At 47.9% G+C, this 1,153,433-nt stretch overlaps 3 protein-coding genes and 1 non-coding gene across 17 annotated transcripts; 2 read left to right on the plus strand and 2 right to left on the minus strand.

Annotated features, from left to right (window-relative positions):
- Positions 1-19,979: 19,979 nt before the first annotated feature.
- On the plus strand, positions 19,980-950,707 carry LOC140390078 (kyphoscoliosis peptidase-like). 8 transcript variants are annotated; one of them, XM_072474955.1, is made up of 24 exons: positions 19,980-20,150; positions 141,214-141,321; positions 188,472-188,504; positions 222,191-222,232; positions 291,237-291,308; positions 311,994-312,062; positions 348,532-348,564; positions 495,289-495,435; positions 522,593-522,640; positions 536,574-536,606; positions 583,570-583,617; positions 622,982-623,029; positions 702,992-703,048; positions 746,719-746,775; positions 760,799-760,867; positions 771,643-771,708; positions 779,421-779,486; positions 790,291-790,332; positions 804,306-804,379; positions 818,983-819,091; positions 861,411-861,528; positions 905,262-905,450; positions 948,054-948,244; positions 949,460-950,707. In XM_072474955.1, exons 2-24 carry the CDS (start codon positions 141,231-141,233, stop codon positions 950,365-950,367), a joined length of 2,610 nt encoding a protein of 869 aa, XP_072331056.1. In that variant the 5' UTR covers positions 19,980-20,150; positions 141,214-141,230; the 3' UTR covers positions 950,368-950,707. The 8 variants fall into 8 exon arrangements, with proteins under 8 accessions (XP_072331056.1, XP_072331062.1, XP_072331061.1 ...); XM_072474961.1 differs by lacking the exon at positions 771,643-771,708; XM_072474960.1 differs by lacking the exon at positions 746,719-746,775.
- Positions 210,035-210,228, minus strand: LOC140390929 (U2 spliceosomal RNA). Its single transcript, XR_011934962.1, has one exon. It is a non-coding gene; the product is annotated as a U2 spliceosomal RNA (small nuclear RNA).
- Positions 950,708-988,705: 37,998 nt separating the features above from the next.
- LOC140390079 (centrosomal protein of 63 kDa-like) lies at positions 988,706-1,146,656 on the minus strand. 7 transcript variants are annotated; one of them, XM_072474968.1, is made up of 15 exons: positions 1,146,588-1,146,656; positions 1,133,003-1,133,064; positions 1,126,766-1,126,943; positions 1,120,898-1,120,993; positions 1,120,137-1,120,277; positions 1,103,876-1,103,989; positions 1,077,702-1,077,956; positions 1,069,238-1,069,383; positions 1,061,702-1,061,848; positions 1,049,156-1,049,270; positions 1,040,296-1,040,493; positions 1,016,140-1,016,211; positions 1,012,219-1,012,421; positions 1,004,726-1,005,065; positions 988,706-989,899 (listed from the first exon to the last, which is right to left on the minus strand). In XM_072474968.1, exons 2-15 carry the CDS (start codon positions 1,133,044-1,133,046, stop codon positions 989,741-989,743), a joined length of 2,208 nt encoding a protein of 735 aa, XP_072331069.1. In that variant the 5' UTR covers positions 1,133,047-1,133,064; positions 1,146,588-1,146,656; the 3' UTR covers positions 988,706-989,740. The 7 variants fall into 7 exon arrangements, with proteins under 7 accessions (XP_072331069.1, XP_072331067.1, XP_072331066.1 ...); XM_072474966.1 differs by having other exon boundaries at positions 1,126,766-1,126,949; XM_072474965.1 differs by lacking the exon at positions 1,146,588-1,146,656 and adding an exon at positions 1,144,439-1,144,537.
- LOC140390081 (uncharacterized) lies at positions 1,020,150-1,025,241 on the plus strand. Its single transcript, XM_072474972.1, has 2 exons — positions 1,020,150-1,020,903; positions 1,022,916-1,025,241. The coding sequence occupies exon 2, from the start codon at positions 1,023,683-1,023,685 to the stop codon at positions 1,024,607-1,024,609; it is 927 nt and encodes a 308-aa protein (XP_072331073.1). The 5' UTR covers positions 1,020,150-1,020,903; positions 1,022,916-1,023,682; the 3' UTR covers positions 1,024,610-1,025,241.
- Positions 1,146,657-1,153,433: the final 6,777 nt, after the last annotated feature.

The following is a 1,153,433-nucleotide window of genomic DNA, read 5'->3' on the forward strand; positions in this document are numbered from 1 at the left end:
TTATCTCTATGGTGCCAGGGTAAAGGGTATCATGGAGATGGTGCAAAATATTCTGTACTGAGAAGGAACTGAGCCAGACGTTGTGGTGGCAGACTGAGGGCAGATATTGAGGTCCAACGGTCACATTATCAGGACGTAAGGAGCAAGTTAAAAAGCAGGACTGCAAAGTAGAAATAGAGGATCAAACATTGGGACTAGCAGGACTGGGAACCAACTTGCTTACTGCAAGGTTCACTAACATCTTTAGGAAGAGTTTAAACTAAAATGGCTAGAGGAATGCGAATTAACATTGAAGTAGAAAAGAGGAGTAAGGTGCCTAAAGTATTGAGAGTTTTGGATGGTACTAGAGAAGGAAGTAGTATTACGAATAAAAACTGGCAAGTCATGCTACAGTTGTATAGAACCTTGGTAAGGCCACACTTGGAATATTGCACATAATTCTGATTGCCACACTGCCAGAAGGATGTGGAGGTTTTGGAGAGGGTGCAGAGGAGGTTTACCAGGATGTTGCCTGGTCTGGAGAGTGTTAGCTATGCAAAGTGGCTGTATAGACTCGGACTGTTTTCATGAGAATGATGGAGGTTGAGTGGAGACTGATAGAGGTCTAAATGATTATGAAGGGCATGGATAGAGTGGATGGACAGGCACCCTTTCACAGGGTGGAGGGGTCAATCACTGAGGAGCATATGTTTAAGGTCCATGGGGCAAAGTTTCGAGGAGCTGTGCGAGGCAGTTTTTTTACACAGAGGGTAGTGAGTGCCTGGAACTCGCTGCTAGGGGCGGTTGTGGAAGCAGATACATTAACGCCGGTCAAAAGGCATCTTGACAAATGTTGTGTTATTCACCCTGGGGTAACACGGACTGCAACATGATGCAGATAAATGATAAAGCATACACCAAACGTAGGTGTTGGTTCAATAAGATTTATTGAACTTCAGTAACGAAGCACACAGCTGCCTGTGGGTTGACTCTCTACTATTCTAAGTAAACTAACTCTAACTATCTAGACCAGGCTAGCTCTGATCCACGTGTAGAAGGTGCTGACTGATATATACACCCTGACTGTCACTACAGTTTTCACCAGTGGAAAGAGGCAGAGTGCTGATGCCTCATGTGTTTTATAGTTGGAAGCCCCCCCTCTGGTGTTCTGTCTGGTGATTGGTTGTGTTCTGTTCTGTATGTTGATTGGCTCACCTGGTTGTCTGTCACTGCTTTTACCTCATGATGTGCATGGGTGCATATTATGACATCCCTCCCTTTTTAAAAAAGAAATTGTTGGTTGCTTATAGCATATACAACATATTTACAGAAGTAACTATTTGCAGCAATTGGTGAGTGAATGCATATGTACATGTAAGGTCGCTAGCATGCAGAAACATAACAGTATATATACAAAGGAACTATTTATAAGTCCAGTCCTTGGGGCTGTCGTCGGATTCTTGTGGACCGCCTGAGAGGTGGAGGTGGGAATGATGGTGTCTTGACAGGCTGGCACACAGCCAGACTGGTGGCCTTGTGGAGCGAGGTGTCCGGATAAGGCATAACGACATCTGGCAACATGAGATCCGGTGATGGGCAGGCAAGTTTGCGAAGTGCCCTTCTGTTGCCCTTATAATGGATCCATCAGCCATGCGAACCACAAACGACCTGGGAGCAGCCTGTCGAACAACAACAGCTGGAGCTGACCAGCCTCCGCCAGGCAACTTGATGCGAACAGCGACCTTCGGAGAGAGGATGGGCAGATCATATGCATGAGCATCATATGTCAGCTTTTGTCGTGTTCTGATCTGCTGCATCTTTTGCAGCACTGGAAGGTGATCCAGGTCAGGTAAATGAATGGCCGGAACAGTCGTCCGCAGGTTACGATTCATCAAGAGCTGTGCCGGAGACATACCGTTGGACAGAGGGGTTGCCCTGTACGCCAGAAGAGCAAGATTAAAGTCCGAAGCTGAGTCCGCAGCCTTACAGAGCATCTGCTTCACGATATGGACCCCTTTTTTGACCTTCCCATTAGATTGCGGGTAATGCGGGCTCGAGGTGATGTGCTGGAACTGGTATTGCCTTGCGAAGTTGGACCATTCTTGACTATAAAAACAGGGACCATTGTCGCTCATAACCGTGAGTGGGATACCATGCCTGGCAAATGTCTCCTTGCAGGCCTTTATGACAGTCCTGGATGTTAGGTTGGACAGTTTCACTACCTCGGGGTAACTGGAGAAGTAATCAATTATAAGGACGCAGTCATGCCCATTGGCATGAAAGAGGTCAACTCCTACCTTAGACCACGGAGAGGTCACGATCTCGTGCTGCTGGAGCGTTTCTTTGGGCTGAGCAGGCTGGAAGCACTGATAGGTCGCACAATTGAGGACGACGTTTGATATATCCTCATTGATGCCGGGCCAATAGACAGCCTGCTGGGCCCTGCGCCTGCACTTCTCAATACCGAGATGTCCCTCGTGGATCTGCGTGAGCACCAAGCTCTGGAGGCTGCGTGGAATGACGATGCGATCCAATTTAAGGAGGATCCCCTCGACAACTGTTAGGTCATCCTTTACATTATAGTACTGGGGGCATTGCCCTATCTGCCAGCCATTTGTGTGGTGATCTATGACCCGCTGCAGAAGAGGGTCCTTGGCGGTCTCTTCTCGAATGATGGCGAGTCATTCGTCGGTTGTCGGGAGGATGCTGGCACACATTCTCGATCTGAGCATATCGTTGCTCAGTGGGGGTCATGGCCCTTGACGCGTAGGCCACTGGAGCCCAGGACGAGGTGTTGTCCTGATGAAGGAGCACCGCCCCAATGCCGTCATTGCTGACGGCTGTGGAGATTTTAGTCTCCCTCGCTGGGTCAAAAAAGCTAGAAAAGGAGCGGTGGTTAGCTTTGCTTTCCACTCAAGCCACTTTGCTTGATGTGCGGGTAGCCACTGGAAAGTGGTGGACTTCTTCACCAGATGCCTGAGAGCCGTGGTGTGTGAGGCGAGGTTGGAAATGAACGTCCCCCAAAAATTTACCATCCCCAGGAAGCGGAGGACTGCCTTTTTGTCCTCTGGGGTCTTCATTGTGTTGATGGCCTTGACTTTGTCCGAGTCCGGTTGCGCACCCTGCTGGGATATCTGATCACCTAGAAATTTAATCGACGACATGCCAAAGGTGCATTTGGTTTTGTTTAACTTCAGGCCATTGGCATGTATGCTTCTGAAGACTTGTTGCAGACGAGAAGTATGTTCTTCCGGGGTTGTGGACCAGATGATGACGTCATCAACATAAACCCACACACCCTCAATGCCCTCCAGCATTTGTTCCATTATTTGATGAAAGATTTCAGAGGCCGAAACAATACCAAACAGCATGCGGTTGTAGCAATGCCTTCCGAAAGGTGTATTAAATGTGCACAGCTTCCTGCTGGACTCGTCCAGTTGTATCTGCCAGAAGAATTGTTGGCTGCCTTTGGATACGAACAAGAAAATCTTGGGAGATTAGATTGGCCGAGGCACCGGTGTCCAGCTTGAATCGGATGCTACAATGGTTGACTTGTACTGTTATAGAATATAGAACATAGAACATCACAGCGCAGTACAGGCCCTTCGGCCCTCGATGTTGCGCCGACCTTTGAAACCACTCTAAAGCCCATCTACACTATTCCCTTATCATCCATATGTCTATCCAACGCCCATTTGAATGCCCTTAGTGTTGGCGAGTCCACTACTGTTGCAGGCAGGGCATTCCACACCCTTACTACTCTCTGAGTAAAGAACCTACCTCTGACATCTGTCTTATATCTATCTCCCCTCAATTTAAAGCTATGTCCCCTCATGCTAGACATCACCATCCGAGGAAAAAGGCTCTCACTGTCCACCCTATCCAATCCTCTGATCATCTTGTATGCCTCAATTAAGTCACCTCTTAACCTTCTTCTCTCTAACGAAAACAGCCTTAAGTCCCTCAGCCTTTCCTCATAAGATCTTCCCTCCATACCAGGCAACATTCTGGTAAATCTCCTCTGCACCCTTTCCAATGCTTCCGCATCCTTCCTAAAATGCGGCGACCAGAATTGCATGCGATACTCCAAATGCGGCCGCACCAGAGTTTTGTACAGCTGCAACATGACCTCATGGCTCCGAAACTCAATCCCTCTACCAATGAAAGCGAACACACCACACGCCTTCTTAACAACCCTCTCAACCTGAATGGCAACTTTCAGGGATCTATGTACATGGACACCGAGATCTCTCTGCTCATCCACACTGCCAAGAATCTTGCCATTAGCCCAGTACTCTGTCTTCCTGTTATTCCTTCCAAAATGAATCACCTCACACTTTTCTGCATTAAACTCCATTTGCAACCTCTCAGCCCAGCGCTGCAGCTTATTTATGTACCCCTGTAACTTATAACATCCTTCCGCACTGTCCACAACTCCACCGACTTTAGTGTCATCTGCAAATTTACTCACCCATCCTTCTACGCCCTCCTTCAGGTCATTTATAAAAATGACAAACAGCAGTGGCCCCAAAACAGATCCTTGTGGTACACCACTAGTAACTGGACTCCAGTCTGAACACTTCCCATCAACCACCACCCTTTGTCTTCTTCCAGCTAGCCAATTTCTGATCCAAACTGCTAAATCACCCTGAATCCCATGCCTCCGTATTTTCTGCAGTAGCCTACCATGGGGAACCTTGTCAAACGCTTTACTGAAATCCATATACACCACATCAACTGATTTACCCTCATCCACCTGTTTGGTCACCTTCTCAAAGAACTCAATAAGGTTTGTGAGGCACGACCTACCCTTCACAAAACCGTGTTGACTATCTCTAATCAAATTATTCCTATCTAGATGATTATACATCCTATCTCTGATAAACCTTTCCAAGATTTTGCCCACAACAGAAGTGAGGCTCACTGGTCTTTAGTTACCGGGGTTGTCTCTACTCCCCTTCTTGAACAAGGGGACAACATTTGCTATCCTCCAATCTTTTGGCACTATTCCGTCGACAAAGATGACTTAAAGATCAAAGCCAAAGGCTCAGCAATCTCCTCCCTAGCTTCCCAGAGAATCCTAGGATAAATCCCATCCGGCCCAGGGGACTTATCTACGAGTTGCACGCCACTCGTCCGCAGAATCCACATTGAGGATGGGTGTGTGTGTTGCTGAATGCGAGGAGGCCTTGTCATGCATGGTGATGATGCTCACTCGATATGGGGACTCCGGGCAGTCGTCCTCTGGATCCGTGGTGGGATCAAGTTCCAAATCCAGCAGCCCTTGCTGCACACTTCGATCGCATCTGCGTTGGAACTGGGATCGCTGGCCCCGATCGGAGGTGCAGACCTGCACAAGGCCGCATAATGGCCAGGCTTCTTGCAGGTGAGACATCGCCTGCCTCTTGCAGGGCATTGCCGCTTTAAATGGCCGCAGTTGGGGCACGTCATCACGTCGATGTCGTGAAGCTCCATGCGTTGTCGCACATGCTCAATGCGGTCAGCCGCCGCTCGCCCCTGCGCAGTGTTGTCTTCGGCCGCTTCGTTCTCCCGACCGTGGTGCGCATGCGTGGGACCCCTGGAAAAGCAGGCGAAATGGCCGCCTTCATCAATGCTCAAGCGCCGCATTCGGGCGATGGCCTGTACACTTTCAGCCTCGTGGGAGGCAAGTTGGTCCTGCTCTGCCGACTTCAGGCGGGAATAGCGACTTTTCGCCAGTTCATGGATTTATTGAACTTCAGTAACGAAGCACACAGCTGCCTGGGGGTTAACTCTCTACTACTCTAAGTAAACTAACTCTATCTAGACCAGGCTAGCTCTGATCCATGTGTAGAAGGTGTTGAATGATTTGTACACCCTGACTGTCACTACAGTTGTAACCAGTGGAAAGAGGCAGAGTGTTGATGCCTCGTGTGTTTTATAGTTGGAAGCCCCCCTCTGGTGTTCTGTCTGGCGATTGGTTGTGTTCTGTTCTGTATGTTGATTGGCTCACCTGGGTGTCTGTCACTGCCTGGTTTTACCTCATGGTGTGCATGGGTGCATATTATGACAACAAATACATGGATAGGATGGATATAGAGGGGTATGGCACGAGGAAGTGCTGAGGGTTTTGGCCAAGGGTGGTATCATGGCTCTCACCTAAATTTGTGTCCCCTCCTAACTGACCCTTCAACTAAGCAGAACAGCTGCTCCCTATTTATCCTGTCCATGCCCCCCATGATCTTGTACAGGTGGATTGGCCATTAAATTTCTCCTTAGTGTCCAGGTTAGGCAGGCGAGTGGGATTAGGTAGGGTCCTCTTTCAGAGGGTCAGTGCAGACTCAATGGGTCAAAAGGCCTCATTCTGTAGTGTAGGGATTCTATGGTACTGCAGCATTTGAGAAAGTGACTGACCACCAGGGTAATGAGGGGTGGACAATAAATACTGAGCTGGACAATGAGTTCCATTTCAAAGGACATTAAAATTAACAGTAAAATTAAAATAAAATCCAATGCACTCTGGTCACTGGGGCAATAAAATGACTATCCTCTCCCAATGTTTGAAATCATTCTGATCAGTGGCTGGTTTAGCACAGTGGGGCTAAGACAGCTGGCTTGTAATGCAGAACAAGACCAGCAGCGCGGGTTCAATTCCCGTTCCAGCCTCCCCGAACAGGCGCCAGAACTTCCCAGCAAAAAGCTCCTGTTCGGCTCACAGACAAATCTTTAACTCCCTGTTTTGCAGAATCTGCTTGTCTGTTCATATCCCGATCGAAACTACACTCAATACCTGACTGCTTCAGCCCCTGGCTCCTCCAATTAACCACATCATCTTTATCCCACTATCTGACTAAGGCTAAACACAACTCCTCAATTATCTACTCCCCAGGGAATCATCTTTCTATGAACAAAAGAGCATTAGCCAAACTTCAGCAAACAATATCCATGCTGGAATGAATTATGATTCTTACTTTTATGACATTTTAATTACAACTTTGTAACCCCAAAGTCTAGCTGCCTTTCAAACCAGGATTTTTAAAAACATTACTGCCGCAGTTGGATACACACCCTAACCCACGCTTCTAACCATTACTGCACCAGATTCATATAATACAATATATAAATGAAATTCTCACATTCATCACACTAAATGAACATCAGCCTTATTTGTATTTTTGAACTGTGTGAAGGAGGCTCCCTGAAGCCATTCTGTGTGGCAGTGTGCAGACAACCCAGAGACCTCAAGAAGTCAGTTCCAACCACAGCTCCCAGTAGAACTAACTGTGAACAGTATGGGAGAGCTTGGTTTCTCGCTGCCATTGGGAGTCACTGAGGAAGATGTCCAGGAATCACCACTATTCTGCTGTATATATAATCTAGGCAGTCTTCAAGTGCTACTTTGGCAGCATAGACGGTTAAAGAAGAGGTATCTTGCAAGCTGCAGGCCTGCAATGACAATCCTGAGATTGATTTGAAATCTGTGGTGCGATTCAGCTTGAAAAAAGTTCGGCTTTGGGCGCATTTAGCGGCCGTGTTGGCAGGATCGGGCCATTATTCAATGGCACTTACTGCCAAAAATGAGCCCCCATGAAATTCTCGATATTCTTGGCTCCCGCGCCGTTTGATTCTTGCCTCAGCTGCTTGCCGCTAACAAGGGGGATGCTTTTAAGCGCTCTTTCACCACTCACGCTCAGTCAACACACAAGCATGGCAGCACCCTGATCTTCTCCTCGATTTGGCAATGCTGACTTGGCTAAGCTTCCCAACGCTTTGGGTAAGATGTGATACATCCTGTTCACCTGAGGGGGTCGGAGAATCAGCAGCAGGGTCAACAATGCTACCTGGAAGGCAGTGGCAGTGGCTGTCAGTGCGGGCAGCGTAACCATGAGGATCGTCATCCAATGTCGAAGTAATTAAATGATCTCCAACAAGCTGCAAGAGTAAGTTAACACCTCTCTCTTGGCATCAGTTCCGCCACCCCTCAAATTCCTCCCCCCGCCAATCGACTGGCTGACATATCACATCCTCCCCACTTCCATCTTCAAGCTCGTTCCTCAGAACCCCCTGACACCCACCAGCACAATCCTTTCGCGTCCAGGTGCAGTGCCCACACATGCCACCTGGTTTGGACCCCCCTGAGCCACCAAACATGCAGCCTCCAGAACTGGCAGGGCCGGATGATTCTCATGCATGATTCTGAGTCAGTGGGCGCACACAATCTGAACATTCGGGGAGTGGAACACCGTTCTATTAATATAGGGCACTCCCTGATGCCCCAGTGCTCATAGGGTGACATGCATGCCATTGATCGCCCCCTGGACCTGGGGATCCCAATGATGGCAGCAAATCCTGCAGCCCGGGCATCTTGGTGAACCTAGTCCAGGTCAAAGGTGATATAGTCACGAGCTCTGGGTCAGCCCTTGAGCTGCATTCCGGTAAATGGAAATAGCTACTCACCTCCTCATTTCCCCTCAGTAGCCATTGCTCCAGCTTCATATTTTTGAATAGGAGTACTAAACGATGCCCGCATGACTTCCCGCTGAGAATCTGCTGCAATCAGACGGGCATCGCGCCGGCCCAAAGGTGCGGAATGCTCCGCATCTTTGGGGGCCGAGCCCGAACATTGAGGGGCTAGGCCGACGCCGGAGGAATTTCCGCCCCGCCAGCTGGCGGAAATGGCGTTTGGTGCCCCGCCAGCTGGCGCGGAAATGCGGCGCATGCGCGGGAGCGTCAGCGACCGCCGACAGTTTCCCGCGCATGCGCAGTGGGGAGAGTCTCTTCCGCCTCCGCCATGATGGAGACCGTGGCGGAGGCGGAAGGGAAAGAGTGCCCCCACGGCACAGGCCCGCCCGCGGATCGGTGGGCCCCGATCGCGGGCCAGGCCACCGTGGGGGCACCCCCCGGGGTCAGACCGCCCCGCGCCCCCCCCAGGACCCCGGAGCCCGCCCACGCCGCCTGGTCCCGCCGGTAAATACCAGCTTTGATTTACGCCAGCGGGACAGGCAATTTCTGGGCGGGACTTCGGCCCATCTGGCCGGAGAATTGAGCGGGGGGTCCCGCCAACCGGCGCAGCCCGATTCCCGCCCCCGCCCAATCTCCGGTACCGGAGACTTCGGCGGGGGCGGGATTCACGGCGGCCAACGCCATTCTCCGACCCGGCGGGGGGTCGGAGAATGACGCCCAGGATCTTTAGATATTTCTAAAATGTTATCTGCATTTTAATCTTTAAATCTGTAATTTGGGTCTTGACGTTATCACTTTAACTTGAGTCATTTGCAGTTTTGTAATAAACTAAGAATAAAGCTTGGCTGCTGATTTTTTAAAATTGAATCACTCGCTGACATTCTCAACTCTCAGTCCACTTTGAAGAAACGTCTATTATGTGATCATGACAACCTCAATGGGACAGGATACAAGAGAATGCTGATAATGGGTACATTAACTGGTCTGCCATGCAGCCTCCTTTCACTATGTGGAAGCATGGAGGAGTCTGGCTCTAATTTGGCACTGGGCATTCATTCCTATCATCTAGCAGAGCCACAGGCATTGCCACTGCTGCCTCCAAGCCTGTTGCAGTTTTTGTGAGTGTGTATGCAGAGCTCTGTGACAATGTGGCAACAGTCTCGAACAAATACAGAGACTCGACAGAACACCAGCAAAAACAGGCCAGAGTACATTCCAACACTTTCCAAGAATATATCGTTGCTGCAATTGGAATGCCAGATCCTTGAAATAATGCTGCTGAATCTGGCAATTCCATGTCCCTGTTCTCAAGAGTGGATAATGTTGGCTTTACGAGGAACTGCATTGTTCAAATCTGGGATCCGAGTGTCACATCAGTCAGTGGGGTTGTGTCATGTCAGGGGTGAACCAATTCAATATGTTCGGTGCTGCATGCACCTTTATTCATAGGTGAATACAGGGTGGCGATAATGCCCATCCAGGTCGGATAGCGTCAGATGGAGCAGCGCTGCACAATTGAGTTTCATACCAAGAAATCATTGGTTAGACCTCGGCTGGTGTGCTGTGAACAATTCTGGGCAGCACACTTGAGGGAAGATGTAAGTTAAGAACTTAGAAAGAGTGCAGGTGACATTTACCAGGAGGTGCTTCAGTATAACTAGAGGTTGGAAAATAACAACTTTTCTGGTTGGAACACAAGGATTAAAATGGCGACTGAATAGATGTTTTTGAGATAATGAGAATTTTTGAGAGATTAAATGGAGAAAAAAATATTTTCTCTGAGAACTGCATCAATTTTGTTTTAGTTTTTCCAATTAAGGGCAATTTAGCGTGACCAATCCACTTACCCTGCACATCTGTGGGGGTGAGACCCACGCAGGCATGGGGAGAATGTGAAAACTCCACGCCGACAGTGACCCAGGAATGGGATTGAATCCGGGTCCTCGGCGCTGTGAATTATCCCTTTACAGGTGTGGCAGTCAGTATTCAATGTGACAGCATCATGGCAACTGCTTCAGTAGGAGCATTAGAACATAGAACATAGAACAGTACAGCACAGAACAGGCCCTTCGGCCTTCGATGTTGTGCCGAGCATTGTCCAAAACTAAGATCAAGCCATCCCACTCCCTGTCATTCTGGTGTGCTCCATGTGCCTATCCAATAACCGCTTGAAAGTTCCAAAAGTGTCCGACTCTGTCTAAAGTCTCCCACCCTGAACCTTATAGTTATACCCTCTTGTAACAGCTACATCCACCCGAGGAAATAGTCTCTGAACGTCCACTCTATCTATCCCCCGCATCATCTTATAAACCCCTATTAAGTCACCTCTCACCATCCTCCACTCCAAAGAGAAAAGCCCTAGCTCCCTCAACCTTTCCTCATAAGACCTATCCTGCAAACCAGGCAGCATCCTGGTAAATCTCCTTTGCACCTTTTCTAATGCTTCCACATTCTTCCTTTAGTGAGGTGATCAGAACTGCGCACAATACTCCAAATGTGGTCTCACCAGGGTCATGTACAGTTGCAGGCTCTTAAGCTCAAGCCCCCTGTTAATAAACACTAACACACTATAGGCCTTCTTCACGGCTCTATCCACTTGAGTGGCAACCTTCAGAGATCTGTGGGCATGAACCCCAAGATCTCTCTGTTCCTCCACATTCCTCAGAACCCTGCCGTTGACCCTGTAATCCGCATTCAAATTTTTACTACGAAAATGAATTACCTCGCACTTATCAGGGTTAAACTCCATCTGCCATTTTTCGGCCCAGCTCTGCATCCTATCAATGTCTCTTTGCAGCCTACAACAGCCCTCCACCTCATCCACGACTCCACCAATCTTGGTGTCATCAGCAAATTTACTGACCCTCCCTTTAGCCCCCTCCTCCAAGTCATTGATAAAAATCACAAATAGCAGAGGACCCAGCACTGATCCCTGTGGTACACCGCTGGTAACTGGTCTCCAGTCTGAAAATTTTCCATCCACCACCACCCTCTGTCTTCTATGTGATAGCCAGTTACTTATCCAATTGGCCAAATGTCCCTCTATCCCACACCTCCTTACTTTCTTCATAAGCCGACCATGGGGAACCTTATCAAACGCCTTACTAAAATCCCTGTATACGACATCAATGCTCTCTCTTCATCTACACATTTAGTTACCTCCTCAAAGAATTCAATCAAATTTGTGAGGCAAGACCTACCCTTCACGAATCCGTGTTGACTATCCCAGATTAAGCTGCATCTTTCCAAATGGTCAAAAAACCTATCCTTCAGGACCTTTTCCATTAACTTACCGACCACCGAAGTAAGACTAACCGGCCTATAATGACCAGGGTCATTCCTATTCCCTTTCTTGAACAGAGGAACAACATTTGCCACTCTCCAGTCCTCCGGCACTATCCCCATGGACAGTGAGGACCCAAAGATCAAAGGCTCTGCAATCTCATTTCTTGTCTTCCAAAGTATCATCTGGCCCAGGGGACTTGTCGACCCTAAGGTTTTTCAAAATTGCTAATACATCCTTCCTCCGAACATCTACCTCCTCCAGCCTACCCACCTGTATCACACTCTCATCCTCAAAAACATGGCCCCTCTCCTTAGTGAACACTGAAGAAAAGTATTCATTCAAAGCCTCCTATTTCTTCTGACTCCATGCACAAGTTCCCACTACTGTCCTTGATCGGTCCTAACCTCACCCTGGTCATTCTTTTATTTCTCACATAAGAGTAAAAAGCCTTGGGGTTTTCCTTGATCCGACCCGCCAAGGACTTCTCATGCCTCCTCCTAGCTCTCTTAATTTTTTTTTAGCTCATTCCTTGCTACCTTGTAACCCTCAAGCGACCCAACCGAACCTTGTTTTCTCATCCTTACATATGCTTCCTTTTTCCTCTTGACAAGACATTCAACCTCTTTTGTGAACCATGGTTCCCTCACACGGCCATTTCCTCCCTGCCTGACACGGACATATCTATCAAGGACACGCAGTATTTGTTCCTTGAACAAGCTCCACTTTTCATTTGAGCCTTCCCCTGACAGTTTCTGTTCCCACCATATGCTCCCTAATTCTTGCCTAATCGCATCATAATACTCCTCCCCCAATTATAAACCTTGCCCTGCCGTAAGGCCCTATCCCTCTCCATTGTAATAGTGAAAGACATGAATTGTGGTCACCATCTCCAAAGTGCTCTCCCACAAACAAATCTAACACTTGGCCCGGTTCATTACAGTACCAAATCCAATGTGGCCCCACCTCTTGTCGGCCTATCCACATATTGTGTCAGGAAACCCTCCTGCACACACTGTACAAAAACTGCCCCATCCGAACTGTTTGACCTATAGAGGTTCCAATCAATATTTGGAAAGTTAAAGTTACCCATGACAACTACCCTGAGACCGCCACACATATCCATTGCAATTTCTTTGTCCACATCTCTATTACTATTTGGGGCCCTACAGAAAACTCCTAACAACGTGACTGCTCCTTTCCTATTTCTAACTTCAGCCCATATTACCTCAGTTGGCAGATCGCCCTCGAACTGCCTTTCTGCAGCCGTTAAACTATCCTTGATTAACAATGCTACTCCTCCACCTCTTTTACCACCTTCCCTACACTTACTGAAACATCTATACCCCGGAAATTCCAACACCCATTCCTGTCCCTGTTCTAACTATGTCTCCGTAATGGCCACAATATCGTAGTCCCAAGTACCAATCCACGCTCCAAGTTCACCTACCTTATTCCAGATGCTCCTTGCATTGAAGTAGACAAACTTCAACCCACCTTTCTGTCTGCCGGTACACTCCTGCGACCTTGACACCCTCCTCAGTACCTCACTACTCTCAACACTGGCTTCTGGACTACAGCTCGTTTTCCCAGCCCCCTGACAAATTAGTTTAAACCCCCCCCCCAAAGAGCCGTAGCAAATTTCCCTCCCAGGATATTGGTGCCCCTCTGGTTCAGGTGCAAACCGTCCTGTCTGTACAGGTCCCACCTTCCCCAGAATGTGCTCCAATTATCCACATAACTGAAACCCTCCCTCCTACACCATCCCTGCAGCCACGTGTTTATCTGCACTCTCTCCCTGTTCCTCAGCTCGCTAGCACGTGGCACCAGCAACAAACCAGAGATGACAACATGGTTTGTCCTGGCTCTCAGCTTCCACCCTAGCTCCCTAAATTCCTGTTTTAAATCCCCGTCCCTTCTCTTACCTATGTCGTTGGTACCGGTGTGTACCACGACTTATGACTGTTCCCCTTCCCCCTTAAGGATTCTGAAAACACGGCCCGAGAATTACGGACCCTGGCACCCGGGAGGCACCCGGGAGGCCCGAGAATCACGGTCCCTGGCACCTGTTATTCACTCTACCCCTTAGGTTAGAGGAGGTGGAAGGGTGGGGGACACTACAAGTGTAATGTCTAGGGTTTAGGAACCGCCCAACTTAAATACAGGTAAAAATAAAACACTTAACCAGCAACCACTGCGCCCCGCATGAGAACAGCAATCAGCTGTTATGGGCCCGCGCAAACAATTTAAATCTTTACTACTTACCGAGCAATCACTGTCCTCACTCCGACCGGATTAATCCGGAAACTCACAACAGTAAGTTTTTAAAAGATTTACTCCCCTTCTCAGCAAGCACTCACTTAGCAACCACTGTGCCCCGCACGATAACAGCAATCACCTGTTATGGGCCCGCGCAAACAATTTAAATCTTTATTACTTACCCAGCAGTTACTCTTTCCTCACTCCGACCGGATTCAGCTGGAAACTCCGAACAGTAAGTTTTCTTTTAAAATTTACTCCCCTTCTCAGGCACTCACACAGCAACCACTGCGCCCCACACAAGAACACCTCAGGGAAAAGAACAACTACTTACCAGTCACCAGCCAATCACTTACCTGCAGGCTGTGACGTCACGGTTCAACTTCTTTCTACTTCTACCTGCCCTCGAGTCTCCCTCTTGATCTTTATTCTTGCCCACAAGGCAGAAGATTATGTCACGGTCGAGACATGAAGGAAAATAAGTATATATATATCCTTGTTAGCTGAACTATTTTATGAAGTTTTGTTTTATCCTTTTCAGCATAGAGTAAAACTTGCTTTGCACAACAGATTTGGGTCCTGGTTAAACCCTTTCAGACTCTGGCTGAATATCTTCAAATAGTTGCTTCACCTGGGTTGTTTCAACCTCTTCCTTATCTTCAGACAAGCCTGCTCTGCTGTAAAATATTATTACTCTTTTTTTTAAACTATCCTGGGAAAGAAAACTGCCTTTATTTGTGGAATATGTGGTAGCCAAATCAGAATTCCATAGTGCATTAGCCCAGACTGAAAAATATATTCCTCTTGGTCAATTTCACCTCTGGTTCCTAAATGCACCCTGGCCTGCAAAACAGGATTCTTTAAAACAAAACATGACCACTGTCGAACATACTTTAACCCCAGGCTTTCAACCTTTAAATTGCCCAAGACTTAGAATCCAATATTCCTAAAATATTGTGGTTGTCACAGAGCTTGCAGAGGTGAGGGGCTGGATTCTCCATTGGCGTGATCCTCCGTTTCTCCAGCAGCTCACTCATGCCCGCAGATTTCCCGACGGCATGGGGGTGCCCACAGTGGGAAACCCCATTGGCCAGCTGCCGAGATGGAGAATCCCGCCCAATGTGTTTTAGATGCGGTGTTAAGCCCAGGTATTGTCTGCCGTCACAGGTGCATTAAAGATCCCACATACAATTTTGGAGATGAGAAAGGAAGTTTTCCCTGGTTCCCTGTCCAGTGATTACCCCTCAACCCATATTACCAAAATAGATTATCTGGTCATTATCATATTGCTGCTTGTGGGATCTTACTGTGTCCAAATTAACTGCCGTGCTTCCTACATTACAACAACGACCACATTTCAAAGATGCTTGTTGCATTACCAACTTTTTTTGCCTTGCTCCATTATCTCTTTTGTCATTTAATCTCTCCTGTCTTCCACCCTATCACCGACCTTCCCCTATTGTTCTTTTCAGCTTTCTTTTTCCAACAATCTTCATTTGTTTATAAATGTTAAATCACCTCGTCTTCCAGTTCTAATGAAAGTCCATCAAGCTGAAATGTTGACTGAAATTTTCTGGCTGTTCCCGCCGGCACGATCTTCCGGTCCTGCCAAGGTTTACTCCCCGCAAGTGGCAAAGGGTGCAAACATTGGGAGAGCCCATTGACAAAAGCAGGACCGGAAGATCCTGCCATCCGCAGATGGCGGGCTGCCTCGATCGCCGCAAAACACGCTGCTGTGTCTTTCTCTGATGTTTCCAGCATTTTGACTTGTCTACCATTGATGCTCTGATAGAGCTTTCTGAGGGAGATTGCACTCCACATTTCTGGGACAGCCGAGTTCGGAAGACTCCGGTAGATTTGCGGAGTAGCATTGTGTCAGGCAAATTTCCCACCGCAATGACAATCCGATAATCATTGCTCTTCAGAGGATCCAGACATTTGTTTCCACGCATATCCAATGTTTCTGCTCACTTTATGGTATGTGATTGGGAAATCACTCGGCAAAAGGCATTTCCCAGATGAATGCTGTTTCAATTCACTGCAAAATTGAAGTGCTAATTAAGGATAAACTTTTATCTTGTTTCCCCTTTGTTAATATTTATTCAAACGTGAGCTGTGCTTAATGTTTGCATAAACCTATCCGAGTTGACAAACACAACCAGTTACACAAGTTGGTCTGCTGTTTTCAAATTACTGAATACGACATTTCGCACAAGTCTCGGGGGTGGACTTGCTAGTTTGTTATCAATATTTGTGTCTCATTTCTTCTTTCTCCTGAATTTTTTTCTCTCTCTCTCTCATATAAGTTTCGATGGTGTGTGTTCTATTTAATTTAGTTTGTATGTGCTGGAATTTCTCTATATTCTTGGGGATTTTTACTTACTTTTCCACCCAGAAATGAGTTAATTCAAGTTTTTTTGAGTACTTGGAATTGTTCCAGGGATTAGTGGTTTACACTTAATAAATCATTTGTGTCATGGTCACTATATTTCATACGCAGTGTGACAGTGATGAGGTTGACAGCAGACAGTGGCGTATTCTGCAGAGGCTGCAGGCATTCACCACGTTGACTCCAAAACACTGAGACAGTCATCTGATGATGTATTTGATTTTGACTTCTGAATGACTGGAAATCAAGACTCAGCTGCCATTTACTCCAGAGGTTGATATGTATAAGTTGTGAGAGTGATTTATGCTAAAGGAGTTGGCAAGAATCAACATAAGCCTCACACTCGGCAACATACATTTAAATAGCAGCTCTACCGAAGTAATACTAATGGTGCTCATACAGGAATAGGTTGAGGAGCGAAAGGAGGCAGCTGAAGGTATATTATTTGTCACTAAGTTACTAAAAGGATAACGTATTGGATATACTAATATATGATGTGGATGATGAAGTACTACTGACATTAGTCAATCATGTGTTAGATTACCTTGAGCGAGAGAACAAAGAACAAAGAAAAGTACAGTACAAGGTCAGGCCCTTCGGCCCTCCAAGCCTGCGCGATATGCTGCCAGTCTAACCTAAAATCTTCTACACTCCCTCTGTTCCCATCCTAATCATGTATTTGTCACTATTGTACCTGCTTCCACCACCTCCTCCGGCAGCAAACTCCAGGCACCATCTACCCTCTGGGTAAAAAAACCCCGAGTAATTGACTTTTCCACCCTGGGAAAAAGCTTCGGACTATTCATTCTGTCCATGCCCCTCATAATTTTGCAGACTTCTATCAGGTCGCCCCTCAACCTCCTTCGTTCTAGTGAGAACAAATCGAGTTTTTCCAACCTCTCCTCAAAGCTAATGCCCTCCATACCAGGCAACATCCTGGTAAACATCTTCTGTACTCTCTCCAAAGCCTCCACATCCTTCTGGTAGTGTGGTGAGCAGAATTGAACACTGTACTCCAAGTATGGCCTGACTAAGGTTCTATACAGCTGTAGCATGACTTGACAATTTTTATACTAAAAGCCCCAGCTGATGAAGGCAAGCATGCCATATGCCTTCTTGACTACCTTCTCCACCTGTGTTGCCTCTTTCAGCGACATGTGGACCTGTACATCCAGATCCCTCTGCCTGTCAATACTCTTTGGGATCATGCCCAGAAGCAACTTATCTAGTACCTCTTTAGATGTTGATTTAACCACTAAATGCTAAGCAGATACTAGAGTATGTCTACAGTCTGTCTAAGAACCAAGTCCCACCTCAGAGTCCACAGACAGAAGGACCATCTCAGAACATAGCGATAGTAGTGAATACTTTGAAGTAAATAACAGAGTGATGTTATGGAAGGACCCACAGAGTGAAGGAAAATCTCGATAGTAGCTTGTACTTGCAACTAGATGAAAAGAGGTGAACTGGAGAGAGGTAATGATGATTGCACCGAGGGAAGGTTCCTGTCCAAATCCCACCCATTTCCAGCCTCGAGGGCCCACAGGGAGGCCAGGAAATTGAATTATGGAAACATCATTTTCTCCAGTTCCGAGAGTGTCAAGTCCTCATGGGATAGACCAAGAAGTGAATTCCACAGCCTCACAACTCGCCTCTCTCGCTCTCTCTCTCTCTCTCCCTCTCTCCGTGAAGAGCTTTCTCCTGCCCTCTGTTCAAAATCATTTGCAGTTATTCACGTTTAGTGTTAGTTGAGGGGCTGGTTTAGCACAGTGGGCTAAACAGCTGGCTTGTAAGATTAATACTTAAGGTTAATGTGCAGGTTCAGTCGGCAGTTAGGAAGGCAAATGCAATGTTAGCATTCATGTCAAGAGGGCTAGAATACAAGACCAGGGATGTACTTCTGAGGCTGTATAAGGCTCTGGTCAGACCCCATTTGGAGTATTGTGAGCAGTTTTGGGCCCCATATCTAAGGAAGGATGTGCTGGCCTTGGAAAGGGTCCAGAGGAGGTTCACAAGAATGATCCCTGGAATGAAGAACTTGTCGTATGAGGAACGTTTGAGGACTCTGGGTTTGTACTCATTGGAGTTTAGAAGGATGAGAGGGGATCTTATTGAAACATACAAGATACTGAGAGGCCTGGATAGAGTGGACGTGGAGAGGATGTTTCCACTTGTAGGAAAAACTAGAACCAGAGGACACCATCTCAGATTAAAGGGATGATCCTTTAAAACCGAGATGAGGAGGAATGTTTTCAGCCAGAGGGTGGTGAATCTGTGGAACTCTTTGCCGCAGAAGGCTGTGGAGGCCAATTCACTGAGTGTCTTTAAGGCAGAGACAGATAGGTTCTTGATCAATAAGGGGATCAGGGGTTATGGGGAGAAGGCAGGAGAATGGGGATGAAAAAATATCAGCCATGATTTAATGGCGGAGCAGACTCGATGGGCCAAGTGGCCTAATTCTGCTCCTATTGGTAGAGGGATTGAGTTCCGGAGTCAGGAGGTCATGTTGCAGCTGTACAGAACTCTGGTACGGCCACATTTGGAGTATTGCGTACAGTTCTGGTCACCGCATTATAGGAAGGACGTGGAGGCTTTGGAGCGGGTGCAGAGGAGATTTACCAGGATGTTGCCTGGTATGGAGGGAAAATCTTATGAGGAAAGGCTGATGGACTTGAGGTTGTTTTCGTTGGAGAGAAGAAGGTTAAGAGGAGACTTAATAGAGGCATACAAAATGATCAGTGGGTTGGATAGGGTGGACAGTGAGAGCCTTCTCCCGCGAATGGAAATGGCTGGCACGAGGGGACATAGCTTTAAACTGAGGGGTAATAGATATAGGACAGAGGTCAGAGGTAGGTTCTTTACGCAAAGAGTAGTGAGGCCGGAGAATGCCCTCCTTGCTACAGTAGTGAACTCGCCAACATTGAGGGCATTTAAAAGTTTATTGGATAAACATATGGATGATAATGGCATAGTGTAGGTTAGATGGCTTTTGTTTCGGTGCAACATCGTGGGCCGAAGGGGCTGTACTGCGCTGTATCGTTCTATGTTCCATGTTCTATATGTCTTATGGTCTTTTCTTATGGTCTTATGGTAATGCAGAACAATGCCAGCAGCGCGGGTTTAATTCCCGTACCGGCCTCCGTGAACAGGCGCCGAAATGTGGCGACTCAGGGCTTTTCACAGTAATTTCATTGAAGCCGAATTGTGACAATAAGCGATTATTATTGTTTCATCAGCCCTTCATTCTGGACCTCTCAACGACTGGAAATAGTCTCTATCCCACACTTCTGATTTCGAAGACTCTCCAAGCTCTTTTGATGATGGATGAAGTTATACATGGGCATTGCAATTTTCAGGAGGTTTTCGAAGGTGGAGAATGCGAGGGTGGAGGGGCATATGGGCAGATTCCAGAGTTGGGACGAGGCATCTGAGTGTTTTGTACGACGGGCTTTGTGCTGAAACCTGATAGAAACCACACGAAACACAGCTGAAAAGATGGTGATCCGATTCAGGCAGCTCATTGTGATGTCAGCACTGCAGCACAATACTGCTGTGTGACTCAGCAGAGACTACTGGAAGGAATTCATTCTTGACAGAACTTGAGGCAGAAATCTAAAGGAGACCAGAGCCCGGGGTAGATAATAACAACCTACCTGAAATCTCCAGACCCCGATATGGTTGGTTGAGATCTTGACCCTTTACAGAATGTTTAGACCAAAGTTGAAAACTCACTGGATTCCGTGGAGAATGTGAACAGTCAGTTTCACAGTTCTCAAAGCCAATTTAAGTGCTGTTCAGGTAAGCCACAAATTAGTTGTTCTCAACCTCGCATGATTAGCTTCAATTGGTATTGGTAGCTCTTGCTAACTAGTCTTTTACAGCCAGGAGAGTTGGGTAAAAAGTCTGATCAACAATAGGGATTCATTGGCAATATTAGTAATCGCATCAAAAGCATTCTGGGCACCTACCTGGATGAGGATATTAGCCTACCTACAGACACTCAACTGAACAGAATCACAATCACTCTAGCAGAAGGGATCTCTGCTTTTCATTCGCTTTCATTAGAGGGGCTCTGTGGGTCTTTGGATTCCTGTGAACCAAAAGCATCAGGGTTATGTGCCAAATACTTCAACAAAATAGCTCAGCTTCGCTGAATTATTGCTGTAGCTTCTCAGAACCTGGAAAAATGAGGGCCAGAGGTTTACGATGGCCCTGGCACTAATATAAACGTTTATAGGAAGATCATATTATTCCAGAAGGCCAAGGAAATGTCAGGATCAAGGTATTTTCGATCATTTGATTTTGAAGTAAAACCTCAAATTAAGCGCTTTGTTAGGCCGAGAGGAAAAACAAACAACTCTTCCTCCATTTTTTTCTGAGTGATTAGAAGTGGTTTAGTCCAGTTCGGCACAATTAAACGTTACAAAATTAAATCACCAACCAAGATCCAACCAGCTAGGCATCTGAGAACATGCTTCGTAAAGATTATAGAACGGTACTCAGAGTACACCTTCCACATCCCCAGTAACCATGGCAACAATTGTCAGCTGGAAATAACCATATGAAGTGGGTCAATGCTTGACAAAATCCAATATATTAGCTGAAGGAAATCTGAAAGGTTGTCATTCATTAGCTGAGTGTCAGGAGTAGCTCACAGCTCGTTTCCCTTCTCAGCGCTTGGCTCAGGTGCTGGGTGGGTGGATTTTCCATCTCTCCTGCATTGTATGTGCTGTATGGAAAGTCGACTTGGTCAGCTGCAGGGGAAGTTATGCAAACGACCAGCCCATCTGCTCAGCACCTTTTGTTTACAGTTTGTTGACCAGACTATCATTCAAACCTCAGAGCCCATTTGTAGCCCATCTAAAGCTGTAATGCTGCTCAGGGTAACTATCGTATTGACCAGGCAGGCAGAACAATAGGAAGGATGAGAAAAAATACTTGCATTTCTATAATGACTTTTAGATCCTCGGGACATTCCAAAGCAATTCCCAGTCAATGAAATACTGTTGAACTGTAGTCACTGCCGTAATGTAATGTAGGAAATGCAACAGCCAATTTTCACACAAATGACAATGATACATATGACCAGATAATTTGTTTGAGTGATGCTTCTCCAGGATTAATTACTGGTCAGGATTCCATTTCAAAGAACAAAGAACAATGCAGCACAGGAATAGGCCCTTGAGCTCTCCAAGCCTGTACTGGCCATGATACCACCCTTGGCCAAAACCCTCAGCACTTCCTCATGCCATATCCCTCTATACCCATCCTATCCAGGTGTTTGTCAAGATACCTTTTAAATGCCGTTAATGTATCTGCTTCCACAACCTCCCCTGACTACGCATTCCAGGCACTCTGTGTAAAACACCTGACTCGCACATCTCCTTTAAACTTTGCCCCACAGACCTTAAACCTATGCCCCCTGGTGACTGACGTCTACCTGAATCATTTGAAAATGCAATCCACCCTCAGTTCTCCACTGGAGTGTCAGCATGAAATTTGTGCTCAAATTACGGGAGCTGGACTCAAACCCACAACCTTTTGACTCTGAGGCAAATACTAGGACTGACGTCAAAACACAGTAGCATTGCTGCTGGCTCCCACAGGTCCCATTCAATTCTTGGGCCAAATTAGGTCATGTAAAACTACTCCTCCCAAAACCCTGGGTCTCCCTGAAACATCACATTGTTTTCAGTTACACTTATCACTCTAATCGACAGAATGTGTAATGTTCCCCAAGTCTGCCCATTCAGACCAATATCCAGTTATATGACAAGCTCATTTGAGAGCCATAACCCAAGCAGAACCTAACAAGATCTGAATTGGATATTGGCATATTGCCACTGATAAGCGATTGTACATACATGTTGTGAGTTCATTTATTAATTCTAGGCAAATGTGAACATACCACATTTGGAGTATTGAGAGAGTGGTTAGGGTGTGGAATGGACTGCCTGCTGTGATAGTGGAGTCGGACACTTTAGCAACTTTTAAGCGGTTATTGGATAGACACATGGAGCACACCAGAATGACAAGGAGTGGGATAGCTTGATCTCGGTTTCGGACAAGGCTCGGCACAACATCGAGGGCCGAAGGGCCTGTTCTGTGCTGTACTGTTCTATGTTCTATGTTCTATATATGGAAATGGATAGAAATCTTGAAGATATCAACAGCCGCGCTGTGTGTGTGTGCTCTGCTCCAGGCCAAAGAGCTACTTAGACTCAATCACATCCCTTAATGTGAGGCCACGCTGATATCCCTTAAAGGCATAATACACCATTCTCCTTTCTTTTTGAAGATACTTTCCTTCTTCCAAAGAAGTAAACCTACTTACTGTTTAGTTACCATTACAGAAGTGTGTAGAACTGATGAGTCTGTGAGTCTTTAAAATGTATAAGTAATCTACTGGTAACCCCAGATGTTGTAATGGTAACCTTGATGGGCGGTTTCTTTAATTGCTCATGGTGATTCTTGGATGTTGCACCTGGTTCCATTTGGGATCTTGTCTTCGGTACAATAGTAGAGTGGTTGTGGAGCTGGAATGGATCTGATTTGTCCTCAGTTCCAACTCATCATTGCGCCTTTGTATGCAATGACTTCATAGGACGTTGGTTCTGAACAAATCCTTACCACCTCTCTGATTTCCACGTACCTTCTGTGGGATCCTGGAAGTGAACTTGTTATCCCAACTGCAAGCTTGGAAATTCCATACCCGTATTTTTATTGCGCATGTTGGTCATCTTCACTTGTCATTTTATAAATGTTTCTGAGACAGTAGAATGGATAAGTGTTGGTACACACTGGTCTGCCAAACACGAGCTCTGCCAGTGATGGAATACTTGATGTGGAGATGCCGGCGTTGGCCTGGGGTGAGCACAGTAAGAAGTTTTACAACACCAGGTTAAAGTCCAACAGGTTTGTTTCGAATCACTAGCTTTCGGAGCATTGATCCTTCCTCAGGTGAATGAGGAAGACGCAGTGCTCCAAAAGCTAGTGATACGAAAAAAAACTGTTGGACTTTAACCTGGTGTTGTAAAACTTATTACAGTGATGGAATAGTTGCACTTAAGACTTTCACTCTCAGCATCTTCCACACTACTGATGTCAGGCTAACTGGTCTATAGATCTCCCTCCCTTTTTAAATAGTGGGATTACATTTTCCACCCTCCAATTTGTAGAACCCGCTCCAGAGTCTATCAAATTTTCGAAGATGACCACCAATGCATCCATAATTCCTGGGCCACTTCCTTTAATACTCTGGAATGTAGATTATCAGGCCCTGGTGATTTTTCAGCCTTTGACCCCATTCATTTCCTCAGCATCATTTCCTTACGAATACTGATTTCCTTCTATTTCACCCTCTCACTCGGCCCTCATTCCCTCATATTTGAGGAAAGTTATTTGTGCATTCTTTGTGAAGATAGAAACAAAGTATGTGTTCAATTCTTCTGAATTTTCTTTGTTTCCTGTTACAATTTCCCCAGCCTCTGACTGTAAGGTTTCTTGCTTCACAAATTTATAGAAGCTTTTATGATCAGTTTCTATGTTCCCTGGAATTTTACTTTTGAACTCTATTTTCCCTCTCTTGATCAAACTTCTTGTCCTCTTTTTGCTGCATTCTGAACTATTTCCAATCCTCAGACTTGCTGCTTTTTCTGTCAATTTTATGTCTCCTGCTTGGATTTAATATAAAGAACAAAGAAAAGTACAGCACAGGCCCACCAAGCCTGCGCCGACCATACTGCCCGTCTAAACTAAAATCTTCTATACTTCCGGGATCCGTATCCCTCTATTCCCATCCTATTCATGTATTTGTCAAGATGCCCCTTAAACGTCACTATTGGGAGCAGTGAGCTGTAAAATCCCGCATTCCAATCCAATGGAGCTGAGTTAATGGTGTAGTGGACCAGAAAAGAGCCTGCATTTGTGTTTTTAAAAAATATCTCTATAGTTGCCCCCCCCCCCCATCTCCCTTCATCTTTCGCTCGCTTTAGTGTCTCAATCCCTCTATCCCTGTGTTTCTCTCCCCCATCTCTCTCAGTTAACTTTCCCACCCACCAACCAGACTGTAAAACAGTTGCAGAGAAAACGTGCATATTTATTTCCCTAATGTTCCCTAATTTCTGTTGTAAGCCATGGTTGAGCCACCTTTCCTCTTTTATTTTTGTGCCAGACAGGAATGAATAATTGTTGTAATTCATGCACACATTCTTTAAATATAAACCATTGACTATCCACTGTCAATCCCTTTAGTAATCTTTGCCAATTCATGCCTCATACCTCCATAGTTCCCTTTATTTAGATTAAGGACCCGAGTTTCACATTTGGCTACTTCACTGTCCACCTTACTGAAGAATGAAATCAGATTATGGTCACTCTTCCTCAAGAGACCCTGCACCACAAGATTGTTAATTAATCTTTTCTCATTACACAGTACCCAATCTAGAACTGTCTGTTCTCTGGTTGGTTCCTCAATGTATTGGCCTAAAATAAAATCACATACATACTCTGGGGATTCCTCCTGCACTACACCATTGCTTGTTTGGTTTGTCCAATCTATTTGTAAATTAAAGTCATCCATGATTACAGTTGTACCTTTATTGCATGCATCTCTGATTTCCTGTTTAATACCTTTCCTTATATCTCCACTACTGTTTGGGCATCCATAGGCAATACTCAACACTTTTTTTGCCTCTTGATGTTTCTTATTTCCACCCAAACAGATTCCACAGCATGATGCTTCGAGCTCATATCCTTCCTCTCTATTACATTGATTTCCTCCTTTACTAACAATGCTACCCCCCACCTCCTTTCTCTTTTTGTCTGTCTGGACATCTTCAAAGATAATTCTTATTTTGAGTTGGCATGCTTTCATATTTTATATTTTAATTGGATCATGGCAGGCATTGGAATAAATAGAACCATGGAAATTGATCTGCTGCACATTGGCACATTTTAAACTGTTAAATACCAATCCTTCATTGCACGATGCTTGTATCAATAGGTACAGATGTTTTTGCTTTGTTCTTCCCACAACAGCTTTGTTGTTGGCAATACGGATGTATCCTGGTACAGTTAATGTAATGCAGTCCATGTGAGCTTGAAATAGATCCTGGATAACAGCCTGAAAAGAAATCATTGAAAACAGTATTATCTGAATGGGGTACGCATTATAGCATGCTCTTGGCACCTCTCCACGAGATGAACTGACCAGTAGCCATGTTTGGAATCAAGCTTCAAGAAAAAGTTTGCAGCTGCAAATCTCAGATTTAATTCTTTTCTAATGTGGACATTTTGTAAGGATAATATTTCAAAGCTGCAGTTTAATGATGCAGATTGAGGCATACTCTGAATGGTCCCTCCTTCTTTATGACACGTGATTGAGTTGCACCAGTGTCACGGAAAAAACTAGCCAAAATGTCGAGGTTTCGCAAAGGTCTTTTATTATAACACGAAGTTCGTGGAGGGAGTTAGAGTGACCACCGTCCTTCTAATTGTCCCCACCTTACAAGAGTATAGCAGTACTTTATATGGTTTAATAAGCAATATTATGGAAAAACGAGGCATTCCTTTGATAAGCCCAGACACAGAAAAGCGAGCAGTGTTAAACAACAGGCCTTGAATTCCCAGCCTAAGGACAATAATAATCGTCTACTCTCTGCAAAATGTGCAGCTGTGCACTTGTTTACATAGTCTGGCCTTCTGCAGAACTTCTTGACTGAAATAAAGCTAATATATCCATAATGCTTTGCCAAATGCCTATTGCCATGAAATATAGTCAAGCAGCCAGGTAAGAAGGAGTACAGGGTATTAAGCCAACTAATCCGACAACTAAAGTTCCTTCTACAATTCCCTCCTTGTTGATTATATGATCAACACATTGTTAGTACATCACAGTGTCCTCAGCAGCAAAGGGTGGGTTAAAATGTACGGGGAATGGGCGTATGATAGACACCTGTTTGTTATGTGGCTGGGACCATGGAGGCAAAGCTGACATCCCTGCCCCCATGCCCTGACAACATCCCGAGCAACATTTAAACAGTAACCATACGACAATCAGGATTACAATAATGATTATAATCCAAAAATCCAAATCACATCCCTCTGTCCTAATGTTCCCAACCACCTAAAGCCAAAGTCCCATCCCTCATCCTCATGCAACTGTGCCACCTCTCGACGAATGTGATCCACCAGGTTATCAATTTTCTCTGAGTTATCAGGGATGTATGTGCAGCAGTCACTGCCAATCAGGGCACAAGTACCTCCCTTCTCTGCTAACAAGAAATCAAGGGCCATCCTATTCTGTAGGGCAACTGCTCTTATAGCAACCATCTCAGTCTCTATTTGGTGAACAGCTTCCGCAGTGTCATTAGCTACCTGCTCAAGGATGTCTCTTAATTCGCGTAGTTCGTATGTATTAGCGGCTATTCCTAATGGTAGTATCATTATTCCCAGCATTTGTGCCCATGTCATAACACTGCGTGTCGTCCTGTGATGGGGATGGTCCTTTAGTTGTTGGACATGATGTACATAAGGGACTACGTATCCCAAATAGCAGGAGCCCTCCCAATTTTCTGGTAACCACAGATAAAGTATGTGCCGTTATATGCGGTCAGGTTTCCTCTACTATCAGTCATCATTAGTCTAATCGGATCCCCTCCCCAGGGGCCTCCATTAGTACGATTTTCAACCGCTGACCAGTCAAAGATGAATAGCCCTTTAACTGTAAGGCGGGGCATAGGGGGTTGCCAATTCAAGGTCTGGTCGCACTGACTTGTGCCGATTGGGTAGGTCCCATATGTTTTATGTTTCCTAAAGCATATGCTACCTTTTGGGACTCCAGTATAATTGGGTAGGATCAAACAGGGCGGCTGGCATGTCACATTAAATCTAGGCCCCTACCATTCCTCAAATCTATTCATATCGTATCCAGCTAATCTCCAATCGAACATATTCTGTGTATCTTCTCCACGTCCTGTACTATTTTGTCTTAGAGCCCATTCTGCTATCTCTTTACTGGCGAATGGAATAGGTCGCACAGGGAAGCCCTCCTCCAAGCATCTGGATTTATTTACCCTCTCTGCATATGAGTGGGACATGTATATCAAGGTGTTAGTGTTCAGTTTACCCTCGACATGATGTTGGATTAGTATGATAATATAAAAACATCAACGCCGTCATTCTCTTCAGGTTAGCGTTTCGCTAGTACTCGCAAAGTTCCGTATGATGTAGTTTACACCGAGTTGCGTGGATCCTATCTGGCTTTTCTTTTACTTTAACGGCTGTTCGGGTTGTTAGCAGCACTTGGTCAGGTCCTTTCCACCTAGGAGAAAAATAATCTTTGTTTAGTGCTTTCACATATACTAGATCTCCAGGTTTAAAGGGTGTGTATTTCCCTCTTTTGGATGCATCTGAGCCTGTTGCACCTTTTCATGTTTTTTTAATTAATTTATTTTTTCAGCGGTTTCACACATGGCCTGGGCATGCTTTAGTGATGCCTCATCTGCCCATATTAAGGCTACTGCCGCTGGAGTCATTGGGGGTTTAGTTCCAGTTGTCGTGGGACGTTCCATTAATATTTCATACGGGGTTAAACCCGTATTACGATTTCTCTGATTTTGCAGTGCATACATTACTATGGGTATGGCATCTGGCCATGGCAGCCCATTTTGTTGACACACTTTTGTAATTGCAGTTTTAATTATTCCATCCGCCCTTTCCACCATTCCTGAGGATTGTGGCTGATAATGGATATGCAATTTCCAATCAAATCCCGTGGCTTCTGTTCGGGCTTTGGTCAATTTGCTCGTGAAATGAGTTCCCCTGTCACTGTTAATACCCATCGGTATTCCAAACCTAGGTATTATTTCTTTCAATATAATATTTACAACTGTTCTAGCATCATCTCTTTTGGTCGGAAAAGCCTCTACCCAAAAACATGTCCACTATCACCAGCATGTATTTGAATCCCTTAGCCATTGGCATGTGTACAAAATCGACTTGCAAATTTTCAAAAGGCATTTTGGGTTGTGGGAGGTGATCAAAGACAGCGGGTGTTTTGCCCCGATTATTCCTCTGACAAATCATACATGTGCGGGCTACTTTTTAAATTGTTCCCGTAATACCTGGGGCATACCATTGTTGACATATTGCATGTGTCATCCCTTCTTTGCCGACATGAGCCTGTCCATGGGAAAGGCGGCATAGTGGCAAAAACAAACTTCTGGGGCATACTGCGCGGGTATCGGGGTGGACCCAGATCTAATGGCTGTTTCGGTAGCAACCGGCTTTGAGCCAAGAGCGATGCTCCTGTGGGAGGCTTGCTCCTGTGCCTGCTTTAACTTTGGTTCTGTTATAATGGACGGAAGTTCCACTGCAGCAGCTTGCAGTCGGGGCTGTTTTTTTTTAGCTACTTCCTTAGCTATTTTATCAGCAAATCTGTTTCCCCTGGAGATTTCATCGTCTGCGGTAGTGTGCGTTTCACACTTTAATACAGCTATTTTGCTGGGCAGCTGAACAGCATCTAATAAATTTAAAACCAATTTAGCATGTTTAATAGGTTGGCCTGAGGAAGTTATGAACCCCCTGTTTTTCCATAGTTAGCCAAAATCGTGTACTACCCCAAAAGCGTATCGAGAATCAGTGTAAATGTTGACTGTCTTACTCTTTGCTAGAATACATGCCCGAGTAAGCACAAATAATTCAGCCGCTTGGGCAGACGTTCCCGAAGGCAGAGCAAACGTTTCCACTATCTCGAATGGAGTTACTATTGCATAGCCGGCCAGGAGGGTTGTATCATTTGGTCGGTTCGCGGACCCATCAGTAAAAAAAATGATGTCTGGATTTTCAAGTGGGTGACTCAATAAATCAGGGCGAGGGGTTGTGGTGGCTTCAACCAATTGTACACAGTCATGATGAAACAAATGTTCTTCATCCGAGGGCGCGGGTAAGAGTGTAGCAGGGTTGACAGCTGGTGCTCGCTTGTAGACAAAGTTAGTCTTAGAGAGAAGGATTACCTCGTACCCAGTGCGCCGAGACGCAGAAAAATGCTGCGTTGCAGATTAATTAAGCAGGAGCAAAACAGAGTGAGGAACCAATACTGTACACGGGTGGTCGAGTACAAGGGGTACTGATTTTTCTACTATGGCGGCCGTGGCTGCTACTGCTCTTAAGCAACTTGGCATACCCTTCACAGCACATAGGGCCACCGAGTAATAGGCAAGGGGTCTTTTCCCTCCTCAATGCTCTTGCACCAGGACCCCTGTTGCAAATCCCCCTGCTTCATTCAAATAAATAGTAAAGGGTTTGCTGAAATTAGGAAGTCCCAAGGCAGGGGCGCTAATCATGGCTTGTTTCAAATTACAAAATGCTTGCTCCCTCTCTGGGATCCAGTAACAACTGAAGGGGCATCCTGTAGGGTAGCCTTTCGCAATACTGTCCATCTCTCTATAGTCCGGGATCTACTGCCTGCAATAGCCCACCATTCCGAGGAAGATAAGGGTCTCCTTTTTTGTACGCGGAGTTGGAACCCTTGCGACAGCCTGTACGCTTTCAGACCCAAGCCTCCGCTGTCCTTGCTGAAGCTGAAATCCCAAATACTGAACTGTCTTCTGACAGAATTGCAGCTTGTCCATTGAGACCCTATGCCCTCTTTCTGCCAGATGTGATAATAACAAAACTAGCCCTCCCTTTGAGGCTATCAATAAATTGCCATCATATTGAGGGACTGTTGAGCCTGCAGAGAACTGGCACTCGTCCAAGTTTCTTTTAATACTGTTAATTCCGATATGTAAAGGCAAATAGATGTTGACTTTCCGGGTGCAATGGTATGGAGAAAAAGGCTGAGAAAGTATCCGTTGTTGATGGTATAGAAGACAAAATGACATTTGTGTCCGGCGCCAATGGAGCAATCGTGATAACAGTTTTATTGATGGCTCTAAGATCTTGCACAAACCACCACTCATTGGGTCTTCCTGTCTTTGGAATGGGGAGTATATGGGTGTTACAGGGGCTTTGTGTTCTCTTCAGCACCCCTTGCTGTAATAGTGCATTGATCACTCCCGCTATCTCTTTTTCTGCTTCCGGTGCCAACCTGTATAGTTTTAAGCAGGGCAGGGCAACGATCTTCTGTAACTGCACCCTATGCACTGGGGCAGAATGTACTTTTCCAATATGATTTTTATGTTGGGCCCATAGATGTGCCAGTACCTGGGCCAGGATTGAAGGGAGTAAATGATGGCTCTCTCGGGGAGGTTGTTGTCTTTCAAATGTAGCGGGCCATTGCTCCTCTTTCCAAGTCACTTTGCCCTCCTGTTTGCCACAAAATTCTATCAGGCAATTTTGTCCGTCCATTTCATTATAAATCCCATGTATTACTTTTTTCCTTTGGCCTCTTTGATCACTTCTCCTATTTGCTTTGCCTTAGCGGGATGTCTTACGGCCAATCTTAAATGGGGTTCTGAAGTTAAACCCATCCTAAAAAGGTCCCTCTGACTATAGGTCAACTGTACTAACATTCCTAATCCCACAACACCGAAAAATAAAAATGGGGTGACATGCAATGTTGTCTGCTTCCCTAGGTGACATTGTGTTTATAAATTGTATGCGTGCTCATCCTCACGAGCATACCAAGCCGTGCAATGGGTCACTAGATTCTCTCATCTGGACTAACAAGTGTTTTAATAGCTGTACCCAAGGATCATTAATCTTTTGTAAGACTTCCTGCAGTTTAAAAATTTTTTTTTAACAGTGGTACTGTCAGGGTTAACGTTCAGCTGCCAGCATGGAACACAGGCACAGAGCGATCGGGCGCAGCCTCAGAAGTTATTACATTTTTCAGCTGGTGAGCTCGTATTTGAGACAGTTCTATAAATATTCCTTTGTTAGTGCAATGAATTATTGCCCCTAATTTGCAGAGGGTCTGCCTGCCAAGCAGAGGGAGGGGCGTAGTTTTTGAAATAATCATAGTATCGACCAAGGGGATATCGTCAATTTCCAGGTTAGTCGGGCGTGATAATGGCTCAGTCATGGGAATGCTGGCTACTCCCGCAGTGACAATAGAGGACTCACCTGGTGTTAATTCCATGGAGGGGGGCACAGACGACATAGTAGCGCCGATATTGACCAGAAGGTCCACATAATGATCTCCTATTTTAACCGTTGTCATGGGTTCGTCTCTTACTGAGTTGGACAGTCTGATCATAGCCGCCTGTATCACCTTTTCTCCGTGGCACCCCTATTGGTTTTGGTTAGGGTTCGGGTCAGTGTACGTAAATGGAGGCGGGGGAGGGGGCATGTCTCCGAGTGGGGCGCATCCTTCCTGGAGATTAAAGTTACAATCACGAGCCCAATGTCCCTTTGCCCCACATCGCCTACATTGATCCTGGGATCTATCTCTTCCTTGCCACTGTCCTCTGCCTCTACCCCTACCTCTCTGCCCCCTACTGGCCAGCTGACCACGACCGTGCCCACCCTTTCCTTGGTAGAATTGCCCTGTGATTCTAGGCTTTTGATCTTTGGGGGCCATGAACAGTCCTTCCCGGTCCATGTTCACCAAGGAGGTAACCACTGTCAAAGAACAAAGAACAAAGAAATGTACAGCACAGGAACAGGCCCTTCGGCCCTCCAAGCCCGTGCCGACCATACTGCCCGACTAAACTACAATCTTCTACACTTCCTGGGTCCGTATCCTTCTATTCCCATCCTATTCATATATTTGTCAAGATGCCCCTTAAATGTCCCTGCTTCCACTACCTCCTCCGGTAGCGAGTTCCAGGTACCCACTACCCTCTGCGTAAAAAACTTGCCTCGTACATCTACTCTAAACCTTGCCCCTCTCACCTTAAACCTATGCCCCCTAGTAATTGACCCCTCTACCCTGGGGAAAAGCCTCTGACTATCCACTCTGTCTATGCCCCTCATAATTTTGTATACCTCTATCAGGTCGCCCCTCAACCTCCTTCGTTCCAGTGAGAACAAACCGAGTTTATTCAACCGCTCCTCATAGCTTATGCCCTCCATACCAGGCAACATTCTGGTAAATCTCTTCTGCACCCTCTCTAAAGCCTCCACATCCTTCTGGTAGTGTGGCGACCAGAATTGAACACTATACTCCAAGTGTGGCCTAACTAAGGTTCTATACAGCTGCAACATGACTTGCCAATTCTTATACTCAATGCCCCGGCCAATGAAGGCAAGCATGCCGTATGCCTTCTTGACTACCTTCTCCACCTGTGTTGCCCCTTTCAATGACCTGTGGACCTGTACTCCTAGATCTCTTTGACTTTCAATACTCTTGAGGGTTCTACCATTCACTGTATATTCCCTACCTGCATTAGACCTTCCAAAATGCATTACCTCACATTTGTCTGGATTAAACTCCATCTGCCATCTCTCCGCCCAAGTCTCCAGACAATCTAAATCCTGCTGTATCCTCAGACAGTCCTCATCGCTATCCGCAATTCCACCAACCTTTGTGTCGTCTGCAAACTTACGAATCAGACCAGTTACATTTTCCTCCAAATCATTTATATATACTACAAAGAGCAAAGGTCCCAGCACTGATCCCTGTGGAACACCACTGGTCACAGCCCTCCAATTAGAAAAGCATCCCTCCATTGCTACCCTCTGCCTTCTATGGCCTAGCCAGTTCTGTATCCACCTTGCCAGTTCACCCCTGATCCCGTGTGACTTCACCTTTTGTACTAGTCTACCATGAGGGACCTTGTCAAAGGCCTTACTGAAGTCCATATAGACAACATCTACTGCCCTACCTGCATCAATCATCTTAGTGACCTCCTCAAAAAACTCTATCAAGTTAGTGAGACACGACCTCCCCTTCACAAAACCGTGCTGCCTCTCACTAATACGTCCATTTGCTTCCAAATGAGAGTAGATCCTGTCTCTAAGAATTCTCTCCAGTAATTTCCCTACCACTGACGTAAGGCTCACCGGCCTGTAGTTCCCGGGATTATCCTTGCTACCCTTCTTAAACAGAGGAACAACATTGGCTATTCTCCAGTCCTCCGGGACATCCCCTGAAGACAGCGAGGATCCAAAGATTTCTGTCAAGGCCTCAGCAATTTCCTCTCCAGCCTCCTTCAGTATTCTGGGGTAGATCCCATCAGGCCCTGGGGACTTATCTACCTTAATATTTTTTAAGACACCCAACACCTCGTCTTTTTGGATCACAATGTGACCCAGGCTATCTACACCCCCTTCTCCAGACTCAACATCTACCAATTCCTTCTCTTTGGTGAATACTGATGCAAAGTATTCATTTAGTACCTCGCCCATTTCCTCTGGCTCCACACATAGATTCCCTTGCCTATCCTTCAGTGGGCCAACCCTTTCCCTGGCTACCCTCTTGCTTTTTATGTACGTGTAAAAAGCCTTGGGATTTTCCTTAACCCTATTTGCTAATGACTTTTCGTGACCCCTTCTAGCCCTCCTGACTCCTTGCTTAAGTTCCTTCCTACTTTCCTTATATGCCACACAGGCTTCGTCTGTTCCCAGCGTTTTAGCCCTGACAAATGCCTCCTTTTTCTTTTTGACGAGGCCTACAATATCACTCGTCATCCAAGGTTCCCGAAAATTGCCGTATTTATCTTTCTTCCTCACAGGAACATGCCGGTCCTGTATTCCTTTCAACTGACACTTGAAAGCCTCCCACATGTCAGATGTTGATTTGCCCTCAAACATCCGCCCCCAATCTATGTTCTTCAGTTCCCGCTTAATATTGTTATAATTAGCCTTCCCCCAATTTAGCACATTCATCCTCGGACCACTCTTATCCTTGTCCACCAGTACTTTAAAACTTACTGAATTGTGGTCACTGTTACCGAAATGCTCCCCTACTGAAACATCTACCACCTGGACGGGCTCATTCCCCAATACCAGGTCCAGTACCGCCCCTTCCCTAGCTGGACTGTTTACATATTGTTTTAAGAAGCCCTCCTGGATGCTCCTTACAAACTCCGCCCCGTCTAAGCCCCTGGCACTAAGTGAGTCCCAGTCAATATTGGGGAAGTTGAAGTCTCCCATCACCACAACCCTGTTGTTTTTACTCTTTTCCAAAATCTGTCTACCTATCTGCTCCTCTATCTCCCGCTGGCTGTTGGGAGGCCTGTAGTATACCCCCAACATTGTGACTGCACCCTTCTTATTCCTGATCTCTACCCATATAGCCTCACTGCCCTCTGAGGTGTCCTCTCGCAGTATAGCTGTGATATTCTCCCGAACAAGTAGCGCAACTCCACCTCCCCTTTTACATCCCCCTCTATCCCACCTGAAACATCTAAATCCTGGAACGTTTAGCTGCCAATCCTGCCCTTCCCTCAACCAGGTCTCTGTAATGGCAACAACATCATAGTTCCAAGTAGTAATCCAAGCTCTAAGTTCATCTGCCTTACCCGTAATGCTCCTTGCATTAAAACATATGCACTTCAGGCCACCAGACCCGCTGTGTTCAGCAACTTCTCCCCGTCTGCTCTGCCTCAGAGCCACACTGTCCCTATTCCCTAGTTCTCCCTCAATGCTCTCACCTACTGACCTACTGCTCCCATGCCCACCCCCCTGCCATACTAGTTTAAACCCTCCCGTGTGACACTAGCAAACCTCACGGCCAGGATATTTATGCCTCTCCGGTTTAGATGCAACCCGTCCTTCTTATACAGGTCACACCTGCCCCGGAAGAGCTCCCAGTGGTCCAGATAATGGAAACCCTCCCTCCTACACCAGCTGTTTAGCCACGTGTTTATCTGCTCTATCTTCCTATTTCTAGCCTCACTGGCACGTGGCACAGGGAGTAATCCCGAGATTACAACCCTCGAGGTCCTGACTTTTATCTTTCTGCCTAGCTCCCTGAACTCCTGCTGCAGGACCTCATGCCCCTTCCTGCCTATGTCGTTAGTACCAATATGTACAACGACCTCTGCCTGTTTGCCCTCCCCCTTGAGGATTCCCTCTACCCGTTCGGAGACATCCTGGACCCTGGCACCAGGGAGGCAACATACCATCCTGGAGTCTCTTTCACGTCCACAGAAGCGCCTGTCTGTGCCCCTGACTATAGAGTCCCCTATTACTATTACTCTTCTGCGCTTTGACCCTCCCTTCTGAACATCAGAGCCAGCCGTGGTGCCACTGCTCTGGCTGCTGCTGTTTTCCCCTGATAGGCTATCCCCCCCGACAGTATCCAAAGGGGTATACCTGTTCGAGAGGGGGACAACCACAGGGGATTCCTGCACTGACTGCCTGCCCTTTCTGGTGGTCACCCATTTCTCTGCCTGCACCTTGGGTGTGACCACATTTACATGCCGTCCATGGCTGTGTTTGCCAGGTGAGATTAATCAATTTGTAACTTTGTGCATGCTCTGGTAGCATGCAATTCAATAATGTCTGCACCTTCCTGGGGGTTAAATGCTCCTTGGCCCCTTGCATGATAGCCTCTCTCCCTCTATTTGCTCACCAGTGTTCGAGGGACTCATTTCCTTCATTTAAATGAGCATCATTGTAAGCCCAGTCCCCGTTTATTACCAGGTGGGACCGTGATTCTGTCTTTTAAAGCAGGCCAAGATGCACCATAAGAGTATTTTAAAAGCAGCAAAACATCTCCTGGGAGGAGGCTATAAATAGCACACATTTAAGTCAATTTCCAATGATTGATTTTATAGGCATTAGCTATTCTTAGAGACGTATATTTTTTCTTTGTCAATTCAGAAAAGATCAACTGTCTGCTGAAATGGTTAATGTTTCCTGCAGAATCTAAGGGGCGGAGAACTTGGCATGATGCCATTTACGTTTTTTCACGTAATCTAAAAACTTATTCATATTCAATTACTTTTATTCGTAACGGCACTTTCTTTCTTGTAAACTGATCGTAATTTCCAATGTTTCCGTTCATTAGAGAAATCTCAACAAAAATCACTTAAGTTATAATCTCTGACGCACAAAGATAGACGATAAAAAATACAACCCACTTCATGCTTTGACTAAAATTAATTGGTTAAACAAAACACACAGATTCTCACAGCTCACAAATATCACAGTTAACCATTAGCCTTATCTCACGGCTACAGAAAATCTGAATTCCCTTTCTGCCCAGGAACTCATCTGTTACGCTTTTACCTTAATCTTTTATTTACTTTTACTCCCCTGTTTTTTTTTTCCAAAAGGGGGTCAACTTCATTAGATTTCTATGCGGGACATATAGGTTTTCCAACCTCATTTCGCTGCTTTGCGATTGTTTCTTTTCATTTTCTTACTCATTTTGACTCCCTTATTTGTCCTCGTTAAGGAGTTCACCTTCTTTCTCGCTCCGGATATCTTTACCGAGGCTTTGGGACGACCTGTGAGGGAGCGGCGAGTTTAGTGCTCATCGTTCCTTCTGCAAAATACTTTAGAACATATGTATAACAATAACAACAACCGCGGAAATCGGTAATCATCTACAAATACTACAGGGAGCGCACACCAGTGTTTATCCTTTCAAGAACCTAAGTCTTTAAAAAAAAATTTTAGTCTCTAAGGCACCTTTTTCTTCCGATGCAGCTATCATTAATTTATTAATTAAGATAACTTTCCTAGCATGAGTCACTGGCCAGTAATTAAGGCTGCCGAGCCGCAGACCCCCCTGGGGTCAGCTGGGGTCGCGCTATGGCTCTCTCCCTTTCAGCTGAGAGAGTCCTGTTTAGAGATCTGTTTCGGGGTTCGCTTCCCGTTAAATTAGGGAAACTGCACGACTACGCCAATTGTCACGGAAAAAACTAGCCAAAACTTTGAGGTTTCGCAAAGGTCTTTTATTATAACACGAAGTTCGTGGAGGGAGTTCGAGTGACCACCGTCCATCTAATTGTCCCCACCTTGCAAGAGTATAGCAATACTTTATATGGTTTAATAACCAATATTATGGAAAAACGAGGCATTCCTTTGATGAGCCCAGACAGAGAAAAGGGAGCAGAGTTAAACAACAGGTCTTGAATTCCCAGCCTAAGGACAATAATAATCGTCTACTCTCAGCAAAATGTGCAGCTGTGCACTTGTTTACATAGTCTGGCCTTCTGCCTATTACATGCAGAACTTCTTGACTGAAATAAAGCTAATATATCCATAATGCTTTGCCAAATGCCTATTGCCATGGAATATAGTCAAGCAGCCAGGTAAGAAGGAGTACAGGGTATCAAGGCAACTAATCCGACAACTAAAGTTCCTTCTACAACCAGTCTTTCTGCTCTTGTCCTTTTCTAACGATTCCCTCTTCCTCCATTTCATCCAGTTTGACCTTCAATTTGCCTTGTAAGTAGATGTTGCAATCACTTGGTGGGTCTGCGGATTGACTTGAATACTCCTGATCCCTTGAAACTGCCAATTTCATCAACATATTCTTGTTATTTTGATATTCGGTAATGAACCGAGGTGAGAAGGATCGTTTCTGAGGTTGATCTGCCTTGTAAACTCTGACTAATTCTATGAATTTTTACTACTGTGAAGTAAGGACATGCCTGTTGACCTGAAATTGCCAGGCCTTTGTCGTGATAATGTAGAACATCTGTGACACGCATGAGGCTTGATTGTATTTGCACTTCAGGACTATGGAACCTGCATATGGAATTAGTGAGTTTCACAGCAGTATGTTTCACCTTGGACCTCCTTGTCGGTGGATGCATATCTTTGGGAATTTCCAGGGATACCTGTGACAATCTTGGCCAATAATGAGTAGGTATCAACTTTCTTAGGGCAGATCATTTGAATCTTGACAAACACTTCCGACAGTCTGATGGTATCTATGTTTTCCAATAGATTGACAATGTGAAATGTGTCTCATCAAGTACATCATCGTTATTGTCAATCACCTCATGTATATGTTCCTGATGGGATACTGGATGTCGTTCTCATTGCCTGTAAGTACCCAATGTGTGCGGTCTGTTAGGATCAGTGGCTGCATCAGCTTTTGCTCTACTGCACTGCCATTGCCAATGGCCCTTCTTGTCACATATCTTGCAGAATTGATGGAAAGCTGGGAATTTCCTCGTTTCTTGCAGAAGAGCACACCTTCCACTTGGTAGTTTGGGTGTCAACAATTGGGAGTGTGCTTAGGATTTGTAAGCTTTCTCAAACTGTGAGGATCGCTTCACACTTACATCCATCCTTGAGTAGCTCTTTGATTCTAGGCATTTGGGCTTTTTTGACAGATCTTTGGATGCAATTGCCAACTCAACAATTCTGTCTGATAGTTCTGTGTTTCAGAAATCACAGTATGTACCCTTTTCCCTGCATCTGCTGACAGAGTGGTCAAAAATTCTGTAAGCAGTTATTGAAATCACATCAACTCTAGTCGATGAATATGGAAGTTTATAATCTGATTCTGAACTGTTCTTCGATTGTAGTCCATATCTTTTACAGATCCTATAGCTTTTCCCCTGTTAATCCTGATGCTTGGCCTGTATAGACCTTCATTTCCAATTGTTAGGCAAATTTTTATGGCTTGCTTGTCTGGTTCAGAAAGACCTAAATCAATAAACCAGAACTCTGTAAGCTGTTTAAATATTCTGCATTTCGATGGTAGGTTAGTTTCATCTGAATTCACACTTGTGAATTTTGTGGATATTCTGACAATATCCCTTTGACCTTCCTGCTTTTTTGTACCTGGGATGCGAGTCACTCTAGTCACTATTGCATGCTTTTCTGAAGCTCCATCCAATGTAATTGTTTCCTTTTTTGGCTTGATATTTATGAGGCTTTTCTTTGGCCTGTATTCTTGTTTGAATCTCCCTTTCTCACTATTGTTCTGTCCCACACCCTGGTTACTCAACTTTCCCAACTAAGCTAACCCAATCCTCCCACCACACTGTCCACTCACTGAACAGAGAGGCTGTTGTCGTGTTGGGCGTTCTGGTTCACAAACAAGCCAACAATGCTGGAAGTGGTGTAACGCTATTTTATTAACTGTTCAACTATGCTAACATACTGTAAACGTGGGTATAAGCAATTCCAGCTTAACTGTGGACTCTTTCCTATCACTAGCTATGGTGAAGCACTCAGCACATGGTGAACGTCTGTGATGCAGGCTGTGAGCTCTGTGCTTTGAGCTGGCTGCTGCTGGAATGAGCGGGAACTCTCCTGTCCCCTGTCTTTATAGTGCTTGTGCTCTCACTGGTGATTGGCTGCGGTGTTATGTTTGCTGGTTGGTCCCACTGCATGTCCATCAGTGTGTGTGTTTGCACCATAATGTACTGATGTATATTATGACAGCTGTGTGTGTACTTCAATCTCACCACGAGGGATCCATCTTTGTACCAGCTCGTTATTTGCCACTATCTCTGCACAATGTCTTCAAAGCTTCTGAGTAATCACTTCAGTTCAACCCTGAGTTGATGCTGCAACTCTGTTTCAGTCTAAGGAAAACATTGAGGGTTGTCCCATGCCATGTAGCATGATCTCAAATGGTTCACCATTTCATATCCGTACTGGATCAAGCTGCCAGACTGAGGATTATGTTCTTTAGAAGAGACCACTGTTGCACATACCACAGTGTGTTAATATTGATATTAAAGACATTAATCACTCATAAGGGATTGTGTAAACATGTTGTGGATTCATTTATTAATTCTAGGCACAGTGAACATGGATAGAGAGCATGAGGATACCAGCCTCGTGTGTGCTTCTCTTGAATAAACAGATGAAAATTCACTTAAAATTAATGGATTAAAAGTTAACAATTGGCAAATTAAAAAACAACAAATGGAATTCGCTGAAAACCCCTCAAAGTAGTACTGTCACAAATCACAAAAAATCTCAAAGAAAACTTAACAAACATTCAACTAAAATTTGGGCTGGGGGTCTACCATGCATCGCAGGGTGCCCACTGATCACGGAAGGTGGACATTGCATATTCCTTTTCCTGGGACACAAGGCAGCGAACATAGCCATGAACAGGCAGTCAGGATGGACGACCTCAGGGTGGCATGGTGACACAGTGGTTAGCACTGCTGCCTGAGGACCCAGGTTCGATCCCGGCTCCGGGTCACTGTCCTTGTGGAGTTTACAGATTCTCCCTTTGTCTGCATCGGTCTCACTCCCACAACCCACAGTTGTGCAGTATAGGTGGATTGGCCAATTTAAATGACCACAATTGTGAAAAAATGAGTTGGGCAATTTAAATTTTTAACAAAAAAATGGATGGATGACCTCCAATTGCCTGAACCTATTAGCTTTACCAGACACAAGATCAGGCCCATGAGGAAGTCCTCCTCCATCCATGTATTATCCACCGGATGCCCAGAGAGGAGTGTGGGGCTGAAGGGCAACCAAAACAAAGTAACAGGTTTTTCAGAAAACTAAAACAGGAGTGCAGCCCAGTCAGGAGATTTTATGCTTCTTTTGGTTCACCAAATGAACTAAATCAACAAACTGGGATTATTTAAAATGTAGTTCCTTAAAGGAATACTCCATCAGAGTAACAGAATCCCAAAGGAAACTTAAAACAGTGAAACAAAATATGTTTGAATGGATCGATAAAAAAACCCTGGGCGAAATTCTCCCCCAACGGCGGGATGCCCGCCGACTGGCGCCAAAGCCGGCGCAAATCAGACGGGCATCGCGCCGGCAAAAAGGTGCGGAAGTCTCCGCATCTTTGGCGGCCTAGCCCCAACATTGAGGGGCTAGGCCGACGCCGGAGGGATTTCCGCCCCGCCAGCTGGCGGAAATGGCGTTTGTTGCCCCGCCAGCTGGCGCGGAAATGCGGCGCATGCGCGGGAGCGTCAGCGGCCGCTGTCAGTTTCCCCGCGCATGCGCGGGAGCGTCAGCGGCCGCCGAAAGTTTCCCGCGCATGCGCAGTGGGGAGAGTCTCTTCCGCCTCCGCCATGGTGGAGGCCGTAGCGGAGGCGGAAGGGAAAGAGTGCCCCCACGGCACAGGCCCGCCCGCGGATCGGTGGGCCCCGATCGCGGGCCAGGCCACCGTGGGGGCACCCCCCAGGGTCAGATCGCCCTGCGCCCCCCCCCAGGACCCCGGAGCCCGCCCACGCTGCCTGGTCCCGCCGGTAAATACCAGGTTTGATTTACGTCGGCGGGACAGGCAATTCCTGGGCGGGACTTCGGCCCATCCGGGCCGGAGAATCCAGCGGGGGGTCCCGCCAACCGGCGCGGCTGGATTCCCGCCCCCGCCCAATCTCCGGGAGCGGAGACTTCGGCGGGGGCGGGGGCGGGATTCACGGCGGCCAACGGCCATTCTCCGACCCGGCGGGGGGTCGGAGAATGACGCCCCCTGTTCCTGCGGTGCCCACCAAGCAAGCATGGTCTTGATGGTGCCATCAGGTATCATGTGCTCCCTTCCCAGGGACACCCAGCAAGTACCATAGCCTTGGGAGAGGGTCAGGCAGTCAGGACGGATGACCTCCTCGGCCGCCCGCTACCTAGACCTATTAGTGGCCAGCTTGGCTGGGCCCAGGAGATCCTCCTACACCCCCTCCTCCCACACCCAGCTACTCCTGTTCCAGTGTAAATCTGAAAATAGATAAAGTTGGATAAAAGTATTAACCCAGTCACAGAATACACCTCCACAGTGGTTGGCTTTGGCTCATTAACATCTTAACTCCTCGTACTCTCATTGGTTGCATCATGTAGCTGATAAGGAACATTTTAAACCATGGTAAACTCCTTGGGATGAATTCTCCTATTGAGAGACTGTGGGCTGGATTCACCATTTTTGAGACTAAGTGCAGAGGAACTGTGGCGTTTTACATCAAAAACCTGCTACCGGTGAGTGGCTAGCAGTGTTAATCTCCCAGCGCCCAGGATTAAAAACGGCTGGAGAATGGCCGAGTCCATGGCCGCGCATGCGCACAGCGACGACCTGCAGCGGACGCGGCGTAAAACATGACGCCGACCGTGCATGGACCTTACCTGCCAGATAGCGTGCTCCGAGCCACGCCCTGGCCAACCCCCAACTGCCCCCCCAGCCCTAGCGGAAGCACCCCCAGCCAGTTGCACGGCTACCGCCTAACTATGGTAGCGCTGGACACAGTCCGCAGCCGCTACGCCGGGTTCCCAACCGCTGAGATCACACATCAACCACAATGTCGGGAACATGGCCCATTGGGTGGAGGGCCCGCGAGGGCCTTCAGGTGGCGCGCTGATGGCGTCCCAACGGCGTGCGCTGCACGACACGATGTCACCATTCCGGAGGGGGCGGAGTATACAACACCAGAGTCACACCGGCGCTGCCCCGATTTCGGCATCAGAAGGGATTCTCCGCCCGATCGGCGATTACGAAATTGGCATCGGGGAACGGTGAATCCCGCCCTATGCGCATGATTCTCTAGCCGCGTTCACCCAGCAACCACAGAATCCTACTCGAGGTCAATTGACTACAAGGCTTGCCCATGGCATTCTTGCGGCAGTTGAATTGGGAAAATCCACCTCTATGTTCTCCTGCCAGAAGAGAATTGCAAACAATTTACGATACACCGAGAAACGCAAATCGGGAATCAAATTCCATGGGCGGAATTCTCCGACCCCCCGCCGGGTCGGAGAGTCGTTGCGGCGCCGTGCGAATCGCACCACGCGGCCCTGACGCTGGGACGCAATTCTCCGCAGTGCGGAGAATCGGCGCCATTGGCGCCGGCGTGGTCGGCGCGGCACCGGTCGGGGAGTGCGACGACTCTCTGGCCTCGGGCAGGCACGGGCCGACGCGTCGATTCTCCGGCCCGGATGGGCCGAGCGGCCGTCATCAAAAAGCCGAGTCCAGCTGGCGCCGTTCTAACATCCTCTGAGCCGGCGGGACCTCGGCCTTGTAGAGTCCGGGGGCGGCCTGTGGGACGGGAGGGGGATCCGATCCCGGGGTCTGACCTCTGACCTTTCTGAATGAACCTACCATGGGGAATCTTAGGGGCAACATGGTAGCATAGTGGTTAGCACTGTGGCTTCACAGCGTCAGGGTCCCAGGTTCGATTCCCCGCTGGTTCACTGTCTGTGCGGAGTCTGCACGTTCTCCCCGTGTCTGCGTGGGTTTTCTCCGGGTGCTCCGGTTTCCTCCCACAGTCCAAAGACGTGCAGGTTACCTGGATTCGCCATGCTAAGTTGCCCTTAGTGTCCAAAATGTTAGGAGGGGTTATTGAGTTAGGGGGATAGGGTGGAAGTGAGGGCTTAAATGGGTCGGTGAGCGGAGAATCGGTGCAATGGGCACTGGCACGGTCAAATAATGCACTAACACCCATTATGTCTGATCCAAAGAACAAACCAGCACCCATAGATACATAGGTCAATAATGAGTCAATGTTCACAAAGCTTCCCCCAGGGAACAAGCCAATTCCAATAGAATGTTGCCCAACAATAAACTAGTATCAATTGAACCTTACTCCAAGCAACAAACAAACATCTGGGAAACTTTATCCCAGCAATAAATCACCAGCTGAAAATGGAGTCAAAACAGCGGGGCTGGTTTAGCACAGTGGGCCAAACAGCTGGCTTGTAATGCAGAACAAGATCAGCAGCGCGGGTTCAATTCCCATACCGGCCTACCCAAACAGGCGCCGGAATGTAGCGACTAGGGGCTTTTCACAGTAACTTCATTGAAGCCTATTTGTGACAATAAGCGATTATTATTATTATCCCTTTTAAGCGAGTGACCAATGCCAATAGAGCCTCATCCTATTGATGAGACAATTATTTTAGGAGCAAACAAACTAGGGAGAAAACTTGATGGCACATAAAGTCCACAGGAGATCAATGAAAAATGTTAGAGTAGATTTCAAAAATGACATTGAACTGGGAAGAGCTTATAGAAGGAAACAAATAAACAACAAGTACTGTTTTCATTTTCTTTTAATGTAGAATTCTTTTATTGTATGGAGTTTCTGTATTGGGCATGAGCAGCAGTGAGCAACTTTTCCAGTAACGAGTCACTTTTTAATATTAAAATACCTTTATCATTAAATGATTAAGGCCTCGATTTTCATTAACGCATCGGGTTCGGAGAATTCCTGAATTGCAAACCCAACTTCTAAGAATGTCTGACCAAAGATTAGTTCGATGTTCATTCTGGGGTAGTGGCCTTCTCTGAGCTGTCAATCAAACTGCAAAATAGCAGCCACCCTATTGTGGTAATGGATGATAACAAAATAAGTCACGCAGCACTAATTCAATACTGACCGCCCCTGGGCTTATGCCAACAGACAGAGTGAATTGGCAAGTAATCATTCTTTATCAAAGAGTTAAAAGGCAGGAGTTTTAAATGCCTCCACTCGACAGATTGACTCTTCCCTTTGACAGTTCATCTTGACACATTTCACAGTTGTTTTCACGGTTTCAATGAGTTTCACAATTTTCAATGCATTTATGCACTTTTTGCACACATTCATACCTAATTTTAACAATCCCAAAGAACAAAGATCAAAGAGCAATACAGCACAGGAACAGGCCTTTCGGCCCTCCAAGCCTGTACCAGTCATGAACAAAACCCTTGACCAAAACCCTCAGCACTTCCTTGTGCCGTATCCCTCTATACCCATCCTATCCATGTTTTTGTCAAGATACCTTTTGAACGCCATTAATGTATCTCATAGAATCTACAGTGCAGAAGGAGGCCATTCAGCCCATCGAGTCTGCACTGACCCTTGGAAAGAGCACCCTATTTAAGCCCCACACCTCCACCCTATCCCCTTTATCCCCGTAACCCAGTAACCCCACCTAACCTTTTTGGACACTAAGGGCAATTTAGAATGGCCAATCCACCTAACCTGCACATCTTTGGACTGTGGGAGGAAACCGGAGCACCTGGAAGAAATCCGCACACACAGGAGGAGAACGTGCGGACTCCACACAGATAGTGACCCAAGCCAGGAATCGAACCTGGGACCCTGGAGCTGTGAAGCAACTGTGCTAACCATTACACTACCGTGCTGCCCTCTGCTTCCACAATCTCCTCTGGAAACGTGTTCCAGGTACTCACCACTCTCTGTGTAAAAAACCTGCCTCACACATCTCCTCTAAACTTTGTCCCACGGACATTAAACCTATGCCTCCTGCCTATTCACTCAATCCGAGCCCCTCATAATCTTGTAGACCTCCATCAGGTCACCCCTCAACCTCCGTTGTTCTAACGAAAACAGTCTGAGTCTATTCAGACTATGCACATAGCTAACATCCTCCAAACCAGGCAACATCCTCCACTGCACACTCTCCAAATCCTCCACATCCTTTTGGTAGTGTGGCAACCAAAATTGTGCCCAATATTCCAAGTGCAGTCTTACCAAGGTTCTACACAACTGCAGCATGACTTGCCAGTTTTTATACTCAATGCCCTTAGGCACCTTAGCTCTCCCAAAATTCACCTGATCTCCTTGAAAGGACACCTAACCTCTCCAAAGGTGTCCCAGGACCATAAAAAAGGGTACCCTGGCTATCCAAACAAAATCACAAAGTTAAGACCTGTTCCCACCAGGTCTAATCTGCGCATGTCAGGTTTCAGGCATCTATTATACCAAGATCACACATGTGGACAAGGCTGCTAATTGTTATGGGCAGCTGTCTCCCCAAATCCTGATCCTGGCCCATTCCTGCCCACACAGAAATTGTAGGTGCCATGTTTGAACACTGGACTTCGGGATTCCGGACTTCCACCATTTTCACAACGAAGGAGAGTCTCTTCACCTTTGCAAAAATCTCAGCCTTATTTTCCTTTCAATACAGTGATGCAAAGCTGAAGAAAGAACAACACTGATTGGTCGAGGTAACCAGTACATTTGATTTTGCTGTCTTCTCGAGGGTTAAAAGGATACGAAGCAGTCACACATCCAGTACAAATCTATATCAATAGAAATGTTAATGATTCGTTTCCAGTGGGGGAATATTTTTGGCATAATATTCTAGCGACAAAGCTCATCTATCAGCCAATTCATTCAAAGGTCAGTTACTTTTGGATAGCTGTGATATTAATCTCCGATTGGTCAAACCATCAGTCACAGTTACCGGCATTTAGTAGACATGAACTTGAACTTAACCCACAGAAATGTTACACAAGTTTCTTCTATGTGATAATTTAGAAGGATTATAGGGCTAGCTTCTCTGATCCCCTATCCACGTCTTTCTTGTCCGCACACCTTTTGCTGACAGAACTCCCGCCGCATATCAATGGGATTTCCCATTGAAGCCACCTCACACCATCAGGAAACCACAGGCGGGTTTGTGCTGCTGGAGGGAAATGTGAATTGCAAAGGCCGGAGAATTCCTGCCATAGACTTGAAATAACTTTGGTACTCTCAACTTAGGGAGGTACATAGAGTTCAAGGGAATGCAAGTCAAACTGATAAATCCGATAACTGGATACAAACTGCACCATCACAGACTCCAAAGGGAGCTGAATGATCAAATTTTGGATATAAAAGTTGAAAAATATCCCCTTAACTCCAGCAGAAGTAGACTGATGTTTGTGTGTGATTAAAAATGAATGAGAAAAAAATGCCCAAACCTTTGGGTTACGTAACTGTTGTTGCACTTTTCATTTGTCTTACAACAAAAAGAAGCTGAGAGAGGAAGAGAGAAAACTCCAATCTTCATTTGCGTCATTTTCCAAACACTGATCAAATTTCAAATTTATCCCACACGTAATTTGCTGATCGAAAACATAAATATTACTCTAACCACTAACAACCGGGTGATAAAGAGATTGATATAGAGTGATGGCATGCACACAGATAGAGATTACATCGGATATCCAGCACAGAAACAGGTCATTAAGTCCAAACACTCCATGTAGTGCTCCTCGCATTTTTTCCCATCTTAATAGATTAATTTGGATACCATCATAATCCTCTATTCCCTTCTGTCTCATATATTGTCTTAAATATATTGTTACATCACCCTTGACAAGTGCGTGGTCAATTCCAGCCCCATGTTCTCAAAGTCACAACACAAGTGAATTAACCAATAATTCTTATGAAACTTCCCGAAATATTTGGCCTTAGTTGCCCAATAATTACAGTCACCAAGTTTGTAACTTGAAACACGATTACTGTTTATTTATAAAAAGAACTATCATGAATTATGCAGTAAACACAATTGGGTAGCAACAAGCTAACACCTACTACCCCCTTTAACTGTCCCACCCTCTACCCACACACACGACAGGCAAAAATAATAAAGATGAATTTCAAAAGGTAAGGGTCTTTGCTTCAAATGGTGGTTCTGTAGAAGGCTTTCCTCACAGCACGTCAGGCCTCTGCAGCCTTCAGCGAACCATGCCCCAACTTGCTGGAGAGAAAGCCAGCCCTCATAGTAGCCTTCCAAAAATAATTTTGCTGGATCTTTTGGGAGAGAGTTAGCAACAACATTATGGGAAGGATTCAGCTGTAACTCTCACCTCCCGGCTGCCAAAATGAAACTGACAGTTCCTTAGGTCTCTGAGCCATTTCAGCGCGATAAGATCCATTTACCATCCATTACCAGGCAGAATACATACTTTTGGGCCAATTCATTGACCACCAGCCAAATGAATCAAACTGAGTCATCACTGATATCGGCCAATCTGCAATCACCAGCTGAAAGAGCGCAGCCTTCTGTTTTAATTAAAGGTACAGGCTGTCATGCCTTAAAGTCACAGGTCTATTAGCATCCATGGATAAAAAACATAACAGCAAAAAAAAGATAGGGGAAATAAGGGAACAAACAGGGAATAAACAAGAAGGACCCTTACAACATCTATACTGTTCACTTCAAACAGTCTTTGTGGTAGCGAGATCCACATCCTCCCCACACTCTGGGTGAAGACATTTCTTCTGAATCCCCCCTGGGATTTCTTGGTGACTATCTGATTTTGACGGTGTCTAGGTACGCTCTTCCCCACAAGAGGGAATATTCTCTCTGTATTCACTCCATCAACACCTTTCAGAATTTTACAGATCTGAATCATTGAAATCATAGAATCCCTATAGTGCAGAAGGAGGCCGTTCATGGCCATTGAGTCTGAATCAACCCTCCGAAAGAGGCCCACTCCCCCACTCTATCCCCATAACCTGCACATTCTTGGATACTAAGGGACAATTTATTGTGGCCAATCCACCTAACCTGCTCATCTTTCAACTGAACTCGGAACTCGGTGCACCTAGATGAAATGCATGCAGACATGGGGAGAAAGTGCAGTCACCCAGGAATTGAAGCAGGGCTCCTGGTGGTGTGAGACAGTAGTGCTAACCACTGTGCCAGTACTACCCTATGCGATCCCTATGAGATCACCCTTCAGCCTTTCGTTTTCAAGATAACAGAAGCCCTGCCTGGCAAACATTTCATAATAATGTTTACTCACACATATCATCCTTGTAAATATTCTCTGCACCCTCTCCAAGTGCCTCAATATCCTTATCATAATATGGTGACCTGAACTGCAAGCAGCATTCTGTGTGGCTTAATCAAGGCTTAGCACAGGTCTGGCATAGCTTCCTTACTTTTCAATTCTATCCGCCAAGAAATAAAGTTTTGTTTGCTGTTGAATGACCATATTAACCTATGCTGCAACTTTTAACGATTGATATATTTGTACTCTAAGAACCCTGGGCTGGATTCTCCATTGGTGGGATACTCCATTTCGCCGGCAGCGCACTCACACCCGCAGATTTCCCGATGATGTGGAGGTGTCTACAATGGGAAACCCCATTGGCCGACTGCCAGGACGGAGAATCCCACTGCCGGCGGGGGCATGCTGCACCAGAAAATGGGTGTGGCGGGATGGAGAATCCCACCCCCTTTGTTCCTCTACCCCACCTAGATCCACACCTTCCAAGTAAGAAGTGACCCCCACCTATTCTTCCCACCTAAATCTGGGGGTGGACAAATTTGCGCAGGGAAATTGTTGGGGGAGAGAGAGCAACTTCTGTTTGGTGCAATGTGAGTTTAGATGGGAACAGCAAAAGTGATCAGAGTACTTGATACCACCTTGAGCTCAACCCTCACAATTTATGTATTCATTACAACCACTCACCTGAACAGCAGCCCAATCCAGCCATTTAATCTCCTGAATGTAAAATATTCATCATATATAAGACCCAGGAAGCTATAAATCCATTCTTTATTGATGTATCATGAACAATGTATTTAATAGCTGGTTCACACAGAATATGTGCAATTTTTATCTATTACAATTTAGATTTGTCTTCATATGTCTCTGTCTGATGTGACTCTTACTCAGTCTTAACCAGTGTCATATTTTAAATGATTAATTCATGAAGAAAAAGGTAAAATCACTTGCGAGTGATTTCTTTGTTTCAATGGGCAGGATACTCTGATCCTGGGGCTAAGTGTTGACGCCGTCTTAAACGGCGGAGCGTTTTACGACGGCATTAACAGGCCCCTAGGAGCAGCGATCCTGCACCGCACAGTGGGCCAGCACGGCACTGGAGAGCCTCACCCTGCTCCAGCTGCCATTACGGGCATCAGAACGGGCGCCGCGGGTCTGCGCAAGCGCGCTACGGCCGGTGAGAGTTCATGCCTGCTCTACGGCTGGCGCAAGTTCGCGCATGCGCGCTACGGCCGGCGCGCGTTCACACCTGCGCGATATGGCCGGCGCGAGTCCGCGCATGCGTGTAGGTTCCCTCTCCGCATCGGCCCCAACGCATCATGGCGGAAAGCTACAGGGGACCGGCGCAGAGGAACATAGGCCCCCACCAGGATAAGCCGCCCGCCAATCGGTAGGCCCAGATCGTGGGCCAGGCCACCGCGGAGGCCACCCCCAACCCCAGGTCGAATCCCCCAAACCCACCACCAGGCCACCCCCCGCAACATGAACGGCGAGGTTCTGCCGGGTAGGACCACATGAGAACGGTGCAGACGGGACTCGGTCTAACTTGGCGGGCACTCGGCCCATCGCGTTGGGAGAATCGCCGGGGAGTGGCCCCTGACCAGCGCCAGTGCGGTCGCCGATTCTCCAGTGACCGGAGAATCGGCATCGGAGTGGCCGGCGCGGGGTCGGAGAATCCCGCCCAATGTCTTCAGCTTCTGAATTTAGGCTAATAATCCAGTGTGGCACTGAGGGAGTGCAGCATTTTTGAAGATGTGGGGCTGGAATCTCCGCTCCTGAGACTAAGGGCACGAATCTCTGGCCTCGGTGGGCTCTCGCTTGAGCGCAACACGTCCAGAAAATGCCGGGAGAGGCTTGCACCAAGCCTCCTGACAACCACCACGCCACCGGGATTCTCCGAAGACCCGCGAGACATCAGGGGCAGAGATTCTCCGACCCCCCGCCGAGTCGGCGAATCGCCGGGGGCTGGCGTGAATCCCGCTCCCGCTGGTTGCTGAAGTCTCCGGCACCGGATATTCGGCGGGGGCGGGAATCGCGCCGCAACGGTGGGCGGGCCCCCCCGCTCGATTCTCCGGCCCGGATGGGCCGAAGACCCGCCGCTAAAATGCCTGTCCCGCCGGCGTAAATTAAACCACCTACCTTACCGGCGGGACAAGGTGGCGCGGGTGGGCTCCGGGGTCCTGGGGGGGGCGCGGGGCGATCTGGCCCTGGGGGGTGCCCCCACGGTGGCCTGGCCCATGATCGGGGCCCACCGATCCACGGGTGGGCCTGTGTCGTGTGGGTACTCTTTCCCTTCCGCCTCTGCCACGGTCTCCACCATGGTGGAGGCAGAAGAGACTCCCTCCACTGCGCATGCGCGGGGATGCCGTGAGCGGCCGCTGACGCTCCCGCGCATGCGCCGCCCGGAGATGTCATTTCCGCGCCAGCTGGCGGGGCACCAAAGGCCTTTTCCACCAGCTGGCGGGGCGGAAATTCGTCCGGCGCCGACCTAGCCCCTCAAGGTTGGGGCTCGGCCCCCAAAGATGCGGAGCATTCCGCACCTTCGGGGCGGCGCGATGCCCGTCTGATTTGTGCCGTTTTGGGCGCCAGTCGGCGGACATCGCGCCGTTTCCGGAGAATTTCGCCCCAGAATCGGAACTCCGCCTCAAATGGGGTGTACCGAATGACGCTCACGGACATAGGTCGTACACCGACTTACGACCTATCAGCGCGGGTACTACTGGCCTCCCTCGATTCTTCAGCCTCCCCAGGGAGGCTGCAGCAAGGTGCCGATCAGTGCTGGTATACACAAACGTAGACCTGGCAGAACGGCACCCGGGGTGCCAAGCCAGCAGGAGCACTGAAGGGAGTGCCGGAGAGGTGGTTTCATAAAAGTTGCTGAGACATAGTGGTGAGAAGTCCAGAGATTTTTTGTTGGGTTCTTTTCCGAGATCACAAGGATTTTCATTGAACAAAAATTATTTTTCAAACGCAACATGGTCATTTGTGGACGCTTTGTGAAGTCTCCTCCGTGGTCAATCTGTTGGGGTTGGTTCTATGCAGGCCTCAGCTATCTGATAGTAAAAATGTTGTCATAAGAACATATGAATTGGAGCTAGATTAGGCAATTTGGACCCCTCAAACCTTTTGTACCATTCAATAAGGCCATGGCTAAGCTGACCTCCACCTGCACTCCAAATTCCTCCCTGTTTCCCGTAATCCTTGACTTCACAATAATTCAAACATTGTGGTAAACCACTGTTACTGTATCTTAAGTGTTTAGCTCATTAAAGCCAGTTTCGATCCACAATTCATCTTTGTTATAATTGATAGTACATCTATTTAATAAGCTAAACGCTTAAGATGGATGCATCACTCAAGCCTGATCGCCTGGAACTGGACCCCCAAGCAGCCAACGCCACTGCGACATTCGAGCACTGGCTAAGCTGCTTTGAAGCTTACCTCGAATCTGCCGCCGACGCCGTCGTCGACATCCACAAGCTTCGAGTCCTCAATGCCCGGGTAAGCCCGCAGGTTTTCCTCCTTATCTGGGATGCTGCCTTGTACACGGAGGCGATAACGCTGCTGAAGGGACAGTATGTAAAGGCAGTAAATGAGGTGTATGCTAGGCATCTCCTTGCCATGAGGCGTCAATGTCCCGGAGAATCGCAGGCCGAATTCCTGCGCGCCTTGCGGGTACTCGGCCGGAACTGTAGATGTCAGGCGGTATCGGCTGTCCAGCACACGGAGCTGCTGATCAGGGACGCCTATGTCGCTGGCATAAAATCTAACTACATCCGCTAGCGCCTGCTAGAAGGGGGTACACTTGGCCTCCAGCGCAGCTCTCGAATTTGCTGGAAGTGGCCTTCCGTAACATGGGTGCCTTCAACTCCGACAACGCGGCACCCTCGTGGATGTCGTGGGCGCCGCCATCACCCAACCCGAGTGCGTTGCAAGCCTGTGCCGCGCAGCAATCCGTCAACTCCGGAGGCTCGAGATGCTGCTTCTGTGGCCACGGTAAGCACCCCAGACAACGCTGCCCAGCACGGAGCGCGACCTGCAACGGGTGTGGAAAGAAGGGCCACTTCGCCAAAGTCTGCCAGGCCCGACCTGTTCCTAAAGTTTCCAGACCCAGCAGCAGCAGCGCTGCGTGTTGCCTTTTGGGACTGCCCCCATCTACCACGTCATCCGCCATGTGTGACCCGTAGGGGCTGCCATCTTTGATGCCACCCGCCACGTGTGACCCGTGGGGGTCGCCATCTATGACGGCACTCGCCACGTGCGACCCGTGGGGGCCGCCATCTTTGACGCCACCCGCCAAGTGCGACCCATGGGGACTGCTATCTTGGAATCACCCCGCCGCCTCCCGGAAACTCTGCTCACCCAGTCGTACGCTGGCCTCCGCTACTCTCGAGCAGCCCACCCACCTTCCGAAGCTCGCCTCCATCACCCTCGACCAGTCTCGACCTCATCACCTCACTAAATCCATGATGGCCGTCCGGATCAACGGGCACGAGATGACCTGCCTCTTCGACTCCGGGAGCACTGACAGCTTCATCCACCCAGATACAGTAAGCCGCAGCTCCCTCCCAATTTTAGCCGTGACCCAGAAAGTCTCTCTGGCTTCCGGATCACATTCCGTGGAGATCCGGGGGTACTGTGTCGCAACCCTTTTGGTACAGGGCGTAGAGTACGCTAATTTCAAGCTCTAAATCCTCCCTCATCTCTGCGCTGCCCTATTACTGGGTCTTGATTTTCAGTGCCACCTCCGAAGCCTTACCTTGAAGTTCGGTGGCATGCTCACTGTCTGTAGCCTTGCGACCCTTAAGGTCCGCTCCACCATTGCTCTTCGCTAACCTCACCCCAGACTGCAAGCACGTCGCCACTAGGAGCAGATGATACAAGGACTTTATCAGGTCAGAGGTCCAGCGACTCCTGCGGGAAGGGATCCTAGAGGCCAGTACCAGCCTTTGGAGAGCCCAAGTGGTGGTCGTCAAGACAGGGGAGAAGCACCGGATGGTCATCGTCTACAGTCAGACCATCAACCAGTACATGCAGTTCGATGCGTACCCCCTTCCCCGCATATCTGATATGGTCAATCAGATTGCGCAGTATCATGTCTTCTCCACAGTTGACTTGAAGTCCGCTTACCACCAGCTCCTTATCTGCCCGGAGGACCGCCAATACACTGCCTTCGAGGCAGATGACCGCCTCTACCACTTTCTCAGGGTCCCCTTCGGCGTCACCAATGGGGTCTCGGTCCTCCAACGGGAGACAGACCGAATGGTTGACCAGTACGGGCTGCGGGCCACGATCCGTATCTGGATAATGTCACCATCTGCGGCCATGACCAGCAGGACCATGACGCTAACCTTCGATATTTCCTCCACACTGCTAAACTCCTTAACCTCACATATAATAAGGAGAAATGTATTTTCTACACAACCCGCCTAGCCATCCTTGGCTACGTGGTGGAAAACGGGGTCCTAAAGCCCGACCCCGACCACTCCTGGAACTTCCCCTCCCCCACAGCTCCAAGACCCTGAAGAGATGCCTGGGGTTCTTCTCCTATTATGTCCAGTGGGTCCCCAGTTATGCAGACAAGGCCCGCCCACTCATTAAATCTACCATTTTTCCCCTGGTGGCTGAGGCCCGCCTGGCCTTCAACCGCATCAAGGCAGATATTGCCAAAGGCACAGTACACGCAGTAGACGAGTCCATCCCGTTCCAGGTGGAGAGCGATGCATCTGACTTTGACTGGCTGCTCCCTTCAACCAGGCAGGCAGGCCCGTGGCTTTCTTCTCCCGTAACCTCCAGACCTCCGAAATTCAACACTCCTCCGTTGAAAAGGAAGCCCAAGCCATTGTGGAAGCTGTGCGACATTGGAGGCATTACCTGGCCGGCAGGCGATTCACTCTCCTCACTGACCAACGGTCGGTTGCCATCATGTTTAATAACACACAGCGGGGCAAGAATGACAAGATCCTGAGGTGGAGGATCGAACACTCCACCGACAATTACGATATCTTGTATCGACCTGGGAAGCTCAATGAGCCCCCAGATGCCCTATTCCACGGTACATGTGCCAGCGCACAAGTAGACCGACTTTGTCCCTCCACAATGACCTCTGTCACCTGGGGGTCACCCGTTTTTTTCATTTCGTCAAGGCCCGCAACCTGCCTTACTCCATCGAGGAGGTCAGGACCATGACCAGGGACTGCCAGGTCTGCGCGGAGTGCAAACCGCACTTCCAGCAGCCAGACAGAGCACACCTGGTAAAGGCCTCTCGCCCCTTTGAGCGCCTTAGCATCGACTTCAAAGGGCCCCTCCCCTCCACTGACCGTAACTTGTACTTCCTCAACATTATTGACGAGTATTCCCGTTTCCCTTTTGCCATCCCATGCCCTGACATGACCTCTGCCACTGTCATCAAGGCCTGCACAGTCTCTTCACCTTGTTCGGTTTCCCCACCTACACCCATAGCGATCGGGGTTCCTCTTTCATGAGTGACGAGTTGCGTCAGTTCCTGCTTAGCAAGGGTGCCTCAAGCAGGACTACCAGCTACAACCCCCGGGGCAACGGACAGGTGGAGAGGGACAACGCGACGGTCTGGAAGGTCGTCCTTCTGGCCCTACGGTCTAGAGGTCTCCCAGTCTCCCGCTGGCAGGAGGTCCTTCCTGATGCGCTCCACTCCATCCGGTCGCTCCTGTGCACTGCCACCAATGAGACCCCTCACGAACGAATGTTTGTCTTCCCCAGGATGTCCACCTCAGGGGTCTCGCTCCCTTCCTGGCTGACAGTCCCAGGGCTCGTCCTCCTCCGGAGGCATGCATAAATCAGATCCCCTGATCGAAAGGGTTCTTCTCCTCCATGCCGACCGACAATATGCCTACGTGGCACATCATGATGGGCGGCAGGACACAGTCTCCCTTCGGGATTTGGCACCCGCAGGTTCCCCAGTGACCATCATCACCACTCCCAACCCTACACCGTCTCCCCTCGCCCCCTCCACCGACTCAACTACTGGGTGAAGAAGAGGACAACACGCTCCCAGACACGCAGGTCTCAACACCAGTGCCCACACCACAGCCGGGACTGAGGCGTTCATGGCGGAAGGTCAAAGCCCCCAACAAGCTCGATCTTTAAGACCACTTCACCCCCGCCGGACTCTTTCTTTTTAACGGGGTGAATGTGGTAAACCACTGTTACTGTATTGTATATATTGTTTGTTGTCTCTGCTGGCTCCGCCTGTGGCTCCTCGCCTCAGGCTCTGTATAAAGGTGGCCGACCTCTGGGCCTGCCCCAGTTCGGGATCAGTTGCCAGCAGGTTCTTGTTTAGCTTATTAAAGCCACAGTTTCGTTCCACAATTCGTCTTTGTTATGATTGATGGCACATCAAACATCTAACCAAGCCTTCAAAGCATCAATGACCTAATCTCCACAACTCTCTGGGGTCGAGCATCCTAAGATTCATGTCCCTCTGAGGCAAAAAAATCCTCCTCATCTCCAAACATTGCTGTGAAATTACGGCTCCTAATTCTAGATTCCTCCATGAAGGTAAACATTCTAAAATCCAGTGAGTATCGGCCCAAACTGCTGAACTTTTCCTTATAAGACAAAGCCCTTCATTCTAGGAATCAACCTAGTGTAACTTCTCTGAACTGCCTCCAATGCAGGTGTCTTCTTCAGTTTCAGCAATCATGCGCTGACGGTCTTACTGTCCACCTAAGGAGCTCTGTATTACTGGACATGGGTTCTGTGAATTGTTGCATGTTTGATGAGTCCAATCGTAGAACTGTATACTTGGCAGGTGTTTCTGAAAGGTGGAATTGGTCGTTGGTCTTTAAATCAGTGGTATTCCCTTCTTGGGCTCCTTTTCCGGGTCTCCTCATACCTTCGGCAGTCCTCAAAGAATTGAGTCCCTTCAATCAGGAGGTTCCTGCAAGTAGGCCTCTTCTGAGCAAGGGTCTCCCAGGTGTTTTGGGCAGGATTCTCCCTCCTGAGGGCTAAGTCCTCACGCCGGCGGGAAAACCAGCGCCAACCACTCCGGCGTCAACAGCCCCCGAAAGTGCGGAATTCTCCCCATTTTCTGGATCTAGGTGGACGCAGGAGGGGTTGCCGCCGCTCCAGCCGGCACCGAAGGACCAGCGCAAGTTTGCGTATGCGCGGAACGGCCGACGTTATCTCGCGCATGCGCAGACTGACCGGTGTATTTCCGCGCATGCGCAGATCAGCCAGCGTACTTCCGTGCATGCGTGGGGTTCTCTTCTCCGAGCCGGCCTCTGGGCAATATGGCGGAGCCCTACAGGGGCCCGACGCGGAGGAAAGAAGTCCCCCTACAGAACCAGCCCGCCCGCAGATCGGTAGGCCCCGATCGCGGGCCAGACCACCGTGGGGTTCCCCCCCCGGGATCGGATCCCCCCTGCACCCCCCCCCCCCCACAAGGACCGCCCCCGCACACATACCTGCCAGGTTCCACTATGCGTGAGGTGAGTAATTCACGCCGGCAGGACTGGCCAAAACTGGACGGCCGCTCGGCCCATCGGGGCCCGGAGAATCGCCGGGGGGGCTGCTGTCAACTGCCCCCGACCTGCGTGGCAGGAATCCTGCCGTCGCCTGATAAATGGCGGGGCGGTGGGGCGGGATTCGCACCTCCTCCAAGGATACTCCGACCTGGCGGGAGGTGGAGAATCCCAGCCACTGTGTACTAGAGGGTGGTTGCTGGTTACCTTGAGATAGACGCTTGCTACAGAATATCTCTTAACAATGGGTATGCCATTGGACATCAGCAGACACATTGTCCTTGACAAAAGGTCCAGGGCAAGGGCAGATCGACTGGGGATTTCCCTACTGCTGCAGCCTACCTCCACCATGGCAGCCGTTGATACCTTACGTGTATTGTCCGTCTGATCCACTGTTGAGGATTTGTCTGGTTCTCCCCCCCCCCCCCCACCCTCCGTCTTACCATCATGGGTGACTCTGCCAGGAGTTTAAGACTGCTCTCAGGATCAATGGAATGTTCAACCTTCTCAACCACGGCAAGGCGGCAATCCATGGAAAGGAATGCAAGTAAAACCGCTCCTTAATTATGGAGACAAAATCTAGATTCAGTTGTCTTGGTCTGGACTCATCAATGCCCTGTAGCAAGATATCCCTACTTTTATCTTCCATCCCCCTTGTGATAGAGGCCAGTATTCCATTTCCTTTCCTAATTACTTGCTGTGCCAAGTTAACTTTTTCTGATTCATGTAAAAGGACACCCAGATCCCTCTGTACTGAAGCAATCTGCAGTTTTGCTCAAGTTGAATAATATTTTGCTTTAATTTTCTCCCTGCCAATTTGGACAAACTCACATTTTCCCACATTACACTCCATCTGCCAAATTTTAGCTCACTCACTATCTATAAGCGATTGAAGACAATTTGGATTTTCACTGATGGGGATGACTCTGGAGGCCTTTAAAAATGAGGACATGATTCTGGGTATTCCAACTCCATTCCAGGGATTTCCAATTTTTCAAGAGGGCCGTATAAAGAATGCCGGCTGATTCCTGAACTGGTTGGCTCCTTTGTGTGGATAGCCATGTCTTAATAATTCACGATTTTAATGGAGTTGGGCCATCCTTTCAAAGAGTCATGGTTCACAGCACCTCAGATGTGTTATGAACGACTCTGCATGGGGGATAATTTTAGAACTTAAGATTAAAAGAATTGACCCATGCCCCCTATGCCAAGCTATGAATCCCACTCGTTATGTTCCAGCATGTACCTATGCCAATTTGTGTCACTTCTGACCCTTCACTGGTTTAGCTGGTTTAGCACACTGGGCTAAATCGCTGGCTTTTAAAGCAGACCAAGGCAGGCCAGCAGCACGGTTCAATTCCCGTACCAGCCTCCCCGAACAGGCGCCGGAATGTGGCGACTAGGGACTTTTCACAGTAACTTCATTGAAGCCTACTTGTGACAATAAGCGATTTTCATTTCATTTCATTTCATTTCACTGTGTAAAACCAATGGATCCTAAAGTGAAAGTAAGATGTATAAAATTAGTTTTTAAAAAGTCATTGATAATTTTCCATTTTCTTCAAAAAAATACTTTGAACTACAGCCCTCAAAAAGTGTCAGTCACCCAAACCCTTTAAAATTATAAAGCTGAAACTGCAGGCACCTGAAACATTACATAAAATCCAGTCTCTTGTGACTGCCCTATTTATCCTTACCACAAAGATCCTGGCTCCAGCCCACATCAGGGGTAGCCCATCTCAAAGGTATGGTTCCTGTCCCAGTACTTTGCCAGTGACCCATGACATGAAACCATTCTTTCTATGCCATTCCTTGGAGCATATGTTCACATTCCTGCTGATGCATTTGCAGGAGGCTCAGGCAATAATCCAAGATTATAACCCTTGAAGGTTATTTAATTTAAGGGTGGCACAGTAACACCGTGGCTAGCACTGCTGCCTCACAATGCCAGGGGCCCGGGTTCGATTCTGACCTTGGGTGATTCTCTGCATGGAGTTTGCATGTTCTCCCCGTGTTTGAGTTGGTTTCCTCCGGGTGCTGTGGTTTCCTCCCGCTGCCCAAAGGTGTGCAGGTTAGGTGGGGTTATGGGTACAGGGTGGGGGCGGGGAGGACGGGGGGTGGGGGGGGCAGCTGGGAGTAGGTTGTTACAGGGTGCTGTCTCGAGGGGTTGGGGCAGACTTGAGAGGGTGAAAGGACTTATTCTACACTGCAGTAATTCTATGGATTCTATGAAGTTAACACCTAATTCCTGGTAATCTCTAAACACGACTTCTTGTTACTCTTCCCTACATTGTTGGTCTCAACATGGTTCACAATGATTGAACTCTCCCCCCACTTCCCCCATCTCCCAACACATCCTCTCCAATAACTTTTCAAAATGGTTTGAAATTTTTCTCATCCTGAAACCAGGTAGGGAACAAACCCTCCTGTACTCTTGTTTCTGCTTACAAAAGATAATCTTTATCTCCCTAATTATGGAATCTCCTCTAACTTCCACCTTCTGCATTCTGCTTCTATTATTCTGTCTCCCCATTTCGAACAACCACCTGCTCCCAGCTACCATGCTCTTCTTTCTGGCTGTCCTTCTAAAAGCCTTTTTCGTTATCATCACCCATATATTCTCTGGTCCCTCATCTCCCCTGGGCTCCCCTTTCTCTGTGCACTGTAGGCCAGACCAACCCCATTCAGAATTAGCATCTCTCTACAAAATGTGTCAACATACTGCTCCCCTCCAAACCGCGCCATGAAATGTTGACCATGAAACTATCATCAATTGTCGTAAAAAACAATTTGATTTACGAATGTCGTTCAGGGAAGGAAACCTGCCATCCTTGCCTGGTCTGGCCTAACTTTGACTCCAGCCTACAGTGATGTGGCTGACACTTAACTTCCCTCTGAAATGGCTGAGTAATCCACTCAGTTCCAGGGTAATTAGGGATGGGCAACAAATGCTGGACAAGCCAGAAATGCCCACAATCTATGAATGAATTTTTAAAAACCTGGAGCGAAATTCTCCATCCCGCCCCGCCACATTTCTGTCCCAACCCGCCGGCGGGATGCTCCGTTACACCGGCCGGTCAATGGGGTTTCCCATTGTGGGGCAGCCCCACGCCGTCAAGAAACCCCTGGGCGCCGGCAAAACGGAGACTCCCGCCGGCGGAGAATGACGCCCCTGAAGCCAGACAACTTCAAGATGGAGACATCTACTACAGATGTGTTTACTCAAGCAGTCATACAGTCCAGAAAATTCCATACACTCCAGTCCAGACACACAATTTGCACTGAAATATCTTATTCTAAATTTATTAATTATATATTATTTTTAGTTTGCTTCAATTATTTCCTTTTCTCCATCTTGGGCAGAATTTTCTGGCCCATCCCGCTAGCGGGTTCTTCTGGTGTCACCGAAGATGATTTCCCGTGACAGGTTCCTCAATGGCTGGGCAGGCAAACCACGGATAACACCGCAGGCTTCGGTGCGACCAGAAGATTCTGCCGGCGACCAAAGCGATCTGCCTCCGCTGCTGGGAAACAGGCTACGTATCCAGGCCATTGACCTGCTAAGGAATGGATAAAATTTTAAAATAACTTACTGTCTCTGGCCTCAATACAAATGTAGAAAATTAAAAAAACCAAGGGGCAGGATTCTCCACAATCGGCGCGATGTCCGCCGACCGGCGCCAAAAAACGGCACGAATCAGTCCGGCATCGCGCCACCCCAAGGGTGCGGAATTCTCCACATCTTGAGTGGCCGAGCCCTCACCTTGAGGGGTTAGGCCCGCGCCCGACTGATTTCCGCCCCGCCAACTGGCGCGGAAATGACTTTGCCGTGCGACGCATGCGCGGGAGCGTCAGTAGCCACTCACGGCATCCCTGCGCATGCACAGTGGAGGGGGTCTCTTCCGCCTCCGCCATAGTGAAGACCATGGCGAAGGTGGAAGGAAAAGAGTGCCCCCACGGCACAGGCCTGCCCCCGGATCGGTGGGCCCCGATCGCGGGCCAGGCCACCGTGGGGGCACCCCCCGGGGCCAGATTGCCCTACGCCCCCCCAGGACCCCGGAGCCCGCCGTTCGAAAGGTGGTTCAATCCACGCCGGCTGGCGTGGGTTGACAGCGGCGGGTCTTCGGCCCATCGCGGACCGGACAATCACCGGGGGTGGGCCTGCCGACCGGCGCGATTTCCGCCGACCGGCGCGGCGCGATTCCCGCCCCCGCCGAATCTCTGGTGGCGGAGAATTTGGCGCCCCAGATCTCTTTACTCCTCTGCACCAAATTCCTGACTTTAACACTCAGTTAATGCTGCTGCACTCTTCACAACTACTCTAAGTGACCCAGGGCTGGATTTTCAGAGTCGGGCAGGCTGTGCGGACTTTTTAAAAATGGCTGATGGGGCCCGGATGTAGAGGTTTCATCTCTATTTCTGACAGAGTCAATTTTTGTCAGCAGCTGAAAGGTTGGAGTGTGACTGGCAGGGAGGTATACCTAAACTTAGCAGGGCTATTTAAACTCCATGCTGAGTTCCGGCAGACCCTATTTTGCCTTGTCCAAGGACCTTGATCCACAGAATGAGGGTCATGTTGCTGAAGTTTTTTATCTTGCAGTCATCAGAGCAATACAAGAGTGCCAAATTTCAAATGATCACAACAATTTATCCTACAGGACTGATTGGTTGGCAAATCAACTCTGATTGGCTGAGGTGTTGCTTCATCAAACACTTAATTTTTTAAAATTCTCCCATGCTTCAATCATTAAAAATGAATAAAGCTGTCAGTGGGAATTTAGAAAACAGCTGAACTGTTTTGATTGACAGGCCATCCAGTGTAGGTTACACAATAAATTATTATCAGCTCCCTCAATTTCAGTGGTGATTTTTGTTGTCATTTCCCAAGGGCTATTATGTCATTTTGAATATCTGGCCCAAAAGCTATAATTATCACAGCAGGAGTTTCTGAGTTCACAGTTTGATTGACAGTTTAAAGAGACTATTAAATGGTTGGCTGTCTTTGATGTGGGATCTGAATAGAAGTTTGATTTTTATATACAGGGCTAACCATTTCACGAAATTTCAAAGCTTTGAATGGGTTTCATGAATGGCAGGTTTTCACTATCAAGTATGTATGAGCGAGGGCAGGATTGCCTTATTAGATTTTTTCATCGCTACATGACCTCTGGCATGGTGGATATTGGGTGAATTACTATGGAGGTTTGATGGGGAGTATGAGGAGGGATGGGGGTTGGTGGGGGGGACTGAGCTGTCATGGAAGACCTTTTGGAGGCAAGTGGACGGCTGAGGGCCAGAGAACCTAACAGCTGTTGAAATGACTGGAATGAAGTCCCGGAGAACCAACCTCAGCACGCACGCACCCCTGTAACCTCCTAGAACCTGCTTCTGGGGGCAGTGGGCTTGACACTGCTCCATCCCCACCTTCCAGTGGTTCTAGGAGGTTACAGGGGTGCGTGCAACAGGGCAAGGTTTACAATTGGGGGAAGGGTAAATACAATGTTGTCAGACAAGAATTGACGTGCATAAGTTGGGAACATAGGCTGTCAGGGAAGGACACAAGTGAAATGTGAAACTTGTTCAAGGAACAGGTACTACGTGTCCTTGATATGTATATCCCTGTCAGGCAGGGAAGAGATGGTCGAGTGAGGGAACCATGGTTGACAAGAGAGGTTGAATGTCTTGGAAAAGAGGAAAAAGGAGACTTATGTAAGGCTGAGGAAACAAGGTTCAGACAGGGCGTTGGAGGGATACAAGATAGCCAGGAGGGAACTGAAGAAAGGGATTAGGAGAGCTAAGAGAGGGCATGAACAATCTTTGGCGGGTGGGATCAAGGAAAACCCCAAGGCCTTTTACTCATACGTGAGAAATATGAGAATGACTAGAGCGAGGGTAGGTCCGATCAAGGACAGTAGCGGGAGATTGTGTATTGAGTCTGAAGAGATAGGAGGGGTCTTGAACGAGTACTTTTCTTCTGTAGTTACAAATGAGAGGGGCCATATTGTTGGAGAGGACAGTGTGAAACAGACTGGTAAGCTCGAGGAAATACTTGTTAGGAAGGAAGATGTGTTGGGCATTTTGAAAAACTTGAGGATAGACAAGTCCCCCGGGCCTGACGGGATATATCCAAGGATTCTATGGGAAGCAAGAGATGAAATTGCAGAGCCGTTGGCAATGATCTTTTCGTCCTCACTGTCAACAGGGGTGGTACCAGGGGATTGGAGAGTGGCGAATGTCGTGCCCCTGTTCAAAAAAGGGAATAGGGATAACCCTGGGAATTACAGGCTAGTTAGTCTTACTTCGGTGGTAGGCAAAGTCATGGAAAGGATACTGAAGGATAGGATTTCTGAGCATCTGGAAAGACACTGCTTGATTAGGGATAGTCAGCACGGTCTTGCCTTACAAGTCTTATTGAATTCTTTGAGGAGGTGACATTGCATGTGGATGAAGGTAAAGCAGTGGATGTAGTGTACATGGATTTTAGTAAGGCATTTGATAAGGTTGCCCATCGTAGGCTTATGCAGAAAGTAAGGAGGCATGGGATAGTGGGAAATTTGGCCAGTTAGATAGCGAACTGGCTAACTGATAGAAGTCAGAGAGTGGTGGTGGATGGCAAATATTCAGCCTGGATCCCAGTTACCAGTGGCGCACCGCAGGGATCAGTTCTGGGTCCTCTGCTGTTTGTGATTTTCATTAATGACTTGGATGAGGGAGTTGAAGGGTGGATCAGTAAATTTGCAGACGATACGAAGATTGGTCGAGTTGTGGATAGTGAGGAGGGCTGTTGTCGGCTGCAAAGAGACATAGATAGGATGCAGAGCTGGGCTGAGAAGTGGCAGATGGAGTTTAACCCTGAAAAGTGTGAGGTTGTCCATTTTGGAAGGACAAATATGAATGCGGAATACAGGGTTAACGGCAGTTCTTGGCAATGTGGAGGAGCAGAGAGATCTTGGGGTCTATGTTCATACATCTTTGAAAGTTGCCACTCAAGTGGATAGAGCTGTGAAGAAGGCTTATGGTGTGCTAGCGTTCATTAACAGAGGGATTGAATTTAAGAGCCGTGAGGTGATGATGCAGCTGTACAAAACTTTGGTAAGGCCACATTTGGAGTACTGTGTACATTTCTGGTCGCCTCATTTTAGGAAGGATGTGGAAGCTTTGGAAAAGGTGCAAAGGAGATTTACCAGGATGTTGCCTGGAATGGAGAGTAGGTCTTACGAGGAAAGGTTAAGGGTGCTCGGCCTTTTTTCATTAGAACGGAGAAGGATGAGGGGCGACTTGATAGAGGTTTATAAGATGATCAGGGGAATAGATAGAGTAGACCGTCAGAGACTTTTTCCCCGGGTGGAACAAACCATTACAAGGGGATATAAATTTAAGGTGAATGGTGGAAGATATAGGAGGGATATCAGAGGTAGGTTCTTTACCCAGAGAGTAGTGGGGGCATGGAATGCACTGCCTGTGGAAGTAGTTGAGTCGGAAACATTAGGGACCTTCAAGCAGCTATTGGACAGGTACATGGATTACGGTAAAATGATATAGTGTAGATTTATTTGTTCTATATGGGCAGCACGGTAGCATTGTGGATAGCACAATTGCTTCACAGCTCCAGGGTCCCAGGTTTGATTCCGGCTTGGGTCACTGTCTGTGCGGAGTCTGCACATCCTCCCCGTGTCTGCGTGGGTTTCCTCCGGGTGCTCCGGTTTCCTCCCACTGTCCAAAGATGTGCAGGTTAGGTGGATTGGCCATGATAAATTGCCCTTAGTGTCCAAAATTGCCCTTAGTGTTGGGTGGGGTTCCTGGGTTATGGGGATAGGGTGGAGGTGTTGAACATGGGTAGGGTGCTCTTTTCAAGAGCCGGTGCAGACTTGATGGGCCGAATGGCCTCCTTCTGTACTGTAAATTCTATGAGAATTCTATGATAAACCCGACTTTTAAGGTCGGGACGGCTCTCTCCGCCAAACCATTCGATGCCGGGTGGTATGATGTTGTCTTTGTGTGCCGAATGCCATTCGACTTCATAAATTTTGTTAAGTTCTGGCTGGTGGAAACCGATCCATTATCCGAAACTAACACCTCCGGGATGCCATGAGTTGCGAACGAGATGCGGAGTTTTTCCAATGGTAGTTGTTGAATTTGCAGAGTTCATTTTGTAGACATCCAGCCATTTGGAATGGGTGTCTAGAACAAACAAAGAACAAAGAAATGTACAGCACAGGAACAGGCCCTTCGGCCCTCCAAGCCCGTGCCGACCATGCTGCCCGACTAAACTACAATCTTCTACACTTCCTGGGTCCGTATCCCTCTATTCCCATTCTATTCATGTATTTGTCAAGATGCCCCTTAAATGTCACTATCGTCCCTACTTCCACCACCTCCTCCGGTAGTGAGTTCCAGGCACCCACTACTCTCTGCGTAAAAAACTTGCCTCGTACATCTACTCTAAACCTTGCCCCTCTTACCTTAGATCTATGCCCCCTAGTAATTGACCCCTCTACCCTGGGGAAAAGCCTCTGACTATCCACTCTGTCTATGCCTCTCATAATTTTGTAGACCTCTATCAGGTCACCCCTCAACCTCCTTCGTTCCAGTGAGAACAAACCGAGTTTATTCAACCGCTCCTCATAGCGAATGCCCTCCATACCAGGCAACATTCTGGTAAATCTCTTTGCACCCTCTCGAAAGCCTCCACATGATTCTGGTAGTGTGGCGACCAGAATTGAACACTATACTCCAAGTGTGGCCTAACTAAGGTTCTATACAGCTGCAACATGACTTGCCAATTCTTATACTCAATGCCCCGCCCAATGAAGGCAAGCATGCCATATGCCTTCTTGACTACCTTCTCCACCTGTGTTGCCCCTTTCAGTGACCTGTGGACCTGTACTCCTAGATCTCTTTGACTTGCAATACTCTTGAGGGTTCTACCATTCACTGTATATTCCCTACCTGCATTAGACCTTCCAAAATGCATTACCTCACATTTGTCCGGATTAAACTTCATCTGCCATCTCTCCGCCCAAGTCTCCAAACAATCTACATCCTGCTGTATCCTCTGACAGTCCTCATCGCTATCCGCAATTCCACCAACCTTTGTGTCGTCTGCAAACTTACTAATCAGACCAGTTACATTTTCCTCCAAATCATTTATATATACTACAAACAGCAAAGGTCCCAGCAGGGGTCTCGGGATTACTCCCTGTGCCACGTGCCAGTGAGGCTAGAAATAGGAAGATAGAGCAGACAAACACGTGGCTAAACAGCTGGTGTAGGAGGGAGGGTTTCCGTTATCTGGACCACTGGGAGCTCTTCCGGGGCAGGTGTGACCTGTATAAGATGGACGGGTTGCATCTAAACCGGAGAGGCATAAATATCCTGGCCGCGAGGTTTGCTAGTGTCACACGGGAGGGTTTAAACTAGTATGGCAGGGGGGTGGGCGCGGGAGCAATAGGTCAGAAGGTGAGAGCATTGAGGGAGAACTAGGGAATAGGGACAGTGTGGCTCTGAGGCAGAGCAGACGGGGAGAAGTTGCTGAACACAGCGGGTCTGGTGGCCTGAAGTGCATATGTTTTAATGCAAGGAGCATTACGGGTAAGGCAGATGAACTTAGAGCTTGGATTACTACTTGGAACTATGATGTTGTTGCCATTACAGAGACCTGGTTGAGGGAAGGGCAGGATTGGCAGCTAAACGTTCCAGGATTTAGATGTTTCAGGCGGGATAGAGGGGGATGTAAAAGGGGAGGCGGAGTTGCGCTACTTGTTCGGGAGAATATCACAGCTATACTGCGAGAGGACACCTCAGAGGGCAGTGAGGCTATATGGGTAGAGATCAGGAATAAGAAGGGTGCAGTCACAATGTTGGGGGTATACTACAGGCCTCCCAACAGCCAGCGGGAGATAGAGGAGCAGATAGGTAGACAGATTTTGGAAAAGAGTAAAAACAACAGGGTTGTGGTGATGGGAGACTTCAACTTCCCCAATATTGACTGGGACTCACTTAGTGCCAGGGGCTTAGACGGGGCGGAGTTTGTAAGGAGCATCCAGGAGGGCTTCTTAAAACAATATGTAGACAGTCCAACTAGGGAAGGGGCGGTACTGGACCTGGTATTGGGGAATGAGCCCGGCCAGGTGGTAGATGTTTCAGTAGGGGAGCATTTCGGTAACAGTGACCACAATTCAGTAAGTTTTAAAGTACTGGTGGACAAGGATAAGAGTGGTCCGAGGATGAATGTGCTAAATTGGGGGAAGGCTAATTATAACAATATTAGGCGGTAACTGAAGAACATAGATTGGGGGCGGATGTTTGAGGGCAAATCAACATCTGACATGTGGGAGGCTTTCAAGTGTCAGTTGAAAGGAATACAGGACAGGCATGTTCCTGTGAGGAAGAAAGATAAATACGGCAATTTTCGGGAACCTTGGATGACGAGTGATATTGTAGGCCTCGTCAAAAAGAAAAAGGAGGCATTTGTCAGGGCTAAAAGGCTGGGAACAGACGAAGCCTGTGTGGCATATAAGGAAAGTAGGAAGGAACTTAAGCAAGGAGTCAGGAGGGCTAGAAGGGGTCATGAAAAGTCATTGGCAAATAGGGTTAAGGAAAATCCCAAGGCTTTTTACACGTACATAAAAAGCAAGAGGGTAGCCAGGGAAAGGGTTGGCCCACTGAAGGATAGGCAAGGGAATCTATGTGTGGAGCCAGAGGAAATGGGCGAGGTACTAAATGAATGCTTTGCATCAGTATTCACCAAAGAGAAGGAATTGGTAGATGTTGAGTCTGGAGAAGGGGGTGTAGATAGCTGGGTCACATTGTGATCCAAAAAGACGAGGTGTTGGGTATCTTAAAAAATATTAAGGTAGATAAGTCCCCAGGGCCTGATGGGATCTACCCCAGAATACTGAAGGAGGCTGGAGAGGAAATTGCTGAGGCCTTGACAGAAATCTTTGGATCCTCGCTGTCTTCAGGGGATGTCCCGGAGGACTGGAGAATAGCCAATGTTGTTCCTCTGTTTAAGAAGGGTAGCAAGGATAATCCCGGGAACTACAGGCCGGTGAGCCTTACTTCAGTGGTAGGGAAATTACTGGAGAGAATTCTTCGAGACAGGATCTACTCCCATTTGGAAGCAAATGGACGTATTAGTGAGAGGCAGCACGGTTTTGTGAAGGGGAGGTCGTGTCTCACTAACTTGATAGAGTTTTTCGAGGAGGTCACTAAGATGATTGATGCAGGTAGGGCAGTAGATGTTGTCTATATGGACTTCAGTAAGGCCTTTGACAAGGTCCCTCATGGTAGACTAGTACAAAAGGTGAAGTCACACGGGATCAGGGGTGAACTGGCAAGGTGGATACAGAACTGGCTAGGCCATAGAAGGCAGAGGGTAGCAATGGAGGGATGCTTTTCTAATTGGAGGGCTGTGACCAGTGGTGTTCCACAGGGATCAGTGTTGGGACCTTTGCTGTTTGTAGTATATATAAATGATTTGGAGGAAAATGTAACTGGTCTGATTAGTAAGTTTGCAGACGACACAAAGGTTGGTGGAATTGCGGATAGCGATGAGGACTGTCAGAGGATACAGCAGGATTTAGATTGTCTGGAGACTTGGGCGGAGAGATGGCAGATGGAGTTTAATCCGGACAAATGTGAGGTAATGCATTTTGGAAGGTCTAATGCAGGTAGGGAATATACAGTGAATGGTAGAACCCTCAAGAGTATTGAAAGTCAAAGAGATCTAGGAGTACAGGTCCACAGGTCATTGAAAGGGGCAACACAGGTGAAGAAGGTAGTCAAGAAGGCATACGGCATGCTTGCCTTCATTGGCCGGGGCATTGAGTATAAGAATTGGCAAGTCATGTTGCAGCTGTATAGAACCTTAGTTAGGCCGCACTTGGAGTATAGTGTTCAATTCTGGTCGCCACACTACCAGAAGGATGTGGAGGCTTTAGAGAGGGTGCAGAAGAGATTTACCAGAATGTTGCCTGGTATGGAGGGCATAAGCTATGAGGAGCGATTGAATAAACTCGGTTTGTTCTCACTGGAACGAAGGAGGTTGAGGGGCGACCTGATAGAGGTATACAAAATTATGAGGGGCATAGACAGAGTGGATAGTCAGAGGCTTTTCCCCAGGGTAGAGGGGTCAATTACTAGGGGGCATAGGTTTAAGGTGAGAGGGGCAAGGTTTAGAGTAGATGTACGAGGCAAGTTTTTTACGCAGAGGGTAGTGGGTGCCTGGAACTCACTACCGGAGGAGGTAGTGGAAGCAGGGACGATAGGGACATTTAAGGGGCATCTTGACAAATATATGAATAGGATGGGAATAGAAGGATACGGACCCAGGAAGTGTAGAAGATTGTAGTTTAGTCGGGCAGTATGGTCGGCACGGGCTTGGAGGGCCGAAGGGCCTGTTCCTGTGCTGTACATTTCTTTGTTCTTTGTTCTTTGTTCAGGGATCCCTGCGGAACACCACTGGTCACAGCCCTCCAATTAGAAAAGCATCCTTCCATTACTACTCTCTGCCTTCTATGACCTAGCCAGTTCTGTATCCACCTTGCCAGCTCACCCCGATCCCGTGTGACTTCACCTTTTGTACTCGTCTACCATGAGGGACCTTGTCAAAGGCCTTACTCAAGCCCATATAGACAACATCCACTGCCCTACCTGCATCAATCAACTTAGTGACCTCCTCGAAAAACTCTATCAATTTAGTGAGACACGACCTCCCCTTCACAAAACCATGCTGCCTCTCACTAATACGTCCATTTGCTTCCAAATGGGAGTAGATCCTGTCTCGAAGAATTCTCTCCAGTAATTTCCCTACCACTGAAGTAAGGTTCACCGGCCTGTAGTTCCCTGGATTATCCTTGCTACCCTTCTTAAACAGAGGAACAACATTGGCTATTCTCCAGTCCTCCTATAATAAAATCATTGAACCCATAAACGGGCTTTCAAAATCGGCATGAGGTCGCGACCATGGTCTACCTGGCCATTCCCATTGGTGCAGCGGGGCTGCCGGTGGCACGTTCTGCCCTTGTTGGCATTCTTGGCACCGACCTACCAATGCCGCTATGTCTGTGTCCAGGTCTGGCCACCAGACATAGCTTCTGGCCAGCATCTTCATTTTTGAGACTCCAGGGTGCCCATGATGTAGTTCAGCCAGTCTGGCTCGACGGCCTTGACTTGGAACTATTACTCGAGCCCCCCCTAGAGCAGGATCCCATCTTCCACGGTGATCTGCTCTCTTCTGCTCCAGTAAGGGTGGAATTCCGCCTGGACCGGTCTTTCCATCTCCACATTTAGCACCATGTGTTTTAATTTTGGTAAAACCGGGTTCCTTTGGGTCCATAAATGAATGTTTTGCGCGGCCACTGGAAGGGTGCCCAGGAAATGTGACGTCATTACTGTTTCCTCTATTTTGGGTACTAATGGCGGGGCGTCAGGTAATGCCAGCCTGCTCAGTGCATCTGCATTTGACACCCGGGTTCCTGGCCGAATTCCAGTTGATACTGGTACGCCGTCAGTGGTAGGGCCCAGCAATCGTTTGTGGTCTGTAATTATAGTGAATTTCTGCCCGTACAAGTACTGGTGAAATTTCTTCACCGCGAAGATCACAGCCAGTCCTTCCTTTTCGATTTGGGCGTCCTTTCGTTTTGCTGCTGCCAGCGTCCTGGAAGCAAACGCTATAGGTCGTTCCTGTTTGTTTTGCCCTAAAACTGCACCAACGCCATATGGAGACATGTCACACGTGAGCACCAACTCGTAGTGTGCCAAGACGTTCTCTGGGAAAAGCTGTTTTTTTATTTTCTTGAAAGCCCTGTCTTGGCTGGCGGACCACTCCCAGGCTTGCCCCTTTTTTAGCAATTGGTGCAGGGGGTCCAAGATGGAAGCTCTGTTCTGTATGAACTTTCCATAATATGTCACCAGTCCTAAAAAAAGACCTTAACTCCTGGATTGTTGTGGGGGCTGGGGCATCTTTAATCGTCCTCACCCAATCCTTCAAAGGGTGTAGCCCTGATTTGTCAACCTTGTACCCTAGATAGATGTGGTAGTCGGCATTAGAGATATTACAGTACCCTGTAATTCTGTAAGACCATTGTTGTAGCAGGTACTGTTTTCATTGGTGAAGCCTGCCTGCTGGTTCCGCCCAGGAAGGCGGAGTATAAGAGCCCGTGTCTCCCCAGCAGCTGCCTTCTGTACCTGCACTGTTGGGGGAAACATCTAGTGTAATAAAGCCTTCAATTGTCTCCAATCTTGCTTCTGGAGTTATTGATCGAGCATCAATTTATTACACTAGATTTTAAAGAATGGAGCTCCAAATCAAGCCGGAGTGTCAGCCCGGCAACTCACGCGGCAAACTCAGCGGTGACCTTCAAGCACTGGCTGGCGTGTTTCAATGGATATCTCAGGACGGCCACAATTACACCCACGGAGGACCAGAAAATGCAAGTTCCGCACTCGAGGGTGAGCCCAGAGATTACAGTCTCATCGAGGACGCGGAGGATTTCGAGGCCGCAATGAATCTGCTGAAAGGACACTATATTCGCCCTGTAAACCAGGTCGACGCCCGACATTTACTATCGACGAGGTGACAAATCCCTGGGGAATCGCTGGAGGAGTTCTATCGTGTGTTCCTGGTGTTGGGGAGGAACTGTAACTGCCCGCAGGTTTCGACCAGAACTTTTGATCCAGGACGCATTTGTTGCAAGTATGCTGTCCTCACAAATCCGCCAGCGATTGCTGGATAAAGAGACACAAGGCCTCAAGGAGGCACGGGCCCTTGCTAGCTCCCTGGATGTGGCCTCCCGAAACGCGCGCACTTACGTCCCCGACCGCGCGGCAGCCCCCTGGGCAGCATGGACCCCCCCCCCCCCGCGACCGACTCCGAAGCATCCCCCATCCCCCCACAAGCTTGTGCTGCAAGACTGCCAGGCAACCCTGGGGGCCCCGCTGCTATTTTTGCGGGCAAGCCAAGCACCCCCGACTACGCTGTCCAGCCCGCTCATCCCTCTGCAAAGGATGTGGCAAAAAGGGCTACTTTGTGGCGGTATGCCAGGTCCAGGCGGTCGCTGCGGTCTCCAGAGGCGAATCGGGACCGCCACCACAACCCTCTCCACGGGCCACGTGCGGCCAGCGGGCGCTGCCATCTTCCTCCTTCAGGGCCACATGTGGCCTCCAGGCGCTGCCATCTTGTCTCTCGGACACCACGTGTGATGGATGGGCGCCGCCAACTTGTGCACCCCCAGCCATGTGCGACCAGTGGGTGCCGCCATCTTGGCTGGGCTCTCAGGACCCCGACTCGGATGACCACACATCGCCCGAGGAGAACATCCAACTTCTGCCACGACTAGCCTCGGTGACCCTGGATCAGTCTCGGCCCCGAACACTCTCGACTGCAACGACGACCGTGCTCATCAATGGGCACGAAACATCTTGTCTGATCGACTCTGGGAGCATGGAGAGCTTCATACACCTCAACACAGTAAGGCGCTGTTCTCTCCCCGTTCACCCAGTTAACCAAAAAAACTCCCTGGCCTCAGGGTCTCATTCAGTGCATAGCGAACCTCATGGTCCAGGGAAGGGAGTTTAAAAATTACCGGCTCTACGTCCTTCCCTACCTCTGTGCTGCCACACTCCTAGGGTTAGATTTTCAATGCAACCTCCAAAGCTTAACCTTTAAATTCGGCGGCCCTACACCCCCTCTCACTGTCTGCAGCCTCGCGACCCTCAAGGTCGATCCGCCTTCCCGGTTTGCGAACCTCACCCCGGACTGCAAACCCGTCGCCACCAGGAGCAGACGGTACAGTGCCCAGGACTAGACCTTTATTAGGTCAGAGGTCCAGCGATTACTGAGGGAAGGTGTCTTCACTCAAGGGAATGAGGAGGTAGATATGGAACTCAGGGAGAGAGACTGTAGGTTCTTGAGCAAATTGTCATGGGGAGGGACAAGGTATTGGAGTGTTGGTAGGCTTAAAAGTGGACAAGTCGCCATGTCCGGATGAATTGTGTCCCCTGTGGGAAGTGAGGGAGGAGGTTGCAGGGGATCTGACTCAAATTTCTAATTCCGATCTTGCTGCCAGGAGGTGCCAGAGGACTGAAGACCGGCTAATGTTGTCCCACTATTTAAGAAAGGATATAGAAATAAGCCAGGAACCTACAGAGCAGTGTGTCTCGCGCCAGTGAGTAAGGAAATTATTGGAGTAAATTCTGAACGAAAAAATCTATCTCTACTTGGAGAGGCCAGGTTTGATCAGGGGTAGCCAGCATGGCTTTGTCAGATGGAGATCATGCCTAACAAATTTGATTGCATTTTCTGAGCATGTGACCATGTGTATAGATGAGGGAAGTGCAGTTGATATAGTTTACATGGATTTCAGCAAAGCCTTTGATAAGGTCCCACCTGGGAAACATATAAAGAAGGCAAATGCACATGGGATACATGGTAACTTGATAAGGTGGATTCAGAATTGGCTTAGCTGTAGGAGACAGAGTGTGATGACAGACGGCTGCTTTAGTGGCTGGAAACCAGTGTCCAGTGACATACCACAGGGATCTGTGCTCGGTCTCGTACTGAATGTTATGGCGTGCCAAGTGTTCACCCAGATACTTAATCTCCTCCCATAAACCTCCTGCCCATCACCTTGAACTTGTGTCCCCCCGTAACTGACCCTTCAACTAAGGTGAGCAGCTTCTCCCTATCCACCCTGTCCATGCCCCTCATGGGTCAGGTGTTGGCAATTGGGATTAGGTAGTTGTTTTTCATTTGTCGGTGCAGACTCGTTGGGCCGAAGGACCATTCCTGCACTATATTATTCGCAATAATGTCATGTGCTCAGTGTCCACATGGGTTTCTTTGGAGCCTCTCCCAAAGTAAACTACTCAAGACTGAAGGTTGTTAAAACCATCACTCTTCATTTGCAGCGACTATGGGAGGGATTTTCCAGCTGTTCCCACCAGCAGGATCTATCGACCCCGCCAATGGCAAACGGCATTCCCCTGGCAGAGGGTATGAAAAACAAGAAACCCCGTTGACAGTGACGGGACTGGCCGTTGGCCATTGGCAGAGTCCCTCCAGCACTGCAAAACACACTGTGGGGGCAGTGGATAACTCTGCACTGGGTGGCAGTGCCAGGTGCAGGCCCTCTAGGGAGCCCCATTGGAAGAGGGTTCCCCATTTATGTGGTGGAGGGGGGGCCGTATTGTACCATCGGATGAACGATTGCACGTAGCGACCAATCGCTTTTGTCTCAAGGACGTTTGCCGCAGCTGAGATTAACTATGCCCAAATAGAGATGAAAGGCTTGGCCATCAAAACGTTCCATCAGTATGTCTGCAGGTGTAGGTTCACAGTGCTGACTGATCACAAGCCGTTGCAGGAGTTGTTCAAGGAGGACAAGGTCATTCCTCCCATTGCGTTGGCAAGGTTCAGTGGTGTGTCCTCAGACGAGCTGCGTACAAATATGTGCTGGAGCACCGCCCGGAACACAAATAACGCATGCGGATGCCTCGAGTAGGCTCCCACTCCCAACAAGGCTGCCAGCGGCCCCCCAGGGCGGCGAGGTCATCCCTATTATGCATTTCATGGATGCCTTGCCGGTCATGGAGGCCCAGATACCTCCATGGACCCAGACTGATCCCTGCTGTCCAAGGTTCACCATATTGTCTTGTATGGGCCCCAGTATAGCGCCCTTACCTGCTAACTAAAGGCTTTTACTCCGAAAAGAGCTGAGTTCAGCATTGAAGACGGTATCCTCATTTGGAATATGCACGCGGTGGTTCCACAAAAAGGGCAAGGCCCCACCCTAGCTGACCTGCACAATGGGCAGCTTGGCATTTCAAAAATGAAGATTACGTGTGGTGGCTGGATTTGGATGCAGAGATCGAGCAACTCGCCCAACAATGCTAGGTATGCCAGGAACAGCAGAAACTCCCATTGGCAGCCACTTCATCCCTGGGAGTGGCCGAGTCACCCATCAGTATGCCTCCATTCCAATATTGCCAGCCCATTTTCAGGGGTTGATGTTTCCCCCATCTCATTGTTGCCCACCGAAGTGGCTAGACATCCATGGGATGGTGTCAACGACTTCTCAGACAACGATCAAGAAGCTTCGAATCTCATTCAGTATCTATGGCATTCTGGAGGTCTTGGTTTCTGATAATGTGCCTTTTACCAGCACAGAATTTGGGTCTTTCATGAGGACCAGTCAGGTACGCCACGTTCACAGCGTATCGCCCTTGTCCAATGGTTTGGCTGAGCAGGCTGTCCAGACGTTCAAAGGTGCGATAATGAACCAAACCACAAGGTCCTCAAGCCACGTTTGCTGCATTTTCTCTTCTGCTACCACACCACCACTGGCATTGCGCCAGCAGACTTCCTATCGGTTGTCGACTTCGGGCTTGCCTCAGTCTCACACAGCCCAATATAGGCGGAAAGATAAACCGCGGACAGGATCAGCTGGAGCATGGCCTTTGCAGGCATGTCCTACCTCAACAGTTTGCACCGGGGAACACGGTCCACATACAAAATTTTAGAGATGGTGCGAGGTGGGTCCTGGGCACTATCATTTGGCAGACAGGGGCAGTATCGTCCCAGGTCCATGTGTGGGAACAGGAATCAAACAGGCACCTTGTCTACCGCCGCAGCAGAAGCTCCATACTGACCAATGTCCTTTTGGAAGGGCCTGGTGCAGCCCCTGAACACCCCAGCACTGCCACCATCACATCTGCCACCGATCTACGAGAATCTCAACACTGAGATGCCAGATGCCAATGATTCGGTCTTCGCGATAGAGGTGCTGCCGCCAGATGTTGCCAAGGACGAGTCTCCAGATGAGCAGACACAGGGAGCAGTGTCACCAGGGATGTTCGACGAGGAACATCGATCCCCTGACCGGGATTACGCTGCCTGCCCCTGCCTCGACAACACCTAAATGGCAGCCGCTCGCTAAGCAGTGCAAGATTCCTCCGCCCCAACCCTTTTGGTGGGCGCATTTGCAGACTGGGCGGCGGGGCGGGGGGGGGCGGTGCAGTTAGGATAGCTGTAACCTATACGGGATCCAAGGGTTCAGGCGATTAGGCTCCTGTGAATCTCGCAGACTACAAGCTTTGCCACTGAAGGGCAAAGCTCCCTCATCAGCAGGGGAGCAAATCAGGACATAAAAACACTGCCCGAAGGTGGGTTAGGCCCAGGGAGTCCCTTCAGAGATAGGTGTATGTACAGTCTTCGTTCTATATCAATAAACCTTTTGTTTCTTTACCCTCCTGTTTGGTCACTTCCTCGAACTCAACAATAAAGTTCTTACATTGGTAGCTCAGGTAAGGTCGTTAAATAGTATTATCCGCCATCGCCATCAGGCCCTAGGCATGATGCTGCAAGTATTACCATGCAGAACCAACCCCCACCATGGCTGGGATTCTCCTGGCCTCCAGGCCCAGCAATTCACCGTTTTTTAGAGGGCTAGCACAGCGCCGGAGTGCGGTGAGCTGCTCCGGCGCCGAAAGGCGGCCCTGCATGGCCGGCGCGGGTCCGCGCATGCGCGTGATGGCCAGCGTGGGTCTGCGTATGCACAGCATTGCCATCTCCGCTCCGGCGCATGCGCATGGTTGCGTATCCGCTTCAGCGCGGAGCAACATGGCGGAGACCTACAGCGGGCCCGCGCGGAAGAAGGTAGATCGTGGCCGCACACCAATCGGAAGCCCCTGATCACGGGCCTGGACCCCGTGGAGACCCCCTCCCCCGGAGTCAGATCCACCCCTTGCTGCCCCACCTGGATGTCCACAGCGGCCGTGGGTCCGAGCTCCCGCCAAGTGGTACCAGGTTTGAACCATGCCGGCGGGACTCGGCGGAACTCGGTGGGAGTTCGGCTCGTTGCCCGCGGGGAATCGCCACAGGGGCATATTTCAGCGGCCCCCGACCTGCGCCCCGGTGACCGAGCGGGCGCGATTGCCGCCGATTCTCCGGTCGCTGGAGAATCGGCAGCTCGGCGTCAGAGCGGCGTGGTGGGAAGTTTCCGTGCCCCCGGCGATTTTCCGACCCGTCGTGGGCTCAGAGAATTCCGCCCATGTCTGCTCTGGCATCTAGCATCTATCAGAGGAAATGTAGCGTCCTTCCTGTTCTATCGACACCTCCACTGTGACATCACAGAGAAGGCAGTGTCTTGGCTGTCATCATTCTTCCTTCAGTTTATTCCTTAAACCAATGCTGAACCTCCCCTTCAAGATGCACAGGCTGGCTTTCAACAAATAGCCTCTCAAAGAGAAAGCTGCCTTGAACAACACAATTCCTATTGGCAATTTGCTTGCCGGGTTAAAATTAAAATTAATTTGAACCTTTCAAAGTTCTCATCAGGTGGACTGACTGTGCCTGATATATGAAACAAAACAAGAGCCATTCTTTAACTGTGCTTCAAACTCGAGGACAGGTACAATGTTCACAAACTTGGCAAAATGAGACATGAGGGAAAACAGGGGCGTCATTCTCCGACCCGGCGGGGGGTCGGAGAATGGCCGTTGGCCGCCGTGAATCCCGCCCCCGCCGAAGTCTCCGCTCCCGGAGATTGGGCGGGGGCGGGAATCCGGCCGCGCCGGTTGGCGGGACCCCCCGCTGGATTCTCCGGCCCGGATTGGCCGAAGTCCCGCCCAGGAATTGCCTGTCCCGCCGACGTAAATCAAACCAGGCGGCGTGGGCGGGCTCCGGGGTCCTGGGGGGGGGGGGGCGCGGGGCGATCTGACCCCGGGGGGTGCCCCCACGGTGGCCTGGCCCGCGATCCGGGCCCACCGATCCGCGGGCGGGCCTGTGCCGTGGGGGCATTCTTTCCCTTCCGCCTCCGCTACGGCCTCCACCATGGCGGAGGCGGAAGAGACTCTCCCCACTGCGCATGCGCGGGAAACTGACAGCGGCCGCTGACGCTCCCGCGCATGCGCTGGGAAACTGACAGCGGCCGCTGACGCTCCCGCGCATGCGCCGCATTTCCGCGCTAGCTGGCGGGGAAACAAACGCCATTTCCGCCAGCTGGCGGGGCGGAAATCCCTCCGGCGTCGGCCTAGCCCCTCAATGTTGGGGCTAGGCCGCCAAAGATGCGGAGCATTCCGCACCTTTGGGCCGGCGCGATGCCCGTCTGATTGGCGCCGGCTTTGGCGCCAGTCGGCGGACATCCCGTCGTTGGGGGAGAATTTCGCCCCAGGTCCCTGAAGAAGGTGCGGAATTCTCCGGTATCAGCGCGTTGTCCGCCGACCGGTGCCAAAAACGGCGCGAATCAGTCGGGCATCGCGCCGCCCCAAAGGTGCGGAATCCTCCGCATCTTGGGGGGGGCCGAGCCCTAACCTGGAGGGGCGAGGCCCGCGCCGGACTGATATCCGCCCCGCCAGCTGGCGGAAGTGCCCCGCCAGCTGGCGCGGAAATGACATTGCCGGGCGGCGTATGCACGGGAGCGTTAGCAGCCGCTCACGGCATCCCCGCACATGCGCTGTGGAGGGAGTCTCTTCCGCCTCCGCCATGGTGGAGACCGTGGCGAAGGCGGAAGGAAATCGGTGACCCCACGGCACAGGCCGGCCCACGGATCAGTGGGCCCCGATCGTGGGCCAGGCCATCGTGGGGGCACCCCCCGGGGCCAGATCGCCCCGTGCCCTCCCCAGGACCCCGGAGCCCGCCCGCACTGCCTTGTCCTGCCGGTAAGGTAGGTGGTGTAATCCACGCCTGCGGGACAGGCATCCTGGCAGTGGGACTTCGGCCCATTCGGGCCGGAGAATCGCGGGGGGGGGGGGGTGCCCGCCAACCGGCGCGGCACGATTCCCGCCCCCGCCGAATCTCCGGTGGCGGAGAATTCGGCAACCGGCGGGGGCGGGATTCACGCCAGACCCCGGCGATTCTCCGACCCGGTGGGGGGTCGGAGAATCTCGCCCCAGGTGTTGGACCCCAACAAGTCAGAATAAAAAGTTCAGAAACAAGCAGGTCAAATGGATACCACATTGAATTTAAGAGCCGTGAGGTGATGATGCAGCTGTACAAAACTTTGGTAAGGCCACATTTGGAGTACTGTGTACAGTTCTGGTCGCCTCATTTTAGGAAGGATGTGGAATCTCTGGAAAAGGTGCAAAGAAGATTTACCAGGATGTTGCCTGGAATGGAGAGTAGGTCTTACGAGGAAAGGTTGAGGGTGCTAGGCCTTTTCTCATTAGAGCGGAGAAGGATGAGGGGCGACTTGATAGAGGTTTATAAGATGATCAGGGGAATAGATAGAGTAGACAGTCAGAGACTTTTTCCCCAGGTGGAACACACCATTACAAGGGGACATAAATTTAAGGTGAAAGGTGGAAGATATAGGAGGGATATCAGAGGTAGGTTCTTTACCCAGAGAGTAGTGGGGGCATGGAATGCACTGCCTGTGGAAGTAGTTGAGTCGGAAACATTAGGGACCTTCAAGCAGCTGTTGGATAGGTACATGGATTACGGGAAAATGATATAGTGTAGATTTATTTGTTCTTAAGGGCAGCACGGTAGCATTGTGGATAGCACAATTGCTTCACAGATCCATGGTCCCAGGTTCGATTCCGGCTTGGGTCATTGTCTGTGCGGAGTCTGCACGTCCTCCCCGTGTCTGCGTGGGTTTCCTCCGGGTGCTCCGGTTTCCTCCCACAGTCCAAAGATGTGCGGGTTAGGTGAATTGGCCAATGATAAATTGCCCTTAATGTCCAAATTGCCCTTGGTGTTGGGTGGAGGTGTTGAGTTTGGGTAGGGTGCTCTTTCCAAGAGCTGGTGCAGACTCGGGGGGCCGAATGGCCTCCTTCTGCACTGTAAATTCAATGATAATCTATGATTAATCTAGGACAAAGGTTCGGCACAACATCGTGGGCCGAAGGGCCTGTTCTGTGCTGTATTTTCTATGTTCTATGTTCTATGTTCATTGAAAACGGATGCACGAAGACTCCAGAGGACCAGGTGGACCACAGGCGTCTCACAGATCTTGGGTTCGGGAGGGAGGGAGGTTGAATCGAGGAATAGACTTCTTCTTGAGGCTGCTAGCATCCAGCATGGTCTGGGGAAGAAGACTGGTGGGCTGGTGCGAGTGACATGAGTGTGCCGAACTGGTATTCAAATATGGCACCGGGACTTTTGAACCTGCCAGGTAATGAGGGCGGATGACTCAGTTGCTGGCCCACCAGGAGATTCAGCAGGGAACTCGCCTCTGCATAATTGATGAGGTTCTAAACTCACAATCTGGAACAGGATTCCACCATTCCTGCCAATGAGAAAGGCACTGCCCGTGGAGCCCTTCATTGCATTTAGTCTCAAAAACAGAGAATTCCACCCATAGAGTCCTGAGGTAAAGGAGATGACCATTTGGCCCATCATCCTTGTGCTGGCCTTTTGATAGAGCTAATCAATTAATCGTACTCCCCTATTATTTTTGATACCCTGCAAATTTTGTTCTTTTCAAGAATATATTCAACCATCACCAAATAAATGATCCGATCAGTCACTCATTTGCTGTGCGCAAAATGACTCACATTAGCGTCCCTAACAAAAGAGCCTGCATTTAATGAATAGACAATTGGCTGCAAGTTGCTTTGGGACATTTCGACAAGGTTACAAAGAATTTTACAGCTCCAGATCTTGCTTTTTTTTGCTATGTTGATGTGGCTTTGCTTGTCATCAGCCAGCTGTTCTTTAATTGAAATCGAAGTCTGAATCTCAGGCGCACTCATGGGATTCTCTGTTCAACTCAAAACCTTGCTTCTTAAGACAGCTCTCACAAAGAGGAAGGGTAATTAAACCCAGCAAGAAAAATAAAGCTGACTCATATATTGGAAGTTTTGAAGAATTCACTTGAAATATTTGTCACAACCAGAAGTTTAGTGGGAGTACGCTGTTAGATCACGGTTTATTTTGTACCCAAGGTTCTCTGGATGCTGCTACACTTCAGTGTACATTAAGGTGCAAGAGAATGTTTATATTGTGCAGCCATTATTCACCAACACACTATTTGCTTCTTTGTGGTCAAAAGAATACCTACTCTTAAAAAGCTGAGGGAGTAGAGGGAACTGGAGATTAGGTTATTTCAGAGTAAGTTTCTGCTGCCTGAAGTAAATGCTTACAGTGAGCTGTAGTCAACAATAAAAATGGTATTGGCCCATAACATCCTTGGAGTGATAATCGCAGCGCTATATTTATTAAGCGCTTGTCTCGCCCAACTTTCCTGAATCAGGCCGGGTGAGATTCAGGCAGCACAGCGAAGCGTGTCCCCACCTCCAGAAGCAAAACAAAAGAGGACATTTTATGGCACTAGCTGCCGTAAAGCAGGTGAATTTAAAATAATAAAATTAATTGAAAATAACAGGCCGGGAAGGAGGTAAGTGGATGGGATTTGGGCCTTGGAGGGGTGTCAGACATGTGGAGGTGGGGGGGGGGGGGGGGGGCGGTCAGACATCAGGGGTGGAGTTCTGGGTTGGGTCATTGGTTGGGGCAGGGGAGGTCAGACATGTGGGGTGGTATACCGTGTCAGATATCTGGGAGATGGGGGAGTGGTGCTTGGTGGGATGGACATGGGAGTGCAGGAGGTTTGGACATTGGCGGGTGATGGGGTCAGTTCGGGGAGGAGTTGGGGAATATCAGGGGGGGAGGAAGTGCTCAGTGGAGGGGAGGAAGGGGAGTCCCCTGGGTGTCAGGAATGTGGGGTTTAAACTGGTTGTGCTGAAGTTAGAAATGCTTTTATTTCTTCTAACTCTGAAACAATTGGTGTAAAACTGGCAGAACCATCCAAAGTTAGCGATTTATATTGCTTTTGTCAGATAGTTCCCAGTGCAGTGCAATTGTCCAGGGGAAGTTAACCTTTCTGGGCAATTGCCTAGTAAACCCTTACCTGGGAACTTCCGAGAGGAATTCTCCAGTGCATCATTGAAGTACCCCCCCAAAATCCGACTTTGGGGAGCTAGGAAGATACGGGCCATCATGTTCTATGTGGTATATAAAAAGTCCATTCAGCCCATCCAACATTTCCATAGACAGCCTGCTTGCTGTATCATAACATTTGAAATGCAAAAGCACAATACTGCAGATGCTGGAATTCTGAGATTAAAAATAAGAAAATGCTGGAAATCAGAACAATCCATCTGATGCCAGGTGATCAACTTGAAATGTTAACTCTGTTTCTGTTAGCAATGTTTTTGCCTGACTGGCATTTCCAGCATTTTCTGCTTTAATTATTAACCTCTTCATTCACCTGAGGAAGGAGCGGTGCTCCGAAAGCTAGTGATTCAAAACAACCTATGGACTTTAACCTGGTGTTGTAAGACTTCTCTTACTGTGCTCACCCCAGTCCAACGCCGGCATCTCCACATCTTAATTATTGAAGGATTTTGAAAGTTGATTTTTGCACTTCAAGGATGAATGAAAAAAAATGTTTGTGGAGCACTTTAAGATGCCTTAAGGATGTGAAAGGTATCAAAAAAATGCAGGCTCTTCCTTACCCGTGGCCCTGGAAGATGGCAGCGCCCGCTGGCCGCATGGCGACCGTGGAGAGGTTTGTGGTGGCATTCCGTATTCGCTGCCACACGGGCCTGGCATACACCACAAAGTGGCCCTTTTTACCGCCCCCCTTGCAGGTGGATGCGCGGGCCGGGCAGCGTTGCCGGGGGTGCTTGGCCTGCCCGCAAAAGTAGAAGCGGGGCCCCCCGGGGTTGCCAGGCCGCCTTGCAGCACAAGCTTGTGGGGGGATGGGGGATGTCTCGGGGTCGGCTGCGGAGGGATTCCATGCTGCCCAATGGGCTACCACGCGGTCGGGAATGTAAGCACGGGCGTTTCTGGAGGCCACATCCAGGGAGCCTGCAAGTACTCGTGCCTCCTTGAGGCCTATGGTGTCTTTTTCCAGCAATCGCTGGCGGATTTGGGAGGACAGCAAAAGCGTCCCGGATCAAGAGTTCTGTGTGGTCGCTCGCCAAAACCTGAAGCCAGCTGCAGTTTCTCCCCAACACCAGGAGCGCACGGTAGAACTCTTCCAGCGATTCCCCAGGGATTTGTCGCCTCGTTGCTAGCAGATGTCGGGCGTAGACCTGGTTTACCAGGCGAATATAATGTCCTTTTAGCAGCTCTATCGCTGCATCGAAGTCTTCTGCGTCCTCGATGACGGTGTAAATTTCCGGGCTCACCCTCGAGTGCAGGACTTGCATTTTCTGTTCTCCCGTGGGTGTGTTTTCGGCCGTTCCGAGATATCCTTTAAAACATGCCAGCCAGTGCTTGAAGGTTGCCGCTGAGTTCGCCGCGTGGGGGCTGAGTTGCAGACACTCCGGCTTGATTCGGAGCTCCATCCTTTTAAAGAGCCCGTGCCGCCCCAGCAGCCTTCATTCTGTACCTGAGCTGCTGGGGGAAACATCTAGCTTATTAAAGCCTTCAGTTGGACTAGTGGGTAAAGTCTTGGAGGGTAGTGGGTAAAGTCTTGGAGGGGATTATAAGAGACAAGATTTATAATCATCTAGATAGGAATAATATGATCAGGGATAGTCAGCATGGCTTTGTGAAGGGTAGGTCATGCCTCACAAACCTTATTGAGTTCTTTGAGAAGGTGACTGAACAGGTAGACGAGGGTAGAGCAGTTGATGTGGTGTATATGGATTTCAGCAAAGCGTTTGATAAGGTTCCCCACGGTAGGCTATTGCAGAAAATACGGAGGCTGGGGTTTGAGGGTGATTTAGAGATGTGGATCAGAAATTGGCTAGCTGAAAGAAGACAGAGGGTGGTGGTTGATGGGAAATGTTCAGAATGGAGTACAGTCACAAGTGGAGTACCACAAGGATCTGTTCTGGGGCCGTTGCTGTTTGTCATTTTTATCAATGACCTAGAGGAAGGTGCAGAAGGGTGGGTGAGTAAATTTGCAGACGATACTAAAGTCGGTGGTGTTGCCAATAGTGTGAAAGGATGTAGCAGGTTACAGAGGGATATAGATAAGCTGCAGAGCTGGGCTGAGAGGTGGCAAATGGAGTTTAATGTAGAGAAGTGTGAGGTGATTCACTTTGGAAGGAATAACAGGAATGCGGAATATTTGGCTAATGGTAAAGTTCTTGAACGTGTGGATGAGCAGAGGGATCTAGGTGTCCATGTACATAGATCCCTGAAAGTTGCCACCCAGGTTGATAGGGTTGTGAAGAAGGCCTATGGAGTGTTGGCCTTTATTGGTAGAGGGATTGAGTTCCGGAGTCGGGAGGTCATGTTGCAGCTGTACAGAACTCTGGTTCGGCCGCATTTGGAGTATTGCGTACAGTTCTGGTCACCGCATTATAGGAAGGACGTGGAGGCTTTGGAGCGGGTGCAGAGGAGATTTACCAGGATGTTGCCTGGTATGGAGGGAAAATCTTATGAGGAAAGGCTGATGGACTTGAGGTTGTTTTCGTTGGAGAGAAGAAGGTTAAGAGGAGACTTAATAGATGCATACAAAATGATCAGGGGGTTAGATAGGGTGGACAGTGAGAGCCTTCTCCCGCGGATGGAAATGGCTGGCACGAGGGGACATAGCTTTAAACTACTGAGGGGTAATAGATATAGGACAGAGGTCAGAGGTAGGTTCTTTACGCAAAGAGTAGTGAGGCCATGGAATGCCCTACCTGCTACAGTAGTGAACTCGCCAACATTGAGGGCATTTAAAAGTTTATTGGATAAACATATGGATGATAATGGCATAGTGTAGGTTAGATGGCTTTTGTTTCGGTGCAACATCGTGGGCCGAAGGGCCTGTACTGCGCTGTATTGTTCTATGTTCTATGTAACCTCGCTTTAGTGGTCATTGATCGTGCATCAATTTAAGAAGCTAGATGTTTCCCCCACAGCTCAGGTACAGAATGAAGGCTGCTTATACCCCGCAGAGCTACCATACAGCTTGACCAATAGGAAACATACAATATCTACCAATGGTGTTCCAGCATTACCAGGTACCATAATACCTCTACACAAACTACAACACTTGGTTTGGATTTGTTTATCGTCACGTGTACCGAGGTACAGTGAAAAGTATTTTTCTGTGAACAGCTCAAACAGATCATTTATTTTACATGAAAATAAAATAAAATAAAAACAAAATACATTATAGGGCAACACAAGTTACACAATGTAAATACATAGACACCGGCATCGGGTGAAGTATACAGGAGTGTAGTATTAATCAGGTCAGTCCATAAATGGGTCGTTTAGGAGTCTGGTAGCAGCGGGGAAGAAGCTGTTTTTGAATCTGTCCGTGCATGTTCTCAGACCTTTGTGTTTCCTGCCTGATGGAAGAAGTTGGAAGAGTGAGTAAGCCGGGTGGAATGGGTTGTTAAATATGCTGCCCGTTTTCCCCAGGCAGCGGGAAGTGTAGATGGAGTCAATGGATGGGAGGCAAGTTTGTGTGATGGACTGGGCTGTGTTCACCACTCTCTGAAGTTTCTGCAAATCCAACAGTTGTTTTTATACCTCTATTGCAGTGGCTTTGCTCTCCATTCAGCTATATACAGGGGTTATTCTTCCTATGAAAATCCCTGCTCATTGCAAAAAATAAGAACTGTTTTAATGATTACTTATTGACCTGTTAATTATTTTCAAGCTTGCGCAAGGGTGGGGGATGGGGAATCAGATGGCTGTCAGATACTGGGACTGTATGTGTCGATGCAGTGACTGTTTAGTTTTGTATCCAGTGTGCTGGTGGCAGCAATGACAGAAATCCAGCAACTGATTGACAGGTTGCTGACGCTGGGAACCAGAATTGCTCAGTCAACACCCAATCTGGATGCATAATTTCCTTATCACAAGAGACCTCAACCCGGCTAATAACCAATCAGACATGGCTGAGTTCGACAATTCTGTCGATGTTAAGTGAACAGATTACAAAACACATGACTCATAAACTAGTACTTTTTATTTAGAGCGTATTCTGTGAGCATAAACTTATCATTTATTATGTTAATTGAGCCCCCACAACCTGATCCATACATTTCTACTTCAAATGAAATGAAATGAAAATCGCTTATTGTCATAAGTAGGCTTCAATGAAGTTACTGTGAAAAGCCCATAGTCGCCACATTCCGGCACCTGTTCGGGGAGGCTGGTACAGGAATTGAACCGTGCTGCTGGCCTACCTTGGTCTGCTTTAAAAGCCAGCGATTTAGCCCAGTGTGCTAAACCAGCCCCTTATACATTATTCAGAATACCCGGATCCAACTGTTACTTCAAAAATGCACAAACCCGATTTCAACATAACAAATGTCTTTGTTATTTATATTGTCAGTGCTCAGCTAACAAGGTTTGTCAATTCGCTGGCCAATTCCTCCAAAAGAAAACAGTAAATGGAGCTGTATATTATTGAACAGGTCACATAACTATTATGTTTGATGCCTGGCTCCAAGGATTAATAACAGCCAGTTTTGATCGGAGCTTGATTAAACACCACTGTACACTTTCCCAGCAATTAATTGCAAATGATTTCTCAATAAATTGGCGGTAATAATGATGCAATCCTTTAATGTGAATATTATGGCACAACATAAAAAAATCTAAATCACAATAAATAATCCATACCCTGGAGCAATTTCATGGCAATATTTAACACTAGGATTCTGATTGCAGTCATAAAATGCTCGAGCTTTATTCCCGTAGTTTATGACTGATGTGTAATCCTGCCTCGGTATCTATGACTATGAATATAAACCATCTCACCTCCGCAATTAAACTGCTGCATTGAGATTCCCTCCTTCAACACCACATATCAATTTAAATAATGTGAAATAATGTTAGCCATATTTAACTCATTCATTTCATATGCACCATCTTAACATACTTGACAGTTATGCACAAATGTTCAGATAACTCATTATTGGACATCAAATGGCGAATGAGTGAAATCTATTATCTCACATACATTTCAAAGCACCTATTTATTCCTCGCAGGAGCTGCACCTTCACCTCTGTGTCATTATTGCCAAGTATTAGCGATGAGCAAAGACCTATTACTTAATATAAAATACTAATATTAATAAACTAAGAATATTTGACCTTCTTCACTTTTTAATGCTTCTTCAAGCACGTCTTGAAGGTGAGCCAGTCCTCGTAATAGCCACCATGTTACCAAGGTGGCTGAGTTTCCTTATCACTCCTGCTGTCCCACATAAGTTGCTGCCATCTATGAAGTGAAATGCTCTACTTACAAAATTGAGAGCTGTTCCCGGAAGGGAAATCAAGAGACAAACCTGCCCAATGGGAACTAATCGATTCCCTAAAACAGCCAAATTCATTGTCCAATCTACAGTTTCCTCATCAAAGCTTTTGCTTTGACTCTCAGGAAATATTTCTTTGCAAGAAATCGGCACAAAGTCATTGAATCATAGAATGATGCATATGACTATGGCACAAAAAGAGACCATTCTGCCCATCATACATGTGCTCTTTGAAAAAGCTGTTCAATTCCACTCCCGTCTCTTGCCTCTTGCAAATATTTCTGCTTCAAATTCTTAACCAATTCTGTTTTCAGTTATTATTCAATCTATTTCCACCACCCTTTCAGACAGTACTTCCCAAATCATTGCATAAAAATATTTAGCCTCCTCTAAACTCTCGTTCTTTGCCCCAATTAACCTAAATCTCTGTCCTCTGGTTGCCAATGAGTGGAAATAGTTTCTTCTCATTTACTTCATCAAAAGCCCTCATAATTTTGATAAATCTTGTCTTCATGATTTCTGAAGGACAATCCCAGCTTCACTAGTCCATTCACATAAATGAAGACCCTTATTTTGAATAAGTAAAGCCAAGGTAAATAATATATGTCCTCACTTTTTCTGTTAAATCATAGAATCATGTAATTTATAGTGCAGAAGGAGGCCATTCGGCCCATCGTGTCTGCACAACCCTTGGAAAGAGCACCCTACTTAAGCCCACGTCTCCACCCTATCACCGTAATCCAGTAACCCCACATAATCTTTTGGACACTAAGGGGCAATTTAGCATGGCCAATCCACCGAACCTGCACATCCAGAAAGAAACTGGAGCACCCGGAGGAAACCCATGCAGACACGGGGAGAAAGTGCAAACTTCACATAGACAATCACCCGAGGCTGGAACGAAAGAGAAAATGCTGGAAAATCTCAGCAAGTCTGGCAGCATTCTTCAATGACTCTTTGAGTCATCGGACTCGAAACGTTAGCTCTTTTCTCTCCCTACAGATGCTGCCAGTCTTGCTGAGATTTTCCAGCATTTTCTCTTTCATTTCAGATTCCAGCATCCACAGTACTTTGCTTTAACCCGAGGCTGGAATTGAACCCAGGTCCCTGGAGCTGTGAGGCATCAATGCTAACCACTGGGCCGCCCCAATAACCCAACTTGAAATGTATTTTATTCCTTATCTTGATACTTTTTAATTTGTAATCAGCATAAACTGATCAATGTTTTTTGCTGTACAATGGTCAAATAGACATGTTACAATGTCTAAACTTATGTACCCATATCTTTTGAAGTGAGGAGTCTATGTTTGCTGGATGTAAGGATCTTTATGTATAACTTAGTGTAGTTTCATCCACATGTACATATGAAGCAGGAGTGGACCATTCGGCCCCTCGAAATCGCTACGCCATTCAATACGATTGTGGCTGATCTGACTCTTTTTCACCTGCTTTCCTTACTACCCCCCTGTACCTTTAGACCCCCATGTCAATCAAACCTTAAAAAATATTCAATGACCAGTCTCCACTGCCATTCCAGCCCTTATTCAACACTGTTCCTAATTTAATGAGGATCCATGTTGGAATAACAATGCACAAACATTGGATACAATAAACCACTGTAATGTTTCTTTCTCATGCTGCCTTTCTCATTTTCCTATGTATTAAATCTTCTCTCCACGCCAATGTTTTGTTTACCTCAGTTGTAAGAATAAGGACCGCTGTCGTCCTGCAATGTGTGTTTCTGTGGGAGGCTTTATTCAACTGATCTTAGGATGTCTGCATTCAGAGGCAGCTTCATGGCATGGTTATGTGACTACAGAAAACCTGAGATGTCAATCAGACTGGTTTCATTTCAAAAACCAAACATGTCTCCTTCCATGTTGAACTAAAAATTCAAACATCCCCGTATTCTGAGCAAACAAATGACACATTTGTATGCACAATCTCATGCAACTGTGAGATACCAAAGTTTCCCAATAAACATGCACTGCTCTCATGCATTAACACTATTTGTTTCACTAATCAATAACTGCTCATGCATTGCACAGTCTTTAATCATGCAGGTCCCTTAATGGTCCATGTGAGCATTGATATTGACTGTTTTTCTGGGTAATGTTCTTTGTGCGGAGAGCGTTGTTCCCATGTCCCTGGTTGCCTTGCTGACCTTTGTTCTATTGCAGTTGTTGGGGGATGCCTGGACCTCTGGAATTGATGGGAAAAACTGTCAGTTTTGAAACACTTCACCGTCCAATGCTACTGGGGATGGGATTGGAAAATCTATTGCAACTATTTCTTTACCCACTCAGCCTCTAGATGGCATTTTGTTGCCCCTCCAGCTGGCGAGATCTTATGGTCAGCAATCGGTGTGTGCCACCGAGGTCAATACTGCGAGGGTGGAGACCATAGTGCAAAGCCTGCAGGTCAGTGTCTTGAATAGTGCTGTCCAAGGCATAGCTCAGACTGTGATGACCATGGCTGAGGGCCTTGACGTCATGTCTCAGTCAGAGGGACATGTCCCAGACACAGGTGACATTGCTGAGGCACTGCAGAGCGTGGCCCAGTCACATAGGAGTATCGCTGAGGTCGCTGACACCATGGTTCACGCAACAGAGAAACACCAGGACAGTAGAAGCAGAGGCCTCTGGAGCTTTCTCCAATCATCCCATGGGGACCCCTAGGGCCCTACGGGCACCATCAAATAGGAAGAAGCACTTGAGGCCAACCCAGGGCCTGCCACCAAGGAGATGATGGTGGTCTCCAGTTCTTCTGAATCACACCCCACTTCCCCAGCACATCGCAAGGGCAGCAGGCAGAACAGGGTGGCAAGGCAAAGCCGGCTGGTGCTCTCTGGTTCCTAGTCCTCAGAGGACGTCTGCCAAGGTTATCAAAGGCCACAGGACGTTAAAACCAGTAGGCTGCCTCCACCTTGTGCATCCTGGGGACACATCTAAACATAGCAGTAGCCCACTTAAAATCAAAAAGATTAAGGAACACTGATTGAGCACAGCAGGGTGTGTGTGTGTGGGGGGGGGGGGGGGGGGGGCAACATCTGTAGCTAAGGGAAATGCAAATGTTAAACGTTCACAATTAAAACATGTTACACCTGATACATGTGAAGCCTCTGTCACGTTGGAACTACCTGCACACCCACCTTCAGTTGACCTCCACTCCCCCGCAACTTGCTGCCAGGGCACAGTGAGCCAAGATCAAATGCCCCCGATGCAGACCCCAGTCAGTGAATGGGTGTGAGTGCGCTGTCAGCAGACAAACAGGAGTCAAGGTTTGGCATAAATTGAGGAGCACCAGAGCTAACCTCACAGCGAGTGTTCATCACTCTCCTGCCTCCGCTGACAGTGTTGACATAGACCCATCACCCTGGGGTGATGTTACACAGACACAGGGAGGGTGGAACAGGGTGGTTGGGGAGGGTATTGGTGGGAGGGTCAGTAAATGGGCAGGGGGAGGGGGAGGAAGGAGGGAAATGGCTCGGAATGAAGCGAACGGGGGGGGGGAGGAAGGAGGTGAATGTGGGGAAAGATGGTAATGGGCGGGGGAGGATTGAGCTGATGAACAAGCCTCGGCCTATGAGAATAGGGTGAGGATGAGGGCCTCCTTTGTCTTCTGGGCATGTCGGATGCTTACCGCCACCTGTTCTCCATCCTCCAGCTTCTCCTGCTGGTCCTACCTGGGTTAATCCTCCATCCCCTCCTGGTCCGCTTCCTCCTCCTCCTCCTCAGGCAAGGCTGCATGCTGTTCCTCCAGCATGTTGCCCCGCTGCTGTGCCAGGCACAGCAGACCAACACAAAGTGGGAGACCTTCTGGGGGTGTACTACAGTGCACCACCAGAGCGGTCCATGCACTGCAACCAAATTTTTAGCAGGCAATGCACCGCTCAATGACAGCATGCTGGCAACATGGGCCTCATTATATCAGGTCTCTGCCTCTGTCTCCAGCCTCTGCACTGGTATCATCAGCTGGGACCTCAGCAGGTACCCCTTATAACAACCCATCATCTTGGGATCGTCCTCGATGACTCCAGGGATCTCAGATTGTCCCAGGATGTAGCATTCATGCACGCGCTCTGGGAAGCATGCACCCACGTGCATAATTCGGAAGCCGTGGTCACACACACAAGTTGAACATTCAGGGAATGGAACCCTTTCCTGTTAATGAAGGACACTCCCTGATGCCCTGATGCATGCCATCAATTACCTCCAGACCTGAGCAATGCAGCGACGGCAGAGAATCCTCCAACCAGGGCATCTTGGTGTGCTTGGTCCAGCTTAAATTTGATAAAGTCTGATGCCCAAGCAGATAGGGCATCCGTGACTTCACAGATGCACTTGCAGGCTGTAGCTTGGGAAATACCACGCAATTCCCGCTCGAGTCCTGAAAATGAACCAGTAGCATAGAAGTTCGGGGCTGCGATGACCTTCATGGCCACCGGGAGTGGGCGTCCTTCTCTTTCATGGGGTGCCAAGTCCACACTGTCTCTTTAGTGAAATGGATTCTCCTGTGGTACATGCTGTCCGTCATCCCCTCAAAAGATCAAAAATGCCTGTGTACCTTGGGCCATCGTTGGCGACCCACTCTGAGTTCCTCCTCAGCCTAATGGACAGCCGGTTCTTCAGGGTGTGCGGCGGTTTCCTGCATATAGGGTGCCACCTCCAGCCTGCGTCAACACTGCTGCCTCCTCCAATGTCTGGGCTGCCACCAGCACCGTGAGGGGATTCTCTGCAGGACCGACACCACCATCCATATTGGTATCTGTAACGAATTGGAGAAGGAGAGGGACTGAGAATCAGTCAAGGCTTCCACCCTGGGATCCTCACTTCCCCCAAGCCACCCCACCCTTACGGTCCCACCTTCTCTCAAAGTGCCATCCAGTGAGCCAGGTGTGCTAGAGAAACCCGCCCTGCACACTCACTCCCGGCAACAGCAGGAGCCCTTAGACCCCAGACCCCTGCCAGGAACATTAGGAGACTAAGGTGCCTTCCCCTGATCCACACACTTATCCTATGATCGTGAGGATATCCCCAGTGCTGAAGCCCAGCTCTTGAGTGTTTGATTGTTGGCTGCTGTCTCTATGGTGCTGACGCTTCTGGAGTTCAGGCAAACTGTTCAGACTTCAAAGTTTGATTGAAATGCAATGCAATAATCCATCTGAGACATGGTACATGTGCCCACGAGAATCAAATTAAGAATATTTCTCATCATCTCAAAAGAGATGAAAACCAACTACTTAACAGTCCATAAATCACACTAACCATTACTCAACAAGGAAGAAGCTCCATGCCATACATACTCAAGTACCTTTCTGCTACAGATTATCAGTACAAACACAAAATTGCAACAGCCCATTTGTACAAAGAAAACCAAATGCACTGTTTCACCCGTTGCAGGTCCTCGACAGAATGGAACATCCTTGCTGTGCAGTTGTTTCACATATCAGTCTATGTCCCTGAGGGGGCGGCATGGTGATGCAGTGGTTAGCACAGCTGCCTACGGCGCTGAGGACCCGTATTCGATCCCGGCCCCGGGTCACTGTCTGGAGTTTGCACATTCTCCCCGTGTCTCCCATTTCATGCCCCACAATCCAAAGATGTGCAGGTTAAATGGATCGGCCACGCTAAATTGCCCCTTAATTGGAAAAAAATAATGGGGTACTCGAAATTTATTTTTTTTAAAAAGAAAGTCTATGTGCATGAGCCTCTGTTGTACAAGCCTTCTTATATCTAATTTCATCGGAACCAAAGCTCGATATCAACTTGTTATATTGGCGTTTAAGGCGCAGTAAAATAGCCTTGACATCCAATGTGGTTGACTCGTGTACAGGACCTTAGATAGGCCTCATTTGTAATCTTGTGTACAATTCTGGTCACCACACTACCAGAAGGCTGTGGATGCTTTGGAGAGGATACAGAAGCAGTTTACTAGGATGTTGCTTGGTATGGAGAGCATTAAGTATGAGGAGAGGTTAGATAAACTCGGTCAGTTCTCACTGGAACGATGGCGGTTGAGAGGCAACCTGATAGTGGTCTACAAGATTATGAGTGGCATGGACAGGATGGATAGTCAGATGCTCTTTCCTAAGGTAGGAGGGTCAAGTACTAAGGGACATAGGTTTAAAGCGTGTGGGGAAAAGTTTAGAACAGATGTGCAAAACAAGGTTTTTACACAGAGGGTGGTAAATATATGGAAAGTGCTGCCTGGGGAGGTGGTGGGAGCAGGTACGATAGCGGCATGTAAGGGGCATCTAGAAAAATATATAAATAGGGTGGGAATGGAAGGATACGCACTCCATAAGTGCATACGGTTTTAGTTTAGGCAGGGACCATGGTCGACGCAGGCTTGGACATGGTCGATGCAGGCTTGGAAGGCCGAAAGGCCCGTTCCTGTGCTGTATTGTTCTTCGATGTGCTAGTTTCCACACTTACAATAAAATCACTAGCAAGCTGCATTTCTTCAACACCTCCATCAAGCTGCTTAGCTGGTTCAATCCGTCTCTCTCTCTCTCTCTCGCCCTCCTGCAGATCGCAGCAGTAGACTCCCCAGCAGTGGAGAATCACATTGAGCCAGATTATGCCAGAACAGAGAAAGAGCTCCCCTTCCCTTTTCCAGGCCAGGCAGCAGGCCATCTTAACATCCTCCCTTTCCTTGCTACGGGCCACAAAAGCAAAGAGGCGGCAGCAAACAAACACACAACCTCCAGGCAACTGCAGTTGCAAGCAGCATTAAGCAGCAGACACCACTCATTCAGATCAATCTGCCTCTCTCTCCCTCTTGCAGCTCCCAGCAATAGACGCCTCAGCAGTGGAAATTCACACAGACCCAGAATACGTCAGAAGAGAGAAAGAGCTCCCTTTCTCTTTCTCCAGCCCAGGCAGCAGGTCATCTTCCCATTCTCCCTTTCTTTACTCCAGGCTACAGAAAAAGAAGGAAAGAGCAGCAGCAGCCTCCAGGCATTTGCAGCCGCAACAACAAACACAACCTGTAACACTACTTGAGTAATATTTTGTTGGCAAAATTGGTCAACATTAATAAAGATTTAAAAATCAACGAGGTAGCATTCCACATATCACATTAACCATTAAACAACAAAGGAAACATCACCATTCCATATTAGTACCAATACAAAGCCAAATCAGCTCATTTTCACACAAAAAAACACAACATACGGTATCACCCCTCGTAGGTTCCTCAACGGAAATGGAAGATAAGCCTGAGAATGTGTTATCATGTCCAGAACTTTGCCATGGAAATGACCTGTCCATCAATGCATTACTTGTTGGTTGTGCCGTGTATCAGTGCCATTCTCCGTCCAGGAGCTGCAGCTGTGCAGGACCTCCCACACGGCCCAATCTCACCGGAACCAAATCCTGGCATCCTCATACTCCATTGGCGCTCAAGGTGCAGATGAAAATCCTTGATTTCCAGTGTGCTTGACCCATGATGACATGCTATTTACATGTAGCACTTACCACACCAGCAACAAAAACATCTGCAATTAGCATTTCTTCAATGGCCCATTTGGAACAATGTCGCACACAAGATCCCGTAGCATCTTCTTGCTTCACAGTAGATTGACTTCTGGGCATATATATCCCCCTGATGTTCCAGGACCCAGGTATCTCAGAAAAAAATTGCCGTTCTTTTTGGCTATAGAAAAAGAAGGAAACAGCAACAGCAACCTCCAACCAGAGCAAGCAGTAAATACAACACAAATACAAAGATAATACAATGAGGACACAAATCACTTGGCACCCAGAACACACTCACTCCCCCATCCCCTCCGATGTACATCAGTGGAAAGGAACACCAGCCCAGCCAACGGAAATGACCACTCTAACATGGAGCACGGTGGAGGAGAGAGAAAAAAACATCCACACCCCCAAGAGGGCACAATTCAGTCCAGAACAGGTCTGACACATTATAAACCAAACCAAATTTAGAGCAACCACCAAAGGAGAACACAAAACAGGCAGGAAGACAACAAAGTCACCAGTCGCACATCAAGGACAAAAACCAAAGCAAAAAGGCAGTGCACCAATGACCCCCCCCCCCCTCACCTCGCAGATGTACATCAGTGGAAAGGCGGCCAATGCGTGTACAGGAAAGTATGTGTGTGAACATCGGTGTGTGCATATCCGTAAGAGTGTGCATGCATAAAAGTTATATGCGTGAATGACTGAATGTGCGGAGAAAGGAGACAGAACACTCCACCCCTTCTCCAGCACTGGTAATTTCCCAGGCATGGGAGCAAGGGCATGGGAGCAAGAGGGGTCACAGCAGACAAGCACACAGCTGCCAGACAATAAAAAAGGAACACACTGCCGACGATGCAAAAATGACTCCCCCCCCCCCCCGCCCCCCCCACCACCACTACAGTGGACCTGGATCAGTGGAAAGCCGCTTGGTGAGCCAGTCGGAAGGTTTACATGGAGCATAGCGGAGGAGGAAGAGAAGGTAAAAAACTCGTCACCCTCTCCAGCACTGGCTGCTGAGGCAGGAGGGGCTGCAACTGGTGAAAAAATTAAACCGCAGTTATATGGTGCACATCAAACAATTCCGCCCCCTCCCCTCCCCAGAAACATAGACCAAATGCAGAACAAAAGGAAAACAAGGAACACCAGTGACCTGCAAGGCTCCCATTATGGTGCAGCAGATGGCTACTGAACATAAATAGTCACCGCTAGTGCATTAATGTGTCTCGACGCAACTTTCGGGCTGCACAGTTGAGCTGACCCCCTGTCCCTCCTCTCTTGCAGTATCAGCGTCTGATCTTCCATCACCACCCTGTCCAAGGGCCGGGTCACAGGAACACATGGGGTGACCCTAAAGTCCAGAATACTAGAATACAATACACAGTCAATGCACAAAACAGGCCTTTAAAAAGATCCACAGATTGCTTGAGCAAGTCCTCCAACATCCTCAGCCCAGTAGTAGGCCTGCCAAAATTCTCCTTTTGTTGCACTCCAGGTAATTTGTCCTGGTCCACCCACGTCGGCGCTCCGGCCATGAAAGCCCAACAGTGCCTATACTTTCTTTGGAGAGTCATGATCACAGCCCAGTCCATGACCCTCTTATGGACTGATCTGATCTCTTCACACATCTTCTTGACTGAATAGTACTGCACACCTGTATGCTTCACCCGATGTCTGTGTCTATGTATTTACATTGTGTATTCATGTTTGCCCTATGTTTCTTTTTCATGTATGGAATGATCTGTCTGGACTGTATGCAGAACAATACTTTTCACTGTACCTCGGTACACGTGACAATAAATCAAATCCAAATCTAAAATCATAAGAGACCGAAAGCAAATTACCTTTTTTCTTCCTTCTCTTCATTCAGAAAGCAGCAAGTAAGCTGCTTTCTGAAATGATAATGTGCTAGTGACCAGGCGATGCACCTTTAAGTGTTGTTCATTGAGGAATAAAGTTTGGCAAAGTAACTGGAGATAAATCCCCTTCTGTTCTGTAAAATATTGCATCTTTCTGCATCCACTGGAGAGAGCTGACTGAGGCTCGATTAAAGAACTCATCTGAAAGACACGTCTTCCTCCAACAGCATTCCATTGATGCTGAACTGAAGCATCAGCACAAACATTTGCTCAAGTTCTTGGAGGCGGAGTTTTATGACCCCATCACGGTGGATGCGAGGCCGGAAAATGCAGCGAACCATTTAAACATCCATTGAATTTGGGGGAAACCGGAAGGTCCTGTAGGCAGTGGGACGATAAACTTCCACCCTTGGCGTGACCAAGGCCATGGGCCAAATTCTCACATTCCCCCATCGGCGGGCTTTCAGATGGGAAATTGAAGGAATCGAATTCCCTTTGGGTTCTTGCATACCCCGACTAGGCAGTGATTTTACATTGGGACAGGCAATCCATTAATCCAAGAATCCAGCACGAGTTTCAAGGATACAAAGAAATAACATTTATTTACAATAACATATATATACACACAACAGCAGCAACCTCGCTTGCTGCTTACTCCTTCCTGCTGGTTACAAACTGGCCAGCTTTATTTATACAGGGAGTCTGCTAATGATTTCTCCGACCCCCTCATTGGGGAAGCTCATACTCTCACAGGATTGTGGGATTGTCATTAGTCCCCAGCCAATGGTAAGCAGGCAGGTTATAACACAAAGCTTTGCCCCTGCCCCAATTGAGGCACTTAAGTGGCCAATTATTGGTCACTTAAGTGGCCATTTCCTGCTTAGCCTCAAGTTTTAGGCTGGCAGTAGGATTACCCTGTCATTGGGGAAGTCGGAAATATCAACTGATTTAGATCTTGGGCGGTGGCAACTTAAGGTCTGGTGACCTCTGGACCTCTTCTTCTCCTCTCTACCTCCTGCACCCCAAAGGCCCCAATCACCCCCATTGTTCCCCCTAGGCCTTCCCGACTATTCTCACCCAAGGACCCCTTATAAGCGATTGGTGCCTTGTATATCATTGTAATACACACAACCAGGACAACATGAGGTACGAGAGCAAACAGATAAAGACACAGATTCAGGGTTGGATCAGGAATTCTCTTTCCACCATCACAAACATACAGCAGCCTATTGTTGGTAGCTGGGTAGCGACCCCCCCCCACCCACCTCCAGCCCTCATCCATGGGTGCATCTCCCTCTTCTCCCATTCCCCCCACCACCTTTTAAAATGTGCAATTAAAGAATATAAAAGCTAAAAGGAATAGATCAGGAGATGTTGTCAATTCATTCCATTCTGCTGCACAGTTATTGAAGCCATTTAGTTCAAAGATTAAAAAATCAAATGCCAGCATTAATGCAAAGGAGATTTTCTGGAGGAATTATGTGCTGCATGTGTGAAAGGCATTCTCTGGTGGTCCCTCCAAATATTGAGCTGAAATCTCCACATCTTGAAGCTTTAAACTATGGTTGAAAATCTATGGCCCACCCATGTAACTCCCACAGTAAACAGGAGCTGTTTGTAAGGACAGAGTTTTTATTATTTATTCATGGGATGTGGGGCATGGTTGGCAAGGTCACTTATTGCTCAACCCGAACAATAGTCTGGTAGTGATATGTTCATTATAAACATTATACCAGCATTTTGTTCCAAATGTATTTCGTTAACTGAATTAAAATTCCCCCAGCTGGCATAGCTCAAATCTCATGATTACTAATCATGTAACGTGACCTTGATGCCACCATTTCCAATGTCCCAGCCTTCTCCAGCAGTTTCCATAGGGTCAGGAGAGGAATAGGATCCACTCCCACAAGGTCAGCTGTTTTCTTGCCCATGTTCTGATAGATTAGTGGTGGATCATCACTGTCCAGTCAGTGTATTGTCCAGCTGGGCTATCAATCTGTGATTGGAAAAAGACCCTGAAGAGTTAACACATTTCTGAGCATCATAGAATGGTTATAGCACAAAAGGAGGCCATTTGGCCCATTATACCCATGCCAGTGAGCTCTCTGAAAAAAACACTTAATTAATGGTTTATAGATCACCAGTTGCCATGATGGGATTTGAACCCATGTCCTCAGAATATTAGCCTGGGCTTCTGGATGACTAAACCAATTATGTTAGCATGATGCCATCATCCCCCTCGACAACCGGATAGAGTTTTAACTTCAATCCTTCTTTCCTCACTATACACACACTTCGACCAGCAATTTTACTGAACGACTATCTATATCCTCAGTAGTGATACTCTGAATACAAGATCATTAGGAACGGGAGGAGGTCATTCACCCTCTGAAACTGCCTTCAATTGGAGCATAGTTAATCCATACTTCAAATGCACTCCCGTACCCCATGCTCCATTTTCCTTGCTGTGCCTACTCAACAACTCTACAAACCCACCCTTGAGAGTGACAATTGATCCTAGAATCTACAGTCTGTTTGGGGGAAGGAATTCAAACTTTCCACTAAGATTTGTATGAAAAAACACTTCTTCATTTCACTCCTGAATGTCTGGCTCTAATTTTAAGATCAATATTTGCAATAGATATTTAGGTGGAACAACAAAGAGGAAGAAATCCTTGTACCATTTCAGTGGCAATTTGATGTGCTGATGGGGGATTTTAGGCTTTTTCAGATGGATGAACTCATTTGGGTCCAATGACCTTTTGCATCCTTTTGTATCTTGTGATTTGGATTAAATTTAAATGTCATGACTTACGAAGACTGTGAAATGCCAAAATAGCCTCTGAGCAAAAATAAAAGCTTATATTACTATCATGTCTTTCATGACATCAAAAGTGCATTACAGCTAATGAAAGATTTTTAAAGTGCAATTCCCTTTTTACTTTTAGAAATGCAGTAACCAATTTGCACATAGCACTCAGATCATCTGTTTTCAAGGTGAGGGATAAATATTGGCCAAGACACCGGAGAGAACTCTCAGATCCTCTTCAAAATTGTGCCCTGGGAACTTTTAGGTCCAATTGAGTGGGCAGATGGCACCTAGGTTTAACATGGCATCTGAAAGGTGCTACCTCTGAGACAGTGCAGCACTCCCTCAGTACTGCACTGAAGGGTCAGCCGAGACTTTGTGTTCAAGTGTGCAGACGATACGAAGATTGGTGGAGTTGTGGATAGTAAGGAGGGCTGTTGTCAGCTGCAAAGAGACATAGATAGGATGCAGAGCTGGGCTGAGAAGTGGCAGATGGAGTTTAACCCTGAAAAGTGTGATGTTGTCCATTTTGGAAGGACAAATATGAATGCGGAATACAGGGTTAACGGTAGAGTTCTTGGCAATGTGGAGGAGCAGAGAGATCTTGGGGTCTATGTTCATACATCTTTGAAAGTTGCCACTCAAGTGGATAGAGCTGTGAAGAAGGCCTATGGTGTGCTCGCGTTCATTAACAGAGGGATTGAATTTAAGAGCCGTGAAGTGATGATGCAGCTGTACAAAACTTTGGTAAGGCCACATTTGGAGTACTGTGTACAGTTCTGGTCGCCTCATTTTAGGAAGGATGTGGAAGCTTTGGAAAAGGTGCAAAGAAGATTTACCAGGATGTTGCCTGGTATGGAGAGTAGGTCTTACGAGGAAAGGTTGAGGGTGCTAGGCCTTTACTCATTAGAACGGAGAAGGATGAGGGGCGACTTGATAGAGGTTTATAAGATGATCAGGAGAATAGATAGAGTAGACAGTCAGAGACCTTTTTCCCCGGGTGGAACAAACCATTACAAGGGGACATAAATTTAAGGTGAAAGGTGGAAGATATAGGAGGGATATCAGAGGTAGGTTCTTTACCCAGAGAGTAGTGGGGGCATGGAATGCACTGCCTGTGGAAGTAATTGAGTCGGAAACATTAGGGACCTTCAAGCAGCTATTGGATAGGTACATGGATTACGGTAAAATGATATAGTGTAGATTTTTTTGTTCTTAAGGGCAGCACGGTAGCATTGTGGGTAGCACAATTGCTTCACAGCTCCAGTGTCCCTGGTTCGATTCCGGCTTGGGTCACTGTCTGTGCGGAGTCTGCACATCCTCCCCGTGTCTGCGTGGGTTTCCTCCGGGTGCTCCGGTTTCCTCCCACAGTCCAAAGATGTGCAGGTTAGGTGGATTGGCCATGATAAATTGCCTTTAGTGTCCAAAATTGCCCTTGGTGTTGGGTGGAGGTGTTGAGTTTGGGTAGGGTGCTCTTTCCAAGAGCCGGTGCAGACTCAAAGGGCCGAATGGCCTCCTTCTGCACTGTAAATTCAATGATAATCGATGATTAATTTAGGACAAAGGTTCGGCACAACATCGTGGGCCGAAGGGCCTGTTCTGTGCTGTATTTTCTATGTTCTTAAGTCCCTGGAACTAACAACTTCAGAAGCTAAGATCACAATTCATAGAGCTGCAACCGGCACTGAGCAGGATTCCGCACTGTTCTTCGAGCAAAGGAAAGGATTGAACTGCCAGAGATTGGAGGGGACATAATGTGAGCAAATCAGTCACTCGGGGTGTGTGATGGGGGGCACAGTGGCTACCACTGCTGCCTCGCGGTGCCGGATTCGATCCCGGCTCTGGGTCACTGTCCGTGTGGAGTTTGCACATTCGCCCCGTGTCTGCGTGGGTCTCACCTCCACAACCTAAAGATGTGCAGAGTAGGTGGATTGGCCACACTAAATTGGTCATTCATTGGAAACATTTTTTAAAAATCAGCCACTGTGGGGAGAGACCGAATTTCACGAGGAGCCAGGATGCACTAGATTTTTCAGACCAGAGAAAGGCATGAGTCTATAAAACGATAATGACTTGAATACAACTGTGAGGGAACCATGCTGAAGAAGTCTAGTGCTTAGATCAGCTTGCATCTTATATTTACCTTTCAGTTCTGATCACCAAGACACAAAGAAACATAAAGACCCTGAGGGGATAGTCAGAATGTTAGAGAGTGATTTATCAGGACGGATTAGAATTCAACTCAGACATTGATGGGCCGAATAACCTCATCTACATCATAAAGCTTTGTGATTCTAATCACAAAGATGTTGAAAATACCAGGAATAAAATTATTGTGGAATGGTTTTGTTGGTAGTAGCTTTTAGTTCAGGATAATTGTAAAGAGGATGCTATGATTGTCTGAAGCAGATGGATTGCTAGGCTGGGAATTGTGAAGCGATGCTGATATTGGGATGAAATCTCACAGCCAGCAAGTTCTGAGTAACTGGTGCCTATCTGTCACTGATCACTGGAAACCAGCTGGAGGAAACGGATCCCAAATCTCTCCTCCCTTCTGCCTCTTCCTCCTTCTTCCAAAGTGCTGTCCAAAGCCGTGATGACCGGGGCTGCGCCCTGGTGGTAGTGATGTTATGGAAGACACACAAGGTCACCACAAGGGCTCTGCCGGAGCAGAGCAACCAACAGAACAGTTGCTCTGGATACTAATGGCTTGCTTCATGATGTTTCTTGCTACTGCCTTGGTCTCAGGTGTTCACGTGTGGTCAGTGGTGAAGATGAGTTAGGAACCAGGGGATGTAGATATCCTTTGCCACCCAGCAGCCAGTCACTAGTTCTCTGTGGTGGCTCGAACATGGCAGGATAGCCCATCATCACAGGATGAATGTCTCACAGCTGCTGCCTGGATAGCAGGTATTCATTGGTAGAGTCTCTAAGGCACAATGACACACGGTGACACACATGGTAGCATTGTGGATAGCACAATTGCTTCACAGCTCCAGGGTCCCAGGTTCGATTCCGGCTTGGGTCACTGTCTGTGCGGAGTCTGCACATCCTCCCCGTGTCTGCGTGGGTTTCCCCCGGGTGCTTCGGTTTCCTCCCACAGTCCAAGGATGTGCAGGTTAGGTGGATTGGCCATGCTAAATTGCCCTTAGTGTCCAAAATTGCTCTTAGTGATGGGTGGGGTTACTGGGTTATGGGGATAGGGTGGAGGTGTTGACCTTGGGTAGGTTGCTCTTTCCAAGAGCCGGTGCAGACTTGATGGGCCGAATGGCCTCCTTCTGCACTGTAAATTCTATGAAATCTATAAATTTCATTTTGAGGGAGTAGGAATCCTTGCATCTTCCCGTTAATATGTGTGACCCACAGAGCCCTGTGCGTGCTATTGATGATACCCACCCATGTTGCTTCGCTTTGGTAAGAGCCAATACAATCTTTCCAAGCCCTCTGATCTGCAGCAACCTAAAATTGTAAATGTGGCTATTCATTTAGAAATTGGTGGCCCTGTCTATCATGGCAGTCACGGGCAACACCGTCCTTTCCCTGCTCTATAGTTTCAGACCTGGAAGAGGTGACACAGTTCAGCTATCACCTCCTGGGTGAAGTATATATCTTAGACACAATACCTGGTTGAGGTGGAGGTAGGAGAAGCTCTCTCTGAAGACACTAGGTGGCTAAAGCCTCTTTCTGAGAGGCCTCTTCCCTCCACAAACAGTTTCACCTCTCTACTGCCTCTGCTGCCTGTCAAGCTACCAATATACATGTGGTTGGAGAGCGCTGAACCCAATAAATAACCTGTTGCATTTTGTTTTTATTAATCCAATAAATATCCTATTGGAACTTGGAATCATTGATAGGGGAATTGGTATTTGCAATGAGTTGTTGCTTTCTCAAAATCATCTTTGGAGTTTTCTGCGACAATATTTATTCAGCCAGCCTGGGCCCAAGCAGCAGTTCAGCTGCCTGTAGCTCCCAGTATTGGTCAGCCTTCAGCTCCCCGCACCTCCTTGTCAGAGTGCAGTACGATTCACACTCCTCCAATAGCACTCAACATAGAATTTCCAATAAACAGCAAAGGAATGTCAAAAGTACCTGAAACCTCTATGCTGATCCCTTTGAACAGCATAAGTGGGTTCCTCAAGCAACCTAACCACAGCTGGAAAGGATTCAAATATGTGGTTAGGTGGATTGGCCATGGTAAAATTGCCCCTTCGTGGTTAGGTGAGGCTATGGCGATAGGGCAAAGGTTTAAAGTAGCTTAAAGCTCTTTCCAAAGGGCCGGTGCAGACTCAATGGGCCGAATGGCTGCCTTCTGCACTGTAATGGCCGCCTTCTGCACTGTAATGGCCGCCTTCTCATAGATTATCATAGATTATCATAGAATTTACAGTGCAGAAGAAGGCCATTCGGCCCATCGAGTCTGCACCAGCTCTTGGAAAGAGCACCCGACCCAAGATCAACACCTCCACCCTATCCCCATAACCCAGTAACCCCACCAAACACTAAGGGCAATTTTGGACACTAAGGGCAATTTATCATGGCCAATCCACCCAACCTGCACATCTTGGGACTGTGGGAGGAAACCGGAGCACCCGGAGGAAACCCACGCACACACGGGGAGAGAATGTGCAGACTCCGCACAGACAGTGGCCCAAGCCGGAATCGAACCTGGGACCCTGGAGCTATAAAGCAATTGTGCTATCCACAATGCTACCGTGCCGCCTTCTGCACTGTAAATTCTATGAAGCAAGTTAACAGAATCCACAAGGTTCAAAATGATAGATCAGGGGGCAAGGCAGCATTAAATACTGTTTAATTTTAGGAATTGCCCACTTTGAATGCTTCCAGTGCCACATGACATCCTTATAAATCGGGGAGCATTACTTGGGATACACTGGGAATTGAATGGAAACCTCCCTGTCAGCACTTTAGGCCTCCATAGTGCCAGTACCAGTGATGCCAGTGCCAAAATTTCAGAGGCAGTGCCCATCCCCAGCTGAATCACCTCCAGTTGGATATGTCACCCTGTATTCATTAACAACCCTACAGTGCAAAATGAGGCCATTTGGCCCATCTAGTCTGCACTGACCCTCTGAAAGAACATTGTACCTCGGCCCATTACCCCATCCTATCCCCATAATGCCATCTTACCGACACATTTTTGGACACCACGGGGCAACTTAGCATGTCCAATCCACCTACCCTGCACATCTTTGGACTGTGGGAGGAAACCGATGCACCTGGAGGAAAACCACGCAGGCATGGGGAGAATGTGCAAACTCAATACAGTCACCCAAGGCCGGAAATGAACCCGGGTCATGGCATTCGGAGATAGCAGTTCTGACCAGTGTTACCGTGCCGCCCAAGGCAGCATTTCTACACATCCCCACCCCCATCAGTGAAAACACCTAGACTTAAGAGCTGTCGGCTAATCAAATAGTTGACGGCTCTCTAGCCCCTGGATCACCCCCTGGGAGAGGTGGCCACTGCTGGGACCAAGCCTGCAGTCCTCAGTGAGGGGACTGAAGGGTCGAGTTTATCCAGGCAGTGGGGGTGTTGCATAGGGTGCCCATGCAGGTGGCACTTCCCATTTCCCCAAGCCACCAGCTCCACACTCAGCAACAAGGCCAGCAGGCAGCCTGGAAACATTTTTTTAAATAAATGAGCAATGTTGACCAAAATAAATTTCCATTTGAATAATCAATTCAATTTGATCCAAATTCACTTTAGCAATGGCGGAAGGAGGTCCTTAAGTGGTCACTTTAGGGCATCAATGGGCCCCATGAGCAGCCCAATGTCATGTCTGTCAAAATTCCAGTGGAGGTCGAAAGCCAGTGGACACAATGCCACTGCCATGGCATCCAACTGTGTGCCCCTTCCACCTGCCAAACCGGCCCCTGGGAAGGTAAAATTTCTGACCCACAGAGTTGAATGTTGCAGCCTTCAAGTTTACAAGTTGTGCTCTATGTATAATAGAAGCTGGAAGCATTTCTAGTGTAATAATATGCATTTGTCTAGATAACAAGTCACGGCACTTGAGAAATAAATCATATGTGTGTGAAATGCTTTGAGAGGTTTCTGAGACACTTTATCAGATTTGATATAAATGCCAGTCTGTCCTTTTAGCACTCCAGATTCTCACTGATGTCATCAACCCTTTGTTCCTTTCAAAAGACACAGTTCCATAATCATGGAACATTTTTAACAATCATTTCCGACACTTTGCTAACACTGCATTGAAACGTGTGTAAACCAAGGATATTTCCCCACTTCCTCGCGACATTGCTGTTGTGATACACAAAGGATTCAAAGCACAAATGTTCCTTTATTTCTGCTCCGAACTGATTGGGCTGGGCTAGTTACATACAAGCTGCTGGATGTGTGGAAAGAATTCAGCAGGAAGACAGCAAATGTCGTCAGTTGAGAAGCATTAATTTGAGGGATGAGTCACATTGTCTCCAGAGACAGTTCTAATTGTTAAGTAAATTGAAAAAAAACCCACAAGAATGAATATTTTCCTGCAAAAAATGGGGATGAAATATGTTTATAGGTAGTAAAGAATAACTTGCATTTTTAAATCACTTTCATGACCTCAGTGTTGCAGTTTTATGTATCGCAGAGATGATACCAATTTGTAAGTGTGCAGCAGGTTTACGGATAAGAATTTTAAAATATCTCTGCAATCATTAAACACCTGCATTCATATTTATCCTAATTAAGTTTTGAGCATTTTCTCAGTTTACTTTGGCGAGTCCACACCCAGGTTTAACCAGTCAAGCACAGTGAGCATAGAGCAGTTGCCAAACTCACACAATCAAACACAGAACAATTAACAATGAATACTACACTCGGGACATCCCAAAACACGTTTACACGAATGAAGTGCATTTTCAAGTGTTGAAATGTAGAAAATATGGGGCCAAATTTCAGATAGCAAGATTCGACACACATCAATGTGAAAAACTTGATACCCTGTATTGAACTTTGGCTTTATTCCGAAATCCTACCAACTGTCCTGGCTTGAGACAATTCACACCTCTTTAACCTGTGATTATCCCTCTCCCCAGTCGCTCCGCCTGGACCTGTAAAGACTTAATTACCTGCAAAGACTCGCATTCAAAGTATCGTCTTGCATCATTGACTTTGTCTATATATATGTTTCTGGAACCCACCTCTTCATTCACCTGAGGAAGGAGCTGCGCTCTGAAAGCTAGTGATTCGAAACAAACCTGTTGGACTTTAACCTGGTGTTGTAAGACTTCGTACTCTTAAATTCTCATCCAACTCATTAATATAAATAACAATAACAGTGGACCCAGCACTGATCCCTGAGGCACACCGCTGGTCACAGGCCTCCAATTTGAAATACAATCCTCTATATTCACCCTTTGACTTCTGTCGTCAAGCCAATTTTCTTATCCAATTGGCTACCTTAGCCTGGATCCCATGAGATTTACCCTTATGCAACAACCTACCATGCGGTCAAAGGCCTTGCTAAAGTCCATGTAGACAACACTGCCCTCATCTACCTCTTGGTTACCCCTTCAAAATACGCAATTAAATTCTTGAGACATGATTTTCCACTCACTAAGCCATGATTACTGTCCCTAATCAGTCCTTGCCTCTCTAAGTGCCTACAGATCCTATCGCTCAGAATACTTCCGAACAACTTACCCACCACAGATGTTAGGCTCACTGGGCTGTAGTTCTCAGTCTTTTCTCTGCAGCCCTTCTTTAACAAAGGTACAACATTTGCTATCCTCCAATCTTCAGGCACCTCACCTGTGGCTGTCGATGATTCAAATATCTCTGCGAGAGGACCCGCAATTTCCTCCCTAGCCTCCCACGTCTTGAGAAGCTGAATTGCCGAACCTCTGCTCCTAGTTCTTAGGAGGGAGGGTTTCAGGTACGTGGATAATTGGAGCACATTCTGGGGAAGGTGGGACCTGTACAGATAGGACGGTTTGCACCTGAACCAGAGGGGCACCAATATCCTGGGAGGGAAATTTGCTGCAGCTCTTCGGGGGGGGGGGGGTTTAAACTAATTTGTCAGGGGATGGGAAAATGAGCTGTAGTCCAGAAGCCAGTGTTGAGAGTAGTGAGGTACTGAGGAGGGTGTCAAGGTCGCAGGAGTGTACCGGCAGACAGAAAGGTGGGTTGAAGTGTGTCTACTTCAAGACAAGGTGCATCCGGAATAAGGTAGGTGAACTTGGAGTGTGGATTGGTACTTGGGACAACGATGTTGTGGCCATTACGGAGACATGATTAGAACAGGGACAGGAATGGTTGTTGGAAGTTCTGGGGTATAGATGTTTCAGTAAGAGTAGGGAAGGTGGTAAAAGAGGTGAAGGAGTAGTATTGTTAATCAAGGATAGTTTAACGGCTGCAGGAAGGCAGTTCGAAGGGCATCTGCATACTGAGATAATATGGGCCAAAGTTAGAAATAGGAATGGAGCGGTCACATTGTTAGGAGTTTCTTATAGGCCCCCAAATAGTAATAGAGGTGTGGAGGAAGAAATTGCAAAGCAGATTATGGATAGGTGTGGAGGTCTCAGGGTAGTTGTCATGGGTGACTTTAACTTTCCAAATATTGATTGGAACCTCTATAGGTCGAACAGTTTGGATGGGGCAGTTTTTGTACAGTGTGTGCAGGAGGATTTCTTGACACAATATGTGGATAGGCCGACAAGAGGGGGGACCACATTGGATTTGGTACTGGGTAATGAACCGGGCCATGTGTTAGATTTGTTTGTGGGAGAGCACTTTGGAGATAGTGACCACAATTCGGTGTCTTTCACTATTGCAATGGAGAGGGATAGGGCCATACGGCAGGGCAAGGTTTATAATTGGGAGAGGGATAATTATGATGCGATTAGGCAAGAATTACGGAGCATGAAATGGGAATAGAAACTGTCAGGGAAAGGAACAAATATTGCGTGTCCTTGATAGGTATGTCTCTGTCAGGCAGGGAGGAAATGGCCGTGTGAGGGAACCGTGGTTCACAAAAGAGGTTGAATGTCTTGTTAAGAGGAAAATGGAAGAGTATGTAAGGATGAGAAAACAAGGTTCAGTTGGGTCGCTTGAGGGTGACAAGGTAGCAAGGAATGAGCTGAAAAAAGGGCTTAGGAGAGCTAGGAGGGGGCATGAGAAGTCCTTGGCGGGTCGGATCAAGGAAAACCCCAAGGCTTTTTACTCTTATGTGTGAAATAAAAGAATGACCAGGGTGAGGTTCGGGCTGGTCAAGGACAGTAGTGGGAACTTGTGCATGGAGTCAGAAGAAATAGGAGAGGTGTTGAATGAATACTTTTCTTCAGTGTTCACCAAGGAGAGGGGACATGTTTTTGAGGATGAGAGTGTCATACAGGTGGGTAGGCTGGAGGAGGTAGATGTTCTGAGGAAGGATGTATTAGCAATTTTGAAAAACCTAAGGGTCGACAAGTCCCCTGGCCAGATGGGATATATCCAAGGATTCTTTGGGAGGCAAGAGATGAGAATGCAGAGCCTTTGGCTTTGATCTTTGGGTCCTCACTGTCCACGGAGATAGTGCCAGAGGACTGGAGAGTGGCGAATGTTGTTCCTCTGTTCAAGAAAGGGAATAGAAATTACCCTGGTAATTATAGGCCAGTTAGTCTTACTTCGGTGGTCGGTAAGTTCATGGAAAAGGTCCTGAAGGATAGGATTTATGACCATTTGGAAAGATGCAGCTTGATCCGGGATAGTCAACACGGATTCGTGAAGGGTAAGTCTTGCCTCACAAATTTGATTGAATTCTTTGAGGAGGTAACTAAGCGTGTGGAACAAAGAACAAAGAAAATTACAGCACAGGAACAGGTCCTTCAGCCCTCCCAGCCTGCGCCGATCCAGGTCCTTTATCTAAACCTGTCTTCTATTTTCCAAGGATCTACTTCTCTCTGTTCCCCGCCCGTTCATATATCTGTCTAGATGCATCTTAAATGATGCTATCGTGCCCGCCTCTACCACCTCCGCTGGCAAAGCGTTCCAGGCACGCACCACCCTCTGCGTAAAAAACTTCCACGCACGTCTCCCTTAAACTTTCCCCCTCTCACCTTGAAATCGTGACCCCTTGTAATTGACACCCCCACTCTTGGAAAAAGCTTGTTGCTATCCACCCTGTCCATACCTCTAATAACTCTGTAGACCTCAATCAGGTTCCCCCTCAACCTCTGTCTTTCCAATGAAAACAATCCTAATCTACTCAACCTTTCTTCATAGCTAGCACCCTCCATACCAGGCAACATCCTGGTGAACCTCCTCTGCACCCTCTTAAAGCATCCACATCCTTCTGGTAATGTGGCGACCAGAACTGCACGCAGTATTCCAAATGTGGCCTAACCAAAGTCCTATACAACTGTAACATGACCTGCCGACTCTTGTACTCAATACCCCATCCGATGAAGGCAAGCATGCTGCATGCGTTCTTGACCACTCTATCGATCTGCGTTACCACCGTCAGGGTACAATGGACCTGATCACCCAGATATCTCTGTACATCAATTTTCCCCAGGACTCTTCCATTGGCCATATAGTCCGCTCTTGAATTCGATCTTCCAAAATGCATCACCTCACATTTGCCTGGATTAAACTCCATCTGCCATTTCTCTGCCCAACTCTCCAATATATCTATATTTTGCTGTATTCTCTGACAGTTCTCCTCACTATCTGCAACTCCACCAATCTTAGTATCATCTGCAAACTTGCTAATCAGACCACATATACCTTCGTCCAGATCATTTATGTATATCACAAACAACAGTGGTCCGAGCACGGATCCCTGTGGAACACCACTGGTCACCTTTCTCCATTTTGAGACACTCCCTTCCACCACTACTCACTGTCTCCTGTTGCCCATCCAGTTCTTTATCCATCTAGCTAGTACATCCTGAACCCCATACGACTTCACTTTTTACATCAACCTGCCAGGGGAAACTTTATCAAACGCTTTACTGAAGTCCATGCATATAACATCTGCAGCCCTTCCCTCATCAATTAACTTTGTCACTTCCTCAAAGAATTTGTAAGGTTTGTAAGACATGACCTTCCCTGCACAAAACCATGCTGCCTATAAGTCTATTTTCTTCCAAATGTGAATAGATCCTATCCCTCAGTATCTTCTCCAACAGTTTGCCTACCACTGATGTCAAGCTCATAGAACATAGAACATAGAATTTACAGTGCAGAAGGAGGCCATTCGGCCCATCGAGTCTGCACCGGCTCTTTGAAAGAGCACCCTACCCAATGTCCACACCTCCACCCTATCCCCATAACCCAGTAACCCCACCCAACACTAAGGGCAATTTATCATGGCCAATCCACCTAACCTGCACATCTTTGGACTGTGGGAGGAAACCGGAGCACCCGGAGGAAACCCACGCACACACGGGGAGGATGTGCAGACTCCGCACAGACAGTGACCCAAGCCGGAATCGAACCAGGGACCCTGGAGCTGTGAAGCAATTGTGCTATCCACAATGCTACCGTGCTGCCCGGCACGGTAGCTTCATCATAGGTCTATAATTCCCTGGATTATCCCTGCTACACTTCTTAAACAAAGGGACAACATTAACAATTCTCCAGTCCTCCGGGACCTCACCGTGCTGAAGGATGCTGCAAAGATATCTGTTGAGGCCCCAGCTATTTTGTCCCTCACTTCCCTCAGGAACCTGGGATAGATCCCATCCGGACCTGGGGACTTGTCCACCTTAATGCCTTTTAGAATAACCAAAACTTCCCCCTTCCTTATGCCGACTTGATCTAGAGTATTTAAACATCCATCCCTAGCCTCAACATCCGTCATGTCCCTCTCCTTGGTGAATACCGATGCAAAGTACTCATTAAGATTCTCACCCATTTCCTCTGACTCCACGCATAAATTCCCTCTTTTGTCTTTGAGTGGGCCAGTCCTTTCTCTAAAACAAAGAACAAAGAACAAAGAAATGTACAGCACAAGAACAGGCCCTTCGGCCCTCCAAGCCCGTGCCGACCATGCTGCCCGACTAAACTACAATCTTCTACACTTCTTGGGTCTGTATCTCTCTATTCCCATCCTATTCATGTATTTGTCAAGATGCCCCTTAAATGTTACTATCGTCCCTGCTTCCACCACCTCCTCCGGTAGCGAGTTCCAAGCACCCACTACCCTCTGTGTAAAAAACTTGCCTCGTACATCTACTCTAAACCTTGCCCCTCTCACCTTAAACTTATGCCCCCTAGTAATTGACCCCTCTACCACAGGGAAAAGCCTCTAGTTACCCTCTTGCTCCTTATAGACGAATAAAAGGCTTTGGGATTTTCCTTAACCCTGTTAGCCAAAGATATTTCATGACCCCTTTTAGCCCTCTTTATTGCACGTTTGACATTTGTCCTACTTTCCCGATATTCTGCCAAAGCTTCATCAGTTTTAAGTCGCCTAAATCTTATGTATGCTTCCTTTTTCATTTTAGCTAGTCTCACAATTCCACCCGTCAGCCATGGTTCCTTAATCTTGTCATTTCTATCCATCATTTTCACAGGGACATGTCTGTCCTGCAGTCTAATCAACCTTTCCTTAAAAGACTCCCACATTTCAAATGTGGATTTACCCTTAAACAGCTGCTCCCAATCCACATTCCTGAGCTCCTACCGAATTTTGTTATACTTGGCCTTTCCCCAATTTAGCACTCTTCCTTTAGGACCACTCTCGTCTTTGTCCATGAGTATTCTAAAACGTACGTAATTGTGATCGCTATTCCCAAAGTAATCACCGACTGAAACTTCCTGAGTTGGACTATTTACATACTGCTCTAAAAATCTCTCCTGGATGCTCCTTACAAATTCTGCTCCATCTATGCCTCCAACACTACATGAGTCCCATTCAATGTTGGGGAAGTTAAAATCTCCCATCACAACCACCCTATTGCTCCTTCATTTTTCTATAACCTGTCTACATATTTGTACCTCTACTTCACGCTTGGTTTTTGGAGGCCTGTAGTAAAGTCCCAACAATGTTACTGCACCCTTCCTATTTCTTAGCTCTACCCATATTGCCTGTGCTCGAATCCTCCATCGTGCCCTCCTTAATCACAGCTGTGATTTCATCTCTGACCAATAATGCAACTCCTGCACCCCTTTTACCACCCTCTCTTTCCCTCCTGAAGCATCTATACCCTGGGATATTTAGTTGCCAGTCTTCCCTTCCCTCAACCAAGTATTAGTAATACCAATAACATCATATTCCCAGGTACTAATCCAAGACTTACCTGCTACACTTCTCGCATTGAAACAAATGCACCTCAGACCACCTGTCCCTTTGCGTTCATCATCTCTTCCCTGTCTACTCTTCCCCTTAGTCACATTGAGTATATTATCTAGTACCTTACTGGCTTTAGTTGCTGCCTCTTTACTGACATCTAACTTCCTAATCTGGTTCCCATCCCCCTGCCACATTAGTTTAAACCTCCCCAACAGTGTTAGCAAAAGCACCCCATAGGACATTGGTTTCAGTCCTGCCCAGGTGTAGACCATCTGATTTGTAATGGTCCCACCACCCCCAGAACCGGATCCAATGTCCCAAAATTCTGAACCCCTCCCTCCTGCACCATCTCTCAAGCCACGTATTCATTCTGACTATTCTTGAATTTCTACTCTGACTGTCTCGTGGCACTGGTAGCAATCCTGAGATTACTACTTTTGAGGTCCTACTTTTTAAACTTATCGCCTAACTCCCTAAATTCTGATTGTGGGACCTCAGCCCATTTTTTTCCTATATCGTTGGTGCCTGTATGCACCACGACAACTGGCTGTTCATCCTCCCCCTTCAGTATGTCCTGAAGCCGATCTGGGACATCCCTGACCCATGCACTCGGGAGGCAACATACCATTCATGAGTCTCGTTTTCGACCACAGAAACGCCTGTCTACTCCCCTTACGATTGAATCCCCTCTGACTATAGCCCTGCCAGTCTTTTTCCCGCCCTTCTTTGCTGCAGAGCCAGCCACGGTGCCATGAGTCTGGCTACTTCTACCTTCCCCTGGTGAGTCATCTCTCCCAACAGTATCCAAAACGGTATACCTGTTTTGGAGATAGATGACCGCCGGGGACACCTGCACTGCCTTCCTGCTCTTTCTCTGCCTTTTGGTCACCCATTCCCTGTCTCCCTTACCAATCCTAATCTGCGGTGTGACCAACTCACTGAACGTGCTAGCCACAACCTCCTCAGCATCGCGGATGCTCCAAAGTGAGTCCACCCACAGCTCCAGAGCCGTCATGTGGTCTAACAGGAGCTGCAGCTGGACACACTTCCCGCACATGAAGGAGCCAGGGGCATCGGCCAGGTCTCTGAACTCCCACATTGAGCACGAGGAACATAACAGGGGTCTGGGATCTCCTGCTATTTTTATACTCCCAACAGTCAGTTTTTTAAAAAAATGTGCTCCCCTTCTGAGCAAGCACTCACTCAGCAACCACTGAGCCCCGCACGATTACACCTCAGGGAAAAGAAAACTACTTACCAGTCTCAGCCAATCACTTACCTGCAGGCTGTGGCATCACGGTTCAACTTCTTTCTACTTCTACTTGCCCTCGAGTCTCCCTCTTGACCTTTACTCAGCTGGGAACCTTACAGTGATTGTGTTTTTTTTGGTTAGAGGAGGAGGTAGGGAGCGAAACACTGAGAAAGTGTTTTGGGTTTAACTGTCACTTGACAGCAGCTCCTCCACAAACCACCTTTTGGATGTGGTGACCACAATGCACGGATGCAAATTTTCCCTGCAACAGCCAATCAGCAGCTCCGCTCTACTGCCCTCTGCTGGATGAAGGTAGAGCAGTAGATGTCATATACATGGATTTTAGTAAGGCGTTTGATATGGCCGGCTCATGAAGAAAGTAAGGAGGCGTGGACAGAGGGAAATTTGGCCAATTGCATAAGTAACTGGCTATCACATAGAAGACAGCGGGTGGTGGTGGATGGAAAATGTTCAGACTGGAGACCAGTTACCAGCGGTGTACCACAGGGATCAGTGCTGGGTCCTCTGCTCTTTGTGATTTTTATCAATGACTTGGAGGAGGGGGCTGAAGGGTGGGTCAGTAAATTTGCTGATGACACCAAGATTGGTGGAGTAGTGGATGAGGTGGAGGGCTGTTGTAGGCTGCAAAGAGACATTGATAGGATACAGAGCTGGGCCGCAAAATAGCAGATGAAGTTTAACCCTGATAAGTGCGAGGTGATTAATTTTGGTGGAAAAAAATTTGAATGCGGATTACAGGGTCAACATCAGGATTCTGAGGAATGTGGAGGAACAGAGAGATCTTGGGGTTCATGTCCACAGAACTCTGAAGGTTGCCAGTCAAGTGGATAGACCCGTGAAGAAGGCTTATAGTGTGTTCGTGTTTATTAACAGGGGGCTTGAGTTTAAGAGCCGCGGGGTTATGCTGCAACTGTACTTGACCCTGGTGAGACCACATTTGGAGTATTGTGTGCAGTTCTGGTCACCTCATTATAGGAAGGATGTGGAAGCATTAGAAAGGGTGCAATGGAGATTTACCAGGATGCTGCCTGGTTTGCAGGATAGGTTTTATGAGGAAAGGTTGAGGTAGAAAGGGCTTTTCTCTTTGGAGTGGAGGAGGATGAGAGGCGACTTAATAGAGGTTTATAAAATGATGAGGGGGATAGATAGAGTGGACGTTCAGAGACTATTTCCTCGGGTGGATGTAGCTGTTACAAGGGGGCATAACTATAAGATTCAAGGTTGGAGATATAGGAGGGATGTCCGAGGTAGGTTCTTTACTCAGAGAGGGGTTAGAGTGAGGAATGGACTGCCTGCTGTGATAGTGGAGTCGGACACTTTAGGAACTTTCAAGCGGTTATTGGATAGGCACATGGAGCACACCAGAATGACAGGGAGTGGGATAGCTTGATTTTAGTTTCGGACAATGCTCGGCACAACATCGAGGGCCGAAGGGCCTGTTCTGTGCTGTACTGTTCTATGTTCTATGTAAAGGATCACAATAAATGGGCGAATGCTTAGAGGTGCACGGAAAATGAGGGATCTTGGGAGTTAATATCCACAGATCGATGAAGGAAGTAGGACAGCTTGATAATATGGTTAAGAAGGCAAATTGAATCCTTTACTTTATTATCCAACGTATAGAGTTTAAGGAAGGTTCTGTTGGAACTATATAAATCATTAGTTAGGCCACAACTTGAGTACTCAGTGTTGTTCTTGTCACCTCATTACTGAGAGGATGTATTTCCCTTTGAGAGGGTACAGAGGAGATTTACGAGGATGTTGCCAGTTCTGGAAAATAGCAGCTATGAGGAAAGATTGAATAGACTGGGATTGTTCTCTTTCGGCTGCAGGGGAAATTGTTTGAGACGTACAAAATTGTGAGGGGCCTGGATAGACATGATGAGAAGGACCTATTTACTTTCACAGATAGGTCAGTGACCAGAAGGCATAGATTTAAAGTGATTGGTAGAAAGATTCATGGGGAGATGAGGAAGATTGTTTTCACTCAGATGGTTGTGGGGGCTTTGGAACTCTACTACGGGGTAGTAGAGACAGAAACACTCATCATATTTAAAAGATGTCTGGATTTAACCTGTGGTGCTCGACCTGCAGGGCAGCAGACTAAATACGAATAAGTGAGATTAGGTTGTGTGGATCGCTTTGTTGCTGACGCAGATACAATGGTCCAAGTGATCTCCTTCTGCACTGCAAACTTTCTGTAATATTCCGCACGGGACTTGCGGGGTGGGAATGATCATTTTTTATCGAATCATAGAATTTCCAGTGCAGAAGGAGGCCATTCGGCCCATTGAGTGATCACCGGCCCTTGGAAAGAGCCCCCTGCCCAAGCCCACACCTCCACCTTATCCCCGTAACCCAGTAACCCCACCCCACCATTTTGGACACTAAGGGCATTTTAGCATGACTAATCCACCTAACCTGCACATCTGTCGACTGTGGGAAGAAATTGGAGCACCCGGAGCAAACCCACGCAGACGCGGGGAGAACGTGCAGACTCTGCACAGACAGTAACCCAAGCCAGGAATCGAACCTGGGACCCTGGAGCTGTGAAGCAACTGTGCTAATCACTGTGCTACTGTGCTGCCCCGTGGTTCTCGTGGCATATGAGCTCCCCCTGCTGAGGGGCGGGGAAACTCATTTTGGCATGTTTTGAAAGACTGGCCAGTAGGGCACCAACCAGGAAGAGACCCGCTAGGGATTTACCGGGAACTGTATATATCATATTGAAAATAAATCAAAGTTCTTTAATTACTCTGTGTGAACTCCCTGTGTCCTTATTAAACTTTCTATGATTACAAAAGATTTCAAATTGACTATTACAAGAAGTGCAATAAAATTCAACTTGTCTCCATATAGCATGTTCCATTCTGAGACGCCTCAATACAATTTTAATACTCTTGATGTTTTTACAATTTACATTCTATGTCAGGCATACAGCCAAGTGGTTCTACATAGTCTCTAGCTCATCAGTGTTCTTTGCATGAAAAGCCTTTCCCCATTGACCTTCTGCTGTGGCTGACCCAAGCTTTGGTGCATCCCTCAACACATAATGTTAAACCTTGGTGTGCCAGCCTGCGACACTTGGTCATTGGCAAGTCTTTGCACTGGAAGACCAGCAAGTTTCAGGCAGTACAAAGATGGTCTTCCACACAGTTGATGGGAGTTATCTTCAGTGGCGGAGGGTGGCTGGCCAGTGGCTGACGGAGGGAACGATCTTCTGTTCCTGCCGTTTATAACATGGTTTCCAGTTGAATGCATCCCTCGCTACAGCGAAACCTGCGGTGGGGGTGCGCCATTGGCGAGACCATAGGATCCCACCTGCGTGAATGGCCAGAAAATCTCACTCAATGTATACGTTGCTGGAAACAGTCCATAGAGCACAAAATCCTGCGTCATGGAGCTGCTTGGGATGAACCACAACAACCACTGCATCTCTTTCTTTGTAAAGGCACATTCCTGAAGGAGTTAGACAATGGTCTATTCCCCACCAGAGCCGCCTCGAGAGCAATGTGCAGAGGGGGTGAGACTCTGGACATGCTGGAAGGATCTGACAGGGAGGGCCTTTCTCACTGCCAGCAAAACTACATCTTGTTGCTTGATTGAATGTTTGAAAATCACTCCACCATTGGTAGCTGTGCCCTCAGCTGCCAAGGTCCTAAGCTCTGGCATTCCCCCCTTAACTTCTCCAGATCTCCATCCTTCTTTAATGAGCGCCTTAAAGCCTGCCTCCTTGATCCTCAACACTATATCTCCTTCTATAACTGGATATTAAGTTTCATCTGGTAATGCTGATGGGGATGTTTTGCTTTGAATGTTAAAGAGTCTATATTATCGAAAGCTGCTGTTGTTTCAAAGCATAGTGACTTACTGCACATCTCATTGGGTCTGGGCTAGTTCTTCACTTCATATCTCGAACCGTAGAAATGGTATCCGTTCAATCACATGCAGGTGTTGCTACTAACTTGCCTTATTGCTATTTTATCTTTTCTCTGCAGTAATGTCATACCCTGGAACATGAACACAAATCCACGTTCGCTTGCTGAACAAGCTTCAATCTCCCTTAGTTGCGTCACTTTTTTTAACCTTGTGGGTGTCTGTGTCTCTGTTTACAAGTGAATCTTTCTTGCACTCTCTCCTCTCTCACTCCCATTATTTCAGAGAACAACTTGCATTGTGTTCGTAAAAGCATCAGAATCTTCCATGGTACTGAACTCCAACTGTCTTTAGCACTCTCTTCTCTTTCTCCTTTTTGCCATCAATACCTCTCTGTAGCCTCACACATTCTCATTTGCCGCCTCACTTTTTTAAAGCACACATCAACAGTCAGGTGGTAATAAATAACCAGGCCAAATGTGGATACAGAATAAAGTTTGAAATGGTTGCTCAGAAGCTCTCGCAAGGCACATAGATAAGAACAAGGTGGAAGGGGGAGGTGGAGGTGAGAACCCAGGTCAGAAGGAAATGGAGGGGAGGGGATAGAATAGGGAAGCATAGGATGCAGAGTGAGTGTGACAGGCTGGGTACTGGGAGGACATCCCAAGGGTTTGGGAGCAGAACAGGTTGTAGGGGAAACGTGTGACTATTGGGAGGGAGGTATTTGTGGAGAGTAATTATGATGTCCAGAAACAGTTTGGAGGTTTGGCATCTGAAGAGTAGCTGGCAACGTGCCACCTGGGTCCAAAAAAAGAACTGCAGATTAGCCAGCCCTTAGAGGGTGAACAATTTCTCTTAATGGAATAGATGAGTTCCCGATGATACATTTTGACAGAAGCACAGTTCTAGAGAGTGTTCAGGGTCAGAGGTCCCTGGGAGGTTAATGTGCATCAATCTTTGAAGGTAGCAGTTTGATGAGGGATCCTATCTTCAAGGCTAGGTTGGATAAACTGGGGTTATTCTTTTTGAAGTAAAGGAGATTGAGGAGAGATTTGCTAAAGATGTATTATGACAGGTATAGATAAGGTAGGCAAATAAAAGCTGTTCGCATAAGTTGATGGTACAAGAACTGGGGGAGACAAATTGAAGGTTGGAGCAAGAGATGTAGGGGGTTGTGAGAACGATAAAGGTCCTCCCTGATTATTCCTTTGTCTTCCCCATTCTTTTATATTCGCTGATACATTTTTGATCCATGGATGGTTAATGGACATATGGCTTTAAACAACTTGGTCTGTCCCTTTAATTCAAACAGGAAGATCCTGAAGGATGTGCTGTTTTTGACTGATGACAGTGAGTACTTGTATTGATTGATGTGGCTGATGGCCGATGAATGGGCTGAAAAGATGGTGCTCTGCCTGGTAACCATTGATATGTTTTCAGACATCAGGGGCGGGATTCTCCGCAATCGGCACGATGTCCACCGACCGGCGGCAAAAACGGCACGAATCAGTCCGGCATCGCGCTGCCCCAAAGGTGCGGAATTCTCCGCATCTTGAGGGGACGAGCCCTCACCTTGGGCTAGGCTCACGCCGGAGTGATTTCCGCCCCTCCGGCTGGCGGAAAGGCCTTTGGCGCCCCGCCAGCTGGCGCGGAAATGACTTTGCCGTGCGACGCATGCGCGGGAGTGTCAGCGGCCGCTTACGGCATCCTTGCACATGCGCAGTGGAGGAGGTCTCTTCTGCCTCCGCCATAGTGAAGACCATGGCGAAGGCAGAAGGAAAAGAGTGCTCCCATGGCACAAGCCCCGGTGGATGGGTGGGCCCCGATCGCGGGCCTGGCCACCGTGGGTCCCCCCACCCCCCGCGCCAGATCATCCCGCGCCGCCCCCCCCCCCCCCAAGACCCTGGAGCCCGCCCGCGCCGCCTTGTCCCACCGTTCGAAAGGTGGTTCAATCCACGCCGGCTGGCGTGGTTGACAGCGGTGGGACTTCGGCCCATCGCGGACAGGAGAATCGCCGGGGGTGGGCCCGCCGACCGGCGCGAATCCCGCCCTCGCCGAATCTCCGGTGGTGGAGAATTCGGGACACGGCGGGGGCGGGATTCATGCCAGCCCCCAACGATTCTCCGACCCGGTGGGGGGGTCGGAGAATCGCGCCCCAGGCTTGTGTTTCATTTCACTTTTGGTTCGGCAGTCTGGGTGGAGAATTACAAATAATTCTCTCCCAACAGATCCAGCTCGATTCTCTTCATAAGACCACTATGAGGACTGATTCTCTCTCCAGTAAGTCTGGGTGCCATATTCTCAAGACTGCAAAGGTTTGAAGTCAAACCCTGAGCTTTGATGTGAGACAGAGTTCCTCAGGAAAGACATAGGCCTGAGGGTGAACCTTGAGAAGAACTAAAGTGACACTCCAGAAGGCCTGTAAGTACCATACTGAATGAATGACTCTGCCAAGAAGACCATCGCCAGCTGTGAAGCAGAAACTTCGATCAACCAGCATGCTGTGAGGAAAGTCTGCTACAGAACTATCATTTGAAGAAAGTCGCTTAACTTTTGACCTTCTTCCTTATTATTTTTAACCACCCTTATGTGTTTGTCTGTCTTGTGAGTGTGGATAAAGAGTGGGACAGTTAAAGGGTTAGCTTGTCGTTATACATTTGCATATTTCATCTTTAATCTTGTCATAAATAAACAGTAATTGTGTTTCAACTTACAAACCTTCTGACTGTAATTAGTGGACAGCGAAGGGCCAAACACTTGGGGAATTTTTATAAGAATTATTGGTTAACGCACTTGTTGTGTGACTCTGGGGTCTATGGGGCTGGAATTGACCGCACACTGGTCCAGAGTGTCGTAACGGGAAGAAGTTTCTTATACAGTGAGTGCTAATGACCTGGAACTCTCAGAAAATGATGGTGGTTAAAGGAGAGGCAATCAATGGTTTAGGTTAGCGCTTGAAAGAAATAGGCCGGAGTTTTCTGGACCCGTCCATGGCGGATTCGCTCGGTAAATTTGGTGAACCAGCCAAATGACCATTGGTTTTTGATGGGAATTTGTGGCAGGACTGGGAAATCATAAACCTGGAGGACTTGGGGAATTAAGTGGAGTGGTAGGATTGCCTGGATTGTTCTATATAGAGCCAGCATGGACTAGATGGGTCAAATGGCATCTTTGTGTGTGTAAATGACTCGAGGTTTCTAAAATAATAGGTGGCCAATTCACAACCCTCATTAAAATCCATCTCTGTGGATTCAGGATGGATTGAGAGATCAGGAGAAAGAAGCAGTGAGGTGAATTCTCTGCTGGTGGGATTCTCCTTCTGATGCCAGCAACCTGTGGGTTTCCTGGTAGCGTGGGGTGGCCACAGTGGGAACAGAGAATCCCACTGCCGGCGATGGCTCGCCGGCGAGGAACACACAGCTGGGGTGATGGTACTCTGATTACCTGGAACGGGAAAGGAATGGTGCCTACATGAGAAATTAAGCTAGAGAATACATGCCTGAAATAAATGGCATCTTCAGTGAGTGTTACCTGCAGTACAGTACAGTCGCAGTCAGAAGATTGTGGGTTCAAGACCCACTCCAGAGCTTAAAGTACAAACTCTGGACTGATAGCTAGTGGAATGCTGCAGGAGTACTGCACTGTTGGAGATACCGCCTTTCAAATGAAAGAATAAACAAAAGCCTCATCCAGGCTCTCAGGTGGATGTAAAAGATTCTATTCTGAAGAAGAGCAAAGTGTTCACCTCAGTGTCCTGCCCAACTTAACTCTCATTTTCACTCTGTTGTTTTGGGGATCTGTGGGCTAACTCCCTACTTCTGGTTTGAAGGTTTATTCTAGATATCAACAACTCAAGACTATCAAATTATTGTTTGCACACAGCTCATTTATTCAGCATTCCAAAATCTTCCACTCAGTAAGAATTATACTCACGTGTCCAAGGAGCTTGGGTTTTTCTATTAATCAGGACGGAGTGAATGATTTGTTTTCTCCTTCCTGCCTCCAAGTAGTTGATCAGACTACTTTATCCTGAGCTAGCGAACTATTATATACCTCAGAGCACAGTTTCTTACATATGCACAGTTTCTCTGTGCATGCTTCCCTTGTGATAAGACCATAAGATGGGATCAGAAGTAGGCCACTCGACCCATCGAGCCTGCTCCGCCATTCAATGAGATCATAGTTGACCTGGCATTATCCTCAAGCCCTCTTTCCTGCCTTATCTCCATCACCCTCAATTCGCTGACTGACTAAATATTTGTCTATCTCAGCCTTAAACATATTTAACAACCCATCCTCTGCAGCTCTCTGCGGTAAAGAATTCCACAGATTCACTAAACTGTGAGAGAGAAAAAATCCTCCTTATTTCTGTCTTAAATAGACAACCCCTTACTCTGGTTTAGTCTCTCCTACAAAAGGAAACATACTCTTAGCATCCAACCTGTCAAGCCTCCTAAGAATCCTAAACATCTCAATGAGGTTGCCTCTCATTATTGTAATACCTGATGAGTACAGGCCCAACCTACTCAACCTCTCCTCATGAGAAAATCCCTCTCTACCCAGAATCAACCAAGTGAACCTTCCCTGGACTATGTTATTCTCTAATTCTGAATAACGACTGTAGCCTTACAGTTAACACAAGCACTTTATTCAAAGGGTTTGTTCTGCTTCCAGAGCTCAACTAGATGTAAAACAGTCAAGAGATATTACCAGTGAAACTAAGGTAAACTGCTTATGCTAAGCTATCCCAGCTCACTAGCTCTGTGCTTCTAAAAGAGGCCGATCCTGCCTTGGGCTCGACCCTTTGTACCCGTCTCTGATACTCCCTCCAGTGATGCTGTGGCTGTCACATCTGTCTGCAGTCCCTGGTGTATGTGCAGATGTATAGATGACTACATTCCCCCCCTTTTGACTTGATATGTTTTCAGACTGACCTTAAGAAAACTGTACATAACAAGTGGTGAGAATAAGCAAAGCTGCACACTGCGAAAATGATAAAGTAATGCAGAAAGAATTAACAGTGTTATGGTCCATCGTGAGAAATGTTCATATTCGTCTTGTGGGTGCATTGAAGTGTCGTTACAAATCTAGCCGGTCGGGTGCCTTACGGTTTCTGCTGGAGGGTCTTAACGGTGGTGGTGGGGATGACGGTTTGATGTCATCAAGAGTACTGTCTGGTGTTGTGTGGCGAGGAACGTCCTGTTGACTAATGGACTTAGTCAAGTCCAGTGTGGGACAGTCCTGAGCTCAATGGGATTGCTCGGTAGGACAACAGCGCTAGGGTGATGTCCGAGCGTGAATCTGTTGCCTTGCTAATAAGTGGTTTAACAATGTGGACACCCTTTTCCACTTCCCCATTTGACTGTGGGTAGCGCGGACTGGATGTTACATGCCGAAAGCTGTAGCGGCCTGAGAACTCTTTCCATTCCCAGCTCGCGAAGCAGGGACCATTATCCGACATCACCACACGCGGGATTCCATGTCGCGCGAATGTCTCCTGGGACGCCTTGATGACAGATGAAGACGTGAGATCAGGGAGTTTCAGTACCTCCGGATAGTTTGAGTAATAGTCCATGATCAAGACGTAATCACGCCCTGTGGCATGAAATAGGTCAATGCCCAGTTTTGTCCACGGTGCCATTGTGAGTTTGTGTTGCTGCAGTGGTTCTTTACACTGTGCGGGTTGATGTCTTTGACAGGTGTCACATGTCATGACCATGTCCGTTATGTCTTGATTCATGCCGGTCCAGTACACAGCCTGTCGTGCTCACCTTTTGCATTTCTCAATTCTTAGGTGGCCTTCATGAATCTTACGTAGCATCTCGGGCAGCACGGTAGCATTGTGATTAGCACAATTGCTTCACAGCTCCAGGGTCTCAGGTTCGATTCCCGGCTTGGGTCACTGTCTGTGCGGAGTCTGCACATCCTCCCAGTATGTGCGTGGGTTTCCTCCGGGTGCTCTGGTTTCCTCCCACAGTCCAAAGATGTGCGGGTCAGGTGGATTGGCCATGATAAATTGCCCAGTGTCTAAAATTGCCATTAGTGTTGGGTGGGGTTACTGGGTTACGGGGATAGGGTGGCGGTGTAGACCTTGGTTAGGGTGCTCTTTCCAAGAGCCGGTGCAGACTCGATGGGCCGAATGGCCTCCTTCTGCACTGTAAATTCTATGATGACCTTGGTGCGGAGTGTGGCCGGAATCACAATCTGCACATTGCGTAGCAGCAGGCCGTCAACTTCAATCAGTTCTGACTTGACATTCTGAAATTGTGGACATTGTCCCCTCGTCCAACCATGCTGGAGTAGGTGCAGCACTCTCCGTAAGGTTGCGTCTTTCTGCGTCTCCTTCGGAATAGGCAAAGCTTCTCAACCGAAGCAGCCCAATTCTCCATGCATAACTGTGTTTGGGCCTCGATTTCTCTGCCAGGGGCTGGTGGTGCGTTGTCAGTGCCAATTGATCAGGACAGTGCGTCGGCAATGGCAAGGTCTCTTCCCGGAGTGTATACTAGGGTGAAATCATACCTTTGCAGCTTCATCATGATGCACTGCAGACGAGGTGTCATGTCATTTAGATCCTTGTCTATGATAGGGACCAACGGTCTGTGGTCGGTTTCCACTATGAACGTGGGCAGGCCGGACACATAGTCCTGGAACTTCAGAATCCCAGTGAGGAGTCCGAGACATTCTTTTTAGATCTGTGCATATCTGCACTCAGTTGCGGTCATGGCCCTGGACGCGTATGCCACCGGGACCCAGTCAGACTGGTCAGCCTGTTGGAGGAGAACGGCGCCAATCCCGTCCTGGCTGGCGTCAAGAAAGCAAGGGTCGGTGCCCTCGTTAGTTGTTGTTTGAGATCCACCCATTCATTTTGGTGACGTTGTGTCCACTCAAACGCAGTAGTCTTTCGTAGGAGATTGCGTGAAGCTACCGTCCGTGCGGACATGTTTGGGATGAAACTGCCGAGGAAGTTGACGAAGCCCAAAAATCGTAGCACCGCCTTCTTGTCGTGTGGCGTCTTCATGGTCCATATTGCAGCGAATTTCGCCTCATCAGGGCTGACACCCTGAGATGATATGGTGTCACCCAAAAAGGTTACAGACTCCTTCACAAATGTGCATTTTGTCTGGTTCAGTTTCAAACCGTACTTAAGAATCCTCTGAAACACCTTCTTCAGACGACAGAGGTGTTCTTCTTCAGTGTTGGACCATCCGATGATGTCAGACAGGCTGCAGGGTTGCTGGGAGAGGTGAGTGCATATTTAAAAGAGACTTCAGTTCCTGGAGCAGGCCACAGGCTGCAGGGTTGCTGGGAGAGGTGAGTGCATATTTAAAAGTGCTTAGTTTACAGGTCGAGTGGCAGTTGGAGACTTCACTTCCTGGAGCGGGCCTATTGGCTCATTGGAAATCAGGCAGGGTACAAAAGGTGTGGCAGGAGTGCCTTTAGTCACAGAGTGCTGATTGGAACAGAGTGCATCTGAGTTTAGGTGAACGACTGAGTTCGGGTGAGTGGCGAGAGAGGGCTGTGTTTTTGTTGGTGTTCAGGTTTATCCTTGAGGTTCTATAAAAAAAATTTTTTTAAATTATTTAAATTAATTAACTAATTGAATATGGCTGGACAGGTGATGTGCTGTTGCTGTATGATGATGGAACTGGTGGATCCCATTGAGACCGTCAGTGACCACATCTGCAGCAAGTGTTGGCTGCTCGAGGAACTTCGGCTCAGAATTGATGAGCTGGAGACCGAGCTGCACACACTGCGGCACATCAGGGAGGGGGAACATTACCTGGGGACGCTTTGTTTCAGGAGGCAGTCACACCTCTAAGTACTGTTAATTTGGTCAGTGGTCAGGGACAGAGTGGTGTGACTGCAAGGGAGGCAGGTAGGGGGATCCTGAGTTTAGGAGTTGAGGAGCCTCAGCCCTTGTCCAACAGGTATGAGGTACATGCTCCCTGTGTGGATGAGGAAGAAGGCTGTAGGGAGGATGCGTTGACTGACCACTGCACCGTGGTACAGGAAGCCATTCAAGAGGGGGGAGCAAAAAGACAAGTGGTAGTTGTAGGGGATTCTATAATTAGGGGGATTGTTGGCATCCTTTGTAAGCCAGATCGAGAGTCCCGCATGGTATGTTGCCTGCCCGGTGCCAGGGTGAGGGACATCTCTGATCAGCTTGAAAGGATTTTGGAGAGGGAGGGGGAGGATCCAGTTGTTGTGGTCCACGTTGGGACTAACAACACAGGTAAGACTAGGAAAGAGGACCTGTTTGGGGATTATCAAACACTAGGGACTAAATTAAAGAACAGGTCCTCCAGGGTTATAATCTCTGGATTACTACCCGAGCCACGTGCCAATTGGCATAGGGTTGACAAAATTAGGGAAGTTAACACGTGGCTAAAGGATTGGTGCGGGAAAGAGGGATTCCATTTCATGGGGCACTGGCATCAGTACTGGGGCAGGAGGGACCTGTACCGTTGGGACGGTCTTCACCTGAACCATTCTGGGACCAGTGTTCTAGCGAATAGGATAAATAGGTTAGTCACAAGGACTTTAAACTAGCAATTTGGGGGGAAGGGAAGGGTAAAGCTATGGACAGTATAATGGTTAATGGAAAGCAAGGCAGCAGGTTACGTGACAGGTTATTATGTAGAGATATGGGGCGAAATTCTCCGGAAACGGCGCGATGTCCGCCGACTGGCAACCAAAACGGCGTAAATCATTCGGGCATCGCCCTCCGCATCTTTGGGGGCCGAGCCCCAACCTTAAGGGGCTCGGCTGGCGCCGGACGAATTTCCACCCCACCAGCCGGCGGAAAAGGCCTTTGGTGCCCCGCTAGCTGGTGCGGAAATGACATCTCCGTGCGGCGCATGCGCGGGAGCGTCAGCGGCCGTTGGACTACTCCTATCAGTAGTGGAGGGAGTCTCTTCCGCCTACGCCATGGTGGAGACCGTGGTGAAGGCGGAAGGAAAAGAGTGCCCCCACAGCACAGGCCCGCTTTTTAGCAACGGGACTTCGGCCCATCCGGGCAGGAGAAAAGCGGGGGGGGGGGGGGCGCCAACCGGCGCGGCATGATTCCCGCCCCCGCCGAATATCCGGTGCCGGAGAATTCGGCAACTGGCGGGGGCGGGATTCACTCCAGCCCCCGGTGATTCTCCGACCCGGCAGGGGGTCGGAGAATCTCGCCCCTGGGTTCAAAGACAAGGAAAATAAGGAGAAAGGGCAAGAGGAAAAATAATTTGCAAAACGTTACTGATCAAGGCGTTAGGATTCATAACAAAGACATAAAAAACAGCATAAGTGTACTTTACCTGAATGCTCGTAGTATACAGAATAAGCTGAATGAGTTGATGGCGCAAATCATCGTGAATGACTATGATTTAGTGGCCGTTACTGAAACATGGTTAAAAGATGGTCACGACTGGGAGTTAAATATCCAAGGGTATCAGACTATATGAAAGGATAGAATGGACGGGAAGGGCGGTGGTGTAGCTTTGTTGTTTAAGGATGGCATCCGGGCAATAGTATGGGATGATATTGGTGCTATGGAGGACAAGGTTGAATCAATTTGGGTGGAAATCAGGAATAATGAGGCGAAAAGGTCACTGATAGGAGTAGTCCATAGGCCACCAAATAGTAACAGGATGGTAGGGCAGGCAATAAGCAAAGAAATAACGGATGCATGTAGAAATGGTACAGCGGTTATCATGGGAGATTTTAATCTGCATGTTGATTGGTTTGACCAGGTTGCTAAAGGCAGCCTTGAGTAGGAGTTTATAGAATGTGTCCAGAAATATTTCCTGGAACAGTATGTATTGGAACCTACAAGGGAACAAGCGGTCCTAGGTCTGGTCCTGTATAATGAGGCAGGATTGATTAATGATCTCATAGTTCGGGATCCTCTTGGAAGGAGCGACCACAATATGGTGGAATTTAAAATACAGTTGGAGGATGACAAGGTAAAATCAAACACTAGTGTTTTGTGCTTAAACAAAGGCGATTACAATGGGATGAGAGAAGAACTAGCTAAGGTAGACTGGGAGCAAAGACTTCATGGTGAAGCAGTTGAGGAACAGTGGAGAACCTTCCGAGCGATCTTTCACAGTGTTCAGGAAAGGTTCATACCGACAAAAAAGAAAGGCGGTAGAAAGGGGAAAATCGACCGTGGATATCTAAGGAGGTGAGGGAGAGTATCAAATTGAAGGAAAAAACATACAAAGTGGCAAAAATTAGTGGGAGACTAGAGGACTGGGAAGTCTTTAGGGGACAACAGAAAACTACTAAAAAAGCTATAAAGAAGAGTAAGGTAGACTATGAAAGTAAACTTGCTCAGAACATAAAAGCAGAAAGTAAAAGCTTCTACAAATATATAAGACAAAAAAGAGTGGCTAAGGTAAATATTGGTCCTTTGGAAGATGAGAAGGGAGATTTAATAATAGGAGACGGGGAAATGGCTGAGGAGCTGAACAGGTTTTTTGGGTCAGTCTTCACAGTGGAAGACACAAATAACATGCCAGTGACTGATGGAAATAAAGATATGATAGGTGAGGACCTTGAGATGATTGTAATCACTAAGGAGGCAGTATTGGGCAAGCTAATGGGGCTAAAGGTGGACAAGTCTCCTGGCCCTGATGGGATGCATCCCAGAGTGTTAAAAGAGATGGCTAGGGAAATTGTAAACGCACTAGAGATAATTTATCAACATTCACTAGACTCTGGGGTGGTCCCAGAGGATTGGAAAGTAGCAAACGTGACACCACTGTTTAAAAAAGGAGGTCGGCGGAAAGCGGGTAATTATAGGCCGGTAAGCTTAACTTCGGTTGTAGGGAAAATGCTGGAATCTATCATTAAGGAGGAAATAGCTGGGCACCTGGAGGGAAATTGTCCCATTGGGCAGACGCAGCATGGGTTCATAAAGGGTAGGTCGTGTCGGACTAATTTGGTAGCATTTTTTGAGGACGTTACCAGTGCAGTAGATAACGGGGAGCCAATGGATGTGGTATATCGGGATTTACAGAAAGCTTTTGACAAGGTGTCACACAAAAGGTTGCTGCATAAACTAAAGGTGCATGGCATTGAGGGTAAAGTGGTAGCATGGGAGAGGATTGGTTAACTAACAGAAAGCAGAGAGTGGGGATAAATGCGTGTTTCTCTGGTTGGCAACCTGTAACTAGTGGGGTCCCTCAAGGATCAGTGTTGGGCCCGCAGTTGTTCACAATTTACATAGATGATTTGGAGTTGGGGACCAAGTGCAATGTGGCAAAGTTTGCAGACGACACTAAGATGAGTGGTAAAGCAAAAAGTGCAGAGGATACCAGAAGTCTGCAGAAGGATTTGGATAGGTTAGGTGAATGGGCTAGGGTCTGGCAGATGGAATTCAATGTTTCCAAGTGTGAGGCTATCCATTTTGGGAGGAATAACAGCAGAATGGATTATTATTTAAACGGTAAGATGTTAAAACATGCTGCTGTGCAGAGGGACCTGGGTGTGCTGGTGCACGAGTTGCAAAAAGTTGGTGTGCAGGTGCAACAGGTGATTAAGAAGGCTAATCGAGTTTTGTCTTTCATTGCTGGAGGGATGGAGTTCAAGACTAGGGAGGTTATGCTGCAATTGTATAAGGTGTTGGTGAGACCACATCTGGAGTAGTGTGTTCAGTTTTGGTCTCCTTACCTGAGAAAGGACATATTGGCACTGGAGGGAGTGCAGAGGAGATTCATTAGGTTGATCCCAGTTTAAGGGGATTAGATTATGACGAGAGGTTGAGTAGACTGGGACTGTACTCATTGGAGTTCAGAAGGATGCGGGGGGGATCTTATTGAAACATATAAAATTATGAAGGGAATAGATAGGATAGATGTGGGCAGGTTGTTTCCACTGGTCGGGGAAAGCAGAACTAGGGGGCATAGTCTCAAAATAAGGGTAAGTAGATTTAGGACCGAGTCTAGGAGGAACTTCTTCACCCAAAGGGTTGTGAATCTCTGGAATTCCCTGCCCAGTGAAGCAGTTGAGGCTCCTTCTTTAAACGTTTTTAAGAAAAAGATAGATACCTTTCTAAAGAATAAAGGGATTCGGGGATATGGTGTACGGGCCGGAGAGTGGAGCTGAGTCCACAGAGATCAGCCATGATCTCATTGAATGGCAGAGCAGGCTCGAGGGGCCAGATAGCCTACTCCTGTTCCTAGTTCTTATGTTCTTATGTTCTTATCCACATATACTCTAACACCCTCGATGCCCTCGGTCATTTGCTCCATTATCCTGTGGAAGATTTCTGACGCAGAGATAATGCATAAGGGCATGCGATTGAAGCTGAAACGCCCGAATGGCATGTTGAACATACACAGTAATCTGCTCGAGTCATGGAGCTGTATCTGCCAAAATCCCTGCGAGACATCGAGTTTGGTGAAGATACGAGCATTCGCCATCTCAGACGTGATCTCTTCATGCTTGGGGATGGGGTAGTGTTCCCGGTGAATGTTCTGGTTCAGGTCCTTCGGGTCTATGCTTATGCGAAGATCTCCAGAAGGTTTCTTAACACAGACAATGGAGCTGCCCCAGTCAGTCGGCTGTGTGACTCGCGATATTACGCCTTGTGACTGCAGTCTGCTGAGTTCCGCTTTCAACTTCTCCCGCAGTGGAGTTGGAACCCTCCTGGGCGGCTGAATGACTGGTTTGGCGTCTGTCTTCAGCATGATTTTGTATTGGCAGGGGAGGGTGCCCATGCCTTTGAATACGTCGGGGTATTCTTGTAGCATGCTGTGGATTTTAGCTTCCAGGCTTGATGGATCCTGGGTGTGCATGTAAATGCGTTGCACCAGCCGCAGGACTTTGCAGGCCTGAGCGCCTAACAGTGATGATTTATTGTCGTCTCAATCTCGAATCATAGCTGCTTGCGTATCGTCTTGTTGTCCACCCAGAGATGGCACGATCCCTTTGGGGCGATCGGATTGCAGTTGTAGTCCTTCAGCCGACATGCAGCGGGTATTATTTCATGGTCTCCTTGAATCGAATGGAGATCCTTACTAGTGAGGAGGTTAGCTGAGGCCCCAGTGTCAAGCTCGATGATTAATGCAAAGTCATTGACTTGCACAGTCACAGTCCACTCACTGCTGGAATCAGTGATGTTGACCGGGTGAGGCGTGGCGATTGTAGTGTCATGTTCCTCGATTATCTCGATCGTGTCCACAACAAACGAGTTGTCACAAGCGAGGTTGTCCTCACCCGAGGAATACTCAGCATTGTTTTTTTTGTGCTCCGTTGAGTCTATGCTTTTCACGTTGAAGTTCATGTGTTTCTGTCTTGTTGTCTTCATTTGCAGTGCAGCTCTGCACTCTGAGGCAAAGTGGTTGTATTTGCCACACTTTAAACATTGTTTTCCAGAGCTGGACATTGCCCTTTTAAGTGGGCGTTTCTGCAGCGGGGACACATCATGACATTATCCCTCCACGCTCGTGCATGCGCAGTAGGCCTTGCTTCCTTGTCAAATCTTCGGGAGATCTGCGCATGTGTGTGGCCTGCATCCAGGTTCGCACGCGTGGGATTGCCGCTAGAGGAGCGCCTTCTGGACGCCTGGGCCACCATTGTGACGAGCTCGACCTTGTGGTGAAGGCTTTGGTCCCGGTAAGTAAACTCCTCATATTCTTCTTTACTTTTTTCATAAGTAGAGCATCTTTGCATGGCCGTTTCTAGGGTTAGATCTTTTCGTTTTAATAAGGATTTTCTAAGTCCCTCATCAGATATACCATTGACTATCTGGTCTCTGATGAGGGAGTCACGGAGGTTTTCAAAGTTGCAGGATTGAGCGAGTAATTTTAAATCAGTTACAAAACTGCTGAAAGATTCTCCCGGTTTTTGTAAACGCCGGTGAACTTGAATCTTTCAAACATCTCATTAACTTCAGATTGACAGTGGGTTTCAAATTTTTTGATGATTATTTCCAGCTTGCCCTTGTCCTCCCCTTCCAGGTAGGTAAAGAAATTATATATTTCTAATGCCTGCAGACCTGCCAGGGATAAGAGCAAGGATATCTTCCTGGCATCAGACGCTGAGGTTAGATCCTTAGCTTAGAGATATATTTTGAACTGTTGTATGAAACGTTTCCAGTTGGAATGCATATTACCAGTGGTCTGGAGCAGGCTGGAGGTTGGATTGGGTCCATCGTACCGATTGGTATCTGAAGGGTCCGAATGCTGCGAGACCTTCCGTGGTCGAATGTCTGGTTTAAGTTCTCTTCTCCTGCTGGTGTCTAGCTGGCTTGCCGAAACCACTCCTGGTACTATATGTTATTCTCTAATACTGAATAACGACTATAGACTTACAGTTAACACAAACACTTCTCTGATGCTCCCTCAAGTGATGCTGTGGCTGTCACATCTGTGCTGCAGTCCCTGGTGTATGTGCAGATGTATGTACAGATGTACAGATCACTACACCTCCAATGTCAATATATCTTTCCTTAATGTGGAGATGCCTGTGTTGAACTGGGGTGAGCACAGTAAGATGTCTTACAACACCAGGTTAAAATCCAACAGGTTTGTTTCAAACACTAGCTTTCGGAGCGCTGCTCCTTCCTCAGGTGAATGAAGAGGTATGTTCCAGAAACATATATATTGTCTATATATATGTTTCTGGAATATATCTCTTCATTTACCTGAGGAAGGAGCAGTGCTCCGAAAGCTAGTGTTTGAAACAAACCTGTTGGACTTTAACCTGGTGTTGTAAGACTTCTTACTATCTTTCCTTAGATTAGGGGACCAAACCTGTTCACAGTATTCCAGTGCCTTATATATTTTTAGCAGGATTTTATCATCTTTGGTAGGCTGATCCTACCTCCTAGAGACTCGGTGGTTGGTCAGTTGTCTGTTGACAGGCATCTCTGGTACACAACATCCGTCAAAGCTGGCCCACCCCCTCGTCATTGTTGGCAAACTCAGCAAATTTTAGCTGCCTGGCATAGCTAGTTCCTTGTTCTTCCAGCAAGACATTGACTATTTTCACCAACATCTTTGTCTCCAAGCAACCAGACCATGCCATGTGCCAGTTACACATTCAAATGATAATTATAGCAATATTTGAATGTTCACTTCCCTTTTTAATAGCACAATCTCACTGCATTCCAGACTTGGCCCATCTATTTCTTTCAAATTCTAGATGCCTGTTATTTCTGTACATCAATTTCTCTTCACCAAATTTAATTCAGTTTAAGAGCTGGATGGGGGTTGCTTACAGATTTGATGTACAAATTGGCTGTTTCATTTCCTTCCTTGCAACAAGGTCTACACTTCAAAAGTGTTTCATAGGCAGTCAAGTGTTTTGGGCATTGCTTTTTTTATTCTTTTACGGGATGTGGGCATCGTTGGATAGATCAGCATTTATTGCCCATCCCTAGTTGCCCTTCAGAAGGTGGTGGCGAGTTGCCTTCTTGAACCGCTGCAGACCTTGAGGTATAGGTACACCCACTGTGCTGTTAGGGAGGGAGTTCCTGGATGTTGCCCCAGCGACAATAAAGGAACGGCGATATATTTACAAGTCAGAGTGGTAAGTGACTTGGAGTGAAAGGCACCAAACAAAAAAGGACGTATTTTTTCAGTGAATGATTGGTGATATTTCATGGCAGAAAAATGGCTGCCTTTCTGATCAGCTGATTATTTTTGGACAGAGGTGAGGTGGGAAGGGTTTCAGCTGCACGAACTGCAGTGCACCATTATTTTCAGCTGATGTTTGGCACCATTTGGTAGTTTCAAATTTATTTTGGTCAGAGATTGAAAACATTTTATTTTAACATTAAGCCTGAACAGTTCACCTGACCTCGAGACGAGTCTGCACCATCGAGGCAGCAGCCAACAATCAAACACTCGGGCTTCAGCACTGGGGATATCCTCGCCACCAAAGGCTGTGTGTGTGGATCAGGAGAGGGCAGCTGAGCACGATCTCGGTCATATTCTCAGCATGGGTCAGACTTCTAATGATCCCTGCTGTGGCTCCCCAGTGAGTGAGCAGAGTGACGTTTTTCAGCGCAACTGGCTCGCTGGATGGCAGAGAAGACTTGAGGGATTTGAGGGTCTCAGGTGGAAACCCAAACTGATTGTCGGTGTATATTCTTCTCCAATTCCTTACAGAGCATTGACGTCCTGCAAAAACAAAAGTAACATTGGCAGGAGTATTTGGCAGTCTGTGAGGTCTGCTGTGCTGGATTATGGTACAGAGTCCTTTATTGGTGCTGCTACAGGGTCCAGGTCAGCTCTAAAGGAGAGAGACCTCATTACCCAGGAAGCGATTGAAAGTCAATAGTGGCAAGATGGATACAGAACCAGCTCAGTTATAGAAGGCAGAGAGTAGCAATGGGAGGCTGTGGCTAGTGGTGTTCCACAGGGATCAGTGCTCGGACTTTTGCTGTTTGTAGTATATGTATATATAAATGCTTTGGAGGAAAATGTAACTGGCCTGATCAGCGAGTTTGCGGACGACACAAAGGTTGATGGAATTGCGGATAGTGATGAGGATTATCAAAGGATACAGAAGGACATTGGTTGGAGACTTAGGCAGATGGAGTTTAAACTGGACAAATATGAGGTAATGCTTTTCGGAAGGCCTAATACATGTGGGACATATACTGTAAATGGCAGAACCCTAAGAGGCATCTGGGTATAGAAGTCCACAGGTCACTTAAAGTGGCAACGCGGGTGGTTGTTAAGAAGGCATACGGCATGCTCGCCTTCATCGGCCTGGGCATTAAGTATAAAAATTGGCAAGTTATGCTGCGGCTGTATAGAACCTTAGTTAGGCCGTACTTGGAGTATAGTGTTCAATTCTGGTTGCCACATGACCAGAAGGATGTGAAGGCTTTGGAGAGGGTACAGAAGAGGTTTACCAGGATGTTGCCTGGTATGGAGGACATTAGCTGTTAGGAGAGGTTGGATAAACGTGTTTTTTTTTTTTTTTTTTATAAAATCACTGGAACGATAAGACCATAAGACATAGGAGCAGAATTAGGCCACTCAGCTCATCGAGTCTGCTCTGCCATTCAATCATGGCTGATATGTTTCTCATCTCCATTATCTTGCCTTCTCCCCATAATCCCTGATCCCCTTATTAATCAAGAACCTATCTATCTCTGCCTTAAAACACTCCATGAGTTGGCGTCCACAGCCATCTACGGCAAAGAGTTCCACAGATTCACCACCGTCTGGCTGAAGAAATTCCTCCTCATTTCAGTTTTAAAGGATTGTCCCTTTAGTCTGAGATTGTGACATCGGGTTCTAGTTTCTCCCACCAGTAGAAACATTCTCTGAACGTCCCTCTATCCAGGCCTCGCAGTATCCTGTTAAGTTTCAATAAGTTCCCCCCTCATCCTTCTAAACTCCAATGAGTATAGATCCAGAGTCCTCAACCATTCTTCATATGACAAGCTCTTTATTCCAGGGATTATTCTTGTGAACCTCCTCTGGACCCTTTTCAAGGCCAGCACATCCTTCCTTAGATACGGGGCCCAAAACCGCTCACAACACTCCAAATGGGGACTGACCAGAACCTATATAGCCTCAGAAGTACATCCCTGGTCTTGTATTCTAGCCCTCTCGACATGAATGCTGACATTGCATTTGCCTTCTTAACGGCCGACTGAACCTGCAAGTTAACCTTAAGAGAATCATAAACAAGGACTCCCAAATCCCTTTGTGCTTCTGATTTCCTAAGCATTTCCCCATTTAGAAATAAAATGAAATGAAATGAAATGAAAATTGTTTATTGTCACAAGTAGGCTTCAAATGAAGTTACTGCGAAAAGCCCCTAGTCGCCACATTCTGGCGCCTGTTCGGGGAGGCTGTTACGGGAATTGAACCGTGCTGCTGGCCTGCCTTGGTCTGCTTTCAAAGCCAGCGATTTAGCCCCGTGCTAAACAGCCCCTAATAGTCTATGCCTCCATTTCTCCTTCCAAAGTACACAACCTCACACTTTTTCACATTGTAATCCATCTGCCACTTCTTTGCCCACTCTCCGAGCCTGTCCAAGTCCTACTGCAGCCCCCCTGCTTTCTCAATACTACCTATCCCTCAGACCTTTGTATCACCTGCAAACCTAACAACAGTGCCTTTAGTTCCTTCTTCCAGATCATTAATGTATATTGTGAAAAGTTGTGGTCCCAGCACAGACCCTGAGGTACACCACTAGTCACCGGCTGCCATCCTGAAAAAGACCCCTTTATCCCCACTCTCTGCCTTCTGCCAGTCAGCCAATCCTCTCTCCATGCCAGGATCTTAACCCTAACACCATGGGCTTTTAATTAAAGTCTCCTCTGTGGCACCTTGTCAAAGGCCTTCTGGGAATCTAAATAAATCACGTTCACTGGTTTTCCTTTGTCTAACTTCCTTGTTATTTCCTCAAAGAACTCTAAAGATTTGTCAGACATGAACTCCCCTTGACGAAGCCATGCTGACTCTGTCCTATTTTATCATGCACTTCTAAGTACTTCGCGATCTCATTTTTAAAAACCTACTCCAAAATCTTACCAATGACCGAAGTCAGGCTAACCGGCCTATAATTTCCCGTCTTCTGCCTCCCTCCCTTCTTAATCAGCGATATTACATTAGCCACTTTCCAGTCCTCTGGGACCCTCTCTGCATCCAGTGATTCCTGAAAGATCACCACCAATGCCTTCACAATCTCCTCAGCTATCTCTTTTAGAACCCTGGGGTGTAGTCCATTTGGTCCAGGTGACTTATCCACCCTCAGACCTTTCAGTTTCCCCAGAACTTTCTCCTTTGTGATGGTCACTGCACTCACCTCTGCCCCCTGGTACTCCTGGAGCTCTGTCATCCCACTGGTGTCTTCCACTGTGAAGGCTGATGCAAAGTAATTATTCAGTTCCTCTGCCATTTCTTTGTTTCCTATTATCACTTCTCCTGACACATTTACCAGTGGTCCAATGTCTATTTTTGCCTCTCCGTTACCTTTTACATATTGAAAGAAACTCTTCTTCTCTTCTTTTATATTACTAGCTAACTTGCACTCATTTCATCTTCTCCCCCCTTATTGCTTTGGTAGTTGTCCTCTGCTCGCTTTTGAAGTCCTCTCAATTCTCTGGCATCCCACTAGAAATCGCCACTTTGTATGCTTATTCTTTTGCTTTTATGCTGTCCTTGATGGAGGTTGAGGGGCGATCTGATAGCAGTCTGCAAAAGTATGAGGGCATGGACAGAGTGGATAAACAGAAGCTTTTTCCCAGGGTGGAAGAGTAAATTACTAGGAGACATAGATTTAAGGTGCGAGGGCAAAGTTTAGTGGAGATGTGTGAGGGAGGTCTTTTTTACACAGAGTAGTAGGTGCCTGGAACCCGCTGCCCGAGTTGGTGGTGGAAGCAGATAGCATAGTGACATTTAAGGGGCGTCTTGACAAATACATGAATAAATGGGAATAGAGGGATACGGACCCCGGAAGTGTCGAAGATTTTAGGTTAGAGGTCAGCGGAGGCTTGGAGGGCCGAAGGACCTGTTCCTGTGCTGTATTTCCCTTTGTTCTGTGGATGGTGGTGTCGGTCCTGCAGCGTATGCCCTTGCGGTGCTGGTCGCAACCCAAACGGCCAGACGCCAGAAAAGGCAGCAGTATCGACGCAGGCTGGAGGCGGCATCCCATGTGCAGCGGGCCTCTGCACACCCTGAATCCCCGGCCGCCTATCAAGCTGAGAAGGAACCCAGAGGTGGATGCCAGCAATGGCTCAAGGTTTACAGGCATTTTTGGTCTTTCGAGAAAATGACGGACGGCATGTGTCACAGGAGATAGGTGCTGCACTGTCTCAACAAAGAGACAGTGCAGCACCTATGCCATGTCGTTGTGGACCTGGCACCCTGCGGAGACGGGAACACCAACTCCCAGTGGCCGTGAAATTCAGCACAGCCCTGAACATCCATGCCACCAGTTCATTCCAGGGCTCGAGCAGGGATTTGTGCGGCATATCACAATCTACGGCCCACATGTGCATCAGTGAGGTCACGGATGCCCTGTATGCCTGGGTAGCTGACTATATCAAACTTTAATGAACCAAGTCCACCAAGATGCCCAGGCTGCAGGATTCTACGCAATCGCTGGGATGCCCCAGGTACAGGGGGTAATTGATCGCATGCAAGTCCTCTTGCACGCACCGGGGCATCAGGAAATGCTCTTCATTAACAGGAGATTGTTCCACTCCCTGAATGTTCAACACATGTACCTCCCACTGCTCCACATCCCCACTCCCCCTCTGCCAGGATCTGTGAAACATCACCCCAGGGTGATGGGCCTGCGTTGGCACTGTCAGCGGGTCACTATATAAAGGAAGGAGAGTGATGATCTCTCACGGTGAGGAAAGCTCTAGTGCTCCTCAGTTTATACCAAAGTCTGACTCCTGTCTTTCTGCTGACAGTACGCTCACACCCATCCTCATAACAGGGTCCGCATGGGGGCATTTGATCTTGGACCACTATGGTCAGGGGATAGGGGAAGCGAAGGGCACAGGGGCTGGGGGTGCAGGCAGTTCCTCAGTGAAGATTAATGTGATGGAGGCTTCATATGTATCAGGTGTAGCATGTTTTAATTTAAAAGTTCCATTTGCTCTGGCTACCGATAGTGCTCACCGTGACACACCCCAATCAGTGATTCTCAATCTTAGGTGGTTTACGGCTACATTTAGGTGTGTACCCAAGATGCACATCAGAGGTGGAGGAAGCCTGTTGCTTTTCAAGCTCTATGGCCTTTGATGCCCTTGGCAGATGTCCTCTGCAGGAACTGGAGCCAGAGGGCCGGATAACTTACCAGTGTCACATGGCTTCGCCGTGCTACCCTGTTCTGACCATTGCCCTTGAGATTAGACGGTGTCAGGAGGGGGCAGGATTTGGAAGAACTTCAGACCGCTGTCGTCTCCTTGGTGGCAGACCCCAGGTTGGGCTATCGCACTTCCTCCTCCCTGATATTGCCCATAGGGCCCGGGGGATGCCATGGGATGGAGAAGCAGCTGGAGTGAGTTCCACAGGCTTCTGCGTCATCTGACTCTGCCAGTCCTGGCACCTCCCCGTTGTCTGCACCATAGTATCGATGCCCTCATTAATCGTCCTCAGTGACTAAGCCATGCTCTACAGTGCCCGTAAATGTCCACCTACATTTGGACGCATCCCTCAGTGACTGAGGCATGATTACGAGGCCCTTATGCATGGTTGACACAGACTGGGCCATGCCTTGGGAACCACCACTCAAAGACGCTGATCTATTGCTCCAGGTTTCCACTGAGGCCATCACCCTAGCAGTGTTGGCCTCGGTCCCATGCACTGTGGGCATCATCTCCTGCGCCCGTAGCCTTTGGGACTCCTCCAATCATCTATCCACTCGCCGGGATGTTGCTGATATTCCCCTATGAATCTAAGGCCATGCCGTAGCTGCGGGATAACCTTGTACAGAGGTTTGGCATCTGACTGGGAGTCAGCTGAGTCCTGGGATCCAGCAGACCTCCGACTTCGGTCTCCCTTGGATGTTCCAGCCTCCAACTGATACACATCAGCAACTGTGTGGTGCTCACCAGATTGAACCCCAGGAGCCGGACTACTAATGTTAAGATGTGTGTCTTTGCGCTGGTCCAAGATGGGGATGATAGCCGAGATGCCTCGATAGTTGTCTCCTTGGAGCTCTCCTCGGAGGTAGTCCCTTGGTTGGCGGGGGTGGGTGGGGCAACGACTCCGGATGGCCCGGCCCCATCAGATGGAAAATGGACATGCGGTCAGAGAGAGAGAAGGACCCCTTTGTCTGACATGAACAATTCACTTGAGACAGGTCATCTGGGTGAAGGGGCAATGGATCCTCACCTCTGTGGCACAGGCCAATCTCACCGTCAGTGATTGCTCTCTCCTCGTCAACCCTGTGATTTCCAGGGCCAGATCCTCATAGGGGATGAGGGCTCAAACCTCTGGTACTCCATCCTGACCCTTTCCCTTTATTATGGGTTATCTTCTCCCACAGGGACAAAGAGAGGGCTCGATGAGCTGCATCGGTGGGTATCTATGGCAGTTGGCATGTGTGGGCACTGCAAAAGAACATGAAGGGGTTGAGCTGTTGGGCCAGGGGGTTTGAGGAATAAACACGAAAATCAGATGTAGGGAGGGTGTGAGGTGCTGGCCAATGATCTGTGGTGGTGGTGGTGGTGGTGGAGGGCGGTTAAGAATTTGAGGGGTGGCAAGTAGAACTGACACCAGGAGAGAGATGGTAATATACCCTTGCAGCTCAGTGGGGGTCGTCGATCTTCTTCCAACATTGGACTCTGGTCCTCCTGGTCATGCTGCCCACACTGACAGCCACTCCCTCCTACGCAGCATTGGTGGCCCTGCTGCTGGCCCTCTGACCCCCTTGGAGGAGCAGGATGTTCCATCTTGCATCAAGTGTTGAGAAGCCTGTCCAGGTCAGCATCGCCAAAGCAGACAGCAGGTCTGCGCACTGTCAGGCTTGTGCATTGACTAGGAGTGAGTGGTAAAAGCAGCTCCCTCTTGTTAGCAGTGAGGCGCTGAGGTGCAAATCTGGTGAATCAGACGGAGAGACATCCAGAAATGGCAAAAAGCTCATGGGGGCTCATTTTTGGTACACCAACGCGGCTGTCGGGAAACAAACCACCAGTCGCGCCGAAAATGACACTTCAAAATTTCTCAGTTAAATCACGTCCATAGAGGTCGAAAGCATAGAAACGTCCCTTTGGTCCACCAAAGGGGCTGGTTTAGCACACTGGGCTAAATCGCTGGCTTTTAATGCAGACCAAGGCAGGCAGGCAGCACGGTTCGATTCCCATACCAGCCTCCCCGAACAGGCGCCGGAATGTGGCAACTAGGGGCTTTTCACAGTAACTTCATTGAAGCCTACTTGTGACAATAAGCGATTTTCATTTCATTTTTTTCATTTCACATCTAGGCCGGTCAAAAACAACCACCTAACTATTCTAATCCCATTTTCCAACACTTGGCTCATAGCTTTGTACAGCTTGGGATCACAAGGGCACAGCTAAATACTTCTTAAATGTTATGAGGGGCTCTGTCTCCAACAGCCTTTCAGGCAGCAGTTCCAGTATCCCACCACCCTCTGGTGAAAAAATGTTTTCCTCACATCCCCTCCAAACATCCTGCCCCTTACCTTCAATCTATGTCTTCTGGTCATGGATCCCTCCACCAAGGAAAAAGGTTCCTTCCTGTCTACTCTATCTATGCCCCTCATAATTGTATGCATGCCCCTCATAATTGTATGCTTCTCAAACATGTCCTAACTCAACCCAATTAGTTTGAATATTTACCACAATGTGTCAATCTTAGTTGATAATAAAATTGAGATGAATCCAAGTGGCTGTTGAGCAATTCTAGAACTTAAATATCTGTTTAACTTGGATTCCAGATTCAAACACTGACAAGATGGCAACGGAAAGCACCTTTGATCGCTTCCTGAAAATTTTGGTGGCCATAATCTGTTTACCATTCCTTCCATTGTGGTTTTGCTTTGTATGTAAGTACTGTTGTCACTAAGTTTACCATTATCTCACTTCAGAAAGAAAATTAAGAAAAGGTATTCTAAAAATACTACCTTCCATACATACTATTACTCACATAAGAACATACAACATCCACATATAGTATCACACTGTGATGTCATGAGGGGATGGGAATTGGGATAGTTGGGCTGGAATTCACTCAGTTCAATAGCTCACACAGTTATCCAAATTCTAAAAATTGGAACGTTTATTTAAGGAAGGAAATAAATACCTTGCTCTTCTCTGAACTTCCTTTACACACCATGGGTGGGATTCTCCGTCCCACCAACCCGTTTTCCGGCGCAGCACGCCCACACCGGCAGCGAGGTTCTCCATTCCCGCAGGCGGCCAATGGGGGTTCCCATTGTGGCCACCCCATGTTGTCGGGAAACTAGTGGGCATGAGTAGCACTGCCGGAGGATCCCGGCGATGAGTAATCCCGCAGGATGTATCCCAATTTAAATCTGGATGGCTAATCCGTTTCCCAGGCAAAAACCAACATAGTAATAACAGCGGCAGCCCTTCAGGTGGGCAAGGCAGAGGCACGGTCAAAACACAGAATAAAGTCAGATTGCCAGAGCAGGTTTCCATACAGGCTAAAGTGCAAACTCAATCAAGGCTTTCTTAGAGTCCGAGGTCTTGCTTACACAATACTTACACAAACACACAGCACATTTTCCACTCTCCAGGGTACCTTCTTCACCAATTTGCATTCCACCACGAACAGGTCTCAGCTCTCTACTTGTATAGTCTGGTAAGGCTACACTGCTGATCCTTATTGCACTGATTCCTGATTGGGGTATTCCCTCAGTCTGCCACTTGACTTCGGGGTTGAATTCCTGTGGCCATCATCGTTGGGGAAAGCTCTGTTAACAAACCAGAGAGTATTATGAGAAAAATACCGTCCTTCCAGCACACAGATGCATATGTCAATGCACATCAAATTTATTTCCACATACACACACACGCAAACTCCGATACACAGACACACAGACATTCACATGCATACAGACAGACACACACAGTCACTCATGCACACCCAAACACAAACACATGCTCATGTTCTCGCACATACACTCGTGCACAACCATGCTTTCCTACACATAAAAGTACACACTCGTGTCTCACACACTGTCACACACCTATACACATACAATCTCACGGTCATAAACATACACACTCGCATATGCACACACATACACAACTACACACAGATGCACACTCTAAAATACATGCCTATCTTCACTCACATAAAAAATCTTCGAGTTGCGAATATATAACAATCACACACACACCCACACGCAGACACACTCTCATAAGAACATCTGGACATAGGAATTAACAGCAGGAGTAGGCCACTCTGCCCTTGAGCCCGCTCTGCCATTCATTAAGACCATGGCTGCTCAGATGGTAACCTCAACTCCACACCATTCCAACGTTCAATAAATTTTCATCCCTTGCTTATCAAGGTGTGGTGAATGTATTATACCTATAATCCACCACTGCATCAGTACCATGCTTTGCCTTTGTATTTGCATCTATGCTATGTTGCTGCCCTTGTGGGCTCCACCTATGGGCCATTGTATGGCATCATCCATAGGGGAACATGTTGGGACATGTATGGGCTCTGCCCATGGCTCCTCCCCTTGAGGGGGGTATAAAGAGCAGTCGACCTGTAGGCGGCGCACAGTATTGTATCAGTCGCAGGCAGGCACTGTTCTAAGTTGATTAAAGCCACGGCTTACCTTTACTCTTGTCTCGAGTGAATTGATGGTTGCATCAATTTAATCAACTTAAACGCAACTATGGAATCGGCCCTCAAACCTGGCTGACTGGAACTCGATCCGCAGATCGCGGAGGCGAACTAAATTTTTTTGCACTGGCTTCAATGCTTCAAAGCCTATCTCGCAGCCTCCTCCACGCCTTCCGTCACTGACGAACAGAAGCTGAGCCTCCTCCACGCACGGGTGAGCCATCGAATCTCTGTTCAACTCGACGAAGCCTCCTCCTATACAGATGCCCTTGCGAAGCTCGAACGCCTCTATGCGTGGCCCGTGAACGAGATCTACACGTGACACGTCTTCACCATTCGCCACCAGCGTCCCAGGGAGTTGCTAGATGACTACCTATGCGACCTCAAAGCCCTCGCACGCAACTACAATTACCAGGCCGTTACGGCCACTCGGCATATGGAACTCGGCATCCAAGACGTCTACGTTGTGGGACCAGGCTGACCAGGCGACCCCCTCGTGGATCCCCCACCACAGACTACCCCAGGCCTGTGCCGTGCGGCCACTCGTCCATCATGGGGGGGGGGGGGGGGCTACCCTGCTATTTGTGCGGCCAGTCCCAACACCCCCGGCAGCACTGCCCGGCCCTAATGCGAACTGCAGCAGCTGCGGGAGAAAAGGACATTTCGCCAAAGTCTGCCTGGCCAAGTCTAAGAACTCTAACTCACAGGCCCTATCCTCAGACTCACAGGCCCGCAGACCCCACAGCGAGGCAGCGTGACTGCCGACTCCACCTCCCTCACCAGCCTTGTGCTATCCATGGGAGCAGCCATCTTCCAGTCCTCACAGCACGTGCGACTCACGGGGGCCGCCATCTTGGCCATCCTCCCGCACATGGCCGGCCATATGCAATCCATGGGGGCCGCCATCTTGGATGCCATCTTCCTCGCCGCCCGCCACGCTCGACAAACGGGGGCCGCCATCTTGGCGTCATCTGCTACGCCGCTCGACGAGTATGATCAACATGGGCAGCCATCGCGGAACCGCCCCAGCACCTCCACCCACGCCGACGACCCGCAACTCAGAGCAGTCACCCTGGACCAGTCGCGACCCAAGCACCTCTGGAGCTCCATGATGACCGTCCGGGTAACCGGGCACAAGACCCCTTGCCTCTTCGACTCCGGGAGCACAGAGAGATTCATTCGCCCGGACTTGGTAAGACGCTGCTCGCTCCCAATTTTCCTGGCACACCAAACCGTCGCCCTCGCCTCTGGGTCGCACTCGGTGCAAATCAAAGGGTGCACTACCGCAACCCTAGCAATCCAGGGAGCCAAGTACGAAAATTTTAAATCATGTGCTCCCAGACCCCTGCGCTCCTCTCCTATTGGGACTAGATTTCCAATGCAACCTCAGGAACCTAACCCTGATGTTCGGGGGGGCGGGGCCCTGCCCCCACTCACCATATGCAGCCTCGCGACTCTAAAAGTCAACTATCCCTCACTCTTCGCGAACCTCACCGCCGACTGCAAACCAGTAGCTACCAGAAGCAGGCGGTATAGCATACAGGACAGGACCTTTATCAGGTCCGAGGTCCTGCTTCTCTTGCGGGAGGGAGTCATCGAGGCCAGAAATAGCCCCTGGAGAGCTCAGGTGGTGGTCGTCAAGACCGGTGTCAATTGCAGACATGGTAAACCAGATCGAACACTACCGGGTGTTCTCCACGGTGGATATGAAGTCTGGATACCACCAGCTCCCAATCCGCCCAGAGGACCGCCACTACACGGTGTTTGAGGCAGACGGCTGCCTTTTCCACTTCCTCCGGGTCCCCTTTGGCGTTACGAACGGGGTTTCGGTGTTCCAAAGAACATTGGACCGAATGGTGGACCAGTACAGGCTGCGGGCCACATTTTCGTACTTGGACAATGTCACCATCTGCGGCCATGATCAGCAGGACCACGACGCCAACCCCCACCGATTTCACCAAACCATCCAAACCCTCAATCTCACCTACAACAAGGAGAAATTTATTTTCCGCACGACCAGACAAGCAATCCTCGGCTACGTCATGGAGAATGGGGTCCTAGGACCTGACCCTGACCTCCTACAACTCCCCATCCCTCACTTCCCCAAGGCCCTGAAGAGGTGCCTCGGGTTCTTCTCATATTATGCCCAGTGGGTCCCCCACGATGCAGACAAAGCCTGCCCACTAATCAAGGCCACCATCTTCCCACTGGCAACTGAGGCCCGCCAGGCCTTCAGCTACATCAAGGGGGACATCACCAAAGCCGTGATGCACGTGGTGGATGAGTCCGTCCCCTTCCAGGTGGAGAACGATGCATCAGAGGTCGCCCTCGCCGCTACCCTCAATCAAGCAGGCAGACCGGTAGCGTTTTTTTCGCGCATCCTCACCACCTCTGAAATTCGACACTCCTCAGTCGAAAAAGAAGCCCAAGCCATTGTGGAAGCCATACGGCACTGGAGGCACTACCTCGCTGGTAGGAGGTTTACCCTCATCACCGACCAACGATCGGTAGCCTTCATGTTCGACAATACGCAGCGGGGCAAAATCAAGAACGATAAGATCTTTGAACGGTCCTTTGAGCGCCTCAGTACCGATTTCAAAGGGCCCCTCTCCTCCAATAACCGCAATACATATTTACTCAATATTATTGATGAGTTCTCCCGCTTCCCCTTTGCAATCCCTTGCCCTGATATGACCACGTCCACCTTCATTAAAGCCCTACATAGTGTCTTCACCCTGTTTGGTTTCCCCAATTATGTCCAGAGTGACCGGGGCTCATCGTTCATGAGCGACGAACTGCGTCAGTACTTGCTCGATAAGGGCATCGCCTCGAGCAGGACTACCAGTTACAACCCCCAGGGAAACGGACAGGTGGAGAGGGAGAACGTGACAATCTGGAAGACCGTCCTACTGACCCTGCGGTCCAGGAATCTCCCAGTTTCTCACTGGCAGGAGGTCCTCCTCGATGCGCTCCACCCTATTAGGTCCCTACTTTGTACGGCCACAAACGAGACCCCTCATGACCGCCTATTTTTTTTCCCCCGAGGGGATCCACCTCAGGCGCCTTGCTTCTGTCCTGGCTGAAGATACCAGGGCCAGTCCTACTCAGAAAACGTCAGGAGCCATAAGGCTGATCCTCTGGTAGAGAAGGTCCAGCTCCTACACTCAAACCCCTAGTACTCTTATAACGAACACCCCGATGGCCGACAGGATACGGTCTCCCTCCGGGACCTGGTGCCCACCGGTTCCACCACCACCGCCCCTCCACTATATCCCGCCCAACCTACCATGACCATATAGGGAGCCCCTATATGGCTCCCGCGCTCCCTCCCACCCGCCATCCTCCCTTGACCGGTCCACAGGAATGAAGCTCCAGAAGAGACGCTCCCGGAGTCCACGTCTGTGCCCGCACCGGCGCCCCCACTACCAGCACGGATGAGCTCGACACCCGGGCCAGCAGCAACGCCAGAGCTTCGGTGATCACAGCGCACGATCCGTGCGCCGGACCGGCTGAACTTACGAAACCATCACCCCTGCCGGACTTCATTTTTTTTTTTTAAACAGGGGGTAAATGTGGTGAATATATTATACCAATAATCAGTACCATGCTTAGCCTTAGTATTTGCATCTATGCTATGTTGTTGCCTTTGTGGGCTCCACCTATGGGCCATTGTATGGCATCATCCATAGCGGAACATGTTGGGACATGTATGGGCTCCGCCCATGGCTCCTCCCCTTGAGGGGGGGTATAAAGAGCAGTAGGCAGCGCACAGTATTGTACAGTCGCAGGCCGGCACTGTTCTAAGTTGATTGAAGCCACGGTTTACCTTTACTGTCGTCTCGAGTGAATTGATGGTCGCATCACAAGGATCTATCAATATTTTCCTTAAAGATATTCAAAGCCTCTGCTGCTACTGCCTTAGGAGGAAAAGTTTTCCAAGCACTCACAACCCTTGGAGAACAAAAATTCTCCTCATCTGTCTTAACCGAGTGATCCCTTACTTTTAAACAGTGACCGCTAGTTTTAGATTTTCTGACAAGAAGAAAAATCCTTTCTACATCCACCTTATCAATATCTCTCGGGATATTATATGTTTCAATCAAGTCACCTCTTACTCTTCGACACACCATTCTGCCTTGGAAATGTATCACCATTCCTTCACTGTCACTGGGTCAAAATCCGGGAACTCTCTTCCTAACGGCACAGTGGGTGTACCTACACCATAGGGACTGCAGCTGCTAGGAAGGCAGGTCACTACCACCTTCTCAAGGGCAATTAGGGATGGTGAATAAATGCTGGCCTAGCCAGTGAAGGCCACAGTCCATGAATTAATCAATAAAGCGTAACCTATCCAACCTTTCCTTATATGATAACCTACCCAATCCAGCTGTGAGTTCAGTAAACCTTCCTCCGAACTGCTTCCAAAGCACTTACACCTTTCCCTAACTAAGGAGACCAATACTGTACACAGTATTCACACATACGCACTCACATATATACCCAAACATAAACTTATACCCACACACTCATTCACATAGATATACACACACAAGTAGTTTTACACACACACACACACGTAGTTTTACACACACACACACACACACACACACATTCACAAACGGTGACAGACACGCAACACTCATGCTCACAAACACACAATTATATTTGAACGCAGATGCAAAAACATGCTCACACACATTCTCACATGCAGAGGGATTAATTTTATGAGTGCGTGTTCTGCACCCAAAGGGAGAGCTCCCTCTTCATACACACATAAGGCAGACACATACAGAGGGGACAGAGGAGCGTAAAAGTAATAAGGATGAAGGTCAAAAAGTCAAAAGGTCTTTGCAACAATGGTGTTTCTGTAGCAGACTTTCCTCACAGCACACTGGTAGATCACAGCTCCGGGTTAAAGCTGATGATGGTTTTCTTAGCAGAGTCATTAATTCAGTACAGTACTTACAGGGATCAAGCCTTCTGGAGAGTCACATAACAAACTGGGCATTTGACTCAAAGGTTCCTTTCTTTCCTGAGACAGTCTTTCACATCAAACTTTGCCTTCAACTTGGGGTTTAATTTCAAGCTTTTACAGTCTCGAGAGAATCACACCCAGGCTTACAGGTGAGAGAATTGGCCCTCATAGTGACCTTATAAAGAGCTGGATCTTTTGGAATTCTCCACCCAGACTGCCAAACCAAAAATGAATTGAAATACAAGCTTTGTGACTCTGAACAACACACCATTGGTATCACATCCAATCACCACCTGTCACCAGGTAGAACACTGCCCTTTAGGCCAATTCATTGGCCACCAGTCAAATCAATCAATCAGTGTCATCACTGATGTCAGTCTAAAACAGCACAGCCTTCTGGATCTTCCGGTTTGGATTAAAAATGCAGCCTGCTTTGCCTTAAAGTTACAGATCCATTAAACACCAATGGATCAAAAATGAAACAACAGAAATAAAAGAAAGGGGAAACAAGCGACTAAACAGGAACAGGAAGGACCCTTCCAAGTTGAAATAAAATAAAAATAACTATATTTAAAAGTCGATTCAATACATTTAAAACCCCTCAAGAACATAATCCTTTATAAAAACAAACATCTGTATTCACAGCCTCACATCAAAGACAGAAAATCCCTGAATACCTTTTGGAGTGTCAATCAAACAGTCAACCTACAGTACACCAATGTAATAATAATAGGTTATGAAAGTAGTCAAGCAATACTAGTACTATAATGACAGCCCTTAGCTTTATGTAAATAAACAGCGATTGAAACTGAAAGCACCAATTTGTTTTCAACTTAGAGTCGCAGTAGGTTGCCTGTTTTCCAAAATTGAAAGGTGAGGTGATTGAATTCACATCTTGATGGTTCTACATACCTTATCCACCTTCTATGGACATTCACATCTACTCTTAACAATTTTAATCACACACTGGGTGAAATAGACCTTGCTCCAGCGAAAATGGGGTCTGTTTGAACTCAGTGATGGATCCCACTCCCTTTTCCGTACTGTAATTGTACAGGAAATTAGTACGGCCCCACTTGGAATGCTGTGTCCAGTTCTGGTCACCCTATTATAGAAAGGATATTATTAAACTAAAAAAAGAGTGCAGAAAAGATTTACGAGGATGCTACCAGGACTTGATAGTTTGAGTTAATAAGAGAGGCTGGATAGACTGGGACTTTTTCCCCTGGAGAGTAAGAGGCTTAGGGGTGATCTTATAGAAGTCTATAAAGTAATGAGGGGCATAGACCAGGTAGATAGTCAACATATTTTCCCAAAGGTAGGGGATTCTAAAACTAGAGGGCATAGGTTTAAGGTGAGATACAAAAGGGTCCAGAGCTGCCAGAGGCTGTAGTGAAGGCATGTACAGTTTTGTCTTTTAAAATGTGTTTAGACAGTTATATGGGAATGCTGGGTATAGAGGGATATGGGCTAATGCGGGCAATTGGGACTGGCTTTGTGGTAAAAAATGGGTGGCATGGACAAGTTGAGCCAAAAAGCCTGTTTTCATGCTGTAAACCTCTATGACTCTATGACACAAGGAGGATCTATCGGAATTGGGGATGGGACATCAAAATCACGTGTCCCAGCATCATTTTGGAGAAGACACAGGGTCTACATAACTCTGCAAAAATATCGGCCACAGACTCTCAGAACATCACACTCAGTAAACGCTCAAACATGCACACACACAAACAAATTTGCACCCACATATACACATGCTCAAACCTCAAACAGACTCAATCACATGCTAACACTAGCATGCACACACATACATTCACACCATTGGATGCCATGACACACTCACATTCAGAGTCACATATCCTGACATTCACACTGTCCCGAACCATGCTAATTGTATCTGACAGGATATCCAACTTGAAACCTTGTTTAAGGATAGAGGATCTGGTTCGGCGCAGGCTGGGAGGGCCGAAGGGCCTGTTCCTGTGCTGTAATTTTTCTTTGTTCTTTTTTTTTTAATGGTGTGAGTAAACTAAAGTCCCAGTAAGAAAAACCAGCTCACTCATTATGCAATAATTATTAAACATTATTTATTAAATTAAAGAACAGACAAATGCACACAAACAGGACACTAGGACAGTTAAATATATGAATCACTGAATACACACGCAGTTTATGTAGATCGTACTCCTTGTTTCAAACTATATCTCCGATTTCTGAACTCCCTTTTCGCCAAACAACATCCAGATTAAGTAAATCTATAAGTCACACCCAGCTTATAGTTTCTACACAGGGTTGATAGTCAAGTCTGGGAAACGTGTTTTCCTGGCCCAGTGAAGATATTTAAACTGCCTTTAACGTAGGCTTCTGCATTACCTTGGCTCTAAGACATGGATGTTAGTCTAGGCTCCAGGCTATTAGATGGAGGACTGCCTTCACAAGCCATTCGATGTACACCTACCCTCTCTGGTTGTTAGGTGTAAACTTCCTCTTTGCTTCTGAGGGTGCTGGCTGTTGTGTTAAGTACTCTGGGGTAACACAGGCTGCAACGTGATGCAGCTTTGACCAAAAGATACTCCAGACTTTGAAATAAGTTCAATGTGATTTATTGAACCATCACCACAGTTCTGAGTTCGACTCTCCTGCTAATCTTGCTATAGTAACTCAGTCTAACTAACCAGTCTGCTCTAAGCCACGTGGTGATGCTTCTGATCTGCCCCTGTCCTACTCTCTAAGTGTCGCCTGTGGAAAGAGAGAGCATGTGTGCCCTGTCCTTATATATGGGTTGTATAATGCCCCCTTGTGGTAGTGTCACCTCTGGGTGTCTTGACTGCCCATTGGTCGTGTCTTATTCTCTGTGTTCATTAGCTGTATGTCTGCATGTCATAATGTCTCTGGTGCTCCCTCTAGTGTTTACTTAGTCGTAGTGTATTTACATTAACCCCTTGTGCATTTACAGTGATGCATATCACCACATTGGCAATCATTTGTCTAGACACCTGCACCAAATTACTTTTAAAATCGCATCTCATTATGAATACTGGCTACTGCAATTGCGAGACACATTTCTACCTGTTGCTCGGCAGACTCATGACACCTGTTGCTGGGCAGATCGCATCCCATCATGCCATGTTACATTTGTGTTACTAGGGCGGTACAGTGGTTAGCACTGCTGCCTCACGGATCCGGTTCGATCCCAGCCCTGGGTCACTGTCCGTGTGGAATTTGCACATTTTCCCTGTGCCTGCGTGGGTCTCACCACCGCAACCCAAAGATGTGATGGGTAGGTGGATTGGCCATGCTACATTGCTCCTGAATTAGAAAAAAAATAAGAAAATAACATTTATGTAGCTGCTGTTACGAGATACATAGAACATAGGGAACAGTACAGCACAGAACAGGCCCTTCGGCCCTCGATGTTGTGCCGAGCATTGTCCGAAGCCAAGATCAAGCTATCCCACTCCCTGTCATTCTAGTGTGCTCCATGTGACTATCCAATAACCGCTTGAAAGTTCCTAAAATGACTCCACTATCGCAGCAGGCAGTCCAGTCTCCGAACGTCCACTCTATCTATCCCTCTCATCATCTTATAAACCTCTATTAAGTCGCCTCTCATCCTCCTCTGCTCCAAAGAGAAAAGCCCTAGCTCCCTCAACCTTTCCTCATAAGACCTATCTTCCAAACCAGGCAGCATCCTGGTAAATCTCCTTTACACCCTTTCCAATGCTTCCACATCCGTCCTATAGTGAGGTGACCAGAACTGCACACAATACTCCAAATGTGGTCTCACCAGGGTCATGTACAGTTGCAGCATAACCCCGTGGCTCTTAAACCCAAGCCCCCTGTTAATAAACGCTAACACACTATAGGCCTTCTTCACGGCATTTCTACCTATTGCTGGGCAGACCTGTTTTTAGACAGATCCATGACTTCACACACATATGCATACTCACACTTATACTCTCACAATTGGATGCACTCAATTATTCCCATTCACAGGCATACGTTCTCACTCATATTCAAACACACACTCTTACACTCATATCCACACACTTACTCTGACATACACATGCACACACTCAGATTCACACACAATTTCGGACACACACATAAATTCAGACTCTCACAAGAAGATTCTGACACACAGATTCGCATTTTGACACACTCTTATACATACACACACACACATACTTTTGACACACAAAAACAAAATGCTGCACATGCTAGAAATTTAAAACAAGGCAGAGAACACAGAATGTACTCTGCAAATCTGAAACAATGTGGAGAGAAACAGAGGCTGGAATTTCCTGGCTCCTCCTGCCCACGTGGTCTTGCAGTCCTGCCCAAGTCAATGGGCTTTTGAATAGCTCACCAGATTTTCCAGGCCAGGCCCAAAGAGCTTCACCCAGCGTTAACATTTCAGGTGAATGGCCCTTCATCAGAACTGGGAAAAGGCAAAGAATTAACAGATCTTCAACATACTTATGTTTAAAATATTTTCTCAGCTCTGATGAAATTTCATCGACCTGAAACGTCAATTCTGTCTCTCTCTCACCAAATGCTGTGTTTCCAGTATTTTCTGTTGTCAACGTAGTTATGTTGGGGTTAGATTGAAGTAAATATTTCAAGTGGCAACAGTGAAATTCATCTTGGTCTTTACTTTAAAATGCTGTGACGGCATGGGGCAATGCTTTTAATTTGTGGATGTACAGAAACCTTGTTGATATAATTATAACTCCAGTTGGGAAAAATTGATACATACAAGTCCCTTTAAGTGTCTTCAGCTGGGATCATGTCCTTGTGCCGAAATACACAACTGTAATCAAGCTGTCAGCTTCAGCTATTCTTCTCCTGCTCTTGGCGTGTCTTTATCCCTTTATGTATCATTTATATTGAGTCATTGCTTCAGTCATTTTTCTTAGATTCTTGGGCATCAGAATTCTTACAAAACAGTCATCTCAGCCTTTGCCTTGGTGTTCTCAACACACAAGTACATAAGAAATAGGAGCTGGGGAGGGCCACTCGGCCCATCGCACCTCCTCCGCCAGTCAATACAATCATGGATTTCAACTCTGAGGCACGATCAATTTGGCTGGAGAAGACGTTGAATTCAAACTGAGGTTTTATTAGTATCGGATGTGTGGCCTCTTACAGCAGCTGACGAAATGGCTGCTAGCTGAAGGCCACGCATATTGATAACCCGGCTCCTGGGCGGAGCTAGCATGCAGGGGCCCAGGTGAACCTGTAGTGCAGGTTCTACCGTACAACCCTTAATATAAGAACAGTGGTTTACCACATTCACCCCCTGTTAAAATGGAGTCCGGCGGGGGTGGTGGATAACTATATACAATTCGCAATCTTTAATATTTACAGAACAGTGAAAAAACTGTCTCTGGTCATCCGGTGGGCCGGTCAGAGATTTAGACTGTCCGGCACCTTGATCGTCCTCTGGGATCGACGAAGTGGAGCCGGCGATGTTGGTGCTGCCGTGGCCGAAGTTGACTCCGGGTGCATGCCGAAATCTTCTTCATCAACGGGGGTAGGCAGGGGAGGACGGCGGTGGTGGAACCTGCTGGTGCCAGGTCACTGAGGGAGACGGTATCCTGGCGGCCGCCGGGGAACGCCACGTAGGCGTACTGTGGGTTTGCGTGGAGCAGGTGCACCCTTTCCACCAACGGATCCGCCTTGTGGAGCCGCACATGTTTACGGAGAAGCACGGTTCCCGGAGCTGTGAGCCAAGTTGCGAGTGATCCCCAGGAAGTCCACATCCGGGGGAAGGCAAAAAGGCGTTCATGAGGTGTACTGTTAGTAGCAGTGCAGAGTAATGAGCGAATGGAATGTAGTGCATCAGGGAGGACCTCTTGCCAGCGGGAGGTTTCTGGACCGTAGGGCCAGCTGGACGGCCCTCCATAACGTCCCATTCTCCCTTTCTACCTGTCCGTTTCCCCGGGGGTTGTAGCTCGTCGTTCTGCTGGAGGCGATACCCCTGCTTCGCAGGAACTGGCATAGCTCATCACTCATGAATGAGGATCCCCTGTCACTGTGGATGTAGGCGGGGAAGCCGAACAGAGTGAAGATAGAATTAAGGGCTTTAATGACGGTGGCCGACGTCATGTCGGGGCATGGGATGGCGAAGGGAAAACGGGAGTATTCAATCGATCACACTGAGGAAATATGTGTGTCGGTCAGAGGAGGGGGCCTTTGAAATCCACGCTGAGGCGTTCAAAGGGGCGGGAGACCTTCACCAAGTGCGCGCGGTCCGGCCGGTAGAAGTGCGGTTTGCACTCCGCACAGACCTGGCAGTCCTTGGTGATCGTCCTTACTTCCTCGACGGAGTAGGGCAAATTGTGTGCCTTAATGAAGTGGTACAACCGAGTGACCCCTGGGTGACAAAGGCTGTCGTGCAGGGCCCGGAGTCGGTCTACCTGTGCGCTGGCACATGAACCTCGGGATAGGGTGTCTGGGGGCTCGTTGAGGGGCGATACTTAATCTCGTAGTTATAGATGGAGAGCTCGATTCTCCACCGCAAGATTTTGTCTTTTTTGATCGTGCCCCGCTGTGTGTTGTTGACTATGAAGGCAACCGACCATTGGTCAGTGAGGAGAGTGAATCTCCTGCCGGCCAGGTAATGCCTCCAATGTCGCACAGCCTCAACGATAGCCTGGGCTTCCTTTTCGACGGATGAGTGCCGAATTTCGGAGGCATGGAGGGTGTGGGGAAAGAATGCCACGGGCCTGCCTGCCTGGTTGAGGGTGGCAACAAGGGCGATGTCCGATGCGTCGCTTTCTACTTGGAACAGAGGTGTTTAGTCTACAGCGTGCATTCCAGCTTTGGCAATATGAGCTCTGCTCCGGGCGACGGCCTGTTGGGCCTCGGCCGTCAGGGGGAAATGAGTGGACTGTATGAGTGGGCGGGCCTTATCCGCATAGTTTGGGACCCACTGAGTGTAATACGAGAAGAACTACAGGCAGCGTTTGAGGGCCAGCTCCATGAGGGGGCGCATGCGGTCGGGATCGGGCCCCAGAACACCGTTCTGGATCACGTAGCCGAGGATGGCTAAGCGGTTTGTACGGAACACACACTTCTCCTTGTTATATGTGAGGTTGAAGAGAGTGGCGGTGCAGAGAAATTTAGCGAGGTTGGCGTCGTGGTCCTGCTGATCATGGCCGCAGATGGTCACATTGTCTAGGTACGGAAACGTGGCCCGCAAGCCGTACCGGTCGACCATTCGGTTCATCTCCCTTTGGAAGACCGAAACCCCATTGGTGACTCCGAAGGGGACCCTAAGGAAGTGATATAGCCGGCCATCTGCCTTGAAGGCGGTGTATGGCCGGTCCGATTTATGGATGGGGAGCTGGTGGTAAGCGGATTTCAGGTCCACCGTTGAGAAGACCCGGTACTGTGCAATCTGGTTAACCATGTCAGATATGCATGGGATGGGGTACGTGTCGCGCTGCGTGTACCTGTTGATGGTCTGGCTGTAGTCCACGACCATTCGATTTTTCTCCCCAGACTTAACCACTACCACTTGAGCTCTCCAGGGGCTGTTGCTGGCCTCGATGACTCCCTCCTTAAGCAACCGCTGGACCTCGGACCTGATGAAGGCCTTATCCTGGGTGCTGTACCGTCTGCTCCTGGTGGCGGCGTGTTTGCAATCTGGAGTTAGATTGGCAAAGAGGGAAGGAGGATCGACCTTTAGGGTCGCGAGGCCGCACAGTGAGGGGTGGTAAGGGTGCGCCAAATTTAAGGGTCAGGCTCTGGAGGTTGCACAGAAAATCCAGGCCAAGGATAAGTGCAGCGCAGAGGTGAAAACCGTGGAACTCTACTCCTTGGACTGTGAGCGTGACCGTGCAGTTCCCCCGGATCGCTACGCGATGGGACCCGGAGGCCAGGGAGATACTTTGATTGGTAGGGTGTACCTTAAGGGAGCAGCGCCTTACCGTATTTGGATGTACAAAGCTCTCGGTGCTCCTGGAGTCCAGTAGGCAGGAGGTCACGTGGCCGTTGACTTTCACGCTGGTGGATGCGTTGGTCAGAGAGTGTGTGGTCGGGACTGGTCGATTGCCATGGACACAAGTCGTGGTTGATCGTCGGGTAGTGAGGCGGCCGCTGAGTCGGGGTCCGGAAATGCCATTGGTCTCCAGGTGCTGCGGGGTGGACACGATAGCGGCGCCCGGAGGTCTTGGGGGGGGGGGGGTCACAAAATGGCGGCGCTCATGGGACGCACGTTGCGGGGGTGGAGCAAGATGGCTGCACCCATGAAACGCACATGTTGTGCGGGGGAGAAGCTGGCAACGGCCATTGCTCGCACATGGCCTGAGGGGGGGGAAGGATAGTGGCGCCCGTTGTCCGTGGCCGGGGAGGGGGGGGGGGGGCGCGGCCACTGCCGCTGAGCGGGCCTGGCACACCGCAGCATAGTGCCCCTTCTTCCCGCAGGCCTTACAAAGGGCAGCGCGGGCCGGGCAGCATTGGCAGGAGTGTCTTTGTTGGCCGCAAAAATAGCATCGGGGCCCCCCGGAAATCACTGGATGGCGCGTAGAACAGGTGTATTGGGTGGGTAGCGCCCCGCTGGGGCAGCTGCCTGTGGGGCCCATGAAGTGTAGGAGGAGTGGCCGCACGGTTGGGGGTGTAGGGCGACCGTCATGGAAAGCGCAATGTTTTAGTCTCTGCGAGGTCACGCATGGCCCCTTCTAGGAGCCGCTGCCTGATAACATCAGACCCAATCCCAGTTACAAAAGCGTCCCTCATAAGGAGATCCGAGTGCTCCTTAGCTGTAACGTCCTGGCTGTCACAGTCCCGAACTAGTGGGATCAGGGCCCTCCAGAAGTCCTCGATTGACTCACCAGGTAGTTGAGTACACGTTGCGAGCGCGTGTCTGGCGAAGAGTGTGTTCGTCTTCTGCTCATAATTTTCTTTGAGTCGAGTCATAGCGTTAGCATAATTGGACGCATCCTGGATCAGCGGGAAGATTTTAGAGCTGAGTCTGGAGTACAAGATTTGAATCTTCTGAGCCTCTGGAACTGGGGTCGGCGCCGCGTTGATATACGCTTCAAAACAAGCTAGCCAGTGCTGGAAGTCCTTTCTGGCATCGGTTGCGTGTGGATCCAGCTGCAGTCGATCTGGTTTAATCCAGAGATCCATCTTCTGAATCAGATACTAATGAATTGAGGCACGATCAATTTGGCTGGAGACAAAGTTGAATTCAAACTGAGGCTTTATTAGTATCTGAAGTGTGGCCTCCTACAGCAGCTGACGAAATGGCTGTGAGCTGAAGACCACGCATATTGATAACCCGCCTCCTGGGCGGAGCTACCATGCAGGGGCCCAGGTGAACCTGTAGTGCAGGTTCTACCGTACAACCCTTAATAGAGGAACAGTGGTTTACCACAAACTCCACTTTCTGACCTGCTGCCCTTAACCTTTAGTTCCCTGAGAGATCAAAACATCTGTCTATCCCAGCCTTTAATATATTCGACATCCCCTGTGAAGAAATTTTTCCTAATCAAAGAATGATCATTTTTGTACCAGTTTGTTATATTAAATTCTACTCAAACTGCAGGAAACTTAACACAATAACCGATGGAAGCAGCTGGTGCTCACTGAATGCTCTAACCTGCCCAGGATTTAAAGGCCTTTCATAACTGAGTAAAGCAAGGCTCATTAAGGAAACGGAGTGGCACCATGAGGACACCCATCACGGATACCGGCTCTTGGAACAAAAATAACAAAATCCAAAACCTTTCTCTGAAGTTGTATGGGCTGAAGGATATGCCTCAGTCCTATAACTCAGGAAACTGTTGTAACAGCAATTTATCTAACAAAAACAACTTGCATTTATATCTCATCTGTAACATAATACAGCCTCCCATGGTACTTCACAGGAAGGTTATCAAACAGAAATCTGACACTGAACCAGATGAAACGATATTGGGCAGGATTCTCCGGTCGGCGACGGCGAAATAGAGTTCGCCGATCAGCCGGAGAATCACTGTTTGCACTGAAATCGGGGGTGGTGCCGCTTTTGCAATGCTCCGCCCCCTCGAAAGCGGCATACTCGCAGAGTACGGCGTATCCCATTGGGGCGGCCTCAGGACGTCAACTGAGGACCTCCCTCATGCTCCCCCCCTGATGGGCAGAGGTCCCGACAGCGTGGAACACTTGCCCTTTTTATTTTTGTGAACCCGGCGTGGCGGCTGCAGACTGAGTCCAGCACCACCACCGTCAGGTGGGAGGCCTTCCCCAGGCAGGGAGGCTTTGGTGGGGGCTTGGGGCACTGGTGGGGGGTGGTGAGGCTGGTCAAATGCAGCCGGTGCCATGTTGTACGGCGGGACCGCTGCAGGAAGTAAGCACAGAGGTGGTAGGTTTAGTGGGACTTGGTGTGAGTAAGGATACAAGAAGCAGCATTTTGAAAGAACTGAAATGTATGGAGGGAGGAAGATGGGAGACCAGCCAGAAAGCAGTGGAATGGTCGTGTGTACAGGAAATAAAAGCATGGATGTAACTTTTTAAAAATGTATTTATGGTGCCACACAAAAGGTTGCTGCAGAAGATAAAGATGCATGGCATTCAGGGGAAAGTAGGAGCATGGATAGAGGATTGGTTAATTAATAGAAAGCAAAGAGTGAGGATTAATGGGTGTTTCTCTGGTTGGCAATCAGTAGCTAGTGGTGTCCCTCAGGGATCAGTGTTGGGCCCACAACTGTTCACAATTTACATAGATGATTTGGAGTTGGGGACCAAGGGCAATGTGTCCAAGTTTGCAGACGACACTAAGATAAGTGGTAAAGCAAAAGGTGCAGAGGATACTGGAAGTCTGCAGAGGGATTTGGATAGGCTAAGTGAATGGGCTGGGGTCTGGCAAATGGAATACAATGTTGACAAATGTGAGGTTATCCATTTTGGTAGGAATAACAGTAAAAGGGATTATTATTTAAATGATAAAATATTAAAACATGCTGCTGTGCAGAGAGACCTGGGTGTGCTAGTGCACGAGTTGCAAAAAGTTGGTTTACAGGTGCAACAGGTGATTAAGAAGGCAAATGGAATTTTGTCCTTCATTGCTAGAGGGATGGCGTTTAAGACCAGCAAGGTTACGCTGCAACTGTATTAGGTGTTAGTGAGGCTACACCTGGAGTATTGTGTTCAGTTTTGGTCTCCTTACTTGAGAAAGGACGTATGGCACTGGAGGGTGTGCAGAGGAGATTCACTAGGTTAATCCCAGAGCTGGAGGGGTTGGATTACGAGGAGAGGTTGAGTAGACTGGGACTGTACTCGTTGGAATTTAAAAGGATGAGGGGGGGGATCTTATAGAAACATATAAAATTATGAAGGGAATAGATAGGATAGATGCGGGCAGGTTGCTTCCACTAGCGGGTGAAAGCAGAACTATGGGGTATAGCCTTAAAATGAGGGGAAGTAGATTTAGGACTGAGTTTAGGAGGAACTTCTTCACCCAAAGGGTTATGAATCTATGGAATTCCTTGCCCAGCGAAGCAGTAGAGGCTCCTTCATTAAATGTTTAAGATAAAGATAGATAGGTTTTTGAAGAATAAAGGGTTTTTGAAGAATAAAGGGATTAAGGGTTATGGTGTTCGGGCTGGAAAGTGGAGCTGAGTCCACAAAAGATCTGCCATTATCTCATTGAATGGTGGAGCAGGCTCGAGGGGCCAGATGGCCTTCTCCTGCTCCTAGTTCTTATGTTCTTATGTATGGGCGCTGCTGTCCAGGCCAGTATTTATTGCTTAATTTCCCTTGAGAAAGTGATGCTGAGCTGCCTTCTCGAACCTCTGCAGTCCGAGGTCTAGGTACACCCACTCTGTTTTTAGGGAGGGAGTTCCAGAATTGTGACCCAGCGACAGTGAAGGAACGGCGATATATTTCCAAGTCAGGATGGTGAGTGACTTGAGGGCAGCTTCCAGGTGGTGGTATTTCCATATATCTGCTGCTCTAGCACGGAACCATGGTGAGTTCCTGCAGTGCATGTTGTAGATGGTGCACATGGCGTCCCCTGTCTGTCGGTGGAGGAAGGAATGAATGTTTGTGGAAGGGGGAGCAATCAAGCTGGCTGCTTTGCCTGACTGGTGTTGAGCTTCTTCAGTGTTGTTGCAGCTGCACTCATCCAGGCAAATGGAGTATTCCATCACATGCCTGTTCTTTGCCTTGTAGATGGTGGCCAGACTTTGGGGCGTCAGGAGGAGAGTTATTCACTGCAGGATTCCTAGCCTCTGATCTGCACTTGTAACCACAGTATTCATATAAATAGGTCAGTTCAGCTATTGGTCAACAGTAATCCTCCCCGGATGTTGATAGTGGGGGATTCAGCGATGGTAATGCCATTGAATGTTAAAGGGTGATGGTTAGATCCTCTTTTACAAGAGATGATCATTGCCTGGAATTTGTGTGGCACGAATCTTATTTGGCACTGGTCAGCCCAAGCCTGAATATTGTCCAAGTCTTGCTGAATTTGGATATGGACTGCTTCAGTGTCTGAGGAGTCGCAAGTGGTGCTGAATATTGTGCAATCATGGTGTGACTCCAACAAGCGAATAGTTTTCCTCCCGATTCCCATTGACTCCAATTTTGCTTGGGTTCCTAAATGCCATTCTCAGTCAAATACTGCCTTGATGTCAAGGGCACTCACTCTCACCTCACCTCTGGAGTTCAGGTATGTTGTCCGTGCTTGAATCAAGGCTGAAATGAGGTCAGGAGTTGAGTGATCCTGGCAGTAACCAAACTGAGCGCCTGAGCAGCTTATTGCTGAGTAAGTGCCACTTGATAATGCTATTGATGGCCCCTTCGATCATTTTACTGATGATCGAGAGTAGACTGAGAGGGCGGTAATTGGCTGGGTTGGCTTTGTCCTGTTTCTTGTGTGCAGGATACACCTGGGCAATTTTCCGCATTGCCGGGTAGATGCCAGTGTTGTAGCTGCACTGGAACAGCTTGGATAGGGGTGCAGCAAGTTCTGAGACAAAGATGGATCATCCATCTGGCACTTCTGGCTGAAGATTGTTGTGAATGCCTCTGCCTTGTATTTTGCACATATGTGCTGGGCTCCTCCATCATTGAGGATGGGGATATTTGTGGAACCTCCTCCTCCAGTCAGTTGTTTAATTGTCCATCACCATTCATGGCTGCATGAGACAGGATTGCAGAGCTTTGATCTGATCTGTTTGTGAAATTGCTTAGCTCTATCCATCAGTTGTTGCTCATGTTGTTTGGCATACAAGTAGTCCCGTGTTGCAGCTTCACCAGGTTGCCACCTCATTTTTAAAGATGCCTCGCCCTGATCCTGTCATGCCCCCCTGCACTCTTCATTGAATTCAGGGTTGATCCCCTGGCTTGATGGTAAAAGTAGAGTGGGATATATGCCAGGCCACTTTTTGTGGCTGCTGATGGGCCCCAGCTCATGGCTGCCCAGTCTTGAATTGTGAGATTGATTGGAGCCTATCCTAGTTAGCAAGGTGGTAGTCCTGCACGATGGAGGGTTTCCTCAATGTGGAGACAGGACTTCGTCTCCACAAGGACTGTGGGGTGGTGACTCCTACCGATACAGTCACAGATAGATGCATCCTCCAGCAGGCAGTACCTGCCCAGCTAGGTCTGGGGTGGTACTACCAATCCACTCTAAGTGATGGACATTGAAGTCCCCACCAAGGAGTACATAATGCACCCTTGATACCCTCAGTGCTTCCTCCAAGGGATAGAACATAGAACTGTACAGCACAGAACAGGCCCTTCGGACCTCGATGTTGTGCCGAGCATTGTCCAAAACCAAGATCAACCTCTCCCACTCCCTGTCATTCTGATGTGCTCCATGCGCCTATCCAATAACCGCTTGAAAGTTCCTAAAGTGTCCGACTCCACTATCACAGCAGGCAGTCCATTCCACACCCTAACCCCTCTCTGAGTAAAGAACCTACCTCGGACATCCCTCCTATATCTCCCACCCTGAATCTTGTAGTTATGCTCCCTTGTAACAGCTACATCCACCCGAGGAAATAGTCTCTAAATGTCCACTCTATCTATCCCCCTCATTGTCTTATAACCTCTATTAAGTCGTCTCTCATCCTCCTCTGCTCCAAAGAGAAAAGCCCTAGCTCCCTCAACCTTTACTCATAAAACCTATCCTGCAAACCAGGCAGCACCCTGGTAAATCTCGTTTGCACCCTGTCCAATGCTTCCACATCCTTCCTATAATGAGGTGACCAGAACTGCACACAACACTCCAAATGTGGTCTCACCAGGGTCATGTATAGTTGCAGCATAACCCCGCGGCTCTTAAACTCAAGCCCCCCGTTAATAAACGCTAACACACTATAAGCCTTCTTCACAGCTCTATCCACTTGAGTGGCAACCTTCAGAGATCTGTGGACATGAACCCCAAGATCTCTGTTCCTCCACATTCCTCAGAACCCTGCCGTTGACCCTGTAATCCGCATTCAAATTTTTACTACCAAAATGAATCACCTCGCACTAATCAGGGTTAAACTCCATCTGCCATTTTCGGCCCAGCTCTGCATCCTATCAATGTCTCTTTGCAGCCTACAACAGCCCTCCACCTGGTCCATTACTCCACCAATCTTGGTGTCATCAGCAAATTTACTGACCCACCCTTCAGCCCCCTCCTCCAAGTCATTGATAAAAATCGCAAATAGCAGAGGACCCAGCACTGATCCCTGTGGTACACCGCTGGTCTCCAGTCTGAAAATTGTCTATCCACCACCACCCTCTGTCTTCTATGTGATAGCCAGTTACTTATCCAATTGGCCAAATTTCCCTCTGTCCACACCTCCTTACTTTCTTCATGAGCCGGCCATGGGGAACTTATCAAACGCCTCACTAAAATCCCTGTATACGACATCAATGCTCTCCCTTCATCTACACACTTAGTTACCTCCTCAAAGAATGCAATCAAATTTGTGAGGCAAGACCTACCCTTCACGAATCCGTGTTGACTATCCCGGATTAAGCTGCATCTTTCCAAATGGTTATAAATCCTATCCTTCAGGACCTTTTCCATTAACTTACCGACCACCGAAGTAAGACTAACTGGCCTATAAATACCAGGGTCATTCCTATTCCCTTTCTTGAACAGAGGAACAACATTCGCCACTCTCCAGTCCTCACGATGTGGAGATGCCGGTGTTGGACTGGGGTGAGCACAGTAAGAAGTCTTACAACACCAGGTTAAAGTAGCAGGTTTGTTTCGCAGGCCAGATGGTGGGGGATGAATGTAGTGCGACTGAGGAGGGTATCAAGGTCACAGGAGTGTACCAGCAGACAGAAAGGTCCTGGTTGAGGCCGCTCCAGTCCTCTGGCACTATCCCCGTGGACAGCGAGGACCCAAAGATCAAAGCCAAAGGCTCTGCAATCTCATCCCTTGCCTCACAAAGATTCCTTGGGTATATACCATCTGGCCCAGGGGACTTGTTGACCCTCAGGTTTTTCAAAACTGCTAATACATCTTTCCTCAGAACATCTACTTCCTCCAGCCTACCCGCCTGAATCACACTCTCATCCTTAGAAACATAGCCCCTCTCCTTTGTGAACACTGAAGAAAAGTATTCATTCAACGCCTCTCCTATTTCTTCTGACTCCATGCACAAGTTCCCACTTCTGTCCTTGACCGGCCCTACCCTCATCCTGGTCATTCTTTTATTTCTCACATAAGAGTAAAAAGCCTTGGGTTTTCCCTTGATCCGACCTGCCAAGGACTTCTCCTAGCTCTCCCAAGCCCTTTTTTTAAAGCTCATTCCTTGCTACCTCGTAACCCTCAAGCGACCCAACTGAACCTGGTTCTCATCCTTACATACGCTTCCTTTTCCCTCTTGACAAGACATTCAACCTCTTTTGTGAACCATGGTTCCCTCACACAGCCATTTCCTCCCTGCCTGACAGGGACATACCTATCAAGGACACGTAGTGTTTGTCCCTTGAACAAGCTCCACTTTTCATTTGTGCCTTTCCCTGACAGTTTCTGTTCCCATCTTATGCTCCCTAATTCTTGCCTAATCGCATCATAATTACCCCTCCCCCAATTATAAACCTTGCCCTGCCGTATGGCCCTATCCCTCTCCATTGCAATAGTGAAAGACACCGAATTGTGGTCACTATCTCCAAAGCGCTCTCCCACAAACAAATCTAACACTTGGCCCTGTTCATTACCCAGTACCAAACCCAATGTGACCTTGTCGGCCTATCCACATATTGTGTCAGGAAACCCTCCTGCACACTGTACAAAAACTGCCCCATCCAAACTGTTCGACCTATAGAGGAAATATAGAGGAATATTTGGAAAGTTAAAGTCACCCATGACAATTACCCTGAGACCTCCACACCTATCCATAATCTGTTTTGCAATTTCTTCCTCCACATCTCTATTACTATTTGGGGGCCTATAGAACACTCATAACAATGTGACCGCTCCTTTCCTATTTCTAACTTCGGCCCATATTACCTCAGTAGGCAGATCCCCCTCGAACTACCTTTCTGCAGCCGTTAACTATCCTTGATTAACAATGCTACTCCTCCACCTCTTTTACCACCTTCCCTACTCTTACTGAAACATCTATACCCCGGAACATCCAACAACCATTCCTGTCCCTGTTCTAACCTTGTCTCCGTAATGGCCACAACATCGTAGTCCCAAGTACCAATCCACGCTCCAAGTTCACCCACCTTATTCCGAATGCTCCTTGCATTGAAGTAGACACACTTCAACCCACGTTCCTGTCTGCCGGTACACTCCTGTGACCTTGATACCCTCCTCAGTACCTCACTACTCTCGACACTGGCTTCTGGACTACGGCTTGTTTTCCCAACCCACTGACAAATTAGTTTAAACCCCCCCCCGGAAGAGCCGTAGGAAATTTCCCTCCCAGGATATTGGTGCCCCTCTGGTTCAGGTGCAAACCATCCTGTCTGTACAGGTCCCACTTTCCCCAGATGTGCTCCAATTATCCGCGTACCTGAAACCCTCCCTCCTACACGTGTTTATCTGCACTCTCTTCCTGTTCCTCACCTCACTAGCACGTGGCACCAGCAACAAACCAGAGATGACAACATGGTTTGTCCTGGCTCTCAGCTTCCACCCTCGTTCCCTAAATTCCTGTTTTAAATGCCCGTCCCTTCTCTTACCTATGTCGTTGGTACCGATGTGTACCACGACTTGTGACTGTTCCCCCTCCCCCTTAAGGATTCTGAAAATACGGACCGAGACGTCACGGACCCTGGCACCCGGGAGGCAACGTACCATCCGTGAGTCTCTTTCGTTGCCACAGAACCGTCTATCTGTCCCTCTAACTATCGAGTCCCCAATAATTATTGCTCTCCTGCTCTCCCTCCTTCCCTTCTGAGCCATAGGGACGGACTTTTTCCTCTGAAGTTTACATCATTATACCTGTACCTAGTTGATTGATTTGCTTGAACCCTTCTTATTTTTAAAAGTTTAAAACCATTTAATTGGAACGACAGTGGCTAAGAGTTTGAAGATGAAATGATTTGGGTCATCGCTTTTGTGTAATTCTGGTTTACTTTTTTCATCCTCGGTCATTTTCTTGTATTACCGTGGCTTCCCCTGGTAGGTCGTCCCCCTCGACAGTGTCCAAAAGGGTATACTTGTTACTGAGGGGAACGACCACAGAGGATCCCTGCACTGACTGCTTCCTCCCAGCCCCTCTCACCGTCACCCATCTATCTTGATTATTCGGAGTAACTACATCCCTGAAGCTACTATCTATGACCACCTCTGTCTCCCGAATGATCCGAAGTTCATCCAGCTCCAGTTCCCTCACGTGGTTTCTGAGGAGCTGGAGATGGGTGCACTTCCACAGGTGAAATCAGCAGGGACACTGAGGGCGTCCCTCACCTCAAACATTCTGCATGAGGAACATTGCACTGCCTTCCCTGCCATCCCCTCTAGATAAAACAAAAAGAAAGAAAGAGCTTACCTGTTATTCACTCTACCCCTTAGGTTAAAGAAGGTGGAAGGGTGGGGGACACTACAAGTGTAATGTCTAGGGTTTAGAAACTGCCCAACTTAAATACAGGTAAAAATAAAACACTTAACCAGGAACCACTGTGCCCCGCACGAGAACAGCAATCAGCTGTTGTGGGCCTGGGCAAACAATTTAAATCTTTACTACTTACCCAGCAGTCACTCTGTCCTCACTCCGACCGGATTCAGCTGGAAACTCCCAACAGTAAGTTTTTTTAAAAATTGACTCCCTTTCTCAGCAAGCACTCACTCAGCAACCACTGCACCCCGCACGATAGCACCTCAGTGAAAAGAAAAACTACTTATCAGTCACCAGCCAATCACTTACCTGCAGGCTGTGACATCATGGTTGAACTTCTTTCTACTTCTCCCTGCCCTCGAGTCTCCCTCTTGATCTTTACTCGGCTGGGATCCTTTCAGTGATTGTCTTTTTTTTTTTTAATGGTTAGAGGAGGTAGGGAGGTAAACATTGAAGTAGTGTTTTGGGTTTAACTGTCACTTGACAACAGCTCCTCCACAGATACGGTGACTGCAATGCGCTGATGCAAATTTTCCCCGTAACAGCCAATCAGCAGCTCCGCTCTACTGCCCTCTGCTGGGTGCTTGCCTTCACTTGAACATCTAGGGTGTCTTGCTCAGGCACACTTTCTGGATGCAGTGACCGCAATGCACTGATGCAAATTATCCCTGCAACAGCCAATCAGCAGCTCCACTCTATTGCCCTCTGCTGGATGTCCAACATGGAGGAGTACTGATTCATCAGGTGAGGGTGGATGGTATGTGATAATCCGCAGGAGGTTTCCCTAACAACGTTTGACCTGGTGCTGTTATGCGGTCCAGAATTGAGGTTTGCATGTATGCAGAAATCCAGGGGAAATGACCATTGGAAGGAGAGATTGAAACCCTGGAGGTAGATCCTTGGCGAAAGTGTCTGAATGGAAGGGACATTTGGAAGAGCATTAAAAAGGAAAGTTATTTGAGTTTGGAATTCCTTGTGCGAAAGAGACTGGTTGGTTTACGGTGTAAAAAGCATCAGGGAGATGAGAAATTCTTTGAATCTGCTTTGGTGACATCTGTTACTTGGTATTGTAGTGTAATTTGTCCAACCAAAATTCACCTATTAGTTTACATTTATCACATACCTACTCTGAATATTAGAGCATAAGATGGATTTTGTAAATTGTGCCATCTTTACAAATTTGTATATATCTGTTTAAGTATAGTTGGGATGAAGGAATAATGTAATTTGACTAATTTACTGGTGTTGTTATTGAAATATTTTCAACCTTTATGTCCAGTTTAATAGAGTTAATTCTTAATTCTTTTTTCTTGTTTAATAAATGTTTTATTCTTCATGTTAAAAGTTCATCAGCAGAATCCTGTGAATCTGTTCAGTAACTGCAGTAACTGCCCTCCATGGTTTACTAAAAAAAATAAATCTATCAAGCCAGGTTTCACTCTGAGATCTGACAAGTTCAATATTAACATCAGCTGGGGTCAGAACAGCAGACACACCCAGCTGGAGTTTGGGTAGGGTGCTCTTTCCAGGAGCCGGTGCAGACTCAAAGGGCCGAATGGCCTCCTTCTGCACTGTAAATTCAATGATAATCTATGATTAATCTAGGACAAAGGTTCGGCACAACATCGTGGGCCGAAGGGCCTGTTCTGTGCTGTATGTTCTATGTACATCAGGTGAACTTTCATCAATAGGAGTAAATATTTCACCGGATCTGGAGATAGCTTAAGCCTGATGATGCTCTGATAGAATTTCACACTTGTCCTTTTGCTAGGATTTCTGCCCAACCTCTAACGTGGGAACAGTGCCAGGTTGCAAGTATCACTCACTGTACATGACATACATCGGGGAGAGGATTGGGATTTAAGGTTGTCCCACTTCCCACCCCTGTACACACTAACACAAAAGGCACTGATAAGGAAACAAATGTAATGATCAATTCACCTGATGCCAAGGAGTTTCATTCTAAATGAACCACGAGGCGTCTTCACCAACACCTAAGCATTACTCAAACGATCCTATTGAACATTACAATCAAATAATTGAAGAGTGATTCAACTGCCATTGTATCCTCTGTTAAATGCACTCTAATCATAAGTAATCGTATAAAACAGAGCCAATAGCATGGTAAATATACAAAAATCTGACTTCATGATTGGTTTATTGTACAGTTCCATTCTCATGTCCTTGACTGTTAATTCTGAAACTAACATAACACACCATTGTTGCAATAAAAACAGAAAATGCTGGAAATACTCTGGGGGTCTGGCAGCATCCGTAGAGAGAGAAGCAGAGTTAATGTTTCGAGCCTAATATGGCTCTACTTCAGAAATCTACACCATCTTTGCAGACTGGATCAAGAGAGCAAAGCGTTCAAAGAGGAACAACAATCGCCTGGATAAAACGTTATTATAAACCCAGTCATCAGCCCGCTCATTGCAATAAATCCTTATTCTGAATGAGATTCAAACAAACTGTTCTGAAGATCTGCATCCTGGCCACATTCCAAAAAGCCTCCAGGCATCAAAGCTACAAATCAATCTAATGATACTATGAAAATACAACCTGAGCACAGCAAATCTGGAACAAATTATTTTGGTATAAGATTAATCAATTCCTGTGACATTGGAAAGGATGCTTGATGCACACTTTCGTATTTCCTTGCACTCTGGGCTTCAATTCAGCATTTAGCTAACTAAGTGAGTTAAACCCACAGCAAGGAGACCTCATGACAGTGCACTTTGAGAGAGGTGGGGGAGGGGGTGATGGAGGGTGGCAAACAAGCATATTGATGTAGTTCACTGGAATGAGACCACTTGTAATGATCCACAGGAGGCAGGGGTTCCGTCACCACACCAGTATTTATTTCCAATAACTTATATACAAGAGCAGCTCCAAACAGTGCTGCTAGCATTCCAATCAACTTAAGACTGCCTCACAAAGGCTACACAGCCTTTGGGCCCCCTCAATGAGCTAACATTGAGGGAGCTCATACTCCAATTGGCCAACCAATAATGCCAATTGGAGGTCATTACACCCCTCCTCCTTCCCCCCCCCCCCCCCCCTCAAAAGGTCCGAGGAATTCCTGCCAGCTGGCATTCCTCGGAGCTTCTTCCTGCTCCTCCTGTCCGGGTCTGTCACCTGTGTCGTCCGCCGGGTCGTTCTCCGACGTGGGTGGGGTGTACCTTATAGATGCCCGTCTTTTCCTTGACGACCTCCTTGGAAGTTGTACTTCCTCCTCCTCGGGGAGAGGTGTCGCGGTGGCCTCGTCGAACGTGTTCATCTCCAACTCTGACGACTGGATGACGGGGTCTGGAGAGATTGCTCGGGGCTGGGGATGTGGGTATCTTACCAGTCTGAGCTATCCCAGCTTGAGGCTGCCTCCAGATGTGGTTCCGCTGCCCTTATTTGGTCTAGGTGTTTCTTCAGCACATTACATAATATGGGCCCTGTTTGGGACTCGACCGTGCCTTTGACCCACGTTGGTCCAGTCCCATAATTCTTGACCCAAACCGGTGCCCCCACCTGGAAATGTCTCTGCTGCCGACTATCATCATGCCCCCTGCGTTGGGCCTCCTGTTGTTTCTCCATTTTCCCTGCTAAATTTGGGAAAAGGAGACCGAGCCTCGTTCGCAGCCGCCTTCCCATTAAGAGTTCAGCTGGTGGTATGCCCGTTGTGGAATGCGGTGTGGTCCTGTAATCAAACAGCCTGTGGGAGAGCTTTGTGTCCATGGACGCTGCCGGCTGCTTCTGGAGTCCAGCTTTTAGTGTCTGGACCGCTCTCTCTGCCAGGCCGTTGGACGCTGGATGGTAAGGGGCCGTTTTGATGTGGCGGACTCAGTTTCCCTTTAGGAATTTTCCAAATTCCCCACTTTTGAATGCAGTTTCGTTGTCTGACACCAATACCTCCGGAAGTCCATGTGTTGCAAACGAGGCCCTGAGCTTTTCAATTGTCGATGCGGTGTTTGCCGCGTTTACCCGGTGGACGTCCAACCATTTGGAGTGGGCGTCCACTATCACCAAAAACATTGAGCCCATGAAAGGGCCGGTGTGGTCAATATGCAGGCGGGGCCACGGTCTGCCTGGCCATTCCCACGGGTGCAATGGTGCAGCTGGTGGCACTCTTTGCCCCTGTTGGCACTCCTGGCACCGACGTACCAAGGCTGCTATGTCTGTGTCCAATCCTGGCCACCAAACGTAGCTTCGAGCTAGCATCTTCATTTTAGACACCCCAGGGTATCCGTGATGTAACTCGGTTAAGATTGCCCGACGGCCCTGAGCTGGGACTATTACCCGGGCTCCCCATAATAGGATATCGTCTTCTACGGTTATTTGGTCCCTTCTGCTCCAGTATGGGTGCATCTGGGGTTCCACTGTTCTCTCCAGTTCCCCTGTTAGCAGTAAATGCTTCATCTTGGCTAAGACAGGGTCTTTTTGCGTCCGCAACCGAATGTTGTGCGTCCACTGGTAGGGTGTCCAAAAAATTTAGAGTCATTACTGTCTCCTCTACTTTCGGTATTAGCGGCGGGGTGTCTGGGAGGGGAAGTCTGCGCAAAGCTCTGAATTTGCTACTCGCGTTCCCGGTCTGTGCTCCAGAATGTATCTATATGCCACCAGTAGCAACGCCCAGTGTTGGATTCTAGCTGATGCAATCGGGGGTATTGACTGGTCTTCTTTTAATAACCCTAATAACGGCTTATGGTCCGTCACTATGGTGAATTTCCGCCCGTACAGATACTGGTGAAATTTTTTTACTGCAAATATCACCGCCAGTCCTTCCTTCTCGATTTGGGCGTACTTTCTCTCAGCCATCGCCAAGGTCCTCGAAGCATAGGCTATTGGCCGTTCTTCCCCATTCCTTCCTCTGTGGGCTAAGACGGCTCCTACCCCATAAGGTGATGCGTCACACGTGACCACCAACTCCTTCCTTGGGTCATAATGCTCTAGGACATTTTCGGATGACAGCTGTTCCTTAATGTCCCTAAATGCTCGGTTTTGGCAGGCGGACCATTTCCATTCTTGTCCCTTTTTTAGTAGCTGGTGGAGGGGTTCTAGGATGGACACCCTATTTTCAATAAATTTGCCATAATATGTTACCAATCCTAGAAATGATCATAGCTGCTGGACCGTGGTGGGAGCTGGGGCTTCTTTTATTGCCCTTACTCGGTCTTCCAATGGGTGTAAGCCCGACTCGTCTCCTTTATATCCCAGGTACGTCACTGGTGGGGCCAGAAAAACACATTTTTCTCTTTTCAGCCGTACGCCTGCCTTTGCGAAACGCCTGAGCACTTCATCCAGGTTCCTGAAGTGTTCCCTGTTTGTCCTACCCGTGATTAAGACATCGTCCAAATAAATCACCACCTGCGGTAGTCCCTGCAGAATATTTTCCATCGACGCTAGAATATAGCGCAGGCTGATGACACGCCGAAGGGTAGCCTAGTATAACGAAAAAGTCCCTTCAGGGTGTTGATCGTAGCGAACTTCTGGGAGTCCTTGTCCAGTTTTAACTGCAGGTAGGCGTGGCTCATGTCCAGTTTCGTGAACAAAAGCCCACCTGCCAATTTGGCATATAGGTCGCCTATTTTCGGGATCGGGTATTTGTCCAGCAGCGCGTATTTGTTTTCCGTCTGTTTGAAATCTCCACAGAGACGCATCGAGCCGTCTGCCTTCAAAATTGGTACCACCGGCGCTGCCCATTCCGAGAACTGTACTGGTCTGATAATGCCGTTGCACCGTAACCTTTCTATTTCGACATCTACTTTCTTCCTTAATGCAAAAGGTACCGGCCTGGCCTTACAAAATTTCAGAAGGGCTTCTGGGTCCACGTGCAAAGTTGCTTTGGCACCTATAATTTCCCCCAAACCTTCTTGGAAGACCTCCAGGTATTTTTGGAGTACTCCACTCAACTGCCCGCTTCCACTCTGGAAAATTTTCATCCAATCTAAGTTTAGGTCTTTCAGCCAGTTCCGTCCTATTAAGTTCAGTCCAGAGCCCTCTACTATCGTCAATGGTAATCTGAGCAATTGTTTGTCATATTCCACGGGTACATGAGTTGTGCCTAGAATCTCCAGGGGTTCCCCCGTGTAGGTTTTAAGTTTTGTCGATGTTCTTGTTAGGGTTAGTGGCTGGAGTCCATCTTTGATTTTTAAAAATGCTGCCACTCCCATTACTGATACAGCCGCACCCATGTCTACTTCCATTATTGTCAGCCGACTGTTCACCCGTGGGGTAATCTTAATAGGTTCTGCTTTCTTCATCGCAATATTATATAACTGTTCCCCTTCGGAGGAGGATGGGGCATCTAGGTGGTGTTCTTCCCTGCGTCCCCACCTGCTATTCCTCTTTTTCCACCTCCTTCTAGGGTTTCTGTCGCTGTTACCCCACTCTGTCTGGTGCCAGAAACGGTCCTTCTCTGTTGGGGGAGCCTCAGCCGGTAATTCCTTCTGTCTCCAGTTAGTCCTAGCAGACTTGGGGGCAGTTCTGGGGTTTTCCTTTGGCCCCATGTTCCTCAGGCTTTTCCTGAGGGCAGCTATCTGGTAGATGGACCCATTGTGGTAGGCCCTCTCCCAGGTATCTACCTCCATTGGCGTGCCCTGTAGTTCCTGCGCCCCACTTGCTGCCTTTTCTAGGGACAGTGCGAGCTGTAACGCCCGCCTGCAGTCTAGCTGCATTTCCGCCAACAGGCACTTCTGTATTTGGAGGTCATTTATGGCACCACACACTAACCGGTCCCAAAGCATTTCATTTAGCGTCGGGCCGAACTCACATTTTTCCGCCAGCCTTCTCAGGCGGGTCAAGAAATTTGTGACTGACTCTCTGTCTTCCCGCTTCGTTGTGTAGAATCTGTACCTACGCAAAATGAGGGGTGGTTTTGGGTCATAGTGCTCTTCCACCAATTTTGTTAATTCTTGGTATCGTGTCCGGCGTATTGGGATAAGTTAGACTACGTATAATGGCGAAGGCTGAGGGTCCACACGCCGACAGCAGTATGACCCATTTCCTTCCGTCCTCCGTTATCTCATTGGCCTGGAAAAAGTAACACATTCTCTCCACATACTGGGACCAGTCCTCAATAGTCGGGTCGAATGCATCCAACATCCCAAAAAGAGGCATTTTTGAAAGAGCAAGGCTTACCCTCCGAGTACGGCAGCTGGTCTCCGCAAGGTTCTTTGTTCACCTCGTCGCCACTGTAATGATCCACAGGAGGCAGGGGTTCCGTCACCACACCAGTATTTATTTGCAATAACTTATATACACGAGCAGCTCCAAACAGTGCTGCTAGCATTCCAGTCAACTTAAGACTGCCTCATAAAGCCTACACAGGTGCTTATATGGCCCTCTCAATGAGCTATCATTGAGGGAGCTCATACTCCAATTGGCCAACCAATAATGCCAATTGGAGGTCATTACACCACCTGATATCGGACCCCTGCAGCCATCATCAAGATAAATGCTTGCATATATGTGTAATAGGGTATGCAAATGTGTATAGTGCATGTGACTGTGTGTGTAAATACATGTGCATATAGATAAGCTGCAGAGCTGGGCTGAGAGGTGGCAAATGGAGTTTAATGTAAAGAAGTGTGAGGTGATTCACTTTGGAAGGAATAATAGGAATGCAGAATATTTGGCTAATGGTAAAGTTCTTGAAAGTGTGGATGAGCAGAGGGATCTAGGTGTCCATGTACATAGATCCCTGAAAGTTGCCACCCAGGTTGATAGGGTTGTGAAGAAGGCCTATGGAGTGTTGGCCTTTATTGGTAGAGGGATTGAGTTCCGGAGTCGGGAGGTCATGTTGCAGCTGTACAGAACTCTGGTACGGCCGCATTTGGAGTATTGCGTACAGTTCTGGTCACCGCATTATAGGAAGGACGTGGAGGCTTTGGAGCAGGTGCAGAGGAGATTTACCAGGATGTTGCCTGGTATGGAGGGAAAATCTTATGAGGAAAGGCTGATGGACTTGAGGTTGTTTTCGTTGGAGAGAAGAAGGTTAAGAGGAGACTTAATAGAGGCATACAAAATGATCAGGGGGTTGGATAGGGTGGACAGTGAGAGCCTTCTCCCGCGGATGGAAATGGCTGGCACGAGGGGACATAACTTTAAACTGAGGGGTAATAGATATAGGACAGAGGTCAGAGGTAGGTTCTTTACGCAAAGAGTAGTGAGGCCGTGGAATGCCCTACCTGCTACAGTAGTGAACTCGCCAACATTGAGGGCATTTAAAAGTTTATTGGATAAACATATGGATGATAATGGCATAGTGTAGGTTAGATGGCTTTTGTTTCGGTGCAACATCGTGGGCCGAAGGGCCTGTACTGCGCTGTATTGTTCTATGTTCTATGTTCTATGTGTGTATGGATATGTATATGCATGTAGTTATATCTATTTGTATATGCATGTTTATCTGCAAATTTGTGTGAATGCATATCTGTGTGTGCAAGAGTGTGTGTTTGTATGAATGCAGGTGTGTGTGTGCACGTGTACATGTCTGTATGTGTGTGTGCAAGCATGTATGAGGGTGTGTATGTATGTATGTGTAAGTATCTGTGTGTAACTATGTGTATTTTTATTCATTCTTGCGATGTGAGCTCCGCTGGCTGCATTTATTGTTCATCACTAATTGCCCTTGAGAAGGTGGTGGTGAGCTGCTTTCTTGAACTGTAGCAGTCCATGAGGTATAAGTAGACCCACAGTGCTGTTAGGGAGGGAGTTCGAGGATTTTGACCCAGCAGTAGCAAAGGAACGGCAATATATATTTCCAAGTCAGGATGGTGAGTGGTTTGGAGGGGGACCTCTATGTGCTGATGTTCCCATGCGTCTGCTACCTTTGTTCTTTTCGAAGGCAAGGGTCATGGGTTTGGAAGGTGCTGACGGTAGGGGCTTGGTGGTGAGTTCCTGCAGTGTACCTTGTAGATGGTGCACACTGCTGTGACTGTGCATCAATGCTGGAGGGGGGCCTCTATGTGCTGATGTTCCCATGCGTCTGCTACCTTTGTTCTTTTCGAAGGCAAGGGTCATGGGTTTGGAAGGTGCTGATGATGGAGGCTTGGTGGTGAGTTCCTGCAGTGTACCTTGTCGATGGTGCACACTGCTGTGACTGTGCATCGGTGGTGGAGGGAGTGGCAACTGACCGACTAGCTCGTCCATTTCAGAGGGCATTTAAGAGTCAACCACATTGCTGTGGGTCTGGAGTCACATGTACGCCAGGCCAGGTAAGGACGGTGGATTTCCTTCCCTAAAGGACATTAGTGAATCAAATGTTTTTTTAAACATTCAACTTCATTATCATCGTTAGACTTTGATTTCAAGATTTTTATTGCATTTGAATTCCACCATTTTCTCTGATGAATTTCAAACCCAAGTCCCAGAGACCCTGGGTCTCTGGATTATTAATCCAGTGACAATATACTGTGCCACTGCAGCCCCGTACGTCTATGTACATGTATCCTTGCATGTGCATATGTATATATATATATATGTATGCATGTATGTATCCACTTGTGTGTACATATGTATGCATTTGTGTTTGTGCATATGTTTGTATATAAGCATGTGTTTATATCAGTATGCTGGTGTGTTTGTGTGTGGTTTTTATGTGTTACCATCCAAGATGATGTTAATACTGGACAAGTCATCACCCAGGGTGCAATCTGGCTTGATAGAACCCAACTTGTTTTTTTAATTTTAGGAACCGTGGAGGAAAGTTACTGAAAACATTCACAGGAGTTTATGATGAACTTTTAACATGAAAAGCAAAAGATATATTCAACGGAAAAGAAAAATGACATTACACCCCCAAAAAAACAGCTGGACAGATTTAAGTTCAAATGTAAAGAAATGATTCAAACTCATAACTATTCCTTTCATCCCTTATAGACACAAAGCCCCAGTGAAGACTGTTATAACAAACATTATGTTTACACCAAGCCTTCATGCTTAGACTGGCCCAGTTGCAAAGGGTTTTCCTCTGGCAGATTCCCGAGTATTCACTAAATGCTTTTTCTCCAGCAGATAACTCTCCTTGAGACCACACCCTGAACCCACTATTACTTCAACTGCAGAGCAAACACAAGTGTTCCCTGAACTCAGCAGTCTTGCAACATTTGTTATGAGAAAGCTTTGAACTTCCATCTTTACACCATAATACACACAAGGACCTGTTTAGCTCAGTTGGCTGGACAGCTGGTTTGTGATGCAGAGCGAGGCCAACAGCACAGGTTTAATTCCCATAAACTGAGGTCATCCATGAAGACCCCGCCTTCCCAACCTTACTCCTCACCTGAGGGGTGGTGATTCTTGGGTTAAATCACCACCAGTCAGCTCTCTCCCTCAAAGGGGGAAGCAACCTATGGTCAGTTTGGACTCTGGTGACTTTTCCTGACCTTACCTTTGTGGGCAGCACGGTAGCATTGTGGATAGCACAATTGCTTCACAGCTCCAGGGTCCCAGGTTCGATTCCGGCTTGGGTCACTGTCTGTGCGGAATCTGCACATCCTCCCCGTATGTGCGTGGGTTTCCTCCGGGTGTTCCGGTTTCCTCCCACAGTCCAAAGATGTGCACGTTAGGTGGATTGGCCATGATAAATTGCCCTTAGTGTCCAAAGTTGCCCTTAGTGTTGGGTGGGGTTACTGGGTTATGGGGTTATGGGGATAGGGTGGAGGTGTTGACCTTGGGTAGGGTGCTCTTTCCAAGTGCCGGTGCAGACTCGATGGGCCGAATGGCCTCCTTCTGCACTGTAAATTCTATGATTAAATTCTATGATTAAATTCTATGATTCTATGATTATAATATATGCACTCTGAAGTGTTGGGTGCTCTGAGATACAGACGAACCAACACGGTTGCGATTGGTACAACGCAGTTTTATTCCTCTAAACTATTTATATAACAAACTTGGTACTCAGCACGTGGTGACTGTGTGAGTGTCTGGCTTTGAGGTCCTGGCCCTGTGCCATCTCCTGATGGACTGCCCAGGAAGTGTCATGTTTCTTGTTTTGTGCTGTGTATGCTCTTGTCTGTGATTGGCTGTCGTGTTATGTGTGCTAATTGGTCCATTGCTCTGTCTATCATTATGTATGGGGCAGCAAGGGGCAGCACGGTAGCCTTGTGGATAGCACAATTGCTTCACAGCACCAGGGTCCCAGGTTCGATTCCGGCTTGGGTCACTGTCTGTGCGGAGTCTGCACATCCTCCCCGTGTGTGCGTGGGTTTCCTCCGGGTGCTCCGGTTTCCTCCCACAGTCCAAAGATGTGCGTGTTAGGTGGATTGGCCATGATAAAGTGCCCTTAGTGTCCAAAATTGCCCTTAGTGTTGGGTGGGGTTACTGGGTTATGGGGTTATGGGGATAGGGTGGCGGTGTTGACCTTGGGTAGGGTGCTCTTTCCAAGAGCCGGTGCAGACCCGATGGGCCGAATGGCCTCCTTCTGCACTGTAAATTCTATGATAATCTATGATAATCTATGTGTTGTGATGTTCACTTGAATATCATGACAAGAACTATGGTCACTGGTCCCAAAGTGGTACCCCACCGTCACTTCAGTCACTTGTCCTGCCCTATTTCCCAAGAGTAAGTCATGACACACTCCAAACTCCTTTTCTGTCTGTGTGTGTCACTGGAACTCTGCCACTCGGCAAGAGCACAATTTTTTCTACTTTGAGATTTTTCCCCAAATCACTCAAATGCTAACTCCTTTGTAACCCATCGCTTCACTTCAAGGGTTGTATAACCTCATTAAAAACAAATCCGGAAAACATGACATTTTAGTTCGTCGGCCTTCCAGAAACCCAGCACCAAGCTCACAAACAAACTAAATTGAATTAAAATCACATTCCACCTTTCTTAACACAGATGTCAATATAAATTAAACATAGACCAGTATTTTACATTGTTCTGATAGGCAAGCATCCAACCCAGATCCCCGTGAAATTGTGCGCCAAGACATTGGCGTGCGTCCTGATATTATCGCGCATTCAAGCAATATTTTGATGTTTGGGCAGGTGTCGGAGGTGTTCCTGCCGACAATCAAACAGGTAATTTAACCCGTTTAGGAGCCGGTTGAACACAATTTTACGAGGCCCCTCTGCTTTTAACAGGCAACCAATTGGCCAGGTGGCCTTTACATTTTAGCTTCAACCTCGAACCAGGGTGAGGTGAAATGTCAGAGCTGAAACAAAACGTCAAAAGGTTGTCTGGGGACTGAGCTTTGCATTTGAATATGCTGCCTGGACGCTCTTTGCATGTTTTTTTTCTGTCTGTTTATTTTTTACAGGTCTGCAGCTTCCTGAGACACCTCCAGAGGGGCTGTCTCCCCAAGGGAGCACATCAGAAACACTAGCCTATATGTTCCCTTTTCTCAGCACCCGATTTGTGTGGATTAGTACTAAATGACATCCTGGCAAGTTCTCGCAGGCCCAGCCGGATGACTCTCATGTCCGGTTATTTAAATGAGCCATTAGATCACAGCGGGCGGAGTGAGTCGGATGACTCGCGATCGGCCTGTCGCCTGGCGAGGAGCCCCATTTGGGGCTCTCGTATGATTTACCCGTTGCATCTGGATCTGTGCCAGGCACAACAGGGCAACTGAATCAAGCCCGATATAAAATGAAGGATCAGAGAGACTGGGGGTATTTGTACACAAATCATAGAAGATGGCAGATTGACAAAAGCAGTGATGAAATAGGGATTTAGAGACACCATCCGATTTCAAACTAATTTAGTGCTTGGTGTCAAAGTCCTTGGATTCGGTTTTGAATACTGAAAAATGCCTGTTAATTTTTGTAATAATCTTTATTGTCACAAGTAGAAGATGGAATGGCAGATTGTCACAAGTAGGCTTACATTTACACTGCAAAGAAGTTACTGTGGCCCCTCGTCGCCACATTCCGGCGCCTGTTCGGGTACACAGAGGGAGAATTCAGAATGTCCAATTCACCTAACAGCACATCTTTGGATTATGAGAGGAAACCACAGCATCCAAAGGAAACTCACGCAGACACGGGGAGAATGTGCAGACTCCGCACAGACAGCGACCCAAGATAGAATTTACAGTGCAGAAGGAGGTCATTCGGCTCATCGAGTCTGCACCGGCTCTTGGAAAGAGCGCCCTACCCAAGGTCAACACCTCCACGCTATCCCCATAACCCAGTAAACCCCACCCAACACTAAGGGCAATTTTTGACACTAAGGGCAATTTACCATGGCCAATCCACCTAACCTGCACATCTTTGGACTGTGGGAGGAAACCGGAGGACCCGGAGGAAACCCACGCACAAACGGGGAGGATGTGCAGACTCCGCACAGACAGAGACCCAAGTTGGAATCGAACCTGGGACCCTGGCGCTGTGAAGCAATTGTGCTATCCACAATGCTACCGTGCTGCCCATGTTATGTAAAACAGGTGGGCACCTTTCAAAATGGTATTGGTTGCACAAGCAACAGAACAGTAAGGTTACCAACTCCATTTTGAGGTTGATATCACCCTGTTAACACCAACCAATAGAAAGCTTATTCCATTTGCTTCAGCATCTTAGTGACATTCACTTCCAGATTCTAACCACCCACTGAGTGTCGCCGTTGCCTCGTTTGCCAATCCTCTCTGCTTCTCAATCCTTTAGCTAGAGGTACCTATCTACTTTGTCAAGACCCCACATGATTTTGAACCACTCTTACCAAATCTCCTCTCCACCGTCTCTTTTCCAAGGAAAACAACCCCAACTTCTCCAATCTATCTACATAACTGAAGTTCTTCATCCTTGGAACCATTCTTGTGAATCTTTCCTGCGCCCTCTCAAATAACTTCATATCCTCCACTTGCCCATAACAGGATGGAGTACTCCAGTTCAGGCCAAACCGTTAAAGATTCACAATAATTTATTTACTAGTATTTATAAAGCTCAGGATGCTTTATTAGCAGCTTTTAACCTGCCCTGCCACCTTCAATGATTTGTTCACATGGACACATGGACAGCAGTAAATGTAGGTTAGGTTGAGCTTAGATTAGGATAAATGGTCGGCACAACGTCGTGGGCCGAAGGACCTGTACTCTGCTGTACTGTTCTATGTTCTATCCCAAGCCTCTCTGCTCCCGTACCAGCCTCCCCGAACAGACACCGGAATGTGGCGACGAGGGGCTTTTCACAGTAACTTAATTTGAAGCCTACTTGTGACAATAAGCGATTTTCATTTTTTTCATTTCCTCCACCCCCTTTAGAATTGAACCTTTTATTTTATGTCCTCTCTCCATGTTCGTCTCACCAAAATGTATCACTATATATCTCTCAGTATTAAATCTCATCTGTCACTTGTTCACCCATTACACCAGCCTGTCTATTCCGCTTTAGGTTTAATACTATCCTCCTCACAGCTGAATACCCAATTATGTGTCATCCACAAATTTTAAAATTGTGCCCTGTATGCCCAAGTCTAGGTTATTAATAGAGAGCTGGAAGAGTAGTGGACCTAAGACAACTCCGGGAGAATCCCACTTCCTCCAGTACATTAAATAACTGTTCATAACGATTCTGTTTTCTGTCACTCAAGAGAAATGCCAGGAGGAATGCCAGCCACTCTACATGGCTTTCATCGCTCTGACCAAGGCTTTTGACACATTCAGTCAGGAAGCGCTACTCAAGACCCTGTCAAAGGCCAGCTGTCCAGAGAAATTCATCAACATTTTCCGACTCCTGCACGACAAGATGTCCTCACGGCGATAGTCCTCACAGGTGCAGAAATCGGAGAATGTTGATGAATTTCCATCTTCACAGCCACCATCTTCAACTTGTCAAGAACAAGCTTCCCAGTGGAGTGGACATTGTCTACAGGATGGACGGAAAACCTTTCAACTTCAACCGGTTGAAATCCAAGAAGAAATCGGCACTGATATCACTCGTGGAAGTTCAGTATGGGGGTGACATCGCCATCTTCACTCTCTCAGAAGAGAACCTCCAACCCATGCTCGATAACGTCACAGAAGCACACCAAAGAAACAGTCCCATCCTCAATCTTAAGTCCTTTACCAACCCGCCTCAGGGCAAGTTCCAGTCTCTCCCTCCCTCAAGATCAATGGAGAAACCCTCCCAAATGTAGAGCATTCCCATACCTGGGGAGCCCTCTCAACTAAGGCTGACATGGATGCGAGATCCAACATCGTATCCAATCCACAAGCGCCTCCTTCGGACACCTAAGGTGTCAGCACGGATGTTGCGGTCATCAAAGATAACTTCACAGAAGCACACCAAAAATCAGTCCCAGCCTCAACTTGCTGACACCAAGACCCTCATGTACAAGGCCTCCCAACTCTTCTGTACGGCTCAGAAAATTAGACTATGTACAGATGCCACCTCAAGGTCCTGGAGAAGTACCATCAATGCTGTTTATGACAGATTCTCACATCAGCTGGGAGGACAGACGTACTAACATCAGTAACCTTGAAGGAACCAGAAGCACCTGCATCAAGGTCATGTGAATCCAAAAGCAAATCTGCTGGACAGGCCATGTGCTTACGGAGTCCAAATCCTGACTTCCAAAGCAAATCATCTATTCCTAGCTCAAGGAAGGCTTCCGAACTGAAGGAGGACAAAGGAAGCGCTTCAAAGACACCCTGAAGGTTCACCTTAAGAACTGCTACATCGACGTTAATGCCTGAGAGACCCTTGCTCAGAAGAAACCTAGCGCGAGGGACTTCCTGATTGGGGGACACAATTTTTCAGAGACACTTAACGGCAAGATGAGTTCCGGTAAAGGAGCCCGAGAAAGGAATACCAGTGATCTAGAGTGCAAGGGCCTATCCCACTTCCCGGAAAGATGTGACTCTAGGATCGGGCTCATCAGCTACGCAAGGACCCACAGAATCCATGACCAGTTACATAATCCCTTAATGTGGAGATGCCGGCGTTGGACTGGGGTGAGCACAGTACAAAGTCTTACAACACCAGGTTAAAGTCCAACAGGTTTGTTTCAATGTCACTAGCTTTCGGAGCGCTGCTCCTTCCTCAGGTGAATGAAGAGGTATGTTCCAGAAACACATATATAGACAAATTCAAAGATGCCAAACAATGCTTGGAATGCGACCATTAGCAGGTGATTAAATCTTTACAGATCCAGAGATGGGGTAACCCCAGGTTAAAGAGGTGTGAATTATATCAAGCCAGGACAGTTGGTCGGATTTTGCAGGCCAGATGGTGGGGGATGAATGTAATGCAACATGAATCCCAGGTCCCGGTTGAGGCCGCACTCATGTGTGCGGAACTTGGCTATAAGTTTCTGCTCGGCGATTCTGCGTTGTCGCGCGTCCTGAAGGCCGCCTTGGAGGACGCTTACCCGGAGATCAGAGGCTGAATGCCCATGACTGCTGAAGTGTTCTCCGACTGGAAGGGAACATTCCTGCCTGGTGATTGTTGCGCGATGTCCGTTCATTCGTTGTCGCAGCGTCTGCATGGTCTCGCCAATGTACCACGCTTCGGGACATCCTTTCCTGCAGCGTATGAGGTAGACAACGTTGGCCGAGTCGCACGAGAACGTACCGCGTACCTGGTGGGTGGTGTTCTCACGTGTAATAGTGGTATCCATGTCAATGATCTGGCACGTCTTGCAGAGATTGCCATGGCAGGGTTGTGTGGTGTCGTGGTCACTGTTCTGAAGACTGGGTAATTTGCTGCAAACAATGGTTCGTTTGAGGTTGCGCGGTTGTTTGAAGGCAAGTAGTGGGGGTGTGGGGATGACCTTGGCAAGATGTTCATCGTCATCAATGACGTGTTGAAGTCTGTGAAGAAGATGACGTAGTTTCTCCACTCCGGGGAAGTACTGGACGACGAAAGGTATTCTGTCGGTTGTGTCCCTTAGGTGGACAATCATACTCCAGAGCGAGTGATTGTCAAAGAAGAATTTTGTCTTGAGTTATCTCGTCAAAATCTCTCCATCCACTGAGGTTCCCACTGGTTAACCTGTTGTTGTTGGGTTTACCCTTACAACCATTTTTGAAGAAGGGTTTAACATTTGCAATGCCCCTGTCCTTCTGTATCTGATAATAACACTCTTTAATGTCACAAGTAGGCTTACATTAACACTGCAATTAAGTTGCTGTGAAAAGCCCCTAGTCGCCACAATCCGCCGCCTGTACAGAGGGAGAATTCAGAATGTCCAAATTACCAAACAGCATGAACGCGATTCTCCACTCCCGCGCCGGTTGGGAGAATCGCCTGGGCCGCCAAAATTTCCTGGACGCCGGTCTGACGCCCTCTCGCGATTCTCCCAAGTGGCGAGAACGGCCCGGTCGAGTTTCGTGGGCCGCAGGCCGGAGAATCGCCGGAGACACCCAAAATGGCAATTCTCCGGCACCCCCGCTATTCTCAGGCCCGGATGGGCCGAGCGGCCAGGTCAAAACGGCAGGTTTCAACCGGCGCCGTCTACACCTGGTCGCTGCCGTCGTGAGCGGTGTGTGAACGCTGGGAGGGCGGCCTGGGGGGGCGAGGGGGGTCCTGCACCGGGCGGTACATGAAATGTGGGGTGGCCCGCGATCGGTGCCCACCGATCGTCGGGCCATCCTCTCTGAAGGAGGACCTCCTTCCTTCCGCGGCCCCGCAAGATCCGTCCTTCATATTCTTGCGGGACGGACTTAGTGAGGACGGCAACCGCGCATGCGCGGGTTAGCGCCGGTGCTGTATTGTACTTTGAGAAGTGTGAGGTGATGCGTTTTGGTAGGAAGAACATGGAGAGACATTATAAAATAATGGGTAAAATTCTTAAAGGGTTGCAGGAGCAGAGGAACCTGGGTATGGAAATGTGCATTATTCATTGAAGGTACAGGAGCAATGCAGAGAGCTGTTAATAAAACATATAGTATTCTGGGTGTTATCAATGGGGCAGAGAGCAAGAGGTTGGACTTCAACTGAAATATTGAGCACAATTCTGGTTGCCACACTATAGGGAGTAGGTAGACACGTTGGAGGGAGTGAGAAGAGGTTTACAAGAATGGTTCCAAAGATGAGAAACTTTGGTTATGAGGATAGATTGGAGAGATTGAGACTGTTTGCCTTGGACAGAAGAAGGTGAAGAGGAGATTTGATAGAGATGCTCAAAATCATGAGGGGGCTGGACAGAGTCGATAGGGATACACTGTTCCCGCTGTAAGGAACTTCTCCCCCTTCCCCCCGCAGCTGCAAGTTGCTATTTGGACTGACCCAGGCACACCCCTTGATGCTCTGTGGCGTAGCTCAAGGTGTCATTTTGATAAACTTGGCCAGCAGCCGACCCCCTCTCCTGAAATTCCAGGACAGCTTCCATTTTCGATTGGGGAATGGTGCCTTTCGGAAAATTCTGGAACAGAAAGTAGTCTCCATTCTATCTCAGTTCTGGGAAACCTAGGAAGCAGCAGACCTGTTAAATATCTCCCCAGAAAGGCTGGAGTGAGCAGGCATGGACATTCTTTCCAGCAGCCCTGTGAAGGTAACTTCTAGTTAAAAGATTGCAATCAGTCTCCAGCAAGTTCTGTGAGGTTGAACTCCTGATTTAAATGCTCCAAGAATCCCCTACAGCCAGGCATGTGCAAGTTTACACTTCCATGTGAGAAAGGCTGTGAATTCCCTTTTCTCTCACACAATACCACAGCTGTTGAACCGCACACAAAGGCCAGGCAAACAGCTGAAAGGCAGAGTGGATGGTGAAACTGCTGTAAGCTCTCAGGTAGAGAATTCTAGTACTATTGTCATGGGAATGTCACTTTAAGAAATGTTTGCCTGCTCAAGTGGCTGCAGTGATGTCAGAGTGTGGGTGGAGCTGAGCTCTTTGGGTGTGCCTGTGTTTTTTTGGTTTCGTTTTTAGTGTTGGAGCTGAAGCCAGCCAAAGAAGGTGTAATTTCGATCTCTCTGCAATCTAAAGACTATCTCTAGATCATTTGGTGAATTCAGAGTGATAACCGCTTTCAGTAGAGAATTTAAACCTGATGTGCTCCTGTAAAAAGGTTTTATTTTCTTATGGATGTCAAAAGGAAAGTTTAAGGATTATATAGAGTGTTGTATTCTTTGGGGGGTGTATTTGAATTGACGGTTGCTACAATGTTCACTGTATGTTTTAAAAAGGTTAACTGAGTTCATAGAAGATTGTGTAGAAGATTGTAGTTTAGTCGGGCAGCATGGTTGGCACGGGCTTGGAGGGCCGAAGGGCCTGTTCCTGTGCTGTACATTTCTTTGTTCTTTGTTTGTTCTTTGAATAAACATTGTTTTGCTTTAGAAATTACTTTTACATTTCTGCTGCACCACACCTGTAGAGTGGGCCATGTGCTCCCCATACCACAATCTAGTAAAGTCTTGGGTCAGGTGAACTCAATGATACACTTTGGGGTTCTCTAAACCCTGGCCCATAACATTATCTCAGTAAGGTTGAGTGTCAATTTGGTAACCTGTACAAGTGAAGGTTACTCTCCAGGGGAATTCCTGCAGCCTTCAAAATCTAATTGAAGGCAGACTCTACAAGATCCAAACCACCAATCAATAGTTTTTCAACACCTCTCATGCTGAGAAGATCATCACTTGCAAAGACTACTTACTACCTTAGCAGCGAAGATTCTCATCTCACATCCTGTTTAATCCCCATTATAATTCTTATTTTGTTTCATTTCGGGGCAATTTAGCGTGGCCAATCCACCTATGCTGCACATCTTTGGATTGTGGGGGAGACCCACGCAGACATGGGGAGAATGTTAAAACTCCTCATGGACAGTGACCCAGGGCCGGGATCGAATCCGGCTCCTCAGCGCCGTGAGGCAGCAGTGCTAACCATTGCACCACTGTGCTGCCGAAAATCCCCATAATTTTGATCCTTCCCTGTCTGTCTTGAGTATGTGTGATTACAGTCTGAATCAGAAATTTAATCAGAAAATAACACAGATACACAACAGGACAGTCAGCAGCGAAACAAGAAATATGTTCCAACGCGCTCCGAGGAATGGCTATTAGCCTCCAGAGAATGGGTTACATTTCCAAAAGACAATAACATATGAGGAGTTGAGGGTGGCTGTTCACATAGATGTGTTGGTCAATTAAACAAATCTGAGAAGCTTTGTGGGTGGAACTAAGAGATAAGAAGAGGATGGCGACCTAATTGGGGTTGTACAATAGGCCCCCAAATAGTCAACGGGAATTAGAAGAACAAATATGCAGGGAGATTGGGGAGACTGGAGGAGTAATAAGATTGCCATAGTAGTGGATTTTAATTTTCCTCACATAGAATGGAACTGCCGTAGTGTTAAGGGCTTAGATGGGGTGGAATTTGTTAAGCGTGTTCAGAAAAGTTTCCTCAGGCAGTATGTGAAGGGTCCTACTCGGGAAAGGGCAAAACTTGACTTACTCTTGGGAAATAGGGGAGGACAAGTGACTGAAGTGACGGTGGGGTACCACTTTGGGACCAGTGACCATAGCTCTTGTCATGATATTCAAGTGAATATCACAGCACATACACACATACAGAATGATAGACAGAGCAACGGACCAATTAGCACACATAACACGACAGCCAATCACAGACAAGAGCATACACAGTGCAAAACAAGAAACACAACACTTCCTGGGCAGTCCATCAGGAGATGGCACAGGGCAAGGACATCAAAGCCAGACACTCACACAGTCACCACGTGCTGAGTACCACGTTTGTTGTATAAATAGTTTAACAGAATAAAACTGCATTGTACCAATCGCAACCGTGTTGGTTCGTCTGTATCTCAGAGCACCCAACACTTCAGTTCTATTAATGTTAAAATAGTAATGGAAAGGGACAAAACTGGCCCACAGGTGGATTGGGACAAGGCGAGTTTTGATGGAATTAAATAGGAGCTTGCAAGGCTGGAGTGGTGTAGCTTGTCTGAAGGCAAAGAGACATCCGGCAAGTGGGAGGCCTTTAAAAGTGAAATAGCCAGAGTTCCTGGTGAAGGGCAAAGATGGCAGGAGTAGGATGTCAAATCATATTGCGGTTTTGGTCAGGAAAAAGAAGGAGGCATGGCTCAGGTACAAGTAGCTGCAATCAAGGGATTCCCTGGAGGTATACAAGGGATACAGGAGTATACCCAAGAAGGAGATTAGGAGGGCAGAAAGGGGGCATGAGGTAGCTTTGGCTGAGAGGATTAAGGTGAACCCAAAGGGATTCTTTAAGTATATTAAAGAAAAAAGAATAACTCGAAAGAGAATAGGACACCTCAAGGACCAAAGTGGACACATATGTGTGGAGGTGGGCGAGGTTCTGCATTGTATTTTCTGTGATTCTGTGAACCTGTACATCACTGGACTGTGAGAGGAAACCGGAACACCTGGAAGAAACCCATGCAGACATGGAGAATGTGCAAACTCCACACAGACAGTTCCCAAGGCTGGAATTGACCCCGGGCCCCTGGCGCTGTGAGGTTTCAGTGCTAACTACTGTGCCACCGTGCTGTTTATTCTTTGCAGAAGATTTTAAAAATAAAAATGAGAGGTTTGCCTCAGGAGGCAGTTAAGAGCTAGTCACTTTGTCATAGAACTGGATTCCCCTTTGGGGTGAGCCAGGGTAAGAGCAGCAGGTTTCCTTTCCTGAGGAATATTTGTGTTCTGCTCATTCGAAAGGTGGACATTCAGTCGCTGAGCTATTTAAAATGAAGGGAAATCTGCATATTTGTGTTGCAGATAGAAAGAGAATGAGAAAAAGAGCCTGAGGTGAAAGAATGACAGAGATAGATAGAGACAGAAGAGATAGAGAGAGAGAGAGAGGGGAAACAACACGAGTTGGTTCTGAATTCTGTTGGAATCTATGTTGTTCCAACAAAACATCTTCAAAAATGTGACAGTCTAGCAGTAAAATGGCCGAAGACGGTCAGGACCCAGACTCACTGAATAATAGTGAGAAAAGGCTTTTCGGCCCATCAAGTCTGCACCGACACATGTCTACCTGATCCCATTGGCCAGCATTTGGACCATAGCCTTGAATATTATGACATGCCATGTGCTCATCCAGGTACTTTTTAAAGGATGTGAGGCAATCTGCCTCTATTACCCTCCCAGGCAGTGTGTTCCAGACCATCATCACTCTCTGGGTAAAAACGTTTTGCCTCAAATCCCCCCTGAACCTCCCGCCCTTCACCTTGAACTTGTGTCCGCTCAAAACTGAACCTTCACCTCAGGGAACATCGGCTTCCTATCCACCCTGTCCACGCTCCAATTTATTTTTTTCAACTCTCATCTCTAACCAATAATATTGTAGATTAACTCGTTCCAAAATAATTCTCATCATAATTTGTTGACAATGAGGAAGTGACTGAAACCACTTTGCCGGATTAATTTGCAAAATAGTGAAATTAAAATGAGATGTCGATCTGCATAGCAAAGTGAAATCCTTAACTGCATATCTCATTTTCTCACCCCCTAGATATACAAAGACTCCTTGAGTCACCTGGAAATGGTAAGAAACGTTGGACTATTTGAAATGTGAACAAATGATTGGTAGTTGCATCAAACGAGAATGTGCTTCATTTGGTCTATTCAAAGGCATCATGATTGGTGGAGACTTGGAGGGCTGAAGGGCCTGTTCCTGTGCTGCACTGTTCTTTCTTCTTCATGCCAGGCAGGCTATAAACCTAACCTAAAACAACATTTTCAAGAGCTGGTACCTATGGGATATCACTTTGGATTGGATGGCAGAGCAGAGTGAACAATATCTAATTGCCAGTTTGGGCTGCAATTTTATATCCCACAATGAATTCACCCCTCAGACCATTAAAATAATCTCTTGGTTTAGCACCTCCTTTACTTCTTGTATTTTACCTTCTTATCATCCCAACTATCTATTTGATGTTATCCCCGATCAACTTGCCTACCTTTTTGACCTATCCTTTGAATATCTCCCCTACTCATTCACTCAGTTGCTGCTCGGCATCTGATTAACTCTCTCCCAAGGTCTTTGGCTGTTTTGTTGACCATTTCTCTTTGTGTTGGTCAATTCCGTATCGCAACCTACTGCCTGTAATTTAGATTTGTTCCGTATAGCGTATATAAATACTGTTAGCAGTTGTAGATGCAGAAGTAATATCAAGTGAACAGAGGTTTGTGTTTTCTGAATCTTTCTGTTATTGAGTGCATGTTAGAATCAAGTCTGGGATAAATGCACCATTGAAAGTGTCTTTCTATTTTATAATTTGTTCATGAGATATAGACATCACTGGCAAGACCTTTACGTATTGCCCATATCTAAATGCACTTGAGAAGGTGGCAAATTCATAATAGGTTCAGAGTTCACTCAACAAATTCCCTGAAGCAGCTTGCTAATCTCTGTGAAGCTCATACTTTTCAAAATTGCAAATTACAAATTGTTTGGGTTTCTCGCCTGCGATCCTAACACAGCCCATTGTTCTATTACAGTTTTGCCAGTCAATCATTGATCCCAGTTTATATTTGGGCCAGATCCATTCTCACTGCACTGAATTTGGCTTTGCCCAGTTAATTACTCTTACTCTTGTTGCAACACCCTCGTCAAGTATGTGGTCAATTCCAGCCCCACCTGCTCCGGAATCACAACACAAGAGAATTAACCAATAATTCTGAGAAAAATACCCAAAGTCTTTGACCCTTGGCTGTTTAATAATTACAGTCACCAGGTGTGTAAGTTTAAACACAATCACTGTTTATTTATAACAAGAACTATGGTGAAATACACAATAGATACAGTTGGGTAACTACTAATAAGTACATAACTCCTTCTTTAACCGATCTCACACCCTCTACACACACACACACACACATAAGACAGACAAACACAGAGGGGTGGAAAGGAGTAAGAAAAAAATGTAAGTGATAGGGAAAAGTTCAGATGATGGTTCTTCGCATGCTTTCTTCACAGTAAGCTTTCAGAGTAAAGTCTCTATTTTGCAACCTGTACTGGTCTTTTTTGCAGTTCTAAAATACCGTACTCACAACATTCCTGTAGAGGCAGAATCTTTGCTTTCAGTTTGCGGTTTGTCTTCAGGCCCCTGTAATTTCATGACCGCAACATCCACAACAGCCTTCTGTAGAAAGTTAGCACCAGTTTTCTGTAGAGAGTTAGCACCAGTTTTCTGTAGAGAGTTAGCACCAGCTTTCTGGAGAGGATTAGCTGGAGCTTTTTACCTCTGTGCTGCTGAAATTGAAACTGAAATCTCCTTAGATCTCTGTACCATTTCAGTGGGATAACATCCAATCACCAGTTGTTACCGGGCAAAGTACAGCCTTTTGGGCTAATTCATTGGCCACCAGCCAAATCAATCAAACCGAGTTTCAGCTCATCTCTACCTTTGGTGCCGGCCAGTCTACAACTCCAGTTTAAACTCACATAGGCTTCTGAATTCTTCCGTGTGAATTAAAGGTACAGGCTACCTTAAAGCCGCATGCCCATTAATCATCCATGGATCACAAATGTAACGGCAAAAATAAAAGAAAGGAGAAATAAGGGAATTATCAGGAAGGACTTTTTCAGTCTGGATTGCTCCTTGTCCTTAACCATAACTAATCTAAACCTTACTGTCCCCTAAATGTTTCCCTCCTGCGCTTGATCCATGTGGTCCACCACATTTGCAAGAACCAGGTCCAGCAGGGCCTCCTTTCTCATTGGACAGGAAATACACTGCTGTAGATAATTCTTCTAAGCACCTTCTAGGCACTCTTACACCTCTCTGTCCTTTACAATACTACTATCCCAGTCTGCATGTAGATTATTAGAGTCCCCATTATAAAAAATCTATAAATGTTGCCCTGTAATGCAATTTCCTTGCAAATTTGCTCCTCTATATCTTTCCTATTAGTTGGTGGCTGACAGAATACACCTTTCTGAATAATGGTACCTTTATTTTTTCTCGTTTGTAGTGAAAGAGATTCTGTCCTTGGCCCTTGTGGAACATTCTCTCTTTCTCCAGCACTGTAATCTTCTCCTTAATGAACAGTGCTATCCTTGATCCCTTCTTTCCTTCCCTATCTTTCCTGAATTTGTTGTATCCGGGGTATTCAGTACCCAATCTTGCCCATTTGTGCACCAGGTCTCCATGATTGCCACAACATCATGGTCTAGAGCTTCCATTCTCCAGGGAATCGTACCCCAGAGGTACCCTGAAAGATGCTCTGAGGGATCTCCCTCGAAGTACCCACATTAAGATCGTATGGGAGTTGCCTGGGAAGTTTCAACATCCATTGGTAATTGTCTTGTGTCTGAAGCCCTCCCAATGCTCCAGTTTAAATCGGAGATGTCTGACCCCACCTAACGGAATTGCAACCTCAAAAATTTAGGGAATGATTAAAATGATTAAAAACACTTCTAACTCTTGTGTAGCTATGGTACTGACCCCCTTTGTCTCTCCACCTAGCCCCACCGCACTGGATATCCTAACCCCCAAAGACTACCCTCTGACATTATCCAATCTCTCCACCCCCAAAACATTCCCTATCCTCCATTACCAGCTACAACTAAACCCTTCCGACCCCCCCCCCCCACCACCCCCCACCCCCTTCCACAGCCCAAACCCCTAACCAGCCTCCACTACCATGACTATTGTCCCAAATCCTTCCTGCCATCCTATTCCATGACTACCCCCTGTTCTAATATATCTTTGAGGATGCAGAGGGATCTGTGGAGCCTCGTGCATGAATCACTAAAGGTTAGAGTGCGCATACAGTAAGTAAGTAGGAAAATCTAATTGAATGTGATCCTTTATTGTGAGAGGAATTCAACATAAAAGCAGGGACGTTATTTTTCAGTTGTACAGGGCTCTAGTGAGACCACACCTGGAGTACTGTGTAGAGTATTGGTCTCCTTATTTAAGGAAAGATGTATTACATTGGAAACAGTTCAGAGAAGGCTTACCAGACTAATACCTAGAATGCATGGGTTGTTTTATGAGGAAATGTTGGATAGGCTAGACTAAGATTTGACTTGATTAAAATATATAATATCCTGAGGGATTTTGACAAGGTGGATGTGAAGAGGATGTTTCCTCTTGTGGGAGAATCTAGAACTGGGGGTTTAAAAATACGCCCATTGAAGACAAATAGATTTCTCTGAGTCTTTAGAACCCTCTTCCTCAAAAGTAAGGAGAGTCTTTGAATATTTTCAAGGAAGAGGTAGATAGATTCCTGATAAGCAAGGAGGTGAAAAGGTATAGATGGGATTATGGAGTTGAAGTTCCAGTCAGATCACGGATTATCCTATTAAATGGTGGAGCAGACCGATTGGCTGAGTGGCCTTCCCTGGCTTGTAATTTGTATGTTTCCATGATAGCAACATGTAATCACTAGAAGGTAAGTATGTCAAGGAAATCCAATGAAATTGATGCTTGTGATACTGGGCTCGAGCACGGTCAACCCAGCCCCATGAGCCCCGGAGTCACAACACAAGTGAATTAACCAATAATTCTTCGACAAATTCCTGAAATCTTTGGCCCTGAGCTGCCCAATAACTACGGTCACCAGGTTTTCAAGCAGAAATAGAATTACTGTTTATTTATAACAAGGATGATGACGAAATATATAGTAAACACAACTGGATAACAAGGTAACCTACTAGCGCCTTTAATTGTCCCACCCTCTACCCCCACACACAAGATGGACAAACACAGAAGGGGGGGGAAAGGTAAATTAGGAAGAAGATAAAAAGATGAGTCTTTGCTTGCAATGGTAGTTCTGTCGCAGGCTTTCCTCACAGCCAGCTGGTTGACCAAAGTCCTGGGTTTGCAGCCTGCAATGATTTTCCCTGTACTTAAAAAAATTATTACTCACAGCTTTTCCTGGAGAGACACCTTGGCTTCACAGCAAACTCTGCTTTCAATTTGCAGTTTATTTCCAGGCCACTGCCTTTTCTGGGGAAATTAGAGATAGTATCTTTGTTCTTTGTTCTATTAGATTTAAAGAAGAGACATATAAATTAGCAAGAATCGACCTGAGGATTGGGAACAATTTAAAATTCAGGAAAGGTGGGCTAAGGGATTACTTAATCAGTGGAAAATACAATATGAACGCAAACTAATGGGGAACATAAAAACTGACTGTAAAAGTTTCTACAGGTACGTAAAGCGAAAAAGATTGATAAAAACTAATATAGGCCCCTTGCAGTCAGAAATGAGGGAATTCATAACGGGCAACAAAGAAATAGCTGAGCAACTAAATTCTTACCTTGCTTTTGTCTTCACAAAGAAAGACATGAATAATGTACAAGAGGTCCAGAGAAACACAAATTTCAGTGAAGAGCTGAAGGAAATTAGTATTGGTAGAGAAATGGTTTGGGGGAATTTAATGGGATTGAAGGGGGATAAATATCCAGGGCCTGATAATCTTCATCCCAGAATACTTAAGGAAGTGGCCCAGAAATAGTAGATCCATTAGTGGTCATTTAACCAAGCTATTCAAAAAGGGATGCAAGGAGAAAAAAAAGAACTATAGACCAGTGAGCCGAATGTTGGTAGTAGGGAAGTTGCTAAAGTCCATTATCTAGGATTTCATAGCAAAGCATTTGGAAAGCACTGGTACAATCAGACAAAGTCAGCATGGATTTACGAAAGGGAAATCATGCTTGACAAATCTATTCAAATTCTTTGACGACATAACTAGTAGAGTTGACCAGGGAGAACCGGTGGATGTGGTTTATTTAAACTTTCAGAAGCCTTTTGACAAGGTCTCACATAGCAGATTACTGTGAAGCTAAAGCGCATGGAATTGTGGGTACTGTCTTGAGATGGATAGAGAGCTGGTTAGCAGACAGAAAACAATAAGTGGAATAAATAGGTATTTTTCCGATTGGCAGCCAGTGACTAGTGGGGTACCGCAGGGACCCCAACTGTTCACATTATATATTAATTATTTTGATGAGGGAACAAAATGTGTTATCTCCAAATTTGCAGATAATACAAAGTTGGGTGGGAGGGTGAGCTGTTAGGAGGATGCAGAGATGCCTCAGCAGGATTTGGACAGGCTGAGTGAATGGGCATGGCAGATGCAGTATAATGTGGATAAATGTGAGGTTATCCACTTTGGTAGCAAAAATAGGAAGGCAGATTATTATTTGAATGGGTGTAAATTGAGAGAGGTGGATACTCAGTGAGATCTTGGTGACCTCATGCACCAGCAGACAGTAAAGAAGGCAAATCGTATGTTGGCCTACAGAGTGAGAGGATTTGAGTATTGGATTAGGGATGTATTTTTTCAATTCTTTAGGACATTGGTGAAGCTACATCTGGAGTATTGGCCGGAATTCTCCGCTATCCGGCGGGGCGGGCCGTACCGGTGCCAAGAATGGTGTGAACCACTCCGGCATCGGGCCACCCGGAAGGTGTGGCATCCTCTGCACTTCCGGGGACTAGGCCAGCGCTGGAGTGGTTGGTGCCGCGCCAAAGGGCTTCCACCGGCCGGCGCGAGTTGGCACATGCGCAGGGGGTTTCTTCTCCACGCCGGCCATCACGGAGCCTTAAACAGGCCGGCACGGAGGAAAAGAGTGCCCCCACGGCACAGGCCCACCCGCAGATCGGTGGGCCCTGATCGCAGGCCAAGCCACCGTGGGGGCCCCCCCCCAGGGCTGGATTCCCCCTGCACCCCCCTGAGGACCCCGCAGGCCGCCGTCAGAGCCAGGTCCCGCCGGTTGTCCATTTCACGCCGGCGGGACCGGCCGCAAACAGGCGGCCGCTCGGCCCATCGGGACCCGGAGAATTGCCGGGGGGGGGGGGGGGGGGCACTGCTAACGGCCCCCGACCGGCGTGACCCAGCGGGGGGGGGTCAGAGAATCCCGCCCATTGTGTTCAGTTTTGGTGTCCTTATCTAAGGCAGGGTGTTCTTGCTTTGGGGGAAGTGCAGCATAGGTTTACCAGGCTGATACCTGGGATGGTGGGACTGTGATATGAGCAGAGACTACGTCGGTTAGGATTATATCAATTGGAGTTTAGAAGAGTGAGAGGGAATCTCATAGAAGCTTGAAAAATTTGAACAGGATTAGACACGGTAGATTCAAAAAGAATGTTTCCGATGGTGGGGGAGCCCAGAACTAGGAGTCATAGTTTGACGATAAGTGATAAACCTTTTAGGACTGAGGTGAGGAGAAATTTCTTCAGCCCGAGAATCTGTGGAATTCACTACCACAGCACGTAGTTGAGGCCAAAATGTATAATTTCAAGTAGGATTAAGAAATATCTCTTGGAGCTAAAGGAATCAAGGGATATGGGGTGAAGACGGGATCAGGGTAATGAACTTGATGATTAGCCATGATCAGAATGAATGGTGAAGCAGGCCCGAATGGCCTCCTCCTTCTTCTAGTTTTCATTTTCTATTTAATACCTACAGCCCACTTTAACTGCTCCATGCTCTACCCACACATAAGATAGACAACAATAGAGGGGTGGAAAGGTGTAGAAATAATAAGGATGAATGTCAAAAGATGTTTTTGTTTTAAATGGTGGTTCTTTAGCACACAAAGTTTCTGGTTTAGCGCTGGTAATGACCTTACTTGAAGAGTCAATCATTTATTCAGGGTCCCCACATGCTGGAAAATTCAGTGCTGACAGGTAGCAGACCATCTGAAGAGACCCTTTAATTCTTATTGTAACGATCCTGCCAAAACCCTTTGTCTGTTCTGTATTTCTATTTTGAGCTCAACCATCGCTTCTCCCCCCCCCCCCCCCAGCCCGCTATAAGCTGCTATGTGGACTGATCCGCCAGATTCCCTCTGATTCAGTATGCTTTATTGCATAGCCTGTAATGTCATGCTGATGGACGTGGCAAGGAGCTTGTTTGCATTCCAGGCCTTGGACCGATTCTCGTTTGGGATTGGTGGAACTTTTCAGAAACTTCTGGAACAGAGAAGCAGGTCTGAAGCAGGTTTAAGGCATTCTATCTCTGCTCTCTCTCTGCTAGGTGATTTAAGGGGCTCCCAGCCGGACCTGTGTAAGGCACTCTTTAAAAAAACAGTAGGCAGTAGCCAGACCTGTGAAGGGGACTACTGGTTTGAAAGGCTGAAATCAACTTCTCCCACCAGGTCTGTAACAGCGTAATCCTCTGTCTGAATGCTTGGGAAAAGCCACGTCTGAGGAATCTCTTCACAATACTGTCAAAATCTCAGCACAGAGATCAGATAAGCCGGAAAGTCACACTGGACCTAGAATCTGCTATAAACTAACCGGTATAGAGCTCCAGTAATATCTCAGGAACACAGAGGTTCTATCTGATGGTCGAAGGATAGAATTACACTGACCTGAATCTTCTGTGTAAATTCGATTTCCCAGGGGATCGCATTCGGAGGAGGCCGGCGCCTACTGAGACCACAACCTCAGCAGTGAAGAATCATCTCAAACATTTTCTCCCACTCCTGTTATTTTAATCCTTCCCCTACTTGTGTGTCTGTCTTGTGTGTTTCTGGGTGGAGGGTGGGACAGGGTTTTGGGCAAGGGGAGACCAGTAGACCATCATCTCATTATTTCCATGATATGTTCATCTTTTGTACGCTTGTTATAAATAAACAATTTGTTAATGTTTTACTTATAAATATGGTGCCTGAAACTCATTGGAGCAGTCAAGGGTTAAAGATCTCAGGAAAACACACAAATATTGGTTAATTCACCTATGTTGGGACTCCGGGGTCTGTGGGGCTGGAACTCATCGCACACTTGCCCATAGACTCGTAAAGAACAAAGAACACTACAGCACAGGAACAGGCCCTTCGACCCTCCAAGCCTGTGCCGGTCATGATACCAACCTTTGCCAAAATCCTCAGCACTTCCTTGTGCTGTATCCCTCTATACCCATCCCATCCATGTGTTTGTCAGGGTGCCTTTTGAATGCCGTTAACATTATAAAACTCGGCCTTCAGCTCGATGTTCAGATTCAGGCCTATATCTTTCTTCAGACACTTCACTTCATATCAAACCTTGCTTTCATAGAATCATAAAATCCTTACGGTGCAGAAGGAGGCCATTCAGTCCATCGAGTCTGCACCGCCCCTCCAAAAGAGCACCCTACCTAGGCCCAATCCCCTACTGTATCCCTGTAACCACACCTAGGGGCAACGTAGCATAACCAATCCACCTAAGCTGCACATCTTTGGACTGTGGGAGGAAATCGGAGCACCTGCAGAAAACCCACACAGACACAGGAAGAATGTGTAAACTCACGGACAGTTATCCGAGGTTATCCGGATCCGTGGCGCTATGAGGCAGCAGTACGAACCAGCGTGTCACTGTACTGCCCAGCTTGTGGTTTGACTTCAGGCCTCTGAAGTCCCAAGAGAACGGCGCTGGAGAGAGAGTCTGTCCTCACAGTGGCCTTCTGATGAGTATTAATTAGATCTTGGAACTCTCCATCCAGGCTGCCAGAATCAAAAGTGAAACTAAACTGGAACTTTGTGACTCTGAAAACATTCCAGTGGGATCAGATCTAATCACCACCTGTTACCGAGCAGATCACGGCCTTTTGTGCCAATTCATTGGATACCAGCCAAATCACTCAAGTTGAGTCATCACTGACAGTGGCCTGTCGGCCATCACCTGGCTAAAACAGTACAGTCTTCTGGAATCTTCTGTTTGAATAAAGGCACAGGTCACTGCTTCCTTTTGTTTGAATTAAAAGGCAGGCCGCATGTCCATAAATCATCCATGGATCAAAAAAGTAATCGCAAAAAAGCAGGAAGGACCCTTACATACTGGATCACATGACAAATTTCTCTTTTTGTGATAGCATTGTGTTATCCCTTAAAGGCATGTTACAGCACATCCCAACCGCAAATGCTCACAACTGACTACTCCACGACCATCACCCTCCAGATACTCCCTGACCACCCAACCTATCCCCCCATCTTCCCTGACTCTCCCCAAATCCCCTTCAGCTGGTCCTCCCTTCCCCACACTCTTCACCGCCTCAAAGAACAAAGAACAAAGAAAAGTACAGCACAGGAACAGGCCCTTCGGCCATCCAAGCCTGTGCCGACCATGCTGCCCGTCTAAACTAAAATCTTCTACACTTCCTGGGACCATATCCCTCTATTCCCATCCTATTCATGTCATTCACCTCCCCCTGCCTCAACCCCTAACCCACCTTACCCACTTGCTTTCTCTCATACAAAAGGGGCTGGGACCTTTAAACATGTTAGCTTATGAAAGATGGAGCTGTAAAAAGGAGGTGCAGCATCACTTCCCCATATGCTTCAGCCCTGCACAGAAGGACTCCAGGAGAAGCTATGCTGAAAATTTCTCAGAAGGCCTAGGTCAGAATTTCAGACATAAAATGTGTAACTGGAGACGAAGGTCTGTAAAAAGGAACATAATGGTGATGGCCACTCCATGAAAGATGTAGTCCCATATTTCCACATTTTGAGTTGCACCTTCAGCTCACCGACCTTATTAAGTATTTTCCGAGTGTGGATGTTGCTGAACAGTAATCCTAATTGAGAAATTATTACATTTCCGCTCACTTTGCTATTTCCTACTATGGTGCTACCTGTCTCCTAATTCCCTGTACACCTTGGTATTCTTCTCTAATATAGCCTCCTGTTTCACACATCTTCCAATTTAGTTTCTTACCTTTTTAATAACACAAGCAAATAGCCCTATTAAGGCATTTGCCCTGGATATATTCAGGTGCAATCCATTAATCCTGTAAAGTAATCCCATAGTAAAGCCCATAGACTTAATGTCACAGTTGTAAGGAAATAATAGATACTCTGTGGAGTGGTTAAACCAGTGTGGCAAGGGGATGGGAGCCCTGGAGTAGGATCACATCGGTCAGATACAAATCAGGGAAATGGAGGTAGAACATTCGCTCGTGATGTAGACGATGTAATGATAGACTTGGAATTACAACGAACAAATAAAAGTACAGCACAAGAACAGGCCCTTCATCCCTCCAAGCCTGCACCAACCATGCTGCCCGTCTAAACTAAAATCTTCTACACTTCCGGGGTCCGTATCCCTCTGTTCCCATCCTATTCATGTATTTGTCAAGATGCCCCTTAAATGTTACTATCGTCCCTGCTTTCACCATCTCCTCCTGCAGCGAGTTCCAGGCACCCACTACCCTCTGTGTAAAAAGCTTGCCTCACACATCTCCTCTAAACCTTACCCCTCACACCTTACACCTATGCCCCCCTAGTAATTGACCCCTCTACCCTGGGAAAAAGTCTCTGACTATCCACTCTGTCTATGACCTTCATAATTTTGTAGACCTCTATCAGGTCTCCCCTCAACCTCCTTCGTTCCAGTGAGAACAAACCGAGTTTATTCAACCGCTCCTCATAGCTAATGCCCTCCATACCAGGCAACATTCTGGTAAATCTCTTCTGCACCCTCTCTAAAGCCGCCACATCTTTCTGGTAGTGTGGCGACCAGAATTGAACACTATACTCCAAGTGTGGCCTAACTAAGGTTCTATACAGCTGCAACATGACTTGCCAATTTTTATACTCAATGCCCCAGGCAATGAAGGCAAGCATGCCGTATGCCTTCTTGATGACCTTCTCCACATGCGTTGCCCCTTTCAGTGACCTGTGGACCTGTACACCAAGATCTCTCTGACTGTCAATACTCTGGAGGTTTCTATCTACCATTCACTGTATATTCCCTACCTGTATTAGACCTTCCAAAATGCATCACCTCACATTTGTCCGAATTAAACTCCATCTGCCATCTCGCCGCCCAAGTCTCCAAACGATCTAAATCCTGCTGTATCACTGACAGTCGTCATCGCTATCCGCAATTCCACCAACCTTTGTGTCGTCCGCAAACTTACTAATCAGACCAGTTACATTTTCCTCCAAATCATTTATATATACTATGAACAGCAAAGGTCCCTGCACTGATCCCTGTGGAACACCACTAGTCACAGCCCTCCAATCAGAAAAGCACCCTTCCATTGCTACTCTCTGCCTTCTATGACCTAGCCAGTTCTGTATCCATTTTGCCAGCTCACCTCTGATCCCGTGTGACTTCAACCGTTGTACCAATCTGCCATGAAGGACCTTGTCAAAGGCCTTACTGAAGTCCATATAGACAACATCCACTGCCCTACCTGCATCAATCATCTTAGTGACCTCCTCGAAAAACTCTATCAAATTAGTGAGACACGACCTCCCCTTCACAAAACCGTGCTGCCTCTCGCTAATACAACCCCTTGCTTCCAAATGGGAGTATATCCTGTCTCGAAGAATTCTCTCCAGTAATTTCCCTACCACTGACGTAAGGCTCACTGGCCTGTAGTTCCCTGGATTATCATTGCTACCCTTCTTAAACAAAGGAACAACATTGGCTATTCTCCAGTCCTCTAGGACATCACCTGAAGATAGTGAGGATCCAAAGATTTCTGTCAAGGCCTCAGCAATTTCCTCTCTTGCCTCCTTCAGTATTCTGGGGTAGATCCCATCAGGCCCTGGGGACTTATCCACCTTAATAGTTTTCAAGACGCCCAACACCTCGTCTTTTTGGACCTCAATGTGACCCAGGCTGTCGACAGACTCAACATCCACCAATTCCTTCTCTTTGGTGAATACTGATGCAAAGTATTCATTTAGTACATCACCCATTTCCTCTGGCTCCACACATAGATTCCCTCCCCTGTCCTTCAGTGGGCCAACCCTTTCCCTGGCTACCCTCTTGCTTTTTATGTACGTGTAAAAAGCCTTGGAATTTTCCTTAACCCGATTTGCCAATGACTTTTCGTGACCCCTTCTAGCCCTCCTGACTCCTTGCTTAAGTTCCTTCCTACTTTCCTTATATTCCACACAGGCTTCATCTGTTCCCAGCCTTTAAGCCCTGACAAATGCCTCCTTTTTCTTTTTGACGAGGCCTACAATATCCCTCGTTATCCAATGATCGCGAAATTTGCCATATTTATCCTTCTTCCTCACAGGAACATGCCGGTCCTGAATTCCTTTCAACTGACATTTGAAAGCCTCCCACATGTCAGATACAGGAGAAGAACAGTTTAAAAAGTGTCCAACAAGGGAATATGGTGGAGTTAAACTGTTTATATTTCAATGCAAGGAGAATTCCAAAGATGGTAGATGAGTTAGGGGCCCAAGTAGACACATGGCAGCAGGATATCATTGCTATATCGGAAACCTGCCTAAAGGAGGGGTAAAATTGGCAGCTCAATATCCCTGGATAAAGAGTTTTCAGTCACGATAGAATGGAATATAAAAAAGAAGATACAATTAGCTCTAATTGTTAAAGAATCAATTCCAGTTGAGAGAAGGGATAATATATGAAATGAGTCAACAAACATGGCTTTATGAGTTGAGCATAGAAATAAAAAAGGGGCAGTCATACTACTGGGAATATACTACAGACCCCCAAATAGTGAAAGAGAGAAAGAAGAACAAATATTAAGCAAATTTCTGCCTGTAAGAACAATGATAGTCGGTGAAGCTATCCCAATATCAAGTGGGATTTAAACTTTATAAGGGGAGACGAGGAAGAAAAATTCCTGCAGTGTGTCCAGGAATGTTTTTTTAAACAATTAGTGACAAACTCAGGGGATGCAACTCTAGACCTCGTCTCGGTGAACAAAGAAGGGTAAATGGGTGAAGTGTTAGTTGACGACCATATTGGGGACAGTGATCACAATTCAATTAGATTCGGTATTCCCATGGAAAAGGACAAAGATAAAACAGGAATAAAAATTGTGAAGGCAAATTTTTCAGAAATGAGAAGGGATTCGGTTTTGGTGAACTGGACAGCACTGCTAGAGGATATGTCAGTGGAAAACCAGTGGGAAGCAATAAAAAGCAAGATCCTAAATGTACAAAGTAGACATACCTCCTCCAAAAATAAGAGTGGTACTGCCAAATCTAGACCTTCCTGATTGTCTAAAGGAATACAGGGGAAGATCAATCGACACAAAGAACTATGTACTGCAGATAGACTGGACAAGTATAGGAAATGCAGGAACAAAGAAAAAAAGTAAATAAGCAAATCAAAGAAAGGGCATGAAAAAAGATGAGCAAGTAAAGTTAAAGAAAACCCAAAGATGTTCGGAAAAGTGGGATTTATCAGAGATAAAGAAGGGAACAGGGCAATGCAGCAAACTGGATAAAAGGTTTGTTGAGTAACAGGAAACAAAGGGTAATGGTTGATGGCTGCTCTTGCAAATGGAAAATTGTTTCAAGTGGTATTCCACAGGGCTCGGTGTTGGGACTCTAATTGTTTGTGCTGTATATTAATGATTTGGACGTGAATGTGGGGGGGCACGATTGGGAAATTTGCAGATGACACAAAGTTTGGCCGAGTGGTGGACAGTGTGGAGGACAGCTACAATCTTCAGAATAATGTAGGTTGGTTGGTGGAGTGGGTGATAAAGTGGCAGATGGAATTTAACACAGAGAAGTGTGAGGTAATGAATTTAGGGAGGTCAGACAGTTACAGAGAGTTCACAATAAATGGGAATATACTAAGAGGATAGATAAGTGGGAGATCTTGGCGTACAGGTACAGAGGTCCCTAAAAGCAGCAATTCAAGTAGACAAGGTTGTAAAGGAAGCACATGGAATGCTCGCTTTCATTGGCAGAGGTATAAAATATAAAAGTAAGATATAATGTTGGAATTGTATGAAACCACAACTGGTGCAGTTCTGGTCATCTCATTACAGGAAGGATGTAATTGCTCTGGAGAGAGTGCAGAGGAGGTTTATAGGGGCTGTTTAGCACAGGGCTAAATCGCTGGCTTTGAAAGCAGATCAAGGCAGGCCAGCAACACGGTTCAATTCCCGTACCAGCCGCCCGAACAGGCGCCGGAATGTGGCGACTAGGGGCTCTTCACAGTCACTTCATTTTAAGCCTACTTGTGACAATAGGCGATTTTCATTTCATTTCATTTTCATATGAGATCTTAGACTTCATAAACCGAACTCCTCATAAGACAAACACGGGACATAACCGACAGAGTACCCTTCGTCGTCCAGTACTTCCCCAGAGCGGAGAAATTACAACATCTTCTTCACAGCCTTCAACACATCATCGATGAAGATGAACATCTTGCCAAGGTCATCCCCACACGGCCACTACTTGCCTTCAAACAACCGCGCAACCTCAAACAAACCATTGTTTGCAGCAAACTACCCAGTCTTCAGAACAGCGACCATGACACCACACAACCCTGCCATGGCAATCTCTGCAAGACATGCCAGATCATCGACATCACCATCGATGGTGATCATCGATTATCACCATTAAACGTGAGAACACCACCCACCAGGTACACGGTACATACTCGTGCGACTCGGCCAATGTTGTCTACCTCATACGCTGCAGGAAAGAATGTCCCGAAGCGTGGTACATGGCGAGACCATGCAGACACTACGACAACGGATGAATGGACATCGCGCGACAATCGCCAGGCAGGAATGTTCCCTTCCAGTCGGGGAACACTTCAGCAGTCAAGGGCATTCAGCCTCTGATCTCCGGGTAAGCGTTCTCCAAGGCGGCCTTCAGGACGCACGACAACGCAGAATCGCCGAGCAGAAACTTATAGCCAGGTTCCGCACACATGAGTGCAGCCTCAACCAGGACCTTGGATTCATGTCGCATTACATTCACTCCTCACCATCTGGCCTGAGCTTGTGAAATCTTACCAACTGTCCTGGCTTGAGACAATTCACACCTCTTTAACCTGTGATTACCCCTCTCTCTAGATCTGTAAAGACTTAATTACCAGCAAAGACTCGCATTCAAAGTATCGTATTGCATCATTGACTTTGTCTATATATATATGTTTCTCGAACCTACCTCTTCATTCATCTGAGGAACAAAGAACAAAGAACAAAGAAAATTACAGCACAGGAACAGGCCCTTCGGCCCTCACAGCCTGCGCCGATCCAGATCCTTTATCGAAACCTGTCTTCTATTTTCCAGTGATCTACTTCCCTCTGTTCCCCGCCCGTTCATGTATCTGTCTAGATGCATCTTAAATTATGCTATCGTGCCCGCCTCTACCACCTCCGCTGGCAAAGTGTTCCAGGCACCCACTACCCACTGCGTAAAAAACTTTCCACGCACATCTGCCTTAAACTTTCCCCCTCTCACCTTGAAATCGTGACCCCTTGTAATTGACATCCCCACTCTTGGAAAAAGTTTGTTGCTATCCACCCTGTTCATACTTCTCATAATTTTGTAGACCTCAACCTCCGTCTTTCCAACGAAAACAATCCTAATCTACTCAACCTTTCTTCATAGCTAGCACCCTCCATACCAGGCAACATCCTGGTGAACCTTCTCTGCACCCTCTCTAAAGCATCCACATCCTTCTGGTAATGTGGCGACCAGAACTGCACGCAGTATTCCAAATGAGGCCTAACCAAAGTCCTATACAACTGTAACATGACCCGCCGACTCTTGTATTCAAAACCCCGTCTGATGAAGGCAAGCATGCTGTATACCTTCTTGACCACTCTATCGACCTGCGTTGCCACCTTCAGCGTACAATGGACCTGAACTCCCAGGTCGCTCTGTACATCAATTTTCCCCAGGACTCTTCCATTGACCGTATAGTCCGCTCTTGAATTAGATCTTCCAAAATGCATCACCTCGCATTTGCCTGGATTGAACTCCATCTGCCATTTCTCTGCCCAACTCTCCAATCTTTCTATATTTTGCTGTATTCTCTGACTATCCTCCTCGCTATCTGCAACTCCACCAATCTTAGTATCATCTGCAAACTTGCTAATCAGACCACCTATACCTTCGTCCAGAACATTTATGTATATCACAAACAGTGGTCCGAGCACGGATCCCTGCTGAAAACCACTAGTCACCTTTCTCCATTTTGAGACACTCCCTTCCACCACTACTCTCTGTCTCCTGTTGCCCAGCCAGTTCTTTATCCATCTAGCTAGTACACCCCGAACCCCATACGACTTCACTTTTTCCATCAACCTGCCATAGGAAACTTGATCAAATGCCTCACTGAAGTCCATGTATATGAGATCTACAGCCCTTCCCTCATCAATTAACTCAGTCACTTCCTCAAAGAATTCTATCAGGTTTGTAAGACATGACCTTCCCTGCACAAAACCATGCTGCCTATCACTGATAAGTCTATTTTCTTCCAAATGTGAATAGATCCTATCCCTCAGTATCTTATCCAACAGTTTGCCTACCACTGACGTCAAGCTCACAGGTCTATAATTCCCTGGATTATCCCTGCTACCCTTTTTAAATAAAGGGACAACATTAGCAATTCTCCAGTCCTCCGGCACCTCACCAGTGCTCAAGGATGCTGCAAAGATATCTGTTAAGGCCCCAGCTATTTCGCCCCTTGCTTCCCTCAGTAACCTGGGATAGATCATCCGGACCTGGGGACTTGTCCACCTTAATGCCTTTTAGAATAACCAAAACTTCTCCCTTCCTTATGCCGACTTGACTTAGAGTATTTAAACATCCATCCCTAGCCTCAACATCCGTCATGTCCTCTCCTTGGTGAATACCGATGCAAAGTACTCATTAAGAATCTCACCCATTTCCTCTGACTCCACGCAAAAATTCCCTCTTTTGTCTTTGAGTGGGCCAATCCTTTCTCTAGTTACCCTCTTGCTCCTTATATACAAATAAGAGGCTTTGGGATTTTCCTTAACGCTGATAGCCCAAGGTATTTCATGAGCCCTTTTCACTCTCTTTATTGCACGTTTGAGATTTGCCCTACTTTCCCGATATTCCTCCAAAGCTTCATCAGTTTTAAGTCGCCTAGATCTTATCATAGAATTTACAGTGCAGAAGGAGGCCATTTGGCCCATCGAGTCTGCACCGGCTCTTGGAAAAAGCACCCTACCCAAGGTCAACACCTCCACCCTAACCCAGTAATCCCACCCAACACTAAGGGCAATTTTGGACACTAAGGGCAATTTATCATGGCCAATCCACCTAACCTGCACATCTTTGGACTGTGGGAGGAAACCGGAGCACCCGGAGGAACCCCACGCACACACGGGGAGGGTGTGCAGACCCCGCATAGACAGTGACCCAAGCTGGAATCGAACCTGGGACCCTGGAGCTGTGAAGCAATTGTGCTAGCCACAATGCTACCGTGCTGCCCCATAGGCTTCCTTTTGTATTCTTCCTTTTTCATCTTAGCTAGCCTCACAATTCCACCCGTCATCCATGGTTCCCTAATCTTGCCATTTCTATCCCTCATTTTCACAGGGACATGTCTGTCCTGCACTCTAATCAACCTTTCCTTAAAAGACTCCCACATTTCAAATGTGGATTTACCCTGAAACAGCTGATCCCAATCCACATTCCCTAGCTCCTGCTGAATTTGGTTATACTTGGTCTTTCCCCAATACTCTCGTCTTTGTCTATGAGTATTCTACAACTTACGGAATTGTGATCGCTAGTCCCAAAGTAATCGTCAACTGAAACGTCAGTCACCTGGCCGGGATCATTCCCCAATACCAGGTCCAGTATAGCCCCTTCCCGAGTTGGACTATTTACATACTGCTCTAAAAAACTCTCCTGGATGCTCCTTACAAATTCTGCTCCATCTACGGCTCCAACACTACATGAGTCCCATTCAATGTTGGGAAATTAAAATCTCCCATTACGACTACCCTATTGTGCCTACATTTTTCTATAATCTGTCTACATATTTGTACCTCTACTTCACGCTCGCTTTTGGAAGGCCTGTAGTAAAGTCCCAACAATGTTACTGCATCCTTCCTATTTCTTAGCTCTACCCATATTGCCTCAGTGCTCGAATCCTCCATCGTGCCATCATTAATCACAACTGTGATATCATCTCTGACGAGTAATGCAACTCCTCCAGCCCTTTTACCTCCCTCTCTATCCCTCCTGAAGCATCTATACCGTGGGATATTTAGTTGCCAGTCTTGCCCTTCCCTCAACCAAGTCTCAGTAACACCAATAACATCATATTCCCAGGTACTAATCCAAGCCCTACGTTCATCTGCCTTACCTGCTACACTTCTCGCATCGAAACAAATGCACCTCAGACCAACTGTGCCTTTGCGTTCATCATCTCTTCCCTGTCTACTCTTCCCTTTAGTCACAATGAGTTTATTATCTAGTACCTTACTGGCTTTAGTTGCTGCCTCTTTACTGACCTCTAACTTCCTAATCTGGTTCCCATCCCCCTGCCATATTAGTTTAAAACCTCCCCAACAGTGTTAGCAAAAGCACCCCCTAGGACATTGGTTCCAGTCCTGCCCAGGTGTAGACCATCCGATTTGTAATGTTCCCACCACCCCCAGAACCTGTTCCAATGTCCCAAAAATCTGAACCCTTCCCTCCTGCACCCCGGCAACTATAGACCGGTGAGCCTCACGTCTGTAGTGGGTAAAGTCTTGGAGGGGATTATAAGAGACAAGATTTATAATCATCTAGATAGGAATAATATGATCAGGGATAGTCAGCATGGCTTTGTAAAGGGTTGGTCATGCCTCACAAACCTTATCGAGTTCTTTGAGAAGGTGACTGAACAGGTAGACGAGGGTAGAGCAGTTGATGTGGTGTATATGGATTTCAGTAAAGCATTTGATAAGGTTCCCCACGGTAGGCTATTGCAGAAAATACGGAGGCTGGGGATTGAGGGTGATTTAGAGATATGGATCAGAAATTGGCTAGCTGAAAGAAGACAGAGGGTGGTGGTTGATGGGAAATGTTCAGAATGGAGTTCAGTTACAAGTGGCGTACCACAAGGATCTGTTCTGGGGCGTTTGCTGTTTGTCATTTTTATCAATGACCTAGAGGAAGGCGCAGAAGGGTGGGTGAGTAAATTTGCAGACGACACTAAAGTCGGTGGTGTTGTCGACAGTGAGAAAGGATGTAGCAGGTTACAGAGGGACATAGATAAGCTGCAGAGCTGGGCTGAGAGGTGGCAAATGGAGTTTAATGTAGAGAAGTGTGAGGTGATTCACTTTGGAAGGAATAACAGGAATGCGGAATATTTGGCTAATGGTCAAGTTCTTGGAAGTGTGGATGAGCAGAGGGATCTAGGTGTCCATGTACATAGATCCCTGAAAGTTGCCACCCAGGTTGATAGGGTTGTGAAGAAGGCCTATGGAGTGTTGGCCTTTATTGGTAGAGGGATTGAGTTCCGGAGTCAGGAGGTCATGTTGCAGCTGTACAAAACTCTGGTACGGCCGCATTTGGAGTATTGCGTACAGTTCTGGTCACTGCATTAAGGAAGGACGTGGAGGCTTTGGAGCAGGTGCAGAGGAGATTTACCAGGATGTTGCCTGGTATGGAGGGAAAATCTTATGAGGAAAGGCTGTTGGACTTGAGGTTGTTTTCGTTGGAGAGAAGAAGGTTAAGAGGAGACTTAATAGAGGCATACAAAATGATCAGGGGGTTAGATAGGGTGGACAGTGAGAGCCTTCTCCCGCGGATGGAAATGGCTGGCACGAGAGGACATAGCTTTAAACTGAGGGGTAATAGATATAGGACAGAGGTCAGTGGTAGGTTCTTTACGCAAAGAGTGGTGAGGCCTTGGAATGCCCTACCGCCAACAGTAGTGAACTCGCCAACATTGAGGGCATTTAAAAGTTTATTGGATAAGCATATGGATGATAATGGCATAGTGTAGGTTAGATGGCTTTTGTTTCAGTGCAACATCGAGGGCCGAAGGGCCTGTACTGCGCTGTATCGTTCTATGTTCTATCTCTCAAACCACGTATTCATTGTGACTATTCTTGAATTTCTACTCTGACTGTCTCGTGGCACTGGTAGCAATCCTGAGATTACTACTTTTGATGTCCTACTTTTTAACTTATCTCCTAACTCCCTAAATTCTGATTGTAGGACCTCATCCCGTTGTTTACCTATATCGTTGGTGCATATATGCACCACGACAACTGGCTGTTCACCATCCCCCTTCAGTATGTCCTGCAGCCGATCTGAGACATCCCTGACCCGTGCACCCGGGAGGCAACATACCATTCGGGAGTCTCGTTTTCGACCACAGAAACGCCTGTCTACTCCCCTTACGATTGAATCCCCTATGCCTGTAGCCCTGCCAGTCTTTTTCCCGCCCTTCTGTGCAGCAGAGCCAGCCACGGTGCCATGAGCCTGGCTACTACTGCCTTCCCATGGTGAGTCATCTCCCCCAACAGTATCCAAAACGGTATACCTGTTTTGGAGGGAGATGACCGCAGGGGACACCTACACTGCCTTCCTGCTCTTTCTCTGCCTTTTTGCCACCCATTCCCTGTCTCCCTCACCAATCCTAATCTGCGGTGTGACCAACTCACTATATGTGCTATCCACGACCTCCGCAGCATCGCGGATGCTCCAAAGTGAGTCCATCCGCAGCTCCAGAGCCGTCATGCGGTCTAACAGGAGCTGTAGCTGGACACACTTCGCGCACATGAAGGAGTCAGGGGCATCGGCTGTGTCCCTGAACTTCCACATTGAGCACGAGGAGCATAACACAGGTCTGGGATCTCCTGCCATTTTTACACTTTACCTTATCTGATTACAAATATAATATCAAATGATGAATAAGTGAAAGGAATAAAGATTTTGTTTTACTTACCAATCACAATACTTACCAACACACGAAGAGTTATATTTCTCCCAGCTGCTAATTGGAGCACTTTCCTTACCAGCCAATCAGGTCACTGCTTTGCTGTGATGTCACTCTTCAAGGTAGGAAGGAGCAGTGCTCCGAAAGGTAGTGATTCAAAACAAACCTGTTGGACTTGAACCTGGTGTTGTAAGACTTCTTACTGTTCACAAATAGGGGCATTGAACATTAAAGCAGTTAAGATATTTTGAAATTTAAAACTCTCTGATTAGACACAAACCAGAGTATTTCATCCAGTTCTGGTCACCAGACTTCAGAAAAGATTGACTCTATGGAGAGTATTTCCCGGTATTTACTCTGCTTTCTGACTGAATATTTAAATTCCTCATTTATGAGTGGGAGTGATCCTCCACTCAGGCTTATGGAACACGTTTTTTTTAGTATGTGAGCTTTGAGAAGTGCGGATTAAATAAATTTTTTTTTCCTTTTCTGAGTTACCAAGCCAGGGCTCAGAGTGTGGGTCAGGGGCGAACCCCTAATCCAGCTCCTCGCCTGCTCCAAAAAACTAATTCAAATTGAATCCAATTCATGGTCCCCACAAGAGGGACATACCAGATCTGAACCAAAGGCTCAATCTACAGACACTTGATCTTAGCCAAAAGGCCGAGAAGCGATAGAAGTGTGGATTGTTAAAATACGTGACAGTCATGGTGACAATGGTCATGCTGCTTATTTCAGAGGAATTATTTTTCTCCGATTTTCAATTATCACAAGTTGCTTTTAGATAGAATTTTTAAAAGGTGTAAAACATCTCAAGAAGCCTCAACAGGGATATCACCAGAAAAACATTTACACCGAGCTGCATAATTAGATATTACAACAGGTGACTGAAAATGTGGGAGAGAACGTTAGGTTTTAAGCAGCCTGTTCAAGAAGCAAAGTGAGGGAGGTGGAGGAGAGGTGATGGGGAGGGAGTTCCAGCGCCCAGGACATAGTCAGCTGGAAGGCACTGGTCGTGGAACAATTAAAATCGGAGTTGCACAGAGGGAACAGTTACAGTCGTAAGGGCGAGGTGATGAAAACATTTGAAAATAAGGCCCAGAATCTCACCACGGCGCAGAGCTCTTCCGACATGCTGAAAATTGCTGGCAGTCCCCAAATGCGGGGGGTTGGAGTGGGTGGGGGTTGGGGGTTGTTGGGGTGGGGGGGGGGGGGGGGTCGGGTATGTTTTGCACATGCGCAGCTTACTGAGGCAGCCAGCCATTTAAATCACCAACCGCCTCCACTGGAAGCGGGAATTTGGTCGTCTTAGAACATAGAACATAGAACATTACAACGCAGTACAGGCCCTTCGGCCCTCGATGTTGCGCCGACCTGTGAAACCACTCTAAAGCCCATCTGCACTATTCCCTTATCGTCCATATGTCTATCCAATGACCATTTGAATGCCCTTAGTGTTGGCGAGTCCACTACTGTTGCAGGCAGGGCATTCCACGCACTTACTACTCTCTGAGTAAAGAACCTACCTCTGACATCTGTCCTATATCTATCTTCCCTCAATTTAAAGCTATGTCCCCTCGTGCTAGACATTACCAGCCGAGGAAAAAGACTTTCACTGTCCACCCTAGCTAATCCTCTGATCATCTTGTATGCCTCGATTAAGTCACCTCTTATCCTTCTCTCTAACGAAAACAGCCCCAAGACCCTCACCCTTCCCTCATTAGATCTTCCCTCCATACCATGCAACATTCTGGTAAATCTCCTCTGCACCCTTTCCAATGCTTCCACATCCTTCCTATAATGCGGCGACCAGATTGTACGCAATACTCCAAATGCGGCCGCTCCAGAGTTTTGCACAGCTGCAACATGACTTCATGGCTCCGAAACTCAATCCCTCTACCAATAAAAGCTAACACACCGTATGCCTTCTTAACAACCCTCTCAACCTGGGCGGCAACTTTCAGGGATCTATGTACATGGACACCGAGATCTCTCTGCTCATCCACATTACCAAGAATCTTACCATTAGCCCAGTACTCTGTCTTCCTGTTATTCCTTCCAAAATGAATCACCTCACACTTTTCTGCATTAAACTCCATTTGCCACCTCTCAGCCCAGCGCTGCAGCTTATCTATGTCCCTCTGTAACTTGTAACATCCTTCCGCACTGTCCACAACTCCACCGACTTTAGTGTCATCTGCAAATTTACTCACCCATCCTTCTACGCCCTCCTCCAGGTCATTTATAAAAATTACAAACAGCAGTGACCCCAAAACAGATCCTTGTGGTACACCACTAGTAACTGGACTCCAGTCTGAACATTTCCCATCAACCACCACCCTCCGTCTTCTTCCAGCGAGCCAATTTTTGATCCAAACTGCTAAATCACCCTGAATCACGTGCCTCCGTATTTTCTGCAGTAGTCTACCGGGGGGAACCTTATCAAACGCTTTACTGAAATCCGTATACACCACATCAACTGCTTTACCCTCACCCACCTGCTTGATCACCTTCTCAAAGAACTCAATAAGGTTTGTGAGGCACGACCTACCCTTCACAAAACTGTGTTGACTATCTCTAATCAAATTATTCCTTTCCAGATGATTATACATCCTGTCTCTTATAAACCTTTGCAAGATTTTGCCCACAACAGAAGTAAGGCTCACTGGTCGATAATTACCGGGGTTGTCTCTACTCCCCTTCTTGAACAAGGGGACAACATTTGCTATCCTCCAGTCTTCTGGCACTATTCCTGTCGACACAGATGACTTAAAGATCAAAGCCACAGGCTCTGCAATCTCCACCCTTGCTTCCCTGAGAATCCTAGGATAAATCCCATCCGGCCCAGGTGACTTATCTATTTTCACACTTTCCAGAATTGCTAACACCTCCTCCTTATGAACCTCAAGCCCTTCTAGTCTAGTAGCCTGAACCTCAGTATTCTCCTCGACAACATTGTCTTTTTCCTGTGTGAATACTGACTAAAAATATTCATTTAGCACCTCTCCTATCTCCTCGGACTCCCCGTACAACTTCCCACTACTGTCCTTGACTGGCCCTACTCTGACCCTAGTCATTTTTTTATTCCTGGCAGATATATAGAAAGCTTTAGGGTTATCCTTGATCCTACCTGCCAAAGACTTCTCATGTCCCCTCCTGGCTCTTCTTAGCTCTCTCTTTAGGTCCTTCCTAGCTAACTTGTAACTCTCGAGCGCCCTAACTAAACCTTCATGTCTCATCTTTACATCAGCCTCCTTCTTCCTCTTGACAAGTGATTCGACTGCTTTAGTAAACCACGGTTCCCTTGCTCGACCACTTCCTCCCTGCCTGACAGGCACATACTTTGCAAGGACACGCAGTAGCTGTTCCTTGAACAAGCTCCACATTTCCATTGTGCCCATCCCCTGCAGTTTTCTTCTCTGTCCAATGCATCCGAAGTCTTGCCTCATCGCATCATAATTGCCTTTCCCCCAGATATAACTCTTGCCCTGCGGTATATACCTATTCCTTTCCATCACTAAAGTAAACATAATCGACTTGTGGTCACTATCACCAAAGTGCCTCCAAATCTAACAACTGTCCTGGTTCATTACCCAGTACCAAATCCAATATGGCCTCATCTCTCGTTGGCCTATCTACATACTGTGTCAGGAAACCCTCCTGTACACAGTGGACAAAAACGGACCAATCTAAAGTACTCAAACTATAGCGTTTCCAGTCAATATTTGGAAAGTTAAAGTCCCCCATAACAACTACCCTGTTGCTTTCACTCCTATCCAGAAGTATCTTTGCAATCCTTTCCTCTACATCTCTGGAACTTTTCAGAGGCCTATAGAAAACCCCTAACAGGGTGACCTCTCCTTTCCTGTTTCTAACCTCAGCCTATACTATCTCAGTAGACAAGTCCTCATCAAACGTCCTTTCTGCCACCGTAATACTGTCCTTGACTAACAATGCCACCCCTCCCCCTCTTTTACCACCTTCCCTGAGCTTACTGAAATAACTAAACCCCGGCACCTGCAACAAACATTCCTGTCCCTGCTCTATCCTTGTCTCCGAAATGCCACAACATCGGAGTCCCAGGTACCAACCCATGCCGCATGTTCACCCACCTTATTCCGGATGCTCCTGACATTGAAGAAGACACACTTTAAACCATCTTCCTGCCTGCCGGTACACTCCTGCAACTTTGAAACCTTACTCATGACCTCACTACTCTCAACCTCCTGTATACTGGAGCTACAATTCAGGTTCCCAATCCCCTGCTGAGCTAGTTTAAACCCTCCCGAAGAGCATTAGCAAATTTCCCCCCTAGGATATTGGTACCCCTCTGGTCCAGGTGTAGACCATCCCGTTTGTAGAGGTCCCACCGACCCAAGAATGAGCCCCAATTATCCAGAAATCTGAAACCCTCCCTCCTGCACCATCCCTTTAGCCACGTGTTCAATTCCTCTCTCTCCCTATTCCTCATCTCGCTATCACGTGGCACGGGTAACAACCCAGAGATAATAACTCTGTTTATCCTAGATCTAAGTTTCCACCCTAGCTCCCTGAATTCCTACCTTATCCCTATCCCTTTTCCGACCGATGTCGTTGGTACCTATGTGGACCACGACTTGGGGCTGCTCCCCCTCCCCCTTAAGAATCCCCAAAACACGATCCGAGACATCATGGACCCTGGCACCTGGGAGGCAACATACCAACCGCGAGTCTCTCTCGTTCCCACAGGATCTCATATCTATCCCCCTAACTATGGAGTCTCCAATGACTAATGCTCTACTCCTCTCCCCCCTTCCCTTCTGAGCAACAGGGACAGACTCTGTGCCAGAGACCTGTACCCCATGGCTTACCCTTGGTAAGTCCATCCCCCCCCCACCCCCCCCAACTCTATCCAAAGCGGCATACTTGTTACTAAGGGGAACGACCACAGGGGATTCCTGTACTGACTCCTTCCTCCCAACCCCTCTCACTCAAAGATAGTCACCCATCTATCTTTATTCTTCGGAGTAACTACATCCCTGAAGCTTCTATCTATAACCACCTCTGCCTCCCGAATGATCCGAATTTCATCCAGCTCCAGCTCCAGTTCCCTAACGCGGTTTCTGAGGAGCTGGAGATGGGTGCACTTCCCACAGATGAAATCAGCAGGGACACTGATGGCGTCCCTCATCTCAAACATTCTGCAGTAGGAACATTGCACTACCTTCCCTGCCATCCCCTCTAGATAAAAAAAAGAAAGAAAGAGCTTACCTGTTATTCACTCTACCCCATCGGTTAAAGGAGGTGGAAGGGTGGGGGACACTACAAGTGTCATGTCTAGGGTTTAGAAACTGCCCAACTTAAATACAAGTAAAAATAAAACACTTAACCAGCAACCACTGCGCCCCACACGAAAACAGCAATCAGCTGTTATGGGCCTGCGCAAACAATTTAAATCTTTACTACTTACCCAGCAGTCACTCTGTCCTCACTCCGACTGGATTTCCCCCACAACAGCTCAACAGCTCCGCTCTACTGCCCTCTGCTGGATCTTGGGTTGTGAGAACTGAAATGGGCAGGTTAAAAGAGCAGGTCTGAACTTGCTGGATTTGTTTTTAGCCAGGCTACTCAGGAGGAATGGCAAGTACACCTTTGGATCTCATCCAGGGACTCTTTTCAGGGAGGCAAGGTGTCCTTTGCAATTCATAGAATCTGAAGTGCAGAAGGAGGCCATTTGGCCCATCGAGTCTGCACTGCACCTGAAAAGAGAACCCTCCTTAAACCGACACCCCCAACCTATCCCAGTAACCCCACCCCTTTTGTTAAAATTGCAATTGTTAAAAAGTAGGCATAAATATTTATAACATGGACATAACTCCTCAACTGTCAAGTTCATTGGAACTGTTAACAGACATAGAGTCATAGATGTTTACAGCATGGAAACAGGCCCTTCGACCTAGCTTGTCGATGCCATCCAGTTTGTATCACTAAGCTAATCCCACATGCCCACATTGGGTGGCACAGTAGCACAGTGGTTAGCACAGTTACTTCACGGCACCAGGGTCTCAGGTTCGATTCCGGCATGGGTCACTGTCTGTGCGGAGTTTGCACGTTCTCCCCGTGTCTGCGTGGATTTCCTCCGGGTGCTCCGGTTTCTTCCCACAGTCCAAAGATGTGCAGGTTAGGTGGATTGGTTATGATAAATTGCCCTTAGTGTCCAAAAAAGTGTGGGGTTACTGGGTTTTGGGAATAGGGTGGAGGTGTCGCCTTAATTAGGGTGCCCTTTCCAAGGGCCCGTGCAAATTTGATGGACTGAATGGCCTCCTTCTGCATTGTTCGCTCCAGGGGTAAAAGCCTATCCAGCCAATCCTTATAACTCAGGCCATCAAGTCCTGGTCGCATCCTCGTAAATCTCTTCTGCACTCTTTCTAGTTTAACAATACACTTCCTCTCAAAGGATGACCAGAACTGAACACAGTATTCCAAGTGTGGTCTTACCAATGTCTTGTACAGCTTCAACAAGACGTCCCACCTCCTGTATTCAATGTTCTGACCAATAAAACCTAGCATGCTGAATGCCTTCTTCACCACCCTGTCCACCTGCGACTCCACCTTCAAGGAGCTATGAACCTGTATTCCTGGATCTCTTTGTTCTGTAACTTTCCCTATCATTAACTGAGTAGTTCCTGCCCTGATTTGATATACCAAAATGCATCACCTCACATTTATCCAAATTAAACTCCATCTGCCATTCATCGGCCGAATTGTTCAAAATCCTTTGCAATTTTATATAACCTTCTTCACTATCCACTCTGCCACCAATCTTGGTGTCATCTGCAGACTTACCAACCATGCCTCCTACATTCTCATCCAAATGATTTTTATATATATTTATATTATATATTAAATAACAGTGGACCCAGCACCGATCCCTGAGGCACAACGCTGGTCACAGGCCTCCAGTTTGAAAAACAACCCTCCGCAACCACCAAGACTTTGGTCGCCAAGCCAATTTTGTATTCAATTGGCTACCTCGTCCTGGATGCCGTGAGATTTAACCTTTTGCAACAACCTACCATGCGGTACCTTGTCAAAGGCCTTGCTAAAGTCCATGTAGACAACGTCGACCGCACTGATCTCATCAACCTTCTTGGTTACCCCTTCAAAAAAGTCAATCAAATTCGTGAGGCATGACTTTCCTCTTACAAAGCCATGCTGCCTTTCCGGAATTAGTTTTTGCCTCTCTAAATGCCTGTAGATCCTGTCCCTCAGAATACCTTCTACCAATTTACCCACTACAGAAGTCTGTAGTTCCCAGGCTTATCCCTACAGCCCTTCTTAAACAAGGGCACGACATTTGCTACCCTCCAATCTTCAGGTCCCTCTCCTATGGTTGTCAATGATTCAAATGTCTCAGCTAGGGGGCCGGCAATATCCTCCCTAGCCTCCCACAGCGTCCTGGGATACATTTCATCAGGTCCCGGGGATTTATTTATCTTGATCCGCTTTACTTCCTCCAGCACCTCCTTCTCTGTAATATGCCCACTCCTCAAGACATCATTTTTTATTTCCCCAATTTTGCTCACATTTGTGCCTTTCTCAACAGTAAATACTGATGAGAAATATTCATTTAGGACCTCTCCCATCCCTTGTGGATCCACACATTGTTTATCTTCCCCATCTGTTCGCGCGAGAGCATCTCAAAGAAATCGCTCAATGCTCAGGGCTGGTTTATTTCGCCTGCGGAGAAATGGCGTCTGTTAAAGAACCTGACCGTTTCTCCATCGAACAAAATAAAACACCCATTTTTCTAAACAGCTACACAGCCCATTTCGGCTGGACCTTGTCCAATAATATTGGTTATAGATTACATACATTAGTTATATATCCAATTAAATTTGACATTACGTAAAGTGGGTTGGTACCTTAGCAGCCCCTGACTTCATGAAGAAGTCACTCATACTAACTGTTAAAGTTATTTTCTCTGCCTGCACCTGGAGACCTTGAGCCTGCGAGGATGAGCAATGCTCCATGTCCTGTGGAGCCAATATCACTTGCTGGTAAAAAAAACTCCCTAGATTCCCCCATGTCTGTTTCCCATTCAATGCCTTAATATCAGTCATCATTGTCTCCCTGACTATCTCTGCTGTCTGTAATTGAATGATGTTGGGCTGGATTCCCCGAAAATGGGGAAATGTCCCTACACCGGCGTAAAAACGCAGAGTCCCGGGTTTCTTAGTAAAAAAAAAATCCCGATTTGCTTACCTTCGGGGGCTGGCAGGGACCCAGAGTAATTCACGCAGCTTTGGCTGCGGATACGGGCCCCTGCACTTCCAGTTCCAAGTCCGCGCATGCGCACGGCGGCGGCCTCCAGCGGCCATGCCGAGCGCCATGGTGGACTCGGACCACAGACTAACAAACTAGGCCCCTCCGATCGGCCGGGCGCCCAAGGATCCTTCTGGCCTGATCCCTGCCCCGGCTGCCCATAAGGCCCCCCTCCAATGCTCAGTCTCAGGCCGGGGACTGAGTCCGCAGCCGCCACGCACTGGCCATACGTGGTTAGAACCACGTTGTCGGGAACTCAGCCTGCTGGGAGCGGAGTATTGCTGGGCGGGCCTCTGGCAATGGCCCCCCAGCTGCGCGGCGTAATTCGTGGAAGTGCACTTCATCGGGGCCTTGTCACTGGAACAGTGCCGGGCCCGATTCGGTCGGGAACTTCGATTCTCCGTCCCCACGCCAAACCCGATTTTGGCGCGTGGCTGCGGAGAATCCAGCCCATTATTTATACCAGTTTGCAACTCACCCAGCTAATGGTTGTTCAGGAATGTGGCTAATTCAGCTAAAAGCTATTTTGTGTCTTTAATATTGTCAAGTCAGCTAACAGCCATTTTGAGTAGCGTCTTTTTAATTGTGTGTCTGTCCTTTCTGATATTTGTAATTATTAGGTTGTAAAATCACACGCATTGTTTGTACACAACCTATTTCTACAAATTGCCACTTATACAGGCATCCTATGCCAGTGGGTATTTTTGTCTTAAAACCTTCTTTCTAAATCTGACTTCAACACCCTCCTTTGTCTCTCTTTTGCCCTTTATGTATCTGTAAACGCTCTTTGGATTTTCCTTTGCCTTATCTGCCAAGACAATCTCATGTCCCCTTTTTGCCCTCCCGATTTCTCTCTTAACTCTACTCCGACAAGCCCTATACTCTTCAAGGGGTCCACTTGATCCCAGCTGCCTATGCATGTCATGTGCCTCCTTCTTCCTTTTGACCATGGTCTCAATATCCCGGGTTATCCAGGGTTCCCTCCTTCTACCAGTATTACCCTTCACTCTAAGAGGAATGTGCTCACCCTGAACCCTAATTAACACCCTTCTGAAAGACTCCCACTTCTAGCTGGCCCCTTCCCTGCAAACAGGCTCCCCCAATCAACTTTTGAAAGTTCCCACCTAACACCATCAAAATTTGCCTTTCCCCAATTCAGAATTTTAACTTTTGGGCCAGAACAATCATTCTCCATAGCTATGTTAAAACTCATGGAATTATGGTCACTGGTCCCAAAGTGATCCCTCACTAACACTTCCGTCACCTGCCCTTCCTTATTCCCCAAGAGGAGGTCAAGTTTTTCCCCCTCTCTAGGCGGGCCAATCACATATTGAATGAGGAATTCTTCCTCTAATACACTCGACAAATTACTCTCCATCCAAAACCGTAGTGCTATGGCTGTCCCAGTTAATGTTGGGAAAGTTAAAGTTACCACCCTGTTTTTCTGGCAGCTATCTGTAATCTCCTTGTATACTTGCTTCTCGATATCCTGCTGACTATTTGGGGGCCTATAGTACAGTCCTATCAAAGTGATCTCACCCGTCTTATTTTTCAGTTCAACTCATATAGACTCAGTGGGTGAACCCTTAGATATATCCTCTCTCTGTACTGCCATGATGTTGTCCCTAATCAGAACTGCAACTCCCCACCCCTCCTATCTCCTGGTCTATCTTTCCTACAGCATCTGTACCCCGGAACATTGAGCTGCCAATCCTGCCCCTCCTTTAGCCATGTTTCAGTAATAGCTATAATATCCCAATCCCAGTCCCATGTACCTATCCATTCACTGAGTCCATCTACCTTGCCTGGTGGGCCTCTTGCATTGAAATAAATGCAGTTCAATCTGTTTCTCTGCCTTCCACTTTTCTCCTTACTGGCTTTTGTTTCTATCCCCTCTTACTTACTCTCTGACTTCCTGCATTGGTTCCCATCCCCTGCCACATTCATTTAAACTCTCCCCAACAATGCTGGCAAACAACACTCTGAGGACATTGGTTCCAGTCCTGCCCAGGTATAGACCGACCGATTTGTAATGGTCCCAACTCTCCCAGAACCAGTTCTAATGTCCCAAAAATCTGAGTGAGCCATCTCCCCAACAGTATCCAAAATGGTATTCCTCATTTGGAGGGAGATGTCTACAACAAACCCCTGCACTGCCTTCCTACTTTTCCTCTGCCTATGGTCACACATTCCCTATCTCCCTCAGTGCTCTTTATCTGCGGTGTAACCAACTCACTAAACGTGCTATCCACGACTTCCTCAGCATCGTGGATGCTCCAAAGTGAGTCCATCCGCAGCTCCAGAGCATCAAGCGGTCTAACAGGAGCTGCAGCTGGACACACCTCTTGCATGTGAAGGTGCAAGGGACAGTGGACGTGTCCCTGAACTCCCACATCGCACATGAGGAGCATGATATGGGTCTGGGATCTCCTGCCGTGTCTTAACCTGGAGGGTAACGTATGCAACTACAATGCCCCCCAAAAAACAAAATAGATAAATGAAAAGAAAAACTACTTACCAGTCACTGTTACTTGCCAGATAGAGTCAAATTTAACAGGTCTCCGACTCAGCCCCTGGAGATTTACCAGTCACTTCTCTCCCTTGCATTCTCAACTGCCAGTTTCTCCTTCTCCCATTTCCACCTAACTCCCAGTTTTCACCTGTTGTGTTATGCTTCTTCATGTAGCATAAGCTGCTTCCTTGATGTATGCTCTGACAAAGGAAGGTTCATAGATAGATTTAACACATTTATTGAACAGTTAATACTTGGGTTCGACTCTCCTGCTAATCTTACTATAGTAACTCGATCTAACTAACCAGTCTGCTCTCATCTGTACGGTGGGTGTGATGCTTCCTGACCTGCCCCTGTGTCTCTGAGTGTCGCTTACGGAAAGAGAAACAGCATGTGTTCCCTGTCCTTTGATATGGGTAGCCCCCTTGTGGTAGTGTCACCTCTGTGTGTGTCTTGACTGCCCATTGGTCGTGTCCTATCTTACTGGCCTATTGGTTGAATGTCTATGTGTCATGATGTCTCTGGTGCTCCTTCTAGTGTTTAGTTAGTTCCAGTGTATTTATATTAACCCCTTGTGTATTTACAGTGCCCTAGTGTATCTGCATTAACCCCTTGTGTATTTACAGTGATGCATATCACCACATCACCCATCTCCAGAAAAGCTCTCTCATTGAGCTAAGACAGCACTCAGCTTGCAGACAGGACCTTTCAAAAAGAACTGTCAAAAGCACCTGCAAAGAGGGTCTGTCAAAGGGCACTGTCAAGGCATTTAAAAGTCTTGCCCTTTATATCTTTGGATGAAAATATCTGGCATAATAAATGATTGTTTGTTATTGTATTCTATCAGTTGACATGTGCCTGAGGGGCTTCCACGACTGGATTACTGCTGCATGATTGATTTCACAATTGCCCATTAGTACGGGAGGGGGCCAGCCATTTCACAGTTTGACTGACAGCTACAAGTGGTTATAGACCCTTTGATGTGGGACTATACACCCAATGTTTGTTGTTTTAAAGGTTTGAGCTCTTGAATTAAATATTTGTTTTTATAAGACTTTATTTAGTTGCAATAATGTCAATCTCTTAGTTGAAGGGATGGATTGTTATGAATGAAAGTGCTTTTTCAATATAATAATGTCTGTAACAGACACATAGAACTTTATTCTAAATAACTTTATTTTATCTCACCTTGTCACGGGTCCTGACGTCTGTCCATAATGGTCAATGTGTGAGTTGGCATGTTAGATCTAAGGGAAAGGATGAGGGACATTGGTTCGCAGGAATTGGCGATAGATGTGCACAGGGGCTATAAAGGGCATGTGATTATGCAGAGGGAAATAGATTGTAACGGAGGGCCCATAGTGGGTGGGTGGGGACATTTCTTGGCATGGTGGTATGAGGGGTCATTTTAAGGGCATGCCTTGGCAAGGTGGGTATGAGGGGCAGTGGGGGTGGGTGCAGGGTTGGAGTTGGTATGGACGGGACATGGGGAGTGTGTGGGGGATGAGGAGGTGAGGGCTGGAGTAATGTTTTATGCTTTATTCTTTTTAAAATTTTTGGCACACTGCCATCCTCCACAGGGTCGCCCACCAAAACATGGTGGCTGCCCCACCCTCCCGTCCGGAGTGTTCGGGCAGCGATTTTTAAAGTCTGGGTTCATGGAGCCAAAGGTTCTCCCTCCCTGGGAGTAAAAATCTTGGCCTAAGGTTGGGAATATTCTTGTTAATCAATCCAACTATAAAAATCCATACCTCTGGAAGAAAATTGCTCAAAACTGGATTGTTTACTTGATTGTAAAGATGTCACTGAATGTTTTTGCAGAATTCCCTGAAACAGACCGCTCAACAAGTGAAGAAGACAATGGTAAGAAGCATTCTTTCATTGAGGAAAAGCAATGTAGAATGCATTCAATTACCTCTCCCGGGCTGTCCGTATGTAATTGGTCATTCAGGTCAAATGGCTTCATGTTACCTGGTCTGTGTTCTGTTAGCTGACCTCAACTAAAACAACTGTCCCTGGCTGGAAGCAAGATTTTAGACAATTTTCCTGCTCGTTCCCAATAGTTTACCTCCGTTTAAGCTGCTTCGTGAAAATGAACGTAGCCAAAGGCACCCTAACACTCACTATCTGGACTCATATATCAGCAAGCATCACTTGAATGAAGACTTTTTGTGACCAACGAATTCCATGCACAATCTGTGCCTTCAGTAGAGGAGGGAGAAAAAAGACTTAATAATAATATTAATAATCTTTATTGTCACAAATAGGCTTCCATTAACACTGCAATGAAGTTACTTTGAAAAGCCCCTAGTCGCCACATTCTGGCGCCTGTTCGGCTGCATGAGGGAGAATATCCAATTCACCTCACAGCACTTCTTTCGGGACTTGTGGGAGGAAACTGGAGCACCCGGAGGAAACCCACGCAGACAGAGGGAGAATGTGCAAACTCCACACAGACAGTGACCCTAGCCAGGAATCGAACCTGGGACCCTGGAGCTGTGAAGCAATGGTGCTAACCACTGTGCTACCGTGCTGCCTTGACTTGCATTTATATCGCACATTTTCCACTTTCAGGATGTTCCAGAGCAATTAGTAGCACCCTTTCTCCACCCACATGTTAACCTGCTTGATTATACTATTCCTATACTCATTGACCATTAGCACTGGGCGTAATCAAAAGTTTATTACCTTGAAGGACCTGTTTTTTAACTTGCTCACTCGCTTCTGAAACTTTGTCTGCCGAACTTCATCACTCATCCTCCTGATGTCATTGGTTAGGTGGCACGTTGGCACAGTGGTCAGCACTGTTGCTTCACGGGTTCAATTTAGGCTTGGGTCACTGTCTGTGCGGAGGTTGCACGTTCTCCCCATGTCTGCACAAAAGACGTGCTTATTAGATGAATTGGATGTTCTGAATTCTCCCTGAATTCTACCCGAACAAGGCGCTGGAGTGTGGCGACTGGAGGATTTACATTGTAATGTAATTCAGTATTAATTTAAGCCGACTTGTGACACCAATAAAGACTATTATTGTTCACTTTCCACTCTCAGTATATTCTGCACCCTCTCTGGTCCTTTACCCAGGCAACACCTATGAGAGTTCCGTGTCAATGGATGAGAATATACCTGACTCATTAAAGCCACGACAAAAATGCATTTCTCCATTTTGCTGTGCCGCCCTTGGCAGTAAAATACCCAATAATGCCATGGATGTGCTCTAGACTGGGTCCTCCCACAATGTTATCACAAACATACAGATGAACATATGAATTAGGAGCAGCAGTAGACCACTCAGCCCTTCAAACATGCTCCGCACTCAGTAAGATCATTGGCTGATCTGATTGTAACCTGAACCCCACGTTCCTACCGACCCCCAATAACTTTTCACCCTCTTGTTAATCAAGAATCTATCAAGATCTGCCTTAAAAATATTCAAAGATTCTGCTTTCACTGCCGTTTGAGGAAGAAATTTCCAGAAAGTCACAATCCTCGGGCAGAAAAAAATTCTCCTCATCTCTGTCTCAAACGAACAACTCCATGTTTTTAAACAGTGACCCCCTGGTTCGAGATTCTTCAACAAGAGGAAACATTCTCTCCATATCCACCCTGTCAATTCCATTCAGGATTTTAAATGCTTTGCAACTTAATTTCTGTACCTGTAGACTAGCCTTTTGTGATTCATGCACACACGGATCCCCTGAATCACAAAGGTCTGCAAACTGTCATCATTTAGATAATACGTTTCTTTTTTACATTTTTCCTGCTAAAATGGACCATTTCACATATTCCCCACATTTCATCCACCATCACTGGCATTCAGTGTTTGAGAATCTCTCAATTCTGGAGGCATGCTGATGGTCCCTTTAAGGGCAACACAGTAGAATAAGGATCATCTGAACTAGGTGACCAATCGGAATTCATAGTGGGGAACCACCACAGGGGGAGGAGTTCCCCTAGCAGAGGTATTTTAGAATTATCTCCAAACATTCTGCTGCTCTACATGACTTGTTAATAATGCCTTTATGTTCACGATGGAGGTCCCTGCAAGCGCATCATTTCAGGCGGGTTCCCTCTCTCCTAACCTGCTTCATAACCAACCACTTATAAATCCTCTGGAGCTCATTGAACACGCACTTCAGGAAATTCTACTTCCCCATTTACGCTGAAGGAACTGTTTTCTGTCAATTTGGGAAGATGTTGGCTTCTGGCGGGGGAAGAGAGCGGTCGCGGTTGGAGGAGCTCCTGGGGGGGGGGGAACAAAGTTGTGTCCCGCTGCTCGCCGAGAACTTGCACCCAAGCGTGCAAATTCCGCTGTTTGGGCCCCCCGCAACAAGAGAGTGGGGACGAAGAAAAACCCGGGCTCCAAAGCGAATTAAAGCAGGAGACCTGGGTGCTCGGGAGCGGAGCGATCCGCCCCTCCCCCTCCACCCACGCACGGCAGCAGAACGCGGGCAGGACGAGCGGCGGCCCGGACCAAAGCGGGGAGCGAGCCAGCAGCAAGGACCGACACACCCCCCCTCCCACCACCAACGGCGACCACCACAAGACAGGTGGCGGAACAAAGAGGGACACCCGGCCCAACCAGAAACCTCTCTCTCTCTCGACCCTGGGTGAGTGAGGGAAAAAAAAACTTCCCTTTTTTCAAAAAAAAACTTTGAAAAGAAAACTTTTAAAGAGAAAGAAATGTTTTCTCTTTCAAAAAAAAAAATTTCTTCAAAAGTGTTTTATTAAAAAAAAGTGTGAAAGGAGAGAAGGGAGGGAAAAGAAAAAGGGGTGGAAAAGGGGGGGGAAAAAGGGAGAAGAATTTTTTTTTGAAATGCCAGAAGGGAGCCAAAGCAGAGGGAGAAAGGGCACCAAAAGCAGACGGGGCAATCGGCGAGCCCGTTCAGACGAGCTAATCAGCGCACGAAGCGGCGGAACGGAAGGTTCGCCGCAACATAAAGAACTCGACAGACAGGAGCATTTTCTCCCTGGGCCAGGGGGGAACTGGAATTGGAAGGCAGCCTTTGCCGAGACGCTGAGGGAACATCAGCAGGAAAACAAGACAGAGGACAGTGCAGACATAGAAGCCGCAGGGCAGGCAGCAAAGGCCAAGGCCCTGGCGGAGGTGCAGCAGGCCCTGGGCAGAGCAGAGGAGAAACTGGAAGCCCAAGAGTAGAAACTGGAAGCCCAAGACACGACCATCAAGGAGCTGGAAAAAGCCACGACTGACATGAGCGACCGGATCACGGCACTGGAGAAGGAGGTGGCAACACTGGGCACAACACAGGGGAGCCTGAAGGGCAGAATGGATGATCAGGAAAACAAAGAACAAACAAACAACAAAGAAATGTACACCACAGGAACAGACCCTTCGGCCCTCCAACCCGTGCCGACCATGCTGCCCGACTAAACCACAATCTTCTACACTTCCTGGGTCCATATCCCTCTATTCCCATCCTATTTATGTATTTGTCAAGATGCCCTTTAAATGTCACTATCGTCCCTGCTTCCACCATCTCCTCCGGTAGAGAGTTCCAGGCACCCATTACCCTCTGTGGAAAAAACTTGCCTCGTACATCTACTCTAAACCTTGCCCCTCTCACCTTAAACCTATGCCCCCTAGTAATTGACCCCTCTACCCTGGGGAAAAGCCTCTGACTATCCACTCTGTCTATGCCCCTCATAATTTTGTAGACCTCTATCAGGTCACCCCTCAACCTCCGTTGTTCCAGTGAGAACAAACCAAGTTCATTCAACCGCTCCTCATAGTTAATGCCCTCCATACCAGGCAACATTCTGGTAAATCTCTTCTGCACCCTCTCTAAAGCCTCCACATCCTTCTGGTAGTGTGGTGACCAGAACTGAACACTACACTCCAAGTGTGGCCTAACTAAGGTTCTATACAGCTGCAACATGACTTGCCAATTCTTATACTCAATGCCCCGGCCAATGAAGGCAAGCATGCCTTATGCCTTCTTGACTACCTTCTCCACCTGTGTTGCCCCTTTCAGTGACCTGTGGACCTGTACACCTAGATCTCTCTGACTTTCAATACTCTTGAGGGTTCTACCATTCACTGTATATTCCCTACCTGCATTAGGCCTTCCAAAATGCATTACCTCACATTTGTCTGGATTAAACTCCATCTGCCATCTCTCTGCCCAAGTCTCCAAACAATCTAAATCCTGCTGTATCCTCTGACAGTCCTCAGCGCTATCCGCAATTCCACTAACCTTTTTGTCGTCTGCAAACTTACTAATTAGACCAGTTACATTTTCCTCCAAATCATTTATATATACTACAAACAGCAAAGGTCCCAGCACTGATCCCTGCGGAACACCACTGGTCACAGCCCTTCAATTAGAAAAGCATCCTTCCATTGCTACTCTCTGCCTTCTATGACCTAGCCAGTTCTGTATCCACCTTGCCAGCTCACCCCTGATCCCGTGTGACTTCACCTTTTGTACTAGTCTACCATGAGGGACCTTGTCAAAGGCCTTACTGAAGTCCATACAGACAACACCCACTGCCCTACCTGCATCAATCATCTTTGTGACCTCCTCGAAAAAAGTTAGTGAGACATGACTTCCCCTTCACAAAACCATGCTGCGTCTCACTAATATGTCCATTTGCTTCCAAATGGGAGTAGATCCTGTCTCTAAGAATTCTCTCCAGTAATTTCCCTACCACTGAAGTAAGGCTCACCGGCCTGTAGTTCCCTGGATTATCCTTGCTACCCTTCTTAAACAGAGGAACAACATTGGTTATTCTCGAGTCCTCCGGGACATCACCTGAAGACAGTGAGGATCCAAAGATTTCTGTCAATTTCTTAGCAATTTCCTCTCCAGCCTCCTTCAGTATTCTGGGGTAGATCCCATCAGGCCCTGGGGACTTATCTACCGCTCGAGAAGGCAAAATGTCAGGACAATGGGCCTACCAGAGGGGATCGAGGGTAGAAACCGCACGGCATACGTGGCCGAGATGCTGGGCCACTTAGTGGGGAGGAAAACCTCCCCCAACCCACCAGAAATGGACAGAGCACACCGGTCGCTGCGCCCGAAGCCCAAGGCAGGGGACCACCCGAGGGCTGTTATAGCTAAACTGCACCGGTACCAAGACAGGGAAAAAATCCTGCACTGGGCCAGGAAAAACAGAACCGCAAATGGGAAGGACACTTCATTAGAATTTACGAGGATATTGGAGCAGACCTAGCCAGGAGACGGGCCGAGTTTAATAGAGCGAAAGCAGCTCTTCATAAGAACGACGTGCGTTTTGGTATGCTGTACCCAGCGAAACTCTGGGTCACCTACCAAGAAAGAGAATACTTCTTCACAGCCCCCGCCAAAGTAAACAAGTTTGTCGAGGAACACGGGCTGGAAAACCAACAGCGAGGGTAGAAATGAGGGGTCCCTGGCAAGGGGCAACAACACGCCGAGGGGGGGGTGGAAAGGGGTGAGGCAATGCCAGGCCCCCCCGCCACGGCGTGTGCGCCCTGAACAAAAGACAAACCACTGCCCGAGGGACCGCTTCAGGTGGGAGACCAGGCCTCAGCACGAGGGAACGAGAGTAGCGGAGAAGGGAGACCAAGCAAGAGGAGTGCAGGGTAGGATAGGGAAAGAGCGGGCAGAAAACCGCAGAGGCCGGGCAGGGGAGAAGCGAGACAGTAACTCCCGAGAGGGGGCCACCATACTAGCAGGAAAGTTAGCGCCGCGAACATGCAACAGAGCAGGGCCACAGCGCGCCCCCAACAGGGGGGAAGGCGCCAAGCAGGGGGGAGGGACCACTCAACAGAGGCGGGAGAGCAAACGGGGATAGGAACAGGGGGAAGAGGGACAAAGGAGGGGTGTACAGGAGAGAGAGAAAAAAGGGGGGGAAAGGAATGGACCGGGCGGGGGGAACAGGGAGGGAGAGATCGGAGGGGGGTGGGAGGGAACACAGGAAAGGAGGGACAAACAAGGCTAGAAAAGGAATAGCAATAGGGCTACAAAGTGCCACAACCAAGGGCTCAGAACAAGGAATCGCTGTAAGCACCCACCCAGTACAGTCTCTGGGCGAAGGGAGACCCCAGAGTGCAGGGGACTACCTGGGTGGTGGACGCACAGTGGGCGGCCATGTCGGGTGCCCCCTGGACAAAATGAAACCCCGGAGCGCAGGGACCCTACCGCATGGAGAGAGCAGTGACAGTGGCCATCCTAGACGGCCCCCCAGCAAAGGGAAACCCCGGAGGGCAGGGGCACGTCCACCAGGTAAGTATGGTTAATCCCACAGGAGTGAGGGGACAGAAGCCCCCCACCAGGATAGTTACCTGGAACGTAAGGGGACTCAACGGCCCAGTGAAAAGATTCAGAGTCCTCACCCACCTAAGAAATATGAGGGCCGACATAATCTTCCTCCAAGAGACACCTGAGAGAGCAGGACCGACTGCGGGTAAGAAAGGGCTGAATGGGACAAAGCGGCTACCGTGCCACTTTCTTCTTCAACTGTATTTTTCACGTGTGTTTGATGTGATGTTTAGATTTTTTGGGGTGAGTGGATCAATAAATAATCCACTTTATTTAAACCCGTGAAAGTCTACTGCTATGGGACGAGGGCCGTGGGGTGGCAATACTGATCAGCAAGAGGACGATGTTTAGGGCGATGGTTACGGACCCAGGGGGACGGTACATCATGGTCAGCGGTATGGGGATGGGGCACCGGTAGTACTAGTTAACGTGTACACACCCAACTGGGACGACACGAGCTTCATCAAGAAGACCATGTCAGAAATCCCTGACATAGCGACGCACCGACTAATCATGGGGGGGCGACTTCAACTGTGTACCCTATCCCCGTAACCCAGTAACCCCAACTAATATTTATGGACACTAAAGGCAATTTAGCGTGACCAATCGACCTAACCTGTACATCTTTGGACTCTGGGACGAAACCAGAGCACCCGGAGGAAACCCACGCAGATACGGGGAGAACGTGCAGACTCCGCACAGACAGTGACCCAAACCGGGAGTCGAACTTGGAACCCTGGAGCTATGAAGCAACAGTGTTAACCACTGTGCTACCGTGCCGCTTTCTTCTTCAACTGTATTTTTCACGTGTGTTTGATGTGATGTTTAGATTTTTGGGGGTGAGTGGATCAATAAATAAATCCACTTTATTTAAATCCGTGAAAGTCTACTTTTAAATTGACCTTTTCAAAAATTAACTGTTTACGGATTGTAAGGGAGGATAATTTAGGGGTTTCAATTTATTTTTCCTCCCCTGTCTGTAATGTGGTCTAATTTTGACTGCATTTCCCATCATTGCTACAATGACTGCATGCCAAAGAGGTATGCCGTTGTCTAGGAACCATTCGGGAATGTCATGAAGTCATGGAGGGTATGATATAAATGCAAGTTCTTTCTTTTCTTTCTGATGTTCATGGAGGGTAAATACTAATTTGCGCAAGATGCTGAAGAACTTGAGTCCATGATAGCATAGTCCAACAAGGTCAGTGTCAGCAGAGGGCAAGTAAAATTGGAACCAAGAAATTATTCAATCGTTTCCTCTCCAAACTCCATTGAAGCTTTACTTCAAGCATGCCCTGTTGCTGCAATCGAAAATGGTGTAATAAGGGCTGACTCATACACATTTTATACCAAGTAGGATATAATTCAAAGATATAGCATAAGTTCAAAAAGCACGAGTCTTTCATCACTTCAAAGTCTAATGCAGGCTGCAAAGTTCATGTTGAAAAAATATTACAGATTAATTACGGTATCATTAGTGTCAAGCATGTGCCTCAGGCCCAGGGGATGAGATTCAATTCCTTTCATTTTACAGTCTTCACAGGGCAGCAAGAGAATAGAAGAGATCAAAATCATCCTTGATCTTCAGAAATGATAAATTCCAAAAGAAAGTAGAGGACAGCTTAACCAAAGATTTGAATAATAACCATTAACTTTAAATACCTTATCATCCAGGCATCAACATTCAGTTCTGCAGCAAGTTACCAACGGCAAAAATGTTTCAATGTTCATGAAATAATCTACATCAATCTTGTCCTGGTCCTTCGTAAAGTTACCGTTCATGATTGTTGCAAGAATAATTAAATCTTCACCGGTATCAAGTGAATGACTTGTTTGAAACATAGCTGGCATTGGATTCACAACATGGTTTAGTCATAGAGGTTTACAGCATGGAAACAGGCCCTTCGGCCCAACCTGTCCATGCCGTCCATCCCTCTGTACTGTCATGGGAATGTCACTTTAAGAAATGCTTGTCTGCTCAAGTGGCTGCAGTGATGTCAGAGTGTGGTTGGAGCTGAGCTCTGGCTCTGCTTCGTAGTTTCGCTTTGAGGAAACGCTTGGGTGTGTCTGAGTTTTTTAGTTTCGTTTTTAGTGTTGGAACTGCAGCCAGTCAAAGAAGGTGTAATTTTGATCTCTCTGCAATCTAAAGACTATCTCTAGATCATTTGGTGAATTCAGAGTGATCACTGCTTTCAGTACAGAATTTAAACCTGATGTGCTTCTTTAAAAGGGTTCTTTTGTCTTATGGATGTTGTTTAATTGGAACAGCATTTCCCACATCTACATCATGTATAGCCATTTTAGTACTTCCCAACTTATCTCCACACACTTGCCCATGTGATATCAATAACCCTTTCAGGTCAGTCCGTTTTTCCTCTGGAAGGTAGCTCAACAATTTATCCCAATTTTAAAGAACATCCACGTTTTCCAATTTAATTTGAGGTATGTCAAATTCACAGTCATCTGGATTTGGATCGTCACTTTGAGTTAGAATCATTAAAACTTCCTCCTTTTGCTCTCCTTCCCTTTCAAAGTACCTTTTAAGCATATTCACATGACACACGCGGTGAGTTTTCCTTCTGTCCGGCGATCTTACCACATAATTCCCTCACTTAATTTCCTTTCAATCTGATAATGTCCACAAAACCTTGCTTTTAAAGTTTCACCTATCACTGGTAACAATACTAAAACCTTATCTCCACTGGCAAAACTACAAACTTTGGATTTCTTGTCCACTACCCGCTTCATCACATGTTGTGCGACTTTTAAATGCTGTCTAGCCAATTCACCTGCTCTATTTAATCGTTCCCTAAAATTTGACACGTAATCCAACAATGTAAATTTTGACTGCTCACTCAATAATTTTTCCTTCATCAATCTAAGTGGTGCTCTCACCTCATGACCAAAAGTGAGTTCAAAAGGACTGAATTTGGTTGACTCATTAGGTGCATCCCTAATTGCAAACAGTACGAATGGAATTTCTTCATCCCAATCCTCTGGATAATCTTGACAACAAGCCCTCAACATTGTCTTTAATGTCTGATGACATTTTTCTAACGCTCCCTGCGATTCTGGATGGTACGCAGTTGATTGAAAGTGTTTTATTTCTAAGCTATCCACAATAACTTTGAGATAAAATTTGATCCTTGATCTGATTGTTTTTCTGTGGGTCGTCCATATCAAATAAAGAATTTAAGTAACTCCTCCACAATCTTTTTAGCTGTAATATTGCGTACTGGAATGGTCTTGGAAACATAGTAGACACATTCATTAGAGCCCTAAGCAATCAATTAAGACCCTTGTAAAAGGTTCCTCAAATACTGGAATGGGTATTAAGGGCGCTGGTTGTATCACTGCTTGAGGTTTCCTATAACTTGACATGTGTGACATGATTGACAAAATGTAACCACATTTTTACAAAGAACAAAGAACAAAGAAAATTACAGCACAGGAAAAGGCCCTTCGGTCCTCACAGCCTGTGCCGATCCAGATCCTTTATCTAAACCTGTCTTCTATTTTCCAAGGATCTACTTCCCTCTGTTCCCCGCCCGTTCATATATCTGTCTAGATGCATCTTAAATGATGCTATCATGCCTGCCCCTACTACTTCCGCTGGCAAAGCATTCCAGGCACCCACCACCCCTCTGCGTCAAAAACTTTCCACGCACATCTCCCTTAAACATTCCCGCTCTCACCTTGAAATTGTTACCCAGTCCAATAAAAATGTTTTTGGATTTTAGCTTGAGTTTTCCTTACTCCCAAATGACCTCCCACTGGTACCTCATGTGCTACTCGCAACTCCTCCTTTCTATACCCTACCGGCAATACCACTTGAAGAACTTCTGCCCACTTTTCATCGGCCTGCATGTGTAAAGGTCTCCATTTTCTCATCAAGACATCACTTTTACGGTAAGAACACTCTGGTATACAAGCAGATTCCTCTTCCATGTATGCTTTCTGATACATCCGGTTTATTTCTACATCTTTATGTTGTAACTCCGCCAATTTTCCTGAACTAAAAATATCCGCTTCATCCTCCACCTGTTCTTTTCCAATCATCTGATCAAAAATCATTTCTGATAATGGCACTTCACCTTTATATTCACCCTCTGATTTCTCCTCTTGTCTTAACCTGTGACTTTGCGACCTTGTTACGACACAATCTGGAAAAATCCCAGGATATTCGCCCTTCAACACTTCAGTTGCTTGATTTTCCACTGACTTATCAACCACAGTAGGCATCACTCCCATCTGCAACCCAGCTATATCATAACCCAAGATAAACTGTATTCCTGGACAAGATAGTTTTTCTATTACTCCTACTACCACTTCACCACTCTTCACTGGACTTTCCAACCTTACGTTATATAATGGAACACTGCTCCTCTCACCTTGAATTCCACTTATTACCACCTTTTCTGGCAACATTCTTCCCAGATTACATAATTCATCCTCTCTTAGCATTAAAGATTGACTAGCACCCGTATCTCTTAAAATTGTGACTTCTTTACTTGCTCCTGTGGAAGTAGTTGAGTCGGAAACATTAGGGACCTTCAAGCAGCTATTGGATAGGTACATGGATTACGGTAAAATGATATAGTGTAGATTTATTTGTTCTCAAGGGCAGCACGGTAGCATTGTGGATAGCACAATTGCTTCACAGCTCCAGGGTCCCAGGTTCGATTCCGGCTTGGGTCACTGTCTGTGCGGAGTCAGCACGTCCTCCCCGTGTCTGCGTGGGTTTCCTCCGGGTGCTCCGGTTTCCTCCCACAGTCCAAAGATGTGTGGGTTAGGTGAATTGGCCAATGATAAATTGCCCTTAATGTCCAAATTGCCCTTGGTGTTGGGTGGAGGTGTTGAGTTTGGGTGGGGTGCTCTTTCCAAGAGCCGGTGCAGACTCAAAGGGCCGAATGGCCTCCTTCTGCACTGTAAATTCAATGATAATCTATGATTAATCTAGGATAAAGGTTCGCACAACATCATGGGCTGAAGGGCCTGTTCTGTGCTGTATTTTCTATGTTCTATGTTCTATATCCTCCTGATACCCATGAGCAATCTTTACCCACACAAGTAAATTCTTTAAAGAGATCTGGCACCTTCTTATCAATCACCTCTTGATCAGGCTGTACAATCTTTTGCACTTCCTTCGCTTCACTTGGGCTTCCCTTTGCCACTTTAACAAACCCCACTGTCTTATCCTGTTTTACCACATCAGCCTTCCCAGTGCATTTCTTCCACCACCAACACTGTGACTTTACATGGCCTAGTTTATTACAGTGAAAACATTTGAAACTTTTCATGTCTCTTTCACCCTCCTGGATTTCCTTTTTAATCTGAGGTACACACTCCTTATTATCTCCCATCAGATCACCTGTACCCACTTGAGTGTTTCTCATGTCCCCAGTTTCTATCCCTCACAGGCTGAAACTGATGTCGAAAACAAACTTTGATTTATGAACTAATTCATAATCATCTGCCATTTTCTGCTGGTAATCGCGCTGTTTTAACCCTCTGCTCTTCCACATGGATTCTCACTACATCAGGAATTGAACTTTTAAACTCCTCCAAAAGTATAATTTCTCTGAGAGCTTCATATATTCGGTCTATTTTCAAAGCCTTTATCCACCTATCAAAATTACTGTGATTCTTTCAAACTACATATATGTTTGACCAGATTCTTTCCTTAAATTTCAAAACCTTTGTCTGTACGCTTCAAGCACTAGTTCATATGCACCTAAGATGGTTTTTTTCACCTCCTCATACGTCACAGCTACCTACTCTGATAGTGATGCAAACACTTCACTAGCTCTACCTACCAACTTTGTTTGAATCAGTAATACATCTCCTGTGGCATTTCATTTGTTTAGCTACCTTTTCAAATGAAATGAAAAAGGCTCTACCTCCTTCTCATCAAACCTTGGCAATGAGTGGACATACTTAAATAGATCCCCACCAAGCCTTCGACTATAGCCTTCATCCTTATCACTATTCTCCAATTGTACGTTTTTCTTTCCATCCGCCAATCTTAACTGACTGTCATGTTTCATGGCCATTTTCCGAAGTTCAAACTCTCTCCCTCTTTCCTTGTCCTCTCTCTCTCTTTCTTTTTCCTCTCTCTCTCTTTCTCTCCCTCTTTCTTCTTCCCTGATCTGTATTTTCCTTTCTCTTTCTTTTTGTTCTTCTCGGGCCATTCTTTCTCCTTTCTTCTCTCTCCTATTCGTTTTCCTCTCTATCTGCATCTCTCTCGTTTTCTTTTCCCTGATCTGTATCTCTCTTTCTCTCTATTTTTGTTCTGCTAGGGCTATTCTTTCTTTTTCTCTCAATTCATACTCAAGCTGCTTTAATTCTTTGTCATGTTCAAGTTGCTTGATTTGTTACTGACGTTTTGCCATTTCTAATGCGTCAGACTGTATCTCAGGTAATTTTCAGTGCTCAGCTACCGCCGTAAGTACCTCATCTTTTCGTACCTTGGCCGATAATGTTATGTGCAATGTATTTGCCAAATCTAACAGTCTGTTTTTAGTCTCTGTCCGTAAGGTACTGCGTGTGACCATCTCCACCCCAAAAAACTTCTGAGCCTTTGAAAGAGCCGTTGTCCACAACACACTCCCTACTTAAACTGTAATACCACATCTGAAAAGCTGCCACAATATGCTCACCCCTCACCATCTTTAAGTTCGCAAAGCCAACCCAATAGATGGAGTTTTACCCCTCTCGAGCCCTTAAACTTTCCTTTTAACATCCATAAGACAAAAAAAAACTTTTAAAAGAAGCACATCAGGTTTAAATTCTGTACTGAGCAGTTATCACTCACTCTATATTCACCAAATGATCAAGAGATAGTCTTTAGAATGCAGAGAGATCAAAATTACACCTTCTTTGGCTGGCTGCAGTTCCAACTGGTTTGGGTAGGGTGCTCTTTCCAAGGGCTGGTGCAGACTCAATGGCCGAATGGCCTCTTTCTGCACTGTCAATTCAATGAACTAAACGCTAAAAACGAAACTAAAAAACACAGACACACCCAAGCGTTTCCTCAAAGCAAAACTAAAAAGCAGAGCCAGAGTTCAGCTCCACCCACACTCTGACATCACTGCAGCCACTTGAGCAGACAAACATTTCTTAAAGTGACATTCCCATGACAATACCCATCTTACCCATATAACTGTCTAAATGCTTTAAAAAAAAAATTCTACCCACGTCTACCACTGCCTCTGGCAGCTTGTTCTAGACACACACCACCCTCTGTGTGAACAAATTGCCACTTTAGACCCTTTCGTATCTCTCCCTTCTCATCATAAACCTAAGTCCTTCAGTTTTAGACTCCCCTACCTTTGGGAAAAGGTGTCGACTATCTACCTTATTGATGCCCCTCATTATTTTATAGACCTCTATAAGTACATCCCTTATCCTCCTATGCTCCAGGGAAAAAGTCCATCCAGCCTCTTCTTATAACTCAAACCATCAAGTCCTGGTAGCATCAAGTAAATCTTTTCTGCACTCTTTCTAGTTTAATAATATATTTTCTATAATAGGGTGACCAGATCTGTACACAATATTCCAGATGTGGCCTTACTAATGTCTTGTAAAACTTCAACAAGACGTCCCAACTCCTAGATTCAATGTTCTGATCAATGAAACCAAACATGGTGAATGCCTTCTTCACCACCCTGTCCATTTGTGACTCCACTTTCAAGGAGCTATGAACCTGTACTCCTAGATCTCTTTGTTCTGTAACTCTCCCCTGCACCCCACCATTAACTGAGTAGGTCCTGCCCCGATTTGATCTAGCAAAATGCATCATCTCACATTTATCTAAAATAAACTCCATTGGTCCACTTGCCCAATTGATCAAGCCCCGTTGCAATCCTAGAAACCTTCTTCACTATCCACTATGCCACCAAACTTGGTGTCATCTCCAAACTGACTAACCATGCCTCCTAAATTCTCATCCAAATTATTATTATTAGAAATAACAAGTAACAGTGGACCCAGCATTAGTCCCTGAGGCACACCGCTAGTCACAGGCTTCCAGTTTGAAAACCAACACTCTACAACCATCCTTTGTCTTCTGTTGTCAAGCCAATTTTGTATCCAATTGGCTACCTCGCCCCGGATCCCGTGAGATTTAACCTAATGCAACAACTGTTTGTGCTGAATTTGGGTGCATTTGAGTGCTATAGTGAGAGTTTGATGACTGAGGGAGTTAGGTGAGGAGGGAACAAGGTCCTCCTTTCATTTAATTTCCTCAAAGAGCGAGAAGGGAGCCGGGGGTTTACAGAGAGTGCAGCTGACTGGGAGCAGAGTGGCAGGGCGGAGTTCCAGTTGGTCCACAGGGTAGCTACATTCTATAAGGTAAGAGTAGTTTGTTTTGGGGTTTTTTACTTTGGGTTTTTAATTTTTAATTTTAATTTTAAAAAAATTTTTTTGTGTCTTTTGTTTTTTGGGGGGGAGGGCAGCAAGCTCTTTCTTTTTGCAGAATCACCAATTTTTGAGGGTTCATTTGGGAGAGTAGCAACAGTATAAGGGCCTAATGGGTGTTTAATCTTTCTTTTTTTCCCCCCTTTAAATCTCTTTGTGAATCTCTTGTAGGATGTGGGTGGTGCGGGATACCACCGGTGTCCCCGCTGGCTATACCTGCAGGAAGTGCACCCAACTCCAGCTCCTCAGAGACCGCGTTAGGGAACTTCGGACCATCCGGGAGGCAGAGGGGGTGCTAGAGACGAGTTACAGGGAGGTAGCCACACCCAAGGTACAGGACAAGAGTAGCTGGGTTACAGTCAGGGGAAGGAAAATGAATAGGCAGACAGTGCAGGGATCCCTCGTGGCCGTTCCCCTTCAAAACAAGTATACCGTTTTGGATACTGTTGGGGGGGTGACCCACCGGGGGAAGGCCCTAGCGGCCATGTTTCTGGCACTGAGTCTGGCTCTGTGGCTCAGAAGGGAAGGGGGAGAATAGAAAAGCAATAGTGATAGGAGACACAATGATTACGGGAATGGATAGGAGATTCTGTGGTCGTGAGCGAGACTCCCGGAAGGTATGTTGCCTCCCGGGTGCCAGGGCCAGGGATGTCTCGGATCGAGTCTACAGGATTCTTTAGGGAGAGAGTGAGCAACCAGAAGTTGTGGTGCACATAGGCACCAATGACATAGCTAAGAAATGGGATTAGGATCTAAAATGTGATCTTAGGGAGTTAGATTGGAAGCTAAATAGCAGGACAAGCAGAGTAGTGATCTCAGGATTGATAAGGAACAGAGAGCGAATGCAGCTGAACACGTGGCTACAGGGCTGGTGCAGGAGGAAAGGCTTCAGATATGTGGATCATTGGGATATCTTCTGGGGAAGGTAGGACCTGTACATGAAAGACAGATTGCACCTAAACTGGAGGGGCACCAATATCCTGGGTGGGAGGTTTGCTAGAGTTCTTCGAGAGGGTTTAAACTAGTTTGGCAGGGGGATGGGAACCAGAGCTATGGATCAGAGGATAGGGTAGCTATGAACAGGCAGAAATAGTATGCAGCAAGTCTGTGAGGAAGGATAAACAGTTGAAAGGGAAAAGTTGCACTCAGTGGAACGGGTCAAAGTGTGTCTGTTTCAACACAAGGAGTGTCAGGAATAAGGGAGATAAACTTAGTGCATGGATCAGTACTTAGAACTACGATGTTGTGGCCATTACGGAGACATGGATTTCACAGGGGCAGGAATGGTTGTGAGATGTTCCGGGGTTTAGATGTTTTCAGAAGAATAGGTAAGGAGGTAAAAGAGGAGGGGGAGTGGCACTGTTAATTAGGGAGTGCACCACAGCTGCAGAAAAGGAGGTAGCTGAGGAGGGCTGGTGCAGGAGGGAAGGCTTCAGATATGTGGATCATTGGGATATCTTCTGGGGAAGGTGGGACCTGTACATGAAAGACAGATTGAAACTAAACTGGAGGGGGCACAAGTATCCTGGGTGGGAGGTTTGCTAGAGCTCTACGGGAGGGTTTAAACTAGTTTGGCAGTAAACTAGTCTACTGAGTCAGTATGGGTGGAAGTTAGAAACAAGAAAGGAGCAGTCACTTTTTTGGGAGTTTTCTATAGACCCCCCAATAGCAGCAGAGAGATAGAGGAACAGATTGGGCGGCAGATCGTGGAAAAGTGAAGAAGTCGATTTCGGCGGCGTGAGAGCAGCTGGTTAGTCAGTTTCAGCGGGAGCATTGCGGAAGGAGGGTGCTGGGAGGTAAGTCAACCTTTAAAAGCACTTCTCTTTGCAGGGGCAGGCCAGTCGATTTCGGCGGCGTGAGAGCAGCTGGTTAGTCAGTTTCAGCGGGAGCATTGCGGAAGGAGGGTGCTGGGAGGTAAGTCAACCTTTAAAAGCACTTCTCTTTGCAGGGGCAGGCCAGTCGATTTCGGCGGCGTGAGAGCAGCTGGTTAGTCAGTTTCAGCGGGAGCATTGCGGAAGGAGGGTGCTGGGAGGTAAGTCAACCTTTAAAAGCACTTCTCTTTGCAGGGGCAGGCCAGTCAATTTCGGCGGCGTGAGAGCAGCTGGTTAGTCAGTTTCAGCGGGAGCATTGCGGAAGGAGGGTGCTGGGAGGTAAGTCAACCTTTAAAAGCACTTCTCTTTGCAGGGGCAGGCCAGTCGATTTCGGCGGCGTGAGAGCAGCTGGTTAGTCAGTTTCAGCGGGAGCATTGCGGAAGGAGGGTGCTGGGAGGTAAGTCAACCTTTAAAAGCACTTCTCTTTGCAGGGGCAGGCCAGTCGATTTCGGCGGCGTGAGAGCAGCTGGTTAGTCAGTTTCAGCGGGAGCATTGCGGAAGGAGGGTGCTGGGAGGTAAGTCAACCTTTAAAAGCACTTCTCTTTGCAGGGGCAGGCCAGTCGATTTCGGCGGCGTGAGAGCAGCTGGTTAGTCAGTTTCAGCGGGAGCATTGCGGAAGGAGGGTGCTGGGAGGTAAGTCAACCTTTAAAAGCACTTCTCTTTGCAGGGGCAGGCCAGTCGATTTCGGCGGCGTGAGAGCAGCTGGTTAGTCAGTTTCAGCGGGAGCATTGCGGAAGGAGGGTGCTGGGAGGTAAGTCAACCTTTAAAAGCACTTCTCTTTGCAGGGGCAGGCCAGTCGATTTCGGCGGCGTGAGAGCAGCTGGTTAGTCAGTTTCAGCAGGAGCTGAGACTTTTTCTCTTTTCTTTAAATTAGTTTTTTAGGCGGGATCAGGAAGTCGACCCGCGGACGTCTGGGAAGACCCTCACCAATAAATTCAGGTGGAGAGGAAACCCGAGACACTACACGTGTAGTGTCTCCCACCCGCCCTCCTCCTCTAACCTAATAATAAAACCCATTGGTCTGAGGTAAGTACCATATTTTTATTATATTATTATTATTTTTTATAAAAATTTAATTTAGTTGTTAGCCAGATCTTGGTAGAAAGTTAGAGGAATGGCAGGGAAGGGAGTACAATGTTCCTCCTGCAGGATGTTTGAGGTGAGGGATGCAGTTAGTGTCCCTGCTGATTTTACCTGCAGGAAGTGCTGCCATCTCCAGCTCCTCCAAGACCGAGTTAGGGAACTGGAGCTGGAGTTGGAAGAACTTCGGATCATTCGGGAGGCAGAAGGGGTCATAGATAGCAGCTTCAGGGAATTAGTTACACCAAAGATTGGAGATAGGTGGGTAACTGTAAGAGGGACTGGGAAAAAACAGTCAGTGCAGGGATCCCCTGCGGTCGTTCCCCTGAGAAACAAGTATACCGCTTTGGATACTTGTGGGGGGGACGACTTACCAGGGGTAAGCCATGGGGTACGGGCCTCTGGCACGGAGTCTGTCCCTGTTGCTCAGAAGGGAAGGGGGGAGAGGAGCAGAGCATTAGTAATTGGGGACTCTATAGTCAGGGGCACAGATAGGAGATTTTGTGGGAACGTGAGAGACTCACGTTTGGTATGTTGCCTCCCAGGTGCAAGGGTACGTGATGTCTCGGATCGTGTTTTCCGGGTCCTTAGGGGGGAGGGGGAGCAGCCCCAAGTCGTGGTCCACATTGGCACCAACGACATAGGTAGGAAAGGGGACAAGGATGTCAGGCAGGCTTTCAGGGAGCTAGGATGGAAGCTCAGAACTAGAACAAACAGTTGTTATCTCTGGGTTGTTGCCCGTGCCACGTGATAGTGAGATGAGGAATAGGGAGAGAGAGCATTTAAACACGTGGCTACAGGGATGGTGCAGGCGGGAGGGTTTCAGATTTTTGGATAACTGGGGCTCTTTCTGGGGAAGGTGGGACCTCTACAGACAGGATGGTCTGCATCTGAACCTGAGGGGCACAAATATCCTGGGGGGGAGATTTGTTAGTGCTCTTTGGGGGGGTTTAAACTAATGCAGCAGGGGCATGGGAACCTGGATTGTAGTTTTAGGGTAAGGGAGAATGAGAGTATAGAGGTCAGGAGCACAGATTTGACGTCGCAGGAGGGGGCCAGCGTTCAGGTAGGTGGTTTGAAGTGTGTCTACTTCAATGCCAGGAGTATACGAAACAAGGTAGGGGAACTGGCAGCGTGGGTTGGTACCTGGGACTTCGATGTTGTGGCCATTTCGGAGACATGGATAGAGCAGGGACAGGAATGGATGTTGCAGGTTCCGGGGTTTAGGTGTTTTAATAAGCTCAGAGAAGGAGGCAAAAGAGGGGGAGGTGTGGCGCTGCTAGTCAAGAGCAGTATTACGGTGGCGGAGAGGATGCTAGATGGGGACTCTTCTTCCGAGGTAGTATTGGCTGAAGTTAGAAACAGGAAAGGAGAGGTCACCCTGTTGGGAGTTTTTTATAGGCCTCCTAATAGTTCTAGGGATGTAGAGGAAAGGATGGCGAAGATGATTCTGGATATGAGCGAAAGTAACAGGGTAGTTATTATGGGAGACTTTAACTTTCCAAATATTGACTGGAAAAGATATAGTTCGAGTACAATAGAGGGGTCGTTTTTTGTACAGTGTGTGCAGGAGGGTTTCCTGAAACAATATGTTGACAGGCCAACAAGAGGCGAGGCCACGTTGGATTTGGTTTTGGGTAATGAACCAGGCCAGGTGTTGGATTTGGAGGTAGGAGAGCACTTTGGGGACAGTGACCACAATTCGGTGACGTTTACGTTAATGATGGAAAGGGATAAGTATACACCGCAGGGCAAGAGTTATAGCTGGGGGAAGGGCAATTATGATGCCATTAGACGTGACTTGGGGGGGATAAGGTGGAGAAGTAGGCTGCAAGTGTTGGGCACACTGGATAAGTGGGGCTTGTTCAAGGATCAGCTACTGCGTGTTCTTGATAAGTATGTACCGGTCAGACAGGGAGGAAGGCGTCGAGCGAGGGAACCGTGGTTTACCAGGGAAGTGGAATCTCTTGTTAAGAGGAAGAAGGAGGCCTATGTGAAGATGAAGTGTGAAGTTTCGGTTGGGGCGATGGATAGTTACAAGGTAGCGAGGAAGGATCTAAAGAGAGAGCTAAGACGAGCAAGGAGGGGACATGAGAAGTATTTGGCAGGAAGGATCAAGGAAAACCCAAAAGCTTTCTATAGGTATGTCAGGAATAAGCGAATGACTAGGGAAAGAGTAGGACCAGTCAAGGACAGGGATGGGAAATTGTGTGTGGAGTCTGAAGAGATAGGCGAGATACTAAATGAATATTTTTCGTCAGTATTCACTCAGGAAAAAGATAATGTTGTGGAGGAGAATGCTGAGCCCCAGGCTAATAGAATAGATGGCATTGAGGTACGTAGGGAAGAGGTGTTGGCAATTCTGGACAGGCTGAAAATAGATAAGTCCCCGGGACCTGATGGGATTTATCCTAGGATTCTATGGGAGGCCAGGGAAGAGATTGCTGGACCTTTGGCTTTGATTTTTATGTCATCATTGGCTACAGGAATAGTGCCAGAGGACTGGAGGACAGCAAATGTGGTCCCTTTGTTCAAAAAGGGGAGCAGAGACAACCCCGGCAACTATAGACCGGTGAGCCTCACGTCTGTAGTGGGTAAAGTCTTGGAGGGGATTATAAGGGACAAGATTTATAATCATCTAGATAGGAATGATATGATCAGGGATAGTCAGCATGGCTTTGTGAAGGGTAGGTCATGCCTCACAAACCTTATTGAGTTCTTTGAGAAGGTGACTGAACAGGTAGACGAGGGTAGAGCAGTTGATGTGGTGTATATGGATTTCAGCAAAGCGTTTGATAAGGTTCCCCACGGTAGGCTATTGCAAAAAATACGGAGGCTGGGGATTGAGGGTGATTTAGAGATGTGGATCAGAAATTGGCTAGCTGAAAGAAGACAGAGGGTGGTGGTTGATGGGAAATGTTCAGAATGGAGTACAGTCACAAGTGGAGTACCACAAGGATCTGTTCTGGGGCCGTTGCTGTTTGTCATTTTTATCAATGACCTAGAGGAAGGCACAGAAGGGTGGGTGAGTAAATTTGCAGATGATACTAAAGTCGGTGGTGTTGTCGATAGTGTGGAAGGATGTAGCAGGTTACAGAGGGATATAGATAAGCTGCAGAGCTGGGCTGAGAGGTGGCAAATGGAGTTTAATGTAGAGAAGTGTGAGGTGATTCACTTTGGAAGGAATAACAGGAATGCGGAATATTTGGCTAATGGTAAAGTTCTTGAAAGTGTGGCTGAGCAGAGGGATCTAGGTGTCCATGTACATAGATCCCTGAAAGTTGCCACCCAGGTTGATAGGGTTGTGAAGAAGGCCTATGGAGTGTTGGCCTTTATTGGTAGAGGGATTGAGTTCCGGAGTCGGGAGGTCATGTTGCAGCTGTACAGAACTCTGGTCCGGCCGCATTTGGAGTATTGCGTACAGTTCTGGTCACCGCATTATAGGAAGGACGTGGAGGCTTTGGAGCGGGTGCAGAGGAGATTTACCAGGATGTTGCCTGGTCTGGAGGGAAAATCTTATGAGGAAAGGCTGACGGACTTGAGGTTGTTTTCGTTGGAGAGAAGAAGGTTAAGAGGAGACTTAATAGAGGCATACAAAATGATCAGGGGGTTGGATAGGGTGGACAGTGAGAGCCTTCTCCCGCGGATGGATATGGCTGGCACGAGGGGACATAACTTTAAACTGAGGGGTAATAGATATAGGACAGAGGTCAGAGGTAGGTTCTTTACGCAAAGAGTAGTGAGGCCGTGGAATGCCCTACCTGCTACAGTAGTGAACTCGCCAACATTGAAGGCATTTAAAAGTTTATTGGATAAACATATGGATGATAATGGCATAGTGTAGGTTAGATGGCTTTTGTTTCGGTGCAACATCGTGGGCCGAAGGGCCTATACTGCGCTGTATTGTTCTATGTTCTATGTTCTATGTAACAGAGTTGTTGTCATGGGTGACTTTAACTTCCCTAATATTGACTGGAACCTCCTTAGTGCAAATGGATGGAGCAGATTTTGTCAGGTGTGTACAGGAAGGATTCCTGACTCAATATGTAGATAGGCCGACTAGGGGGGAGGCCATATTGGACTTGGTGCTCGGCAACGAACCAGGCTAGGTGTCAGATGTCTCGGTGGGAGAGCATTTCGGTGACAGTGACCACAAGTCCTTGACCTTTACCATAGTCATGGCGAGGAATAGGAACACACAGTAGGGAAGGTATTTAATTGGGGGAGGGGAAATTATACTATTATTAGACATGAGCTGAGGAGCATAAAGTGGGAAAAATTGTTCTTGGAGGAAATGCACAACAGTTATGTGGGGATTGTTTAAGGAGCACTTGCTGCTAGTGCTGAATTGTTTTGTCCCACTGAGACGAGGAAGGAATGGTAAGGTGAAGGAGCCTTGGATGACAAGAGAAGTGGAGCTTCTAGTCAAGAGGAAGAAGAAAGCTTATGTAAGGTTGAGGAAGCAAGGATCTGGCATGGCTCTAGATGGTTACAAGGGAACCAGGAAGGAACTCAAAAATGGACTGAGGAGAGCTAGAAGGGGGCATGAAAAAGCCCTGGTGGGAAGGATTAGGGAAAAACCCAAGACATTCTACGTTTATGTGAGAAATAAGAGGACGATCATAGAATCATAGAATTTACAGTGCAGAAGGAGGCTATTCAGCCCATTGAGTCAGCACCCGCCCTTACAAAGAGCAACCCACTCAAGCCCATGTATCTACCCTATCCCCGCAACCCAGCAACCCCCACTTAACCTTTTTGGACGCTAAGGGCAATTTAGCAAAGCCAATCCACCTAACCCGCACATCTTTGGACTGTGGGAGGAAACCGGAGCACCCAAGGAAACCCACGCACACACGGGGAGAATGTGCAGACTCCGCACAGACAGTGACCCAAGCCGGAATCGAACCTGGGACCCTGGAGCTGTGACGCAATTGCTCTGACCATTATGCCACCATGCTGCCCAAGAGTGAGAGTAGGGCCGATCAGGAATAGTGGAGGGAACTTGTGCCCAAAGTCTGAAGGGATGGGGGAGGCCCTAAATTAATACTTTGCTTCAGTATTCACTAGAGTGAAGGACCTTGTTGCTCATGAGAACTGTGTGAACCAGGTTAATCGACTCGAACAGGTTGATATTAAGTAGGAGGATGTGCTGGAAATTTAGAAAAGTATCAGGATAGATAAGTCCCCTGGGCCTGATGGGATATACTCCAAGGTTACTACGGGAAGCAAGGGAGGAAATTGCTGCGCCATTGGCGATAATCTTTGCATCCTCACTCTCCACTGGAGTAGTACCGGATGATTGGAGAGAGGCGAATGTTGTTCTGTTCAAGAAAGGGAATAGGGAAATCCCTGGGAATTACAGGCCCATTAGTCTTACGCCTGTGGTGAGCAAAATATTGGAAAGGATTCTGAGAGATAGGATTTATGATTACTTAGAAAAACATAGTTTGATTAAAGATAGTCAGCATGGCTTTGTGAGGGGCAGGTCATGCCTCACAAGTCTTATTGAATTATTTGAGGATGTGACGAGACACATTGATGAAGGTCGGGCAGTGGATGTGGTGTATATGGATTTCAGTAAGGCAGTTGATAAGGTTCCCCATGGTAGGCTCATTCAGAAAGTTAGGGGGCATGAGATACAGGGAAATCTGGCTGTCTGGATATAAAATTGGCTGGCCGAAAGAAGACAGCGAGTGGTAGCGGATGGAAAGTATTCCGCCTGGAGTGTGTGTCCTGCAAGGATCTGTTCCGGGACCTCTGCTCTTTGTGGTGTTTATAAATGATTTGGATGAGGAAGTGGAAGGGTGGATTAGTAAGTTTGCCAATGACACGAAGGTTGGGGGAGTTGTAGATAGTGTTGAGAGTTGTTGCAGGTTACAGCAGGACATTGACAGGATGCAGAGCTGGGCTGAGAAGTGGCAGATGGAGTTCAACCTTGATAAATGTGAAGTGATTCATTTTGGAAGGTCGAATTTGAATGCTGAATACAGGGTTAAAGGCAGGATTCTTGGAAGTGTGGAGGAGCAGAGGGATCTTGGGGTCCACGTACATAGATCCCTCAAAGTTGCCACCCAGGTTGATAGGGTTGTTAAGAAGGCATATGGTGTGTTGGCTTTCATGAACAGGGGAATTGAGTTCAAGAGCCGTGAGGTTTTGCTGCAGCTTTATAAAACTCTAGTTAGACTCGAGTTAGACACACGGAATATTGTGTCCAGTTCTGGTAGCTTCATTATAGGAAGGATGTGGATGCTTTGGAGAGGGTACAGAGGAGATTTACCAGGATGCTGCCTGGACTGGAGGGCATGTCTAACGAAGAAAGGTTGAGGGAGCTAGGGCTTATCTCACTGGAGCGAAGAAGGCAGAGAGGTGACTTAATAGAGGTGTACAAGGTGATGAGAGGCATGGATAGCGTGGATAGCCAGAGACTTTTCCCCGGGGTGGAAAAGGCTGTCACGAGGGGACATAATTTTAAGGTGATTGGAGGTAGGTATAGGGGAGATGTCAGAGGTAGGTTCTTTACACAGAGAGTGCTGGGTGTGTGGAATGCTACTCCCAGCAGAGATGGTGGAGTCAGAGTCATTAGGGATATTTAAGCGACTCTTAGACAGACACATGGACAGCAGTAAATTGAAGGGTTGTAGGTTAGGTTGATCTTAGGTTCGGATAAATGGTCGGTACAACATCGTGAGCTGAAGGGCCTGTACTTTGCTGTACTGTTCTATGTTCTATATTCTAACCTACCATGCGGTACCTTGTCAAAGGCGTTACTAAAGTCCATGTAGACAACGTCGACTGCACTGCCCTCATCTATCTTCTTGGTTACTTACCCCTTCAAAAAAGTCAAAACTCAATCAAATTCATGAGACATGATGGGCGAAATTCTCCCCCAATGGCGCGATGTCCGCCGACTGGCGCCCAAAACGGCGCCAATCAGACTGGCATCGCGCCGCCCCAAAGGTGCGGAATGCTCCGCATCTTTGGGGGCCGAGCCCCAACATTGAGGGGCTAGGCCGGCGCCGGAGGGATTTCCGCCCCGCCAGCTGGCGGAAACGGCGCTTGTTGCCCCGCCAGCTGGCGCGGAAATGACATCCCCGGGCGGCGCATGCGCGGGAGCGCCAGCGGCCGCTGACAGTTTCCCGCGCATGCGCAGTGGGGAGAGTCTCTTCCGCCTCCGCCATGGTGGAGGCCGTGGCAGAGGCGGAAGGGAAAGAGTGCCCCCACGGCACAGGCCCGCCCGCGGATCGGTGGGCCCCGATCGCGGGCCAGCCACCGTGGAGGCACCCCCCGGGGTCAGATCGCCCCGCGCCCCCCCCCTCCCCCAGGACCCCGGAGCTCGCCCACGCCGCCTTGTCCCGCCGGTAAATACCTACTTTAATTTACGCCGGCGGGACAGGCAATTTCTCGGCGGGACGTCGGCCCATCCGGGCCGGAGAATTGAGCGGGGGGGGCCCGCCAACCGGCGCGGCCCGATTCCCGCCCCCACCCAATTTCCGGTATCGGAGACTTCGGCAACTGGCGGGGGCGGGATTCACGGCAGCCAACGGCCATTCTCCGACCCGCTGGGGGGTCGGAGAATGACGCCCGATGTTCCGAATTTGTCTGTCAGTGCTGGTGTTAGTGTCGTGACTGACTGCTTTGGCAGTGATGTTTGTTGTACTGAAACCTACTAAAATACAAATCAACTGTTTTTCTGAGGATTGTGTTTTGTTGCTCCTTTTGGTGACCAGTTACCATAAATAAACTGCCATTGACCAGAGGGAGCATGCAGCTTCTTTGGAACTGCATGGGGTATCGAACCAATGTCCCCATCCCTTAAATAACATTTGATCTGTGTTAAATCCTGGCCTGGTTTTCATCACCTGAGGAATTGAAGAGGAATTTTTGAGTATTCTTTTATTAATTTCAAGCATCCTTTGAGAAGCATGCATCATTTGTGGCTGAATAAAGAAGTTAAGGATTGTATCAAATTGAAAGAAAGACTATCACAAATCTGCAATGATTAGTGGTATGTTAGAAGATTGGAAAGATTTTAAGAACCAGAAAAGAATAACAAAACATAAAATAACGAAGGAGAAAGTTGAAAATTAGTGACAGCTAGCTAGACATATAAAAACAGAGAGTAAGAGTTTTTACAAATATTTAAATCGGAAAAGAGTAATTAAGCTACTGTTTGGTCCTTCAGAGCGTGAGTCTGAGGAATTGAAGATGGAAAACACAGAAATGGCAGGGGCGTTGAACAAGTATTTTGTGTCTCTTCACTGTAGAAGATCAGAAAACATCCCAAAATTACTTCAAATTAATACAATAATCTTTATTAGTGTCTCAAGTAGGCTTACATTAACACTGCAAAGAAGTTACTGTGAAAATTCCCGAGTCGCCACTCTCCAGTGCCTGTTCAGGTACACAAAGGGAGAATTTAGAATGTCCAGTTCACCTAACCAGCACGTCAAGGACTTGTGGGAGGAAACCGAAGCACCCGGAGGAAACCCATGCAGACACGGGGAGAACGTGCAAACTCCACATAGACGGTGGCCCAAGCTGGGAATCGAACCCGAGTCTCTGGCACTGTGAAGCAACAGTGCTAAGCATTGTGCTACCTTTAAAAGGTGAATGTGAGGGTGAAACTTAAAACAATCAGCATCACTTGGGAAAATGTGCTGGCAAAACTATTAGATCTAAAGGTTGACCAGTGCCCAGGATCAGATGGCCTGCATCCTAGGATCTTAAAAGAAGTGACTTCAGAAAAGGTGGATGCACTGATTATAATCCTCCAAAACAGTTGTAAATGTTGGTGGACAACTAAACAACTCACTGGAGGAGGAAGCTCTATAAATATCTGCATCATCAATGATTGAGCAGCCCAGCATATTACTGCAAAATATAACACTGAAGACTTTGTAACAATTTGAACCAGAAGTGCAGAGTGGATGATCCATCTTGGCTTCCTCCAGAGGTCCCCAGATGTTAGGTCTTCAGCCAATTCGATTTGCTCCGCGTGATATCAAGAAATGGCTGAAGGCACTGGAAACTGAAAAGGCTATGGGCCCCGACAATATTCTGGCAATTGTACTGAAGACTTGTGCTCCAGAACTTGCCGTGCCCCTAGCCAAGCTCTTCTAGTATGGCTGCAACACTGACTTCGATGATCCCCATCGGCAATGGGGAAAGTTTCCCAGGTATGTCCTGTCCACTCAAAGCAAAACAAATCCAACTCTGCCAATTGCCTCCCTATCTGTTTACCCTTGATCAGCAGTAAAGTGATGATAGGGGCCATCAACAGTGCTATCAACTGGCACTTGCTTAGTAATAGCCTGCTCACTGAAAATCAGTTTGGGTTCAGCCAGGGTCACTCAGCTCCTGCCTTGGTTCAAACATGAACAAAAGAGCTGATTCCAGAGATGGGGTGAGAGTGATATCCCTTGACATCAAGGCAGCATTTGATCGAGTATGGCATCAAAGAGCCCTATAAAATCTGGAACCAATGGCAATCAGTGGGGAAAACCCTCCGCTGATTGGAACCATAGCTAGCACAAAGGAAGATGGTTGTGGTTGTTGGATGTCAATCATTTGGCTCAGGACATCACTGCAGGAGCTCCTCAGGGTATAGTCCTCGGCCCAACCATCTTCAGCTGCTTCATCAATAACCTTCCTTCTCTCATAAGGTATGAAGTGGGATGCTCATTGATGATTACACAAAGTTAACCACCATTTGCGACTCCTCAGATATTGAAGCAGTCCATGTCCAAATGCAGCAATACCTGGACAATATTCAGACTTGGGCTGATAAGTGGCAAATCACATTCACGCCACACAAGTGGCAGGCAATGACAAAATCCAATAAGAAAATCCAACAATCACCTCTTGACATTCAATGGCATTACCATCACTGAATCCTCCACTATCAACATTCTGGGGGTTGCAATTGACCAGAAACGGAAATGGACTGGACATATAAATACTGTGGCTACAAGAGCAGGTCAGAGGCTCGGAATCCTGCAGCAAATAACCCGTCTCCTGATTCCCCAAAGCCTGTTCACCATGTACAAGGTGAAAGTCAGGAATGCGATGGAATACTCTCCACTTGCAGCTCCAACAAAATTGAAGAATCTCAGTACCATCTAGGAAAATACCTAAACATTCAATAAAGGAGAAAAGTCAGAAAGCAGGGAAACGTAGGACAGTTAGCCGAATAACTTTTAAAGGAAAATTGTCAGAATGGTAGCTAAATTTGCTGATGACACCAAGATAGGGTGTAAAGTAAGTTGTAAGGAGGATGTAGAGTGTAGAAGCGGATTTAGACAAGTTAAATGAGTGAGAAAAAATCTGTCAGATGGAGTATAATGTGGGAAATGTGAACTTGTCCACTTTGATAGAGTTTTTCAAAAAGGTCACTAAGATGATTGATGCAGGTAGGGCAGTGGATGTTGTCTATATGGACTTCAGTAAGGCCTTTGACAAGGTCCCTCATGGCAGGCTGGTACAAAAGGTGAAGTCACACGGGATCAGGGGTGAGCTGGCAAGATGGATACAGAACTTGCTAGGTCATAGAAGGCAGAGAGTAGCAATGGAAGGGTGTTTTTCTGATTGGAGGGCTGTGACTAGTGGTGTTCCGCAGGGATCAGTGCTGGGACCTTTGCTGTTCGTAGTGTATATAAATGATTTGGAGGAAAATGTAACTGGTCTGATTAGTAAGTTTGCAGACGACACAAAGGTTGGTGGAATTGCGGATAGCGATGAGGACTGTCAGAGGATACAGCAGGATTTAGATCGTTTGGAGACTTGGGCGGAGAGATGGCAGATGGAGTTTAATCTGGACAAATGTGAGGTAATGCATTTTGGAAGGTCTAATGCAGGTAGGGAATATACAGTGAATGGTAGAACCCTCAAGAGTATTGACAGGCAGAGAGATCTAGGTGTACTGGTCCACAGGTCACTGAAAGGGGCAACACAGGTGAAGAAGGTAGTCAAGAAGGCATACGGCATGCTTGCCTTCATTGGCCGGGGCATTGAGTATAAGAATTGGCAAGTCACGTTGCAGCTGTATAGAACCTTAGTTAGGCCATATAGAACATAGAACATAGAAAATACAGCACAGAACAGGCCCTTCGGCCCACGATGTTGTGCCGAACCTTTGTCCTAGATTAATCATAGATTATCATTGAATTTACAGTGCAGAAGGAGGCCATTCGGCCCTTTGAGTCTGCACCGGCTCTTGGAAAGAGCACCCTACCCAAACTCAACACCTTCACCCAACACCAAGGTCAATTTGGACATTAAGGGCAATTTATCATTGGCCAATTCACCTAACCTGCACATCTTTGGATTGTGGGAGGAAACCGGAGCACCCGGAGGAAACCCACGCAGACACGGGGAGGACGTGCAGACTCCGCACAGTCAGTGACCCAAGCCGGAATCGAACCTGGGACCCTGGAGCTGTGAAGCAATTGTGCTATCCACAATGCTACCGTGCTGCCCTTGAGAACAAATAAATCTACACTATATCATTTAACCGTAATCCATGTACCTATCCAATAGCTGCTTGAAGGTCCCTAATGTTTCCGACTCAACTACTTCCACAGGCAGTGCATTCCATGCCCCCACTACTCTCTGGGTAAAGAACCTACCTCTGATATCCCTCCTATATCTTCCACCTTTCACCTTAAATTTATGTCCCCTTGTAATGGTTTGTTCCACCCGGGGAAAAAGTCTCTGACTGTCTACTCTATCTATTCCCCTGATCATCTTATAAACCTCTATCAAGTCGCCCCTCATCCTTCTCCGTTCTAATGAGAAAAGGCCTAGCACCCTCAACCTTTCCTCGTAAGACCTACTCTCCATTCCAGGCAACATCCTGGTAAATCTTCTTTGCACCTTTTCCAAAGCTTCCACATCCTTCCTAAAATGAGGCGACCAGAACTGTACACAGTACTCCAAATGTGGCCTTACCAAAGTTTTGTACAGCTGCATCATCACCTCACGGCTCTTAAATTCAATCCCTCTGTTAATGAACGCGAGCACACCATAGGCCTTCTTCACAGCTCTATCCACTTGAGTGGCAACTTTCAAAGATGTATGAACATAGATCAAAGATGTATGAACATAGAACATAGGAGTATAGTGTTGAATTCTGCTTGCCACACTACCAGAAGGATGTGGAGGCTTTAGAGAGGGTGCAGAAGAGATTTACCAGGATGTTGCCTGGTATGGAGGGCATTAGCTATGAGGAGCGGTTGAATAAACTCGGTTTGTTCTCACTGGAACGACGGAGGTTGAGGAGCGACCTGATAGAGGTCTACAAAATTATGAGGGGCATAGACAGAGTGGATAGTCAGAGACTTTTTCCCAGGGTAGAGGGGTCAATTACTAGGGGGCATAGGTTTAAGGTGCGAGGGGCAAGATTTAGAGGAGATGTACGAGGCAAGTTTTTTACATAGAGGGTAGTGTGTGCCTGGAACTCGCTACCGGAGGAGGTGGTGGAAGCAGGGACGATAGTGACATTTTTTTTTTTGAAATATTTTTATTCAAATTTTTGCATATTTTCAACAAACCCCCACCCTTACAGAAAAAAGAAAAACAAAGAACACATAAATAAACATCTTACAACTACATCACGAATTCCCCCAATATCAAACTCCCCATTAAGCAATAATAAACACAGTAGAAAACACAAAGCTCAGCCCCCTCCCCTCCCTCCCTCTGGGTTGCTGCTGCTGCTGACCACCTCCTAACGCTCCGCTAGAAAGTCTAGGAACGGTTGCCACCACCTGAAGAACCCTTGCACAGACCCTCTCAAGGCAAATTTTACCCTCTCCAATTTAATGAATCCTGCCATGTCGCTGATCCAGGCTTCCACACTCGGGGGCCTCGCATCTTTCCACTATAGCAGAATCCTCTGCTGGGCTACCAGGGACACAAAGGCCAGAATACCGGCCTCCTTCGCCTCCTGCACTCCCGGCTTGTCCGATACCCCAAATAGTGCTAACCCCCAGCTCGGCTTAACCCGGGTGTTCACCACCTTAGACACCGTCCTCGCAATACCCCTCCAGAACCCATCCAGCGCCGGGCACGCCCAGAACATGTGGGTGTGATTTACTGGGCTCCCCGAGCACCTCACACACCTGTCTTCCACCCCAAAGAACCTGCTCAGCCTTACCCCTGGCATATGCGCTCTGTGAAGAACCTTAAATTGTATCAGGCTAAGCCTGGCGCAAGAGGAGGAAGAATTAACCCTACCCAGGGCATCCACCCACGCACCCTCGTCTATCTCCTCCCCAAGCTCCTCCTCCCATTTACCCTTTAGCTCCTCAACCGAGGTCTCCTCCTCCTCCTGCATCTCCTGGTAGATCGCCGAGGCCCTGCCCTCTCCAACCCACACCCCCGAGAGCACACTATCCTGGATCCTGAGTGCTGGAAGCAGCGGGAACTCACTCACCTGCCTTCATACAAACGCCCTTTCCTGCATGTACCTGAAGGCATTTCCGGGGGGAAGCCCAAATTTTTCCTCCAGCGCCCCAAGGCTCGCAAACGTCCCATCTAAAAACAGGTCCCCCATCCTTCTAATTCCTGCCCTGTGCCAGCTCAGGAACCCTCCATCCATTCTCCCCGGGACAAACCGATGGTTCTCTCGGATCGGGGACCAAACCAAATCCTCTACCTCACCCCTGTGGCGTCTCCACTGCCCCCAAATTTTCAAAGTTGCCACCACCACCGGACTCGTGATGTACCTAGTCGGTGGAAGCGGCAGCGGTGCTGTCACCAGCGCTCCCAGACTCGTGCCCACACAGGACGCCATCTCCAGCCTCTTCCACACCGCCCCCTCCCCCTCTATTACCAACTTGCGTATCATCGCCACATTGGCAGCCCAGTAATACCCACACAGATTAGGTAACGCTAACCCTCCTCTGTCCCTACTCCGTTCCAGAAACACCCTTCTCACCCTCGGGGTCTTTTTCGCCCACACAAATCCCATGATGCTCCGACTGACCCGCTTAAAAAAGGCCTTAGGGATCAGGATGGGGAGGCATTGGAACATAAAAAGGAACCTCAGGAGCACCGTCATCTTCACCAACTGTACCCTACCCGCCAAGGAGCGTGGCAGCATATCGCACCTTTTAAACTCCTCCTCCATCTGCTCCACCAATCGCGTCAAGTTGAGCTTGTGTAGGGCCCCCCAGCTCCTGGCCACCTGGATCCCATGATACCAAAAACTCCTTTCCGCCCTCTTCAGTGGAAGCTCGTCTATCCCCCTTCCCTGGTCCCCGGGGTGTACCACAAAGAGCTCACTCTTCCCCACGTTGAGCTTATACCCGGAAAAGTCCCCAAACTCCCTGAGGATCCGCATCACCTCCGGCATCCCCCCCACTGGGTCCGCCACATACAGTAACAGGTCATCGGCATACAACGATACCCGTTGTTCCTCCTCCCCCCGGACCAGCCCGCTCCAGTTCCTAGACTCCCTTAGAGCCATAGCCAAAGGCTCAATTGCCAATGCAAATAGCAAGGGGGATAGGGGGCACCCCTGCCTCGTCCCCCGGTACAGCCGAAAGTATTCCGAAATCCTCCAATTCATGGCCACACTCGCTACTGGGGCTTCGTAAAGTCACCTAACCCAACTTATGAACCCCTCCCCGAACCCAAACCTCCTCAACACATCCCAAAGGTACCCATATCGAAGTCCTTCTCAGCGTCCATCGCCGCCACTATCTCCACTTCCCCCTCCACTGCAGGCAGTATGATTACGTTAAGGAGCCTCCGCACACTGGTATTCAGCTGCCTTCCCGAAACAAAACCCGTCTGGTCCTCGTGAATCATCCCCGGGACACAGTCCTCAATTCTGGTAGCCAACATCTTCGCTAACAGCTTCGCGTCCACGTTGAGGAGAGAGATTGGCCGATATGACCCACACTGTAATGGGTCCTTGTCCCGCTTCAAGATCAGCGAAATCAGCGCCCTGGACGTTGTCGGGGGTAGGGCCACTCCCTCCCTCGCCTCATTGAAACGCCTTACTAATCGAGGGCCCAGCAGGTCCATGTACTTCCGGTAAAATTCCACCGGGAACCCATCTGGCCCTGGTGCCTTCCCCAACTGCATACTCCCCAGCTCCTTAGTCAGCTCCTCCAGCCCTACCAGTGCCCCAAGTCCAGCCACCTGCTCCTCCTCCACCCTCGGGAACCTCAGTCGATCCAAAAATCGAGGCATCCCCCCCTCCTCCATCGGGGGTTCAGACCTATACATCCCTTCATAGAAGTCTCTAAATACCCCACTTATTCCCACCGCACTCCACATCGTGCTCCCCCCTTTATCCCCAACTCCCCCAATCTCCCTCGCTGCCTCCCGCTTCCGAAGCTGGTGTGCCAACATCCGGCTAGCCTTCGCCCCGTACTCATACACCGCCCCTTGTGCTTTCCTCCACTGCACCTCTGCCTTCTTGGTGGTCAACAGGTCGGATTCGGCCTGGAGGCTTCGTCGCTCCTTGAGTAGTCCCTCCTCGGGGAACCCTGCAAACCTCCTATCCACCCTTAAAATCTCCCCCACCAATCTCTCCCTCTCCCTCCTCTCCTTCTTCTCCCTGTGGGCCCTAATGGAGATTACCTCTCCCCTAATCACCGCCTTCAGCACCTCCCAGACCACCCCCACCTGAACCTCCCCATTATCGTTAGCCTCTAGATAGCTTTCAATGCACCCCCAGATCCGCCCGCTCACCTCCTCATCCGCCAGCAAGCCCACATCCAGGTGACACAGCGGGCGCTGGTCCCTCTCCTCACCGAGCTCCAGCTCCGCCCAATGCGGGGCATGGTCTGAGATGGCTATGGCCGAGTACTCCGTGTCCTCCACCCTCGGGATTAGTGCCCTGCTCATAACGAAGAAGTCTATCCGGGAGTAGGCTTTATGGATGTGGGAAAAAAAAGAAAATTCCCTGGCCCCCGGCCTGACAAACCTCCATGGGTCCACTCCTCCCATCTGGTCCATAAACCCTCTCAGCACCTTGGCCGCCGCTGGCCTCTTACCCGTCCTGGACCTGGAGCGTTCCAATGCTGGATCCAGTACAGTGTTGAAGTCCCCCTGCATTATCAAGCTCCCTGCCTCCAGGTCCGGAATCCGGCCCAACATGAGCCGCATAAATCCGACATCGTCCCAATTCGGGGCATATACATCCACTAATACCACCCGCACCCCCTGCAGCTTCCCACTCACCATCACATACCTACCTCCATTGTCTGCCACGATGTTTAGCGCCTCAAACAACACCTGCTTCCCCACCAAAATCGCCACCCCTCGATTCTTTGCGTCCAACCCCGAGTGGAAAACCTGCCCTACCCACCCCTTTCTCAGCCTAACCTGATCTGCCACCCTCAAATGCGTCTCCTGGAGCATAACCACATCTGCCTTCATTCCCTTCAGGTGCTCGAACACCCGAGCCCTCTTGCCCGGGCCGTTCAGGCCTCACATTCCAAGTTATCAGACGGATCAGGGTGCTTCCCGAGGCCCCCCCCCACCCCCCACCACCCCCGCCCCTGCCGATTAGCCATCCCCTTTTCTAGGCCAGCCACGTGCCCGCACCTCCCGCACTCTCCATTCCCCCCAGTGGCAAGCCTCCGCCTCGACTCTCTCTCCGAGCTCCAGCGCCCCTTTGGCCAATGCAGCAGCAACCCAGTTCCCCCCCCTCCCCCCCAGCTAGGTCCCCTCTAGCTGCGTTGCTCCCCGCATAGCACTCCCGTAAGTCAGCTGACTTCTGCTGACCCCGGCCACTCCCGCCACTCCATCGACCCCCCAGTGTGGTAGTCTCCCCCCCATCAGCGGGCACTCCTCTCCAACCCTGCCCTTCCCCCCCAACCCGCCCCCTTCCTTCCCTAATGCGGGAAAAAGCCCGCACTTTCCATCAAACCGGCCCCGCCCTCTCTGGCGCAGCTCCCTTTTGCAGCCTAATCCCATCTCCCCCACCTCGGGCCTCCCATCTCCCCTCCCCCCAACGGGGCCCCGTCCTTCCAACCACCCTCACAAAAACCTCCACTTCGAACCATTTCACCCTACCCCACCCAGCATCCAAGGAAACAATACAGACAGAACAGAACATCCCTCAACATCCCCCAAAGCACAGTAACCACAGTAGCCCCCCGCGACCTCCCCTCAAAACCGACCCTCAGTCCGTGTCCAACTTTTCGGCCTGAATAAAGGTCCACGCCTCCCCGGCATCTCAAAGTAATGGTGCCGGTCCTTAAATGTGACCCACAGTCACGCCGGCTGCAGCATCCCGAATTTCACCCCCTTCCGATGCAGAATCGCCTTAGCCCGATTATACCCGGCCCTCTTCTTGGCCACTTCCGCGCTCCAGTCCTGCTATATACGGACCTCTGTGTAGCGCACAATGACTTGCGCGAGACGGGAAGCGATGAAGTTGATCTAGGCTTTATTAAGCGAGACTTGTCCCCAGCAGCTCAGCAAAGAATAAGGCTGTGGGGAGAAGCTCGGGCTCTTATACTCCGCCTTCAGGGCGGAGCCAGAAGTCGGCAGATCCAGCCAGGACCCGGGACCTGACAGCCAATAGCCTCTCGGCTTCACAGGTACCACATTACCCCGAATATATACCACCACATTCACCCCTTGTTAAAAAAAGAACCCGGCGGGGTGGTGGTTCTCATGGTGGTAAGGGTTTACAAGGCTGACCCTGGAACGAATTTCGGACTGTTAATACAGCTTTAGCCCTACACTGGGCTATGTACGAGTTTGTGAGAACTATTTACAATACGAGCAAAAAAAATTTTGTTACAACAACATTCTTGCTTTTCTTGGTGTCATGCGGATTCCACGAGTCGAGCGGGCGGTCTGGTCTTTCTCGTCGATCGCCTCAGCCCAGGTGGTGGTGCAGGAGCTTGCTCAGGCGTTGTCGTCTCCGGGAGCGTTTCGCTGTTTGTTCCTGTTTTACTCCTGGGCGGGCACGGGAAGAGGCCCGATCCCCCCGGGAAGGGGGCGGTCGCGAGGTGCGCCGGTGGCAGGGAGGGGGTGATCGGTGTCGGGGGTGTGTGTGTGTTGCCGGCGGGCGCCAGGTCCCGCAGGGAGACCGTGTCCTGTCGGCCGTCGGGGTACGCCACACAGGCGTACTGCGGGTTCGCGTGGAGAAGGTGGACCCTCTCGACCAACGGGTCCGATTTGTGCGCCCGCACATGTTTCCGGAGCAAGATGGGTCCTGGGGCTGCCAGCCAGATCGGCAGCGACGTTCCGGCGGAGGACTTCCTGGGGAAGACAAGGAGGCGCTATGAGGCGTTTGGTTAGTGGTGGTACACAGCAGCGACCGGATGGAGTGGAGAGCATCCGGGAGGACCTCCTGCCACCGGGAAACTGGGAGATCCCTGGACCATAGGGCCAGTAGGACGGTCTTCCAGACCGTGCCGTTCTCCCTCTCTACTTGCCCGTTCCCCCGGGGGTTGTAGCTGATCGTCCTGCTCGAGGCTATGCCCTTGCTGAGCAGGAACTGGCGCAGCTCGTCACTCATGAAGGAGGACCCCCTGTCGCTATGGATATACGCGGGGAAACCAAACAGTGTGAATATGGTGCCAAGAGCTTTAATGACTGTGGCCGCTGTCATGTCGGGGCAGGGGATGGCGAAGGGGAAACGGGAGTACTCGTCCACCACGTTCAGGAAGTACGCGTTGCGGTCGGTGGAGGGGAGGGGCCCTTTGAAATCCAAACTGAGGCGTTCAAAGGGGCGGGAAGCCTTGATCAGGTGCGCTCTATCCGGCCTGAAAAAGTGCAGTTTGCACTCTGCGCAGATGTGGCAGTTCCTGGTGACTGTACGGACCTCCTCCATAGAGTAGGGGAGGTTGCGGGACTTTACGAAATGGGAGAATCGAGTGACCCCCGGGTGGCAGAGGTCCTCGTGGAGTGCTTGGAGGCGGTCTATTTGTGCGTTGGCACATGGATAGGGCATCGGACGGCTCGTTCAGCTTTCCAGGACGGTACAAGATCTCATAGTTAAAGGTGGAGAGCTCGATCCTCCACCTTAAGATCTTGTCATTCTTAATTTTGCCTCGCTGTGCATTATCGAACATAAAGGCGACCGACCGTTGGTCGGTGAGGAGAGTGAATCTCCTGCCGGCCAGAAATGCCTCCAATGTCGCACAGCTTCCACTATGGCTTGGGCTTCCTTTTCCACTGAGGAGTGGCGGATTTCTGAGGCGTGGAGGGTCCGGGAGAAAAAGGCCAAGGGTCTGCCCGCTTGGTTAAGGGTGGCCGCCAGAGCTACATCGGATGCATCACTCTCGACCTGGAAGGGGAGGGACTCGTCGATGGTACGCATCGTGGCCTTTGCGATATCTGCTTTGATGCGGCTGAAGGCCTGGCGAGCCTCTGTCGACAGAGGGAAGGTAGTGGACTGTATTAGCGGGCGGGCCTTGTCTGCATACTGGTGGCCCCACTGGGTGTAATATGAAAAGAAGCCCAGGCAACGTTTCAGGGCTTTGGAGCAGTGGGGGAGGGAAAATTCCATAAGGGGGTGCATGCGTTCGGGGTCAGGGCCTATTACTCCATTGCGCACTACGTATCCCAGGATGGCCAAACGGTTTGTGCTAAAAACGCATTTTTCCTCGTTATATGTGAGGTTCAAGGCGTTAGCGGTCTGGAGGAACTTTTGGAGGTTGGCGTCATGGTCCTGCTGATCGTGGCCGCAGATGGTTACGTTGTCGAGATACGGGAACGTGGCCTGCAACCTGTGCTGGTCAACCATTCGGTCCATCTCCCGCTGGAAGACCGAGACCCCGTTCGTGATGCCAAATGGGACCCTTAGGAAGTGGTATAGCCGCCCGTCTGCCTCGAAGGCGGTGTACTTGCGGTCACCTGGGCGGATGGGGAGCTGGTGGTAGGCGGACTTGAGGTCCACGGTGGAAAAGACCTTATACTGAGCAGTCCGATTGACCATGTCGGATATGCGGGGGAGAGGGTACGCATCTAGCTGCGTGTACCTGTTGATGGTCTGACTATAGTCTACGACCATCCTTTGCTTCTCCCCGGTCTTTACGACTACCACCTGGGCTCTCCAGGGACTATTGCTGGCCTGGATTATGCCTTCCTTCAGCAACCGCTGGACTTCAGACCGGATAAATGTCCGGTCCTGGGCGCTGTACCGTCTGCTCCTAGTGGCGACGGGTTTGCAATCCGGGGTGAGGTTTGCAAACAAGGAGGGCGGTTCAACCTTGAGGGTTGCGAGGCCGCAGATAGTGAGTGGGGGTATTGGGCCGCCGAGTTGGAATGTTAGGCTCTGAAGGTTACATTGGAAGTCTAATCCTAGTAATGTGGGCGCGCAGAGTTGGGGCAGGACGTAGAGCCTGTAGTTCTTAAACTCCCTCCCTTGCACCATTAGGTTTGCGGTGCAGAACCCTTTGATCTCCACTGAGTGGGATCCTGCAGCTAGGGAAATCTTTTGCATGCTTGGATGGATGGTCAGAAAACAGCGTCTTACCGTGTCTGGGTGAATAAAACTTTCAGTGCTCCCGGAGTCGACCAGGCATGGCGTCTCATATCCGTTGATCAGCACCTTTGTTGTCGTCGTCTGGAGCGTCCGGGGCCGCGATTGATCCAGTGTCATCGAAGCCAGTCGTGGTAGTAGTGTCGCGGCGTCTTCATCGGACCCCGTGGAGCGTCGATGCTTTGTTGTCAACCAAGATGGTGGCGTCCATGAATCGCACGCGGTCAGGGGTGGACAAAATGGCCGCCCCCATGAATCGCACGTGGCTGGGGGGGTCACAAGATGGCGGCGCCCATCCTCCCCTCGTGGTGCCCCGGACCCAAAATGGCGGCGCCCGCGGGTCGTAGCGGGGCACTGGGGGGGATGGGGGGTGTTCAGGATCTGTTGTCCTCATTCTTCTCCGGGGATTGCGGCGACCCCCCGGGACCGGCACACTGCCGCGAAATGGCCCTTTTTGCCGCAGCTTTTACAAGCAGCTGCGCGGGCCGGGCAGCGCTGCCGGGGGTGTTTCACTTGTCCGCAAAAATAGCAGCGGGCCCCCCCGGGATGGTCTGGCGCTTTAACCGCGCAAGCTTGCGGGGGGGGGGGGGCGGTGCCGAGGAGTTGGTCGTGACGGGGGTTTGGGGAGAATTCATACCTGCCACGAATGCATCACGAATTAGCAGGTCCGTGTGTTCGATCGCGTTCACCGGCGGGCAGTTGCAGCCTCGTCCCAAAATTAGCAGCGCGCCGTAGAATTCCTCGAGCAATTCTCCGGGAATTTGCCGTCTCGCCACGAGTTGGTGTCGCGCGTAGACCTGGTTTACGGGCCGAACGTAGATGCCCTTCAGCAATGCGAGCGCCGTCGGGAAATCCTCTGCGTCTTCTATAAGCGAGTAAATCTCCAGGCTTACCCTCGAATGCAGGACCTGCATTTTCTGCTCTTCTGTGATCCGGCCGGGGGCCTTTCGGAGGTAGCCTTCAAAGCATGCTTGCCAGTGTTTGAATACGGCCGCCGAGTTCGCTGCGTGGTGGCTGGTCCGCAGGCACTCCGGGACGATCCGAAGCCCCATCGTCTTTTAAGCTCGCTTAATAAATTGTAGCGCACAATGACTTACGCAAGACGAGAAGCGATGAAGTTGATCTAGGCTTTATTAAGCGAGACTTGTCCCCAGCATCTCAGCAACAGAATAAGGCTGCGGGGAGAAGCTCGGGCTCTTATACTCCGCCTTCAGGGCGGAGCCAGAAGTCACAGATCCAACCAGGACCCGGGACCTGACAGCCAATAGCCTCTCGGCTTCACAGGTACCACATTACCCCTAATACATACCACCACACTCTGTATTCCCCCACCTGCTGCTCCGCTCCTTTTTTGCCCATCTTAGAACACACTCCCTGTCCACCAAGCGGTGGAACCGCACCAATACTGTCCGCGGCGGCTCGTTAGACTTGGGCCTCCTCGCCAGGACTCGGTGGGCCCCATCCAGCTCCAGGGGCCTCGGGAAGGCACCCGCGCCCATCAACGTGTTCAGCCATCATGACAACATTTGCTCCAGCATCCGACCCCTCCACTCCCTCCGGGAGACCCAGAATCCGCAGGTTCTTCCTCCTCGACCGATTCTCAATGTCCTCGAACTTCTCCTGCCATCTCTTATGCAGAGCCTCGTGCATCTCCACTTTCACCGCCAGGCCCAATATCTCGTCCTCATTCTCCGAGGCCTTCTGCCGCAACTCCCGGATCGCCACCCCTTGGGCCTTCTGAGTCTCGAACAGCTTGTCGATCGAAGCCTTCATCGGCTCCAGCAGCTAGCTTTCAATTCCGTGAAGCAGCGCTTGAGAAACTCCTGCTGTTCTTGTGACCACTGCGCCCACGCTGCCTGGTCTCCACCCGCCGCCATCTTGGCTTTCCTCCCTCGCACTTTTCGCTGCACCAAAATCACTTTTTTCACCGCTCCACTCCTGGTCCAATCCATACAGTGCCGGGGGAATCGTACTGTCGCCTTCCCACACTGGGGACCATCGAATAAATGCCGCTGGGGCCCCTAAAAAGAGCCCAAAAGTCAGTTTCTGGCGGGAGCTGCCGAACGTGCGACTTAGCTCAGCATAGCTGCAACCAGAAGTCGACGATAGTGACATTTAAGGGGCATCTTGACAAATACATGAATAGGATGGGAATAGAAGGATACGGACCCAGGAAGTGTGGAAGATTTTAGTTTAGACGGGCAGCATGGTCGGCATGGGCTTGGGGGGCTGAAGGGCCTGTTCCTGTGCTGTACTTTTCGTTGTTCTTTGTTGACAGGAAGAATAGAAATGCAAAATATTATTTAAATGGAGTGGTTCAGAGGGATCTGGATGTCCTGATACATGAATCACAACAAGTTAGTATGCAGCTACAACATCTGAGGGGGTTTAAAGCCTTCCCTGTCCCTGAGGGCGGCACAGTGGCACAGTGGTTAGCACTGCTGCCTAACAGCACCAGGGACCCGGGTTCAATTCCAGCCTTGGATGACCGTCTGTGTGGAGTATTCATGTTCTCCCCACATCTGTGTGGGTTTCCTCTGGCTGCTCCGGTTTCCTCCCACAATCAAAAGATGTGCGGGGTAGGTGGATAGCCATGATAAATTGCCCCTTAGTGTCCAAATGGTTTGATGGGGTTACAGGGATGGGGCGGAAGAGTGGGCCTAGCTAACGTGTTCTTTCAGAGGGTTGGTGCAGACTCGATTGTCCGAATGGCCTCCTTCTGCACTGCAGGGATTCTATGATTCTTGCACCTGCTGCCTCAGTCAGGAGTGTTGTAAACAGCAGCTGTTACTTCATAGAAAGCCAAAACACATCACGAGGCTTTAAACCTTCCTAATCAGCAAGCAATCAGGAAAGTGAATTGAATGTTGATGTTGATTGCAAGAGAAATCAAATATAACGGTAGAGAGGTCTTACTGCAGATGTACAGGGAATTGGTGATCTCACATCTTGGATAGTGTCTACATTTCTGGGTAGATTCCAGTGTTGTAACTGTACAGGAACAGCTTGGCTACAGGTATGCTAAGTGTTCAGCATATGTCTTCTGTACTATTGCCAGAATATTGTCAGGGCCCAGTATCCAGTGCCTTCTGCCATTTGTGGATATCACGTGGGGTGGATTGAAATGGCATCTGTGATGGTGGGGACTTCTGGAGGATACTGAGATGGATCACTCTTTGGCACTTCTGGCTGAAGATTATTACGAATACTTCAGCCTTGTCTCTTGCACCAATGTGCTGGGCTCCTCGATCACTGAAGATGGGGATATTTGTGGATCTTATCTGTTGGTTATGGAATTGCTTAGCTCTGTCTATTACTTACTGCAAATGTTGTATGGCACACAGGTAGTCCTGTGTTGTAGCTTCACCAGGTTTAACCTCATTTTTAGCAATGTCTGGTGTTGTTCCTGGCATGCTCTCTTGCACTCTTCATTGAACCAAGGTTCATCATTAGCTTGGTGGTAATGGTAGAAGTTGGGGATGTACCAGACCATGAAATTACTGAAAGTGGCTGAGAACAATTCTGCTTTTGCTGAAGGCCCACAGTGCCTCATGGGTTGCTAGATCTGTCCCATTTACCACGGCGATAGCGCCGCACAACACAATAGAACATAGAGCATTAAAGCGCAGTACATGCCCTCCGGCCCTCGATGTTGTGCCGACCTGTGAAACCACTCTAAAGCCCATCTACACTATTCCCTTATCATCCATATGTCTATCCAATGACCATTTGAATGCCCTTAGTGTTGGCGAGTCCACTACTGTTGCAGGCAGGGCATTCCACGCCCTTACTACTCTCTGATTAAAGAACCTACCTCTGACATCTGTCTCATATCTATCTCCCTCAATTTAATGCTATGTCCCCTCGTGCTAGACATCACCATCCGAGGAAAAAGGCTCTCACTGTCCACCCTATCCAATCCTCTGATCATCTTGTATGCCTCAATTAAGTCACCTCTTAACCTTCTTCTCTCTAACGAAAACAGCCTCAAGTCCTGCACCCTTTCCAATGCTTCCACAACCTCCCTATAATGCGGCGACCAGAATTGCACGCAATACTCCAAATGCGGCCGCATTTTTTCAGCTTCAGTTTTGTTCAGCTGCAACATGACCTCATGGCTCCGAAACTCAATCCCTCTACCAATAAAAGCTAACACACCACACACCTTCTTAACAACCCTCTCAACCTGGGTGGCAACTTTCAGGGATCTATGTATATGGACACCGAGATCTCTCTGCTCATCCACACTGCCAAGAATCTTACCATTAGCCCAGTACTCTGTCTTCCTGTTATTCCTTCCAAAATGAATCACCTCACACTTTTCTGCATTAAACTCCATTTGCCACCTCTCAGCCCAGCGCTGCAGCTATCTATGTCCCTCTGTAACTTGTAACATCCTTCCGCACTGTCCACAACACCACCGACTTTGGTGTCATAAGAACATAAGAACATAAGAACTAGGAGCAGGAGTAGGCCATCTGGCCCCTCGAGCCTGCTCCACCATTCAATGAGATCATGGCTGATCTTTTGTGGACTCAGCTCCACTTTCCGGCCCGAACACCATAACCCTTAATCCATTTATTCTTCAAAAAACTATCTATCTTTATCTTAAAAACATTTAATGAAGGAGCCTCTACTGCTTCACTGGGCAAGGAATTCCATAGATTCACAACCCTTTGGGTGAAGAAGTTCCTCCTGAACTCAGTCCTAAATCTACTTCCCCTTATTTTGAGGCTATGCCCCCTAGTTCTGCTTTCACCCGCCAGTGGAAACAACCTGCCCGCATCTATCCTATCTATTCCCTTCATAATCTTATATGTTTCTATAAGATCCCCCCTCATCCTTCTAAATTCCAACGAGTACAGTCCCAGTCTACTCAACCTCTCCTCGTAATCCAACCCCTTCAGCTCTGGGATTAACCTAGTGAATCTCCTCTGCACACCCTCCAGTGCCAGTCCGTCCTTTCTCAAGTAAGGAGACCAAAACTGAACACAATACTCCAGGTGTGGCCTCACTAACACCTTATACAATTGCAGCATAACCTCCCTAGTCTTAAACTCCATCCCTCTAGCAATGAAGGACAAAATTCCATTTGCCTTCTTAATCACCTGTTGCACCTGAAAACCAACTTTCTGCGACTCATGCACTAGCACACCCAGGTCTCTCTGCACAGCAGCATGTTTTAATATTTTATCATTTAAATAATAATCCCTTTTGCTGTTATTCCTACCAAAATGGATAACCTCACATTTGTCAACATTGTATTCCATCTGCCAGGCCCTAGCCCATTCACTTACCCTGTCCAAATCCCTCTGCAGACTTCCAGTATCCTCTGCACTTTTTGCTTTACCACCTATCTTCGTGTCGTCTGCAAACTTGGACACATTGCCCTTGGTCCCCAACTCCAAATCATCTATGTAAATTGTGAACAGTTGTGGGCCCAACACTGATCCCTGAGGGACACCACTAGCTACTGATTGCCAACCAGAGAAACACCCATTAATCCCCACTCTTTGCTTTCTATTAATTAACCAATCCTCTATCCATGCTACTACTTTCCCCTTAATGCCATGCATCTTTATCTTATGCAACAACCTTTTGTGTGGCACCTTGTCAAAGGCTTTCTGGAAATCCAGATATACCACATCCATTGGCTCCCCGTTATCTACCGCACTGTTAATGTTCTCAAAAAATTCCACTAAATTAGTTAGGCACGACCTGCCCTTTATGAACCCATGCTGCGCCTGTCCAATGGGACAATTTCCATCCAGATGCCTCGCTATTTCTTCCTTGATGATAGATTCCAGTATCTTCCCTACTACCGAAGTTAAGCTCACTGGCCTATAATTACCCACTTCCTTTTTTAAACAGTGGTGTCACGTTTGCTAATTTCCAATCCGCCGGGACCACCCCAGAGTCTAGTGAATTTTGGTAAATTATCACTAGTGCATTTGCAATTTCCCGAGCCATCTCTTTTAGCACTCTGGGATGCATTCCATCAGGGCCAGGAGACTTGTCTACCTTTTCATCTGCAAATTTACTTACCCATCCTTCTACGCCCTCCTCCAGGTCATTTATACAAACATTATTACAAACAGCAGTGGCCCCAAAACAGATCCTTGTGGTACACCACTAGTAACTGGACTCCAGTCTGAACATTTCCCATCAACCACCACCCTTTGTCTTCTTTCAGCAAGCCAATTTCTGATCCAAACTGCTAAATCACCCTGAATCCCATGCCTCCGTATTTTTTGCAGTAGCCTACCTTGGGGAACCTTATCAAACGCTTTACTGAAATCCATATAAGAAGAAAGAAATGTACAGCACAGGAACAGGCCCTTCGGCCCTCCAAGCCCGTGCCGACCATACTGCCCGACTAAACTACAATCTTCTACACTTCCTGGGTCCGTATCCTTCTATTCCCATCCTATTCATATATTTGTCAAGATGCCCCTTAAATGTCCCTATCGTCCCTGCCTCCACTACCTCCTCCGGTAGTGAGTTCCAGGCACCCACTACCCTCTGCGTAAAAAACTTGCCTCGTACATCTACTCTAAACTTTGCCCCTCTCACCTTAAACCTATGCCCCCTAGTAATTGACCCCTCTACCCTGGGGAAAAGCCTCTGACTATCCACTCTGTCTATGCCCCTCATAATTTTGTATACCTCTATCAGGTCGCCCCTCAACCTCCTTCGTTCCAGTGAGAACAAACCGAGTTTATTCAATCGCTCCTCATAGCTTATGCCCTCCATACCAGGCAACATTCTGGTAAATCTCTTCTGCACCCTCTCTAAAGCCTCCACATCCTATACACCACATCAACTGCTTTACCCTCATCCACCTGTTTGGTCACCTTCTCAAAGAACTCAATAAGGTTTGTGAGGCACGAGCTACCCTTCACAGAACTGTGTTGACTATCTCTAATCAAATTATTCCTTTCCAGATGATTCTCCATCCTATCTCTTATAAACCTTTCCAAGATTTTGCCCACAACAGAAGTAAGGGTCACTGGTCTATAGTTACCGGGGTTGTCTCCACTTCCCTTCTTGAACAAGGAGACAACATTTTCTATCCTCCAGTCTTCTGGCACTATTCCTGTAGACAAAGATGACTTAAAGATCAAAGCCAAAGGCTCAGCAATCTCCTCCTTAGCTTCCCAGAGAATCCTAGGATAAATCCCATCCGGCCCAGGGGATTTATCTATTTTCACACTTTCCAGAATTGCTAACACCTCCTCCTTATGAACCTCAAGCTGTTCTAGTCTAGTAGCCTGAATCTCAGTATTCTCCTCAACAACATTATCTTTTTCCTGTGTGAATACTGACGAAAAATATTCATTTAGCACCTCTCCTATCTCCTCGGACTCCACGCACAACTTCCCGCTACTGTCCTTGACTGGCCCTACTCTTACCCTAGTCATTCTTTTATTCCTGACATATCTATAGAAAGCTTTAGGGTTATCCTTGATCCTACCTGCCAAAGACTTCTCATGTCCCCTCCTGGCTCTTCTTAGTTCTCTCTTTAGGTCCTTCCTAGCTAACTTGTAACTCTCGAGCGCCCTAACTGAACCTTCATGTCTCATCTTTACATAAGTCTCCTTCTTCCTCTTGACAAGTGTTTCGACTGCTTTAGTAAACCGCGGTTCCCTTGCTCGACCACTTCCTCCCTGCCTGACAGGTACATGCTTATCAAGGACACGCAGTAGCTGTTCCTTTAACAAGCTCCACATTTCCATTGTGCCCATCCCCTGCAGTTTTCCTCTCCATCTGATGTATCCTAAGTCTTACCTCATCGCATCATAATTGCCTTTCCCCCAGATATAACTCTTGCCCTGCGGTATATACCTATCCCTTTCCATCACTAAAGTGAACGTAATCGAATTGTGGTCACTATCACCAAAGTGCTCACCTACCTCCAAATCTAACACCTGTCCTGGTTCATTACCCAATACCAAATCTAAAATGGCCTCGCCTCTCGTTGCCCTATCTACATGCTGTGTCAGGAAACCCTCCTGCACACATTAGACAAAAACGGACCCATCTAAAGTATTCAAACTATCGCGTTTCCAGTCAATATTTGGAAAGTTAAAGTCCCCCATAACAACTACCCTGTTGCTTTCGCTCCTATCCAGAATCATCTTTGCAATCCTTTCCTCTACATCTCTGGAACTTTTCGGAGGCCTATAGAAAACCCCTAACAGGATGACCTCTCCTTTCCTGTTTCTAACCTCAGCCCATACTACCTCAGTAGACGAGTCCTCATCAAACGTCCTTTCTGCCACCGTAATACTGTCCTTGACTAACAATGCCACCCCTCCCCCCTTTTACCACCTTCCCTCAGCTGACTGAAATGTCTAAACCCCGGCACCTGCAACAACCATTCCTGTTTCTGCTGTATACATGTCTCCGAAATGGCCACAACATCGAAGTCCCAGGTACCAACCCATGCCGCAAGTTCACCCACCTTATTCCGGATGCTCCTGGCATCGAAGAAGACACACTTTAAATCACCTTCCTGCCTGCCGGTACACTCCTGCAACTTTGAAACTATACTGATGACCTCACAACTCTCATCCTCCTGTATACTGGAGCTACAATTCAGTTTCCCAAGCCCCTGCTGAACTAGTTTAAACCAGTTAGGCAACACGGTAGCATTGTGGATAGCACAATTGCTTCACAGCTCCAGGGTCCCAGGTTCGATTCCCGGCTTGGGTCACTGTCTGTGCGGAGTCTGCACATCCTCCCCGTGTGTGCGTGGGTTTCCTCCGGGTGCTCCGGTTTCCTCCCACAGTCCAAAGATGTGCATGTTAGGTGGATTGGCCATGATAAATTGCCCTTAGTGTCCAAAATTGTCCTTAGTGTTGGGTGGGGTTACTGGGTTATGGGGATAGGGTGGAGGTGTTGACCTTGGGTGGGGTGCTCTTTCCAAGAGCCGGTGCAGACTTGATGGGCTGAATGGCCTCCTTCTGCACTGTAAATTCTATGAAACCCTCCCGAAGAGCATTAGCAAATTTCCCCCCCCCATGATATTGCTACCCCTTTGGTCCAGGTGTAGACCATCCCGTTTGTAGAGGTCCCACTGACCCCAGAATGAGCCCCAATTATCCAGAAATTTGAAACCCTCCCTCCTGCACCATCCCTTTAGCCACGCGTTCAACTCCTCTCTCTCCCTATTCCTCGTCTCGCTATCACGTGGCACGGGTAACAACCCAGAAATAATAACTCTGTTTGTCCTAGACCTAAGTTTCCACCCGAGCTCCCTGAATTCCTGCCTTGCATCCCTATCCCTTTTAATACCTATGTTGTTGGTTCCTATGTGGACCTCGACTTGGGGTTGCTCCCCCTCCCCCTTAAGGATCCCGAAAACACGATCCGAGTATCACGGAACCTGGCACCTGGGAGGCAACACACCAATCGCAGGTCTCCCTCGTTCTCACAGAATCTCCTATCTATCCCCCTAACTATGGAGTCTCCAATGACTAAATCTCTGCTCCTCTCCCCCATGCCTTTCTGAGCAACAGGGACAGACTCTGTGCCAGAGTCCTGTACCCCATGGCTTACCCCTGGTAAGTCCCCCCCCCCAACAGTATCCAAAGCGGTATACTTGTTACTAAGGGGAACGACCACAGGGGATCCCTGTACTGACTGCTTCCTCCCAGCCCCTCTCACCGTCACCCATCTATCTTTATTCTTCGGAGTAACTACATCCCTGAAGCTTCTATCTATGACCGCCTCTGCCTCCCAAATGATCCGAAGCTCATCCAGCTCCCTAATACGGTTTCTGAGGAGATGGGTGCACTTCCCACAGATGAAATCAGCAGAGACACTGACGGCGTCCCTCACCTCAAACATTCTGCAGGAGGAACATTGCATTACCTTCCCTGCCATCCCCTCTAGATAAAAAAAGAAAAAGAAAGAAAGAGCTTACCTGTTATTCACTCCCCTTCTCAGCAAGCACTCACTCAGCAACCTCTGCGCCCCTCACGCTAACACCTGAGGGAAAATAAAAGAAAAACATCTTACCAGTCACCAGCTAATCCCTTACCTGCAGGCTGTGACGTCACAGTTCAACTTCTTTCTACTTCTACCTGCCCTCGAGCCTTGGGGTTGGGGTTTTTTTGGTGAGAGGAGGGGGTAGGCACTGAAGAAGTGTTTCAGGTTTAAGTGTCACTTGACAACAGCTCCTCCAGAAACCACCTCCAAGTTAGAGTGACCGCACCGGACGTATGCAAATCTTCCCTGCAACAGCCAATCAGCAGCTCCACTCTACTGCCCTCTGCTGGATGCTTGTCTTCACTTGAACAGCTTGGGTCTCTTGCACAGGTACACCTTCAAGTTAAAGTGACCGCACCAGATGTATGCACATTTTCCCCACAACAGCCTAAAAGCAGCTCCGCTCTACTGCCCTCTGCTGGATGCTTGTCTTCACTTGAACAGCTAGGGTCTCTTGCACAGGTACACCTTCAAGTTAGAGGGACCGCTCCGAGCGTATGCAAATTTTCCCTGCAACAGCCAATCAGCAGCTCCGCTCTACTGCCCTCTGCTGGATCAATGTAAGATGTCTTCAATGTGAAGCCGGGAATTGATTTTTACAAGGACTGTGTGATGGTCATTCTTATCAATACTGTCATGGCCAGATGCATTTGCGGCAGGTAGCTTGGTGAGGATGAAGTGAAGTCTGCTTTTCCCTCTTGTTGGTTCTCTCACCACCTGCCGGAATTCCAGTCTAGTAGCTGTGTTCTTTATGACCCAGCCCAGCCTGGTCTGTGGTGGTACTACTGTGCCACTCCTGGTGATGGACATTGAAGTCCCCCGCCCACAGTACATACTGTGCCCTTGACAGCCTTGGTGCTTCTTCCATCGCTGATCGGGTCGGAGGTGGGTGTGATGTGAGAGATATGTAGTAATCAGGAGGACCTTTCCTTGCCTTTGAACTGATGCCATGTGACTTCATAGGGTCTAATATCGATGTTGAGGACTCCTCAAACATGAATTGTACCACTGTACCACCACCTCTGCTGTGCCTGTCCTGCCTGTGGGACAGGGCACACCCAGGAATGGTGATGGTGGTGTCTGCGACATTTTATAAGGTATGATTCCATGAATATGATTATGCCAGGCTGCCTGTGAGACAGCTCTCCCAATTTTGGCACAAACTCCCAAATGTTAGTAAGGAGGACTTTGTAGAGTTGACAGGGCTGTGTTCGCCATTGCCATGTGGTCCATCCAGTTGCTTTGCAGTAGTTTGATACAACTGCGTGGCTAGCGAGGCCATTTCAGAGGGCATTAAAGCATCAACCACAACCAGGTAAGGACGGCAGAGTTCCTTCCCTAAAGGGCACTGGTGAACCAAATTGTTTTTTACAATTTGCAATGGTTTCATGGTTACTCATAGTTCCAGTTTTTATTGAATTCAAATTGCACCATCTGTTGACTTGGGATTTGAACCCTGGTCCCCAGAGCATCACCCTGATCTCTGGATTACTGGTCCAGTGACAATACCACTATGCCACCACACCCCTCCCCTCCACCATCGCGCACCCCCCCCCACCCCCCCCCCCCCCACTTCAGTTGAGTAATCACTGCGTAAACAATGGGAGAGAATTCATTCTCAGAATCTGGGGCAAAATTCTCCCCCAACGGCGCGATGTCCGCCGACTGGCGCCAAAAACGGCGCCAATCAGACGGGCATTGCGCCGGCCCAAAGGTGCGGAATGCTCCGCATCTTTGGGGGCCGAGCCCCAACATTGAGGGGCTAGGCCGGCGGCGGAGGGATTTCCGCCCCGCCAGCTGGCGGAAATGGCGTTTGTTGCCCCGCCAGCTGGTGCGGAATGCGGCGCATGCGCGGGAGCGTCAGCGGCCGCCGACAGTTTCCCGCACATGCGCAGTGGGGAGAGTCTCTTCCGCCTCCGCCATGGTGGAGGCCGTGGCGGAGGCAGAAGGGAAAGAGTGCCCCCACGGCACAGGCCCGCCCGCGGATCGGTGTGCCCCGATCGCGGGCCAGGCCACCGTGGGGGCACCCCCGGGGTCAGATCGCCCCGCGCCCAAAGATGTGCAGGGTAGTGGATTGGTCACGCTAAATTGCCCTTAATTGGAAAAAATGAATTGGGTACTCTAAATTTAAAAAATAAATATATATATATATATATTTACAAATGTCAAAACTGGATACAATTGCACACCATGTGCCACCTGTATGCCTTCAAAATGCTATTGACCTATTGCTACAACTTGATTCAGCCTCGAGATCTGTAGCTAAGGTGGAGGCAGTCTGCTGACTACTCTGCTGTGATGACTTTGGTGGGTCCTCTGGTGTCCTGAGATCTGCTAAAAGTCACCTGCTCAGGTGCAGGTGCACCTCCTTGTCCTGACCTGTTGGAGGTAATGGGGTCACTGGCAGAGGGGAGGTGGAACAGCAGAGAACCCCTGGAGTGTTTTGGGATGAAGCCCATAGGGTGCCTGCATGGAGCTGCTCCTCTCTCTGGGTGCCTAATGGCACCTCCTTGACTCCTTGAGTTAACAGGGCACCTGGAGGGAGGTTGAGGTGTCCCATCCCCCTTTTGCCTACCCACTGACACGTTGGATCCATGGGAAGAGTGATGCAGTGCAGGTCCGAGAGCATATAAGAACATAATGACTAGGAGCAAGAGTAGGCCATCTGGCCTCTCAAGCCTGCTCCGCCATTCAATAAGATCATGGCTGATCTTTTTGTGGACCCAGCTCCACTTACCCACCTGCTTACCATAACCCTTAATTCCTTTACTATTCAAAAATCTATCTACCTTTGCCTTAAAACATTCAATGAGGTAGCCTCAACTGCTTCACTAGGCAAGAAATTCTACAGATTTACAACCCTTTGGGTGAAGAAGTTCCTCCTCAACTCAGTCTTAAATCTGCTCCCCCTTATTTTGAGGCTATGCCCCTAGTTCTAGTTTCACCCTCCAGTGGAAGCAACCTCCCTGCTTCTATCTTTATCTATTCCCTTCATAATTTTATAAATTACTATAAGATCTCCCCTCATTCTTCTAAATTTCAATGAGTATAATCCCAGTCTACTAAGCCTCTCCTCATAAGCCAATCCTCTCAACTCCGGAATCAACCGAGTTAATCTCATCTGCACCCCATATCTGGCAGCCACTGTGTGTTCAGCTGGACTTGGGTCTCTAAAGCGACAGCCTCCATTCCACGGAGCCACAACAGCAGACAGAACATGGAATGTCCTCCAGCCTTGGGTCCAGTCTATGGATGGCTCCTTGTACCTCAGCCTGGTGTTCCTCTGCCTGTCTACATCACCAACAGGTCTTTAACGGCTGGGTCCAGAGGCTCATCGCCTACATGGGCTGAGCAGAGGCCTAGTCTCCAGCAGTCTTCCGAGTGGCAAAGATCTTGGCTGTCACTTCTTCTGCCAGCCGTGGACCCGTGTCAGTTATGTGATCACCAGATTGTGACACCCCGAGCCTGCTGACCCACTGAAGGGCTTGTATCTGCGCTGGTGGAAGATGCTGGTGACCACAATGATGGTGCATCCTCTGAGGATTCTGAGGCATCGTCAGAGAACTAATGTTCTGATCCAGGCCAAAATGGAGCTGAGGCTGGATCACATGACACACTTCCCTTCAAGTGATTGCATACTGATATCCCTTAAAGGCATATTTCAGCTCCCCCTTTCTTTTTAAAGATACTTTGTCCCTTCCAAAGAAGTACAACTATTTTATATATATGTTCATGTTTAATTACCATTACAAGGTGTATAGAAGAGATTAACCTATGAGTCTCTAAATTGTAGAGGTAATCTGCCGGTACACACAGATCTTGTAATGGTCACCTTGTCTGAAAGTTTCTTTAATTGTTCACAGTGATCAGTGAGATTATCAATCTTGGATGTTGTTGCTGGTTTCATTTTGAATCTTTTCCTCGATGCAATAGGTATGTAGATGGTTGAGGAGCTGGAATGGATTTGATTTATCTTTGGTTATCGCTCATCCTTGCACCTTTGTGAGCATTGACTTCATAGGACTTGGTTCTGAACAAATCCTTGTCACTTTGGCTGGTTGCCATGTACTTTCTGTGGGATCCTGGATTCTAACTTGTTATTCAAACTTTAAACTAAGCAATTCTGTACCCTCATTTTTATTGTGCACGTTGATAATCTTGTCTTGTAGTTTTAAAAGTTGCTCTTTAGTTTCTGAGAGAGTATAATTCCCGTACCAGCCTCCCCAAACAGGCGCCGGAATGTGGTGACTAGGGGATTTTCACAGTAACTTCATTTGAAGCCTACTTGTGACAATAAGCAATTTTCATTTCATTTCATTTCAGGGCTAATGGATAAATTCTAAAGTTCTACCAAACATGAGCTTTGGCAGTGATGGAATAGCTGCACTAAAAGGTGTTGCTCTCAGTCGCGAACAATGCAAAGTGTAGATCTTGCTTGGTCTGTCTACATTGGAGAATTAGGATTTTCACTGTGCAAATCATTTGTTGAGCTAGGTCGTTAGATCTAGGTTAATGAGGAGAAGAATTAGTGTGATTGATATTCCACTCCTCTCACATATCCTCAAATGGCGCACCAATATATTGTGGCCCATTATCCTTGATGATCTTTCTAGGCACACCAGATAAACTGAAAATAGCACTTAGAATGTGCATGACAGATGTGCAATTGTTGAATAATGGGGTACTTGGTAAAGTAGTCGACAATGATGATAAAGTAATTGTCACGGACGTTGCTATGCTGGCCAAGAAGGACACGGGGGATCGTTAATATATCTCCCTCTGGGCATTGTGGAATATCAATTCCCCATGTAAGCGGGTCAGAGCTCGCCCAATGGGGAATGAGCAGTGGGAGCTTGAAACCCACTGCTATAACCAGGCCAGTATTCTGTAGGTCCCTGGGCTTGGACTTATGTACTATAAGGCGTGGCAATGGATGTTTTTGTTGTTTTAATAAAAGGGTTTGTTGCTAGAAGACTGGACTTGGTGAAGTTATTACTTTGGCGATGAGGAGTAAACAAGTTTTTTTTCTTCGAGCCACCTACATTGTTGAGAACAAGTGGCTTCCCTGGTAAGAAAGAAATGCCTCTCTCCGCAAACTTGAAATCTACGAGAAAAACAGAGAAGACCAAGCGCAATATGCAGACTGCACATGTTACTTCTTCTAGGCTAATAATATTGAAGGAGATGAGAAACAGAACGTGATCTTGTTGACAGCATGTGGGGCCCCAACATACAGCGCCATAAAAAGTTTGACCTATCCAGATGCCCCTGACTCGAAGACTTTTAACGAGTTAGTAGGTTTGGTTAAAAATCACTAGGACCTCTTTGGGCTCCTGTCCACAGGTAAGGCTGAGGGGCAGCTGAGGAGGATAAAGGGGACGGTGTATGAACGGGCGGAATCGTACAGGTTGGTAGGCGAACTTTTACAGGTGGACAGGAGGTATGCGGAGTCCCTAGTTGAAGGGCTTCTGAAGGAGCGTCAGAGACTGCAAATGGAATTTGGGCTCCTGTCCACAGGTAAGGTGGATGGGCAGCTGAGGAGGGTAAAGGGGGCGGTGTATGAATATGGAGAAAAATCCAGTAGGATGTTGGCGCATCAGCTGAGGAAGCAGGAGGCGGCGAGAGTAGTTGTGAAAGTAAAGGATATGGGGGGAAGGTGGTTGTGGATCTGACAGGGGTGAATGATGTGTTTCGGGAATTTTATAACAGACTATACAAATCGGAACCCCCAGCCAGGGAGGGGGGTATGAAGCGATTTTTGGGGGGGCTGGTGTTCCCGATGATAGATGAGGAGTTGGGAGGCCCAATCGGGCGTGGGGAGATTTTAGACGGATTGGGGGTGATGCAATCAGGTAAGGCTCTGGGACCTGATGGATACCCAGGTAATTTTACGGGCTGCTGGGGCCGCTCCTTGTAAAGGCTTTTAATGAGTCCAAGGAGCTGGGAGTGCTCCCCTCAACGTTATCGCAGGCATCGATTTCCCTTATTCTGAAGCGGGTTCAGGATCCAGAGAACTGTGGATGGTATAGGCCGATCTCTCTTTTAAATGTGGATGCAAAATTGTTGGCAAAGATCTTGGCCACGCGCATAGAGGATTGTGTCCCGGAGGTGATACGGGAGGACCAGACGGGGTTTGTAAAGGGACGTCACCTGACATCCAACATTCGACGGCTCTTAAATGTGATAATGATGACAGCAGAGGGGCGTGAGGTTGAGCTGGTAGAAGCCATGGATGCAGAAAACGCCTTTGATCGGGTAGAGTGGAGGTATCTGTCGGATGTCCTGGGAAGGTTGGGTTTGGGCAGGGATTCGTTGACTGAGTCCGGCTGTTCTATCAGGTACCGGTGGCGAAAGTAAGGACCAACCAGATCCGGTCAGAATATTTTAGTTTGTGTAGGGGGACGAAACAGGGGTGTCCACTCTCCCCACTACTGTTTGCCCTGGCCATAGAGCCCTTGGCAATGGCGTTCAGGCCATCGAACATCTGGCAGGGGATATTGAGAGGGGGGTGGAGAATAGGGTTTAACTCTACGCGGATGAATTGTTTCTTTACATAACAGACCCGTTGCGGTGGGTGGCTGGGATTATGGAGATATTGGAGGAATTTGGGCTACAAATTAAACATGGGTAAGAGTGAGGTGTTCGCGATCCAGGCACGGAGGCAGGAGAGGAGACTGAGGGAGTTACCGTTTAAAGAGGTGGGAGGGAGTTTTAGGTACCTGGGGATTCAGGTGGCAAGGGACTGTGGTCAGCTCCATAAGTTAAATCTGGGCAGGGCGGTTGAACAAATGAAAAGGGACTTCCGCAGGTGGGACATGCTCCCGCTGTCATTGGCGGGGAGAGTACAGACTGTGAAGATGACAGTCCTCCCGAGATTGCTATTTGTGTTTCAATGTCTTCCCATCTTTATCCCTAAGGCATTTTTCAGGAAGATGAATGCAGTGATCTCGGGTTTTGTATGGGCTGGTAAGATCCCGAGGGTGAAGAAGGTCTTTCTGGAATGGGGGCGCGGGGTGGGGGCTTGGCCCTTCCGAATTTGATTAATTATTACTGGGTGGCGAATATATCGATGGTTTGTAAGTGATTGATGGAGGGGGGAAGGGGTTGGTGTGGGAGCGAGTGGAGGCGACGTCCTGTAAGGGTACGAGTTTGGAGGATTTGTTAACGGCATCTGTGCCATTCTCGCCGGCTCGGTACTGCACAAGCTCAGTGGTGGTGGCAGCCCTGATGGTGTGGTGGCAATGGAGGCAGCACATGAGACTGGAGGGGGCGTCGGTGTGGTCACCGACCTGCGATAACCACCATTTTGTTCCGGGAGGGCTTTATGAGGTGGCAGCGGACAGGGATTGAGAGATTTGGTGATCTCTTCATTGAAGAGGGTTTCCAGAACCTGGAGAGATTAGAGGAGGAGTTTGAGTTGCCGGGTGGGAACGGATTTCGGTGCCTACAGGCCCGGGACTTTGTCCGGAGGCAGGTTCCAAGCTTCCCTCGCCTCCCTCTAAGGGGACTGCAGGGTCAGCTGATGTCAAAAACAGGGGTTGGGGAGGGGAGGATCTCGGAAATATATAAGGAATTCATGGAGTGGGAAGGGGTCCCAATCGGGGAGGTGAAGAGAAAGTGGGAGGAAGAGTTGAGAGGGGGGTTGGAAGTCGGACTATGAGAAAAGGCCTTGAGGAGAGTCAATTCATCCTCATCGTGTGCCAGGATTAGCCTGATCCAGTTCAAGGTGGTCCACGAGCTCAGGAGCTACAGGGCTCATAACACTGTGGCCGGATGAGTCGGTTTTTTGAGGAGGTGGAGGACAGATGTGGGAAGTGCGGTGGAAGTCCGGCGAATCACGTACACATGTTTTGGGTGTGTCCGAAGCTGAGGGGATTCTGGCAGGGATTTGTGGAAGTCACGTCAGAGGTCCTGGGAGGGAGGGTTACTCCGAGTCCAGAGATGGCAATATTTGGGGCGTCGGAAGATCCGGGGGCCCAGGAGGGGAAAGAGGCCGACGTTTTGGCCTTTGCCTGCTGGTGGCACGGAGACAGATTTTGCCGGGATGGAGGGACTCGGAGTCTCCAATATCAGGGGTGTGGGTGAGGGACATGGCAGGGTTTCTCAGGCTGGAGAAGATTATGTTCACCTTAAGAGGTTCAATTCAGGGGTTCGCTCGGAGGTGGCAGCCGTTCATCGACTTCTTTAAGGACAACTGACCATCAGCAGAAGTGGGGGGGAGGGGAAAGGGAGGCATGGCATTGTAGAATAAGGATTGGGAATCCAATATACGGGCAGTCAGGAGGTAGGGTGGGGGGGAAGTTGGGTAAGTTATTGTGTTGTTGTTGTGTGTGTCGGACCGCTCTGTTGTTTAGAATGTTTAAATGTTAAAATTATAAATGCTTCAATAAAATGTTTTCTAAAAAAAAAATCACTATGACCTGAAGTACTCTTTTATAGCCCAGAGATACCACTTTAACACACCAGGGAGAACTCTGGTCGAACCTGTCACCGGACTATTGGCCAGATTATGGAAATTGGCAGAACCCTGTGAATTTGGACCATCCCTGACAACATGTTGCGAGAGAGATAGATGTGTGGAATAAACAATGTGGCAACTCAAAAACAGTTCTTGAAAGAACCCTATCTGGATTTTAAAAAGAAACCATTGAAATAGCTCTGTTACTGGAACATTCACAAAATCGAGCTCAGGAGCTACAGGGGGCATCAGACAGCAACGTCCTCCAGTTAGGGGGAGGGGTCTCATGTAAAAGTGACCATTCCTCAATTTAAGGTGCCTGTGTAAGTAAGATGCCAAATTGGAGCTTAATTCGCATCACCCAACAGTCAAGGAAGTGGCATGCCAGGGAACCTGATCCGGAAGGTTGCAGCTGTCAGACGATGGACTATTGTAAGCACTGTCAAAGGGCACAGCAAAGACAAAGTTATAGAAATATGCAATATACGTGCTACTCAAGGAAGAAGCCAAGGCAGCATTATGCAGGTACACCCACTGCCAGAAACTGGGACAATGCAACTAAATCTCATCATCACGGCCATGGTCACCAATAAAGGTGAAATGGCCGGTAAATGGAAATCCATTGAAAATGGAGGTGGATATGGGTGCTGCGGTCTCTGTCACGGGGGAATAGACGTATGATCATCTCCAAATTGATATTAAATTCTTGAGCTTAGAAGACACGCAGGCCAGACTAGCTACCTACATGGGGGAATCATTATGAATTAAGGATACCGCAATGGCCCCAGTGACTTGCAGGCAGCGATCAGCCTGGCTCTCACTCATTATTGTGCAAGAGCCGAATGGGGAGAGATTGGCTCCAGTGGGTCAGTCTGGGTGTGAGAGGACTATATGATGTCATTTGTAAATACCATGAGGTTTTTCAGGAGGACCTTGGAAAAATAAGAGGAATCAGAGCCAAGGTTTATGTCGACCCTGAAGCTGCGCCTACATATTTTAGAATGAGAGCAGTTTCATACTCCCTGTTTGGTTCTCAGCGCCAGAAACCCGGGTTCGATTCCCGGCTTGGGTCACTGTCTGTGCGGAGTCTGCACATTCTCCCCATGTCTGCGTGGGTTTCCTCCCACAAGTTCCAAAAGACGTTCTTAGGTGATTTGGACATTCTGAATTCTCCCTCTGTGAACCCGAACGGGTGCCAGAGTGTGGGGCTTTTCACAGTAACTTCATTGCAGTGTGAATGTAAGCCTAAAGATTATTATTATTATTGGAAAAGATACCCCGCTAACCAGAGAATCTCCCTGGCCTCTGGGTCACACTCCGTGGCGATCCGGGGGTACTGCATCGCCACTCTCACTGTCCAGGGCGTGGAGTTCAGCGGCTTCCGCCTCTACGTCCTCCCCAACCTCTGCGCTGCCTTCCTACTCGGCCTGGACTTCCAGTGAAATCTCTATAGCCTAACCCTGAAATTCAGCGGGCCCCTACCACCCCTTACTGTCTGCGGCCTCGTGACCCTTAAGGTCGACCCACCTTCCCTTTTTGCAAACCTAACCCCAGATTGCAAACCCGTCGCTACCAGGAGCAGACGGTACAGCGCCCAGGACAGGACCTTCAACACGTCGGAAGTCCAGCGGCTGCTTCGGGAAGGCATCATCGAGGCCAGCAACAGCCCCTGGAGAGCCCAAGTGGTAGTGGTCAAAACTGTGGAGAAAAACAGGATGATCGTTGACTAGAGTCAGACCATCAATCGGTACACGCAGCTCGACGCGTACCCCCTCCCACGCATTTCTGATATGGTCAATCAGATTGCACAGTACCGGGTCTTCTCGACAGTGGACCTGAAATCTGCCTACCACCAGCTCCCCATCCGCAAGGCGGACCGCCCATACAATGCGTTCAAGGCAGACGGCCGCCTTTACCACTTTCTTAGGGCTCCCTTCGACGTCACCAACGGGGTCTCGGTCTTCCAACGGGAGATGGACCGAATGGTTGACCGGTAAGAGCTGCGGGCCACTTTCCCGTACCTGGACAACGTCACCATCTGCGGCCACGATCAGCAGAACCACGACGCTAACCTTTCCAAATTTCTCCACACCAACACTCTCCTCAATCTCACGTATAACAAGGAGAAGTGCGTGTTCAGCACAAAGCACTTTGCCATCCTCGGCTATATGGTCCAGAACGGAGTTCTGGGGCCAGACCCCAATCGCATGCGCCCCCTCATGGAACTCCCCCTCCCCCACTGCCCCAAGGCCCTCAAACGTTGCCTGGGGTTCTTTTCGTATTATGCCCAGTGGGTCCTAAACTTTGCGGACAAGGCCCGCCCACTCATTCAATCCACCGTTTTTCCTCTGACGGCCGAGGCTCATCAGGCCTTCAACCATATCAAGGCCGACATCGCCAAGGCCGCGATGCAGGCGGTCGGCGAGATGCTCCCCTTCCAAGTCGAGGGCGATGCATCGGACGTCGCTCTGGCCGCCACCCTCAACCAGGCAGGCAGGCCTGTGGCATTCTTTTCCCGCACCCTCCATGCCTCAGAAATTTGGCACTCCTCTGCCGAAAATGAGGCCCAAGCCATCGTTGAAGCTGTGCTGCATTGGAGGCATTACCTGGCCGGTAGGAGATTCACTCTCCTCACTGACCAACGATCGGTTGCCTTCATGTTTAATAACACACAGCGGGGCAAGATCAAAAACGATGAAATCTTGAGGTGAAGGATCGAGCTCTCCACCTACAATTATGAGATTTTGTATCGCCCCGTAAGCTCAACGAGCCCCCCCGGCGCCCAATCCCGAGGTACATGTGCCAGCGCAAAAGTGGACCGACTCCGATGCCCTGCACGACAACCTCTGTCACCCAGGGGTCACACGTTTTTATTATTTCATCAAGGCCCGCAACCTGCCCTACTCCATCGAGGAAGTCAGGACTATCACCAGAGACTGCCAGGTCTGCGCGAAGTGTAAACTGCACTTCTACCGGCCAGACCCTGCGCACCTGGTGAAGGCCTCCCGCCCATTTGAACGCCTCAGCATGGACTTCAAAGAGCCCCTCCCCTCCACTGACTGCAACACGTACTTTCTCAGTGTGGTAGATGAATATCCCCGATTTCCCTTTGCCGTCCCATGCCCTGACAAGGCGTCTGCCACCGTCATCAAAGCCCTTAACACCATCTTCACTCTGTTCGGCTTCCCCGCCTATGTCCACAGTGACCGGGGATCCTCATTCATGAGCGATGAGCTGCGCCAGTACCTGCTCAACAGGGGCATTGCCTCGAGCAGGACGACCAGCTACAACCCCAGGGGAAACGGGAAGGTGGAGCGGGAGAATGGGACGCTCTAGAGGGCCGTCCAGCTGGCCCGCGGCCCAGAAATCTCCCGGCCTCCCGCTGGCAGGAGGTGCTCCCCGACGCACCTCAATCCATTTGGTCGCTCCTGTGCACCGCGACTAATGAAACCCCCCATGAACGCTTCTTTGCCTTCCCCAGGAAGCCCACCTCCGGGGTTTCGCTCCCGGCATGGCTGGCAGCTCCAGGACCCGTTCTCCGTAGACACCTTCGGCTCCACAAGGCGAACCCGCTGGTTGAGATGGTACAGCTACTTCACGCCAACCCGCAGTACGCCTACGTAGCGTACCCCGATGGCCGCCAAGACACAGTCTCCCTCAGGGACCTGGCACCAGCTGGTTCCACACACACCCCACCTCCGACCCGCCACCCCCCCCCCCCCCCCCCCCCCCACCGCAGCCCCCGCTCCGGGATAATCCGTCCTCCCCTTGCTCACACCCGGGGATGAAGAGGATTTCAACACGCTCCCGGAGTCACCGAAGACCAAGCCGCTGCTGGAGTCGCCACCAGCACTGCAGCGCTCTCAACGACAGATAAAGGCACCGGACCGTCTGAATTTGTAATATTATCTGTACTTTTAAAACACAACTTTCTGTATATAGTTCTCCACCATCCCCGCCGGACTCATTTTTTAACAGGGGGTGAATGTGCTAGTCACCACTGATGTATATATTGTATATATAGGATGTTGATATAGGTGGTTTATGGTAAGGCCCCTGTACTACAGGTACGGGAGTAGATCCCTGCCTGCTGGCTCCGCCCAGTAGGCGGGGTATAAATATGTGTGCTCCCAGTACAGCAGCCATTTCGTCAGCTGCTGTAGGAGGCCACACATCTCAGTGTAATAAAACCTCAATTACATCCTACTCTCGTCTTTGTGTTATTGATCGTGCATCACAGACCTTTGAGAATTTGCAGGTTGGCAATTGCCCCGGTGTCAGTCTTGTCCATTGACGAGTAGTTACCGACTTTGGAAAGATAATTTAAATCTTGGCAAATATTTCAGATGTTGTGACAGTATCTATGTTTTCCACGAGTTGACAGTGTGAAACGTATGTTCACCGCTCTTCGTCTTATCGTGTATATCATCATTTTTTTGTTTGTCAATTCCCTCATGTATATTCCTGATGGGATACCGGATGGTTATTTTTATAACTTGAAGGTACCCGTTGTGTATGGTCTGTTTGGGTCAGTCTGAGGCTTTTTGTAGCTGCGTCAGTCTCTATATGCTGCCATTACCAAAGACCCTTTCTGCAACATGCCTTGCAGAGTTGATGAAAAGCTCAGCATTTACTTGCTGCATGCAGACGGCCACACTTTCCACACGTTGAGCTAGGTGTAGGTGTTCTGGTGTGTATGTGAACAATTGGGATTGTGTTTAGGGCCTGTAAGCTTTGTTGCCCTGTGAGGATCGCATCATACTTACACTTATCCTTGAACAGTTCATTGATGCTGAATGTATTGGGCTCGACTTGTAGATCTGTCTGGAATGCAATCACCATCTTAACAATTCTGTTAGCTCTGCTTTTGAAAAATTACAGTATGTACTCTTTTGCCTGAGTATGCTGATGAAGTGGTCAATGGGTTCTCTCGGCTGATAAGTATGGAAGTTTAACCAGATTCTGAACTACTCTTCCAATGTTGTCCGTTTATTTTCTGGATCCTTTAGCTCTTCTGCTGTTAATCCTGGTGCACTTAGATCTTCATTCCCAACTGCTACATGAGGTTTTATGGCTTGCTTGTCTGGTTCAGACACGACTGAATAAAGAAACCACAGTCCTGCACACTATTCAGACATTTAGAATTTGGAGAGTAATATCAACCGTCTGACCTGATGTTGAAACTCTTTTTGTTTGATTTATTCTTTTGTTGCCTTTCGCTCGCTTGCTGTTGATCCCATACCGTGCTCATTGATCCGGCCCACACCTTGGTCACTTGCTCACCTTTCCTGTTCCAAACGATGCTTGTTCTCTCAATGCACTGTGCCACTCACCACGGGCTGGAGTCTCCATTTCAGGGACTATGTCCCCAAGCCGCCGTTCAAAACTGTGGCCTTTCACGCCAGAAAAACTGGCATCAAAAGGCCACATATTCACAGCCCTGCAGGGCACAGCAGGGACCCACTTCCAGGTCAGAGACCGTGCATGTGCACGGCAGCGGCCTCCAGCAGCTCCATGGCGGACTCAGACCGCGGAGCTGGACCTCGTAAATAGTGCCCCCGATCGGCCGCGCGCCCGACCCGGGCGGCCGTGGGCTGAGTCCGCAGCCGCCACACGAGTATTCTGAATGGCTGGGACCATATTAGAATATAGTCTAATATCGGGACTTCGGTTGGCCGGGGGCGGAGAATGGCGGGGTGGGCCTCCAGCAATGGCCGCAAGTAGGGGATACGAGGCTCGGCGTACTTCCCGGGTACGCTGCTTTTCGGGGGCAGGAGAATCGGGGAACCGGCGACGGTCCCGATTCCTGGTTTAGCACACTGGGCTAAATCGCTGGCTTTTAAAGCAGACCAAGCAGGCCAGCAGCACGGTTCAATTCCCGTACCAGCCTCCCTGAACAGGCGCCGGAATGTGGCGACTAGGGGATTTTCACAGTAACTTCATTGAAGCCTACTTGTAACAATAAGCGATTTTCATTCATTCATTTCATCCTTGTGCAAATGTGGCGGCGGGGTGCGGAGAATCCAGCCCCACGTCTGCTACCAGCTTTTTATTGGAGCACTGTGTCTGAAAAGCTTTTCAGCAAAGTGCACCCTGTGGTCTCAACGCTCTCTGGCACTGAGGTTCCATTGTGATCTCAGCCAAAGGGCTGGAGAGATGCCGACCAATTTGATTGACTGGTAGCTCTCCAAGGCAGGACTTCCGTCCAAGTGAGAACGGAAGTCCCAATTCTGCCAATCAATGTTCATTTGAGTGTGAAATGGCAGCGGGCCGGTCAGAGCAGACAGGAATGTGTTCCCCCAGCCTCCATTGTCGAAAACCTTAGGCCATCGGTCCTGAAAAACTAATTTTCTATTTGTGAAAGTGCTTCCACAACTCAGTGACCAATCTGTTCCTTGAGTAGCATTGCCTCTACCAGCACAATCACAAGAACAATTATTCTTCCAGAAGCAAAACAGTGGTTGGATTTGATTGGATTAGATTTGTTCATTGTCACGTGTACCGAGGTACAGTGAAAAGTATTTTACTGCGTGCAGATCAAACAGATCATTTAGTACAAGAAAAGAAAATACGTAAAATGGCAAGGAATCAAAAGTCTACCCATTCTCATGACAGAGAATATCTACAGTGCAGAATTAGGCCATTCGGCCCATGAACTCTGCACCAACCTTCTGAAAGTGTACCCTACCTCAGCTCATTCCCCTACCCTATCCCCATAACACCACTTAACCTGCACAACATTGAACATGAAGGGGAAATTTAGCATGGCCAGTCCACCTAAGCTGCACATTTTTGGACTGTGGGAGGAAATCGGAGCACCTGGAGAAAATCCTCGCAGTCACGGGGAGAAAGTGCAGACTCCACACAGACAGTCACCCAAGGCTGGAATTGAACGCAGGTCTCTGGGGCTGTGAGACAGCAGTGCTAAGCACTGTGATACCGCATCATCTATGTGTTTATTCATATATCTTCAGCCATTAAAAGACATTCCAAACGTAATGTCTTAATTTTTACAATCCCAGACCAGACCCCAATCGTGGCTAGGATACTGGAGAGAATCCCCAATATTTTATTTTTTATTTTGTAAGACTGAGGGAAGAATAACTTGGTCCAGGAGCAATTTCACGAAGAGTTAAGTAGATTCATAGATTGAAACAAACTTTATTACCAATACAGTATTAAAATGTCTTTAATCACACCAGAAAATAATTTCACAATCACCCCTAAAATAATGCTAATCAATACAGTAACCCTTAACTGCTATCTTTATTCCGACTCTAACAACAAAAATAAAGCCAGCACCACTCTCAATCCACTGTTAAAATACAGTTAGCACCTGTTTTACGGTGATGTCTGAACACTCTACTTTGCGACAAAGAGATCTTTCAACACTGCTTTAAAGGACAGACCTGGGGCGGGATTCTTCCTTACGCGGCGGGGCAGGGGGTCCCGGCACTGAGGAGTGGCTTGAACCAGTCCGGCGTCGGTCCGCCCCAAAGGTGCGGAATCCTCCGCACCTTCAAGGACTAGGCCAGCCCCGGAGGGGTTTGCGCCACGCCGGCTGGCAGGGAAGGGGCTTGTCGCCACGCCAACCGGTGCCGAAGGGCCTCCGCCGGTCGGCACGAGTTGGCACATGCACGGGAGTGCCAGCTTGTGCTGGCGTCATCCCAGCACATGCACTGTGGGGTTCGTCTCCGCACCGGCAATGGCGGATCGGTACAGCCACCAATGCGGAAGAATGGAGTGCCCCCACGGCACAGGCCTGCCCGCGGATTGGTGGGCCCCGATCGCGGGCCTAGCCACCGTGGGGGCACCTCCCTGGGCCAGATCCCCCCGCACCACCCCAAGGACCCCGGAGGCCGCTCGCGCAACGAGGTCCCGCCGGCAAATACCTGGTGTAACATATGCCGGCGGGACTGGCCGAAAACGGGTGGCCACTCGGCCCATCGCGGGCGGGAGAATCGCCGGGGGGGGGGGGGGGGGGTGCACTGCCAGTGGTCGCCGACCGGCGCGATTACTGCCCCCGCCAAATCCGCAGCACCGGAGAATACGACAGCCACCAGGATTCACGCCGACCCCCCGGCGATTCTCCGACCTGGCGGTGGGTTGGAGAATCCCGCCCTGAATCCTGTCAGAACCACGCAGAAAATCTGGCTGTATTTCTTTGGAAGCAACTCCGGCTTGTTTCAGCTCACTTTCTAATCACACTCTTCTGAACTGCTTGGAAATAAACTGCTAATCTAGCTACAGACATGTCTTTTAACTGAACTGAGATGCTTGGCTTGTGCTCACATCTCCATCTAAAAGTTAACTAAAACTGCTTTCCTGTAAAATGACTGATACCTTGGTTCCTCACAGTAATTACACCATCTTACCAAGCTGAAATCGAATTAATTCCACAAGGAATCATCTTAAAACAACATTCTGGGCAGCATGGTGGCGCAGTGGTTAGCACTGCTGCCTCACGACACCAAGGACCTGGGTTTGAACGCGGCCCCGGGTCCATGTGGAGTTTCCACATTCTCCCTGTGTCTGCATGGGTCTCACCCCCACAACCCAAAAGATGTGCAGGTATGTGGATTGGCTACACTAAATTATCCCTTAATTGGAAACATGGAGAAGAAAAAACACAACATTCCATTCGCCACAGCTTTTTACAATGCTTTAATTGTGTCCCGGCTCCCAAAATCTTTCACCTAGGATTCTTTAAAACTAACCCAGACTTTTAATCCTTACTGCATATAACTTATCTGAAATTCCTACACTCATCACATAATATTAATACTGGATTTTTACAAAGAAGCTGATAGCTGAGGAACATTATTTGTGTATTTCACTCCAAATGTTTGCTCTCCATTCCTTTTCTCCTTGCTTGTAAATGAAGCTCTTTGAGACGTCCACTGGTCATGATAGATGCTCCACAACTGCAAATCATTCAAGTTTTTCCTTTTTAGCCAATTTTGTGCCCATGCCAATTGTTGTTCCTCTAAGCCCATTGGAGGCTTATTTTCCTGACAAGTCCATGGACGGTATTAAGTTATTGCTGACATCACTTGTGTTTTCATAACCAAATGTAAATTTAAGGAGAAAAAGTAATGTGGAGTTTGGGAGTCCCTAAGACTGCAAATGATCATTGTCATGACGATTGGGTGTGAAATCAAACATTGAGCATGAAATTTTCCAGCTGTTCACATTGGTAGGATCTTTGGAACCACCAACAGTGACCAGCCTCCCCCAAACACTGGCCATAGGCTCCTCGGCTTTAGTGGGTGCGAACAACAGGAGAGGACCAGAAGATGCTGCCGCCGGCAAAAGACGGACGGCCCTCACCGGTGAAAAACACACAGCACGGGGGGGTGGAAACACCCGCCCTATATAAAATTGAGAACCACAAATGAATGAAAAACATTCAAAATGTTAAAGCAATGGATGTGATTTATTGATGCAACTTTAGCAACTCCTAAAAGCTAATTTTAATATTACAACTGATCCATTTTTAAATTTTTGTTGAAGTGATAATTCTGTGGACAATGGAATATAACCTGAGGACTGACTTCAAGTTATTGCACATTTTGCAAAATTGTATTTTGGAGTGACAACAGCAAGACAGAATCCATTAGTGAGGCTTTTATAGGCTTGTGATATAGATTTATAGGGCAATTTTTATTTTTAGCATTCAGTTATCAGTGACATTTTCATGTCATGGCACTGGGATAACCTAAGACTCATTTCCAATTACCAGCAAAAGACAACTGCTTCTAAAGAGCCCTCCAGAACAAGGGCAGGAATACTTCAAGATATACATTTTTTGACAGCCAAATTTTCGGGGAGCATATCAGTTCAGCATGCTGATCCTTCTGCGGATAGGTAGATACTGTGTAACTCACGGTGGGTATACATGTTGGATAAGAATGGGTCCTGAGGTTATGTACCTCAGTGTTCTGGGGACTACATTCAAATGGACTGCCCTGCTGACTAGCAATCAATGACTTAGACAATGCTGAAGCAGAGAGCTGACAATGCTAAATTAGTCAGCACTGTAAGTAGTGCAGATGAGTGCAGCATAATAATTATTTTTATTGGCGTCACAAGTAGGCTTACATTAACACTGCAATGAAGTTGTCAGACCCCTTCATAGGACAGTTATCAAACCTGTCTGTGTGGGACTGGAATGACAATTAGACCAGAGCAGGTATGGATGGAAGGTCTCCTTCCTGAACAGATATTAATGAGCTAGTTGTGTTTTTAATGAGAACATGGCAGCTTTGCAGTCACCTCAAATATTCACCTCGCACAATACAAGTATATCCAACAACTGATTGTATCCTGTGCAGTTAAAAGGAACAAATCAAGTGTGATTGTCACTGTCACCCCATGGAAAATAAATTGGCAGTATCAGTGTGAATGGAAATCAGATAGGTTCCACAACATGTGGAAGACTGGCTTCACAGTTTTACACCCCAGCTGTTGTTAACGACACCCTGGGCAAGTGTGCGGTCCGTTCCAGCCCCACAGACTCCAGAGTCCCAACATAAGTGAATTAACCAATAATTGTTGTGTTTGCCTATGATCTGGACTGCTCCAATAAGTTACAGGCACCAGATTTATTAATAAAACATTAACATACCGTTTATTTATAATAACAGTAAAAAATGTACATATAATGGAAATAATGGAACGATAGTCTACTAGTCTACGTATTTCCCAAACCCCGTTCCACCCTCCACCCAAACACATGCAAGATAGACACACAGGGTAGGGGGTAGGGGAAGAATTAAACCAATGGGAATTGAAGGAAAAGGTTGGAGATGCATCTTCACTGCTGCAGTTGTGGCTTCTGTAGGCACCAGTCTTTTCCGAATGTGATCCTTTGGGGAATTGATTTATACAAGAGATTCAGGTTGGTGCAATTCTATACTTTGCCTACACAGGAGATTCAGCTCAGTGCCATTCTGACGTTTGACCAGCAGATGGAGCCTCAGTCTCCCTGAAATATTATTGGAGCTATATACCTGAGCATTTTACAGACTTCTCCTTTTGCCTGATATATGTACAAAAACTCCATCTGTATTATGAAGAGAGTTCTCAGTTTGCGCTTTTTCCAGCCATTCAGACAGAGAATTAAAGTATTACAGGCCTGGTGAGAAACTGCTTGCAGCCTTTCATTCCAGGAGTTCCCTTCACAGAGCTAACTGCTGCCTGCAGTCTTCCAAATAAAAGTGCCTTCACAGGTCTGGCTGGGGAGCCTTTTAAATTGTCTGGCAGAGAGAGAGAGTGCAGAGAGAACATGTCTTCCAGCTGCGTCCTACTTATTTCTTCTCACAGAACTAGGGACAAAATTGGGCTCTTCACATGACCTGCCTTTCTTCCGGATGATTCTGAATGGCTCCACGAATCAGAAGCAACAACAAGAGATGGCTCAGAATTCCATACTGACTGATTGGTTGCTTGCCAAGTCTATTAAACTGACATCACAGTCTGTACCATAAAACCTAAAAGGGAAGTGCTGGGCTAGTCCATTAGACCAGGGATGTTTCAATTTGGCTAGAGTCTGTGGCTTAAGCAAAAATCCCAACATTGCAGCAGCTAACAAGAGGATTGTAGACTAAAGGCAGCCAGTAGGACAGTAATTTAAAAAAAGACAGACCAAACAAAGGTGTTACAACAGTATCCTAACACTGTATATTGGCCCCAATGGGCAAAACTTTAATCTTCATAGAATTTACAGAGCAGAAGGAGGCCATTCAGCCCATCGAGTCTGCACCGGTTCTTGGAAAGAGCACCCTACCCAACGTCAACACCGCCACCCTATCCCCAGAACCCAGTAACCCCACGGGCAATTTTGGACACTAAGGGCAATTTATCATGGCCAATCCACCTAACCCGCACATCTTTGGACTGTGGGAGGAAACCGGAGCACCCGGAGGAAACCCACGCACACACGGGGAGGATGTACAGACTCCGCACAGACAGTGACCCAAGCCAGAATCGAACCTGGGACCCTGGAGCTGTGAAGCAATTGTGCTATCCACAAGGCTACCGTGCTGCCCCAATCTTGGCGATGGTTATCTTGCCTGCAAGCCGGATAACAGGCAAGAGCCCTATATCATTTTGTGAAAGACTGCCATATTAAGTGCTTCTCAGGCACTTAAGGGGCCAGATCAAGGAACCTGGGGATGGTGTAACATCCACAGTCAACACAGATTGCTGCTATCACAAAACTGTATCCATTGATGACCTTCTTCATTTCCAGAAGAATTGTGAACATAATCAAAACCTTCAGTCGATTTACTTTATTTTGATCATGATCTTTGCTTTACAGACAATGTACAAATGGTAAGAAGACATAAAGAGCATGGCAAATACACCAAGAGACCCCACAGGTCGGATAAAAGTAAGGAAATAAAATTGCATTTCACACAGCCTGTTTGAATTTTTTTAGTTCTCTTTTAATTCATTCATGGGTTGCAGGCATCTTTGGCAAGGCAAAAATGTATTGTCCGTTCCTAGTTGTCCTTAAGAAGGTGGTAGTGAGTTGCCTCCTTGAAGTACTGCAGCCCATATGGTGTAGGTGCACACACAGTGCTGTTAGGGTGAGAGTACCAGGTTTTTGACCCAGCAACAGTGAAGGAACGGTGAAATATTTCACCAGTAGCCAGGTGAAATCATGTCACTAGACCAGTAGTTCATCACTGTGCTACCATGACACTACAAAGTAATGTGACACTATTTATTTGATAGTTCAAATGTCATTCAGATAGTGTGAGACACAATTCTTGTGTTGGTGTCATGTTTTACTCGTCAGCCAGGGGTCGGTCTGAAGGCGTTGTCTCAGGGTGGTTCCTGGAACATTCCTGGAGTTTGTTGGTTTGAATTGGAAACTATATACATAGTTGCACACGTAATTTAATTTGATTTCATTAATTATTCCTCTCATTTTATTTTTAAACATTGTTGTGGTTACGTTCTGCATGTGTTTATAATTGTTACCCGCTTTCGTGACCTTGGCCTGACTTTTGCTCTCCGAGCCTATTTATTTTATCTTCAGTGTTCTTTCTACCAGATCTCTTCCCAAAGTCTTATTTAAAGTTGAATCCAGAGGTTAATCTATTCTTGCAGATAGGCTTCACCTGAACTGCACCATATTTCGATTTCGATTTGAGTCGATTTCGGCGGGAGAACAGCTGGTGAGTCAGTTTCAGCGGGAGCATTGCGGAAGGAGGTTGCTGGGAGGTAAGTCAACCTTTAAAAGCACTTGTCTTTGCAGGGGCAGGCCAGTCGATTTCGGCGTGAGAACAGCTGGTGAGTCAGTTTCAGCGGGAGCATTGCGGAAGGAGGTTGCTGGGAGGTAAGTCAACCATTAAAAGCACTTGTCTTTGCAGGGGCAGGCCAGTCGATTTCGGCGTGAGAACAGCTGGTGAGTCAGTTTCAGCGGGAGCATTGCGGAAGGAGGTTGCTGGGAGGTAAGTCAACCTTTAAAAGCACTTGTCTTTGCAGGGGCAGGCCAGTCGATTTCGGCGGGAGAACAACTGGTGAGTCAGTTTCAGCGGGAGCATTGCGGAAGGAGGTTGCTGGGAGGTAAGTCAACCTTTAAAAGCACTTGTCTTTGCAGGGGCAGGCCAGTCGATTTCGGCGGGAGAACAGCTGGTGAGTCAGTTTCAGCGGCAGCATTGCGGAAGGAGGTTGCTGGGAGGTAAGTCAACCTTTAAAAGCACTTGTCTTTGCAGGGGCAGGCCAGTCGATTTCGGCGGGAGAACAGCTGGTGAGTCAGTTTCAGCGGGAGCATTGCGGAAGGAGGTTGCTGAGAGGTAAGTCAACCTTTAAAAGCACTTGTCTTTGCAGGGGCAGGCCAGTCGATTTCGGCGGGAGAACAGCTGGTGAGTCAGTTTCAGCGGGAGCATTGCGGAAGGAGGTTGCTGGGAGGTAAGTCAACCTTTAAAAGCACTTGTCTTTGCAGGGGCAGGCCAGTCGATTTCGGCGGGAGTGGAGCTGGCTGGTTAGTCAATTTCAGCAGGAGCTGAGAATTTTTCTTTTTTTTTAAATTAGTTTTTTTAGGCGGGAACAGGAAGTCGACCCGCGGACGTCTGGGAAGACCCTCCCCAATAAATTCTGGTGGAGAGGAAACCCGAGACACTACACGTGTAGTGTCTCCCACCCGCCCTCCTCCTCTAACCTAATAATAAAACCCATTGGTCTGAGGTAAGTACCATATTTTATTATATTATTATTATTTTTTATAAAAATTTAATTTAGTTGTTAGCCAGATCTTGGTAGAAAGTTAGAGGAATGGCAGGGAAGGGAGTGCAATGTTCCTCCTGCAGGATGTTTGAGGTGAGGGATGCAGTTAGTGTCCCTGCTGATTTTACCTGCAGGAAGTGCTGCCATCTCCAGCTCCTCCAAGACCGAGTTAGGGAACTGGAGCTGGAGTTGGAAGAACTTCGGATCATTCGGGAGGCAGAAGGGGTCATAGATAGCAGCTTCAGGGAATTAGTTACACCAAAGATTGGAGATAGGTGGGTAACTGTAAGAGGGACTGGGAAAAAACAGTCAGTGCAGGGATCCCCTGCGGTCGTTCCCCTGAGAAACAAGTATACCGCTTTGGATACTTGTGGGGGGGACGACTTACCAGGGGTAAGCCATGGGGTACGGGCCTCTGGCACGGAGTCTGTCCCTGTTGCTCAGAAGGGAAGGGGGAGAGGAGCAGAGCATTAGTAATTGGGGACTCTATAGTCAGGGGCACAGATAGGAGATTTTGTGGGAGCGTGAGAGACTCACGTTTGGTATGTTGCCTCCCAGGTGCAAGGGTACGTGATGTCTCGGATCGTGTTTTCCGGGTCCTTAGGGGGGAGGGGGAGCAGCCCCAAGTCGTGGTCCACATTGGTACCAACGACATAGGTAGGAAAGGGGACAAGGATGTCAGGCAGGCTTTCAGGGAGCTAGGATGGAAGCTCAGAACTAGAACCAACAGAGTTGTTATCTCTGGGTTGTTGCCCGTGCCACGTGATAGTGAGATGAGGAATAGGGAGAGAGAGCATTTAAACACGTGGCTACAGGGATGGTGCAGGCGGGAGGGATTCAGATTTTTGGATAACTGGGGCTCTTTCTGGGGAAGGTGGGACCTCTACAGACAGGATGGTCTACATCTGAACCTGAGGGGCACAAATATCCTGGGGGGGAGATTTGTTAGTGCTCTTTGGGGGGGTTTAAACTAATGCAGCAGGGGCATGGGAACCTGGATTGTAGTTTTAGGGTAAGGGAGAATGAGAGTATAGAGGTCAGGAGCACAGATTTGACGTCGCAGGAGGGGGCCAGTGTTCAGGTAGGTGGTTTGAAGTGTGTCTACTTCAATGCCAGGAGTATACGAAACAAGGTAGGGGAACTGGCAGCGTGGGTTGGTACCTGGGACTTCGATGTTGTGGCCATTTCGGAGACATGGATAGAGCAGGGACAGGAATGGATGTTGCAGATTCCGGGGTTTAGGTGTTTTAGTAAGCTCAGAGAAGGAGGCAAAAGAGGGGGAGGTGTGGCGCTGCTAGTCAAGAGCAGTATTACGGTGGCGGAGAGGATGCTAGATGGGGACTCTTCTTCCGAGGTAGTATGGGCTGAAGTTAGAAACAGGAAAGGAGAGGACACCCTGTTGGGAGTTTTTTATAAGCCTCCTAATAGTTCTAGGGATGTAGAGGAAAGGATGGCGAAGATGATTCTGGATATGAGCGAAAGTAACAGGGTAGTTATTATGGGAGACTTTAACTTTCCAAATATTGACTGGAAAAGATATAGTTTGAGTACAATAGATGGGTCGTTTTTTGTACAGTGTGTGCAGGAGGGTTTCCTGAAACAATATGTTGACAGGCCAACAAGAGGCGAGGCCACGTTGGATTTGGTTTTGGGTAATGAACCAGGCCAGGTGTTGGATTTGGAGGTAGGAGAGCACTTTGGGGACAGTGACCACAATTCGGTGACGTTTACGTTAATGATGGAAAGGGATAAGTATACACCGCAGGGCTAGAGTTATAGCTGGGGGAAGGGCAATTATGATGCCATTAGACGTGACTTGGGGGGGATAAGGTGGAGAAGTAGGCTGCAAGTGTTGGGCACACTGGATAAGTGGGGCTTGTTCAAGGATCAGCTACTGCGTGTTCTTGATAAGTATGTACCGGTCAGACAGGGAGGAAGGCGTCGAGCGAGGGAACCGTGGTTTACCATGGAAGTGGAATCTCTTGTTAAGAGGAAGAAGGAGGCCTATGTGAAGATGAGGTGTGAAGTTTCGGTTGGGGCGATGGATAGTTACAAGGTAGCGAGGAAGGATCTAAAGAGAGAGCTAAGACGAGCAAGGAGGGGACATGAGAAGTATTTGGCAGGAAGGATCAAGGAAAACCCAAAAGCTTTCTATAGGTTTGTCAGGAATAAGCGAATGACTAGGGAAAGAGTAGGACCAGTCAAGGACAGGGATGGGAAATTGTGTGTGGAGTCTGAAGAGATAGGCGAGATACTAAATGAATATTTTTCGTCAGTATTCACTCAGGAAAAAGATAATGTTGTGGAGGAGAATGCTGAGCCCCAGGCTAATAGAATAGATGGCATTGAGGTACGTAGGGAAGAGGTGTTGGCAATTCTGGACAGGCTGAAAATAGATAAGTCCCCGGGACCTGATGGGATTTATCCTAGGATTCTATGGGAGGCCAGGGAAGAGATTGCTGGACCTTTGGCTTTGATTTTTATGTCATCATTGGCTACAGGAATAGTGCCAGAGGACTGGAGGACAGCAAATGTGGTCCCTTTGTTCAAAAAGGGGAGCAGAGACAACCCCGGCATCTATAGACCGGTGAGCCTCACGTCTGTAGTGGGTAAAGTCTTGGAGGGGATTATAAGAGACAAGATTTATAATCATCTAGATAGGAATAATATGATCAGGGATAGTCAGCATGGCTTTGTGAAGGGTAGGTCATGCCTCACAAACCTTATTGAGTTCTTTGAGAAGGTGACTGAACAGGTAGACGAGGGTAGAGCAGTTGATGTGGTGTATATGGATTTCAGCAAAGCATTTGATAAGGTTCCCCACGGTAGGCTATTGCAAAAAATACGGAGGCTGGGGATTGAGGGTGATTTAGAGATGTGGATCAGAAATTGGCTAGCTGAAAGAAGACAGAGGGTGGTGGTTGATGGGAAATGTTCAGAATGGAGTACAGTCACAAGTGGAGTACCACAAGGATCTGTTCTGGGGCCGTTGCTGTTTGTCATTTTTATCAATGACCTAGAGGAAGGCGCAGAAGGGTGGGTGAGTAAATTTGCAGACGATACTAAAGTCGGTGGTGTTGTCGATAGTGTGGAAGGATGTAGCAGGTTACAGAGGGATATAGATAAGCTGCAGAGCTGGGCTGAGAGGTGGCAAATGGAGTTTAATGTAGAGAAGTGTGAGGTGATTCACTTTGGAAGGAATAACAGGAATGCGGAATATTTGGCTCATGGTAAAGTTCTTGAAAGTGTGGATGAGCAGAGGGATCTAGGTGTCCATGTACATAGATCCCTGAAAGTTGCCACCCAGGTTGATAGGGTTGTGAAGAAGGCCTATGGAGTGTTGGCCTTTATTGGTAGAGGGATTGAGTTCCGGAGTCGGGAGGTCATGTTGCAGCTGTACAGAACTCTGGTACGGCCGCATTTGGAGTATTGCGTACAGTTCTGGTCACCGCATTATAGGAAGGACGTGGAGGCTTTGGAGCGGGTGCAGAGGAGATTTACCAGGATGTTGCCTGGTATGGAGGGGAAATCTTATGAGGAAAGGCTGATGGACGTGAGGTTGTTTTCGTTGGAGAGAAGAAGGTTAAGAGGAGTCTTAATAGAGGCATACAAAATGATCAGGGGGTTGGATAGGGTGGACAGTGAGAGCCTTCTCCCGCGGATGGAAATGGCTGGCACGAGGGGACATAGCTTTAAACTGAGGGGTAATAGATATAGGACAGAGGTCAGAGGTAGGTTCTTTACGCAAAGAGTAGTGAGGCCGTGGAATGCCCTACCTGCTACAGTAGTGAACATAGAACATAGAACATAGAATAATACAGCGCAGTACAGGCCCTTCGGCCCACGATGTTGCACCGAAACAAAAGCCATCTAACCTACACTATGCCATTATCATCCATATGTTTATCCAATAAACTTTTAAATGCCCTCAATGTTGGCGAGTTCACTACTGTAGCAGGTAGGGCATTCCACGGCCTCACTACTCTTTGCGTAAAGAACCTACCTCTGTCCTATATCTATTACCCCTCAGTTTAAAGTTATGTCCCCTCGTGCCAGCCATATCCATCCGCGGGAGAAGGCTCTCACTGTCCACCCTATCCAACCCCCTGATCATTTTGTATGCCTCTATTAAGTCTCCTCTTAACCTTCTTCTCTCCAACGAAAACAACCTCAAGTCCATCAGCCTTTCCTCATAAGATTTTCCCTCCATACCAGGCAACATCCTGGTAAATCTCCTCTGCACCCGCTCCAAAGCCTCCACGTCCTTCCTATAATGCGGTGACCAGAACTGTACGCAATACTCCAAATGCGGCCGTACCAGAGTTCTGTACAGCTGCAACATGACCTCCCAACTCCGGAACTCAATCCCTCTACCAATAAAGGCCAACACTCCATAGGCCTTCTTCACAACCCTATCAACCTGGGTGGCAACTTTCAGGGATCTATGTACATGGACACCTAGATCCCTCTGCTCATCCACACTTTCAAGAACTTTACCATGAGCCAAATATTCCGCATTCCTGTTATTCCTTCCAAAGTGAATCACCTCACACTTCTCTACATTAAACTCCATTTGCCACCTCTCAGCCCAGCTCTGCAGCTTATCTATATCCCTCTGTAACCTGCTACTCCCTTCTACACTATCGACAACACCACCGACTTTAGTATCGTCTGCAAATTTACTCACCCACCCTTCTGCGCCTTCCTCTAGGTCATTGATAAAAATGACAAACAGCAACGGCCCCAGAACAGATCCTTGTGGTACTCCACTTGTGACTGTACTCCATTCTGAACATTTCCCATCAACCACCACCCTCTGTCTTCTTTCAGCTAGCCAATTTCTGATCCACATCTCTAAATTACCCTCAATCCCCAGCCTCCGTATTTTTTGCAATAGCCTACCGTGGGGAACCTTATCAAACGCTTTGCTGAAATCCATATACACCACACCAACTGCTCTACCCTCGTCTACCTGTTCAGTCACCTTCTCAAAGAACTCAATAAGGTTTGTGAGGCATGACCTACCTTTCACAAAGCCATGCTGACTATCCCTGATCATATTATTCCTATCTAGGTGATTATAAATCTTGTCTCTTATAGTCACCTCCAAGACTTTACCCACTACAGACGTGAAGCTCACCGGTCTATAGTTGCCGGGGTTGTCTCTGCTCCCCTTTTTGAACAAAGGGACCACATTTGCTGTCCTCCAGTCCTCTGGCACTATTCCTGTAGCCAATGATGACATAAAAATCAAAGCCAAAGGTCCAGCAATCTCTTCCCTGGCCTCCCAGAGAATCCTAGGATAAATCCCATCAGGTCCCGGGGACTTATCTATTTTAAGCCTGTCCAGAATTGCCAACACCTCTTCCCTACGTACCTCAATGCCATCTATTCTATTAGCCTGGGGCTCAGCATTCTCCTCCACAACATTATCTTTTTCCTGAGTGAATACTGACGAAAAATATTCATTTAGTATCTCGCCTATCTCTTCAGACTCCACACACAATTTCCCATCCCTGTCCTTGACTGGTCCTACTCTTTCCCGAGTCATTCGCTTATTCCTGACAGACCTATCAAAAGCTTTTGGGTTTTCCTTGATCCTTCCTGCCAAATACTTCTCATGTCCCCTCCTTGCTCGTCTTAGCTCTCTCTTTCGATCCTTCCTCGCTACCTTGTAACTATCCATCGCCCCAACTGAAACTTCACACCTCATCTTCACATAGGCCTCCTTCTTCCTCTTAACAAGAGATTCCACTTCCTTGGTAAACCACGGTTCCCTCGCTCGACGCCTTCCTCCCTGCCTGACCGGTACATACTTATCAAGAACACGCAGTAGCTGATCCTTGAACAAGCCCCACTTATCCAGTGTGCCCAACACTTGCAGCCTACTTCTCCACCTTATCCCCCGCAAGTCACGTCTAATGGCATCATAATTGCCCTTCCCCCAGCTATAACTCTTGCCCTGCGGTGTATACTTATCCCTTTCCATCATTAACGTAAACGTCACCGAATTGTGGTCACTGTCCCCAAAGTGCTCTCCTACCTCCAAATCCAACACCTGGCCTGGTTCATTATCCAAAACCAAATCCAACGTGGCCTCGCCTCTTGTTGGCCTGTCAACATATTGTTTCAGGAAACCCTCCTGCACACACTGTACAAAAAACGACCCATCTATTGTACTCGAACTATATCTTTTCCAGTCAATATTTGGAAAGTTAAAGTCTCCCATAATAACTCTACCCTGTTACTTTCGCTCTTATCCAGAATCATCTTCGCCATCCTTTCCTCTACATCCCTAGAACTATTAGGAGGCCTATAAAAAACTCCCAACAGGGTGACCTCTCCTTTCCTGTTTCTAACATCAGCCCATACTACCTCGGAAGAAGAGTCCCCATCTAGCATCCTCTCCGCCACCGTAATACTGCTCTTGACTAGCAGCGCCACACCTCCCCCTCTTTTGCCTCCTTCTCTGAGCTTACTAAAACACCTAAACCCCGGAATCTGCAACATCCATTCCTGTCCCTGCTCTATCCATGTCTCCGAAATGGCCACAACATCGAAGTCCCAGGTACCAACCCATGCTGCCAGTTCCCCTACCTTGTTTAGTATACTCCTGGCATTGAAGAAGACACACTTCAGACCACCTACCTGAACACTGGCCCCCTCCTGCGACGTCAAATCTGTGCTCCTGACCTCTATACTCTCATTCTCCCTTACCCTAAAACTACAATCCAGGTTCCCATGCCCCTGCTGCATTAGTTTAAACCCCCCCAAAGAGCACTAACAAATCTCCCCCCCAGGATATTTGTGCCCCTCAGGTTCAGATGTAGACCATCCTGTCTGTAGAGGTCCCACCTTCCCCAGAAAGAGCCCCAGTTATCCAGAAATCTGAATCCCTCCCGCCTGCACCATCCCTGTAGCCACGTGTTTAAATGCTCTCTCTCCCTATTCCTCATCTCACTATCACGTGGCACGGGCAACAACCCAGAGATAACAACTCTGTTGGTTCTAGTTCTGAGCTTCCATCCTAGCTCCCTGAAAGCCTGCCTGACATCCTTGTCCCCTTTCCTACCTATGTCGTTAGTGCCAATGTGGACCACGACTTGGGGCTGCTCCCTCTCCCCCTAAGGACCCGGAAAACACGATCCGAGACATCACGTACCCTTGCACCTGGGAGGCAACATACCAAACGTGAGTCTCTCACGCTCCCACAAAATCTCCTATCTGTGCCCCTGACTATAGAGTCCCCAATTACTAATGCTCTGCTCCTCTCCCCCCTTCCCTTCTGAGCAACAGGGACAGACTCCGTGCTAGAGGCCCGTACCCCATGGCTTACCCCTGGTAAGTCCCCCCCCCGCAAGTATCCAAAGCGGTATACTTGTTTCTCAGGGGAACGACCGCAGGGGATCCCTGCACTGACTGCTTTTTCCCAGTCCCTCTTACAGTTACCCACCTATCTCCAATCTTTGGTGTAACTAATTCCCTGAAGCTGCTATCTATGACCCCTTCTGACTCCCGAATGATCCGAAGTTCTTCCAACTCCAGCTCCAGTTCCCTAACTCGGTCTTGGAGGAGCTGGAGATGGCAGCACTTCCTGCAGGTAAAATCAGCAGGGACACTAACTGCATCCCTCACCTCAAACATCCTGCAGGAGGAACATTGCACTCCCTTCCCTGCCATTCCTCTAACTTTCTACCAAGATCTGGCTAACAACTAAATTAAATTTTTCCTGCGTCTCCCGTGGTGTGCGAGGGGCATCCTGCGGGCGTCGCACGCCGGAGGGTCCGGGTCTCTCCGTCTCCCGTGGTGTGCGAGGGGCATCCTGCGGGCGTCGCATGCCGGAGGGTCCGGGTCTCTCCGTCTCCCGTGGCCTCCGAGGGGCATCCTGCGGGCGGTCAGCATCTGCGGGGATGGGTGCCTCGACGTTTGCTCCTGCGATACACAATGAAGCATGCATGGTTAGACATGCAGGCAGTGATCAGGTGATATGGGGGAGGGGGGATATGGGGACGGGCTGTCGGTGGCTCACTTGCTAGTACGCCCCCGACCTCTGCATCAGCAACCTCCCGGTCCTCAGGTACGCCAGCCAGTTCCAGGGCCCTTTCCTCGTGTTCGGTCAGTGGCCTCTCATCAGCGGGGCCTCCTCCAGTCCTCACATGCACCCTATTGTTGTGTGCACGCTTCTCCTGTGGCGGGGGTGGTGGCAGGGGTAAAAGGCAACAGTGTTAGGCAAGTATATGAATGCACGCCATCGGTTGCGCGTGTATTGCAGAGGTTAAGGTTAGGGCTGGATTCACTTGGGGATATGGGGGATATGGGGGAGGGGGATATGGGGAGGGGGGATATGGGGGAGGGGGGATATGGGGGAGGGGGGTATGGGGGATGTGGGGGATATGGGGGAGGGGGGATATGGGGGATATGGGGAGGGGGATATGGGAGAGGGGGGATATGGGGGAGGGAGGATATGGGGGAGGGGGATATGGGGGATATGGGGGAGGGTGATATGGGGAGGGGGGATATGGGGGATATGGGGCAGGGGTATATGGGGGATATGGGGGAGGGGGGATATGGGGGAGGGGGGATATGGGGGAGGGGGGATATAGGGGAGGGGCTATATGGGGAGGGGGGATATGGGGGAGGGGGGATATGGGGAGGTGAGATATGGGGATATGGGGGAGGGGGATATGGGGAGGGGGGATATGGGGGAGGGGGATATGGGGAAGGGGATATGGGGGTGGGGGTATATGGGGAAGGGGGATATGGGGGAGGGGGGATATGGGGAGGGGGAATATGGGGGAGGGGGATATGGGGGAGTGGGGGATATGGGGGAGGGGGGATATGGGGAGGGGGGATATGGAGGAGGGGGGATATGGGGGATATGGGGAGGGGGATATGGTGGATATGGGGAGGGGGATATGGGGGGGGATATGGGGGATATGGGGGGGATATGGTGATGGGGTTAATGGGGGAGGGGGGATATGGGGGAGGGGGATATGGGGAGGGGGATATGGGGGGGGATATGGGGAGGGTGGATATGGGGAGGGGGATATGGGGGAAGGGGGGAGTGGGGGAGGGGGGATATGGGGGAGGGGGATATGGGGAGGGGGGACATGGGGGAGGAGGGATATGGGGAGGGGGATATGGGGGAGGGGGGATATGGGGTATGGGGATGTGGGGAGGGGGATATGGGGGATATGGGGGAGGGGGGATATGGGGAGGGGGATATGGGGGATGGGGGATATGGGGAGGGGGATATGGGGGAGGGGGATATGGGGGAGGGGGGATATGGGGAGGGGGGATATGGGGGAGGGGGATATGGGGAGGGGGAGTATGGGGGAGGGGGGATATGGGGGAGGGGGGATTTGGGGATATGGGGGATTTGTGGGAGGGGAGATATGGGGAGGGGGGATATGGGGGAGGGGGGATATGGGGAGGGGGGATATGGGGGAGAGGGATATGGATATCGGGCGGGGGGGAGGCTCACCCTGCCTGCTCTGACAAGGTCATTCACCTTCTTGTGGCACTGGGTGCCTGTCCGTGGTGTCAGGGCCGCAGCGGTGACAGCCTCTGCCACCACCCTCCACAGACGCCGGCTGTGGCGTGGGGCAACTCTGCGGCCGTGCCCGGGATACAGGGCCTCCCTCCTCTGCTCCACTGCGTCCAGGAGCGCCTCCACATCCCGTGACTGGAAAATCGGGGCTGAGCGGCGGCCAGCCATCCAGTCGGGTGTTACGGTCGGGTGTTCCGGTCGGGTGGGGGGGAGCAGCGCGTCCTTATGAGCCGTCACGCCGTGCGGCGTGTATGACGCTGCACGGCGTGAACCACGTGCGCAAGCGCGGATCCCGTCACATCGCTGCTAGCCCATTTCGGGCCGGAGACTTTTCAACCATTTTTCCAGCGTGACGCAAGTCAGATTTGCGCCGTTTTTTGCGCCGATCGGCGGACTTTGCGCCGATAACGGAGAATTTCACCCCAGAATTCCCACTACCCTTGGTGTGAAAAAATATTTCTGATTTTGCTCCTCAATATCCTACCGTAGAAATAGAACAGAGAACATAGAACATAGAACATTACAGCGCAGTACAGGCCCTTCGGCCCTCGATGTTGTGCCGACCTGTGAAACCACTCTAAAGCCCATCTACAGTATTCCCTCATTGTCCATATGTCTATCCAATGACCATTTGAATGTCCTTAGTGTTGGCGAGTCCACTACTGTTGCAGGCACGGCATTCCACGCCCTTACTACTCTCTGAGTAAAGAACCTACCTCTGACATCTGGCTTATATCTATCTCCCCTCAATTTAAAGGTATGTCCCCTCATGCTAGACATCACCATCCGAAGAAAAAGGCTCTCACTGTCCACCCTATCCAATCCTCTGATCATCTTGTATGCCTCAATTAAGTCACCTCTTAACCTTCTTCTCTCTAACGAAAACAGCCTCAAGTCCCTCAGCCTTTCCTCATAAGATCTACCCTCCATACCAGGCAACATTCTGGTAAATCTCGTCTGCAACCTTTCCAATGCTTCCACATCCTTCCTATAGTGCGGCGACCAGAATTGCACACAATACTCCAAATGCGGCCGCACCAGAGTGTTGTACAGCTGCAACATGACCTCATGGCTCATAAACTCAATCCCTCTACCAATAAAAGCTAACACACTGTACGCCTTCTTAACAACCCTCTCAACCTGAGTGGCAATTTTCAGGGATCCATGCACATGGACACCGAGATCTCTCTGCTCATCAACACTGCCAAGAATCTTACCATTATCCCAGTACTCAGTCTTCCTGTTATTCCTTCCAAAATGAATCACCTCACACTTTTCTGCATTAAACTCCATTTGCCACCTCTCAGCCCAGCGCTGCAGCTTATCTATGTCCCGCTGTAACTTGTAACATCCTTCCGCACTGTACACAACACCACCGACTTTAGTGTCATCTGCAAATTTACTCACCCATCCTTCTACGCCCTCCTCCAGGTCATTTATAAAAATGACAAACAGCAGTGGCCCCAAAACAGATCCTTGGGGTACACCACTAGTAACTGGACTCCAGTCTGAACATTTCCCATCAACCACCACCCTTTGTCTTCTTCCAGCTAGCCAATTTCTCATCCAAACTGCTAAATCACCCTGAATCCCATGCCTCCGTATTTTCTGCAGTAGCCTACCTTGGGGAACCTTATCAAACGCTTTACTGAAATCCATATACACCACATCAACTGCTTTACCCTCATCCACATGTTTGGTCGCCTTCTCAAAGAACTCTTTCAGGTTTGTGAGGCACGACCTACCCTTCACAAAACCGTGTTGACTATCTCTAATCAAATTATTCCTTCCAGATGATTATACATCCTATCTCTCATAAACCTTTCCAAGATTTTTCCCACAACAGAAGTAAGGCTCCCAGAGAATCCTAGGATAAATCCCATCCGGCCCAGGTGACTTATCTATTTTCACGCTTTCCAGAATTGCTAACACCTCCTCCATATGAACTTCAAGCCCTTCTAGTCTAGTAGCCTGAATCTCAGTATTCTCCTCGACAACATTGCCTTTTTCCTGTGTGAATACTGACGAAAAATATTCATTTAGCACCTCTCCTATCACCTCGGACTCCAAGCACAACTTCCCATGTCTGTCCTTGACTGGCCCTACTCTTACCCAAGTCATTCTTTTATTCCTGACATATCGATAGAAAGCTTTGGGGTTATCCTTGATCCTACCTGCCAAAGACTTCTCATGTCCCCTCCTGGCTCTTCTTAGCTCTCTCTTTAGGTCCTGCCTAGCTAACTTGTAACTCTCGAGCGCGCTAACTGAACCTTCATGTCTCATCTTTACATCAGCCTCCTCCTTCCTCTTGACAAGTGTTTCGACTGCTTTAGTAAACCACGGTTCCCTCACTCGACCACTTCCTCCCTGCCTGACAGGTACATACTTATCAAGGACACGCAGTAGCTGTTCCTTGAACAAGCTCCACATTTCCATTGTGCCCATCCCTTGCAGTTTTCCTCCCTATCCGATGTATCCTAAGTCTTGCCTCATTGCATCATAATTGCCTTTCCCCCAGATATAACTCTTGCCCTTTGGTATATACCTATCCCTTTCCATCACTACAGTAAACGTCATCGAATTGTGGTCACTATCACCAAAGTGCTCATCTACCTCCAAATCGAACACCTGTCCTGGTTCATTACCCAGTACCAAATCCAAAATGGCCTCGCCTCTCATTGGCCTATCTACATACTGTGTCAGGAAACCCTCCTGCTCACATTGTACAAAAACGGACCCATCTAATAGTTCGAGTGAACTATAGCGTTTCCAGTCAATATTTGGAAAGTTAAAGTCCCCCATAACAACTACCCTGTTGCTTTTGCTCCTATCCAGAATCATCTTTGCAATCCTCTCCTCTACATCTCTGGAACTTTTCGGAGGCCTATAGAAAACCCCTAACAGGGTAACCTCTCCTTTCCTGTTTCTAACCTCAGCCCATATTACCTCAGTAGACGAGTCCTCATCAAATGTCCTTTCTGCCACCGTAATACTGTCCTTGACTAACAATGCCACCCCTCCCCCTCTTTTACCACCTTCCCTGAGCTTACTGAAATATCTATATCCTGGCACCTGCAACAACCATTCCTGTCCCTTCTCTAACCATGTCTCCGAAATGGCCACAACATCGAATTCCCAGGTAGCAACCCATGCTGCAAGTTCGCCCACCTTATTCCGGATGCTCCTGGAATTGAAGAAGACACACTTTAAACCACCTTCCTGCCTGCCAGTACACTCCTGCGACTTTGAAACCCTACTCATGACCTCACTACTCTCAACCTCCTGTAAACTGGAGCTACAATTCAGGTTCCCAACCCCTGCTGAACTAGTTTAAACCCTCCCGAAGAGCATTAGCAAATTTCCCCCCCAGAATATTGGTACCCCTCTGGTCCAGGTGCAGACCATCCCGTTTGTAGAGGTCCCACCGACCCCAGAATGAGCCCCAATTATCCAGAAATCTGAAACCCTCCCTCCTGCACCATCCCTTTAGCCACGTGTTCAACTCCTCTCTCTCCCTATTCCTCGTCTCGCTATCACGTGGCACGAGTAACAACCCAGAGATAATAACTCTGTTTGCCCTAGATCTAAGATTCCACCCTAGCTCCCTGAATTCCTGCCTTACATCCCGATCCCTTTTCCTACTTATGTCGTTGGTACCTATGTGGACCACGACTTGGGGCTGCTCCCCCTCCCCCTTAAGGATCCCGAAAACACGATCTGAGACATCACACACCCTGGCACCTGGGAGGCAACACACCAACCATGAGTCTCTCTCGTTCCCACAGAATCTCCTATCTATCCCCCTAACTATGGAGTCGCCAATGACTAATGCTCTTCTCCTCTCCCCCTTCCCTTCTGAGCAACAGGGACAGACTCTGTGCCAGAGACCTGTACCCCATACATTTTATGCATTTACCTGAGTGATCCACTTAGCTTCCTTTGATGTGACTTTTTGTTCTGATTCATGTGTAACCAGGCTTGCCCCTTTCTGCCACCAAAGCAGTCACTGTCAGATGTTGCTGGGAGAGATCCACTTGGCTTCAGGCAGAAAGCAGTGCCTCGAGCAATGCTTGATCACTCAGATCAGTGATACCTGTTGTAAAGTGCCTTTAATAGGTAGCAGCATGGCATCACTAGAAAGGAAGTATGTCATGTGATCCAGGAATGATTTTTAGAGTTCCAAGCAGCTCAGTTTGACTTCTGGAAGCAGAGGGACAAGGACTCTTCCTCCTCTGTGTTTTCTCCAGAAAAGCTGTGAGTGCCGCATTTCTAGCATTGTCGAGAACCTGAAGGAATGAATCTACAGGAAAACCATTGCATACTGTAAAGAAAAACAGGACTCTCCCTCGCTCTCGCACCAGAAAGGCTGAGTGCTGTATTCCTCAAACTACAGAGACCTGAATAAATCTACAGTAAAAACCTTGAACTGAAAGGAAGGTTTGAAGAGAAGTAAGGTGCTGGAAAGAAGCATCTGAAACGAAGACTCTTCTTTTTTTACCTCTTATTTTACGCCTTTCGGGTCTTTGTTTGTTTGTCTTGTGTGTGCGTGTGGGGGGTGAGGGCAAGTTAAAGTGGAGTTAAATAATAGTTAACTATTGCTGCATATTTAATTATATTCTTTGTTCTAAGTAAACAGTAAACAGATTGTTTAAACTTACAAACCTGGTGACTAATTATTGTACAGCCAAGGGCCAAAAGCTTCAGGTATTTTTATCAGAATTACTGGTTAATTCACTTGTGTTGCGACTCCAGGTCAAGTGGGGCTCGAATTGACCACGCACTAGTCCAGGGTGTGGTAATTGTAGGTATAAATGTTCTCATGTGCCTTTTCAAAAAACATGAACCCGCAACATATTTACACAATCTTGCATGAGCGATTGGTATTCAATCGCTCATGCAGGATTGTGTAAATATGTTGCGATCCCGATGTCTTCTTGTGCGATTTTCGGCGCTTTACAGTTGGTGCGTGTCAGCCCGGACAAGGTACAATTCTGGCCTAGGTCTATTTCAATAAAATTCCACCATTGTCAATTCTGGGCACCACACTGTAGAAAAGATATCAGAGCCTTGCAGAGGGGCTAGTGGAGATGTACCGAATGGTATGAGTTATGTGAGATTTCAGGTATGTAGAGAGGTTGTAGAAGTGGGATTGTTCCTCCTGGAGAAGGGTAGGCTGAAAGGAAATGTGACAGAGATGTTAAAAATCATAAAGGCTTTGGATTGAGAAAATAAGAATTTGTTTCCAGAGACATTGGGAATTAGTGGCAAAAGGAGCCGGGAATGACCCGCTGGGTCACTGTCTGTGCGGAGTTTGCACGTTCTCTCCGTGTCTGTGTGGGTTTCCTCCGGGTGCCCCGGTTTCCTCACACAGTCCAAAGATGCGCAGGGTAGATGGATTGGCCATGATAAATTGCCCGAAGTGACCAAAAAGGTTAGGAGGAGTTATTGGGTTACCAGGATAGGGTGGAAGTGAGGGCTTAACGTGGGTTGGTGCAGACTCGATGGGCCGAATGGCCTCCTTCTGCACTGTATGTTCTATGTTCTATGAGGGGGAAGAAAATATGGAATAAAAGGGTTAATGGCAGCATGGATGCAAAGTTGACCGAGTGACAGGAAACTGGTAGTAATGGTGAATGATTGTTTTTCATTTTGAAGATAGGTTATTTCCAGAGATTGATACGAGAACCACTGATTTTCTTCATCTTTATTAATGATCGAGACCTGGGTGTACAGGGCACAATTTCAAAATTTGCAGCAAAACTTGGAAGATTTTTAAACTGTGAGGAGGATACTGATGGACTTCAAAAGGATAGTGATAATCTGGTGGAATGAGTGGATGGGTGATAGATTAATTTTAATATAGAGAAGTGTGAAGAGATAGATGTTGGTCAGAAGATTCAACTGGAAGAAAACAGTCAAGTTTTAGGCTCATTTGTGGGGTGCTTCTTGCTGACTGCAGCTCCGAGAAAGACCCCGCTATTCAATGACACTTTGCCATTTTTTTGGCCTCGGCGAGGAACACTCCATCGAGAGAGCACTTACATCATTTCCTGCTCAATTCACCAGTGCAGGAAGAATAATCACAGATCATGGCGCCATTTTTAAATGCAGCCCTGATCTTTCAACTCCCCTCGGCGAGCTCACCGCGGCCTCGGGAATCCCACTGCAACCAACTTACCTCTTCTGGGATCCTCAACACCCCACCCCCCCACCCCACCTCTTAAGGGAAAGGTACCCAAGGCCCAATCCCTGGCACAGGCAACTTGGCACCCGGGCACCTTGGCACTGCCAGACTGGCACACTGGCAGTGCCCATGATTGCCTGGCAGTGCCACTTGGGAAATCTGGCAGTACCCAAGTGACACTGCCGGGGTGCCCGGGTGGCAGTGCCAAGGTGCCTGGGCGCCAGCTGGGCACCCTTCCCAATTCCCGACATCCAGAAGTCTCTAAGGGCCTGGGAGATCTTCCTTCCCCCCCTCCACCCAATCCCCATGACCTGTTACGCCTGATCCACGTTTGTGGAAGCCAGTGCTAAACGGCACCTGGCTTCTACAAGGTCTCCAAGGGACGGCCATTAGGTCTCGGGTGTCGGGAGAATCCTAATGGCTCCTTTAAATATGCATATCTGATCTCACCTAGTGAGGGCGACATCCAGATCGCAATGTCTTGCAAGGTTCAGTTGAATCTCGAGAGACATCTCGAGCACCGGGAATCTCACAAGAGATCTCTCTCAAGACTTAACTGCCTCGTCGCGCCACCAAGATGGACGCAACAAAGTCGGTAAAATGCACCCATTATAAGGGAAAGGATAAAATTCCTAAGGAGCTGCAGAGGCAGCGGGACCTGAGGATATATATGACCAAATCATTGGAAGTGGGAGGGCAGGTAGAGAAAATAAAGCATACTGGATCTTGAGCTTTTACGTAGAGGCGAGTGCCAAAGAAAAGAACTTATGGTGGGACAAAATACTGATTCAGCCTCAAAGTGCACCACTCTTTATGAAGGATCTGAAGGTATTTTAGAGGGTGCAGGAACAATTTGCAAAAATGGTTCCAGGATTAAAGGACTTTGGTCATATGGATAGACTGGAGAACCAATGTCTATTTACCTTGGAGAAGAGAAGGTTGAAAGGAGATTTGATAGAGGTTTTCAGAAACCTGAGGGGTCTGTACAGGTTAAACTGTTTCCATTGGCGGAAGGAACTGTTTTTTTTAAGACCAGTACATTGAGGACCCAACTAGGGTTCAGGTTATCCTATGTTTGGCATTGTGCCTTTGCACAATGGGGTCAATTAATAATCCTGTTTTGCAAGAGTAGGGAATCCTTTAGGGAACAGTGGTCATAACATGATAAAATTCTTCATTAGGATGGAAAGTTAAGAAGTCCGATTTGAAACTAGGGTTCTAAATCTAAACAATGGCAACTACAAAGGTACGAGGTGTGAGTTGGCTAAGATATATTAAGGAAATTCATTAAAAGGTATGATGGTGGATAGGCAACGGCTAATATTTAAGGAATGAATGTATGCATTGCACAATTTATACATTCGTTACTGGCACAAAAACACAAGCGAAGTGGGCCAACCATGACAAATAAAAGAAATTAAGGATAATATTACACACCCAAAGAGGAGTCACGTAAATTAGCTGGAAAAAATAGCAAGATTGGGAGCAGTTAAGAATTTATCAAAGGAGAACCAAGAGATTGATTAAGAAGGGAAAATTAGAACATGAAAGCAAACTTGCAAGGAACATAAAAGTTTGTAAAAAGAAAAAGATTAATGAAGAAAAATGTAGGTCTCTTACAAACCGAATCGGGAGAATTTATAATCGAGAACAAGGAAATGGCAGCAGCTTTGCTAAAGAGTCATCCAGACTCGAAACGCTAGCTCTACTGTCTCTCCACAAATGCTATCATACCGGCTGATATTGTCCAATATTTTCTGTTATTAAAGCAAATACATTAATTCTGTTCTCACGGAAGACACAATTAATCTTCCCAGAAATGCTTGGAAACTGAGGATCTAGTAAGGAGGAGGAATTGAAGGATATTAGTATTATTAAAAAAATAGTGCTGGAGAAATTAGTGCGACTGAAAGTCGATAAATCCCCAAAGCCAGATAATCTACATCCCAGGGTACTAAAGGAGGTGGCCTTGTAAATAGTAGATGCATTGGTTGCCATCTTCAAAATTTCTGCAGATTCTGGAACAGTCCCAGCAGATTGGAGGGTGGAAAATGTAACCCCGCTATTTAAAAAAGGAGGGAGAGAGAAAATAGGGAATTACGGACCGGTAAGCCGAACGTCAGTGGCAGGGAAAATTCTAGAGTTTGTTACAAAGGTGTGATAACAGGACACTTCTACAATTCTATGAGCTGGAATGCACTCCCAAACTTAACAGCAGCTCTCAAACGGGAAATGAACAAATATTTTAAGATGGAAAAGTTGCAAGACTGTAGTATAAGACCAGGGGAGTTGAGACTAATTGGATAATTCAACAAACAAGCCAGCACAGACACCATTTCTTTCACCCCTCCATTGGCAGCCTTGACAAAAAATGCATGAACCCTAAGCTCTGGAATTTCCTCCTATACCACTCCGCCTCTCTAATTCACTCTCCTCCATTAAGGTGCTCCACATAGCCAACCAGGAGGACTTAGAGAGCAGTGGGTAACTTCCCTGCCTCTGAGCCAGAAGCTGGTTTGAGTCCACTCCAGGGCTTGACGGCCAAGTAAGGTGTGTTCATATCGCCGCCAAACAAATCAGGGCTGGCGGTAAGAACAGGAGAGACTCCTGGTCACCCATGCTTGATGTGGAGTGGCGCCCCTCCATCTATAAGCCCCTAGTGACAAACAAGTGACCTATTCCGAGAATGAATAGCTATGAAAACAGTTGAAAGTCTGCCTTCGTGCATCACCAGGTGCGGGAATGGAATTGGGACTAAATCCTACCTCCTTGACTGGTCTAATTATCTCAGTGTCGAATTATGTTGGATAGCCCTCCTGTTACATGCCATGGAACATTTTACTATTTTGAGAATGCCATTTAGTTTAATTAGATCTAGTTACACCGATATCTCGGCCAAATTTTCTTAATTAAATGACAAACATATATTGTGGAACGGATATACGTTAGATACCATCCTGCCCCTTGACATTTCCAGTGTCACGTGTTTGTTTCATTTATAACTCCATGAAAAGTGTCATCCTGAATTGAGTTGTTGTAAAACATGTAAAGCTCACTGAATGATGCTGTGAAGTCTAAACCACAAACGTGGTGTTTTCTTTTTCAAGGTCCGTATCCTGTACCAATGGGATATCAAGCAAGAAAACCTACATTGTCATTGTATTCCGAAAGTACAGGTAGGATTACAAACTAGTTTTCTCTTTGTTAAAAGTAGAACGTCATAATCACATTTTTGAAATGGCCTGTATGTTATACTCTTGTGACCTGGAGAGCTTCTCAAAAATCGGGGGTATGGCCTTTACTTTCCCAAAGGTGAGGATTAATCAACTGAAGACTGTTAGATGTTGAGTTAGTACCTGTAATCCCCAAGTATAAGCTTGTTGAGAGCTCCGAGAATGTATCATTATGTTTATTTCAGTGCATGTCTCCTCAGACTTTGGCAGAATTTCTTAAACCAACTTAAAAACGGCTCAGAAATTCATTTTCACAAGCTTTCTTCAAGCAATGTTTCAGGTTCAACCAAACATGGGGGGGGGGGTGGAATTCTCCAGTCCATCAGTCATGTGTTCTTGGTGACGCGGCGATCGCTGGAAGCAGGATTCCCGCCGCCTGCCAATGGGATTCTCCTTTGAAACCACTCCACGCCGTTGGGAAGCCAGGAGGTTCTGACAATGGGAACAGAGAAGCCCAACAGCTGGAGAATTCCGGCTCAGATGTCAGAATATTTGAGGGTTGCTAAAATGGTACCCCTATTGTAGGAATCTTTAATTTATGGGATCTTAACCTGTCGAACTACGCCAGGTTTGGGGGAAGCTTAGTTGATGAATCAAAGTCCTGGCGCAATACGACAAGTTGTAAGATTTGTACTATTTCTGGACTATGCCAAGTTGTTCAATTCCTTGTATTATTCGACTGCGTAAAGTTGAAGGAATTTATATTATCTCGGCTATTCGGTTATCAGTAGCACTTTGCGAATACTGGAACTCAGCAGAAATTTCAGTTAAAACTTCTCAGGTGCCAAAAGAATTGTTTTATTTGTAGTCGCTTGATTACAATTTGAAAGTCATTTAAAAGGCAATTCGTAGACAATTCGAAGCTTTCAGAGAATTACAGACATTATCTTTCTTTGCTTAGGCAGACAGCTCGAAAGTAACTTTTAAACGGTCAAAGTCTGGCAATGCAACATGAAGAGAGAGAGAAAGCTAATCTTCAGCTAAACTCAAACTCAAAGTCAAAAGTGGACTAACATCACTGACACAGACTGGTAGACTGACAGAACCCCCAAAAGACATCTCACATTAACAGACAGACTAAGAAAATTAAAGACAGCAATTAAGGACAGACAACACAAAGACAACACCCCAAAATGGCGGGCGGAAACTTTTCAGTTATACACTTTCATATCTGTCTTAAGTCATCTAATTACACCCCAATATAATCCTAATTGGTTTGGGTTAGACTCAAACACATTTGATTTGATGGCAAGCCGTCCATCTTCAATGTGCAACATTAGCTTTTCTGACCCAGCTGTTATCTGCATTGTGAACAATGGTGCCTTTATGTTGCTGTGGTATTCAGTCCCTGTCCTTGACAATTAGCACAAGCAGTGTCAAATTATCTTGCAACTGTGCTGTTTTAATGTCACACTGTCTTTGAAAATATGCATTTGCCAGAACAACGGACTTCAGTAAAAGTGAATTATGCTGTATAAATGGGTATTTAAAACTGGGGCCTAATATTTATGCTTAAACAGCTATCTTTTACCTATACTAGTTGTATTCGAAATACCTGGCTTCTACACCTATTTAAGAGAAGGGAAACAGATAAACCAGGAATCTAGAGGCCAGTCAGTGTGAGATCAGTGGGGAAGTTATTGTAAATAATTATCAGGGACAAAATAAACATTCACTCAGAAAGGCAATGTTCAGTCCCATTTGTAACTTCTCAGACACTGAAGATGTCCGTTCCCAGATAGTGTGGCACTCTGAACTGGACGCACTGGGCACTATTTAATGGGGAAAAAAGACTCCCTTTTTGGACACGTTTAGTGGGAGATTCTGAGTGCCTGCAGTGCCAAGAACGACCCCGCTATCAAACGGGATTCTTTTATTTTGGTCTCAGTGACGAACGCCCCGCCGAGGTCACACTTACCTCACTTCTTGTGCTAACGAGCTTAGTTCGTCAGAATAGGAACAGGTCAGGGCGTCATTCTTAAATGCCGCCAAAATCTCTTGAACCCCCTCAGACCCACACAGTAGTCTCCGGAGTTCCCAAATGACCTGTTGGGCTGTCATAGATAGAATTTACAGTGCAGAAGGAGGCCATTCGACCCATCGAGACTGCACCGGCCCTTACAAAGAACACCCAACTGAAGCCATGTGTCTACCCTATCCCCATAACCCAGTAACCCCACTTAACATTTTTTGGACACTAAGGGCAATTTAGCATGGCCAATCCACCAGATCTTTGGACTGTGGGAGGAAACCAGAGCACCCGGAGGAAACCCACGCAGACACGGGGAGAAAGTGCAGACTCCGCACAGTCAGTGACCCAGCCAGGAATCGAACCTGGGAACCTGGAGCTGTGAAGCAACTGTGCTAACCACTATGCTACCATGCTGCCCTCGAGCTCTCCCTCCTAAGGGCAGGGCACCCCCCCTCCTCCCAAGGCCCGAACCCTGGCATGGGCAGCCTGGCACTAGGGCACCTTTGCACTGCCAACTTGGTGCTATGGCAGTTCCCCAGCCAGTCCAGCACTGCCAGAGTGCCCAGGTGGCAATGCCAAGATGCCAGGCAGGTGGTGCCAAGGTGCCAGGGAGCCAGCGGGAGTTCTAGGATGCCAACCAGCTCAGTGCCCAACCACCCTGGGGCCTCTAATGGCCTGGGAGATCATCCACCCAGTTCCGTTACGTCCATCCATTTTTGTGCACCAGTGTTAAATGGTGCCAGAGCGAGGTCTCCCAGGTGCGGGAATTCATTCCCGGGCCTGGGGAGCACCGGACGGCAACAGATTTAAGTGAGCCTAACTTCTCACGTAAATGTTTAAATCTGGATCTCATCCAACGAGAGTGAAATCCAGATCACAACGTCTCCGAACATCACAAATCGCGCTAGATGCCTCTCGGGAGATTTAATGCCCTTGTCTTGTCACCAATCTGGTGCGATGAGGCCAGTCAATCATGCCCACTATACCAGCTGAGGTCTAACTAGAGTCTTGTATAAGTTCAGCATAACCTCCTTACTCTTGTAATCTATGCCCCCATGAATGAAGCCCAGAATTCTAGATGATTTATTAACTGCTCACCACCTGTCCTATCACGTTCAATGATCTATGGACATATACACCCAGGTCCCTCTGCACCTGCGCCACTTTAAGAATTTTACCCCTTATTTTTTATTGTCTCTCCATCTTCTTCCCACCTAAACGCATCACCTCATTTCTTTGTATTGACCTTTGAGGAGGTGACAAGGAAGTTAGACAAAGGAGAACCAGTGGACTTTCTTGATCAATCTGCCATGTGGGGCTTTGTTGAACGCCTGACTAAAGTGGACGTGATTTATTCAGATTTCCAGAAGGCCTTTGACAAGGTGCTGAATAGGAGACTGTTAAATAAGTTAAGAGCCCATGGATAGAGGATTGACTGACTGGCAGAAGTCAGACAGTGGGGATAAAAGGGTCTTTTTCAGGATGGCAGCCGGTGACTAGTGGTGACTCAGGGATCGGTGCTGGGACCACAACTTTTTACAATATCCATCGATGATCTGGAAGAAGGAACTGAAGGCACGGTTGCTAAGTCTGTAGATGATACAAAGATCTGTAGAGGTGTTGTGTTATGCTTCTTCATGCAGCATAAGCTGCTTCCTTGATGTGTGCTCTGTCAAAGCAACGTTCAGACTTGGAAATAGGTTTTTGCACATTTATTGAACAGTTAGCAATTCTCCTACTTGAGTTCGACTCTCCTGCTAATCTTGCTACAGTAACTCAGTCTAACTAACCAGTCTGCTCTAAGTCACGTGGTGGGTGTGATGCTTCTGATCTGCCCCTGTCATTCTCTCTAAGTGTCGCCTGTGAAAAGAGAAAGAGCATGTGTGCCCTGTCCTTTTACTTATGGGTTTTGTAATGCCCCCTTGTGGTAGTGTCACCTCTGGGTGTCTTGACTGCCCATTGGTCGTGTCCTATTCTATGTGTTCATTAGCTGTATGTCTGCATGTAATGATGTCCCTAGTACTCCCTTTACTGTTTACTTAGTCGTAGTGTATTTACATTAACCCCTTGTGTATTTACAGTGATGCATATCACCACCATAGTATTGAGGGGGGCTGCAGAAGGATTTGGACAGGCTAGGAGAGTGGGAAAAGAATTGGCAGATGGAATACAATGAGGAAAAGTGTGAGGTTATGCACTTTGGAAGGAGGAATGGAGGAATAGGATATTTTCTAAATGGGGAAATGCTGAGAAATCAGAAGCACAAAGGGACTTGGGAGTCCTTGTTCACTATTCTCTCAAGGTTAACTTGCAGGTTCAGTCGTCAGTTAGGAAGACAAATGCAATGTTAGCATTCATGTCGAGAGGGCGAGAATACAAGGCCACAGATGAACATCTGAGGCTGTATAAGGCTCTGGTCAGACCTCATTTGGTGTATTGTGAGCTGCTTTGGGCCCCTTTCCTAAGGAAGGATGTACTGGCTTTGGAAAGGGTTCAGAGGAGGTTCACAAGAATGATCCCTGGAATGAAGAGCTTGTCGTATGGGGAACGGTTGAGGACTCTGGGTCTGTACTCGGAGTTTTGAAGGATGAGGGAGGGTCTTATTGAAAGTTACAGGATACTGCCAAGCCTGGATAGAGTGGACGTGGAGAGGATGTTTCCACTTGTAGAAAAAACGAGAACAATCTCAGACTAAAGCGACAATCCTTTAAAACAGAGATGGGAGGAATTTCTTCAGCCAGAGGGCGGTGAATCTGTGGAACTCTTTGCCGCAGAAGGCTGTGGAGGCCAAATCTCTCAGTTTCTTTAATACCGAGATAGATAGGTTCTTGATTAATAAGGGAATCAGGGATTATGGGGAGGAGGCAGGAGAATGGGGATGAGAAAAATATCAGTCATGATTGAATGGAGGAGCAGACTCGATGGGCCGAATGGTCTTATGACCTTCATCTGCCAGCTATCTGCCCACTCCACCAACTTCTCTACGTCCTTTTGAATTTCTACACTGTCCTCCCCACAGTTTACAATGCTTCCAAGTTTCATGTTATCCGCAAACTTTGAAATGGTCCTCTGCACATCAAGATCTAGGTCTTTAATATTTATCACGAAAAGCAAAAGGTCCCAGTATTGACTACAGGAACAGCACTACAAACCTTCCTCCAGCCCCAAAAATATCTATTGACCATTACTCTCTACTTCCTGTTATTCAGCCAATTTTGTATTCATATTGCCGCTGTCCCTTTTATCCCATGAGCTGTAACGTTTCTCACAAGTCTATTGTGTGCCATTGTATTGAATGCCTTCTGAAAGTCCATGTAAACCACATAAACTGCATTAACCTCATTGACTCTTTTTGTTCCTTCTTCAAGATACTCCATCAACTCAGCACCGGCCTTTTTTGAAAGAGCATCCTACTTAAGCCTACGTCTCCACCCTATCCATAAGACCTTAAGATATAGGAGCAGAATTAGGCCACTCGGCCCATCGATTCTGCTCCGCCATTCAATCATGGCTGATATTTTTCTCATCTCCATTTTCCTGCCTTCTCCCCATAACCCCTGATCCCCTTATTAATCAAGAACCCATCTATCTCTGTCATAAAGACACTCAGTGAATTGGCTTCCCCAGCCTTCTGCGGCAAAGTGTTCCACAGGTTCACCACCCTCTGGCTGAAGAAATTCCTCCTCATCTCTGTTTTAAAGGGTCGTCCCTTTAGTCTGAGATGGTGTCCTCTGGTTCTAGTTTTTCTTACAAGTGGAAACATCCTCTCCACGTCCACTCTATCCAGACCTCGTAGCATCCTGTAAGTTTCAATAAGATCCCCTCTCATCCTTCTAACCTCCAACGAGTACAGACCCATAGTCCTCAACCGTTCCTCATACGACAAGCTGTTCATTCTAGGGATCATTCTTGTGAACCTCCTCTGGACCCTTTCCAAGGCCAGCACATCCTTCCTTCGATACCGGGCACAAAACTGCTCACAATACCACAATAGGGCAGCACGGTAGCATTGTGGTTAGTACAATTGCTTCACAGGTCCAAGGTCCCAGGTTCGATTCCCGGCTTGGGTCACTGTCTGTGCGGAGTCTGCACGTTCTCCCCGTGTGTGCGTGGGTTTCCTCCGGGTGCTCCGGTTTCCTCCCACAGTCCAAAGACGTGCAGGTTAGGTGGATTGGCCATGCTAAATTGCCCATAGTGTCCAAAATTGCCCTTAGTGTTGGGTGGGGTTACTGGGTTATGGGGATAGGGTGGAGGTGTGGGCTTGGGTAGGGTGCTCTTTCCAAGAGCTGGTGCAGACTCGATGGGCCGAATGGCCTCCTTCTGCACTGTAAATTCTATGAAATACTCCAAATCGGGTCTGAACAGAGCCTTTTACAGCCTCAGAAGTACATCCTTGATCTTGTGTTCTAGCCCTCTTGACATGAATGCTAACATTGCATTTGCCTTCTTAACTGCCGATTGAACCTGCACGTTAACCTTAAGAGAATCATAACTACAGGCGAGCTTTGACCGACTATCTACCAGGAAGGCGGTGCGCCAACTGAGACGAGCAATGGGTGCAGATTACAAACATGGAGTATGTTAGTAGGTCAGCTCTGGTGGGAGGCAGCGGTAAGGGAAATTGTTCAGGTGAGGGACAGGGCAGTGAAGTTGGTGGCGGCTCCGGATCTGATTAATTTTGAGGGTTTTTGAGGAATTTTATGAGAGGTTGTACAGGTCAGAGCCACCTGGGGGAGACCGTGAGATGCAGGAATTTCTAGATGGGTTGGAGTACATGAGGTTAGGGGAGGGGGACATGGCTACATTAGAAGAAGCGATAGTGGAGCAGGAGATAAAGGATGCGATTGGAAGGAGACAGTCGGGGAAGGTGGCAGGGCCGGTTGGGTTTCCGGTGGAATACTATAAAAAATTCAAGGATAAACTGGCACCCCTGATAGTGGGGATGTTTGAAGAGGCGATAGGGAGGGGGGTGTTGCCACAAACTTTGGGGCAGGCATTGATCTCCCTGTTGCTAAAAATGGATAAGGATCCGACGGAGTGTGGGTCGTATAGGCCCATATCACTTCTGTTATGCTCCTCGTTAACCCATGTTATGCTCCTCGTGCTCAATGTGGGAGATCAGGGACGCGGCCGATGCTCCTGACTCCTTCATGTGCGGGAAGTGTGTCCAGCTGCAGCTCCTGTTAGACCGCATGACGGCTCTGGAGTTGTGGATGGACTCACTTTGGAGCATCCGCGATGCTGAGGAGGTCGTGGATAGCACGTTCAGTGAGTTGGTCACATCGCAGATTAGGATTGGTGAGGGAGACAGGGAATGGGTGACCAAAAGGCAGAGAAAGAGCAGGAAGGCAGTGCAGGTGTCCCCTGCGGTCATCTCAATCCAAAGCAGGTATACCATTTTGGAAACTGTTGGGGGAGATGACTCACCAGGGGAAGGCAGTAGTAGCCAGGTTCATGGCACCGTGGCTGGCTCTGCTGCACAGAAGGGCGGGAAAAAGACTGGCAGGGCTATAGTCATAGGGGATTCAATCGTGAGGGGAGTAGACAGGCATTTCTATGGTCAAAAACGAGACTCTCGAATGGTATGTTGCCTCCCGGGTGCACGGGTCAGGGATGTCTCAGATCGGGTGCAGGACATACTGAAGGGGGATGGTGAACAGCCAGTTGTCGCAGTGCATATAGACACCAACGATATAGGTAAAAAACGGGATGAGGTCCTACAATCAGAATTTAGGGAGTTAGGAGACAAGTTAAAAAGTAGGACCTCAAAGGTAATAATCTCAGGATTGGTACCAGTGCCACGAGACAGTCAGAGTAGAAATTTAAGCATAGTCAGAATGAGTACGTGGCTTGAGAGATGGTGCAGGAGGGAGGAGTTCAGATTTTTGGGACATTAGGACCGGTTCTGGGGGCGGTGGGACCATTACAAATTGGATGGTCTACACCTGGGCAGGACTGAAACCAATGTCCTCGGGGGTGCTTTTGCGAACACTGTTGGGGAGGTTTTAAACTAATGTGGCAGGGGGATGGGAACCAGATTAGGAATTTAGAGGTTAGTAAAGAGGCAGCAAGTAAAGCCAGTAAGGTACAAGATAATAAACTCATTGTGACTAAGGGGAAGAGTAGACAGGGAAGAAATGATGAACGCAAAGGGACAGGTGGTCTGAGCTGCATTTGTTTTAATGCAAGAAGTATAGCAGGTAAGGCAGATTAATTTAGGCCTTGGGATTAGTACCTGGGTATATAGAACATAGAACATTACAGCACAGAATAGGCCCTTCGGCCCTCGATGTTGTGCCGAGCATTGTCCGAAAACTGGATCAAGCTATCCCACTCCCGGTCTTTCTGCTGTGCTCCATGTGCCTATCCAATAACCGCTTGAAAGTTCCCAAAGTGTCCGACTCCACTATCACCGCAGGCAGTCCATTCCACACCCTAATCACTCTCTGAGTAAAGAACCTACCTCGGACATCCCTCCTATATCTCCCACACTGAATCGTATAGTTATGTCCCCTTGTAACAGCTACATCCACCCGAGGAAATAGTCTCTGAACGTCCACCCTATCTAACCCCCTCATTAGGGGGAGAGGTGAGTGCATATTAAAAAGCGACTTCAGTTCCTGGAGCAGGCCACAGGCTGCAGAGTTGCTGGGAGAGGTGAGTGCATATTTAAAAGAGACTTCAGTTCCTGGAGCAGGCCACAGGCTGCAGGGTTGCTGGGAGAGGTGAGTGCATATTTAAAAGTGACTTCAGTTCCTGGAGCAGGCCACAGGCTGCAGGGTTGCTGGGAGAGGTGAGTGCATATTTAAAAGAGACTTCAGTTCCTGGAGCAGGCCACAGGCTGCAGGGTTGCTGGGAGAGGTGAGTGCATATTTAAAAGAGACTTCAGTTCCTGGAGCAGGCCACAGGCTGCAGGGTTGCGGGGAGAGGTGAGTGAATATTTAAAAGAGACTTCAGTTCCTGGAGCAGGCCACAGGCTGCAGGGTTGCTGGGAGAGGTGAGTGCATATTTAAAAGAGACTTCAGTTCCTGGAGCAGGCCACAGGCTGCAGGGTTGCTGGGAGAGGTGAGTGCATATTTAAAAGAGACTTCAGTTCCTGGAGCAGGCCACGTGTTGCAGGGTTGCTGGGAGAGGTGAGTGCATATTTAAAAGAGACTTCAGTTCCTGGAGCAGGCCACAGGCTGCAGGGTTGCTGGGAGAGGTGAGTGCATATTTAAAAGAGACTTCAGTTCCTGGAGCAGGCCACAGGCTGCAGGGTTGCGGGGAGAGGTGAGTGAATATTTAAAAGCGACTTCAGTTCCTGGAGCAGGCCACAGGCTGCAGGGTTGCGGGGAGAGGTGAGTGAATATTTAAAAGAGACTTCAGTTCCTGGAGCAGGCCACAGGCTTCAGGGTTGTTGGGAGAGGTGAGTGCATATTTAATAGTGCTGAGTTTGCAGGTCGAGTGGCAGTTGGAGACTCCAGTTCCTGGAGCGGGCTATTGGCTCATTGGAAATCAGGCAGGGTACAAAAGGTGTGGCAGGAGTGCCCTTAGACATGGAGTGCTGATTGGAACAGAGTGCATTTAAGTTTAGGTGAGTGACTGAGTTCGGGTGAGTGGCGAGAGAGGGCTGTGTTTTTGTTGGTGTTCGGGTTTATCCTTGAGGTACTATTAAAAAAAATGAAAAATTATTTAAATTAATTAACGAGTTGAATATGGCTGGACAGGTGATGTGCTGTTGCTGTATGATGATGGAACTGGTGGATCCCATTGAGACCGTCAGTGACCACATCTGCAGCAAGTGTTGGCTGTTCGAGGAACTTCGGCTCAGAATTGATGAGCTGGAGACCAAGCTGCACACACTGCGGCACATCAGGAAGGGGGAAATTTACCTGGACGCTTTGTTTCAGGAGGCAGTCACACCCGGTAGAATAAGTACTGTTAATTCGGTCAGTGGTCAGGGACAGAGTGGTGTGACTGCAAGGGAGTCAGGTAGGGGGATCCTGAGTTTAGGAGTTGAGGAGCCTCAGCCCTTGACCTTGTCCAACAGGTATGAGGTACTTGCTCCCTGTGTGGATGAGGAAGAGGGCTGTAGGGAGGATGCGTTGACTGACCACTGCACCGTGGTACAGGAAGCCATTCAAGAGGGGGGAGCAAAAAGACAAGTGGTAGTTGTAGGGGATTCTATAATTAGGGGGATTGATGGCACCCTTTGTAAGCCAGATCGTGAGTACCGCATGGTATGTTGCCTGCCCGGTGCCAGGGTGAGGGACATCTCTGATCGGCTTGAAAGGATTTTGGAGAGGGAGGGGGAGGATCCAGTTGTTGTGGTCCACGTTGGGACTAACAACATAGGTAAGACTAGGAAAGAGGACCTGTTAGGGGATTATCAAACACTAGGGATTAAATTAAAGAACAGGTCCTCCAGGGTTATAATCTCTGGATTACTACCCGAGCCACGTGCCAATTGGCATAGGGTTGAGAAAATTAGGGAAGTTAACACGTGGCTAAAGGAGTGGTGCGGGAAAGAGGGATTCCATTTCATGGGGCATTGGCATCAGTACTGGGGCAGGTGGGACATGTACCGTTGGGACGGTCTTCACCTGAACCATTCTGGGACCAGTGTTCTAGCGAATAGGATAAATAGGTTGGTCACAAGGACTTTAAACTAGCAAGTTGGGGGGAAGGGAAGGGTAAAGCTATGGACAGTATAATGGTTAATGGAGAGCAAGGCAGCAGGTTACGCAACAGTTTATTATGCAGAGATATGGGTTCAAAGACAAGGAAAATTTGGAGAAAGGGTAAGAGGAAAAATAATTTGCGCAAAGTTACTGATCAAGGTGTTAGGATTCATAACAAAGACATAAAAAATAGCATAAGTGTACTTTACCTGAATGCTCGTAGTATACGGAATAAGGTGAATGAGTTGATGGCGCAAATCATCGTGAATGACTATGATTTAGTGGCCATTACTGAAACATGGTTAAAAGATGGTCACGACTGGGAGTTAAATATCCAAGGGTATCAGACTATACGAAAGGATAGAATGGACGGTAAGGGCGGTGGTGTAGCTTTGTTGTTTAAGGATGGCATCCGGGCAATAGTAAGGGATGATATTGGTGCTATGGAGGACAAGGTTGAATCAATTTGGGTGGAAATCAGGAATAGTAAGGCGAAAAGGTCACTGATAGGAGTAGTCTATAGGCCACCAAATAGTAATAGGATGGTAGGGCAGGCAATAAGCAAAGAAATAACGGATGCATGTAGAAATGGTACAGCGGTTATCATGGGAAATTTTAATCTGCATGTCGATTGGTTTAACCAGGTTGGTAAAGGCAGCCTTGAGGAGGAGTTTATAGAATGTGTCCGGGATAATTTCCTGGAACAGTATGTAATGGAACCTACAAGGGAACAAGCGGTCCTAGATCTGGTCCTGTGTAATGAGGCAGGATTGATTAATGATCTCAAAGTTCGGGATCCTCTTGGAAGGAGCGACCACAATATGGTGGAATTTAAAATACAGTTGGAGGATGACAAGGTAAAATCAAACACTAGTGTTTTGTGCTTAAGCAAAGGTGATTACAATGGGATGAGAGAAGAACTAGCTAAGGTAGACTGGGAGCAAAGACTTCATGGTGAAGCAGTTGAGGAACAGTGGAGAACCTTCCGAGCGATCATTCACAGTGTTCAGGAAAGGTTCATACCGACAAAAAAGAAAGACAGTAGAAAGGGGAAAAATCGACCGTTTATATCTGAGGAGGTGAGGGAGAGTATCAAATTGAAGGAAAACTAGTGATAATTTATCAAAATTCTATAGACTCTGGGGTGGTCCCAGAGGATTGGAAAGTAGCAAACGTGACACCGCTGTTTAAAAAAGGAGGTCGGCAAAAAGCGGGTAATTATAGGCCGGTAAGCTTAACTTCGGTTGTAGGGAAAATGCTGGAATCTATCATTAAGGAGGAAATAGCGGGGCACCTGGAGGGAAATTGTCCCATTGGGCAGACGTAGCATGGGTTCATAAAGCGTAGGTCGTGTCTGACTAATTTGGTAGAATTTTTTGAGGATGTTACCAGTGCAGTAGATAACGGGGAGCCAATGGATGTGGTATATCTGGATTTCCAGAAAGCTTTTGACAAGGTGCCACACAAAAGGTTGCTGCATAAACTAAAGATGCATGGCATTGAGGGTAAAGTGGTAGCATGGGTAGAGGATTGGTTAACTAACAGAAAGCAGAGAGTGGGGATAAATGGGTGTTTCTCTGGTTGGCAACCTGTAACTAGTGGGGTCCCTCAAGGATCAGTGTTGGGCCCGCAGTTGTTCACAATTTACATAGATGATTTGGAGTTGGGGACCAAGTGCAATGTGGCAAAGTTTGCAGACGACACTAAGATGAGTGGTAAAGCAAAAAGTGCAGAGGATACCGGAAGTCTGCAAAAGGATTTGGATAGGTTAGGTGAATGGGCTAGGGTCTGGCAGATGGAATTCAATGTTTCCAAGTGTGAGGCTATCCAATACCAGCAGAATGGATTATTATTTAAACGGTAAGATGTTAAAACATGCTGCTGTGCAGAGGGACCTGGGTGTGCTGGTGCACAAGTTGCAAAACGTTGGTGTGCAGGTGCAACAGGCGATTAAGAAGGCTAATCGAGTTTTGTCTTTCATTGCTAGAGGGATGGAGTTCAAGACTAGGGAGGTTATGCTGCAATTGTACAAGGTGTTGGTGAGGCCACATCTGGAGTATTGTGTTCAGTTTTGGTCTCCTAACCTGAGAAAGGACATATTGTCACTGGAGGGAATGCAGAGGAGATTCACTAGGTTGATCCCAGAGTTGAGGGGATTAGACTATGACGAGAGGTTGAGCAGACTGGGACTGTACTCATTGGAGTTCAGAAGGATGCGGCGAGATCTTATTGAAACATATAAAATTATGAAGGGAATAGATAGGATAGATGCGGGCAGGTTGTTTCCACTGGTCGGGGAAAGCAGAACTAGGGGGCATAGCCTCAAAATAAGGGGAAGTAGATTTAGGACCGAGTTTAGGAGGAACTTCTTCACCCAAAGGGTTGTGAATCTCTGGAATTCCTTGCCCAGTGAAGCAGTTGAGGCTCATTCTTTAAACGTTTTTAAGAAAAAGATAGATACCTTTCTAAAGAATAAAGGGATTCGGGGATATGGTGTACGGGCCGGAGAGTGGAGCTGAGTCCACAAAGATCAGCCATGATCTCATTGAATGGCGGAGCAGGCTCGAGGGGCCAGATAGCCTACTCCTGTTCCTAGTTCTTATGTTCTTATCTGATAAACCTCTATTAAGTCGCCCCTCATCCTCCTCCGCTCCAAAGAGAAAAGCCCTAGTTCCCTCAACCTTTCCTCATAAGACCTATCCTGCAAGCCAGGCAGCATCCTGGTAAATTTCCTTTGCACCCTTTCCAATGCTTCCACATCCTTCCTATAATGAGGTGACGAGAACTGCACACAATACTCCAAATGTGGTCTCACCAGGGTCATGTAGAGTTGCAGCATAACCCCGTGGCTCTTAAACTCAAGCCCCCTGTTAATAAATGCTAACACACTATAAGCCTTCTTCACGGCTCTATCCACTTGAGTGGCAACCTTCAGAGATCTGCGGACATGAACCCCAAGATCTCTCTGTTCCTCCACATTCCTCAGATCCTTGCCGTTGACCCTGTAATCCGCATTCAAACTTTTTCTACCAAAATGACTCACCTTGCACTTATCAGGGTTAAACTCCATCTGTCTTTTTTTGGCCCAGCTCTGCATCCTATCAATGTCTCTTTGCAGCCTATAACAGCCCTCCACCTCATCCACTACTCCACCAATCTTGGTGTCATCAGCAAATTTGCTGACCCACCCTTCAGCCCCCTCCTCCAAGTCATTGATAAAAATCACAAATAGCAGAGGACCCAGCACTGATCCCTGTGGTTCACCGCTGGTAATTGGTCTCCAGTCTGAAAATTTTCCATCCACCGCCACCCTCTGTCTTCTATGTGATAGCCAGTTACTTATCCAATTGGCCAAATTTCCCTCTATCTGATACCTCCTTACTTTCTTCATGAGTCGACCATGGGGGACCTTATCAAACGCCTTACTAAAATCCATGTGTACGACATCAACTGCTCTACCTTCATCTACACACTTAGTTACCTCCCCAAAGAATTCAATCAAATTTGTGATGTTATTGGTATTACTGAGAATTGGTTGACGGAAGGGCAAGATTGGCAACTAAATATCCCAGGGTATAGATGCTTCAGGAGGGATAGAGGGGGAGGTAAAAGGGGTGGAGGAGTTGCATTACTGGTCAGAGATGATATCACAGCTGTGATTAAGGAGGGCACTATGGAGGATTCGAGCACTGAGGCAATATGAGTGGAGCTAAGAAATAGGAAGGGTGCAGTAACATTGTTGGGACTTTACTACAGGCCTCCCAAAAGCGAGCGTGAAGTAGAGATACAAATATGTAGACAGATTATAGAAAAATGTATGAGCAATAGGGTGGTCGTGATGGGAGATTTTAACTTCCCCAACATTGAATGGGACTCATGTACTGTTGGAGGCGTAGATGGAGCAGGATTTGTAAGGAGTTTTTTAGAGCAGTATGTAAATCGTCCAACTCGGGAAGGGGCCATACTGGACCTGGTATTGGGGAATGATTCCGGCCAGATGGTTAAAGTTTCAGTCGGTGATTACTTTGGGAATAGCGATCACAATTCCGTAAGTTTTAGAATACTCATGGACAAAGACGAGAGTGGTCCGAAAGGAAGAGTGCTAAATTGGGGAAAGGCCAAGTATAACAAAATTTGGCAGGAGCTAGGGAATGTGGATTGGGAGCAGCTGTTTAAGGGTAAATCCACATTTCAAATCTGGGAGTCTTTTAAGGAAAGGTTGATTAAAGTGCAGGGCAGACATGTCCCTGTGAAAATGAGGGATAAAAATGGCAAGATTAGGGAACCATGGATGACGGGTGGAATTGTGAGATTAGCTAAAATGAAAAAGGAAGCATACATAAGATCTAGGCGACTTAAAACTGATGAAGCTTTGGAGGAATATCGGGAAAGTACGACAAATCTCAAGCGTGCAATAAAGAGGGCTAAAAGGGGTCATGAAATATCTTTGGCTAACAGGGTTAAGGAAAATCCCAAAGCCTTTTATTCGTATATAAGGAGCAAGAGGGTAACTAGAGAAAGGATTGGCCCACTCAAAGACAAAAGAGGGAATTTATGCATGGAGTCAGAGGAAATGTGTGAGATTCTTAATGGGTACTTTGCATCGGTATTCACCAAGGACAGGGACATGACGGATGTTGAGGTTAGGGATGGATGTTGAAATACTCTGGGTCAAGTCGGCATATGAAAGGGGGAAGTTTTGGGTATTCTAAAAGGCATTAAGGTGGACAGGTCCCCAGGTCCAGATGGGATCTATCCCAGGTTACTGAGGGAAGCGAGGGACGAAATAGCTGGGGCCTTAACAGATATCTTTGCAGCATCCTTGAGCACGGGTGAGGTCCCGGAGGACTGGAGAATTGTTAATGCTGTCCCTTTGTTTAAGAAGGGTACAGTGATAATCCAGGGAATTATAGACCTGTGAGCTTGACGTCAGTGGTAGGCAAACTGTTGGAGAAAATACAAGTATTGAGTACAAGATACTGATAGGATCTATTCACATTTGGAAGAAAATAGACTTATCAGTGATAGGCAGCATGGTTTTGTGCAGGGAAGGTCATGTTTTACAAATTAAAAAGAATTCTTTGAGGAAGTGACAAAGTTAATTGATGAGGGAAAGGCTGTAGATGTCATATACATGGATTTCAGTAAGGCGTTTGATAAAGTTTCCCACGGCAGGTTGATGGAAAAAGTGAAGTTGTATGAGGTTCAGGGTGTACTAGCTAGATGGATAAAGAACTGGTTGGGCAAAGGAGACAGAGAGTAGTGGTGGAAGGGAGTGTCTCAAAATGGAGAAAGGTGACTAGTGGTGTTACAGGGATCCGTGCTCGGACCACTGTTGTTTGTGATATACATAAATAATCTGGACGAAGGTCTAGGTGGTCTGATTAGCAAGTTTGCAGATGATACAAAGATTGGTGGAATTGTAGATAGCAAGGAGGACTATCAGAGAATACAGCAAAATATAGATAGATTGGAGAGTTATAGAACATAGAACATAGAACAATACAGCGCAGTACAGGCCCTTCGGCCCACGATGTTGCACCGAAACAAAAGCCATCTAACCTATGCCATTATCATCCATATGTTTATCCAATAAACTTTTAAATGCCCTCAATGTTGGCGAGTTCACTACTGTAGCAGGTAGGGCATTCCACGGCCTCACTACTCTTTGCGTAAAGAACCTACCTCTGACCTCTGTCCTATATCTATTACCCCTCAGTTTAAAGTTATGTCCCCTCGTGCCAGCCATATCCATCCGCGGGAGAAGGCTCTCACTGTCCACCCTATCCAACCCCCTGATCATTTTGTATGCCTCTATTAAGTCTCCTCTTAACCTTCTTCTCGCCAACGAAAACAACCTCAAGTCCATCAGCCTTTCCTCATAAGATTTTCCCTCCATACCAGGCAACATCCTGGTAAATCTCCTCTGCACCCGCTCCAAAGCGTCCACGTCCTTCCTATAATGCGGTGACCAGAACTGTACGCAATACTCCAAATGCGGCCATACCAGAGTTCTGTACAGGTGCAACATGACCTCCCGACTCCGGAACTCAATCCCTCTACCAATAAAGGCCAACACTCCATAGGCCTTCTTCACAACCCTATCAACCTGGGTGGCAACTTTCAGGGATCTATGTACATGGACACCTAGATCCCTCTGCTCATCCACACTTTCAAGAACTTTACCATTAGCCAAATATTCCGCATTCCTGTTATTCCTTCCAAAGTGAATCACCTCACACTTCTCTACATTAAACTCCATTTGCCACCTCTCAGCCCAGCTCTGCAGCTTATCTATATCCTTCTGTAACCTGCTACATCCTTCCATACTATCGACAACACCACCGACTTTAGTATCGTCTGCAAATTTACTCACCCACCCTTCTGCGCCTTCCTCTAGGTCATTGATAAAAATGACAAACAGCAACGGCCCCAGAACAGATCCTTGTGGTACTCCACTTGTGACTGTACTCCATTCTGAACATTTCCCATCAACCCACCACCCTCTGTCTTCTTTCAGCTAGCCAATTTCTGATCCACATCTCTCAATCACCCTCAATCCCCAGCCTCCGTATTTTTTGCAATAGCCTACCGTGGGGAACCTTATCAAACGCTTTGCTGAAATCCATATACACCACATCAACTGCTCTACCCTCGTCTACCTGTTCAGTCACCTTCTCAAAGAACTCAATAAGGTTTGTGAGGCATGACCTACCTTTCACAAAGCCATGCTGACTATCCCTGATCATATTATTCCTATCTAGATGATTATAAATCTTGTCTCTTATAATCCCCTCCAAGACTTTACCCACTACAGACGTGAGGCTCACCGGTCTATAGTTGCCGGGGTTGTCTCTGCTCCCCTTTTTGAACAAAGGGACCACATTTGCTGTCCTCCAGTCCTCTGGCACTATTCCTGTAGCCAATGATGACATAAAAATCAAAGCCAAAGGTCCAGCAATCTCTTCCCTGGCCTCCCAGAGAATCCTAGGATAAATCCCATCAGGTCCCGGGGACTTATGTTGGGCAGAGAAATGGCAGATGGAGTTCAATCCAGGCAAATGCGAGGTGATGCATTTAGGAAGATGCAATTCAAGAGCGGACTATACGGTCAATGGAAGAGTCCTGGGGAAAATTGATGTACGGAGAGATCTGGGAGTTCAGGTCCATTGTATCCTGAAGGTGGCAACGCAGGTCGATAGAGTGGTCAAGAAGGCATACAGCATGCTTGCCTTCATCGGACAGGGTATTGAGTACAAGAGTCGGCAGGTCATGTTACAGTTGTATAGGACTTTGGTGAGGCCACATTTGGAATACTGCGTGCAGTTCTGGTCGCCACATTACCAGAAGGATGTGGATGCTTTAGAGAGGGTGCAGAGGAGGTTCACCAGGATGTGGCCTGGTCTGGAGGGTGCTAACGACGAAGAAATGTTGAGTAGATTAGGATTGTTTTCGTTGGAAAGACGGAGGTTGAGGGGGGACCTGATTGAGGTCTACAAAATTATGAGAGGTATGGACAGGGTGGATAGCAACAAACTTTTTCCAAGAGTGGGGGTGTCAATTACAAGGGGTCACGAGTTCAAGGTGAGAGGGGGAAAGTTTAAGGGAGATGTGCATGGAAAGTTTTTTACACAGAGGGTGGTGGGTGCCTGGAACGCTTTGCCAGCGGAGGTGGTAGAGGCGGGCCCGATAGCATCATTAAAGATGCATCTAGACAGATATATGAACGGGCGGGGAACAGAGGGAAGTAGATCCTTGGAAAATAGGTGACAAGTTTAGATAAAGGATCTGGATCGGCGCAGCCTGGGAGGGCCGAATGGCCTGTTCCTGTGCTGTAGTTTTCTTTGTTCTTTGTTCTTTGAATGTGAAGGCAAATGTATTGGCGAAGTACTGGCGGGTAGGCTGGAGGAGTGCCTCCCGAAGGTGATAGGTGAAGATCAGATGGGGTTCGTGAGAGCGAGTTAGCTCTTTTCAAACGTTAGAAGGGTATTGAACGTCATTATGGCACCGGTAGAGGGGAAGAGAAACAGAGGTGGTTGTGGCATTGGATGCTGAGAAGGCATTTGACCGGGTAGAACAGGGGTACTTGATGGCAGTTCTGGAGCGGTTTGGGATTGGACCAAGGTTTATGAACTGGGTAAAGCTGCTATATAAGGAGCCGAGGGCGATTGTCCGCACAAACAACATCAGCTCGAGATACGTTTATCTCCACTGTGGGACCATGTGCCCCCTGCTGTTTGCACTCACGATTGAGCCGTTGGCCATCGCATTAAGAAGTTCGGGGGCATGGAATGGAATAGTGCAGGGGGGGATCGAGCATAGGGTGTCCTTATATGCCAATGACTTGCTGTTATACGTGTCGGAACCGAGTGTGTCGATAGGGGAATATTGGAGCTGCTTCGAGTGTTTGGGTCTTTCTCGGGGTACAAACTAAATCTAGCCAAGAGTGAGTATTTTGTGGTGTCTCGGCCGGGGGTGGGGGCAGGGATGGGGGGACTGCCATTCCGTAGGGAAGGGACTCACTTTAGGTGCCTGGAGGTGCAGGTTGCCCAGGAGTGGGGGAGGGCTCCCCAGGTACAACATTTCTTGTTTGGTGGGGAGAGGTCTCCCTCTGTCACTGGCAGGTCGGGTACAGGCGGTTAAAATGAACATGTTGCCGCGATTTCTGTTTATTTTTCAATGCCTGCCGATTTTCCTGCCTAAGGCTTTTTTCAGAGAGATTGAGGGAAGGATTACCTCGTTCATATGGGGAGGGAAGGTGGCCAGAGTTAGAAAGGTGCTGCTACAGAGGGGAAGTCAGGCAGGGGGTTTGGGTCTTCTGAACCTGGGGCGAAATTCTCCGTAATCGGCGCGATGTCCGCCGACCGGCGCCAAAAACGGCGCAAATCAGTCGGGCATCGCGCCGCCCCAATGGTGCGGAATCCTCCGCACCTTGATCGGCCGACCCCTAACCTCGAGTGGTTAGGCCCACGCACGACTGATTTCCGCCCCGCCAGCTGGCGGGAAAGGCCATTGTTGCCCTGCCAGCTGGCGCGGAAATGACATTGCCGGGCGGCGCATGCGCGGGAGCGTCAGCGGCCGCTCACGGCAACCCCGCGCATGCGCAGTGGTGGGGGTCTCTTCCGCCTCCGCCATGGTGGAGACCGTGGCGAAGGCGGAAGGAAACGAGTGCCCCCACGGTACAGGCCCGCCCACGGATTGGTGGGCCCCGATCGCAGGCCAGGCCACCGTGGGGGCACCCCCCGGAGCCAGATAGCCCCGCGCCCCCCCCCCCCCCAGGACCCCGGAGCCTGCCCGCGCCGCCTTATCCCGCTGGTAGTAGAGGTGGTTTAATCCACGCCGGCGGGACAGGCATTCTAGCAGCGGGACTTCGGCCCATCCGGGCCGGAGAATCGCCGGGGGGGCCCACCAACCGGCGCGGCGTGATTCCCGCCCCCGCCGAATATCCGGTGCCGGAGAATTCGGAAACCGGCGGGGGCGGGATTCACGCCAGCCCCCGGCGATTCTCCGACCCGGCGGGGGGTCGGAGAATCTCACCCCTGATGTATTACTACTGGGCGGCGAATGTGGAGAAGGTGCGGAGCTGGGTCAGAGGGGTTGATTCCCAGTGGGTCAGAATGGAGGAGAGTTTGTGCAGGGAGTCGGGATTGAAAGCACTAGCAACAGCGCCGCTCCCGATAGCCCTGGGGAAATACTCAGTGAGTCCGATAATAATAGCTTCATTGAGAATTTGGAGGCAGCTTTGCCAACACTCCAGGTTGGGGGCACGGTCAAGGGAAATGCTGATTCGAGAGAACCACAGATTTGAGCCAGAGAGGTCAGATGGAAATTTTCAGAAATGGGAGGAGAAGGGGGTTAAGACACTAAAAGATTTGTTTCTTAGGGGTCGGTTTGCAGGATTGAAGGAGCTGGAGGCGAAGTATGGGCTGGAGCAGAGGGAAATGTTTAAATACATGCAGGTTCGAGATTTTGCCAGAAAGGAATACAGAGCTTCCCGGTGGAGCTCGCTCCCACATTGCTGGAGGAGATGCTGACGACTGGGGGACTGGAGAAGGGGGTAGTGTCAGCGGTTTACGGAGCTATTTTGGAAGAGGAGAAGGCAACACTGGAAGGGATCAAAGCAAAGTGGGAGGAAGAGTTAGGAGAGGATATGGAGGAGGGGTTCTGGTGGGAGGTGCACCGGAGAGTGAATGCCTCCACCTCGTGCGCGAGGTTGGGGCTGATACAGCTGAAGGTGGTATAAAGAGCACACCTCACGAGGGCGAGGATGAGCCGCTTCTTTGAAGGAGTAGAAGTTGTGTGTGAGCGTGGGGGGGGTGGGGGGGGGTGGGGCGCTAATCAAGTTCATATGTTTTGGTCCTGTCCAAAGCTAGAGGATTACTGGAAGGAGGTTTTTAGGGTAATTTCTAAAGTGGCGCACGTGAAATTGGACCCGGGCCCCCAGGAGGCCATATTCGGGGTGTCAGACCAGCCAGGGTTGGAAACAAGTGCGGAGGCAGATGTTGTAGCCTTCGCCTCGTTGATCGTCCAAAGGCGGATCCTGATAGGTTGAAGAACAACCTCTCCACCCTGTGCCCTGGCGTGGCGGGGGGATCTGTTGGTATTCTTGACTCTTGAGAAGGTTAAGTTTGAACTGAGGGGGAAGGATTGAGGGGTTCTACAATTCATGGGCATTATTTATTATGCACTTTCAAGAACTGGATAACATCGAACATTAGTTGGGGTGGGTGGGTGGGAGGGTTGGGGGGAGGGGGGCTGTGTGTGTTAATGGCGACTATGGGTGATCCCTAATTCCTTTTTGTCATTTGTTTGTGTGAACATGTTTGGGGTTTGGTGGGAGGATGGGATCGTTGTTATTGATATGGGGATTGACATATTTGTTACTGATTATTGTTTATTGTTGGTGGGTGTAAATTTGGGAGAAAATGTGAAAAAGGAGGAGAATAAAAAAATAATTTAAAAAAGAAAAAAACCTTAAGAGAATCATGATCAGGAACTCCCAAGTCCCTTTGTGCTTCTGATTTCCTAAGCATCTTCCCATTTAGAAAATAGTCATGGCAGAACGGTGGCGCAGTGGTTAGCATTTATGCCTCGGGCCGCCGAGGTCCCAGGTTCGACCCCGGCTCTAGGTCACTGTCCGTGTGGAGTTTGCACATTCTCCCCGTGTTTGCGTGAGTTTTGCCCCCACAACCCAAAGATGTGCAGAGTAGGTGGATTGGCCATGCTAAATTGTCCCTTAATTGAAAAAAATCAATTGGGTACACTAAATTGATATTTAAAAAAAAGAAAATAGTCTATGCCTAAATTTCTCCTTCCAATGTCCATAACTTCACACTTTTCCATGTGGTATTTCATTTGCCACTCATTGCCCACTTTCCTAGCCTGTCCAAATCCTTCTGCAGCCCCCTTGCTTCCTCAATATCACCTGTCCCTCTACAGATCTTTGTATCACCTGCAAACTTAGTTCGCAACAGTGCCTTCAGTTCCTTCTTCCAGATCATTAATGTATATTGTGAAAAGTTGTGGTCCCAGCACAGACCCCTGACCACTAGTCACCGGCTGCCATCCTGAAAAAGACCCCATAATCCAGTAACCCCACCTAACCTTTTGGACACGAAGGGGCAATTTAGCATAGACAATCCACCTAACCTGCACATCTTTGGACTGTAGGAGGAAACCCACACCAACATGGGGAGAAGGTGCAAACTCCACAGAGACTCACCCGAGGCCGGAATTGAACCTGGGATCCTGGAGCTGTGAGGCAGCAGTGATAACCACTGTGCCACCGTGCATCCCCCGTCTATCATAATTTCAACACACTTTCCCTACCCTCTCCTACCCTTACAGAATTCCGAAATGACCATTCCCTCCATAACATCCTGGTCCACTCCTCAATCTTCCTCAGCATCTTCTCCCTATTCTTCTATATCTTTTCAGGCAATTGCAGTAACTTCTATTTATACCTCCACTTCTCTCTTCTCACTATCCAAGCCACCAAACAGTCCTTGCAGGTGATTTACTTGTACTTCCTTCAGTTTAGTCCACTGTATTCCCTGCTCATTGGGGAGACCAAATGTAGACTAGGCGACTGCTTTTCAGAACACATTCATTTAGAAGACAAGCGTAACTCTGAGCTGTTAGTTGCTCGTCATTTGAACTTTCCAGCACCTCGGACGGTATTCTCCATCCCGCCAGCTCCATTTTACGGCGTGGCATGTCCCCACTGGTAGCGGGAATTCTCCATTTCCACAGCCAGCCAATGGGGTTTCTCATTGTGGGCCAGCCCACGCCGTCGGGAAATGGGCAGGCTTGGGTGCGCTGCCGGCGTGGCGGAGGATCCCGCCGATGGAGAATCCCACAGCTCAACTTTCAACTTGACACTGAACTTCTTGGTTCAGTGCTGGGTTGAACAATTTCAAATTATAACCTCTGCCTCCATTTTGTTTTATGTTCTTTAACTAGTTCATTCTTCTGGTTTCTATCTTTGTCCATTCATGTTGCATTCAGAAGACACTAAAATAGGTGGGACAGTAAGTTGCAATGCGAAACAAGAAATTTACAAATGGATATATAGAGGTTAAGTAAGTGGGCCCGAATTTGGCAGATGGAGTTTAACATGGATAAGTGTGCGATTGTCCATTTTGGACAGAAAATGGAAAGATAATTTATTATCTAAGTGGAGAAAAATTTCAGAATGCTTTGGTGCAGGGGATCTGGGTATATTTGTGAATAAATCACAGAAAACTAGTATGCAGGTGCAGCAGGTAATAAGGAAGGCAAATGGAATTTTTAGCCTTTTTGGCTGAAGGAATAGAGTATAAAAGTAGGAAGTGTTTCTGTACCCGTGAGACTGCACCTTTAATACTGTGTTCAGTTTTGGTCCCCTTACTTGAGGAGGGATGTAGTTGCATTGGAGACGGTTCAGAGGGTGTTCACTAGATTGATTCCAGAGGTGAAGGCTTTGTCTTATGAAGAGAGATTGAGCAGTATAGGCCTATACTCTCTTGAGTTTAAAAGAATGAGAGGAGATCTAATTGAGGTGTACAAGATGATAAAAGATTTTGACAATGTAGATGTAAAGCGGATGCTTCCTCTTGTGGGACAATCTAATAATAATAGCCACTTATTGTCAGAAGTAGGCTTCAATGAAGTAATTGTGAAAAGCCCCTAGTCGCCACATTCCGGCGCCTGTTCGGGGAGGCCGGTACGGGAATTTAACCCGCGCTGCTGTCATTGTTCTGCATCACAAGCCAGATGTTTAGCCCACTGTGCTAAACCAGCCCCTAAAATGAGAGGTCATAATTTTAGGATAAGGGGCAGCAGATTTAAAACAGAGATGAGGAGAAATTATTTCTCTTAAAGGCTCGTGAATCTGTGGAACTAACTACCCGAGAGTGCAGTGGATTCCGGGACATTGAGTAAATTTAAGGAGGAGATCGAGAGATTTTTAATTAGTAATGCGTTGAAGGGTTATGGAGAATGGACAGGAATGTGGAGTTGAAGCCAAAATGTAATCAGCCATGATCGTATTGAATGAAGAAGTGGGCTTGAGGGGCTGAATTGCCTACTCCTACTTTTAGTTCTCTGTAGATGGTTGCTATCCAGCCATTCACATCTCATCTAAACACATCTTTTGTTTCTGCACTTTACCAATTACCACCCCTCTTTGGCTTTTACACCAAATGTTATAACCTGAACCTGGCCTCACCTGAGTATGATATCTCCCAATGAGGAGACAAGGTTCCACCCTTAACCTGGGGTACCCTGGGACATAAATACCCCGGCCCATGTGTGGGCTGGGTATGGAAGACCCAAAGGGAAGTAGAGACTGTATAGAGTAATTTATTAAATCCTTTTTGTTCAGATCCATCATCACATTTCCTGAATTTTACAACCTTGAAGCATTTAGTTATCTAGGGCGTCATTCTCCGACCCCCCGCCGGGTTGGAGAATGGCCGTTGGCCGCCGTGAATCCCGCCCCCGCCCCCGCCGAAGTCTCCGGTACCGAAGATTGGGCGGGGGCGGGAATCGGGCCGCGCCGGTTGGCGGGACCCCCCGCTCAATTCTCCGGCCCAGATGGGCTGAAGTCCCGCCCAGAAATTGCCTGTCCCGCCGGCGTAAATCAAAGCTGGTATTTACCAGCGGGACCAGGCGGCGTGGGCGGGCTCCGGGGTCCTGGGGGGGCGCAGGGCGATATGACCCCGGTGGGTGCCCCCACGGTGGCCTGGCGATCGGGGCCCACCGATCCGCGGGCGGGCCTGTGCCGTGGGGGCACTCTTTCCCTTCCGCCTCCGCTACGGTCTCCACCATGGCGGAGGCGGAAGAGACTCTCCCCACTGCGCATGCGCGGGAAACTGTCGGCGGCCGCTGACGCTCCCGCGCATGCACCGCATTTCCGCGCCAGCTGGCGGGTCACCAAACGCCATTTCCGCCAGCTGGCGGGGCAACAAACGCCATTTCCGCCAGCTGGCGGGGCGGAAATCCCCCCAGCGCCAGCCTAGCCCCTCAATGTTGGGGCTCGGCCCCCAAAGATGCGGAGCATTCCGCACCTTTGGGCCGGCGCGATGCCCGTCTGATTGTGCGCCGTTTTTGGCGCCAGTCGGCGGACATCGCGCCATTGGGGGAGAATTTCACCCCTAATCTCTTCTCTCCTCCACCCTATTGCCTATTGCAGGTCTTCCCTTTTGTCCTTCCCAACCATCACCTCTTTCACATCCTCAATACCTGAATCACATTTCTCTCTTTCCTCAGTTCTGATGTGGAGATGCCGGCGTTGGACTGGGGTGAGCACAGAAAGAAGCTTTACTACACCAGGTTAAAGTCCAACAGGTTTGTTTCAAATCTACCTTTTCATTCACCTGAGGAAGGAGCAGTGCTTCGAAAGCTAGTGATTTGAAACAAACTTGTTGGACTTAAACCTGGTATTGTAAGACTTCTTACTGGGCTCAGTTCTGCCGAAAGGTCATCAAGCTGAAATGTTAACTCTATTTTTCTCCACACATGCTCTTGATCAGTTGAGTATTTGTTTTTATCTCACATCTCTACCAACTGAATTATTTTATTCTGCTAATGTGTGGTGACTATACCTTTAAGGGCAACACAACTGAGTAAAGGTCATATGACCTGTGTGGCGAATAGGAACTCAGAGTAGGGAATCACTCCAAAGAGGATTCCACCCCCTGGGTTGGAGTTTGTTTTTCCAAATGCTGACAAACAAGCTGGTAGGTGGAGTCCAGAAACCTAGTGCACTAGAATCTTCAATCTCGGACATTTAAAAGGTGTTCTTGGGTGTTAACCACCCAGTGAAACTTTACCATAAATTTCAGAGTTAAAATGAGGGGCTATTGGATAGAGCTCAAAGGTTATTCACTGATGGGATATAGTTCCAAGTACGGATGGTGCATGGTTTGGAGAGGAACTTGCAGGTGGTGATGTTCCCATGTGCCTCCTGCCCTTGTCTTTTTAGGTGGCCGGGGTTATAGGTTTGGAAGGTCCTGTCGAAGGAGTCTTGGCAAGTTGCTGCAGTGCATCTTGTATATGGTGCTACTGTGCATCGGTGTGCGGGGAGTGGTTGCTTAAGGTAGTGGATGGCCTGCCGATCGAGCGGGTTACTTTGTCCTGAATGGTGGAGAGTATTCCAACTCATTCCTGACTTGTGCCTTGTCGATGGTGGACAGGATGTGGCAGCCAAGTGGTAAGTTCCCTTCCTGAGAATTCCAGCCTGTAGCTTGCCCTTGGAGCCATGGTATATTCACAGCCTGTTAAGTTTCACACTAGGATATTGAGGAATTCAGTCAAGGAAAACTCTGGACATGGTTGGGTCTAAGACGCTGCCTGGACAAATGCTTGTAATGATGTCCTGGAGCTGAGATTACTGGCTTCCACAGATCTCAGGATGAGGAGGGTATCAAGGTCACAGGAGTTTACCGGCAGACAGAAAGGTGGGTTGAAGTGTGTGTACTTCAATGCAAGGAGCATCTGGAATAAGATAGGTGAACTTGGACGTGGATTGGTACTTGGGACTACAATGTTGTGGCCATTACGGAGACATGGTTAGAAAAGGGACAGGAATGGTTGTTGGAAGTTCCGGGGTATAGATGTTTCAGTAAGAGTAGGGAAGGTGGTAAAAGAGGTGGAGGAGTAGCATTGTTAATCAAGGATAGTTTAACGGCTGCAGAAAGGCAGTTCAAAGGGGATTTGACTACTGAGGTAATATGGGCTTAGAAATAGAAAAGGAGCGGTCACGCTGTTAGGAGTTTTCTATAGACCCCCAAATAGTAATAGAGATGTGGAGGAAGAAATTGCAAAACAGATTTTGGATAGGTGTGGAGGTCTCAGGGTAGTTGTCATGGGTAACATTAACTTTCCAAATATTGATTGGAACCTCTATAGGCCGAACAGTTTGGATGGGGCAGTTTTTGTACAGTGTGTGCAGGAGGGTTTCCTGACATAATATGTGGATAGGCAGACAAGAGGGGGGGCTACATTGGATTTGGTACTGGGTAATGAAACGGGCCAAATGTTACATTTGTTTGTGGGAGAGCACTTTGGAGATAGTGACCACAATTCGGTGTCTTTCACTATTGCAATGGAGGGGGATTGGGCCATACGGCAGGGCAAGGCTTATAATTGGGGGAGGGGTAATTATGATGCGATTAGGCAAGAATTAGGGAGCATAAGATGGGAACAGAAACTGTCAGGGAAAGGCACAAATCAAAAGTGGAGCTTGTGCAAGGAACAAATACTGCGTGTCCTTGATAGGTATGTCCGTGTCAGATAGGGAGGAAATGGCCGTGTGAGGGAACGATGGTTCACAAAAGAGGTTGAATGTCTTGTCAAGAGGAAAAAGGAAGCGTATGTAAGGATGCGAAAACAAGGTTCAATTGGGTTGCTTGAGGGTTACAAGGTAGCAAGGAATGAGCTAAAAAAAAGGGCTTGGGAGAGCGAGGAGAAGACCTTGGTGGGTCGGATCAAGGAAAACCTCAAGGCTTTTTACTCTTATGTGAGAAATAAAAGAATGACCAGGGTGAGATTAGGGCTGGTCAAGGTCAGTAGTGGGAACTTGTGCATGGAGTCAGAAGAAATAGGAGAGGCGTTGAATGAATACTTTTCTTCAGTGTTCAGCAAGGAGAGGGGCCATGTTTTTAAGGATGAGAGTGTGATACAGGCGGGTAGGCTGGAGGAGGTAGATGTTCTGAGGAAGGATGTATTAGCAATTTCGAAAAACCTGAGGGTCGACAAGTCCCCGGGCCAGATGGGATATATCCAAGGATTCTTTGGAGGCAAGGGATGAGATTGCAGAGCCTTTGGCTTTGATCTTTGGGTCCTCACTGTCCACGGGGATAGTGCCAGAGGACTGGAGAGTGGCGAATATTGTTCCTCTGTTCAAGAAAGGGAATAAGAATGACCCTAGTAATTATAGGCCAGTTAGTCTTACTTCGGTGGTCGGTAAGTTAATGGAAAAGGTCCTGAAGGATAGGATTTATGACCATTTGGAAAGATGCAGTTTAATCCGGGATAGTCAACACGGATTCGTGAAGGGTAAGTCTTGCCTCACAAATTTGATTGAATTCTTTGAGGAGGTAACAAAGTGTGTAGGTGAAGGTAGAGCAGTTGACGTCGTATACAGGGATTTTAGTAAGGCGTTTGATAAGGTTCCCCATGGTCGGCTCATGGAGAAAGTAAGGAGGTGTGGGATAGAGGGAAATTTGGCAAATTGGATAAGTAACTGGCTATCACATAGAAGACAGAGGGTGGCGGTGGACGGAAAATTTTCAGACTGGAGACCAATTACCAGCGGTGTACCACAGGGATCAGTGCTGGGTCCTCTGCTATTTGTGATTTTTATCAATGACTTGGAGGAGGGGGCTGAAGGGTGGGTCAGTAAATTTGCTGATGACACCAGGATTGGTGGAGCAGTGGATGAGGTGGAGGGCTGTTATAGGCTGCAAAGAGACATTGATAGGATGCAGAGCTGGGCGTAAAAATGGCAGATGGAGTTTAACCCTAATAAGTGCAGGTGATTCATTTTGGTAGAAAAAGTTTGAATGCGGATTACAGGGTCAACGGCAAGGTTCTGAGGAATGTGGAGGAACAGAGAGATCTTGGGGTTCATGTCCACAGATCTCTGAAGGTTGCCACTCAAGTGGATAGAGCCGTGAAGAAGGCCTATTGTGTGTTAGCGTTTATTAATAGGGGGCTTGAGTTTAAGAGCTGCGGGGTTATGCTGCAACTGTACATGACCCTGGTGAGACCACATTTGGAGTATTGTGTGCAGTTCTGGTCACTTCACTATAGGAAGGATGTGGAAGCATTGGAAAGGGTGCAAAGGAGATTCACCAGGATGCTGCCTGGTTTGCAGGACAGGTCTTATGTGGAAAGGTTGAGGGAGCTAGGGCTTTTCTCATTGGAACGGAGGAGGATGAGAGGCGACTTAATAGAGGTTGAAAAGCTGATGAGGGGGATAGATAGAGTGGACGTTCAGAGACTATTTCCTCGGGTGGTTGTAGCTGTTACAAGGGGGCATAACTATAAGGTTCAGGGTGGGAGATATAGGAGGGATGTCCAAGGTAGGTTCTTTACTCAGAGAGTGGTTAGGGTGTGGAATGGACTGCCTGCAGTGATAGTGGAGTAGGACACTTTGGGAACTTTCAAGCGGTTATTGGATAGGCACATGGAGCACACCAGAATGACTGGGAGTGGGATAGCTTGATCTTGGTTTTGGACAATGCTCGGCACAATATCGAGAGCCGAAGGGCCTGTTCTGTGCTGTACTGTTCTATGATACAGCAGATAGACAACTACACACAGTAGGTGGTGAATATTCGGACGCTTATCCCGGGGGTTTGCTAAAAGCCACTGATTTTAAAATTAAGTTGAACAGGCATTTAGCCTGAATATTTTTGAATTAACTCATTAAATATTTACTGAACATGAACTGTGTCATGATATACATCAGCATATCATGGTGCAATCATACACACACTGATACACTGATGGACATACAGTAGGACCAACCAGCATACACAACATCGCAGCCAATCACCAGTGAGAGCACACGCACTATAAAAACAGTGGACACCAGAGTTTCCGCTCATTCTAGCAGCAGCCAGCTCAGAGCACAGAGCTCACAGCCTGCCTCTCAGACATTCACCAAGTGCTGAGTGCCTCACCTATTTAGTGATAGGACAGGGTCCACAGATAAGCTGGTAATGCATATATGTTATTACAGTTGAGTTGTTAATAAAATAGAGTTACACTATCTCCAGCCGTGTTGACCTGTTTGTAGACCAGAACAACCAACACGACATGGTTCCAGGAGTGGACGCATACTAGCCCCTGTGAGACCTACCTGCAACCTATCAGCAATCTGCCATCCTGCAGCATGGAGAACATCAACCCGCCGCTGCCGCTGCTCCGCATCGCTGGCAATCTCGGGGTGAATTGGAAGCTTTTTAAACAGCGCTTCCAGCTCTTCCTAGAGGCCACAGACAGGGAGAATGCATCGGACACCAGGAAGATTGCCCTTCTTCTCTCCACGGCAGGGCAACACGCCATCCATATCTTTACCTCCCTGACATTCGCGGACGGCGAGGACAAAACCAAATACAAGACGGTGCTCCTAAAATCTGATGAACACTTCAGCGTTGAAGTGAACGAAAGCTTCGAAAGGTACCTGTTCCAGCAGCGCCTGAAGGGTAAGGGCGAGCCTTTCCAGTCTTATTTAACGCACCTCCGCATCCTCGCGCAGTCCTGCAGCTATGGGCCCACCTCTGACTCCATGATACGCGACCAGATAGTTTTCGGGGTCATGTCGGACACCCTGCGCCAGCAGCTCCTTAAAATCAAGCAACTCACCCTAGCGACGGCCATCGAGACCTGCGTCCTGCATGAGAATGCCACAAGCCGGTACTCACACATCCAGGCGGCTGAAACGGCGCGGCAGGGGGCCCATGAGGCGGAGCGGGTCCAGACGATCGAGTACCTCACGGCCCGCGGCCCGGAGGTGGACGGCCGTTTCGCGTGCTGTCTGAGGCCTCCCGCGCATGTACGCGCCAAAATAGGGGACATTGACGCGGAGGAACGCGTTGCGCAGGCAAGGCCGCACCGCGCATGCGCGGTGGTGCAACGAACGCACTGACGTCATGACGTGCGGCAACTGTGCCTCCGCCCATTTAAAGTGGCAATGTCCGGCCAAAGCGCGACAATGCCTACGCTGTGGCAGGCTTGGCCTCTGTGCTGCCTGCTGTCGAGCACCTCAGCCTGCCAACTCGCAACAGTTTAACCAGCCTCGCAGAAATGTTCGGGCAATTCTACCCACTTTCACCGAGTTCGATCCTGACATCGTACAGCCCAGTGACACTGAGGACAGGGAGCCTTTCCGTATTGCTGTCATCAACAAGAACAAGCTGTCCCCGAGCCGACCGCACCAGCCGCTGTCGGTGCACAGCATTGATCCGGACGACGAGTGGTGTGCCACCTTGACGGTCAACCTATCCCAGATCACATTCCCAGGACACGGGTGCTTCCGCAAATCGCCTCACATGGTCAGCACTTCAAACCCTGGGGGTCAAGCCAGCAATTCTTCCATTCATCTGTCAACTGGTCGACTATAATGGCAACGTCATCCCCGCCACGGGTCGTGCCAACTCGAAGTGACGCACAACTCGCGTAAAGCCATCCTACCCTTTGAGATTGTGGGCTCTTCAAAGGACTCTCTGCTAGGCGCACAGGCGTGCAAACTCCTCCACCTCGTTCAGCGAGTACACCCTCTCTCTCCAGGAGGCACATCTGACTTCCAAGATGCGGAATTCAGGGTGCAACTAAACTCAATCCTCTCTCACAACCAGGATGCTTTCGAGGCCATGGGTACACTGCCCTACACATACAAAATCCTGCTCAAACAGGATGCCACCCAGTTAGTTCATGCACCTCGCAGAGTCCCAGCACCCCTAAAGGACGGCCTCAAGCAGCAGCTGCAGGACTTTCAGGACCAAGGAGTGCTTTCCCGGGTGACGGAGCCAACTGCATGGGTCAGCTCCATGGTGTGCGTCAAGGAGCCTTCCGGCAAGCTCCGGATCTATATTGACCCGAAATACTTAAATCGCAATATAATGAGGGAACATTACCCCATACCCAAACGTGAGGAGATCACGTGCGAGATGGCTCGGGCAAAAATATTCACCAAGCTTGATGTCTCAAAGGGCTTCTGGCAGATTCAATTGGATCAGTCCAGCAGGAAACTGTGTACCTTCAACACTCCATTTGGCAGATACTGCTACAATAGGATGGAGATTAATTTAGATAAATGTGAGGTGATGCATTTTGGCAGATCGAATCAGGCCAGGACCTACTCAGTTAATGGTATGGCGTTGGGGAGAGTTATAGAACAAAGAGATCTAGGAGTACAGGTTCATAGCTCCTTGAAGGTGGAGTCGCAGGTGGACAGGGTGGTGAAGAAGGCATTCGGCATGCATGGTTTCATTGGTCAGAACATTGAATACAGGAGTTGGGACGTCTTGTTGAAGTTGTACAAGACATTGGTACGGCCACACTTGGAATACTGTGTGCAGTTCTGGTCACCCTAATATAGGAAGGATATTATTAAACTGGAAAGAGTGCAGAAAAGATTTACTAGGATGTTGCCGGGACTTGATGGTTTGAGTTATAAGGAGAGGCTGGATAGACTGGGACTTTTTTCCTTGGAGCGTAGGAGGCTTAGGGGTGATCTTATAGAGGTCTATAAAATAATGAGGGGCATAGATAAGGTAGTCAACATCTTTTCCCAAAGGTAGGGGAGTCTAAAACTAGAGGGCATAGGTTTAAGGTGAGAGGGGAGAGATTCAGAAGGGCCCAGAGGGGCAATTTCTTCACTCAGAGGGTAGTGAGTGTCTGGAATGGGCTGCCAGAGGTAGTAGTAGAGGCGGGTACAATTGTGTCTTTTAAAAAACATTTAGATAGTTACATGGGTAATATGGGTATGGAGGGTTATGGGCCAAGTGCGCGCAACTGGGACTAGCTTAATGGTAAAAACTGGGCGGCATGGACTGGTTGGGCCGAAGGGCCTGTTTCCATGCTGTAAACTTCTATGATTCTATGATGCCATTTGGAATCATATCGGCCTCTGAAGTTTTCCATCGCATCATGGAACAGATGATGGAGGGCATCGAAGGCATGCGCGTCTATGCTGACGATATAATTATTTGGTCTACCACACCGCAGGAGCATATCAGTCGCCTCCAACGCGTCTTTCAACGGATATGGGACCAGGGCCTGTACCTTAACAGAGCCAAATGTTCTTTTGGCCAAACCAAGCTCAAGTTCTTGGGGGGCCACATCTCCCGGTGGGGTGTGCGGCCAGATGCCAACAAGTTGGCAGCCATCACTACTATGCAGAAGCCGACAGACAAGAAGGCGGTGCTACGCTTCCTAGGAATGGTCAACTTCCTGGGACAATTCATCCCTAACCTCGCTTCCCACACCACACCTCTCCGGCACCTTGTCAGGCAGACAACTGAATTCCAGTGGCTTCCCACCCACCAGCGTGAATGGGAGGAGCTCAAGGTCAAGCTTACCACCGCCCCGGTACTGGCGTTCTTCCGTCCTGCAAGGGAGACGAAGATCTCGACTGGTGCCAGCCAATCCAGCATTGGGGCGGTCCTCCTGCAACAAGATGACGCATCATCTTGGGCCCCTGTCGCCTATGCGTCACGTGCCATGACCCCCACAGAGCAGCGCTATGCGCAAATTGAGAAGGAGTGCCTAGGCCTGTTGACAGGCGTTGACAAGTTCCACGACTATGTGTATTGCCTTCCCCAGTTCACTGTGGAGACCGACCATCGCCCGCTGGTTGGCATCATCCAAAAGGACATTAATGACATGACCCCTCGCCTCCAGCGCATTCTGCTCAAACTCCGGAGGTACGACTTCCAACCCGGGTAAGGAGCTGATCATAGCAGACGCGCTGTCCAGGGCAGGCGACACTCCATCCGACCCAGAGGGGTTCGTTGGTCAAGTTGACGCACATTTAGCCTTCACTTCTGCCAATCTGCCAGCCACTGACGAACCCCTTGCCCACATTCGCCATGAGACTGCGGCTGACCTCCTTCTGCAACGTGTGATGCGCCACATGACGGACGGGTGGCTCCAGTGACAATGCCCACAGTTTTACAACATTCGGGACGACTTGGCAGTCGTGGATGGTGTCCTGAAGCTGGACCGCATTGTGATCCCACACAGCATGCACCGGCTTGTCTTAGAACAACTGCACGAAGGCCATCTCTGCGTTGAAATATGCCGACGGAAGGCCCGAGAGGCTGTATACTGGCCGGGAATAAATTAGGACATTGCCAACACTGTGCTCAATTGCCCCACCTGTCAGCGGTTCCAGCCGGCACAACCGCTGAGACCCTTCAGCCCCATGAGTTGGTCACGGCCCCCTGGTTGAAGGTGGGCGTGGACCTGTTCCATGCGCTCGGCAGGGACTACATCATCATCATCGACTACTTTTCCAGCTATCCTGAGGTCATACGCCTGCACGACACCATATCATCGGCTGTTATCCGGGCCTGTAAGGAGACCTTTGCTCGCCACGGCATTCCGCTCACCGTGATGTCAGACAATGGACCCTGCTTCGCGAGTCAGGAATGGTCTTCCTTCGCTAGTGCATACAACTTTGCACATGTGACTTCCAGTCCCCTGCACCCTCAGTCAAATGGCAAAGCAGAGAAGGGCATCCACATTGTAAAAAGGCTCCTCTGCAAGGCTGCTGATGCAGGATCTGACTTCTGCCTTGCCTTGCTGGCCTATCGCTCGGCCCCACTGTCCACGGGCCTATCGCCAGCCCAACTGCTTATGGGTGCCACCCTCAGGACCACTGTGCCGTCCATTCACGTCCCAGACCTCGACCATGCTCCGGTACTTCGGCGGATGCAACAAGAGCGTGAGCAACACAAGGCGGCTCATGATGCTCGGGAGACTGATCTTCCTGCCCTGGTGCCTGGAGATCATGTCTGCATACACCTTCCGGAGGGTGGCTGGTCGGCAACCGCCAAGGTTCTTAGACAGGTGGCTCCCCGCTCGTTTCTGGTTTGTTTGCCTGATGGCTCCATTCGCCGCCGCAATCAGCGTGCCCTTCGTCTGGTTCCACGCTCGCTATGAAATTCTGCACCGGTGCCACGCCCTCCTGTTGTCCCTGACATGGACTTTGTTGAGCTTCCGGATGCCCTGCCTCCTCCTCACTCGACCGTGGCCTGGCCCATCCCTCAGCCGGTGGATCCTGAACCACCCTTGAGACGGTCAACCCGAATTCGTCGCCCACCCCAAAGACTTGATTTATAAACCTTGCACTATTGGACTGACTGACTTGTTCTGCCGTACTGTTTAAGAGTTTTTCATCGTTTGTTAATAGCATTTGTTTCGTTCTTGGTGTAACATAGTTTTCCTCTGCACCTGGCACCTTCCCGTGTATATAGCATAGCCACATGTACATATTGATGTAAATAATGCACACACATGATCAGACACACTCACTACACTTTATTTTTCTCATGTAGGCACATATTCTTTGCGAAAAGGGGGGATGTCATGATCTACATCAGCATATCATGGTGCAATCACACACACACTGACACACTGATGGACACACAGTGGGACCAACCAGCATACACAACATCGCAGCCAATCACCAGTGAGAGCACACGCACTATAAAAACAGTGGACACCAGAGTTCCCGCTCATTCTAGCAGCAGCCAGCTCAGACCACAGAGCTCACAGCCTGCCTCTCAGACATTCACCATGTGCTGAGTGCCTCACCTAGATAGTGATAGGACAGGGTCCACAGATAAGCTGGTAATGCACGTACCCAAGCTTACAGTCTGTTATTACAGTTGAGTTGTTAATAAAATAGAGTTACACCATCTCCAGCCGTGTTGACCTGTTTGAAGACCAGAACACCCAACTGGATTTTATAACAACTTACCTACACTTTCGGTGGATTAATGTAATATGTTTTACATAATACACTGGGCGCGATCTTCCCAAAAGGGAACAAAGTTCCTTTGCCAGCGCGTTTAGCCGTGTGTTTCCTGGCACTCGCAGTGCCGAGAAAACGTGGCTATTCAACGCTACTCGTGTTGCATAAGGGGCCTAAATGGGAAACGCCCGGCAAGGCCGCACATAGCCCCGTTTTTTACAACGGGGTGCTCTACTCACCGGAACTACCCGTTGTAGCGAGAGATCGGTATGCTATTTTCAACTCTCCGAGGCCCCCCCAAAAAAGCCCGACCTCCCCATCCCACCCATTGGGGGCAGGATTCTCCTTGCAACGTCTCTCAAGGTTGCGATGAATCTCGCGAGGCGTTGCGAGCCAGATGGATCCCGGGAACAGGGTCTCCCAGCTTTCACTGGCCATGCTGTGCCACAGAGAGATTCTTTTCTGGCGCAGTGTGGCCGGAAGATCGTGCCCGCTGGCTCTGCCCTAATGAAAAGCACAAATTGCTGACATATTGTGTGACCAGCCACATAGGAAATGCAATAATATAAAGTTAGCGGGAATATGTGCTCACTTCCTAGTTGTCAACTTTGTGTCACAGGAATGTGGCACAGTCTCTGTCACACTTGTCCTCAATTGGTTCCAATTTCCTTTCCAATGGAGCAGCAAATAAGAATGCTGTATCCAGTTAGGAAAGGTAAATTGAATTATCCCATTAATTTGAGAATATCGGCATATTTTATTCCACGGAATCTCTTTGTTTGAACTGACAATTAAAATTTCTTGCAGAAACATCTGATGAAGACGAAAATGAGGCACCAGGTAATAAATTTTTATACTCATCTTAGAATTGTCTACAATACCAAATGATAACGGGGGGAAGGGAAAGTCAGGGAACCAAGAGGTGAAGTAATCCGTGGGAAGCGTAGCTGCTTAGGAATACAAAAAAGCACGAAAAGACAGAACTCAGGAGAGGTTACAATAGTCCCCATCCCACAAAATATGACACAGTGTATGGAAAGGCTCAGTAAACCAAGGTCCACCACACTAAGAAAACAAAAAGGGACGGTCAATAGAGAATTAAAGGTGCTATATTTAAATGCGCGCAGTGTACGGAACAAGGTAGATGAGCTTGTGGCCCAGATTGTGACTGGCAGGTATGATGTGGTAGGCATCACAGAGACATGGTTGCAGGGGGTTCAGGACTGGCATTTAAACATCCAGGGATTCACAACCTATCGAAAAGACAGAGAGGTGGGCAGAGGGGGCGGGATTGCCTTGTTAATTAGGAATGAAATTAAATCAATAGCACTAAACAACATGGGGTCGGATGATGTGGAGTCTGTGTGGGTAGAGTTGAGGAACCACAAAGGCAAAAAAACCATAATGGGAGTTATGTACAGGCCTCCTAACAGTGGTCAGGACCAGGGGCACAAGATGCACCACGAAATAGAAAGTGCATGTCAGAAAGGCAAGGTCACAGTGATCATGGGGGACTTTAATATGCAGGTGGACTGGGTAAATAATGCTGCCAGTGGACCCAAGGAAAGGGAATTAATTGAATGTTTACAGGAGGGCTTTTTGGAACAGCTTGTGATGGAGCCCACGAGGGAACAGGCCATTCTGGACTTAGTGTTATGTAATGAGCCAGACGTGATTAAAGATGTTAAAGTAAGGGAGCACTTAGGAGGCAGTGAACATAATATGGTTGAATTCAATCTCCAATTTGAAAAAAAGAAGGTAGAATCAGATGTAAAGGTGTTACAGTTAAATAAAGGTAACTACAGGGGCATGAGGGAGGAACTGACGAAAATCGACTGGGAGCAGAGCCTATTGGGAAAGACAGTAGAACAGCAATGGCAGGAGTTTCTGGGAGTAATTGAGGACACAGTACAGAGGTTCATCCCAAAGAAAAGAAAGGTTATCAAAGGGGGGATTAGGCAGCCATGGCTGACAAAGGAAGTTAGGGAATGCATCAAAGCAAAAGAGAAAGCCTATAATGTGGCAAAGAGTAGTGGGAAGTCAGAAGATTGGGAAGGCTATAAAAACAAACAGAGGATAACAAAGAGAGAGATAAGGAAAGAGAGGATCAAATTTGAAGGTAGGCTAGCCAGTAACGTTAGGAATGATAGTAAAAGTTTCTTTAAATACATTAAAAACAAACAGGAGGCAAAAGTTGACATTGGGCCGCTCCATAATGACGCTGGTAATTTTGTGATGGGAGACAAGGAAATAGCCGAGGAACTGAATAAGTACTTTGCGTCAGTCTTCACAGGAGAAGACATGAGTAATATCCCAGCAATTCCGGAGAGTCAGGGGACAGAGTTGAATATGGTAGCCATCACAAAGGAGAAAGTGCTAGAGAAACTAAGAGGTCTAAAAAAATTGATAAATCTCCGGGCCCAGATGGGCTACATCCTAGAGTTCTAAAGGAGATAGCTGAAGAAATAGTGGAGGCGTTGGTGATGATGTTTCAAAAGTCACTGGAGTCAGGGAAAGTACCAGAGGATTGGAAAATCGCTGTTGTAATCCCCCTGTTCAAGAAGGGAACAAGAAAAAGATGGAAAATTATAGGCCAATTAGCCTAACCTCGGTTGTTGGCAAGATTCTAGAATCCATTGTTAAGGATGAGATTTCTAAATTCTTGGAAGTGCAGGGTCGGATTAGGACAAGTCAGCATGGATTTAGTAAGGGGAGGTCGTGCCTGACAAACCTGTTAGAGTTCTTTGAAGAGATAACAAATAGGTTAGACCAAGGAGAGCCAATGGATGTTATCTATCTTGACTTCCAAAAGGCCTTTGATAAGGTGCCTCATGGGAGACTGCTGAGTAAAATAAGGGCCCATGGTATTCGAGGCAAGGTACTAACATGGATTGACGATTGGCTGTCAGGCAGAAGGCAGAGAGTTGGGATAAAAGGTTCTTTTTCGGAATGGCAACCGGTGACGAGTGGTGTCCCGCAGGGTTCAGTGTTGGGGCCACAGCTGTTCTCTTTATATATTAACGATCTAGATGACGGGACTGAGGGCATTCTGGCTAAGTTTGCCGATGATACAAAGATAGGTGGAGGGGCAGGTAGTATGGAGGAGGTGGGGAGGCTTCAGAAAGATTTAGACAGTTTAGGAGAGTGGTCCAAGAAATGGCTGATGAAATTCAACGTGGGCAAGTGCGAGGTCTTGCACTTTGGAAAAAAGAATAGAGGCGTGGACTATTTTCTAAACGGTGACAAAATTCGTAATGCTGAAGTGCAAAGGGACTTGGGAGTCCTAGTCCAGGATTCTCTAAAGGTAAACTTGCAGGTTGAGTCCGTAATTAAGAAAGCAAATGCAATGTTGTCATTCATCTCAAGAGGCTTGGAATATAAAAGCAGGGAGGTACTTCTGAAGCTTTATAAAGCATTAGTTAGGCCCCATTTAGAATACTGTGAGCAATTTTGGGCCCCACACCTCAGGAAGGACATACTGGCACTGGAGCGGGTCCAGCGGAGATTAACACGGATGATCCCAGGAATGGTAGGCCTAACATACGATGAACGTCTGAGGATCCTGGGATTATATTCATTGGAGTTTAGGAGGTTGAGGGGAGATCTAATAGAAACTTACAAGATAATGAATGGCTTAGATAGGGTGGATGTAGGGAAGTTGTTTCCATTAACAGGGGAGACTAGGACCCGGGGGCACAGCCTTAGAATAAAAGGGAGTCACTTTATAACAGAGATGAAGAGAAATTTCTTCAGCCAGAGAGTGGTGGGTCTGTGTAATTCATTGCCACAGAGGGCGGTGGAGGCTGGGACGTTGAGTGTCTTTAAGACAGAAGTTGATAAATTCGTGATTTCTCGAGGAATTAAGGGCGCTGGAGAGAGAGCGGGTAAATGGAGTTGAAATCAGCCATGATTGAATGGTGGAGTGGACTCGATGGGCCGAATGGCCTTACTTCCACTCCTATGTCTTATGGTCCTATGGCTATTGCTGGCCACATTGCAGGCTGCCCATTCCTTGGCTACATTTCAAATGTCACACCTCTGATATGCAAATCTTTGACCAACTTTGGAACTTATTGACCAAAATGCATGTTTGTGGATGGGCAAAGAAAGCAGACTTGTGAATATGAGGGAAAAGCTGCAATAAAGAAATGGAACTAATCAAATAATTTAATATATTTAATGATCTGGATGTGGTTGTCAGGAGCATGATCTATAAATTGGTGGGTGAAACTAAGATCTGTGTGAGGGTTAGAATTGTAAACAATGCTCAAGTCATCAGACAAACCTTCTCGTATGATGGGAGAGAACCAGGAAATGCTGTGTAATTGGGACAAATATACTTGTAGGCAGTGTGAATACTCAGCTAACATACACCCTTCAGGGAAAAGCATGAAAGAAAATAGAGAAAGAGATCTGGGTGTTCCCGTGTAAGTATTTCTAATGGACCATGCCATGATAGTTCGAGCGATCACGATATTGGGATGCAGTCACAGGACAATTGAATCACAAACGATGCATACTATTTTGTCCTTGCACAAGACCGAGGAGAGACCTTATTTGGAACACTGCATTCGATTTTGGTCTTGTGTGTGAAATTGAGGCTTTGGAGGGGAGAGCCAGTGCACTAATCAAATAATTCAGAGCATCAAGTGAGGCTAAGAGAGTCGTCACTCTGCAATATAGAGAAACAGAGGCTTAGAGGAGATTCGATTAAAGTTTCCAGGATGATGAAAGGAATAGAATATGTTCCAGTTCACAGTTTACTAAAACTAAACAGGTTTGGGAGGTCCAGGGGTCAGAATGTTAATCTGTGGAAGGACAGATTTAGATAGGAAACTGGGAGCTGACCCAATCCCCATAAAATGATGGATCTGTGGGATAGGCTGTCAGATTGTTTGATGAATGCCAATTCATTCGAACAAGAGCTGGACCAGTTTCTGGTTGTGGTTGTGGGGACTGGGTGTGTGATGTTGGGGTGGTAGGTGGAGATCATCTCATACAGAAAGTAGGAATTAGAGTGAACCAGCAGCTGTAAAGTGATCTTTCTGAGCTCTTTACAGTCACATAGGGCAGCAGTTCACAAGCATTATTTGGAGGTGAACACCTATTCAGATTTGCTAAAATTTTACATACCCCGACACGCTCCCCAAAAATTCCCCCCCCAAAGTTTCCAAGTTAATTTGTGGCGGTTTTTTCATGGAGTTTCCCGTCGGCCCTGCCGGCTAGTTTCCCACCGCTATTCAATGTCACTTAGTCACTGTTTGGGCCCTGGGGAGTTTCTCACTGATGTATCCCACATTTAGAATTTTCGTTAGCACTGGGGAAGTGAACTCAGAGTTCAGGCTGCCATTTTGAAAGGGTGCCCCGATCTCTAAGTGAGCTTGTAGTTTCCCCCACACACACACCCCCACACCCATGGGCAATGCCACCCCCACACATATGAACACTACCCCACACCCCCCATGTGAGGACACCTCACTATGGGGTCCCTGGGCACCCCTCCCTCTTCAGGACCCTCACCCATCATCCCTCCAACCTCCTTGAGACCCATACTTACCTGCCCTGCACACCCCCACCCTTCAAATCCCCTCTCCACCCTCATTTCATGGGCATGGCCCCCCCCCGGCCCCTAACCCTTGGCAGTGCCACCATGGCACTCGGGCATCCTTGCAGTGCCACCCTGATACCCAGGCGGTGATGCTGCTGGCTTTGCAGTGCCATCTGAGCACATTGGCTGTACCAAGGTGCCAGCTGGGCAGTGCAAGGTGCCCACGTTCCGGGGGAGGGTCAGGGAGCCACCTTGCACTTACCCGGACCACCCTGGGGTCTCCGATGGCCTGAGAGAATCCTGGGTACCGCACTGTCTGGACCAGCACTGATCGGCGCCCGGCTGCAGCCTCCCTGGGGAGGCCGAAGGATCAAGGGAGGCTGGTGGATTCCACGCAGGTAGGTCTTAAGTAGGTTTACGATTTACTTCCGTAAATGTCATTAGGCCCCACCCATTTGGGGCAGGGTTCCGGCTCCGATGCCTCGCGGGACTTTGGAGAATCCCGGGAGGCAAGGAGGCAGTCGGGAAGCTCGCTGGAGGTCTTTCCCGGCATTCACTGTCGCTTTGCGCTCAAGCGAGAGCACAACAAGGCCGGAGAATCGTGCCCGATGTTTCTATTTGACATCATCTTGTATGATCATCGGTTGCAAACAGCGCTAAACCTTCCTGTTAAGAGGGGGGCAGGACGGAGTAGACAGGGAGAAATTGTTCCTGCTCGTAAAAGGATCAAGAACGAGAGGGCAGAGATTTAAAGTGGTTTCGAAAAGAAGCAAATGATGAGAGAAAAGATCTTTTCACTCACCCAGTGGTCAGGGTCTGGAATGCACTGCCTGGAAATGTGGTGCACGCAATTGGGACATTCAAGAGGCCATTAGATGTTTCTGTTCAAGTAATCATTGTGCAAGGTGCAGGTAAAAGGCAGAGGAATGGCACAAAGTCATGATGCTCACTTGGAGAGCCGGTGCAGAAACGATGAGCCAAATGTCGTCCTTCTGCACTGTAACAATTCTGTGATTCACTATACTTTCAATGATATATGTAAAAATAATTTAAATACTGGAGCTGCAATTTTCTAACAATATGGCAAAGAATGAATTTTGATCATCTAGTTGCAAAGAATATTTGCTTGTTTAAAGATAGATCAGTGAATACACTTCCTGCTCCTATACAAAGGAATAACAAACTCAGCAGCCCCTCTTCCCCATACGCTGTCCCCATTTACTCTTTTTTTGTATATGTAGGTGATGACCTTGACCAGATAGGCTGTGCTGCCCAGCAAACTAATTTTTAATCTTTATTATTGTCACAAGTAGGCATACATTAACACTGCAATGAAGTTACTGTGAAAATCCCCTAGTCGCCACATTCCAGGGCATGTTCGGGAACACCGAGGGAGAATCCAGAATGTCCAAATTACCTAAGAGCATGTCTTTCGGGACTTGTGGGAGGAATCCGGAGCACCCGGAAGAAACCCAAACAGACATGGGGAGAATGTGCAGACTCCACACAGACAGTGACCCAAGCCGGGAATCGAACCTGGGACCCTGGTGCTGTGAAAAAAACAGTGCTACCCGCTGTGCTACCGTGCCACCCTTACTCACCTAGCAGCACTGCACCAGTTCTCAGGCCCTTACAGCACCATTGACCTTGCTGCTGCTCCAATTGTGATGATATGTATATGGCTAGTTTGTACATAATGTTATGCACGACCTCTGACCACAGGTGGGCATTGTAAACTCATCAATCAAGGGCGGCACAGTGGTTAGCAGGTTCGATCCCGGCTCTGGGTCACTGTCCATGTGGAGTTTGCACATTCTCCCCGTGTTTGCATGGGTTTCGCCTCCACAACCGAAAGATGTGCAGGGTAGGTGGATTTGCCATGCTAAATTGCCCCTTAATTGGAAAAAATGAATTGGGTACTCTGAATTTATATTTTTTTAAAAAGAAAGTAAACCATGTGATCTGGGAGTTGGTTGCGCTGGGAGATTGACGTATTTGTAGTAGTTCCAAAACAGTTGTTTAGTGTTAGTTATTATATTTATCCTAGTTATCATACCACGCAGTTGTTCTACAATAAATTATTTTAAACCGTATGTTCTGTAGTTCCTCATTATCATCAGCCAGTCGACAGAACATGTCACCAATCACCGATGTTTCACTCCTATGCTTATTGCTCAACTGCCATCTCACTAGTCAGCATATCAGCAATAAGTGCGGGAAAGAAACAGAATGGAATTGGAGGAGCAGTGAGGAAGCGAGTGATTGTGCATGGTTCTTTAGCGCTGGAGCCATTTGCATTTGGATTCTTTTGCACAACGAAGAGGAAAGAGGTGAGAAAAAATTGTCATTCCTACAAATCCACAAATACACAATTGAGAGACAAATACCTCCACGAAACACAAAGTGTACCCCCATGGGTATAGGTACGCAGCGTGAGGAACCAGACACTGGGGTCACAGGAAGGTAATTTTATTCGGGTTTTCTGACTTATAATGTGCCAATGAGTCTTTCTCAGGAATTACATGGCCAAAGTAGGCAGCAAAGGGAGAAGCTGATAGAGAGATGGAGGCAGTGAGGGACAGGGAGAGAGAAATATAGATAGTCCAAGGCAGAGTGATGTATGTTCACTGACTGAGAGGGTAGTGTGTTCACTGATCTAGAGAGAGTGCTGGGTGATCACTGATCTAGAGAGAGTGCTGGGTGATCACTGATCTAGAGAGAGTGCTGTGTGTTCACTGATCTAGAGAGCGTGCTGGGCGATTATTGATCTAGAGAGAGTGCTGTGTGTTCACTGATCTTGAGAGAGTGCTGTGTGTTCACTGATGTAGAGAGAGTGCTGGGTGTTCACTAATCTAGAAAGAGTGCTGTGTGTCACTGATCTAGAGAGAGTGCTGAGTGTTCACTGATCTAGAGAGAATGCTGTGTGTTCACTGATCTAGAGAGAGTGCTGTGTGATTAGTGATCAAGAGAGAGTGCTGTGTGATTAGTGATCTAGAGAGAGTGCTGGGTGTTCACTGATCTAGAGAGGGTGCTGGGTGTTCACTGATCTAGAGAGGGTGCTGGGTGTTCACTGATCTAGAGAGAGTGCTGTGTGTCACTGATTTAGAGAGAGTGCTGTGTGATTAGTGATCGAGAGAGAGTGCTGTGTGATTAGTGATCTAGAGAGAGGTGCTGTGTGATTAGTGATCTAGAGAGGGTGCTGGGTGTTCACTGATCTAGAGAGAATGCTGTGTGTTCACTGATCCAGAGAGAGTGCTGGGTGATTAGTGATCTAGAGAGAGTGCTGTGTGATTAGTGATCTAGAGAGAGTGCTGGGTGTTCACTGATCTAGAGAGAGTGCTGGGTATTCACTAATCTAGAAAGAGTGCTGTGTGTCACTGATCTAGAGAGGGTGCGGGGTGTTCACTGATCTAGAGAGAGTGCTGTGTGTCACTGATCTAGAGAGAGTGCTGGGTGATCACTGATCTAGAGAGGGTGCTGGGTGTTCACTGATCTAGAGAGAGTGCTGGGTGATCACTGATCTAGAGAGAGTGCTGTGTGTTCACTGATCTAGAGAGCGTGCTGGGCGATTATTGATCTAGAGAGAGTGCTGTGTGTTCACTGATCTAGAGAGAGTGCTGTGTGATTAGTGATCAAGAGAGAGTGCTGTGTGATTAGTGATCTAGAGAGAGTGCTGGGTGTTCACTGATCTAGAGAGGGTGCATGGTGTTCACTGATCTAGAGAGAGTGCTGGGTGTTCACTGATCTAGAGAGGGTGCTGGGTGTTCACTGATCTAGAGAGAGTGCTGTGTGTCACTGATTTAGAGAGAGTGCTGTGTGATTAGTGATCGAGAGAGAGTGCTGTGTGATTAGTGATCTAGAGAGAGGTGCTGTGTGATTAGTGATCTAGAGAGGGTGCTGGGTGTTCACTGATCTAGAGAGAATGCTGTGTGTTCACTGATCCAGAGAGAGTGCTGGGTGATTAGTGATCTAGAGAGAGTGCTGTGTGATTAGTGATCTAGAGAGAGTGCTGGGTGTTCACTGATCTAGAGAGAGTGCTGGGTATTCACTAATCTAGAAAGAGTGATGTGTGTCACTGATCTAGAGAGGGTGCGGGGTGTTCACTGATCTAGAGAGAGTGCTGTGTGTCACTGATCTAGAGAGAGTGCTGGGTGATTACTGATCTAGAGAGGGTGCTGGGTGTTCACTGATCTAGAGAGAGTGCTGGGTGATCACTGATCTAGAGAGGGTGCCTGGTGTTCACTGATCTAGAGAGGGTGCTGGGTGTTCACTGATCTAGAGAGAGTGCTGTGTGTCACTGATCTAGAGAGAGTGCTGGGTATTCACTGATCTTCAGAGAGTGCTGTGGGTTCACTGATCTAGACAGGGTGCTGGGTGTTCACTGATCTCGAGAGAGTGCTGGGTGTTCACTGATTTAGAGTGGGTGTGGGATTTCACTGATCCAGAGAGAGTGCTGGTTGTCCACTGATCTAGAGAGAGTGCTGGGTGTTCACTGATCTAGAGAGAGAGCCGGGTGTTCACTGATCCAGAGAGAGTGCTGGGTATTCACTGATCTAGAGAGAGTGCCGGGTGTTCACTGATCTAGAGAGAGTGCTGTGTGTTCCCTGATCTAGAGAGAGTTCTGTGTGATTACTGCTCTATAGAGAGTGCTGTGTGATTACTGATCTATAGAGAGTGCAGTGTGTTCACTGATCTAGAGGGAGTGCTGTGTGATTACTGATCGAGAGAGTACTCGGTGTTCACTGATCTAGAGAGAGTGCTAAGTGATTACTGATCTAGAGAGAGTGCTGTGTGTCACTGATCTAGAGAGAGTGCTGGGTGATCACTGATCTAGAGAGGGTGCTGGGTGTTCACTGATCTAGAGAGAGTGCTGGGTGATCACTGATCTAGAGAGGGTGCTGGGTGTTCACTGATCTAGAGAGGGTGCTGGGTGTTCACTGATCTAGAGAGAGTGCTGTGTGTCACTGATCTAGAGAGAGTGCTGGGTGTTCACTGATCTAGAGAGAGTGCTGGGTGTCACTAATCGAGAGAGAGTGCTGTGTGTTCACTGATCTAGAGAGAGTGCTGGGTATTCACTGAGCTAGAGAGAGTGCTGTGGGTTCACTGATCTAGACAGGGTGCTGGGTGTTCACTGATCTCGAGAGAGTGCTGGGTGTTCACTGATTTAGAGTGGGTGTGGGATTTCACTGATCCAGAGAGAGTGCTGGTTGTCCACTGATCTAGAGAGAGTGCTGGGTGTTCACTGATCTAGAGAGAGTGCTGGGTGATTACTGCTCTATAGAGAATGCTGTGTGTCACTAATCTAGAGAGAGTGCCGGGTGTTCACTGACCCAGAGAGAGTGCTTTGTGTTCACTGATCTAGAGAGAGTGCTGGGTGATTACTGCTCTATAGAGAATGCTGTGTGTCACTAATCTAGAGAGAGTGCTGGGTGTTCACTGATCTAGAGAGAGTGCTGGGTGTTCACTGATCTAGAGAGAGTGCTGGGTGTTCACTGATCTAGAGAGAGTGCCGGATGTTCACTGATCCAGAGAGAGTGCTGTGTGTTCACTGATCTAGAGAGAATTCTGTGTGATTACTGCTCTATAGAGAGCGCTGTGTGATCACTGATCTAGAGGGAGTGCTGTGTGATTACTGATCGAGAGAGTACTCGGTGTTCACTGATCTAGAGAGAGTTCTGTGTGATTACTGATCTATAGAGAGTGCTGGGTGTTCACTGATCTAGAGGGAGTGCTGTGTGATTACTGATCTATAGAGAGTGCTGTGTGTTCACTGATCTAGAGAGAGTGCTGTGTGATTACTGATCGAGAGAGAATGCTGGGTGTTCACTGATCTAGTGAGAGTGCTGGGCGGTCACTGACCTAGAGAGAGTGCTGGGTGATCACTGACCTAGAGAAAGTGCTGGGTAATCACTGATCTAGAGAGAGTGCTGGGTGATCACTGACCTAGAGAGAGTGCTGGGTGTTCACTGATCTAGAGAGGCTGCTGTGTGTTCACTGATCAAGAGAGTGCTGTGTGATTACTGCTCTATAGAGAGTGCTGGGTGTTCATTGATCTATAGAGAGTGCTGTGTGTTCACTGATCTAGAGAGAGTGCTGTGTGATTACTGTCTATAGAGCGTGCTGGGTGTTCACTGATCTATAGAGAGTGCTGGGTGATCACTGATCTAGGGAGCGTGCTGGGTGATCACTGATCTAGAGAGAGTGCTGGGTGTTCACTGATCTAGAGAGGGTGCTGTGTGTTCACTGATCTGGAGAGAGTGCTGTGTGATTACTGATCAAGAGAGAGTACTGAGTGTTCACTGATCTGGAGAGAGTGCTGTGTTTTTACTGATCTAGAGAGAGTGCTGGGTGTCCACTGATCTCGAGAGAGTGTTGTGTGTTCACTGATCTAGAGAGAGTGCTGTGTGTTCACTGATCTAAAGAGAGTGCTGGGTGTTCACTGATCTAGAGGGCGTGCTGTGTGATTACTGCTCTATAGAGAGTGCTGTGTGATTACTGATCTATAGAGAGTGCTGTGGGGTCACTGATCTAGAGAGAGTGCTGTGTGTTCACTGATCTAGAGAGAATGCTGTGTGTTCACTGATCTAGAGAGAGTGCTGTGTGATTACTGATCTATAGAGAGTGCTGGGTGTTCACTGATCTAGAGGGAGTGCTGTGTGATTACTGATCGAGAGAGTACTCGGTGTTCACTGATCTAGAGAGAGTGCTGTGTGATTACTGATCGAGAGAGTACTCGGTGTTCACTGACCGAGAGAGAGTGCTGGGTGATCACTGACCTAGAGAAAGTGCTGGGTAATCACTGATCTAGAGAGAGTGCTGTGTGATCACTGACCTAGAGAGGGTGCCGGGTGTTCACTGATCTAGAGAGGCTGCTGTGTGTTCACTGATCTAGAGAGTGCTGTGTTTTTACTGATCTAGAGAGAGTGCTGGGTGTTCACTGATCTAGACAGAGTGCTGGGTGATCACTGATCTAGAGAGGGTGCTGGGTGTTCACTGATCTAGAGAGAGTGCTGGGTGTTCACTGATCTAGTGAGAGTACTGGGTGTTCACTGATCTAGAGAGAGTGCTGGGTGATCACTGATCTAGAGTGAGTGCTGGGTGTTCACTGATCTAGAGAGATTGCTGGGTGTTCACTGATCTAGAGAGAATGCTGGGTGTATACTGATCTAGAGAGAGTGCTGGGTATCACTGATCTAGAGAGAGTGTTGTGTGTTCACTGTTCTATGGAGAGTGCTGGGTGATCACTGATCTAGAGAGAGTGCTGTGGGTCACTGATCTAGAGAGAGTGTTGTGTGTTCACTGTTCTATGGAGAGTGCTGGGTGATCACTGATCTAGAGAGAGTGCTGTGTGATCACTGATCTAGAGAGGGAGCTGGGTGTTCACTGATCTAGAGAGAGTGCTGGGTGATCACTGATCTAGAGAGGGTGCTGGGTGTTCACTGATCTAGAGAGTGTGCTGTTTGATTACTGATATATAGAGAGTGCTGGGTGTTTACTGATCTAGAGGGAGTGAAGTGTGATTACTGATCGAGAGAGTACTCGGTGTTCACTGATCTGGAGAGAGTGCTGTGTGATTACTGATCTAGAGAGAGTGCTTTGTGTTCACTGATCTAGAGAGAGTGCTGTGTGTTCACTGATCTAGAGGGAGTGCTGTGTGATTACTGATCGAGAGAGTACTCGGTGTTCACTGATCTAGAGAGAGTGCTGTGTGATGACTGATCTAGAGAGAGTGCTGTGTGTTCACTGATCTAGCGAGAGTGCTGGGTGTTCACTGATCTAGTGAGAGTGCTGGGTGTTCACTGATCTAGAGAGAGTGCTGGGTGTTCACTGATCTAGAGAGAGAGCTGGGTGATCACTGATCTAGAGAGAGTGCTCGGTGTTCACTGATCTAGTGAGAGTGCTGGGTGTTCACTGATCTAGAGAGAGTGCTGTGGGATTACTGATCTATAGAGAGTGCTGGGTGTTCACTGATCTAGAGGGAGTGCTGTGTGATTACTGATCGAGAGAGTACTCTGTGTTCACTGATCTAGAGAGAGTGCTGTGTGATTACTGATCTAGAGAGAGTGCTTTGTGTTCACTGATCTAGAGAGAGTGCTGTGTGTTCACTGATCTAGAGGGAGTGCTGTGTGATTACTGATCGAGAGAGTACTCGGTGTTCACTGATGTAGAGAGAGTGCTGTGTGATTACTGATCTCGAGAGAGTGCTGTGTGTTCACTGATCTAGCGAGAGTGCTGTGTGTTCACTGATCTAGAGAGAGTGCTGGGTGTTCACTGATCTAGAGAGAGTGCTGGGTGTTCACTGATCTAGAGAGAGTGCTGGGTGTTCACTGATCTAGAGAGAGTGCTGGGTGTTCACTGATCTAGAGAGGGTGCTGGGTGTTCACTGATCTAGAGAGAGTGCTGGGTGTTCACTGATCTAGAGAGAATGCTGGGTGTTCACTGATCTAGAGAGAGGGCTGGGTGTTCACTGATCTAGAGAGAGTGCTGGGTGATCACTGATCTAGAGAGGGTGCTGGGTGTTCACTGATCTAGAGAGTGTGCTGTGTGATTACTGATATATAGAGAGTGCTGGGTGTTCACTGATCTAGAGGGAGTGCTGTGTGATTACTGATCGAGAGAGTACTCGGTGTTCACTGATCTAGAGAGAGTGCAGTGTGATTACTGATCTAGAGAGAGTGCTTTGTGTTCACTGATCTAGAGAGAGTGCTGTGTGTTCACTGATCTAGAGGGAGTGCTGTGTGATTACTGATCGAGAGAGTACTCGGTGTTCACTGATCTAGAGAGAGTGCTATGTGATTACTGATCTAGAGAGAGTGCTTTGTGTTCACTGATCTAGAGAGAGTGCTGTGTGATTACTGATCTCGAGAGAGTGCTGTGTGTTCACTGATCTAGCGAGAGTGCTGTGTGTTCACTGATCTAGAGAGAGTGCTGGGTGATCACTGATCTAGAGAGAGTGCTGTGTGTTCACTGATCTAGAGAGCGTGCTGGGCGATTATTGATCTAGAGAGAATGCTGTGTATTCACTGATCTTGAGAGAGTGCTGTGTGTTCACTGATGTAGAGAGAGTGCTGGGTGTTCACTAATCTAGAAAGAGTGCTGTGTGTCACTGATCTAGAGAGAGTGCTGTGTGTTCACTGATCTAGAGAGAATGCTGTGTGTTCACTGATCTAGAGAGAGTGCTGTGTGATTAGTGATCTAGAGAGAGTGCTGTGTGATTAGTGACCTAGAGAGAGTGCTGGGTGTTCACTGATCTAGAGAGGGTGCATGGTGTTCACTGATCTAGAGAGAGTGCTGGGTGTTCACTGATCTAGAGAGGGTGCTGGGTGTTCACTGATCTAGAGAGAGTGCTGTGTGTCACTGATTTAGAAAGAGTGCTGTGTGATTAGTGATCTAGAGAGAGTGCTGTGTGATTAGTGATCGAGAGAGAGGTGCTGTGTGATTAGTGATCTAGAGAGGGTGCTGGGTGTTCACTGATCTAGAGAGAATGCTGTGTGTTCACTGATCCAGAGAGAGTGCTGGGTGATTAGTGATCTAGAGAGAGTGCTGTGTGATTAGTGATCTAGAGAGAGTGCTGGGTGTTCACTGATCTAGAGAGAGTGCTGTGTGTTCACTGATCTAGAGAGAATGCTGTGTGTTCACTGATCTAGAGAGAGTGCTGTGTGATTACTGATCTATAGAGAGTGCTGGGTGTTCACTGATCTAGAGGGAGTGCTGTGTGATTACTGATCGAGAGAGTACTCGGTGTTCACTGATCTAGAGAGAGTGCTGTGTGATTACTGATCGAGAGAGTACTCGGTGTTCACTGACCGAGAGAGAGTGCTGGGTGATCACTGACCTAGAGAAAGTGCTGGGTAATCACTGATCTAGAGAGAGTGCTGTGTGATCACTGACCTAGAGAGGGTGCCGGGTGTTCACTGATCTAGAGAGGCTGCTGTGTGTTCACTGATCTAGAGAGTGCTGTGTTTTTACTGATCTAGAGAGAGTGCTGGGTGTTCACTGATCTAGACAGAGTGCTGGGTGATCACTGATCTAGAGAGGGTGCTGGGTGTTCACTGATCTAGAGAGAGTGCTGGGTGTTCACTGATCTAGTGAGAGTACTGGGTGTTCACTGATCTAGAGAGAGTGCTGGGTGATCACTGATCTAGAGTGAGTGCTGGGTGTTCACTGATCTAGAGAGATTGCTGGGTGTTCACTGATCTAGAGAGAATGCTGGGTGTATACTGATCTAGAGAGAGTGCTGGGTATCACTGATCTAGAGAGAGTGTTGTGTGTTCACTGTTCTATGGAGAGTGCTGGGTGATCACTGATCTAGAGAGAGTGCTGTGGGTCACTGATCTAGAGAGAGTGTTGTGTGTTCACTGTTCTATGGAGAGTGCTGGGTGATCACTGATCTAGAGAGAGTGCTGTGTGATCACTGATCTAGAGAGGGAGCTGGGTGTTCACTGATCTAGAGAGAGTGCTGGGTGATCACTGATCTAGAGAGGGTGCTGGGTGTTCACTGATCTAGAGAGTGTGCTGTTTGATTACTGATATATAGAGAGTGCTGGGTGTTTACTGATCTAGAGGGAGTGCAGTGTGATTACTGATCGAGAGAGTACTCGGTGTTCACTGATCTGGAGAGAGTGCTGTGTGATTACTGATCTAGAGAGAGTGCTTTGTGTTCACTGATCTAGAGAGAGTGCTGTGTGTTCACTGATCTAGAGGGAGTGCTGTGTGATTACTGATCGAGAGAGTACTCGGTGTTCACTGATCTAGAGAGAGTGCTGTGTGATGACTGATCTAGAGAGAGTGCTGTGTGTTCACTGATCTAGCGAGAGTGCTGGGTGTTCACTGATCTAGTGAGAGTGCTGGGTGTTCACTGATCTAGAGAGAGTGCTGGGTGTTCACTGATCTAGAGAGAGAGCTGGGTGATCACTGATCTAGAGAGAGTGCTCGGTGTTCACTGATCTAGTGAGAGTGCTGGGTGTTCACTGATCTAGAGAGAGTGCTGTGGGATTACTGATCTATAGAGAGTGCTGGGTGTTCACTGATCTAGAGGGAGTGCTGTGTGATTACTGATCGAGAGAGTACTCTGTGTTCACTGATCTAGAGAGAGTGCTGTGTGATTACTGATCGAGAGAGTACTCGGTGTTCACTGACCGAGAGAGAGTGCTGGGTGATCACTGACCTAGAGAAAGTGCTGGGTAATCACTGATCTAGAGAGAGTGCTGTGTGATCACTGACCTAGAGAGGGTGCCGGGTGTTCACTGATCTAGAGAGGCTGCTGTGTGTTCACTGATCTAGAGAGTGCTGTGTTTTTACTGATCTAGAGAGAGTGCTGGGTGTTCACTGATCTAGACAGAGTGCTGGGTGATCACTGATCTAGAGAGGGTGCTGGGTGTTCACTGATCTAGAGAGAGTGCTGGGTGTTCACTGATCTAGTGAGAGTACTGGGTGTTCACTGATCTAGAGAGAGTGCTGGGTGATCACTGATCTAGAGTGAGTGCTGGGTGTTCACTGATCTAGAGAGATTGCTGGGTGTTCACTGATCTAGAGAGAGTGCTGGGTATCACTGATCTAGAGAGAGTGTTGTGTGTTCACTGTTCTATGGAGAGTGCTGGGTGATCACTGATCTAGAGAGAGTGCTGTGGGTCACTGATCTAGAGAGAGTGTTGTGTGTTCACTGTTCTATGGAGAGTGCTGGGTGATCACTGATCTAGAGAGAGTGCTGTGTGATCACTGATCTAGAGAGGGAGCTGGGTGTTCACTGATCTAGAGAGAGTGCTGGGTGATCACTGATCTAGAGAGGGTGCTGGGTGTTCACTGATCTAGAGAGTGTGCTGTTTGATTACTGATATATAGAGAGTGCTGGGTGTTTACTGATCTAGAGGGAGTGCAGTGTGATTACTGATCGAGAGAGTACTCGGTGTTCACTGATCTGGAGAGAGTGCTGTGTGATTACTGATCTAGAGAGAGTGCTTTGTGTTCACTGATCTAGAGAGAGTGCTGTGTGTTCACTGATCTAGAGGGAGTGCTGTGTGATTACTGATCGAGAGAGTACTCGGTGTTCACTGATCTAGAGAGAGTGCTGTGTGATGACTGATCTAGAGAGAGTGCTGTGTGTTCACTGATCTAGCGAGAGTGCTGGGTGTTCACTGATCTAGTGAGAGTGCTGGGTGTTCACTGATCTAGAGAGAGTGCTGGGTGTTCACTGATCTAGAGAGAGAGCTGGGTGATCACTGATCTAGAGAGAGTGCTCGGTGTTCACTGATCTAGTGAGAGTGCTGGGTGTTCACTGATCTAGAGAGAGTGCTGTGGGATTACTGATCTATAGAGAGTGCTGGGTGTTCACTGATCTAGAGGGAGTGCTGTGTGATTACTGATCGAGAGAGTACTCTGTGTTCACTGATCTAGAGAGAGTGCTGTGTGATTACTGATCTAGAGAGAGTGCTTTGTGTTCACTGATCTAGAGAGAGTGCTGTGTGTTCACTGATCTAGAGGGAGTGCTGTGTGATTACTGATCGAGAGAGTACTCGGTGTTCACTGATCTAGAGAGAGTGCAGTGTGATTACTGATCTAGAGAGAGTGCTTTGTGTTCACTGATCTAGAGAGAGTGCTGTGTGTTCACTGATCTAGAGGGAGTGCTGTGTGATTACTGATCGAGAGAGTACTCGGTGTTCACTGATCTAGAGAGAGTGCTATGTGATTACTGATCTAGAGAGAGTGCTTTGTGTTCACTGATCTAGAGAGAGTGCTGTGTGATTACTGATCTCGAGAGAGTGCTGTGTGTTCACTGATCTAGCGAGAGTGCTGTGTGTTCACTGATCTAGAGAGAGTGCTGGGTGATCACTGATCTAGAGAGAGTGCTGTGTGTTCACTGATCTAGAGAGCGTGCTGGGCGATTATTGATCTAGAGAGAATGCTGTGTATTCACTGATCTTGAGAGAGTGCTGTGTGTTCACTGATGTAGAGAGAGTGCTGGGTGTTCACTAATCTAGAAAGAGTGCTGTGTGTCACTGATCTAGAGAGAGTGCTGTGTGTTCACTGATCTAGAGAGAATGCTGTGTGTTCACTGATCTAGAGAGAGTGCTGTGTGATTAGTGATCTAGAGAGAGTGCTGTGTGATTAGTGATCTAGAGAGAGTGCTGGGTGTTCACTGATCTAGAGAGGGTGCATGGTGTTCACTGATCTAGAGAGAGTGCTGGGTGTTCACTGATCTAGAGAGGGTGCTGGGTGTTCACTGATCTAGAGAGAGTGCTGTGTGTCACTGATTTAGAAAGAGTGCTGTGTGATTAGTGATCTAGAGAGAGTGCTGTGTGATTAGTGATCGAGAGAGAGGTGCTGTGTGATTAGTGATCTAGAGAGGGTGCTGGGTGTTCACTGATCTAGAGAGAATGCTGTGTGTTCACTGATCCAGAGAGAGTGCTGGGTGATTAGTGATCTAGAGAGAGTGCTGTGTGATTAGTGATCTAGAGAGAGTGCTGGGTGTTCACTGATCTAGAGAGAGTGCTGTGTGTTCACTGATCTAGAGAGAATGCTGTGTGTTCACTGATCTAGAGAGAGTGCTGTGTGATTACTGATCTATAGAGAGTGCTGGGTGTTCACTGATCTAGAGGGAGTGCTGTGTGATTACTGATCGAGAGAGTACTCGGTGTTCACTGATCTAGAGAGAGCGCTGTGTGATTACTGATCGAGAGAGTACTCGGTGTTCACTGACCGAGAGAGAGTGCTGGGTGATCACTGACCTAGAGAAAGTGCTGGGTAATCACTGATCTAGAGAGAGTGCTGTGTGATCACTGACCTAGAGAGGGTGCCGGGTGTTCACTGATCTAGAGAGGCTGCTGTGTGTTCACTGATCTAGAGAGTGCTGTGTTTTTACTGATCTAGAGAGAGTGCTGGGTGTTCACTGATCTAGACAGAGTGCTGGGTGATCACTGATCTAGAGAGGGTGCTGGGTGTTCACTGATCTAGAGAGAGTGCTGGGTGATCACTGATCTAGAGTGAGTGCTGGGTGTTCACTGATCTAGAGAGATTGCTGGGTGTTCACTGATCTAGAGAGAATGCTGGGTGTATACTGATCTAGAGAGAGTGCTGGGTATCACTGATCTAGAGAGAGTGTTGTGTGTTCACTGTTCTATGGAGAGTGCTGGGTGATCACTGATCTAGAGAGAGTGCTGTGGGTCACTGATCTAGAGAGAGTGTTGTGTGTTCACTGTTCTATGGAGAGTGCTGGGTGATCACTGATCTAGAGAGAGTGCTGTGTGATCACTGATCTAGAGAGGGAGCTGGGTGTTCACTGATCTAGAGAGAGTGCTGGGTGATCACTGATCTAGAGAGGGTGCTGGGTGTTCACTGATCTAGAGAGTGTGCTGTTTGATTACTGATATATAGAGAGTGCTGGGTGTTTACTGATCTAGAGGGAGTGCAGTGTGATTACTGATCGAGAGAGTACTCGGTGTTCACTGATCTGGAGAGAGTGCTGTGTGATTACTGATCTAGAGAGAGTGCTTTGTGTTCACTGATCTAGAGAGAGTGCTGTGTGTTCACTGATCTAGAGGGAGTGCTGTGTGATTACTGATCGAGAGAGTACTCGGTGTTCACTGATCTAGAGAGAGTGCTGTGTGATGACTGATCTAGAGAGAGTGCTGTGTGTTCACTGATCTAGCGAGAGTGCTGGGTGTTCACTGATCTAGTGAGAGTGCTGGGTGTTCACTGATCTAGAGAGAGTGCTGGGTGCTCACTGATCTAGAGAGAGAGCTGGGTGATCACTGATCTAGAGAGAGTGCTCGGTGTTCACTGATCTAGTGAGAGTGCTGGGTGTTCACTGATCTAGAGAGAGTGCTGTGGGATTACTGATCTATCGAGAGTGCTGGGTGTTCACTGATCTAGAGGGAGTGCTGTGTGATTACTGATCGAGAGAGTACTCTGTGTTCACTGATCTAGAGAGAGTGCTGTGTGATTACTGATCTAGAGAGAGTGCTTTGTGTTCACTGATCTAGAGAGAGTGCTGTGTGTTCACTGATCTAGAGGGAGTGCTGTGTGATTACTGATCGAGAGAGTACTCGGTGTTCACTGATGTAGAGAGAGTGCTGTGTGATTACTGATCTCGAGAGAGTGCTGTGTGTTCACTGATCTAGCGAGAGTGCTGTGTGTTCACTGATCTAGAGAGAGTGCTGGGTGTTCACTGATCTAGAGAGAGTGCTGGGTGTTCACTGATCTAGAGAGAGTGCTGGGTGTTCACTGATCTAGAGAGAGTGCTGGGTGTTCACTGATCTAGAGAGGGTGCTGGGTGTTCACTGATCTAGAGAGAGTGCTGGGTGTTCACTGATCTAGAGAGAATGCTGGGTGTTCACTGATCTAGAGAGAGGGCTGGGTGTTCACTGATCTAGAGAGTGTGCTGTGTGATTACTGATATATAGAGAGTGCTGGGTGTTCACTGATCTAGAGGGAGTGCTGTGTGATTACTGATCGAGAGAGTACTCGGTGTTCACTGATCTAGAGAGAGTGCAGTGTGATTACTGATCTAGAGAGAGTGCTTTGTGTTCACTGATCTAGAGAGAGTGCTGTGTGTTCACTGATCTAGAGGGAGTGCTGTGTGATTACTGATCGAGAGAGTACTCGGTGTTCACTGATCTAGAGAGAGTGCTATGTGATTACTGATCTAGAGAGAGTGCTTTGTGTTCACTGATCTAGAGAGAGTGCTGTGTGATTACTGATCTCGAGAGAGTGCTGTGTGTTCACTGATCTAGCGAGAGTGCTGTGTGTTCACTGATCTAGCGAGAGTGCTGGGTGATCACTGATCTAGAGAGAGTGCTGTGTGTTCACTGATCTAGAGAGCGTGCTGGGCGACTATTGATCTAGAGAGAATGCTGTGTATTCACTGATCTTGAGAGAGTGCTGTGTGTTCACTGATGTAGAGAGAGTGCTGGGTGTTCACTAATCTAGAAAGAGTGCTGTGTGTCACTGATCTAGAGAGAGTGCTGTGTGTTCACTGATCTAGAGAGAATGCTGTGTGTTCACTGATCTAGAGAGAGTGCTGTGTGATTAGTGATCTAGAGAGAGTGCTGTGTGATTAGTGATCTAGAGAGAGTGCTGGGTGTTCACTGATCTAGAGAGGGTGCATGGTGTTCACTGATCTAGAGAGAGTGCTGGGTGTTCACTGATCTAGAGAGGGTGCTGGGTGTTCACTGATCTAGAGAGAGTGCTGTGTGTCACTGATTTAGAAAGAGTGCTGTGTGATTAGTGATCTAGAGAGAGTGCTGTGTGATTAGTGATCGAGAGAGAGGTGCTGTGTGATTAGTGATCTAGAGAGGGTGCTGGGTGTTCACTGATCTAGAGAGAATGCTGTGTGTTCACTGATCCAGAGAGAGTGCTGGGTGATTAGTGATCTAGAGAGAGTGCTGTGTGATTAGTGATCTAGAGAGAGTGCTGGGTGTTCACTGATCTAGAGAGAGTGCTGGGTATTCACTAGTGTAGAAAGAGTGCTGTGTGTCACTGATCTAGAGAGGGTGCGGGGTGTTCACTGATCTAGAGAGAGTGCTGTGTGTCACTGATCTAGAGAGAGTGCTGGGTGATCACTGATCTAGAGAGGGTGCTGGGTGTTCACTGATCTAGATAGAGTGCTGGGTGATCACTGATCTAGAGAGGGTGCTGGGTGTTCACTGATCTAGAGAGGGTGCTGGGTGTTCACTGATCTAGAGAGAGTGCTGTGTGTCACTAATCTAGAGAGAGTGCTGGGTGTTCACTGATCTAGAGAGAGTGCCGGGTGTTCACTGATCGAGAGAGAGTGCTGGGTGTTCACTGATCTAGAGAGGGTGCTGTGTGTTCACTGATCTGGAGAGAGTGCTGTGTGATTACTGATCTAGAGAGAGTACTGAGTGTTCACTGATCTGGAGAGAGTGCTGTGTTTTTACTGATCTAGAGAGAGTGCTGGGTGTCCACTGATCTCGAGAGAGTGTTGTGTGTTCACTGATCTAGAGAGAGTGCTGTGTGTTCACTGATCTAAAGAGAGTGCTGGGTGTTCACTGATCTAGAGGGCGTGCTGTGTGATTACTGCTCTATAGAGAGTGCTGTGTGATTACTGATCTATAGAGAGTGCTGTGGGGTCACTGATCTAGAGAGAGTGCTGTGTGTTCACTGATCTAGAGAGAGTGCTGGGTGTTCACTGATCTAGAGAGAGTGCTGGGTGATCACTGATCTAGAGAGAGTGCTCGGTGTTCACTGATCTAGTGAGAGTGCTGGGTGTTCACTGATCTAGAGAGAGTGCTGTGGGATTACTGATCTATAGAGAGTGCTGGGTGTTCACTGATCTAGAGGGAGTGCTGTGTGATTACTGATCGAGAGAGTACTCGGTGTTCACTGATCTAGAGAGAGTACTGTGTGATTACTGATCTAGAGAGAGTGCTTTGTGTTCACTGATCTAGAGGGAGTGCTGTGTGATTACTGATCGAGAGAGTACTCGGTGTTCACTGATGTAGAGAGAGTGCTGTGTGATTACTGATCTCGAGAGAGTGCTGTGTGTTCACTGATCTAGCGAGAGTGCTGTGTGTTCACTGATCTAGAGAGAGTGCTGGGTGTTCACTGATCTAGAGAGAGTGCTGGGTGTTCACTGATCTAGAGAGGGTGCATGGTGTTCACTGATCTAGAGAGAGTGCTGGGTGTTCACTGATCTAGAGAGGGTGCTGGGTGTTCACTGATCTAGAGAGAGTGCTGTGTGTCACTGATTTAGAAAGAGTGCTGTGTGATTAGTGATCTAGAGAGAGTGCTGTGTGATTAGTGATCGAGAGAGAGGTGCTGTGTGATTAGTGATCTAGAGAGGGTGCTGGGTGTTCACTGATCTAGAGAGAATGCTGTGTGTTCACTGATCCAGAGAGAGTGCTGGGTGATTAGTGATCTAGAGAGAGTGCTGTGTGATTAGTGATCTAGAGAGAGTGCTGGGTGTTCACTGATCTAGAGAGAGTGCTGGGTATTCACTAGTGTAGAAAGAGTGCTGTGTGTCACTGATCTAGAGAGGGTGCGGGGTGTTCACTGATCTAGAGAGAGTGCTGTGTGTCACTGATCTAGAGAGAGTGCTGGGTGATCACTGATCTAGAGAGGGTGCTGGGTGTTCACTGATCTAGATAGAGTGCTGGGTGATCACTGATCTAGAGAGGGTGCTGGGTGTTCACTGATCTAGAGAGGGTGCTGGGTGTTCACTGATCTAGAGAGAGTGCTGTGTGTCACTAATCTAGAGAGAGTGCTGGGTGTTCACTGATCTAGAGAGAGTGCCGGGTGTTCACTGATCGAGAGAGAGTGCTGGGTGTTCACTGATCTAGAGAGGGTGCTGTGTGTTCACTGATCTGGAGAGAGTGCTGTGTGATTACTGATCTAGAGAGAGTACTGAGTGTTCACTGATCTGGAGAGAGTGCTGTGTTTTTACTGATCTAGAGAGAGTGCTGGGTGTCCACTGATCTCGAGAGAGTGTTGTGTGTTCACTGATCTAGAGAGAGTGCTGTGTGTTCACTGATCTAAAGAGAGTGCTGGGTGTTCACTGATCTAGAGGGCGTGCTGTGTGATTACTGCTCTATAGAGAGTGCTGTGTGATTACTGATCTATAGAGAGTGCTGTGGGGTCACTGATCTAGAGAGAGTGCTGTGTGTTCACTGATCTAGAGAGAGTGCTGGGTGTTCACTGATCTAGAGAGAGTGCTGGGTGATCACTGATCTAGAGAGAGTGCTCGGTGTTCACTGATCTAGTGAGAGTGCTGGGTGTTCACTGATCTAGAGAGAGTGCTGTGGGATTACTGATCTATAGAGAGTGCTGGGTGTTCACTGATCTAGAGGGAGTGCTGTGTGATTACTGATCGAGAGAGTACTCGGTGTTCACTGATCTAGAGAGAGTACTGTGTGATTACTGATCTAGAGAGAGTGCTTTGTGTTCACTGATCTAGAGGGAGTGCTGTGTGATTACTGATCGAGAGAGTACTCGGTGTTCACTGATGTAGAGAGAGTGCTGTGTGATTACTGATCTCGAGAGAGTGCTGTGTGTTCACTGATCTAGCGAGAGTGCTGTGTGTTCACTGATCTAGAGAGAGTGCTGGGTGTTCACTGATCTAGAGAGAGTGCTGGGTGATCACTGATCTAGAGAGAGTGCTCGGTGTTCACTGATCTAGTGAGAGTGCTGGGTGTTCACTGATCTAGAGAGAGTGCTGTGGGATTACTGATCTATAGAGAGTGCTGGGTGTTCACTGATCTAGAGGGAGTACTGTGTGATTACTGATCGAGAGAGTACTCGGTGTTCACTGATCTAGAGAGAGTACTGTGTGATTACTGATCTAGAGAGAGTGCTTTGTGTTCACTGATCTAGAGGGAGTGCTGTGTGATTACTGATCGAGAGAGTACTCGGTGTTCACTGATGTAGAGAGAGTGCTGTGTGATTACTGATCTCGAGAGAGTGCTGTGTGTTCACTGATCTAGAGAGGGTGCATGGTGTTCACTGATCTAGAGGGAGTGCTGGGTGTTCACTGATCTAGAGAGGGTGCTGGGTGTTCACTGATCTAGAGAGAGTGCTGTGTGTCACTGATTTAGAAAGAGTGCTGGGTGATTAGTGATCTAGAGAGAGTGCTGTGTGATTAGTGATCGAGAGAGAGGTGCTGTGTGATTAGTGATCTAGAGAGGGTGCTGGGTGTTCACTGATCTAGAGAGAATGCTGTGTGTTCACTGATCCAGAGAGAGTGCTGGGTGATTAGTGATCTAGAGAGAGTGCTGTGTGATTAGTGATCTAGAGAGAGTGCTGGGTGTTCACTGATCTAGAGAGAGTGCTGGGTATTCACTAGTCTAGAAAGAGTGCTGTGTGTCACTGATCTAGAGAGGGTGCGGGGTGTTCACTGATCTAGAGAGAGTGCTGTGTGTCACTGATCTAGAGAGAGTGCTGGGTGATCACTGATCTAGATAGGGTGCTGGGTGTTCACTGATCTAGAGAGAGTGCTGGGTGATCACTGATCTAGAGAGGGTGCTGGGTGTTCACTGATCTAGAGAGGGTGCTGGGTGTTCACTGATCTAGAGAGAGTGCTGTGTGTCACTAATCTAGAGAGAGTGCTGGGTGTTCACTGATCTAGAGAGAGTGCCGGGTGTTCACTGATCGAGAGAGAGTGTTGGGTGTTCTCTGATCTAGAGAGAGTGCTGGGTGTTCACTGATCTAGAGAGAGTGCTGGGTGTTCACTGATCTAGAGAGAGTGCTGGGTGTTCACTGATCTAGAGAGAATGCTGGGTGTTCACTGATCTAGAGAGAGGGCTGGGTGTTCACTGATCTAGAGAGAGTGCTGGGTGATCACTGATCTAGAGAGGGTGCTGGGTGTTCACTGAACTAGAGAGTGTGCTGTGTGATTACTGATATATAGAGAGTGCTGGGTGTTCACTGATCTAGAGGGAGTGCTGTGTGATTACTGATCGAGAGAGTACTCGGTGTTCACTGATCTAGAGAGAGTGCAGTGTGATTACTGATCTAGAGAGAGTGCTTTGTGTTCACTGATCTAGAGAGAGTGCTGTGTGTTCACTGATCTAGAGGGAGTGCTGTGTGATTACTGATCGAGAGAGTACTCGGTGTTCACTGATCTAGAGAGAGTGCTGTGTGATTACTGATCTAGAGAGAGTGCTTTGTGTTCACTGATCTAGAGAGAGTGCTGTGTGATTACTGATCTCGAGAGAGTGCTGTGTGTTCACTGATCTAGCGAGAGTGCTGTGTGTTCACTGATCTAGAGAGAGTGCTGGGTGATCACTGATCTAGAGAGAGTGCTGTGTGTTCACTGATCTAGAGAGCGTGCTGGGCAATTATTGATCTAGAGAGAGTGCTGTGTGTTCACTGATCTAGAGAGAGTGCTGGGTGTTCACTAATCTAGAAAGAGTGCTGTGTGTCACTGATCTAGAGAGAGTGCTGTGTGTTCACTGATCTAGAGAGAATGCTGTGTGTTCACTGACCTAGAGAGAGTGCTGTGTGATTAGTGATCTAGAGAGAGTGCTGTGTGATTAGTGATCTAGAGAGAGTGCTGGGTGTTCACTGATCTAGAGAGGGTGCATGGTGTTCACTGATCTAGAGAGAGTGCTGGGTGTTCACTGATCTAGAGAGGGTGCTGGGTGTTCACTGATCTAGAGAGAGTGCTGTGTGTCACTGATTTAGAAAGAGTGCTGTGTGATTAGTGATCTAGAGAGAGTGCTGTGTGATTAGTGATCGAGAGAGAGGTGCTGTGTGATTAGTGATCTAGAGAGGGTGCTGGGTGTTCACTGATCTAGAGAGAATGCTGTGTGTTCACTGATCCAGAGAGAGTGCTGGGTGATTAGTGATCTAGAGAGAGTGCTGTGTGATTAGTGATCTAGAGAGAGTGCTGGGTGTTCACTGATCTAGAGAGAGTGCTGGGTATTCACTAGTCTAGAAAGAGTGCTGTGTGTCACTGATCTAGAGAGGGTGCGGGGTGTTCACTGATCTAGAGAGAGTGCTGTGTGTCACTGATCTAGAGAGAGTGCTGGGTGATCACTGATCTAGATAGGGTGCTGGGTGTTCACTGATCTAGAGAGAGTGCTGGGTGATCACTGATCTAGAGAGGGTGCTGGGTGTTCACTGATCTAGAGAGGGTGCTGGGTGTTCACTGATCTAGAGAGAGTGCTGTGTGTCACTAATCTAGAGAGAGTGCTGGGTGTTCACTGATCTAGAGAGAGTGCCGGGTGTTCACTGATCGAGAGAGAGTGTTGGGTGTTCTCTGATCTAGAGAGAGTGCTGGGTGTTCACTGATCTAGAGAGAGTGCTGGGTGTTCACTGATCTAGAGAGAGTGCTGTGTGTCACTAATCTAGAGAGAGTGCTGGGTGTTCACTGATCTAGAGAGAGTGCCGGGTGTTCACTGATCGAGAGAGAGTGTTGGGTGTTCTCTGATCTAGAGAGAGTGCTGGGTGTTCACTGATCTAGAGAGAGTGCTGGGTGTCACTGATCTGGAGAGAGTGCTGGGTATTCACTGATCTTCAGAGAGTGCTGTGGGTTCACTGATCTAGACAGGGTGCTGGGTGTTCACTGATCTCGAGAGAGTGCTGGGTGTTCACTGATTTAGAGTGGGTGTGGGATTTCACTGATCCAGAGAGAGTGCTGGTTGTCCACTGATCTAGAGAGAGTGCTGGGTGTTCACGGATCTAGAGAGAGATCCGGGTGTTCACTGATCCAGAGAGAGTGCTGGGTATTCACTGATCTAGAGAGAGTGCCGGGTGTTCACTGATCTAGAGAGAGTGCTGTGTGTTCCCTGATCTAGAGAGAGTTCTGTGTGATTACTGCTCTATAGAGAGTGCTGTGTGATTACTGATCTATAGAGAGTGCAGTGTGTTCACTGATCTAGAGGGAGTGCTGTGTGATTACTGATCGAGAGAGTACTCGGTGTTCACTGATCTAGAGAGAGTGCTGAGTGATTACTGATCTAGAGAGAGTGCTGTGTGTCACTGATCTAGAGAGATTGCTGGGTGATCACTGATCTAGAGAGGGTGCTGGGTGTTCACTGATCTAGAGAGGGTGCTGGGTGTTCACTGATCTAGAGAGAGTGCTGTGTGTCACTGATATAGAGAGAGTGCTGGGTGTTCACTGATCTAGAGAGAGTGCTGGGTGTCACTAATCGAGAGAGAGTGCTGTGTGTTCACTGATCTAGAGAGAGTGCTGGGTATTCACTGAGCTAGAGAGAGTGCTGTGGGTTCACTGATCTAGACAGGGTGCTGGGTGTTCACCGATCTCGAGAGAGTGCTGGGTGTTCACTGATTTAGAGTGGGTGTGGGATTTCACTGATCCAGAGAGAGTGCTGGTTGTCCACTGATCTAGAGAGTGCTGGGTGTTCACTGATCTAGAGAGAGTGCTGGGTGTTCACTGACCCAGAGAGAGTGCTTTGTGTTCACTGATCTAGAGAGAGTGCTGGGTGATTACTGCTCTATAGAGAATGCTGTGTGTCACTAATCTAGAGAGAGTGCTAAGTGTTCACTGATCTAGAGAGAGTGCCGGGTGTTCACTGATCTAGAGAGAGTGCTGGGTGTTCACTGATCTAGAGAGAGTGCCGGGTGTTCACTGATCCAGAGAGAGTGCTGTGTGTTCACTGATCCAGAGAGAGTTCTGTGTGATTACTGCTCTATAGAGAGTGCTGTGTGTTCACTGATCTAGAGGGACTGCTGTGTGATTACTGATCGAGAGAGTACTCGGTGTTCACTGATCTAGAGAGAGTTCTGTGTGATTACTGATCTATCGAGAGTGCTGGGTGTTCACTGATCTAGAGGGAGTGCTGTGTGATTACTGATCTATAGAGAGTGCTGTGTGTTCACTGATCTAGAAAGAGTGCTGTGTGATTACTGATCGAGAGAGAATGCTGGGTGTTCACTGATCTAGTGAGAGTGCTGGCGGTCACTGACCTAGAGAGAGTGCTGTGTGTTCACTGATCTAGAGGGAGTGCTGTGTGATTACTGATCGAGAGAGTACTCGGTGTTCACTGATCTAGAGGGAGTGCTGTGTGATTACTGATCGAGAGAGTACTCGGTGTTCACTGATCTAGAGAGAGTGCTGTGTGATTACTGATCTAGAGAGAGTGCTTTGTGTTCACTGATCTAGAGAGAGTGATGAGTGTTCACTGAACTAGAGGGAGTGCTGTGTGATTACTGATCTAGAGAGAGTGCTGGGTGTTCACTGATCTAGAGAGAGTGCTGGGTGTTCACTGACCCAGAGAGAGTGCTTTGTGTTCACTGATCTAGAGAGAGTGCTGGGTGATTACTGCTCTATAGAGAATGCTGTGTGTCACTAATCTAGAGAGAGTGCTAAGTGTTCACTGATCTAGAGAGAGTGCCGGGTGTTCACTGATCTAGAGAGAGTGCTGGGTGTTCACTGATCTAGAGAGAGTGCCGGGTGTTCACTGATCCAGAGAGAGTGCTGTGTGTTCACTGATACAGAGAGAGTTCTGTGTGATTACTGCTCTATAGAGAGTGCTGTGTGTTCACTGATCTAGAGGGAGTGCTGTGTGATTACTGATCGAGAGAGTACTCGGTGTTCACTGATCTAGATAGAGTTCTGTGTGATTACTGATCTATAGAGAGTGCTGGGTGTTCACTGATCTAGAGGGAGTGCTGTGTGATTACTGATCTATAGAGAGTGCTGTGTGTTCACTGATCTAGAAAGAGTGCTGTGTGATTACTGATCGAGAGAGAATGCTGGGTGTTCACTGATCTAGTGAGAGTGCTGGGCGGTCACTGACCTAGAGAGAGTGCTGTGTGTTCACTGATCTAGAGGGAGTGCTGTGTGATTACTGATCGAGAGAGTACTCGGTGTTCACTGATCTAGAGGGAGTGCTGTGTGATTACTGATCGAGAGAGTACTCGGTGTTCACTGATCTAGAGAGAGTGCTGTGTGATTACTGATCTACAGAGAGTGCTTTGTGTTCACTGATCTAGAGAGAGTGATGAGTGTTCACTGAACTAGAGGGAGTGCTGTGTGATTACTGATCGAGAGAGTACTCGGTGTTCACTGATCTAGAGAGAGTTCTGTGTGATTACTGATCTCGAGAGAGTGCTGTGTGATTACTGATCTCGAGAGAGTGCTGTGTGTTCACTGATCTAGCGAGAGTGCTGTGTGTTCACTGATCTAGAGAGAGTGCTGCGTGATCACTGATCTAGAGAGAGTGCTGTGTGTTCACTGATCTAGAGAGCGTGCTGGGCGATTATTGATCTAGAAAGAGTGCTGTGTGTTCACTGATCTAGAGAGAGTGCTGTGTGTTCACTGATCTAGAGAGAATGCTGTGTATTCACTGATCTTGAGAGAGTGCTGTGTGTTCACTGATGTAGAGAGAGTGCTGGGTGTTCACTAATCTAGAAAGAGTGCTGTGTGTCACTGATCTAGAGAGAGTGCTGTGTGTTCACTGATCTAGAGAGAATGCTGTGTGTTCACTGATCTAGAGAGAGCGCTGTGTGATTAATGATCTAGAGAGAGTGCTGTGTGATTAGTGATCTAGAGAGAGTGCTGGGTGTTCACTGATCTAGAGAGGGTGCATGGTGTTCACTGATCTAGAGAGAGTGCTGGTTGTTCACTGATCTAGAGAGGGTGCTGGGTGTTCACTGTTCTAGAGAGAGTGCTGTGTGTCACTGATTTAGAGAGAGTGCTGTGTGATTAGTGATCTAGAGAGAGTGCTGTGTGATTAGTGATCTAGAGAGAGGTGCTGTGTGATTAGTGATCTAGAGAGGGTGCTGGGTGTTCACTGATCTAGAGAGAATGCTGTGTGTTCACTGATCCAGAGAGAGTGCTGGGTGATTAGTGATCTAGAGAGAGTGCTGTGTGATTAGTGATCTAGAGAGAGTGCTGGGTGTTCACTGATCTAGAGAGAGGGCTGGGTATTCACTAATCTAGAAAGAGTGCTGTGTGTCACTGATCTAGAGAGGGTGCGGGGTGTTCACTGATCTAGAGAGAGTGCTGTGTGTCACTGATCTAGAGAGAGTGCTGGGTGATCACTGATCTAGAGGGAGTGCTGTGTGATTACTGATCGAGAGAGTACTCGGTGTTCACTGATCTAGAGAGAGTTCTGTGTGATTACTGATCTATAGAGAGTGCTGGGTGTTCACTGATCTAGAGGGAGTGCTGTGTGATTACTGATCGAGAGAGTACTCGGTGTTCACTGATCTAGAGAGAGTGCTGTGTGATTACTGATCTTTCGAGCGTGCTGTGTGTTCACTGATCTAGAGAGAGTGCTGTGTGATTACTGATCTAGAGAGGGTGCTGGGTGTTCACTGATCTAGAGAGAGTGCTGGGTGATCACTGATCTTTCGAGAGTGCTGTGTGATTACTGATCTAGAGAGAGTGCTGTGTGATTACTGATCTAGAGAGAGTACTCGGTGTTCACTGATCTAGAGAGAGTGCTGTGTGATTACTGATCTTTCGAGAGTGCTGTGTGTTCACTGATCTAGAGAGAGTGCTGTGTGATTACTGATCTAGAGAGGGTGCTGGGTGTTCACTGATCTAGAGAGAGTGCTGTGTGTCACTGATTTAGAGAGAGTGCTGTGTGATTAGTGATCTAGAGAGAGGTGCTGTGTGATTAGTGATCTAGAGAGGGTGCTGGGTGTTCACTGATCTAGAGAGAATGCTGTGTGTTCACTGATCCAGAGAGAGTGCTGGGTGATTAGTGATCTAGAGAGAGTGCTGTGTGATTAGTGATCTAGAGAGAGTGCTGGGTGTTCACTGATCTAGAGAGAGTGCTGGGTATTCACTCATCTAGAAAGAGTGCTGTGTGTCACTGATCTAGAGAGGGTGCGGGGTGTTCACTGATCTAGAGAGAGTGCTGTGTGTCACTGATCTAGAGAGAGTGCTGGGTGATCACTGATCTAGAGAGGGTGCTGGGTGTTCACTGATCTAGAGAGAGTGCTGGGTGATCACTGATCTATAGAGGGTGCTGGGTGTTCACTGATCTAGAGAGGGTGCTGGGTGTTCACTGATCTAGAGAGAGTGCTGTGTGTCACTGATCTAGAGAGAGTGCTGGGTGTTCACTGATCTAGAGAGAGTGCCGGGTGTTCACTGATCGAGAGAGAGTGTTGGGTGTTCACTGATCGAGAGAGAATGCTGTGTGTTCACTTATCCAGAGAGAGTGCTGGGTGATTAGTGATCTAGAGAGAGTGCTGTGTGATTAGTGATCTAGAGAGAGTGCTGGGTGTTCACTGATCTAGAGAGAGTGCTGGGTATTCACTGATCTAGAAAGAGTGCTGTGTGTCACTGATCTAGAGAGGGTGCGGGGTGTTCACTGATCTAGAGAGAGTGCTGTGTGTCACTGATCTAGAGAGAGTGCTGGGTGATCACTGATCTAGAGAGGGTGCTGGGTGTTCACTGATCTAGAGAGAGTGCTGGGTGATCACTGATCTAGAGAGGGTGCTGGGTGTTCACTGATCTAGAGAGTGTGCTGTGTGATTACTGATATATAGAGAGTGCTGGGTGTTCACTGATCTAGAGGGAGTGCTGTGTGATTACTGATCGAGAGAGTACTCGGTGTTCACTGATCTAGAGAGAGTGCAGTGTGATTACTGATCTAGAGAGAGTGCTTTGTGTTCACTGATCTAGAGAGAGTGCTGTGTGTTCACTGATCTAGAGGGAGTGCTGTGTGATTACTGATCGAGAGAGTACTCGGTGTTCACTGATCTAGAGAGAGTGCTGTGTGATTACTGATCTAGAGAGAGTGCTTTGTGTTCACTGATCTAGAGAGAGTGATGAGTGTTCACTGAACTAGAGGGAGTGTTGTGTGATTACTGATCGAGAGAGTACTCGGTGTTCACTGATCTAGAGAGAGTGCTGTGTGATTACTGATCTCGAGAGAGTGCTGTGTGTTCACTGATCTAGCGAGAGTGCTGTGTGTTCACTGATCTAGAGAGAGTGCTGGATGTTCACTGATCTACAGAGAGTGCTGGGTGTTCACTGATCTAGAGAGAGTGCTGGGTGATCACTGATCTAGAGAGGGAACTGGGTGTTCGCTGATCTAGAGAGAGTACTGTGTGATCACTGATCTAGAGAGGGTGCTGGGTGTTCACTGATCTAGAGAGTGTGCTGTGTGATTACTGATATATAGAGAGTGCTGCGAGTTCACTGATCTAGAGGGAGTGCTGTGTGATTACTGATCGAGAGAGTACTCGGTGTTCACTGATCTAGAGTGAGTGCTGTGTGATTACTGATCTAGAGAGAGTGCTGTGTGTTCACTGATCTAGCGAGAGTGCTGGGTGTTCACTGATCTAGTGAGAGTGCTGGGTGTTCACTGATCTAGAGAGACTGCTGGGTGTTCACTGTTCTAGAGAGAGTGCTGGGTGATCACTGATCTAGAGAGGGTGCTGGATGTTCACTGATCTAGAGAAAGTGCTGGGTGTTCACTGATCTAGAGAGAGTGCTGTGTGTTCACTGATCTAGAGAGAGTGCTGGGCGTTCACTGATCTAGAGAGAGTGCTGGGTAATCACTGATCTAGAGAGAGTGTTGGGTGTTCACTGTTCTATGGAGAGTGCTGAGTGATCACTGATCTAGAGAGAGTGCTGTGTGTCACTGATCTAGAGAGGGTGCTACGTGTTCACTGATCTAGAGAGTGTGCTGTGTGATTACTGATATATAGATAGTGCTGGGTGTTCACTGATCTAGAGGGAGTGCTGTGCGATTACTGATCGAGAGAGTACTCGGCGTTCACTGATCTAGAGAGAGTGCTGTGTGATTACTGATTTAGAGACAGTGCTTTATGTTCACTGATCTAGAGAGAGTGCTGTGTGTTCACTGATCTAGAGGGAGTGCTGTGTATTCACTGATCTAGAGAGAGTGCTGTGTGATCACTGATCTTGAGAGAGTGCTTTATGTTCACTGATCTAGAGAGAGTGCTGTGTGTTCACTGATCTAGAGGGAGTGCTGTGTATTCACTGATCTAGAGAGAGTGCTGTGTGATCACTGATCTTGAGAGAGTGCTGTGTGTTCACTGATCTAGAGAGTGTGCTGTGTGATTACTGATATATGGAGAGTGCTGGGTGTTCACTGATCTAGAGGGAGTGCTGAGTGATTACTGATCGAGAGAGTACTCGGTGTTCACTGATCTAGAGAGAGTGCTGTGTGATTACTGATCTAGAGAGAGTGCTTTGTGTTCACTGATCTAGAGAGAGTGCTGTGTGTTCACTGGTCTAGAGGGAGTGCTGTGTGATTCCTGATCGAGAGAGTACTCGGTGTTCACTGATCTAGAGAGGGTGCTGGGTGTTCACTGATCTAGAGAGTGTGCTGTGGGATTACTGATATATAGAGAGTGCTGGGTGTTCACTGATCTAGAGGGAGTGCTGTGTGATTACTGATCGAGAGAGTACTCGGTGTTCACTGATCTAGAGAGAGTGCAGTGTGATTACTGATCTAGAGAGAGTGCTTTGTGTTCACTGATCTAGAGAGAGTGCTGTGTGTTCACTGATCTAGAGGGGGTGCTGTGTGATTACTGATCGAGAGAGTACTCGGTGTTCACTGATCTAGAGAGAGTGCTGTGTGATTACTGATCTAGAGAGAGTGCTTTGTGTTCACTGATCTAGAGAGAGTGATGAGTGTTCACTGATCTAGAGAGAGTGCTGTGTGATTACTGATCTCGAGAGAGTGCTGTGTGTTCACTGATCTAGCGAGAGTGCTGTGTGTTCACTGATCTAGAGAGAGTGCTGGATGTTCACTGATCTACAGAGAGTGCTGGGTGTTCACTGATCTAGAGAGAGTGCTGGGTGATCACTGATCTACAGAGGGAACTGGGTGTTCGCTGATCTAGAGAGAGTGCTGGGTGATCACTGATCTAGAGAGAGTGCTGTGTGTCACTGATTTAGAGAGAGTACTGTGTGATGACTGATCTAGAGAGGGTGCTGGGTGTTCACTGATCTAGAGAGTGTGCTGTGTGATTACTGATATATAGAGAGTGCTGCGAGTTCACTGATCTAGAGGGAGTGCTGTGTGATTACTGATCGAGAGAGTACTCGGTGTTCACTGATCTAGAGTGAGTGCTGTGTGATTACTGATCTAGAGAGAGTGCTGTGTGTTCACTGATCTAGCGAGAGTGCTGGGTGTTCACTGATCTAGTGAGAGTGCTGGGTGTTCACTGATCTAGAGAGACTGCTGGGTGTTCACTGTTCTAGAGAGAGTGCTGGGTGATCACTGATCTAGAGAGGGTGCTGGATGTTCACTGATCTAGAGAAAGTGCTGGGTGTTCACTGATCTAGAGAGAGTGTCGGGTGATCACTGATCTAGAGAGGGTGCTGGGTGTTCACTGATCTAGAGAGAGTGCTGGGTGTTCACTGATCGAGAGAGAGTACTGGGTGATCACTGATCTAGAGAGAGTGCTGGGTGATCACTGATCTAGAGAGAGTGCTGGGTGTTCACTGATCTAGAGGGAGTGCTGGGTGTTCACTGATCTAGAGAGAGTGCTGGGTGTTCACTGATCTAGAGAGAATGCTGGGTGTTCTCTGATCTAGAGAGAGTGCTGGGTAATCACTGATCTAGAGAGAGTGCTGGGTGTTCACTGTTCTATGGAGAGTGCTGAGTGATCGCTGATCTAGAGAGAGTGCTGTGTGTCACTGATCTAGAGAGGGTGCTACGTGTTCACTGATCTAGAGAGTGTGCTGTGTGATAACTGATATATAGATAGTGCTGGGTGTTCACTGATCTAGAGGGAGTGCTGTGCGATTACTGATCGAGAGAGTACTCGGCGTTCACTGATCTAGAGAGAGTGCTGTGTGATTACTGATTTCGAGAGAGTGCTTTATGTTCACTGATCTAGAGAGAGTGCTGTGTGTTCACTGATCTAGAGGGAGTGCTGTGTATTCACTGATCTAGAGAGAGTGCTGTGTGATTACTGATCTAGAGAGAGTGCTTTGTGTTCACTGATCTAGAGAGAGTGATGAGTGTTCACTGAACTAGAGGGAATGCTGTGTGATTACTGATCGAGAGAGTACTCGGTGTTCACTGATCTAGAGAGAGTGCTGTGTGATTACTGATCTCGAGAGAGTGCTGTGTGTTCACTGATCTAGCAAGAGTGCTGTGTGTTCACTGATCTAGAGAGAGTGCTGGGTGTTCACTGATCTAGAGAGAGTGCTGGGTGTTCACTGATCTAGAGAGAGTGCTGGGTGTTCACTGATCTAGAGAGAGTACTGGGTGTTCACTGATCTAGAGAGAGTTCTGGGTGATCACTGATCTAGAGTGAGTGCTGGGTGTTCACTGATCTAGAGAGAGTTCTGGGTGATCACTGATCTAGAGTGAGTGCTGGGTGTTCACTGATCTAGCGAGAGTGCTGGGTAATCACTGATCTAGAGAGAGTGTTGTGTGTTCACTGTTCTATGGAGAGTGCTGGGTGATCACTGATCTAGAGAGAGTGCTGTGGGTCACTGATCTAGAGAGAGTGCTGTGTGATCACTGATCTAGAGAGGGTGCTGGGTGTTCACTGATCTAGAGAGAGTGCTGGGTGATCACTGATCTAGAGAGGGTGCTGGGTGTTCACTGATCTAGAGAGTGTGCTGTGTGATTACTGATATATAGAGAGTGCTGGGTGTTTACTGATCTAGAGGGAGTGCAGTGTGATTACTGATCGAGAGAGTACTCGGTGTTCACTGATCTAGAGAGAGTGCTGTGTGATTACTGATCTAGAGAGAGTGCTGTGTGTTCACTGATCTAGCGAGAGTGCTGGGTGTTCACTGATCTAGTGAGAGTGCTGGGTGTTCACTGATCTAGAGAGAGTGCTGGGTATTCACTGATCTAGAGAGAGTGCTGGGTGATCACTGATCTAGAGAGAGTGCTCGGTGTGCACTGATCTAGTGAGAGTGCTGGGTGTTCACTGATCTAGAGAGAGTGCTGTGTGATTACTGATCTATAGAGAGTGCTGGGTGTTCACTGATCTAGAGGGAGTGCTGTGTGATTACTGATCGAGAGAGTACTCGGTGTTCACTGATCTAGAGAGAGTGCTGTGTGATTACTGATCTAGAGAGAGTGCTTTGTTTTCACTGATCTAGAGAGAGTGATGAGTGTTCACTGATCTAGAGGGAGTGCTGTGTGATTACTGATCGAGAGAGTACTCGGTGTTCACTGATGTAGAGAGAGTGCTGTGTGATTACTGATCTCGAGAGAGTGCTGCGTGTTCACTGATCTAGCGAGAGTGCTGTGTGTTCACTGATGTAGAGAGAGTGCTGGGTGTTCACTGATCTAGAGAGAGTGCTGGGTGTTCACTGATCTAGAGAGAGTGCTGGGTGTTCACTGATCTAGAGAGAGTGCTGGGTGTTCACTGATCTAGAGAGGGTGCTGGGTGTTCACTGATCTAGAGAGAGTGCTGGGTGTTCACTGATCTAGAGAGAGCGCTGGGTAATCACTGATCTAGAGAGAGTGCTGTGTGTTCACTGTTCTATCGAGAGTGCTGGGTGATCACTGATCTCGAGAGAGTGCTGTGTGTCACTGATCTAGAGAGAGTGCTGTGTGATCACTGATCTAGAGAGGGTGCTGGGTGTTCACTGATCTAGAGAGAGTGCTGGGTGATCACTGATCTGGAGAGGGTGCTGGGTGTTCACTGATCTAGAGAGTGTGCTGTGTGATTACTGATATATAGAGAGTGCTGGGTGTTCACTGATCTAGAGGGAGTGCTGTGTGATTACTGATCGAGAGAGTACTCGGTGTTCACTGATCTAGAGAGAGTGCAGTGTGATTACTGATCTAGAGAGAGTGCTTTGTGTTCACTGATCTAGAGAGAGTGCTGTGTGTTCACTGATCTAGAGGGAGTGCTATGTGATTACTGATCGAGAGAGTACTCGGTGTTCACTGATCTAGAGAGAGTGCTGTGTGATTACTGATCTAGAGAGAGTGCTTTGTGTTCACTGATCTAGAGAGAGTGATGAGTGTTCACTGAACTAGAGGGAGTGTTGTGTGATTACTGATCGAGAGAGTACTCGGTGTTCACTGATCTAGAGAGAGTGCTGTGTGATTACTGATCTCGAGAGAGTGCTGTGTGTTCACTGATCTAGCGAGAGTGCTGTGTGTTCACTGATCTAGAGAGAGTGCTGGATGTTCACTGATCTACAGAGAGTGCTGGGTGTTCACTGATCTAGAGAGAGTGCTGGGTGATCACTGATCTAGAGAGGGAACTGGGTGTTCGCTGATCTAGAGAGAGTGCTGGGTGATCACTGATCTAGAGAGAGTGCTGTGTGTCACTGATCTAGAGAGAGTACTGTGTGATCACTGATCTAGAGAGGGTGCTGGGTGTTCACTGATCTAGAGAGTGTGCTGTGTGATTACTGATATATAGAGAGTGCTGCGAGTTCACTGATCTAGAGGGAGTGCTGTGTGATTACTGATCGAGAGAGTACTCGGTGTTCACTGATCTAGAGTGAGTGCTGTGTGATTACTGATCTAGAGAGAGTGCTGTGTGTTCACTGATCTAACGAGAGTGCTGGGTGTTCACTGATCTAATGAGAGTGCTGGGTGTTCACTGATCTAGAGAGACTGCTGGGTGTTCACTGTTCTAGAGAGAGTGCTGGGTGATCACTGATCTAGAGAGGGTGCTGGATGTTCACTGATCTAGAGAAAGTGCTGGGGGTTCACTGATCTAGAGAGAGTGCTGTGTGTTCACTGATCTAGAGAGAGTGCTGGGCGTTCACTGATCTAGAGAGAGTGTCGGGTGATCACTGATCTAGAGAGGGTGCTGGGTGTTCACTGATCTAGAGAGAGTGCTGGGTGTTCACTGATCGAGAGAGAGTACTGGGTGTCTACTGATCTAGAGAGAGTGCTGGGTGATCACTGATCTAGAGAGAGTGCTGGGTGTTCACTGATCTAGAGAGAGTGCTGGGTGTTCACTGATCTAGAGAGAATGCTGGGTGTTCTCTGATCTAGAGAGAGTGCTGGGTAATCACTGATCTAGAGAGAGTGCTGGGTGTTCACTGTTCTATGGAGAGTGCTGAGTGATCAATGATCTAGAGAGAGTGCTGTGTGTCACTGATCTAGAGAGGGTGCTACGCATTCACTGATCTAGAGAGTGTGCTGTGTGATTACTGATATATAGATAGTGCTGGGTGTTCACTGATCTAGAGGGAGTGCTGTGCGATTACTGATCGAGAGAGTACTCGGCGTTCACTGATCTAGAGAGAGTGCTGTGTGATTACTGATCTATAGAGAGTGCTGGGTGTTCACTGATCTAGAGGGAGTGCTGTGCGATTACTGATTTAGAGAGAGTGCTTTATGTTCACTGATCTAGAGAGAGTGCTGTGTGTTCACTGATCTAGAGGGAGTGCTGTGTATTCACTGATCTAGAGAGAGTGCTGTGTGATCACTGATCTTGAGAGAGTGCTGTGTGTTCACTGATCTAGAGAGTGTGCTGTGTGATTACTGATATATAGAGAGTGCTGGGTGTTCACTGATCTAGAGGGAGTGCTGTGTGATTACTGATCGAGAGAGTACTCGGTGTTCACTGATCTAGAGAGAGTGCTGTGTGATTACTGATCTAGAGAGAGTGCTTTGTGTTCACTGATCTAGAGAGAGTGCTGTGTGTCACTGATCTAGAGAGAGTACTGTGTGATCACTGATCTAGAGAGGGTGCTGGGTGTTCACTGATCTAGAGAGTGTGCTGTGTGATTACTGATATATAGAGAGTGCTGCGAGTTCACTGATCTAGAGGGAGTGCTGTGTGATTACTGATCGAGAGAGTACTCGGTTTTCACTGATCTAGAGTGAGTGCTGTGTGATTACTGATCTAGAGAGAGTGCTGTGTGTTCACTGATCTAACGAGAGTGCTGGGTGTTCACTGATCTAATGAGAGTGCTGGGTGTTCACTGATCTAGAGAGACTGCTGTGTGTTCACTGTTCTAGAGAGAGTGCTGGGTGATCACTGATCTAGGGAGGGTGCTGGATGTTCACTGATCTAGAGAAAGTGCTGGGGGTTCACTGATCTAGAGAGAGTGCTGTGTGTTCACTGATCTAGAGAGAGTGCTGGGCGTTCACTGATCTAGAGAGAGTGTCGGGTGATCACTGATCTAGAGAGGGTGCTGGGTGTTCACTGATCTAGAGAGAGTGCTGGGTGTTCACTGATCGAGAGAGAGTACTGGGTGTTCACTGATCTAGAGAGAGTGCTGGGTGATCACTGATCTAGAGAGAGTGCTGGGTGTTCACTGATCTAGAGAGAGTGCTGGGTGTTCACTGATCTAGAGAGAATGCTGGGTGTTCTCTGATCTAGAGAGAGTGCTGGGTAATCACTGATCTAGAGAGAGTTCTGGGTGTTCACTGTTCTATGGAGAGTGCTGAGTGATCACTGATCTAGAGAGAGTGCTGGGTGTCACTGATCTAGAGAGGGTGCTACGTGTTCACTGATCTAGAGAGTGTGCTGTGTGATTACTGATATATAGATAGTGCTGGGTGTTCACTGATCTAGAGGGAGTGCTGTGCGATTACTGATCGAGAGAGTACTCGGTGTTCACTGATCCTGAGAGAGTGCTGTGTGATTACTGATCTATAGAGAGTGCTGGGTGTTCACTGATCTAGAGGGAGTGCTGTGCGATTACTGATTTAGAGAGAGTGCTTTATGTTCACTGATCTAGAGAGAGTGCTGTGTGTTCACTGATCTAGAGGGAGTGCTGTGTATTCACTGATCTAGAGAGAGTGCTGTGTGATCACTGATCTTGAGAGAGTGCTGTGTGTTCACTGATCTAGAGAGTGTGCTGTGTGATTACTGATATATAGAGAGTGCTGGGTGTTCACTGATCTAGAGGGAGTGCTGTGTGATTACTGATCGAGAGAGTACTCGGTGTTCACTGATCTAGAGAGAGTGCTGTGTGATTACTGATCTAGAGAGAGTGCTTTGTGTTCACTGATCTAGAGAGAGTGCTGTGTGTTCACTGGTCTAGAGGGAGTGCTGTGTGATTACTGATCGAGAGAGTACTCGGTGTTCACTGATCTAGAGAGGGTGCTGGGTGTTCACTGATCTAGAGAGTGTGCTGTGTGATTACTGATATATAGAGAGTGCTGGGTGTTCACTGATCTAGAGGGAGTGCTGTGTGATTACTGATCGAGAGAGTACTCGGTGTTCACTGATCTAGAGAGAGTGCAGTGTGATTACTGATCTAGAGAGAGTGCTTTGTGTTCACTGATCTAGAGAGAGTGCTGTGTGTTCACTGATCTAGAGGGAGTGCTGTGTGATTACTGATCGAGAGAGTACTCGGTGTTCACTGATCTAGAGAGAGTGCTGTGTGATTACTGATCTAGAGAGAATGCTTTGTGTTCACTGATCTAGAGAGAGTGATGAGTGTTCACTGATCTAGAGAGAGTGCTGTGTGATTACTGATCTCGAGAGAGTGCTGTGTGTTCACTGATCTAGCGAGAGTGCTGTGTGTTCACTGATCTAGAGAGAGTGCTGGATGTTCACTGATCTACAGAGAGTGCTGGGTGTTCACTGATCTAGAGAGAGTGCTGGGTGATCACTGATCTAGAGAGGGAACTGGGTGTTCGCTGATCTAGAGAGAGTGCTGGGTGATCACTGATCTAGAGGGAGTGCTGTGTGATTACTGATCGAGAGAGTACTCGGTGTTCACTGATCTAGAGTGAGTGCTGTGTGATTACTGATCTAGAGAGAGTGCTGTGTGTTCACTGATCTAGCGAGAGTGCTGGGTGTTCACTGATCTAGTGAGAGTGCTGGGTGTTCACTGATCTAGAGAGACTGCTGGGTGTTCACTGTTCTAGAGAGAGTGCTGGGTGATCACTGATCTAGAGAGGGTGCTGGATGTTCACTGATCTAGAGAAAGTGCTGGGTGTTCACTGATCTAGAGAGAGTGCTGTGTGTTCACTGATCTAGAGAGAGTGCTGGGCGTTCACTGATCTAGAGAGAGTGTCGGGTGATCACTGATCTAGAGAGGGTGCTGGGTGTTCACTGATCTAGAGAGAGTGCTGGGTGTTCACTGATCGAGAGAGAGTACTGGGTGTTCACTGATCTAGAGAGAGTGCTGGGTGATCACTGATCTAGAGAGAGTGCTGGGTGTTCACTGATCTAGAGAGAGTGCTGGGTGTTCACTGATCTAGAGAGAGTGCTGGGTGTTCACTGATCTAGAGAGAATGCTGGGTGTTCTCTGATCTAGAGAGAGTGCTGGGTAATCACTGATCTAGAGAGAGTGCTGGGTGTTCACTGTTCTATGGAGAGTGCTGAGTGATCACTGATCTAGAGAGAGTGCTGTGTGTCACTGATCTAGAGAGGGTGCTACGTGTTCACTGATCTAGAGAGTGTGCTGTGTGATTACTGATATATAGATAGTGCTGGGTGTTCACTGATCTAGAGGGAGTGCTGTGCGATTACTGATCGAGAGAGTACTCGGCGTTCACTGATCTAGAGAGAGTGCTGTGTGATTACTGATTTAGAGAGAGTGCTTTATGTTCACTGATCTAGAGAGAGTGCTGTGTGTTCACTGATCTAGAGGGAGTGCTGTGTATTCACTGATCTAGAGAGAGTGCTGTGTGATCACTGATCTTGAGAGAGTGCTGTGTGTTCACTGATCTAGAGAGTGTGCTGTGTGATTACTGATATATAGAGAGTGCTGTGTGTTCACTGATCTAGAGGGAGTGCTGTGTGATTACTGATCGAGAGAGTACTCGGTGTTCACTGATCTAGAGAGAGTGCTGTGTGATTACTGATCTAGAGAGAGTGCTTTGTGTTCACTGATCTAGAGAGAGTGCTGTGTGTTCACTGATCTAGAGAGAGTGCTGTGTGATTACTGATCTAGAGAGAGTGCTTTGTGTTCACTGATCTAGAGAGAGTGATGAGTGTTCACTGAACTAGAGGGAATGCTGTGTGATTACTGATCGAGAGAGTACTCGGTGTTCACTGATCTAGAGAGAGTGCTGTGTGATTACTGATCTCGAGAGAGTGCTGTGTGTTCACTGATCTAGCAAGAGTGCTGTGTGTTCACTGATCTAGAGAGAGTGCTGGGTGTTCACTGATCTAGAGAGAGTGCTGGGTGTTCACTGATCTAGAGAGAGTGCTGGGTGTTCACTGATCTAGAGAGAGTGCTGGGTGATCACTGATCTAGAGAGGGTGCTGTGTGTTCACTGATCTAGAGAGAGTGCTGGGTGTTCACTGATCTAGAGAGAGTACTGGGTGTTCACTGATCTAGAGAGAGTGCTGGGTGATCACTGATCTAGAGAGAGTGCTGGGTGTTCACTGATCTGGAGAGAGTGCTGGGTGTTCACTGATCTAGAGAGAATGCTGGGTGTTCACTGATATAGAGAGAGTGCTGGGTAATCACTGATCTAGAGAGAGTGCTGGGTGTTCACTGTTCTATGGAGAGTGCTGGGTGATCACTGATCTTGAGAGAGTGCTGTGTGTCACTGATCTCGAGAGAGTGCTGTGTGATCACTGATCTAGAGAGGGTGCTGGGTGTTCACTGATCTAGAGAGAGTGCTGGGTGATGACTGATCTAGAGAGGGTGCTGGGTGTTCACTGATCTAGAGAATGTGCTGTGTGATTACTGATTAATAGAGAGTGCTGCGAGTTCACTGATCTAGAGGGAGTGCTGTGTGATTACTGATCTAGAGAGAGTGCTGTGTGTTCACTGATCTAGCGAGAGTGCTGGGTGTTAACTGATCTAGTGAGAGTGCTGTGTGTTCACTGATCTAGAGAGAATGCTGGGTGTTCACTGTTCTAGAGAGAGTGCTAGGTGATCACTGAACTAGAGAGGGAGCTGGATGTTCACTGATCTAGAGAGAGTGCTGGGTGTTCACTGATCTACAGAGAGTGCTGTGTGATTACTGATCTATAGAGAGTGCTGGGTGTTCACTGATCTAGAGGGAGTGCTGTGTGATTACTGATCGAGAGAGTACTCGGTGTTCACTGATCTAGAGAGAGTGCTGTGTGATTACAGATCTAGAGAGAGTGCTTTGTGTTCACTGATCTAGAGAGAGTGATGAGTGTTCACTGATCTAGAGGGAGTGCTGTGTGATTACTGATCGAGAGAGTACTCGGTGTTCATTGATGTAGAGAGTGCTGTGTGATTACTGATCTCGAGAGAGTGCTGTGTGTTCACTGATCTAGCGAGAGTGCTGTGTGTTCACTGATCTAGAGAGAGTGCTGGGTGTTCACTGATCTAGAGAGGGTGCTGGGTGTTCACTGATCTAGAGAGAGTGCTGGGTGTTCACTGATCTAGAGAGAGTACTGGGTGTTCACTGATCTAGAGAGAGTGCTGGGTGATCACTGATCTAGAGAGAGTGCTGGGTGTTCACTGATCTAGAGAGAGTGCTGTGTGATTACTTATCTATAGAGAGTGCTGGGTGTTCACTGATCGAGAGGGAGTGCTGTGTGATTACTGATCGAGAGAGTACTCGGTGTTCACTGATCTAGAGAGAGTGCTGTGTGATTACTGATCTAGAGAGAGTGCTTTGTGTTCACTGATCTAGAGAGAGTGATGAGTGTTCACTGATCTAGAGGGAGTGCTGTGTGATTACTGATCGAGAGAGTACTCGGTGTTCACTGATGTAGAGAGAGTGCTGTGTGATTACTGATCTCGAGAGAGTGCTGTGTGTTCACTGATCTAGCGAGAGTGCTGTGTGTTCACTGATCTAGAGAGAGTGCTGGGTGTTCACTGATCTAGAGAGAGTGCTGGGTGTTCACTGATCTAGAGAGGGTGCTGGGTGTTCACTGATCTAGCGAGGGTGCTGCGTGTTCACTGATCTAGAGAGAGTGTTGGGTGATCACTGATCTAGAGGGAATGCTGTGTGATTACTGATCGAGAGAGTACTCGGTGTTCACTGATGTAGAGAGAGTGCTGTGTGATTACTGATCTCGAGAGAGTGCTGTGTGTTCACTGATCTAGCGAGAGTGCTGTGTGTTCACTGATCTAGAGAGAGTGCTGGGTGTTCACTGATCTAGAGAGAGTGCTGGGTGTTCACTGATCTAGAGAGGGTGCTGGGTGTTCACTGATCTAGAGAGAGTGCTGGGTGATCACTGATCTAGAGAGGGTGCTGGGTGTTCACTGATCTAGAGATGTATGCTGTTTGATTACTGATATATAGAGAGTGCTGGGTGTTCACTGATCTAGAGGGAGTGCTGTGTGATTACTGATCGAGAGAGTACTCGGTGTTCACTGATCTCGAGAGAGTGCTGTGTGATTACTGATCTAGAGAGAGTGCTGTGTGTTCACTGATCTAGCAAGAGTGCTGGGTCTTCACTGATCTAGTGAGAGTGCTGGGTGTTCACTGATCGAGAGAGACTGCTGGGTGTTCACTGTTCTAGAGAGAGTGCTGGGTGATCACTGAACTAGAGAGGGAGCTGGATGTTCACTGATCTAGAGAGAGTGCTGGGTGTTCACTGATCTAGAGGGAGTGCTGTGTGATTACTGATCGAGAGAGTACTCGGTGTTCACTGATTTAGAGAGAGTGCTGTGTGATTACTGATTTCGAGAGAGTGCTGTGTGTTCACTGATCTAGCGAGAGTGCTGTGTGTTCACTGATCTAGAGAGAGTGCTGGGTGTTCATTGATCTAGAGAGAGTGCTGGGTGTTCACTGATCTAGAGAGGGTGCTGGGTGTTCACTGATCTAGCGAGGGTGCTGCGTGTTCACTGATCTAGAGAGAGTGCTGGGTGATCACTGATCTAGAGGGAGTGCTGTGTGATTACTGATCGAGAGAGTACTCGGTGTTCACTGATGTAGAGAGAGTGCTGTGTGATTACTGATCTCGAGAGAGTGCTGTGTGTTCACTGATCTAGCGAGAGTGCTGTGTGTTCACTGATCTAGAGAGAGTGCTGGGTGTTCACTGATCTAGAGAGAGTGCTGGGTGTTCACTGATCTAGAGAGGGTGCTGGGTGTTCACTGATCTAGAGAGAGTGCTGGGTGATCACTGATCTAGAGAGGGTGCTGGGTGTTCACTGATCTAGAGAGTATGCTGTTTGATTACTGATATATAGAGAGTGCTGGGTGTTCACTGATCTAGAGGGAGTGCTGTGTGATTACTGATCGAGAGAGTACTCGGTGTTCACTGATCTCGAGAGAGTGCTGTGTGATTACTGATCTAGAGAGAGTGCTGTGTGTTCACTGATCTAGCAAGAGTGCTGGGTCTTCACTGATCTAGTGAGAGAGCTGGGTGTTCACTGATCGAGAGAGACTGCTGGGTGTTCACTGTTCTAGAGAGAGTGCTGGGTGATCACTGAACTAGAGAGGGAGCTGGATGTTCACTGATCTAGAGAGAGTGCAGGGTGTTCACTGATCTAGAGGGAGTGCTGTGTGATTACTGATCGAGAGAGTACTCGGTGTTCACTGATCTAGAGAGAGTGCTGTGTGATTACTGATCTAGAGAGAGTGCTTTGTGTTCACTGATCTAGAGAGAGTGATGAGTGTTCACTGATCTAGAGGGAGTGCTGTGTGATTACTGATCGAGAGAATACTCGGTGTTCATTGATGTAGAGAGAGTGCTGTGTGATTACTGATCTCGAGAGAGTGCTGTGTGTTCACTGATCTAGCGAGAGTGCTGTGTGTTCACTGATCTAGAGAGAGTGCTGGGTGTTCACCGATCTACAGAGAGTGCTGGGTGTTCACTGATCTAGAGAGGGTGCTGGGTGTTCACTGATCTAGAGAGAGTGCTGGGTGTTCACTGATCTAGAGAGAGTACTGGGTGTTCACTGATCTAGAGAGAGTGCTGGGTGATCACTGATCTAGAGAGAGTTCTGGGTGTTCACTGATCTAGAGAGAGTGCTGTGGGATTACTGATCTATAGAGAGTGCTGGGTGTTCACTGATCTAGAGGGAGTGCTGTGTGATTACTGATCGAGAGAGTACTCGGTGTTCACTGATCTAGAGAGAGTGCTGTGTGATTACTGATCTAGAGAGAGTGCTTTGTGTTCACTGATCTAGAGAGAGTGATGAGTGTTCACTGATCTAGAGGGAGTGCTGTGTGATTACTGATCGAGAGGGTACTCGGTGTTCACTGATGTAGAGAGAGTGCTGTGTGATTACTGATCTCGAGAGAGTGCTGTGTGTTCACTGATCTAGAGAGAGTGCTGGGTGTTCACTGATCTAGAGAGAGTGCTGTGTGATTACTGATCTATAGAGAGTGCTGGGTGTTCACTGATCTAGAGGGAGTGCTGTGTGATTACTGATCAAAAGAGTACTCGGTGTTCACTGATCTAGAGAGAGTGCTGTGTGATTACTGATCTAGAGAGAGTGCTTTGTGTTCACTGATCTAGAGAGAGTGATGTGTGTTCACTGACCTAGAGAGAGTGCTGGGTCATCACTGACCTAGAGAAAGTGCTGGGTAATCACTGATCTAGAGAGAGTGCTGTGTGATCACTGACCTAGAGAGAGTGCTGGGTAATCACTGATCTAGAGAGAGTGTTGTGTGTTCACTGTTCTATGGAGAGTGCTGGGTGATCACTGATCTAGAGAGAGTGCTGTGGGTCACTGATCTAGAGAGAGTGCTGTGTGTTCACTGATCTAGAGAGGGTGCTGGGTGTTCACTGATCTAGAGAGAGTGCTGGGTGATCACTGATCTAGAGAGGGTGCTGGGTGTTCACTGATCTAGAGATGTATGCTGTTTGATTACTGATATATAGAGAGTGCTGGGTGTTCACTGATCTAGAGGGAGTGCTGTGTGATTACTGATCGAGAGAGTACTCGGTGTTCACTGATCTCGAGAGAGTGCTGTGTGATTACTGATCTAGAGAGAGTGCTGTGTGTTCACTGATCTAGCAAGAGTGCTGGGTCTTCACTGATCTAGTGAGAGTGCTGGGTGTTCACTGATCGAGAGAGACTGCTGGGTGTTCACTGTTCTAGAGAGAGTGCTGGGTGATCACTGAACTAGAGAGGAAGCTGGATGTTCACTGATCTAGAGAGAGTGCTGGGTGTTCACTGATCTAGAGGGAGTGCTGTGTGATTACTGATCGAGAGAGTACTCGGTGTTCACTGATTTAGAGAGAGTGCTGTGTGATTACTGATCTCGAGAGAGTGCTGTGTGTTCACTGATCTAGCGAGAGTGCTGTGTGTTCACTGATCTAGAGAGAGTGCTGGGTGTTCACTGATCTAGAGAGAGTGCTGGGTGTTCACTGATCTAGAGAGGGTGCTGGGTGTTCACTGATCTAGCGAGGGTGCTGCGTGTTCACTGATCTAGAGAGAGTGCTGGGTGATCACTGATCTAGAGGGAGTGCTGTGTGATTACTGATCGAGAGAGTACTCGGTGTTCACTGATGTAGAGAGAGTGCTGTGTGATGACTGATCTCGAGAGAGTGCTGTGTGTTCACTGATCTAGCGAGAGTGCTGTGTGTTCACTGATCTAGAGAGAGTGCTGGGTGTTCACTGATCTAGAGAGAGTGCTGGGTGTTCACTGATCTAGAGAGGGTGCTGGGTGTTCACTGATCTAGAGAGAGTGCTGGGTGATCACTGATCTAGAGAGGGTGCTGGGTGTTCACTGATCTAGAGAGTATGCTGTTTGATTACTGATATATAGAGAGTGCTGGGTGTTCACTGATCTAGAGGGAGTGCTGTGTGATTACTGATCGAGAGAGTACTCGGTGTTCACTGATCTCGAGAGAGTGCTGTGTGATTACTGATCTAGAGAGAGTGCTGTGTGTTCACTGATCTAGCAAGAGTGCTGGGTCTTCACTGATCTAGTGAGAGTGCTGGGTGTTCACTGATCGAGAGAGACTGCTGGGTGTTCACTGTTCTAGAGAGAGTGCTGGGTGATCACTGAACTAGAGAGGGAGCTGGATGTTCACTGATCTAGAGAGAGTGCAGGGTGTTCACTGATCTAGAGGGAGTGCTGTGTGATTACTGATCGAGAGAGTACTCGGTGTTCACTGATCTAGAGAGAGTGCTGTGTGATTACTGATCTAGAGAGAGTGCTTTGTGTTCACTGATCTAGAGAGAGTGATGAGTGTTCACTGATCTAGAGGGAGTGCTGTGTGATTACTGATCGAGAGAATACTCGGTGTTCATTGATGTAGAGAGAGTGCTGTGTGATTACTGATCTCGAGAGAGTGCTGTGTGTTCACTGATCTAGCGAGAGTGCTGTGTGTTCACTGATCTAGAGAGAGTGCTGGGTGTTCACCGATCTACAGAGAGTGCTGGGTGTTCACTGATCTAGAGAGGGTGCTGGGTGTTCACTGATCTAGAGAGAGTGCTGGGTGTTCACTGATCTAGAGAGAGTACTGGGTGTTCACTGATCTAGAGAGAGTGCTGGGTGATCACTGATCTAGAGAGAGTTCTGGGTGTTCACTGATCTAGAGAGAGTGCTGTGGGATTACTGATCTATAGAGAGTGCTGGGTGTTCACTGATCTAGAGGGAGTGCTGTGTGATTACTGATCGAGAGAGTACTCGGTGTTCACTGATCTAGAGAGAGTGCTGTGTGATTACTGATCTAGAGAGAGTGCTTTGTGTTCACTGATCTAGAGAGAGTGATGAGTGTTCACTGATCTAGAGGGAGTGCTGTGTGATTACTGATCGAGAGAGTACTCGGTGTTCACTGATGTAGAGAGAGTGCTGTGTGATTACTGATCTCGAGAGAGTGCTGTGTGTTCACTGATCTAGAGAGAGTGCTGGGTGTTCACTGATCTAGAGAGAGTGCTGTGTGATTACTGATCTATAGAGAGTGCTGGGTGTTCACTGATCTAGAGGGAGTGCTGTGTGATTACTGATCAAAAGAGTACTCGGTGTTCACTGATCTAGAGAGAGTGCTGTGTGATTACTGATCTAGAGAGAGTGCTTTGTGTTCACTGATCTAGAGAGAGTGATGTGTGTTCACTGACCTAGAGAGAGTGCTGGGTGATCACTGACCTAGAGAAAGTGCTGGGTAATCACTGATCTAGAGAGAGTGCTGTGTGATCACTGACCTAGAGAGAGTGCTGGGTAATCACTGATCTAGAGAGAGTGTTGTGTGTTCACTGTTCTATGGAGAGTGCTGGGTGATCACTGATCTAGAGAGAGTGCTGTGGGTCACTGATCTAGAGAGAGTGCTGTGTGATCACTGATCTAGAGAGGGTGCTGGGTTTTCACTGATCTAGAGAGAGTGCTGGGTGATCACTGATCTAGAGAGGGTGCTGGGTGTTCACTGATCTAGAGAGTGTGCTGTGTGATTACTGATATATAGAGAGAGCTGGGTGTTTACTGATCTAGAGGGAGTGCAGTGTGATTACTGATCGAGAAAGTACTCGGTGTTCACTGATCTGGAGAGAGTGCTGTGTGATTACTGATCTAGAGAGAGTGCTTTGTGTTCACTGATCTAGAGAGAGTGCTGTGTGTTCACTGATCTAGAGGGAGTGCTGTGTGATTACTGATCGAGAGAGTACTCGGTGTTCACTGATGTAGAGAGAGTGCTGTGTGATTACTGATCTCGAGAGAGTGCTGTGTGTTCACTGATCTAGCGAGAGTGCTGTGTGTTCACTGATCTAGAGAGAGTGCTGGGTGTTCACTGATCTAGAGAGAGTGCTGTGTGATTACTGATCTATAGAGAGTGCTGGGTGTTCACTGATCTAGAGGGAGTGCTGTGTGATTACTGATCGAGAGAGTACTCGGTGTTCACTGATCTAGAGAGAGTGCTGTGTGATTACTGATCTCGAGAGAGTGCTGCGTGTTCACTGATCTAGCGAGAGTGCTGTGTGTTCACTGATCTAGAGAGAGTGCTGGGTGTTCACTGATCTAGAGAGAGTGCTGGGTGTTCACTGATCTAGAGAGAGTGCTGGGTGTTCACTGATCTAGAGAGAGTGCTGGGTGTTCACTGATCTAGAGAGGGTGCTGGGTGTTCACTGAGCTAGAGAGAGTGCTGGGTGTTCACTGATCTTGAGAGAATGCTGGGTGTTCACTGATGTGGAGAGAGTGCTGGGTAATCACTGATATAGAGATAGTGCTGGGTGTTCACTGTTCTATGGAGAGTGCTGGGTGATCACTGATCTCGAGAGAGTGCTGTGTGTCACTGATCTAGAGAGAGTGCTGTGTGATCACTGATCTAGAGAGGGTGCTGGGTGTTCACTGATCTAGAGAGAGTGCTGGGTGATCACTGATCTCGAGAGGGTGCTGGGTGTTCACTGATCTAGAGAGTGTGCTGTGTGATTACTGATATATAGAGAGTGCTGGGTGTTCACTGATCTAGAGGGAGTGCTGTGTGATTACTGATCGAGAGAGTACTCGGTGATCACTGATCTAGAGAGAGTGCAGTGTGATTACTGATCTAGAGAGAGTGCTTTGTGTTCACTGATCTGGAGAGAGTGCTGTGTGTTCACTGATCTAGAGGGAGTGATGTGTGATTACTGATCGAGAGGGTACTCGGTGTTCACTGATCTAGAGAGAGTGCTGTGTGATTACTGATCTAGAGAGAGTGCTTTGTGTTCACTGATCTAGAGAGAGTGATGAGTGTTCACTGAACTAGAGGGAGTGTTGTGTGATTACTGATCGAGAGAGTACTCGGTGTTCACTGATCTAGAGAGAGTGCTGTGTGATTACTGATCTCGAGAGAGTGCTGTGTGTTCACTGATCTAGCGAGAGTGCTGTGTGTTCACTGATCTAGAGAGAGTGCTGGGTGTTCACTGATCTACAGAGAGTGCTGGGTGTTCACTGATCTAGAGAGAGTGCTGGGTGATCACTGATCTAGAGAGGGTGCTGGGTGTTCACTGATCTAGAGAGAGTACTGTGTGTTCACTGATCTAGAGAGAGTGCTGGGTGATCACTGATCTAGAGAGAGTGCTGGGTGTTCACTGATCTAGAGAGAGTGCTGGGTGTTCACTGATCTAGAGAGAATGCTGGGTGTTCACTGATCTAGAGAGAGTGCTTGGTAATCACTGATCGAGAGAGATTGCTGGGTGTTCACTGTTCTATGGAGAGTGCTGGGTGATCACTGATCTAGAGAGAGTGCTGTGTGTTACTGATCTAGAGAGAGTACTGTGTGATCACTGATCTAGAGAGGGTGCTGGGTGTTCACTGATCTAGAGAGTGTGCTGTGTGATTACTGATATATACAGAGTGCTGCGAGTTCACTGATCTAGAGGGAGTGCTGTGTGATTACTGATCGAGAGAGTACTCGGTGTTCACTGATCTAGAGTGAGTGCTGTGTGATTACTGATCTAGAGAGAGTGCTGTGTGTTCACTGACCTAGTGAGAGTGCTGGGTGTTCACTGATCTAGAGAGACTGCTGGGTGTTCACTGTTCTAGAGAGAGTGCTGGGTGATCACTGATCTAGAGAGGGTGCTGGATGTTCACTGATCTAGAGAAAGTGCTGGGTGTTCACTGATCTAGAGAGAGTGCTGGGTGTTCACTGATCTAGAGAGTGTGCTTGGTGTTCACTGATCTAGAGAGAGTGCTGGGTGTTCACTGATCTAGAGAGAGTACTGGGTGTTCACTGATCTAGAGAGAGTGCTGGGTGATCACTGATCTAGAGAGAGTGCTGGGTGTTCACTGATCTGGAGGGAGTGCTGTGTGATTACTGATCGAGAGAGTACTCGGTGTTCACTGATCTAGAGAGAGTGCTGTGTGATTACTGATCTAGAGAGAGTGCTTTGTGTTCACTGATCTAGAGAGAGTGATGAGTGTTCACTGATCTAGAGGGAGTGCTGTGTGATTACTGATCGAGAGAGTACTCGGTGTTCACTGATGTAGAGAGAGTGCTGTGTGATTACTGATCTCGAGAGAGTGCTGTGTGTTCACTGATCTATCGAGAGTGCTGTGTGTTCACTGATCTAGAGAGAGTGCTGGGTGTTCACTGATCTAGAGAGAGTGCTGGGTGTTCACTGATCTAGAGAGGGTGCTGGGTGTTCACTGATCTAGAGAGTGTGCTGGGTGATCACTGATCTAGAGAGTGTGCTGGGTGTTCACTGATCTAGAGAGTGTGCTGTGTGATTACTGATATATAGAGAGTGCTGGGTGTTCACTGATCTAGAGGGAGTGCTGTGTGATTACTGATCGAGAGAGTACTCGGTGTTCACTGATCTAGAGAGAGTGCTGTGTGATTACTGATCTAGAGAGAGTGCTGTGTGTTCACTGATCTAGCGAGAGTGCTGGGTGTTCACTGATCTAGTGAGAGTGCTGGGTGTTCACTGATCTGGAGAGACTGCTGGGTGTTCACTGTTCTAGAGAGAGTGCTGGGTGATCACTGAACTAGAGAGGGAGCTGGATGTTCACTGATCTAGAGAGAGTGCTGGGTGTTCACTGATCTAGAGAGAGTGCTGTGTGATTACTGATCTATAGAGAGTGCAGGGTGTTCACTGATCTAGAGGGAGTGCTGTGTGATTACTGATCGAGAGAGTACTCGGTGTTCACTGATCTAGAGAGAGTGCTGTGTGATTACTGATCTAGAGAGAGTGCTTTGTGTTCACTGATCTAGAGAGAGTGATGAGTGTTCACTGATCTAGAGGGAGTGCTGTGTGATTACTGATCGAGAGAGTACTCGGTGTTCATTGATGTAGAGAGAGTGCTGTGTGATTACTGATCTCGAGAGAGTGCTGTGTGTTCACTGATCTAGCGAGAGTGCTGTGTGATCACTGATCTAGAGAGAGTGCTGGGTGTTCACCGATCTAGAGAGAGTGCTGGGTGTTCACTGATCTAGAGAGAGTGCTGGGTGTTCACTGATCTACAGAGAGTGCTGGGTGTTCACTGATCTAGAGAGGGTGCTGGGTGTTCGCTGATCTAGAGAGAGTGCTGGGTGTTCACTGATCTAGAGAGAGTACTGGGTGTTCACTGAACTAGAGAGAGTGCTGGGTGATCACTGATCTAGAGAGAGTTCTGGGTGTTCACTGATCTAGAGAGAGTGCTGTGGGATTACTGATCTATAGAGAGTGCTGGGTGTTCACTGATCTAGAGGGAGTGCTGTGTGATTACTGATCGAGAGAGTACTCGGTGTTCACTGATCTAGAGAGAGTGCTGTGTGATTACTGATCTAGAGAGAGTGCTTTGTGTTCACTGATCTAGAGAGAGTGATGAGTGTTCACTGATCTAGAGGGAGTGCTGTGTGATTACTGATCGAGAGAGTACTCGGTGTTCACTGATGTAGAGAGAGTGCTGTGTGATTACTGATCTCGAGAGAGTGCTGTGTGTTCACTGATCTAGCGAGAGTGCTGTGTGTTCACTGATCTGGAGAGAGTTCTGGGTGTTCACTGATCTAGAGAGAGTGCTGGGTGTTCACTGATCTAGAGAGAGTGCTGGGTGTTCACTGATCTAGAGAGAGTGCTGGGTGTTCACTGATCTAGAGAGGGTGCTGGGTGTTCACTGATCAAGAGAGAGTGCTGGGTGTTCACTGATCTAGAGAGAGTGCTGGGTGTTCGCTGATCTAGAGAGAATGCTGGGTGTTCACTGATCTAGAAAGAGTGCTGGGTAATCACTGATCTAGAGAGAGTGCTGGGTGTTCACTGTTCTATGGAGAGTGCTGGGTGATCACTGATCTAGAGAGAGTGCTGTGTGTCACTGATCTAGAGAGAGTGCTGTGTGATCACTGATCTAGAGAGGGTGCTGGGTGTTCACTGATCTAGAGAGAGTGCTGGGTGATCACTGATCGAGAGAGGGTGCTGGGTGTTCACTGATCTAGAGAGTTTGCTGTGTGATTACTGATATATAGGGAGTGCTGGGTGTTCACTGATCTAGAGGGAGTGCTGTGTGATTACTGATCGAGAGAGTACTCGGTGTTCACTGATCATGAGAGAGTGCTGTGTGATTACTGATCTAGAGAGAGTGCTTTGTGTTCACTGATCTAGAGAGAGTGCTGGGTGTTCACTGATCTAGAGAGAGTGCTGTGTGATTACTGATCTAGAGGGAGTGCTGTGTGATTACTGATCGAGAGAGTACTCGGTGTTCACTGATGTAGAGAGAGTGCTGTGTGATTACTGATCACGAGAGAGTGCTGTGTGTTCACTGATCTAGAGAGAGTGCTGGGTGTTCACTGATCTAGAGAGAGTGCTGTGTGATTACTGATCTATAGAGAGTGCTGGGTGTTCACTGATCTAGAGGGAGTGCTGTGTGATTACTGATCAAAAGAGTACTCGGTGTTCACTGATCTAGAGAGAGTGCTGTGTGATTACTGATCTAGAGAGAGTGCTTTGTGTTCACTGATCTAGAGAGAGTGATGTGTGTTCACTGACCTAGAGAGAGTGCTGGGTGATCACTGACCTAGAGAAAGTGCTGGGTAATCACTGATCTAGAGAGAGTGCTGTGTGATCACTGACCTAGAGAGAGTGCTGGGTAATCACTGATCTAGAGAGAGTGTTGTGCGTTCACTGTTCTATGGAGAGTGCTGGGTGATCACTGATCTAGAGAGAGTGCTGTGGGTCACTGATCTAGAGAGAGTGCTGTGTGATCACTGATCTAGAGAGGGTGCTGGGTTTTCACTGATCTAGAGAGAGTGCTGGGTGATCACTGATCTAGAGAGGGTGCTGGGTGTTCACTGATCTAGAGAGTGTGCTGTGTGATTACTGATATATAGAGAGAGCTGGGTGTTTACTGATCTAGAGGGAGTGCAGTGTGATTACTGATCGAGAAAGTACTCGGTGTTCACTGATCTGGAGAGAGTGCTGTGTGATTACTGATCTAGAGAGAGTGCTTTGTGTTCACTGATCTAGAGAGAGTGCTGTGTGTTCACTGATCTAGAGGGAGTGCTGTGTGATTACTGATCGAGAGAGTACTCGGTGTTCACTGATGTAGAGAGAGTGCTGTGTGATTACTGATCTCGAGAGAGTGCTGTGTGTTCACTGATCTAGCGAGAGTGCTGTGTGTTCACTGATCTAGAGAGAGTGCTGGGTGTTCACTGATCTAGAGAGAGTGCTGTGTGATTACTGATCTATAGAGAGTGCTGGGTGTTCACTGATCTAGAGGGAGTGCTGTGTGATTACTGATCGAGAGAGTACTCGGTGTTCACTGATCTAGAGAGAGTGCTGTGTGATTACTGATCTCGAGAGAGTGCTGCGTGTTCACTGATCTAGCGAGAGTGCTGTGTGTTCACTGATCTAGAGAGAGTGCTGGGTGTTCACTGATCTAGAGAGAGTGCTGGGTGTTCACTGATCTAGAGAGAGTGCTGGGTGTTCACTGATCTAGAGAGAGTGCTGGGTGTTCACTGATCTAGAGAGGGTGCTGGGTGTTCACTGAGCTAGAGAGAGTGCTGGGTGTTCACTGATCTTGAGAGAATGCTGGGTGTTCACTGATGTGGAGAGAGTGCTGGGTAATCACTGATATAGAGATAGTGCTGGGTGTTCACTGTTCTATGGATAGTGCTGGGTGATCACTGATCTCGAGAGAGTGCTGTGTGTCACTGATCTAGAGAGAGTGCTGTGTGATCACTGATCTAGAGAGGGTGCTGGGTGTTCACTGATCTAGAGAGAGTGCTGGGTGATCACTGATCTCGAGAGGGTGCTGGGTGTTCACTGATCTAGAGAGTGTGCTGTGTGATTACTGATATATAGAGAGTGCTGGGTGTTCACTGATCTAGAGGGAGTGCTGTGTGATTACTGATCGAGAGAGTACTCGGTGATCACTGATCTAGAGAGAGTGCAGTGTGATTACTGATCTAGAGAGAGTGCTTTGTGTTCACTGATCTGGAGAGAGTGCTGTGTGTTCACTGATCTAGAGGGAGTGATGTGTGATTACTGATCGAGAGGGTACTCGTGTTCACTGATCTAGAGAGAGTGCTGTGTGATTACTGATCTAGAGAGAGTGCTTTGTGTTCACTGATCTAGAGAGAGTGATGAGTGTTCACTGAACTAGAGGGAGTGTTGTGTGATTACTGATCGAGAGAGTACTCGGTGTTCACTGATCTAGAGAGAGTGCTGTGTGATTACTGATCTCGAGAGAGTGCTGTGTGTTCACTGATCTAGCGAGAGTGCTGTGTGTTCACTGATCTAGAGAGAGTGCTGGGTGTTCACTGATCTACAGAGAGTGCTGGGTGTTCACTGATCTAGAGAGAGTGCTGGGTGATCACTGATCTAGAGAGGGTGCTGGGTGTTCACTGATCTAGAGAGAGTACTGTGTGTTCACTGATCTAGAGAGAGTGCTGGGTGATCACTGATCTAGAGAGAGTGCTGGGTGTTCACTGATCTAGAGAGAGTGCTGGGTGTTCACTGATCTAGAGAGAATGCTGGGTGTTCACTGATCTAGAGAGAGTGCTTGGTAATCACTGATCGAGAGAGAGTGCTGGGTGTTCACTGTTCTATGGAGAGTGCTGGGTGATCACTGATCTAGAGAGAGTGCTGTGTGTTACTGATCTAGAGAGAGTACTGTGTGATCACTGATCTAGAGAGGGTGCTGGGTGTTCACTGATCTAGAGAGTGTGCTGTGTGATTACTGATATATACAGCGTGCTGCGAGTTCACTGATCTAGAGGGAGTGCTGTGTGATTACTGATCGAGAGAGTACTCGGTGTTCACTGATCTAGAGTGAGTGCTGTGTGATTACTGATCTAGAGAGAGTGCTGTGTGTTCACTGACCTAGCGAGAGTGCTGGGTGTTCACTGATCTAGTGAGAGTGCTGGGTGTTCACTGATCTAGAGAGACTGCTGGGTGTTCACTGTTCTAGAGAGAGTGCTGGGTGATCACTGATCTAGAGAGGGTGCTGGATGTTCACTGATCTAGAGAAAGTGCTGGGTGTTCACTGATCTAGAGAGAGTGCTGGGTGTTCACTGATCTAGAGAGGGTGCTTGGTGTTCACTGATCTAGAGAGAGTGCTGGGTGTTCACTGATCTAGAGAGAGTACTGGGTGTTCACTGATCTAGAGAGAGTGCTGGGTGATCACTGATCTAGAGAGAGTGCTGGGTGTTCACTGATCTGGAGGGAGTGCTGTGTGATTACTGATCGAGAGAGTACTCGGTGTTCACTGATCTAGAGAGAGTGCTGTGTGATTACTGATCTAGAGAGAGTGCTTTGTGTTCACTGATCTAGAGAGAGTGATGAGTGTTCACTGATCTAGAGGGAGTGCTGTGTGATTACTGATCGAGAGAGTACTCGGTGTTCACTGATGTAGAGAGAGTGCTGTGTGATTACTGATCTCGAGAGAGTGCTGTGTGTTCACTGATCTATCGAGAGTGCTGTGTGTTCACTGATCTAGAGAGAGTGCTCGGTGTTCACTGATCTAGAGAGAGTGCTGGGTGTTCACTGATCGAGAGAGGGTGCTGGGTGTTCACTGATGTAGAGAGAGTGCTGTGTGATTACTGATCTCGAGAGAGTGCTGTGTGTTCACTGATCTATCGAGAGTGCTGTGTGTTCACTGATCTAGAGAGAGTGCTGGGTGTTCACTGATCTAGAGAGAGTGCTGTGTGTTCACTGATCTAGCGAGAGTGCTGGGTGTTCACTGATCTAGTGAGAGTGCTGGGTGTTCACTGATCTGGAGAGACTGCTGGGTGTTCACTGTTCTAGAGAGAGTGCTGGGTGATCACTGAACTAGAGAGGGAGCTGGATGTTCACTGATCTAGAGAGAGTGCTGGGTGTTCACTGATCTAGAGAGAGTGCTGTGTGATTACTGATCTATAGAGAGTGCAGGGTGTTCACTGATCTAGAGGGAGTGCTGTGTGATTACTGATCGAGAGAGTACTCGGTGTTCACTGATCTAGAGAGAGTGCTGTGTGATTACTGATCTAGAGAGAGTGCTTTGTGTTCACTGATCTAGAGAGAGTGATGAGTGTTCACTGATCTAGAGGGAGTGCTGTGTGATTACTGATCGAGAGAGTACTCGGTGTTCATTGATGTAGAGAGAGTGCTGTGTGATTACTGATCTCGAGAGAGTGCTGTGTGTTCACTGATCTAGCGAGAGTGCTGTGTGATCACTGATCTAGAGAGAGTGCTGGGTGTTCACCGATCTAGAGAGAGTGCTGGGTGTTCACTGATCTAGAGAGAGTGCTGGGTGTTCACTGATCTACAGAGAGTGCTGGGTGTTCACTGATCTAGAGAGGGTGCTGGGTGTTCGCTGATCTAGAGAGAGTGCTGGGTGTTCACTGATCTAGAGAGAGTACTGGGTGTTCACTGAACTAGAGAGAGTGCTGGGTGATCACTGATCTAGAGAGAGTTCTGGGTGTTCACTGATCTAGAGAGAGTGCTGTGGGATTACTGATCTATAGAGAGTGCTGGGTGTTCACTGATCTAGAGGGAGTGCTGTGTGATTACTGATCGAGAGAGTACTCGGTGTTCACTGATCTAGAGAGAGTGCTGTGTGATTACTGATCTAGAGAGAGTGCTTTGTGTTCACTGATCTAGAGAGAGTGATGAGTGTTCACTGATCTAGAGGGAGTGCTGTGTGATTACTGATCGAGAGAGTACTCGGTGTTCACTGATGTAGAGAGAGTGCTGTGTGATTACTGATCTCGAGAGAGTGCTGTGTGTTCACTGATCTAGCGAGAGTGCTGGGTGTTCACTGATCTAGTGAGAGTGCTGGGTGTTCACTGATCTGGAGAGACTGCTGGGTGTTCACTGTTCTAGAGAGAGTGCTGGGTGATCACTGAACTAGAGAGGGAGCTGGATGTTCACTGATCTAGAGAGAGTGCTGTGTGTTCACTGATCTAGAGAGAGTGCTGTGTGATTACTGATCTATAGAGAGTGCAGGGTGTTCACTGATCTAGAGGGAGTGCTGTGTGATTACTGATCGAGAGAGTACTCGGTGTTCACTGATCTAGAGAGAGTGCTGTGTGATTACTGATCTAGAGAGAGTGCTTTGTGTTCACTGATCTAGAGAGAGTGATGAGTGTTCACTGATCTAGAGGGAGTGCTGTGTGATTACTGATCGAGAGAGTACTCGGTGTTCATTGATGTAGAGAGAGTGCTGTGTGATTACTGATCTCGAGAGAGTGCTGTGTGTTCACTGATCTAGCGAGAGTGCTGTGTGATCACTGATCTAGAGAGAGTGCTGGGTGTTCACCGATCTAGAGAGAGTGCTGGGTGTTCACTGATCTAGAGAGAGTGCTGGGTGTTCACTGATCTACAGAGAGTGCTGGGTGTTCACTGATCTAGAGAGGGTGCTGGGTGTTCGCTGATCTAGAGAGAGTGCTGGGTGTTCACTGATCTAGAGAGAGTACTGGGTGTTCACTGAACTAGAGAGAGTGCTGGGTGATCACTGATCTAGAGAGAGTTCTGGGTGTTCACTGATCTAGAGAGAGTGCTGTGGGATTACTGATCTATAGAGAGTGCTGGGTGTTCACTGATCTAGAGGGAGTGCTGTGTGATTACTGATCGAGAGAGTACTCGGTGTTCACTGATCTAGAGAGAGTGCTGTGTGATTACTGATCTAGAGAGAGTGCTTTGTGTTCACTGATCTAGAGAGAGTGATGAGTGTTCACTGATCTAGAGGGAGTGCTGTGTGATTACTGATCGAGAGAGTACTCGGTGTTCACTGATGTAGAGAGAGTGCTGTGTGATTACTGATCTCGAGAGAGTGCTGTGTGTTCACTGATCTAGCGAGAGTGCTGTGTGTTCACTGATCTGGAGAGAGTTCTGGGTGTTCACTGATCTAGAGAGAGTGCTGGGTGTTCACTGATCTAGAGAGAGTGCTGGGTGTTCACTGATCTAGAGAGAGTGCTGGGTGTTCACTGATCTAGAGAGGGTGCTGGGTGTTCACTGATCAAGAGAGAGTGCTGGGTGTTCACTGATCTAGAGAGAGTGCTGGGTGTTCGCTGATCTAGAGAGAATGCTGGGTGTTCACTGATCTAGAAAGAGTGCTGGGTAATCACTGATCTAGAGAGAGTGCTGGGTGTTCACTGTTCTATGGAGAGTGCTGGGTGATCACTGATCTAGAGAGAGTGCTGTGTGTCACTGATCTAGAGAGAGTGCTGTGTGATCACTGATCTAGAGAGGGTGCTGGGTGTTCACTGATCTAGAGAGAGTGCTGGGTGATCACTGATCGAGAGAGGGTGCTGGGTGTTCACTGATCTAGAGAGTTTGCTGTGTGATTACTGATATATAGGGAGTGCTGGGTGTTCACTGATCTAGAGGGAGTGCTGTGTGATTACTGATCGAGAGAGTACTCGGTGTTCACTGATCATGAGAGAGTGCTGTGTGATTACTGATCTAGAGAGAGTGCTTTGTGTTCACTGATCTAGAGAGAGTGCTGTGTGTTCACTGACCTAGAGGGAGTGCTTTGTGATTACTGATCCAGAGAGTACTCGGTGTTCACTGATCTAGAGAGAGTGCTGTGTGATTACTGATCTAGAGAGAGTGCTTTGTGTTCACTGATCTAGAGAGAGTGATGAGTGTTCACTGATCTAGAGGGAGTGCTGTGTGATTACTGATCGAGAGAGTACTCGGTGTTCACTGATGTAGAGAGAGTGCTGTGTGATTACTGATCTCGAGAGAGTGCTGTGTGTTCACTGATCTAGAGAGAGTGCTGGGTGTTCACTGATCTAGAGAGAGTGCTGTGTGATTACTGATCTATAGAGAGTGCTGGGTGTTCACTGATCTAGAGGGAGTGCTGTGTGATTACTGATCAAAAGAGTACTCGGTGTTCACTGATCTAGAGAGAGTGCTGTGTGATTACTGATCTAGAGAGAGTGCTTTGTGTTCACTGATCTAGAGAGAGTGATGTGTGTTCACTGACCTAGAGAGAGTGCTGGGTGATCACTGACCTAGAGAAAGTTCTGGGTAATCACTGATCTAGAGAGAGTGCTGTGTGATCACTGACCTAGAGAGAGTGCTGGGTAATCACTGATCTAGAGAGAGTGTTGTGTGTTCACTGTTCTATGGAGAGTGCTGGGTGATCACTGATCTAGAGAGAGTGCTGTGGGTCACTGATCTAGAGAGAGTGCTGTGTGATCACTGATCTAGAGAGGGTGCTGGGTTTTCACTGATCTAGAGAGAGTGCTGGGTGATCACTGATCTAGAGAGGGTGCTGGGTGTTCACTGATCTAGAGAGTGTGCTGTGTGATTACTGATATATAGAGAGAGCTGGGTGTTTACTGATCTAGAGGGAGTGCAGTGTGATTACTGATCGAGAAAGTACTCGGTGTTCACTGATCTGGAGAGAGTGCTGTGTGATTACTGATCTAGAGAGAGTGCTTTGTGTTCACTGATCTAGAGAGAGTGCTGTGTGTTCACTGATCTAGAGGGAGTGCTGTGTGATTACTGATCGAGAGAGTACTCGGTGTTCACTGATGTAGAGAGAGTGCTGTGTGATTACTGATCTCGAGAGAGTGCTGTGTGTTCACTGATCTAGCGAGAGTGCTGTGTGTTCACTGATCTAGAGAGAGTGCTGGGTGTTCACTGATCTAGAGAGAGTGCTGTGTGATTACTGATCTATAGAGAGTGCTGGGTGTTCACTGATCTAGAGGGAGTGCTGTGTGATTACTGATCGAGAGAGTACTCGGTGTTCACTGATCTAGAGAGAGTGCTGTGTGATTACTGATCTCGAGAGAGTGCTGCGTGTTCACTGATCTAGCGAGAGTGCTGTGTGTTCACTGATCTAGAGAGAGTGCTGGGTGTTCACTGATCTAGAGAGAGTGCTGGGTGTTCACTGATCTAGAGAGAGTGCTGGGTGTTCACTGATCTAGAGAGAGTGCTGGGTGTTCACTGATCTAGAGAGGGTGCTGGGTGTTCACTGAGCTAGAGAGAGTGCTGGGTGTTCACTGATCTTGAGAGAATGCTGGGTGTTCACTGATGTGGAGAGAGTGCTGGGTAATCACTGATCTAGAGAGAGTGCTGGGTGTTCACTGTTCTATGGAGAGTGCTGGGTGATCACTGATCTCGAGAGAGTGCTGTGTGTCACTGATCTAGAGAGAGTGCTGTGTGATCACTGATCTAGAGAGGGTGCTGGGTGTTCACTGATCTAGAGAGAGTGCTGGGTGATCACTGATCTCGAGAGGGTGCTGGGTGTTCACTGATCTAGAGAGTGTGCTGTGTGATTACTGATATATAGAGAGTGCTGGGTGTTCACTGATCTAGAGGGAGTGCTGTGTGATTACTGATCGAGAGAGTACTCGGTGATCACTGATCTAGAGAGAGTGCAGTGTGATTACTGATCTAGAGAGAGTGCTTTGTGTTCACTGATCTGGAGAGAGTGCTGTGTGTTCACTGATCTAGAGGGAGTGATGTGTGATTACTGATCGAGAGGGTACTCGGTGTTCACTGATCTAGAGAGAGTGCTGTGTGATTACTGATCTAGAGAGAGTGCTTTGTGTTCACTGATCTAGAGAGAGTGATGAGTGTTCACTGAACTAGAGGGAGTGTTGTGTGATTACTGATCGAGAGAGTACTCGGTGTTCACTGATCTAGAGAGAGTGCTGTGTGATTACTGATCTCGAGAGAGTGCTGTGTGTTCACTGATCTAGCGAGAGTGCTGTGTGTTCACTGATCTAGAGAGAGTGCTGGGTGTTCACTGATCTACAGAGAGTGCTGGGTGTTCACTGATCTAGAGAGAGTGCTGGGTGATCACTGATCTAGAGAGGGTGCTGGGTGTTCACTGATCTAGAGAGAGTACTGTGTGTTCACTGATCTAGAGAGAGTGCTGGGTGATCACTGATCTAGAGAGAGTGCTGGGTGTTCACTGATCTAGAGAGAGTGCTGGGTGTTCACTGATCTAGAGAGAATGCTGGGTGTTCACTGATCTAGAGAGAGTGCTTGGTAATCACTGATCGAGAGAGAGTGCTGGGTGTTCACTGTTCTATGGAGAGTGCTGGGTGATCACTGATCTAGAGAGAGTGCTGTGTGTTACTGATCTAGAGAGAGTACTGTGTGATCACTGATCTAGAGAGGGTGCTGGGTGTTCACTGATCTAGAGAGTGTGCTGTGTGATTACTGATATATACAGAGTGCTGCGAGTTCACTGATCTAGAGGGAGTGCTGTGTGATTACTGATCGAGAGAGTACTCGGTGTTCACTGATCTAGAGTGAGTGCTGTGTGATTACTGATCTAGAGAGAGTGCTGTGTGTTCACTGACCTAGCGAGAGTGCTGGGTGTTCACTGATCTAGTGAGAGTGCTGGGTGTTCACTGATCTAGAGAGACTGCTGGGTGTTCACTGTTCTAGAGAGAGTGCTGGGTGATCACTGATCTAGAGAGGGTGCTGGATGTTCACTGATCTAGAGAAAGTGCTGGGTGTTCACTGATCTAGAGAGAGTGCTGGGTGTTCACTGATCTAGAGAGGGTGCTTGGTGTTCACTGATCTAGAGAGAGTGCTGGGTGTTCACTGATCTAGAGAGAGTACTGGGTGTTCACTGATCTAGAGAGAGTGCTGGGTGATCACTGATCTAGAGAGAGTGCTGGGTGTTCACTGATCTGGAGGGAGTGCTGTGTGATTACTGATCGAGAGAGTACTCGGTGTTCACTGATCTAGAGAGAGTGCTGTGTGATTACTGATCTAGAGAGAGTGCTTTGTGTTCACTGATCTAGAGAGAGTGATGAGTGTTCACTGATCTAGAGAGAGTGCTGTGTGATTACTGATCGAGAGAGTACTCGGTGTTCACTGATGTAGAGAGAGTGCTGTGTGATTACTGATCTCGAGAGAGTGCTGTGTGTTCACTGATCTATCGAGAGTGCTGTGTGTTCACTGATCTAGAGAGAGTGCTGGGTGTTCACTGATCTAGAGAGAGTGCTGGGTGTTCACTGATCTAGAGAGGGTGCTGGGTGTTCACTGATCTAGAGAGTGTGCTGGGTGATCACTGATCTAGAGAGTGTGCTGGGTGTTCACTGATCTAGAGAGTGTGCTGTGTGATTACTGATATATAGAGAGTGCTGGGTGTTCACTGATCTAGAGGGAGTGCTGTGTGATTACTGATCGAGAGAGTACTCGGTGTTCACTGATCTAGAGAGAGTGCTGTGTGATTACTGATCTAGAGAGAGTGCTGTGTGTTCACTGATCTAGCGAGAGTGCTGGGTGTTCACTGATCTAGTGAGAGTGCTGGGTGTTCACTGATCTAGAGAGACTGCTGGGTGTTCACTGTTCTAGAGAGAGTGCTGGGTGATCACTGAACTAGAGAGGGAGCTGGATGTTCACTGATCTAGAGAGAGTGCTGGGTGTTCACTGATCTAGAGAGAGTGCTGTGTGATTACTGATCTATAGAGAGTGCAGGGTGTTCACTGATCTAGAGGGAGTGCTGTGTGATTACTGATCGAGAGAGTACTCGGTGTTCACTGATCTAGAGAGAGTGCTGTGTGATTACTGATCTAGAGAGAGTGCTTTGTGTTCACTGATCTAGAGAGAGTGATGAGTGTTCACTGATCTAGAGGGAGTGCTGTGTGATTACTGATCGAGAGAGTACTCGGTGTTCATTGATGTAGAGAGAGTGCTGTGTGATTACTGATCTCGAGAGAGTGCTGTGTGTTCACTGATCTAGCGAGAGTGCTGTGTGTTCACTGATCTAGAGAGAGTGCTGGGTGTTCACCGATCTAGAGAGAGTGCTGGGTGTTCACTGATCTAGAGAGAGTGCTGGGTGTTCACTGATCTACAGAGAGTGCTGGGTGTTCACTGATCTAGAGAGGGTGCTGGGTGTTCGCTGATCTAGAGAGAGTGCTGGGTGTTCACTGATCTAGAGAGAGTACTGGGTGTTCACTGAACTAGAGAGAGTGCTGGGTGATCACTGATCTAGAGAGAGTTCTGGGTGTTCACTGATCTAGAGAGAGTGCTGTGGGATTACTGATCTATAGAGAGTGCTGGGTGTTCACTGATCTAGAGGGAGTGCTGTGTGATTACTGATCGAGAGAGTACTCGGTGTTCACTGATCTAGAGAGAGTGCTGTGTGATTACTGATCTAGAGAGAGTGCTTTGTGTTCACTGATCTAGAGAGAGTGATGAGTGTTCACTGATCTAGAGGGAGTGCTGTGTGATTACTGATCGAGAGAGTACTCGGTGTTCACTGATGTAGAGAGAGTGCTGTGTGATTACTGATCTCGAGAGAGTGCTGTGTGTTCACTGATCTAGCGAGAGTGCTGTGTGTTCACTGATCTGGAGAGAGTTCTGGGTGTTCACTGATCTAGAGAGAGTGCTGGGTGTTCACTGATCTAGAGAGAGTGCTGGGTGTTCACTGATCTAGAGAGAGTGCTGGGTGTTCACTGATCTAGAGAGGGTGCTGGGTGTTCACTGATCAAGAGAGAGTGCTGGGTGTTCACTGATCTAGAGAGAGTGCTGGGTGTTCGCTGATCTAGAGAGAATGCTGGGTGTTCACTGATCTAGAAAGAGTGCTGGGTAATCACTGATCTAGAGAGAGTGCTGGGTGTTCACTGTTCTATGGAGAGTGCTGGGTGATCACTGATCTAGAGAGAGTGCTGTGTGTCACTGATCTAGAGAGAGTGCTGTGTGATCACTGATCTAGAGAGGGTGCTGGGTGTTCACTGATCTAGAGAGAGTGCTGGGTGATCACTGATCGAGAGAGGGTGCTGGGTGTTCACTGATCTAGAGAGTTTGCTGTGTGATTACTGATATATAGGGAGTGCTGGGTGTTCACTGATCTAGAGGGAGTGCTGTGTGATTACTGATCGAGAGAGTACTCGGTGTTCACTGATCATGAGAGAGTGCTGTGTGATTACTGATCTAGAGAGAGTGCTTTGTGTTCACTGATCTAGAGAGAGTGCTGTGTGTTCACTGACCTAGAGGGAGTGCTTTGTGATTACTGATCCAGAGAGTACTCGGTGTTCACTGATCTAGAGAGAGTGCTGTGTGATTACTGATCTAGAGAGAATGCTTTGTGTTCACTGATCTAGAGAGAGTGATGAGTGTTCACTGAACTAGAGGGAGTGCTGTGTGATTACTGATCGAGAGAGTACTCGGTGTTCACTGATCTAGAGAGAGTGCTGTGTGATTACTGATCTCGAGAGAGTGCTGTGTGTTCACTGATCTAGCGAGAGTGCTGTGTGTTCACTGATCTCGAGAGAGTGCTGGGTGTTCACTGATCTAGAGGGAGTGCTGTGTGATTACTGATCGAGAGAGTACTCGGTGTTCATTGATGTCGAGAGAGTGCTGTGTGATTACTGATCTCGAGAGAGTGCTGTGTGTCCACTGATCTAGCGAGAGTGCTGTGTGTTCACTGATCTAGAGAGAGTGCTGGGTGTTCACTGATCTAGAGAGAGTGCTGGGTGTTCACTGATCTAGAGAGAGTGCTGGGTGTTCACTGATCTAGAGAGGGTGCTGTGTGTTCACTGATCTAGAGAGAGTGCTGGGTATTCACTGATCGAGAGAGAGTACTGGGTGTTCACTGATCTAGAGAGAGTGCTGGGTGATCACTGATCTAGAGAGAGTGCTGGGTGTTCAATGATCTAGAGAGAGTGCTGTGTGATTACTGATCTATAGAGAGTGCTGGGTGTTCACTGATCTAGAGGGAGTGCTGTGTGATTACTGATCGAGAGAGTACTCGGTGTTCACTGATCTAGAGAGAGTGCTGTGTGATTACTGATCTAGAGAGAGTGCTTTGTGTTCACTGATCTAGCGAGAGTGCTGGATGTTCACTGATCTAGAGAGGGTGCTGGATGTTCACTGATCTAGAGAGAGTGCTGGGTGTTCACTGATATAGAGAGAGTGCTGGGTGATCACTGATTTAGAGAGGGTGCTGGATGTTCACTGATCTAGAGAGAGTGCTGGGTGTTCACTCATTTTGAGAGAGTGCTGGGTGTTCATTGATCTAGACAGAGTGTTGGGCGTTCACTGATCTAGAGAGAGTGTCGGGTGATCACTGATCTAGAGAGGGTGCTGGGTGTTCAATGATCTAGAGAGAGTGCTGGGTGTTCACTGATCGAGAGAGAGTACTGGGTGTTCACTGATCTAGAGAGAGTGCTGGCTGATCACTGATCTAGAGAGAGTGCTGGGTGTTCACTGATCTAGAGAGAGTGCTGGGTGTTCACTGATCTAGAGAGAATGCTGGGTGGTCTCTGATCTAGAGAGAGTGCTGGGTAATCACTGATCTAGAGAGAGTGCTGGGTGTTCACTGTTCTATGGAGAGTGCTGAGTGATCACTGATCTAGAGAGAGTGCTGTGTGTCACTGATCTCGAGAGGGTGCTGGGTGTTCACTGATCTAGAGAGAACGCTGGGTGATCACTGATCAAGAGAGGGTGCTAGGTGTTCACTGATCTAGAGAGTGTGCTGTGTGATTACTGATATATAGAGAGTGCTGGGTGTTCACTGATCTAGAGGGAGTGCTGTGCGATTACTGATCGAGAGAGTACTCGGTGTTCATTGATGTAGAGAGAATGCTGTGTGATTACTGATCTCGAGAGAGTGCTGTGTGTTCACTGATCTAGCGAGAGTGCTGTGTGTTCACTGATCTAGAGGGAGTGCTGTGTGATTACTGATCGAGAGAGTACTCGGTGTTCATTGATCTAGAGAGAGTGCTGTGTGATTACTGATCTCGAGAGAGTGCTGTGTGTTCACTGATCTAGCGAGAGTGCTGTGTGTTCACTGATCTAGAGAGAGTGCTGGGTGTTCACCGATCTAGAGAGAGTGCTGGGTGTTCACTGATCTAGAGAGAGTGCTGGGTGTTCACTGATCTAGAGAGAGTGCTGGGTATTCACTGATCTAGAGAGGGTGCTGGGTGTTCACTGATCTAGAGAGAGTGCTGGGTGTTCACTGATCTAGGGAGAGTACTGGGTGTTCACTGATCTAGAGAGAGTGCTGAGTGATCACTGATCTAGAGAGAGTTCTGGGTGTTCACTGATCTAGAGAGAGTGCTGTGGGATTACTGATCTATAGAGAGTGCTGGGTGTTCACTGATCTAGAGGGAGTGCTGTGTGATTACTGATCGAGAGAGTACTCGGTGTTCACTGATCTAGAGAGAGTGCTGTGTGATTACTGATCTAGAGAGAGTGCTTTGTGTTCACTGATCTAGAGAGAGTGATGAGTGTTCATTGATCTAGAGGGAGTGCTGTGTGATTACTGATCGAGAGAGTACTCGGTGTTCACTGATGTAGAGAGAGTGCTGTGTGATTACTGATCTCGAGAGAGTGCTGTGTGTTCACTGATCTAGCGAGAGTGCTGTGTGTTCACTGATCTCGAGAGAGTGCTGGGTGTTCACTGATCTAGAGGGAGTGCTGTGTGATTACTGATCGAGAGTGTACTCGGTGTTCACTGATGTAGAGAGAGTGCTGTGTGATTACTGATCTCGAGAGAGTGCTGTGTGTTCACTGATCTAGCGAGAGTGCTGTGTGTTCACTGATCTCGAGAGAGTACTCGGTGTTCACTGATCATGAGAGAGTGCTGTGTGATTACTGATCTAGAGAGAGTGCTTTGTGTTCACTGATCTAGAGAGAGTGCTGTGTGTTCACTGATCTAGAGGGAGTGCTGTGTGATTACTGATCGAGAGAGTACTCGGTGTTCACTGATCTAGAGACAGTGCTGTGTGATTACTGATCTAGAGAGAATGCTTTGTGTTCACTGATCTAGAGAGAGTGATGAGTGTTCACTGAACTAGAGGGAGTGCTGTGTGATTACTGATCGAGAGAGTACTCGGTGATCACTGATCTAGAGAGAGTGCTGTGTGATTACTGATCTCGAGAGAGTGCTGTGTGTTCACTGATCTAGCGAGAGTGCTGTGTGTTCACTGATCTAGAGAGAGTGCTGGGTGTTCACTGATCTAGATGGAGTGCTGTGTGATTACTGATCGAGAGAGTACTCGGTGTTCATTGATGTAGAGAGAGTGCTGTGTGATTACTGATCTCGAGAGAGTGCTGTGTGTTCACTGATCTGGCGAGAGTGCTGTGTGTTCACTGATCTAGAGAGAGTGCTGGGTGTTCACTGATCTAGAGAGAGTGCTGGGTGTTCACTGATCTAGAGAGAGTGCTGGGTGTTCACTGATCTAGAGAGAGTGCTGGGTGTTCACTGATCTAGAGAGGGTGCTGGGTGTTCACTGATCTAGAGAGAGTGCTGGGTGTTCACTGATCGAGAGAGAGTACTGGGTGTTCACTGATCTAGAGAGAGTGCTGGGTGATCACTGATCTAGAGAGAGTGCTGGGTGTTCACTGATCTAGAGAGAGTGCTGTGTGATTACTGATCTATAGAGAGTGCTGGGTGTTCACTGATCTAGAGGGAGTGCTGTGTGATTACTGATCGAGAGAGTACTCGGTGTTCACTGATCTAGAGAGAGTGCTGTGTGATTACTGATCTAGAGAGAGTGCTTTGTGTTCACTAATCTAGAGAGAGTGATGAGTGTTCACTGATCTAGAGGGAGTGCTGTGTGATTACTGATCGAGAGAGTACTCGGTGTTCACTGATCTAGAGTGAGTGCTGTGTGATTACTGATCTAGAGAGAGTGCTGTGTGTTCACTGATCTAGCGTGAGTGCTGGATGTTCACTGATCTAGAGCGGGTGCTGGATGTTCACTGATCTAGAGAGAGTGCTGGGTGTTCACTGATATAGAGAGAGTGCTGGGTGATCACTGATCTAGAGAGGGTGCTGGATGTTCACTGATCGAGAGAGAATGCTGGGTGTTCTCTGATCTAGAGAGAGTGCTGGGTAATCACTGATCTAGAGGGAGTGCTGGGTGTTCACTGTTCTATGGAGAGTGCTGAGTGATCACTGATCTAGAGAGAGTGCTGTGTGTCACTGATCTAGAGAGAGTGCTGGGTGATCACTGATCTCGAGAGGGTGCTGGGTGTTCACTGATCTAGAGAGAGTGCTGGGTGATCACTGATCAAGAGAGGGTGCTAGGTGTTCACTGATCTAGAGAGTGTGCTGTGTGATTACTGATATATAGAGAGTGCTGGGTGTTCACTGATCTAGAGGGAGTGCTGTGCGATTACTGATCGAGAGAGTACTCGGCGTTCACTGATCTAGAGAGAGTGCTGTGTGATTACTGATCTAGAGAGAGTGCTTTGTGTTCACTGATCTAGAGAGAGTGCTGTGTGTTCACTGATCTAGAGGGAGTGCTGTGTATTCACTGATCTAGAGAGAGTGCTGTGTGATCACTGATCTTGAGAGAGTGCTTTGTGTTCACTAATCTAGAGAGAGTGCTTTGTGTTCACTGATCTAGAGAGAGTGCTGTGTGTTCACTGATCTAGAGGGAGTGCTGTGTGATTACTGATCGAGAGAGTACTCGGTGTTCACTGATCTAGAGAGAGTGCTGTGTGATTACTGATCTAGAGAGAGTGCTTTGTGTTCACTGATCTAGAGAGAGTGATGAGTGTTCACTGAACTAGAGGGAGTGGTGTGTGATTACTGATCGAGAGAGTACTCGGTGTTCACTGATCTAGAGAGAGTGCTGTGTGATTACTGATCTCGAGAGAGTGCTGTGTGTTCACTGATCTAGCGAGAGTGCTGTGTGTTCACTGATCTAGAGAGAGTGCTGGGTGTTCACTGATCTAGAGAGAGTGCTGGGTGTTCACTGATCGAGAGAGAGTGCTGGGTGTTCACTGATCTAGAGAGAGTGCTGGGTTATCACTGATCTAGAGAGAGTGCTGGGTGTTCACTGATCTAGAGAGACTGCTGGGTGTTCACTGATCTAGAGAGAATGCTGGGTGTTCTCTGATCTAGAGAGAGTGCTGGGTAATCAATGATCTAGTGAGAGTGCTGGGTGTTCACTGTTCTATGGAGAGTGCTGAGTGATCACTGATCTAGAGAGAGTGCTGTGTGTCACTGATCTAGAGAGAGTGCTGGGTGATCACTGATCTCGAGAGGGTGCTGGCTGTTCACTGATCTAGAGAGAGTGCTGTGTGATCACTGATCAAGAGAGGGTGCTAGGTGTTCACTGATCTAGAGAGTGTGCTGTGTGAGTACTGATATATAGAGAGTGCTGGGTGTTCACTGATCTAGAGGGAGTGCTGTGCGATTACTGATCGAGAGAGTACTAGGTGTTCATTGATGTAGAGAGAGTGCTGTGTGATTACTGATCTCGAGAGAGTGCTGTGTGTTCACTGATCTAGCGAGAGTGCTGTGTGTTCACTGATCTAGAGGGAGTGCTGTGTGATTACTGATCGAGAGAGTACTCGGTGTTCATTGATGTAGAGAGAGTGCTGTGTGATTACTGATCTCGAGAGAGTGCTGTGTGTTCACTGATCTAGCGAGAGTGTTGTGTGTTCACTGATCTAGAGGGAGTGCTGTGTGATTACTGATCTCGAGAGAGTGCTGTGTGTTCACTGATCTAGCGAGAGTGCTGTGTGTTCACTGATCTAGCGAGAGTGCTGTGTGTTCACTGATCTAGAGAGAGTGCTGGGTGTTCACCGATCTAGAGTGAGTGCTGGGTGTTCACTGATCTAGAGAGAGTGCTGGGTGTTCACTGATCTAGAGAGAGTGCTGGGTGTTCACTGATCTAGAGAGGGTGCTGGGTGTTCACTGATCTAGAGAGAGTGCTGGGTGTTCACTGATCTAGAGAGAGTACTGGGTGTTCACTGATCTAGAGAGAGTGCTGGGTGATCACTGATCTAGAGAGAGTTCATGAGTGTTCACTGATCTAGAGAGAGTGCTGTGGGATTACTGATCTATAGAGAGTGCTGGGTGTTCACTGATCTAGAGGGAGTGCTGTGTGATTACTGATCGAGAGAGTACTCGGTGTTCACTGATCTAGAGAGAGTGCTGTGTGATTACTGATCTAGAGAGAGTGCTTTGTGTTCACTGATCTAGAGAGAGTGATGAGTGTTCACTGATCTAGAGGGAGTGCTGTGTGATTACTGATCGAGAGAGTACTCGGTGTTTGCTGATGTAGAGAGAGTGCTGTGTGATTACTGATCTCGAGAGAGTGCTGTGTGTTCACTGATCTAGCGAGAGTGCTGTGTGTTCACTGATCTCGAGAGAGTGCTGGGTGTTCACTGATCTAAAGGGAGTGCTGTGTGATTACTGATCGAGAGAGTACTCGGTGTTCATTGATGTAGAGAGAGTGCTGTGTGATTACTGATCTCGAGAGAGTGCTGGGTGTTCACTGATCTAGAGAGAGTGCTGGGTGTTCACTGATCTAGAGAGAGTGCTGGGTGTTCACTGATCAAGAGAGAGTGCTGGGCGTTCACTGATCTAGAGACAGTGCTGGGTGTTCACTGATCTAGAGAGAATGCTGGGTGTTCACTGATCTAGAGAGAGTGCTGGGTAATCACTGATCTAGAGAGAGTGCTGGGTGTTCACTGATCTAGAGAGGGTGCTGGGTGTTCACTGATCGAGAGAGAGTAATGGGTGTTCACTGATCTAGAGAGAGTGCTGGGTGATCACTGATCTAGAGAGAGTGCTGGGTGTTCACTGATCTAGAGAGAGTGCTGTGTGATTACTGATCTATAGAGAGTGCTGGGTGTTCACTGATCTAGAGGGAGTGCTGTGTGATTACTGATCGAGAGAGTACTCGGTGTTCACTGATCTAGAGAGAGTGCTGTGTGATTACTGATCTAGAGAGAGTGCTTTGTGTTCACTGATCTAGAGAGAGTGATGAGTGTTCACTGATCTAGAGGGAGTGCTGTGTGATTACTGATCGAGAGAGTACTCGGTGTTCACTGATCTAGAGTGAGTGCTGTGTGATTACTGATCTAGAGAGAGTACTGTGTGTCCACTGATCTAGCGAGAGTGCTGGATGTTCACTGATCTAGAGCGGGTGCTGGATGTTCACTGATCTAGAGAGAGTGCTGGGTGTTCACTGATATAGAGAGAGTGCTGGGTGATCACTGATCTAGAGAGGGTGCTGGCTGTTCACTGATCTAGAGAGAGTGCTGTGTGATCACTGATCAAGAGAGGGTGCTAGGTGTTCACTGATCTAGAGAGTGTGCTGTGTGAGTACTGATATATAGAGAGTGCTGGGTGTTCACTGATCTAGAGGGAGTGCTGTGCGATTACTGATCGAGAGAGTACTCGGTGTTCATTGATGTAGAGAGAGTGCTGTGTGATTACTGATCTCGAGAGAGTGCTGTGTGTTCACTGATCTAGCGAGAGTGCTGTGTGTTCACTGATCTAGAGGGAGTGCTGTGTGATTACTGATCGAGAGAGTACTCGGTGTTCATTGATTTAGAGAGAGTGCTGTGTGATTACTGATCTCGAGAGAGTGCTGTGTGTTCACTGATCTAGCGAGAGTGTTGTGTGTTCACTGATCTAGAGGGAGTGCTGTGTGATTACCGATCTCGAGAGAGTGCTGTGTGTTCACTGATCTAGCGAGAGTGCTGTGTGTTCACTGATCTAGCGAGAGTGCTGTGTGTTCACTGATCTAGAGAGAGTGCTGGGTGTTCACCGATCTAGAGAGAGTGCTGGGTGTTCACTGATCTAGAGAGAGTGCTGGGTGTTCACTGATCTAGAGAGAGTGCTGGGTGTTCACTGATCTAGAGAGGGTGCTGGGTGTTCACTGATCTAGAGAGAGTGCTGGGTGTTCACTGATCTAGAGAGAGTACTGGGTGTTCACTGATCTAGAGAGAGTGCTGGGTGATCACTGATCTAGAGAGAGTTCTGGGTGTTCACTGATCTAGAGAGAGTGCTGTGGGATTACTGATCTATAGAGAGTGCTGGGTGTTCACTGATCTAGAGGGAGTGCTGTGTGATTACTGATCGAGGTAGTACTCGGTGTTCACTGATCTAGAGAGAGTGCTGTGTGATTACTGATCTAGAGAGAGTGCTTTGTGTTCACTGATCTAGAGAGAGTGATGAGTGTTCACTGATCTAGAGGGAGTGCTGTGTGATTACTGATCGAGAGAGTACTCGGTGTTCACTGATGTAGAGAGAGTGCTGTGTGATTACTGATCTCGAGAGAGTGCTGTGTGTTCACTGATCTAGCGAGAGTGCTGTGTGTTCACTGATCTCGAGAGAGTGCTGGGTGTTCACTGATCTAGAGGGAGTGCTGTGTGATTACTGATCGAGAGAGTACTCGGTGTTCATTGATGTAGAGAGAGTGCTGTGTGATTACTGATCTCGAGAGAGTGCTGGGTGTTCACTGATCTAGAGAGAGTGCTGGGTGTTCACTGATCTAGAGAGAGTGCTGGGTGTTCACTGATCAAGAGAGAGTGCTGGGTGTTCACTGATCTAGAGAGAGTGCTGGGTGTTCACTGATCTAGAGAGAATGCTGGGTGTTCACTGATCTAGAGAGAGTGCTGGGTAATCACTGATCTAGAGAGAGTGCTGGGTGTTCACTGATCTAGAGAGGGTGCTGGGTGTTCACTGATCTAGAGAGAGTGCTGGGTGTTTACTGATCGAGAGAGAGTAATGGGTGTTCACTGATCTAGAGAGAGTGCTGGGTGATCACTGATCTAGAGAGAGTGCTGGGTGTTCACTGATCTAGAGAGAGTGCTGTGTGATTACTGATCTATAGAGAGTGCTGGGTGTTCACTGATCTAGAGGGAGTGCTGTGTGATTACTGATCGAGAGAGTACTCGGTGTTCACTGATCTAGAGAGAGTGCTGTGTGATTACTGATCTAGAGAGAGTGCTTTGTGTTCACTGATCTAGAGAGAGTGATGAGTGTTCACTGAACTAGAGGGAGTGGTGTGTGATTACTGATCGAGAGAGTACTCGGTGTTCACTGATCTAGAGAGAGTGCTGTGTGATTACTGATCTCAAGAGAGTGCTGTGTGTTCACTGATCTAGCGAGAGTGCTGTGTGTTCACTGATCTAGAGAGAGTGCTGGGTGTTCACTGATCTAGAGAGAGTGCTGGGTGTTCACTGATCTAGAGAGAGTGCTGGGTGTTCACTGATCTAGAGAGAGTGCTGGGTTATCACTGATCTAGAGAGGGTGCTGGGTGTTCACTGATCTAGAGAGAGTGCTGGGTGTTCACTGATCTAGAGAGAGTACTGGGTGTTCACTGATCTAGAGAGAGTGCTGGGTGATCACTGATCTAGAGAGAGTGCTGGGTGTTCACTGATCTAGAGAGAGTGCTGTGTGTTCACCGATCTAGAGAGAATGCTGGGTGTTCACTGATATAGAGAGAGTGCTGGGTGTTCACTGATCTAGAGAGAGTGCTGGGTGTTCACTGATCTAGAGAGAGTGCTGTGTGTTCACTGATCTAGAGAGAGTGCTGGGTTATCACTGATCTAGAGAGGGTGCTGGGTGTTCACTGATCTAGAGAGAGTGCTGGGTGTTCACTGATCTAGAGAGAGTGCTGGGTTATCACTGATCTAGAGAGGGTGCTGGGTGTTCACTGATCTAGAGAGAGTGCTGGGTGTTCACTGATCTAGAGAGAGTACTGGGTGTTCACTGATCTAGAGAGAGTGCTGGGTGATCACTGATCTAGAGAGAGTGCTGGGTGTTCACTGATCTAGAGAGAGTGCTGTGTGTTCACTGATCTAGAGAGAATGCTGGGTGTTCACTGATATAGAGAGAGTGCTGGGTAATCACTGATCTAGAGAGGGTGCTGGGTGTTCACTGATCTAGAGAGAGTGCTGTGTGATTACTGATCTAGAGAGAGTGCTTTGTGTTCACTAATCTAGAGAGAGTGATGAGTGTTCACTGATCTAGAGGGAGTGCTGTGTGATTACTGATCGAGAGAGTACTCGGTGTTCACTTATCTAGAGTGAGTGCTCTGTGATTAATGATCTAGAGAGAGTGCTGTGTGTTCACTGATCTAGCGTGAGTGCTGGATGTTCACTGATCTAGAGCGGGTGCTGGATGTTCACTGATCTAGAGAGAGTGCTGGGTGTTCACTGATATAGAGAGAGTGCTGGGTGATCACTGATCTAGAGAGGGTGCTGGATGTTCACTGATCTAGAGAGAGTGCTTGGTGTTCACTGATATAGATAGAGTGCTGGGTGTTCATTGATCTAGAGAGAGTGTTGGGCGTTCACTGATCTAGAGAGAGTGTCGGGTGATCACTGATCTAGAGAGGGTGCTGGGTGTTCACTGATCTAGAGAGAGTGCTGGGTGTTCACTGATCGAGAGAGAATGCTGGGTGTTCTCTGATCTAGAGAGAGTGCTGTGTAATCACTGATCTAGAGAGAGTGCTGGGTGTTCACTGTTCTATGGAGAGTGCTGAGTGATCACTGATCTAGAGAGAGTGCTGTGTGTCACTGATCTAGAGAGAGTGCTGGGTGATCACTGATCTCGAGAGGGTGCTGGGTGTTCACTGATCTAGAGAGAGTGCTGGGTGATCACTGATCAAGAGAGGGTGCTAGGTGTTCACTGATCTAGAGAGAGTGCTGTGTGATTACTGATCTAGAGAGAGTGCTTTGTGTTCACTGATCTAGAGAGAGTGATGAGTGTTCACTGAACTAGAGGGAGTGGTGTGTGATTACTGATCGAGAGAGTACTCGGTGTTCACTGATCTAGAGAGAGTGCTGTGTGTCACTGATCTAGAGAGAGTGCTGGGTGATCACTGATCTCGAGAGGGTGCTGGGTGTTCACTGATCTAGAGAGAGTGCTGGGTGATCACTGATCAAGAGAGGGTGCTAGGTGTTCACTGATCTAGAGAGTGTGCTGTGTGATTACTGATATATAGAGAGTGCTGGGTGTTCACTGATCTAGAGGGAGTGCTGTGCGATTACTGATCGAGAGAGTACTCGGCGTTCACTGATCTAGAGAGAGTGCTGTGTGATTACTGATCTAGAGAGAGTGCTTTGTGTTCACTGATCTAGAGAGAGTGCTGTGTGTTCACTGATCTAGAGGGAGTGCTGTGTATTCACTGATCTAGAGAGAGTGCTGTGTGATCACTGATCTTGAGAGAGTGCTTTGTGTTCACTGATCTAGAGAGAGTGCTTTGTGTTCGCTGATCTAGAGAGAGTGCTGTGTGTTCACTGATCTAGAGGGAGTGCTGTGTGATTACTGATCGAGAGAGTACTCGGTGTTCACTGATCTAGAGAGAGTGCTGTGTGATTACTGATCTAGAGAGAGTGCTTTGTGTTCACTGATCTAGAGAGAGTGATGAGTGTTCACTGAACTAGAGGGAGTGGTGTGTGATTACTGATCGAGAGAGTACTCGGTGTTCACTGATCTAGAGAGAGTGCTGTGTGATTACTGATCTCGAGAGAGTGCTGTGTGTTCACTGATCTAGCGAGAGTGCTGTGTGTTCACTGATCTAGAGAGAGTGCTGTGTGTTCACTGATCTAGAGAGAGTGCTGGGTGTTCACTGATCTAGAGAGAGTGCTGGGTGTTCACTGATCTAGAGAGAGTGCTGGGTTATCACTGATCTAGAGAGAGTGCTGGGTGTTCACTGATCTAGAGAGACTGCTGGGTGTTCACTGATCTAGAGAGAATGCTGGGTGTTCTCTGATCTAGAGAGAGTGCTGGGTAATCACTGATCTAGAGAGAGTGCTGGGTTTTCACTGTTCTATGGAGAGTGCTGAGTGATCACTGATCTAGAGAGAGTGCTGTGTGTCACTGATCTAGAGAGAATGCTGGGTGATCACTGATCTCGAGAGGGTGCTGGCTATTCACTGATCTAGAGAGAGTGCTGTGTGATCACTGATCAAGAGAGGGTGCTAGGTGTTCACTGATCTAGAGAGTGTGCTGTGTGAGTACTGATATATAGAGAGTGCTGGGTGTTCACTGATCTAGAGGGAGTGCTGTGCGATTACTGATCGAGAGAGTACTCGGTGTTCATTGATGTAGAGAGAGTGCTGTGTGATTACTGATCTCGAGAGAGTGCTGTGTGTTCACTGATCTAGCGAGAGTGCTGTGTGTTCACTGATCTAGTGGGAGTGCTGTGTGATTACTGATCGAGAGAGTACTCGGTGTTCATTGATGTAGAGAGAGTGCTGTGTGATTACTGATCTCGAGAGAGTGCTGTGTGTTCACTGATCCAGCGAGAGTGCTGTGTGTTCACTGATCTAGAGGGAGTGCTGTGTGATTACTGATCGAGAGAGTACTCGGTGTTCATTGATCTAAAGAGAGTGCTGTGTGATTACTGATCTCGAGAGAGTGCTGTGTGTTCACTGATCTAGCGAGAGTGCTGTGTGTTCACTGATCTCGAGAGAGTGCTGGGTGTTCACCGATCTAGAGAGAGTGTTGGGTGTTCACTGATCTAGAGAGAGTGCTGGGTGTTCACTGATCTAGAGAGAGTGCTGGGTGTTCACTGATCTAGAGAGGGTGCTGGGTGTTCACTGATCTAGAGAGAGTGCTGTGGGATTACTGATCTATAGAGAGTGCTGGGTGTTCACTGATCTAGAGGGAGTGCTGTGTGATTACTGATCGAGAGAGTACTCGGTGTTCACTGATCTAGAGAGAGTGCTGTGTGATTACTGATCTCGAGAGAGTGCTTTGTGTTCACTGATCTAGAGAGAGTGATGAGTGTTCACTGATCTAGAGGGAGTGCTGTGTGATTACTGATCGAGAGAGTACTCGGTGTTCACTGATGTAGAGAGAGTGCTGTGTGATTACTGATCTCGAGAGAGTGCTGTGTGTTCACTGATCTAGCGAGAGTGCTGTGTGTTCACTGATCTCGAGAGAGTGCTGGGTGTTCACTGATCTAGAGGGAGTGCTGTGTGATTACTGATCGAGAGAGTACTCGGTGTTCATTGATGTAGAGAGAGTGCTGTGTGATTACTGATCTCGAGAGAGTGCTGGGTGTTCACTGATCTAGAGAGAGTGCTGGGTGTTCACTGATCTAGAGAGAGTGCTGGGTGTTCACTGATCAAGAGAGAGTGCTGGGTGTTCACTGATCTAGAGAGAGTGCTGGGTGTTCACTGATCTAGAGAGAATGCTGGGTGTTCACTGATCTAGAGAGAGTGCTGGGTAATCACTGATCTAGAGAGAGTGCTGGGTGTTCACTGTTCTATGGAGAGTGCTGGGTGATCACTGATCTAGAGAGAGTGCTGTGTGTCACTGATCTAGAGAGAGTGCTGTGTGATCACTGATTTAGAGAGGGTGCTGGGTGTTCACTGATCTAGAGAGAGTGCTGGGTGATCACTGATCGAGAGAGGGTGCTGGATGTTCACTGATCTAGAGAGTGTGCTGTGTGATTACTGATATATAGAGAGTGCTGGGTGTTCACTGATCTAGAGGGAGTGCTGTGTGATTACTGATCGAGAGAGTACTCGGTGTTCACTGATCTAGAGAGAGTGCTGTGTGATTACTGATCTATAGAGAGTGCTGGGTGTTCACTGATCTAGAGGGAGTGCTGTGTGATTACTGATCGAGAGAGTACTCGGTGTTCACTGATCTAGAGAGAGTGCTGTGTGATTACTGATCTAGAGAGAGTGCTTTGTGTTCACTGATCTAGAGAGAGTGATGAGTGTTCACTGATCTAGAGGGAGTGCTGTGTGATTACTGATCAAGAGAGTACTCGGTGTTCACTGATCTAGAGTGAGTGCTGTGTGATTACTGATCTAGAGAGAGTGCTGTGTGTCCACTGATCTAGCGAGAGTGCTGGATGTTCACTGATCTAGAGCGGGTGCTGGGTGTTCACTGATCTAGAGTGAGTGCTGGGTGTTCACTGATATAGAGAGAGTGCTGGGTGATCACTGATCTAGAGAGGGTGCTGGATGTTCACTGATCTAGAGAGAGTGCTGGGTGTTCACTGATATAGAGAGAGTGCTGGGTGTTCATTGATCTAGAGAGAGTATTGGGCATTCACTGATCTAGAGAGAGTGTCGGGTGATCACTGATCTAGAGAGGGTGCTGGGTGTTCACTGATCTAGAGAGAGTGCTGGGTGTTCACTGATCGAGAGAGAATGCTGGGTGTTCTCTGATCTAGAGAGAGTGCTGGGTGATGACTGATCTCGAGAGAGTGCTGGGTGTTCACTGTTCTATGGAGAGTGCTGAGTGATCACTGATCTAGAGAGAGTGCTGTGTGTCACTGATCTAGAGAGAGTGCTGGGTGATCACTGATCTCGAGAGGGTGCTGGGTGTTCACTGATCTAGAGAGAGTACTGGGTGTTAACTGATCTAGAGAGAGTGCTGGGTGATGACTGATCTAGAGTGAGTGCTGGGTGTTCACTGATCTAGAGAGAGTGCTGGGTGTTCACTGATCTAGAGAGAGTACTGGGTGTTCACTGATCTAGAGAGAGTGCTGGGTGATGACTGATCTAGAGAGAGTGCTGGGTGTTCACTGATCTAGAGAGAGTGCTGTGTGTTCACTGATCTAGAGAGAATGCTGGGTGTTCACTGATATAGAGAGAGTGCTGGGTAATCACTGATATAGAGAGAGTGCTGGGTGTTCACTGTTCTATGGAGAGTGCTGGGTGATCACTGATCTAGAGAGAGTGCTGTGTGTCACTGATCTAGAGAGAGTGCTGTGTGATCACTGATCTAGTGAGTGTGCTGGGTGTTCACTGATCTAGAGAGAGTGCTGGGTGATCACTGATCTAGAGAGGGTGCTGGGTGTTCACTGATCTAGAGAGTGTGCTGTGTGATTACTGATTAATAGAGAGTGCTGCGAGTTCACTGATCTAGAGGGAGTGCTGTGTGATTACTGATCGAGAGAGTACTCGGTGTTCACTGATGTAGAGAGAGTGCTGTGTGATTACTGATCGAGAGAGTACTCGGTGTTCACTGATCTAGAGAGAGTGCTGTGTGATTACTGATCTCGAGAGAGTGCTGTGTGTTCACTGATCTAGCGAGAGTGCTGTGTGTTCACTGATCTAGAGAGAGTGCTGGGTGTTCACTGATCTAGAGGGAGTGCTGTGTGATTACTGATCGAGAGCGTACTCGGTGTTCATTGATGTAGAGAGAGTGCTGTGTGATTACTGATCTCGAGAGAGTGCTGTGTGTTCACTGATCTAGCGAGAGTGCTGTGTGTTCACTGATCTAGAGAGAGTGCTGGGTGTTCACTGATCTAGAGAGAGTGCTGGGTGTTCACTGATCTAGAGAGAGTGCTGGGTGTTCACTGATCTAGAGAGAGTGCTGGGTGTTCACTGATCTAGAGAGGGTGCTGGGTGTTCACTGATCTAGAGAGAGTGCTGGGTGATCAATGATCTAGAGAGAGTGCTGGGTGTTCACTGATCTAGAGAGAGTGCTGTGTGATTACTGATCTATAGAGAGTGCTGGGTGTTCACTGATCTAGAGGGAGTGCTGTGTGATTACTGATCGAGAGAGTACTCGGTGTTCACTGATCTAGAGAGAGTGCTGTGTGATTACTGATCTAGAGAGAGTGCTTTGTGTTCACTGATCTAGAGAGAGTGATGAGTGCTCACTGATCTAGAGGGAGTGCTGTGTGATTACTGATCGAGAGAGTACTCGGTGTTCACTGATCTAGAGTGAGTGCTGTGTGATTACTGATCTAGAGAGAGTGCTGTGTGTCCACTGATCTAGCGAGAGTGCTGGATGTTCACTGATCTAGAGCGGGTGCTGGATGTTCACTGATCTAGAGAGAGTGCTGGGTGTTCACTGATATAGAGAGAGTGCTGGGTGATCACTGATCTAGAGAGGGTGCTGGATGTTCACTGATCTAGAGAGAGTGTTGGGTGTTCACTGATATAGAGGGAGTGCTGGGTGTTCATTGATCTAGAGAGAGTGTTGGGTGATCACTGATCTAGAGAGGGTGCTGGGTGTTCACTGATCTAGAGAGAGTGCTGGGTGTTCACTGATCGAGAGAGATTGCTGGGTGTTCTCTGATCTAGAGAGAGTGCTGGGTAATCACTGATCTAGAGAGAGTGCTGGGTGTTCACTGTTCTATGGAGAGTGCTGAGTGATCACTGATCTAGAGAGAGTGCTGTGTGTCACTGATCTAGAGAGAGTGCTGGGTGATCACTGATCTCGAGAGGGTGCTGGGTGTTCACTGATCTAGAGAGAGTGCTGGGTGATCACTGATCAAGAGAGGGTGCTAGGTGTTCACTGATCTAGAGAGTGTGCTGTGTGATTACTGATATATAGAGAGTGCTGGGTGTTCACTGATCTAGAGGGAGTGCTGTGCGATTACTGATCGAGAGAGTACTCGGCGTTCACTGATGTAGAGAGAGTGCTGTGTGATTACTGATCTAGAGAGAGTGCTTTGTGTACACTGATCTAGAGAGAGTGCTGTGTGTTCACTGATCTAGAGGGAGTGCTGTGTGATTACTGATCGAGAGAGTACTCGGTGTTCACTGATCTAGAGAGAGTGCTGTGTGATTACTGATCTAGAGAGAGTGCTTTGTGTTCACTGATCTAGAGAGAGTGATGAGTGTTCACTGAACTAGAGGGAGTGGTGTGTGATTACTGATCGAGAGAGTGCTGTGTGTTCACTGATCTAGCGAGAGTGCTGTGTGTTCACTGATCAAGAGAGAGTGCTGGGTGTTCACTGATCTAGAGAGAGTGCTGGGTGTTCACTGATCTAGAGAGAGTGCTGGGTGTTCACTGATCTAGAGAGAGTGCTGGGTTATCACTGATCTAGAGAGGGTGCTGGGTGTTCACTGATCTAGAGAGAGTGCTGGGTGTTCACTGATCTAGAGAGAGTACTGGGTGTTAACTGATCTAGAGAGAGTGCTGGGTGATGACTGATCTAGAGTGAGTGCTGGGTGTTCACTGATCTAGAGAGAGTGCTGGGTGTTCACTGATCTAGAGAGAGTACTGGGTGTTCACTGATCTAGAGAGAGTGCTGGGTGATGACTGATCTAGAGAGAGTGCTGGGTGTTCACTGATCTAGAGAGAGTGCTGTGTGTTCACTGATCTAGAGAGAATGCTGGGTGTTCACTGATATAGAGAGAGTGCTGGGTAATCACTGATATAGAGAGAGTGCTGGGTGTTCACTGTTCTATGGAGAGTGCTGGGTGATCACTGATCTAGAGAGAGTGCTGTGTGTCACTGATCTAGAGAGAGTGCTGTGTGATCACTGATCTAGTGAGTGTGCTGGGTGTTCACTGATCTAGAGAGAGTGCTGGGTGATCACTGATCTAGAGAGGGTGCTGGGTGTTCACTGATCTAGAGAGTGTGCTGTGTGATTACTGATTAATAGAGAGTGCTGCGAGTTCACTGATCTAGAGGGAGTGCTGTGTGATTACTGATCGAGAGAGTACTCGGTGTTCACTGATCTAGAGAGAGTGCTGTGTGATTACTGATCTAGAGAGAGTGCTGTGTGTTCACTGATCTAGCGAGAGTGCTGGGTGTTCACTGATCTAGTGAGAGTGCTGGGTGTTCACTGATCGAGAGAGAGTGCTGGGTGTTCACTGATCGAGAGAGAATGCTGGGTGTTCTCTGATCTAGAGAGAGTGCTGGGTAATCACTGATCTAGAGAGAGTGCTGGGTGTTCACTGTTCTATGGAGAGTGCTGAGTGATCACTGATCTAGAGAGAGTGCTGTGTGTCACTGATCTAGAGAGAGTGCTGTGTGATCACTGATCTCGAGAGGGTGTTGGGTGTTCACTGATCTAGAGAGAGTGCTGGGTGATCACTGATCAAGAGAGGGTGCTAGGTGTTCACTGATCTAGAGAGTGTGCTGTGTGATTACTGATATATAGAGAGTGCTGGGTGTTCACTGATCTAGAGGGAGTGCTGTGCGATTACTGATCGAGAGAGTACTCGGCGTTCACTGATCTAGAGAGAGTGCTGTGTGATTACTGATCTAGAGAGAGTGCTTTGTGTTCACTGATCTAGAGAGAGTGCTGTGTGTTCACTGATCTAGAGGGAGTGCTGTGTATTCACTGATCTAGAGAGAGTGCTGTGTGATCACTGATCTTGAGAGAGTGCTTTGTGTTCACTGATCTAGAGAGAGTGCTTTGTGTTCACTGATCTAGAGAGAGTGCTGTGTGTTCACTGATCTAGAGGGAGTGCTGTGTGATTACTGATCGAGAGAGTACTCGGTGTTCACTGATCTAGAGAGAGTGCTGTGTGATTACTGATCTAGAGAGAGTGCTTTGTGTTCACTGATCTAGAGAGAGTGATGAGTGTTCACTGAACTAGAGGGAGTGGTGTGTGATTACTGATCGAGAGAGTACTCGGTGTTCACTGATCTAGAGAGAGTGCTGTGTGATTACTGATCTCGAGAGAGTGCTGTGTGTTCACTGATCTAGCGAGAGTGCTGTGTGTTCACTGATCTAGAGAGAGTGCTGGGTGTTCACTGATCTAGAGAGAGTGCTGGGTGTTCACTGATCTAGAGAGAGTGCTGGGTGTTCACTGATCTAGAGAGAGTGCTGGGTTATCACTGATCTAGAGAGGGTGCTGGGTGTTCACTGACCTAGAGAGAGTGCTGGGTGTTCACTGATCTAGAGAGAGTACTGGGTGTTCACTGATCTAGAGAGAGTGCTGGGTGATGACTGATCTAGAGAGAGTGCTGGGTGTTCACTGATCTAGAGAGAGTGCTGGGTGTTCACTGATCTAGAGAGAGTACTGGGTGTTCACTGATCTAGAGAGAGTGCTGGGTGATGACTGATCTAGAGAGGGTGCTGTGTGTTCACTGATCTAGCGAGAGTGCTGGGTGTTCACTGATCTAGTGAGAGTGCTGGGTGTTCACTGATCGAGAGAGACTGCTGGGTGTTCACTGTTCTAGAGAGAGTGCTGTGTGATCACTGATCTCGAGAGGGAGCTCGATGTTCACTGATCTAGAGAGAGTGCTGGGTGTTCACTGATCTAGAGAGAGTGCTGTGTGATTACTGATCTATAGAGAGTGCTGGGTGTTCCCTGATCTAGAGAGAGTGCTGTGTGTTCACTGATCTAGAGAGAATGCTGGGTGTTCACTGATATAGAGAGAGTGCTGGGTAATCACTAATATAGAGAGAGTGCTGGGTGTTCACTGTTCTATGGAGAGTGCTGGGTGATCACTGATCTAGAGAGAGTGCTGTGTGTCACTGATCTAGAGAGAGTGCTGTGTGATCACTGATCTAGAGAGTGTGCTGGGTGTTCACTGATCTAGAGAGAGTGCTGGGTGATCACTGATCTAGAGAGGGTGCTGGGTGTTCACTGATCTAGAGAGTGTGCTGTGTGATTACTGATTAATAGAGAGTGCTGCGAGTTCACTGATCTAGAGGGAGTGCTGTGTGATTACTGATCGAGAGAGTACTCGGTGTTCACTGATCTAGAGAGAGTGCTGTGTGATTACTGATCTAGAGAGAGTGCTGTGTGTTCACTGATCTAGCGAGAGTGCTGGGTGTTCACTGATCTAGTGAGAGTGCTGGGTGTTCACTGATCGAGAGAGACTGCTGGGTGTTCACTGTTCTAGAGAGAGTGCTGGGTGATCACTGATCTCGAGAGGGAGCTCGATGTTCACTGATCTAGAGAGAGTGCTGGGTGTTCACTGATCTAGAGAGAGTGCTGTGTGATTACTGATCGAGAGAGTACTCGGTGTTCACTGATCTAGAGAGAGTGCTGTGTGATTACTGACCTATAGAGAGTGCTGGGTGTTCACTGATCTAGAGGGAGTGCTGTGTGATTACTGATCGAGAGAGTACTCGGTGTTCACTGATCTAGAGAGAGTGCTGTGTGATTACTGATCTAGAGAGAGTGCTTTGTGTTCACTGATCTAGAGAGAGTGATGAGTGTTCACTGATCTAGAGGGAGTGCTGTGTGATTACTGATCGAGAGAGTACTCGGTGTTCACTGATGTAGAGAGAGTGCTGTGTGATTATTGATCTCGAGAGAGTGCTGTGTGTTCACTGATCTAGCGAGAGTGCTGTGTGTTCACTGATCTAGAGAGAATGCTGGGTGTTCACTGATCTAGAGAGAGTGCTGGGTGTTCACTGATCTAGAGAGAGTGCTGGGTGTTCACTGATCTAGAGAGAGTGCTGGGTGTTCACTGATCTAGAGAGGGTGCTGGGTGTTCACTGGTCTAGAGAGAGTACTGGGTGTTCACTGATCTAGAGAGAGTGCTGGGTGATCACTGATCTAGAGAGAGTGCTGGGTGTTCACTGATCTAGAGAGAGTGCTGGGTGTTCACTGATCTAGAGAGAATGCTGGGTGTTCACTGATCTAGAGAGAGTGCTGTGTGTCACTGATCTAGAGAGAGTGCTGTGTGATCAATGATCTAGAGAGGGTGCTGGGTGTTCACTGATCTAGAGAGAGTGCTGGGTGATCACTGATCTAGAGAGTATGCTGTGTGATTACTGATATATAGAGAGTGCTGGGTGTTCACTGATCTAGAGGGAGTGCTGTGTGATTACTGACCGAGAGAGTACTCGGTGTTCACTGATCTAGAGAGAGTGCTGTGTGATTACTGATCTAGAGAGAGTGCTTTGTGTTCACTGATCTAGAGAGAGTGCTGTGTGTTCACTGATCTAGAGAGAGTGCTGTGTGTTCACTGATCTAGAGGGAGTGCTGTGTGATTACTGATCGAGAGAGTACTCGGTGTTCACTGATCTAGAGAGAGTGCTGTGTGATGACTGATCTAGAGAGAGTGTTTTGTGTTCACTGATCTAGAGAGAGTGATGAGTGTTCACTGAACTAGAGGGAGTGCTGTGTGATTACTGATCGAGAGAGTACTCGGTGTTCACTGATCTAGAGAGAGTGCTGTGTGATTACTGATCTCGAGTGAGTGCTGTGTGTTCACTGATCTAGCGAGAGTGCTGTGTGATCACTGATCTAGAGAGAGTGCTGGGTGTTCACTGATCTAGAGAGAGTGCTGGGTGTTCACTGATCTAGAGAGAGTGCTGGGTGTTCACTGATCTAGAGAGAGTGCTGGGTGATCACTGATCTAGAGAGAGTGCTGGGTGTTCACTGATCTAGAGAGTGTGCTGTGTGATTACTGATATATAGAGAGTGCTGCGAGTTCACTGATCTTGAGGGAGTGCTGTGTGATTACTGATCGAGAGAGGACTCGGTGTTCACTGATCTAGAGAGAGTGCTGTGTGATGACTGATCTAGAGAGAGTGCTGTGTGTTCACTGATCTAGCGAGAGTGCTGGGTTTTCACTGATCTAGTGAGAGTGCTGGGTGATCACTGATCTAGAGAGGGTGCGGGATGTTCACTGATCTAGAGAGAGTGCTGGGTGTTCACTGATATAGAGAGAGTGCTGGGTGTTCACTGATCTAGAGAGAGTGCTGGGCGTTCACTGATCTAGAGAGAGTGTCGGGTGATCACTGATCTAGAGAGGGTGCTGGGTGTTCACTGATCTAGAGAGAGTGCTGGGCGTTCACTGATCGAGAGAGAGTGTCGGGTGATCACTGATCTAGAGAGGGTGCTGGGTGTTCACTGATCTAGAGAAAGTGCGGTGTGTTCATTGACCTAAAGAGAGTACTGTGTGTTCACTGATCTAGAGAGAGTGCTGTCTATTCACTGATCTGGAGAGAGTGCTGTGTCTTCACTGATCGAGAGAGAGTGCAGTGTGTCACTGATCTACAGAGAGTGCTGTGTGATCACTGATCGAGAGATAGTGCAGTGTGTTCTCTAATCTAGAGAGAGTACTGTGGATCACTGACCTAGAGAGAGTGCTGTGTATCACTGAGCTAGAGAGAGTGCTGTGTGATCACTGATCTAGAGAGAGTGCTGTGTGTTCACTGATCTTGAGAGAGTGCTTTGTGTTGACTGATCTAGAGAGAGTGCTGTGTGATCACTGATCTAGAGAAAGTGCTGTGTATTCACTGATCGATAGAGAGTGCTGTGTGTTTACTGATCAAGAGAGAGTGCTGTGAGATCACTGATCTAGGGAGAGTGTTGTGTGTTCACTGATCGAGAGAGAGTGCTGTGTGATCACCGATCTAGAGAAAGTGCTGTGTATTCACTGATCTAGAGAGTGCTGTGTGTCACTGATGTAGAGAGAGTGCTGTGTGATCATTGATCTAGAGAGTGTGCAGTGTGTTCTCTGATCTAGAGAGAGTGCTGTGTGTCTCTGATCTAGAGAGAGTGCTGTGTGTCACTGATCTAGAGAGAGTGCTCTGTGATCACTGATCTAGAGAGAGTGCTCTGTGTTCACTGATCTAGAGAATGTGCGGTGTGTTCATTGACCTAAAGAGAGTACTGTGTGTTCACTGATCTAGAGAGAGTGTGCTGTGTTTTCACTGATCTTTAGATAGTGCTGTGTGTTTACTATTCTAGAGAGAGTGCTGTGTGATCACTGATCTAGTGAGAGTGCTGTGTGTTCACTGATCGAGAGAGAGTGCAGTGTGTTCTCTGATCTAGAGAGAGTGCTGTGTGTCACTGATCTATAGAGGTTGCTGTGTGTCACTGATCGAGAGAGAGTGCTGTGTGATCACTGAGCTAGAGAGGGTGTAGTGTGTTCACTGATCTAGAGGGAGTGCTGTGTGATCACTGATGTAGAGAGAGTGCTGTGTGTTCACTGATCTAGAGAGAGTGCTGTGTGTTCACTGATCTAGAGAGAGTGCTGTGTGTCACTGATCTAGAGAGAGTGCTGGGTGTTCATTGACCTAGAGAGGGTGCTGTGTGTTTACTGGTCTAGAGAGAGTTCTGTGTGTTCACTGATCTAGTGAGAGTGCTGTGTCTTCACTGATCGAGAGAAAGTGCTGTGTATTCACAGATCTAGAGAGAGTGCTGTGTGATCAGTGATCTAGAGAGAGTGGAGTGTGTTCTCTGATCTAGAGAGAGTGCTGTGTGTCACTGTTCTAGAGAGAGTGTTGGGTGATCACTGAGCTATAGAGGGTGCTGTCTGTTCACTGATCTAGACAGAGTGCTGTGTGTTCACTGATCTAGAGAAAGTGCGTTGTGTTCATTGATCTAAAGAGAGTTCTGTGTGTTCACTGATCTAGAGAGAGTGCTGTGTCTTCCCTGATCTAGAGGGAATGCTGTGTGTCACTGATCTAGAGAGAGTGCTGTCTATTCACTGATATAGAGAGTGTGCTGTGCGTCACTGAACTAGAGAGAATGCTGTGTGTCACTGATCTAGAGAGAGTGCTGTGTGATCACTGATCGAGAGAGAGTGCAGTGTGTCCCTGACATAGAGAGAGTGCTGTGTGATCACTGATCTAGAGACAGTGCTGTGTGTTCACTGACCTAGAGAGAGTGCTGTGTGATCACTGATCTACTGAGAGTGCTGTGTGTTCACTGATCTAGAGAGAGTGCTGTGTGTCACTGATCTATAGAGAGTGCTGTGTGATCACTGATCGAGAGAGAGTGCAGTGTGTTCTCAAATCAAGAGAGAGTGCTGTGTATCACTGACCTAGAGAGAGTGCTGTGTGTCACTGATCTAGAGAGAGTGCTGTGTGATCACTGATCTAGAGAGAGTGCTGTGTGTCACTGATCTAGAGAAAATGCTGTGTATTCACTGATCTGGAGAAAGGGCTGTGTGTTCACTCATCTTTCGAGGGTGCTGTGTGTTCAATGATCTAAAGAGGGTGCTGTGTGTTCACTGACCTAGGGAGAGTGCTGTGTGATCACTGATCTAGAGAGAGTGCTGTGTATTCATTGATTTGGAGAGAGTTCTGTGCGTCACTGAACTAGAGAGAATGCTGTGTGTCACTGATCTAGAGAGAGTGCTGTGTGATCATTGATCTAGAGAGTGTGCAGTGTGTTCTCTGATCTAGAGAGAGTGCTGTGTGTCACTGACCGAGAGAGAGTGCTCTGTGTCACTGATCTAGAGAGAGTGCTGTGTGTTCACTGATCTTGAGAAAGTGCGGTGTGTTCATTGATCTAAAGAGAGTACTGTGTGTTCACTGATATAGAGAGTGTGCTGTGTGTTCACTGATCGAGAGAGAGTGCTGTGTCTTCACTGATCTAGAGGGAGTGCTGTGTGTCACTGATCTAGAGAGAGTGCTGTCTATTCACTGATCTGGAGAGAGTGCTTTGTGTCACTGATTTAGAGAGTGCTGTGTGTCACTGATCTATAGAGAGTGCTGTGTGGTCACTGATCTAGACAGAGTGCTGTGTGTTCACTGATCGAGAGAAAGTGCTGTGTATTCACTGATCTAGAGAGAGTGCTGTGTGATCAGTGATCTAGAGAGAGTGCTGTCTATTCACTGATCTGGAGAGAGTGCTTTGTGTCACTGATTTAGAGAGTGCTGTGTTCTCTGATCTAGAGAGAGTGCTGTGTGTCACTGATCTAGAGAGAGTGCTGTGTGTTCACTGATCGAGAACAAGTGCTGTGTATTCACTGACCATTACACAGTGCTTGTGTATTTACTGTTCTAGAGAATGCTGTGTGTTGACTGATCTAGAGAGCGTGCTGTGTGTTCACTGATCTAGAGAAAGTGCTGTGTATTCACTGATCGACAGAGAATGCTGTGTGTTTACTGTCTGGAGAGAGGGCTGTGTAATCACTGATCGATAGAGAGTGCTGTGTGTTTACTGATCAAGAGAGAGTGCTGTGTGATCACTGACCTAGGGAGAGTGTTGTGTGTTCACTGATCTAGAGAGAGTGCTGTGTGGTCACTGATCTATAGAGAGTGCTGTGTGTTCATTGATCTAAAGAGAGAGCTGTGTGATCACTGATCTTGAGAGAGTGCTGTGTGATCACTGATCTATAGAAGGTGCTGTGTATTCACTGATCTTTACACACACGGTGCTTGTGTATTTACTGTTCTAGAGAATGCTGTGTGTTGACTGATCTAGAGAGAGTGCTGTGTGATCACTGATCTAGAGAGAGTGCTGTGTGATCACTGATCTAGGGAGAGTGTTGTGTGTTCACTGATCGAAAGAAAGTGCTGTGTGGTCACTGATCTATAGAGAGTGCTGTGTGTTCATTGATCTAAAGAGAGAGCTGTGTGATCACTGATCTTGAGAGAGTGCTGTGTGATCACTGATCTATAGAAGGTGCTGTGTATTCACTGATCTTTACACACACAGTGCTTGTGTATTTACTGTTCTAGAGAATGCTGTGTGTTGACTGATCTAGAGAGAGTGCTGTGTGATCACTGATCTAGGGAGAGTGTTGTGTGTTCACTGATCGAAAGAAAGTGCTGTGTGATCACTGATCTAGAGAGAGTGCAGTGTGTTCACTGATCAAGAGAAATTGCTGTGTATTAACTGATCGAGAGAGAGTGCTGTGTCTTCACTGATCGAGAGTGAGTGCTGTGCGTCACTAATATTGAGAGAATGCTGTGTGTCACTGATCTAGAGAAAGTGCTGTGTATTCACTGATCGATAGAGAATGCTGTGTGTTTAGTGTCTAGAGAGAGTGCTGTGTGATCACTGATCTATAGAGCGTGCTATGTATTCACTGATCTAGAGAGAGTGCTGTGTGATCACTGATCTTGAGAGAGTGCTGTGTGATCACTGATCTAGAGAGAGTGTTGGGTGATCACTCATCGAGAGAAAGTGCTGTGTATTAACTGATCTATAGAGAGTGCTGTGTATTCACTGATATAGAGAGTGTGCTGTGTGTTCACTGATCGAGAGTGAATGCTGTGTCTTCACTGATCTAGAGGGAGTGCTGTGTATTCACTGATTTGGAGAGAGTGCAGTGCGTCACTGAACTAGAGAGAATGCTGTGTGTCACTGATCTAGAGAGTGTGCAGTGTGTTCTCTGATCTAGAGAGAGTGCCGTGTGTCACTGACCGAGAGAGAGTGCTGTGTGATCACTGACCTAGGGAGAGTGTTGTGTGTTCACTGATCTAGAGAGAGTGCTGTGTGATCACTGATCTATAGAGAGTGCTGTGTGTTCATTGATCTAAAGAGAGAGCTGTGTGATCACTGATCTTGAGAGAGTGCTGTGTGATCACTGATCTATAGAAGGTGCTGTGTGTTCACTGATCGAGATGAAGTGCTGTGTATTCACTGATCTTTACACAGTGCTTGTGTATTTACAGTTCTAGAGAATGCTGTGTGTTGACTGATCTAGAGAGAGTGCTGTGTGATCACTGATCTAGAGAGAGTGCTGTGTGATCACTGATCAAGAGAAATTGCTGTGTATTAACTGATCTATAGAGAGTGCTGTGTATTCACTGATCGAGAGTGAGTGCTGTGCGTCACTGATATTGAGAGAATGCTGTGTGTCACCGATCTAGAGAAAGTGCTGTGTATTCACTGATCTAGAGAGAGTGCTGTGTGATCACTGATCTTGAGAGAGTGCTGTGTGATCACTGATCTAGAGAGAGTGTTGGGTGATCACTCATCGAGAGAAAGTGCTGTGTATTAACTGATCTATAGAGAGTGCTGTGTATTCACTGATATAGAGAGTGTGCTGTGTGTTCACTGATCGAGAGTGAATGCTGTGTCTTCACTGATCTAGAGGGAGTGCTGTGTGTCACTGATCTAGACAGAGTGCTGTGCGATCACTCATCTAGAGAGAGTGCTGTGTGGTCACTGATCGAGAGAGACTGATCTGTGATCACTGATCGAGAGAGAGTGCAGTGTGTCCCTGACCTAGAGAGAGTGCTCTGTGATCACTGATCTAGAGACAGTGCTGTGTGTTCACTGACCTAGAGAGAGTGCTGTGTGATCACTGATCCAGTGAGAGTGCTGTGTGTTCACTGATCTAGAGAGAGTGCTGTGTGTCACTGATCTAGAGAGAGTGCTGTGTGGTCACTGATCGAGAGAGAGTACTGTGTGATCACTGATCGAGAGAGAGTGCAGTGTGTCCCTGACCTAGAGAGAGTGCTGTGTGTCACTGATCTAGAGAAAGTGCTGTGTATTCACTGATGTGGAGAAAGGGCTGTGTGTTCACTCATCTTTCGAGGGTGCTGTGTGTTTAATGATCTAAAGAGGGTGCTGTGTGTTCACTGATCGAGAGAGAGTGCTGTGTGATCACTGATCGAGAGAGAGTGCTGTGTATTCACTGATTTGGAGAGATTTCTGTGCGACACTGAACTAGAAAGAATGCTGTGTGTCACTGATCTAGAGAGAGTGCTGTGTGAACATTGATCTAGAGAGTGTGCAGTGTGTTCTCTGATCTAGAGAGAGTGCTGTGTGTCACTGACCGAGAGAGAGTGCTGTGTGTCACTGATCTAGAGAGAGTGCTGTGTGTTCACTGATCTAGAGAAAGTGCTTTGTGTTCATTGATCTAAAGAGAGTACTGTGTGTTCACTGATATAGAGAGTGTGCTGTGTTTTCACTGATCGAGAGAGAGTGCTGTGTCTTCACTGATCTAGAGGGAGTGCTGTGTGTCACTGATCTAGAGAGAGTGCTGTCTATTCACTGATCTGGAGAGAGTGCTGTGTGTCACTGATTTAGAGAGTGCTGTGTGTCACTGATCTATAGAGAGTGCTGTGTGGTCACTGATCTAGACAGAGTGCTGTGTGTTCACTGATCGAGAGAAAGTGCTGTGTATTCACTGATCTAGAGAGAGTGCTGTGTGATCAGTGATCTAGAGAGAGTGCAGTGTGTTCTCTGATCTAGAGAGAGTGCTGTGTGTCACTGATCTAGAGAGAGTGCTGTGTGTTCACTGATCGAGAACAAGTGCTGTGTATTCACTGACCATTACACAGTGCTTGTGTATTTACTGTTCTAGAGAATGCTGTGTGTTGACTGATCTAGAGAGAGTGCTGTGTGTTCACTGATCTAGAGAAAGTGCTGTGTATTCACTGATCGACAGAGAATGCTGTGTGTTTACTGTCTTGAGAGAGGGCTGTGTGCTCACTGATCTAGAGAAAGTGCTGTGTATTCACTGATCGATAGAGAGTGCTGTGTGTTTACTGATCAAGAGAGAGTGCTGTGTGATCACTGACCTGGGGAGAGTGTTGTGTGTTCACTGATCTAGAGAGAGTGCTGTGTGATCATTGATCTAGAGAGTGTGCAGTGTGTTCTCTGATCTAAAGAGAGAGCTGTGTGATCACTGATCTTGAGAGAGTGCTGTGTGATCACTGATCTTGAGAGAGTGCTGTGTGATCACTGATCTTGAGAGAGTGCTGTGTGATCACTGATCTATAGAAGGTGCTGTGTGTTCACTGATCGAGATAACGTGCTGTGTATTCACTGATCTTTACACAGTGCTTGTGTATTTACTGTTCTAGAGATAGCTGTGTGTTGACTGATCTAGAGAGAGTGCTGTGTGATCACTGATCTAGAGAGAGTGCTGTGTGATCACTGATCTAGGGAGAGTGTTGTGTGTTCACTGATCGAAAGAAAGTGCTGTGTGATCACTGATCTAGAGAGAGTGCAGAGTGTTCACTGATCAAGAGAAATTGCTGTGTATTAACTGATCTATAGAGAGTGCTGTGTATTCACTGATCGAGAGTGAGTGCTGTGCGTCACTGATATTGAGAGAATGCTGTGTGTCACTGATCTAGAGAAAGTGCTGTGTATTCACTGATCGATAGAGAATGCTGTGTGTTTAGTTTCTAGAGAGAGTGCTGTGTGATCACTGATCTATAGAGCGTGCTGTGTATTCACTGATCTAGAGAGAGTGCTGTGTGATCACTGATCTTGAGAGAGTGCTGTGTGATCACTGATCTTGAGAGAGTGCTGTGTGATCACTGATCTAGAGAGAGTGTTGGGTGATCACTCATCGAGAGAAAGTGCTGTGTATTAACTGATCTATAGAGAGTGCTGTGTATTCACTGATATAGAGAGTGTGCTGTGTGTTCACTGATCGAGAGTGAATGCTGTGTCTTCACTGATCTAGAGAGAGTGCTGTGTATTCACTGATTTGGAGAGAATGCTGTGTGTCACTGATCTAGAGAGAGTGCTGTGTGATCATTGATCTAGAGAGTGTGCAGTGTGTTCTCTTATCTAGTGAGAGTGCCGTGTGTCACTGACCGAGAGAGAGTGCTGTGTGTCACTGATCTAGAGAGAGTGCTGTGTGTTCACTGATCTAGAGAAAGTGCGTTGTGTTCATTGATCTAAAGAGAGTTCTGTGTGTTCACTGATCTAGAGAGTGTGCTGTGTGCTCACTGATCGAGAGAGAGTGCTGTGTCTTCCCTGATCTAGAGGGAGTGCTGTGTGTCACTGACCTGGAGAGAGTGCTGTCTATTCACTGATCTGGAGAGAGTGCTGTGTGTCACTGATCTAGGGAGAGTGTTGTGTGCTCACTGGTCGAAAGAAAGTGCTGTGTGATCACTGATCTATAGAGAGTGCTGTGTATTCACTGATCGAGAGAGAGTGCTGTGTGATCACTGATCTTGAGAGAGTTCTGTGTGATCACTGATCTAGAGAGAGTGTTGGGTGATCACTCATCGAGAGAAAGTGCTGTGTATTAACTGATCTATAGAGAGTGCTGTGTATTCACTGATATAGAGAGTGTGCTGTGTGTTCACTGATCGAGAGAAAGTGCTGTGTTTTCACTGATCTTTAAATAGTGCTGTGTGTTTACTGTTCTAGAGAGAGTGCTGTGTGTTCACTGATCTAGACAGAGTGCTGTGCGATCACTGATCTAGAGAGAGTGCTGTGTGGTCACTGATCGAGAGAGAGTGCTGTGTGATCACTGATCGAGAGAGAGTGCAGTGTGTCCCTGACCTAGAGAGAGTGCTGTGTGATCACTGATCTAGTGTGAGTGCTGTGTGTTCACTGATCTAGAGAGAGTGCTGTGTGATCACTGATCGAGAGAGAGTGCAGTGTGTCCCTGACCTAGAGAGAGTGCTGTGTGATCACTGATCAAGAGACAGTGCTGTGTGTTCACTGACCTAGAGAGAGTGCTGTGTGATTACTGATCTAGAGAGGGTGCTGTGTGATCACTGATCTAGTGTGAGTGCTGTGTGTTCACTGATCTAGAGAGAGTGCTGTGTGTCACTGATCGAGAGAGAGTGCTGTGTGTTCACTGATCGAGAGAGAGTGCTGTGTGATCACTGATCGAGAGAGAGTGCAGTGTATCCCTGACCGAGAGAGAGTGCTGTGTGATCACTGATCTAGAGACAGTGTTGTGTGTTCACTGACCTAGAGAGAGTGCTGTGTGATCCCTGATCTAGTGAGAGTGCTGTGTATCACTGACCTAGAGAGAGTGCTGTGTGTCACTGATCTAGAGAGAGTGCTGTGTGATCACTGATCTAGAGAGAGTGCTGTGTATTCACTGATCTGGAGAAAGGGCTGGGCGTTCACTCATCTTTCGAGGGTGCTGTGTGTTCAACGATCTAAAGAGGGTGCTGTGTGTTCACTGACCTAGGGAGAGTGCTGTGTGATCACTGATCTAGAGAGAGTGCTGTGTATTCACTGATTTGGAGAGAGTGCTGTGCGTCACTGATCTAGAGAGAGTGCTGTCTATTCACTGAACTGGAGAGAGTGCTGTGTGTCACTGATTTAGAGAGTGCTGTGTGTCACTGATCTATAGAGAGTGCTGTGTGCTCACTGATCTAGACAGAGTGCTGTGTGTTCACTGATCGAGAGAAAGTGCTGTGTTTTCACTGATCTTTAGATAGTGCTGTGTGTTCACTGATCTAGAGAAAGTGCGCTGTGTTCATTGATCTAAAGAGAGTACTGTGTGTTCACTGATCTAGAGAGTGTGCTGTGTGCTTACTGATCGAGAGAGAGTGCTGTGTCTTCCCTGATCTAGAAAGAGTGCTGTGTGTTCACTGATCGAGAGAAAGTGCTGTGTATTCACTGATCTTTATAGAGTGCTGTATGTTTACTGATCTAGAGAGAGTTATGTGTGTTCACTGATCAAGAGAGAGTGCTGTGTATTCACTGATCTAGAGAGAGTGCTGTGTGATCAGTGATCTAGAGAGAGTGCAGTGTGTTCACTGATCAAGAGAAACTGCTGTGTATTAACTGACCTATAGAGAGTGCTGTGTATTCACTGATCTAGAGAGAGTGTTGGGTGATCACTCATCGAGAGAAAGTGCTGTGTATTAACTGATCTATAGTGAGTGCTGTGTATTCACTGATCTAGAGAGAGGGCTGTGTGTTCACTGATCGAGAGTGAATGCTGTGTCTTCACTGATCTGGAGAGAGTGCTGTGTATTCACTGATTTGGAGAGAGTGCTGTGCGTCACTGAACTAGAGAGAGTGCTGTGTGTTCACTGATCTAGAGAGTGTGCTGTGTGTTCACTGATCTAGAGAGTGTGCTGTGTGTCACTGATCTAGAGAGAGTGCTGTGTGTTTACTATTCTAGAGAGAGTGCTATGTGTTCACTGATCAAGAGAGTGCAGTGTGTTCTCTGATCTAGAGATAGTGCTGTGTGTCACTGACCTGGAGAGAGTGCTGTGTGATCACTGACCTAGAGAGGGTGTAGTGTGTTCACTGATCTAGAGAGAGTGCGGTGTGTTCACTGATCTAGAGAGAGTGCTGTGTGTCACTGATCTAGATAGAGTGCTGTGTGTCACTGATCTAGAGAAAGTGCTGTGTATTCACTGATCTAGAGAGAGTGCTGTGTGTTCATTGATCTAGAGAGGGTGCTGTGTGTTCACTGATCTAGAGATAATGCTGTGTGTTTACTGATCTAGAGAGAGTTCTGTGTATTTACTGATCTAGAGAGAGTGCTGTGTATTCACTGATCTAGAGAGAGTGCTGTGTGATCAGTGATCTAGAGAGAGTGCAGTGTGTTCTCTGATCTAGAGAGAGTGCTGTGTGTCACTGACCTAGAGAGAGTGCTGTGTGACGCTGATCTAGAGAAAGTGCTTTGTAATCACTGATCTTTACACAGCGCTTGTGTATTTACTGTTCTAGAGAATGCTGTGTGTCGACTGATCTAGAGAGAGTGCTGTGTGTTCACTGATCTAGAGAAAGTGCTGTGTGTTCACTGATCGACAGAGAATGCTGTGTGTTTACTGTCGAGAGAGAGGTCTGTGTGATCTCTGATCTAGAGAAAGTGCTGTGTATTCACTGATCAATATAGAGTGCTGTGTGTTTACTGATCAAGAGATAGTGCGGTGTGATCACTGATGTAGGGAGAGTGTTGTGTGTTCACTGATCTAGAGAGAGTGTTGGGTGATCACTCATTGAGAGAAAGTGCTGTGTATTAACTGATCTATGGAGAGTGCTGTGTATTCACTGATCTAGCGAGAGTGCTGTGTGTTCACTGATCTAGAGATAATGCTGTGTGTTTACTGATCTAGAGAGAGTTCTGTGTATTTACTGATCTAGAGAGAGTGCTGTGTATTCACTGATCTAGAGAGAGTGCTGTGTGATCAGTGATCTAGAGAGAGTGCAGTGTGTTCTCTGATCTAGAGAGAGTGCTGTGTGTCACTGATCTAGAGAGAGTGCTGTGTGACGCTGATCTAGAGAAAGTGCTGTGTAATCACTGATCTTTACACAGCGCTTGTGTATTTACTGTTCTAGAGAATGCTGTGTGTCGACTGATCTAGAGAGAGTGCTGTGTGTTCACTGATCTAGAGAAAGTGCTGTGTGTTCACTGATCGACAGAGAATGCTGTGTGTTTACTGTCGAGAGAGAGGGCTGTGTGATCTCTGATCTAGAGAAAGTGCTGTGTATTCACTGATCAATATAGAGTGCTGTGTGTTTACTGATCAAGAGATAGTGCGGTGTGATCACTGATGTAGGGAGAGTGTTGTGTGTTCACTGATCTAGAGAGAGTGTTGGGTGATCACTCATTGAGAGAAAGTGCTGTGTATTAACTGATCTAGATGGAGTGCTGTGTGTCACTGATCTGGAGAGAGTGCTGTGTATTCACTGATTTGGAGAGAGTGCTGTGCGTCACTGAACTAGAGAGAATGCTGTGTGTCACTGATCTAGAGAGAGTGCTTCGTGATCATTGATCTGGAGAGTGTGCAGTGTGTTCTCTGATCTAGAGAGAGTGCTGTGTGTGACTGACCAAGAGAGAGTGCTGTGTGTCACTGATCGAGAGAGAGTGCTGTGTGTTCACTGATCTAGAGAAAGTGCGGTGTGTTCATTGATCTAAAGAGAGTAGTGTGTGTTCACTGATCTAGAGAGTGTGCTGTGTGATCACTGATCTAGAGAGTGTGCTGTGTGTTCAATGATCGAGAGAGAGTGCTGTGTCTTCACTGATCCAGAGGGAGTGCTGTGTGTCACTGATCTAGATAGAGTGCTGTGTGTCACTGATCTAGAGAAAGTGCTGTGTGTCATTGATCTGGAGAAAGTGCTGTGTATTCACTGATCTAGAGAGAGTGCTGTGTGTTCATTGATCTAGAGAGGGTGCTGTGTGTTCACTGATCTGGAGAGAGTGCTGTGTGTCACTGACCTAGAGAGAGTGCTGAGTGTCACTGATCTAGAGAGAGTGCTGTGTGTCACTGATCTATAGAGAGTGCTGTGTGTTCAATGATCTAGAGAGGGTGCTGTGCGTTCACTGAACGAGAGAGAGTGCTGTGTGTTCAGTGATCTAGAGAGAGTGCTGTGTGTTGACTGATCTTGAGAGAGTGCTATGTGTTCACTGATCTTGAGAGTGCTGAGTGTCACTGATCTATAGAGAGTGCTGTGTGTTCATTGATCGAGAGAGCGTGCTGGGTGTTCACTGATCTATAGAGAGTGCTGTGTGATCACTGATCTAGAGAGAGTGCGGTGTGTTCACTTATCAAGAGAAAGTACTGTGTGTTTACTGTTGTCGAGTGAGTGCTGTGTGTTCACTGATCTGGAGAGAGTGCTGTTTGATCACTGACCTAGAGAGAGTGCTGTGTGTTCACTGATCTAGAGAGGGTGCTGGGTGATCACTGATCTAGGGAGAGTGCTGGGTGATCACTGCTCTAGAGAGGGTCCTGGGTGATTACTGATCTAGAGAATGTGCTGTGTGTTCAATGATTTAGAGGGAGTGCTGTGTGTCACTGATCTAGAGAGAGTGCTGTCTATTCACTGATCTGGAGAGAGTGCAGTGTGTTCTCTGATCTAGAGAGAGTGCTGTGTGTTCACTGATCTTGAGAGAGTGCTGTGTGTTCACGGATCTAGAGAGAGTGCTGTGTGTTCACTGATCTAGAGAGAGTGCTGTGTGTTCACTGATCGGGAGAGAGTGCAGTGTGTTCTCTGATCTAAAGAGAGTGCTGTGTGTTCACTGATCTTGAGAGAGTGCTGTGTGTCACTGATCTATAGAGAGTGCTATGTATTCACTGATCTAGATATAGTGCTGGCTGATCACTGATCTAGGGGGTGTGCTGGCTTGTCACTGATCTGGAGAGGGTGCTGTGTATTCACTGTTCAATAGAGAGTGCTGGGTGAACGCTATTCTATAGAGAGTGCTGTGTATTCACTGATCTAGAGAGAGTGCTGGGTGATCTCTGATCTGTAGAGAGTGCTATGTATTCACTGGTCTAGACAGAGTGCTGTGTAGTCACTGATCTATAGAGAGTGCTGTGTATTCACTGATCGAGAGAAAGTGCGGTGTGTTTACTGTCTAGAGAGAGTGCTGTGTGATCACTGATCTAGAGAGAGTGCTGTGTGTCACTGATCTAGGGAGTGTGCTGGCTGGTCACTGATCTGGAGAGAGTGCTTTGTATTCACTGATCTAGAGAGAGTGCTGTGTATTCACTGATCTATAGAGTGCTTTGTAATCACTGATCTAGAGAGAGTGCTGAGTGTTCACTGATCTAGAGAGGGTGCTGTGTGATCACTGATCTAGAGAGGGTGCCGGGTGATCACTGATCTAGAGAGGGTGCCGGGTGATCACTGATCTAGAGAGAGTGCTGTGTATTCACTGATCTATAGAGTGCTTTGTAATCACTGATCTAGAGAGAGTGCTGAGTGTTCATTGATCTAGAGTGGGTGCTGGGTGTTCACTGATCTAGAGAGGCTGCTGTGTGTTCACTGATCTAGAGAGGGTGCTGTGTGTCACTGATCTAGAGAGGCTGCTGTGTGTTCACTGACCTAGAGAGGGTTCTGTGTGTCACTGATCTAGAGAGGCTGCTGTGTGTTCACTGATCTGGAGAGAGTGCTGTGTGATCACTGATCTAGAGAGAGTGCTGTGTGTTCACTGATCTAGAGAGGGTGCTGGGTGATCACTGATCTAGGGAGAGTGCTGGGTGATCACTGCTCTAGAGAGGGTCCTGGGTGATTACTGATCTAGAGAATGTGCTGTGTGTTCAATGATTTAGAGGGAGTGCTGTGTGTCACTGATCTAGAGAGAGTGCTGTCTATTCACTGATCTGGAGAGAGTGCAGTGTGTTCTCTGATCTAGAGAGAGTGCTGTGTGTTCACTGATCTAGAGAGAGTGCTGTGTGTTCACTGATCTAGAGAGAGTGCTGTGTGTTCACTGATCGGGAGAGAGTGCAGTGTGTTCTCTGATCTAGAGAGAGTGCTGTGTGTTCACTGATCTAGAGAGAGTGCTGTGTGTTCACTGATCGGGAGAGAGTGCAGTGTGTTCTCTGATCTAAAGAGAGTGCTGTGTGTTCACTGATCTTGAGAGAGTGCTGAGTGTTCACGGATCTAGAGAGAGTGCAGTGTGTTCTCTGATCTAAAGAGAGTGCTGTGTGTTCACTGATCTTGAGAGAGTACTGTGTGTCACTGATCTATAGAGAGTGCTGTGTGTCACTGATCTATAGAGAGTGCTATGTATTCACTGATCTAGATATAGTGCTGGCTGATCACTGATCTAGGGGGTGTGCTGGCTTGTCACTGATCTGGAGAGGGTGCTGTGTATTCACTGTTCAATAGAGAGTGCTGGGTGAACGCTATTCTATAGAGAGTGCTGTGTATTCGCTGATCTAGAGAGAGTGCTGGGTGATCTCTGATCTGTAGAGAGTGCTATGTATTCACTGGTCTAGAGAGAGTGCTGTGTAGTCACTGATCTATAGAGAGTGCTGTGTATTCACTGATCTAGACAGAGTGCTGGGTGTTCACTGATCGAGAGAGGCTGCTGTGTGTCACTGACCTAGAGAGAGTGCTGTGTGTCACTGATCTAGAGAGGGTGCTGTGTGTTCACTGATCTAGAGAGAGAGTGCTGTGTGTCACTGATCTAGAGAGAGTGCTATGTGTTCATTGATCGAGAGAGTGTGCTGGGTGATCACTGATCTAGACAGGGTGCTGTGTGTTCACTGATGTAGAGAGAGTGCTTTGTATTCACTGAACTAGAGAGAGTGCTTTGTATTCACTGATCTAGAGAGAGTGCTGAGTGTTCACTGATCTAGAGAGAGTGCTGGGTGATCACTGGTCTGGAGAGGGTGCTGGGTGATCACTGATCTAGAGAGAGTGCTGTGTGTTCACTGATCTGGAGAGGGTGCTGTGTATTCACTGATCAATAGAGAGTGCTATGTATTCACTGATCTAGAGATAGTGCTGTGTGTCACTGATCTATAGAGAGTGCTGTGTGATCACTGATCTAGAGAGAGTGCGGTGTGTTCACTGATCAAGAGAAAGTACTGTGTGTTTACTGTTCTCGAGTGAGTGCTGTGTGTTCACTGATCTGGAGAGAGTGCTGTGTGATCACTGATCGAGAGAGAGTGCTGTGTGTTCACTGATCTAGAAAGGGTGCTGGGTGATCACTGATCTAGGGAGAGTGCTGGGTGATCACTGCTCTAGAGAGGGTCCTGGGTGATTACTGATCTATAGAGAGTGCTGTGTATTCACTGATCAATAGAGAGTGCTGGGTGATCTCTGATCTATAGAGAGTGCTATGTATTCACTGATCTAGAGATAGTGCTGAGTGATCACTGATCTAGAGAGAGTGCTGTCTATTGACTGATCTGGAGAGAGTGCTGTGTGTCACTGATCTAGAGAGAGTGCTGTGTGTCACTGATCTAGAGAGAGTGCTGTGTGATCACTGATCTAGAGAGAGTGCAGTGTGTTCTCTGATCGAGAGAGAGTACTGTGTGTCACTGACCTAGAGAGAGTGCTTTGTGATCACTGATCGAGAGAGAGTGTTGGGTGATCAATCATCGAGAGAAAGTGCTGTGTATTAACTGATCTATAGAGAGTAATGTGTATTCACTGATCTAGAGAGAGTGCTGTGTGATCACTGATCGAGAGAGAGTGCAGTGTTTTCTCTGATCTAGAGAAAGTGCTGTGTATTAACTGATCTATAGAGAGTGATGTGTTTTCAATGATCTAGAGAGTGTGCTTGGTGTTCACTGATCGAGAGTGAGTGCTGTGTCTTCACTGATCTAGAGGGAGTGCTGTGCGTCACTGATCTAGAGAGAATGCTGTGTGTCACTGATCCAGAGAGAGGGCTGTGTGTCACTGATCTAGAGAGAGTGCTGTGTGATCATTGATCTAGAGAGTGTGCAGTGTGTTCTCTGATCTAGAGAGAGTGCTGTGTGTCACTGACCTAAAGAGAGTGCTGTGTGTCACTGATCTAGAGAGAGTGCTGTGTGATCACTGATCTAGAGAGTGTGCTGTGTGTTCACAGATCGAGAGAGAGTGCTGTGTCTTCACTGATCTGGAGGGAGTGCTGTGTGTCACTGATCTGGAGAGAGTGCTGTGTGTTCACTGATTTGGAGTGAGTGCTGTGTGATCACTGATCTCGAGAATGTGCTGTGTGTTCAATGATTTAGAGGGAGTGCTGTGTGTTCACTGATCGGGAGAGAGTGCAGTGTGTTCTCTGATCTAGAGAGAGTGCTGTGTGTTCACTGATCTTGAGAGAGTGCTGTGTGTGACTGATCTATAGAGAGTGCTATGTATTCACTGATCTAGATATAGTGCTGGCTGATCACTGATCTAGGGGGTGTGCTGGCTGGTCACTGATCTGAAGAGGGTGCTGTGTATTCACTGTTCAATAGAGAGTGCTGGGTGAACGTCATTCTATAGAGAGTGCTGTGTAATCACTGATCTAGAGAGAGTGCTGGGTGATCTCTGATCTGTAGAGAGTGCTATGTTTTCACTGGTCTAGAGAGAGTGCTGTGTAGTCACTGATCTATGGAGAGTGCTGTGTATTCACTGATCGAGAGAAAGTGCGGTGTGTTTACTGATCTAGAGAGAGTGCTGTGTGATCACTGATCTAGAGAGAGTGCTGTGTGTCACTGATCTCTAGAGAGTGCTGGGTGATCACTGATCTAGGGAGTGTGCTGGGTGTTCACTGATCTAGAGAGAGTGCTGTGTGTCACTGATCTAGAGAGAGTGCTGTGTGATCACTGATCTAGAGAGGGTGCTGGATGATCACTGACCTATGGGGATTGCTGTGTGTTCACTGATCTTTAGAGAGTGCTATGTGTTCATTGATCGAGAGAGTGTGCTGGGTGATCACTGATCTAGACAGGGTGCTGTGTGTTCACTGATGTAGAGAGAGTGCTTTGTATTCACTGAACTAGAGAGAGTGCTTTGTATTCACTGATCTAAAGAGAGTGCTGAGTGTTCACTGATCTAGAGAGAGTGCTGGGTGATCACTGATCCAGAGAGATTGCTGTGTAATCACTGATCTAGAGAGGGTGCTGTGTGATCACTGGTCTAGAGAGGGTGCCGGGTGATCACTGATCTAGAGAGAGTGCTGTGTATTCACTGATCTAGAGAGGGTGCTGGTTGATCACTGATCTAGAGAGAGAGTGCTGTTTGTCACTGATCTAGAGAGAGTGCTGTGTGTTCACTGATCTAGAGAGAGTGCTGTGTGTTCACTGATCTAGAGAGAGAGTGCTGTGTGTCACTGATCTAGAGAGAGTGCTCTGTGTTCACTGATCTAGAGAGACAGTGCTGTGTGTCACTGATCTAGAGAGGGTGCTGTGTGTTCACTGATCTAGAGAGAGAGTGCTGTGTGTCACTGATCTAGAGAGAGTGCTGTGTGTTCACTGATCTAGAGAGAGAGTGCTGTGTGTCACTGATCTAGAGAGGGTGCTGTGTGATCACTGATGTAGAGAGAGTGCTGAGTGTTCACTGATCTAGGGGGGGTGCCGGGTGATCACTGATCTAGAGAGGGTGCTGTGTGTTCACTGATCTAGAGAGAGAGTGCAGTGTGATCACTGATCTAGAGAGGGTGCTGGATTATCACTCACCTATAGAGATTGCTGTGTGTTCCTGATCTTTAGAGAGTGCTATGTGTTCATTGATCGAGAGAGTGTGCTGGGTGATCACTGATCTAGACAGGGTGCTGTGTGTTCGCTGATGTAGAGAGAGTGCTTTGTATTCACTGAACTAGAGAGAGTGCTTTGTATTCACTGATCTAGAGAGAGTGCTGAGTGTTCGCAGATCTAGAGAGAGTGCTGGGTGATCACTGGTCTAGAGAGGGTGCTGGGTGATCACTGATCTCTGGAGAGTGCTGTGTGTTCACTGATCTGGAGAGGGTGCTGTGTATTCACTGATCAATAGAGAGTGCTGGGTGAACGCTAATCTATAGAGAGTGCAGTGTATTCACTGATCTAGAGATAGTGCTGGGTGATCACTGATCTAGAGAGTGTGCTGTGTGTTCAATGATCGAGAGAGAGTGCTGTCTATTCACTGATCTGGAAAGAGTGCTGTGTGTCACTGATCTATAGAGAGTGCTGGGTGTTCACTGATCTAGAGAGAGAGCCGGGTGTTCACTGATCCAGAGAGAGTGCTGGGTATTCACTGATCTAGAGAGAGTGCCGTGTGATCACTGATCGAGAGAGAGTGCAGTGTGTCCCTGACCTAGAGAGAGTGCTGTGTGATCACTGATCTAGAGAGAGTGTTGTGTGTTCACTGATCTAGAGAGAGTGTTGGATGATCACTGATCTAGAGAGAGTGTTGGGTGATCACTCATTGAGAGAAAGTGCTGTGTATTAACTGATCTATGGAGAGTGATGTGTATTAACTGACCTAGAGAGAGTGCTGTCTGTCACTGATCTAGAGAGAGTGCTGTGTGTCACTGATCTAGAGAGAGTGCTGTGTGATCACTGATCTAGAGAGGGTGCTGGATGATCACTGACCTATAGAGATTGCTGTGTGTTCACTGATCTAGAGAGAGAGTGCTGTGTGTCACTGATCTAGAGAGAGTGCTGTGTGTTCACTGATCTAGAGAGAGAGTGCTATGTGTTCATTGATCGAGAGAGTGTGCTGGGTGATCACTGATCTAGACAGGGTGCTGTGTGTTCACTGATGTAGAGAGAGTGCTTTGTATTCACTGATCTAGAGAGAGTGCTGAGTGTTCACTGATCGAGAGAGATTGCAGTGTGTTCTCTGATCTAGAGAGAGAGTGCTGTGAATCACTGACCTAGAGAGAGTGCTGTGTGTCACTGATCTAGAGAGAGTGCTGTGTATTCACTGGTCTAGAGAGAGTGCTGTGTATTCACTGATCTTTCGAGAGTGCTGTGTATTCACTGATCTAGAGATAGTGCTGTGTGATCACTGATCTAGGGAGTGTGCTGGCTGGTCACTGATCTGGAGAGAGTGCAGTGTATTCACTGATCTAGAGAGAGTGCTGAGTGTTCACTGATCTAGAGAGAGTGCTGGGTTTTCACTGATCTCGAGTGAGTGCTGTGTATTCACTGATCTAGAGTGGGTGCTGTGTGATCACTGATCTAGAGAGAGTGCTGGGTGTTCACTGATCTATAGAGAGTGCTGTGTGATCACTGATCTAGAGAGAGTGCTGGGTGTCCACTGATCTATAGAGAGTGCTGTGTGATCACTGATCTAGAGAGAGTGCTGGGTGTTCATTGATCGAGAGAGAGTGCTGGGTTTTCACTGATCTCGAGTGAGTGCTGTGTATTCACTGATCTAGAGTGGGTGCTGTGTGATCACTGATCTAGAGAGAGTGCTGGGTGTTCACTGATCTATAGAGAGTGCTGTGTGATCACTGATCTAGAGAGAGTGCTGGGTGTTCACTGATCTAGAGAGATTGCTGAGTGTTCATTGATCGAGAGAGTGCTGTGTGTTTACTGATCTAGAGAGAGTGCTGGGTGTTCACTGATCTATAGAGAGTGCTGTGTGATCACTGATCTAGAGAGAGTGCTGGGTGTTCACTGATCTAGAGAGATTGCTGAGTGTTCATTGATCGAGAGAGTGCTGTGTATTCACTGATCTAGAGAGGGTGCTGTGTGATCACTGATCTAGAGAGGGTGCCGGGTGATCTAGAGAGAGAGTGCTGTGTGTCACTGATCTAGAGAGAGTGCTGTGTGATCACTGATCTAGAGAGGGTGCTGGATGATCACTGACCTATAGAGATTGCTGTGTGTACACTGATCTTTAGAGAGTGCTATGTGTTCATTGATCGAGAGAGTGTGCTGGGTGATCACTGATCTAGACAGGGTGCTGTGTGTTCACTGATGTAGAGAGAGTGCTTTGTATTCACTGAACTAGAGAGAGTGCTTTGTATTCACTGATCTAGAGAGAGTGCTGAGTGTTCACTAATCGAGAGAGAGTGCAGTGTGTTCTCTGATCTAGAGAGAGAGTGCTGTGAATCACTGACCTAGAGAGAGTGCTGTGTGTCACTGATCTAGAGAGAGTGCTGTGTATTCACTGGTCTAGAGAGAGTGCTGTGTATTCACTGATCTATAGAGAGTGCTGTGTATTCACTGATCTAGAGATAGTGCTGGGTGATCACTGATCTAGGGAGTGTGCTGGCTGGTCACTGATCTGGAGAGAGTGCAGTGTATTCACTGATCTAGAGAGAGTGCTGAGTGTTCACTGATCTAGAGAGGGTGCTGGGTTTTCACTGATCTCGAGTGAGTGCTGTGTCTTCACTGATCTAGAGTGGGTGCTGTGTGATCACTGATCTAGAGAGAGTGCTAGATGTTCACTGATCTATAGAGAGTGCTGTGTGATCACTGATCTAGAGAGAGTGCTGGGTGTTCATTGATCGAGAGAGAGTGCTGGGTTTTCACTGATCTCGAGTGAGTGCTGTGTATTCACTGATCTAGAGTGGGTGCTGTGTGATCACTGATCTAGAGAGAGTGCTGGGTGTTCACTGATCTATAGAGAGTGCTGTGTGATCACTGATCTAGAGAGAGTGCTGGGTGTTCACTGATCTAGAGAGATTGCTGAGTGTTCATTGATCGAGAGAGTGCTGTGTGTTTACTGACCTAGAGAGAGTGCTGGGTGTTCACTGATCTATAGAGAGTGCTGTGTGATCACTGATCTAGAGAGAGTGCTGGGTGTTCACTGATCTAGAGAGATTGCTGAGTGTTCATTGGTCGAGAGAGTGCTGTGTATTCACTGATCTAGAGAGGGTGCTGTGTGATCACTGATCTAGAGAGGGTGCCGGGTGATCTAGAGAGAGAGTGCTGTGTGTCACACATCTAGAGAGAGTGCTGTGTGATCACTGATCTAGAGAGGGTGCTGGATGATCACTGACCTATAGAGATTGCTGTGTGTTCACTGATCTTTAGAGAGTGCTATGTGTTCATTGATCGAGAGAGTGTGCTGGGTGATCACTGATCTAGACAGGGTGCTGTGTGTTCACTAATGTAGAGAGAGTGCTTTGTATTCACTGAACTAGAGAGAGTGCTTTGTATTCACTGATCTAGAGAGAGTGCTGAGTGTTCACTGATCGAGAGAGAGTGCAGTGTGTTCTCTGATCTAGAGAGAGAGTGCTGTGAATCACTGACCTAGAGAGAGTGCTGTGTGTCACTGATCTAGAGAGAGTGCTGTGTATTCACTGGTCTAGAGAGAGTGCTGTGTATTCACTGATCTAGAGAGAGTGCTGTGTATTCACTGATCTAGAGATAGTGCTGGGTGATCACTGATCTAGGGAGTGTGCTGGCTGGTCACTGATCTGGAGAGAGTGCAGTGTATTCACTGATCTAGAGAGAGTGCTGAGTGTTCACTGATCTCGAGAGAGTGCTGGATGTTCACTGATCTCTCGAGAGTGCTGTGTGATCACTGATCTAGAGAGATTGCTGAGTGTTCATTGATCGAGAGAGTGCTGTGTGTTTACTGATCTAGAGAGAGTGCTGAGTGTTCACTGATCTATAGAGAGTGCTGTGTGATCACTGATCTAGAGAGAGTGCTGGGTGATCACTGATCTGGAGAGAGTGCTTTGTATTCACTGATCTGGAGAGAGTGCTTTGTATTCACTGATCTAGAGAGAGTGCTGGGTGTTCACTGATCTAGAGAGATTGCTGAGTGTTCATTGATCGAGAGAGTGCTGTGTGTTTACTGATCTAGAGAGAGTGCTGGGTGTTCACTGATCTATAGAGAGTGCTGTGTGATCACTGATCTAGAGAGAGTGCTGGGTGTTCACTGATCTAGAGAGATTGCTGAGTGTTCATTGATCGAGAGAGTGCTGTGTACTCACTGATCTAGAGAGGGTGCTGTGTGATCGCTGATCTAGAGAGGGTGCCGGGTGATCTAGAGAGAGAGTGCTGTGTGTCACTGATCTAGAGAGAGTGCTGTGTGTTCACTGATCTAGAGAGAGAGTGCTGTGTGTCACTGATCTAGAGAGAGTGCTGTGTATTCACTGATCTATAGGGAGTGCTGTGTGTTCATTGATCGAGAGAGTGCTGTGTGTTCACTGATCTAGAGAGAGTGCTGGGTGTTCACTGATCTAGAGAGAATGCTGTGTGTTCACTGATCTGAGACGGTGCTGCGTGTTCACTGATCGAGAGAAAGTGCTGTGTATTCACTGATCTAGAGAGAGTGCTGGGTGTTCACTGATCTAGAGAGAGTGCTGTGTGTTCACTGATCTAGAGAGAGTGCTGCGTGTTCACTGATCGAGAGAAAGTGCTGTGTGTTCACTGATCTAGAGAGAGTGTTGCGTGTTCACTGATCGAGAGAAAGTGCTGTGTATTCACTGATCTAGAGAGAGTGCTGTGTGTTCACTGATCTAGAGAGAGTGCTGCGTGTTCACTGATCGAGAGAAAGTGCTGTGTATTCACTGATCTAGAGAGAGTGCTGGGTGTTCACTGATCTAGAGAGAGTTCTGTGTGTTCACTGATCTAGAGAGAGTGCTGGGTGTTCACTGATCTAGCGAGTGCTGTGTGTTCACTGATCTAGTGAGAGTGCTGGGTGATCACTGATCTAGCGAGTGCTGTGTGTTCACTGATCTAGAGAGAGTGCTGTGTGATCACTGATCTAGCGAGTGCTGTGTGTTCACTGATCTAGTGAGAGTGCTGTGTGATCACTGATCTAGCGAGTGCTGTGTGCCACTGATCTAGAGATAGTGCTGGGTGATCACTGATCTAGGGAGTGTGCTGGCTGATCACTGATCTGGAGAGAGTGCTTTGTATTCACTGATCTAGAGAGAGTGCTATGTGTCACTGATCTATAGAGGGTGCTGTGAGTTCTCTGATAGAGAGAAGGTTCTCTGAGTTCACTGATAAAGAGAGGCTGCTGTGTGTGGTAGTCACCATTTTTGTATTACATTGTATCTATGGGTATTGGTAAGGCCCCTGCACGACAGGTACAGAGGGGTAGATCTCTGCCTGCTGGCTCCGCCCAGGAGGCGGAGTGTAAATGTGTGTGCTCTCCGAACAGCAGCCATTTTGTATGCTGCTGTAGGAGGCCACACATCTCCGTGTAATAAAGCCTCAATTACCTTCTACTCTCGTCTCATCGTAATTGATAGTGCACCAATCTATTGCACAGAGATGGACCTCCGCACCAAGCCCGATCGCCTGCAGGTGCACGCTCAAGAGGGACTTCCAAACGCCAAAAAGCACCTCCAGCATTGGCTAGCTTGCTTTGAAGCATACATCGGGTCTGCGCCAGACCCAATCTCAGGAGCACAGAAGCTCCAGATTCTGTACACGCAGCTGAGCTCCAACGTTTTTCCCTTCGTCCAGCACGGGCCTACCTATGCAGAGGCCATGGCGCTACTGAAAAGAATTACGCTCAGCAGACCAACAAGGTCTACGCCAGGCACCTCCTATCCACGCGGCACCAACTTCCCGGTGAGTTTGTGGAAGATTTCTGGCGTGCCCTGCTCGCCCTGGTGAGAGATTGACTGCTGGGCCCTTTCGGCCACTGAACATTCGAACCTGCCAATGAGTGACGCGTTCGTTACGGGCATCGGGTCTGACTACATCCGCCAGTGCCTTTTAGAAGGGGCCACACTTGACCTCACGGCAACCAAGAAACTAGTGCTCTCACTCACGGTTGCCTCACGCAATGTACAGGCTTATGCCCCCGACCGCACGGTCCACCCCCCCTGTGCATCGTGGACCCCGCCAGCGGCCACCCCATCATGGACCCCATCAGCGACCTCCCGCAGCCATCCCTACGCATGCACCGCGCGTAAACCAACCAACCCCGGTGGACCCACGTGCTACTTCTGCGGACAGACAAAACACCCCCGGCAGCAGTGCTCGGTGCGGAGCGCGCTCTGCAAAGCCTGTGGCAAGAAGGGACATTTCGCTGCAGTGTGCCAGGCCCGCTCAATCGCTGTTATTGTCCCGGCGCCACCCACGTGCGGCCAGTGGGCGCCGCCATCTTGCTCTCCTCAGATGACGTGCGGACTGTGGGCGCCGCCATCTTGCTTCACTCACAACACATGCGGCCCGTGGGCGCCGCCATCTTGCCTGCCCCAGGACACATGCAGCCCGAGGGCGCCGCCATCTTGCCTGCCCCAGGACACGTGCAGCCCGAGGGCGCCGCCATCTTGCCTGCCCCAGGAAAGTGCGGTGCATATCTGCCGCCACCTTACCCACCTCAGGACCCCTGCCCGTCGGGCACCTCATCGGGCCGCTCATCGCTTGAAACCGCCGACGTCCAGCCGCGTCTCCCCTCGGTCACGATCGACCAGACTCGACCGCACAACCTCATGACCGCTTTGACAAAGGTGAAGGTCGACGGGCACGAGATATCCTGCCTTCTGGACGCTGGGAGCACATGAGAGCTTCACCCACCCCGATATGGTAAGGCGCTGCTTCCTCGCGGTACACCCCGCTAACCAAAGAATCTCCCTGGCCTCCGGATCACACTCCGTGGCGATCCGGGGGTACTGCATTGCCACCCTCACCGTCCAGGGCGTAGAGTTCAGCGGCTTCTGGCTCAACGTCCTCCCCAACCTCTGCGCTGCCTTGCTACTTGGCCTGGACTTCCAGTGCAACCTCCAGAGCCTAACCCTGAAATTTGGCGGGCCCCTACCACCCCTTATGGTTTTCGGCCTCGCGACACTTAAGGTCAATCTGCCTTCCCTGTTTGCAAACCTCAGCCTGGATTGCAAACCCGTCCCCATCAGGAGCAGACAGTACAGCGCCCAGGACAGGACCTTCATCAGGTCTGAGATCCAGCGGCTGCTGCGGGAAGGTATCATCGAGGCCAGCAACAGCCCCTGGAGAGCCCAAGTGGTAGTGGTGAAAACTGGGGAGAAAAACAGGATGGTCGTTGACTACAGTCAGACCATCAGTCGGTACACGCAGCTCGAAACGTACCCCCTCCCACGCATATCTGATATGGTCAATCAGATTGCACAGTACCGGGTCTTCTCGACAGTGGACCTGAAATCTGCCTACCACCAGCTCCCCACCCGTAAGGTGGACCGCCTATACACTGCGGTTGGAGCAGATGGCCGCCTTTACCATTTCCTTAGGGTTCCCTATGGCATCACCAATGGGGTCTCGGATTTCCAACGAGAGATGGACCGAATGGTTGACCGGTAAGGCCACTTTCCCATACCTGGACAACGTCACCATCTGCGGCCACGACCAGCAGGACCACAACGCTAACTTTTCCAAATTTCTCCACACCGCCATTCTCCTCAACCTAACTTACAACAAGGAAAAGTGTTTTCAAACAACAACAAAGAACAAAGAAATGTACAGCACAGGAACAGGCCCTTCGGCCCTCCAAGCCCGTGCCGACCATGCTGCCCGACTAAACTACAATCTTCTACACTTCCTGGGTCCGTATCCCTCTATTCCCATCCTATTCATGTATTTATCAAGATGCCCCTTAAATGTCACTATCGTCCCTGCTTCCACCACCTCCTCCGGTAGCGAGTGCCAGGCACCCACTACCCTCTGTGTAAAAAAACTTGCCTCGTACATCTACTCAAAACCTTGTCCTTCTCACCTTAAACCTATGCCCCCTAGTAATTGACCCCTCTACCCTGGGGAAAAACCTCTGACTATCCACTCTGTCTATGCCCCTCATAATTTTGTAGACCTCTATCAGGTCGCCCCTCAACCTCCATCGTTCCAGTGAGAACAAACCGAGTTTATTCAACCGCTCCTCATAGCTAATGCCCTCCATACCAGGCAACATTCTGGTAAATCTCTTCTGCACCCTCTCTAAAGCCTCCACATTCTTCTGGTAGTGTGGCGACAGATCTAGAGAATTCACCACAAACCAATTAGCCATCCTCGGCTATGTGATTCTGAACGGAGTTCTAGGGACCGTCCCCGATCGCATGCGCCCCCTCATGAGAGTATAGAGGTCAGGAGCACAGATTTGACGTCGCAGGAGGGGGCCAGTGTTCAGGTAGGTGGTTTGAAGTGTGTCTACTTCAATGCCAGGAGTATACGAAACAAGGTAGGGGAACTGGCAGCATGGGTTGGTACCTGGGACTTCGATGTTGTGGCCATTTCGGAGACATGGATAGAGCAGGGACAGGAATGGATGTTGCAGGTTCTGGGGTTTAGGTGTTTTAGTAAGCTCAGAGAAGGAGGCAAAAGAGGGGGAGGTGTGGCGCTGCTAGTCAAGAGCAGTATTACGGTGGCGGAGAGGATGCTAGATGGGGACTCTTCTTCTGAGGTAGTATGGGCTGAAGTTAGAAACAGGAAAGGAGAGGTCACCCTGTTGGGAGTTTTTTATAGGCCTCCTAATAGTTCTAGGGATGTAGAGGAAAGGATGGCGAAGATGATTCTGGATATGAGCGAAAGTAACAGGGTAGTTATTATGGGAGATTTTAACTTTCCAAATATTGACTGGAAAAGATATAGTTCGAGTACAATAGATGGGTCGGTTTTTGTACAGTGTGCGCAGGAGGGTTTCCTGAAACAATATGTTGACAGGCCAACAAGAGGCGAGGCCACGTTGGATTTGGTTTTGGGTAATGAACCAGGCCAGGTGTTGGATTTGGAGGTAGGAGAGCACTTTGGGGACAGTGACCACAATTCGGTGACGTTTACGTTAATGATGGAAAGGGATAAGTATACACCGCAGGGCAAGAGTTATAGCTGGGGGAAGGGCAATTATGATGCCATTAGACGTGACTTGGGGGGGATAAGGTGGAGAAGTAGGCTGCAAGTGTTGGGCACACTGGATAAGTGGGGCTTGTTCAAGGATCAGCTACTGCGTGTTCTTGATAAGAATGTACTGGTCAGGCAGGGAGGAAGGCATCGAGCGAGGGAACTGTGGTTTACCAAGGAAGTGGAATCTCTTGTTAAGAGGAAGAAGGAGGCCTATGTGAAGATGAGGTGTGAAGTTTCGGTTGGGGCGATGGATAGTTACAAGGTAGCGAGGAAGGATCTAAAGAGAGAGCTAAGACGAGCAAGGAGGGGACATGAGAAGTATTTGGCAGGAAGGATCAAGGAAAACCCAAAAGCTTTCTATAGGTATGTCAGGAATAAGCGAATGACTAGGGAAAGAGTAGGACCAGTCAAGGACAGGGATGGGAAATTGTGTGTGGAGTCTGAAGAGATAGGCGAGATACTAAATGAATATTTTTCGTCAGTATTCACTCAGGAAAAAGATAATGTTGTGGAAGAGAATGCTGAGCCCCAGGCTAATAGAATAGACGGCATTGAGGTACGTAGGGAAAAGGTGTTGGCAATTCTGGACAGGCTGAAAATAGATAAGTCCCCGGGACCTGATGGGATTTATCCTAGGATTCTCTGAGAGGTCAGGGAAGAGATTGCTGGACCTTTGGCTTTGATTTTTATGTCATCATTGGCTACAGGAATAGTGCCAGAGGACTGGAGGACAGCAAATGTGGTCCCTTTGTTCAAAAAGGGGAGCAGAGACAACCCCGGCAACTATAGACCGGTGAGCCTCACGTCTGTAGTGGGTAAAGCCTTGGAGGGGATTATAAGAGACAAGATTTATAATCATCTAGATAGGAATAATATGATCAGGGATAGTCAGCATGGCTTTGTGAAGGGTAGGTCATGCCTCACAAACCTTATTGAGTTCTTTGAGAAGGTGACTGAACAGGTAGACGAGGGTAGAGCAGTTGATGTGGTGTATATGGATTTCAGCAAAGCGTTTGATAAGGTTCCCCACGGTAGGCTATTGCAGAAAATACGGAAGCTGGGGATTGAGGGTGATTTAGAGATGTGGATCAGAAATTGGCTAGCTGAAAGAAGACAGAGGGTGGTGGTTGATGGGAAATGTTCAGAATGGAGTACAGTCACAAGTGGAGTACCACAAGGATCTGTTCTGGGGCCGTTGCTGTTTGTCATTTTTATCAATGACCTAGAGGAAGGCGCAGAAGGGTGGGTGAGTAAATTTGCAGACGATACTAAAGTCGGTGGTGTTGTCGATAGTGTGGAAGGATGTAGCAGGTTACAGAGGGATATAGATAAGCTGCAGAGCTGGGCTGAGAGGTGGCAAATGGAGTTTAATGTAGAGAAGTGTGAGGTGATTCACTTTGGAAGGAATAACAGGAATGCGGAATATTTGGCTAATGGTAAAGTTCTTGAAAGTGTGGATGAGCAGAGGGATCTAGGTGTCCATGTACATAGATCCCTGAAAGTTGCCACCCAGGTTGATAGGGTTGTGAAGAAGGCCTATGGAGTGTTGGCCTTTATTGGTAGAGGGATTGAGTTCCGGAGTCGGGAGGTCATGTTGCAGCTGTACAGAACTCTGGTACGGCCGCATTTGGAGTATTGCGTACAGTTCTGGTCACCGCATTATAGGAAGGACGTGGAGGCTTTGGAGCGGGTGCAGAGGAGATTTACCAGGATGTTGCCTGGTTTGGAGGGAAAATCTTATGAGGAAAGGCTGATGGACTTGAGGTTGTTTTCGTTGGAGAGAAGAAGGTTAAGAGGAGACTTAATAGAGGCATACAAAATGATCAGGGGGTTGGATAGGGTGGACAGTGAGAGCCTTCTCCCGCGGATGGATATGGCTGGCACGAGGGGACATAACTTTAAACTGAGGGGTAATAGATATAGGACAGAGGTCAGAGGTAGGTTCTTTACGCAAAGAGTAGTGAGGCCGTGGAATGCCCTACCTGCTACAGTAGTGAACTCGCCAACATTGAGGACATTTAAAAGTTTATTGGATAAACATATGGATGATAATGGCATAGTGTAGGTTAGATGGCTTTTGTTTCGGTGCAACATCGTGGGCCGAAGGGCCTGTACTGCGCTGTATTGTTCTATGTTCTATGTTCTATGGAACTCCCCCTCCCCCACTGCCCCAAGGCCCTCAAACAATGCCTGGGGTTCTTTTCGTCTTTCCCCCAGTGGGTCCCAAACTATGCCCGCCCACTCATTCAATCCACCGCTTTCCCACTGACAGCCAAGGCTCATCAGGCCTTCAACCGTATCAAGGCTGACATCGCCAAGGCCACGATGCATGCAGTCGACGAGACGCTCCCCTTCCAAGTTGAGAGCGATGCATCAGACGTCACTCTGGCCGCGTGTACAAAATATGGAGCTTCTGTGCTTCTGAGATTGGGTCTAGCGCAGACCCGATGTATACTTCAAAGCAAGCTAGCCAATGTTGGAAGTCCTTTTTGGCATTGTCTGCTTGAGGATGCAATCCAGCTTGATGCAGAGGTCCATCTCTGAAAAATCTCTGTGTAATAAATTGATGAACTATCAATTACGACGAGACGAGAGTAGAATGTAATCAAGGCTTTATTACACAGATGTGTGGCCTCCTACAGCAACAGACAAAATGGCTGCTGCTCGGAGATCACACACATTTATACACCGCCTACTGGGCGGAGTCAGCAGGCAGGGATCTACTCCCGTACCTGTAGTATAGGGGCCTTACCGTAATACCCATATATACAATATAATACAACAGTTGTGACTACCACACTGATGTAGACAGAGTGCTGTGTGTTCACAGATCTAGTGAGGGTTCTGTGTGGTCACAGATCTAGAAATAGTGCTGTCTATTCACAGATCTATAGAGAGTGCTGCATAAACACAAGTCTAGAGAGTGAGCTGTGTGTTCACTGATCAAGAGAGAGTGCTGTGTGTTCACTGACCTTGAGAGAATGCATAGTGTTCACTGAGGTAGAGTTGGTTATGTGTATTCACTGATTGAGAGAGAGTGCTGTGTGGTCACAGATCTAGAGAGGGTGTTGTGTGATCAATGAGCTAGAGAGAGTGCTGTGTGCTCACTGAACTGGAGAGGGTGCTGCGTGTTTACTGAACTAGAGAGAGAGCTGTGTGGTCGCTGATGTACCGTCAATTACCACAAGACGAGAATGGTGAAATAATTGAGGCTTTATTGCACAAGATGTTGTGCCTCCCGCAGCTGGAACCAGAATGGGAGCAGCGCAGGAGAGCATACACTTTTATACGCCGCCTGCTGGGAGGAGCCAGCAGGCTGGGATTTACTGTAGTACCTGTAATACAGCAGCAGTACCGTAATATATGCACTGTGTTACTAGTGGTGTTTACCACATTCACCCCCTGTTTAAAAAGGGGGTGAAGAAAAACATTACAGATTGAGTCTGTCGGGGGCTCTGACCCTCCGCTGCGATCGCCTCAGTCCTGGTGGTGATGTGGGCGCCGACGGGTCACCTGCGATTCCGGGAGCGTGTTGTCCTCTTCTTCGTCACCCCTTAGTGGATCCAGTGAGGGGACGGATCCTGCTGGGGTGGGGGCTGCGTGAGGATCGCTGGTGGGAGGGTGGGTGGCGCAGGGATGAATGAGGCAACCGGGGTGGGGGGGGGGGTGGTAGGAGCGGTATCAGATCAAGGGCTGTGGGTGGGGACCCAGCGGGTGCCAGGTCCCGGAGGGTGACTGTGTCCTGCCGCCCGTCTTGGTGTGCCACGTAGGTGTACTGTGGGTTTGCATGGAGGAGGTGGACTTTCTCAACCAAGGAATCCGATTTATGGCTCCGCACATGCTTCCGGAGGAGGACGGTTCCAAGAACTGTCAGCCAGGTTGGGAACGAGACCCTGGAGGTGGACTTCCTAGGGAAGGCAAACATACATTCGTGAGGGGTCTCATTAGCGGTGCACAGGAGCGACCGGATGGAGTGGAGCACGTCGGGGAGGACCTCCTGCCAGCGGGAGACGGGGAGATTTCTAGACCGAAGGGCCAGCAGGACGGCCTTCCAGACCGTCCCGTTCTCCCTCTCCACCTGCCCGTTTCCCCGGGGGTTGTAGCTGGTCGTCCTGCTCGAGGCGATGCCCTTGCTGATCAGGAACTGACGCAGCTCATCACTCATGAAGGAGTATCCCCGATCGCTGTGGATGTAGGTGGGGAAACCGAACAGAGGGATGGTGCCGTGCAGGGCTTTGATGACCATGGGAGAAGTCATGTCGGGGCATGGGGTGGTGAAAGGGAACCGGGAGTACTCATCAATTACGTTCAAGAAGTACACATTGCGGTCGGTGGAGGGGAGGGGCCCTTTGAAGTCCATGCTGAGGCACTCAAAGGGGCGGGAGGCCTTCACCAGGTGCATTCTATCTGGCTGGTAGAAGTGCGGCAGTCCCTGGTTATGTGCGGCAGTCCCTGGTTATGGGCCTGACCTCCTCAATGGAGTAGGGCAGGTTGCGGGCCTTGGCAAAATGGAAGAACCGGGTTACCCCCGGGTGGCAGAGGTCATAGTGGAGAGCCCGGAGTCGGTCCACTTATGCGCTGGCACATGTACCGTGGGATAGGGCATCAGGGGCCTCACTGAGCTTCCCCGGGCGATACAAGATATCATAGTTATAGGTGGAGAGCTCGATCCTCCACCTCAAGATCTTGTCATTCTTGATCTTGCCCCGCTGTGTATTATTAAACATGAAGGCAACCAACCGTTGGTCAGTGAGGAGAGTGAATCTCCTGCCGGCCAGGTAATGCCTCCAATGCCGCACAGCTTCCACAATGGCTTGGGCCTCTTTTTCGACAGAGTGCCAAATTTCGGAGGCATGGAGGGTGTGGGAAAAGAAAGCCACGGGTCTGCCCGCCTGGTTCATAGATTATCATAGAATTTACAGTGCAGAAGGAGGCCATTCGGCCCATTGAGTCTGCACCGGCTCTTGGAAAGAGCATCCTGCCCAAGGTCAACACCTCCACCCTATCCCCATAACCCAGTAACCCCACCCAACACTAAGGGCAATTTTGGACACTAAGGGCAATTTATCATGGCCAATCCACCTAACCTGCACATCTTTGGACTGTGGGAGGAAACCGGAGCACCCGGAGGAAACCCACGCAGACACGGGGAGGATGTGCAGACTCCGCACAGACAGTGACCCAAGCCGGAATCGAACCTGGGACCCTGGAGCTGTGAAGCAATTGTGCTATCCACAATGCTACCGTGCTGGTTGAGGGTGGCGGCCAGAGCTACGTCTGATGCATCGCTCTCCACCTGAAAGGGGAGGGTCTTGTCGACTGCGTGCATCGTGGCCTTGGCGATGTCTGCTTTGATGTGGTTGAAGGCCTGGCGGGCCTCAGCCATCAGGGGAAAAACTGTGGACTTAATGAGTGGGCGTGCCTTGTCCGCATAATTAGGGACCCACTGGACATAATACGAGAAAAGCACCAGGCATCGTTTCAGGGCCTTGGGACAGTGGGGGAGAGGGAGTTCCATGCGGTTGGGGTCGGGCCCTAGGACACCATTTTCCACTACGTAGCCAAGGATGGCTAAGCGGTTGGTGCAGAACTCGCATTTCTCCTTATGGTAGGTGAGGTTAAGGAGTTTGGTGGTACGGAGGAATTTTTGGAGGTTTGCGTCATGGTCCTGCTGATCGTGGCCTCAGATGGTGACATTATCTAGGTACGGGAAGGTGGCCCGCAGCCCGTACTGGTCAACCATTCAGTCCATTTCTCGCTGGAAGACCAAGCCGAAGATTGGCCGAAGGCGGCCATCTGCTTCGAAGGCAGTGTATTGGCTGTCCTCCGGGCAGATGGGGAGCGGGTGTAGGCGGACTTCAATTCCACTGTGGAAAAGACGCGATACTGCGCAATCTGATTGACCATGTCAGATATGCGTGGGAGGGGGTACGCGTCGAACTGCATGAACCGGTTGATGGTCTGGCTGTAGTCAATGACCATCCTGTGCTTATCCCCAGTCTTCACGACCACCACTTGAGCTCTCCAGGGGCTGTTGCTGGCCTCAATGAACCCCTCCAGCAGAAGCCGTTGGACCTCCGACTTGATAAAGGCCCTGTCCTGCGCACTATACCGTCTGCTCCTAGTGGCGACGGGCTTGCAGTCAGGGGTGATGTTTGAAAATAGTGAAGGTGGATCGACCTCAAGGGTCGTGAGGCCGCAGACAGTGAGGGGGGGGGGGGGGGGGGGGGGGCAGGGCTCTGCCGAATTTCAAAGTAAGGCTTTGGAGGTGGCATTGAAAATAAAGACCTAGTAACAGGGCAGCGCAGAGATGGGGGAGGACGTAGAGCCGGAAGTTGCTGACCTCTAGGTTGCTGAAGGCCCAGAACGGTGAGGGCCGTGACACAGTATCCCCGGATTTCCACGGAATGAGATCCGGAGGCCAGGGAGATTTTCTGGGTGACGGGGAGTACCGAGAGGGAGCAGCGCCTTACTGGAGCAGGGTGGATGAAACTAGTTCTCTGTGTTCCCGGAGTCAAAGAGACAGGTCGTCTCGTGCCCGTTGATCTTTACCGTCGCTGTAGCGGTCGCAAGGTTACCGGGCTGAGACTGATCCAGGGTGATAGAGGTGAGCAGCGGAAGATGTTGGGAGGCCCCAGGCTGATCAGCGGTGGCAGAGGTATCAGCGGGCAGCGAACGGCCCGACGAGCAGGGGTCCTGAGGAGCGGTCCAAAATGGCGCCAAAGATGTGCGCCCACAGGGCGCACGGCGGGCGGCGTCAAAGATGGCGGCACCCACGGGCCGCACGTGGCTTGTGGTGGAGAAGATGGCGGCGCCCCTGGATCACACCTGGGGGGTGTAGCAATACCGGGCCTGGAAACAGCAGCGACCGACCGGACCTGGCAAACGGAAACAAAGTGGCCCTTCTTCCCGCACCCGTTGCAGCCGGGCAGCGCTGCCTGGGATGTTTGCTCTGGCCGCAAAAATAACATTTGGGCCCTCCGGAGTAGGCTGGCTGCCGTGTGGCGCAGGCTTGCGGTGTACTCGAGTCAGCAGCTGGTGGGGCCCACGATGCCCACGGGGGTGCCGCGCGGTCGGAGGTTTAGGCCTCCAGATTACGGGAGGCCACTTCCAGGGAATTGGCAAGCTGCACAGTCTCTGCAAGATCGAGCTTATCGCTTTCCAATGGCCGCTGGCGAACGTAGGTAGACTTAATGCCCATGACATTAGTAGTTCGGTGTGTTGGACTGCCGAAACTGCCTGGCAGTCACAGTTCCTACCGAGAATCTGTAGAGCCCGCGAGAAATCGTCCAGTGTTTCCCCCGGGAGTTGCCTTCTCAGGAGGTGCCTGGCGTACACTTGATTCACCAACTTAATGTCCTGTCCCTTTAGTAGCGTCATCGCTTCTGTGTAGGGGGCGCATCCCGGATGAGGGGAAATATTTGATGGCTCACCCGTGAGTAGAGGACTTGGAGCTTCTGTGGGTCCGAGAGATTTTCAGTGGCTGCTCTGAGGTAGCCTTCAAAGCAGGCTAGCCAGTGCTCGAAGGCGGACGTGGCGTTGGCTGCATGAGGGCTCAGCTCCAGGCAATCAGGCTTGATTCGGAAGTCCATCTTTTAAAATCTTGTGCAATAAATTGATGTACCGTTAATTACAACAAGACGAGAATGGTGAAATAATCGAGTCTTTATTGCACAAGATGTTGTGCCTCCTGCAGCTGGAACCAGAATGGGAGCAGCGCAGGAGAGCATACACTATTATACGCCGCCTGCTGGGAGGAGCCAGCAGGCTGGGATTTAATGTGGTACCTGTAATACAGCGGCAGTACCGTAATACATGTAATGTGTTACTAGTGGTGTTTACCACAGTCACATCTAGAGAGAGTGTTATATGGTCACAGATCTAGAAAGAGTGCTGTGAGTTCACAGATCTCGAGAGGTTGCATCGTGTTCACTGATCACGAGAGAGAGTGCTGTGTTTTCACTCAGCGAGAGAGAGTGTTGTGTATTCACAGATCGAGAGAGTGTGCTGCGTGGTCACTGATCCATAGAGAGGGCTCTGTGTGTTCACTGAGCTATAGAGAGTGCTGTGTGTTCACTGACCTCAAGAGAGTGCCGTGTGCTCACTGACGTAGACTGGGTGCTGTGTTTTCACTGAGCGGGAGAGAGTGCTGTGTGTTTACTGATCTCGAGAGAGTGCTATGTGTTCACTGATGTAGAGAGGGTGTTGTGTTTTCACTGATCTGGAGAGGGTGCTGCGTGTTCACTGACCTTGGGAGAGTGCAGAGTGTTCACTGACAGTTCTAGAGAGGCTGCTGCGAGTTCACTGAGCTAGAGAGGGTGCTGTCGTGTTAAGCACACTGAGATAACATGGGCTGCAACTAGATGCAGCTATGACTGAAATAGACTCCAGACCTTGAAGTCAGTTCAATTTGATTTATTGAACCTGTTAGCACAGTTCTCTGTGAGTTTGACTCTCTGCTAACCTAAGTGTACTCTCTCTGTCTGACTGAACTAGACTAGCTCTTAGCCACGTGCTGTATGCGTTACGTGATATATACACCGGACTCACTCTGTAGATGTGCCTCGTGGAAAGAGGCGGAGTGTTCGTGCCTCGTGCCTTTTATAGTGGGAAACCACCCCCAAGTGTTCTGCCTGCTGATTGGTTATGTCCTGTTCCCTGTGCTCATTACCTGCCTGTCTGTATCTCATTAGGTGCATGTCTGCATATCATGACATCTCCCCTTTTGAAATGTTTTTCTGCAGCCTATGTGAAAGTATTTACATGTGTAGGCTGAAAAACTAACATATTTACATGAGATGGCAGATGGGAACATATGTACATATGAAAACAGGTGTCTAGTGTACGAAAACAGAACATAGCAAACAAAACAAATGTTCATAAGTCCAGTCTCTGGGGCTTGCGTCTGATCCTGGCCGACCGCCGGAGAGGTGGTGGTGGGGTCGACGGCGCCTTGATGGGCGGGATCGCAGCCAGACTGGTGGCCTCGTGGTTCGAGGTGTCAGGAGGTGGCACAGTAACAGATGGAAACAACGAAGAGTGTGGTTGCAGGCGGGCAACTGTGCGCAGTGCCCGTCTGTTTCGCCGCACAACAGAGCCATCAGCCTTACGCACAACATACGATCGAGGAGCAGCCTGTCGGACAAAAACCGCTGGAGCTGACCAGCCTCTATCAGGTAGCTTGATCCAAACAACATCCGCCGGGGATAGCAGAGGCAAACCGGTGGCATGCCGGTCCCTGAGTTTCTGCACCTTCTGCAGCACCGGGAGGTGATCCAGATCAGGCAAGTGTATGGCTGGAAGAGTCGTCCGCAGGTCCCTTTTATCAGGAGTTGAGCCAGTGACATACCAGTAGACAGAGGGGTTGCCCTGTACGCAACCAGCGCAAGGTTGACGTCAGAAGCAGAATCAGCAGCCTTGCAGATGAGCTGCTTCACTATGTGAACCCCTTTCTCAACCCCTTCCGGTTGGACTGTGGGTAATGTAGGCTGGAAGTGACATGATGAATGACTCTGACTTCACCACCTCTGCTGTCAGTGCATTCCACACACCCACCACTCTCTGTGTAAAGAACCGACCTCTGACATCTCCCCTGTACCTTCCTCCACTTACCTTAAAATTATGTTCCCCTCGTGACAGCCATTTCCACCCTGGGGAAAAGTCTCTGGCTATCCACTCTATCCATGCCTCTCATCACCTCTATCAATTCACCTCTCTGCCTTCTTCACTCCAGTGTACTGTGCTGTACTGTTCTATGTTCTATGAAACTGATATCGCTGGGCAAATCTTGACCACTCTTGGCTGCTGAAGCAAGGACCGTTGTCACTCATGACATTGAGTGGAATACCATGCCTGGAGAACATCTCCTTACAGGCCTTATGACGATCTTGGATGTGAGGTCCGAGAGCTTCACAGCTTCTGGATAGTTGGAAAAATAATCGATGATGAGCACATAATCACGACAATTGGCGTGAAAGAGGTCGATGCCCACCTTGGACCTCGGGGAGGTCACGATTTTGTGCTGCTGAAGCATCTCCTTGCTCTGTGCTGGCTGGAAGCGTTGACAGGTCGGACAGTTGAGGACCATATTTGAGATGTCCTGACTAATCCCAGGCGAGTAGACAGTTTGCATGGCTCTGCGCATGCACTTCTTGACACCCAGATGCCCCTCGTGGATTTTCCGGAGCACCAAGCTCTGGAGACTGCGTGGAATGACAATGCAATCCAGCTTGAGGAGGATACCATCAACCACTGTCAGGTCGTCCTTCACATTGAAGAATTGAGAGCATTGCCCTTTTTGGCAGCCATCGGCGAGGTGGCGCATGACACGCTGCAGAAGCGGGTCTTTGGCTGTCTCGCCGTGAATGCGGATCACCTTTTCATCCGACGCCGGGAGGTTGCTGGCCCACAGCTGCACCTGTGATTCGATCTGTTGGACGAATGCCAGCGGGTCGGCAGGCAAGGTTATGGAGTGGGACAAGGCATCCGCAATAATGAGTTCCTTGCCAGGCGTGTACACGAGGTCAAAGTCATACTGTCTGAGCCTGAGGAGGATGTGCTGCAGCCAGGGGGTCATGTCGTTCATGTCCTTGTGGATAATGTGGACCAGAGGCCTGTGGTCCGTCTCGGCGGTGAAAGTCGGCAGGCCGTAGACATAATCGTGGAACTTGAGAATTCCAGGAAGAAGGCCCAGGCATTCCTTTTCAATTTGGGCGTACCGCTGCTCGGTGGGTGTCATTGCCCGTGCTGCGTAGGCAACCGATGCCCAGGATGGAGTGTCATCGCGCTGGAGCAACACCGCGCTGATGCCGTCCTGGCTCGCATCCGTCGAGATTTTTGTTTCCCTGTCATGGTCAAAAAATGCCAATGCAGTGGTGAGCTTGGCTTTCAGCTCCAACCACTCTGCCTGATGTGCTGCCTGCCACTCAAAGGCAGTGGACTTTTTCACCAGGTGTCTGAGGGCCGTGGTGTGTGAGCCAGGTTTGGGATAAACTTGCCCAAAAAGTTCACCATTCCTAGGAAGCGCAGCACCGCCTTCTTGTCTTCAGGGGTCTTCATGGCTTCGATGGCCTTGACCTTGTCTGTGACCGGGCGCACACCCTGCTGAGATATCTGGTCACCCAAGAACTTCAGTGTCAACATGCCAAAGCAAAACCTTGCCCTGTTCAGCTTGAGGCCATTGGCATGGACACGGCGGAATACCTGCTGGAGACGAGAGATGTGCTCTTCGGGGGTTGTGGACCAAATGATAACGTCGTCCACATACACACAAACCCCTTCAATGCCCTCATCATCTGCTCCATGATTCTATGGAAGATCTCCGAGGCAGAGACAATGCCGAACGGCATACGATTATAACAGTACCTGCCAAACGGTGTGTTGAAGGTGCAGAGCCTTCTGCTGGACTCATCCAGCTGGATTTGCCAGAACCCGTGTGATGCATCTAACTTTGTGAAAAACTGGGCATGTGCCATCTCACTTGTTAGTTCCTCCCACTTCGGGGTGGGGTAGTGTTCCTGCATTATATTCGAGTTGAGATCCTTGGGATCAATACAGATGCGCAGCTCCCCCAAAGGCTTTTTTACACAGACCATCGAGCTGACCCAGTCAGTCGGTTCTGTGACTTTGGAGATGATGCCCTGGTCCTGAAGATCCTTCAACTGCGCCTTCAGGCGCTCCTTCAGTGGAGCCGGGACCCGGCGTGGAGCGTGGACCACAGGCGTGGCATCAGGCCACAGTAGGATCTTGTACCGATATGGCAGAGTGCCCATCCCGTCAAACACATCCGGATACTGAGCGAGGATGTCGTCAATGCCGGCTTGAAGATCCGCGTTGGGGGAGGTCATTGTGTAGGCCCGCTGCACAAGGTTTAGCTGCTTGCATGCAAGTGCGCCGAGAAGGGAGGCCCTGCCTTGCGTGAATTCTCCTGTTGGAGGCAAGCAGATGGCAGGATCCCAGTGCTGTGATGGCATTGCCGCTATAGTCCAGGAGCTGGCAGGCTGCTGGAAGGAGCTTGGGGGGCTTCTCGATGTGGTTGAAATCTTCCTGTGAAAGGAGATTGGCAGGAGCACCCGTGTCCAGCTTGAACTGGATAGAGCATTGATTTACTCGCATCACCGCACGCCATTCGTCCGCTGAATCCACAGTGAGGATGGGCAGGTTCCGTGATGATGTCAGTGAGGCATGTTCATGTGTGGTGATGATGCCCACATGGTAGGGGGACTCCAGGAAATCATCCTCTGGATCCGTAATGCTGCCAGGATCAGAATCCCGTAAACCTTGCTGGACACTCCAAACGCACCTGCGTTGGAGTTGGGAACGCTCGCCCTTGACTGGTGGTGCCAACCTGCACAAGGCTGCATAGTGTCCAGGCTTCCCACAATTTTAACAGCGCCTGCCTCTTGCAGGGCAGTGTTTCTTTAAGTGGGCGGTGCCACAGTTCAGGCAAGTCATGACATCATTACGCTCCATGCATCGTCGCACATGCGCAGTGCGGTCGGCAGACGTTCGCACCTGCGCAGTGTGGTGATCGGCCACTTTGTTATCCCATTCGCATCGCGCATGCGTGGGGCTCTGGGAAGAGCGCGCAAAATGGCCACGTTCATCAAGGCCGAGGCGCTGCATCCGGGCGATGGCCTGTTTCTCAGTTTCAGCCGATTTGTACTGGGAATACCGATTTTTTGCGTGCTCATGCACCATACACGTTTCAATCACGACTGGCAGGGATTTTCCGTAGCTGCTCTCTCAGAGGATCAGAGTGAACGCCAAAAACGATTTGGTCCCTGATCATGGAGTCAGCAATATTGCCAAAGTTGCAGGATAGCGCCAGTAGACGGAGATTAGTTAGGAAGGAGTTGAAAGATTTGTCTTTACCTTGAAGACGCTGTTTGAATATGTAGCGCTCCAAGATTTCATTGGTGTCCACTTCACAGTGACTCTCAAACTTGTCCAGGATGGTCTGAAACTTTGTCTTGTCCTGGCCTTCGGTGAAGTCAAACGAGTTAAAGAGTTTGATGGCTTGATCACCCGCTGTTGAGAGGAGAAGCGCGATCTTTCTTGTATCAGACGCACCCTCGAGGTCTGAGGCTTCGCTGTACAGCAGAAACCTTTGCTTGAAGGTCTGCCAGTTGGCACTGAGATTGCCGGAGGTCCGCAGCTGTTGAGGAGCCTGGATCTTCTCCATGGTGCCGGGATGCCTTTGCTGGTTGTCACAGAACAGATTAAGGTAAACCACCTAAGGGTAGCAGTCTACTACTGGTACCATGTCGTGTTAAGCACACTGAGATGTGCTGCAACTGGATGCAGCTGTGACTGAAATAGACTCCAGACCTTGAAGTTAGTTCAATTTGATTTATTGAACCTGTCACACAGTTAGCACAGTTCGCTGTGAGTTCGACTCTCTGCTAACCTAAGTATGGTCTCTCCATCTGACTGAACCAGACTAGCTCTTAGCCACGTGCTGTATGTGTTACGTGATATAGACACCGGACTCACTCTGTAGATGTCCCGAGTGGAAAGAGGCGGAGTGTGAGTACCTCGTGCCTTTTATAGTGGGAAACCACCCCCTGATGATTGGCCATGTCCTGTTCTCTGTGCTCATTAGCTGCCTGGCTTATCTCATTATGTGCATGTCTGCATATCATGACAGGTGCTGTGTTCACTGAGCTAGAGAGGTTGCTGCGTGTTCAATGAGCTAGAGAGGGTGCTGTGTGTTCACTGAGTGTGATGAACGGTTACTGCCTTGTCATCATGTAAGGTGATGTCCCCTTTAAGACCGGGCTTGGAACCCTGGGGACTCTGCCTCTGGCTCCACCCATCTGTGAGCCGTATATAAGAGGCTGCCTTGTGGGCTGTGCAGCAGTTAGCACACGTCTCGGCTCTAGCATAGTTCTTAGTCTATTAAAGCCTTCTTTACTGTCTACACTCTAAGTGTCGTTATTGAGGGTACCACAATTTCATAGACTAAACTAGATCAGGATGGAAGCAGGCCTAAAATCAGAGAAGCTCAACCTGGAAGCACGGACACCGGAGGCAAAGGAAATTTTTTAATACTGGCTGCGGTGCTTCGACACCTACCTGGACTCCTCAGAGACTCCCATCCTGGGGCCATGCAAGCTGAGCCTACTCCATACCCGGGTGAGTCACAGAATCTCCTCCACGCTCGAAAAGGCGACGACTTATGAAGAGGCGGTCGAGTTACTCCGCAAGCTGTTTGCCAAACCCATCAACGAGGTACGCGCCAGGCATCTGCTCTCTACCTGCCGGCAGCGCTCGGGGCAATCACTAGAAGAATTCATCGAGAAACTCACCGTGCTTGCCAGGGACTGTGACCATCAGGATGTGACAGGGGAAGTCCATATGAACCTGCACATCAGAGACGCTTTTGTGTCCGGCATCCGCTCGACCTACATCTGGCAGCGGCTGCTCGAAAACGGGGCAAAAGACCTCCAGGACACGCTAACGCTCGCCTCCTCGCTGGAGGTGGCCCAACATAACTTGGGTACGTACCCCGCGGACTCTGCGAGCCCCCCCCCGGACTTCCTCAGACTCAGCCATATTACAGGCCTGCGCCACCTGCTCACCATGGGGGCACACCGTGCTACTTCTGCGGACAGGGCCAGCATCCACGCCCACGCTGCCCAGCCCGCTCCGCGAAATGCAGCGACTGCGGCCAGACCCAAGGGCCAGAAAAACAAAGAACAGCCAGCCCGAAAATCAGGCTCTCAGACCCGCAGGCCTCGCAATGCGGCTGCGCACCGACCCGACAGGCCCCCTTCTGACGCGTCATCAGCCTCGTGCGAATCATGGGAGCGGCCATCTTATCGGTGGCCATCTTCTCAACCCGACACGTGCGACCGACGGCGGCGGCCATTTTACGAGTCCGACTCGGCTGAGGACTCGGACTACCCACGAGTGGGTGCGATCACCCTCGACCAAACTCGACCAAAACACCTGCAGAACTCTATGATGCAGGTCCAGGTCAACGGGCGCGACACTGCATGCCTCTTCGACTCCGGGAGCACGGAGAGCCTTATCCATCCTGAAACGGTAAGGCGCTGCTCCCTACGCACCCATCCCGCATCCCAAACCATAGCCCTCGCATCTGGGTCCCACTCGGTACAAATCAAGGGGTACTGTATTGTGGATCTCTCGATCCAGGGCGCCGAATACACCCGTTTCAAATTTTATATCCTCCCCCACCTCTGTGCCCCCCTGCTGCTCGGACTGGATTTTCAGTGCAGCCACCGAAGCCTGACACTGAAGTTCGGCGGACCCTTGCCCCCCCCTCACGGTGTGCTGCCTTGCGACACTGAAAGTCGCACCCCCCTCGCTATTCGCTAACCTCACTCCCGACTGTAAGCCCGTCGCCACCAGGAGCCGGCGCTACAGTGTCCAAGATATGACTTTTATCAAGTCAGAGGTCCAGCGTTTACTGGGAGAGGGGGTCATCGAGGCTAGCAACAGCCCTTGGAGAGCGCAGGTGGTGGTAGTCCGGTCCGGGGAGAAGAAACGGATGGTCATGGATCATTATAGCCAGACCATAAACCAATTCACGCAGCTTGATGCGTACCCTCTTCCTCGCATCGCGGAAATGGTAAATCGGATCGCCCAATACCGAGTCTTTTCCACGGTCGACTTCAAACCCGCCTACCACCAGCTCCCCATCCGACCAAAAGACCGCCCCTACACTGCCTTCGAAGCAGCCGGCCTGCTCTTCCACTTCCTCAGGGTCCCCTTCGGTGTCACAAATGGGGTCTCCGTCTTTCAAAGGGCGATGGATCAAATGGTGGACCAGTACGGTTTCCGGGCTACATACCCGTACTTGGACAATGTCACCATCTGCGGCCATGATCAGCAGGACCATGACACTAACCTCGAAAAGTTTCTCCAGACCGCCCGAGCCCTTAACCTGACATATAACGAGGAAAAATGCGTTTTCCACACCACCCGGCTAGCCATCCTCGGCTATGTCGTGGAAGACGGGGTCCTAGGTCTCGACCCCGGCCACATTCGCCCCCTTAAGGAACTCCCTCTCCCCCGCAGCCTCAAGGCCCTCAAACGGTGCTTGGGGCTTTTCTCTTATTACGCCCAGTGGGTCCCCAAGTATGCGGACAAAGCCCGCCCACTCATTAAGACCACCATTTTTCCCCTCTCGGCTGAGGCTCAATTGGCCTTCAACCACATCAAGGCCGGCATCATCAAGGCCGCTATGCACGCGGTGGACGAAACCATCCCTTTCCAGGTAGAGAGCGATGCATCAGACATCGCCCTGGCTGCTACCCTCAATCAGGAAGGCAGACCAGTAGCGTTCTTCTCCCGAACCCTCACCGCCTCCGAGGTTCGACACTCTGCAGTCGAAAAAGAGGCACAAACCATTGTGGAGGCTGTGCTGCGCTGGAGACACTACCTCGCCGGTAGGGGGTTTACCCTCGTCACCGACCAATGGTCGGTCGCCTATATGTTCGATAACACGCAACGGGACAAAATAAAAAATGATAAAATTTTGAGGTGGAGGATCGAACTCTCCACCTACACGTACGATATCAAGTATCGTCCAGAGGAGCTCAACGAGCCCCCAGATGCCCAGTCCCACGGCACATGTGCCAATGCGCAGGATGACCGCCTGCAAGCCATCCATAATGACCTCTGCCACCCGGGGGTTACCCGGTGTGGTAGTATGCATTAGGGGTCATGTGGGACTGTGAAGCCGTGATGTCATTGGCTGACAGATCCCGGGTCCTGGTTGGCTGTTGACCTCTAGCTCCGCCCTGAAGGCGGAGTATAAGAACCAGGAGTTCTCCCCCGCAGGCCAGTCTGTTACTGAATTGCGGGGAACAAGTCACGCTTAATAAAGCCTCATCGACTTCATCTCTATTCGTCTCTCGTGAGTCTTTGTGCGCTACAATTTATTAAGCGTGCTTAAAGAACTATGGAGCTCAGGATCATCCCGGAATGCCTGAGGATCAGCCCCCACGCAGTGAACTCAGCAGCAGTTTTCAAACACTGGCAGACTTGTTTCGAGGCCTACCTCAGAACGGCCCCCGGCCGGGTCACAGAAGACCAGAAACTACAGGTCCTGCAATCGAGGGTAAGCCCGGAAATTTTCCCTCTCATCGAAGACGCAGAGGATTTCCAGGCGGCGTTCGCAGCACTAAAGAGCATCTATGTTCGCCCAGTGAACCAGATCTACGCACGCTACCAACTCGCAATGAGACGGCAAAGTCCCGGAGAATTGCTGGACGAATTCTACGCCGCGCTGCTAATTTTGGGACGGGCCTGCAGCTGCCCGCCGGTAAACGCGATTGAACACATGGACATGTTGATGCGCGATGCTTTTGTCGCAGGTTATGAACTCTCCCCAAATCTCAGCCAATGACATCACGGCTTCACAGTCCCACATGACCCCAAATCCGCCAAAGACTTTTGGAAAAAGAGTCGCTGGGACTCTCAGAGGCACGGGCCCTTGCAGCCTCCCTGGATGTAGCCGCACGAAACGCCCGCGCGTACGGCCCGACCGCGCGGCAGCCCCTTGGGCTCCGTGGACCCCCGTCGCGACAAATCCCCCCCCCCCACCCCACAGGCTTGCGCGGTTCAGACTCCAAGTCGTCCCGGGGGAGCCTGCTGCTATTTCTGCGGCCAGGCGAAACACCCCTGGCAGCGCTGCCCGGCCCGCGCAGCGATTTGCAATAGCTGCGGGAAAAAGGGCCATTTCGCGGCTGTGTGCCGGTCCCGGGAGGTCGCCGCTGTCCCAGGAGAAGAAGTCGTCCTGCGCGTTTCTAACGCTCCCCAACCCCCCCAGCGCCCCATGTGCGACCCGCAGGCGCCGCCATTTTGGGTCCCGGCCACCACGAGGGGAGGAGGGGCGCCGCCATCTTGGGACCCCCCAGACCTGTGCGACGCATGGGGGCGGCCATTTTGTCCACCCCCGCCGCCATCTTGTGACCCCCCAGCCATGTGCGATGCATGGGGGCGGCCATTTTGTTCACCCCCGCCGCCATCTTGGACGGCAACAACGGACCCCAGTGTCGACGGCTCCACTGGGTTCGAGGAAGACGCTCAAGCCTCTGGCCTCAATGACGCTGTACAAAGCACGGCCCCGGACGCTCCAGACGACGACAACAACGGTGCTGATAAACGGGCACGAGACACCATGCCTGCTCGACTCCGGGAGCACAGAAAGCTTCATCCACCCCGACACGGTAAGACGCTGTTTTTTGACCATCCGTCCCAGTGCGCAAAAGATTTCCCTAGCCGCAGGATCCCACTCCGTACAGATTAAAGGCTTCTGCATAGTAACCCTAACGGTGCAAGGGAGGGAGTTTAAAAACTACAGGCTCTACGTCCTTCCCCAACTCTGCGCGCCCACATTACTGGGATTAGACTTCCAGTGCAATCTGCAGAGCCTAACCTTCCAATTCGGCGGCCCAATACCCCCACTCACAATCTGCGGCCTCGCAACCCTCAAGGTTGAGCCCCCATCCTTGTTTGCAAACCTCACCCCGGATTGCAAACCCGTCGCCACTAGGAGCAGACGGTACAGCGCCCAGGACCGGACATTCATTCGGTCCGAAGTCCAGCGGCTACTGAAGGAAGGCATAATCCAGGCCAGCAATAGTCCCTGGAGAGCACAGGTGGTAGTAGTAAAGACAGGGGAGAAGCAAAGGATGGTCATAGACTATAGCCAGACCATCAACAGGTACACACAACTAGATGCGTACCCTCTCCCCGCATATCCGACATGGTCAATCGGATTGCCCAATATAAGGTCTTCTCCACCGTGGACCTCAAGTCCGCCTACCATCAGCTCCCCATCCGCCCAAGTGACCGCAAGTACACAGCCTTTGAGGCAGACGGGCGATTATACCACTTCCTAAGGGTCCCATTTGGCGTCACAAACGGGGTCTCGGTCTTCCAACGAGAGATGGACCGAATGGTTGATCAACACGGGTTACAGGCCACGTTCCCGTATCTCGACAACGTAACCATCTGCGGCCACGATCAGCAGGACCACGACGCCAACCTCCAAAAATTCCGCCAGACCGCTAAAGCCTTGAACCTCACATAGAACGAGGACAAGTGCGTTTTCAGCACAAACCGGCTAGCCATCTTGGGATATGTAGTGCGCAATGGGATAATAGGCCCCGACCCCGAACGCATGCGCCCCCTCATGGAATTTCCCCTCCCTCACTGCTCCTGGGGTTCTTTTCATATTACGCCCAGTGGGTCCCCCAGTACGCAGACAAGGCCCGCCCCCTAATACAGACCACGACCTTCCCTCTGTCAACAGAGGCTTGCCAGGCCTTCAGCCGCATCAAAGCGGATATCGCAAAGGCCACGATGCGCGCCATCGACGAGTCCCTCCCCTTCCAGGTCGAGAGCGACGCCTCCGATGTAGCTCTAGCGGCCACCCTTAACCAAGCGGGCAGACCCGTGGCTTTTTTCTCCCGAACCCTCCACGCTTCAGAAATCCGCCACTCCTCAGTGGAAAAGGAAGCCCAAGCCATAGTGGAAGCTGTGCGACATTGGAGGCATTACCTGGCCGGCAGAAGATTCACTCTCCTCACGGACCAACGGTCGGTAGCCTTCATGTTCGATAACGCACAGCGGGGCAAAATTAAAAACGACAAGATCTTAAGGTGGAGGATCGAGCTCTCCACCTTCAACTATGAGATCCTGTACCGTCCCGGAAAGCTGAACGAGCCGTCCGATGCCCTATCTCGCGGCACATGTGCCAACGCACAAATTAGCCGCCTCCAAACCCTCCACGAGGACCTCTGCCACCCGGGGGTCACTCGGTTCTACCACTTTATAAAGTCCCGCAACCTCCCCTACTCTGTGGAGGAGGGCCGTACAGTCACAAGGAACTGCCACATCTGCGCAGAGTGCAAACCGCACTTTTTCAGGCCGGATGGTGCGCACCTGATCAAGGCTTCCCGTCCCTTTGAACGCCTTAGTCTGGATTTCAAAGGCCCCCTCCCCTCCACCGACCGCAACACATACTTCCTGAATGTGGTGGACGAGTACTCCCGTTTCCCCTTCGCCATCCCCTGCCCTGACATGACAGCGGCCACAGTCATTAAAGCCCTTAACACCATATTCACACTGTTCGGTTGCCCCGCATACGTCCACAGCGACAGGGGGTCCTCCTTCATGAGTGACGAGCTGCGCCAGTTCCTGCTCAGCAACGGTATAGCCTCGAGCAGGACGACCAGCTACAACCCCCGGGGGAACGGGCAAGTAGAGAGGGAGAACGGCACGGTCTGGAAGACCTTCCTACTGGCCCTACGGTCCAGGGACCTCCCAGTTTCACGGTGGCAGGAGGTCCTCCCGGACGCTCTCCACTCCATCCGGTCGCTACTGTGTACTAGCACTAACCAAACGCCTCATGAGCGCCTCCTTGTCTTCCCCAGGAAGTCCTCCTCTGGAACGTCGCTGCCGACCTGGCTGGCGGCCCCAGGACCCATCTTGCTCCGAAAACATGTGCGGGCGCACAAGTCGGACCCGTTGGTCGAGAGGGTTCACCTCCTCTACGCGAACCCGCAGTACACTTACGTGGAGTACCCCGACGGCCGACAGGACACGTTCTCCCTGCGAGATATGGCGCCCGCCGGCAACACGCACCCCCCCCCCGACACCAATCACCCCCTCCCTGCCACCGGCGCACCCCGCCACCGCCCCCTTCCCGGGAGGATCGGTCCTCCTCCCAGGTCCGACCAGAAGCGAAGCTGAAGCAGAAACCGTAAGGCTCCCGGAGACGACAACACGGGAACAAGCACCACCACCGGGGCCGAGGCGATCGACAAGGACGACCAGACCGCCCGACCGACTCGTGGCATGGATGTAACACTACAATGTTGTGGACTTTAACGAGAACTTTTTTTCTTTTCCCCCTTACGACTACTGTAAATAGTGCAAAACAAAAAAAACCCTGTATATACTGTGATGACATGCAAAGGTTTTCCTCCCAGGACCAGCCTTGTAAACCCCTACCACCATGCGAAGCACCACCCCGCCGGGTTCATTTTTAACAAGGGGTGAATGTGGTAGTATGCATTAGGGGTCATGTGGGACTGTGAAGCCGTGATGTCATTGGCTGACAGATCCCGGGTCCTGGTTGGCTGTTGACCTCTAGCTCCGCCCTGAAGGCGGAGTATAAGAACCAGGAGTTCTCACCCGCAGGCCAGTCTGTTACTGAACTGCGAGGAACAAGTCACGCTTAATAAAGCCTCATCGACTTCATCTCTATTCGTCTCTCGTGAGTCTTTGTGCGCTACACCCGGATCGTCCATTTATCAAGCTCCACAACCTACCTGACTCAACCAAGGAGGTCAAGGCCATGGTCAGGGCCTGCCAGATCTGTGCAGAGTGCAAACCGCACTTCTACCGGCCAGACAAGGTTCGGCTCGTGAAGGCCTTGTGTCCCTTTGAGCGACTGAGCGTGGACTTCAAGGGGCCCCTCCCGTCCACCAATCATTGTGCCTATTTCCTCACCGTTATCGATGAGTTCTCCCGTTTCCCATTCGCCATTCCCTGCCCCGACATGACCTCACCCACTGTGATTAAGGCACTGCACAACACCTTCACCCTGTTCGGTTTCCCCGCTTATATCTACAGCGACCGGGGTACATCATTCATGAGCGATGAACTGCGTCAGTATCTGCTCAGCAAAGGCATTGCCTCGAGCAGAACGACCAGTTATAACCCGCAGGGAAATGGACAAGTGGAGAGGGAGAACGCGACAGTGTGTAAGGCTGTCCTTCTGGCCCTGCGGTCGAGAAGTCTCCCAACTACCCGCTGGCAGGAGGTCCTACCCGATGCCCTACACTCCATTTGGTCACTCCTCTGCACGGCCACGAATGAGACCCCTCACGACCGATTGTTTGTCTTCCCCAGGAAGTCTACCTCCGGGGTCTCGCTTCCACCTTGGCTGTTGGCTCCGGGACCTGTTCTTCTCCGGAGGCACACAAGGAGCCATAAAATGAAACCCCTGGTTGAAAAGGTCCGACTGCTCCACGCCATCCCGTTATGCCTACGTTGAGTACCCCGACGGCAGGCAAGATACGGTTTTCCTCCAGGATCTGGCACCCGCTGGATCCCCCACTACAGACGCCCCTGCCCGCGCCGCTCCCCTGCAGGACCCGGCGCCCCCTACAACACACCCCCTTCCGGCCCTACCCTACCCTAGGTTGGTGAGCACCTACCGCGCGACCCCCCTTTACACACCCCGCCGGCGCCGGCACCGCTACCCCCGGCCCTGCCTAGTCCCCCTGCCCCGACCGGACCGAAGCACCGACCGCTGTGCTGCTGGAGGTACCCTCAACCGGGACGTCCGTGCCCGCTGCACCACTGCCCGAACTGAGGAGGTCGATGAGGACGACGAGGCCACCGCGACGGATGGACCTATGATGGCACGTCACCCCCGCCGGACTCTTTTTCAAACAGGGGGTGAATGTGATGAACGGTTACTGCCTTGTCATCATGTAAGGTGATGTCCCCTTTAAGACCGGGCTTGGAACCCTGGGGACACCGCCTCCGGCTCCGCCCATCTGTCAGCCATACATAAGGGGCTGCCTTGTGGGCTGTGCTGCAGTTAGCACACGTCTCGGCTCTAGCATAGTTCTTAGTCTATTAAAGCCTTCTTTACCGTTTACACTCTAAGCGTCGTTATTGAGGGTACCACACTGAGCTAGAGAGCGTGCTGTGTGTTCACTGAGCTAGAGAGGGTGCTGTGTGTTCACTGAGCTAGAGAGGGTGCTGTGTGATCACTGAGCTAGAGAGGGTGCTGTGTGTTCACTGAGCTAGAGAGGGTGCTGTGTGTTCACTGAGCTAGAGAGGGTGCTGTGTCTTCACTGAGCTAGAGAGGGTGCTGTGTGTTCACTGAGCTAGAGAGGGTGCTGGGTGTTCACTGAGCTAGAGAGGGTGCTGTGTGTTCACTGAGCTAGAGAGGGTGCTGTGTGTTCACTGAGCTAGAGAGGGTGATGTGTATTCACTGAGCTAGAGAGGGTGCTGTGTGTTCACTGAGCTAGAGAGGGTTCTGTGTCTTCACTGATCTAGAGAGCGTGCTGTGTGTTCACTGAGCTAGAGAGGGTGCTGTGTGTTCACTGAGCTAGAGAGGGTTCTGTGTCTTCACTGATCTAGAGAGGGTGCTGTGTGTTCACTGAGCTAGAGAGGGTGCTGTGTGTTCACTGAGCTAGAGAGGGTGCTGTGTGTTCACTGAGCTAGAGAGGGTGCTGTGTGTTCACTGAGCTAGAGAGGGTTCTGTGTCTTCACTGATCTAGAGAGGGTGCTGTGTGTTCACTGAGCTAGAGAGGGTGCTGTGTATTCACTGAGCTAGAGAGGGTGCTGTGTGTTCACTGAGCTAGAGAGGGTTCTGTGTCTTCACTGATCTAGAGAGGGTGCTGTGTGTTCACTGAGCTAGAGAGGGTGCTGTGTGTTCACTGAGCTAGAGAGGGTGCTGTGTGTTCACTGAGCTAGAGAGGGTGCTGTGTGTTCACTGAGCTAGAGAGGGTGCTGTGTCTTCACTGAGCTAGAGAGGGTGCTGTGTGTTCACTGAGCGAGAGAGGGTGCTGTGTGTTCACTGAGCTAGAGAGGGTGCTGTGTGTTCACTGAGCTAGAGAGGGTGCTGTGTGTTCACTGAGCTAGAGAGGGTGCTGTGTCTTCACTGAGCTAGAGAGGGTGCTGTGTGTTCACTGAGCGAGAGAGGGTGCTGTGTGTTCACTGAGCTAGAGAGGGTGCTGGGTGTTCACTGAGCTAGAGAGGGTGCTGTGTGTTCACTGAGCTAGAGAGGGTGCTGGGTGTTCACTGAGCTAGAGAGGGTGCTGTGTGTTCACTGAGCTAGAGAGGGTGCTGTGTGTTCACTGGGCTAGAGAGGGTGCTGTGTGTTCACTGAGCTAGAGAGGGTGCTGTGTGTTCACTGAGCTAGAGAGGGTGCTGTGTCTTCACTGAGCTTGAGAGGGTGCTGTGTGTTCACTGAGCTAGAGAGGGTGCTGGGTGTTCACTGAGCTAGAGAGGGTGCTGTGTGTTTACTGAGCTAGAGAGGGTGCTGTGTGTTCACTGAGCTAGAGAGGGTGCTGTGTGTTCACTGAGCTAGAGAGGGTGCTGTGTCTTCACTGAGCTAGAGAGGGTGCTGTGTGTTCACTGAGCTAGAGAGGGTGCTGTGTGTTCACTGAGCTAGAGAGGGTGCTGTGTCTTCACTGAGCTAGAGAGGGTGCTGTGTGTTCACTGAGCTAGAGAGGGTGCTGGGTGTTCACTGAGCTAGAGAGAACAAAGAACAAAGAACAAAGAAATGTACAGCACAGGAACAGGCCCTTCGGCCCTCCAAGCCCGCGCCGACCATACTCCCCGACTAAACTACAATCTTCTACACTTCCTGGGTCCGTATCCTTCTATTCCCATCCTATTCATATATTTGTCAAGATGCCCCTTAAATGTCCCTATCGTCCCTGCTTCCACTACCTCCTCCGGTAGCGAGTTCCAGGTACCAAACAAAGAACAAACAAAGAACAAAGAAATGTACAGCACAGGAACAGGCCCTTCGGCCCTCCAAGCCCGTGCCGACCATACTGCCCGACTAAACTACAATCTTCTACACTTCCTGGGTCCGTATCCTTCTATTCCCATCCTATTCATATATTTGTCAAGATGCCCCTTGAATGTCCCTATCGTCCCTGCTTCCACTACCTCCTCCGGTAGTGAGTTCCAGGCACCCACTACCCTCTGCGTAAAAAACTTCCCTCGTACATCTACTCTAAACCTTGCCTCTCTCACCTTAAACCTATGCCCCCTAGTAATTGACCCTTCTACCCTGGGGAAAAGCCTCTGACTATCCACTCTGTCTATGCCCCTCATAATTTTGTAGACCTCTATCAGGTCTCCCCTCAACCTCCTTCGTTCCAGTGAGAACAAACCGAGTTTATTCAATCGCTCCTCATAGCTTATGCCCTCCATACCAGGCAACATTCTGGTAAATCTCTTCTGCACCCTCTCTAAAGCCTCCACATCCTTCTGGTAGTGTGGCGACCAGAATTGAACACTATACTCCAAGTGTGGCCTAACTAAGGTTCTATACAGCTGCAACATGACTTGCCAATTCTTATACTCAATGCCCCGGCCAATGAAGGCAAGCATGCCGTATGCCTTCTTGACTACCTTCTCCACCTGTGTTGCCCCTTTCAATGACCTGTGGACCAGTACTCCTAGATCTCTTTGACTTTCAATACTCTTGAGGGTTCTACCATTCACTGTATATTCCCTACCTGCATTAGACCTTCCAAAATGCATTATCTCACATTTGTCCGGATTAAACTCCATCTGCCATCTCTCCGCCCAAGTCTCCAGACAATCTAAATCCTTCTGTATCCTCAGACAGTCCTCATCGCTATCCGCAATTCCACCAACCTTTGTGTCGTCTGCAAACTTACTAATCAGACCAGTTACATTTTCCTCCAAATCATTTATATATACTACAAAGAGCAAAGGTCCCAGCACTGATCCCTGTGGAACACCGCTGGTCACAGCCCTCCAATTAGAAAAGCATCCCTCCATTGCTACCCTCTGCCTTCTATGGCCTAGCCAGTTCTGTATCCAACTTGCCAGCTCACCCCTGATCCCGTGTGACTTCACCTTTTGTACTAGTCTACCATGAGGGACCTTGTCAAAGGCCTTACTGAAGTCCATATAGACAACATCTACTGCCCTACCTGCATCAATCATCTTAGTGACCTCCTCGAAAAACTCTATCAAGTTAGTGAGACACGACCTCCCCTTCACAAAACCGTGCTGCCTCTCACTAATACGTCCATTTGCTTCCAAATGGGAGTAGATCCTGTCTCGAAGAATTCTCTCCAGTAATTTCCCTACCACTGAAGTAAGGCTCACCGGCCTGTAGTTCCCGGGATTATCCTTGCTACCCTTCTTAAACAGAGGAACAACATTGGCTATTCTCCAGTCCTCCGGGACATCCCCTGAAGACAGCGAGGATCCAAAGATTTCTGTCAAGGCCTCAGCAATTTCCTCTCCAGCCTCCTTCAGTATTCTGGGGTAGATCCCATCAGGCCCTGGGGACTTATCTACCTTAATATTTTTTAAGACACCCAACACCTCGTCTTTTTGGATCACAATGTGACCCAGGCTATCTACACCCCCTTCTCCAGACTCAACATCTACCAATTCCTTCTCTTTGGTGAATACTGATGCAAAGTATTCATTTAGTACCTCGCCCATTTCCTCTGGCTCCACACATAGATTCCCTTGCCTATCCTTCAGTGGGCCAACCCTTTCCCTGGCTACCCTCTTGCTTTTTATGTACGTGTAAAAAGCCTTGGGATTTTCCTTAACCCTATTTGCCAATGACTTTTCATGACCCCTTCTAGCCCTCCTGACTCCTTGCTTAAGTTCCTTCCTACTTTCCTTATATGCCACACAGGCTTCGTCTGTTCCCAACCTTTTTAGCCCTGACAAATGCCTCCTTTTTCTTTTTGACGAGGCCTACAATATCACTCGTCATCCAAGGTTCCCGAAAATTGCCGTATTTATCTTTCTTCCTCACAGGAACATGCCTGTCCTGTATTCCTTTCAACTGACACTTGAAAGCCTCCCACATGTCAGATGTTGATTTGCCCTCAAACATCCGCCCCCAATCTATGTTCTTCAGTTCCCGCCTAATATTGTTATAATTAGCCTTCCCCCAATTTAGCACATTCATCCTCGGACCACTCTTATCCTTGTCCACCAGTACTTTAAAACTTACTGAATTGTGGTCACTGTTACCAAAATGCTCCCCTACTGAAACATCTACCACCTGGCCGGGCTCATTCCCCAATACCAGGTCCAGTACCGCCCCTTCCCTAGTTGGACTGTTTACATATTGTTTTAAGAAGCCCTCCTGGATGCTCCTTACAAACTCCGCCCCGTCTAAGCCCCTGGCACTAAGTGAGTCCCAGTCAATATTGGGGAAGTTGAAGTCTCCCATCACCACAACCCTGTTGTTTTTACTCTTTTCCAAAATCTGTCTACCTATCTGCTCCTCTATCTCCCGCTGGCTGTTGGGAGGCCTGTAGTATACCCCCAACATTGTGACTGCACCCTTCTTATTCCTGATCTCTACCCATATAGCCTCACTGCCCTCTGAGGTGTCCTCTCGCAGTATAGCTGTGATATTCTCCCGAACAAGTAGCGCAACTCCGTCTCCCCTTTTACATCCCCCTCTATCCCGCCTGAAACATCTAAATCCTGGAACGTTTAGCTGCCAATCCTGCCCTTCCCTCAACCAGGTCTCTGTAATGGCAACAACATCATAGTTCCAAGTAGTAATCCAAGCTCTAAGTTCATCTGCCTTACCCGTAATGCTCCTTGCATTAAAACATATGCACTTCAGGCCACCAGACCCGCTGTGTTCAGCAACTTCTCCCCGTCTGCTCTGCCTCAGAGCCACACTGTCCCTATTCCCTAGTTCTCCCTCAATGCTCTCACCTTCTGACCTATTGCTCCCGTGCCCACCCCCCTGCCATACTAGTTTAAACCCTCCCGTGTGACACTAGCATTGTCAAAGGCCTTACTGAAGTCCATATAGAGAACATCTACTGCCCTACCTGCATCAATCATCTTAGTGACCTCCTCGAAAAACTCTATCAAGTTAGTGAGACACGACCTCCCCTTCACAAAACCGTGCTGCCTCTCACTAATACGTCCATTTGCTTCCAAATGGGAGTATATCCTGTCTCTAAGAATTCTCTCCAGTAATTTCCCTACCACTGAAGTAAGGCTCACCGGCCTGTAGTTCCCGGGATTATCCTTGCTACCCCTCTTAAACAGAGGAACAACATTGGCTATTCTCCAGTCCTCCGAGACATCCCCTGAAGACAGCGAGGATCCAAAGATTTCTGTCAAGGCCTCAGCAATTTCCTCTCCAGCCTCCTTCAGTATTCTGGGGTAGATCCCATCAGGCCCTGGGGACTTATCTACCTTAATATTTTTTAAGACACCCAACACCTCGTCTTTTTGGATCACAATGTGACCCAGGCTATCTACACCCCCTTCTCCAGACTCAACATCTACCAATTCCTTCTCTTTGGTGAATACTGATGCAAAGTATTCATTTAGTACCTCACCCATTTCCTCTGGCTCCACACATAGATTCCCTTGCCTATCCTTTAGTGGGCCAACCCTTTCCCTGGCTACCCTCTTGCTTTTTATGTACGTGTAAAAAGCCTTGGGATTTTCCTTAACCCTATTTGCCAATGACTTTTCATGACCCCTTCTAGCCCTCCTGACTCCTTGCTTAAGTTCCTTCCTACTTTCAAAGAACAAACAAAGAACAAAGAAATGTACAGCGCAGGAACAGGCCCTTCGGCCCTCCAAGCCCGTGCCGACCATACTGCCCGACTAAACTACAATCTTCTACAATTCCTGGGTCCGTATCCTTCTATTCCCATCCTATTCATATATTTGTCAAGATGCCCCTTGAATGTCCCTATCGTCCCTGCTTCCACTACCTCCTCCGGTAGTGAGTTCCAGGCACCCACTACCCTCTGCGTAAAAAACTTGCCTCGTACATCTACTCTAAACCTTGCCCCTCTCACCTTAAACCTATGCCCCCTAGTAATTGACCCCTCTACCCTGGGGAAAAGCCTCTGACTTTCCTTATATGCCACACAGGCTTCGTCTGTTCCCAGCCTTTTAGCCCTGACAAATGCCTCCTTTTTCTTTTTGACGAGGCCTACAATATCACTCGTCATCCAAGGTTCCCGAAAATTGCCGTATTTATCTTTCTTCCTCACAGGAACATGCCGCTCCTGTATTCCTTTCAACTGACACTTGAAAGACTCCCACATGTCAGATGTTGATTTGCCCTCAAACATCCGCCCCCAATCTTCAGTTCCCGCCTAATATTGTTATAATTAGCCTTCCCCCAATTTAGCACATTCATCCTCGGACCACTCTTATCCTTGTCCACCAGTGCTTTAAAACTTACTGAATTGTGGTCACTGTTACCGAAATGCTCCCCTACTGAAACATCTACCACCTGGCCGGGCTCATTCCCCAATACCAGGTCCAGTACCGCCCCTTCCCTAGTTGGACTGTTTACATATTGTTTTAAGAAGCCCTCCTGGATGCTCCTTACAAACTCCGCCCCGTCTAAGCCCCTGGCACTAAGTGAGTCCCAGTCAATATTGGGGAAGTTGAAGTCTCCCATCACCACAACCCTGTTGTTTTTACTCTTTTCCAAAATCTGTCTACTTATCTGCTCCTCTATCTCCCGCTGGCTGTTGGGAGGCCTGTAGTATACCCCCAACATTGTGACTGCACCCTTCTTATTCCTGATCTCTACCCATATAGCCTCACTGCCCTCTGAGGTGTCCTCTAGCTGTGATATTCTCCCGAACAAGTAGCGCAACTTCGCCTCCCCTTTTACATCCCCCTCTATCCCGCCTGAAACATCTAAATCCTGGAACGTTTAGCTGCCAATCCTGCCCTTCCCTCAACCAGGTCTCTGTAATGGCAACAACATCATAGTTCCAAGTAGTAATCCAAGCTCTAAGTTCATCTGCCTTACCCGTAATGCTCCTTGCATTAAAACATATGCACTTCAGGCCACCAGACCCGCTGTGTTCAGCAACTTCTCCCCGTCTGCTCTGCCTCAGAGCCACACTGTCCCTATTCCCTAGTTCTCCCTCAATGCTCTCACCTTCTGACCTATTGCTCCCGTGCCCACCCCCCTGCCATACTAGTTTAAACCCTCCCGTGTGACACTAGCAAACCTCGCGGCCAGGATATTTATGCCTCTCCGGTTTAGATGCAACCCTTCCATCTTATACAGGTCACACCTGCCCCGGAAGAGCTCCCAGTGGTCCAGATAACGGAAACCCTCCCTCCTACACCAGCTGTTTAGCCACGTGTTTATCTGCTCTATCTTCCTATTTCTAGCCTCACTGGCACGTGGCACAGGGAGTAATCCCGAGATTACAACCCTCGAGGTCCTGTCTTTTAACTTTCTGCCTAGATCCCTGAACTCCTGCTGCAGGACCTCATGCCCCTTCCTGCCTATGTCGTTAGTACCAATATGTACAACGACCTCTGCCTGTTTGCCCTCCCCCTTGAGGATTCCCTCTACCCGTTCGGAGACATCCTGGACCCTGGCACCAGGGAGGCAACATACCATCCTGGAGTCTCTTTCACGTCCACAGAAGCGCCTATCTGTGCCCCTGGCTATAGAGTCCCCTATTACTATTACTCTTCTGCGCTTTGACCCTCCCTTCTGAACATCAGAGCCAGCCGTGGTGCCACTGCTCTGGCTGCTGCTGTTTTCCCCTGATAGGCTATCCCCCCCGACAGTATCCAAAGGGGTATATCTGTTCGAGAGGGGGACAACCACAGGGGATTCCTGCACTGACTGCCTGCCCTTTCTGGTGGTCACCCATTTCTCTGCCTGCACCTTGGGTGTGACCACATTTACATAACTGCGATCTATGACGCTTTCCGCCACCTGCATGCTCCTAAGTGCATCCAATTGCTGCTCCAACCGAACCATGCGGTCTGTGAGGAGCTCCAGTTGGGTGCACTTTCTGCAGATGAAGCCATCCGGGACGCTGGAAGCCTCCCGGACCTGCCACATCTCACAGTCAGAGCACAGCACCCCTCTAACTGACATTGCGTCAATTAATTAAAATTAAAATTTGTCTCTTTTTTTTTTAAATACTTTTTTTAAAATTTCAAAGTTACTGTCAACTATCTGTTTCCTAGCACTAGATTTCTAATAGAAATGCGATAGCTAACTATAATACTCTCCGATCTCTGGCTCAGATATCCTCTAAATTATAATTAAGTCATTATGTTTAATTAGTTCCCAAATACTCAAATTTTTTTTAAATTTAGGTTAGAATCCCAACCAGCCAATCTGGCCACAGCTTTTCTGTGATGTCACTTCAGTTTCCCCCGACACACACAATTGGAAAAAAGGTATAAAAGTAAAAATAAGTAAAAATCACTTACTTACCTTCTTACCTTCTGAGTGTCTCAGATGTTCTCAGGTTCTCTCGCTGACAGAGACTGCTCCTCCACCTCCGAACCTTGACCTGCACAATGCTAATAATATAATAATAATATAATATGGCACTTACCTTACACCAATGGGTCTTATTATTAGGTTAGAGGAGGAGGGCGGGTGGGAGACACTACACGTGTAGTGTCTCGGGTTTCCTCTCCACCAGAATTTATTGGTTGGGGGGGGGGGACTTGCCAGAGGTCCGCGGGTCGGACTTCCGGTTCCCGCCTTATATAAAAACAAATAAAACAGAAAAGAAGAACAGACACGGGACCAGGTAAGGCTTTTTAAATACACTACTCACCTCCCAGAAGGCCCCTGCGCACCGCTGCCGCCGAAATCCAAAGGGCTGCTCCTGTAAAGGTAAGGCTTTTAAATACACTACTCACCTCCAAGAAGGCCCCTGCGCACCACTGCCGCCGAAATCCAAAGGGCTGCTCCTGTAAAGGTAAGGCTTTTTAAATACACTACTCACCTCCCAGAAGGCCCCTGCGCACCGCTGCCGCCGAAATCCAAAGGGCTGCTCCTGTAAAGGTAAGGCTTTTAAATACACTACTCACCTCCAAGAAGTCCCCTGCGCACCGCTGCCGCCGAAATCCAAAGGGCTGCTCCTGTAAAGGTAAGGCTTTTAAATACACTACTCACCTCCCAGAGGGTGCTGTGTGTTCACTGATATATAGGTTGTGGTGTCTTCACTGATCAAGTGTGTGTGTTATATGAGCTGAACCTTTCTGATGAACACCCTGAAGTGTAGCTTTGGTTGTTTTGTGAACACGTGTAACTGGCCCCAGGAGTATTAATGCTCCACTGCTCCATGTGGTGTGTATTGGTGCTGTTGCTTCTGTGTTGTGTTGCGTTGTCTGGATGCAGAAATCATAAGGCTGCCAAATCTGTCTGAATTCAGAAATATCGTGTTGCACTGTTGCTTTCCTGCGCAGACTTATTGCAGTCCAATGTTTCAGTGATTTAAGATAAAGACAGATAGTTTTTTGAAGAATAAAGGGATTAAGGGTTATGGTGTTCGGGCCGGAAAGTGGAGCTGAGTCCACAAAAGATCAGCCATGATCTCATTGAATGGCGGAGCAGGCTCGAGGGGCCAGATGGCCTACTCCTGCTCCTAGTTCTTATGTTCTTATGTTCTTATGATCTGAGGAATGTTAGCTCAATCTGAGCTTGGCAATATACGCTCCAGAGTGTTATCTGAACTTCAGGCAATGAGTTCAGGCAATGAGTAATCACAACCCGAGATTAACAGCGGTATATTTTCTGAACTCTGGAATGTTAGTGATTGCATATTATTTGAACTTTAGATTATTGGCCTGTTGTTTTCTCTGAACTCCGCACTAACACACTGTGTGCTCTCTACACACAGTGCTAAGAAGATCTGACTGCATTGGTCCCAGGAGCAGACAGCACTTTGCGTTTCCTGGACTCGTTACTGTTAATCCTGTGCATTGTCGGTGTTCAGAGATTTTAAATTGGCTTCATTGTCAGAACTGATTGCATGCGTAGTGTGAAAGTTCATAGAATCATAGAATCTACAGTGCAGAAGGAGGCCAATCGGCCTATCGAGTCTGCACTGGCCCTTGGAAAAAGCACTGCACCCAAGCCCACGCCTCTACCCTATCTCCGTAACCCAGTGACCCCACCCAAACCTTTTGGACACTAAGGTCAATTTATCATGGCCAATCCACCTAACCTGCACATCTTTGGACTGTGGGAGAAAACCGGAGCACCCGGTGGAAACCCACGCAGACATTGGTAGAACGTGCAGACTCGTCACAAACAGTGACCCAAGTTGGGAATCGAACCTGGGATCCTGGAGCTGTGAAGGAACTGTGCTAACCACTGTGCTGTCATGCTGCCCTTGTTGAACTCGAGTGTTAGCGTTATTCCTTCTCTGAACTTGTGGAGATTTTGCATGGAATGGGAAAGCTGCACTTCCTGCTGGTCATTGATTGGATCAGATTACAGTTTCCAGATTTAATACTGGGTGACCATGGCATTTAACAACACTTCAGTACCTCACATTTGGCTGTGCTGCTGTTCAATAGACTACACTGCATTGCCTGTGAACACAGTCATATTGAAATATATTCATTTCAAAAATACATTTTACAACAAGATATTACCAGCGTTCGATCAACAAGCCCTGATGAACATCCCTGTTGAGGCAGTGCTAAATTCCCAGAGTGTAACATTCTGAGCATTTTACCATGAAGAATGTCCCCCCTTTATTAACCTAAGGCTCTCTGCTAATATGTAACATGTTCATGATTATAATAGTGATGTTTTGTTTATTTTTCAAATAGTTTATAAACATGGTGGAATGTGGGAGATCAATATTTCTGAAGTTCGTTTTCATCAGAAATCTATTATCAAATACTTATTATTGTTTCAGAGAAATATCCAAAGAAAGGACCAGGTCGACAGACAGGAAAAGATGGAGAAAAACATCGGGGAATTGAAGGAGAAAAACATCGGGGAAGTGAAAGAGAAAAACATCGGGAAAGGGACAGAACAAGGGATGTAAGAAAAGATAAAGGAAGTAAGTGGCAACAGGAGGTGCCAGTTTTTTGCTTCTGCTGAGAACAGCAATTGTTTATGGAACAGATTTATTTCTGCAGCTATTGTGTCTATTTAATTGTTTAGCTGCAAGGAGAATGAAAACGAATGTTGTGTGGAGGTCCCACTATTTACATACGAAAGACAGACATCCACTCGACTAGTGAAGCAGCCAATGATCATTGAAATGTTAGCCATAAATAGGTGGTGGCACGATTCTCAGCCACAATCCAGTCCGATGCTCTAATGCACTACCAAGGGATGCTGCACTGTCAGATGTGCCAATTTTTGGATTCAACTTTAGACCGTGTCCCAACTCAATTGAATGTAAAAGATCCTGTCATGCAATTTTAAATAAGTTTTATTTTGGCCAATAGTTTGCCCACAATTAATGTAACAGATTATCTGGTCATTATTGCTGCCTGTGGGAGCTTGCTGTGAGCAAATTGGTTACTTGGCTAACCCGCATTCTTTCATTTCCTACACACTGTTTTAATTTTGAAATATAAATTAATTTGGGATGTCCTGAGGTCATGAAAGGTGCTCTAAAAAGGCAAATGATTCATTTTCTGATTTCACATGTGTTAAATAAGCTTTTCTCTTTCAAAATATACCACACAACAGTGGTTCAGATAGAAGCTGACTTCCTCAGACTTCCAGTGGCGGCTATGAAGGAGTAGGTAGCACATTTGGTGGCTCCCGCTCGGGTCGGACCTTTGGACCTTTTCCCCCGATTTTTTGTCGGACTTGATTTGGTAAATTGATGGTGGAGACAATTGTGGAGTGGATTCCTACATCAGCACATGGAGAGGCGGACTAGAAGTGCTCGCAAAGGAAGAAATAGACGAACAGAGAAGTCTTGGGCTGAGGCTGCAGCAGGAGAAAGCTTGGCGGACGACCGGAGTCCTGGCTTGTTGACCCAGCGGTCGACGGAGCAGCTGATGCAGTTTATTCAGGAGAGCTTCACCAAGCAGAAACAGGAATGCTTGGACCCGGTTAAAGAATCGATTGTGCGGCTAGAACTTAGACTGCATGCCCAAGACCGGACGATCCAGAAAGTAGAGAAGGCGCTGGCTGAGCAGGAGGAACATCAAACAGCGGTGGAGTTGGAGGTGGGGATGCTGAGGGACCAGCAGAAAAGGCTCCTGGAGAAGGTGGAGGACCGAGAGAATAGGTCCTGCCGGCAGAACTTGAGAATCGTCGGTCTCCCGGAGTGGTCCGAATGAGCGGACACTGTGGCATACGTAGCGGGCATGTTCGAGAAGTGCTGAGATTCCATAGGTACTTGGACAAGGAGCGTATTTTACGGTGGGCCAGGCAGACATGGAGTTGTAAATGGGAGAACAGTATCCTGCGGATCTATCAGGATCTGAGTGCGGATGTAGCCATGAGAAGAACGGGGTTCAATCAGATAAAGTCGGCCATTTTTAAGAAAAAGGTTAAGTTTGGACTGCTGTATGCGGCCCATCTTTGGTTCACGTATGAGGAACAACATTTTTATTTTGAATCGCCCGAGGAAGCGATGGACTTCGCTAGAAGGAAAGGCCTGGTGGCGGACTGAGGTCTTTGAGCTTTGCTGCAGCGTCATGTTAAAAAAGTTTCTTGTTTATCAGACGTTACCTGTAATGCCTTCTGTATTAATTTGGGGCCTGTTGCAGAGCTGAGTGAGTTAAAGTTTACATTTGCACTGATGGGGGATGGAGGTGTGTTTGGTAGATGTTGGATCTTCTGTTCGATCTTTTCTTTGTTTTTCGCGTTTTATTTTCGGGCAATTGTGTTGGGATTGTTTTACTTTTGCATATGTGTATCCGAGCGGGGGGAGGGGGGTGGGAGGGGAGGGAACAATAGGTGGGAGAATGTCTGACGCCATGGGCAGGGGTCACCAAGCTAGCTGGACGGGCTAGCTCACGGAAGCGCAGTGGGGTGTGAGCAGATGTTATGCTTGTTGAAGGGGTTGGTTTACATAGTGCTGTTACTAGGAGGCGAGGGGGTAAAATGTTCTGCTGACGGGGAGGGACGTTTGCTGTGGGACAGAAAGGAGGCCAGGGGTGTAGGCTGGGAAGGGGGGGGGGCGATGAGCCCCCCAACCAGGCTGATCACATGGAACGTGAGAGGGCTAAATGGGCCAGTTAAGAGGGCATGTGTGTTCGCGCATCTGAGGGGACTGAAGGCGGACATGGTAATGTTACAGGAGACGCACCTTAGAGTAACTGATCAGATTAGATTAAGGAAGGGATGGGTCGGACAGGTTTTTCACTTGGGCCTGCCTCGAAGTCTAGAGGTGTCACGATCCTGATTAACATGCGAGTGTTATTTGAGGCGGGAAGAATAGTTATGGATGTGGGATGGTACTAGTGAACGTGTACATGCCAAATTGGAATGATGCGGAGTTTATAAAGAGGATGTTGGGGAAGATCCCGGTCCTGGATTCGCATAAGTCGGTCATGGGAGGGGACTTTAACACAGTTATCGACCCTGGGTTAGACCGGTCAAGCGAAAAGACGGGCAGGCTGCCAGCAATGGTGAAGGAGCTAAAGGGGTTCATGGAGCAAATGGGGTGGGTGGACCCATGGAGTTTTGGGCAGCCGAGAGTAAAGGAATTCTCCTTCGATTCACATGTGCATAAAATGTACTCCCGGATTGACTTTTTTATTTTGAACAGGGCTCTACTGACAGGGGTAGTGGACATGGGGTATTCGGTGATCACAATCTCAGATCAAGCCCCGCACTGGGTTGACCTACAGGTTAGCAAAGACAGCGCCCGCACTGGAGGCTGGACGTGGGACTTTTAGCTGATGAACAGGTGTGGGCGGCTGAGGAAATGTATTCAGAACTACCTGGAAATCAACAACACGGGTGTTGTTTTGGCAGCGGTGGTCTGGGAGGCATTGAAGGCGGTGGTTAGAGGGGAGCTGATCTCAGTACGGGCCCACAGGGAGAAGGCCAACAGAGCAGAGACGGACTGACTGATAAAGGAGATATTGCAGGTCGACAGGAGGTATGCAGAGACCCCAGAGGCAGCGACGGAGCGACGGAGGCTACAGGCAGAGTTTGGCTTGTTAACTACAGGGAAGGCGATGGAGCATATGAGGAAGGCAAGGGGGGTGATTTATGAACATGGAGAGAAGGCCAGCAGAATGCTTGCACAGCAGCTCAGAAAGAGGGAGGCAGCCAGGGAGATAGGGAAAGTAAGGGACGGGGACGGGAACCTGGTCGGAGACTCAGCAGGGGTTAATAAGGCGCTCAAGGAGTTTAACAGTAGGTTGTATGAGTCGGAACCCCCAGCTGGGCCGGAAGGGATGAGGCACTTTTTAGGGGGGCTGAAGTTCCCGCAGGTGGACGGGATGGAAGCCATGCTTGTTGGTAGAAGCCATCCCGTTGGTAGAAGGGCTGGGGGCCCCGATCGGGTTGGAGGAAATAGCAGAGGGACTGAAGGCCATGCAGTCAGGTAAAGCTCCGGAGCCGGACGGGTACCCAGTGGAGTTCTGTAAAAGGTTCTCTGGGATATTGGAGTCGCTGTTGATGAGGATATTCAATGAGGCAAAGGAACGTGGGGTGCTTCCCCCGACGATGTCACAGGCCACAATTTCATTGATCCTGAAACAGGACAAGGACCCGGAGCTATGGGGGTCCTATAGGCCTTTATCCCTACTAAATGTGGACGCCAAACTGCTGGCCAAAATCTTGTCCTCTAGGATTGAACATAAGTCCACAGCCTCCGTATTTTCAAGGAAAGGGATGGGAAGTTGTGTGTGGAGTCTGAAGAGATAGGCGAGATACTAAATGAATATTTTTCGTCAGTATTCACTCAGGAAAAAGTGAATGTTGTGGAGGAGAATGCTGAGACTCAGGCTATTAGAATAGATGGCATTGAGGTACGTAGGGAAGTGGTGTTGCCAATTCTGGACAGGCTGAAAATAGGTAAGTCCCCGGGGCCTTTTGGGATTTATCCTAGGATTCTCTGGGAAGCCAGAGAAGAGATTGCTGGGCCTTTGGCTTTGATTTTTATGTTATCATTGGCTACAGGAATAGTGCCAGAGGACTGGAGGATAGCAAATGTGGTCCCTGTGTTCAAGAAGGGGGGTAGAGACAACCCCGGCAACTATAGACCGGTGAGCCTCACGTCTGTTGTGGGTAAAGTCTTGGAGGGGATTATAAGAGACAAGATTTATAATCAACTAGATAGGAATAATATGATTAGGGATAGTCAACATGGCTTTGTGAAGGGTAGGTCATGCCTCACAAACCTTATCGAGTTCTTTGAGAAGGTGACTGAACAGGTAGACGAGGGTAGAGCAGTTGATGTGGTGTATATGGATTTCAGTAAAGCGTTTGATAAAGTTCCCCACGGTAGGCTATTGCAGAAAATACGGAGGCTGGGGATTGAGGTTGATTTAGAGATGTGGATCAGAAATTGGCTAGCTGAAAGAAGACAGGGTGGTGGTTGATGGGAAATGTTCAGAATGGAGTTCAGTTACAAGTGGCGTACCACAAGGATCTGTTCTGGGGCCGTTGCTGTTTGTATTTTTATCAATGACCTAGAGGAGGGCGCAGAAGGGTGGGTGAGTAAATTTGCAGACGACACTAAAGTCGGTGGTGTTGTCGACAGTGCGGAAGGATGTTGCAGGTTACAGAGGGACACAGATAAGCTGCAGAGCTGGGCTGAGAGGTGGCAAATGGAGTTTAATGTAGAGAAGTGTGAGGTGATTCACTTTGGAAGGAATAACAGGAATGCGGAATATTTGGCTAATGGTAAAGCTCTTGAAAGTGTGGATGAGCAGAGGGATCTAGGTGTCCATGTACATAGATCCCTGAAAGTTGCCACCCAGGTTGATAGGGTTGTGAAGAAGGCCTATGGAGTGTTGGCCTTTATTGGTAGAGGGATTGAGTTCTGGAGTCATGAGGTCATGTTGCAGCTGTACAAAACTCTGGTACGGCCACATTTGGAGTATTGCGTACAGTTCTGGTCACCGCATTATAGGAAGGACGTGGAAGCTTTGGAGCGGGTGCAGAGGATATTTACAAGGATGTTGCCTGGTATGGAGGGAAAATCTTATGAGGAAAGGCTGATGGACTTGAGGTTGTTTTCGTTAGAGAGAAGAAGGTTAAGAGGAGACTTAATAGAGGCATACAAAATGATCAGGGGGTTAGATAGGGTGGACAGTGAGAGCCTTCTCTCGCGGATGGAAATGGCTAGCACGAGGGGACATAGCCTTAAACAGAGGGGTAATAAATATAGGACAGAGGTCAGAGGTAGGTTCTTTATGCAAAGAGTGGTGAGGCCGTGGAATGCCCTACCTGCAACAGTAGTGAACTCGCCAACATTGAGGGCATTTAAAAGTTTATTGGGTAAGCATATGGATGATAATGGCATAGTGTAGGTTAGATGGCTTTTGTTTTTTGACTTCCCATGTCGGTGCAACATTGTGGGCCGAAGGACCTGTACTGCGCTGTATCGTTCTACGTTCTACGTTCTATGTTCTATGTTCTAAGACTGTTATGGAAGTGATTGTGGAGGCTCAAACGGGATTTGTTAAGGGTCGGCAGTTGACGGCCAACACAAGAAGGTTGTTAAATGTGATTATGATGCCCCCAGAAGGTAGGGATGTGGACGCAGAGAAGGCATTTGATCGGGTGGAATGGGAATATCTGTGGGAGGTACTGGGGTGGTTTGGATTTGGACGGGGCTTCATTGACTGGGTCAGGCTGTTGTATCAGGCTCTTGTTGCGAGCGTACGGACGAACAGGTCAACATCGGACTACTTCAGGCTGCCTCGGGGGATGAGACAGGGATGCCCCTCTCCAAGGGGCTGAAAGGGGCAGATCCGGGGGGGGAGTGGAACATAGAGTCTCTCCATACGCAGACGACCTGCTCCTATATGTTTTGGACCCACTAGAAGGGCTGGAAGAAATTATGAGGAATCTGGGGGAATTTGGCCGTTTTTTGGGTGATAAACTAAATATGGGGGAAAGTGAGATGTTTGTGATCCAGGCAAGGGGGCAGGAGTGGCGATTGGGGGAGTTGCCGTTTAGGGTGGTAGGGGGAAGCTTTTGACACCTAGGCATTCAGGTGTCATGGGAATGGGAACGACTTTTAGCTGATGAATTGGGTCCTCACTGTCCACGGTGATAGTGCCAGAGGACTGGAAAGTGGCGAATGTTGTTCCTCTGTTCAAAAAAGGGATTAGGAATGACCCTGGTAATTATAGGCCAGTTAGTCTTACTTCGGTGGTCGGTAAGTTAATGGAAAAGGTCCTGAAAGATAGGATTTATGAACATTTGGAAAGATGCAGCTTAATCCGGGATAGTCAACACAGATTCGTGAAGGGTAAGTCTTGCCTCACAAATTTGATTGAATTCTTTGAGGAGGTAACTAAGTGTGTGGATGAAGGTAGAGCAGTTGATGTCGTATACATGGATTTTAGTAAGACGTTTGATAAGGTTCCCCATGGTCGGCTCATGAAGAAAGTAAGGAGGTGTGGGATAGAGGAAAATTTGGCCAATTGGATAAGTAACTGGCTATCACATAGAAGACAGAGGGTGGTGGTGGATGGAAAATTTTCAGACTGGAGACCAGTTACCAGCGGTGTACCACAGGGATCAGTGCTGGGTCCTCTGCTATTTGTGATTTTTATCAATGACTTGGAGGAGGGGACTGAAGGGTGAGTCAGTAAATTTGCTGATGACACCAAGATTGATGGAGTAGTGGATGAGGTGGAGGGCTGTTGTAGGCTGCAAAGAGACATTGATAGGATGCAGAGCTGGGCTGTAAAATGGCAGATGGAGTTTAACCCTGATAGGTGCGAGGTGATTCATTTTGGTAGAAAAAGTTTGAATGCGGATTATAGGGTCAACGGCAGGGTTCTGAGGAATGTGGAAGAACAGAGAGATCTTGGGGTTCATGTCCACAAATCTCTGAAGGTTGCCACTCAAGTGGATAGAGCCGTGAAGAAGGCTTATAGTGTGTTAGCATTTATTAATGATCCTTGTGGTACCCGGGAATCCAGGAGGAGAACTTGAGTTTCAGAGCCGAGTGGCTATGCTGCAACTATACATGACCCTGGTGAGACCACATTTGGAGTATTGTGTGCAGTTCTGGTCACCTCATTATAGGAAGGATGTGGAAGCATTGGAAAGGGTGCAAAGGAGATTTACCAGGATGCTGCCTGGTTTGCAGGATAGGTCTTATGAGGAAAGGTTGAGGGAGCTAGGGCTTTTCTCTTTGGAGTGGAGGAGGATGAGAGGCGACTTAATAGAGGTTTATAAAATGATGAGGGGGATAGATAGAGTGGACGTTCAGAGACTATTTCCTCGCGTGGATGTAGCTGTTACAAGGGTGCATAACTATAAGATTCAGGGTGGGAGATATAGGAGGGATGTCCGAGGTAGGTTCTTTACTCAGAGTGGTTAGGGTGTGGAATGGACTGCCTACTGTGATAGTGGAGTCGGACACTTTAGGAACTTTCAAGCGGTTATTGGATAGGCACATGGAGCACACCAGAATGACAGGGAGTGGGATAGCTTGATCTTGCTTTCGGATAAAGCTCGGCACAACATCGAGGGCCGAAGGGCCTGTTCTGTGCTGTACAGTTCTATGTTCTATGACTACACAATTTGGCCCAATTAGTAGACAAAATGAAGGACGATTTCCGAAGGTGGGACGTGCTTCCGTTGTCACTAGCTGGGAGGGTGCAGACAGTGAAAACGATGGTCCTCCCGAGATTCCTGTTTGTGTTTCAGTGTCTCCCCATCTTAATTCCACGGTCCTTCTTTAAACGGGTCAATAAGGTGATCACTGGCTTTGTATGGGCGGGTCAGACCCCACGAGTGAAAAAGGGGATGCTTGAGCGGAGCTGGGGAGAGGGCGGGATGGCGCTGCCGAACTTTAGTAATTATTATCACGGCGAATATAGCCATGATCAGGAAGTGGGTGGTGGGGGGGGCCGGTATGGGAGCGTGTGGAAGCGTTATCATGCAAGGGCACCAGTTTAGGGGCGCTGGTAACGGCACCTCTGCCGTTCCCGCCGGCACGGAACTCCACCAGCCCCATGGTGGTGGCGGCTCTGAGGGTCTGGGGGCAATGGAGGAGGCATGTGGGAGCAGAGGGAGCATCGGTGTGGTCTCTAATCTGTAATAATCACCGGTTTGCCCCAGGAAGGCTGGATGAAGTGTTCCGGAGATGCCAGAGAGCAGGGATTGAGAGGATGGGAGATATGTTTATGGAGGGGAGCTTTTCTAGCCTGAGGGAGCTGGAGGAGAAATTTGAATTGGCGAGGGGAAATGTGTTTAGGTACCTGCAGGTGCGGGACTTCCTACGCAGGCAGATGTCAACCTTTCCACTCCTACCACCAAGGGGGAAACAGGACAGGGTAGTTTCCAGAGTGTGGATGGGAGAAGGGAGGGTTTCTGACATTTACAAGGAACTCATGGGGTCAGAGGAGATGCAGACCGAGGAGTTGAAACGCAAGTTGAAATGCAAGTGGGAAAAGGAGTTAGGAGGAGAGATAGAGGATGGTCTCTGGGCATGTGTCAGGCTCAACCTGATACAAGTTAAGGTCGTTCACCGGGCCCACATGACAGTGGCCCGGATGAGCAGGTTCTTTGGGGTAGAAGACAGGTGCGCAAGGTGTGCGGGAGGGCCAGCAAACCATGTTCATATGTTCTGGGCATGCCCAAAGCTTAGGGGATTCTGGCAGGGGTTTGCGGATGTCATGTCCAAAGTGTTGAAAACAAGGGTGGCACTGAGTCCAGAGGTGGCGATTTTCGGAGTGTCGGAGGACCCGGGAATCCAGGAGGAGAAAGAGGCAGACGTTCTAGCCTTTGCTTCCCTGGTAGCCCGGAGACAGATACTATTAGCTTGAAGGGACCCAAAGTCCCCGAAGATGGTGACCTGGCTATCTGACATGGCTAGCTTTCTCTGTTTGGAGAAAATCAAGTTCGCCCTGAAAGGGTCACTGTTAGGGTTCGCCCGGAGGTGGCAGCCGTTCGTTGACTTAACCGTGAGCAGAAGGGGGGGGGGGGTTGAGGGGTTAGCCTAGTTTAGAGTAGAGGGTTAGTAAAGTTGGGACCTGTAAGGGAGGAAGACGGCGTTTGCACTATGTTTATATTTTCATGCACATTGTTTATTTTGTTGTTGTTGTAAAACCATAAATACCTCAATAAAATGTTTATAAAAAAAAAAGAAGCTGACTTCCTCCGGGATGGGAAACAATGTCCGACCACAATCTTTCAAACCTCCTTGTAAATGAAATGGGGTCAGAGCTTGAGGATGGCAAGTGTTACACCCCTGTTCAAAAAGTGTGGGAGGGGTGAACAGTGAATCTGCAGTCTAATTAACTTAATGGCAGTGGTGGAAAAGCTATTGGGATCGGGATTATTGTGAAGGACAGTTTTTATGATGTTTCAGGAAAACTAGATTTGATATTTTTTCTATTGTCATATTCCCATATACTGGAAAACAAACTTGTGTGGAGGTGAGAGGGCGTTACTGGTTTCATTGAATTAGAGACAGAAACACTGCAAAGACCAAACATTAGTAAGTAAGGTGTTAAGGCACTTCCCACTGAATAGAACCCCTACAGTGCAGAAGAAGGCCATTCGGCCCATCGAGCCTCCACCAACCATCTGAAAGAGCACTCTATCTCGGCCCACTCCCACGCCCTATCCCCCTAACCCACGGTACTGATCATGGCCGCTCCAACTAACCTGTACATCTTTGGACTGTGGAAGGAAATCGGAGCACCCGAAGAAAATTCTCACAAACACGGGGAGAAAGTGCAAACTCCACACAGACAGTCACCCAAGGACGGAATTGAACCCGGGACCCTTGAACTGTGAGGCAGCAGTGCTAACCACTGTGACACCATGCCGCCCATTGGCTGCCTTGATATGATGATGAACAGAGAAAACCAGGAAACCCAGAATAAAAGTTTACATAAGGCAACAAAAGAAGTGATTTGAAGCTGGCTGTTCGATTATTATTATTTAAATGGCGTGAGACTGCAGAAAGCTGTAGCACAAAGGGTCTTGGGGGTCCTTGTACATGAAACCCAGAAAGCTAGCTCAGAGGTGTAGAAACTAACAGGGAAGGCATTTCAAGGTGTCTGGAGTATCAAAATAGAGGTGTTGCTGCAACTGTACAAGTTACTAGTCAGGCCATATTTGAAATACCGTGTCAGTTCTGGTCCCCTTATTTAAGGAGAGATATATTAGCATTGGAGGCAGTACAGAGGAGATTTACTCAGATGTTCTGGGTATTATAAACCACCTCCTGTTTAAAACCTGTTTGTCTGCTGATTTCCCTTTCTTTTTCTTTATTTTGGCGATTACAATTTTTGTACATGGACGAGTAATGTACTGGTTCCTTTAGGATGAACTTTCCTTGAATTCGAGTGGCTGGTTTCAACTGAAAATTGACCTATGACCCTAAGGCAAGGCAGGTTGCATGGAGCTGTTTGCAGTTCACACCATCAGATTCCAGACGGATCTGTGTTGACACACCTTGATGGACTGGGCTGTCGGCCGATGGACTAATTCGAATTGCTGGACTTTGTCACTGGCCCCTGCAGATCGGTCGGGGTTTTCTCTTGAATGTTCCTCCCTCTGAGTGACTGTGTTTTCTCTTTTGATGTCAGAAGCCTGTGTTAAGTGATGGGTTAAGAGACATTCCATTTAGTTGTCTCATTTATGTTAAGTATCCAATAATTGATACTGATATGTAAAGAGGCTTCAGGTGGCCTTTGGGTCAGGTAATGTGAAGATAGAGTTTTGTGCAGAGTCTGTTAAAGTGAAATAAAGGCGTTTGTGAAAAGGAGCAGAACCTTTGAATCGTTATACAACAGCAGCTAAAGGTCTAACAAATGGTAGCAGAGGATGGTTGGTCTGCAAATGTGAAGAGTTGAAAGAGAAAACAAGGTATGGCATTGGCTCTTTCTCTACCGTATGACAGTAAAATTCAAAGCAAAGTGTTTTCTGAGCTGGAATTTGAAGAGTTAGACTCAGAAGAAGGTCTGGAGACTCTTACGTTATATGGATAAGATTTATAAAAAGGATGACTTGTTAAGTGCGTATGAAGCATGGTCAGATTTTGATAGGTTCCGGAAAATAGAGGATTTCTCCATGGAAGACTATATAATGGAATTTGGCAGACTATAGAAAAGGCTGGAGAAACACAACCTGCAATTTCCACAGTCTGTGTTGGTCTTTAAATTACTTGATTGTGCTGGAGTGAGCAACATGGATAGGCTCCTGGTTTTGACAGGAGTTCAGTTTGTGGATAAGGACACCTTATTCGATCAGATGGCAGAAGCTTTAAAAAAGTTTCTGGGGAAACATTCGATTCCGATGGCTCTGATGACCCAAATAGGTCAGTGTGCAATAAAGCAGAATATGGAAGATACACTACTAACAGGATGGCGAAATCGCACAGCTACAAACAGGTTCCAAGACTATAAAAGGAGATTGGGACTCGGAAATTATGAAGACAGAAACCCAGTTAGAACCTATAATAGGAAGATGAACCCCAGAAATGACCGGGGTATGATAAATCGATGTTTTCGATGTGACTCTCAATACTTTCAACTGTCCAACATGTTATAATAGAGTGTTTGTTTTAAAACTGCATTAAAAAAAGGCCTTACTGAAGTCCATATAGACAACATCCACTGCCCTACCTGCATCAATCATCTTAGTGACCTCCTCGAAAAACTCTATCAAGTTATTGAGACACGACCTTCCCTTCACAAAACCGTGCTGCCTCTCACTAATACGTCCGTTTGCTTCCAAATGGGAGTAGATCCTGTCTCGAAGAATTCTCTCCAGTAATTTCCCTACCACTGAAGTAAGGCTCACCGGCCTGTAGTTCCCGGGATTATCCTTGCTACCCTTCTTAAACAGAGGAACAACATTGGCTATTCTCCAGTCCTCCGGGACATCCCCTGAAGACAGCGAGGATCCAAAGATTTCTGTCAAGGCCTCAGCAATTTCCTCTCCAGCACTATAGCTCTAACACTATCATCATAGAATAGAATCATCATAGAACATAGAACATAGAACATTACAGCGCAGTACAGGCCCTTCGGCCCTCGATGTTGCGCCGACCTGTGAAACCACTCTAAAGCCCATCTACACTTAAAGCCCTTATCGTCCATATGTCTATCCAATGGCCATTTGAATGTCCTTAGTGTTGGCGAGTCCATTCCATGCCCTTACTAGTCTCTGAGTAAAGAACCTACCTCTGACATCTGTCCTATATCTATCTCCCCTCAATTTAAAGCTATGTCCCCTCATGCTAGACATCACCATCCGAGGAAAAAGGCTCTCACTGTCCACCCTATCCAATCCTCTGATCATCTTGTATGCCTCAATTAAGTCACCTCTTAACCTTCTTCTCTCTAACGAAAACAGCCTCAAGTCCCTCAGCCTTTCCTCATAAGATCTTCCTTCCATACCAGGCAACGTTCTGGTAAATCTCCTCTGCACCCTTTCCAATGCTTCCACATCCTTCCTATAATGCGGCGACCAGAATTGCACGCAATACTCCAAATGCGGCCGCACCAGAGTTTTGTACAGCTGCAACATGTCCTCATGGCTCCTAAACTCAATCCCTCTACCAATAAAAGCTAACACACCGTACGCCTTCTTAACAACCCTCTCAACCTGGGTGGCAACTTTCAGGGATCTATGTACATGGACACCGAGATCTCTCTGCTCATCCACACTGCCAAGAATCTTACTATTAGCCCAGTACTCAGTCTTCCTGTTATTCCTTCCAAAATGAATCACCTCACAATTTTCTGCATTAAACTCCATTTGCCACCTCTCAGCCCAGCGCTGCAGCTTATCTATGTCCCTCTGTAACTTGTAACATCCTTCCGCACTGTACACAACTCCACCAACTTTAGTGTCATCTGCAAATTTACTCACCCATCCTTCTGCACCCTCCTCCAGGTCATTTATAAAAATGACAAACAGCAGTGGCCCCAAAACAGATCCTTGTGGTACACCACTAGTAACTGGACTCCAGTCTGAACATTTCCCATCAACCACCACCCTTTGTCTTCTTCCAGCTAGCCAATTTCTGATCCAAACTGCTAAATCACCCTGAATCCCATGCCTCCGTATTTTCTGCAGTAGCCTACCATGGGGAACCTTATCAAACACTTTACTGAAATCCATATACACCACATCAACTGCTTTACCCTCATCCACCTGTTTGGTCACCTTCTCAAAGAACTCAATAAGGCTTGTGAAGCACGGCCTACCCTTCACAAAACCGTGTTGACTATCTCTAATCAAATTATTCCTTTCCAGATGATTGTACATCCTATCTCTTATAAACCTTTCCAAGATTTTTCCCACAACAGAAGTAAGGCTCACTGGTCTATAGTTACCGTGGTTATCTCTACTCCCCTTCTTGAACAAGGGGACAGCATTTGCTATCCTCCAGTCTTCTGGCACTATTCCTGGAGACAAAGATGACTTAAAGATCAAGGGCCAGCAATCTCCTCCCTAGCTTCCCAGAGAATCCTAGGATAAATCCCTACCGGCCCAGGTAACTTATCTATTTTCACACTTTCCCGAATTGCTAACACCTCCTCCTTATGAACCTCAAGCCCTTCTAGTCTAGTAGCCTGAATCTCAGTATTCTCCTCGACAACATTGTCTTTTTCCTGTGTGAATACTGACGAAAAATATTCATTTAGCACCTCTCCTATCTCCTCGGACTCCCCGCACAACTTCCCACTGCTGTCCTTGACTGGCCCTACTCTTACCCTATTCATTCTTTTATTCCTGACATATCTATAGAAAGCTTTAGGGTTATCCTTGATCCTACCTGCCAAAGACTTCTCATGTCCCCTCCTGGCTCTTCTTAGTTCTCTCTTTAGGTCCTTCCTAGCTAACTTGTAACTCTCGAGCGCCCTAACTGAACCTTCATGTCTCATCTTTACATAAGTCTCCTTCTTCCTCTTGACAAGTGTTTCGACTGCTTTAGTAAACCACGGTTCCCTCACTCGGCCACTTCCTCCCTGCCTGACAGGTACATACTTATCAAGGACACGTAGTAGCTGTTCCTTGAACAAGCTCCACATTTCCATTGTGCCCATCCCCTGCAGTTTTCCTCTCCATCCGATGTATCGTAAGTCTTGCCTCATCGCATCACAATTGCCTTTCCCCCAGATATAAATCTTGCCCTGCGGTATATGCCTATCCCTTTCCATCACTAAAGTAAACGTAATCGAATTGTGGTCACTATCACCAAAGTGCTCACCTACCTCCAAATCTAACACCTGTCCTGGTTCATTGCCCAGTACCAAATCCAATATGGCCTCGCCTCTCGTTGGCCTATCTACATACTGTGTCAGGAAACCCTCCTGCACACATTGGACAAAAACGGACCCATCTAATGTACTCGAACTGTAGCATTTCCAGTCAATATTTGGAAAGTTAAAGTCCCCATAACAACTAGCCTGTTGCTTTCGCTCCACTCTAGAATCATCTTTGCAATCTTCTCCTCTACATCTCTGGAACTTTTCGGAGGCCTATAGAAAACCCCTAACAGGGTGACCTCTCCTTTCCTGTTTCTAACCTCAGCCCATACTACCTCAGTAGACGAGTCCTCATCAAACATCCTTTCTGCCACCGTAATACTGTCCTTGACTAACAATGCCACCCCTCCCTCTCTTTTACCACCTTCCCTGAGCTTACTGAAATATCTAAATCCTGGCACCTGCAACAACCATTCCTGTCCCTGCTCTATCCATGTCTCCGAAATGGCCACAACATCAAAGTCCCAGGTATCAACCCATGCCGCAGGTTCACCCACCTTATTCCGGATGCTCCTGGCATTGAAGAAGACACACTTTAAACCACCTTCCTGCCTGCCGGTACACTCCTGCAACTCATGACCTCGCTACTCTCAACCTCCTGTATACTGGAGCTACAATTCAGGTTCCCATAGAATTTACAGTACAGAAGGAGGCCATTCAGCCCATCGAGTTTGCACTAGCTCTTGGAAAGAGCACCCGACTTAGGCCTGAAACTACACCCTATCCCCATATCCAGTACCCTTTTTGGACACCAAGGGCAATGTATCATGGCCAATCCACTTAACCTGCACATGTTTGGACTGTGCATCTATGCCACTGGTTTTGATCACTAAGCATCCTGGGGGGACAATGACTTTAACATTGGAAGCAAGGATACTCATCTTTCATTTCCTATTAATCCCCTTATTATTATTTTTACCCCCCCTCCCCTGCCCCTGTGTGTGTGTACTTTTAGAATGTGTACTTTTCAGCAGAGGGTGGGATGGTTAAAAAGGGGAAGTTAAAGGTTAGCTGGCCATTATTCCATCATAATTACCGCATATTTCAACTTTGTTTCTGTTATAAACAATCAGTTATTGCGTTCAACTGACCAATCTGACATACTGACATACTTATTGAGCAATCAAAGGGCAAAACATTCGACAAATTTTATACGAATTGTTGATTAATTCACTTGTGTTGTAACACTTGTGGGGTCTGTGGGGCTGGAATGAACCATGCACTAGCCCAGCGTTGGGTACAATAAGTTGGGGGCTCGTTCAGGATCTTGGAACATTAGACAACGAGTTTGTGTTACAGTGTAGATTAAAGAGACACTGGGTTTGCAGTTATATAACCGGATTACTGTGTCAGCTGCTAAGTATTCTCTACAGGTGTAAGGCTTAACTCTGGTTTAGAACAAAGAACAAAGAATATTGCAGCACAGGAACAGGCCCTTCATCCGTCCAAGTCTGCACCGACTATGCTGCCCGTCTGAATTAAAAACCCCTACCCTTCCGGGAACCATATCCCTCTATTCCCATCTTATTCATGTATTTGTCAAAACGTCCCTTAAAAGTCACTATCGTATCAGCTTCCACTACCTTCCCCAGCAGCAAGTTCCAGTCTCCCACCACCTTCTGTGTAAAAAGCCTTGCCTCGTATATCTCCTTGAAACCTTGCCCCTCACACCTTAAACCTATGTCCCCTAGTAATTGACTCTTCCACCTTGGGAAAAAGCTTCTGACTATCCACTCTGTCCATGTCCCATATAATCTCAGGTCGCCCCTTAACCTCCATTGTTCCAGTGAGAACAAACCAAGTTTCTCCAACCTCTTCTCATCGCTAATGCCCTCCATTTCAGGCAACATCCAGGCAGACCCGTGGCCTTCTTCTCCCGAACCCTCCATGCTTAGAAATCCACCACTCCTCAGTGGAAAAGGAAGCACAAGCAATAGTGGAAGCTGTGCGACACTGGAGGCATTACCTGGCCGGTAGGAGATTCACTCTCCTCACTGACCAACGGTCGGTTGCCTTCATGTTCGATAATGCACAGCGGGGCAAGATCAAGAACGACAAGATTTTGTGGTGGAGGATCGAACTCTCCACCTACAATTATGAGATCTTGTACCGTCCTGGAAAGCTGAACGAGCCGTCCGATGCCCTATCTCGCGGCACATGTGCCAACGCACAAGTGGACCGTCTACAAGTCCTCCATACGGGGGAGAGGGTACGCATCTAGCTGAGTATACCTGTTGATGGTCTGACTATAGTCGATGACCATCCTCTGCTTCTCCCCGGCCTTTACGACTACCACCTGGGCTCTCCAGGGACTGTTGCTAGCCTGGATGATGCCTTCCTTCAGCAGCCTCTGGACTTCAGACCGGATGAATGCTTGGTCCTGGGCGCTGTACCGTCTGCTCCTAGTGGCGACGGGCTTGCAATCCGGGGTAAGGTTTGCAAACAAGGAAGGCGGTTCAACCTTGTGGGTCGGGAGACCGCAGACAGTCAGTGGGGGTATAGGGCCGCCAAATGTAAATTTTAAGCTCTGGAGGTTGCATTGGAAGTCCAACCCCAGGAGTGTGGGCGCACAGAGATGGGGGAGGACATACAGCCGGTAATTTCGGAACTCCCTCCCCTGCACCGTTAGGTTAGCGATGCAGAACCCTTTGATCTCAACGGAGTGGGACCCCGCCGCCAGGAAAATTTTCTGGGTGCTTGGACGAATTACGAGGGAACAGTGTCTTACCGTATCCGGATGAATAAAGCTCTCCGTGCTCCCAGAGTCGATTAAACACGGCATCGCATACCCATTCACCAGGACTGTAGTCGTTGCTGTCTGGAGTGTCCGGGGCCGCGACTGGTCCAGGGTCATCGATGCCAAGCGTGGTTGTCGCAGCAGATCATCGTTGTCAGGCAGCATGTGGCCGTCCGTGTCGGGGTCCTTTCCCGTCAGCCAAGCTGGCAGCGTCCACGGATCGCATGCGTCTGGGGTGGACAAAATGGCGGCACCCATGTCTCCCTCGTGGCGTCTGGGGCCCAAAATGGCGGCATCCGTTGGCTGCACGTGGATCGCTGGGGGGGGGGGTGTGAGTCTGTGGTCCCGTTTCTTCCCCGGAGATCGCGGCGACCCCGCGGGACTGGCACACCGCTGCGTAGTGGCCCTTTTTTCCGCAGGTTTTGCAGGTAGCCGAGCGGGCCGGGCAGCGCTGCCAGGGGTGTTTCGGTTGGACTAACCTTCCTGGATGGACTAACCTTCCCAAAAGTAGGCAGGGGACTAGTGGACAGGCTGGGGGCCCCGATTAGAGCGGAGGAGGTATTGGGGGGCCTAAAGGCCATGCAGTCAGGGAAAGCCCCGGGGCCGGATGGATACTGTAGGACCGTCAATATGACGCATGGCAGGTTGAGGTAACATCAATTAAAGGCTTTATTGAGCAGAACTTGTTCCCCAGCAGCTCGGTTACAGAATGCAGCTGCTGGGAGAATTCCGGGTTCTTATACCGGCATTTCTGGGTGGAGCCCAGTAGACGGCAGATCCTATCAGGACCCGGTATCCATCTACCAACAGCCTGTCGGCATCATGGTGTACCGTATTACCCCTAATACATACCACCACAGATACCCAGTAGAGTTTTACAAGAAGTTCTCGGAGATAGTGGGACCGGTCCTGACAAGGGTTTTTAATGAGGAAAGGGACAGAGGGACCCTGCCACTGACGATGTCGCAAGCCACCATCTCGCTGATATTGAAGCGGGACAAGGACCCGGAATCCTGCGGGTCATACAGGCCAATCTCCCTGATCAATGTGGATGCCAAGCTCCTGGCCAAGGTCCTGGCGATTAGAATTGAGGACTGCGTACCAGAGGTGATTGGGGACAATCAAACAGGGTTTGTGAAAGGCAGGCAGCTGACAGCTAACTTGAGAAGATTGCTTAATGTGATAATGATGCCCCCGAAGGGCAAGGAGGTGGAGGTAGTGGTGGCAATGGACGCTGAGAAGGCCTTCGACATGGTGGAGTGGGGCTATTTGTGGGAGGTGCTTGGACGGTTTGGGTTCGGGGAGGGACTGGTTAATTGGGTCAGACTATTGTACCAGGCCCCAAAAGCTAGCGTTAGGACGAACAGGATAATGTCAGATTATTTCAGACTACACCGCGGGACCAGACAGGGGTGCCCACTCTCCCCGTTGCTGTTCGCGCTAGCCATAGAGCCGTTGGCGATTGTGTTGAGAGCTGCAAAGGGGTGGAAGGGAATGACTAGGGGGGGGTGGAACATAGGGTCTCTCTCTATGCGGACGACCTGCTCCTTCACGTGCCGGACCCACTGGCCAGGATGGAAAATATACTGGAAACATTGAGGACGTTTGGCCGGTTTTCAGGGTACAAATTAAATATGGCCAAGAGTGAGATGTTTGTGGTGCAGACAAGGGGCCAGGAGAATAGACTGAAGGAGCTGCCATTTAGGCTGGTGGAGGAAAGTTTCCAGTACTTGGGGATACAGGTGGCATGTGACTGGGGCAGGTTGCATAAGTTAAATTTGACTAGAGTGGTGGAACAAATGAAGAGGGAGTTTCGGAGATGGGATGCACTCCCGCTGTCACTGGGAAGAAAATAGAGGTGGTTGTGGCTTTGGATGCCGAGAAGCCATTTGACCGGGTAGAATGGGGGTACTTGATGGCAGTTCTGGAGCGGTTGGGGTTGGACCAAGATTTGTGGACTGGGTAAAGCTACTATATAAGGAGCCGAGGGTGAGTGTCCACACAAATAACATCAGCCCGAGATACTTTTTTCTCCACTGTTGGACTAGGCAGGGATGTCCTATGTCCCCCCCCCTGCTGTTTGCACTCACAATTGAGCCGTTGGCCATCGCATTAAGAAGTCCGGGGTGTGGAAAGGGACAGTGCGGGGGCTAATAGAGCATTGGGCATCCTGATATGCCGATGACTTGTTGTTATACGTGTGGGAACCGAGTGTGTCAATAGGGGGAATATTGGAGCTGCTTCGGGTGTTTGGGTCTTTCTCGGGGTACAATTTAATCTAGACAAGAGTGAGTATCTTGTGGTGTCTCGGTCGGGGGTGAGGCAGGGGTGGGGGTGGGGGGGGGCTGCCATTCCGTAGGGCAGGGACTCACTTAGATACCTGGGGGTGCAAGTTGCTCGGGAGTAGGGGGGGCCCATTAGGTACAACATTTCTAGTTTGGTGGGGAGGGTGAAAGCTGATCTGGCAAGGTGGGATGGTCTCTCTCTGTCACTGGCAGGTCATGTACAGGTGGTTAAAAGAAACGTGTCGCCGCAATTTCTGTTTATTTTCCAATGCCTGCCGATTTTCCTGCCAAAGGGATTTTTAGAGAGATTGAGGGAATGATTACCTCGTTCATGTGGGGAGGGAAGGTGGCCAGAGTTAGAAAGGTGCTGCTACAGTGGGGAAGGCAGGCAGGGGGTTTGGGTCTTCCGAACCTGATGTATTATTACTGGGCGGCGAATGTGGAGAAGGTGCGGAGCTGGGTCAGAGGAGTTGATTGCCAGTGGGTCAGAATGGAGGAGAGTTTGTGCAGGGGGTCGGGATTGAAAGCACTAGCAACAGCGCCGCTCCCGATAGCCCCGGGGAAATACTCAGGGAGTCCGATAATAATAGCTTCATTGAGAATTTTGAGGCAGTTTCGCCAACACTATGGGTTGGGGAAGGGTCAAGGGAAATGCCGATTCGGGGGAACCACAGCTTTGAGCCAGGAAAGTGGGACGGAAATTTTAGGAAATGGGAGGAGAAGGGGATTAAGACACTAAAAGATTTGTTTCTTGGGGGTCGGTTGGCAGGATTGAAGGAGCTGGAAGCGAAGTATGGGCTGGAGCAGGGGGAAATGTTTAGATACATGCAGGTTCGAGATTTTGCCAGCAAGGAGCTACAGAGCTTCCCGGTGGAGCCGGCCTCCACATTGCTGGAGGAGGTGCTGACGACAGGGGGACTGGAGAAGGGGGTGGTTTACATTCATATATTTTGGTCCTGTCCAAATCTGGAGGATTACTGGAAGGAGGTTTTTAGGGTAATCTCTAAAGTGGCGCACGTGAAACTGGACCTGGGCCCTCGGGAGGCCATATTCAGGGTGTCGGACCATCCGAGGTTGGAAACAGGTGCAGAGGCAGATGTTGTAGCCTTCGCCTCGTTGATCGCCCAAAGGCGGATCCTGTTGGGATGGAGAGCAACCTCTCCACCCTGTGCCCTGGCGTGGCGGGGGGACCTGTTGGAATTCTTGACTTTTGAGAAAGTTAAGTTTGAACTGAGGGGAAGGATGGAGGGGTTCTACAATTCATGGGCGTTATTCATTATGCACTTTCAAGAATTGGATAACATCGAACATTAGTTGGGGAGGAGGGTTGGGAGTGTTGGGGGAAGGGGAACTGTATGTGTTAATGATGACTATGGGTGATTCCTGGTTCCCTTTTGTTATTTGTTTATGTTAACATGCTGGCAGTTGTTTGGGGGTTGGTGGGAGGATGGGATTGTTGTTGTTGATGTGGGGATTGACATATTCGTTACTACTTTTTGTTGATTTTTGGTGGGTGCAAATTTTGGTGAAAATGTGAAAAAGGAGGAGAATAAATTTTTTTTTTTTTTTAAACTATACTCTAGTGCTCTTTGACCTCCCTGCTTAACAACAGAGCCAGCAGTGGTGCCACTGCTCTGGCTGCTGCTGCTATCCCCTGGTAGGCCATCCCCCCCCAGCAGAAAACGGTTTACTTGTCAGAGAGGGGATAACCACAGGAGTTCTTGCACTGACTGTCTACCACTTCTAGCAGTCACCCATCTATCTGCCTGCATCTCGAGTGTCACCACATCACTAAAACTCCTGTCTAGGACGCTTTCCGCCACCTTCATGCTCCTAAATGCATCAACTGCTGGTCCAACCTATCCATGCGGTCTGTGAGGAGATGCAATTGGGTGCAGTCTCTGCAGATGTAGTCGTCCGGGTCGCTGGATGCATCACGGATTTACCACATCTCACAAGTGCAGCACTTAACCCCACTGACCAACATTCCTATCACCAATTAAATTATTTAAGAAAATGTATTAAGCTCTTACCTTCACTTAATAGGGCTCCACAAAGACCTGCTAGTTGAATTCGCAGGTGAATTGAAAGTAGATATACCAATTAAAGCTATGAAGGAAGAGATAATTGATGTTGCTAAACATTTAAATTTGATGGAGATGCTCGGAGCACAAAGGAGCCCATGTGGTGGTGCAGCATGAGGCATCTCTTCTACTGAACCTCTTTCGTAATCCAACCCCCTCAACTCTGGGATTAACCTAGTGAACTCCTCTGCACACCCTCCAGCGCCAGTACGTCCTTTCTCAGCTAAGGAGACCAAAACTGAACACAATACTCTAGTTGTGGCCTCACTAACATCTTGTACAATTGCAGCATAACCTCCCTAGTCTTAAACTCCATCTCGCTAGCAAAAAGGACAAAATTCTATTCGCCTTCTTAATCATCTGTTGCACCTGTAAACCAACTTTTTGCGACTCATGCAATGTGACACCCAGGTGCCTCGGCACAGCAGCGTGTTTTAATATTTTATCATTTAAATAATAATCCCTTTTGCTGTTATTCCGACAAAAATGGATAACCTCACATTTGTCAACATTGTATTCCATCTGCCAGACCCTAGCCCCTTCACTTAAACTATCCAAATCCCTCTGCAGACTTCCAGTATCCTCTGCACTTTTTGCTTTACCACTCATCTTAGTGTCGTCTGCAAACTTGGACACATTGCACTTGGTCCCCAACTCCAAATCACCCTAGTGTCGTCTGCAAACTTGGACACATTGCACTTGGTCCCCAACTCCAAATCATCGGTGTGAAGGTACTGCAGGTGGAGGTGAGACTTGGAAGCTTAGATGTCACCATTGCAATAAGGTGGGACACATTCGTTCAGCATGTTGGAAGTTGCTAGGAATGCCCATGAAACTTGTGGGGATTCATAGGGAGCATTCTGAAAAGGGAAGGAAAGTGGAGAATGCTACGGCACAAACTGTAGCATGAACTGGACTGAGGAGGCGGGAGGTAAACACTGCTGTGGGAGCAGGTGTGTGGAATGAGGTCGATGACAGATATGGTGGTTTTATGTTTAAGGGGAAGGTCACCCATTTTGCTCAACCAATGTACCCCAACTGTTCACAATTTTAAGGGACACAGGCTACTGAAATGCTCGTGCCGGAGAATGATTTGATATTCTCTTCAGAGAGCTTAATGAAAAGAGGGATTGATCAATTCTGGGAAAACAGAACTTCTTAAGCTGTGTTTACCAAACATTTCCAGCCATGGATCCCTTTTGACCTCCCAATACTGAAGAACCCTTGAAAACATTATCATTATATTGAAGAATTAAACCACAAACAATGATTGTTTTCATGCAATAGGTACAAACCTAATTTATGGAAGTCATTTAATAAAATAATTATTTTATTAATAGACAAGCTTGAGTCTTGCCTTGTTGTCATTTTAATGGGAGGAGTGCTGATGCCCTGGTTCAAATGCGAAGAGTGCTGCTGGAATCCTGGAGTCTCTCTCACATACACTGATCCCTCACACACACTCATCCCTTGCACACTCACACTCCTCCCTCACACTCATTCTAATCCCACTCACAATGATCGCACATGCACACACACACACACTTAATTTTCTCACCTTTGTACCACAACATTGACAGGAAGAATAGAAAATAATTAAAATGGAACAGACACTCCACAAAGTGGAAAACCTGAAATTTTGCCATATTATGCTCCGTTTGACAAGCTCCTACCAATTCCCTTGGTCTATCTGCGTAGACTATCTGTGCGGACCTAAGTTTTTGCAGAGTCAGAATGACTCCAGAGCCATTTAAAAACTTTGCGTGGATACTGATTCTGAAGTTTCTGTTCCCATTCCTGGTTCCCCTCATTTTCTTCAATATGGGATAAGGGTGTAAATAAGGAGCCTGCATCCTGCACTCCCAATCTGATTGGCTCCACTTAGGAATTCTACCTCGGGGACTGCAGCGTTTTAAGAAGGCAAACTCACCACCATCATCCCAAGGGCAGTTAGGGATGGGCAATAAATGCTGGCCTAGCTAACACAAGGACAAGTGGATGCTGGAATCTGAAACAAAAACACAAAAACCTGGAAAATCTCAGCAGGTCTAACAGCTCTGTTCTCTCGCCACAGATGCTAACATTTTGAGTCTGGATGATTTCATCAGAGCACAACCTGTAGATAGGTTGTGACCTCTTTACAATTTACTCCCCCAGCTATTTTTGTATCATCAGCATCCACATCCCATAATTTTGTTAAATTTAAATTAGGGGGTATGTAGTTGTCATGGGGTCGGGCAAGATTATAGCTTACTCGTGGTTCACGGATGGTTTACAATGCTTCATAGGAATCAGGAAAGACAATCTGGATTAGGAAGCTTTCAAAGGAACTCTCCATGCCAACACATGGCGCAGGTGTTTCAACAGGCTGATGGATTTCTGAGGCCAGTTAGCCTAACATCTGTGACAGGGAAACTGTTGGAAATCATTATTAAAAATGTCATATCGGTGCACTGGGAAAATTCAACGCAATCGGGCAGAGTCAACATGGTTTTGTGAAAAGGAAGTCAATAAATTGATTAAACATGGAGATTTTTGAAGGAGTTGCATTTACTGTGGACAAAGGAAACCTGGCAGATGTACCATATTTAGATTTCATAGGCACTTGATTAGCTGCAATATTGAAGGTTACTGCGGAAAGTAACATATTGGCAGAGATTGAAGTTTGGTTGGCTAACAGGAAGCATAAATGGGTCCTTTTCTAGTTGTCAGGATGCCACAAGTGTTGTGCCACCCCAAGCCCGTGCCAACCATGCTGCCCGACGAAACTACAATCTTCTACACTTCCTGGGTCCGTATCCCTCTATTCCCATCCTGTTCATGTATTTGTCAAGATGCCCCTTAAATGTCACTATCGTCCCTGCTTCCACTACCTCCTCTGGCAGCGAGTTCCAGGCACCCACTACCCTCTGTGTCAAGAATTTGCCTCGTATATCTACTCTAAGCCTTGCCCCTCGCACCTTAAACCTATGCCCCCTAGTAATTGCCCCTTCTACCCTGGGGAAAAGCCTCTGACTATCCACTCTGTCTATGCCGCTCATAATTTTGTAGACCTCTATCAGGTCGCCCCTCAACCTCCGTCGTTCCATTGAGAAAAAACCAAGTTTATTCAACCGCTCCTCATAGCTAATGCCCTCCATACCAGGCAACATTCTGGTAAATCTCTTCTGCACCCTCTCTAAAGCCTCCATATCCTTCTGGTAGTGTGGCGACCAGAATTGAACACTATACTCCAAGTGTGGCCTAACTAAGGTTTTATACAGCTGCAACATGACTTGCCAATTCTTATACTCAATGCCCCGATCAATGAAGGCAAGCATGCCGTATGCCTTCTTGACTACCTTCTCCACCTGTGTTGCCCCTTTCAGTGACCTGTGGACCTGTACACCTAGATTTCTCTGACTTTCAATACTCTTGAGGGTTCTACCATTCACTGTATATTCCCTACCTGCATTGGACCTTCCAAAATGCATTACCTCACATTTGGCCAGATTAAACTCCATCTGCCATCTCTCCGCCCAAGTCTCCAAACAATCAAAATCCTGCTGTATCCTCTGACAGTCCTCATCGCTATCCGCAATTCAACCAACCTTTGTGTTGTCTGTGTCATCTGTGTTTTTGTTTCAGATTCCAGCATCCACTTGTCCTTTTGTCACCTCCTTAAGTGAGTGAGTAAAAAAATCTGACTAGAATGTGGGCAAATGTGATATTGTCCATTTTGGCAGGAAAAATTAAAAAAAGCTTGTGATGTAAATGGTGAGTGATACTAAATAGTGAGAGAATTCAGAGCTCTGAGGTGCAGAGGGATCTGTGTGTCTGAGTGCATGAATCACAAAAGGCTGATATACAGGCACAGCAAATAATAGAATGTTATCATTTATTGTGGGGAAAATTGATTACAGAGTAGGGAAGTTATGCCTCAATTGTATGGGGAATTAGTGAGACCACATCTGCAGGATTGTGCACAGTATTGGTCTCCTTATTTAAGCAAAGAGCAAATGCATCAGAAGACTTTCAAAGAAGTTTTACCAGACTAATATTAGGAATGAGTTTGTTTTCTTATGAGGAAAAATGGCAGACGTTAGATGTATATCCACTAATGTTTAGAAGACTGCGAGGTGACTTGATCAAAACACTGAAGATTCGAGGGGTATTAAGAGGGTGAATGTGGAGAGGATGTTTCCTCATGTTGGAGGGTCTAAAACTAGGGGTCACTTTTTAAAAATGACCCCTTAAGACAAAGATGAGGAGAATTATTTTCTCTGTGAATCATGAGGCTCTGAAATTTTAAATAATTTTAAAACAAAGACTCTCTTTCTCAAAAGGCAGTAGAATAATAATAATCTTTACTCGTGTCACAAGTAGGCTTACATTAACAATGTAATGAAGTTACCGTGAAAATTCCCCTGTCACCACACTCTGTCGCCTGTTCCTGTGCACGGAGGGAGAATTCAGTGTGCAGCTCGGTAGCATAGTGGGTAGCATTATGGCTTCACAGCGCCAGGGTCCCAGGTTCGATTCCCGGCTTGGGTCACTGACTGTGCGGAGTCTGCACGTTTTCCCCATGTCTGTGTGGGTTTCCTTCGGGTGCTCTGATTTCTTCCTACAAGTCCCGAAAGACGTGCTGTTAGGAATTTGGACATTCTGAATTCTCCCTCTGTGTACCTGAACAGGCGCTGGAATGTGATGACTAGAGGCTTTTCACACGAACTTCGTTCCACTGTACTACTGTGCCACCCTAAAAGAAGCAGAGCTAGAAAGAGTCTTGATTAACAAGGTGAGAGGGGAGTTATCGAGGGTGGCAGGAATGTGGGGTGGCGGTTACAATCAGATCTGCGACAATCATATTGAATGGCGGGAAAGGCCCAAGTGGCCTACTCCTGCTCCTAATTCGTATGTTTGTTTGGGCTCCCAGACAAGCCTCATTATGTATGTCTGGCTGACAGCCCAAGAATCCAATAGAGTCCTGAAACACCCTATGGTTCATGCCACATCCAAGGTGCTATGAACCATGGCACATTGAAAACCTGGTCTGACTTCATGAAATTTCCTGAGGACTTGGAAATGCTTATCCTTGCAATGGACCAGGCCAGGTTGGGATTGCACTCCAGAGAACTGGAAACCCCAGGAACGAGGTCAGGAATCCTGGAACCGGGTCCCATCCATCGTTTTCAAAGGGTTCCTGAGTCATCCTGGCCTTAACCACCAGTATTCACAGATCATAATTTGGGTCCTGCTCTTCTGTTGGTGTGTGGCAACAGTTTTGAGCAACTCAGAATATTACATAATACGAAAGAGAAAATGCTGGAAGATCTCAACAGATTTGGCAGCATCTGTAGGGAGAGAAAAGAGCTAACGTTTCGAGTCAGATTACTCTTTGTCAAAACGTCATCGGACTCGAAACATGAGCTCTTTTTTCTCCCTACAGATGCTGCCAGACCCGCTGAGATTTTCCAGCATTTTCTCTTTCGTTTCAGATTCCAGCATCTGCAGTAATTTGCTTATATTACACAATACTATCTTCGATGTAAGTTTGTGATGCGTAATGTTGCTCTGATCTGAGATTGTATTCCAATTGTATTGACATTGAGATCTGAGATAAAATATTACATCTGTGTTCATACAAAATACTAATTTCTGCCAGTTACAGGGTTAAGTTTAATTCACAGACTAAATAACAGAAAATATTCCAAACTTTTTTCTACAGGGAAACAGTCAGAAGGCCGATACAGTATTGATCCTTTGAGTAGCGGAGGTAAGAGAGATCTCTAATAAAGACTTGTAGGTTTCCGAATGCAGTATTGTAAGGGTCCTTTCTGTTTATTCCATTATTTCCCCTTTCTATTATTTTCCCGTTATCATTTTTGATCCATGGATGACTAATGGACATGTATCTTTAAGCCAAGCAGCAGAGAGAATGAGGAATTCAAAAGTTGCTGGAGAGAACAGTCTGCTAGTTTGAGCAGGAGCTTCAGACTTGTTGGTGCCACAGAGAGAGATGGGATGGGACTCGGTCTGATTGGTTGGCTGGTGACCATTGAATTAGCCCAAAGGGCGGACAGGTGGTGATTGGATCTTATCTCAGTGGATTGATTTTAGAGTCTGAAGAAGCTTCGGTTTGTCTCCTGAAAGCACAGGGGGGAGGTCGTTCTCTCGCTCCTCCCTGTTTTCTCCTGAAAGGCTGTATTACTGGGGCTGTAGAGAACCTGAAAGAATTAATCTCCAGGAAAACCATGACAAGCTGCCTCTCTCACTCGCTCACTCACTCTCTCACTCTCACTCAAGAAAGACTGTGTGTGCTGTATTTCTGAAACTATAGAGATCTGAATAAACCTATAATAAAGACCACAAGCTAAAAGGAACGTTTGAAGAGGAGTAAGGTGCTGGAAACAACTAACTAAAACAAAGACTTTTTCTCCCTTGTACTTATTATTTTTTATCCCTTTCTTCACCTCAGTGTTTGTCAGCCTTGTGTGTATGTGTCTGTGTATATAGAGGGTGGGGGGAAAGTTGAAGTGGCAATTAGATAATAATTAACCAGTTGTATTTGCAGCATATTTCATTATAATTTTTGTTATTAAATAAACCGTAATTGTGTCTACATTTACAAACCTGCTGACTGTAATTATTGGGCATTGTGAATGCCTGCTTGGCTGAGTGCGAGTGCTTTTGGAGTAGGGTGTACATTAGCCACAGCAGAACAGCCAACACTCCACCGTTACAACATCTGTGCTACTGACTCTCAAACTTTGGAATTGTTCTAATATATACAAGAAAAAATTAATCAATTTGAGTCATGCGACTATTGTCGCATGCTTTGAAAGGGAAAAAAATTAGGTCTACTTTCTGAAAAAGTTTTTTTTTAAAAAACCCTTCTCAGAAAGTAAAGCGCCATTTTTTAAGATTTATAATAAATAAGCTAAATAGGCTAAACTAGGCTATGTTCAAGCTAGCCTACACTAGGCTAGACTAAGTTAGGCAAGACTAGGCCACCAAAACTCATAGGTTAAGGTAATGTAACACAATTTTACCATTATTTGAACGCTTTTCATAATAAACACAATTTAACACAAATTCAACCTTTTAATATTTTTTCATAAATATTTGTAATATAGTATTAGCACAGACTATGTGGTCGTAGCCTCCCTTCCATTCACCTCTTCATCAAAACAATAGGCTTAGGCTAATCTAACACTATTTCACCTTTAGAACTTACCTTACTTTTCGAAATATAACATTTATTTTTGAGTAGGGGTAATTAAAATATTGTATCCTTATGAACACTTTATTGAAAAAAATTCTTGTCTAAATTGCTATCACGAATGCTATCACGAATGCTATCACGTTAGCATTGTGATTGCCTTTTCAACGGCTCCCCTTTTTTGTTACGACACGTCATCTACTGTTTGTATTTCTGTCATAAATGTTAATAATCTTTTTAATTATTTATAATTATTTTATATTAAACATATTTAGAATGAAACATCCTTAATTTGAACGTTTTTTCATTTACGGCTAGCCCACATGATACTTTAATAACCTTTTAATTTTTATTTTAACTATTATTTTGTATTGAATTACACTATATTATTAATATATATTTTTTTTTAAAAACCCATCTCATACAGTAGACCCAAAATTTTTAAGCAATGTGGACTAAAGTCGCTTCTGGGGCCCCTCCGGGATTAGGGGCCCTGAAGCTTAAGCTTCATTAGTTTCATAGTAGATCCGCCCTGCGTGAACCGGGCCCACATGACGGTGGCCCGGATGAGCAAATTCTTCGGGCTGGAGGACAAGTGTACTAGGTGCGCCAGAGGGCCAGCTAACCATGTACACATGTTCTGGTCGTGCCCTAAACTCGGGGGTATTGGCAGGGATTCGCGGATGTCATGTCCCGGGTATTGAAAACTGGGGAGGTAATGAGCCCTGAGGTGGCAATCTTTGGGGTTTCGGAGGACCCGAGAGTCCAGGAAGAGAGAGAGGCCGACGTCTTGGCCTTTGCTTCCCTGGTAGCCCGGCGACGAATACTGTTAGCATGGAGGGACTCAAAGCCACTGAGGGCTGAGGTATGGCTATCGGACATGGCAAGCTTTCTTGGCCTAGAGAAAGTCAAGTTCGCCTTGAGAGGTTCGCTACTAGGGTTCGCCCGAAGGTGGCAGCCATTTGTTGACTTCTTCGCAGAGGAGTAAGCGTCAGCAGGGGGGGGCGGGGAGGGGGGGTTTGCTAGGGGAGAGTAGAGTAGAGTAGAGTAGGGGGATATTGAGGCAGGTCCTTGGGTGAACAGAGTTGCACTATGTTCAATTTGTGTCTTGACTTCTTTTTTTTTGCACTGTACAATGTCACTTTTTCTATATGGAGGAGGATCCCGTGATGAGTAGCGGAGCAGGGTGTGTCCCTTCCATCCAGGCCAGCGGAGAATTTTGGGCACCTGTGGCGTAGGCTCCAGGACCGGGGGATACAAATCCATCTCCGAATCAGAGGGGCGGAAACGTCATGGGGGTCCTAAGGGCTGTCAGAGGATGTGGCCGCGGTCCGCCACTGGGCGCCTGTCTCTAAGGTGGTCCACAGAATACTTCATTTGTTGGCGCCCCGCTTGTAGGTGATACAAGGTCGGCCCTGTCTACCATAAATCAGTGCCCTTAAGCCAGCAGATACCTTGAGCGTAGTTACGGGACATAAACCTTGTTCCCCGCGACAAAAACACGAACCGGGCCCTTGGAATGCAGAACTGCAGCCTGAAGATCCAGTCCCTTTCACACTTTTTCCCCTATGTCAAGCGACAGCAACCCCAATCTGGTCCTTAAACGCCGACCCATCCAGGAACAATCCCTCTAACTGCATCGGGGTGGTCCAGTAAGCAATCAGAAATCCTACAAGCCAGGGCTCTATTTCCTCAAACCATGTTTCAGGGTCTGCTTTCATGTATGGCCTGCTCGGACAACCCGATCGACGGCGGATGGTAGGGGCCATCCTGACATGGCGGACCTTGTTGGAGCACAAGAAGCCCGAGAAATCCTGGCTCATGAACGAGGGCCCAAATGGACACGAGGACCTCCGGAATCCCGTGAGTGGCGAAAGTGAGGCAAAGTTTCTTGATTGCCATTGCCATGGCGAAAGACGGCATTCGGTGGACCTCCATCCACTTGCCATGCGCGCCAATTAGCAGAAAAAACATTGAGCCCAGAAAGAGACTGCAAAATCGACATGGACGCAGGCCCAAAAAAACCCAGGCCATTTCCACAGTTGCAGGGGCACAGTGACGGGGAGTCGCTGGTGTTCCTGACAGATGTCACACTAGCGGGGCCACCGTCTCGATGCTTTCCAAACCAGACGTAGCTATGAACTAACATCTTCATCCATGAGGCCCCGAGATTGCCACTATGGAGGTCACCTTATCGATTGACTCTTCTCGGGGATCACCACAGGTGCTCCCCAGAGTAAGACCCCATCTTCAACAGTTAACACGGTCAACATAGTGGCAAAGGCCTTCAGCTGCCCAGGTAACTGATCTGCATTGCCTCCAATGAGGATGACGTTTCACAGCCAAGACAGGATGCTTTTGCATCCATTCATGTATACGCAAGGCGGTGACGGGAAGCCTATCCATAAAATTGAATATGGTCAACAATTCATCAACATGGCGGGGAGGCACCGACTCCGAGACAACGGCAGGTGACTCAGTGAGACTGCATGGGAAATCTGTTTACAATTTACATAGATGATCTGGAGTTGGGGACCAAGTGTAATGTGTCAGAGTTTACAGATGACACTAAGATGCGTGGTAGAGCAAAGTGTGCAGAAGACATTGAAAGCCTGCAGGGGGAAAAAGATAGTTTAAGTGAGTGGGCATGGGTCTGGCAGATGGAGATCAATGTTGGTAAATTTGAGGTCATCCAATTTAGAATGAATAACAGCAAAGTGGACTATTATTTAAATGGTTAAAAGATTGCAGCATGCTGCTGTGCAGAGGGACCTGGCTTTCTTTGTGCATGAATCTCAAAACATTGGTTTGCAGTTGCAGCAAATAATTAAAAAAGCAAATGGAATTCCATCCTTCATTGCTAGAGGAATGAGTTTAAAAACAGGGAGGTTATTTTGCAACTGTTTAGGGTGCTGGTGAGGCCACACCTGGAGTACTTTGTACAGTTTTGGTTCTCCTTACTTGAGAAAGGATGTACAGGCACTGGAGTGGGTGCAGAGGAGATTCACTCGGTTGAGAGGATTAGCTTATGAGAGCAGACTGGGACGATACTCGCTAGAATTTAGAAGAATGAGGGGGGATCTTATAGGAACATATAAAATTATGAAGGGAATAAATAGAATAGAAGCAGGAGGGTTCTTTCTACTGGAGGGTGAAACTAGAACGAGGGGGCATAGCCTCAAAATAAGGGGGAGCAGATTTAGGACTGAGTTGAGGAGGAACTTCTTTATTCAAAGGATTGCGAATCTATGGAATTCCCTGCCCAGTGAAGCAGTTGAGGCTCCTTCATTAAATGTTTTTAAGGCAAAGGTAGATAGTAATAAAAGGTTACAGTGAGCGGGCAGGTTAGTGGATCTGAGTCCATAAAAGATAAGCCATAATCTTAGTGAATGGGGGAGCAGGCTCGAGGGGCCAGGTGGCCTACTCCTGCTCCTAGTTCTTATGTCCCAGGGCGGTGGCCAAACGTGTATTCATAAGCCACTAGTAGCAGCGCCCAGTGTTGGATTTGAGCTGATGCTATGGACGGAGTGGCCTTCATAGAATTTACAGAGTAGAAGGCAGCCATTCGGCCCATCAAGTCCGCACCGGCCCTGAGTAAAATAAGGGCCCATGGTATTCGAGGCAAGGTACTAACATGGATTGACGATTGGCTGTCAGGCAGAAGGCAGAGAGTTGGGATATAAGGTTCTTTTTCGGAATGGCAACCGGTGACGAGTGGTGTCCCGCAGGGTTCAGTGTTGGGGCCACAGCTGTTCTCTTTATATATTAACGATCTAGATGACGGGACTGGGGGCATTCTGGCTAAGTTTGCCGATGATACAAAGATAGGTGGAGGGACAGGTAGTATGGAGGAGGTGGGGAGGCTGCAGAAAGATTTAGACAGTTTAGGAGAGTGGTCCAAGAAATGGCTGATGAAATTCAACGTGGGCAAGTGCGAGGTCTTGCACTATGGAAAAAAGAATAGAGGCATGGACTATTTTCGAAACGGTGACAAAATTCATAATGCTGAAGTGCAAAGGGACTTGGGAGTCCTAGTCCAGGATTCTCTAAAGGTAAGCTTGCAGGTTGAGTCTGTAATTAAGAAAGCAAATGCAATGTTGTCATTCATCTCAAGAGGCTTGGAATATAAAAGCAGGGATGTACTTCTGAAGCTTTATAAAGCATTAGTTAGGCCCCATTTAGAATACTGTGAGCAATTTTGGGCCCCACACCTCAGGAAGGACATACTGGCGCTGGAGCGGGTCCAGCGGAGATTCACACGGCTGATCCCAGGGATGGTAGGCCTAACATATGATGAACGTCTGAGGATCCTGGGATTATATTCATTGCAGTTTAGGAGGTTGAGGGGAGATCTAATAGAAACTTACAAGATAATGAATGGCTTAGATAGGGTGGATGTAGGGAACTTGTTTCCATTAGCAGGGGAGACTAGGACCCGGGGGCACAGCCTTAGAAGAAAAGGGAGTCACTTTAGAACAGAGATGAGGAGAAATGTCTTCAGCCAGAGAGTGGTGGGTCTGTGGAATTCATTGCCACAGAGGGTGGTGGAGGCAGGGACGTTGAGTGTCTTTAAGACAGAAGTTGATAAATTCTTGATTTCTCAAGGAATTAAGGGCTATGGAGAGAGAGCGGGTAAATGGAGTTGAAATCAGCCATGATTGAATGGTGGAGTGGACTCGATGGGCCAAATAGCCTTACTTCCACTCCTATGTCTTATGGTCTTATGGTCTTACAAAGAGCACGCTACTCAAGTCCGCGTATCTACCCTATCCCCGTAACCCAGTAACCCCCACTTAACCTTTTTGGACACTAAGGGCAATTTATCATGGCCAATCCACCTAACCCGCACATCTTTGGACCATGGGAGGAAACCGGAGCACCCGGAGGAAACCCACGCAGACACGGGGAGAATGTGCAGACTCCGCGCAGACAGTGGCCCAGCCGGGAATCAAACCTGGGACCTTGGAGCTGTGGAGCAACTGTGCTAACCACTGTGCTACCGTGCTGCCCCACGGCCTTGTCTAGATAAGTGATACAAATACCTTTTCAAATTGTGGGAGTAAAACAGAAGTGAAATCACAGTAAAGCTGTGACCTGATTGAATGGTAGGAAATGTGTTAAATTTTGGAGAAAAAAAATTGAGAAAGTAATTAAATCTAATTGATTAACTATATAGTGGAGTAACTAAACCTGAAAGGAGAGATTAGTATTTAGCATTTAATTTTACAATAAAAATCTAGCGTCAGGGCCATGTAGTTAATTGAAACTCAATCTAACAATTCAATGTGTTTATTTTAAATTAATTAACTAGTGCTTAAATGTCACTCAGTGGGGTGCAGTGCTCCAACTGTGAGATGTGGCGGATCTGTGACGCTTCCAGCGTTCCGGTCGACTACATATGCAGCAAGTGTAACCAATGGCAGCCCCTCACAGACGGTTTGGTTGGAGCAACAGTTGGATGCTCTGAGGAAAGTGTCATAGATAGGAGTTATAGAGATGTGGTCACACCCAAGATTCAGGCAAACAGAGGGTGACCGCGAGAAGTCAGTGCAGGAATCCTCTGTGGCTGTCCCCCTCTCTAACAGGTATACCTTTTTGGATACTGTTCGGGGGGGAATAGCCTATCAGTGGAAAACAACAGCAGCCAGAACAGTGGCACCACAACTGGCTCTGTTGCTCAGCAGGGAAGGACAAAGTGCAGGAGAGCGATAGGTATAGGGGACTCTGCAGTAATAATAATAATAATTGCTTATTGTCACAATAATAATCGCTTATTGTCACAAGTAGGCTTCAATGAAGTTACTGTGAAAAGCCCTTACTTGCCACATTCTGGCACCGGTATGGGAATTGAACCCGTGCTGCTAGCCTTGTTGTGCATTACAAGCCAGCTGTTTAGCCCACTGTGCTAAACCATCCCCTAAAATGGGCGCAGATAGGTGCTTCTGTGGAAGTGAAAGAGACTCCAGGATGGTGTGTTGCCTCCCTAGTGCCAGGATCAAGGATGTCTCGAGACGAACACAGGACATCCTGAAGGGAGAGGATGAACAGCCAGAGGTCGTAGTACACATAGGTACCATTGACATGGGCAGGATGAGTGATGAGGTCCTGCAGAAGGAGTTCAGGGAGTTAGGCAGTAAGCTAAGAAGCAGGACCCCTAGGGTTGTAATCTCAGGATTGCTCCCTGTGCCACATGCCAATGAGGCTAGAAATAGGAGGATAGTGCAGCTAAACACGTGGCTAAACTGGTGGTGTAGGAAGGAGGGTTTCAGATTTCTGGACTATTGGGATCTCCTCTGAGGCAGGTGCGACCTGTACAAGAAGGACGGGTTGCATCTAAACTGGAGGGGCACCAAAAGCCTGGCTGGGAGGTTTGCTAGTGTCACCAGGGAGGATTTAAACTAATATGGCAGGGGGGTGGGAACCAGAGTGTTGGCTTAGAAGGTGTCATAACTGAAGGGGAAATAGAGAACAAAAATAAGAGAACATCACCCTTAGGCAGATATAGGATCAGAAGGCATAGAATCTGTGGGTAGAGTTGAGGAATCGCAAAGGTAAAAAGACCCTGATGGGAGTTATGTACAGGCTCCCTAGCAGTAGTCAGGATGTGGGGCAGAAAATAAATCAGGAGATAGAGAAAGCATGTAAGAAAGGCAATATCACCATAATCATGGGCGACTTCAATATGCACGTGGCCTGGGAAAATCAGGTTGGTAGTGGATCCCAAGGAAAGGAATTTGTGGAATGCTTTAGAGATTTTTTTTGGAGCAGCTTGTGGTAGAGCCCACAAGGGAAGAGGCAATTCTGGATTTGGTGATGTGTAATGAGGCAGACTTGATTCGGGATCTTAAGGTGAAGGGACCCTTCGGGAGCAGTGACCACACTATGATAGAATTTACCCTGCAGTTTGAGTGGGAGAAGCTGGAGTCAGATGTAACGGTATTACAATTAAATAAGAGTAACTACAAAGACACGAGGGAGGAACTGGCCAGAGTTGATTGGAAAAGGAGACTATCAGGGAAGACTGTGGAACAGCAATGGCAGGCATTTTTGGGGGTTATTCAGGAGGCACAGAAGAAATTCATCCCAAGGAGGAAGAAACATGCTCAGGGCAGGACAAGGCAACCATAGTTGACAAGGGAAGTCAAGGGCAGCATAAAAGCTAAAGAAAAAGCATAAGAAGTGGCATGGATTAGTGGGAAGCCAGAGGATTGGGAATCATTTAAAAGCGAGCAGAGGACAACTAAAAAAGCAATAAGGGGAGAGAAGATGAAATATGAGTGTAAGTTAGCTGGTAATATAAAAGAAGACAGGAACAGTTTCTTTCAATATATAACAGGTAAGAGAGAGGTAAAAATAGGCATTGCACCACTGGAAAACGTGGCTGGAGAAGTAATAATAGGAAACAAAGAAATGGCAAATGAACTGAATAGTTACTTTGCGTCAGTCTTCACGGTGGAAGACACCAGTGGGATGCCAGAGCTCCAGGAGAATCAGGGGGCAGAGGTGAGTGAAGTCGCCGTCACTAAGGAGAAGATTCTGGGGAAACTGAAAGGTTTGAAGGTGGAAAAGTCATCTGGACCGAATGGTCTACACCCTAAAAGAGATAGCTGAGGAAATTGTGAAGGCATTGGTGGTGATCTTTCAGGAATCACGGGAGGCAGGAAGGATCCCAGAGGACGGGAAAGTGGCTAATGTAACACCGCTGTTTAAGAAGGGAGGGAGGCAGAAGATGGGAAATTATAGGCTGGATAACCTGACTTTGGTCATTGGTAAGATTTTTGAGTCTGTCATGAAAGATGAGATTGCGAATTACATCCAAGTGCATGGTAAAATAGGACTGAGTCAGCACAGCTTTGTCAAAGGAAGATCATGTCTGACAAATCTGTTAGAGTTCTTTGAGGAGGTACAAGGGAGTTAGACAGAGGAGAACCAGTGGACGTGATTTATTTAGATTTCCAGAAGGCCTTTGTGACAAGGTGCCGTACAGGACACTGTTAAATAAGTTAAGAACCCATGGTGATAAGGGTAAGATCCTGGCATGGATAGAGGATTGGCTGACTGGCAGAAGGCAGAGAGTGGGGATAAAGGGGTCTTTTTCAGGATGGCAGCCGGTGACTAGTGGTGTGCCTCAGGGGTCGGTTCTGGTACCACAACTTTTCACAATATACATAAATGATCTGGAAGAATGAACTGAAGACACTGTTGCTAAGTTTGCAGGTGATACAAAGATCTGTAGAGGGACAGATAGTACTGAGGAAGCAAAAGGGCTGCAGAAGGATTAGGACGAGCTAGGAGAGTGGTCATTGAAGTGGCAAACGAAATACAATGTGGAAAAGTGTGAGATTATGCACTTGGGAAGGAGAAATTTAGGCATAGACTATTTTCAAAATGGGGAAATGCTGAGTAAATCAGAAGCACAAAGGGACTTGTGAGTCCATGTTCACAATTCTCTTAAGGTTAACGTGCAGGTTCAGTCGGCAGTTAGGAAGGCAAATGCAATGTTTTCATTCATGTCAAGAGGACTAGAATACAAGACCAGGAATGTACTTCTGAGGTTGTGTAAGGCTCTGGTCAGGCCCCATTTGGAGTATTGTGAGCAGTTTTGGGCCCGGTATCTGAGGAAAGATGTTCTGGCCTTGGAAAGGGTCCAGAGGAAGTTCACAAGAATGATCCCTGGAATGAAGAGCTTATCATATGAGGAATGGTATGAGGTATGGGCAGCATGGTAGCACAAGTGGATAGTACTGTGGCTTCACAGCACCAGGGTCCCAGGTTTGTTACCCCGCTGGGTCACTGTCTGTGCGGAGTCTGCACATTCTCTCCGTGTATGCGTGGGTTTCCTCCGGGTGCTCCGGTTTCCTCCCACAGTCCATAGGTTAGGTGGATTGGCCATGATAAATTGCCCTTCGTGACCAAAAAGGTTAGGAGGGATTATTGGGTTATGGAGATAGGGTGGAAGTGAGGGCTTAAGGGGATGGTGCAGACTTGATGGGCCAAATGGCCTCCTTCTGCACTGTATGTTCTATGTTCTATGATTGAGGACTCTGGGTCTGTACTCAGAGGCTAGAAGGACGAGGGGAGATCTTATTGAAACTTACAGGATACTGCGAGGACTGGATAGCGTGGATATGGACAGGATGTTTCCTCTTGTCGGAAAAACTAGAAGCAGCGGACACCATCTCAGACTAAAGGGACAATCCCTTAAAATAGAGATGAGGATGTATTTCTTCAGCCAGAGGGTGGTGAATCTGTGGAACTCTTTGACGCACAGGCTGTGGAGGCCAAATCACTGAGTGTCTTTAAGACAGAGATAGATAGATTCGTGATTAATAAGGGGATCAAGGGAGAAGGCAGGAGAATGGGGATGAGAAAATATCAGCCATGATTGAATGGTGGAGCAGACGCGATGGGCCGAGTGGCCTAATTCTGCTCCTATGTCTTATGGCAGGCATTGTCAAACTCGGGGGCGCGACCCGCGGGTGGGTCACGGGCGGGTGTTGGGAGGGTCACGGAGCTGTCCATCGCGGACTTACCAATCGCCCAAATCCGCGTACAACAGCTGCAGCAGCCGGCTTTTAACTATGCCGGCTGCGAGCGGCCTTCAAAATGGGCAGGAACATATAAAATAGAAAGCGGCCGGACTGCGCATGCGCACCGATGATCGGATACACATGCACAGTCCGGCCGCATTCTTTTTTATACGGTCACACCCTTTTTTTTTTACACGTTTGGGGGGACCAAAGGGACAAAGGTACCATTGGGACCAAAGGGACCCAAAACCATTTGCCCTGTTTTTGTCAGCAACAAACAAGGTAAGAGAAAATGGTGGGTCGCAAAGGTCGTCCGGCGTGGGCTGCAAAGGTTGTTAGGCGTGGGTCGCGAAGGATGCCAATCCCTCCAGTCTCTACTCTTTCACTCTGCTCATTATAACTAATATTTCACATTCCTCCTCTTTAATTAGAATGTCTGAATTATCCCTCTCTTTTGTGAAGACTGAGACAAAGTACTCATTGAGGATGTTGGCTCGCCCACATATTCAGCGTTGATGCATAAGTTACCATGTACATCTCTGAAAGGCCCCACCTTTTCCTCAGTCATCCTCTTGCTCTTAATGTGTTGATCAAATATCTTTGATGGTTCCTTGATTTTACCCACCATTATTCTTTCTTATCCTCTCTTTGCTTTCCTGTTTTCATTTTATTCACTTCGTCCTTGTACTTACTATACTTCTAGGCTTTCTGTAATCATAGAATAGAGGCCATTCGGCCCATCAGGCTTCAACCGACCCTCTGCGAGATCACCCTACCCCGCCCTATCCCTGTAACCTCACCTAACCTGCACGGATTTGGACATCAAGAGCCAATTTAGTATGGCCAACTCACTTAACATGCACATCTTTGGACTGTGCATTTTGAGAGGAAACCGGAGCACCCAGAGGAAACCCACGTAGACATAGGGCGAAAGTGCAGTTTCCACACAGACAGGCACCCAAGGTTGGAGTCAAGCCCGTGTCCCTGGAAAAGTGAGACAGCAGTGCTAACCATATTGTGCCGCCCCTAACATATTAATATTTTTGTAATTATCAGAAGCTTTATTTTTCTGCTTTATGTTTCCCTGTATGCTCCTGGATAAACAGGCTGCTCTAGATTTGGCTTCAGCACCTTTTTTGTGGAGAGATGTCGATGCTCTTGCCTGTGAAATGCTTCCCGCTGGTCTTTCACTGATTTCCATCCCAGTCGCTGTAACCAGTCAACTTGCGTCAGATCACCTCTCAGCTTCGTAAAAGTCGTCTTTCTGCAATTTAGAACTTCTTCCAGTTTTATCTTTAGATTAGCATAATTATGGAAAGTATAATTATAATATGCTCACTAGTTCCAAAATGGTCACCCACTGCTACTTCATCTACTTGCCCAGCTTTATTTCCAAAGACTAATTCTCCGTCCCACCCTTTTTCTGGTGTGGCGTGCCCATGCTAGTGGTGGGATTCTTTATCTCGCTAGTCAGCCAATGGGGTTACCAATTGTGGGCAGCCCCACGTCGTCAGGAAATCCCGGGCATGGGTGGGCTGCCGGTGCAGCGTGAATCCCAACAACGGAGAATCCAGCACAAAATCCTAAACTAAATTGCATCCCCCTGCCCCCTTGGTTCATTTGTTACATGCTGGCTACAGATGTTCTCTTAACTGCAGTTTAATAATTTTGTGCCCTCTGTGCCCATTACACAGTTCATACACCAGTTGAAATTAAGATAATTGAAGTCATAGGGTCATGAATAAACCATTCAGCCCATCAAGCCTGCTCCACCATTCAATACGATTGTGCCTGATCGGACACTTAAATGTCTTTTTCACAAACTAACAATAATATAACGCACTTGTGCTGTGACTCCCCGAGGTGGGTGGAGCTAGAATTGACCACACAGTTTCCCAGGGTGTCGTAATATAATCTGGGGTCTCGGTTATGGTATTTTTGAAATGGTAGCCAGCTGTTTTGGATTACAGTGTAATTCAAAGAGACACGTGGATAGCTCTGGAAGCTGCTAAGAATTTTCTTGAGGTGGATGACGTATCTCTGGTTTATTCAAAAGAGCTTCACAAAGACAATTGAATCAAATTGGTAGGCGCGTTAGAAACAGAGCTATGAAACTAGGGATAATTAAAGTGATTGCTGAACATTTAAGTTTGAAAGAGTGGCGAGGAACACAGGTGAACCCACAAAATAGTGTAGCAACAGGGATATTTTCATCTTGGGACATTGAATTGGGGTTAATTTGGTTGCAGTTAGAGCATGAAAAGGAATAAAAAAGAATAGAAATGGAGCTGAGGCAAAATAAAAGAAATGGAGTTGAAGTAAAAGGAGAGGGAACTAAGGTTTAAGAAAAAAGAAAGCGAAATGGAGATGGAAGTGATGAGGTTGGAAAGGGAGAGAGAAAAATAAAGGGAGAGAAAAATGAGAGAGAGTATTCTAGATGAAGGCACGACAAGTGAGCAGGAAGCTGCCAGAAAGTAGAAGGAAGTTTAATCCTAGAATGGAACCCAGTAGTGATATGTTCAAATTTATACAGGCCCTCCCAAAATTTGATGAGAGGAGGTAGAAATTATTTTGGGGGGTTTTGAGAAAATAGCGACCCAAATGAAGTGGCCAAGAGATAGGTGGACATTACCCATGCAGAGTAAACTGACCGGGCAAGATCTGTGGTTCCCTGTCAGAGTGGGATTCTGGGGATTATGACGTGCTAAGAAAGTCTATTCTGGATGCATATGAATTGGTCCCTGAAGCATGTAGGTAAACATTTTGGAATTTAAGGAGACAGCGGGACAGATTTATGGAGAATTCAAAAGGGTTAACCAGCTCATAACTTTATTTAAAAAATTGTTTTGTTGCTATAACCCAACAAAAGTGTCAGTCAACCACACCTTAAAAGGCGTTACAGGGTTAGGTTTAATTTACAGACTAAATAACCAAAAATGCTCCATATTTTTTTACAGGAAAACAGGATGATGATTCCATAAACATGGGAGGTAAGAGAGATCCCATCCCTAATAATCACTTGTAGGTTTCTATGTACAGTAAAATTAAAGTAAAGTCACCATAGTCCCAGATGACCATAGGCTGCTTTCGCCTTTGAGGGGGAGAGCTGACTGGTGGTGATTTAACCTGAGGGTCACCACACCTCAGGCAAGGGACAATGCTGAAAAGGCGGAGCTTTCATGAATAACCTCAGCTGGTATGGGAATAGAACCCACGCTGCTGGCCTTGTTCTGCAAATTGAACCAGCTGTCCAGCCCACTGAGCAAAATCCAGAGTACAGTGGGGCATGTACAGTATATAGATGATAAAAACAGTGATTTTAGAGGGAGTTAGACAGGTTGAAAAGCAGACGAGTTTCTGATCTGCAGCCTGAGGGGCAATTAAATTTTGAATTAACTCACTCAATATTTACTTACTATTGGTTGGATTATTTTCCCCTTTTGTTGCATTCGATCAGAAGAATAATATATTTTGCTTTGATCCTGATGTGTGTGATTGCGTAGCGTGACCATTTTAATAATTCATTCATGGGAAAAGAGCATCGCTGATCTGTCCAATCCTAAATGCCCATGAGGAGGTGGGAGCAAGTCACCTTCTTCAACTGCTGTGTGTGGTGCAGGTAACCTCCAGTGCTGTTTTAGAACATCGAACATAGAACAGTACATCAAAGTACAGGCATTTCAACCTAACCTACACCCCTTCAATTACTGCTGTCCATGTGCCTGTCCAAGAGTCGCTTAAATGCCCCTAATGACTCTGACTCCACCACCTCTGCTGGCAGTGCATTCCATGCACCCACCACTCTCTGTGCAAAGAACCTACCTCTGACATCTTCCCGATACCTTCCTCCAATCACCTTAACATTATATCCCCTCGTGACAGCCATTTCCGCCCCGTGGAAAAGTCTCTGGCAATCCACCGTCTCCATGCCTCTCATCACCTTGTACACCTCTATCAAGTCACCCCTCTTCCTTCTTCACTCCAGTGAGAAAAGCCCTAGCTTCCTCAACTTTTCTTCATAAGACATACCCTCCAGTCCAGGCAGCATCCTGGTAAATCTCCTCTGCACCTTCTCCAAAGCATCCACATCCTTCCTATTTTGAGGCGACCAGAATTGGACACAATATTCCAAAATGTGGTCGAACCAGAGTTTGAAAAGCTGGAGCAAAACCTCGCGGCTTTTAAACTCAATCCCCCTGTTAATGAAAGCTAACACACCATACGCCTTCTTAACTAGTTTAAACTAATTTGGCAGGGGAATGGGAACCGGATTTGTAGTCCAGCAACTAAGGTAGCCGATATTCAGGACGCCAAAGCATGTAATGAGGCAGTGGGGAAGGGAACACTGACAAAGGAGAGTATTTGCAGGCACGGAGATGGGTTGAAGTGTGTATACTTCAACGCAAGAAGCATCAGGAATAAGGTGGGTGAACTTAAGGCATGGATCGGTACTTGGGACTACGATGTGGTGGCCATCACAGAAACTTGGATAGAAGAGGGGCAGAAATGGTTGTTGGAGGTCCCTGGTTATAGATGTTTCAATAAGATTAGGGAGGGTGGTAAAAGAGGTGGGGGGGGTGGCATTATTAATTAGAGATAGTATAACAGCTGCAGAAAGGCAGTTCGAGGAGTATCACCCTATTGAGGTAGTATGGGTTGAAGTCAGAAATAGGAAAGGAGCAGTCACCTTGTTAGGAGTTTTCTATAGGCCCCCCAATAGTAACAGAGATGTGGAGGAACAGATTGGGAAACAGATTTTGGAAAGGTGCAGAAGTCATAGGGTAGTAGTCATGGGCGACTTTAACTTCCCAAATATTGAGTGGAAACTCTTTAGATCAAATAGTTTGGATGGGGTGGTGTTTGTGCAGTGTGTCCAGGAAGCTTTTCTAACACAGTATGTAGATTGTCCGACCAGAGGAGGGGCAATATTGGATTTAGTACTTTGTTAGTGGGGGAGCATTTTGGAGATAGTGACCACAATTCTGTGACTTTCACTTTAGTAATGGAGAGGGATAGGTACGTGCAACAGGGCAAGGTTTACAATTGGGGGAAGGGTAAATACGATGTTGTCAGACAAGAATTGAAGTGCATAAGTTGGGAACATAGGCTGGCAGGGAAGGACACAAGTGAAATGTGGAACTTGTTCAAGGAACAGGTGCTACGTGTCCTTGATATGTATGTCCCTGTCAGGCAGGGAAGAGATGGTCGAGTGAGGGAACCATGGTTGACAAGAGAGGTTGAATGTCTTGTTAAGAGGAAAAAGGTGACTTATGTAAGGCTGAGGAAACAAGGTTCAGACAGGGCTTTGGAGGGATACAAGATAGCCAGGAGGGAACTGAAGAAAGGGATTAGGAGAGCTAAGAGAGGGCATGAACAATCTTTGGCGGGTAGGATCAAGGAAAACCCCAAGGCCTTTTACACATATGTGAGAAATATGAGAATGACTAGAGCGAGGGTAGGTCCGACCAAGGACAGTAGCGGGAGATTGTGTATTGAGTCTGAAGAGATAGGAGAGGTCTTGAACGAGTACTTTTCTTCTGTATTTACAAATGAGAGGGGCGATATTGTTGGAGAGGACAGTGTGAAACAGATTGGTAAGCTCGAGGAAATACTTGTCAGGAAGGAAGATGTGTTGGGCATTTTGAAAAACTTGAGGATAGACAAGTCCCCCGGGCCTGACGGGATATATCCAAGGATTCTATGGGAAGCAAGAGATGAAATTGCAGAGCCGTTGGCAATGATCTTTTCGTCCTCACTGTCAACAGGGGTGGTACCAGGGGATTGGAGAGTGGCGAATGTCGTGCCCCTGTTCAAAAAAGGAACTAGGGATAACCCTGGGAATTACAGGCCAGTTAGTCTTACTTCGGTGGTAGGCAAAGTAATGGAAAGGGTACTGAAGGATAGGATTTCTGAGCATCTGGAAAGACACAGCTTGATTAGGGATAGTCAGCACGGATTTGTGAGGGGTAGGTCTTGCCTTACAAATCTTATTGAATTCTTTGAGGAGGTGACCAAGCATGTGGATGAAGGTAAAGCAGTGGATGTAGTGTACATGGATTTTAGTAAGGCATTTGATAAAGTTCCCCATGGTAGGCTTATGCAGAAAGTAAGGAGGCATGGGATAGTGGGAAATTTGGCCAGTTGGATAACGAACTGGCTAACCGATAGAAGTCAGAGAGTGGTGGTGGATGGCAAATATTCAGCCTGGATCCCAGTTACCAGTGGCGTACCGCAGGGATCAGTTCTGGGTCCTCTGCTGTTTGTGATTTTCATTAATGACTTGGATGAGGGAGTTGAAGGGTGGGTCAGTAAATTTGCAGACGATACGAAGATTGGTGGAGTTGTGGATAGTAAGGAGGGCTGTTATCGGCTGCAAAGAGACATAGATAGGATGCAGAGCTGGGCTGAGAAGTGGCAGATGGAGTTTAATCCTGAAAAGTGTGAGGTTGTCCATTTTGGAAGGACAAATATGAATGCGGAATATAGGGTTAACGGTAGAGTTCTTGGCAATGTGGAGGAGCAGAGAGATCTTGGGGTCTATGTTCATACATCTTTGAAAGTTGCCACTCAAGTGGATAGAGCTGTGAAGAAGGCCTATGGTGTGCTCGCGTTCATTAACAGAGGGATTGAATTTAAGAGCCGTGAGGTGATGATGCAGATGTACAAAACTTTGGTAAGGCCACATTTGGAGTACTGTGTACAGTTCTGGTCGCCTCATTTTAGGAAGGATGTGGAAGCTCTGGAAAAGGTGCAAAGAAGATTTACCAGGATGTTGCCTGGAATGGAGAGTAGGTCTTACGAGGAAAGGTTGAGGGTGCTAGGCCTTTTCTCATTAGAGCGGAGAAGGATGAGGGGCGACTTGATAGAGGTTTATAAGATGATCAGGGGAATAGATAGAGTAGACAGTCAGAGACTTTTTCCCCGGGTGGAACACACCATTACAAGGGGACATAAATTTAAGGTGAAAGGTGGAAGATATAGGAGGGATATCAGAGGTAGGTTCTTTACCCAGAGAGTAGTGGGGGCATGGAATGCACTGCCTGTGGAAGTAGTTGAGTCGGAAACATTAGGGACCTTCAAGCAGCTATTGGATAGGTACATGGATGACGGTAAAATGATATAGTGTAGATTTATTTGTTCTTAAGGGCAGCACGGTAGCATTGTGGATAGCACAATTGCTTCACAGCTCCATGGTCCCAGGTTCGATTCCGGCTTGGGTCATTGTCTGCGCGGAGTCTGCACATCCTCCCCGTGTCTGCGTGGGTTTCCTCCGGGTGCTCCGGTTTCCTCCCACAGTCCAAAGATGTGCGGGTTAGGTGAATTGGCCAATGATAAATTGCCCTTAATGTCCAAATTGCCCTTGGTGTTGGGTGGAGGTGTTGAGTTTGGGTATGGTGCTCTTTCCAAGAGCCGGTGCAGACACAAAGGGCCGAATGGCCTCCTTCTGCACTGTAAATTCAATGATAATCTATGATTAATCTAGGACAAAGGTTCGGCACAACATCGTGGGCCAAAGGGCCTGTTCTGTGCTGTATTTTCTATGTTCTATGTTTCTATGTTAACAACCCTATCAACCTGGGTGGAAACTTTGAGTACATTGTCACGTGAGAGTACCTTTAAGAAATGGATGTATAAGCAATGTACATTCAAGAAATGGAGCTGATCATAAGACCATAAGACCATAAGACACAGGAGCGGAAGTAAGGCCATTCGGCCCATCGAGTCCACTCCGCCTTTCAATCATGGCTGATTTCAACTCCATTTACCCGCTCACTCTCCATAGCCCTTAATTCCTCGAGAAATCAAGAATTTATCAACTTCTGTCTTAAAGACACTCAACGTCCCGGCCTCCACCGCCCTCTGTGGCAATGAATTCCACAGACCCACCACTCTCTGGCTGAAGAAATTTCTCCTCATCTCTGTTCTAAAGTGACTCCCTTTTATTCTAAGGCTGTGCTCCCCGGTCCTAGTCTCCCCTGCGAATGGAAACAACTTCCCTACATCCACCCTATCTAAGCCATTCATTATCTTGTAAGTTTCTATTAGATCTCCCCTCAACCTCCTAAACTCCAATGAATATAAACCCAGGATCCTCAGACGTTCATCGTATGTTAGGCCTACCATTCCTGGGATCATCCGTGTGAATCTCCGCTGGACCCGCTCCAGTGCCAGTATGTCCTTCCTGAGGTGTGGGGCCCCAAATTGCTCACAGTATTCTAAATGGGGCCTATTTAATGCTTTATAAAGCTTCAGAAGTACATACCTGCTTTTATATTCCAAGCCTCTTGAGATGAATGACAACATTGCATTTGCTTTCTTAATTACAGACTCAACCTGCAAGTTTACCTTTAGAGAATCCTGGACTAGGACTCCCAAGTCCCTTTGCACTTCAGCATTATGAATTTTGTCACCGTTTAGAAAATAGTCCATGCCTCTATTCTTTTTTCCAAAGTGCAAGACTTCGCACTTGCCCACGTTGAATTCCATCAGCCATTTCTTGGACCACTCTCCTAAACTGTCTAAATCTTTCTGCAGCCTCCCCACCTCCTCCATACTACCTGCCCCTCCACCTATCTTTGTATCATCGGCAAACTTAGTCAGAATGTCCCCAGTCCCGTCATCTAGATCGTTAATATATAAAGAGAACAGTTGTGGCCCCAACACTGAACCCTGCGGGACACCACTCGTCACCGGTTGCCATTCCGAAAAAGAACCTTTTATCCCAACTCTCTGCCTTCTGCCTGACAGCCAATCGTCAATCCATGTTAGTACCTTGCCTCGAATACCATGGGCCCTTACTTTTCTCAGCAGTCTCCCATGAGGCACCTTATCAAAGGCCTTTTGGAAGTCAAGATAGATAACATCCATTGACTCTCCTTGGTCTAACCTATTTGTTATCTCTTCAAAGAACTCTAACAGGTTTGTCAGGCACGACCTCCCCTTACTAAATCCATGCTGACTTGTCCTAATCTGACCCTGCACTTCCAAGAATTTAGAAATCTCATCCTTAACAATGGATTCTAGAATCTTGCCAACAACCGAGGTTAGGCTAATTGGCCTATAATTTTCCATCTTTTTCCTTGTTCCCTTCTTGAACAGGGGGGTTACAACAGCGATTTTCCAATCCTCTGGGACTTTCCTGGACTCCAGTGACTTTTGAAAGATCATAACTAACGCCTCCACTATTTCTTCAGCTATCTCCTTTAGAACTCTAGGATGTAGTCCATCTGGGCCCGGAGATTTCTCCTTTGTGATGGCTACCATATTCAACTCTGCCCCCTGACTCTCCGGAATTGTTGGAATATTACTCATGTCTTCTACTGTGAAGACTGACGCAAAGTACTTATTTAGTTCCTCAGCTATTTCCTTGTCTCCCATCACAAAATTACCAGCGTCATTTTGGAGCGGCCCAATGTCAACTTTTGCCTCCCGTTTGTTTTTAATGTATTTAAAGAAACTTTTACTATCATTCCTAATGTTACTGGCTAGCCTACCTTCATATTTGATCCTCTCTTTCCTTATTTCTCTCTTTGTTATTCTCTGTTTGTTTTTGTAGCCTTCCCAATCTTCTGACTTCCCACTACTCTTTGCCACATTATAGGCTTTCTCTTTTGCTTTGATGCATTCCCTAACTTCCTTTGTCAGCCATGGCTGCCTAATCCCCCCTCTGATAACCTTTCTTTTCTTGGGATGAACCTCTGCACTGTGTCCTCAATTACTCCCAGAAACTCCTGCCATTGCTGTTCTACTGTCTTTCCCCCCATGCTCTGCTCCCAGTCGATTTTCGTCAGTTCGTCCCTGTAGTTACCTTTATTTAACTGTAACACCTTTACATCTGATTCTACCTTCTTTCCTTCAAATTGGAGATTGAATTCTACCATATTATGATCACTGCCTCCTAAGTGCTCCCTTACTTTAAGATCTTTAATCAAGTCTGGCTCATTACATAACATTAAGTCCAGAATGGCCTCTTCCCTCATGGGCTCCATCACAAGCTGTTCCAAAAAGCCCTCCTGTAAACATTCAATGAATTCCCTTTCCTTGGGTCCACTGGCAGCATTATTTACCCAGTCCACCTGCATATTGAAGTCCCCCATGATCACCTGACCTTGCCTTTCTGACATGCACTTTCTATTTCGTGGTGCATTTTGTGCCCCCGGTCCTGACCACTGTTAGGAGGCCTGTACATAACTCCCATTATGGTTTTTTTGCCTTTGTGGTTCCTCAACTCTACCCACACAGACTCCACATCATCTGACCCTATGTCATTTAGTGCTATTGATTTAATTTCATTCCTAATTAACAAGGCAACCCCGCCCCCTCTGCCCACCTCCCTGTCTTTTCGATAGGTTGTGAATCCCTGGATGTTTAAATGCCAGTCCTGAACCCCCTGTAACCATGTCTCTGTGATGCCTACCACATCATACCTGCCAGTCACAATCTGGGCCACTTCATATTACTGAAGTGATGTCAGAGGGTTGGGGGGGGGGGGGGGGGGGGGGGCTGAGCTCACTTCTGCTTTTGGTTTCAATTTGAGGAGGCAGCCGGGAGAGTCTGTGTGTTTTGCTGAGAGCTGCAGGAAGAAAACACAGAGCTGGTCTGTGGATGTCTGCAAATCCAAAGACTATAAATATATTGAATGCAACCTCATGTCTGTTGTTGAAGGTTTGAAATCTTTTGGATGTTTAAAAGAACAGTTTGAAGGATTATTTAGTGTTGTAGTCTTTTGGGGTTATCTTTGAAGTAATGGCTGTTAAGATATTGAATGTTTGTTTTTAAAAGGTTAAATTGAGTTCATAGAATGAACATTGTTTTGTTTTAAAAACCATTTGTCCATGATTGCTGTATCACAGCTGGAGATTACGCCGTGTGCTTCCCACACCGCAATCTATTAAAAGTTGTGGATCGTTTGAACTCCATGAAACACTTTGGGGTCTGTAAACCCAGACCCATAACAATTGGGGACTTGAGGGGGATAAAAGTATATCTATTGGATTGGCTTAGTGAACGTAAAGACAGTGAGGGGTGAGCATATTGCTTTTCAAGTGTGGTATTTTAGTTTAAGTGGGGAGTGTGTTGTGGACAATGGTTCTTTCAGAGGCTCAGATGTTTTTGAGGGTGGAGACGGTCACACGCAGTACCTTACGGACAGAGACTAAAAGCAGACTGTTAGATTTGGCAAAAACATTGCAGTTAACATTACCTGACAAAATGCGAAAAGATGAGGTAATTTTGGCGGTGGTTAAGCATTTGAAGTTACCTGAGATACAGTTTGATTCATTGGAAATGGCAAAAATTCAGTTGCAAATTAAACAAATGTAACATGAGAAAGAATTCAAGCAGGTTGAATACGAAAGAGAGAGAGCAGAAAGAGAAAGAGAGCGAGCGGAAAAAGAAAAGGAGAGAGAAGAAATTAGAAAAGAAAGAATAGCCCTAGCAGAACAAAAAGAAAGAGAAAGAGAGATACAGATCAGGAAAAAAGATAAAGAGAGAGAGTCTGAACTTCAGAAAATGGCCATGAAACGTGACAGTCAATTACAATTGGCAGATGTAAAGGGAAACGTACAGTCGGATGATAGTGGTGATGATAGTGAGAAAGAGCGTCAAAGTCGAAGGTTTGGTGGGAATCTATTTAAATATGTCCAAGCATTGCCAAGGTTTGACGAGAAGGACGTAGAAGCCTTTTTCATTTCGTTTGAGAAGGTAGCTAAACAAATGAAATGGCCACTGGACATGTGGGTATTACTGATTCAAACAAAGTGCTAGGCAGAGCTAGTGAAGTCTTTGCATCACGACTGGAGGAGGTATCTGGAACGTATGAGGAGGTGAAAAAATCCATCTTAGGTGCATATGAGCTAGTGCCTGAAGCTTACAGACAAAGGTTTAGAAATTTAAGGAAAGCATTTGGTCAAACATACATGGAGTTTGAAAGGCTCAAACAGAGTGATTTTGATAGGTGGATAAGGGCTTTGAAAATAGACCAAACATATGAAGCTCTCAGAGAAATTATAATTTTGGAGGAGTTTAAAAATTCAATTCCAGATGTAGTGAGAACTCATGCGGAAGAGCAGAGGGTTAAAACTGCGAGATTAGCAGCGGAAATGGCAGATGATTATGAATTAGTTCATAAATCAAAGCTTGATTTCCGACATCAGTTTCAGCCTGTGAGGGATAGAAACTGGAGACATGAGAAATACTCCCAAGTGGTAAAGGTAAAGGTAATCTGATGGGAGATAATAAGGATAATAATAATCTCAGATTAAAAAAGAAATCCAGGAGGGTGGAAAAGAAATGAAAAGTTTCAAATGTTTTCACTGAAGTAAACTAGGCCATGTAAAGTCACAGTGTTGGTGGTTGAAGAAAACACTGGGAAGGGTTATGTGGTAAAACAGGATAAGACAGTGGGGTTTGTTAAAGTGGTAAAGGAAAGCCCAAGTGAAGCGAAGGAGGTGCAAAAGATTGTACAGCCTGATCAAGAGGTGATTGATAAGAAGGTGCCAGATCTCTTTAAAGAATTTACTTGTGTGGGTAAAGTTTACTCATGTGTATCAGGAGGAACAGTTAAAGAAGTCACAATTTTAAGAGATACAGGAGATAGTCAATCTTTAATGGTAAGAGATGAGGAATTATGTAGTTTGGGAAGAATGTTGCCAGAAAACGTGGTAATATGTGGAATTCAGGGTGAGAGGAGTAGCGTTCCATGATATAAAGTAAGGTTGGAAAGACCAATGAAGAGTGGTGAAGTGGTAGTAGGAGTAATAGAGAAACTATCTTGTCCAGGAATACAGTTTATCTTGGATAATGATATAGCTGGATCACAGGTGGGAGTGATGCATACTGTGGTTGATAAGCCAATGGGAAATCAGACAACTGAAGTGTTGAAGTACGAATATCCTAGGATTTTTCCGGATTGCGTAGTAACAAGGCCGCAAAGTCACAGGTTAAGATCATAGGAAAAATCAAAGCGTGAAGATTAAGTTGAAGTGCAATTATCAGAAACGATTTTTGATCAAATGGTTGAAAAAGAGCAAGAACAGGTGGAGGGTGAGGCGGATATTTTTAGTTCAGGAAAATTGGCGGAGTTACAACAGAAAGATGTAGAAATAAAACGGATATATCAGAAAGCATATACGGAAGAGGAATCTGAGAGTATACCAGAGTGCTATTACCGTAAAAGTGATGTCTTGATGAGAAAATGGAGACCTGTACAGATGGCAGGCAGATGAAAAGTGGGCAGAAGTTCATCAAGTAGTATTGCCGGTAGGGTATAGAACGGAGGTGTTGCGAGTGGCACATGAGGTACCAGTGGGAGGTCATTTGGGGATAAGGAAAACTCAAGCTAAAATCCAGAAACATTTTTATTGGCCTGGACTACATAAAGATGCAGTTAAATTTTGTCAATCATGGCACACATGTCAAGTGATAGGGAAACCTCAAGCAGTGATAAAACCAGCGCCCTTAATACCCATTCCAGCATTTGAGGAACCTTTTACAAGGATCCTAATCGATTGTGTAGGACCGCTTCCTAAAACAAAAAGTGGGAATCAATATCTTTTGACTATAATGGATGTGTCTACTAAGTTTCCAGAGACCATTCCAGTACGTAATATTACAGCTAAAAAGATTGTGGAGGAGTTACTTAAATTCTTTACTAGATATGGACTACCCACAGAAATTCAATCGGATCAAGGATCAAATTTTACTTCAAAGTTATTCAAAGAAGTTATGGATAGCTTAGGAATAAAACAATTTAAATCAACTGCGTACCATCCAGAATCTCAGGGAGCGTTAAAAAGGTGGCATCAGACATTAAAGACAATGTTGAGGGCTTATTGTCAAGATTATCCAGAGGATTTGGATAAAGGAATTCCATTCGTATTGTTTGCAATTCGGGATGCACCTAAAGAGTCAACCAAATTTAGTCCTTTTGAACTAATTTTTGGTCATGAGGTAAGAGGACCACTTAAATTGATTAAGGAAAAATTGGTGAGTGAGAAATCGGGAGTTACACTATTGGATTACGTGTCAAAATTTAGGGAACAATTAAATGGAGCAGGTGAATTGGCTAGACAACATTTAAAAGTTGCACAAAATGTGATAAAACGGACAGCGGACAAGAAATCCAAAGTTCGTAGTTTTGCCAGTGGAGATAAAGTTTTAGTGTTGTTACCAGTGGTAGGTGAACCTTTAAAAGCTAGGTTTTGTGGACCGTATCAGATTGAAAGGAAATTAAGTGAGGTACACTATGTGGTAAAAACACCAGATAGAAGGAAGACTCACAGAGTGTGTCATGTGAATATGCTTAAAAGGTACTTTGAAAGGGAAAGAGAGAAAAAGGAGGCGGTTTTAATGATTCTAACTCAAAGTGACGAACCAAATCCAGATGACTGTGAATTTGATAAACCTCAAATTAAATTGGAAAATAAGGATGTTCTTAAAAATTGGGATAAATTGTTGAGTTATTTTCCAGAGGAAAACCAAACTGACCTGAAAGAGTTATTGATATCACATGGGCAAGTTTGTGGAGATAAATTGGGAAGTACTAAAATGGCTATACATGATGAAGATGTGAAAAATGCTGTTCCAATCAAACAACATCCATATAGACGTAACCCTTTAAAAATTGGCTCAGGTTAACAAAGAGATTGAGAGTATGCTTAAAAATGGCATTATTAAAGTGGGTTGTGGCCAATGGAGCTCACCCATAGTGATGGTCCCTAAACCAGACGGTACCCAACGGTTGTGTGTGGACTATAGAAAGGTGAATGCAGTTACAAGAACGGACTCTTATCCTATCCCACATTTGGAGGATTGCATTGAGAAAGTGGGACAATCTGCTTTTATTTCTAAATTGGATTTACTTAAAGGTTACTGGCAGGTACCTTTATCTGAAAGGGCGTAGGAGATTTCAGCTTCTGTGCCTCCAGATGGTTTATACATTGGCGATCTGGTAGTTTTCAGCCAGACATGGAAAGAACATTTACATCATCTTATGGAGTTATTCAATCAATTTCAGGTGCCGGGTTTGGTGATAAACCTAGCCAGAAGTGAATTTGGAAAAGCCCAAGTCACTTTCCTTGAGGAGTTTCCGATACCCTCAAGACAAAGGGAAATAATGCGATTTCTTGGCATGAGTGGATTTGATTGAACCTCTGTGCAAAAGCTTTGTAGGTGATTGCTCCACTGATGGACTTGGTGAAGAAACGTATTAAAAAATTTCCATGGACAGCGGAGTTTCAACATGCATTTGACTGCTTGAAAGCTGTGGTAACCGATACTCCTGTATTGGAGAATTGCAAGGGACTCTGTGATCAGATTGAACTGAAGTATCTAACTTTAAAGAGGAATGCCGAGGTTTAGAGGAATGGATGGATCGTGCAGAGACTTTCTTGTTCAAAGAGACCGTCAATCAAGAAGGATTTAGGTTGGAGGAAGAAGAACAAAAAAAAAATGGACTATGTTATTATACCTGTATGCGTGTGTTTTTTTTGAACTGGTAAAATATTTTTACTGTGTGCATTTCTTAATTGATGGTGCAAAGGTGAAAAATGAAACCATCTTGAAGTTGATGGGTTTTTTTTTCTTGCGGGGAGGTGTCATGTGAGAGTACCTTTAAGAAATGGATGTTTAAGCAATGTACCTTTAAGAAATGGAGCTGATCATATTACTGAAGTGATGTCAGAGGGTGGGGGGGAGCTGAGCTCACTTCTGCTTTTGGTTTCAGTTTGAGGAGGCAACTGGGAGAGTCTGTGTGTTTTGCTAAGAGCTGCAGGAAGAAAACACATAGCTGGTCTGTGGATGTCTGCAAATCCAAAGACTATAAATTTATTGAATGCAACCTCATATCTGTTGTTGAAGGTTTGAAGTTTTTGGGATGTTTAAAGGAACAGCTTGAAGGATTATTTAGTGTTGCAGTCTTTTGGGGTTATCTTTGAAGTAATGGGTGTCAAGATATTGAATGTTTGTTTTTAAAAGGTTAAATTGAGTTCATAGAATAAACATTATTTTGTTTTAAAAACCATTTGTCCATAATTGCTGTATCACACCTGGAGAGTACGCCGTGTGCTTCCCACACCACAATCTATTAAAAGTTGTGGGTCGGTTGAACTCCATGAAACACTTCGGGGTTCTGTAAACCCGGACCCATAACAATGTGAACCCCAAGATCCCTCTGTTTGTCCACATTTCCAAGAATCCTGTCTTTAACCCTGTATTCCGCATTCAAATTCGACCTTCCAAAATGAATCACTTCACATTTATCTAGGTTGAACTCCATCTGCCACTTCTCAGTCCAGCTCTGCATCCTGTTTTGGAGTTAGTTTGAGGTTCTTGACCAGCAACAATGAACGAACGACGATATATTTTCAAGTCAGGGCAGTGAATGACTTGGTGGGAACTTACAGGTGGCGGTCATCATAGAATCCCTACAGTGCATAAGGAGGTCATTCGGCCCATTGACTCTGAATCGACCCTCTGAACGACCACCCTACCTTGGCCCAATCTCCCGTCCTATTCCTGCAACCCTACCCTTAAGAGCAATTTAGCATGGCCAATCCACCTAACCTGCACATCTTTGAATCTTGGTGATCCCAATGTCCTTCTGCCCTTGCCCTTCTAGGTGGTAGATTTGCAAGTTTGGAAGGTGCTGTCAAAGGAGGTTTGGCGTGATGACATCCGGTGGTGGCCATGGATTGAGTGGTCGCATATTTGTTAGCTCCTGCTCGTGGAAGTCTTTTTTGGACTCTTTCCCCGGTTTTCAAGTGGAAGTGAGACGGAAAAAGGTGTCGGAGTGTGAGTAGAGGAGATTGATCCTCTAGTTTATGGAGCTGAGGACCAGAAGTGCCAAGAAAAGAGGGACTAAGTCAGTTGAAGCGGGTGTGGAACTAGCAACGCACGTGGAGATGGCGGAGGGGCAGGGAGCCCCTCTGACAATGGTCGACTGAGCAGCTGGTGAGCTACTTGAATGAGACGTTCACCCAGCAATGAAAGGAGAGTCTGGAAGACCTGGCCAAGATGGTGGACTTGATCAATGCTGCGGCGGTTGACCGCGTGGAGATGAAGGTGGCAGCTCAGGGTCAGGCAATCCAGAACTTGGAGGCCTGACGGGGGAGTACGACAAGCAATTTGCCTCGATGGCAGCAGAGATGGGGCTAATGCGGGACCAGCAGAAGCGGTTGGAGGAGAAGGTGGAGGACTTGGAGAACCGGTCACGCAGGCAGAATATTCGGATCGTGGATCTGCCGGAGGGATGCGAAGGAGCCAATGCTGGCGCGTACGTGGAGAAACTGCTTGGTGAAGGTGCGTTTGACCGGCGGGGTTGGAGGTGGATCGAAGGCACAGGGCGTTGATGAGCAGGCCCCAGGGGAATGGGCCGTCGAGGGGATAGTGGTGCAGTTGCATCGGTTCCTTGATAAGAAGCAAATCATGAGGTGGGCCAGGCAGACGAGGTGCTGCATCTGGGAGGACAGTGAGATTCGTGTGTACCAGGACCTGGGAGCAGAGCTGGCCAAGAAGAGGTCAAGTTTCAATAAGGTTAAGGCGGCCCTCTACAAGAAGGGAGTGAAGTTTTGACTATTGTACCCGGCCCGCTTATTGGTGCTTTATGGGGGCCAGGAGCTGTATTTTGGATCTTCGGAGGAGGCAGCGGAGTTTATGAGAGACAATGGACTGGCAGGAGAAGGTTGACCTTGAACTCTGGTGGAGGAGTTGTGATGCTGCTGTAAAACCTTTGTTCGGGGCCATTTTCCTTTTTCCCTTGTTTTTGGCTTCTGTTCTGTTTTTCTTTTTTGTTCTTTGTCAAAGAATGGTGGGGGGAGGTTTCCTTTTTCTGTTCCTCTTGATTGTTGGCACTAATGTTTGAGCGGAGGGAGGGGAATCAGTGGGAGGGATAGGACGCTCAGCGCCAGGTGCAGGAACTGTCAGGCTAGCTGCGTGGGCTAGTTCACAGAAGCACAGTGGGGTGCTGAAGGTTAGCAAGGGGATGGGGGATGGGGAGATCTGTGGGGGCTAGTACTCTGACAGTGATTGGGCCTTTAAAATGGAGGAGGAGGAGGGTTGATGCCAGTGGGCACCCGAGGGCGGGCCTATGGAGGTGCGGGACACCGGTGTTGCACCCTGACCAGGCTGGTCACGTGGAACGTTTGAGGTTTGAATGGACCAGTTTAAGAGGGCTTGCACACTGAGGCAACTGAAGGCAGATGTAGCCATGCTGCACGATACACGCCTGAAGGTGGGGGAACAGATCAGGTTCAGGAAGGGATGGGTTGGGCAAGTATTCCATTCAGAGATGGACTTTAAAACGAAGGGTGTGGCGATTTTGGTCAATAAGCGGGCGACGTTCGAGATGGGGAATATAGAGGCGGACCCGGGGGGAGATATGTCATGGTTAGTGGAAAACTGAAGGGAATGCCGGTAGTACTGGTGAATATTTATGCCCCGAACTGGGATGATGTGGAATTCAAGAGGCAGGTGCTGGGGAGGATTCCAGACCTAGATTCTCAACAGCTGATTATGGAGGGAGACGTCATTTGGTACTGGATCCAGGATTGGACCGGTTGAGCCCTAGGTCGGGGAAGGTATCAGCTACGGATAAGGAACTCCGGGGGTTCACGGAGCACATGGAGGGTGTCGATCCGTGGAGATTTGGGAGGCCGAGTGGGAAAGAATTTTCTTTCTACTCCCATGTGCACAAGGTGTACTCCCGAATAGATTTCTTTGTGCAGGATAAAACGCTGCTGGTAGAGGTGATAGATGCTGAATATTCAGCAATAGTGGTGTCAGACCACGTCCCGCATTGGCTGGACTTGCGAGTGAGCAAAGGCAGGGCCCAGCACAATGGAGGTTGGATGTTGGGCTGTTAGCAGAGGTGGCGGTGTGTGAGTGGGTGAGGGAAGCCATCGGGGTATATAAAGATTAACGATATGGCGGTTACGGTCTGGGAGGCACTGAAGGCAGTTAGCAGGGGGCAATTTATTTCGATTCGGGCACACGAGGAGGAGGAGCGGGTGGAGATAGAGAGACTGGTGGGAGAAATCCTACAGGTGGACAGGAGGTACACAGAGACCACAGAGAAAGGGCTTTTGAAGGAATGCCAGAATTTGGTCTCCTATCCACGGGCAAGGCAATGGGACAGCTGAGGAGGGTGAGAGGGGTGGTGTATGAGTACGGGGAAAAAGCGAGCAGGATGCTGGCGAATCAGTTGAGGAAGCAAAAGGAGGTGTGAGAGAGATTGGGTAAGTGAGAGATGAAGGGGGGAAGCTGGTTGTGGATCCGGCGGGGTGGGTGAATGGAGTGTTTTGAGATTTCTACAGCAAGCTGTATAAATCGGAACCCCCAACCGGAGTAGAGGGGATGAGGCAGTTTTTTGGAGGGCTGGAGTTCCCTAAGGTTGATGAGGAGCTGCTGGAGGGTCTGGGAGCCCCAATTGGGCTTGGGGAGGTAAAACAGGGGCTTGAGGCGATGCAATCGAATGTGGATACCAAACTGCTGGCAAAGATCCTGGCCACACAGATCGAGGATTGTGTCCCAGGGGTAATAGGGGAAGATCAGACGGGGTTTGTTAAGGGGCGGCACCTGGTGACCAATATTAGGAGACTCTTGAACGTAATCATGATGCCTACAGAGGGGCGCGAGATTGGTGATGGCTATGGATGCAGAGAAGGCCTCCGATCGGGTGGAGTGGGGATACTTATGGGTTATCCTGGGATGGTTTGGGTTTGGGCAGCGATTTGTGGACTGGGTCCAGTTGCTTTATCAAGCACCGGTGGAAAACATGCGTACGAATTGAGTGAGGTTGGAGTATTTTAGGCTGTACCGGGGAACGAGGCAGGGATGTCCACTCTCCCCACTGCTGCTTTCCCTGTCCATCGAGCCTTTGGCAATGGCGCTGCGAGCTTCGAAGGTCTGGAAGTGGATAGTACGAGGGGGAGTGGAGCATAGGGTCTCGCTCTATGCAGACGATTTGCTCTTAAATATATATATCAGACCTGTTGGGGGAAGGATTGGCGGGATTATGGGGATACTAGAGGAATTTGGTTGGTTCTCGAGATATAAATTGAATATGGGCAAAAGTGAGGTTTTGCGATCGAGGCAAGGGGGCAGGAGAGGAGATTGGGGAGATGCCATTCAAGGTGGTGGGAGGGCGATTTAGGTACCTGGGTATCCGGGTGGCACGGGAATGGGTCAGCTCCACCAATTGAATCTGGGTAGGCGAGTAGAGCAGGTGAAGGCGGTCTTCCGGAGGTGGGATGCGCTCCCGCTGTCTATGGCGTGAGAGTACAGACTGTGAAAATGACAGTCCACTCGAGGTTGCTGTTTGTTTTTCAGTGTCTCCCAATTTTTATCCCCAAGACGTTTTTTAGGAAGGTGAATGCTGTAATTTCGGAATTTATTTGGGCCGGTAAAACCCCACGGGTGAGGAAGGTGCCACTGGAGTGGAGGCGTGGGAGGAGGGAGCAGTGAATATATCGATGGTCAGGAAGTGGGTAGTGGGGAGGGGTTGGTGTGGGAGTGAGTGGAGGCAGCATCCTATAAGGGCACGGGTTTGGGGCATTGTTAACGTCACCTGTGACGTTCTTGCCGGCTCGGTACTCCACAAGCATGGTAGTTGTGGCAGCCCTGAGGGTGTGGGGACAGTGGCAGCAGCACATGGGTTTGGAGTGGGCGCCGATGTGGGCACTGAGATGCGATAACCATTGTTTGATCTGGGGGGCTGGGTGGGGGCCTTTGGAGGTGGCAGCGGGCAGGGATCGAGAGATTTGGGGATGTCTTTTTTGATGAAGGTTTTGTGAGTTTGGTGGAGCCGGAGGAGGAGTTTGAGTTGCCGGGTGGGAATGGGTTCCGGTACCTGCAAATGAGGGATTTTGTACGGAGGCTGGTCTCAAGTTTCCCATGCCTCACGCAAAGGGGGTTACAGGATAAAGCGATATCGAGAACAGGAGTTGGGGAGGGGAAGGTCTCTGAGATCTATAAGGAGCTGATGGAGTGAGAGGGAGCCCCAATAGGGGAGGTGAAGAGAAAGTGGGAAGAAGAGTTGGGGGGAGAGTTGGAGGCTGGGTTATGGGAGGAGGCCCTGCGGAGAGTTAACGCATCATCGCGTGTGCCAGGCACAGCTTGATCCAATTCAAGGTGGTCCACAGGGCTCATATGACTGTGGGCCGGATGAGCATGATCTTTGAGGAGGTGGTGAACAGATACGGGCGCTGTGGGGGAAGTCCTGCGAATCATGTCCACCTGTTCTAAGCATGTCCGAGACTGAGGGGTGCTTGGTAGGGATTTGCGGACGTCATATCAGATCCTGCAAGTGAGGGTGGCTCAGAGTCCAGAGGTGGCTATCTTTTGGAGTGTCGGAAGACCCGGGAGCCCAGAGGGGTAGAGAGGCTGACGTTTTGGCCTTTGCTTCCCTGGTGCCCAGAGACGGGTTTCACTGGGATGGAAGGACTCAGAGCCCCCGAAGTCGGGGGTTTGGGTTAGCAGCATGGCAGAGTTCCTCAGGCTTGAGAAAATTAAATTCACCTTGAGGGTTTCGTTACAGGGGCTCACTCGGAGGTGGCAGCCGTTCATCGACTTGTTCGAGAAAAATTTGATTCTCAGCAGGGGGGGGTGGGGGGAGGGGGAGAAAGGGAGGCTTATAAGTAACGAATAAGGGTAGTAAAACCAATGGAGGGAGGGCCGGGAAGAGCTGGAGGTGTGTTTTTATAAGCCATGTTGGTTGGAGTTTGTGTTTTTTTTTAAATTTAGAATACCCAATTAATATTTTCCAATTAAGGGGAGCAATTTTAGCGTGGCCAATCCACCTACCCTGCACATCTTTGGGTTGTGGGGGGCGAAACCCACGCAAACACGGAGAGAATGTGCAAACTCCACACGGACAGTGACCCAGAGCTGGGATCGAACCTGGGATCTCAGCGCCATGGGGCATCAGGGCTATCCCACTGCATCACCATGCTGCCCTTGTTTGGGGGGGTTGATGATTATTTTGTTGTTGGTTCTGTCTCTGTTGGATGTTATTGTTGAAATGTGTTAAAATTATGAATGCCTCAATAAAATAGTTTCTAAAAAAAAAGAGCCTTGACTAATTGATGTCTTGTGGATGGTAAACATGGCTACCACTGTACGTCAGTGGGAGTGAATGTTGAAGGCGTGTTTATTCTCTTATTTCCCCTTTTATTTTGCCATTATAATTTTTGATCCATGGATGACTAATGGACATGTATCTTTAAGTGAAGCAGCAGAGAGAATGAGGAATTCAGAGGTTACTGGAGAGAACAGTCAGCTAGTCTCTGCAAGTTTAAACAGGAGCTTCAGATTTGTTTGTGACACAGAGAGAAATGGAATGGGACTTGGTCTGATTGGTTGGCTGGTGGCCAATGAATTGGCCCAAAGGGCGGACAGGTGGTGATTGGATCTTATCTCAGTGGATTGATTTTAGAGTCTGAAGAAGTTTCAGTTTGTCCCCTGAAAGCACAGGGAGGAGGTTGTTCTCTCTCTCCTCCCTGTTTTCTCCTGAAAGGCTGTATTTCTGGGGCTGTAGAGAACCTGAAAGAATTAATCTACAGGAAAACCATGACGAGCTGCAAAGAAAGACAAGACCCTTCTCTCTCCCTCCCACTGTCTCTCTTTCTTTGTCTCTCTCATCTCTATCTCTCCAGAAAGACTGTGCATCCTGTATTTCTGAAACTAGAGATCTGAATAAACCTATAATAAAAACCACAAACTAAAAGGAAAGTTCGAAGAGGAGTAAGGTGCTGGAAACAACCAACTAAACAAAGACTTTTTTTCCTTTTACTGATTATTTTTTACCTCATTCTTCACCCCTGGTGTTTGTCAGCCTTGTGTGTATGTGTGTGTATAGAGGGTGGGGGAAAGTTAAAGTGGGAATCAGATCATAGTTAACTAGTTGGGTTTGCAGCATATCTCATTGTAGTTATTGTCATAAATAAACAGTAATTGCGTTTACATTTACAAACTTAGTGACTGTAATTATTGGGCGCTGAGTGCCTGCTTGGCTGAGTGAGTGCTTTTGGAGTTGGGTGAACACAGGGAGTTAGGTGAAACATTACCAGGGAGAAGGTGAAACTGAAAAGACTCAGTGCAGAGCTCATTCCAGGCAGGAGTCAGAGCACAGGTAGATTTCATAAACACCAAGGTCGATCCCTGACCTCATTGACTTCACAGTCAGCGTCACAGTGAAACAATCATGAATTCTTTGTATTTTATTTGAGGAGAGGGATAATTGATGAACAGCACAAATAAATGTAAGCCAGGGTGATTATACTAGGTTAAGGGAAGTAAAGTTCGCCAAAGGGAGGTAAGTAACTAGTATTCTTATATAGCTTAAGTTTTGTTAAAACAGAGTAAATAAGGGGGTAAAGGTTAGACGTGGCAGGAGAGCTTGCACCCATGATGTACTCCTCCTGTATTATATGCAAATCATGGAAGCTTCAGTTGTCTCTTATGACCATGTGCAGGAATTGTATCAGACTGCAGCTACTGGCTAACTGCATTTCAGAGCTGGAGCTGAGGGTTGATTAGTTGTGGAGCATCTGCGATGCTGAGCAGGTCGTGTGAGGTGGTCACACCCACCGCAGGGGAGGATTGAACAGGCAGAAAGGTCCTGGGTGAGCACCAGGCAGAGTTGAGGAAGGCAGATAATGCAGGAGTCCTCTGTAGTCATCCCCTTTTCTAACAGATATACCATTTTGAATACTGTTGGGGGAGATGACGGTGCAAGGGACAGCAGTGGCAGCCAAGTTCATGGCACCATGGGTGGGTCTGAAGCACAAGAGAGGAGGAGGAAGAATGTCAAGGCTCTCGTGTCCTTGCAGGGAGGTTTGGTAGTGCTGTTGGGGAGGGTTTAAACTAACTTGGCAGGGCCTGGGCTTCCTGAGGGAAGGTTCAACATGGATAGATGCACATCCAAAATTAGAGAAGATATCAAGTGAGTCAGGAAGGCAGAGAATATCTACACCAATCAAGTCACCAGGCAGTTTGTCAAGATTGGATGGTATTTATTTTAATGCAAGGAGTCCGATAAATAAGGCAGATGAATTGAAGGCACAAATTAAAACATGGGGATATGATGTTGCTGTCACTGAGGCATGGTTGAGAGAGGGGAAGTATTGGCAGCTCAAAATTCCAGGATGTAGAATCTTCAGGCGAGATACGAAAGAGATAAAAGAGGAGGAGATGTCACAATTTTGATCAGGGCATCAATTAAAGCAGTAAGGAGGGATGACATCTTGGAAGGCCCTTCAACTGAGGCCATATGGGAAGAACTTCAAAACCAGAAAGGAGAAGGCACATTGTTGGGAGTGTTCTGTAGGCCTCCAAAGAATCCAAGAAAAATAAAAGAGCAGATATGCAGGCAAATTTCAGAGCGGTGTAAAGGTAATATGGTAGTGACAGTGGGGATTTCAACTTTCCCAATATTAACTGGGGATGTCAAATGTGGAAGATTTAGAGTGAATAGAGTTCTTCAAATGCCTCCAGGGCACCGTTTTAAGCCAGTATGTAAAAGGACCTACTTAATTTTCGGAAACAAAACTGGGCAAGTGGTTGAAGTATCAGTGAGGGAACATTTTGCAGACCGTGATCATAACTTCATTAGATCAAGATTGTGATGGAAAAGGACAACGATGGGCCTGAGATCAAAATCCTAAACTGGGGGAAGGCTAATTTTAATAAGATCAGATATGATTTGGCCAGAGTGGACAGGGAGCGGACACTTGGCTCAGTGGTTAGCACTGCTGCCTCACAGCTCCAGGGAAGCAGGTAGAATTCCGGCCTCGGGTGACTGTCTGTGTGGAGTTTGCACTTTCTCCCCTTGTCTGCTTCAGTTTCCTCTGGATGCTCCAGTTTCCTCCCACAGCCAAAGATGTGCAGTTTAGGTGGATTGGCCATGCTAAATTGCCCCTCAGTATCAAAAAGGTCAGGTGAGGTTACTGGGTAATGGGGATAGGGTGGAGCCATGGGCTTAAGTAGGGCCTTCATTCCAAGGCCGGTGCATACTTCATGGGCCGAATGGCCCCCTTCTGCACTGTAAATCCTATGATTCTATGATTTCATGATTCTAACTTTTAGGTAAATCTGTGCCAGAACAGTGGGATGCATTTAAGAAGACAATAGGGAGAGCGCAGGGCCAACATAGTCCAATCAAGGAAAGGGGGTGCCAACAAATCCAGTGAACCCTGGATATCAAGGGATACACAGCAATGGATAAGGAGAAAAAGGGAGGCTTGTGACAGATATTGAGGGCTCAAAACAGCAGAAACCCTAGAGTGTACAAAAGGGAAATTAAAAAGGAAATTAGGAGAATAAAAAGGGGACATGAAAGGATGCTGCAAGGTAAAATAAAGGAAAATACTCAGTTGCACAAGTACATTAAGGGTCAAAGGATAACTAGGGAAAGAGTAGAGACATTAAGGACCATAGTGGTAATTTGTGTGTGATGTCGAAGGATGTAGGTAGGGTTCTCGTAGAATCCCTACAGTGCAGAAGGAGGCCATTTGGCTCATCGAGTCTGCACTGACCCTTCAAATGAGCACATACGCATGCACACTTCCCCCCCCCCCCCCCCCCCCCTATTCCCGTAACCCCATAACCTAATCTGCACTTCCCTGGACACTAAGGGATAACTTATCAGGCTAATCCATCTACACATCTTTGTAATCTGGGAGGAAAATGGAGCACCCGGAGGAAACCCATGCAGACGCGGGGAGAACGTACAAACTCATCCGAGTTTGTTATTCGAGGCCGGAATCGAATCAAGCTCCCTGGCGCTGTGAGGCAGCAGTGCTAACCACTGTGCCCATGCCACGTCTACTGCACTCCTGTATGCTTCACCCGATGCATATGTATATATTTACATTGTGTACCTTGTGTTGCCCAATATGTATTTTCTTTTTCTTTTTTTTGTCTTTTCTTGTACTAAATGATTTGTTTGAGCTGCTCGCAGAAAAATACTTTTCACTGTACCTCGGTACACGTGACAATAAACAAATACAATCAAAAAAAATGTAAATGATTAACATAGACAGAGAGAAGGTTCTGAGTGTTCTGGCAGGCTTAATGGTAGACAAAACTCCAAGGCCAGATGAAACGTATCCCAGTCTGCTGAGTGAGGCAAGGGAGGAAATAGCAGGGGCACTGGCAATTATTTTCAATTTCTCTCTGACCACAGGAGAGGTGCCTGAGAATTGGGGGATAACTGATATGGTACCATTATTCAAGAAGGGAGGAAACTACAAGCCAGTCAGTCTAACCTCAGTGGTGGGGAAAATATTGGAAGCAATTCTGAGAGTCAGAATTACTCTGCATTCCTCCAGGGCGGCACGGTGGCACAGCGGTTAGGACTGCTGCCTCACAGTGACAGGGACCTGGGTTCAATTCTGGCCTTGGGTAACTAGTGGGGTTTGTACGTTCTCCCCATGACTCTGTGGATTTCCTTCAGGTGCTCTGGTTTCCTTCCACAGTCAAAGGATTTGCAGGTTCGGTGGATGGCTAATTGCCCCTTAGTGTTCAAAGATGTGTAGTGTTGTTGAAAACTCACTACTATTCTTAGAAGTCCCCCTATACCAAAAAGGGTTGACATTCTAAATAGTGGACAGGGATTCGCACTCCCTGACTCCGATGCAGACTTCAGTGGGTGCTATTCAGGTCAAACTATGTTTTCAAGTTATCCCCCAGTATAACCCATACCTTCACCGAAGATTTCATCTACTTACCACTTAGTAGCATTGATCCTGGGTCCCGCATTGCTAAGTAAGGAAAGTAGACTTTGGAATAACCACTATTTCAGGTTAAATTAAGTTATTTTAATATTATATTTTTTCTTTTAAAAACTGCAATGACTGTCTTTACAGAAAGGTAAAAAGATCTTACGTCTGGATCCTTCTGGTTGGTTGAAGGGACCTTCAGGCCCAACTTGACAATCTTCTTTTTAAAGTTTGGTCTTCTTTAGATGTATTCGCTGACGAGCTCGGTTGCTGTGTCCTATCTTTCCCATGATCCGAGCTGTGAGAGCTGGCTCTGCTGGCTGACTCTGAGCTGACTCTGCCTACTCCTAAAATTCTAGTCTTCCTTAGATGTATTAACTGTTTTAGCTCGGCTGCTATGCCCTGTACCTTTCCCATGGCCGAGCTGACTGTAATCTGACTCTGAGCTGCTTGTTCCTTCTCTGCTTCTCCACCTCTCTCTGAGTTCTGGTTCCTGCTCTGGTTTCTGGGTTCATATTCTCTCTCTAACAGTTATTACGTTTTTATGACTTTATTGTAAAGTAACTCTTATTTTCTTTGATTGTGAAAGGTATCTTTGATCTAAACATTCTAATACAACTAAGTATTCATTTTGACATGACTTCACCTCTCAGGTCTCTGATTACATTGTGTCCTTTGTGATGTTCAAAGTTCCTTTGTGATATTCAAAAATGCTTTGGTTTCCTCCCATGGTCCAAAGATGTGCGGGTAGGTGGATTGGCCATGCTAAATTGCCCATAGTGTCCAAAATTGCCCTTAGTGCTGGATGGGATTACTGGGTAATGGGGATTAGGTGGGGTTACTGGGTTATGGGGATAGGGTAGAGGTGTGGACCTTGGGTAGGATGCTCTTTCCAAGAGCCGGTGCAGACTCGATGGGCCGAATGGCCTCCTTCTGCACTGTAAATTCTATGTAATCTATTGGAAAGGGTGCAGAGGTGATTTACCAGAATGTTGCCTGGTATGGAGGGAAGATCTTATGAGGAAAGGCAGAGGGACTTGAGGCTGTTTTCGTTAGAGAGAAGAAGGTTAAGAGGTGACTTGACTGAGGCATACAAGATGATCAGAGGATTGGATAGGGTGGACAGTGAGAGCCTTTTTCCTCAGATGGTGATGCCTAGAGGGGACATAGCTTTAAATTGAGGGGAGATAGATATAAGACAGATGTCAGAGGTACGTTCTTTACTCAGAGAGTAGTAAGGGTGTGGAATGCCCTGCCTGCAACAATAGTGGACTCGCCAACACTAAGGGCATTCAACTGGTCATTGGATAAACATATGGATGATAAGGGAAGAGTGTAGATGGGCTTTAGAGGGGTTTCACAGGTCGGCGCAACATCGAGGGCCGAAGGGCGTGTACTGCGCTGTTATGTTCTATGTTCAAGAGGTGTGACTTTTAGTTTGGTTCCTGTCATTTCTATAGGTTTATTTTCCAATTGTGTCCTCAGCTTATAATTTTGACTTTAATTTTGGCTTTAAATTATATTTCTCGGAGACTGATAGTCTCCAATTTTCTTTAATTTACCTGGTATTAGCAAAATTTCACACCTAGAATTGTCACCAAATTCAACTGAACCTCATCCTTTCCTTTCCAGCTGCTTAATAAGATAGTTATTTTCAATGAAGGTTTGAGCCATTGTTTTTGGTTTCATTCAAAATCCTGTGTGTTTGCTAAGCCTGCTTGACCAAGGATATCTGCATTTTACAATCCTGCTCTTTGCAGCTGCTGTTAACCCTTTGTGGGATCTTTCCCTGTATCCTCTCATGTTTCTCTCAGACCAGATATTGCCAGACTTCCATGTTTCAAATGACACATCTTTCCATATTTTCAATAACACCCCGTCTTGACATTTGAAACATTACTATTTCTTTTGATCAATTATGCCCCCATCTAATTATACTGACCAACATTTATCCCCAATCTTTCTCATTTGTATGTACATGTTTTGTGATTTTAAATTGTGCACCGAAATCAATTCTTAAGTGTATCCATATCACAGACCAGTGTTGATAAGAGTCCTTTTTCATTATTTCCTCAAGTCCAATTACCGTGAACCATAGCTGCAGCTGCTCTGGAAGGTAACGCAATAGCTATATCCGTCTGTTCCATTACCTCCAAAGCATTTTACTTCCTTGGGGTAGCAGCACCGTAGAAGCTTCCTCATGTCCCTTAGAAACAGCACACAACTCAGTCCATCAGTAACCAAAAAGGTCTTTTGTCCATCACTGGCTGTTAAGTGCCCCATTTTTCTGTCATTCAAATTGCTTTCTGTGTCTCATTGGAACGGTAAATTATGATATCATGTACCACCACTGATTCCCTTGCTTCATTAATTTAAAAGGTTCAATTGATCCTGCTTCTATCCCTGACTTCTCCACATTAATGTCCAACATTGTCCTGAACCGTGTATGTCTGCCAGCCCCTGGTGTATATGAGAGAATATTTTTCTGGCAAACTTCCTTCAAATCCCTTTCGTCTGTTATCAACACGAAAGTGTATATTTTCCATTACAACATTTGCAATATAATATGCCCACAGTATTCGCAAAACCACATCGAACTGTCACTTTTTCCAAATACATTCTCCCTTTTGTTAAATACACAGTAAAAAAAATTAAGTCCTATTTTAACACATTACTCATCACCTAACCACACAAATAGACTGTGTGTTACAACTTTACATATTTGCAACTGTTATCACAATTCCAACACTAAAAATAAAGTACAATATCGACACATCCCTTCGTGGCTTTGGGATCCATAGTCATTATATACTAAATATGGCGTGTTAACAACATCAATATTTTTTTGTGATGTTCTATGCAGTTAAATCAAGACAACACTCTAAACTACCACTATTCCCCCTCTATTAAAACAATCACACAGTTTAGAAATGCTGATCAAGTTCTTGGACGGCACACATACCCCCATTCTGCACTGTAGATTCTATGATCCATGATTATCATAACATAACAGTCCCTACCAATTTACATGACATTTCTTCTTTAATAACTATTACAGCTCTTCAATGCATTGTTTGCTGCATTGGTAACAATTTTCCCGCCGTGGCATCAAGCTACATAAATTCTTAAACTATTGTCATTTATCATGTTGGGGTTCCCCGTCAGTCGCTGCTGTCTGCCGAGACCCTTAATAACTCCATCACGCAGATCATCCATCAGCTGATGTCCAATTGGAGATGTCTGACAGGAGGTTTCATTGCTCAGTAATAATTTGATATTTTGATTTGTTTCTAACCCGTAAAGTTTTCCTCCGGGCTCTGTCATTTAATTCCCTCAAATATGTAGCCAATTGTATCATTAGTTTCCCCCCAATCCTGTCTAAAATATTCTTCTCTGGAGTGTAGTTCTCTTCCTTCTTGTGAACTGGTTTGTCCGTTATTTATTTTTTCCACCTGAAAAATCAAATGAACAGGTCAAGGGTGGAGAGGGCCCTCTAATTTGTACTTTCTATCTTTGTTTGAACACTCCAGAAGTGCCCTCTCCAGAACTTCCGGATTTCTTTTGCCACCATTTCTTTCTTTTTTCTTTTTTAACTGGTTTATTTTCCTTACCATTGATGTACAACATACAATTAAAGCATGTTAAGTCTCCTCCTTCTGTCATTGCACCCCTGAGTGAGATTCCAAGAATCTCAAACTCCTCCTCTTTTGCTTACTTAGTGATCCAATCTGGTTGAAACCTTACCCTGAAACATTCCTGATATCATAGATTATCATAGAACTTACAGTGCAGAAGGAGGCCATTCGGCCCACCGAGTCTGCACCAGCTCTTGGAAAGAGCACCCTACCCAAGGTCAACACCGCCACCCTATCCCCATAACCCTGTAACCCCACCCAACACTAAGGGCAATTTTGGACAGTAAGTGCAATTTATCACGGCCAATACACCTAACCTGCACATCTTTGGACTGTGGGAGGAAACCGGAGCACCCGGAGGAAACCCACGCATACACTGGGAGAACGTGCAGACTCCGTACAGATAGCGACCCAAGCCGGAATCGAACCTAGGACCCTGGAGCTGTGAAGCAATTGTGCTATCCACAATGCTACCGTGCTGCCCCTGCAGCTACTGCATTTACTTTAATTACTTTATTTTGATTACGATCGGATTGTAATGAAGGTAAGTTCCAAACATGACATTTTAACGTTATCATCTGTCCAATCAATGATGCTCACGGGTTTTAATTCACTGTCTTCCCACCAATTGGGTCATGTGTTTTAATTGTGATACAATTTATTTTGCTCCAGACACCATGCCTCTACAATTCAACTGTATGTTTACCCAGATTCTGAACAATCTTGTCTTTACATTTTACAGCTTCACTGATTATTTTTCCTGCAGTTTTAGTTGGTAGCTTCACCCAAACTTCCTCTGTGTTATCAATTGGTTTTAATATCTTAATTTTACTACCTGCATCTATTTTTATCAAATCTTTTCCTGCCATCAGATTCTCATTTCCTTATACTGCAAATAATTCTCTTAATTTAACTTTTGATCCAATATCTTTATTCTCTAAAGCTCCATCTTCAATGTATTTAACATTCTAAACATAATTTCTTTGTTGCTAGTGACTTTCTTGTGATCGTTTGGCACTAGGACCCTGCGGAGCTGTGCCATGTCAATTTCAATGTTCAGATTCAAAGCCTGCAAACAGCTGACTGCTGCCCAGTACAAACTCTTTATCTGTTTATTCTGAGACCAATTTAGTTCTGAACATACTGATTTACCACCTCACCATACTGATCACATTTCTACCTGCCATTTCTAATTTCTAATTAATGTGAAACTCGATTTTGCAAAATACAACATTTTTAAAAATACAAACACCAAAAGAAATTCACGATTCCTTATTAAACATGCACACACTCATTCATCCACTCAGATCTTGGATCTCTACTTTGTAGGGTTTCACAAATCCTTATTAAACACACTCATTTATCCACTGAGATCTTGGTCCTCTATTCTGTAGGGTTTTAGTTACATTTCACAAAAATTGAGACCCCTCCGTGCTGCTAAGTCTCACTTATGCAGGAGTTTTTTGCCTCTGTTACTCTTTTCCACTCTTGTTTCATTGCTTCAACTCTCTTGACCGTGTTTCAGAGCAAGAGGATTATTCTAATTGCCATTTTTCGGAATTCCAAGTTCTGTTCCTGGTTGTCCCTTTCAATTGTAATCTGAAATTAAGGATACGTACCCTTTCTAGGCCCTATCCAAGGCTAACTAAGGCACTATCTTCCCGTTTTAGTTAAGGGTCGATTGGATATTGGTCTCTAAAGATTCTAGGCATCCCCATGTCTCCTCACAATCTGCCTTACTCTAAGGATGATTTATTTTTGGCCTCCTTTTACAAGTAATGGATGCAAGATTTTTAGTGTTGTCACCAAGATGTCTTGCAGACTTTTTCTCAGGGTCAGCATCTTCTAGTCTGCTGATGTCACACCCAACCTGAGTTTTATGTCCCCTCGATCCACAGAATATCCTTACAAAAGTCAATCACACATGACTTTCCAGACTATACTCGGCAGGTAAAGTCTGATTCACACATAGACCAGAAACTTCTAATATTCTAGCCTTTGTGCCGGTTAGAAACTTCTAATATTCCTACCGTTTCTTGGGAACTAGAAACTTCTAATATTCTAGCCCCCACTCTAGCCCCCATTCTACTCAGCTAGAAATTTCTAATATTCCAGCCTCGCTTTACCTAGAAACGTCTCCTATTCTAGGCCTCCACGCTGGGTGCCATGGAGAAATCAAAACAACTGGCTGGGCATAATTAACATGGTGTTAACACGTCGGGTTCTAAATGGTGAACAGGGATTCTCACTCCCTGACTCCGATGCAGGCTTCAGTGGGTGCTATTCAGGTCAAACTATGTTTTCAAGTTATCCCCTGGTATAACCCATACCTTCACCGAAGATTTCATCTACTTACCACTTAGTAGCATCGATCCTGGGTCCCGCACTGCAAAGTAAGTAAAGTAGACTTTGGAATAACCACTATTTCAGGTTAAATTAAGTTATTTTATTATTATATTTTTTCTTTTAAAAGCTGCAATTACTATTTTTACAGAAAGGTAAAAATATCTTGTGTCTGAATCCTTCTGGTTGGTTGAAGGGACCTTCAGGCCCAACTTGACAATTAATCTTCTTTTTAAAGTCTGGTCTTCTTTCGATGTATTCACTTATGAGCTCGGTTGCTGTGTCCTATCTTTCCCATGTACCGAGCTGTGAGAGCTGGCTCTGCTGGCTATCTCTGAGCTGACTCTGCCTACTCTTTAAATTCTAGTCTTCCTTAGATGTATTAGCTATTTTAGCTCGGCTGCTATGCCCTGTCCCTTTCCCATGGCCGAGCTGACTGTAATCTGACTCTGAGCTGCTTGTTCCTTCTCTGCTTCTCCACCTCTCTCTGAGTTCTGGTTCCTGCTCTGGTTTCTGGGTTTATATTCTCTCTCTAACAGTTATTACGTTTTTATGACTTTATTGTAAAGTGACTCTTATTTTCTTTGATTGCAAAACGTATCTTTGATCTAAACATTCTAATGCAACTAAGTATTCATTTTGACATGACTTCATCTCATTGATCTGATTACATTGTGTCCTTTGTGATGTTCAAAGCTCCTTTGTGATATTCAAAAATGCTTTCGTTTCAAGAGGTGTGAATTTTGGTTTGGTTCCTGTCATTTCTATAGTTTTATTTCCCAATTGTGTCCTCAGCTCATAATTTTGACTTTGATTTTGGCTTTAAATTATGTTTCTCGTAGACTGATAGTCTCCAGTTTTCTTTAATTTACCTGGTATTAGCAAAATTTCACACCTAGAATTGTCACCAAATTCAACTGAACCTCATCCTTTCCTTTCCAGCTGCTTAATAAGATAGTTATTTTCAATGAAGGTTTGAGCCATTGTTTTTGGTTTCATTCAAAATCCTGTGTGTTTGCTAAGCCTGCTTGACCAAGGATATCTGCATTTTACAATCCTGCTCTTTGCAGCTGCTGTTAACCCTTTGTGGGATCTATCCCTGTATCCTCTCATGTTTCTCTCAGAACAGATATTGCCAGACTTCCATGTTTCAAATTACACATCTTTCCATATTTTCAATAACAGGATACACAGAAAGGGTGGGAACTAAATTAGGCAGGACGGTAGCACTGTTGCTTCACAGCGCCAGGGTCCCAGGTTCAATTTCTGGCTTGGGTCACTGTCTATCTGGAGTCTGCACGTTCTCCCAGTGTCTGCATGGGTTTCCTCCGGGTGCTCCGGTTTCCTCCCACATGTCCCGAAAGACGTGCTTGTTAGGTGAATTGGACATTCTGAATTCTCCCTCACTGTACCCAAGCAAGTAACCTAGTGTGGCGACCAGGGGATTTTCACAGTAACTTCATTACAGTGTTAATGTAAGCCTACTTGTGACACTAATACAAATTATTATTATTTTAGATTGCTCTTTCGGAGGGTCAGTGCAGACTCGTGGCCGAATGGTCTCCTTCTGCACTGTAGGGATTCTATGATTTGGAGAGACAGGGATTCATAGCATTTACAGTGCAGAAGGAGGCCATTCGGCCCATCGAGTCTGCACCGGCTCTTGGAAAGAGCACCCCACCCAAGGTCAACACTTCCACCCTATCCCCATAACCCAGTAACCCCACCCAACACTAAGGGCAATTTTGGACACTAAGGGCAATTTATCATGGCCAATCCACCTAACCTGCACATCTTTGGACTGTGGGAGGAAACCGGAGCACCCGGAGGAAACCCACGCACACACGGGGAGGATGTGCAGACTCCACACAGACAGTGACCCAAGCCGGAATCGAACCTGGGACCCTGGAGCTGTGAAGCAATTGTGCTATCCACAATGCTACCGTGCTGCCCTTAGATCCCATTAATCAAGAACAGTCAGCATTGATTTGTTAAGGGAGGTCATGTCTGACCAACTGGGTTGAGTTTTTCATAGAATTGACCATGTGAGGGAAATGCATTTTATGTAGTCTACTTGGACTTCAGCAAGGCTTTTGATAAGATCCCAGATGGGAATCTGATAGAAAGGTTAAGAGCCCATGAGATCCAAGGAAGTTTGGCAAATTGGATCCAAAATTGACCGAGTGGCAGAAAGCAGAGGGTGATGGTCGATGGGTGTTTTTTTGACTGGAAGCCTGTGTCCGGGAGGGTCCCACAGGGATCAGTGTTGGGACCCTCGCCGTTTGTAGTTTATATAATTGATGTAGATATGAATGTTGGAGGGTTGATCAGTAAGTTTTCAGATAAGAAAATTGGCACGGTGGTAAATAGTGAGCGGGATAGCCTTTCATTATAGGAGGTTATAGACGGGCTGAGCAGATAGCCTTACCAGCGGCAAATAGAATTCAATCCGGATAAGTCTGAGGGAATGCACTTGGGCAGCACAAGCAAAACAAGGGAATACATGAAAAATGAAAATCGCTTATTGTCACAAGTAGGCTTCAATGAAGTTACTGTGAAAAGCCCCTAGTCGCCACATTCCGGCACCTGTTCGGGGAGGCTGTGACAACCAAAGAACAAAGAAATGTATAGCACAGGAACAGGCCCTTCGGCCCTCCAAGCCCGTGCCGACCATGCTGCCCGACTAAACTACAATCTTCTACACTTCCTGGGTTCGTATCCCTCTATTCCCATCCTATTCATGTATTTGTCAAGATGCCCCTTAAATGTCACTATCGTCCCTGCTTCCACCACCTCCTCCGGTAGCGAGTTCCAGGCACCCACTACCCTCTGCGTAAAAAACTTGCCTCATACATCTACTCTAAACCTTGCCCCTCTCACCCTAAACCTATGCCCCCTAGTAATTGTCCCCTCTACCCTGGGGAAAAGCCTCTGACTATCCACTCTGTCTATGCCCCTCATAATTTTGTAGACCTCTATCAGGTCGCCCCTCAACCTCCTTCGTTCCAGTGAGAACAAACCGAGTTTATTCAACCGCTCCTCATAGCTAATGCCCTCCATACCAGGCAACATTCTGGTAAATCTCTTCTGCACCCTCTCTAAAGCCTCCACATCCTTCTGGTAGTGTGGCGACCAGAATTGAACACTATACTCCAAGTGTGGCCTAACTAAGGTTCTATACAGCTGCAACATGACTTGCCAATTCTTATACTCAATGCCCCTGCCAATGAAGGCAAGCATGCCGTATGCCTTCTTGACTACCTTCTCCACCTGTGTTGCCCCTTTCAGTGACCTGTGGACCTGTACTCCTAGATCTCTTTGACTTTCAATACTCTTGAGGGTTCTACCATTCACTGTATATTCCCTACCTGCATTAGACCTTCCAAAATACATTACCTCACATTTGTCCGGATTAAACTCCATCTGCCATCTCTCCGCCCAAGTCTCCAAACAATCTAAATCCTGCTGTATCCTCTGACAGTCCTCATCGCTATCCGCAATTCCTCCAACCTTTGTGTCGTCTGCAAACTTACTAATCAGACCAGTTACATTTTCCTCCAAATCATTTATATATACTACAAACAACAAAGGTCCCAGCACTGATCCCTGTGGAACACCACTGGCCACAGCCCTCCAATTAGAAAAGCATACTTCCATTGCTACTCTCTGCCTTCTATGACCTAGCCAGTTCTGTATCCACCTTGCCAGCTCACCCCTGATCCCGTGTGACTTCACCTTTTGTACTGGTCTACCATGTGGGACCTTGTCAAAGGCCTTACTGAAGTCCATATAGACAACATCCACTGCCCTACCTGCATCAATCACCTTAGTGACCTCCTCGAAAAACTCTATCAAGTTAGTGAGACACGACCTCCCCTTCACAAAACCATGCTGCCTCTCACTAATACGTCCATTTGCTTCCAAATGGGAGTAGATCCTGTCTCGAAGAATTCTCTCCAGTAATTTCCCTACCACTGAAGTAAGGCTCACCGGCCTGTAGTTCCCTGGATTATCCTTGCTACCTTTCTTAAACAAAGGAACAACATTGGCTATTCTCCAGCCCTCCGGGACGTCCCCTGAAGACAGTGAGGATCCAAAGATTTCTGTCAAGGCCTCAGCAATTTCCTCTCCAGCCTCCTTCAGTATTCTGGGGTAGATCCCATCAGGCCCTGGGGACTTATCTAACTTAATATTTTTTAAGACACCCAACACCTCGTCTTTTTGGATCTCAATGTGACCCAGGCTATCTACACACCCTTTTCCAGACTCAACATCTACCAATTTCTTCTCTTTGGTGAATACTGATGCAAAGATTTCTTCTCTTTGGTGAATACTGATACGGGAATACATCATAAACAGCAGGGCCTTGGGAATCACCGACGATCAGAGGAATCTTGGTGTGCATGTACACTGGTCCCTTAAGGTAGCAGGCAGGTGGATACAGTGGGTAAGAAGGCATATATCATCGTTGTCTTTATTAGCCGAGGCATAGAGTTTAAGAGCAGGGATGTTATGTGAGAAATATTGGTTCGGCCACAGCTCGAGTATTGTGTGCAGTTCTACAATCTAAGTTATAGGACGGATGTGACAGCACTGGAAAGGGTGCAGAGGAGATTTACCCGGATGTTGCCTGGGCTGGAGAGTGTTAGTTATGAAGAGAAATTGGATAGACTTGGATTGTTTTCCTTGGAGCAGTGGAGACTGAAGGGGACATGATTGAGATGTACATAGAACATACAGTGCAGAAGGAGGCCATTCAGCCCATCGAGTCTGCACCAACTTACTTACCTCTACCCTATCCCCATAACCCAATAACCCCTCCTAACCTTTTTGGTCACTGTGGGCAATTTATCATGGCCAATCCACCTAACCTGGGAGGAAACCGGAGCACCCGGAGGAAACCGACGCAGACACAGGGAGAACGCGCAGACTCTGCACAAACAGTAACCCAGCAGGGAATCGAACCTGGGACCCTGGCACTGTGAAGTCACAGTGCTATCCACTTGTGCTACCGTGCTGCCCATAATGTATAAATTATGAGGGGGCATAGATAGAGTAGACAGGAAAAAACTTTTCCCCTTGGTGGAGGGGGTCAATGACCAGGGGTTATATATTTAAGGTAAGGGGCAGGAGTTTTAGAGGGAATGTGAGGAAAAGCCTTTTTACCCAGAGGGTGGTGGAAGTTTGGAATTCGCTGCCTGAAAGGGTGGTGGAGGCAGAGACCCTCATAACATTGAAGAAGTATTTAGATGTGCACTTGCGATCCCAGGGCATATAAGACTATGGGCTAAGTGCTGGAATCTGGGATTAGAAAAGTTAGGTGGTTGTTTTTGACCGGCACAGACGTGATTGGTGCAGGGCCCATTTCTGTGCTGTATGTTTCTATATGACTCTATAACTCTTAAGTGCCTACCACTTTGGGTATTTTTCTAAGACTTATTGGTTAATTCGCTTTTATTGTGACTCCGGTTTACGTGGGGCTGGAATTGACTGCACACTAGTCCAGGGTTTCGTAACATAGGGGATGGATTGGGTTCCTATTAACTAAGATGCTTTGCCCTGGATGGTGTCAAACGTCTTGAGTGTTGGCGGGGCTGCTCTGATCCAAGCAAGTGGAGATTATTCCATTGCACTCCTGACTTAGGTTTTGGAGATGCTGAATAGGCATTGGGGAGTCAGGACGTGAGTGACTTGCTACAGAATTCCCAGTCTCTGATCACGTCTTGCAGTAACAGTATTTATATGGCTGGTTATTCATGAATGCCCACCTTCTCAGCCTTGCCCCTCGCCTGAGGTATGGTGATCCTCAAATTAAATCACCACCAGTCAAATCTCCCCCTCAAAAGGGAAAGCAGCCTATGTTCAGCTGGGACTATGGCGACTTTACCTTACTTTTACCTGAGGCTGGTGACTTCAATCTATATGTAAATTAGACAAACCAAAATAGCAATGGTATAGGGGAGGAGATTCCTGCAGTGACATGACGGTTTTTTAGACCAATCAGCAAACAGGTTAATCTAGACTAGGTAATCTAGATTGCAATGAGAAAGAGGTAATTACCAGAACAAGGTAATTACCAGAACAAAGGGTCTAGTGAGAGGGTTGAATTGACAGAAATCAGCATTAGTAAGAAAATGATGCTGGAGAAATTGATGGGGTTAAAGGCTGAAAATTTGCCAGGGCCTGATAATCTACATTCCAGAGTATTAATGGGAACGGCCCAAGAAATATGGATGTATTGATGGTCATCTTCCAAAATTTTTTATACTCTGGAGCAGTATAGGAAAATTTAACCCCTTATTTAAAAAGACAGAGATAGAGAGAAAAAAGGGAGAATTACAGATCGTTAGCCTGACATCAGTGGTGGGGAATATCCTCAAGTCTATTATAAAAGATGTGATAATGGAACATGCATTAACAGATTGACAAAGCCATTGTGGGTTTATGAAAGGCAAATTATGCTTAACAAATCTACTGGAGTTATTTGAGAATGCAATTAGTAGAATAGATGAGGGAAAACCAATGGGTGTGGTATATTTGGAATTTCAGAAGGCTTTCGATAAGGTCCCTCATAAGATGTTAGTAGAAAAAATTAGACCACACAGGAGAGGGGGTAATGTGTTGGCATGGATCGAGAATTGGTTGACAGACTGGAAACAGAGTGGGAATAAATGGGTCTTTTTCCGAGTGGCAGGCAGTGATTTGTGGGGTGCCGGCAGGGATCAGTATTTGGGCCCCAGCTATTCATGACTGTGACAACATCAGCGAAGGTTTCGCAAGCACCCACCGCTGCTTCTCCATGCCGCTGATACCCCAGACCAATCGGTCCCTCAGGGCCATCGATAGGGACACTCCAAACGAACAGAATTCGGCCATTCGGCGCAAACTGGCCATCGACTCCCCTGGATTGCGGGTGGTGTAATTAAGTCATTATTGCAGAAGGTAGCGGCCTAAAATGCTGCTAACCACCTCGATTAGCTGCTCAAAAGGGCGGGAGTCGGGGGCGTCGGGAAAAAAGTCTTGGATCACCCATTAGTCTCCGCCCCCACCGCAGTGAGGAACATCACCACTTGCCGCTCATTCTTAGCAATGGCATTGGCCACGAGTGGTATGATGATTGGGACAGGCTTGGAGGGCCGAAGGGTCTGTTCCTGTGCTGTATTGTTCTTTGTTCTTTATATTTGTGATTCGATGAGGGAACCAAATGTAACATTTCCAAGTTTGCTAATGACACATGGAATTGTGAGTTGTGAGGAAGATGTAAGGTGGCTTCAAGGCGATTTAGACAAGTTGAGTGAGTGGGCAAACACATGGCAGATTCAGCAAAATGTGGCTAAATGTGAAGTTATACACGTCAGTGTGAAAACAGAAAGGAAGAATATTATTTAAATGCTAATGTATTAAGAAGTATGGATGTACAAAGGGATATGCATGGGTGTCCTTGTACTGCAAGGGTCCTTCCTGTTCATTCTCTTACTTCCCCTTTGTTTATTTTTGCTGTTATCATTTTTGATCCATAGAGGCATGGTGGCACAGCAGTACCAGAGATCCGGGTCCTCACCCCCTATAAGGAACGGGTCCTGGAGATCACGGGGTTGATCGGGGAGAGAGCAGTCCCAAGAGTAAGGTTGGCCTGCACTGCAGACTTGAGGATCCATTGCCCCTGCACCCAGATGAACTGTCTCAAGTGAGTTGTGAATGAACCTTCCTTCTCACTGACGACATGTCCATTATCTCTATGATCTCCAACTCATGGGGCCAGGTGTGGAGGCAGGAATGTCCAAGGGAGAGAGCAGTGGGAGTTCTTCCGGATCTCAGGACTTAGCCAAATCCCAGTCAGATGCAAAGCCTCTGGACAAAGTTATCCCAGGGCTGATGCAGATGCTGGGACATGGGTGTGAGATTTAGGAGGGCATGTCAGCAACACTCCAGTGGGTGCATAACCGATTGGAGGAGTCCCAAAGGCTATGGCCGTAGGAGATGATGCCAGCAATGCATGGTACTGGGGCCAACACTGCTAGGGTGGTGACCGCAGTGGAAAACCTGGAGCACAAGGTTAATGTCTTGAGTGGCTGTGTCCAAGGCATAGCTCAGTCCGTGATAATCATGGCTGAGGCCTTGACATCCTGTCCCAGTCGATGACAGACCTGGCCCAGACGCAGGTGGACATTACCGAGGCACTGCAGAGGTTGCTGAGGGACATGTCCCATTCACTGACGGACGTGTCCCAGATGCAGGTGGACATTGCCAAGGCATGCAGAGCAAGGCCCAGTCACTGAGGGACATGTCCCATTCACTGGGGGACGTGTCCCAGATGCAGATGAACGTTGCTGAGGCACTGCTGAGGGTGTCGACAGCATGGTACAGGCAATGGGGAGGCACCAGGACTGGTGGAGCCTGATAACGCAAAGACCCCTGGAGTTCACACTGGCTGCATCTCCTTCCTTGAGACCCCCAGGGCCCCATGGAGGAAGGATGCGCTGGAAGCCTGCCACCAAGGAGATGATGGCGGTCTCCAGTTCCTCTGATTTCCCCCCCCCCCCCACCCCCACTCCTACTCCTGTCACCAGCGCATCACATGGGCAGTAGGCAGAACAAGGTGGCTTGTGATACCAATAAGTCAGCAGGAGCCCTCCGGCTCCAGGCGGTCCATGGAATGTCCGCCAAGGGCAAGAAAAGCCTCCACCTCTGATGTATATCTTGGGGGGACACCTGGGCATAGACCATGAATGATCAAGAAAATTCAGGAGCACTGAGTGGGCTCTGAGGAAGTGGTCACGATCTGTAGCTAGAGGCAATGGAAATGTCAAAGGTGCATTATTAAATCATCTTGCACCAGATACATGTGAAGCCTCTGCCATGTTAGTCTTCACAGCAGATCTGACTTTGGTATAATCTGAGGAGCACCAGAGCTACCTCACAGCGAGTGATCATCACTCTCTTGCTTTGTGTAGTGACTCACTGGCAGTGACGACACAGGCCCATCGCCCTGGAGTGATGTTACACAAACCCTGGAAGGATGAATCAGGGTGGTAGGGGGGAGGAGGGGAATGGGGGGAGGGGGGAGCTGATGGTCAAAGCCTCATCCTATGAGAAGCGGGCAACGATAAGAGTCTTCCTGGTCAATGTCAGACCCTTGCCACTGTCTGTCCTCCATCCTCCGGTTCCTTCAGTGGCTCCTCCCCAGGCTTGTCCACCACCCACTCCTGGCATGGCTCCTCCTCCTCAGACAAGACCCGGGGTGGGGTTCTCCGACCCCCCACCGGGTCGGAGAATCCCCGGGTGGCGGCGCGAATCCCGCCCCGCCGCTCCGATGCCGGCTGCCGTATTCTCTGTCGCCGGTTTTAGGGCAGAGACGGGGATCACGCCGTTGGCAGCAATTCTCCAGGCCCCAATGTGCCGAGCAGCCGTCGGTTTCTGGCCAGACCCGCCGGCTTGGATTGGACATGATCCCACACGGTGGGACCTGGCTGGTAGGCCGGCTGGTGCGGTCCTCGGGGGGGCGCGGGGCGTTCTGGCCCGGGCCGGGGGGGGGGGGGGGGGGGGTGGCCTGGCCCGCGTTCGGGGCCCACCGATCTGTGGGCGGGCCTCTGCCGTGGGGGCACTCCTTCCTTCTGCGCAGGCCCCTGTAGGGCTCCGCAATGGCCGGCACGGAGAAGACACCCCCCTACGTATGGCTTAAACACGCCGGCGGTTCTGCGCATTCGCTAACTCGCGCAGTCCCTTCGGCGCCGGCTGGCGCGGTGCCAACCCCTCTGGCACGGCCTAGCCCCCGGAAGTGCAGAGAATTCCACAACTTCCGGTTGGCCCGACGCCGGAGTGGTTCGTGCTGATCTTGGCGTCGGGCCAATTCGCCGATTGCGGTGAATCCCGTCCCCCATGTCTCTTCTACTCCTCCTCTAGCATGTTGCCCCACAGCTTCGCAAGGTTTTTCAGGGCATAGCAGACCACCGCAAAGCAGGAAACCCTCGGGGCGGGAGGGGGTGTGGGGTGTATTGCAGTGCACCACCAGAGCAGTCCAGGCATCAAAATCGCATTTTGAGCAGTCCGATGGACCACTCAATGACAACACTGTTGTTAACGTGGACCTCATAATATCAAGGCCTTGCTCTCCGGCCTTCACTCTTTATTCCCCAAAAGCCAACTCATCATCCTTGAGTGATCCTCGAAGAGACCAGGAATCTCCGAGTGTCCCAGGATGTAACTGTCATGCACACTCCCTGGGAAGCGTGCACACACGTGCATGATCCGGAGGTGGGAGGGGGTCACATTTGAGTAAACATTCAGCAAGTGGAACCCCTTCCTGCTACTGAAGGATGAACCCTGAAGCCCCGGTGCGGGCAAGGTGACATGCATGTCATCAATTAGCCACTGGACTTGGGGCATCCTGGCAATGGCAGACAACCCTGCTGATGAATTTGTGCGATGTAACTTGTGATGTGCCGCGCAAGCCCTGGAACGAACCAGTGGCTGCAGGGGGTGTCCTCATCCTCCTCCTCCTATATGGGGTGCCAAGTTTGCAAGCACTGACTTTTTGCCTCGAAAGACGAACAACATACACCTTGGGCCATTGCTGGGTCCCTCTCTGGGTTTTCCTCAGCCTGATGGGCAAGCCAGGTCTTCAGGGGTGCCGTCTCCAAACCATGTCAACGACAACATTGCTGTCTTCTCTGGCATCTGGGCACCTGAGTTGCCACCAGCACCATAAAGGCATCCTCTGCAAGATCAACAATACCAGCTATTCTGGTCTCTGTAAGGAATGGGAAAAGGAGAGAGATCGATAATCAGTTAGAGCTTTCACCCTGGGACCTTCAATTTCCACCCCCCGCCCCCCCCCCCCCCCCCCCCCCCCAACCCTTGCCTGTCCCACCTTCTCTCAGAATGTCACCCAGTGAGCCAGTTGTGCTGGAAAAAAACAAAGAACAAAGAAAAATTACATCACAGGAACAGGCCCTTCGGCCATCCAGATCCTCTATCTAAAATTGTCACCTATTTTCTAAGGATCTGTATCCCTCAGCTCCCCGCCCATTCATGTATCTGTCTAGATACATCTTAAATGACGCTATCGTGCCCGCCTCTACCACCTCCGCCAGCAATGCGTTCCAGGCACTCACCACCCTCTGCGTAAAGACCTTTCCATGCATATCTCCCTTAAACTTTTCCCCTCATATCTCCCTTAAACCTTTCCCCTCTCACCTTGAACTAGTTATTGAGTCCCCCACTCTGGGGAAAAAGCTTCTTGCTATCCACCCTGTCTATACTTCTCATGATTTTGTAGACCTCAATGAGGTACTCCACCAACCTTATTGTCATCTGCAAACTTGCTAATCTGACCACCTATACCTTCCTCCAGATCATTTATGTATATCACAAACAACAGTGGTATAGCACGGATCCCAGTGGAACACCACTGGTCACAGTTCTCCATTTTGAGAAACTCCCTTCCACTACTACTCTCTGTCTCCTGTTGCCCAGCCCGTTCTTTATCCATCTAGCTTGTACACCCTGGACTCCATGAGACTTCACTTTCTCCATCAGCCTACCATGGGGAACCTTATCAAATGCCTTACTGAAGGCCATGTATATGACATCTACAGCCCTTCCCTCATCAATCAACTTTATCACTTCCTCAAAGAATTCTATTAAGTTGGTAAGACATGAACCTCCCTGCACAAAACCATGCTGCCTATCACTGATAAGCCCATTTTCTTCCAAATGGGAATAGAACCTATCCCTCAGTACCTTCTCCAGCAGCTTCCCTACCACTGACGTCAGGCTCACCGGTCTATAATTACCTGGATTATCCCTGCTACCCTTCTTAAACAAGGGGACAACATTTAGCAATTCTCCAGTCCTCCGGTACCTCACTCATGTTCAAGGATGCTGCAAAGATATCTGTTAAGACCCCAGCTATTTCCTCTCTCACTTCCCTTGGTAACCTGGGATAGATCCCATCCGGACCTGGTCCCTGTGCTGGAAAAGGTCACTCTGCACACTCACCCCCAGCCACAGCAGTAAAGCCTAGACCCCAGGCCCTGCTGGGAACATGAGAGAGACTGTGCTCAAGTGCCCTCCCCTGATCCACACACTTACCTTATCGTCGCAAGGCTATCCCCAGTGCTGAAGCTCAGCTCCTGAGTGTTTGAACTGCCTCTATGGTGCTGACACTTCTAGAGTTAACGCAAAGTGTCCAAGCTTCAAGGTTTGATTGAAATGCAATGCAATAATCATCATCTGAGACGTGGCACGTGTACCCACGAGAACCCACTTGAGAGTATTTTGTTTATTAAACAGTCAACAATACCTCTACACTAAAAGATGAAAACGAACTGCGTAACAGTCCATATATCACACAAACTATTAACCAACAAGGTAATGGCACCATGCCATACACACACAAGCACCTTTCTGCGACAGAATATTGGTACAAACACACAGACACAACAATTCATTTATACAAAGAAAACCAAATAAACAGTCAACAGTACAATAAAGTCACCAGCAATCTGAAAAAGCATTTCTTCAACACATTCATCAACTTGCTCATTCGGACCAAGCTGCCTCTCTCGCCCCCTCCTGCAACTCCCAGCAGTAGACTCTCAACAGTGGAAAAGTACCCCAGCAAGTCACATTGAGCAGAACACACCAGAAGAGAGAAGGAGCACCCCTTCCCTTTCTCCAGCACTGGCAGCAGGTCATCGTCCCTTTCCTTGCACCAGGCCACAGAAGTAAAAGAGGCAGTCGAAAACAAATACATGGCTTTCAGGCATTTGCAGCCATCAGCAAACACAACTTGCAGCACCACTTGAGAATATTTTATTGCAAAAATGGTCTACATTAACGAAGATTTCAAAATCAGCTAGGCAGCATTCCACATGTCACACGAACCAGTAAACACCAAGGAAACTTCACCGTGCCACATTGGTACCAATACAAATCTATATATACCAATTCATTTTCACAAAAAAAATCATACACACGGTATTACCCCTTGCAGGTTCCTCAACAGAAATAGAGGACAAGATTGAGAATGTTTTATCATGTCCAGAACTTTGTCATAGAAATTACCTGTTCTTCAATGCGCATCAGTGCCATTCTCCATCCTGGAGCCACACCTGTGTAGGCCCTCCTACACAGCCCAATATCACCAGAAACAAATTCTGGCATCCACATATTCCACTGGCGCGCAAGGTGCAGTTGAACACCTTTGACTTCCAGCATGTTTGACCCGCAGTGTAATACTAGTTACAGGCAGCACTCACCACACCAGCAAAAAAAACATCAGCAATTTGCAAAAGCATTTCTTCAACCACTTTAGCAGCATATTCTTGCTTCCAGCCTGGTTGCCTTCTGAACTCGTACATCTCCGGAGCACTCGGTTACAGGTATCTTGGAAAAAATTGTCCTTCTTTTCTGGCTACAGACAAAGAAGAAAACAGCAACAGCAGCCTCCAGGCATTTGCAGCAGCAAGCTGCAAACAACCTGCAGCTGTGAAGTGCACTCACTACTAACAAGTCCAATTCCTTATTAGTAATAGCCTTCAGCTTTGAAGCTGGAGGCTGCTCATAGTCAAGGGAGTTAAAGTGACCTTCCACATATAACCAAGAACAGGGCTCTGTCCTGGAAGTTTCTGGTAGCTGGAGTTGCCACTGTTATGGGTAGCCACAATATTTAGAGATGGAGAGAAAGGCTCTCCCCCTCAGCCCAGAGCTGAACCCAACCTGGATTTCTCATTGGGGAGCCAGTTAATTCCCGGGAGGCCGTTACATTCAACTTCAATCTCGCAAATTAGATGGAAATTGGTACTAATTAGGGTCAATGATGTGCCCGCCATATTTGGGCGCTATCCGGAACTCATCATCGGGAGCGCACTGATTCGATAGCAAACTCATTTGCGCCTGACACAAATCTCTATTTTGGCCTTTCCTGCGATTTAATCGGCGTGCCAAGATTGGCGGAAGGCGCAACGAGGTGGTTAACCCATGCCAAAGACTCTTTTTCTCTTATGAATTTGTACCTCTCTCTTCAAACACCTCTGTGTTTGTCTCTCTTGTGTTTGTGTGTAAAGGGTGGGGATCAAGTTAAAGCGGGGACTTGGGTATTAGATAATAATTAACTAGTATTTATGGCATACTTCATTAGAGTTCTTGTTATAAATAGACATTAATTGTGTTTGAAAGTACAAACCTGATGACTAATTATTGAGCTGACAAGGGCCAAATATTTCCTAAGAATCATTTATTAATTCAACTGTATTGCAACTCCGGGTCAAGTGGGCCAAAATTGACCGCACACTTGCCCAAGGTGTCATAACAGTTCATCAGTCAATAAAAGTGGAGAGGCAGTGCAGCAAGCAATTAGGAAAACAAAAATAATAGAACAACATGTGGCTAGCACTTTTGGATAGGGATAAGGGTAACCCTCGCGGTAGAGTGCTAAACTGGGGTAAGGCTGGAAAATAGCTAATGTGATACCGCTGTTTAAGAAAGGTAGCAGGGATAATCCAGGAAACTATAGGCCAGTGAGCCTCACGTCAGTAGTAGGTAAATTATTGGAGAGAATTCTCAGGGACAGGATTTATACCCTTTTGGAAACAAATGGACTCATTAGCGATAGACAGCATTGTTTTGTGAAGAGGAGGTCATGTCTCACTAACTTGATTGAGTTTTTTGAGGAGGTGACAAAGATGATTGATGAGGGGAGGGTGAGGTGGATGTTGTTTACATGGGCTTCAGTAAAGCCTTTGACAAGGTGCCACATGGCAGACTGATACAAAAGGTGAAGTCACACAGGATCAGAGATGAGGTAATAAGATGGATACAGAACTGGCTCGGTAGCAGTCGAAAGGTGTTTTTCTGAATGGAAGGTTGTGACTCGTAGTGTTGCACAAAGATCTGTGCTAGGACCTCTGTTGTTTGTAGTATACACTGTTTGTAGTATACATAAATGGTTTCGAGGAATATGTAGCTGGTCTGATTAGTAAGTTCGCAGATGACACCAAGGTTGGTGGAGCGGCAGATAGTGTTGAGGATTGTCAGAGGATACAGCAGGACAAAAATAGGTTGGAGACTTGGGCAGAGAAATGGCAAATGGAGTTTAATCCAGAAAAATGTGAGCAAATGCATTTTGGTAGGTCTAACATAGAGGGGAAATATACCAACATAAATGGCAAAACTCTTGGGAATATAGAAAGTCAGAGAGATCCGGGCTTGTAGGTTCACAGATCTTGAAAGTATCAACACAAGTGGACAGGGTAGTCAAGAAAGCAAACGGGATGCTTGCCTTCATTGGACAGGGCATCGAGTATAAAAACTGGCAAGTCATGCTGCAGTTGTATAGAACCTTGGTGAGGCTGTACTTGGAATATTACGCATAATTCTGGTTGCCACACTACCACAAGGATGTAGAGACTTTGGAGAGGGTTCAGAAGAGGTTCAGCAGGATGTTACCTGGTCTGAAGGGTGTTAGCTGTGCGAAGAGGCTGAATAGGCTCAGACTGTTTTCAATCAGAACGACAGAGGTTGCAAGGTTACCTGATAGAGGTCTACAAGATTATGAGGGGCATGGATAGAGTGGATGGGCAGGCACTCTTTCCCAGGGTGGAGGGATCAGTCACCAGGGGATGTAGGTTTAAGGTCCATGGGGCAAAGTGTAGAGGCGACGTGCGAGGCAGGTTTTTTTACACAGAGAGTGGTGAGTGCCTGGAATGCGTTGCCAGGGGAGGTTGTGGAAGCAGATACATTAACGGCGTTCAAAAGGCATCTTGACAAATGCATGGATAGGATGGATATAGAGGGATACGGCACAAGGAAGTGCTGAGGGTTTTGGCCAAGGTTGGTATCATGACCAGTACAGGCTTGGAGGGGCAAAGAACCTGTTCCTGTGCTGCATTGTTCTTTGTTCAAATGGTATATTGGCCTTTATTGTTCAGATTTGTGTTCAGAAGTAGAGTTGTCTTACTATAGTGATACGGGGCCTTGGTGAGACCGCATCTGGAGTAGGGGCTGGTTTAACACAGTGGCTAAACAGCTGGCTTGTAATGCAGAACAAGGCCAGCAGCGCGGGTTCAATTCCCATACCGGTCTCCCCGAACAGGTGCCGGAATGTGGCGACTAGGGGCTTTTCACAGTAACTTCATTGAAGCCTACTTGTGACAATAAGCGATTGTTATTATTATTGCTGAGGAAGCCAAGTCACTGTATTCAAGAAAGGGGCAGCATGGTAGCATTGTGGATAGCACAATTGCTTCACAGCTCCAGGGTCCCAGGTTCGATTCCGGCTTGGGTAACTGTCTGTGCGGAGTCTGCACATCCTCCCCGTGTGTGCGTGGGTTTCCTCCGGGTGCTCCGGTTTCCTCCCACAGTCCAAAGATGTGCAGGTTAGGTGGATTGGCTATGATAAATTGCCCTTAGTGTTGGGTGGGGTTACTGGGTTATGGGGATAGGGTGGAGGTGTTGACCTTGGGTAGGATGCTCTTTCCAAGAGCCGGTGCAGACTCGATGGGCCGAATGGCCTCCTTCTGCACTGTAAATTCTATGAAAGGGATAGAACATTTTGATATTTTAATGGCATGGTTTGGAGCGAAAACAGGAATATGGCATTGTGATAGAGGATCAGCCATGATCATATTGAACGGTATAGCAAACTCAAAGGGCCAAATGGCCTACTCCTACTCCTAGTTTCTATGTCTAGTTTGACTTCTGGTCAATGGTAACCCCCGGATGTGCATCTTTCGCTTATTTAGGTGTGTGGCCTTGTTCAGTTAATAGTCATATATTAACAAAATTGAGTATTGTGTATTAAGTAATATTCTGCTTTGTAAATCCTAAATTGAAGGACAGAGAAGTATGAAGGTTGCTTCATGCTGCCCTGGTCAGAGATTATATTCCATTGTGTTCATACACAATGCTAAGTTCTGTCAGTTACAATGTCAGTGTGGTGGCTCGAGACAATACACTGGAAACTTCCAGGAACAATAAAGGGGATTTATTAACAGTCGGTAAAGGCATCTATGTACAGACTCAGAGCAACAACTGTTAGGTCAGCTTTCTCCAGCTGTTGAGTCCACACTGCGCAGTCAGTCCCCTGCTCTCAGGGCCCCCATGCTTTCTCTCTATTGGTCAGGGTTTGCACGCTCCCGCGCAATTAGCCCTCAGCCAGTCACAGAGACCGCAAGGCTTTCCCCTTAAAGGGACCATGCTACCACAGTTAGGTTTAATTCACACACTAAATAACAGAAAATGTTTCAAATTGTTTGCAGGGAAACTGGCAAAAGACACAAATGATGTTGATTCTGTGAACCTGGGAGGTAAGAGTGATCTCTGATAGTCACTTGTAGGTTTCCACGTACAGTATGTAGATTATAAAACAGTAATTGTAAGAGGGAGTTTGACAGGTTGAAAAGCGAATGTGTTTCTGATTTTCAGCCTGAGGGGTAATTAAATTTTGAATGAACTCACTAAATATCTCAGTAGTTGAATTCTGTTCCTGCATTGCAGAATATTACACTGGGTTTTGATCCTGTGACATTGTGCAACGGCCAAACAAATCTGGTAGTGAATTGGCATTTGTTTACATCTCTGCTGATTTAAATTGAAATCACTGGATATAGAAATGGGAACCTGAATATCAAGTGTGCATGACATTTAGGAAGGACTGGAAGCTTGAAAAGGTGGAGGGCAGCCAAGAAGTATTGAGAAAGGAAGCGATCCCTGCTCAGAAGATGTGAGGACAGGTACTGATGGCATCTGTCCATCTCGGGAGATGATAGATTGCCCCTGTGGTATATTTCACTTCTGCATTAAACATTGTCTGTTGATTCGTGAGTGGCAGTCCCTTCCACAGCAGACACAGGCAAGTAGCATTGGCCTGAGGTAGACGGATTTTTTTTTCTTTTCTAGAGGATTTCTGTTAATTTCTGTTGTCTTCTTTTCCCATGCCCTTCCTGACTACTTGACTACAAGTGCTCCAGTCAGTAGCAAGGACTTACCATACAAACGTACAAATTAAGGGCAAGTATAACCCATCCAGCCCCTCAAGCCTGCTCCACCATTCAATAAGTGGGGCCTCACTCCACATTCCCACCAACCCAGGTAACCGGGGCAGCACGGTAGCATTGTGGATAGCACAATTGCTTCACAGCTCCAGGGTCCCAGGTTCGATTCCGGCTTGGGTCACTGTCTGTGCGGAGTCTGCACATCCTCCCCGTGTGTGCGTGGGTTTCCTCCGGATGCTCCGGTTTCTTCCCACAGTCCAAAGATATGCAGGTTAGGTAGATTGGCCATGATAAATTGCCCTTAGTGTGTCCAAAATTGCCCTTAGTGTTGGGTGGGGTTACTGGGTTATGGGGATAGGGTGGAAGTGTTGACCTTGGGTAGGGTGCTCTTTCCAAGTGCCGGTGCGGACTCGATGGGCCGAATGGCCTCCTTCTGCACTGTAAATTCTATGATACTTCTATGATAAGAATCTGTCTACCTCGACCGTAAATATTTAATGACTCTGTCTCCACTGTTCTCTGGGGGAGTTTTTACAGAACGGAACGAGGCCCTTCTATCCATTGTGTCTGTGCCAGCCATCAAGTACCTATTTACTCTAAATCCACTTTCCAGCACTTGGTCTGTAGTCTTGTACGCTATAGTATTTCAAGTGCTCATCTACAAACATATGGATGATGATAATGGCATAGTGTAGGTTAGATGGCTTTTGTTTCGGTGCAACATCGTGGGCCGAAGGGCCTGTACTGCGCTGTATTGTTCTATGTTCTATGTACATACTTCTTAAATGTTGTGAGGGTTCCTGCCTCTACCACCCTTTCAGGCGGCGAGTTCCAGATTCCCACCAGGGTGAAAATGTATTTCCTCATCTCCTCTAAATCTCCTGCCATAAATTTGTGCCTCCTGGTTATTGATCCCTCAACTAAGCGGAAAACGTTCTTCCTATCCCCCCTATTTATGTCCCCCATAATTTTGTACACCTCGATGAGGTCGCCCTCAACCTTACCTGCTCGAAGGAAAACAACCCTAACCTATTCAGACTCACTTCACGGCTGAAACTCTCCAGCCCTGCCAATATTCCGGTGAATCCCATCTGCAGCTAATAATTTCCTTTACATAGTGTGAATTCTTACCTTTACTGTTCCCAATCTATACCCAAACTGATCCTACATCTTAATCTCCAGTCATTTCTCGCTTTTGAACAAAGCGCCGTCCTTAATTAACAAGAGATACCTCTCCACCTTTCCCTTGCTTCCATTCCTTCCTAAATGTCATGTGCACTTGAATATTCAAGAGCTAGTCTTTGTGATCCTGCAGCCATATCGCTGTAATGCCGATCAGATCAGATCGATTTATTTCTATATGTGCTGTTAATTCACCTATTTTATTACAAATGCTGTATGTATTCAGATACAGAGAGCAGGACTGCTGTGGGGCCAGGAATTCCCATTCAAAATCAACTGGGCTTTTGCTGGCACATCAAATTTAAAGTTCCTCCTGCGATGATTCCCATGCAAAACTGTGAGGTTCTGCTTTTAATTTGTCCCCTGGCTGCTCAGACTCCCTCACCAAAACCTCTTTCCTAGTTCTGTCCAGTTCTATCTATGGCATTGGTACTTGCACTGGATCCTACCCTTCCCACTGTAAATTCCTCTCTAGCCCAAAGCACATGTCCTGAACCCTGACACCAGACAGGCAACACAGCCTTCAGGACTCTGGCTTTCAATTTCAGAGAACAGTGTCTATCCCCCTGACTGTACAGCTTGCTACTGTCACCACATTCCTAGTTGTTCCCCCTGCTTAAATGTCTTCCTGTACCATGGTGCCGTGGTGAGACTCCTCATCCATCCTTCAACCCCCATTTTCACGCATACTGGTTGCAAGAACTTCAAACTTGTCAAACTTAGCAGACGTGTACCTTGTGGTGAGATTGCAGCACCCAGCCTATCAGTTCAGCGAGTGGGACAGCGCATTGAGAGGACCAGCATGGGTTAGCTCAGTTGGAAAAGGCCAGTGACCAAGATCTGGACTGGATTGATAGTGAGCAAGGGAGAGTCGAGCAACAAAGGTCATAAAAATCAGACCAGAGAAGTTTGAGATTGCACCGGACAGTTCTGAAAATTCATAGATCGTAGAATTTACACTACAAAAGGAGGCCATTCGGCCACCGGGTCTGCACCGGCCCTTGGAAAGAGCACACTACTTAAGCCCACACCTCCATCCTATCCCCATAACCCAGTTAACCCACCTAACCTTTTCAGACACTAAGGGCAATTTAGCGTGGCCAATCCACCTAACCTGCATATCTTTGGACTGTGAGCGGAAAGCGGACCACCCGGTGAAAACCCACGCAGACATGGGGAGAAGGTGCAGATTCCACACAGGCCAAGCCAGGAATTGAACCTGGGACTCTGGAGCTGTGAAGCAACAGTGCTAACCACTGTGCTATTGTGCCACTGTTGCTGTACAATGAATTGAATAAAAAGCAAAGACGCCGTTATTCAGTGGTGCGTTCCCACCACAACAGGTCTTCATAGGCGCAGCTTGAGAAAAGTGCACTCGCCCCAGGTACTACCATCAGAAACTTGTACATGAGCTGATTGACAAACCAGAAAATGACAATGATGTGCACAGCGAATAATGAGCTATGAGCACATGTTTCATGCCATCAATCTCATGGAAAACAAAGATGCCATCACACTTGCCATAGTGCTTGCCAAGATTCTAATTATCTGTCCGAACAAAAGTTGGTGACTACTCGTTATTAGCCAAGTTTAGCACAGGGGCACGTGTCAACATACTCTCCCTGCAAATCCTCAAAGAAAAAGAATCCACAGACTTGGAAGGCATTGGTGAAACCTATTAATGTGGCACAATCTGCGTACACCAGTTCCCTAATTTCACGTACAGGATTCATGGTCCTGGAGTGCAAGTACAGTCAATCCTCTGGGGTGTCATAGATGTTCTACATCATGGAAATTAAAGTCCCAGCCACTGTAGGTTTGCCAGCAAGTCATAACCCGACACTAGTAACAGTCCGTCGAATCAGTCAGATATAATGAGGCATATCAACCTAACAACTTACTCCTATCACCTCAGTTCACAACCCAACAATGACATATTCAGAATATTTCCACAAAATTAGCAATTTCAAGGGAGCTGAAACATTACACTTGCAGGAGAATGCAGATCTATTTATTGATCCACCACGTAAGTGCAGCATCTGCAGACAAGACAAATTGCAGGTCAAACTGGACAATATGAAGAAATATGGCATAATTAGAAGAATATAAGGGCACACGATTGGTTCAGCTCAGTCAGTTCAACCTTGAAAAAAGATTAACAAGTCTCATAGAATAGAATTTACAATGCAGAAGGAGCCATTCGGCCCATCGAGCCTGCACTGGCTCTTGCAAGACCACACCTCCAGCCTATCCCCATAACCCAATAACCCCACCCGACACTAAGGGCAATTTTGGACACTAAGGGCAATTTAGCATGGCCAATCCACCTAAACTGCACATCTTTGAACTGTGGGAGGAAACCGGAGCACCCGGAGGAAACCCACGCACACGTGGGGAGGATGTGCAGACTCCGCACAGACAGTGACCCAAGCCGGGAATCGAACCTGGGACCCTGGAGCTGTGAAGCGATTGTGCTACCGTGCTGCCCAGTAAAGTTAAAGAAAATCCAATGAGTTTTTACCAATATATTAATGGCAAAAGGTTAGTTAAGTAAAAGGTGGGATCTATCAGAAATTAAGAAGGGAACTTGTGTGTAGATGCAGAAGCTGTGGGAAGGTTTAAATGAATGTTTTACCGCCGCGTTTACAAAGTAAATGGATGATGCAGATACAGTAGTCTAGGAGGAACACTGTGAGATATTGGATGGAATAATCATGAAAAGACAGGCAGCACGGTAGTCTTGTGGATAGCACAATTGCTTCACAGCTCCAGGGTCCCAGGTTCGATTCCAGCTTGGGTCACTGTCTGTGCGGAGTCTGCACATCCTCCCCGTGTGTGCGTGGGTTTGCTCCGGGTGCTCAGGTTTCCTCCCACAGTCCAAAGATGTGCAGGTTAGGTGGATTGGCCATGATAAATTGCCCTTAGTGTCCAAAATTGCCCTTAGTGTTGGGTGGGGTTACTGGGTTTTGGGAACGGGGTGGCAGTGTTGACCTTGGGTCGGGTGCTCTTTCCAAGAGCCGGTGCAGACTCGATGGGCCGAATGGCCTCCTTCTGCTCTGTAAATTCTATGATTAAACTATGATATGATTATTCGAAGGATGATGAGGGATTTGGCATTTCCAATTATCAAGTCGGATGGCCCAGTACAAATCTGTGGTGACTTCAAAATGACAAACCCAGTGCTGTGTGCCGACCTATATTCCCTACCATTAATAGAGGACCTTTTCAAAGAACAAAGAAAAGTACAGCACAAGAAAGGCCCTTCGGCCCTCCAAGCCCGTGCCGACAATGCTGTCCGTCTAAACTAAAATCTTCTGCACTTCCGGGGTCTGTATCCCTCTATTCCCATCCTATTGATGTATTTGTCAAGATGCCCCTTAAACGTTACTATCATCCCTGCTTCCACCACCTCCTCCAGTAGCGAGTTCCAGGCACCCACTACCCTCTGCGTAAAAAAACTTGCCTCGTACATCTACTCTAAACCTTGCCCCTCTCACCTTAAACCTATGCCCCCTAGTAATTGACCCCTCTAACCTAGGGAAAAGCCTCTGACTATCCACTCTGTCTCTGCCCCTCATTATTTTGTAGGCCTCGATCAGGTCGCCCCTCAACCTCCTTCATACCAGTGAGAACAAACCGAGTTTATTCAACCGCTCCTCATAGCTAATGCCCTCCATACCAGGCAACATCCTGGTAAATCTCTTCTGCACCCTCTCTAAAGCCTCCACATCCTTCTGGTAGTGTGGCGACCAGAATTGAACACTATACTCCAAGTGTGGCCTAACTAAGGTTCTATACAGCTGCAACATAACTTGCCAATTCTTATACTCAATGCCCCGGCCAATGAAGGCAAGCATGCCGTATGCCTTCTTGACTACCTTCTTCACCGATGTTGCCCCTTTCAGTGACCTGTGGACTTGTACACCTAGATCTCTCTGACTTTCATTACTCTTGAGGGTTCTACCATTCACTGTATATTCCCTACCTGCATTAGACCTTCCAAAATGCATGACCTCACATTTGTCCGGATTAAACTCCATCTGCCATCTCTCTGCCCAAGTCTCCAAACAATCTTAATCCTGCTATATCCTCTGACAGTCCTCATCAAAATCCGCAATTCCACCAACCTTTGTGTCATCTGCAAACTTACTAATCAGACCAGTTACATTTTCCTCCAAATAAGAAAAGAAGAACTAGAAGCAGGTGTAGGCCATCTGGCCCCTCGAGCCTGCTCCACCATTCAATGAGATCATGGCTGATCTTTTGTGGAATCAGCTCCACTTTCTGGCCCGAACACCATCACCCTTAATCCCTTTATTCTTCAAAAAACGATCTATCTTTATCTTAAAAACATTTAATGAAGGAGCCTCTACTGCTTCACTGAGCAAGGAATTCCATAGATTCACAACCTTTTGGGTGAAGAAGTTCCTCCTAAACTCAGTCCGAAATCTACTTCCCCTTATTTTGAGGCTATGCCCCCTAGGTCCGCTTTCACCCGCCAGTAGAAACAACCTGCCTGCATCTATCCTATCTATTCCCTTCATAATTTTATATGTTTCTATGAGATCCCCCCTCATCCTTCTAAATTCCAACAAGTACAGTTCCAGTCTACTCAACCTCTCCTCGTAATCCAATCCCTTCAGCTCTGGGTTTAACCTCGTGAATCTCCTCAGTATTCACACAGGAACAAGACAATGTTGTCGAGGAGAATACTGAGATTCAGGCTACTAGACTAGAAGGGCTTGAGGTTCATAAGGAGGAGGTGTTAACAATTCTGGAAAGGGTGAAAATAGATAAGTCCCCTGGGCCGGATGGGATTTATCCTAGAATTCTTTGGGAAGCTAGGGAGGAGATTGCTGAGCCTTTGGCTTTGATCTTTAAGTCATCTTTGTCTACAGGAATAGTGCCAGAAGACTGGAGGACAGCAAATGTTGTCCCCTTGTTCAAGAAGGGGAGTAGAGATAACCCCGGTAACTATAGACCAGTGAGCCTTACTTCTGTTGTGGGCAAAATCTTGGAAAGGTTTATAAGAGATAGGGTGTATAATCATCTGGAAAGGAATAATTTGATTAGACATAGTCAACACGATTGCGTGAAGGGTAGGTCCTGCCTCACAAACATTATTGAGTTCTTTGAGAAGGTGACCAAACAGGTGGATGAGGGTAAAGCAGTTGATATGGTGTATATGGGTTTCAGTAAAGCGTTTGATAAGGTTCCCCATGGTAGGCAACTGCAGAAAATACGGAAGCATGGGATTCAGGGAGATTTAGCAGTTTGGATCAGAAATTGGATAGCTGGAAGAAAACAAAGGGTGGTGGTTAATGGGAAGTGTTCAGACTGGAGTCCAGTTACTAGTGGTGTACCACAAGGATCTGTTTTCGGGCCACTGCTGTTTGTCATTTTTATAAATGACCTGGAGGAGGGCGTAGAAGGATGGGTGAGTAAATTTGCAGATGACACTAAAGTCGGTGGAGTCGTGGACAGTGCGGAAGGATATTACAATTTACAGAGGGACATAGATAAGATGCAGCGCTGGGCTGAGAAGTGGCAAATGGAGTTTAATGCAGAAAAGTGTGAGGTGATTCATTTTGGAAGGAATAACAGGAAGACAGAGTACTGGGCTAATGGTAAGATTCTTGGCAATGTGGATGAGCAGAGAGATCTCGGTGTCCATGTACATAGATCCCTGAAAGTTGCCACTCAGGTTGAGAGGGTTGTTAAGAAGGCGTACGGTGTGTTAGCTTTTATTGGTAGAGGGATTGAGTTTCGGAGCCTTGAGGTCATGTTGCAGCTGTACAAAACTGCGGCCGCATTTGGAGTATTTCGTGCAATTCTGGGCACCACATTATAGGAAGGATGTGGAAGCATTGGAAAGGGTGCAGAGAAGATTTACCAGAATGTTGCCTGGTATGGAGGGAAGATCTTATGAGGAAAGGCTGAGGGACTTGAGGCTGTTTTCGTTAGAGAGAAGAAGGTTAAGAGGTGACTTAATTGAGGCATACAAGATGATCAGAGGATTGGATAGGGTGGACAGTGAGAGCCTTTTTCCTCGGATGGTGATGTCTAGCACGAGAGGACATAGCTTTAAATTGAGGGGAGATAGATATAAGACAGACATCAGAGGTAGATTCTTTACCGAGAGAGTAGTAAGGGTGTGGAATGCCCTGCCTGCAACAGTAATGGACTCGCCAACACTAAGGGTATTCAAATGGTCATTGGATAGACATATGGACGATAAGGGAATAGTGTAAATGGGCTTTAGAGTGGTTTCACAGGTCGGCGCAACATCGAGGGCCGAAGGGCCTGTACTGCGCTGTAATGTTCTATGTTCTATGCACACCCTCCAGTGCCAGTACGTCCTTTCTCAAGTAAGGAGACCAAAACTGAACACGATACTCCTGGTGTGGCCTCACCAACACCCGATACAATTGCAGCATAACCTCCCTAGTCTTAAACTCCATCCTTCTAGCAATGAAGGACAAAATTCCATTTGCCTTCTTAATCACCTGTTGCACCTGTAAACTAACTTTTTGCGACTCATGCACTAGCACACCCAGGTCTCTCTGCACAGCAGCATATTTTAATATTTTATCATTTAAATAATAATCCCTTTTGCTGTTATTCCTAACAAAATGGATAACCTCACATTTGTCAACATTGTATTCCATCTGCCAGACCCTAGCCCATTCACTTAGCCTGTCCAAATCCCTCTGCAGACTTCCAGTATCCTCTGCACTTTTTGCTTTACCACTTATCTTAATGTCGTCTGCAAACTTGGACACATAGCCCTTGATCCCCAACTCCAGATCATCTATGTAAATTGTGAACAGTTGTGTGCCCAACACTGATCCCTGAGGGACACCACTAGGTACTGATTGCCGACCAGAGAAACGCCCATTAATCCCCACTCTTTGCTTTCTATTAATCAACCAATCCTCTATCCATGCTACTACTTTACCCTTAATGCCATGCATCTTTATCTTATGCAGCAACTTTTTGTGTGGCACCTTGTCAAAGGCTTTCTGGAAATCCAGATATACCACATCCATTGGCTCCCCGTTATCTACCGCACTGGTAATGTCCTCAAAAAATCCCACTAAATTAGTTAGGCACGACCTGCCCTTTATGAACCCATGCTGCGTCTGCCCAATGGGACAATTTCCATCCAGATGCATCGCTATGTCTTCCTTGATGATAGATTCCAGCATCTTCCCTACTCCCGAAGTTAAGCTCACTGGCCTATAATTACCCGCTTTCTGCCTACCTCCTTTTTTAAACAGTGGTGTCACGTTTAATAATTTCCAATCCGCCGGGACCACCCCAGAGTCTAGTGAATTTTGGTAAATTATCACTAGTGCATTTGCAATTTCCTTAGCCATCTCTTTTAGAACTCTGGGATGCATTCCATCAGGGCCAGGAGACTTGTCTACCTTTAGCCCCATTAGCTTGCCCATTACTACCTCCTTGGTGATAACAATCCGCTCAATGTCCTCACCTGTCATAGCCTCATTTCCATCAGTCACTGGCATGTTATTTGTGTCTTCCACTGTGAAGCCCGACCCAAAAAACCTGTTCTTCCTTATCTCCCATTATTAAATTTTATTTCTCATCCTCTAAAGGACCAATATTTACCTTAGCCACACTTTTTTGTTTTATATATTTGGAGAAACTTTTACTATCTGTTTTTAAATTCTGAGCAAGTTTACTCTCATAATCTATCTTACTCTTCTTTATAGCTTTTTTAGTAGCTTTCTGTTGCCCCCTGAAGATTTCCCAGTCCTCTAATCTCCCACTAATCTTTGCTACTTTGTATTCTTTTTCCTTCCATTTGATACTCTCCCTTATTTCTTCAAATATCCACGGTCGATTTTCCCTCTTTCTACCGTCCTTCCTTTTTGTTGGTATAAACCTTTGCTGAGCACTGTGAAAAATCACTTGGAAGGTTCTCCACTGTTCCTCAACTGTTTCACCATAAAGTCTTTGCTCCCAGTCTACCTTAGCTAGTTCTTCTCTCATCCCATTGTAAGCTCCTTTGTTTAAGCACAAAACACTAGTGTTTGATTTTACCTTCTCACCCTCCATCTGTATTTTAAATTCCACCATATTGTGATCGCTCCTTCCAAGAGGATCCCTAACTATGAGATCATTAATCAATCCTGTCTCATTATACAGGACCAGATCTAGGACCGCTTGTTCCCTCGTAGGTTCCACTACATACTGTTCTAGGAAACTATCGCGGATACATTCTATAAACGCCTCCTCAAGGCTGTTTGATTTTACCTTCTCACCCTCCATCTGTATTTTAAATTCCGACATATTGTGATCGCTCCTTCCGAGAGGATCCCTAACTATGAAAATGAAATGGAAATCGCATATTGTCACAAGTAGGCTTCAAATGAAGTCACTGTGAAAAGCTCCTAGTCGCCACATTCCGGCGCCTATTCAGGGAGGCTGTTACGGGAATCGAACCGTGCTGCTGGCCTGCCTTGGTCTGCTTTCAAAGCCAGCGATTTAGCCCTGTGCTAAACATTAATCAATCCTGTCTCATTACACAGGACCAGATCTAGGATCGCTTGTTCCCTCGTAGGTTCCATTACATACTGTTCTAGGAAACTATCGCGGATACATTCGATAAACTCCTCCTCAAGGCTGCCTTGACCGACCTGGTTAAACCAATCGAAATGTAGATTAAAATCCCCCATGATAACTGCTGTGCCATTTCTACATGCATCAGTTTATTGCCTGCCCCACCATAATGTTACTATTTGGTGGCCTATAGACTACTCCTATCAGTGACTTTTTCGCCTTACTATTCCTGATTTCCACCCAAATGGATTCAACCTTATCCTCCCTAGCACCAATGTCAACCCTTACTGTTGCCCGGATGTCATCCTTAAATAACAGAGCTACACCTCCCTTACCATCCACTCTGTCCTTCCGAATAGTTTGATACCCTCGGATATTTAACTCCCAGTCGTGACCATCCTTTGACCATGTTTCAGTAAATCACTTTCTATACTACGAACAGCAAAGGTCCCAGCACTGATCCCTGCGGAACACCACCAGTTCTGTATCCACCTTGCCAGCTCACCCCTGATCCCGTGTGATTTCACCTTTTGTACCAGTCTACCATGAGGGACCTTGTCAAAGGCCTTACTGAAGTCCAGAGACAACATCCACTGCCCTACCTGCATCAATCATCTTTGTGACCTCTTCGACAAACTCTATCAAGTTAGTGAGACACGACCTCCCCTTCACAAAACCATGCTGCCTCTCACTAATACGTCCATTTGCTTCCAAATGGGAGTAGATCCTGTCTCGAAGAATTCTCTCCAGTAATTTCCCTACCACTGATGTAAGGCTCACCAGCCTGTAGTTTCCTGGATTACCCTTGCTACCCTACTATTCTCCAGTCCTCCGGGACATCACCTGAAGACAGTGAGGATCCAAAGATTTCTATCAAGCCCTCAGCAATTTCCTCTCTAGCCTCGTTCAGTATTCTGGGGTAGATTCCGTCCAGCCCTGGGGACTTATCTACCTTAATCTTTTTCAAGACGCCCAACACCTCGTCTTTTTGGATCTCAATGTGACCCAGGCTATCTACACACCCTTCTCCAGACTCAACATCCACCAATTCCTTCGAATACTGATGCAAAGTATTAATTTAGTACCTCGCCCATTCCCTCTGGCCCCACACATAGATGCCCTTGCCGATCCTTCAGTGGGCCAACCCTTTCCCTGGCTACCCTCTTGCTTTTTATGTATGTGTAAAAAGCCTTGGGATTTTCCTTAACCCTATTTGCCAATGACTTTTCGTGACCTCTTCTAGCCCTCCTGACTCCATGCTTAAGTTCCTTCCTACTCTCCTTATATTCTACACAGGCTTCGTCTGTTCCCAGCCTTCTAGCCCTGACAAATGCCTCCTTTTTCCTTTTGACGAGGCCTACAATATCTCTCGTTAACCAAGGTTCCCTAAATTTGCCGTATTTATCCTTCTTCCGCACAGGAACATGCCGGTCCTGAATTCCTTTCAACTGACATTTGAAAGCCTCCCACCTGTCAGATGTTGATTTACCCTCAAACATCCGCCCCCAATCTAGATTCTTCAGTTCCCGCCTAATATTGTTATAATTAGCCTTCCCCCAATTTAACACATTCACCCTAGGACCACTCTTATCCTTGTGCACCAGCACTTTAAAACTTACTGAATTGTGGTCACTGTTCCCGAAATGCTCCCCTACTGAAACTTCAACCACCTGGCCGGGCTCATTCCACAATACCAGGTCCACTATAGCCCCTTCCCTAGTTGGACTGTCTACATATTGTTTTAAGAAGCCCTCCTGGATGCTCCTTACAAACTCTGCCCCGTCCAGGCCCCTAGCACTAAGTGAGTCCCAGTCAATATTGGGGAAGTTGAAGTCTCTCATCACAACAACCCTGTTGTTTTTACTTGTTTCCAAAATCTGTCTACCTATCTGCTCCTCTATCTCCCGCTGGCTGTTGGGAGGCCTGTAGTAAACCCCCAACATTGTGACTGCACCCTTCTTATTCCTGATCTCTACCCATATAGACTCGCTGCCCTCTGAGGTGTCCTCCCATAGTACAGCTGTGATATTGTCCCTAACCAGTAGCGCAACTCCGCCACCCCTTTTACATCCCCCTCTATCCAGCCTGAAACATCTAAATCCTGGAACATTTAGCTGGCAATCCTGTCCTTCCCTCAACCAGGTCTCTGTAATGGCAACAATATCTTAGTTCCAAGTACGAATCCAAGCTCTAAGTTCATCTGCCTTACCCGTAATACTTCTTGCATTAAAACATATGCACTTCAGGCCACCAGACCCGTTGTATTCAGCAACATCTCCCTGTCTGCTGTTCCTCAGAGCCATACTGGCCCTATTCCCTAGTTCTCCCTCAATGCTTTCACCTTCTGACCTATTGCTCCGGTACCAACCCCCCCCCGCCATACTAGTTTAAACCCTCCCGTGTGACACTAGCAAACCTCGCGGCCATGGTATTTACATATTTCATAAATTTACAGTGCAGACGGAGGCCATTCGGCCCATCGAGTCTGCACCGGCCCTTGGAAAGAACACCTTACCCAAACCCTCCACCTAAGCCCTGTAACCCAGTATCTCCACCCAACCTTTTTGATTCCAAACTGCTTCCACCACCTCCTACAGCACTGATCCCTGTGGAACACCACGAGTTACAGCCCCCCAATCAGAAAAGCAGCCTTCCATTGCTACTCTCTGCCTTCTATGACCTAGCCAGTTCTGTATCCATCTTGCCAGCTCACCCCTGATCCCGTGTGACTTCACCCTTTGTACCAGTCTGCCATGAGGGACCTTGTCAAAGGCCTTACTGAAGTCCATATAGACAACATCCACTGCCCTACCTGCATCAATCATCTTTGTGACCTCCCCGAAAAACTCTTATCATGTTAGTGAGACACGACCTCCCCTTCCGTGCTGCCTCTTGTTAATACGTCCATTTGCTTCCAAGTGAGAGTCGATCCTGTCTCAAAGAATTCTCTCCAGTAATTTCCCTACCACTGACGTAAGGCTCGCCGGCCTGTAGTTCCCTGGATTATCCTTGCTACCCTTCTTAAACAAAGGAACAACATTGACTATTCTCCAGTCCTCTGGGACATCACCTGAAGACAGTGAGGATCCAAAGATTTCTGTCAAGGCCTCAGCAATTTTCTCTCCAGCCTCCTTCAGTGTTCGGCAATGCCAACCCCTCCTGTTGCCTCTGCATCTGCAGCAGGGTCCACCCTACCCTCGGCACCTTCCCCGCCCATACAAAGTCCGAGACGATCGTGTCCACTTTCCGAAAGAAGGCCTTTGGTATAAAGATCGGGAGAGCCTGAAAGATAAACAAGAACCTTGGCAGAATATTGATTTTCACCACTTGGACCCTCCCCGCCAACGGTAAGTGCAGTGTATCCCACTTCTGAGGATCCTCCGTGGCCTCCTCCACCACCTTCGTTAAGTTTCACTTATGGAGCCCCGTCCATTCCCTCGCTACCTGAATCCCCAAATAACTAAACCTATCCCTCGCAACTGTAAATGGCACCCCCTTAAATTAGCCCGCTGTCCCAACTCATTCACTGGGAATACCTCGCTTTTCTCTACATTCAGTTTGTACCCCAAACCTCCCCAGCAAGCCCATAACCCTTCCCATATTCTCCAACGGATCCAAAACATACAGCAAGAGGTCATCGGCATAGAGCGATACCCGATGCTCCTTCTGTCCCCTCATAATCCCCACCACTCCGCCGACTCCCTGAGAGCCATCGTCAATGGCTTTATGGCCAGCGCAAACAGCAGTAGCGACAGCGGGCACCCCTGACTTGTACCCCTGTGTAAGTCAAAGCTTCGTGAGCTCATATCATTCGTTCTCACCCTTGCCCTTGGTGCCACAAACAGCAACCGCACCCATGCCACAAATCTCAGCCCAAACCCAAACTTTCCCAAAACCTCGAATAAGTACCGCCACTCCACCCGATCAAATGCCTTCTCCGTGTCCATGGATACCACCACTTCCAGTATCAGAGCCCCCGACGGATTCATCACCACATTCAACAGCCATCTTATATTACTTGCGAGCTGCCCGCCCTTCACAAAGCCTGTTTGATTTTCTGCCACCACCCCCGGGACACTGTCCTCCATCCTCCCCGCCATCCTCCCTTAACCAATACTTTCACATGCGTGTTCAATAGTGATATGGGCCTATATGATCCACATTCCATCGGGTCCTTCCCCTTTTTCGGGATTAGTGTGATTACTGCCTGCATCATCAACTCCGGCAACTCCCCCTTCTCCAGTGCTTCATTAAACGCCCCCAACAGATGTGGTGCCAGGTCCGTCGCAAATTCCTTATATAATTCCGGTGGGTACCAGTCCAGAAACCGCTCCATGTATCCCTCCTCTCCCCAGGTCCGCCTTGTAAAGTCCCTGGTAGTAGTCCCTAAACGCCTCGTTTATCTTCCCTGGCCCCGACACCACATCCCCAGCCCCAGTCCGTATCTTCGATATTTCCCAGGACGCAGCCTGCCTCCGCAGCTGGTGCGCCAGCATGCGGCTCGCCTTCTCCCCATACTCATATTGCACCTCTCTTGCCCTACCGCCTTCCCCGTTTTCAGCCTGTCAATTTGCCTCTGCAACTTTTTCCTCCTCACCAATCCCTCCACGGTGGGCACCCTCGAATATTCCCTGTCCACCTCCACTATCTTGCTCACGAGATAGTCATGTTCCTTCCTCCTTTCCCTATCGGCACGAGCCTTAAACAAAATAATTTCCCCCGGACCACTGCCTTCAGTGCTTCAAAAAAATGGCCGCCGACACCGCCCCATTCTAATTCAACTCCACATACTCCTTAATCGCCGCTAGCACCTTATCACAAAAACCTCCATGCGCTAACAACCCCAAGTCAAACTTCCACCCCGGCCTCTGCTCTCATCCGGAATCTCCAGCCAGTAGGGCGCATGGTCCGAGATAACTATCCCCGCACACTCTGCCTCCTCCCGACTCACTACAAAGTAAACAATCCTCGAATACACCTAATGGATGTGTGAAAAGAAGGATTACTCCCTTCCCCCTGGCTTCTGAAAGCGCCATAGATCCACCATACCCATCAGCCCCATAAACTTACCCAGCTCCCTTGCCATTCGTACCCTACCCATCGACCTGGGGCTCGACCTATCCACCCTCGGCTCTAGGACACAGTTAAAATCTCCTCCCATGATCAACTGGTGTGTGGCCAAATCCGGGATTGCTGCCAGCAACCCTCTCATAAAACCCACATCATTCCAATTTGGGGCATACACATTTACCAACACCACTGGTGCCCCTTCCAATACCCCACTCACAATCACATATCTCCCACCCGGATCCCTCACCTCCTTCGCACTCCCAAATCCCATTTTTTTGCTCATTAAAATCACTACTCCCCTCAATTTCGAATCAAATTGAATGAAAAACCTGCCCGACCCACCCCTTCCTTAACCTAACCTGGTCCCTCACACGGAGGTGTGCCTCCTGCAGAAAGACAACCCCCGCTTTCAAGCTGCTGAGGTGCACGAACACCCGCGACCTTTTTTTAAACATATTTTTATTCTGCTCCTTTTTCACATTTTCTCCCAAATTTACACCTAACAGTAATCAGTAACGAATGCAATGTCAATCCTCTTATCAATAACAACAATCCAATCCTCCCACCAAACCCCCAAACATTACCCCGCATGTTAACATAAACAAATAACAAAAAGGAATCAAGAATCACCCAAAGTCACCATTAACACGTACAGTCCCCCACCCCCACCTCTCCCAATGTTCGATGTAATCCAATTCTCGAAAGTGCATAATGAATAACGCCCATGAATTGTAGAACCCCTCCATCCTTCCCCTCAGTTCAAATTTTACCTTCTCAAGAGTCAAGAATTCCAGCTGGCCCCCCTCCCCACCAGGGCACAGGGTGGAGAGGTTGATCTCCACCCCAAAAGGATCCGCCTTTGGGTGATCAACAAGGCGAAGGCTGCAGCATCTGCCTCCGCACCCGTTTCCAACCTCGGATGGTCCGACACCCCGAATATGGCATCCCGAAGGCCCAGGTCCAGTTTCACGTGCACCACTTTAGAGATTTCCCTAAAAACCTCCTTCCAGTAATCCTCCAACTTTGGGCAGGACCAAAACATATGAACGTAGTTTGCGTGGCTCCCCCCCCCCGCAATGTTCACACACACCTTCTACTCCCTCAAAGAGCCAGCTCATCCTCGCCCTTGTGAGGTGTGCTCTTTAGACTACCTTCAGCTGTATCAGCCCCAACCTTGTGCACGAGGTGCATGCGTTCACCCTCTGGAGCACATCACACCAGAACCCCTCCTCCATACCCTCTCCCAACTCTTCCTCCCACTTTACCTTGATCCCTTCCAGCGGTGCATTCTCCTCTTCCAAAATAGCCCTGTAACCCGCTGACACTACCCCCTTCTCCAGTCACCCTATCGTCAGCACCTCCTCCAGCAATGTGGAAGCCGGCTCTGTATCTTCTTTCTGGCAAAGTGTCGAACCTGCACGTATCTAAATATTTCCCCCTGCTCCAGCCCACACTTTACTCACTGCTCCTTCAATCCTGCAAACCGACCCCCAAGAAACAAATCTTTTAGTGTCCTAATTCATTCCTCCTCCCATCTCTGAAAATGTCCATCCCACTTCCCTGGCTCAAATCTATAGTTCCCCCAAATGGGCATTTCCCTTGATCGTGCCCCCAACCCGAAGTGCTGGCGAAACTGCCTCCAAATTCTCAACGAGGCTAATACTGCCGGACTCCCTGAGCATTTCCCCGGGGCCATCGGGAGCGGCGCTGTTGCTTGCGCCTTCAATCTCGACCCCTTACACAAACTCTCCTCCATTCTGACCCACTGGGAGTCAACCCCTCTGACCCAGCTCCGTACCTTCTCCACATTCGCCGCCCAGTAATAATATATCAGGTTCGGAAGACCCAAACCCCCTGCCTGCCTTCCCCTCTATAGCAGCACCTTTTTAATTCTGGCTACTTTCCCTCCCTAAATGAACGAGGTAATCATCCCTTCAATCTCTCTAAAAAATGCCTTTGGCAGGAAAATCAGCAGGCATTGGAAAATAAACAGAAATCACGGCAACACATTCATTTTAACCGCCTGTACCCGACCTGCCAGTGACAGAGGGAGACCATCCCACCTTGCCAGATCAGCTTTCACCCTCCCCACCAAACTAGAAATGTTGTACCCACGACCTTTTAACCGGCCCATTCAGTCCCCGGACATTCCACGTTACTAGCTTTATCGGAGGCTTGCGCCTCCAATCCCCTCCACCATCTGTGATTTTCCCCACTTAATTCCCACCCCCTTAATTCCAGCCTATATCTAGCCCATCCCCGATGGCCTCTTTCTCCACCCCTGACCATGTCATCTCTCATCCCACCCCTGACCATGTCATCTCTCACCCCCTGCCAGGTCGCAACAACCCCCGCCCCCCCCTACCTCCCACTGCAGCCACCCCTCTCGGCCTTCTCCCCCACCACTTCACAGGCACCTCCCAATGACCGCCCCTTCCCCCCCCACCCATTCCTCAGTTCAAGGAGGATGGCTCCCTGTTGATCTTACCCTCCCCCACCCAAACAAAGAAGTCCAGGCAGCCTTCTCCAAAAGTAAACAGATAAATGTTAAACACAAACAGTCCCATAAAACAGGAGATGGGGACGGGAACATCCATCCCCACATAACCTTTTCACTCCTTACAATCCCAACAGCAAACGGCGAAACCCCCCTGTGGTAGTATGTATTGGGGGTCATGTGGGACTGGAAGCCCTAATGTCATTGGCTGACAGATCCCGGGTCCTGGTTGGCCGTTGACCTCTAGCTCCGCCCTGAAGGCGGAGTATAAGAAGCCGGAGTCTTCCCCCGCAGGCCAGTTTACTATCGAGCTGCGGGGGAACAGATATGCTTAATAAAGCCTCATCGACTTCACTCTATTCGTCTCACGGAGTCTTTGTGCGCTACACCCCCCTCCCAAAAAAGACAAAAATCCTCCAATCCCGACCCCCAGTTCAAACATACTCCCAACCATTACAAAGTGCCAGCACCCCGGTTCCCAAGCATTGTCCGCTCAGTTCTTCCCAAGTTTATGCTCCTTAAATGAAGTCTTTGGCCGCTTCTGGGGTCTCGAAATAATACTCCCGGCCTCCGAACGTCGCCCATAATTTTGCCGGGTCGAGCACCCCAATCCTGATCTGCCGCCAGTACAGCACCGCCTTGAGCTGCTTGATGTGGGAGCTGGCAGATCCCATTCTGAGCTGCAGCGACCACATCTGCAGTAAGTGTTGGCTGCTCGAAGAGCCCCGGCTCAGAGTTGATGAGCTGGAGTCTGAGCTTCAAACACTGAGGCACATCCGGGAGGGGGAGACGTACCTGGACACTGTGTTTCAGGAGGCAGTCACACCTGTCAGAGTAAGTAGTTTAAATCCTGCCAGTGACCAGGGACAGCAGGGTGTGACTGCAAGTCAGATAAAGGGAACCAGCAGTCAGGAACTCAGGAGCCTCAGCCCTTGACTCTGTCCAACAGGTATGGGGCACTTGCTCCCTGTGTATCCACAGGCGAACAGGGCTGCAGGAAGGATGAGTCAGCTGACCAAGGCACCATGGTTCTGCAGGCCATTCAAGGGGAGGCAAGTTGTAGCTTTAGGGGATTCTATTATCAGGGGGATAGACAGTATCCTTTGTGAGCAGGATAAAGAGTTCCGCATGGTATGTTGCCTGCCCGGTGCCAGGGGGGGACATCTCTAACCGGCTTGAAAGGATACTGGAGAGGGAGGGGGAGGATCCAGTTGTTGTGATCCATGTCGGTATCAACAACATAGGCAAGTCTAGAAAAGAGGACCTGTTTCGATATTATAAAGAGCTCGGATTCAAATTAAAAAACAGGTCCTCAAGGGTCATAATCTCCGGATTACTGCCCGAGCCACGTGCAAATTGGCATAGGGAGGCAAGAATAAGGGAAGTTAACACGTGGCTGAAAGAGTGGTGTGGGAAAGAGGGGTTCCTTTTCATGGGACACTGGCATCAGTTTTGGGACAGGGGGGACCTATACCGTTGGGATGGCCTCCACCTGAACCGAGCTGGGACCAGTGTTCTGGCGAAAAGAGTAAATAGGGTGGTCAATAGGACTTTAAACTAGAGAATTTGGGGGGAAGGGAAAGTCAGGGAACCAAGATGTAATCAGTGGGAAGCGTAGCTGCTTAGGAATACAAAAAAGCACGAAAAGACAGAACTCAGGAGAGGTTACGATATTCCCCATCCCACAAAATATGACACAGTGTATGGAAAGGCTCAGTAAACCAAGGTCCACCACACTAAGAAAACAAAAAGGAACGGTCAATAGAGAGTTAAAGGTGCTATATTTAAATGTGCGCAGTGTATGGAACAAGGTAGATGAGCTTGTGGCCCAGATTGTGACTGGCAGGTATGATGTGGTGGGCATCACAGAGACGTGGTTGCAGGGGGTTCAGGACTGGCATTTAAACCTCCAAAGATTCACAACCTATCGAAAAGACAGAGAGGTGGGCAGAGGGGACGGGGTTGCCTTGTTAATTAGGAATGAAATTAAATCAATAGCACTAAACGACATAGGGTCAGATGATGTGGAGTCTGTGTGGGTAGAGTTGAGGAACCACAAAGGCAAAAAAAACTATAATGGGAGTTATGTACAGGCCTCCTAACAGTGGCCAGGACCAGGGGCACAAAATGCACCACGAAATAGAAAGTGCATGTCAGAAAGGCAAGGTCACAGTGATCATGGGGGACTTCAATATGCAGGTGGACTGGGTAAATAATGCTGCCAGTGGACCCAAGGAAAGGGAATTCATTGAATGTTTACAGGAGGGCTTTTTGGAACAGCTTGTGATGGAGCCCACGAGGGGACAGGCCATTCTGGACTTAGTGTTATGTAATGAGCCAGACTTGATTAAAGATCTTAAAGTAAGGGAACACTTAGGAGGCAGTGATCACAATATGGTAGAATTCAATCTCCAATTTGAAAGAAAGAAGATAGAATCAGATGTAAAGGTGTTACAGTTAAATAAAGGAAACTACAGGGGCATGAGGGAGGAACTGACGAAAATCGACTGGGAGCAGAGCCTAGTGGGAAAGACAGTAGAACAGCAATGGCAGGAGTTTCTGGGAGTAATTGAGGACACAGTACAGAGGTTCATCCCAAAGAAAAGAAAGGTTATCAGAGGGGGGATTAGGCAACCATGGCTGACGAAGGAAGTTAGGGAATGCATCAAAGCAAAAGAGAAAGCCGATAATGTGGCAAAGAGTAGTGGGAAGTCAGAAGATTGGGAAGGCTACAAAAACAAACAGAGGATAACAAAGAGAGAAATAAGGAAAGAGAGGATCAATTATGAAGGTAGGCTAGCCAGTAACATTAGGAATGATAGTAAAAGTTTATTTAAATACATTAAAAACAAACGGGAGGCAAAAGTAGACATTGGGCCACTCCAAAATGACGTTGGTAATCTAGTGATGGGAAACAAGGAAATAGCTGAGGAACTAAATAAGTACTTTGCGTCAGTCTTCACAGTAGAAGACATGAGTAAGATCCCAACAATTCAGGAGAGTCAGGGGACAGAGTTGAATATGGTAGCCATCACAAAGGAGAAAGTGCGAGAGAAACTAAGAGGTCTACAAATTGGTAAATCTCCGGGCCCAGGTGGGCTACATCCTAGAGTTCTAAAGGAGATACCTGAAGAAATAGTGGAGGTGTTAGTTATGATCTTTCAAAAGTCACTGGAGTCAGGGAAAGTCCCAGAGGATTGGAAAATCGCTGTTGTAACCCCCCTGTTCAAGAAGGGAACAAGGAAAAAGATGGAAAATTATAGGCCAATTAGCCTCACCTCGGTTGTTGGCAAGATTCTAGAATCCATTGTTAAGGATGAGATTTCTAAATTCTTGGAAGTGCAGGGTCGGATTAGGACAAGTCAGCATGGATTTAGTAAGGGGAGGTCGTGCCTGACAAACCTGTTAGAGTTCTTTGAAGAGATAACAAATAGGTTAGACCAAGGAGAGCCAATGGATGTGATCTATCTTGACTTCCAAAAGGCCTTTGATAAGGTGCCTCACAGGAGACTGCTGAGTAAAATAAGGGCCCATGGCATTCGAGGCAAAGTACTAACATGGATTGACGATTGGCTGTCAGGCAGAAGGCAGAGAGTTGGGATAAAAGGTTCTTTTTCGGAATGGCAACCGGTGACGAGTGGTGTCCCGCAGGGTTCAGTGTTGGGGCCACAGCTGTTCTCTTTATATATTAACGATCTAGATGACGGGACTGGGGGCATTCTGGCTAAGTTTGCTGATGATACAAAGATAGGTGGAGGGGCAGGTAGTATGGAAGAGGTGGGGAGGCTGCAGAAAGATTCAGACAGTTTAGGAGAGTGGTCCAAGAAATGGCTGATGAAATTCAACGTGGGCAAGTGCGAGGTCTTGCACTTTGGAAAAAAGAATAGAGGCATGGACTATTTTCTAAACGGTGACAAAATTCATAATGCTGAAGTGCAAAGGGACTTGGGAGTCCTAGTCCAGGATTCTCTAAAGGTAAACTTGCAGGTTGAGTCCGTAATTAAGAAAGCAAATGCAATGTTGTCATTTATCTCTAGAGGCTTGGAATATAAAAGCAGGGATATACTTCTGAAGCTTTATAAAGCATTAGTTAGGCCCCATTTAGAATACTGTGAGCAATTTTGGGCCCCACACCTCAGGAAGGACATACTGGCACTGGAGCGGGTCCAGCGGAGATTCACACGGATGATCCCAGGAATGGTAGGCCTAACATACGATGAACGTCTGAGGATCCTGGGATTATATTCATTGGAGTTTCGGAGGTTATGGGGAGATCTAATAGAAACTTACAAGATAATGAATGGCTTAGATAGGGTGGACGTAGGGAAGTTGTTTCCATTAGCAGGGGAGACTAGGACCCGGGGGCACAGCCTTAGAAGAAAAGGGAGTCACTTTAGAACAGAGATGAGGAGAAATTTCTTCAGCCAGAGAGTGGTAGGTCTGTGGAATTCATTGCCACAGAGGGCGGTGGAGGCCGGGACGTTGAGTGTCTTTAAGACAGAAGTTGATAAATTCTTGATTTCTTGAGGAATTAAAGGCTATGGAGAGAGAGCGGGTAAATGGAGTTGAAATCAGCCATGATTGAATGGTGGAGTGGACTTACTTCCGCTCTTATGTCTGAAGGTCTTATGGCCTTGGCCTTGTTGAAGCTTGCCCATCGCTTCGCCAACTCGGCTCCGATATCCTGATAAATTTGGACCTTATTCCCCTCCCAGTCGCAGGTCTGCTTCTCCCCGGCCCATCGCAGAATCTTCTCTTTCTCCACAAAATTGTGGAGTCTCACGATCACCACCCATGGCGGCTCTTCGCTTCTGCCTCAGGGACCTATGCGCTCGGTCCACTTCAGGCGCCTTATCTAGCACCCCTTCTGCCACCAGCCCCACAAGCATCTTCGAGACGTACCTCGTGGCATTCACACCTTCCACACCTTCAGGCAGGCCCACTATTCGCAGGTTCTATCTTCTCGAGGTACTCTCCTGCTCCTCCACCTTTGCCTTCAACATTTTACAAAAGTCTCCTGGGAGCCCCACCTCCGCCTCCAGAGTCACCACACTATCGCTATGGTCAGAGATCACTCCTTCGATCTCCTGAATCTGTGACCCCTGCACCTCCAAATGCTTCTCCACCCTTTCCAAAGAACTCTTCAGGGGTGCCACCGCTTTTTCGATGGCCTTTGCGCGATCCACTTGCATTTGTGATGCACTATCAATTACGACGAGACGAGAGTAGAGAGTAATCGAGTCTTTATTAAGCAGAGATGTGTGGCCTCCTACAGCTGCTGCCGAAATGGCTGCAGCTCGATGAACACACACATTTATACTCTGCCTACTGGGCGGAGCCAGCAGGCAGTGATCTACCCCCGTACTTGTAGTACAGTGGCCTTACCGTATTACTTCTCATAAGTGCAATACATACAAACATAAGAACATAAGAACTAGGAACAGGAGTAGGCAATCTGGCCCCTCGAGCCTGCTCTGCCATTTAATGAGATCATGGCTGATCTTTGTGGACTCAGCTCCACTCTCCAGCCCGTACACCATATCCCCGGATCCCTTTATTCTTTAGAAAGGTAGCTATCTTTTTCTTAAAAATGTTTAAAGAAGGAGCCTCAACTGCTTCACTGGGCAAGGAATTCCAGAGATTCACAACCCTTTGGGCGAAGAAGTTCCTCCTACACTCCATCCTAAATCTACTTCCCCTTATTTTGAGGCTATGCCCCCTAGTTCTGCTTTCCCCGACCAGTGGAAACAACCTGCCCGCATCTATCCTATCTATTCCCTTCATAATTTTATATGTCTCAATAAGATCCCCCCCGCATCCTTCTAAACCCCCTATACAATTGCAGCATAACCTACCTCGTCTTGAATTCCATCCCTCGAGCAATGAAAGACAATACTCGATTAGCCTTCTTAATCACCTGTTGCACCTGCACACCAACTTTTTGCGACTCGTGCACCAGCACACCCAGGTCCCTCTGCACAGCAGCATGTTTTAACATCTTACCGTTTAAATAATAATCCATTCTGCTATTATTCCTCCCAAAATGGATAGCCTCACACTTGGCAACATTGAATTCCATCTGCCAGACCCTAGCCCATTCACCTAACCTATCCAAATCCTTCTGCAGACTTCCGGTATCCTCTGCACTTTTTGCTTTACCACTCATCTTAGTGTCGTCTGCAAACTTTGACACATTGCACTTGGTCCCCAACTCCACATCGTCTATGTAAATTGTGAACAACTGCGGGCCCAACACTGATCCTTGAGGGACCCCATTAGTTACAGGTTGCCAACCAGAGAAACACCCATTTATCCCCACTCTCTGCTTTCTGTTAATTAACCAATCCTCTACCCATGCTACCACTTTACCCTCAATGCCATGCACCTTAGTTTATGCAGCAACCTTTTGTGTGGCACCTTGTCAAAAGTTTTCTGGAAATACAGATATACCACATCCATTGGCTCCCCGTTATCTACTGCACTGGTAACGTCCTCAAAAAATGCGACCAAATTAGTAAGACACGACCTACCCTTTGTGAACCCATGCTGCGTCTGCCCAATGGGACAATTTCCCTCCAGGTGCCCCGCTATTTCCTCCTTAATGATAGATTCCAGCATTTTCCCTACAACCGAAGTTAAGCTTACCGGCCTATAATTACCCGCTTTCTGCCGACCTCCTTTTTTAAACAGTGGTGTCACGTTTGCTACTTTCCAATCCTCTGGGACCACCCCAGAGTCTAGTGAATTTTGATAAATTATCACTAGTGCGTTTACAATTTCCCTAGCCATCTCTTTTAACACTCTGGGGTGCATCCCATCAGGGCCAGGAGACTTGTCTACCTTTAGCCCCATTAGCTTGCCCAATACTGCCTCCTTAGTGATTACAATCATCTCAAGGTCCTCACCTATCATATCTTTATTTCCATCAGTCACTGGCATGTTATTTGTGTCCTCCACTGTGAAGACTGACCCAAAAAACCTGTTCAGCTCCTCAGCCATTTCCCCGTCTCCTATTATTAAATCTCCCTTCTCATCTTCCAAAGGACTAATATTTACCTTAGCCACTCTTTTTTGTCTTATATATTTGTAGAAGCTTTTACTATCTGCTTTTATGTTCTGAGCCAGTTTACTTTCATAGTCTACCTTACTCTTCTTTAAGGCTTTTTTAGTAGCTTTCTGTTGTCCCCGAAAGACTTCCCAGTCCTCTATTCTCCCATTAATTTTTGCCACTTTGTGTGTTTTTCCTTCAATTTGATACTCTCCCTCACCTCCTTAGATATCCACGGTCGATTTTTCCCCTTTCTACCGTCTTTCTTTTTTGTCGCTATGTACCTTTTCTGAACACTGTGAAAAATCGCTCGGAAGGTTCAACGGCTTCACCATGAAGTCTTTGCTCCCAGTCTACCTTAGCTAGTTCTTCTCTCATCCCATTGTAATCGCCTTTGTTTAAGCACAAAACACTAGTGTTTGATTTTACCTTGTCATACTCCAACTGTATTTTCAATTCCACCATATTGTGGTCGCTCCTTCCAAGAGGATCCCGAACTATGAGATCATTAATCAATCCTGCCTCATTACACAGGACCAGATCTAGGACCGCTTGTTCCCTTGTAAGTTCCATTACATACTGTTCTAGGAAATTATCCCGGGCACATTCTATAAACTCCTCCTCAAGGCTGCCTTTACCAACCTGGTTAAACCAATCGATATGCAGATTAAAATCTCCCATGATAACCGCTGTACCATTTCTACATGCATCCGTTATTTCTTTGCTTATTGCCTGCCCTACCATCCTGTTACTATTTGGTGGCCTATAGACTACTCCTATCCATGACCTTTTCGCCTTACTATTCCTGATTTCCACCCAAATTGATTCAACCTTGTCCTCCATAGCACCAATATCAACCCTTACTATTGCCGGATGCCATCCTTAAACAACAAAGCTATACCACCGCCCTTACCGTCCTTTCTATCCTTTCGTATAGTCTGATACCCTTGGATATTTAACTCCCAGTCGTGACCATCTTTTAACTATGTTTCAGTAATGGCCACTAAATCATAGTCATTCACGATGATTTTGCGCCATCAACTCATTTACCTTATTTCGTACGCTACGAGCATTCGGGTAAAGTACACTTATGCTGTTTTTTATGTCTTTTATGAATCCTAACACCTTGATCAGTAACTTTTCGCAATTTATTTTTCCTCTTACCCTTTCTCCTAATTTTCCTTGTCTTTGAACCCATATCTCTACATAATAACCTGTTACGTAATCTGCTGCCTTGATCTCCATTAACCATTATACTGTCCATAGCTTTACACTTCCCTTCCCCCCAACTTGCTAGTTTAAAGTCCTTGTGACCAACCTATTTATCCTATTTGCTAGAACACTGGTCCCAGAATGGTTCAGGTGAAGACCATCCCAACAGTACAGGTCCCTCCTGCCCCAGTACTGATGCCAATGCCCCATGAAATGGAATCCCTCTTTCCCACACCACTCCTTTAGCCACGTGTTAACTTCCCTAATTTTCTCAACCCTATGCCAATTGGCACGTGGCTCGGGTAGTAACCCAGAGATTATAACCCTGGAGGACCTGTTCTTTAATTTAGTCCCTAGTGTTTGATAATCCCCAAACAGGTCCTCTTTCCTAGTCTTACCTATGTTGTTAGTCCCAACGTGGACCACAACAACTGGATCCTCCCCCTCCCTCTCCAAAATCCTTTCAAGCCGATCAGAGATGTCCCTCACCCTGGCACCGGGCAGGCAACATACCATGCGGGACTCTCGATCTGGCTTACAAAGGATGCCAACAATCCCCCTAATTATAGAATCCCCTACAACTACCACTTGTCTTTTTGCTCCCCCCTCTTGAATGGCTTCCTGTACCACGGTGCAGTGGTCAGTCAACGCATCCTCCCTACAGCCCTCTTCCTCATCCACACAGGGAGCATGTACCTCATACCTGTTGGACAAGGGCTGAGGCTCCTCAACTCCTAAACTCAGGATTCCCCCTACCTGCCTCCCTTGCAGTCACACCACTCTGTCTCTGACCACTGTCCGAATTAACAGTACTTATTCTACCGGGTGTGACTGCCTCCTGAAACAAAGCGTCCAGGTAATGTTCCCCCTCCCTGATGTGCCGCAGTGTGTGCAGCTCGGTCTCCAGCTCATCAATTCTGAGCCGAAGTTCCTCGAGCAGCCAACACTTGCTGCAGATGTGGTCACTGACGGTCTCAATGGGATCCACCAGTTCCATCATCATACAGCAATAGCACATCACCTGTCCAGCCATATTCAACTAGTTAATTAATTTAAATAACCTCAAGGATAAACCCAAACACCAACAAAAACACAGCCCTCTCTCGCCACTCACCTGGGGCGAAATTCTCCGTTATCGGCGCAAAGTCCGCCGATCGGCGCAAAAAACGGCGCAAATCTGACTTGCGTCACGCCGGAAAAATGGTTCAAAAGTCTCCGGCCCGAAATGGGCTAGCAGCGACGTGACGGGATCCGCGCTTGCGCACGTGGTTCACGCCGTGCAGCGTCATACACGCCGCACCGCGTTACGGCTCATAAGGCCGCGCTGCTCCCCCCCCCACCCGACCGGAACACCCGACCGGAACACCCGACTGGATGGCTGGCCTCCGCTCAGCCCCGAGGTTCCAGTCACAGGATGTGGAGGCGCTCCTGGACGCAGTGGAGCAGAGGAGGGACGCCCTGTATCCCGGGCACGGCCGCAGAGTTGCCCCACGCCACAGCCGGCGTCTGTGGAGGGAGGTGGCAGAGGCTGTCACCGCTGCGGCCCTGACAGCACGGACAGGCACCCAGTGCCACAAGAAGGTGAACGACCTCGTCAGAGCAGGCAGGGTGAGCCTCCCCCATATCCCCCCTCCCCATATCCCCCCCTCCCCATATCCCCCTCCCCATATCTCCCCTCCCCCATATCCCCCCTCCCCCATATCCCCCCTCCCCCATATCCCCCTCCCCCATATCCCCCCTCCCCCATATCCCCCTCCCCCATATCCCCCCTCCCCCATATCCCCCCTCCCCCAATATCCCACCTCCCCCATATCCCCCTCCCCATATCGCCCCTCCCCCATATCCCCCCTCCCCCATATCCCCCATATAACCCCCTCCCCATATCCCCCCTCCCCCATATCCCCCCTCCCCATATCCCCCTCCCCATATCCCCCCTCCCCATATCCCCCATATCGCCCCTCCCCATATCCCCCCTCCCCCATATCCCCCCTCCCCCGATCACCCCTCCCCCATATCCCCCATAACGCCCCTCCCCATATCCCCCCTCCCCCATATCCCCCCTCCCCATATCCCCCATATCCCCCCTCCACCATATCCCCCCTCCCCCATATCCCCCCTCCCCCATATCCCCCCCTCCCCCATACCCCCCCCCTCCCCCATACCTGGAACTGGCTGGCGGACCTGACGACCGGGAGGTTGCTGATGCAGAGGTCGGGGGCGTACTAGTAAATGAGCCACCGACAGCCCGTCCCCATATCCCCCCTCCCCCATATCACCTGATCACTGCCTGCGTGTCTAACCATGCATGCTTCATTGTGTATCGCAGGAGCAAACGTCGAGGCACCCATCCCCGCAGATGCAGACCGCCCGCAGGATGCCCCTCGGAGACCTCGGGAGACGGAGAGACCCGGACCCTCCGGCATGCGACGCCCGCAGGATGCCCCTCGGAGGCCACGGGAGACGGAGAGACCCGGACCCTCCGGCATGCGATGCCCGCAGGATGCCCCTCGCACACCACGGGAGACGGAGAGACCCGGACCCTCCGGCATGCGATGCCCGCAGGATGCCCCTCGCACACCACGGGAGACGGAGAGACCTGGAACAACAGGGAGACGACACTGCCGTCACGTGCGGGAGCGACGACGCAGGCGTGTGCCACCCAGCGACGAGGGGGGCAGCCACAGGCCCCCGTCACATCCGAGCCAGGACACCACTACCCAGGACACCACTACCCAGGACACCACAACCCAGGACACCACTACCCAGGAAGACGAAATACCGGACAGTGACTCAGAGTGGATGGGTGGAGACGAACCCCCACCCCAAAGTGCCATGGACTCAGAGTGGGACGAAGAGCATGACACAATGCCACTGCTGTCACCAACACCCTCCACCATCGCAGAAACTCTCACCTCGGTTGGGCACTTTAGTGATGAGGCGTCTGGTACACTCACTGGTGCACACAACACAGCCGTCCCGGTAAAGCTGGTGGAGGTAGGAGCAGCAGAGGGGCCGGGCGGTCGGAGGGCAGCCCCGGCCAAGCGAACATCTGCCGCCCAGATGGATCCCGGGTTCCTGCAGTTACCACACCCACACATAGATCCGATGCAACCACCGACCCGGAGACAAGCAAAGAGGGTGACGGACGGCTTGCGGCGGCTGCAGTCGCAGGTGGAGGAGTCCACCCGCGTCCAGGAGCTGGAAGTGGTGCCGGTCATGCGTGCCACCCAGGCCGATACCGCACGGGTGGCGTCCGCGGTGGAGGCAATGGGTGCGACGGTGTCAGACATGGGGAACGGTTTGCGAGGCCTGGGGCTTTCCGTGCAGGCGGCGTCTGTGGCCCAGGACATGGCTGCCCTCTCACAGGAGGCCATGAGCCAGTGCCAGCGCCAGATGGCAGAGGCGCTCAACACCATAGCCCAGTCTCAGCAGGACATGGTCCAGTCTCTGCAGGCCATAGCCCAGTCTCAGCAGGCCATGGCGCAGTCTCTGCAGGCCATCGCTGAGGGCATCGGCACCAGTGGCCACGTGCGAGCCGGCGTCGCACTGTCACAGACAGGGTTTGCCAACCCCCTGGGCTCCATGGCTGCAAACCTGCAGACCCCTGTCGATACCAGCACGGGCCTCCAGGACTGGCAGCGCCAGATGCCGGGGGGGGCGTCGGATGGCCAGTCCATTCGCATCCCCCACCCATGTAGAGGCCTGGGGGCCATCGGACACCCCGAGGGAGGAGGAGATGGTGTGGTCCGTCCCGGGTTCCCCTGTAGGGGATGTCCGGGAACACCGCGACACCTCGGACTCCCCCCCCCTTCCGTCCCAGGTGCATCGGGTGGGCAATGGGCAGGACAGGCTGGCAGCTCGCCATCCCAGTCGCCCGGGCCGCAGCCTGGCCCATCTAGGCCAGGACGCCCCAGGAAACGGCCGCCAAAGGGATCCAGTGTCAGAGGGCAGGAATCACAGGAGTCCACCTCCAGTTCTGCTGTACCATCTGGGGAACCACGTAGACGTAGTCAAAGGACCCGTAAGGCCAAACAATTAGACACTGAGTAAGTTGGCACGGGTGCAGGGCACAGATGAGTTTTAGGGGCTAGGGCACGTGCATGAACTTGTTTGGTTATTAAAGTCAATGTTACACTTACAGAAGCTGCCTTTGTGCTCTGTCCAAAGCGTGCGGGGTGTCATGTACGTTGAGCGCAAGTGTGTGTGTGAGGGGTGATCTTACCTCAGCCCCAGGTGAGTCTGCCCCCTTCCCCCTGGGCCGCCATCAACATCCCCCCGGGCAGAGGACGGGACCATGCGCTGCAGTGTCACAGCCGCATGCAGGGATGGTCCGGGTGGATGGCGGTACTGTGGCCATGGGTCAGACATAGTCCAACGATGTGGAGCCAGGAGCTCACCGCAGGGCGGGTTGTCATCATCCTCCATGGCTGCAATAGACACGCGTCCACCCGCAACTGTGTGAGCCCGGCCGTTGTGCCGCAGGTGGATCGGCAATGGAGGGGATGGTGTGCATGCGAGTGGGGTGGGTGGGGTTGGGGAGGGGTGTGAGTGCTGGGTGGGTGGATGGGTGGGGGGTGTGGGTGGTCGGCTGTTGCCATGGTGTGCAGTCTGTGGCCATACTACCCGATTCCCACGTCCATCTAGTCAGTGAAGCGGGCGGCTATCAGTCTGTCCCGTGCCCGCTGGGCCAGCCGGTAACGGTGGACAGCCACCTGCCTGTGTCTAGCCCGTCTGCCCTAACCATTGCCCCCATCCCCCTCATCTGGGGAGGACTGCGCCTCTTCCTGCTGCTCCTCCACTCCGCCCTCCTCTGCCTGTGGCACATCGCCCCTCTGTTGGGGGGAGGGGGAGGACCCCCGCCAGTGCCACGCGGTGACAGGTGTGCCAGCAGGTGGCAGATGTGTGCCACGGATTCCCGCCTCATCCGGAGTCTCCTCCTGCATTCCCGGTCCGTGAGGTCCTGGTATGACTGCCGGGGCCGGTACACACGGGGCGCCCTCGGGTGCCTCCATTGCCGTGGGGCCGCGACGTCCTCCTCCCCCTCCTCATCCTGTCGGTCAGGTGTCCCTCCAGCCTGGGCGGCTGCCGCCTGCCCCTCTGCGGCAGCCTGCGCCGCCTCTCTGGCACGCTCCTCCTCCTCCTCCTCACCCAGGGCAACATGGACATTAGCGGCTGCCGCCACGGCGGCCAACATCACTGGATGATCGGAAAACATGACGGCCTGGTGGGGGGGGGGGGGGGGGGAACTACGACATGTCATCATTGCCCATATCCCCTCCTTCCCCCCAGCCAGGTGGCATGGACCGCATGGGTCCAACTGTTGGAGGCTGGCACCTGGCCAGGTGGACCAACTCACTTGACCCCCATCCCCCTCCCCGGCACGGACCCCCTATCCTCCTCCCCGGCACGGACCCCCCCATCCCCCTCCCCGGCACGGACCCCCCCCCCACCCCATCCTCCTCCCCGGCACGGACCCCCCCATCCTCCTCCCCGGCACGGACCCCAACCTCCTCCCCGGCACGGACCCCCCCCCCCCCCATCCCCCTCCCCGGCACGGACCCCCCATCCCCCTCCCCGGCACGGACCCCCTCCCCCCCCATCCCCCTCCCCGGCACGGACCCCAACCTCCTCCCTGACACGGACCCCCCATCCTCCTCCCCAGCACGGATCCCCCTCCCGGCACTCCCCCGGAGCCCAGCCCACTCTAACCACCCCCCTGCCGCACACACACACAACCCGAGACACACCTCTCCTCACACATTCAGACTGCGGCCACGCCATCGCCTGCCCAGCGGCCAACTCCCCAGGCCGTCACTCACCTCCACGCTGGTCGGCGTGAACCTGGAGCACAGGTTCATGCCGATGAAAAGGAGGTTTGATTTACGTCGATGTGAACGGTCATCACGTCGATGGGACTTCGGCCCATCCGGAAGGGAGAATATCGGCAGGCCCAAAATCGGCTGCCTTGCGCAGACCCGTGCCATTCTCCGACGTCAGCGACGCCATTAACGCCCCGCCGACTTTTCTCCCTTCGGAGACTTCGGCAACCGGCGGGGGCGGGATTCACGGCGGCCAATGGCCATTCTCCGACCCGCTGGGGGGTCGGAGAATGACGCCCCTGAACTCAGTCACTCACCTAAATTCAGATGCACTCTGTTCCAATCAGCACTCCGTGACTAAAGGCATTCCTGCCACACCTTTTGTGCACTCACCTCTCCCAGCACTGTCCCGGCTCTTTCCTCCCGCGCTTTTTAAATCTCCCGGTTCTCTCCTCCCGCGCTGTTTTCGCTGTCCCGGCTCTCTCTCCTCTCACGCTGTTTTCGCTGTCCCAGCTCTCTCCTCCCGCAGTGGTGACTACCACAATTTGTTTCCTCTGCTGCTGGAATTCAGCTTTAATAAAGGCCATCAAGTCAAGTTGAAGTCTTCAATCTTAAATCAGCCCTTCCCCTGCCTGCATGTTTAAAGTGGCTGTTGCAGCACAATCCTGCCTCAACATTTCAGCCAAATCTCTCACTGTTTTCTGCCGGGTCTGATAACGAGCAGACATATCACTCCTGGGGGAAACTACTCCTCCAATATTCACCTACGTCTTTTCATCAAAATTCCACTCTGTACCGGTAAAAAGAGCTCTTTTTGGTGTCATTAAGCAGGAGCTGCCCTGTGTGTGACCATTCGCAACATGGCCACCAGCGGAAATCTGCCGTATGCCTTCTTGACTACCTTCTCCACCTGCATTGCCACTTTCAGTGATACGTGTACAAGTACACACAGATCCCTCTGCCTATCAATAATCTTAAGGGTACTGCCATTTACTGTATATTTCCCACCTGCAATAATCCTTCCAAAATGCATTACCTCACAAAGCCCACTATTCAGAAAAGCACCCTTCCACTGCTACCCTCGGTCTTCTATGACCGAACCATTCTGTATCCATTTTGCCAGCTCACCTCTGATGAGCTTCATCTTCGGTACAAGTCTGCCATGAGGGACCTTGTCAAAAGCCTTACTGAAGTCCATGTAGAAAACATCTACTGTCCTACCCTCATCAATCATCTTCATCTCTTCCTCGAAAAACTCGATCAAGTTAGTGAGAAAAACCTCCCCTTCACAAAACCATGTTGCCTGTCACTAATGTGTCCACTTGCTTCTGAATTGAAGTAAATCCTGTCTCGAAGAATCCTCACCAATAATTTCCCTACCACTGACGGAAGGCTCACCAGCCTGTAATGTCCTGTATTATCCTTGCTACCCTTCTTAAACAAAGGAACATTAGCTCTTTGTTTCCTCCCACCGTCCAAAGACATGAAGGTTAGGTGGATTGGCCATGCTAAATTGCCCTTAGTGTCCAAAAAGGTTAGGAGGGGTTATTGGGTTAATGGGATAGGAAGGAAGTGAGGGCATAAGTGGTTGGTACAGACTCGATGGGCCAAAGGCCCCCTTCTGCACTGAATGTTCTATGTTCTCATCTCCAGTCTTCTGGGACCTCACCAGCGAGGAGACAAAAATTTCTGTCAAGGCCCCAGCAATTTCCTTCCCTGCCTCCCTCAGTATTCTGGGGTAGATCCCATCAGGCCCTGGGTACTTATCTACCTTAATGTTTCTCAAGACGCCTAACACCTCCTTCTAGATCTCAATGTGACCCAGACTATCTACACACCCTCCCCTAGACTCATCATCCACCAAGTTCTTCTCTTTGGTGAATATCGGTGCAATGTACTCATTTAGTACCTCACCCATTTCCGCTGGCTACCCTCTTGCTCTTTATATCCGTGCAAATAGCCTTGGGATTTTCCTTCACCCATTTTAGCCCTCCTGACTCCTTGTTTAAGTACCTTCCTATTTTCCTTATATTCCTCACAGGCTTCATCTGTTCCTAGCCTTCTAACCCTTACAAATGCTTCCTTTTTCTTTTGGTCTAGGCTCACAATATCCCTCATTATCCAAGGTTCCCGACACTTGCCATATTTATCCTTCCTCCTCACAGGAACATGCCGGTCCTGAATTTCCTCTAATCATAGAAACTGACATTTGAAAGCCTCGCACATGCCAGATGTTGATTTACCCTCAAAACCTCTGCCATCCCCAATCTAGATTCTTCAGTTCCTGCCTAATATTGTGAGAACTAGCCTCCCCCAATTTAGCAGCTTCACCTTCAGATGTGAGGAAAGGAGCAGGGAATGTTTTATATCTGTGTAACTTTCCTACAGTGCTGTAAAAGCAGGAACTGATTTGTTATGTTGTTGGTGTAACATAAGCGGCTTCCTTGTGGTGCACTTGACAAAGGAAGGTTCAGACATGGCGATAACTTCAACACGTTTATTAAACTATTTACACTTCTATTACTCGGGTTCGACACTACTGTTAATCCTACTATAGCTACCCAGACTGACTAACCAGTTGCTGCAATCCACGTGGTGGGAGTAATATTGAATCAACCCTGTGTCTTTACTCACTGACTCTCTCCACTGGAAAGAGGCAGATCATGTGTGTGGTGTCCTTTATATATGGGTTGGTGTAATGCCCCCCTGTGGTCGTGTCACCTCTGTGTGTATCGTGAATGTCCATTGGTCGTATCCTATCTAACTGATCTATTGGTTGAGTGTGTGTGTGTGATGTTTCTGGTGCTCCCTCTAGTGTCTAGCTAGCCTACATGTATTTACATTGATGCACATATTTTCTGCACACTTTGAGAAAATTGAACAAAGAACAGGTAGATAAGGTAAGGTATATACAAGTCATGGGAACAGTGATTAAACAGTGAGTCCAAATCATTCATGTGAGTCCATAAACCATCAATCATCATGGTCAAATGTCTCTCTTGGTTATGAACGCCATCAACGTCCCTGTGCCACAGGAACCAATAAGTGGTCAAATCACTTCACTGTCTGATTTGGAGTCCCTTTCTTTTTCCGATGTTTGTGATGGTGCTGTCGGATGGCATCTTGTAGCTGTTAAGGTGTTGATGTTGAAGAGGTACCATCAACAGTATCATTCGAGGTCATGGATGTGCCATTTATTGAAGTTGGATAAGACTGTACATATTGGTTCTGGCCACGTGCTGTGCTGGAAGGGTGATCCTGCTGAGAACCATTGAAACTTGTCGAATTGGAAACAGAATTGCTGCTCGCATAAATACCTGGTGATGGTGTGAATCTAGAACCTTGCATCTGATAGGAATATGCTGTCTGGCCAGGCTGGGGTCTAGCAAATCCTGGGCTGTAACTAAGGCATCCAGTCTGTAGTGCAGATTGCGCTTGCGGTAGTCCTCCTTCGGTCTTGATTCCATTAGTGGGCAATCAGTACTGCTGGCCTGTTTGAGAATATGCTGCATAGACTGCTGGCTGCTGCATGCCTGAATACTGGGTTTGTCCAGCATGAGCTGTCATTGGCTGCACTGCTGGTGTGGAAAAAATGTGTAGATATAGCTGTGGTGAATATTGATGTATTCCTTTTGGACTGTAGCCGCTGCTTGTTATTACTGAGCCAGTGTGATTGTTAAGTGATCCATCTCCTGTCGTTGTGGCATCTGCTGTTACCCTGAGTGTGCCATCAATGAGGTTGCGGCACTCCCTGTCTGGAGTAAAGTCCGGCTTACGTGAATCAGAATCGGCGTTTGGTTGCTCCCCATCTGGAGTCTGGTCTGTTTTAACTGAGTCAGTGTTGGTTTGTTGATTCTCCCCGTCCGGAGTATTAGCAGGTTCACTGGAGTCAGCTGAGATTTCTTGAAGCTGCACGTCTGGAGTCGGAACATACAGGAATGCATTGACTTGTGGAGAGGTTCGAGCGAATGAGGGTGGAAGTATCATGGTGCCACCGGAGTCACCAGTGGTCTCACAGTGATTGTCGAGTGTCTCTGTACACACTAGCTGAGGTCTGTCACATTGCATATCTTGCATGGGAAGTGGGATGCTGTCGTCACTCGTCTCACATACCGTGGGTAGATCCTCAGTAGCTGCTTGTTGTTCGCTTGGGTTGAGTAAATTGTCAGAGTCTTCATCTGATGGTGCAAACAATGTGGGTGGACTGTCATTGTCTTGCTGTTGTCCTTCATTTGGGCTTGGACTGTCATCGTCGCTTTGTTCTTCACTGTAGCATGATAGACCGTCATGGTCGTCCTGCTGTGCACTGGAACGTGGTAGACTGTCATAGTCTTCTTGCTGTTTGCTTAAGCATGGCAGAATTGCATCGTCTGCCGCTAGTTGGTCAGAGGAGGTTGCTAGACCCTCATGGTCTTGTTCCTGCAAGGACTGCTCGTCGGAGTCATGCATTGCTTCCATCGTGGAGGCTGTCCACGAGCTCGCTGCGGAGGCTTGTGACACTGGAGTCACGTCTTGTGTGTGCAAGTACTGCGCTCTGGAGTCTTGCGTGTCATCTTTCGTAGAGTCGGGAACCCTGAGCGGTGCGTGGACCATGCTCTGTGTGGCAGGAGGCCGCTCTCTGTGGGCTTGTACCACTCTCTGTCTCTTGGTTTCAAGCTGCAGCATCATCCTGCACTCACGATTTGGGATGCCATATCTGCTGGGCTGAAGATCCTCAAATCCGAAGAACGAATCCACGTCTGCGTCGCCAATGTGCGACACGTTAAGTTGCGGTTCGGATTTGGTACTGGGGTAGCCCCCCAAGGTGAAAGGTTTGTCCGAGTCCTAGTCTTCTAGGACAATATCATCACTGTTTGCGTCGGAGCTGTTATTGGGCTCGCGAGGTCCAGAGGAAATGTAAAGATCGGTAATGAAGTATTCAAGGTCAGAATCATCAGTTTGGGCATAGGTAACTGCTTGTTGCAGGGTTCTTTGAAGGTTAATTTCATTTCCTGGTTCAATTTCAGGCAATGTGCTGTCATTCCAGGTGAAGGAAGGTTGTTTTACAGCTTTAAAAGATGTTTTCTTTGATTTGGGACGTTTCCCCTTTAAATGGGCATGGTCCGGGGTCTCTGACGTCATGACGCGCGTGACGTAGCGCGTAGGAAGTGATTGCACATACGCAGATCGCGGTGAGGGCCTTTTTCGCAATTGTGCATGCGCGGCTTCTCGCGCATGCGCACGCGGACCTTCCCGTTCTGTGCGCTTCTCGCGCAACTACGCAAGTGCAGTCCCTTTAGAAAGATGGCCGCCGACCAAAATCATTTTCTGCTCCGGGATTTCGGCCTCAAGGTGAGTGCTGGCGCTTCTCTTACCTTTTCTTGCTGGTTGGAGTGTGTTTTCCTCACAGTATTTGCCGAATTTGTCCAGGACTGCCTGGAAGTCGCTCCCGTTTTGCCCCTTGGAGAACTTGAAATTTTAAAAGATTTCTTCTGCTCTGGCACCGGCGATGGTGAGGAGAAGCTCTGTTTTTTCAGGATCGGCCACTTCTTCTAGTTCGGCTGCCACCAGGAAGATTTCAAACTTTTGCCGAAATGCCCGCCAGTTTTCATGGAGATTGCCGTGGCACTGGAGCTGCTGCGGAACCCGGATCTCGAACATCTTGCCTGGGTATCGTTGCTGGTTGTCACTGTACGCTGAGGTATGGCTATCTGGATTGAAACAGTTCACTTCTGGTACCATGATTTGTTATGGTGTAGGTGTAGCATAAGCAGCTTCCTTGTGGTGCACTTGACAAAGGAAGGTTCAGACGTGGAGATAACTTCAACACGTTTATTAAACTATTTACACTTCTATTACTCGGGTTCGACACTACTGCTAATCCTACTATAGCTACCCAGACTGACTAACCATCTGCTGCAATCCACGTGGTGGGTCTAATATTGAATCAACCCTGTGTCTGTACTCACTGACTGTCTCCACTGTAAAGAGGCAGATCATGTGTGTGGTGTCCTTTATATATGGGTTGGTGTAATGCCCCCCTGTGATTGTGTCACCTCTTTGTGTATTGTCAATGTCCATTGGTCGTATCCTATCTAACTGATCTATTGGTTGAGTGTGTGTGTATGATGTTTCTGGTGCTCCCTCTAGTGTCTAGCTAGCCTACATGTATTTACATTAATGCACATCACCAGAGGAACATCCCAGGTGAATGGTGTTCCAAAGCAAACTAACCCGGAAGAAGATGGATCACCAAAGCTGCACAAAGGTCAGGGAATTCCAGTTTCTTGAACAATCCGTGCAACCGTTTCACCAATGTATTTTGGGGGGAAATATGCTGAAGGTGGGTCAGACATTCATAGCCAGTCCTTTCTGCAGATCTAGATGGGATTATAAAGTTGGATCCTGTACTTCTCCCTGTTCCTGCCACTGCCTTGCACCCTCACCACCTGCTCTGCCTAGTCCAATTCCTGGAACCTTTGATTAAGCTTGTCAGTTATTGAATGTTTGAACTCGCCAGTTATTGAGGGTTCGTGGTGTTCCGAGGTAATTGTGCCCTTTCAGAGGATCGATGCAGACTTGATGGGCCAAATGGTCTCCTTCTGCACTGTAGGAATTCTATGATAAAAGGGCATATATATAGCTTATGGTGTGCATTAAAGTCAGGCATGTAGTTTTAATAAAAGCAAATTACTGTGGATGCTGGAATCTGAAACCAAAAATAAAATGGAAAATCTCAGCAGGTCTGGCAGTATCTGTAGGGAGAGAAAAGAGCTAACGGTTCAAGTCCAGATAGCCCTTTGACAAAGGATCATCTGGACTCGAAACGTCAGCTCTTTTCTCTCCCTACAGCTGCTTCCAGACCTACTGAGATTTTCCAGCATTTTCTATATAGTTTTAATAGCCTTGCTGAAACCATCCATCCAAGGGCTGACTAATCCTGGAACATGCTGGTTCTGTGCAATGTCACAGGATAAATAAGTTCAGACTGCTTCTATCAACCTGAAATGCCATGGACTGACATTGGCAAAACTGATATTTGTTACTTGTTTGAAGGGGACCCGTAGCAAATCAGAAACCCCTATTGCCCAACATCCAGTCTTATTTCCCACTGAAGTCAGTGGTGGTGAAAATCAGATACGACACAGAATAAACCCATTTCACGTTATCATCATCGGAGACGTTTTATTTGTCTTAAACTATTTGAACTGTTGGTTTATTAATATTGCTCAGCATTGTCCCTTAAAGTTCCTAATGAGAATTATTTATCAAATAATTTTGCAGAACTATCAACAAAGAAGAAACCCCGAATATTGACCTTTGCAAAGAAGGGTAAGAATAGTCGGACAAATTCAATTTTCCATTGCTTACTTTACAAAGTTATATAGTAATCGAGTGCTACAGAAGGGAGCCCAAGGCAGACAGCAACACTAAGAAGGGAACTAAACTAATGAGGGAAGGGGAGGGGAGGGGGAGAGGGAAGGGGGACCTCATGTAGAAACCATTGTAAATAAGACACAAATTTGTTTGTAAATACCAGGGGCTCAATTCTCCCAAAATGGGGCTATGTCCCCAGGCCAGCGTATAAATACTGGCGTTGCACTCCCCAGTTTCCTGAGAAAAATGAAAGTCGATACGGGCCCCCGCTCTTCCGGTTGCGGGTCCGCGCATGCGCACGCCAGCGGCCTCCAGCGGCCGTGCCGAGGGCCATGGTGGACTCGGACCGTGGAAGCAGCTCCGTAATATAAGTTCCTCCCCATCGGCCGCGCGCCCCTGCACGGACTGGCCCGATCTGTGCCCCCCCCCCCACCCCCCAGGTGCCTGATCCCCCACCTCCCACCAGGACTGAGTCCGCAACCACCATGCGAGAGTCCCGACCGGCCAGACCATGTCCGTTCCACGCCGTCGGGAACCCGGCCGGTTAGGAGCAGAGGATCACTGAGAGGGCCTCTGGTAATGCCCCCCCCCCCCCCCCCCCCCCCACGCCACGCAGCATAATTCGCGGACATTTGGGGCTCAGATATTCTGGGGTACAGATATTCTGGGGTACAGAAGAGGTTTACATGGTATGGAGGGCATTAGCTATGAGGAGAAGTTGGATAAACTCGGTTTGTTCTCACTGGAATGACGGAGGTTGAGGGGCGACCTGATTACACAATTATGAAGGACATGGACAGAATTAATAGTCAGAAGCTTTATCCCAGGGTGGAAGAGTCAATTACGAGGGAACATAGGTTTAAGGTATAAGGGACAAAGTTTAGAGGAGAAGTGCAACTGAAAATTTTTACCCTAACCCTAACCCTAGCCTGGAACTCGCTGCCAGAGGAGGTGGTGGAAGCAGGTACGATGGTGACGTTTAAGGGCGTCTTGACAAAAGTATGAATAGGATGGGGATGGAGTGCTATGGACTCCTGAAGTGTAGAAGGTTTCAGGTTAGACGGGCAGCATGGCCGGCGCAGGCTGAGAGGGCCGAAGGGCCTGTTCCTGTGCTCAACTTTTCTTTGTTCTTGTTTTCAACCATCCCCTCTCTTGTAGGTCCTTCTCTGTACTGGCTTAAAAAGATCTCCTGGATGCATTTTAAGAATTCTGCTCCCTCTAAACATTTCATACTATGGCTACCCCCAGTTAATATTGACGAAATTGAAATCCCCCACTGTCACTACCATTTTATGTTTACACTTCTCTGAAATTTGCCTACATATCTGCTATAATAATAGGGGGGCTATAAAACACTCCCAGCAATGTGATTGCTCCTTTCTGGTTTTTAAGTTCTACCCATATGGCCTCAGTTGAGGAGCCTTCTCAGATGTCATCCCCCCTTACTGCTGTAATTGATTCTCTGATCAAAATTGCAAAACCTCTCCTCTTTTATCTCCTCCTCTATCTCGCCTGAAGATCCTGTATCCTGGAATATTGACCTGCCAATCCTGTACTTCTCTCAACCATGTCTCAGTGACAGCAATGACATTATACTCACATGTTATAATTTGTACCCTCAGTTCATCTGCCTTTAATGTCAGACTCTTTGCATTAAAATAAATGTCATCCAATCACGGCAAACTCATGACTTAACTAAACTAGACATTGTTATGGACGAGGTGTTTTCAGAACCCCAAAATGTATCATGGAGTTCAACCTACCTCTCCCTTTAGTGGATTTGTTGCTTTTCCTAGCACACGGCTTGCTCCCTAGGTGTGGGATTACAATTATGGAAACGTGGGTTTTTAAACACAAAATAATGTTTATTCCATGAACTCAACTTAACATCTTAAATAAACATTGGACCTCTGAACGCCCCTTACTTCAAAGGTAACTCTGAAAATATTGCAACAGTAAATAATTCCTCAAAATGTTCCTTCAAACTTCCAAGAGACTGAACACCTTTAAACAGAATCACATCAGGTTAAAGACTTTACTATTATGAGTTTAAATCATCCAAATGATCCAGAGATAGTCTTTCATGGCAGAGATCCAGCTCACTGCATACACAGACACTCCCAAGCTCTTTTCAAACTGCAAAACAAAAACTGCAAAATGGCTGGTCCAAAGCCCAGCTCCACCCACTCTCTGACATCACTGTTTTATTAAAGGTACATTGCTTAAACATCCATGTCTTAAAGGTACTTTCACATGACAACTGCCCCCAAGAAAAAAAAAATAAACCATCAACTTCAAGATGGTTTCATTTTTCACTTTTGCACCATCCACTAAGAAATGTACACAGTAAATATACCTTTACGTTTTTTTTAAAAAACAACACACGCAAACATGCATAATAATATAGTCCATTTTTCTTTGCTCTTCTTCATCCAACCAAAATCCTCCTCGATTGACAGTCTCTTTGAACAAAGTCTCTGTACAATCCATCCATTCCTCTACTCCTCGGCATTTCTCTTCAGAATCAGATACTTTAGTTCAATCTGACCACAGAGTCCACTCATGCTAAGAAATCGCATTATTTCCCTTCGTCTTGATGGTATCGGAAACTCCACAAGGAAAGTGATTTGGGCTTCTCCAAATTCGCTTTCGGCTAGGTTCATCACCAAACCCGCCTCCTGAAGTCGATCGAAGAACTCCATACGCTGGTTTAAATGATCTTTCCATGTCTGGAAGTTGGAAATAAAAGCAGATGATCCCAATTTCTAAATGCAATCCCTCAAACGTGGAATAGGATAAGAGTCCGTTCTTGTAACTGCATTCACCTTTCGATAGTCCACACACAACCGTTGGGTACCTTTTGGTTTAGGTACCATCACTATGGGTGAGCTCCATCGGCTGCAACCCACTTCAATTATGCCATTCTTCAACATACTCTCAACCTCTCTGTTAACCTGTGCCAATTTTAAAGGATGAAGTCTATATGGATGTTGTTTGATAGGTCAGTTTGGTTTTCCTCTGGAAAATAACTCAACAATTTATCCCAATTTTTAAGAACATCCTCATTTTTTTCAATTTAATTTGAGGTATTTCAAATTCACAGTCACCTGGATTTGGTTCATCACTTTGAGTTAGAATCATTAAAACCTCCTTTTTCTCTCCTTCCCTTTCAAAATACCTTTTAAGCATATTCACATGACACACTCGGTGAGTCTTCCTTCTATCTGGTGTTTTTACCACATAATTCACCTCGCTTAATTTCCTTTCAATCTGATACGGTCCACAAACCTAGCTTTTAAAGGTTCCCCTAACACTGGTAACAACACTAAAACTTTATCCCCACTGGCAAAACTACAAACTTTTGCTTTCTTGCCCGCTACCTGTTTCATCACATTTTGTGCAACTTTTAAATGTTGTCTCGCCATTTCCCCTGCTCTATTTAATCGTTCCCTAAAATTTGACACGTAATCCAATAATATAAGTTCCGATTTTTCACCCACCAATTTTTCTTTAATCAATTGAAGTGACCCTCTTACCTCATGACCAAATATTAGTTCAAAAGGACTGAATTTGGTTGACTAATTAGGTGCATTCTTAATTGCAAACAGTACGAGTGGAAATCCTTTATTCCTAATCCTCTGGATAATCTTGACAATAAGCCTTCAACATTGTCTTTAATCTCTGATGCCACCTTTCTAACGCCCCCTGCGATTCTGGATGATACATAGTTGATTTAAATAGTTTCATTCCGAAGCTATCCATAACTTCTTTGAATAACCTTGAGGTAAAATTTGATCCTTGGTCCGATTGTATTTCTGTGGATAGTCCATATCTAGTAAAGAATTTAAGTATCTCCTCCACAATCGTTTTAGCTGTAATATTACGTACTAGAATGGCCTCTGGAAACCTAGAGGGCACATCCATTATAGTCAAAAGATATTGATTCCCACTTTTCGTTCAAGAAGCGGTCCTACGCAATCAATTAAGACACTTGTAAAAGGTTCCAAAAATGCTGGAATGGGTATTAATGGCGCTGGTTTTATCACTGCTTAAAGTTTCCCTATCACTTGCCATGTGTGACATGATCGACAAAATTTAACTACATCTTTATGTAGTCCAGGCCATTAAAAATGTTTTTGTATTTTAGTTTGCGTTTTCCTTACTCTGAAATGACCTCCCACTGGTACCTCATCTGCTACTCGCAACACCTCCTTTCTATACTCTACCGGCAATACTACTTGATGAACTTCTGCCCCCCTTACATCCACCTGCATATGTAAAGGACTCATCAAGACATCATTTTTACGGTAATAACACACCGGTTTACATTCAGATTCCTCTTCCGTATATGCTTTCTGATACATCCATTTTCTTTCAATATCTTTTTGTTGTAACTACCAAATTTTCCTGAACTAAAAATATTCTCCTCATCCTCCATCTGTTCTTGTCCTTTTTCAACCATCTGATCAAAAATCATTTTTGATAATTGCACTTCAACTTCATCTTCACTCTTTGATTTAGCCTCTTGTCTTAACCTGTGACTTTGTGACCTTGTCACTACCCAACTGGAAAAATCCAAGGATATTCGTCCTTCAACAGTGTCTGATTTTCCACTGGCTTATCAACAACAATAGGCATCACTCCGACCTGCAATCCAGCTATATCATTACCCAAGATAAACTGTATTCCTGGACAAGATAATTTTTCTATTACTCCTTGTACCACTTCACCACTCTTCACTGGACTTTCCAACCTTACCTTATATAATGGAACACTACTCTTTTCACCCTGAATTCCACATATTACCACCTTTTCTGGCAACATTCTTCTCAAAGTACATAACTCCTCATCTCTTACCATTAAAGATTGACCAGCTCCCATATCTCTTAAAATTGTGACTTCTTTACCTGCTCCTCCTGATACACATGAGTAAACTTTACCCACACAAGTAAATTCTTTAAAGAGATATGGCACCTTCTTATCAATCACCTCTTGATCAGGCTGTACAATCTTTTGCACCTCCGCTTCACTTGGACTTTCCTCTACCACTTTAACAAACCCCACCGTCTTATCCTGTTTTACCACATCAGCCTTCCCAGCCCTTTTCTTCAACCACCAACACTGTGACTTTACATGGCCTAGTTTATTACAGTGAAAACATTTGAAACTTTTCATTTGTCTTGTTTAGCCACCCTCCTGGATTTATTTTTTAATCTGAGGTACACTCTCTTTATTATCTCCTATCAGATTTCCTTTACCTCTACCGCTTGATTATTTCTCTTTTCCCCAGTTTCTATCCCTCACAGGCTGAAACTGATGTCAGAAACCAAGGTTTGATTTATGAACTAATTCATAATCATCTGCCATTTCTGCTGCTAACCTCGCAGTTTTAACCCTCTGCTCTTCCACATGAGTTCTCACCACATCGGGAATTGCATTTTTAAACTCCTCCAAAAGTATAATTTCTCCGAGAGCTTCATACGTTTGGTCTATTTTCAAAGCCCTTATCCACCTATCAAAATTACTCTGTTTGGACCTTTCAAACTCAATGCATGTTTGACCAGGTTCTTTCTTTAAATTTCTAAACCTTTGTCTGTAGGCTTCAGGCACTAGTTCATAGGGACCCAAGATGGATTTTTTCACCTCGTACATCCCAGATACCTCCTCCGGTAGTGATGCAAACACTTCACTAGCATTACCTACCAGCTTTGTTTGAATCAGTAATACCCACATGTCCTGTGGCCATTTCATTTGTTTAGCCACCTTCTCAAATGAAATGAAAAAGGCTTCTACCTCCTTCACATCAAACCTTGGCAATGCTTGGACATATTTAAGTAGATCCCCACCAAGCCTTAGACTATGACGCTATTTCTCACTATCCTCATCACTATCCTCCAACTGTACATTTCCCTTTACGTCCGCCAATTTTAACTGACTGTCATATGTCATGGCCATTTTGTGATATTCAAAATCTCTCGCTTTTTCACTTTCCTCTCACTCTTTGTCCTTTTCCTCTCTCTCTTTTTCTTTTTCCCTGATCTGTAATTCTCTTTCTCTTTCCTTTTGTTCTGCTAGGGCTATTGTTTCTTTGTTTCTTTCCTCTATCTCCTTTTCTTTCATTGCATATTTAAGCTGCTTTAATTCTTTTTCATGTTCAAGTTGCTTAATCTGCAACTGGATCTTTGCCATTTCCAATGAGTTAGACTGTATCTCAGGCAATTTTAAATGCTCAGCTACCGTGGTAAGTACCTCTTCTTTTCGTATTCTGTGAGGTACTGTTAACTGCAATGTTTTTGCCAAATTTAAAAGCCTGTTTTTAGTCTCTGTTCTGTACTGCATGTGACCGTCTCCACCCCCAAAAACATCTGAGCCACTGAAAGAGCCATTGTCCACGATAAACTGAAATGCCACACCTGTAAAGCACCCACAATATGCTCACCCTTCACTGTCTTTATGTTCACTAAGCCAATCCAATAGACAGACTTTTATTCACCTCGAGCCCCCAATATGTTATGGGCCAGGGTTGAGAGAACCCCAAGGTGTATCATGGAGTTCACCTGACCCAGAGTTTTAATAGATTGTGGTTATGGGGAGCACACTGGCCTACTTTACAGGTGTGATGCAACAGAGATCTACAGTACTTCACAGTCAACATCTTAACAACTATCAACACCTATAAATCCCACAAAGAATACAATACTCTGTATGTAACTCTTAATCTTTCCTTGCAACATCCATAAGACAAAAAAAATGTTTTTACAGAAAGACTAATTCCACCTGAGATACATTAAAAATGGCAAAAATTCAGTTACAAATCAAGCAACTTGAACATTGTCATGTGAGAGTACATTTAAGAAATGGGTGTTTATAAAATAGCTGTAATGGATGTACCTTTAAGAAATGGGTGTTTATCAGTGATGTCTGAGAGTGGGTGGAGCTGGGCTGTCAATCTGCTTTTACTTTTGCTTTCGGCTGTCTGCTGCAGGGTGTGTTTTAGAGCTGGATAGCTGCGTCACAGGAAGAAGGTGTATTATTCTATCTCCCTGCAATCTAAAGACTGTCTCCAGATCCATTGGTGATATAAAAGTAATACCTGATTCTGTAGAGAGGTTAATCCTGATGTCAGTATGTAAAGGGGGTCCGTGTGAGAGTGTCAGTATGTAAAGGGGGTCCGTGTGAGAGTGTCAGTATGTAAAGGGGGGTCCGTGTGAGAGTGTCAGGATGAACAGGGGGGGTCAGTGTGAGAGTGTCAGTATGTACAGGGGGGTCAGTGTGAGAGTGTCAGTATGTAAAGGGGGGTCAGTGTGAGTGTGTCAGTCTGTACAGGGGGTCAGTGTGAGAGTGTCAGTCTGTACAGGGGGCGTCAGTTTGAGAGTGTCAATATCTACATGGGGGGTCAGTGTGAGAGTGTCAGTCTGTACAGGGGGTCCGTGTGAGAGTGTCAGTATGTAAAGGGGGTCCGTGTGAGAGTGTCAGTATGTAAAGGGAGGTCCGTGTGAGAGTGTCAGTATGAACAGGGGGGGTCAGTGTGAGAGTGTCAGTATGTACAGGGGGGTCAGTGTGAGAGTGTCAGTATGTACAGGGGGTCCGTGTGAGAGTGTCAGGATGAACAGGGGGGGTCAGTGTGAGAGTGTCAGTATGTACAGGGGAGTCAGTGTGAGAGTGTCAGTATGTAAAGGGGGGTCAGTGTGAGTGTGTCAGTCTGTACAGGGGGTCAGTGTGAGAGTGTCAGTCTGTACAGGGGGCGTCAGTTTGAGAGTGTCAATATGTACAGGGGGGGTCAGTGTGAGAGTGACAGTATGTACATGGGGGGTCAGTGTGAGAGTGTCAGTCTGTACAGGGGGTCCGTGTGAGAGTGTCAGTATGTAAAGGGGGTCCGTGTGAGAGTGTCAGTATGTAAAGGGAGGTCCGTGTGAGAGTGTCAGTATGAACAGGGGGGGTCAGTGTGAGAGTGTCAGTATGTACAGGGGGGTCAGTGTGAGAGTGTCAGTATGTACAGGGGGTCAGTGTGAGAGTGTCAGTATGTACAGGGGGTCAGTGTGAGAGTGTCAGGATGTACAGGGGGGGTCAGTGTGAGAGTGTCAGTCTGTACAGGGGGTCAGTGTGAGAGTGTCAGTATGTACATGGGGGGTCAGTGTGAGAGTGTCAGTATGTACAGGGGGGGTCAGTGTGAGAGTGTCAGTATGTACAGGGGGGGTCAGTGTGAGAGTGTCAGTATGTACAGGGGGGGTCAGTGTGAGAGTGTCAGTATGTACAGGGGGGGTTAGTGTGAGAGTGTCAGTATGTACAGGGGGGGGTTAGTGTGAGAGTGTCAGTATGTACAGGGGGGTCAGTGTGAGAGTGTCAGTCTGTACAGGGGGTCAGTGTGAGAGTGTCAGTATGTACAGGGGGTCCGTGTGAGAGTGTCAGGATGAACAGGGGGGGTCAGTGTGAGAGTGTCAGTATGTAAAGGGGGGTCAGTGTGAGTGTGTCAGTCTGTACAGGGGGTCAGTGTGAGAGTGTCAGTCTGTACAGGGGGCGTCAGTTTGAGAGTGTCAATATGTACAGGGGGGGTCAGTGTGAGAGTGACAGTATGTACATGGGGGGTCAGTGTGAGAGTGTCAGTCTGTACAGGGGGTCCGTGTGAGAGTGTCAGTATGTAAAGGGGGTCCGTGTGAGAGTGTCAGTATGTAAAGGGAGGTCCGTGTGAGAGTGTCAGTATGAACAGGGGGGGTCAGTGTGAGAGTGTCAGTATGTACAGGTGGGTCAGTGTGAGAGTGTCAGTATGTACAGGGGGTCAGTGTGAGAGTGTCAGTATGTACAGGGGGTCAGTGTGAGAGTGTCAGGATGTACAGGGGGGGTCAGTGTGAGAGTGTCAGTCTGTACAGGGGGTCAGTGTGAGAGTGTCAGTATGTACATGGGGGGTCAGTGTGAGAGTGTCAGTATGTACAGGGGGGGTCAGTGTGAGAGTGTCAGTATGTACAGGGGGGGTCAGTGTGAGAGTGTCAGTATGTACAGGGGGGGTCAGTGTGAGAGTGTCAGTATGTACAGGGGGGGTTAGTGTGAGAGTGTCAGTATGTACAGGGGGGGGTTAGTGTGAGAGTGTCAGTATGTACAGGGGGGTCAGTGTGAGAGTGTCAGTCTGTACAGGGGGTCAGTGTGAGAGTGTCAGTATGTACATGGGGGGTCAGTGTGAGAGTGTCTGTATGTACAGGGAGGTCAGTGTGAGAGTGTCAGTATGTACAGGGGGGTCAGTGTGAGAGTGTCAGTATGTACAGGGGGGTCAGTGTGAGAGTGTCAGTATGTACAGGGGGGGTCAGTGTGAGAGTGCCAGTATGTACAGGGGGTCAGTGTGAGAGTGTCAGTATGTACAGGGGGGGTCAGTGTGAGACTGTCTATGTACAGGGGCGGTCAGTGTGAAAGAACAAACAAAGAACAAAGAAATGTACAGCACAGGAACAGGCCCTTCGGCCCTCCAAGCCCGTGCCGACCATACTGCCCGACTAAACTACAATCTTCTACACTTCCTGGGTCCGTATCCTTCTATTCCCATCCTATTCATATATTTGTCAAGATGCCCCTTAAGTGTCCCTATCGTCCCTGCCTCCACTACCTCCTCCGGTAGTGAGTTCCAGGCACCCACTACCCTCTGCGTAAAAAACTTGCCTCGTACATCTACTCTAAACTTTGCCCCTCTCACCTTAAACCTATGCCCCCTAGTAATTGACCCCTCTACCCTGGGGAAAAGCCTCTGACTATCCACTCTGTCTATGCCCCTCATAATTTTGTATACCTCTATCAGGTCGCCCCTCAACCTCCTTCGTTCCAGTGAGAACAAACCGAGTTTATTCAATCGCTCCTCATAGCTTATGCCCTCCATACCAGGCAACATTCTGGTAAATCTCTTCTGCACCCTCTCTAAAGCCTCCACATCCTTCTGGTAGTGTGGCGACCAGAATTGAACACTATACTCCAAGTGTGGCCTAACTAAGGTTCTATACAGCTGCAACATGACTTGCCAATTCTTATACTCAATGCCCCGGCCAATGAAGGCAAGCATGCCGTATGCCTTCTTGACTACCTTCTCCACCTGTGTAGCCCCTTTCAGTGATCTGTGGACCTGTACTCCTAGATCTCTTTGACTTTCAATACTCTTGAGGGTTCTACCATTCACTGTATATTCCCTACCTGCATTAGCCCTTCCAAAATGCATTACCTCACATTTGTCCAGGTTAAACTCCATCTGCCATCTCTCCGCCCAAGTCTCCAGACAATCTAAATCCTGCTGTATCCTCAGACAGTCCTCATCGCTATCCGCAATTCCACCAACCTTTGTGTCGTCTGCAAACTTACTAATCAGACCAGTTACATTTTCCTCCAAATCATTTATATATACTACAAAGAGCAAAGGTCCCAGCACTGATCCCTGTGGAACACCACTGGTCACAGCCCTCCAATTAGAAAAGCATCCCTCCATTGCTACCCTCTGCCTTCTATGGCCTAGCCAGTTCTGTATCCACCTTGCCAGTTCACCCCTGATCCCGTGTGACTTCACCTTTTGTACTAGTCTACCATGAGGGACCTTGTCAAAGGCCTTACTGAAGTCCATATAGACAACATCTACTGCCCTACCTGCATCAATCATCTTAGTGACCTCCTCGAAAAACTCTATCAAGTTAGTGAGACACGACCTCCCCTTCACAAAACCGTGCTGCCTCTCACTAATACGTCCATTTGCTTCCAAATGGGAGTAGATCCTGTCTCGAAGAATTCTCTCCAGTAATTTCCCTACCACTGAAGTAAGGCTCACCGGCCTGTAGTTCCCGGGATTATCCCTGCCACCCTTCTTAAACAGAGGAACAACATTGGCTATTCTCCAGTCCTCCGGGACATCCCCTGAAGACAGCGAGGATCCAAAGATTTCTGTCAAGGCCTCAGCAATTTCCTCTCCAGCCTCCTTCAGTATTCTGGGGTAGATCCCATCCGGCCCTGGGGACTTATCTACCTTAATATTTTTTAAGACACCCAACACCTCGTCTTTTTGGATCACAATGTGACCCAGGCTATCTACACCCCCTTCTCCAGACTCAACATCTACCAATTCCTTCTCTTTGGTGAATACTGATGCAAAGTATTCATTTAGTACCTCGCCCATTTCCTCTGGCTCCACACATAGATTCCCTTGCCTATCCTTCAGTGGGCCAACCCTTTCCCTGGCTACCCTCTTACTTTTTATGTAAGTGTAAAAAGCCTTGGGATTTTCCTTAACCCTATTTGCCAATGCCTTTTCATGACCCCTTCTAGCCCTCCTGACTCCTTGCTTAAGTTCCTTCCTACTTTCCTTATATGCCACACAGGCTTCGTCTGTTCCCAGCCTTTTAGCCCTGACAAATGCCTCCTTTTTCTTTTTGACGAGGCCTACAATATCACTCGTCATCCAAGGTTCCCGAAAATTGCCGTATTTATCTTTCTTCCTCACAGGAACATGCCTGTCCTGTATTCCTTTCAACTGACACTTGAAAGCCTCCCACATGTCAGATGTTGATTTGCCCTCAAACATCCGCCCCCAATCTATGTTCTTCAGTTCCCGCCTAATATTGTTATAATTAGCCTTCCCCCAATTTAGCACATTCATCCTCGGACCACTCTTATCCTTGTCCACCAGTACTTTAAAACTTACTGAATTGTGGTCACTGTTACCGAAATGCTCCCCTACTGAAACATCTACCACCTGGCCGGGCTCATTCCCCAATACCAGGTCCAGTACCGCCCCTTCCCTAGTTGGACTGTTTACATATTGTTTTAAGAAGCCCTCCTGGATGCTCCTTACAAACTCTGCCCCGTCTAAGCCCCTGGCACTAAGTGAGTCCCAGTCAATATTGGGGAAGTTGAAGTCTCCCATCACCACAACCCTGTTGTTTTTACTCTTTTCCAAAATCTGTCTACCTATCTGCTCCTCTATCTCCCGCTGGCTGTTGGGAGGCCTGTAGTATACCCCCAACATTGTGACTGCACCCTTCTTATTCCTGATCTCTACCCATATAGCCTCACTGCCCTCTGAGGTGTCCTCTCGCTGTATAGCTGTGATACTCTCCTGAACAAGTAGCGCAACTCCGCCTCCCCTTTTACATCCCCCTCTATCCCGCCTGAAACATCTAAATCCTGGAACGTTTAGCTGCCAATCCTGCCCTTCCCTCAACCAGGTCTCTGTAATGGCAACAACATCATAGTTCCAAGTAGTAATCCAAGCTCTAAGTTCATCTGCCTTACCCGTAATGCTCCTTGCATTAAAACATATGCACTTCAGGCCACCAGACCCGCTGTGTTCAGCAACTTCTCCCCGTCTGCGCTGCCTCAGAGCCACACTGTCCCTATTCCCTAGTTCTCCCTCAATGCTCTCACCTTCTGACCTATTGCTCCCGTGCCCACCCCCCTGCCATACTAGTTTAAACCCTCCCGTGTGACACTAGCAAACCTCGCGGCCAGGATATTTATGCCTCTCCGGTTTAGATGCAACCCGTCCATCTTATACAGGTCACACCTGCCCCGGAAGAGCTCCCAGTGGTCCAGATAACAGAAACCCTCCCTCCTACACCAGCTGTTTAGCCACGTGTTTGTCTGCTCTATCTTCCTATTTCTAGCCTCACTGGCACGTGGCACAGGGAGTAATCCCGAGATTACAACCCTCGAGGTCCTGTCTTTTAACTTTCTGCCTAGCTCCCTGAACTCCTGCTGCAGGACCTCATGCCCCTTCCTGCCTATGTCGTTAGTACCAATATGTACAACGACCTCTGCCTGTTTGCCCTCCCCCTTCAGGATTCCCTCTACCCGTTCGGAGACATCCTGGACCCTGGCACCAGGGAGGCAACATACCATCCTGGAGTCTCTTTCACGTCCACAGAAGCGCCTATCTGTGCCCCTGACTATAGAGTCCCCTATAACTATTACTCTTCTGCGCTTTGACCCTCCCTTCTGAACATCAGAGCCAGCCGTGGTGCCACTGCTCTGGCTGCTGCTGTTTTCCCCTGATAGGCTATCCCCCCCGACAGTATCCAAAGGGGTATATCTGTTCGAGAGGGGGACAACCACAGGGGATTCCTGCACTGACTGCCTGCCCTTTCTGGTGGTCACCCATTTCTCTGCCTGCACCTTGGGTGTGACCACACTTACATAACTGCGATCTATGACGCTTTCCGCCACCTGCATGCTCCTAAGTGCATCCAATTGCTGCTCCAACCGAACCATGCGGTCTGTGAGGAGCTGCAGTTGGGTGCACTTTCTGCAGATGAAGCCATCCGGGACACTGGAAGCCTCCCGGACCTGCCACATCTCACAGTCAGAGCACAGCACCCCTCTAACTGACATTGCGTCAATTAATTAAAATTAAAATTTGTCTTTTTTTTTTTTAATACTTTTTTTAAATTTCAAAGTTACTGTCAACTATCTGTTTCCTAGCACTAGATTTCTAATAGAAATGCGATAGCTAACTATAATATTCTCCGATCTCTGGCTTAGATATCCTCTAGATTATAATTAAGTTATTATGTTTAATTAGATCCCAAATACTCAAAAAAATTTAGGTTAGAATCCCAACCAGCCACTCAGGTCACAGCTTTTCTGTGATGTCACTTCAGTTTCCCCCCGACACACACAATTTGAAAAACAGGTATAAAAGTAAAAATCACTTGCTTACCTTCTGAGATGTTCTCAGGTTCCCTCGCTGACAGAGACTGCTCCTCCACCTCCAATCCTTGACCTGCACAATGCTAATAATATAATAATATAATATGGCACTTACCTTACACCAATGGGTCTTATTATTAGGTTAGAGGAGGAGGGCGGGTGGGAGACACTACACGTGTAGTGTCTCGGGTTTCCTCTCCACCAGAATTTATTGGGGGGGGGGGGGGGGGGGCACTTGCCAGAGGTCGAACTTCCGGTTCCCGCCGAAATCCAAAGGGCTGCTCCTGCAAAGGTAAGTGCTTTTAAACTAACTACTCACCTCCCAGAAGGCCCCTGCGCACCGCTGCCGCCGAAATCCAAAGGGCTGCTCCTGCAAAGGTAAGTGCTTTTAAACTAACTACTCACCTCCCAGAAGGCCCCTGCGCACCGCTGCCGCCGAAATCCAAAGGGCTGCTCCTGCAAAGGTAAGTGCTTTTAAACTAACTACTCACCTCCCAGAAGGCCACAAAGTGTCAGTATGTACAGGGGGTCAGCGTGAGCGTGCCAGTATGTACAGGAGGTCAGTGTGAGAGTTGCAGTATGTACAGGGGGTCAGTGTGAGAGTGTCAGTATGTACAGGGGGGGTCAGAGTGAGAGTGTCAGTATGTACAGGGGGGGTCGGTGTGAGAGTGTCACTATGTACAGGGGGGTCAGTGTGAGAGTGTCAGTATGTACAAGGGGTCAGAGTGAGAGTGTCTGTCTGTACAAGGGGTCAGTGTGAGAGTGTCAGTCTGTACAGGGGAGGTGGGGTCAGTGTGAGAGTGTCTGTCTGTACAGGGGGGGTCAGTGTGAGAGTGTCAGTATGTACAGGGGGGGTCAGTGTGAGAGTATCAGTCTATACAGGGGGGGTCAGTGTGAGAGTGTCAGTATGTACAGGGGGGTCAGTGTGAGAGTGTCAGTATGTACAGGGGGTAAGTGTGAGAGTGTCAGTATGTACATAGGGGGTCAGTGTGAGAGTGTCAGTATGTACAGGGGGGTCAGTGTGAGAGTGTCAGTATGTACAGGGGGGTCAGTGTGAGAGTGTCAGTATGTACAGGGGGGGTCAGTGTGAGAGTGCCAGTATGTACAGGGGGTCAGTGTGAGAGTGTCAGTATGTACAGGGGGGGTCAGTGTGAGACTGTCTATGTACAGGGGCGGTCAGTGTGAAAGTGTCAGTATGTACAGGGGGTCAGCGTGAGCGTGCCAGTATGTACAGGAGGTCAGTGTGAGAGTTGCAGTATGTACAGGGGGTCAGTGTGAGAGTGTCAGTATGTACAGGGGGGGTCAGAGTGAGAGTGTCAGTATGTACAGGGGGGGTCGGTGTGAGAGTGTCACTATGTACAGGGGGGTCAGTGTGAGAGTGTCAGTATGTACAAGGGGTCAGAGTGAGAGTGTCTGTCTGTACAAGGGGTCAGTGTGAGAGTGTCAGTCTGTACAGGGGAGGTGGGGTCAGTGTGAGAGTGTCTGTCTGTACAGGGGGGGTCAGTGTGAGAGTGTCAGTATGTACAGGGGGGGTCAGTGTGAGAGTATCAGTCTGTACAGGGGGGGTCAGTGTGAGAGTGTCAGTATGTACAGGGGGGTCAGTGTGAGAGTGTCAGTATGTACAGGGGGTAAGTGTGAGAGTGTCAGTATGTACATAGGGGGTCAGTGTGAGAGTGTCAATATGTACAGGGGGGGTCAGTGTGAGAGTGTCAGTATGTACAGGGGGGTCAGTGTGAGAGTGTCAGTATGTAAAGGGGGGTCAGTGTGAGTGTGTCAGTCTGTACAGGGGGTCAGTGTGAGAGTGTCAGTCTGTACAGGGGGCGTCAGTTTGAGAGTGTCAATATGTACAGGGGGGGTCAGTGTGAGAGTGACAGTATGTACATGGGGGGTCAGTGTGAGAGTGTCAGTCTGTACAGGGGGTCCGTGTGAGAGTGTCAGTATGTAAAGGGGGTCCGTGTGAGAGTGTCAGTATGTAAAGGGAGGTCCGTGTGAGAGTGTCAGTATGAACAGGGGGGGTCAGTGTGAGAGTGTCAGTATGTACAGGGGGGTCAGTGTGAGAGTGTCAGTATGTACAGGGGGTCAGTGTGAGAGTGTCAGTATGTACAGGGGGTCAGTGTGAGAGTGTCAGGATGTACAGGGGGGGTCAGTGTGAGAGTGTCAGTCTGTACAGGGGGTCAGTGTGAGAGTGTCAGTATGTACATGGGGGGTCAGTGTGAGAGTGTCAGTATGTACAGGGGGGGTCAGTGTGAGAGTGTCAGTATGTACAGGGGGGGTCAGTGTGAGAGTGTCAGTATGTACAGGGGGGGTCAGTGTGAGAGTGTCAGTATGTACAGGGGGGGTTAGTGTGAGAGTGTCAGTATGTACAGGGGGGGGTTAGTGTGAGAGTGTCAGTATGTACAGGGGGGTCAGTGTGAGAGTGTCAGTCTGTACAGGGGGTCAGTGTGAGAGTGTCAGTATGTACAGGGGGTCCGTGTGAGAATGTCAGGATGAACAGGGGGGGTCAGTGTGAGAGTGTCAGTATGTACAGGGGGGTCAGTGTGAGAGTGTCAGTATGTAAAGGGGGGTCAGTGTGAGTGTGTCAGTCTGTACAGGGGGTCAGTGTGAGAGTGTCAGTCTGTACAGGGGGCGTCAGTTTGAGAGTGTCAATATGTACAGGGGGGGTCAGTGTGAGAGTGACAGTATGTACATGGGGGGTCAGTGTGAGAGTGTCAGTCTGTACAGGGGGTCCGTGTGAGAGTGTCAGTATGTAAAGGGGGTCCGTGTGAGAGTGTCAGTATGTAAAGGGAGGTCCGTGTGAGAGTGTCAGTATGAACAGGGGGGGTCAGTGTGAGAGTGTCAGTATGTACAGGTGGGTCAGTGTGAGAGTGTCAGTATGTACAGGGGGTCAGTGTGAGAGTGTCAGTATGTACAGGGGGTCAGTGTGAGAGTGTCAGGATGTACAGGGGGGGTCAGTGTGAGAGTGTCAGTCTGTACAGGGGGTCAGTGTGAGAGTGTCAGTATGTACATGGGGGGTCAGTGTGAGAGTGTCAGTATGTACAGGGGGGGTCAGTGTGAGAGTGTCAGTATGTACAGGGGGGGTCAGTGTGAGAGTGTCAGTATGTACAGGGGGGGTCAGTGTGAGAGTGTCAGTATGTACAGGGGGGGTTAGTGTGAGAGTGTCAGTATGGACAGGGGGGGGTTAGTGTGAGAGTGTCAGTATGTACAGGGGGGTCAGTGTGAGAGTGTCAGTCTGTACAGGGGGTCAGTGTGAGAGTGTCAGTATGTACATGGGGGGTCAGTGTGAGAGTGTCTGTATGTACAGGGAGGTCAGTGTGAGAGTGTCAGTATGTACAGGGGGGTCAGTGTGAGAGTGTCAGTATGTACAGGGGGGTCAGTGTGAGAGTGTCAGTATGTACAGGGGGGGTCAGTGTGAGAGTGCCAGTATGTACAGGGGGTCAGTGTGAGAGTGTCAGTATGTACAGGGGGGGTCAGTGTGAGACTGTCTATGTACAGGGGCGGTCAGTGTGAAAGTGTCAGTATGTACAGGGGGTCAGCGTGAGCGTGCCAGTATGTACAGGAGGTCAGTGTGAGAGTTGCAGTATGTACAGGGGGTCAGTGTGAGAGTGTCAGTATGTACAGGGGGGGTCAGAGTGAGAGTGTCAGTATGTACAGGGGGGGTCGGTGTGAGAGTGTCACTATGTACAGGGGGGTCAGTGTGAGAGTGTCAGTATGTACAAGGGGTCAGAGTGAGAGTGTCTGTCTGTACAAGGGGTCAGTGTGAGAGTGTCAGTCTGTACAGGGGAGGTGGGGTCAGTGTGAGAGTGTCTGTCTGTACAGGGGGGGTCAGTGTGAGAGTGTCAGTATGTACAGGGGGGGTCAGTGTGAGAGTATCAGTCTATACAGGGGGGGTCAGTGTGAGAGTGTCAGTATGTACAGGGGGGTCAGTGTGAGAGTGTCAGTATGTACAGGGGGTAAGTGTGAGAGTGTCAGTATGTACATAGGGGGTCAGTGTGAGAGTGTCAGTATGTACAGGGGGGTCAGTGTGAGAGTGTCAGTATGTACAGGGGGGTCAGTGTGAGAGTGTCAGTATGTACAGGGGGGGTCAGTGTGAGAGTGCCAGTATGTACAGGGGGTCAGTGTGAGAGTGTCAGTATGTACAGGGGGGGTCAGTGTGAGACTGTCTATGTACAGGGGCGGTCAGTGTGAAAGTGTCAGTATGTACAGGGGGTCAGCGTGAGCGTGCCAGTATGTACAGGAGGTCAGTGTGAGAGTTGCAGTATGTACAGGGGGTCAGTGTGAGAGTGTCAGTATGTACAGGGGGGGTCAGAGTGAGAGTGTCAGTATGTACAGGGGGGGTCGGTGTGAGAGTGTCACTATGTACAGGGGGGTCAGTGTGAGAGTGTCAGTATGTACAAGGGGTCAGAGTGAGAGTGTCTGTCTGTACAAGGGGTCAGTGTGAGAGTGTCAGTCTGTACAGGGGAGGTGGGGTCAGTGTGAGAGTGTCTGTCTGTACAGGGGGGGTCAGTGTGAGAGTGTCAGTATGTACAGGGGGGGTCAGTGTGAGAGTATCAGTCTGTACAGGGGGGGTCAGTGTGAGAGTGTCAGTATGTACAGGGGGGTCAGTGTGAGAGTGTCAGTATGTACAGGGGGTAAGTGTGAGAGTGTCAGTATGTACATAGGGGGTCAGTGTGAGAGTGTCAATATGTACAGGGGGGGTCAGTGTGAGAGTGTCAGTATGTACAGGGGGGGTCAGTGTGAGAGTGTCAGTATGTACGGGGGTCAGTGTGAGAGTGTCAGTATGTAGAGGGGGTCAGTGTGAGTGTCAGTATGTACAGGGGGGGTCAGTGTGAGAGTGTAAGTCTGTACAGGGGGGGTCAGTGTGAGAGTGTCAGTATGTACATGGCGGGTCAGTGTGAGAGTGTCCGTATGTACAGGGGGGTCGGTGTGAGAGTGTCACTATGTACATGGCGGGTCAGTGTGAGAGTGTCAGCATGTACAGGGGGTCAGTGTGAGTGTGTCAGTATGTACAGGGGGGTCGGTGTGAGAGTGTCACTATGTACAGGGGGGTCAGTGTGAGAGTGACAGCATGTACAGGGGGTCAGTGTGAGTGTGTCAGTATGTACAGGGGGGTCGGTGTGAGAGTGTCACTATGTACAGGGGGGTCAGTGTGAGAGTGTCAGTATGTACAGGGGGGGGGTCAGTGTGAGAGTGTCAGTATGTACAGGGGGGGGTCAGTGTGAGAGTGTCAGTCTGTACAGGGGGGGGTCAGTGTGAGAGTGTCACTATGTACATGGGGGGTCAGTGTGAGAGTGTCAGTCTGTACATGGGGGGTCCGTGTGAGAGTGTCACTATGTACATGGGGGGTCAGTGTGAGAGTGTCAGTCTGTACAGGGGGTCAGTGTGAGAGTGTCAGTATGTACAGGGGGGGTCAGTTTGAGAGTGTCAGTATGTACGGGGGGGTCAGTGTGAGAGTGTCAGTATGTACAGGGGGTCAGTGTGAGAGTGTCAGTATGTACAGGGGGTCAGTGTGAGAGTGTCAGTATGTACAGGGGGTCAGTGTGAGAGTGTCAGTATGTACAGGGGGGGGGGGTCAGTGTGAGAGTGTCAGTCTGTACAGGGGGGGTCAGTGTGAGAGTGTCAGTATGTACAGGGGGTCAGTGTGAGAGTGTCAGTATGTACATAGGGGGTCAGTGTGAGAGTGTCAGTATGTACAGGGGGGGTCAGTGTGAGAGTGTCAGTATTTACAGGGGGTCAGTGTGAGAGTGTCAGTATGTACAGGGGGTCAGTGTGAGAGTGTCAGTATGTACAGGGGGTCAGTGTGAGAGTGTCAGTATGTACAGGGGGGGGGTCAGTGTGAGAGTGTCAGTCTGTACGGGGGGGGTCAGTGTGAGAGTATCACTATGAACAGGGGGGTCAGTGTGAGAGTGTCACTATGTACATGGGGGGTCAGTGTGAGAGTGTCAGTATGTACAGGGGGTCAGTGTGAGTGTGTCAGTATGTACAGGAGGGGGTCAGTGTGAGAGTGTCACTATGTACATGGTGGGTCAGTGTGATAGTGTCACTATGAACAGGGGGGTCAGTGTGAGAGTGTTACGATGTACATGGGGGGTCAGTGTGAGAGTGTCAGTATGTACAGGGGGGTCAGTGTGAGAGTGTCACTATGTACATGGGGGGTCAGTGTGAGAGTGTCAGTCTGTACAGGGGGGTCAGTGTGAGTGTTTCAGTCTGTAAAGGGGGTCAGTGTGAGAGTGTCAGTCTGTACAGGGGGCGTCAGTTTGAGAGTGTCAATATATACAGGGGGGGTCAGTGTGAGAGTGTCAGTATGTACATGGGGGGTCAGTGTGAGAGTGTCAGTCTGTACAGGGGGTCAGTGTGAGAGTGTCAGTATGTACAAGGCGTCAGTGTGAGAGTGTCTGTCTGTACAGGGGGGTCAGTGTGAGAGTGTCAGTATGTACAGGGGGTCAGTATGAGTGTGTCAGTATGTACAGGGGGGGTCAGTATGAGAGTGTCAGTCTGTACAGGGGGTCAGTGTGAGAGTGTCTGTCTGTACAGGGGGGGTAAGTGTGAGAGTGTCAGTATGTACAGGGGGTCAGTGTGAGTGTGTCAGTATGTACAGGGGGGGTCAGTGTGAGAGTGTCAGTATGTACAGGGGGGGTCACTGTGAGAGTGTCAGTATGTACAGGGGCTCAGTGTGAGAGTGTCAGTATGTACATAGGGGGTCAGTGTGAGAGTGTCAGTATGTACAGGGGGGGTCAGTGTGAGAGTGTCACTATGTACAGGGGGTTCAGTGTGAGAGTGTCAGTATGTACAGGGGGGGTCAGTGTGAGAGTGTCAGTCTGTACAGGGGGGGGTCAGAGTGAGAGTGTCACTATGTACAGGGGGTTCAGTGTGAGAGTGTCAGTATGTACAGGGGGGGTCAGTGTGAGAGTGTCAGTATGTACAGGGGGGGTCAGTGTGAGACTGTCTATGTACAGGGGCGGTCAGTGTGAAAGTGTCAGTATGTACAGGGGGTCAGCGTGAGCGTGCCAGTATGTACAGGAGGTCAGTGTGAGAGTTGCAGTATGTACAGGGGGTCAGTGTGAGAGTGTCAGTATGTACAGGGGGGGTCAGAGTGAGAGTGTCAGTATGTACAGGGGGGGTCGGTGTGAGAGTGTCACTATGTACAGGGGGGTCAGTGTGAGAGTGTCAGTATGTACAAGGGGTCAGAGTGAGAGTGTCTGTCTGTACAAGGGGTCAGTGTGAGAGTGTCAGTCTGTACAGGGGAGGTGGGGTCAGTGTGAGAGTGTCTGTCTGTACAGGGGGGGTCAGTGTGAGAGTGTCAGTATGTACAGGGGGGGTCAGTGTGAGAGTATCAGTCTGTACAGGGGGGGTCAGTGTGAGAGTGTCAGTATGTACAGGGGGGTCAGTGTGAGAGTGTCAGTATGTACAGGGGGTAAGTGTGAGAGTGTCAGTATGTACATAGGGGGTCAGTGTGAGAGTGTCAGTATGTACAGGGGGGTCAGTGTGAGAGTGTCAGTATGTACAGGGGGGTCAGTGTGAGAGTGTCAGTATGTACAGGGGGGGTCAGTGTGAGAGTGCCAGTATGTACAGGGGGGGTCAGTGTGAGAGTGTCAGTATGTACAGGGGGGGTCAGTGTGAGACTGTCTATGTACAGGGGCGGTCAGTGTGAAAGTGTCAGTATGTACAGGGGGGTCGGTGTGAGAGTGTCACTATGTACAGGGGGGTCAGTGTGAGAGTGTCAGTATGTACAGGGGGGGGTCAGTGTGAGAGTGTCAGTATGTACAGGGGGGGGTCAGTGTGAGAGTGTCAGTCTGTACAGGGGGGGGTCAGTGTGAGAGTGTCACTATGTACATGGGGGGTCAGTGTGAGAGTGTCAGTCTGTACATGGGGGGTCCGTGTGAGAGTGTCACTATGTACATGGGGGGTCAGTGTGAGAGTGTCAGTCTGTACAGGGGGTCAGTGTGAGAGTGTCAGTATGTACAGGGGGGGTCAGTTTGAGAGTGTCAGTATGTACGGGGGGGTCAGTGTGAGAGTGTCAGTATGTACAGGGGGTCAGTGTGAGAGTGTCAGTATGTACAGGGGGTCAGTGTGAGAGTGTCAGTATGCACAGGGGGTCAGTGTGAGAGTGTCAGTATGTACAGGGGGGGGGGGTCAGTGTGAGAGTGTCAGTCTGTACGGGGGGGGTCAGTGTGAGAGTATCACTATGAACAGGGGGGTCAGTGTGAGAGTGTCACTATGTACATGGGGGGTCAGTGTGAGAGTGTCAGTATGTACAGGGGGTCAGTGTGAGTGTGTCAGTATGTACAGGAGGGGGTCAGTGTGAGAGTGTCACTATGTACATGGTGGGTCAGTGTGATAGTGTCACTATGAACAGGGGGGTCAGTGTGAGAGTGTTACGATGTACATGGGGGGTCAGTGTGAGAGTGTCAGTATGTACAGGGGGGTCAGTGTGAGAGTGTCACTATGTACATGGGGGGTCAGTGTGAGAGTGTCAGTCTGTACAGGGGGGTCAGTGTGAGTGTTTCAGTCTGTAAAGGGGGTCAGTGTGAGAGTGTCAGTCTGTACAGGGGGCGTCAGTTTGAGAGTGTCAATATATACAGGGGGGGTCAGTGTGAGAGTGTCAGTATGTACATGGGGGGTCAGTGTGAGAGTGTCAGTCTGTACAGGGGGTCAGTGTGAGAGTGTCAGTATGTACAAGGCGTCAGTGTGAGAGTGTCTGTCTGTACAGGGGGGTCAGTGTGAGAGTGTCAGTATGTACAGGGGGTCAGTATGAGTGTGTCAGTATGTACAGGGGGGGTCAGTATGAGAGTGTCAGTCTGTACAGGGGGTCAGTGTGAGAGTGTCTGTCTGTACAGGGGGGGTAAGTGTGAGAGTGTCAGTATGTACAGGGGGTCAGTGTGAGTGTGTCAGTATGTACAGGGGGGGTCAGTGTGAGAGTGTCAGTATGTACAGGGGGGGTCACTGTGAGAGTGTCAGTATGTACAGGGGCTCAGTGTGAGAGTGTCAGTATGTACATAGGGGGTCAGTGTGAGAGTGTCAGTATGTACAGGGGGGGTCAGTGTGAGAGTGTCACTATGTACAGGGGGTTCAGTGTGAGAGTGTCAGTATGTACAGGGGGGGTCAGTGTGAGAGTGTCAGTCTGTACAGGGGGGGGTCAGAGTGAGAGTGTCACTATGTACAGGGGGTTCAGTGTGAGAGTGTCAGTATGTACAGGGGGGGTCAGTGTGAGAGTGTCAGTATGTACAGGGGGGGTCAGTGTGAGACTGTCTATGTACAGGGGCGGTCAGTGTGAAAGTGTCAGTATGTACAGGGGGTCAGCGTGAGCGTGCCAGTATGTACAGGAGGTCAGTGTGAGAGTTGCAGTATGTACAGGGGGTCAGTGTGAGAGTGTCAGTATGTACAGGGGAGGTCAGAGTGAGAGTGTCAGTATGTACAGGGAGGTTCGGTGTGAGAGTGTCACTATGTACAGGGGGGTCAGTGTGAGAGTGTCAGTATGTACAAGGGGTCAGAGTGAGAGTGTCTGTCTGTACAAGGGGTCAGTGTGAGAGTGTCAGTCTGTACAGGGGAGGTGGGGTCAGTGTGAGAGTGTCAGTATGTACAGGGGGGTCAGTGTGAGAGTGTCAGTATGTACAGGGGGTAAGTGTGAGAGTGTCAGTATGTACATAGGGGGTCAGTGTGAGAGTGTCAGTATGTACAGGGGGGTCAGTGTGAGAGTGTCAGTATGTACAGGGGGGTCAGTGTGAGAGTGTCAGTATGTACAGGGGGGGTCAGTGTGAGAGTGCCAGTATGTACAGGGGGTCAGTGTGAGAGTGTCAGTATGTACAGGGGGGGTCAGTGTGAGACTGTCTATGTACAGGGGCGGTCAGTGTGAAAGTGTCAGTATGTACAGGGGGTCAGCGTGAGCGTGCCAGTATGTACAGGAGGTCAGTGTGAGAGTTGCAGTATGTACAGGGGGTCAGTGTGAGAGTGTCAGTATGTACAGGGGGGGTCAGAGTGAGAGTGTCAGTATGTACAGGGGGGGTCGGTGTGAGAGTGTCACTATGTACAGGGGGGTCAGTGTGAGAGTGTCAGTATGTACAAGGGGTCAGAGTGAGAGTGTCTGTCTGTACAAGGGGTCAGTGTGAGAGTGTCAGTCTGTACAGGGGAGGTGGGGTCAGTGTGAGAGTGTCTGTCTGTACAGGGGGGGTCAGTGTGAGAGTGTCAGTATGTACAGGGGGGGTCAGTGTGAGAGTATCAGTCTGTACAGGGGGGGTCAGTGTGAGAGTGTCAGTATGTACAGGGGGGTCAGTGTGAGAGTGTCAGTATGTACAGGGGGTAAGTGTGAGAGTGTCAGTATGTACATAGGGGGTCAGTGTGAGAGTGTCAATATGTACAGGGGGGGTCAGTGTGAGAGTGTCAGTATGTACAGGGGGGGTCAGTGTGAGAGTGTCAGTATGTACGGGGGTCAGTGTGAGAGTGTCAGTATGTAGAGGGGGTCAGTGTGAGTGTCAGTATGTACAGGGGGGGTCAGTGTGAGAGTGTAAGTCTGTACAGGGGGGGTCAGTGTGAGAGTGTCAGTATGTACATGGCGGGTCAGTGTGAGAGTGTCCGTATGTACAGGGGGGTCGGTGTGAGAGTGTCACTATGTACAGGCGGGTCAGTGTGAGAGTGACAGCATGTACAGGGGGTCAGTGTGAGTGTGTCAGTATGTACAGGGGGGTCGGTGTGAGAGTGTCACTATGTACAGGGGGGTCAGTGTGAGAGTGTCAGTATGTACAGGGGGGGTCAGTGTGAGAGTGTCAGTATGTACAGGGGGGGGTCAGTGTGAGAGTGTCAGTCTGTACAGGGGGGGGTCAGTGTGAGAGTGTCACTATGTACATGGGGGGTCAGTGTGAGAGTGTCAGTCTGTACATGGGGGGTCCGTGTGAGAGTGTCACTATGTACATGGGGGTTCAGTGTGAGAGTGTCAGTCTGTACAGGGGGTCAGTGTGAGAGTGTCAGTATGTACAGGGGGGGTCAGTTTGAGAGTGTCAGTATGTACGGGGGGGTCAGTGTGAGAGTGTCAGTATGTACAGGGGGTCAGTGTGAGAGTGTCAGTATGTACAGGGGGTCAGTGTGAGAGTGTCAGTATGTACAGGGGGTCAGTGTGAGAGTGTCAGTATGTACAGGGGGGGGGGTCAGTGTGAGAGTGTCAGTCTGTACAGGGGGGGTCAGTGTGAGAGTGTCAGTATGTACAGGGGGTCAGTGTGAGAGTGTCAGTATGTACATAGGGGGTCAGTGTGAGAGTGTCAGTATGTACAGGGGGGGTCAGTGTGAGAGTGTCAGTATGTACAGGGGGTCAGTGTGAGAGTGTCAGTATGTACAGGGGGTCAGTGTGAGAGTGTCAGTATGTACAGGGGGTCAGTGTGAGAGTGTCAGTATGTACAGGGGGGGGGGGGGTCAGTGTGAGAGTGTCAGTCTGTACGGGGGGGGTCAGTGTGAGAGTATCACTATGAACAGGGGGGTCAGTGTGAGAGTGTCACTATGTACATGGGGGGTCAGTGTGAGAGTGTCAGTATGTACAGGGGGTCAGTGTGAGTGTGTCAGTATGTACAGGAGGGGGTCAGTGTGAGAGTGTCACTATGTACATGGGGGGTCAGTGTGAGAGTGTCACTATGAACAGGGGGGTCAGTGTGAGAGTGTTACGATGTACATGGGGGGTCAGTGTGAGAGTGTCAGTATGTACAGGGGGGTCAGTGTGAGAGTGTCACTATGTACATGGGGGGTCAGTGTGAGAGTGTCAGTCTGTACAGGGGGGTCAGTGTGAGTGTTTCAGTCTGTAAAGGGGGTCAGTGTGAGAGTGTCAGTCTGTACAGGGGGCGTCAGTTTGAGAGTGTCAATATGTACAGGGGGGGTCAGTGTGAGAGTGTCAGTATGTACATGGGGGGTCAGTGTGAGAGTGTCAGTCTGTACAGGGGGTCAGTGTGAGAGTGTCAGTATGTACAAGGCGTCAGTGTGAGAGTGTCTGTCTGTACAGGGGGGTCAGTGTGAGAGTGTCAGTATGTACAGGGGGTCAGTATGAGTGTGTCAGTATGTACAGGGGGGGTCAGTATGAGAGTGTCAGTCTGTACAGGGGGTCAGTGTGAGAGTGTCTGTCTGTACAGGGGGGGTAAGTGTGAGAGTGTCAGTATGTACAGGGGGTCAGTGTGAGTGTGTCAGTATGTACAGGGGGGGTCAGTGTGAGAGTGTCAGTATGTACAGGGGGGGTCACTGTGAGAGTGTCAGTATGTACAGGGGCTCAGTGTGAGAGTGTCAGTATGTACATAGGGGGTCAGTGTGAGAGTGTCAGTATGTACAGGGGGGGTCAGTGTGAGAGTGTCACTATGTACAGGGGGTTCAGTGTGAGAGTGTCAGTATGTACAGGGGGGGTCAGTGTGAGAGTGTCAGTCTGTACAGGGGGGGGTCAGAGTGAGAGTGTCACTATATACAGGGGGGGTCAGTGTGAGAGTGTCAGTATGTACAGGGGGGTCAGTGTGAGAGTGTCAGTCTGGACAGGGGTGGTCAGTGTGAGAGTGTCAGTCTGTACAGGGGGGGTCAGTGTGAGAGTGTCACTATGTACATGGCGGGTCAGTGTGAGAGTGTCAGTATGTACAGGGGGTCAGTGTGAGTGTGTCAGTATGTACAGGGGGGGTCGGTGTGAGAGTGTCACTATGTACAGGGGGTCAGTGTGAGAGTGTCAGTATGTACAGGGGGTCAGTGTGAGAGTGTCAGTATGTACAGGGGGGGTCAGTGTGAGAGTGTCAGTATGTACAGAGGGGGTCAGTGTGAGAGTGTCAGTATGTACAGGGGGTCAGTGTGAGAGTGTCAGTATGTACAGGGGGTCAGTGTGAGAGTGTCAGTATGGACAGGGGGGGGTCAGTGTGAGAGTGTCAGTCTGTACAGGGGGGGTCAGTGTGAGAGTGTCACTATGAACAGGAGGGTCAGCGTGAGAGTGTCACTATGTACATGGGGGTTCAGTGTGAGAGTGTCAGTATGTACAGGGGGGGTCAGTGTGAGAGTGTCACTATGTACAGGGGGGGTCAGTGTGAGAGTGTCAGTCTGTACTTGGGGGTCAGTGTGAGTGTGTCAGTATGTACAGGGGGTCAGTGTGAGAGTGTCAGTATGTACAGGGGGGGTCAGTGTGAGAGTGTCAGTATGTACAGGGGGGGTCAGTGTGAGAGTGTCAGTATGTACAGGGGGGTCGGTGTGAGAGTGTCACTATGTACATAGGGGGTCAGTGTGAGAGTGTCAGTATGTACAGGGGGGCCAGTGTGAGAGTGTCACTATGTACAGGGGGGGTCAGTGTGAGAGTGTCAGTCTGTACTTGGGGGTCAGTGTGAGTGTGTCAGTATGTACAGGGGGTCAGTGTGAGAGTGTCAGTATGTACAGGGGGGGTCAGTGTGAGAGTGTCAGTATGTACAGGGGGGGTCAGTGTGAGAGTGTCAGTATGTACAGGGGGTCAGTGTGAGAGTGTCAGTATGTACATAGGGGGTCAGTGTGAGAGTGTCAGTATGTACAGGGGGTTCAGTGTGAGAGTGTCAGTATGTACAGGGGGGGTCAGTGTGAGAGTGTCAGTCTGTACAGGGGGGGGTCAGTGTGAGAGTGTCTCTATATACAGGTGGGGTCAGTGTGAGAGTGTCAGTATGTACAGGGGGGGGGGTCAGTGTGAGAGTGTCAGTATGTACACGGGGGGTCAGTGTGAGAGTGTCAGTCTGTACAGGGGGTCAGTGTGAGAGTGTCAGTATGTTCAGGGGATGACAGTGTGAGAGTGTCAGTTTGTACAGGGGGTCAGTGTGAGAGTGTCAGTATGTACAGGGGGGTCAGTGTGAGAGTGTCAGTATGTACAGAGGGGGGCCAGTGTGAGAGTGTCAGTATGTACAGGGGGGGTCAGTGTCAGAGTGTCAGTCTGTACAGGGGGTCAGTGTGAGAGTGTCAGTATATACATGAGGGGTCAGTGTGAGAGTGTCAATATGTACAGGGGGGGTCAGTGTGAGAGTGTCAGTATGTACAGGGGGGGTCAGTGTGAGAGTGTCAGTCTGTACAGGGTGTCAGTGTGAGAGTGTCAGCATGTACAGGGGGGGTCAGTGTGAGAGTGTCAGTATGTACGGGGGGGTCAGTGTGAGAGTGTCAGTATGTACAGGGGGGGTCAGTGTGAGAGTGTCAGTATGTACAGGGGGTCAGTGTGAGAGTGTCAGTATGTACATAGGGGGTCAGTGTGAGAGTGTCAGTATGTACAGGGGGGGTCAGTGTGAGAGTGTTAGTATGTACAGGGGGGGACAGTGTGAGAGTGTCAGTATGTACAGGGGGTCAGTGTGAGAGTGTCAGTATGTACAGGGGGTCAGTGTGAGAGTGTCAGTATGTACAGGGGGGGTCTGTGTGAGAGTGTCGGTCTGTACAGGGGGGGTCAGTGTGAGAGAGTCACGATGAACAGGGGGGTCAGTGTGAGAGTGTCACTATGTACATGGGGGGTCAGTGTGAGAGTGTCACTATGTACAGGGGGTCAGTGTGAGTGTGTCAGTATGTACAGGGGGGTCGGTGTAAGAGTGTCACTATGTACATGGGGGGTCAGTGTGAGAGTGTCAGTATGTACATAGGGGGTCAGTGTGAGAGTGTCAGTATGTACAGGGGGGGTCAGTGTGAGAGTGTCACTATGTACAGGGGGTTCAGTGTGAGAGTGTCAGTATGTACAGGGGGTCAGTGTGAGAGTGTCAGTATGTACAGGGGGGGGGGTCAGTGTGAGAGTGTCAGTCTGTACGGGGGGGGTCAGTGTGAGAGTATCACTATGAACAGGGGGGTCAGTGTGAGAGTGTCATTATGTACATGGGGGGTCAGTGTGAGAGTGTCAGTATGTACAGGGGGTCAGTGTGAGTGTGTCAGTATGTACAGGAGGGGGTCAGTGTGAGAGTGTCACTATGTACATGGGGGGTCAGTGTGAGAGTGTCACTATGAACAGGGGGGTCAGTGTGAGAGTGTTACGATGTACATGGGGGGTCAGTGTGAGAGTGTCAGTATGTACAGGGGGGTCAGTGTGAGAGTGTCAGTCTGTACAGGGGGGTCAGTGTGAGTGTTTCAGTCTGTAAAGGGGGTCAGTGTGAGAGTGTCAGTCTGTACAGGGGCGTCAGTTTGAGAGTGTCAATATGTACAGGGGGGGTCAGTGTGAGAGTGTCAGTATGTACATGGGGGGTCAGTTTGAGAGTGTCAGTCTGTACAGGGGGTCAGTGTGAGAGTGTCAGTATGTACAAGGCGTCAGTGTGAGAGTGTCTGTCTGTACAGGGGGGTCAGTGTGAGAGTGTCAGTATGTACAGGGGGTCAGTATGAGTGTGTCAGTATGTACAGGGGCGGTCAGTATGAGAGTGTCAGTCTGTACAGGGGGTCAGTGTGAGAGTGTCTGTCTGTACAGGGGGGGTAAGTGTGAGAGTGTCAGTATGTACAGGGGGTCAGTGTGAGTGTGTCAGTATGTACAGGGGGGGTCAGTGTGAGAGTGTCAGTATGTACAGGGGGGGTCACTGTGAGAGTGTCAGTATGTACAGGGGCTCAGTGTGAGAGTGTCAGTATGTACATAGGGGGTCAGTGTGAGAGTGTCAGTATGTACAGGGGGGGTCAGTGTGAGAGTGTCACTATGTACAGGGGGTTCAGTGTGAGAGTGTCAGTATGTACAGGGGGGGTCAGTGTGAGAGTGTCAGTCTGTACAGGGGGGGGTCAGAGTGAGAGTGTCACTATATACAGGGGGGGTCAGTGTGAGAGTGTCAGTATGTACAGGGGGGTCAGTGTGAGAGTGTCAGTCTGGACAGGGGTGGTCAGTGTGAGAGTGTCAGTCTGTACAGGGGGGGTCAGTGTGAGAGTGTCACTATGTACATGGCGGGTCAGTGTGAGAGTGTCAGTATGTACAGGGGGTCAGTGTGAGTGTGTCAGTATGTACAGGGGGGGTCGGTGTGAGAGTGTCACTATGTACAGGGTGTCAGTGTGAGAGTATCAGTATGTACAGGGGGTCAGTGTGAGAGTGTCAGTATGTACAGGGGGGGTCAGTGTGAGAGTGTCAGTATGTACAGAGGGGGTCAGTGTGAGAGTGTCAGTATGTACAGGGGGTCAGTGTGAGAGTGTCAGTATGTACAGGGGGTCAGTGTGAGAGTGTCAGTATGGACAGGGGGGGGTCAGTGTGAGAGTGTCAGTCTGTACAGGGGGGGTCAGTGTGAGAGTGTCACTATGAACAGGAGGGTCAGCGTGAGAGTGTCACTATGTACATGGGGGTTCAGTGTGAGAGTGTCAGTATGTACAGGGGGGGTCAGTGTGAGAGTGTCACTATGTACAGGGGGGGTCAGTGTGAGAGTGTCAGTCTGTACTTGGGGGTCAGTGTGAGTGTGTCAGTATGTACAGGGGGTCAGTGTGAGAGTGTCAGTATGTACAGGGGGGGTCAGTGTGAGAGTGTCAGTATGTACAGGGGGGGTCAGTGTGAGAGTGTCAGTATGTACAGGGGGGTCGGTGTGAGAGTGTCACTATGTACATAGGGGGTCAGTGTGAGAGTGTCAGTATGTACAGGGGGGGTCAGTGTGAGAGTGTCACTATGTACAGGGGGGTCAGTGTGAGAGTGTCAGTCTGTACTTGGGGGTCAGTGTGAGTGTGTCAGTATGTACAGGGGGTCAGTGTGAGAGTGTCAGTATGTACAGGGGGGGTCAGTGTGAGAGTGTCAGTATGTACAGGGGGGGTCAGTGTGAGAGTGTCAGTATGTACAGGGGGTCAGTGTGAGAGTGTCAGTATGTACATAGGGGGTCAGTGTGAGAGTGTCAGTATGTACAGGGGGTTCAGTGTGAGAGTGTCAGTATGTACAGGGGGGGTCAGTGTGAGAGTGTCAGTCTGTACAGGGGGGGGTCAGTGTGAGAGTGTCTCTATATACAGGTGGGGTCACTGTGAGAGTGTCAGTATGTACAGGGGGGGGTCAGTGTGAGAGTGTCAGTATGTACACGGGGGGTCAGTGTGAGAGTGTCAGTCTGTACAGGGGGTCAGTGTGAGAGTGTCAGTATGTTCAGGGGATGACAGTGTGAGAGTGTCAGTTGGTACAGGGGGTCAGTGTGAGAGTGTCAGTATGTACAGGGGGGTCAGTGTGAGAGTGTCAGTATGTACAGAGGGGGGCCAGTGTGAGAGTGTCAGTATGTACAGGGGGGGTCAGTGTGAGAGTGTCAGTCTGTACAGGGGGTCAGTGTGAGAGTGTCAGTATATACATGAGGGGTCAGTGTGAGAGTGTCAATATGTACAGGGGGGGTCAGTGTGAGAGTGTCAGTATGTACAGGGGGGGTCAGTGTGAGAGTGTCAGTCTGTACAGGGTGTCAGTGTGAGAGTGTCAGTATGTACAGGGGGGGTCAGTGTGAGAGTGTCAGTATGTACGGCGGGGTCAGTGTGAGAGTGTCAGTATGTACAGGGGGGGTCAGTGTGAGAGTGTCAGTATGTACAGGGGGTCAGTGTGAGAGTGTCAGTATGTACATAGGGGGTCAGTGTGAGAGTGTCAGTATGTACAGGGGGGGTCAGTGTGAGAGTGTTAGTATGTACAGGGGGGGACAGTGTGAGAGTGTCAGTATGTACAGGGGGTCAGTGTGAGAGTGTCAGTATGTACAGGGGGTCAGTGTGAGAGTGTCAGTATGTACAGGGGGGGGTCTGTGTGAGAGTGTCGGTCTGTACAGGGGGGGTCAGTGTGAGAGAGTCACGATGAACAGGGGGGTCAGTGTGAGAGTGTCACTATGTACATGGGGGGTCAGTGTGAGAGTGTCAATATGTACAGGGGGTCAGTGTGAGTGTGTCAGTATGTACAGGGGGGTCGGTGTAAGAGTGTCACTATGTACATGGGGGGTCAGTGTGAGAGTGTCAGTATGTACATAGGGGGTCAGTGTGAGAGTGTCAGTATGTACAGGGGGGGTCAGTGTGAGAGTGTCACTATGTACAGGGGGTTCAGTGTGAGAGTGTCAGTATGTACAGGGGGGGGTCACTGTGAGAGTGTCACTATGTACATGGGGGGTCAGTGTGAGAGTGTCAGTATGTACATGGGGGGTCAGTGTGAGAGTGTCAGTATGTACATAGGGGGTCAGTGTGAGAGTGTCAGTATGTACAGGGGGGGTCAGTGTGAGAGTGTCACTATGTACAGGGGGTTCAGTGTGAGAGTGTCAGTCTGTACGGGGTGGGTCAGAGTGAGAGTGTCACTATATACAGGGGGGGTCAGTGTGAGAGTGTCAGTATGTACAGGGGGGGTCAGTGTGAGAGTGTCAGTCTGGACAGGGGTGGTCAGTGTGAGAGTGTCAGTCTGTACAGGGGGGGTCAGTGTGAGAGTGTCACTATGTACAGGGCGGGTCAGTGTGCGAGTGTCAGTATGTACAGGGGGTCAGTGTGAGTGTGTCAGTCTTTACAGGGGGGGTCGGTGTGAGAGTGTCACTATGTACAGGGGGTCAGTGTGAGAGTCTCAGTATGTACAGGGGGTCAGTTTGAGAGTGTCAGTATGTACAGGGGGTCAGTGTGAGAGTGTCAGTATGTACAGGGGATGACAGTGTGAGAGTGTCAGTTTGTACAGGGGGGGTCAGTGTGAGAGTGTCAGTCTGTACAGGGGGGGGTCAGTGTGAGAGTGTCTCTATATACAGGGGGGGTCAGTGTGAGAGTGTCAGTATGTACAGGGGGGGGTCAGTGTGAGAGTGTCAGTATGTACACGGGGGGTCAGTGTGAGAGTGTCAGTCTGTACAGGGGGTCAGTGTGAGAGTGTCAGTATGTACAGGGGATGACAGTGTGAGAGTGTCAGTTTGTACAGGGGGTCAGTGTGAGAGTGTCAGTATGTACAGGGGGGTCAGTGTGAGAGTGTCAGTATGTACAGGGGGGGGCCAGTGTGAGAGTGTCAGTATGTACAGGGGGTGTCAGTGTGAGAGTGTCAGTCTGTACAGGGGGTCAGTGTGAGAGTGTCAGTATGTACATGAGGGGTCAGTGTGAGGGTGTCAGTATGTACAGGGGGGGTCAGTGTGAGAGTGTCAGTATGTACAGGGGGGGTCAGTGTGAGAGTGTCAGTCTGTACAGGGGGTCAGTGTGAGAGTGTCAGTATGTACAGGGGGGGTCAGTGTGAGAGTGTCAGTATGTACGGGGGGGTCAGTGTGAGAGTGTCAGTATGTACAGGGGGGGTCAGTGTGAGAGTGTCAGTATGTACAGGGGGTCAGTGTGAGAGTGTCAGTATGTACATAGGGGGTCAGTGTGAGAGTGTCAGTATGTACAGGGGGGGTTAGTGTGAGAGTGTCAGTATGTACAGGGGGGGACAGTGTGAGAGTGTCAGTATGTACAGGGGGTCAGTGTGAGAGTGTCAGTATGTACAGGGGGGGTCAGTGTGAGAGTGTCGGTCTGTACAGGGGGGGTCAGTGTGAGAGTGTCACTATGAACAATGGGGTCAGTGTGAGAGTGTTACTATGTACATGGGGGGTCAGTGTGAGAGTGTCAGTATGTACAGGGGGTCAGTGTGAGTGTGTCAGTATGTACAGGGGGATCGGTGTGAGAGTGTCACTATGTACATGGGGGGTCAGTGTGAGAGTGTCAGTATGTACATAGGGGGTCAGTGTGAGAGTGTCAGTATGTACAGGGGGGGTCAGTGTGAGAGTGTCACTATGTACAGGGGGGGGTCAGTGTGAGAGTGTCAGTATGTACAGGGGGGGTCAGTGTGAGGGTGTCAGTATGTACAGGGGGGGTCAGTGTGAGAGTGTCACTATGTACAGGGGGGGGTCAGTGTGAGAGTGTCAGTATGTACAGGGGGGGGTCAGTGTGAGAGTGTCAGTCTGTACGGGGGGGGGTCAGAGTGAGAGTGTCAGTCTGTACAGGGGGTCAGTGTGAGAGTGTCAGTATGTACAGGGGGGGTCAGTGTGAGAGTGTCAGTATGTACGGGGGGGTCAGTGTGAGAGTGTCAGTATGTACAGGGGGGGTCAGTGTGAGAGTGTCAGTATGTACACGGGGGGTCAGTGTGAGAGTGTCAGTCTGTACAGGGGGTCAGTCTGTGAGTGTCAGTATGTACAGGGGGGGTCAGTGTGAGAGTGTCAGTCTGTACAGGGGGGGTCAGTGTGAGAGTGTCACTATGAACAGGGGGGTCAGTGTGAGAGTGTCAGTATGTACATGGGAGGTCAGTGTGAGAGTGTCAGTATTTACAGGGGGTCAGTGTGAGTGTGTCAGTATGTACAGGGGGGTCGGTGTGAGAGTGTCACTATGTACAGGGGGGGTCAGTGTGAGAGTGTCAGTATGTACAGGGGGGGTCAGTGTGAGAGTGTCACTATGTACATGGGGGGGTCAGTGTGAGAGTGTCGGTCTGTACAGGGGGTCAGTGTGAGAGTGTCAGTCTGTACAGGGGGCGTCAGTTTGAGAGTGTCAGTATGTAAAGGGGGGTCAGTGTGAGAGTGTCAGTATGTACATGGGGGGACAGTGTGAGAGTGTCTGTCTGTACAGGGGGGCTCAGTGTGAGAGTGTCAGTCTGAACAGGGGGTCAGTGTGAGAGTGTCAGTATGTACATGGCGTCAGTGTCAGAGCGTCAGTATGTACAGGGGGTCAGTGTGAGAGTGTCAGTATGTACAGGGGGGGTCGGTGTGAGAGTGTCAGTATGTACAGGGGGGGTCAGTGTGAGAGTGTCAGTTTGTACAGGGGGTCAGTCTGAGAGTGTCAGTATGTTCATAGGGGGTCAGTGTGAGAGTGTCAGTATGTACAGGGGGGGTCAGTGTGAGAGTGTCACTATGTACAGGGGGTTCAGTGTGAGAGTGTCAGTATGTACAGGGGAGGTCAGTGTGAGAGTGTCAGTCTGTACAGGGGGGGGTCAGTGTGAGGGTGTCACTATATACAGGGGGGGTCAGTGTGAGAGTGTCAGTATGTACAGGGGGGGTCAGTGTGAGAGTGTCAGTATGTACACGGGGGGTCAGTGTGAGAGTGTCAGTCTGTACAGGAGGTCAGTGTGAGAGTGTCAGTATGTACAGGGGGGGACAGTGTGAGAGTGTCAGTTTGTACAGGGGGTCAGTGTGAGAGTGTCAGTATGTACAGGGGGGGGTCAGTGTGAGAGTGTCAGTATGTACAGGGGGTGTCAGTGTGAGAGTGTCAGTCTGCACAGGGGGTCAGTGTGAGGGTGTCGGTATGTACATGGGGGGTCAGTGTGAGAGTGTCAGTATGTACAGGGGGGGTCAGTGTGAGAGTGTCAGTATGTACAGGGGGGGTGAGTGTGAGAGTGTCAGTCTGTACAGGGGGTCAGTGTGAGAGTGTCAGTATGTACAGGGGGGGGTCAGTGTGAGAGTGTCAGTATGTACAGGGGGGGGTCAGTGTGAGAGTGTCAGTCTGTACAGGGGGGGTCAGTGTGAGAGTGTCACTATGTACATGGGGGGGTCAGTGTGAGAGTGTCAGTCTGTACATGGGGGGTCCGTGTGAGAGTGTCACTATGTACATGGGGGGTCAGTGTGAGAGTGTCAGTCTGTACAGGGGGTCAGTGTGAGAGTGTCAGTATGTACAGGGGGGGTCAGTTTGAGAGTGTCAGTATGTACAGGGGGGGTCAGTGTGAGAGTGTCAGTATGTACAGGGGGTCAGTGTGAGAGTGTCAGTATGTACAGGGGGTCAGTGTGAGAGTGTCAGTATGTACAGGGGGTCAGTGTGAGAGTGTCAGTATGTACAGGGGGGGGGGTCAGTGTGAGAGTGTCAGTCTGTACAGGGGGGGTCAGTGTGAGAGTGTCAGTATGTACAGGGGGTCAGTGTGAGAGTGTCAGTATGTACATAGGGGGTCAGTGTGAGAGTGTCAGTATGTACAGGGGGGGTCAGTGTGAGAGTGTCAGTATGTACAGGGGGTCAGTGTCAGTATGTACAGGGGGTCAGTGTGAGAGTGTCAGTATGTACAGGGGGGGGGGGGGTCAGTGTGAGAGTGTCAGTCTGTACGGGGGGGGTCAGTGTGAGAGTATCACTATGAACAGGGGGGTCAGTGTGAGAGTGTCACTATGTACATGGGGGGTCAGTGTGAGAGTGTCAGTATGTACAGGGGGTCAATGTGAGTGTGTCAGTATGTACAGGAGGGGGTCAGTGTGAGAGTGTCACTATGTACATGGGGGGTCAGTGTGAGAGTGTCACTATGAACAGGGGGGTCAGTGTGAGAGTGTCACTATGTACATGGGGGGTCAGTGTGAGAGTGTCAGTATGTACAGGGGGGTCAGTGTGCGAGTGTCACTATGTACATGGGGGGTCAGTGTGAGAGTGTCAGTCTGTACAGGGGGGTCAGTGTGAGTGTTTCAGTCTGTACAGGGGGTCAGTGTGAGAGTGTCAGTCTGTACAGGGGGCGTCAGTTTAAGAGTGTCAATATGTACAGGGGGGGTCAGTGTGAGAGTGTCAGTATGTACATGGGGGGTCAGTGTGAGAGTGTCAGTCTGTACAGCGGGTCAGTGTGAGAGTGTCAGTATGTACAAGGCGTCAGTGTGAGAGTGTCTGTCTGTACAGGGGGGTCAGTGTGAGAGTGTCAGTATGTACAGGGGGTCAGTATGAGTGTGTCAGTATGTACAGGGGGGGTCAGTATGAGAGTGTCAGTCTGTACAGGGGGTCAGTGTGACAGTGTCTGTCTGTACAGGGGGGGTAAGTGTGAGAGTGTCAGTATGTACAGGGGGTCAGTGTGAGTGTGTCAGTATGTACAGGGGGGGTCAGTATGAGAGTGTCAGTCTGTACAGGGGGTCAGTGTGAGAGTGTCAGTATGTACAGGGGGGTCAGTGTGCGAGTGTCAGTATGTACATGGGGGGTCAGTGTGAGAGTGTCTGTCTGTACAGGGGGGTCAGTGTGAGAGTGTCAGTCTGTACAGGGGGTCAGTGTGAGAGTGTCAGTATGTACATGGCGTCAGTGTGAGAGCGTCAGTATGTACAGGTCGTCAGTGTGAGAGTGTCAGTATGTACAGGGGGGGTCAGTGTGAGAGTGTCAGTATGTACAGGGGGGATCACTGTGAGAGTGTCAGTATGTACAGGGGCTCAGTGTGAGAGTGTCAGTATGTACATAGGGGGTCAGTGTGAGAGTGTCAGTATGTACAGGGGGGGTCAGAGTGAGAGTGTCACTATGTACAGGGGGTTCAGTGTGAGAGTGTCAGTATGTACAGGGGGGGTCAGTGTGAGAGTGTCAGTCTGTACAGGGGGGGGTCAGAGTGAGAGTGTCACTATATAGAGGGGGGGTCAGTGTGAGAGTGTCAGTATGTACAGGGGGGTCAGTGTGAGAGTGTCAGTCTGGACAGGGGTGGTCAGTGTGAGAGTGTCAGTCTGTACAGGGGGGGTCAGTGTGAGAGTGTCACTATGTACATGGCGGGTCAGTGTGAGAGTGTCAGTATGTACAGGGGGTCAGTGTGAGTGTGTCAGTATGTACAGGGGGGTCGGTGTGAGAGTGTCACTATGTACATAGGGGGTCAGTGTGAGAGTGTCAGTATGTACAGGGGGGGTCAGTGTGAGAGTGTCACTATGTACAGGGGGTTCAGTGTGAGAGTGTCAGTATGTACAGGGGGGGTCAGTGTGAGAGTATCAGTCTGTACAGGGGGGGTCAGTGTGAGAGTGTCTCTATATACAGGGGGGGTCAGTGTGAGAGTGTCAGTATGTACAGGGGGGGGGTCAGTGTGAGAGTGTCAGTATGTACAGGGGGTCAGTGTGAGAGTGTCAGTATGTACAGGGGGGGTCAGTGTGAGAGTGTCAGTATGTACAGGGGGTCAGTGTGAGAGTGTCAGTATGTACAGGGGGTCAGTGTGAGAGTGTCAGTATGGACAGGGGGGGGGGGTCAGTGTGAGAGTGTCAGCCTGTACAGGGGGGGTCAGTGTGAGAGTGTCACTATGAACAGGAGGGTCAGCGTGAGAGTGTCACTATGTACATGGGGGTTCAGTGTGAGAGTGTCAGTATGTACAGGGGGGGTCAGTGTGAGAGTGTCACTATGTACAGGGGGGGTCAGTGTGAGAGTGTCAGTCTGTACTTGGGGGTCAGTGTGAGTGTGTCAGTATGTACAGGGGGTCAGTGTGAGAGTGTCAGTATGTACAGGGGGGGTCAGTGTGAGAGTGTCAGTATGTACAGGGGGGTCAGTGTGAGAGTGTCAGTATGTACAGGGGGGTCGGTGTGAGAGTGTCACTATGTACATGGGGGGTCAGTGTGAGAGTGTCAGTATGTACAGGGGGGGTCAGTGTGAGAGTGTCACTATGTACAGGGGGGGTCAGTGTGAGAGTGTCAGTCTGTACTTGGGGGTCAGTGTGAGTGTGTCAGTATGTACAGGGGGTCAGTGTGAGCGTGTCAGTATGTACAGGGGGGGTCAGTGTGAGAGTGTCAGTATGTACAGGGGGGGTCAGTGTGAGAGTGTCAGTATGTACAGGGGGTCAGTGTGAGAGTGTCAGTATGTACATAGGGGGTCAGTGTGAGAGTGTCAGTATGTACAGGGGGGGGTCAGTGTGAGAGTGTCACTATGTACAGGGGGTTCAGTGTGAGAGTGTCAGTATGTACAGGGGGGTCAGTGTGAGAGTGTCAGTCTGTACAGGGGGGGGTCAGTGTGAGAGTGTCTCTATATACAGGGGGGGTCAGTGTGAGAGTGTCAGTATGTACAGGGGGGGGGTCAGTGTGAGAGTGTCAGTATGTACACGGGAGGTCAGTGTGAGAGTGTCAGTCTGTACAGGGGGTCAGTGTGAGAGTGTCAGTATGTACAGGGGATGACAGTGTGAGAGTGTCAGTTTGTACAGGGGGTCAGTGTGAGAGTGTCAGTATGTACAGGGGGGGTCAGTGTGAGAGTGTCAGTATGTACAGAGGGGGGCCAGTGTGAGAGTGTCAGTATGTACATGGGAGGTCAGTGTGAGAGTGTCAGTATTTACAGGGGGTCAGTGTGAGTGTGTCAGTATGTACAGGGGGTCGGTGTGAGAGTGTCACTATGTACAGGGGGGGGTCAGTGTGAGAGTGTCAGTATGTACAGGGGGGGTCAGTGTGAGAGTGTCACTATGTACATGGGGGGGTCAGTGTGAGAGTGTCAGTCTGTACAGGGGGGTCAGTGTGAGTGTGTCAGTCTGTACAGGGGGTCAGTGAGAGAGTGTCAGTCTGTACAGGGGGCGTCAGTTTGAGAGTGTCAGTATGTAAAGGGGGGTCAGTGTGAGAGTGTCAGTATGTACATGGGGGGACAGTGTGAGAGTGTCTGTCTGTACAGGGGGGCTCAGTGTGAGAGTGTCAGTCTGAACAGGGGGTCAGTGTGAGAGTGTCAGTATGTACATGGCGTCAGTGTCAGAGCATCAGTATGTACAGGGGGTCAGTGTGAGAGTGTCAGTATGTACAGGGGGGGTCGGTGTGAGAGTGTCAGTATGTACAGGGGGGGTCAGTGTGAGAGTGTCAGTATGTACAGGGGGTCAGTCTGAGAGTGTCAGTATGTTCATAGGGGGTCAGTGTGAGAGTGTCAATATGTACAGGGGGGGTCAGTGTGAGAGTGTCACTATGTACAGGGGGTTCAGTGTGAGAGTGTCAGTATGTACAGGGGAGGTCAGTGTGAGAGTGTCAGTCTGTACAGGGGGGGGTCAGTGTGAGGGTGTCACTATATACAGGGGGGGTCAGTGTGAGAGTGTCAGTATGTACAGGGGGGGTCAGTGTGAGAGTGTCAGTATGTACACGGGGGGTCAGTGTGAGAGTGTCAGTCTGTACAGGAGGTCAGTGTGAGAGTGTCAGTATGTACAGGGTGGGACAGTGTGAGAGTGTCAGTTTGTACAGGGGGTCAGTGTGAGAGTGTCAGTATGTACAGGGGGGTCAGTGTGAGAGTGTCAGTATGCACAGGGGGGGGTCAGTGTGAGAGTGTCAGTATGTACAGGGGGTGTCAGTGTGAGAGTGTCAGTCTGCACAGGGGGTCAGTGTGAGGGTGTCAGTATGTACATGGGGGGTCAGTGTGAGAGTGTCAGTATGTACAGGGGGGGTCAGTGTGAGAGTGTCAGTATGTACAGGGGGGGTGAGTGTGAGAGTGTCAGTCTGTACAGGGGGTCAGTGTGAGAGTGTCAGTATGTACAGGGGGGGGTCAGTGTGAGAGTGTCAGTATGTACAGGGGGGGTCAGTGTGAGAGTGTCAGTCTGTACAGGGGGGGTCAGTGTGAGAGTGTCACTATGTACATGGGGGGGTCAGTGTGAGAGTGTCAGTCTGTACATGGGGGGTCCGTGTGAGAGTGTCACTATGTACATGGGGGGTCAGTGTGAGAGTGTCAGTCTGTACAGGGGGTCAGTGTGAGAGTGTCAGTATGTACAGGGGGGGTCAGTTTGAGAGTGTCAGTATGTACAGGGGGGGTCAGTGTGAGAGTGTCAGTATGTACAGGGGGTCAGTGTGAGAGTGTCAGTATGTACAGGGGGTCAGTGTGAGAGTGTCAGTATGTACAGGGGGGGGTCAGTGTGAGAGTGTCAGTATGTACGGGGGGGTCAGTGTGAGAGTGTCAGTATGTACAGGGGGGGTCGGTGTGAGAGTGTCAGTATGTACAGGGGGGGTCAGTGTGAGAGTGTCAGTCTGCACAGGGGGTCAGTGTGAGGGTGTCAGTATGTACATGGGGGGTCAGTGTGAGAGTGTCAGTATGTACAGGGGGGGTCAGTGTGAGAGTGTCAGTATGTACAGGGGGGGTGAGTGTGAGAGTGTCAGTCTGTACAGGGGGTCAGTGTGAGAGTGTCAGTATGTACAGGGGGGGGTCAGTGTGAGAGTGTCAGTATGTACAGGGGGGGGTCAGTGTGAGTGTCAGTCTGTACAGGGGGGGTCAGTGTGAGAGTGTCACTATGTACATGGGGGGGTCAGTGTGAGAGTGTCAGTCTGTACATGGGGGGTCCGTGTGAGAGTGTCACTATGTACATGGGGGGTCAGTGTGAGAGTGTCAGTCTGTACAGGGGGTCAGTGTGAGAGTGTCAGTATGTACAGGGGGGGTCAGTTTGAGAGTGTCAGTATGTACAGGGGGGGTCAGTGTGAGAGTGTCAGTATGTACAGGGGGTCAGTGTGAGAGTGTCAGTATGTACAGGGGGTCAGTGTGAGAGTGTCAGTATGTACAGGGGGTCAGTGTGAGAGTGTCAGTATGTACAGGGGGGGGGGGGTCAGTGTGAGAGTGTCAGTCTGTACAGGGGGGGTCAGTGTGAGAGTGTCAGTATGTACAGGGGGTCAGTGTGAGAGTGTCAGTATGTACATAGGGGGTCAGTGTGAGAGTGTCAGTATGTACAGGGGGGGTCAGTGTGAGAGTGTCAGTATGTACAGGGGGTCAGTGTCAGTATGTACAGGGGGTCAGTGTGAGAGTGTCAGTATGTACAGGGGGGGGGGGGTCAGTGTGAGAGTGTCAGTCTGTACGGGGGGGTCAGTGTGAGAGTATCACTATGAACAGGGGGGTCAGTGTGAGAGTGTCACTATGTACATGGGGGGTCAGTGTGAGAGTGTCAGTATGTACAGGGGGTCAGTGTGAGTGTGTCAGTATGTACAGGAGGGGGTCAGTGTGAGAGTGTCACTATGTACATGGGGGGTCAGTGTGAGAGTGTCACTATGAACAGGGGGGTCAGTGTGAGAGTGTCACTATGTACATGGGGGGTCAGTGTGAGAGTGTCAGTATGTACAGGGGGGTCAGTGTGAGAGTGTCACTATGTACATGGGGGGTCAGTGTGAGAGTGTCAGTCTGTACAGGGGGGTCAGTGTGAGTGTTTCAGTCTGTACAGGGGGTCAGTGTGAGAGTGTCAGTCTGTACAGGGGGCGTCAGTTTGAGAGTGTCAATATGTACAGGGGGGGTCAGTGTGAGAGTGTCAGTATGTACATGGGGGGTCAGTGTGAGAGTGTCAGTCTGTACAGCGGGTCAGTGTGAGAGTGTCAGTATGTACAAGGCGTCAGTGTGAGAGTGTCTGTCTGTACAGGGGGGTCAGTGTGAGAGTGTCAGTATGTACAGGGGGTCAGTATGAGTGTGTCAGTATGTACAGGGGGGGTCAGTATGAGAGTGTCAGTCTGTACAGGGGGTCAGTGTGAGAGTGTCTGTCTGTACAGGGGGGGTAAGTGTGAGAGTGTCAGTATGTACAGGGGGTCAGTGTGAGTGTGTCAGTATGTACAGGGGGGGTCAGTATGAGAGTGTCAGTCTGTACAGGGGGTCAGTGTGAGAGTGTCAGTATGTACAGGGGGGTCAGTGTGAGAGTGTCAGTATGTACATGGGGGGTCAGTGTGAGAGTGTCTGTCTGTACAGGGGGGTCAGTGTGAGAGTGTCAGTCTGTACAGGGGGTCAGTGTGAGAGTGTCAGTATGTACATGGCGTCAGTGTGAGAGCGTCAGTATGTACAGGTCGTCAGTGTGAGAGTGTCAGTATGTACAGGGGGGGTCAGTGTGAGAGTGTCAGTATGTACAGGGGGGATCACTGTGAGAGTGTCAGTATGTACAGGGGCTCAGTGTGAGAGTGTCAGTATGTACATAGGGGGTCAGTGTGAGAGTGTCAGTATGTACAGGGGGGGTCAGTGTGAGAGTGTCACTATGTACAGGGGGTTCAGTGTGAGAGTGTCAGTATGTACAGGGGGGGTCAGTGTGAGAGTGTCAGTCTGTACAGGGGGGGGGGTCAGAGTGAGAGTGTCACTATATAGAGGGGGGGTCAGTGTGAGAGTGTCAGTATGTACAGGGGGGTCAGTGTGAGAGTGTCAGTCTGGACAGGGGTGGTCAGTGTGAGAGTGTCAGTCTGTACAGGGGGGGTCAGTGTGAGAGTGTCACTATGTACATGGCGGGTCAGTGTGAGAGTGTCAGTATGTACAGGGGGTCAGTGTGAGTGTGTCAGTATGTACAGGGGGGTCGGTGTGAGAGGTGTCACTATGTACATAGGGGGTCAGTGTGAGAGTGTCAGTATGTACAGGGGGGGTCAGTGTGAGAGTGTCACTATGTACAGGGGGTTCAGTGTGAGAGTGTCAGTATGTACAGGGGGGGTCAGTGTGAGAGTGTCAGTCTGTACAGGGGGGGGGTCAGTGTGAGAGTGTCTCTATATACAGGGGGGGTCAGTGTGAGAGTGTCAGTATGTACAGGGGGGGGGGTCAGTGTGAGAGTGTCAGTATGTACAGGGGGTCAGTGTGAGAGTGTCAGTATGTACAGGGGGGGTCAGTGTGAGAGTGTCAGTATGTACAGAGGGGGTCAGTGTGAGAGTGTCAGTATGTACAGGGGGTCAGTGTGAGAGTGTCAGTATGTACAGGGGGTCAGTGTGAGAGTGTCAGTATGGACAGGGGGGGGGGTCAGTGTGAGAGTGTCAGTCTGTACAGGGGGGGTCAGTGTGAGAGTGTCACTATGAACAGGAGGGTCAGCGTGAGAGTGTCACTATGTACATGGGGGTTCAGTGTGAGAGTGTCAGTATGTACAGGGGGGGTCAGTGTGAGAGTGTCACTATGTACAGGGGGGGTCAGTGTGAGAGTGTCAGTCTGTACTTGGGGGTCAGTGTGAGTGTGTCAGTATGTACAGGGGGTCAGTGTGAGAGTGTCAGTATGTACAGGGGGGGTCAGTGTTAGAGTGTCAGAATGTACAGGGGGTTCAGTGTGAGAGTGTCAGTATGTACAGGGGGGTCGGTGTGAGAGTGTCACTATGTACATGGGGGGTCAGAGTGAGAGTGTCAGTATGTACAGGGGGGGTCAGTGTGAGAGTGTCACTATGTACAGGGGGGGTCAGTGTGAGAGTGTCAGTCTGTACTTGGGGGTCAGTGTGAGTGTGTCAGTATGTACAGGGGGTCAGTGTGAGCGTGTCAGTATGTACAGGGGGGGTCAGTGTGAGAGTGTCAGTATGTACAGGGGGGGTCAGTGTGAGAGTGTCAGTATGTACAGGGGGTCAGTGTGAGAGTGTCAGTATGTACATAGGGGGTCAGTGTGAGAGTGTCAGTATGTACAGGGGGGGTCAGTGTGAGAGTGTCAGTTTGTACAGGGGGGTCGGTGTGAGAGTGTCACTATGTACATAGGGGGTCAGTGTGAGAGTGTCAGTATGTACAGGGGGGGTCAGTGTGAGAGTGTCACTATGTACAGGGGGTTCAGTGTGAGAGTGTCAGTATGTACAGGGGGGGTCAGTGTGAGAGTGTCAGTCTGTACAGGGGGGGGTCAGTGTGAGAGTGTCTCTATATACAGGGGGGGTCAGTGTGAGAGTGTCAGTATGTACAGGGGGGGGGGTCAGTGTGAGAGTGTCAGTATGTACAGGGGGTCAGTGTGAGAGTGTCAGTATGTACAGGGGGGGTCAGTGTGAGAGTGTCAGTATGTACAGAGGGGGTCAGTGTGAGAGTGTCAGTATGTACAGGGGGTCAGTGTGAGAGTGTCAGTATGTACAGGGGGTCAGTGTGAGAGTGTCAGTATGGACAGGGGGGGGGGGTCTGTGTGAGAGTGTCGGTCTGTACAGGGGGGGGTCAGTGTGAGAGAGTCACGATGAACAGGGGGGTCAGTGTGAGAGTGTCACTATGTACATGGGGGGTCAGTGTGAGAGTGTCAGTATGTACAGGGGGGGTCAGTGTGAGAGTGTCACTATGTACAGGGGGGGTCAGTGTGAGAGTGTCAGTCTGTACTTGGGGGTCAGTGTGAGTGTGTCAGTATGTACAGGGGGTCAGTGTGAGAGTGTCAGTATGTACAGGGGGGGTCAGTGTGAGAGTGTCAGTATGTACAGGGGGGTCAGTGTGAGAGTGTCAGTATGTACAGGGGGGTCGGTGTGAGAGTGTCACTATGTACATGGGGGGTCAGAGTGAGCGTGTCAGTATGTACAGGGGGGGTCAGTGTGAGAGTGTCAGTATGTACAGGGGGGGTCAGTGTGAGAGTGTCAGTATGTACAGGGGGTCAGTGTGAGAGTGTCAGTATGTACATAGGGGGTCAGTGTGAGAGTGTCAGTATGTACAGGGGGGGTCAGTGTGAGAGTGTCACTATGTACTGGGGGTTCAGTGTGAGAGTGTCAGTATGTACAGGGGGGGTCAGTGTGAGAGTGTCAGTCTGTACAGGGGGGGGTCAGTGTGAGAGTGTCTCTATATACAGGGGGGGTCAGTGTGAGAGTGTCAGTATGTACAGGGGGGGGGTCAGTGTGAGAGTGTCAGTATGTACACGGGGGGTCAGTGTGAGAGTGTCAGTCTGTACAGGGGGTCAGTGTGAGAGTGTCAGTATGTACAGGGGATGACAGTGTGAGAGTGTCAGTTTGTACAGGGGGTCAGTGTGAGAGTGTCAGTATGTACAGGGGGGTCAGTGTGAGAGTGTCAGTATGTACAGAGGGGGGCCAGTGTGAGAGTGTCAGTATGTACAGGGGGGTCAGTGTGAGAGTGTCAGTCTGTACAGGGGGTCAGTGTGAGAGTGTCAGTATGTACATGAGGGGTCAGTGTGAGAGTGTCAGTATGTACAGGGGGGGTCAGTGTGAGAGTGTCAGTATGTACAGGGGGGGTCAGTGTGAGAGTGTCAGTCTGTACAGGGGGTCAGTGTGAGAGTGTCAGTATGTACAGGGGGGGTCAGTGTGAGAGTGTCAGTATGTACGGGGGGGTCAGTGTGAGAGTGTCAGTATGTACAGGGGGGGTCAGTGTGAGAGTGTCAGTATGTACAGGGGGTCAGTGTGAGAGTGTCAGTATGTACATAGGGGGTCAGTGTGAGAGTGTCAGTATGTACAGGGGGGGTCAGTGTGAGAGTGTTACTATGTACAGGGGGGGACAGTGTGAGAGTGTCAGTATGTACAGGGGGTCAGTGTGAGAGTGTCAGTATGTACAGGGGGTCAGTGTGAGAGTGTCAGTATGTACAGGGGGGGGTCTGTGTGAGAGTGTCGGTCTGTACAGGGGGGGGTCAGTGTGAGAGAGTCACGATGAACAGGGGGGTCAGTGTGAGAGTGTCACTATGTACATGGGGGGTCAGTGTGAGAGTGTCAGTATGTACAGGGGGTCAGTGTGAGTGTGTCAGTATGTACAGGGGGGTCGGTGTGAGAGTGTCACTATGTACATGGGGGGTCAGTGTGAGAGTGTCAGTATGTACATAGGGGGTCAGTGTGAGTGTGTCAGTATGTACAGGGGGGGTCAGTGTGAGAGTGTCACTATGTACAGGGGGTTCAGAGTGAGAGTGTCAGTATGTACAGGGGGGGGTCAGTGTGAGAGTGTCACTATGTACATGGGGGGTCAGTGTGAGGGTGTCAGTATGTACATGGGGGGTCAGTGTGAGAGTGTCAGTATGTACATAGGGGGTCAGTGTGAGAGTGTCAGTATGTACAGGGGGGGTCAGTGTGAGAGTGTCACTATGTACAGGGGGTTCAGTGTGAGAGTGTCAGTCTGTACGGGGTGGGTCAGAGTGAGAGTGTCACTATATACGGGGGGGTCAGTGTGAGAGTGTCAGTCTGTACAGGGGGGGTCAGTGTGAGAGTGTCACTATGTACAGGGCGGGTCAGTGTGAGAGTGTCAGTATGTACAGGGGGTCAGTGTGAGTGTGTCAGTCTTTACAGGGGGGGTCGGTGTGAGAGTGTCACTATGTACAGGGGGTCAGTGTGAGAGTCTCAGTATGTACAGGGGGTCAGTTTGAGAGTGTCAGTATGTACAGGGGGTCAGTGTGAGAGTGTCAGTATGTACAGGGGATGACAGTGTGAGAGTGTCAGTTTGTACAGGGGGGGTCAGTGTGAGAGTGTCAGTCTGTACAGGGGGGGTCAGTGTGAGAGTGTCTCTATATACAGGGGGGGTCAGTGTGAGAGTGTCAGTATGTACAGGGGGGGGGTCAGTGTGAGAGTGTCAGTATGTACACGGGGGGTCAGTGTGAGAGTGTCAGTCTGTACAGGGGGTCAGTGTGAGAGTGTCAGTATGTACAGGGGATGACAGTGTGAGAGTGTCAGTTTGTACAGGGGGTCAGTGTGAGAGTGTCAGTATGTACAGGGGGGTCAGTGTGAGAGTGTCAGTATGTACAGGGGGGGGGGGGGAGTGTGAGAGTGTCAGTATGTACAGGGGGTGTCAGTGTGAGAGTGTCAGTCTGTACAGGGGGTCAGTGTGAGAGTGTCAGTATGTACATGAGGGGTCAGTGTGAGAGTGTCAGTATGTACAGGGGGGGTCAGTGTGAGAGTGTCAGTATGTACAGGGGGGGTCAGTGTGAGAGTGTCAGTCTGTACAGGGGGTCAGTGTGAGAGTGTCAGTATGTACAGGGGGGGTCAGTGTGAGAGTGTCAGTATATACGGGGGGGTCAGTGTGAGAGTGTCAGTATGTACAGGGGGGTCAGTGTGAGAGTGTTAGTATGTACAGGGGGTCAGTGTGAGAGTGTCAGTATGTACAGAGGGGATCAGTGTGAGAGTGTCAGTATGTACAGGGGGGGTTAGTGTGAGAGTGTCAGTATGTACAGGGGGGGACAGTGTGAGAGTGTCAGTATGTACAGGGGGTCAGTGTGAGAGTGTCAGTATGTACAGGGGGGGTCAGTATGAGAGTGTCGGTCTGTACAGGGGGGGTCAGTGTGAGAGTGTCACTATGAACAGGGGGGTCAGTGTGAGAGTGTCACTATGTACATGGGGGGTCAGTGTGAGAGTGTCAGTATGTACAGGGGGTCAGTGTGAGTGTGTCAGTATGTACAGGGGGGTCGGTGTGAGAGTGTCACTATGTACATGGGGGGTCAGTGTGAGAGTGACAGTATGTACATAGGGGGTCAGTGTGAGAGTGTTAGTATGTACAGGGGGGGTCAGTGTGAGAGTGTCAGTATGTACAGGGGGGGTCAGTGTGAGAGTGTCAGTATGTACGGGGCGGTCAGTGTGAGAGTGTCAGTATGTACAGGGGGGGTCAGTGTGAGGGTGTCAGTATGTACAGGGGGGGTCAGTGTGAGAGTGTCACTATGTACAGGGGGGGGTCAGTGTGAGAGTGTCAGTATGTACAGGGGGGGGTCAGTGTGAGAGTGTCAGTCTGTACGGGGGGGGGTCAGAGTGAGAGTGTCAGTCTGTACAGGGGGTCAGTGTGAGAGTGTCAGTATGTACAGGGGGGGTCAGTGTGAGAGTGTCAGTATGTACGGGGCGGTCAGTGTGAGAGTGTCAGTATGTACAGGGGGGGTCAGTGTGAGAGTGTCAGTATGTACAGGGGGGGTCAGTGTGAGAGTGTCAGTATGTACAGGGGGTCAGTGTGAGAGTGTCAGTATGTACATAGGGGGTCAGTGTGAGAGTGTCAGTATGTACAGGGGGGGTCAGTGTGAGAGTGTTACTATGTACAGGGGGGGACAGTGTGAGAGTGTCAGTATGTACAGGGGGTCAGTGTGAGAGTGTCAGTATGTACAGGGGGTCAGTGTGAGAGTGTCAGTATGTACAGGGGGGGGTCTGTGTGAGAGTGTCGGTCTGTACAGGGGGGGGTCAGTGTGAGAGAGTCACGATGAACAGGGGGGTCAGTGTGAGAGTGTCACTATGTACATGGGGGGTCAGTGTGAGAGTGTCAGTATGTACAGGGGGTCAGTGTGAGTGTGTCAGTATGTACAGGGGGGTCGGTGTGAGAGTGTCACTATGTACATGGGGGGTCAGTGTGAGAGTGTCAGTATGTACATAGGGGGTCAGTGTGAGTGTGTCAGTATGTACAGGGGGGGTCAGTGTGAGAGTGTCACTATGTACAGGGGGTTCAGAGTGAGAGTGTCAGTATGTACAGGGGGGGGTCAGTGTGAGAGTGTCACTATGTACATGGGGGGTCAGTGTGAGGGTGTCAGTATGTACATGGGGGGTCAGTGTGAGAGTGTCAGTATGTACATAGGGGGTCAGTGTGAGAGTGTCAGTATGTACAGGGGGGGTCAGTGTGAGAGTGTCACTATGTACAGGGGGTTCAGTGTGAGAGTGTCAGTCTGTACGGGGTGGGTCAGAGTGAGAGTGTCACTATATACGGGGGGGTCAGTGTGAGAGTGTCAGTCTGTACAGGGGGGGTCAGTGTGAGAGTGTCACTATGTACAGGGCGGGTCAGTGTGAGAGTGTCAGTATGTACAGGGGGTCAGTGTGAGTGTGTCAGTCTTTACAGGGGGGGTCGGTGTGAGAGTGTCACTATGTACAGGGGGTCAGTGTGAGAGTCTCAGTATGTACAGGGGGTCAGTTTGAGAGTGTCAGTATGTACAGGGGGTCAGTGTGAGAGTGTCAGTATGTACAGGGGATGACAGTGTGAGAGTGTCAGTTTGTACAGGGGGGGTCAGTGTGAGAGTGTCAGTCTGTACAGGGGGGGTCAGTGTGAGAGTGTCTCTATATACAGGGGGGGTCAGTGTGAGAGTGTCAGTATGTACAGGGGGGGGGTCAGTGTGAGAGTGTCAGTATGTACACGGGGGGTCAGTGTGAGAGTGTCAGTCTGTACAGGGGGTCAGTGTGAGAGTGTCAGTATGTACAGGGGATGACAGTGTGAGAGTGTCAGTTTGTACAGGGGGTCAGTGTGAGAGTGTCAGTATGTACAGGGGGGTCAGTGTGAGAGTGTCAGTATGTACAGGGGGGGGGGGGGAGTGTGAGAGTGTCAGTATGTACAGGGGGTGTCAGTGTGAGAGTGTCAGTCTGTACAGGGGGTCAGTGTGAGAGTGTCAGTATGTACATGAGGGGTCAGTGTGAGAGTGTCAGTATGTACAGGGGGGGTCAGTGTGAGAGTGTCAGTATGTACAGGGGGGGTCAGTGTGAGAGTGTCAGTCTGTACAGGGGGTCAGTGTGAGAGTGTCAGTATGTACAGGGGGGGTCAGTGTGAGAGTGTCAGTATATACGGGGGGGTCAGTGTGAGAGTGTCAGTATGTACAGGGGGGTCAGTGTGAGAGTGTTAGTATGTACAGGGGGTCAGTGTGAGAGTGTCAGTATGTACAGAGGGGATCAGTGTGAGAGTGTCAGTATGTACAGGGGGGGTTAGTGTGAGAGTGTCAGTATGTACAGGGGGGGACAGTGTGAGAGTGTCAGTATGTACAGGGGGTCAGTGTGAGAGTGTCAGTATGTACAGGGGGGGTCAGTATGAGAGTGTCGGTCTGTACAGGGGGGGTCAGTGTGAGAGTGTCACTATGAACAGGGGGGTCAGTGTGAGAGTGTCACTATGTACATGGGGGGTCAGTGTGAGAGTGTCAGTATGTACAGGGGGTCAGTGTGAGTGTGTCAGTATGTACAGGGGGGTCGGTGTGAGAGTGTCACTATGTACATGGGGGGTCAGTGTGAGAGTGACAGTATGTACATAGGGGGTCAGTGTGAGAGTGTTAGTATGTACAGGGGGGGTCAGTGTGAGAGTGTCAGTATGTACAGGGGGGGTCAGTGTGAGAGTGTCAGTATGTACGGGGCGGTCACTGTGAGAGTGTCAGTATGTACAGGGGGGGTCAGTGTGAGGGTGTCAGTATGTACAGGGGGGGTCAGTGTGAGAGTGTCACTATGTACAGGGGGGGGTCAGTGTGAGAGTGTCAGTATGTACAGGGGGGGGTCAGTGTGAGAGTGTCAGTCTGTACGGGGGGGGGTCAGAGTGAGAGTGTCAGTCTGTACAGGGGGTCAGTGTGAGAGTGTCAGTATGTACAGGGGGGGTCAGTGTGAGAGTGTCAGTATGTACGGGGCGGTCAGTGTGAGAGTGTCAGTATGTACAGGGGGGGTCAGTGTGAGAGTGTCAGTATGTACACGGGGGGTCAGTGTGAGAGTGTCAGTCTGTACAGGGGGTCAGTCTGTGAGTGTCAGTATGTACAGGGGGGGTCAGTGTGAGAGTGTCAGTCTGTACAGGGGGGGTCAGTGTGAGAGTGTCACTATGAACAGGGGGGTCAGTGTGAGAGTGTCAGTATGTACATGGGGGGTCAGTGTGAGAGTGTCAGTATTTACAGGGGGTCAGTGTGAGTGTGTCAGTATGTACAGGGGGGTCGGTGTGAGAGTGTCACTATGTACAGGGGGGGGTCAGTGTGAGAGTGTCAGTATGTACAGGGGGGGTCAGTGTGAGAGTGTCACTATGTACATGGGGGCGTCAGTGTGAGAGTGTCAGTCTGTACAGGGGGGTCAGTGTGAGTGTGTCAGTCTGTACAGGGGGTCAGTGTGAGTGTGTCAGTATGTACAGGGGGGTCGGTGTGAGAGTGTCACTATGTACATAGGGGGTCAGTGTGAGAGTGTTAGTATGTACAGGGGGGGTCAGTGTGAGAGTGTCACTATGTACAGGGGGGGGTCAGTGTGAGAGTGTCAGTATGTACAGGGGGGGTCAGTGTGAGGGTGTCAGTATGTACAGGGGGGGTCAGTGTGAGAGTGTCACTATGTACAGGGGGGGGTCAGTGTGAGAGTGTCAGTATGTACAGGGGGGGGTCAGTGTGAGAGTGTCAGTCTGTACGGGGGGGGTCAGAGTGAGAGTGTCAGTCTGTACAGGGGGTCAGTGTGAGAGTGTCAGTATGTACAGGGGGGGTCAGTGTGAGAGTGTCAGTATGTACGGGGCGGTCAGTGTGAGAGTGTCAGTATGTACAGGGGGGGTCAGTGTGAGAGTGTCAGTATGTACACGGGGGGTCAGTGTGAGAGTGTCAGTCTGTACAGGGGGTCAGTCTGTGAGTGTCAGTATGTACAGGGGGGGTCAGTGTGAGAGTGTCAGTCTGTACAGGGGGGGTCAGTGTGAGAGTGTCACTATGAACAGGGGGGTCAGTGTGAGAGTGTCAGTATGTACATGGGGGGTCAGTGTGAGAGTGTCAGTATTTACAGGGGGTCAGTGTGAGTGTGTCAGTATGTACAGGGGGGTCGGTGTGAGAGTGTCACTATGTACAGGGGGGGGTCAGTGTGAGAGTGTCAGTATGTACAGGGGGGGTCAGTGTGAGAGTGTCACTATGTACATGGGGGCGTCAGTGTGAGAGTGTCAGTCTGTACAGGGGGGTCAGTGTGAGTGTGTCAGTCTGTACAGGGGGTCAGTGTGAGAGTGTCAGTCTGTACAGGGGGCGTCAGTTTGAGAGTGTCAGTATGTAAAGGGGGGTCAGTGTGAGAGTGTCAGTATGTACATGGGGGGACAGTGTGAGAGTGTCTGTCTGTACAGGGGGGGTCAGTGTGAGAGTGTCAGTCTGAACAGGGGGTCAGTGTGAGAGTGTCAGTATGTACATGGCGTCAGTGTCAGAGCGTCAGTATGTACAGGGGGTCAGTGTGAGAGTGTCAGTATGTACAGGGGGGGTCGGTGTGAGAGTGTCAGTATGTACAGGGGGGGTCAGTGTGAGAGTGTCAGTATGTACAGGGTGTCAGTCTGAGAGTGTCAGTATGTTCATAGGGGGTCAGTGTGAGAGTGTCAGTATGTACAGGGGGGGTCAGTGTGAGAGTGTCACGATGTACAGGGGGTTCAGTGTGAGAGTGTCAGTATGTACAGGGGAGGTCAGTGTGAGAGTGTCAGTCTGTACAGGGGGGGGTCAGTGTGAGAGTGTCACTATATACAGGGGGGGTCAGTGTGAGAGTGTCAGTATGTACAGGGGGGGGTCAGTGTGAGAGTGTCAGTATGTACACGGGGGGTCAGTGTGAGAGTGTCAGTCTGTACAGGGGGTCAGTGTGAGAGTGTCAGTATGTACAGGGGGGGACAGTGTGAGAGTGTCAGTTTGTACAGGGGGTCAGTGTGAGAGTGTCAGTATGTACAGGGGGGTCAGTGTGAGAGTGTCAGTATGTACAGGGGGGGTCAGTGTGAGAGTGTCAGTATGTACAGGGGGTGTCAGTGTGAGAGTGTCAGTCTGCACAGGGGGTCAGTGTGAGGGTGTCAGTATGTACATGGGGGGTCAGTGTGAGAGTGTCAGTATGTACAGGGGGGGTCAGTGTGAGAGTGTCAGTATGTACAAGGGGGGTGAGTGTGAGAGTGTCAGTCTGTACAGGGGGTCAGTGTGAGAGTGTCAGTATGTACAGGGGGGTCAGTGTGAGAGTGTCAGTATGTACGGGGGGGTCAGTGTGAGAGTGTCAGTATGTACAGGGGGGGTCAGTGTGAGAGTGTCAGTATGTACAGGGGGTCAGTGTGAGAGTGTCAGTATGTACATAGGGGGTCAGTGTGAGAGTGTCAGTATGCACAGGGGGTCAGTGTGAGAGTGTCAGTATGTACATGGGGGGTCAGTGTGAGAGTGTCAGTATGTACAGGGGGGGTCAGTGTGAGAGTGTCAGTATGTACAGGGGGGGGTCAGTGTGAGAGTGTCAGTATGTACAGGGGGGGTCAGTGTGAGAGTGTCAGTATGTACAGGGGGTCAGTGTGAGAGTGTCAGTATGTACAGGGGGTCAGTGTGAGAGTGTCAGTCTGTACAGGGGTGGGACAATGTGAGAGTGTCAGTCTGTACAGGGGGGGTCAGTGTGAGAGTGTCATTATGTACAGGGGGGTCAGTGTGAGAGTGTCAGTCTGGACAGGGGTGGTCAGTGTGAGAGTGTCACTATGTACATGGCGGGTCAGTGTGAGAGTGTCAGTATGTACAGGGGGGGTCGGTGTGAGAGTGTCACTATGTACAGGGGGTCAGTGTGAGAGTGTCAGTATGTACAGGGGGTCAGTTTGAGAGTGTCAGTATGTACAGGGGGTCAGTGTGAGAGTGTCAGTATGTACAGGGGGGGGTCAGTGTGAGAGTGTCAGTATGTACAGGGGGGGTCAGTGTGAGAGTGTCAGTATGGACGGGGGGGGGGGGGTCAGTGTGAGAGTTTCAGTCTGTACAGGGGGTCAGTGTGAGAGTGTCAGTATGTACAGGGGGGTCAGTGTGAGAGTGTCAGTATGTACGGGGGGGTCAGTGTGAGAGTGTCAGTATGTACAGGGGGGGTCAGTGTGAGAGTGTCAGTATGTACACGGGGGGTCAGTGTGAGAGTGTCAGTCTGTACAGGGGGTCAGTCTGTGAGTGTCAGTATGTACAGCGGGGGTCAGTGTGAGAGTGTCTGTCTGTACAGGGGGGGTCAGTGTGAGAGTGTCACTATGAACAGGGGGGTCAGTGTGAGAGTGTCAGTATGTACATGGGGGGTCAGTGTGAGAGTGTCAGTATTTACAGGGGGTCAGTGTGAGTGTGTCAGTATGTACAGGGGGGTCGGTGTGAGAGTGTCACTATGTACAGGGGGGGGTCAGTGTGAGAGTGTTCAGTATGTACAGGGGGGGTCAGTGTGAGAGTGTCACTATGTACATGGGGGGGTCAGTGTGAGAGTGTCAGTCTGTACAGGGGGGTCAGTGTGAGTGTGTCAGTCTGTACAGGGGGTCAGTGTGAGAGTGTCAGTCTGTACAGGGGGCGTCAGTTTGAGAGTGTCAGTATGTAAAGGGGGGTCAGTGTGAGAGTGTCATTATGTACATGGGGGGACAGTGTGAGAGTGTCTGTCTGTACAGGGGGGGTCAGTGTGAGAGTGTCAGTCTGTACAGGGGGTCAGTGTGAGAGTGTCAGTATGTACATGGCGTCAGTGTCAGAGCGTCAGTATGTACAGGGGGTCAGTATGAGAGTGTCAGTATGTACAGGGGGGGTCGGTGTGAGAGTGTCAGTATGTACAGGGGGGGTCAGTGTGAGAGTGTCAGTATGTACAGGGGGTCAGTCTGAGAGTGTCAGTATGTTCATAGGGGGTCAGTGTGAGAGTGTCAGTATGTACAGGGGGGGTCAGTGTGAGAGTGTCACTATGTACAGGGGGTTCAGTGTGAGAGTGTCAGTATGTACAGGGGAGGTCAGTGTGAGAGTGTCAGTCTGTACAGGGGGGGGTCAGTGTGAGAGTGTCACTATATACAGGGGGGGTCAGTGTGAGAGTGTCAGTATGTACAGGGGGGGGTTAGTGTGAGAGTGTCAGTATGTACACGGGGGGTCAGTGTGAGAGTGTCAGTCTGTACAGGGGGTCAGTGTGAGAGTGTCAGTATGTACAGGGGGGGACAGTGTGAGAGTGTCAGTTTGTACAGGGGGTCAGTGTGAGAGTGTCAGTATGTACAGGGGGGTCAGTGTGAGAGTGTCAGTATGTACAGGGGGGGGGTCAGTGTGAGAGTGTCAGTATGTACAGGGGGTGTCAGTGTGAGAGTGTCAGTCTGCACAGGGGGTCAGTGTGAGGGTGTCAGTATGTACATGGGGGGTCAGTGTGAGAGTGTCAGTATGTACAGGGGGGGTCAGTGTGAGAGTGTCAGTATGTACAGGGGGGGTGAGTGTGAGAGTGTCAGTCTGTAGAGGGGGTCAGTGTGAGAGTGTCAGTATGTACAGGGGGGTCAGTGTGAGAGTGTCAGTATGTACGGGGGGGTCAGTGTGAGAGTGCCAGTATGTACAGGGGGGGTCAGTGTGAGAGTGTCAGTATGTACAGGGGGTCAGTGTGAGAGTGTCAGTATGTACATAGGGGGTCAGTGTGAGAGTGTCAGTATGCACAGGGGGTCAGTGTGAGAGTGTCAGTATGTACATGGGGGGTCAGTGTGAGAGTGTCAGTATGTACAGGGGGGGTCAGTGTGAGAGTGTCAGTATGTACAGGGGGGGTCAGTGTGAGAGTGTCAGTATGTACAGGGTGGGTCAGTGTGAGAGAGTATCAGTATGTACAGGGGGTCAGTGTGAGACTCTCAGTATGTACAGGGGGTCAGTGTGAGAGTGTCAGTATGTACAGGGGGGGACAATGTGAGAGTGTCAGTCTGTACAGGGGGGGTCAGTGTGAGAGTGTCACTATGAACAGGGGGGTCAGTGTGAGAGTGTCACTATGTACATGGGGTGTCAGTGTGAGAGTGTCAGTATGTACAGGGGGTCAGTGTGAGTGTGTCAGTATGTACAGGGGGGGTCAGTGTGAGAGTGTCAGTATGTACAGGGGGGGTCAGTGTGAGATTGTCACTATGTACATGGGGGGTCAGTGTGAGAGTGTCAGTCTGTATAGGGGGGTCAGTGTGAGTGTGTCAGTCTGTACAGGGGGTCAGTGTGAGAGTGTCAGTCTGTACAGGGGGCGTCAGTTTGAGAGTGTCAGTATGTACAGGGGGGGTCAGTGTGAGAGTGTCAGTCTGTACAGGGGGTCAGTGTGAGAGTGTCAGTATGTACAAGGCGTCAGTGTGAGTGTGTCTGTCTGTCCAGGGGGGTCAGTGTGAGAGTGACAGTCTGTACAGGGGGTCAGTGTGAGAGTGTCTGTCTGTACAGGGGGGGGTCAGTGTGAGAGTGTCAGTATGTACAGGGGGTCAGTGTGAGTGTGTCAGTATGTACAGGGGGGGTCAGTATGAGAGTGTCAGTCTGTACAGAGGGTCAGTGTGAGAGTGTCAGTATGTACAGGGGGGTCAGTGTGAGAGTGTCAGTATGTACATGGGGGGTCAGTGTGAGAGTGTCTGTCTGTACAGGGGGGGTCAGTGTGAGAGTGTCAGTCTGTACAGGGGGTCAGTGTAAGAGTGTCAGTATGTACATGGCGTCAGTGTGAGAGCGTCAGTATGTACAGGGGGTCAGTGTGAGAGTGTCAGTATGTACAGGGGGGGTCAGTGTGAGAGTGTCAGTATGTACAGGAGAGGTCAGTGTGAGAGTGTCAGTATGTATAAGAGGTCAGTGTGAGAGTGTCAGTATGTACAGGGGGGGTCAGTGTGAGAGTGTCAGTATGTACAGGGGGTCAGTGTGAGAGCGTCACGATGTACAGGGGGGTCAGTGTGACAGCGTCAGTATGTACAGGGGGGGTCAGTGTGAGAGTGTCAGTATGTACAGGGGGGTCAGTGTGAGAGTGTCAGTATGTACAGGGGGTCAGTGTGAGAGTGTCAGTATGTACATGGTGGGTCAGTGTGAGAGTGTCAGTCTGTACAGGGGGTCAGTGTGAGAGTGTCATTTTGTACATGGGGGGTCAGTGTGAGAGTGTCAGTATGTACAGGGGGGGTCGGTGTGAGAGTGTCACGATGTACAGGGGGGTCAGTGTGAGTGTGTCAGTATGTACAGGGGGGGTCGGTGTGAGATAGTCACTATGTACAAGGGGGTCAGTGTGAGTGTGTCAGTATGTACAGGGGGGTCAGTGTGAGAGTGTCACTATGTACAGGGGGGTCAGTGTGAGAGTGTCAGTCTGTACAGGGGGGTCAGAGTGAGAGTGTCAGTATGTACAGGGGGGTCAGTGTGAGAGTGTCAGTATGTACAGGGGGTCAGTGTGAGAGTGTCAGTATGTACAGGGGGGTCAGTGTGAGAGTGACAGTATGTACAGGGGGGTCAGTGTGAGAGTGTCAGTATGTACAGGGGGTCAGTGTGAGAGTGTCACTATGTACAGGGGGTCAGTGTGAGAGTGTCAGTATGTACAGGGGATCAGTGTGAGAGTGTCAGTATGTACAGGGGGGTCAATGTAAGAGTGTCACTATGTACAGGGGGATCAGTGTGAGAGTGTCAGTATGTACAGGGGGTCAGTGTGAGAGTGTCAGTATGCACAGGGGGGTCAGTGTGAGAGTGTCAGTATGTACAGGGGGTCAGTGTGAGAGTGTCAGTATGTACAGGGGTGGTCAGTGTGAGAGTGTCAGTATGTACAGGGGGTCAGTGTGAGAGTGTCATTATGTACAGGGGGGGGTCAGTGTGAGAGTGTCAGTATGTACAGGGGGGTCAGTGTGAGAGTGTCAGTATGTACAGGGGGGGTCAGTGTGAGAGAGTCAGTATGTACAGGGGGACAGTGTGAGAGTGTCAGTATGTACAGGGGGTCATTGTGAGAGTGTCAGTATGTACAGGGGGGGTCAGTGTGAGAGTGTCAGTCTGTACAGTGGGGGTCAGTGTGAGAGTGTCACTATGTACAGGGGGGTCAGTGTGAGAGTGTCACTATGTACATGGGGGCTCAGTGTGAGAGTGTCACTATGTACATGGGGAGTCAGCGTGAGAGTGTCTGTCTGTACAGGGGGTCAGTGTGAGAGAGTCAGTCTGTACAGGGGGCGTCAGTTTGAGAGTGTCAGTATGTACAGGGGGGGGTCAGTGTGAGAGTGTCAGTATGTACAGGGGGGGTCAGTGTGAGAGTGTCACTATGTACAGGGGGGGGGTCAGTGTGAGAGTGTCAGTATGTACAAGGCGTCAGTGTGAGAGCGTCAGTATGTACAGGGGGTCAGGGTGAGAGTGTCAGTATGTACAGGGGGGGTCAGTGTGAGAGTGTCAGTATGTACAGGGGGGGTCAGTGTGAGAGTGTCAGTATGTACAGGGGGTCAGTGTGAGAGTGTCAGTATGTACATAGGGGGTCAGTGTGAGAGTGTCAGTATGTACAGGGGGGTCAGTGTGAGAGTGTCAGTATGTACATGGGGGGTCAGTGTGAGAGTGTCAGTATGTACAGGGGGTCAGGGTGAGAGTGTCAGTATGTACAGGGGGGGTCAGTGTGAAAGTGTCAGTATGTACAGGGGGGGTCAGTGTGAGAGTGTCAGTATGTACAGGGGGTCAGTGTGAGAGTGTCAGTATGTACAGGGGGGTCAGTGTGAGAGTGTCAGTATGTACATGGGGGGTCAGTGTGAGAGTGTCAGTATGTACAGGGGGGTCAGTGTGAGAGTGTCAGTCTGTACAGAGGGGGTCAGTGTGAGAGAGTCAGTATGTACAGGGGGTCAGCGTGAGCGTGCCAGTATGTACAGGAGTTCAGTGTGAGAGTGGCAGTATGTACAGAGGGTCAGTGAGAGAGTGTCAGTATGTACAGGGGGGGTCAGTGTGAGAGTGTCAGTATGTACAGGGGGGGTCGGTGTGAGAGTGTCACTATGTACAGGGGGGTCAGTGTGAGAGTGTCAGTATGTACAAGGGGTCAGTGTGAGAGTGTCTGTCTGTACAAGGGGTCAGTGTGAGAGTGTCAGTATGTACAGGGGGTCTGTGTGAGAGTGTCAGTATGTACAGGGGGGGTCAGTGTGAGAGTGTCATTATGTACAGGGGGGTCAGTGTGAGAGTTTCAGTGTGTACAAGGGGTCAGTGTGAGAGTGTCAGTATGTACAGGGGGGGTCAGTGTGAGAGTGTCAGTATGTACAGGGGGTCAGTGTGAGAGCGTCACTATGTACAGGGGGGTCAGTGTGAGAGCGTCAGTATGTACAGGGGGGGTCAGTGTGAGAGTGTCAGTATGTACAGGGGGGTCAGTGTGAGAGTGTCAATATGTACAGGGGGTCAGTGTGAGAGTTTCAGTATGTACAGGGTGGGTCAGTGTGAGAGTGTCAGTCTGTAGAGGGGGTCAGTGTGAGAGTGTCATTTTGTACATGGGGGGTCAGTGTGAGAGTGTCAGTATGTACAGGGGGGGTCGGTGTGAGAGTGTCACTATGTACAGGGGGGTCAGTGTGAGTGTGTCAGTATGTACAGGGGGGGCCGGTGTGAGATTGTCACTATGTACAGTGGGGTCAGTGTGAGAGTGTCAGTATGTCCAGGGGGGTCAGTGTGAGAGTGTCACTATGTTCAGGGGGGTCAGTGTGAGTGTGTCAGTATGTACGGGGGGGTCAGTGTGAGAGTGTCAGTATGTCCAGGGGGGTCAGTGTGAGAGTGTCACTGTGTACAGGGGGGGTCAGTGTGAGAGTGTCAGTCTGTACAGGGGGGGGTCAGTGTGAGAGTGTCAGTCTGTACAGGGTGGTCAGAGTGAGAGTGTCAGTATGTACAGGGGGGTCAGTGTGAGAGTGTCAGTATGTACAGGGGGTCAGTGTGAGAGTGTCAGTATGTACAGGGGGGGTCAGTGTGAGAGTGTCAGTATGTACAGGGGGGGTCAGTATGAGAGTGTCAGTATGTACAGGGGGTCAGTGTGAGAGTGTCAGTATGTACAGGGGGTCAGTGTGAGAGTGTCAGTATGTACAGGGGGTCAGTGTGAGAATGTCAGTATGTACATGGGGTCAGTGTGAGAGTGTCAGTATGTACAGGGGGGGTCAGTGTGAGAGTGTTAGTCTGTACAAGGGGGGTCAGTGTGAGAGTGTCACTATGTACAGCGGGGTCAGTGTGAGAGTGTCACTATGTACATGGGGGGTCAGTTTGAGAGTGTCACTATGTACATGGGGGGTCAGTGTGAGAGTGTCAGTCTGTACAGGGGGTCAGTGTGAGAGAGTCAGTCTGTACAGGGGGCGTCAGTTTGAGAGTGTCAGTATGTACAGGGGGGGTCAGTGTGAGAGTGTCAGTATGTACAGGGGGGTCAGTGTGAGAGTGTCACTATGTACGGGGGGGGGGGGGGGTCAGTGTGAGAGTGTCAGTATGTACAAGGCGTCAGTGTGAGAGCGTCAGTATGTACAGGGGGTCAGGGTGAGAGTGTCAGTATGTACAGGGGGGGGTCAGTGTGAGAGTGTCAGTATGTACAGGGGGGGTCAGAGTGAGAGTGTCAGTATGTACAGGGGGTCAGTGTGAGAGTGTCAGTATGTACATAGGGGGTCAGTGTGAGAGTGTCAGTATGTACAGGGGGGGTCAGTGTGAGAGTCAATATGTACAGGGGGGGTCAGTGTGAGAGTGACAGTCTGTACAAGGGGTCAGTGTGAGAGTGTCAGTATGTACAAGGGGTCAGTGTGAGAGTGTCAATATGTACATGGGGGGTCAGTGTGAGAGTGTCACTATGTACATGGGGAGTCAGCGTGAGAGTGTCAGTCTGTACAGGGGGTCAGTGTGAGAGAGTCAGTCTGTACAGGGGGCGTCAGTTTGAGAGTGTCAGTATGTACAGGGGGGTGGTCAGTGTGAGAGTGTCAGTATGTACAGGGGGGGTCAGTGTGAGAGTGTCACTATGTACAGGGGGGGGTCAGTGTGAGAGTGTCAGTATGTACAGGGGGTCAGTGTGAGAGTGTCAGTATGTACAGGGGGTCAGTGTGAGAGTGTCAGTATGTACAAGGGGGGGACAATGTGAGAGTGTCAGTCTGTACAGGGGGGGTCAGTGTGAGAGTGTCACTATGAACAGGGGGGTCAGTGTGAGAGTGTCACTATGTACATGGGGGGTCAGTGTGAGAGTGTCAGTATGTACAGGGGGTCAGTGTGAGTGTGTCAGTATGTACAGGGGGGGTCAGTGTGAGAGTGTCAGTATGTACAGGGGTGGTCAGTGTGAGATTGTCACTATGTACATGGGGGGTCAGTGTGAGAGTGTCAGTCTGTACAGGGGGGTCAGTGTGAGTGTGTCAGTCTGTACAGGGGGTCAGTGTGAGAGTGTCAGTCTGTACAGGGGGCGTCAGTTTGAGAGTGTCAGTATGTACAGGGGGGGTCAGTGTGAGAGTGTCAGTCTGTACAGGGGGTCAGTGTGAGAGTGTCAGTATGTACAAGGCGTCAGTGTGAGAGTGTCTGTCTGTCCAGGGGGGTCAGTGTGAGAGTGACAGTCTGTACAGGGGGTCAGTGTGAGAGTGTCTGTCTGTACAGGTGGGGTCAGTGTGAGAGTGTCAGTAGGTACAGGGGGTCAGTGTGAGTGTGTCAGTATGTACAGGGGGGGTCAGTATGAGAGTGTCAGTCTGTACAGAGGGTCAGTGTGAGAGTGTCAGTATGTACAGGGGGGTCAGTGTGAGAGTGTCAGTATGTACATGGGGGGTCAGTGTGAGAGTGTCTGTCTGTACAGGGGGGGTCAGTGTGAGAGTGTCAGTCTGTACAGGGGGTCAGTGTGAGAGTGTCAGTATGTACATGGCGTCAGTGTGAGAGCGTCAGTATGTACAGGGGGTCAGTGTGAGAGTGTCAGTATGTACAGGGGGGGTCAGTGTGAGAGTGTCAGTATGTACAGGAGGGGTCAGTGTGAGAGTGTCAGTATGTATAAGAGGTCAGTGTGAGAGTGTCAGTATGTACAGGGGGGGTCAGTGTGAGAGTGTCAGTATGTACAGGGGGTCAGTGTGAGAGCGTCACGATGTACAGGGGGGTCAGTGTGACAGCGTCAGTATGTACAGGGGGGGTCAGTCTGAGAGTGTCAGTATGTACAGGGGGGTCAGTGTGAGAGTGTCAGTATGTACAGGGGGTCAGTGTGAGAGTGTCAGTATGTACAGGGTGGGTCAGTGTGAGAGTGTCAGTCTGTACAGGGGGTCAGTGTGAGAGTGTCATTTTGTACATGGGGGGTTAGTGTGAGAGTGTCAGTATGTACAGGGGGGGTCGGTGTGAGAGTGTCACTATGTACAGGGGGGTCAGTGTGAGTGTGTCAGTATGTACAGGGGGGGTCGGTGTGAGATAGTCACTATGTACAGGGGGGTCAGTGTGAGTGTGTCAGTATGTACAGGGGGGTCAGTGTGAGAGTGTCACTATGTACAGGGGGGTCAGTGTGAGAGTGTCAGTCTGTACAGGGGGGTCAGAGTGAGAGTGTCAGTATGTACAGGGGGCTCAGTGTGAGAGTGTCAGTACGTACAGGGGGTCAGTGTGAGAGTGTCAGTATGTACAGGGGGGGTCAGTGTGAGAGTGACAGTATGTACAGGGGGGTCAGTGTGAGAGTGTCAGTATGTACAGGGGGTCAGTGTGAGAGTGTCACTATGTACGGGGGTCAGTGTGAGAGTGTCAGTATGTACAGGGGGTCAGTGTGAGAGTGTCAGTATGTACAGGGGGTCAGTGTGAGAGTGTCAGTATGCACAGGGGGGTCAGTGTGAGAGTGTCAGTATGTACATGGGGGGTCAGTGTGAGAGTGTCAGTATGTACAGGGGGATCAGTGTGAGAGTGTCAGTATGTACAGGGGGTCAGTGTGAGAGTGTCAGTATGCACAGGGGGGTCAGTGTGAGAGTGTCAGTATGTACAGGGGGTCAGTGTGAGAGTGTCAGTATGTACAGGGGTGGTCAGTGTGAGAGTGTCAGTATGTACAGGGGGTCAGTGTGAGAGTGTCATTATGTACGGGGGGGGGGTCAGTGTGAGAGTGTCAGTATGTACAGGGGGGTCAGTGTGAGAGTGTCAGTATGTACACGGGGGGTCAGTGTGAGAGTGTCAGTATGTACAGGGGGACAGTGTGAGTGTGTCAGTATGTACAGGGGGTCAGTGTGAGAGTGTCAGTATGTACAGGGGGGGTCAGTGTGAGAGTGTCACTATGTACATGGGGGGTCAGTGTGAGAGTGTCACTATGTACATGGGGAGTCAGCGTGAGAGTGTCAGTCTGTACAGGGGGTCAGTGTGAGAGAGTCAGTCTGTACAGGGGGCGTCAGTTTGAGAGTGTCAGTATGTACAGGGGGGGGTCAGTGTGAGAGTGTCAGTATGTACAGGGGGGGGTCAGTGTGAGAGTGTCACTATGTACAGGGGGGGGGTCAGTGTGAGAGTGTCAGTATGTACAAGGCGTCAGTGTGAGAGCGTCAGTATGTACAGGGGGTCAGGGTGAGAGTGTCAGTATGTACAGGGGGGGTCAGTGTGAGAGTGTCAGTATGTACAGGGGGGGTCAGTGTGAGAGTGTCAGTATGTACAGGGGGTCAGTGTGAGAGTGTCAGTATGTACATAGGGGGTCAGTGTGAGAGTGTCAGTATGTACAGGGGGGTCAGTGTGAGAGTGTCAGTATGTACATGGGGGGTCAGTGTGAGAGTGTCAGTATGTACAGGGGGTCAGGGTGAGAGTGTCAGTATGTACAGGGGGGGTCAGTGTGAGAGTGTCAGTATGTACAGGGGGGGTCAGTGTGAGAGTGTCAGTATGTACAGGGGGTCAGTGTGAGAGTGTCAGTATGTACATAGGGGGTCAGTGTGAGAGTGTCAGTATGTACAGGGGGGTCAGTGTGAGAGTGTCAGTATGTACATGGGGGGTCAGTGTTAGAGTGTCAGTCTGTACAGAGGGGGTCAGTGTGAGAGAGTCAGTATGTACAGGGGGTCAGCGTGAGCGTGCCAGTATGTACAGGAGTTCAGTGTGAGAGTGGCAGTATGTACAGAGGGTCAGTGAGAGAGTGTCAGTATGTACAGGGGGGGTCAGTGTGAGAGTGTCAGTATGTACAGGGGGGGTCGGTGTGAGAGTGTCACTATGTACAGGGGGGTCAGTGTGAGAGTGTCAGTATGTACAAGGGGTCAGTGTGAGAGTGTCTGTCTGTACAAGGGGTCAGTGTGAGAGTGTCAGTATGTACAGGGGGTCTGTGTGAGAGTGTCAGTATGTACAGGGGGGGTCAGTGTGAGAGTGTCATTATGTACAGGGGGGTCAGTGTGAGAGTTTCAGTATGTACAAGGGGTCAGTGTGAGAGTGTCAGTATGTACAGGGGGGGTCAGTGTGAGAGTGTCAGTATGTACAGGGGGTCAGTGTGAGAGCGTCACTATGTACAGGGGGGTCAGTGTGAGAGCGTCAGTATGTACAGGGGGGGTCAGTGTGAGAGTGTCAGTATGTACAGGGGGGTCAGTGTGAGAGTGTCAGTATGTACAGGGGGTCAGTGTGAGAGTTTCAGTATGTACAGGGTGGGTCAGTGTGAGAGTGTCAGTCTGTACAGGGGGTCAGTGTGAGAGTGTCATTTTGTACATGGGGGGTCAGTGTGAGAGTGTCAGTATGTACAGGGGGGGTCGGTGTGAGAGTGTCACTATGTACAGGGGGGTCAGTGTGAGTGTGTCAGTATGTACAGGGGGGGCCGGTGTGAGATTGTCACTATGTAATGTGGGGTCAGTGTGAGAGTGTCAGTATGTCCAGGGGGGTCAGTGTGAGAGTGTCACTATGTTCAGGGGGGTCAGTGTGAGTGTGTCAGTATGTACGGGGGGGTCAGTGTGAGAGTGTCAGTATGTCCAGGGGGGTCAGTGTGAGAGTGTCACTGTGTACAGGGGGGGTCAGTGTGAGAGTGTCAGTCTGTACAGGGGGGGGGTCAGTGTGAGAGTGTCAGTCTGTACAGGGTGGTCAGAGTGAGAGTGTCAGTATGTACAGGGGGGTCAGTGTGAGAGTGTCAGTATGTACAGGGGGTCAGTGTGAGAGTGTCAGTATGTACAGTGGGGGTCAGTGTGAGAGTGTCAGTATGTACAGGGGGGGTCAGTATGTACAGGGGGGGGTCAGTATGAGAGTGTCAGTATGTACAGGGGGTCAGTGTGAGAGTGTCAGTATGTACAGGAGGTCAGTGTGAGAGTGTCAGTATGTACAGGGGGTCAGTGTGAGAGTGTCAGTATGTACAGGGGGTCAGTGTGAGAGTGTCAGTATGTACATGGGGTCAGTGTGAGAGTGTCAGTATGTACAGGGGGGGTCAGTGTGAGAGTGTTAGTCTGTACAAGGGGGGTCAGTGTGAGAGTGTCACTATGTACAGGGGGGTCAGTGTGAGAGTGTCACTGTGTACATGGGGGGTCAGTTTGAGAGTGTCACTATGTACATGGGGGGCCAGTGTGAGAGTGTCAGTCTGTACAGGGGGTCAGTGTGAGAGAGTCAGTCTGTACAGGGGGCGTCAGTTTGAGAGTGTCAGTATGTACAGGGGGGGTCAGTGTGAGAGTGTCAGTATGTACAGGGGGGTCAGTGTGAGAGTGTCACTATGTACGGGGGGGGGGGGTCAGTGTGAGAGTGTCAGTATGTACAAGGCGTCAGTGTGAGAGCGTCAGTATGTACAGGGGGTCAAGGTGAGAGTGTCAGTACGTACAGGGGGGGTCAGTGTGAGAGTGTCAGTATGTACAGGGGGGGTCAGAGTGAGAGTGTCAGTATGTACAGGGGGTCAGTGTGAGAGTGTCAGTATGTACATAGGGGGTCAGTGTGAGAGTGTCAGTATGTACAGGGGGGGTCAGTGTGAGAGTGTCAATATGTACAGGGGGGGTCAGTGTGAGAGTGACAGTCTGTACAAGGGGTCAGTGTAAGAGTGTCAGTATGTACAAGGGGTCAGTGTGAGAGTGTCAATATGTACATGGGGGGTCAGTGTGAGAGTGTCACTATGTACATGGGGAGTCAGCGTGAGAGTGTCAGTCTGTACAGGGGGTCAGTGTGAGAGAGTCAGTCTGTACAGGGGGCGTCAGTTTGAGAGTGTCAGTATGTACAGGGGGGGGTCAGTGTGAGAGTGTCAGTATGTACAGGGGGGGTCAGTGTGAGAGTGTCACTATGTACAGGGGGGGGGTCAGTGTGAGAGTGTCAGTATGTACAGGGGGTCAGTGTGAGAGTGTCAGTATGTACAGGGGGTCAGTGTGAGAGTGTCAGTATGTACAGGGGGGGGACAATGTGAGAGTGTCAGTCTGTACAGGGGGGTCAGTGTGAGAGTGTCACTATGAACAGGGGGGTCAGTGTGAGAGTGTCACTATGTACATGGGGGGTCAGTGTGAGAGTGTCAGTATGTACAGGGGGTCAGTGTGAGTGTGTCAGTATGTACAGGGGGGGGTCAGTGTGAGAGTGTCAGTATGTACAGGGGGGGGTCAGTGTGAGATTGTCACTATGTACATGGGGGGTCAGTGTGAGAGTGTCAGTCTGTACAGGGGGGTCAGTGTGAGTGTGTCAGTCTGTACAGGGGGTCAGTGTGAGAGTGTCAGTCTGTACAGGGGGCGTCAGTTTGAGAGTGTCAGTATGTACAGGGGGGGTCAGTGTGAGAGTGTCAGTCTGTACAGGGGGTCAGTGTGAGAGTGTCAGTATGTACAAGGCGTCAGTGTGAGAGTGTCTGTCTGTCCAGGGGGGTCAGTGTGAGAGTGACAGTCTGTACAGGGGGTCAGTGTGAGAGTGTCTGTCTGTACAGGGGGGTCAGTGTGAGAGTGTCAGTAGGTACAGGGGGTCAGTGTGAGTGTGTCAGTATGTACAGGGGGGGTCAGTATGAGAGTGTCAGTCTGTACAGAGGGTCAGTGTGAGAGTGTCAGTATGTACAGGGGGGTCAGTGTGAGAGTGTCAGTATGTACATGGGGGGTCAGTGTGAGAGTGTCTGTCTGTACAGGGGGGGTCAGTGTGAGAGTGTCAGTCTGTACAGGGGGTCAGTGTGAGAGTGTCAGTATGTACATGGCGTCAGTGTGAGAGCGTCAGTATGTACAGGGGGTCAGTGTGAGAGTGTCAGTATGTACAGGGGGGGTCAGTGTGAGAGTGTCAGTATGTACAGGAGGGGTCAGTGTGAGAGTGTCAGTATGTATAAGAGGTCAGTGTGAGAGTGTCAGTATGTACAGGGGGGGTCAGTGTGAGAGTGTCAGTATGTACAGGGGGTCAGTGTGAGAGCGTCACGATGTACAGGGGGGTCAGTGTGACAGCGTCAGTATGTACAGGGGGGGTCAGTGTGAGAGTGTCAGTATGTACAGGGGGTCAGTGTGAGAGTGTCAGTATGTACAGGGTGGGTCAGTGTGAGAGTGTCAGTCTGTACAGGGGGTCAGTGTGAGAGTGTCATTTTGTACATGGGGGGTCAGTGTGAGAGTGTCAGTATGTACAGGGGGGGTCGGTGTGAGAATGTCACTATGTACAGGGGGGTCAGTGTGAGTGTGTCAGTATGTACAGGGGGGGTCGGTGTGAGATAGTCACTATGTACAGGGGGGTCAGTGTGAGTGTGTCAGTATGTACAGGGGGGTCAGTGTGAGAGTGTCACTATGTACAGGGGGGTCAGTGTGAGAGTGTCAGTCTGTACAGGGGGGTCAGAGTGAGAGTGTCAGTATGTACAGGGGGGTCAGTGTGAGAGTGTCAGTATGTACAGGGGGTCAGTGTGAGAGTGTCAGTATGTACAGGGGGGGTCAGTGTGAGAGTGACAGTATGTACAGGGGGGTCAGTGTGAGAGTGTCAGTATGTACAGGGGGTCAGTGTGAGAGTGTCACTATGTAATGTGGGGTCAGTGTGAGAGTGTCAGTATGTCCAGGGGGGGTCAGTGTGAGAGTGTCACTATGTTCAGGGGGGTCAGTGTGAGTGTGTCAGTATGTACAGGGGGGTCAGTGTGAGAGTGTCAGTATGTACAGGGGGTCAGTGTGAGAGTGTCAGTATGTACAGGGGGGGTCAGTGTGAGAGTGTCAGTATGTACAGGGGGGGTCAGTATGAGAGTGTCAGTATGTACAGGGGGTCAGTGTGAGAGTGTCAGTATGTACAGGGGGTCAGTGTGAGAGTGTCAGTATGTACAGGGGGTCAGTGTGAGAGTGTCAGTATGTACATGGGGTCAGTGTGAGAGTGTCAGTATGTACAGGGGGGGTCAGTGTGAGAGTGTTAGTCTGTACAAGGGGGGTCAGTGTGAGAGTGTCACTATGTACAGGGGGGTCAGTGTGAGAGTGTCACTATGTACATGGGGGGTCAGTTTGAGAGTGTCACTATGTACATGGGGGGTCAGTGTGAGAGTGTCAGTCTGTACAGGGAGTCAGTGTGAGAGAGTCAGTCTGTACAGGGGGCGTCAGTTTGAGAGTGTCAGTATGTACAGGGGGGGTCAGTGTGAGAGTGTCAGTATGTACAGGGGGGTCAGTGTGAGAGTGTCACTATGTACGGGGGGGGGGGGGTCAGTGTGAGAGTGTCAGTATGTACAAGGCGTCAGTGTGAGAGCGTCAGTATGTACAGGGGGTCAAGGTGAGAGTGTCAGTATGTACAGGGGGGGTCAGTGTGAGAGTGTCAGTATGTACAGGGGGGGGTCAGAGTGAAAGTGTCAGTATGTACAGGGGGTCAGTGTGAGAGTGTCAGTATGTACATAGGGGGTCAGTGTGAGAGTGTCAGTATGTACAGGGGGGGTCAGTGTGAGAGTGTCAGTATGTACAGGGGGTCAGTGTGAGAGTGTCAGTATGTACAAGGGGTCAGTGTGAGAGTGTCAATATGTACATGGGGGGTCAGTGTGAGAGTGTCACTATGTACATGGGGAGTCAGCGTGAGAGTGTCAGTCTGTACAGGGGGTCAGTGTGAGAGAGTCAGTCTGTACAGGGGGCGTCAGTTTGAGAGTGTCAGTATGTACAGGGGGGGGTCAGTGTGAGAGTGTCAGTATGTACAGGGGGGGTCAGTGTGAGAGTGTCACTATGTACAGGGGGGGGGGGTCAGTGTGAGAGTGTCAGTATGTACAGGGGGTCAGTGTGAGAGTGTCAGTATGTACAGGGGGTCAGTGTGAGAGTGTCAGTATGTACAGGGGGGGGACAATGTGAGAGTGTCAGTCTGTACAGGGGGGGTCAGTGTGTGAGTGTCACTATGAACAGGGGGGTCAGTGTGAGAGTGTCACTATGTACATGGGGGGTCAGTGTGAGAGTGTCAGTATGTACAGGGGGTCAGTGTGAGTGTGTCAGTATGTACAGGGGGGGTCAGTGTGAGAGTGTCAGTATGTACAGGGGGGTCAGTGTGAGATTGTCACTATGTACATGGGGGGTCAGTGTGAGAGTGTCAGTCTGTACAGGGGGGTCAGTGTGAGTGTGTCAGTCTGTACAGGGGGTCAGTGTGAGAGTGTCAGTCTGTACAGGGGGCGTCAGTTTGAGAGTGTCAGTATGTACAGGGGGGGTCAGTGTGAGAGTGTCAGTCTGTACAGGGGGTCAGTGTGAGAGTGTCAGTATGTACAAGGCGTCAGTGTGAGAGTGTCTGTCTGTCCAGGGGGGTCAGTGTGAGAGTGACAGTCTGTACAGGGGGTCAGTGTGAGAGTGTCTGTCTGTACAGGGGGGTCAGTGTGAGAGTGTCAGTAGGTACAGGGGGTCAGTGTGAGTGTGTCAGTATGTACAGGGGGGGTCAGTATGAGAGTGTCAGTCTGTACAGAGGGTCAGTGTGAGAGTGTCAGTATGTACAGGGGGGTCAGTGTGAGAGTGTCAGTATGTACATGGGGGGTCAGTGTGAGAGTGTCTGTCTGTACAGGGGGGGTCAGTGTGAGAGTGTCAGTCTGTACAGGGGGTCAGTGTGAGAGTGTCAGTATGTACATGGCGTCAGTGTGAGAGCGTCAGTATGTACAGGGGGTCAGTGTGAGAGTGTCAGTATGTACAGGGGGGGTCAGTGTGAGAGTGTCAGTATGTACAGGAGGGGTCAGTGTGAGAGTGTCAGTATGTATAAGAGGTCAGTGTGAGAGTGTCAGTATGTACAGGGGGGGTCAGTGTGAGAGTGTCAGTATGTACAGGGGGTCAGTGTGAGAGCGTCACGATGTACAGGGGGGTCAGTGTGACAGCGTCAGTATGTACAGGGGGAGTCAGTGTGAGAGTGTCAGTATGTACAGGGGGTCAGTGTGAGAGTGTCAGTATGTACAGGGTGGGTCAGTGTGAGAGTGTCAGTCTGTACAGGGGGTCAGTGTGAGAGTGTCATTTTGTACATGGGGGGTCAGTGTGAGAGTGTCAGTATGTACAGGGGGGGTCGGTGTGAGAATGTCACTATGTACAGGGGGGTCAGTGTGAGTGTGTCAGTATGTACAGGGGGGTCAGTGTGAGAGTGTCAGTCTGTACAGGGGGGTCAGAGTGAGAGTGTCAGTATGTACAGGGGGTCAGTGTGAGAGTGTCACTATGTACAGGGGTCAGTGTGAGAGTGTCAGTATGTACAGGGGGTCAGTGTGAGAGTGTCAGTATGTACAGGGGGGTCAATGTAAGAGTGTCACTATGTACAGGGGGATCAGTGTGAGAGTGTCAGTATGTACAGGGGGTCAGTGTGAGAGTGTCAGTATCTACAGGGGTGGTCAGTGTGAGAGTGTCAGTATGTACAGGGGGTCAGTGTGAGAGTGTCATTATGTACAGGGGGGGGTCAGTGTGAGAGTGTCAGTATGTACAGGGGGGTCAGTGTGAGAGTGTCAGTATGTACAGGGGGGGTCAGTGTGAGAGTGTCAGTATGTACAGGGGGACAGTGTGAGAGTGTCAGTATGTACAGGGGGTCAGTGTGAGAGTGTCAGTATGTACAGGGGGCGTCAGTTTGAGAGTGTCAGTATGTACAGGGGGGGGTCAGTGTGAGAGTGTCAGTATGTACAGGGCGGGTCAGTGTGAGAGTGTCACTATGTACAGGGGGGGGGTCAGTGTGAGAGTGTCAGTATGTACAAGGCGTCAGTGTGAGAGCGTCGGTATGTACAGGGGGTCAGGGTGAGAGTGTCAGTATGTACAGGGGGGGTCAGTGTGAGAGTGTCAGTATGTACAGGGGGGGTCAGTGTGAGAGTGTCAGTATGTACAGGGGGTCAGTGTGAGAGTGTCAGTATGTACATAGGGGGTCAGTGTGAGAGTGTCAGTATGTACAGGGGGGTCAGTGTGAGAGTGTCAGTATGTACATGGGGGGTCAGTGTGAGAGTGTCAGTATGTACAGGGGGTCAGGGTGAGAGTGTCAGTGTGTACAGGGGGGGTCAGTGTGAGAGTGTCAGTATGTACAGGGGGGGTCAGTGTGAGAGTGTCAGTATGTACAGGGGGTCAGTGTGAGAGTGTCAGTATGTACATAGGGGGTCAGTGTGAGAGTGTCAGTATGTACAGGGGGGTCAGAATGAGAGTGTCAGTATGTACATGGGGGGTCAGTGTGAGAGTGTCAGTATGTACAGGGGGGGTCAGTGTGAGAGTGTCAGTATGTACAGGGGGGTCAGTGTGAGAGTGTCAGTATGTACAGGGGGGGTCAGTGTGAGAGTGTCAGTATGTACAGGGGGGTCAGTGTGAGAGTGTCAGTCTGTACAGAGGGGGTCATTGTGAGATAGTCAGTATGTACAGGGGGTCAGCGTGAGCGTGCCAGTATGTACAGGAGTTCAGTGTGAGAGTGGCAGTATGTACAGAGGGTCAGTGAGAGAGTGTCAGTATGTACAGGGGGGGTCAGTGTGAGAGTGTCAGTATGTACAGGGGGGGTCGGTGTGAGAGTGTCACTATGTACAGGGGGGTCAGTGTGAGAGTGTCAGTATGTACAAGGGGTCAGTGTGAGAGTGTCTGTCTGTACAAGGGGTCAGTGTGAGAGTGTCAGTATGGACAGGGGTTCTGTGTGAGAGTGTCAGTATGTACAGGGGGGGTCAGTGTGAGAGTGTCATTATGTACAGGGGGGGTCAGTGTGAGAGTTTCAGTATGTACAAGGGGTCAGTGTGAGAGTGTCAGTATGTACAAGGGGGGTCAGTGTGAGAGTGTCAGTATGTACAGGGGGTCAGTGTGAGAGCGTCACTATGTACAGGGGGGTCAGTGTGAGAGCGTCAGTATGTACAGGGGGGGTCAGTGTGAGAGTGTCAGTATGTACAGGGGGGTCAGTGTGAGAGTGTCAGTATGTACAGGGGGTCAGTGTGAGAGTTTCAGTATGTACAGGGTCGGTCAGTGTGAGAGTGTCAGTCTGTACAGGGGGTCAGTGTGAGAGTGTCATTTTGTACATGGGGGGTCAGTGTGAGAGTGTCAGTATGTACAGGGGGGGTCGGTGTGAGAGTGTCACTATGTACAGGGGGGTCAGTGTGAGTGTGTCAGTATGTCCAGGGGGGGCCGGTGTGAGATTGTCACTATGTACAGTGGGGTCAGTGTGAGTGTGTCAGTATGTACGGGGGGGTCAGTGTGAGAGTGTCAGTATGTCCAGGGGGGTCAGTGTGAGAGTGTCACTGTGTACAGGGGGGGTCAGTGTGAGAGTGTCAGTCTGTACAGGGGGGGGTCAGTGTGAGAGTGTCAGTCTGTACAGGGTGGTCAGAGTGAGAGTGTCAGTATGTACAGGGGGGTCAGTGCGAGAGTGTCAGTATGTACAGGGGGTCAGTGTGAGAGTGTCAGTATGTACAGGGGGGGTCAGTGTGAGAGTGTCAGTATGTACAGGGGGGGTCAGTATGAGAGTGTCAGTATGTACAGGGGGTCAGTGTGAGAGTGTCAGTATGTACAGGGGGTCAGTGTGAGAGTGTCAGTATGTACAGGGGGTCAGTGTGAGAGTGTCAGTATGTACATGGGGTCAGTGTGAGAGTGTCAGTATGTACAGGGGGGGTCAGTGTGAGAGTGTTAGTCTGTACAAGGGGGGTCAGTGTGAGAGTGTCACTATGTACAGGGGGGTCAGTGTGAGAGTGTCACTATGTACATGGGGGGTCAGTTTGAGAGTGTCACTATGTACATGGGGGGTCAGTGTGAGAGTGTCAGTCTGTACAGGGGGTCAGTGTGAGAGAGTCAGTCTGTACAGGGGGCGTCAGTTTGAGAGTGTCAGTATGTACAGGGGGGGGTCAGTGTGAGAGTGTCAGTATGTACAGGGGGGTCAGTGTGAGAGTGTCACTATGTCCGGGGGGGGGGGTCAGTGTGAGAGTGTCAGTATGTACAAGGCGTCAGTGTGAGAGCGTCAGTATGTACAGGGGGTCAGGGTGAGAGTGTCAGTATGTACAGGGGGGGTCAGTGTGAGAGTGTCAGTATGTACAGGGGGGGGTCAGTGTGAGAGTGTCAGTATGTACAGGGGGTCAGTGTGAGAGTGTCAGTATGTACATAGGGTGTCAGTGTGAGAGTGTCAGTATGTACAGGGGGGGTCAGTGTGAGAGTGACAGTCTGTACAAGGGGTCAGTGTGAGAGTGTCAGTATGTACAAGGGGTCAGTGTGAGAGTGTCAGTATGTACAGGGGGGGTCAGTGTGAGAGTGACAGTCTGTACAAGGGGTCAGTGTGAGAGTGTCAGTATGTACAAGGGGTCAGTGTGAGAGTGTCAATATGTACAGGGGGGGTCAGTGTGAGAGTGACAGTATGTACAAGGGGTCAGTGTGAGAGTGTCGCTATGTACAGGGGGGTCAGTGTGAGAGCGTCACTATGTACAGGGGGGTCAGTGTGAGAGCGTCACTATGTACAGGGCGTCAGTGTGAGAGTGTCAGTATGTACAGGGGGTCAGTGTGAGAGTGTCAGTATGTACAGGGGTGGTCAGTGTGAGAGTGTCAGTATGTACAGGGGGTCAGTGTGAGAGTGTCATTATGTACAGGGGGGGGTCAGTGTGAGAGTGTCAGTATGTACAGGGGGGTCAGTGTGAGAGTGTCAGTATGTACAGGGGGGGGTCAGTGTGAGAGTGTTAGTATGTACAGGGGGACAGTGTGAGAGTTTCAGTATGTACAGGGGGTCAGTGTGAGAGTGTCAGTATGTACAGGGGGGGTCAGTGTGAGAGTGTCAGTCTGTACAGTGGGGGTCAGTGTGAGAGTGTCACTATGTACAGGGGGGTCAGTGTGAGAGTGTCACTATGTACATGGGGGGTCAGTGTGAGAGTGTCACTATGTACATGGGGAGTCAGCGTGAGAGTGTCAGTCTGTACAGGGGGTCAGTGTGAGAGAGTCAGTCTGTACAGGGGGCGTCAGTTTGAGAGTGTCAGTATGTACAGGGGGGGTCAGTGTGAGAGTGTCAGTATGTACAGGGGGGGTCAGTGTGAGAGTGTCACTATATACAGGGGGGGGTCAGTGTGAGAGTGTCAGTATGTACAAGGCGTCAGTGTGAGTGCGTCAGTATGTACAGGGGGTCAGGGTGAGAGTGTCAGTATGTACAGGGGGGGTCAGTGTGAGAGTGTCAGTATGTACAGGGGGTCAGTGTGAGAGTGTCAGTATGTACATAGGGGGTCAGTGTGAGAGTGTCAGTATGTACAGGGGGGTCAGTGTGAGAGTGTCAGTATGTACATGGGGGGTCAGTGTGAGAGTGTCAGTATGTACAGGGGGTCAGGGTGAGAGTGTCAGTATGTACAGGGGGGGTCAGTGTGAGAGTGTCAGTATGTACAGGGGGGGTCAGTGTGAGAGTGTCAGTATGTACAGGGGGTCAGTGTGAGAGTGTCAGTATGTACATAGGGGGTCAGTGTGAGAGTGTCAGTATGTACAGGGGGGTCAGTGTGAGAGTGTCAGTATGTACATGGGGGGTCAGTGTGAGAGTGTCAGTATGTACAGGGGGGGGTCAGTGTGAGAGTGTCAGTATGTACAGGGGGGTCAGTGTGAGAGTGTCAGTCTGTACAGAGGGGGTCAGTGTGAGAGAGTCAGTATGTACAGGGGGTCAGCGTGAGCGTGTCAGTATGTACAGGGGGGGTCAGTGTGAGAGTGTCAGTATGTACAGAGGGTCAGTGAGAGAGTGTCAGTATGTACAGGGGGGGTCAGTGTGAGAGTGTCAGTATGTACAGAGGGTCAGTGTGAGAGTGTCAGTATGTACAGGGGGGGTCAGTGTGAGAGTGTCAGTATGTACAGGGGGGTCAGTGTGAGAGTGTCAGTCTGTACAGAGGGGGTCAGTGTGAGAGTGTCAGTTTGTACAGGGGGTCAGTGTGAGAGAGTCAGTATGTACAGGGGGTCAGTGTGAGAGTGCCAGTATGTACAGGAGTTCAGTGTGAGAGTGGCAGTATGTACAGAGGGTCAGTGAGAGAGTGTCAGTATGTACAGGGGGGGTCAGTGTGAGAGTGTCAGTATGTACAGGGGGGTCCGTGTGAGAGTGTCACTATGTACAGGGGGGTCAGTGTGAGAGTGTCAGTATGTACAAGGGGTCAGTGTGAGAGTGTCAGTATGTACAGGGGGTCTGTGTGAGAGTGTCAGTATGTACAGGGGGGGTCAGTGTGAGAGTGTCATTATGTACAGGGGGGTCAGTGTGAGAGTTTCAGTATGTACAAGGGGTCAGTGTGAGAGTGTCAGTATGTACAGGGGGGGTCAGTGTGAGAGTGTCAGTATGTACAGGGGGTCAGTGTGAGAGCGTCACTATGTACAGGGGGGTCAGTGTGAGAGCGTCAGTATGTACAGGGGGGGTCAGTGTGAGAGTGTCAGTATGTACAGGGGGGTCAGTGTGAGAGTGTCAGTATGTACAGGGGGTCAGTGTGAGAGTTTCAGTATGTAAAGGGTGGGTCAGTGTGAGAGTGTCAGTCTGTACAGGGGGTCAGTGTGAGAGTGTCATTTTGTACATTGGTGGTCAGTGTGAGAGTGTCAGTATGTACAGGGGGGGTCGGTGTGAGAGTGTCACTATGTACAGGGGGGTCAGTGTGAGTGTGTCAGTATGTACAGGGGGGGCCGGTGTGAGATTGTCACTATGTACAGTGGGGTCAGTGTGAGAGTGTCAGTATGTCCAGGGGGGTCAGTGCGAGAGTGTCACTATGTTCAGGGGGGTCAGTGTGAGTGTGTCAGTATGTACGGGGGGGTCAGTGTGAGAGTGTCAGTATGTCCAGGGGGGTCAGTGTGAGACTGTCACTGTGTACAGGGGGGGTCAGTGTGAGAGTGTCAGTCTGTACAGGGGGGGGTCAGTGTGAGAGTGTCAGTCTGTACAGGGTGGTCAGAGTGAGAGTGTCAGTATGTACAGGGGGGTCAGTGTGAGAGTGTCAGTATGTACAGGGGGTCAGTGTGAGAGTGTCAGTATGTACAGGGGGGGTCAGTGTGAGAGTGTCAGTATGTACAGGGGGGGTCAGTATGAGAGTGTCAGTATGTACAGGGGGTCAGTGTGAGAGTGTCAGTATGTACAGGGGGTCAGTGTGAGAGTGTCAGTATGTACAGGGGGTCAGTGTGAGAGTGTCAGTATGTACATGGGGTCAGTGTGAGAGTGTCACTATGTACAGGGGGGTCATTGTGAGAGTGTCACTATGTACATGGGGGGTCAGTTTGAGAGTGTCACTATGTACATGGGGGGTCAGTGTGAGAGTGTCAGTCTGTACAGGGGGTCAGTGTGAGAGAGTCAGTCTGTACAGGGGGGGTCAGTGTGAGAGTGTCAGTATGTACAGGGGGGTCAGTGTGAGAGTGTCACTATGTACGGGGGGGGGGGGTCAGTGTGAGAGTGTCAGTATGTACAAGGCGTCAGTGTGAGAGCGTCAGTATGTACAGGGGGTCAGGGTGAGAGTGTCAGTATGTACAGGGGGGGTCAGTGTGAGAGTGTCAGTATGTACAGGGGGGGTCAGTGTGAGAGTGTCAGTATGTACAGGGGGTCAGTGTGAGAGTGTCAGTATGTACATAGGGGGTCAGTGTGAGAGTGTCAGTATGTACAGGGGGGGTCAGTGTGAGAGTGTCAATATGTACAGGGGGGGTCAGTGTGAGAGTGACAGTCTGTACAAGGGGTCAGTGTGAGAGTGTCAGTATGTACAAGGGGTCAGTGTGAGAGTGTCAATATGTAAAGGGGGGGTCACTGTGAGAGTGACAGTATGTACAAGGGGTCAGTGTGAGAGTGTCACTATGTACAGGGGGGGTCAGTGTGAGAGTGTCAGTATGTACAGGGGGGGTCAGTGTCAGAGTGTCAGTATGTACAGGGGGTCAGTGTGAGAGTGTCAGTATGTACATAGGGGGTCAGTGTGAGAGTGTCAGTATGTACAGGGGGGTCAGTGTGAGAGTGTCAGTATGTACATGGGGGGTCAGTGTGAGAGTGTCAGTATATACAGGGGGGGTCAGTGTGAGAGTGTCAGTATGTACAGGGGGTCAGGGTGAGAGTGTCAGTATGTACAGGGGGGGTCAGTGTGAGAGTGTCAGTATGTACATGGGGGGTCAGTGTGAGAGTGTCAGTATGTACAGGGGGGGTCAGTGTGAGAGTGTCAGTATGTACAGGGGGGTCAGTGTGAGAGTGTCAGTCTGTACAGAGGGGGTCAGTGTGAGAGAGTCAGTATGTACAGGGGGTCAGCGTGAGCGTGTCAGTATGTACAGGGGGGGTCAGTGTGAGAGTGTCAGTATGTACAGAGGGTCAGTGAGAGAGTGTCAGTATGTACAGGGGGGGTCAGTGTGAGAGTGTCAGTATGTACAGAGGGTCAGTGTGAGAGTGTCAGTATGTACAGGGGGGGTCAGTGTGAGAGTGTCAGTATGTACAGGGGGGTCAGTGTGAGAGTGTCAGTCTGTACAGAGGGGGTCAGTGTGAGAGTGTCAGTTTGTACAGGGGGTCAGTGTGAGAGAGTCAGTATGTACAGGGGGTCAGTGTGAGAGTGCCAGTATGTACAGGAGTTCAGTGTGAGAGTGGCAGTATGTACAGAGGGTCAGTGAGAGAGTGTCAGCATGTACAGGGGGGGTCAGTGTGAGAGTGTCAGTATGTACAGGGGGGTCCGTGTGAGAGTGTCACTATGTACAGGGGGGTCAGTGTGAGAGTGTCAGTATGTACAAGGGGTCAGTGTGAGAGTGTCAGTATGTACAGGGGGTCTGTGTGAGAGTGTCAGTATGTACAGGGGGGGTCAGTGTGAGAGTGTCATTATGTACAGGGGGGTCAGTGTGAGAGTTTCAGTATGTACAAGGGGTCAGTGTGAGAGTGTCAGTATGTACTGGGGGGGTCAGTGTGAGAGTGTCAGTATGTACAGGGGGTCAGTGTGAGAGCGTCACTATGTACAGGGGGGTCAGTGTGAGAGTGTCAGTATGTACAGGGGGGGTCAGTGTGAGAGTGTCAGTATGTACAGGGGGGTCAGTGTGAGAGTGTCAGTATGTACAGGGGGTCAGTGTGAGAGTTTCAGTATGTAAAGGGTGGGTCAGTGTGAGAGTGTCAGTCTGTACAGGGGGTCAGTGTGAGAGTGTCATTTTGTACATTGGGGGTCAGTGTGAGAGTGTCAGTATGTACAGGTGGGGTCGGTGTGAGAGTGTCACTATGTACAGGGGGGTCAGTGTGAGTGTGTCAGTATGTACAGGGGGGGCCGGTGTGAAATTGTCACTATGTACAGTGGGGTCAGTGTGAGAGTGTCAGTATGTCCAGGGGGGTCAGTGCGAGAGTGTCACTATGTTCAGGGGGGTCAGTGTGAGTGTGTCAGTATGTACGGGGGGGTCAGTGTGAGAGTGTCAGTATGTCCAGGGGGGTCAGTGTGAGAGTGTCACTGTGTACAGGGGGGGTCAGTGTGAGAGTGTCAGTCTGTACAGGGGGGGGTCAGTGTGAGAGTGTCAGTCTGTACAGGGTGGTCAGAGTGAGAGTGTCAGTATGTACAGGGGGGTCAGTGTGAGAGTGTCAGTATGTACAGGGGGTCAGTGTGAGAGTGTCAGTATGTACAGGGGGGGTCAGTGTGAGAGTGTCAGTATGTACAGGGGGGGTCAGTATGAGAGTGTCAGTATGTACAGGGGGTCAGTGTGAGAGTGTCAGTATGTACAGGGGGTCAGTGTGAGAGTGTCAGTATGTACAGGGGGTCAGTGTGAGAGTGTCAGTATGTACATGGGGTCAGTGTGAGAGTGTCAGTATGTACAGGGGGGGTCAGTGTGAGAGTGTTAGTCTGTACAAGGGGGGTCAGTGTGAGAGTGTCACTATGTACAGGGGGGTCATTGTGAGAGTGTCACTATGTACATGGGGGGTCAGTTTGAGAGTGTCACTATGTACATGGGGGGTCAGTGTGAGAGTGTCAGTCTGTACAGGGGGTCAGTGTGAGAGAGTCAGTCTGTACAGGGGGGGTCAGTGTGAGAGTGTCAGTATGTACAGGGGGGTCAGTGTGAGAGTGTCACTATGTACGGGGGGGGGGGGGTCAGTGTGAGAGTGTCAGTATGTACAAGGCGTCAGTGTGAGAGCGTCAGTATGTACAGGGGGTCAGGGTGAGAGTGTCAGTATGTACAGGGGGGGTCAGTGTGAGAGTGTCAGTATGTACAGGGGGGGTCAGTGTGAGAGTGTCAGTATGTACAGGGGGTCAGTGTGAGAGTGTCAGTATGTACATAGGGGGTCAGTGTGAGAGTGTCAGTATGTACAGGGGGGGTCAGTGTGAGAGTGTCAATATGTACAGGGGGGGTCAGTGTGAGAGTGACAGTCTGTACAAGGGGTCAGTGTGAGAGTGTCAGTATGTACAAGGGGTCAGTGTGAGAGTGTCAATATGTAAAGGGGGGGTCACTGTGAGAGTGACAGTATGTACAAGGGGTCAGTGTGAGAGTGTCACTATGTACAGGGGGGTCAGTGTGAGAGCGTCACTATGTACAGGGGGGGTCAGTGTGAGAGTGACAGTCTGTTCAAGGGGTCAGTGTGAGAGTGTCAGTATGTACAAGGGGTCAGTGTGTGAGTGTCAATATGTACAGGGGGGGTCAGTGTGAGAGTGACAGTATGTACAAGGGGTCAGTGTGAGAGTGTCACTATGTACAGGGGGGTCAGTGTGAGAGCGTCACTATGTACAGGGGGGTCAGTGTGAGAGCGTCAATATGTACAGGGGGTCAGTGTGAGAGTGTCAGTATGTACAGGGGGGGGTCAGTGTGAGAGTGTCAGTCTGTACAGGGGGGGTCAGTGTGAGAGTGTCACTATGTACAGGGGGGTCAGTGTGAGAGCGTCACTATGTACAGGGGGTCAGTGTGAGAGTGTCAGTATGTACAGGGGGTCAGTGTGAGAGTGTGAGTATGTACAGGGGGTCAGTGTGAGAGTGTCAGTATGTACAGGGGGTCAGTGTGAGAGTGTCACTATGTACAAGGGGGTCAGTGTGAGAGCGTCACTATGTACAGGGGGTCAGTGTGAGAGTGTCACTATGTACAGGGGGTCAGTGTGAGAGTGTCAGTCTTTACAGGTGGGTCGGTGTGAGAGTGTCAGTATGTACAGGGGGGGTCAGTGTGAGAGTGTCAGTATGTACAGGGGGTGTCAGTGTGAGAGTGTCAGTCTGTACAGGGGGGTCAGTGTGAGAGTGTCACTATGTACAGGGGGGTCAGTGTGAGAGTGTCAGTATGTACAGGGGGTCAGTGTGAGAGTGTCAGTATGTACAGGGGGGGTCAGTGTGAGAGTGTCAGTATGTACAGGGGGGGTCAGTGTGAGAGTGTCAGTATGTACAGGGGGTCAGTGTGAGAGTGTCACTATGTACATGGGGGGTCAGTGTGAGAGTGTCAGTATGTACAGTGGGTCAGTGTGAGAATGTCAGTATGTACAGGGGGGGTCAGTGTGAGAGTGTCAGTATGTACAGGGTGGGTCAGTGTGAGAGTGTCAGTATGTACAGGGGGGGTCAGTGTGAGAGTGTCAGTATGTACAGGGGGGGTCAGTGTGAGAGTGTCAGTCTGTACAGGGTGGGTCAGTGTGAGTGTGTCAGTATATACAGGGGGGTCAGTGTGAGAGTTTCTGTATGTACAGGGGTCAGTGTGAGTGGCTAGTCTGTTCCGCGGGTCCCTGTGAGAATGTCAGCATGTACAGTGATGCGCCTTTTTGCACATCAACCAGAATTCTGAATTTAATTGAATCTCTGTTTCTTAGGAAAAGCTATACAAGAACTTGATACACCGACTGCCTCGGAATTCAGCCAAATACCAGGTTTGCTTCACTCACCTTGTATATGTTTGTATTTTAGTTTGAAATTGAAGTATTTGTGGTAAGCTTTGTTGAAATTACACCCACCAAAACATTCCAAGATAGTGACTCCAGCCCTGTCGCTGCCCATTGCGTGAGACTCAACTCAACGGTTCATAAGACCATTGGAAATTGGAGCAGGAGTGGAGCACAATGTCCATCGAGCCTGCTCCGCCATTCAATACCGTCGTTGCTGATCTTGAGCTTCATTTCTATATTTCATATCCCTTAATTCCCTGAGAGACAGTCTATCCCAGCCTTGAGATATTTTTAACAATGGAATTCCTTACCCCAGATGGTAATGGATGTTCCAAAGTTTCACAAACCTTTGACCGGGACAGGTCCGATCTCGCACACTGAGCAGGGTGTCAATGCCACACAGCAGCACCATGAAAGCAGGCCAGAACCCCGCAGGTCTCAGCCCTGCAGAGTAGGTCTTCCCAGATTATGGCAGAAAAAGTGGCGTGGCTCCCTCTACCTCTGCTGTGGATCCTGGGCAGATACCAAGACTTGATGTAGACTTAGAAGTTTAAAGAAAGTCTTGTTGAGTATCGGCACAGGTGTTGTTCGTCACTTATAGATAGTGAGCCCTTACTGAAATCTTCAAACACCTCTGTCAATGTATTAAACCTCACTTTTTTCACCTTCCTTGTGCCTCCCTGCTCTCATTAGATTTCTGCATGAAGTGCAGTTGAGACAACAGTGTTCATCTCACACTGAAAGGCTGGATGCTCCACACTGAGCCTCCTCCATCTCCTCACTGCAAGGCTGTCAGTTCATTGGCTGACATTCCCTCACTGTGACAGGACACATCAGTCATGCCAGTGTCTTCCTAGTAATTAGGAGTCCGCCCACAATGACCAAACCCGTCACTCAACCCAATCATTGTGGGAGTGTGATCGCAACACATGGATCCCAGCACCTAATCCCTTGTGAGTACTTTGCCTCTGGCACCGGTGACACTGACCCTCAAGGGAACCCCTACGGAGGAGCCTGGGTCAGGAGAGATGGGTCTATCTGCAGGGGGGGTGGCTCAGTGGGGGTTTGCCAGCTGCCTTCAGCCAGACAGGAGTCAGACATTTGCAGTAGCTCTTTGAGGAACAATGGACTGTCCCCACTGTACGTTGTCATCATCATCCTGCAATATTGAGACTTGGGGCAATTCTTCTTTCCCATGACACAAACCAATGTTAGGTTTGGGTGAGCGTTGCCAGCACACAGACAGCAACATCCAACTCCTGGTGGGTCTGGTGGGCACTCTAATCCTGGTCATCAGTGAAGTGGGGGTCAATAAGGATGTCCCGAGCTCACCTCCCCGTTATGGTCCTCGTCACTGGACGATGCCTCTCTCTGCCCCCTCCATGGGTTTCTCCTAGTCACCCACCTCAATGTCCTGTTAATCAGAGCAGCTGTGCCGCTCATGCATCTCCTCCTCGCCATCTCCTGGCCCCGTTGAAGCGTTAAGTTATGGAGGGCAGCGCAGACAACCAGAATGTATGACACCCTCTGGTGATTGTATTGCAGGGTTCTACCGGATCAGCCCAGGCACCGGAAACACATCTTCCCGTACCAGCCTCCCCGAACAGGCGCCGGAATGTGGCGACTAGGGGCTTTTCACAGTAACTTCATTTGAAGCCTACTTGTGACAATAAGCGATTTTCATTTAATTTCATTTTCATTTGAAATCCCGATGGTCTGTTTCAGCAAACCACGAGTTGAAGCTTGAGCCTCATTATATTGGGTCTCTGCTGAACTCTGTGGCCTGCAGAGAGACGTCTTCAGCCACATCCTCAGGTGGTATCCCTTGTCACCGAGGAGCCATCCCTTAGCTGTTGAGCTCCCTCAAATACGTCCAGTATCTATGAGTGGCCAAGGAAGAAGCTGTCATTGATGCTCCCCGGGAACATACCTGGATGATATGCTTTGTGTGATAGCAGACGGGCTGACCATTAAGGGAGTGGAAGCTCTTGCGGTTAATAAACTGTGTCCTGGCTAGCCTGGTCTCAGTGGAGATTGATGAAGTTGCGATCCCATGCGAAGAGTGCATGCAACACCTCCTTGATGTACTTATGTGTGGAGCACTGCAAGATGCTGCAAAGATTACCAATAAAGTCTTGAAAGGAGCCACCCGCATAAATGTTCAGGGTGACTGGCAGTGGCCGCTCTCTGAGTCCATGCAGCAGGTGGCACTGATGAGAGACTTTGTTACTGATCGTGTGGAGTCTCCTCCGACACTGGTTTTCACTCATCTCCAGGAAAATTAATAATGATAATAATCAATTAGGCTCCTGGGCCGAAGCTGGTACCTCCGAGCGGCTGCTCTCTGGGGTCCATCATCTGGCTGTGGAGCAGGCTCTGCCACCCTTTCCTCTTTGGGGAGCTGCTGCTGCCTCCAAGAGCCATACATCAATGCATCTGTCGTCTTCCTTACTTCAGGCGAGGATTACAGCCATTCTAACAGCTCCATCTCTCTTTCTCGCTGTACTCACTGCATGGGAACAAAGAGAAAGAGTGAACTTTATGGAATCGACTCCATGCCCTGACCCATTGCCTATCCACCCCAGGAACATCCTTCCGGTGGTCACGGACTTTTGTGCTGGCCATCACACCGAGGTCCAATCCATTACTAACTCACAAAATGGACAAAGACCTACACCGCCCAAGCTTCAGAGATTATCCTGACGTTTCCTGAAAGGAGCAGACTCTGTCCCATGGTTAACTGTAAGGCCTGGTGCAACCCTCTCAAGGAGGGGGTGGGTGGAGATTGGCCAGTGAGGACTCCACTGCCTGTTGGAGCAGGGCACCCTGTTGAGATTAATAGCCTTTGTGCCTTGAGATGAAACTTGTATATCTGCTTGACTCAGAAGTAGTGACCAGTAATCAGTGGCACTAAAGCACATCGGTGCCGAGCTAGATTGTATAATTAGCTTGTTTGTCAAAGCAAAGGAATGTTCATTGACCAGTAGGTGTGTCAGGAGAGCGTGAGCTAATTGATATCATAGATCCATATCATAGTTAAAATGCTCGGTCATTTATTCACTGGCAGCTCCCACAACATCATCCCCCCCCCCCTCCCGGCCAATGTATGCACCCCACCCCCCCCACCCCCCCCCCCCCCGCCAATATATGCATTCTACAAGTCTTGTCGAGAGAACACCCACTCACCCAGCCCAGTACACCGTGCTTCCCATTTTGTGCCAGGGCCCTTCTGGAAGGCAGAGCCCTTCAACTCAGAATTTCAGGCTCAGAGTACATGAGTCTCAAAACAAGGGTGCAAATTCATGGCCGATCTCCCTGTGTTTTAGACCCCCGAACAACGGAAACAATCTTGTAGCCTCTAACTTTTCGACCACCTTCAGAATTTTATCCCTCTCATTCTTCTAAACACCAAAGAAACTTCACTCAGCATCTCATAGCACATCCCTTCTGCCCAGGGACCACCACTGTGCCACCTTCAATGAAATATAGCCTTTCTTAAATGTGGAGACCAAACACCACACGGTATTCCAGATCTGGGGCTGGATTCTCTGCAGTCGGGATGCTCCATTTTGCCAGCAGCCTGGGGGGTTCCCGACGGCATGGGGCTGCCCCACAATGGGAATCCCCATTGACCAGCCGGAAAAACGGAGCATCCTGAACCAGAAATCTAGTGCAGCGGGACAGAGAATCCAGCCCATGGTCTGACCAAACTCCTGTACAACTGTACATAGAACATAGAACAATACAGAGCAGTACAGGCCCTTCGGCCCACGATGTTGCACCGAAACAAAAGCCATCTAACCTACACTATACCATTATCATCCATATGTTTATCCAAGAAACTTTTAAATGCCCTCAATGTTGGCGAGTTCACTACTGTAGCAGGTAGGGCATTCCACGGCCTCACTACTCTTTGCGTAAAGAACCTACCTCTGACCTCTGACCTCTGTCCTATATCTATTACCCCTCAGTTTAAAGTTATGTCCCCTCGTGCCAGCCATTTCCATCCGCGGGAGAAGGCTCTCACTGTCCACCCTATCCAACCCCCTGATCATTTTGTATGCCTCTATTAAGTCTCCTCTTAACCTTCTTCTCTCCAATGAAAACAACCTCAAGTCCATCAGCCTTTCCTCATAAGATTTTCCCTCCATACCAGGCAACATCCTGGTAAATCTCCTCTGCACCCACTCCAAAGCCTCCACGTCCTTCCTATAATGCGGTGACCAGAACTGTACGCAATGCTCCAAATGCAGCCGTACCAGAGTTCTGTACAGCTGCAACATGACCTCCTGACTCCGGAACTCAATCCCTCTACCAATAAAGGCCAACACTCCATAGGCCTTCTTCACCACCCTATCAACCTGGGTGGCAACTTTCAGGGATCTATGTACATGGACACCTAGATCCCTCTGCTCATCCACACTTCCAAGAACTTTACCATGAGCCAAATATTCCGCATTCCTGTTATTCCTTCCAAAGTGAATCACCTCACACTTCTCTACATTAAACTCCATTTGCCACCTCTCAGCCCAGCTCTGCAGCTTATCTATATCCCTCTGTAACCTGCTACTTCCTTCCACACTATCGACAACACCACCGACTTTAGTATCGTCTGCAAATTTACTCACCCACCCTTCTGCGCCTTCCTCTAGGTCATTGATAAAAATGACAAACAGCAACGGCCCCAGAACAGATCCTTGTGGTACTCCACTTGTGACTGAACTCCATTCTGAACATTTCCCATCAACCACCACCCTCTGTCTTCTTTCAGCTAGCCAATTTCTGATCCACATCTCTAAATCACCCTCAATCCCCAGCCTCCATATTTTCTGCAATAGCCTACCGTGGGGAACCTTATCAAACGCTTTGCTGAAATCCATATACACCACATCAACTGCTCTACCCTCGTCTACCTGTTCAGTCATTTTCTCAAAGAACTCGATGAGGTTTGTGAGGCATGACCTACCCTTCACAAAGCCATGCTGACTATCCCTGATCATATTATTCCTATCTAGATGATTATAAATCTTGTCTCTTATAATCCCCTCCAAGACTTTACCCACGACAGACGAGAGGCTCACCGGTCTATAGTTGCCGGGGTTGTCTCTGCTCCCCTTTTTGAACAAAGGGACCACATTTGCTATCCTCCAGTCCTCTGGCACTATTCCTGTAGCCAATGATGACATAAAAATCAAAGCCAATGGTCCAGCAATCTCTTCCCTGGCCTCCCAGAGAATCCTAGGATAAATCCCATCAGGTCCCGGGGACTTATCTATTTTCAGCCTGTCCAGAATTGCCAACACCTCTTCCCTACGTACCTCAATGCCATCTAATCTATTTACCTGGAGCTCAGCATTCTCCTCCACAACATTATCTTTTTCCTGAGTGAATACTGACGAAAAATATTCATGTAGAAGACTTTATTCGCGCAATAAGGGCCAGCGGCACGGTAGCACTGTCTCTTCACAGCGCCAGGGACCCGGGTTCGATTCCCAGCTTGGGTCACTGTCTGTGCGGAGTCTCCACATTCCCCCAGTGTTTGTGTGGGTTTCTTCCGGGTTCTGCGGTATCCTCCCACACAGTTCCGAAAGACGTGCTGTTGTGTGAATTGGACATTCTTTATTCTCCCTCAGTTTACCCAAACGGGCGCCATAGTGTGGTGACTAGGGAATTTTCACAGTAACTTCATTGCAGTGTTAATGTAAACCTACTTGTGACACTCGTAAAAATTATCATTTGCCTTTCTGATTGCTGACTGCACCTGCATGCTAACTTTCTGTGTTCCTCGTCTGAACGTTCCTAAGTCACTTTGAACATCAACACTAACAAGTTTTTGACCTTTTAAAAAATATTCTTTTGTTTATCCTTATGAGCAATGAATAATGTCAAACTTCCCTATATTATACTCCATCTTGTTACCCTCTTACCTAATCTTTCTATATCTCTTTGCTGTCTCTGTATTCTCCACACAGCTTACCTTCCCATCTAACTTTGTATCATCAGTAAACTTAGATACAGTACTCTCTGTCTCTTTATCTGAGTCTTTAATACAGATTATCAATAGCTACACCTCAGTAATCTTTGCAACGCTCCACGGTTCACTGTCTGCCAACTTGTGAAAAGTCTCATTTATGTCCACTCTGCCCATTCACCAATCCTTTATCCATGCGAAGATGATGCCACCCCCCACCCCCACACCGCCTAAATCCATGAGACCTACTAACCTTTTGTGTGACACCAACTTAAATGTCCTTTGGAAATTTGGTCGACTTCATCTTGTCATGTGAGAGTACCTTTATTCAATGGGTGTTTATAAATGGGTGTGTATATAAGTATCTGTAGTGAGAGTACATTTAAGAAATGGGTGTATACTACTGCAGTGATGTCAGAGAGTGCATGGAGCTGGGCTGTCTGTCAGATTTTTACTTTCATTTTAGGCTTTTTCCTGCAGGGTGTGTTTTAGTTTCGTTTTCAGAGCTGGATAGCTGCAGTCACAGCCAGAAGGTGTATGAGTCACTCTCTCTGTAATCTAAAGACTGCAAATCAATCCTTTGGTGATTGAAAACTAATAACTGCTCTCAATAGTGACTTTAACCTGATGTGCTTCTGTTAAAAGTCCTTTTTTAAGTCTTATGGATGTTAAAAGGACAGCTTAAGGATTACTTAGTGTTGTATTCTTTGGGGGTTGTATTTGAATTAATGGTTGCTAAGATGTTCGCTGTATGTTTTAAAAAGGTTAAATTGAGTTCATAGAATAAACATTGTTTTGCTTTAAAAAATACTTTTCCATTTCTGCTGTGCTGGAGAGTGGGTCGTGTGCTCCCCATACCACAATCTATTAAAAGTTGTGGATCAGGTGAACACCATGATACACTTTGGGGTTCTCTAAACCCTGGCACATAACAAATTGGGGAACGAGGGGGATAAAAGTCTATCTATTGGATTGGCTTAGTGAACTTAAGGACCGTGAGGGGTGAGCATATTGTGGTTGCTTTTTAGGTGTGGTATTCTAGTTTAAGTGGGGAGTGTGTTGTGGACAATGTCTCCTTCAGAGGCTCATAAGTTTTTGGGGGTGGAGACAGTCACACACAGTGCCTTATGGACAGAGACTAAAAGCAGACTGTTAAATTTGGCAAGAACATTGCAATTAACATTACCTGACAAAATGCGAAAAGACAAGGTAATTATGGCGGTGGCAAAGCATTTAAAGTTACCTGAGATACAGTTTGACTCATTGGACAAGGCAAATATTTCAGTTACAAATTAAACAAATGGAACATTAGAAAGAATTAAAGCAGCTTGAATGCGAAAGAGAGGGAAAAGAAAGAGAGAGAGAGGAAAAAGGAAGAGATAGGGAGGAAAAAGAAAGAGAGAGAGAGGAAAAAGAAAAGGAGAGAGAAGAAAGGAGAAAAGAAAGAATAGCCCTAGCAGAACAAAAAGAAAGAGAAAGGGGGATACAGATCATGGAAAAAGATAAAGAGAGAGAGTTTGAACTTCAGAAAAGGGCCATGAAAGATGATTGTCAGTTAAAATTGGCAGAAGTAAAGGGAAACGTACAGTTGGATGCAAGTGACGAGGATAGTGAGAAAGAGTGTCAATGCTGAAGGCTTGGTGGGGATCTATTGAAATATGCCCAAACATTGCCAAGGCTTGATGAGAAGGAGGTAGAAGCCTTTTTCATTTCATTTGAGAAGGTAGCTAAACAAATGAAATGGCCACAGGACATGTGGGTATTACTGATTCAAACAAAGCTGATAGGTAGGGCTGGTGAAGTGCTTGTATCACTACTGGATTAATTTTGATGGGCGGATAAGCGCTTTGAAAATAGACCAAACAAATGAAGCTCTTCGAGAAATTATACTTTTGGAGGAGTTTAAAAGTTCAATTCCTGATGTAGTGATAACTCATGTGGAAGAGCAGAGGGTTAAAACTGCGAGATTGGCAGCAGAAATGGCAGATGATTATGAATTAGTTCATAAATCAAAGCTTGGTTTCCGACATCAGTTTCAACCTGTGAGGGATAGAAACTGGGAACATGAGAAATACTCAAGTGGTAAAGGTAAAGGCGATCTGATGGGAAATAATAAGGAGAGTGTACCTCAGATTAAAAAAGAAATCCTGGAGGGTGGAAAAGAAATGAAAAATTTCAAATATTTTCACTGTAATAAACTAGGCCATGTAAAGTCACAGTGTTGGTGGTTGAAGAAAAGCACTGGGAAGGCTTATGTGGTAAAACAGGATAAGACAGTGGGGTTTGTTAAAGTGGTAAAGGAAAGCCCAAGTGAAGCGAAGGAGGGGCAAAAGATTGTACAGCCTGATCAAGATGTGATTGATAAGAAAGTGCCAGATCTCTTTAAAGAATTTACTTGTGTGGGTAACGTTTACTCATGTGTATCAGGAGGTGCAGGTAAGGAAGTCACAATTTTAAGAGATATGGGAGCTAGTCAATCTTTAATGGTAAGAGATGAGGAGTTATGTAGTTTGGGAAGAATGTTGCCAGAAAAGGTGGTAATATGTGGAATTCAGGGTGAGAGGAGTAGTGTTCCATTATATAAGGTGAGGTTGGAAAGTCCAGTGAAGGGTGATGAAGTGGTAGTAGGAGTAATAGAGAATCTATCTTGCCTCGGAATACAGTTCAACTTGGGTAATGATATAGTTGGATCGCAGGAGGGAGTGATGCCTACTGTGATTGATAAGCCAGTGGAAAATCAGACAACTGAAGTGTTGAAGGACAAATATCCTGGGATTTTTCTGGGTTGTGTAGTAACAAGGTCGCAAAGTCACAGGTTAAGACAAGAGGAGAAATCAAAGCGTGAAGATGAAGTTGAAGTGCAATTATCAGAAACGATTTTTGATCTGATGGTTGAAAAAGAACAAGAACAGATGGAGGATGAGGAGAATATTTTTAGTTCAGGAAAATTGGCGGAGTTACAACAGAAAGATAGAACATAGAACATAGAACAATACAGCGCAGTACAGGCCCTTCGGCCCACGATGTTGCACCGAAACAAAAGACATCTAACCTACACTATGCCATTATCATCCATATGTTTATCCAATAAACTTTTAAATGCCCTCAATGTTGGCGAGTTCACGGCTGCAGCAGTTCAGGCATTCCACGGCCTCACTACTCTTTGCGTAAAGAACCTACCTCCGACCTCTGTCCTATATCTATTACCCCTCAGTTTAAAGTTATGTCCCCTCGTGCCAGCCATATCCATCCGCGGGAGAAGGCTCTCACTGTCCACCCTATCCAACCCCCTGATCATTTTGTATGCCTCTATTAAGTCTCCCCTTAACCTTCTTCTCTCCAACGAAAACAACCTCAAGTCCATCAGCCTTTCCTCATAAGATTTTCCCTCCATACCAGGCAACATGCTGGTAAATCTCCTCTGCACCCGCTCCAAAGCCTCCACGTCCTTCGTATAATGCGGTGACCAGAACTGTACGCAATACTCCAAATGCGGCCGTACCAGAGTTCTGTACAGCTGCAACATGACCTCCTGACTCCGGAACTCAATCCCTCTACCAATAAAGGCCAACACTCCATAGGCCTTCTTCACCACCCTATCAACCTGGGTGGCAACTTTCAGGGATCTATGTACATGGACACCTAGATCCCTCTGCTCATCCACACTTTCAAGAACTTTACCATTAGCCAAATATTCCGCATTCCTGTTATTCCTTCCAAAGTGAATCACCTCACACTTCTCTACATTAAACTCCATTTGCCACCTCTCAGCCCAGCTCTGCAGCTTATCTATATCCCTCTGTAACCTGCTACATCCTTCCACACTATCGACAACACCACCGACTTTAGTATCGTCTGCAAATTTACTCACCCACCCTTCTGCACCTTCCTCTAGGTCATTGATAAAAATGACAAACAGCAACGGCCCCAGAACAGATCCTTGTGGTACTCCACTTGTGACTGTACTCCATTCTGAACATTTCCCATCAACCACCACCCTCTGTCTTCTTTCAGCTAGCCAATTTCTGATCCACATCTCTAAATCACCCTCAATCCCCAGCCTCCGTATTTTTTGCAATAGCCTACCGTGGGGAACCTTATCAAACGCGTTGCTGAAATCCATATACACCACATCAACTGCTCTACCCTCGTCTACCTGTTCAGTCACCTTCTCAAAGAACTCAATAAGGTTTGTGAGGCATGACCTACCCTTCACAAAGCCATGCTGACTATCCCTGATCATATTATTCCTATCTAGATGATTATAAATCTTGTCTCTTATAATCCCCTCCAAGACTTTACCCACTACAGACGTGAGGCTCACCGGTCTATAGTTGCCGGGGTTGTCTCTGCTCCCCTTTTTGAACAAAGGGACCACATTTGCTGTCCTCCAGTCCTCTGGCACTATTCCTGTAGCCAATGATGACATAAAAATCAAAGCCAAAGGTCCAGCAATCTCTTCCCTGGCCTCCCAGAGAATCCTAGGATAAATCCCATCAGGTCCCGGGGACTTATCTATTTTCAGCCTGTCCAGAATTGCCAACACCTCTTCCCTACGTACCTCAATGCCATCTATTCTATTAGCCTGGGGCTCAGCATTCTCCTCCACAACATTATCTTTTTCCTGAGTGAATACTGACGAAAAATATTCATTTAGTATCTCGCCTATCTCTTCAGACTCCACACACAATTTCCCATCCCTGTCCTTGACTGGTCCTACTCTTTCCCTAGTCATTCGCTTATTCCTGACATACCTATAGAAAGCTTTTGGGTTTTCCTTGATCCTTCCTGCCAAATACTTCTCATATCCCCTCCTTGCTCGTCTTAGCTCTCATTTTAGATCCTTCCTCGCTACCTTGTAACTATCCATCGCCCCAACCGAAACTTCACACTTCATCTTCACATAGGCCTCCTTCTTCCTCTTAACAAGAGATTCCACTTCCTTGGTAAACCACGGTTCCCTCGCTCGACGCCTTCCTCCCTGTCTGACCGGTACATACTTATCAAGAACACGCAGTAGCTGATCCTTGAACAAGTCCCACTTATCCAGTGTGCCCAACACTTGCAGCCTACTTCTCCACCTTATCCCCCCCAAGTCACGTCTAATGGCATCATAATTGCCCTTCCCCCAGCTATAACTCTTGCCCTGCGGTGTATACTTATCCCTTTCCATCATTAACGTAAACGTCACCGAATTGTGGTCACTGTCCCCAAAGTGCTCTCCTACCTCCAAATCCAACACCTGGCCTGGTTCATTACCCAAAACCAAATCCAACGTGGCCTCGCCTCTTGTTGGCCTGTCAACATATTGTTTCAGGAAACCCTCCTGCACACACTGTACAAAAAACGACCCATCTATTGTACTCGAACTACATCTTTTCCAGTCAATATTTGGAAAGTTAAAGTCTCCCATAATAACTACCCTGTTACTTTCGCTCATATCATCCAGAATCATCTTCGCCATCCTTTCCTCTACATCCCTAGAACTATTAGGAGGCCTATAAAAAACTCCCAACAGGGTGACCTCTCCTTTCCTGTTTCTAACTTCAGCCCATACTACCTCGGAAGAAGAGTCCCCATCTAGCATCCTCTCCGCCACCGTAATACTGCTCTTGACTAGCAGCGCCACACCTCCCCCTCTTTTGCCTCCTTCTCTGAGCTTACTAAAACACCTAAACCCCGGAACCTGCAACATCCATTCCTGTCCCTGCTCTATCCATGTCTCCGAAATGGCCACAACATCGAAGTCCCAGGTACCAACCCATGCTGCCAGTTCCCCTACCTTGTTTCGTATACTCCTGGCATTGAAGTAGACACACTTCAAACCACCTACCTGAACACTGGCCCCCTCCTGCGACGTCAAATCTGTGCTCCTGACCTCTATACTCTCATTCTCCCTTACCCTAAAACTACAATCCAGGTTCCCATGCCCCTGCTGCATTAGTTTAAACCCCCCCAAAGAGCACTAACAAATCTCCCCCCCAGGATATTTGTGCCCCTCAGGTTCAGATGTAGACCATCCTGTCTGTAGAGGTCCCACCTTCCCCAGAAAGAGCCCCAGTTATCCAAAAATCTGAATCCCTCCCGCCTGCACCATCCCTGTAGCCACGTGTTTAAATGCTCTCTCTCCCTATTCCTCATCTCACTATCACGTGGCACGGGCAACAACCCAGAGATAACAACTCTGTTTGTTCTAGTTCTGAGCTTCCATCCTAGCTCCCTGAAAGCCTGCCTGACATCCTTGTCCCCTTTCCTACCTATGTCGTTAGTGCCAATGTGGACCACGACTTGGGGCTGCTCCCCCTCCCCCCTAAGGACCCGGAAAACACGATCTGAGACATCACGTACCCTTGCACCTGGGAGGCAACATACCTAACGTGAGTCTCTCACGCTCCCACAAAATCTCCTATCTGTGCCCCTGACTATAGAGTCCCCAATTACTAATGCTCTGCTCCTCTCCCCCCTTCCCTTCTGAGCAACAGGGACAGGCTCCGTGCCAGAGGCCCGTACCCCATGGCTTACCCCTGGTAAGTCGTCCCCCCCACAAGTATCCAAAGCGGTATACTTGTTTCTCAGGGGAACGACCGCAGGGGATCCCTGCACTGACTGCTTTTTCCCAGTCCCTCTTACAGTTACCCACCTATCTCCAATCTTTGGTGTAACTAATTCCCTGAAGCTGCTATCTATGACCCCTTCTGCCTCCCGAATGATCCGAAGTTCTTCCAACTCCAGCTCCAGTTCCCTAACTCGGTCTTGGAGGAGCTGGAGATGGCAGCACTTCCTGCAGGTAAAATCAGCAGGGACACTAACTGCATCCCTCACCTCAAACATCCTGCAGGAGGAACATTGCACTCCCTTCCCTGCCATTCCTCCAACTTTCTACCAAGATCTGGCTAACAACTAAATTATATTTTTATAAAAAATAATAATAATATAATAAAATATGGTACTTACCTCAGACCAATGGGTTTTATTATTAGGTTAGAGGAGGAGGGCGGGTGGGAGACACTACACGTGTAGTGTCTCGGGTTTCCTCTCCACCAGAATTTATTGGTGAGGGTCTTCCCAGACGTCCGCGGGTCGACTTCCTGTTCCCGCCTAAAAAACTAATTTAAAAAAAAAGAAAAATTCTCAGCTCCTGCTGAGAATTCCGCAATGCTCCCGCTGAAACTGACTCACCAGCTGTTCTCCCGCCGAAATCGACTGGCCTGCCCCTGCAAAGACAAGTGCTTTTAAAGGTTGACTTACCTCCCAGAAACCTCCTTCCGCAATGCTCCCGCTGAAACTGACTCACCAGCTGTTCTCCCGCCGAAATCGACTGGCCTGCCCCTGCAAAGACAAGTGCTTTTTAAGGTTGACTTACCTCCCAGCAACCTCCTTCCGCAATGCTCCCGCTGAAACTGACTCACCAGCTGTTCTCACGCCGAAATCGACTGGCCTGCCCCTGCAAAGACAAGTGCTTTTAAAGGTTGACTTACCTCCCAGCAACCTCCTTCCGCAATGCTCCCGCTGAAACTGACTCACCAGCTGTTCTCACGCCGAAATCGACTGGCCTGCCCCTGCAAAGACAACTGCTTTTAAATGTTGACTTACCTCCCAGCACCCTCCTTCCGCAATGCTCCCGCTGAAACTGACTCACCAGCTGTTCTCACGCCGAAATCGACTCAAAGATGTAGAAACAAAACGGATGTATCAGAAAGCATACATGGATGAGGAATCTGAGTGTATATCAGATTGTTATTATCGTAAAAGTGATGTCTTGATGAGAAAATGGAGACCATTACATATGCAGGCGGATGAAAAGTGGGCAGAAGTTCATTACGTAGTATTGCCGGTAGGGCAGAGAAAGGAGCTGTTGCGAGTTGCACATGAGGTATCAGTGGGAGGTCACTTGGGAAGAAGTAAAACTCAAGCTAAACTACAAAAACATTTTTATTGGCCTGGACTACATAAAGATGTAGTTAAATGTTGTCAATCATGTCACACATGTCAAGTGATAGGGAGACCTCAAGCAGTGATAAAACCAGCGCCCTTAATACCCATTCCAGCATTTGAGGAACCTTTTAAAAGGGTCCTAATTGATTGCGTAGGACCACTTCCTAAAACGAAAAGTGGGAATCAATATCTTTTGACTATAATGGATGTGTCGACTAGGTTTCCAGGGGCCATTCCAGTACATAATATTACAGCTGAAAAGATTAGAACAATACAGCGCAGTACAGGCCCTTCGGCCCACGATGTTGCACCGAAACAAAAGCCATCTAACCTACACTATGCCATTATCATCCATATGTTTATCCAATAAACTTTTAAATGCCCTCAATGTTGGCGAGTTCACTACTGTAGTAGGTAGGGCATTCCACGGCCTCACTACTCTTTGCGTAAAGAACCTACCTCTGACCTCTGTCCTGTATCTATTACCCCTCAGTTTAAAGTTATGTCCCCTCGTGCCAGCCATATCCATCCGCGGGAGAAGGCTCTCACTGTCCACCCTATCCAACCCCCTGATCATTTTGTATGCCTCTATTAAGTCTCCTCTTAACCTTCTTCTCTCCAACGAAAACAACCTCAAGTCCATCAGCCTTTCCTCATAAGATTTTCCCTCCATACCAGGCAACATCCTGGTAAATCTCATCTGCACCCGCTCCAAAGCCTCCACGTCCTTCCTATAATGCGGTGACCAGAACTGTACGCAATACTCCAAATGCGGCCGTACCAGAGTTCTGTACAGCTGCAACATGACCTCCCGACTCCGGAACTCAATCCCTCTACCAATAAAGGCCAACACTCCATAGGCCTTCTTCACAACCCTATCAACCTGGGTGGCAACTTTCAGGGATCTATGTACATGGACACCTAGATCCCTCTGCTCATCCACACTTTCAAGAACTTTACCATTAGCCAAATATTCCGCATTCCTGTTATTCCTTCCAAAGTGAATCACCTCACATTTCTCTACATTAAACTCCATTTGCCACCTCTCAGCCCAGCTCTGCAGCTTATCTATATCCCTCTGTAACCTGCTACATCCTTCCACACTATCGACAACACCACCGACTTTAGTATCATCTGCAAATTTACTCACCCACCCTTCTGCGCCTTCCTCTAGGTCATTGATAAAAACGACAAACAGCAACGGCCCCAGAACAGATCCTTGTGGTACTCCACTTATGACTGTACTCCATTCTGAACATTTCCCATCAACCACCACCCTCTGTCTTCTTTCAGCTAGCCAATTTCTGATCCACATCTCTAAATCACCCTCAATCCCCAGCCTCCGTATTTTTTGCAATAGCCTACCGTGGGGAACCTTATCAAACGCTTTGCTGAAATCCATATACACCACATCAACTGCTCTACCCTCGTCTACCTGTTCAGTCACCTTCTCAAAGAACTCAATAAGGTTTGTGAGGCATGACCTACCCTTCACAAAGCCATGCTGACTATCCCTGATCATATTATTCCTATCTAGATGATTATAAATCTTGTCTCTTATAATCCCCTCCAAGACTTTACCCACTACAGACGTGAGGCTCACCGGTCTATAGTTGCCGGGGTTGTCTCTGCTCCCCTTTTTGAACAAAGGGACCACATTTGCTGTCCTCTGGCACTATTCCTGTAGCCAATGATGACATAAAAATCAAAGCCAAAGGTCCAGCAATCTCTTCCCTGGCCTCCCAGAGAATCCTAGGATAAATCCCATCAGGTCCCGGGGACTTATCTATTTTCAGCCTGTCCAGAATTGCCAACACCTCTTCCCTATGTACCTCAATGCCATCTATTCTATTAGCCTGGGGCTCAGCATTCCCCTCCACAACATTATCTTTTTCCTGAGTGAATACTGACGAAAAATATTCATTTAGTATCTTGCCTATCTCTTCAGACTCCACACACAATTTCCCATCCCTGTCCTTGACTGGTCCTACTCTTTCCCTAGTCATTCGCTTATTCCTGACATACCTATAGAAAGCTTTTGGGTTTTCCTTGATCCTTCCTGCCAAATACTTCTCATGTCCCCTCCTTGCTCGTCTTAGCTCTCTCTTTAGATCCTTCCTCGCTACCTTGTAACTATCCATCGCCCCAACCGAAACTTCACACTTCATCTTCACATAGGCCTCCTTCTTCCTCTTAACAAGAGATTCCACTTCCTTGGTAAACCACGGTTCCCTCGCACGACGCCTTCCTCCCTGTCTGACCGGTACATACTTATCAAGAACACGCAGTAGCTGATCCTTGAACAAGCCCCACTTATCCAGTGTGCCCAACACTTGCAGCCTACTTCTCCACCTTATCCCCCCCAGTCACGTCTAATGGCATCATAATTGCCCTTCCCCCAGCTATAACTCTTGCCCTGCGGTGTGTACTTATCCCTTTCCATCATTAACGTAAACGTCACCGAATTGTGGTCATTGTCCCCAAAGTGCTCTCCTACCTCCAAATCCAACACCTGGCCTGGTTCATTACCCAAAACCAAATCCAACGTGGCCTCGCCTCTTGTTGGCCTGTCAACATATTGTTTCAGGAAACCCTCCTGCACACACTGTACAAAAAACGACCCATCTATTGTACTCGAACTATATCTTTTCCAGTCAATATTTGGAAAGTTAAAGTCTCCCATAATAACTACCCTGTTACTTTCGCTCATATCCAGAATCATCTTCGCCATCCTTTCCTCTACATCCCTAGAACTATTAGGAGGCCTATAAAAAACTCCCAACAGGGTGACCTCTCCTTTCCTGTTTCTAACTTCAGCCCATACTACCTCGGAAGAAGAGTCCCCATCTAGCATCCTCTCCGCCACCGTAATACTGCTCTTGACTAGCAGCGCCACACCTCCCCCTCTTTTGCCTCCTTCTCTGAGCTTACTAAAACACCTAAACCCCGGAACCTGCAACATCCATTCCTGTCCCTGCTCTATCCATGTCTCCGAAATGGCCACAACATCGAAGTCCCAGGTACCAACCCATGCTGCCAGTTCCCCTACCTTGTTTCGTATACTCCTGGCATTGAAGTAGACACACTTCAAACCACCTACCTGAACACTGGCCCCCTCCTGCGACGTCAAATCTGTGCTCCTGACCTCTATACTCTCATTCTCCCTTACCCTAAAACTACAATCCAGGTTCCCATGCCCCTGCTGCATTAGTTTAAACCCCCCCCAAAGAGCACTAACAAATCTCCCCCCCAGGATATTTGTGCCCCTCAGGTTCAGATGTAGACCATCCTGTCTGTAGAGGTCCCACCTTCCCCAGAAAGAGCCCCAGTTATCCAAAAATCTGAATCCCTCCCGCCTGCACCATCCCTGTAGCCACGTGTTTAAATGCTCTCTCTCCCTATTCCTCATCTCACTATCACGTGGCACGGGCAACAACCCAGAGATAACAACTCTGTTTGTTCTAGTTCTGAGCTTCCATCCTAGCTCCCTGAAAGCCTGCCTGACATCCTTGTCCCCTTTCCTACCTATGTCGTTAGTGCCAATGTGGACCACGACTTGGAGCTGCTCCCCCTCCCCCTAAGGACCCGGAAAACACGATCTGAGACATCACGTACTCTTGCACCTGGGAGGCAACATACCAAACGTGAGTCTCTCACGCTCCCACAAAATCTCCTATCTGTGCCCCTGACTATAGAGTCCCCAATTACTAATGCTCTGCTCCTCTCCCCCCTTCCCTTCTGAGCAGCAGGGACAGACTCCGTGCCAGAGGCCCGTACCCCATGGCTTACCCCTGGTAAGTCGTCCCCCCCACAAGTATCCAAAGCGGTATACTTGTTTCTCAGGGGAACGACCGCAGGGGATCCCTGCACTGACTGCTTTTTCCCAGTCCCTCTTACAGTTACCCACCTATCTCCAATCTTTGGTGTAACTAATTCCCTGAAGCTGCTATCTATGACCCCTTCTGCCTCCCGAATGATCCGAAGTTCTTCCAACTCCAGCTCCAGTTCCCTAACTCGGTCTTGGAGGAGCTGGAGATGGCAGCACTTCCTGCAGGTAAAATCAGCAGGGACACTAACTGCATCCCTCACCTCAAACATCCTGCAGGAGGAACATTGCACTCCCTTCCCTGCCATTCCTCTAACTTTCTACCAAGATCTGGCTAACAACTAAATTAAATTTTTATGAAAAATAATAATAATATAATAAAATATGGTACTTACCTCAGACCAATGGGTTTTATTATTAGGTTAGAGGAGGAGGGTGGGTGGGAGACACTACACGTGTAGTGTCTCGGGTTTCCTCTCCACCAGAATTTATTGGTGAGGGTCTTCCCAGACGTCCGCGGGTCGACTTCCTGTTCCCGCCTAAAAAACTAATTTTAAAAAAACGAAAAATTCTCAGCTCCTGCTGAGAATTCCGCAATGCTCCCGCTGAAACTGACTCACCAGCTGTTCTCACGCCGAAATCGACTGGCCTGCCCCTGCAAAGACAAGTGCTTTTAAAGGTTGACTTACCTCCCAGCAACCTCCTTCCGCAATGCTCCCGCTGAAACTGACTCACCAGCTGTTCTCACGCCGAAATCGACTGGCCTGCCCCTGCAAAGACAAGTGCTTTTAAAGGTTGACTTACCTCCCAGCAACCTCCTTCCGCAATGCTCCCGCTGAAACTGACTCACCAGCTGTTCTCACGCCGAAATCGACTGGCCTGCCCCTGCAAAGACAAGTGCTTTTAAAGGTTGACTTACCTCCCAGCAACCTCCTTCCGCAATGCTCCCGCTGAAACTGACTCACCAGCTGTTCTCCCGCCGAAATCGACTGGCCTGCCCCTGCAAAGACAAGTGCTTTTAAAGGTTGACTTACCTCCCAGCAACCTCCTTCCGCAATGCTCCCGCTGAAACTGACTCACCAGCTGTTCTCACGCCGAAATCGACTCTGTGGCGGAGTTACTTAAATTCTTTACTAGATATGGACTACCACAGAAATACAATCGGATCATGGATCAAATTTTACTTTGAGGTTATTCAAAGAAGTTATGGATACTTAGAAATAAAACAATTTAAATCAACTGCGTACCATCCAGAATGGCAGATAGCGTTAGATATCGTTGCAGCATCCTTGAACACGGGTGAGGTACCGGAGGACTGGAGAATTGCTAATGGGTAGCAGGGATAATCCAGGTAATTATAGATTGGTGAGCCTGACGTCAGTGGTAGGGAAGCTGCTGGAGAAGATACTGAGGGATAGGGTCTATTCCCATTTGGAAGAAAATGGGCTTATCAGTGATAGGCAACATAGTTTTGTGCAGGGAAGGTCATGTCTTACCAACTTAATAGAATTCTTTGAGGAAGTGACAAAGTTGATTGATGGGGGAAGAGCTGTAGATGTCATATACATGGACTTCAGTAAGGCATTTGATAAGGTTCCCCATGGTAGGCTGATGGAGAAAGTGAAGTCTCATAGGGTCCAGGGTGCACTAGCTAGATGGATAAAGAACTGGCTGGGCAACAGGAGACAGAGAGTAGTAGTGGAAGGGAGTTTCTCAAAATGGAGAACGATGACCAGTGGTGTTCCACAGGGATCCGTGCTGGGACCACTGTTGTTTGTGATATACATAAATGATTTGGAGGAAGTTATAGGTGGTCTGATTAGAAAGTTTCCAGATGACACTAAGATTGGTGGAGTAGCAGATAGTGAAGGGGACTGTCAGAGAATACAGCAGAATATAGATAGATTGGAGAGTTGGGCGGAGAAATTGCAGATGGAGTTCAATCCGGACAAATGCGAGGTGATGCATTTTGGAAGATCCAATTCAAGAGCGAACTAAAAGGTAAATGAAAAAGCCCTGGGGAAAATTGATGTACAGAGAGATCTGGGTGTTCAGGTCCATTGTACCCTGAAGGTGGCTGCGCAGGTGGTCAAGAAGGCATATGGCAAGCTTTCCCTCATTGGAAGGGGTATTGAGTACAAGAGTTGGCAGGTCATATTACAGTTGTATAAGACTTTGGTTCGGCCACATTTGGAATACTGCGTACAGTTCTGGTCGCCACATTACCAAAAGGATGTGGATGCTTTGGAGAAGGTGCAGAGTAGGTTCACCAGGATGTTGCCTTGTATGGAGGGTGCTAGCTATGAAGAGAGGTTGAGTAGATTAGGATTATTTTCATTAGAAAGAGGGAGGTTGAGGGGGGACCTCATTGAGGTCTACAAAATCATGAGAGGTACAGACAGGGTGGATAGCAAGAAGCTTTCTCCCAGAGTGAGGGACTCAATTACTAGGGGTCACAAGTTCAAGGTGAGAGGGGAAAAGTTTCAGGGAGATATAAGTGGAAAGTTCTTTACGCAGAGGGTGGTGGGTGCCTGGAACGCATTGCCAGCGAAGGTGGTAGAAGCGGGCATGATAGCATCATTTAAGATGTATCTAGACAGATACATGAATGGGCAGGGAGCAGAGGGATACCGATCCTTCGAAAATAGATGTCAGTTTTAGATAGAGGATCTGGATTGGCGCTGGCTTGGAGTGCCGAAGGGCCTGTTCCTGTGCTGTAATTTTTCTTTGTTCTTTGTGGCATCAGACATTAAAGACAATGTTGAGGGCTTATTGTCAAGATTATCCAGAGGATTGGGATAAAGGAGTTCCATTCGTACTGTTTGCAATTAGGGATGCACCTAATGAGTCAACCGAATTCAGTCCTTTTGAACTAATTTTTGGTCATGAGGTAAGAGGACCACTTAAATTGATGAAGGAAAAATTGGTGAGTGAGAAATCGGAAATTACATTATTGGATTACATGTCAAATTTTAGGGAATGGTTAAATAGAGCAGGTAAATTGGCTACACAACTTTTGAAAGTTGCACAAAATGTGATCGCGGACAAGAAATCCAAAGTTCGTAGTTTTGCCAGTGGAGATAAAGTTTTAGTGTTGTTACCAGTGGTAGGTGAACCTTTAAAAGCTGGGTTTTGTGGACCTTATCAGATTTAATGGAAATTAAGTGAGGTGAATTATGTGGTAAAAACGCCAGATAGAAGGAAGACTCACCGAGTGTGTCATGTGAATATGCTTAAAAGGTACTTTGAAAGGGAAGGAGAGAAAAAGGAGGAGGTTTTAATGATTCTAACGCAAAGTGACGAACCAAATCCAGATGACTGTGAATATGACATACCTCAAATTCAATTGGAAAACAAGGCTGTTCTTAAAAATTGGGATGAATTGTTGAGTTACCTTCCAGAGGAAAAACAAACTGACCTGAAAGAGTTCTTGATATCGATGGTCAAGTTTGTAGGGATAAATTGGGAAGTACTAAAATGGCTGTACATGATGTTGATGTGGGAAATGCTGTTCCAATCAAACAACATCCATACAGACTTAACCCTGCAAAATTGGCACAGGTTAACAAAGAGATTGAGTGTACTTAAAAATGGCATAATTGAACTGGGTTGCAGCCAATGGAGCTCACCCATAGTAATGGTGCCTAAACCAGATGGTACCCAATGGTTGTGTGTGGACTATAGAAAGTTTAATGCGGTTACAAGAACGGACTCTTATCCTATCCCACATTTAGAGGATTACATTGAGTAAGTGGGACAATCAGCTGTTATTTCCAAACTGGATTTACTTTAAGGTTATTGGCAGGTACCTTTATCTGAAAGGGCGAAGGAGATTTAAGCTTATGTGACTCCAGATGTTATATACCAGTTCAAAGTTATGCCATTTGGCGTGAAAATCACCGCAGCCACATTTCAACGGTTAACCAACAAAGTTGTTTCAGGTTTACCCAATTGTGCGGTATATATCGACAATCTGATAATTTTCAGCCAGACATGGAAAGAACATTTAAAACATCTGATGGAGTTATTCAATCGACTTCAGGAGGCGGGTTTGGTGATAAACCTAGCCAAAAGTGAATTTGGAAAAGCCCGTCACTTTCCTTGGCCGTACAATCGGACAGGGTCGAATGGTCACACGGGATGTGAAACCAACAGTTATTGCGGAGTTTTCAATACCCTCGACACGAAGGGAAATAATGCGATTTCTTCGCATGAGTGGATTTGATTGAAAATTTGTGCAAAGGTTTTGTAGCGTGATTGCTCCACTGATGGACTTGCTGAAGAAACGTCGAACATTTCAGTGGACAGCGGACTTTCAACAGGCATTTTACTGCCTGAAAGCTGTGATAACCAATGCTCCTGTGTTGGAGAATTAGAAGGGACTCTGGGATCAAATTGAACTAAAGTATCTGACTTTAAAGACAAATGCCGAGGCTTAGAGAAATGGATGAATCGTGCAAAGACCTTCTTGTTCAAAGAGACTATCAATCGAGAAGGATTCCAGTTGCAGGAAGAACAACAAAAATTACACCTGTTTGCATGTGTTGTTTTTTTGAAACAAAAATGTATATTTGCTGTGTACATTTCTTAAAGCATAGTGAGAAATAAAAACATCTTGAAGTTGATGGTTTATTTTTTTCTTGGGGGGAGGTGACATGTGAGAGTACCTTTTAGAAATGGGTGTTTATAAATGGGTGTGTATATAAGTATCAGTAGTGAGAGTACTTTTAAGAAATGAGTGTTTACTACTGCAGTGATGTCAGAGAGTGGGTGGAGCTGGGCTGCCTGTCAGCTTTTTACTTTCGTTTTAGGCTGTTTACTGCAGGATGTATTTTAGTTTTCTTTTCAGTTCTGGATAGCTGCAGTCACAGCCAGAAGGTGTATGAGTCTCTCTCGCTGTAATCTAAAGACAATAAATCAATCCTTTGGTGATTGAAAACTAATAACTGCTCTCAGTAGTGACTTTAACCTGATGTGCTTCTGTTAAAAGTTATTTTTTAAGTCTTATGGATGTTAAAAGGACAGCTTAAGGATTACTTAGTGTTGTATTCTTTGGAGGCTGTATTTTAATTAATGGTTGCTAAGATGTTCACTGTATGTTTTAAAAAGGTTAACTTGAGTTCATAGAATAAACATTGTTTTGCTTTAAAAAATACTTTTCCATTTCTGCTGTACCAGACCTGTAGAGTGGGCCTTGTGCTCCCCATACCACAATCCATTAAAAGTTGTAGGTCAGCTGAACTCCATGATACACTTTGGGGTTCTCTAAACCTTGGCCCATAACAATCGACTTGTTCTCATTTACCTTACCAGTTATAGCCTGAAAAAGTGTGAACGAATTTGGCAAAAATAATTTCCCTTTAGGAAAGGCATGGTGACTCGTTCTAATCATACTTCGCTGTTCTAAGTGCATTGATAAGACTTCCTTCATTATACATTCAAGCATTTTGGCAAGAACTTAGGTTAGGCTAACTGCTTGTTTTCCCAATCCTTCTATCCTTGGGAAATGGTGCAATATTTGCAATGAATCAGGAGTTTGTAGGTCGAAGTGACTCCAGATGTGGAATGGAGGGGAAGACGGAGGAGGTTCGATCGGCTGGGCCTGTATCCACTGGAGTTTAGAAGATTGGGGAATGGCAGAGGAGGTTGGACAGGCTGGGCCTGTACCAACTGGAGTTTACGGGATTGGGGGTTGGAGGAGGAGGTTGGATCGGCCAGGCCTGTATCCACTGGAGTTTAGGAGATTGGCGAATGGCGGAGGAGGTTTGGACAGGCTGGGCCTGTACCAACTGGAGTTTAGCAGATTGGGGATGGCAGAGGAGGATGGACAGGCTGGGCCTGTACCCACTGGAGTTTAGGAGATTGGGGAATGGTGGAGGAGGGTGGATCGGCTATGCCTGTGCCACTGGAGTTCAGGAGATTGGGGGATATCGGAGGAGGGTGGATCGACTATGCCTGTACCCACTGGAGATTAGGAGATTGGGGGATATCGGAGGAGGGTGGATCGGCTATGTCTGCACCCACTGGAGGTTAGGAGATTGGGGAATATCGAGGAGGGTGGATCGGCTATGCCTGTACCCACTGAGTTTAGGAGATTGGGGGATGTCGGTGGAAGGTGGATTGGCTGGGCCTGTATACAATGGAGTTTAAGAGATTGGGGAATGGCGGAGGAAGGTGGATCAACTGGGTATGTATCCACTGGAGTTTAGGAGATTGGGGGATATCATTGGAGGGTGGATTGGCTGGGCCTGTACCCACTGAATCTTAGGAGATTGAGGGATGGCGAAGGAGTTTGGACAGGCCAGGCCTATACCCACTGGAGTTTAGGAGATTGGGGGATGGCGGAGGAAGTTGGACAGTTGTTCCCAAACCTAAGGAATTTTTGAAAATCATATTTGCAGACACAGTGGATGTACTGGCTCTCTGTTCATCTCTCAGGTGTATGTCATTGGGTCCCTGGGATTGGTCAGATTCTAAACCCTCAAATTTTGCCAATACTTTTTCTCGGCTGGTATTTTTCTGAAGTATTGTAAACCCTGGAATATTTATTTCCGAACTTTGATCACCTTATTTCTTATTTTGCCTATTAACCTTTGTTTCCTTAAAGGTGATCAGATTAACTAACCTTTTTACTTATACTCCCTGCAATGTCCTTATTCACTAATTTTTTGTCAAACTCTCTGGCTGGGATTGGCACCTCCACCCAGCAACCCTCTGTGGCAGTTATCCAGTGTTGGAGGGGGCTCAACAGTGGCTGCTGGTGGAATCTTCTGGACCTGCTAATGTCTACGGTTTGCATGGCTCCCCCACCCAGCTGCCATGGAACTCACCACAGGTGATCCCCTACGTCTAGACCGGGAGATGCCACCTGTGCTGGAAAATCTCACCTCTTTTCTTCTCATCCCACTCTGTTTGTCTTTATCCACATTGCTATACTGTTCTGATGCCTCGACATTTCTCTTCAGATATCTAAATAACCTTTCCTCTGAACCCTCCCCAACCCCCTCTCCGTTAGCTTAAAGCCCTCTTCACAACCCTCAAATCCGAGTTATACATTTGGCCTGGACACTGGTCGCAAGCAGTTAGTTGAGCCCATCCCAATGGATTGCTCACTTTCCCTCAATACTGAGGCCAGTGCCTCATGAATCGAACTCTCCTTCCCACATCACACTTTGAGTTACATGGTTAATTACTTCCTCTGATTCATTTAATTCCAATTGGGGCATAGCTCAGGTAACAATCCAGAGATGATTACCTTTGATCTTCTAAATTTTAATTTTGTCCCAACTTCTCAAATTCTGCCTCCTGGAACAAAAAGTGTCCAGATAACTCTTTCCCCCTCCCCGATGCCTCATAATGTCTCCAGCTCAGTGACTCAGATCCAAAGTTGTCTCGGCTGCAGGCACTTATGCACATATGGTTGTCCGGGATTGCAGTGCATTCCACAGATTTCCACATGCTGCGGTCATGGCACACTTCCAGCCCTGCCATTTCTGCCCAAATGTATTTATTTAATTAGTCAGTTTGTTAATAGTATCCACAGACAAAGTAACAGAAAGTCTCATTCCTCTCGCTTGGAGATGGATGAATACTCAGCAACTCTAATTGGAAAAAAGAAGTAGATGAAGGAGCATCTCTTTGCTCCTCTGCACCGAACTGCCACCTGACCCAAATTGCCAACTATACATTTTGTACATGTCTCACTCCGGTGTTGTCTCCTTTCAGTACAACCCTTACTTCACAAGCATAGCATCCTTTCTGACCCTGAGCTGAGCTTTCAACATTATCTCCTCTCCATCAACATGACTGTCCTTAATACAGCCCAAACTCATGTACGACTGAAACCCTCAACCGAGCCTTTGTTACTTCTAAACATGAGCATTCTAACATTCCCCTGGCATTGACACAGCCAAGTTGAATGTTCTGTTGGTTTTCAGCGCGAGAGTGGGCATTCCTGCTTTCCATGAGTTATTATTGGTACCTAAAACTGTTAAGATTGAATGAAACAGCATACAATGCTGCGAAGATTAGTGGTAGGGCTAAAATTTGGGAAAGCTGTAATGACCAGAAAGTAATGACGAAAAAAAACAAAGTGGGAGAAATCAGCTTATGAGAGAAAACTAGCAGGAAATATAAAAACAGAGACTGCACCTGGAGTACTGAGTACAGTTTTAATAATAACAATAATCTTTATTGTCACCAGTACGCTTACATTAACACTGCAATGAAGTTACTGTGAAAATCCCCTAGTCGCCACACTCTGGCGCCTGTTTGGGTACACAGAGGGAGAATTCAGAATGTCCAAATTACCTAACAGCACGTCTTTCGGGACTTGTGGGAGGAAACCAGAGCACCCGGAGGAAACCCACGCAGACATAGGGAGAACGTGCAGACACCGCACAGACAGTGATCCAAGCGGGAATCGAACCTGGGACCCTGGAGTTGTGAAGCCACAGTGCTAGCCACTGTGCTACCGTGCCACCAGTCTCCTTACTTGAGGAGGGATGTCATTGAATTGGAGGTAGCTCCGAGGACGTTCACTAGATTGATTCCAGGGTTTGTCTTATGAAGATAGATTGAGCAGTTTAGGCCGAACTCTCTCAAGTTTAGAAGAATGAGAGGAAATCTAATTGAGGTATATAAGATGATAAAAGGTTTTGACACAGTAGATATAGAGCAGATGCTTCCTCTTATGGGCCAATCCAGAACGAGAGGTCATAGTTTTAGGATAAGTGGTAGCAGATTTAAAACACAGTTGAGGAGAAATTACTTCTCTCAAAGGGTGGAATCTGTGAAATTCACTGCTCCAGAGCTCGATGGATGCTGGGACATTGAGTAAATTTAAGGAAGAGATAGACAGATTTTAAATTAGCAATGGGTTGAAGGGTTATGGAGAATAGGTAGGAAAGTGCAATTGAGGCCAAGCTGAGAGCAACCATGATCATATTGAAGGGCGGAGCGTTTTCGAGGGGCTAAATTGTCTACTCCTAATTCTTATGTTCTTATACCAAAAGGAAGAGAATAGCTAAAGTGAATGATGGTCCCTTAGAGGCTGGGGGATTAATGGGAAATAAAAAATACTGGCAGAGGCTTTGAACAAGGATTTTGTATCTGTCAAAAATCATCCCAAGCATAGTAGAAAAGGAGGAGGTGACTTGAACCAATCACTATCACCAGAGAAAAACCATTGGGAAAACTAATGGAACTTAAGGCTGATAGGCTCCGTGGATTTGATGTTCTGCACCTTGTTGAGATGCTCCTGCTTCAATCGTGGTGAAACCCGTTGAGTTCAAGAACATAACATTTGGCATTCTAGTCGAAACTGCATTCACTCTCAGCAGCACCGGAAAATCCCATTGAGGGTGGAACGAAACCAGGGGATTCATTGGTTGTCATCTTCCAAAATTCAGTGGATTCCAAAAGGATCCCAACGGATTGAAAAACCACAAATGTAACACCTCTGTTCAAGAAAGAAGGGAGGTGGAAAGCAGGAAAGGATAGTCAGCCTAACATCTGTCAGAGGTAAAATGTGAGAATTCATTATTAAATAGATAGTAGCAGAATATTTTGAAAATCATAACACATTCGGCAGAGTCATCAGATTTTGTGAATGAGAAATTGTGTTTGACAAATGTATTAGTTCTTTGCAGGATGGACAAAGGGAAACCAGTAGATGTTGCATATTTAGATTTCCAAAAGGTATTTAACAAAGTACAGCATGAAAGATTACGACACAAGTTAAGAGCTCGTGCTGTTTGGGCTGTAAGATTAGCATAGGATTGCCTAACTAACAAGAAACAGAGAGGCAGGATAAATAGGTCATTTTCAGCTGGGCAAATGCTACGAGTGCCGTACTATAGGGATCAGTGCAGGGACTTCAACTATTAATGAAAAATATTAATGATTTAGATTGAGGGACAGACTGTATTGTAGCCAAACTTTCTGAAGAGACAAAATATAGGTAGGAAAGCAAGTTGTGAGAGAATATAAAGAGGTGCAATTTAATGGTCTCGTTGCGCCTGATTTGATGTCAGGATGAGGCCATTGAATCTTGCAAGGCGTCTGGTAAGATATACAATGCTCATGAGATTTAATGAAGGCTCGTGTGACGTTGCAATTTGGATGACGCCCTCACTGTGCATGATCCGATTTGCATATTTAAATTTTAAATATGCATTTCCAGGATTCGCCCGGTGTCCGGCATTTAATGGCCGTATCTGGGAGACCTCACCAGGGCGCCATTTCCACAAACGTGGACCAGTGATAATGGCGCCGGGCGGTGGGGGGAGGGGGACTCTCCCAGGCCATTGCTGATCCACGGATGGTTGGACACAGGGCAGGGTGGTACTCTGGCACCCGGCAGCTTGGCAGTGCCATCCTGGCCGTTGAGAAACACTGTGCTAAACCCGTCCAAAACCGGTTAAATCGCACATGCCCAGTTAAATCATTCCAAAGGGTTTATGAAAAAGGCCAAATGAGTGGGAACAATTTTGGCAAATGGAGAATAATGTGGTAAAATATCAAATTGTCCTTTTTGGCAGGAAGAATAGAAAAACAGTATACTATGTAAATAGAGAGACATTGCAGAACGTAGTACAAATGGATTTGGGTATCCTCTACATTAATCACGACAAGTTAGTATGAAGGTATAGCAAGTAATGAGGAGCACAAGTGGTCTTTATTGAGGGGGTATGCGGGTGGCGTGCCCCTTTTAAGGGGATGAGGTCCTGAACAGTCATGTGACCCAATCGAGCAATGTGGCCACCGAGTGTGAACCCTAGGGATGCCGCATGAGTTCCCCGCCAGTTGGGAGTTTCAAAATCTTAGATCATGGTAGCTTTTAATTCATCTGGTGGTTTCCCATTTGTCAGGATATTACATTGGCAGTGAGGATCAATCAGAGTGCTTTCCTGCTGTAACAAAAATTGAGAGGGCAGACGTCATGTGAAAAATTTCACTTCTGCATCCGTGAGTGACGATGAAATTTTTGGAAAATTAGAACATAGAACACAGACCAGTACAGCACAGAACAGGCCCTTCAGCCCTCGATGTTGTGCCGAGCATTGTCCGAAACCAAGATCACGCTACCCCACTCCCTGTCATTCTGGTGTGCTCCATGTGCCTATCCAATAACCGCTTGAAAGTTCCTAAAGTGTCCGACTCCACGATCACAGCAGGCAGTCCATTCCACATTCTAACTACTCTCTGAGTAAAGAACCTACCTCGGACATTCCTCCTATATCTCCCACCCTGAATCTTATAGTTATGCCCCCTTGTAACAACTACATCCACCCAAGGAAATATTCTCTGAACGTCCACTCTATCTATCCCCCTCATTATCTTATAAATCTCTATTAAGTCGCCTCTCATCCTCCTCTGCTCCAAAGAGAAAAGCCCTAGCTCCCTCAACCTTTCCTCATAAGACCTATTCTGCAAACCAGGCAGCATCCTGGTAAATCTCCTTTGCACCCTTTCCAATGCTTCCACGTCCTTCCTATAATAAGCTGACCAGAACTTCACACAATACTCCAAATATGGTCTCACCAGGGTCATGTATAGTTGCAGTATAACCCCGTGGCTCTTAAACTCAAGCCCCCTGTTAATAAACGCTAACACACTATAACCTTCTTCACGGCTCTATCCACTTGAGTGGCAACCTTCAGAGATCTGTGGACATGAACCCCAAGATCTCTCTGTTCTTCCACATTCCTCAGAACCCTGCCATTGACCCTGTAATCCAATGTCTACCAAAATGAATCACCTCGCACTTATCAGGGTGTAACTCCATCTGCCATTTTTCGGCCCAGCTCTGCATCCTATCAATGTCTCTTTGCAGCCTACAACAGCCCTCCACCTCATCCACTACTCCACCAATCTTGGTGTCATCAACAAATTTACTGACCCACCCTTCAGCCCCCTCCTCCAAGTCATTGATAAAAATCATAAATAGCAGAGGACCCAGCACTGATCCCTGTGGTACACTGCTGGCAACTGGTCTCCAGTCTAAAATTTTCCATCCACCATCTATGTGATAGCCAGTTACTTATCCAATTGGCCAAACTTCCCTCTATCCTGTGGTGTTGGGTGCTCTGAGGTACAGATGAACCAACACGGTTGCGATTGGTACAACGCAGTTTTATTCCAACTTGTGGTTTACAGATCTGTCTTGGTACTCAGCACGTGGTGACTGTGTGAGTGGCTTTTTAATCAGGTCCTGTCCTTGTCTATCATGATGTTTGAATATCATGACATCCCCCCTTTTTTACAAGATTATGTGCCTACGTGGTTATAAATATGAATGTGTCCTGAGTGCAGCTAAAGGTGTGTGTGCGTGATATTTACAGCATGTACATGTGGCGTAACTATATACATGGGGCGATGTCAGGTGTGGCATGCTAACGAGGTTGTACCATAACAAAAGAAGAAAAACTTTGAAGTGTGGTCCGGTCAAACGAGATCTGGAACGATAAAACAATGTTCGATGAACGATGTTACAATACAATAGTTTCTAAACTTTGACGTGTGAACAGTCTCATAAGTCCTCTGGAGTCACTTCTTGTTCATGCAAGGACGGCGGTGTGGAGTCTTGCGTGTCTTCTTTCGTAGAGTCGGGAACCCTGAGCGGTGCGTGGACCATGCTGTGTGTGGCAGCAGGACGCTCTCTGTGGGCTTGTACCGCTTTCTGTCTCTTAATTTCAGGCTGCAGCATCATCCTGCACTGATGAGTTGGGACGTCATGTCTGCTGGGTTGAAGATCCTCATCTCCGAAAAATGAATCCGCATCTGCGTCGGATTCAATGTGGGGGTCGCCAATGTGCAACACGAAAGGTTCGTACGAGTCGTAGTCGTCTAGGACCATGGAGCTGTCATTGGGCTCGCGAGGTCCAGAGAAAATGTAAAGGTTGGTATCGAAGTATTCGAGGTCGGAATCATCGGTTTGTGCGTAGGTAACTGCTTGTTGCAGGGTTCTTCGGAGGTTAAATTCATTTCCTGGTTCAATTTGAGGCATTGTGCTGTCATTCCAGGTGAAGGAAGGTTGTTTTACAGCTTTAAAAGATTTTTTCTTTGATTTGGGATGTTTCTCCTTTAAATTGGATTTGGGACGTTTCCCCTTTAAATTGGTGCGGTCTGGGGCCTCTGACGTCAGGACGCGCGTGACGTAGCACGTAGGAAGCGATTGCGCATGCGCAGATCGCTGTTCCTTTACCGATGGGCGTTTTCTTGATTGCGCATGCACGGCGTCTCGCGCATGCGCAAACGAACCTTCCGGTTCTGTGCATTTCTCGCGCAACTGCGCTAGTGTAATCCCTTTAGCAAGTTGGCCGCCGACCTCGACCCAAATCGCGCTCTGGTCCGAGATTTCGGCCTCGAGGTGAATACTGGCGCTTCTCTTACCTTTCCTTGCCGATTGGAGTGTGTTTTCCTCACAGTATTTGCCGAATTTGTCCAGGACTGCCTGGAAGTCGTACCTGTTTTGGCCCTTGGAGAACTTGAATTGAATTTGTTAAAGATTTCTTCTCCTCTTGCACCGGCGATGGTGAGGGGAAATTCTATTTTTTCATCATCGGCCAGGTCTTGAAGTTCGGCTGCCACCAGGAAGAATTCGAACGTTTGCCGGAATCGCTGCCAGTTTTCATGGAGATCGCCGTGGCACTGGAGCGGCTGCGGAACCGGGAGCTCGTACATCTTGCCTGGGTATTGCTGGTTGTCACTGTTCACTGGGGTATGACGGCAGGTATCGATCCACTCACTGGTATCATGTGGTGTTGGGTGCTCTGAGGTACAGATGAACCAACACGGTTGCGATTGGTACAACGCAGTTTTATTCCAACTTGTGGTTTACAGATCTGTCTTGGTACTCAGCACGTGGTGACTGTGTGAGTGGCTTTTTAATCAGGTCCTGTCCTTGTCCTGTCTCCAGATCGACTGACCACCAGGTGTCGTGTTTCTTGTCTTATACTGTCTCTGTCCTTGTCTGTGATTGGCTGTCGTGTTATGTGTGCTAATTGGTCTGTTGGTCTGTCTATCGTGATGTGCGTGTTTGAATATCATGACATATCCCACACCTCCTTACTTTCTTCATGAGCCGACCATGGGGAACCTTATTAAACACCTTACTAAAATCCATGTATATGACATCAACTGCTCTACCTTCATCTACACACTTAGTTACCTCCTCAAAGAATTCAATCAAATTTGTGAGGCAAGACCTACCCTTCACGAATCCGTGTTGACTATCCTGGATTAAGCTGCATCTTTCCAAATGGTCATAAATCCTATCCTTCAGGACCTTTTCCATTATCGTCCCGACCACAGAAGTAAGACTAACTGGCCTATAATTACCAGGGTCATTCCTATTCCCTTTCTTGAACAGAGGAACAACATTCCCCACTCTCCAGTCCTCTGGCACTATCCCTGTGGACAGCGAGGACCCAAAGATCAAAGCCAATGGCTCTGCAATCTCATCCCTTGCCTCCCAAAGAATCCTTGGGTATATCCCATCTGACCATGGGGACTTGTCAACCCTCAGATTTTTCAAAATTGCTAATACATCCTTCCTCAGAACATCTACTTCCTCCAGCCTACCCGCCTGAATCACACTCTCATCCGCAGAAACATGGCCCCTCTCCTTTGTGAACACTGAAGAAAAGTATTCATTCAACGCCTCTCCTATTTATTCTGACTCCATGCACAAGTTCGCACTACTGTCCTTGACCGGCCCGACCATCACCCTGGTCATTCTTTTATTTCTCACATAAGAGTAAAAAGCTTTGGGGTTTTCCTTGATCCGACCCGCCAAGGACTTCTCATGCCCCCTCCTAGCTCTCCTAAGCCCTTTTTTCAGCTCATTCATTGCTACCTTGTAATCCTCAAGTGACCCTACTGAACCTTGTTTTCTCATCCTTACATACTCTTCCTTTTTCCTCTTGACAAGACATTCAACCTCTTTTGTGAACCATGGTTCCCTCGCGCGGACATTTCCTCCCTGCCTGACAGGGACATACCTATCAAGGACACGCAGTATTTGTTCCTTGAACAAGCTCCACTTTTCATTTGTGCCTTTCCCTGACAGTTTCTGTTCCCATCTTATGCTCCCTAATTCTTGCCTAATCGCACCATAATTATCCCTCCCCCAATTATAAACCTTGCTCTGCCGTATGGCCCTATCCCTCTCCATTGCAATAGTGAAAGACACCGAATTGTGGTCACTATCTCCAAAGTGCTCTCCCACAAACAAATCTAACACTTGGCCTGGTTCATTACCCAGTAGCAAATCCAATGTGGCCCCCTCTCTTGTCGGCTTATCCACATATTGTGTCAGGAAACCCTGAGAGGTGCTAAATGAATATTTTTCATCAGTACTCACACAGGAAAAAGATAATGTTGTCGAGAATACTGAGATTCAGGCTACCAGACTGGAAGGGCTTGAGGTTCATAAGGAGGAGGTATTAGCAATTCTGGAAAATGTGAAAATAGATAAGTCCCCTGGGCCGGATGGGATTTATCCTAGGATTCTCTGCGAAGCTAGGGAGGAGATTGCTGAGCCTTTGGCTTTGATCTTCAAGTCATCTTTGTCTACAGGAATGGTGCCAGAAGACTGGAGGATAGCAAATGTTGTCCCCTTGTTCAGGAAGCGAAGTAGAGACAACCCTGGTAACTATAGACCGGTGAGCCTTACTTCTGTTGTGGGCAAAATCTTGGAAAGGTTTATAAGAGATAGAATGTATAATCATCTGGAAAGGAATAATTTGATTAGAGATAGTCAACACGGTTTTGTGAAGGGTAGGTCGTGCCTCACAAACCTCATTGAGTTCTTTGAGAAGGTAAGCAAACAGGTGGATGAGGGTAAAGCAGTTGATGTGGTGTATATGGATTTCAGTAAAGCATTTGATAAGGTTCCCCATGGTAGGCTACTGCAGAAAATACGGAAGCATGGGATTCAGGGCGATTTAGCAGTTTGGATCAGAAATTGGCTAGCTGGAAGAAGACAAAGGGTGGTGGTTGACGGGAAATGTTCAGACTGGAGCCCAGTTACTAGTGGTGTACCACAAGGATCTGGTTTGGGGCCACTGCTGTTTGTAATTTTTATAAATGACCTGGAGGAGGGCGTAGAAGGATGGGTGAGTAAATTTGCAAATGACACTAAAGTCGGTGGAGTTGTGGACAGTGCGGAAGGATGTGACAAATTACAGAGGGACATAGATAAGCTGCAGCGCTGGGCTGAGAGGTGGCAAATGGAATTCAATGCAGAAAATTGTGAGGTGATTCATTTTGGAAGGAATAACAGGAAGACAGAATACTGGGCAATGGCAAGATTCTTGGCAGTGTGGATGAGCAGAGAGATCTCGGTGTCCACGTACATAGATCCCTGAAAGTTGCCACCCAGGTTGAGAGGGTTGTTAAGAAGGCGTATGGTGTGTTAGCTTTTATTGGTAGAGGGATTGATTTTTGGAGCCATGAGGTCATGTTGCAGCTGTACAAAACTCTGGTGCGGCCGCATTTGGAGTATTGCGTGCAATTCTGGTCGCCGCATTATAGGAAGGATGTGGAAGCATTGGAAAGGGTGCAGAGGAGATTTACCAGAATGTTGCCTGGTATGGAGGGAAGATCTTATGAGGAAAGGCTGAGGGACTTGAGGCTGTTTTCGTTAGAGAGAAGAAGGTTAAGAGGTGACTTATTTAAGGCATACAAGATGATCAGAGGATTGGATAGGGTGGACAGTGAGAGCCTTTTTCCTTGGATGGTGATGTCTAGCACGAGGGGACATAGCTTTAAATTGAGGGGAGATAGATGTAGGACAGATGTCAGAGGTAGGTTCTTTACTCAAAGAGTAGTAAGGGCTTGGAATGCCCTGCCTGCAACAGTAGCAGACTCGCCACCACTAAGGGCATTCAAATAGTCATTGGATAGACATATGGATGTTAAGTGAATAGTGTAGATGGGCTTTAGAGTGGTTTCACAGGTCGGCGCAACATCGAGGGCTGAAGAGCCTGTACTGCGCATACTGTTCTATGTTCTATGTTCTATGGCTGACGAGGGATGTCAAGGATAGCTAAAGGCTAAGGAAAAAGCATACAAAGTTTCGAGGATTAGTGGGAAACCAGAGGATTGGGAAGCCTTTAAAAGCGAGCAGAGGACAACTAAAAAAGCAATATGGGCGAGAAGATGAAGTACGAGTGCAAGCTCGCTAGTAATATAAAGGAAGATAGGAAGGAAGAGATTTTTTCAATATATAAATGGTAAGAGAGAGGCAAAAATAGACATTAGACAACCAGAAAATATGGCTGAGAAGTAATAATAGGAAACAAAGAAATGGCAGACGAACTGAATAGTTACTTTGCATCAGGCTTCATGGTGGAAGACACCAGTGGGATGCCAGAGCTCCAGGAGAACCAGGGGGCAGAGGTGAGTGCAATGACCATTACTAAGGAGAAGGTTCTGGATAAAATGAAAGGTCTGAAGGTGGATAAGTCACCTGGACCGGATGGACTACACCCCAGAGCCCTAAAAAAGATAGCTGAGGAAATTTTGGAGGCATCAGTGATGATCTTTCAGGAATCACTGGAGGCAGGAAGGGTCCCAGAGGACTGGAAAGTGGCTCATGTAACACCACTATTTAAGAAGGGAGGGAGACAGTAGACGGGAAATTATAGGCCGGTTAGCCTGACTACGGTCATTGGTAATATTTTAGAGTCTGTTATTAAAGATGAGATCGCGAAGCACTTGGAAGTGCATGGTCAAATAGGACTGAGTCAGCACGGCTTTGTCAAAGGGAGGTCGTGTCTGACAAATCTGTTAGAGTTCTTTGAGGAGGTACAAGCAAGTTAGACAAAGGAGAATCAGAGGACGTGATTTATTTAGATTTTGAGAAGGCCTTTGACAAGGTGCCGCATCGGAGAATGTTAAAAGCCCATGGTATTAAGGGTAAGATCCTGGCATGGATAGAGGATTGGCTAACTGGCAGAAGGTAGAGTGGGGATAAAGGGGTCTTTTTCAGGATGGCAGCCGGTGACTAGTGGTGTGCCTCAGGGGACTGTGCTGGGACCACAACATTTTACAATATACATTAATGATCTGGAAGAAGGTACTGAAGGCACTGTTGCTAAATTTGCAGATGATACAAAGATCTGTAGAGGGACAGGTAGTATTGAGGAAGCAAGGGGGCAGCAGAAGGACTTGGACAAGCTAGGAGAGTAGGCAATGAAATAGCAAATGAAATACAATGTGGAAAAGTGTGAGGTTATGCACTTGGGAAGGAGGAATCTAGGCATAGACTATTTTCTAAATGGGGAAATGCCTCGGAAAGCAGAAGCACAAAGGGACATGGGAATCCTTGTTCACGATTTTCTTAAGGTTAATGTGCAGGTTCAGTCGGCAGTTAAGAAGGCAAATGCAATGTTTGCATTCATGTCAAGAGGGCTAGAAATACAAGACCAGGGATGTGCTTCTGAGGCTGTATCAGGCTCTGGTTTGACCCCATTTGGAGTATTGTGAGCAGTTTTGGGCTCCATATCTAAGGAAGGATGTGCTGGCCTTGGAAAGGGTCCAGAGGAGGTTCACAAGAATGATCCCTAGAATGAAGAACTTGTCATATGAGGAACGGTTGAGGACTCTGGGTCTGTACTCGTTGGAGTTTAGAAGGATGAGAGGGGATCTTATTGAAACGTACAGGATATTGCGAGGCCTGGGTAGAGTGGATGTGGAGAGGATGTTTCCACTTGTAGGAAAAATTAGAACCAGAGGACACCATCTCAGATTAAAGGGACGATCCTTTAAACAGAGATGAGGAGGAATCTTTTCAGCCAGAGGGTGGTAAATCTGTGGAACTCTTTGCCGCAGAAGGCTGTGGAGGCCAATTCATTGTCTTTAAGACAGAGATAGATAGGTTCCTGATTAATAAGGGGATCAGGGGTTATGGGGAGAAGGCAGGAGAATTTTCTCATCCCCATGAGAAAATATCAGCCATAATTGAATGGCAGAGCAGACTCGATGGGCCAAGTGGCCTAATTCTGCTCCTATGTCTTATGGTCTTATGGTCTTATGTTGGGCTCCTACTTACAATCTGATTTGGAGTCTGGCTTCTCCAGATGTCCCTGATTCCAAAACATTTGAGGAGCTCACTGAATTAGTCAGCAGACATTGTCAGCCGAAGCCCTCGATAATAATGCAGTAAAACTAATTCAATTCAACTACAAGGGCCCCAGCAAAAGCAATTGCAGTGTTTCTGGCGCACCTAAACAAACAGCTGAACATGCGACTCCCAATCTGCACTCAATGACATGTTGAGAGACAGGCTGGTCTGTGATGTTAATGACATGCCCATACAAAGTACATTATTAGTAGAAGCAGAGTTTCCTTTAAAGGAGTCATGACTGGTGGCCCAGGCAATGGAAATCACAGGCAAGCAGGCCAGGTCACCAGGTTTGGTGGGAAGCTGCCAGCAGTCATGGCACCATAATAATAATAATCTTTATTACTTTCACAAGTAGGCTTACATGAACACTGCAATGATATTACTGTGAAAATCAGAGACAATGACAGTCACGACATCCAGGAGATACAAGGGATGGAGGTGAATGTTTTGGGGCATCGCCTCTTATGTGGTATCTCCACGACTCGAACCGACTCCAGCATCTGGGTGAGGAGTCAACCATGAGACATGAGACGTCACCGGACTCGGCTGAAGGCGATTCCGGCCCATGTGCGACGTATGGACGCTGGTCTAGACGGAACAGTAGGCAGCAGAAGGACCAGTGCTCCAGGCACTCCGGTCAAGGTAGGCCCCAGAGCCAGGCCTGGCATCTAGATGACCTTGAAGAGGATGAGGCTGAGATGCATCTGAACTGCTCGATATTGCCCCGCCTGGGCCCTATTCATGTCCCGATACAGGTGAATGACCATATGCTCCAAATGGAGTTGGATACGGGAGCTGCCATTTCTGTGGTGGCACAGAGCACAGCACCTTTGATCTTATAAAGCGAGGTGTGCATACTTTGACTTTGACTGACACGGCGGCTCGTTTGGCCACTTATACGGGACAACGACTGAATATTGTGGGGTCCACCCTCACTCCGGTATTTTATGGGTGCCCTCATTGTTGTCCAAGGAAACAGCCCTGGCCAGTTGAGTCACGATTGGTTGCACCGACTGCAGTTGGATTAGCAACATAGAACATAGAACATTACAGCGCAGTACAGGCCCTTCGGCCCTCGATGTTGCGCCGACCTGTGAAACCACTCTAAAGCCCATCTACACTATTCCCTTATCGTCCATATGTCTATACAATGACCATTTGAATGCCCTTAGTGTTGGCGAGTCCACTACTGTTGCAGACAGGGCATTCCACGCCCTTACTACACTTTGAGTAAAGAACCTACCTCTGACATCTGTCCTGTATCTATCTCCTCTCAATTTAATGCTATGTCCCCTCGTGCTAGACATCACCATCCAAGGAAAAAGGCTCTCACTGTCCACCCTATCCAATCCTCTGACCATCTTGTATGCCTCAATTAAGTCACCTCTTAACCTTCTTCTCTCTAATGAAAACAGCCTCAAGTCCCTCAGCCTTTCCTCATAAGATCTTCCCTCCATACCAGGCAACATTATGGTAAATCTCCTCTGCACCCTTTCCAATGCTTCCACATCCTTCCTATAATGCGGCGACCAGAATTGCACGCAATACTCCAAATGCGGCCACGCCAGAGTTTTGTACAGCTGCAACATGACCTCATGGCTCCGAAACTCAATCCCTCTACCAATAAAAGCTATCACACCGTACGCCTTCTTAACAACCCTCTCAACCTGGGTGGCAACTTTCAGGGATCTATGTACATGGACACCAAGATCCCTCTGCTCATCCACACTGCCAAGAATCTTACCATTAGCCCAGTACTCTCTTCCTGTTATTCCTTCCAAAATGAATCACCTCACACTTTTCTGCATTAAACTCCATTTGCCACCTCTCTGCCCAGCGCTGCAGCTTATCTATGTCCCTCTGTAATTTGTAACATCCTTGTGGAGTCCACAACTCCACCGACTTTAGTGTCATCTGCACATTTACTCACCCATCCTTCTACCTCCAGGTCATTTATAAAAATGACAAACAGCAGTGGCCCCAAAACAGATCCTTGTGGTACACCACTAGTAATTGGACTCCAGTCTGAACATTTCCCATCGTCCACCACCCTTTGTCTTCTTTCAGCTAGCCAATTTCTGATCCAAACTGCTAAATCACCCTGAATCCCATGCCTCCGTATTTTCTGCAGTAGCCTACCGTGGGGAACCTTATCAAACGCTTTACTGAAATCCATATACACCACATCAACTGCTTTACCCTCATCCACCTATTTGGTCATCTTCTCAAAGAACTCAAAGTACCCACGGTGCTGAGCAAGTTCCCTGAGGTTTTCCAGCTTGGCAGGGGTACAATTAAACGTGCTGTGGCCAAGATCCAGTTCGACCTACGAGGCCCAGCCCCGATATTCTCATGCCCGTCTGGTTCCCTAATGGAGAAAGTCAAGACTGAACTTGTCGTTTGGAGAGTTTGTGCATCATCAGGCCTGTGCACTTTGCTGAGTGGGCAGTGCCGGTGGTCCCCCTAATGAAGCCAGATAAGGCATTCCGTCTCTGCGGAGACTATAAATTGACAGTGAACACGGCTTCAAGGTTGGGCCATTATCCTTTACCACACATCAAGGTTCAATATGAAACATTGGCCGTTAGCTCTATATATGAAATTAGACATGAGCAACGCTTATCCACAGCTGGAGGTCGATAAATCATCCCAGCAGTACATCACGGTCAATATGCACAAGACTCCACCCAGTGTGGAGTATCCTCGGTGTGCGCAGTTTTCCAGCGTGTCATGGAGAACGGATTGTCGCGTGTTGCAGTTTACTTAGACGACATGCTGGTCACAAGGACCACAGACCAAGAACATTTGCAGAATCTCGAGGTAGCATTGAAACGTCAAGAGTATAGGTTTCGTCTGCACAACACAAAGTGCGTGAAGAAAGGAAGTAGTACATTTGTGGTATCGGGTAGCCGGGAAGGCCTGCACCCGGACGGCGAGAAAGTGAGGCCATCAAACTGGCTCCCGCCCTGCAAAACGAAACCAAACTTGGACTATGGGCGATTTATTCCCAAACTGGCAATCACCCTGGCCTCCCCTTCACTTGCTCCTCAAGAAGCTCCAGCGTGGGAATGGAGCAAGGCCCAGGCTGAGGCATTTAAGAATGTGAAATGGTGGTTGTCTTTTTCGGGGTGTTGATGCATTTTGACCTTTCAAAACCATTGTATGCTTCACAATACAGGATTGGGGCAGACCTGTCTCATCGGATGAGTGATGGGCATGAACATCTGATTGCCATTGCCTCCTGGACACTGACTGCGGCTCAGAGAATATATGCCCAAATAGAAAAAGGTTTTGCGGCTGTATTTGGTGTAAAGTGGCTTTATCAGTGTGTCCATGGCCGCCATTTCTTTATCGTTACGAATCACAAGCCGTTGCTGGGCCTGTTCTGTGAAGACAGTTTGATCCCACCAATTGAGTCTACGAGGATTCAGCGCTGGCCTTGTTATTAGCTTCTTATGGATACTCTTTCGAACACCAGATTGCACATGGTGATGCATTGAGCCGTCTTTCCCAGCAGACTGAATCCACAAACCCCCCTGCGGCGGACTAAGTAGTTGCTGTCCTGAATTTTACAGACCCCTTGTCCGTCACTGCATCGTATATTCATGACTGGATGCTGACCGACCCACTCCTTGCCAAGGTGCGGCATCTCATAGATTTTCATAGAATTTACAATGCAGAAGGAGACCATTCGGCCCATCGAGTCTGCACCAGCCCTTGGAAAGAGCACTCCACCCACACTTCCACCCTATCCCCATAACCCCACGCATCATTTTTGGACACTAAGGGCAATTTAGCATGGCCAATCCACCTAACCTGCACATCTTTGGATTGTGGGAGGAAACCGGAGCACCCGGAGGAAACCCACGCAGACACGGGGAGGACGTGCAGACTCCGCACAGACAGTGACCCAGCCGGGAATTGAACCTGGGACCCTGGAGCTGTGAAGCAACTGTGCTACTCATTGTGCTATGCAGTGGGCAGCATCACCAGATACCGGTGGAGTTGAAAGCTTTCTCCTTCAAGTTTTCGGAGCTGACTGTGGATGATTGTAGTTTTACTACAACTGTACAGGACATTGGTGTGATCACATCTAAAGTACTGTACACAAGTTATACTTGAGTTGAAGGCATTTCACAAAAGGTTCCCTAGGTTGATTCCTGGGTTGAAGGGGTTATTTTATGAGGAAGGTTTCTGCAAGTTGCGCCTATACCCATGGTAGTTTAGACGAATGAGATGTTAACTCAGTGAAATATATAGGCTTCTGAAGGAACTTAACATGATAAATGCAGAGATGATGGGCTGGATGCATCGATTGTGAGGCTATGTCCTCACGCCGGTGTGGGAATGGTGGCCTTATATGCACAAAATTACGGCGCAAAACAGCCACCGATCCTCCATGTAGCTGGGAGCTAGCATGCCGGCACCCAGCTCCAGCTGCCGATAGGGCCCGGAGAATTGCCAGGCCGCACCATGCTACATGGTGGAGGCCGCTTGTGGACCCGGCCTGGAAAATAGTGCCCCCTTTTGGCCGGCTCGCGCACCCCGGACCACCCACCCCCTCCCCTCACAGTGCCTCCAGCCCCTGATAAAGTCCCCCCGCCCGCATATCGGCCCTCCCCTGACCGTGGCAGAGCTGGACTGAGTCCGCAGCCGCCTTGCCGAGTTCCCGACGGATGAGACCACATGCGACCAACGTCGTCGGGAACCCGGCCGGACGGGGGCAGAGCATCGGGGGGGCGGGGGGGCCTCAGCTAATGTCCTGAGGCCGTCGATATGCTTTGCAGGGGGTGGAGTGTTGCGAAAGCGGCGCCGCCCCCGATTTGGTCGGGAACTTTGATTCTCCGGCCGATCGCCGAACGCAATTTCAGCGTCGGCGACTGGAGAATCCAGCCTGATGTTTCCTCCCGTGGGCGAATATTGAACAAGGGGGTTTAAAACAGTTTAAAAATAAGGGTTCTCCAATTGAAGATGGAGGTGAGGAGTATTTATTTTCTCTCAAGTGGACTATTAATCTTGGGAACTCTCTGCTGCAGTGAGCAGTGGAGTCGAGGTCAAAAAATATATTCAAGGCTGTGTTAGACAGATTTTTGATTAATAAGAGAGTCAACAGTTAGAGGATCAGAAGGAAAGCGGAGGTGAAGTTTAAAGGCTCCCGTGATTATTGTAGTACCAAGCCCCCATTCATTCTTGATTTTGTACTACAGTATAGCTACTGCCTATAAACTACTCCCACCAGTTATGTCTTCCCTTTGCCATTTCTTATCGTCACCCAAACTGATTTTACATTTTGATCCTCTAAACCAAAATCATTTCTCACTCCTCGACTGACCTCATAATGTGACAGGACTACCTCACTTATTTTCCTATCTTCCAGTCCTCCCAACCTGTTAGGTTCCTTGAATATTCAGTTCCTAGCCTTGGCTACTTTACAATTGTCCAGCCCCACCAGCAGCAGACATTTGAAATGTCAACTTGAATGGGAAAAGTGGTGCGAAGCCTGCCCGCTCCACTGCCAGCTTTGCCCACCATATTTTTGACACTTAGCCAAAGGAAATCCCAGAAGCGGGTCCCATGAAGGCTGCCCCAATCAAAAAAAAAAGATCCCACCACCCCCACAGACCTGGAGGTCTACCCCCCAGGGAAATCCGGCTGACATAAAAGCTATTTGGGTCTCCCGTGGTATTCTTCACCTCCATCGGTTTCCTGTCTGCCAAAACACAGGGCAGAGAATCCCACCCTATATCTCTGCATTGGCTTCATGTTATTTTTTTAACTTTGTGCCATCAATTAATTCTTCGTATTGTGAATGCTGTGTGCAAACAGATAAAGAGCCTGAATTTCAACTTTATTTCCAACCCACGGTTTCTTTTGGTTATAGTAGTGAATCTGAATTGGTGTTGAATATTCTACTTTGGAAAAATGCAAATCATAGAATCTGTACCGAGTAGAAGGAGGCCATTCGACACATTGAGTCTACACCGACCCTCAGAAAGAGTACCCCACCCAAGTCTACTACCCAGCCCCATCCCCGTAACCCCACCAAACCTTTTTGGACATTAAGAGGTAGCTTAGAATGGCCAATTCTAAGCGGGGCAGCACGGTAGCACAAGAGGATAGCACTGTGGCTTCACAGCACCAGGGTCCCAGGTTTGATTCCCTGCTGGGTCACTGTCTGTGCGGTGTCTGCACATTCTCCCCATGTCTGTGGGGTTTCCTCCGGGTGCTCCAGTTTCCTCCCACAGTCCAAAGACGTGCAGGTTAGGTGGATTGGCCATGATAAATTGCCCTTAGTGACCAAAAAGGTTCGGAGGGGTTATTGGGTTACGGGGATAGGGTGGAAGTGAGAGCTTAAGTGGGTCGGTGCAGACTTGATGAGCCGAATGGCCTCCTTCTGCACTGTATGTTCTATGTTCTAATCCACCTAACCAGCACATCCTGGAGGAAATCCATGCAGACGCAGGGAGAATATGCAAACTCCACACAGATAGTCACCCAAGGCTGCAATCGAACCCGGGTCCCTAGGTTTTCCCGGAGCTCCACATTTATTTAATTCTGTCCTTGCAAAGCTTATGTATAATAAAGTAACCTATACAGCATCATGAGTTGATAGAAAATTGATGATTTAACTTTCAAGGCAGAAAAATAGGTCATTGCAATGGATATTCCATACTGTTTAGATTAATGCAATGTAACCGTGCATTATCTCAGTTAACTTATTTTTGACTTCTTAACTCACAAAATATTCCAATGTTGCCTCATGAATGTGTGATTGAAACTCTTTACAGGAAAGGAAGGAACTGAAATACTCTTCAGATTATCAGAAACTGACTTTGATTTCAAAGGTAACAGCTTGTTTCCATTGTAACAATGAAACTAAGTGAAGCTCCACCTTACTCATAGCCGATCATTAATATCTGCTCTCAATGAAGACAATTAAGCTTATTGTGGCCCTTAGGTGAAAACAAATGCTCGATGTGTGCTCTGCTGCTAAGAGACACCAATTTGAAATATAAAACAAAGAATAGTACAGCAAGTACAGGCCCTTCAAGCCTGTGCTGATCATCATCCCTAACTAAGAAAAACTTCTGCCCTTACTCGTTCCATGTCCCTCAATTTCCTCCCTATTCATGTACCCCTCCAGGTGCCTCTTAAATGTTACTAATGTGCCTGCTTCCACCACATCCTCTGGCCGTGCGTTCCAGGCACCCACCACTCTGCATGAAAAGCATTTCCCTTAAACTGTCCCTCTCTCACCTTGAACCTGTGCCCCCCTTGTAATTGACATTTCCACCCTTGGAAAAAGCTTCTGACTGTCCACCCTGTCTATGCCTCTCATAATTTTGTTGAGCTCTATCAGGTCTCCCCTCAGCCTCCGTCTTTCCAATGAAAACAATCCTAGTTTATTCAACCTCTCGTCATAGCCAACACCCTCGAGACCAGGCAACATTCTGATGAACCTTCTTTGCATTCTCTCCAAAGCTTCCACGTCCTTCTGATAATGTGGTGACCAGAACTGCACGCAATACTCCAAATGCGGCCTAACCAACTTTTTATATAGCTGAAACATGATTTCCCAACTCCTGTACTCATTGCCCCGGATGATGAAGGCAAGCATGCCATACGCCTTCTTAATCACCTGAGCCACCTGTGTTGCCATTTTTAGGGAACTGTAGACCTGCATGCCCAGATCCTTCTGTACGTTCGTGTTCCTAAGGGTTGTGCCATTTACAGTATAATTCAGTATACCTTGAGCCTCCAAAATGTATCACCTCGCATTTGTCCGGATTAAACTTCCTGCCATTTCTGTGCCCATGTCTCCAATCTATCTGTATCTGGTTGTATCCTCTGACAATCCTTGGCACTATCAGCAATTCCGCCAATCTTCGTGTCATCCGCAAACTTACTAATTAGGCCACCCACATTTTCCTCCAGATCATTTATATATACTGCAAACAACAGAGGTCCCAGTACTGATCCCTGTAGAACACCACTAGCTATAGATCTCCATTCTGAAAAACACCCTTCCACCGCTACTCTCTGTCTTCTACAACCAGCCAGTTCTGTATCCATCTAACCAGCCCACCCCGAATCCCATGTGATTTTAGCTTTTGTAGCAGTCTGCCATGTGGGACCTTGTCAAACGCCTCACTAAAGTCCATATAAACTATATCCACAGCCCTTCAACAATTTTCTTTGTCACCTTTTCAAAAAATTCAATCAAGTTGGTGAGACATGACTTTCCCCGTACAGAACTGTGTTGCCTGTCACTAACTGGTCCATTTTCCTCCAAATGTGCATATATCCTGTCCCTCAATATCTTTTCCAAAAGCTTCCCCACCACTGATGTCAGGCTCACCGGCCTATAATTTGCTGGATTATCCCTGCTTCCTTTCTTAAACAAGGGAACAACATTGGCTATTCTCCAGTCCTCTGGAACCTCGCTTATGGTCAGAGAGGATGTGAAGATATCTGTTCAGGCCACAGCTATTTCTCCCCTTGCCCCATCCCTGCCCCAGGGACTTGTCTACCGTAATGCAATTTAGGATACTCAACACTTCCTCTTCTGATATTTTGACATTCTCCAGAGCATTCTCCACATGCCTGGGTTCAGCACACAATTTTGCACCAAGTTACTGATGACTATGATTGAGCTTGCCTGGAGAAGCTAAAACTGACACCTGCAGGGTCGAGCACATAAGTATTGATTGGACACAGGGATATCATCTCGCCATGCCCCCCCCCCCCCCCCCACCCCCACCCCCACCCCCACCCCCTCGTCCTTCTGCCCCTTTCTCCTCCAGCAGCTGGTGCTTCTCTACCTGGCCACATATCCTTCTATTTCCCATCGAAAGCCTAGGGCGCAACCTACATGGACTGTCACCACTGAGCATTCCCTTTATCCTGGTGTCTCTTACAAGGTGGAGTAGCACATCATTCACTCTTTCTATGTGAAATGCACAGTAAATTTCTAGAATGCATGTTTACAGAGTGTTGATAAAATATTGAGAAGGTGTCCCAGATCGCTTCCTCGTGTGTATAAATACTCTTCTTTTAACACCGACCAGCAAGGGAACAAGAGAAGTTACTTTTAAATACAGCAACAAATGTTCGGCTGCTCACTATTAAGAGAGGATTTTTAATCTAGTATGAGCCACCAATAAACTGCACAGCCACATTATTGAGTGTTGACAGGTGTCTTATATGGCAATCAACTGCTTAATGAGTTTCCAAGCAGCCATTCCTAATACAAGCTTTGATTCCTTTACCAAGATGGCATCTTACATGGGCTAAGTCACTACTTAATCTTAAGTGCATACCTTGGTTACCTCCAAGGCTCTTTAACACCAAAAGGTTTCAGGGAAAATCAACCCTGGAAATGTTTCACACAGACCGGTCTTTTAGTTCTGATGACCGGTCTAATAGCTGAAATACTGACCTCTGTTTTCCCTTTTGTCGCAAACACGTTGTGTAGCTCCAGTGTTTTCTGTTTTTCTGATTATCTCGTTCTAGCCAGAGAATCTCCCAATGGCGTCTCTCCCTGAACCACACCATTACCACTGGTATTCCCCCAAGGACCTATCACTGCCTGCCTCCTATTTCTTGGTGACATTATTTGAAAATAAATCTGATTCCACACAGAGGGTGGGGTCTCTTGTCCTGCTAAAGGCATGACCCCCACAACAGGTTCATCAGCGGTGGGGAGAGGAGGAGGAGGGGGGAGGCGGCAATCACGCAAAATGCCATGGATATCGGTAAGACCAGAAGATCCCGCTGGTGACCAATGGCAAGCCACCTCTTTTGACGGAAAATATGCCCCAAAAGTCCCTCCCATAACCTGATGACATTACCACATCACCAGCCTCTTCCATTCTCTCTAAATTATTGGATTCTCGTTCTTTTCGCTGGTCCACAACGCATACTTGAGGATAGACTTCTTTGCAACGGGGAAAGCGGTGCTTCAAGGAATAGTAGGAGCAGAATATTCCGCGATAGTCATCTCCGACCACGCTCCACATTACATGGATGTGAGGTTGGAGATGGGCTGTACCCAGTGCCCCATGTGGAGATTGGACACGGACCAGCTGGCCGACAAGGCCCTTTTGCTGAAAAATATCACAAGCCATAGGTGAGTATATTACAAATAACCGGAACGGGGAAGTCTCACCTTCCACATTCTGCGAAGCACTGAAGGGTGCAATTAGGGGAGAAATTATAGCCTACAAGGCACGTAGAGAAAGGGAAGAGAGGGCGGCCAGGCAACAACTGATCGACTCCATCCGGGAGGTCGACAGAAAATATTCCGAGATCCCGACTGTTGAGCTGCTGGCGGAGAGGAAAAAACGACAAATGGACTTTAACCTGCTATCCACTAGAAAGCAGTGCATCAACTCCACCAGACGCAGGGGATCTTCAATGAACACGGGGAAGAGGCTGTCTGCCTATTGGCTCACCAGCTGAGAGCACAGGCAGCCACGAGGGAGATAGTGTAGGTGAAGGATAGTGCAGGTGAAGGATAGCAGAGGCAGACTGGAAGCCGAACCAAAAAAGGTCAACCAAGCCTGTGAGACCTTCAACCGAGGGCTGTACACCTCAAACCCCCGATGGGGATGCGGAGATTAATCGGTTCCTCGATAGACTGGATATGCCAGTCATGGGCGATGATAGGCAGGGGAAGCTGGAAGCGCCAATAGGACTGGGTGAGATCATGCAGAGTATCAGCTCCATGCAGGCGGGGAAGGAGCTGGGACCCAACAGGTTCCTGGCAGACGTCTCTAAACAATTCACACCAACCCTGGTCCCACTCCCCCAGGACATGTTCGCAGACTCGCTAGTGAGGGGCACACAGCCTCCTATGCTAACACAGGCCACGGTATCGCTGATATCCAAAAAAGACAAGGACCCAACGGAATGTGGATCATATAAACCCATTTCACTGCTTAATGTAGATGCAAAGATACTCACAAAAGTCCTGGCCAAAAGACTGGAGAACTGCATACCGGAGGTGATCGCAAACGACCAGACCAGACCAGGCAGCTAACTGCGAACATCAGATGGCTGCTGAATGTAATAATGACCCCCTCCGGGGAGAGAACACCAGAGGTGATCGTCTCTCTGGACGCAGAAAAGGCCTTCGACAGTCGAATGGAAATACCTCATTGAAGTGCTGGAGCGGTTTGGGCTGGGAGCGGGGTTCACCTGAAGGTGAAGTTCCAGTACAACGCCCCAAGGCGAGCATTTGGACCAACACCACCAGTTCTGAATACTTCCAGCTGCACAGAGGCACAAGGCAAGTATGTCCACTGTCCCCGCTCTTGTTCACCCTGGCAATCGAACCACTGGCTCTGCGAGATGCGAAAAGCTGGAAGTGTATACAAAGAGGGGGCAGAGAGCACAGAATCCCACTCTGTGCAGAACACCTGCTCCTCTACATCTCAGACCCACAGAACAGCCTGAAACAACCATGCAACCTCTGCGAGAGTTCGGAGCCTTCTCGGGCTAGAAACTCAACCTGGGCAAGAGCGAGGTATTCCCGGTGAACCTGAATGGGGGAGGGACAGGCCTGGAGGGACTACCATTCAAACTAGCCCAAACAGATTCCGCTACCTGGGGATCCAAACAGCCCGTGACTAGTCACAGATCCACAAGTGGGACCTGACCAGCCTGGTAGAGGAAGTAAAAAAGGAACTACAGAGGTGGGATGCACTCCTGCATTCCCTGGCGGAGAGAGTGCAGACGAGCCAAATGAACGTACTGCCAAGGTTCCTCTTCCTGTTGAGATCCATACCGATCTTCATTCCCAAGGCCTATTTCCACAAAGTAGACAAAATGATTATGGTGTTTGTATGTGTAAGTGTGTAGGTGTGTGTGGGAGGGTGGGCGGGGGGGGGGGGGGGTGGCGGGGGGAGGAAGAACAAGAGGATCCCCAAGTCGACACTGCAAAGGAGGAAAAACATGGGCGGTCTAGCCTTGCCAAATCTACAGTACTACTGCTGGGCGGCCACAGCTGAGAGCGTGAGGGGACGGGTACGAGAGCCAACATGAAATGGATAAGGCTGGAGAAGAACTCCTGCAAGGGAACAACTCTCTGAGCACTCGCCACGGCAGTGCTCCCATCTCTCCATCGAAGTACACATCCAGCCCAGTAGTGGTTGCCGCATTGAAGACGGGGAATCAAATGAGGCAACATTTTGGTGTAACCAAGATGTTCTCCATGGCCCCCATCTGCAGTAACCACAAATTCCCACCTGCCATGCTTGTCACCACCTTTAAAAAATGGAGACAGGATGGGGGGAGCTAGCGGTTAGCAACCTTTACCTAGGGGACGGACTCGCAACCTTAGACAAGCTGATGGGGGACTTGGATCTGATGATGGGACAGGAGCTCAGGCACCTCCAAATTAAACACTTTTTTCACAAGGAGATGACAAAATACCCCAAGGCCCGGAGAGACACCCTACGAGAGGAACTAATCAACATGGACAGTAAGGGGGGTGGGGGGGGATCTGTGGGGACATATATGGATAGTTGCTGGACAGGACAAGACTACCACTGGATGAAGCTAGATGGAAATGGGAGGATGAATTGGGGACAAAAGTGGGTTGGGGACTCTGGAGCAAAGCACTGAGCAGGGCCAACTCCACTGACTCCTGAGCTAGGCTAAGCCTCATACAGTTTAAAGTGGTGCATCGAGCCCACCTGACTAGAATTCAAATGAGCTGGTTCTTCCCAGAGGTGAAGGATAAATGTGAACAGTGCCAGGGAGGCCTGGCCAACCACACCCACATGTTCTGGGCTTGTGCCAGACGTGTCAGGTTCTGGACAGCCTTCTTCGAGGTGATGTCCATGGTTATCGTGGTGAGGGTGGAGCAATGCCCGAGAGTGGCAGTCTTCCAGGTATCAGACCAGCCAGATCTTCATAGGGGAAGAGGGCCGACAGCTGGCTTGTACATCCCTAATCGCACGCCGGAGAATCCTGCTCGGCTGGCGATCAGCAGCACTCCCCACAGTTGTTAGCTGACCTCTCAGAATTTCTCCACCTGGAGAAGATCAAGATCGAAGGTCGGACTCCACAAAGTATGGGGGCTATTCATAAGCCTGTTCCAAGACCTGTTTGATGCCAACAGCGATGAGGAAAACAGGGGGAAGGGAACCCAAGGAAAGTACTAAACAAAACATGGGGGGGGCAAGGGGAGGAAGGGAAGGGCCACGCAGCCCTACGCCAATACTAAAGAGCACGAGGAGAGCGGCGGGGACTCAGTGAAAGAGCACGAGGAGAGTGGCGGGGTCTCAGTGAAAGAACGTGAGGAAAGCGGTGGGGACACAGTGAAAGAGCGCGAGGAGAGCTGCAGGGACACTGTGAAATAGCATGAGGAGAGCGGCGGGGACATAGAACATAGAACATAGAACATAGAACAATACAGCGCAGTACAGGCCCTTCGGCCCACGATGTTGCACCGAAACAAAAGCCATCTAACCTACACTATACCATTATCATCCATATGTTTATCCAATAAACTTTTAAATGCCCTTAATGTTGGCGTGTTCACTACTGTAGCAGGTAGGGCATTCCACGGCCTCACTACTCTTTGCGTAAAGAACCTACCCCTGACCTCTGTCCTATATCTATTACCCCTCAGTTTAAGGCTATGTCCCCTCGTGCTAGCCATTTCCATCCGCGGGAGAAGGCTCTCACTGTCCACCCTATCTAACCCTCTGATCATTTTGTATGCCTCTATCAAGTCTCCTCTTAACCTTCTTCTCTCTAACGAAAACAACCTCAAGTCCATCAGCCTTTCCTCATAAGATTTTCCCTCCATTCCAGGCAACATCCTGGTAAATCTCCTCTGCACCCGTTCCAAAGCCTCCACGTCCTTCCTATAATGCGGTGACCAGAACTGTACGCAGTACCAGAGTTCTGTACAGCTGCAACATGACCTCCTGACTCCGGAACTCAATCCCTCTACCAATAAAGGCCAACACTCCATAGGCCTTCTTCACCACCCTATCAACCTGGGTGGCAACTTTCAGGGATCTATGTACATGGACACCTAGATCCCTCTGCTCATCCACACTTTCAAGAACTTTTCCATTAGCCACATATTCCACATTCCTGTTTCCAAAGTGAATCACCTCACACTTCTCTTCATTAAACTCCATTTGCCACCTCTCAGCCCAGCACTGCAGCTTATCTATATCCCTCTGTAACCTGCTACTTCCTTCCTCACTATCGACAACACCACCGACTTTAGTATCGTCTGCAAATTTACTCACCCACCCTTCTGCGCCTTCCTCTAGGTCATTGATAAAAATGACAAACAGCAACGGCCCCAGAACAGATCCTTGTGGTACTCCACTTGTGACAGAACTCCATTCTGAACATTTCCCATCAACCACCACCCTCTGTCTTCTTTCAGCTAGCCAATTTCTGATCCACATCTCTAAATCACCCTCAATCCCCAGCCTCCGTATTTTCTGCAATAGCCTACCGTGGGGAACCTTATCAAACGCTTTGCTGAAATCCATATACACCACATCAACTGCTCTACCCTCGTCTACCTGTTCAGTCACCTTCTCAAAGAACTCGATAAGGTTTGTGAGGCATGACCTACCCTTCACAAAGCCATGCTGACTATCCCTGATCATATTATTCCTATCTAGATGATTATAAATCTTGTCTCTTATAATGCCCTCCAAGACTTTACCCACTACAGACGTGAGGCTCACCGGTCTATAGTTGCCGGGGTTGTCTCTGCTCCCCTTTTTGAACAAAGGGACCACATTTGCTATCCTCCAGTCCTCTGGCACTATTCCTGTATCCAATGATGACATAAAAATCAACGCCAATGGTCCAGCAATCTCTTCCCTGGCCTCCCAGAGAATCCTAGGATAAATCCCATCAGGCCCCGGGGACTTATCTATTTTCAGCCTGTGAAACAGCCTGGGACACAGTGAAAGAGCGCGAGGAGAGCGGCGAGGACACAGTGAAAGAGCGCGAGGAGAGCGGCAGGGACACAGTGAAAGAGCGCGAGGAGAGCGGCGAGGACTCAGTGAAAGAGCGTGAGGAGAGCGGCGGGGACACAGTGAAAGAGCGCGAGGAGAGCGGCAAGGACACAGTGAAAGAGCATGAGGAGAGTGGCGAGGACTCAGTGAAAGAGCGTGAGGAGAGCGGTGGGGACTCAGTGAAAGAGCGCGAGGAGAGCGGCGGGGACACAGTGAAAGAGCGCGAGGAGAGCGGCGGGGACACAGTGAAAGAGCGTGAGGAGAGTGGCGGGGACACAGTGAAAGAGCGTGAGGAGAGCGGCGGGGACACAGTGAAAGAGCGTGAGGAGAGTGGCGGGGACACAGTGAAAGAGCGCGAGGAGAGCGGCGGGGACACAGTGAAAGAGCGTGAGGAGAGTGGCGGGGACACAGTGAAAGAGCGCGAGGAGAGCGGCGGGGACACAGTGAAAGAGCGCGAGGAGAGCGGCAGGGACACAGTGAAAGAGCACGAGGAGAGCAGCGGGGACACAGTGAAAGAGCGCGAGGAGAGCGGCGAGGACAAAGTGAAAGAGCGTGAGGAGAGTGGCGGGGACACAGTGAAAGAGCGCGAGGAGAGCAGCAGGGGCACTGCGAAGGAGCGCGAGAAGAGCGGCGGGGACACAGTGAAAGAGCGCGAGGAGAGTGGCGGGGACACAGTGAAAGAGCACGAGGAGAGCGGCAGGGACAGAGAGAAAGTGCGCGAGGAGAGCGGCGGGGACACAGTGAAAGAGCGCGAGGAGAGCGGCGGGGACACAGTGAAAGAGTGTGAGGACAGCGGCGGGGACACAGTGAAAGAGCATGAGGAGAGCGGCGGGGACACAGTGAAAGAGCGCAAGTAGAGCGGCGGGGACACAGTGAAAGAGTGCGAGGAGAGTAGCGGGGACACAGTGAAAGAGTGTGAGGAGAGCGGCGGGGTACAGTGAAAGAGCGTGAGGAGAGTGGCGGGGACACAGTGAAAGAGCGCGAGGAGAGCGGCGCGGACTCAGTGAAAGAGCGTGAGGAGAGCGGCGGGGACACAGTGAAAGAGCGCGAGGAGAGCGGCGGGGACACAGGATAAACGAGCGCGAGGAGAGCAGTGGGGACACAGGATAAACGAGCGCGAGGAGAGCAGTGATGACACAGGATATAAGAGCGCGAGGAGAGCGGCGCGGACTCAGTGAATGAGTGTGCGGAGAGCGGCGGGGACACAGTGAAAGAGCGTGAGGAGAGCGGCGGGGACACAGTGAAAGAGCGCGAGGAGAGCAGCGGGGACACAGGATAAACGAGCGCGAGGAGAGCAGTGATTACACAGGATAAACGAGCGCGAGGAGAGCAGCGAGGACACAGTGAAAGAGCACAAGGAGAGCGGCGAGGACACAGTGAAAGAGCACAAAGAGAGCGGCGGGGACACAGGATAAAAGAGCGTGAGGAGAGCGGCGGGGACACAGTATATAAGAGCATGAGGAGAGCGGCGGGGACACAGTGAAAGAGCGTGAGGAGAGTGGCGGGGACACGGTGAAAGAGCGCGAGGAGGGCGGCGGGGACACAGTGAACGAGTGTGAGGAGAGCGGCAGGGACACAGGATAAAAGAGCGCGAGGAGAGCGGCGGGGGCTCAGTGAAAGAACACGAGGAGAGCGGCGGTAACAACAGTGAAAGAGCGCGAGGAGAGCAGTGGGGACACAGGATAAAAGAGCGTGAGGAGAGCGGCAGGGACACAGGATAAAAGAGCGTGAGGAGAGCAGCGGGGACACAGGATAAAAGAGCGCGAGGAGAGCGGCGAGGACACAGGATAAAAGAGTGCGAGGAGAGCTGCGGGGGCAAAAGTGAAAGAGCGCAAGGAGAGCGGCGGGGACACAGGGCAAAAGAGCGCGAGGAGAGCGGCGGGGACACAGTGAAAGAGCACGAGGAGAGTGGCGGGGACACAGTGAAACTCAATGCGGGAGATCAGGGACGCAGCCGATGCGCCTGTCTCCTTCATGTGCGCGAAGTGTGTCCAGCTGCAGCTCCTGTTAGACCGCATGACGGCTCTGGAGCTGCGGATGGACTCACTTTGGAGCATCCACGATGCTGAGGGGGTCGTGGATAGCACCTTCAGTGAGTTGGTCACACCGCAGATTAGGATTGGTGAGGGAGACAGGGAATGGGTGACCAAAAGGCAGAGAAAGAGCAGGAAGGAAGTGCAGGTACCCCTGCGGTCATCTCCCTCCAAAACAGGTATACCGTTTTGGATACTGTTGGGGGAGATGACTCACCACGGGAAGACAGTATTAGCCAGGCTCATGGCACCATGGCTGACTCTGCTGCACAGAAGGGCGGGATAAAGACTGGCAGGGCTATAGTCATAGGGGATTCAATTGTAAGGGGAGTAGACAGGCGTTTCTGTGGTCGAAAACGAGACTCCCGAATGGTGTGCTGCCTCCCGGGTGCACGGGTCAGGGATGTCTCAGATCGGCTGAAGGACATACTGAAGGGGGAGTGTGAACAGCCAGTTGTCGTGGTGCATATAGGCACCAACGATATAGGTAAAAAACTGGATGGAAATAAAATTAAAATGAAAATTGCTTATTGTCACAAGTAGGCTTCAAATGAAGTTACTGTGAAAAGCCCCTAGTCGCCACATTCCGGCGCCTGTTCGGGGAGGCTGGTACAGGAATTGAACCGTGCTGCTGGCCTGCCTTGGTCTGCTTTAAAAGCCAGCTATTTAGCCCAGTGTGCTAAACCAGCAAAATTCGGCAGGAACTAGGGAACGTGGATAGGGAGCAGCTGTTTAAGGGTAAATCCACATTTGAAATGTGGGAGTCTTTTAAGGAAAGGTTGATTAGAGCGCAGGACAGACATGTCCCTGTGAAAATGAGGGATAGAAATGGCAAGATTAGGGAACCATGGATGACGGATGGAATTGTGAGACTAGCTAAAATGAAAAAGGAAGCATACATAAGATCTATGCGACTTAAAACTGATGAAGCTTTGAAGGAATATCAGGAAAGTAGGACAAATCTCAAACGCGCAATAAAGAGGGCTAAAAGTGGTCATGAAATATCTTTGGCTAACAGGGTTAAGGAAAATCCCAAAGCCTTTTATTCATATACAAGGAGCAAGAGGGGAACTAGAGAAAGGATTGGCCCACTCAAAGACAAAAGAGGGAATTTATTGGTGGAGTCAGAGGAAATGGGTGAGATTCTTAATGAGTACTTTGCATCGGTATTCACCAAGGAGAGGGACATGACGGATGTTGAGGCTAGGGATGGATGTTTAAATACTCTAAGTCAAGTCGGCATAAGGAGGGGGAAGGTTTTGGGTATTCTTAAAGGCATTAAGGTGGACAAGTCCCCAGGTTCGGATGGGATCTATCCCAGGTTACTGAGGGAAGCGAGGGACGAAATAGCTGGGGCCTTAACAGATATTTTTGCAGCATCCTTGAGCATGGGTCAGGTCCTGGAGAACTGGAGAATTGCTAATGTTGTACCTTTGTTTGAGAAGGGTAGCAGGGATAATCCAGGGAATTACAGACCTTGACGTCAGTAGTAGGCAAACTGTTGGAGAAGATACTGAGGGATAGGATCTATTCACATTTGGAAGAAAATAGACTTATCAGTGATAGGCAGCATGGTTTTGTGCAGGGAAGGTCATGTCTTACAAACCTAATAGAATTCTTTGAGGAAGTGACAAAGTTAATTGATGAGGGAAGGGCTGTAGATGTCATATACATGGACTTCAGTAAGGCGTTTGATAAAGTTTCCCATGGCAGGTTGATGGAAAAAGTGAAGTCGTATGGGGCTCAGGGTGTACTAGCTAGATGGATAAAGAACTGGCTGGGCAACAGGAGACAGAGAGTAGCGGTGGAAGGGAGGGTCTCAAAATGGAGAATTTACAAATTCATAGAATTTACAATGCAGAAGGGGGCCATTCGGCCCATCGAGTCTGCACCGGCTCTTTGAAAGAGCACCCTAACCCATGCCACACCTCCACCCTATCGCCATAACCCAGTAACCCGACCTAACACTAAGGGAAATTTTGGACACTAAGGGCAATTTTAGCATGACCAATCCACCTAACATGCACATCTTTGGACTGTGGGAGTAAACCGGAGCACTCGGAGGAAACCCACGCACACACGGGGAGAATGTGCAGACTTCGCATAGACAGTGAACCGAGCCGGGAATCGAACCTGGGACCCTGGAGCTGTGAAGCAATTGTGCTAACCACCATGCTACTGTGCTGGTCCTAAGAGAAAGGTGACTAGTGGTGTTCCACAGGGATCTGTGCTCTGACCACTGTTGTTTGTGATATACATAAATGATCTGGACGAAGGTATAGGTGGTCTGATTAGCAAGTTTGCAGATGATACTAAGATTGGTGCAGATAGCGAGGGGGACTGTCAGAGAATTCGGCAAAATATAGATAGATTGGAGAGTTGGCAGAGAAATGGCAGAAAGTGTTCAATCCAGGCAAATGTGAGGTGATGCATTTTGGAAGATCTAATTCAAGAGCGGACTATACGGTCAATGGAAGAGTCCTGGGTAAAATTGATGTACAGAGAGATCTGGGAGTTCAGGTCCATTGTACCCTGAAGGTGGCAACGCAGGTCGATAGAGTGGTCAAGAAGGCATACAACATGCTTGCCTTCATCGGACAGGGTATTGAGTTGGCAGGTCTTTACAGCTGTATAGAACTTTGGTGAGGCCACATTTGGAATACTGCGTGCAGTCCTGATCGCCACATTACCAGAAGGATGTGGATGCTTTAGAGAGGGTGCAGAGGAGGTTCACCAGGATGTGGCCTGGTATGGAGGACGCTAGCTATGAAGAGAGGTTGAGTAGATTAGGATTATTTTCGTTGGAAAGACGGAGGTTGAGGGGGGACCTGATTGAGGTCTACAAAATTATGAGAGGTATGGACAGGGTGGATAGCAACAAGCTTTTTCCAAGAGTGAGGGTGTCAATTACAAGGGGTCACGATTTCAAGGTGAGGGGGGGAAAGTTTAAGGGAGATGTGCGTGGAAAGTTTTTTACGCAGAGGGTGGTGGGTGCCTGGAACACTTTGCCAGCGGAGGTGGTAGAGACGGGCATGATAGCATCATTTAAGATGCATCTAGACAGATATATGAACGGGCGTGGCACAGAGGGAAGTAGATCCTTGGAAAATAGGCGACAGGTTTAGATAAAGGATCTGGATCGGCGCAGGCTGGGAGGCCTGTTCCTGTGCTGTAATTTTCTTTGTTCTTTGTTTAATAATAAAAAATAAAAGTCCCAGCAGAAAGAAATACGTGGCACCAAGGGCAGGCGACAACACTAAAGGGGGAACTAAACTACCAATGAAGGAAGGGGAGGGGGAACCACCTGTAAAAAGCATTGTAAATAAGACACAAACTAGTTTGTAAATATCAGATATACATTTGGTGTTACTCTGTAAAAACTGGAAATACTAATAAAAATATATTTTTTTAAAACGTAGAATGAAAATATATCTGTCTTTATCCTATTCCTTTAGATTAATGGCGACCATCTCATTAAAGTCACGTGCCAACAGAACACTTACAATAGGAAGTGGTTGAGCCCTTTGATACGTTTTTAAAATTTTGCTCTTCTCCCTTAATCTCTTTTATTAGTCTTGTACATTCATCATTAACCAAACTAGTCCCCTTCAGAAGATTTGTAACCATTGACATGTAGGGTTATCAAATTGTCTATGTTACCTTAAGACAATTTGCTTTTCATCTCTCTGATTCTTAACACCTGATGCTATTAATACTTGTCTAACACTGCGGGGAGGATCATGTTTTATTAAAGCAATGCAAAAATAAATCAATAAATATATATCTCTGATTCCAATCTCAGTTTACTGATCTTTGTTAAAAATTCCTCACAGAAAAGAATGCCAAAGGAGAAGAGGTGGAAGAATTCTTGATTGAAAGGCCTTCTATATATAAAGATGAAGGTAATGAAATTGGCTATATTCAGTTCAAGCAGTTTCATGCTGATTGTTATGATCACCTCCTGTTTCAGTGGTGTTAACTGGTGAAAACATTCAGCCTGAAGCTCACCACTTCTCTGTCCTTTGAGTTTCAATGTTGTTTATTCCAATCTTGATTGGAAAAATCTGGTGGGTGTAAATCTTTTACAAAGATCACATCCTCTTTCTCTTAGAATCATAGAATCACTACAGTGTAGAAGGAGGCCATTCGGCCCATCAAGCCTGCACTGACCCTCTGAAAGCACACCCTACCTAGGCCCACGCCCCCACGCTATCCCCGTAACCCAATAACCTTACCTAACCTTTTGAGTTACTCCTCTCAGAGTTTTATTTTGTTTTCTGGAAGGGCAGCGCACATCATCATAGAATCCCTAAGAAGGAGACCATTTGGTCTATCGAGTCTGCACTGACCTTTTGAAAGAGAATCCTACCCAGGACCATTCCCCCACCCTATCCCCATAACCCGACCCAGCCTTTGGATACTAAGGGGCAATCTTAGCATGGCAAATCCACCTAATCCGCACATCTTTAGACTGTGGGAGGAAACCGGAGCACCCGGAGGAACCCCAGGCAGACACGGGGAGAATGTGCAAACTCCACAAAGACAGTCACCCAAGGTCAGAATTGAACCCGGATCCCTGGGGCTGTGAGGCAGCAGTGCTAATCACTGTGCCACCGTGCTGCATTTACATTGTGTAAGTGATGAACTGTCTATTATTGTAATCACATCATTCCGTGCTGCCAAACAATTTTGACAGTAACTTATTTTGCACAATGCTCCTCCGAGCACACTATTCAGACCCATATAGCAGGGCAAATATGGATGTCAGTGGATGAACTAAAGATTAAAACTGAATCCTGGATAGCTGCAATCCATACACAAAGTAAAGGAAATGAGACCTGGTAGAAAAAAATCAGCAAGGAAAACAAAACAAAATATGGCCAACGGTCAATCAATAATTGATTAACTTAATATCATGTCCAGAAGGCTGTGTGGTATCCACTGGAAAGGTGAGGTGTAAGTTTATATTGGTTCCAGTCATTCACACCACCTCCAGACCTCCTGTCCCATTAGCACTCCCTTTGACCTTGCACCATCATCCCGTCTGCCGTTTAATCGCTCCCATCTTCCACCCTATCACGGACCTTCCCTTACGTTCTTTAAACACGTCTCTCCCCTTCACTTGCTTGAAGCTTATTGCTGTTCTAACGATTCCCAGTTCTGGTGAAAGGCCATTGACCTGTAACATTAACTCTGTTTCTATCTCCACAGATGCTGCCAGACCTGTGAATATTTGCAGCATTTTATGGGGGGGCGGCGGCGCGCGGGGGGGGGGGGGGGGGGTGGCGGCGGCGGCGGGGTTTACGATTTCCAGCACCTGCAGTCTTTTGTTTTATATTGAACGTTATATTCAGTGATTCACTCATCAACTTGGTCATCTCTGAATGTGTGGTGGATTCAAGGAAGGATTGCCTCTCAGCCAAAGAAGAGATCATGTGGAGAGTAACCCACGGAGGAACTGAACTATAATTAGGAACATAGACCAGCTCAGGAAGGTATTTAGGCCACTTTTGTTTGCTCTCTGGAGGCCAGTGCACAATTGGTCATGCAGAGGGCGGCTGAATCGTTCATGGATGGTCGGGTGTGGTCTGGCTCTTGAACAATGACATACAACTTTCACAGCTCCTGTACGATCTTACTCTCCAACGTGAGCTCTTGGTCACTTGGCATACAACATAGGACACCAAAATGGATGAACCAATCGCATACTAAAATTCTGCCTATGGTTGAGGATTTTGGTCATAGGTAGGAATATGACCTTGGTAAATTTGGTGAAGATATTGGTGAGTATGAGACTGTGCTCAGTCACGTCAGTCAGTCAGTAGTAACTCGAGGTGAGGAATGTAAAATTCATTCTGAGGCCATCCAAAGACCTACTGGCAAGCAGGGGACCATGCTGGGGTGGAACAATTTCTCTCATTGACAAAATACACCTCTCACAATTCTGATGGTCATCCTCAATATTGGCAGTTATCCTGTCCAGTCACACCACAGCACTGTTTGGTCAGCACAGTTGTCATTTCTGATGCTTGGGCCCCTGCCTGACCATGAACTGTTGTTAACACTTGACACCTGAGACTGTCAGAAGGACAAGTTGCTTCATCTCTCTTTGTTTCAATGAAGCAGCAGATAGAGAACTCCATCTTCCTTCCTCTGAAAAGTGTCCGTGGCTGTATAGTCTCCCTGTTCAGATGGCGCCGGGTTGGTGGGTGTTCTGCTTTCTAGTAGCGGTGAGGTTGACTGATGTCTGCATTGATCAGCTGAAGCTGCCCCAATCCTCCTTTGAATTGGATGGTAAAGGTAATACAGTACATAACACAACTCCTCTGGAGTCAGCTTGGATCTCACAGACAAGCATCTCGGCGACACTCAGCTGAATCGTAGCCTGGATGTCTTGGGGTATCAGGGTTTGACCTGAAGCACAGGCAAAATATCAGGCACAGACTCCTCGAACCAAGAAATGGTGGGTTCACTCCCATGATCAGTATTTCGACTGAGAGCATCAGCATTCGTATTACTTTTGTCAGATCTGTACCTGGTCTGGGATCAGAACTGGGCGAGTTAAGTGGCTTATCAGATTTCTGTTGCTCCAAGTTTGGCAGAAGTTTTGAAGCAGCTGAGTGGGTTCTTGTGTGTAAACATTTCAAACTCTGCACCAATAAGAATGTATTTTGTTATGATATGGCAGGTGGTAAGTGGCAGGCTGCCTAAATCCCAAAGACAACTTGAACAAACTATCTCGACTATTTGAAATTTGTATTTTATGAGAAGGTATCTGAAGTCAAGGGAAAGAATTTCAAACCACTTATGAAGATTTAAAAACAACAAAATGTAAACATTTATCAAAAATGAAAAAGAAAAAGTGAACCTTAATGACACAGGATTATATTTACACAGTTAACAGCACTTCTACAAATTTCCCCCCAGGGTTTCTGCTTAATTAACTTCGAGATAAACATTTATTTTAGGAATTTTTACACAGACTTTTCTCTTTCTCTCTTTCATTTGATACTGGGACCAAAGCTTCTCTCCAAAGTCTCAAAGTCTTGCAGGCACACTTTTCTCTGAGGGTGGACGTAAGTGCTTCTTCGCAGGCCTATTGCCAGCACACCCTACTTCAGGATCTCAAAACCATGCCCACTAACAGAGCCTTCAATCCTTCAGAACCTTAGTTAGGCCACACTTGGAGTATAGTGTTCAATTCTGGTCGCCACACTACCAGAAGGATGTGGAGGCTTTAGAGAGGGTGCAGAAGAGATTTACCAGAATGTTGCCTGGTATGGAGGGCATAAGCTATGAGGAGCGATTGAATAAACTCGGTTTGTTCTCACTGGAACGAAGGAGGTTGAGGGGCGACCTGATAGAGGTATACAAAATTATGAGGGGCATAGACAGAGTGGATAGTCAGAGGCTTTTCCCCAGGGTAGAGGGGTCAATTACTAGGGGGCATAGGTTTAAGGTGAGAGGGGCAAAGTTTAGAGTAGATGTACGAGGCAAGTTTTTTACGCAGAGGGTAGTGGGTGCCTGGAACTCACTACCGGAGGAGGTAGTGGAGGCAGGGACGATAGGGACATTTAAGGGGCATCTTGACAAATATATGAATAGGATGGGAATAGAAGGATACGGACCCAGGAAGTGTAGAAGATTGTAGTTTAGTCGGGCAGTATGGTCGGCACGGGCTTGGAGGGCCGAAGGGCCTGTTCCTGTGCTGTACATTTCTTTGTTCTTTGTTCTTTGTTGTTCTTTAATTATGTTTTTTATTTCTTTTGTCATTAACTCTTTTGTGTTACATTCCTTTAGAAGCTCCTTTGCTCAGAACTTACACGTCTTTCATTATTATTCATAGATAGCCTCTTTGGGTAAATGTAAACTTAATACTTTGTTTTATTTCAATGACGATCTCCTCCAAATGCACATGTGCATATTTTGAAAGTATATTTATTGAGATTTTGCTTTTTAAAGAATTTCTCAACAAAGTTACAAAATAAAACATCCCTACGTTAGGAAGAAGGAGAACTCGACTCAATATACATGAGTACAGAGTGGAACAGGAGGATGTCATCACAGTCGGCTCGATAGCATGGTAGCATTGTGGATAGCACAATTGCTTCACAGCTCCAGGGTCCCAGGTTCGATTCCGGCTTGGGTCACTGTCTGTGCAGAGTCTGCACATCCTCCCCGTGTGTGCGTGGGTTTCCTCCGGGTGCTCCGGTTTCCTCCCACAGTCCAAAGATGTGCAGGTTAGGTGGATTGGCCATGATAAATTACCCTTAGTTTCCAAAATTGCCCTTAGTGTTGGGTGGGGTTACTGGGTTATGGGGATAGTGTGGAGGTGTTGACCTTGGGTAGGGTGCTCTTTCCAAGAGCCGGTGCAAACTCAATGGGCTGAATGGCCTCCTTCTGCACTGTAAATTCTATGATACAATCATGCGACAGGATTAGGTGCTCATAGTGAATCTCCAAGGAGTAGACAGGATAAGGTCATGAAAAAACAGAATGAAGTGGTGCCTCCCCCCCACCCCCACAGGCTGACAATCACCATGAACAATCAGGATGTGTCTCCCACACCACAGTCGGGTGCACCAACATACATCGCCCCCGACTCCAGCAGCCTCTTCTCCTCGGGTACCAGACCCTTCAGCATTCAGGTGGAAGCTAAAAGCGGATTCATCATGACAAAAACAAAAGAAAATGCACAAAACCCCAGTCCCATGGGGAATTCCGAATATGCCACACGGTGCAGCTAGCCCCCAATCCAGGCGGAGGCAGAACCAAAATCATTCCAGACAAACGGAGAGAGGGGATCGGCAGCAAAAACTGAATTCAGACTATGATTAAACCAACAGGACCTCCCAGCCAACAAAGGAATGGGAGCCAAACATCTTCTCCAGCATTCCGAACCCACCCCATAAGAGAGAGACTTGAGCAGAGAGAAAAAAAAATACTCAAGCTTGAGGGAGAGTCGGAAGGAACCGAGTCCTCCTCAGGATAAAGAAATCTGCCTAGGCCATCGCAGGATGAAGACATCCGGAGTCTTAAATTCGATTACTTGAAAAGAAACAAAATAAATAATGAATGCCAAAAACAAAGGAAACCTGAAACGAATTAGCTCTAACTGGGCGGCTATCCTCAATCTAAATGAGGACTGAATTAACCCAACCACCCACCCCTTCCCCAGCTCTGGCCCCACTTTTCCTCCCAAATAACCAGACAGAGTAAATTCCTCATAGTTGACACAAAATGGTTCTGCTCGGTTAGGATAATCAACGATACCGACCATCAGACAGGACATGATCGACAGGGAGCAACATTCAGGATTACAGAGAAGCCACAGAGTAATTTGCAGGATAAATACACCTTTCATGTTGCACGAGAAGATAGAGGATAAGACAGGAATACTCTTCAAGATCTCCCAAGGTATCTAACAATCAAAGCACGAGACACCATAATTTCCACCATACCGTCTCGTCGAGATCCAGGCAGTGCGCAACCTCGGCCCCGCTGGGGCGAGCGACCCAGTGGGCTCAGCCATTCCCACCCCCTCATGACAAGCACCGAGAACAGTAAGGGACCAGCAATTAGTGGGCTAGATCGAACACCAGATATGTTGTGCTCCATCGAATCTGCTGCACACAGCCCCCAAATCAGGATTACCAAAACATGGCCACCAATGTTCAAACACAATCTGGAACTCGTCTCTCACCAGGGACCAGATTCAGGGACACAACCTGTGGTGATATACATCACTGTAAGTACACAAAGGGTTAATGTACATACACTACACCTAGCTAGACACTAGAGGAAGCACCAGAGACATGACACACAGACAGTCAACCAATAGGTCAGTAAGATAGGACACGACCAATGGGCATTCACGATACACATAGAAGTGACACCACCACAGGAGGGCATTACACCAACCCATATAAAAGGACACATCACACATGCTCAGTCTCTTTCCAGTGCAGACTCTCCGTGAGTACAGACACGGTTGATTGAGCATCACTCCCACCACGTGGATTGTAACAGACTGGTTAGCCGTCTGAGTAGCTATAGCAGGATTAACAGTAGCATCGAATCCAAGTAGGAGAATTGTTAATAGCTTAATAAATGTGTTAAAGCTATCTCCAAGTTTGAACCTTCCTTTGTCAGAGTGCACATCAAGGAAGCAACTTATGCTATGACAAGGGCGTAACAAAACATGGTCCCAGGAGTGAACTGTTTCAATCCATATAGTTAAAATTCAGCAAACAGTGACTACCAGCAACAACAGCCAGGCAAGATGATGTTCGAGATTCCGGTCCCACAGCAGCTCAGGTACCAAGGCAATCTCAGTGAAAACTGGCGTTGAGATCTACCTGGTAGCGTCCTACCTAGATGGTGTGGCGGATGCAGAACAAATAAAGCTTCTACTTACCATCGCGGGTCCAGAAGCAGCTGAAATCTTCCAGACCTTCAAATACTCAAAGGGGCAAAACAAGAGCGACTTCCAGGCAGTCCTGGACAAATTCCAAGAATTCTGTGAGGAACAACACTAAGGGCAATTGGATTGGATTGGATTGGATTTGTTTATTGTCACGTGTACCGAGGTACAGTGAAAAGTATTTTTCTGCGAGCAGCTCAACAGAATTTTGGACAGTAAGGGCAATTTAGTATGGCCAATCCACCTAACCTGCACGTCTTTGGACTGTGGGAAGAAACCGGAGCACCTGGAGGAAACCCACGCAGACATGGGGAGAACGTGCAGACTCCACACAGACAGTGACCCAGCGGGGAATTGAACCTGGGACCCTGGCGCTGTGAAGCCACAGTGCTAGCCACTTGTGCTACCGTGCTGCCCATTGTTCAGTTTGAAGCTCTGACTGGCATAAGCGATAACCATGCTTTTCTGACATTGAACCTATGCCACTCCCGCTCGGAGGCCAAGGAAAGTGGTATCGGTTTTCAGTATGAGAGAGAAATGGAAATTTAGGGACAGGTAATGAATGAGATGAGCTTCTGCACGAGAGTCCAAAAGGAGTTTTCACATGCTGAGGTCCAACTCCATGAAGCTCCATGAAGAATCCCACCTTATGAACCCTTCACTACCACCCCCACATCCGTATACCCCCCCCCCCCCTCCACCTTCTCCCACCCACTCCTTTTATATGCTCTGGTCTCCTCATAATGTCATGGAGCAAAGCACCACCTGTGCCCAGCCTTCAATTGACCTATAGCAGCGATCCAAACCAAGGAACCCCCACAGTCCCCTCTCCGTCTGAGGCCTAATCACTCCCAGACCACTCAGATCATCAGCAGGTATGCCTTCCCTGGAGATCTACCGCCCAACATATCAGACTTCTGCCCAGAAAAGTAACCACTTTCCTGGTTTGATTATCAAGTTGAACTTGAACAAATGGGCTCAGATGGCACCTAGTATTAGGATACCCCAAACTTTTGTTAGGAAACCGGACGAGAACACCAGACAATTTTTTCAATTTGTAAAACTGCGAGGAAAGTATACTTCACCTCAGAAGTGGTGACTCTGACCAATAGGTATCTTTTATGTTAAAACAAACTTTCATTTAAAAATAGAATTAACCACATTAACATCAAAGAAATAGTTTTGCAATTAACCATTATACAATTCTTAAAGGAAAACGTTTAACTTACTTCAACACCTGCCACTAATTCCAATTCAGCAACACAATACAGTTCAAATATCACTGATAAATAAAGTTAACAAAACTGATTACTTGCTTATCTGTGCAGACCTTTGGAGAGCGAGAAACCCTTTCAGAAACAATCTGAAAATCCTCCTGTCTTGTCAGACTTTTCTGCTCAACCTAACAGCATCTGGCAAAACTGCAAACTACAGACAGGCCTGGTTCCTTTGATTAATCTCATCATCTGCATTCCACTGAGATATTCCAATACAATTCCTCATAACCTATCTACTCTCCAGGCAATCTCCATCAATCAAAGCAATCTAATATCCCCTTAGCCTTCTCCCTGTAAACAAGTAAATGGTTAAAATCAATCATTAACTCACCTTTTTGACACCTTCATTGCAGCTTTAGTAGACACACTGCCTATATGTATTTTAAGCCAGGGATTTTAATAGCATTACTGTCACAGATCAGAAATATATGTAACAATTACTATATTTGTCACACTAGTCTTTCAAGGTGTCCTCGAACATTGAGCTGAAGGTGAACACAAAGAGGGATTGGAAATTCACATGTATGAAGGTGGCAGGGTCATTACAAAGTCAGAACAGCATTCTTGTGTATTTGTATTTGTTAAGTCCTCCGGTGTCGTGCCGGAATGTTTTCTTTTCAATGTTTTCCTCAGTGATGGGTAGCTGATTATAAACATGATCCAAATGTAGACTGCGGAAATGAGGATTTGTAATGTTGCCTCAATCCCAGGTAGAGGGTGAATCTTTGCATTCAGTGCTCAGTAATCCAGACAGATCCTCAGTTTTCTGCCTTCCTTCCTCATGAGGACTATGGGGAGGTGTATGGTCCCGATGACCTTCAGATGACACGAAGTCATTCTGCAGGTACTCGCTGACTCTCTCCCAGTGATATGATCCAGTGGTTAGGAATCCTTGCTGGTTAGTTATCTGCCGTTACAACCTGGCACAATATCCAATGTTATTATCATCCTCACTGACAACTGCCCTGTACTTGGTGAGAGTTGAAATGAGCTGCTTCCTGAGACTCCTCCAACTCCCCGAATTGAATTGGGAATGTCTTCCGTGACCAGGGCAGTGGCAGGTTTAATGACGGCTACGGGCATTCTCAGTTGGAGGGAAACATCTTTGTCACTGAAATTGGCAGTCTGCATGGGTATCCTTCTTTTTCTCCCACAGTGGCCTCTGTGGGAGGGCACCTCGTACCCGTAGTGAATGCCCCGTAGTGGGTGAGACCCAACTCCACTCAGAAGGCTAAAGTCAGTTCTCCGTGGGCTGCTCACTTCCCCCACTACAACATAGAAACATAAAAAATAGGAGCAGGTGGAGGCTATTCGGCCCTTTGAGCTGCTCAATCAATCATTATGATCATGGCTGATCATCTAACTCAGTGACCTCTTTCCGCCTTCTCCCAATAACCTTTGATCCCTACAGCCCCAAGAGCTAACTGCTTCTTGATAACATGATGTTTTGGCATCAATACCTTCTGTGGTACAGATTTCCACAGATTCACCACTCTCTGGGTGAAACTCCTGTTTAGATAAACTGGACAAAGAAAAACTGTTCCCATTAACCGATTGTACAAGGAAAGGTGGATTTAAGATTTCTGGTAAGAGATACAGGGGTTGACTGGAGGAAGAATTTTTTAATGCAAAGTGGTAGTGATCTGGAACTCATTGCCCACAATGATAGTGGAAGTGGAGACGATGAATGATTTCAAATGGATATTGGATGGACACATGAGGGAAATAAACTTTCAGAGCTATGGGGAGAGAGCAGAGGAATGGGACTGAATGGATTGCTTCACAGAGAAGCAGCATAGACCCAAACGTCCGAATGACTGCCTCCGGTGCCAAAATCCTGGGACTTCCTCCCTAACAGCACTGTGGGTGTACCTACACCACTTGGACTGCAGTGGTTCAAGAAGGCAGTTCACCATCGCCTTCTCAAGGGCAACTAGGGATGGGCATTAAATGGTGGCCTCACCAGCGATGCCCACATCCCTTGAATGAATTTTAATAAAAGGCAGTTTTGAAGTGTGAGCATAGACATAAAGACACAAAAAAACAAAATACCACACAGGTGCTGGAAATCTGAAATCAGAGCAGAAAATTCAGGAAACACTCAGTCGGTCAGGCAGCGTCTGTGGAGAAAGAAACAACGCTTCAGGCTGGTGACCATTCTTCAGAGGTCAGAATGAGTTGAAGAAAATATGGAAGTTTGTGGAACAAAGGTGGTTGAACTTTACTGCAGACAAATGTTTAAGTGTTATGGATAGAGGGCAGCACGGTGGCACAATGGTTAGCACTGCTGTCTCACGGAACATGGCACCTCCAGGTTCAATCCCGGCTCTGGGTCACTGTCCGTGTGGAGTTTGCACATTCTCCCCGTGTTTGCATGGGTTTCGCCCCCACAACCCAAAGATGTGCAGGGTAGGTGGATTGGCCATGCTAAATTGCCCCTTAATTGGAAAAAATGAATTGGGTACTCTAAATAAAAAATGTTTAGAGGTGTTATGTATAGAAGGGGGAAATGGATGACACCTAACACTTTATGAATGGTGTTGCAGTAGCTAAAACAAAGTTGGGCATTCCCTTCCCTTCCCAACACCATCACCACCTGAGTCTTGGTAGACCAACACTCACTTTGCGCAACCATTGAAGAGCAGCAGTTAACAAAATCAAAGGGACACTGAACTACATGGAGGCAAAGCAGCGGAGAGTTAGGATCAAACTCTGCAGGGCTCTGTATAGAACTCACCTCTGAATAGTATATCGAGTTATGGGCACCAATACCCAATGAAGATATTGAAGCATTCGTCAAAATGAAGAGAATGAATGAAGAATGAGCTGATAGCCTTTCCCAAATTAAGTATCTTTTGGCATTATGTTAATTCAATAACCTAGCTACAGAGAGTTGTTTGTTGTCTTCCAACAAACACATACTAAATACTCCTGATTGCAATGTCACTTTATAAATTTAAGAATAACATTTATCCAGGAAAGAAAGAAAAAGCAGAAATTGAAGATTCTTCAGAAAAGAAATCAACCGTTGTAAATTCAAAAGGTAATAGAGATGAAATTTTCACGTGGTTTTGTTTGGTAAGCTGTTAATTATAATCAGTTATTGTTTGGTTATTATAGTGAAACTACTAAACGTAACTAATTTTCCAGGAATAGGCACTTAGAATCCTGTGGGCAGTTCAGGTCACCAGAGAACAGAAAGGATATCCCAGCTATTCCAGGAAGGTTAGAGAGGAGAGCAGCCAGAATAAGAGAATGGAGTGAGTGAATTATGCAGACTAACTAGATAAATTGGTGACATTCTCCCTGCACAAGTGAAGATTGAGAGATGTTAGGATTGCTGTTTATAGGATTCTAAATGGATGGATAATGTAGACCAGGACAAGCCAGCTTATCCAGAACAGTCGAAGCAGGGGGGCACGGCCTGTGTTTGAAGTGGGTAGGTTTAAAACGAATTTGCCAAAGTAATGGAGTCTTATTTAACCAATCCCCTCCACCATCTCCCTCACAAAACTGTGATTTAAAAACCCAAATATAACCTGCCTTTCGCCTTTCTTTTGTTTTAACGAGGATGGATTTATGGTATACGAGTGTGGTTCTAGAGAGACAGGCCGGTGATTCTAATATTGAAGGGAGACACTTGTAGTACAACGAGGCAACAGTTGGGCTATGCTAAAGTGTGATGTAGATAATATGCCACTGATATCAGCCAGTCATGTGTTAGGGAGAGAGTTTGGAATCATGCATATGACCAACATATCTACTCAGTAACTTGTTTAGATGCAGGGGTAGGTTTAGCACACTGGGCTAAATAGCTGGCTTGTAATGCAGAACAAGGCAGCAGCGCGGGTTCAATTCCCGTACCGGCCTCCCCGATCAGGCGCCGAAATGTGGCGACTAGGGGCTTTTCACAGTAACTTCATTGAAGCCTACTTGTGACAATAAGCGATTACTGCTTACTAGATGTAGTACTAATGAACAGGTGTATGCAGATACCAGAGGAGGTCTACAGTCTAAGAACCAAGTCCTAGGATGGCACGGTGATGCAGTGGTTAGCACTGCTGCCTCACAGCACTGAGGACCCGGGTTCGATCCCGGCCCCTGATCAAAGTCAGTGTGGAGCTTGCACATTCTCCCCATGTCTGTGTGGGTCTCACTCCCACAACCCAAAGATGTGCAGGGTAGGTGGATTGGCCACGTTAAATTGCCCCTTAATTGGAAAAAAAAAAGAATCGGTACTCTAAATTTGAAATAAAAAACAAATCTTGCTCCGAGAGTCCTCAGATACACGGATTATCCCAGTGCAACTTCTGTCCTGAGATTGAGGCAATGATTTGTAATTGGTGCTTCTTGTAACTGCATTTCCCAGGAAATATGGGTTAGAACATAAAGTAGGGACCAGATTGAGCAGCACTTACTTCATGGGTTAGAACATAGAACATACAATGCAGAAGGAGGTCATTCGGCTCATCAAGTCTGCACCGACCAACTTAAGCCCTCACTTCCACCCTATCCCCGTAATCCAATAACCTCTCCTCACCTTTTGTGGTCACTAAGGGCAATTTAGCATGGCCAATCCACCTAACCTGCACGTCTTTGGACTGTGGTAGGAAACTGGAGCACCCGGAAGAAACCCACGCAGACATGGGGAGAACGTGCAGACTCCTCACAGACAGTGACCCAGCGGGGAATCGAACCTGGGACCCTGGCGCTGTGAAGCCACAGTGCTAGCCACTTGGGTCACCGTGCTGCCCTAGTTAGTTCAGGTCAGGAATCCCAAGATTAATAGAGACAACATGCTCACTGCTGCTTTCTCCATTCACTCAAATAGTTTGGTGGGAGACATTTTGAGAGACAGTTTTGAGGTATCCTCTACAAACTGAACATCAGGATGTGTGGAATCAGGTCTGCTTTAGGATGGAACTCACACAAGGAAAGCAACAAGCGCACAGGGAACAGTAGATGGAAAATACTCAAGGGTGAATAGCGGACAAGGATAGCAGGGATGAGGAAAACGGGGGAGAGGAATGACAGTGAGGGGATCTGAGTGGGGTGTTGACAGTGAGGGGATATGAGGGGGGATTGATAGTGAGGGGATCTGAGTGGGTGGGTTGAGAGTGAGGGGTTCTGAGTTGGGGGTTGACAGTGAGGGAATCTGAGTGGGGTGTTGACAATGAGGGGATCTGAGTGAGGGGTTGACAGTGAGGGGAGATGAGGGGGGATTGATAGTGAGGGGATCTGAGTGGGGGGTTGACAGTGAGGGGATCTGAGTGGGGGGTTGACAGTGAGGGGATCAGAGTGGGGGGTTGACAGAGAGGGAATCTGAGTGGGGGGTTGACAGTGAGGGGGTTCTGAGTGGGGGGTTGACAGTGAGGGGTTCTGAGTTGGGGGTTGACAGTGAGGGAATCTGAGTGGGGTGTTGACAATGAGGGGATCTGAGTGAGGGGTTGACAGTGAGGGGAGATGAGGGGGGATTGATAGTGAGGGGATCTGAGTGGGGGGTTGACAGTGAGGGGATCTGAGTGGGGGGTTGACAGTGAGGGGATCAGAGTGGGGGGTTGACAGAGAGGGAATCTGAGTGGGGGGTTGACAGAGAGGGAATCTTATTGGGGGGTTGACAGTGAGGGGTTCTGAGTGGAGGGCTGACAGTGAGGGGATCTGAGTGGGGGGTTGAAAGTGAGGGGTTCTGAGTGGGGGGTTGAAAGTGAGGGGTTCTGAGTGGGGGGTTGACAGTGAGGGGTTCTGAGTGGGGGGTTGACAGTGAGGGGATCTGAGTGGGGGGTTGAAAGTGAGGGGTTCTGAGTGGGGGGTTGAAAGTGAGGGGTTCTGAGTGGGGGGTTGACAGTGAGAGGATCTGAGTGGGGGGCTGACAGTGAGGGGATATGAGTGGGGGGTTGACAGTGAGGGGTTCTGAGTGGGGGGTTGACAGTGAGGGGATCTGAGTGGGGGGTTGAAAGTGAGGGGTTCTGAGTGGGGGGTTGACAGTGAGAGGATCTGAGTGGGGGGCTGACAGTGAGGGGATATGAGTGGGGGGTTGACAGTGAGGGGATATGAGTGGGGGGTTGACAGTGAGGGGATATGATTGGGGGGTTGACAGTAAGGGAATCTGAGTGGGGGGTTGACAGTGAGGGGATCAGAGTGGGGTGTTGACAGTAAGGGGATCTGAGTGGGGGGTTGACAGTAAGGGGATCTGAGTGGGGGGTTGACCGAGAGGGAATCTGAGTGGGGGGTTGACAGTGAGGGGTTCTGAGTGGGGGGTTGACAGTGAGGGATTCTGAGTGGGGGGTTGACAGTAAGGGGATCTGAGTGGGGGGTTGACAGTCAGGGATTCTGAGTGGGGGTTTGACAGTGAGGGGGATCTGAGTGGGGGGTTGACAGTGAGGGGATCTGAGTGGGGGGTTGACAGTGAGGGGATCTGAGTGGGGGGTTGACAGTGAGGGGATCTGTGTGGGGGGTTGACAGTGAGGGGATCTGAGTGGGAGGTTGACAGTGAGGGATTCTGAGTGGGGGGTTGACAGTAAGGGGATCTGAGTGGGGGGTTGACAGAGAGGGGATTCTGAGTGGGGGATTGACAGTGAGGGGATCTGTGTGGGGGGTTGACAGTGAGGGGATCTGAGTGGGGGGTTGACAGTGAGGGGATTCTGAGTGGGGGGTTGACAGTGAGGGGATCTGAGTGGGGGGTTGACAGTGAGGGGATCTGTGTGGGGGGTTGACAGTGAGGGGATCTGAGTGGGGGGTTGACAGAGAGGGGATCTGAGTGGGGGGTTGACAGTGAGGGGGATCTGAGTGGGGGGTTGACAGTGAGGGGATCTGAGTGGGGGGTTGACAGTGAGGGGATCTGTGTGGGGGGTTGACAGTGAGGGGTTCTGAGTGGGGGGTTGACAGTGAGGGGATCTGAGTGGGGGGCTGACAGTGAGGGGTTCTGAGTGGGGGGTTGACAGTGAGGGGATCTGAGTGGGGGGCTGACAGTGAGGGGTTCTGAGTGGGGGGTTGACAGTGAGGGGATCTGAGTGGGGGGTTGACAGTGAGGGGTTCTGAGTGGGGGGTTGACAGTGAGGGGATCTGAGTGGGGGGCTGACAGTGAGGGGTTCTGAGTGGGGTGTTGACAGTGAGGGGATCTGAGTGGGGGGTTGACAGTGAGGGGGATCTGAGTGGGGGGTTGACAGTGAGGGGGAACTGAGTGGGGGGCTGACAGTGAGGGGATCTGAGTGGGGGGTTGACAGTGAAGGGATCTGAGTGGGGGGTTGACAGAGAGGGGGTTCTGAGTGGGGGGTTGACAGTGAGGGGATCTGAGTGGGGGGTTGACAGTGAGGGGTTCTAAGTGGGGGGTTGACAGTGAGGGGTTCTGAGTGGGGGGTTGACAGTGAGGGGATCTGAGTGGGGGGTTGACAGTGAGGGATTCTGAGTGGGGGGTTGACAGTGAGGGGATCTGAGTGGGGGGTTGACAGTGAGGGATTCTGAGTGGGGGGTTGACAGTGAGGGGGATCTGAGTGGGGGGTTGACAGTGAGGGGGATCTGAGTGGGGGGCTGACAGTGAGGGGGATCTGAGTGGGGGGCTGACAGTGAGGGGATCTGAGTGGGGGGTTGACAGTGAGGGGGATCTGAGTGGGGGGTTGACAGTGAGGGGGATCTGAGTGGGGGGCTGACAGTGAGGGGATCTGAGTGGGGGGTTGACAGTGAAGGGATCTGAGTGGGGGGTTGACAGAGAGGGGGTTCTGAGTGGGGGGTTGAAAGTGAGGGGGATCTGAGTGGGGGGCTGACAGTGAGGGGATCTGAGTGGGGGGTTGACAGTGAGGGGATCTGAGTGGGGGGTTGACAGTGAGGAGATCTGAGTGGGGGGTTGACAGTGAGGGGATCTGAGTGGGGGGTTGTCAGTGAGGGGGTTCTGAGTGGGGGGTTGACAGTAAGGGGATCTGAGTGGGGAGATGACAGTAAGGGGATTCTGAGTGAGGGGTTGACAGTGAGGGGGTTCTGAGTGAGGGGTTGACAGTGAGGGGATCTGAGTGGGGAGATGACAGTGAGGGGATCTGAGTGGGGGGTTGACAGTGAGGGGTTCTGAGTGGGGAGATGACAGTGAGGGGATCTGAGTGGGGGGTTGACAGTGAGGGGATCTGAGTGAGGGGTTGACAGTGAGGGGGTTCTGAGTGGGGGGTTGACAGTAAGGGGATCTGAGTGGGGGGTTGACAGTGAGGGGTTCTGAGTGGGGGGTTGACAGTGAGGGGATCTGAGTGGGGGGTTGACTGAGAGGGGGTTCTGAGTGGGGGGTTGACAGTGAGGGGATCTGAGTGTGGGGTTGACAGTAAGGGGATCTGAGTGGGGGGTTGACAGTGAGGGGATCTGAGTGGTGGGGTTGACAGTGAGGGGATCTGAGTGGGGAGATGACAGTGAGGGGATCTGACTGGGGGGTTGACAGTGAGGGGATCTGAGTGGGGGTTTGACAGTGAGGGGATCTGACTGGGGGGTTGACAGTGAGGGGATCTGACTGGGGGGTTGACAGTGAGGGGATCTGAGTGGGGGGGTTGACAGTGAGGGGATCTGACTGGGGGGTTGACAGTGAGGGGATCTGAGTGGGGGGTTGACAGTGAGGGGATCTGAGTGGTGGGGTTGACAGTGAGGGGATCTGAGTGGGGGGTTGACAGTGAGGGGATCTGAGTGGGGGTTTGACAGTGAGGGGATCTGACTGGGGGGTTGACAGTGAGGGGATCTGACTGGGGGGTTGACAGTGAGGGGATCTGAGTGGGGGGGTTGACAGTGAGGGGATCTGACTGGGGGGTTGACAGTGAGGGGATCTGAGTGGTGGGGTTGACAGTGAGGGGGTTCTGACTGGGGGGTTGACAGTGAGGGGATCTTGCCGGCTGGCAGGCCCTCATTGCCGCCGCCTGCCCTGCAGTCTTCGGCTGGACCTCGGCTTCCTGCCTGGCCTCGTCCTCCAGCCCCTGCTGGTCCGGCGCCTCATCATCATTCTCTTCCCTCTCCCCCTCCTCCTCCACCTCCTTCTCCGAGGTGGCCACATGTTCCTCGTCACCAACCTCCAGCTCTTCACCCCGCTACTGTGCCTGGTTATGGAGGGCACAACAGACCAGCACAAAGGGGGCGACCCACCGGGCTGCGTACTGGAGTGCACCTCCGGAGCGGACGAGGTATCAGATCCGCAAATAGAGGAGTCCAAAGCACCGCTGAATGACAGTCCATTTGGCTGCATGGGCCTTGTTCTAATGGGTCTCCACTTCGATCTCCGGCCTCCATACTGGTATCATTAGTCAAGTTCTCAGCGGATATCTCTTACCCCCCAAGAGTCAGTCGTCCATCCTGGGCTGCTCCTCAAAGAGAGCAGGGATGACCGACTGCCCCAGGATGTAGCTGTTGTGCACGCTCCCCGGGAAGCGGGCACACACGTGTATTATCTGCAACTGGTGGTCGCACAGGGGCTGTATGTTGAGGGAGTGGAACCCCTTTTGGTTAACATTGGACACTCCCAGATGGCCCGGTGAGCGCAGGGCAACATGTGTGGCATCTATTCTCCCTGGACCTGGGACACTCCGGCGATGGCGGAAAAACCTGCATCCAGGGCATCCTATTGGACCTGGTCCATGTCAAAAATGATGTAGTCTTCCGCCTGGGCAGACAGGGTACTCGTGACCAGCCGGATGCACCTGTGGTCTGTGAGATGCCACAAAGGTCCCCGCTCGAGCCCTGGAATGATCCAGTGGTGTAAAAGTTCAGGGTTGCAGTGACCTTGACAGCCACTGGGAGCGGGTGTCTTCCTCCTCCACATGGTGCAAAGTACGCGAGGATATGGCCCAGATGTTGCACCGTCTCCTTGTTGAGGTGGAGCCTCCTGCAGCACGTGCTGTCCGTCATTTGTTCGAATGACCAGCAGAACCTGTACACTCTGGGCCGTCATAGTACTCCCCCTCAGGGTCCCTCCCTGGCTTGATGGGAGGCCGGGTCCTCGGGTTGTGGGTGGGGTACGGCACATGGGCCGCTGTCTCAAGCATCTGCAGACGCTGCTGCTACTGCTGCTGCTACTGCCGTCTTCTCTGGTATCTGGCCGCATCGCGTATTCCTAAGAGTTTGACCATTTAGGCCTACCAATATGCGGTGATTCAAATTTGTCTGGATTAACCTCAGTTTGCCATTTCTCTTCGCAAGTCTCCAACCAATCTACAGAGCTGCATCCTCTGACAATCCTCAAATCTATCTCCCACTCCACCAACCTGCCATCTGCGAACTCAATAATCAGACCAGGAAGTACCCTGGAGGGTGTCCACTTGGCAATAGGGATACATCCTTCAAACATTTGAGTTCATCCATGGAGTTCATCAGGGTTGTTGTCAGCAAAGAGTCCTATCAACCTCAGACAATTCACAACCAGATGATGCCAACAGAGATGTTAGCCAACGGGAAGATGTGCCTGGAATGTGACAATAAACTGAAATTGCAAGGTCGTAATGAGGACACGGGTACAACCTAGTTAGCTGTAAATTTCAAACTTATACCAGGAAATTCTCCATCACTCCATGTTTGATTACGTAGATAGAGCTCGATAAAGTGAAGGAGGTGAAAATCCTAACAAAATATTTGTGTGTTATAATTCAGGATCAGGATGAAATCAAACCTTTCCTAAAATAAATAACTTATAATCCTATGATATTTTGAGAATGCAATAACGTGGCTGCTGAGATTAATTTGTTCTCTTTAAAAAATGTTTAAAATTTCACTGTCACTGTTTAAATTTGAGATTAAACTTTTCAGGGAAGAGATCAAAGAAAAAACATGAAGCTACCTCGGACAAAAATAAAGTTTCCCTAGAGGTCCAAGGTAATGGGTATGAACATTTCATATGATTTTCCTGTAAGTGTGTGTGTTGGTACATGGGTGAGTGTATTTGTATGTGCATTTGGATGTATTTCAGCGTATATATGTGTGTTGGTCTGTGCAGGTGTGTGTGCATCTGAGTGTATTTGAGTATGCGCATGTCGAATGTGTGTCAGCGTGTGTGTGTCAATGCGTGTGTGTCAGTGTGCATCTTTGTGTCAGTGTGCATTTGTGTATGTGCGTGGGTGTGTGTGCCAGTGTGTTTTTGTGTCAGTATTTGTCAATACGTGTTGTGTGTGTTTGTGTTTCAATGCACGTGTAAGTGTGTGTGCATATTTATGTATCAGTGTGCATCTGAGTGTTTGTGTCAGTGTGCATTTGTGTGTTAGTGTGTGTCGATGTTTGTGTGTCAGTGTGCGTCTGTCAGTGTGAGAGTGTATCTTTGTGTGTCAATGTGTTTCTGTGTGTGTGTGTGTTTTTTTAATTCATTTACAGGATATGGGCATCGCTGGTTATGCCAGCATTAATTGCCCATCGCTAGTTGCCCTTCAGAAGGTGGTGATGAGTTGCCTTCTTGAATTGCTGCAGTCCCTCAGGTGTAGGTGCACCCACTATGCTGTTAGGGAGGGAGTTTCAGGATTTTGCCCAGCGACAATGAAGGAACCATTGGGGCAAAATCCATATTGTCGATCACAGCCAAGCTTTTCCAGAACACCGTATCATGCCTACACTTGAAAGGAAGTCTGAAATAGTAGCCAGAGATCAGAAAACAGGAAGGGATCAGAGACGGGTTGGGGAGATCGCCAGGTAGATTCAGTTTACATGGAGATTGGCTAGATGGACAGGCGACTGATAGCGGAAGGTGACAGGTCACGGTAGGGTAGCTGGGCAGGGAAAGCTCTCTCACCCCTCCTGTGCTGGGAAAATACTGTGGTAACCACAGTTCTCTCTTCATTCCAGCTGTTGAATTTCCTGATCTCTGGGAAATCCATCCTGTAGCTGTAAAAATGGCTTCTAAAATATTACGCAAGCAGTTACATTTAAATATTACAATTAATATCGAACCATAGAATTCCTATTGTGCAGAAGGAGGCTATTTGGCACATTTCACTGAACTTATGAAAGAGCCACTGCCTGGACCCACCTCACCTGCCCTATCCTTGCAATCCCGTAACCCCACCTCACCTGCACATCTTTGGACACAAAGGGGCAATTAAGCATGGGCAATCCACCTAACCGGCACATCTTTGGACTGCGGGAAGAAACCAGAGCACCCGGAGAAAACCCACGCAGACACGGGGAGAAAGTCCAAACTGCACACACAGTCATCCAAGGCGGAGTTGAACCCGGGTCCCTGGTGCTGTGCGGTAGTAGTGCAAACCACATTGCCACCATGCTGCCCCAATCAACCTTTTTAGAACAGGTGAGCTTCCTTTCCCCCAATCTCACTTCAATTAAACTGTAAGTAGGTGGGTTTATGATAGGCTGGGTTCAAGTTTTATCATTTTTAACAATTTAACCCCTGTTCACCCGAGAACATAGAACATTACAGCTCAGTACAGGCCCTTCGGCCCTCGATGTTGCGCCGACCTGTGAAACCACTCTAAAGCCCATTTACACTATTCCCTTATCGTCCATATTTCTATCCAATGACCATTTGAATACCCTTAGTGTTGGCGAGTCCACTACTGTTGCAGGCAGGGCATTCCACGCCCTTACTACTCTCTGAGTAAAGAACCTACCTCTGACATCTGTCTTATATCTATCTCCCCTCAATTTAAAGCTATGTCCCCTCGTGCTAGACATCACCATCCAAGGAAAAAGGCTCTCACTGTCCACCATATCTAATCCTCTGATCATCTTGTATGCCTAAATTAAGTCACCTCTCAACCTTCTGCTCTCTAACGAAAACAGCCTCAAGTCCCTCAGCCTTCCCTCATAAGATCTTCCCTCCATACCAGGCAACATTGTGGTAAATCTCCTCTGCACCCTTTCCAATGCTTCCACATCATTCCTGTAATGCGGCGACCAGAATTGCACGAAATACTCCAAATGCGGCTGCACCAGAGTTTTGTACAGCTGCAACATGACCTCATGGCTCCAAAACTCAATCCCTCTACCAATAAAAGCTAACACACTGTACACCTTCTTAACAACCCTCTCAACCTGAGTGCAACTTTCAGGGATTTATGTAATTGGACACCGAGATCTCTCTGCTCATCCACACTACCAAGAATCTTACCATTAGCCCAGTACTCTCTTCCTTTTATTCCTTCCAAAATGAATCACCTCACACTTTTCTGCATTAAACTCCATTTGCCACCTCTCAGCCCAGCGCTGCAGCTTATCTATGTCCCTCTGTAATATGTAACATTCTTCCGCACTGTCCACAACTCCACTGACTTTAGTGCCATCAGCAAATTTACTCACCCTCCTTCTACGCCCTCCTCCAAGTCATTTATAAAAATGACAAACAGCAGTGGCCCCAAAACAGATCCTTGTGGTACACCGCTAGTAACTGGACTCCAGTCTGAACATTTTCCATCAACCACCATCCTTTGTCTTCTTCCAGCTAGCCAATTTCTGATCCAAACTGCTAAATCACCCTGATTCCCATGCCTCCGTATTGTCTGCAGTAGACTACAGTGGGGAACCTTATCAAATGCTTTACTGGAATCCATACATACCACAGCAACGACTTTACCCTCATCCACCTTTTTGGTCAACGTCTCAAAGAACTCAATAAGGTTTGTGAGGCACGACCTACCCTTCACAAAACAGTATGGACTATCTCTAATCAAATTATTCCTTTCCAGATGATTATACATCCTACCTCTTATAAACCTTTCCAAGACTTTGCCCACAGCAGACGTAAGGCTCACTGGTCTATAGTTACCGGGGTTGTCTATACTCCCCTTCTTGAGCAAGTGGACAACAATTGCTATCCTCCAGTCTTCTGGCACTATTCCTGTTGACAAAGGTGACTTGAAGATCAAAGCCAAAGGCTCAGCAATCTCCTCCCTAGCTTCCCGGAGAATCCTAGGATAAATCCCATCCGGCCCAGGGGACTTATCTATTTTCACACTTTCCAGAATTGCTAACACCTCTTCCTTATGAACCTCAAGCTCTTCTAGTATAGTAGACTGAATCTCAGTATTCTCTTCGACAACATTGTCTTTTTCCTGTGTGAATACTGACGAAAAATATTCATTTAGCACCTCTCCTATCTCCTCGGACTCGAAGCACATCTTCCCACTACTGTCCTTGACTGGCCCTACTCTTACCCTAGTCATTCTTTTATTCCTGACATATCGATAGAAAGCTTTAGGGTTATCCTTGATCCTACCTGCCAAAGACTTCTCATGTCCCCTCCTGGCTCTTCTTAGCTCTCTCTTTAGGCCCCTCCGAGTGAACTTGTAACTCTCGAGCGCCCTAACTGAACCTTCATGTCTCATCTTTACATAAGCCTCCTTCTTCCTCTTGGCAAGTGTTTCGACTGCTTTACTAAACCACGGTTCCCTCGCTTGACCACTTCCTCCCTGCCTGACAGGTACATACTTATCAAGGACACGCAGTAGCTGTTCCTTGAACAAGCTCCACATTTCCATTGTGCCCATCCCCTGCAGTTTTCCTCTCCATCCGATGCATCCTAAGTCTTGCCTCATCGCATCATAATTGCCTTTCCCCCAGGTATAACTCTTGCCCTGCGGTATATACCTATCCCTTTCCATCACTAAAGTAAACGTAACGAATTGTGATGTAGAGATGCCGGTGTTGGACTGGGGTGAGCACAGTACGAAGTCTTACAACACCAGGTTAAAGTCCAACAGGTTTGTTTCGATGTCACTAGCTTTCGGAGCGCTGCTCCTTCCTCAGGTGAATGAAGAGGTACCTCTTCATTCACCTGAGGAAGGAGCAGCGCTCCGAAAGCTAGTGACATCGAAACAAACCTGTTGGACTTTAACCTGGTGTTGTAACGAATTGTGATCACTATCACCAAAGTTCTCACCTACCTCCAAACCTAACACCTGTCCTGGTTCATTACCCAGTACAAAATAAATATGGCCTCGCCACTTGTTGGCCTATCGACGTACTGTGTGGGAAACCCTCCTGCACACATGGGACAAAAACAGACCCATCTAAAGTACTCAAAGTAAAGCGTTTCAAGTCAAAATTTGGAAAGTTAAAGTCCCCCATAACAAAAACTTTGCAACCCTTTCCTCTACATCTCTGGAACTTTTTGGAGGCCTATAGAAAACCCCTAACAGGGTGACCTCTCCTTTCCTATTTCTAACCTCAGCCCATACTACCTCAGTCGACGAGTCCTCATCAAACGTCCTTTCTGCCACCGTAACACTGTCCTAGACTAACAATGCCACCACTCCCCCCCTCTTTTACCACCTTCCCTGAGCTTACTGATATATCTAAACCCCGGAACCTGCAACAACCATTCCTGTCCCTGCTCTATCCATGTCTCCAAAATGACCACACCATCGAAGTCCCAGGTACCAACCCATGCCGCAGGTTCACTCACCTTATTCCGGATGCTCCTGGCATTGAAGAAGACACACTTTAAACCACCTTCTTGCCTGCCGGTACACTCCTACAACTTTGAAACCTTACTCATGACCTCACTACTCTCAACCTCCTGTATACTGGAGCTACAATTCAGGTTCAATCCCCTGCTGAACTAGTTTAAACCCTCCCGAAGAGCATTAGCAAATTTCCCCCCCCCAGGATATTGGTACCCCTCTGGTCCAGGTGTAGACCATCCTGTTTGTAGAGGTCCCACCAACCCGAGAATGAGCTCCAATTATCCAGAAATCTGAAACCCTCCCTCCTGCACCATCCCTGACGCCACGTGTTCAACTCCTCTCTTTCCCTATTCCTCGTCTCGCTAGCACATGGGCCAGGTAACAACCCAGAGATAATAAATCTGTTTGTCCTAGATCTAAGTTTCCACCCTAGCTCCCTGAATTCCTGCCTTACATCCCTATCCCTTTTCCTACCTATATCATTGGTACCTATGTGGACCACGACTTGGGGCTGCTCCCTCACCCCTTAAGGATCCCGAAAACACGAGCTGAGACATCACGGACCCTGGCACCTGGGAGGCAACACACCAACCGCGTGTCTCTCTCGTTCCCACAGAATTTCTGATCTAGTTGTTACCCATGCCACATGCTAGCGAGACGAGGAATAGGGAGAGAGAGGAGTTGAACACGTGGCTACAGGGATGGTGCAGCGGGGAGGGATTCAGGTACCTGGATAATTGGGGCTCATTCTGGGGTAGGTGGGACCTCTACAAATGTGACGGTCTACACCTGAACCAGAGGGGTACCAGTATCCTGGGGGGGGGGGGAAATTTGCTAATGCTCTTCAGGAGGATTTAAACTAGTACAGCAGGGGCTTGGGAACCTGAATTGTAGCCCCAGTATACAGGAGGTTGAGAGTAGTGAGGTCATGAGTAAAGTTTCAAGGTCGCAGGAGTGTACCGGCAGGCAGGAAGGTGGTTTGAAGTGTGTCTACTTCAATGCCAGGAGCATCCGGAATAAGGTGGGTGAACTTGCGGCATGGGTTAGTACCTGGGACTTCGATGTTGTGGCCATTTTGGAGACATGGATAGAGCAGGGACAGGAATGGTTGTTGCAGGTTCCGGGGTTTAGATGTTTCAGTAAGCTCAGGGAAGGTGGTAAAAGAGGGGAAGGTGTGGCATTGTTAGTATTACGGTGGCAGAAAGGACGTTTGATGAGGTAGTATGGGCTGAGGTTAGAAACAGGAAAGGAGAGGTCACCCTGTTGGGAGTTTTCTATAGGCCTATGGAAAGTTCCAGAGATGTAGAGGAAAGGATTGCAAAGATGATTCTGGATAGGAGCGAAAGTAACAGGGTAGTTGTAATGGGGGACTTTAACCTGCCAAATATTGACTGGAAACGCGATAGTTCGAGTACTTTAGATGGGTCCGTTTATTGTCCAATGTGTGCAGGAGGGTTTCCTGACACAATATGTAGATAGGCCAACAAGAGGCGAGGCCACATTGGATTTGGTACTGGGTAATGAACCAGGCTAGGTGTCAGATTTGAGGGTAGGTAAGCACTTTGGTGATAGTGACCACAATTCGGTTACGTTTACTTTAGCGATGGAAAGGGATAGGTATATACCGCAGGGCAAGTGTTATAGCTGGGGGAAAGGCAATTATGATGCGATTAGGCAAGACGTAGGATGCATAGGATGGGAAAGGAAACTGCAGGGGATGGGCACAATTGAAATGTGGAGCTTGTTCAAGGAACAGCTAATGCCTGTCCTTGATAAGTGTGTACCTGTCAGGCAGGGAGGAAGTGATCGAGCGAGGGAACTGTGGTTTGCTAAAGTAATTGAATCCCTTGCCAAGAGGAAGAAGGAGGCTTATGTAAAGATGAGACGTGAAGTTTCAGTTAGGGCACTTCAGAGTTAGCCAGGAAGGACCTAAAGAGAGAGCTAAGAAGAGCCAGGAGGGGACATGAGAAGTCCTTGACAGGTAGGACAAGGAAAACCCTAAAGCTTTCTATAGATATGTCAGGAATAAAAGAATGACTAGGGTAAGAGTAGGGCCAGTCAAGGACAGTAGTGGGAAGTTGTGCGTCGAGTCCGAGGAGATAGGAGAGGCAATAAATGAATATTTTTTGTCAGTATTTACACAGGAAAAGGACAATGTTGTCAAGTAGAATATTGAGATACAGGCTATTAGACGAGACGGGATTGAGGTTCATAAGGAGGAGGTGTTAGCAATTCTGGAAAATGTGAAAATAGATAAATCCCCTGGGCCGGATGGGATTGATCCTAGGATTCTCTGGGAAGCTAAGGAGGAGATTGCAGAGCCTTTGGAATTGATTTTTATGTTGTCATTGTCCACAGGAATAGTGCCAGAAGACTGGAGGATAGCAAATGTTGTCCTCTTGTTCAAGAAGGGGAGTAGAGACAACCCCAGTAACTATAGACCAATGAGCCTTACTTCTGTTGTGGACAAAGTCTTGGAAAGGATTATAAGAGATAGGATTTATAATCATCTCGAAAGGAATAATTTGATTAGGGATAGTCAATACGGTTTTGTGAAGGGTAGGTCATGCCTCACAAACCTTATTGAGTTCTTTGAGAAGGTGACCAAATAGGTGGACGAGGGTAAAGCAGTTGATGTGGTGTAAATGGATTTCAGGAAAACGTTTGATAAGGTTCCCCATGGTAGACTTGCAGAAAACCCAGAGGCATAGGATTGAGGGTGATTTAACGGTTTGGATCAGAAATTGGCTAGCTGTAAGAAGACAGAGGGTGATGGTTGATGGGAATGTTCAGCCTAGAGTTCAGTTACTGGTGGTGTACCACAAGGATCTGTTTTGGGGCCAATGCTGTTTGTCATTTTTATAAATGACCTGGTGGAGGATGTAGAATGATGGGTGAGTAAATTTGCAAATGACACTAAAGTCGGTGGAGTTGTGGACAGTGTGGAAGGATGTTTCAAGTTACAGAGGGACATCGATAAGCTGCAGCGCTGGGCAGAGAGGTGGCAAATGGAGTTTAATGCAGAAAAGTGTGAGGTGATTCATTTTGGAAGGAATAAGAGGAAGGCAGGGTACTGGGCTAATGGTAAGATTCTTGGCAGTGTGGATGAGCAGAGAGATCTCGGTGTCCATGTACATAGATCCCTGAAAGTTGCCACCTAGGTTGAGAGGTTTGTTGCAAAGGCGTACAGTTTGTTAGTTTTTATTGGTAGAGGGATTGAGTTTCGGAGCAATGAGGTCATGTTGCAGCTGCACAGAAGTCTGGTGCGGCCGCATTTGGAGTATTGCGTGCAATTCTGTTTGCCGCATTATAGGAAGGTTGAGGAAGCATTGGAAAGGGTGCAGAGGCGATTTACCAGAATGTTGCCTGGTATGGAGGGGCGATCTTATGAGGAAAGGCTGAGGGACTTGAGGCTGTTTTCGTTAGAGAGAAGAAGCTTAAGAGGTGACTTAATTGAGGCATACAAGATGATGAGAGGATTAGAAAGGGTGGACAGTGAGAGCCTTTTTCCTCGGATGGTGATGTCTAGCATATGGGACATAGCTTTAAATTGAGGGAAGATAGATATCGGACTGATGTCAGGGGTAGGTTCTTTACTCAGAGAGTAGGGCGTGGAATACCCTGCCTGCAACAGTTTGGACTCACCAAAATTAGGGGCATTTAACTGGTCATTGGATAAACATATGGACGATAATGGAATAGTGTAGATGGGCTTTAGATTGGTTTCACAGGTTTCACAGGTCGGCGCAACATCGAGGGCCGAAGGGCCTGTACTGCGCTGTAATGTTCTATTGTCTATTCTATGTCACTTTAAGAGCTTCCTGGCAGAAGCCCCTGATGTCAGTAAAGGGTTCCACTCGATGTTCAGCTGGTGTGCAATCATCAGAAGGAGATCATGCTCGTTTGTGCCAGGTATCCTGACAGTTCCCGTGGCTCCCACATCCTGAGTCACTCCCAGGTGCCACAGACATTTGAGGGGCTGTGACACTTATAGGTTGGTTGTTGGGTGGCAAGGCTTACCTATGAAGAGATGGCTCATGATACCCATGCATCATCCTCAAAGTGCCTTGAAGGAGAGGTACACGTGCATTCTGTGCCAAGATCCATCATTGAGAAATCATTGCCACCCTGAAGATGCACTTTTCAGTGTTTGGGACCGTTCAGGTAGGGCTCTGCAGCACTCCACAGAGGGTGTTCCACGTCATCCTTGTCTGTAGTGTCCTTGACAACCTGCTGCTTCCAAAGGGAAAGACACGGAGAAGGCTAATAACGCCTTGGACGAGGAGGACATGAAAGGGCCAGGACCTGAAGAGGGAGATGATGGTCAAATTCTGTTTGATGCCATTGTAGTGGTAGGATGTGGAAGACTTGCTTGTTCTACTCTGATAGCCACAAGATTTCAGCAGGAATAAAGTCCAGTCAAAGGGACCAGATGCAATTCTCCTGTCCCTTAGCGCCATGCCAATGATTGGAAAGGCCTTTAGGAACAGTGACATCACAAGCAAGGTCAGCAATCTGTATTGAACCTGCAATCCTCAAGGCTCACAAAGGCCTCGTTCTTGGAAAGCTCAGCACACAAAGCTTTATATGTGTGCAGGTGTGTGAGATGGAAGGCAGCACACCAATGCACATTATGCAGCAATTGTTCCTTGAAGGAAGCACTTTGGGCAGTCACAGAGATTTGCACATGAAAGCAGAGGCCATCATATGTTTTCACACTCACAATGAACACAGCTCAATGCTGATAGTGCAACATCACATTTAGTCTTCCAAGACACAGAATACACAATTCTATGGTGTTTTGCAAGGCTTAAGGATCAAATCTCAATTTGCAGTCACTTTCATCATGGTTAGGTGGATTGGCCATGATAAATTGCCACTTAGTGTTCCGGGTTGTGCAGACGACGTGCAGAGATAGGGCCTGGTTAGGGTGCTCTTTCAGAGGGTCGGTGCAAACAGGATGGGCCAAATGGCCTCCTTCAGCACTGTAGAGATTCTATGATTATCCCTTACATTGCACAAGGGATGAGTGATGGATTTGTGTCCACTAAACATCACATTAAGGCTCACAATTGGAAGCAATCACACAGATAGATAGTGGGTGGGGTTCTCCCTTTTGGGGACTAAGTCCCCACGCCCGCCGGAAAATGGGCAAGAATCACTCCGGACTTTTTCCTCGAAAGTCCGGGGCGATTCCCCGTTTTCCAGGGGGCTAGTAGGGCCCGGATATACGTCCCGCTGCTCTGGCTGCCGGAGGGGCCCAGCTGTCCAGACCGCGCGACCGCGCATGCGCACGGCGGCCGCAAGCGGGTCCACACATGTGTTCGGCGGCCCACTTCGGAGCGAGCACCGCCAACATGGTGGAGCCACACAGCGGGCCCACGCAGTAAGGTTGATACCCCCCAGAACGAGATGGCCCGCCGAACGGTGGCCCCCCCAATCACGGGCCTGGCGACCGCTGAGGCCCCACCCGGAGTCAGATTTCCCCCCCCGCCCCCAACAGGACCGCAGCCGTGGATCCGAGCTCCCGCCGGGTAGTACCAGATGTGAACCATGCCGGCGGAGTTCAGCTGGTCGCAGAGAATCGCCGCGGGGGTCTCTTTCAGCGGTCCCCAACCGGGGCCGCATCGACCGTGCACGCGCGACTGGTGGGTCCGCAGAGAATCGCGGAAGCGCCGTCACGCCGGATTTCCGGCATGAATGGCTATTCTCTGCCCCCGCCCCGAGCACGATTCCGGTGTGGAGGGTCGGAGAATCCCGCCCCTTGCTCTCCCAGCAATAAGAGAGCACGTAGATTCATATACAAGAGGATTGCACACATAGAACTTTAAGAGCTTCCTGGAAGGAAGTGGAAGGCGTCATTAACTCAAAATATATTTACAAAGGTGCATGATAAGTGTAATGAGTGAACATCCACACCACAATAGTGATCTCAGTATTTCTTACTCTTGCTACGACATCTTGCTGCATCATTGATAACTGTAGCAGAGGTGGAGACAGCCTGTTGACTGCAATGTCCTGTTGTCTGTGATAACCTTCGCAGGTGTCCTCCGGGTTGTGGCCTGGAAGACCCCAGCCTGGCAAGGGTCTCCTGCTGTGGGGTAGGTGCACAGTCCTCAACCAGTCCCTCAATGGGAAATGCCATTGGCCCGCTGGCAGGATGGAGAATCTGTCTCAGAAACAGAGAATCTCGCCCATTGTTTCTTACACTGTGCTGCTGCAATGAAATATTACAAAATGCACTGATACTGAAAAACATTATTGTCTTGCAGATTCTGCCAATTCTCAAAAATATAAGCTGAAAGAAATTAAAGGTGAGTGCTATGTGAGTGTATTTTTCTTCTCAATGAGCCCATTTGACTAGATAATATTGCAGTGGGAAGCTTTTGTTTTAATCGGTTTAGAAAATAAAGTTGAGTAATTGTTCAAAGAACAATGAATGTTCAGGTTAAGCTTCTTTTGGGCCCGGACAAGACCTTTTATAATCCAATTCTCTTTTAAACTTACTGACGACTTCCCATGACAATTGGAGAATAAAACGTGTTGATCATTTCAGCACTATAAGACCATAGGAGTGGAAGTAAGGCCATTCGGCCCATCGAGTACACTCCACCATTCAATCATGGCTGATTTCAACTCCATTTACCGGCTCTCTCTCCATAGCCCTTAATTCCTCGAGAAATCAAGAATTTATCAACTTCTGTCTTAAAGACACTCGACGTCCCGGCCTCCACCGCCCTCTGTGGCAATGAATTCCACAGACCCACCACTCTCTGGCTGAAGAAATTTCTCCTCATCTCTGTTCTAAAGTGACTCCCTTTTATTCTAAGTCTGTGCCCTGCTAATAGTCTCCCCTGCTAATGGAAACAACTTCCCTACATCCACCCTATCTAAGCCACTCATTATCTTGTAAGTTTCTATTAGATCTCCCCTCAACCTCCTAAACTCCAATGAATATAATCCCAGGATCCTCAGACGTTCATCGTATGATAGGCCTACCATTCCTGGGATCATCCGTGTGAATCTCCGCTGGACCCGCTCCAGTGCCAGTATGTCCTTCCTGAGGTGTGGGGCCAAAAATTGCTCACAGTATTCTAAATGGGGCCTAACTAATGCTTTATAAAGCTTCAGAAGTACATCCCTGCTTTTATATTCCAAGCCTCTTGAGATGAATGACAACATTGCATTTGCTTTCTTAATTACGGACTCAACCTGCAAGTTTACCTTTAGAGAATCCTGGACTAGGACTCCCAAGTCCCTTTGCACTTCAGCATTATGAATTTTGTCACCGTTTAGAAAATAGTCCATGCCTCTATTCTTTTTTCCATAGTGCAAGACCTCGCACTTGCCCACGTTATATTTCATCAGCCATTTCTTGGACCACTCTCCTAAACTGTCTGAATCTTTCTGCAGCCTCCCCACCTCCTCCATACTACCTGCCCCTCCACCTATCTTTGTATCATCGGCAAACTTAGCCAGAATGCCCCCAGTCCCGTCATCTAGATCGTTAATATATAAAGAGAAGAGCTGTGGCCCCAACACTGAACCCTGCGGGACACCACTCGTCACCGGTTGCCATTCCGAAAAAGAACCTTTTATCCCAACTCTCTGCCTTCTGCCTGACAGCCAATCGTCAATCCATGTTAGTACCTTGCCTCGAATGCCATGGGCCCTTATTTTACTCAGCAGTCTCCCGTGAGGCACCTTATCAAAGGCCTTTTGGAAGTCAAGATAGATAATATCCATTGGCTCTCCTTGGTCTAACCTATTTGTTATCTCTTCAAAGAACTCTAACAGGTTTGTCAGGCACGACCTCCCCTTACTAAATCCATGCTGACTTGTCCTAATACGACCCTGCACTTCCAAGAATTTAGAAATCTCATCCTTAACAATGGATTCTAGAATCTTGCCAACAACCGAGGTTAGGCTAATTGGCCTACAAATTTCCATCTTTTTCCTTGTTCCCTTCTTGAACGGGGGGGTTACAACAGCGATTTTCCAATCCTCTGGGACTTTCCCTGACTCCAGTGACTTTTGAAAGATCATAACTAACGCCTCCACTATTTCTTCAGCTATCTCCTTTAGAACTCTAGGATGTAGCCCATCTGGGCCCGGGGATTTATCAATTTTTAGACCTCTTAGTTTCTCTAGCACTTTCTCCTTTGTGATGGCTACCATATTCAACTCTGCCCCCTGACTCTCCGGAATTGTTGGGATATTACTCATGTCTTCTACTGCGAAGACTGATGCAAAGTACTTATTCAGTTCCTCAGCTATTTCCTTGTCTCCCATCACAAAATTACCAGAGTCATTTTGGAGCGGCCCAATGTCAACTTTTGCCTCCCGTTTGTTTTTAATGTATTTAAATAAACTTTTACTATCATTCCTAATGTTACTGGCTAGCCTACCTTCAAATTTGATCCTCTCTTTCCTTATTTCTCTCTTTGTTATCCTCTGTTTGTTTTTGTAGTCTTCCCAATCTTCTGACTTCCCACTACTCTTTGCCACATTATAGGCTTTCTCTTTTGCTTTGATGCATTCCCTAACTTCCTTTGTCAGCCATGGCTGCCTAATCCCCCCTCTGATAACCTTTCTTTTCTTTGGGATGAACCTCTGTACTGTGTCCTGAATTACTCCCAGAAACTCCTGCCATTGCTGTTCTACTGTCTTTCCCACTAGGCTCTGCTCCCTGTCGATTTTCGTCAGTTCCTCCCTCATGCCCCTGTAGTTACCTTTATTTAACTGTAACACCTTTACATCTGATTCTACCTTCTTTCTTTCAAATTGGAGATTGAATTCGACCATATTATGATCACTGCCTCCTAAGTGCTCCCTTACTTTAAGATCTTTAATCAAGTCTGGCTCATTACATAACACTAAGTCCAGAATGGCCTGTTCCCTCGTGGGCTCCATCACAAGCTGTTCCAAAAAGCCCTCCTGTAAACATTCAATGAATTACCTTTCCTTGGGTCCACTGGCAGCATTATTTACCCAGTCCACCTGCATATTGAAGTCCCCCATGATCACTGTGACCTTGCCTTTCTGGCATGCACTTTCTATTTCGTGGTGCATTTTGTGCCCCCGGTCCTGACCACTGTTAGGAGGCCTGTACATAACTCCCATTATGGTTTTTTTGCCTTTGTGGTGCCTCAACTCTACCCACACAGACTCCACATCATCTGATCCTATATCGTTTTGTGCTATTGATTTAATTTCATTCCTAATTAACAAGGCAACCCCACCCCCTCTGCCCACCTCTCTGTCTTTTCGATAGGTTGTGAATCCCTGGATGTTTAAATGCCAGTCCTGAACCCCCTGCAACCATGTCTCTGTGATGCCTACCACATCATACCTGCCAGTCACAATCTGGGCCACAAGCTCATCTACCTTGTTCCGTACACTGCGCGCATTTAAATATAGCACCTTTAATTCTCTATTGTCCGTCTCTTTTTGTTTTCTTAGTGTGGTGGACCTTGGTTTACTGAGCCTTTCCATACACTGTGTCATATTTTGTGGGATGGGGACAATTGTAACCACTCTTGAGTTTTGTCTGTTCGTGTTTTTTTGTATTCCTAAGCAGCTACGCTCCCCGCTGATTACTTCACCTCTTGGTTCCCTGACTTTCCCTTCCCCCCAATCTTTAGTTTAAAGTCCTATTGACCACCCTATTTACTCTTTTCGCCAGAACACTGGTCCCAGCTCGGTTCAGGTGGAGACCATCCCAACGGTATAGGTCCCCCCTGTCCCAAAACTGATGCCAGTGTCCCATGAAAAGGAACCCCTCATCCCCACACCACTCTTTCAGCCACGTGTTAACTTCCCTTATTCTTGCCTCCCTATGCCAATTTTCACGTGGCTCGGGCAGTAATCCGGAGATTATGACCCTTGAGGACCTGTTTTTTAATTTGAATCCTAGCTCTTTATAATCTCTAAACAGGTCCTCTTTCCTAGACTTGCCTATGTTGTTGGTACCGACATGGACCACAACAACTGGATCTTCCCCCTCCCTCTCCAGTATCCTTTCAAGCTGGTCAGAGATGTTCAATAAGTACATTTAAGTTGTTTGTAGATCTAATTGTAGATCTAAAGGAGAGGTGCTAAATGAATATTTTTCATCAGTATTCACACAGGAAAAAGACAATGTTGTCAAGGAGAATACTGAGATTCAGGCTACTAGACTAGAAGGGCTTGAGGTTCATAAGGAGGAGGTATTAGCAATTCTGGAAAGTGTGAAAATATATAAGTCCCCTGGCCCGGATGGGATTTATCACAGGATTCTTTGGGAAGCTAGGGAGGAGATTGCTGAGCCTTTGGCTTTGATCTTTAAGTCATCTTTGTCTACAGGAATAGTGCTAGAAGACTGGAGGATAGCAAATGGTGTCCCCTTGTTCAAGAAAGGGAGTAGAGACAACCCCGGTAACAATAGACCAGTGAGCCTTCCTTCTGTTGTGGGCAAAATCTTTTAAAAGTTTATAAGAGATAGGATGTATAATCATCTGGAAAGGACTAATTTGATTAGAGATAGTCAACACAGTTTTCTGAAGGGTAGGTCGTGCCTCACAAATCTTATTGAGTTCTTTGAGAAGGTGACCAAACAGGTGGATGAGGGTAAAGCAGTTGATGTGGTGGTGTATATGGATTTCAGTAAAGTGTTTGATAAGGTTCCCCACGGTAGGCTACTGCAGAAAATACGGAGGCATGGGATTCAGGGTGATTTAGCAGTTTGGATAGAAATTGGCTAGCTGGAAGAAGACAATGGGTGGTGGTTGATGGGAAATGTTCAGACTGGAGTCCAGTTACTAGTGGTGTACCACAAGGATCTGTTTTGGGGCCACTGTTGTTTGTCATTTTTATAAATGACCTGGAGGAGGGCGTAGAAGGATGGGTGAGTAAATTTGCAGATGACACTAAAGTCAGTGGAGTTGTGGACAGTGCGGAAGGATGTTACAAGTTACAGAGGGACATAGATAAGCTGCAGTGCTGGGCTGAGAGGTGGCAAATGGACTTTAATGCAGAAAAGTGTGAGGTGATTCATTTTGGAAGGAATAACAGGAAGACTGAGTACTGGGCTAATGGTAAGATTCGTGGCAGTGTGGATGAGCAGAGAGATCTCGGTGTCCATGTACATAGATCCCTGAAAGTTGCCACCCAGGTTGAGAGGGTTGTTAAGAAGGCGATCAGTGTGTTAGCTTTTATTGGTAGAGGGATTGAGGTTCGGAGCCATGAGGTCATGTTGCAGCTGTACAAAACACTGGTGCGGCCGCATTTGGAGTATTGCGTGCAATTCTGGTCGCCACATTATAGGAAGGATGTGGAAGCATTGGAAAGGGTGCAGAGGAGATTTACCAGAATGTTGCCTGGTATGGAGGGAAGATCTTATGAGGAAAGGCTGAGGGACTTGAGGCTGTTTTCATTAGAGAGAAGAAGGTTAAGAGGTGACTTAATTAAGGTATAAAAGATGATCAGAGGATTGGATAGGGTGGACAGTGAGAGCCTTTTTCCTTGGATGGTGATGTCTAGCACGAGGGGACATAGCTTTAAATTGAGGGGAGATAGATATAGGACAGATGTCAGAGATAGGTTCTTTACTCAGACAGTAGTAAGGGCGTGGAATGCCCTGCCTGCAACAGTAGTGGACTCACCAACACTAAGGCCATTCAAATGGTCATTGGATAGACATATGGACAATAAGGGGATAGTGTAGATGGGATTTAGAGTGGTTTCACAGGTCGGCGCAACATCGAGGGCCGAAGGGCCTGTACTGCGCTGTAATGTTCTATGTTCTAATTCTTAACTGACAGTGCCAACAATGTAAACAACCACACTTTTAAATGACTAACAGAACATGAACAAAGTTAATGAGCTGGAGGTAAATCAATACAATCAGAGCATCGAATCCCGAACAATATTTTACAGGGGATATGCCAACTTTATCACTGGAAATGGTGAAATTATTAAATTATTATTATGTTAAACATTGCTTACAGCAATGCCAAATTCAATGTCCAGGTTTGGGCTGACAAGTTGCATGTTCCATTCGTGCCATGCAAAATCAGGGCCACCTTCAAAAAGAGAGGATCGAACCATCAATGCTATTAACATTGCTGAATCCCCCACAGTCAACATCCTGGGGGTTACCATTGATCAGAAACTGAACTGGACTAGCCATATTAAAACTGACCCTCCAAATCACTCACCACCCTGACTTGGAAATATATAATTGTTCCTTTACTGTCGCTGGGGCAAAATCCTGGAGCTCCCTCACGAACAGCACGGTGGGTGTACCTACACTTCAAGGACTGCAGCGGTTCAAGAAGGCAGATTAAAGGCTAGGAATCCTACGGCGAATCTTACGGTGAATAACTCACCATCTGACACCCCATAGCCTGTCTGTCATCTACAAGGCACAATGTTGTCAGGAATGTTATAGAATACTCTCCACTTCCCTGGATGAGTGCAGCTCCAACAACATTCACGAAGCTTGACACCATCCAGGACAAAGCAATCTGCTTGATTGCTCCCATTCCACAAACATCCAAACCCTCCGTCACCGACGAACAGTGGCAGCCGTGTGTACCATCTGGAAGATGCACTGCAGTATTCACCAAGGTTCATTAGGCAGCACCTTCCAAAAGCCACCTCTGCAGGCAATCGAACAAAGCTCATCCCTTGTTACAGTGAGGTATCTGTACCCCTCTGTCAACTTCCCCGCCAGGATGTCGAATGGTGTTTGTGGGAGCACCACAATGGCACATTCAACAAACTCGGATGTGCTGTCTGTCCCTTCAGTGTTTCAATACTTTGACATCCAAGCACCTGTACTCTTATCAGCAGATGCCTCTCAGCACAGATTCGGAGCAGCATGCATCCAGAATGGCAGACCAGTGGCTTTGGCAAGGGCTCTCACTGATGTGGAACTCGCTATGCCCAGATTGATTTGGAACTTTCTGCCCTTGGATATGGGGAACAGATAGTGAGGTGGATTTGAGACCAGGACGAGATTAGCCCTGATCTGATTGAATGGCAGAGCAGGCTCGAAGGGCTGAATTGCTCTTAATTCTTATGTTCCTATGCCATAGTCTTCACATATCAGAAATTCCATGGTTTCACTTGGGGCCGTCCTGCCAACATTGAAATTGATTACCATCCTTTAAAATCCCTCCATACTACATCACCACACCCACAGCAGACGATGCTCACGCTACAATGCTACAACCTCAGTTTGATCCACATGCGCGGTGAGGAGCTATACCTCGCTGATGCTGTCTCCCGGGCTTACTTAGCCATCACTGAGCAAGCAGATTATGAGGAGGACATTGGTATTATGATGATTCAGACACTGTTATCCCACAGAATCGAGGAAGTCCAAGCTGCCCTTACAGGCGGACCACACGTGCAGGCAGCTCCATGACATCATCATGAAAGGAAGGCCCAGGATGCAAAATGAACATCCCCGCAAGCTCAACACTTTTCAAGCCATGAGAGAGGAGATAACCTTGCAGGATGGACTAACACCGCGTGGCCCTGGGGTTTGTCACCCTGAGCTCTCTGCGAGATACTGCACCCAGTAACTCCACCATGGACATCCAGGGTGGAAGCAACAAAGTGTAGGGCAAAGACAATCATGTACTGGCCCTCAATGTATGGTGACATAGAGAGGTAAGCGTCCAGATGGGCACTCAAGCCTCATCAAATCAAAGAACCACTGCACCCCATGAGGTCGCATACCTTCCATGACCACTCACCATGGCAAGTATATTTCCCTGGAATGGAAGGCAACACCTGGTATTATGGTCCCAGACTAGACACCAACAGTGGCTAGGATACTGGACAGAAAGCCCAACATTTTATTTTAATTTTGTAAGATGTGAGGAAAGGATACCTCGCTCCAGGAGTGATTTATCATAGATTATCATCGAATTTACAGTGCAGAAGGAGGCCATTCGGCCCATCAAGCCTGCACTGGCTCTTGGAAAGAGCACCCTACCCAAGGTTAATACCTCCACCCGATCCCCATTAGCCAGTAACTCCACCCAACACTAAGGGCAATTTTGGACACTAAGGGCAATTTATCATGGCCAATCCACCTAACCTGCACATCTTTGGACTGTGGGAGGAAACCGGAGCACCCGGAGGAACCCATGCACACACTGGGAGGATGTGCAGACTCCGCACAGACAGTGACCCAAGCCGGAATCGAACCTGGGACCCTGGAGCTGTGAAGCAATTGTGCTATGCACAATGCTACCATCACACAAAATAAGGATATGGTTTATTAAAGCAAACTTTATGACTAAAACAGTATTAAAATATCTTTAACATCACACCAGAAAATAACTTCCAATTACTCCTTAAACTCAATACAGTGAATACAATACCCTTAACTGTTATCTTTATTTCTACTCAAACAACAAGAAAAAATATCTTGCCTCTCAATCCACTTTGACTACCAATAACACATAGGAATACCTGCTTTACAGAGATGTTCTTTGAGGAAGAGCGATCTCTCGACACTGCATTAAAAAAATCTGAATCCTGTCAGAACCTTGCAGAAACTCTGGCTGTATGTCTTCAGAAGATGCTTCTCAGCTTGATTCAGCTCTTCTTGTCAGACAAGTGTGAGCTGCATAGAAAGACTGTTAGTCTCTTTTAACTGAACTGCAGTGAGAGCAAAGTGCTTGACCTCTGGCCACAGCATCATCTAGAACTCCAGTGACCTGCTTTCTGAAAAATCCCTGATCAGCTCCACCCAGAAACAACATCAATTTACCACGGTGAAATCTAATTAACTCCACAGGGAATCCCCTTAATCCGAAGGAAGCTGCATTATCCCAAGCTTTTTACGATTCCTTAATTGTACCTTTGGTTCCCAGAACCTATGTTGTCTTTCAACTAAGATTTATTTTTTGAAAACATGACCCTATACTAATACTAACTCAAATACTAACCCTTACTGCGACATTTCAAAAAACGATAATTCAATTTTTCTGAAATTCCTCTGTTCATCACACTAGTCCTTGCTGATTCATTCATGGGGTGGTATGAAGTTAATTCCTCGCCCCATATAAAGAGCACCACAATAGTTGGAAAGCTGACAAGACTTTTTGCTGCCCATCTCATTGCACAATGCCCAGCAGTTTGTCTCCAGGGGTTCAAGGACTTTGCATGTGCATGGGACTTTGTGCGCATTGGGGGCTACTTGTACTATATTAAATCAAATGGTGTGGCGGAGAAAAGCACCTCCTCAGAAAATGCCTCTGTGACAACACAGACGTCAATCCCACAATACATAGTCTGTGCAACTTACCAAAAGAAAGTCTGCCTTCACCAGCACAGAGAATGTTCTCGAGCGCACTGGAACCATGATCCCTGTCGCTAAGGTCCTGATGCAACCCCAAGTGAAAACAAATGTGAGCGAAGCCCTCGTGAAACAGCAACAAAGCGGGAAAAGACTCTTATGCAGACTCAGTACTCTGGAGCCAGCCAGGCAGTCAGCATGCAAACCACATGCAGCCATGACAAACTGGCAGTGGTACACATCTATGTGCCCCAGCTAAACAGTTATATGATTGCCTCAGATTGTGCGTGTATGTCAGGAACCGGCATTCTCTGTTACAGATACCTGAACCGCCACCACCAACTGCCACAGATGTTGACACATTGAGTCAACAATCTATGGCCCTTGCATTGGTGAAGATGGAGCCCCCTCCTGCTGCCATTGCAGCGAATCCTTCAGCAGGAGTATATATATATATATATATACCAATTTTTGGAAGGGGGGATGGGACTGGCTTGGGCTTTGTGCCAGGTTTTTGTGGACAAATTCATGCTTTCTGCAATTTCAATATTCAACATTGTTCTTTGGCAACTAAAATGGGAAGATGTAGAATGTGTATTCATGTATATATTGCCATGACCTGTACACAGGAAGTGATATGTTGGTAGCATGGGAGTTCTCGCCAATATGGCTACAGGTCGAGCATGTAAGGGCTGCTGAAGATTTTGAACAGTTTCCTTTGTCATTGTTTCTACACAACCCAGCAACTTTATAGCTACAGACAGTGCCCCCAGTGCCTCTCCAGCGATCCTCAATCTTCTTCATCTAATGTGGTCTATTGCTACGTTTGTTTGTCCCCAGGATGCACATCAGAGATGGAAGCAATCTGCTGCCTTCCACACCCTGTGGCCTTTGATGCCCTTGCTCTGCAGGGCCTGGGGCCCCGGCCGATATACTCGTGTTACTGGTTTTGCCATGCCACTCTGTTCTGCCCACTGCCATTGAGATGCAAAAACCAGTGTCAGAAATGGCGGGGGGGGGAGGGTTCAGGAGATGGAAACCGCCGCAATGTCCTTGGTGGAAGGCCCTAGGTGTCCTCCAGCACTTCCTCCTCACTGATTGTGCCCGTGGGGCCCTGGGGTCTCCATGGGATGGAGAGGCAGATGGAGTGAGCCTCTGCCAGTCCCGACACTTCCCTATTGTCCGCACAATGATGTCAGTGCCCTCAGCGATGGTCCTCTGTGACTCGGCCAGGCTCTGCAGTATCTTGGCAATGTCAATCTGTGTCTGGGACATGTCCCTCATCCACTGGGACATGATATTGAGGCCCTCAGCCATGGCCATCACAGACTGAGGCATAATGGTCTACTCGGAGCTCTTCTCTGAGGACGCCATTGGATGGCCCGGCCCCATCAGATGGAGGTACTGTGAGGCAATAGACATGTGGTTTGGCTGAAATGAACTACTCACTTGAGACAGGTCATCTGGGTGAAGGGACAGTAGATCCTCACTGCTGCGGTGCAGACCACCCTCGCTGTCAGTAACTTCTCTCTCCTTGGACAAATCTGTGATTTCCTAGACCCACGTTCCTCATGGGAGGTGAGGATATGAATCTCTGGTTTTCCACTTCCCCACCCCCCCTCCCCACAACTCATCTTGGCCCTTTCATACTTTTTACTGGCTGTCTTCTGCAGGCCAAAGAGAAGGCTTTGTGTGTTGTGTGCTTGATGGATTGGGGGAGTCCATGGCAAGTCGCATGTGTGAGCGCCACAACTTGACATGAATCATAGAATTTACAGTGCAGAAGGAGGCCAATCAGCCCATCGAGCCTGTACCGGCTCCTGAAAAGAGCACCCTACTTAAGCCCACGCCTCCACCCTATCCCTGTAACCCAATGACCCCACCCAATCTTTTTGGACACTAAGGGCAATTTAGCAAGGCCAATCAACCTAACCTGCACATGTTTGGACTGTGGGAGGAAACCGGAGCACCCGGAGAAAACCCACGCAGACACAGGGAGAACATGCAGACTCCGCACAGACATTGACCCAAGCCCGGAATTCAACCTGAGACCCTGGAGCTGTGAAGCAACTGTGCTAACCACTGTGCTACTGGGCTGCCCTAAGGGGTTGTGCTGGTGGATCCCAGGGGTTGCGAAGGAACAAGAATGAAGATCAGATGTGAGGAGGCAGAAAGGTGTCAGCCAGTGATTTGTGGGGGTCGATGAGGTGGGTGGAGGGAATTTGAGGGGTTGGCAGGTGGAATTGATGCCAGGAGAGTGGTGATAACTGGCCCGTGCAGCTCGGTGGAGGTCGTTGGTCTTCTTCCGGCATTGGACAGCCACAGCCACTGCCACTGCCTCCCAGGCAGCATTGGTAGCCCTGCTGCTGGACCTCCGATCCCCTCAGGGGAACAGCTTGTGCGGTCTCACATCCACTGCGCCCAGAAGCCTTGCGAGGTCGGCATTTCCAAAGCAAGGAGCAGGTCTACATTCTTCCATGCTTGTGTTATGACTGGAGTGAGTGGTGAGGGGGTGTTTCAAAACAGTTCCCTCTTGTTAGCGATGAGGCGCAGAGGCGCAAGTCCAGCGAAACAGATGGTGAGACAGCCAATAATGGCGAGAAGCTGGTGGGGGCTCATTTCCAGCACTAAGTGCTGTTCGGTAAGGGCCACAATCTCGCTGGCACATCCATTGGGAAACATCCTGTCAATCATGCCTGAGAGCATGTAAATCAACGTAAAATCATGACCCTGGTCTGAAGTACAATCCAATAAAGAGGATATCGGAACATTTAATGATGCTGAGTTTTGTGCTGGAGAATAGTTGGTTCAAACGATATTACTTACAACACACTGTTAATACTGAAGGTAATCAGAGAATAAAGGAATTTACAGTGGAGAAGGAGGCTATTCGACCCATTGGAAACAGCACCGTACCTGAGCACTTGCCTCCACCCCATCGCAGTAACCCCACCTATCCTTTTGGACACTAAGGGGCAATTTAGCACGGCCAATCCACCCAACCTGCACATCTTTGGACTGTGGGAGGAAACCGGAGCACCCGGAGGAAACCCACACAGACACTAGGACAAACAGAGTTATTATCTCTGGGTTGTTACCCGTGCCACATGCTAGCGAAACGAGGAATAGGGAGAGAGAGGAGTTGAACACATGGCTACAGGGATGATGCAGGAGGGAGGGTTTCCTGAAATGAATATTTTTCCTGTGTGAATATTTTTTGTCAGTATTCACACAGGAAAAAAACAATGTTGTCGAGGAGAATACTGAGATACAGGATGTCAGAAGTAGGTTCTTTACTCAGAGAGTAGCAAGGGTGTGGAATGCCCTGCCTGCAACAGTAGTGGACTCGTTAACACTAAGGGCATTCAAATGGTCATTGGATAGACATATGGACGAAAAGGGAATAGCGTAGATGGGCTTTAGAGTAGTTTCACAGGTCGGCGCAACATCGAGGGCCGAAGGGCCTGTACTGCGCTGTAATGTTCTATGTTCTAAGTTCTCTGACACAGCGAGAAAGTGCAAACTCCGCACAGACAGTCATCCCAGGCCGGAATTCAACCCGGGACCCTGGAGTTGTGAGGCAGCAGTGTGCGACGGTGCCGCCCCACTAATGTTTAGATGTCTCATTGACTTGAGGCACTGAGGATAACTCATGTTGTTTTCCTTCAATCCATTAAATAAAACCTCACCAATCACTCTATTCAGATTGGGCAACATTGTGAGTTCTTTCTTTAAATATTACAGTGGCGTATACACACTGCTGGCAGGCTGTCGCTCGTGAGCCTTTTAATTGGTCAACTAACATAGTCCAACCCTGTGTCATGTGACATATTACATCACATTCGAGCAGCACGATAGCATAGTGGTTAGCACTGTTGCTTCACAGCTCGAGGGTCCCAGGTTCGATTCCCGGCTGGGTCACTGTCTGTGCGGAGTCTGCACGTTCTCCCAGTGTCTGCGTGGGTTTCCTCCGGGTGCTCCGATTTCCTCCGGGTGCTCCGATTTCCTCCCACAGTCCAAAGATATGTGGGTTAGGTGGACTGGCAATGCTAAATTGCCCTTAGTGACCAAAAAGGTCACTGTAGGGGTTACAGGGATAGGGTAGATACGTGGGCTTGAGTAGGGTGCTCTTTGTAAGGGCCGGTGCAGACTTGATGGGCTGAATGGCCTCCTTCTTCACTGTAAATTCTATGATCTATAATATCCTGTTTGATGATGTATACAGATTATGGACACACTTGAAGACATACTACAACAACATGTACCAAGACCACATGGAGGATCCATTGCAGGAGGGGGGGTTTGGTTGGATTTAACTAGAAAACTCATTGATATACTGTCTCAGGTAGTTCCTTGCTGCATATTTAGAACATTCTCACAAGCATGAGTAGATATTTTTTTTCTTTCATGGGGTGTGGGCATCGGTGACTGGGCCGGCATTTTTGCCCATCCCCGAGGGCATTTAAGTGTCATCAACATTGCTGTGAATCTGGAGCCACGTGTAGACCAGCCCAGGTAAGGATGCCAAATTTCCTGCAAAATTTTTAATGATAACCGACACTGGTTCATGGTCATCATTAGACTTTTAATTCCAGATTGTTATTGAATTCAAACTTCACCATCTGCTGTGATGGGATTCAAACCCAGCCCCCACAACATTACCCTGGATTACTAGTCCAACGACAACACCACCAAGCCACTGCCTCCCCACTTACTTTCCATTGTCACTTACTGAGTATACGTAACTCCTGCTTCATTGGAATTGATACATTTCCAGGGTTTTAGACACATGGCAAACCAGTTTGTCATGTAGGTCTAACTAGTTAGTTAAATTTAAAGGGCAACAAGTTAGTTTAACTGTCTACCTGTGGCTGCAAAATTAGCCTATGTCAACGTTACTTGTTCCATGAGGATCAAGAGGTTTAGTGATATTATAAAATCGCCATTTCAATTAATCGCTATCAAAAATATAATGGCTTTATTTTTCAGATGACGTATTCCGCCTAAAGTCTATCAAAATTGATTTGACAGAATTTGAGGCTCTTGACACCTACGCCTGTAAGGTAACTCAAAACGATTGAGGTATTTTCCAGTCCAGACTCATCAAATTAAAGTATTTATATTTCCTCTCAATCAGAATTCACTCTTTGTTCCAATTACAAAATGTTGCTTTTCACAAAACTGCATTTAGTGGAAACCTGAATATTGAACAAAAGGCCTCGACAAGTCACTTGTTTTCAATTAGTCAATGCTGGATCAGTTGGCACCACTCCCACCACTGCATTCTCTTCCATTTTCCCTTGTAATGATGTTTGCTCACGTTCAGGTTTAGAATTGCACTTAACAATAGACTAAACGCAGACTGGGTGGCTGCTTTGCAGAACACCATCGCTCAGTCCACAAGCATGACCCCAACCTTCCTGTTGCTTGCAATTTTAACTCAGCACCTTGGTCTCATGCCCACATGTCCATCCCTGGCCTACTGCAATGCTCCAGTGAAACCCAACCCAACTGGAGGAACAGCAGCAATTATCTTTCAGTTGGCACACGTTACAGCCTCCAAGACTCAACATTGAGTTCAACAACTTTCGACTGTGACTTTTCTCCTGCATCTTAAACATTGTTTTTTAATATCCCAAACATTTATTGTCTCAATGCAAAAACGCTCCCATTCCCTCCTCCCCGCTCACATCAGGCCATCTGCCTTTTGTTCTTAAGGTTACTACATCTTGTTGCAATCTCTCGAACTACAGTTTAATATCTAACACTGTCCCTCTCTTTAATCCTGCTGAAGAGTCAAACAGACACGAAACATTAACTCCGTTTTCTGTCCCTGCAGATGCTGCCAGACCTGCTGAGTTTTTCCAGCCCTTGATTTCCTTGCCTCCAGCTTAGGCCAACTCCCAACACCAGGCCAATTTCCAGCCAGCTGTTCATCCGAATAAATTATCTGCACCAATTCAGAAATTGTATTTGGTCAAATGAGTCATCAACATAACGTCTGCTCGTAGAAATGATCCGCAATAAATCTGCTCAGCCCCTGCCAGTACCTCTCCGATCTCAATCCTCTGCCTGCCCCATGCCAGTCACCTCAGTCCAGGGACTTGTCATGCTGTTTAACCTTGGGCTCAGCTCTCTTTCCCAATGTCAGTTAAGCAGGGCCAGGGAGAGGAATCATGGACTCCAGTGCTTCTCCAGTCTCCAGGCCTCTTATTCCTCCCACCCACACCCAGTCCACTTTAACCCTCCCTCTCACTCATTTTTCGTCTTTCAAGATTGACCACCAATCAATTCATTACATAATCACAGAAAGATCCTAGTAATAAGGTAAGGTCCATTGTTGGCATCTGATTACAAATGTCCGATATATATGTAACATGGGGTAATTAATATCAAGAGCAGCAAGGATATAATGCAGCATTCATTTGTATGTAGCCTATAGGCGATCTCACCTTGGCTATTAAACCTCACCTTGACCATTAAACAAACTAGAAAGTACAAATTTTACTTTAATAGCATTGTGAAATATTATTAATTTGATAGGAAATTACCCCAATTGGTTATTTATAACAGTCTGCAGAATAACACTGATTTTGGTGATTGACTCAGCCCTGATTAACATATATTGTGTATTGCAACATATGGACACAGCAACAGTAAATTCACATTTGGAGGGAAAACCCATTAGTAGCAACACAGATAAACTACACAAGATCTTCTCCATTCTGCAGAAGAATTAGAAGACGTTCTCCTGCTTGGATGTATGGTATTATTCAATATCATTAATTCATAGAATGAGTGTAATTGGACTCTAGTTATTAGGAATTTCACAGGGTAGAAAGGCCAAAGGACTCATGAGCAACAAAGTGAAATTATTGTACAATATGTGTCTCCATTGTCACTGAGAAGCACTGGAGCCCTCTGTGCAACACAACCTTTAAGTGGTCAAAGGACAAAGACTGAATGGTTCACAATTGTATCTGTGTATTCTTGATCAGCAAAACTCTGCTGATTGCTGCTTCTTCAAAATATTTTCAATATTTACTATGCAGTACAATTTTATCATGATATTTCAAAAACAATAGTCCTGGCTCATCACAGGCTTCTTGATGAGCCTGTTTCATGAGTTGGTGAGACTGGGACAAGTCCTTTTCATCATCGGAGTGCCTCAATTCGAGGATGACATCTACATAGGGTCATGGGTTTTTGTCATGGGTTTTCATATGACTGAACAAGCCTTTACGTTCAGATCCTTGGGCTCATCCCATGAGGTATTGGGATCTGGAGTTTAGGATTTGATTCCATTTCTTTCCTTCTCTGCCACCGCTCTGTCTCAACATTAAGGTGTATGAACTATAGGTTTTATTAAGAATAGGCTTTATTAATGGTGTCACAAATTACACGATCCAGGAGGTTATGTTGAACTTGTAGAAATCATCAGCCTCAGCTGGAATTCTGTGTTCTGTTCTGGGCACCACATCTTAGGAAGGATGTGAAGGCCTTCGAGAGATTGCAGAAATGTTCATGAGAATGGTTCCAGAAATGAGGAACTTCAATTACATAGAAATATTGCTGAAGTTGGGAATGTTTAACTTGAAGTTGGACTGTTTACGGTCAGTGAGGAAAGGAGTAGCGAACTCGGTTCTGAGGTAAAGGTGTAGCAGCACCACCTTGAGGTCCCAGAGCAATGGCGTCCTGTAAAACTGAAAGTAACACTGCCTCATACCCCTCCCGTTCGGGTATGAGGCAGTGTGGGAATTCTGCTGTGCTGGGTTATGGGACACAATCACTTGTTGATGCTGCTACGGTGGACGGGGTCCAGTTCAGTTCCAAACAGAGAGACCTCATTGCCCAGGAAGCAATGGAAAGCCAATAATTTAATTCAGCGTTGTTAAAGGGATGAACAGAACTCACTAGCTTCACATTAAAGTCACAACATCGACAGATTTTAAGGTAGGAATGCAGCCTTAGTGAATGAAAACCACAGTGAAGGGAGCACAGCTGCATCATATCTGGAATCCCATCAGTGAAGGGCAGTCATGGGTTCACAATAAATGCCTGCATTTCTGTCCAAACGGTTTCCACTCATTGACCATGAGTACTGAAAAGTCATTGGTTTGTCACTTCAAAGAATGGAGTATGGAGCTACTTTGGTTTAATCATTTTATTTACACCTTGGGCAGGATTCTCCAATTTTGGGGCTATGTCAGGAGGATCCGTGGCGTTTTACGTGGGAAAAATCGGCAGGCCCCAACACCGATCCTCCGACTAGAAGCTAGCAGTCGCGGCACGTAAAACGCACAACCTTCCCGATATAAACGGCCAGAGAATTACATAGATACATAGAACATACAGTGTAGAAGGAGGCCATTCGGCCCATCGAGTCTGCATCGACCCACTTAAGCCCTCACTTCCACCCTATCCCCATAACCCAATAACCCCTCCAAACCTTTTTTGGACACTAAGGCCAGTTTAGCATGGCCAAGCCACCTAACCTGCACGTCTTTGGACTGTGGGAGGAAACCAGAGCACCTGGAGGAAACTCACGCAGACACGGGGAGAATGTGCAGACTCCGCATAGACAGTGACCCAGCGGAGAATCGAACCTGCGACCCTGGCGCTGTGAAGCCACAGTGCTAGCCACGTGTGCTACCATACGCTTGCCGGGACCGCGGCTGCGCATGCGCACAGCGGTCACGCTGTACAACATGAACATGGCGCCGACCGCGCATGCGCACCCTTCCTGCCAAATACGGCCCCATTGGACACCCCGGGCCACCCCCCTACCAGTCCCACCAGCCCCCGCCCTGTCAGGTCCCCAACTACTGAGACCACGCGGGTCCCATGCGGTCGGGAAATCGGCCCGCCGGGGGACTTCAGGTAACATCCTGGGGCCGTCCCAATGACGTATCACGTACTCCTCGATGACGCTGTTTTGGAGGGGGCGGAGCATCAAAAAACAGGCACCACCCCTGATTCGGTCGTAAAAAGGGATTCTCCACCCGGTCGCCGGTTACGGAAACGGCGTCGGCAAGCAAAGAATCCCGTCCCTTATCATCCTAAAGAGGGCTCCAGGTGTCACATTTCTGGAATGCCACCTATTGATCTCACTCTGTGAGCATCTCGGGGGCAAGGCTGCTCCAGACACAATGCAAGTAAAAATACCCAAAGATGTGGAATCTCACATTATCCATAGGTTTTGTAAATTGAGAGTCTCTTTCTGCATCCTTTAATCATTGTTGTTTTCGATGAGAAGTCAAAGGGACTAACAAATCCAGGGTTCAAGGCTGTGTTTCTCAGAATCCTCGTTCAATGGAGGAGGAGATAGAGGGAGAGTTGTCGCTGAGTGCAGCTCCAACAGGAGACACCTTTGAGGGGACATGGCCAAGGAGAGCCATGAACAGTGAATAAAAGCAAATTACTGCAGATGCTAGAATCTAAAACCAAAGAGAAAATGCTGGAAAATCTCAGCAGGTCTGGCAGCATCTGTAGGGAGAGAAAAGAGCTAACATTTTGAGTCCAGATGACCCTTTGTCAGAGCATGGACAGGGTAGCTGAAGAGGAGAGACCCATACAACAGAGGCGACTTGCCAGACAAAAGCAGTGCTGGCCACATTGTGTGTCCTGAGACTTCCGACATCATATAGGCCATATTCTTCATGAAGAAGAATGTGGGGTTGGAGCCTTCGCCCAACAATGGCTTTGATGGTGATGGCAACGCTCAATTCCTTTGCCTCTGAGTCTTTGCAGTTTTCACAGTGAAACCTGTGTTTCTCTCAGTCCACAACATATCTCTGCACAAAGGAGGTTACTAATGTTCTTTACAGGAAAGCCCATCATTATGTCACGTTTGCTCTGGACAAAAATGGCCAGGCTGCAAGATTCATCAGTTTTGCAACTACCTCAGGCTTCCCAAGAGCTCAAGGTGCAATTGACTGCCTCCATGAGGCTTTAAGGGTTTCATGCTGCAGCCTCTAATGAATATAAAATGCAAGGGCTACTATTCCATCAATGTGCTACTGGTGTGTGACTATCGCGAGCACATCCTTTAGGGAAAGAATACCAGAATACTGCGTGTGACTCCAGATCGACAGCAGTGTGGTTGACTCTTAAATGCCCTCGGGGATGGGCAATAAATGCTGGTCCAGCCAACAACTCCAACATCCCATGAAGAATTTTTTGAATGCACATGGTACCCTGGGACTTGCCATGACTCCTTTGGATGTTCAAGAGGCCAGAACATGTGCAGGGATAGTTGTAGGGGATAAAGGATCCCCACCCCCAATGGCTGATAACTCCGGTGTGTCGCCCTCACAGTCGTGAAGAGGTGTTCATAGCTCCACAAACTCCCTTAGAGCCATAGGACCTCTGAAGATGTGATTTAGATGCTTTGGACCGCTCAGGTGGCTCTCTATAATGCCCCCTCCTCCCCCCCCCCCCCCCGAGAGGATGTTTCCCACATGATCGCAGTGTTTGTACCTGTCACATTCTGGCAATGCAAAGAGGTGATCCCTTGCCTCAACAAGGTGAACTGGAGATGCCTTGGAGGAAAGAAGACATGGGAGATGTTCATGTGATACTTTAATAGCTGACAGGTTCCAGGAAAAGTAAAGTTCAGAGATCATCTGAACTTTTCCCCCGACCCTCAAAGCCATTTTCTAGCATGATGTGGAGATGCCGGCGTTGGACTGGGCTGGGCACAGTAAGGAGTCTAACAAAGCCAGGTTAACGTCCAACAGGTTTGTTTTGAATCACTAGCTTTTGGAGCACAGCTCCTTCATCAGGTGAGTCATCTCAAGGGATGACAAACAATCTCTGAGAAAATGAGTCCTGCATTAGGGCAGCACGGTGGCACAGTGGTTAGTGGGCGATAGTCAGAATCTTTCCCCCGGGGTAGAGGGGTCAATTACTAGGGGGCATAGGTTTAAGGTGAGAGGGGCAAGGTTTAGAGTAGATGTACGAGGCAAGTTTTTTACGCAGAGGGTGCACGGAGAGGTGCCTGGAACTCGCTACCGGAGGAGGTGGCGGAAGCAGGGACGGTAGTGACATTTAAGGGGCATCTTGACAAATACATGAATAGGATGGGAATAGAGGGATACGGACCCAGGAAGTGTAGAAGATTGTAGTTTAGTCGGGCAGCATGGTCGGCACGGGCTTGGAGGGCCGAAGGGCCTGTTCCTGTGCTGTACATTTCTTTGTTCTTTGTTTGTTGTTGGTTAACAGTGCTTCCTCATGGCTCGCGTGTTCGTGCATTTGAGGATGTTGAACATAGAACATTGAACATAGAACATTACAGCGCAGTACAGGCCCTTCGGCACTCGATGTTGTGCCTACCTGTGAAACCACTCTAAAGCCCATCTACACTATTCCCTTATCGTCCATATATCTAACCAATGACCATTTGAATGCCCTTAGTGTTGGCGAGTCCACTACTGTTGCAGGCAGGGCATTCCACGCCCTTACTACTCTCTGAGTAAAGAACCTACCTCTGACATGTCTTATATCTATCTCCCCTCAATTTAAAGCTATGTCCCCTCGTGCTAGACATCACCATCCGAGGAAAAAGGCTCTCACTGTCCACCCTATCCAATTGAAGGTGGATGTGTAATGCTACAAGAGACACACCTGAGGGTAGTAGATCAGACTAGACTGAGGAAGGGGTAGGTCGGGCAGGTATTTCACTTGGGGCTAGACTCTAAAACTAGGGAGGTTATGATCCTGATCAATTAGCAAGTGTCATTTGAGGTAGGGAATATAGTAGCGGACTCGGGGGAGTGGGGGGGGGGGGGGGGGGGGGGGGGGAGGGGAGGGAGGGGAGGGGGGGGGTAGGGGTAGGTACGTTATGGTGAGCGGGAAGCTGGGGGGGATGCCTGTGGTATTAGTGAATATTTACGCAGCAAATTTGGACAATGCAGAGTTTATGAGGCGGGTGTTAGGGAAGATTCCGGACCTGGACTCGCATAAGCTGATCATGGGGAGTCTTCAATACGGTCATTGATCCGAGGTTGGATTAGTCGAGTTCAAGGACAGGGCGGGTGCCAGCCACGGCAAAAGAGCTAAAGGGGTTTGTGAAACAGTTGGGGCGGGGGCGGGGGGGGGGGGGGGGGGGGGGGGGGTAGACCCGTGGAGGTTCGGACGGCCAAGAGTGAAGAAGTTTTCATTTTTTTCCCACGTGCACAGAGTGTACTCCCGGATTGATTTTTTAATTTTAAACAGGGCTTTACTGGCAGGGGTGGTGGATACCGAGTAGACGCCGATTATTGTGTCGGATCATGCCCCACACTGGGTGGATCTACGGGTGAGCAAGGAGGGGGGTCAGTGCCCGCAATGGAGATTGGATGTAGGACTGCTAGCGGATGAGGGGGTGTGTGGGCGGGTGAGGGAAGCCATCCAGAACTATTTGGAGATAAATGATACGGGGGAGGTGTCGGCAACAACGGTGTGGGAAGCGCTGAAGGCAGTGATTAGGGGGAAGCAAATTTCAATATGGGCTCATAGGGAGAAGGTGGAGAGGGCAGAGATGGATAGGCTGGTTAGGGAGATACTCCAGGTGGACAGAAGGTATTCTGAAGCCCCGGAGGCATGGTTGTTGAAGGAGCAGCAGAAGCTGCAGATGGAGTTTGGTCTGCTATCCACAGGAAAGGTGGTGGGGCAGTTGAGTAAGGCGAGGGGGACGGTATATGAGTATGGTGAGAAGACCAGTAGGATGATAGCACACCTGCTAAGGAAGAGGGAGGCAGCCAGGGAGATAGGAAGAGTGAAGGATAGAGGGGGAAACATGGTCTCGGAGCCAGCAGGGGTGAATATGGTGTTTAAGGAGTTTTACAGTCGGCTGTATGAGTCAGAACCCCCAGCTGGGATAGAGGGGATGAGACAGTTTTTGGAAGGGTTGGAGTTTCTGAAGGTGGAGGAAGGGTTAGTGGAGCGGTTGGGAGCCCTAATCGGGCTTCTAGAAGTAGAAGAGGGATTGGAGGCCATGCAGTCGGGCAAGGCCCTGGGACCAGATGGCTACCTTGTGGAATTCTACAAGAAGTTCTCTGGGATGCTGGGCCCGCTGCTGGTGGGGCATTTAATGAGGCTAGGGAGCGAGGTGTCCTTCCCCCAACAATGTCGCTGGCTTCGATGGACCATCACCCATGGGACTTTACCATGCAATTGCAGAAGGTGTAACACCTGCCGCTTTACCTCTTCCATGCTTAACATCCCAGGCCCAAAACACTCATTCCAGGTTAAGCAGCGTTTCACTTGCATCTCTTCCAATTTAGTCTATTGCATTCGCTGCTCTCAATGTGGTCTCCTCTCTATCAGGGAGGCCAAACACAGACTGGGTGATCACTTTGCTGAGCACCTTCGGTCTGTGTGCATTCAGGACCCTGACCTTCCCATTGCTTGCCATTTTAACACAAGACCGGGTTCCCATGCCCACATGTCTGTTCTTGGCCTGCTGCAATGTTCCAGTGAAGCGCAACGCAAACTGGAGGAACAATATCTCATCTTTCAGCTAAGCATACTACAGCCTTCTGGTCAAAACATCAAATTCATCAACTTCAATGATTACCTCTACCCCACCTCGACCCATTTATTTTCATTCCATTTCATTTTAACTTTTTTACCATTTCTTTCTCTCTTGTCTTTCGTTATATATATTCACCCCCAACCCCCATCTTATCCACCTTTCGTTAACCTTTCTCTCCTTTGCTTCCTCCTTCCCCTCCCCCACGTCTATATCTGTCAGCATTTTCTTTTTGGTATATCTGTCACAGTTTACCCTCTGATGTTATTTTCTCTGCAGTTTGGCCTTTCTCACCTTTTGTTTTCTCTGGGTACTGCCATTAGCACTCTTTCCCCTTGCTTTCTGTGGCTATTAGCACCCCGTGTCCCTGGGTTTCTGTAGCTATGACTCATCTTTCATTCTCACTCCACAGTATAAATATTTCCCACTTTCTCTGTCTTTAGCTTTGACAAAGGGTCATCTGACTCGAAAATTTAGTTATTTTCTCTCCCTGCAGATGCTGCCAGACCTGCTGAGATTTTCCAGCATTTTCTTTCTCGTTTCAGTTTCCAGCATCCACAGTAATTTGCTTTTATTTCGAAGGCTTCTAAATGTGATGATGATGCCCTCCGAGCGGAGGAAGGGGGAGGTAGTGGTCGCTATGGACGCGGAAAAGGCCTTCGACTGGGTGGAGTGGAATTATCTGTGGGAGGTCCTGGGATGGTTTGGGTTTGGGCAGGGCTTTATTGCCTGGGTTCGGTTGCTATACAAGGCACCGGTGGCGAGTGTGCGGACGAGTCAGCTGAATTCAGACTACTTTAAATTGCACCGAGGGACAAGGGCAAGGGTGTCCTCTCTCCCCACTGTTGTTTGTCTTGGCCATGGAGCCATTGGCGATGACGCTGAGAGCATCAAAGGACTGGAAGGGGCTATTCTGAGGGGGGGGGAATGGAACACAGGGTCTCATTATATGCAGACGACCTACTCCTGTACATTTCTGACTCGTTAGGGGGGATGGGGGAGATTATGCGGATCTTAGGGGAATTTGGCCAGTTCTCGGGATACAAATTGAATATGGGCAAAAGTGAGTTTTTGAGATCCAGGCGAGGGGGCCGGAGAGGCGACTGGGGGAACTGCCATTTAAAGTGGTGGGAGGGAGTTTCCGTTATTTGGGAATTTAGGTGGCACAGGGATGAGAGCAGTTACATAAATTAAATTTGACCCGGCTAGTTGAACTAATGAAGGCGTACTTACGGACGTGAGACATGCTCCCGCTGTTACTGGCGGGGCTGGTACAAACCGTAAAAATGATGGTCCTCCCGATGTTTCTGTTTGTTTTCCAGTTCCTCCCTATTTTCATACCAAAGGCCTTTTTTAAGTGGGTGAATAGGGTGATCTCTGGTTGTGTGTAGGCGGGTAAAACCCCGCGGGTAAAGGAAGTGCTGCTGGAGTGAAGCCGAGGGGGGTTGGGCTGCCGCTGCTGAAATTTAGTAATTTATACTGGGCGGCAAATATAGCCATGATCAGGAAATGGGTGGTGTTGGGGTGGGGGGTTGTCGCTGTGGGAGCGAGTAGAGGCGACATCATCTAAGGGCACAAGTTTGGGGGCATTGGTAATGGCTCCTCTGCCGTTCCCGCCAGCCTGGTACCCCACAAGCCCGGTGGTAGCGGCGGCCCTGAGAGTTTGGGGGCAATGGCGGAAGCATGAGAGAGTGGAGGGAGCATCTGTGTGCGCTCCAATTTGTGATATTCATCGGTTTGCAGGGAGGCTAGATGGGGGTTTTGGAGGTGGCAGAGAGCAGGGAGTGAGAGGCCAGGGGATCTACTTATTGATAGGAGCTTTCCATGTTCAGAGGATTTGGAGGATGAGTTTGAATTGCTGGGAGGGAATGGGATTCAATATCTGCAGATAAGGGATTTTGCGCGAAAGCAGGTTGCGTCCTTTCCACTTCTACCGCCACAGGAGATACAGGACAAGGTAGTTTCTAAAATGGGTGTGGGGGAGGGGAAGGTTTCGGATATCTATAAAGAACTCATGGAGTGGGAGGAAACTCAGATTATGCTAAAGCATAAATGGAAGATGAGCTGGGAGGGGAGGTAGAGGTGGGTCTGTGGGAGGATACTCTGAGCAGAGTCAACACGTCCTCATCATGTGCCAGGCGCAGCCTGATCCAATTCAAGGTGGTTCACCGGGCACACATGACGGTGGCCCGGATGAGCAGGTTTTTTGGGATAGAGGACAAGCGTGTGAGATGTGCGTGAAGGCCAGCAAACCATGTTCATTGGTATTGGGCATGCCCGAAGCATTCAGGGATTTACAGATATTATGTTCACGATACTAAAAACAAGGGTGGCGCCGAGTCCAGAGGTGGCGATTTTTGGAGTATCGGAGGATACGGGAGTCCACGGGGCGAGAGAGGCTAATGTTTTGGCCTTTGCCTCCTTGGTGGCCCGGAGACAGATCTTATTAGCGTGGAGAGACTCAAAGCCCCCAAAATCAGGGGTTTCTCAGACTTGAGAAAATTAAGTTCGCCCCAAGAGGATCAACGTGGATTTAGCACAGGGCTAAATCATTGGCTTTGAAAGCAGACCAAAGCAGGCCAGCAGCACGGTTCAATTCCCGTACCAGCCTTCCGAACAGGCGCCGGAATGTGGAGACTAGGGGCTTTTCACAGTAACTTCTTTGAAGCCTACTTGTGACAATATGCGATTTTCATTTCATTTCATTTTCATTTTCGTGAGGGTTCGTCCGGAGGTGGCAGCCGTTTATCGACTTCTTCGGGGAAAACTAAACTGTCAAGCAGATTCAACAAGAGGAGGGGTAGGGGATAGTTAGGCTATTTTGCGTTTAGAGTATGCGGGAACAATGGGAGATGGAGGGATGTGTTACGTACTGAACTATGTGTACATTTGTATTTGTGTTTATTGTTATAAAATCATAAATGCCTTAATAAAATGTTTTTTGAAAAAAAAACACTGCTGCCTCATAGCGCCAGGGAACCGGGTTCGATTCCGACCTTGGGTGACTGTGTGAAGTTTGCATGTTCTCCCCGTGTCGGTCTGGGTTTCTTCCTGGTGCTCCGGTTTCCTCCCACAGTCCAAAGATGTGCAAGTTAGGTGGATTGGCCATGGTAAATTGCCCCTTAATGTCTAAAGATGTGCAGGTTAGGTGAGGTTACAGGGTTATGGGGATAGGTTGGAGGAGGGGGCCGAGATAGGGTGATCTTTCAGAGGGCCAGTGCAGACTCGATGGGCCGAATGGATTCCTTCCTCACTGTAGTGGTTCAATGGATTCTGTGGATTTCCTCTTGCATGTTCTGGCCTCATGATCTTGGCTTTTGTCAGTGTTGCCCTGCCAGCCACTCACTCTATGAGCTTAGCGTTCACTGAGGAATGACAGCAATGTGAGACTAGGCTTGATCTTTTCACCACCATCTAATGATGCAAACACTTCCACAGATCTCCTCCTCCCATGCATGTCTTGGGCTTGGCCAGTACCATTGAGGAGAACCAAATGCCACTAGTCAATCAGTGCTGATGAGCTGCCTTCGCTCATTGCTGTCCCTTAAGGAAGACCAGACACCTGACCACCTAACCACCCCCAACATGACCCGACTACACTCTCAACCACATCCCCCCCCCCCCCCCAGCCTACTGCTCCCCCCACTTTGTCCCAACTACCCCACTAACCAGTCGACTACCCTCTGACACCCAAGTCACTCACCTGCCACCTACTTATCCACTTGTCTCCTCACTCGCTTACCCATCTACTCACCCAGCCACTAACATTTAGATTGGACATTTGAACTAACCATATGCCAGGTATTGTCAGAAAACTATTGTTTTCCCACAACTTTACTCTGCTCCAATGGGATTTCCGATGGGCACTGCATTGATTATTTCTGGGAGCGCCACGCTCAGAAGGTCCCAGAGGAAATGCATAACAGCGACGAGTCAAGATATTCTCGATCTTAATGGCAATCTGTCGCTCATTGCTATTTTTCAGAAGATCCGGGGAAGAGTTAACTTTTCAGGTTGATGACCTTTCATCAGAACTGGGAAAAGATAGAAATGAAATTGTAAAGGAGTGAAATCTGGGGGTAAAAAACAAAAAGGATAGTGCAAAAATGAGGGAGGTGAAATGACAAAAGAGATGAATCATAGAATTTACAGTGCAGAAGGAGGCCATTCGGCCCATCGAGTCTGCACCGGCTCTTGGAAAGAGCACCCTACCCAAGGTCAACACCTCCAGCCTATCCCCATAACCCAGTAACCCCACCCAACACTAAGGGCAATTTTGGACACTAAGGGCAATTTATCATGGCCAGTCCACCTAACCTGCACATCTTTGGACTGTGGGAGGAAACCGGAGCACCCGGAGGAAACCCAAGCAGACACGGGGAGGATGTGCAGACTCCGCACAGACAGTGACCCAAGCTGGAATTGAACCTGGGACGCTGGCGCTGTGAAGCAATTGTGCTATCCACAGTGCTACCGCGCTGCCCATGGGATGGGATTAGCCAAAGGGAATGAGGTAAAAAAGTCAATTGAAACCCTCCGCAAAGAAAATAGCAGGATTTGTCAAGGTCAAATTCCTCAGTACTGCATCGGAGTTTCAGCATGCAATCTATTGGCTTGGACAACCGCATTCTTCAACTCACAGGCCCATTGATTTAAACAATGTCATTAATTATATATTTTTTAAATAAGCTCTTTCATAAATATTTTTTTAAATCCCCATTCTTTGTATGAAAATATCGAAGTTCTCAATAGGTGGTTTGTTGAATCACAAAAAACTATAATGTTGCCATGTGGAATTTTTGCAAAAAGTGATCAATGATTTACTTCCGCCTGCTGAAGAAGTTTTTCAAAAATTAATTTGAGGGGTGTGGGCGTCGCTGGCTAAGCCAGCATTTATTGCCCTTGAGAAGGTGGTGATAAGCTGCCTTTATGAACGCTGTAGCCCATGGGATGTAGGTACACTCAGAGTGCTGTTAGGGAGGGGGTTCCAGGATTTTGACCCAGCGACAGTGAAGAAACAGCGATATATTCCCAAGTCAGGATGGTGCGAGGCTTAAGAGGTGAACCTCCGGGTGGTGTTCCCAAGTATCTGTTGACCTTTTCCTTCTAGGTGGCAGCGGTCGTGGGATGTTTTCCTCTTGGTTATATGCCAAACTGAAAGCATTGATCATAATTAACCTACAGTTATTAAATACTTGCAAATGTAACTCTTTGATGAAGAAAAGGCTCAAATAATTACTGCATTGCATTCGTCATGGAAGTCACTCATCATGGAGGTCATGATGGAGTTGTATAGAACTTTAGTGAGGCCACAGCTGCAATTCTGATCGCCACATTATAGGAAGGATATAATTGCACTGGAGGGGTTGCAAAGAAAATTCACCTGAATGTTGCCTGGGATAAACAAAACAAAGAAAAATTACAGCACAGGAACAGGCCCTTCGGCCCTCCCAGCCTGCGCCGATCCAGATCCTTTATCTAAACCTGTCTTCGATTTTCCAAGGATCTACTTCCCTCTGTTCCCCGCCCTTTCATATATCTGTCTAGATGCATCTTAAATGATGCTATCATGCCCGCCTCTACCACTTCTGCTGGCAAAGCGTTCCAGGCACCCAGTGTAAAAAACTTTCCACGCACATCTCCCTTAAATTTTCCCCCTCTCACCTTGAAATTGTGACCCCTTGTAATTGACAAGGGGTGGAACATTAAAGTTATAAAGAGAGGCTTGGGTTGTTTTCTCTGGAGCAGAGAAGCCTGAGGGGTGACCTGATTGAGGTGTACAAGATTATGAAGGGCATAGACAAGGCGGATAGGGAGCAGCTATTCCCCTTAGTGGAAGGGGACACAGTTACGAGGGGACACAAGTTCAAAGTGAGGGGTGGGTGGTTATGGAGGGATTTGAGGAACAACCTTTTTACCCAGATAGTGGTGGCAGTCTGGAATGCACTGCCTGGGAGGGTGGTAGAGGCAGGATGCCTCACATCCTTTAAAAAGCACCTGGATGTGTATTTAGCATGCCATAACATACAAGGCCAATTGCTGGCAAGTGGGATTAGGTAGGCATGTCAGGGTCTTTCACTCGATGGGCTGAAGGGTCTCTTCTGCACTGTAGTATTCTTTGATTCTGTAATCACATATCCTTTATCCAAACAGGTTCGTCCCAAGCAAAATGTGCAAAAACTCGTGAAAGAGCTGCTGTTGTTTGCCACCTCAGATCTGGAGAAAATTCGAGTGATGTGGATCTGGATTTGTTGTCACATTGGTAAATATTCAGCTAAAACATCATTAAAAATCTGCGCATGAATTGTTAACCTCACAAGTAAAACGTGTGTGAGTTTAGCTGCTTGAATGTCTTTATGAGGATCATAAGTGTCATCTAAGCTGTTTGAAGAGCGCTCTGGAAACAGTACAATGACCTTTACCCTCCCTTTCACCTTCCCACCTGCAAAACTGAAACCTTAATTTGACTAACAACAGTCACAAAGACTTGGATTTACATAGTGCCTCTAACAAAGTGATACATTCCAAAATACTTCATAAGAGCCTTACCACCACACAGAAGAGATAATTTTGCAAAAAGTTGGATTGTAAGCAGTGACTTCAAGAAGGAAAGAGGAAGACACAGCGAGAGGTGAGGCCTTGTGAGATTTGAAAACAAGCATGAGAATTTTAATCTAAATATAAAACATCTACTGGTTCCTCCTTATCCATCCAACTCATTCCATCCACAAAAAACTCCTTTCTGGAGATTTCAAACATGATTTCTCTTTCACAAATCCATGTTGACTGTTTATTGATCGTCAACATTTTCTAAGTTGCCTGATATCATGCTCTGATTCATACACTCCAGTATTTTACCGACAAAAGCTAGGCTAACTGTCTTATGGTACCCCATGTTCTCTCTTCCCCCGCCTTACATTATGAGGTTATGGAACTGTTATAGAATTTGAGGATTTCCAGAAGATAAATCCCTAAAGACATAGATCCCTGAAAGTTGCCACCCAGGTTGATAGGGTTGTGAAGAAGGCCTATAGAGTGTTGGCCTTTATTGGTAGAGGGATTGAGTTCCGGAGTCAGGAGGTCATGTTGCAGCTGTACAAAACTCTGGTACGGCCGCATTTGGAGTATTGCGTACAGTTCTGGTCACCGCATTATAGGAAGGACGTGGAGGCTTTGGAGCGGGTGCAGAGGAGATTTACCAGGCTGTTGCCGGGTATGGAGGGAAAATCTTATGAGGAAAGGCTGATGGACTTGAGGTTGTTTTCGTTGGAGAGAAGAAGGTTAAGAGGAGACTTAACAGAGGCATACAAAATGATCAGGGGGTTAGATAGGGTGGACAGTGAGAGCCTTCTCCCACGGATGGAAATGGCTGGCACGAGGGGACATAGCTTTAAACTGACGGGTAATAGATATAGGTCAGAGGTCAGTTCTTTATGCAAAGAGTGGTGAGGCCGTGGAATGCCCTACCTGCTACAGTAGTGAACTCGCCAATGTTGAGGGCATTTAAAAGTTTATTGGATAAGCATATGGATGATAATGGCATAGTGTAGGTTAGATGGCTTTTGTTTCGTTGCAACATCATGGGCCGAAGGGCCTGTACTGCGCTGTATCGTTCTATGTTCTAAAGCCAATGCATCCAAATCTCTGCAACTACCTCTTTTATGGTGCAGGTCATTAAGTCCAAGGGATTTTTCATCACTTAGTTCCATTTTTATCTGGCATTTTACTCATACTGATGCTGGTTGCTCATTCTCACTCGACTCTTTAGCTCCCCATTAGTGAGTCATAGAGTCACCAGGGCACAGAAGTCCATTCAGTCCCTCTGGTCCACTCTCTTCCTCTATAGAATAATCCAGTCAGTTCCATCACCCTCACTAAACCCATAGTCCTGTAAATTTATTTCCTTCAAATAAACTGCCCCCTCAGGGGGCAGCCGGGTAGTACAGTGGTTAGAACAGTTGCTTCACAGCTCCAGGGTCTCAGGTTCGATTCCCGGTTTGGGTCACTGTCTGTGCGGCGTCTGCAAGTTCTCCCTGTGTCGGCATGGCTTTCCTCTGGGTGCTCCGGTTTCCTTCCACAGTTCAAAGATGCGCATGTTAGGTGGATTGGCCATGCTAAATTGTCCAAAAAGGTTGGGTGGGGTTATTGGGTAATGGGGATAGAGTGGGGGTGTGGGCTTGGGTAGGGTGCTCTTTCCAAGGGCCAGTGCAGACTCGATGGGCCGAATGACCTCTTTCTGCACTGTAAATTCTATGAAATTATTCTATGAACTATTCATCCAATTTCCTTCTGAAATTGTCTGTGTTGAGTTTGCACGTTCTTCCCATGTCTGCGTGGATGTCCTCCATGTGCTCAGGTTTCCTCCCACAGCATGCTAGGTGGATTAGCCATGATTAATGTGCGCAAATTCATGGAGATAGGGAAGGTGAGTGGGCTCGACAGAGTGCTCTTTTGGAGGGTCAGTACAGACTCAATGGGCCGAATAGATTCCTCCTGCACCATAAGGATTCTATGAAAATGACAGAACAGTTCCATAAAGGTTTAGCCGTACTTACCTGCTTCTGAAATCAACATTTATATTCATGAAACCTAAGATCCATATGATTTGTCAACTATTCTCTCAATGTATCCCATCACTTTGGTCCCTCTGTCTCTGCAGATTCTTTAGTGGTGTGCAATCAAGTTTATATTTTCTCTTCATATTCCTTCTACCAAAATGCATCACTTCACATTAATAAAAGCTTTATTTGGTGGCTACACTAACGTGTGATGGGGCGAATCAAGTTCCCAACTGGCAAAGCTTTCAAAGAATGTACATAAGATAGGGGAAAACAACATCATTATGGTGTTTTCAAAGAAAGTTAGTGAATGCCCAGGAGGAATGGACAATCTCCTCTTCATCAAGTGAGAATGATGTATCTGTGGGCCTTGGCCATCTGGGAAATGGCCGGTTCCCACACACAAACGAGGGGCCTATTTCGGACTAATTCCATTGGATTATGTGCTGTGTCACAGTTGTCCAAATGGAAGTAAAGTCAAAAAGGTTACGGTGCTGACTGGACGATGGACAGTTTAAAGATATTGGCTGTGCAGTGATGGGGATACAGCACTGACTGGACAATGGGAAGTTTAAAGATACTGGCTGTGCAGTGATGGGGTTACGATGCTGACAGGACTATGGGCAGTTTAAAGATACTGGCTGTGCAGTGATGGGGTTACAGCACTGACTGGACGATGGGCAGTTTAAAGATATTGGCTGTGCAGTGATGGGGTTACGATGCTGACTGGACGATGGGAAGTTTAAAGATACTGGCTGTGCAGTGATGGGGTTACGATGCTGACTGGACTATGGGCAGTTTAAAGATATTGGCTGTGCAGTGATGGGGTTACGGCAATGACTGGACGATGGGCAGTTTAAAGATATTGGCTGTGCAGTGATGGGGTTACGATGCTGACTGGACTATGGGCAGTTTAAAGATATTGGCTGTGCAGTGATGGGGTTACGATGCTAACTGGATTTTGGGCAGTTTAAAGATATTGGCTGTGCAGTGATGGGGTTACGATGCTGACTGGACTATGGGCAGTTTAAAGATATTGGCTGTGCAGTGATGGGGTTACGATGCTAACTGGACGATGGGCAGCTTAAAGATATTGGTTGTGCAGTGATGGGGTTACGATGCTGACTGGACGATGGGCAGTTTCAAGATGCTGGCTGTGCAGTGATGGGGTTACGGTGCTGACTGGACGATGGACAGTTTAAAGACACTGGCTGTGCAGAGATGGGGTTACGATGCTGACTGGACGATGGGCAGTTTAAAGATACTGGCTGTGCAGAGATGGGGTTACGGTGCTGACTGGACGATGGGCAGTTTAAAGATACTGGCTGTGCAGTGAAGGGGTTACGATGCTGACTGGATGATGGGCAGTTTAAAGATACTGTCAGTGCAGTGATGGGGTTACGATGCTGACTGGATGATGGGCAGTTTAAAGATACTGGCTGTGCAGTGATGGGGTTACAATGCTGACTGGACTATGGGCAGTTTAAAGATACTGGCTGTGCAGTGATGGGGTTACGATGCTGACTGGACGATGGGCAGTTTAAAGATATTGGCTGTGCAGTGATGGTGTTACGATGCTGACTGGACGATGGGCAGTATAAAGATACTGGCTGTGCAGTGATGGGGTTACGATGCTGACTGGACGATGGACAGTTTAAAGATATTGGTTGTGCAGTGATGGGGTTACGGTGCTGACTGGACGATGGGCAGTTTAAAGATATTGGCTGTGCAGTGATGGGGTTACGATGCTGACTGGACGATGGGCAGTTTAAAGATATTGGCTGTGCAGTGATGGGGTTACGATGCTGACTGGACTATGGGCAGTTTAAAGATACTGGCTGTGCAGTGATGGGGTTACGATGCTGGCTGGACGATGGACAGTTTAAAGATATTGGTTGTGCAGTGATGGGGTTACGATGCTGACTGGACGAGGGGCAGCTTAAAGATATTGGCTGTGCAGTGATGGGGTTACGATGCTGACTGGACGATGGACAGTTTAAAGATATTGGTTGTGCAGTGATGGGGTTAATATGCTGACTGGACGATGGGCAGCTTAAAGATATTGGCTGTGCAGTGATGGGGTTACGGTGCTGACTGGACGATGGACAGTTTAAAGATATTGGTTGTGCAGTGATGGGGTTACAGCACTGACTGGACGATGGGCAGTTTAAAGATACTGACTGTGCAGTGATGGGGTTACGATGCTGACTGGACGATGGGCAGTTTAAAGATATTGGTTGTACAGTGATGGGGTTACAGCACTGACTGGACGATGGCAGTTTAAAGATATTGGTTGTGCAGTGATGGGGTTACGATGCAGACTGGACGATGGGCAGTTTAAAGATACTGGTTGTGCAGTGATGGGGTTACGATGCTGACTGGACGATGGGCAGTTTAAAGATACTGGCTGTGCAGTGATGAGGTTAGGATGCTGACTGGACGATGGGCAGTTTAAAGATACTGGCTGTGCAGAGATGGGGTTACGATGCTGACTGGACGATGGACAGTTTAAGATACAGGCTGTGCAGTGATGGGGTTACGATGCTGACTGGACTATGGGCAGTTTAAGATACAGGCTGTGCAGTGATGGGGTTACGATGCTGACTGAACGATGGGCAGTTTAAAGATATTGGCTGTGCAGTAATGGGGTTACGGTGCTGTCTGAACTATGGACAGTTTAAAGATATTGGCTGTACAGTGATGGGGTTACGATGCTGACATGACGATGGGCAGTTTAAAGATATTGGCTGTGCAGTGATGGGGTTACGGTGCTGTCTGGGCTATGGGCAGTTTAAAGATACTGACTGTGCAGTGATGGGGTTACGATGCTGACTGGACGATGGGCAGTTTAAAGATATTGGCTGTGCAGTGATGGGGTTACGATGCTGACTGGACTATGGGCAGTTTAAAGATAGTGGCTGTGCAGTGATGGGGTTACGATGCTGACTGGACAATGGCAGTTTAAAGATATTGGCTGTGCAGTGATGGGGTTACGATGCTGACTGGACTATGGGCAGTTTAAAGATATTGGCTGTGCAGTGATGGGGTTACGATGCTGACTGGACTATGGGCAGTTTTAAGATACAGGCTGTGCAGTGATGGGGTTACGATGCTGACTGGACTATGGGCAGTTTAAAGATATTGGCTGTGCAGTGATGGGGTTACGATGCTAACTGGATTTTGGGCAGTTTAAAGATATTGGCTGTGCAGTGATGGGGTTACGATGCTGACTGGACTATGGGCAGTTTAAAGATATTGGCTGTGCAGTGATGGGGTTACGATGCTAACTGGACGATGGGCAGCTTAAAGATATTGGTTGTGCAGTGATGGGGTTACGATGCTGACTGGACGATGGGCAGTTTCAAGATGCTGGCTGTGCAGTGATGGGGTTACGGTGCTGACTGGACGATGGACAGTTTAAAGACACTGGCTGTGCAGAGATGGGGTTACGATGCTGACTGGACGATGGGCAGTTTAAAGATACTGGCTGTGCAGAGATGGGGTTACGGTGCTGACTGGACGATGGGCAGTTTAAAGATACTGGCTGTGCAGTGAAGGGGTTACGATGCTGACTGGATGATGGGCAGTTTAAAGATACTGTCTGTGCAGTGATGGGGTTACGATGCTGACTGGATGATGGGCAGTTTAAAGATACTGGCTGTGCAGTGATGGGGTTACAATGCTGACTGGACTATGGGCAGTTTAAAGATACTGGCTGTGCAGTGATGGGGTTACGATGCTGACTGGACGATGGGCAGTTTAAAGATATTGGCTGTGCAGTGATGGTGCTACGATGCTGACTGGACGATGGGCAGTATAAAGATACTGGCTGTGCAGTGATGGGGTTACGATGCTGACTGGACGATGGACAGTTTAAAGATATTGGTTGTGCAGTGATGGGGTTACGGTGCTGACTGGACGATGGGCAGTTTAAAGATATTGGATGTGCAGTGATGGGGTTACGATGCTGACTGGACGATGGGCAGTTTAAAGATATTGGCTGTGCAGTGATGGGGTTACGATGCTGACTGGACTATGGGCAGTTTAAAGATACTGGCTGTGCAGTGATGGGGTTACGATGCTGGCTGGACGATGGACAGTTTAAAGATATTGGTTGTGCAGTGATGGGGTTACGATGCTGACTGGACGAGGGGCAGCTTAAAGATATTGGCTGTGCAGTGATGGGGTTACGATGCTGACTGGACGATGGACAGTTTAAAGATATTGGTTGTGCAGTGATGGGGTTACGATGCTGACTGGACGATGGGCAGCTTAAAGATATTGGCTGTGCAGTGATGGGGTTACGGTGCTGACTGGACGATGGACAGTTTAAAGATATTGGTTGTGCAGTGATGGGGTTACAGCACTGACTGGACGATGGGCAGTTTAAAGATATTGGCTGTGCAGTGATGGGGTTACAGCACTGACTGGACGATGGGCAGTTTAAAGATACTGACTGTGCAGTGATGGGGTTACGATGCTGACTGGACGATGGGCAGTTTAAAGATATTGGTTGTACAGTGATGGGGTTACAGCACTGACTGGACGATGGCAGTTTAAAGATATTGGTTTTGCAGTGATGGGGTTACGATGCAGACTGGACGATGGGCATTTTAAAGATACTGGTTGTGCAGTGATGGGGTTACGATGCTGACTGGACGATGGGCAGTTTAAAGATACTGGCTGTGCAGTGATGGGGTTAGGATGCTGATTGGACGATGGGCAGTTTAAAGATACTGGCTGTGCAGTGATGGGGTTACGGTGCTGACTGGACGATGGGCAGTTTAAAGATATTGGCTGTGCAGTGATGGGGTTACGATGCTGACTGGACGATGGGCAGTTTAAAGATAGTGGCTGTGCAGAGATGGGGTTACGATGCTGACTGGACGATGGACAGTTTAAGATACAGGCTGTGCAGTGATGGGGTTACGGTGCTGACTGGACGATGGGCAGTTTAAAGATATTGGCTGTGCAGTGATGGGGTTACGATGCTGACTGAACGATGGGCAGTTTAAAGATATTGGCTGTGCAGTGATGGGGTTACGGTGCTGTCTGAACTATGGACAGTTTAAAGATATTGGCTGTACAGTGATGGGGTTACGATGCTGACATGACGATGGGCAGTTTAAAGATATTGGCTGTTCAGTGATGGGGTTACGGTGCTGACTGGACTATGGGCAGTTTAAGATACAGGCTGTGCAGTGATGGGGTTACGGTGCTGACTGGACATTTGGCAGTTTAAAGATCCTGACTGTGCATGATGGGGTTACGATGCTGACTGGACTATGGGCAGTTTAAAGATACTGGCTGTGCAGTGATGGGGTTACGATGCTGTCTGGACTATGGGCAGTTTAAAGATATTGGCTGTGCAGTGATAGGGTTACGGTGCTGACTGGACTATGGGCAGTTTTAAGATACTGGCTGTGCAGTGATGGGGTTACGATGCTGACTGGACTATGGGCAGTTTAATGATACTGGCTGTGCAGTAATGGGGTTACGATGCTGACTGGACTATGGGCAGTTTAAAGATACTGGCTGTGCAGTAATGGGGTTACGATGCTGACTGGACTATGGGCAGTTTAATGATACTGGCTGTGCAGTAATGGGGTTACGATGCTGACCGGACTATGGGCAGTTTAAGATACAGGCTGTGCAGTGATGGGGTTACGATGCTGACTGGACGATGGGCAGTTTAAAGATATTGGCTGTGCAGTGATGGGGTTACAGCACTGACTGGACGATGGGCAGTTTAAAGATATTGGCTGTGCAGTGATGGGTTTACGATGCTGACTGGACAATGGGCAGTTTAATGATACTGGCTGTGCAGTAATGGGGTTACGATGGCGACTGGATATGGGCAGTTTAATGATACTGGCTGTGCAGTAATGGGGTTACGATGCTGACTGGAGTATGGGCAGTTTAAAGATATTGGCTGTGCAGTAAAGGGGTTACGATGCTGACTGGACTATGGGCAGTTTAATGATACTGGCTGTGCAGTGATGAGGTTACGATGCTGACTGGTCGATGGGCAGTTTAAAGATATTGGCTGTGCAGTGAAGGGGTTACAGCACTGACTGGACGATGGGCAGTTTAAAGATATTGGTAGTGCAGTGATGGGGTTACGATGCTGACTGGACGATGGGCAGTTTAAAGATATTGGCTGTGCAGTGATGGGGTTACGATGCTGACTGGACGATGGGCAGTTTAAAGATATTGGCTGTGCAGTGATGGGGTTACGGTGCTGACTGGACGATGGGCAGTTTAAAGATACTGGCTGTGCAGTGATGGGGTTACGATGCTGACTGGATATGGGCAGTTTAAAGATATTGGCTGTGCAGTGATGGGGTTACAGCACTGACTGGACAATGGGCAGTTTAAAGACACTGGCTATGCAGTGAAGGGGTTACGATGCTGACTGGACGATGGGCAGTTTAAAGATATTGGCTGTGCAGTGATGGGGTTACGATGCTGACTGAATATGGGCAGTTTAAAGATACTGGCTGTGCAATGATGGGGTTACAGCACTGACTGGACGATGGGCAGTTTAAAGATATTGGCTGTGCAGTGATGGGGTTACGATGCTGACTGGACGATGGGCAGTTTAAAGATATTGGCTGTGCACTGATGGGGTTACGAAGCTGACTGGATATGGGCAGTTTAAAGATATTGGCTGTGCACTGATGGGGTTACGATGCTGACTGGACAATGGGCAGTTTAAAGATATTGGCTGTGCAGTGATGGGGTTACGATGCTGACTGGACTATGGGCAGTTTAAAGATATTGGCTGTGCATTAATGGGGTTACGGCACTGACTGGACTATGGGTAGTTTAAAGGTACTGGCTGTGCAGTGAAGGGGTTACGATGCTGACTGGATGATGGGCAGTTTAAAGATATTGGCTGTGCAGTGATGGGGTTACGGTGCTGTCTGAACTATGGACAGTTTAAAGATATTGGCTGTGCAGTGATGGGGTTACGGTGCTGTCTGAACTAATGACAGTTTAAAGATATTGGCTGTACAGTGATGGGGTTACGGTGCTGACTGGACGATGGACAGGTTAAAGATATTGGCTGTGCAGAGATGGGGTTACAGTACTGACTGGACTATGGACAGTTTAAAGATATTGGCTGTGCAGTGATGGGGTTACGGTGCTGTCTGAACTAATGACAGTTTAAAGATATTGGCTGTACAGTGATGGGGTTACGGTGCTGACTGGACGATGGACAGGTTAAAGATATTGGCTGTGCAGTGATGGGGGTACGATGCTGACTGGACTGTGGGCAGTTTAAAGATACTGGCTGTGCAGTGATGGGGTTACGATACTGACTGGACGATGGACAGTTTAAAGATACTGGCTGTGCAGTGATGGGGCTACGATGCTGACTGGACTATGGGCAGTTTAAGATACAGGCTGTGCAGTGATGGGGTTACGATGCTGACTGGACTATGGGCTGTTTAAGATACAGGCTGTGCAGTGATGGGGTTACGATGCTGACTGGACGTTTGGCAGTTTAAAGATATTGGCTGTGCAGTGATGGGGTTACGATGCTGACTGGACTATGGGCAGTTTAAGATACAGGCTGTGCAGTGATGGGGTTACGGTGCTGACTGGACGTTTGGCAGTTTAAAGATCCTGACTGTGCATGATGGGGTTACGATGCTGACTGGACTATGGGCAGTTTAAAGATACTGGCTGTGCAGTGATGGGGTTACGATGCTGTCTGGACTATGGGCAGTTTAAAGATATTGGCTGTGCAGTGATAGGGTTACGGTGCTGACTGGACTATGGGCAGTTTTAAGATACTGGCTGTGCAGTGATGGGGTTACGATGCTGACTGGACTATGGGCAGTTTAAAGATACTGACTGTGCAGTGATGGGGTTACGATGCTGACTGGACGATGGGCAGTTTAAAGATATTGGCTGTGCAGTGATGGGGTTACGACGCTGACTGGACTATGGGCAGTTTAAAGATACTGACTGTGCAGTGATTGGGTTACGATGCTGACTGGACTATGGGCAGTTTAAAGATATTGGCTGTGCAGTGATGGGGTTACGGTGCTGACTGGACTATGGGCAGTTTAAAGATACTGGCTGTGCAGTGATGGGGTTACGATGCTGTCTGGACGATGGGCAGTTTAAAGATATTGGCTGTGCAGTGATAGGGTTACGATGCTGACTGGACGATGGGCAGTTTAAAGATATTGGCTGTGCAGTGATGGGGTTACAGTACTGACTGGACTATGGACAGTTTAAAGATATTGGCTGTGCAGTGATGGGGTTACGGTGCTGTCTGAACTTATGACAGTTTAAAGATATTGGCTGTACAGTGATGGGGTTACGATGCTGACTGGACGATGGACAGTTTAAAGATATTGGCTGTGCAGTGATGGGGGTACGATGCTGACTGGACTATGGGCAGTTTAAAGATACTGGCTGTGCAGTGATGGGGTTACGATACTGACTGGACGATGGACAGTTTAAAGATACTGGCTGTGCAGTGATGGGGTTACGATGCTGTCTGGACTATGGGCAGTTTAAAGATATTGGCTGTGCAGTGATAGGGTTACGGTGCTGACTGGACTATGGGCAGTTTTAAGATACTGGCTGTGCAGTGATGGGGTTACGATGCTGACTGGACTATGGGCAGTTTAATGATACTGGCTGTGCAGTAATGGGGTTACGATGCTGACTGGACTATGGGCAGTTTAAAGATACTGGCTGTGCAGTAATGGGGTTACGATGCTGACTGGACTATGGGCAGTTTAATGATACTGGCTGTGCAGTAATGGGGTTACGATGCTGACCGGACTATGGGCAGTTTAAGATACAGGCTGTGCAGTGATGGGGTTACGATGCTGACTGGACGATGGGCAGTTTAAAGATATTGGCTGTGCAGTGATGGGGTTACAGCACTGACTGGACGATGGGCAGTTTAAAGATATTGGCTGTGCAGTGATGGGTTTACGATGCTGACTGGACAATGGGCAGTTTAATGATACTGGCTGTGCAGTAATGGGGTTACGATGCTGACTGGATATGGGCAGTTTAATGATACTGGCTGTGCAGTAATGGGGTTACGATGCTGACTGGAGTATGGGCAGTTTAAAGATATTGGCTGTGCAGTAAAGGGGTTACGATGCTGACTGGACTATGGGCAGTTTAATGATACTGGCTGTGCAGTGATGAGGTTACGATGCTGACTGGTCGATGGGCAGTTTAAAGATATTGGCTGTGCAGTAATGGGGTTACGATGCTGACTGGACGATGGGCAGTTTAAAGATATTGGCTGTGCAGTGATGGGGTTACGATGCTGACTGGACGATGGGCAGTTTAAAGATATTGGCTGTGCAGTGATGGGGTTACGATGCTGACTGGACGATGGGCAGTTTAAAGATATTGGCTGTGCAGTGATGGGGTTACGGTGCTGACTGGACGATGGGCAGTTTAAAGATACTGGCTGTGCAGTGATGGGGTTACGATGCTGACTGGATATGGGCAGTTTAAAGATATTGGCTGTGCAGTGATGGGGTTACAGCACTGACTGGACAATGGGCAGTTTAAAGACACTGGCTATGCAGTGAAGGGGTTACGATGCTGACTGGACGATGGGCAGTTTAAAGATATTGGCTGTGCAGTGAAGGGGTTACAGCACTGACTGGACGATGGGCAGTTTAAAGATATTGGTAGTGCAGTGATGGGGTTACGATGCTGACTGGACGATGGGCAGTTTAAAGATATTGGCTGTGCAGTGATGGGGTTACGATGCTGACTGGACGATGGGCAGTTTAAAGATATTGGCTGTGCAGTGATGGGGTTACGGTGCTGACTGGACGATGGGCAGTTTAAAGATACTGGCTGTGCAGTGATGGGGTTACGATGCTGACTGGATATGGGCAGTTTAAAGATATTGGCTGTGCAGTGATGGGGTTACAGCACTGACTGGACAATGGGCAGTTTAAAGACACTGGCTATGCAGTGAAGGGGTTACGATGCTGACTGGACGATGGGCAGTTTAAAGATATTGGCTGTGCAGTGATGGGGTTACGATGCTGACTGAATATGGGCAGTTTAAAGATACTGGCTGTGCAATGATGGGGTTACAGCACTGACTGGACGATGGGCAGTTTAAAGATATTGGCTGTGCAGTGATGGGGTTACGATGCTGACTGGACGATGGGCAGTTTAAAGATATTGGCTGTGCACTGATGGGGTTACGGTGCTGTCTGAACTATGGACAGTTTAAAGATATTGGCTGTGCAGTGATGGGGTTACAGTACTGACTGGACTATGGGCAGTTTAAAGATATTGGCTGTGCAGTGATGGGGTTACGGTGCTGTCTGAACTAATGACAGTTTAAAGATATTGGCTGTACAGTGATGGGGTTACGGTGCTGACTGGACGATGGACAGTTTAAAGATATTGGCTGTGCAGTGATGGGGGTACGATGCTGACTGGACTATGGGCAGTTTAAAGATACTGGCTGTGCAGAGATGGGGTTACGGTGCTGTCTGAACTAATGACAGTTTAAAGATATTGGCTGTACAGTGATGGGGTTACGGTGCTGACTGGACGATGGACAGTTTAAAGATATTGGCTGTGCAGTGATGGGGGTACGATGCTGACTGGACTATGGGCAGTTTAAAGATACTGGCTGTGCAGTGATGGGGTTACGATACTGACTGGACGATGGACAGTTTAAAGATACTGGCTGTGCAGTGATGGGGCTACGATGCTGACTGGACTATGGGCAGTTTAAGATACAGGCTGTGCAGTGATGGGGTTACGATGCTGACTGGACTATGGGCTGTTTAAGATACAGGCTGTGCAGTGATGGGGTTACGATGCTGACTGGACGTTTGGCAGTTTAAAGATATTGGCTGTGCAGTGATGGGGTTACGATGCTGACTGGACTATGGGCAGTTTAAGATACAGGCTGTGCAGTGATGGGGTTACGGTGCTGACTGGACGTTTGGCAGTTTAAAGATCCTGACTGTGCATGATGGGGTTACGATGCTGACTGGACTATGGGCAGTTTAAAGATACTGGCTGTGCAGTGATGGGGTTACGATGCTGTCTGGACTATGGGCAGTTTAAAGATATTGGCTGTGCAGTGATAGGGTTACGGTGCTGACTGGACTATGGGCAGTTTTAAGATACTGGCTGTGCAGTGATGGGGTTACGATGCTGACTGGACTATGGGCAGTTTAAAGATACTGACTGTGCAGTGATGGGGTTACGATGCTGACTGGACGATGGGCAGTTTAAAGATATTGGCTGTGCAGTGATGGGGTTACGACGCTGACTGGACTATGGGCAGTTTAAAGATACTGACTGTGCAGTGATTGGGTTACGATGCTGACTGGACTATGGGCAGTTTAAAGATATTGGCTGTGCAGTGATGGGGTTACGGTGCTGACTGGACTATGGGCAGTTTAAAGATACTGGCTGTGCAGTGATGGGGTTACGATGCTGTCTGGACGATGGGCAGTTTAAAGATATTGGCTGTGCAGTGATAGGGTTACGATGCTGACTGGACGATGGGCAGTTTAAAGATATTGGCTGTGCAGTGATGGGGTTACAGTACTGACTGGACTATGGACAGTTTAAAGATATTGGCTGTGCAGTGATGGGGTTACGGTGCTGTCTGAACTTATGACAGTTTAAAGATATTGGCTGTACAGTGATGGGGTTACGATGCTGACTGGACGATGGACAGTTTAAAGATATTGGCTGTGCAATGATGGGGGTACGATGCTGACTGGACTATGGGCAGTTTAAAGATACTGGCTGTGCAGTGATGGGGTTACGATACTGACTGGACGATGGACAGTTTAAAGATACTGGCTGTGCAGTGATGGGGCTACGATGCTGACTGGACTATGGGCAGTTTAAGATACAGGCTGTGCAGTGATGGGGTTACGATGCTGACTGGACTATGGGCTGTTTAAGATACAGGCTGTGCAGTGATGGGGTTACGGTGCTGACTGGACGTTTGGCAGTTTAAAGATACTGGCTGTGCAGTGATGGGATTACGATGCTGACTGGACTATGGGCAGTTTAAGATACAGGCTGTGCAGTGATGGGGTTACGGTGCTGACTGGACATTTGGCAGTTTAAAGATCCTGACTGTGCATGATGGGGTTACGATGCTGACTGGACTATGGGCAGTTTAAAGATACTGGCTGTGCAGTGATGGGGTTACGATGCTGTCTGGACTATGGGCAGTTTAAAGATATTGGCTGTGCAGTGATAGGGTTACGGTGCTGACTGGACTATGGGCAGTTTTAAGATAATGGCTGTGCAGTGATGGGGTTACGATGCTGACTGGAATATGGGCAGTTTAATGATACTGGCTGTGCAGTAATGGGGTTACGATGCTGACTGGACTATGGGCAGTTTAAAGATACTGGCTGTGCAGTAATGGGGTTACGATGCTGACTGGACTATGGGCAGTTTAATGATACTGGCTGTGCAGTAATGGGGTTACGATGCTGACCGGACTATGGGCAGTTTAAGATACAGGCTGTGCAGTGATGGGGTTACGATGCTGACTGGACGATGGGCAGTTTAAAGATATTGGCTGTGCAGTGATGGGGTTACGGTGCTGACTGGACTATGGGCAGTTTAAAGATACTGGCTGTGCAGTGATGGGGTTACGATGCTGTCTGGACGATGGGCAGTTTAAAGATATTGGCTGTGCAGTGATAGGGTTACGATGCTGACTGGACGATGGGCAGTTTAAAGATATTGGCTGTGCAGTGATGGGGTTACAGTACTGACTGGACTATGGACAGTTTAAAGATATTGGCTGTGCAGTGATGGGGTTACGGTGCTGTCTGAACTTATGACAGTTTAAAGATATTGGCTGTACAGTGATGGGGTTACGATGCTGACTGGACGATGGACAGTTTAAAGATATTGGCTGTGCAGTGATGGGGGTACGATGCTGACTGGACTATGGGCAGTTTAAAGATACTGGCTGTGCACTGATGGGGTTACGATACTGACTGGACGATGGACAGTTTAAAGATACTGGCTGTGCAGTGATGGGGCTACGATGCTGACTGGACTATGGGCAGTTTAAGATACAGGCTGTGCAGTGATGGGGTTACGATGCTGACTGGACTATGGGCTGTTTAAGATACAGGCTGTGCAGTGATGGGGTTACGGTGCTGACTGGACGTTTGGCAGTTTAAAGATACTGGCTGTGCAGTGATGGGATTACGATGCTGACTGGACTATGGGCAGTTTAAGATACAGGCTGTGCAGTGATGGGGTTACGGTGCTGACTGGACATTTGGCAGTTTAAAGATCCTGACTGTGCATGATGGGGTTACGATGCTGACTGGACTATGGGCAGTTTAAAGATACTGGCTGTGCAGTGATGGGGTTACGATGCTGTCTGGACTATGGGCAGTTTAAAGATATTGGCTGTGCAGTGATAGGGTTACGGTGCTGACTGGACTATGGGCAGTTTTAAGATACTGGCTGTGCAGTGATGGGGTTACGATGCTGACTGGACTATGGGCAGTTTAATGATACTGGCTGTGCAGTAATGGGGTTACGATGCTGACTGGACTATGGGCAGTTTAAAGATACTGGCTGTGCAGTAATGGGGTTACGATGCTGACTGGACTATGGGCAGTTTAATGATACTGGCTGTGCAGTAATGGGGTTACGATGCTGACCGGACTATGGGCAGTTTAAGATACAGGCTGTGCAGTGATGGGGTTACGATGCTGACTGGACGATGGGCAGTTTAAAGATATTGGCTGTGCAGTGATGGGGTTACAGCACTGACTGGACGATGGGCAGTTTAAAGATATTGGCTGTGCAGTGATGGGTTTACGATGCTGACTGGACGATGGGCAGTTTAATGATACTGGCTGTGCAGTAATGGGGTTACGATGCTGACTGGATATGGGCAGTTTAATGATACTGGCTGTGCAGTAATGGGGTTACGATGCTGACTGGAGTATGGGCAGTTTAAAGATATTGGCTGTGCAGTAAAGGGGTTACGATGCTGACTGGACTATGGGCAGTTTAATGATACTGGCTGTGCAGTAATGGGGTTACGATGCTGACTGGAGTATGGGCAGTTTAAAGATATTGGCTGTGCAGTGATGGGGTTACGATGCTGACTGGACTATGGGCAGTTTAAAGATATTGGCTGTGCAATGATGGGGTTACAGCACTGACTGGACGATGGGCAGTTTAAAGATATTGGCTGTGCAATGATGGGGTTACGATGGTGACTGGACGATGGGCAGTTTAAAGATATTGGCTGTGCAATGATGGGGTTACAGCACTGACTGGACGATGGGCAGTTTAAAGATATTGGCTGTGCAGTGATGGGGTTACGGTGCTGACTGTACTATGGGCAGTTTAAGATACTGGCTGTGCAGTGATGGGGTTACGATACTGACTGGACGATGGGCAGTTTAACGATATTGGCTGTGCAGTGATGGGGTTACGATGCTGACTGGACGATGGGCAGTTTAAAGATATTGTCTGTGCAGTGATGAGGTTACGATGCTGACTGGACGATCATCAGTTTAAACATACTGGCTGTGCAGTGATGGGGTTACGAAGCTGACTGGACTATGGGCAGTTTAAAGATATTGGCTGTGCAATGATGGGGTTACAGCACTGACTGGATGATGGGCAGTTTAAATATATTAGCTGTGCAGTGATGGGGTTACGGTGCTGACTGGACGATGGGCAGTTTAAAGATATTGGCTGTGCAGTGATGGGGTTACGGTGCTGACTGGACGATGGGCAGTTTAAAGATACTGGCTGTGCAGTGATGGGGTTACGATGCTGACTGGACGATGGGCAGTTTAAACATACTGGCTGTGCAATGATGGGGTTACGATGCTGACTGGACGATGGGCAGTTTAAAGATATTGGCTGTGCAATGATGGGGTTACGATGCTGACTGGACGGTGGGCAGTTTAAAGATATTGGTTGTGCAGTGATGGGGTTACGATGCTGACTGGACGATGGGCAGTTTAAAGATATTGGCTGTGCAGTGATGGGGTTACGATGCTGACTGGACGATGGGCATTTTAAAGATACTGGCTGTGCAGTGATGGGGTTACGATGCTGACTGGACGATGGGCAGTTTAAAGATATTGGCTGTGCAGTGATGGGGTTACGATGCTGACTGGACGATGGGCAGTTTAAAGATACTGGCTGTGCAGTGATGAGGTTACGATGGTGACTGGACGATGGGCAGTTTAAAGACATTGGCTGTGCAGTGAAGGGGTTACAGCACTGACTGGACGATGGGCAGTTTAAAGATATTGGTAGTGCAGTGATGGGGTTACGATGCTGACTGGACGATGGGCAGTTTAAAGATATTGCCTGTGCAGTGATGGGGTTACGATGCTGACTGGACGAGGGGCAGTTTAAAGATATTGGCTGTGCAGTGATGGGGTTACGGTGCTGACTGGACGATGGGCAGTTTAAAGATACTGGCTGTGCAGTGATGGGGTTACGATGCTGACTGAATATGGGCAGTTTAAAGATACTGGCTGTGCAATGATGGGGTTACAGCACTGACTGTACGATGGGCAGTTTAAAGATATTGGCTGTGCAGTGATGGGGTTACAGCACTGACTGGACAATGGGCAGTTTAAAGACACTGGCTGTGCAGTGATGGGGTTACGATGCTGACTGGACGATGGGCAGTTTAAAGATATTGGCTGTGCAGTGATGGGGTTACAGCACTGACTGGACAATGGGCAGTTTAAAGACACTGGCTGTGCAGTGAAGGGGTTACGATGCTGACTGGACGATGGGCAGTTTAAAGATATTGGCTGTGCAGTGATGGGGTTACGATGCTGACTGAATATGGGCAGTTTAAAGATACTGGCTGTGCAATGATGGGGTTACAGCACTGACTGGACGATGGGCAGTTTAAAGATATTGGCTGTGCAGTGATGGGGTTACGATGCTGACTGGACGATGGGCAGTTTAAAGATATTGGCTGTGCACTGATGGGGTTACGATGCTGACTGGATGATGGGCAGTTTAAAGATATTGGCTGTGCAGTGATGGGGTTACGGTGCTGTCTGAACTATGGACAGTTTAAAGATATTGGCTGTGCAGTGATGGGGTTACGATGCTGACTGGACGATGGACAGTTTAAAGATATTGGCTGTGCAGTGATGGGGGTACGATGCTGACTGGACTATGGGCAGTTTAAAGATACTGGCTGTGCAGTGATGGGGTTACGATGCTGACTGGACGATGGGCAGTTTAAAGATATTGGCTGTGCAGTGATGGGGTTACGATCTAGGGGGCATAGGTTTAAGGTGAGAGGGGCAAAGTTTAGAATAGATGTACGAGGCAAGTTTTTTACGCAGAGGGTAGTGGGTGCCTGGAACTCACTACCGGAGGAGGTAGTGGAGGCAGGGACGATAGGGACATTTAAGGGGCATCTTGACAAATATATGAATAGGATGGGAATAGAAGGATACGGACCCAGGAAGTGTAGAAGATTGTAGTTTAGTCGGGCAGTATGGTCGGCACGGGCTTGGAGGGCCGAAGGGCCTGTTCCTGTGCTGTACATTTCTTTGTTCTTTGTTTGTTCAGTGATGGGGTTACGATGCTGGCTGTTAAGATGGGCAGTTTAAAGACACTGGCTGTGCAGTGAAGGGGTTACGATGCTGACTGGACGATGGGCAGTTTAAAGATATTGGCTGTGCAGTGATGGGGTTACGATGCTGACTGAATATGGGCAGTTTAAAGATACTGGCTGTGCAATGATGGGGTTACAGCACTGACTGGACTATGGGCAGTTTAAAGATACTGGCTGTGCAGTGATGGGGTTACGATGCTGACTGGACGATGGGCAGTTTAAAGATATTGGCTGTGCAGTGATAGGGTTACGGTGCTGACTGGACTATGGGCAGTTTTAAGATACTGGCTGTGCAGTGATGGGGTTACGATGCTGACTGGACTATGGGCAGTTTAATGATACTGGCTGTGCAGTAATGGGGTTACGATGCTGACTGGACTATGGGCAGTTTAAAGATACTGGCTGTGCAGTAATGGGGTTACGATGCTGACTGGACTATGGGCAGATTAATGATACTGGCTGTGCAGTAATGGGGTTACGATTCTGACCGGACTATGGGCAGTTTAAGATACAGGCTGTGCAGTGATGGGGTTACGATGCTGACTGGACGATGGGCAGTTTAAAGATATTGACTGTGCAGTGATGGGGTTACAGCACTGACTGGACGATGGGCAGTTTAAAGATATTGGCTGTGCAGTGATGGGGTTACGATGCTGACTGGACGATGGGCAGTTTAATGATACTGGCTGTGCAGTAATGGGGTTACGATGCTGACTGGATATGGGCAGTTTAATGATACTGGCTGTGCAGTAATGGGGTTACGATGCTGACTGGAGTATGGGCAGTTTAAAGATATTGGCTGTGCAGTAAAGGGGTTACGATGCTGACTGGACTATGGGCAGTTTAATGATACTGGCTGTGCAGTAATGGGGTTACGATGCTGACTGGAGTATGGGCAGTTTAAAGATATTGGCTGTGCAGTGATGGGGTTACGATGCTGACTGGACTATGGGCAGTTTAAAGATATTGGCTGTGCAATGATGGGGTTACAGCACTGACTGGACGATGGGCAGTTTAAAGATATTGGCTGTGCAATGATGGGGTTACGATGGTGACTGGACGATGGGCAGTTTAAAGATATTGGCTGTGCAATGATGGGGTTACAGCACTGACTGGACGATGGGCAGTTTAAAGATATTGGCTGTGCAGTGATGGGGTTACGGTGCTGACTGGACTATGGGCAGTTTAAGATACTGGCTGTGCAGTGATGGGGTTACGATACTGACTGGACGATGGGCAGTTTAACGATATTGGCTGTGCAGTGATGGGGTTACGATGCTGACTGGACGATGGGCAGTTTAAAGATATTGGCTGTGCAGTGATGAGGTTACGATGCTGACTGGACGATCATCAGTTTAAACATACTGGCTGTGCAGTGATGGGGTTACGAAGCTGACTGGACTATGGGCAGTTTAAAGATATTGGCTGTGCAATGATGGGGTTACAGCACTGACTGGACGATGGGCAGTTTGAATATATTAGCTGTGCAGTGATGGGGTTACGGTGCTGACTGGACGATGGGCAGTTTAAAGATATTGGCTGTGCAGTGATGGGGTTACGGTGCTGACTGGACGATGGGCAGTTTAAAGATACTGGCTGTGCAGTGATCGGGTTACGATGCTGACTGGACGATGGGCAGTTTAAACATACTGGCTGTGCAATGATGGGGTTACGATGCTGACTGGACGATGGGCAGTTTAAAGATATTGGCTGTGCAATGATGGGGTTACGATGCTGACTGGACGGTGGGCAGTTTAAAGATATTGGTTGTGCAGTGATGGGGTTACGATGCTGACTGGACGATGGGCAGTTTAAAGATATTGGCTGTGCAGTGATGGGGTTACGATGCTGACTGGACGATGGGCATTTTAAAAATACTGGCTGTGCAGTGATGGGGTTACGATGCTGACTGGAAGATGGGCAGTTTAAAGATATTGGCTGTGCAGTGATGGGGTTACGATGCTGACTGGACGATGGGCAGTTTAAAGATACTGGCTGTGCAGTGATGAGGTTACGATGGTGACTGGACGATGGGCAGTTTAAAGATATTGGCTGTGCAGTGAAGGGGTTACAGCACTGACTGGACGATGGGCAGTTTAAAGATATTGGTAGTGCAGTGATGGGGTTACGATGCTGACTGGACGATGGGCAGTTTAAAGATATTGCCTGTGCAGTGATGGGGTTACGATGCTGACTGGACGATGGGCAGTTTAAAGATACGGGCTGTGCAGTGATGGGGTTACGATGCTGACTGGATATGGGCAGTTTAAAGATATTGGCTGTGCAGTGATGGGGTTACAGCACTGACTGGACAATGGGCAGTTTAAAGACAGTGGCTGTGCAGTGAAGGGGTTACGATGCTGACTGGACGATGGGCAGTTTAAAGATATTGGCTGTGCAGTGATGGGGTTACGATGCTGACTGAATATGGGCAGTTTAAAGATACTGGCTGTGCAATGATGGGGTTACAGCACTGACTGGACGATGGGCAGTTTAAAGATATTGGCTGTGCATTGATGGGGTTACGATGCTGACTGGACGATGGGCAGTTTAAAGATATTGGCTGTGCACTGATGGGGTTACGAAGCTGACTGGATTTGGGCAGTTTAAAGATATTGGCTGTGCACTGATGGGGTTACGATGCTGACTGGACAATGGGCAGTTTAAAGATATTGGCTGTGCAGTGATGGGGTTACGATGCTGACTGGACTATGGGCAGTTTAAAGATATTGGCTGTGCAGTAATGGGGTTACGGCACTGACTGGACTATGGGTAGTTTAAAGATACTGGCTGTGCAGTGATGGGGTTACGATGCTGACTGGATGATGGGCAGTTTAAAGATATTGGCTGTGCAGTGATGGGGTTACGGTGCTGTCTGAACTATGGACAGTTTAAAGATATTGGCTGTGCAGTGATGGGGTTACGATGCTGACTGGACGATGGACAGTTTAAAGATACTGGCTGTGCAGTGATGGGGTTACGATGCTGACTGGACTATGGGCAGTTTAAAGATACTGGCTGTGCAGTGAAGGGGTTACGATGCTGACTGGACTATGGGCAGTTTAAAGATACTGGCTGTGCAGTGATGGGGTTAGAACATATAGAACATAGAACAATACAGCGCAGTACAGGCCCTTCGGCCCACGATGTTGCACCGAAACAAAAGCCATCTAACCTACACTATACCATTATCATCCATATGTTTATCCAATAAACTTTTAAATTCCCTCAATGTTGGTGAGTTCACCACTGTAGCAGGTAGGGCATTCCACGGCCTCACTACTCTTTGCGTAAAGAACCTACCCCTGACTTCTGTCCTATATCTATTACCCCTCAGTTTAAGGCTATGTCCCCTCGTGCCAGCCATTTCCATCCGCGGGAGAAGGCTCTCACTGTCCACCCTATCTAACCCTCTGATCATTTTGTATGCCTCTATTAAGTCTCCTCTTAACCTTCTTCTCTCTAACGAAAACAACCTCAAGTCAATCAGCCTTTCCTCATAAGATTTTCCCTCCATACCAGGCAACATCCTGGTAAATCTCCTCTGCACCCGTTCCAAAGCCTCCACGTCCTTCCTATAATGCGATGACCAGAACTGTACGCAATACTCCAAATGCGGCCGTACCAGAGTTCTGTACAGCTGCAACATGACCTCCTGACTCCGGAACTCAATCCCTCTACCAATAAAGGCCAACACTCCATAGGCCTTCTTCACCACCCTATCAACCTGGGTGGCAACTTTCAGGGATCTATGTACATGGACACCTAGATCCCTCTGCTCATCCACACTTTCAAGAACTTTTCCATTAGCCAAATATTCCACATTCCTGTTTTTCCTTCCAAAGTGAATCACCTCACACTTCTCTACATTAAACTCCATTTGCCACCTCTCAGCCCAGCACTGCAGCTTATCTATATCCCTCTGTAACCTGCTACTTCCTTCCACACTATCGACAACACCACCGACTTTAGTATCGTCTGCAAATTTACTCACCCACCCTTCTGCGCCTTCCTATAGGTCATTGATAAAAATGACAAACAGCAACGGCCCCAGAACAGATCCTTGTGGTACTCCACTTGTAACTGAACTCCATTCTGAACATTTCCCATCAACCACCACCCTCTGTCTTCTTTCAGCTAGCCAATTTCTGATCCACATCTCTAAATCACCCTCAATCCCCAGCCTCCGTATTTTCTGCAATAGCCTACCGTGGGGAACCTTATCAAACGCTTTGCTGAAATCCATATACACCACATCAACTGCTCTACCCTCGTCTACCTGTTCAGTCACCTTCTCAAAGAACTCGATAAGGTTTGTGAGGCATGACCTACCCTTCACAAAGCCATGCTGACTATCCCTGATCATATTATTCCTATCTAGATGATTATAAATCTTGTCTCTTATAATCCCCTCCAAGACTTTACCCACTACAGACGTGAGGCTCACCGGTCTATAGTTGCCGGGGTTGTCTCTGCTCCCCTTTTTGAACAAAGGGACCTCATTTGCTATCCTCCAGTCCTCTGGCACTATTCCTGTATCCAATGATGACATAAAAATCAAAGCCAATGGTCCAGCAATCTCTTCCCTGGCCTCCCAGAGAATCCTAGGATAAATCCCATCAGGTCCCGGGGACTTATTTATTTTCAGCCTGTCCAGAATTGCCAACACCTCTTCCCTACGTACCTCAATGCCATCTAATCTATTTACCTGGAGCTCAGCATTCTCCTCCACAACATTATCTTTTTCCTGAGTGAATACTGACGAAAAATATTCATTTAGTATCTCGCCTATCTCTTCAGACTCTACACACAACTTCCCATCCCTGTCCTTGACTGGTCCTACTCTGTCCCTAGTCATTCGCTTATTCCTGACATACCTATAGAAAGCTTTTGGGTTTTCCTTGATCCTTCCTGCCAAATACTTCTCATGTCCCCTCCTTGCTCGTCTTAGCTCTCTCTTTAGATCCTTCCTCGCTACCTTGTAACTATCCATCGCCCCAACTGAAACTTCACACCTCATCTTCACATAGGCCTCCTTCTTCCTCTTAACAAGAGATTCCACTTCTTTGGTAAACCACGGTTCCCTCGCTCGGCACCTTCCTCCCTGCCTGACCGGTACATACTTATCAAGAACACGCAGTAGCTGATCCTTGAACAAGCTCCACTTATCCAGTGTGTCCAACACTTGCAGCCTTCTTCTCCACCTTATCCCCCCCAAGTCACGTCTAATGGCATCATAATTTCCCTTCCCCCAGCTATAACTCTTGCCCTGCGGTGTATACTTATCCCTTTCCATCCTTAACGTAAACGTCACCGAATTGTGGTCACTGTCCTCAAAGTGCTCACCTACCTCCAAATCCAACACCTGGCCTGGTTCATTACCCAAAACCAAATCCAATGTGGCCTCGCCTCTTGTTGGCCTGTCAACAAACTGTGTCAGGAAACCCTCCTGCACACACTGTACAAAAAACGACCCATCTAATGTACTCGAACTATATCTTTTCCAGTCAATATTTGGAAAGTTAAAGTCTCCCATAATAACTACCCTATTACTTTCGCTCTTATCCAGGATCATCCTCGCCATCCTTTCCTCTACATCCCTAGAACTATTTGGAGGCCTATAGAAAACTCCCAACAGGGTGACCTCTCCTTTCCTGTTTCTAATCTCAGCCCATACTACCTCGGAAGATGAGTCCCCATCTAGCATCCTCTCCGCCACCGTAATACTGCTCTTGACTAGCAGCGCCACACCTCCCCCTCTTTTGCCTCCTTCTCTTAGCTTACTAAAACACCTAAACCCCGGAACCTGCAATATCCATTCCTGCCCCTGCTCTATCCATGTCTCCGAAATGGCCACAACATCGAAGTCCCAGGTACCAACCCATGCTGCCAGTTCCCCTACCTTATTTCGTATACTCCTGGCATTGAAGTAGACACACTTCAAACCACCTACCTGAACACTGGCCCCCTCCTGCGACGTCAAATCTGAGCTCCTGACCTCTATACTCTCATTCTCCCTTACCCTAAAACTACAATCCAGGTTCCCATGCCCCTGCTGCATTAGTTTAAACCTCCCCAAAGAGCACTAACAAATCTCCCCCCAGGATATTTGTGCCCCGCAGGTTCAGATGTAGACCATCCTGTCTGTAGAGGTCCCACCTTCCCCAGAAAGAGCCCCAGTTATCCAGAAATCTGAATCCCACCCGCCTGCACCATCCCTGTAGCCACGTGTTTAATTGCTCTCTCTCCCTATTCCTCATCTCACTATCACGTGGCACGGGCAACAACCCAGAGATAACAACTCTGTTTGTTCTAGTTCTGAGCTTCCATCCTAGCTCCCTGAAAGCCTGCCTGACATCCTTATCCCCTTTCCTACCTATGTCGTTAGTGCCAATGTGGACCACGACTTGGGGCTGCTCCCCCTCCCCCTTAAGGACCTGGAAAACACGATCCGAGACATCACGTACCCTTGCACCTGGGAGGCAACATACCAAACGTGAGTCTCTCACGCTCCCACAAAATCTCCTATCTGTGCCCCTGACTATAGAGTCCCCAATTACTAATGCTCTGTTCCTCTCCCCCCTTCCCTTCTGAGCAACAGGGACAGACTCTGTGCCAGAGGCCCGTACCCCATGGCTTACCCCTGGTAAGTCCCCCCCCCCCCCACAAGTATCCAAAGCGGTATACTTGTTTCTCAGGGGAACGACCGCAGGGGATCCCTGCACTGACTGTTTTTTCCCCGTCCCTCTTACAGTTACCCATCTATCTCCAATCTTTGGTGTAACTAATTCCCTGAAGCTGCTATCTATGACCCCCTCTGCCTCCCGAATGATCCAAAGTTCTTCCAACTCCAGCTCCAGTTCCCTAACTCGGTCTTGGAGGAGCTGGAGATGGCAGCACTTCCTGCAGGTAAAATCAGCAGGGACACTAACGGCATCCCTCACCTCAAACATCCTGCAGGAGGAACATTGCACTCCCTTCCCTCCCATTCCTCTAACTTTCTACCAAGATCTGGCTAACAACTAAATTAAATTTTTTATATATAAAAAAAAAAATTATTAATAACAATAATAAAATATGGTACTTACCTCACACCAAAGGGTTTTATTATTAGGTTAGAGGAGGAGGGCGAGTGGGAGACACTACACATGTAGTGTCTCGGATTTCCTCTCCACCAGAATTTATTGGTGAGGGTCTTCCCAGAAGTCCACGGGTCGACTTCCTGTTCCCACCTTAAACACTAGAATTTAAAAAAAAAATTTAAAGGAGAAACTTCCCTCCCAGAAATCACTTCCGCACTGCCCCCGCTGAAATGGACTAGCCTGCTCCGCTCCTGCTGAAATCGACTTGGCCTTCAAGGTAAGTAAATTGTTAATCTGTACTCACCTCACCACAGACAGCGACCTTTTAAATGGTCCCGTCTGCCTCGCAGCCCCCGCGCTTTTTCAAAATTCCCGGGCTGATTCCAAGGTCCCAGCTCTCACTCCCGAACTCAACAGCTGACCTGCAAGGTAAGCAAGTTAATCTGTACTCACCTCACCACAGACAGCGACCTTTTAAATGGTCCCCTCTGCCTCGCAGCCCCCGCGCTTTTTCAAAATTCCCGCGCTGATTCTAAGGTCCCAGCTCTCACTCCCGAACTCAACAGCTGACCTGCAAGGTAAGCAAGTTAATCTGTACTCACCTCACCACAGACAGCGACCTTTTAAATGGTCCCCTCTGCCTCGCAGCCCCCGCGCTTTTTCAAAATTCCCGCGCTGATTCTAAGGTCCCAGCTCTCACTCCCGAACTCAACAGCTGACCTGCAAGGTAAGCAAGTTAATCTGTACTCACCTCACCACAGACAGCGACCTTTTAAATGGTCCCCTCTGCCTCGCAGCCCCCGCGCTTTTTCAAAATTCCCGCGCTGATTCTAAGGTCCCAGCTCTCACTCCCGAACTCAACAGCTGACCTGCAAGGTAAGCAAGTTAATCTGTACTCACCTCACCACAGACAGCGACCTTTTAAATGGTCCCCTCTGCCTCGCAGCCCCCGCGCTTTTTCAAAATTCCCGCGCTGATTCTAAGGTCCCAGCTCTCACTCCCGAACTCAACAGCTGACCTGCAAGGTAAGCAAGTTAATCTGTACTCACCTCACCCGGTTACGGTGCTGAATGGACAATGGGCAGTTTAAAGATAGTGGCTGTGCAGTGATGGGGTTACGATGCTGACTGGACGATGGGAAGTTTAAAGATACTGACTGTGCAGTGATGGGGTTACGATGCTGACTGGATGATGGGCAGTTTAAAGATATTGGCTGTGCAGTGAAGGGGTTACAATGCTGACTGGACTATGGGCAGTTTTAAGATATTGGCTGCGCAGAGATAGGGTTACGGTGCTGACTGGACTATGGGCAGTTTTAAGATACTGGCTGTGCAGTGATGGGTGGTTTATCCCTAATTTATACCTCCACGTTTTCTCAACCGCTGCCGAAATTCTCGGCAGGTCAGAAAAGTAGACAAAATATAAAAAACAGCAAAGAATGACTAAATTATTAATAAGGAAGACATTAGAATATGAAAGAAAGCTCGCGAGGAACATAAAAATAGATAAAAATAGACTTTTTACCTGCATTTAAAATGGAAAAGGGTAACTAGAGTGAGTGTGGGTCCTGTAGAGAGTGAGAATGGCAAATTTATAATGGGAAATAAGGAATTGGCGGAGGCAATAAACAATGTTTTGTGTCTGCCTTCACTGTGGAAGACAAAAATTACATCCCAGAAATAACTGTAAATCAAGAAGTGAATGGGGGAAGAAGATTAAAACAATTGCAATCACCAGGGAAAGGGTGTAGAGAAAAGTATTAGAACTAAAAGCTGACATGTCCCCAGGACCTGATGGACTTCATTCGCAGGTCTTATAAGAAGTGGCTTCTGAGATAGTGTTGCTATCTTTATTAATAACCACAAGCAGCGAGTATGTTTTTGTATTGACCAAATGACCACACAACCAGTATGTTAGTTCAAAAGACAGTTTATTATTAAACACAAGACTTATCTTTCTGTGCAATGATACACGCGGCTACGCATTAAACTACACCTATAAACAAAGGTGACGTTTACTTAATTTCTGGATGACCGGTTCTGTGCAGGTAGATAAGGCCTTTATCTTAGTCCCCACGTCTGTCGGCTGGAAATCGTCCGGTTCGTCTCGGCTGCAGCTCGTCTCTCTCAGGTAGCGATTGCGGGTCTTGAACTTGGCTGGTCGTTATGCTGCGATTGATGTGGGCACAGGCCGGTCCCAAAAGAGATCGATCCCTAGCATCCTTCTCCTCTTCTGCACCCTTATGGGCGGGGTTAACTTAGGATCCAATGGATCAATAGGGTCTCGATCACCCTAATCGCTACTGGCCAATACTGGCAGGTACCTCATTGGCTGGCAGGTCCTAGTCACATTGTCCCAAGTATGTAGGCCTTTCCAAATAAGGGGAGGTGGCGCCGGGGCGTCTGCGACTGTTGCTATTCCTTAATTTGAGTCGATTATCCTGGGGAAATCGGTGATTGGCCTTTAACAGGTGCAAGTTTCAGTTCGGTCTGGTTTTCCTTTGCACAATACACAGGGGCTGTGTACTATCTGTGTCCCAAGTTGACTACAATTCCCATTATCCTTTGCAGGCAGACATTTTAGATGGCCACAGTAGATGCAATGGTTTTAGTTTTTCAAAATTTCCTAGATTCTGGAAAGGTCCCATGAGGGGAGAAAATAGCAAATATAATGGGCAGCATTGTGGATAGCACAATTGCTTCAGAGCTCCAGGGTCCCAGGTTCGATTCCGGCTTGGGTCACTGTCTGTGCGGAGTCTGCACATCCTCCCCGTGTGTGCGTGGGTTTCCTCCGGGTGCTCCGGTTTCCTCCCACAGTCCAAAGATGTGCAGGTTAGGTGGATTGACCATGATAAATTGCTCTTTGTGTCCAAAATTGCACACAGCGTTGGGTGGGGTTGTTGGGTTATGGGGATAGGGTGGAGGTGTGGACCTTGGGTAGGTTGCTCTTTCCAAGAGCCGGTTCAGACTCGATGGGCCGAATGGCCTCCTTCTGCACTGTAAATTCTATGAATCTATGAATAATTCCTCTATTCAAGAAATGAGAAAGATAGAAAACAGGAAGCAACAGGCCAGTTAGCTTAACATTTGACGTGGGAAAATGGATTTAGATTTAGATGTATTGTCATGTGTACCGAGGTACAGTGAAAAGTATTGTTCTGCCTATAGACTCGGCAGATCATTCTATACATGAAAAACATAGGACATATGATAAATACATAATAGACAGAGACAGCATGTGAAGCATACAGAGTGCAGTACTACTCGTAGAGAAGATGTGTGGAGAGATCAGTTCAGCTCATATGAGCGTCATTCAGAGTCTGGTAATAGCGGGGAAGAAGCGGTTTTTGAACCTATTAGTGTGTGTTCTCAGACCTTTGTATTTCCTGCCCGATGGAAGAGGTTGAAAGAGAAAATAACCCGGATGGGAAGGGTCTTTGTATATGCTGCTCGCTTTCCCAAGGCAGCAGGAGGTGTAGTCAGAGTCAATGGATGGGAGGTGGGTTCGGGTGATGAACTGTGTTCATGATTCTCCGTTCATAATCAATATCAATTACTTAATACTTGGATGAAAGAACTAAATGTATTGTTAAATTTGCTGATGACAAAAGATAAGCAAGAGAGTAAGTTCTGAAGAGGACAAACTGTAAGATAAAGTATAATATGGGAAAATGTGACCTTGTCCACTTTGGCAGGAAGAATAAAGAAGTGAGAGAGATGGCAGAACTCTGTCTCCTAGTACATGAACCACAAAATGTTGCCATGCAGGCACAAAAAGTGATTAGGAAGGCAAATGGAACATTGTATTTCAGTATAATATAAGAATAAAAGTTGACATTTAAAAACTGGAATGTGAATTTGAGTCGCCTATGCATAAATGGACAAAATATTCAGAGCAAACCTGGAGAATGAGAAGTATTAATAAATACAAGAGCACAAAAATGTTTAAGTCATTTAAAATTGGAGAACAATTAAGAAATAGTGATCACAACATATGTTTGACGAAAAGTCAAAGAAAAGACTTATGGCACATGAAATGAAAGTTCAGGGAGATTATAAAAGATTTGGTTGCTGTGAGAATGGATGATTATTTTTACGTATTGGGGGAAGTATGTTATGCTGTAAAGACTTGTGCATGTGTGCGAGTATGTGTGTGTGGGTGAGAGCGCGATCAGAAGCGGTCTAGGGATCTGTTGATTTCAGCTGTTAAGTTTGAAAGGGGAGTAAAAGCTTTTTATAGCTTGCAAAACATTTTATAAGTAAACAATGGAAGGTTATTACATTTCATTTGACCCAAAAGTGAAAGATTTTTATATTCTGGTAAAGTTAAGTTCAAAGAAGTGCTAAGGACAAGAGAATAGCAGATGAAAGGGGAAAATTATATTTACAGAGAGATTTTGCGAGCTTAGTGAGGAAGATCAGCAGGAACAGCTCTGGGCTGGGAGAAGAGGGGCAATTTAAATCAGCCTTCCAATCAAGTTAGTAAAATCTTGAAGCTGCAAAATAGTGGTCTTGTTCTAAAGTCTTGGATTTTCTCAGCAGAGTGAAAGAGGGAGAGGTTGTATAGTATGCCTTATAAAGTGACAGGAGCGTTGCCTTAGGTTAATATTACTGGATTTTTATACTTAAAGGTATTCAAGGGAGCGTTGCCTGGAGGATGCTTCCCTGTGCGTCTGACGAAGTAGGGAGTCTTTTTAGAGGAATGGTTTGAGGGCTAACCAACTGTCCAATTGCACTTATGCGTCTAAGAATTATTTTCTTTTTGCTAATAAATATCTTAATTTTATGATCCCAAAAGCATTACTGGATTGTGTGCTGCAAAGTATTTTTTCTTCTTGTTTTCAGTATACAAAAAAGGGCCCATAAGCCAAGTTTCCCACTGAGATTTGGTCTTCACATCAAGTAACATCTGCTGTGGCCATAACAAATTTGGGGACTCTTTGGAGGATTATTGAAATTCTATGACTGGTTTGGCATTTGTGAATCCAAGCTTCACAATAATGGGCAGAACATTGAACTCGGGTGTCTCACAGCTAGAGGTAGTAAGACTTCAGTTGCAAATGAAACAGCTTGATGTAGAAAGAGAGAGAGATAATAAAGCTTGATGTAGAAACAGAGAGATTGGCAAAGACATGAATTGGAAGAAAAAGAAAAGGAAAGAGAAATGAGAAACCAGGAGAAAGATTGTTGTGTGCTTAAGTTTTCTTCGTATTAATTAACATTTTACTTTTACTTTTTAAATTCCCACACGTGTTACTGGACTTCTTGCTGCTGAGATTAGTACATTTCCTTCTCACTTTCAGAACACAAAAACAGCTAAGCCAAGCCTCCCCATGAGATTTGGTTTGCTCAACATTTGCTGGTGCCATAACAGCACCAACTAGCTGTCTTTAAGGTAATACATATTATGATATGAACAAGGGAAACACTCATTGTTCATAGAATAATAGAATCCCTACAGTGCAGAAGGAGGCCCTTTGGTCCATCGCATCTGGACTGACCTAGAAGAAATGGTGTGAAGGAGAGGGTTTCAGATCCCTGGGCATTGGGACCAGTTCTGGAGGAGGTGGAACCAATACACCTGAGCAAGACCGGGACTGATGTCCTTGGGGTGGGGAGAGGGAGGGAGGTTGGGGGGGGGGGGGGGGAGGGAGGGGGAGGGGATACTTCCTAGAGCAGTTGGGGAGCGTTTAAACTAATATGGTAGTGGGATGGGAACCTATGTAAGAATTCAGAGCAGGGGGAATCAAGAACAAGAGAAAAAGACAGAAAGGAGAATAAGAAAAGTGATAGGCAGAGAAATCTAGGCCCTATATCAGATAATGCCACTGTAAAAAATAGTAGGGATGGGACTAGGGACGTTAAAAGGACTAGCCTTCAGGTTTTGTACCTGTACACATGGTGCATGCAAAATAAAATAGATGAATTAGTTGGGCAGATAGATGTACACTGGTGTGATATCATTGGGATTACGGCGACATGGCTCCAAGGTGACCCAGGATGAGAAATAAACAATGAGGGCTATTCAGTTTTTATGAAGGGCAGACAGAAAGGAAAAGATGGTGGAGTTGCATTGTTGATTAAAGAAGATATTGTTAAAATATTGAGGAAATGTATTAGCACAGATGATGTGGAATCTGTATGGGTCGAGTTAAGAAACACCAAGGGACAAAAAACATTTGTAAAGGTTGTAGACAGTCCATCAGACTGCAATGGTAATATTGGGAATAGCATTAAACAGGAAATCAGAGATGCATGTGATAAAGATTGGGTGAGCCAAATTTGTCAAATACAATAGAGAAGGAATTTCTGGAGTATATATGGGATGGTTTTCTGGACTAATACGTTGAGGAACCAACAAGGAAACAGGCCATCTTGGACTTGGTGTTGTGCAATGAGAAAGGATTGGTTGGCAATCTAGTTATGAGAGAACCCTTGGTAGAATTGTTCATCAAGATAGTGAGGTAATCGATTTTGAGACCAGGGTCCTGAACCTCAATAAACGTAACTTTGATGGTCTGAGGCATGAGCTGGCTATGACGGATTGGGAAATATTACTGAAAGGAAGGACAGTGGACAGGCAATGGCAGATATTAGAGGACCAAACAGGTGAATCCAAAAGTTGTTTATTCCTATTTGACGCAAGAATAGAAAGGAAACTGTGGCCAAAAAGCAATAGACATGAGGATTGGAAACAGTTTAACATTCAACAAAGGTGGAACAAGGAATTGATTAAGAAAGGGAAAATGCAATATGAAAGTAAGCTAGCAGGGAACATAAAAACTGGCTGTGAACATTTCTATAGGTATGTAAAGAGAAAAAGATGGATAAAAATGAATATAGGCCCCTGACTGTCAGAAACGGGGGAATTCATAATGGGGAACAAAGAAATGGCTGAGAAACTGAATTTGTACTTTCCTTCTGTCTTCCCAACATAAATAATGTACCAAAAGTTCTGAGAAACATAAATTTCAGTGAGGAAATTAGTATTAGTAAAGAAATCCGCTTTGGTAGCAAAAATAAGAAGGCAGATTATTATTTGAATGGGTGTAAATTGAGAGATGTGGATACCCAGCGAGACCTTTGTGTCCCCGTGCATCAGTCGCTGAAAATAAGCGCATAGTAAGCAGGCTGTAAAGAAGGCAAATGGTAGGTTAGCCTGCAGAGTGAAGATGTGGACATGCCAACATTGGACTGGGGTGGGCACTGTAAGAAGTCTTACAACACCAGGTTAAAGTCCAAGAGGTTTGTTTGGAACCAGTAGCTTTCGGAGCGCAGCACCTTCATCAGGCGAGTCACTACCTGATGAAGGAGCTGTGCTCTGAAAGCTACTGATTCCAAACAAACCTGCTTTAAACTGGTGTTGTAAGACTTCTTACTGTTCATAGTAAGAGAATTTGATTATAGGAATAGGGATGTTTTACTACAATTGTATAAGGTATTGGTGAGGCCACACCTGGAATATTATGTGAACTTTTTGGTGTCTTATCTGAGGAAGGATGTGCTTTCTGTGGAGGGAGTGCAGCAAAGATTTACCTGACTGGTTCCTGGGATGGCAGGACTGTTATATGACGAGAGATTAAATCGTTTAGGATTATTTTTATTGAAGTTTAGAAGAGTGAGAGGGGATCTCATAGAAACTTATAAAATTCTAACAGGATTAAACAGTGTAGATTCAGAAAGAATGTTCCTGATGGTGGGGGGTCCTGAGCTAAGTGTCATAGTTTGAGGATAAGGGGTAAACCTTTTAGGATTGAGGTGAGGAGACATTTCTTCACCTAGACAGTGGTGAGTCTGTGGAATTCATTACCACAAAAAGTAATTGAGGCCAAAATATTGTGTAATTTCAAGAAGGAATTAAATATAGCTCTTGGGGCCGAATGAATCAAGGGATATGGGCGGGGGGGGGGAGATCAAGGTATTGAACTTAATCAGTCATGATCATAACGAATGGCGGACCAGACTCGAAGGGCTGAATGGCCTCCTCCTGCTTCTATTTTCTATGTATGTTTCTCTGAAAGAGCACTGTACTTCGGCCCACTCCCCCACCCTATCTCTGTAACAACACCTAACCTTTGGGCACTAAGGACCAATTTAGCATTGCCAATCCACTTAACCTGCACAACACCGGACTGTGGGAGGAAACTGGAGCACCCAGTGGAAATGCACGCAGACACGGGGAGAACATGCAAACTCCCCACAGACAGTCATCTAAGGCCAGAATCGATCACAGCTCCCTGGCGCTATGAGGCAAGAATATGGATACAGTTTGTTCAACAGTAAAACAAGTGGAGCTGATATATCATAAAGCTCTAAATTCCTTAAACATAGAACATAGAACAATACAGCGCAGTACAGGCCTTTCGGCCCACGATGTTACACCGAAACAAAAGCCATCTAACCTACACTATACCATTATCATCCATATGTATAGAAGTTGCACTTGTAGAAAATACAGTGTCATCTACAGACCATGGCCTGATGATCTACATCCCAGAGTACTAAAGGAAGTGGCCCTGGAAATATTGTATGCATCTCCCAAATTCCTGCAGATTGGAGAGTGGCAAATGTAACCCCACTATTTAAAAACAGAGGGAAATATAAAGTGGAGAATTACAGACCAGTTCATCTGACATCAGTAATGGGGAAGATGCTGGAGTCAATTATAAAAGAAATGATGCAGAACATTTGGAAAGCATTAACGGACTTGGATAAAGTTAACATGGGCTTATGAAAGGCCAATCATGCTGAACAAATGTACTGGAGTTTTCTGAGGATGTAATTAGTAAAATAGATGAGGGAGAACCAGTGACTTAGTGTATTTGGAATTTCAGGAGACTTTTGATAAGGTTCCCCATAACAGGTTAGTGGGCAAAATTAAAGCATATGGGATAGTGTAAAGTATTGGCATGGATCGAGAATTGGTTGACAGACAGGAAATAGGGTGGGAATAAATGGGTCTTTTTTCGAGTGGTCGGTCTTGATTGGTGGGGATCTGCTATTCACAATATATTTTAATGACCTGGATGAAAGAACCAAATGCAACATTTCCAAGTCTGCTGATGACACAAAACTGGGTGAAATTGTTATTTGTGAGGAGGATGCAAGGAGGCCTTTCAGATGATTTAGACAAGTTTTTAAAAATGTTTTTATCAAGGCATTTATATAAACAGTAAGTACAAAAGCAAGAGCAAGAACAAACAGGAACATCATAATATATAACTAGCTAATCAACACCCAAACCCTCATGTCCTTCCCCCTCCTCCCGTCCTGCCTTCCCACTTTAACCCCTTTATCTTCCCCCTCCCCCTCCGTCTGCTGACACCTCAATCCTCCTTGAAGAAGAGATTGAATGGCTTCCACCTCCGGGCAAACCCATCCACCAACCCTCTCAAGACAAACAAGATTTTTTCCAACCTCAGGAATTCCGCCAGGTCTCTCACCCACACCCCTGATTTTGGTGGCTCCGGGTCCCTTCACGCAAGCAAAATCCGTCTCCTGGCTATCAGGGAGGCAAAGGCTAGGACATCGGCCTCTCTCACCCCCTGGACTCCCGGGTCTTCCGACACCCCACATATCGCCACTTCTGGACTTGGGACCACCTTCACCCTCAGTACCTCGGACATTCCGTCTGCAAACCCCTGCCAGAACCCCTTCAGTTTTGAACATACCCAGAACATGTGAACATGGTTCACAGGCCTCTCAGCACATCGCCTACATCTGTCCTCTACCCCCACAAAAATCTTACTCATCCTAGCCACCAACATGTGTGCCTTATGAACTACCTTGAACTGGTTAAGGCTAAGCCTCACATACGATGAGTACACATTAACCCTCCTCAGGGTCTCCTCCCACATCCTTTCCTCCATTCCCCCACCCCCTCAGTTCCTCCTCCCATTCCCGTTAGACTTTTCCTATCGGGGCTCCCTCCCAGTCCATTAGCTCCTTATAAATCTCGGACACCTTACCCTCACCCACACCTTCCCTCGATAGCACCTAATCCTGCAATCCCAAGGGCGGCAAACCTTAAAAAGGGTGGCACCGGTTTCCTCACAAAATCCCGAACCTGTAAGTATCTAACTCACTCCCGCTGGGCAGCTCGTATTCCTCCTCCAGGTCCTCTTAGCTCGCAAAGCTGCCCCCCACAAACAGGTCCCCAAACCGCTCAATCCCTGCCTGTTGCCACCCCCGAAACCTCACGTCCAGCCCCTGTGATTGTCGCAATTTGGTGCCCATGCCAAAGTACTTTCCAACCTCAGATGTTGCCACCACTGCCCTCAGGTGCACCGCCACCACTGGCCTCGTGGAGTACTTAGCCAGCTAGAACGGCAGAGGCGCCATCAGTAATGCCCAAGACCCGTATGCCTGCAAAAGGCCACCTCTATCCGCCCCCACACCAACTACCCACTTCCTAACCTCCATCCGTGCCCCCCCCCCTGCAAACACATAGCAGATTCAGTACAACATGGCTAAATATGACGGTGTGTAAAACAGAAAGGAAGAGTATTATTTAAATGGTGACATATTGGCAAGTGTGGATGTATAAAGGAATCTGGGTGTCTTTGTGCACCAGTCAATAAAGGTGGTGAGGCAGATTGATCATGCAAAAGGAAGGCAAATGGTATGTTGGCTTTCATTGCAAGAGGATTTGAGTTCAGAAGTAGGGATGTCTCATTGTAGTTACACAAGGCCTTGGTGAGACCACACCTGTAGTATTGCATGCAGTTTTGGTCTAACAAAGGATATACTTGCCGTAGAGAGAGTGCTGTGGCGGTTCACTCGGCTGATACCCTGGTTGGCGGGACTGTCCTATCAGGAGAGATTGGTTTGACATTGATTGAGGCATAGAACATAGAACATAGAACAATACAGCGCAGTACAGGCCCTTCGGCCCACGATGTTGCACCGAAACAAAAGCCATCTAACCTACACTATGCCATTATCATCCATATGTTTATCCAATAAACTTTTAAATGCCCTCAATGTTGGCGAGTTCACTACTGTAGCAGGTAGGGCATTCCATGGCCTCACTACTCTTTGCGTAAAGAACCTACCTCTGACCTCTGTCCTATATCTATTACCCCTCAGTTTAAAGTTATGTCCCCGCGTGCCAACCATATCCATCCGCGGGAGAAGGCTCTCACTGTCCACCCTATCCAACCCCCTGATCATTTTGTATGCCTCTATTAAGTCTCCTCTTAACCTTCTTTTCTCCAACGAAAACAACCTCAAGTCCATCAGCCTTTCCTCATACGATTTTCCCGCCATACCAGGCAACATCCTGGTAAATCTCCTCTGCACCCGCTCCAAAGCCTCCACGTCCTTCCTATAATGCGGTGACCAGAACTGTACGCAAAACTCCAAATGCGGCCGTACCAGAGTTCTGTACAGCTGCAACATGACCTCCAGACTCCGGAACTCAATCCCTCTACCAATAAAGGCCAACACTCCATAGGCCTTCTTCACAACCCTTTCAACCTGGGTGGCAACTTTCAGGGATCTATGTACATGGACACCTAGATCCCTCTGCTCATCCACACTTTCAAGAACTTTACCATTAGCCAAATATTCCGCATTCCTGTTATTCCGTCCAAAGTGAATCACCTCACACTTCTCTACATTAAACTCCATTTGCCACCTCTCAGCCCAGCTCTGCAGCTTATCTATATCCCTCTGTAACCTGCTACATCCTTCCACACTATCGACAACACCACCGACTTTAGTATCGTCTGCAAATTTACTCACCCACCCTTCTGCGCCTTCCTCTAGGTCATTGATAAAAATGACAAACAGCAACGGCCCCAGAACAGATCCTTGTGGTACTCCACTTGTGACTGTACTCCATTCTGAACATTTCCCATCAACCACCACCCTCTGTCTTCTTTCAGCTAGCCAATTTCTGATCCACATCTCTAAATCACCCTCAATCCCCAGCCTCCGTATTTTTTGCAATAGCCTACCGTGGGGAACCTTATCAAACGCTTTGCTGAAATCCATATACACCACATCAACTGCTCTACCCTCGTCTACCTGTTCAGTCACCTTCTCAAAGAACTCAATAAGGTTTGTGAGGCATGACCTACCCTTCACAAAGCCATGCTGACTATCCCTGATCATATTATTCCTATCTAGATGATTATAAATCTTGTCTCTTATAATCCCCTCCAAGACTTTACCCACTACAGACGTGAGGCTCACCGGTCTATAGTTGCCGGGGTTGTCTCTGCTCCCCTTTTTGAACAAAGGGACCACATTTGCTGTCCTCCAGTCCTCTGGCACTATTCCTGTAGCCAATGATGACATAAAAATCAAAGCCAAAGGTCCAGCAATCTCTTCCCTGGCCTCCCAGAGAATCCTAGGATAAATCCCATCAGGTCCCGGGGACTTATCTATTTTCAGCCTGTCCAGAATTGCCAACACCTCTTCCCTACGTACCTCAATGCCATCTATTCTATTAGCCTGGGGCTCAGCATTCTCCTCCACAACATTATCTTTTACCCGAGTGAATACTGACGAAAAATATTCATTTAGTATCTCGCCTATCTCTTCAGACTCCACACACAATTTCCCATCCCTGTCCTTGACTGGTCCTACTCTTTCCCTAGTCATTCGCTTATTCCTGACATACCGAGAGAAAGCTTTTGGGTTTTCCTTGATCCTTCCTGCCAAATACTTCTCATGTCCCCTCCTTGCTCGTCTTAGCTCTCTCTTTAGATCCTTCCTCGCTACCTTGTAACTATCCATCGCCCCAACCAAAACTTCACACTTCATCTTCACATAGGCCTCCTTCTTCCTCTTAACAAGAGATTCCACTTACTTGGTAAACCACGGTTCCCTCGCTCGACGCCTTCCTCCCTGTCTGACCGCTACATACTTATCAAGAACACACAGTAGCTGATCCTTGAACAAGCCCCACTTATCCAGTGTGCCCAACACTTGCAGCCTACTTCTCCACCTTATCCCCCCCAAGTCACGTCTAATGGCATCATAATTGCCCTTCCCCCAGCTATATCTCTTTTGCCCTGCGGTGTATACTTATCCCTTTCCATCATTAACGTAAACGTCACCGAATTGTGGTCACTGTCCCCAAAGTGCTCTCCTACCTCCAAATCCAACACCTGGCCTGGTTCATTACCCAAAACCAAATCCAACGTGGCCTCGCCTCTTGTTGGCCTGTCAACATATTGTTTCAGGAAACCCTCCTGCACACACTGTACAAAAAATGACCCATCTATTGTACTCGAACTATATCTTTTCCAGTCAATATTTGGAAAGTTAAAGTCTCCCATAATAACTACCCTGTTACTTTCGCTCATATCCAGAATCATCTTCACCATCCTTTCCTCTACATCCCTAGAACTATTAGGAGGCCTATTAAAAAAACCCCAACAGGGTGACCTCTCCTTTCCTGTTTCTAACTTCAGCCCATACTACCTCGGAAGAAGAGTCCCCATCTAGCATCCTCTCCGCCACCGTAATACTGCTCTTGACCAGCAGTGCCTCACCTCCCCCTCTTTTGCCTCCTTCTCTGAGCTTACTAAAACACCTAAACCCCGGAGCCTGCAACATCCATTCCTGTCCCTGCTCTATCCATGTCTCCGAGGCATGGACAGGGTGGATCGGGAGTGGCTGTTCCCTTAACTAAAGGTTCAGCTTCTAGGGGACACAAGTTCAAGGTCAAAGGCAGGAGGTTTAGGAGGGATTTGAGGAACAACCTTTTTACCCAGAGGGTGGTGATAGTCTGGAATACACTGCCTGGGAGGACGGTAGAGGCGGGTTGCCTCACATCCTTTAAAAAGTACTTAGCATTTTGTCTGTCTTAACATTCGAGGCTCTGGGCCAACTGCTGCCAAATGGGAATAGGTAGACACGGCCTCTTCTGTGCTGTATTATTCTGTGATTCTGTGATTCTGACTGGGCCTGTATTCACTAGAGTTTTGAAGGATGAGAGAATATCTGATTGAAACATATAAAATTCTAATGGGGTTAGACAGACTATATGCAGGGAGGATGTTTTCCCTAGTTGGGGAATCTAGAACCAGGGAGCACTCTTCAGGATACGGGGTAGACTTAGGACCGAGATGATGAAAAATGTATTCTCTCAAAGGATAGTGAACCTGTGGAATTCTCCACCACAGAAGGCTGTGGAGATACATAGAAACATAGAAGATAGGAGCAGGAGGAGGCCATTCGGCCCTTCGAGCCTTCTCCGCCATTCGTCACAATCATGGCTGATCGTCCAACTCAATAGTCTAATCCTGCTTTCTCCCCATAACCCAAGATCCCATACGCCTCAAGTGCCATATCTAGCCGCCTCTTGAATGTATTCAATGTCTTAACCTCAACTACTTCCTGTGGTAATGAATGCCACAGGCTCACCACTCTTTGGGTGAAGAAATGTCTCCTCATCTCTGTCCGAAATAGTTTACCCTGAATCCTGAGTCTATGACCCCTGGTTCTGGACACACCCACCATCGGGAACATCCTCCCTGCATCCACCCTATCTAGCCCTGATAGATGTTTATACGTTTTTATGAGATCTCCCCTCATTCGTCTGAACTCCAGCAAAAACAATCCTAACCTAGTCAATCTCTCCTCATATGACAGACCCGCCATCCCGGGTATCAGTCCAGTAAACTTTTGCTGCGTATCCTCGAGAGCAACAACATTCTTCCTCAGAAAAGGAGACCAATCTGCACACAATATTCTAGGTGTGGCCTCACCAAGGTCCTGTATAATTGGTACACAACCATGCTCCTGTACTCGAAACCTCTCGCAATGGAAGCCAACATACCATTAGCCTTCTTTACTGCCTGCTGCACCTGCATGCTTACCTTCAGCGACTGGTGCACAAAGACACCCAGGTCCCACTACACACTCCTCTCTCCCAATTTACAGCCATTCAGGTAGTAATCTGCCTTCTTGTTTTTGCTTACACTTTACCTCACATTTATCCAAATTATACTGAGTCTGCCATTGATTTATCCACTCACCCGACCTGTCCAGATCATGCTGAAGGATCACTGTATCCTCGTCACAGTTCACCCTCCCACCCAACTTGGTACCTCCATAAATCACTTTTACATGTACAGCTCATGAGGCCTGAGTTGCCATCATGTCTGAGTTTAAATTCTATATTTAACAGTTTATTATCTAACCTTCTCTGACCCTGGGCGAAATTCTCCCCCAACGGCGCGATGTCCGCCGACTGGCGCCAAAAACGGCGCCAATCAGACGGGCATCGCGCCGGCCCAAAGGTGCGGAATGCTCCGCATCTTTGGGGGCCGAGCCCCAACATTGAGGGGCTAGGCTGGCGCTGGGGGGATTTCCACCCCGCCAGCTGGCGGAAATGGCGTTTGTTGCCCCGCCAGCTGGCGCGGAAATGCGGCGCATGCGCGGGAGCGTCAGCGGCCGCTGACAGTTTCCCGGCGCATGCGCGGGAGCGTCAGCGGCCACTGAAAGTTTCCCGCGCATGCGCAGTGGGGAGAGTCTCTTCCGCCTCCGCCATGGTGGAGGCCGTAGCGGAGGCGGAAGGGAAAGAGTGCCCCCACGGCACAGGCCCGCATGCGGATCAGTGGGCCCCGATCGCGGGCCAGGCCACCGTGGGGGCACCCCCGGGGGTCAGATCGCCCCGCGCCCCCCCCCCCAGGACCCCGGAGCCCGCCCACGCCGCCTGGTCCCGCCGGTAAATACCAGGTTTGATTTACGCCGGCGGGACAGGCAATTTCTGGGCGGGACTTCGGCCCATCCGGGCCGGAGAATTGATGGGGGGTCCCGCCAACCGGCGCGGCCCGATTCCCGCCCCCGCCCAATCTCCGGTACCGGAGACTTCGGCGGGGGCGGGATTCACGGCGGCCAACGGCCATTCTCCGACCCGGCGGAGGGTCGGAGAATGACGCCCCCTGTCTTTCTGTAATAATAACAAGTGATCTAGCGACCAGTACTTTGGGTGTTTTTGAGCATACCTATTTTTAATATTTTTGATTTCTGTGGTAATAATGGAGCTGATGGTTTCTACAATAAGAAGTCTTGCAACATCAGGTTAAAGTCCAACAGGTTTGTTTCGAATCACTAGCTTTCGGAACACAGCTCCTTCCTCAGGTGAACGTGAGGAAGGAGCTGTGCTCCAAAAGCTAATGATTCGAAACAAACCCATTGGACTTTAACCTGGTGTTGTAAGACTTCTTACTGTGCTCATCCCAGTCCAACGCCGACATCTCCACATCACAGTTTCTATAATGTAATTGATTGTACATTACTGGAAGTAGTAGTAGCTAGTGCTTTGATACCTTTGCAGAATATGACGTGAAGGGATATCACACCAAGAACCTGAAACACGATGGACCCAATGATGTACTGAAGAGTGGAAAAGCTGTGTGTGCTGGATATTCAGGTCTCTTTTGTGAAATGTGCAGGTAACACTTTGTTTCATTTCTATCTTTCCTCTCTTTTCCCCCACAACCCTCCCTTGTTCTCTTTTTTTCTAATCACTTTGAAATTGTCCTCCCTATGTCCCTCTAAACCCCATTTCCAATGGGCTCAGTGTCAGGGTCAGGCTCAGAGGAGGTTGGATATTGTACTCCATTACATTTACAGCAGTGGTTTCTGGTGGCACAATGGCACAGTGGTTAGCACTGTGGCCTCACAACACCAGGGACCCGTGTTCAATTCCGGCCGTGGGTGACAGTATGTGTGGAGTTTGCACGTTCTCCCCATTTCTGGGTGGGTTTCCACCAGGTGCACCGGTTTCATTCCACAGTCCAAAGATGTGCAGGTTATGTGGATTGTCCAAAGATATGCAGGTTAGGTGGGGTTATGGGGTTAAAGGTGGGGTTGGGTCTTTCAGAGGGCCGGTGCAGACTTGATGGGCTGAATGGCCTCCTTCTGCACTGTCGGAATTCTATGGTTCTAATGGCTGAGCTTCTTATATTTGTGCAACATCTACCTGAACCCTAACAGACTTGGAGAATATTACATCCAAAGGTGATGAGCAATTTTCACTCAGCACTGTTACCTAGATTACATGCTTAAGTCATGGAGCGGGTTCTTTTGACTCACAGGCAAAATGTGTCACTAACTGAGCTGAGCTTTTTGACAATTTAACAGTAAAGAATGTTTGAAAGGTATCCAGTATACTGAAGGAAGTGAGAGTGGAAATTGCAAATGCATTGGCCATAATTTCTTTAGACTCAGGGATACTGCCAGAGAGCTGGCAAGGTTACAACGTCGCTGAAATAAAGTGTAAAGATACGCCCAGGAACCACAAACCAGTCAATTCAATTTCAGTGGAGGAGAAAGCTCTGGAAACCATAACTCGGGACAAAATTAATAGTCACATGGACAAATGTGGGTTAATTAATAATGATAACAATCTTTATTATCACAAGTAGGTTTACATTAACACTTGTGGGAGGAAACCGGAGCACCCGGAGGAAACCCACGTAGCCAAAGGGAGAACGTACAGACTCCGCACAGACAGTGACCCAAGCCGGGATCCGAACCTGGGACCCTGGCGCTATGAAGCAACAGACCTAATCACTGTGCTACCATGTTGCCCTACTGTCCTTTTTAAGGAAAGGCAGCATGGTTTTCTTGAAGGAGGAAGATTTGCAGTAGGTGCTGTCAAAACCTTTTGTCTTGTACTCATCAGGACAGATACGGGAATATGAATTGTAAAAGAAACAATAATTTATGCTGTCTGAGAAGATTGGTGATTGGTTTGCAGGTGTTAGATTGGTCGAGGCATTGCTATACGGAGTAAACAAGGGAATGGTTCTCCCCCAATCTTTTGTTTAGTATTTGTTTATTCTTTCATGGAACATGGGTATCACTGGCTAGGCCAGCATTCATTGCCTACTCGTAATTGCCCCTGATAACGCACCATGGAACAGTTAACTGCCAAGATTTTGTTTATAATCTAATTGGGCAGATTGGCTCAGATTGGTCAAGACATTGCTCTCGGGAATAAACCATGGAAAGATTTTGTAAAGTGCTTTTTTTATTCTTTCATGGGATGAAGGCATCGCTGGTTAGGCCAGTATTTATTGCCCGTTAGTAATAATCCTTGCGTACGTGTTAGTGAGCTGCATTCTTGCACTGCTACAGTCCCTGTGGTAAGGTACATCCATAGTTCGGCGGGGAGGGTTCCAGGATCTTGACCCAACAACAGTAAAGGAATGGCGATGATATTCTAGTTCAGCATCAGCTAGAGTATTGCTTCCAGTTCTGGGCACCGCCCTCGAGGAAAGATGTGAACCCATTGGATAGAGTGCAGAAAAGATTCACAATAACGGTTCCAGGGATGAGAATCTTCAGTTACGAGGATAGACTGAAGAGGTTGTGACTGTTTTCCATGGAGAAAAGAAGGCTGAGAGGTCATTTAAAATCAGGAGGGGCTTGGCCAGGATAGATATCGGAGAAACTGTTCCCACTCGGGAAGGAATCAAGATGGGCGGCACGCTGGTTAGCGTACAGCACCAGGGACCCAGGTTCAATTCCTGCCTTGGGTGACTCCCTGTGTGGAGTTTGCTCATTCTCCCCGTGTCTTTGTAGGTTTTCTTCAGGTGCTCCGGTGTCCTCCCACAGTTCAAAGATTTGCAGGTTAGGTGGATTAGCCACGCTAAATTACCCCTTAGTGTCCAAAGGTTAGGTGAGGTAATGGAGTTTCAGGGTGGAAGTGGTCCTAGGTAGGGTGTTCTTTCAGAGAGTCGGTGCAGACTCCTGTACTGTAGGGATTCTATGATTCTATGGACAAGAGGGTGCAGATATTTTGCATTTGTAAAAGAAGCAAAAGTAATATGAATGAAAGGCTTTTCACGCAGCGAGTGGTTAGGGTCTGGAATGCACTGACTTAGAGTGTGGTGGAGGCAGATTCAATTGAGGCTTTCAAAGGGGAATTGGATTGTTATCTGAAAAGGAAGAATGTGAGAGGTTACAGGGGGGAGGCAGGAGAATGGAACTAGGTGACCTTCGTGGGCAGCATGGTAGCACACATGGCTTCACACCAGCAGGGTCCCAGGTTCGATTCCCTGCTGGGTCACGGCCTGTGCAGAGTCTGCACATTCTCCCTGTGTCTGCGTGGGTTTCCTCCGGGTGCTCTGGTTTCCTCCCACAGTCCAAAGACGTGCAAATTAGGTGGATTGGCCATGGTAAATTGCCCTTAGTGTCCAAAAAGGTTAGGAGGGGTTATTGGGTTATCGGGATAGGATGGAAATAAGGGCTTAAGTGGGTCGGTGCAGACTCGATGGGCTGAATAGCCTCCTTCTGCCATGTTTGTTCTATGTCTATCTGCTCTCAGTGCCTGTGCAGACATAATGGGCCGACTGGCCTCCTTCGGCACCGAAACAATTCTGTGACTCTGTGATTCTGTTCGCAGAGCAGGGAAGTTCTCCTCATGGTCTATTAGCATTTATCACTTAACCAATGTCACGGAAATAATTTACTTGTTCATTTATTTGTTTGCTGTCTTGTGGGAATTTGCTGTACAAAAACTGTCCCTACAGTGACTATACTTGATATACTTCATGTTTGTGAAGCATTTTGGAATGTGCTGAGATTTTTGAAAGAGGCTTTGTAAATGCAAGTCTGTTCGAAAATCATAGTTCTACCTAACAGTTTGGAATCATTGAATTAAATTTGTATATACACTGAGCCTCTCCAGGCCGTTCTTGCAAATTTGTTTTATTCTTTCACAGGATGTGGTCATCATTGGCTCAACCTGTATTAATTGCCCATCCCTAATTGCCTTTGAGAAGGTGGTGATGAGCTGCATTTGGCAATCCTATGGTGCGTAACTCACCTCCTGACCACCCCCCCCCGCAAAAAGAAATGTGTCCACCGTCTATAAGGCACAAGTCAGGAGTGTAATTGAATACGCTTCACTTGTCAGGATGAGTGCATCCAAGACAAAGCAGCCCACTTGATTGCTCTCCCTTCCACAAATATTCAAACCCTCCACCACCGACGAACAGTGGCAGCCGTGTGTACCATCTACAAGATGCACTGCAATAACTCACCTAGTTCCTTAGACAGCACCTTCCAAACCCGCGACCGCTACCATCTGGAAGACAAGAGCAGCAGATACCTGGGAACCCCACCACCTCGAGGTTCTCCTGCAAGTCACTCACCACCCTGACTTGGAAATATATCGCTTTTCCTTCACTGTCGCTGGGGCAAGATCCTAGAACTCCCTCCCTAACAGCACTGTGGGGGTACCTGCACCTCGGGGACTGCAGCGGTTGAAGAAGGCAACGCACCACCTTCTAAAGAGCAACTAGAGATGGGCAATAATTACGATACCCACATCCTATAAATGAAGGTGTAGGTGCACCCAAATAAGCGATTTTCATTTCATTTCATATTTCCAAGTCGGTGTGGTGAGTGATTGGAGGGGAACTTGCATCTGTGGTGTTCCCATTTACCTACTGCCCTTGTTCTTCTCGATGGTGGAGGTCGTAGATTGGGAACATTGGTGGGTTTCTGTAGCATACATGTTACATCCTGAAACAATTGCAACATAAGCAATGCAGTGGGGTGGATGTGGGACATGTTGGTTTACTAGTATTACTATTCCCAAAACTCCGTCCCACTTTCTACTCAGACACACACACGACATACAATAGGGGGTACAGAGAGGATTAAAATTAACAGGAATTAAAAGGATTTGAGTCTTCACTGCTGAGGTTGAGGTCCTTCTAGGTCATGACCTCTTCAGAATGAGAGATGTTGCAAATCATGTGTGAATTTGGATCTTTTAAGGACTACCGTTACTTAGAACTCCCAGACTGTAGGCCTTCCTCTGGGGAATCGCCTTCAACACAGGAGATTCAGGTCTGTGCAATTCTATCATCCGACCAAGAGATTGGGCTGGATTCTCCGTTTGAGAAACTATGTGCTGATGCCGGCGTGGGAACGGTGCCATTTTATGACTGAAAAAACAGCACCAAAAGGCCACCGGTTCTCCATCTAGTGGGTGACAAGCATGCATGCAGTGTAGAGGCTCTAGCTGAGGATACGACTGGAGAATTGCCGGGTCTGTGGCCATGCATGCACATGGCAGTGGACTGCAGCGACTACGCCGTGCACCTTGGCGCCAGCTGCGCTCGGACCCGCCCAGCCTGCCAAAAAGTGATTCCCTTTGGCCAGGCTCGCCACCCCCGGACCACCCTCCACCAGTGCCCTCAGCCCCCACCAAAGCCCTCCCTGCCCGCGGATTGGCTCCCCCCTCTCCAACTGTACGACGCTGGACCTAGTCCGCAGCCGCCACGTCGAGTTCCCGGAAGAAAATATCGCACGCGACCTACGCCGTCGGGAACTCGGCCCATCGCGGGCGGAGCATCGGGGAGAGGGCCTCAGGTAACGTCCTGAGGCGCTCCGACGGCCAACTCTGTGAGGAGGCGGAGCATCGCAAAAGTGGCGCCACCCCGCTATCGGCGCCAATCGGGGATTCTCCGGCCGATCGCCGAACCGATTTCATCGTCGGAGAGTGCGAATGGCACTGTGTTGTGCTTGGGTGACGTTCAGGGCTGTTCAGTATGACGGTGGCCCCTCCTTTATTTCCTTTGGACCCACGGTGAAGAATCACTGAAACGACTACACAATGACATCAATAAGTTTCATCCCACCAGCAGACTCACCATGGACTACTCTCCAGAATCGGTTGCATTCTTGGATACACGTATCTCCATTAAGGAAGGTCACCTCAGCACTTCGCTTTACCGCAAGCCCACGGATAACCTCACAATGCTCCACTTCTCCAGCTTCCACCCTCAACATTAAAGAAGCCATCCCCTATGAACGAGCCCTCTGTATACACAGGATCTGCTCAGTCGAGGAGGAACGTAACAGACATCTGCAGATGCTGAAAGAAGCCCTTGTACAAACGGGATATGGCGCTCGACTCATCGATCGACAGTTCCAACATGCTACAGCAAAAAAAACGCACCGACCTCCCAAGAAGACAAACACAGGACACAACCAACAGAGTACCCTTCGTCGTCTAGTACTTCCCCGGAGCGGAGAAACTATGACGTCATCTTCGCAGCCTTCCACACGTCATTGATGAAGATGAACATCTTGCCAAGGCCATCCCCACACCTCCACCACTTGCCTTCAAACAAATACGCAACCTCAAACAGACCATTGTTTGCAGCAAACTACCCAGCCTTCAGGAGAACAGCGACCATGACACCACACATTCCTGCCATGGCGACCTCGGCAAGACGTTCCAGATCATCAACATGGATACCACCATTACATGTGAGAATACCACCCACCAGGTACGCGGTACATACTCGTGCGACTCGGCCAACGTTGTCTGCGTCATACACTGCAGGAAAGGATGTACAGATGTGGTACATTGCCGAGACCATGCAGACGCTGCGACAACAGATGAAGGGACATCGCGTGACAATCGTCAGCAGTCAAGAGCATTCAGCCTCTGATCTTCGGGTAAGCGGCCAAGATGGCCTTCAGGACCGTGACAACGCAGAATCGCTGAGCAGAAACTGATAGCCAAGTTCCGCACGCATGAGTGCGGCCTCAACGGGACCTTGGATTCATGTCTCATTACATTCACCCCCCACCATCTGGCCTGGGCTTGCGAAATCCTACCAACTGTCATGGCTTCAGACATTTCACACTTCTTTAACCTGTGATTATCCCTCTCTCCAGTCGCTCCATCTGGCGAAAAGAATAAATAGGGTGGCCAATAGGACTTTAAACTAAAGATTGGGGGCGAAGGGAAAGTCAGGGAACCAAGAGGTGAAGTAATCAGTGGGAAGCGTAGCTGCTTAGGAATACAAAAAAGCACGAAAAGACAAAACTCAGGAGAGGTTACGATAGTCCCCATCCCACAAAATATGACACAGTGTATGGAACGGCTCAGTAAACCAAGGTCCACCACACTAAGAAAACAAAAAGGGACGGTCAATGGAGAATTAAAGGTGCTATATTTAAATGCGCGCAGTGTACGGAACAAGGTAGATGAGCTTGTGGCCCAGATTGTGACTGGCAGGTATGATGTGGTAGGCATCACAGAGACATGATTGCAGGGGGATCAGGACTGGCATTTAAACATCCAGGGATTCACAACCTATCGAAAAGACAGGGAGGTGGGCAGAGGGGGTGGGGTTGCCTTGTTAATTAGGAATGAAATTAAATCAATAGCACTAAATGACATAGGGTCAGATGATGTGGAGTCTGTGTGGGTAGAGTTGAGGAACCACAAAGGCAAAAAAACCATAATGGGAGTTATGTACAGGCCTCCTAACAGTGGTCAGGACCGGGGGCACAAAATGCACCACGAAATAGAAAGTGCATGTCAGAAAGGCAAGGTCACAGTAATCATGGGGGACTTCAATATGCAGGTGGACTGGGTAAATAATGCTGCCAGTGGACCCAAGGAAAGGGAATTAATTGAATGTTTACAGGAGGGCTTTTTGGAACAGCTTGTGATGGAGCCCACAAGGGAACAGGCCATTCTGGACTTAGTGTTATGTAATGAGCCAGACTTGATTAAAGATCTTAAAGTAAGGGAGCACTTAGGAGGCAGTGATCATAATATGGTAGAATTCAATCTCCAATTTGAAAGAAAGAAGGTAGAATCAGATGTAAAGGTGTTACAGTTAAATAAAGGTAACTACAGGGGCATGAGGGAGGAACTGACGAAAATCGACTGGGAGCAGAGCCTATTGGGAAAGACAGTAGAACAGCAATGGCAGGAGTTTCTGGGAGTAATTGAGGACACAGTACAGAGGTTCATCCCAAAGAAAAGAAAGGTTATCAGAGGGGGGATTAGGCAGCCATGGCTGACAAAGGAAGTTAGGGAATGCATCAAAGCAAAAGAGAAAGTCTACAATGTGGCAAAGAGTAGTGGGAAGTCAGAAGACTGGGAAGGCTACAAAAACAAACAGAGGATAACAAAGAGAGAAATAAGGAAAGAGAGGATCAAATATGAAGGTGGGCTAGCCAGTAACATTAGGAATGATAGTAAAAGTTTATTTAAATACATTAAAAACAAACGGGAGGCAAAAGTTGACATTGGGCCGCTCCAAAATGACGCTGGTAATTTTGTGATAGGAGACAAGGAAATAGCTGAGGAACTAAATAAGTACTTTGCGTCAGTCTTCACAGTAGAAGACATGAGTAATATCCCAACAATTCCGGAGAGTCAGGGGGCAGAGTTGAATATGGTAGCCATCACAAAGGACAAAGTGCTAGAGAACCTAAGAGGTTTAAAAATTGATAAATCTCCGAGCCCAGATGGACTACATCCTAGAGTTCTAAAGGAGATAGCTGAAGAAATAGTGGAGGCGTTAGTTGTGATCTTTCAAAAGTCACTGGAGTCAGGGAAAGTCCCAGAGGATTGGAAAATCGCTGTTGTAACCCCCCTGTTCAAGAAGGGAACAAGGAAAAAGGTGGAAAATTATAGGCCAATTAGCCTAACCTCAGTTGTTGGCAAGATTCTAGAATCCATTGTTAAGGATGAGATTTCTAAATTCTTGGAAGTGCAGGGTCAGATTAGGACAAGTCAGCATGGATTTAGTAGGGGGAGGTCGTGCCTGACAAACCTGTTAGAGTTCTTTGAAGAGATAACAAATAGGTTAGACCAAGGAGAGCCAATGGATGTTATCTATCTTGACTTCCAAAGGCCTTTGATAAGGTGCCTCACGGGAGACTGCTGAGTAAAATAAGGGCCCATGGTATTCGAGGCAAGGTACTAACATGGATTGACGATTGGCTGTCAGGCAGAAGGCAGAGAGTTGGGATAAAAGGTTCTTTTTCGGAATGGCAACCGGTGACGAGTGGTGTCCCGCAGGGTTCAATGTTGGGGCCACAGCTGTTCTATTTATATATTAACGATCTAGATGACGGGACTGGGGGCATTCTGGCTAACTTTGCCGATGATACAAAGATAGGTGGAGGGGCAGGTAGTATGGAGGAGGTGGGGAGGCTGCAGAAAGATTTAGACAGTTTAGGAGAGTGGTCCAAGAAATGGCTGATGAAATTCAACGTGGGCAAGTGCGAGGTCTTGCACTTTAGAAAAAAGAATAGAGGCATGGACTATTTTCTAAACGGTGACAAAATTCATAATGCTGAAGTGCAAAGGGACTTGGGAGTCCTAGACCAGGATTCTCTAAAGGTAAACTTGCAGGTTGAGTCCGTAATTAAGAAAGCAAATGCAATGTTGTCATTCAACTCAAGAGGCTTGGAATATAAAAGCAGGGATGTACTTCTGAAGCTTTATAAAGCATTAGTTAGGCCCCATTTAGAATACAGTGAGCAATTTTGGGCCCCACACCTCAGGAAGGACATACTGGCACTGGAGCGGGTCCAGCGGAGATTCACACGGATGATCCCAGGAATGGTAGGCCTAACATACGATGAACGTCTGAGGATCCTGGGATTATATTCATTGGAGTTTAGGAGGTTGAGGGGAGCTCTAATAGAAACTTACAAGATAATGAATGGCTTAGATAGGGTGGATGTAGGGAAGTTGTTTCCATTAGCAGGGGAGACTAGGACCCGGGGGCACAGCCTTAGAATAAAAGGGAGTCACTTTAGAACAGAGATGAGGAGAAATTTCTTCAGCCAGAGAGTGATGGGTCTGTGGAATTCATTGCCACAGAGGGCGGTGGAGGCCGGGACGTTGAGTGTCTTTAAGACAGAAGTTGACAAATTCTTGATTTCTCGAGGAATTAAGGGCTATGGAGAGAGAGCGGGTAAATGGAGTTGAAATCAGCCATGATTGAATGGTGGAGTGGACTCGATGGGCTGAATGGCCTTACTTCCGCTCCTATGTCTTATGGTCTTATGGACCTCTAAAGACATAATTACCTGCAAATACTCGCAGGTAATTCAAAGTAACGTCTTGCATCATTGACTTTGTCTATATATGTGTTTGTGGAACCCACCTCTTCACTCACCTGATGAAGGAGCTGTGCTCTGAAAGCTAGTGATTCGAAGCAAACCTGTTAGACTTTGGGTGAATCTCCCGGCTCCTGCGCTGGAAACGGCCAGAGAATGGCTGTGTCCTGCAGCGGTCGTGCCGTGCAACATGGCGCCAGCTATGTGCGGACCCGGCCCGACATCCGTGACCCCCTGGTCACCCCCCACCAGTCCCCCCAGCCCCCACAGAAGCCCCCCCAGCCAGCGGCACGGATCCCAGCTGAGTGTAGCGGCGCTGGACACAGTTCGCAGCCGCCATGCCGGATTCACGCTCAGACCACACGTCAACCACGCGGTCGGGAACTCGGCCCATCAGGGGCGGAGCATGGCAAGAGGGCCTTTCCAATGACACGACAATGCCGTTGTAATGGCATGCAGTGCACAACGCGATTACGCCACTTCTGTGGGGGTGGAGCATGGCTGACCAACGTCAAACCGCCGCCGGCCCCAATTTGGACGTCAGAATACTTGGTGCACAAATAATAAATGAAAAGGGAGAGACTATTTTGAGATAATGTCACTGGTTGGTAATTCATAGGCCTAGTCCTGGGACAAGAATTCAAAGCCTTAACTGCCCTCTGAAATGGCCCAGCTAGCCACTTCGTTCAAGGTCAATTTGGGCGAGCAAGAAATACTGGCCTCGTCAGTGACAACCACATACCATGGATGAATAAAATAAATAAGAAAATGGGGCAGATTTTCTGTCCCCATTTTCAGCAGGCAGTAATGGCAGTGGAGGACAGAGAATTCAAAGGGAGTCCCAAAATGCCTTTCACACCAGCCCAAGTAACCCCACCAATGGCATAATGGGGTTCCCAACATGGATAGTCGGATACCCTATTAACCTACCATACCATCCACTTAGCGGGTTATACCGCTGTATCATCCTGCCACACAGGGATTTCCTCCTGTGCAGGTGTGACGTCACGTCAGTGGAGTTTACAACAGGTTTTGTAAATTGGCAACATGGCGACCAGTCGCTGCGAGAGGTGCACAGGTAAATACAGCCCCCGGAGACGAGAAGGTTATACCCTGACAGTGCCCCCGGCACTGTTCCCTACCAGAGGGTACTGTCTGGGCACTGGTAAGGGTTACAGCCAAGGGTCCATGCCAGGGAGGAGGTCTTCTGTCGCAAAGGTCTGTGGGAGGGATCACATTTCCATGGGGAGGGTTTCCCTGTTGTAATATCCCGCATGGGACCAATGGGGTGGGAATGATTATCTTCCCCCTGGTATTGCAGAGTATGAGCTCCTCTGCTCGGGGTGGGGGATCGCTATTAACCTCAGTATAAAATGTTGGCCAGTAAGACACTGACCAGAGCACAAACCAGATAGGGATCTACCAGACAGTGTATGTATCGTATTGTAAATTAAACTACATTTCTTTATTTTTACTCGGTGTGGACTCCCTATGTCCTTATTAAACCTGTGTCTGTGGAGAGGGAGTTCTGTGTGTGGGGGAGGGGTGGGTTCTTTATTTGCTTTGGAGGGTGCGATTTCCCATTTCTGTGAGGGGGAGTCCTTGTTTTATCTTTCTTAAATAACGGGGCACCCGATTGGACCCCACTGGGCGGCACGACAGCACAGTGGTTAGCACTGTTGCTTCACGGCACCAGGATCCCAAGTTCGATTCCCGCTTAGGTTACTGTCTATTCGGAGCCTGCATGTTCTCCCCGTGTCTACATGGGTTTCCTCTGGGTGCTCCAGTTTCCTCCCAGATGTCCCGAAAGACGTGCTTGTTAGGTAAATTGGACATTCTGAATTCTCCCTCTGCGTACCCGAACAGGCGCCGGAATAGGGGATTTTACAGTAACTTCATTGCAGTGTTAATGTAAGCCTACTTGTGACAATAATAAAGATTATTATTATCCCTTGAAGACTGGGATTGCTGGTGGAGCTTGTGGGACTTGGGGCACAGGAGTCAGCAGAATCTGCCTTTAACCTGACAAAGCATATTTAAATGATGATTTAAATATGTTAATCTTGTTCAAGCCCAGCGAGTGCGTGAATCAGATTGTGTCAGGTGACATGAGCCGTGAGTATCACGCTCCGTTGGGTGCCAGGCACGAACCCCATTTCGGGGCTCTCCCAGTATTCTCCTGGACTAACGGTGTGCACCGGGCACAACGCAACTGGAGAATTTCCCCCAATGTCTTTACTTTGGTTAATCATTGTAATTATATATTATGACAGGTGTACTTGTGAACGAAGAAAACCTATATGATGTAATAAGTCATGAGTTAGATATTTGTGCTGAGAAATCTCCATGATTAGGAGAATTTCTTTCTTTCAAAGGGGGACGCGTCAGGAAAACAAAGATAGTTTTAAGGGATTTATATTTGTATTGGTAAATATTAGAAATAAGGTACAATTTTAAATGAGTTTAATTTAATGTTCCTGTGCCTGAAAGTATAAAAACCTATAGCTAGATTCACACTGGCTAAAGGTGTTAGAATGTGTGGGGATTAGTTAAGTTCCAATTAGGTTTCTGTTGTGATTAGGGAGGGCTACAGTGTGAAAAATAAATAAAAGGAATAGCATGTGGTTGTTGCTTAACAACCTTTGTAAGGTTAAAAAGCTTTTAAGTTTAAGTAATTTGAGAGTAGTTGAAGACAGGACCTCGAAAATGAACATCTCTCAACTCTGCCAGAAGAAAGACTGGACAGGACGGGAGCTGCAAAGAAGCAGGCTTCCGAAAGTGCAGGTTACAGTTTAGATAATTAGGGAATTAAGACAGAAAGATTGCTTACGATGACTGAAGTTAAGAGAACAGAGACAAAAGTATTGTTCAGAAGAATTCAAGGAAAAGTAATAAACGTGTTCTGAGTTAGACAATCACAGTAATTAGATTTACAGTGGGATAGCAGACTGTAGACAAAACATTTGATGTTATTTTAATACAGTCTGGGAATTGAGAGCTAAAGCAATTATGAACAGCTTGTACAGCTGTCAAAACAAGGAAATCCTAAAGGGGTGGATGTAAAACCTGGACTGGATTTACTGTAACAAGTGGAGCAGAAGCTTTGTTAGAAAGTGTCATTTGTGAAACTTTGACTGGATTTTAGAATGCAAACAGCTAAGGAAAAGCATTATTATTAGAAGAGAAGATTTGAAAGTGCATTTTTGGGGGTGGAGTTTGGAAACTCTATTGTGACAATCATCTGGGAGGATTCTGAGGAGACATCCACAAATACTAACTTAGATTCAAAGCGGAGAGTGTATTTGACCACAGTCATCTTGTGTGCTTAAATTGAACTTTTTGTGTTAATGAGACCATTTTAGCTGAAGATGTACTTTGTAATCCATGTTGATCTTTAAATCTGTGTGTATTTGGTAAACTAAGGGAGGAATAAAGGAGAATTGTATAATAATCCAATCTTTCGTGTTTAATAAATGTGTTTTCCTTGTTGCTAAAACGAATTGTCCTTGTTGTTAAAACTAATTTTAACTAAACTGAGCCCGGCCAGGTGGTAGAAATTTCAGTAGGGGAGCATTTCGGGAACAGTGACCACAATTCAGTAAGTTTTAAAGTGCAGGTGGATAAGGGTAAGAGTGGTCTGAGGGTGCTAAATTGGGGGAAGGCTAATTATAACAATATTAGGCGGGAACTGAAGAACCTAGATTGGGGGCGGATGTTTGAGGGTAAATCAACTCTGACATGTGGGAGGCTTTCAAATGTCAGTTGAAAGGAATTCAGGACCGGCATGTTCCTGTGCGGAAGAAGGATAAATACGGCAAATTTCGGGAACCTTGGATAACGAGAGATATTGTAGGCCTCGTCAAAAAGAAAAAGGAGGCATTTGTCAGGGCTAAAAGGCTGGGAACAGACAAAGCCTGTGTGGAATATAAGGAAAGTAGGGCTAGAAGGGGTCACGAAAAGTAATTGGCAAATACGGTTAAGGAAAATCCCAAGGCTTTTTACACGTACATAAAAAGCAAGAGGGTAGCCAGGGAAAGGGTTGGCCCACTGAAGGATAGGCAAGGGAATATTATGTGTGGAACCAGAGGAAATGGGCGAGGTACTAACTGAATACTTAGTATCAGTATTCACCAAAGAGAAGGAATTGGTAGATATTGAGTCTGGAGAAGGGTGTGTAGATAGCCTGGGTCACATTGAGATCCAAAAAGACGAGGTGTTGGGCGTCTTGAAAAATATTACGATAGATAAGACCCCAGGGCCTGATGGGATCTACCCAACAATACTGAAGGAGGCTAGAGAGGAAATTGCTGAGGCCTTGATAGAAATCTTTGGATCCTCACTGTCTTCAGGTGATGTCCCGGAGGACTGGAGAATAACCAATGTTGTTCCTTTGTTTAAGAAAGGTAGCAAGGATAATCCAGGGAACTACAGGCCAGTGAGCCTTGCGTCAGTGGTAGGTAAATTACTGGAGAGAATTCTTCGAGACAGGATCTACTCCCATTTGGACGTAAATGGACGTATAAGTGAGAGGCAGCATGGTTTTGTGAAGGGGAGGTCGTGTCTCACTAACTTGATAGAGTTTTTTGAAGAGGTCACAAAGATGATTGATGCAGGTAGGGCAGTGGATGTTGTCTATATGGACTTCAGTAAGGCCTTTGACAAGGTCCCTCATGGTAGACTGGTACAAAAGGTGTAGACACACGGGATCAGGGGTGAGCTGGCAAGGTGGATACAGAACTGGCTGGGTCACAGAAGGCAGAGAGTAGCAATGGAAGGGTGCTTTTCTAATTGGAGGGCTGTGACTAGTGGTGTTCCACAGGGATCAGTGCTGGGACCTTTGCTGTTTGTAAAGCAAATGATTTGGAGGAAAATGTAACTGGTCTGATTAGTAAGTTTGCAGATGACACAAAGGTTGGTGGAATTGCGGATAGCGATGAGGACTGTCCAAGGATACAGCAGGATTGGAGACTTGTGCGGAGAGATGGCAGATGGAGTTCAATCCGACAATTGTGAGGTAATGCATTTTGGAAGGTCTAATGCAGGTGGCGAATATACAGTGAATGGTAGAACCCTCAAGAATATTGAAAGTCAGAGAGATCTAGGTGTACAGGTCCACAGGTCACTGAAAGGGGCAACACAGGTGGAGAAGGTAGTCAAGAAGGCATACGGCATGCTTGCCTTCATTGGCAGGGGCATTGAGTATAAGAATTGGCAAGTCAAGTTGCAGCTGTATAGAACCTTAGTTAGGCGACACTTGGAGGATAGTGTTCAATTCTGGTCGCCACACTACCAGAAGGGTGTGGAGGCTTTAGAGGGTGCAGAAGAGATTTACTAGGATGTTGCCTGGTATGGAGGGCATTAGCTCTGAGGAGCAGTTGAATAAACTCGGTTTGTTCTCACTGGAATGAAGGAGGTTGAGGGGCGACCTGATAGAGGTCTACAAAATTATGAGGGGCTTAGACAGAGTGGATAGTCAGAGGCTTTTCCCCAGGGTGGAGGGGTCAATTACTAGGGGGCATAGGTTTAAGGTGCGAGGGGTGTGGTAGGCTATATTAGGGGTATCGCGGTACCGAGGTTGGATGTACCTTATACTGTAGTATGAGTGGTAGAACCTGCCTGCTGGTTCCGCCCAGCAGGCGGAGCACAAGAGTCTGTGTTTCACCCACAGCAGTCATTCTGTACCGGAGCTGCTGGGGTAACTACTTGTTCATTAAAGCCTTCAATTGGACTACAATCTCGCTTCAGTAGTGATTGGTCGTGCATCAATTTAATGAACAAGATCTCCGCATCAAGCCAGAGTGTCTACAAATCAACCCCACACGGCAAATGCAGCAGCAACTTTTAAACATTGGCTGGCATTTTTCAACGGGTACATCAGGACGGCCCCGACTACCCCCACGGAGGAACAGAAAATGCAAGTCCTCCACTCAAGGGTGAGCCCAGAAATCTACACGCTTATCGAAGACGCGGACGGTTTCGAGGGTGCAATGACTTTGTTAAAAGAGTACTACGTCCGCACTGTGAATCAGGTACACGCTCGGATCTTTTAGCTACCAGACGGCAGATCCCAGGGGAATCACTGGACGATTTTTACCGTGCATTGTTCGTGTTAGGTAGAAACTGTAACTGTCCACAAGTCTCAGCCAATGACCACACCGAACTCTTAATATGGGATGCTTTTTTTGCGGGCATGCTGTCCTCTAAAATCTGCCAGCGACTGCTGGAAAATGACACGATAGGGCTTAAAGAGGCACGGAAACTTGCGCACTCCCTAGATGTAGCCTCCCGCAACACCCAGGCCTACGTTCCCGACCGCGAGGTACCCGCATGGACAGGGTGGACCCCACCCGCGGTCGATTCCAAAGCATCCTTAAATTCCCCACAAGCTTGTGCAGTGTGGCAGCCAGGAAACCCCGGAATGGGGGCCCGATGCTATTTTTGCGGTCAAAACAAACACCCCGGCAACGCTGCCCGGCCCGATCCGCAATCTGCAAGGGCTGTGGGAAGAAGGGGCACCTCGTGGCAGTATGTAAGGCCCGGTCGGCCGCCGCTGTCTCCACAGGCGAACCGGGCCCGCTGCCATTCCTCTCCTCACAGGCCATGTGCTATTCATGGGGGCAGCCATCTTGGATGACGTCTCAGGACCCCGACTTGGGTGGCCATGTATCGCCCGACGAGATCTCTCAGCTTCTGCCACAACTTGCCTCAGTGACACTGGACTAGTCTCGGCCCCGAATGCTTTCAACTGCTACGATGTCGGTACTCATCAAGGGCACAAGACATCCTGCTAGATCGACTCTGGGAGCATGAGAGCTTCATCCATCCCAACACGGTAAGACCCTGCTCCCTCGCTGTACACCCGATTAAACAAAAGATCTCCCTGGCCTCTGGGTCCCACTCTGTGGAGATCCGGGGGTACTGCATAGCCAACCTCACGGTCCAGGGCGTGGAGTTCAATAACTTCCGACTCTACGTCCTCCCCCACCTCTGCACTGCCACACTCCTGGGACTGGACTTCCAGTGTAACCTGCAACGTTTAACGTTCAAATTCGGCGGCCCCATACCACCCCCCTCACTGTCTGCGGCCTTGTGACCCTCAAGGTCGACCGCCTTCCCTGTTTGCAAACTGTGGTGAAAGTATTATGCCAATAATCCACCATTGTTTTTGTATCTGTGCTGTTGCCCTTGTATTTGTGCTATGCTGTTGCACTTGTGGGCTCCTCCTATGGGCCATTGTATGGCATTATCCATAGGGGAACATGTTGGGGCCTGTATGGTCTCCGCCCATGGCTCCTCCCCTTGAAGGGAGGTATGAAGAGTAGGTGGTTCTCAGTATTGGATCAGTCGCAGGCAGGCACTGTTCTAAGTTGATTAAAGCCACAGTTTACTTCTACTCCCGTCTCGAGTGAATTGATGGTTGCATCAATTTAATCAACTTAAACACAACTATGGAATCGGCCCTCAAACCTGACCGACTGGAACTCGATCCGCAGGCCGCGGAGGTGAAAGAAATTTTTTCGCACTGGCTCTGCTGCTTCAAAGTCTATCTCGCAGCCTCCTCCACGCCTTCCGTCACCGACGAACAGAAGCTGAGCCTCCTCCACGCACGGGTGAGCCATCGAATCTCTGTTCAACTCGACAAGGCCTCCTCAAACGCAGACACCCTCGCGATGCTCGAATGCCTCTTGAAGCCCGTGAACGAGGTCTACGCGCGACACATCCTCACCACTCGCTTCCAGCGCCCCGGGCAATCGCTAGAAGACTACCTACGTGACTTCAAAGTCCTCGCACGCAGATGCAACTACCAGGCCGTTACGGCCACTCAACATATGGAACTCTCCATCCGAGACGTCTACGTGGCGGGAGTCCGGTCCAACTACGTGCGACAGCGCCTACTTGAAAAGGGGGCCCTGGACCTGGATGAGACGGTAAAGTTAGCCTCCTCTCTGGAAGTAGCATTCCAGAGCCTTAACGCGTTCCCGGCTGACCACGCGACCCCCTCGTGGACCCCCGACCAAAGACTACCCCAGGCCTGTGCCGTGCGGCCGCCCGCCCACCATGAGGGGCTACCCTGCTATTTCTGCGGCCAATCCCAACACCCACGGCAGCACTGCCCGGCCCGTAACGCGAACTGCAGCAGCTGTGGGAGAAAAGGACATTTCACCGAAGTTTGCCTGGCCAGGTCCAAGAACTCTAACTCACAGGCCCGATCCTCAGACTCACAGGACCGCAGACCCTGCAGTGTGGCAGCGTGACTGCCGACTCCGCCTCCCTCATCAGCCTTGTGCTGTCCTTGGGGGCAGCCATCTTCCAGCCCTCACAGCACGTGCGACTCACGGGGGCCGCCATCTTGGCCATCCCCCCCCACGCGGCCGGCTACGTGCGATCCATGCGGGCCGCCATCTCGGACACCATCTTCCTCACCGCCCGCCACGCTCGAGCAACGGGGGCCACCATCTTGGCCACCATTTGCTACGCCGCTCGACGCATAAGATCAACAAGGGCAGCCATCGCGGAACCGCCCCAGCACCCCGACCACGCCGGCTACTCGCAACTCAGCGCAGTCACCCTGGACCCGTCGCAACCCAAGCACCTCTGGAGCTCCATGATGACTGTCCGGGTAAACGGGCACGAGACGCCTTGCCTTTTCGACTCCGGGAGCATAGAGAGCTTCATTCACCCGGACATGGTAAGACGCTGCTCGCTCCCAATTTTCCCGGCGCACCAAAACATCTCCTTCGCCTCTGGGTCGCTCTTGGTGCAAATCCGAGGGTGCACTACCACAACCCTAGCAATACAGGGCACCGAGTACGCCAATTTTAAATTATATGTGCTCCCAGACCTCTGCACTCTCTCCTATTAACATAGAACATAGAACATAGAAAATACAGCACAGAACAGGCCCTTCGGCCCACGATGTTGTGCCGAACCTTTGTCCTAGATTAATCATAGATTATCATTGAATTTACAGTGCAGAAGGAGGCCATTCGGCCCTTTGAGTCTGCACCGGCTCTTGGAAAGAGCACCCTACCCAAACTCAACACCTCCACCCAACACCAAGGGCAATTTAGACATTAAGGGCAATTTATCATTGGCCAATTCACCTAACCCGCACATCTTTGGACTGTGGGGGGAAACCGGAGCACCCGGAGGAAACCCACGCAGACACGGGGAGGACGTGCAGACTCCGCACAGACAATGACCCAATCCGGAATCGAACCTGGGACCATGGAGCTGTGAAGCAATTGTGCTATGCACAATGCTACCGTGCTGCCCTTAAGAACAAATAAATCTACACGAAATCATTTTACCGTAATCCATGTACCTATCCAATAGCTGCTTGAAGGTCCCTAATGTTTCCGACTCAACTACTTCCACAGGCAGTGCATTCCATGCCCCCACTACTCTCTGGGTAAAGAACCTACCTCTGATATCCCTCCGATATCTTCCACCTTTCACCTTAAATTTATGTCCCCTTGTAATGGTGTGTTCCACCCGGGGAAAAAGTCTCTGACTGTCTACTCTATCTATTCCCCTGATCATCTTATTGGGACTGGATTTCCAATGCAACCTCAGGAGCCTAACCCTGAAGTTCGGGGGGCCCCTACCCCCACTCACCATTTGCAGCCTATCGACCCTAAAGGTCGACCCTCCCCCACTCTTCGCAAACCTCACTGCCAACTGCAAACCAGTCGCCACCAGTAGCAGGCGGTATAGCATACAATACAGGACATTTATCAGGTCCGAGGTCCAGCGACTCTTGCGGGAGGGAGTCATCGAGGCCAGCAATAGCCCCTGGAGAGCTCAGGTGGTGGGCGTCAAGCCCGGGGAAAAGAACCGGATGGTTGTAGATTACAGCCAAACCATAAACCGGTGCACGCAATCGATGCATACCCCCTTCCCAGATTGCAGACATGGTAAATCAGATCGCACACTGCCGGGTGTTCTCCACGGTGGATCAGAAGTCTGCATACCACCAGCTCCCAATCCACCCGGAGGACCGCCACAACCAGACGAGTCATCCTCGGCTACGTTGTGGAAAACAGGGTTCTAGGACCCGACCCCGACATATGCGTCCCCCTGCAAATCCCCCTCCCCCACTGCCCCAAGGCCCTGAAGAGGTGCCTCGGGTTCTTTTTATATTATACCCAGTGGGTCCCCAACTACGCGGACAAAGCCCGCCCACTCATCAAGGCCACCACCTTCCCACTGGCGACTGAGGCCCGCCAGGTCTTCAGCTACATCAAGGCGGACATCGGCAAAGCTGCGATGCGCGCGGTGGACGAGTCCGTCCCCGTCCAGGTGGAGAGCGACGCTTCAGAGGTCGCTCTCGCTGCCATCCTCAATCAAACAGGCAGACCAGTAGCTTTTTTTTCACGCACCCTCACTACCTCCTAAATTCGGCACTCCTCAGTCGAAAAAGAGGCCCAAGCCATCATGGAAGCCGTACGGCACTAGAGGCACTACCTCGCTGGTAGGAGGTTTACCCTCGTCACCGACCAACGATCGGTAGCCTTCATGTTCGATAATATGCAGCGGGGCAAAATCAAGAATGATAAGATCTTGAGGTGGAGAATCGAACTCTCCACCTATAATTACGATATAGTATATCGTCCTGGGAAGCTCAACGAGCCCCCAGATGCACAGTCCCGCGGCACATGCGCCAGCACGCAAGACGACCAACTACAGGCTACCCACGATGACCTCTGCCACCCGGGGGTCACCCGGCTTATCCACTATATCAAGGCCCGCAATCTGCCCTACTCCACCGAGGAGGTGAGATCCATGACCAGGGACTGCCAGATCTGTGCGGAGTGTAAACCGCACTTCTATCGACCAGATAAGGCCCACCTGGTAAAGGCATCCCGGCCCTTTGAGCGCCTCAGTATCGATTTCAAAGGGCCCCTCCCCTCCAATAACTGCAATACATATTTCCTCCACTTTATTGATGAGTTCTCCCGCTTCCCCTTTGCAATCCCTTGCCCCGACATGACCACGTCCACCGTCATTAAAGCCCTCAATAGTGTCTTCACCCTGTTTGGTTTACCCAATTATGTCCACAGTGACCGGGGCTCATCGTACATGAGCGACGAACTGCGTCAGTACCTGCTCAGTAAGGGCATCGCCTCGAGCAGGACTACCAGGTATAACCCCTGGGGAAACGGGCAGGTGGAGAGTGAGAACGCGACGGTCTGGAAGACCGTCCTACTGACCCTGTGGTCTAGGAATCTCCCAGTTTCCCACTGCCAGGAGGTCCACCCCGATGCGCTCCACTCTATTAGGTCCCTACTTTGCACAGCCACAAACGAGCCCCCTCATGACCGCTTATTTGTTTTCTCTAGAAGATCCACCTGAGGGGCCTCGCTTCCGTCCTGGCTGAAGACACCGGTGCCCGTCCTACTCAGAAAACACGTCAGGAGCCATAAGTCCGACCCGCTGGTAGAGGGGATCCAGCTCCTACACGCCAACCCCCAGTACGCTTATGTCGAACACCCCGATGGCCGACAGGATACGGTCTCCCTCCGGAACCTGGTGCCCGCCGGTTCCACCACCACCGCCCCTCCACCATATCCCGCCCAACCTATCATGACCAGCGCCCCCATCCCTATATGGCTCCCGCGCTCCCTCCCGCCCGCAAACTCGCTTCACCGATCCACAGGAATGAAGCTCCAGAAGAGATGCTCCCGGAGTCCACGTCTGTGCCCGCACCGGCGCCCTCACTACCGATGCCAGCATGGGTGAGCTCGACACCCGGGCCAGCAACAACGCCAAAGCTTCGGCGATCACAGCGCACAATCCATGCGCCAGACCGGCTGAACTTAAGAACCCGTTACCACCACCGGACTTCATTTTTTTAACAGGGGGTGAATGTGGTGAAAGTATTATGCCAGTAATCCACCATTGTATTTGTATCTGTGCTGTTGCCCTTGTATTTGTATCTGTGCTATGCTGTTGCCTTTGTGGGCTCCTCCTATGGGCCATTGTATGGCATTATCCATAGGGGAACATGTTGGGGCCTGTATGGGCTCCACCCATGGCTCCTCCCCTTGAATGGATGTATAAAGAGCAGTCGAACTGTAGGCGGTTCTCAGTATTGGATCAGTCACAGGCAGGCACTGTTCTAATTTGATTAAAGCCACAGTTTACTTCTACTCCCGTCTCGAGTGAATTGATGGTCGCATCACAAACCTTACCCCCGATTGCAAACCCGCCGCCACCAGGAGAAGACTGTACAGTGGCCAGGACCGGACTTTCATTAGGTCGGAAGTCCAGCGGTTAGTAAAGGAAGGCATTATCGAGGCCAGCAACAGCCCCTGGAGAGCTCAAGTGGTGGTTGTAAAGACCGGGGAGAAGCATAGGATGGTCATAGACTACAGCCAGACCATCAACCGGTATACGCAGCTCGACGCATACCCTCTCCCCCACATATCTGAAATGGTCAACCAGATAGCGCAATACAAGGTTTTCTCTCCACAGTAGACCTTAAATCAGCCTAGCACCAGCTCCCCATTCGCCCGGACGACCGCAAGTACACTGCATTCGAAGCAGATGGGCGGCTCTGCCACTTTCTAAGGGTTCCCTTTGGTGTCACAAATGGGGTCTCGGTCTTCCAACGGGAGATGGACCGAATGATTGACTGGTACAGTCTGCGGGCCACGTTCCCATACATCGACAATGTCACCATCTGCGGCCACGACCAGCAGGACCATGACACCAACCTCCGCAAATTCGTCTATACCGCAAAAATCCTTAACCTACAACAAGGACAAATGCGTGTTTAGCACCGATCGCCTAGCCATCCTCGGCTACGCAGTGCATGATGGAGTCATAGGCCCAGATCCTGAACGCATGCGCCCCCTCATGGAGTTTCCCCTCCCCCACTGCCCCAAGCCCCTGAAACGTTGCCTGGGCTTCTTTTCTTATTAAGCGCAGTGGGTCCCCAATTATACGGACAAGGCCCGCCCACTAATCCAGTCCACGGTTTTTCCCCTATCGGCAGAGGCCCGCCAGGCTTTCAGTCGCATCAAAGGAGACATCGCCAGGGCGACGATGCACGCAATCGATGAGTCCCTCCCCTTCCAGGTCGAGAGCGATGCATCAGACGTAGCTCTGGCTGCCATCATCAATCAGGTGGGCAGACCCGTGGCCTTCTTTTCACGCACCCTCCACGCCTCAGAAATCCGCCACTCCTCCGTCGAGAAGGAGGCCCAAGCCATCGTCGAAGCTGTGCGGCATTGGAGGCATTACCTGGCCGGCAGGAGATTCACTCTCCTCACTGACCAATGGTCGGTAGCCTTCATGTTTGACAATGCACAGCGGGGCAAAATTAAGAATGATAAGATTTTACGGTGGAGGATCGAGCTCTCCACCTATAATTACGAGATCTTGTATCGTCCCGGGAAGCTCAACTACCCTCCTGATGCCCTGTCCCGCGGCACTTGTGCCAGAGTACAAGTAGACCGACTCCGGACCCTCCACGACAACCTCTGCCACCCGGGGCTCACCCGGTTCTTCCACTTTGTTAAAACCCGCAACTGCCAGATCTGCGCGGAGTGCAAGCCGCACTTCTACAGGCCAGAGAAAGCGCACCTGTTGAAGGCTTCCCGCCCCTTTGAACGCCTCAGCGTGGATTTCTAGGGCCCCTTTCCTCCACCGACCGCAACACGTATTTCTTAAATGTGATTGATGAGTACTCCCGGTTCCCTTTCGCCATTCCTTGTCCTAACATGATGGCTGCCACTGTCATTAAAGCCCTCCGCAGCATCTTTACCCTGTTCGATTTCCCTGCCTACATCCATAACGATAGGGGGTCCTCCTTCATGAGTGACGAGCTGCGTCAATTCCTGCTCAGCAAGGGCATTGCCTCCAGCAGGACGACCAGTTACAACCCCCGGGGAAACGGGCAGGTAGAGAGAGAGAACGGATCTTGTCCCTTTTCTGGGGGCTGCACGGTAGCATAGAACATAGAACATTACAGCGCAGTACAGGCCCTTCAGCCCTCGATGTTGCGCCGACCTGTGAAACCAATCTAAAGCCCATTTACACTATTCCCTTATCGTCCATATGTCTATCCAATGACCATTTGAATACCCTTAGTGTTGGCGAGTCCACTACTGTTGCAGGCAGGGCATTCCACACCCTTACTACTCTCTGAGTAAAGAACCTACCTCTGACGTCTGTCTTATATCTATCTCCCCTCAATTTAAAGCTATGTCCCCTCGTGCTAGACATCACCATCCGAGGAAAAAGGCTCTCACTGTCCATAATATCCAATCCTCTGATCATCTTGTATGCCTCAATTAAGTCACCTCTTAACCTTCTTCTCTCTAACGAAAACAGCCTCAAGTCCCTCAGCCTTTCCTCATAAGATCTTCCCTCCATACCAGGCAACATTCTGGTAAATCTCCTCTGCACCCTTTCCAATGCTTCCACATCCTTCCTATAATGCGGTGACCAGAATTGCACGCAATACTCCAAATGCGGCCGCACCAGAGTTTTGTACAGCTGCAACATGACCTCAAGGCTCCGAAACTCAATCCCTCTACCAACACACTGTACGCCTTCTTAACAACCCTCTCAACCTGAGTGGCAACTTTCAGGAATCTATGTACATGGACACCGAGATCTCTCTGCTCATCCACACTGCAAAGAATCTTACCATTAGCCCAGTACTCTGTCTTCCTGTTATTCCTTCCAAAATGAATCACCTCACACTTTTCTGCATTCAACTCCATTTGCCACCTCTCAGCCCAGCGCTGCAGCTTATCTATGTCCCTCTGTAACTTGTAACACCGACTTTAGTGTCATCTGCAAATTTACTCACCAATCCTACTACGCCCTCCTCCAGGTCATTTATAAAAATGACAAACAGCAGTGGCCCCAAAGCAGATCCTTGTGGTACACCACTAGTAACTGGACTCCAGTCTGAACACTTAACATAGAAAATACAGCACAGAACAGGCCCTTCGGCCCACGATGTTGTGCCGAACCTTTGTCCTAGATTAATCATAGATTATCATTGAATTTACAGTGCAGAAGGAGGCCACTCGGCCCTTTGAGTCCGCACCGGCTCTTGGAAAGAGCACCCTACCCAAACTCAACACCTTCACCCAACACCAAGGTCAATTTGGACATTAAGGGCAATTTATCATTGGCCAATTCACCTAACCTGCACATCTTTGGATTGTGGGAGGAAACCGGAGCACCCGGAGGAAACCCACGCAGACACGGGGAGGACGTGCAGACTCCGCACAGTCAGTGACCCAAGCCGGAATCGAACCTGGGACCCTGGAGCTGTGAAGCAATTGTGCTATCCACAATGCTACCGTGCTGCCCTTGAGAACAAATAAATCTACACTATATCATTTAACCGTAATCCATGTACCTATCCAATAGCTGCTTGAAGGTCCCTAATGTTTCCGACTCAACTACTTCCACAGGCAGTGCATTCCATGCCCCCACTACTCTCTGGGTAAAGAACCTACCTCTGATATCCCTCCTATATCTTCCACCTTTCACCTTAAATTTATGTCCCCTTGTAATGGTTTGTTCCACCCGGGGAAAAAGTCTCTGACTGTCTACTCTATCTATTCCCCTGATCATCTTATAAACCTCTATCAAGTCGCCCCTTATCCTTCTCCGTTCTAATGAGAAAAGGCCTAGCACCCTCAACCTTTCCTCGTAAGACCTACTCTCCATTCCAGGCAACATCCTGGTAAATCTTCTTTGCACCTTTTCCAAAGCTTCCACATCCTTCCTAAAATGAGGCGACCAGAACTGTACACAGTACTCCAAATGTGGCCTTACCAAAGTTTTGTACAGCTGCATCATCACCTCACGGCTCTTAAATTCAATCCCTCTGTTAATGAACGCGAGCACACCATAGGCCTTCTTCACAGCTCTATCCACTTGAGTGGCAACTTTCAAAGATGTATGAACATAGACCCCAAGATCTCTCTGCTCCTCCACATTGCCAAGAACTCTACCGTTAACCCTGTATTCCGCATTCATATTTGTCCTTCCAAAATGGACAACCTCACACTTTTCAGGGTTAAACTCCATCTGCCACTTCTCAGCCCAGCTCTGCATCCTATCTATGTCTCTTTGCAGCCGACAACAGCCCTCCTTACTATCCACAACTCCACCAATCTTCGTATCGTCTGCAAATTTACTGACCCACCCTTCAACTCCCTCATCCAAGTCATTAATGAAAATCACAAACAGCAGAGGACCCAGAACTGATCCCTGCGGTACGCCACTGGTAACTGGGATCCAGGCTGAATATTTGCCATCCACCACCACTCTCTGACGTCTATCGGTTAGCCAGTTCGTTATCCAACTGGCCAAATTTCCCACTATCCCATGCCTCCTTACTTTCTGCATAAGCCTACCATGGGGAACTTTATCAAATGCCTTACTAAAATCCATGTACACTACATCCACTGCTTTACCTTCATCCACATGCTTGGTCACCTCCTCAAAGAATTCAATAAGATTTGTAAGGCAAGACCTACCCCTCACAAATCCGTGCTGACTATCCCTAATCAAGCAGTGTCTTTCCAGATGCTCAGAAATCCTATCCTTCAGTACCCTTTCCATTACTTTGCCTACCACCGAAGTAAGACTAACTGGCCTGTAATTCCCAGGGTTATCCCTAGTCCCTTTTTTGAACAGGGGCACGACATTCGCCACTCTCCAATCCCCTGGTACCACCCCTGTTGACAGTGAGGACGAAAAGATCATTGCCAACGGCTCTGCAATTTCATCTCTTGCTTCCCATAGAATCCTTGGATATATCCCGTCAGGCCCGGGGGACTTGTCTATCCTCAAGTTTTTCAAAATGCCCAACACATCTTCCTTCCTAACAAGTATTTCCTCGAGCTTACCAATCTGTTTCACACTGTCCTCTCCAACAATATCGCCCCTCTCATTTGTAAATACAGAAGAAAAGTACTCGTTCAAGACCTCTCCTATCTCTTCAGACTCAATACACAATCTCCCGCTACTGTCCTTGATCGGACCTACCCTCGCTCTAGTCATTCTCATATTTCTCACATATGTGTAAAAGGCCTTGGGGTTTTCCTTGATCCTACCCGCCAAAGATTGTTCATGCCCTCTCTTAGCTCTCCTAATCCCTTTCTTCAGTTCCCTCCTGGCTATCTTGTATCCCTCCAATGCCCTGTCTGAACCTTGTTTCCTCAGCCTTACATAAGTCACCTTTTTCCTCTTAACAAGACATTCAACCTCTCTTGTCAACCATGGTTCCCTCACTCGACCATCTCTTCCCTGCCTGACAGGGACATACATATCAAGGACACGTAGCACCTGTTCCTTGAACAAGTTCCACATTTCATTTGTGTCCTTCCCTGCCAGCCTATGTTCCCAACTTATGCACTTCAATTCTTGTCTGACAACATCGTATTTACCCTTCCCCCAATTGTAAACCTTGCCCTGTTGCACGTACCTATCCCTCTCCATTACTAAAGTGAAAGTCACAGAATTGTGGTCACTATCTCCAAAATGCTCCCCCACTAACAAATCTATCACTTGCCCTGGCTCATTACCCAGTACTAAATCCAATATTGCCCCTCCTCTGGTCGGACAATCTACATACTGCGTTAGAAAAGCTTCCTGGACACACTGCACAAACACCACCCCATCCAAACTATTTGATCTAAAGAGTTTCCACTCAATATTTGGGAAGTTAAAGTCGCCCATGACTACTACCCTATGACTTCTGCACCTTTCCAAAATCTGTTTCCCAATCTGTTCCTCCACATCTCTGCTACTATTGGGGGGCCTATAGAAAACTCCTAACAAGGTGACTGCTCCTTTCCTATTTCTGACTTCAACCCATACTACCTCAGTAGGCTGATACTCCTCGAACTGCCTTTCTGCAGCTGTTATACTATCTCTAATTAATAATGCCACCCCCCCACCTCTTTTACCACCCTCCCTAATCTTATTGAAACATCTATAACCAGGGACCTCCAACAACCATTTCTGCCCCTCTTCTATCCAAGTTTCCGTGATGGCCACCACATCGTAGTCCCAAGTACCGATCCATGCCTTAAGTTCACCCACCTTATTCCTGATGCTTCTTGCGTTGAAGTATACACACTTCAACCCCTCTCCGTGCCTGCAAGTACTCTCCTTTGTCAGTGTTCCCTTCCCCACTGCCTCATTACACGCTTTGGCGTCCTGAATATCGGCTACCTTAGTTGCTGGACTACAAATCCGGTTCCCATTCCCCTGCCAAATTAGTTTAAACCCTCCCGAAGAGTACTAGAAAACCTCCCTCCCAGGATATTGGTGCCCCTCTGGTTCAGATGCAACCCGTCCTGCTTGTACAGGTCCCACCTTCCCCAGAATGCGCTCCAATTATCCAAATACCTGAAGCCCTCCCTCCTACACCATTCCTGCAGCCACGTGTTCAACTGCACTCTCTCCCTATTCCTAGCCTCGCTATCACGTGGCACCGGCAACAAACCAGAGATGACAACTCTGTCTGTCCTGGCTTTTAACTTCCAGCCTAACTCCCTAAACTTGTTTATTACCTCCACACCCCTTTTCCTACCTATGTCGTTGGTACCAATGTGCACCACGACTTCTGGCTGCTCACCCTCCCCCTTAAGGATCCTGAAGACACGATCCGAGACATCCCTGGCCCTGGCACCCGGGAGGCAACATACCTTCCGGGAGTCTCGCTCGCGACCACAGAATCTCCTATCTATTCCCCTAACCATTGAATCTCCTACAACTATTGCTTTACTATTCTCCCCCCTTCCCTTCTGAGCCCCAGAGCCAGACTCAGTGCCAGAGACCTGGCCGCTAGGGCCTTCCCCCGGTAGGTCATCCCCCCCAACAGCATCCAAAATGGTATACTTGTTTTGAAGGGGAACGGCCACGAGGGATCCCTGCACTTTCTGCCTGTTTGTTTTTTTCCCCCTGACTGTAACCCAGCTATTCTTGTCCTGTACCTTGGGTGTGGTTACCTCCTTGTAACTCTTCTCAATCACCCCCTCTGCCTCCCGGATGATCCGAAGTTCATCCAGCTTCAGCTCCAGTTCCCTAACACGGTCTTTGAGGAGCTGAAGTTGGGTGCACTTCCCGCAGGTATAGTCAGTGGGGACACCGGTGATATCCCTCACCACCCACATCCTACAGGAGGAGCATGTAACTGGCCTAGCCTCCATCCCCTCTTACCTGACAGAATATAGCTGCCCTGTGGACTAACTAGATCTCCGCCCACCGACCCTGCTCCCAGTCAGCTACACTTTCTGTAAACTCCTGGCTCTCTTCGCACTCTTTGCGGAAATGTCGGAAACAAAATGAAAGGAGCGCCTTACTCCCTCCTCACCTAACTCCCTCGGTCACCAAACTCTCACTATCGCACTCATCAATCACCATCCTTTGTCTTCTTCCAGCTAGCCAATTTCTGATCCAAACTGCTAAATCTCCCTGAATCCCATGCTTCCATATTTTCTGCAGTAGCCTACCGTGGGGAACCTTATCAAACGCTTTACTGAAATCCATATACACCACATCAACTGCTTTACCCTCATCCACCTGTTTGGTCACCTTCTCAAAGAACTCAATAAGGTTTGTGAGGCACGACCTACCCTTCACAAAACCGTGTTGACTATCTCTAATCAAATTATTCCTTTCCAGATGATTATACATCCTATCTCTTATAAACCTTTCCAAGATTTTGCCCACAACAGAAGTAAGGCCCACTGGTTTATAGTTACCGGGGTTGTCTCCACTTCCCTTCTTGAACAAGGGGACAACATTTTCTATCCTCCAGTCTTCTGGCACTATTCCTGTAGACAAAGATGACTTAAAGATCAAAGCCAAAGGCTCAGCAATCTCCTCCCTAGCTTCCCAGAGAATCCTAGGATAAATCCCATCCGGCCCAGGGTACTTATCTATTTTCACACTTTCCAGAATTGCTAACACCTCCTCCTTATGAACCTCAAGCCCCTCTAGTCTAGTAGCCTGAATCTCAGTATTCTCCTCAAAAGCATTATCTTTTTCCTGTGTGAATACTGACGAAAAATATTCATTTAGCACCTCTCCTATCTCCTCGGACTCCACGCACAACTTCCCACTACTGTCCTTGACTGGCCCTACTCTTACCCTAGTCATTCTTTTATTCCTGACATATCTATAGAAAGCTTTAGGGTTATCCTTGATCCTACCTGCCAAAGACTTCTCATGTCCCCTCCTGGCTCTTCTTAGCTCTCTCTTTAGGTCCTTCCTAGCTAACTTGTAACTCTCAAGCGCCCTTACTGAACCTTCATGTCTCACCTTTACATAAGCCTCCTTCTTCCTCTTGACAAGTGTGTTGACTGCCTTAGTAAACCACGGTTCCCTTGCTCGACCACTTCCTCCCTGCCTGACAGGCACATACTTATCAAGGACACGCAGTAGCTGTTCCTTGAACAAGCTCCACATTTCCATTGTGCCCATCCCCTGCAGTTTTCCTCTCCATCCGATGCATCCTAAGTCTTGCCTTATCGCATCATAATTGCCTTTCCCCCAGATATAACTCTTGCCCTGCGGTATATACCTATCCCTTTCCATCACTAAAGTAAACGTAATCGAATTGTGGTCACTATCACCAAAGTGCTCACCTACCTCCAAATCTAACACCTGTCCTGGTTCATTACCCAGTACCAAATCCAATACGGCCTCGCCTTTCGTTGGCCGATCTACATACTGTGTCAGGAAACCCTCCTGCACACATTGGACGAAAACGGACCCATCTAAAGTACTCAAACTATAGAGATTCCCGTCAATATTTGGAAAGTTAAAGTCCCCCATAACAACTACCCTGTTGCTTTTGCTCCTATCCAGAATCATCTTTGCAATCCTTTCCTCTACATCTCTGGAACTTTTCGGAGGCCTATAGAAAACCCCAACAGGGTGACCTCTCCTTTCCTGTTTCTAACCTCAGCCCATACTACCTCAATTGACGGGTCCTCATCAAACGACCTTTCTGCCACCGTAATACTGTACTTAACTAACAATGCCACCCCTCCCCCTCTTTTACCACCTTCCCTGAGCTTATTGAAATATCTAAACACCGGCACCTGCAACAACCATTCCTGTCCCTGCTCTATCCATGTCTCCAAAATGGCCACAACATCGAAGTCCCAGGTACCAACCCATGCCGCAAGTTCTCCCACCTTATTCCGGATGCTCCTGGCATTGAAGAAAACACACTTTAAACCACCTTCCTTCCTGCCGGTACACTCCTGCAACTTTAAAACCTTACTCATGACCTCACTTCTCTCAACCTCCTGTATACTGGAGCTACAATTCGGGTTTCCAAGCCCCTGCTGAACTAGTTTAAACCCTCCCGAAGAGCATTAGCAAATTTCCCCCCCAGGATATTGGTACCCCTCTGGTCCAGGTGTAGACCATCCCGTTTGTAGAGGTCCCACCGACACCAGAATGAGCCCCAGTTATCCAGAAATCTGAAACCCTCCCTCCTGCACCATCCCTGTAGCCACACATTCAACTCCTCTCTTTCCCTATTCCTCATCTCGCTATCACGTGGCACGGGTAACAACCCAGAGATAATATCTCTGTTTGTCCTAGATCTAAGTTTCCACCCTAGCTCCCTGAATTCCTGCCTTACATCCCTATCCCTTTTCCTACATATGTTGTTGGTACCTATGTGGACCACGACTTGGGGCTGCTCCCCCTCCCCCTTAAGGATCCCGAAAACACATCACGCACCCTGGAACCTGGGAGGCAACACACCAACCGCGGGTCTCTCTCGTTCCCACAGAATCTCCTATCTATCCCCCTAACTGTGGAGTCTCCAATGACTAATACTCTACTCATCTCCCCCTATAGTGGTTAGCACAATTGCTTCACAGCTCCAGGGTCCCAGGTTCGATTCCTGGCTTGGATCACTGTCTGTGCGGAGTCTGTACATTCTCCCCGTGTGTGTGGGTTTCCTCCGGGTGCTCCGGTTTCCTCCCACAGTCCAAAGATGTGCAGGTTAGGTGGATTGACCATGCAAAATTGCCCTTAGTGTCCAAAATTGCCCTTAGTGTTGGGTAGGGTTACTGGGTTATGGGGATAGGGTGGAATGTGAGCTTGGGTAGGGTGCTCTTTCCAAGAGCCGGTGCAGACTCGATGGGCTGAATGGCCTCCTTCTGCACTGTAAATTCAATGAAACGGGACGATCTGGAAGGCTAGTGGACCTACGCTCCAAGAATCTCCCAGTGTCCCGATGGCAGGAGGACCTCCCTGATGCACTTCACTCCATCCGATCACTACTGTGCACTACTACCAATAAAACACCTCATGAACGTCTCCTTGCCTTCCCTCCGATGTCCTCCTTGGGGACCTCGCTCCCAGCATGGATGGCAGCCCCCGGACCCCTCCTACTCCGCAAACACGTACGGGCCCACAAGTCGGACCCACTGGTCGAGAGGTTACATCTCCTATCTGGTGCACCCCAATGGCTGACAAGACACGGTCTCCATCCGGGACCTGGCCCCCACTGGACCCCCCCTCCCCCCCCTCCCCCCCCCCACCAACCCCAACCATTTTTTCACCGGCGCATACCACCGCAGCCCCCTTCCCAGGAGAATCCGTCCTCCCACTGGCCCCATCCAGATGCGATGAAGCTGAGGACGTCACGTTCCCAGAGCCTCGGATGCCCGAGCCGATGCCAACATCACCGCCGGGACTGCGACGATCGCAGAGGACGACCAGGGGCCCCGACCGGCTGATAGTTTTATTGTAAAATGAACTTGCAAGTAATTCTCTGTAAATATGTGTATTGCGTGTAAAGGCACCAATGGGTACCGCTACAACCTCTACCACTGTAAAAGCAAGGCCACCACGCCTGCCGGACTTATTTTTAAACAGGGGGTGAATGTGGTAGACTATATTAGGGGTATCGTGATACCTAGGTGGGATGTACCTTATACTGTAGTATGAGTGGTGGAACCTGCCTGCTGGTTCCGCCAAGCAGGCGGAGCATAAGGGTCTGTGTTTCACCCACAGCAGTCATTCTGTACCGGAGCTGTTGGGGTAACTACTTGTCCATTAAAGCCTTCAATTAACATAGAATTTACAGTGCAGAAGGAGGCCATTCGGCCCATCGAGACTGCACCGGCTCTTGGAAAGAGCACCCTACCCAAGGCCAACACCTCCACCCGATCCCCATAACCCAGTAACCCCACCCAACACTAAGGGCAATTTTGGACACTAAGGGCAATTTATCATGGCCAATCCACCTAACCTGCACATCTTTGGACTGTGGGAGGAAACCGGAGCACCCGGAGGAAACCCACGCACACACGGGGAGGATGTGCAGACTCCGTACAGACAGTGACACAAGCCGGAATCAAACCTGGGACCCTGGAGCTGTGAAGCAATTGTGCTATCCACAATGCTACCGTGCTGCCCTACAATAATTGGACTTCAATCTCGCTTCAGTAGTGATTGATCGTGCATCAAGGGGCAAAGTTTAGAGGAGATGTACGAGGCAAGTTTCTTACACAGAGGGTCGTGGGTGCCTGGAACTCGCTGCCGGAGGAGGTGGTGGAAGCAGGGACGATAGTGACATTTAAGGGGCACCTTGACAAATACATGAATTGGATGGGAATAGAGGGATATGGACCCAGGAAGTGGTAAAGATTTTAGTTCAGACGGGCAGCATGGTCGGCATGGGCTTGGAGGGCCGAAGGGCCTGTTCCTGTGCTGTACATTTCTTTGTTCTTTGTTCTAATTATTGGTTCTGTGACTCGGTTCCTCCAAATTCTACATGAAAAAGTAAAGGTTAAGGACTTTTGCCCCATGATTCCATTCTGGGACCTTCCTGTCCATTTATAACATCAACTGGGATGGTAACAGAACAAGAGAGACTCTGGCCATCTCCCCCTGAGATTCAATAGTTTTACCATCACTAAATCATCCATTAACAAAATCCTGGAGGTTACCATTGACCAGAAACTGAACAGGACTAACTATATTAATACTATGGCTATCCGAGCAGATGAAAGGCTAGGAATCCGACAGCAAATAACTCACATCCTGACTCTCACAAAGTCTGCCAAAAGGCAAAAGTCAGGAGTGTGATGGAATACTCTCCACTTGTCTGATGTAGCCATCTGGGATGGCCACGCCCCGATTACAAAATAGACACTTGCAAAGAATGCAGGGAAAATTGGATTATACTGAGAAACAAGCAGGTGCAAGGTCAGTCTGTTGATTAGAGCCTTAGCTCTCAGACAGGACAGAAACTGCTAAGCCATCTACATACTAATGAGCCATCTCCGGGGACAAAAGGGAAACATTTAGATTAACATTTAGACAGACACCAGAGGCGACTCAAAGAAAGCAAACCAACGGCCACCTAGGACACGCCCAGCAACCAGGTAACCCACCCCTCTATTGGAGGACGATCGATAAGAATGATTGGGAAAGGCCCAATTAATTGAGGCCAAGTTCAAGGCCCGCCCAAAAGCGCGCAAAACCCTTTTAGGTATTAAAAGAGAGAATCTTTCTTCTTTGGCCTTGGCTCTCAGCGAAGAGAGAGACCATCCGAGCAGCCAGACCAAGTAAGCTCCAAGTCAACGCACGCTATGAGATAGACGCTCCTAGTTGCTATCCTGTAAACAGCTCAACTCAGCAGCCTCAGAACCGAGCAACGGCCATTGTTCCTCTGACTGAGTGGGCACCCGAAGCTAAGTATAGGCTTTAGTAATAGTGATAGTTTAGTTTGTAGAGTTTATGCATGAGTAGATTTGACTGTGTGTAAATAAATGAACAATGCTTTTGAACTTACTAACTGGTGTATCGAGTCTTTGATCAGTATTCGTTTCTGAACCTTGTGGCGGTGTCGAAAGATACCTGGCAATTCTTGAGCAAAAGTAATTAAACAGAGCTAAATTAAGAGACAACACCAAAGAGAGCAACATTTACTGGCAACTCCACCGGGACACGACTTAGAAGTGGCCTAACCACTCCGAGAGAACCCAAAATTTTAATTGAGAATCCAATTGGAAACAGAAAAACCACAAGCGTAAGAACAGTACTGATCAAGCCTCTGAGATTCGGAAGTGTGTTAGTACATGTGTACTAACAGGGATATATGGTAAACCGGAGAGATTTAGTTGCATAAAACTGTCGGGAGTTTGTAGGCCAGAAATTAGCGTAAGCCATACCCGTGTTTACATCACCACTTGATTAACCCCTGTTCCAAATTCAGTAGAGAACCTAGATAGAGAAAATGGCAATGAAGGCAATGGAACGCCTTATGAACCCCCAGGAATTTGAGGTCGCAGCAACCAGTAGAGTAGGACAGTGTCCCGTTTGGGAAGATGAGATCAGGAAATATCTCAAAGGGAAAGGATGGCCCCTTTGGAGTGAATTCTGCGACAATGATGAAACAGGTCCCGGGGGTATAGGACATACTTGGTGGGAGAACCTGTCAGAGGTACACAAGAAGAGCTTAGGGAATGCTCGCAAGCCGATGGCAATCGTGTCCTGTTTGGCACAATTGCGAGGCACAGTGGAGGTCGTTAGGACGCTCCGTAGAGAGATAGAGGAGAGAGACAGAACCAGTGAGGTAGACGTGAGTGAAGTGGAGAAGGAGAATAGAGATTTAAAAGAGCAGTTAGCAGCAAGGGACAGAGAGGTGGATGATGCCAAGCGGGCACATCAGTCTTGTCTCGCTCATTTGAACAGTGTTCAGACGCAATATGATTAGGCCAACCAGGACTCGCAACGTGCGGTCTTGGTAGGGCAAGAGACAGAACAGCAACTCGAGAAATTGCAGAAACAACGCAATGATCAGAAAGCAGCCCTATGAGCACTCCATACTTCCACGATGGAAAAAAGGTTGAGTTCCATAGACCACGCAAAGTGCCGGAAGCAAATTGCAGAATTGCAATCTCTGCTTTCCGTTCAAAATGGGTTTCACAGCACATTTGGACCACAATTAGATCAAGAAAATGGCCCCGAAAGGCAGGAATTGAACGAGACTACCCATAGATACGTACATGGGACATGCACGCAGGAAAGCCCCAGAAAAGGAAAGCGCCCCAACCCTGATCGAACAGGCAGAACACACCCCCATGAATCCTGTAACCACACACTGCAGGGCTGCAGGAGAAGGAGAAGCAGATTTCCTTTACACAACCCCGTTGACCGTGACCCAATTACGGGATGCGTATGGAAAAATTACACCGTTCCTTCCCACATCAGACACCCACCAATTTTTCGCGAAAGTCAAACAGCCGGCTACCATGTACGGCCTGGACGAGAAAGAGAAAGTGAAGCTCACAGTTTTAAGCCTCGACCTTTCAGTCGTGGCAGCCCTTCCCGACACACAGAATGTAGGAGGAGGCACACGCCAAGAGATGCACACAGCGATCCTTGATGAGATCGGCTTTAACAGGGGAGACCCAGTAGAAGGCCTAAATAAGTGTAGGCAAAAGAAGACAGAGCACCCCACAGCGTTTGTTGGACACTTGTGGATTCACTTCACCGCAGTTTTTGGAGAGTTAGCCCGCACCCATTTGTCCCCAGATAATATGGCCAAATGGACCCAAATTCTAGTCTCCCACGCCACAGAAGCAGGACGAAATGCTTGCGCAAATTATGACCCCTCAGACGAGGCCCACAATGAAAAATGGGTTTTGAAGAGATTGTTCCGCGCTTGGGAGCAATCAATTGCAGGCAAAACCGCATTTATAAAACCCGATGAAGAGCAGGCAGAGATGAATGCAGTTAAAGCGCACCAGAACCCCGCATAGGTAAATGAGGGCAGGAGCAGCCAACCCCAGCCCAAAGCTCAAGAATGTTACAATTGTGGGCAGTTAGGACACTTTGCACGAGAGTGCAACGCGCCCCAAAAGCAGCAGAGAAACCGACAGGCACCCTAAACAGGAATAGGGCAAAGCCGATCCATAGCGTTAGCGCCCGTTCAGAGAATGCAGACTTGAACGGCACCGACTGACGGTGTTCGGGCTCCCAAACTTGGGTCTGCGACACCCTTTGGGACAAGTCCGGTAGACCGGTAGTGGCAGGCAAAGTTCGGGGACACCCCGTAGAATTTCTTTGGGACACAGGAGCACCACACTCAATTCCTCGACGATGTTTCAGAGAGACACGTGGCCCACAACAGACACCATCACACTCAGCAGCTTTACAGGCCATTTACAACAGGGATACATCACAGCCCCTGTAGCAATACAAATAAGGAAAATCACAACTAAGCACCCCGTAGTTTTGGTTGATCTGCCCCAGACAGCAGAACATATCCTTGGGATCAATTTCATGAGCTCCCATAACCTTTCTTTTGACCCAGTTAACAAGTGTGTTTGGAAAATGGCAAAGGCAACACGAGCCCCCGCCACGCTCACAGTAGGAGAGTACGTAAACAGGATTAGCTCATTGGAGACGTCTGGTTTGACCCTTGAGCCATTAGTGCAGACAAACAGGTTAGGGCCGTCCTACAGGAACATAAAGCAGCATTTGCACAGCACAAGCCCGACTGTGGCAAATTGGCTGGCTTTGTGAACATTACAGGTTCCGACCCTAAACCCCAGAAGCAGTACAGATTTCCCCAGGAAGCAGAGGGAGAAATCTCCAAAGTAATAGAGAGTTTGTTGGATCAAGGCGTACTCAGATCAGTAGCCTCCACAAACAACGCCCCAATTTGGCCCATCAGGAAACCGGATGGATCATGGCGACTGACCATTGATTACCGGGAACTGAACAAAGTCACCCCAGCAGCAGCCCCCGCTGTAGCCAGGAGTCCCGAGGCCATGCTCAAACAGGTAATCCAGTCAAAATTTTGGGGGGTTTTGGACATTAGTAACGGCTTTTGGCCCATTACATTGGCTAAAGCGTGCCAGTACAAATTCGCCTTCACATTCCAAGGGCAACAATACACGTGGACGTGCCTTCCACAAGGCTTCCACAACTCCTCCTCCATTTTCCACCGACAGCTGGCAAATGGATTAGCCAAATTTTCCCACCCCGATTGTCTGGTCCAGTATGTAGACGACTTGTTACTACAGACAGACACAAAGGGAGAGCACATTTCGCTTCTCGCGAACTCCTAGCACTCCTAAAAGAAATTGGTTGTAAAGTCAACCCCAAGAAGGCCCAAATTTTGCAAGAGAAAGTGATTTACTTGGGAACAGTGATCACTCATGGTAAACGCGAGATCGAGCAAAAGAGAATTGACTCGATCGTCTAATTGCCCCTTCCCCACAATGTCTCAGCCCTCTTGTCATTTTTATGACTGGTTGGCTACTGCCGAAACCATATTGACGGTTTCGCCACTAAAGAAGCGCCCCTTTCCAAACTTCTCAAGAAACAGGCACCTTGTGAATAATTTCCACAGCTTACAGATGCCGTGGACGTTTTAAAAAGAGCACAAAGCACAGCCCCCGCACTACAGGTCACAGATCCACTTTCCCCGTACGCTATCGAAGTAGCAAGCACCGACCGAACCCTTTCGGCCATGCTCCTCCAGGAACGCCATGACCAATTATGCCCCGTAGCATACGACTCACGTGTGTTAGACCCCGTAGAGCAAGGATTTTCTGCCTGTGAAAGGCACCTGCTCGCAGTTTTTTGGGCAGTACAATGCTTCGCCTACATTACAGGACTCAACCCCATTACCATCCTCACAGAACACACCCCGACACAGCTATTGTTAGACGGCAGACTTAAGGCTGGCACAGTCAGCCAAATCCATGCAGCCCGTTGGACCCTTCTTTTACAGGGACGGGACATCACAGTAAAATGAACCAAGACCCATACCTTCCTTGCCGATAATTTTCAGTATGCAGGCACCCCTCATGAGTGTGAGATCATCACCACGAAACAGAACACAGGCCTAATTATTCCTAAAACACCTCCCAGGAAAACAGGTAGTACACCCCAGAGACCCCAGCCCACAGACACGTGCGCACCCCTGAAGATTTATGTGGATGGCTCCTCCACAGTGTTAAATGGAGAGAGAATTACCGGTTGCGGTATTTATGTAGAGGACGCGCAGGGACGCGCCCTAGGTGAGATTGCATTAAAGTTGCCAGGACACTTAGGCTCGCAGGCAGCAGAGCTGGCAGCGATTGCATACATTGTAGACCACCCCGACTTGTTCCCGACCCCAGCAGACATCAATTCAGACAGCTTGTATGTATGCAACAGTTTGACGGAATTCCTACTCCTGTGGGAAACAAGAGGATTTATTTCCGCGGACGGTAAACCCATTACTCAGCCCCATTACTCCGCCATATCTTAGAGACAGCGAAGGATAGGAAATACGGAATAATTAAGGTTTGCAGTTATCACCGTTCTTCCCCCCCTGGTAACGTAAAAGCAGACGCCCTAACGAAGGCAGGCTCCGGCATGGTTATTTTTGGAACCCTCCCGAAAGCAGCCCAGTGCACGCAGTTCAGGTCTCACAGACCAACATTCAGGATTTAGCGAAGACCCAGAAAGAGGACGAGAAACTCAGGGAAGTTTTAAAGGGAACCTTCCCAGCTCTGTATGAAAAATACAAAAACACAATAACCACACATGACGGTGTGATTTTAAAGGATGGCATTTATATAGTTCCCAGCCAGGACAGGAACCAGATCATTTGTCAGTTCCATGACAATCATGGACATCAAGGAATTGAACCCCACCCTAGCCCACCTCACAACGTTCTGTTGGTGGCCTGATTTAAAAACCGATGTAATGCACTACATAGAGAATTGCTTAATCTGTGCCCAGAACAATCCGGACAGATATGCTAAAAAGGCTCAACTTAGTCATTCCCACCCCGTTAATGGACCCTAGACAAATCTCCAGATAGATTATATAGGACCCCTACCCCTGTGCCGAAATGGTTACAAGTATGTGTTGGTGGTCATAGACACCTTCACAAAATGGGTGGAAGCATTTCCATCGCGAATTAACACGGCCAAGACAACGGCTAAAATATTAACACACCACATCTTTACAAGATGGGGACTCCCACGCAGTATAGAATCTGATCAAGCTCCCTTTTCACAGAACGTGTAATGAAAAACGCCCTCACGATTTTCGGTATTCGACAAAAGTTTCATATCGCATACCATCCCCAGTCGAATGGTCTTGTAGAGAGGATGAATAGGACATTAAAAGCCACCCTCAGGAAAATGGTACAGCAGAATAACAGCACCTGGGATTCAATTCTCCCATTTGTTTTAATGTTTTTAAGAAACACGCTATCCACGTCCACAGGATACACCCCCCACACCCTCATGACCGGACGCCCCACGAAAGGCACAGAGTATTTATTAGGACTGGATTTGGCCAGCCCTGCAGTTACAGCCCTCACGCATGAAAATGCGGTTCAACAATTGTTAGAGAACATAAAGGTAGCCCAACTCACAGAAGCTGTGAGACTTGGAACCAGAAAGAAACAGAGCAAGGCTTGTTTCGACAAAACAGTACACGCCACTGAGCTTACAGTAGGGCACAAGTTATGCTTTCCCTTTACAACCTCAGTTCATTCCTTTCCCCCAAATTTTTTGGACCGTACTCCATTTCGGACAAAGTCAGCCCCTCAGTATACAAAATAACCTATCCCAATGGTAAGTCTGTGTGGTTTCAAATAAACCAGCTCAAGGCTTACGGGTCGCAGAATAACCACACACACCACATCCTGCTCGCAGCAGCAGATGACCACGTCCCGCCCACAGATGACGTATTCCTCCCCTCCCCCAACCACTCCAGCCTGCCCTCAGACCCGACTTCAACTCTGCCTCCAGAGACACGACTCCGCCTCTCCCTTCCTTCAATCAGCAGCGACAGTGATAGCGATCACGATGACGATAGCCACAGCACACCACGTTACGACCATGCCCCTGCACCAGGCCCCAATCCCAGCGAATCCGAGCATGATTCCACTGACCCCTTCGAGATTACATATATCAAAGCCCCTGACCCAGACCCACTGCCCGACGACTACTGATTGAAGCATAGTAGTTCCAACCTCGACACACGATTCTGGCACCGAGACAATTCGTTCAGGCTCATCCGGAATGATGGAATGGACCCCAATTCGCCCCAAGCAGCTTTAGCACGGTTCCTACAGTCAAGAGTTTGGCAGCCGGGAGAAGATGATGACTTAGAGTCTGACTCCCACCAAACAAATCCCTTTGCGACCCTGTTCACTATTGAGTAATGAGGTGTCCAGATGATGGAAAAAAAGGAACCGCTGGAGAGATACGGTGTCCTTTCTGATGGAACCTGCACCATTTTCATTGTATGTTTGTTCGTTAAGTGTTAAGTGTTGTTCGTAAACTCCGAAGTTTTCAAGGCCCTACGTCACCACTCCTTTGACGCCCAATGCCTGTTAGAGGAACAAGTTTGTCCCAAGACAATAGTTCAGAGGAACTAGTTTGTCAACAGAAATCAGTTTAAAGGTACAAGTTTGTCGCCAGACAACCGTTCAGTGGAACTGGTTTGTCGACAGACATGACTCATAGCTACTCTCCAGATTTGAGAGGAAGCCCGCACGGCGACCACATTTTACCCGTTCTTGCCGGTTGCTCAGGCAGTGGAGAAACGGCATTGGTCCCCGCCCTGCCTGAGGACCCCCCCTCTGGTCAACTACGCTCGGGTAGAGCACATACGGCATTGATCACCGTCCTACCTGGGGATTCCACCCATTTCTTACCCGCCGCGGCCCATACACACCCCATTTTGGCTCGTTACGTTCAAAATTCTTTTGTTTGGTTTTGGCAATCCTTGGGTTGCTTCCCTATGCTATTTACATCCTCAAACACTGGGATAGTCAATCACACAGGCTGCCCGACGGCTCGCAGTATGGCAGTATTTTTCTTAGATGTCTTGTCCCAAGATTCGGGTTTTTTTTTAAAATGAGGGAGTCACAGATGGTGACCAATTATAAAGGGAAATTGGCAATAAAGGACAGACAGACAGACATACGAGATCTTAAGCAAGATAATAACAGAAATTATGCTTGTGTTCACAGAACTCCGGAACCTCAGGAACCCCAGAGGAAGACAAAGAAGAAGACCGACAAAGATGAAGACAGCCTTCGTGTTCACATGGATCTTAGTGGGATCCCTTCAGTTCCGCGTGGACGCTACCCCCTGACCCCTGCCACACAAACCGTAAATAATTCCCACCCCTGCAATACACGGAACCCCGAGATAACTAGCCCCGCGACAGCTAGCAATACCTCGACCTGGTGTGATAGGTTTATCACCTGGTACTCACTCTCGTATGTAGTCGAAGCACTCTTAGTGCTGGCAATACTTTGCAGTGTCGTGCAAACGTTTAGAGTTAGGAAATGGCGAAAGAGAGCATATCGCTCTCGCACCCCGGTATACAGGTTTAGGTCCCCCATTTTCAGATTTCACCAGACCCCCGAATCCATTGGGATGGATTAAAGTGCATCCATTTTTCTTTATGTATTCTGTGGAATAAAGAGATGTAAACCTCTGTGTCTGACTGCCAGGCCAGAGAAATTTGTGTGCTGCTATTTTGTACAGGTTAAGATGTATAGATTACTTTTGGATTGTTTGACTGAGGATAGTTTATTGAGAATAGTTAGAGGTTCCAGTTTTTTACTTTTCTGTAATGCATGTATCAATGTCATAGCACCCTGTAGAGTTTTATGATAATGAATGTATTTTAAATGGTTTAGGTAAAATTGTGTTGCATAGGAAAGGACAGTGTAGAGCCTAAGTATGTGTGCTCCGTTTGGTCAGAGGATGAAGATGACGCAGTAGTGTGATCCTTCATGCTTCGCACTGAGGATCACAAGGAGGGTGTGTAGCCATCTGGGATGGCCACGTCCCGATTACAAAATGACCACTTTCAAAGAATGCAGGGAAAATTGGGCAATACTGAGAAACATGCAGGTGCAAGGTCTGTCTGTTGATTCGAGCCTCAGCTCTCAGACAGGACAAAAACTGCTAAGCTATCTACATACTAATGAGCCATCTCCGGGGACAAAAGGGTAACATTTAGATAAACAATGTTAAGGCAGACACCCCGGCGCCAGAGGAGACTCAAACAAAGCAAACCAACAGCTACCTAGGACACGCCCAGCAACTAGGGAACCCACCCCTCTATTGGAGGAAGATTGATAAGAATGATTGGGAAAGGCCAAATTAATTGAGGCCAAGTTCAAGGCCCGCCCAAAAGCACGCAAAGCCCTTTTAGGTATTAAAAGAGAGAATCTTTCTTCTTTTGCCTTGGCTCTCAGCGAAGAGAGAGACCAGCCTCGCAGCTCCGCCAGACCAAATAAGTTCCAAGTCAACGAACGCTACGAGATAGACGCTCTTAGTTGCTATCCTGTAAACAGTTCAACCCAGCAGCCTCAGAACCGAGCAACGGGCATTGTTCCTCTGACTGAGTGGGCACCCGAAGCTAAGTATAGGCTTTAGTAATAGTGATAGTTTAGTTTGTAGAGTTTATGCATGAGTAGATTTGAGTGTGTAAATAAAGAGCATTGCTTTTGAACTAACTAACTGGTGTATTGAGTCTTTGATCAGTATTCGGTTCTGAACCTTGTGGCGGTGTCGAAAGATACCTGGCGACTCTTGAGCAAACGTAATTAAACAGAGCCAAATTAAGAGACAACACCAAAGAGAGCAACACTTGATGAGTGCAGCTCACACTCAAGAAGCTCAACACCATCTAGGACAAAGCAGCCTGTTTGTTTGGCACCCCATCCACCAAGATAAACATTAACATCCTCCACCATTAGCACAGTGGAAACAGTGTGCACCATCTACAAAATTTAAAACAACATCTCAACAGAACAAGGGCAGCAGATACATGGGAACACCACCACCTGGAAGTTCCTCTCCAAGTCACTCATCATTCCGACTTGAAAATATATCGGCAATTCCTTCACTGTTGCTGGGTCAAAATCCTGGAATTCTCTCGCTAACAGCATTGTGGGTGTACCTACTTGACAGAGACAGCAGCAATTCAAGATGGCAGCTCACCACCACCTTCTCAGGAGTGATTAAGGATGGTAAATAAATGTTGGCCTAGCCAGTGAAGCCCACATTTTATCAGTGAATTAAAAAAAGCTCCCAAAGTAATCTCTATTCCTACAATCTAATCCCAACTTGGCATTCCTCTGGAGACTGACCTCATATTCTCCCTCACCTTTATCAAATCCCATTGCAATCCATTTGGTCCAAACACGTTTCTCAAAACAAAAAAAATTGGATGCGGTTGATGATTAACTACATATTAAATGCCAACAAATTAGTCTTGCAGGTATAGAGTGTACAACAATCGAAGGATATTCCAAAGGTTACAATTATGAAATTGGAAAGACGTTTTCAGGAGAACCTGACCATGCGTGGAACGCTGTATTTCTGGATGGGAGATGGCACCTTCTGGACAGTACTTGGGGAGCAGGCCACGTTAATGAGACCTGCACCAAATTTACTTTCAAGTAAGTACTCCCTTTCACTTTACGCAATTTCTGCATTCACTCATTCCCAAATTGGCAGGTGCTGAAGGCATAAAGCAAGGTCAATATATAGATATTTGAACCTTGTCCTCATGAGAGGCAAAGTTATCTTTGTAGTTTTCATCTTTCCCTTTTATTGAGGTCTCTATGTTTTTGCTCAAGACCTGAAAAAAGGTGACTCATTTGTAGAACTTCGCTATTCTTCTACAAAAGGAAAGCAGGGAATGGCACAGTATGCCTAAAAAAAACCTCACCTTCAAAAAGGGGACTCAATGGGGAATAGCTCATCTCTAATCAGCCCTTTTCCTCTAATGGTGGGCCTGACTGCATTGAAAACTGGGATGCTGTTTTTACTGCGTCAAATTGTACCCCCTCAGTTATGTTCATGCAGTGGATAGACATTGGTGAGAAAATGGAGATGGTTGTGCCTATTTCTCAAGGTGATGACAGTGATGACTTCACAGCAGGGCTGGGGAACTTTTTTCATTCAAGTGCCACTCACACACTTACACAATCAGCCAAGAGCCTCTCACATGCACACAGAATCAGTCACGCCCACACACTCTCACAAAATCAGTCAGGGCCACTCACACACACACACAAAATCAGTCAGGGCCACTCACACACACAAAATCAGTCAGGGCCACTCACACAATATCAGTCACGGGCCACTCGCACACACACAAAATCAGTCACGGGCCACTCACACATACACACAAGATCAGTCACGGGCCACTCACACACACACAAAATCAGTCAGGGCCTCACACACACAAAATCAGTCAGGGCCACTCACACAATATCAGTCACGGGCCACTCTCACACACCCACAAAATCCGTCACGGGCCACTCACACATACACACAAGATCAGTCACGGGCCACTCACACACACACACAAAATCAGTCACGGGCCACTCACACACACACAAAATCAGTCACGGGCCACTCACACAATATCAGTCACGGGCCACTCACACACACACAAAATCAGTCACGGGCCACTCACACAATATCAGTCACGGGCCACTCACACACAAAATCAGTCTCGGACCACTCACATGCACACAAAATCAGCCACGGGCCACACTGTAGCTATCTGGGATGGCCACGTCCCGGTTACAAAATGGACACTCGCAAAGAATGCAGTGAAAATTGGACAATACTAAGAAACAAGCAGGTGCAAGGTCTGTCTGTTGATTAGAATCTTAGCTCTCAGACAGGACAGACTACTAAGCCATCTACATACTAATGAGCCATCTCCGGGGACAAAAGGGAAACATTTAGACATACAATGTTAAGGCAGACACCCCGGCGCCAGAAGAGACTAAAACAAAGCAGACCAACGGTCACCTAGGACATGCCCAGCAATCAGGAAACCACCCCTCTATTGGAGGAAGATCAATACGAATGATTGGGAAAGGCCCATTTAATTGAGGCCAAGTTCAAGGCCCGCCCAAAAGCACGCAAAGCCCTTTTGGGTATAAAAGGTATTCCCCAAGGGAGAATCTTTCTTCTTTGGCCTTGGCTCTCAGCGAAGAGAGAGACCAGCCTCGCAGCTACACCAGACCAAGTAAGTTCCAAGTCAACGCACGCTACGAGATAGACGCTCCTAGTTGCTATCCTGTAAACAGCTCAACCCAGCAGCCTCAGAACCGAGCAACGGCCATTGTTCCTCTGACTGAGTGGGCACCCGAAGCTAAGTATAGGCTTTAGTAATAGTGATAACTTAGTTTGTAGAGTTTATGCATGAGTAGATTTGACTGTGCGTAAATCAATGAGCATTGCTTTTGAACTTATTAACTGGTGTATCGAGTCTTTGATCAGTATCCGGTTCTGAACCTTGTGGCGGTGTCGAAAGATACCTGGCGACGCTTGAGCAAACGTAATTAAACATAGTCCACCGGGACACAACTTAGAAGTGGCCTAACCACTCCGAGAGAACCCAAAATTTTAATTGAGAATCCAATTGGAAACAGAAAAACCACAAGCGTAAGAACAATACTGATCAAGCCTCTGAGATTCGGAAGTGTGTTAATGCATGCATACTAACAGGGATATAAGGTAAACCTGAGAGATTTTGTCGCGTGAAACTGTCGGGAGTTTTGTAGGCCGGAAATTTTATCACCGTCTGTTCCAAATTCAGTAGAGAACCTAAATAGAGAAAATGGCAATGAAGGCATGGAACGCCTTATGAACCCCCAGGAATTCAGGGTCGCAGCGACCAGTAGAGTAGGACAGTGTCCCGTTTGGGAAGATGAGATCAGGAAATATCTCAAAGGGAAAGGATGGCTCCTTTGGAGTGAATTCTGCGCTAATGAGGAAGCAGGTCCCGGGAGTACAGGACATAATTGGTGGGAGAACCTGTCAGAGATCCACAAGAAGAGCTTGGGGAAAGCTCGCAAGCCGGTGGCAATCGGGTCCTCTTTGGCACAATTGCGAGGCACAGAGGAGGGCGTTAGGATGCCCTGTAGAAATGGAATGGAAATGGAAATTGCTTATTGTCACAAGTAGGCTTCAAATGAAGTTACTGTGAAAAGCCCCTAGTCGCCACATTCCGGCACCTCGCCTGCCTTGGTTTGCTTTCAAAGCCAGCGATTTAGCCCTGTGCTAAAAGAGATAGAGGTGAGAGACAGAACCCGTGAGGTAGACGTGAGTGAGGTAGAGAAGGAGAATAGAGATTTAAAAGAGCAGTTAGCAGCAAGGGACAGAGAGGTGGAGCCGAAGGGCCTGTTCTGTGCTGTATTTTTCTATGTTCTATGTTCTATTGTCTCGCGCATTTGAACAGTTTTCACACACAATATGATAAGGCCTACCAGGCACGCAATGTGCTGTCTTGGTAAGACAAGAGACAGAACAGCAAGTGGAGAAATTGCAGAAACACTGCAATGATTTAAAAGCAGCCCAACGAGCACTCCATACTTCCACAACGGAACAAAGGCAGAGCTCCATAGACCACGCAAAGTGCCGGAAGCAAATTGCTGAATTATTTTATCTAAATGGATTTCAAAGCACATTTGTACCACAACTCGATCAGGAAAATGACCCCGACTGGCATGAATTGAACGAGACTGCCCATAGATACGTACATGGGACATGTACGCAGGAAAAACCCCAGAAAAGGAAAGCGCCCCAACCGAACAGGCAGAACACATCCCCATGAACCCTGTAACCACACACTGCAGGGCCACAGGAGAAGGAGAAGCAGATTTCCTTTACACAACCCCGTTAACTGTGACCCAATTATGGGACACGTGTGGAGAAATTGCACCGCTCTTCCCACATCAGACCCCCACCAATTTTTCGCGAAAGTCAAACAGCCGGCAACCATGTACGGCCTGGACGAAAAGGAGCAAGTGAAGCTCACAGTTTTAAGCCTCGACCCTTCAGTCGTGGCAGCCCTTCCCCACCCACAGAATGTAGGAGGAGGCACACTCCAAGAGATGCACACAGCGATCCTTGATGCGATCGGCTTTAACAGAGGAGACCCCGTAGAAGGCCTACAAAAGTGTAGGCAAAAAAAGATAGAGCACCCCACAGCATTTGCTGGATGCTTGTGGATTCACTTCACAGCAGTTTTTGAAGAGTTAGCCCGTGCCCATTTGTCCCCAGATAATATGGCCAAATGGACCCGAATTTTAGTCTCCCACGCTACAGAAGCAGGACGAAACGCTTGCGCAAATTATGACCCCTCAGATGAGGCCCACAATGAAAACTGGGTTTTGAAGAGATTGCCTGCGCTTGGGAGCAATCAATTGCAGGCAAAACCGCATTTATAACACCCGATGAAGAGCAGGCAGAGATGAACGCAGTTAAAGCGCACCAGAGCCCCGCATGGGTAAATGAGGGCATGAACAGCTCATCCCAGCCAAAGCTCAGGAATGTTACAACTGTGGGACAGTTAGGATAATTTGCACGAGTGTGCAACGCGCCCCAGAAGCAGCAGAGAAGCCAACAGACAGGCACGCTAAACAGGAATAGGGCAAAACCGATCCATAGCGTTAGCGCCCGTTCAGAGAATGCAGACATGAACGGCACCGACTGACAGTACTAGGGCTCCCCAACTTGGGTCTGCAACACCCTTTGGGACAAGTCTGGTAGACCGGTAGTGGCAGGCAAAGTTCGGGGACACCCCGTAGAATTTCTTTGGGACACAGGAGGGTCCCGCACCAAACTCAATTCCTCCACGATGTTTCAGCGAGACACGTGGCCCACAACAGACACCATCACACTCAGCGGCTTTACAGGCCATTTACAACAGGGGCACATCACAGCCCCTGTAGCGATACAGATAGAGAACATCACAACTAAGCACCCTGTAGTTTTGGTTGATCTGCCCCAGACAGCAGAACATATCCTTGGGATCAATTTCATGAGCTCCCATAACCTTTCTTTTGACCCAGTTAACAAGTGTGTTTGGAAAATGGCAAAGGCAACACAAGCCCCCGCCACGCTCACAGTAGGAGAATACGTAAACAGGATTAGCTCATTGGAGACGTCTGGTTCGATCCTTGAATCATTAGTGCAGACAAACAGGTTAGGGCAGTCCTACCGGAACATAAAGCAGCTTTTGCACAGCACAAGCACGACTGTGGCAATTTGGCTGGCTTTGTGAACATTACAGGTTCCGACCCTAAACCCCAGAAGCAGTACAGATTTCCCCAGGAAGCAGAGGGAGAAATCTCCAAAGTAATAGAGAGTTTACTTGATCAAGGCGTACTCAGATCAGTAGCCTCCACAAACAACGCACCAATCTGGCCCATCAGGAAACAGGATGGATCATGGCGACTGACCATTGATTACCGGAAACTGAACAAAGTCACCCCAGCAGCAGCCCCCACCGTAGCCACGAGTCCCGAGACCATGCTCAAACAGGGACTCCAGTCAAACGTTTTTTCGGTTTTGGACATTAGTAACAGCTTTTGGTCCATTACATTGGATAAAGCGTGCCAGTACAAATTCACCGTTACATTCCAAGGGCAATAATACACGTGGACGCACCTTCCACAAGGCTTCCACAACTCCCCCTCCATTTTCCACCGACAGCTGGCAAATGGTTTAGCAAAATTTTCCTGGCCCGATTGTCTGGTCCAGCATGTAGACGACTTGTTACTACAGACAGACACAAAGGGAGAGCACATCTCGCTTCTCGCCGAAGTCCTAGGACTCCGAAAACAAATTGGTTGGAAAGTCAACCCCAAGAAGGCCCAGATTTTGAAAGAGAAAGTGATTTACCTGGGAACAGTGATCACCCATGGTAATCGCAAGATCGAGCAAAAGAGAATTGACTCGATCGTCTAATTGCCCATTCCTCACAACATCTCAGCCCTCCGGTCATTTTTAGGACTGGTTGGCTACTGCCGAAACCATATTGACGGTTTCGCCACTAAAGCAGCGCCCCTTTCCGAACATCTCAAGAAGCAGGCACCTTGGGAATGGTTTCCAAAGCATACAGATGCCGTGGATGCTTTAAAAAGAGCACTCAGCACAGCCCTCGCACTACAGGTTCCAGATCCACATTCCCCGTACGCTATCGAAGTAGCAAGCACCGACCGAACCAGCTCAGCCGTACTCCTCCAGGAACGCCATGACCAATTACACCCCGTAGCATACGCCTCACGTGTGTTAGACCCCGTAGAGCAAGGATTTTCTGCCTGTGAAAGGCACCTGCCCGCAGTTTTTGGGCAGTACAATACTTCGCCTACATTACAGGAATCAAGCCCATCACCATCCTCACAGAACACACCCCGACACAGCTATTGTTAGACGGCCGACTTAAAGATAGCACAGTCAGCCAAATCCGCGCAGCCCGTTGGACCCTTCTTTTACAGGGATGGGACATCACGGTAAAACGAACCAAGACCCACACCTTCCTTGCCGATAATTTGCAGTATGCAGGCACCCCTCATGAATGTGAGATCATCACCACGAAACAGAACACAGGCCCATTTATTCCCAAAACACCTCCCAGGAAAACATGTAGTACACCCCAGAGACCCCAGCCCACAGACACGTGCGCAACCCTGAAGATTTATCTGGATGGCTCCTCCACAGTGTTAAATGGACAGAGAATTACCAGTTGCGGTATTTATGTAGAGGACGCGCAGGGACCAAGATGAAATTTCATTAAAGTTGCCAGGACATTTAGGCTCGCAGGCAGCAGAACTGGCAGCGATTGCACACATTGTAGACCACCCCGACTCGTTTCCGACCCCAGCAGACATCTATTCAGACAGCTTGTATGTATGTAATAGTTTGACAGAGTTCCTACCACTCTGGGAAACACGAGTAAACCCCTACCCTCAGTCCCATTACTCCGCCATATCTTAGAGACAGCGAAGGATAGGAAATACAGAATAATTAAGGTTCGCAGTCATCACCGTTCTTCCCCCCCGGTAACGTTAAAGCAGACGCCCTAGCGAAGGCAGGCTCCAGGCATGGTTATTTTTGGAACCCCACCGAAAGCACCCCAGTACACGCAGATCAGGTCTCACAGACCAATGTTCAGGATTTAGCGAAGGCACAGAAAGAGGACAAGAAACTCAGGGAGGTTTTAAAGGGAACCTTCCCAGCCCCGAATGATAAATACAAAATCGCAATCACCACACACGACGGTGTGATTTTAAAGGATGGCATTTATATAGTCGCCAGCCAGGACAGGAACCTGGGGCGGGATTCTCCGCAATCGGCGCGATGTCCACCGACCGGCGCCAAAAACGGCGTGAATCAGCCCATCATCACGCCGCCCCAAAGGTGCGGAATTCTCCGCATCTTGAGGGGCCGAGTCCTCACCTTGAGGAGCTAGGCCCGCGCCGGACTGATTTCCGCCCCGCCAGCTGGCGCAGAAATGACTTTGCCATGCGGCGCATGCTCAGGAGCGTCAGCGGCCGCTCACGGCATCCCCGCGCATGCGCAGTGAAGGGAGTCTTCCGCCTCCGCCATAGTGGAGACCATAACGAAGGCGGAAGGAAAAGAGTGCCCCCACGGCACAGGCCCGCCCGCGGATCGGTGGGCCCCGATCGCGGGCCAGGCCACCGTGGTGGCACCTCCCGGGGCCAGATCGCCCCGCCCCCCCCCCCCCCAGGACCCCGGAGCCCGCCGGCGCCACCTTGTCCCGCTGGTAAGAGAAGTGGTTTGATTCTCGCCGGCGGGACAGGCATTCCAGCAGCGGGACTTTGGCCCATCACAGGCCGGAGAATCGCCTGGGGGGGGGGGGCCGCCAACCGGCGCGGTGCAATTCCCGCCCCCGCCGAATATCCGGTGCCGGAGAATTCGGCAACTGGCGGGGGCGGAATTCACGCCAGCCCCCGGCGATTCTCCAACCCGGCGGGGGGTCGGAGAATCCCGCCCCAGATCATTTGTCAGTTCCATGACAATCATGGACAGCAAGGAATTGAACCCACCCTAGCCCCCCTCAGACCGCTCTGTTGGTGGCCTGATTTAAAAACCGATGTAACACACTACATTGAGAATTGCTTAATCTGCGCCCAGAACAATCCGGACAGATATGCTAAAAAGGCTCAACTTTTGGTGGCCATAGACACCTTCACAAAATGGGTGGAAGCATTTCCATCGCAAACTAATCCAGCCAAGAAAACGGCTAAAATATTAACACACCACATCTTTACAAGATGGGGCCTCCCACGCAGTATAGAGTCCGATCAAGGCTCCCATTTCACAGGACGTGTAATGAAAAACGTCCTCACGATTTTCAGCATTAGACAAAAGTTCCATACCACCCCCAGTCAACTGGTATTGTTGAATGAATGAATACGACATTAAAAGCCACCCTCAGGAAAATGGTACAGCAGAATAACAGCACCTGGGATTCAATACTCCCATTTGCTTTAATGTTTTTAAGAAACACGGTTTCCACGTCCACAGGATACAACCCCCACACCCTCATGACCGGACGCCCCATGAAAGGCACTGAGTATTTATTAGGATTGGATTTGGTCAGCCCCGCAGTTACAGCCCTCACGCATGAAAATGCGGTGAAAGAATTGTTAGAGAACATAACGGGAGAAGATGATGACTTAGAGTCTGACTCCCACCAAACTAATCCCTTTGCGACCCTGTTCGCTATTCAGCAGTGAGGTGTCCAGATGTTGAAGAAAAAAGGAATCGATGGAGAGATACGGTGTCCTTTCTGATGGAACCTGCACCATTTTCGTTGTATGTTTGTTCGTTAGTGTTAACGTTAAGTGTTGTTCGTAAACTCGAAAGTTTTCACAGCCCCACGTCAACACTTCTTTGACGCCCAATGCCTGTTAGAGGAACAAGTTTGTCCGCAGACAATAGTTCAGAGGAACCAGTTTGTCAACAGAAACCAGTTTAAAGGTACATGTTTGTCGCCAGACAACCGTTCAGAGGAACTAGTTTGTCGACAGAACACGACTCATAGCTATTCTCCTGATTCGAGGGGAAGCTCCCACGACGACCACATTCTTACCCATTCTTGCTGGTTGCTCAGGCAGTGGAGAAACGGCAATGGTCCCCGCCCTGCCTGAGGACCCCCCCGGCTGGTCTGCTACGCTCTGGTAGAGCACATACGGCATTGATCACCGTCCTACCTGGGGATTCCACCCATTTCCCATTTTGGCTCGTTACTTTCAAAATTCTTTTGTTTGGTTTTGGCAACCCTTAGGTTGCTTCCCTCTGCTATTTACATCCTCAAACACTGGAATGGCAAATCACACAGGCTGCGAAACGGCTCGCAGTATGGCAGTATTTTTCTTAGATGTCTAGTCCAAATATTCGGGTTTTTTTTTTTTAATGACCGAGTCACAGATGATGACCAATTATGAAGGGAAATTGGCAATAAAGGACAGACAGACGGACATACAAGATCTTAAGTAAGATAATAACAGAAATTATGCTTGTGTTCACAGAACTCCGGAACCTCAGGAGTACCAGAGGAAGACAAAGAAGTAGACCGACAAAGATGAAGACAGCCTTCGTGTTCACATGGATCTTAGTGGGATCCCTTCAGTTGCGCGCGGACGCTACCCCCTGACCCCTACCACACAAACCGTAAATAATTCCCACCCCTGCAACACACGGAACCCCGAGATAACTAGCCCCGCGACAGCTAGCAATACCTCGACCTGGTGTGATAAGTTTATCTCCTGGCACTCACTCTCAGATGTAGTCAAAGCACTCTTAGTGCTGGCAATACTTTGCAGTGTCGTGCAAACGTTTAGAGTTAGGAAATGGCGAAAGAGAGCATATCGCTCTCGCACCTCGGTATACAGGTTTAGGTCCCCCATTTTCGGATTTCACCAGACCCCCGAACCCATTGGGACGGATTAAAGAGCATCCATTTTTCTTTATGTATCCTGTGGAATAAAGAGATGTAAACCTCTGTGTCTGACTGCCAGAGAAATTTGTGTGCTGCTATTTTGTACAGGTTAAGATGTATAGATTTTTGGATTGTTTGAATAAGGAAAGTTTATTGAGAATAGTTAGAGGTTCCAGTTTTTTATTTTTCTGTAATGCATGTATTAATGTCATAGCGCCCCGTAGAGTTTTTATGATAATGAATGTATTTTAAGTGGTTTAGGTAAAATTGTGTTGCATAGGATAGGACAGTGTAGAGCCTAAGTATGAAGACGACATAGTAGTGTGATCCTTCACGCTTCACGTTGAGGATCACAAGGAAGGTTGTAGCCATCTGGGATGGCCACGTCCCGGTTACAAAATGGACACTCGCAAAGAATGGAGGGAAAATTGGACAATATGAAGAAACAAGCAGGTGCAAGGTCTGTCTGTTGATTAGAACCTTAGCTCTCAGACAGGACAGAAACTACTAGGCCATCTGCATCCTAATGAGCCATCTCCGGGGACAAAAGGGAAACATTTAGACACACAATGTTAAGGCAGACACCCCGGCGCCAGAAGAGACTAAAACAAAGCAAACCAATGGCCACCTGGGACACGCCCAGCAACCAGGGAACCCACCCCTCTATTGGAGGAAGATCAATACGAATGATTGGGAAAGGCCCAATTAATTGAGGCCAAGTTCAAGGCCCGCCCAAAAGCGTGCGAAGCCCTTTCAGGTATAAAAAGTATTCCCCAAGAGAGGATCTTTCTTTTTTGACCTTGGCTCTCAGCGAAGAGCGAGACCAGTCGAGCAGCGATACCAGACCAAGTAAGTTCCAAGTCAACGCACGCTACGAGATAGATGCTCCTAGTTGCTACCCTGTAAACAGCTTAACCCAGCAGCCTCAGAACCGAGCAACGGCCATTGTTCCTCTGACTGAGTGGGCACCCGAAGTTAAGTATAGGCTTTAGTAATTGTGATAGTTTAGTTTGTAGAGTTTATGCATGAGTAGATTTGACTGTGTGTAAATAAAGAGCATTGCTTTTGAACTTACTAACTGGTGTATCGAGTCTTTGATCAGTATTCGGTTCTGAATCTTGTGGCGGTGTCGAAAGATACCTGGCGACTCTTGAGCAAACGTAATTAAACAGAGCCAAATTAAGAGACAACACCAAATTAGCAACAACACACTCAAAATCAGTCACAGGCTACACACACAAAATCAGTCACGGGCCACTCACACACACACAGAAAATCAGTCACGAGCCACACACACAATATCAGTCACGGGCCACTCACGGCCACTCACACACATACACAAAATCGGTCATGGCCACTCACACACACACACACACAAAATCAGTCTCAGGCTACACACACAAAATCAGTCACGGGCCACTCACACACACACAGAAAATCAGTCACGAGCCACACACACAATATCAGTCACGGGCCACTCACTGCCACTCACACACATACACAAAATCGGTCACGTCCACTCACACACACACACAAAATCAGTCACAGGCTGGACACACAAAATCAGTCACAGGCCACTCACACACACACACAAAATCAGTCACAGGCCACTCCCACACACACACAAAAGCAGTCACAGGCCACCACTCACACACACACACACACACACAAAATCACTCACGGGCCACTCACACACACACAAAATCACCCACTGACCACTCACAAAACATAATATCAGTCACGGCCACTCGCACACACCAAATCTATCACACGCCACACACACACACACGTCAGTCACGGGCCACTCACACACACAAAATCAGTCACAGACCACTCTCACACACACACAAAATCAGTCACGGCTGTCGTGTTGGGTGCTCTGCTACACAGACGAACCAACACGGTTGCGGATGGTACAACTCAGTTTTATTTCTAACAATATTTACAATGGTAAACTGGTTACTGTGGTTCATTCATTACCCTTAAATCTGTGGACCTATCCCTGACACTATCTCGGAGAAGCACTCAGTACATGGTGAATGTCTGAGTGGCTTGCTGTGAGCTCTGTGCCCTGAGCTGTCTCCTGCTGGAATCCGCGGGAAGTGTCGTGTTCCCCGTTTTATAGTGTGTATGCTCTTGCCTGTTGTGTGTGTGTATTGATTGGTCCGTTGATCTGTCCATCAGTATGTATGTATGTTTGCACCATGATGTTTACCTGAATATCATGACATCCCCCTTTTTTACAAGAGCATGTGCCTATGTGGTTATAAATAGAGATGTGTACTGAGTGCAGCTGAATGTGTGTGTGTGTGCAATATCTACAGCATGTACATGGGGCTAAACTATATACAAGGGGCGATGGCGGGTGCAACATAGCAACGAGGTTGTACCATAAACAAAACACGTGGAAATATTAAACGTCAAAACGAACTCCTGTAACGACAAGAAAAAAGAGAAACATATTAACACAGTGGTATGATACGTCAGTGAGTTCAATGTTCAAACAGGCTCATAAGTCCAGCCTAGTAGGTGGGCGACGAATTCGGGTTGACCGCCTCAAGGGTGGGTCAGGATTCACCGGCTGAGGAATGGGCCTGGCCACGGGCGACGACGGAATGGGCATGGTGGCAGGAAGCTCACAAAGTCGACATCAGGAACAACAGGAGGGCGTGGCACCGGTGTAAGTACCCGTAGCGAGCGTGGAAGCATGCGAAGAGCCCGGCGAATGGAGCCATCAGACATGCGAACCAGGAACGAGCGGGCAGCCACGGGGAGAACTTCGGCAGGTGCCGACCAGCCGCCCTCTGGTAGGTCGATGCGGACGTCGTCCCCAGGCGCCAGGGCGGGAAGATCAGTTGCCTGTGTGTCATGTGCCACCTTCTGGCGAACGCACTGCTGTCGCATCCTGTGCAGTACTGGAGCATGGTTGGTTGTGGGGACCAGAATGGATGGCACAGTGGTCCTGAGGGCGCGACCCATCAACAGCTGGGCTGGTGAGAGGCCAGTGGCTAGTGGGGCCGAGCGATAGGCTAGCAGGGCTAAACAGAAAACCAATCCGGCAGCAGCAGCCTTGCAGAGGAGCCGCTTGACGATGTGAATGCCCTTCTCCGCCTTTCCATTGGACTGGGGATGCAGAGGGCTGGACGTCACGTGTGTGAAGCCATACGAAGCAGCAAAGGAAGACCATTCCTGGCTGGGAAAACAGGGCCCATTGTCCGGCATGACAGTAAGCGGAATGCCGTGGCGAGCGAAGGTGTCTTTGCAGGCCCTTATGACAGCGGACGATGTCAAATTGTGCAGGCGTATGACCTCTGGATAATTTGAAAAGTAATCTATGACGATTACGTAGTCCCTGCCGAGCGCTTGAAAAAGGTCCACACCCACCTTCGCCCAGGGGGACGTCACCAGCTCATGGGGCTGAAGCGCATCATGAGGTTGCGCCGGCTGAAACCTTTGGCAGGTGGGGCAGTTGAGCACCATATTGGCAATGTCATCACTGATGCCCGGCCAGTATACCGCCTCTCGGGCCCTCCGTCTGCATTTCTCGACCCCCAGATGGCCTTCGTGTAGTTGGTTGAGGACCAGCTTGTGCATGCTGTGTGGAATCACAATCCGGTCCAACTTTAGGAGGACACCATCAATTACATACAAAATCAGTCACGGCGACTCACTCACACAGCGAATAGAACATAGAACATAGAACAATACAGCGCAGTACAGGCCCTTCGGCCCACGATGTTTCACCGAAACAAAAGCCATCTAACCTACACTATACCATTATCATCCATATGTTTATCCAATAAACTTTTAAATGCCCTTAATGTTGGCGAGTTCACTACTGTATCACTACTGAATCTGTCACAGGCCACTCACACACTCACACACACAGAAAATCAGTCACAGGCCACTCACACACACAAACAAAATCACCCACTGGCCACTGCCAACTATTTATTTCCAATTAAGGGGCAATTTAGCGTGGCCAATCCACCTAGCCTGCACATCTTTGTGTTGTTAGGGTGAAACCCGCGCAGACACGGAGAGAATGTGCAAACTCACAAGGACTGTGACCCAGGGCCGGGATTCGAACCCGGGTCCTCAGCACCATAGACAGCAGTGCTAACCACTGTGCACCGTGCCGCCCCGGCCACACAATCATACACAATATGAGTAACGGGCCACTGACACACATACAAAATCAGTCATGGAGACTCACTCACACTGCGAATCTGTCACAGGCCACACACACACGCACACACACACACATACAAAATGAGTCACGGCCACTCACACAAAATCAGTCATGGCCACTCACGCACAATATCAGTTATGGGCCACTCACACACACACACACACACAAAATAAGTCACAGGCCACTCACACACACACATACACACAAAATCAGTCACAGGCCACACACACACACACACACACACAAAATCTGTCACAAGCCACTCACACAGACACAACATAACATCAGTCACGGCCACTCTGACACACACTACATCTGTCACAGGCACCACACACACACACACACAGAAAATCAGTCACAGGCCACTCGTACACTCAGACACACAGAAAATTAGTCACAGGCCACTCACACAAAATCAGTCACGGCCACTCACGCACAATATCAGTTATGGGCCACTCACACACACACACACAAAATCAGTCACGGACCACTCGCACACTCACACAGACAGAAAATCAGTCACAGGCCACACACACACACACAATTAGTCACAGGCCACTCACAAACACACACACACAAAAAAAAATCAGTCACAGGCCATTCACACACACAAAATCAGTCACAGGCCACTCACACACACACAAACTTAGCACCAGGCCCCACACACAGACACAACACATCAGTCACAGCCACTCTGATACACACCAAATCTGTCACAGACCCCCCCCCCCCACACACACACACACACACACAGAAAATCAGTCACAGGCCACTCGCACACTCACACAGACAGAAAATCAGTCACAGGCCACACTCACACACACACAGAAAATCAGTCACAGGCCACACTCACACACACACACAAAATCAGTCACAGGCCACTCACACAGATACAACATAACATCAGTCACGGACACTCTGACACACACCGAATCTGTCACAGGCCACACACACACACACACATACAAAATCAGTCTCAGGCCACTCGCACACTCACACACACAGAAAATCAGTCACAGGCCACTCACACACACACAGGTTCAGTCACAGGCCACACACACACACACAAAATCACCCACTGGCCACTCACACAGACACAATATAACATCAGTCACGGCCACTCTCACACACACCGAATCTGTCAATGGCCACTCACACACTTACACACACAGAAAATCAGTCACAGGCCACTCACACACACAAACAAAATCACCCACTGGCCACTGCCAACTATTTATTTCCAATTAAGGGGCAATTTAGCGTGGCCAATCCACCTAGCCTGCACATCTTTGTGTTGTTAGGGTGAAACCCGCGCAGACACGGAGAGAATGTGCAAACTCACAAGGACTGTGACCCAGGGCCGGGATTCGAACCCGGGTCCTCAGCACCATAGACAGCAGTGCTAACCACTGTGCACCGTGCCGCCCCGGCCACACAATCATACACAATATGAGTAACGGGCCACTGACACACATACAAAATCAGTCATGGCGACTCACTCACACAGCGAATCTGCCACAGGCCACACACACACACACACGCACACACTATCAATAACGGGCCACTCACATACACACACACACACATACAAAATGAGTCTCGGCCACTCACACAAAATCAGTCATGGCCACTCACGCACAATATCAGTTATGGGCCACTCACACACACACACACACAAAATCAGTCACGGACCACTCACACACACACAAAATCAGTCACAGGCCACTCACACACACACATACACACAAAATCAGTCACAGGCCACACACACACAAAATCTGTCACAAGCCACTCACACAGACACAACATAACATCAGTCACGGCCACTCTGACACACACTAAATCTGTCACAGGCACCACACACACACACACACACAGAAAATCAGTCACAGGCCACTCGTACACTCAGACACACAGAAAATCAGTCACAGGCCACTCGTACACACACACACACACACAAAATTAGTCACAGGCCACTCACACAAAATCAGTCACGGCCACTCACGCACAATATCAGTTATGGGCCACTCACACACACACACACAAAATCAGTCACGGACCACTCGCACACTCACACAGACAGAAAATCAGTCACAGGCCACACACACACACACAATTAGTCACAGGCCACTCACACACACACACACAAAATCATTCACAGGCCACTCACAAACACACACACACACAAAATAAAATCAGTCACAGGCCATTCACACACACAAAATCAGTCACAGGCCACTCACACACACACAAACTTAGCACCAGGCCCCACACACAGACACAACACATCAGTCACAGCCACTCTGATACACACCAAATCTGTCACAGACCCCCCCCCCCCCACACACACACACACAGAAAATCAGTCACAGGCCACTCGCACACTCACACAGACAGAAAATCAGTCACAGGCCACACTCACACACACACAGAAAATCAGTCACAGGCCACACTCACACACACACACAAAATCAGTCACAGGCCACTCACACAGATACAACATAACATCAGTCACGGACACTCTGACACACACCGAATCTGTCACAGGCCACACACACACACACACACATACAAAATCAGTCTCAGGCCACTCGCACACTCACACACACAGAAAATCAGTCACAGGCCACTCACACACACACAAGTTCAGTCACAGGCCACACACACACACACAAAATCACCCACTGGCCACTCACACAGACACAATATAACATCAGTCACGGCCACTCTCACACACACCGAATCTGTCAATGGCCACTCACACACTTACACACACAGAAAATCAGTCACAGGCCACTCACACACACAAACAAAATCACCCACTGGCCACTGCCAACTATTTATTTCCAATTAAGGGGCAATTTAGCGTGGCCAATCCACCTAGCCTGCACATCTTTGTGTTGTTAGGGTGAAACCCGCGCAGACACGGAGAGAATGTGCAAACTCACAAGGACTGTGACCCAGGGCCGGGATTCGAACCCGGGTCCTCAGCACCATAGACAGCAGTGCTAACCACTGTGCACCGTGCCGCCCCGGCCACACAATCATACACAATATGAGTAACGGGCCACTGACACACATACAAAATCAGTCATGGCGACTCACTCACACAGCGAATCTGCCACAGGCCACACACACACACACACACACACACGCACACACTATCAATAACGGGCCACTCACATACACACACACACACATACAAAATGAGTCTCGGCCACTCACACAAAATCAGTCATGGCCACTCACGCACAATATCAGTTATGGGCCACTCACACACACACACACACAAAATCAGTCACGGACCACTCACACACACACAAAATCAGTCACAGGCCACTCACACACACACATACACACAAAATCAGTCACAGGCCACACACACACAAAATCTGTCACAAGCCACTCACACAGACACAACATAACATCAGTCACGGCCACTCTGACACACACTAAATCTGTCACAGGCACCACACACACACACACACACAGAAAATCAGTCACAGGCCACTCGTACACTCAGACACACAGAAAATCAGTCACAGGCCACTCGTACACACACACACACACACAAAATTAGTCACAGGCCACTCACACAAAATCAGTCACGGCCACTCACGCACAATATCAGTTATGGGCCACTCACACACACACACACAAAATCAGTCACGGACCACTCGCACACTCACACAGACAGAAAATCATTCACAGGCCACTCACAAACACACACACACAAAAAAAATCAGTCACAGGCCATTCACACACACAAAATCAGTCACAGGCCACTCACACACACACAAACTTAGTCACAGGCCCCACACACAGACACAACACAACATCAGTCACAGCCACTCTGATACACACCAAATCTGTCACAGACCCCCCCCCCCCCCCCCACACACACACACAGAAAATCAGTCACAGGCCACTCACACACTCACACAGACAGAAAATCACTCACAGGCCACACTCACACACACACAGAAAATCAGTCACAGGCCACACTCACACACACACACAAAATCAGTCACAGGCCACTCACACAGATACAACATAACATCAGTCACGGACACTCTGACACACACCGAATCTGTCACAGGCCACACACACACACACACACAAAATCAGTCTCAGGCCACTCGCACACTCACACACACAGAAAATCAGTCACAGGCCACTCACACACACACAAGTTCAGTCACAGGCCACACACACACACAATCAGTCACAGGCCACTCACACACAAACACAAAATCAGTCACAGGCCACTCGCACACTCACACACACAGAAAATCAGTCACAGGCCACTCACACACACACAAGTTCAGTCACAGGCCACACACACACACAAGATTAGTCACAGGCCACTCACATAAAATCAGTCACGGCCACTCACGCACAATATCAGTTATGGGCCACTCACACACACACACACAAAATCAGTCTTGGACCACTCACACACACACAAAATCAGTCACAGGCCACTCACACACACACATACACACAAAATCAGTCACAGGCCACACCCACACACACACACAAAATCAGTTACAAGCCGCTCACACAGACACAACATAACATCAGTCACGGCCACTCTGACACACACCGAATCTGTCACAGCCCCCCCCCCCCCCCACACACACACACACACACAAAGAAAATCAGTCACAGGCCACTCGCACACTCACACAGAAAGAAAATCAGTCACAGGCCACACACACACACAAAATTAGTCACAGGCCACTCACACACACACACACAAAATCATTCACAGGCCACTCACACACACACACAAAAAATCAGTCACAGGCCATTCACATACACAAAATCAGTCACAGGCCACTCACACAAACTTAGTCACAGGCCCCACACACACACAAACTCAGTCACAGGCCACACACACACACAAACTCAGTCACAGGCCACACACACGCACAAACCCAGTCACAGGCCACACACACACACAAACCCAGTCACAGGCCACACACACACACACAAACTCAGTCACAGGGCACACAAACACACACACACAAAAAATCAGTCACAGGCCACTCACACACACACACAAACTTAGTCACAGGCCCCACACACAGATACAACATAGCATCAGTCACGGCCACTCTGATACACACCAAATCTGTCACAGCGCACCCCCCCCCCCACACACACACACACAGAAAATCAGTCACAGGCCACTCGCACACTCACACAGACAGAAAATCAGTCACAGGCCACACACACACACACAGAAAATCAGTCACAAGCCACTCACACAGACACAACATAACATCAGTCACGGCCACTCTGACACACACCAAATCTGTCACAGGCACCACACACACACACACACACACACACACAGAAAATCAGTCACAGGCCACTCGTACACTCAGACATACAGAAAATCAGTCACAGGCCACACACACACACAAAATTAGTCACAGGCCATTCACACAAAATCAGTCACGGCCACTCACGCACAATATCAGTTATGGGCCACTCACACACACACACAAAATCAGTCACGGACCACTCACACACACACAAAATCAGTCACAGGCCACTCACACACACACATACACACAAAATCAGTCACAGGCCACACCCACACACACATACACACACAAAATCAGTCACAAGCCGCTCACACAGACACAACATAACATCAGTCACGGCCACTCTGACACACACCAAATCTGTCACAGCCCCCCCCCCCCACACACACACACAGAAAATCAGTGACAGGCCACTCGCACACTCACACAGACAGAAAAATCAGTGACAGGCCACTCGCACACTCACACAGACAGAAAAATCAGTCACAGGCCACACACACACACAAAATCATTCACAGGCCACTCACACACACACACAAAAAATCAGTCACAGGCCATTCACATACACAAAATCAGTCACAGGCCACTCACACAAACTTAGTCACAGGCCCCACACACACACAAACTCAGTCACAGGCCACACACACACACAAACTCAGTCACAGGCCACACACACGCACAAACCCAGTCACAGGCCACACACACACACAAACCCAGTCACAGGCCACACACACACACACAAACTCAGTCACAGGGCACACAAACACACACACACAAAAAATCAGTCACAGGCCACTCACACACACACACAAACTTAGTCACAGGCCCCACACACAGATACAACATAGCATCAGTCACGGCCACTCTGATACACACCAAATCTGTCACAGCGCACCCCCCCCCCCCACACACACACACACAGAAAATCAGTCACAGGCCACTCGCACACTCACACAGACAGAAAATCAGTCACAGGCCACACACACACACACAGAAAATCAGTCACAAGCCACTCACACAGACACAACATAACATCAGTCACGGCCACTCTGACACACACCAAATCTGTCACAGGCACCACACACACACACACACACACACACACAGAAAATCAGTCACAGGCCACTCGTACACTCAGACATACAGAAAATCAGTCACAGGCCACACACACACACAAAATTAGTCACAGGCCATTCACACAAAATCAGTCACGGCCACTCACGCACAATATCAGTTATGGGCCACTCACACACACACACAAAATCAGTCACGGACCACTCACACACACACAAAATCAGTCACAGGCCACTCACACACACACATACACACAAAATCAGTCACAGGCCACACCCACACACACATACACACACAAAATCAGTCACAAGCCGCTCACACAGACACAACATAACATCAGTCACGGCCACTCTGACACACACCAAATCTGTCACAGCCCCCCCCCCCCCACACACACACACAGAAAATCAGTGACAGGCCACTCGCACACTCACACAGACAGAAAAATCAGTGACAGGCCACTCGCACACTCACACAGACAGAAAAATCAGTCACAGGCCACACACACACACAAAATCATTCACAGGCCACTCACACACACACACACACACAAAAAAAATCAGTCACAGGCCATTCACACACACAAAATCAGTCACAGGCCACTCACACACAAACTTAGTCACAGGCCCCACACACACACAAACTCAGTCACAGGCCACACACACGCACAAACTCAGTCACAGGCCACACACACACACAAACTCAGTCACAGGCCACACAAACACACACACACAAAAAATCAGTCACAGGCCACACACACTCACACAAAATCACCCAATGGCAACTCAGGCAGACACAACATAACATCAGTCACGGCCACTGTTATGGGAGAGACGTTTTCAGAACCCCAAAATGTATCATGGAGTTCAACTAACCTCTGCCTTTAATGGATTTGTTGCTTTTCCGAGCACACGGCTTTTTCCCTAGGTGTGGGATTACAATTATGGACACGTGGGTTTTTAAACACAAAACACCGTTTATTCCATGAACTCAACTTAACATCTTAAATAAACATTGGATCTCTTAACACCCCAAAATTCAAAGATAACTCAGAAAATATTGCAACAGTCAATAATTCCTTAAAATGTTCCTTCAAACTTCCAAGCGACTTAACACCTTTAAACAAAATCACATCAGGTTAAAGGCTTCACTATTATAAGTTTAAATCACCCAAATGATCCAGAGATAGTCTTTCATGGCAGAGATCCAGCTCACTGCAAATACAGACACACGCCCAGCTCTTTTCCTCCAAACTGCAAAACTAAACTGCAAAACATTACTGCAAAATGGCTGACCTGAGCTCAGCCCCACCCACTCTCTGACATCACTGTTTTCTTAAAGGTACATTGCTTAAACATCCATGTCTTAAAGGTACTCTCACATGACACCTCCCCCCAAGAAAAAAAAATAAACCATCAACTTCAAGATGGTTTCATTTTTCACTTTTGCACCATCCACTAAGGAATGCACACAGTAAATATACATTTTCATTTAAAGAAAACAACACACTCAAACAGGTAAAATAATATTTTTCTTTGTTACTCTTCCTCCAACCGAAATCCTTCTCGATTGACAGTCTCTTTGAACAAAGTCTCTGCACGATCCATCCATTCCTCGGCATTACTCTTCAGAATCAGATAATTTAGTTCAATCTGACCACAGAGTCCCTTACAATTCTCCAATACAGGAGCATTGGTGATCACAGCTTTCAGTTGAAAGTCCTGTTGAAAGTCCGTTGTCCATTGAAATTGTTTAGGTTTCTTTAGTAAGTCCATCAGTGGAGTAATCACGCCACAAAACCTTTGGACAACTGTTCGATCAAATCCACTCATGCTAAGAAATCGCATTATTTCCCTTCGTCTTGAGGGCATCGGAAACTCCTCAAGGAAAGTGATTCGGGCTTCTCCAAATTCACTTTCGGCTAGTTTCATCACCAAACCTGCCTCCTGAAGTCGATCGAAGAACTCCAGACGATGTTTTAAATGCTCTTTCCATATCTGGAGGTTGGAAATAAAAGCAGATTGTCCCACTTTCTCCATGCAATCCTTCAATGGTGGGACATGATAAGAGTCCGTTCTTGTAACTGCATTCACCTTTCTATAGTCCACACACAACCATTGGGTACCGTCTGGTTTAGGTACCATCACTATGGGTGAGCTCCATTGGCTGCAAGCCACTTCAATAATGCCATTTGTAAGCATACTTTCAATCTCTTTGTTAACCTGTGCCAATTTTAAAGGTTTAAGTCTACATGGATGTTGTTTTATATGAACAGCATTTCCCATATCTACATCATGTGCAGCCATTTTAGTACTTCCCAATTTATCTCTACAAACTTGCCCATGTGATATCAATAACTCTTTCAGGTCAGTTCCTTTTTCCTCTGGAAGGTAACTTAACAATTCATCCCAATTGTTAAGAACATCCTCATTTTCCAATTTAATTTGAGGTATGTCAAATTCACAGTGATCTGGATTTGGTTTGTCACTTTGAGTTAGAATTATTAAAACCTCCTTTTTCTCTCCTTCCCTTTCAAAGTACCATTTAAGCATATTCACATGACACACTCGGTGAGTCTTCCTTCTATCTGGTCTTTTTACCACATAATTTCCCTCACTTAATTTCCTTTCAGTCTAATACGGTCCACAAAATCTAGCTTTTAAAGGCCCCCCTACCACTAGTAGCAACACTAAAACGTTATACCCACTGGCAAAACTACGAACTTTGGATTTCTTGTCCGCTACCCGTTTCATCACATTTTGTGCAACTTTCAAATGTTGTCCAGCCAATTCACCTGCTCTATTTAATCATTCCCTAAAATTTGACACGTAATCCAAAAGTGTAATTTACGATTTCTCACCCACCAATTTCTCCTTAATCAATTTAAGTGGTCCTCTTACCTCATGACCGAAAATTAGTTCAAAAGAACTAAATTTGGTTGACTCATCAGGTGCATCCCTAATTGCAAACAATACGAATGGGATTCCTTTATCCCAATCCTCTGGATAATCTTGGCAATATGCTCTCAAAATTGTCTTTAATGTCTGATGCCATCTTTCTAACGCTCCCTGCGATTCTGGATGGTACGCAGTTGATTTAAATTGTTTTATTCCTAAGCTATCCATAACTTCTTTGAATAACTTTGAAGTAAAATTTGTTCCTTGATCCGATTGAATTTCTGTGGGTAGTCCATATCTAGTAAAGAATTTAAGTAACTCCTCCACAATCCTTTTAGCTGTAATATTATGTACTGGAATGGCCTCTGGAAACCTAGTAGACACATCCATTACAGTCAAAAGATATTGATTCCCACTTTTTATTTTAGGAAGCGGTCCTACACAATCAATTAGGACCCTTGTAAAAGGTTCCTCAAATGCTGGAATGGGTATTAAGGGCACTGGTTTTATCACTGCTTGAGGTTTCCCTATCACTTGATATGTGTGAGATGATTGACAAAATTTAACTACATCTTTATGTAGTCCAGGCCAATAAAAATATTTCTGGATTTTAGCTTGAGTTTTCCTTATTCCCAAATGACCTCCCACTGGTACTTCATGTGCAACTCGCAACACCTCCTTTCTATACCCTACCGGCAATACTACTTGTTGAACTTCTGCCCACTTTCCATCCGCCTGCATATGTACAGGTCTCCATTTTCTCATCAAGACATCATTTTTACGGTAAGAACACTCTAGTATACTCTCAGATTCCTCTTCCGTATATGATATATCCGTTTTATTTCTACATCTTTCTATTGTAACTCCGCCAATTTTCCTGAACTAAAACATCCGCCTCATCCTCCACCTGTCCTTGTTCTTTTTCCACCATCTGATCAAAAATCGTTTCTGACAATTGCACTTCAACTTCATCTTCACTCTTTGATTTCTCCTCTTGCCTTAACCTGCGACTTTGCGACCGACACAATCCGGAATAATCCCAGGATATTCGTCCTTCAACACTTCAGCTGACTGATTTTCCAATGGCTTATCAACCACAGTAGGCATCACTCCCACCTGCGATCCTGCATTACCCAACTCTTCACCACTCTTCACTGGACTTTCCAACCTTACCTTATATAATGGAACGCTACCCCTCTCACCCTGAATTCCACATATCACCACCTTTTCTGGCAACATTCTTCCCAAACTACATAATTCCTCATCTCTTACCATTAAAGATTGACTAGCCCCTTTATCTCTTAAAATTGTGACTTCTTTACCTGATCCTCCTGATACACATGAGTAAACTTTACCCACACAAGTAAATTCTTTCAAGAAATCTGACACCTTAACAATTCCTTTTTGAGCAGGCTGTACAATCATTCGCTTCCCTTGGGCTTTCCTTTACCACTCTAACAAACCCCACCGTCTTATCCTGTTTTATCACATCAGCTTTCCCAGTGCTTTTCTTCAACCACCAACACTGTGACTTTACATGGCCTAGTTTATTGCAGTGAAAACATCTGAAACTTTTCATTTCTTTTCCACCTACCTGGATTTCTTTTTTAATCTGAGGTACACTCTCTTTATTGTCTCCCATCAGATCACCTTTACCTTTACCACTTGAGGATTTCTCATGTCCCCAGTTTCTATCCCTCACCGGCTGAAACTGATGTCGGAGACCAATCTTTGATTTATGAACTAATTCATAATCATCTGCCATTTCCGCTGCTAATCACGCAGTTTTAACCCTCTGTTCTTCCACATGAGTTCTCACTACATCAGGAATTGAATTTTTAAACTCCTCCAAAAGTATAATTTCTCTGAGAGCTTCATTCATTTGGTCTATATTCAACCTATCAACCCTTATCAACCTATCAAAATTACTTTGTTTGAGCCTTTCAAACTCCATGTATGTTTGACCAAATTCTTTCCTTAAATTTCTAAACCTTTGTCTGTAAGCTTCAGGCACTAGCTCATATGCACTTAAGATGGATTTCTTCACCTCCTCATACGTTCCAGATACCTCCACCGGTAGTGATGCAAACACTTCACTAGCTCTACCTACCAGCTTTGTTTGAATCAGTAACACCCACTTGTCCTGTGGCCATTTCATTTGTTTAGCTACCTTCTCAAATGAAATGAAAAAGGCTTCCACTTCCTTCTCGTCAAACCTTGGCAATGCTTGGACATATTTAAGTAGATTCCCACCAAGCCTTCGACTATGACACTCTTTCTCACTATCCTCATCATCCAACTATACGTTTCCCTTTAAGTCTGCCAATTTTAACTGATTGTCATGTTTCATGGCCATTTTCTGAAATTCAAACTTCCTCTCTTTATCTTTTCCCCTGATCTGTATCTCCCTTTCTTTTTCTTTTTGTTCTGCTAGGGCTATTCTTTCTTTTCTCCTTTCTTCTCTATCCTTTCTCTCTCTCCCTTTCTCTTTCCTCTCTCTCTCTTTCCCTGTCTTTTTTCTCTCCCTCTCTTTCTCTTTCCTCTCTCTCACTCTTGTATGCCAGCCGCTTTAATTCTTTCTCATGTTCCATTTGTTTAATTTGCAACTGAATTTTTTGCCATTTCCAATGAGTCAAACTCTATCTCAGGCAACTTTAAATGCTTAACCACTGCCATAATTACCTCATCTTTTCACATTTTGACAGGTAATGTTAACTGCAATGTTCTAGCCAAATCTAACAGTCTGCTTTTTGTTTCTGTCCATAAAGTACTATGTGTGACATTCTCCACCCCCAAAAACTTCTGAGCCTCTAAAAGAGCCATTGTTCACAACACCCTCCCCACTTAAACTAAAATATCACACCGGAAAAGCAACAATCCTTCACTGTCTTTATCCAATAGATAGACTTTTATCCCAGACGAGCCCCCAATTGTTATGGGCGAGGCATTTTCAGAACCCCAAAATGTATCATGGAGTTCAACCAACCTCTGCCTTTAATGGATTTGTTGCTTTTCCAAGCACACGGCTTTTTCCCTAGGTGTGGGATTACAATTATGGACACGTGGGTTTTTAAACACAAAACACCGTTTATTCCATGAACTCAACTTAACATCTTGAATAAACATTGGATCTCTTAACACCCCATACTTCAAAGATAACTCAGAAAATATTGCAACAGTCAATAATTCCTTAAAATGTTCCTTCAAACTTCCAAGCGACTTAACACCTTTAAACAAAATCACATCAGGTTAAAGGCTTCACTATTATAAGTTTAAATCACCCAAATGATCCAGAGATAGTCTTTCATGGCAGAGATGCAGCTCACTGCAAAACACAGACACACACCCAGCTCTTTTCCTCCAAACTGCAAAACTAAACTGCAAATCTTTACTGAAAAATGGCTGACCTGAGCTCAGCCTCACCCACTCTCTGACATCACTGTTTTCTTAAAGGTACATTGCTTAAACATCCATGTCTTAAAGGTACTCTCACATGACACCTCCCCACAAGAAAAGAAAATAAACCATCAACTTCAAGATGGTTTCATTTTTCACTTTTGCACCATCCACTAAGAAATGTACACAGTAAATATACATTTTCATTTAAAGAAAACAACACACTCAAACAGGTATAATAATATCGTCCATTTTTCTTTGTTCTTCTTCCTCCAACCAAAATCCTTCTCGATTGACAGTCTCTTTGAACAAAGTCTCTGCACGATCCATCCATTCCTCTACTCCTCAGCATTTCTCTTCAGAATCAGATAATTTAGTTCAATCTGACCACAGAGTCCCTTGCAATTCTCATGTCTGAAAGGTACTCTCACATGACAGCCATTCTCACACACACCGAATCTGTCACCGGCCACACACACACACATACAATATCAGTCACAGGCCACTCACACACACAAAATCACCCACTGGCCACTCACACAGACACAACATAACATCAATCACAGCCACTTTCACACACACCAAATCTGTCACAGGCCACACACACACACACACACACACAAAATCAGTCACAGGCCACTCACACACAATTAGTCACAGGCCACTCACACACACACAACACAACATCAGTCACGGCCACTCCCACACACACAGAATCAGTCACGGGCCACTCACACATACACAAAATAAGTCATGAGCCACTTGCACACAGACATTCAGTTTTGGGACGCACACATAAAAAACACTTTCTTTAATATAAATACATAGAGACTACAGGAAGGTTCTGCTCACCCACTTCTTCAATGTGATGGCTCAGTTAGCTTTTCCTTAATGAGTAGGAAAGCCTCTGTGGCGGAATCATACCAGAATTTGGCAAAGTGTCATGTGCAGCCAGAAAGCTGGTGTGTAACTGCAGCTGCACAGCCCTCCTTGCCAACGGACATGAGTGGACATGGATTACACAGTCACTCTTGCAGGGTGGGCCTCGTACAGCTCCAAAGAAAGCGGGGTGCCATCTTTAAAGGGTGCCCCAATCAGCACTGCATCCTAACATCCATCATGGAGGTAACAGGCCCCCCCCAAAAAAAATTCCTCACCAGTAAACCCCTGCCCTCACAACAGTCATCGCTGGCAACAGCCCCCCCCCCCCCACCCCCACACCATTGTGCAGAAGTGTAGCTGGCACCAACCCATCCATTCAGTGTCTGCTCTCCTCCAACCCACCCCAACCAAAGCACCTCCCACATGTGGCAATATCAACCTGTGCCAGGGACAATGTCAGGGCACTGCCCAGGCACGTCCCTCGAACCCCACAGGGCTATACTTATCTCTGCGCCCCCGAGGAATCCCCTCGACTGCCTCACACCTCACATCAACGATGTGACATCACATCGGCAGGGTATGATATTCAGTGAGAGGGGATCATTTGGCAGGGGTGACCTCAAATAACATAGAAATGGATTAAAATTGATTATAATGAGGTTTACGTCCTTTGTGGGTGTCAATATTGTGGCGTTGCCGGTGAGACGTGGAGTAAATAGGGAAATTAGATCTCTCTGGTGAGAATCACGTTTCCTGATTCTCACAAGATTTTCTGCCTTCGCCACTAATCCCGTGGACGGCAAGTGCGGGCTCAAGATCATGGCCCTCATCGCAATCACAGCACTCCTGAAATTCAGCTCAATCTTTTGCTTGCTTTCCTCTCCTCTCTGTCTCTCGCTCTCTCTCTCTTTTCCAACTCCATCTGTCTGTCTATCCTTCTTTTTCCTCAGTCTGTCTCACTCCCAAAGCAACCCAGGGCATTGACTCAACTGTTGTGTTATGTAATTTGGAATAACACAAGCTGCCACTTGATGCAGTTTTGAGTAAAAGATGCTCCAGACTTTGAAGTGAGTTCAATGTGTTTTATTGAACTATTGAACAGCAGCAGCAGCCAGAGCAGTGGCACCACGGCTGGCTCTGATGTTCAGAAGGGAGGGTCAAAGCGCAGAAGAGTAATAGTTATAGGGGACTCTATAGTCAGGGGAACAGATAGGCGCTTCTGTGGACGTGAAAGAGACTCCAGGATGGTATGTTGCCTCCCTGGTGCCAGGGTCCAGGATGTCTCCGAACGGGTAGAGGGAATCCTGAAGGGGGAGGGCAAACAGGTAGAGGTCGTTGTACATATTGGTACTAACGACATAGGCAGGAAGAGGCATGAGGTCCTGCAGCAGGAGTTCAGGGAGCTAGGCAGAAAGTTAAAAGACAGGACCTCGAGGGTTGTAATCTCGGGATTACTCCCTGTGCCACGTGCCAGTGAGGCTAGAAATAGGAAGATAGAGCAGACAAACACGTGGCTAAACAGCTGGTGTAGGAGGGAGGGTTTCGGTTATCTGGACCACTGGGAGCTCTTCCGGGGCAGGTGTGACCTGTATAAGATGGACGGGTTGCATCTAAACCGGAGAGGCATAAATATCCTGGCCGCGAGATTTGCTAGTGTCACACGGGAGGGTTTAAACTAGTATGGCAGGGGGGTGGGCACGGGAGCAATAGGTCAGAAGGTGAGAGCGTTGAGGGAGAACTAGGGAATATGGACAGTGTGGCTCTGAGGCAGAGCAGACGGGGAGAAGTTGCTGAACACAGCGGGTCTGGTGGCCTGAAGTGCATATGTTTTAATGCAAGGAGCATTACGGGTAAGGCAGATGAACTTAGAGCTTGGATTAGTACTTGGAACTATGATGTTGTTGCCATTACAGAGACCTGGTTGAGGGAAGGGCAGGATTGGCAGCTAAACGTTCCAGGATTTAGATGTTTCAGGCGGGATAGAGGGGGATGTAAAAGGGGAGGCGGAGTTGCGCTACTTGTTCAGGAGAGTATCACAGCTATACAGCGAGAGGACACCTCAGAGGGCAGTGAGGCTATATGGGTAGAGATCAGGAATAAGAAGGGTGCAGTCACAATGTTGGGGGTATACTACAGGCCTCCCAACAGCCAGCGGGAGATAGAGGAGCAGATAGGTAGACAGATTTTGGAAAAGAGTAAAAACAACAGGGTTGTGGTGATGGGAGACTTCAACTTCCCCAATATTGACTGGGACTCACTTAGTGCCAGGGGCTTAGACGGGGCAGAGTTTGTAAGGAGCATCCAGGAGGGCTTCTTAAAACAATATGTAAACAGTCCAACTAGGGAAGGGGCGGTACTGGACCTGGTATTGGGGAATGAGCCCGGCCAGGTGGTAGATGTTTTAGTAGGGGAGCATTTCGGTAACAGTGACCACAATTCAGTAAGTTTTAAAGTACTGGTGGACAAGGATAAGAGTGGTCCGAGGATGAATGTGCTAAATTGGGGGAAGGCTAATTATAACAATATTAGGCGGGACCTGAAGAACATAGATTGGGGGCGGATGTTTGAGGGCAAATCAACATCTGACATGTGGGAGGCTTTCAAGTGTCAGTTGAAAGGAATACAGGACAGGCATGTTCCTGTGAGGAAGAAAGATAAATACGGCAATTTTCGGGAACCTTGGATGACGAATGATATTGTAGGCCTCGTCAAAAAGAAAAAGGAGGCATTTGTCAGGGCTAAAAGGCTGGGAACAGACGAAGCCTGTGTGGCATATAAGGAAAGTAGGAAGGAACTTAAGCAAGGAGTCAGGAGGGCTAGAAGGGGTCATGAAAAGTCATTGGCAAATAGGGTTAAGGAAAATCCCAAGGCTTTTTACACTTACATAAAAAGCAAGAGGGTAGCCAGGGAAAGGGTTGGCCCACTGAAGGATAGGCAAGGGAATCTATGTGTGGAGCCAGAGGAAATGGGCGAGGTACTAAATGAATACTTTGCATCGGTATTCACCAAAGAGAAGGAATTGGTAGATGTTGAGTCTGGAGAAGGGGGTGTAGATAGCCTGGGTCACATTGTGATCCAAAAAGACGAGGTGTTGGGTGTCTTAAAAAATATTAAGGTAGATAAGTCCCCAGGGCCGGATGGGATCTACCCCAGAATACTGAAGGAGGCTGGAGAGGAAATTGCTGAGGCCTTGACAGAAATCTTTGGATCCTCGCTGTCTTCAGGGGATGTCCCGGAGGACTGGAGAATAGCCAATGTTGTTCCTCTGTTTAAGAAGGGTGGCAGGGATAATCCCGGGAACTACAGGCCGGTGAGCCTTACTTCAGTGGTAGGGAAATTACTGGAGAGAATTCTTCGAGACAGGATCTACTCCCATTTGGAAGCAAATGGACGTATTAGTGAGAGGCAGCACGGTTTTGTGAAGGGGAGGTCGTGTCTCACTAACTTGATCGAGTTTTTCGAGGAGGTCACTAAGATGATTGATGCAGGTAGGGCAGTAGATGTTGTCTATATGGACTTCAGTAAGGCCTTTGACAAGGTCCCTCATGGTAGACTAGTACAAAAGGTGAAGTCACACGGGATCAGGGGTGAACTGGCAAGGTGGATACAGAACTGGCTAGGCCATAGAAGGCAGAGGGTAGCAATGGAGGGATGCTTTTCTAATTGGAGGGCTGTGACCAGTGGTGTTCCACAGGGATCAGTGCTGGGACCTTTGCTCTTTGTAGTATATATAAATGATTTGGAGGAAAATGTAACTGGTCTGATTAGTAAGTTTGCAGACGACACAAAGGTTGGTGGAATTGCGGATAGCGATGAGGACTGTCTGAGGATACAGCAGGATTTAGATTGTCTGGAGACTTGGGCGGAGAGATGGCAGATGGAGTTTAACCTGGACAAATGTGAGGTAATGCATTTTGGAAGGGCTAATGCAGGTAGGGAATATACAGTGAATGGTAGAACCCTCAGGAGTATTGAAAGTCAAAGAGATCTAGGAGTACAGGTCCACAGATCACTGAAAGGGGCTACACAGGTGGAGAAGGTAGTCAAGAAGGCATACGGCATGCTTGCCTTCATTGGCCGGGGCATTGAGTATAAGAATTGGCAAGTCATGTTGCAGCTGTATAGAACCTTAGTTAGGCCACACTTGGAGTATAGTGTTCAATTCTGGTCGCCACACTACCAGAAGGATGTGGAGGCTTTAGAGAGGGTGCAGAAGAGATTTACCAGAATGTTGCCTGGTATGGAGGGCATAAGCTATGAGGAGCGATTGAATAAACTCGGTTTGTTCTCACTGGAACGAAGGAGGTTGAGGGGCGACCTGATAGAGGTATACAAAATTATGAGGGGCATAGACAGAGTGGATAGTCAGAGGCTTTTCCCCAGGGTAGAGGGGTCAATTACTAGGGGGCATAGGTTTAAGGTGAGAGGGGCAAAGTTTAGAGTAGATGTACGAGGCAAGTTTTTTACGCAGAGGGTAGTGGGTGCCTGGAACTCACTACCGGAGGAGGTAGTGGAGGCAGGGACGATAGGGACATTTAAGGGGCATCTTGACAAATATATGAATAGGATGGGAATAGAAGGATACGGACCCAGGAAGTGTAGAAGATTGTAGTTTAGTCGGGCAGTATGGTCGGCACGGGCTTGGAGGGCCGAAGGGCCTGTTCCTGTGCTGTACATTTCTTTGTTCTTTGTTTGTTCTTTATTAGCATAGTTCTCAATGAGTTCGACTCTCTGCTAATCTAAATGTAGTAACTCAGTCTGACTGAACCAACCTTGCTCTAAGCCACGTGCTGGGGTGTGATGCTGAGGATACACCCTGTCTCACTCTAGATGTTGGTCTGTGGATAGAGACGGGGTATGAATGCCTCATCCCTTTTATAGTGAGATACCACCCCTGAGTGTTCTGACTGCTCATTGGTCGTGTCCTATTCTATGTGTTCATGAGCTGCATGTTTGCATATCATGACATCTCCCCTTTTTTTATGTTTTGTTGGCGTATGTGAATGTATTTACATGTGAATGAGTCTGTCTAACGACAGAGGACAACAGAACAGAGCAAACAAAACAAATGTTCACAAGTCCAGTCTCTGAGGCTTGCGTCTGATCCTGGTCGACCGCCGGAGAGGTGGCGGAGAGGATGATGGCGCCTTGACAGGTGGGCTGGAAGCCTGACTGGTGGCCTCATGATGCGAGGTATCAGGAGGTGGCAATTCAACACACCGTGCTGCCCCACGGGGCAGCACGGTAGCCTTGTGGATAACACAATTGCTTCACAGCTCCAGGGTCCCTGGTTCGATTCCGGCTTGGGTCACTGTCTGTGCGGAGTCTGCACATCCTCCCCGTGTGTGCGTGGGTTTCCTCCGGGTGCTCCGGTTTCCTCCCACAGTCCAAAGATGTGCAGGTTAGGTGGATTGGCCATGATAAATTGCCCTTAGTGTCCAAAATTGCACTTAGTGTTGGGTGGGGTTACTGGGTTATGGGGATAGGGGGAGGTGTTGCCCTTGGGTAGGGTGCTCTTTCCAAGAGCCGGTGCAGACTCGATGGGCCGAATGGCCTCCTTCTGCACTGTAAATTCTATGATCTATAATATGGAAATGGGGAAGAAAGTGGTTGCGGGCAGCCAACGTTGCGCAGTGCCCGTCGATTCCTTCGCATGATGGAGCCATCAGCCATACGTACAACGTAAGAGCGGGGCGCAGCCTGTCGAACAACGACAGCCGGGGCAGGCCACCCACCATCCGGTATCTGCCGGGGATAGCATGGCCAGAACGGTGGCATGGGCATCATAGCCCTGCTTTTGACGGTCTCTGAGCTGCTGCATCTTCTGCAGCACCGGGAGGTGATCCAGGTTGGGCAGGTGTATGACTGGAAGCGTCGTCCGCAGGTCCCTGTTCATCAGGAGTTGAGCTGGCGATATGCCAGTGGACAATGGAGTCGCCCTGTACGCGAGCAGTGCAAGGTGTATGTCGGGAGCAGAGTCCGCGGCCTTGCAGATGAGCTGTTTCACAATGTGCACCCCTTTCTCGACTATCCCATTGGATTGCGGATAGTGCGGACTGGAGGTGACATGCTGGAAATTGTATGACCTGGCAAACGTGGACCATTCTCGACTGTTAAAGCACGGGCCATTGTCGCTCATGTCGGTGATTGGGATGACATGCCTTGAGAACGCCTCCTTACGGGCTTTGATGACGGTCCGAGTGGTGAGGTCCGGGAGCTTCAGCACCTCAGGGTAATTCGAGAAATAATCGATGATCAATACGTAGTAGCGACCATTCGCATGAAAGAGGTCGATGTCAACCTTGGACCACGGAGAGGTCACTATTTCAGTATGATAGAGCGTCTCCTTGCTCTGCGCTGGCTGGAAGCGCTGACAGGTAGCACAGTTCAGGACCATGTTCGTGATGTCCTGGCTGATGCCGGGCCAGTAGACAGCTTGCCGGGCTCTGTGTCTGCACTTCTCAACGCCCAGGTGTCCCTCATGAATCTGGCGCAGCACCAAGCTCTGGGGACTGAGCGGAATGACAATCCTGTCCCGCTTGAGGAGGATACCATCAATCACCGTCAGGTCGTCCTTCACATTGTAAAATTGTGGGCACTGCCCTTTCTGCCAGCCATGGGTGTGGTTGTGGATGGCGCGCTGCAAGGGGGGGTCTTTGGCTGTCTCATCATAGATGAGAACTACCTTCTCATCTGTCACCGGGAGAGTGCTAGCACACAGCTGTACGTGCGATTCGATGTGCTGGATGATCTCCAGTGGCTCACTGGGCGAGGTGACGGAGCGGGACAATGCATCAGCGATGATGAGCTCCTTGCCAGGTGTGTACACCAAGTTGAAGTCATACCTCCTACGTTTGTGCTGACTGCTGCACAGCCCACGAGGCAGCCCTTTATATATGGCTCACAGATGGGCGGAGCCAGAGGTGGAGACCCCAGGGTTCCAAGCCCGGTCTTAAAGGGGACATCACCTTACATGATGATAAGGCAGTGACCGTTCATCACATTCACCCCCTGTTTAAAAAGAGTCCGGCGGGGGTGAAGTGCCATCATAGGTCCATCCGTCTCGGAGGCCGGATCGTCCTCATCGACCTCCTCAGTTCGGGCGGTGGTGCGGCGGGCACAGATGTCCCGGTTGAGGGCACATCCGGGAGCACAGCGGTCGGAGCTTCGGTCCGGGTCGGGGCACGGAGACTAGGCAGGGCCGGGGGTAGCGGAGCCGGCGCCGGCGGGGTGTGTAAAGGGGGGGCGCAAGGGGGGGCGCACGGTAGGAGCTCACCAACGGGTGGTAGGGCCGGAAGGGGGTGTGTTGTAGGGGGCGCCGCGGGAAGGGGCGTCTGTGGTGGGGGATCCAGCGGGTGCCAGATCTCGGAGGGAAACCATATATTGCCTGCCGTCGGGGCACTCAACGTAGGCGTAAATGGGGTTGGCGTGGAGCAGTTGGACCTTTTCGACCAGGGGGTCCATTTTATGGCTCCTCGCGTGCCTCCGGAGAAGAACAGGCCCCGGAGCCATCAGCCAAGGTGGAAGCGAGACCCCGGAGGTAGACCCCCTGGGGAAGACAAACAATCGGTTGTGAGGGGTCTCATTCGTGGACGTGAACAGGAGTGACCTAATGGAGTGTAGGGCATCGGGTAGGACCTCCTGCCAGCGTGTGGTTGGGAGACTTCTCGACCGCAGGGCCAGAAGAACAGCCTTCCACACTGTCGCGTTCTCCCTCTCCACCTGCCCGTTTCCCCTTGGGTTATAACTGGTCGTTCTGCTCAAGGCGATGCCTTTGCTGAGCAGATACTGACGCAGGTCATCGCTCATGAACGATGTACCCCGGTCGCTGTGGATATAAGCGGGGAAACCAAACAGGTTGAAGATGCTGTGCAGTGCCTTAATCACCGTGGCTGAGGTCATGTCGGGGTAGGGAATGGCGAATGGGAAACGGGAGAACTCATTGATCACGGTGAGGAAATAGGCATAACGATTGGTGGATGGGAGGGGCCCCTTGAAGTCCACGCTCAGTCGCACAAAGGGACCCGAGGCCTTCACGAGCCGAATCTTGTCTGGCCGGTAGAAGTGCGGTTTGCACTCCGCACAGACTTGGCAGGCCCTGACCATGGCCTTGACCTCCTTGGTTGAGTAAGGTAGGTTGCGGGACTTGATAAAATGGACGAGCCGTGTAACCCCCGGGTGGCAGAGGTCATTGTGGATGGCTTGCAGGCGGTCCTCCTGTGCGTTGGCGCATGTGCCGCGGGACAGGGCATCTGGGGGCTCGCTGAGCTCCCCTGGACGATACTAGATATCGTACGTGTAGGTGGAGACTTCGATCCTCCACCTCAAAATTTTATCGTTTTTTATTTTGCCCCGTTACGTGTTATCGAACATATAGGCGACTGACCGTTGGTCGGTGACGAGGGTAAACCTCCTGCCGGTGAGGTAGTGTCTCCAGCACCGCACAGCCTCCACAATGGATTGTGCCTCCTTTTCGACTGCAGAGGGTCGAACCTCGGAGGCGGTGAGGGTTCGGGAGAAGAACGCTACTGGTCTGCCTTCCTGATTGAGGGTAGCAGCCAGGGCGATGTCTGATGCATCGCTCTCTACCTGGAAAGGGGATGGTTTCGTCCACCGCGTGCATAGCGGTCTTGATGATGTCGGCCTTGATGCGGTTGAAGGCCAATTGAGCCTCAGCCGAGAGGGTAAAATGGTGGTCTTTATGAGTGGGCGGGCTTTGTCCGCATACTTGGGGACCCACTGGGCGTAATAAGAGAAAAGCCCCAAGCACCGTTTGAGGGCTTTGAGGCTGCGGGGGAGAGGGAGTTCCTTAAGGGGGTGCATGCGGTCGGGACCTAGGACCCCTTCCACGACATAGCCGAGGATGGCTAGCCGGGTGGTGTGGAAAACACATTTGTCCTCGTTATAGGTAAGTTTAAGGGCTCGGGCGGTCTGGAGGAACTTTTCGAGGTTAGCGTCATGTTCCTGCTGGTCATGGCCGCAGATGGTGACATTGTCCAAGTACGGGTATGTAGCCCGCAAACCGTACTGGTCCACCATTTGGTCCATCGCCCTTTGAAAGATGGAGACCCCATTTGTGACACCGAAGGGGACACTGAGGAAGTGGAAGAGCCGGCCGGCTGCTTTGAAGACAGTATAGGGGTGGTCTTTTGGGCGGATGGGTAGCTGGTGGTAGGCGGATTTGAGGTCGACAGTGGAAAAGACTCGGTATTGGGCGATCCGATTTACCATTTCCGCGATGCGAGGAAGGGGGTACGCATCAAGCTGCGTGAATCGGTTTATGGTCTGACTCGAATCCACGACCATCCGTTTCTTCTCCCCGGACCGGACTACGACCACTTGCGCTCTCCAAGGGCTGTTGCTAGCCTCGATGACCCCCTCTCCCAGTAAACGCTGGACCTCTGACTTGATAAAAGCCATATCTTGGGCACTGTAGCGCCGGCTCCTGGTGGCGACGGGCTTACAGCCGGAAGTGAGGTTCGCAAATGGCGAGGGGGGATGCGACTTTCAGTGTCGCAAGGCAGCACACCGTGAGGGGGGGCAAGGGTCCGCCGAACCTCAGTATCAGGCTTCGGTGGCTGCACTGGAAATCCAGTCCGAGCAGCAGGGGGGCACAGAGGTGAGGGAGGATATAAAATTCGAAACGGGTGTATTTGGCGCCCTGGATCGAGAGATCCGCAATACAGTACCCCTTGATTTGTACCAAGTGGGACCCGGATGCGAGGGTATGGTTTGGGATGCGGGATGGGTGCGTAGGGAGCAGCGCCTTATCATTTCAGGGTGGATAAAGCTCTCCGTCCTCCCGGAGTCGAAGAGGCATGCAGTGTCGCGCCTGTTGACCTGGACCTGCATCATAGAGTTCTGAGGTGATTTGGCTGAGTTTGGTCGAGGGTGATCACACCCACTCGCGGGTACTCGGAGTCCTCAGCCAGGTCGGACTCGTAAAATGGCCGCCGCCGTCGGTCGCACGTGTCGGGTCGAGAAGATGGCCGCCGACAAGATGGCCGCTCCCATGATTCGCACGAGGCTGATGACGCGTCAGAAGGGGGCGTGTCGGGTTGGTGGGCAGCAGCATTGCGAGGCCTGCGGGCCTGAGAGCCTGATTTTCGGGCTGGCTGTTCTTTGATTTTCTGGGTAATGCCAGGCAGACCCTCGCAAAATGCCCTTTCTTCCCGCAGTCGCTGCAGATCGCGGAGCGGGCTGGGCAGCGTGGGTGTGGGTGCTGTCCCTGCCCGCAGAAGTAGCATGGTGTGCCCCCATGGTGAGCGGGTTGCCGCGTGGCGCAGGCCTGTCATCCAGCTGAGTCTGAGGAAGTCCGAGCGGGGGCTCACAGAGTCCGCGGGGTACGTACCCAAGTTATGTCGTGCCACCTCCAGTGAGGTGGCGAGCGTTAGCGTGTCTTGGAGGTCTTTTGCCCCATTTTCGAGCAGCCGCTGCCGGATATAGGTCGAGCGGATGCCGGACACGAAAACGTCTCTGACGTGCAGGTTCTTATGGACTTCCCCTGTCACATCCTGATGGTCACAGTCCCTAGCAAGCGCGGTGAGTTTCTCGATGAATTCGTCTCGCGATTGCCCCGAACGCTGCTGGCAGGTAGAGAGCAGATGCCTGGCGTGTACCTCGTTGATGGGTTTGACAAACCGCTTGCAGAGTAACTCGACCGCCTCTTCATAAGTCGTCGCCTTTTCGAGCGTGGCGGAGATTCTGTGACTTGCCCGGGCGTGGAGTAGACGTAGCTTGCGTGGCCCCAGGATGGGAGTCTCTGCGGAGTCCAGATAGGCCTCGAAGCACCGCAGCCAGTATTTTAAAATTTCCTTCGCCTCCGGTGTCCGTGCTTCCAGATTGAACTTCTCTGGTTTTAGGCATGCGTCCATCCTGAATCTAGTTTAGTCTAATAAATTGAGGTACCGTCAATAACAACGCTTAGAGTATAAACGGTAAAGAAGGCTTTATTAGACCAAGAACTATGCTAGAGCTGAGACATGTGCTGACTGCTGCACAGCCCATGAGGCAGCCCTTTATATATGGCTCACAGATGGGCGGAGCCAGAGGCGGAGTCCCCAGGGTTCCAAGCCCGGTCTTAAAGGGGACATCACCTTACATGATGATAAGGCAGTAACCGTTCATCACAGGTAGTGTCCCACATGATATTCTTATTGAGATCCTTGGGATCAATGCAGATGCGCAGGTCCCCCGAAGGCTTCTTTACACACACCATCGAGCTGACCCAGTCAGTCGGTTCGGTGACCTTGGATATGATGCCTTTTTGTTGAAGATCCTTGAGCTGTGCCTTCAGGCGCTCTCTCAGTGGAGCAGGGACTCGTCGTGGTGCGTGGACCACTGGCTTGGCATTAGGTCGTAGCAGAATCTTGTATCAATACGGCAGCGTGCTCATCCCGTTGAACACATCTGGATACTGGGCGAGGATGTCGTCGATGCCGGCCTGAAGATCTACATGGGAGGATGGCGTGGTGTAAACCCGTTGAATGAGGTTCAGCTGCTTGCAGGCGTGCGCAACTAGTAGGGATGCCCTGTCCGGCTTAACTATTTCAAAGCGTAACCGTGCTTGTGTGTGTCGGTTGGATACGTGCAGAGGGCAGGATCCCAGTGATGTGATGGCATTCCAGTTGTAATCCAGGAGCTTGCAGGCAGCTGGAAGGACCGTGGGGGGGCTTGTCAATGCGTCTGTAGTGTGCCTGCGAGAGGAGGTTGCCAGAGGCACCTGTGTCCAGCTTGAACTAGATGGGGCAGTGGTTGACCTTCAACACTGCTCGCCATTCGTCCTCGGAATCCGCAGCTGGAATCGATTGGACTTGCGATGTGTCTGGTGTGGCATATTCACACTTTGGAATAATGCCCACACGGTAGGCGTTGTCCAGGCATTCAGCATCTTGATCCGTTGCACTGCACAGGGCTGCATAGTGGCCTGGCTTCCCGCAATTTAAACAGCGTCTGCCTCTTGCAGGGCAGTGTTTCTTTAAATGGGCAGTGCCACAGTTCGAACACGTCATGACGGCAGCATCCTGACGCTCCATGCGTCGTTGCACATGCGCAGATATCTGCACCTGCGCAGTGCGGGTTTCGGCCGCTTCGTTATCCCGTTCGCATCACGCATGCATCGGGCCCCGGGAAGAGCGCACAAAATGGCCGCTTTTGTCAATGTTGAGGCGCTGTATCCGGGACACGGCCTACACACTCTCTGCCTCGTGGGAGGCTCACTTATCATTTTCTGCCATTTTGTACTGGGAATAGCGATTTTCAGCATGCTCATGCACTGTGCATGTTTCAATCGTGACTAGGAGGGTCATATGCTTGATCTTCAGTAACTGCTCTCTCAGAGGATTAGAGTTAACTCCAAAAACGATTTGGTCTCTGATCATGGAGTCAGTGGCAGCACCGAAGTTGCAGGATTGCGCTAGCAGTCTAAGGTTAGTTAAATATGAGTTGTAGGATTCGTGTTTACCTTGCAATCTTTGCTTGAATATGTAGTACCTGCTCGAAGGTTTTGTTGGTGTCCACCTCACAGTAGCTGTCAAACTTGTCCAGGATGGTCTAAAACTATGTCTTATCCTGGTCTTCGGCGAAGTGAAAGGAGTTGAATATTTCCAAGGCGTGATAACCCGCTGAGGTGAGGAGAAGAGCTATCTTCCGTGCAACAGACGCACCATTGAGGTCTGATGCTTCGACGTAAAGCTGAAATTTCTGCTTGAATGTCCGCCCGTTGGCACTGAAATTGCCGGAGGTCCTGAGCTGGTGAGGAGCCTGAATCTTTTCCATTGTGCCAGTATACATGCGCTGGTCGTCACGGATCTTGCTGAGTTTAACTAATTAGATTGAACAGACTCCTGGTATCATGCTGTGTTATGTAATTTGGAATAACACAAGCTGCCACTTGATGCGGTTTTGAGTAAAAGATGCTCCAGACTTTGAAGTGAGTTCAATGTGTTTTATTGAACTATTAGCACAGTTCTCAATGAGTTCGACTCTCTGCTAATCTAAATGTAGTGACTCAGTCTAACTGAACCAGCCTTGCTCTAAGCCACGTGCTGGGGTGTGATGCTGAGGATACACCGTCTCACTCTGCAGATGTTGGTCTGTGGAAAGAGGCGGGGTGTGAGTGCCTCATCCATTTTATAGTGAGATACCACCCCTGAGTGTCCTGACTGCTCATTGGTCGTGTCCTATTCTATGTGTTCATTAGCTGCATGTTTGCATATCATGACATCAACAATCCAAGGCTCCAGCCAACACCCAGTCTGAGACTGCATCTAGGCCTGGAAACTGAGCCTATACCTCTGTTTTCAGGGGCTGAGCCCCTATTCTGAGGCATCAATGGTGCTGAGGGGAGAGGGGGGGTGAAGGGGGTTGAGCCACCATTGGAGACAGAGGTCCCTTTATCTCCTGTCCCAGGTTATTTACCCTTCACCACCCAATTGGCAGCTGCCAGCTTGCCCTGCACTCTTGCTCCTGGATCCTGGGCCTTGCTGATTCCCCACAATCTGGGCCTCGGGTGACTGCGGATGACGCTCAGGCATCAGAACATGGCCAAGGCTGGCCCAGAGTGCAGCACCCAGGAGACGGATCTGGATTTTGAAATCTCTCCTCAGGCCTGATCCAGCCACCGGGCTTAGGATTCCCCACCCTGCTTTAGAGCTGCAGGTGGCATGTGGGCCAAATCACACTGGATGCCATATTGGTGAAAGCGTTCCTCCATTTCCGGATGTTTACAAAGTTAGAAGATCACGAGGGATGTCAATGTGTAATGCTGAGGTTTTACCAGTGGTGCCATTTTGGAGCTCACTCTCCAGCTAATGTCCTTTCTTAACCTCACACAGTTGATCATAAATTCAGCAGCAGAAACAACACCCACCAGTGGTATACATCAACTGATTATAGGTTAGTTGCTAAGACCCTCCAAGATTGTAGTGTGGTTTATAGTGGTTTCAATTTGCTATCGTCTTCAGGGAGCAGTATGACATGTATCTGACATCAAGGCTTCTGCACAAACCAACTGCTCCCAGATATGGGTGTACTAGTAGGCATGGGCCTTGGAATATCATGATTGGAAAAATGAACAGAGGTCACAAGTGTACAGATGTAGTTGACAACAATGTCAATGTTTGAAAGGCTTCCTCGCTCTTTGCAAGCCTCATGCCAAGTTGGTGCTGGGCTCCTCTGTGCTCTTTGACATTGTATGCAGGCTCTCTGGCAGGCTTCCAATGCATCACATATTTATTTATACATAGGGCGGCACAGTGGTTAGCAATGCTGCCTCACAGTGCCAGGGACCCGGGTTCAATTCTGGCCTTAGGTGACTGTCTGTGTGGAGTTTGTACGTTCTCCCTGTGGCTGTGTGAAACCACCAGCTGCTCCAGTTTCCTCCCAGTCCAAAGATGTGCGGGTTAGGTAGATTGTCCATGATAAATTGCCCCTTAGTGTCCAGGGATGTGCAGGTTAGTTTAGGGGTTACATGTATAGGGATTGGTGCAGACTTGATGGGCCGAATGGCCTCCTTCTGCACTGTAGGAATTGTATGAATCTATATCCATTGGCAATCTGCTGTAGCTTGTCCCTTCAAAGTGCTCATCAGTGTCCTCTTCAGCAGAAATTGTGTGAGACCTCCCCCTCCTGCCCCCTGCTCTGGGTGGAGGCCTCATTCCCAGTATATCATCACAGGCACTTCCCACCTCTATCCTCTTAAGTTATGCACCATTGTCAGAATCTGAGCTGTTGGCTGCAAGTCTGAAATTGTGAGGTGTTGTGTTGTCACTCTCCTCGACCTCCAGTGTCTACTCTGTGGCAACTCTTAAAGATCGTTCAGGAGCAAAGCACAAGGGGGGGTTTTGGTGTGGGGAATGGGGAGAAGCCAGGAGGTGCCTGCTTACAGCATCTGAAACTTGTAAATCAAAGAGGGGGGGGTGGGATGTGACACAGAGGATTAGATATGAGGATACCATCACCTTCCATGGCTTCTGCCCTGTCTCTGGCCACATCTCGGAAACAATAAAGGTTGGCACTCTCTCCTCTGTGGGATGTTGGATAGACAAGTGACCCTCCTTATCTCCAAACTTGCCCCTTCACATTTATCAGTGCTTTTATAACTAAATTACGGTCTGTATTCCTCGGGCTCAAAATTAGCAGCACAAAACTGTTCATCATATTAATAAGAAGCCATTAGAATGGTTGGTGATGTAAATGGTCAAGCTCAGATGCTTTGAAGTTTGGGGGTAGTGGTGTATTCAATATAACTACCCCCCCCCCCCCCCCCCCCCCTCAATCGCAAAACATTTCTGAAGTTTTGAATTGGGCAAGTAATTTGGTAACCATTCATGAAAGGGGAATTGATGTGTGGGACATGCGCCTTACTTGTACAGGCAATTAGATTGACTGAAGAAAGTCATACACTGATCCCAAACACATGTCAGTGCAAAAATAACTACTGCTGTTTTACAATGTTACTCAGGGGCTTTGATGATGGGATTCTAAGATGCTCTAACTTTATATTGCAGGTATGTGGAATTTTATTTCTTTACTCATCCTACACTTTTCATCAATAATCATTTTCCCACCGATGAAAACTGGCAGCTGGTATCTCCAAAGATTTCCCTCAAAGTATTTGAAAATATGGTATTTAGGACTGGAGAGTTTTATGATATTGGTCTGACATATATCCACCCAGATGTACAGGTGGTGTCCACAGGTAAACAATGAGAGAATGTGAGAATGTGTACTGTTCTCAGAATCGTATTATAAGTTGGAACAAGGAATTATTGGGAAGGGAAACAGGGCAAGAAAGAGAGGGAGGAGGGAAAAGAGAAATGAATAAGATCGGAAGAGAGGGAGACAGAGAGAAAGATGGGCGGCACGGTAGCACAATGGGTAGCACTGTTGCTTCACAGCTCCAGGGACCAAGGTTCAATTCCTGGCTTGGGTCACCCTCTGTGTTTGCACCTTCTCCCCGTGTCTGCATGGGTTTCCTCCGGGTGCTCCGGTTTCCTTCCACAAGTCCCAAACGATGTGCTGTTAGTTGAATTGGATATTCTGAATTCTCCCTCTGTGTATCCGATCAGGCGCCGGAATGTGGCGACTAGGGGCTTTTCACAGTAACTTTGTTGCAGTGTTAATGTAAGCCTACTTGTGACAATAAAGATTATTATTATTATGAGAGATAAAATGAGAAAGAGAGAAAGAAAGAGCGAGATGGAGAGCAAGAGAAACAAAATGAGAAAAGTATATTGTCAATCAGACAAGGCTAGATTCTTGCCCTTTGTAGGTAGGGGTCAGCAGCAATCATTCTCTTGAGAAGACTCTCTTTCAAAACAATTAGTCAACTTTAGGCCAACAATAAAACAGCTGCAACAAGGAGTCCTTGCATTTGCAATCAAACCACAAGTCAGCAAAATTGGCCAGGACGAGTGAAATCAGTTAGGATGGACATTCCTTGTCTGTTGTTTAGTTTTTTCGAAATGGAAATATTTATTACCCCACAATAAAGGTAGAAAGAATTCAACTATTTATGAAAGGAACAACTTAATTACTGTTCCCTGTTATCACAGAGGTTTGCACAGGTAATGCACACTGAATACTGTCTATTTACCCTACACGTAACTGGCTCAATTTCAGTTATGAAAGCCCGAGATTATAATCAGATTAAATGGTAAAGTAACATCCTGTTACTTCAGATCTCCCATACCAAGGCATCAGAAAATACAGATACTGCACCATATTCTGAAAGTAGAGGAGTCACCTGTTGCCACCTTCCTGTGTTAGGTACATTAGGTCTGCTTAAGAAAATGGCTGCAAAGTTATATTAACATAGCTTGTGCCATATTATAAACCAACAGAAACCCATAGTACAGTTCAGCAATGCACGTATCTCTAACTTGTTAAACTGATTTTTAATCATTTCAAACAGTAAATGGAAGAGTTATCATCAATGTGGAAGGCCAATATCCAACATACTTCATATTCAATCTGGATGGTAAAAAGGACTGTGCTATCTTAACCATTACCAAATATGGTATGAAGCTAGAAGTTCTTCCGGAAAAGACTGGAGAATTCAAGTTAAAGATCTACGCCAAATTGTGGGATACTAAAGAGGAGACGTTTTCCTTTGTATGTGCATATTTGATCAAGTGCGATTTTATTGATGAAAATTTCAGATTACCAAAGGCATTTCACAATCCTTTGGGTCCCAGTTGGATTACTGAGAACAAGGGTCTCCTTCGTCCCACACACCCCGAGCCCATTATTTACTGCGAAGATGGCAAATGTAGAATAAGGTTTATGCTGAATAAAGATCTCTCTTTCACCAGCAGACTGTCATGTGATGAAGTTAAACTGTCAGACGAGGCCATGAGAAATCACGTCTTTAAAACTCAGCAAGGCAATTGGATAGAATTTCAGGTCCATCTTCCCACCGCCGGTCTTTACGTTTTTGCCATCTTCGCCAAGGAAAAGTCAAACCACAGCCCCACACATGAGCACGTGTGCGAATACTTGATCTCGTGTCGAAATCGGAACGTCCACTGGCCAGGTTTCCCGAAGATTTTCAGCTCCTGGACTGAGGGATGTGAATTAATCGAGCCCCTCTCTGGAATTCTGCCACGTAATCAGATGGTGACATTCAAATTAAAAATCCCTCACATGAGAAAGGTTCATGTTCATGGCAAAACTGCTTGTCCGCTGACTTTGTCAAAAGAGGGCTATTGGGAAGGAAGGTGTTACACACAAGAAGCCAAGTACATCAGTATTGGAGTTTCAGACAAAATGTTTGACACTAAGTTTACATTTGCCCTTCAATATGAGATAGCGGACACATAGTCTGGACATGGTTGTAATGCAGTGAATACCTGTTGCTGCCTGCCATTATTTGCAAAAATGATGCTGCCTTGCTCTTAGGAATAAAAACACGTGATTCATCTGAAAGTCTGTCTAAAGATAATAAATATGTTTTGTAGTGTGGTACTACCTTTGGATTGAACAATTGTCACCCTTTGAGATGTGACAGATTGACATAGCTTGCTGCTTCTTCATTCAACTTCTGGACAAAGAATTAAGAAGTGCTCAAAAGAAGAAGAAAATATTTGAAATTATATTTGCCTTTTATGTTTTCAGAATGCCCATAAGCATTTCAGAGCTAATAAATTACTTTTGAAGTTTAGTTATTGTTGTAATGTTGAGAAACAATGTGACCAATTAATGAAATGACATCAATAACTTGCATTCATTTGACACCTTTACAATAGAAAATCATCCCAAGCTGATTCACAGGAGCCCATTTGACCGAACGTGATACCAAGCTACTTGAGGTGACATTCGGGTCAGTAACTAAGGCCTGATTGAAGGAGGAGGGAGCGATGTTAGGGAGATGGAAGTAGGCAGTTTTGGCAATGGCTGGGATATGTAGTTGGAAGCACAGTCAAAGAGATTACGAATGGTCTAGTTTATCCTCAGGCAGAAGGATGGAGTTGTTGCCGAGGGGACTGAGTTTGTGATGAGGCTAAAGAATTTTGGTCTTCCTGTTATTTAATTTAAGGAAATATCTGCTCAGTCAGACCTAATGCTGAACTTGCATCTCTCTCTAGTTTCTCTCTGACCTGCCCTCCTGCCCTCTCTAAGTTCATCCTGACCACCTCTTGCTACATTGGCTACAGGAATAGTGCCAGAGGACTGGAGGATAGCAAATGTGGTCCCTTTGTTCAAAAAGGGGAGCAGAGACAACCCCGGCAACTATAGACCGGTGAGCCTCACGTCTGTAGTGGGTAAAGTCTTGGAGGATATTATAAGAGACAAGATTTATAATCATCTAGATAGGAATAATATGATCAGGGATAGTCAGCATGGTTTTGTGAAGGGTAGGTCATGCCTCACAAACCTTATCGAGTTCTTTGAGAAGGTGACTGAACAGGTAGATGAGGGTAGAGCAGTTGATGTGGTGTATATGGATTTCAGCAAAGCGTTTGATAAGGTTCCGCACGGTAGGCTATTGCAGAAAATACAGAGGCTGGGGATTGAGTGTGATTTAGAGATGTGGATCAGAAATTGGCTAGCTGAAAGAAGACAGAGGGTGGTGGTTGATGGGAAATGTTCAGAATGGAGTTCAGTCACAAGTGGAGTACCACAAGGATCTGTTCTGGGGCCGTTGCTGTTTGTCATTTTTATCAATGACCTAGAGGAAGGCGCAGAAGGGTGGGTGAGTAAATTTGCAGACGATACTAAAGTCGGTGGTGTTGTCGATAGTGTGGAAGGAAGTAGCAGGTTACAGAGGGATATAGATAAGCTGCAGAGCTGGGCTGAGAGGTGGCAAATGGAGTTTAATGTAGAGAAGTGTGAGGTGATTCACTTTGGAAGGAATAACAGGAATGTGGAATATTTGGCTAATGGAAAAGTTCTTGAAAGTGTGGATGAGCAGAGGGATCTAGGTGTCCATGTACATAGATCCCTGAAAGTTGCCACCCAGGTTGATAGGGTGGTGAAGAAGGCCTATGGAGTGTTGGCCTTTATTGGTAGAGGGATTGAGTTCTGGAGTCAGGAGGTCATGTTGCAGCTGTACAGAACTCTGGTATGGCCGCATTTGGAGTATTGCGTACAGTTCTGGTCACCGCATTATAGGAAGGACGTGGAGGCTTTGGAGCGGGTGCAGAGGAGATTTACCAGGATGTTGCCTGGTATGGAGGGAAAATCTTATGAGGAAAGGCTGATGGACTCGAGGTTGTTTTCGTTGGAGAGAAGAAGGTTAAGAGGAGACTTAATAGAGGCATACAAAATGATTAGGGGGTTGGATAGGGTGGACAGTGAGAGCCTTCTCCCGCGGATGGAAATGGCTGGCACGAGGGGACATAACTTTAAACTGAGGGGTAATAGATATAGGACAGAGGTCAGAGGTAGGTTCTTTACGCAAAGAGTAGTGAGGCCGTGGAATGCCCTACCTGCTACAGTAGTGAACTCGCCAACATTGAGGGCATTTAAAAGTTTATTGGATAAACATATGGATGATAATGGTATAGTGTCGGTTAGATGGCTTTTGTTTCGGTGCAACATCGTGGGCCGAAGGGCCTGTACTGCGCTGTATTGTTCTATGTTCTATGTTCTATGCTCTCCCACTGCTCTCCCACTCTTGCTCTCCCACTGCACTGCTGACCAGTGATTGCCCTTTTGGCTCCCATGTTTAGCTGACATTGTTATCTGTTCTTTCTTCTCTGGTATGAAAATGAAAATCGCTTATTGTCACAAGTAGGCTTCAAATGAAGTTACTGTGAAAAGCCCCTAGTCGCCACATTCCGGCGCCTGTTCGGGGAGGCTGGTACGGGAATTGAACCGTGCTGCTGGCCTGCCTTGGTCTGCTTTAAAAGCCAGCGATTTAGCCCAGTGTGCTAAAACAGCCCCTCCTTCTGTCCTCCTTCTTCAAATCACCTCAAAGGCCAGCCCTTGACCTCACCATCCTTGCAAACTACATTGACATATCCAACCTGCCTTTCCTCTCCATAATCCTTGAACGTGTTGTCACCTCTCAAACCCATGACCATGTTTGAATTCCTCCAACCAGGTTTCTGCCACTGCCAGAGTACCGAAACAGCTCGTACTGAAGTCCCAAATGCCAACCAATGACTTTATGACAAAGATAAACTATCCCTTTGCAGAACACGCCTCTGTTCACTCTACACACATTGCGCTGGGCTCCCAGTTACCTGCCATCTCAATTCTTCACCTTGCTCTCATGCTGGCCTCTCTATCTTCAGTCTCCTGCAGTCTTCCAATGAAGCTCAACATAAGCTCGAGGTATGGTATTTCCTCTCTCATTTAGGAACTTTACAGCATTCTGGACTCATCATTATAAGTTCAACAATTTCAGACTGTAATCCTTGCCCCCATTTTGCTTCCTCCTCTTTGCATATGTCAGTATTCAATTTTTTCTCTCTTTTTTGCTATCAAACAGCAGCTATTCATGATTCTTCCATTCACACCTCCACTAGACACATCTTGTGTTTCTTTATTTGTCCCATTGCCACTCCCTTTAGCTTTGGACCACTAACTTTTTTGTCATCTGTTGTCTCCCGTCTTCCACCCTACCACTAACCTTCCCTTTTGTTCTTTTCTACCCTTCCCCATTTGACTTGTTTAAAACTACTGCATTTCTAACGTCCCACTTTTGATGAAAGCTTATGGAGCTGAAGTGTGAACTTTGGTTTCTCCCTCCACAGATACTGCCTGACCCACTGAGTATTTCAGATTTCATCCTCCTTCAGGCCTCCACTGTCAGACTGTTCTCACTTGATTTCATTCTTATTTATCTTAAGTAGCCAGGGAATTGCTTGCAATGATTTCTCTACTTGCTCCTGCACGGCTACTTCTGGTGTTCCTCAAGGTTCTATCCTTGACCACTCCTATTTCTTAACTACTTGCTTCATCTTCATGGCATTATCTGAACATGCAGTATCAGTTTCCATGTGAATGCTAACAACACACAACTCCACCAGACTTGAGCCCTTCCAAAACATGTCCCCAAAAGCCCAGTTAACCAATCACACCTGTGCTTGTTGACCTTCATTGACTCCTGGTTAAAAAATGATGAGATTTAAAAATTCTCATCCTTGTTTTCAAATTATCCCATGGCCGCATCTCTCTCTATTTCTATAATCTACTTCACTCACCCCCAATTTTAATCGCCACGTCATTGTATTCCCTCCCTAAAACTCTCTGCCTCTCTAATTCTCTTTACACTCCTATCACTTTGACCAAGTTTTTGGTCACCGACCCTCATATCACCTTACGTGACTCAATGCCAAATTATGTCTCATAATGTCACTGCAAAACACCTTGGGCTGTTTTACTGCATTAATGGTGCTATATCAATGCAAGTTGTTTTCTGCTGATACGTAAACAGCAAATGAGATAAAAGAGCAGAGGATGGTAGTGTTTGTTGAAGGGTATACATTGGCCAGGATAGGACAGTACAGCACAGTACAGGCGAATTCCCTGCTCTTGAATGAATGCTGATTTTCTATATCTAACTGAACAAGATAATTAGCTGAATGTCTCTTCTAAGAGATGGCACCTCTACCTGTCCAGCAACCCCTCCATGTTGCCCTTGTTGGGTCTGGGGTAAAGATTTCATTCCGCTACTTTCTGACTCAAAAACAAGAGCTAAAACAGAATAAAATGTAAATCTCTCATAAACAACTGGCACCACAATAACTGCTGAATCATAGCAGTAAACTGTTGTATTTATTTCCAGAAAGTGAGAAAATAGAACGATAAAGCACAAAAGTTTATCATTCAAATCCGTCATGGTAAGTTTTTTACGCAGAGGATAGTGGGTGCCTGGAACTCGCTGCCTGAGGAGGTGGTGGAAGCAGGGACAATAGTGACATTTATGGGGCATCTTGACAAATACATGAATAGGATGGGAATAGATGGATACGGACCCAGGAAGTGTAGAAGATTTTAGTTTAGTCGGGCAGCATGGTCGGCACAGGCCTGGAGGGCTGAAGGGCCTGTTCCTGTGCTGCACTTTTCTTTGTTCTTTGTTCTTTTATGGCTCTATTGTTTAGTTGAAAGAGATGTCCAATTAGTCTCACTTCATGCTTTCCCCCCCATGATCCTATAATTGTTTCAATTATTTATAAGATCATAACTTTGGAAATAAATGGGAGCATGAGTAGGTCAGTCAGCTCTTCAAGCCTGCTCGATCATTCCCTAAGTTCATGGCTGATTTGCTTGTGGCCTTAACTCCACTTTCCGTCCATCATTTCATTTTCATTCCCTTACTCCTCATCATTCAATAATCTAACTCAGCCCTGAATATATTCAATGAGCCAGCTGCCACCGCACGCTTGGGAAGAGAATCCCAAAGACAAACCACCTCTGACAGAAGAAATTCCTCCTCCTCTCCATCTAAACTGTGGCCCCCTAATTTTAGGTTACTAGAATCCACATTATAGGAGGGATATGTTAGCACTGAAAAGGATGCAGAGGAGATTTACCAGGTTGTTGCCTGGGCTAGAGAGCTTTAGCTATGAAAAGAGATTGGATAAACGTAGATTGTTTTCCTTGGAGCAGAGGTGAGATGTATAAAATGATGAGGGGCATAGATAGCATAGACAGGAAGAAACTTTTCCCCTTGGTGGAGGGCTCAGTGACCGGGGGTCATAAGTTTAAGGAAAGGGGCAGGAGGTTTAGAGGGGATGTGAGGGAAAATGTTTTTCACCCAGAGAGTGGTGGGAGTCTGGAACTTAGTGCCTGAAAATGCGGTGGAGGCAGAGACCCTCATAACATTTGAGAAGTAGTTAGATGTGCACTTGTGATGCCCATATAAGGCTCTGGGCCAAGTGCTGGAAAATGGTATGAGAATAGATAGCCGGTTGTTTTTGACCGGCATAGACTTGATGGGCCGAAAGGGCCTTTCTATGCTGTAGGCCTCTGTGACTATATCACCTCCACAAGGGGAAACATCCTCTCAGCATCCACCTTGTCAAGACCCCCATTAATCCAATATGTGTTTTTTTTAAATCACCTCATATTCTTCTAAATTCCAATGAGTTCAGGCTGAACCTGCTGAACCTTCCTGCAAAAAGCAACTCCTTCATCCCTGGAGTAATCCTAAATAAATAAATAATCTTTATTGTTGTCACAAGTAGGCTTACATTAACATTGCAATGAAGTTACTGTGAAAATCCCCTAATCTCCATACTCTGGAGAATTCAGAATGTCCAGTTCACCTAATAGCACATCTCTTGAGTCTTGTGGGAGGAAATCGGAGCACCCGGAGGAAACCCACACAGACACGGGGAGAACGTGCAAACTCCGTCCAGACAGTGACCCAATCGGAAATCGAACCCGGGATATGGCGCTTTGAAGCAACAGTGCTAACCACTGTGCTACCTTTCCGCCGTAATGAGCCTTATCTGAAATGTTTCCTATACCAGTATATTCATTTTTAAGTAAGGGGCCAAAACTGTGCAAATAGTACTTCAGATGCAGTCTCACATTTGTAGCAAGTCTTCTCTACTTTTATATTCCTTTTTCCCTGCAATAAATGGCAACATTCCATTTGCCTTCCTAATTACTTGCTGTACCTATGTGCTGACTTTTCATGATTCATGTAGAGGGGCATCCAGATCCCTTTGTACCCGAGCTCTCCATTTAAATAATTTTCCTACCAATCTGGGCAACCTCACATTTTCCCACATTATGTTCCATCTGCCAAGGTTCTGCCCACTCATTTTATCATTCTCCCTTTGCCGATCTTCCTCACAACATTCTTTCTTACCTATCTTTGTAGCATCAGCAAAGCTGTCTATAAGACAGTCTGTCCCTTCATTCAAGTCATAAACAGTCTGTCCCTTGATCCAGGTCATGAATATAGATTGTAAATAGCTGAGGTTCCAGCACTGATCCCTGTGGCACTTCACTAGTTACAGTCTGCCACACTGAAAATTACCCATTTATCCCGACTCTGTTTCGTGCCAGTTAGCCAGTTCTCTATCCATGATAATAAATCACCCCAACATCATGAGCTCTATCTTGTGTAGATTTTTTTATGTGATTTATCAAAAAACCCTTATCAAATTTATCCAACTGGAAATTATTATTGAATGTGTTTGCACCATCTTTTCAAATTGGCCATTCTAAGTCATACACATCAAAGTTTATTACACAAGATAAGAGCTTCTGGTGCTGAGGGTGACCAACAACTTGTTTCATATAAACAGAATATCAGAGAGGCAGTTTCCACGAGGCATTAGAGTGGTCTGGCAATCTTACAGGAAGAGAAATCTGGAAAGTCTCCCCCCCCCCCCCCACCTCTGTCTTCAACCTTTAAACATTCACCAACTGAATGGAGAGAAAAAGACGAACTGCTCAATTTACCTAAAGTGAACCCTAGCTGAGGTATTAGAGAATGAGTTCCACTCTTTCTGGGAGGGACATTTAACAGAGTTCAGTTCAGCTCTGAGTTCAAATCAAAACTGAAACAAACAGACAGTCTCACACAGCAAGAAACATTCTGGAATTATCAGCCCCAATCAGCATCGAGGGTTAGTTAAGACCCAGGAATTTAAAGTAGATGGTTGGCTGCCAGCCAAGTCCATCATGATGAATCATCATTGGACCAAATTAAGCAGCTCATCTCACTGGGGTGGGGTGTCCCCGAGGTCAGACCAATAATATATTTTGCCCGAGGTCTCCCGTTTAAAAAAAACTAAAAGTACTGTCCATCTGAAGGGCATGGGTCCCAGCAACTGTCCAGGCAAAAATGAAAGCAAATAATACAGAAAATAAAGGGAATACACTGGGGAAACCAGATTTAAACAGGAGGATCCTTACAACTGTTTATGGAGATCTCACTACTTTTAATCTAATACCAAATATTATCCAAAATTGTACATCGCTTTTCAATCATATGAACAGATGAATTAGGAGCAGTAGTAGGCCACTCGGCCCTTCGAGTCTGCTCCACCATTTAACAAAATTGTGGCTGCTCTGATTGTTATTGGGGGTAGGCAGAATGCAGAATAGAAGTTACATTTCAACTACTTGTTTATCAAAAATCTATTTACCTCTGCCTTAAAAACATTCAAAATGTCTACTTCCACCACTTTGGAGCAGGAGAGTTCCAAAGACTCATGGGCCTCTGTGAGAAAAAGAAAACTATCCTCATCTCTGTCTTAAATGGCCAACTTCTTATTTTTAAACAGTGAGCCCAAGATCTAGATTTCCTACATGAGGAAACATCTTCTCCACATCCACCCTGTCAAGACCCTTCAATCATCAAAATAATGCTTAGGGAAACTAGAATGGATCTTGTTGTAAAGCCAGGACAACAAGATTGGGAAACAGCCCAGATAGGGGCTGGTTTAGCACAGTGTGGTAAACATCTGGCTTGTGATGCAGAATAAGGCCAGCAGCACGGGTTCAATTCCTGTGCCAGCCTCCCCGAACCTGCGCCGGAATGTGGCGACTAGGGGCTTTTCACAGTAACTTCAGTGAAGCCTACTTGTGACAATAAGCGATCATTTTTTTTGTGTGTGTCAACCAAAACTTGGTCTCTCTTGTGAGGAGATGGTGACAATATCACTGAACTACTTATCCAGAAACTCAGGCTAATGCTCTGCGGACAAAGGGCTCAAATCCCACCATTGGCAGCGGGTGGAAGTTAAATGCAATTAATAAATAAATCTGGAATATAAAGCTAGTCTTGGTATTGTTGACCATCAAAGCTTTGTCAATTGTTGGAAAGATGCATCTAGTTCACTAATGTCCTGTCGAGAAGGAAATTTGCCATCCTTACCTGGTCGGGCCTACACGTGACTCCAGATCCACAGCAATGTGGTTGATCTTAAATGGCCCCAGCAAGCCCCTCAGTTCAAGCTCAGTTAGGGATGGGTAACAAATGCTGGCATTGCAACAACACCCAAATTCCAGGAAAAAAGAAAAAAGAAACATACCTCCACATTCTAAACACGATGGAATAAAATGCATAATATCATTGAGGGGTTTTACATCGGAACAAGATTTGATAGGGTAGATAAAGAGAACCTATTTCTCCAGGTAGAGGAATCCAGAATTTAGAAATGAGGTTGACCTGGAATCTTTCACTATAGATTATGAGCTCCTGTTCTGTCCTTTTTTGGCTCCAACACATAATCTTCGAACTAGAACCCACCGATTGAGGAGTGAAATCTGTACTCTCACACACAAATGGCAATCAAAATCTGGAACCCTGAATGCTGGCTCAACTGAAACTTTAGAATATGCGATTGGTGGAATTTTGTTTACGAAAGGATACTGTGGTAGTATGTATTGGGGGTCATGTGGGACTGGAAGCCCTAATGTCATTGGCTGACAGATCCCGGGCCCTGGTTGGCCGTTGACCTCTAGCTCCGCCCTGAAGGTGGAGTATAAGAAGCCGGAGTCTTCCCCCGCAGGCCAGTTTACTATCGAGCTGCGGGGGAACAGACACACTTAATAAAGCCTCATCGACTTCACTCAATTCGTCTCACGGAGTCTTTGTGCGCGACAATTTATTAAGCGTGCCTAAAAAGGACTATGGAGCTCAGGATCATTCCGGAATGCCTGAGGATCAGCCCCCACGCAGTGAACGCGGCAGCAGCCTTCAAGCACTGGCAGACTTGCTTCGAGGCCTACCTCAGAACGACCACCGGCCGGGTCACAGAAGACCAAAAACTGCAGGTCCTGCACTCAAGGGTGAGCACGGAGATTTTCTCCCTCATCGAAGACTCGGAGGATTGCCAGATGGCGTTCGCAGCACTGAAAAGTCTCTATGTCCGCCCAGTTAACCAAATCTACGCTCACTACCAGCTCGCGACGAGACGGCAAACTCCCGGAGAATCGATGGACGAATTCTACGCCGCGCTGCTGATTTTGGGACGAGCCTGCAGCTGCCCGTCGGTGAACGCAAACGAACACACGGACATGTTAATGCGCGATGCTTTTGTGGCAGGTATGCAATCCTCCCAAATCCGCCAAAGACTTCGAGAAAAAGAGTCGCTAGGACTCTCAGAGGCACGGGCCCTAGCAGCCTCCCTAGACGTAGCCGCGCGTAATACCCGCGCCTACGGCCCCAATCGCGCGGCAACCCATTGGGCCCCGTATGTACCCGTCGCGGCAAACCCCCTACCCCCCCCGGACACCCCACAGGCTTGCGCGGTCCAAACGCCGAGTCGCACCGGGGGCGCCCGCTGTTATTTCTGCTGCCAGGCGAAACACCCCCGACAGCGCTGCCTGGCCCGCGCAGCTATCTGCAAAAGCTGCGGGGAAAAGGGCCATTATGCGGTTGTGTGCCGGTCCCGCGAGGTCGCCGCTGTCCCGGGATCACAGGGAGCACTGCAAGCAGTTTACGCGCCCCAACCCCCCCAGCACGCCATGTGCGACCCGCAGGCGCAGCCGCTCTGGGTCCGGACCACCGCGGTCCCGGGAGAACTGGGAGCTCTGCACGCCGCTTACGCTCCCCAACCCCCCTCCCCACAGCCCATGTATGACCCGCCGCCGGCGCTACCACTTTGGGTCCCGGCCAACATTCTACACGGAGAGGAGGGAGTTTTGCACGTCCCTAACGCCACCCTAACCCCCACCCCGCGCCCCAGGCCTGACCCGCCGGCGCCACCTACTTGGGCCCCGACCACCGCTGTCCCCGGGGAGGGAGCTCCGCAAGGTCCTAGCGCTCGCGGTCCTAGCGCTTCCCAGCCCCCCCAGCACACCATGTGCGACCCGCAGACGCCGCCATTTTGGGTCCCGGCCACCACGAGGGGAGGAGGGGCGCCGATGTGCGACCCGCAGACGCCGCCATTTTGGGTTAAGGCCACCACGAGGGGAGGAGGGGCGCCGCCATCTTGGACCGCCCCAGACCTGTACAACGCGTGGGGGTGGCCATTTTGTCCACCCCCGCCGCCATCTTGTGACCCCCCAGCCACGTGCGATGTATGGGGGCGGCCATTTTGTCCATCCCCGACGCCATCTTGGACGGCAACAACGGACCCCACTCCACTACTACAACCACGTCTCGCTTCAATTACGCTCGATCAAGCTCGGCCCCGGACACTCCAGACGACGACGACAACGGTGCTAATAAACGGCCACGAGACGCCATGCCTAGTCGACTCTGGGAGCACGGAGAGCTTTATACACCCCGACACGGTAAGACGCTGTTCCTTGACCACCTAACCCAGCGCACAAAAGATTTCCCTAGCTGCAGGATCCCACTCCGTACAGATCCAGGGATTCTGCATAGTTACCCTAACGGTGCAGGGGAGGGAGTTCAAAAACTACAAACTAAACGTCCTTCCCCAACTCTGTGCCCCCACCTTGCTGGGATTAGATTTCCAATGCAATCTACAGAGCCTTACATTCAAATTCGGCGGCCCAATACCCCCACTCACTATCTGCGGCCTCGCAACCCTCAAGGTGCAACCCCCGTCCTTGTTTGCGAACCTCACCGCGGATTGCAAACCCGTCGCCACTAGGAGCAGACGGTACAGCGCCCAGGACCGGACCTTCATTCGGTCCGAAGTCCAGCGGCTACTAAAGGAGGGCATAATCCAGGCCAGCAATAGTCCCTGGAGAGCGCAGGTGGTAGTAGTGAAGACAGGGGAGAAACAAAGGATGGTCATTGACTATAGCCAGACCATCAACAGGTACACACAACTAGACGCGTACCCTCTCCCCCGCATATCCGACATGGTCAACCGGATTGCCCAATATAAAGTCTTCTCCACCGTGGACCTCAAGTCCGCCCACCATAAGCTCCCCATCCGCCCAAGTGACCGCAAGTACACAGCCTTCGAGGCAGACGGGCGATTATACCATTTCTTACGGGTCCCTTTTGGCGTCACAAACGGGGTCTCGGTCTTCCAACGGGAGATGGAGCGAATGGTTGATCAACATGGGTTGCGGGCCACGTTCCCGTATCTCGACAATGTAACCATCTGCGGCCACGATCAGCAGGACCACGACGCCAACCTCCAAAAATTCCTCCAGACCGCCAAAGCCTTGAACCTCACGTACAACGAGGACAAGTGCGTTTTTAGCACCGATCGGCTAGCCATTCTGGGCTATATAGTGCGCAATGGGATAATAGGCCCCGACCCCGAACGTATGCGCGCACTCATGGAATTTCCCCTCCCGCACTGCCCAAAAGCCCTGAAACGCTGCTTGGGGTTCTTTTCATACTACGCCCAGTGGGTCCCCCAGTACGCAGACAAGGCCCGCCCCCTAATACAGACCACGACCTTTCCTCTGTCGACAGAGGCTTGCCAGGCCTTCAGCCGCATCAAAGCGGATATCGCAAAGGCCACGTTGCGCGCCATCGACGAGTCCCTCCCCTTCCAGGTCGAGAGCGACGCCTCCGACGTAGCTCTAGCGGCCACCCTTAACCAAGCGGGCAGACCCGTGGCCTTTTTCTCCCGGACCCTCCACGCCTCAGAAATCCGCCACTCTTCAGTAGAAAAGGAAACCCAAGCCATAGTGGAAGCTGTGCGACATTGGAGGCATTACCTGGCCGGCAGGAGATTCACTCTCCTCACGGACCAACGGTCGGTAGCCTTCATGTTCGATAATGCACAGCGGGGCAAAATCAAAAACGACAAGATCTTAAGGTGGAGGATCGAGCTCTCCACCTACAACTATGAGATTTTGTATCGTCCCGGAAAGCTGAACGAGCCGTCCGATGCCCTATCCCGCGGCACATGTGCCAACGCACAAATTAACCGCCTCCAAACCCTCCACGAGGACCTCTGCCACCCGGGGTCACTCGGTTTTACCACTTCATCAAGTCCCGCAATCTCCCATACTCTTTAGAGGAGGTCCGTACAGTCACAAGGGACTGCCACATCTGCGCGGAATGCAAGCCGCATTTCTTCAGGCCAGATGGAGCGCACCTGATTAAGGCTTCCCGCCCCTTTGAACGCCTCAGTCTCGATTTCAAAGGGCCCCTCCCCTCCACCGACCGCAACGCATATTTTCTTAATGTGGTGGACGAATACTCCCGCTTCCCTTTTGCCATTCCCTGTTCTGACATGACCGCGGCCACAGTCATTAAAGCCCTGAACAGCATCTTCACACTGTTCGGTTACCCCGCTTACGTCCACAGCGACAGGGGGTCCTCTTTCATGAGTGACGAGCTGCGCCAGTTCCTGCTCAGCAAGGGCATAGCCTCAAGCAGGATGACCAGCTACAACCCCCGGGGGAACGGGCAAGTAGAGAGGGAGAACGGCACGGTCTGGAAGGCCGTCCTACTGGCCCTACGGTCCAGGGACCTCCCATTTTCACGGTGGCAGGAGGTCCTCCCGGACGCTCTCCACTCCATCCGGTCGTTATTATGTACGAGCACTAATCAAACGCCTCATGAGCGTCTCCTTGTTTTCCCTAGGAGGTCCTCCTCTGGAACGTCGCTGCCGACCTGGCTGGCGGCCCCAGGACCCATCCTGCTCTGAAAGCATGTGCGGGCACATAAGGCGGACCCGTTGGTCGAAAGGGTTCACCTCCTCCACGCAAACCCCCAGTACGCCTACGTGGAGTACCCCGACGGCCGACAGGACACGGTCTCCCTGCGGGATCTGGCGCCCGCCGGCAACACGCACACCCCCCCGACACCATCAACCCAACCCCCCCCCTTCCTGCCACCACCGCACCCCGCGACCGCCCCGTTCCCAGGAGGATCGGTTCCCCTCCCCTCAGCACCGACCAAGAATAAAGCCCAAGCTGAAACCGTAAGGCTCCTGGAGGCGACAACACCGGTACAAGCACCACCACCACCGCCGGGGCCGAGGCGATCGACACGGACGACCAGACCACCCGACCGACTCGTGGCGTCGATCTAAAACTAAATGTGGACTTTTCACAAGAACATTTTGCTTTTCTTCCCATACCCTCTGTAAATAGTTGCAACAGGACAAAATTGTACAATACTGTATTGCCTTGTGAATGATTTTTTTTCCTCCCAGGACCAGCCCTGTAAACCCTTACCACCATACGAAGCGTCACCCCGCCGGGTTCATTTTTGACAAGGGGTGAATGTGGTAGTATGTATTGGGGGTCATGGGGGACTGGAAGCCCTAATGTCATTGGCTGTCAGATCCCGGGTCCTGGTTGGCCGTTGACCTCTAGCTCCGCCCTGAAGGCGGAGTATAAGAAGCCGGAGTCTTCCCCCGCAGGCCAGTTTACTATCGAGCTGCGGGGGAACAGACACGCTTAATAAAGCCTCATCGACTTCACTCTATTCGTCTCACGGAGTCTTTGTGCGCTACAGATACACATTTGAATGAAGTGATTTTAGCATTGGACTGTAGGTGGCAAATTAGGATTTTGGAAGCTGAATGGCCCACCCCTGGTCTTATGGGCCCTGATCAGGCTTCATAAATCATAGCGGGAAATTATAGGCCGGTTAGCCTGACTTTGGTCATTGGTAAGATTTTAGAGTCTATTATTAAAGATGAGATTGCAAAGTACTTGGAAAGTGCATGATAAAATAGGACTGAGTCAGCATGGCTTTGACAAAGGGAGGTCGTGTCTGACAAATCTGTTAGAGTTCTTTGAGGAGATAACAAGAAAGTTAGACAAAGGAGAACCAGTGGACGTGATTTATTTAGATTTCCAGAAGGCCTTTGACAAGGTGCCACATTGCAGACTGTTAAATAAGTTAAGAGCTCATGATATTCAGGGTAAGATCCTGGCATGGATAGAGGATTCACTGACTGGCAGAAGGCAGAGAGTGGGGATAAAGGGTCTTTTTCAGGATGGCAGCCGGTGACTAGTGGTGTGCCTCAGGGGTCTGTGCTGGGACCACAACATTTTACAATATACATTAATGATCTGGAAGAAGGTACTGAAGGTACTGTTGCTAAATTTGCAGATGATACAAAGATCTGTAGAGGGACAGGTAGTATGGACTGCGCGAGTTAGCGCATGTGCAGAACCTCCGGTGTGGCTCCGCGCAGGCGCAGACCGGCCTGTGTATTCTGGCGCATGCGCACGGGGTGTCTTCTCCGCGCTGGCCATGGCGGAGCCCAACAGGAGCCGGCGCGGAAGGAAGAAGTGCCCCCACGGCACAGGCCCGCCTGCAGATCGGTGGGCCTGATCACAGGCCAGGCCATCGTGCCCCCCCCCCACTCTGAGGTTGGATCCCCCCGCGCCCCCCCGAGGACTGCACCAGCCAACTTACCTGCCAGGTCCCGCCATGTGGGACCATGTCCAATCCACGCCGGCGGAACTGGGCACAAACGGGCGGCCGCTCGGCCCATCGGGGCCCGGAGAATTCCGCCGCCAACGGCCCCCGACCGGCGTGGCGTGAATCCCGCCCCCACCCGAAAACCGGCGCTGGAGAATACGGCAGCCGGCATTGGGGCGGCAGGGCAGGATTCACGCCCCCTCCCCCCCCCTCGGGTTTCTCTGACCTGGCAGGGTTCGGAGAATCCCGCCCCAGGTCTCTGAATTTATATCATCAATTTAGTGGATGCAGCGGCATAGTGGCATTTACACTGAATTAGTAATCCAGACACCCAGGGTAAATCTCTGGGGACCCAGGTTCAAATTCCACCAAGGCAGATAGCGGAAGTTGAATTCAATAATAATCTGAATTTAAAAATCTAATGATGACCATGAAACCATCATTGGATTGTTGTAAAAATCCATCTGGTTCTCTAATGTCCCTTTATGGAAGGGAATCTGCCGTCCTTACCTGGTCTGGCCTACATGTGACTCCAGATTCCACGGCAATGGGGCTGACACTTAAATGTCTTTTGAAATGGCATGGTAAGCCACTCAGTTCAAGGGCAATTAGGGATGGGCACAGAAGATGCCATTTGGCCCATAAAGTCTATTTTGGCAGTTTTGAAGAGTTATCCGGTTAGCCCCACTCCACTCTCTTTCCCCATATATATTTATATATTTATCCAATTTCCTTCTGAAGGCTGATTTTCTATTTATTTCCAGCATACAATCAGGCAGCACAGCATGGTAGCATAGTGGTTAGGACAGTTGCTTCACAGTTACAGGGTCCCAGGTTCGATTCCCAGCTGGGTCACTATGCGGGTCTGCACATTCTCCCCGTGTTGTGTGGGTTTCCTCCGGGTGCTCCGGTTTCCTCCCACAGTCCAAAGATGTGCGGGTTAGGTGGATTGGCCGTGATAAATTGCCCTTAGTGTTGAAAAAGGTTAAGTGGGGGTTATAGGGTTACCGGGATAGGGTAGATACGTGGGCTTGAGTACAGTGCTCTTTGTAAGGGCCGGTGCAGACACGATGGGCCGAATGGCCTCCTTCTGCACTGTAAATTCTACGATTCTATGAAATCAATTTTGGAAGCTAATTGTCTTCAGGCGAGGGTTGTTAATTGGGTATCTAACAATCCCAGCTGAAATTACTTCTGGACAAGTCAGTTCCCAGGAACCTGCCTTGATAGACTGTAACTTTTATTTTGTGCTTAGAGACGTGGATGAACAGAGTCACAGACTGCCGATGAACTTTGAACAAAAAAAAAAAAAAATTTAGTAAAGAAGAAAAGATTAACTATAGCACATTACTCCTTCACCCCAACTATCCTTTGCAGTTATATACAGATTGGTCGGGATAACACAAGTTGCAAAATGTAGTCAAATGCCAATGTTCTCAGTAAGTACACAGTCCATGTAAACCAATTGGCAAAATATGGTCAGACACGCTGCACTCTGAAATCAAGTGATAGATGTCACCCCAAAGCAATTTCAGTGGATTCCTCATTCATTCCCCTCAGATGCTTGTCACTCTGTGAGCCAGAAGGTTTCACTGAAAATCTATCTTGCATATATAGAAACATACATAGAAAATAGAAGCAGGAGGAGGCCATTCAGCCCTTCGAGCCTGCTCCACCATTAATTATGATTATAGCCGATCATAGAGTTCGATACCTGATCTCGCCTTTCACACAAGGGTTTGCAATCACCGCTCTCGAAGAACAAGCCTTGGAATCTTCTCCCAAACAATGCTTTCTTTCAAATACCTTCACCAAGGATCCACATCAAAGATTTCAACCTCTTTCTCTGCATTCAAGCTTCTACACAATCTGTCCTGTATCCAGCGACACTGAGTGCTGTCTTGTTGCAGAGTGCAGCAAGAATTTGGCGAAACAGTGAGTTAGGTGTAAGGGGGTGGACTGGAGACAGCACGGTAGCCTTGTGGATAGCACAATTGCTTCACAGCTCCAGGGTCCCAGGTTCGATTCCGGCTTGGGTCACTGTCTGTGCGGAGTCTGCACATCCTCCCCGTGTGCGCGTGGCTTTTCTCCGGGTGCTCCGGTTTCCTCCCACAGTCCAAAGATGTGCAGGTTAGGTGGATTGGCCATGATAAATTGCCCTTAGTGTCGAAAAATTGCCCTTAGTGTTGGGTGGGGTTACTGGGTTACTGGGTTATGGGGATAGGGTGGTGGTGTTGACCTTGGGTAGGGTGCTCTTTCCAAGAGCCGGTGCAGACTCGATGGGCCGAATGGCCTCCTTCTGCACTGTAAATTCTATGAAGCTCTATGACCTGCAAGGGTCACCTCTACTGAGGCAGCGGGCTGAAAAACAATCCAGGAGTGACATCACAGGAAAACGGTAAGTTCATTGGCTGGTAAGTAACTGATAATTTGCATTACTTATAAAATTGCTTTCAGATTAAAGGTTAAAAAGTGGAAATATTTTACAGATGATTAAAAACTACTTGGAAATTTTAAATCAAAATAAATTAAAAACAAATTAAACAAACTAGATATGTAGGGCCAGGCGATGTGTTGTACCTGCAAGATATGGCAGCTGGTGATCGCATAGTGGTTCCTAGTGAATACATCTGTAGCAAGTGTTGGTTATTCGAGGAACCTTGACTCAGAATTGATGAACTGGAATCTGAACACCAGAGACTGCGACGCATCAGGTAGGGTGAAGAGTTACTTGTTTGCTGTGTTTCAGGAGGCAGTCACACCCCTTAGATTAACTACCTTGAATTTGGCCAGTAGTCAGGGACAGGAAGGTGTTTCTATGAGTGAGGTAGGTAGAGGGATCTAAAAGGTAGGGTTGCAGGAGCCTCAGTCCTTGTCCTTGTCCAACAGGTTTGCGATTCTTGCTCCCTGTGCAAATGAGAGCAGGGACTGTGTGGAGGGTGAGCAAACTGAACACAGCACCATGGTACAGGGAGCCACTCAAGTGGGGGCCAGAAGAGAAATGTAGTTGTAATTGGGGATAATAAGACACTGTTTTCCGTGACCAGGATTGAGAGTCCCAAAGGTTGTGTTGTCTATATGCTGCCGGGACTCTGGATATCTCATCTAGGTTGCACAGGAACTTGGATGGAAGGGGTAAAGATCCAGTTGACGTGGTCCGCGTGGGTACCAATTACATAGGTGGAACAAGGATAGAGGTTCTGCTGAGGGAATATGAGCAATTAGGGGCTAAATTTAAAAGCAGAACCAAAAGGTGATAATCTTCAGATTACTCCCTGAGCCATGAGTTAATTGGTTAAAGAGGTAAATGCTCAAAGTTTGGTGTGGGAGAATTGGGTTTGAATTCATGAGACACTAGCACCAGTACTGAAGAAGGAGGGAGCCGTTCCGATGGGACAGTCTACACCCGAGTCAAGCTGGAGCTGAAACCATGTTATGTGAAGTCCCGGCTTTTTCTACTGCTATTTATAAAGCCCACGATTTCATATGCTTTACTACTGACTTTGTTAACCTGGCCTTCCAAATTCAAAGATTTACACAAACAAAAACCAAGCTCTCTCTCCTCTTCCACCTCATTCACCTGAGGAAGGAGCAGTGCTCCGAAAGCTGGTGTTTGAAACAAACCTGTTGGACTTTAACCTGGTGTTGTAAGACTTCTTACTGACCTCATTTAAAATTATACCATTTTCATTGTATCGTTTTGCATCATTCTTACTTCCAAAATGGATCACCTTGAATTTTTCTGCATTGAATTTGATCCTCCATGTGTCCATCCTTCCACCAACCTGTGTATGGATGGGATTTACCGACAGCCCACCGCATGTTTTTCGTCTGTGGAAGTGGAGGTTGTCAACGGGATTTCCTGTTGACTGCACCCCTCGTCGCCGGGAAACCCGGAAGCTGGCGTGGGACCAGAATATCCCACCGGTGTGAACAGCCAGTAAATCCAGACCTATGTCTTCTTGAAATCTATCACAATCTTCTTCACTGCTTATTATACTTCCATGTTTCATGTCATTTGCAAATTTTGAAAAGGTGCCCATTACCTCCAAGTTCAAATCACAAAGTGTTCTCAAGAATGTTACTAATTGATGTCAGTTTGCTAAAGACCTCAGACTGCCTGCAACATTTCCCAGCTATTCATGCTGGCAGGATCTTCCGATCCCACCAAGGCGAATGGAGATTGCAGTGGCTTGCCAGCCCTCCCGCGGGTTCTCCCCTCTGGCTTCATCTGGGAAATCCACAAAATTTAAACATTAGAATGGGACTGTTTGGCGTGGGAATTATAATAAAGACAAATTATTCGAGGCTTCGATTCAGGAAATTTAATTGACACAAATATTTGCGGAGAGGCCCATAGTCTGGCAAAGTAGCCATTCCACAGCACTCTGAATTATACAGTTAAAAACCATTATATTTATAGTGTGAAATGAACAATTTTAAAGAGATAAAACCTTGGAACATACGCAAGAGGAAATACAAATGTTTTCCCCCTGGTTTAAAAACAACTCGAGGCTGCATTTTGTTGTCCTTTGGAAGAACAACTTGTTATCATAATAAGACCAAAAAATAAGCAGTATTTTGTTTACGTTGCCTGACCTACTTTTTTCATTCAAAAACAGTGTTAAAATATAGACAATATTCCCAGCATGCTTCTACGTGGGCAACTCATTAATTTTCCTTCCACACCGATTATCATCCGATATCTTGTTTAAAGGGCAGGCCCAGACTGTCCCTGGTTGTCTGTCTCTGTTCAGTGTATTCAAACTTTGCTGTTGGAATTCCCATCAGGCCTGTCTGTGGTTCTGACTGGTTTAATTTCAAATTTCCAATTCTTTATTTAAAATGTCCAATTCCGTATCGGGCCTAAAATTCATTTTACCACATTCCCTCGGCTTGATCCACTGAGTGTCAGCAAATTGGATCACACAACTCTAACCAAGGTCTTGGACAGGCAAGTACAAGAATCTTTGGCAAACAATCTGAATCCCTAATCCAACCTATAAATACTCCAGAAAGTCCATAAACACCACAAATAAAATACAAAATTAATCTGTTTATGTACAAATACAATGGTTACAAACGCAGATTTTTTTAGATCATACAGTGCAGAAGGGGGCCATTCAGCCCATCGAGTCTGCACCGACCCTCACAAAGGAAATAAATACACATACACCCAAATACGAACAAACAAAAAAAAGTTTTCAGATGCGAGAGTTCTTAATATGCCCCTTGGTCACGGTGCCGGTTCACAGATTCTAAATGCAGGCGCTAGTTCTCTTTTCCAGCGGATGAGCTTTATGGTGAGCCTTGAGTAAGATGCCTATTACCTCGTACGGTAGGCTCCCATCATATCCCATCCACAGTCTCTCTTTCATGGCTCCTACATTTTCTGCTTCAAAGACTCTCAACCCGACTTTCCTATTTAGAATTCCGTGCTGTCCTCAGGATTCCTCTCCAGCTTTCGTTAAACCAGACCCAGGTTGGCTGTCGCAATTGACAATCTGTGATATTGGGATGTCTTTTTCCCCTGGGACAGGTACTTTATTTGCTCAACACTGATCCAGTTAGAACCTTTCCCCTGCTGACCTGGTTGCGGCATTCTCTCAGCTGCTTTACCACCCACTGTCTGTACATACTACACAGGGTTTGGTTCTGTTGCGTGGCATCATCCTTCACCCTTCCTCTTGTTAATCTGATTAATAGTTTGGACATGCCCTTCTGGCACAGCACCCATAAGGCAGCTGGCCTTGTACCCTGGCAAAACCCTCTTGGCGTCCTGCCGAATGTTCTCAATCAAACTTTTCAAGATCTGTTAAACTTGTTGGGTGGTTGTCCAGATCAGCAAAATCAAGTATGTTAATTGCGGACACCCCTGCACCTTACGCAGTTGTTAAGTCATTCAGGATTTCCCTCCTTTTGCACCCCCTCGGCCTAGGTATATTTTTGCCCTCTTTCTGCCCAGTAGCCAATGGGTCAAGTGGAGCTATAGTCTTCTGAGTGGACAAGGACAGCAGTCTGGTAGCTGTGTCCCAGTTAAATCCACCAATACAGCTATCGATTCCTCGTGGTTTATACTACCCTACCCCGTGTGTTTTAATACCAACATATTTTGGGACCCTAAGCGTTTCAGGACAAGTGAGAAGGGGTGCACTGGCAGTTGGCCTCAACCCATTCCTAATTTCATAATATATGTACTCCCACTCTATGATCTTGCCAGGGCACCTCTGTCCTAATTCCAGCCCCTTCTCCAGGCTGTCGACTAAGCTTGGTAGCTCCATACACCCATGGTTTGTGAATCCCCACCAATCACTTGTGAGGGTCGCCCTCAGGGAGCAGTAATCGGAGCTCTCATTAACCTTCCTATACACCACCCTTTGGGTGTTGCACCCATAGGTGATAGTTTTATTGAGATGCACCCAAAGAATACCGTTCTCACACTCACCTGTATCCGGTGGGGTAAACCACTTGTACCCAGGGTATTTTAGTTTGGCTTTTTGGTTGTCGGTCCTTCCTTTCGTAGGTTTATGTCCTTGTGTCCATTTCAGGATGAAGAATCCCATGTAACACACTGCGAGTGAATACATTCTGTAAAAGAGATCATGTGTTATTGTTCCTTAATATCTGATCCTTCTTCCCCTTTCCCTCCCACCATGGCTGGACTAGTAATCCAGAGATCCAGGGTAATGATCTGGGGACCCGGTTCGAATCCCACCATGACCGGTGGGGGAATTTAAATTCAATAAAATATCTGGAATTAAAAGTCCAAAGATGACCATGAAATCATTGTCGACTGTCATTAAAACCCATCTGGTTTACTAATGTCCTTTAGGGAAGGAAATCTGCCGTCCTTACCTGGTCTGGTCTACATGTGACTCCAGACCCACAGCAATGTGGCTGACTCTTCAATGCTCTCTGAAATGGCCTCGCAAGCCACTCAGTTGTATTTAACCACAACAAGAACACAAAAAAGGAATGAAACCGGTCAGACCACCCTACATCGAACCAGGCACCGAAAACGACAATGGCAAATCCAGCCCATTCCACCCTGCAAAGTCCTCGGGCGGGTTTCTCCGACCCCCCGCCGGGTGGGAGAATCACCGGGGGCCGGCGTGAATCCCGCCCCCGCCGTCCTCCTGATTCTCCCGCCCCCCAAAAATTGCCCCGGCGTGAGTTGCACCACCCGCCTCGGAGAATGGCGGAGTCCGGCGTGACTCAACGGGCCCCGGGGCTGACTGAATTCTCTGGCCCGCGATGGGCCGAAGACCCGCCCGTTCTTTGTCAGTCCCGCCGGCGTAAATGAGAGTAGGTCCCTTACCGGTGGGGCCTGGCGGCGCAGGCGGACTCCGGGGTTCTTGGGGGGTCGCGGGGGAATCTGGCCCCAGGAGGTGGCCCCACGGTGGCCTGGCCCGCGGTCAGGGCCTGCCGATCCGCGGGCGGGCCTGTGCCATGGGGCACTCTATTGTTCCGCACTGGAGGCTGTGGTCCTCCGCCATTTCCAGTGTGGAAGCAAATCCCTCTGCGCATGCACGGGGATGACGCCAGCATGCGCTGGCGCTCCCGTGCATGCACCGACTCGCACTGGCTGGCGGAGGCCCTTTGGCGCCGGTTGGCGTGGCACCAAGGTTTTCATGCCGGCCGGCGGGGCGCCAACCACACCGGGGCGGGCCTAGCCCCTGAAGGTGCGGAATCGATTCCGCACCTTTGGGGCGGTCCGACGCCGGAGTGGTTCACACCACTCCGCCCCGCCGGGACCCCCCACCCCGCCGGATAAGGGAGAATCCTACCCCTGCTTATTAACATCTGGGGGCATATGCCAAAGTTGGGAGAGCTGTCTCACAGACTATCAAGCAACAGCCGGACATAGTCATATTCACAGAATCATACCTTACAGACAATTACCAGACACCACAACCATTCCTGGGTATGTCGGAAAGACAGATGCAGCAGGGATGGTGGCACAGTGGTATACAGTCAGGAGGGAGTTGCCCTGGGGTTCCTCAACACGATGCCCACAGTTTCAGGTTAATCAGGTTGCAGGGACTGGATACTGCAAAGGCTATGGTCCCTGACAATATTCCGGCAATAGTATTGAAGACTTGTGCTACGGAATTTGCCGTACCACTAGCCAAGTTGTTCCAGTACAGTTACAACACTGGCATCTACGCCGCAATGTGAAAAATTGCCCAGGTGTGCTCTGTACACACGAAACAGGACAAATCCAATCTTGTCAATTATCGCCTATCAGTCTACTCTCCATCATCAGCAAAGGAGTCATCAACAGTGCAATCAAGTGGCACTTACTCAGCAATAACCTGTTCACGGACATTCAGTTTGGGTTTCGTCAAGATCAAAGAATAATACAGCACAGGAACAGGCGTTCAACCCTCCAAGCCTGCACCGGTCATGATACCAACCTTTGGCAAAACCCTCAGCACTTGTGCTTTTCCCTCACTACCCATCATATCCATGTGTTTGTCAAGATGCCTTTTGAACGCCATTAATACATCTGATTCCACAACCTCCCCTGGCAACGCGTTCCAGGCACTCACCTCAGCATAAAAAACCTGCCTCGCACATCTCCTCTAAATTTCGCCCCATGGACCTTAAACCTATGCCCCCTGGTGACTGACCCCTCCACCCTGGGAAAGAGTGCCTACCCATTCACCCTCTCCATGCCCCTCAATCTTCAGGGAGATTTAGCAGTTTGGATCAGAAATTGGCTAGCTGGAAGAAGACAAAGGGTGGTGGTTGATGGGAAGTGTTCAGACTGGAGTCCAGTTACTAGTGGTGTACCACAAGGATCTGTTTTGGGGTCACTGCTGTCTGTCATTTTTATAAATGACCTGGAGGAGGGTGTAGAAGGATGGGTGAGTAAATTTGCAAATGACACTAAAGTCGGTGGAGTTGTGGACAGTGCGGTAGGATGTTACAAGTTACAGAGGGACATAGATAAGATGCAGCGCTGGGCTGAGAGGTGGCAAATGGAGTTTAATGCAGAAAAGTGTGAGGTGATTCATTTTGGAAGGAATAACAGGAAGACAGAGTACTGGGCTAATGGTAAGATTTTTGGCAGTGTGGATGAGCAGAGAGATCTCGGTGTCCATGCATATAGATCCCTGAAAGTTGCCACTCAGGTTGAGAGGGTTGTTAAGAAGGTGTACGGTGTGTTAGCTTTTATTGGTAGAGGGATTGAGTTTCGGAGCCATGAGGTCATGTTGCTGCTGTACAAAACTCTGGTGCGGCCACATTTGGAGTATTGCGTGCAATTCTGGTCGCCGCATTATAGGAAGGATGTGGAAGCATTGGAAAAGGTGCAGAGGAGATTTACCAGAACGTTGCCTGGTATGGAGGGGAGATCTTATGAGGAAAGGCTGAGGGACTTGAGGCTGTTTTCGTTAGAGAGAAGAAGGTTAAGAGGTGACTTAATTGAGGCATACAAGATGATCAGAGGATTGGATAGGGTGGACAGTGAGAGCCTTTTTCCTCGGATGGTGATGTTTAGCACGAGGGGACATAGCTTTAAATTGAGGGGAGATAGATATAAGACAGACATCAGAGGTAGTTTCTTTACTCAGAGAGTAGTCAGGGCATGGAATGCCCTGCCTGCAACAGTAGTGGACTCGCCAACACTAAGGGCATTCAAATGGTCATTGGATAGACATATGGACAATAATGGAATAGTGTAGATGGGCTTTAGAGTGGTTTCACAGGTCGGCGCAACATCGAGGGCCGAAGGGCCTGTGCTGCACTGTAATGTTCTATGTTGTAGGCCTCTATCAGGTCACCCCTCAACCTCTGTCTTTCTAATGAAAACAGTCCGAGTCTATTCAGCCTCTCCACATAGCTAACAACCTCCAGACCAGGCAACAACCTGGTTAACCTCCTCTGCAAAGCCTCTACATCATTCTGGTACTTGTGACGACCAGAATTGTGCGCAATATTCCAAGTGCAGCCTTACCAAGTTTCTTTCCAACTGTAGCATGACTTGCCAACTTACAAAGGCCAGACTTGGAGTATTGTGCGCAGTTTTGATGTCCTTCTCTGAGGAAGGATGTTCTTGCTCTCGAGGGAGTGCAGCGAAGGTTTACCAGACTGATTCGAGTGATGGCGGGATTGTCATATGAGATGAGATTGACTAGGTTGGGATTGTTCTCGCTGGAGTTCAGAAGAATGAGGGGGGTTCTCATAGAGACTTTTAAATTCTAACAGGATTAGACTGGATAGATGCAGGGAGGATGTTCCCGATGGTGGGTGTGTCCAAAGCCAGGGGTCACAGCCTGAGGATTCAGGGTAAACCATTTCAGACAGAGATAAGGAGACATTTCTTCACATAATGAGTGGTGAGCCTGTGGAATCCATTACCACAGGAAGTAGTTGATGCTAAAACTTTGAATATATTCAAGAGGCGGCTGGCTATAGCACTTGGAGAGAATGGGATCAAAGGCTTTGGTGAGAAAGCAGGATTAGGCTATTGAGTTAGATGATCAGCCATGATCGTGATGAATGGTGGAGCAGTCTCGAAGGGCCAAAAGGCTACCTCCTGCTCCTATCTTCTATGTATCTATGCCAGTTTTTATACTCATCCAATGAAGGCAAGCATTGGGTATGCTTTCTTGACTACCTTGACAACTTGTGTTGCCACCTGCAAAGATTTGTGGACCTGCAAGCCCAGATCTCTCTGACTTTCTATATTCCGAAGAGTTTTGCCATTTACGGCATATTTCCCCTCTATGTTAGACCTACCAAAATGCATTACCTCACATTTGTCCGAATTAAACTCCATTTGCCATTTCTCTGCCCAAGTCTCCAACCTATCTATGTCCTGCTGTATCTTCTGACAATCCTCAACACTATCTGCCACTCCACCAACCTTGATGTCATCTGCGAACTTACTCATCAGACCAGCTGCATTTTCCTCCAAATTGTTTATGTATCGTCCAAACAACAGAAGTCCCAGCACAGATCCCTGTGGAACACCACTAAGCACAACCTGCCATTCAGAAAAACACCCTTCTACTGCGACCCTTTTCCTTCTGTGTCCATCTTACCACCTCACCTCTGATCCTGTGTGACTTCACCTTTTGTACCAGTCTGCCATGAGGCACCTTGCCATGAGGCTTTACTGAAGTCCATGTAAGCCACGTCCTCAAAAAACTCTTGATCAAGTTAGTGAGGTATGACCTCCCCTTCACAAAACCACGCTGTCAATCGCTAATGAGTCCATTTGTTTCCAAATGGGTATAAATCCTGTCCCTGAGAATTCTCTCCAATAATTTACCGACTACCGGCATGAGGCTCACCGGCCTATAGTTTCCAGGATTACCCCTGCTAGCTTTCTTCAACAGCGGGACCACATTAGCTATTCTCCAATCCTCTGGGATCTCACCTGTTAACAATGAGGATACAAAGATGTCAGTCAAGGTCCCAGCAATTTCCTCCCTTGCTTCCCTCAGTATTCTGGGGTAAATCCCAGGAGGCTTATCCACCTTAATATCTTATAAAAGACCCAATACCACCTCCTTTTCGATGTTAACATGATCCAGACTGTCCACACATCCTGCCCAAGAATCATCTTCCACAAAGTCCTTTTCTTTGGTGAACACTGATGCAAAGCACTCATTTAGTACCTCGCCCTTTTCCTCTGGCTCAACACATAGATTCCCACCTTTGTCCTTAAGTTGTCCAATCCTTTCCCTGGCCTCCCTCTTGCTTTTGACATATGAATGAAAAGCTTTGGGATTCACCTTAATCCTACTTGCCAAGGACTTTTCATAACCCCTCCTAGCCCTCCTAATTTCCCGCTTTAGTACCATCCTACTTTCTTTATACTCCTCAGTTTTGACTGTCCCCAGCCTTTGAGACCATACAAAAGCCTCCTTTTTCTTTTTGACGAGGTTCACAATATCCCTTGTTATGCAAAGCTTCCCAAATTTCCCATACTTATCCTTCATTCTCTCAGAAACGTGACTTTCCTGAATCCTAATCAACGGTTGCTTGAAAGACTCCCACAAGCCCGATGTTGATTTACTATCCAACAGCTGCACCCAATCCAAATTCTTCAATTCCAGTCTAATGACATCGTAGTTTACCATTCCCAGTTTAGAACCTGAACTCGAGGGTTACCCTCACCCCTGTCCAAAAGTAACCTATGAAGCCATCTAAAATGGCCACCTGCAAAGGACCATGGGAATTGTGGTCAGCTTCGACACAGACAGGTACACAGCCTCTGTGTATTGTGTGAAGAAGCCAGACCTGAGTGAAACTTGTGTCCATTAAGAGTCAATCACCATTTTGCCCCAGGACAATAGAGTTTGAATCAAGGAGTTACAACAGTAGCAGACTAACCGGACCACTGCCCCTTATTTGGAAAGGCCCTCGTGCCTATGACAATGGTAGCTCGGACCCACCCAGCCACCGAGGTATCCGCCCCCTAATTGGCCAGGATCAACGAGGGTGATCGAGACCCTAACAGTCTATTGGATCTGGAGTTGGGACCTCCCCAAAGCCCAGGGGAATAAGAAGAAATGCAAACCGAGAGATTGGCCTCTTTTGGACCAGCCTGTGTGCGACCAACTGCAGCATATCAACCAGCCAAGTATAAGGACCCGCGCTCGCTACCTGAAGGACGAGCCCAGCCGAGACGAATCTGAAGACTTCTAACTGACTCACGTGGACACAGATAAAGGCCTTATCTCGCACAGAGCCGGTCAACCCGAAGTTAAGTAAAGGTCATCTTAGACGTTAGGTCTAGTTTAGTGTGTAGTCTCGAGGAGTCTCAACCTTGCATATAGTAATAAGTCTTGTGTTATTAATAAACTGTCTTTGAACTAATACACGAGTTGTTTGGTCATTCGGTCAATACAAGAAGCAGCTTGTGGTTCACATCAAAATATAGAAGTCAACATTTATTGGCGACTCTGACGGGATCTCGATTAGAAGTGACTTTGTTACTCCAAGAGAGAGCACACAGCTTTGAATTAAATTGGAGAAAAGAAAAACAAACCACAAGAGTAAGTTTCATATCGACCAAATAACCAAATTTCGGAAGTGTGTACTAACCGCATGCGTAACTAACAGGGAAGGGCAAGGTAAACTCATCATACTTGCATGCAAATCTAGAGGGATTGTGAACAAGAACATAGCCGTAAACCGTACCCGTTGTTCGATCGACTCCTTATTCCCCCTGTTCCAAATTATACGCAGAGAAGAGATGGCAGCAGATGTTAGAAAAGATGATGAATCCACAGCAGCAACCCAAGGTCGCAGTAGTCGACAAATAAGAGCAGTGCCCCATATGGGAGAATGTATTGAGGAAGTATTTATAGGGGAAAGGATGGACCTTCGGTCGAATTTTTGTGCAAACACTGAGTCAGGTCCAGGAAAGATAGGACAAACTTGGTGGGAGAATTTATGTAAGGTCTAGAAAAACGCAGTGAAGTTCAGAAAGCCAATGGCAGTAGTGTGCTGCTTGGCACAGTTGCGAGGCACCGAGGAGGTCGTCGAGACACTCCGCAGACAGTTAGTAGAGAACAAAGAACAAAGAAATGTACAACACAGGAACAGGTCCTTTGGCCCTCCAAACCCGTGCCGCCCGACTAAACTACAATCTTCTACACTTCCTGGGTCCGTATCCCTCTATTCCCATCCTATTCATGTATTTGTCAAGATGCCCCTTAAATGTCACTATCGTCCCTGCTTCCACCACCTCCTCCGGTAGCGAGTTCCAGGCACCCACTACCCTCTGCGTAAAAAACTTGCCTCGTACATCTACTCTAAACCTTGCCCCTCTCACCTTAAACCTAGTAATTGCCCCCTAGTAATTGACCCCTCTACCCTGGGGAAAAGCCTCTGACTATCCACTCTGTCTATGCCCCTCATCATTTTGTATACCTCTATCAGGTCTCCCCTCAACCTCCTTCGTTCCAGTGAGAACAAACCGAGTTTATTCAACCGCTCCTCATAGCTAATGCCCCCCATACCAGGCAACATTCTGGTAAATCTCTTCTGCACCCTCTCTAAAGCCTCCACATCCTTCTGGTAGTGTGGCGACCAGAATTGAACACTATATTCCAAGTGTGGCCTAACTAAGGTTCTATACAGCTGCAACATGACTTGCCAATTCTTATACTCAATGCCCCGGCCAATGAAGGCAAGCATGCCGTATGCCTTCTTGACTATCTTCTCCACCTGTGTTGCCCCTTTCAATGACCTGTGGACCTGTACTCCTAGATCTCTTTGACTTTCAATACTCTTGAGGGTTCTACCATTCACTGTATATTCCCTACCTGCATTAGACCTTCCAAAATGCATTACCTCACATTTGTCCGGATTAAACTCCATCTGCCATCTCTCCGCCCAAGTCTCCAAACAATCTAAATCCTGCTGTATCCTCCGACAGTCCTCATCGCTATCCGCAATTCCACCAACCTTTGTGTCGTCTGCAAACTTAATAATCAGACCAGTTACATTTTCCTCCAAATCATTTATATATACTACAAAGAGCAAAGGTCCCAGCACTGATCCCTGTGGAACACCACTGGTCACAGCCCTCCAATTAGAAAAGCATCCTTCCATTGCTACTCTCTGCCTTCTATGGCCTAGCCAGTTCTGTATCCACCTTGCCAGCTCTCCCCTGATCCCGTGTGACTTCACCTTTTGTACTAGTCTACCATGAGGGACCTTGTCAAAGGCCTTACTGAAGTCCATATAGACAACATCCACTGCCCTACCTGCATCAATCATCTTAGTGACCTCCTCGAAAAACTCTATCAAGTTAGTGAGACACGACCTTCCCTTCACAAAACTGTGCTGCCTCTCACTAATACGTTCATTTGTTTCCAAATGGGAGTAGATCCTGTCTCGAAGAATTCTCTCCAGTAATTTCCCTACCACTGAAGTAAGGCTCACCGGCCTGTAGTTCCCGGGATTATCCTTGCTACCCTTCTTAAACAGTGGAACAACATTGGCTATTCTCCAGTCCTCCGGGACATCCCCTGTCAAGGCCACAGCAATTTCCTCTCCAGCTTCCTTCAGTATTCTGGGGTAGATCCCATCAGGCCCTGGGGACTTATCTACCTTAATATTTTTTAAGACACCCAACACCTCGTCTTTTTGGATCTCAATGTGACCCAGGCTATCTACACACCCTTCTCCAGCCTCAACATCTACCAATTTCTTCTCTTTGGTGAATACTGATGTAAAGTATTCATTTAGTACCTCGCCCATTTCCTCTGGCTCCACACATAGATTCCCTTGCCTATCCTTCAGTGGGCCAACCCTTTCCCTGGCTACCCTCTTGCTTTTTATGTACGTGTAAAAAGCCTTGGGATTTTCCTTAACCCTATTTGCCAATTACTTTTCGTGACCCCTTCTAGCCCTCCTGACTCCTTGCTTAAGTTCCTTCCTACCTTCATAGAACATAGAACATAGAAAATACAGCACAGAACAGGCCCTTCGGCCCACGATGTTGTGCCGAACCTTTGTCCTAGATTAATCATAGATTATCATTGAATTTACAGTGCAGAAGGAGGCCATTCGTCCCTTTGAGTCTGCACCGGCTCTTGGAAAGAGCACCCTACCCAAACTCAACACCTCCACCCAACACCAAGGGCAATTTTGGACATTAAGGGCAATTTATCATTGGCCAATTCACCTAACCTGCACATCTTTGGACTGTGGGAGGAAACCGGAGCACCCGGAGGAAACCCACGCACACACGGGGAGGACGTGCAGACTCCGCACAGACAGTGACCCAAGCCGGAATCGAACCTGGGACCCTGGAGCTGTGAAGCAATTGTGCTATCCACAATGCTACCGTGCTGCCCTTAAGAACAACTAAATCTACACTATATCATTTTACCGTAAATGTTCCCTTATATTCCACGCAGGCTTTGTCTGTTCCCAGCCTTTTAGCCCTGACAAATGCCTCCTTTTTCTTTTTGACGAGGCCTACAATATCTCTCGTCATCCAAGGTTCCTGAAAATTGCCGTATTTATCCTTCTTCCTCACAGGAACATGCCGGTCCTGAATTCCTTTCAACTGCTACTTGAAAGCCTCCCACATGTTGATTTGCCCTCAAACATCCGCCCCCAATCTAGGTTCTTCAGTTCCCGCCTAATATTGTTATAATTAGCCTTCCCCCAATTTAGCACATTCATCCTAGGACCACTCTTATCCTTGTCCACCAGTACTTTAAAACTTACTGAATTGTGGTCACTGTTACCGAAATGCTCCCCTACTGAAACATCTACCACCTGGCCGGGCTCATTCCCCAATACCAGGTCCTTCCCTAGTTGGACTGTCTACATATTGTTTTAAGAAGCCCTCCTGGATGCTCCTTACAAACTCCGCCCCGTCTAAGCCCCTGGCACTAAGTGAGTCCCAGTCAATATTGGGGAAGTTGAAGTCTCCCATCACCACAACCCTGTTGTTTTTACTCTTTTCCAAAATCTGTCTACCTATCTGCTCCTCTATCTCCCGCTGGCTGTTGGGAGGCCTGTAGTAAACCCTCAACATTGTGACTGTACCCTTCTTATTCCTGATCTCTACCCATATAGCCTCACTGCCCTCTGAGGTGTCCTCCCGCAGTACAGCTGTGATACTCTCCCGAACCAGTAGCGCAACTCCGCCTCCCCTTTTACATCCCCCTCTATCCCGCCTGAAACTTCTAAATCCTGGAACGTTTAGCTGCCAATCCTGCCCTTCCCTCAACCAGGTCTCTGTAATGGCAACAACATCATAGTTCCAAGTACTAATCCAAGCTCTAAGTTCATCTGCCTTACCCGTAATACTTCTTGCATTATAACATATGCACTTCAGGCCACCAGACCCGCTGTGCTCAGCAACTTCTCCGTCTGCTCTGCCTCAGAGCCACACTGTCCCTATTCCCTAGTTCTCCCTCAATGCTCTCACCTTCTGACCTATTGCTCCCGTGCCCACCCCCCGCCATACTAGTTTAAACCCTCCCGTGTGACACTAGCAAACCTCGCGGCCAGGATATTTATGTCTCTCCGGTTTAGATGTAACCCGTCCTTCTTATACAGGTCACACCTGCCCCGGAAGAGCTCCCAGTGGTCCAGATAACGGAAACCCTCCCTCCTACACCAGCTGTTTAGCCACGTGTTTAGCTGCTCTATCTTCCTATTTCTAGCCTCACTGGCACGTGGCACAGGGAGTAATCCCGAGATTACAACCCTCGAGGTCCTGTCTTTTAACTTTCTGCCTAGCTCCCTGAACTCCTGCTGCAGGACCTCATGCCCCTTCCTGCCTTTGTCGTTAGTACCAATATGTACAACGACCTCTGCCTGTTTGCCCTCCCCCTTCAGGATGCCCTCTACCCGTTCGGAGACATCCTGGACCCTGGAACCAGGGAGGCAACATACCATCCTGGAGTCTCTTTCACGTCCACAGAAGTGCCTATCTGTGCCCCTGACTATAGAGTCCCCTATTACTATTACTCTTCTGCGCTTTGACCCTCCCTTCTGAACATCAGAGCCAGCCGTGGTGCCACTGCTCTGGCTGCTGCTGTTTTCCCCTGATAGGCTATCCCCCCCGACAGTATCCAAAGGGGTATACCTGTTCGAGAGGGGGACAACCACAGGGGATTCCTGCACTGACTGCCTGCCCTTTCTGGTGGTCACCCATTTCTCTGCCTGCACCTTGGGTGTGACCACATTTACATAACTGCGATCTATGACGCTTTCCGCCACCTGCATGCTCCTAAGTGCATCCAATTTCTGCTCCAACCGAACCATGCAGTCTGTGAGGAGCTCCAGTTGGGTGCACTTTCTGCAGATGAAGCCATCCGGGACGCTGGAAGCCTCCCGGACCTGCCACATCTCACAGTCAGAGCACTGCACCCCTCTAACTGACATTGCGTCAATTAATTAAAATTAAAATTTTAAAAAAAAATTTTAAATATTTTTTTTTAAATTTCAAAGTTACTGTTTCCTAGCACTAGATTTCTAATAGAAATGCGAAAGCTAAATATAGTACTCTCCGATCTCTGGCTTAGATATCCCTCTAAATTATAATTAAGTAATTATGTTTAATTAGTTACCAATGCTTGATTTTTAAATTTAGTATAGATTCCCAACCAGCCACTCAGGTCACAGCTTTTCTTCAGTTTCCCCCCGACACACACAATTTGAAAAAGGTATAAAAGTAAAAATGAGTAAAAATCACTTACTTACCTTCTTCCCCTCTGAGTGTCTTAGATGTTCTCAGGTTCTCTCCCTGACAGAGACTGCTCCTCGTCCTCCGAACGGCTCCCGAAACTAGGCCGCGATCTTTTAAAATCTCCGCTCCGACTCGCAGCTCCCGCGCTTTTTAAATCTCCCGCGCTGTTTTCACTGTCCCGGCTCACTCAGCTCCCGTGCTGTTTTCACTGTCTCGGCTCACTCACCTCTCACGCTGTTTTCACTGTCCCGGCTCACTCAGCTCCCGCGCTGTTTTCACTGTCCCGGCTCACTCAGCTCCCGCGCTGTTTTCACTGTCCCGGCTCACTCAGCTCCCGCGCTGTTTTCAATGTCCCGGCTCACTCACCTCCCGCGCTGTTTTCACTGTCCCGGCTCACTCAGCTCCCGCGCTGTTTTCACTGTCCCGGCTCACTCAGCTCCCGCGCTGTTTTCAGTGTCCCGGCTCACTCAGCTCCCGCGCTGTTTTCAGTGTCCCGGCTCACTCTCCTATCGCGCTGTTTTCAATGTCCCGGCTCACTCACCTCCCGCGCTGTTTTCAATGCCCCGGCTCACCCACCTCCCGCACTGTTTTCAAAGTCCCGGCTCACTCACCTCCCGCACTGTTTTCACTGTCCCGGCTCACTCTCCTCCCGCGCTGTTTTCACTGTCCCGGCTCACTCACCTCCCGCGCTGTTTTCACTGTCCCGGCTCACTCACCTCCCGCGCTGTTTTCACTCTCCCGGCTCACTCACCTCCCGCGCTGTTTTCACTGTCCCGGCTCACTCACCTCCCGCGCTGTTTTCACTGGAAGGAAGAGGAGAAGGAGGGAAACAGTAAGGAAAGCAAGAAAATTATTGAGGAACTTTGGGAGAAGTTAGCCGCTAAAGACAGGGAAATCGCCGATGTTAAAGGCGCCCACCAGTCTTGCATAGTACAACTTAGCAGCTTCCATACCCAGTACGACAAGGCCTATCAAGATACACAGAGCCCAGTCTTGATAAGAGAGGAGACTGAACACCGGGTCACCTGTTAACAAACAAATGCGCCGATTTACAGGCAGCTTTTAGAGCGCTCCACCAGTCCACTAAAGAACAAAGGCAGAGCACCGTTGGCCACGCTAAATGCCAGCGAAAGATAGATAATCTCTCGTCATTACTTTCCGTTCAGTGTACCTTCGGGACAGACGAGACAGATGAGGAAGAGATGGCAGATTGGGAAGAATGAAATGAAAGCGTATGTGAAGAAGGTTAAGAGGAGACTTAATGGACGAAATAGCTGGGGCCTTAACAGATATCTTTGCAGCATCCTTGAGCATGGGTGAGGTCCCGGAGGACTGGAGAATTGCTAATGTTGTCCCTTTGTTTAAGAAGGGTAGCAGGGATAATCCAGGAAATTATAGACCTGTGAGCTTGACGTCTGTGGTAGGCAAATCTATTCACAATTGGAAGAAAATAGACTTATCAGTGATATGCAGCATGGTTTTGTGCAGGGAATGTCATGTCTTACAAATCTAATAGAATTCTTTGAGGAAGTGAGAAAGTTAATTGATGAGGGAAGGGTTGTAGATGTCATATACATGGACTTCAGTAAGGCATGTGACAAAGTTTCCCATGGTAGGTTGATGGAAAAAGTGAAGTCGCATGGGGTTCAAGATGTACTAGCTAGATGGATAAAGAATTGGCTGGGGAATACTGCGTGCAGTTCTGGTCACCACATTACCAGAAGGATGTGGATGCTTTAGAGAGGGTGCAGAGGAGGTTCACCAGGATGTTGCCTGGTATGGAGGGTGCTAGCAGTGAAGAAAGGTTGAGTAGATTAGGATTGTTTTTGTTGGAAAGACGGAGGTTGAGGGGGGACCTGATTGAGGTCTACAAAATTGAGAGGTGTGGACAGGGTGGATAGCAACAAGCTTTTTCCAAGAGTGAGGGTGTCAATTACAAGGGGTCACGATTTCAAGGTGAGAGCGGGAAAGTTTAAGGGAGATGTGCGTGGAAAGTTTTTTACGCAGAGGGTGGTGGTGCCTGGAACGCTTTGCCAGCGGAGGTGGGAGGCAGGCACGATAGCATCATTTAAGATGCATCTAGACAGATATATGAACGGGCGGGGAACAGAGGGAAGTGGATCCTTGGAAAATAGGCGGCAGGTTTAGATAAAGGATCTGGATCGGTGCAGGCTGAAAGGGCCGAAGGGCCGGTTCCTGTGCTGTAATTTTCTTTGTTCTGTATCACAAGATAACATTATGTTTTGGTGCTCGGCGAACAGCCCAGAGGTTGCATTCAAAGCACACCGTGGCTAATTTGTAATAAAATTAAATAATTTGCTAATTTAGATTTAGAGAGCCAGATTTCCGTGGTCCCACAGTTTATTGCTCCTGAGGTGCCGTGGACCACATCTCCTATCAGAATGGATCGAACCCCGTAAAAAGATGATCCGAAATGGCAACGCCTACAATGAAGTGGATAAGGATCAGCCTGCTGAGTACAGGCTCATTACCTGCACCCTTATCCCGGGGTCATAAAACTCCCATCTAATGGGAGCAGCAATACCAGAATCGGCTGCTGGTCACCATTTTAAAATCCCGGCCTCCATTCCAACACAGACGGAGGCATGAAAATCCAGGCCATAGAGTCATTATGATACAGAAGCTGGCCAATCAGCCCACTGAATCCATGGGATTGTGGGCAAGCACCAGAAGGCATGACTATGGAACTTGATTCACAATTGCCATTCTAACCTGTGACTCCAGTACACAGTAAATAGTTGTCTCTCAGCACCTCCTGATGTTCTCAATGCCCTCAGGACTACGAACCCAATGCTGCCTTGCCAGCATCGCACACTTCTCAAGGACAGGTTGTAAAAAAGCTTTGTCCACTTGAGCATAATTCCAGCGGAGATGCATCCACTGGAAATATAATTCAATAACCAACATAAATTCCACGACCACATGGTTACCTAAAAGCCCCTGCCCATGTCACGCAAAAGCCAGTCACTTTAAATTGTTGTGCGTGTAAAGCTGCACGAAAAATATTAATTAAAAAAGATCACCCGTGCATGCCAAACCAAATTAGTGAGGTTGCCCATAACCCATTCCTTGGTTCAAAGGCATTAAGACAACTGCACCGTTACTGAGAATGTCCAGGAGTGAAAACCAGACATTTGCGCATTATTCCTTTTGCACTCTCTGTAGCCACTTGCCTCTTTTCTCACTACCTAAGCCTCCATTTTTCCCCTCCTTTCCCTTTCAAAACTGAGAAAAGCACTTCAAATATTTCCACCAAATTAAATGGAAGGCTTTCCCAGCATGTCAGTATCAATGATTGGTCAGAAGGCAAGAGTTTAAAGGCTAGAGAGAGAACATTTTCACTTTCTTCTGACATATCATTGATATTGACATGAGCCCCTCCAGCCCAGCTCATCTCCTCCCCCCACACCCGTGTAGCCATCTCAGATGGCCACCTGCAAAGGATCTTGGGAATTATGGCCAACCTGGGACTCTGAGAACTGTACTCAGGTAACCGATACAGATGCAGACTAATCGGCGCCACTCCCTTTACTCGGAGCCCAAACACCCAAAGTTAATGACCGCTAAGGACACGCCCAGCCATCAAGGCACCGGCCCTTTATTGGCCAAAATCAAAGGCAGTGATCGAAGCCTGTCGAATTTTGGGTCCAAGTTAAGGACCGCCCCAAAGAGCGCAAAATCCCACAGGGATAAGAATAGACACAGCCATGTGCTCGGTCTCTCTTGGATCCGGCCTATGCCAGCTCAACTGCAGCATGACGACCAGACAGCCAAGTTCAAGACCAATGATCGCAACTTGACTGATAAGCTCAGCAGAGGGAGTGCCACTTCTTCAAACCAGCCACGTGATCAAGACAAAGGCCTTATCCACTGGCACTGTGTTGGTCGCCTGAAGTTAAGTATAGGTTATTGTTAGGTGTAGTTTAACTTGTCGTGTTTGGGTTGCATGTCGAAGTAATCCTTGTGTGTAAATAAACCATCTTTGAACTTGACCTGACTAACTGGTTGTGTGGTCCTTTGATCGATATCCGGTAAAGCCTTGTGGTGGCATCATTTGATACCTGGCGACTCTAAAGAGGATCATTATTAATTGGCAACATTAATTGTGCCGATTGGCACCCCCCCCCCCCCACTCCACCTAAAGGACCCATTGGCACCCTTGTCAGGTGGATATATCTTTAAGAAATGGGTGTTTATCAAGTAGCTACAGTGATGTCAGTGTGTGGGTGGAGCTGGGCTGTCTGTCTTTCACTTTCGTTTTTGAGCTGGCAGATGCAGTGTGTTTTTAGTTTCGTTTTCAGGTGGATAGCTGCAATCAAAGCAAGCAGCTGCATAATGATCACTCTCTCTACAAGCTAAAGAATGTCTCCAGATCATTGATGATTTCAAAGTAATACCTGTTTCTGTAGAGCATTTAAACCTGCTGTCTTTATGTTAAAAAAGATTTAACTTATGGATGTTGTTTGCGAAGTTATTAAGCTATAGAATATTGTATTTGGGAAAGTACCAGTTTTTGTAGTTGATACTGTATGTTTATAAAAAGTGAACTGGATTCATAGAATAAACATTGTTTTGTTTATACATACTTTAGCTCTCTGTTGCATCACACCTGTAAAGTCCATAACCAAAGCCCATAACCAAAATCTATTTAAAGTTATGGGTCAGGTGAACTCCAATGACATACTTTGGTGTTCTCTAAACCCTGGCCTATAATAACCCTTTCGGCAAGAGTAGAGAGGGTACTCACCACCTTGCACCCCCTCCCTCCTTGAAGTGCAGAATGCCAGATCTCCACTCGTCAGGACTTGCACCAATTCACGTCAGCGTGACTCCTGGAGCATCCCAAGAGATGGATGAATGGAGCTCCCTGCCCGATAATTACATTCAGATGAATGTAAATGACTATTAGCATGCTCTCGCTCAACCTCATTGGGCCAGCAGGAGCCTAATCAATCCCGTTTTTGCCCTCGAGTCATCACGATTCCCACCTCGGGCTAGCGGCCCAGGAGAATCCTCCCCCCCATAATTCCATGTCTGTGCAATGCAACATGAGATCATCTATATCACAAAATGTAAAGGACAAAGGGTTGGATTTTCTGGCGGCAGTCCGCCATTGGCCAGCATCGGGATCTTCCGGTCAAGCCAATGTTTACAGGGTTTTGTGTGCCCCCATCCTACGCCATGGGGGCTGCCATCAGCGGACTAGAACATCCCACCGGTGTGAAGAGCCGGATAATTTTGGACTCAGTGTCCTTCAATAAAACATGTTGGAAAAGTTTCATCAATTATGTATAAAGTTTATTGATAAATCTTATGTACATAAATATACAATTATAAATTAGCATTGAAGCTTTCCTTTGTGAAACAAACTATTAGTTGCACTGATTAGTCCTTTCAGGAAGATGCAGATTTTTTCGAGTAATACCATTGTGGCGTGGGAACCTGTTACCTTTGTGTACCTGACAAAGGATAAACAAGCAAAGGGTGAACTCATCAGTTTCATTCCTTCGATTGCACAAATAGGAGTCTATCAGAAAGAGCTAGAGTTTGTTCACCAGCATTTGTTCACCTATTTACAGGGGTTTTAAAAGAATAAACAAATATCATGATTTCAGACATGTACAAAATAATGTCAGACATGTAATTTAAAACACAAGGCTTGTTGACTGATCAATCATTTTGGCCACAATGTTGTACCAAAATACAACCGTCAAGCAGATAGCCGATTGTTCCCTCGCCTTTAACAGAAACACCCATTGTTGCATTTTGGATAGTTTCCTGAACAAAGTAGGACCACTGCAACATGCTTAAAACAGCACCAATGTAGGAAGGTAGCTCATCTTCAAAAGGTTCACTGATGTGTTTGGTCACAAATACTGATGTAACTATGGCCTTGTAGCTTGACTATTGGAACATGAAATCCTTGGGCCGATGCAGGGAAGAGAGATCAGTGCCATCTCTGAAAATGGAAAAATTCAGAGACTGGTTTTTAAGGGAAGAATGAGTTTGACGTAAACCTCAGACTGGTATTAACTGCACTTTGTGACATGTGTTGGCTGCACTTCTACAGACCAATATGATTACGCCTCAGTAACTTTGGGCAGAATGAACAAACTACAGCACCACAGGTTATTAAGAAACCAGGGGAAGGCCGAGGATGGCCAATGCATATTCCAATATACATTAGGTAGAGTTCAAAGAACCAAAACGTAAGTCACTGAAGCTAGACAACAGTACACGCAATAGCTCCATTTTATTCAGTCTCTCACTGAATCATATCAATTATCTGGAACCTGTGAGCTACTGTTGAATCACAGTGGATTGACATATTTGTCCACAGTTCTTTCACTTTCAATTTTGAGTTCCTCAATGTGCATGTCCAGACGTTTTAAAAGCTGCTGCGATCTCCTGTCCTCTTCCTCAAGATACCTGACCGCAATCGATGTGTTTGTAGATGCAATTGTTGGGCTCTGAAATACATTAACCAACATGAATACAAACAATAAAGTGAGGATTATCTACTTTGACTGAGACAGATATTCTCACTATTAGTGTACAGGTATGAGATGTTTTACACTATGTGCTCAGACCATTAGTTGAGTCTCTTAACAACCTGCAGGGAAAAGAGACATTCACATGGACTCGGTACAAACATAACTCCCTCATAGCAACATCATATTTAAACAGTTTAAATCACCTTTTATGGTTTTAACACGCACTGGCTGGAAAATTGGACGAAGCCCAAAAACTGGTGTGGATATTGCAATGTACAATTTACCCGCACATGTTGCTTCTGACACAAGCAGCTTGCAAACTTTGTACTGCCTGTTAATTTGAATGGTAGCTACATGCAACCAGGAGTAAACATGTTATTAAGTGGTTGGAAGCAAGGGTACCCAAAATTGTGTCACACTCACACCATTTAAATCTATTCTACACCTCTTAAATGCATTCTGACTGCATATGCTGGAAACAGCTGTCAAGAAGAGTGTGAGCACGAAGAACATTAAAATATCATAGATTATCATAGAATTTACAGTGCAGAAGGAGGCCATTCGGCCCACCGAGTCTGCACTGGCTCTTGGAAAGAGCACCCTACCCAAGGTCAACACCTCCACCCTATCCAGAAGTTTGCACTGAGTGCTGAATTTGGTGCATTTGAGTGCTACAGTAAGAGTTTGGTGACCGAGGGAGAATAAGGCTTCATTGTTATCTAAAGTTTATAAAAGTCTTTCTTTTATTTAGTTAATTAACTTAAAAGTTGCTGTTTGGTTTAGAAGAAGGTGAATTTTCAATCAGCTTTAAACAAGCTTCTACTTGTAGGCAATTGCAGCTGGAGCTTGTTAATTAGTTAATTGGATTAGGCCAGTTTTCAGAGGCTAGATTCACAGTATAAAAGTGATCCCCTACAGTGCAGACTTTGTTTGCACTGAGTGCTGAATTTGGTGCATTTGAGTGCTGAATTTGGTGCATTTGAGTGCTGAATTTGGTGCATTTGAGTGCTATAGTAAGAGTTTGGTGACCGAGGGAGTGCTGAATTTGGTGCATTTGAGTGATATAGTAAGAGTTTGGTGACCGAGGGTGTTAGGTGAGGAGGGAGTAAGGTGCTCCTTTCATTTTGTTTCTGACATTTCCGCAAAGAGTGAGAAGAGAGCCAGGAGTTTACAGAAAGTGTAGCTGACTGGGAGCAGAGTCGGAGGGCGGAGATCTAGTTAGTCCACAGGGCAGCTATATTCTGTCAGGTAAGAGGGGATGGAGGCTAGGCCAGTTGCATGCTCCTCCTGTAGGATGTGGGTGGTGAGGGATACCACCGGTGTCCCCGCTGACTATACCTGCGGGAAGTGCACCCAACTTCAGCTCCTCAAAGACCGTGTTAGGGAACTTCGGATCATCCGGGAGGCAGAGGGGGTGATTGAGAGGAGTTACAGGGAGGTAACCACACCCAAGGTACAAGACAAAAATAGCTGGGTTACAGTCAGGGGGAAAAAAACAAACAGGCAGACAGTGCAGGGATCCCTCGTGGCTGTTCCCCTTCAAAACAAGTATACCGTTTTGGATGCTGTTGGGGGGGCTGACCTACCAGGGGAAGGCCCTAGCGGCCAGGTCTCTGGCACCGAGTCTGGCTCTGGGGCTCAGAAGGGAAGGGGGGGGGGGAGAATTGAAAAGCAATAGTTGTAGGAGATTCAATGGTTAGGGGAATAGATAGGAGATTCTGTGGTCGGGAGCGAGACTCCCGGAAGGTATGTTGCCAGGGATTTGCCCGGGTGCCAGGGCCAGGGATTTCTCGGATCGTGTCTTCGGGATCCTTAAGGGGGAGGGGGAGCAGCCAGATGTCGTGGTGCACATTGGTACCAACGACATAGGTAGGGAATGGGGTGTGGAGGTAATAAACAAGTTTAGGGAGTTAGGCTGGAAGTTAAAAGCCAGGACAGACAGAGTTGGTATCTCTGGTTTATTGCCGGTGCCACGTGATAGCGAGGCTAGGAATAGGGAGAGAGTGCAGCTGAACACGTGGCTGCAGGAATGGTGTAGGAGGGAGGGCTTCAGGTATTTGGATAATTGGAGCGCATTCTGGGGAAGGTGGGACCTGTACAAGCAGGACGGGTTGCATCTGAACCAGAGGGGCACCAATATCCTGGGAGGGAGGTTTTCTAGTACTCTTTGGGAGGGTTTAAACTAATTTGGCAGGGGAATGGGAACCGGATTTGTAGTCCAGCATCTAAGGTAGCCGATATTCAGGACGCCAAAGCGTGTAATGAGGCAGTGGGGAAGGGAACACTGACAAAGGAGAGTACTTGCAGGCACGGAGATGGGTTGAAGTGTGTATACTTCAACGCAAGAAGCATCAGGAATAACGTGGGTGAGCTTAAGTCATGGATCGGTATTTGGGAATACGATGTGGTGGCCATCACGGAAATTTGGATAGAAGAGGGGCAGAAATGGTTGTTGGAGGTCCCTGGTTATAGGTGTTTCAATAAGATGAGGGGGGGTGGTAAAAGAGGTGGGGGTGGGGGGGGGGGTGGCATTGTTAATTAGAGGTAGTATAACAAGTCGATTTCGGCGGCGTGAGAGCAGCTGGTTAGTCAGTTTCAGCGGGAGCATTGCGGAAGGAGGTTGCTGGGAGGTAAGTCAACCTTTAAAAGCACTTCTCTTTGCAGGGGCAGGCCAGTCGATTTCGGCCGCGTGAGAGCAGCTGGTTAGTCAGTTTCAGCGGGAGCATTGCGGAAGGAGGTTGCTGGGAGGTAAGTCAACCTTTAAAAGCACTTCTCTTTGCAGGGGCAGGCCAGTCGATTTCGGCGGCGTGAGAGCAGCTGGTTAGTCAGTTTCAGCGGGAGCATTGCGGAAGGAGGTTGCTGGGAGGTAAGTCAACCTTTAAAAGCACTTCTCTTTGCAGGGGCAGGCCAGTCGATTTCGGCCGCGTGAGAGCAGCTGGTTAGTCAGTTTCAGCGGGAGCATTGCGGAAGGAGGTTGCTGGGAGGTAAGTCAACCTTTAAAAGCACTTCTCTTTGCAGGGGCAGGCCAGTCGATTTCGGCGGCGTGAGAGCAGCTGGTTAGTCAGTTTCAGCGGGAGCATTGCGGAAGGAGGTTGCTGGGAGGTAAGTCAACCTTTAAAAGCACTTCTCTTTGCAGGGGCAGGCCAGTCGATTTCGGCGGGAGTGGAGCTGGCTGGTTAGTCAGTTTCAGCGGGAGCATTGCGGAAGGAGGTTGCTGGGAGGTAAGTCAACCTTTAAAAGCACTTCTCTTTGCAGGGGCAGGCCAGTCGATTTCGGCGGCGTGAGAGCAGCTGGTTAGTCAGTTTCAGCGGGAGCATTGTGGAAGGAGGTTGCTGGGAGGTAAGTCAACCTTTAAAAGCACTGCTCTTTGCAGGGGCAGGCCAGTCGATTTCGGCGGCGTGAGAGCAGCTGGTTAGTCAGTTTCAGCGGGAGCATTGCGGAAGGAGGTTGCTGGGAGGTAAGTCAACCTTTAAAAGCACTTCTCTTTGCAGGGGCAGGCCAGTCGATTTCGGCGGCGTGAGAGCAGCTGGTTAGTCAGTTTCAGCGGGAGCATTGCGGAAGGAGGTTGCTGGGAGGTAAGTCAACCTTTAAAAGCACTTCTCTTTGCAGGGGCAGGCCAGTCGATTTCGGCCGCGTGAGAGCAGCTGGTTAGTCAGTTTCAGCGGGAGCATTGCGGAAGGAGGTTGCTGGGAGGTAAGTCAACCTTTAAAAGCACTTCTCTTTGCAGGGGCAGGCCAGTCGATTTCGGCGGCGTGAGAGCAGCTGGTTAGTCAGTTTCAGCGGGAGCATTGCGGAAGGAGGTTGCTGGGAGGTAAGTCAACCTTTAAAAGCACTTCTCTTTGCAGGGGCAGGCCAGTCGATTTCGGCCGCGTGAGAGCAGCTGGTTAGTCAGTTTCAGCGGGAGCATTGCGGAAGGAGGTTGCTGGGAGGTAAGTCAACCTTTAAAAGCACTTCTCTTTGCAGGGGCAGGCCAGTCGATTTCGGCGGCGTGAGAGCAGCTGGTTAGTCAGTTTCAGCGGGAGCATTGCGGAAGGAGGTTGCTGGGAGGTAAGTCAACCTTTAAAAGCACTTCTCTTTGCAGGGGCAGGCCAGTCGATTTCGGCGGGAGTGGAGCTGGCTGGTTAGTCAGTTTCAGCGGGAGCATTGCGGAAGGAGGTTGCTGGGAGGTAAGTCAACCTTTAAAAGCACTTCTCTTTGCAGGGGCAGGCCAGTCGATTTCGGCGGCGTGAGAGCAGCTGGTTAGTCAGTTTCAGCGGGAGCATTGTGGAAGGAGGTTGCTGGGAGGTAAGTCAACCTTTAAAAGCACTGCTCTTTGCAGGGGCAGGCCAGTCGATTTCGGCGGCGTGAGAGCAGCTGGTTAGTCAGTTTCAGCGGGAGCATTGCGGAAGGAGGTTGCTGGGAGGTAAGTCAACCTTTAAAAGCACTTCTCTTTGCAGGGGCAGGCCAGTCGATTTCGGCGGCGTGAGAGCAGCTGGTTAGTCAGTTTCAGCGGGAGCATTGCGGAAGGAGGTTGCTGGGAGGTAAGTCAACCTTTAAAAGCACTTCTCTTTGCAGGGGCAGGCCAGTCGATTTCGGCCGCGTGAGAGCAGCTGGTTAGTCAGTTTCAGCGGGAGCATTGTGGAAGGAGGTTGCTGGGAGGTAAGTCAACCTTTAAAAGCACTTCTCTTTGCAGGGGCAGGCCAGTCGATTTCGGCGGCGTGAGAGCAGCTGGTTAGTCAGTTTCAGCGGGAGCATTGCGGAAGGAGGTTGCTGGGAGGTAAGTCAACCTTTAAAAGCACTTCTCTTTGCAGGGGCAGGCCAGTCGATTTCGGCCGCGTGAGAGCAGCTGGTTAGTCAGTTTCAGCGGGAGCATTGCGGAAGGAGGTTGCTGGGAGGTAAGTCAACCTTTAAAAGCACTTCTCTTTGCAGGGGCAGGCCAGTCGATTTCGGCGGCGTGAGAGCAGCTGGTTAGTCAGTTTCAGCGGGAGCATTGCGGAAGGAGGTTGCTGGGAGGTAAGTCAACCTTTAAAAGCACTTCTCTTTGCAGGGGCAGGCCAGTCGATTTCGGCCGCGTGAGAGCAGCTGGTTAGTCAGTTTCAGCGGGAGCATTGCGGAAGGAGGTTGCTGGGAGGTAAGTCAACCTTTAAAAGCACTTCTCTTTGCAGGGGCAGGCCAGTCGATTTCGGCGGCGTGAGAGCAGCTGGTTAGTCAGTTTCAGCGGGAGCATTGCGGAAGGAGGTTGCTGGGAGGTAAGTCAACCTTTAAAAGCACTTCTCTTTGCAGGGGCAGGCCAGTCGATTTCGGCGGGAGTGGAGCTGGCTGGTTAGTCAGTTTCAGCGGGAGCATTGCGGAAGGAGGTTGCTGGGAGGTAAGTCAACCTTTAAAAGCACTTCTCTTTGCAGGGGCAGGCCAGTCGATTTCGGCGGCGTGAGAGCAGCTGGTTAGTCAGTTTCAGCGGGAGCATTGTGGAAGGAGGTTGCTGGGAGGTAAGTCAACCTTTAAAAGCACTGCTCTTTGCAGGGGCAGGCCAGTCGATTTCGGCGGCGTGAGAGCAGCTGGTTAGTCAGTTTCAGCGGGAGCATTGCGGAAGGAGGTTGCTGGGAGGTAAGTCAACCTTTAAAAGCACTTCTCTTTGCAGGGGCAGGCCAGTCGATTTCGGCGGCGTGAGAGCAGCTGGTTAGTCAGTTTCAGCGGGAGCATTGCGGAAGGAGGTTGCTGGGAGGTAAGTCAACCTTTAAAAGCACTTCTCTTTGCAGGGGCAGGCCAGTCGATTTCGGCGGCGTGAGAGCAGCTGGTTAGTCAGTTTCAGCGGGAGCATTGTGGAAGGAGGTTGCTGGGAGGTAAGTCAACCTTTAAAAGCACTTCTCTTTGCAGGGGCAGGCCAGTCGATTTCGGCGGCGTGAGAGCAGCTGGTTAGTCAGTTTCAGCGGGAGCATTGCGGAAGGAGGTTGCTGGGAGGTAAGTCAACCTTTAAAAGCACTTCTCTTTGCAGGGGCAGGCCAGTCGATTTCGGCCGCGTGAGAGCAGCTGGTTAGTCAGTTTCAGCGGGAGCATTGCGGAAGGAGGTTGCTGGGAGGTAAGTCAACCTTTAAAAGCACTTCTCTTTGCAGGGGCAGGCCAGTCGATTTCGGCGGCGTGAGAGCAGCTGGTTAGTCAGTTTCAGCGGGAGCATTGCGGAAGGAGGTTGCTGGGAGGTAAGTCAACCTTTAAAAGCACTTCTCTTTGCAGGGGCAGGCCAGTCGATTTCGGCCGCGTGAGAGCAGCTGGTTAGTCAGTTTCAGCGGGAGCATTGCGGAAGGAGGTTGCTGGGAGGTAAGTCAACCTTTAAAAGCACTTCTCTTTGCAGGGGCAGGCCAGTCGATTTCGGCCGCGTGAGAGCAGCTGGTTAGTCAGTTTCAGCGGGAGCATTGCGGAAGGAGGTTGCTGGGAGGTAAGTCAACCTTTAAAAGCACTTCTCTTTGCAGGGGCAGGCCAGTCGATTTCGGCGGGAGTGGAGCTGGCTGGTTAGTCAATTTCAGCAGGAGCTGAGAATTTTTCTTTTTTTTTTAAATTAGTTTTTTAGGCGGGAACAGGAAGTCGACCCGCGGACGTCTGGGAAGACCCTCACCAATAAATTCTGGTGGAGAGGAAACCCGAGACACTACACGTGTAGTGTCTCCCACCCGCCCTCCTCCTCTATCCTAATAATAAAACCCTTTGGTCTGAGGTAAGTACCATATTTTTATTATATTATTATTATTTTTTATAAAAATTTAATTTAGTTGTTAGCCAGATCTTGGTAGAAAGTTAGAGGAATGGCAGGGAAGGGAGTGCAATGTTCCTCCTGCAGGATGTTTGAGGTGAGGGATGCCGTTAGTGTCCCTGCTGATTTTACCTGCAGGAAGTGCTGCCATCTCCAGCTCCTCCAAGACCGAGTTAGGGAACTAGAGCTGGAGTTGGAAGAACTTCGGATCATTCGGGAGGCAGAAGGGGTCATAGATAGCAGTTTCAGGGAATTAGTTACACCAAAGATTGGAGATAGGTGGGTAACTGTAAGAGGTACTGGGAAAAAACAGTCAGTGCAGGGATCCCCTGCGGTCGTTCCCCTGAGAAACAAGTATACCGCTTTGGATACATGTGGGGGGGACGACTTACCAGGGGTAAGCCATGGGGTACGGGCCTCTGGCACGGAGTCTGTCCCTGTTGCTCAGAAGGGAAGGGGGGAGAGGAGCAGAGCATTAGTAATTGGGGACTCTATAGTCAGGGGCACAGATAGGAGATTTTGTGGGAGCGTGAGAGACTCACGTTTGGTATGTTGCCTCCCAGGTGCAAGGGTACGTGATGTCTCGGATCGTGTTTTCCGGGTCCTTAGGGGGGAGGGGGAGCAGCCCCAAGTCGTGGTCCACATTGGCACCAACGACATAGGTAGGAAAGGGGACAAGGATGTCAGGCAGGCTTTCAGGGAGCTAGGATGGAAGCTCAGAACTAGAACAAACAGAGTTGTTATCTCTGGGTTGTTGCCCGTGCCACGTGATAGTGAGATGAGGAATAAGGAGAGAGAGCATTTAAACACGTGGCTACAGGGATGGTGCAGGCGGGAGGGTTTCAGATTTTTGGATAACTGGGGCTCTTTCTGGGGAAGGTGGGACCTCTACAGACAGGATGGTCTACATCTGAACCTGAGGGGCACAAATATCCTGGGGGGGAGATTTGTTAGTGCTCTTTGGGGGGGTTTAAACTAATGCAGCAGGGGCATGGGAACCTGGATTGTAGTTTTAGGGTAAGGGAGAATGAGAGTATAGAGGTCAGGAGCACAGATTTGACGTCGCAGGAGGGGGCCAGCGTTCAGGTAGGTGGTTTGAAGTGTGTCTACTTCAATGCCAGGAGTATACGAAACAAGGTAGGGGAACTGGCAGCGTGGGTTGGTACCTGGGACTTCGATGTTGTGGCCATTTCGGAGACATGGATAGAGCAGGGACAGGAATGGATGTTGCAGGTTCCGGGGTTTAGGTGTTTTAGTAAGCTCAGAGAAGGAGGCAATAGAGGGGGAGGTGTGGCGCTGCTAGTCAAGAGCAGTATTACGGTGGCGGAGAGGATGCTAGATGGGGACTCTTCCGAGGTAGTATTGGCTGAAGTTAGAAACAGGAAAGGAGAGGTCACCCTGTTGGGAGTTTTTTATAGGCCTCCTAATAGTTCTAGGGATGTAGAGGAAAGGATGGCGAAGATGATTCTGGATATGAGCGAAAGTAACAGGGTAGTTATTATGGGAGACTTTAACTTTCCAAATATTGACTGGAAAATATATAGTTCGAGTACAATAGATGGGTCGTTTTTTGTACAGTGTGTGCAGGAGGGTTTCCTGAAACAATATGTTGACAGGCCAACAAGAGGCGAGGCCACGTTGGATTTGGTTTTGGGTAATGAACCAGGCCAGGTGTTGGATTTGGAGGTAGGAGAGCACTTTGGGGACAGTGACCACAATTCGGTGACGTTTACGTTAATGATGGAAAGGGATAAGTATACACCGCAGGGCAAGAGTTATAGCTGGGGGAAGGGCAATTATGATGCCATTAGACGTGACTTGGGGGGGATAAGGTGGAGAAGTAGGCTGCAAGTGTTGGGCACACTGGATAAGTGGGGCTTGTTCAAGGATCAGCTACTGCGTGTTCTTGATAAGTATGTACCGGTCAGACAGGGAGGAAGGCGTCGAGCGAGGGAACCGTGGTTTACCAAGGAAGTGGAATCTCTTGTTAAGAGGAAGAAGAAGGCCTATGTGAAGATGAAGTGTGAAGTTTCGGTTGGGGCGATGGATAGTTACAAGGTAACGAGGAAGGATCTAAAGAGAGAGCTAAGACGAGCAAGGAGGGGACATGAGAAGTATTTGGCAGGAAGGATCAAGGAAAACCCAAAAGCTTTCTATAGGTATGTCAGGAATAAGCGAATGACTAGGGAAAGAGTAGGACCAGTCAAGGACAGGGATGGGAAATTGTGTGTGGAGTCTGAAGAGATAGGCGAGATACTAAATGAATATTTTTCGTCAGTATTCACTCAGGAAAAAGATAATGTTGTGGAGGAGAATGCTGAGCCCCAGGCTAATAGAATAGATGGCATTGAGGTACGTAGAGAAGAGGTGTTGGCAATTCTGGACAGGCTGAAAATAGATAAGTCCCCGGGACCTGATGGGATTTATCCTAGGATTCTATGGGAGGCCAGGGAAGAGATTGCTGGACCTTTGGCTTTGATTTTTATGTCATCATTGGCTACAGGAATAGTGCCAGAGGACTGGAGGACAGCAAATGTGGTCCCTTTGTTCAAAAAGGGGAGCAGAGACAACCCCGGCAACTATAGACCGGTGAGCCTCACGTCTGTAGTGGGTAAAGTCTTGGAGGGGATTATAAGGGACAAGATTTATAATCATCTAGATAGGAATAATATGATCAGGGATAGTCAGCATGGCTTTGTGAAGGGTAGGTCATGCCTCACAAACCTTATTGAGTTCTTTGAGAAGGTGACTGAACAGGTAGACGAGGGTAGAGCAGTTGATGTGGTGTATATGGATTTCAGCAAAGCGTTTGATAAGGTTCCCCACGGTAGGCTATTGCAAAAAATACGGAGGCTGGGGATTGAGGGTGATTTAGAGATGTGGATCAGAAATTGGCTAGCTGAAAGAAGACAGAGGGTGGTGGTTGATGGGAAATGTTCAGAATGGAGTACAGTCACAAGTGGAGTACCACAAGGATCTGTTCTGGGGCCGTTGCTGTTTGTCATTTTTATCAATGACCTAGAGGAAGGCGCAGAAGGGTGGGTGAGTAAATTTGCAGACGATACTAAAGTCGGTGGTGTTGTCGATAGTGTGGAAGGATGTAGCAGGTTACAGAGGGATATAGATAAGCTGCAGAGCTGGGCTGAGAGGTGGCAAATGGAGTTTAACGTAGAGAAGTGTGAGGTGATTCACTTTGGAAGGAATAACAGGAATGCGGAATATTTGGCTAATGGTAAAGTTCTTGAAAGTGTGGATGAGCAGAGGGATCTAGGTGTCCATGTACATAGATCCCTGAAAGTTGCCACCCAGGTTGATAGGGTTGTGAAGAAGGCCTATGGAGTGTTGGCCTTTATTGGTAGAGGGATTGAGTTCCGGAGTCGGGAGGTCCTGTTGCAGCTGTACAGAACTCTGGTACGGCCGCATTTGGAGTATTGCGTGCAGTTCTGGTCACCGCATTATAGGAAGGACGTGGAGGCTTTGGAGCGGGTGCAGAGGAGATTTACCAGGATGTTGCCTGGTATGGAGGGAAAATCTTATGAGGAAAGGCTGACGGACTTGAGGTTGTTTTCGTTGGAGAGAAGAAGGTTAAGAGGAGACTTAATAGAGGCATACAAAATGATCAGGGGGTTGGATAGGGTGGACAGTGAGAGCCTTCTGCCGCGGATGGATATGGCTGGCACGAGGGGACATAACTTTAAACTGAGGGGTAATAGATATAGGACAGAGGTCAGAGGTAGGTTCTTTACGCAAAGAGTAGTGAGGCCGTGGAATGCCCTACCTGCTACAGTAGTGAACTCGCCAACATTGAGGGCATTTAAAAGTTTATTGGATAAACATATGGATGATAATGGCATAGTGTAGGTTAGATGGCTTTTGTTTCGGTGCAACATCGTGGGCCGAAGGGCCTGTACTGCGCTGTATTGTTCTATGTTCTATGTTCTAAGCTGCAGAAAGGCAGTTCGAGGAGTATCACCCGACTTAGGTAGTATGGGTTGAAGTCAGAAATAGGAAAGGAGCAGTCACCTTGTTAGGAGTTTTCTATAGGCCCCCCAATAGTCGTCCCTCATCCTTCTCCGTTCTAATGAGAAAAGGCCTAGCACCCTCAACCTTTCCTCGTAAGACCTACTCTCCATTCCAGGCAACATCCTGGTAAATCTCCTTTGCACCTTTTCCAAAGATTCCACATCCTTCCTAAAATGAGGCGACCAGAACTGTACACAGTACTCCAAATGTGGCCTTACCAATGTTTTGTACATCTGCACCATCACTTCACGGCTCTTAAATTCAATCCCTCTGTTAATGAACGCTAGCACACCACAGGCCTTCTTTACAGCTCTATCCACTTGAGTGGCAACTTTCAAAGATGTATGAACATAGACAAACAAAACAAAGAACAAAGAAATGTACAGCACAGGAACAGGCCCTTCGGCCCTCCAAGCCCGTGCCGACCATGCTGCCCGACTAAACTACAATCTTCTACACTTCCTGGGTCCGTATCCCTCTATTCCCATCCTATTCATGTATTTGTCAAGATGCCCCTTAAATGTCACTATCGTCCCTGCTTCCACCACCTCCTCCGGTAGCGAGTTCCAGGTACCCACTACCCTCTGTGTAAAAAAACTTGCCTCGTACATCTACTCTAAACCTTGCCCCTCTCACCTTAAACCTATGCCCCATAGTAATTGACCCGTCTACCCCGGGGAAAAGCCTCTGACTATGCCCCTCATAATTTTGTAGACCTCTATCAGGTCGCCCCTCAACCTCCTTCGTTCCAGTGAGAACCAACCGAGTTTATTCAACCGCTCCTCATAGCTAATGCCCCCCATACCAGGCAACATTCTGGTAAATCTCTTCTGCACCCTCTCTAAAGCCTCCACATCCTTCTGGTAGTATGGCGACCAGAATAGAACACTATACTCCAAGTGTGGCCTAACTAAGGTTCTATACAGCTGCAACATGACTTGCCAATTCTTATACTCAATGCCCCGGCCAATGAAGGCAAGCATGCCGTATGCCTTCTTGACTACCTTCTCCACCTGTGTTGCCCCTTTCAGTGACCTGTGGACCTGTACTCCTAGATCTCTTTGACTTTCAATACTCTTGAGGGTTCTACCATTCACTGTATATTCCCTACCTGCATTAGACCTTCCAAAATGCATTACCTCACATTTGTCCGGATTAAACTCCATCTGCCATCTCTCCGCCCAAGTCTCCAAACAATATAAATCCTGCTGTATCCTCTGACAGTCCTCATCGCTATCCGCAATTCCACCAACCTTTGTGTCGTCTGCAAACTTACTAATCAGACCAGTTACATTTTCCTCCAAATCATTTATATATACTACAAAGAGCAAAGGTCCCAGCACTGATCCCTGTGGAACACCACTGGTCACAGCCCTCCAATTAGAAAAGCATCCTTCCATTGCTACTCTCTGCCTTCTATGACCTAGCCAGTTCTGTATCCACCTTGCCAGCTCACCCCTGATCCCGTGTGACTTCACCTTTTGTACTAGTCTACCATGAGGGACCTTGTCAAAGGCCTTACTGAAGTCCATATAGACAACATCCACTGCCCTACCTGCATCAAGCATCTTAGTGACCTCCTCGAAAAACTCTATCAAGTTAGTGAGACACGACCTCCCCTTCACAAGACCATGCTGCCTCTCACTAATACGTCCATTTGCTTCCAAATGGGAGTAGATCCTGTCTCGAAGAATTCTCTCCAGTAATTTCCCTACCACTGAAATAAGGCTCACCGGCCTGTAGTTCCCTGGATTATCCGTGCTACCCTTCTTAAACAGAGGAACAACATTGGCTATTCTCCAGTCCTCCGGGACATCACCTGAAGACAGTGAGGATCCAAAGATTTCAGTCAAGGCCTCAGCAATTTCCTCTCCAGCCTCCTTCAGTATTCTGGGGTAGATCCCATCAGGCCCTGGGGACTTTTATCATAGATTATCATAGAATTTACAATGCAGAAGGAGGCCATTCGGCCCATCGAGTCCGCACCGGCTCTTGGAAAGAGCACCCGACCCAAGGTCAACACCTCCACCCTATCCCCACAACCCAGCAACCCCACCCAACATTAAGGGCAATTTTGGACACCAAGGGCAATTTATCATGGCCAATCCACCTAACCTGCACATCTTTGGACTGTGGGAGGAAACCGGAGCACCCGGAGGAAACCCACGCACACACGGGGAGGATGTGCAGATCTACCTTAATATTTTTTAAGACACCCAACACCTCGTCTTTTTGGATCTCAATGTGACCCAGGCTATCTACCCACCCTTCTCCAGACTCAACATCTACCAATTTATTCTCTTTGGTGAATACTGATGCAAAGTATTCATTTAGTACCTCGCCCATTTCCTCTGGCTCCACACATAGGTTCCCTTGCCTATCCTTCAGCCAACCCTTTCCCTGGCTACCCTTTTGCTTTTTATGTACATGTAAAAAGCCTTGGGATTTTCCTTAACCCTATTTGCCAATGACTTTTCGTGACCCCTTCTAGCCCTCCTCACTCCTTGCTTAAGTTCCTTCCTACTTTCCTTATATTCCACACAGGCTTCGTCTGTTCCCAGCCTTTTAGCCCTGACAAATGCCTCCTTTTTCTTTTTGACGAGGCCTACAATATCTCTCGTTATCCAAGGTTCCCGAAAATTGCCATATTTATCCTTCTTCCTCACAGGAACATGCCGGTCCTGAATTCCTTTCAACAGACACTTGAAAGCCTCCCACATGTCAGACGTTGATTTGTCCTCAAACATCCGCCCCCAATCTATGTTCTTCAGTTCCCGTCTAATATTGTTAGAATTAGCCTTCCCCCAATTTAGCACATTCATCCTAGGACCACTCTTATCCTTGTCCACCAGCACTTTAAAACTTACTGAATTGTGGTCACTGTTCCCGCAATGCTCCCCTACTGAAACATCTACCACCTGGCCAGGCTCATTCCCCAATACCAGGTCCCATACCGCCCCTTCCCTAGTTGGACTGTCTACATATTGTTTTAAGAAGCCCTCCTGGATGCTCCTTACAAACTCCGCCCCGTCTAAGCCCCTGGCACTAAGTGAGTCCCAGTCAATATTGGGGAAGACCCCAAGTTCTCCCTGCTCCTCCACATTGCCAAGAACACTACCGTTAACCCTGTATTCCGCATTCATATTTGTCCTTCCAAAATGGACTTTTCAGGGTTAAACTCAATCTGCCACTTCTCAGCCCAGCTCTGTATCCTATCTATGTCTCTTTGCAGCCGACAACAGCCCTCCTCACTATCCACAACTCCACCAATCTTCGTATCGTCTGCAAATTTACTGACCCACCCTTCAACTCCCTCATCCAAATCATTAATGAAAATCACAAACAGCAGAGGACCCAGAACCGATCCCTGCGGTACGCCACTGGTAACTGGGCTCCAGGCTGAATATTTGCCATCCACCACCACTCTCTGACGTCTATCGGTTAGCCAGTTCGTTATCCAACTGGCCAAATTTCCCACTACACCATGCCTCCTTACTTTGCATAAGCCTACCATGAGGAACCTTATCAAATGCCTTACTAAAATCCATGTACACTACATCCACTGCTTTACCTTCATCCACATGCTTGATCACCTCCTTGATCATCTTAACATTTCACTGCCTAGAAAATGTATTTTGTCCCTGGCTGTTATTGTCAATTATTTTAAACATGTGGGCAGCACAGTAACGAGTGGTTAGCATTGCTGCCTCACAGTGCTGAGGTCCCAGGTTCGATCCCGACTCTGGGTCACTGTCCACGTGGAGTGTGCACAATCTCCCCGTGTTTGCGTGGGTTTCGCCTCCACAACCCAAAGATGTGCAGGCAAGGTGGATTAGCCACGCTAAATTTCCCCTTAATTGGAAAAAAAATGAATTGGGTACTCTAAATTTATTTTTTTTTAAATTATTTTAAACATGTTTTACTTATTCACTTGCCAGTGAAAAAAGTTTTTCCTTGTTTACTCTATCAATATCCCTCATATTTACATTTTGGAATAAAATACAATGAAGAGAATCCAAGGGTTCATACACAATAAATGTACTACACAACTCACTTACCAAAAGCAGGAACTGTTCACTGGAAAGTGAATGGACCGACTGTCCTGATACATTGTCAGAAAAATCTGTTTCATTCTCATCAGCAGACAGGGTGATACAGGAAGTGATCCTGTGCAGAGATTCCGAAAACGAAGCTTCAGATGAATCACTCTGAGCTACATTGGAAAAGCCCCTCTCTGGAACCTGGCCCTCTTTAAACTGGCGAAAGTCAGTCTCTGTACATTGGTCCTGATCTTGCAATGCCTGTTTGTTTCCTTCAGAGTGAACAGCTATCTCCCGGAGTCTGTTCTGCAGCTCTCTCATTTCCTTCTTATGTTCAAGCTGGAGCTCCTCTACTCGTCTACAAATATTCAGAAAGTTTCAGATTATACAATTGTTCCTCTAATGAATAGAATTAAAACAAGTGCTGGGAGCTATAAAATATTGTTCCAGTGACGACCACGGAGGAGTAGGTCGCACATTCGATAGCTCACGCCTGAAACGGACTTTCGGACCTTTTTTCCCGACTTTTCTCGGACTTTAGGGGATAGATCGGTGTAGTGGACGATATTAAGATGGGTTCCCCCTCCGATGTATGGCTAATTGGACTAGAAGTGGCCGTGTGAAAAGCCTCAGCCCAGATAGAGTGAAGCAGTCGGAGCTGGGACCGCGGGGCAGCATGGCGGAGGGTCAGGACCAGGGAGCGGCGGCTCAGTGGTCTAAGGAGCAACAGATGAAGTTCTTTAAGGACTGTTTCGCTGAGCTGAAAAAGGAAACGCTGGACCCGATCATGGCTGCGATCGAACAAGTGGTTTTGAATCAGGCGGCCCAAGGGAAAGCGATACAAGAAATTGAGCTGAAGTTGTCCAGCCAGGAGGACTATCTAACCTTGCTGGAGCACAAGGTGGAGGTGTTGGATGAGCGCCACAAGAGAATGCAGGAGAAGTTGGAGGACCTGGAGAACAGGTCCAGGAGGCAGAACTTAAGGATCGTTGGCCTCCCTGAAGGAATTGAGGGATCGATTGCGGGAGCATTTGTGGCGAGTATGCTGGAGACGCTGATGGGGTCCGGGGCGTTTTCTCGTCCCCTGGAAATGGACGGAGCGCATTGAGCCCTCGCAAGAAGCCTAAGGCGAATGATCCGCCGAGGGCCATGGTGGTGGATTTCCACCGTTTTTTGGACAAAGAACTTGTCTTGCGGTGGGCCAAGAGGAGCGGAGCAGCAGATGGGAGAACAGCGAGGTGCGCATCTACCAGGACCTGGGAGCGGAGCTGGCCAAGAGACGTGCTGATTTTAACCGGGTGAAGGCGATCCTCTTCAAAAAGGGAGTGAAATTCGGGATGCTGTATCCAGCGCGGTTGTGGGTTACACACGAAGGTCGGCACTTTTACTTTGAGGCACCGGACGATGTATGGTCTTTTATCAAGGAAAAGAAGTTGGAAGCGTCTTAAAGGACACTTAATCTCTTGAAGGAGTTACGTGGCGGCGGTTTGTAATTTTTGTAATTCTTGTATCGGTTCCAATAAGACTGTATGTGGTTCTGGGTTAAGTATTGGGCTGGGGTGGTGGTTTGAGGGTGCTTTGTGTTTGTTGAGAGGTTGGATGCGGAGGGGGGAGGGAGGCCCCGAAGTTGGTGCTATTCTGTGGGAGGTTGGGTCTGGTTTCAAGTGATTGTTTCTGCATTGGTTTATGTTAATTTTTTTAACTTGAGGATGTTTACTTACTGGGGACTGCGATGTTTTTAAATGGTTTATGCACGTCGGGAGAGGGGTTCGAACAATAGGGAGCCAGACTGTTTGCGGGGTCAGCATGGGTCAGCTGACTCTCGGAAGCATGGTGGGGGGTGCACATGTACTAAGATGGTGCTTGACCTGGGAGATTAGATTTCTGTTATTGGGGGGGGGGGGGGGGGAGGCTGCTTCGCTGACAGGGGAGGAACTATTATCGGGGAACAAAAGGGAGGTTGAAGGCGGTTGCTGCTTGTGGGGAAGCGGGGGGTGCGGGCTCTGGGCTGGCCAAAAAAAGGTTATGGCTAGTCGGCGGGGGGTGGGTGTGTGTGCGTGTGGCAGCCCCCCGTCCAGGCTGATTACGTGGAATGTGAGGTGTTTGATTGGGCCGGTCAAAAGGGCTTGCGTTTTCGCGCATTTAAAGGGGCTGGAGGCAGACGTAGCAATGCTTCAGGAGGCACATCTAAAGATTATTGATATTGATCAGACGAGATTGAGGTGGGGGTGGGTTGGTCAGGTGTTTCACTCTGGGCTGGACTCAAAGACCAGGGGGGTAGCGATATTGTTCAGCAAGCGGGTGGCGTTTGAGGCTGGAAGAATTGTGGCAGGTAAGGGGGGTAGATATATTATGGTGAGTGGGAAGTTGGAGGGTGTACGGATGGTGCTTGTAAATGTGTACGCTCCGAACTGGGACAATGTGGGATTTATGAGATGGGAGTTAGGCAAGATCCCGGTCCTAGAGTCTCATGGCTTGATCATGGTGGGGGACTTTAACACGGTCATGGTTCCCCATGAACTCCAGCGAAGGAGTTGAGGGGTTTTATGGAGCAGATGGGGGTGTAGACCCGTGGAGATCCGAACAGCCGAGGGCGAGGGAGTTTTCTTTTTTTTATCATGTCCATAAAGTTTACTCTTGCATTGATTTTTTTGTTCTAAGCAGGGCGCTAATTCTGAAGGTGGCGGGGACGGAGTATTCGGCGATTGCAGTCTCTGATCCATTGGGTGGATTTGCGGTCGAGTGAGGAGAGAGGGCAGCGCCCGCTCTGGAGACTGGATGTGGGGTTGTTAGCGGACAAAGCGGTCTGCGGGCGGGTGAATAAGTCCATTCAGAATTACCTGGATACAAACGATACGGGTGAGGTATCAGCAGCGGTGGTTTGGGAGGCTCTGAAAGCAGTTGTCAGAGGGGAACTAATTTCGATTCAGTCCCACAGAGAAAAGGTGGAACGAGCAGAGAGGGAGAGATTAGTGGAGGAGATACTTCGAGTGGATAGGAGATATGCGGAGGCCCCGGACACGGGGCTCTAGAGGGAGCGTCGGAAACTACACGCAGAGTTTGAGTTGTTGACCACGGGGAGGGCGGTGCAGCAGTTGAGGAGAGCAAGGGGGGCAGTCTACGAATATAGGGAAAAGGCGAGCAGGATGTTGGCGCACCAGCTTAGGAAGAGAGAAGCGGCCAGGGAGATTGGGAGAATAGGGAGGGCAACATGGTCTTGGACTCAGAGGGGGTGAATGACGTTTTTAAAGAATTTTATAGCAAACTATATGAGTCGGAACCCCCGCCTGGTGTAGAAGGGATGAGGCAGTTCCTGGATCAGTTGAGGTTTCCAAGGCTGGAGGAGGACCTGGTCGAGGGGCTGGGGGCCCCGATTGAAGCAGAGGAAATTGTTAAAGGACTGGAGGGCATGCAGTCGGGCAAGGCTCCGGGGCCGGACGGTTACCCGGTAGAATTCTATAAGATGTTCTCAGAGGTGTTGTGCCCACTGCTGATGAGGACCTTTAATGAGGCTAAAGAGAGGGCAACGATGTCGCAGGCCTCGATTTCGCTCATCCTTAAAGGAGAAAAAGACCCGGAGCAATGTGGGTCATATAGGCCGATCTCGCTTTTGAATGTAGATACCAAGCTGCTGGCTAAGATTTTGGCCACTAGGATAAAAGACTGTGTCCCGGGAGCGATAGGGGAGGACCAAACCGGATTTAAGGGTAGACAGCTCAATGCTAACGTTCAGAGGATTTTGAATGTAATTATGATGCCCTCAGAAGGAGAGGAGGCGGAGGTTGCGATGGACACGGAGAAGGCTTTTGATTAGGTGGAGTGGGAGTATCGTTGGGAGACGCTGGGACGGTTTGGATTTGGTGAGGGCTTCATCGACTGGGTGCGATTGCTCTACCCGGCGCCGGTAGCGAGTGTGCGCACGAACCGGCTGAGGTTGAGGTACTTTAAGCTACACCGAGGGTCGAGGCAGAGGTGCCCCCTCTCCCCGTTGTTGTTCGCTCTGGCTATAGAGCCATTGGCCTTGGCGCTGAGAGCGTCAAGGAAGTAGCAGGGGCCGGTTCGGGGGGGGGGGGGGGGGGGGGGGGGCGGAAGAGAGCACCGGGTTTGGCTGTACGTGGGCGATCTGCTCGGACCCGGTGGAGGGGATGGGGGAGGTTATGCAGATCTTGGGGGAATTTGGCAGGTTCTCGGGGTACAAATTGAATATGGGAAAAAGTGAATATGGGAATGGCGGCAGCATTGAGGATCTGGGGGCAATGGAGGAATGGAGGAGGTATAAGAAGGTGGAGGGTGCGTCAGTCTGGACCCCGATTTGTAACAACCACAGGTTCGCGCCGGGCAGGATAGATTGTGGATTCCGAAGTTGGCAGAGAGCAAGAATTAGACGGATGGGGGATCTATTCATAGATGGGAGTTTTCCCAGTCTGAAGGCGCTGGAGGACAAGTTCAAGCTGCCGCCGGGGAATGGTTTCAGATATTTAGTCCGGGACTTTGAGGAAATAGGTGTTGGCTTTCCCGTTGATCCCGCCATGGGGGATACAGGACATAGTGGTGTCCGGTACCTGGGTGGGGGAGGGGAACGTGTTGGATATCTATCAGGAGTTGTTGGAGGCGGAGGAGACCCTGGTGGAGAAACTGAAGGGCAAGTGGGAGGAGGAGCTAGGATGGGAGTTAGAGGCGGGTCTGTGGGCAGACGCCCTAAGCAGGGTTAATTCCTCCTCATCCTGTGCTAGGCTCAGTCTAATACAGTTTAAAGTGGTACACTGGGCACACATGACAGCGGCGAGGATGAGCAAGTTTTTCGGGGTAGAAGATAGATGTGCGAGGTGTGTGGGAAGCCCAGCAAACCATGTCCATATGTTTTGGGCATGCCCGAAGCTTGGAGGATTCTGGCAGGGGTTTGCCAAGGCAATGTCCAAGGTGCTTGGTACGCGGGTGGTGCCAAGTCCAGAGATAGCGATCTTTGGAGTGTCAGAAGACCCAGGAGTTCAGGGAGTGAAAGAGGCCGACGTTTTGGCCTTTGCCTCCCTGGCAGCCTGGAGACGGATCCTTTTAATATGGAGAGACTCGAAGCCCCCGAGTGTGGAGACTTGGGTCAGTGACATGGCTGGGTTTCTCAAGCTGGAGAAAATAAAGTTTGCCTTGAGGGGGTCAATGCTGGGGTTCTGTCGGAGGTGGCAGCCGTTCGTCGACTTTCTTGGGGAAAATTAAAATGTCAGCAGAAGCAGCATTCTGAAGGGGGGGGCGGGTAGGTGCAATATGGTTAAGGGATGTACAGGAGGGGTTGGATGGGAAATGTCTAGTTTACCATGTTGCTGTTTATGTTATTATTGTTTTGTTTGTTATTGTTATAAAAATTTTGCAAATGCTTCAATAAAAATATTTTAAAAATAAATAAATAAAATATTGTTGCATGAATCAATTAACGTTATCACATTTAAAAGGAATTTTGACCAAAAGCTATTGCACAAATACCATTTTACTTTGGGGAAGGAAACTTGCTCCTTTCTGGCCTGCTCTATATAGGACTCCAGTCATACTGCAGCGTGATCCACTATTCAGTAGTCTAGCAAGCTATTTATTTGTGTCTAAGCCAGTACAAAAAATAATGGGAATAAAAGAGGATGGGCTACGTGGCTGAACATGCTACCTAATAGCATAGAAGAACAACTTAATCAGCTGGGCTGCAGTATTGTTAGAAGGCAGCCAACACCGCACTGTCAGGGTCACTAGTAAAGGGCATTGGTAACTTTAACCTTTAACATGGTTACATAAACATGAATATAGTCCATTTCAGTCTTTCTTTTCAACCTTCTAATGTTCCAGTCTTCTCACAATTCAAAGTCGTAATTAAAGCATCTGCAATCACGTTTTATCGGACTGCTACATTTTTAAGTTCAATGGTTGTAGCAATAAACTACATGTAAACAGTCTTGCATTCAATCCTTAAACTATTCCAGGTCAGGCAGTGGTTATGGAGAGAGGAATCTGTCCAATTTTGTTAAAAAATCTAACTCTAGTTTCTCTCTCTACAGCTGGTACCAGACATTCTGGACCTTCATATTTACTGCTCTCATATCACAAACCTTTAGGTTTAGCAACTCTTTAAAACTTCTTGAAATATTTCCTTGTTGCTTTTTACTTCATTTAGAAGTTTGCTGTATTTCACAGCTCTTCCAGTCTACTGGAGTTTTATTTTCCCTGTTCTGGATTTGCACTACCTGTGAGAACATGCTTTCTGATTTTGCTCCTGAATGATCTAGTTCTAAGTTAAATTTTAAGATTATTTGGATTCTTAATCAAAGGAATTTCCTTCTCAATCTCTAACCTATTGAAAGCCTTAAATGCCATTATTACATCCCTCCTAAATTTTTTTACACTCAAAGTACACAAAACAAGTTAAAGCACTCTGTCTTCAAGTTACTTGTTTGCATTTAGTCAATGAGACATTTGATAAGCTTGTGTTTTTATGGACTAATCACAGATGCTTTGTCCCATGAATGTAAATCATAGAATCATAGAATTTACAGTGCCGAAGGAGGCCATTTGGCCCATCGAGTCTGCACCAGCCCTTGGAAAGAACACCCTAATTAAGCCCACACCTCCACCATATCCCTGTAACCCCACCTAACCTTTTAGACATGAAGGGGCAATTTAGCATGGCCAATCCACCTAGCCTGCACATCTTTGGACTGTGAGAGAAAACCGAAGCACCTGGAGGAAACCCACGCAGACACGGGGAAAACGTGCAGACTCTGCACAGACAGTCGCCCAAGACCGGAACTGAAACCGGGAGCTTGGAGCCGAGAGGCAGCAGTGCTAACCATTGTGCCACCGTGCCGCCCCTAGATGTAAAGTCTTTGAAAATGTGGTACCTATGACTGCTTAATTTTTAATGATATTGATATAAACACATTTGGTATTATGTCCATGTGGTAATGCTAACCAACTGGTTTTTGACACCATTAAGTTGGAACACTGTCCAAAGTAACTACTACTTAAAACATAACTTTCAGGCTGTGGCTATTGAGATGTTAAGTATTTTTCTCTAAACACTCTAAATAAAACACTCAATCCATTTATTTTTCTTTTTTGGGGCGTGAGCATCATTGGCAAGATCAGCATTTATTGTCCATCCCTAATTGCCCCAGGGCACATGGTGGTGAGCCACCTGCAAGTTGCTGTCTTTCTCGGCCATTTCAGAGGGTACTTAAAAGTCAACCACATTGGTTGTGCTCTGAAGTCACATGTGTGCCGACCAGGTAAGGACGGCATTTCCTCTCCTAAACGGTATAGTATCCGAAATAGGTTTTCACAACAGTCCAGATCATTATTAGTAAAACTAGCATTTCATTCCAGAATTATGAACGACTTGAATTCCCCTGGTTGCCAGTGAACTCATGTCTCTGGAACATTAGGCCATCACTCTCATGGTGTTGTAAATGTTAGCGATTAATGCAGTGCATCTGATTGAGATTTAATTACATATCTTGCCTGACAAGTTTTCATACCTATCCTCCACTTCTCTGATATCTGTCAGCTTGTTCTGTATCTGCAGCAGGAGCAACTCATATCTGTCCTGAGACACCTTGGCTGACATATCCAGCTTATTTCTCACATCAGCCAATTCTTGTTGGAGCTGCTGGTTTTCTTGTTCCAGTCGCCTCAGAGATGAAATGTAGCCATCACGAAGATCTGTCATTGAACAATTCCGCTGTCATTGGAATGAATGGAGAGGTTGTTAATTTTTATCCCTTTCTCTCTCTTCCCCTTTGGCAGTCATGGATCCCTACAGCTTACTGAATAGCCATTCTTCAAGTGTCAACCTGGTGTCAGACTATTCATTCTCAGGCAGCATCACGGCTAAATATAATAATAATAATCTTTACTTGTGTCACAAGAAGGCTTCCATTAACACTGCAATGAAGTTACTGTGAAAATTCCCTAGTCACCACACTCTGATGCCTGTTCGGGTACACGGAGGGAGAATTCAGAATATCCAATTCATCTAACAAGCACATCTTTCGGGACTTGTGGGAGAAAACAGGGGCACCCGGAGGAAACCCACGCAGACACGGGGAGAACGTGCAGACTCCGCACAGAAGTGACCCAAGCAAGGAATTGAACCTGGGACACTGGCACTGTGAAGCAACACAGTGCTTCACTGTGTCAGGAATAAACAAATGACTAGGGTAAGAGTAGGGCCAGTCAAGGACAGCAGTGGGAAGTTGTGCTTGGAGTCGGAGGAGATAGGAGAGGTGCTAAATGAATATTTTTCATCAGTATTCACACAGAAAAAAGACAATGTTGTCGAGGAGAATACTGAGATTCAGGCTACTAGACTAGAAGGGCTTGAGGTTCATAAGGAGGAGATGTTAGCAATTCTGGAAAGGGTGAAAATAGATAAGTCCCCTGGGCCGGATGGGATTTATCCTAGGATTCTCTGGGAAGCTAGGGAGGAGATTGCTGAGCCGTCGGCTTTGATCTTTAAGTCATCTTTGTCTACAGGAATAGTGCCAGAAGACTGGAGGATAGCAAATGTTGTCCCCTTGTTCAAGAAGGGGAGTAGAGACAACCCCGGTAACTATAGACCAGTGAGCCTTACTTCTGTTGTGGGCAAAATATTGGAAAGGTTTGTAAGAAATAAGATGTATAATCATCTGGAAAGGAATAATTTGATTAGAGATAGTCAACACGGTTTTGTGAAGGATAGGTCGTGCCTCACAAACCTTATTGAGTTCTTTGAGAAGGTGACCAAACAGGTGGATGAGGGTAAAGCTGTTGATGTGGTGTATATGGATTTCAGTAAAGAATTTGATAAGTTTCCCCACGGTAGGCTACTGCAGAAAATACGGAGGCATGGGATTCAGGGTGATTTAGCAGTTTGGATCAGAAATTGGCTAGCTGGAAGAAGACAAAGGGTGGTGGTTGATGGGAACTGTTCAGGCTGGAGTCCAGTAGTGGTGTACCACAAGGATCTGTTTTGGGGCCACTGCTGTTTGTCATTTTTATAAATGACCTGGAGGAGGGTGTAGAAGGATGGGTGAGTAAATTTGCAGATGACACTAAAGTCGGTGGAGTTGTGGACAGTGCGGAACGATGTTACAAGAGGGACATAGATAAGCTGCAGCGCTGGGCTGAGAGGTGGCAAATGGAGTTTAATGCAGAAAAGTGTGAGGTGATTCATTTTGGAAGGAATAAGAGGAAGACAGACAGAGTACTAGGCTAATGGTAAGATTCTTGGCAGTGTGGATGAGCAGAGAGATCTCGGTGTCCATGTACATAGATCCCTGAAAGTTACCACCCAGGTTGAGAGGGTTGTTAAGAAGGCGTATGGTGTGTTAGCTTTTATTGGTAGAGGAATTGAGTTTCGGAGCCATGAGGTCATGTTGCAACTGTACAAAACTCTGGTGCGGCCGCATTTGGAGTATTGCGTGCAATTCTGGTCGCCGCATTATAGGAAGGATGTGGAAGCATTGGAAAGGGTGCAGAGGAGATTCACCAGAATGTTGCCTGGTATGGAGGAAAGATCTTATGAGGAAAGGCTGAGGGACTTGAGGCTGTTTTCGTTAGAGAGAAGAAGGTTAAGAGGTGACTTAATTGAGGCATACAAGATGATCAGAGGATTGGATAGGGTGGACAGTGAGAGCCTTTTTCCTTGGATGGTGATGTCTAGCACGAGGGGACATACCTTTAAATTGAGGGGAGATAGATATAAGATGTCAGAGGTAGGTTCTTTACTCAGAGAGTAGTAAGGGCGTGGAATGCCCTGCCTGCAACAGTAGTGGACTCGCCAACACTAAGGGCATTCAAATGGTCATTGGATAGACATGTGGACGATAAGGGAATAGTGTAGATGGGCTTTAGAGTGGTTTCACAGGTTGGCGCAACATCGAGGGCCGAAGGGCCTGTACTGCGCTGTAATGTTCTATGTTCTACCGTGCTGCACATATATAATCCTATCAACATCCAACATTCACACATTCCAGAATGAACCAAGAACTCTAGTCATTGTTCCATTTATCTAGCCCCAAGGCACTAATATCAATTATAGCTTTACATTGCTAGCCCAGCAGAATTCAGTTACCTCAGCAAGAATGGGCACATGACCCGATATCTTCTGTCACAAGTTGCTAACCGAGCACCCAATGTTCATTTTCAAACCCATGAAACAGTCACTAAGCCCGTAAAGCAATTGTTAATAATAGCATTGGTCATGAACTTTAAAAAAAGAAACATTTCAGCAATCAAATTATTAACATGAAAATGATAATAGCTGCAGAAACTGCATTTATTTCAGTAAAATTAGATTATTTTTGATAAATGTAGCCCTGTACTTTAAAAACATTTCATAATTATAATTGGGCATTATCTTGGAAAATAAATTTAATTTTCTATGACAGACTATTGAGGATCATACCGTAAAACCCTGTTAATGGGGATTTAAGATGAAGTTGTTGAAATGTGTTAGCGAGACAGAGCATCCAACATCTGCATTTATATATCGTCTTTCACAACATTCCACGGTGTTTTACAGCTAATGTAGTACTTAAAAGTCTACTTGTGATTTTAATGTAGGAAACAGGGCAGCTAATTCACACACAGCAAGGTCCACATCATTAAGACCAGGCGATCTGTTTTCCTTTTAGTGATGTTATCAAACGATAAACATTGGCCAGTACACCTATATTTCGCCTATTTTTCTCCAAACTGTGCCTTGGGATTGTATATGTCTACCTCAGTGAACAGTTTGGAGCTTGGTGTAATCTCTGACAGCGCAGCACTAAAGTTTGAGCCTAAATTATGCACCAAAATCTCTGGGGTGGGACGACAACCCACAAACCGCAGTCGATGAAATGCGCTACTCGGTCAATTAGTGAATCATTAAAGAAAGGTATGTGGCTTGGATAGGATGGGCCCTGGATCTCAGACTTGCTGTTGAAAGATCCAATTGGTGTTCAGGTTTTCCCTCAAACTTTGTGCTAATGTTGACTGGAATCATATCTTCTCGACCAATATCTCCAAACTGAACTTAGGGCAAATAATGAAATGAAATGAAAATGAAAATCGCTTATTGTCACAAGTAGGCTTCAAATGAAGTTACTGTGAAAAGCCCCCAGTCGCCACATTCCGGCGCCTGTTCGGGGCGGCTGGTACGGGAATTGAACTGTGCTGCTGGCCTGCCTTGGTCTGCTTTAAAAGCCAGCTTTTAAAGCAGACCAAGGCAGTCCAGAGCACGGTTCAATTCCCGTACCAGCCTCCCCGAACAGGTGCCGGAATGTGGCGACTAGGGGCTTTTCACAGTAACTTCATTTGAGGCTTACTTGTGACAATAAGCGATTTTCATTTTCATTTCATTTCATTAATTGCGGTCAAGAAAAACTGTCAATTATTAAGTGAACCTTAAACTCAAATTCTGAGTATGCCCTTACCCCATCTATTTTTAATGTTGTTGCTAAGTGTTCATTTTCCAATTTCATGGTCTCTAACTGAATCTGGGTAATCTGGAAGAAAGGAAAAGAAAAGCGTTTTAAAATCGAAGAGTTATCTTTTGAGGACTTCAAAGTGACTTGTAATTCAGTGCGTGTCCATTTTGATATTTAAGTACATTAAAGCAGATTCTGTATTGAGTCAAAGACCTAAAAATAAATCAGAAGGCAGGACTCTGTTCAACATGGAAGTAAATAGAATATATAGCACAGAAATAAGCTATTCAACCAAGCCAGACAATGACAGTTTAATGCTCCACTTGAGCCTCCTCCCATCCTTCCTCATTAAACAATCAACAAAACCCCTCTGTTCCCTTCTCCCTATTTAATTTCTTGTGACGATCTTACATCGATGACCACTAATTTGTTCTTCCAAATTTGCAACCTCTGGCATCTGGAAGAACAAGGGCAGCAGATGCTTGGGAACACCGATGCCTTTCTACACAAGCACAGGAGATGCAACACCCGCCCTTTTATCTTCTCTCTCCTCACCATCCAAGGCCCCAAACACTCCTTCCAGGTGAAACAGCGATTTACATGGATTTCTTTTCAGTATATTCGAGTATACACCACACTGCGGTATACAACCGGAGGGCTTCTCAATACACCAGATGGACTGCACGGCATCATCGGGCAAGAGAGGAGGAGTCTGCCTCTGTGCCAACTCCTCCTGGTGCTCAGAAGTAGCGACCCTGGCAAACTACTTCACCCCAGACCTGGAATACCTGACTGTGAAATGCCGCCCATACTACCTTCCACGGGAGTTCACTTCTGCTACCATGATGGGGAGATGCCAGAGCTGGACTGGAGTAGGCACAGTAAGAGGTCTCACAACACCAGGTTAAAGATTTATTTGAAATCACAAGCTTTCGTAGCATTGCTCCTTCATCAGATGAAGTGCCATCGTCACAGTGGTCTACATCCCATCCCAAACGGAAGTGAAGGCAGCGCTTGATGAATTGTACACCGCTATAATTTAAAAAAATAAAACATTTTTTACAGGACCCAATTATTTCTTTCCAATTAAAGGGCAATTTAGTGTGGCCAATCCATCTACCCTGCACATTTTTGGGTTGTGGGGGTGAAACCCACGCAGACAGAGGAAGAATGCAAACTCCACACGGACAGTGATCCAGGGCCAGGATTCGAACCTGGGTCAACGCCGTAGGTAACAATGATAACCACTGTGCCACCGTGCCATCCAGTAGATAGAGGTTGCGTATTTAGTCTGCCCTAGCCAAGCCTTTTGCTCAGCTTCAAGCGCTTCTGAATCATATCCTTTTTCAACCATCTTTTTGATCAACTTCCTAATCTCAATAACAATGGTTTGTATCATACTGCCATCAACTCCCTGTTTTGGACTCCTTCAAATCGTCGTGGGGCCTTACCCTTTCCAGTCTTTTTTTAAAATGTGGGGACCTGATGGCAGTATGATACAAACCATTGAGATTAGGAAGTTGATCAAAAAGATGGTTGAAAAAGGATTTGATTCAGAAGCGCTTGAAGCTGAGCAAAAGGCTTAGCTAGGGCAGACTAAATACGCAAAACGCAACCTCTATCTACTGGGTGGTAAATTAAAAATAAGGCAGAGATGGCAGCTGTAATACTTGCTGCTCTGACGAAAAATCGCCTCAACACTGAGGCAGAGCAGAAACAAGCAGCCTCTATAAGAAATACGCAGGAGGAGGGACTTAACAAACCACAGGGAAGGATGCTGGCTGAGCCACTATATCCCTACCTCCCTGAGAAGGAAGGAGAACAGGGGAAAATAGACGGGAGAGGTTTAGCTGACGAAGCAGCCCAGGATAATGACTATCCACCCCCGTATAATTCAAAAATCCCATCCACTCCCATGACACCAATTCGAACTACATTCAAAACCGCCGCGGGTGGGAGAGGGGCCATAACGGCCACTAAAGCAATGCCGCTGACTGCAGCGGAGAAACAAATGTTCATGGACAAACTCGGTCCATTGCGCCGAAACCATACTAATTCAGCCTTTTGGGAAACGATGGATGAATTAAGGGAAACCCACGATCTAACCCTGGATGATGTGAGACTGTTAACAAAGGGGAAATTACCTGATTCGGCCTGGCAGATATTACCCACCAATGTACAAAGCAGGGGCTGGATCACGGCAGCCAGCAGAACAGACCAGCAGAAATATGGTAATTTTAAACGGGACCTGGGCGAGCTTTAGGACACGGTAGTGCCAATTGGACAAAGGTGACACTCGTTAAACAAGGTCCCAAAGAAACAGCAGACGAATACGGGGAAAGGAAGTTCCGAAGTTATGTAGATGAGGGGGGTATAGTCAACCCCCAGAAAGATGAAAATATGTTAAAGGACGGGTTCAGTCCAGCCCGAACTAAAATAGTAGAAATGGGTCTCCCGGTAGGAAATACATATCAGGAAATTATGAATTGGGCCATGAAAGCTGAGGCAAATTGCCAGAAAAACTCCACATTAGCCGCAATTCAAACTGGGGAATTCCAACCCAAAGCAAAAGGGTTCTTATGTGGGAGGACAGGACACTTTGCGAGGGAATGTCAGAACAGGGCCGCCAGGAGGGCAATTCGATGTACTAACTGTCGGAGGAATGGCCACGAGAAACGGGACTGCTGGGCGAAAGGGGAGGAAAGGAAGGACAGGGACCCAATCAATTAAAGACTGGTACAGAGCTCCTCCCTAGCAGTCTCGTCTCAGCACAGCCTCAGCCAGTGATTCAAATCACAGCATCCGAATTGCAGAAGTTGTTGGGACAGAAATGACAATTAGCAGTCCTGGGAAGCCAGGGCAGGGACCCCTGAATGTATGTGGACGCAGTGTTGAGGGGTCAGCATTGCACAATGCTGATTGACACCGGGACAGCAATGTCCATTACAGATTTACTCTTGCCGACAACTAATCATAGTATGCAACTACAGGGAGTGACTGGAGGAACACGAACAGCAATCTTAAGCGAACCAATAGTTTTAGAAGTAGGGGGTCAAGCAGAACAGGTTCAAATTTGGAAATGCTCGACTGGGGAAGGCAGCATTCCGGTGATAGATTTACTGGAACAGCTGGGAGCTGTAATTGACACAAAGACAGCCTCCATAACGTGGAACAAACCCTACAGACAGGACTGGTGGGGGCAACAGAAAGGATGTACAATCTCCCGGGTAGCGACTATTCAGCCCAGTTGGGAGAAGGGAATGGTCTGGGGAAACCTAGCCTCCCAATACCCCCAGGTCTGGGCCAAACACAAGCAGGATTGAGGTTACCTTGCCGTCACCCCCATAGCAATCCCTGGAGGAGTTCACCCTCCACACAAGCAGTATCCTATTAAACCGGAAGCAATGGAAGCCGTCAAATGCATCATTGCTGATCTGGAACAGCAACGGATTGTAACTAAAACTTCCTCCTGTACTAATTCACCTATATGGCCCGATAAAAAACCGGATGGCAGCTACTGACTGACCATCGACTACACTGCCCTAAATAGTCATGCAACCAGGGAATACCCCAGAGTAGCAAACCCGGCGAGTATTCTTAATACTATAGGGCCGGAACACTTGATATTTACAGATCTAGACATAGCTAACGGGTTTTGGTCAATCCCCGTGGCTAAAAGGCATCAGTACGAGTTTGCTTTTACAGTGGGGAATCAGCAGTACACCTGGACCCGCTTACCACAATAGCCCCACGATATTTCGTAAGAATATGGCCCAGATAATCAAACCCCTACATTGTGTCGAGACCACTATTTTACAATACGTGGATGATAATTTAATAGCCTCAAACAGTTCAGCATCACACTGCCTGGTCATCCACCAGGTGGTGCAGGCGATCCAAGACGTTGGACTTAAACTAAATCCTAACAAAGCACAGCTTGGACAGTCAGGTGACATACTTAGGACATATCATTGCTCAAGGAAAGAAAAAAATCCCGGAAGACGGAAAGAAAGCCATGCTCTGCCTGCAGAGACCCCACACGGTGAAAGGGGTCAGACAAGTGCTAGGATTATTTAACTATTGCAGGAACTTTGTGGAGCGAAACGCAGCCATTGCGAAACCCCTACAGGATTTAACCAAGGGATGAAGGGCTAACAAAGACAAGATGGAGTGGGGGGAGGAGGAGACGCAGGCTTTTTCCAATCTAAAACAAGCAATGGTGAAGGCGCCCACCCTGGGGTTGCCGGACCTCAGTAAGCCATTCCACATCTTCTGCCAAGAGGATAGTGGAATGCAGGCTGCTGTCGTAGCCCAGAGGCATGGGGATAAATTAAGACCAGTCGGATACTACTCCGCCCAAATGGATGCGTTAGCCACAGGCATGCCCTTGGCGTGCGCTTCATGGGCAATAAATGCATCAGAACCCATCATCCTGATGGGTAAGATAATCCTCCAAAGTCCTCATACTCCTGTTCAACTCTTAGAGGCTGGAAGACTGAAGGATATCTCGGATAGTAGACCCTCAAAGTGGGAAGCTAATATTTTACCTGGGGACAGACATGTGGAAATCTGCAAAGATATGAGGGAAAATCCCACGATAGTGTTAACGATACAAGGAACGGAGCATGAATGCGTTGTGGCAGTGGAGGAGGACACTAGTGGCAGAAGAGCCATTGGTGGGAGAGGGAGTGAGTGACTTATATGTGGATGGAGCAAGGAAGTATATAGGAGGAGAGCCCCGTACATCATGGGCTGTAGTGGATACTGAAGGTAAGTTGATTGCAGGAGAACAGATCCCCGGGAACCACTCAGCACAGATAGCTGAATTATTAGCTTTAACAAGGGCCCTGGAATGGGGCAAGGGAAAGCGAATCAATGTGTACACGGACAGTAGGTACGCTTTTGGTGTCGTTCATGACTACATGACAGCTTGGAGTAGGTGACGGTTTGTGACCTCCAGCGGAGGACACATACAGCATGAGAATTCAATTAAGGACTGATCCTGGCCGCCCGACAGCCCTTAGAAGCAGCCGTGATTAAGGTCCAAGCCCATCGGAGAATTGAGAATTCTGCATAGCAAGGTAACAGTTGGGCCGATCAGGCAGTGAAAGACCTATTAGAGCAAGAATGGGTGGGGATGCAGACTCCAGGAATAGCAGCCATGAAGGCCGCAGGCAATGCTGATATTGATGTAGGGCAGGTGCAAGAACGAGCACGAGTGGAGGAAAAGGAGGGGTGGAGAAAGAACGGGGGACGGTTAGGGCATGATGGAATATGGAGGAGAGAGGGAAAGATAATAGCCCCAGAGGCCATGCAACAATCCTTGTTAGACATATATCATGGGCAAGCGCACACAGGAAGAGACAATATGATCAAACTATTAAAGGAATGTTGGTGGTGGAAGGGAATGGGCAGGGATGTGACCAAATTCTGCCAGCGATGCATACAGTGCACCCTGGTGGAACCAGGCCGTCCCTGCAAGATAAAAATGAGAAGTCAGCCCCGGCCCAAGGGACCATGGGAAAATTTGCAATTGGATTTTACTGGACCTTTGCCTCGGGTACAGGGTAAAACATACTGTTTAGTGATTGTAGATCAATTCACCCGGTGGGTGGAAGCATTCCTGAGTAAGGACGCCACCGCTAGTACCGTGGCTTTGATATTGGCGAATAAAATAATATTTATTGGGGGGTGCCCCTCCAACTAGATTTTGACCAAAGGGCCCATTTCACGGAAAAAGTCATGAAGGGGGCTTGTAAGGTTTTGGGGATCGGGCAAAGATTCTACATCCCATACCATCCTCAAAGCTCGGGAATGGTAACGCGGATGAACCGGACCTTAAAAAACAGCCTGGCCAAAGCTATATTGCAGGAAGGGAATAATTGGGTACGAGCCCTGCCTGCAATATTGTTGCGACAAAGAGCCTCTCCCACCTGGGGGACGGGTCTAAACCCTTTTGAGTTAATGGCAGGAAGAGCAATGCGCCTCCCGGAGGAGGTGATAACTGGAGGGGCGGAACTTCAAATAAGCAAAGGCACTGTACTCCAATGCATGCAAGATCTGGTGAACCGCCTGCATGCCCTTAAGGGTCAGATAATTGCACAGCAACAACATAGAGATTGGACCAAACTGACTGGAACGGGTACCCCAAAACTACCAACACCAGGGATACGGTAACGGTCAAACTCATGACAGGTAAAAAGGGACTAGGGGTTCGATGGGAGGGACCCTATCATAGATCATAGAATTTACAGTGCAGAAGGAGGCCATTCGGCCCATCAAGTCTGCACCGGCTCTTGGAAAGAGCACCCTACCCAAGGTCCACACCTCCACCCTATCCCCATAACCCAGTAACCCCACTCAACACTAAGGGCAATTTGGGACACTAAGGGCAATTTAGCATGGCCAATCCACCTAACCCACACATCTTTGGACTGTGGGAGGAAACCAGAGCACCCGGAGGAAACCTCCGCACAGTGACACAAGCCGGGAATCGAACCTGGGACCCTGGAGCTGTGAAGCAATTGTGCTATCCAAAATGCTACCGTGAGTAGTCCCATCGTCACAAGGATTGAGAGAACCCTCCGGTGGGTCGGCAAACCCAAGGAGCGGGGGGTAGCTATGGCATTGCCAGCTGCGGCACTTGCAATGGGACGTATCTGGATTTGTAGATGGGCCACTGGAGTGGTTCAGGATATTGGACAAATACGAGGAAGGAGTGAAGATGATGCGAATGATATAATGCTAATTAAGCGCCAGAAGGTGTTTGTTTATTCCCACAGGATTCTATTGCTAGTCCACGTTGGAGCCCCACTTAATTTCTGGTTGCAGCCATCAACATCGACCACCTCGCCAGGGACGCGGAAGGCGCCGGATATTGTTGATACAAGAACCAAGGATCGCATGTCTTCCAATGTCACGCGGATACGTGTAAATGTTATGAAAGATGCAAAGGGGAGTGGTATCGGTTTTTATTATGATGGGACTCAGGATGTATGCACAAACGGGACTCTATACATTCCTGCGGGACAGCATATACGAATTGCTTGCAATTCCAAAATACCTAGGCCCTATATCAGCTGGGAACCCAGGATCAAGGGAATTACAGGTGATACAGAAAGCTGGGACGCAGGACCTTTGCCCCCAGGCAAGATGACATTGTTTTTTAAAATGACCGATCAGAGAACGTTAAATGCCATCGATGGCCCAAATCGCCCAATTATGAAATATAAAGTAATGGGGAACTGTCTGGAAATTCACTGCATAGATCCCTGCCAGGCACCTAACCGTACTGAAAATCATGAGATATGTGACAGATTAACAGCTTTGTACCAGGGAAGTGCGGTCGGCAGCCAGTCAGCACAGGAGCCCGAGAATCGGGTGGGATATTGTAGGAAGCAAGGACCCCACCGGATACGGGTGGGGAGCAGGCAAAAGCCTACCACCCCGACTGTGACACCAGCGAGCTCTGGCTCAGTTACAACCACGAGTCCAAGGACAACCCCAAAGCCCGAATGTGATGAGCATATCACTAGCCACACGATAGGACATGGGGTTAGTTCTGACCCCCTCTGACAAATTAGTGACGATAGTAACTGGAGATGAACATGTGAACATTATGGTTAATCTCACCAGTCTACACTTACCAGCCTATTGCTATGGGCAAGGATTGTTTGTAGCCTTGGAGAGGGAGATTTTGGATGTGAGTGGATTGGCAACACGTAAGCGATGGCAGAGAGGCATAGTGGAACTGGCGGTTGGAGGTTATGAGGCAGGAATTTTGACTGTCAACACCCTTGACATTGCTGAGATAAGTGAGGAGATTGAGGTTATGAAAGGGCAAATGAGAGCTGCAGTTAAGGACATATACCAGGATGCCGAAACGGCTACAGACCTTAGCCAGCAAGTCAATCAGCTTGTGTGGAGAGAACTTAAACAGTTGCAACCATATCAGACCACGATTAATGAGTTAATTGATAGACAGAGTGCTATCTCGAAGGAGGTGTACCGAGTGCAGGCATGTAATATGTATGCAACATACTTATTACAAAACCTTCAGGCCAACCTACTCCAGCTGGCTGCACACCGAGTACCTAATTGGGTGAGCGATGATCAATTGAAGGCTTGGGTCAAAACTGCCCACCAAGCTCCTGAACACCTGAGGGAGTTGACATTGGTCAGTCGCGTTCCCTTTGCCAATGATAACCACACCCTCCTAGTGGGAATGATGTTGCATATTCCCAGGGCAGGGGAGAACAGTATTCATGAACTTTTTCAGGTGAACAACTTGGGACACTATGGGAATGGTGCGTTAGTTAAACTGAAGGATGCCCCTGCACATGCAATCCAAAGGGCAGGTAGGATATTCTCTAGCGACCTCCGGGTATGCAAAGGGGGTGGGGGAAATAACTGGTTGTGCCCAGAGAGAGCCATTAGTATGGAAGATAGTTTGGGTATACTACGTCGGTCAAAGTAACCAATCAGACTGTTTAATAGTGCTCAATACTTGGACAACTACCACATTGTGACGTCATACCACAATTATACCAAGCGTGGCATTGTGTATGAATTGCCTGGACATAATGTTGTTCTAACCAATTTAGCCGAGTCTATTACCATTGGCCGACATGAACTGACTCCATACAGGGATGTGTCCATCGTGGAAGCAGAATTGACGATGACCAACGGATTCACCGATCAGTCCAGGAGGGACTTCCACGCATCCCGCAGTTGCAGGCCGACTGGGAAGGACTTAAGAAGGAGGCGATGTAAATTGACCACCTCTGGAGCAAGGAGTGGGAGCTCATCCAGACTCACGGCGAGAAGGCGGCGGAACTGTTTCAGTCACAGAACTTTTTTGCTAAAATATGGAATTGGGGACTGAATACCAATATCTATCGATGGATACGTATTATATCGCACGTTGTTGTAAGTTTGCAGCTGTTTATATTGCTTGTCTTTTTTTAATCACGCTCTGTTGCCTCAGACGCCGCATTAGGGAATGGCAGACAGACTGTCGATCCCTTGCTAAAGAGGAACTGTTACAGCTCTTGCCTGTTGTCCATTCCACACTGAGGCCAGACTCCAACAAATTCTGTATGTCTCTTTAATGGCCTATTCTTGGGCTAGCCAAGGGCCAAAAGGGGGGTTTGAAGGGGGGGGGGGTTTCAGCGATGATACCTCTTAAAACTAAATAGGTAGCATTGCAACTAGATTAGTTTTACATGTTTACTTTATTAAGGATTGAGATGAATTATAGGAAGAGTACCGAGTAATCATTATTAACCATTAATCATGTATTTTTAGGACATAGCAGTAATAAGTAATCAATAGTGAAACAATCCAGGGTGCTGGTTCTGTTGTTCTGTTTCTCACAGACAAATAGCACAGGAAGTTGAGATTGTACAGAGCTGTCAGGATGAGGATCCTGACATCAATCATGGGTTGCTTGCGATTCTATTGGGTGAAGTTTAAACATTGCTTGCAATTCTATTGGGTGAGTTTAAACATAGCAGCTTCAGGGATTGGCTCACATCCAACTGGGGAGGGCTAGTGATTTCTGAATGTTGCATATGTGCTGAGTTTGTGTCTTTGTTTTGTCGAAGGACCTTGGCAGCTTTCCAAGTCTTATCTCTCACGTACATGAAAGTAAGCGTGTAGAAAATTAAACCATCTTCAGATTGATGATGTGTCTGCTGTTCTTTGTACGGAGTTGAGCCATAGGAGAAAAGCCCACGTGGAAGCCTACTCAATATACAGGCCTTGAAACCGCTCCTACATGCCTGCTGCCTTGGGAAAAAGGGCCGCATAATCAAAGACCCCACCCACCCGGGTTATTCTCTCTTCCAACCTCTTCCATCGGGCAGAAGATATAAAAGTCTGAGAACACGGACTAACAGATTCAAAAACAGCTTCTTCCCCGCTGTTACGACTCCTGAATGGCCCTCTTATGGACTGAACTGATCTCTCGGCGCATCTTCTCTACTGTTGTAGCACTATACTCCATATGCTTCACCCGATGTCTATGTATTTACATTGTGTATTTATCGTATGTCCTATGTTTTTCACGTATGGAATGATCTTCCAGGCTGTACACAGAACAACACTTTTCACTGTACCTCAGTACACGTGAGAATAAATCTAAATCACTGCTCACCATGCAGTCGACTCCACATTGGGAAGGCCAAATGTAGATTGACTACTTCACAGAACACCTCCATGCAGCCCACAAGCATGATCTTGAGCTTCCCGTCAGTTGCCTTTTTAATTCTTCACCTTCTCTGGTCTTTCTGTCCTCAGCTTCCTAGTGTTCCCAACAAAGCTTAATTCAAGCTGTACACCTTTCGATTAGGCAATTTACAGCCTTCTGGACTGACTAGAGTTCAATAACAAAGAACAAAGAAAAATTACAGCATAGGGACAGGACCTTCGGCCCTCCAAGCCTGCGCCGATCCAGATCCTCTATCTAAAACTGTCGCCTATTTTCTAAGGATCTGTATCCCTCTGTTTCCCGCCCATTCATGTATCTGTCTAGATACATCTTAAATGACGCTATCGTGCCCTCCTCTATCATCTCCACCGGCAATGCGTTCCAGTCACCCACCACCCTCTGCGTAAAGAACTTTCCACGCATACCTCCTTTAAACTTTTCCCCTCTCACCTTGAACTCGTGACCTCTAGTAATTGAGTCCCCCACTCTGGGAAAAAGTTTCTTGCTATCCACCCTGTCTGTATACCTCATGATTTTGTAGACCTCAATAGAGGTCCCCTCTCAACCTCCGTCTTTCTAATGAAAATAATCCTAATCTACTCAACCTCTCTTCATAGCTAGCGCCCTCCATACCAGGCAACATCCTGGTGAACCTCCTCTGCACCTTCTCCAAAGCATCCACATCCTTTTGGTAATGTGGCGACCAGAACTGTACGCAGTATTCCAAATGTGGCCGAACCAAAGTCTTATACAACTGTAACATGACCTGTCAACTCTTGGACTCAATACCCCTTCCGATGATGGAAAGCATGCCGTATGCCTTCTTGACCACTCTATCGACCTGCGCAGCCACCTTCAGGGTACAATGGACCTGAACACCCAGATCTCTCTGTACATCAATTTTCTCCAGGGTTTTTCATTTACCACAGGGATCAGTGCTGGGACCTTTGCTGTTTGTAGTATATATAAATGCTTTGGAGGAAAATGTAACTGGTCTGATTAGTAAGTTTGCAGACGACACAAAGGTTGGTGGAATTGCGGATAGCAATGAGGACTGTCAGAGGATACAGCAGGATTTAGATTGTTTGGAGACTTGGGCGGAGAGATGGCAGATGGAGTTTAATCCGGACAAATGTGAGGTCATGCATTTTGGAAGGTCTAATGCAGGTAGGGAATATACAGTGAATGGTAGAACCCTCAAGAGTATTGAAAGTCAGAGAGATCTAGGAGTACAGGTCCACAGGTCACTGAAAGGGGCAACACAGGTGGAGAAGGTAGTCAAGAAGGCATACGGCATGCTTGCCTTCATTGGCCGGGGCATTGAGTATAAGAATTGGCAAGTCATGTTGCAGCTGTTTAGAACCTTAGTTAGGCCACACTTGGAGTATAGTGTTCAATTCTGGTCACCACACTACCAGAAGGATGTGGAGGCTTTAGAGAGGGTGCAGAAGAGATTTACCAGAATGTTGCCTGGTATGGAGGGCATTAGCTATGAGCAGCGGTTGAATAAACTCGGTTTGTTCTCACTGGAACGAAGGAGGTTGAGGGGCGACCTGATAGAGGTCTACAAAATTATGAGGGGCATAGACAGAGTGGATAGTCAGAGGCTTTTCCCCAGGGTAGAGGGGTCAATTATTAGGGGGCATAGGTTTAAGGTAAGAGGGGCAAGGTTTAGAGTAGATGTACGAGGCAAGTTTTTTTCAACAGAGGGTAGTGGGTGCCTGAAACTCGCTACTGGAGGTGGTGGAAGCAGGGACAATAGTGACATTTAAGGAGCATCTTGACAAATACATGAATAGGATGGGAATAGAGGGATACGGACCCAGGAAGTGTAGAAGATTGTAGTTTAGTTGGGCAGCATGGTCGGCACGGGCTTGGAGGGCCGAAGGGCCTGTTCCTGTGCTGTACATTTCTTTGTTCTTTGTTTAGTTTGCTCTTGAATTGGATCTTCCAAAATGCATCACCTCGCATTTGCCCCCATTTTGTTTCAGTTTTCTTTGCAGGTTTTGGTTTTATTTATTTTTAAAATTTCTTTACTTTTGTATATTCACATTTCCTCTCAACACATATTTTGTTTATTTACGCCCAGTCTTTAATACCCATTTTAAAATAAAGATTTCAGTATTCATAACCTTAGGTCATGACAAAACACTAACTTAAACAGAGGTACAAAACTTGACACATCCACAAACTAGTTGAAGGTAAATGCAACATTTTTACTGACAATATGAACTGACTATTGTTCTAATGAACAGACTTCAAAGTAAGTTTCATATTAAAAAATGAGCTGTACCAGTAATCAGATCAAGCAGCATAGCAATATGAAGCCACCATTGTTCTGAATATGGATAAAATGAAAGTCCGCAGAAAACCAGTAAGAACCAGACTCGGTTACAGCACAAAATCACATTCCATAGCACACACAAAAATTCAAACATGAAACATTTAAAACTTATGTTGCACATTGAGAATTCACAGTTAACTATCCAATCAAATGTATTTGAAACTCGCCCAAACCAATCAGGACAACATAGAGGTAGGGACAGATGGCCTCAGACTGATAACATTTTCCTTAAACATGAGAGTTCGGACAGCCATTTTCTATCCGGATCATTCTATACTTTTACTTGACTATTCACTATCTTTATTTTCATATTTTCCCTTCTAAAACTCTTGAAGTCTGCGCAAGCTGTCTTTGCCTTAAGCAAGAAACCATTTCTGTATTATTTTTGAAAGTTAAAATTGGTTTTATAAATTACTTCTCTTGAAGTCTTTTGCTGGCAAGGCTTTATTGAGAATAGATTTAAGTTTCTCTCAATTTTAATCAGTAGAGGCAAAAAATGATTCTTTGCATTCGAGAAGTGCAACTCACATTTCTATCGAGTTTTAAAGTGTATGCGAGACTGCACTTGAACCGCATGAGACATCTCTACACCCCATTACCACTTCCTTTGACCCTGCACCACTAAATCTTGATTTCTCCTGTCTTCCACCCTATCATAGACCTTTCCTTTCGACATTTTCCCAATCTTCTTCCCCCAACATTTCACTTGCTTAAAATCTATTATGTTTCTAACTTCTCCAAATTCGGTTGAAAGGTTATTGTTCTGAAACATTACCTCAGTTTATCTCTCTCTACAGATGCTGCTCAATCTGCTGCGTTTTTACAGCATATGCCTGTTTATATTTCAGATTTCAGCATCTGCAGTGTTTGGTTTTTGTGATACAACCAAGGTTCGATATAAACCTAATAAATCCCAGGCTTGATTTGCATTTTTAATTGGATCCATTAAACTGTTGTTCATTTTCAGTATTTGTATTCCCAGATCCCCTTGTTCCTCTACCTCATCCAGATTCGTATTTTCAAAGCTACTTGACTATTTCACTTTTCTTAACAAAACGTAAGTGTAGAATAAGGAGAGTGAGGAAATTATGAAATGTATTCAGTAGAACTCTCTTGACCAGTATGTTCACAGTCCAACCAGGAAGGAGGCATCTCTAGACCTGATTCTGGGAAATGAGGTGAGCCAAGTGTCTGTGGGGGAGCACTTGGCTAAGAGTGATCATTGTATCATAATATTTAGACTAGTAATGGAGAAAAATAAGAAACAATATAAATTAGAATACCCAGATTGGAAAAGGGCAAACTTCAATGTGATGAAAGGGATCTAGTCAGAGTAAAATGGAACTAACGACTGACAGGAACAATGGAGATCTTTAAGGAGGAGCTGCTTTAGGTACATGCTAGGTATATTTGGACAAGGGTGAAAGGAAGGGGAATAAATAAAGTTCAATGACATTGTACATTGTACGGGCGGCACAGTAAACCTACTTGTGACAATAAAGATTTTTATTGTGTATTTTTCTATAATGGAACACAGGGGATATTTATTGTACGAAAGGCTAGATTAGATTAGAGGGAACATCTGTCCTGAACAAATGTTGAATATAAAATGCCAACAGTTGCTATCCCTCATCCTCATTTTGGACATCTACACTCTCCTAACAACCACACTGCGAATAAACAGAATACCAAAACAAATCAATTTAAATACCCCTACTGCCACACGCTTAACAATTGCAGCACCAGATTTATTTTCCCACTTGCTCTGGCTGTGATGGAATCGCTTTGCTCAAATCCACAGTAAATTAGATTAGGGAGGTAACTTTTTCACATGTTTGCTTCTACCAAATTTGCTTTTCAGTCCAAAATTTAAAAAATAAGATGGAAAAAAACGTTATATTTCAAAATAAGAGAAATGAGGAAGCAAATATCTGATGGTGACTTAAAAGCTTTATTTCAATCTCAGCGCTTTAAAATGCAAGAATTACTTGCTATTCATGATGCCATTGTAACGGTTTGATTGAAGTGGTGCTTTGTAAGCTTAGAGCCAATTGCATTGATCTGATATAAATGGCAATCAACATTGAAAATAGTGAGGTCGGGGAGCTGGAAGAAGGGAGGCGGGATTTACCACTTTGAATGGAACCAATTCTGATGACAGGTCCTGCTTGAAATTTTGACTTACGTTTCTTCAAGGTTGAGGAGCAAACAGCTGAACCATACATAGCAAACAGGTCTTGCAAAAAAGGCCTGATCTTTGGTCGGTGTGTCTACGGTTATCTATGCTACAACAGCAGTAGGAGTGTTTGACATTGCTGGGTTCGGATGGGGGAAAAAAATCAGTCAAGGCTGATGCCTGTTGACAACATCTAACTCAGCTATGATGTTTTGTTGACAAATGACCGGACGGTAGTCACTAACAATTTGGATAAGATGACCAGGGAACTGTCACTGCCTTCAGAAAAGGAGCAGGGAGCCAAACTGCTTGGAAAATAATGATAACATAATAGAATCTTTTCTCGTTCAAATCGTGAGTAGCCATTTCTAGGTGTAGAAGGAGAAAGACCGAATATACTGCATGCTGCAAGCAAGCTCCAAATCGTGGAGGAAGTTGACAATTTTAGTGAACAGTCTGAAAATATCACAGGTTTGATTCGCATGACTTGGAATTATTATATTTACATCAAACAACAACAACTTGCATTTATATATCGCATCATTGATGTCGTAAAAAGTCCCAAGGTGATTCACAATATTTGACAGCAAGCCACATAAGTAAATATCAGGACAGGTGACCTGAAGCTTGATCCCTCATCCCGAGCAATAATGCAGTCTGTTTGCAACCTTGCTGCCATGTATGCCCTCAAGCTGAGCTGCCACATATCCGTGCTCTCACCAAGAACCCCTAATTCCACATCGGTAACAATCGTCCGCCTCATCTCATCTGCTGCCGAAACTCTCATTTCATGCCTTTGTTACTTTTAGACCTGACCATTCCAATACACTCCTGGCTGCTCTCCCACATTCCACCTTCGAATGCATCTAATTCTGGCCTCTTGTGCATCTGCAATTTTAATTTCTCCACCAATGGTGGCCATGTCTTCAGTTGAATAGGTCCATAAATCTGTAATTCCCTCCCTACACCTTTCTACCTTACTTTCCTTCTGACAATGCTTAGAGCCTAGCCTTTTGATCAAGCTTTTGGCATCTGACCTAATATCTCTTAAAATGGCTGGGTGTCATATTTTGTATTATAATGTTCCTGTGAAATACCCTGGGACATTTAATTATATTGTCAGAACCATATAAATATAAGCCATTGTTGTTTCTTAAGGGTCCTTTCTGTTAGTTCCTATTTATTCCCTGTCTCTTTCCCTTTCTTTTATTTTTGCCGTTACAATGGATCATTATGGAAATGTGTATTTAAGGCAGCCTGCCATTTTAATTCAAGCAGAAAAAAGCGATGGCCTGCACCTTTAATCAAACAGCAGGATCCAGAAGACTGCTGTTTTAGACTGGTGACTGGAGATTGGCTGGCCTCAATGATGGCTCGGTCTGATTGATGTGGTCGGTGGCCAATGAATTGGCCCAAAAAGGTTGTGCTCTGCCCGGTAACAGTTGGTGATTGGATATTATCCCAGTGGAATGTTTCTCAGAGGCAGTGGAGGGGAAAGATCCAGGAGAATTCTCTCCGGAAAGTGAGTGCTAAGCCTCTCCAAAAAAGGTCCAGTTAACTCTCGCTCTCCAATAAGCCTGTGGATGTTCGATTCCTGACAAGGTAGGCCATGAACTGAGAGCAAAGCCTGATGAAACAGGGACTCTTTCTCGCCAGCAAAATTGAGAGTACAGGCTGCTAAACAAGGACAGTGATTCCCAAGCTACTGTGGTGAAAGCTTGTGTGGACCCATCATCTGAAGCAAATAATCTTTTCTCTTTCATTTACATTTTTTCTTCCCACCCTGAGTTTGTTTGTCTTCTGTGTGTGTGTATGTATATATATATATTGATGGGGGGGAAGCAAGCTACAGTTGGAGTTAGGTACTTATTGTATTTAACGAACTGTATCTGCTGCATATTTCACCATTATTCTGGTTATAAATAAACAGTAATTTTGTTTCAACTTAAACCTAGTGGCTGTCATTATTGGGCAGCCAAGGGCCATAGATTTCAGGAATCTGTGTGAGAATTATTGGTTAATGCACTTGCGATGTGACTCCGGGGTTCATGGGACTGGAATTGAACATGTACTTGTCCAACGTGGTGTAACGTTCCCGATTAACAAGGTAGGTTTTAAGGAGTATTAAGATGGAGGAGAGATGGAATATCAGAGCTTCCGGCTTCAGCAGCTGAAGGTATGATCACCAATGGCGGAGTGATCAAAGTCAGATGCACAAGAGACCAAAGAACAAATAACAAAGAGCAATACAGCACAGAACAGGCCCTTCGGCCCTCCAAGCCTGTACCGGTCATGGCACCTGCCTAAACTAAAGCCCGATGCGCTTACAGAGTCCGTATTCTTCCATTCCCACCCTATTAATATATTTGTCTAGATGCCCCTTAAATGCCGCTATTGTACCCGCTCCCACCACCTCCCCAGGCAGCGCGTTCCATTTATTTACCACCTTCGGTGTAAAAAACGTGTCTCGCAGATCAGTCCTAAACTTTTCCCCACGCACTTTAAACCTATGTTCCCTAATAGTTGACTTTCCTATGCCTAGGAAAGAGCGTCTGACTATCGAAACAATAGCAGCGCAGATATCTTGGGAGCATTCCAGGACTGGGGCAGGGACCCTCCCTCTTGGAGCATTCCAGGACTGGGGCAGGGACCCTCCCTCTTGGAGCATTCCAGGACTGGGACAGGGACCCTCCCTCTTTTGCACTGAGTGGTGAATTTGGTGCATTTGAGTGCTATAGTGAGAGTTTGGTGACTGAGGGAGTCAGGTGAGGAGGGAGCAAGGCCCTCCTTTCATTTAATTTCCTACATTTCCTCAAAGAGCGAGAAGGGAGCCAGGAGTTTACAGAGAGTGCAGCTGACTGGGAGCAGAGTCGGAGGTCCAGTTGGTCCACAGGGCAGTTATATTCTGTAAGGTAAGAGGGGATGGAGGCTAGGCCAGTTGCATGCTCCTCCTGTAGGATGTGGGTGGTGAGGGATACCACCGGTGTCCCCGCTGACTATATCTGCGGGAAGTGCACCCAACTCCAGCTCCTCAGAGACCGTGTTAGGGAATTGGAGCTGGAGCTGGATGAACTTCGGATCATCCGGGAGGCAGAGGAGGTGATAGAGAGGAGTTACAGGGAGGTAACCACACCCAAGGTACAGGACAAGAGTACCTGGGTTACAGCCAGGGGAAAGAAAACAAACAGGCAGACAGTGCAGGGATCCCTTGTGGCCGTTCCCCTTCAAAACAAGTATACCGTTTTGGATGCTGTTGCGGGGGGATGACCTACCTGGGGAAGGCCATCGCGGCCAGGTCTCTGGCACTGAGTCTGGCTCTGGGGCTCAGAAGGGAAGGGGCGGGGGGGAGAATAGAAAAGCAATAGTAGTAGGAGATTCAATGGTTGAGGGAATAGATAGGAGATTCTGTGGTCGCGAGCGAGATTACCTGAAGGTATGTTGCCTCCCGGGTGCCAGGGCCAGGGATGGCTTCAGAATCCTTAAGGGGGAGGGGGAACAGCCAGAAGTCACATTGGTATCAACGACATAGGTAGGAAAAGGGGTGTGAAGGTAATAAACGAGTTTAGGGAGTTAGGCTGGAAGTTAAAAGCCAGGACAGACAGAGTTGTCATCTCTGGTTTGTTGCCGGTGCCACGTGATAGCGAGGCTAGGAATAGGGAGAGAGTGCAGTTGAACACGTGGCTGCAGGAATGGTGTAGAAGGGAGGGCTTCAGGTATTTGGATAATTGGAGCGCATTCTGTGGAAGGTGGGACCTGTATAAGCAGGATAGGTTGCATCTGAACCAGAGGGGCACCAATATCCTGGGAGGGAGGTTTTCTAGTACTCTTCGGGAGGGTTTAAACTAATTTGGCAGGGGAATGGCAACCGAATTTGTAGTCCAGCAACTAAGGTAGCCGATATTCAGGACGCCAAAGCGTGTCGTGAGGCAGTGGGGAAGGGAACACTGACAAAGGAGAGTACTTGCAGGCACGGAGATGGGTTGAAGTATGTATACTTCAACGCAAGAAGCATCAGGAATAAGGTGGGTGAGCTTAAGGCATGGATCGGTACTTGGGACTACGATGTGATAAGAGTTTTTCAAGGAGGTCACTAAGATGATTGATGCAGGTAGGGCAGTGGATGTTGTCTATATGGACTTCAGTAAGGCCTTTGACAAGTGATGGATTTGTTAGTGGGGGAGCATTTTGGAGATAGTGACCACAATTCTGTGACTTTCGCTTCAGTAATGGAGCCGGATAGGTGCGTGCACCAGGGCAAGGTTTACAATTGGGGGAAGGGTAAATACGATGTTGTCAGACAAGAATTCAAGTGCATAAGTTGGGAACATAGGCTGTCAGGGAAGGACACAAGTGAAATGTGGAACCTGTTCAAGGAACAGGTATTACGTGTCCTTGATATGTATGTCCCTGTCAGGCAGGGAAGAGATGGTCGAGTGAGGGAACCATGGTTGACAAGAGAGGTTGAATGTCTTGTTAAGAGGAAGAAGGAGACGTATGTAAGACTGAGTACACAAGGTTCAGACAGGGCGCTGGAGGGATACAAGATAGCCAGGAGGGAACTGAAGAAAGGGATTTGGAGAGCTAAGAGAGGGCTTGAACAATCTTTGGCGGGTAGGATCAAGGAAAATCCCAAGGCCTTTTACACATATGTGAGAAATATGAGAATGACTAGAGCGAGGGTAGGTCCGATCAAGGAGAGTAGCGGGAGATTGTGTATTGAGTCTGAAGAGATAGGAGAGGTCTTGAACGAGTACTTTTCTTCAGTATTTACAAATGATAGGGGCCATATTGTTGGAGAGGACAGTGTGAAACAGACTGGTAAGCTCGAGGAAATACTTGTTAGGAAGGAAGATGTGTTGGGCATTTTGAAAAACTTGAGGATAGACAAGTCCCCCGGGCCTGACGGGATATATCCAAGGATTCTATGGGAAGCAAGAGATGAAATTGCAGAGCCGTTGGCAATGATCTTTTCGTCCTCACTGTCAACAGGCGAATGTCGTGCCCCTGTTCAAAAAAGGGACTAGGGATAACCCTGGGAATTACAGGCCAGTTAATCTTACTTCGGTGGAAGGCAAAGTCATGGAAAGGGTACCGAAGGATAGGATTTCTGAGCATCTGAAAAGACACTGCTTGATTAGGGATAGTCAGCACGGATTTGTGAGGGGTAGGTCTTGCCTTACGAGTCTTATTGAATTCTTTGAGGAGGTGACCAAGCATGTGGATGAAGGTAAAGCAGTGGATGTAGTGTACATGGATTTTAGCAAGGCATTTGATAAGGTTCCTCATGGTAGGCTTATGCAAAGTAAGGAGGCATGGTGTAGTGGGAAATTTGGCCAGTTGGATGACGAACTGGCTAACCGATAGACGTCAGAGAGTGGTGGTGGATGGCAAATATTCAGCCTGGAGCCCAGTTACCAGTGGCGTACCACAGGGATCAGTTCTGGGTCCTCTGCTGTTTGTGATTTTCATTAATGATTTGGATGAGGGAGTTGAAGGGTGGGTTAGTAAATTTGCAGACGATATGAAGATTGGTGGAGTTGTGGATAGTAAGGAGGGCTGTTGTCGGCTGCAAAGAGATATAGATAGGATGTAGAGCTGGGCTGAGAAGTGGCAGATTGAGTTTAACCCTGAAAAGTCCATTTTGGAAGGACAAATATGAATGCGGAATACAGGGCTAACGGTAGAGTTCTTGGCAATGTGGAGGAGCAGGGAGAACTTGGGGTCTTCCCCAATATTGACTGGGACTCACTTAGTGCCAGGGGCTTAGACGGGGCGGAGTTTGTAAGGAGCATCCAGGAGGGCTTCTTAAAACAATATGTAGACAGTCCAACTAGGGAAGGGGCGGTACTGGACCTGGTATTGGGGAATGAGCCCGGCCAGGTGGTAGATGTTTCAGTAGGGGAGCATTGCGGGAACAGTGACCACAATTCAGTAAGTTTTAAAGTGCTGGTGGACAAGGATAAGAGTGGTCTTAGGATGAATGTGCTAAATTGGGGGATGGCTAATTATAACAATATTAGGCGGGAACTGAAGAACATAGATTGGGGGCGGATGTTTGAGGGCAAATCAACATCTGACATGTGGGAGGCTTTCAAGTGTCAGTTGAAAGGAATTCAGGACCGGCATGTTCCTGTGAGGAAGGAGGATAAATACGGCAATTTTAGGGAACCTTGGATAACGAGAGATATTGTGGGCCTCGTCAAAAAGAAAAAGGAGGCGTTTGTCAGGGCTAAAAGGCTGGGAACAGACAAAGCCTGTGTGGAATATAAGGAAAGTAGGAAGGAACTTAAGCAAGGAGTGAGAAGGGCTAGAAGGGGTCACGAAAAGTCATTGGCAAATAGGGTTAAGGAAAATCCCAAGGCTTTTTACACGTACATAAAAAGCAAAAGGGTAGCCAGGGAAAGGGTTGGCCCACTGAAGGATAGGCAAGGGAACCTATGTGTGGAGCCAGAGGAAATGGGCGAGGTACTAAATGAATACTTTGCATCAGTATTCACCAAAGAGAAGAAATTGGTAGATGTTGAGTCTGGAGGAGGGTGGGTAGATAGCCTGGGTCACATTGAGATACAAAAAGACGAGGTGTTGGGTGTCTTAAAAAATATTAAGGTAGATAAGTCCCCAGGGCCTGATGGGATCTACCCCAGAATACTGAAGGAGGCTGGAGAGGAAATTGCTGAGGCCTTGACAGAAATCTTTGGATCCTCACTGTCTTCAGGTGATGTCCCGGAGGACTGGAGAATAGCCAATGTTGTTCCTCTGTTTAAGAAGGGTAGCAAGGATAATCCAGGGAACTACAGGCCGGTGAGCCTTACTTCAGTGGTAGGGAAATTACTGGAGAGACTTCTTCGAGACAGGATCTACTCCCATTTGGAAGCAAATGGACGTATTAGTGAGAGGCAGCATGGTCTTGTGAAGGGGAGGTCATGTCTCACTAACTTGATAGAGTTTTTCAAGGAGGTCACTAAGATGATTGATGCAGGTAGGGCAGTGGATGTTGTCTATATGGACTTCAGTAAGGCCTTTGACAAGGTCCCTCATGGTAGACTAGTACAAAAGGTGAAGTCACACGGGATCAGGGGTGAGCTGGCAAGGTGGATACAGAACTGGCTAGGTTATGAAGGCAGAGAGTAGCAATGGAAGGATGCTTTTCTAATTGGAGGGCTGTGACCAGTGGTGTTCCACAGGGATCAGTGCTGGGACCTTTGTTGTTTGTAGTATATATAAATGATTTGGAGGAAAATGTAACTGGTCTGATTAGTAAGTTTGCAGACGACACAAAGGTTGGTGGAATTGCGGATAGCGATGAGGACTGTCAGAGGATACAGCAGGATTTATATTGTTTGGAGACTTGGGCGGAGAGATGGCAGATGGAGTTTAATCCGGACAAATGTGAGGTAATGCATTTTGGAAGGTCTAATGCAGGTAGGGAATATACAGTGAATGGTAGAACCCTCAAGAGTATTGAAAGTCAAAGAGATCTAGGAGTACAGGTCCACAGGTCACTGAAAGGGGCAACACAGGTGGAGAAGGTAGTCAAGAAGGCATACGGCATGCTTGCCTTCATTGGCCGGGGCACTGAGTATAAGAATTGGCAAGTCATGTTGCAGCTGTATAGAACCTTAGTTAGGCCACACTTGGAGTACAGTGTTCAATTCTGGTCGCCACACTACCAGAAGGATGTGGAGGCTTTAGAGAGGGTGCAGAAGAGATTTACCAGAATGTTGCCTGGTATGGAGGGCATTAGCTATGAGGAGCGGTTGAATAAACTCGGTTTGTTCTTACTGGAACGAAGGAGGTTGAGGGGCGACCTGATAGAGGTCTACAAAATTATGAGGGGCATAGACAGAGTGGATAGTCAGAGGCTTTTCCCCGGGGTAGAGGGGTCAATTACTAGGGGGCATAGGTTTAAGGTGAGAGGTGCAAGGTTTAGAGTAGATGTACGAAGCAAGTTTTTTTACACAGAGGGTAGTGGGTACCTGGAACTCGCTACCGGAGGAGGTGGTGGAAGCAGGGACGATAGTGACATTTAAGGGGCATCTTGACAAATACATGAATAGGATGGGAATAGAGGGATACGGACCCAGGAAGTGTAGAAGATTGTAGTTTAGTCGGGCAGCATGGTCGGCACGGGGTTGGAGGGCCGAAGGGCCTGTTCCTGTGCTGTACATTTCTTTGTTCTTTGTTTTGTTTGTCTATGTTCATACATCTTTGAAAGTTGCCACTCAAGTGGATAGAGCTATAAAGAAGGCCTATGGTGTGCTAGCGTTCATTAACAGAGGGATTGAATTTAAGAGCCGTGAAGTGATGGTGCAGATGTACAAAACTTTGGTAAGGCCACATTTGGAGTACTGTGTACAGTTCTGGTCGCCTCATTTTAGGAAGGATGTGGAATCTTTGGAAAAGGTGCAAAGGAGATTTACCAGGATGTTGCCTGGAATGGAGAGTAGGTCTTACGAGGAGAGGTTGAGGGTGCTAGGCCTTTTCTCATTAGAACGGAGAAGGATGAGGGGCGACTTGATCGAGGTTTATAAGATGATCGGGGAATAGATAGAGTAGACAGTCAGAGACTTTTCCCCCGGGTGGAACAAACCATTACAAGGGGACATAAATTTAAGGTGAAAGGTGGAAGATTTCGGGGGGATGTCAGAGGTAGGTTCTTTACCCAGAGAGTCGTGGGGGCATGGAATGCACTGCCTGTGGAAGTAGTTGAGTCGGAAACATTAGGGACCTTCAAGCAGCTATTGGATAGGCACATGGATTACGGTAGAATCATATTGTGCAAATTAATTTGTTCTTAAGGGCAGCACGGTAGCATTGTGGATAGCACAATTGCTTCACAGCTCCAGGGTCCCAGGTTCGATTTCGGCTTGGGTCACTATCTGTGCGGAGTCTGCACGTCCTCCCCGTGTGTGCGTGGGTTTCCTCCGGGTGCTCCGGTTTCCTCCCACAGTCCAAAGATGTGCAGGTTAGGTGGATTGGCCGTGATAAATTGCCCTTAGTGTCCCAAATTGCCCTTAGTGGTGGGTGGGGTTACTGGGTTGTGGGCATAGGGTGGAGGTGTTGACCTTGGGTAGGATGCTCTTTCCAAGAGCCGGTGAAGACTCGATGGGCCGGGTGACGTCCTTCTGCACTGTAAATTCTATGATAATCTATGATTAATCTAGGACAAAGGTTCGGCACAACATCGTGGGCTGAAGGGCCTGTTCTGTGCTGTATTTTTCTATGTCTATGTCTATGTCTTGGAGCATTCCAGGACTGGGGCAGGGACCCTCCCTCTTGGAACATTCCAGGACTAGGGCAGGGACCTTCCCCCATTCCTATTTCACTCTCCGGTACTCACGTCCATGACTTTGAAAAGCAGAACCTACTTTTAAAATTTCTACGTACAATGCTACGAGGACAAAGGAACAAATTAATAATTTGTTGAAATACCTTAACTTCTTTTGCCTTCCTATCACTTTTATCCAATTCACTTCGAAGCTGTCGTTCCATATTGGAGGTGGCTGCACTCATTGCCGCAATCGTTAAATCACGCTGGTGCAGTTCGGTGGTTAACTGTGTGACCTCCAATTTCATTCCTTTCAATTCAGAGTGACGTTGTTGCTCGAGACAATTCAACTGGTCTCTCAGCTGTTACAAAAGGAAAAGAGTACTCAGAGCATTTATTCAAGGAACTCCTTCATCAGTTCATTTGAGTGAGTTGGGAGTTGGATGCTCTCCCAGCACTCTCAATGACCCGTAAATTCATCAAAGTGAAAATCTCTGGCATATTGCCATTCTCGACGGCTTGCCCACACTGGGATTCCCAAGCCCGTCCTGTCCAACATTCCTCACTCAGGCTGGCTGAGGGAGGAGCAGCGGAGCACATCCCTGGCAACATTGGCGTGGAGTAACGGGTGCAGAGAGGCCGGTCAGTCACTCCTCCCTTTCACGGGAGATGGGGAGGGGAAGTCGGGTCGGACAACTGGGGTAGGGGGGGGAGTCAGGTTGGACAGGGGGAGTTGGGCCAGACCCGGGGTAGGCGGTGGACAGGGTTGCACCCGGGGGGGGGGGGGGGGGGGGGGGGGGGGCGGGGGGGGGGAGATGTGGGGTTGGGGGGGGAGGAGAAGAGGCGGCTGCGACCAGGTCACATTGTGGGGGTGGGTTGGCAGTCTTTTTGACGAGGTTCACAATATCCCTCGTTATCCAAGGCTCCCTAAACTTCCCATACTTATCCTCCGTTCTCTCAGGAACGTGGCTTTCCTGAATCCTAATCAACTATCGCTTGAAAGACTCCCACATGTCCGATGTTAATTTACCTTCCAACAGCCGCACCCATTCCAAATTCTTCAATTCCTGTCTAATGTTATCGTAATTTGCCTTTCCCCAGTTTAGCACCTTAACGCGAGGGATACCCTCATCCCTGTACAAAAGTACCCTAAAACTTACCAAATTGTGGCCACTGCTCCCAAAATGTTCCCCTACTGAAATCTCAACCACCTGTCCAGGCTCATTCCCCAATACCAGATCCAGTACAGCCCCTTCCCTAGCTGGACTATCTCATATTGCATCAAGAAGCCTTCCTGGATACACCTTACAAATTCTGCCCCATCTAAGCCCCGAGCACTAAGTGAGTCCCAGTCAATATAGGGGAAATTAAAATCCCCTACCACAACAACCCTGTTACTTTTGAACCTATCCAAAATCTCTCTACCTATCTGCTCCTTTATCTTTCCCTAGCAATTGGGTGGCCTGTAATAAACGCCCAACATTGTGGTTGCCCCCTTCCTGTTCCTGAGCTCTACCCAGACTGCCTCATTGTCTGAGTCGTCAGAGGTGTCCTCCTGCTGTACGGCTACAATATTCTCCTTAACCAGTAATGCTACTTGCCCACCCCTTTTACATTCCCCTCTATCTCTCCTGAAGCATCTATATCCTCCAACATTCAGCTGCCAATCCTGCCCTTTCTTTAACCATGTTTCTGTGATAGCCACAACATCATAATTCCAAGTACTAAGAAGTACTCAAAGTTCACCTGCCTTACCCGCTATACGTCTGGCGTTGAAACAAATACACTTTGAACCACTGCGTTTGAACAGACAGGGTGATGTTGTTCTCTTATTTTTGTTCTCCATTTCCCCTTCAGTTATTACACCTTCTACGCTAGCGCTCGGGTTCCCACCCCCCTGCCATACCAGTTTAAATCCTGCCGAATGACTCTCGCAAACAGAGAGAATGTTGGCCCCTTGGAAGATGAAACTGGTGAGTGCTAAATCAATACTTTGCCTCATTTTTCCCGGTGGAGGACACTGCTACCATTGCTATAGGAACGTGCACTACCATTGCTATAGGAACGTGCAATTCAGAGGCAATAGAAAGGGTGGAACTTGGAACAAGCAGCATCAATAGGGAAACGGTACTCAACAAACTCTGGGATTGTGGGTAGACAAGCCCCCAGGGCCTGATGCCGACATCCTAGGGTGTTAAAGGAAGTGGCAACAGAAATAGTTATGATATTCCAAAGTTCCATGGATACGGGAAAGGTTTCAGTGGATTGGAAAAATGCTAATGTGACGCCCTTATTCAAAAAGGGAGAGAGGCAGAATGTGGGAAAATTACAGCCCAGTTAGTTTAACATCTATCATTGGAAAATTGTTGGAATCAATTATCAAGGACGTAATATCAGGACATTTGGAAAGCCAAAGCGTTATCCATCAGAGTCAGCATGGTTGTATGAAGAGCAAATCATGTTTGACTAATTTGCTTGAGTTCTTCAAAGATGTAACAAGCAAAGTGGATAATGGGGATCCTGTAGATGTTGTATATCTGGACTTCCGGACGGTATTTGATAAGGTGCTGCACAGAAGGTTAATTCATAAGGTGATATCACGTAGGATATGGGGGAACTTATTTGCTTGGATAGAAGACTGGCTGACTGGCAGATTGAGAGTCAGGAAAAATGGGTATTTTTCTAGATGGCAAGATGTAACTAGTGGGGTGCCACAGGGTTCGGTCCTTGGGCCCCAGCTATTTAGGGCGACATGGTAGCACAGTGGTTAGCACTGTTACTTCACAGCGCCAGGGTCCCAGGTTCGATTCCCGGCTTGTGTAACTGTCTGTGAGGAGTCTGCACATTCTCCCTGTGTCTGCGTGGGTTTCCTCCGGGTGCTCCGGTTTCCTCCCACAAGTCCCGATAGACGTGCTGTTTGGTAATTTGGACATTCTGAATTCTCCCTCAGTGTACATAGAACAGTACAGCACAGAACAGGCCCTTCGGCCCTTGATGTTGTGCCGAGCATTGTCCGAAACCAAAATCAAGCTATCCCACTCCCTGTCATTCTGGTGTGCTCCATGTGCCTATCCAATAACCGCTTGAAAGTTCCTAAAGTGACCGACTCCACTATCACAGCAGGCAGTCCATTCCACACCCTAACCACTCTCTGAGTAAAGAACCTACCTCGGACATCCCTCCTATATCTCCCACCCTGAATCTTATAGTTATGCCCCCTTGTAACAGCTCTATCCACCCGAGGAAATAGTCTCTGAACGTCCACTCTATCTATCCCCCTCATCATCTTATAAACCTCTATCAAGTCGCCTCTCATTCTCCTCCGCTCCAAAGAGAAAAGCTCTAGCTCCCTCAACCTTTCCTCATAAGACCTATCCTGCAAACCAGGCAGCATCCTCGTAAATCTCCTTTGCACCCTTTCCAATGCTTCCACATCCTTCCTATAGTGAGGTGACCAGAACTGCACACATTACCCCAAATGTGGTCTCACGAGGGTCATGTACAGTTGCAGCATAACCCCGTGGCTCTTAAACTCGTGTCCCCTGTTAATAAACGCTAACACACTATAGATCTTTTTCACGGCTCTATCCACTTGAGTGGCAACCTTCAGAGATCTGTGGACATGAACCCCAAGATCTCTCTGTTCCACCACATTCTACAGAACCCTGCCGTTGACCCTGTAATCTGCATTCAAATTTTTTCCACCAAAATGAATCACTTATCAGGGTTAAACTCCATCTGCCATTTTTTGGCCCAGCTCTGCATCCTATCAATGTCTCTTTGCAGCCAACAACAGCCCTCCACCTCATCCACTACTCCACCAATCTTGGTGTCATCAGCAAATTTACTGACCCACCCTTCAGCCCCCTCCTCCAAGTCATTGATAAAAATCACAAATAGCAGAGGACCCAGCACTGATCCCTGTGGTACACCGCTGGTAACTGGTCTCCAGTCTGAAAATTTTCCATCCACCGCCACCCTCTGTCTTCTATGTGATAGCCAGTTACTTATCCAATTGGTCAAATTTTCCTCTATCCCACACCTCCTTACTTTCTTCATAAGCCGACCATGGGGAACCTTATCAAACACCTTACTAAAATCCATGTATACGACATCAACTGCTCCACCTTCATCTACACACTTAGTTACCTCCTCAAAGAATTCAATCAAATTTGTGAGGCAAGACTTACCCTTCACGAATCCGTGTTGACTATCCCGGATTAAGCTGCATCCTTCCAAGTGGTCATAAATCCTATCCTTCAGGACCTTTTTCATTAACTTTCATAATTTTCAAAATAGCTAATACATCCTTCCTCTTCCAGCCTACCCGCCTGTATCACACTCTCATCCTCAAAAACATGGCCCCTCTCCTTGGTGAACAGTGAAGAAAAGTATTAATTCAACGCCTCTCCTATTTCTTCTGACTCCGTGCACAAGTTCCCACTACTGTCCTTGACCAGCCCGAACCTCACCCTGGTCATTCTTTTATCTCTCACATAAGAGTAAAAAGCCTTGGGGTTTTCCTTGATCCGATCCGCCAAGGACTTCTCATGCCCCCTCCAAGCTCTCCTAAGCCCTTTTTTTTAGTTAATTCCTTGTTACCTTGTAACCCCCTCAAGCGACCCAACTGACCTTGTTTTCTCATCCTTACATACGCTTCCTTTTTCCTCTTGACAAGACATTCAACCTCTTTTGTGAACCATGGTTCCCTCACACGGCCATTTCCTCCCTGCCTGACAGGGACATACCTATCAAGGACACGCAGTATTTGTTCCTTGAACAAGCTCCACTTTTCATTTGTGCCTTTCCCCGACAGTTTCTGTTCCCATCTCATGCTCCCTAATTCTTGCCTAATCGCATCATAATTACCCCTCCCCCAATTATAAGCCTTGCTCTGCCACATGGTCCTATCCCTCTCCATTGCAATAGTGAAAGACACAGAATTGTGGTCACCATCTCCAAAGTGCTCTCCCACAAACAAATCTAACACTTGGCCCGGTTCATTGCCCAGTACCAAATCTTGTCGGCCTATCCACATATTGTGTCAGGAAACCCTCCTGCACACACTGTACAAAAACTGCCCCATCCGAACTATTCGACCAATAGAGGTTCCAATCAATATTTGGAAAGTTAAAGTCACCCATGACAACTACCCTGAGACCTCCACACCTATCCATAATCTGTTTTGCAATTTCTTCCTCCACATCTCTATTACTATTTGGAGGCCTATAGAAAACTCCTAACAACGTGACTGCTCCTTTCCTATTTCTAACTTCGGCCCATATTACCTCAGTAGGCAGATCCCCTTCGAACTGCCTTTCTGCAGCCGTTAAACTATCCTTGATTAACAATGCTACTCCTCCACCTCTTTTACCACCTTCCCTACTCTTACTGAAACATCTATACCCTGGACATTCCAACAACCACTCCTGTCCTTGTTCTAACCATGTCTCTGTAATGGCTACAACATCGTAGTCCCAAGTACCAATCCACGCTCCAAGTTCACCTACCTTATTCCGGATGCCCCTTGCATTGAAGCAGACACACTTCAACCCACCTTTCCGTCTGCCGGTACACTCCTGCGACCTTGATACCCTCCTCAGTTCCTCACTACTCTCAACACTGGCTTCTGGACTGCAACTCGTTTTCCCATCCCCCTGACAAATTAGTTTAAACCCCCCCGAAGAGCGGTAGCAAATTTCCCTCCCAGGACATTGGTGCCCCTCTGGTTCAGGTGCAAACTGTCCTGTCGGTACAGGTCCCACCTTTCCCAGAATGTGCTCCAATTATCCACGTAACTGAAACCCTCCCTCCTACACCATCCCTGCAGCCACGTTTTTATCTGCACTCTCTTCCTGTTCCTCACCTCGCTAGCACGTGGCACTGGCAACAAACCAGAGATGACAACATGGTTTGTCCTGGCTCTCAGATTCCACCCTAGCTGCCTAAATTCCTGTTTTAAATCCCCGTCCCTTCTCTTACCTATGTCGTTGGTACCGATGTGTCCCATGACTTGTGACTGTTCCCCTTCCCCCTTAAGGATTCTGAAAACAAGGTTCGAGATGTCACGGACCCTGGCACCCGGGAGGCAACATACCATCCATGAGTCTCTTTCGTTGCCACAGAACCGTCTATCTGTCCCTCTAAATATCGAGTCCCCAATAACTATTGCTCTCCTGCTCTCCCTCCTTCCCTTCTGAGCCACAGGGACGGACTCAGTGCTGGTGATCCGTTCACTGTGGCTTACCCCTGGTAGGTCGTCCCCCTCAACAGTATCCAAAGCGGTATACTTGTTACTGAGGCGAATGACCACAGAGGATCCCTGCACTGATTGCTTCCTCCCAGCCCCTCTCACCGTCACCCATCTATCTTGATTCTTTGGAGTAACTACATCCCTGAAGCTTCTATCTACGACCACCTCTGCCTCCAGAATGATCCGAAGTTCATCCAGCTCCAGTTTCCTAACGTGGTTTCTGAGGAGCTGGAGATGGGTGCACTTCCCACAGGTGAAATCAGCAGGGACACTGAGGGCGTCCCTCACCTCAATCATTCTGCAGGAGGAACATTGCACTGCCTTCCCTGCCATCCCCTCTAGATAAAACAAGAAGAAAGAAAGAAAGAGCTTACCTGTTATTCACTCAACCCCTTAGGTTAGAGGAGGTGGAAGGGTGGGGGACACTGCAAGTGTAGTGTCTGGGGTTTAGGAACCACCCAACTTAAATACAGGTAAAAATAAAACACTTAACCAGCAACCACTGTGCCCCGCATGAGAACAGCAATCAGTTGTTATGGGCCCGCGCAAACAATTTAAATCTTTACTACTTACCCAGCAGTCACTCTGTCCTCACTCCGACCGGATTCAGCTGGAAACTCCCAACAGTAAGTTTTTAAAAAATGTACTCCCCTTCTCAGCAAGCACTCACTTAGCAACCACTGCGCCCCGCACGAGAACACCTCAGGGAAAAGAAAAAACTACTTACCAGTCACCAGCCAATTTCTTACCTGCAGGCTGTGACGTCACGGTTCAACTTCTTTCTACTTCTACCTGCCCTCGAGTCTCCCTCTTGATCTTTACTCGGCTGGGATCCTTACAGTGATTGTTGTTTTTGGTTAGAGTAGGAGGTAGGGAGGGAAACACTGAAGTGTTTGGGGTTTAACTGTCACCTGACAACAGCTCCTCCACAAACCATCTTCTAGGTACAGTGACCGAACAGGCACTGGAGTGTGGTGATAAGGGGCTTTTTACAGTAACTTCATTGCAGTGTTAATGAAAGCCTACTTGTGACAATAAAGATTATTATTATTTACAATCTATATTAACGACTTGGATACAGGGATAGAAGGTTCAATAGCTAAATTTGCAGATGACAAAACTAGGTGGGACAGTAAGTTGCAATGAGCTAATAAGAACCTTACAAATGGATATAGATAGGTTAGGAGAGTGGGCCAAAATGTGGCAGACAGAGTTTAACATGGATAAGTGTGAGGTCATGCATTTTGCTAGTAAAAAATGGAAAAGCAACTTATTGTCTAAATGGGGAGAGACTTCGGGGTGCTCCGGTGCAGAGGGGTCTGAGTCACAGAAAACAAGCATGCAGGTGCAGCAGTTAAGAAGGAAAGCAAATGGAATGTTGGCATTTATAGCAAAAGGAATTGAGTATAAAGGTAAGGAAGTGTTGTTTGCAACTATACAAGGCATTGGTAAGACTGCACCTGGTGCATAGTTTTGGTCCACTTATTTGAGAAAAGACGTAATGGCATTGAAGTCAGTTCAGAGGAGTTTCACTAGATTGATTCCGGAGATGAGGGTTTTGTCGTATGAGGAGAGATTGAACAGTTTAGGCCAATACTCTAGAGTTTAGAAGAATGAGAAGAGATCTAATTGATGCTATTGGATAAAATAGACATGGAACTGATGCTTCCTCTTGTGGGGCACCTAAGACGAGAGGTCATAATCTTAGAATAGAGGTAGCAAATTTAAAACAGATTTGAGAAAAAAAAACTTTTCCCAAAGGGTTGTGAATCTGTGGAATGCGCTACCCGAGTGCGGAGGATGCAGGGACAGTGAATAAATTTGAGGAATTGGGCAGATTTATAATTGGTAATGGGTTGAAGGATTGTGGAGAACGGGCAGGACGGTGGAGTTGAGGACAGGATAGGATCAGCCAAGATCCCATTGAGGGCGTTAGGCTCGGGAGGCTAAATTGCCTACTCCTGCTCCTCGGTCATGTGTTCTAGGGAGGAGATGCTCTGGCTGATTTTGCAATCCAGCTCTTGGTCTGTAATATTGTAGGTAGTAGATGAGGAACATATCAGCCATGATAGAATGGTGGAGCAGACACGATGGGCCTAATGGCGTAATTCTGCTCCTCTATCTTATGAACTTGTATGCAAATGCATTTATGCTGGAACTTGAGCAAAAAAGAACAACAAAACTAGGTGCCCAAAGTTGGAACCCTACTCCCTTGTGTATTGCCTTCTGCCAGTCAGCCAATCCTCTATCCATGTCAGGATCTTACCCTTAACACCATGGGCTCGTAACTTATTTAACAGTCACCTTGTCAAAGGCCTTCTGGAAATCTAAATAAATCACGTCCACTGGTTCTCCTTTGCCTAACTTCCTTGTTACCTCCTCAAAGAACTCTAACAGCTTTACCAGGCATGACCTCCCTTTGACGAAGCCATGCTGGCTCAGTCCTATTATATCATGCACTTCCAAGTACTGTGTGTGTGTGTGTATCCGTGCACGTGTGTGATTAAATTGTGACTTGCATTAAGTAATTTGAAAGCATCGCCATGTTAACGACAGAATGTATTCTCAGCGTTGAGGGCGGGTTAAATTGTGAAATGACAACATTGACTGGAGGAATGGAGATTCTGTAGTGGTCCTTGACAAGGTGAGAAATAGAAATGTGTGAATTATACAAACACAAAGGCAAAAAAAATATTTTTAGCAAACAAAAAGGCATTTAACATAATGATGAAAAATGGAAGAGACTGCTGTGCCCAGTATTCATTCTGTACCTTTTTGATGTCCACTTTGCATTTATTGTGCTCCTCGACCCTCTGTCTCAGCTCCTCCTCTCTTTTGAAAATTTCCTCAGATAGAAATGTACAGTGATCATTCGATGAATCTAAACTAATAAAAGTGTCCTTTTTTAAAATAGGTACCAAAACCCCATCTGCATTGAGAACATGAATCAAACTAATTTTCCTCTTAAATCTACAGCACTTTATTCAGATAGAGCACCACTAGAATCAAATGGCTCAGAGAGAGCATAGAACAGGCCCTTCGGCCCACGATGTTGTGCCGAACCTTTGTCCTAGATTAATCATAGATTATCATTGAATATACAGTGCAGGAGGCCATTCGGCCCATTGAGTCTGCACCAGCTCTTGGAAAGAGCACCCTACCCAAAGTCAACACCTCCACCCAACACTAAGGGCAATTTTGAACACTAAGGGCAATTTATCACGGCCAATCCACCTAACCTGCACATCTTTGGACTGTGGGAGGAAACCGGAGCACCCGGAGGAAACCCAAGCAGACACGGGGAGGACGTGCAGACTCCGCACAGACAGTGACCCAAGCCGGAATCGAACCTGGGACCCTGAAGCTGTGAAGCAATTGTGCTATCCACAATGCTACCGTGCTGCCCTTAAGAACAAATAAATCTACACTATATCATTTTACCGTAATCCATGTACCTATCCAATAGCTGCTTGAAGGTCCCTAATGTTTCCGACTCAACTACTTCCACAGGCAGTGCATTCCATGCCCCCACTACTCTCTGGGTAAAGAACCTACCTCTGACATCCCCCCTATATCTTCCACCATTCACCTTAAATTGATGTCCCCTTGTAATGGTTTGTTCCACCCGGGGAAAAAGTCTCTGACTGTCTACTCTATCTATTCCCCTGATCATCTTATAGGCCCATTTTGCTGCTTAACGTTGATGCGAAAATACTCGCGAAAGCTCTGGCCAAGAGACTGGAGAACTACGTACCAGACGTAGTTTCAGAGGACCAGGCGGGTTTTGTCAAGGGTAGAAAGCTAACTGCGAACATCAGAGGACTGCTGAATGTGATATTGACCCATCCGGGGAGAGAACACCAGAGGTGTTAATTAGGAATGAAATTAAATCAATAGCACTAAACGACATAGGGTCAGATGATGTGGAGTCTGTGTGGGTAGAGGTGAGGAATCACAAAGGCAAAAAAAACAATGTCAGAAAGGCAAGGTCACAGTGATCATGGGGGACTTCAATATGCAGGTGGACTGAGTAAATAATGCTGCCAGTGGACCCAAGGAAAGGGAATTCATTGAATGTTTACAGGAGGGCTTTTTGGAACAGCTTGTGATGGAGCCCACGAGGGAACAGGCCATTCTGGACTTAGTGTTATGTAATGAGCCAGACTTGATTAAAGATCTTAAAGTAAGGGAACACTTAGGAGGCAGTGATCATAATATGGTAGAATTAAATCTCCAATTTGAAAGAAGGAAGGTAGAATCAGATGTAAAGGTGTTGCAGTTAAATAAAGGCTGACAAAGGAAGTTAGGGAATGCATCAAAGCAAAAGAGAAAGCCTATAATGTGGCAAAGAGTAGTGGGAAGTCAGAAGATTGGGAAGGTTACAAAAACAGAGGATAACAAAGAGAGAAATAAGGAAAGAGAGGATCAAATATGAAGGTAGGCTAACCAGTAATATTAGGAATGATCGTAAAAGTTCCTTTAAATACATTAAAAACAAACGGGAGGCAAAAGTAGACTCCAAAATGACGCTGGTAATCTAGTGATGGGAGACAAGGAAATAGCTGAGGAATTAAATAAGTACTTTGCGTCAGTCTTCACAGTAGAAGACATGAGTAATATCCAACAATTCAGGCGAGTGAGGGGGCAGAGTTGAATATGGTAGCTATCCACAAAGGAGAAAGTGTTAGAGAAACTAAGAGGACTAAAAATTGATAAATCTCCGGGCCCAGATGGTCTACATCCTTGAGTTCTAAAGGAGATAGCTGAAGAAATAGTGGAGGTGTTAGTTATGATCTTTCAAAAGTCACTGGAGTCCGGGAAAGTCCCAGAGGATTGGAAAATCGCTGTTGTAACCCCCCTGTTCAAGAAGGGAACAAGGAAAAAGATGGGAAATTATAGGCCAATTAGCCTAACCTCGGTTGTTGGCAAGATTTTAGAATCCATCATTAAGGATGAGATTTCTAAATTCTTGGAAGTGCAGGGTCGGATTAGGACAAGTCAGCATGGATTTAGTAAGGGGAGGGCATGCCTGACAAACCTGTTAGAGTTCTTTGAAGAAATAACAAATAGGTTAGACAATGGATGTTATCTATCTTGACTTCCAAAAGGCCTTTGATAAGGTGCCTCACGGGAGACTGCTGAGTAAAATAAGGGCCCATGGTATTCGAGGCAAGGATTGACGATTGGCTGTCAGGCAGAAGGCAGAGAGTTGGGATAAAAGGTTCTTTTTCGGAATGGCAACCGGTGACGAGTGGTGTCCCGCAGGGTTCAGTTTTGGGGCCACAGCTGTTCTCTTTTCATATTAACGATCTAGATGACGGGACTGGGGGCATTCTGGCTAAGTTTGCCGATGATAAAAAGATAGGTGGAGGGGCAGGTAGTATGGAGGAGGTGGGGCGGCTGCAGAAAGATTTAGACAGTTTAGGAGAGTGGTCCAAGAAATGGTTGATGAAATTCAACGTGGGCAAGTGCGAGGTCTTGCACTTTGGATAAAAGAATAGAGGCATGGACTATTTTCTAAACGGTGACAAAATTCATAATGCTGAAGTGCAAAGAGACTTGGGAGTCCTAGTCCAGGATTCTCTAAAGGTAAACTTGCAGGTTGAGTCCGTAATTAAGAAAGCAAATGCAATGTTGTCATTTATCTCAAGAGGCTTGGAACATAAAAGCAGGGATGTACTTCTGAAGCTTTATAAAGCATTAGTTAGGCCCCATTTAGAATACTGTGAGCAATTTTGGGCCCCACACCCCAGGAAGGACATACTGGCACTGGAGCGGGTCCAGCGGAGATTCACACGGATGATCCCAGGAATGGTAGGCCTAACATACGATGAACTTCTGAGGATCCTGGGATTATATTCATTGGAGTTTAGGAGGTTGAGGGGAGATCTAATAGAAACTTACAAGATAATGAATGGCTTAGATAGGGTGGACGTAGGGAAGTTGTTTCCATTAGCAGGAGAGACTAGGACCCGGGGGCACAGCCTTAGAATAAAAGGGAGTCACTTTAGAACAGAGATGAGGAGAAATTTCTTCAGCCAGAGAGTGGTGGGTCTGTGGAATTCATTGCCACAGAGGGTGGTGGAGGCCGGGACGTTGAGTGTCTTTAAGACAGAAGTTGATGGATTTCCGGGTGCGGCGATGACCAGCTAAGTCGCACGTTTCGGCACCTCCCGCTTTAACGGACTTTTGGGCTCTTATCGGGAGCCCCAACGGCAATTTTCGAAGGCTAAACCCACTGTGAGGCGACATAGAAGGGAGTCCCCCCGGATGTGAATGGACAGAAGAGATAATAGTGGCCAGATTGTGGAGGATCCTCTGGAGCAGCGGCAAAGAAGGGAAGTGAGAAGCAAGATGGCGGCGGAGGGAGGCCAGTTGGTATGGGGCCTGGAACAGCAGGAGTTCCTCCGGCGATGTGTGGAGGAGCTCAAGAAGGAGGTGCTGGCGCCGATGCTGCAGGCGATTGAGGGGTTAAAGGAGGCGCAGAAGACCCAAGAGATGGAGCTCCGTGGAGTGAAGGCAAAAGCTGCCGAAAATGAGGACGAGATACAGGGCTTGGTGGTGAAGACGGAGACGCACGAGGCACTGCATAAGAGGTGTATGGAGAGACTTGAAGCCCTGGAAAATAGCTCGAGGAGGAAGAACTTAAGAATCTTGGGTCTTCCCGAAGGGGCAGAGGGAGCGGACGTTGGGGCGTATGTGAGCACGATGCTCCATACCTTAATGGGAGCTGAGGCCCCGACGGGCCCCATGGAAGTGGAGGGAGCGTATCGATTCCTCGTGAGAAGACCAAAGGCAGGAGAAATACCTCGAGCAATAGTGGTGAGGTTTCACCGCTACAAGGACAGGGAGATGGTCCTGAGATGGGCGAAAAAGACACGGAGCAGCAGGTGGGAGAACGTTGATCCGCGTGTATCAGGATTGGAATGCGGAGGTGGCGAGAAGGAGGGCGAGTTTCAATCGGGCCAAGGCGGTGCTCCACAAGAGGAAAGTGAAGTTCGGAATGTTGCAGCCGGCAAGACTGTGGGTTACACACCAGGGTAAACACCACTACTTCGAGACGGCAGAAGAGGCGTGGACATTTATTAAAGAGGAGAAGTTGGACTAGATTGGAGCAAGAGTGTTTGAAATGAAGTAGTGAGGTGGTGGCAAGGGACTGTGAATCAGATGGGGGAAAATTTTCTTTCCCCTCGAAGGGTGGGGACACGAAGAAATTTGGGCGCCGGTGGGAAAGGGAGGGAGAAGGAGAGAGGGAGCTGCGCCATCAGGGGAGGGGCCGAGAGGGAAGAGCGGGCTTTGTCCCCGCGCTAAGGAAATTGTGGCGGGAAAAGGGGGCGCAGGAAGGAGTGGGCCTCACATGATGGGAGGCTAAGGATAAACGGGGGAAGCCGAGGTCAGCCAGAGTTTGCTGACTTCCGGAAGCAATATGGGGGAGCAACTAAGCTAGAGAGGGATCTAGCGGTTTGGGGGGAGGGGTGTTAACTGGGTTGCTGCTGCTAAGGGGAAGGGGGAGCTGTTACGGGATGGGATGGTCGGGACGGGAGTGCGCTGTCGGGGGGATAAGCGGGTGTGTGGGAACCGGGTGAGGAGCTGGTCTAAAAAAAGGGATGGCTAGTCGACGAGGGGGGGGGGGGGGTAAAGAGCCCCCCAACCCAGTTGATCACGTGGAACGTGAGAGGGTTGAATGGGCCGATTAAGAGGGCAAGGGTACTTGCGCACCTAAAGAAGCTAAAGGCAGACGTGGTCATGCTTCAGGAGACGCACCTGAAACTGGCGGATCAGGTCAGATTAAGGGAAGGATGGGTGGGACAGGTATTCCACTCGGGCTTGGATGCGAAAAATAGAGGGGTGGCAATACTGGTGGGGAAACGGGTATTGTTTGAGGCGAAGAACATAGTGGCGGACAGTGGGGGTAGATACGTGATGGTGATTGGCAAACTGCAAGGTGAGGCGGTGGTGCTGGTGAATGTATATGCCCCAAACTGGGATAACTTTATGAACTTTATGAAGCGTATGTTGGGGCGCATCCCGGACCTGGAGATGGGAAAGTTGGTAATGGTGGGGGGGGGGGGGGGGGGGAACACTTCAACACGGTGCTGGACCCAGGGCTGGACCGGCCCAGATCTAGGACCGGGAGGAGGCCGGCAGCGGCCAAGGTGCTTAAGGGCTTTATGGAGCAGATGGGAGGAGTGGATCCCTGGAGATTTCCTTGGCCAAGGAGTAAAGAGTTTTCCTTATTCTCCCATGTCCACAAAGTGTACTCCCGGATAGACTTCTTTGTCCTGGGAAGGGCGCTGATTCCGAAGGTGGCAGGAACGGAGTATTCGGCTATAGCCATTTCAGATCATGCCCCACATTGGGTAGATTTGGAAGTAGGAGAGGAAAAGGAACAGCGCCCACTCTGGAGATTATATATGGGACTGTTGGCGGACGAGGGGGTATGTGTAAGGGTGAGGAGATGTATTGAAAGGTACCTAGAGACTAATGATGACGGAGAGGTCCAGGTGGGAGTGGTCTGGGAGGCGCTGAAGGCGGTGGTTAGAGGGGAACTAATCTCCATAAGGGCCCATAAGGGGAAACAAGAGGGTAAAGAAAGGGAGAGATTGTTGAGGGAGATTTTGAGGGTGGATAGGCAATATGCGGAGGCTCCAGATGAAGGGCTATACAGGGAAAGACGGAGATTGCACACGGACTTTGACTTGTTACTACGGGTAAGGCGGAGGCACAATGGAGGAAGGCACAGGGAGTGCAGTATGAATATGGAGAGAAGGCGAGCCGGCTGCTGGCCCAACAACTTAGGAAGAGGGGGGCGGCGAGAGAGATCGGAGGGGTTAGAGACGAGGAGGGAAAGATGGAACTGGGAGCCGAGAGGGTGAACGGGGTGTTTAAGGTATTTTACGAGAGGCTATATAAGGCTCAACCCCCGGAAGGGAAAGAGGGAATGATGCGTTTCCTAGACCAGCTGGAGTTCCCGAAGGTTGAGGAACAGGAGATGACAGGACTGGGAGCGCAGATTGAGGTGGAGGAGGTGGTAAAAGGAATTGGGAACATGCAGGCAGGGAAGGCCCCGGGACCGGATGGGTTCCCGGTGGAGTTCTATAGGAAATACGTGGACCTGCTGGCCCCACTTCTGACGAGAACCTTTAATGAGGCTAGGGAAAGGGGGACACTACCCCCGACGATGTCGGAGGCGACGATATCGCTGATCCTGAAAAGAGACAAAGACCCGCTGCAGTGCGGGTCTTACAGGCCCATTTCCCTCTTGAACGTAGATGCCAAGCTTCTGGCCAAGGTGATGGCGACGTGGATAGAGGACTGTGTCCCTGGGGTGGTGCATGATGATCAAACGGGGTTTGTTAAAGGGAGGCAATTGAATGCTAATATACAGAGGCTGCTGGGGGTGATGATGATGCCCCCACCGGAGGGGGAGGCGGAGATAGTGGTGGAGATGGATGCAGAGAAAGCATTTGATAGAGTGGAGTGGGACTACCTGTGGGAAGTACTGAGGAGATTTGGATTTGGAGAGGGGTTCATTAGATGGGTTCAGCTCCTGTACAGGGCCCCGGTGGCATGTGTGATCACAAATAGGCAACGATCTGACCACTTCCGACTATATAGGGGTACAAGACAGGGATGTCCCCGTTACTGTTTGCGTTGGCAATTGAGCCATTAGCCATAGCGCTGAGGGGCTCTGGGAAGTGGAGGGGGGTACTTAGAGGAGGAGAAGAGCATCGGGTGTCATTATACGCGGATGATTTGTTGTTGTATGTCGCGGACCCAGTGGAGAGGATGCCTGAGATAATGCAGACACTCAGGGAGTTTGGAGAATTTTCAGGATATAAATTGAATACGGGGAAGAGTGAACTGTTTGTGATGCACCCCGGGGAACAGGGCAGGGGAATAGACGATTTACCGTTGAAGGGTAACAAGGGATTTCCGGTATTTAGGGATCCAGGTGGCCAGGAACTGGGGAACCTTGCATAAGCTTAACTTGGCACGACTGGTAGAGCAGATGGAAGAGGACTTTAGGAGGTGGGACATGGCGCCCCTGTCATTGGCGGGCAGGGTGCAGGCGGTTAAAATGTTGGTCCTTCCGAGGTTTCTTTTCGTGTTCCAGTGCCTCCCTGTACTGATTACAAAGGCCTTTTTTAAGAAGGTGGACAAGAGTATTATGAGCTTTGTGTGGGCTGGAAAGACCCCAAGAGTAAAGAGGGGGTTCCTGCAGCACAGTAGGGACAGAGGGGGACTGGCACTGCCGAGTCTAAGTGATTATTATTGGGCCGCCAACGTGTCAATGATATGTAAGTGGATGAGGGAAGGGGAAGGAGCGGCGTGGAAAAGACTGGAGATGGCGTCCTGTAGGGGAACTAGCCTAAAAGCACTGGCGACGGCGCCGTTGCCGTTCTCCCCGAAAAAATACACCACAAACCCAGTGGTGGTGGCAACTCTGAAAATTTGGGGGCAGTGGAGACGACATAAGGGTGCCTCAGTGTGGTCCCCGATATGGAACAATCATAGGTTCGTCCCGGGAAGGATAGATGGGGGATTTAAATCTTGGCAGCGAGCAGGAATTGCGAAACTGAAGGACTTGTTCTTAGACGGGACGTTCGCGAGTCTGGGAGCACTGACAGAAAAATATGGGCTGCCACCGGGGAATGCATTTCGCTATATGCAAGTGAGGGCATTTGTGAGGCAACAGGTGAGGGAATTTCCGCAGCTCCCGGTGCAAGAGATCCAGGACAGAGTGATTTCGGGGGCATGGGTGGGTGATGGCAGGGTGTCAGATATATATAGGGAAATGAGAGACGAGGGGGAGACGATGGTAGAGGAGCTGAAGGGAAAATGGGAGGAGGAGCTGGGGGAAGAGATTGAGGAGGGGCTGTGGGCAGATGCCCTAAGTAGGGTAAACTCTTCGTCCTCGTGTGCCAGGCTCAGCCTGATACAATTCAAGGTTCTATACAGGGCGCATATGACTGGAGCAAGGCTGAGTAGATTTTTTGGAGTGGAGGATAGGTGCGGGAGATGCGCGCGAAGCCCGGCGAACCACACCCACATGTTCTGGTCATGTCCGGTATTGCATGGGTTCTGGGTGGGAGTGGCAAAAGTGGTGGGGGTCCGGGTCGAACCAGGCTGGGGGTTGGCTATATTTGGGGTTGAGATGAGCCGGGAGTGCAGGAGGCGAGAGAGGCCGATGTTTTGACCTTTGCGTCCCTAGTAGCCCGGCGAAGGATTCTAATTATGTGGAAAGAAGCTAAACCCCCGGGTGTGGAGGCCTGGATAAACGACATGGCAGGGTTCATAAAATTGGAGCGGATAAAGTACGCACTAAGAGGTTCGGCTCAAGGGTTCACCAGGCGGTGGCAACCGTTCCTCGACTATCTCGCAGAGCGATAAGGGAAAACAGGAAAGGCAGCAGCAGCAATCCGGTGGGGGGGGGGGGGGGGGGGGGGGGAGTATTATTCCGTGTTTTTGTTTTTTCATAGCTAGTTGTTGATATTTGCTTTTTGTTTATTTCTTTTTCCATCTGTTGTTAGTTTAATATATTATTTAAATAGCGTTTAATGTATATTCCTTTATTAAGTTGTAGAAACGGAAAATCTTTGTTTGAAAAATAAGTCTAAGGGGGGGGGACTCATTTGGGTCCTGAGGGGTTTTATATGTGTGTTTATATATTAGTTATTTATATTAGATTTTACGAAGTTACTATTTTAGTTACTATTTCTGTTATTTCTTATTTTGTTGTTGGCAGTTGCCGTTAGTTAGTATATTATTTATTTAAAAACGATCAATGTATATATTATTACAAAGTTGTAAAATGGGAAATTTTTGTTATTGTTTGATCGAAAAGCTTTAATAAAATATATATATTTTTTAAAAGACAGAAGTTGATAAATTCTTGATTTCTCGAGGAATTAAGGGCTATGGAGAGCCCTTAAAAGCCCACAAATTCCGCTACCTGGGGATCCAGCTAGCCCACAACTGGACACAAGTTGAATCTGACCAATCTGGCGGAGGAAGTTAAAAAGGACCTACAGAGATGGGATGCATTCCTGCTTTCCCTGGCAGGGAGAGTGCAGATAATCAAGATGAACATCCGCCAAGGTTCCGGTTTAGATCCGTAGCGATCTTCATCCCAAGGCTTTTTTCCAAAGAATAGATAAATTGATTATGGTGTTTGTATGGAATAGAAGAATCCAGGGGGGGTGGCGGGAATAATAGAAGAATCCAAGAATCCCGACGACAACACTGCAGAGGAGAAGAAGCATGTGCGGCCTGGAGCTTCCGAGCTTACAATACAACCCTGAGCTACCACAGCCAAAAGGGTGAGGGTAAGGGAACGGAGCACGGAATGGGTGAGGATGGAGGGGTCCTCCTGCACGGGAACAACCCTCTGAGCCCTCGCCATGACAATGCTCCCATCCCCGCCGGAAAAACACACATCCGGCCCAGTAGTGGGAGCAATGCTAAGAACCTGGAACCAAATGAGACAACACTTCAGCTTAACCAAGGTGCCCCCCATCTGCGGCAACCAGCCATGTTAGACTCCACCTTTAAGAGGTGGAGACAGGACAGGGGACGCTCGCGATTAGGGACTTCTACACGGTGGACAGACTTGCAAACTCAGAAGAGCTGACAGAAAGACTGGAACTGGAACTAACAAATGGACAGGAGCTCTGACATCTATAATTCATAAACCTTCTCCGCAAGGAGACGTCAAGGTACCCTAGGGCTCCAAGAGAAACAATGTTGAAGGAGCTGCTGGACGCCAACAGTATAGAAAAGAGAACTGCGGGGAAACATACGGATGACTTTTAGAAAGGGCAAGAGCACCACTGGACAGAGCAAGACAGAAGTGGGAGGATGGATTAGGAACGGAAGTAGAGTCGGGACTCTGAAGCGAAGCACTAAGTATAGCCAACTCCAACTCCACCTCCTCATGCGCACATGTCCAAACAGCCCAACAACCCAAACCTGTGACAGACTTCACAGATTGCACATTTGGACCGTGCAGCCATCCCCAAGACATTGTCAATTCTGAGGGAACTACCTAAGGGAGAGAGAGCACACCTAGTCATAACCCAAATGAGGTTTTTCCCGGAGGTGGAGGACAAGTGTGAACGATGCCAGGGAGGCCAGGCCAACCACTTCCTCATGTTCTGGGCCTGCCCCAGGCTTGTAGGGTTCTAGACAGCCTTCTCCGAGGCAATGTCCAAGGTTGTGGGGGTGAAGGTAGAGCCCGAGAGTGGCAGTCTTCGGGGTATCGGATCAGCCAGAACTTCATAAAGGGAAGAGGGCGGACACCCTTGCTTTTGCTTCCCTAATCGCCCATCGGAGAATCCTCAGTAACAGAACCAACACAACCTGTATTCAGTTGAAACTGGGGTCAAACAAGCCTGTGTCATCACACCAACTTTTTTCCATTTTCCTCACTGCACTACTGATATAAAGAACAGCAAAGGATGATAACACAGATAGTAATAGCTGCAAACAGAGAGTATGGATATCAAAACCAAAAAAAGTTACTATTGTTTTAGAAAGTGGACAGTCAGAAACAATTAAATAAAGTAAAGATGGAACTTTGTGCCAGTATTTAAAGTAAAGGAAGAAATTAACATGATAAACATCCCAAATATTGAATGGGGACAGGAATATACCACAATTTATTCATTCATATGTGCCCAAAGCAAGTCCTTGTCTCATCGTCTGCTGATCTTTCATCCTGAGCTGCTTTATAGGCAGCGTTTTCTGTCAGTAATGGTTTTGCCATTGCCTTCCACTCTTAGTGCCAGGGAAAGAGGCAGGCCACAAGTCTGTCTCAGCGAGAATGGGAATCAAACCTGCGTCGTTGACATTACTTTGAACAAGTTAGCCATCTAGCCAAATGAGCTAACCAGCCACACAAAAATTACTGCAAACAAAATAACAATAATGAAGAAAGTAGTCACTAAAAAGTGACAAATCCCAAGGACCAGATGGCTTCTACCCCAAGTACTGCTGCCTCACAGCACGAGGGACCAGGGTTCAATTCTGGTCTTGTGTGACTGTGTGGAGTTGCACATTCTCACTGTGTCTGCATGGGTTCCCTCCAGGTGCTCAGGTTTCCTCCCACAGTCCAAAGTTGTGAAGGTTAGGTGGATTGGCCATGCTAATAATTGCGCCTTAAGTGTCCAAAAATACGCAGGTTACATGTGGTTACTGGATAGGGCGGACGGGTGGGCTTAGATAGTGGTGCAGACACGATGGGCTGAATGGTCTTTTTATGGTGCTAAAGGTGAGAACATTGCAGATCTATAGGGGCTGTCATTTCTGAAGGAGAGGCAGCTGAGTCAGATTGCCACTCTGCTCGAAACAACTTACCTGGAAATCCAGACGACCTAATCTTGGCTGGCCTTCCGATTCAGATTGGGGGAGATCAGTGTAGTGCAGCTAAGTTCAAGGTAGGTATTCCTTTTATGGTACTCATTTTAATAAGCCAGATAAATTTAAAGATCCATCTAAGTCCAAAGATTTTTGACAATCCTGGAAGAAGGTAAGTTAGTGAGTTGGATCCTGAGAAGGACGTGGGCGAGAAAAAGAGGGTCAGAGCCGGACCGGGGGGGGGGGGGGGGGGGGGGGGGGGCAAAGAGGCAATGATGGGAGTTTCATTAGGGGGTTGGGGGGGGGGGGGGGTCACAATGAGGGGAAGACTCCCGTGGAGAATCAGAGCTATAGTTACCCAGAAGCTAGGAGTGGTGAGTGGTTTCAATTCTTCAAATTGTTTTTAAGTACTATTGCTGTAACACATTTTTTGAGAAATATTTGACCTTTCTATTCTTAGCATCAGTGAATAACCACACACTTCCTCAAATTATAACCCATCTGCCATCTTGTTGACCATCTATGTTTGTTGAGATCTCTTTACCGCCTCTTTGTGTCCTCCTCACAGCTATCGTTCCTCCCTAGCTTTGTACCAGCAAACCTAGGCACATACTCAAATTAAGAGTTTCAATTAACTCTGAATCATGCTAGTTCCTAACCTAACCCATGACTTCAAGTATCCATTACATGTTAGTGCAACCAAACTATTCAATATCAAAACACAATATACTTAAAAAGCTAAAATTTACAGGGCTATCGGGAAATAGCAGGAAAGTGGGATGAATTGAGTAACTCTTTGAAAGGGCCAGAATAGACATGATAGGTCAAATGGCTCTCTTTGTGATTTATGCTTGCTGATATGCTGCAAATATTTCAACTTTAGCAAAAAACAGAGTAACATTTCAGCCGTTAACCTGTGTTTATGACATTGCTTTCTTTACAAATCTCCTGGTGCTTACGTATGCTGAAGGAGTATTACGTCTTCCTTGAGACCCACGTCATCTTGCAGGCTTCCTTGGAATTGCACAGGTTCTTGTTGGAGCTCAGCCCGCCTGTGGCAAATGTCATTACACTGCTGCTCCGGCAGGCTCTCCTCTGGTGATCTGCTACAATTCGGAGTAACAAAGAATGGTTTTTAAAAGGGGTCTGTCAGAAATGCACTTGCAGATTAAACAAATATCTGACTTCATATCAAGTTTATTTCAATTTGTAATAACTTCACTCTTTCAGATGGTGAATGAGGGATTACACGACGATGGAATAAAGCGACAATCCATTAAAAAAATCTAATTGAAATATTTATTCAAAATATAAAATTCGGAAATGCTGGTCTTAGAATTTCACAATACATTCTTTATTTAGGTTATAAAATGTTTGATGCAATGCACAAGAGACTGATGCAACTCTTGGCTTGGATACAGGGTAGAAAGAAGACAAAGGCACATCAAATTGGCTTGACAAATCTCACTCACTTACAGTGAGGCACAATTTTTGTGACTTTTTTTAAAGCCTTTTCATAATTAAAAATTTCCCAACACAATTGCCCTTTCTGCCAATAGCTTTCCAAATAATGAAAAAAAATTCAATGTTTTCAATCATGCAGCCATGACAATGAAATACGTTTTTATGTGCCTGGGTGAAATGAGAATCACTTGCACAACCAGCTGGTCCAGGGAGGGATTAATAGAATCTACGGCACGGACACAGGCCCTTTGGCCCAAACTGGTCCAAGCCAACCAAAAGGCCCACTTCAACTAACCCCATTTGCCTGCATTTGGCCCATATCCCTCTAAACCTTTCCTATCCATGTATCTGTCCAAACCCTTTTAAATGTTGGCAATGACCCTGTCTCAACCACTTTTCTCCAGTAGCTCATTTCTCATAAGTACCACCCTCTGTGTAAAAACGTTGCTCCTCAGGTTCCCATTAATTCTTTCCTCCTTTTAATTTAAACCTATGCACTCTACTTCTCGATTCTCCCAGCCCTGCGAAAAAGACTGAATGCATTCACCCTATCCATGCCTCTCATGATCTTATACACCTCTATAGGATCTTCCCTCAATCTCCTACAATCCAAAGAAAAAAGTCCTAGCCTGTCCAATCCCTCCCTACAACTCCATCCCTTGAGTTCCGGCAACATCCTTGTAAATCTCTTCTGTAATCTCTCCAGTTTAACAACATCTTTCCTGTAGCAAGGTGACCAAAACTGAGCACAATACTCCAGGTGCGGCCTCACTAACATCCTGTACAACTGCAACATAACTTCCCAATTTCTATACTCAATGCCCTGACTGATGAAGGTCAGAGTGCCAAAAGCCTTCTAAACTACTCTATCTATCGGTGACTCAACGTTTTGAGAACCGTGCACCTGAATTCCAAGGCCCCTCTGTTCCACGATACTCCCCAAGGTCCTACCGTTCATCGTGAAAGTCCTACCTTGATTTGACTTTCTAAAATGCGATACCTCATACTTATCTGTATTGAACTCCATTTGCCATTTATTGGCCCACTTCCCCAGCTAGAACATAGAAAATACAGCACAGAACAGGCCCTTCGGCCCACGATGTTGTGCCGAACCTTTGTCCTAGATTAAGAACAAGTTAATCTACACCCCATCATTCTACCACAATCCATGTACCTATCCAATAGCCGTTTGAAGGTCCCTAATGTTTCCGACTCAACTACTTCCACAGGCAGTGCATTCCATGCCCCCCCTACTATCTGGGTAAAGAACCTACCTCTGACATCCCCTATATCTTCCACCATTCACCTTAAATTTATGTCCCCTTGTAATGGTTTGTTCTACCCGGGGAAAAAGTCTCTGACTGTCTACTCTATCTATTCCCCTGATCATCTTATAAACCTCTATCAAGTCTCCCCTCATCCTTCTCCGTTCTAATGAGAAAAGGCCTAGCACCCTCAACCTTTCCTCGTAAGACCTACTCTCCATTCCAGGCAACATCCTGGCAAATCTCCTTTGTACCTTTTCCAGTTCAAGACCTCTCCTATCTCTTTAGACTCAATACACAATCTCCCGCTGCTGTCCTTGATTGGACCTACCCTCGCTCTAGTCATTCTCATATTTCTCACATATGTGTAAAAGGCCTTGGGGTTTTCCTTGATCCTACCCGCCAAAGATTTTTTATACCCTCTCTTAGCTCTCCTAATCCCTTTCTTCAGCTCCCTCCTGGCTATCTTGTATCCCTCTCGCGCCCTGTCTGAACCTTGTTTCCTCAGCCTAACATAAGTATCCTTCTTCCTCTGAACAAGACATTCAACCTCTCTTGTCAACCATGGTTCCCTCACTCGACCATCTCTTCCCTGCCTGACAGGGACACACATATCAAGGACACATAGTACCTGATCCTTGAACAAGTTCCACATTTCAATTGTATCCTTCCCTGAAAGCCTATGTTCCCAATTTATGCACTTCAGTTCTTATCTGACAGCATCGTATTTACCCTTCCCCCAATTGTAAACCTTGCCCTGTTGCACACACCTATCCCTCTCCATTACTAAAGTGAAAGTCACAGAATTGTGGTCACTATCTCCAAAATGCTCCCCCACTAACAAATCTATCACTTGCCCTGGTTCATTACCAAGTACCAAATCCAATATGGCCTCCCCTCCGGTTGGACAATCTGGTTGAAAAGCTTCCTGGACACATTGCACAAACACCACCCCATCCAAACTATTTTCTCTAACGAGTTTCCACTCAATATTTGGGAAATTGAGTCACCCATGACTACTATCCTGTGACTTCTGCATCTTTCCAAAATCTGTTTCCCAATCTGTTCCCCCACATCTCTGTTGCTATTGGGGGGCCTATAGAAAACTTCCAACAAGGTGACTGCTCCTTTCCTATTTCTGACTTCAACCCATACTACCTCAGTAGGCAGATCCTCCTCGAACTGCCTTTCTGCAGCTGTTATACTATCTCTAATTAACAATGTCACCCCCCACATCTTTTACCACCCTCCCTAATCTTATTGAAACATCTATAACCAGGGACCACCAACAGCCATTTCTGCCCCTCTTCTATCCAAGTTTCCGTAATGGCCATCGTAGTCCCAAGTACCGATCCATGCCTTAGATTCACCCACCTTATTCCTGATGCTTCTGGCGTTGAAGTATACACACTTCAACCCATCTCCGTGCCTGCAAGTACTCTCCTTTGTCTGTGTTACCTTCCTCATTGCCTCACTACAAGCTTTGACGTCCTGAACATCGGCTACTTTAGTTGCTGGACTACAAATCCAGTTCCCATTCCCCAGCCAAATTAGTTTAAACGCTCCCGAAGAGTACTAGAAAACCTCCCACCCAGGATATTGGTGCCCCTCTGGTTCAGATGCAACCCGTCCTACTTGTACAGGTCCCACCTTCCCTAGAATGCACTCCAATTATCCAAATACCTGAAGCCCTCCTTCCTACACCATTCCTGCAGCCACGTGTTCAACTGCACTCTCTCCCTATTCCGAGCCTCGCTATCACGTGGCACCGGCAACAAACCAGAGATGACAACTCTGTCTACCCTGGCTTTTAACTTCCAGCCTAACTTCCTAAACTCGTTTATTACATCCACACCCCTTTTCCCACCTACGCCGTTGGTACCAATGTCCACCACGACTTCTGGCTGCTCCCCCTCCCCCTTAAGGATCCGGAAGACACGATCCGAGACGTCATGGACACTGTCACCGGGTAGGCAACAAACCATCCGAGAGTCTCACACCCCAGTCTGTACCTCTAACTATTGAGTCTCTATGATAGTGCTCTCTTAATCTCCTCCCTTCCCTTCTGAGCCCCAGAGCCGGACCTTGTGCCAGAGATCCGGTCACTGCAGCCTACCCTTGCTAGGTAATCCCCCCAACAGTATCCAAAGGGGTATACTTATTGTTGAGAGGAACGACCAGAGGGGATCCCTGCACTGACTGCTTCCTCCTCTTCCCACCTCTGTTACCCAGCTACCTTTGTTCTCAGGTGTAACTATGTCTCTGTAGCTTCTATTTATCACCCCCTCAGCTTCCCGAATGATCCTCAGTTCATCCAGCTCAAGTTCCCTAACATGGTCTGTGAGGAGCTGGAGATGGCTGCACTTCCCGCAGGTGAAGTCAGTCTCTGTATTTACATTGTGTACCTTGTGTTGCCTTATTATGCATTTTCTTTTTATTTTATTTTCATTTCATGTACTTAATGATCTGTTTGAGCTGCTCGCAGAAAAATACTTTTCACTGTACCTCGTGACGATAAACAAATCCAATCCAATCCAATTTGGCAGCTCTCCCTGGATTGCATGCGATCTAACCTTCCAGAACAGTCTATCATATGAAACTTTATCAAAGGCCTTCCTGAAGTCCGTATAGACTACGTCTACCGCCCTGCCCTCATCAATCTTCCTGGTCACTTCATCAAAGAATTCCAACAAATTTGTAAACCATGATCTCCCATGCACAAAGCCCTGCTAACTACTTCTAATCAAACCCTGTCTTGCCAAATGCCTGTATATCTTATCCCTCAGAATCCTCTCTAGTAACCTACCCACCACAAATATTAGGCGTACTGGTCTATAAGTTCCAGGCTTTTCTTTGCAGCCCTTCTCAAATAAGGGCACAATATCTGCTACTCTCCAGTCTTCTGTTACCTCACGCAGGGTTAATGATGATGCAAATATCTCAGCCAGGAGTCCCGCAATTTCTTCTCTAGCCTCACGCAGTGTTCTTGGATATACCTGGTCAGGGCCAGGTTTATCCACCTTCATACGTCCATCGCCTCCTCTATAGTAATGCAAACTGTCCTCAATATATCGCCACTAACCTTCCCAGGTTCCCAAGTCTTCATGTCTTTCTCCACTGTAAACACAGAGGAGAAAAATTCATTGAGAACCTCGCCTATCTCCTGCGGTTCCACACATATGTGTCCACTTTGTTCCTGGAGGGGTCCTAGTCTCTCTCTCTAGTTATTCTTTTTCCTCATCTACACACCTGGTTAGCCCTTCAGTGTGTGGGTGGAAACCTACACACTGGAGCACACATTTTGAGTAGCCTTGCTATTCATTTTCAGGTTCGGCATTAACCACTTTAACACCATGTTTTCAAGCTCCATTCAGTATTTTGCATATTCTTTGGTCGCCCAAGTGATTTTGTTTGCATTTAATAATAGGAAAGAGTTGCACTTGTATTGAGCAATTCAAGATCTCAGAACATCAAGTGCTTTCTGAAGTATTTTTGAACTGTTGTAATGTGGAAAATACAGCAGTCAATGCACAGCAAGATCCCAGAAAGAACAATGTGATAATACTCAATTAATCCATTTTAGTGATGCTGGTTTAGGGAGGAACACTGGCCAAGACACAGGGGAGAATTGCCTTCTTTTAAATAGATCAAGATCCTGCTTTAAGGTTTCACCCAAAAGACGGCACCTCCAACAGCGCAACCACTCAGTTTCTGCATTTTACTTTTAATTCTCTGGAATGGGACACTGCAGTGGTTCACGAAAACAGCTCACCACCACCTTCGCAAGGGCAGCTAGGGATGGGTATTAAATGCTGGTCTAGCCAGTGACGTTCACATCCCATAAAATAAATGTTTATAAAGGACTGATTCACAATTCAAAGCATCTTAAAGATGGGGTCAAGGGTCTCAACACTTCAGGGAAATGTAAGCTTATTATTAATTCAATTGAGGTGTTTAAGATGTTGTTAGGACTAGATGGTGTTAGGATAGAAAATTTGCATCAACTCAATAGGCAGAATTTCAAGCTATACAGGACAGATTCAGGTTCAATATCAATTATAGGGTCCCTTTTCCCAGAGACAAGGTCTGCTGTCTCATTGTCGATCCAGAGCTCCTTCCAGCGAGAACAGGACCTGTCTCTGGCTGAGGTAGAGGTCACCTTGTACAAGAGGTATGAGCTGCAAGAATTACCAGAGCCAGGGTGGTCTACATGGCTGCCTTCAATTATCTAAGGAAGTTGGAGAGGAATTTTCCAGACATTTTTACTCCCCAATTGGTCTAGACTTTCAAGCTGTTTTTATCCTTCCCCCAGGAGATCAAAGTTAGGAAGTATCTGTCTTCTCTGAAGCAATTAGGTATTTTCTTTTCCAATATTCTTAGTATATTAGTGCAATCAAAGAACAAAGTACAGCACAGGAACATGCCCTTCGGCCCTCCAAGCCTGCGCCGACCATGCTTCCCGTCTCACCTAAAACTTCTACACTTCTGGGGCCCTTATCCCTCTATTCCCACCCTATTCATGTATTTGTCAAGATGCCCCTTAAACATCACTATTGTACCTGCTTCCACCACCTCCTCCAGCAGCGAGTTCCAGGCACCCACTACCATCGGTGTAAAAAAACTTCCCACACACATCTCCTCTAAACTTTGACCCTCGCACCTTAAACCTATGTCCCCATGTAATTGAACAGGCACCGGAGTATGGCGACTAGGAGACGTTAACAGTAACTTCATTGCAGTGTTAATGTAAGCCTACTTGTGACACCAATAAAGATTATTATTATTGATTCTACCACCCTGGGAAAAAGCTTCTGACTATCCTCTCAGTCCATGCCCCTCATAATTTTGTAGACCTCTAGCAGGTCGCCCCTCAACCTTTGTTGTTCCACTGAGACAAACCGAGTTTATCCAACCTCTCCCCATAACTAATGCCCTCCATACCAGGAAACATCATGGTAAACCTCTTTGGTAATTTCTCCAAAGCCTCTACATCCTTCTGGTAGTGTGGCGACCAGAATTGAATACTATATTCCAAGTGTAGCCTAACTAAAACCTATATAGCAGCAGCATGACTTGCCAATTGTTATACTCAATGCACCAACCGATGAAGGCAAGTATGCCGTATGCCTTCTTGACTACCTTCTCCAAATGCGTTGCCACTTTCAGTAACCTGTGGACCTGTACACCCAGATTGCTCTGTCTGTCAATACTCTTAAGGATTCTGCCATATATAGTTTTTCTCACCGCATTCGACCCTCCAAAATGCAATCCTAAGATTGCCAATTGCTCTTGCGTGTCCATGGAGGGAATTCTCTGAGATTGCAGCACGGTAGCATAGTGGTTAGCACCATAGCTTCACAGCGCCAGGGTCCCAGGTTCGATTCCCGCTTGGGTCACTGTCTGTGCAGAGTCTGCACGTTGTCCTTGTGTCTGCGTGAGTTTCCACCGAGTGCTCCGGCTTCCTCCCACAGTCCAAAGATGTGCAGATTAGGTGGATTGGCCACGCTAAATTGCCCTTAGGTTAGATGGGGTTGCAGGGTTATGGGGATAGAGTGGAGGTGTGGGCTTGGGTAGGGTGCTCATTCAAAGGACCGGTGTTGATTCGATGGGCCAACCTTTGTGTCATCCGCAAACTTACTAATCAGACCAGTTACTTTTCCTCCAAATCATTTATATATACTACAAACAGCAAAGGTCACAGTGGAACACAAACATGCTGCCAAACTCACTTTAATTGACAGTGTCATCCTTGCAAGAGCTGGTTACCTGGTAGTTTTCTCCCTGGCCTGCAATAATTCCTTACAGTGGACCAACTCCTTGTACAGTTGTTTTTGCTGTCGATCATTTCTCTGAAAGATATCCTCTTGTGCTTGGAGCTTACTCTTCAGAGCCTCATTTTCCTCCACTGATTTCTAGTAATTAAAGAAATTGCAAAATCCAAATTAACTGAACTCTTTACCAAATTAAAAATTATATGGAAATCCAGACAGATTGCACGAAAGTTGGATTCCACACTTGAAATGTCACTGAATTTCAGATAAGATTGCCAGAAACAGACCGGAATAGGCCATCTGGCACTTCGAGTCTGTTGAGCCATTTAATAAAATTATGTCTGATATTTGAGCTTAACTCCAATTTCCTGCCTGATTTACTCATTCCTCACCTCATTCTTGGCATGACTGAGCATTTTTGGCCTTCTAGAACAAAGAACAAAGAAAAGTACAGCACAGGAACAGGCCCTTCGGCCCTCCAAGCCCGTGCCGACCATGCTGCCCGTCTAAACTAAAATCTTCTACACTTCCTGGGTTCGTATCCCTCTATTCCCATCCTATTCATGTATTTGTCAAGATGCCCCTTAAATGTCACTCCGGCAGCGAGTTCCAGGCACCCACTCCCTTGTGTAAAAAAAACTTGCCTCGTATATCTCCTCTGGCGGTAGAGAATTTTAAAGATGCACAATTCTCTGAGTGAAAAGTATTCTCCTCCCACAAATCAATCTAGATAGCTTTATTGCACCCACTCTCAGGCAAGTATATTCTTCCTTGGATATGGAGACAAAAACTATTCCCAGTACTTCAGGTGTGGCCTTACCAACGTTCTTTGCAATTTAAGCAAGATTTCTTTACTCTTATCTTCCAACCCTCTTGCATTAAAGGCCAATATACATTTTCCTTCCCAATGTCTCGCTGTTCCTGCATGTTAACTTACTATTTCTTGTAAAAATCCTGAACCTCAATATTTAATAGTTTCTCACTATTCGAAAATGTTCATTTTCTTCTATTCTTCCGAACAAAATGAACAACCTCACATTTCCCCACATTATACTCCATCTGCTTCCTTCTTGCCCCATTTAATGACTGTACAATCTTTGTATTCCCCTCATATCTTACTTTCCCATCCAGCTTTCTATCATCAGCAAACTTGAAACATTACACTCAGCATCAGCATCCAAGACAAATAATGTAAATAGCTGTGGCCCCAAAATGAATCCCTGCAGTATCTTAGTATGGACAACCGGTCAACCTGAAAAAGCCCCATTTTTTCCTACTCCGTTTTCTGTTCGTTAATCAATTCTCTATCAATGCTGATATATATTACTCACAACCCCATGAGCCTTATCTTGTGTAACAAACTCTCATGTGGAGGTCTCAGGGTAGTTGTCATGGGTGACTTTAACTTTCCAAATATTGATTGGAACCTCTATAGGTCGAACAGTTCGGATGGGGCAGTTTTTGTAGTGTGTGCAGGAGTTTCCTGACACAATCTGTGGATAGGCCGACAAGAGGGGGGGCCACATTGGATTTGGTACTGGGTAATGAACCGGGCCAAATGTTAGATTTGTTTGTGGGAGAGCACTTTGGAGATGGTGACCACAATTCTGTGTCTTTCACTATTGCAATGGAGAGGGATAGGAGGATACAGCAGGACAAGGTTTATAATTCGGGGAGGGGTAATTATGATGCGATTAGGCAAGAATTAGGGAGCATAAGATGGGAACAGAAACTGTCAGGGAAAGGCACAAATGAAAAGTGGAGCTTGTTCAAGGAACAAATACTGCGTGTCCTTGATAGGCATGTCCCTGTCAGGCAGGGAGGAAATGGTCATGTGAGGGAACCATAGTTCACAAAAGAGGTTGAATGTCTTGTCAAAGGAAAAAGGAAGAGTATGTAAGGATGAGAAAACAAGGTTCAGTAGGGTTACAAGGTAGCAAGAAAGGAGCTGAAAAAAGGGCTTAGGAGAGCCAGGAGGGGGCATAAGAAGTCCTTGGCGGGTCAGATCAAGGAAAACCCCAAGGCTTTTTACTCTTATGTGAGAAATAAAAGAATGACCAGGGTGAGGGTAGGGCCGGTCAAGGACAGTAGTAGGAACTTGTGCATGGAGTCAGAAGAAATAGGAGAGGCGTTGAATGAATACCTTTCTTCAGTGTTCACAAAGGAGAGGGGCCATGTTTTTGAGGATGAGTGTGCTTCAGGCGGGTAGGCTGGAGGAGGTAGATGTTCTGAGGAAGGATGTATTAGAAATTTTGAAAAACATGAGGGTCGACAAGTCCCCTGGGCCAGATGGGATATATCCAAGGATTCTTTGGGAGGCAAGTGATGAGATTTCTGGGAAATATTTATGCGGGGACACAATCCTAATCCCTCCTATCACTGAATGAACTGCTGGCACACTTGAGAAATTTGGCAGGTGAGATAATGGCAGTTGGTCAGGCATAGGGAACAGCCAACATCTATATTGTACCGAGCACAAGCTACATTGTGTAAAATAAAAGCTCATGATGTAGGGGGCAACATATTGGCAGGGATGAAGATAGGCTACCTGACAGGAAACGGAGTTAGCATAAATGGGTATTTTTCTGATTGGAAGGATGTAACGAGTGGTGTGCCGCAGGGATCAGAGCTGTCACCTCAACTTTTTAAACATTTACGTAAATGACTTGGATGAAGGGTCTGAAGATATGCTTGCTAAATTTGCTGATGATACAAAGGTAGGCAGATAAGTAAATTATGAAAAGGACATAAGGAGGCTACAAAGGGCCAAAAATAAGTTAAGTGAGTGGGCAAAAATCTGGCAAATGGGCAAATGTGAAATTGTCCATATTGCCAGGAAGAATAAGAGAGTTTGGGCTCTGAATGGTGAGAGATTGCAGTACCCTGAGGGAGGATTTGAGTGCCCTAGTGCATAAATCACAAAAGTAATTAGGAAAGCTAATAGACCATTTTTATTTATTGTAAGGGGTATCAGTTACAGAAGTAGGGCGGTTATGCTTCAGTTTTGCCGCATTGATGAGACCAAACTGCAGTATTGTGTACAGTATTAATCTCCTTATTTAAGGAAAGATGCAAATGTGTTAGAAGCAGTTCAGAGGTTTATTAGACTAATATTAATAATGGGTAGGCTGTCTTTTGAGGAAAGATTACATTTGTATCCACGAGAGCTTAGAACAGTAACGGACAACTTAAGCGAAATCTGTAAGATCTTGATGGGTATTGACAGGGTAAATGTGGAGAGGATGTTTTGTCTTATTGGACAATCTCAAACTAGGGGGGTCACTGTTTAAAAATAAGGGGTCGCCCATTTAAGATAGAGATTAGGGGCAGCATGGTAGCATTGTGGATAGCACAATTGCTTCACAGCTCCAAGGTCCCAAGTTCGATTCCGGCTTGGGTCACTGTCTGTGCGGAGTCTGCACATCCTCCCCGTGTGTGCGTGGGTTTCCTCCGGGTGCTCCGGTTTCCTCCCACAGTCCAAAGATGTGCAGGTTAGGTGGATTGGCCATGATAAATTGCCCTTAGTGTCCAAAATTGCCCTGAGTGTTGGGTGGGGATAGGGTGCAGGTGTTGACCTTGGGTTGGGTGCTCTTTCCAAGAGCTGGTACAGTCTCGATGGGCCGAATGGCCTCCTTCTGCACTGTAAATTCTATGTTATTAGAAGTAATATTTTCTCTCAGAGGGTCAGGAGTGTCTGGAACTCTCTTCTTCAAAAGACAGTGTGAGAAGATTCTTTGAATATTTTTAAGGCTGAGCTGGATAGATTCTTGATTAACAAAGGGATGAAAGGTTATCGGGATAGGCAGGTCAGCCATGATCTTATTGAATGGCGGAGCAGGCTCGAGGGGCCTAGTGGCCTACTCCTGCTTCTAATTTGTATGCTCTTGGAAGGAGAAGGTTGGAGCAGACCATTCAATCTCTTGAGCCAGTTCTGCCATTCAGTTAGACCATGCCTTAATTTCACAATCCTCAAGTTTTAAAATATCACTCTTCAGTTTTAAAATTTTCAGTTGCCCTCCAGCCTCTCCAGTGTTTTGAATCAGAAATTTGTCAGGAGAAGAAGGAAGAAAATCAGGAAAGAAAAGGCTGAAGTCTGTATCAATGTACTGAAATTTCAGCTGAATATTTTAACCAGATATTAAAACCATACACTACCAGCGGACATAACAGCATTGTTAAAAAAAATCTCTTGGGATTGTTAATAATTGTGCTCAGAAGGTTTGGGTACTTACAACTAAGAAAGACTGTTCTAAAAAAAAAAAATGGCTCAGACTTAAACCATACTGTAGGCATTGGACAAAGTCAGTAATATAAAAGGAAAAAAATGACAGAAGTACTATGGAAGCTTTTTATGTTACAACTCTGCTGCAACAGAAAGTCACAGCGGCTACCCGATCAGGAATTAGATACATACATTTTGTTAAATTTAGAGTACCCAATTATTTTTTCCAAATGAAGAGGCAATTTAGCGTGGCTGTGGGCAGACACGGGGAGAATGTGCAAACTCCACACAGTCAATGACCCAGGGCCGGGATCGAACCCGGGTCCTCAGCGCCATAGGCAGCTGTGATAACCACTGCACCACCGTGCCGTCCGGCATTAGATACATACGTTGATGAAAACAGGATAGGATCAAGTTACAGTATTGAAACTGCACACTTTGATTCTTTAAAATGTAATTGAATTTGCTGCATTAGCAAATTTCTGACTTTCACAACCTCCGAGCAATACTCAATAAACTGCTGTAATATTGAGGCTGGACTTTGTGCTCAAGTCTCTGAACTACAGCCGAAATGTGGCTGATACATGTTTTAATGTATTGGGGGATTGGGGGGGGGGGGGGGGGAGAAAACAGGTTCACAATACAATCTATTGTAACGGTCAAAGAAACGAGATTCCAGACATAGCTGAGGCACACAAATCAAAAGCTTCCAGAATCAATCCACCTGCAGAACAAAAAGAATGAGAGAGGGAGGTACAGATCATGGAAAAAAGAAAATGAGAGAGAGGAAAGGGAAAAAGAGGAGAGCTGAGAAAGTAAATATTATTCAGGATTCCTGCTCACTATTCACCAATCCTTGTTGAAAAGCTCACCAGGGCACCTAGTGAGAATAGTGCAAGACTTATATATGATGACTCTTGAACACCCTGCCAGCACTCATCGCATATACTTAAGACATGGCAAATGAGCACTTGGGCATAGTACAAGAGCATAACTAATGCTGGTTTTCTATATGTGTATGATTACAGTTCTAAGAATGGGGGTGGAACTGATTAAGAACCAAAAAGACGATTTGTGCATGGAGGCAGGAGGAATGGCTGAAGTAGCAAGTAAGTACATTGAATCTGTCTTCACCAAAGCAAAGATACTGTGGAAGTCATAGTGAAGGATGAAGTTGCTGAGACACAAAATGGGCTAAAAATTGATAAAAAGAAAGTATTCGAAAGACTGGTTGTGTTTAAACGTTAAGTCACCAGGAGCGAATGAGAGGCAACCGATGATGTGAGGAAAGCAAGGGTGGAAATTGCGGAGGTACTGGCTGTAGACAATCCTCCACAGAAACGGGAGAGGTATATTGCAGAAGTATAGGGTAGTGAAGGAAAGCCAGCATGGATTTGTTAAAGGCAAATTGTGATTAACTTGAGTTTATTGATGAGTTAACAGAGGGTTGATGCAGCCCATATAGATTTCTAAAGGCATTTGATAAAATGCCAAACAGGCTTGTCAACAAAGTTACCATTTTCAGAGGGCCGACATAAATTCGATGGGCCAAATGGCCTCCTTCTGCACGGTAGGGATTCTATGGCATGTAGTAACGTGAATCAAAGTTGACTGAGGTAGTCGGGAGTCTGGGACCATTGCTTTTCTTAATATAAATGACTTGTGCGAAGGCCACAATTTCAAAACTTGCAGATGATGCAAAAGGTGGAAAGAAGGTGCAAGAACAGACAACTCAGGATATATTTGCACAAATCATTGAAGATGGCAGAGCAAGTTGACAAGGTTATAAGAAAGGAAAACCGGGTATCTACTTCATAAATGGAAATATAGAGAACAAAAGCAAGCAAATTATGGTGAACCTTTCTTTATGAAAACATTGTTTAAACCTCAACTGGACTGCTATATCCATTCTGGTCACTGCATTTCAGGAAGTGAAGCCTTTAGAGTGGGTGCAGAAAAGATTCACGAGAATGATTCCAGGGATGAAGGCTTCCAGTTCCATGAATAGACTGGAGAAGCTGAGGTTATTCTCATTAGAGAAGGTTGACAGGTGATTTGATTGAGCTAGAACAGAGAGAGAAACCATTTCATTATGGAAAGGCATAATCACAGATTTGGAATAGAAAACATGAGGAACAGCCAAACTCTTGGAAAACATGCCGGAATGCACAGGCTGAGAGGGTGGTGGAGGCAGATTCAATGGTGGTTCTGAAAAGGAATTGGATAATTATCTGAAAGATCGACAGTGCCTTGGAGTGGGGTGGTGAAATTAGTTCTGCTGCCCTCGCAGAGAACTGGCCTTGTTCTGTGCTGTAAACATTCTATGATTCTCATAGCGGAGGCAGAGTTGGAAAGGGCGTGAAGTATATTTGTCCTGTATGGTACTGACTATTTACAGTGAAATTTACCTTTTTATTTGAAATACTCTTCACCTGTCATTGTTTCAATCCTGTTGATTTTAGCTGGTTTATTCCAGTAAAAAAAAATTAAAGTGATATCTTTTCCATCAGTTTTCTTCCCATTGGCAACAGAAAGAATGACTGCTCACCCCATTCTATCTGTTAAGACCGGCGTCAAGGTGTTTCTTCTGTCCCCAAACCCACATAGCATCATACACAGAAAGAGTCCGGCCTTAATTTGAAACTAAAGGGGCAATTCTCTACTCAAATCCCACTATGTCGGGAGAATTGTGGGAGAGCCCCGAAATGGGATTTACATCAGGCACAAAACAGTTTCCGATTCTCCCAACCCGCTCCAGTTGGCATGAACAGGATTTTGCCCAGAAAGGGCGAGAAACTGATTCCAGCCAATCTGCATTCACTTCAATCTCATTAGTAGCCGCCCGGTAATCTCCCATCCCCCAGCGTGAAGTCATCCAGGCGCAAATCACTACTGGTCCTTAAAAGGATGGATTCTGAGGGGGGGGCAAGGTGAGTACCCCTCTCCACTTACCTCCGGGGAGCACAAGGGCACAGTAGTCATTGGATAAATGTAGTGGGGGGGGGGGGGGCCTTCAAAGAAGTTGGGGCTGGGGAGCCTCGGGCTAGCCTGGGAGGGTCCAGATCAGTGGCCTCCTCCAGGATGGGGTATACTTTGGGTCTGTGAAGTCTTGAAGCCTGCTTTCCTTCGTATTTAACACCTCATAACAGGGCAAAGCACAGCTGCAGCTAGTCTGTCCTAAAATCCTCTCACAGGACAGAGCCGCACTACAGCTTGTTTCTTGAAGATGCATTTCACTCCCCTTGAAGTTTCAATGGGCTTGGTGGTTTCAATATTGCAGAATGACTGCTTTTATCCCTTTGCACTTAGCTGTTTACAATGGATTTCACACACAATAACTTTTACAAGCCTCTTGATTGACAGTTGAAGGCTATCTCAAAGGAGGAATTAGCTTTGCTTGTTTTTATAGCACTTCATGGTCCATTAACTCTGAGGTACTTCCTCTTTCGAACAGATGTCCTGTCTGACCTCATTTTCTCTAGAGTTCTTTTTTTCTACTCTGAAATTCTTCCTTGCAAGACCAGATGCTATGTCTTGCAGTTTTGTTTTCCCAGTGGATTTCTTCTACTCTGAAGTGCTTCCCAGAATGACCAGGTGCTCTGTCTGACAGCAATATTTTTAGACTGGATCTTTTTCAACCTCTGAAGCCTGAACAACATGTCTGCACTGGATGTAATTTTCCACCATAGAAGCAGCTGGCATTAAAGTGAGGATCTTCTCGCAGCCACTGTTGAATTCTCTGGATATAGGTGATGACCATGCCGGGGGGCTCAGAGGCTTTTGTAGTCCCGGGTGGTCAGGGACATGGCTGGATAGGTTGGCACTGCCAGGGGGAAGTGCCAAGTTGACACTACAAAGTAGTGGGGCCTGAAGAGGGAAATGGGGGCATGGGGATGGAGCTGATGACAGTGATTGGGGGGGGGGGATCTTTGCTGGAAGAGCAGGGGGAGAGGGGGGGTGCTGCTGGCAGATTAGGATCCAGCCTTGCCAGTGTCTTCGGGTCCCACACATCACACTTTTACAGTGAATCACCCCCTGGCCCCAAAAAGATGAGTAAGTGTGGGAAGATCACAATGGGAATCATGCTGGAACAGCCAGCACGATTTGCACCGATTTTCCCACCGAAATTACACAGTCATTTTTCAGGAGAAGTCTACCCTTTTTCACAAAGGGAAAACACCTCACTTTTTCACACAGGGAAATAACTTTTCCCACTATTAAAGCTGAATCCTCCAACCTGTATGAGTTGCTGCAATTGCTGCAGTTCTTCCTGCAAGAGTCGTTGTCCTTCTTTAAAGTGCTGGTTAGCACCTTTTAGTTCATCCACCGTCATGTTCAGCCGCTCCATGGTCATGTCATTTGCACAGATTGTGTCATTGGCTCTCTCCAACTGGCTCCTCAGGTGCTGCATTTCTGATTGGCTCATTAACTCAGTCTGTTCAACGAGCTGTTTCCGATCACTGAGCTGAGTCTGATATTTTACAGTCTGTTGCTGGTGAAGGGACACAAACAAAAGAAAAGCACAAACACAGAAACAGAGAAGCTTAGAATAAGCATGGGCAAGAGCGAATGTACAGATGGAGCTGAAATAAAACCAACTGGGCAATTAGAATAATCACTATATTCAGGTCAAATCTCAGCAGAACGTTCCATTCAGACAGACTGCCCACTTCATTTAGAATGTTCATTGGAAAAGTCTTGCAGCAAGATTCCATTTTGCATACCTGGGAATAATGGGCTGAGAATCTGTCGCCATAAAAAAAAGGAATTAATTCCTTTTTTGTTCAACCAATATTAGATCTGAACTTTGGTTAGTATATGTGTCGCCGCACTAGATACACTATTCGTCAGATTATGAAACTGAGCTTCATGCACGAAGTAAATTGTCTTTATTCATTTAGCTTTGCAGATGTCTCTTATCAGAGGTCAGTTTTCAAGCAAATACAGAGTTTTTTAAAGTTCGTTTTGTCCAAGCAAATACACAGTACTGAGTTGAATGCAATACAAATTATAGCTCTTGATATTTCTTCTAATTTAATGCAGGATACAGAAAAGTTGAAAATAAAAACAAAATGGCTGTTCAAGATAGCACAGAAAAGTAGCTTCAGAAGTTGTTCAAACCTGCACGTATTTTTTAAAGATTATTGCTGTCACTAATGGTACCCCCCTTTCTGGCTGTGATTGGGTTAAAGTTATTAAACAGTTATTAAACAGTTAATTCAATTCGATCAACCTCGGTCTGTCAAATTTTAACATGAGGTGATGAAATGCGCCTTTCTTATGAAATGCGCCTTTCTTATGAATCCTCTCCGTTGTCATGAAAACAGTTTCTGGGAGTGTTGCCCAAAAACTTTGACTTGGCCAAATGTGTCCTTGATCTGTCTAGCTTTCTTATCTTATGGGAAACAGCATTATTTTACTGTCTTGTTTGATTTTAACACTCCATTTCAAGAAGCCATTTTTAATCTTGGGTCATTTATTCCTTTAACTTGTTGTATACTAAAAGGTAGATTCTATACTAAAAAGGTAGATTCTATCACCAAGTATTAAAATTAAAAGTACAAGGGTTTCCTTACCAGTGGTGAGACACATCAACAATGCACTCAGGGCATCACTGATCTCCAGGTAGAGTTTGAAGGTGGAACCACTGATGTGTTATGACACCTGCAGTTTCTCTGTGAGCAGCAATGCAGGTGTCTGAACGTAAATGGACATGTTCGCAGCTCTTTCTCACCAGATGTGTTTGATCCTGGTCGCAACTCTGAACCCTGGATACTTAAGTGTGTTAAGCGAACTTGTATCCTTTTGATGAGCACAGGACGCTGTTCGTGGGCAAATGGCTTCCCTGGTACTTAATTTTTTTTAAAAATATTGATCGTTTACAAGCATCCCAAGAAAATGGAGCAAACAGAAAGTACCAATATTGCTTTGTTCAGAAGAGGTTCCATAGAATAGCAAGATAGCTAAATATAGCACATATTTTAATTTGACCACCTGAGATTCCAACATTGGCAATTGCGAATTTCTGACCCAAGTAGTCTGTAGTGCTGAGCACAACATCTCTGAACATTTTTTCTTATACAACAAATTTAAGCTTCTCATCTTTACTCTTTCATTGTCTGGAACTCCACTTTCATTTCCCAGACTCCGGGACTTGTCTGCCATTTAGACTGCATTATCTGCTGCATCATCACACCTTGGCTGCTGAGATTCTGCTCTGCAACTTAATTCATTGCTACTTAACAGGAAGTTCGCTCCAGTCTAGTGTCCAGCTGACTACCCAGTGCTCCTACCTGCTGAGCTTCACAATAGCAGGACCGGCTTCTCAGCTTTACTCAGGTGCAGTGTAACAAATCTGTGTTTTCCTGTGAAGTTCCTTCCCTCCACTGGCTTCTGAGCTTCACTGTGACATTCACCTTCACCACTGCTTTCTACAACCTGTTTCTGTTCCAGTCTCTGTCCTGCAGGGTCAGTTTCCTCTTAATCCATTGGGAATTTTTCGCTCTGCTGAGCCGACTCTGACCGGCTCTCAAGTCTACTGTGGCTGCTGACTCAGTTTATCCTGTATCTATCACCATACTGGGTTGAATAAGCCATAGCCTTGATTTTAAAATTCTTATCCTTGTTTTCAAATGCCTCCACGTCCTCAGACATCCCTCTTGTTGTAACCTCCAGCCGCCTACAACCCTCCAAAACATCTGTGCTCCTTTAACTCTTGCCACGAGCATCCTCAGTTTTTGGTGGTCATGTCTACAGTTGCCTGGGCCCTCAGCCTTGGAATTCCCTGCCTTGGTTCCTCTCTTTCCTCCTTTAAGATCACCTTAAAATCTATCTCTGTTGAACATGTGGCTAATATTTAATGTGGCTACGTTTTGATTTATCACATTTTTCCTTTCACACACAGTGTACCAGCTTTTTTTCCTTCTTGGTCCTGTTCAAGTCCTTCTCTAATCTCTCATATTCTGGTCACCCAGTCATAGAATCATAGAATTTACAGTGCAGGAGGCCATTTGGCCCATCGAGTCTGCACCGGCTCTTGGAAAGAGCACCCTACCCAAGGTCAAACACCTCCACCCTATCCCCACAACCCAGTAACCCCACCCAACAATAAGGGCAATTTTGGACACGAAGGGCAATTTAGCATGGGCAATCCACGTAACCTGCACATCTTTGGACTGTGGGAGGAAACCGGAGCACCCGGAGGAAACCCACGCACACATGGCGAGAACGTGCAGACTCCGCACAGTGACCCCAGCCGGGAATCGAATTCCTGGAGCTGTGAAGCAATTGTGCTAACCACTGTGCTACCGTGCTGCCCGAGTCATGCCAGACTCCATTTTTTCCTTGTTTTATTTGCCTCCTCAATCCCCAGCCATATCCACTACAATCTCCCATGCCTCCCTATTCTGCCAGAATCTCTGTTGAACTATATTCATAAACAGGGAGAAATTCTTTCCAGTAGCAAACTAGTGACCAGATTTAAGACAATTGGCCAAAGAACCAGAACGGAGATGAAACTTTTTTCCACACAGTGTGTTAAGATGATCTGGAGTGCACTGCCTGAAATGGTGATGGAAACAGATTCAACAGTAACTTTTAAAAGAATAGTCACTTGAAGGATCAAAGAAATTGCAGGGATGTGGGGGGGTGGGGGAAATCAGCGAGTGGGACTAATTGGCAAGCTGTCTCAAAGAATGGTTTCCTTCTATGCTGTATGATTCAATGATACAAACTAATCGTACTGTAAATCAACCCTACTTCGCATGGTGTTGTAGAACCTCAATTTGCATCTCCCTCCTCCTCAATCTGTACAGACAGTCCTCAATTTAGATGTTCGAGTTACACGAATGGTACTTGCGATATTTAAAAACTGACCCCGTTTCGAATTTACAATGCCACGCCAGCCCATCTTTTATATTTTCATTAAAAATATTTTAAAGGATACATTATTCCAAACACATTCAACGAAATAACACAAGCTTAACATCCAATCAAAGTATACAGTTTGTACATTTTACCCCTTTTAATCCTCTCCCTTTCCCCCCTCCTCTTGCGACAAACAGCTCCTCAAATAAAGCCATGAACAGCCTCCACCGTACACCAAAACACTCCTCTGACCCCCTTAAGGCAAATTAGATTTTCTCCAACCTGACAAATTCGTACAGATCCCCCAGTCATGCCGCAACCCGGCAGGGCAATCGGAGAGGCGAAGGCCACGCCATCGGCCCCCTTCCCATCCTGCATCCCCGGAAATTCCAACACCCCAAAGATTGCCACCAGACGGTCCAGCTTTACTGAAAGGAAGGACAGTGGACAGGCAATGGCAGACATTCAAGGAACCAATAGGTGAATTCCAAAACTTGTTTATTCCTATTTGGTGCAAGAGTAGAAAGAGAACCATGACTCACAAGGAAAAATAGAGATGGTATTAGATTCATCCAGACATAGGAACAGCTTCATCCCCACAGCTACTAGACTCCTCAATGACTCTCCCTTGGACTGATCTGTTCCCTGTAAGAACACTATTCACGACACCCTGTGCTGCTCTTGTTTGGCCCTTGTTCCGCACTGTAACCAATCACTATTTGTTGATGTGCCATTTGTCAATGTTCTCTGTTGATTATTCTTTTGTCTACAATGTACGTACTGTGTACGTTCCCTTGGCCGCAGAAAATAACTTTCCATTGTACATTGGTACATGTGACACTAAATATCAATCAATCAATCGATTCAAAGGGGAGGCATACAAATTAGGTAGAAAAAGCAATAGACCTGAGGATTGGGAAGTTTAAAATTCGGCAAAGGCAGAACAAAGGATTAAGAAGGGGAAAATACAATTTGAAAGTAAAGTAGCGGGGACCATAAAAACTGACTGTAAAAGTTTCTATCGATATGTAAAGAGAATAAGATTGATTAAAAACTAATGTACTTACAGTCAGAAATGGAGGAATTCACAACAGGGAACAAAGAAATGGCTGAGGAACTAAATTAGTTCTGTCTTCACAAACGAAGACGTGAATAATGTACTGGAAGTTCTGAGAAACAAGTTTTAATGAGGAGCTAAAGGAAATTAGTATTAATAAAGAAATGGTTTTGGGGAAATGAATGGGATCGAAGTCGGAGAAATCTCCAGGGCCTGATAATCTTCATCCCAGAGTACTTAAGGAAATGGCCCGCGAAAAAGTAGGCCCGAGAAAAAGTAGATCCATTGGTGGTAATTTTCCAAAATTCTTTGGGCTCTGGAATAGTTCTTACAGATTGGAGGGTAGCTAATATAACCCCGCTATTCAAAAAGGGAGGTAGAGATAACAGGGAACTATAGACCAGTGAGTCTATAGGTCGCAGAGAAGTTGCTAGAGTCCATTTTCAAGGATTTCATTAAGAAGTCTTACAACACCAGGTTAAAGTACAACATGCTTGTTTCAAACACTAGCTTTCGGAGCACTGCTCCTTCCTCAGCTGAAGCACTGCTCCTTCACCTGAACAACAAAGAACAAAGAAAATTACAGCACAGGAACAAGCCCTTCAGCCCTCCCAGCCTGCGCCGAATCAAGATCCTTTATCTAGACCTGTCTTCTATTTTCCAAGGATCTACTTCCCTCTGTTCTCTGCCCATTCATATATCTGTCTAGATGCATCTTAAATGATGCTATCGTGCCCGCCTCTACCACCACCGCTGGCAAGGTGTTCCAGGCACCCACCACCCTCTGCGTAAAAAACTTTCCACGCACATCTCCCTTAAACTTTCCCCCTCTCACCTTGAAATCGGGACCCCTTGTAATTGACACCACCACTCTTGGAAAAAGCTTGTTGCTATCCACCCTGTACATACCTCATAATTTTGTAGACCTCAATCAGGTCCCCTCTCAACCTCCGTCTTTCCAACGAAAACAATCCTAATCTACTCAACCTTTCTTCACATCTAGCACCCTCCATACCAGGCAACATCCTGGTGTACCTCCTCTGAACCCTCTCTAAAGCATCCACATCCTTCTGGTAATGTGGCGACCAGAACTGCACGCGGTATTCCAAATGTGACCTAACCAAAGTCCTATACAGCTGTAACATGGCCTGCCGCCTCTTGTACTCAATACCCCGTCCGATGAAGGCAAGCATGCTGTATGCCTTCTTGACCACTCTATCGACCTGCGTTGCCATCTTCAGGGTACAATGGACCTGAATTCCCAGATCTCTCTGTACATCAATTTTCCCCAGGACTCTTCCATTGACCATATAGTGCACTCTTGAATTAGATCTTCCAAAATGCATCACCTCGCATATGCCTGGATTGAACTCCATCGGCCATTTTTCTGTCCAACTCTCCAATCTATCTATATTTTGCTGTATTCTCTGACAGTCCTCCTCGCTATCTGCAATTCCACCAATCTTAGTATCATCTGCAAACTTGCTAATCAGACCACCTATACCTTCATCCAGATCATTTATGTACATCACAAACAACAGTGGTCTGAGCACGGATCCCTGTGGAACACCACTAGTCACCCTTCTCCATTTTGAGACACTCCCTTCCACCACTACTCTCTGTCTCCTGTTGCCAAGCCAATTCTTTATCCATCTAGCTAGTACACTCTGAACCCCATACGACTTCACTTTTTCCATCAACCTGCCATGGGAAACTTTATCAAACGCCTTACTGAAGTCCATGTATATGACATCTACAGCCCTTCCCTCATCAATTAACTTTGTCACTTCCCCAACGAATTCTATTAGGTTTGTAAGACATGATCTTCCCTGCACAAAACCATGCTGTCTATCACTGATAAGTCTATTTTCTTCCAAATGTGAATAGATCCTATCCCTCAGTATCTTCTCCAACAGTTTATCTACCACTGACGTCAGGCTCACCAGTCTATAATGACCTGGATTATCCCTGCTACCATTCTTAAACAAAAGGACAACATTAGCAATTCTCCAGTTCTCCGGGACCTCACTCCTGCTCAAGGATGGTGCAAAGATATCTGTGAAGGCCCCAGCTATTTCGTCCCTTGCTTCCCTCAGTAACCTGGGATAGATCCCATACGGACCTGGGGACTTGTCCACCTTAATGCCTTTTAGAATACCCAAAACTTCCCCCTTCCTTATGCCGACTTGACCTAGAGTATTAAAACATCCATCCCTAGCCTCAACATCCATCATGTCCCTCTCCTTGGTGAATACCAATGCAAAGTACTCATTAAGAATCTCACCATTTTGTCTTTGAGTGGGCCAATCTAGTTACCCTCTTGCTCCTGTTATGGGCGAGGAGCTTTCAGAACCCCAAAATGTATCATGGAGTTCAAACAACCTCTCCCTTTAATGTATTTGTTGCTTTTCCGAGCACGCGGCTTTTCCCTAGGTGTGGGATTACAATTATGGACACGTGAGTTTTTAAAACACAAAACACTGTTTATTCCATGAACTCAACTTGACATCTTAAATAAACATTGGATCTCTTAACACCCCTTACTTCAAAGATAACTCAGAAAATATTGCAACAGTAAATAACTCTTTAAAATGCTCCTTCAAACTTCCAAGAGACATAACACCTGTAAACAAAATCACATCAGGTTAAAGGCTTTACTTTAAATCACCCAAATGATCCAGAGATAGTCTTTCATGGCAGATATCCAGTTCCCTGCAAAACACAGACACACACTCAGCTCTTTTCAAAACTTGCAGCTCTCTGGAAACACACACACACGCTGTTTTTTAAACTGAAACTAATAATCTGCAAAATGGCTGACCTAAGGCCCAGCCTCAGTCACCCTCTGACATCACTGTTTTCTTAAAGGTACATTGCTTAAACATGTATTTCTTAAAGGCATTCTGGCATGACACCTCCCCCCCAAGATAAAAAAATAAACCATCAACTTCAAGATGGTTTCATTTTTCACTTTTGCACCATCCACTAAGAAATGTACACAGTAAATATACCTTTATTTTTTAAAAAACAACACATGCAAACAGGTATAATAATATAGTCCATTTTTCTTTGTTCTTCTTCCTCCAACCAAAAACCTTCTCAATTGACAGCTTCTTTGAACAAAGTCTCTGCACGATCCATCCATTCCTCTACATTTCTCTTCAGAATCAGGGGCGGGATTCTCCGACCCCCACCGGGTCGGAGAATCGCCGGGGACTGGCGTGAATCCCGCCCCCACCGGTTGCCGAATTCTCCGGGAATCATGCCGCGCCGGTTGGCGCCCCCCCCCCCCCGGCGATTCTCCGGCCCGCGATAGGCCGAAGTCCCGCTGCTGGAATGCCTGTCCCGCGGCGAGAATCAAACCACCTCTCTTACGGCGGGACAAGGTGGCGCGGGCAGGCTCCGGGGTCCTGGGGGGGGTGCGCGGGGCGATCTGGCCCCGGAGGGTGCCCCCACGGTGGCCTGGCCCGCGATCGGGGCCCACCGATCCGTGGGCGGGCCTGTGCCGTGGGGGCACCCTTTTCCTTCCGCCTTCGCCATGGTCTACACTATGGCAGAGGCGGAAGAGACCCCCTCCACTGCGCATGTGCGGTGATGCCGTGAGCGGCCACTGACACTCCCGCGCATGCGCGCCCATCAAAGTCAGTTTCGCACCCCTCAAGGTAAGGGCTCGGCCCCTCAAGATGTGGAGAATTCCGCACCTTTGGGGCGGCGCGATGCCGGACTGATTTGCGCCGTTTTTGGCGCCGGTCGGCGGACATCTCGCCGATTATGAAAATCCCGCCCCAGATACTTTCGTTCAATCTGACCACCGAGTCCCTTGCAATTCTCCAATATAGGAACATTGGTTACCACAGCTTTCAGGCAGTCAAATGCCTGTTGAAAGTCCGCTGTTCATGGACATTTTTTACGTTTCTTCAGCAATTCCATCAGTGGAGTAATCACGCCAAAAAACGTTTGCACAACTGTTCGATCAAATCCACTCATGCTAAGAAATCGCATTATTTCCCTTCGTCTTGAGGGTATCGGAAACTCTGCAAGGAAAGTGATTCGGGCTTCTCCAAATTCACTTCGGCTAGATTCATCATCAACCCCGCAGATGGGTTGAGGCGTAACCGACTATCGATAATAAAGCTGCTACTGTGGTTAAAGTCTTGATGCGGGAAATCATTCCCCGGTACGGTATACCAGCTCAGTTAAGTTCTGATAATGGGCCTCATTTTATTGGACAAATTAACAAGGAGTTTTGCTCCCAGTTGGGCATACGCCAGCAGTTACACTGTGCTTATAGACCGCAGGCGGTCGGTTGGTTGAGAGACACAATCAGACCCTCAAAATTAAATTGGCTAAATTAAGAGCAGACACAGGTCTGACATGGCTTAAGTTGCTCCCCGTTGCCCTCTTCCAGCTGCGGGTTACACCTGCGGGACTGGCCCGGCTCTCTCCTGCCGAGATTCTTTATGGCAGGCCTCTTAGAACTCCCTGGAGCCTGCAGGTTCCCAGACTGGTTCAGTTTCACCATATGACTGAAGAGATGACCACCTATGTTCTAGCCCTCACGCAGGTGCTCAAGGAGCTCCATGGCCAGGTCCGCGCAGCTCACCAGCCCTCGCCCCCAGTACCTAGCTCACTTTCAGTCCAGCCCGGCAGTTATGTCATGGTCAAAAATTGGACTAGGAAGGGGTCGGTGCCGCGATGGGACGGGCCCTTCCAATTTCTCCTTACCACCCCGCAGCAGTTAAAGTGGAGGGGCGAAGTGCTTGGGTCCACCTTCATCACTGTAAATTGAGTCCATCTCCACTACTGTAAAAGGTCGGATACTAACCTGCCTCCCTTCTCCAGTGCTATTTTCCAGGTGTGGAGCATGATGGAGTGGCTACGCACTGTCTGTGTGATATTTGGCCTCTCTTCGCTTGAAGTGTTATTGGCGACGGACATGGAAAAGGGGAATATTATCTATATTTGTAACCCCAACCAATCTACAAGGATACATCACCTATGCAAAGGTGATGTTCTTCGCTGCCCCCATATACAAGGACATGGTATTCACTCATGGAAGGTCATCAAAGTTAAGGAGAATGCAGGACTCATGAAGCAATTGCACCGGTCCCGGCGATGGGAAGGGAATATTATATGGACATTGCCTTGTTTTTGGAATACATGTAAATTTGATTTTGGATGTGTTAAGATTGGTGCAATAAAGGTAACATCAGGCCGTCAGGAGAGCGTAGGAAGAGGCTATGAGAAAGAGAGAGGGACTAGAGAGAGGACGGGGCGTGTGAGAAGGGAAGTACAGCTAGAACGTAGGTTACCGGGAGATACACTTAATTTAGTTAAAGGCCAAACTGAGGAAAACCTGGGTAGTATGAATCTCTTCTACCAGATTTACCATCGCTTGTATGGCCAGGGACGGGTTGTCTGCTACCCGAACCCCGCAGCAGTGTCTAGGTTATTTTCTGTTTCACCGCTTTGGGGCACTCCCCAAACGGTGGTTCATTGTCAGCATTCCGAGCCACTGCCCGAGCAAGTCACTCTTCCTTACGATCCGGGTTCAGCACCACCGGCTATTTGCCTTCCCCTTCCTCGGGATAATTTCCATTCACAGTATGATAGGCTGCAACGGTGGAGGGCGTATATACCTAGCCACTTCACTCCCAATAGGGATTCCCGGTCGTACGAGAATTGTTTCAGCAGTGAAGGATACGGCTGTTTGCTGGTAGAGGTGGAAACAAATATAACATGTCTGTTCCCCACCTGTACAGACAGGAGGTGTCATATCACCCAGGCGTCTGGCCAATGCGTTTGTTACAACACCACTTGCGTTCCATTGAATGCCGGCCTCCAGCTCCTTTGTGGCTGGGCGAATGTCTCTCATATCACTGTTGGGACTAGGGCTTTCCGCATTGCTAGGCGGCCCGAATGGGCGTTTCGAAGCTGGATAAACTGGGCTACTGGGGGATCCTTACGCAACCGATATACTGATTGTGATGCTAGCCTGCACACGGAGCAAGGATACTACTTTTTATTTAATGGCACAGCGACCAACGTTTTGTCACCCCCATTTCCCCGTCAAATTGCTATAGGGACTCTAGTCCCTACCACAGTCCCCTGCCCTTCGGCGTGGAAGCTGCATTATCAGTTAGCACGCCGGGCAGTCTCTGCTGAATTTTGCGAGAACTGGAAAAAACCTCAGGTTCTCGCACTCAGCCGGATGGGGGATTCTGAGCGTCTTGACACTCACTTCCTTGGCTGTCAGCAATAGGAATTATTTTATTTGTGGCCTTACCATCTTGGGAAATGAAACCTTGGGAGGCCTCGGGGCAATAACCAAGGAATTGTCTCAGCTACGGTTGTTTGCAATGCAGAACCGGTATGCTCTTGACTATCTTCTGGCCCCTGAGGGTGGGGTATGCGCCATAGTGCAGGGCAAATGTATCATGGGAGTTCAGGACTTGACCGCTAACATCACTAAATTTATGGATCACATACGGGATCACCTGGACGGAATGCAGGATCCTGGCTCTTGGGGTAACTGGGGATTTGGAGGTTGGAAGGACTGGTTGATAAATATGGCCATGTATTTAGTGGTGGCTATCAGCTGCATCTTTGTGGGCCTAGCCATCCTTAAATGTGTGATGGGTAGAATGCGGGGTGCACTGGAACAGATCAACGCCCCTCAAATCTTAACTGTTAAAATCCATGAGGGTGCAGCAGATGAAAGGGGGCTAAGCCAGGAATTGGAAATGCAGCGACGGATCTTTTTAGATGAGGAACCGTAGCTATGGATTGGATAGTTTGGTTATCATGGAATGATAAAAGGAGGGAATGACGACTGTGATATAAAATAGTTACTTTAGAGATATTAGTTAATGTAATGTAGAGGTAGGCCAGTGTAATTCTGGTGAGTTCATAGACAAAGGATTTCAGACCGCATGGAAAAGCAGGAAGAGGTGTGTCCACCAAAGGAGGAGAAAAGGATGCTGGGTAATAGGGGCCAGAGGAAGGGATTGGAAGTGAGCCAATCAGAATAGATCAACAGGTCAGGAGGGATATAGGATGACCTATGGGCATCGTGTATGTGAAACTTGATGCCATTTGAATGTATCAGTACAGACTCCTTTGTTCCACATCCTCACTTGATTCCAGAAGTCTATGGAGCAGGATGTGCTTCGTGCTCCTGAGAATTGAGGAACGCTTGCAAGCTAAATGAAATAACTAATGCTGTACCTGCAAATCCATCTCGACTTTTATTGAGGCCAGACTGACGGGTAAAGAAACTTGGGATTCTACAGAGCAGGGACAGGGAATGGTTGTTGCAGGTTCCAGGGTTTAGATATTTCAGTAAGCTCAGGGAAGGTGGTAAAAGAGGGGTAGGTGTGGCATTGTTAGTCAAGGACAGTATTACAGTTGGAGAAAAGACGTTTGATGAGGACTCGTCTACTGAGGTAGTATGGGCTGAGGTTAGAAATAGGAAAGGAGAGGTCACACTGTTGGGAGTTTTCTACAGGCCTCCGAAAAGTTCCAGAGATGTAGAGGAAAGGATTGCAAAGATGATTCTGGATAGGAGCGAAAGCAACAGGATAGTTGTTATGGGGGACTTTAACTTTCCATATATTGACTGGAAATGCTATAGTTCAAGTACTTTAGAGGGATCAGATTTTGTCCAATGTGTGCAGGAGGGTTTCCTGACACAGTATGTAGATAGGCCAATGAGAGGCGAGGCCATATTGGATTTGGTACTGGGTAATGAACCAGGCCAGGTGTTAGATTTGGAGGTAGGTGAGCACTTTGGTGATAGTGACCACAATTCGGTTAAGTATACTTCAGCGATGGAAAGGGATAGGTATATACCGCAGGGCAAGAGTTATAGCTGGGGGAAAGGCAATTATGTGCGATTAGGCAAGACTTAGGATGCACTGGATGGGGAAGGAAACTGCAGGGAATGGGCACAATTGAGATGTGGAGCTTGATTAAGGAACAGCTACTGCGTGTCCTTGATACGTATGTACCTGTCAGGCAGGGAGGATGTGGTCGAGCAAGGGAACCGTGGTTTACAAAAGTAGTTGAATCACTTGTCAAGAGGAAGGAGGCGGCTTATGTAAAGACGCAACGCGAAGGTTCAGTTAGGGCGCTTGAGAGTTGCAAGTTAGCTAGGAAGGACCTAAAGAGAGAGCTAAGAAGAGCCAGGAGGGGACATGAGAAGTCTTTGTCAGGAAGGGTCGAGGAAAACCCTAAAGCTTTCTATAGTTACGTCAGGAATAAAAGAATGATTAGGGTAAGAGTAGGGCCAGTCAAGGACAGTAGTGGGAGGTTGTGCGTGGAGTCCGAGGAGATAGGAGAGGCGCTAAATGAATATTTTTTGTCAGTATTCACACAGGAATAAGACAATGTTGTCGAGGAGAATACTGAGATACAGGCTACTCGACTAGACGGGCTTGAGGTTCATAAGGAGGTGTTAGCAATTCTGGAAAGTGGGAAAATAGATAAGTCCCCTGGGCCAGATGGGATTTGTCCTAGGATTCTTGGGAAGCTAGGGAGGAGATTGCAGAGCCTTTGGCTTTGATCTTTATGTCGTCATTGTCTACAGGAATAGTGCCAGAAGACTGGAGGATAGCAAATGTTGTCCTCTTGTTCAAGAAGGGGAGTAGAGACAACCCCGGTAACTATAGACCAGTGAGCCTTACTTCTGTTGTGGGCAAAGACTAAGAAAGGATTATAAGAGATAGGATTTATAATCATCTAGAAAGGAATAATTTGATTAAGGATAGTCAACACGGTTTTGTGAAGGGTAGGTCATGCCTCACAAACCTTATTGAGTTCTTTGAGAAGGTGACCAGATAGGTGGACGAGGGTAAAGCAGTTAATGTGGTGTTTATGGATTTCGGTAAAGTGTTTGGTAAGGCTCCCACAGTAGGCTATTGCAGAAAATACGGAGGCCGGGGATTGAGGGTGATTTCGCGGTTTGGCTCAGAAATTGGCTAGCTGTAAGAAGACAGAGGGTGGTGGTTGATGGGAAATGTTCAGCCTGGAGCTCAGTTACTAGTGGTGTACCACAAGGATCTGTTTTGGGGCCACCCAGGTGCCAGATGTCTCGGATCGTGTTTTCGGGATCCTTAAGGGGGAGGGGGAGCAGCCCCAAGTTGTGGTCCACATAGGTACCAATGACATAGGTAGAAAAAGGGATAGGGATGTAAGGCAGGAATTCAGGGAGCTAGGGTGGAAACTTAGATCTAGGACATTAGATAATAACTAGAGTTATTATCTCTGGGTTGTTACCCATGCCACGTGCGAGCGAGACGAGGAATAGGGAGAGGAGTTGAACACGTGGCTACAGGGATGGTGCAGGAGGGAGGGTTTCAGATTTCTGGATAATTGGGGCTCACTCTGGGGTCGGTGGGACCTCTACAAACGGGATGGTCTACAGCTGGACCAGAGGGATACCAATATCCTGGGGGGGAAATTTGCTAATGCTCTTCGGGAGGATTTAAACTAGTTCAGCAGGGGCTTGGGAACCTGAAGTGTAGCTCCAGTATACAGGAGGTTGAGAGTAGTGAGGTCATGAGTAAGGTTTCAAAGTTGCAGGAGTGTACCGGCAGGCAGGAAGGTGGTTTAAAGTGTGTCTTCTTCAATGCCAGGAGCATCCGGAATAAGGTGGGTGAACTTGTGGCATGGGTTGGTACCTGGAACTTCGATGTTGTGGCCATTTCGGAGACATGGATAGAGCAGGGACAGGAATGGTTGTTGTAGGTTCCGGGGTTTAGATGTTTCAGTAAGCTCAGGGAAGGTGGTAAAAGAGGGGAGGTGTGGCATTGTTAGTATTACGGTGGCAGAAAGGACGTTTGATGAGGTAGTATGGGCTGAGGTTAGAAACAGGAAAGGAGAGGTCACCCTGTTAGGGATTTTCTATAGGCCTCCGAAAAGTTCCAGAGATGTAGAGGAAAGGATTGCAAAGATGATTCTGGATGGGAGCGAAAGCAACAGGGTAGTTGTTATGGGGGACTTTAACTTACCAAATATTGACCCAGGTGCCGGGGTTTAGATATTTCAGTAACTCAGGGAAGGCGGTAAAAGAGGGGGAGGAGTGGCATTGTTAGCCAAGGACAGTATTACGGTGGCAGAAAGGACGTTTGATGAGGACTTGTCAATTGAGGTAGAATGGGCTGAGGTTAGAAACAGGAAAGGAGAGGTCACCCTGTTGGGGTTTTCTATAGGCCTCCGAAAAGTTCCAGAGATGTAGAGGAAAGGATTGCAAAGATGATTCTGGATAGGAGTGAAAGTAACAGGGTAGTTGTTATGGTGGACTTTAACTTTCCAAATATTGACTGGAAACGCTATAGTTAGAGTACATTATATGGGTCCATTTATGTCCAATGTGTACAGGAGGGTTTCCTGACTCAGTATGTAGATAGGCCAATGAGAGGCGAGGCCATATTGGATTTGGTACTGGGTAATGAACCTGGACAGGTGTTAGATTTGGAGGTAGGTGAGCACTTTGGTGATAGTGACCACAATTCGATTACGTTTACTTTAGTGATGGAAAGGGATAGGTATATACCGCACGGCAAGAGTTATACTTGGAGGAAAGGCAATTATGATGCGATGAGGCAAGACTTAGGATGCATCGTATGGAGAGGAAAACTGCAGGGGATGGGCACAATGGAAATGTGGAGCTTGTTCAAGGAACAGCTACTGCGTGTCCTTGATAAGTATGAACCTGTCAGGCAGGGAGGAAGTGGTCGAGCAAGGGAACCGTGGTTAACTAAAGCAGTCGAAACACTTGTCAAGAGGAAGAAGGAGGCTTATGTAAAGATGAGACATGAAGGTTCAGTTAGGGCGCTCGAGAGTTACAAGTTAGCTAGGTAGGACCTAAAGAGAGAGCTAAGAAGAGCCAGGAGGGGACATGAGAAGTCTTTAGCAGGTAGAATCAAGGATAACCCTAAAGCTTTCTATCGATATGTCAGGAATAAAAGAATGACTAGGGTAAGAGTAGGGCCAGTCAAGGACAGTAGTGGGAAGTTGTGCGTGGAGTCCGAGGAGATAGGAGAGGTGCTAAATGAATATTTTTCGTCAGTATTCACACAGGAAAAAGACAATGTTGTCGAGGAGAATACTGAGATTCAGGCTACTAGACTAGAAGGGCTTGAGGTTCAGAAGGAGGAGGTGTTAGGAATTCTGGAAAGTGTGAAAATAGAGAAGTCCGCTGGGCCGGATGGGATGTATCCTAGGATTCTCTGGGAAGCTAGGGAGGAGATTGCTGAGCCTTTGGCTTTGATCTTTAAGTCATCTTTGTCTACAGGAATAGTGCCAGAAGACTGGATGATAGCAAATGTTATCCCCTTGTTCAAGAAGGGGAGTAGAAACAACCCCGGTAACTATAGACCAGTGAGCCTTACTTCTGTTGTGGGCAAAATCATGGAAAGGTTTATAAGAGATAGGATGTATAATCATCTGGAAAGGAATAATTTGATTAGAGATAGTCAACACGGTTTTGTGAAGGGTAGGTCGTGCCTCACAAACCTTATTGAGTTCTTTGAGAAGGTGACCAAACAGGTGGATGAGGGTAAATCAGTTGATGTGGTGTATATGGATTTCAGTAAAGCGTTTGATAACGTTCCCCACGGTAGGCTGCTGCAGAAAATACGGAGGCATGGGATTCAGGGTGATTTAGCAGTTTGGATCAGAAATTGGCTAGCTGGAAGAAGACAAAGGGTGGTGGGAAATGTTCAGACTGGAGTCCAGTTAATAGTGGATCACAAGGATCTGTTTTGGGGTCACTGCTGTTTGTCATTTTTATAAATGACCTGGAGGAGGGTGTAGAAGGATGGGTGAGTAAATTTGCAGATGACACTAAAGTCGGTGGAGTTGTGGACAGTGCGGAAGGATGTTACAAGTTACAGAGGGACATAGATAAGCTGCAGCGCTGGGCTGAGGTGGCAAATGGAGTTTAATGCAGAAAAGTGTGAGGTGATTCATTTTGGACGGAGTAACAGGAATACAGAGTACTGGGCTAATGGCAAGATTCTTGGTACTGTGGATGAGCAGAGAGATCGCGGTGTCCATGTACATAGATCCCTGAAAGTTGCCACCCAGTTTGATAGGGTTGTTCAGAAAGCGCACAGTGTGTTAGCTTTTATTGGTAGAGGGATTGAGTTTCGGAGCCATGAGGTCATGTTGCAGCTGTACAAATCTCTGGTGCGGCCGCATTTGGAGTATTGCGTGCAGTTCTGGTCTCCGCATTATAGGAAGGATGTGGAAGTATTGGAAAGGGTGCAGAGGAGATTTACCAGGATGTTGCCTGGTATGGAGGGCAGATCTTATGAGAAAAGGCTGAGGGACTGGAGGCTGTTTTCATTAGAGAGAAGATGGTTAAGAGGTGACTTAATAGAGGCATATAAGATTATCAGAGGATTAGATAGGGTGGACAGTGAGAGCCTTTTTCCTCGGATGGTGATGGCTAGCACGAGGGGACATAGCTTTAAATTGAGGGAAGATAGATATAGGACAGATGTCAGAAGTAGGTTCTTTACTCAGAGAGTAGTAAGGGCGTGGAATGCCCTGTCTGCAACAGTAGTGGACTCGCCAACATTAAGGGCATTTAAATGGTCATTGGATAAACATATGGATGATAAGAGAATGGTGTAGATGGGCTTTAGATTGATTTACAGGTCGGAGCAACATTGAGGGCCGAAGGGCCTGTACTGCGCTGTAATGTTCTATGTTCTTACGAGTAGTGTGTTGAGATGGATAGGAAGCCGATTAGCAGACAGGAAGCAAAGAGTTGTAATAAGTGGGTCTTTTTCAGATTGCAGGCAGTGACTAGCAGGGTACCACAGGGATCTATACGAGGATTATCTCCAAAGTTGCAGATGATACAAAGTTGGGTGGGAGGGTGAGCTGTGAGGAGGATGCAGTGATGCTTCAGCGGAATTTGGACAGACTGAGTGAGTGGGCACATACATAGCAGGTGCAATATAATGTGGATAAATGTGAGGTTATCCGCTTCGGTATCAAAAATAGGAAGGCAGATGGGTTTAAATTGAGGTGGATACTCAGCGAGACCTTGGTGTCCTCAAGCGAAACGAGACTGGTGAATAGCGGGAGAGGCAAAAACAACAACCGCGCCAAGCACCAAACAGTTCGCGATGAAACCGTAAGCGAAAACAGGATCTTGCCTTAGCATGCCGAGAAGCCAATTATCACCACTTAAGCCCCATTTCCGCCCAATTAATGGGAGCAACCCCATATTCAACGTTCTCCCCAGAAAATGGTTACGCTGGCACCGATTAATACTCCTTTTGAAAAACGTGAACCTGGCGGATGGGCTTCTGTGGGGAGCTGAGGAGGTGAGTAGCCATCTTTTCTCACAGGCAAAGTGCCCGGGGGCCTGATCGTGCAGCAGCGGAGTGTGCAGCAGAGGTACAGGTGGCAGCTGCCCAGGATGGCGAGCCTGTCGCCCAACAGGGTGAGGAGGAGGAGGTGCCAAGGAGGTGCCGCTGAGGCCTTATGTGTACTGGCACCGCCCATCATTCGAGGACCTGCAGGACCGGACATGCCCTCTAAGAATCCGGTTGAGCAGACAGATAGTGCGACATATAGAATTTTTTATAGAATGTACAGTGCAGAAGGAGGCCATTTGGCCCATCGAGTCTGCACCGGCTCTTGGAAAGAGCACCCTACCCAAGGTCCACACCTCCACCCTATCCCTATAACCCAGTAACTGCACCCAACCCTAAGGGCAATTTTGGACACTAAGGGCAATTTATAATGGCCAATCCACCTAATCTGCACATCTTTGGACTGTGGGAGGAAACCGGAGCACCCGGAGGAAACCCTCGCAGACACGGGGAGGATGTGCAGACTCCGCACAGACAGTGACCCAAGCCGGAATCGAACTTGGGACCCTGGAGCTGTGAAGCAATTGTGTTATCCACAATGCTACCGTGCTACCCTACTGAAACTTCTACCACCTGGCCTTCTGCCAGATGATGGCACAGCTGGGGTATGGGGAAGGAGTCCCACTCCTGGTGGTCGTCAGGGTGACGGTCGCCCTGAACATACTGCACGGGTCCTTCCAGGCGCCGAGTGGGGACCTGTCCGGGACCTCAAAGACCTCGATATACAGGTGCATCCGTGCCGTCACGGAGGCCCTACTTACCCAGGCAGCTCAACACATCAACGTGGACTTAGCCCACCAGGATGCTGTGGAAGCCAGGTATTTCTAATACAACTAGTGTGGGTAAAAGATAGCTGTTTAAGCATACATATTAATCCCCAGTTTTTAAATACCAATTTAAAATGAGAATTTCAGCACCCATAACATGCACAAGTATTCAAACATGGAACAATTAAAACTAATGTTGCACATTGAAGATGGACGGCTTGCTGTCAAATCAAATGTGTTTGAGTCTAACCCAAACCAATTAGGATTATATTGGGGTGTGATTAGATGACTTAAAACAGATATGAAAGGGTATAACTGAAAAAGTTTCGCCCCACCATTTTGGTGTGTTTTCTGTTTGTGCTTGTGTGTTGTGAGTGTTTAGTTTTAGTGTTTTTTGTTAGGGAGTGTGTTTTAGTTTTGTGTTTTAGTTATGTTGGAGTTTAGTTTTAGTTTAGTTCTCTCTCTCTCCCTCTCTCGCTCTTTCATTTTCAGACTTTGACCTTTTAAATGACTTTCGAGCTGTCTGCCTGAGCAAGAAGATAATGTCTTTGATTCTCTGAAAGCTGCAAATTGTCTACAAAATGCCTTTCAATAGAAGACAAATAAAACAATTCCTATTGGCACCTGAGAAGTTTTAACTTAAATTTCTACTGAGTTCCAGTAATCGCAAAGTGCTGCTGGTAACCGATTAGTAGGAATACTATAAATTCCTGCAACTTGGAATGACCCTCTGAGATTCCCAATAGTAGGAATCTAACAGATGCCCAGACAGCGGGGTTCACGGCCATCGACGGGATGCCCTGGGTCCAGTGGGTGAACGATGGGATGCATGGCCCCTAGGAGCACCTGCAGAAGACAGGCCTCTCTACACTAACTGAAAGGGTACCACTCAATGAACGTGCAGCTGATATGTGACAATCAGCAGCACATCATGCACCTCTGCGCCCGATACCCGGGCAGTGTGCACGACGCCTTCATCCTGGCAACTCGATGATTCCTGACATGCTTCAGACTCTGGCTGGGAGGGGGTGGCTCCTGGGTGAAGGGGTAAGCCACGGTGCTAGCTGATGACACCTATCTGGAGGCCACAGACCGACATGGAGACCTGCACTGGAGGTGCCTTCCAGTATGACGCAGAGAGGGTCGCCCGCATCATTGCAGCCTGTCCTCCACAACATCGTGCAGCAGAGGAGCGACGTGCTGGAGGAAGAGGTGGAACACCAGGTCTCATCTGAGGAGGATGCTGGGGACGGTGAGGATGGACAGGACATGGAGCCCAGGCAAGCACGGGAGGCCGCACAACATGAACGCGAGGGCCAACGTGCACGGGATGCTCTGATCGCCTCCAGGTTTACCATCGGAGGGGGGGGGGCGGGGAGCGGGGGGGGAAGAGAGAAACAGGCCAGGGGTACAGTCACCCCTCCGCCTGCAACCCCCTCCGTGATACATACCTGCCGCACTACAGGTTGCGACCCCTGGGTTGGCAATAACAGCGGGTCTGGTCCATGGGATAGAGAATGGTGGCAACCCACTCTGTGATGCGATAGGGTGCTTCACAGTGTCTGACAATGTCTGACGCCAGGCCACAGTAGCACTTTCCTCTGTCCACCTGGGTGATACCTGCATGCGAGCTGGGCATTCCATCACACGGTCCTGGGGTGACGGTGGTGACTGGTGGGGGAGGGGGGGGTTGGTCCGGGCCCCCCCCCCCCCAACATCACAAATTCCTCCCCCCACCCCTCCTCTGGCCAGCCCAGAGCACCCCTCTGACTGAGCACCGAGGCAGGTTGCAACAGTGTGAACAAATATTTACAGATTTGTGCCCTAGCCCCTATAACTGAACTATGCCCTGCATCAGTACCAACGTAACTAGTGTCTAACTTTCTGGCCGTATGGGCCCGAACGCTACGTGGTTGCCAATTCAGTACAGCAGGTGTGGCGGCGGCCTGCTGTGATTCCAGCCCTGCGACCTGGATCCCCGTTGGCGGGCGCCTCCTGAGGCGACCAGGCGTGGATGGGCTAGGCTGCTGCTTGGGTGACCCAGGTGGCATGGTGCTGACCTGTTCGCCCGCTGCCCACCAGATGCACCAGGGACAGAAGGAAGCCCTGAAGGCCCACTCTAGTCTCAGGCAGGGTCCGCACGCTCGCAGCCATTGAGCACAGACAGTAGAATCATAGAATCATAGAAGTTTACAGCATGGAAACAGGCCCTTCGGCCCAACCAGTTCATGCCGCCCAGTTTTTTACCATTAAGCTAGTCCCAGTTGCCCGCACTTGGCCCATAACCCTCTATACCCATCTTACCCATGTAACCATCTAAATGCTTTTTGAAAGACACAATTGTACCCGCTTCTACTACTACCTCTGGCAGTGGACCATCTCCGTGTGGGACTGCGCCACATCACCTATTGACTATGCCACCACCTCTGGGTTTGTATCACATCAGCCAGTAACTGCGCCATCTCCCTCTGTGTCTGTGCCATATCAACCAGCGCCTGGGCAATGCTGCCGATGTTCCCAGCCATGGCCTGCTGTGACTGGGCCACGCTCAGGAGCGGCGCTGCGATGTCCAGGTGACTCTGGCCCATGGCCTATGAGACGGCAACCCTGCCCTCGGCCAGCACCTGCACAAAATGCTCCAGGCCTTGGACATGCTGATCCATAGCCAAAACCATCGCGTCCCGTCCCCCCTCCCCCTCCCCACCCCCACCATGGATTCCACCATGGAGTACAGTGTTGGCCGCATTTTCAGCACCACCTCCTGCTGCTGCACGTGGTTCGACTCCTCCAACTGGATGCTCGCTGACAACATCTCATGTAGTCGGCAACTGCATCTCCACGATTGATGCGACAGTCCGTTCAAGAAGCCCTTTGGGCGGCAGGTAGTTCCTGGGGTCGGTTTGCCCTCCGACCATCCACCTACTCGGGTGTTCCTACCTCCCCCTTTTGTACCGGATCAGCTGTGTGGTTGTGTGGTACGCACTAGAGAATGTCCCTGGAGTCTCTTCACTAACTTGCCCAATCGAGGTGAGTGTCTCTGGGATGGTGGAGCATGTTGGAAATAGCTGTGACAGGAAATTCGAGCTCTGTTTATGAATAAGAACTCTCCTTTTTAGGATGAAAATGAGGAGATATATGTTCTCTCAGAGGGTCATTCGTCTATGGATTTCTCTCACAAAACGCATTGGAGGCTGGGTCATTAAATTTATTCAAAGCAGAGAATCAGAATTTACAGTGCAGAAGGAGGCCATTCGGCCCATCGAGTCTGCACCGACTCTTGGGAAGAGCACCCTACCCAACCTCCACCCTATCCCCGTAACCACACCTAACATTTTTTGGACACCAGGGGCAATTTAGCTTAGTCAATCCACCTAACCTGCACATCTTTGGACTGTGGGAGGAATGAAAATGAAATGAAATGAAATGAATGAAATTCGCTTATTGTCACAAGTAGGCTTCAAATGAAGCTACTGTGAAAAGCCCCTAGTCGCCACATTCGGCGTCTGTTCGGGGAGGCTGTTACGGGAATTGAACCGTGCTGCTGGCCTGCTTTCAAAGCCAGTGATTTAGCCCTGTGCTAAACAGCCCCTGCTGTTTACCGGAGCACCGGGAGGAAACCCACGCAGACATGGGGAGAATGTGCAGACTCCGCACAGACAGTGACCCAAGGCGGGCATCGAACCCGAGACCCCTGGAGCTGTGAAGCAATTGTGCTAACTACTGTGCTACCGAGTTAGATAGATTTTTGATAGACAACGGAGTCTCACGGTCCCGGCGAGCCACGCACCATTTTCCATGGGATTCACTGGTGTTCCAAAAGTGTTATGAGGCACAGACAGGAATGACAGTCAGATCAGCAATGAATGGAAGAACTGGCTCAAAGGACAGAATGGTCTATTTCTGCTATTAGGGCCTACATTCCCATGTCCTAATTGGTTAAGTTGGTACATAACTGATCAGAAATATAGATTTGGGGCGGCATGGTGGTGCAATGGTTAGCACTGCTGCCTCATGGTGCCGAGGACCCGGGTTTGATCTCAGCACCGGGTCACTGTCCGTGTGGAATTTGCACATTCCCCCCGTTTCTGCATATGGGTCTCACCCCCACAACCCAAAAAGATGCGCAGGGTAGGTGAATTGGCCACGCTAAATTGCCCCTTAATTGCAAAAAATTAACTGGGTACTCGAAATTTATTTTTTTTAAATATTAATCCAGATACTGAGCTAGTCTATGGTCAATATTAACCCAGTTACTGAACTAGTCCATGGTCATTATTAACCCAGATACTGAGTTTGTCCATGTCAATATTAACCCAAATACTGAGCTAGTCCATAGTTAATATTGACCCAGATACAGAGTTAGTGCATGGTCAATATTAACACAGATACTGAGCAAGTCTATGGTCAATATTAACCCAGATACTGAGCTAGTCCATGGGCAATAATAACCCAGATACTGAGCTCGTCCATGGTCAATATTAACCCAGATACTGAGCTAGTCTATGGTCAATATTAACCCAGATACTGAGCTAGTCCATGGGCAATAATAACCCAGATACTGAGCTCGTCCATGGTCAATATTAACCCAGATACTGAGCTAGTCTATGGTCAATATTAACCCAGATACTGAGCTAGTCCATGTCAATATTAACCCAGATACTTAACTAGTCCATTGTCAATATTAACCCAGATACTGAGCTACTCTATGGTCAACATTAACCTAGATACTGAGCTAGTCCACGATCGATATTAACCCAGATACGAGCTAGTCCATGTCAATATTAACCCAGATACTGAGCGAGTCCATGGTCAATTATTAACCCAGATACTAGCTAGTCTATGGTCAACATTAACCTAGATACTGAGCTAGTCCATGGTCAATATTAAACCAGATACTGAGCTAGTCCATGGTTAATATTAACCCAGATACTGAGCTAGTCCATGGTCAATATTAACCCAGATACTGAGCTAGTCTATGGTCAATATTAACCCAGATACTGAGCTAGTCCATGGTTAATATTAACCCAGATACTGAGCTAGTCCATGGTCAATATTAACCCAGATACTGAGCTAGTCCATGGTCAATATTAACCCAGATCCAAAGAGGAGTTATGTATAGTTCCTAGAAAAGGGAGGAAGCCTGAGTATTGGGAAAAGTTTTGAATTAATCAAAAGATGACCAAAATATTGATTAAGAAGGGAAAAATAGAGGGCGGATTCTCCGGTCCAGCAGCCGTGTTTTCCGGCACGGCATGCCTCTGCCGGCAGCGAGGTTCTCCATTCCGGCAGCCAGCCAATGGGGATTCCCATTGTGATCACCCCACGCAGTCGGGAAACCCGCGAGCGTGGGTGCGCTGCGAGCAGGCCGTAGGATCCTGCCGACGGAGAATTCCGCTAAGGGTGTGAGCATAATGTTGCAAGGAACATAATAAAACAGACTGTAAAAGAAAAAGATTAATGAAAACAAATGTAGGTCTCTTACAGACTGAATTGGGAGAATTTATAATTAATGTCAAGGAAACGGCAGAGCAATTAAACAACTTCTTTAGTTCTATCTTCACGGAGGAAGATAGGACCCAAGGGTTTACTCAGAAGGAGCAATTGAAAGAAATTACTATTGTTGGTGTTGGAGAAAGCTGATAAATCTCCAGAGCCTGATAATCTATATCCCAGGGTAGTAAAGCAGGTGGCCATGTAAACAGTAGATGTGATGGTTGTCATCTCCCAAAAGTCTGTAGATTCTGGAACAGTCCTGGTAGATTGGAGGGTGGCAAATGTAACCCTGCTTTTTAAAAAAGGAAGAAGAAAACAGGAATTTCAGACCGGTTAAGCTAACATCATGAGGAGGGAAAATGCTAGAGATAATGATAAAGGATGTGACAGCATCACTCTTCTTTATCAATGGGATTAGATAAAGTCAACATGGATTTCTGAAAGCAAATTCATGTTCGACAAATCTATTGCAATTTTTTTGAGGATATAGGGCGGTGGATTGGGCTTTCGAAAGGTTGGTGTAGACTCAATGGGCCAAAATGCCTCCTTCTGCACTGTAGGGGTTCTATGATTAATTAGCATAATTGATAAGGGAAAACCAGTAGATGTGGTGTTTTTGGATTTTGGGAAAGCTTTTGATTAAGACCCACATAAGTGGTTTGTATGCAAAATTAAAGCACATGGGATTGGGGGCAATATATTGGCATGAATTGAGAATTGGTTAGCGACAGCAAACAGAGAGTAGAAATAAATGGGCCTTTCTCGGAGAGGCAGGTAGTGACTAGAGACCAGTGCTTGGGCCCCATCTATTCGCAACATATATTAATGATTTGGACAAAGAAATCAATGTAATATTTCCAAGTTTGCTGACAACAAGAAACTTGGTGGGAGTGTGGGTCATGAGAAAGATGTTAAGAGGATTCAAGGCAATTTAGAAAAGTTGAGTGAATGGGCAAATACATGACAGATGCAGTATGAAGTGGATAAGTATGACTTCGGTAGGAGAAACAGAATGGCAGAGTAGGCCATTTAGGGCTGAAATGAGGAGAAACTTCTTCATAGGGCGGTGAGCCTGTGGAATTCTCTACCACAGGGGGCTGTGGAGGTCAAGAAATAGATAAATTTCTCAACTCCAAAGGCATCAAGGAGTGTGGGTGTATGGCATTGACACAGAGGATCGGCCATGATCATGTTGAATGGCCCAGAAGGCTCAAAGGACCAAATGGCCTACTTCTGCTCTTATTTTCTGCGTTAAAATATTAACGAGACCACTTTTCGGAACACTGGATAAGGCACACATAGGGTTAATGTACTCATCTTTTATAACAAGTGTTTCAAGTCCTAGATTGCATGACCATATAATTTGACAGTGAGCAGTAAATGTAACACCCAATCAAAAGAGAGGGTCCATTTATTGGAAAGATCAATGATAATGAACCCCAAATTTGTAACAGTCCTTCAATCTGCGTATTACTGCGCAGTTACCAGTACCGTGATACCCATCACCGACAAATGAGCAGCAAATCCAGAAAACAACAAAATACAAATTTTCCAAAACTCTGTTGCATGTGTATGAGACATATTGGATGCTTGGGAGCAATTTCCAAATGCTAATTTATTCAAATAATTAGCAACCACAAGAGGGGGAACAACTTTTATGTCTCCTGGGTTCTCTGAAGAGAGAACTACCGAGTAATTGTTCCTGCTTTCTAATGCTCTCGATGCAATTTGTATTTCTTTTCAAACAATTGTCAAGCACAGGATGCCAAAAGCAGATTCCAATGAGCACAAGTAAATTTGTTTCATGTAGCCAAAAACTGATCAAGTGTTGTACCTGAATGGTTTTACACTGCTCTGCCAGCAGCTTTCTCTCTGCATCCAGCGATGACACCTGCTGCTGATAATAAAGCCGCTGTTTCTCCCAGTCCAGTGACTTCTCTCGGAACTCCTAAAATTAAAAATGCTTTTAGTGGGATTCAGTGAACGAGAGAAAAAACACTCAAAATATAAAGCACCCACAGACAGTGGGATGGGATTTTGCACCCCGATTTACCGTGCACGTTAATGTCCACAAGGGTGCAAAATCTCACGAGGGGCCAAAAACAAGATATGTGCCAGTGAGATCTTGTGATGTGATCGCCCCTGCCCCAGCCAGTGACGGAAACCCTATTTAAATTTTATTAGCGGGCTTCCCTGCTGTATTGTTCTCCCACAGTGGGATCTCCCCCTCTTCCCGACTTGACGATTTATAATAGGTCTGTACCCACGGGGGCACAGATAAATACAGGGGGAGCGGGACATGCCCTGCCGGTGCCCAGGCACTGCCCCTTAAGCCAACGGGAAGTGCCAAGACGGGGCTTACTCTGGGGAGGTCCAGGGGGGCGAATTCCCTGTGTCGATGGAAAGGGTATGATTTTAATTTTCGATCTGTTAGATCAGGGCGCCCGCTGATCTCTTGAAACCGAAAAATCCCACCGAATTAGACTGGGAAAAATCAATTTTTCAACATTTTGGAAGCATTACTAAATTGTGATAAAACTTGAAATGTTCATCCTCGAGACTATCAGAGGTGCCATCTTTAGGATGAGATGTCAAACAAAGGACCTGTGTCTGAAAACGATGCAATCAATCCCTTGGCATTATTTGAAGCAGGGTTCCCAATATCTATCCCTTGATCGATAAATATCACAAAAACATGATTATATGGTCATTATTATACTGTTGTTTCTGGAATCTTCCTGTGTGCAAACTCAGGTGCTGCATTTCCCACCGTAGAACAGTTTTATTATAACAAGATGCTGGGGCAGCACGGTAACACAAGTGGATAGCACTGTGGCTTCACAGCACCAGCGTCCCAGGTTCGATTCCCCGCTGGGTCACTGTCTGTGCGGAGTCTGCACGTTCTCCCCGTGTCTGCGTGGGTTTCCTCCTGGTACTCCGGTTTCCTCCCACAGTCCAAAGATGTGCAGGTTAGGTGGATTGGCCATGATAACTTGCCCTTAGTGACCAAAAAAAAGGTTAGGAGGGGTTATTGGGTTACGGGGATAGGGTGGATGTGAGGGCTTAAGTGGGTCGGTGCAGACTCAATGGGCCGAATGGGCTCCTTCTGCACTGTAATTTCTATGTTCTATAATGCTTCAAAAGTACTTCAATGGCTGTAAAGTACTTTGGAATGTCCATGAAATATGTTGCACAAATACAAGTCTTTCTTTCTCTTTTCTTTATTTCATTTCCTATTTTATTAAAGGCATTATCTTATTCTTGAGTTCTCTGCCTGTGGGCAGCTCCAATCCACAGTGCCATGACCTCTATTGCGGGTAGGGTAAGGAGGCAGGACCCGATCAAAACCCATGCTGTTAGCACCGACTGGCCAACCAACTCCCCCAGGAGTTCTGGTTGCTGTGGCGACATACACCTTTACAAGCATGTTGCAGCCTACAGAGCTATGGCTATTGAGGGTAGAGGCTCCAATTTCTTTCCATTACATTGCTGACTAGCTCCCGCTCTTACTGCCTGCTATCGGAAGGATTCACAAGCTGATAATCACAATGCCACAAGGCCTCCAATAAAGGCATTATATATTCTAGCAATTAAAAGGAAACATTAAAATTCTGGGCAGATTAATTTTTCATGTTGGAGCTGCCACATCCACACTCGTGCAGCAATTGGAAACATGTATTTTATTCATTTGGATCTATTTTTGAATGACCAGCCTACACTGCAACATGACACCAGAATCCCTTTCAAAGAACTGTGGTCAGCATTGCCTCACGTGAATGCATTCAGGTGTTCTAGACTCAGGAGACAAATGCCAGCCTGCTGATACAGTCATTCTTCGGAGGTCACATAAATACCTGATATTAGCTGGTAGCCAGGTGACCATTTTTTGATTGCCAAGGCATTGCGCTGACAGATTTGGAAGCTGACACAGCTCCAAACTCAGCAAGTCCAATTTTGGAAGAATGTCAACTGTACTCATCTGTACATAGAACCTGAGGCTAACCTGAGGCCAACTGCCGATCCTCAAGGAGGAAACCAGCTTTATAGAGTTACTTCCAATGGGAACTCAAACATATGCTTCTTCATGGCCTTACAATGTTCACACTACTGAGAGGACCATTCTGGTCTCCATATTATAAACTGAGGGCCTTAACCATCAGGAAAGGCCAAACAGGTTCGCGCTCAGAAGACCAAGGGCTGACCTAATAACAATCTTTAAGATTATTTTTTTTGAAAATTTAAATTTGTTCATGGGACGCGAGTGTTGCAGGCTGGACCAGCATTTATTGCCCATCTCTAATTGCCCTCGAGGGGACAATTAAGAGTCAACCACGTTGCACGGTAGCGCAAGTGGATAACACTGTGGCTTCACAGTGCCAGGTCCCAGGTTCGATTCCCCACTGGGTCACTATCTGTGTGGAGTCTGCACGTTGCCCCACTGTGTGCGTGGGTTTCCTCCAGGTGCTCCGGTTTCCTCCCACAGTCCAAAGACATGCAGGCTAGGTGGATTGACCATGATAAATTGCCCTTAGTAACCAAAAAGGTTAGGAGAGGTTATTGGGTCACAGAGATAGAGTGGAAGAGAGGGCTTAAGTGGGTCGGTGCAGACTTGATGGGCCGAAAGGCCTCCTTCTGCACTGCATGCTCTATGTTCTATGTACCCAATTATTTTTTTCCAATTAAGGGGCAATTTAATGTGACCAATCTACCTACCCTGCACATCATTTTGAGTTGTGGGGGTGAACCCCACGCAGGCACTGGGAGCATGTGCAAACTCCACATGGACAGTGACCCAGGGCCGGGATCAAACCCGGGTCCTCAGCACGGGTCCTTAGGGCAGCACGGTAGCATAGTGGTTAGCACAATTGCTTCACAGCTCCAGGGTCCCAGGTCCAATTCCCGGCTTGGGTCACTGTCTGTGCGGAATCTGCACGTTCTCCCCGTGTGTGCGTGGATTTCCTCCGGGTGCTCCAGTTTCCTCCCACAGTCCAAAGATGTGCAGGTTAGGTGGACTAGCCATGCTAAATTGCCCGTAGTGTCCAAAATTGCCCTTAGTGTTGGGTGGGGTTCCTGGGTTATGGGGACAGGATGGAGGTGTAGGCTTGGGTAGGGTGCTCTTTCCAAGAGCCAGTGCAGACTCGATGGGCCGAATGGCCTTTTTCTGCACTGTAAATTCTATGATTCTCAGCACCGTAGACAGCTAACCACTGCGCCACCGTTAACCACGTTGCTGTGAATCTGGAGTCACATGGAGGCCAGACCAGGTAAGCATGGCAGATTTCCTTCCCTAAAGGACATTGATGGGTTCACTTTCGAGAAGGCCGATCTGACTTCTGAGACTGTGACATTCCCATACCAACCGTCACAGCCTCGGACGTCAGACCGGCCTTCTTGAAAGTGAACCCATGGAAAGCAACGGATCCTGTTGGAGTTCCAGGATGTGCACTCAGACCCTGCATGTGTAGCCATCTGGGATGGCCACTTCCCGATTACAAAATGGACACTTTGCAAAGATTGCAGGGAAAATGGACAATGCTGAGAAAACAAGCAGGTTCAGAGCTTGTCTGTATACTGGAGCCACAGCTCCCAGACAAGACCAAAACTGTAGGCCCATTAGCATCCGAATGGCCCATCTCCGGGAACAAAAGATTAACATTTGAGTAACCGATGATACGAAGGCAGACACCCCGGCGCCAGAGGAACCGAACCAAAGCAGGCCAACGGCCACCTAGGACGCGCTCAGCCATCAGGGCACCCACCCTTTATTGGATGAAATCAATAGGAATAATCGAGAAACGGACCAACTGATTAGGGCCAAGTTCAAGGCCCGCCCAAAAGACCGCAAAGCCCCTTTGGGTATAAGAAGGACCCCCAAGAGAGAATCTTGGGGCTCACCGAGGAGAGACCTGTCCACCAACTGCAACAGAAGCAAGTAAATCCAAGGTCAACGCACGCTACCAGACAGACAACCAGACAAACTGTACCAGTTTGACCCCAGCAGCCTCAGAACCGAACAACGGCCATTGTTCCTCTGACTGAGTGGGCGCCCGAAGCGAAGTATAGGCTTTAGCAGTAATGACAGTTTAGCTGTAGAGTTTCGTGCATGAGTATATTTAACTGTGTGTGTAAATAAATAAGCATTGACTTTGAACTACCTAACTGGTGTATCGAGTCTTTGATCAGTATTCGGTTTTGAACTTTGTGGTGGCATCGAAAGATACCTGGCGACTCTAAAGCAAACGTAATTAGAATTAAGGAAGGCGACCATATTGACCGCCATATTCAGAGCCAACCAAAGAGAGCAACATTTACTGGCGACTCTAGTGAGATTCGACCTAGAAGTGGCCTAGTCACTCCGAGAGAACCCAAATTTGAATTGGAATCCGATTGGAAACAGAAAAACCACAAGTGTGAGAACGATACTGATCAAACCTCAGAGATTCGGAAGTGTAATAGTGCATGCGTACTAACAGGGATATAAGGTAAACCTGAGAGATTCTGTTGCGTAAAACTGTCGAGGGTTTTGTCGGCCGGAAATTAGCGGAAGCCGTACCCGTGTTTACATCACCACTTTATCACCCCCTGTTACAAATTCAGTGGAGAACCCAGAGATAGAGAGAAAATGGCAATGAAGGCAATGGAACGCCATATGAACCTCCAAGAATTTGAGGTTGCAGCGACCAGTAGAGTAGGACAGTGTCCTGTATGGGAAGAAGAGATCAGAAAATATCTCAAAGGGAAAGGATGGCCCCTTTGGAGTGAATTCTGCGCCAATGACGAAACTAGTTCCGGGAATATAGGACATACTTGGTGGAAGAACCTGTCAGAAATTCATAAGAAGAGCTTGGGGGAAGCTCGCAAGCCGATGGCAATTGTGTCCTGCTTGGCACAATTGCGAGGCACAGAGGAGGTCATTAGGACGCTCCGTAGAGAGATTGAGGAGAGAGACAGAAATAGTGAGGGAGATGTGAGCGAATTTGAGAAGGAGAATAAGGAGTTAAGAGAACAGTTAGCAGCGAGGGACAGAGAGGTGGATGATGCCAAGTGGGCACACCAGTCTTGTCTTGCCCATTTGAGTAGTTTTCAGACCCAGTACGATAAGGCCTACCAGGACACACAATGCACGGTCTTGGTAAGACAAGAAACCGCGCGACAGGTAGAGCAATTGCAGAAACAGTGCAATGATTGAAAAGTAGCGCTACGAGCGCTCCACATAGAACGATACAGCACAGTACAGGCCCTTCGGCCCACGAAGTTGCACCGAAACAAAAGCCATCTAACCTACACTATGCCATTATCATCCATATGTTTATCCAATAAACTTTTAAATGCCCTCAGTGTTGGCGAGTTCACTACTGTTGCAGGTAGGGCATTCCACGGCCTCACTACTCTTTGCGGAAAGAACCTACCTCTGACCTCTGTCCTATATCTATTACCCCTCAGTTTAAAGCTATGTCCCCTCGTGCCAGCCATTTCCATCCGCGGGAGAAGGCTCTCACCGTCCACCCTATCTAACCCCCTGATCATTTTGTATGCCTCTATTAAGTCTCCTCTTAACCTTCTTCTCTCCAACGAAAACAACCTCAAGTCCATCAGCCTTTCCTCATAAGATTTTCCCTCCATACCAGACAACATCCTGGTAAATCTCCTCTGCACCCGCTCCAAAGCCTCCACGTCCTTCCTATAATGCGGTGACCAGAACTGTACGCAATACTCCAAATGCGGCCGTACCAGAGTTTTGTACAGCTGCAACATGACCTCCTGACTCCGGAACTCAATCCCTCTACCAATAAAGGCCAACACTCCATAGGCCTTCTTCACAGCCCTATCAACCTGGGTGGCAACTTTCAGGGATCTATGTACATGGACACCTAGATCCCTCTGCTCATCCACACTTCCAAGCACTTTACCATTAGCCAAATATTCCGCATTCCTGTTATTCCTTCCAAAGTGAATCACCTCACATTTCTCTACATTAAACTCCATTTGCCACCTCTCAGCCCAGCTTTGCAGCTTATCTATATACCTCTGTAACCTGCTACATCCTTCCACACTGTCGACAACACCACCGACTTTAGTATCGTCTGCAAATTTACTCACCCACCCTTCTGCGCCTTCCTCTGGGTCATTGATAAAAATTACAAACAGCAACAGCCCCAGAACAGATCCTTGTGGTACTCTACTTGTAACTGAACTCCATTCTGAACATTTCCCATCAACCACCACCCTCTGGCTTCTTTCAGCTAGCCAATTTCTGATCCACATCTCTAAATCTCCCTCAACCCCCAGCCTCCGTATTTTCTGCAATAGCCTACCATGGGGAACCTTATCAAACGCTTTACTGAAATCCATATACACCACATCAACTGCTCTACCCTCGTCTACCTGTTCAGTCACCTTCTCAAAGAACTCGATAAGGTTTGTGAGGCATGACCTACCCTTCTACCCTTCACAAAGCCATGCTGACTATCCCTGATCATATTATCCACACTTCCATGACGGAACAAAAGCAGAGCTCCGTAGATCACGCAAAGCGCCGGAAGCAAATTGCAGAATTGCAATCTCTGCTTTCTGTCCAGAATGGGTTGAAAAGTACGTTTGGATCCCAGTTAGACCAGGAAAACGGCCCCGATTGGCAGGAGTTAAATTAAACTGCCCAGATACGTACATGGGACATGTACGCAAGAAAAACCCCAGAAAAGGAAAGCACCCCAACCCCTGACTGAACAGGTAGAACACCCCCTAATGAACCCGATAACCACACACCGCAGGGCCGCAGCAGAAGGAAACACAGATTTCCTATATACAACCCCGTTAACCATGACCCAATTACGGGACGCGTGTGGAAAAATTACACTGATCCTTCCCACCAGACCCCCACCAGTTTTTCTCTAGAGTTAAACAGCAGGCTACCATGTACGGCCTGGACGAAAAGGAGCAAGTGAAGCTCATAGTTTTAATCCTCGACCGTTCAGTCGTGGCAGCCCTTCCCGACCCACAGAATGTAGGAGGAGGCACCCTCCAAGAAATGCACACAGCGATCCTGGATGCGATCGGCTATAACAGCCCTACTATAACCCAGTAGAAGGCCTAAACAATTGCAGGCAAAAGAAAACAGAGCACCCCACAGCGTTTGCCGGACGCTTGTGGATACATTTCACAGCAGTATTTGGAGAGTTAGCCCGCGCCCATTTGTCCGCGGATAATATGGCCAAATGGACTCGAATCCTAGTCTCTCATGCAACAGAGGCAGGACAGAGAGCTTGCGCAAATTACGACCCCTCAGACGAGGCCGAGAACTATAAATGGGTTTTGAAAAGATTGTCCCGCTCTTGGGAACAATCCGTCCAAGGCAAAACCGCATTTGCAAAACCAGAGGAAGAGCAGGCAGACATGCATCCAGTTAGGACGCACCAGAACCCCGCATGGGTAAATGAGGGCAGGAACAGCCCACCGCAGCCTAAATCCCAGGAATGCTACAACTGTGGACAATTAGGACACTATGCACGAGAGTGCAACGCTCCCCAAAAGCAGCAGAAAAACCAACAGACAGGCACCCTAAATAAGAATAGGGCAAAGCCAATCCATAGTGTTAGCGGCCGTTCAGAGAACGCAGACATGAACGGCACCGAATGACGGTGTTCGGGCTCCCCAACTTGGGTCTGCGACACCCTTTGGGACAAGTCCGGTAGACTGATAGTAGCAGGCAAAGTCCGGGGACACACCGTAGAATTTCTTTGGGACACAGGAGGGTCCCGTACCACGCTCAATTCCTCCACGATGTTTCAACGAGACATGTGGCACACAACAGACACCATCACACTCAGCGACTTTACAGGTCATTTACAACAAGGACACATCACAGACCCTGTAGCAATACAAATAGGGAACATTACGACTAAACACCCCATAGTTTTGGTCGATCTACCCCAGACAGCTGAACACATCCTAGGAATCGACTTTATGTGCTCCCACAACCTCTCATTTGATCCAGTAAATAAATGTGTATGGAGAATGGCAAAGGCAGCACGAGCCCCCGCCACACTTACAGTTGAAGAGTATGAAAACAGAATCAGCACAGTAGGAGACTTCTGGTTCGGCCCCGAGCCATTAGTCAGGACAAACAGGTTAGGGAAGTCCTGCAGCAACACAAAGCAGCATTTGCACAGCACAAGCACGACTGTGGCAAGATAGCTGGCTTAGTGAACATTACAGGTCCCGACCCCAGACCCCAAGAGCAGTACGGTTTTCCTCAAGAAGCAGAGGGAGAGAGCTCAATGGTAATAGAGAGTCAGCTTGATCAAGGCATACTCCGTTCAGTAGCCTCCACAAATAATGCACCAATTTGGCCCGTCAGGAAACCCGATGGATCATGGCAACTGACCATTGATTATCGGGAACTGAACAAAGCAACCCCAGTAGCAGCCCCCACCGGAGCCACGAGTCCCGAGACCATGCTCAAACAGGGACTCCAATAAAAATAAATTTTGGTTTTGGACATTAGCAACGGCTTTTGTTCCATTCCATTGGATAAAGCGTGCCAATGCATGTTCGCCTTTACATTCCAGGGACAACAATATACGTGGACATGCCTTCCAGAAGGCTTCCACAACTCCCCACTCCATTTTCCACCGACAGCTGGCAAATGGACTAGCAAAATTTTCCCGACCCGATTGTCTGGTCCAGTGTATGGATGACTTGCTACTACAGACAGACACAAAGGGAGAGCACATTTCGCTTTTCGAAAAGCTCCTAGGACTCCTAAAACAGATTGGATGTAAAGTCAACCCCAAGAAGGCCCAGATTTTGCGGGAAAAAGTGATTTACTTGGGTACAGTAACCACTCATGGTAAACGCGAGATCGAGCAAAAGAGACTTGACTCGATCGTCAAATTGCCCCTTTCCCATAATGTCTCAGCCCCCCGGTCATATCTAGGACTGGTTGGCTACTGCAGAAACCATATCGACGGTTTCGCCACAAAAGCAGCGTCCCTATCCGACCTTCTCAAGAAACAGGCACGTTGGGAATGGGTTCCACAGCACACGGATGCCGTGGATGCTTTAAAGAGAGCCCTCAGCATTACAGGTCCCAGATCCACTATCCCCATACGCAATCGAAGTAGCAAGCACCGACCGAACCCTTTCGGCTGTGCTCCTCCAGGAACGCCATGACCGTTTAGGCCCCTTGGCATACGCCTCATGCGTGTTAGATCCTGTCGAGCAAGGTTTTCTGCCTGTGAAAGGCACCTGCTCACAGTTTTTTGGGCAGTACAGTACTTCGCCTACATTACAGGACTCAACTGAACGCACCCCAACACAGCTATTATTAGACGGTCGACGTAAAGATGGCACAGTCACGCAAATTCGCGCAGCCCGTTGAAGCTTTCTTTCACAGGGACGGGACATTACGTTAAAAGAACCAAGACCCACACTTTCCTCCACATTGCCGACAATTTGCAATATGCAGGTACCCCACGAGTGTGAGATCATCACCACAAACCATAATTCAGGCCCATTTATACCGAAGTCAGCTCCCAGGAAAGCAGGTAATACACCCCAGAGACCCCAGCCCACAGACACGTGTGCACCCCTGAAAATGTATGTGGATGGCTCCTCCAGTTTTGAATGGAAAGAGAATCACCGGTTGAGGCATTTATGTAGAGGACGCGCAGGAACGTGCCCTTGAAGAGATTTCATTAAAGTTGCCAGGCCATCTTGGCTCGCAGGCAGCAGAACTGGCAGCCATAGCTTACGTTGTAGATCACCCCTACTCGTTTCTGACCCCAGCGGACATATATTCGGACAGTTTATATGTCTGCAATAGTTTAACAGAATCCTCTGTGGGAAACTAGAGGATTTGTTTCCGCAGGCGGAAAGCCCCTACCCTCGGCCCCATTACTCCTGCATATCCTAGAGACAGCTAAAGATAGGAAATATGGTATCATTAAGGTTCGCAGTCATCACCGTTCTTCCCCCACTGGTAACGTTCAAGCAGACGCCCTAGCGAAGGCAGGTTCCAGACATGGTTACCTTTGGAAACCCCCCCCCCCGCCCCCCCGAGAGCACCCCAGTACACGCGGTTCAGGTCTCACAGACCAACATTCAGGATCCAGTGAAAGCCCAAAAGGAAGATGAAAATCTCAAGGAAGTTTTAAAAGGAACCTTCCGAGGCCTGTACGATAAGTTTAAGAACACAATAACCACACATGACGGTGTGATTTTGAAAGACGGCATTTATGTAGTTCCCAGCCAGAACAAGAACCAGATTATTTGTCAGTTCCATGACAATCATGGACACCAAGGCATTGAACCCACCCTAAAGCACCTCAGACCTCTCTGCTGGTGGCCTGATTTGAAAGCCGATGTAACCCATTACATTGAAAATTGGAGCTTGATCTGTGCCCAGAACAATTCGGACAGATATGCAAGAAAGGCTTAGCTCAGTCACACCCGCCCCGTTAATGGCCCCTGGACAAATTTGCAGATAGATTACATAGGACCCCTACCCCCCCTGCAGAAATGGTTTTAAGTATATGTTGGTGGTCATCGACACCTTCACAAAATGGGTGGAAGCTTTTCCATCCAGAACGAATACGGCCAAAACAATAGCTAAAATCCTAACACAGCACATCTTTACACGATGGGGCCTCCCACACAGTATAGAGTCTGATCAAGGCTCCCACCTTACAGGACGAGTAATGAAGAACGTCCTCACAATTTTCGGAATTAGGCAGAAGTTTCACATAGCATACCACCCCCAGTCAAGCGGCATTGTAGAGAGGATGAACAGAACTCTAAAAGCCACTCTAATGAAAATGGTGCAACAGAACAACAGCACCTGGGATTCAGTTCTCCCATTTGCTTTAATGTCCTTATGAAACACAGTATCCACGTCCACAGAATACAGCCCCCCACACCCTCATGACCGGACGCCCCATGAAAGGGACAGAGTATTTATCAGGACTGGATTTGGCCAGCCCCGCAGTCACCGCCCTCACGCATGAAAATGCTGTACAGCAGCTTATTGAGAATATAAAGGCAGCCCAGCTCGCAGCAGCTGTGAGACTTGGGACCAGGAGGAAACTAAGCAAGACTTGTTTCAATAAAACGGTACACGCCACCGAGTTTGTAGTAGGGCAGCAAGTGATGCTTTCCCTATACAACCCCAGTTCATTCCTTTCCCCCAAATTTTCCGGACAGTACTCCATCTCTAAAAAAAGTCAGCCCCTCTGTACACATATCCCAATGGCAAGTCTGCCTGGTTTCACATAAACCAGCTTAAGGCTTATGGCTCGCAGAACAACCATGCACACCACATCTCGCTCGCAGCAGTAGATGAGCACGCCCCGCCCACAGATGATGCATTCCTACCCTCCCCCAGCAAGTCCAGCCTGTCCTCAGACACATCTTTAACTCCACCCCCAGAGGCATGACTCCGCCTCTCCCTTCCTTCAACCAGCAGCGACAGTGATAGCGACAGCAATGACAACAGCCACATCACACTACGTTATAATTACACCCCTGCACCAGGCCCCACTCCCAGCGAATCCGATCATGATTCCAGTGACCCCTTCGAAATCACGTACATCAAAGCCCCTGACCCAGACCCACCACCCGAAGATTAAGGATTAAAACCTAGCAGCTCCAATCTCGACACACGATTCTGGCACCGAGCCAATTCGTTCAGGCTCATCCGGAATGATGAGATGGACCCCAATTCGCCCAAGCAGCTTTAGCCAAACTACTCCAGTCAAGAGTATGGCCGCCGGGAGAAGATGACGACATAGAGTCTGACTCCCACCAAACGAATCATTTTGCGACCCTGTTCGCTACTGAACAATGAGGTTTCCACATGATGGTAAAAAGGAACCGATGGGAGAGATACGTTGTCCTTTCTGATGGAACCTGCACCATGTTTGTCGTATGTTTGTTCGTTTAATGTACATGTTAAATGTTGTTTGTGAATTTAAAAGTTTTCATGGTACCACGTCGCCAATCTTTTAACGCCCACTGGCAGTTAATGGAACAAGTTTGTCAACAGACAACTGTTCAGAGGAAATAGTTTGTCGGCAGACAACCAATCATAACTACTCTCCTGATTTGAAGGTAATCACGAGAGGCAGCCCCACGACAACCACATTCTTAACCGTTGGCAGTGGAGAAACGGCACTGGTTCCCGCCCTGGCTGAGGACCCCCCTCTGGTCAGCTACGCTCGGGTCGAGCACAAATGGCACTGATCATCGTCCTACCCAGGGATTCCACCCATTCTTACCCGCCGCGGCGGCCCATATGCACCCCATTTTGGCACTTTCACTTCAAAATTCTTTTGTTTGCTTCAGGCGACCCTTAGGTTGCTTCCGTATGCTATTTACATCCTCAAACACTAGGATGGTAGATCGCACAGGCTGCGAGACGGCGCGCACTGTGTCAGTATTTTTCTCGGATGTCTTGTCCAAATATTCGGTATAAAAAAAAATGAGGGAGTCACAAATGGTGACCAATTATAATGGGTAATTGGCAACAAAGGACAGACAGACATACGAGATCTTAAGCAAGATAATAACAGATATTATGCTTGTGTCCACAGAACTCCGGAACCTCAGGAACCCCAGAGGAAGAAAAAGACCAACAAAAGGAAAGATGAAGACAACCTTCATGTTTTTCACCTGCATCTTAGCGGGATCCTTTCAGTTGCACGCGGTCGCTACCCCCCTGACCCCTACCACACAGGCCGTGAATGATTCCCACCCCTGCCATACACTGTACCCAGAGATAGTTAGCCCCGAGACAATTACCGATACACCGACCTGGTGTGACAAGTTTATCACCTGGTATTCACTATCTTACATCATAAACGCACTTTTAGTACTGGCAATACTCTGCAGTGTTGTGCAGACATTTAGACTCAGAAAATGGCGGAGGAGAGCCTCCCGCAACCGCACTCCGGTATACACATTTAGATCCCCTATCTTCGGACTCCAACAAACCCCCCAACCCCTTTAAGTGAATTAAAGTGCATCCGTTTTTTTGTGTGTGTTTTGTTCATTTAATAAAGAAATGTAAAACTCTGTGCTTGACTGCCAAGCCAGAGAGACCTGTGTTGCTGCTATTTGTACAGTTTAAAATGTTGTAGATTATTTTTGATTGGTTAAGTGAGGATAGTTTATTGAGGTTAAGGTTCCAGTTTTTTTTATTTGCTGCACCAGAAGCAAGTAAGTCCAAGGTCAACGCACGCTACCAGACAGACAACGTTAGCTGTTCCCCTGTACCAGTTCGACCCCAGCAGCCTCAGAACCGAACAACGGCCATTGTTCCTCTGACTGAGTGGGCGCCCGAAGCTAACTATAGGCTTTAGCAGTAGAGATAGTTTAGTCTGTAGAGCTTTGTGCATGAGTATATTTAACTGTGTGTGTAAATAAATAAGCATTGACTTTGAACTAACTAACTGGTGTATCGAGTCTTTGATCAGTATTCGGGTTTGAACCTTGTGGCGGTATCGAAAGATACCTGGCGACTCTAGAGCAAACAAAATTAGAATTAAGGAAGGCGACGATATTGACCGCCATATTCAGAGCCACCCAAAGAGAGCTACACGTGAACCAACTGGTGGGTATGTTAGCAGACATCTTCAACCTCTCCCTACTCCATTCCGAGGTTCCCACCTGCTTCCCACCATCATACCAGTGCCAAAGAAGAACCAAGCAACATGTCTCAATGACTACCGTCTGGTAGACTTGACATCTATCATTATGAAGTGCTTTGAGAGGTTGGTCATGAGACACATCAACTCGATACTTTCAAAATGCCTTGATATACTGCAATTCACATACCGCCACAACCGGTCCGCAGCAGACGCTAATCTCCCTGGCTCTATACTCGGCCCTGGAACACATGGGCACCCACATCAGATTCCTATTCATTGACTACAGCTATGCCTTCTGTAGCCATTTGGGATGGCCACTTGCAACCAGCAACAGGGAAGGTCGCAAAGCATAGCAGGAAAAATGGACAATGCGAGATTCAGGCAGGCTCAGAGCCTGAAAATATATATTTGCGAAGTAAGGAATCCAGATGGTATCGAAACCCCAACAGATACCGTCTGGATTCAGCTCCAGGGTCCCAGGTTCGATTCCGGCTTGGGTCACTGTCTGTGCGGAGTCTGCACGTCCTCCCCGTGTCTGCGTGGGTTTCCTCCGGGTGCTCCGGTTTCCTCCCACAGTCCAAAGATGTGCGGGTTAGGTGAATTGGCCAATGATAAATTGCCCTTAATGTCCAAATTGCCCTTGGTGTTGGGTAAAGGTGTTGAGTTTGGGTAGGGTGCTCTTTCCAAGAGCCGGTGCAGACTCAAAGGGCCGAATGGCCTCCTTCTGCGCTGTGAATTCAATGATAATCTATAATTAATCTAGGACAAAGGTTCGGCACAACATTGTGGGCCGAAGGGCCTGTTCTGTGCTGTATTTTCTATGTTCTATGTTCTATGATTAGCATTTGATGGGCCGAATAGCATTTGATGGCCCATCTCCGCCAGACAAAGGACTGGTACTTGAGCGACCGGTACAGTCCTAGACATTTCGACGCCACTCCCTGTACTAGGAAATAACCGCTTGCAACACGCTCAGCCATCAAGGCACCCGCCCATTTATTGGTTCGAATCGAACATAGTGATCAGGGATCACCCAATTAGTGGGGTCCAAACTGAAGGACCGCCCAAAAGAGCACAAAAAACCCCAAGTATAAGAAGAGAGTCCACCACGTGTTCGGCCTCTCTTGGACCTGGTGCTCCGGCAACGACCACTTCCAATTGCAGCACCACCAGAAGCAAGTTAAAGTTCAACGCCCGCTACCAGACGGATGAGCCTAGCTGAGCAGCAGTTACTTCTACAGACTCGAAAGATCCAGAGTCGAACAACGGCCACTGTTCCTCTGACCTAAGCCGGGTGCCTGAAGTTAAGTACAGGTTGTCATAGTCGATAGGTGTAGTTTAACTGGTAGTGTTTATGTTGCATGATTAATTGTGTGTGTAAATAAAGTACCCTTGACCTTCAACTAACTAACTGATGTTTGGATCTTTGATCGATAGCCGGTTGAACCTTGTGGTGGTATCATTTGATACCTGGCGACTCTGAGCATTAGAATATAGATATCCAAAGAAAGGAGGGCAACCTCACTGACTGCCATATTTACAGCAAATCCAAAAAGGCAACACTTCAACACCATAATCCCAGCCAAGCTCATATCCAAACTGTAAAACCTAGGACTTGGCTCCTGCCTCTGTAACTGGATCCTCGACTTCTTGATGCATAAACCACAATCAGTAAGGATAAACAACAACACCTGCTCCACGACAGTCCTCAATACTCAACGGGTTTTTAATGACAAACAATATGGTTTCCATGGTCATCATTAGACTTTTAGCTCCAGATTTTTATTTAATTGAAATTTCACCATCTACAGTGGTGGGATTTGAACCTGGGTCGCCAGAGCATTACTCTGGGTCTTGGTTTACTATTCCAGTGACAATACTATTATGCCACCGCCTCCCCTTATGAGAGTTCAGGGCTCGAAAGGGTACATGTAGACAATGTGTTTCCACTTACAGGGAATCCAAAATTAAATATTAAATAGTCACTAATAAGTCACATAACGAATTCAGGAGAAATATCTTTACTCAGAGTGTGGTGAGAATGTGGAACTTACTACCTGAGAGAGTAGTTGAGGTGATCACATATATATTTAAAGGGAAGCTAGATAAACATATATTAGGGAAATAGGAAAGAGAATACTTGGAATCGGCTAAAGATAAAGTCGGGTGTGGAGCACGAGCTCAGGACAGCTGGCTTGAAGATGGTAAAATTGTACAGAATTCCATATATCTACCTAACCGTCATATACCATACCTGTGCCCACTCACAATAACCCATGCTGTTAAACCCTCAGTACCATCTTGCAGCAGAAAGTCAGGCAGGAACAAAACAAAAATGCAGTGTACTCAGTGAACGCCGACAGCTGAAAATATTGATAAAACTCTGGGAGAAATACTGAATAATCAAAATGGCCAAAGCAAGCAAACTAAATTTCAAATGGGATTGTTTACCTCGACCTTCTTATTCAGCCTGTTAAGTTCAGGTATGCCCTGCTTCTCATATCGGTCCTTCAGATCCTCCTTACATAGATCCTTCTTGTCCTTCATCTGTCGTCTCTGCAGCTTCTCATAGCTTTTCTTCAGTTTTCCAATCTGAAAGTATGAAATAAAAGAGAGTCTGAAAGATGAAATTTGAATGAAAGCTAAATACATTCTATCGCCATGTACCCCACTTCTGTAGCCTGCAATGGGCAGGCAGCTGGGCTGGCTTGTCTCAGGGATCCCTTGGTGAACTGTGCAGTAAGTCTCCTGAGCCATGAGAATTTCCACACTAGGCCAAGACATGATACTTTAATGTTGAACCCCATCTCATGGCAAGGTAAACAAACAAAAAGCTGCAGCCTCAGCTCCGTTATGGTGGGGTACAGATTGCAATAGCATGTCAGCCAGATTTACAGTGAGGTGAAGAGAGGAAATGTCAGATCAGTCTCGGGATGCAGGAATTCAATATGGTAGCATTAACATGTGGCCACCAAGAGAGGACCGGATTCGGCTTGATTTTGATGTCCCCCAGGACAGAGTGTTCAGACTCACATATGTAGGAAGACCAACTGTGCGAATGAGGTACCTATGGGCCTGCAACCCCACAATAGTGCTTTGACACAGTAGGGAGAAGGAGGAACTGACTGTCAAGAAAATGATTATATTAATGTACAATTTAAACAGCTTCTCTTTCAAAAAAGAAAATGAGTTTTTGCGAGACTACCTCTTACCTCTTCCCGAAATATGTTCAGCTGTGCTTCATATTGCACCACCATATCATGTTGGACCTTTTCATTGTCCTGTAACTGCTGTCGTAATATTCCCACCTGAAAAATAGAAGAAACATTCCTTTGTTATTTGTGAGAGAAATCGCACACAAGAATGCGGCATGTAATCCAAAGAGTAGAGTTCAGTGATTACCCACAGAGTGTGCTCTTCACTCCCAGAGTTGGTGAATAAATTATTCAAATATGTGTCATGCGAGAGTGCCTTTAAGAACTGGATGTTTAAGCAATGTACCTTTAAGAAATCAGTGATGTCATAGAGTGGGTGGAGCTCAGCTCAGTTCAGCCATTTTGCAGTTTGGTTTGGCAGTTTGAGAAAGTGCCAGGCTGGTTTTGCTGAGAGCAGCTAAAAAGTGCCTGGTTGGTTTTGTTGAGAGCAGTTTAAAAGTAGAAAGCCAGTTTGAGACAGCAGCTTCAGAAGTTCTGGTTTGCTGTGATCTGCTGGAAGGGAGAAAGCCAGGTTTGAGAAAGCAGCATGGGTGTGTCTGTGGGTTTCCAGGGAGCTGCATGAGGAAAGCAAGAAGCTGGAGCTGAAGTCACCCAAGCTAGTATATCTCTGCCATTCTACAGAAAATATATATATCCTTTAACCTGATGTGATACTGTTTAAAGGTGTTAAGTCTCTTGGAAGTTTGAAGGAACATCTTAGGGAATTATTTACTGTTGCAATATTTTCTGAGTTATCTTTGAAGTAAGGGGTGTTAAGAGATCCAATGTTTATTTAAGATGATAAGTTCAGTTCATGGAATAAACAGTGTTTTGTGTTTAAAAACCCACGTGTCCATAATTGTAATCCCACGCCTAGGGAAAAAGCCGTGTGTTAGGAAAAGCAACAAATACATTAAAGGGAGAGGTTGGTTTAACTCCATGATACATTTTGGGGTTCTGGAAACGCCTCGCCCATAACATATGGATTAAACACAGAAACTGCTGTAAAATATGCAGCAGACACGGCTGATACTAAATGCCGAGTTGTTCAAATCACAGAAGGGAAACTTGAAACAACTACTCTCAACTGTGTTTGCAACTTGTATGTTAGAAGGCGATGTGAAATCCAGAAAATAGTGTGATGATTTTGTAACAAAGTAAATGTTTATTAAGAAATAGAAAAAAAACGTAAAATAGAAGTACACTACAATAAGGCTTTACACACTATCGATACTTTAGAAAGGTCCAAACAATCTTAATTTAACTACCACCGGAGCTAACTCTCGCTAATCTGTTCCACACCTTAAAGGTTTCAAGACCAATAACTTTTACAGTACTTTTACGTCTCTTGGGGTTGCTTCTGAAGATAACCAGCAGTTTACTTTTTGAATCTGGTTTCCTTTACACTGCTTGCTGGGAGTTAAACAGCTATTCCTGCAGTTGGCCGAGATCTAAAGCAGCAGATGTTTTTGTGTTGTTGGGGTGGGCCGACGCAGAGAGGGGAGTGCCCAAAGACCACACTTTCCTTCAGTTAAACAGGGAGGAAGGTGGAAGAGAAAACCAATAAATGGCATCCCCCCTGCAGTAGAGGGAGCCCCAACCACCCTGCCTAGGTTTCAATATCCCCTTAAATATATTTTCCCTTTGACCTTTCCCTTTTCTTGCTCAATGTATTTAGAATTGCTCTCTCCCAGGATCGAAATAGTTTATTTTTATCTACCCTGGAATTTAACCGTGACAAGTCTGAGGTGAAGCATATTGGGAGGATTTCTTATATTCATCACAGAGAGGTCCTGACGAAAGGTCATCATCCTAAATTCATAACCCTGTTCCTCACTTCCCCGGATGCTGCCTGAATTGTTAAGAGTATTTCCAGTATTTTGTATTTTTAATCCTTCTTCTTCTTCTTATCTACTGCAATTTAAACAGCAGTTCTTCTGTAAACCTTTGCAGTAAAGAATCAAATCCAACGTACAGCACTAATGCCACCTACAGGCACATCTAACTGCAATGATAAGCCAGGAGGCAACTTCCTGCTACATGATCTAAATTAAATGAAAACCTGGCAGGATTGACTTTCAGAGTGAAGGACTGCACTGATCCAGTTACACATAGCACAGAATTGCTTATGCTGTTGGATGAAATTCCAACTAGCTAGGTGGGGGTTGGGAAATTGAGGAGAAAGGCAGAGCTAAAAATGGAAGACAGAAAATTAAAACAAAGAATAAAACAGCACAGGACAGGCCCTTCGGCCCTCCAAGCCTGTAACCAGTCATGACACCACCCTTGGCCAAAACCCTCAGCACTTCCTAGTGCCGTATCCCTCTATACCCATCCCATCCATGTATTTGTCAAGATGCCTTTTGAACGCCATTAATGTATCTGCTTCCACAACCTCCCTTGGCAACCCGTTCCAGGCACTCACCACCCTCTGTGTAAAATAACCTGCCTCGCACATCTCCTCTAAACTTTGCCCCATGGACCTTAAACCTATGACTGGTGACTGACCCCTCCACCCTGGGAAAGAGTGCCTGCCTATCCACTCTATCCGTGCCCCTCATAATCTTGTAGACCTCTATCAGGTCACCCCTCAACCTCCGTTGTTCTAATGAAAAACAGTCCGAGTCTGTTCAGCCTCTCCACATAGCAAACATCCTCCAGACCAGGCAACATCCTGGTAAACCTCCTCTGCAACCTCTCCAAAGCTTCCACATCCTTCTGGTAGTGTGGTGGCCAGAATTGTGCGCAATATTCCAAGTGCGGCCTCACAAAGGTTCTATACAACTGTAGCACGACTTGCCAGTTTTTATACTCGATGCCCCATCCAATGCAAGCAAGCATTCCATAAGCTTTCCTGACTACCTTGTCCACTTGTGTTGCCACTTTCAAAGATCTGTGGACCTGCACACCCAGATATTTCTGACTTTCTGTATTCCTAGGAGTTTTGCCATTAGAAAGAGAGTTTGAAGGCAGAGCAACAAAGGTTGGAAAATAGATACAGAGAGAATCTGGTTCTGCTTAATGGCAAGTACCTAACGAGAAGTATCATAAATAATAAGGGCACAGATTTGTGGTGATATGCTTGTAGATAATATTACATGTACTCATCAATGTGACCTTTCACCAACAGGTGGCGTAAGAGATCAGTCAGGTGACATCCGGCTACCAGCAGAAAGTTGTAAGGCGTACACAAGGACAGTCACACATAAGGGTAGTTCCAGGAGAGTCTAAAGTAACTCTGTAATAACTTGGTCGGTATAAGATTCTGATTGTTACCTAACCACATGTACATTAATAAATCATCGTCCTGGCTACGTCACCAGCAGTTCTGAGCTAGACAAGATCACGGAACACAACAAGATTGACGTCTGGAAGTATGAGTTTTTAGTTGCCACCGAAACACGGGTCTCTGGATCGTTTAAGTTGAGGTGTATACTGGAAGATTCACATCAGGATTCGACAAATGACCTAACACACAGACATATGCAGAAATTGCCCAATGCGTTTAAATGGCAGCGGGTTGATTCCCTGCTGCCTGGAACCCACCACAAATGTCTCTGACTCAGAACTCGTGCTACGGGCAGCACGGTAGCATTGTGGATAGCACAACTGCTTCACAGCTCCAGGGTCCCAGGTTCGATTCCGGCTTGGGTCACGGTCTGTGCGGAGTCTGCACATCCTCCCCGTGTGTGCGTGGGTTTCCTCCGGGTGCTCCGGTTTCCTCCCACAGTCCAAAGATGTGCAGGTTAGGTGGATTGGCCATGATAAATTGCCCTTAGTGTCCAAAATTGCCCTTAGTGTTGGGTGGGGTTACTGGGTTATGGGGATAGGGTGGAGGTGTTAACCTTGGGAAGGGTGCTCTTTCCAAGAGCTGGTGCAGACTCGATGGGCCGAATGGCCTCCTTCTGCACTGTAAATTCTATGATTCATGGTAGAAACCTGGGCCAGGTAAGCGGGACTAATCTGCATACTTACCCAGGGGATCTCAAGACAGTTTAATGCCTAGTCTACAAGCTGTGCAACTCAACTGAACATCTCAACTGACCTCTTCCCCCCCCCCCCCCCCCCCCCCCCCCATTACCCCTCTCGACCACCCAACCCACCTCACCTATTCACTCACACTCATTCATTGAAAGGATCAAGACCTATAAAAATTAACTGAACATATGGCAGTTACTGTCATTAAAAGGAAACATCATCCTCTCCGCCCCCGATTCTCCTACACTGGACTTGCCCTGCAGTGTCTGCACTGCCCATTTCATAGAATCATAGAATCCCTACAGTGCAGCAGAAGGCCATTCGGCCCATCGAGTCTGCATCGACCCTCCGAAAGACCGCTCTACCTAGCTCTAATCCTCCGCACTATTCCTGCAGACCCACCTTAAGGGCCAATTTATCATGGCCAAACAACCTAACCAGAACATCTTTGGATTGTGGGAGGAAACTGGAGCACCCGGAGGAAACCCACGCAGACACAGGAAGAAAGTGCAAACTCCACACAGTCACCCGAGATCAGAATCGAACTCGGGTCCCTGGAGCTGCGAGGCATCAGTACGAACCACTGTGCCACCCCAGCTCGGATAGGGAGAGCACAGAAGAAATGGGCAATATCGTTGGGTCAGAAAAAGAAAATCTAGGCCATGGCTTAGGTCTGTGTGGAGTCTGCACGTTCTCCCCATGTCTGCGTGGGTTTCCTCTGGGTGCTCCGGTTTCCTCCCACAAGTCCTGAAATGCTCTCCCACTGATACTCCTACCACCAGCCCTGTTTCCTTCAATCTAAATTCGGAATTGCCCATCTCTTGTTGATTTTGTCAGTCTAGCTAAAAATTCTGAATGCAATTTAGGAATTCTGTGCCTCTGTACCTTTTACACTGACTATCCCAGTTAATATTTGGGTATTTGAAATGGATTTAACTAAGGTGTACAAAATGATGAGGGGGCAAAATAAAGTAAATAGACATGACCTATTTATCTTAGCAGATGAGTCAAAAACTAAGGGCATAGATTTAAAATGATTGGTCGAGGGATTCGCAGAGAGATGACAGAACAGTTTTTAATCCAGAAGGTGATAAGGACTTGGAACTATTGCCTGAAAGGTGACAGATTCTGCTTCTGCCATCACAGTTATAAAGTAGTCAATTTGAAGATCGGTGACCAGCTGGGCTCTGGAAGGTGCAGGAAGGTGTGATTAGGTTGGATAGATATGATTGGCACGGACACAATGGACCAAATGGCATCCTGTAAATTTCTACGATTTCTATGATTCTATGAGATTGGAGCAAGACACCATTTCAGTTCTGAGTTTCACCAGGGTGTCAATCAAATACATGCCCCATGAGCAACCCAAATGAAAACCCACAACTTTCAGCGATCTGCAGTGGCAATTCAATCACTAATATCTCAATTACCATGCAGGACTTTGTGTGATGTTCACATGAATTTAATTCAAAGGTTTCCAACAAATGCCGCTGAAAACCAGACTCCTCCGAGTGCTGTACAAATGAGTCAGAGGAAATTGGTTTTCAGCAGCATTCGTTGGAAACCTTTGAATTAAATTCATGTGAACGTCACACTGAAAGTTTCCATCTACCCACTCTTTCAAGTTCACTTTTTACTGTTGGCAGATATATCCACCCAACCATTCCCTCTCCCTGCAATCACAGCCACCCCCCTCCAAGATCAGCTATCCTCCACATCCTTATACTCTCCAGGTTGTGTCTACTTTGAGGCTCACTCCTTATGTACTCACCTCCCGAGTCAGTTTATAACCACTCATACAGAAATTGCAATATCCTCTTAAACTGAACCGAACTGGTAATAGGCGGGTAAATTCAAAGTCTGCAAGACCACTTTCGGTTGTGGTATTGAGGGAGGTTTTGCTCCTACCTCTGTGTGTTTCTGGTCAAGCAGTAGTCGAAAGGCACTGAGCTCCTGTTCCCGGACCTTCAATCTGGTTTCCACAGAATGGAACTGCGCTTCCCATTCAGATTTTTTCTGAGCCACCATAATATCGATTTGCTTCATTAATTCTTGTAATTCAGCCTCGCAGGTGGTCAGGGCACTGCTGCAACTTAATTCAAAGACAATAAAAATTAGGAGAGAGATAGAAATTCACAAATTATTTTTTTTAAAGACTCTCTTCCTTAATGACTTGGTAAATAAAGGTAACATCCAGTACATAGTCTCAGCAATGGTACCAAAAACTATCATTGATTGTCATAAAATGGACTCTGCCATCCTTATCCAGTTTCACCTACATGTGACACCAGACCAATAGCAATGTGGCTGACTCTTAACTGCCCTCTGAAATGGCCGAACAAGCCATTCAGTTGCACCAAACTACTACAGAAAATTTAAAAAGCAATAAAACCAAACGGGCCACCCAGCATCATCAACTTATGCACCAGAAACTACAACGGCAAACTCAACCCTTTCAACCCAGCAAAGTCCTCCTCACTAACATTTAGGGGCTGCCCCACAGTCTAGGCAAGCAACAGCCTGACAGTCATACACCCGGAATCATACGTTGCACACAATGGGCGGGAGTCTCTGGTCCGCCAGCCGCATTTTCCTGGGCGGCGTGCCCTCGTCTGCAGCGGGATTTTCCGTTCCCGCCACCTGTAAATCCAGGGGGGATGCGCTGCCAGTGTAATGGAGAATCCAGCCGGTAGAGAATCCAGCCCAATGTCCTAGACACTATACATCATCACCATCCCTTGAACATAGAACATAGAAAATACAGCACAGAACAGGCCCTTCGGCCCACGATGTTGTGCCAAACCTTTGTCCTAGATTAATCATAGATTATCATTGAATTTACAGTGCAGGAGGCCATTCGGCCCTTTGAGTCTGCACCGGCTCTTGGAAAGAGCACCCTACCCAAACTCAACACCTTCACCCAACACCAAGGGCAATTTGGACGTTAAGGGCAATTTATCATTGGCCAATTCACCTAACCCGCACATCTTTGGATTGTGGGAGGAAACCGGTGCACCCGGAGGAAACCCACGCAGACATGTATGGCAGAGTATGTACTTATCTCACTTGCAGGACAGACCCACCAGGTGATGGTGGCACAGTGGAGTATTGTTGGGAGGGAATTGCCCTTAGAGTCTTGAAATTGACTCCAGGCCCCATGACGTCTCATGGTATCTGGTCAAACATGAGCAAGGAAACTTCTTGCTGATTACTGCTTACCGCCCCCCTCAGCTCAATATTCCTTCATGTTAAACACCAACTGAAAGAAACACTGTGAATGGCAATGGTACAGAAAGTACTCTGGGTGGGAGACTCCAGTGTTCATCATTAAGAATGGCTCAGGAGCATCACCAATGACCAAGCTGACTGACTCCTAAAAGACCCAGCTGCTAGACTGCTAGTGTGAGGGAACCGACAAGAGGGGGGAAAAAACTACCAGACCTCATCCTCACCAATCTACCACATGCATTTGTCCATGATAGTGGTGTAAGGAGTGACCACCACACAAGTACTCATGAACACCAAGTCCCATCCTCAGACTAAAGCAACCCTCCATCGTGTTGTGTGCCACTACCACCACAGCGATGCCCACATTCCGGGAAAAAACATTAAAAAGCAATGAGCCACAAAATCTTGAATGGCATTGTTCATTTTCAATCACTGTTGATCCAATTAGGCGATTACAAAGAGCCCCGTAGACCTTAACCAAGGGAAAATAGAGCAACAAAATAAGCCAGGGTCCCTGTTTCTGACTGTTTAGCAGTGAACCTTGCTGAAGCGCATGAGAACAGTCCTGGTTTAGTTGTGGTATGTTCTACAATTGAAAAAGTCACTGGCATACACTCATGGAACTGCATTTACAGTACAGAGTTATATAAGACGCTAGGACTTTGGTGCAATACCAGAGCACTGCCGATATATAATAATGGGATCCACTGTCATCTACAAAAGAGGCTGGAGGGTCGGCACGCGGCACTGGGATACGGCGCTGAGGACCCAGGTTTGAACCCCGGCCCTAGGTCACTGTCCATGTGGAGTTTGCACATTCTCCCCGTGTCTGCGTGGGTTTCAACCCCACAACCCAAAGATGTGCAGGTTAAGTGGATTGGCCACGCTAAATTGCCCTTTAATTGAAAAATAATTATTGGGTACTCTAAATTTATTTAAAAAAAACAAAGGAGGCGAGAAACAAACAAACAAAATAAAATATTTATTTAGTTGTCTTCAGTTATTTAGCTTTCCGTTCACTGTCTACCCATCATTTCTCTGTATATGTTTCACCAGCCCTTCAGCTAATGATTCATTTTAGGTAAGGTAAAGTCACCATAGTCCCAGATGACCACAGGTTGCTTTCCCTTTGAGAGGGAGAGCTGACTGGTGGTGATTTAACCTGAGGGTCACCACAACTCAGGCAAGGGGCAAGATTGAGAAAGCGGGAGCCTTCAATGCTCCCAGTGGCTATTTCTCACGTCTCAATAGTAAATATTAGCTTATTCCACTGTAAGGGTCATCATATGACTGTTTCAGTGGGTGATTACTTTGGGAATAGCGATCACAATTCCATAAGTTTTAGAATACTCATTGACAAAGACGAGAGTGGTCCTAAAGGAAGAGTGCTAAATTGGGGAATGGCCAAATATAACAAAATTCGGCAGGAGCTAGGGAATGTGGATTGGGAGCAGCTGTTTAAGGGTAAATCCACATTTGAAATGTGGGAGTCTTTTAAGGAAAGGTTGATTAGAGTGCAGGACAGACATGTCCCTGTGAAAATGAGGGATAGAAATGGCAAGATTAGGGAACCATGGATGACTGGTGGAATTGTGAGACTAGCTAAGATGAAAAAGGAAGCATACATAAGATCTAGTCAACTTAAATCTGATTAAGCTTTGGAGGAATATCGGGAAAGTAGGACAAATCTCAAACACGCAATAAAGAGGGCAAAAAGGGGTCATGAAATATCTTTGGCTAACAGGGTTAAGGAAAATCCCAAAGCCTTTTATTCGTCTATGGAGGAGCAAGAGGGTAACTAGAGAAAGGATTGGCTCACTCAAAGACAAAAGAGGAAATTTATGCGTGGAGTCAAAGGAAATGGGTGAGATTCTTAATGAGTACTTTGCATCGGTATTCACTAAGGAGAGGGACATGATGGATGTTGAGGTTAGGAATGGATGTTTAAATACTCTAGGTCAAGTCGGCATAAGGAAGGGGGAAGTTTGGGGTATTCTAAAAGGCATTAAAGTGGACAAGTCCCCAGGTCCGGATGGGATCTATCCCAGGTTACTGAGGGAAGCGAGGGACAAAATAGCTGGGGCTTTAACAGATATCTTTGCAGCATCCTTGAGCACGAGTGAGATCCCGGAGGACTGGAGAATTGCTAATGTTGTCCCTTTGTTTAAGAAGGGTAGCAGGGATAATCCAGGGAATTATAGACCTGTGAGCTTGACGTCAGTGGTAGGTAAACTGTTGGAGAAGATACTGAGGGATAGGATCTATTCACATTTGGAAGAAAATAGACTTATCTGTGATAGGCAGCATGGTTTTGTGCAGGGAAGGTCATGTCTTACAAACCTAATAGAATTCTTTGAGGAAGTGACAAAGTTAATTGATGAGGGAAGGGTTGTAGATGTCATATACATAGACTTCAGTAAGGCGTTTGATAAAGTTTCCCATGGCAGGTTGATGGAAAAAGTGAAGTTGCATGGGGTTCAGAGTGTACTAGCTAGATGGATAAAGAACCGGCTGGGCAACAGAAGACTGATAGTAGTGGTGGAAGGGAGTGTCTCAAAATGGAGAAGGGTAACTAGTGGTGTTCCACAGGGATTCATGCTCGGACCACTGTTGTTTGTGATATACATAAATGATCTGGATGAAGGTATAGGTAGTCTGATTAGCAAGTTTGCAGGTGATACTAAGATAGCGAGGGGGACTGTCAGAGAATACAGCAAAATATAGATAAATTGGAGAGTTGGGCAGAAAAATGGCAGATGGAGCTCAATCCAGGCAAATGCGAGGTGATGCATTTTGGAAGATCTAATTCAAGAGCAGACTATATGGTCAATGGAAGAGTCCTGCGGAAAATTGATGTAGAGAGAGATCTGGGAGTTCAGGTCCATTGTACCCTGAAGGTGGCAACGCAGGTCGATAGAGTGGTCAAGAAGGCCTACAGCATGCTTGCCTTCATCGGACGGTGTATTGAGTACAAGAGTCGGCAGGTTATGTTACAGTTGTATAGGACTTTGGTTAGGCCACATTTGGAATACTGTGTGCAGTTCTGGTCGCCACATCACCAGAAGGATGTGGATGCTTTAGAGAGGGTGCAGAGGAGGTTCACCAGGATGTTGCCTGGTTTGGAGGGTGCTAGCTGTGAAGAAAGGTTGAGTAGATTAGGATTGTTTTTGTTGGAAAGATGGAGGTTGAGGAGGGACCTGATTGAGGTCTACAAAATTATGAGAGGTATGGACAGGGTGGATAGCAACAAGCTTTTTCCAAGAGTGGGGGTGTCAATTACAAGGGGTCACGATTTCAAGGTGAGAGGGGGAAAGTTTAAGGAAGATGTGTGTGGAAAGTTTTTTACGCAGAGGGTGGTGGTTGCCTAGAATGCTTTGTCAGCGGAGGTGGTAGAGGCGGGCACGATAGCATCATTTAAGATGCATCTAGACAGATATATGAACGGGCGGGGAACAGACGGAACTCGAACCTTGGAAAATAGGCGACAGGTTTAGATAAAGGATCTGGATCGGCGCAGGCTGGGAGGGCCGAAGGGCCTGTTCCTGTGCTGTAATTTTCTTTGTTCTATATCACAAGATTATATTATGTTTTGGTGCTAGGCGATCAGCCCAGAGGTTGCATTCAAAGCACACCGTGGTTAATTCGTAATAAAATTAAATAATTTGCTAATTTAGATTTAGAGAGCCAGATTTCTGTGGTCCCACAGTTTATTGCTCCTGAGGTGCCGTGGACCACATCTCCTATCAAAATGGATCGAACCCCGTAAAAAGATGATCCGAAATGGCAACGCCGACAACGAAGTGAATAAAGATCAGCCTGCTGAGTACAGGCTCATTACCTGCACCCTTATCCCGTGGTCATAAAACTCCCATCTAATGGGAGCAGCAATGCCAGAATCGGCTGCTGGTCACCATTTTTAAATCCCGGCCTCCATTCCAACACAGACGGAGGCATGAAAATCCAGGCCATAGAGTCATTATGACACAGAAGCCGGCCAATCAGCCCACTGAATCCATGGGATTGTGGGCAAGCACCAGAAGGCATGACTATGGAACTTGATTCACAATTGCCATTCTAACCTGTGACTCCAGTACACAGTAAATAGGTCTCTCAGCACCTCCTGATGTTCTCAATGCCCTCAGGACAACTACGAACCCAATGCTGCCTTGCCAGCATCGCACACTTCTCAAGGACAGGTTGTAAAAAAGCTTTGTCCACTTGAGCATAATTCCAGCGGAGATGCATCCACTGGAAATATAATTCAATAACCAACATAAATTCCACAATCACATGGTTACCTAAAAACCCCTGCCCATGTCACGCAAAAGCCAGGAACTTTAAATTGTCGTGCGTGTACAGCTGCACGAAAAATATGAATTTAAATAGATCACCCGTGCATGCCAAACCAAATTAGTGAGGTTGCCCATAACCCATTCCTTGGTTCAAAGGCATTAAGACAACTGCACCATTACTGAGAATGTCCAGGAGTGAAAACCAGACATTTGCGCATTATTCCTTTTGCACTCTCTGTAGCCACTTGTCTCTTTTCTCACTACCTAAGCCTCCATTTTTCCCCTCCTTTCCCTTTCAAAACTTACAACAGCAGAGGTAATCACGTAGCCGTCGTGTCTGTGCCAGCTTTCTGTAGGAGTGATCCAATTAGCCCCACACCCCCCTTCTTTCCCCACAGCGACTTCGGAGTCTTCTTGCAAGGTAAAAAAAAGTTGAAAGAAAAGTCTAACATGGAATTAAACCTTGTGCTAGGTTTTGGGGCAAATCTGAGGTATGATTATACAGCAATGCAATTTAGAAGCTGTTCACCACAGTGGCAAAATCAAAAGCGAGATTAAGCCCCTAAACATCAGATTTTCTAAGCACAACAATACTCTATCCATTAGAATTAGATATTCTACTCACCCATCTTGGCCAAAGTTTTGTACTGCTTCCAGTAAAGCCTCCATTTCCTTCCTTCCTCCCAGCTTCAGATATACAATGACAGGAAGAGGTAAAGGTAAGTTTAATTGAAAATAAATGTTTTCAAAACCATATTTGCCACAATCGATTAAATTTGCTGCTCCACGTTCATCACACTTATGAAATCTGGAGTCATTGCACCTTTTTCTTTCACAACAAAACCATTTTCATCTCCAGGACTCTTCATCCACACTAATTTCTACAATACACTCCTACCTGTTACTTCTTTGGAAGTAGATGAGTTAAATTCACTCTGCTACCCCATAGCTTACCTTTGCTTTTTCAAATCACCTGGTTTAGATCTGTGTGACTGTGGAGAGAAAGCATTGAGAGGCGAGTGGGAGTACTTAGATCAATCTTTCAGAGTCAGCATAGGCATGACTGGCATAGAGGTGTTCAATCATCCTCTCATTCTGTTAGGCTCCAAGACGAGGAAATGCAGTTACACAGGTTGACTGCAGAAGAGGCTATTGAAAGGAGACTTGATAGAGGTGGTCAAAATCATGAGGGGTCTGAAGAGAGTAGATAGTGAGAAACTGTTCCCATTGGTGGAAGGACTGGGAACGAGAGGGTCCAGATTTAAGGTGATTGGCACAAGAAGCAATAAAAGCAACATGAAGAAAAACAATTTCACTCAGCGAGTGGTTAGGATCTGGATAGCACTACACGAGTGTGATGGAGGCAGATTCAATCGCCGGCAGCACACCCCGCCCGCGGGTTTCCAAGACAGCATTGACAGCAGTAGGAGCAGAGAATCCCGCCATCAGTAAACGGCGCGTCTCCTCCCGCTGCCAAGAAACATGCGGCTGGGCGGTCGGAAAATCCTGCCCAATGACCTTCCTTCCATCATTAGGTGAGTTGGGATGTTCACTGATGCTTGTACAATAGTCAGCACCATTCATGATACTGAAGCAGTCCATGTCCATATGCAACAAGACCTGCAAAACAACCAGGCAGAGGCTGCTAGTGACAAGTAATATTCGCACCATACAAGTGGCAAGCAATGACCATCTCCAACAAGATAAAATTTAACAACCTCCCTGTAGTAATTCAGGAGACATGAGGATAAAGGTTGATTCTAATTTATTTTAACTCAAAAGTAAAAGCTGCACCTGCGGCATTGGAGAATGAAAGGTTTAGTGAGAGGGAAGAACTGAGGGAGATCACCATTAATCGAGAAATGGTGCTGGGAAAACTGATGGGATTGAAGGCGGATAAATTCCCAGGGCCTGAGAATCTGCATCCCAGAGTGCTTAAAGAGGTGGCTCTGGAAATAATGGATGCATTGGTGGTCATCTTCCGGGATTCTATAGACTCTGGAACTGTTCCTGCAGATTGGAGGGCAGCTCACATCACTCTAATATTCAGAAAGGGAGGTAGAGAGAAAACAGGGAATTATAGACCAGTAAGCCTAACATCGGTAGTGGGGAAAATGCTTGAATCCATTATCAAGGACTTTATAGCGGAACATTTAGAAAGCAGTGGCAGAATCATTAAGCCCCTAGTCTATTAAATACCCATTTTAAAACTCACTCATAACCTCAGGTAATTTCAAAACACATATTCAGCATGACAGAGCATAATTCATTTCAAGACAGAACAACATTAAAATACACAATTTAACAGAAACACAAAAACCATGATAAAACAAACTTTTCACTCAGCTACTAAATACATTTCTCAAGACAGTGTCCAAGGACAGGGCAGGCTCCATGGCAATGGCACAGTAACCTAAAGGCGCTATTGTCCTCAGCAAGAATCCAGTTCAAGCAGTTTGTGATAACGACACAGAATCACATTCCAGAACACATACAAGAATTCATTTCTGAAACATTTCAAGTTAATGTTGCACATTAAAGACAGACAGTTAACCATCAAATCAAACTAATTTGATTCTAACCCAAACCAATTAGGATTACATAGGGGTGTAGCTAGATGGCTAAAGACAGCTATGATTTAGTATAACCGTGTTGGATCGTATGGCCATTATTATCTGGATCATTCTATATTCTTTGATCTAAGCTATTCGCTGTCTCTATCTTTCATACTTTCACTTTCCAACTCTGACTCTTGAAGTAAATGTTTTGCCGGAAGCAAGAAAATCATTTCTGTATTATTTGAAAGTTATATTGTCTACAAATTGCTTCTCTTTGAGTCCTTTTGCTAGCTGGACTTATTGGAGCATAGGATTTAAGTGATTCTCAATTGTAATCAACGAGAGTCAATAAAACGATTCTTATTTGCACCCGAGAAGTGTTAACTCAAATTTCTACTGAGTTTTAGTGTTCGCAAGTGCCACGAGATCTGCATGGTAGATCTCTACAGCCCCCGTCGTCACATGTGGCGTGTCCCGGTTGGTGAAAAGGAACAGAGTCAGTTTGGTGTCGAGCGAGCTGGTGGTCTGTTTCTTCATGCTGGTTTCAAACTGCCATTCGAACAAGCCATTAGAAGATGGTGGTAGGGCACCGACCAAATGTGCTTCATCCCATTGGACTTTGCGAATGCCTGGACTTCTCCACTGGTGAAAGGGGCCCCGTCATCGGACATTAGGACCTACAGTATGTCATGAGTGCAAAACGATTGCCGGAGTTTTTCTGTAGTAATGCTGGAAGTCACGGAGGATATCCAATGCATGTTCATCCATTCAGAATGGGCATCTACCAAGATCAAAAACATTGACCCCATGAAATGGCCCAACCAAAACCGCATGTATCCATATACAAGGCCTTCTTGGACACTCCCATGGATGTAACAAGGCCGACAGCAGGAGCTTCTTATTCTCCTGACATGATGGGCAGGGTTTCACCAAACTTTCAATGTTGGAATCAAGCACAGCCACCAGACATAGCTCCTGGTAAGCATCTTCACCTTGGGGACACCTGGGTGACCACTGGGAGCTCCTTCACGGTTGGGCAGACGCCAGGGCGAGGAAATTCGTGCCTTTCAGATAGGAAGGGCTTCAGGTGCTCAGTAGGGTGTCCTTGAATTCTGCCGCTTAGGATCACATGGCACAGTTTTGCCAAATTGGGGTCTTTCTGGATCCATGTCTGGATCTGCCTGGTGGACACAGACAGGGTGTCCATAAAATTCAAAGTCATGATGACCTCGTCCATTCTCGGTGGGGTTGCAAGCTTGTGGGTAACAGTAGGTAATTCAGGCCATCAGCATTGGCATGTGCTTTCCCAGGCAGTACTCAAAAGAGTATTCATATGCCGTCAAGAGTGCCCAGTGCTGAATCTGAGCTGAAGCAATGCGCGAGATTGACTTGTCAACCTTAAAAAGACAGCATGGGTTTTGGTCCGTGATTATCGTAAAGTGTTGGCAGTAAATGTGTGGATGGAATTTCTTTACTCCGACTATTATGGACTGCCCCTAGTCCATAGGGAGAGGCATCGCATGTTAGTACCAGCAGTGGGATCATAGTGCGGCAAGATATTGGATGACAACAGCTGTTGCTTCACTTTTGTGAAGGCTTTGTACTGTGGAGCCTGTGTGTGGGGGTGCCAGTAAGATGGGGAAGATGGCCAGGTTGGAGAGAGTACAGAAAAGGTTTACCAGGATGCTGCCTGGTATGGAGGGTGTTTGCTATGGGGAGAGATTGAATAAACTGGTATTATTCTCCCTAGAAAGACAGAGGCTGAGGGGCGACCTGATGGAAGTTTATAAAATTATAACGGGGAGATTGGGTGAACAGTTGGGAGGCTTTTTCCCAGGGTGGAAATGACAATTACAAAGGGGCACAAGTTCAAGGTGAGAGGGGACATGTTCAGTGGAGATGTGCCGGGGACGTCTTTTTACTGAGAATGTGGTGGTGGCCTGGAATGTACTGCCAAGTGAGGTGGTTGAGGCATTGTAGGTCACATTAGTGACCTTTAAGATAGACACATACAAGGTAGGTGGATTGAACACGCTAAATTGCCCCTTAATTGGAAAAAAATGAATTGGGTACACTAAATTAAAAAAAAAAAGATAAGACACATGAACAGACAGGGTTTAGAAGGATGCAGGCATTTGGTCTAGAAAGGGCACATGATCGGCGCAGGCTTGGAGGGCCGAAGGGCCTGTTCCTGTGCTGTACTGTTCTTTGTTGGAGATAAATGTCCAATAATAATTGACGAGTCCTAGACCTCAATTCCGTCGTGTTGCACGGGGTCGTTGCCCCATTTATGGCCTTTGTCCTCTAACATCCTTCCTGCACCTACCCTGTCTAGTCCTGTTAGAACCTCCCACTGCCTTGGGAAAGCGGGCAGCATAATCGAAGACCCCTCCCACCCGGCTTATTCTCTCTTCCAACCTCTTCCATCGGCCGGAGATACAAAAGTCTGAAAACACGCATTAATAGGTTAAAAAACAGCTTCACTCCTCTGTTAACAGACTCCTGAATGACCTTCTTATGGACTGAACTGATCTCTCTGTGTCTATGGATTTACATTGTGTATTTATCGTATGTCCTATGTTGTTTTTTTCCATGTATGGAACGATCTGTCTGGACTGTACGCAGAACAATACTTTTCACTGTACCTCGGTACACCTGACAATAAATCAAATTTTATAGGTTTCTATGAAATTCCCCCCCCCCCCACCTCATTCTTCTGAGCTCCTACAATCCAAACTATAACTCCAAAATACAATCCTAACAGATTCAATCGCTCCTCATAGGTGGATTGGCCACGCTAAATTGCCCCTTAATTGAAATTTCTTTTTCAACAAAAGAGATCAAAACTCCACACAATATTCCAAGCGCTGCCTCACCAAGGCCCTGTATAATTGCAGCAAGACATCCCTGCTCCTGTACGCAAATCCTCTTGCTATGAAGACCAATATATTATTTGCCGTCTTTACCACCTGCTGTACCTGCATGCTTACCTTTAAGTGACTGGTGTACAAAGACACCCAGGTGTTGGTGCACATTCCCCATTCCTAATTTATGGCCACAGATAATAGTCTGCCTTCTTATTTTTGCTACCAAAGTGGATAAGCTCACATTTCTCCAAATTATACTGCATCTACCATTCGTTTGCCCACTCACTCAACTTGCGCAAATCACATTGAAGGATTTCTGCATCCTCCTCACAGCTCACCCTCCCACATAACTTGGTGTCATCTGCAAATTTGGAGATATTACATTTTGTTCCCTCATCTAAATCATTAATATATATTGTGAATAGCTGGGGTTCTCGCACCGATCCCTGCAGCAAAGGAATAAAGGGTTATGGTGTTCGGGCGGGAAAGTGGAGCTGAGTCCACAAAAGATCAGCTATGATCTCATTTAATGGCGGAGCAGGCTCGAAGGGCCAGATGGCCTACTCCTGCTCCTAGTTCTTATGTTCTTATGTACCCCACTAGTCACTGCCTGACAATTTGAAAAAGACTCGTTAATTCCAACTTTGTTTCCTGTCTCCCAACCAGTTTTCTGTCCATCTCAATACACCACTCCTAATCCCATGTGCTTTAATTTTACACACTAATCTCTTATGCAGGACTTTGTAAAAGCCTTCTGAAAGTCCAAATATACCGCATCCACTGGCTCCCCCTTGTCAACTCTACTAGCTACATCGTCAAAACATTCCAGTAGATTTGTCAAGCATGATTTCCACTTCATAAACCCACGCTGACTCGGTCAGATCCTGCCACTATTTTCTAAGTGCTCTGCTATAAAATGTTTGATAATGAATTCTAAAATTATTCCCACCATTGACATCAGGCTTACAGGTCTACAATTCCCTGTTTTCTCTCTACCTCCTTTATAAATAATGGAGTTACATTAGCTACCCTCCAATCTACAGGAACAGTTCCAGAGTCTATAGCATCCTGGAAGATGACCACCAATGCATCCGCTATTTTTAGAGTCACTTCCTTAAGTACTCTGGGATGTAGATTATCTGGCCGTAGGGATTTATTGACCTGCAATCCAAATTTTCCCAACACCATTGCTCTACTAGCTCTTCAGTTCCTCCCTCTCATTAAACCTTGCATTCCACGACATTTTGGGTATCTGATTTGTGTCCTCATTAGTGAAGAGAGAAACAAAGTATGTGTTGCTCAGCCATTTCTTTGTCCCCTATACATTCCCCTTTTTTTACATGCCTTTTCTATCTCCTGATTTATTTTCTGCCCCACATCCTATCTACTGCTAGGGTGCCTGTACATAATCCCATCAGGTTCTTTTTACCTTCGCGATTCCTCAACTCTACCCTCAGACTTTCTATGCCTTCTGATCCTATATCGCTCCTTGCTATCGATTTACCTTCATTCCTTACGAACAATGCAACCCCGCCCTCTTTGCCCATCTGCCTGTCCTTTCGATAAGACACATATCCTTGTATATTTAGATCCCAGTCCTGATCCCCTTGCAGCCTCGTCTCTGTGATGCCCACAATATCGTACCGGCCAATTTTAATGTGCGCAACAGGCTCATTTACCTTGTTCCGTATACTACACACATTTAGGTACAACACCCTCAGTCCTGCATTGACCACCTCCCTTCTCACACTTGTCACCTGTTTTGCTCTGCCTGAGGGTGATGTTGTTCTCTTATTTTTGTTCTCTATTTCCCCTTCAGCTTTTACACCTTCTAATCTAACGCGCCGGTTCCCACCCCCCCTGCCATATTAGATTAAATCCTCCAGAGTGACTCAGTAAACCTCCCAGCCAGGATATTGGTGCCCCTCCAGTTTAGATGCCACCCGTCCTTCTTGTACAGGTCACACCTGCCCCGGAAGAGATCCCAATGGTCCAGAAATCTGAAACCCTCCCTCCTACAGTTTAGCCACATGTTTAGATGCCCTATCCTCCTATTTCTAGCCTCACTGGCACGTGGCACAGGGACTAATCCTGAGATTACAACCCTAGGAGGTCCTGACTTTTAACTTACTGCCTAACCCCCTGAACACCTTCTGTAGGACCTCATCACTCTTTCTGCCATGTCTTTAGTACGTATTTGTCCTAAGACCTCTGGCTGTTCACCGTCCCCCTTCAGGATGTCCTGTGTTCGGTCAGAGATATCCTTGACCCTGGTACCAGGGAGCCAACACACAATCCTTGAGTCTCTTTCACGTCCAGGATTGCCTTCTCTATAGTTGGTTCCTCAACTGTTGGTCCAGAAAACCATTCCATATACACTCCAAAAATCCCTCCTCTATGGTATTGTGGCTAATTTGATTTTACCAATCTCTATGCAGATTAAAATCTCCCATAATTACAGATGTTCCATTATCGCATGCGTCTCTGATTTCCTTTCTAATGCTATTCCCAACATCACCACAGCGTTTTGGGGGTCTATATACGACGCCCACTAGTGTTTTTTGTGCCTTGGTATTTCTCAGCTCTACCCATACAGATTCCACATTGTCGGAGCTAATTTTCCTCTGGGTTTTCACGTTTTCTCCCACAAGTCCCAAAAGACGTGCTGTTAGGTAATTTGGACATTCTGAATTCTCCCTCGGTGTACCCGAACAGGCGCCGGAATGTGGCGACTAGGGGCTTTTCACAGTAACTTCACTGCAGTGTTCATGTAAGCCTACTTGTGATAATAATATATCCTTCCCCACTATTGTGTTAATTCCTTCTTTAACCAGTACTGCAACTCCATTTTCCTTTTTCTCTACATCCTAAATACTGAACATTCAGCTCCCATCCCTGGTCACCCTGCAGAACTGTCTCCATAATCCACATTATATCATACCCATTTACATCTATTTGCACGATGAATTCATCCGCTTTATTGCAAATGCTCCTCGCATTAAGGCACTAAGCCTTGAGGCTTTTCTTTTTAACATTACTTGTCCCGCTCCCAATATTTTTCACTGTGACCCTGTTTGAATCTGGCCCTTGGTTTCTCTGCATATCACTTTTCTTATTCCCCTTTCTGTCTTCTTATTTTGTCCTTGTTTCCTCCTCCTGATTCCTTACATAGGTTCCCATCCCCGTCATCTGAGACCATTCCCCTCACCCCATCTCTTCAGCCACGTATTTATTTTGCTTTTTCTACTCTGACGAGCACGTGGCACAGATAGTAATCCTGAGATCACTACCTTTGAGATGCGATTTTTCAACTTTCTTCCTAACTCTGTTTTCTGCTTTTAGGACCTCATCCTTTTTTAAAAAAAACTTATGAACCATGACCACTGGCTGTTTACCGTACCCTTCCAGCGTGTCCTGTAACTGCTCCGAGACATCCTTGACCCTAGCACCAGGGAGGCAACATACCATCCTGTGATTAATACAGTATCCAGGTACACTGTTACTCGAGGCAGCCCTGAAGGATATTTTGTAGTACGTGCTGAAAATTGGCACACGCTACTGAGACTCCAAAAGGCAGGTGGCTGTATTCATCGAACCCCTTATGGGTATTGATGGGGTCGAATTTCCTGGATGCATATAGAATTCCAGCTGAAGGTACGCATGGCTCATGCCCAGCTTGATAAACATGTGGTCTCTAGCCAGCTTTGGGTCGATATCGTCGAAATGCGGCACAGGGTACTGGTCAAGGTGGGAGGCTCTGTTGCCCGTCAATTAATGGTCTTTAGTCCTGAAACCACCAGCGCAGCCCATTCCGCAAACTGTATTGGGCATATTACGCAGAGGCGCTCCAGATACCCAAGTCTGGCCTTTACCTTGGTGAGCGGCATAGGGGACCAATTGTGCTCGGAAATATTTAGGCAGGGCCTCTGGGTCAATGTAGATCTTTGTCCTTGCCATGGCCCTCCTGAAACACCTTGGGATATTTCACAACGACTTCACACAGGCCCCCGATTTGCATCCTGAAGATCTGCTGCCAGTCCAATTGGATTTTTGCAGCCAGTCTCTGCCCAGAAGACTGGGTCCTGGCCCGGGGTCAAGGTGGTTCATACGAGCCATAGAGGCTCCCCCATATACGTGGCCAACCTGGCCGTGGTGTTGTGCAGTCACAGGGGCATGATCCCGGCTTGGAGGCACCTGAAAGTCTGTTCTCTCATAATGGAGATGGCAGCTCCCATGTCCACTTCCATTTCCAATGGTGACCATTGACCCACAGTTTAATTTTGATTGGGGTGGGGCGACTTTGGGGGTGTGATGCAGTTTAACTGCATTAGTTTATCCTGTTCTGGCTGATGAATTTTCAGGGCCCAGGCTAGAGATGACTTTGGCTTCCGGTCTGGTCGATATGCTTACAGACGATTCTGGCAGCCTTGCTTTGGGCCCATCCTTCGGCTGCAGATACAGCACTCACGTGACTACTCCCCAAAGACCTGGAGTTTTGATGCCACCGGTCCATGTCCTTGTGTGCCGTGGCTGAGGAAGGATCAGGTGGCTGACAGGGCGCGGAAGTGCTGTTTACAGGTTTTCTGCTACCGGGGATGCCCGACATAGAGCATGCTGCAGTCCATTGAAACTTGGAGTTCCTGGGCCCCTTTTTCGGCACTTTCCAGGGACAGCATCAACTCTATGACTCTTTTGAGAACAAGGGTGGGTTCTGCAAGCAGTTTTCTCTGTGTCACGACACTGTTTATCCCACATACCAGCTAGACCCGTAACATCTCCGGCAGGGATGGCCCATACTCACAGTACTTGGCCAGTTTCTTGAGCCTGGTCAGGAACTCGGTTAAAGGCTCTCCAGGGAGGCTTCCGGCTGAATTAAACCTGTGGCGCTGAAGAATAACCAATGGTCTTGGGTCGTAGTGTTTTGCCACTAAGTCCACCAGTCAGTAAAAGATTGAGAGTCTGGGGCCGCTGGGTAAGTCAGGCTCTTGACGATGCAGAATGTCTGGGCTCCACAGGCAGTCAAAAGGATTACCTTTTGTCGGTCGTCACCCTCTACCCTATTCGCAAGAAAGAAATAGCATACTCTTTCGCTGTACTGGGCAAATCCTCCACACCCACATCCAAATAACGGCATTTCCAGGTTCCCTCCTTACACTTCTTACCGGAGGTGATTTTCTTTTAAGCATGGCTGTCCAGAATACCATTATTGCTCCTCATTGCCAGTGTAGTAATCCAGGAGACACAAAGATAGAGGTTAAATCAATATCATTTTAATTCAAAAGTAAAGCCACACTAACAAGCATTCAGAGTCCGGTCCAGGCCATTATTTAAAAAGCTTGATACCAAGTCCCAAATGGACAGACCTCTGCCCGTTACCATGGAAACTCATATAGGGAGATCAATGAGTGATTCCTCATGGTCCCCGTGAGGGTTATCTCACTCCCCTCGACATTCCATGGAACTACCATTGTTAAATCCCCACTATCAACATCATCGGGGTTATCACTGACCAGAAACTGAAATGGAACATGCCCACAAGAGCTGGTTGGAGGCTGGGAATCCTGTAGCGACTAACTCACCTCCTGACTGCCCAAAGCCTGTCCACCATCTCGAGGCACAAGTCAGGTGTGTGATAGATTATTACACTCCACTTGCCTGGATGAGTGCAGCTCCAATAACACTCCGGATGCTTGACCCAATCCAGGACAAAGCAGCTTTCTTGATGGACACCACATCCAGCAGCTTAAACAATCACTCCCTCCACCACTGACACACAGTGGTGGCAGTGAGTGCTATACACCTAATGCAGTACCATCAGTTCACCAAGGGTTTTTCAATTACACCTGCCAAACCTGTGACCTCTCCCATCCAGAAGGACAAGGGTAGTAAATGCATGGGAACACCACCAACTGCAGGTTTCCCTTAAAGTCACACACATCCTGGCATACATCTTGCACTCCCACTCCTGGATCAAAATCCTGGAACTCCCTCCCTAACAGCATAGTGGGTGTACCTACACCACATGGACAGCAGTGGTTCAGGAAGGTGGCTCATCACCACCTTCTCAAGGGCAATTTGGGATGCATAACAAATGCTGGTCTAGTGACATTCCAGGAACAAATGATATGTTCTGATTTATTTAATGTTTCTTTTATTCATTTCAACTTTCAAAATTTCGTGCCACCTTGGGGTTTGGGATCATCAGTCAGCTGTGATCCTTCAAATTTGTTTCTCAGTGAGGCACACTACATTAGCACAGCTACATTAATGCTGTTACTCAACTTATAACAGGATTCCTTCTATAAATACACAATAAATTACAGCCAACCTGTTCATAAGACTCAAAGACAGTTTCAGCAGATTCACAAGCCACTAGTGATTTTTGGTGATCACTGTCTCTGCTTCTGCCACCAACAATTGAACCAATTATGAACTGCAATATTTCCATCACTTGAATGCAATCGGTGCATCATAGAAAAGGTGGGAAAATACTGGCCACATTTTAAAATACCCACAAGAAAACAAATCGTAAAATAAATACGCTCAATGAAATTGCAGCGAGCCAGCCCCGAGGGCAACATTGACCCACATAGTTTTCATCTCCACTGGTTTGCTTAAATATCTGTCATTTGTTACCTCAATATCTACTGAATAGATCATTCAACCATCCCCTGATGCATACGGTGAGATGCAGAACGAAACAAAGGATAAATCAGTAATGCACACAGAATACAAGCACAGAGTAAAAAGAAGGACAGAAAGCAAAGAAAAGTCAAAACGATAATGAAAAAAATCATTTGTGATAAATTGTTTGAAAAGTGAAGTTATACTTTCAGGTTAATGGTCACAATCAGCTTTGTTTCAATTTCAGCGACATCACTCCACCCTCACCTTCAGTGCACTGAACTGAAGGCAGAAGAAAATTCAACATTTATATTATAAATTCAAAAACTGAAAACGAGCAGATTACTGATTCGCAGGAATACTAGTGTATATGAGGATCACCATGGCTAGCACAATTGCTTCACAGCTCCAGGGTCCCAAGTTCGATTCCAGCTTGGGTCACTGTCTGTGCGGAGTCTGCACATCCTCCCCGTGTGTGCGTGGGTTTCCTCCGGGTTCTCCGGTTTCCTCCCACAGTCCAAAGATGTGCGGGTTAGGTGGATTGGCCATGATAAATTTCCCTTAGTGTCCAAAATTGCCCTTAGTGTTGGGTGGGGTTACTGGGTTATGGGGATAGGGTGGAGGTGTTGACCTCCACCCTAGGGTGCTCTTTCCAAGAGCCAGTGCAGACTCGATGGGCCGAATTGCCTCCTTCTGCACTGTAAATTCTATAAGCAGGATTCGCCAAACAGGAAATAAACAGACAGCAAAAAAGATCAAACTTGCTGCAAGCTATCACCCCCTACCCACCTCAATCTCAGAGACACGTTTAACCCCTTGCCCCACTCTCTCCCCAATCTGAATGCAGTTTAACTCCTCCCCCACGCTCTCCCCAATCCCAGAATGCAGAAGGAAATCATTCGGCCCATTGAGTCTGCACTGAACCTTACCCAGCCCCTACTTCCTCCACCCTATCCTCATAACCTAACCTATGGACACCAAGTGGTATTTTAACATAGCCAATGCAGCTAACCTGCACACCTTTGGACTGTAGGAAGAAACCAAAGCACCTGGAGGAAAGTCAGGCAGACATGGGGAGAAAGTGAAAACTCCACAGTCATCCAAGGTCAGACCGAATGTGGATCCCTGGCGGTGTGAGGCAGCAATGCTAACCATTATACCGTGCTGCTATCAATCGCATGGATAGAGAACTGGCTAACTAACAGGAAACGGATTCAGGATAAATCAGTCATTTTCAGGTGAGCAAACTGTAGGTATTAGTGCTAGGGCTTCTGCTATTTACAATATATAATAATGTCTTCAATGAAGGAACAGACTATTGTAGCCAGATTTGCAGACAGTATTTATTGAAAGGGGTTCTATTAAAATAGAGGGAAATCTTGCTACAAATATACAGGGCATTAGTGAGACTGCAGGTACTGTGTAGTTTTGGCCTCCTTACTTAAGCAGGGACATACTTGTATTGGAAGCAGAAGACAAGTCTTAAAGAGTCATATTTGACTTGAAATGTCTATTGCTCTCTCCACAGGACACTACCAGACCTGGTGGACATTTCCTGAACTTTGTTTTTATTCTGAGGATGAAGAGGATTTTCTTATAGAGAAAAGTTCCGCAGCTTGGGCCTGTAGTCATTGGAGTTTAGAACAGGAGATCTTCTTGAAGACTATAAAATTCTGAGGTTTGAGAGGACCATTACTCTGAGGAATTCCCTTCCTCAGAGAGCAGAGACTGGGTCAGTGAATATGTTGAAGGCTGAGTTAGACAGAGTTTAGATGAGTTAGAAAGTCGCGGGTGATAGGAGACAGATGTAAATGTGGGTTTGAGGCCATAACCATGACCAGACAGAGTGATAGGATGGGTACAGAGGGATATGGCATTAGGAAGTGCTGAGGGTTTGGGCTGAGGGTGATATCATGACTGGTACAGGCTTGGAGGGCCGAAGGGCCTTTCCTGTGCTGTATTGTTCTTTGATAAAACAGGCTGGAGGGGCAGAATGTGGGTGCCCCCACATCAACAGCTCAACTGCAGTCAGAGTGGGCAACAGTCATTGGCTCCCACACATTGAACAAACACATAAAGAAAGCCTCCGTTTACGGCGGGAAGCCACTGAACCAGCCTGCTGACCATGTCGCCCAATTGCCCGCCTCCCCTTCCCGGTTACCTCAGATTCACCGCCGCCAGAGTCAGCCACACAGCTTCGCTTCACTGCGCCTGCGCACAGCACCCTGCACGGGCTGCTGGGAGTTGCAGTTCTCCCTCGGCTCCAGGTCAACATTGCGCGGGCGCCAGACACACACACACACGGCGCAGGCGCCAGACACACACACACACACACACGGCGCAGCCATAGTGACGCCACTCACGACAGCGCAGCCGCAGTGTCGCCGAACACACTGCGGAACCACACTGATGCCGGAACAAGACTGCGCAGCCGCGGTCATGGCGCGCCTGCACTACGCTGCCTGGCCAGCTGTGATGCTGTGGAGGGTCCTTGGTTTACTCTTCAGTGGCTCCACATGCCAGAATCATAGGGGGAAAGCTCAGTTTCTGGGTTCATATTGACCATGGACCAGTTAAGTATCTGGGTTAATATTGACCATGCACGAGCTCAGTATTTGGGTTAATGTTGATGTGGAGATGCCTGCGTTTGACGGGTGAGCACAATAAGAAGTCTTGCAACACCAGGTTACAGTCCAACAGGTTTGTTTTGAATCACTAGCTTTCGGAGCACAGCTCCTTCCTCAGGTGAATTAAGAGGTGGGTTCCAGAAACATATATATAGACAAAGTAAAAGATGCAATAAGATACTTTGAATGCGAGTCTTTGCAGGTAATTAAGTCTTTACAGGCCCAGACAGAGCAACTGGAAAGAGGTATAATCACAGGTGAAAGAGGTGTGAATTGATTGTCTCAAGCCAGGTAGTTGGTAGGATTTTGCAAGCCCAGGCCAGATGGTGGGAATGTAATGCGACATGAATCCAAGGTCCCGGTTGAGGCCATACTCGTGTGCGGAACTTGACTGTAAGTTTCTGCTCGGCGATTCTGCGTTGTTCCACGCATTGCGTACCCGAAGATCAGAGGCTGAATGCCCTTGACTGGAAGGGAACATTCCTGCCTGGCGATTGTCGCGCGATGTCCGTTCATTCGTTGTCGCAGCGTCTGCATGGTCTCGCCAATGTACCACGCTTCGGGACATCCTTTCCTGCAGCGTATGAGGTAGACAACGTTGGCCGAGTCGCACGAGTATGTACCGCGTACCTGGTGGGCGGTGTTCTCACGTGTAATAGTGGTATCCATGTCGATGATCTGGCACGTCTTGCAGAGATTGCCATGGCAGGGTTGTGTGGTGTCGTGGTCGTTGTTCTGAAGGCTGGGTTGTTTGCTGCAAACAATTGAATGTTTGAGATTGCACAGTTGTTTGAAGGCTAGTGGGGGGGTGGGAAAGACCATGGCAAGATGTTCGTCTTCATCGATGACGTGTCGAAGGCTGCGAAGAAGATGTCGTAGTTTCTCCACTCTGGGGAAGTACTAGACGAAGAAGGGTACTCTGTCGGTTGTGTCCCGTGTTTGTCTTCTGAGGAGGTCAGTGCAGTTTTTTGCTGTGGCGCGTTGGAACTGTCGATCGACGAGTCGAGCGCCATATACCGTTCTTACAAGGGCATCTTTCAGCGTCTGTATATGTCTGTTACACTCCTCCTCGTCTGAGCAGATCCTGTTTATACAGAGGGTTTGTCCACAGCGGATAGCTTCTTTAATGTGTTTGGGGTGGAGGCTGAAGAAGTGGAGCATCGTGAGGTTACCTGTGGGCTTGCAGCATAGCAAAGTGCTGAGGGGACCGTCCTTGATGGAGATGAGTGTGTCCAAGAATGCAACCGATTCTGGAGAGTGGTCCATGGTGAGTCTGATGGTGGGATGGAACTTACTGATGTCATTGTGTAGTCGTTTCAGTGATTCTTCGCCGCAGGTCCAAAGGAACAAAATGTCATCGATGTATCTGGTGTATAACGTTGGTTGAAGTCCTGTGCGGTGAGGAGGTCTTGTTCAAACTTCTGCATGAAGATGTTGGCATATTGAGGTGTGAATTTGGTCCCCATGGCTGTTCCGTGTGTCTGGATGAAGAACTTGTTATCGAAGGTGAAGACATTATGATCCAGAATGAAGCGTTGAGTTGCAGAATTGCAAGTGGAGATTGGCAGTTGTCGGTGTTGAGTACTGAGGCTGTCGCAGCAATGCCGTCGTCATGGGGGATGGTGGTGTAGAGTGCCGAGACGTCCATTGTGACGAGGACTGTTCCTGGTTCAACTGATCCATGAGTGCTGAGTTTCTGTAAGAGGTCCGTCGTATCGTGACAGAAGCTGGGCATTCCTTGTACGATGGGTTTCAAGATGCCCTTGATGGAGCCAGAGAGGTTCTCGTACCACTCTGCAACTCCTGTTAGACCGCATGACGGCTCTGGAGCTGCGGATGGACTCACTTTGGAGCATCCACGATGCTGAGGAGGTCGTGGATAGCATGTTCAGTGAGTTGGTCACAGCGCGGATTACGATTGGTGAGGGAGACAGGGAATGGGTGACCAAAAGGCAGAGAAAGAGCAGGAAGGCAGTGCAGGTGTTCCCTGCGGTCATCTCCCTCCAAAACAGGTACGCTTTGGATACTGTTGGGGGAGATGACTCACCAGGGGAAGGCAGTAGTAGCCAGGCTCATGGCACTGAGGCAGGCTTTGCTGCACAGAAGGGTGGGAAAAAGAATGGCAGGGCTATAGTTATAGGGGATTCAATCGAAAGGGGAGTAGACAGGCATTTCTGTGGTCGAAAACGAGACTCCCGAATGGTATGTTGCCTCCCGGGTGCACGGGTCAGGGATGTCTCAGATCGGCTGCAGGACATACTGAAGGGGGAGGGTGAACAGCCAGTTGGCGTGGTGCATATAGGCACCAACGATATAGGTAAAAAACGGGATGAGGTCCTACAATCAGAATTTAGGGAGTTAGGAGATAAGTTTAAAAAGTAGGACCTCAAAGGTAGTAACCTCAGGATTGCTACCAGTGCCACGAGACGGTCAGAATAGAAATTCAAGAATAGTCAGAATGAATACGTGGCTTGAGAGATGGGGCAGGAGGGAGGGGGTCAGATTTTTGGGACATTGGAACCGGTTCTGGGGGCTGTGGGACCATTACAAATCAGATGGTCTACACCTGGGCAGGACTGGAACCAATGTCCTAGGGGGTGCTTTTGCTAACACTGTTGGGGAGGTTTTAAACTAATGTGGCAGCGGGATGGGAACCCCCAGATTAGGAAGTTAGAGGTCAGTAAAGAGGCAGCAACTAAAGCCAGTAAGGCACTAGATGTTAAATTCAATGTGACTAGGGGGAAGAGTAGACAGGGAAGAGATGATGAACACAAAGGGACAGGTGGTCTGAGGTGCATTTGTTTCAATGCGAGAAGTGTAGCAGGTTAGGCAGATGAACGTAGGGCTTGGATTAGTACCTGGGAATGTGATGTTATTGGTATTACTGAGACTTGGTTGAGGGAAGGGCAAGATTGGCAACTAAATATCCCAGGGTACAGATGCTTCAGGAGGGATAGAGAGGGAGGTAAAAGGGGTGGAGGAGTTGCATTACTAGACAGAGATGATATCACAGCTGTGATTAAGGAGGGCGCGATGGAGGATTCGAGCACTGAGGCAATATGGGTAGAGCTAAGAAATAGGAAGGGTGCAGTAACATTGTTGGGACTTTACTACAGGCCTCCCAAAAGCGAGCGTGAAGTAGAGGTACAAATATGTAGACAGATTATAGAAAAATGTCGGAGCAATAGGGTGGTCGTGATGGGAGATTTTAACTTCCCCAACATTGAATGGGGCTCATGTAGTGTTGGAGGCGTAGATGGAGCAGAATTTGTACGGGGCATCCAGGAGAGTTTTTTTGAGCAGTATGTAAATAGTCCAACTCGGGAAGGGGCCATACTGCACCTGGTATTGGGGAATGATCCCGGCCAGGTGGTTGAAGTTTCAGTCGGTGATTACTTTGGGAATAGCGATCACAATTCCGTAAATTTTAGAATACTCATGGACAAAGACGAGAGTGATCCTAAAGGAAGAGTGCTAAATTGGGGAAAGGCCAAGTATAACAAAATTCGACAGGAGCTAGGGAATGTGGATTGGGAGCAGCTCTTCAAGGGTAAATCCACATTTGAAATGTGGGAGTCTTTTAAGGAAAGGTTGATTAGAGTGCAGGACAGACATGTCCCTGTGAAAGTGAGGGATAGAAATGGCAAGATTAGGGAACCATGGATGACGGGTGGAATTGTGAGACTAGCTAAGATGAAAAAGGAAGCATACATAAGATCTAGGCGACTTAAAACTGATGAAGCTTTGGAGGAATATCGGGAAAGTAGGACAAATCTCAAACACGCAATAAAGAGGGCTAAAAGGGGTCATGAAATATCTTTGGCTAACAGGGTTAAGGAAAATCCCAAAGCCTTTTACGTATATAAGGAGCAAGAGGGTAACTAGAGAAAGGATTGGCCCACTCAAAGACAAAAGAGGGAATTTATGCGTGGAGTGAGACAAAGACAAAAGAGGGAATTTATGCGTGGAGTGAGAGGAAATGGGTGTGATTCTTAATGAGTACTTTGCATCGGTATTCACCAAGGAAAGGGACATGACAGATTTTGAGGCTGGGGATGGTTGTTTAAATACTCTAGGTCAAGTCGGCATAAGGAAGGGGGAAGTCTTGGGTATTCTAAAAGGCATTAAGGTGGACAAGTCCCCAGGTCTGGATGGGATCTATCCCAGGTTACTGAGGGAAGCGAGGGACGAAATAGCTGGGGCCTTAACAGATATCTTTGCAGCATCCTTGAGCATGGGTGAGGTCCCGGAGGACTGGAGAATTGCTAATGTTGTCCCTTTGTTCAAGAAGGGTAGCAGGGATAATCCAGGGAATTATAGACCTGTGAGCTTGACATCAGTGGTAGGCAAACTGTTGGAGAAGATACTGAGGGATAGGATCTATTCACATTTGGAAGAAAATAGACTTATCAGTGATAGGCAGCATGGTTTTGTGCAGGGGAGGTCATGTCTTACAAACCTAATAGAATTCTTTGAGGAAGTGACAAAGTTAATTCATGAGGGAAGGGCTGTAGATGTCATATACATGGACTTCAGTAAGGCGTTTGATAAAGTTTCCCATGGCAGGTTGATGGAATAAGTGAAGTCGTATGGGGTTCAGGGTGTACTAGCTATATGGATAAAGAACTGGCTGGGCAACAGGAGACAGAGAGTAGTGGTGGAACGGAGTGTCTCAAAATGGAGAAAGGTGACAAGTGGTGTTCCACAGGGATCTGTGCTCGGACCATTGTTGTTTCTGATATGCATAAATGATCTGGACGAAGGTATAGGTGGTCTGATTAGCAAGTTTGCAGATGATACTAAGATTGGTGGAGTTGCAGTTAGCGAGGAGGACTGTCAGAGAATACAGCAAAATATAGATAGATTGGAGAGTTGGGCAGAGAAATGGCAGATGGAGTTCAATCCAGGCAAATGCAAGGTGATGCATTTTGGAAGATCTAATTCAAGAGTGGACTATACGGTCAATGGAAGAGTCCTGGGGAAAATTGATGTACAGAGAGATCTGGGAGTTCAGGTCCATTGTACCCTGAAGGTAGCAATGCAGGTCGATAGAGTGGTCAAGAAGGCATACAGCATGCTTGCCTTCATCGGACGGGGTATTGAGTATAAGAGTGGGCAGGTCATGTTACAGTTGTATAGGACATTGGTTAGGCCACATTTGGAATACTGCATGCAGTTCTGGCCGCCACATTACCAGAAGGATGTGGATGCTTTAGAGAGGGTGCAGAGGAGGTTCACCAGGATGTTGCCTGGTATGGAGGGTGCTAGTTATGAAGAAAGGTTGAGTAGATTAGGATTGTTTTCGTTGGAAAGACGGAGGTTGAGGGGGGGACCTGATTGAGGTCTACAAAATTGTGAGAGGTGTGGACAGGGTGGATAGCAACAAGCTTTTTCCAAGAGTGGGGGTGGCAATTACAAGGGGTCACTATTTCAAGGTGAGAGGGGGAAAGTTTAAGGGAGATAAGACCATAAGACATAGGAGCGGAAGTAAGGCCATTCGACCCATCGAGTCCACTCCACCATTCAATCATGGCTGATTTCAACTCCATTCACCCGCTCTCTCTCTCCAGAGCCCTTAATTCCTCAAGAAATCAAGAATTTATCAACTTCTGTCTTAAAGACACTCAACGTCCCGGCCTCCACTGCCCTCTGTGGCAATGAATTCCACAGACCCACCACTCTCTGGCTGAAGAAATTTCTCATCTCTGTTCTAAAGTGACTCCCTTTTATTCTAAGGCTGCGCCCCCGGGTCCTAGTCTCCCCTGCTAATGGAAACAACTTCCCTACGTCCACCCTATCTAAGCAATTCATTATCTTGTAAGTTTCTATTAGATCTCCCCTCAACCTCCTAAACTCCAGTGAATATAATCCCAGGATCCTCAGACGTTCATCGTATGTTAGGCCTACCATTCCTGGGATCATCCGTGTGAATCTCCGCTGGACCCGCTCCAGTGCCAGTATGTCCTTCCTGAGGTGTGGGGCCCAAAATTGCTCACAGTATTCTAAATGGGGCCTAACTAATGCTTTATAAAGCTTCAGAAGTACATCCCTGCTTTTATATTCCAAGCCTCTTGAGATAAATGACAACATTGCATTTGCTTTCTTAATTACGGACTCAACCTGCAAGTTTACCTTTAGAGAATCCTGGACTAGGACTCCCAAGTCCCTTTGCATTTCAGCATTATGAATTTTGTCACCATTTAGAAGATAGTCCATGCCTCTATTCTTTTTTCCAAAGTGCAAGACCTCGCACTTGCCCACGTTGAATTTCATCAGCCATTTCTTGGACCACTCTCCTAAACTGTCTAAATCTTTCTGCAGCCTCCCCACCTCCTCCATACTACCTGCCCTCCACCTATCTTTGTATCATCGGCAAACTT

Source organism: Scyliorhinus torazame, chromosome 14, assembly GCF_047496885.1.
Source record: "Scyliorhinus torazame isolate Kashiwa2021f chromosome 14, sScyTor2.1, whole genome shotgun sequence".
In the NCBI taxonomy this organism is placed as follows: domain Eukaryota; kingdom Metazoa; phylum Chordata; class Chondrichthyes; order Carcharhiniformes; family Scyliorhinidae; genus Scyliorhinus; species Scyliorhinus torazame.

Excerpts from the sequence above, each read along its gene's own strand:
- LOC140390078 (XM_072474955.1), top strand. The coding sequence starts at position 141,231 with ATGGCAACGGAAAGCACCTTTGATCGCTTCCTGAAAATTTTGGTGGCC. Across the intron at positions 141,322-188,471 it reads ATTGTGGTTTTGCTTTGTAT|ATATACAAAGACTCCTTGAG; the intron begins GTAAGTACTGTT and ends CTCACCCCCTAG. Across the intron at positions 804,380-818,982 it reads TTGACACCTACGCCTGTAAG|GTTCGTCCCAAGCAAAATGT; the intron begins GTAACTCAAAAC and ends TTATCCAAACAG.
- LOC140390081 (XM_072474972.1), top strand. The coding sequence starts at position 1,023,683 with ATGGGGTTAGTTCTGACCCCCTCTGACAAATTAGTGACGATAGTAACT.
- LOC140390079 (XM_072474963.1), bottom strand. The coding sequence starts at position 1,144,462 with ATGATCTATTCAGTAGATATTGAG. Across the intron at positions 1,126,950-1,133,002 it reads CAAAACTTTGGCCAAGATGG|TTGCAGCAGTGCCCTGACCA; the intron begins GTGAGTAGAATA and ends CTTTGAATTAAG. Across the intron at positions 1,049,271-1,061,701 it reads GTAATACTCCTTCAGCATAC|TTTAGATTCATCGAATGATC; the intron begins GTAAGCACCAGG and ends CACTTTTATTAG.